Source organism: Bos indicus x Bos taurus, chromosome 28 (assembly GCF_003369695.1).
Source record: "Bos indicus x Bos taurus breed Angus x Brahman F1 hybrid chromosome 28, Bos_hybrid_MaternalHap_v2.0, whole genome shotgun sequence".
NCBI classification, from domain to species: domain Eukaryota; kingdom Metazoa; phylum Chordata; class Mammalia; order Artiodactyla; family Bovidae; genus Bos; species Bos indicus x Bos taurus.
Genome location: NC_040103.1, coordinates 12,037,821 through 13,191,253, shown reverse-complemented (window position 1 = coordinate 13,191,253; position 1,153,433 = coordinate 12,037,821). Strand labels below are relative to the sequence as shown.

At 39.5% G+C, this 1,153,433-nt stretch overlaps 8 protein-coding genes, 1 long non-coding RNA gene, 1 other non-coding gene and 2 pseudogenes across 29 annotated transcripts; 5 read left to right on the top strand and 7 right to left on the bottom strand.

Moving 5' to 3' along the window:
• Positions 1 to 15,004: 15,004 nt before the first annotated feature.
• On the bottom strand, positions 15,005 to 40,813 carry ZNF248 (zinc finger protein 248). Of its 3 annotated transcripts, none has more exons than XM_027530856.1 (6): positions 40,135 to 40,813; positions 38,388 to 38,533; positions 38,257 to 38,298; positions 25,075 to 25,201; positions 24,700 to 24,795; positions 15,005 to 19,418 (listed from the first exon to the last, which is right to left on the bottom strand). In XM_027530856.1, the coding sequence occupies exons 3-6, from the start codon at positions 38,269 to 38,271 to the stop codon at positions 17,920 to 17,922; spliced, it is 1,737 nt and encodes a 578-aa protein (XP_027386657.1). In that variant the 5' UTR covers positions 38,272 to 38,298; positions 38,388 to 38,533; positions 40,135 to 40,813; the 3' UTR covers positions 15,005 to 17,919. The 3 variants fall into 3 exon arrangements, with proteins under 3 accessions (XP_027386657.1, XP_027386656.1, XP_027386655.1); XM_027530855.1 differs by lacking the exon at positions 40,135 to 40,813 and adding an exon at positions 39,290 to 39,771; XM_027530854.1 differs by lacking the exons at positions 38,257 to 38,298; positions 40,135 to 40,813 and adding an exon at positions 39,290 to 39,771.
• A 32,501-nt stretch (positions 40,814 to 73,314) lies between these two features.
• Positions 73,315 to 95,438, top strand: LOC113885484 (zinc finger protein 33B-like). The gene is made up of 5 exons (XM_027530867.1): positions 73,315 to 73,543; positions 76,121 to 76,179; positions 84,164 to 84,290; positions 84,550 to 84,645; positions 94,366 to 95,438. Exons 1-5 carry the CDS (start codon positions 73,450 to 73,452, stop codon positions 94,464 to 94,466), a joined length of 477 nt encoding a protein of 158 aa, XP_027386668.1. The 5' UTR covers positions 73,315 to 73,449; the 3' UTR covers positions 94,467 to 95,438.
• LOC113885218 lies at positions 94,657 to 96,415 on the top strand (annotated as a pseudogene).
• Positions 96,416 to 100,171: 3,756 nt separating this feature from the next.
• LOC113885217 lies at positions 100,172 to 104,327 on the bottom strand (annotated as a pseudogene).
• Positions 104,328 to 118,425: 14,098 nt separating this feature from the next.
• Positions 118,426 to 146,201, bottom strand: LOC113885481 (zinc finger protein 25-like). Of its 4 annotated transcripts, XM_027530857.1 has the most exons (7): positions 145,542 to 146,035; positions 144,866 to 145,061; positions 143,815 to 143,927; positions 124,476 to 124,602; positions 124,088 to 124,183; positions 122,295 to 122,358; positions 118,426 to 121,797 (listed from the first exon to the last, which is right to left on the bottom strand). In XM_027530857.1, exons 3-7 carry the CDS (start codon positions 143,827 to 143,829, stop codon positions 120,744 to 120,746), a joined length of 1,356 nt encoding a protein of 451 aa, XP_027386658.1. In that variant the 5' UTR covers positions 143,830 to 143,927; positions 144,866 to 145,061; positions 145,542 to 146,035; the 3' UTR covers positions 118,426 to 120,743. The 4 variants fall into 4 exon arrangements, with proteins under 4 accessions (XP_027386658.1, XP_027386660.1, XP_027386659.1 ...); XM_027530859.1 differs by lacking the exons at positions 144,866 to 145,061; positions 145,542 to 146,035 and adding an exon at positions 146,050 to 146,201; XM_027530858.1 differs by lacking the exon at positions 144,866 to 145,061.
• Positions 146,202 to 164,099: 17,898 nt separating this feature from the next.
• On the top strand, positions 164,100 to 177,620 carry LOC113885482 (ral guanine nucleotide dissociation stimulator-like). Of its 5 annotated transcripts, none has more exons than XM_027530864.1 (9): positions 164,100 to 164,323; positions 164,462 to 164,560; positions 172,744 to 172,864; positions 173,118 to 173,322; positions 173,734 to 173,844; positions 174,476 to 174,669; positions 175,292 to 175,351; positions 176,277 to 176,470; positions 176,741 to 177,620. In XM_027530864.1, the coding sequence occupies exons 3-9, from the start codon at positions 172,839 to 172,841 to the stop codon at positions 176,935 to 176,937; spliced, it is 987 nt and encodes a 328-aa protein (XP_027386665.1). In that variant the 5' UTR covers positions 164,100 to 164,323; positions 164,462 to 164,560; positions 172,744 to 172,838; the 3' UTR covers positions 176,938 to 177,620. The 5 variants fall into 5 exon arrangements, with proteins under 5 accessions (XP_027386665.1, XP_027386666.1, XP_027386667.1 ...); XM_027530865.1 differs by having other exon boundaries at positions 173,041 to 173,322; XM_027530866.1 differs by having other exon boundaries at positions 172,744 to 173,322.
• A 23,112-nt stretch (positions 177,621 to 200,732) lies between these two features.
• On the top strand, positions 200,733 to 215,363 carry LOC113885216 (the record flags this gene model as incomplete). The annotated part of the gene is given in 5 exon segments (XM_027530344.1): positions 200,733 to 200,844; positions 204,714 to 205,078; positions 212,478 to 212,637; positions 213,125 to 213,186; positions 215,265 to 215,363. Coding segments are annotated over 5 exon segments (798 nt in total), but the record flags the coding sequence as incomplete, so codon positions are not given.
• A 5,339-nt stretch (positions 215,364 to 220,702) lies between these two features.
• On the top strand, positions 220,703 to 226,339 carry LOC113885487. Its single transcript, XR_003509226.1, has 3 exons — positions 220,703 to 223,534; positions 224,135 to 224,215; positions 226,034 to 226,339. It is a non-coding gene; the product is annotated as an uncharacterized LOC113885487 (long non-coding RNA).
• A 56,114-nt stretch (positions 226,340 to 282,453) lies between these two features.
• Positions 282,454 to 317,780, bottom strand: LOC113885486 (zinc finger protein 37A-like). The gene is given in 7 exon segments (XM_027530869.1): positions 282,454 to 283,585; positions 283,588 to 284,877; positions 287,798 to 287,818; positions 290,078 to 290,152; positions 290,636 to 290,762; positions 316,128 to 316,186; positions 317,532 to 317,780. Coding segments are annotated over 7 exon segments (1,641 nt in total). The 5' UTR covers positions 317,575 to 317,780; the 3' UTR covers positions 282,454 to 283,559.
• A 771-nt stretch (positions 317,781 to 318,551) lies between these two features.
• On the bottom strand, positions 318,552 to 375,776 carry ZNF33B (zinc finger protein 33B). Of its 8 annotated transcripts, XM_027530848.1 has the most exons (7): positions 375,591 to 375,769; positions 374,386 to 374,522; positions 359,148 to 359,292; positions 358,393 to 358,488; positions 338,468 to 338,572; positions 330,133 to 330,264; positions 326,514 to 326,751 (listed from the first exon to the last, which is right to left on the bottom strand). In XM_027530848.1, the coding sequence occupies exons 2-6, from the start codon at positions 374,398 to 374,400 to the stop codon at positions 330,161 to 330,163; spliced, it is 465 nt and encodes a 154-aa protein (XP_027386649.1). In that variant the 5' UTR covers positions 374,401 to 374,522; positions 375,591 to 375,769; the 3' UTR covers positions 326,514 to 326,751; positions 330,133 to 330,160. The 8 variants fall into 8 exon arrangements, with proteins under 8 accessions (XP_027386650.1, XP_027386654.1, XP_027386653.1 ...); XM_027530849.1 differs by lacking the exons at positions 326,514 to 326,751; positions 330,133 to 330,264 and adding an exon at positions 318,552 to 318,641 and having other exon boundaries at positions 375,591 to 375,768; XM_027530852.1 differs by lacking the exons at positions 326,514 to 326,751; positions 330,133 to 330,264 and adding an exon at positions 320,360 to 320,379 and having other exon boundaries at positions 375,591 to 375,767.
• A 66,085-nt stretch (positions 375,777 to 441,861) lies between these two features.
• On the bottom strand, positions 441,862 to 1,008,320 carry CHRM3 (cholinergic receptor muscarinic 3). 4 transcript variants are annotated; one of them, XM_027530596.1, is made up of 5 exons: positions 1,007,586 to 1,008,320; positions 846,218 to 846,326; positions 748,259 to 748,364; positions 704,388 to 704,490; positions 441,862 to 445,897 (listed from the first exon to the last, which is right to left on the bottom strand). In XM_027530596.1, the coding sequence occupies exons 4-5, from the start codon at positions 704,483 to 704,485 to the stop codon at positions 444,106 to 444,108; spliced, it is 1,890 nt and encodes a 629-aa protein (XP_027386397.1). In that variant the 5' UTR covers positions 704,486 to 704,490; positions 748,259 to 748,364; positions 846,218 to 846,326; positions 1,007,586 to 1,008,320; the 3' UTR covers positions 441,862 to 444,105. The 4 variants fall into 4 exon arrangements, with proteins under 4 accessions (XP_027386397.1, XP_027386399.1, XP_027386398.1 ...); XM_027530598.1 differs by having other exon boundaries at positions 748,259 to 748,321; XM_027530597.1 differs by lacking the exon at positions 1,007,586 to 1,008,320 and adding an exon at positions 1,006,524 to 1,006,815.
• On the bottom strand, positions 901,679 to 901,749 carry TRNAR-ACG. The gene has a single exon. It is a non-coding gene; the product is annotated as a tRNA-Arg (tRNA).
• Positions 1,008,321 to 1,153,433: the final 145,113 nt, after the last annotated feature.

The window sequence follows — 1,153,433 nt, the reverse complement described above, 5'->3', positions numbered from 1 at the left end:
GATCTCCTTTAGGATGGACTGGTTGGATCTCCTTGCAGTCCAAGGGACTCTCAAGAGTCTTCTCCAACACCACAGTTCAAAAGCATCAATTCTTTGGCACTCAGCTTTCTTCACAGTCCAACTCTCCCATCCATACATGACCACTGGAAAAACCATAGCCTTGACTAGACGGACCTTTGTTGGCAAAGTAATATCTCTGCTTTTCAATATGCTATCTAGGTTTGTCATAACTTTCCTTCCAAGGGGTAAGTGTCTTTTAATTTCATGGCTGCAGTCACCATCTGCTGTGATTTTGGGGCCCAAAAAAGTAAAGTCAGTCACTGTTTCCACTGTTTCCCCATCTATTTGCCATGAGGTGATGGGACCAGATGCCATGATCTTAGTTTTCTGAATGTTGAGCTTTAAGCCAACTTTTTCACTCTCCTCTTTCACTTTCATCAAGAGGCTTTTTAGTTCCTCTTCACTTTCTGCCATAAGGGTGGTGTCATCAGCATATCTGAGGTGATTGATATTTCTCCTGGCAATCTTGATTCCAGCTTGTGCTTCTTCCAGCCCAGTGTTTCTCATGATGTACTCTGCATAGAAGTTAAATAAGCAGGGTGACAATATACACCCTTGACTACTCCTTTTCCTGTTTGGAACCAGTCTGTTGTTCCATGTCCAATTCTAACTGTTGCTTCCTGATCCGCATACAGATTTCTCAAGAGGCAGATCAGGTGGTCTGGTATTCCCATCTCTTTCAGAATTTTCCACAGTTTGTTGTGATCCACACAGTCAAAGGCTTTGGCATAGTCAATAAAGCAGAAATAGATGTTTTTCTGGAACTCTCTTGCTTTTCCCATGATCCAGTGGATGTTTGCAATTTGATCTCTGGTTCCTCTGCCTTTTCTAAAACCAGCTTGAACATCAGGAAGTTCACGGTTCACATATTGCTGAAGCCTGGCTTGGAGAATTTTGAGCATGACTTTACTAGCATGTGAGATGAGTGCAAGTGTGTGGTAGTTTGAGCATTCTTTGGTATTGCCTTTCTTTGGGATCGGAATGAAAACTGACCTTTTCCAGTCCTGTGGCCACTGCTGAGTTTTCCAAATTTGCTGGCATATTGAGTGCAGCACTTTCACAGCATCATCTTTCAGGATTTGGAATAGCTCAACTGGAATTCCATCACCTCCACTAGCTTTGTTTGTAGTGATGCTTTCTAAGGCCCACTTGACTTCACATTCCAGGATGTCTGGCTCTAGGTGAGTGATCACACCATCGTGATTATCTGGGTCGTGAAGATCTTTTTTGTACAGTTCTTCTGTGTATTCTTGCCGCCTCTTCTTGATATCTTCTGCTTCTGTTAGGTCCATACCATTTCTGTCCTGTAAATCATAGTTGGCTGATGGTGTTATGCAAGTTTTCTATGTCCTTGATGATTTTTCTGTCTGCTGTTTCTACTATTGATTAATTGGCGTTACCCAATTGTTCCCTCCCCATATGCACACTATCATTAACAATAGTAGTCTCTACCTTAGGTTGGGAAATAGCATCGCTGCAAGAGGGGCTGGAGCAGGAGCCTGATGTAGGCTGGGAGGTACCCTGAGATGGTCATGGCATGCCTGCCAGAGTCCCAGGCAGTTTTCAACCTACTGCCTCTGTGCTGTGACCAGGAGTAAAGCAAAACTGTGCACATACTCCTCAAACTAAGAAGGAGCTAAGAAGCTCCTAACAAGCTAAGAAGGCTCATATTTTCTGGTATCAGACCCCCATAGCTGAGGTGCCTAATGTGTAGTTCAAACCTCTCACTCCTCAGGGATGTAGCTCCTCCTCTGTGTCTACCACTAGGGGTGTGGGTCCCAACCAGGTCACTCCTCTCTTCCTGCCAGACCCTGTAAGGAGCTTTCTTTACAGCCTTGGTTGTAGAAGAGCTGTTTTGCTAGTCTCCAAGTCAATTTGAGGGAAAGTCGTTCTATATGTTGTTGTAGTTTTGACGTGTTTGTGAAGGAAGGTGGGCTTGGCATCCTCCTATTTGCCATCTTTATCTTGCTCATGTTCTCTGTTTCTTCATGAGTCAATCTTCGTAGATATTATTTCTTCATGAGTCAATCTTTGTAGGTTTTGTGTTTCTAGGAATCTGTTTCATCTATGTTATGCAATTTGTTGGAATAAATTACTCAGTACTTTAATTCTTTTTATTTCAGTAGGATGAGCAGCTATGTCCCCACTTTCATTTCTGATTTTAGTAATTTGAGCCTTCCCTCTTTTTTTTTTTAAATCAAGCTAAAGTTTTGTCAAGTTCATTCATCTTTTCAAAATCAATTCTTCAGTTTGCTGATTTTTTTTTTTGTTGCTTTTCTATTCTCTATTTTCTTCTACTCTGTTATTATTTCCTTCTTTCTGTTATGTTTGAATTTAGCTAGTTCTTCTTTTCCTAGTTCCTAGTTTGGTTGTTTTGAGCTCCGTTTTATTTTTAAATGTAACTACTGATAGGTATTGCTTTCATGGAATCCATAAGTTTTGATATATTGTTTTTGCTTTCATTTGTCTCTAAGTATTTTACAATTTCCCTTGTAATTTCTTCTTTGACCCTTTGGTTTTTTAAGTGTGTCTTGTAATTTCCACAAACCTGTGTATTTTCTAGCTTTTCTTCTATTTATGATTTCTAACTTCATCCTGTTGTTGTCAGAGAAGATACTTCTTATGACACCTATCTTTTAAAATCTATTGAGAGTTAACTTGTGGACTAACATAGCCTATTCTGGAGAATGTTCCATGTGCACTTGAGAAGAATGTGTATTCTCCTATTGTTTGGTAGTTTTCTGTATGCATTTGTTATATCTAGTTGATTTACTGTGTTTTTTTAATCCTTTATTTCTCTATCTCGGTCCTCTATCCCCTATTGAGAATAGAGTATTAAAGTCTCCAAGAAGTATTGCAGAACTATATATTTCTCTTCTTTTCTGTTCATTTTTGCCTCATCTATTTTGATGGTCTGTATTAGGTGCATAAATGATTATTTTTGAAACTTTTATTGGGTGGAACCTTTTATTGGGTTGGATTCTTGAGTTTGGAAGATCCCCTGGAGAAGGGAATGGCTACCCACTCCAGTATTCTGGCCTGGAGAATTTCATGGACAGAGGAGCCTGGTGGGCCACAAGTTCATGTGGTCGCAGAGTCAAACATGACTGAGCAACTAACACTTTCACATCACTATACTTCTTTACAAAGTTTATTTTTAATTGAAGCATAAGTGCTTTACAATATTGCCTTGGTTTCTGCTAACATCAACATGAATTATCCATAGGATACATATGTCCCCTCCCTCTTGAACCTCTCTCCCACCTCCCACCTCATTCCACCCCTCTAAGTTGTTACAGAGCCTGGGTTTGAGTTTCTTGAGACATACAGCAAATTCCCATTGGCTATCTATTTTGCATATGGTAGTGTATATGTATCCATGTTACTCTCTCCATTCACCCCATCCTCTCATCCTTTCCCCACCCCCATGTCCATAAGTCTGTTCTCTATGTGTCTCCACTGCTGCCTTGCAAATAGGTTCATCTATACCATTTTTCTAGATTCCATATATATGTGTTAATATATGATATTTATTTTTCTCTTTCTGACTTACTTCACTCTGTATAATAGGCTCTAGGTTCATCTACCTCATTAGAACTGACTCAAATGCGTTCCTTTTTATGGCTGAGTAATATTCCATTTTATATATGTACCACAGCTTCTTTATCCATTCATCCACTGATAGACATCTAGATTGCTTCCATATCCTAGCTTTTGTAAATAGTGCTGCAATGAACACTGGGGTACATCTGTATTTTTCAATTTTTATTAACAAAATATAATGCTTTATCTCTTAAAATTTTAAAGCCTTAAAAAAAAACTGATAGTATAGAGACCTCTGCTGTCTCTTGGCTATTATTTGTACATAATATCTTTTTCAATCCTTCCACTTTTAATCCATTTTTGTCTTCAGATGAAAAGTGAATATGTTGTAGGACAGCATACCATTGGCTCATTATAAAAAATCCTTCTGCCAATCTTTGTCTTTTGACTTGAGAGTTTTATCCATTTACATTTAATCACTTATAAGAAAGGATTTATTTCTGTCATTTTGCTATTTATTCTCTATATGCCTAATAACTTTTTCCCCTTATTTTCTACATCAATGTCTTCCATTTAGTCTTTTTGTAGTGAAGTGTTCAGTTCAGTTCAGTCACTCAGTCATGTCCAACTCTTTGTGACCTCATGGACTGCAGCACACCAGTCCTCCTTGTTCATCACCATCTCCCAGAGCTTACTCAAACTCATGCCCATCGAGTTGGTGATGCCATCCAACCATCTCATCCTCTGTCGTCCCCTTCTCCTCCTGCCTTCAATGTTTCCCAGCATCAGGGTCTTTTCTAATGAGTCAGTTCTTTGCATCAGGTGGCCAAAGTATTTGGTGTTTTTAATTCTCTCCTCATTTCCTTTTGTGTATTTTATATAGCTACTTTTATTTGCATTTATTATAGGGATTACATTTAACACTTTACAGTTAATAACATTTAATTTCAATTTATACCTGCTTAACTTTAATAAGATATGAAAAATCTGTTTCTTTACAGCTCTATCCCAACCCCTTTCAGTTACTGATGTCATAAAATTACATCTTTGTGCATTATGTATCCCAAAACATACACTAATAATTTTCAATGCATCTATATATTAACATAGAAAAAAATGGAGTTACAAAAAAATTATAGTAACACTAGTTTTTATAATTATTTATGTATTTAACTTTACCATAGATATTTATTTAACAGTTTTGAGTTTCTGTCTAGTGTCTTTTCATTTCTATCTTAAGGACTCCTTTAAACATTTTATTAAGGATGGATCTAGTGGTAACAAACTTCCTCAGCCTTTGTTTATCTTCCGATGTCTTAGCTTCTCATTTTTGAAGGACAGTTTTGTAAGATATAGGATTCTTGACTTGACAGATTGTTGTGTTTTTGTTTTTCCTTTAGAGCTTTGAATATACCACCCACTGCCTTTTGGCATCTAAGGTTTCTGGTGAAAAATCTAATGATAATCTTCTTGGTGATTCCTCATATGCGATAAGTTGGTTCTCTTGCTGCTTTCAAGGTTCTCTTTTTGTGACTGGCTTTGGACAGCCTTTCTGTGAAAAGTTTCTGAGGTCAATATTGGAGACGCATTTTGAGCTCAGGTAGACACTTATTTGTCTTTTCCTTGCTTCTTTCTAGTAAACTACATGTTCCATGATTTAGCCTACATCTCTCATGATGCCTTCAGTCTCCTTGGAGAGAGCATAGGACCTCTTGATTCTATGATCTGCCTTTTCCCCTTTGCAGAAATCTCTGAGCCATGCTCCAGATGTAGGAGTGGAGACAGTGACATTCTTCTGTGACACCCATATTTTAGGATAATGCTGTGTGGACATAGTAGCCTCTGATCTTCTCATTTTCCCTTTTGGCTTGGAACCTCTACCCAACATAGTCAAATTGGGGGTGACTGGGGCCTCAGTATTCTCAGTGTGCTGGGGAATAGAAGCTCTTGGCTTTTCTTCAGCTGCACTTGTCTACAACGCAGGCTGTAAAAGAGGCTGCAGGAGAAATGTAAGAAATGACTGGAAGCCTGCCTTTCCCAGGCAGAGGCCATAGCATGTGACTAGAGCTAGGGAGGCAGGGGTGGGGGTAGTTGAGGTTCAAATACCACAAACTCCTGCTGTTCTTAATGACCATGAGTAGATTTTCTTGAATGTTTCCTCTTTGCCATATGCCTTTAGGACAATTTCCAGAGACTTTGCTTTAAAAAAAAACTTTCATTACACATAATGTGAAGCATCTGCTTGCTTCACATGGGAGTGGGTCTGTGGAGTCAAAAGTAACTGTTTTTACATTTGCTGCCATTCTGGGAGTAATAAGTAACCATTTTTATGTTTGTTGTCCCTGTTAGAAAATAAGCTCTATAAGAAGACAGAGATTTTCCCCAGTTTTATTGAAATATAATTGACATATAATATTGTGTAAGATTAAAGTGTAAAATGTGATGATTTGATACACTTGTAGATGGCAAAATGGTTACCACCATAAGGTTAGTTAATTACTATTTTGTTGTTATGGTGAGAACAATGAAGCTGTGCTCTCATACCAACTTTCAATTATATAATACAATAGTATTGACTATACAGTCTCCAAGCTCTTCCTTAGATCCACGAATTTATTCATCTAATGAATGAGTTTGTACCCTTTGCCCCACATCTTCTCATTTCCCCCACCTTTCAGCCCGTTGGCATTCTACACTGTTTTTACGAGTTTTTAGATTCCACACATAGATGAGAACATACGGTGTTTGTCCTTCACTGTCTGACTTATTCCACTTAACCTAATGCCCTCAAGGTCTATCAGTGTTATCTCATATGGCAGGATTTTCTCCTTTTTTGATGGCTGGATAATCCTTCATTGTATATATGTAAAATATGTATATATTATTTCTATTTTTTCCCTTTGTCAGTGGACACCTAGGTTGTTTTTATATTTTGGCTATTGTGAATAATGCTGCAATGAACATGGGTGCAGGGATCTCTTTGAGACTGTGATTTCATTTCTTCTGGATATACACTGAGTGGGATTCCTGGATCATATGGTAGTGCTGTTTTTAACATTTTGAGGAATCTCTGTACTGTTTTCCTTGGTAGCCTTACCAATTTATATTCCTACCAGCAGTGCACCAGAGTACTCTTTTCCTCACCAGCACTTGTTAACTGTCTTTTGGAACCCATACCCCTTGCAGTGAAAGCATGGATTCTTAACCACTGGACTACCAGGGAGGGCCCTGAACTGTCTTTTTGATAAGAGTTATTAGTGTGAGGTGATATGCCATGGTCACTTTGACTTAATTTCCCCTGATGATTAGCGATGTTGTTTCAACATCAATTATGTCTTTTTTGAAGGTATGTCTATTCAGTTCCTCTGCCCATTTTAAAACAGAATTATTTCAGGTTTTTTTTTTTTTTGCCATTGTGTTGTGTGAATTCCTAATATATTTTGGATATTAACCCCTTACCACTTTTATTATTTGCAAATATTTTCCCCCACTACATAGTTTGGTTCTTTTGTTGTGCAGCTTTTTAGCTTGATGCAGTCCTACTTGTGATTTTTGCCTTTGTTGCTGGTGATTCAGGTGTCATCCAAAAAATAATTGCCAATGTCAAGGAGCTCTTTATGCATTCACCTGGGAGTTTCATCATTTCAGATCTTATGTTTAAGACTTTAATCCATTTTAATTTTTGTGAGTGATGTAACATAGAGGTCTAGTTTCATTCTTTTGCATGTAAACAGTCCAATTTCATTCTTTTGCATAAAGTATACTTTGATTCCCTTTTCTTGAGTGAATCTACTATAGGTTTTTGTTTTCTGGTTACCATGAGGCTTATTTGAAACATTTTACTGACAAAACAGTTTAAGCTCAAAACAGTTTCCATCATGTACAAAATCTGTGCTTTTTTAAATCCCATTTTATGCTGTTGATTTACATATTTTTGTATTGTATGTCCATTTACTATTACGGCTATAGTTATTTTAATGCTTTTGTCCTTTAAGGTTTATACTGATACTAGAATTAAATGGTTAACACACCACATATTACAGTATTAAGAGTATTCCAAATCTGACTTAGAATACCTATATTTACCAGTCTGTTGTATATTTTCATGTTATTAATTAGCATCTTTTTGTTTCTACTTGAGTAACTCCTTCCAGCATTTCTCATAAGCCCTGATCTGTGAGTGAGTGATAGTCACTTAGTCGTGTCCAACTCTTTGTGACCCCATGGACTAGAGCCTGCCTGGCTCCTCTGTCCATGGAATTCTTGAGGCAAGAATATTGGAGTGGGTTGCCATTTCCTTCTCCAGGGGATTTTCCCGACCCAGGGATCAAACCCTGGTCTCCTGCATTGCAGGCAGATTCCTTACCATCTGAGTCACCAGGGAAGCCTACTATTAAAGAGACTTTTCTAAGTATAAAGACAGGGCAACTCAAAAAGTATCAGCAGATATATACTTGACTTTATCTTATAATCTATAGACAATATATTAGAATATGTAATGAATCCATACACCTTTTCCAAAGGAATACCCAAGACAGAAGTAGCAATAAAGTTATGTGACAATCATCAATCAGATGAAATAATTTAGACAAAGGCCAATCTAGTGGTGATGAATTCCTTCAGCTTTTGTTTGGGAAAGGGGACGACTTTTCTGGGTAAAGTATTCTTGATTAACAGTTCTTTTCTTTCAGCACTTCAAACGTAACCTGGCCTGCAAGATTTGTGTTGAAAGATCCACTGATAGCTTCATGAGGGTTTCCTTGTATGAGAGAAATTTTTTTTCTCTTGCTGCTTTTTATCTGTCTTTGATTTCAGATAGTTTTATTAAAATGTGTCTTGGAAAAGATTATTTTGGATTGAAATGATTGGGTGATTTATTGGTTTCATGTACCTGGCTGTCCAAATCTCTCTCTTGGTTTGGGAAGTTTCCAGCCATTATTTCTTTAAATAAATTTTCTGTCTTTCTCACTCTTATCCTGGGTCTACATGATACATATATTGCTTCACTTAATGGTGTCACATTAGTCCCATAGTCTTTCTTCACTTCTTTTTTCTCCTCCTGTCTGGATAAATTACAAGTGATCTTTTTGTGGGGTTCACTCATTCTTTCTTCTTTAAGGTATAGTCTGCTGGTGAAGTTATTCTTCATTGTGTTGTTCAGCTAAAATCTTGTTGTTTTTTTGTTTTTAATGCTTTCTCCTTATTAAACTTATTTTGTTTTTGTGTTTTCCTGATTTCATGAAATTCTTAATCTGTGTTCTCTTGTAGCTCTCTGAGCATATTTAGAACAAGCATTTTGAATTACCAAGCAATTCATGAATCTCTATTTCTTTGTGGTCAGTTAAGGGAAAGGCTCCCCAATCCAGTATTTTGGCCTGGAGAATTCCATGGACTATACAGTCCATGGGATTGCAAAGAGTCAGACACGACTGAGTGACTTCCACTTTCACCGTAAGTTTACTGTTTCTTTGCTATTGTTGTATTTCCCTAATTTTTCATAATCCCTGTATTCTTGCATAGGTGTTCATACAGGGGTTGGTTGCAGACACACAGCGGTGAGGACCAACGCCAGCAAAAAGGGCCTGCACCAGCTGTGGGCTCACTGGCTGCTGTGGGGGCCCTGGCTGTTGGTGTGTACCCCTATGAACTGATTGCCTTGCACTCCTATGGCTATAAGGTATAGCCACAGGCACACAGCAGTAGATGTTAGTGACATAGTTCAGGCCAGAGGAATGCAGTGCAAAGCTGGCAGTGTGTTCAGTTCAGTTCAGTTCAGTCGCTCAGTCGTGTCCGACTCTTTCCGACCCCATGAATCGCAGCACGCCAGGCCTCCCTCTCCATCACCAACTCCCGGAGTTCACTCAGACTCACGTTCGAGCCGGTGATGCCATCCAGCCATCTCATCCTCTGTCATTCCCTTCTCCTCCTGCCCTCAATCCCTCCCAGCATCAGGGTCTTTTCTGCCAGTGAATCGAGAGATACAGTCCAGTGACTTGAGATATGGCTGAATCCAGGCCCACAAGCATTTATGGGGAACTTGGCTGACAGCATGCACTTCCATGGCCACAGGATAGCACAACAGGTGTGAACATGGCAAAAGAAATTGGTGACAAGAGTCAGGCTGGCAAGGACTTCCATGGCAGTTCAGTAGTTAAGACTTTGCCTTCCAGTGAAGGGAGTGTGGGTTTGATCCCTAGTTGGTGAACTAAGATCCCAGTGCTTTGTGGCTAAAAAACCAAAACATATAAAACAGAAACAATACTGTAACACATTCAATAAAGACCGGGGGGAAAAAAAAAAAAGAGGCTGGCACTATGCAAAAGCACAGCTAAAGGAGCTAACCTCAAGGGTGCCTATGGTGGTAGAGGTTAGTGTGGGGTCTAGGCTGGTGTCTTACACTCTCCCAGCTGCAGAGGTCTTGACTATGTGCTCTTGTGGATCCCAGGCTCTGGAGGAGGGGGTGGAGCTGAAGGGAGTAAAGAAGGACTCAGGCAGCTGGTGTCGGTAAATGCAAATATCTGTTGGGCAAAAACTGGTGAAATCTGAAGGGACTGTGTGGCTGTGCTGGCTGTTGGTTTCTTCAGTGGGAAAGCTGCTGGGATCCTCTGCAGAACAGGTGACTCAGAACCGTGGTTATTCCACTGTGTGACTGATACTGGTGGCCCCTGCTCTTCTTCCTTGTTCCTAGCTACCTCTGTTCACCTCAGCTGTGCCAGTTTCTGGGTGGAGTGAAACCTAAGTGAGTCCTTTGTGTGATGCCCTGAAAGGCTGGGGAGGCTGGCTGCTTGCCTGCTCCTCCTTTTCCAAGAAAACTTTCTAGCAGGGTTGTCCCGTCTGGCACCGAGCCTTGCTGGCGAGGGTGAGTGTGATGATGCAGGCAAAATGAAGTGGTACTTCCTTTTCTTTTTGAGTTCTTCTCAGGTTTCTTGTTTTGCTCTGTATTCCAGGCTTAATTGGACTCCTGAGATCTCCCAGAGCTGTTTTTGTTCCTGGGTAATTATTTTTTGATCTTTGTTGGGGGATGCTGGGGTCTCCTACTTCACTATCTTGGTGACGTAAGTCTCCAAAGACTTTTTTGTTTGATTTTCAAGTAACTCTTAATCAACTGTAAAATTGTCTGACTCCTATTAATTGAATGAATAAATTTAAAATTTACTTATTTAAGTCCTATAACTCTATAAAGTAGGCACCGCTGTCATTCACATTTTAGAGAGGGATAAACTTAGGTTTTCAGTGGCTCGATGCAGAATGCCTATGTAGAATCACAGATGTATTATTAAGCAGTAGAATCTGGACATGTATGCAGACCTAACTCCAAAGTCCATGCTTCTGAACAGTGTGCTTTACTACACACCACTAACACCCCATAGCCTTAGCTTTTATCAGAGAGCCTTTAACAACTCTCCTCAATAACAGGGCATGAGGTCATGCCCTGGCATGTACAGCTCTAGAAAGATCTTCTGGAATTAAGATGTATACATTTTACTGCACACATCTGGCTGCTGACATAAGGAGCTTTCCTCAAGGAAAGTAACAAATGCAACCACAGCCCATCCCCTGCTTAATTCCAGTCTGCATCCTCTCTCTCTGCATTGTTCCCATTACACTGAAACACAGACCCTGGAGCATAGCCTGTCTTCAGAGGCCTTTATCTGAAGGTAAGTCCAGGGCAAGCACAAAAATATTATGGGCATAAATTAAAATGTAAATGGACCCAACTGAGAAGCATCTGGAGAAATTTTGGAATCTATCCACTGTAAAATAATCTTCTTTTCTGACTGTCAAACTCCACAGAACCCCAAAGTGCACAAACTTCCTTTCCAGCTCTCTGCCCCAACTAGGTCTCTGAAGGTGAGACGCTGGAGCCTTAGGAAGCTGGAGGCAGTGAACTGCACACGTGCAGAGCAGAGGGCTGCACCTTGCCTTCCCAGTGTCAGAGGCCCAGTTTGTCACTTTTCTGGATTCAGTGGACATTAGCCTCTATGGTCCCTCCTTCAGTGCTTCCTAAATAAATAACCTCTTCTCTCTGGAGATACTCCTCTTTTATAATCCCAAGAAGATGATTCAGAAATGGGCTATAATCACACCTTGACTCTATACTAACATAAAACTACCACAGATGTATGTCACCAATATATCCACTTCATTTATGAATACAGGTACAACATTTAAATAAAGCTGAAAACAGAGGCCAACAATTAAAAAGTGTCATATCCATGGTAATCAGGGATTCTCCTGGGTTGCAAATTATGTTAAATGGGAAAAATTACACAATTATGAAACAAAAATGAAAACATACAAAAAAACAAATATTACCCAAAAGAAACCCCCTTCTCTCAAAGTTAACTTTAAGTACCAGCTCTTTTTTTTTAAACAAATGCTTTGTGACTATCTTTTCATTGAGCATACAGTGAAAATCTTTATTGGTATATAAATTTTAATAATATAAATTGTCCCTCTTATGTCCACAATAATACAGTCAAGAGGTTTACAAGTTCAAAGAAAAATATGTAGACATAAATAACAAATATGCAGAATCTATATGAAGGAAATGAACTTTATTAAACAACAGTTTAAAAGATTTGAGTAATTAGAGGTACAAATCACTTTTCTGAATAAAAAATGAAGCATATTATGGCACAACATTCCCAACAAAATCTCAAGTTATTTATTTCTTTTGGTTTCATTGTTAGAACAAATGTAAATTTTATGTGTAATATTGGGAAGAGCCAAACATTTTGTGAAAATGGAGACTAATACTTATCTGAAAATGTATCTTTAACGACTATAATAATCTAAATATTTTAGCTTTGAGTGGGGAAATATACATGTTAAGTCCTAAGATTGTGATAAGAATTTAGTCTATGATAGTGTTTCAAAGAAGTGGAGAGAAATGGGCCTATTCAATAAGTGGTGTTGGGATGGCAGAGTAAGATAGTGTGAAAATAACAGGGATTCAACAGGATAAGCCTTCCCCAAAAAACACAGATAAAGGGGTAGGTTCAGGACAACCTATCAATTGGAAGCTGCAGTCTCCAATTGGAAGCAATAACAGGGGTAGTGGCTGAAGACATATAGTCTACTCATGAGTTGAACCCTCCCAGAGTCTATGGCTCTGCCAAATATACCTTCCCTGCCAAGTATAGACTGGATATGAAGTGATGGGTCGTATCAGGCAAGAGGAGGTCAAGTTCAAGATAGAAAATGGGCCCAATGCCAAAACAAAACAGGTTATACATATATATGCATCACACACACACACACACACAGCTTCCTCCAGATATTCAAATGGCTCCGTCCCTCCATGCTGGCCTCCCCATTGAGGTCTTTCCCTTTCCACACTACATAAAATCACTCTTTCTGACAACTTTTCCCATTGTATGTCTATAAGTGGGAAAATTTTATACTGATCATGTTCTCCCATGGAGATGTATTTTCTTTATATGGCTGCTGACAGCAAGAAGGACACAAGCTATCTGGTCATGATGACTTTTTGATAAATTCTAGAATGGGTTCTCATTGGCTTATTTTTAACAAAGGATTATTCCTGGATGAATACAGACATGGGGCCAGAAGAGATGGTATCATCTGAGGTAAATTCCAACTCCATGTACACAAAAATAGGTTATATTACTAGAAGAATGTATAAGAGTTGCAGTAGCCACTACATAATCTTTTTAAGTACGTAATCTCAAATTCCTTCCTGTCGTCTGAGGAACTAAGTCTCCCCTTTCCCAGCCTGCCTCTCCTTTCACACTCAGGATTGTCTTCCAGACAATGAGAAACTGGTGTCTACTCTTAGACACACACTGTTTAAGAGCAGGTTCCCCTCAGATACTTGGGGAGGTGGAGAAGTGAGGCTTAATATTTTTCATGCCACCCTGAACATGTTTGGAGTCTAGAGTATGGGATGGTTGATCCTTTCTGGGTTCATATTCCTCATCCACAAAATAGGGGAGGTTGCTGCTAAGTTGCTAAGTCGCTAAGTCACTTCAGTCGTGTCCGACTCTCTGTGACCCCATAGACAGCAGCCCACCAGGCTTCCCCGTCCCTGGGATTCTCCAGGCAAGAACACCGGAGTGGGTTGCCATTTCCTTCTCCAATGCATGAAAGTGAAAAGTGAAAGTGAAGTCACTCAGTAGTGTCCGACTCTGTGCGACCCCATGGACTGCCGCCTACCAGGCTCCTCCATCCATGGGATTTTCCAGGCAAGAGTACTGGAGTGGGGTGCTGTTATCTCTATGTAAAAGAGGTGATCGTATCCTGAACTTACTTCCAATAACACACAGGCCAAACGTTCTCAGTTGTCTAACCCCTCAAAAGAGGCTCAAGTCCTTAGAGAATAAAGAGGGTTTTCAGAATTCCTTGAAGCCCCTAGTGATGACAAGCTCTGCTCTTGTCACTCTTTAATTTATTTCTTAAAATGGAAGAACTTGGTGAAGTATGGCAGCGCTGATCTGTGCCCAGGGGGTAGTGGAATTTCCTAAGCTTTCCTAGGACTATGCTGATTATGCCAGGGCCCATACTGTGCGAAGAGGGCATACATACTCTTTGGAGTATAACAGAAGAGTGTTCTTCAATCTCTACATGCAATAGTTGCTGCTGCTAAGTCACTTTGGTCGTGTCCGACTCTCTGTGACCCCAGAGACGGCAGCCCACCAGGCTCCACCATCCCTGGGATTCTCCAGGCAAGAACACTGGAGTGGGTTGCCATTTCCTTCTCCAATGCATGCAAGTGAAAAGTGAAAGTGAAGTCGCTCAGTCGAGCCCGACTCTTAGCGACCCCATGGACTGCAGCCTACCCGGCTCCTCCATCCATGGGATTTTCCAGGCAAGAGTACTGGAGTGGGGTGCCATTGCCTTCTCCACACGCAATAGTTACCACCCTTAAAATAACAATTGGCTTTTAGATCAGCATGTATCCTGGGCCTTTTGCCATGTAATTTAACACATGTATGGGTGCCCCTAGTGGCTCAGATAGTAAAGAATCTGCCTGCAATGCAGGAGACTCGGGTTCAATCTCTGGGTTGGGAAGATTCCCTGGAGAAGGGAGTGGCTACCCATGTTAGTATTCTTGCCTGGAGAATTCCACGGACAGAGGAGCCTGGTGGGGTACAGTCCATGGGGTCACAAAGAGTCAGACACACTGAGCAACTAACACTTTCACTTTCTTAACCTTATATATCTACCTATAGAGAATTTATAACATACCAGAGTCTTATTTTATGGGCATTTGAATTTTACCAACCAGAAATACTGTCAAAATATTATATTTGAATTAAAAATCCCATAAAATGTACTTATTATAATATGTGAGTTAACATCTACTATTATGCTACCTAGAGAGGTACCCAGTTACCCCAGTGGTCATATCAAGCCAACAAGAAAAAGAACGAATTAATCAAACAGTGCAGAGAGGACTTGCTATTTATTTGGAAGAACACAGAGCTGCTAACCTCACACCACATATGACAAGAAATATCATGTGGGGTTATATGAATAATCAAGTTAACATGTCTGCTTCACATATATCAAACGAGAGACATACCTGCCACAGTGCTCAGTTCCAAAAGGAATTTACTTATGACAGCATAAAAGCACAATGAAGCAGAAATACTTAACTTTCAACTAGAAGAATAATTTTATTTCTAATACTGAGCCATTATATAGGAGTTTACAGGAATAAAAAACACTGTGCTGCTTATTCTCCAGTAGCTCCACCCAGACCTTCCCCTCTACGTTCTCTGTGCCCACGTGGGCTCACTTGCAGACGGCATCTGATTGGGTTCCAGAAATGTGGTCCATAATTTTGGAGATGACAATATCTCCCATGAGATGGCCCCTCCTCCACAAGAGCAGCGGCTCTTATTGGGCTCTGGTGAACACCTGCTTCCATCCTTTGCCCTTATGGACTTAGAAGGGTAATGGCCTCCTGGGGACACTAATCTCTAGGTGCTTCAATATCCCTTGTTTCTGGCAAACCACTGTAGTAAGTCTGCCATGAAAGTCTTCTTAGTTGGATCAGAATTGTTTTTCACTAGAACCATGGCTGATACAAACAGCCCTCCCTACATTAATCTGTCAAAGAAAATAATTCATCTCTAAAACTAGAACAGTAACACCAGAACATTAAATAGAACATTAACACTTCTATTAGAAAAGAATTCATTTGAATCAGGTGAATGCCTTCAGTGCTAAATAACAGACATCTCCAAGAATAAACAAGAAGCCTCTTTTGTCCTAGTATTTGAATTAAATACTGAGCAGAGAGCAGGTCCAGAAAGAGTTGTGCAGTTCAGTGACAGTACCTCTGAGTCAGGTTTTTCCCATCTTGTGTACTGTTCTCTTCAGGCTATTGCCCTACCAGGCCACAACTATAATCTAGGATAACATACAGCCATGAAAAAGTTCAGCAGATGAGAGACAATCTGTTCTCATGTCATGACAATATTTTATCACTGAGTTCTTTCCCCGAAGCACTGAGAATATTTTCCAAGTATCTCATTATTCACCTGTCCATCCCAACAAAATCATTAGAACAGAATATTCATGATTAACTTAGACTAATATGGATTTACCCCTAAATCATCTGGGGAAAGGATGGACAAAAAGACAAAACATGGCCCAACAAGGAGGAAGCAGGGAATGGCTATTTGGGGGGCAGTGTTTCTTGGAACTGCTTATCAGTGTTTTCCAAAGAAGCAAAGAAAACGGTAGGACAAAGGAGAGAGAGATAGTATATTACATTCTATTAAATTAGATACAAATACATAGTTCCTGAGTTACATACAACTTGGGTTACACACATCATGCCCAAATAGATACAGCAATAAAGCACCAAGAGTAGAACAGAAGCATTTCATTATACAACGCTACTTTTATTTGCCGAATACCGTGAGCGTTACTGTTCATAACTGATGTTAACCTTTGCAAAATTTATGTAATTATCATTATTATTAACAGCATTCACATTATTGACTGACCCAAGGCAGCCGAGTAACTTCAGGAAAATATTGTTTGGCCTTTTTATCGAAGTGGAAGCTCAGTAATAATGGCCATACTCATTCACATATGCCAGCAAAATTAGAAGAAAGGTAAGCAACAGGTAGTAAAACAGCATATACTGGCCACATTACAGAGAGTCTCGGGTAGTAGTGAAAATAAGATTGATGCATAGGTAGTTAAAAACCTCCCCACAAACATATTTTGGCTTCTTTTTTGAAGAGGCCATTCAGCAGTAATGGACAGAGCCATTTATCTATGGAAATGGGAGAAGGGGTATGTGGCTAGTATTTTAAATTTGCCAAATGTATTTGCATATATACACAGTGATGTGCCACTGTAAATACTGCCACTAATGCCACACTACCAACACAATGGCACTGAACGTAGGGCTGGTCACAGATGTATAGTACTACATCATTATATAATATTCATCATGCTGATTTAACAATACAGATAACCTAGAGAACAAAGATAATAGCAAAACACTGTGAAATAATTAGGAAATGATGAGTGTTGAGTATGTATTACCTTTGTTTTTTGAATATTTAACTGTAAATTAATACTTTAAAATAATGACTGTGTTTAACAACTGGCTCATAAACTTCCTGAAAATTTATCAGCAGTGCTTGCAAGTCAGTATAAACTTACTGTAGCACATCACTGTGTATTGGTAAGTGTATATAAATACATTTACATATACAAATATACATAATTATTACAACCTAAAAAGACATTGATGGTATCTAGTGTGGGAAATGTTAATATAGACTCTAACAGTTAATTAAGAGTTTAGATTTTCTCTTCATAAGCATGTTAGGCTCTAATATACCAATCAAGAATACCTCAAATTTCTATGATATTAGCATACCCACAGAAGGCCTGCAAACATCAAGGACTCTTCACATAAATGTTTAATGCTGTTGTCATTTAACGTCTTTAAACTTCAGATTCCACTGTGAATATGACTGCAAATGAGTATCACCTATTATATTAACAACAATAAAATTTTTGTATCACATCCAGAATACGGCACTACACAACATAAATTCTAGACAAAGGTGTTTTTTTTTTCCACCATATTATGTAACTGAATTTCCCTTCAATATAAATTTTCTGATGAAAAGTTTTACTTTTTTTGGAAAGCTTTTACATATTCAAAACATGAATAAGGTTTTATTCTAGTACTAATTATCTGAATTACAACAAAATCTCACTCTCTAAAGGAATTTGTGATATTCTTTGGGTTTCATTCATCTCATTTTAAAAACCTGTATAACATATTTGAAAGCGTGGATGAAGGCTTCTTAATGTTCAGGATGCTGCAAGAGCTTTCACCCTTGTGTGAATTCTCTGATGTTTAGTGAGTACTGACCTCTGACTAAAGGTTTTCCCACATCCATTACACTCATAGGGTTTCTCCCCTGTGTGAGTCCTCTGATGTTTAGTGAGAGCTGATTTCTCACAGAAGGTTTTCCCACACTCATTACATTTGTAGGGTTTCTCTCCTGTGTGAGTTCTTTGATGTACAATGAGGTTTGATTTCACACAGAAGGATTTACCACATTCATTACATATAAAGGGTTTCTCTCCTGTGTGTGTTCTCTGATGTACAGTTAGGGCTGACCTGTGGCAGAATGATTTTCCACATGCATTACATTCATAGGGTTTCTCCCCTGTGTGTGTTCTCTGATGTTCGGTGAGGTTTGACTTCACACAGAATGTTTTCCCACACTGCTTACATTCATAGGGTTTTTCTCCTGTATGTGTTCGCTGATGGTTGGTAAGATGTGGTTTCTGACAAAAGGATTTCCCACATTCAGTACATTCATAGGGTTTCTCTCCTGTGTGTGTTCTCTGATGCTGAGTGAGGTTTGACTTCTCCCAGAATGTTTTCCCACATTCACCACACACAAAGGTTTTTTCTCCTGAGTGAGCTCTTCGAAGTTGGGTGAGATGTGACTTCTTGTTGAAAGTATTTCCATTTTCATTGTGCTCATAAGGTTTTCCCCCCATGTGTACTATCTGATGTTTAAAGAGAGCTGACTTTTCCCATGTTTTGTGACTGACTTTATATTCATGGGGAATCTTTCCTGTGTAAGTTCCCTGATGGATAACAAAAGTTGAATTGCCGCAGAAAATTTGCCCATATTCATTATATTCATAAGGACTGTCCCCCATAAGAGCTCTCTGATGTCCGAATCTTAAATCCATATAGAAGGACTTACCACAAATGCTGCATTCACATGGCTCCATTTCAAAAAGAGTTCTCTGAGATAAACTGAGCTTCAAACTTTGGATGAAGTTTCTTCCACATTCATTATATTTACAGTGTGTCTCTCCTATCTGAACTTTCTTATTTGTGAAAAAGGCTGCCTCTCCATGGTTGCCTCTTCCATTTTCATTATACTCAAAAGGCTGGTCAAAAATGGACTGAGTGAGATCCTGTCCATGATTGAGGACATTCTTTTTTTGATTATATTTATAAGATTTCCCTCCAAGAGGAGCTTTGTCATGCCCAATATCAAGGAGCAATTTCTCATATACATTAAACTCATCAGGTTTCTTTCCAGAATAGTTCTTTCTGTTAATAATTAAGCCTGAAATATTTTTCAAACTCACTTCACATGAGTCACATATTTTATATAGAAAATTGCTTGAAGGAATGGAGTCTGTACCTAGATTTAAAGTTTTCCTTACTCTGTCACCACTATCTGTACTTAATGTTTTGTTGCTGGTGAAAGCAAGTTGCCAAAAATGTTCATCTTGATTTTCCTGGGTGCTGTCTATTAGGTCATCAACTTTCCAGTCTTCTAGAAATGAGAAAAATAACCACATCTTATGAATCCTAGTACATTTCTAATTGAATTCGACTTTTACACAAATGCCCTATTACACAGTCAGTTCTTTTGCTTTAGGCTCAGTTTTCTGGTGTGAACTAAAATCCAGCATACATTTTCTTTACTCTTCTGGTTTGAGTGGAAAATAAAAACATGCTTCAGTAAAAATAGGGGAAGGAAACTGGCAGTAACATTTAATACTTTATTAATACACACTTTAAAACTAGACAGAAAAAGGTGAAATATATTCAAAACACAGGGAACCAGAGAGTGGCTGATTCAGAAATCAGGAAACTCAAGAGAATGGAGTGAGCCCAACAGAGACATTGAACACTGAATATCATTACACTGAAGATTAGTAGACAAGGGCTTTCAGAAAATGAACTATGTTTTGTGGAAACAAAACAGTCGAGTCCTAACCCCCTCAGACACTGATTACCTGGTGTGATTCCTACTAGAGTACTCACTTCTACTCTACACATCAACACCAGACTAAAGTTCTGAAAACACCAACTGCCTCAGGTTCAGAAGAATAGTCTGAGAGTTCAGGATTCCTTTAATTCACATGGAATAATTATAATAAGACATGGTAAGCAAGGGATGGAGATTTTGTAAGAGTTATTCATTTAGGGAACAGGAAACTCCAAGAACTGGATGAGTTTAACAAGAGAGGTTTTTTGTTTTGTTTTGTTCATTTGTTTCTCAAGAAAAATAGACTGTTTAAGAAACATATTAGAGGATGAACTCAGTTTGACAGAGGTAGATCATGCTTTCTTGTCCTTACCTTCCCACAGCTTGATTACTGTGGTAGGAGCCTCACTAATGTGCATGTTACTATTCTTTTTTCCCATTTGATATATGAACATCAAAACAAATTTCTGAAGGTACCTACTTCCTCATGCTCTAAAGGACAATGCTTTAATCCAGACTCTAACTCTCTATCAAGCTGTGATTCGCAACAACACAAATGCCCAACAGGAAATACAAAACAGATGATGGACAGACCATCTCTGCAAAAGGACCAGGCTCATTCTGTGGACTCACAGCTGTTAATGAAGTTGTCCCAACCATCAAGGCATACGTTTCTTTATTTCAATCTGCTGCCTTACTTTCCCCCAAAACAATTTTGTTCCTGAACCAATACTGATCTTTAAGTCTGCTTTCATATCTAAGTTTATAATTTACATCAAGGTTTTCTGCTTTCATATCTAGACTATCTGTGGCTTTTGCTTACAGATGAGACCTATAACGATCATATTTTTCTGTTAATATATGGTTCTGAGGCCTTCAACAAACTTTATTGTAAAAATTCTTGGCTATTCTTTACTGTCACTACTCAATGAAACTGGCTTCCCAGGTGGCTCAGATGGTAAAGAATCTGCCTGAAAAGGAGGAGACCCAGGTTCGACTGTTTGAGTCAGGAAGATCCCCTGGAGAAGGGAATGGCTACCCACTCCAGTATTCTTGCCTGGAGAATTCCATGGACAGAGGCCTGGTGGGCTACAGTCCATGGGGTCACAAAGAGTTGGACATGACTGAGTGACTAACTAGGTGAAACAATATTAATATATGTTAAAAAAAAAATCTAAAACAGTCCTGAGTCCATGGCTCCAAAGACTAACTGATAATAGTTACTACCTTGACAAACACAAATTAAAACAAAAACTGAATTCATATTATGAGTTCAAGTCATAATTCTGTAAGTCCATTAAAAAATATGTGCAGTTCTAGCTGGATATTTAACAAATTGTTCATTCTCAAAAACACACCTTTTATGTAATTAGTTACACTCCAGCCTTGGCTCTTCTTGGGACCTGAACATCCTCCAGGAAATGCTACTTTAATTTAAAACAACAAACCACAAAACTAATAATAAAATAACAAAGCCAACAAACTCTACAACATCCCTATCATTTTCAGTCTCCACCTGCTGCCTTTAGAAGTTACTACCTGTTTAATTCACTGTAAGATGAAACAAGTCCATTGCTCAACGATACACCCTGTGTCATGATCACAGTCTAGGCAGGTGTTAGCAAAATTCTATTTTCTCTGACTTCACTGAGGAGACAGGACATTTATGATTCTTAAAAACTGATGTGCGTATGAATTATTTTCAACCTGTACTTCAGGATAAAATAAGAGAATGTGCATTTAGTAAAAATACTATAGAATGCTTTCTGAATGGATGAAAAAGAGTGATCTCTTCTAAACTTGGTTCAACAAAGTAATTATTAAAATATCAGAATCAGGAAAAGTATGAAAAGAAAGTATGGATACTTCTAGTTCTGGCCTCAACTATGTACTTTATACCATATATGGTGTGTATGTATATATATGTATGTGTGTGTGTATATCGAGATATATATGTACACATATATATGTAATATATGTACATATATATCTATATATACTGAAAGTGAAAGTCGCTCAGTTGTGTCCGACTGTTTGTGACCCCATGGGCGATACAGTCCATGGAATTCTCCAGGCCAGAATACTGGAGTGGGTAGCTGTTCCCTTCTCCAAGGGATCTTCCCAACCCAGGGATCGAACCCAGGTCTCCCACACTGCAGGCAGATAGATTCTTTACTAGCTGAGCCATGAGGGAAGCCCAAGAATCCTGGAGTAATATATATATGAAACTTATTCCATCTCAGATTCAAATAATTATCTCAAGCTTCTCTTTGGGAAAACAACATCTCAGCAATGATAGAAACCCTAAGCAACAATCATATCATCAGGTATGAGTTTTGGGGCTACAGATGCTAGTGGATTAGGGTTATAAAATACAGACTATTTAAGTTACAGCAAAAAATTGATCACTAACTTAAAGTAAGTGAAATAATAATAACGCTTTACCCTCTGAGCCACTAGGGAAGCCCAAAATAATAACAACAAGCCATTATTATAGACCATGCAATGTTTAAACACTTTGCATGCCCAATTTTAATTAAGTTACTTAAAAGGCAAAATAAACCAAAGTGAAAATTATAGAAAAATGAGAAAATATTTAAAAGTGAAATTTAAGACATAAGATAGCATGAAGTTTAAAATGAACTCTGAAGAGCAGTAAAAAAGATACAGATATGTAAAACAGCGCTAGACTGTGACAGTCACTGAAAGGAGATTTTGATTTCATTTATTAATAAGGATCAACTTTGTTAGGCTAGTGAAAGATAAATTGGATGCTTTAGGCAGGAAAAAACAACAACTAGGAAGATCAAGTCAGGTATCAGTGACAAGTGAGAAAATGAATAGATGAATATGAAGAAGATGGAAAAGAAAATAACATTAGGAATTTGAAAAAACTAGTAACAGGGGATAACAGGTTTAGGACACTGAACCCATGGTTGCCATTTAAGGTAGTAATGGATGGCTGAATGTTCCTTATTTGACCCCTGGGAAACCAGGCTCTCTAATTTTCAAGTGACTCAGACTGTTCCCCTCAATCTCCTCTAATGACAAGATTTAGTGGATTCACACACCTTGTAAAAGCAGTACTGCACCACAACTACCTCTCTCATTTACAAACAACCACTCTCTAGAAAAGGGGTCAGCAAACTCTTGACTGTAAGGTTGTGGGCCTAGAACTAAGGATGTTTTTAAAGGGAAATATAAGAGTGAGGAGGAAGAGAAAGAAGAGAAAGATGTAAGAGGAGGAAGAGCAGCAGCAGCAATTGAGACCATGTGTGGCCCACAAAGCCTAAAATATTTACTGCATGGTCTTTTACAAAGAAGTTCTATGTATGTCTCTCCCAGAGTCTAGCAGTTATCCCAAGCTTCTTGTGACCAACTGTACTAACTCTCCTCTAATCGCTCCTCCAAATTTTTTCTCTCAGTAAATAGTACTCTAAGTTATCAGGTACTGGAAACAAATCACTGAATTCATGCTCAACTCCTCCTCCTTTCACACTCTATATCCAACCCAGTAACAAATCCTCTTGGCCTCATGTTCAAGATATATGTACAAATCCACCATTTTTCAGCATTTCCAACATAGCCTGAGCAGCTAGCTTCTCTCCTCTGGGTATACAATAGTATCCTAACTGGTATTCTTTCCTTGCTTGTGCCTCAGCACCATCCACCCATCACATGGTCACAACAGAGAAGTCAGAGGGAGTCTTTTAAACTGTAAATCCAATCTGCTAGCTTAATTTGATTTATATATACTGAAAAAAGCCTGAGGATTTCCCACATCACTCAAAATAAAATTAATATATCTGCCACAGTCCATGCTACTTATGACATCATCTCCTACCAATCTCCCCCATGCCCACTCACCTCCAGCTACCATGACATCGTTATACTTCCTTAGATACTCTAACGGCACACTAGTCTGACAAGTTTAACACCAGCACCTGATGTTCCCTCTGCCGGGAGTATTCAGAATCCACAGAGCTCACACTTTAATTTATTAGAGACTAATATCTATTGTGTACCTCATAAAATATATTTTCTCTTGAAGTGAAGTCAAAGTCGCTCAGTCGCGTCCAACTCTTTGCAACCCCATGGACTATACAGTGCATGGGATTCTCCAGGCTAGAATACTGGCATGGGTAGCTGTTCCCTTCTGCAGGGGATCATCCCAACCCAGGGATTGAACTCAGGTCTCCTGCTTTGTAGGCGGATTCTTTACTAGCTGAGCCACGAGGGAAGCCCATTTTCTCTTGAATTCTGTATATTTGATTACAAATAGGATGTTATCATTCTCTAACCCCCTTTTCACTGCTTCAGTTCTTCACAGTACTTACCACCACCCAACACCATGTGTGTGTGTATACATGCACATACATCTTCATACACACACACGAATGCTTTTTGTCTCTCACTGTATTACACACTCTGATAATAGGGACATTCTTTTAATTATGTATAAACATAATTGGGTCATACTGAATGCTCACCATATATTTGTTAAATGAATATATTAAAGTATTACATGAATCATACCATCTAACAAAAGATGTCCAAAGACAATAGATGGAAGGTGGACAGTTTTAAAATAATCAAGAAAAATTATCTCAGATGGAGCCAAATGAGTTTGGATTATGACTATAGGTAGATGACTCTAAAATGTCAAAGAAGAAAGGGAAAGATTTATGAGTGAAAGTGACATACAGAAGAATGTGATTAAGGTAACATAAGTATGTGGGCCAACTGTCAATCACTTTCAAAGGTCAGGGGTTGGAATCATATACCAATGGCCTAAGACCTCATTTCCTCTGGCTTCCATCTGCCTGTGAACTCACTAACTCACCTGAGTGCCACTGTTTTGGGAATCTTTCCTCTAGTATCCAAGGTTCTTCTCCTTGCTCGATCTTGAAGATCACTTCTGGCTTAGTAATGCAATTCCCTGTAAAGAGAGTAACACAGGACTATGGCTGAACAGTCTGGCTTCAAGAACTCTAAAAAAATGATGGGGAAGAAAGGTACAGCTTTGGGAACTATCTAAAAGAGGTGCCTAAATAAACCAATTCCCAAGGAGGTAAGACTACAGCATACTTTATAGTGGGCAAAAGGGACCAGTCATTTAGGGCCTTGAATCTCCATCAGAAAATTTCACAGGGAGTTTTTACATTTCATCAGCTAAGAAATGCATGCTACTGGTAATCATGTGGAAAAGAATTCTTACCTACGGAGACAAGGTGGCTATAATTTTCAAGGATCACGTCTCTGTATAATATCTTCTGAGCAGGATCCAGCAGGTACCACTCTTCCTGGGTGAAGTCCACACATACATCTTTGAATGACACTTGCTCCTGTAACAGTACATTCCTTTTCTATAAGAAATTGTCAGAGCTATACGAGTGGAAAATATTTAAAAGAATGACTTTGCCAACAAAGGTCCGTCTAGTCAAAGCTATGGTTTTTCTAGTAGTCAGGTATTGATGAGAGAGTTGGACTATAAAGAAAGCTGAGTGCTGAAGAATTGATGCTTTTGAATTGTGGTGTTGGAGAAGACTCTTGAGTCCCTTGGACCGCAAGGAGATAAAATCAGATAAAGTCTGAAAGGAAATTAATCCTGAATACTCATTGCAAGGATTGATGCTGAGGTTGAAGCTCCAATAAGTTGGCCACCAGATGTGAAGTACTGATGTTAAAAAAGACCCTGATGCTGGGAAAGACTGAACGTGGGAAGAGAAGGGGATGACAGAGGATGAGATGGTTGGATGGCATCATGGATGCAATGGATATAAGTCTGAGCAAGGCCCGGAAGTTGGAGATGGACAGGGAAGCCTGGCATGCTGCAGTCCGTAGGGTCACAGAGTCGGACATGACTGAGCAACTGAACTGAACTGAATCTCTTTAGTTTACTAAAAATTTAGGACTGCTTTCTTTAATGCTGGGCTTCCCTGGTGGCTCAGCTGGTAAAGAAACTGTCTGAAATGTGGGAGACCTGGGTTCGATCCCTGGGTTGGGAAGATCCCCTGGAAAAGGGAACGGCTATCAACTCCAACATTCTGGCCTGGAGAATTCCATGGACTGTATAGTCCATAGGCTTGCAAAGAGTCGGACACGACTGAGCAACTTTTGCTTTTTTTTAATGCTATACTATGTAGGATAAAAGTAGTATCTTGTATAAATTGAGTTTCCATGAGAGGGTGGAATGGTCCTAGTTGCTACAAATATTATTCTTAATGAGAAGACATACACATTAACATGTATTAAACTGGAAACTGTAGGAGCTAGCACTATACAAAACGTAGAATGGGATGACCAAGAAAAAGTTATTTCATATTATCTTTTGTATTATAAAGTTAACTTTTACTAAGGAAGTAAAAATTTCAGTTGTTAAAATGAAAAGAAGGATTAAAACTAATATGTTATGGGCCCTAACCAAGCTCACTCATGTCTGATTAAAGTGACCAGTTCTGTATTCCACCTGCCCAGCAGAGAAAAGGATGAATCCTCTCTACTTCAGATAATTTTTGGAGCCTCTCCTAATATCTGTGTTGTTAGAGATAATGCTCACCATCCAACAGAAAATGTCATGTTATACGAAGAGACAAGGCCAAAGGAAAAGGACAATGATAGAATAACCACAATGTTTGTTTGAGGAGGCCTTACAAAAAGCTGAGAAAAGAATAGAAGCAAAAGGCAAAGGAAAAAAGGAGAGATGTACCCACTGAATGCAGAGTTCCAAAGAAAAGCAAGGAGAGATAAGAAAGCCTCCCTAAGTGAAAAATGCAAAGAAATAAGAGGAAAACAACAGAATGGGAAAGACTAGAGATCTCTTCAAAAAAACTAAGAGAAACCAAGGGAACATTTCATGCAAAGATGGGCACAATAAAGGACAGAAATGGTATGGATCTAACAGAAACAGAAGATATGAAGAAGAGGTGGCAACAATATACAGAAGAACTATACAAAAATATCTAAATGACCCAGATAACCACAGTGGTGTGAGCACTCACCGAGAGCCAGTCAAGTGAGCCTTAGGAAGCATCACTATGAACAAAGCTAGTGGAGGTGATGGAATTCCAGCTGAGCTATTTCAAATCCTGAAAGATGATGCTGTGAAAGTGCTGCACTCAATATGCCAGCAAATTTGGAAAACTCAGCAGTGGCCACAGGACTGGAAAAGGTCAGTTTTCATTCCAATCCCAAAGAAAGGCAATGCCAAAGAATGCTCAAACTACCGCACAACTGCACTCATCTCACATGCTAGTAAAGTAATGCTACAAATTCTCCAAGCAAGGCTTCAACAGTACGTGAACCATGAACTTCCAGAATTAAAGCTGGTTTTAGAAAAGGCAGAGGAACCAGAGATCAAATTGCCAACATCTGTTGGATCATAGAAAAATCAAAGGAATTCCAGAAAAACATCTACTTCTGCTTCACTACACTAAAGCCTTTGACTGTGTGGATCACAATAAACTGTGAAAAATTCTGAAAGAGATGGGAATACCAGACCACCTTATCTACCTCCTGAGAAACCTGTATGCAGGTCGATAAGCAACAATTAGAACTGGACATGGAATGGACTGGTTCAAAACTGGGAAAGGAGTATGTCAAGGCTGTATATTGTCACCCTGCTTATTTAATTTATATGCAAAATACGTCATGAGAAATGCCGGGCTGGATGAAGCACAAGCTGGAATCAAGATTGCCAGGAGAAATATCAATAACCTCAGATATGCAGATGACACCACCCTTATGGCAGAAAACAAACAGGAACTAAAGAGCCTCTTGATGAAAGTGAAAGACGAGCGTGAAAAAGCTGGATTAAAACTCAACATTCAAAAAACGAAGATCATGGCATTTGGTCCCATCACTTTATGACAAATAGATGGGGAAACAATGGAAACAGTGACAGTCTTTATTTTCTTGAGCTTCAACATCACTGAAGATGGTGACTGCAGCCATGAAATTAAAAGATGCTTGCTCCTTGGAAGAAAAGCTATGACAAACCTAAACAGCATATTAAAAAGCAGACATATTACTTAGCCTACAAAAGGTCTGTATAGTTAAAGCTATGGTTTTTTCCAGTAGTCCTGTATGGATGTGAGGGTTGGACCATGAAGAAGGATAAGTATTGAAAAACTGATGCTTTCAAATTATGGTTTTGGAGAAGACTCTTTAGAGTCCCTTGGACTGCAAGGAGATCAAACCAGTCAATCCTAAAGGAAATCAACCCTGAATATTCACTGGAAAGATGCTGAAGCTGAAACTGCAATACTTTGGCCATCTGATGCAAAGAGATGACTCATTAGAAAAGACCCTAATGCTGGGAAACACTGAAGGCAGGAGGAGAAGGGGACAACAGATGAGATGGTTAGATGGCATCACAGACTCAGGACATGAGTTTGAGCAAGCTCCTGAAGATGGTGAAGGACAAGGAAGCCTGGCATGCTGCAGTCCATGGGGTCACAAAGAGTCAGACATGACTGAATGAATAACAACATAGAGACTCAGATATTATAACACAAAAGAACTTCAGAATGAATTATAATTAATATAAAAGAGGAAAATATGAACAAAATAAATGAAAGGATGGGAGAAGTCAACAGATACATGGTATGTCTGTTGTAGATAAAGAATTAATAGAGCAGGCCTGAGACTGCTATCTTCTGAAAGATCTGCTACAAGGGTGTCTTGTGGCTGGTATCTGGGAATTTGGAGTTCATGATGGTTCTTACCAGTCCTTGGTAAGAATGGTTCACTGAGCCTGAACTGTTTGTGTGAACTATATGGTTTTTTCTGCTCATGTACATTCCTTCTGGAGTCTGAGACTTTGTTATATGTTAAGCAAACAGTACCTACGTGACTAGCCCCTAATAAACATTTTGAACGCTGAGTGTCTAATGAGATTCCCTGGCAGACATTTCACATTTGTCATCACATCTCATTGCTGTAGGACTTAAGCCTGTCCTGGGAAAAGTCTTAGGAGCTTATGCCTGGGGTCCTCTACTTGGGACTAAACCCCAAGTATCTTTTCCCTTTGCTGACTGTGCTTTGTATCCTTTCACTTTAATAAGTCACAGCCCTAAGTACAACTACATGCTGAGTCGTCCCAGAAAATCACTGCACCTAGTGATAGTCTTGGGGACCTCTGATAAATGTGTATACAAACATGTACATGTACATACATACATGCATAAAATGGGCATTCCAAAGTTGAAAATTATAGTATCTGAAATTAAGAACTCATTAGATGGCTTTGTATGTATCCAACAAAAGTATCAAAATACATACAGCAAAAAGTGACAGAACTGAAAGGAGAAACAGACAAATCTATAGCCACAGCTGGAGACTTCAATACCCCTCCAATTGTCCTGAGAAATAAAGCAGGCAGAAAAGCAGTAAGTATATAGATGACCTGAACAGTACTGTCAATCAACATGATCTGAAACTTCTAGAATATTCCATCCAAAAAAATAAGCCACACATTCTACATTCTATTCTACCTCTTATGGAACATTCACCTAGATAGGTTATAGTCTAGGCCACAAAACACACCATAACAAATTTAAAACAATAGCTATCATAAAAAATATATTATCAGACTACAATGGAATTAAAGAGAAATCAATAAGCAAAAGATAGCTGAAAAATCCCTCAAATACTTGAAAATTAAATAGCATATAGGTCAAAAAAGAAGTCTCAAAGAAAATTTTAAACTACTTTAAATGAAATGGAATAAAAATGAAAATACGATATATCAAAATTTGTGGGATGCAGTGAAAGCAGTACCAGAGGGAAATTTATAGCATCAAATGCATATATTAGAAAAGATTTTAAATCAATAATCTAACCTTCTATCTTAGTAAACTAAAGGGAAAAAAAGGCAAACTGAGCCCAAAGCAAGCAAAATAAAGGAATTTTTATTAAAATAAATCAGTTAAATTGAAAATGTGGAAAAAAATAGAAAAGTCAATGAAACTGAAAGTTGCTTCTTTGAAAAGATCAATAAAAATTTTAAAAGCCTCCAATCTAACCAAGTAAAAAAGAAGCAAACTGTGAATCTCTGAAATGAAAGACAGATTTACACTACTAATCCTAATGACATTAAAAAATAATGAGAATACTACAAACAATTCTGCCCCTGAAAAATTGGTAACATAGATGAAATTAAAAGACACAGCTATGAAATTCACACAAAGGAGATAGAGATAACGTGAAAAGATTCATTTCTGCTAAAAAAATTAAATCAATAATTAAAATACTTCCAAAAGAGAAAGCACCAACCCAGACAGTGTCACTAGTGAATTCTAATAAACATTTAAGGAAAAACTAATACAATTCTCCATAATCTCCTCCAGGAAATAACACTTCCAAACTCATTATATGAGGCCAAGTGAAAGTGAAAGTGAAGTCGCTCAGTCGTGTCTGACTCTTTTCCACCCCATGGACAGTAGCCTGCACCAGGCTCCTCCATCCATAGGATTTTCTAGGGAAGAGTACTGGAGTGGGTTGCCATTTCCTGAGGCCAACATTACCCTAATACCAAACTAGATAAGGATATTATGAGAAAAATAAAGATCAGATTATCTTTCAATAACAGAGATGCGAAAATCCTCAAACATGGGTAAATCAAATCTGACAATGTATAAAAAGAAATATAAACACAGCCAAGTGGAATTTATTGCAGGTATGAAAGGGTCCCTGGTGGCTCAGACGGTAAAGCGTCTGTCTATGATGCGGGAGACCCGGGTTCGATCCCTGGGTTGGGAAGATCCCTTGGAGAAGGAAATGGCAATCCATTCCAGTACTATTGCCTGGAAAATCCCATGGACAAAGGAGCCTGGTAGGCTACAGTCCATGGGGTCACAAAGAGTCGGACACGACTGAGCGACTTCACAACGACCATGACGACAATGAAAGGCTGGGTCAACATTAAAAAAAAACACAAAACAAGAACATGATCCAACGTATCAGGAAGTCAAAGAAGCAAAATGACACAATAATAGCAACTAATGAAGAAAAAACAGTCATTTATCATAATGAAAAAAAAAAAACAACCTCTCAACCTCTCAGTAAACTAGGAATAGAGGGGAACTTTCCCAACTTGATGAAGAAGAGAACATCATACTGAAAGGTTGTTGCTGAACCACGAAAGACACTGGGATTCTTGGCCTCCAGAGAAGAATTCAATCCGGGGCCAGAGATGAGGCTTGATCGCTCAGAGCTTTTGTGTAATAATGTTTTATTAAAGTATAAAACGGATAGAGAAAGCTTTTGACATAGACATCAGAAGGGGGCAGAAAGATACCCACCTGTTAGTCTTTAGCTGGATGTTATATAGTTACTAGCAGTCTGTTAATGAAAGAAAGCAATGTCTCAAAACTCAGAGAATGGCACCAGGCCCCTCACCCACAGGATGCATTCTGAGGTAATCTTGGCACCAGGGGGGTCATCCAGGGCCATAAAATGATTGACTTGAATCTCCTATAAAGGCAGATCACCATACAAAAAGTTTCATTTACATGACTTAGGAGAACAATGTATGAGGATAACGTAGTGGTTTGCCAAGTCAGTTCTAAGCCTTTAGGTGGAATCGACTTGAAGACAAGAGTCTGGGGTAAATGTATAGTACATTAACATAGCTTAACACAAACATTTCCATAAGAAAAATGTATTTGTTAGCTCAAAATTTGAGAAAAGTTAAGTTCAGGTGGAACCAGGTGTCATTATGGCAACACAGTATTTTAAGAGAAATCTCTTTTTAAATTTGTGTAGAGAAGGGGAACTCCAGTACTCTTGCCTGGAAAATCCCATGGACGGTGGAGCCTGGTGGGCTGCAGTCCATGGGGTCGCTGGGAGTCGGACATGACTGAGCGACTTCCCTTTCACTTTTCACTTTCATGCATTGGAGAAGGAAATGGCAACCCACTCCAGTGTTCTTGCCTGGAGAATCCCAGGAATGGGGAAGCCTGGTGGGCTTCTGTCTATGGGGTCGCACATAGTCGGACATGACTGAAGCGACTTAGCAGCAGCAGCAGCAGAGAAGGGGAAAAAATATATCACTAGTTTGTTTCCTCCTGCTGCTTAAGAAAGAAATTAAAAAAAAAAAAAAAAAAAGTCTGATACTTGCAGGCTATTTCCTCCATTTGGAGACCCCTGGCCTTCCTGCCTGTTACCCCCTCAATACTTACTGTTAGGACTTGACACTTTTCCCTGAAATGCAGGAAAAGAGCAAGGATGCTCTGTTTCAAGACTATTATTCAAGTCCTAGCTAGTACAGAAAGACCTAAGACAAAACAAACAGAAAAACCTGAAATAAAAGGTAGATGATTAGGAAGAAAAAATAAAACTGTCTTTATCTGAAGTCAACATGATTGTCTATGCAGAAAATCCCAAAGACTCTGAAAAAAGGAAAAGAATAAAAATCCTGGAAGTAATAAGCAAATATAGCAACATCATAGGATACAAGGTCAATATAAAAAAGCCAACTATTTTCCCATATCAGAATAAACTACTGGAATTTCATATTTTGAATGAAAAAAAACCATTTACAACACCACCACCACCAAAAAAAGGACTCAAATATAAAACTAATACATTACAAGGATATACAGAAAAACAAAAACTGATGGAAGAAATCAAAGATCTAAATAAAGGGAAAGACAGTCCATATTCATCACTCAAGACAATTCAGTATTGTTAAGATGTCAGTTCCTTCCAATATAATCTACAAATTCAATGCAATTCAAATTAAAATCCCAGCTATTTTGGAGACGCTGACAAACGATTCTAAAGTTTATATAGAAAGGTAAAGCAACAGAATAGCCAATGCAATATGGAAGGAAAAAGAGGATTTACACATTACCTGATTTCAAGACTTATACAAAGCTACCAAATAACATGTACAAATAACCAGATGTTCAAGCTGGATTTAGAAAGGCCAGAGGAAACAGAGATCAAATTGCCAACATCTGTTGGATCATCAAAAAAGCAAGAGAATTACAGAAAAACATCTACTTCTGCTTTATTGACTATGCTAAAGCCTTTGACTGTGTAGATCACAACAAACTGTGGAAAATTCTTAAAGAGATGGGAATACCAGACCATCTCACAACCTCCTGAGAAACCAGTATATAGGTTAGGAAGCAACAGTTAGAATGGACATGGAACAACAGACTGGTTCAAAATTGGGAAAGGAGTATGTCAAGGCTGTATATTGTCACCCTGCTTATTTAACTTACATGCAAAGTACATCACGCAAAATGCTGGGCTGGATGAAACACAAGCTGAAATCAAGATTACTGGGAGAAATATCAATAACCCAGATATGCAGATGACACTACCCTTATGGCAGAAAGCAAAGAAAAATTAAGCCTCTTGATGAAATTGAAAGAGGAGAATGAAAAAGCTGGCTTAAAACTCAACACTCAAAAAATGAAGATCATGGCGTCTGGTCCCATCAGTTTATGGCAAATAGATGGAGAAACAATGGGAACAGTGACAGACTTTATTTTCTTGGGCTCCAAAATCACTGTGGGTGGTGACCACAGCCATGAAATTAAAAGACGCTTGCTCCTTGGAAGAAAAGCGATGACAAACCTAGACAGTATATTAAAAAAGAGACATTATTTAGCCTACAAAGGTCCATATAGTCGAAGCTATGGTTTTTCCAGTAGCCATGTACAGATATGAAAGTTTGACAATAAAAAAGGCTGAGCTCTGAAGAATTGATGCCTTCAAACTGTGGTGCTGGAGAAGACTCTTGAGAGTCCCCTGGACTGTAAGGAGATCAAACCAGTCAATCCTAAAGGAAATCAACCCTGAATATTCATTGGAAGGATTGATGCTAAAGCTGAAGCTCCAATACTTTTGCCACCTGATGCTAAGAACCGACTCATTGGAAAAGATGTTGATGCTGGGAAAGATTGAAGGCAGGAGGAGAAGGGGACCACAGAGGATGAGATGGTTGGATGGCATCACAGACTCAATGGACATGAGTTTGAGCAAGCTCTGGGAGATGGTGCTGCAGCCCATGGGGTCGCAAAGAGTTGAGCACTTTGAGTGACCAAACAACAACAACTAATATCCAAGACAGGGCGTTATTGGTGAAAGAAGCCCATAGCTTAATGGAACAGAATAGAGTGTCCAGGTACAGATCCACTGAAATATAGTCACCTGATGAAATAAAAAAAGGTATAGATGATGCATAATACTATGTAAGTTTTAGGTGTACAACGCAGTGATTCACAAGTTGTAAAGACTATATTCCACTTATAATGGTTATATAATTTTGACAATAGTCCTGTGTTATACAGTATATCTTTATAGCTTATTTATTTTATACATAGAGGTTTGTACCTTTTAACCCCCTACTACCATGCTCCTCCCCACTTCCCTCTCTCCACTGATAACCACTAGCTTGTTCTCTGTATCTGTGAGTCTGTTTCTTTGTTGTCATATTCATCAGTTTGTTTTAGTGAACTGATTTTCAACAAAGCCCTAAAGGCATTTAAATTGAGAAAAGACAGTCTTTTGACAAATGCTTCAACAACTCTACATCTATGCAAAAAAAATGAACCTAGACACAGACCTTACACTTTATACAAATGTTAACAAAAATGAATCACAGACCTAGATATAAAATGCAAAACTATTAAATTTCTAGAACACAGAAGATAGGAGATCTATGTGATCTTGGGTTTCATGAAAAGTTTTTGAATACAACAGAAAAATCACATTCCATTTTTTAAAAAAATACATGGATTGGCTTTCATTAAAAATATTTTAACCTGCAAAAGTCATTTCTAAGAAAATGAAAGGACAAGCCACAGAGTGGGAGAAAATATTTGCAACATATATATCTAATAAAGAAGTTGCATTTAAAATATACAAAAGAATTAGTAAGAAAATAAATTGCCTAATTAAAAAATGGATAAAAAATGTGAACAGGTCAAGTAAAGACATACAGACAGTTCATAAATTTATGAACAAATGCTCAATGTCATTTGTCATTGTTGTTGTTCAGTCACTAAGTTGTGTCTAACTCTTTGTGACCCCACAGACGGTAGCCCATCAGCCTCCTTTGTGCATGGGATTTCCCAGGCAAGAATAGTACAGTGGATTGCCATTTCCTTCTCCAGGGGATATTTCTTACCCAAGGATCAAACCCACATCTGCTGCACTGGCAGGCGGATTCTTTATCACTGAGTCACCAGGGAAGCCCATTATGTGTATTAAGGAAATGTAAATTAAAACAAAAGTGAGATGCCATAACACATTTATTAGAACCATTAAATCTAAAACAATGACAATGTCAATTTCAGGTCCAGATGCAGAACAAGAGGAATTCTCATTCATAATTAGAAATATAAAATGATACAGCACTTTTGTAAAATAATTGGGCAGTTTCAACTTTGTACAAAGCTGAAGTCTTAACATATGATCAAGTATTTTTAATTTCACACTCTAGCTATTTAAAAAACATGTATCTAGGTAAAAACCTACATATGTTTCTAGCAGCTTAATTCATAATGACCAAAAACTGGAAGGAACCAAGAGTCCATAGGTTAGTAACTTTGAAATAACTTATATATGTATGCTGGAATTGAACAATTAAGTAAAGAAATGATGATGGTGGTGGCCAAAATGCTGGAATGGGAGTTATAGACAAGCAAGGGGATAAGGTCAGAATGTTTCAGGTGATAATGATTACAGCAGGAGACATTAGTGTGAACTAATACTTAGCTTAATATAAATACAGATGGTTACATGCTGAAATATTATTCATAGATATGTGTTAGTATACATAAATATTTTCTTGTTCAGTCAGCTGACAGGATCTATAAGGAATTACAAACCAATAGCATACTCAGCCCTCCAGTCTTGGTTTCTAACACTAAACTCCAATAAAAGGAAGCAGAGCTCTTCAGGGGAAAATGGCTTATTCTAGGGCAGGAAATATGAGCCTGGACTATCTTCTAGCATCAGAAAGTATAGAAGAAGTACTCAAACAGAAACACAACAATGGGGTTCGTTGAAAGTGGTTTATTTAATAACCAAGGTGGGACAAACGATTTGAGCAACAAAGTGAACAAGGTAGTACTTGGACTATAATAAGTAAAAAGTAACTAGCCATGAGCTCATATTGATATTAAACACTGACTGAGTTAATAAATATTAAAATCTCCTGTGCAGAATGCCTAATTTATGTGGATACGCCACTGAGAAGGAGGGGTGGTATAACCCCCCACTTCCTTCCAAACAGTATATTACGAAAACAGAGGGAAAAACGGGTAACTTTACAGTGGAGAAAGTTAATACTGCACAGCTTCAGGCTGGTGATCAACAGTGGTACATCATTTTTTGAAAAGTGAAAAGTCATTTGAGAGAATTTACCCCTGATAAGACATGACCAAATGACATTTTACCTCTCTGGTCTTTCTCCAAGAAAACAATTACCCCAATATAATCAATCATAGGAAAAACAGTAGACAATTCCCATGTGAAGGACATTCTACAAAACACCTGATTTATACTCCTCAAAACTGACAAGGTCATCAAAAACAAGGAAAATCTGAGGAATTGTCACAGCCAAGGGGAGCCTAAGGAAACATGATGACTAAGTGAAATGTGGTATCCTGAAGCAGAACACCTGCATGGGGAGGGGAGGGAGACCAGGAACAATTATCAAAAGACAAATGATATACAAGAAAATAATATTCTGTAACTTATATGAAAGATAAGCATTAGTATCACTAACATGCAAAGAGCTAACCAGACATTGAAAAAAAGAAAAAAAAGCCAGAAACCTAAGAGCAAAATGGGTAAAAGACATGAACAGATCACAGAAACATAAAAACAAGACATCTTTTAGATATGTGAAAAAAATCTTCAATCTCACTGAGCATTAGGATAAGTACAGATGTAAACTACATAAAATACTAATTTTTACCTATCAGATGTCAAAATCCAAAAGTGAACCACATTATTTCTACGGGAGAAGCTGTGGAGAAAAAGCACTCTCATGCAATGCCAATGTAAGTACAAAGTATCTATAATCCCACCAAACAGATCAAGTTTATCAATTGTAGTCAACCCTTTGGGAATTTATATATTCCCAAATATCACTTCTGGAAATTTACCTGACAGAATAAATCTCATTTCTGGGGATGTATATGATAGAATAAACCTAATGTACAAAGTTATTCATCAAAACAGAGTTTATAGTAGCAAAAGGTTGGAAATAGTTAATTACTAGTTTAATAAACTATGGAACATTCAGAATTGAATTTCCATGTGATTATAACAAAGAAAGAAGTAATCCACGTTCTGTTACAGACAGATTCCCTGGGACAAGCTGAAAAAAGAAGTGAAAAAAGCAACCAAAAAAAGAAAGAATGGGAAACAGTGTTTAGACTCACTACTTGGTGTGGTTCTCTGAGCAGCAGAATCAGCTCCATCTGATTAGAAATGCACCTTCCAAGGCCCAACCCAGATCTACTGAATCAAAATCTGCATTTTTAAGACATTGCCAGGTATGTACAGGTGCACCTAAACTTAAAAAGCCCTAATATAATAGATTCCCATTTAAATAAAAGAGGGCTCATACTTTCTTTCAACTGAATAAAGAAACACTGGAAGGACAAACAAGAAACCAGAAAGAATGTATACCTATAGCTGAGTGACTGTACACTGCAGTTTATCTGGGACTGTCCCAATATATGCCAGTTGTTCCAGCATAATCGTTAATAAAACCTCTCTCACTCTCAGTGAAAGAGACACGGTTTAGATGAGAAACAAATGTCACCCTACGTGGAGGAAGCCTAAGGTACAGAGAGGAAGGGATGTGAATTTTTACTTTCTCTGTATCACTTACATTTTTTTAAAAACCATGTTAATATACTAACAATTTTAAAGTATTTTAATTTTTAAAGACAAAAGTTGTCAGGAAAAATAGGTATCTGAGAAGAGCAGTTGTCTAAGAACAGAGAAACAATGGATAAGCAATAAACCCAGGGATAAGCAATGTTGGGGCAAAAGGCAAAGACAACTTCACGCTGGAAGAAGTTAGGAAAGGGAGAACTAGGAGCGTAGCGTCAAAGACAACAGCAGAGCAGACTTTCAAAACAGACTATGCATAATAGTATCAAATGCTGCAAAAGGGTCCACTAAGACTAAGACAAAGACAAAAACTGGATTTGACTACAATTTGGTGGCTTTTTCCAGAAATGATTCAGGTGGAGAGGTATTAAAGGAGCAAGACTGCATGTATTAGGTTGAAATTTAAGTGGAAATGCAGAAACAAAAGCCAGGACTATCTGCTACTGAAGCCAGAAACACAAATGAGCTGACCCCTTTAAAAACTTTAGAAAACTCATTTTAGATAAAGTGGGAATAAAAAAAAACTCACCTGGGATTTGTTCATTTTTCACTCTTAGTGGAGGAGGGAGAGCTGAGGGAGAAAGAAGGAAGTAAGAACTTGGCTTGTCCTGTAGTTTCTGGATTCACCAGCCTACACAGCTCCACACACAAGACACTTACCTGCTCACGTGTGGCTCCCATTTATGTTGACCTTAGACCTGATACTTTTCACCGAGTGAATGTAAACTTTTGCTTCTTACTGATTTATTACCGGGTTTCCCTGGTGGCTCAGTCCATAAAGAATGCTGGAGACCTGGGTTCGATCCCTAGGTTGGGAAGATTTATTACCAATTTAGGTTTTGTAACACAGAAAAATTAAAAACATGAGAGGATTTTTAACACAGAACAGTAAAGTAAAGGATACACTAGGGATTTGTCATAACTGAGGTTCTAGGGGGTAAAAACACCTTCTCACTGCTGTTTAGTCACTAATCCTATCTGACTCTCATCTGCTGACACCATTAATCCTATGAGATCAGATAATCAAAGAAACCTCTGAAAAAAGGGATGGGAGTGTTTAAGGCAAGATTTATTTTTTTAAAAAGTCTGTTCTAAGCTGCTTACAATTTTCAAAAGGATCTTTTAATAAAAAACTAACTCTGACCTAACAAAATGACAAAATGGGCTGTGGCCCAAGAATCTGCAGACCTGACTTTCAACTGTGATTCTGTCACTAACAAACTGCATGATCTGAGCCAGTCATCTTCTCGGGCTCATTTCTTTTTGCATCTTTCAATAAGAAACTGATAACCCAAAAAGGACCTGTCTGCACTACCATCCTGGGAGCAGGAACCTCAGCATTTCTCTAGAAGCCATCAATAATGGAACACTGCTCGAGGGCAGCTAACCTCAGGAAAAAGTGAATGGAGAGTTAGGAGAGGAAGAGGTGTTAGGCTCGGATAATGACAGAATTTTAACTATGGCTGGTGAGCCTTTCAACCCGAACTATGGCTTCACAAATTTCTAAAGAGGTGACATTTCCTGTGTAGCCTGTGTGCCCACCCCGCTCATCTCCAGCTCACCTCTCTTCTTAAATTTGTCCCAGACCTTCCACCATCACACAGCCTTCGATGGCTTCAGGACACCGTGTCATGATTATATACAACAAATAACAAATGAAGATATAACAAATAATAACTTAGGATCCGAGTAATGTTAACAGAGCCAGGAAAAGGCTTTGGTGGCTAGGTGGTCCAGCCCCTTCCAATCCATTTCACAAACGACTTAACGGAGGGGTCCAAGCTCCAGCCGCCTATACAGAACAAATACAACAGCAGCTGACAAAACGTGGGCGCTCAAAACAACCCAAAGAGGCAAGCACTATAGAGGTCTGCATTTTACAGATAAGAAAACCAAGTCTCTAGGCGGCAATTTGGTCCGGGAAATTCATTTATTTCTGGGCCCTGCAGGAGACAATGGTCTCCTACAGCCTCCCGGCTCCCCGTAAGCCTGGCGCAGGAGAGACGTATACGTCACTACGTTAAGTGCGCACAAACATGTCACACAGGCGCAATCGCTCTTCCCCTACCTCCTATCCGCCCCCGCCCCCCACCCCGTGGGCCCAGCTCACACTTCACGCACGCGCACTCCCCACCCGCGGCCACAGGACAGCGCCGCCCGCTCCGCTGAGGGGCGGAACACCTGCAGACCGAGTGAGCCTGAGAGGCCGCGTTCCCACACGGGACTCTGGCCCCTTAAGTCGGAAGCGTCCCCGCCTGCCGTCCCTTCAGTTCTGCAGACGCTGCAGACTCCCGGGGTCGCGCAGTGTTCGCGGGGCTCCAACCCACCACCCGGCACCGCTGCCTCGGCCGGCTCTCCCAGCCGCGCGGAGCCCGCTCGGCCCTCGCCCCCACCCTCCGGGGCTCACCCGCAGCTCCCTCGCCCGTGGACCTGGAGGATAGGGATTGTTTCCCACGAGGGGCTGGAGGCCGCGGAAGGACGAGCCAGCAGCAGAAGGCGGGGATGCACATGCGCAGAGGGAGGGAGCGGCGCGGTGCGGCGCGGTGCGGTAGCAGAGAGCTGGAACTTAGCTCCTGGTAGTTTGCTTTGGAAAAGTGGCTCTACCTTTAGAAGCATGCCTCGCTCCTAAATTGTAAAAGTAAGCTAATAGTAGTACAGTACCTAACGGTTTTTATGAAGATTCAGGATGTTTGTCTTGTACAAGCACTTAGGATGAGTTCCGGCACATAAATTGTTCAGTATGTTTCTTAAGATTATCTTTCCAAATATACACCATGCCCACTCTAGAAATCAGCTGGAGAGTTTCTGCCTTATTGACTGAACTGAGAGATTACTATCTGTTATACTCACTCCTGCTACCTGAACCCTGGATTCTGTCCGTGTCCCATAGAGATATGTCAAAGCAGTGTGCATTTTTGACTAGACGCATCAAGTGGCACATGAATTTTATTTATGAAAGTGAACAGATGTTATTTTAGTTTTGATAAACTTATCTTCTAGCAGTTTAGACAGCAAATTTATGTAAAGTAAAATTATATCTGTGAGCAGCAGAGTTGTTCTCTGGAATGAGGAAAAAAGCGACCTAGCAGTTCAGTATTAATAAAAGTTGTTCATATATGCAAAACTGTTCATACATTAAACTTAAGGAAGAAAGCACTTTCTCATCTCTCCAAACCAACTATGTTTTCCCTGGAACCAAATATATATTCTTTTATGTGGGCATTCTCATGACATTTTTAACACAGTATAATCATATGACCTGTTAGTTTATGATGAACTTTTCATAAAAGAATATGTAGTTAACTCTTTCTGGTCAACGTCATTTAAATTTTTTTAATAACTTTAAGTTGCTCAGATTGGTCCCATGTACTCTTCACCCAGTTTCCCTTAATTGTTAACATTTTGCAAAACCGTGTACATTTAGCAAAACTAAGAAAGTGATATGGGTACAATTCTAATGAAACTACAGAGTTTATTCGTTTTTTCATTAATGCCCTTTTTTACTGATCTAGGATTCAATCCAGGCTACCACAGTATGTTTAGTCATCACATGTTTGGTCTCATCCAATCTATAATAATTTCTTGGTCTTTGTCTTTTATTACCTTCAGATGTTTGAAGACTAGTGGTCACATATTTTGAAGAGTGTCACTGAATTTAAGTTTGTCTGATATTTTCTCCTGATTGGACTAAGGTTTTAAATTTTTAGAAATATCTCAGAGAGGATGTGTCCTTCCTATATATGAGGGGACACATGATTATCAACATAACTTATATTAGCCTTGGTTACTTCGTTAAGGTCGTGTCTGACAAGTTTCTCCATTATCTTTAGGATTTTTCCCTTTCCAATCTATACTTAGAAGTGCAGTGTATACACTGGTTACAAAGTCTAGTGCACTCAGCGGGGGCAGAAATAAGCTGCATCTCAAATTTAGGGTGATATTTTTAAACTGCCACATTTAGTAGTAAATTTGGGTTGAGAAACTCTGAGGTTACGCAGATATACTCTTCCTGCTTAGACTTTTGGCCACTAATTTTACCTTTCATTGGTGGATCTTGCACGCAACACTTATTACTGTGGTATTCCAATTTAATATTTCACCTTTTTCTTCTTTATTAATTGGAAATCTTCTATAAGAGAAGATTTTCATTCCCCAAATGTATTTATAACATCATTTATTTATATCAGTATGGATATTTGTTTTATTCCCAACTGTCGGGGGAGTGTGTAATTTCCTCGGTTCTGTCTCAATGCAAAGATCTGAAATGGCAGATCAGTGTTACAGCTTTGTTACAGCCCAGTTTTATTTGGCGAGCAAAGGATGGTACATCCTGGAGATGTGAAGACACGCTGACCCAAAAAGGACAGAGGTTCAATGTTGGCTCCTCTTTTTATAAAAACGTTTTGTCTCCTTCCGCTGAGCCTGTCCTGTGTAAATGGGGCTAGCCAGGAGGTCTGTTTGTTTCACCTGTGGTACTCACTCTGGTCCTCAGATTTTCTTTTGTTCCATTTTCACGAGCTTTTTCCTTTGTCTTTTAGCCACTGCCATTTTGGACTCTTTTTTCCTATTCTAACTACCTAACATTCCCCCCTCAAGAGATGGGAGGCCCAATTCTTTGGGAATAGGGGTGTCGAGATCTCTCTGGCTACTTCCTGCTGAGCTGGGATGACGAGGGGCATTGGGCCTCCCTCTCTTGCTAGTCTCAAGCGTCAGAGTCCTTATAGCAGTGTTCATCTAAGGGTGAATGATATTTTCTGTGGTTGGGTGTAGTTTTCTATATCCTTGTTGAAGTGGCATTGCATGTTGTAGCTTGTTGACCTGAGCAGACAAAATGGGTTAGACAATTGCTAATATATGGAGCAGTCATAAGCAGCATTAATATGGTGATAACATGGGTTAGTAGATGCATTAGCCAACTCCAAATTCCCCTTCGCCAGAAGAAGGATCCCCCAAAGAGAGATTATAGCCACCTTGAGGACTCTCCAGCTCGTTCTTTGACATCCCATAGGATCTTAATTTTTTTTTGAGGACTGTGAGACTTTCTTTAACTTTTCTGGAGGTATTTACCCAGCAACAACACGTCTCATTCAAGACGCCTCAAGTCCCTCCTTGTTCAGGGATCAGGAAATCTATCTTCTATCTGTTTTGGAGTACAACCACTGTCAAGCTGTGTTGGCTCTTTAGAGCTATCCTGAGAAACCTTATTCCTGGAAACTTAAATTGAGAATGTTCATTAGAATGACACTCTTTGTAGTCCTGGATAGATATCTGGAAGAAACACAAGCTAGAATCAAGATTGCCAGGAGAAATATCAATAACCTCAGATATGCAGATGACACCACCCTTATGGCACAAAGTGAAGAGGAACTCAAAAGCCTCTTGATGAAAGTGAAAGTGGAGAGTGAAAAAGTTGGCTTAAAGCTCAACATTCAGAAAACGAAGATCATGGCATCCGGTCCCACCACTTCATGGGAAATAGATGGGGAAACAGTGGAAACAGTGTCAGACTTTATTTTTCTGGGCTCCAAAATCACTACAGATGGTGACTGCAGCCATGAAATTAAAAGACGCTTACTCCTTGGAAGGAAAGTTATGACAAACCTAGATAGCATATTCAAAAGCAGAGACGTTACTTTGCCAACAAAGTTTCGTCTAGTCAAGGCTATGGTTTTTCCTGTGGTCATGTATGGATGTGAGAGTTGGACTGTGAAGAAGGCCAAGCGCCGAAGAATTGGAGCGCCGAAGAATTGATGCTTTTGAACTGTGGTGTTGGAGAAGACTCTTGAGAGTCCCTTGGACTGCAAGGAGATCCAACCAGTCCATTCTGAAGGAAATCAGCCCTGGGCTTTCTTTGGAAGGAATGATGCTAAAGCTGCAACTCCAGTACTTTGGCCACCTCATGCGAAGAGTTGACTCATTGGAAAAGACTCTGATGCTGGGAGGGATTGGGGGCAGGAGGAGGAGGGGACGACAGAGGATGAGATGGCTGCATGGCATCACTGACTCGATGGACGTGAGTCTGAGTGAACACCGGGAGTTGGTGATGGACAGGGAGGCCTGGGGTGCTGCGATTCATGGGGTCGCAAAGAGTTGGACACGACTGATCTGATCTGATGTGATCTGATAGATATCTGAGATTTCCCAGGGCTCACAGGTGTACTGAGTGCCCTCTTATATTTTCTTCCATGGCTTTACTCTTGAGTAGTGAATCCAAGAGTTGTGCCCTGGAACCTTGTCTGCTGTGGGGGTAGAAAGTATAACAGGGTAGGGGCCCTTCCGTGTAGGCTGGAGTTGAGCCTTTGGGGATCCATCTTTCCAGACTTTAATTAGGACTTGAGTCCCTGGAGCATATAGTGGTGGCTCTTTAGAATCTTTTGGGTCCTGGTTGACACCCCACAAGGGTATTTCTTGTTGGAATTGCCCAGTGGCCATGGTGTAAGACCAGAGGGCTTGAGCCTCTGGATCTAGGAAGAGGTCATTGATATAAACAAAATGTCTCCCATATAGCATCTCATAAGGGCTAAGACCAACCTATTCCTTAGGGGCAATATGAGTGTGGAGGAGAGCTATGGGTAAAGGCTTCTTCCATTCAAGGGAAGTCTCCTGTGTTATCTTTGTTATTGGTGATTTTAAGAATTGGTTGGCTCTTTCTACTTTGCCTGAAGACTGAGGCCTCCAGGCACAATGGAGGCAATAAGTAATGCCCAATGCTTTAGAGACTCCTTGGGTGACCTTAGAAGTAAATGATGTCCCATTGTCCCTTTGTAATGACCTGGGCAGACCAAATCTTGGAATGATTTCATCTAGCAGTTTTTTTTTTTTTTTATACTACCTCCTCAGCCTTCTCAGTCCAGGTGGAAAAATCTTCAGTCCACCCTGTGAATGCGTCTATCATGACTAGTAGGTATTTATACTCTTGAGAAACTGGCATCTGTGTGAAGTCCATCTGCCAGTCCTCTCCTGGGTATGTCCCACGCTGTTGGACAGCCTGGGTCAACTGGAGTCTTCTAGCTCCTTGGAGTTGTTATTGGCAAGTGGAACAATTGGAAACCACTTGACTTATAGTCATTTTGGAGGCCTGTTCCTCTGAAGGACCTTTCTAGTAATCTTTGGAGGGCCTTCTCCCCTAAATGAGTGGTGGCATGTAAGGAGTTAACCAACTTCCAGTGGAAGTTCCCAGGCAGAAAAGAGTCAAGGAGTCCCTCCTTTTGGAACCACCCCATATCGTCTTCTTGAAAGTCCTCACTCTTAGCTTTAAGAGTCTCACTTTCAATATATGAAGGAGTTCCTGGCAAATTAGTCTGCGGAACTAAGGTGGCAACCCCTATTAGGTCATGGTTCTGTAATGCTGCTCTCTTAGCTGCCTGATTGGCTGCTTGGTCCCTTGTGCCACTTCCGTGCTCCCTTTTTGGTGTCCTCTGCAATGGGAGACTGAAATCTCAGCGGGCAGATGGACTGCCTCCAAGAGCCTAAGGATTTGATCACCATACTTGATTTGGAACCCTGGGGTGGTCAAGTAGCCTCTTTCTTTCCAAATAGCGGCATGTGCAGGTAGCACCAGAAAGGCATACTTGGAGTCAGTGTAAATGGCTACTCTTTCTTTTTCCCAGCTCTAAAGCTTGAATCAGGGCTATGAGCTCAGCCAATTGGGCTGAAGTACCGGTGGCAAAGGTTTAGCCTCTATGATCTCAAAATCGGAGACTACTGCATATCTGGCTCTTCTTTTTCCATCCAAGACAAAGGTGCTTCCATCAGTGTGCCAGATTTGCTCAGAATTGGTCAGAAAATCTTCTGACAATCTCTCTTGGGGTTTTGAACAATGGTCCAAAGTTTCTAGGCAAGAGTGAAGGGAGAGAGCCCTTGGGGGTAGACAGGAGGATAGCTGGGTTAAGAACCTCACAAGGGGATATAGTGAGGCCCGGATTTTCCATCAGCACTACTTGATATCTGTGGATCCTTTGATCAGACACCTATAAATGGCTTCTCCCATTCAGGAGTTGTTTCATTTGGTAGTTGGTAAAAATAGTTTGCCCCCAAGAGAAAGTTTTAAAGCATCTTCTATCAGGACTGCAATAGCTGCAAGATTTCGAAAGCAGAGAAAGATCTCTTCCCAATAAAGGAGTAGGACACTCAGGGACCACCAGAAACTGGTGGGAAAATATTTGTCCATCCAAGCAACAAAGAAGTGCTTGGGTGAATCTTTTTGTAATTGTTTTTCCTGTAGCACCCACAATGGTACGGGTTTGGGAGGAGAAGGCTCCAGAATAGGAGGTCAGGACAGAGTAGGTAGCCCTTGTGTCAACCAAGAAATTCTCAGACCTACCTGGCACATCTTGCTGCACTCTTGGCTCCAGCCCCATGATGGTTATCTGTGACAGGTGGGCTGGCTGGAGTGAGCCACTTCAGTCCTGTCAACCATCGTGAGGGAAAGCTCGGTGCTTAACCTTGAGGCTCTTAGGTCCCAAGGACAGTGTACTGTCCAGTGTCCCAATTGATGGCATTTGTAGCAAGCCATTTTAGGAGACTTGCCACGGTTTGGACACTCTTTGGCCCAAAGTCCCGCCTGTATACAGATTAGGCATTTACCTCATGCCTTGTCCTTTGAGTACTCGGAGTTTGCCATAGGGCTTCCCTGGATGGCGGCCAGCATCTGGGCATGCCTTGTCTCTTTGCTTTTCTCCCTTTCCTGGGCCTTGGCCTCCCTCTCCTGTTCTGTTATAAAAGGTATTTATGGCTGTCTGGACCATCTCATCTAAAGAGGCAGCAAGGTCCTGCTTCTCTAGCCGTTGTAATTTTATCCTGATGTCTGATGCACTTTGGGAAAGGAATCTGTCCTTTAAAATCACCTGTCCCTCGTAAGAGTCTTTAAGTCCAGATTGGTAAACTTTTGGAGGGCCTCTGTTAGACTTTCCAGAAAGGCGATGATGTTCTTGTTAGACTCCTGAGTTATTGCTGAGACCGGGCACATTCCCACAACTAATAGGCTTCCTTCTATTTCCATGGGTGGACTTCCTTAGGGGTGAGTTTTTCTGAAGTTTATCCTACCTAGTACTGTTGCAACCTGAGAGCTGGGCATCCCTGGGTCGGGTGCAGATCCCCAGGCAGATTGAGGCATAACACCCTCCTGGAGATCAAAGCCCTGGGCAGGTTGAGGCAAGTCAGCCTCCTGAGAATTGGGTCCCTGGGCAGGTGGAGGCATGTCGACTTCCTGGGACCCTTGGACTGGCAGATTCCTGAGTAGGTTGAGGTGTGACAACCTCCCGAGGACCTGGTTCCTAGGCAGGTCGACCTCCTGGGACCCCTGGACTGGCGGATCCCTGAGCAGGTTGAGGTGTGACAACCTCCCAGGGACCAGATCCCTAGGCATGTCAAGGCAGGTTAAGCTCCTGGGACCCCAGGCTGGTGGATCTCCGAGCAGGCTGAGGCACGACAACCTCCCAGGGACCAGATCCCTAGGCAGGTCGAGGCAGGTCGACCTCCTGGGATCCCAGGCTGGAGTTGGGCATCCCCAAGTCTCCAGCATGACTAGTGCTGGGTAGGATTAAGGGGTTGTAATCTTAACTCATTGCCAGTTTCTTCACCACGGATGGGAATAGGTACCATGATGTAAAGCAATCCAAGCCTGTGGCCTGAGACTGAACCTGGCAAAATAGCCATAAGCCTTATCCTCTTATTGCTCTGAGATAGTATAATTTCCTCCTCTAGTCCTCAATAAGAGCAGTTTAGGATGTTTCCAATGGTAAACATTTCATTGTAATAGGCCCACTTTAGGTAATAACAGAAGTAATGACAAATGAGTGGGTTATCTGGTCCTGTTAGGGGCATTAAGAATATTTTAATAATAAACTTGGTGGAGCATTGTTGCCTACATGGGTGCAGAGTCCTGGTTGTAGGAGTTAGTAAGTGGCTTAAGGACAAATTGATAATAGGCAACAGACCAGATGTTCCCTAAAAGTGGAGTGGAGATTTGATCTGAGGGTATGTTTGTAACTTTAGGAGAAGGGTGGTAAGGGTTTGGGCCCAAACAGCCTGAAGGGCTAACTCCCAAGGTAATAAACATTGTCCCTGGAAGCCCAGTTGCCCTTGAAGGGATGCCACCCACAGATGGACTTCTGGCAGGTATTGTGTGCCTCACCCACCCTAGCAGGTCCACTGAGAGGGGCTGTTGTCACACATGTAGGAAACGTGGAAGATGAAGGCCTGAATCTCTAGAGGGGTATACAGTATTTCCCTCCCAAGGGCCAGCTGTCTTCTGGTGGTCCTGCCAGAAGATTATAGACGCAATATTGTGGGCCCAGATGGGCCTCATGAAAAGAGCCTGAAACAGGACTGAAGGGGGCAGGGCGCAACTTTTGAAAGAATAACATAGCCCAAGGGCATAGCATAAAATGATTAAAATAAAATGGGTCCAAGATAGCAGACAAGTCAAATTTAACTAAACCTTGATCCTCAATCTGCAAGCTAAATAACATACCCAGAGGCAACAGAACAGTTCCAAGGCCCTATCAAAAGACCAAGGACTGGGTGGTTCCCCAATTGTTGGAATGATCCTCCCACTCATTAGCATATGAAATCACCCAGCTCTCAAAAACTAAGCACACATTTCATGGCTGCCACACTCACCCTCTGTAATGGCACACACTCTGTGGACTGTGCTTCTCTCTGAATCCAAACAAATCTACCTCTTACCTATTGCTGTGTCTCTCACTGAATTCTTTTTGCAATGAGACATCAAGAACCTGAGCTTCATTAGGTCCTGAAACGAGGCACCATGGGCTTTCGCTTAGCTCAAGTCCTGGTAGAAGCCAACTGAGTGACTGAGCATAGCACATAGTACCTGCCGCGTGGGTTTGAGTCCCAGTCTTAGGTAAACAGTTTCAAACACAACTTTCAGAAATGGAAAGATGATGACCTGCTCTATACTTTGTAAACAGTGGCATAGATGGAGAGAGGAACTGAAGGATGGGAGGAAAAAGCAGTGGGAAAAACGTGCCGAGGAACCCCTTTCAAAACTTGCTGGAAAATCTGCTATATACCTGACCTGTGCACACTATTTTCATTGGCTTGATCACTGGCACAAAGGAGGTTAGGGACAGAAGAACCCTCACCCGCCTGGGCAACAGCTCCTAGGGTGCAGCAGACAGCAGAGCCTTTGGGACACACTGGGGAGTAGCCCCTGCCAGAGTCCCTCAATTGCACCCACTGCTGCTCGTCTGTTTGCAGGGAATTTGAGGAAACAAGAAATGAGAGATTGGAAAGGAATTAAGATTTTGTTAGCCATATGTCCTTCCAGACATGGGGGTGAGAACCTCCTACCTTAACCGGAGGTCTTCTGGAATCTGAGACTGAGCCACGTGAGCTTTCTGCTGTTTGTTCTTGTCCCAGTTGCCAGCATCCTAGGCTTCTCATCACTTCCACTGCACTGGGCTTCCTTTGCATTCAGCTTCCACCATGTGAGATTTCACCAAGTTGGGCTTCTGCTGTGCTTGGTCTCTGCCTCGATGGGGCTGAGCTGGGGTTGTTTCAGCCAGGTTAAATCTGAGACATGTCGGATTTAAGGTACCAGATATGTTGGGGGGAGTGTGTCATTTCCTTGGTTCTGTCTCGCCACAGCAAAGATTGAAATGGCAGACCTGTGTTACAGCTCGGTTACAGGTCAGTTTTATCTGGCAAGCAAAAGATAGTACATCCGCGAGGCGTGAGGGTGGGCTTACCCAAAAAGGAGAGAGGCTCAATCCTGGCTCCTCTTTTTATGTTTTGTCTCCTCCCCCTGAGCCTGCCCTATGTAAACTGGGCTAGCCAGGAGGGCTGTTTGTTTCACCTGAGGTTCTCACTCCATCTGCAGATTTTCTTTTGTTCCATCTTCATGGGCTTTTTCCTTTCTTTGTCTTTTAGCCACCACCATTTTGGACTCCTTTTTCCTAATCTAACTGCCTAACACAACCATGGTTATTCAACCCGTTACTGAATCACAAGTCTCTGCTTGACACACAGTGAGGCCCATCAATACTAAAACAGAGTTTAGAACAGAGAAAGGCTTAATTCAGATTCATACAAGGAGATGGGTGACTGATGCCCTCAGAATCCCAAAGTTACTGAAAGCTTTTGGCAAGCCCCTTTAAAAGCAAAAGGTGAGGGATGGGTGTGGTTGTTGCAAATTTCTTGCTGTAGGATCTTCTTGAGGTCAGGTCATGGCAGATGTTCCTGTAAATCTCTACCAAACGAATGTTATTCTCTGTCCTGAAAGAAAGGGTAAAATCCCAAGGCATAGCTTTCAGCCTCCAAGGTCCCAGTCCTGGCTAACAGGAGGCAGATCTCATTTGGTATTTCCTTCAGGCCAGGTTCCCACACCCTACCCAGTTGTCATCCCTGAGGGAGTGAGGCACCCAGCCCAACTGGCCCTCAATCTATTCAGGGTGCCTAAATGGGAAAATCATGTCTCAGAGACTGTGACCAAAACAGACGGCCACTGCTATTAGGTCTCAGAGACAGGGATCGGGGAGAGGTTCACTGCTACCTCAATACCTGGGCCAATACCTAGTGGAGGGCCTTAGCAAGGGCTCTGGGGCCCTACAGAACATAGTCCCCACTCTGTTCCCTGGGCCTTCCAGCCCAAGGCTGGATGAGCCGGAGGGCCTCAAGGAGAATACCTGAATCTGACTCTTAGCTCACTCACCACCCGGTGACCACCACACCACTGAGCCTTGGCTGAATCACTTCCCTAACAGTCCCTTATTAACAGTTACTTGTAGGCAGGGCCCATTGTGGCACTGAACAATAGCTGAGCAGGACAACTAACGGTCACTTACTGACGGTTGGTTGTGGGAAGGGCCCCCTGAAGCATCGAACAATGGCTGAGCAAGATCTATTGCCTGGTATCAGAGTGCAGAGTAATGAGGCACAGCAATGGCTGCCTACTAAGGGCTGTGCTCACCCTGCTCTGGTACACCCTCTGATCTGTTTTCTTTCTGTAATTTTACCCTTTTCAGAATGTCACATGGAATTATGTGTATTTCCTGGGTTTGGCTTAGCAAAATTCATGTAAGATTCATTTATGTTGTTGCTCCCCACTTTTTTAGGTCAGTTCCTTTTCTCCCACTCTTTTCACTTCATTCAGTACTACTATATTATTATGTTGTTCAAAGTGTTCTATCTTTGGGCATCAAGAGCTATCATAGGTTAGCTTTTGAATCATCTTAAAGAGTCGGACACGACTGAACGACTGAACTGAACTGAACATATTCTTATCATTTAAAAAAAATAATATTTTTTTTTTTCCCTTCGGCTGCACTGCATGGCATATGGGATCTTAATTCCTGACCAGGGATCAAACCCATGCCCCATATATTGGAAGTGCAGAGTCTTAAGCACTGGATCACCAGGGAAGTGCCAAAAATAGCAGTTTTATTGAGATACAATTCATGTAACATACAACTCATTCATTTAAAGTGCACAATTGTACAATTCAGTCATTTTCAGTGTATTCACAGATAAGAGTGATCATCACCACAGTCAATTACAGAACACTTTCATCAACTCAAAACAAATGCCATATGCTTTAGCAGTCATCCCCGGTGCCTTCATCCCCCAATCCCATGCAACTACTAATCTATTGTTTCCATATAAATGAAATCAAACAATATATGGTCTCTTGTGACTGATTTCCTTCCCATTAGCATAATGTTTTTCAAAATTCATCCATGTTTTAGCATGTATTAATACTTCATCCTTTTTTATGACTGAATAATATTCTGTTATGTGGAATATTTTTGTTTTATACCACATTTTCTTTATCCCGTCATCAGGTGATGGACGTTTGGGTTGTTTCCATCTGTTAGCTATTGTGAATAACATTGCTATAAATATTCATGTATAAGATTTGTTTGAACATGTTTTTGTTATTCTTGGGTATTTACCTAGGAATTGCTGATTCTCATGGTAATTCTATGGTTAATATTTTGAGGAACTGCCACTTTTTTTTCACAGTGACTTCACCATTTTTCATCCTCACCTGAAGTGTATGATGGTTCCTATTTTTCCATATCCTTACATACACGTTAAAAAAATTTTATTTTGGCTGTGCCACATGGCTTGCATTCCCAAGTAATTTTGCAAGGATGCTAAACATTTAAGTCCTGACTAGGAGAGCAATGGTCTAAAAGATAATACCTCAGAGGAAATGGTTAAGAACCTGAGGTTTTTATGGGGAATGTTACCTTGGGCAGATGGCGCCAGGCAGTCAACAAGGCCCAGATCCTCCCCAGGGCCAGGCTCTGAGGGGCACCTTCTGAGGTCCTTACTGGGCACACACTTCCTGACTGGTGCTCAATGTCTCTGCTTTAAACCAATTATCCATTCCTCCTCTCATATGTGATGGCAGATGTGCCATCATTTAATATGGCATCCTTATTAATAAGGCATCATTAATATGGCAATATCTCAATGGCCATAATTTAAATATGCCATTGAGATCTGAAGATTACCAGTCTGTGTTGAGTACCTTCTGCCATATAAAGGTGCAGATTGTCAAACTGGAAATGGTCCAGAAAGCCATACATGTGAAATGGACTCATGTGGCTGGAGTTGGTTGTTTCAGGAACCAGAAGAAAATGTCAGCAGTGGTAAGGTGCCAGATAGTCCCCAGAAGAGGTCAAATACTGAAGCTGGCACCTGCCAGGAGTGGGCAGGGAGGCCATGCTCCATGTAATGTGGGCTCACCAGCGAGAGACAAATGCAGGTCCAGGGCTGCTGCTCCTTAAAAGAACTCTAGCCTCACAGACACCCTTAACCCCACCCAGCCTGCCCAGCCTGTTTCCAAGGTTGCCTGCACTGCCTTCCTGCACACATGCTCACAGGCACGTGTGTGTCCACAGGCCCTGAAATGGCTGGTTCAAGCCTGGCTTTGACAGGAGTCACAGGTGTGGCATGCAGCAATAACTTCTGCATCAGAAACAGTCTTTTCCCTTTATGCTCAGTCTGTGGAGGTGGACATGTTGCCACGTTCAGAAAGGCGATGAATCCAGGCAACATTTGTTGCAACCTGGATGCTGGGAGCTGATTCCAGTTGGTCTTAGAGAGGTTATGGTAGAAAGTGAAGAAGAACTAAAGAGCCTCTTGATGAAAGTGAAAGAGGAGAGTGAAAAAATTGGCTTAAAGCTCAACATTCAGAAAACTAAAATCATGGCATCTGGTTCCATCACTTCATGGGAAATAGATGGGGAAACAGTGGAAACAGTGGCTGACTTTATTTTTGGGGGCTCCAAAATCACTGCAGATGGTGATTGCAGCCATGAAATTAAAAGACACTCCTTGGAAGGAAAGTTATGACCAACCTAGACAGCATATTAAAAAGCAGAGACATTACTTTGCCAACAAAGGTCCATCTAGTCAAGGCTATGGTTTTTCCAGTGGTCATGTATGGATGTGAGAGTTGGACTGTGAAGAAAGCTGAGTGCTGAAGAATTGATGCTTTTGAACTGTGGTGTTGGAGAAGGCTCTTGAGAGTCCCTTGGACTGCAAGGAGATCCAACCAGTCCATCCTAAAGGAGACCAGTCCTGAGTGTTCATTGGAAGGACTGATGTTGAAGCTGAAACTGCAATACTTTGGCCACCTGATGCGAAGAGCTGACTCATTTGAAAAGACCCTGATGCTAGGAAAGATTGAGGGCAGGAGGACAAGGGGACAACTTGAATGAGAGGGTTGGACGGCATCACCGGCTTGATGGGCATGGGTTTGGGTGGACTCTGGGAGTTAGTGATGGACAGGGAGGCCTGGCATGCTGCAGTTCATGGGGTCACAAAGAGTTGGACATGACTGAGCGACTGAACTGAACTGAACTGAGAGCTCTTTGTGGGCATCTACATGAGTGAAACAGTTTCATCATCACCTGCAATTTGTTTCCAGTTTCCCAATTTCCTGCCCCAAAGAGAGTTTCTTTACTGGGTTTAAAAAAAAAAAAAGAAGGAAAGAAAAGTCTTCATTCTGCCCACAGTAGGAGCAACCCTAAGCCCTTTCAGTCTGTATAGTTGGTCAAGCTGGTTCTGAGACTATTAGTGGACAATATTGAGTTTCAATTTAGTTGGAGCATTAGTAAACCAGGACCTAGCAGTCAGAGAATCATCTGTGAAATGAAAGCCCCAAAGACCTGGTGACTTTGAGCTTTTTTGAGGCAGCACAGAGGGAGATAAAATTTCCTCCACAGAGATAGCTGCAATTAAAGCTGAGATGCTACTGCATTTTCCAGTGTACATATCCATTTCACAAGTGAAGGTTTATTTGGTCCTTTCCTACCTTATCCATCATGGATTCAAGGTTACTCACCCTCAAAATGGACATAAGAGACTCACAAGGTCTTTAATTGGACAACAGCTCAGTAACAAGGTATTGTAATAGCTGTAGTAGCCATGCCAAAACCCAAAGTCCAAACCCATAAGAAATACCAGTCCCTTTATCAAAGGTTCCAATAGGCAAAAGGCATCAGTGTCAGAACCTTGTACTATCTCCAATTTCAAAAGAATTGAATAAGGTGAGAGGAACTTGTGTTAAATCATGACCTGATCACTGGTGGCTAATGACAAGAAAGTCAGGCCCAACATTCTTCTCTACCTGCAGCTCTTCAGCCATGGGGTGAATATCCTGTCAAACTTATGAGACAGGGAATTAGAGCTTATAATGTTCTACAGTAATTCTAATGCAAAAACAACAGTAAAAGTGTACATCAAGGGACTTCCAGGGTCCAGTGGTTAAGATTCCAGGCTTCCAACACAGGGGGCATGAGTTAGATCCCTGCTCGAGCATTCCATGTGCCACATGGATGTGGCCCAAAAATTTAAAGAGGAAATAAATTAAAAAACGTCTTGTTTTAATATATTGTACATCAAATCTGTCCAAAGGGCCCCACCCACAAAGTCACGTTTACATTTTTTTCTTTTCCACTGCATTGTTTCTTTGAACTGGCTCAATTGGACACATGTGGACAGTTGTTTGTTTTTCTCCTACAGGAACACAGGAGCTTAACATCTGCTTGTTGCAGGCGTTAACAGCTTCCAGATCTTGCTACCTCTCGGTTGGGGGTTTGAAGGAGAGGATTGAAGGGTGGAGAGTATTGGATGCTAGGTTAAGGAGATGGCTGACACATTTGAGATTTAATTTTTCTCTTTGGTACATATCCCCAGTCTTATCTCCTCCTGTGTGCTTTCCGGCGTCTGGGGAGCACTGGGCTCAGAAGCTTTTTATTTACGCTCCCTTACATGAAGCGATGGCTCTGCCCTATAGTCCATGGCACCTTCTGCATCCCTGTCCAGAGCCTTTTCCCCCAGGGGACCAGTTAGGGCGGGGACTAGGCTGCCTGTATCCCATACAGCTCTAAAATTTTAAGACTCTTTCTTCCCTGAGGCCCCCCAGCATATTCAGATTGATCTATTAGAGTCTTTGATCTCCTTAAGGATAGGAAGAACCTATCCCTCATTTGAAGCAGCTGAAGTTAGGGTAGATGGCGGATGAGGAATCAGTGAGACATATAGAAAATACTAATATCTCCACACAAGAGAGACACATTTACTTTCAGGTTTGAGCAGCTGCTTGTGGCTCACTCCACCCAAAGCCCTATAGTAGCAGCTCTGGAGACTCCTGAACTCTTCTTCCATGTCCCACACGAGTTTGGTTTTTGTTGTTAATCGCTCAGTTGTGTCTGACTCTTTAAGACCCCATGGACTGTAGCCTGCCAGTCTCCTCTGTCCATGAAATTCTCCAGGCAAGAAAACCCAAGGAAGTGGGTTGCCATTTCCTTCACCAGGGGATCTTCCTGACACAGGGATCAAATGCCAGTCTCCTGCATTGCAGGCAGATTCTTTACCATCTGAGCCACCAAGATTTCTTGTCCCATATGAAGTAAAGAACAAATAACAAAATTGTAATTCAAGATGCTTGTTTCAGTCAGCAACCACCTTTCCTATTTAGTGCCTAACAAGTTCTGCCTTTCCATTTGTTTATACTTTTGGTTTTCTTTCATAAGTTGCTAGCTTTACATTTACACCTGAATTTAATTTTCTATGGAGTAATTGTAAATGGTGTTGTGTTTTTCAGTTCATTTCCCATATGCTCCTAGTTAGTATATGAAAATGTGATAGGTTTTGCACCCTATGATCCTTTTTGTTCTTGCTTATTAATTCTCAAAGATTTCTATAGATCCTTGGGATTTTCTATGTAGACTATATACAATATACAATGTCATTTGCAAACAGGGATAATTTTATTTCTTTTTCCTCCCAAACTGTATGCCTTTTTATAGCTTGTGCATCTATATGTATGCTTTATTGTACCATCTAGTACTTCCAGTATTATGCTGAATGAATAAGCATGGTGAATGATGATGTTCCTGACTTTAGGAGGAAAACATTCAGTCCCTCAACACTAACTGTGATGTTAAATGTAGGATGTTTTGTAGATAATCAAGATGAAGTTCCCCTCTACTCCTAGTTTCCTGAGAGTTTTTATTTTTATATCACGAGTAAATGTTGGATTTGATTAGATGCTTTTTCTGAGTCAGATATGATCATATGACTTTTCTTCTTTAGCCTGTTGATATGGTGAATGTCACTGATTGATTTTTTTATCTGAACCAGCCTTCCAAACCTAGAATAAACTCCACTTGATTATGGTGTATAATTCTTTTTATACATCATTGGATTCAGTTTGATAGTATTTTGCTGAGGATTTTTGCATCTAAGTTCATGTGAAATACTTGTCTATAGTTTTAGTTTTGTACTGTCTTGATTTGATATTGATATCAGAATAATACAGATGTCATAAAATGAGGTGAGAAGTATTCTGTTTCTGAACAAGATTGTATATAATTGAAATGAATTCTTCTTTAAAATTTTCATAGAATTCTTCAGTGGGCCTGGCATCCTCTTTTTTAAGGGGATTTTTAAAAGTACAAATTCAGGTCCGCCATGTTAGATTCACTCCGCAGGGGATAGCAGGAGAGCTGGCAGTGTAAGGTTCTTGCATTGGCCTTCGGCAGGCGCCCCCTGGGGGCGGAAAGCTGCCCCACAACATGGGGAAAAAAAAAAATAAATAAAAGTACAAATTCAATTTTAAAAAATGGCTATAGGACTCTTCAGATGTCTATTTCATCTTGGTCGAATTTTGTAAGTTTGTTGTTTTTGAGAAATTGATCTATTTTTTCTAAGTTTTTGAATTTATGCTTATAAAGTTGTTCACAGTATTCTCTTATTATCATTTTAGTGAGTAAATGAGCTATAGTGAAAGTCCCTGTTTCTTTACTCACATTGATGTTTTATGTCTATTTTTATCTTTGTCAGTCTTGCTGGAGGTTTACCCGTTCTATTGATTTTTCTGAGGCACCAACTTTTTCTTTCATTGATATTCTCTGTTGCTTTCCAGTTTTCAATTTCATTGATTTCTGCTCTATCTTCAGTATTTCCTTTGTCTACTTACTGTGGGTATATTTTGTTCTTCTTTTTCTTAAGTTTCTTGGAGTAGAAACTAACATAATTGATTTGAGATCTTGCCTTGTTCCTGAAATAAGCATTTGGTGCTATAAACTTCTCACACCACTGCTTTAACTGTCTCAAATATTTTGATAGGCTGTATTTTCATTTTCATTCAGTTCTGTATATTTTTAAATTTTCCTTTGAGACTACCTCTTTTATCAACTGTTATTTAGATATATTGTTAAAATTTTCAAGTGTTCAGAGATTTTCCTGTTGTCTTTCTGTTATTGATTTCAAGTTTTATTACATTGTGATCAGAGAGAATACTCTGTATAATTTCAGTAATTTTAAATTTTATGAACTTATTTTATGACTCAGTATGGTTTCTCATAGTGAATGTTTCTTTGGTACTTGAAAAATATATATATTCTGTTGATTTTGAGTAGAGTGTTTTATATATGTCACTTAGGTCCTGTTAGTTGACTGTGTTGTTCTTCTGTATTGTTACTGATTTACTGTTTAGTAGTTCTAAGAGTGGGGTGTTGAAGTCTTGAACTATTAATATAATTGTGGATTCATCTGTTTCTCCTTTCATCTCTATTATTTAAGGAGAATATCAATTCAAATGACAGTAAATTTCCAAGTGTCTTTTTTCTCTGTCTGCTTTCAAGGTTTTTTCTTTGTCTATAGATTTTTATTTTAAGTTTAATTATGATGTAACTTGGTATGGATTTCTTCAGGCTTATTTGAGATTTGCCCAGTTTATTTATGATTATGGCTTAATTCCCCCCCCCCCCCCCCCCAATTTATGAAAGCTTCAGCCATTATTTCTTTAAGTACTTTTTCAGTTCCTCTCTCGCTCCTCTTCTTCAGGAATGTTAGCTCTTTTATTGTTATCTCAGAGATCCTGAGACTCTGTTCATTTTTTTAATGTCAACTGAATAAACTCTATTGATCTCAGATTCACTGATTCTGTCCTTTTAATTTCCACTTTACTATTGATCCCACACAGCTATTTACAAAATTTAGTTATTGAATTTTTTCAGTTCTCTAATTTCCATATTCTTCTCTCTCTCTCTCCCTTTCTCTGTCTTTCTCCCTGTTCCTCCCTCTCTCCCTCTCTTAACTTTTATCTCTTTGCTGAGATTTTTCTATTTTTTTCATTGGGTTTCAGGCATATTTGTAATTTTGATGATTGATAGCTGCTTTAAAATCCCAATCAGACCATTCCAGTATTTAATTCCTCTCAATGTTGGTGTCTGTCTTTTTTTCATTCAAGTTGTTATTGTCCTAGGTATTGGTATGATGAGAGATTTGCAATTGTAGCCTGGACACTTGAGATATTATATTTCAGGACAATTGGACCTATTTCATTTTCTTTTTAAATAGGCAGTCCCATTGTTTAGCTGCAACATGAAAACCTGGTTGGAAGTGTATGTTTTGCTTCTCGCTGGGCTTTGCTGATACTACCCTGGAAAAAGTGGAGTTCTGACTCACTTTGCCTTGTTGTAGATGGGTGGGATACATTGTCAGTCCCTGCCTCAGTCTCATTGACATCTTCCTTGAGAGAAAGGGCCCTGACTCACACCATCTCATTGTCTCCAGTTGTGCATGTAAGCTCAGTTCCCTGCTGGGCCTCGCTGATACCAGGAAAACAAGGTAGCTCAGTACCTGCCTTCCACCCATAGTTCTTTTTTGATGCTGAGTTGTGGAGGCTCAGCTTCTCCTGGGCCACCTGACACTAAAGAAATGGGAAGTGGAGTGTCAACTAGCTCTCCCTTGAATCACTTGCTCTGCCTCATTGTTGCCAGTGGGGGTAGAAACTTAGCTGCTCACTGGGCTCCCCTGACATGAGGTGGTTGGAGGCACCAAATTACAGACCAGCCCTCCCTTATATTGCCTTATTTAATCTCATTGCTGCCAGATCACTAAATATGTTCAGCTACCCACTGGGCCTCACTGATACTAAAGATGGAAAGAAAGTGGAGTGCTGAGTTGTATTACCTTGCTCAGTCGGATCAGTGAGGCTTAGATCAGCACAGGAATCAGGGAGGCTAGGGATCAGAGAGGCTTAGGTCACCACAGGACTCCTCTGTCATTGCCTTTGCAGAGGAATCCAAATACCATTTGCTTCCACTAGGTGAGAGATGAAAAATCAGCTCCTGGCTCAGTCCCATTGACACTTCTGTGGTAGCTTAATCAGAGAACCTTCTGCTTCTTATTGAGTAGAGATGGAAATTCACATCCCTGCTTGTGTTGCATGACCCAGCAGGGGAAACTGAAACACTGCCTACTTTCACTAGGAAGGAATGGTGGATGAGTAGGGGAATCAGAGCACCATCATCTGCTACCACACAGCACAAAGTGGGTGAGTGGGTTCTGTTAGGCAACTCTTTTCTTGGCCCTTTGGCTAGAGGGAAAAAGCTTGGCTTTTGTTTTATTTTCAGGCTTCTGCAGTACTCTGTCTGAGATGTATAAGAGGGAACAAGAAAACCAGTGGAAATCATCACCACTGCTCTAGTGGTACTATATGCCTTGGTAGTCCCACAGACAGTTTGCCTTCTTTCCACCTTTCAGAGACTTTCTATGGTTTCTTGGTGTATTATGTTCAGGATATTTTCATTGTAAGAGAGAATAATTGTAAAAAATGGGACGACTCCACCTTGGCCAGAAACAGAAGTCTGTTTGAATTTTATCAGTGTCAGACATAACAGCAGCAATGAATAAGAGCTCCTTTTAGGGCTGTCATGGAAATTGTCTGGCTCTCACACTGTGATTTTTGCTGAGAAATCTCACACTGTGATTTTGCTGACAGACCTAAGTTTGTGATTTCCTCTTTGTAAATTCCCAAAGGCACTCAGAAGAATTTCTTCCACACCACAATCCTTATATTCATCATTACTGCTACAATAGTCAAGTTCTGTAGCCTCTTGGGCCAGCAAGACACACGTTTCAGTTAGTGCTTCATACATGGTAGATTCATTAATTGTGATGTTTCTACATGTCATGGATTACATTGGCAAGGAGAGCAGCACTGCACTCAAATCAAAAGGCAGAGCCAAACCAATCCTAAAATTCCATTTTGTGTGAGTGTCTCCTGAGATCACTCCTGGTATCAGTTCTGTATTGATCAGAGCCAACATAGTACTTAGTAACTTGAACTGGGAAATTTTAATATAAGGAATTATTAAAGCAGATTGTAGTATTGAAGGATTAACTTCAATTAGTAAGGATTAACTCTCATTAGTAAGAAACAATGAGAACTTTCACATTCTTGGTTGAACTACAATTTTTATTAAAAACATGTAAAACCACTCCCACTTGTGAGTTAGTATATCTATGTTATTACTTTTATATGCCAACTACTGTTTCATGTTATGCATCAGTACAGTTTATTTTTAAGTTGCTCTCAACTGTTATTATGAACCAATTTGCAAAATATACAAGATGGCTAATTGTATGTGATAGCAACTCTGTAAGTTAAACCACTTGTATTCCTGGAATGAATTCCACTTAGTCATGGTGTATAGTCTTTTTTGTTTAATATGGTGTTGGATTTATTCCATAGTTGCTAGTATTTTGTTGAGGATTTTTATTTCCATAGAGATAAGGAATTTTCATCTGTATTTTTTCTTTTTTGATGTTTTTGTATCAAGGATAATGCTAGTATCATAGCATGAGTTAAGAAGTCACCTCTCCTCTGCTATTTTATGGGAGAGTTTGGGAAATTCTTTAAATATTTGATTTTGTTGTTGTTCAGTTGCTAGGTCATGTCTGACTCTTTGTGACCCTGTGGACAGCCGCACAACCAGGCTTCCTTATCCTTCACTATCTCCTGGAGTTTGCTTAAATGAATGTCCATTGGGTTGGTGATGCTATCTAATTATCTCATTCTCTGCTGCCCCCCTTTCCTTTTCCTTCAATCTTTCCCAGCATCATGGTCGAGTCAGATTTTGCATCAGGTGACCAAAGTATTGGAGCTTCAGCTTCAGCATGAATCCTTCCAATGAATATTCATGATTTATTTCTTTTTGGAGTGACTTGTTTTGATTTCCTTTAAGTCTCTTCTTCTCCACCACAATTCCAAAGCATCAATTCTTGGGTGCTCAGCCTTATTTATGGACCAGCTCTCACATCCGTAATGACTACTGGAAAAACCATAGCTCTGACTATGGCAAAGTGATGTCTGCTTTTAATACACTATCTGGTTTTGTCAGAACTCTCCTTCCAAGGAGCAAGCATCTTTTAATTTCATGGCTGCAGTCACCATCCACAATGATTTTGGAGCCCCAAAAGAAAAATTTTCCCCTTCTATTTGCCATGAAGTGATGGGACCCGATACCATGATCTCAGTTTTTGAATGCCGAGTTTTAAGCTAACTTTTTCAGCCTCCTATTTTACCTTCATTAAGAGGTTCGTTAGTTCCTCTTCTCTACCATTAGAATGATATCATCTACGTATCTGAAATTGTTGATATTTCTCCTGGCAGTCTTGATTCCAGCTTGTAACTCATTCAGTCCAACATTTCATACGATGTACTCTGCATATAAGTTAAATAAACAGGGTGACAATATACAGCCTTGTCGTACTGAGAGAGTCATTTCCTAGGCAGGTTAATAGGAAATCTAGGGGTCCCCAAGGAGAGAGGGGTCTGGAATTCTCAAGGAGGAAGAAAGGACAAACTTTTCACAGTCTTTGTAGACCAGGACCTGGGGACTGGAGTCGATGAAAATGAGAGGGTAACAGGCAGGAAGGCCAGGGGTCTCCAAATGGAGGAAATAGCCTACAAGTGTCAGACATTTTTATCTCTCTTAAGCGGCAGGAGGAAACAAACAAGCAATATTTTTTCCTTCTCTATACAAATTTAAAGGGAGGTTTCTCTTAAAATACTGTGTTGCCATAATGACACCTGGTTTGGCTTGAAGTTAGCCATTCTTGAGCCTAGAGATAACCAATGCCTTTTTCTTATGGAAATGTTGTCTTAAGCTATGCTAATGTACTATGCCTTTACCCCAAACTCTGTCTCCAAGTCGATTCCGCCTCTTGGCCCAGAACCTACTTGACAAACCAGTTTGTTATACTCAGATATTGTTCCCCTAATCTATGTAAATGAAACTATTTGTATGGTGGTCTGCCCTTCTTCAAGATTCAAGTTAATCATTTTATGGCCCAGGATAAGCCATTTGGTGCCAAGATTATCCCAAAATGCATCTTATGGGTGAGGGGCCTGGTGCCATTCTGAATTGTAAGACATTCCTTTCTTTCATTAACAGACTGCTAGTGACTATATAACATCCAGCTGAAGACTAGCAGTGGGGTACTCTTTCTGCCCCCTTCTGATGCCTATGTCAGAAGCTTTCTCTATCTCCTTTATACTTAAGTTAAACTTTATTACACAAAAGCTCTGAAGCGATCAAGCCTCATCTCTGGCCCCGGATTGAATTCTTCTCCTCCGGGGGCCAAGAATCCCGGTGTATTTGCGTGATTCAACAACAACCTTTCATCTTGGGGGCTCATCTGGGATCCTTCAGGACAAGGTAAGGATGCTTGGAGCTTTAGTTCTTTGTTCTCTTAGCGAACACGTTTTTTGCCGTGCTTTACTAATGGCACGTTAGTAAATGTGTGAATGAAGGCATGCCCTGCGTGAAGCAAGTAAGGGGCCCTGCTCTGCGGTTCCACGGTGATCTCATACGGCTTATGGCAGAAACCTGTCGGGGCGTTATACCGACCTGCCAATGCCAAGAGGCACCCAATGTCTCCTTGGGGAACCGACCAGAAATGGGCAAAGCGTGTGGACCGAACTCTCCTTTCTTGGTCAAACTTTTCGGTCTCTTTGACCATTTCATAACTCCTTGGGAATTAGAAGTACTAACCTAATCTATCGGATGATAGACTTTCAAGGGACTTGTGATCTATACTGTTACTGTGTACTGTGGCTTAGGTCCCAAACTTGGATTGGTAGTCAAGAAAGTGTCTAGCTTCGCTAGGAATCGAAAGTTCGGAAGCTAGATGGAGCTCTAGCTCCCAGAACATCTCTGAGGTTAAAGGTTACTCAGATTGGGACTGCAATGGGTTTTTTCCTTTGGTAATGCCGGCTCTTAGTGGATCAGAGGAGGCTGTTATACTGGTGTGGTGATGCTTGGAAAGAACATCTCAGTTTTATGTTCGCGTCGGTCTTATTGTGGTCAGGAAATACTCAGGGCCGTGCACAGGCACTCAGGTAACGAATGTTTCCCCCGGTAGTCTTAGCTTGGGAGGCATTCCGGAAGGTTACTCTGATTCACCCCGGGTGACATCAGAGGCAAGCAAGGTTAAGGGTGAAGAGCTGGACGTCAAGTAGGGATGCTATCAAGTCTACCCCTGGTACATCCCCACCCCATCTCGGTGGTAGAACCGGGAGGGACGAGTACGGCGCCTGCGTCGGTAAGGGACAGACTAAGTCCGACCAGGAAGGAAAAGCTTTTGGTGTAACGTCTGTCTACACCCCCATCTAGAGCAGGGAGGGACGCCTCCGGTAGAAAAAATGGCGCTGGTCGCTTTTTTTCTCTCTTACAGATGGGAGCTAACAATTCCAGCCTCACTCCTTTGAACTGTATCCTGAAAAACTGGGATAGATTTGATCCCCAGGGCTTAAAGAAGACACACCTGGTCTTCCTATGTGATACTGCATGGCCACGGTATCCACTGGAGGACGGCGAACGGTGGCCAGTTGGAGGGTCTCTTAAGTATAATACTGTTCTGCAATTAGACCGGTTCTGTAAGGAACAAGGGAAATGGGTAGAAGTAGCATATGTGTTGCCCTTTTTCTCTCTGCGAAATATGCCAGACTTATGTCCTAAGGGTATAGATTTGGGCGTGAAATCTTCAGCTCCCTCCTGTCCTCTTACTTTGCCCCCATACCAGGGACTCCAAACTGGGATTCAAACTGCCCACATGGAGGTCCAAAGAACTCCTGTCTCAGTACGACCTCAGACTACTCTGGTTTCAGTAGAAACTCAGACCATCGAAGTAAGAGATGAGATGGAGGACAGGAGACAAAGAGAAGAGGAGAAACAGGTTTCTCCAACCTATCCCTGGGATCATATGCGCAGAGCAGCCAGAGAGACTGAGGAACAGCCACACAAGCTGTTGCCTCTTTATGAAACACCCACCGGGAGAAATAATCAGTCTGTGAGAGTTAATAAGCCTTTTTCTTATCAAAAAATACAAAGAATCAAGGAGGATCTGGGAGACTATTTAGAGGACCCAGAAAAATATATTAGAGCTTTTAAAGGTGTTACTTTGCTTTATGACCTCACTTGGAAGGATGTGATGTATATCTTGGGACAAACGCTGACTCCTGAGTCAAAGACTCGAGTTTTGGGAAAAGCGGTTGCTTATGGAGACGAGTGGCTTGGTAATGAATCAGTAGGGAAGAGGGAGAACGAGATAGCGGCCCTCCCCACTGGAAATCAGGCGGTCCCAACTATAGAACCAGACTGGGACTACAACACAGCTAAAGGAAGATGGGATCAGAGTCATTTTGTTAGATGTATTCTTGAGGGACTTAGGCAGGCGCGTTCTAAGCCTTTAAACTATGGCAAATTGGCAGATATAGAACAGGAGAAAGAAGCTCCTGGTAAATTCCTAGATAGACTGAGAGAAGGCCTTCGCAGATTCACTGAGATTGATCCCAGAAGTGAAGAGGGAAAAGTGATCTTTTTAAAGGATAGATTTCTCACTCAGTCGGCTCCAGATATCCGCCGTAAGCTATTAAAACAGGCCTATGGACCAAATCAGTCTTTAGATACTCTGTTACAACTGGCTCGGACAGTCTATTATGGTAGGGAATATGAGAAAAAGAAAAAAAGACAAAGAAAAAGGCGGAAGCCTTCGCCATGGCTATGAAGAACGTTCTTAAACAGCCTGAGAAAAATGCCCACAGGGGCCCAGGTGAAAAGGGATGGGCTTGCTACTACTGTGGAAAGGAGGGGCACCTCAAGCGGGATTGCCCTCAGGCATCTAAGCCGCCCCCGGCTCCATGTCCGGTCTGCAAAGGACCACACTGGAAGAGAGACTGCCCCCAGAGGCGTAGGTCTCCTGGGTCGGACTCTCAAGACAATCAGGACTGAAGGTGCCCGGGGGTCCCCACACAAGCTCCCGTCCTAATTACACCTGATGAACCTCGGGTATTAATAGTTGTGGGGGGCCAATCCGTCGATTTCCTTTTAGATACTGGGGCAACTTATTCTGTGCTTACTGAAGCCCCGGCCCACTTTCTTCCTGATCCGCTTCCGTAATGGGACTGTCTGGACGAGCCAAAAGGTATTATTTCAGTTATTCTTTATCTTGCAACTGGGATTCTGTGCTGTTTTCACACGAGTTTCTGATTGTGCCAGAATCTCCTTCACCTCTTTTGGGAAGGGATATGCTGAGCAAGGTCCATGCCTCTGTTTTCATGAATATGGAGCCCTCCCTTTCTCTCCCTTTAGTTGAACAAAATGTAAATCCTAGAGTATGGGCTGATGGAAAATCTGTGGGTTGAGCACAAAATGCTATTCCTGTAGTTGTTAAGCTCAAAGACCCACACGTATTTCCACATAAGAAGCAGTATCCACTGAAACCTGAAGTTAAAGAAGGGTTAAAACCCATCATCGAAAATTTAAAGGAGCAGGGACTATTAATTCCCTGTAACAGTCCTTGCAACACTCCTATTTTGGGTATAAAGAAATCAAATGGTAAATGGAGACTAGTTCAAGGTTTACGAATAATAAATGAGGCTGTAGTTCCTTTACACCCCGTGGTGCCTAATCCTTATACTCTATTGTCTGAAATTCCTGAACGGGCCAAATATTTCTCAGTAATTGATTTAAAGGATGCCTTCTATTCAGTGCCTTTGGCGGAAGAAAGTCAATTCCTATTTGCCTTTGAAGACCCTACGCAGCCAGCTTCTCAGTTAACCTGGACAGTTTTGCCCCAGGGATTTCGTGACAGTCCTCACATATTCGGACAAAGTTTGTCACGGGATCTACAAAACTTTAATAGCTCTGAAGCAGTGGTGTTACAATATGTAGATGATATTTTGCTCTGTGCTGAGACAGAGGAAGCTTGTTCGCGAGCCTCAGATTTCTTAAACTTTCTGGCAGACTGTGGTTACAAGGCATCAAGAGAAAAGGCTCAGCTTTGTCAACAATCAGTTAGATATCTGGGCCTAATCATATCAGAAGGGACTAGGGCCATAGGCCCTGAGAGAATTAAACCTATACTAAATCACCCCCCTACCTATGACTTTAAGACAATTGAGAAGATTTTTGGGAATCACAGGTTACTGTCGCATTTGGATTCCAGGTTATGGGGAACTTGCCTGGCCTTTATATAAACATAGCTGAAACTCAGCAGGCCCAAACCAACAAACTGGTTTGGTCTCCAGAAACTCAAAAGGCTTTTAAGGTTCTTCAGATTGCTCTCCTGCAAGCTCCAGCTCTGAGCTTGCCCACAGGGTCAGAATTTTATTTGTTTGTCACTGAAAGAAAAGGTGTGGCATTGGGAGTTTTGACACAACCCTGAAGGCCTCACCAGCAACCTATTGCTTATCTAAGCAGAGAATTAGATGTAGTTTCACGTGGGTGGCCCCACTGCCTAAGAGTAATTGGGGCAGCGGCTTTATTAGCACCTGAAGCTTTAAAAATAATTAATGGACGAAACCTTACTGTACTGACTTCTCATGATGTGAGTGGAATCTTAAATTCTAAGGTTAATATTTGGATGACAGACAGTAGGCTTCTTAAGTATCAGTCGTTGTTAGAAGGACCAGTAACTAAGCTTAAAGTTTGTGGAAATTTAAATCCTGCCACTTTCCTTCCTGAGAAGAAAAATGAAACACCTGATCACGATTGTTCTCAATTCCTAACTTTGAACTATGCAGCTCGGAAGGATCTAAAGGATACCCCATTAGACAATCCTGACATGGAAATATTTACAGATGGCAGTTCTTTTGTTCAGGATGGAAAGCGTAAAGCAGGTTACGCCGTGGTGACTGCTGAACAGGTTTTGGAAGCAAAATCTCTCCCCCAGGGAACCAGTGCTCAGTTAGCGGAGCTTGTGGCCCTGACCCGAGCTCTAGAGTTAAGCAGAGGGCAGCGGGTAAATATCTACACAGATTCTAAGTATGCTTATTTGACTTTACATGCTCATGCTGCAATATGGAAAGAGAGACACTTTAAAACAGCAACAGGAGAACCTATTAAGCATTTCAGAGAGATCGAGAGACTTTTAACTGCTATATATTGTCCTAAAGAAGTAGCTGTTATGCACTGCAAAGGGCACAGCAGGGATGGGAGTAAAATAGCCCAAGGTAATCATCTGGCTGACTGTCAAGCCAGAAAAGCGGCACTTTACGAAACCCCTTCACTACAGACGCCTTTGATCTGGACAGGTCCTGTGGAACAGGAAAGACCACAATATACTGAGGAAGAATTAGAAAGATATGAGAAACGAGGAGCAAAGATTACTGATAAAGGACGGTTACAGTCTGAGGATGGACAATTAATAATTCCTGAAAATGCTCAATGGAAAATTCTTAAGGGTTTACATCAGAGTTTTCATTTGGGTGCCGAGAGTACTCACCAAATGGTTTCTCGTTTGTTTGAAGGTAAAAGGGTAATGAAAACTTTAAAGAATATTATCAAAAGGTGTGAGATTTGTAAAAAAAAAAAATAACCCAAAGACTGAAAAGCTAGCAAAATCTGGATTACAACGAAGTGGGAAGTATCCTGGAGAGGATTGGGAAATTGATTTTACTCATATGCCAAAAGCTAATGGATATTCTTGCTTAAAAGTTTGGGTAGATACCTTTACTGGATGGATTGAGGCTTTTCCCTGTCGTAGTGAACAGGCTAAGGAGGTTATAAAGATTTTAATTCATGAAATTATCCCCAGGTTTGGGCTGCCACGGAGCCTTCAGAGTGACAATGGCTCCGTCTTTAAAGCTGCTGTAACTCAGGGGGTATCTAAAGCTCTAGGAATAGAATATCACTTACACTGTTCCTGGAGACCCCAATCCTCCGGAAAAGTTGAAAAAGCTAATGACATTATCAAAAGGCATCTGCGCAAATTAACTCAAGAGACGCAGGACAAATGGATTAAAGTCTTACCCATAGCTTTAATGAGGGCTCGAACTACCCCCAAAAAAGAGGGACTGTCCCCCTTTGAATGTATTTATGGAAGGCCTTTCTTACGCACAGACATTGTTATAGACCCTGAAGCCTTGGAATTAACTAATTATGTAACTCAGCTCTCAGCTTTTCAACAGGCATTAACAGAACTCTGGGAGATGACTCCTGACCCAGCCTCCGAGACAAGCAAGCCTCTATTTGAGCCAGGAACCGAGGTCCTCATAAAAACATTGGGATCTGGGGGCCCATCCCTCGAGCCTCTCTGGGAAGGTCCTTACCAGGTTATTCTTTCCTCTCCCACAGCTGTCAAAGTACCAGGAATTGATTCGTGGGTACATCATACTCGAGTTAAGAGGTGGCACCCTGACCAAAATTAAGTGACTTCATTTTATGTCTTTACTTTCTATGCTCTGACTTTGTACCTTTTTGATGGGCCTGATAACCTATGTGAGCTTACTTCTGCTGACTCCAAATATCCTGAGTCTGCCGTTGGATCCTCAAGACAATGTCTTCCTGTCCTGGGCTCACTCTTACGCTGCATTCCACAATCGGTCTAACTGCTGGGTCTGCGGAGCGCTCCCCTCTTCGTCAGTGAAAGGCTTCCCGTGGTGGACATCCCCACTTCAAGGAAAAGACTTTCTCCAAGTCTGTGAATACCTTCGACAACAATCACATGCGATGCCTCTTCTTCATCTGATGACATCTACCAACCCTAAAATGGACTGGTGCAACACTTTGTACTCTAACTATGGACATAATGTGACTTTTAATTTTGATTATACATTGTCTCGGTTCAATGACTATTTTGCTACATATAAGGTAAATAGGTCTAGATCTAACGGTTTTTTACCTGACGTTTATCAAATATGGGATGAGGTTACATGGCTAACTCCTGAAAAAGGACGTTTAATATCTACTGCCTCTATATGCTGGGAACAAACAGAGCCGTCCCCAAAAGTTAGCCAACAACTTAATTACAATGATTGGAAACAAGTGGGATATTTGTCTCAGGAAACATGCAATGTAATCATTTCCGTGTTTTCCAATCCCAGTTCAGGTTCTCCCTTTGTCTGGCCAGGCACGAATTGGGACTGGATATCTCAGTCGTGCTGGCTTGCTCCAAACAGGACTTATTGGATATGTGGCTCTTACCTATGGGCATGGCTCCCCCCTGGTTGGATAGGGAGATGCACCCTGGGTCTAGCCTTTACTCATGGCTTTATATTTTCAGAGCTTCCAGAAAAGCCTGCTAATTTACCCCACCTTAGAACTCGGTGGGCAAGGTCTGTATTTCATTGGTATGATTATTTGGCTGCAGCGTTTGTTCCCTCTTTGGGAACTACAGATGTTATGTTATGAGTGGATGCTTTAACTAATTTTACTCAACAGGCATTACAAGATTCTCAAAAGGCTATTTCAGCTCTTAATGCTGAACAAGCACAAATTAGAAAGGTGGTTTTACAAAACAGATTGGCTCTAGATATTCTGACAGCTGCACAAGGAGGAACTTGTGCCATTATTCTTACCCAATGCTGTACATACATACCTGATATGAGCACGAATGTTACTCATTTTACTAACCACACGACCAAGATGATTGGGGCCATGGATACTCCTGAAGCCTCAATTGCTTCACTTTGGGAAACGTTAACTAGTTCCCCATGGTGGACAACTATCTTAATTACAGTCATTCTGGTTGTTTTGTTCTTGCTGTTTGCTCCCTGCATCTGTAATTGTACAACTGGATTTGTTTCTAGCCGCATGAAAGCTTTTAAGTTACAAATGGTTGCTCAAACTCCTGCTACTGCTGTAGCTTCCTCCAGCTACTATTTGGGGCCCCTGGATCAGATATTCTCAATATGAGGATTAGGAGAATATGTTGCCTCACCAATTTAGGGACAACGCCCCTTGTCAGCTCGGAAGTAGTTATGGAAGTAGTTATGGAATGAGAACGACACCCCTTTTCCCTAGACAACATAATTCTCCTAAAAGAAAAGGGGGGAATGAGAGAGTCATTTCCTAGGCAGGTTGATAGGAAATCTAGGGGTCCCCAAGGAGAGAGGGGTCTGGAATTCTCAAGGAGGAAGAAAGGACAAACTTCACAGTCTGTAGACCAGGACCTGGAGACTGGAGTTGATGAAAATGAGAGGGTAACAGGCAGGAAGGCCAGGGGTCTCCAAATGGAGGAAATAGCCTACAAGTGTCAGACATTTTTATCTCTCTTAAGCGGCAGGAGGAAACAAACAAGCAATATTTTTTCCTTCTCTATACAAATTTAAAGGGAGGTTTCTCTTAAAATACTGTGTTGCCATAATGACACCTGGTTTGGCCTGAAGTTAGCTATTCTTGAGCCTAGAGATAACCAATGCCTTTTTCTTATGGAAATGTTTGTCTTAAGCTATGCTAATGTACTATGCCTTTACCCCAAACTCTGTCTCCAAGTCGATTCCGCCTCTTGGCCCAGAACCTACTTGACAAACCAGTATGTTATACTCAGATATTGTTCCCCTAATCTATGTAAATGAAACTATTTGTATGGTGGTCTGCCCTTCTTCAAGATTCAAGTTAATCATTTTATGGCCCAGGATAAGCCATTTGGTGCCAAGATTATCCCAAAATGCATCTTATGGGTGAGGGGCCTGGTGCCATTCTGAATTGTAAGACATTCCTTTCTTTCATTAACAGACTGCTAGTGACTATATAACATCCAGCTGAAGACTAGCAGTGGGGTACTCTTTCTGCCCCCTTCTGATGCCTATGTCAGAAGCTTTCTCTATCTCCTTTATACTTTAATAAAACTTTATTACACAAAAGCTCTGAGCGATCAAGCCTCATCTCTGGCCCCGGATTGAATTCTCCTCCGGGGGCCAAGAATCCCGGTGTATTCGCGTGATTCAACAACAACCTTTCAGTACTCCTTTGCCAATTTTGAACTAGTTAGCTGTTACATGTAAGGTTCTAATTGTTGATTCTTGACCCACATACAGGTTTCTCAGGAGACAGGTAAGGTGGTCTGGTATTCCCATCTCTTTAAGAATTTTCCAGTTTGCTGTGAGCCACACATTCAAAGACTTTCTCATAGTCAATGAAGCAGAAGTAGATGTTTTTCTGTAATTCCCTTGCTTTTTCTATGATCCAGTGAATGTGAGCAATTTGATTTCTGGTTCCTCTGCCTTCTCTAAACCTAGCTGGTACATCTGAAAGTTCTCCGTATATGTACTGCTGTAGCCTAGCTTGAAGGATTTTGAGCATTACATTAGTAGCATGTGAATGAGTGCAATTGTATGGTAATTTGAACATCCTTTGGCATTGCCTTTCTTTGGAATTGGAATGAAAACTGATCTTTTCCAGTCCTGTAGCTACTGCTGAGTTTTCCAAATTTGCTGGCATATTGAGTGCAACACTTTTAACAGCATCGTTCTTTAGAATTTGAAATAGCTCAGCTGGAATTTCATCACCGCCACTATCTTTGTTCCTAGTAATGCTTCCTAAGGCCCACTTTACTTCACACTCCAGGATGTCTGGCTGTAGGTGAGAGACCACACCATCGTTATCCAGGTCATTAATATCTTTTTTGTATGTTCTTCTGTGTATTTTTGCCACCTCTTTTTAATCTCTTCTGCCTCTGTTAGGTCAGAATTGCCTCTGTTAGGCTGGAGTTAATATTGTCTTAGAATTACCACTGGTGGGTTTGTCTTTAAATTACATGAGAAACAAAAGAGTTACTAACAAAAACCCCAACAATACTGGTTTTTATGTTTACCTATGTAATCTTCACTGGTATTCTTTATATGTTATTATGTCTTTAAGTTATTGTCCTGTTGTTGAGTAGCCTTCCTTCTCAGGCTAACAGACTCAGTTAAGAATTTCTTGTATGGTAGGTGTGCTGCTGCTGCTAAGTCGCTTCAGTCGTGTCCGACTCTGTGCGACCCCAGAGATGGCAGCCCACCAGGCTCCACCGTCCCTGGGATTCTCCAGGCAAGAACACTGGAGTGGGTTGCCATTTCCTTCTCCAATGCATGAAAGTGAGAAGTGAAAGTGAAGTCGCTCAGTCGTGTCCGACTCTTAGCGACCCCATGGACTGCAGCCTACCAGGCTCCTCCGTCCATGGGATTTTCCAGGCAAGAGTACTGGAGTGGGGTGCCATTGCCTTCTCCAATGGTAGGTGTAGCTTGAGTCAAACTTTAATCAGGCTTATCTCACCCTCATAAGCCCCTGAACCTTGGCTTTCTCCTAATCTGACCAAACACAGATATACCGAATATCCCTCTGTCCCTTAAGGGCTCATTCTAAAAAGGGCTAATCAGAGTCAGACAAATTTCCTGCCAGACTACCCCATCGTGCTGTTTGTTCACCTCCTCCACTCACTTGCCCAATTAGTTCCTGTTGTTCCTGTTAATCCTTATTCCTTCCTAGGAAAGAAGATCCTTTTTCTATTTAATTTTGAGATGCTTTCTGATATTTAAATCAGGGCATTATTTCTACTGCAATAGTCTTAAAAATGTTTCTCTTTACCTGAAGCCTGGATTTATTTTTACTTGATAGCTGAAGTGTCAACTTATGTTTGTCACTGCTGAAAGAAAGGCTTTTATTTATTGCTTACTTTTAAACAGTACCATCTTATTGATAGTATTTCCTAGTATTTAATTCATTTATTTCTTGGGATTTAAAGTAACTTTCCTATTTTTATTCATAATTGACATTGATTTGCAACTTTGCTTCTTTGGGCAACTGCTGTTTTAAAAGGCACATTGGCTGTGAGACTTTTTCTGAGGTACTAAAAAAACCCTCAGGGCTGCATATGGCAGAAGTGATAACCCTAGCCCACAAACTCTGAATTCCTAAAGAAGGTGTCGGATTTCTAAAATTCTCTCAAGGTCCTCCAGGAGCCGGCTTCTGGGAGATAGAGTCTGGAAGTTCGAGCGCTCGCCGCGCGTGGTTATGGGTGGGACTTGCTCGCCTGCAGCTCCTTCTGCGCATGTGCAATACCCTTTGAGCTCTACCTCTAAAAAGTCTCAGGGGCTATTGTGGCAGACGGTTCTGAAGAGTCTGGGTCTGCGCCCCCGGCTTTGAGCAGGTGCGGCCCGAGTGGGAGTGGCAGATGAAGCAGAATGGTTGGGCGACAGCTAAGGGGTACCCTACGCAGCTCCAGCGAGCCGGCGTGGGGCAGGGACCCTCGGCGTCAGAACCTGAGAAGGCGGACAGGTAGGCGCTGCCTAGGCGGAGTCTCCGTCAGGGGAAGTAGCCAGCGTCGGGCGAGGGGACACGGGACCTCGGTGAGGCTGCGGTTCCGCATGTGTCCGGCCTTTCCACGAGGTGGACAGCGTAGACGCGAGCCGCGAGCCCGGCAAGTGCATAGGCGTGATGTGATGGGCGAGCCCTGCCTGAAAGAGGGGGCGGGTTTGAGGGACGCTTCGGTTCAGGGCAGAACTTGGTACACAGGAATTATCCGGCAGTTACCTCGTGACACTTCATTTCCTCATGTGTAAAACTCAAGGAATTAATAACATGTGCCTCGTGGGGTTGTTCAGAAGATTGAATAATGTAACATAGTGCCTGCCAGTAAATATTAGCTGCTGATGTTCATAGAAATAATCATTCTTCTCACTCATTAGTTTGTGGCTCACACCTTCTCATGTAGGATAGTGTAACTCTCCGCTTTGTGACAAATTAGGACATTGAGACTGAAAGGACAGTTATATATTAAAAGTCATGAAACTATCTGGTAACTAGAAGACAAACATTTTCTCCAAATGTATGATCTTCTGCCTTTACTGTCTTGATTATGAAAGCCAGCTTTGCATCATCCGCAGCACTTAGCAGAAATAATTTGACGTGTTAAGACATAATTTGAACGTTTGAATATTTCCATGTAGCACCTCTGTATCTGAGATTTCTGAATGCTTTTGGAGTCCTTGGAACGGGCAGCATAATTGTTTCTGAGTTCTGTTAACAGTCTAGCTTTCTCTGTGTTCTGAGCAGCACGCGTTTGAGTTTATTCAAGGTCTTACGTGATATTCTGTGGAATAAAGTGTACAAAGAGTTGAACTGAAGGTTCCAGTTAAATGAATTTGTCCCTTAGACGCATTTCTCATATATTTTGGAATAAAGTGCCTCTTGTGAAGTAAGAAGGAGAAGCCTCTAGGAACAGAATACGACGTGGGAGAGAACTGCTCCACCATTTGAATGAGTTTCTTAGCAGAGCAGGTCCCAGGTTTGAAGCGCCTGTTCAACATGAATGAAATTTGGATGATGTTGCCACATTCAGAAGCCATCATAGGCTGCCTAGTGGAACAAAGTCCGGACTTTGTTTTAGAAGAGAGGGGAACTGGGCTGAGAGGAATGAGGGAGGGTTAGGCTACTCAGGAAGCTTAACTTCATTGGAAAGGTTTTGAGGAAAAGGTATGGGGAAAGGAGCTTTAAGCTAGATTGGAATAAATTCTGTTTTACCAATCCTGGTTTAACCCCACTTTCTATTTTTCACTCACTGGTCCCAGATTTTGAGCTCTTATCATAGTGAATCTGACATCTAAAAATATTCTGATGATTTTCTTACGCATATCAGTATAAGAAGAGTTTTCTATTTGTCTTGTTAAAAAGTTGGGAAAAATTGGCTCTGAGGGTGCAAGTGAATTTCCCTGGTTTTGTGTTAGTGGCAGAGCCGAGAAGATATGTTGAGTCTCCTGATACCCAGGCCAGTGGCTGCTGCATCATCACTGGTAAAACGTTTATTAAAAGGCAACTCTTTGAGGATCTATACATTTTAAACTTTTATCCATTTTTAATGGTTTTTTTAATTAGTTGATTTTTTAATTGGAATATCATTGACTTACAGTGCTTCAGGGGTACAGCAAAGTGATTCAGTTACATATGTATTTACACACACACACACACACACACACGTATGGATGCATCCTTAATAAGTCATTTCAGTCATGTCCAACTCTTTGTGATCCTATGGACAGTAGCCTGCCAGGCTCCTTTGTCCATGGGATTCTCCAGGCAGGAATACTGGAGTGGGTTGTTGTGCCCTCCTCCAGGGGAACCTTCTCAACCCAGAACCCATGTCTCTTATGTCTCCTGAATTAACAGGTGGGTTCTTTACCACTAGTGCTACCTGTGAAGTGTATGTATGTGTGTATATATATATATATATGTGTGTGTGTGTGTGTGTGTGTGTGTGTGTACATACTTTTTCAGATTCTTTTCCCTTATAGTTTATTATAAGATATTGAATCTTATAATATATATATATATAGTTTCTTGTGCTATACAGTAAGTCCTTGTTATTTATCTATACATATATTGGAAAAACACTTAAAAAGTAATGTTACCTTAAAGTGCCTCCTTCCCTTTTTTCACAGCTTTGGGTGAATTCTCTGTTTCAAGTAGTAAATAAGAAAATAACCATGGATGTTACAATATTTGCTGTATAACTTAATGAAGGCTTAGTGTTCCTTCACTTAGAATATTGTAATTTAACCAATTTCCTTATAATTTCTTAATTTCTTTCAAATAAAGAGCTACATATGTTGTTTTTAAAAAGTAGAAACTAATTTCATTCAGCCAGTGAAAAATTTTCGCACCCAATATCTGCATGACCATAGACATGTGGATACTTTTTCCTTATGTCCCTTCTTGCCCCTTCTCCAGAATGAGAAGGATATTCCTTCACAGAGAAGCATTTAACCAGGTGATGTTTGTAGCTATTTAAATATGCAAATCCAAGAGTTGCAGGCAATCTGTACCCCTAATGATTTTATTCCTCTTTTTCTATTCCAGCTATACCTTCAGAGATTTCAGCATTTTTCCAAGACCAGCAAAATATGAAGAAATTCTGTGTGAGTTGTTGTAAGTCTTTCTACAGTTTGTTTTACAATGTATTTTATGAGGTTAATGAGTCCTAGATTTGACACAGAACAGTAGAAATATATCAAATGAACCTGAGGGAAACAGTCTAGCATAATTGTTCTCAAACTTTAATGTGCATTAAAATCACCTGGAAAGTTTGTAAAACCCAGAATGAGGCCTGAGATTGCAGGTGATGGTGATATTAACCTTTCCAGGCCAGTAGCATTGGAATAGTAAGTCACTAGAGCAGAGTTGGCAAGGAGACACACACACACACACTCTCTCTCTCTCTGGCTCTCTCTCTGTCTCTAAGAGGTTATGCGGTTATCAGAGTGAGCTGCAAATATTTCTGACTGTTCTGGTAGTTATGACCAAAAATAAGACTCTTACATGGCTTTCATTGATCATGTGAATAAAGCTGCCTGATTCCTTTTGGAACCTAAAGACTTTCTGGCATTGAAACCTCAAAACAAAACAAAACAAAACCTTTTGTTTCTTTTCATGTAAATGATGAACATCCTTCTAGTGGCAACCATGAAATAAATGCCTGAAATCATTCTTCAATGGATGCCAATAATGGTCCCAAGTAAAACTCAGTTAATGAGGTTTCTCAGGAGACCATATTACTGATGCTTGTGTAGACAGCTTTCTGTTGTCTACAGGATTTTTTCCCCCCACTCCTGGATAAAACTATGGTTAGAACATCTACAGAATAAGTTGACTGCATGTCCTTATAATAAACTTATAAAATTCTCTACCTTGCTTGATATGTAGTGTTCAGTTAATAGAAGAAATTTCTGCACATAATCAAATTTCAGTCTCCTTCATGCAGAATTCTTCCTCCTCATTTGCTAGAATTTGTTCAGTATAAGTCACCAATAATATATATTATTTAAACACATGTAAACAATTAGCCATTTTAACTTTAGTTTTTCTTGGCTGTGCTGTGTACACAGCGTGCAGGATCTTAGTTCCCTAACCAGGAATCAAACCCGTTCCCCTCTGCAGTGGAAGAAGAGTCCTAACCACGAGACCTCTAAGTCCCCTACTTAGCCATTTTAAAGTGTAAGTTCAGTGGCATTTAATACATTCACAGTGTTATGCAAGCATCATCACTGTCTAGTTCGAGAACATTTCCATCATCCCTGAATAAAACCTAATACCCTTAAAGTCATTCTCTATTCCCCTTTTTACCCCAGTCACTGGCAACCACTAATTTATGCTCTGATTTTAAAGACTTGCCTCTTCTAGCTATTTTATATAAATGTAACTATACAATTTGTGTTTTTTGTGTCTTCCTCTTAATATAATGTTTTCAAGCTTAATCTGTATTGTTGTATGTATCAGACTTTATTCCTTCCCCCCAGCTTTGTTAAGGTATAATTGACAAAATTGTAAGATATTTCAGTTGTATATCATGACAGTTTGATGTGAAAGGATTCCTCCCATCTAGTAAACACATCTGCCACCTCACATATTTATCTTTTTTTGTGTATGAGATATTTAAGTTCTCTCTTAGCAAATTTCTAACACTTAGCAAACATTGTTTTATAGTACAGTGTTATCGACATAGTCACCATGTTATACATTAGATTCTCAGACCTTTTTCATTTTATAGCTAATAGTATCCTTTTACCAAGATTTCATTTCTTTTCGTGACTCAATAATATTCCACTGTATTGATGTACCTCATTTTGTTTATACAGTTATCAATTAATAGACACCTTACAGCTATTGTGAATAGTGCTGCTGTCAATATTTTATACATTTTTGTTCGAAAACCTGTTTACTGCCTGTACCACTGCATCTTTTCCTGTCTTGAATATTCTCATTAAAGTAATGGTTCTTTTTTTTTTTTAAAGAAAGAAAACCTGTTTTTAACTGTGGTATTGGCTTAGTAGTGCAAGTGCTGGGTCCTGTGTTAATTATTTTTAACTACATGAGCAACCACTAAACTTTTTCACAACGGCTGCACAATTTTACATTTTTACTAACAATATATGAGATTTCCTGTTTTTCCTCATCCTCAACAGCACTTGTTGTCTACATTTTTTTTATTATAGCCTTCCTAGTGTATGTGAAGTCATATCTTACTTTTCCCTAATAACCAATGATCACCTTTTTATGTGCTTGTTGGGTAGTTCTATATCTACTTTGTGGACGTGTCTGTTCATGTCTTTTGTCCATCTTTAAATTGGGTTGTTTAATATCAAAGCATTTTGAGTTCTAGGCTTTCATCAGATATGATTTTAAAGTATTTTTTCCCATTCTTTGACTTGTTTTTCCATTCTCTTGATTGTATATACTTTGAATCAAAAAAGGTTTTAATTTTTATGAGTTTAGTTTATATATTTATCTTTTATCGTATGTGCTGTTGATGTCATATCTAAGAACTTGTTGCCAAATTAGGATCATGAAGATTTACTATGTTTTCTTCTAAAAGTGTTACAGTTTTAGCTCATATTTTTAGGTCTTTGATCTATTTTGAGTTAAGTTTGCATATATAACAGGAAGGGATCCAATCTTGTTTATTTGTATGTGGATATCCCATTGTCCCCACACCATTTATTGAAGATACTGTTTTTCCCCCTATTGAATGGCCTTGGTACTCTTGTTGAGAATTAGTTGACCAGAGATGTATAGGTTTGTGCTAAATCGCTTCAGTCATATCTGACTCTTTGCAACCCTATGGACTGTAGTCCATCAGGCTCTTCTCTCCATGAGATTCTCCAGGCAAGAATACTGATGTGAGCTACCATGCCATCCTCCAAGGGAATCTTTCCAACCCAGGGATTGAACCACATCTCTTATGTCTTCTGCATTGGCAGGTGAGTTCGTTACCACTAGCGTTGCCTGGTTAGTATAGGTTTATTTCCAGACTTTCAGTTTCGTTCACTGGATTTATATGTGTTTCATTATGCCAGTTCTGTACTGTTTAGATTCTCTAGCTTTGTGGCAAGTTTTGAAGTTAAGATGTGTTAGTCTTGTGATTTGTTTCTCTTTGTCAAGGTTGTTTTGGTTATTTGAGGTTTCTTGCATTTCCATGATCTTCAAATTTAAAGATCATGTCCATTTCTGCAAAAAAATGTCCAGTGGATTTTTCATCAAATATGTGAAACTATGGGGAGTATTCTGATCTTGACTATATTAAGTATTTTATCCCATGAACAAGGAATGTCCTTCCACTTATTTAGGTCTTTAATTTCTTTCAACAAAGTTTTGTAATTTTCAGTGAATATAAGTCTTGTACCTCATTGATTAACTCTGTTCTGAAGTATTTTATTCTTTTGGATGCTATCATAAGTAGAGCTGTTTTCTTAATTTACTTTTGGATTGTTCATTGTCAGTGTGTAGTAAAACAACAGAGTTTTTTTTGTGTTAATCTTGTGTTCTACAATTTTATTGAATTTATTAGCTCTAATAGTTTTTAGATGGATTCTTTGGGATTTTCTGTGTATAGGATTATGTTCTACAGATAGAGGTAGTTTTACTTAACTCTTTCTAATTTGGATGCCTTTATTTCTTTTTATTACCTGATTTTCTCTAGCTGGAACTTCTTTTACAGTGTTGAATAGAAGTGTCCAAAGTGAATATTCTCGTCTTGTTCCTCACTTAAGTGGGAAAGCTTTCAGTCTTTTACCCTTGAATATTTTTAGCTGTGAGTTTTTCATGCATGCCTTTATATCATGTTGAGAAGTTCACTTCTGTTCCTAGTTTATTGAGTGATTTTATCCTGAAAAGGTTTTTATTGTAGTCAAATGCTTTTTCTGCTTCATTTGAGCAATTTGTGGGGATTTTTATCATTATTTAGTATATTAAATTGATTTTCTCATGTTGCATTCCTGGTATAAATTCTACTTCATCGTGATTCATGATTGATTGATTGCTGCACCAGATGGCTTGTGGAATCCTGGTTCCCCTATCAGGGGTCGAATCTGTGCCTCCTGCAGTGAAAGTACAGAGTCCTAACTACTGGACTGCCAGCAAATTCCCCGTGACCCTTTTAATATGTTGTTTGGGCTCAATCTTACAGTATTTTGTTGAGTATATTACATTTATATTCATAAGGCATATTGACCTGTAATTTCATTTCATTGTGATTCCTTTATTTGGCTTAAATATTAGGGTAATTAACACTGGCCTCATTGAATTAAGAATTACAGTTTATCCTTGAACTACATAGGTTTAAACTGCATAGGTCCACTCATGTAGATTTTTTTAAGTGCTAAATATTACAGTACTGCACAATCCACAGTTGGTTGAGTCTACAGATGCAGAAACAGATAAGGAGGGCCAACTCTAACTGCACTGAGGTCATTACCCCTAACCCCTGTTTTTTTCAGGGGTCGACTATTTCTTCCATTTATTTTTGGAAGAGCTATTCTTCTTTAAATGTTTGCTAAAATTCACCAGTGAAGTCATCTGGTTCTGGACTTTCCTTTGTTGAGAGATTTTTGATTACTGATTTGATCTCTTTGCTTGCTATTTACTTTTGTATTTCTTCCTGAGTCAATTGGTTATTTCTGTGTTTCTAGGAATTTATTCATTTAAGTTTCTAATTTTTTGACATATAATTGTTTGTAGTATTGTCTTTTTATTTTTATTTTCTTTTTATTTCTGTTAGGTCAGTAAAAGTATTTTCATTTCTGATTTTAATATTTTGAGTCTTTTCTCTTTTTTCTTTGTCAGTCTGGCTCAAAGTTTGTTAATATTGTTGATTTATTTTCAGAGAAGCAACTTTTGGCTTTGTTCATTCTATTTTTATACTCCACTTATTTATCTCTCTAATTTTTATTGTCTTTCTTCTTGCCAGAGATAAGAATATATAATCCTTACTATATCACAGTATCACCAGGATAGAGACAAATGGGGAGAACACTGTCTGATTACAGAAGCAGAGATTGGAGTATTGCACCTTCAATCTAAAGATTGTCACATATTGCTGGCTACCATCAGAAGTGAAGGGGAGGCAAAGATAATATCTGTCTAGAGTCACAGAGGCACTTTTTAAAAATTCTAATATTTATTTAATATTGGTCCAAGTTGATTAATACTGTATTTATTAAAGTCATATAATGTCTTATTATGAGACCATACCACATTTTAGTTTTCCATTTCTTTACTGAAAGACACTTGTCATTTCCATTTTTTCATTGTCATGTATAATACAGGCATACCTTGTTTTATTGTGCTTTGCTTTATTGCACTTAACAGATACTGCATTATTATTATTTTTTAATAAATTGAAGGTTTATGTTAACCCTGCATTGAGTCTTTGGCACATTGTTCCAAAAGCATACGTGCTTCATATCAATGTGTCATATTTTGGTAATTTTCACAATATTTCAACTTTTTCATTATTATTATATTTGTCATGGTGATCTGTGATCAGTGATCTTTGATGTTACTATTGTAATTGTTTTGGACCCCCACAAACCACATTCATGTAAGATTAACTTACATATTGTATGTGTTCTGGCTGTTCTACCAACCAGCTGTTTCCAAGTTTATTTACCTTTCCTCAGGCCTCCACATTCCCTGAGACAAAAAAGTATTGGCATTAGACCAGTTAATAACTCTACAATGGCCTCTCAGTGTCAAAGTGAAAGTAAGAGTCATACATCTCTCACTTTAAATCAAAAGCTGGAAATGATTAAATTTAGTGAGGAAAGCATTTTGAAAGCCTAGACAGACCAAAAACTAGGCCTCTTGCCCCAAACTGTTAATTAAGTTGTGAATGCAAAAGAAAAGTACTTAAAGGAAATTAAAAGTGCTACTCCAGTAAACACACACATGATAAGAAAGTAAAACAGCCTTTTTATGATATGAAAGTTTTAGTGGTTTGGATAGAAAATGAAACAAGCCACAACATTCCCTTAAATGAAAACCTAATCCAGAGGAAGACCCTAATTCTCTTTTCTTCAATTCCATGAAGGCTGAAAGAGGTGAGGAAAGCATCAGAAGAAATGTTTGAAGTTAGCAGAGACTGGTTCATGAGGTTTAAGGAAAGAAGCTGTCTCCATACCATCAAAGTGCAAGGTGAAGCAGCAGGTGCTGTTGTAGAAACTGCAGTAAGTTATCCAGGAGATCTAGCTAAGGTAATTAGTGAAGGTGGGTATACTGAATAGATTTTCAGTGTAGACAAAACATCCTATAGCCAGAAAAAGACAGAACTTCCCTGGTGGTCCAGTGGCTAAGACTCCATGTTCCCAGTGCAGGGGGCCCAGGTTTGATCCCTGGTCAGGGAACTAGATTCTCCATGCTGCAACTAAGAGTTCATATGTTGCAACTAAAGTACTTACATAATGCAACTAAAAGATCCCACGTGCCACAGTGAAGATTCCATGTGCTGCACCTAAGATCCAGCACATCAAAATAAATAAATCTTTTTTTTTAATCATTAAAATGTCAATTTTTAAAAAAATTTGAAGATGCCATCCAGGTCTTTCATAGCTAGAGAGAAGTCAATGCCTGGCTTCAAAGGACAGGCTGACTCTCTTGTTAGGGGCTATTGCAACTGTTGACTTTAAGTTGAAGCCAGTGCTCATTTGGCATATGAAAAGTCCTAGGTCCCTTAAGAATCTTCTCTGCTTTTGCTCTGTAAATGGAAGAACAGAGCCTGGATGACCTCACATTGGTTTACAACATGGTTTGGTAAATATTTTAAGCCCACTATTGAGACTTACTGCTCAGAAAAAAAAATTCCTTTCAAAATATTACTGTTTGTTGACAGTGCACCTAGTCATCCAAGAGCTCTGATTGAGATGTACAATGAGATTAATGTTGTTTTCAACGCCTACTAATACAACATCTGCAGCCCACAGATCTAGGAGTGGTTTTGCTGTTCACATCTTATTATTTAAGAAATACATTTTGTAAGGTTTTAGCTGCCATAGATAATGATTCTTCTGATGGATCTGGTAAAGTAAGTTAAAAACCTTCTGGAAATGATTCACCATTCTGGAAACCATTAGGAATGTTTCTGATTCATAGGAAGAGGTTTATGTATCGACATTAACAGTCATTTGGAAGGATTTCAGCCCTCATGGATGACTTTGAGGAATTGAAGACTTCAGTGGAGGAAGTAATTGCAGATATGGTAGAAATAGCAAGAGAACTAGAATCGGAAGTGGAGCATGAGGATGTTACTGAATTACTCCAATCTCTTGGTACAACTTTACTGATGAGGAGTTGCTTCTTATAAATGAGCAAAGAAAGTGGTTTCTTGAGATGGAATCTACTCTTGATGAAAACTGTGAAACAGTCTGTTCAGTTATGGGAAGTAAATACTCAGGTGCCTACCTACATTTTTTTCTAAATCATAAATTTGTAAATAAATTTCCCAGATGCAAGAGTAACCAGATATTTTGGACACCCCTATTCTACAGGTGTTAGGTCCAAAATTATTCAATAACTCATTCCTTGAATACCTCTATAGCTTTTAATCTTATCATAGTCCTGAATGGCACTCTCTTATGTGCTAATTGTTATTCTTTTAACTATATATTTTAGATGTATACTTGGTTATGCTGTGGCCCTATGTTCATGAGTATCACTCTAATATTTTTTTAACCTCCTCAGTGAAACCTACCCTAATAGCAGGAATAGATCTTTTGTCCCCTTTGCAATCTCTATCAACTTTGCCATCTTCTCACTATAATAACCTCTTATTGTAGTTATATGCATGTATGTTTGTTTTCAGATTATATGCACCTTGATAAAAATAACATTGCTTTGTCTTCAGATTCCCTCAAAGTAGGAGAGTTCTTTATGGCTTGCAGGCACCAATAACTTATAACAATAGTAGGGAATATCTATTATGATTTCTCCCTCTCCAACCAAGTAGAATGCAAAAGTAGACATCACACACATTTTTATTAATTCAGAATAGTGAACAGTATAACCACTTCATGCATATTTTCCATGTCTCCCAGTTATGATTACTTGAATTTGAACACAAATGTGCTATTTCAGGGATCCTTATCATTTGAGGATGTAACTGTGGGCTCCACTCAGGAGGAATGGCAGAAGCTGGACCCTGCTCAGAGGACCCTGTACAGGGATGTGATGCTGGAGAACTATAGTCACCTCATCTCAGTGGGTAGGGATTGTTTTCCATGTAGATTCCTAGTTGCACATCCTTGCTTGGTTGCTAAATCCTGTGGAAGCTTTTTTGGGTTTGATCATATTTAGGCTTCAGATTTAGGGTGAGTAGAAGGATTGTTGAAACACTGTAAAGAATGTTTTTCTTTTTCTAGTAAAAGTTTGAAATGGGTGTCTGAAGCTTCATTTTCTGTTTTCTTCAGAAGCCCCAAAGCCTGTGAGTCTAGCCCAATTCCCATGTCATTTCCTGTTCACAGGGTATTGCATCCCTAAACCAGAACTGATCTTCAAGTTGGAACAAGGAGAGCATCCATGGGTATTAGAGGCAGAGTCTCCAAGCCAGAGCTACCCAGGTGAGTTAAGGTGTGTTAAATAGGACACCTGGTGACAGGTATGAATTCTTTTTATTCTTAATTTTTGCTCATATGTTCATTTTTTCATTCAACAAATATTGAGTACCCACGAGCATCACTCAGGTTTTAGGTGTTGGAAATACATCAGTGAACTAAATTTTGTCCCTGACCTCATGGAGCTTACATTCTGATAGGGAGAGAAGGACAATCAACAAACAATAACACATGTATATATATAAAATATGCCAGTAAATACCAAGGAAATCGAGAAGGGTAAGAATGATGGAGTGTTATACTTTAGAAAGGATATCAAGAAGGGCTTTCTGATGATATCAACTTGAATAAAATGAGAATGAGACTCGTGGAGAGTCTTGATGGCAAAGGTAACATCAAATGTCAGTCTACTAAGGCAATGATGTATTTGATGTGTTTGAGGACACATAAATATCACTCTGGATTGGGGGAAATGAATGAGCAATGAATAGTAAGAGTTGGCATTGTAAAGGCACTGGGAGCTCAAATTATGTAGGGCCATTTGGGCCATGATAAGGACTTTGATTTTATTCTGAGATGAGAAGCCATTGGCATAATTTAACCCAGTAAGCAACATACATTGATATGTCTTTTAAATTGATCTCTCTAACTGCTGAGTGAAGAAAATATTGGGGGAAGAGGGCTGAAAGCAAGAACATCAATCAGAATAGTATTTCTGTCTGTGTGAATGTGACGGTAGCTTATCCTTGGTTGAAAGTGGTGAGGAAGAATAAAAGTGATTGGCTTATGGATGTATGTTGAAGGTGGGAACCTATAAGATTTGCTGTTGAATTGGACAAGGAATATGAAAAAAAGACAAGAATCAAGAAAGACTCCAAGGATTTCATCCAGAAAAACTGGATCAATGAGCACCAATTGCCAAGATTGGGAAAAAATGGGGAGAAACAGTTTGGGAGGACTTAATAGGACTTTAATGGCAATGGCAAGCCACTCCAGTACTCTTGCCTAGAAAATCCCATGGATGGAGGAGCCTGGTAGGCTGCAGTCCATGGGGTCGGTACAAGTCGGACGCGACTGAGTGACTTCACTTTCACTTTTCACTTTTACACAATGGAGAAGGCAATGGCAACCCACTCCAGTGTTCTTGCCTGGAGAATCCCAGGGACGGCAGAGCCTGGTGGGCTGCCGTCTATGGGGTTGCACAGAGTCAGACACGACTGAAGCGACTTAGCAGTAGCAATAGGAGTTTAAATTGCACACATTGAGTTTCAGGTGACTATAAAATATCCAGGTTTACTTGTGAATCAGCATTTGGGTATATAAGCAGAAGTAGATTAGGGAAGAATCCAGGTGGTAGATATTTATTTGAAAAGTGTCAGCTATCACAGTATTTAAAGCTTCAAAATGTAGTATTTAAAGCTAAGGGATTAGATAACATCTCTCCTTAGGAGGAGGAATGCACATATTTGAAAGGTCTGAAGGCTTATACCCTGGGACACTACCTTTCAGAAGACATGAGAATGAGATGACTCAGAAGAAAAAAGAGAAGAAGCATTTGCAGATTGGGTGGAGAATGTGGTGTCCTATAGCTAAGTGAAGATGGTATTTAAAGGACAGAATGAACTTCTTTGAAGAAGGATGTGTGAAGTCAGCATTTTCTCCATCCTTGCCTTAGGTCATCCAGAATCATTAATATAAATGAGCAATACAAATTCAGTTTATGACACTAGAGAATATCTAAAATCGCAAATCAGCACAAGTATAAAAGTGTTAAAATCACTGAAAAACTCAAGTAGGAGTAGGCAGGTGGATGGAAAAAAGCATTTCTCTTCGTAAGAGAAGTTGGCAAAGTACTTTTCGGGGACAAAGTCAAGTAAATACTCTTGAGGTGTGAAACCTAACCTTTAGATTAACCACAATGTTGCCCCCAGGGAGGTAGAACTTCTTTGGATACAGTTTGGTTCTGTAAAGCAGACTCACTCGGGCTAAGTGTGGAAACAGATACTTAAACCGTATTTTTAAGTAGCAGTCTTATTTCTCTGACAATGTAAGAAAAGAGACTTTCTGTCTGTGGGGGGAAAAAAAGACCCTCTCAGACACCTAAACGTGGGTTAATAAACTTACATGCTGTCTTAGTGGGTAATCCTAGAACACTGAATTTAAAGCAAAAACTTACTTGATAGTAATTAGCTAGGATGTACAGTCAGTTCAGTCACTCAGTCGTGTCCAACTCTTCGTGACTCCATGGACTGCTGCACGCCAGGCTTCCCTGTCCATCACCAATTCCTGGAGCTTAATCAAACTCATGTACAGATCACCTTAAAAAATGAGCAAATGAGGAGTAAGGCTGGTGAAGAGGAATGGTAGGTGCAAAGGGGCCATTACCTAGTTAGCTATGGCTCTATGATAAGCACCTCTGGTTTCACAGTCAGCAAGACTTCATAGTCTTCATGTGAACCACTGTGTCCTCAAACAGTCTGCCAGAGAGGTGGAAGGGAAGTTTCTGTCTTCTTGTTCCTCTCTCTCATTAGATAAGACTGGTCTGTAGAGTGTTTAACTCCCTCTCACTTATGGATTATATCAAACAGCCTCTCTAGGTAACTGCTGGGGAAGCCAGAGTCTTCCTGGCTCCAGTTCAGCTCCTTAGGCAATGTAGTCTCTGTGAAGTCAGCACAACTTTTGGTGTTCCTCAGTTGGTAGCTGCAGTGGTGCCAACCCTGACTCCATGATTACCAACAGAGCAAGCCACTTGCTACTCTCTTGAGAAAGGAATGCAGATCTGAGTTGATCTATATACCAAGTCTGGTATGTGTGTAAAGCACTTGTTCATAAGGAATTATCCTGTTGGCCTAAGACATGGCTCTATTCCTTCTCCCAAGTAAACCTCATTTAGTTGGCTGTTTCTTAAAAAGCTCATGTTCTTTGAAGCTGAATAATCAAAAAGGAACCAGCACAAGTTCATTCAAGACAATTACAAGAAAAAAGGGGTGGAAAAGGTAACAAAAGGAGTAGATTAGATAAAGTTGTCTTATGATCACAGGGAGAAGGCAGTGGCATCTCACTCCAGTACTCTTGCCTGGAAAATCCCATGGATGGAGGAGCCTGGTAGGCTACAGTCCATGGGGTCTCAAAGAGTTGGACATGACTGAGTGACTTCACTTTCACTTTTCACTTCATGCATTGGAGAAGGAAATGGCAACCCACTCCAGTATTCTTGCCTGGAGAATCCCAGGGACAGAGAAGCCTGGTGGGTTGCTGTCTGTGGGGTCTCACAGAGTCGGACATGACTGAAGCAACTTAGCAGCAGCAGAAGCATGATCATAGTAGTTATAAAGTACATAAGAAATGTTATAAAATATTGAATCATGAATTTTAAATAGGATAATGCATCAATTACTATTGTGATAGAAGAATTCAAGAAATCTGCTGCTGCTGCTAAGTTGCTTCAGTCATGTCCAACTCTGTGTGACCCCATAGACGGCAGCCCACCAGGCTCCCCTGTTCCTGGGATTCTCCAGGCAAGAACACTGGAGTGGGTTGCCATTTCCTTCTCCAATGCATGAAAGTGAAAAGTGAAAGTGAAGTCACTCAGTTGTGTCTGACTCTTTGTGACCCCATGGACTGGAGCCTACCAGGCTCCTCTGTCCATGGGATTTTCCAGGCAAGAGTACTGGAGTGGGGTGCCATTGCCTTCTCTGAAGAAATATGCTAGTAAGGTAGAAAACAATTATGGGACGTCAAATTCAGAAAACAGTTGAAACAAAATCAGTGAAGTAAACAAATTAGAGTAATCTTAAGGAAGAATAGATACTGCTAAAATTATATACAGAAAGATGAGAAAAATAAGCAAGAAGAAACTGACATAAAATTTGAAGTAAATAACAGAATAAAAGAGATTCAATATGCATTCCATAAAAGCAATTTCTTCTCCAAAATAGAAAATCTTAATAACAGCCAGAGGGAAAGTCACATTGCCTCCTAAGGAATGAGACACTGCTCAGTTGAGTTCAGTTCAGTTGCTCAGCTGTGTCCGACTCTTTGCGACCCCATGAATTGCAGCACACCAGGCCTCTCTGTCCATCACCAACTCCCGGCATTCACCCAAACTCACGTCCATCGAGTTGGTGATGCCATCCAGCCATCTCATCCTCTGTTGTCCCCTTCTCCTGCCCCCAATCCCTCCCAACATCAGAGTCTTTTCCAATGAATCAGCTCTTCGCATGAGATGGCCAAAGTACTGGAGTTTCAGCTTTAGCATCATTCCTTCCAAAGAACACCCAGGACGGATCTCCTTTAGAATGGACTGGTTGGATCTCCTTGCAGCCCAAGGGACTCTCAAAAGTTTTCTTCAACACCACAGTTCAAAAGCATCAATTCTTCGGCGCTCAGCTTTCTTCACAGTCCAACTCTCACATCCGTACATGACTACTGGAAAAACCTTAGCCTTGACTAGACGGACCTTTGTTGGCAAAGTAATGTCTCTGCTTTTTAATATGTTGTCTAGGTTGGTCATAACTTTCCTTCCAAGGAGTAAGTGTCTTTTAATTTCATGGCTGCAATCACCATCTGCAGTGATTTTGGAGCCCCCAAAAATAAAGTCAGCCACTGTTTCCCCATCTATTTGCCATGAAGTGATGGGACCGGATGCCATGGTCTTAGTTTTCTGAATGTTGAGCTTTAAGCCAACTTATTCACTCTCCTCTTTCACTTTCAAGAGGATTTTTAGTTCCTCTTCACTTTCTGCCATAAGGGTGGTGTGAGAAACTGCTAGAGACATCTAAATTGAAGCAAAAAAAAACAAAGTCAATCTAGAATAATGAACTCAGCAAACTATTTTTTAAACGATGAGATTTGTCGAAGAGAAATAAAGCCAGATACTAGTTAAAGGCGATATAGGTTTTATTCATTAGCTATTGCAGTAGGGGGATAAAGTTTTTTTTTCTAAAACTGAGTTCAACTCTAAATACAGCAAAGACAGCTGAGGATTTGTAGCCAACAGAGTGAAGGGGTAAGTGAATAGAAAATTACTAAGAGTTAACATCAAGAGTAAGGAGATTCTTGCTAAACTGACCTTACAGAATTCTTGCTAAATTCAGGCCAAGGGTTTATATATCAAGGTTGAAACATGAGGAACTTTGGGCGAGGAAATACCAAGGGTGAGGAGATTCTCCCTAGACTGACAAGGATTCTTGCTAAAACTGCTCAGGAGAAACAGACACGAAAGGCAAGGTTGAGACCTAGTCAAGAATAGGTCTCAGAGGAGCTTAACTAAAATTTAGTCAAGGAGAGAATCTTTGTCAGGATATATCGTTAAATTTGGATTGGTTCTGAAATAAATTATAGAAGCAATACCTTTTAGTGTATAATTTTGTTAGTATAATTCTAACAGAGATACTACAGGAAGAGAAAAAAAAAATGAAACCTAAAGAATACTTGAGAGGAGTGGTAAGCAACAAGAAATTAGTAAACTTATAGGTAAGTCTAAATAATATATGGGTAAAAATAATTATGATACCTAATTTGTACGGCTAAAAAAGACTATGATATACTAAAAGACAGTTTCATAATTGAATTGGGAGTTGATCAAATTGCATTTGATTCTTCTGTTAGAAAAAGAGTTTCAGATTATAGAATCACTTTAGATTTTAAGTTAAATATTAATGACAAAATTTAAGGGACAGCCACCTAAAGTGGAGAAACAGGTGTGTATAACTTTCAAAGTTGTATAGAGGAGAAAATGGAAAAGATAACAAAAAACCAAATCAGTCTAAAACAAAGGAAGAAAGGTAGAGTAGAAGTAGTGATAAAGCTGACAGATATAAAGCAGAAAGTAAAATGTAGGAGACAATGTGATATAATAATGACCATAATTGTGTAAGGACTAAATTTACCAATCAGAAGTAAAATTGTCACATTGGATCTTCAAAAATAAAATTAATCTCTAAGACATCAGATTTTAGTGACTTGATATTTGTCTTTAGCATCTTTTGCTTTTGCAGTATTCAATGTTTTACCTGTCTGCAGAGTATCTCTTATAGGATACTCCAGTTCGTCCAGTATAGCAAGAACTACTATTGAAATCATCATTCACAAAGCACAATCTTCCATACTTATTTTCATTCATTAGATTCTATGAACCTTCTACTCTTAAAACTGATATACCATCATTTTATTTTTCTCTCATCCTTTCTTACAGATACTATTGTTATACTTTTGTAAAAGCGTTAAAAATATTTTTATTTTCTCATTTTCCACTGAGACCACCCAAAACACTAACCATATTCTTTTAGTTTGTTCTAATTTCCAAATGAAATTATATTCTCCCCAAACTATTTAGTTTATCATGTTATTAACTTGAGTTACTTTTTCCCCAAAATGTAATATATGACATCTAAGTTTTTCTTTTTTAATCATGCTTAAAATACTGCTATATCTCATCTCTGTGGAACAAAACTGGGGCTGCTAAACTCCCATTTAATCCTTCATGAATATGATCCATATATATGCTTTCCTTTCCTACAGCTATGTCTTGGATTCTGTATACTTAATGATTCTCATGAATTAGTATGTGAAAGTACATGGAGCAGAGCCTGGGTTGTGGTGATAGTTTGTTAATTTTCCTGTTATTGTTATTATTAACATTTTTTAGCTTTTGTTTTTACTCTCCTTTTTAGATTGTTTTTTTATTTTGTTTGCCCAGCTTTTTGAAATGTTTCTTGCTTGTTTTGATTTGCCTTACCAGCTATAGATTCTGATTCTTGGTAGTGTATGGATATTGAATGAGGCTATTTTCTTATCTATGTTATACTTTCTCCAAAGAGAGCCTATCTTATTTTGTTATATAACTTATAATGGATATTGGATCATTTCTTAATTGTAACTCTTGATGAATGAGAGGCCCTTTATATTGATTCATTCAGACAACACTGAAAGAAAATAACTTTTCAATTCAGATATTGAGTTATAAACCTCTAGATTCCTGTTCAGAAATTAAAGGTTTGAACAAAACTTGAGATTTGTGTTTTTGAAACCACACGACTTGTTAAGAACCACTAATTCCAGTACTCAAAGGAAATCTGAGGTAAATACTTGTAAGATCATAGGTTTCAGTTAGAAAAAGGAGGAGAAAAAAAAGACAGCTGAATATTTTAAATTTTAGCAGTTAATAGAGGGTGTTTATGCTACAAAGGGTTAGGGTGACTGTGTGGATCACAATAAACTGTGGAAAATTCTGAAAGAGATGGGAATACCAGACCACCTGATCTGCCTCTTGAGAAATCTGTATGCAGGTCAGGAAGCAACAGTTAGAACTGGACATGGAACAACAGACTGGTTCCAAATAGGAAAAGGAGTACGTCAAGGCTATATATTGTCACCCTGTTTATTTAACTTATATGCAGAGTACATCGTGAGAAACGCTGGACTGGAAGAAACACAAGCTGGAATCAAGATTGCCGGGAGAAATATCAATAACCTCAGATATGCAGATGACACCACCCTTATGGCAGAAAGTGAAGAGGCACTCAAAAGCCTCTTGATGAAAGTGAAAAAACTGGAGAGTGAAAAAGTTGGCTTAAAGCTCAACATTCAGAAAATTAAGATCATGGCATGTGGTCCCATCACTTCATGGGAAATAGATGGGGAAACAGTGGAAACAGTGGCTGACTTTATTTTTCTGGGCTCCAAAATCACTGCAGATGGTGACTGCAGCCATGAAATTAAAAGACGCTTACTCCTTGGAAGGAAAGTTATGACCAACCTAGATAGCATATTCAAAAGCAGAGACGTTACTTTGCCAACAAAGGTCCGTCTAGTCAAGGCTATGGTTTTTCCTGTGGTCATGTATGGATGTGAGAGTTGGACTGTGAAGAAGGCTGAGTGCCGAAGAATTGATGCTTTTGAACTGTGATGTTGGAGAAGACTCTTGAGAGTCCCTTGGACTGCAAGGAGATCCAACCAGTCCATTCTGAAGGAGATCAGCCCTGGGATTTCTTTGGAAGGAATGATGCTAAAGCTGAAACTCCAGTACTTTGGCCACCTCATGTGAAGAGTTGACTCAATGGAAAAGAGTCTGATGCTGGGAGGGATTGGGGGCAAGAGGAGGAGGGGACGACAGAGGATGAGATGGCTGGATGGCATCACTGACTCGATGGACGTGAGTCTGAGTGAACTCCGGGAGTTGGTGATGGACAGGGAGGCCTGGCGTGCTGTGATTCATGGGGTCGCAAAGAGTCGTACACGACTGAGCGACTGATTTGATCTGATCTGATGCTACAAAGGAGTATTATTCAGTGTTGTGACAGAATTAGATGTACAGAATGTAATTGTTTTTAAATTTCAATATAAATATAACTTGGAATTGTAGAGATGTTGTAAAGATTTATTTGGAAACAGATATGACACAGTGTAATTTCCCTGATGTTTAATGTTTAGGTTCTGAGCAAAGCCAAAATGGAAATGTAAGCCTGTTTACTGAAAGTCTTGGTTGAACTTGATCAATTTCTGGCAATCTAATAGTCTGTCATTTTGAGAAAGAATACATTTATTATAGCTTTGTGGTGTGATAGTATAGATACCCAATATGAATATAGTTGGTAAAAAGTATTTTTTCCCCTAGAATTGTATCTATAGTCTAATTTGTCTAATGTTGCTTGGAAGCAAAGGGATCTGGGCAGGTTTTTGAGTAAGGTCATCATTGTTATATTGTATATACTGAATAGGAAGATAATAAGGTGAAGTCTAGCTGAGAATTCTTAGGGTAAATAAATATAAGTATCAGTAATTATTTTAGGTTAGGTCCTCCATGGTTTTAAATATAAATAAAACACAGAAACGTAGAGATCTGTTTAGAAGTTAAAAAAATGTATTAATGTATTAAACTCATCACAGCAAATTTAAGATGAGGAAAAGTTAGCATTTGTTAGTAGGGTAAGATAACTTTTGCAGAAACTTAGAGAATAATATGAATATACCAAAACTGAAAACAAATAGATCTGGCCCTCTTTCAATCTTTCTTGTCTCTTTGATTTTACATTCCTGGTAGACATTTGTAGACTTTGTAAGTCACATGAGTAGAGGGAGAATAAGAAAGTAGGCTGCTACAGGTCTTCTTAAGCAGGAACAAATTGGTGCTTTTCTATAAATTTAATTTTATATAAATTTAATCAGTATAATAAATTAATATATAAAACATTAAAATAATTTTAAAAAGAGAATTCAATTAGAAACACTGGAAACATGTAAAGCATAGAGATTTATCTATAGTATATTAAGTATAAGAAAATTAGATAACGTCTAATTTGTTTCCTTCAAAAGATCAAATCAATCCTCTGATATCTCTCCAGGGTACTCTTATATACTAATCTTCATTTCCTTTCTGGTTTTCTGCATTTCTCAGACCTGGCTCAGTCTTTTTCCCCCAAAATATGTCTTCCTTTATTCACTGTGCTTTTATTTATTTTTAACCCCTATAGTAAGTCTTGAAGTATTTACCTATGTAAACATTGTCAAATGTAGATGTCTTTATTCTGAGTTTTTATTCCCCATTTCCACTGTGTCAAGTTTTGTTTCTTTCTTCTAAGCTGAAACAATGGGGCACACAGACATCTTGGATTACTCTTATTTAAAGAAACTGAGTCAATCATATAAAAGGGTATTTGTATATAAGGGTAAGTTTATCATAATTATAATAAAATTAATAATGTACAGTTTTTTGCTTATTTCTAGCAGTCTGCAGGATTGTTAATCGGCTGGAACAGATTCAGGAAATGCACGACAGAGATTTCTGGCAAGCTCCATTTATCAACGACAAAACACTGACTATATAGAAAGGTAATGTATTAGGGAAAATGTTTAATTTCAGCACATACCCAGTTCCTTTCATAAAAATACCCTGTAAATGTGACACAAGTGGGATGAGTTTGAAATATATTTCAGAATTAATTATTGAGAAAAACTATTTAAGAAAGAAGTTTGGTGATCTCAGTGCATATGAAAAATTATTCCTTCATGTTAACCATGAAAAGCTCATGTAAGAGAGAAACCTTATGAATTAATTCAGAATAGAAAGTATGTCAGTCAAAATGAAGACTTCTTTCCATATGAGAAAATTAAACATGTAGAGCAGTCTTTTGAATATAAAGAATGTGGTGAAGATTTCTGTGAGAAGACAGTTTCATCACATATAAACAAGCTCACAAAATACAAGGTCCTTGTGAACATAATGAATGTGACAAAACATTCTGTAATTATTCAGTTCTCATGGTCCATAAGATAAGAGAAAGTCTTTATGAGTTTAGTGAATATGGTAAAACCTTTGAAAAGGTACCTCTCTTGAGACATTTGAAGCTGAAAGATTATGAACATAATGACAGTAGATAATTTCAGCAGATCAAACTTTCTTGATACAGAAAGAACATTTGAATGTAATAACCTGGGGGAACCTTTCTGGAAGTCAGTTCTTAATGTAACTCAGAAAACGTGCATAGGAGACAAGGTCTATGAATGTAATGAATGTGAAAAAGCATTCTGTGAAAAGTCAAAACTCACCAAACAGCAGAGAGTACATACAGGAGAGAAACATTATGAATGTAATGAATGTGGGAAATGCTTCTCTAGGAAATTCCTTCTCACTTTACATCAGCGAATCCACACTGGAGAGAACCCTATGAATGTAATGTATGTTGAAAATCCTTCTATAGGAATTCATACCTCATAATTCATCAGAGAATTCACACAGGAGAGAAACCTTATGAATGTAAAGAATGTGGAAAAAGCTTCTACCATAAGTCATATCTCACAATACACCAGAGAATTCACACAGGGGAGAAACCTATGAATGTAGTCAATGTGGGAAAACCTTCATAAGCAACTCAGTTTTCACAATACATCAGAAAACACACACAGGTGAGAAATTCTGTAAGTGTAATCAGTGTGGGAAATTCTTCAGGAATTCATACCTTACAATACATCAGAGAACTCACACAGGTGAGAAACCATATGAATGTAAGGTATGTGGGAAAACCTTTTGTCATAAGTCATATGTCACCAAACACCATAAAACTCACATAGGGGGGAAACCCTATTAATGTAATGAGTGTGGGAAAACCTTCAGTCGCAATTCAGGCCTAAAAGTACACCAGAGAACACACACAAAGGAGAAACCCTATGAATGTAATGAATGTGGGAAATCATTCTCTGAGAAATCAGTCCTCACGGTACATCAGAGAATACATACTGGGGAGAAACCTTACAAGTGTAATGAATGTGGAAAAACCTTTTACAATAAGTCGGATCTCACTAAACACCAGAGAACTCACACAGGTGAGAAACCCTATGAATGTAAGGAATGTAGGAAATTCTTCTCTAGAAATTTATATCTTACAGTTCACCAGAGAACTCACACAGGGGAGAAACCCTATGTGTGTAAAAAATTTGGGAAAACCTTTTACTATAAGTCTGACTATACGGTACATAAGAGAACACACAGAGGGGAGAAGTTGTATTACTGTGATCAGTGTGGGAAAACCTTCATTTGCAATTCTGTCCTCAGATCACATCAGAGAACTCACACAGGGGAGAAGCCCTATGAATGTAACGATTGTGGGAAATCTTTCTCTGAAAAATCAGTCCTTATTGTACATCAGAGGATACACACAGGGGAAAAACCTTATAAGGGTAATGAATGTGGGAAGCCCTTCTATCGTAAGTCAGATCTCACTAAACATCAGAGAACACACACGGGAAAAACCCTATGAGTGTAGTCATTGTCGGAAAACCTTCAGTTGCAACTCAGGTCTCAAAGTACATCAGAGAAGGCACATAAGGGAGAAAGCCTATGAATGTATTGAATTTGGGAAAACCTCTAAGAAATCAGTTCTCCCGATACATTCAAAATTACATACATGGGGAAAATCTATTAAATATATTAATAGCAATGGGAGAAATCTTAGTACCTAGCTATTCATACCTTGAAGTACTGTGGAAAATTCATACAGGACATGGCCCTTATTAATGTAAAGTGGTAAATTTTTTACTCTTAAATCATATTCTAAAACAAATGAAAGAGTTACCATGGGAGAAATTACTATGAATGTGATGAATATTGTTAATAAGACAACTTAAAATGAATACATGTGGAAGAAACCCTACTAATATATGTAGGGAGTGTGTGGAAATATAAATTAAGGCTTATTAAATAACTTAAGTAGGAGATAATCTTATGAATCAAACAGATGTGAGAAAATTTTCTTCCAGAAGTTGGCCACTACTAATAGATATACCACACCTGGGGGAAGCTGTCAACATCTTATATGTTTTTTGAGACCTTCATACACAAGTTGTAGTTATTGCATGTCAGGCAAATAATAGGGATGATATCAATAACCCAGCCTATGTTAAAAAATGCCATTTTATTGAACAAGAAAATTGATACTAAGTTGAAATCTTAAAGATTTTTTGAATGTGACGGTTTTAACAGAATTCAGATTTTATTATAGCTGAAGTTTGTTTTGAAGGAAGTCTATCAACTTAGGAAATATGGACAGAAATTTTCCTTATTCTAAATGTTATGTTTTGTAGTAATTTCAAATTTTTTCATAGAAATAAAACTGAAAATAGATATTTACAAAAATATTAACTGTGGAATGTGAAGCTTTTTTAAAAGCACACATTGAATAATCTTCTAAGTCTCTGATTTTACTTTTGGAGAAACACATGTTGCTCATGGTCCTCCCCATCATGAGTTATTACATGTGTTTGATGAATCTGAACCCCAACTGTGTAATTACTCATGCAAATACAGTTCCTGCATGTCTGTGTTTTCCTATCTGCGGTTCTGTGGTTGGTTGAATCCACAGATGCAGAACCTGAGGGTAGGGAGGGCCTACTGTGAAAGACTTGAGCATCAGCTGATTTTGTTATTCAAAGAGATATCCTGGAACCAATCCCCAGCAGATGCTAAGGGGTGACTGTACTGCCTAATGGTTTGGTTCAGCCCCAGGCCTACCTCTGGGGCATCTCAAAATGGACTAGATCCACATCAGAACAATTGCCAGGATCAGCAAGAGGTAGCTTTGGGACTGGTTCTGCTTCCTCTTACTATGTTCAGTAACCAGAAACATTGAGTGTGAATGAGCTGGTGTACTGGCTAGAATACTCTAGTATATATGACTTCAGTGCCCCCATCCAGATTCACAGGAAGCTTTTCATAGTCCATTCTACAACCTGTAACCATTTACATCTTCCACAGATTCTAAATTTGGTTAATATCGATCCCACACATGTCATACTTCTACAATAATGCATATATATCATTGCATGTATATATGTGTAATAACATTGTTTTACAAGTAATATCAGTGAGAATGTTTTATACAACTTGCTTTTGTCTTCAAATGTGTTGTTTTGGTATTTATACATGTGGGTATATTTGCTTTAGTGGATTCATTTAAATAAAAGAACCCAAACTAAAAAGTGGCAAATGATTTGAACTGATGCTTCACAAAATAAGATACGCAGTGGCCAATAAATAAGTTAAAAATGCCTAACATCATTATTAATCAGGGATATTCAAATGAAAACCACAATTAAATAAAATAGCTATTGCTAAGTCGCTTCAGTCTTGTCTGACTCTGTGCGACCCCAGAGATGGCAGCCCACCAGGCTCCCCCGTCCCTGGGATTCTCCAGGCAAGAACACTGGAGTGGGCTGCCATTTCCTTCTCCAATGCATGAAAGTGAAAAGTCAAAGTGAAGTCGCTCAGTCATGTCCGACTCTTAGCAATCCCATGGACTGCAGCCTAACAGGCTCCTCCGTCCATGGGATTTTCCAAGCAAGAGTACTGGAGTGGGGTGCCATTGCCTTCTCCAAAATAGCTATTAGAATAGCTATATAAAAAAGTGACAATATGAAGCATTGACAAAACTGTGGAACAACTGCAACTCCTGCACACTGATCACCGAAATGTAAAATGGAACAACCATGTCAGAAAAGCTTGACACTACATATAATAAATGTAACAACCCAGAAATCTTGCTCTTCAATATTTAACCAATCAATATAAAAACAGATGTCTACACAAAAATGCACATTAAGTTCATTACAGCTATATTCTTAATCAAAAACTAGAAACAATAGATGAATAAATAAATAAATTGTAATATATGCATACAATAGAATACCACTCAGCAATAAAAATGAAGGTGTTCACTGCTCCTTTCACACTGGGTGACTGCATTTCCATAGTATGGTTAGAGGCCACAAGCCAGAACATGGAAAACCAGTAAACTTTTGAGAATGGGGGAAAATGACAATCTAGCATAAGTTAACAGTTTCCTAAATATAAATCATATACTTGACACATATTTTAAAAAGTTCTTCTGTCATTGTTAATGACATAAAACTTCTCTTGTTTGAAGGCAAGACCACCACATTTTGTTTGTGTAGGGAGGGTGAGTAGAGGAATGTTCTTAAAATTGGTATCAGTTCAGTTCAGTTACTCAGTCGTGTCCAACTATTTGTGACCCCCATGGACTGTAGCATGCCAGGCTTCTGTGTCCATCACCAACTGCCGGAGCTTGCTCAAACTCATGTCCATCAAGTCAGTGATGCCATCCAACCATCTCATCTTCTGTCATCCCCTCTCCTTCTGCCTTCAGTCTTTCTCAGCATCACAGTCTCTTCTGATAAAATTGGTATAATTATTCTTAAAAAATAGAAGTACTTCTTTGATGAAGCCTCAATACCCATTCAGTTCACTGTAATAATCTGTAAGCAGAACAGCAGTACAGTGCTAGGCGTTGATTCCAGTAATGTCAGGTACCACATCCTTTTCTCACAGTCCTCTGAATGATTTTGAAGAAAATATTCTAAAGGAGGACAAGTAAAAGCAAAGAAAAACAAAGGAGGATTTGAAGATCCCTGTTTAAGATTTATTTTTTAAAAGTGCCTAATATTTTGAATTACAAAAGCTGTCATCCTGTGGGCCTGCTGGACACTAGACTGTGTTTTCTACTCCTTTAATGATAAAGATCACCTCACAAAAAGAGAACTTCTGCTTACTGGCTGGAAAAAGGTCCCTTTTCTTGATTTTCAAGTGCAATCTGTTGTCCAGTTCCTCTAGATAAGTCTTTCTGTATTTTAAACAGATACCATTTCCATTTTGTAATTACATCTAGGTTAAAATTTATTGTCTTATACTGCATCTTGAAGTAGAGTCATTAGTGTTTGGAGTTCTCATTTTAAGCCCTCAGTGCTGGCACATTCAGTGCATCCACCACCAGCAATGGATTTGGGGCCAAGAAAACCTACATCCTGGTACAGAGGAACTCGGGAAAAATGGGCATTCTCCAAGAGTGGTAGTCCATCTCTGTGCATGGATGGGTGTGTGCTGCCTTTTGTAAGATTTTGGAGGGAGTTTAGGGAATATGTTGAGAAGTGCTTTGTCATCAAGAAACAGGTGACCCAGCAGTGGAATGCAGGTCTACTTCTTGTGTCGGTGGTGATGGCAGATGCCTTCTTGTGCCATGTGGAGAAGGTATTTGAGGAGGAGGTGGTGTAAAGGGGAAAGGGCACTTTGGGACAAAGACATTACTATGGTCACTTTTTTCCCCAAAGTGGGAGGTTGGAGGTATAGTGGTGAGTTTAAGAAAACATCAGATGTCCTCATGGGTTCTCATGGAGGTAACAAGGGAGAGCTTTCAGGAGGGCCTGAAATAGAGGTCTGGTCTGATACTGAATATTGTGGTGAATAAGCTTTTGGCGTGGGTTACCCCGGAGGAATTGCTGGGTGGCTGTCCAAATGCTTAGACATCATCTTTGATGGTGAAGATTCTGTTGGAGCAGATTCTTGTCATCTTAGCGGAGGAACAGGAGGGTAGGGACCGGCACTTCATCAGTGCTCTTGGTTAAACTTATAGATGATACTGAAGCAGATCTTGAATGAAAGGGCTTGAATGGTCAGAGTCAGGTATGCTGCAAACATCTGTGGTACTGGAAGCAGCAGAAGCAGGAGGTGCTAATGGTGTTCTTGGAGAATTTGGTGCAGATGCTATATTTTCTGTTTCAATTTCAGGGGTTTTACTTTAACTGTTTTTCCTTGGCTCTTGCTGCGGAGGTGTGGGATGTCTCATAGTACCTGGTCTTGGGTTTAATGGACAAATACTGGGAGATTTTAGTGAATGGCTATATTCTTTTGGAAATCTTGGGAGAGGCTTAGGGTTTCATGGTTATGTTTCTAGGTATTTGTTGAAAAATAGTCTTTAAATTCTTTTTCCATGCTGTTTCCCATTGGATTGAAGTTTTCAAAGAACTTTTTGATACCTGATTTTAGTCGTAAACAGTAACACTGATTTTGGTATTTCTGGATTTCACCTGCAATGTTCTTCCCTTTACTAAAGTTTATAAGCTCTTTTCCATGCCTTTTTAGGACCTCAGGACTGCCTTCTGTTTTCAAGATATTAGTTAGATAAATTCCAAAGAAAGGCTCATATGGTGGATTAATAGACCTGAGTTTTGCCAAATATTTCTCTTTTTTTCCCCTCAAATATTTCTTACAGTGATCTTCACGTAGTTCATGAGCTGTTTCTGAAATTTTCCTTCGGCAGCTTTGTATTTGCTCAAACATGTGGTCTAGTCTGTAAACAGGTAATTTAATAGCACAGCCAACCTCAAGGACACCACTGACGTTGTTCAGCTCTTGAAAGACTTGCAGAATCTCAATTATTCAGCTCACCACAGCTACTTTTTCTTCTAAGTTTTCAGTCTCTACATTTCTCAAACCACAGGGTGAAATTCGTGGTATGCTGGATCATTTTCAGAAGGGTAGGAGAATTAATCTCTTTGTTTTCTTTTGCCCACATACTGTCAACTAATTCTGATGACCGTACAGCTCGATATAAATCTGATTCAAATAGAGTGAGCTGTCGAGCAATTCCTGTTGGTTTAAGGAGAGCAGGTCAAAAGTCTCTATGTGGTCAAAATTCTCTCTTTCCACCAGGTCTGCTTATATGCCATTCATCCGTGGGAGGTGAACTCTGAAATGTAATATTATGACCTGGTCCATTGTCTCTTGCAATTCAGTTCTTTTCCTTTTGATTATTTTAGTGATGGATTCAACCCATTTTTTCATTGTTTTACCTCTTACTGTTCCAAGAAATTTCTCCATTAGCTGCAAACGATCTGAATCTCTTTCAAAATCATAGTGGTGCACTACTCAGTGCCAACATACATTTAATGCTTACACCTGCACAGGCTGTATATATATTTTTCTAAACCCTTTTGAGTTCTGCACTCAAGGGCTAACCTTCTCTAAAGCTATGCAATCAGGTTCTGTTGGCTCAGACTCTGGAATTTCAAACCTTTCTATTAAAAGACTCAGTAGTTCTTAAGATTTACAAAAGGATCTATATGTTGTAAGAAATGCCTGAACAAAATTGGGATCCATGTATATATGGTATGTGAGCCTCTCTGTAAGTTTAATAACAATTCCTGCTTTGATGACTGGAATTCCAGCTTTGGGCTACACGTTTTCTTCAAATATGATATTTTCTTCAGAGTCAGGCTCTACAAATCTATAAACATCAGCACTAGGGAGTCTCATCTGCTGCTTTTCATCCTAAAGTATTGTCACATCAACCATCCTTTCCAATGTTCTCTGATATGATAAAGATATCAATGCTGCCATCCAACTGTTTTTCTCTTCATCTGACTTGGCAGAAAACATAACACTATTTACGTCTTTTAAATTATTTCAGAAGTATGCTTGTACTCACTAGTGTCATCTTTGTCATTAATCTGTACCTTTCTCATAAAAAACTTTTCTTTAAGGTGATATTCTGCATTGCTAGCACCAGGAAGTTTTAGCTACCCATGATTTGATTTACAGCAAATCATTGAGCCATCAAAGAGAAATATGTTTCTTTAATGTTTCTCCTACATGTATAAGAGTTCTTTCCATTGCAAATTCATTGCAGCACTGTCCAGTGTCTTTTCCTCCCAACCATCAATATTCTTCTGAATCTCGTTCATTTTCTTGATTGCTAGTTGTTTCCCCTTCATTTGGTGACTATAAATCCAACATGCAGATTCACCCAGTCTACATTTTGCAAGGCTTTTAGAACATATTTTGTTCCTATACCACTATGAACATTAAGCAAAGCTGTTATTTCTTGTTTCAAACATTCCTTGTCTTGTTCTTTACTCTTCTTACTGCTTCAGAAGTTTGAAGTAATGTAGACAGTGGTAAATGGGCTAGAAGTAGCCTGGGTAAAACATATTGAACAGCTTCTTTGAAACCTTTGCCTATTGACTGAGAAGACTGAGGGCAAGAAGAAGATGGTTGGATGGCATCACTGACTCAATGGACATGAATTTGAGCAAACTCAAGGAGATGGTGAAGGACAGGGAAGTCTGGCGTGCTGCAGTCCATGAGGTTACAAAGAGTTGGACATGACTTAGCGACTGAAAAACAACAGGAGTGCCACTCCAGGCTTTGATAACTGACTAAGGAATGGTCATGAAAACCAGGTAATAGAATATCTCGAGCGTATGATTCAAATGGATCAAATGCCAGTTCCTCTGCTGCCTGCAAAGCAGCTTCCTACTAATGGATGGTGACTGCCTTCATCTGTCATTTCTACAGTATCTTCTATATGGCCCAGTAACTTTCCACAAGGTTCATGTATATCCACTATATGACCAAATGTATTTTCTACATCATTAGCTGAAAAACAGTTTTGTATTAATGACAAAGCACTCTCTAAAATCGTTTATAATTTAACTTCCCTTATGTATGTCAAATTTCTGCCATAAATGCTTTTACAAAATCATAATAACATTGCTCTCCTGAGGTGGAAGGCTCTTTCATCAGTTAAAGATAATATATCTTCTACATCTTGATGAACCATATCCATCAATACTTTATCAACATATATTGCCACTTTAATATCTTGTTTTGTAATTTCATAATGCTGTATATTTTGCACCAACTTTTAAAGTGTCTGCAGAAATGAATTCTAACACTACTACTAGATTATAAAACCTGGTGGTCAGTTTTATAATCTAGGACCTCCTTTAACAAAAGATGAATTTTTTTCTACGGGGAGAGAGAAAAAAATTTCTTTGGTTCCTCTTTTCAGTAGCCGACTGGGCATCAACTATTGCCCATGTATCAACTGGATGAGGGAAACTTTTTTGAACATGTTCCTCTACATCTGAAGAACTTAGGGGCTGAGCTTGACATTGCATATTTAATTGCTAAGTTAATTCTTCAGCATACTGAAGAGCATCATCACTAGACTCAACAGTAGGATGAACTTGCCCCTGAACATTTTTTCAATGCAGACACCAGCAGCCCCAATTGGGGCGTGTTCTTTTCAGCTAAACACTCAGAGCAGCTGCTGCGCCTGCATGCCCCCGCCTCTGGGCAGGGAGAGGGCCAGCGGTGGCCAGGCTGGGGGAGTCACCAGAGGGTGAGCTCCTAGCGCAGAACTGGGCCGCAGTCTCAGCGGATGGCCCGGACTCTGCACGGGGCCGAGCTGCTGGGCTAGCCCTGGAGATGAGGCTGGGGGTGAGGCTGGCGCCTGGCCACCCATCCCACAGGCACCGGCTGAGGAGAGAGAACGCAGCCGGTAGGCGGCGGTGGTGGCATCATCGGGCGACGCCACCCAAGGACCAGGCCTCTCACGCATCCCCGGCCCTCCGTCGCCTCCCCAGGTTGCTTTCCACCGCGGTTGCTGGACTCTGGGCTGGTCTGCCCCGGTTGCAGAGCCGGTGGCTGTGGGAGGGGTGCGGAGGGACACTCCGGCCGGGCCCATTTTATTTAAAATTGTTTTCTGTTGCCATATACTCCACAGCTATTTCCCATTAAATTCTGAAAGAGATGGGAATACCAGACCCCCTGACCTGCCTCTTGAGGAACCTGTATGCAGGTCAGGAAGCAATAGTTAGAACTGGACATGGAACAACAGACTGGTTTCAAATAGGAAAAGGAGTACGACAAAGCTGTATATTGTCACCCTTCTTATTTAACTTCTATGCAGAGTACATCATGAGAAACGCTGGACTGGAAGAAACACAAGCTGGAATCAAGATTGCCGGGAGAAATATCAATAACCTCAGATATGCTGAAGACACCACCCTTATGGCAGAAAGTGAAAAGGAACTAAAAAGCCTCTTGATGTAGGTGAAAGAGGAGAGTGAAAAAGTTGGCTTAAAGCTCAACATTCAGAAAACGAAGATCATGGCATCCAGTCCCATCACTTCATGGCAAATAGATGGGGAAACAGTGTCAGACTTTATTTTTTGGTGCTTCAAAATAACTGCAGATGGTGATTGCAGCCATGAAATTAAAAGATGCCTACTCCTTGGAAGGAAAGTTATCACCAACCTAGATAGCATATTCAAAAGCAGAGACATTACTTTGCCAACAAAGGTCTGTCTAGTCAAGGCCATGGTTTTTCCAGCGGCCATGTATGGATGTGAGAGTTGGACTGTGAAGAAAGCTGAGCGCCGAAGAATAGATGCTTTTGAACTGTGGTGTTGGAGAAGACTCTTGAGAGTCCCTTGGACTGCAAGGAGATCCAACCAGTCCATTCTAAAGGAGATCACTCCTGGGTGCTCTTTGGAAGGAATGATGCTAAAGCTGAAACTCCAATACTTTGGCTACCTCATGCGAAGAGTTGACCCATTGGAAAAGACTCTGATGCTGGGAGGGATTGGGGGCAGGAGGAGAAGGGGATGACAGGATGAGATGGCTGGATGGCATCACCAACTCGTTGGACGTGAGTTTGAGTGAACTCCGGGAGTTGGTGATGGACAGGGAGGCCTGGGGTGCTGCAATTCATGGGGTCCCAAAGAGTCGGACGTGACTGAGCGACTGAACTGAACTGAACTGAATAATTAATGATGTTGAGCATCTTCTCATATGTCTTTGGCCATCTGTATGTCTTCTTTGGAGAAATGTCTCTTTGGATTTTCTGCCCATTTTTCAGTTGGGTTTGTTTTTGTTGTTGGTGTTGTTAAGTTGTATGAGCTGTTTGTATTAATATATTTTAGAAATTAAGCCCTTGTTGGTCACATCATTTACAAATATTTTTCCCCCCATTCTTTAGGTTGTCTTTTCACTTTGCTCATGGTTTCTTTTCCTGTTAAATTTGAATATTTTTAAAATTCCACTTTATCTATTGACTGTTTATGTATATCTCAGTTCGGTTCAGTCACTCAGTCATGTCTGACTCTTTGTGACCCCATGAACCGCAGCATGCCAGGCCTCCTTGTCCATCACCAACTCCTGGAGTCCACCCAAACCCATGTCCATTGAGTCAGTGATGCCATTCAACCATCTTATCCTCTGAAGTCCCCTTCTCCTCCTGCCCTCAATCTTTCCTAGTATCAGTGTCTTTTCAAATGAGTCAGCTCTTCACATGAGGTGGCCAAAATATTGGAGTTTCAGCTTCAACATCAGTCCTTCCAATGAACACCCAGGACTGATCTCCTTTAGAATGGACTGGTGTGATCTCCTTGCAGTCCAAGGGACTCTCAAGAGTCTTCTCCAACACCACAGTTCAAAAGCATCAATTCTTCGGCGCTCAGCCTTATTTATGGTCCAGCTCTCACATCCATACATGACTATTGGAAAAACCATAGCTTAGAGTATACAGACCTTTGTCAGCAAAGTGATGTGTCTGCTTTTTAATATTCTGTCTAGGTCGGTCATAACTTTCCTTCCAAGGAGTAAGCGTCTTTTAATTTCATGGCTGCAATCTCCATCTGCAGTGATTTTTGAGCCCAGAAAAATAAAGTCAGCCACTGTTTCCACTGTTTCCCCATCTATTTACCATGAAGGGATGGGACTGTATGCCATGATCTTCATTTTCTGAATGTTGAGCTTTAAGCCAACTTTTTCATTCTCCTCTTTCACTTTCATCAAGAGGCTCTTTAGTTCTTCTTCACTTTCTGCCATAAGGGTGGTGTCATCTGCATATCTGAGTTTATTGATTTCTCCCAGCAATCTTGATTCCAGCTTGTGCTTCCTCCAGCCCAGTGTTTCTCATGATGTACTCTGCATATAATTTAAATAAGCAGGGTGACAATATATAGCCTTCATGTACTCCTTTTCCTATTTGGAACCAGTCTGTTGTTCCACGTATCTCTTTTGCATTATGTATATAGTAATTTCTCTATCAGTTACAATATACATCAACTTTTCACCATCTATTTAGAGTTAATAATGTACCATTTCTCATAAAATATAGAAACTTTGCAAATATAAAAGTCCATTTCCAGCTACCTGGCACTGTCCGTTTTGTTATTGTTGTCATACCTACATTATAAGCTTAAAATGAGAGGTGAGTTTCTTTTAGTCTGGTTGTTATAGACTGAATGTTTGTCCCCAATCCCAAATTCATTTGTTGAAACCCTACCCCAAGTGTGATGGTGTTAGCAAGTAGGACCTTTGGGAATTAATCAGCATTAGATGAGTTCATGAGGATGGAGCCTCCTATTGTACCTTCTAGGTACAATGGGATTAGTACCTTTTAAGAGTCACCAGAGAGCTTGTTCTCTTTTCTCTGGTCTCTGCTACATGAGGATATAATGACCAGTGTGTAGTTTCTATCTCAGAAGCAGGCTGTCTTCAGAACTCTACTATGCTGGCACCCTAATCTCAACCATCCAGTCTCTGGAGCTGTGAGAAGTAAGTTTCTGCTGTTTATAAGCTACCCAGGATATGATACAACTCACTACATTATTCCTAGTATATGATACCCCATATATGGTACATTTCTCATGTTCACAACTGGAGAAGGAAATGGCAACCCACTCCAGTATTCTTGCCTAGAGAATCCTGTGGACAGAAGAGCCTGGTGGGCTGCTGTCCATAGTGTCGCACAGAGTTGGACATGACTGAAGCGACTTAGCATGCATGCATGCATTGGAGAAGGAGATGACAACCCACTCCAGTGGTCGTGCCTGGAGAATTCCAAGGGCAGAGGAGCTTGGTGGGCTGCCGTCTATGGGGTCGCACAGAGTCGGACATGACTGAAGTGACTTAGCATGCATGCATGCATACGTTGGAGAAGGAAATGACAACCCACTCCAGTGGTCGTGCCTGGAGAATTCCAAGGGCAGAGGAGCTTGGTGGGCTGCCATCTATGGGGTCGCACAGAATTGGACATGAGTGAAGTGACTTAGCAGCAGCTGCATGTTCACAACAAGAAAAAAAAAAACAAACTGAACAAGCATTGAAAAATGAACAATTTTTTTTTAGGTTAGTCAGAATATTGAAGCCACAGGACAGAAGCCCAGGAGGAGAAGCCCACATCTGGAGCCACTACTTTACAGCAGCATTCCTGTAAGTAATGAATTGTAGGCTAAATTGAGAGTTAAAAATTCCGAGGGGAGGCAGTCTTTGATCAGTTTGTCCTCCAAGAACATGACCAAATTCTCACTGTGAAAATCATGGAAAAATCCCTTTGTGCTTCTGGCAGGGAGAAGGGAAAAGTAACCATTTAAAATATGCCTTTAATTAGGGCAAACCATTTTCTCCTTAACAAGGCCTGACCTCAAGATAAAATGTTAAACCAGAGCCTAACCTGAGAGAAGAGACTCATCCCAGACTCCTCTAAACTTACCATCTCACCTAAGTGTGGCAGGGGAGAACCAAATTGAGCAACTCTTATTAAGGTGACATCATAGGCACACGTGCTCACTAAAAGACTGAGACCTAATCATAGAACTATAAACACTTCCTTCCTCTAATACCTTATCACCGTATCAATTAACTTCCTATAGAATACCAAGAAACTGAAAGAACTAAAAGCTAAAAGAAGCTAAAATACCAACAGCTGAAAGAACTGCAAGCCTAAGATCTTATTTAAGAAGGAGTCTCTAAGGAAACATAAGGACAACAGAAGAGAGAGACAAAAAGACACTAGAGGGAATTTTAGCCTCTGATGCACAGCTATAACAAACAGTAAACAGAGTCTACCTCGTAGCCACATAAAATCAAACCTCACATTAAAAGTGTATTATATCAATTCCTTTAATTGAATACATAATTTCTTGCTTTTGAGCAAAAAATTACAAAGCATGCTAAAAGGAAAGAAAAAAGGTTCAAAAGGCAAAGCATGTTTCAGAACCTGGTTCAGATATGGAAAAGATTTTGGACAGAAATTTAAAATAATTATGATTAATATATTAAGAGCTCTGCTGGAAAATGTGGACAGCATGTAATAACAGAAGGTTAATGTAAGCAAAGGAATGGAAACGATAATAAAGAATAAAAGGGAAATGCTAGAAATCAAAATCAAGCAGGAAGAATGAAGCAGTATGCTGAGCATAACAGGGAAAGAATCTGTGATCTCAGTGAGGTCAATAGAAACTTGCCACACTAAAAATTAGAAAAAGGATAATAAAAAGAATAAAGGAACACAATTTTGAAGAACTGTGGAACACTTACAAAAATTAACACATTTTAATGGGAATATCAGGAGAAGAATGAGAGAAAGGAGCAAAAGAAATATAAAACCACAGATCCAGGAAGCTCAGGGAACACCAAGCAGGATAAATATGGGGGGAAAATCTACACATAGGTATCTCATATTCAAACTACAGAAAAATAAAAGGTAAAGAAGAAATAAGCTAGAGAAAAATATAGCTATAGAGGAGTAGGGATAAAAATTACATTGTTCTTCTCTTCAAAAACTATGCATGTGAGAGTGGAGCAAAATATTTAAAGATTTAAATATTTAAAAATCTAGATTTCTATATCCAGTGAAACTGTCCTTCAAAAGTAAATAAGAAATAAAAACTTTCTCAAGTAAACAAAATTGAAGGCATTTTTCACCAGTAAACCTTGTAAAACATGTTATTAGGATTCTTTAGAGAGAAGGAAAATGGTATTAGAAAGCTCTACCTGTGCTGTGTAAGGAATGGAATATATGAACAGGAATTATTAAAGGCCAAATATTGTCTTCCATGTTTCTTATTAATTAATCTAACAAATAAAAATTTGTTCAACTTAATACTAGTACCAGTAGTCTCAGTAATTATAGATTTGTGTAAATGAAGTGAATGGCTACAATATTATAAAGGGTTGGAGAGAAGAATTGGGAATACTCTGTTATACGGTACCTGCACCACCTGTGAAGTGATACAGTGTTGTCTGAAAGTGGACTTGAATTAGTTGTACATGTATATTTCAAATTCCAGGGCAACGAGTATAAAAATTTTCAAGAAGTATCTCAAGAGATAGAGAACACAAGTCACAGAGTGGGAGAACATATTTGCAAAAGGCATATCTGATAAAGGACTGTTATCCAAAATATACAAATAACTCTTAAAACTCAAGAATAAGAAATCAAGAAACCCTATTTAAAAATTGGCCAAAGACCTGTATAGATACCTCACTAAAGGAGACATAAAGATGGCAGATAGCCATATGAAAAGACCCTCAACAAATGTATCATAAGGGAATTGTAAATTCAAACTATTCTCAAACTACACTGGACATATATTAGAATGGCCATAATTCAAAACATTGACAACAAACTCTGGCAAGGATGTCAAGCAACAAGAACTCTTCTTCATTACTGAAAGCTTTAGCTTATCTTGGGATCCCGGATGAGCCCCCAAGATGGAAGCTTTATGCTCAGCCCCCATGATGATAGCTTACACCTTGTCTTAGGATCCCGAGTGAGCCTCCAAGATGATAGATAAAAACTTAGTGTTCTACCACATTCGTTGCCTCTGAAGGAGAAGATTTAACTCTGGGACCAAAGACAGTCTCACTCACTCAGAGCTTTGTGTATTATAAATTTAGTTAAAGTGATACTGGCAGAAAAAAGCTTCTTACATAGACATCAGACGGGGGTAGAAAGATGATCTGCCTTGCTAGTTTTAAGCAGGAAATTATATACTTTTCTGCCAGCTGCTGAGAATAGAAAAAAATATCTCAAGGCTGTGAAAATTTTGCCCAGACCATTTCCCATAACATACATCCTGGGATGACATCAGCACAAGACTAGCCAGAAAGAAGGGTTAACCCAGAGCTCAAGGCTGTGGACCCAGACCTCCCATAACACACATTCTGAGCTCAAAAAACGTATGTCCTTGAACAAGACTTACTGCTGCCTACAAGGCCTATGTGTCTAAGGCAAAAGAATGTGAGTAAGAAAGATGTTCAGATCAGATCAGATCAGTTGCTCAGTCGTGTCCGACTCTTTGTGACCCCATGAATCACAGCATGCCAGGCCTCCCTGTCCATCACCAACTCCTGGAGTTCACTGAAACTCACGTCCATTGAGTTAGTGATGCCATCCAGCCATCTCATCCTCTGTTGTCCCCTCCTCCTCTTGCCCCCAATCCCTCCCAGCATCAGAGTCTTTTCCAATGAGTCAACTCTTTGCATGAGGTGGCCAAAGTACTGGAGTTTCAGCTTTAGTATCATTCCTTCCAAAGAAATCCCAGGGCTGATCTCCTTCAGAGTGGACTGGTTGGATCTCCTAGCAGTCCAAGGGACTCTCAGGAGTCTTCTCCAACACCACAGTTCAAAAGCATCAATTCTTTGGCACTCAGCCTTCTTCACAGTCCAAATCTCACATCCATACATGACCACAGGAAAAACCTAGCCTTGACTAGACGAACCTTTGTTGGCAAAGTAATGTCTCTGCTTTTGAATATGCTATCTAGGTTGGTCATAACCTTCCTTCCAAGGAGTAAGCGTCTTTTAATGTCATGGCTGCAATCACCATCTGCAGTGATTTTGGAGCCCAGAAAAATAAAGTCTGACACTGTTTCCACTATTTCCCCATCTATTTGCCATGAAGTGATGGGACCACATGCCATGATCTTCATTTTCTGAATGTTGAGCTTTAAGCCAACTTTTTCACTCTCCACTTTCACTTTCATCAAGAGGCTTTTGAGTTCCTCTTCACTTTCTGCCATAAGGGTGGTGTCATCTGCATATCTGAGATTATTGATATTTCTCCCGGCAATCTTGATTCCAGCTTGTGTTTCTTCCAGTCCAGTGTTTCTCACGATGTACTCTGCATATAAGTTAAATAAACAGGGTGACAATATACAGCCTTGATGTACTCCTTTTCTTATTTGGAACCAGTCTGTTGTTCCATGTCCAGTTCTAACTGTTGCTTCCTGACCTGCCTACAGATTTCTCAAGAGGCAGATCAGGTGGTCTGGTATTCCCATCTCTTTCAGAATTTTCCACAGTTTATTGTGATCCACACAGTCAAAGGCTTTGGCATAGTCAATAAAGCAGAAATAGATGTTTTTCTGGAGCTCTCTTGCTTTTTCCATGATCCAGCGGATGTTGGCAATTTGATCTCTGGTTCCTCTGCCTTTTCTAAAATCAGCTTGAACATCAGGAAGTTCACGGTTCACATATTGCTGAAGCCTGGCTTGGAGAATTTTGAGCATTACTTTACTAGCGTGTGAGATGAGTGCAATTGTGCGGTAGTTTGAGCACTCTTTGGCATTGCCTTTCTTTGGGATTGGAATGAAAACTGACCTTTTTCAGTCCTGCAGCCACTGCTGAGTTTTCCAAATTTGCTGGCATATTGAGTGCAGCACTTTCACAGCATCATCTTTCAGGATTTGGAATAGCTCAACTGGAATTCACCTCCTCCAAAAAGGGGCCTTAGGCTTGGATACCTTATAAGGTGCCTAAGTTAACCCTATCCTTACTAGTGGGAATCCAACGTGGTACAACTTTGGAAGATACTTTGGTAGTTTATTACAAATCCAAATATACTTCTTTTACTATATAATCCAGCCATTGTGATCCTTAGTATTTCCCCAGTGGTGCTGAAAAACATATGCTTACTCAAAAACTAGCACACAGATGTTTATAATAGCTTTATTCATAATTTCCAAAACTTGGAAGCAACCAAAATGTCCTTCAACAAGAAAAACTGAATATCCAAACTCTAGTATATCCAGACAATGGATTTCGTTCACTGCTTAAAAAGGGGGGTGGGTGGGGGGAGGGTGCCAAGTCATAAAAAGACATGGAGGGACCCTAAATGCATACTACTAAGTGAAAGAACCCAATAGACTAAATATTGTGTGATTCCAACAATATAAAATTATGGAAAATGCAAAACTGTGGAAACCATAGAAGAATGAGTGGTTGACACAGATTGAAGCAGAGGGCTGAATATGTGGAGTACAGAGGATGTTTAGGGAAGTTAAACTATTCTATATAATGTAATGTCGGATACATTTAATTATACATTTGTCAAAACCTACAGAAGGTACAACACCAGTAGTGAACCCTAATATAAACTGGACTTTGGTTAATAATAATATCTGTATGAACTGTAACAATTACACCACTCTGTGCAGATGGAAGCTGGGAATGTTCATGGTGAGGGAGGCAGTATATACATAGAGGCAGGTCATATATTGGAAATCTTCATATTCACTTGTGCTGTTTACCTAAATGTGCTCTTAAAAAGTCTATAAATTATAAAAAAGTTATGAAATCAATAAAAATTTAAGTGTAACTGATATGCAAAGAGAGGAGAGAAAATGGAATAATATAAAATACTCAAAACCAGAGAAAGCATAAAAGAGTGGAAGACAAGAGAAAGAATAGGGTAAAACATGGAAAACAGTTAAAAATGTGGTGACTATTACTTCAACTATATCAACAATAAATTTAAATGTGGGTGACCTAAATACACCAATTAAAAAGGACTATCAGAGTGGATAATGAAAGCAAGACCCAACTAAATGTTTTCTACAGAAAGCCCACTTTTAAGCAGTGGAGAAAGATATACCATGCTAATACTAATCATAAGAAAGCTAAAGTAGCTATATTATTTGTTGTAGATGTCAACACCCCTCTATTAGTAGTTAATAGTTCCAATAGTCAGAAAATCTGTAAGGCTATAGTTAATATAACTATCTAATTGACATTTATAGAATACTTCATCTAACAGCAGCAGAATACACATTCTTCTCAAGCTTGTATAGATCATACTCTGGGCCATTAATTTGTACCTTAACAAATTTAAAGGAATAGATATCAAAGTATGCTTTCAGAACATGGAATAAAACTAGATATCAATAACACAAAGATAGCTATAAAATTCTAAAATAGTTTGTGATTAAATAACACACTTCTGAGTAATACATGGATTAAATCTCATAAGAAATTTTAAAATATTTTTAACAATGAAAATATGACCTATCAAAATTTATAGGATAAACCCAGTACAATGTCATGCTTTTTGCTTTAAACAGTTATTTGTATCTTCAAGAAATTAAGAGAAAAACTGTTCTTTAATATTTACCCAATTATTTACATTTCTGGTGCTCTTCATTTGTTTTAAAAAAAATATGAGTGTTTTCTTCTGGTATAATTTTCTTTTATCTGTAAGAACATCATTTAGCATTTCTTAAACTTTAAGCCTGGTATATAGGAGTTCTCTTTGTTTTCCATTATCTGAAAATGTCTGCTTTTAGCTTTCATTGTTTAAGGATACTTCTGCTGGATTGACTTTTTTTTTTTTTTTTCCTTAAAAGATGTTGCTTCCCTGTTTTCTGCCTGTGGTTTCTGGTGAGAGTTCTTTGGTTATTCAGATTATTGCTCCCTTGAGTGTAATATATCTTGGATATTTTAAATATTTTCTTTTTATTCATGTTTTTGGAAGTTTGACTTTCAAATATCTAGACTTTTCTTCATATTTATCCCATATTGAATTAAATATTATCTTTGTACATTTCTCTATTTCTAAATTCAAATTTTGCACATTAGACTTTTGGATGTCATACAGGTCTAGTATTCTATTTATTTTTTTCAGTGCTTTTTCCTACCTGTTCTTTGAATACTTCATTTTCTTTTTTTTTTTCCTCTCCAAAATCACTGATGCTTTGCTTTTCCATTTTGTTCCTGCTATTAAATCCATCCAATGAATTTTTTATTTCTGATTTTGTGTTTTTCAGTTCTAAAATTTCCAATTTGTACTTTTTCATCATTTCTATTTATATGCTAGAATTTCTTGTTTTTTTCACTCATCATGAGTATATTGTCCTTTATGTCATTGAATTAGTTATAATGTACACTTTAAAGTTCTTATCAGACAGTTCCAACACTGAGTAATATTGATACTGGCCTATGTTGGTCATCTTTTTCCTTCAGAATGAGTTACATTTTTTTGGTTCTTCATATGTTGAGTAATTTTATAATGTATCCTGAACATTTAAAATGTTATTTGTGGAGACTAGATTCTGTTAAATTCCTCTGGATGACTTTGTTTTAGTAGGCAATTTAACTTGGTTAGACTCAAACTGAAAACTTGTCTCAGTTGCAGATCAGTCAGTTTAGTTCAGTCACTCAGTCACGTCTGACTCTTTGCAAGCCCATGGACTGCAGCACACCAGGCTTCCCTGTCCATCACCAACTCCTGGAGCCTACTCAAACTTATGTCCATCACGTGGGCTATGCCATCCAACAATGTCATCCTCTGTCGCCCCCTTCTCCTCTTACCTTCAATCTTTCCCAGCATCAGGGTCTTTTCCAATGAGTCAGTTCTTCACATCAGGTGGCCAAAGTATTGGAGTTTCAGCTTCAGCTGCAGTCCTTCCAATGAATATTCAGGACTGATTTTTTTTTAGGATTAACTGGCTGAATCTTCTTGCAGTTTAAGGGACTCTCAAGAGTTTTCTCCAACACCACAATTCAAAAGCATCAATTCTTCAGTGCTCAGCTTTCTGTATAGTCCAACTTTCACATCCATACATGACTACTGGAAAACCCACAGCTCTGACTAGATGGACCTTTGTTGGCAAAGTAATGTCTCTGCTTTTGAATATGCTATCTAGGTTGGTCATATCTTTTCTTCCAAGGAGCAAGTGTCTTTTAATTTCATGGCTGTAGTCACCACCTGCAGTGATTTTGGAGCCCCCCCAAAATAAATTCTGTCACTGTTTCCATTGTTTCCCCATCTATTTGCCATGAAGTGATGGGATTTGATGCCATGATCTTAGTTTTCTGAATGTTGATTTTTAAGCCAACTTAAATCAGACACATCAATTTGTGTGTAATAATCAACATCAATTTTATTTCTTAGTATTCTTAGCATTCATTCTCTAGCAAGTGAATTTTTAGTCTGTAAGATGTGTACAGTTTAAGTTGTTTTATTATTTGTCCCTAAGTCAGACATAAATAATGGATCACATGTTTTGGTAATGTTCAGTCATGGTTTTATTCTTGTAGCATTTATTTGTGATTAAGAATGTAAATACAGAAAATGGTCCTTTTCAGTGTGATTTTAAGGCTTACATTGGTTGGTGTCTCTTTTCACATATTTAATCTATTCATTATATAAGCACAAATGTTTCTGGTGACCACTTTTGGAAATGCAGTTTTCACCCATTGGGCATATGACTGTGTATATGTTATTAGATATTCGATAATCTCAATTTGGAATCTGTGAGGAGAAAATTCAATCCAAGTTTTAGATCATTCGATAACAATTTCATGAGAATTTATAGGGATTTTAAGATATAATCACATTGTCTTTATCATCATAAACAGCTGTAGAACTTTAGTCTGAGAAATATTAAGCTTTTTCAAAGCATAGTGTATTAATCATATTTTTAAATTTTATGTATCTTATGATGTTTTGACATCTTACACAGCTTGCTGACCAGGGAGAGACTTTGTCTCCTAGGGCTAGCCATTTCTTAGAGATAGCAAAGGGATAGAGCCAGGCCTGGAGCATAGCTTTCCTATACAAAATAACCAGTCTCTCACACCAACCCAGTATTTTCTCTATCCTAAATTATCATGAGACCATGTACTAGTCAACTACACACAACTTTATAGCCCATGGCTATAATACTCTATGAAGGAGTGTCCAACAACATCTGAACTTTACAGATAAGGCAAGATCTTATCACCTGTTGAATTTCTCGAGTAGAGTCTTTATTGTAAAAAAAAAAAAAAGTATGGATAATTCCTCCCTTCCATTGGGGTTTATTCTTTGCTATGTGAGTTTCAAGGTCTGGATATAGTTGGGATGACACCATGCAGTATGAAATAGTCTAATTTAGCCAAGATTGCTTCTCTTCCATGGAAATAGGGTGGTGTTTGGGAGGTAAGTCTTTTTTAGAAACTAGACTAAATAACTGTCATAGTATTAATGGTGGTAAACTTCTAAGGGATAATTATACTGCATAACTATTACTGTGAAAGGAGAGTCTAACCAACATTTGAAACCAAAAGCTTGACTTACTGCTTTTCTGTTTCAGCCATCTATTACTGTGTAACAAAAACACCTAAAACTTAAAAGGCTTAAAATAACAACTTTTTATTTCTCTATAGGTAAAAGTGGATGATTTTTCTTCTCTACTAGTTATTATCTGTAGCCTCTCATTCAGCTAGCATTTAGCCAGTGATGGGGCTAGGCTGGAAGGTCTGAAAAACTTCACTTGTATGTCCAGCACTGTGGGGTTTCATCCCCAATAGCTTGAGTTTCTTCACAAATTGGTGATCTCAGACTAGGTGTACTTTTTCCATGTTATTAGCTTTGAGAAGTAAAGTGGAAGCTGCCGCACTTCCTAAAGGGGAGGCCTGACACTTCTCTAATATGCAGATAAGCCAAAACAAGTCACAAGACCAATCCAGATTCAAGAAGATGGGGAAATGAATCTCTTATGGATAGAATAGCATGAGGGAAGGAATTGATACTGTCCATCTTTGACCATCAGACTAACCAAAAGAGGCCTGTATTTGTAAATCAGTCAGAGAAAGAAATGATACAAGGTTTGGGGAAATGGGGGATTCAGGGATTTGTAGACTTTCCAAAGCAGGAGTGTTGAGGGACTGACTGGCTCTTTCAAAAAGTATAGTAGTCACTGGAGTAGGCCATAGCTGACTTTCTGAATTTCCAGAGTGTGTCAGAGTGAAAGCTGTTGCTTGGCTTTCAGAAATGAGTTGTCACAACTAGCTGATTTTCATAAGCTTGTGCACTAGTGAGAAAATTCTCCGGTTAATTGCTATTAGTGTCTGATCGCTTGTCTCTGATCTATCAATTTTGGTGGTTACTAGTTCATGTCTTGGGGCTTATGGCCAACAAACAGTGTCTCAGGTTTTCTTCAACTTGGGGACTAGCAACATTTTACTCTTACTAGAGTATTAGTTTTAAAAGTATTTTTATTAGTACAGGCTTTATTCTGAAAGCAGATTTGCTTCAGTTATTAGACTGTCCCCAGAAAGTACTAATTTTGATTTAATTTTTGATTGAGGGGCCCAAGGAAGTTATACAATGTATTTGTTTTCACACTGAAATAAAGAACACTAGAGATAGTTTCTTCTTAAACATGTATCAAAATGGTATGCTCATGTAAGAGCTGAATGAAATACTGGTAACAGTAGTTTACCATGGAGTATTCAGAAGTTATATAAGTACAAAGTATACATAAGATGTAAGCAATCACTAAATATACTAGGTGTTCATTAATATTAAGCATCAGATGAATCAAAATGGAAGCTTAACATCATAAAAGTCCTTTTTATTAGGAAGGGGAAATAAGATGGCAGGATTTAGATTGGAGCAGCATTTGACAATTCTATGAAGTATGGGCAATAAAGTAATTTTACTAGTAATATAGCTGGTGGAGTTGGGTATTCTTTTTGTTGTTGTTCGGTTGCACTAGTTAAGTATGACATAAAGATGTATTTTATTTATGTGATAGAAAATTAAAAAATGATACAGGGAAAACTGGCCATGGACATAGAAGAAAATATAGGAATACTGTGAGTAGGGATCAATTAATTTAGACAATGTTTATTTCATAATTTACTGCTACATTCCATCAGGGTATTTGTTTTGATGCTATGACAGTCCGGCAGCTAAAACATATCTTTGAAAAAAAACTCTAATGCTTATAGTCTTGTAACATATATATTTAATGCACATAACAAAGATATTGCAAAAAACCTCCACCTACCCACAAACTGATATATGCATAATTTCTGAAACACATACCATATATAAAAATATACCTCTATGTTGGCTGTGATGTTTTCAGCTCTAAGAAAACTTGAGTTTGTAAGATACCAGAAAGTAACTATCTTAGGCCCTGTGGGGCATATGGTCTTCTTTAGCCTACTCAGCTTTGCTACTGTAATGTGAAGGCAGCCACAGGCAAAACAAACATTTTTTATTAGTTCTAACAAAAGTTGAATTTACAGACACATAAGTTTGAATATCATAGTTTTCACATCACAAAATAATCTTTTTCAACCATTCATAAAGGTAAAACATTGCAGGCAGTGGGCCAGATCTGAATCATTTGCAGAAAAATGTACAACCAAATCAAAGCAAGGCACTGCAGCAGTAAAGTGAGGGGCTAATGCTGGTAGCCAACCTTTTATTTTGCAGAATAATTCAAGAAATACAAATTATTATGATAGTATCTAACATATAGCTCTTCCTTTGTCTCAGACACTACTCTAAGTGCTTTAAAAATATTAACTCATTTACAACTCAAAGCAATCCTATTATCACTTTTTTATGAAAAAGGAAACTGAGGCACAGAGAGGTTAGGTGTGTGCCTCATACTAGAAACAGCCTGGGCAGTAGGAGTCAAAAGTCCATACTCTTAACCTCTATGTCATGTTGCTTCTAGTAGAAAGAAAAAGGTAGTGAAGAACATTTAGGACTCTCATACAAAATATAAATTCAGACAGCTCTGTAACTTGCTAAAACAACACTAACAGATATTTATTCACATAGTATTATTTTTTATTGTGTAGGGATTTTCAGCTATTTTTAAAAATGAACTTATTGTTTTTGTTTAGTTGCTAAGTCATATCAAACTCTTTTGTGAACCCATTGACCAGAGCCCTCCAGGCCCCTCTGTCCATGACATTTCCCAGGCGAGAATACAGGAATGAGTGGGTTGCCATCCCAACCCAGAGACCGAACCCGTATCTCCAGCATTAGCAAGAAGATTCTTTACACTGAGCCACCAGGGAAGCCTTTTTCCTATAAATGTATCCCTAGTGTAAAATTTGGCCAACCATAAGAGAGTTGCAAATTTTACAGAAACATTTTTATATTCTTTCTGAAGGGTTAGTTCAGTAAAATCCATATCCATTCAGAAAGAGGGGGGAAAAGACACATTATAATTTTAAAAGAATACTACACTTAAATATACATTCTGTTAACAACAGGAGTCTCTGCTGAGACTAAATGAGAGATATCTTCATACACATAAAAGTTACTGAAATAAACAAGGCTACATATTTCACTATGTACAGTTATGGATGGGTTCACGTGCACATCAAACATCCACAATCTGTGTTCTGTAGCACACTGACATTCACACGTAAGTCCTACATACTAAAGGACTTTTCACATGTGTTAATGATACCACATTTTTCAATTTATTTGTGCTTTTTACAAAACTTCATATACCTGACATTTGCAGGTTTCTTTAAAACAACGTTGTAATCAGATTTCTGCAACATGACTCCTAGTGTAAGTAGTTCCCTTGTACATATTCTCTTAGAATTTTTGTGTAAAAGGTTTCACATATTTAAAATATTTTTTAAAAAGTTTCTATACTTTATATCACTGATCTGACATTCACTGAAACATCACTTCTTGATAAAGCCTTCCATGTATGTTTTAATCTTTGTGATTATCTCCTTTTAGGATGTGCTAATGAGTCCAACTGGTATAAAAAGATTTCTGAATGCTCAGGATACTGATAGAAATTCCTCACTTATGATGGCTACCCTGACGGAAATTTCCTGATATTCATTTTTCTTACAGGATTTCTCCTGTATGGTTTAAATGTCATACAATAAAGTATGACTTCTGAAAGAGAGGTTTCCTTCATGTTTTACCATTTGTAGTGTTTCTACCATGTATGCTGTCTGAAATTTAGTACAAGTCTGACATATGGTAAAAATTTCTCCCTAACAGATTTATAGAATTTCTCCCCATGATGAAAGAATTGGCTGCAACTTTCCCATATTGATGATATTTCATAAGGTTTTTGTCTTGTGTGAGTTATCTGATTATTCTGAAGGACAAATTCAGACAGAAGAATTCTCCAATTGATATTGTTTATAAGCTTTTCCCTTCTGTGTGTGTCTTCTGATGTGCAGTGAGTTTTGATTTTTGAAAAAATGTTTCCTTACACTCCTTACATTCATAGGGTTTCTCTCCTGTGTGTTTTCTCTGATGTATGACAAAATGTGACTTCTGAGAGAAAGATTTTCCACATTCCTTGCATTCATAGGGTTTCTCTCCTGTGTGAGTCCTTTGATGTAATCTGAGGACTGAATTCACAGAGAAAGATTTACCACATTCATTACATTCATAGGGCTTCTCCCCTGTGTGTTTTCTCTGATGTTTAGTGAGGTCTGATTTATAGTAAAAGGTTTTCCCACATTTATTACATTCAAAGGGTTTCTCCCCTGTATGAGTTCGCTGATGTACTGTTAAGGCTGACTTCTGGTAAAAGCATTTACCACATTCCTTACATTCATAGGGTTTCTCTCCTGTGTGAGTTCGCTGATGAGTTTTGAGGTGTGAATTTCTAGAAAAGAATTTCCCACATTCCTTACATTTATAGGGTTTCTCCCCTGTATGTGTTCTCTGATGTACTGTGAGGTGTGATTTCTGGGAAAAGGACTTCCTACATTCCTTACATTCATATGGTTTCTCCCCTGTGTGTGTTTTCTGATGTACCATGAGGTATGCCTTAACATAGAAGAACTTCCCACATTCAGTACATTCAAAGGGTTTTTCTCCTGTGTGTGTTTTCTGATGTTCCATGAGGTGTGGCTTCTGGTAGAAGGATTTCTCACACTGATTACATTCGTAGGGTTTCTCTCCTGCATGAGTTCTCAAATGTCTACTGAGAGATGACAGATGGTAGAAAGTTTTCTTACATTCTTTACATTCATAGGTCTTCTCTCTGGTAGGAGTTTTTGGTTGTCTTGTGAGGTCTCCATTCTGAGAAACAGATTTCTCACATTCACCGGGTTTGTCCTTTGAATGAGTATGCTCATGTATTATGAGGATAGACTTCTGGTAGAAGGCCTTTCCACATTCATTACATTTATAGGTTTTTTCATTGGTATGAGTTTTCTGATGTTTCTTGAGTTCTCCATTCCTAGAGAGAAATTTCCAAATTCGTTAATGTATAAGACTTTGGGGTGAGGGGGTGGGGGTTGGGTCTGCTATGTATATTTTCCAAGTAACTCTGAGAACCGATTTCTAGAGGTTTTTCCAATATTCATTAGATTCATAGGGTTTCTTCACTGCGAATATTCTATGTTGACATATACTGTGGTTTAACATTTGGTAGAAGGTATGTCACTTACATTATATTCTCCAGGTTTCTCAACTGCCTGAACTTGACTTTGTATAGTAAAGCCTCTATTATTATGTAAATAAGAATCAAAAGACTGTTTCAGAGTTTTAATCTCCTGATCTTGAATTATAAAAGGTCTCTATTATGAAAGAGGGCTTTCCCATTTGGATTATGTTCTTTGGAATTTGCTTCAGTTTTCTCAATTATCGTTAACTAGTGCTGTTCCAAGTCCAGTACCCCTATTAAGACCCTTTCTTAAAAAGCTTCTAATCTCAAAATTGAATTCTTGAACTTGCCTTGAATTTTCAGCTTGGCTTTCTGGGCATCTTGCTCCTTGGTCATGAGTATTGCATAGGTCTTCTACAAAGGAATCCAAAATTTAATACTTTATACATCTTAACACATTATTATGCTCATAGGGTGGATTCTTAGGTTTCAGGCTGTTATTCTCAAATGAAGGAGTTCTTAAGTGCAAACTTCCTCTATCTCAGTGGCTTAGAAAAAACATATAAATAACACTAAAACCTGCTACAGAGAAGAGAGAGAGATCTAGTTATAAATTCAGGTAACTTTGACACTACAAATATGACCTTAAAACCTTGGAGGAGAAAGTATAGACAAAAAAAAAAAAAAAAAACCCACCAAAAAACACAAAGAATAGGGAGCAGAAAACAAAAGGTATTCAAAGTGCTGCTGAACAAGAATGTGAGACTCACAGAGCATGATGTGAGCCCATTAAGGAGAATGAATAGTAAGTAGGGTGATAAGGAAAATTAGTAGACAACTGTATTCACTGGAAATATCAAAGGAAAGATTATATTCGATGAAGGAGCTAAGTATAGGTCTTTACCCTCTCAAACCTAGTTTATAGTGTTAGGATTTCTAGTAATTAGACTATAAACTTCCACTTTATTCCTCTTTGCCCATACCCAACAATCTAGATGTCAACACTAAAGTGACCTTCTCAGAATATCCATTTCCTCATGTTTAGAGGAAAATTCTTTTTCTAGTTGGCTGGTTCAGAAGACCCAGAAACACATACATCCAAAAGGTTTTTAAAAAAAGATTAAAAAAAAAGCAGAGTACAAGCCATCCCACAGAATGAATTCTCAGTTGTAGCACCAGAGATTTTCAGTATCACCACATACTGCATCTGTGACTCAACACTAGTCTTATTCTGCTTTTATATCTTAACTCCCACATCTCTGCTTCAATTTTCTACATGATCTTTAAAGGGTAATTATTCAACGTCATTCTAGAATCTTGACAGACATTCATGTTTATTCATTTTTAAATGCTTGAAAAAAAGTGAGCTTATGAGTAGAGATTTTGGGTTAGAATTTCATGGCACTTGTAAGGAAAACACAAAGTTATTTGATAGGGATGTGTGCAAGGTTAACTTGGGATACTCATGAAATAAGACCTTAAGTATAAAAAGCACTTGAGAGCAGATAAAATGAAGATTAGCACATGTTTTGGGGCCACAAGGAAAAATAAGATGCAGCAGGCAATAAAGGGCCAGACTAGTTCTTGACAGAAAATTAGGTGTATTTTGTATCAGCTCTGAAATAATATAGCTAATGAAAGGCATAATGATTTATAATCCAATTTCAGAGATTAAAGAGAGAATAGTAAATTAAAATGGGTGCTGAAAATCTAAGGCATTTTATTGTTAATGAAAGGAGGAAAAATGGCACTTGAAAATTTTATAAGATAGATTTTATAAACACTTTAAGATTATAGCTGCATACTTTAATGCCAAGGAGTAACTGGAAATTCTAGCAAAAAGACAAAATGAGAGTTTAAGTGAAAAAGAAATAAATCTACTTTAAAAATGTCAAGTAAAAGAGGGAATGTTTTTTTAAACAAAAAATCAACCATCTCCATCTGCCCCACACAAAAGAGGGAATTTAGATGAGGAGGCAAAAACTGGAGGTGTGATTTATTTTGCTTACATATGCAGATCAAGTATCCTCAATCATTTCCAAAAGTTTAAGGACATTTAAAAAAGAGATTCTTGAAAAAAAATTTCAAAAAATCAAAGGCACCAATTCCAACCCCCTTATACAAGTTATAATTTCTAACTTACCAGGGTTGTTCTGACGTGGAAATTGTACTTCTAATATCCATGGTTCTTTTCCTTGCTTCAACTTGAAGATTGCATTTGGCCTATTTGCACAATAGCCTATTAATAGAAAAGATAAAATAACACAAATTACTTGGAATACAGAAACTCTGAAGGATAAGGAAGTGTAGGTTAGGATCAGAACAATGAAGGTCTCACATAGATTTGGCAAATTTATTCTATTAGGGGAGTGCATGGGGACACAAATATTTTTCTGGTACCCAAAATGGATTCATCAACTTTGACCCTGAAAACAATGCTAATATTCAACCCTACAGGGGATTTACAAATTTCAGTAAGTGAGAAAGGAAATGCAAACTACTGGAGTTACAGATGCAGAAGATTTCCTCACCCACTGAGATGAGGTGACTGTAGTTCTCCTGCATCACTTCTCTATACAGGGTCCTCTGAGCAGTGTCCAGCAATTTCCATTCCTCCCGGGTGAATTCCACAGTAACATCCTTAAATGTTACTGGTCCCTGAAACAACATATTTCAATTCAAACGGAAGTGATCAAAATAGAGTACCATTAAAAAGACACGTAAACTAGCTGTTAATGTGTTAACTACAGGATTTACTCTGGAGAGTTAAAATATACTGCTACCTGTACCCTGTTTTACACATATATAAAATGTTTGTTCAGTATATATTTACTAAGATATCACTCCATGCCTAGAACTCTGCTAGAGATACAAAGATGAATTGAAAGCAACTATTCTTGTCATCAAGGAGCTTACATTCCAACAGAGAGGCAAAGATTAAATTCATAAATGCAATATGCATAGCAGGTGCATTGACAGAAATATGTACAAGATAAAAGGTGGTAAAAAAAGAATGACCAAGATGGTGGAGAAGGAAGACTCTGAGCTTACCTCCTTCCACAGGCACACTGAAATTACAACGATTTACAGAGCAACTATCTTTGAAAATCATCTGAAGAGTAGCAAAAAAGATTCCCTACAACTAAATATATAAGGAAGGAACTACAATGACCTATATAGGAGGGTGGAGACACCCCTCTAGTAGTCAAGACCCACATCCCTGAGTAGGTGACCCACAAATGGGAGGCTAGTCAAAACTGTAGAAGTTCTCCCCAAGGAGTCAGAGGTCCAAGCCCCACATTGCGCTCCCCTGCTGAGGGGTCCTGCACCATGAAGACAAACCCCCCAGAACACCTGGCTTTGTAGGCCAGTAAAACTTGAGAGCCAGAGGGCTATAGAAAACAGACACTCCACTCTAAAGGACACATGCAAAATCTCACACGGTCCAAATCATAGTGCAGAGGCAGTAATCTGAAGTGAGGCTGGCTCAGACCCATTTACAGATCTTGGAGAGCCTCTTGGAGAGTCAGGAGGCAACTGGAACTTCTCTTGAAGACACAGACACTGGTAGCAGCCACTTTGGAAGCTTGTTCTGCCATAAGGACATTGGTTCTAATAAGCACCATTTTGGAATCCTCCCTCTAGCCTATTAGTGCTAGAGGCTTACTGGCCGACCAGTGAGCCGTCACCAATCCCAGTACACTTCAGGCTATTCTGCCAGCTGCATTGGGTCCCAGTCCAGGAACCCCATAGGACATGCAGCCAGCCAGGCAGGGACCCAGCTTCTTGCAACAGTGGGCCAGTAGCCACTGCATGAGGCAGGATCTGGCTTCCAACAGGGCTGAGGGTCAACCCTGGCTGTTAGTTTGCCCACAACAGTCAAGCCCACAATAAGGAAGGATTCATGTAGCCCATACATAAGGAGCCCTTAGAGCTCATAGCTCTGATGATGAGAAGCATATATTGCTGGGTTTCTCAGAATATCTCCACATAAGATTACTTCTCTAAGATTGGGAAATGTAACCAATTTACCAAATGCATAGATATAAAAACAGAGGATTAAGCAAAATGAGACAGAGAAACATGTTCCACACAAAAGAACAAGACAAAACCTCAGAAAAAGGATTAAATGAAGTTGAGAAAGCATTCTACCCAATAACAATATCTTTTATGAATACCTTTAACAAGTTACTAGTAAATCAAATTGAGCAAAATAAAAAAATTAGATTATAATTTACACTGTGATTTTGTGTGATTTATCCCAGGAATGCAAGAATGGCTCAACATACTAAAGTCAATAAATTTCATTAACAGAGCAAATGGGGGAAAAGTAGAAGATCATTTCAGATGATGCAAAAAAGTGTTTGACAAAATTCAACACTTTCATGATAAAAACATTTAGTAGACTAGAAATAGAAGGAAACTACCTCAAAATGATATTTTTAATCCACCTCTATCCCAGCTAACTTTATACTCAGTAGTGAAAGACAAAACTACATATAGAATATCCCTAAGAATCCACAAAAATAGAGCTAATAAACAAAGTCAGCACATTTCAGAATTATAAGATCAACACACAAACATCAGTTGTGTTTCTATTTACCAGTAATGAAAATCCAAAAGAGAAATTAAGACAATTCCATTTAATGTAGCATCAAAAAGAATAAAATACCTAGGGATAAATCTACTCAAGGAGTATATAAGACTCACACACTGAAAACTGCAAAACATCGCTGGAAGTATTAAAGAAGACCTAAATAAAAGAAATGATGGTATGTGTTTATAGACTGTAAGACTTAATATAGCTCAGGTGACAGTACTACTCAAACGAATTTATAGAATCAATGAAATCGCTATTAAAATCTCAATGACTCCTTCACAGAAATAGAAAAGCCAATCCTCAAATTTATACGGAATTGCAAGGAGTCTCTAACAGTGAAACAAAATTGGGAAAGAAACAATCAAAGGACTCCCACTTACTTAAAATCTTACTGTTAAAAGATGACACACAAAAAGAAAACTACAGGCCAATATCACTGATGAACATAGATGCAAAAATCCTTAACAAAATTCTAGCAAACAGAATCCAACAACACATTAAAAAGATCATACATCATGACCAAGTGGGCTTTATCCAGGGATGCAAGGATTCTTCAATATCCGCAAATCAATCAATGTAATACACCACATTAACAAATTGAAAAATAAAAGCCATATGATTATCTCAATAGATGCAGAGAAAGTCTTTGACAAAATTCAACATCCATTTATGATAAAACCCTCCAGAAAGCAGGAACAGAAGGAACATACCTCAACATATTAAAAGCTATATGACAAACCCACAGCAAACATTATCCTCAATGCTGAAAAACTGAAAGCATTTCGACCCTAAAGTCAGGAACAAGACAAGGGTGCCCACTCTCACCACTACTATTCAACATAGTCTTGGAAGTTTTGGTCACAGCAATCAGAGCAGAAAAAGAAATAAAAGGAATCCAAATTGGAAAAGAAGAAATAAAACTCTCACTGTTTGCAGATGACATGATCCTCTACATGGAAAACCCTAAAGACTCCACCATAAAATTACTAGAGCTAATCAATGAATATAGTAAAGTTGCAGGATATAAAATCAACACAGAGAAATCCCTTGCATTCCTATACACTAATAAGGAGAAAATAGAAAGAGAAATTAAGGAAACTATTCCATTCACCATTGCAACGAAAAGAATAAAATACTTAGGAATATATCTACCGAAAGAAACAAAAGACCTATATATAGAAAACTATAAAACACTGGTGAAAGAAATCAAAGAGGACACTAATAGTTGGAGAAATATACCGTGTTCGGAAGAATCAATATAGTGAAAATGAGTATACTACCCAAAGCAATCTATAGATTCAATGCAATCCCTATCAAGCTACCAATGGTATTTTTCACAGACCTAGAATAAATAATTTCACAATTTGTATGGAAATACAAAAAACCTTGAATAGCCAAAGCAATCTTGAGAAAGAAGAATGGAACTGGAGGAAATCAACCCGCCTGACTTCAGGCTCTACTACAAAGCCACAGTCATCAAGACAGTATGGTACTGGCACAAAGACAGACATATAGATCAACGGAACAAAATAGAAAGCCCAGAGGTAAATCCATGCACCTATGGACACCTTATCTTTGACAAAGGAGGCAAGAATATACAACGGAGAAAAGACAATCTCTTTAACAAGTGGTGCTGGGAAATCTGGTCAACCACTTGTAAAAGAATGAAACTAGAACACTTTCTAACACCATACACAAAAATAAACTCAAAATGGATTAAAGATCTAAACGTAAGACCAGAAACTATAAAACTCCTAGAGGAGAACATAGGCAAAACACACTCTGACATACATCACAGCAGGATCCTCTATGACCCACCTCCCAGAATATTGCAAATAAAAGCAAAAATAAACAAATGGGACCTAATTAAAATTAAAAGCTTCTGCACAACAAAGGAAACTATAAGCAAGGTGAAAAGACAGCCTTCAGAATGGGAGAGAATAATAGCAAATCAAACAACTGACGAATGACTAATCTCAAAAATATACAAGCAACTCCTGCAGCTCAATTCCAGAAAAATAAACGACCCAATCAAAAAATGGGCCAAAGAACTAAACAGACATTTCTCCAAAGAAGACATACAGATGGCTAACAAACACATGAAAAGATGCTCAACATCAGTCATTATCAGAGAAATGCAAATCAAAACCACAATGAGGTACCATTTCATGCCAGTCAGAATGGCTGCGATCCAAAAGTCTACAAGCAATAAATGCTGGAGAGGGTGTGGAGAAAAGGGAACCCTCTTACACTGTTGGTGGGAATGCAAACTAGTACAGCCACTATGGAGAACAGTGTGGAGATTCCTTAAAAAACTGGAAATAGAACTGCCTTATGACCCAGCAATCCCACTGCTGGGCATACACACCGAGGAAACCAGAATTGAAAGAGACATGCGTACCCCAGTGTTCATCGCAGCGCTGTTTATAATAGCCAGGACATGGAAGCAACCTAGATGTCCATCAGCAGACGAATGGGTAAGAAAGCTGTGGTACATATACACCATAGAGTATTGCTGCTGCTGCTAAGTCGCTTCAGTCATGTCTGACTCTTTGCAACCCCGTAGACGGCAGCCCACCAGGCTCCCCCGCCCCTGGGATTCTCCAGGGAAGAACACTGGAGTCGGTTGCCATTTCCTTCTCCAGTGCATGAAAAGTGAAAAGTTAAAGTGAAATCGCTCAGTCATGTCTGACTCTTCATGACCCCATGGACTGCAGCCTACCAGGCTCCTCCATCCATGGGATTTTCCAGGCAAGAGTACTGGAGTGGGGTGCCATTGCCTTCTCCATATACACAATAAAGTATTACTCAGCCATTAAAAAGAATACATTTGTATTAGTTCTAATGAGGTGGATGCAACTGGAGCCAATTATACAGAGTGAAGTAAGCCAGAAAGAAAAACACCAATACAGTATACTAACGCATATATGTGGAATTTAGAAAGATGGTAACGTTAACCCTGTAAGCGAGACACCAAAAAAGACACAGATGTATAGAACTGTCTTTTGGACTCTGTGGGAGAGGGCAAGGGTAGGATGATTTGGGAGAATGGCATTGAAACATGTATATTATCATATATGAAATGAATCGCCAATCCGGGTTCGATGCATGATACAGGATGCTCAGGGCTGGTGCACTGGATGACCCAGAGGGATACTATGGGGAGGGAGATGGGAGAGGGGTTCAGGATGGGGAATGCATGTTCACCCGTGGCGGATTCATGTCAATGTATGGCAAAACCAATACAATATTGTAAAGTAATTAGCCTGAAATTAAAATAAATAAATTTATACTAAAAAAATTAAAAAAAAAACTTACTGTTATAGCTTCAGTATCAAAACAGTGTGACTGGCATAAAGACAGACATATTGTCCAATAGATAGAAACGAGAGTCTGAAAATAAAACCATACATCTATGGCCACCTCATTTTCAACAAGGAAGACAAGACCATTCAATAGAGAAAGAATAATTTCTTCAACAAATGACACTGGCAACTAGATGACCACATGCATAAGAAGAAAACTTGACCTCTACTTCACTGCATATAAAGAAATTGATACAACATAGATCACTGACCTAAATATTAAGAGCTAAAAATATAAAACTTAGAAGAAAACATAGGAATAAATTTCCTTATCTTGAATTTGACAACAGATTCAAGATATGACACCAAAAAGTACAAGCATTAAAAGAAAAATAAACTGATCTTACCAACTTTAAAACTTTTATAGGGACTTCCTTGGTGATCTAGTGTTAAGACTCTGTAGTTCCAATAGAAGGGGCATGGGTTTGATCCCTGGTTTAGGAACTAAGATCCCATATGCCACACAGTGTGGCAACCAAGAAAATATAATAAATAAATTAAAATTTGCATGCATCATAGAATAGTACCAAAACAGGAAAAAATATAACTCACAGAATAGAATATTTGCAAATCATATATCTGATTAAGGTATATTATCCAGAATATATAAAATATACTTAAAAATTCAATAACAAAAAAGGTAACCCTGACAAAAAATGAGCAAAGAAATTTAGCAGACATTTCTTTAAGTTATACAAATGAGCACATGAAAAGATGCTCAACATCATTATTAGTCTTCAGGGAAAAGCCAAATCAAAACCACGATATCACTTCCCATTCCTTATTATGGGTGTTTTAAAAAAAAAACAAAATAACAAGTAATGGGGAGGATGTGGAGAAATTGTAATCCTTATACATTGCTTGTGGGAATATAAAATGGTACAGCTGCTATGGAAAAGTTCATCAATAACTTGAAAAGTTAAATATACAATTACCATTCGGTTCAGTTCAGTCACTCAGTCGTGTCCGACTCTTTGCGACCCCATGAATTGCAGCACACCAGGCTTCCCTGTCCATCACCAACTCCTGAAGTTCACTCAAACTCATGTCCATCGAGTTGGTAATGCCATCCAGACATCTCATCCTCTGTCGTCCCCTTCTCCTGCCCCCAATCCCTCCCAGCATCAGAGTCTTTTCCAATGAGTCAACTCTTCGTATGAGGTGGACAAAGTATTGGAGTTTCAGCCTTAGCATCAGTCCTTCCAAAGAACACCTAGGACTGATCTCCTTTAGGATGGACTAGTTGGATCTCCTTGCAGTCCAAGGGATTCTCAAGAGTCTTCTCCAATACCACAGTTCAAAAGCATCAATTCTTCGGCACTCAGCTTTCTTCACAGGTCAACTCTCACATCCATACATGACTGCTGGAAAAATCATAGCCTTGACTAGGCGGACCTTTGTTGGCAAAGTAATGTCTCTGCTTGTTAATATGCTATATAGGTTGGTCATAACTTTCCTTCCAAAGAGTAAGCATCTTTTAATTTCATGGCTGCAGTCACCATCTGCAGTGATTTTGGAGCCCCCCAAAAATAAAGTCAGCCACTGTTTCCCCATCTATTTGCCATGAAGTGATGGGACCAGATGCCATGATCTTCGTTTTCTGAATGTTGAGCTTTAAGCCAACTTTTTCACTCTCCTCTTTCACTTTCATCAAGAGGCTCTTTAGTTCTTCTTCACTTTCTGCCATAAGAGTGGTGTCATCTGCATATCTGAGGTTATTATTATTTTTTCCAGCAATCTTGATTCCAGCTTGTACTTCTTCCAGCCCAGCGTTTCTCATGATGTACTCTGCATATAAGTTAACTAAGTAGGGTGATAATATACAGCCTTGACATGCTCCTTTTCCTGTTTGGAACCAGTCTGTTGTTCCATGCCCAGTTCTAACTGTTGCTTCCTGACCTGCATACAGGTTTCTCAAGAGGCAGGTCAGGTGGTCTGGTATTCCCATCTCTTTCACAATTTTCCACAGTCTACTGTGATCCACACAGTCAAAGGCTACAACCCATCAATTCCACTTCTAGATACATACCCAACAGATTTGAAAACAAATACTCATACACAAAAGCTATAGTGGCACTATTCACAAAGCCAAAAAGTGAAAGCCACCTGAATCTCAATCAATGGATGAACTGATAAACAATTGTGGTATAAACATACAATGGAATATTATTTTTCATAAAAATGAAGTATTGATACAAGGTACAGGGTGAATGAATTTGGAAAACATGCTAAATGAAAGAAGCCAAACAGAAAAGGCACATATTATATGATTCCACTTATATGAAATATTCAGAATGGGTAAATGCACAGAGACAAGGGCTAGGAGAGGGAATAGTTTAACAACGGTTTAATGGGAATGGGGTTTTCTTTTGGGATGGTGAAAATGTTTTGGAACTATATGTTGTAGTGGTCCCACAACATTGTGGATATACTAAATTGTATCCAATTGTATACTTGAAAATGGTCAATATTATGTGAATTTCACTTCAATTAAAACCAATAACACCTTCTAACAAATCTTAAGGCCCAAATGGTGTCAAAAGTGAATTCCACCAAGCATTGATGGCAAAACAATACCAATTATATGTAATCTTCCCTAGTGGCTCAGACAATAAAGCGTCTGCCTGCAATGTGGGAGACCTGGGTTCAATCCCTGGGTCAGGAAGATCCTCTGGAGAAGGAAATGGCAACCCACTCCAGTATTCTTGCCTGGAAAATCCCATGGACAGAGGAGCCTGGTAGGCTACAGTCCATGGAGTTGCAAAGAATCAGACATGACTGACTTCTCTCTTTTGTCTCTACCATAAAACAAAGAGGAGAGAACTGTTCTCGATTCATTTTATGAAGCTCATATTACCCTGATACCTAAACCTAACAGAAACATTACCATAAAAGAAAATTACAGTGGAGGTTGGCACCTGTTTGTACCAGATTAAGAGTGCTGGTTGTTAAATTTTTAGCAATTGATTAAAATTATTTTGTAGCTTGAAATTAGCCACAGCAGGGGTATTTATACCACAAAAGTTGGTAAAGAATACAAAACCAGGTTTCTCTCTCAGTACCTAAAACTCTGATCGTTAAAACACTTACCAGCATATTGACTACCAACCAGTATCTCTCATGATTATGATACAAAAATCTTCAACAAAATATCAGCAAATCCACTACCTGATTTCAGACTTATCACAAAGCTGTATTAATTGTGTTATTAGCAAAAGGATAAACACTCAGGATCAGTGGAACAAAAATAGTGTATCCAGTAATAGAACCACACATATAATTTTGATAAAGGTTCAAAAGAAATTCAGTGGATAAACAGTCATTTCAAAAAACAGTGCTGGAACAATGGACACTTAATCAAACTCCAGACTTTCACCAGTCTTTTCTTTAACGTCCCTTTTTTCATCCCATGATCTAATTCAGAATACTATATTGCATTTAGTTGTCATATCTCTTACGGTTTGTGACAGTCTTTCCTGTGTTTTATGACCTTGACAACTTTGAGAAATACTAGACAGATACTTTTTAGAATACCTTTTAATTTGCATTTTGTCTAGTGTTTTTCCGTTCGATTAGACTGAGATTCTCTGGGAGAATAACCCAGAGCCCTTCTTATCACAGTATATCAGGGGGTACATCATATCACAGGTGACGTTAACCTGGATCACTTTGTAAGGTAGTGGTTGCCAGTTTTCTCCACTGTAAAGTAACTGTATCTCCTTTTCATACTGTATTCTTTGAAAGCAATCACTAAGTCTAGCCCCTATTCAAGAAAGGAGGGAATAGGCCCCATCTCCAAGAGGGGGTAGAATCTAGATATATTATTTGGAATTCTTCAGAGGGCTCTCTTCTTCCCATTTATTTATTCAATCATTTACTTATATCACTGTGGTCTCAAATATTTATTACTTAGGGTTAGAATCCAATACCATGTTATTTATTTTGTTGCTCAAATTGTTCCAGCTCTGTCATAAGTCCAGTGGCCACAGGACTGGAAAAGGTCAGTTTTGATTCCAGTCCCAAAGAAAGGCAATGCCAAAGAATGCTCAAACTACTGCACAATTGTACTCATCTTACACACTAGTAAAGTAATGCTCAAACTTCTCCAAGCCAGGCTTCAGCAATATATGAACCATGAACTTCCAGATGTTCAAGCTGGTTTTAGAAACGGCAGAGGAACCAGAGATCAAGTTGCCAACATCCGCTGGATCATGGAAAAAGCAAGAGAGTTCCAGAAAAACATATATTTCTTCTTTATTGACTATGCCAAAGCCTTTGACTGTGTGGATCACAATAAACTGTGGAAAACTGTGAAAGAGATGGGAATACCAGACCACCTGACCTGCCTCTTGAGAAACCTGTATGCAGGTCAGGAAGCAACAGTTAGAACTGGGCATGGAACAACAGACTGGTTCCAAACAGGAAAAGGAGCATGTCAAGGCTGTATATTATCACCCTACTTAGTTAACTTATATGCAGAGTACATCATGAGAAACGCTGGGCTGGAAGAAGTACAAGCTGGAATCAAGATTGCTGGAAAAAATAATAATAACCTCAGATATGCAGATGACACCACTCTTATGGCAGAAAGTGAAGAAGAACTAAAGAGCCTCTTGATGAAAGTGAAAGAGGAGAGTGAAAAAGTTGGCTTAAAGCTCAACATTCAGAAAACGAAGATCATGGCATCTGGTCCCATCACTTCATGGCAAATAGATGGGGAAACAGTAGCTGACTTTTATTTTTGGGGGCTCCAAAATCACTGCAGATGGTGACTGCAGCCATGAAATTAAAAGACACTCCTTGGAAGGAAAGTTATGACCAACCTATATAGCATATTAAAAAGCAGAGACATTACTTTGTTAACAGAGGTCCGTCTAGTCAAGGCTATGGTTTTTCCAGTGGTTATGTATGGATGTGAAAGTTGGACTAAAAAGAATGCTGAGTGCTGAAGAACTGATGGTTTTGAACTGTGGTGTTGGAGAAGACTCTTGAGAATCCCTTGGACTGCAAGGAGATCCAACCAGTCCATCCTAAAGGAGATCTGTCCTGAGTGTTCTTTGGAAAGACTGATGCTAAAGCTGAAACTCCAATACTTTGGACACCTGATGCAAAGAGCTGACTTGTTTGAAAAGACCCTGATGCTGGGAAAGATTGAGAGCAGGAGGAGAAACAGACGACAGAGGATGAGATGGTTGGATGGCATCACTCACTCGATGGACATGAGTTTAGGTAAACTCTGGTAGTTGGTGGTGGACAGGGAGTCCTGGCGTGCTGCGGTTCATGGGGTTGCAAAGAGCTGGACACTACTGAGCGACTGAACTGGACTTGCCATGAGAAGCTCTTTGGGGTTGGTGCCTATGTCCATTTGATATGTCCCCATCACTGTGCTTTTGAGAAGTCCTTAATTTCTAATACTACAAAATGCTCTGGGCTTATTTTATGTTAGCCTTGCCTTTGCCCTAGAATCAATCATTTTCTCTGTGGAATTCTGGTTCCTTTTATTGTAGAATGATACTTAGAAACCAAGACCTGTGTGCAAGGTTTGCTCATGGCTACTGAGATGTCACTGCTTACAGGCCCTCTCAGCAGACAGTAAGTACATGTATGTTTGCATATTAACTCATGTACAAGCACATCTTTAACTTTTTATGTATCATATACATGCTAAGTTAATATGTGTTAAGATAACATATATCATTTGCTTTTCAATAAGTGGCAATGAAAAAAATGGGGATCCATACACAAAATGAACCCTAGTCAGTAACTTATTCTTCATACAAAAATCAAGTATAGATCTAAATATAAAATGTTAAACTACAAAATTATTTTAGAAGAAAAGTCTTTGTGACTTTAAAGACTTTTTAGACATGATACCAAAAGAAATTAAAAAGAAAAATATGGAGTTCATCACATTTTCGTGAAATACAGTGTTAGGTGAATAAAAGATTAGCCACAAATAGTGAGGAAAATATTTGAAAATCACAAATCTAACAAAGTATTGTTCTTGTATACAGAATACATAAAGAATTTTGAACATTCATTAAGAAAACAGCCCAATTTAAAAATGAACAGAAGATTTGAAGAGACACTTAACAATAGAAGATATATGGATAACACAAGCACATCAAAAGATTTTCAGTATCATTAGTCATTAGAAGAATGCATATTGAAACCACAATGGGATAGCAAAGCACACCTATCTAAATAACTTTAGGAAAAAAGCAAACTGAAATACCAAGTGCTGACAAGAATGGGAAATAAGTGGAACTCTGATACATTGCAGTAAGAGCACAAGCTATTCAAGAAAACAATTTGGCAGTTTCTTATAAAATTAATTATAACAATACCATATGACCAAGTAAGCACATGCTGAAGTATTTACCCAAAGAGAAATTAAAATCTGGGTACACACAAACATCTGAATGCAAATGTTTATAACAGCTCTTTTCATAATTGCCCCCCAAAACCAAAACAACCTATATATTTGTCAACTGGTATATGGGGTACACACATACAACTGAATTCTTATTGTTTAGTCAATAAGTCATGTCCAACTCTTTTGCAGCCCTATGGTCTGTAGTCCACCAGGCTTCTCCATCTGTGGGATTTCCCAGGCAAGAATACTGGAGTGGGCTGCCATATCCTCTTCCAGGGCATCTTTCTGACCAGGGATCAAACTCGTGTCTCCTGCATTGGCAGGCAGATTCTTTAAAACTGCTGAGCCACCAGGGAATTACCATATGATCCAGCAATCCCATTTCTAGTTATGTATACAAAAGAATTCAAAGCAGGGTCACAAACAGATATTTGTACATCAATGTTCATAATAAAAGCATTATTCACAATAGCTACAAAGTACAAGTAACCAAGGTGTCCACCAACAAGTGTAAACAAAATTATGTATATTACATAAGCAAAATGTAATATGTATCAAACAATGGAATATTATTTGGCCCTAAAAGGAAGGGAATCCTGTGACATGCTACAACATGGATGAGCCTTAAACACACTGTTCTGAGTCAAATAAGCCAGGACAAATACTATAGGATTCTACTTATATGAGGCACCTAGAGTAGTCAAATTCATACAGACAGAAAGTAGAATGGTGTTTCCCGAAGTATGGGGGGAATGGTGACAGTGACAGTTGCTCAACAATGCGAATATACTTAATGCCACAAATCTATACATTTAAAATTTGTTATGATGGTAAATTTTGTTGTGTGTGTGTTACTACAATTATAAATAAATCAACTACACTTCAATTTTAAAAAAGAAAAAGCAAAAAGCAACCCACCACAAACACAATAAAAACAGCTATATGAAAGTATCAAATATTAACTTAAGCACTAGAATTTGAAGGGTAAAGATCCAAGGGCTCCCTTGGTGGCTCAATGGTAAAGAATCCATCTGCCAATGCAGGAGACATGGGTTTGATCCCTGATCCGGGAATATCCCACATGCCTCAGAGCAACTAAGCTCGCATGCCACAACTATTTAGCCTGTGCTCTAGAGCTTGGGAACCAAAACTACTGAATCCCCACATGCCCTAGAGCCCATGCTCTGCAGCAAGAGAAACCCACACACTGCAACTAGAGAGTAGCCCCCATTTGCTGCAACTAGAGAAAGTCTGCACAGTAATGAAGGCCTAACACAGCCAAAAATAAATATTTTTTAAGAGATCCAAGAAAAAAGTGAAATTAATTGAGATAAGTCCTACCCCTGCTTAGAATTTTCAGGGCATTTTCAAATGTCATAGCCAGGATAAAAATGTAAAGCAAAAGCACCTCAGGGCTAGCATCTCTAAAATAAGGATAAAGAAACAATTCCTGATAGAATGTAGAGGAGCAAAAGAGAAACTGATCTTACCTTAACAATGAGAACAAGCCCCTAACCTACAAAACTATTTTCTAAAGTCAGAGATCTGAGAATCTAAAGGTAAACAAAGGAAAAAATTCAGAAGAGACAAATATTTCAAAAGCAAACAGAAAACCACAATTTATTTCATTCTCCAGGGCAAGCAGGTAAGAGAGGAAACTGTTCAACTTTTAATAAACATTTAATGTTTGCTTATGATCTTGTGTGATGTATCAGAATCCCTAAGAATTCTGGTCACAAAGCAAGCCAACACCAACTTGCCTGCTGACACTACCTGGTAACTGAATGGGGATTTCATATTCAAGAGGTCCCCAAACAGAAGCTTTGTATCTGTGGAACTTTTTTACTTCCTATCAAATGTCACAAAGTAATAAGTTCATTTTAAGCTGGGGAAGCAGTTTCTGGAACCAAAGGAAAGCATAATTTATATGGATGCTCTGAAATACAAATACTATCTCCCCCCATCTGTCAGTTTAGTCGCTCAGTCGTGTCCGACTTCTTGTGACCCCATGGACTGCAGCACGCCAGGCTTCCCTGTCCATCACCAACTCCCGGAGCTTGCTCAAACTTATGTCCATTGAGTTGGTGATACCATCCAAGCATCTCATCCTCTTTCACTCCCTCTCCTCCTGCCTTTCATCTTTCCTAGCATCAGGGTCTTTTCCAATGAGTCAGCTTTTTGCTTCAGATGGTCAAAGTATTAGAGTTTCAGCTTCAGCATCAGTCCTTCCAATGAATATTCAGAACTGATTTCCTTTAGGATTAACTGGTTTGATCTCCTTGCAGTCCAAGGGACCCTCAAGAGTCTTCTCCAACACCACAGTTCAAAAGCATCAATTCTTCGGCAGTTCAAAAGCATGAATTCTAAGGCGCTCAGCTTCCTTTATGGTCCAACTCTGACATCCATACATGACTATTGGAAAAACCATAGCTTTGACTAGACGGACTTTTGTTGGCAAAGTAATGTCTCTGCTTTTTAATATGCTGCCTAGGTTGGTCATAGTTTTTCTTTCAAGGAGCGTCTTAATTTCATGGCTGAAGTCACCATCTGCTGTGATTTTGGGGCCCAAAAAAGTAAAGTCAGTCACTGTTTCCACTGTTTCCCCATCTATTTGCCATGAAGTAATGGGACCGGATGCTATGATCTTAGTTTTTTGAATGTTGAGTTTCAAGCCAGATTTTTCACTCTCCTCTTTCTCTTTCATCAAGAGACTTAGTTCCTCTTCACTTTCTGCCATAAGGGTGGTGTCATCTGCATATCTGAGGTTATTGATATTTCTCCCAGCAATCTTGATTCCAGCTTGTGCTTCATCCAGCCCAGCATTTTGCATGACATACTCTGCATATAAGTTAAATAAGCAGGGTGACAATACACAGGGGACGACAGAGGATGATATGGCTGGATGGCATCACTGACTCAATGGACATGAGTTTGAGTAAACTCCAGGAGTTGGTGATGGACAGGGAGGCCTGGCATGCTGCAGTCCATGGGGTTACAAAGAGTCAGACACGAATGAGTGACTGAACTGAACCAAACTGAATACACAGCCTTGACGTACTCCTTTCCTAATTTTGAACCCATCCATTGTTCCACTTCCAGTTCTAACTGTTGCTTCTTGACCTGCATACAGATTTCTCAGGAGGCAGGTAAGATGGTCTGGTATTTCCATCTCTTTAAGAATATTCCAGTTTGTTGTGATCCACACAGTCAAAGGCTTTGGTGTAGTCAATAAAGCAGAAGTAGATGTTTTTTTCTCTAAGTACATGGCAATGACCCTGCAAAGGTTGGGAGCAGGGCACTGGGGCAGAATGAGATGTCTCAGGTGCTAAAAGCTCTACAGGGCAGGAACTCCTCAGTCACCTGAAAGAAAAGCTGAATGCTAGGCTATAAAGCACATCAATGGAGCTTTGGTGGTGTTCACCACCCAAGCCCTGCTGAAGGGAAGCCTTGATACTGCCCTCAAATCATCTGATGTTGGTGAAGAACTGTGTCTAATTTAAAGCCCAGGGCCAGCTCAACTACATATGTGACTTAGCAAGCAGAGGAAGGGATGTGCCTTTTTATGGAGGTATTATTTACTTCAATCTCTACTGTACTTTTACACATAATGTCTAGCATAAAATAAAGAAATAGGAGACATGCAAAGAAGTAGAACATTTTGATTCATACTGAACAAGGGAGTCTATTGAAACAGACCTACAGATTAACCTGGATTTGCGATTAGCAGATAAGGACTTTAAAGTAATTACAATAAAACTAAATAAATAAAATTAAATGACCTAGTGAAAAAAATAGAAAATACAAGTGAAATAATGGGGAATCTTAGCAGATAAAGAAAAACAAAGAGAAAAAAAACAGGAATTTTTAGAACTGAATAATACAATATCAGATGTGGATTTTACAGGCTTATGAATGAAGAACACTGACAGAACAAAAGAAGGAAGCCATAAACTTGAAAAAAGTCAGCTGAATAGAAACAGCCAACCCAAGGGACCCCACACACAAAACAAACCTCAACTAGATAGATCATCTGAACATTTGGGACAGTATGTACATAGTTCAATATTTGTGTAACTGGAATTTTAGAAAGAAAAAGAGGATGAGGCAAAGAAAATATCTGAAGAGTGAGTTCTGAGAATTAAAAAAAAATGATAAAAAAGCAACAACCCATAAATCGTTGTCATTCTTCAAAAGAGATACAGAACAAATCATGCCTATGTACATTATGGTCTAACTATTGAAAACTAAAGATAGAATGAAAATCTGAAGCACAGAGGAGAAAACACATTATATTCAGGTGGATAACAGTAAGATGAAGACAAGTTTCTCATCAGAAACAACAGAAGCCAAAAGACAAAGACATCCTAAAAATGCAGAAACAGAAAACTCTCAACACAGTTCTATACCTAGCAAAATATCATTCAAAAACCACAGTGAAATAAAGACATTTTCATAAAGACTAGCTAAGTAGATTTGTCACCATCAGTGCAGAATACATGAAATAATAAAATAAGTTGCTTAGACTGAAGGGAAAATATATCAAGAGAGAACCCTAGACCCATAGGAAGGAATAATGAGCTCCCAAAGCAGATACATATATAAACAGTAAGAGTTATTTACACATGTGCACACATGTTTCTTTAGAATATTAATATTGTTTAAAGCAAAATAACAAGTATTGGGGGTTAAAAAATATAAAAGTGAGATATAAGGACCATAAGGTTTGAGGGTATAAAGAGAATTATACTGATAAAAGTTCATTACACTGTTCATGAGTATAGTATTTGAAGACACCATTATTTTAATGGTGCATGTTGTAATCTCCAGACTAAGGAGTAAACAAAATAACACATAAAGCTTCAAAGTCAATAAAGAAAATACAATGTAATACTCAAAATACTCAAATACTCAATCCAAAGGAAGTACAATAAATCTCAGTAGGATAAAAAGAAATATACATAAAACATACTAGAATAAAAGTTATCTTAAAAAGCAGCTAGCCCCAGACAAATTTATTTCAAAGTTAACAGGTGAATTTTCAATAGTACTAGTAGTAGAAGACAGTGAATGCTTTTCAATGTTTTAAAAGGTAAAAACTGTCAATCAAGATTTCCACACACAATGAAAAAGCTCTTTGTAGATATTTCATATAGAGAAAACTGAGAATTTCTACCAGCAGACCCTCACTAAAACAACAGGCAAGCAGAATAAAAACAATAACTAAAAATGCTATTTTCAAACAGATAAAAGCTGATGCCAGTAGAACTTGAGAGATGCAAGAAATAATTAAAAGAAAGATCTAATTTGGCCAAAATCCCTTAAAAATCAAACTATCTGCATAAATTAAACTTTTCCAAGAGTTTGTAGTGATGACTGCACTTAAAATTATTTCAGAAAACAAAAAGGTTACTAATTATTTCTGTTGTCCCAAACTGACCATTCAGCAGTAAGTTACAGAGACTAAGGTAAGAAAAACGTCATGTGCCACCCCTGAATTAATACTATAAGGAAAATTTTTAAATGTGTTCAATACTGACCAAAGCAGAACTGTAGAATAGGTTAAAAATTTCCCTCTTTCTAGAGTCTCTATTTTTCCCACATTCAAGCCAAAAGGCTATGATTTCTAGTCAATAAAAGAAAATTTCCACACTGAAAATGTATGGCATGGTGGTAATAACACTTCCCAAGTTGGCTGAGAGGATTATGTAAGACAAACTACATCAAGCACTCACCAAACGGCCAGGAATTTCATTAATTGCTAAGTATGCTGTTTTGTTTTTAAAAATTAAGTTCAAAAAGCAAAGAAATGGTTACCACAGAATTCAGAATTTTCTCTGGTTAATGGTAGGATGAGATTTAAGGAAGGGTACACAGGGTAATTTTCATTGCTTAAGTCAGACAGGACATAGAGTGGTATTACTTAATTAGTATTCCCTAAATTATACTTATATGTTATGTGTATTACTTTGACTGCATAAAGTATGATTTTTAAAATAATTTAATGAATAAAAAATTAATTTCTATAGCCAGTAAAATCCTACATATTCTACTCCCTCTACCTCTTAGACCTTAAGTTTTACTGCTGTCTCCCAAGTTCACCTCTCTCTCAATACTGTTTTTGGAACATGCCTCAGGGTGCCTGCATCTGCTTTTCCATCTATGAAGAATGCTTTTCCTCCAGATTTCTACCTGGATATCTCACTTAATTCAAGATATTCCTCAAATATTACTTTTTAGAGTGGCATTCCTTAATCAACTTATTCCTTCTTCCTCACTTTTAACATGCTGTTCTCTTACATTGCTTGAGTTTACCTTTGAGCACATACATCAGAAATATTGCTCAAATATTGACACACTTTATTAACATTAAAAATCACATTCATTAATACTCTTATCAATCTCATCAGAAAAATCTTTAAATATTAGCATTTGTTAACTTTGCAAGTTTTCCAACATTCTGATTTTCACTTGAAAGCACTTTTAATGTTAGCAACAAACACAAACAGGTATTTCCCATCAATTGACAGGCTCACTTCACTCATTTTTGAGAAAATGTATGAATACCACGTGAATACCATAGTTTGTCTGTCAGTTGCTCTTTCACATAAAAATGAGATTTCATGAAAAAAAGTGGCTAGGTAAGCTCACAAATCAATCACTTTAAGTGCTTTTCCTCAAGACAACCAACCATCATATACCAGTATGCAGCAAATTTATGAACTTTCCATTTCATCCCACTGGGTAAGAAAAAGATGTGTACTCAAAGGTCAAGATTTAATAAAATTAATAACTTTTACTGTTTCATCAAAGACATCCTTAAGTAAAGGTGGCAATTTTTTTTAACTATGCAACGTATTGTGGAGGAATATAGTCATTGGTGTCATCATCCTGATTTATGCCAGGTAGGCAGCTGTGCTTTTACACTATCAGTGCTAATTTCATCAGTGTAAAAGGCAATTTGTATCCTGGTATTATGTTTTGACAGAGAAGGCAATGGCACCCACTCCAGTGTTTCTGCCTGCAGAATCCCAGGGATGGCAGAGCCTGGTGGGCTGCCATCTATGGGGCCGCACAGAGTCGGACACAACTGAAGCGACTTAGCAGCAGCAGCATTATGTTCTGAGGGGCTTCCCTCGTGGCTCAGATTGTAAAGAATCTGCCTGCAGTGTGGGAGATCTGGGTTCGATCCCTGGGTTGGAGAAAACCCTGGAGAAGGATATGGCAAATTGCCCCACTATTCTTGCCTGGAAAATTCCATGGACAGAGGAGTATGGCGGGCTACAGACCATGGGGTCACAGAGAGTCAGGGATGACAGAGCACACACATTATGTTTTGACCTCACAGACTCACGGAAGGGTCTTGGGGTTCCCAGAACACACCTTGTAACTTGTTGTATTCAAACAATATCTTCCCCAAAGGTGATTTTTAATGATTTCCACATTTCTAATTTAATATATGGTCTCTCTTTCATAAAACTCACTGAAAACTTACAGAGTGAAATAAAGAAAGAGGTAAATAAATGACTTACCCTGTACTTGTTCATTTTCTGCTGCTATTGGAAAGTATAGAAACTATGAAGTCAGGAGAGGAAAAGTTGAAAGACAGAAGTCCTAAGAGACCTTATCTTGAAGTCAGGATCACCTGTGAGAAATTTACATACAACATTTTAGTAAAAGATAAACCTCTGGGAAAACGTCCCTTTGAGCCACACGAAGGAATAGGAAGGACCATGATAAAGGAGTACCCACCTGTCCATTGGTGACTCATATAATCTTGATGAATCTGAACATTTTTGAATCTAAACATGCTTTCCTATTGGCTGTTTCAAAAATTATGTGTCCATTACTAAATAATACAAACAACTGAAAACTTGTATGTCCAATAATAGCAGATTAGTTAATCAAGGTATATAATATATATCCAAAGTATGGAACCCTATACCGGCATTACAAATAATGTTTGTAAAGAGAAATATCTATTAATATGGAAAATCTTTAAGTTACATAACAATTTTGCCTATCAATATTATAAACCCCACAAGGTTAGAAAGTCTTCAAAGCTCTCAAAAATAGGATTTTTCTTCTTCCTAAATTTCATTTTCTCCAAAATCACTTTTTCAAAAATTTTGTTTTGACTGTAAATGGTGTAGTGACAGGGAGGCTCCAGCTCTGCTAAGCTCTATTAACAAACCTAGTGACAGTCTTAGTTCTATGCTTTTATCTTTAACATGAGAAGGAATTAGGTAATTTTAAACAATCATGTACTATTCTAATTCTGTAAATCTTCAATTCAACACCACAGATACAATAGAACCAGGGCATGCACTGTCCCCTCCAACCTTGGACTGGGGCCTAGAGCAAACAAAGTGCAGATAGGCCTTAATGAATTCTGACACAGCCATCTAATCTGTTCACAGTGACACAAATTTAACTTCTAAAATAACAATTCGGCACCATAATCCCCAAACAGGCACTTCATGTAGCGAGCAAAAGTTAACTAGATGCCATAATGTGAGGTCCTTCCCATATGCAGAGGACACCACTTCCAGCCGCCCTGGTACTTACAAAACGTCTACTTACTAAATCTAGATGCACCATCCAATCAGAGGCATGATATCACCTTCATAATATGGAGCATGGATGAAACCGCAGTTTTCATCTTTTTAAAAAGTCTGTCCCATTTCCGACCTGGCTTGGATACGATTCTTAGCTTCTCCAGTAAAACTTAAAATTCAGGGTTTCAACTATGGTTTAAATTTCCATGTTTAACAGTCATCTGAGAATACACAGGTCAGAGAATGCAGAAGGGCCTTAACCTTTTACACAGGGGTTCTAAGGAAAATAGAATACTGTAAGGTAAGATTCCTGGAGAAGGAAATGGCAACCCACTCCAGCATCCTTGTCTGGAAAATCTCATGGACAATGGAGCCTGGTGGGCTGCAGTCCATGGGGTCGCAAAGAGTCGGCCACTACTGAGCGACTAACACTAAGGTAAGACTAGATCCATGACACGCTGGTGGTGCTCAGGGACAATCACTGTATTAAATAAAACTTCAGGGTGGGAAACAGCATGAATACAGAGTAAAACAAATCAGAATTTAAATCCCACCTGCTAATGATGGCTAAACCAGTTTCTCTCTCTGAACCTTTAGTATCTGTATTTATTAAATGGAGGTGGTTAATACCGATTCGAAGGATGGTTATTATTAAATGAGCCAATAATGAAAAGAACAGCATAATGAGAAAAGCAGCTCACCTTTATTGAAGCCTTATCATACTTCATATACACTTCCCTATTTAATACAAGAAACGACCCTAAAGGCTATTGTACTCTTACAGATGAGTATCAGAGTCCTACCCGGATTAACTTGCCCATTTACCGGCGGGCTCTGGAGTTGAGCCCAGATCCCTCTGGTTTCACAGCGCCACGTCTCCAGCAGCCAGCGCCGCCCACGCGCCGGCGCGGACGTGACGGGCTTGGGATACACGTCACAATCGGCCGTTCTCTCGCGCGCCCCAGGCCTCCTCCAGCCACCCCTTTCCCGCAGGTCGAGAAACGCGGCTCCTGGGGAGGAACGGGGCTGCAGACAACCGTCCCTCCGCCAGGCCCCTTGCCTGGCCTCCTCCCCAGGCCTCCTCTAAGGGCAGTCCGGCGCGTAGAGGGGGGCGGCCGTCGGCTGCCAGATTTCCCGACTTGGCACAGCCGCGGAAACCTGGCTTCCCCCCAACCCGGCCTAGCGCCCGTAGTGAGGCCTCCGACACACCTGCAGGGGCTCGGCCTTCGCTCCTGGCCCGCGCAGGTTCCAGGCCCGCCCTCTGCGGCGCCTAGCGGACCTGGAGGCTCCTGAGTCCTCTCCCCCCGGGGGCGTGAGGTGGACAATGGCGACCACTGAAAGGAGGTGGAATTGCTCATGCGCGGAAGGCTTCTGCGCCCCACTCGGGAATTGCGCTTCCACTTTGGGTGACGTCACGAGGATCGGCTTCTTCCCGCGATCTGAGCTGGTCCTTTCTTTACTCTCAGTGGAGACGGGTTAGAGCTGGCCATCCTCAGTGTATGGTTTGAAAACAGGAAACTACCGTGAGGTAGTGCGATGAATAGCCATAGTAATACTTAAAGATAGTACTCGAAGCTAGGGGGATGAACAATGCGTAGTAAATGGTGTCAAGTTTTCTCACTTTTATCTTTCATCCTAAATTCACATGGTAATTGGGGTGGCCATCTCTATCAGTAAATTGCTTTTATCCAGATGAAAAGTAAAGCTTCTTGTTTGTTTATGACAAATAGTTACAACTTGTAAACGAAGAGCCTGGGAGTTTACCACAGGCAGGAGGAGATGGGGTGCTATCTTCCTAGATGTTTGTTTACATTTCAAAGACTTGCCTCCAAGGCCTTTAAAGGTATTCCTGGGTGGTAAAACTAACAAGAGGTTTATTTACTTTTAAAAAAGATTTGCATGCATCTCAAAGGGACAGAAAAAGGATTTCAATTACAAGTTTTAACAAAGAAATGCTCTAAGAAAAGAGGGGAGGAAAATCTTCCCCATTTTTGAACCAGGGAAAATTCAAGTTTTTAATATTTGGATTTACTCTAACAGGAAACTCTGTAAAACTTAATTTGAGTCAAATGACAATTTTTTTTTTCTGAGAGTTTGGTTTTGTTTTCCTTGACAAGTAATTTTAAACTTCATCAGGAAATGCATAATCTCAAAAGAATAGGTACGAAATTTTATTGGAAATGCATACTATTGTAAACATAATTTAAAATTTGGTGCTGGCTTCAAAGGAGAATAGAAACAGAGCCAAATACATAAGAACTGAATATGTGTTAAAATTGTTATTTAAAACTGGAAATAGTTTGGAATATTCAGGTAATGATTTGGGAAAAGAAGGTTAATAATGGTACATGAATTCAGCATGTAAAGTTAAAAAGCAAACCATCAATTACTTAGAATATAAATAAAAAGTTTTAAAGGACATAATTTGATATAGCATGAAACAAAAGCAAAAACAACAAAGATATAACAAAGCGAAATCACAGACTGAGAAAATACATTGAATGATTATGAGACAGATTTAACACTCGTGCATAAACTACTCACAAATTAATTGAAAGATGAACATCCAATATACAATAAAAATAGAAAAAGAATATCCTGTTGCAGATTTTCATACAATCTACAATGCAGTGGACTGCCAGACGCTTCAGTATTCTATTTACTATTGCAAAAGAAAATATTTGGACAGTTAAATTATGACAGGCCGTTTACTTTAAGATGCATTACAAATCTAATTTCAAAGCTATTAAAATGTGACAAAAAGCATGTATTAGAAACACTGAAATGTAGTCATAAGAAAGTACAATTAGTTACTATGTATATGAAAACTTTGTAGCATCACCAGACATCAAGGAAATCTTAAAATGAACATGAAACACTTTTGTCTACAGGTTTCAAGTTTCATTCCTTTTAGAAATTACTGCATTAAGTAAAAACCCACATAGAAATTTCCCGAATTTTATTTTCTTCATACCACTTACCCCAGTGATTTCTCTTTGACAGGTCCCAGGAAATGATGGTAGAGTAAATTTGTAGAATGATGCTATTTATGTGGCCATTTTATGGTCAGGAATTTTTGGTGTCTGTTCAGAGCATTTGAGTTTCTCTGCATTTCTCCAGTATCTAGATCTTCTTAAACTATGTTTTGTGCCTACTCAGTGAATTTGGCCCAAGTTTACTGAAAACCCAGCTTCATATTTTAGAAGTCAGTAAATTTCAAGATAAGTGGCAGTTTGGGGTCATTGGTGAAGACTTTAGATAAAGTGAACTTTTGCTTTGGGCTCAGGTCTGAAACTACTCTTTTGAAACAAGGAGGAGGACCACCTAGGAGACATCATCCTGATCCGACACTTTTCACTGAACTATATGAAAGTGTGCATGGTATAATTGTAGTAACAGATGAATTAACAAGAAAGAAAAAAGGTGAAGATAACCATATAAACACCAGGAATTCAAACAAAATATTATCAACACCTGAAGTCCCTCCTAAGGGACCATTCTCTGTTACTACTCCTGTCCTCAAAAGTAGCCCCATCCTGACTTCTTTCTTTGTCATAAAAACCTACATAGTTCCCTTGGAACTACAGTTTTTATAGTTTTTATCCAGATAATATGCACAGAAGTGGAACTGCTGGATCATATTTCGTTGCTCAGTTGCAATAGTGGGATGCCATGTGACTCCATGGACCCCAGTGCACCAGGCTTCCCTGTTCTTCACTATCTCCTGGAGTTTGCTTACACTCGTGTCCATTGAGTGAATGATGCCATCCTATCATCTCATCCTCTGTTGCCCCCTTCTCCTTTAGCCTTCAGTCTCCAAGCATCAGGGTCTTTTCCAGTGAGTCAGCTCTTTGCATCAGGTGGCTAAAGTATTGGAGCTTCAGCTTCAACATCCATCCTTCCAATGAATATTCAGGACTGATTTCCTTTAGGATTGACTGGTTTGATCTCTTTGCAATCCAAGAGACTCTTAAGAGTCTTCTCCATCACCACAATTTGAAAGCCTCAATTCTTTGCACTCAGCCTTCTTTATGGTCCAGCTCTCACATCTGTACATGACTACTGGAACCATAGCTTTGAATATATGGACCTTTGTTGGCAAAGTGATGGCTCTGTTTTTTAATATGCTGTCTAAGTATGTGATAGCTTTTCTTCTAAGGAACAAGCATCTTTTAACTTCATGGCTGTAGTCACTGTCTGGAGCCCAAGAAAATAAAATCTGCCACTGTTTGCACTTTTCCCCCACCTATTTGCCATGAATTGATGGGACTAGATGTCATGATCGTTGTTTTTGAATGTTGAGTTTTAAGCCAGTTTTTTCACTCTCCTCTTTCATCTTCATCAAGAGGCTCTTTAGTTCCTCTTCACTTTCTGCCACTAGAGTGCTATTATCTGCATATTTGAGGTTGTTGATATACAACCTTATATCAACAATATGAGGCAATCTTGATTCCAACTTGTGATTCATCCAGCCTGGCATTTCATAATATATACTTGCATAGAAGTTAAATAAGCAAGGTGACACTATACAGCCTTGAGGTACTCCTTTCCCAATCTGGAACCAGTCACTTGTTCCGTGTCTGGTTCTAACTGTTGCTTCTTGACCCGCATACAGGTTTCTCAGGGGGCAGGTAAGTGGTCTGGTATTCCCATCTCTTTAAGAATTTTCTGCAGTTTTTTGGGATCCACACAGTCAGAGGTTTTAGCATACTTATTGAAGCAAATCCTCTTGCTTTCTCAAGGATCCAATGAATGTTGGCAATTTGATCTCTGGTTCCTCTGCCTTTTCTAAACCCAATTTGTACATCTGGAAGCTCTCAGTTCATGTACTTCTGAAGTCTAGCTTGAGGGATTTTGAGCATAACCTTGCTAGCGTGTGAAATGAGCACAATTGTAGGGTAGTATGAGCAACATTCTTTGGCATTGCCTTTCTTTGGAATTGGAATGAAACTGAACTTTTTCAGTCCTGTGGCCACAGCTGAGTTTTCCTAACTTGTTGACATATTAAGTCATCTTTTAGGATTTTAAATAACTCAGCTAGAATTCCATCACTTCCACTAGCTTTGTTCATAGTAAGGCTTCCTAAGGTCCACTTGACTTCACACTCTAGGATGTCTGACACTGAGTGTGTGACCACACGGTCATGGTTATCCGGGTCATCAAGACCTTTCTTGTATAGTTCTGTTTATTCTTACTACCTCTTCTTAATATTTTCTGCTTCTATTAGGTCTTTACTGTCTCTGTCCTTTATTGTGCTCATCCTTGCATGAAATGTTCCCTTGATATCTCCAGTTTTCTTTTTTTTTAATTATTTTAATTTGAGGCTGATTACAGTTTTGTAGTGTTTTTTGCCATACATTGACATGAATCAGCCATGGGTGTACATTTGTTCCTCATCCTGAACCCCCTCCCACCTCCCTCCCCATCCCATCCATCACAGTTATCCCAGGGCACCAGCCCTGATCTCCAGTTTTCTTGAAGAGATCTCTAGCCTTTTCCATTCTATTGTTTTCCTCTACTCCTTTACATTGTTCATTTAAAAAAGGGCTTCTTGTCTCTCCTTGCTATTCTCTCAAATTCAGTTGAGTATATCTTTCCCTTTCTCCCTTGCCTTTCACTTCTCTTCTTTCCTCAGCTATTTGTAAGGCCTCCTCAGGTGAGCATTTTGCCTTCTTGCATTTCTTTTTCTTTCTGATGATTTTGGTCACTGCATCCTGTACAATGTTATGACCCTCCACTCAGATCTTTAGGCATTCTGTTTATCAGGGACTTAGTTGACAAGGCAGTAATTACATGGGCATATAAAGCACAACATGACTGTATCTTAATGGATTGTTTTCCTTTAACAGTTAATGTTACACTCAAGGCATAAAGCAAATATATATTGCTTTGAAGTGAGCATGCTTGCTGAATGTCACCCTTTCTCTGATGATACTCTGAAAGACACAGCAAGAGAAACAGAAGTAAATTAAGTCGTTATAATTCTGTAGAGGATTGTATGATAATTTTGAAAAATGCTATTATACTATTGTAAAGGTTCGTCTAGTCAAGGCTATGGTTTTTCCTGTGGTCGTGTATGGATGTGAGAGTTGGACTGTGAAGAAGGCTGAGCACCGGAGAATTGATGCTTTTGAACTGTGGTGTTGGAGAAGACTCTTGAGAGTCCCTTGGACTGCAAGGAGATTCAACCAGTCCATTCTGAAAGAGATCAGCCCTGGGATTTCTTTGGAAGGAATGATGCTAAAGCTGAAAGTCCAGTACTTTGGTCACCTGATGCAAAGAGTTGACTCATTGGAAAAGACTCTGATGCTGGGAGGGATTGAGGGCAGGAGGAGAAGGGGACGACAGAGGATGAGATGGCTGGATGGCATCACTGACTCGATGGACGTGAGTCTGAGTGAACTCTGGGAGTTGGTGATGGACAGGGAGGCCTGGCGTGCTGCGATTCATAGGGTCGCAAAGAGTTGGACACTACTGAGCGACTGATCTGATCTGAGTTTGAAGAAATTTAGTGTGAATATTGGCTTTCCAGATTTCTCATGCTTAGATGAAATTCAGCAAATGGTGTTCTAATCTTAATAAGTGCCTTGTACAAGAAATGTTATATTGTATTACCTGTTATAAAACAAGCCTCTTGTAGGAAAATCAAAAGTTGTATGGTCATACCTCAAAAAGCTAGTAAATAGTTATTTTTCTCAACAAAGATCTTTATCTGAAGTCAAAACACAGAAAAATTATTGAAGTCTTGGTTCTTCAAGAATAGTACTTAAGTAGAACCACCTAGACCATGGAGGCCTTCAATCAGTAGGGCCTAATTCTGTCCTTGAGCCCATGTATCAAGCACTGATAGTTGATAGTACTTTGTCTATCAACTGGGATAAAGTTGGGATAAAATTAACTTAGTTTAAATTAAAATGTTAAGACTATATTTCATGTGTGAGGGGGAGGCATCTAACAATTTTAGGATGCTTCTCTGTAGGACCTTTGATAGAGAAGGGAGGTAGTGGGTAGCTCGAGCCATGTTCAATTTGCCTTTATGTCTTCTTTCTGGTTAACAAGATGTTTATCTTCCTCTTGAGTCAGTCAGTTCATTTGCTCAGTTATGTCTGACTTTTTGCAACCCCATAGACCCCATGGACTGCAGCACGCCAGGCCTCCCTGTCCATCACCAACTCCTGGAACTTGTTCAGACTCATGTTCATTGAGCTGGTGATGCCATCCAACATCTCATCCTCTGTCATCCCCTTCTCCTCCTGTCTTTCCCAGCATCAGGGTCTTTCCCAATGAGTCAGTTCTGCTAATTAGGTGCCACAGTATTGGAGCTTCAGATTCAGCATCAGTCGTTCCAATGAGTATTCAGGACTGATTTCCTTTAGGATGGACTGGTTTGATCTCCTTGCTGTCCAAGGGACTCTCAAGAGTCTTTTCCAACAGCACAGTTCAGAAACATCAGTTCTTCAGTGCTCAACTTTCTTTATGATCTAGCTCTTACATCCATACATGACTAGTGAAAAGTCCTCTTAGTGAGCAGTTAAGAAACCCTAGAAAGGGAGTTCTAGTTCTGAATAGTTCACCCTGGATTCATATTCAACACCAACCATCCCCCTGGGTTTGAACATTGCAGCAGGTGGATTTTGAAGCTCTTCACCTTAAGAAAAACCATGCCTTGGCTAGTAGAAACCAGAGAGACAGAGAAATAACATTTGGAGGCTTAATACAAATTGTTGAGTGAACACTAATGCAAAATCAGACCTAATAATTCTACCTGTAGAATTTGACTACTTAACATATATACATTATCTCCAAACATTATATTTTTTTATTCAAAAGGCTGGAGGCCTAATTTTTAACTGCTTTATTGAGGCATAATTCATGGCTGTGCAATTCACCAATTTTTATTGTAAACAGCAGTAGCTTTCAGGATATTCAGAGTTTTAGAACCATCATCATAATCCATTTTAGAGCCTTGTCATCATCCACAAAACACACCTTTTACTCCTAGCAGTCAATTCCCACTACCGTCCAACCTCTCCTAATCGTGGACACAATGAATCTACTTTCTGTCACTTGTAGGTTTGCCTGTTCCACAGTGGAGAACTTGTCTACTCCATAAATGGAATTATACAATATGTGGTGTTCTTGAATGACTTCTCTCACTTACCATAAGTTTGTGAACCCTAACAGTGACTCTTACAGAATTTGGTTTCTTGTAACTGTAAGACAGTGAAGGTGGCAAGTGTGAAGGTTGACTGCTTTTGCCCACGATGCCCTAGATCCCAGCAGCGGTTCCTGCCATTCCTCAGAAGACCACCAGAGGGTGGTGTGTAGCTGCTTCTGACAAGCACACTCCCATTCGAAAGTGGTCCTTTCCGAGTTCAGTCAGTTCAGTCACACAGTCATGTCTGACTCTTTGCGACTTGGTGGACTGCAACACGCCAGGCCTCCCTGTCCATCACCAACTCCGGAGCCTTCTCAAACTCATGTCCATAGAGTGGGTGATACCATGCAACCATCTCATTCTCTGTCGTCCCCTCCTCCTCCTGCCTTCAATCTTTCCCAGCATCAGGGTCTTTTCCAATGAGTCAGTTCTTCGCATCAGGTGGCCAAAGTATTGGAGCTTCAGCTTAACATCAGTCCTTCCAATGAATATTCAGGATTGATTTTCTTTTGGATGGACTGGTTGGATCTCCTTGCAGTCCATGGGACGCTCAAGAGTCTTCTCCAACACTACAGTTCAAAAGCATCAATTCTTCGGCGCTCAGCTTTCTCTATAGTCCAAGTCTCACATCCATACATGACTACTGGAGAAACCATAGCTCTGACTAGACGGACCTCTGTCAGCAAAGTAATGTCTCTACTTTTTAATACGCTGTCTAGGTTGGTCATAACTTTCCTCCCAAGGAGCAAGCGTCTTTTAATTTCACGGCTGCAGTCACAATCTGCAGTGATTTTGGAGTCCAGGAAAATAAAGTCTGTCGCTGTTTCCATTGTTTCCTCATCTATTTGCCATGAAGTGATGGGACCAGATGCCATGATCTTAGCTTTTTGAATGTCGAGTTTTAAGCCAGCTTTTTTACTCTTTCACTTTCATCAACAGGCTCTTCAGTTCCTCTTCACTTTCTGCCATAAGGGTGGTGTCATCTGCATATCTGACATTTGACATTTCTCCTGTCAGTCTTGATTCCAGGTGAAAGCCTTTCCAAGTTAGCCTTCATCAAAACAGTTTTTATGAACTTAGGGTATTTCTTTAAGGTATTTTTGTTTGATTTTGTCTTCAATCTTGTTTGGAAGCTAATTAAAATCGCATCTAGTGATAAGTTGAACAACTGACTGAAAGTTGTTTCTTGTGATATATACAAGCATTTAATTTTATGTGTTCACCCCTTTTCTCTGCCCACCTTTGTCCCTTCCTCTCTATGTCTATACACAGCTATTTATAGGTATATCATATTTCACAATCTATATAGTTTATTAGGTATATTTTTCTATCACATTGACCTTTTTGTGATTTGGATCTTTGGGTGTGACAAGGATCTGTGTCCTTGAAAATTATGTTTCTAATTGTGGAAGAAAGGAGAAAAGATGTCACAGAGAAGTTAAGTAGAAATGTCAAAGTTTGCAGTTTGATTGGATGTATCTGTAGACAACTACCAGAATATTTTAGCATACATGTAGTATCTAGCTCTTCCCACTGAGAAGACCTAGAAAACAATGATCAAACCAGAAGTAAGGATTCCCACCATCCTAATGTTCTATATTTAATATTTAATGCCATTTTCCAATATACAAATCAAAGCTTATTGAGGAAATGACTATTCTAGTCCTGAGCAGGAGATTCACAAGAGTAACTTGAAGCATCTTGCCAAACCAGATAACAGGAAGCATTCAGAGTACAAGGGTCACATCAAAAGTACTTGAACAGATTTCAGGTGGTGAAAGATGGGGCAATTTCAGTTCAGTTGAGTTCAGTCACTCAGTCGTGTCCAACTCTTGGTGACCCCATGAAATGCAGCACACCAGGCCTCCCTGTCCATCACCAACTCCTGGAGTTCACACAAACTCATGTCCATTGAGTCGGTGATGCCATCTAAGCATCTCATCCTCTGTCGTCCCCTTCTCCTCCTCCTGCCTTTGATCTTTCTCAGCATCAGGGTCTTTTCAAATGAGTCAGCTCTTTGTATCAGGTGGCCAAAATATTGGAGTTTCAGCTTCAACATCAGTCCTTCCAATGAACACCCAGGACTGATCTCCTTTAGGATGGACTGGTTGGATCTCCTCTAAGTCCAAGGGACTCTCAAGAGTCTTCTCCAACACCAGAGTTCAAAAGCATCAATTCTTCTGGGCTGAGCTTTCTTTAGAGTCCAACTCTCACATCCATACCTGACTACTGGAAAAACCATAGCTTTGACTAGACAGACCTTTTTAAATATGCTATCTAGGTTGGTCATAACATTCTTTTCAAGGAGTAAGCGTCTTTTAATTTCATGGCTGCAGTCACCATCTGCAGTGATTTTGGAGCCCAGAAAAATAAAGTCAGCCATTGTTTCCACTGTTTCCCCATCTATTTGCCATGAAGTGATGGGACCAGATGCCATGGTCATAGTTTTCTGAATGGTCAGCTGTAAGCCAACTTTTTCACTCTCCTCTTTCACTTTCATCAAGAGGCTCTTGAGTTCTTCTTCACTTTCTGCCATAAGGGTGGTGTCATCTGCATATCTGAGGTTATTGATATTTCTCCCAGCAATCTTGATTCTAGCTTGTGCTTCATCCAGCTCAGCGTTTGTCATGTTGTACTCTGCCTATGAGTTAAAGAAGCAGGGTGACATATACAGCTTTCACGTACTCCTTTTCCTATTTGGAACCAGTCTGTTGTTCTATGTCCAGTTCTAACTGTTGCTTCCTGACCTGCATACAGGTTTCTCAAGAGGCAGATCAGGGGGTCTGGTATTCCCATGTCTTGAAGAATTTTCCACAGTTTCTTGTGATCCACACAAAGACTTTGGCATGGTCAATAAAGGAGAAGTAGATGTTTTTTTCTGGAACTCTCTTGCTTTTTCCATGATCCAATGGATCCAATGTGATCTGATTCCTCTGGCTTTTCTAAATCCAGCTTGAACATCTAGAAGCTCATGGTTCACGTACTGTTGAAGCCTGGCTTGGAAATTTGAAGTATTACTTGGCTAGTGTGTGAGATGAGTGCACTTTTGCGGTAGTTTTAGCATTCTTTGGCATTGCCTTTCTTTGTGATTGGAATGAAAACTGACCTTTCCAGTCCTGTGGCCACTGCTGAGTTTTCCAAATTTGCTAGCATATTGAGTGCAGCACTTTCATAGCATCATGCTTTAGGATTTGAAATAGCTCCCCTGGAATTCCATCACTTCCGCTAGCTTTGTTCATAGTGATGTTTCCTAAGGCCCACATGACTTTGCATCCCAAGATGTCTGGCTCTAGGTGAGTGATCCCACTATCTGCCATTAGAGCAGTGTTATCTGCATAAATGAATTTGTTGATCTTTCTCCAGGCAATCTTGATTCCAGCTTGTGCTTCATCCCACCCAGCATCTCGCATGATGTACTGTGGCTAGAAGTTAAATAAGCAGAGTGACAATACAAGCCTTGATGTTCTCCTTTCCCAGTTTTCATGCAGTTTGTTGTTCCACGTTCAGTTGTGTTGCTTCTTGACCTGTATACAGTTTTCTCATGAGGCAGGTAATGTTTTCTGCTATTCCCATCTCTTTAAGAATTTTCCACAGTTTGTTGTGATCCACCAGGCTTTCCTGGTGGCTCAGCTGGTAAAGAATCTGCCTGCAATGTGGGAGACATGGGTTTGATCACTGGTTTGGGAAGATCTCCCAGAGAAGGGTAAGGCTATCCACTCCAGTGTTCTGGCCTGGAGAATGCATGGACTGTATAGTTCATGGGCTCGCAAAGACTTGGAAACAACTGAGAGAATTTGACTGACAGAGTCAAAGGCTTTATTTTGTGTAGTCATTGAAGCAGAAGTAGATGTTTCTCTGGAATTACCTGCTTTTCTATGATCCAACGGATGTTGGCAATTTGATCTCTTGTTCCTCTGCCTTTGAAATCCATGTTGTTCATCTGGAATTTCTTGGTTCATTTAATGTTGACCTAGCTGGAAGAATTTTGAGCATTAACTTGCTAGCCTGTGAAATGAGCACAGTTAAGCGGTAGTTTGAAGATTCTTTTGCATTGCCTTTTGTGGGATTGGAATGAAACCTAAACTTTTCCAGCCCTGTGGCTACTGCTGAGTTTTCCAAATTTGCTGGCATATTGAGTGCAGCACTTTAACAACATCATGTTAAATACCTCAGTGGAGGGATCTATCCCCTTCACAAGCTTTATTTGTAGTAATGCTTCCTAAGACCCACTTGACTTCATCCTCAAGGATGTCTGGCTCTAGGTGAGTGACCATCCCACCATAGTTTTCCATGTCATTAATGCCTTTTTTTGGGTACAATTCTTCTCTGTATTCTTGTCTGTTCTTAATACCTTCTCCTTCTGTTAGGTCCACAGCGTATCTGTCCTTAATTGCGCCCACCTTGGCATGAAATGTTCCCTTAGTATCTCTAGTTACCTTGAACAGATCTCAGGTCTTTCCCTTCTATTGCTTTCCTCTGTTTCTTTGCATTTTTCCGTTAAGGTTTCGTATCTCTCTTTGCTATTTTTTGGAACTCTGATTTAACATAGGTATATCTTTCCTCTTCTCATTTGTGTTTTGTTTCTCTTCATTTCTGAGGTATTTGTAAGGCCTTTTCAGACAAATCAGAACTTACACCCATTTCTCAAAGGGATTACTTTTGTGTGCTTCTTTGCTTTTAAATTGTGTGTGTTTCTTATATATTTTGGATATGAACCCTTATTAGACATGAGAATTGGCAGTATCTTCTCCATTTCCTACTTCACTTTTCATTTTATTGATGGTTCCCCATGCAGACGCCTTTGAGTTTGATGTAGTCTCACATGTCCACTTTTCCTTTCACTACTTTTGCTTTTGGAATTACATCCAAACTTCATTGCCAAGACTGATATACAGGAACATGGCATCACTTTTTTCTAGGTGTTTTATGGTTTCAGTTCTTCGATTCAAGGTTTTAATCCATTGGCAATTAGAAAACCTTAGATCCTGGAGATCTCTTACCAGCCCTCCCTATTTGGGGGGCAGTGTGCCTCTGGCCTCTAGAGAGTGAGCACAGACACACACATGCACACACACAAATACACACAAGCACAGTGAATATGAAAAGGACTATGGGGTGGGAACAAAAGAGGGACAGATTTGAGGAGGGTAATAAGAAGAGTATACAGGGGCTGGAGACACTGCCTGCCTGAGACACGGACTCCCACATTTCTAGGCCTTGTCTCACCAATGTCGGAGGACATCCCTGGAAGTCCATGCAGGCATCATCCCCGGTGTGCAGGTGAGGACACAGACAGGCTTTGAGAGACACAAGGACTCATCCAGGATGGAGAACAGGTAGGAATCGGGAGGTGAGCCTGGACCCAGGTCTGTCTCCTCAGAGCTGCACACAGACCCTGCCCGGGAGCTGTGTGGAGGGCTGTGTGGAGCAACTGTGTGAGCCCGGGCTGCGGGGATGAGGGATGAGCGATCAGTACCCCGAGGGCTGTGTGCACAGGTGTCAACTGTCAGTTCAAGGAAGGGGCCCCCAGGACGTGAAGTCACTTCCTTGACAGCAGATCCTAACAGGATTGGGAACCTTGTAACCAGGCACCCACCTCCTAGCAACAGCGCCATGGCCAGTTGGGGTCACTCGGCTGGAGAGACTTCATCCAGAAGGATGTTCTCCAGCTGTGTCTCAACTGACCAGGGCTTCTGCTTGAGGAAACCCTGGAGGGAGAGGTTTTTCAGATGTTTCAGGCGGTTCAGCGCTCAACCCGGATGCCTCTGGTCCTTCTAGGAGGTCACCTAAGGTAACCGCAGGCAACCTAGAGCTGGCCACACCAGGCCTGGCCGCCACTGGGAGCCCTCCCTGGGCAGCACCAGCTGCCCTCATCTCCATGTGGGGGGAAGTGGAACTTGAGGTGAGGTTCTCCCTCTGGGCAGGAACAGGTTGGTGGTTCCGTGGTGACCTGGTGGTCCTGTCACGGTCACACCTGAGGACAGGCTGGCAGTGGGGAAACAGGATCCCTGAAGTGCTCTTCTCTGTGCCAGTGTGGATCCAAGGCCCTCAAGTGGTCGGGTGTCTGCATCCTCGGTGGAGGTCTGTGGGGAGATGGTGGGCGTGTGTCTGGAGGGATGTCTGGGGGTCCGAGAAGCACCACAGACAGCTGGCCGGTGCCCTGAGACTTTCTGCCTGGCTGCCGGGCACTTGTTCACAGGGCTCCTCACCAGACTGCACACAGGAGCAGATCCATGGAGCACCCTGCTCCATCTCCCTGCATGAGGGGCTGGAGCCCCACACCAGCAACAGAGCCCAGGGCGGGCACAGGGTGAGTGCCAGCCAGGAGGCGATCCTACACCCAGGAAGTTCCGGGTCCCAGAGCCACCCTGGCCCTCCCCTGGGTCCCTCCTAGAGTCCTGCTCCCAAAGGATCCTGGGACTGTCAGCTCTGCAAGGCACCCTTGTGGCCCAGGGCCTACTTGTCCAGATGCAAAATCTCTGTTCACCTCCATGTGGGAATCTCAGAAAGAGGTTGTGATAGGATTTCACTTCTTGTTCCCCAAGGAGCCTTTCTGCATTTTTCTACAGTTAATCCTGTATTAACTCCATCCCAGGTATCCATGTGGGCCTGAGAATCCTAATGCTTCTCACCCCTGGTTCAGCCCCTCTCACCCCAGTTCTCATCCCCAGAATGGGATGTTGTGGTCACCACCACAGGGATGATGCATACAAAGTGCCCCGAGATGCCTACACATAACCATGGCCCAGCGCCAGTTCACTCGTGATGCCAGGACGATTATTCTGCGGAGGGCACTGCTGCCCCTCCTCCTGACATGAGTCCTGGAGGCTTGGGGACTCGGTTTGAGCTCCAGAACGTGCCTTCCTGGAATCTTTGGTGCCGCATCTGACTCGTGTCTCTGCTGTGTTCCACCCCAGGGGGAAAGTGTCCACAGGGAACAGGAATGAGACCGGCAGGTTGTGGAGTGTCCGGAGACGCAGACTGGAGACGTTGGTGGACAACCTGGTGCCTGCATTCCTGGGTGGTGACCCTGCCTACCTCCCCACATTCCTGGGCACCTACAGGGCTTTTGGCACCCCCCAGCAGGTGCTGGACCTTCTCTTCACGAGGTGAGCACTTCCCCTCCCCCACTGGGTACTCGGGGAGACCTGGCCACCTTCCAGCTGTGAGTCGTAGGAATGTCTCTCCACCTCTGTGAGCCCCAGTTGGCCCCCCCCTGCACTTGAGGGGAAAGGGAGAAGCAGCTCCCTGGGGGGTCTAAGTGGGTGCATCCTGGAAAGTGCTTCAGTTGTAGATCCAGAGAAAGTGCAAGAAACAGCTTTCTTCCTCCTTCAGAGCCTGAATCACCTGGAAATCCTGTGCAAGCGCTCTTTCTACAGTTCAGTCCCCAGGCTTAAGCCAACCTGGGCCAGGGCACTGCCTGGGCTCTGGAGCCTCTTGGTGCTTTGCAATCAGCTGTGGCTCCGGTGTTATCCAGCTGTGGTTCTAGAGACCCCAGCAGACCTACCTTGTGTAGCAGCTGTGGCGCTGGAGCCAGTTCCTCCATTAACATCCCTGGAGCCGGTCTCAGATCATCAGTGAGCCTTGGTATCACCGAATCGATGGGCATGAGTTTGAGTCAACTCCAGGAGTTGATGATGGACAGGAAGGCCTGCCGTGCTGCAATTCATGGGGTCGAAAAGAGTCGGACACGACTGAGCGACTGAACTGAACTGACTGAACTGAACCAGTGATGCCATCCAGCCATCTCATCCTGTGTCGTCCCCTTCTCCTCCTGCCCCCAATCCCTCCCAGCATCAGAGTCTTTGACCCATGTGAATGAGCCACCTCTTTGCATGAAGTGGCCAAAGTACTGGAGTTTCAGCTTTAGCATCATTCCTTCCAATGACCACCCAGGACTGATCTCCTTTAGAATGGACTGGTTGGATCTCCTTGCAGTCCAAGGGACTCTCAAGAGTCTTCTCCAACACCACAGTTCAAAAGAATCAATTCTTCAGCGCTCAGCTTTCTTCACAGTCCAACTCTTACATCCATACATGGCTACTGGAAAGACCATAGCCTTGACTAGATGGACCTTTGTGGGCAAAGTAATGTCTCTGCTTTTTAATATGCTATCTAGGTTGGTCATAACTTTCCTTCCAAGGAGTAAGAATCTTTTAATTTCATGGCTGCAATCACCATCTGCAGTGATTTTGGAGCCAAAAATAAATAAATAAATAAGAAAGAAAGAAAGAAAGTCTGACACTGTTTACCCATCTATTTCCCATGAAGTGATGGGACCGGATGCCATGATCTTCGTTTTCTGAATGTTGAGCTTTAAGCCAACTTTTTCACTCTCCACTTTCACTTTCATCAAGAGGCTTTTTAGTTCCTCTTCACTTTCTGCCATGAGGGTGGTGTCATCTCCATATCTGAGATTATTGATATTTCTCCCGGCAATCTTGATTCCAGCTTGTGCTTCTTCCAGCACGATGTTTCTCATGATGTACTCTGCATATAAGTTAAATAAGCAGGGTGACAATATACAGCCTTGACGTACTCCTTTTCCTATTTGGAACCAGTCTGTTGTTCCATGTGCAGTTCTAACTGTTGCTTCCTGACCTGCATATAGATTTCTCAAGAGGCAGGTCAGGTGGTCTGGTATTCCCATCTCTTTCAGAATTTTCCACAGTTTATTGTGATCCACACAGTCAAAGGCTTTGGCATAGTCAATAAAGCAGAAATAGATGTTTTTCTGGAGCTCTCTTGCTTTTTCCATGATCCAGCGGATGTTGGCAATTTGATCTCTGGTTCCTCTGCCTTTTCTAAAACCAGCTTGAACATCAGGAATTTCACGGTTCACATATTGCTGAAGCCTGGCTTGGAGAATTTTGAGCATTACTTTACTTGTGTGTGAGATGAGTGCAAGTGTGTGGTAGTTTGAGAATTCTTTGGCATTGCCTTTCTTTGGGATTGGAATAAAAACTGACCTTTTCCAGTCCTGTGGCCACTGCTGAGTTTTCCAAATTTGCTGGCATATTGAGTGCAGCATTTTCACAGCATCATCTTTCAGAATTTGAAATAGCTCAACTGGAATTCCATCACCTCCACTAGCTTTGTTCATAGAGATGCTTTCTAAGGCCCACTTGACTTCACATTCCAGGATATCTGGCTCTAGGTCAGTGATCACACCATCATGATTATCTGGGTCATGAAGATCTTTTTTGTACAGTTCTTCTGTGTATTCTTGCCACCTCTTCTTAATATCTTCTGCTTCTGTTAGGTCCATACCATTTCTGTCCTTTATCGAGCCCATCTTTGCATGAAATGTTCCCTTGGTATCTCTAATTTTCTTGAAGAGATCTCTAGTCTTTCCCATTCTGTTGTTTTTCTCTATTTCTTTGCATTGACCGCTGAGGAAGGCTTTCTTATCTCTCCTTGCTATTCTTTGGAACTCTGCATTCAGATGCTTATGTCTTTCCTCTTCTCCTTTGCTTTTCACTTCTCTTCTTTTCAACGCTATTTGTAAGGCCTCCCCAGACAGCCGTTTTGCTTTTTTGCATTTCTTTTCCATGGGGATCGTCTTGATTCCTGTCTCCTGTACAATGTCATGAACCTCAGTCCATAGTTCATCAGGCACTCTATCAGATCTAGTCCCTTAAATCTATTTCTCACTTCCACTGTATAATCATAAGGGATTTGATTTAGGTCATACCTGAATGGTCTATTGGTTTTCCCTACTTTCTTCCATATAAGTCTGAATTTAGCAATAAGGAGTTCATAATCTGAGCCACAGTCAGCTCCCAGTCTTGTTTTTGCTGAGTGTATAGAGCTTCTCCATCTTTGGCTGCAAAGAGTATAATCAATCTGATTTTGGTGTTGACCATCTGGTGATGTCCATGTGTAGAGTCTTCTCTTGTGTTGTTGGAAGAGGATTTTTTCTATGACCACTGCATTCTCTTGGCAGAACTCTATTACATGAGGCCAGGGGCGGCAGCCAGGAGGAGCTACCCCATGTCCAAGGTCAGGGGCGGTGGCCGCAGGGAGCAACCCCATGTTCAAGGAGCGGTGGCTGCACGGGCACAGGAGGGCCGAGAGGAGCTATTCCATGTTCAAGGTCAGGAGTGGCGGCAGTGAAGAGGTACCCCTCATCCAAGGTAAGGAGCAGTGGCTGCGCTTTGCTGGAGCAGCTGTGAAGAGATACCCCACGTCCAAGGTAAGAGAAACTCAAGTAAGATGGTAGGTGTTGCAAGAGGGCATCAGAGGGCAGACACACTGAAACCATAATCACAGAAAACTGGTCAATCTAATCACTAGGACCACAGCCTTGTCTAACTCAATGAAACTAAGCCACGCCCTGTGGGGCCACCCAAGACGGGTGGGTCATTGTGGAGAGGCCTGACAGAATGTGGTCCATTGGAGAAGGGAATGGAAAATTACTTCAGTATTCTTGCCTTAGAACCCCATGAACAGTATGAAAAGGCAAAATGATAGGATGCTGAAAGAGGACTCCCCAGGTCGGTAGGTGCCCAATATGCTACTGGAGATCAGTGGAGAAATAACTCCAGAAAGAATGAAGGGATGGAGCCAAAGCAAAAACAATACCTACTTGTGGATGTGACTGGTGATAGAAGCAAGGTCCGATGCTGTAAAGAGCAATATTGCATAGGAACCTGGAATGTTAGGTCCATAAATCAAGGCAAATTGGAAGTGGTCAAACAAGAGATGGAAAGAGTGAACAACATTCTAGGAATCAGAGAACTCAAATGGACTGGAATGGGTGAATTTAACTCAGATGACCATTATATCTACTACTGCGGGCAGGAATCCCTCAGAAGAAATGGAGTAGCCATCATGGTCAACAAGAGTCCCAAATGCAGTACTTGGCTGCAATCTCAAACATGACAGAATGATCTCTGTTCGTTTCCAAGGCAAACCATTCAATATCACAGTAATCCAAGTCTATGCCCCAACCAGTAACGCTGAAAAAGCTGAAGTTGAATGGTTCTATGAAGACCTACAAGACCTTTTAGAACTGACACCCCAAAAACATGTACTTTTCATTAGAGGGGACTGGAATGCAAAAGTAGGAAGCCAAGAAACACCTGGAGTAACAGGCAAATTTGGCCTTGGAATACGAAATGAAGCAGGGCAAAGGCTAAAAGAGTTTTGCCAAGAGAACGCACTGTTCATAGTATACATTTAGTGTTTCCATTTCCACTTCTTCATCTGTGTTGCAGTGTGCTCTCTGCCACACATTCCCCCCTCCTGGTCCCTCACTCTGGGGAAGAAGCCTCTGAGGAGGCCCTTGTGGCCCGCCCCTGAATGAAGCAGCTCGTGTCCTAGGTGAGTCCACAGCCTCAAACCCCTGGGAGAGACTGGCAGAGGCCTCTGGTGGAGTCATGGTCTGTCCTGCTCCAAAGACAGTGTGAGGTCCAGTCTGTGGTCATCACCTTGCTTCTTTTTCATTTGTTGCCTCCCCAGATCTGCTCCTCTTTGACCCCATGCCCTACTGTCACTTCTTCTGATGTTAGTGTGAGTGTCGTGTATATTTGTGTGGACACCCGCAGACATCTAATCCAGGTAAGTGGAGATGTTCTGAGGTTCTTGGCTCTCTAATTCCCAAAGCCAAGCCTGTGTGTGTGGTGCAGCCCTAGCCTAGGATGGCCTGAGACTCTGCCCCTGCCCTGGGCCCTGGATTTTCCCACTCCTATCAGGGCCTCAATTTTCCAAAAGGACAGTGACCAATTAAGCAAGGAGCTTTCAAAGGCTGCACACAGTCTGCCCAGGCTTCCACATCTCTGGGTGGTTTGCAACTGGGTGACATGAGCAACCCCAGGCCTCCCTCATAGTTGGAAGGCACCCCCAATGGCTCTGTGGGCCTCTCTTTGCTGAGATGAGGAAGAGAATTCACACTCACTTAACTTCATGCCCTGAAGGATAAGGAACATTTCTCCCCAAAACGGCTGAGGCACTGTGAGTGATACAAGATGACTTGGACATGGACCACGTGCTAGAATGTGATCTGCAGACTAGATGGGCCGTCTTTACCTGTGCTACCTACCGGAGGAGATCTCTCTGAAATGGGGATTGTCACTTTAAAGTTCACACTGTGTTTTAATGCAGAAGTAATATTTTCCTGATAGTAGATATTGGAGTTTAGAGCACAACTGAAATAATAATGTTTGGGTCATGCAGACAGTCCCGTTATGGAAGCAGATTGGGGAGAGAGTGGGTCAGGACTTCAGTAAATACAAAGTAAGTTGCCCTGTGGTCTAAGAGGAAATCGACTGATTGGCCCCCGCAGTTGTCATGCCCCAGGGTTCCTCAGGTGGAATTACCACAGGAGCTTGTGTGGGGAGCCCCAGGCACCTTCAGTCCTGATTGCCATGAGAGTCCGATCCCTGGGGCCTAGGCCTCAGAGAGCAGCATTCTCCAGTGTGGACGTCTGCAGACTGGGCATGGAGACAGTGGCGGCTTAGATGCCTGAGAGCAACTCTCGCAGGTGTCCCCGCTTTCTTCAGTAACAGCAAGGCTGTTCCTTTCCGCCTGGGTCCCTGTGGGCACTTTTCTCTGGCTGTTTCAGAGTGGATCTGAGAGCTCTTGCTGGGACTTCAGTCTTCCCTGCTCTTTTTCTGCCTCTTCTCCTCTTCCTCCCTGCCATGATAAAGTGTCTGAGCCAGTTGCAATAGGTTATCTAAGATGATTTGGTCCATACGCCTCTTTGAGTAGCTTACTGTGGATATCTGGATCCGACTGAGTGAGAAATCTCTCTTTTGAGATCATTCCTCCCTCTGCACTTTCGGAATCAATCTCAGGGAATCTGTGAAAGGCTTCTGTAGTCCATCTAGGGATTTACCTGGAGCTTCCCTCTCTCCCTGTTCTATGTTTGCCAACTTGGCATCGTTTAATGTCTTAGTGCCCACTCACTTGAGTCCTAACGAAGTGACTCTGATCCCATCTTCCTTTAGCCATGTTCGAATCCCAGTGTGATTCTGTGCTGGAGCCAGCTGGCAAAGTCGATCAGGTCCCGAGAACGTGCACGGCGGGGCTAAGAAAGAAACTAAAGCAAGAGACTACAAAGATGGGGTCGAGAGGTTCAGACACGTCACCACGAAGGGACGCAGTCTGACACCAACTTTATTCAACATCTCATATTTATACAGAAAAGTGTGAGAGAGACAAAACAGTTGACATTTTTTCTTGGTTAGCCTATACATCTTACAAACAGTCACAAGAAATCTTGAGAGCATGGGAATGGCTCCCTGTTATTATTTCTTACACCAGATAACATTTCTCTGTGCGTGAGAAGTTTGCACAGAACTCCAGGTGCCTGCAGTAAATAAGCGCCTAATCTCTGGGGTGGCGGGACAGAGAGCTATGTTTGCAAGCAAACCCTCAAGGACTGAGGCAGCTCCCAGAGCTGTGTCCTTCGGACAAAGGACCCCGTTCTCACGGGCAGCTCCCCGCAATTCTGTTGTGGGGGCAGTCTGATTCCTAGTAGGGAAGGTGGCTATCTCGCCCTCTTCCTCTTCTGCCAATTCCTTACCAAGCCATTCATCCCCATAGGCAATCCCTCCCCGGGGTCCCCCTGCTGGGTGACGGGCTGCCGCCTGCCTAGATAGAGGAACTCAGCCATGCCCACCTCATAGGTTACTTATAAATCTCAAAATATCCATGCTGAGGAAAAGCATCCAGATACAGAACAATGTCATTTCTGAAGAAAGCAGATTAGTGGTTGCCCGGGGATGGGTGGGAGGCGTGGGTGACCAGGAGCATGAAGCAAACGTGGGGAGCAGTCTCTATGTCTTAATCTTAATTCCACTGATGCTTTTCTGGATATATACATGTGTGAGACCTTACTGAATTGCACATTTTAGACGTGGGTTTTTTTTTTTTTTAAACCTCATCTGTACATCCATGAAGCTGTGATTAAAGCACACAGAGTGAAGGATATGAAGCACAGATTTCCCTAGTCGGTGCTGACAGTTGAAGCCCCTGGTGCCACGGAAAGTCCACACCCCTGTCCCCCACGCAGGGTGTCCGTGATGCACCAGGGCAGTTGTGCTTCCTGCAAGGGTGCCAGGAATTCTCAGGCTCTGGAAATGGGAAACCCTCATATCAAATAGGTGATAGCTGAGAAGGAGCCTTCCCTCCTCTTGACCAAACCATCATCAGGTGAAGTCTTTGATTTTCAAGTGTTTCATATAAGTCCATGATGAGTAACTACCATAGAACATAGGTTTGTCACCAGTCTACCTGTAAAGGAGTCTTCTCAGCCCCCAGCATCTTAGATCATTGGATTCCTTGGGAGAAACCTTACCTCCATCTTGGGTAAATGGGTAACATGTGTAAATGGTTTTCCATGGGATTCACGTTACTGCAATTATGCAATCAAGGCCCGAGCTCTTAGTTAAAAAGGTGACTTTCATACCACGTAAGGCATGCTACCATTGAAAAACCTTTGTGTAATAGCAACGGTTGAAAGTCATTTAAAACGCTCTTTGTCTTCGGTTTCGGTAAGGTCGGGGGTGTGTTTTGAGATTTACTGAGCATGGCAGTTCTTCCGATGTGAGTTTTTTTTAACACTCTCTGTCTGTTTTTTCTATTTTATTTTAAAAGGTTTTCATATTCTTTGTATGTGGTTGCTTTTAATTCCTTGTCTTATAGAGTAGAAAACACATACTTTTAAAAATTAAAAGTGCATTAATTTTTTAAAACACCATCATTATAGAGAAGGGGGACAAAAAGAAGCAAATGTAGACAAATATGGGAAATCTATTGAAAATGTGTTCATTTCCCCAGTTCCCCTATCTATCCATCACTTACTATCACTTCATTTTTGCTGTGCTTTTTTTTTTTCTTCACTTATGGCAGCTGTGCTTTTTTTTTCCTTTAGTAAAACTTAAACGTTTTCCCTTACATTTCAAAATTGAAATTACACACCACACTTACTGTACCTGAGAATTGAAGACAAAATTTTAAACAGTGGAAGTGGAGGAGGGATTTAATATGGAAATATTAAACATTAATCAATCGGAATAGAAACAGTATGTTTGATGGAGTCAAGTAAATTTTGGTTTTGGAACATGGAAGTGTAGTCTTTCTATCTGGAAATTAGATGGACTCTTTCAAGCCAATTAAAATGAGCCTATTATGAATAAGATAAATGGTTTCCCAAAAAGGATTATAGAAAAGAGAATGAAAAATTTCATCCCTATATGCTTAACATGTTAGACTATGTGCGTAAATTTCTGGAAAGCAAACATCATCAAAATTCAATCAAGAAAGATTATATATGTATGTTCTGTACACCCATATTTCCATTCATCTACTGCTAGACACATAGATTGTTTTTACGCCTTGGCTATTGAAAGTAATGCTGCAATGAATAATCAGATGTGCATGTTTTTTCATATTGGTTTATTTGTTTTCTTTGAACATAAATATTCAGTAGTGGAACTGCTGAATAACACAGTAGTTTTATTTTTAGTGTTTTGAGGAAACTCTATACTGCCTTCCAAATCGGCTACACCAATGTTCGTTCCAACCAGTTTATGAAGGTTCCCTGTACTCTACATCCTGGCCAAGATTTCATAACTGTGTTCTTTCTGATGATAGCCATTCTGTATCTCATTGTGGTTTTTATTTTCACGTGTGTGATGATTAACGACGTTGAACACCTCTTCAAATGCCTGTTGAACATCTACGTGTCGTCTTTGGGGAGATGTCTTGTTGTTCATTCGCTCAGTAGTGTTTGACCCTTTATGACCCCATGGACTGCAGGATCCCAGGCTTCCTTGTCCTCCACTATCTGCCAGAGTTTGCTGAAACCACTGTCCAATGAGTCGAGGATGCCATCCAACCACCTCATCCTCTGTCACTCCTCTTCTCCTGCCCTCAATATTTCCCAATCAGGGTCTTTTCCAGTGAGTTGTTACTGGCATCAGGCCGCCAAAGTATTGGAGCTTCTGGTTCAGCATCGGTCCATCCAATGAATATTCAGGGTCGATTTCCTTTAGGATTGACTGGTTTGATCTCCTTGCAGCACAATGCACTCGCAATAGTCTTCGCCAAGACCACAGTTCAAAAAGCAACAGTTCTTTGGTGCTCAACCTTCTTTATGGTCCATCTCTCACATCCAGACAGATCTACTGGTGACACCATAGCTTTGACTACGTAGACCTTTGTCAGCAAAGTGATGTACATGCTTTTTAAGACGCTGTGTAGGTTTGTCATAGTTTTTCTTCCAAGGAGCAAGTGTCTTTTAATTTCACGGCTGCAGTCACCATCCACAGTGATTTTGGAGCCCAATAAAATAAAGTCGGTCACTGTTTCCATTCTTTCCTCATCTATTTGACTTGAAGTGATGAACTGGATGCCATGAACTTAGTGTTTTCAATGTTGAGTTTTAAGCCAGCTTTTTCACTCCCCTCTTTCAGCTTCATCAAGAGGCTCTTTAGTTACTCTTCTCTTCCCGCCATTGAGTTCAGTTCAGTCGCTTAGTCGTGCCCAGCTCCTTGCGACCCCATGGACTGCACCATGCCAGGCCTCCCTCTCCATCACCAACTCCCAGAGTTTGCTCAAACTTGTGTCCATCGAGACGGTGATGCCATCCACCCATCTCATCCTCTGTCATCCGATTCTCCACCCGCCTTCAATCTTTCCCAGCATCAGGATCTTTTCCAATGAGTCAGTTCTTTGCATCAGGTGGCCAAAGTATTGGCATTTCAGCTTCAACACGAGTGCCTCCAGTGAATATTCAGACTGATTTCCTTTAGGTGTGATCTCCTTGCAGTCCAAGGGACTCTCAAGCGTCTTCTCTAACACCGCAGTTCAAAAGCATCAATTCTTCGGTGCTCACCTTTCTTTCTAGTCCAACTGTCTCATCCATACATGACTACTGGAGAAACCATAGCTTTGAGTGGATGGATGTTTGTTGGCAAAGTAATGTCTTGCTTTCTAATGTGCTGTATAGGTTAGTTATAGCTTTTCTTCCAAGGAGCAAGCGCCTTTCAATTTCATGGCTGCAGTCACCACCTGCAGGCATTTTGGAGCCCAGAAAGATAAAGTCTGTCACTCTCCCACTGTTTCCCCATCTATTTGCTATGAAATGATGGGACCGGATGCCATAATGTAACTTTTTTGAGTGTTGAGCTTTATGCCAACTTTTTCACTCTCCTCTTTCACTTTCATCGAGAGGCTCTTTAGTTCCCTTCGCTTTTGGCCATAAGAATGGTGTCATCTGCGTATCTGAGGTGATTGATATTTCGCCCTCCCACAAACTGGACATTCTTGAGTCCTAGTCCAGCTTGTGCTTCTTCCAGCCCAGCGTTTCTCATGATGTCCTCTGCATATAAGTTAAAGAAGCAGGGTGACAATATACAGCCTTGACATACTCCTTTCCCGATTTGGAATCAGTCTGTTGGTCCATGTCCAGTTCTAACTGTTGCTACTCAACCTGCATACAGATTTCTCAGGAGGCAGGTCAGGTGGGCTGGTATCCCCATCTCTTGAAGAATTTTCCACAGTTTCTTGTGATCCACACAGTCAAAGGCTTTGGCATAGTCAATAACGCAGAAGTAGATGTTTCTCTGGAACCCTCTTGCTTTTTCCATGATCCAACGGATGTTGGCAATCTGATCTTTGATGCCTCTGGGTTTTCTAACTCCAGCTTGAATATCTGGAAGCTCACAGTTCATGTACTGTGAAGCCTAGCGTGGAGAATATGGAGCATTACTTTGCTACTGTGTGAGATGAGTGCAATTGTGAAGTCGTTTTAGCATTCTTTGGTATTGCCTTTCTTTGGGACCAGAATCAAAACTGACCTTTTCCAGTCCTGTGGCCACTGCTGAGTTTTCCAAACTTGCTGGCATATTTAGTGCAGCACGTTCACAGCCTCGCCTTTTAGGATTTGAGATAGTTTCCCTGGAGTTCCATCACCTCCACGAGCTTTGTTCATAGTCATGTTTCCTAAGGCCCACTTGACTTTGCATCCCAAGATGTCTGGCTCTAGTTGAGTGATCACACCATCTTCTCTAGGTGAGTGATCATACAATGTGCAAACGGCGGTGTTATCTGCATATCTGTGGTTACTGATACTTCTCCAGGCAATCTTGACTCCAGCTTGTGCTTCATCCAGCCCAGCATTTCGCATGATGTACTGTGGCTAGAAGTTAAATAAGCAGGGTGACAATATACAGCTTTGATGTTCTCCTTTCCCAATTTTGACCCAGTTTGTTGTTCCATGCCTGGTTCTAACTGTTGCTTCTTGACCTGTGTACAGTTTTTGCAGGAGGCAGGAAAGGTTTTCTTCTACTCCCATCTCTTGAAGAATTTTCAACTGTTTGTTATGATGCACAGAGTCAAGGCTTTATTCTATGTAGTCAATGAAGCAGAAGTAGATGTGTCTCTGGAATTACCTGCTTTTCTATGATCCAGTGGCTGTTGGCAATTTGATTTCTTGTTCCTCTGCCTTTTTGAAATCCAGCTTGTTCATCTGGAATTTCTTGGTTCATTTAGTGTTGACCTAGCTTGAAGACTTTTGAGCATTAACTTGCTAGTCTGTGAAATGAGCACAGTTATGCGGAAGGTTGAAGATTCTTTTGCAGGTCTGGATTGAAAACTGAACTTTTGCAGCCCTGTGGCTACTGCTGAGTTTTCCAAATTTGCTGGCATATTGAGTGCAGCACTTTCACAGCATCATCTTAAATAACTCAGTGGAAGGAACTATCCCCTCCACAAGCTTTATTTGTAGTAATGCTTCCTAAGACCCACTTGACTTCATCCTCAAGGATGTCTGGCTCTAGGTGAGTGACCATCCCATCATAGTTGTCCATGTCATTAATGCCTTTTTTTGTATAATTCTACTGTGTATTTTTGCCTCTTCCTAATATTTTCTGCTTCTGAGGTCCATACCATATCCATCCCTTATTGTGCCTATTTTTCCACCAAAGTTCCCTTAGTGTCTCTAATTATCTGGAAAGGATCTCAGGTCTTTCCCATTCTATTGCTTTCCTCTATTTCTTTGTATTTTTCCCTTAGGGTTTCTTATCTCTCTTTGCTATGTTTTGGAACTCTGATTTAACATGGGTATATCTTTCCTTTTCTCATTTGTGTTTTGTTTCTCTTCATTTCTGAGGTATTTGTAAGACCTTCTCAGATAAATCAGAACTTACACCCATTTCTCAATGGCGTTACTTTTGTGTGCTTCTTTGCTTTAGAATTGTGTGTGTTTCTTACATATTTTGGATAAGAACCCTTATTAGACATGAGAATTGCCAATAGGTTCTCCATTTCATCCTTCACTTATCATTTTATTGATGGTTCCCCATGCCGAGGCTTTTGAGTTTGATGTAGTTTCACTTGTTCTGTTTTCCTTTCACTTCTTTTGCTTTTGGAATTACATCCAAACTTAATTGCCAAGACTGATGTACAGGAACATAGTTTCAGTTTATTTCTAGGAGCTTAATGGTTTCGGTTCTTTTATTCAGGTTTTAATCCATTAGAAATTAGAAAGCCTTAGATCGTAAGAATCTCTTACCATCCCTCCCTATTTAGGGGCAGTGTTCCTCTGGCCTCTAGAGAGTGAGCACAGGTACAAACACGCACACACACACACACACACACACACACCTGAGCAGAGTGAATATGAAAAGGACCGTAGGGTGGGAACAAAAGAGGGACAGATATGAGGAAGGTAATGAGAAGAATATACAGGGGCTGGAGGCACTGCCTGCCTGAGACAGGACTCCCACGTTTTCCAGGTCTTGTCCCACCGATATCTGAGCACATCCCTGAAGTCCATGCGGGCATCATCCCCAGTGTGCAGGTGGGGACCCGGGCAGGCTTTGAGAGACACATGGATTCATCCAGGATGGAGAACAGGTAGGAAATGGGGGGTGAGACTGGACCCAGGTCTGTCTCCTCAGAGCTGCACACAGACCCTACCCAGGAGCTGTGTGGAGGGCTGTGTGGAGTAACTGTGTGAGACCCGGGGCTGTGGGGATGAGGGATGAGTGGTCAGTATCCCGAGGGCTGTGTGCAGAGGTGTCAACTGTCAGTTCAAGGAAGGCGCCCCTGGAGGAGAAGTCACTTCCTTGACGGCAGACCCTGACAGAACTCGGAACCCTGTAACCAGGCACCCACCTCCTAGCAACAGCGCCACAGCCAGCTGGGCTCACTCGGCTGCAGAGACTTCATCCAGAAGGATGTTCTCCAGCTGTGTCTCGACTGACCAGGGCTTCTGCTTGAGGAAACCCTGGAGGGAGAGGTTTTTCAGATGTTTCAGGCGGTTCAGTGCTCAACTCGGATGCCTCTGGTCCTTTACCAGGAGGTCACCTAAGGTAACCCAGGCAACCTAGGGCTGGCCACACCAGGCCTGGCCGCCACTGGGAGCCCTCCCTGGGCAGCGCCAGCTGCCCTCATCTCCATGTGGGGGGAAGTGGAACTTGAGGGGAGGTTCTCCCTCTGGGCAGGAACAGGTTGGTGGTTCCGTGGTGACCTGGTGGTCCTGTCACGGTCACACCTGAGGACAGGCTGGCAGTGGGGAAACAGGATCCCTGAGGTGCTCTTCTCTGTGCCAGTGTGGATCCAAGGCCCACAGGCAGTCAGGTGTCTACATCCTCGGTGGAAGTCGGTTGGGAGAGTGGTGGGCATGTGTCTGGAGGGGAGATGTCTAGGGGTCTGAGAAGTACCACAGACAGCTGGCCGGTACCCTGAGACTTTCTGCCTGGCTGCTGGGCACTTGTTCACAGGACTCCTCACCAGACTGCAGACAGGAGCTGGTCCACGGAGCACCCTGCTCCATCTCCCTGCGTGAGGGACCGGAGCCCCACACCAGCAATAGAGCCCAGGGCAGGCACAGGGTGAGTACCAGCTGGGAGGCGATCTTACAACCAGGAAGTTCCGGGTCCCAGAGCCACCCTGGCCCTGCCCTGAGTCCCTCCTAGAGTCCTGCTCCAAAAGGAACCTGGGACTGTCATCTCTGCGAGGCGCCCTCTCGGGCCAGGACCTACTTGTCCAGATGCAAAATCACTGGTCACCTCCATGTGGAAATCTTAGAAAGAGATTGTGATAGGATTTCACTTCATGTTCCCCAAGGAGCCTCATTGCATGTTTCTACGGTGTATCCTGTATTAACTCCATCCCAGGTATCCATGTGGGCCTGAGAATCCTAATATTTCTCACCCCAGGTTCCGCCCCTCTCACCCCAGTTCTCATCCCCAGAATGGGATGTTGTGTCACCACCACAGGGATGATGCAGTTAACACACGGGGAGCTGTCCAATACAAACTGCCCCGAGACGCTAACACACGTAACCATAGCCCAGCACCAGTTCACTTGTGATGCCAGGACATTTATTCTGTGGAGGGCACTCCTACCCTCCTCCTGTCATGGGTCCTGAAGGCTTGGGGACTCAGTCTGAGCTCCAGAACGTGCCTTCCTGGAGTCTTTGGTGCCGCCTCTGACTCGTGTCTCTGCTGTGTTCCACCCCAGGGGGAAAGTGTGTCCACAGGGGACAGGAATGAGACCTACAGTGTGTGGAGTGTCCGGAGACGCAGACTGGAGATGTTGGTGGACAACCTGGTGCCTGCCTTCCTGGGCGGTGACCCCGCCTACCTCCCCACATTCCTGGGCACCTACAGGGCTTTTGGCACCACCCAGCAGGTGCTGGACCTTCTCTTCATGAGGTGAGCAGTACCCCTCCCCTACTGGGTACTCGGGGAGACCTGGCCACCTTCCAGCTGTGAGTCATGGGAACATCTCTCTACCTCTGTGAGCCCCAGTTGGCTCCCCTCTTCACTTGAGGGGAAAGGAAGGAGCAGCCCCCTGGGGGGACTAAGTGGGTGCATCCTGGAAAGTGCTTTCTGGGAACTTGGACCCCTGGAATGGCTGTGGTTGTGCTGAGACGTCACATTCCTCCTCCCCTCGAGGAAGCCTCTGTCTCCGTTGTCTCTTTGCCTTTGACTTGGGCCCAAAGCATTTTCCCAATTGCAAGGTGAGGTGTAAGTGGTGCCCTGTCCTGGGTGAGTGAGAACAAGGGTCCCTGGGAGTGATCCATGGTGCCCCAGGCACTCGGATGGGGCTGGTTGGGCTCATTTGTTCTTGAAATATAGAGGAAGGCGCACGAGGTGCAGGCACTTTTCTAGGAAGAAGCATGACGTAATGCATCGAGCAGACAGTAGTCCTGCCCCCCAGGGCTTCAGTTCTCCGGGGTGGGGGTTGTGGGCGGGAGGGAACCCTGTCACACTAGCCATCACATCCAGGCGTGTCTGCAGTACTGTCCATGTGACGCCTCCTGGCCTCCTGTAGGTACGGATGCATCCTCCCTTACTGCGATGAGGATGGTGGACCCCTGCACCAGCTGAAAATGTGAGTGGATTGTGACTCAAGAGGGAGCGACTCCCTATCCCAGAGAACTGCCTGGAGTAATGGGGTTGCTGTTTGGGCAGGGCTGGCAGAATCCTGGATCCCACATAGCTGGGGGCCAAGGTCTGGGGAGCTTGTCCTGGAAGAGAGGAAAGGAGGCCAAGAGAGCTGTGGAGGGGTGTGGGGTGCTGTGAGGAGCATCTGGGAGGTCAGAGGTCAGAGTCCGCCCATGCCAGTGCACACCCGTACCCTGTCCATCCCAGTCCTGCCTCTACCCCTGATCCTGGGACCCAGAACATAAAGTGTAGAGATCACCCAGCTCACTGTCTGGTGGAACCTCGGCAGCAGTGATCAGCTGGTGCTCAGTGGACCCAGTGACACTCAGGGGACAGCTGAGGCCTTCCTGAGGAATAATGAGTGTCAGTGGCGGGAGGAGACGCTGGTGCGTCCCTAGCAGATGAGGCAGCCTGTTGATGTAGGAGGTAAATGTGCGGTGTTAGGAGGCCCGCAGGAAGCCTGAGCAGATGACAGAGTCTGTGTGTGCCCTCCTTAGACAGATACTCCTGGGACCCCCGACATGTTCCAGAGATGCAGTGACCAGAGTAGACACCCTGCCTGCCCTCGCAGTGGTGACACCAGGGGGAGGGGCAGAGAGAGGGAGCTGTGTCAGGCAGACCTCAGGAAGCGGACAGATGGTCACACCATGGATCAAGGGCTGTCACTTGAGCAGGCTCCTTGGCAGCCCCTGCCCTGTATCCAGGCCTCCTCTGCCTGGTCTGCCAGGTGAGATGGACCGTGGAGGAGAACTGACCTCTGGATGGGCAGGGGCAGAAGGCACAGAGGCCCAGGTCCCTGCAGGGTGGCCCTGGAACGCAGTGTGGCGGGAAGGCCAGGTCTCTGACTCTGCTGCCCACGTGACTCCCCCCAGGGCCATGGCCTCCATCCTGGGCACCTGGCTGCACCTTTACCCTGAGGATTTCCAGCAGGCCCCAGAATTTCCCTGCCTGAAGATGCTCCTCGCTTACGTAGAGCTCAACATGCCTGACTCAGACCTGGAGCAGCAAGCCCGCTATCTCCTGGCGCAGCTGGAGACCCTGGAGCCCACTGAGGCTGAGGGGCATGGTGAGGAGGATTCGGGGTGGGTGAGGAGGATGGAGACGAATAAGGAAGGGAGGGGGCTGAACCACACAGAGCAGAGCCTCCTGAGGCTGGAACTAGGCCAGGAGCATTGAGGAGGCTCAGATTATTATTCCCCTGGACTGCAGCCTGGGAGGACTTCCTGGGGGTAGGTGGCATCTTGGATTGAGATTTCAGGGCTAAGTAGCGAGTATGTTCCTGTTTTTGGGATCCATGGACAAGCAGTCTTACTGACAGTGTTTTCTCTTCTGGGAGATCCAGCATCCGCTGGAGAAGAAGCTCTGGAAACATCACCAGATCTCACGCCAACAGCACCCCTAATGCCTGCCACAGCTCCACAGTCAGAGCAAGCTCAAAGCCCAGCTCCTATTCAAGTTCAAGGTCTGCATCAAGTAAACATGCCAGCTCCAAACCCAGAGCCACAGCATGCTCATGCCCTGGCTCTCACTTAAGCTGAGAGGCGAGGAAAAGTACCTCCAGGCTCCAGTTGTAGATCCAGAGAACATGCAAGAAAGAGCTCTCTTTTCCCTTCAGAGCCTGAATCACCTGGAAAATCCTGTGCCAGCACTGCTTCCACAGTCTCAGTCCCCAGGCTTAAGCCAACCTTTGCCAGGGCACTGTCTGGGCTCTGGAGCCTCTTGGTGCTTTGCAATCAGCTGTGGCTCCGGTGTTATCCAGCTGTGGTTCTAGAGACCCCAGCAGACCCAGCATGTGTAGCAGCTCAGGCGCTAGAGCCAGTTCCTCCCCTAACGTCCCTGGAGCCAGTCTCAGATCGTCAGCGAGCCTTGCCTTGCCCGGCAGATGGTGTGCTGCCCCCGTTCCAGCACCAGGCCTGGAGCCTGTCTCTCCACCTTAATTCCCTCTCTTAATATGTGTTTTGTTTTTTTTTAATTACATGTACAAACATTTTTTCTATGAGATAAAGTAAACTTAGATAGAAATGGAATTCTATGACTTTTTCAATTGTACGTGTGAGCGGCATGGAGAACATTCACTATGTTACATGACCCTGTCGATTGTCTGTTGCAGACCATCTGCATCCTATTTGACACCAACTCTTATTTTGGGCTCCAAAATCATTGCAGATGGTGATTGCAGCCATGAAATAAAAAGAAGCTTACTCCTTGGAAGGAAAGTTATGACCAACCTAGATAGCATATTACAAAGCAGAGATATTACTTTGCCAAAAAATGTCCATCTAGTCAAGACCTATGGTTTTTCCAGTGGTCATGTATGGATGTGAGAGTTGGACTGTGAAGAAGGCTGAGTGCCACAGAATTGATGCTTTTGAACTGTGGTGTTGGAGAAGACTCTTGCGAATCCCTTGGACTGCAAGAAGATCCAACCAGTCCATCCAGAAGAGACCAGTCCTGGGTGTTCATTGGAAGGACTTATGCTGAGGCTGAAGCTCCAATACTTTGGCCACCTCATGCGAAGAGTTGACTCATTGGAAAAGACCCTGATGCTGGGAGGGATTGGGGGCAGGAGTAGAAGGGGATGACAGAGGATGAAATGGCTGGGTGGCATCACCAACTCGATGCACATGAATTAGTATGAACTCCGGAGTTGGTGATGGACAGGGAGGCCTGGCGTGCTGCGATTCATGGGGTCGGAAAGAGTCGGACAGGACTGAGCGACTGAACTGAACTGAGTCCTGCAGTCTGGAAAGGCACTGCATTCAACTCTCCCTCATCTCTTGATGGACATTAGGACTCTTTTCACTTTTGGGCTCTTGTGTATAGTGCTGCTCTGAACACTTGTCTACAGGCTTGTGACTTTCTGGGTTTACTTCTTTCGTTGTTGATGTAGGAGTGGAATGTGGGCGGTGACTGAATTCTCTGTAGTTACCTTTGTGAGGACCTGTGGCGGAAGTGTACCTTTAGTGTTTCCATTTCCACTTCTTCATCTGTCTTGCAGTGTGCTCTCTGCCACACATTCCCCCCTCCTGGTCCCTCACTCTGGGGAAGAAGCCTCTGAGGAGGCCCTTGTGGCCCGCCCCTGAATGAAGCAGCTCGTGTCCTAGGTGAGTCCACAGCCTCAAACCCCTGGGAGAGACTGGCAGAGGCCTCCGGCAGAGTCATGGTCTGTCCTGCTCCAAAGACAGTGTGAGGTCCAGTCTGTGGTCATCACCTTGCTTCTTTTTCATTTGTTGCCACCCCAGATCCGCTCCTCTTTGACCCCATGCCCTACTGTCACTTCTTCTGATGTTAGTGTGAGTGTCGTGTATATATATGTGGACACCCGCAGACATCTAATCCAGGCAAGTGGAGATGTTCTGGGGTTCTTGGCTCTCTAATTCCCAAAGCCAAGCCTGTGTGTGTGGTGCAGCCCTAGCCTAGGATGGCCTGAGACTCTGCCCCTGCCCTGGGCCCTGAATTTTCCCACTCCTATCAGGGCCTCAATTTTCCAAATGGACAGTGACCAATTAAGCAAGGAGCTTTCAAAGGCTGCACACAGTCTGCCCAGCCTTCCACATCTCTGGGTGGTTTACGACTGGGTGACATGAGCAACCCCAGGCCTCCGTCATAGTTGGAAGGCACCCCCCAATGGTTCTGTGGGCCTCTCTTTGCTGCAGTGAGGGAGAGGGTACGCTCACTTAACTTCATGCCCTGAAGGATAAAGAACATTTCCCCAAAAATGGCTGAGGCACTGTGAGTGATACAAGATGACTTGGTATGTCCAGCAACCCCACTGCTGGGCATACACACTGAGGAAACCAGAAGGGAAAGAGACACGTGTACCCCAATGTTCATCGCAGCACTGTTTATAATAGCCAAGACATGGAAGCAACCTAGATGTCCATCAGCAGATGAATGGATAAGAAAGCTGTGGTACATATACACAATGGAGTATTACTCAGCCATTAAAAAGAATACATTTGAATCAGTTCTAATGAGGTGGATGAAACTGGAGCCTATTATACAGAGTGAAGTAAGCCAGAAGGAAAAACATAAATACAGTATACTAACGCATATATATGGAATTTAGAAAGATGGTAACAATAACCCGGTGTACAAGACAGCAAAAAAGACACTGATGTATAGAACAGTCTTATGGACTCTGTGGGAGAGGGAGAGGGTGGGAAGATTTGGGAGAATGGCAATGAAACATGTAAAATATCATGTAGGAAACGAGTTGCCAGTCCAGGTTCGATGCATGATGCTGGATGCTTGGGGCTGGTGCACTGGGACGGCCCAGAGGGATGGTATGGGGAGGGAGGAGGGAGGAGGGTTCGGGATGGGGAACACATGTATACCTGTGGAGGATTCATTTTGATATTTGGCAAAACTAATACAATTATGTAAAGTTTAAAAATAAAATAAAATTAGAGAAAAAAAAATAAAAAATAAAAAAATAAATAAAAGCTTACAAAAGGAAAAAAAAAAAAAAAGATGACTTGGTATGGACCACGTGCTAGAATGTGATCTGCAGACTAGACGGCAATCTTTACCCGTGCTACCTACGGGAGGAGATCTCTCTGAAACGGAGATTGTCACTTTAAAGTTCACACTGTATTTTAATGCAGAAGTAACATTTTCCTTGATAGTAGATATTGGAGTTTGGAGCACAACTAAAATAATAATGTTTGGGTCATGCAGACAGTCCCGTTACGGAAGCAGATCGGGGAGAGAGTGGGCCAGGGCTTCAGGAAATACAAATTAAGTTGTCCTGTGGTCTAAGAGGAAATCGACTGATTGGCCCCCACAGTTGTCATGCCCCAGGGTTCCTCAGGTGGAATTACCACAGGAGCTTGTGTGGGGAGCCCCAGGCACCTTCAGTCCTGATTCCCTTGAGAGTCCGATCCCTGGGGCCTAGGCCTCAGAGAGCAGCGTTCTCCAGTGTGGACGTCTGCAGACTGGGCATGGAGACAGTGGCGGCTTAGATGCCTGAGAGCAACTCTCGCAGGTGTCCCCGCTTTCTTCAGTAACAGCAAGGCTGTTCCTTTCTGCCTGGGTCCCTGTGGGCATTTTTCTCTGGCTGTTTCAGAGTGGATCTGAGAGCTCCTGCTGGGACTTCAGTCTTCCCTGGTCTTTTTCTGCCTCTTCTCATCTTCCTCCCTGCCATGATAAAGTGTCTGAACCAGTCACAACAGGTTATCTAAGATGATTTGGTCCATACGCCTCTTTGAGTAGCTTACTGTGGATATCTGGATCCGACTGAGTGAGAAATCTCTCTTTTGAGATCATTCCTCCCTCTGCACTTTTGGGATCAATCTCAGGGAATCTGTGAAAGGCTTCTGTAGTCCATCTAGGGATTTACTTGGAGCTTCCCTCTCTCCCTATTCTATGTTTGCCAACTTGGCATCATTTAATGTCTTAGTGCCCACTCACTTGAGTCCTGACAAAGTGACTCTGATCCCATCTTCCTTTAGCCATGTTCGAATCCCAGTGTGATTCTGTTGTGGGGGCAGTCTGATTCCTAGTAGGGAAGGTGGCTATCTCGCCCTCTTCCTCTTCTTCTGATTCCTTACCAAGCCATTCATCCCCATAGGCAATCCCTCCCCGGAGTCCCCCTGCTGGGTGATGGGCTACCACCTGCCTAGTTGGAGGAACTCAGCCATGCCCACCTCATAGATTACTTATAAATCTCAAAACATCCATGCTGAGGAAAAGCATCCAGATACAGAACAATGTCATTTCTGAAGAAAGCAGATTAGTGGTTGCCCGGGGATGGGTGGGAGGCGTGGGTGACCAGGAGCATGAAGCAAACGTGGGGAGCAGTCTCTATGTCTTAATCTTAATTCCACTGATGCTTTTCTGGATACATACATGTGTGAGACCTTACTGAATTGCACATTTTAGACGTGGGTTTTTTTTTTTTTTTTAAACCTCATCTGTACATCCATGAAGTTGTTTTTAAAGCAGCACAGAATGAAGGATATGAAGCACAGATTTCCCTAGTCGGTGCTGACAGTTGAAGCCCCTGGTGCCATGAAAAGTCCACACCCCTGTCCCCCATGCTGAATGTCCGTGATGCACCAGGGCAGTTGTGCTTCCTGCAAGGGTGCCAGGAATTCTCATGCTCTGGAAGTCGGAAACCATGGTACTAAATGTGTGATAGCTGAGAAGACGCCTTCCCTCCTTTTGACCAAACCATCATCAGGCGAAGTCTTTGATTTTCTTGTGTTTCATACAAGTACATGATGGGTAAGTACCATATAACATGGGTTTGTCACGTGTCTCTCCCTGAAGGAGCTTTCTCAGCCCCCAGCACCTCAGTTCATTGCATAATTCAAGAAAGCTTACCTCCATCTTGGGTAAGATTGGATGGGTATGGTGGCTCCTCTATGGGATTCACGTTACTGCAATTATGCAATCAAGGCTCAAGCTCCTTGTTAAAAAGGTGGCTTTCATACCACATAAGGCATGCTACCATTGAAAAACCTTTCTATAATAGTAACAGTTGATAGTCATTTAAAATGCTCTTTGTCTTAGGTTTCGCTAAGGTCAGGGGTGTGTTTTGAGATTTACTGAGCATGGCAGTTCCTCCGATGTGAGTTTTTGTAACACACTCATCTGATTTTCCATTTTATTTTAAAAGGTTTTGATCTTCTTTGTATGTGGTTGCTTTAAACTCCTTGTTTTATAGAGTGGAAAACACATGCTTCTATCCATCAATTACTATCACTTCATTTCTGTTGTTTTTTTTTTTCTTCATTTATGGCAGGTGTGCTTTTTTTCTTTCGTAAAACTTGAACGTTTTTCCTTAAATTTCAAAAATGAAATTACACACCACATTTATTGTACCTGAGAATTGAAGACAAAATTTTAAACAATGGAAATGAAGGAGGGATTTAATATGGAAATTCTAAACATTAATCAAACAATCGGAATAGAAACAGTATGTTTGATAGAGTCAAGTAAATTTTGGTTTTGAAACATGAAAGTGTAATCTTTCTATCTGTATATCAGATGGACTCTTTCAAGCCACCGGCCTAGATGGAGGAACTCAGCAGAGCTCCCTTCATAGGTTACTTATGAAGCTCAAAACATTCATGCTGAGGAAAAGCAGCCAGATACAGAACTATGTCATTTCTAAAGAAAGCAAATTAGTGGTTGCCTGGGGATGGTTGGGAAGCGCGGGTGACCAGGGGCATGAAGCCAGCTTGGGGAGCAGTCTGTATGTCTTTATCTTAATTCGGCTAATGCTTTTCTGGGCACATACATGTGTCAAAACTTACTGAACTGCACACTTTAGACATGTGGGTTTTATTTTATTTTTTTAAACCTCATCTGTACATCCATGAAGCTGCGATTAAAGCACACAGAGTGAAGGATATGAAGCACAGATTTCCCAGCCGGTGCTGACAGTTGAAGCCCCTGGTGCCACGGAAAGTCCACACCCCTGTCCCCCACGCAGGGTGTCCGTGATGCACCAGGGCAGTTGTGCTTCCTGCAAGGGCGCCAGGAATTCTCAGGCTCTGGATATGGGAAACCCTCATATCAAATAGGTGATAGCTGAGAAGGAGCCTTCCCTCCTCTTGACCAAACCATCATCAGGTGAAGTCTTTGATTTTCAAGTGCTTCATACAGGTCCATTGTGGGTAAGTACTATATAACATGGGTTTGTTGCAAGTCTCTCTGTGAAGGGCCTTCTCAGCCCCAGCATCTTAGATCATTGGATTAATTGGGATAAAGCTAAGGGGATGGGTAAGATGGCTCCTCCATACAATCCATGTTCCTGCAATTATCCAGTCAAGGCCCTAGCAATATAGGTGAAAGAAAAAAAAAAAAAGAAAGAAAGAAAAGAGCTGTGCTTAACACTTCCACTTAAAGGGAGTTGCTGGTTTCTATTGGGAAAGGGGAGCGTTTCATACGTGGTAAGGCAAGTGACCATTTATAAACTATTCCATAATATCAGTGGTTGAAAGGATGGGGAGCACATGTATACCTGTGATGGATTCATTTTGATATTTGGCAAAGCTAATACAATTATGTAAAGTTTAAAAATAAAATAAAATAAAATAAAACAAAAAACAAAAATAAAAATGTGACTGAGATAAAAAAAAAAAAAAAGAAAGTCATTCAAAATGCTCTTTGTCTTCTGACAGGGTAAGGTCAGGGGTGTGTTTTGAGATTTACTGATTTATATATTTGTAAGTTCCTCAGATTTCAACTTTTGTAACACTTTGTCTGTTTTTCTATTTTATTTAGAAAAAAACTTTTATATTCTTTGTATGTTGTTCCTTTTAACTCCTTGTCTCACACATTTAAAAAGACAAAATTCTATCCATCATTTACTATCACCTCATTTTTGGTGTTTTTTTTTTTTTTCTTTAGTAAAAACATGATCTTTTCCCCTTACATTTCAAAATTTTAATTATGAACCGCATTTTGTACCCGGGATTTGAAGACAAAATTTTAAACAATGGAGATGGAGGAGGGATTTAACAAGGAAATACTAAATATTTATGAAACAATCTGAGTACGAACACTATGTTTGATGGAATCAAGTAAATTTTGGTTTTGGAACATGAAATTGTAGTCTTTCTATCTGGAAATTAGATGGTCACTTTCAGGCCAATAAAAATGATTTTATTATGAATATGACCAATACAGTACAGAAAAAAATTATAAAAAAGAATGAAACATTTCATACTTATATGCTTAAAAGCCTCTTGATGAAAGTGAAAGAGGAGAGTGAAAAAGTTGGCTTAAAACTCAACATTCAGAAAACAAAGATCATGGCATCTGGTCCCATCACTTCATGGAAAATAGATGGGGAAACAGTGGAAACAGGGTCAGACTTTTATTTTTTTTTGGCTCCAAAATCACTGCAGATGGTGACTGCAGCCATGAAATTAAGACACTTACTCCTTGGAAGGAAACTTATGACCAACCTAGATAGCATATTGAAAAGCAGAGATATTACTTTGCCCACAAAGGTTCATCTAGTCAAGGCTATGGTTTTTCCAGTGCTCATATATGGATGCAAGAGTTGGACTGTGAAGAAACCTGAGTGCTGAAGAATGATGCTTTGGAACTGTGGTGTTGGAGAAGACTATTGAGAGTCCCTTGGACTGTAAGGAGATCCAACCAGTCCATTCTAAAGGATATCAGTCCTGGATGTTCATTGGAAGGAATGATGCTAAAGCTGAAACTCCAGTACTTTGGCCACCTCATGCGAAGAGTTGACTCATTGGAAAAGACTCTGATGCTGGGAGGGATTGGGGGCAGGAGGAGAAGGGGACGACAGAGGATGGGATGGCTGGATGGCATCACCGAGTCGATGGACATGAGTTTGTATGAACTACCAGGAGTTGGTGATGGACAGGGAGGCCTGGCATGCTGCAGTTCATGGGGTTGCAAAGAGTTGGACACGACTGAGTGACTGAACTGACTGAACTGACTGACTGACCCTGAAGTAGAAGTCCTGAGTCATATGGTAGTTCTATTTTTACTGTTTTGAGGAAACTCTATGTTTTCAGTGTTGAATGTACCAATTTTCGTTTCCACCACAGGTGGACAAACCCTTTTCTCCACATTCTCACCAAATTTGTTATTTCTTTACTTAAGTCATTGTAACAGGTGTGAGGTGATATCCCATGTGATTTTTATTTGTATTTCCCTGATGTTTAGTGATGTTGAGCATCTTTTCTTGGGTCTTTTTACCATCTTTATGTGTTCTTTGTGAAAATGTCTGTTCAGATCTTCTACCTATTTTAAAATCAGATTGTTTGGAGTTTTTTGTTTGTTTTTGCATTATATGAGTTCTTTATATATTTTGGATTTTAATCTCTCATCATATATAGGATTTGCAAATATTTTCTCCCTCTGAGCAGGTTGTCTTCATTTTGTTGATGGTTTCCTTTGCTGTGCAAAATCTTTTTAGTTGATGTATTCCCCTCTTGTTTTTACTTCCCTTCGCCTTTGAAGTCAGTTCCAAAAAACCATCACCAAGACTGGTTTCTAAGAGCTTATTGCCTATATACAAATTATTTTTTTCTTCTAGTTTTATGGTTTCAGGTCTTACATTCAAATCTTTAAAGTGTTTTGAGTTCATTTTTTTAAGAGAGTAAGGAACTTATTTGACTGTCTTCAAGTTATACTTATGATTACCCTAAGATTTTTGAAATGGAGTCATTAATTATGGACCTCTCAGGGAATTTATTTTTCCCCTTAGGAATGTATTAGTTTATATCTCTGGGTCCATAAAAAGAAGAGATTGTCTTTTGTGGTCCTTTAAAAAATCAGTCTCATTACTAAACCAGTAAGCCATAATATCATCGAGGGCAAGGTTACACTCTGTAAGATGAGAACAACATCATATATATATAGAATCAGATCAAGCTGGAATAATTTCTCAGCTTTGTTGCTTATTAGCTGTGCAACCTTGGGCAAGTAACCACCTCTCTGAGGGTCAGTAGGTTACATGTTTCACAACAGTTCCTAGTGTCATGAACCATATGTCTCAGTTTTAGGTAGTGCTCAGGGTAGTTCTCTCTTGAGTCATAAACTGAGCGTTTTCTTTGACTTCTACTTGAATTCGTCTTGTTTGGCGAAGTTCACGCCTACCACCATAGACTATGGCACTGTTTAACACACACTTTAGGATTGTTAACTGCTCAAATCCACAGCGCGGCATGCATCTCTAATTTTCCGGCACTGGGGTGAAAATGCAGATTCTGATGGGGCAGCTTTGGAGTTGGGACCAGGCTCTGCACTGCAAAGCATTTCCCAGGTGATGTCTGAGCCAGATTGCTAGTACTCCACCACCACCTCCGCTGGTACTACAGATACTTGGGTCTTGGCGCATTTGCAGTGACATGGGGCAGTCCTGTGCATTGTAGGAGATCCAGCAGCATCCCTGGTAGTTTCCTCTGGATGCCACTGACTCCCAGCCTGCAGCTAGGTCACCTGAAATGCCTCCAGACATTGGCAGATAGCCTAAATCGGTGGGTGGAGAACCACGCCCTTTAGGATGCCATGCCAGTGGTGCACCTCGGGGCAAGCCGGTAGGGATCCTGGAGGTTGGTGCAGATTGGGAAACAGGCTGGACTGCGCGCGCAGCGCCCGGGGTCGCAGAGGCTGGACGGAAACTTTCGGCTCCTCTCGGAGCATCGCGCCCTCACGCACCTCCCCTCCACGTGCACTGCGTCCCCACGCACACTGCGTCCCCACACGTGGCGCAGCCGCCGGAAGTGAGTTCTTGTAGGCCAGTCGATGATGCAGCTCCCAGCTCCTTCTAGTCAGCCTGATGTGGCTCCAGTTTCCCCGTCGTCGCTCGCCGGGAGGTCCCGCACACCTCCCGGCCTTAACTGTGCCTCACACTCCTCAACAGCCTTTGACGGGTGAGGCCGCAAGCTACCCATCCAGGAGGAGGCCGTCCGTGTCAAAGAGCAGGTGGGGGACGGGCCAGGGCTCAGGCACCGCCATTGTGCTGCCTTCCAATCCTGGTGGGGTCAGGGGCATGAGTTTATTTCTGTAAGATTGAATTTGCAGGTGGTGTAAGATTGTGGTCCTCATTGCTTCTTTTGCGTGTTGCTCCTGCTGCTGCTAAGTCACTTGAGTCGTGTCGAACTCTGTGCGACCCCATAGACAGCCTCCTACCAGGCTCCTCTGTCCCTGGGATTCTCCAGGCAAGAATACTGGAGTGTGTTGCCATTTCCTTCTCCAGTGCATGAAAGTGAAAAGTGAAAGTGAAGTCACTCAGTTCTGTCCGACTCTTAGCGACCTCATGGACTGCAGCCCACCAGGCTCCTCCGTCCATGGGATTTTCCAGGCAAGAGTACTGGAGTGGGGTGCCATTGCCTTGCTTCCTAGTTTTCCAAACTCCAGCTATTGAACATACTGTCCTTTCCCCATTGTATATTCTTGGCTGGTTTGTCATAAATTAATTGACCATACACGTACTGATGTTTCTGGGCTTTCTGTCCTGTGGTTTTTTTTTTTTTTTTTTTTTTTTTAATGAGAGTATTATGCTGTTTTGGTTACTCTAGGTTGGTAATATAGTTTGAAGTTATAGAATAGGAGAAAATATTTGCGAACCATGTGACTGACAAGAGGTTAATATCCAAAATATGAAAACAGTTCATACAACTTAATTTGGAAAAAGCAAAAAACCAAATGGAAAAATGTAAAGAAGTCCTAAATAGACATTTTTTCAAAGTAGAAATCCAGATGTCCAACAGGCACATGGAAAGATGCTCTACATGGCTAATTATTAATTGCAAATCAACACCACTATGAAATATCAACTCACAGTGGTCAGAGTGTGTCATCATCAAAAAGTCTATGAATGATAAATGCCAGATAGGATGTGGAGAAAAATGAACCCTCCTACTCTGTTGGTTGGAATGTAAATTGGTGAATCCATTATGGAAAATCATGTGGAGGTTCTTTGAAAAATTAGAGTTACTTTATGACCCAGCAATCCCTCTGCAGGGTATTTATCTGGAAAAAAAAAATGAAATCTCTAATTTGAAAAGATGAATGCACTCCAGAGTTCATTGCAGCACACTTTACAATAGCCAAGACATTAAACAACCCAAGTGCCCATAAACAGATGACTGGCTTAAGATATGAGATATGTGTCTATACACACACACACATAAACAGGTATGTATATATAAAATATATGTATATAAATAATGGAATATTATTCAGCCATTAACAAGATTCAGATATTGTCATTTGCCTCAACATGTGTGGACCTAGCGAATATTATTGGAGAATGCAATGGCACCCCACTCCAGTACTCTTGCCTGGAAAATCCCATGGACGGAGGAGCCTGGTAGGCTGCAGTCCATGGGGTCGCTAAGAATCGGACACAACTGAGCGACTTCCCTTTCACTTTTCACTTTCATGCATTGGAGAAGGAAATGGCAGCCCACTCCAGTGTTTTTGCCTGGAGAATCCCAGGGACGGGGGAACCTGGTGGGCTGCCATCTATGGGGTCGCACAGAGTTGGACACGACTGAAGCGACTTAGCAGCAGCAGCAGAGAATATTATACTTTTTGAAGTAAGTCAGAGAGTGACAAATACTATTCGATATTTGATATCACTTTTATGTGGAATCCAAAAATAATATAAATTTATTGTTCACAGACATAGAAAACATATGCTTACTGAAGGGAAGATGGAAAGAGGATTGAATTGGGAGTTTGGAATTAACATACAAACTACTATACATAAACAAATAAGCAACAAGGATTTCTTAAATAATTCCACAGAGGGCCATCAGCCAGTTCTGGGTTTTCAATTGTTCTGAAACAGCAAGTAAAAACTTGGTTAGATTTAAACTGGTTTTGTCTCTTTAGATTTTTGATCAAATTGAAACAGTACCAGCTTAAACTGATTTTGTCTCCTTTAATAGATTGTTGATTATTCAAACCTTGCTGTCAGTTTGTAGAAACAACACTGTGCATGTGTAAAATGGGAATCCCATATCTCTAGTGTTACCCTAGAGCCAGGAACTCAAGGAATAGAAGTGTGGCCACCTGAGCTCCTTGAAGTGTGAAGCCCTTCAAAAGGAAAATCTGGCTTCCAGCAGCATGAGTAGCTTATATGGACTGATTTAAACTAGCCAAAGGATTTCCAACTTTGAAATTCCCCTAACCCTTTACCTTTTGCCCTGACGTGGTATTGGGGAGACAAATTTGACAGCCTTGCCAGTTAACCTTGCTGTAAAGCTCTCTTTTTTCTCAAAAGCCAGTGCCATAGTGTTGGCTTCTATGTATGTCTAGTAGGGAGCCCTTGCTAGATAACAATTTGGGGAACACAAAGTTTTGTAGGTCTTGTGACCACTTGCTTGAGTCACTGCAGTTCCTGGCAGAGTGTGCACGCACTCTTGGCACTGCCCTGAGTGGCCACCTAAACCACGTTCGTCTACAGTGTCAGCGTGGGGTTCTTGCTTCCCAGCGTGCCTCTTCAGGTCCTGAGGGCTGCTTTCACTTTTTAGAAAGGACACGGCTTCTGGACCAGAGGCCTTTGGAGTGAGTGATGTGGTTAGAATGCTTCTGTGCCTAGATTGTCTAGTAACCTCGCCAGGACTGTGGGTTAGAGTCTTCCGCGGGGGAGATTTTTGTCAGGTTATAGTTCTGAGACTAGGGTTAGAGTCTCACTCTATGGAGACAAGATGAAAGGTTACAACCAGTGAGGTTCTCAAAAGATTGGGTTAGACTCCTGAACCCTGGGTTGAAGTCCTATTGTTTTGGATTTCTTTGTCCGTGTTTTTTCTATGTGACTGTTTTGTTAAAATTGGCTCATAGGAGTTGGTTCTTAGGTGACTGTCAAAATTCTATTGAACCTGATATTAATGAAAAAGTTCTCTGCCTCAGGAGATCACGTTACTCCCTGACTAGGAACATTACTTAAAGGAAGTGTCAGAGTTTTTCACCTGTGCCAAGTATAATTTCCTGGAAGTATTGATACAGGTGTACATTCTTCATGGAATCGTCCCTGGTTATCTTGTTGGGGTGAGAGGTAACTCCTGAGCAAGTAACTCCTAAGTAAAAGGGTTAATGAATATTCTAGGTTTAAAACCCAAGAGCTCAGAATGGTCTATGGATTGCAAATCTCTGGAAAATATCTAGAGATATTTTCTCTAGGAGAAATGAAGGAGTGTGAAGCTGGAAAATTGCACATTGCAGAGAAGCCTATGAAGCCCAGGCTCTGTGTCACTCACCACCCCGAAAAACATACTGGGTACAGAGGGTGGTGGAAGAAGTGAAAGGAGAAGTGAAGGAGTGTAAAGCAGGAAAAGTCTGTACCCCAGAAGAACATACCTGGTGCCTGGATTAAAGGAATTTTATACATTTTGGTTTTTCCTCACTAAGAATTTTAACCTTCTTTTGTATGAATCCAACTTGCAGGAAGTTAGCATTAAAATGCTTTTAAGTGTGTGTGTGTGTGTGTATGTGTGTGTAACATAAATTTTCCAGGAGGAAAAAAAAATGATGACCTTAAAGGCCATGGGCCATATGGAAGCCTCATGAATAGTTCTACGTGGAAGTGGCCCAGACATCTAGATCATAGCATATCTGGTATATGATCTCTGCTGGGGAGGTAAAACTTTTTGGTCATCTACCAGAAAGATTATACTGTACATGCTCAGAAAGAAAGTGAGGGCTTCAGTATTTCACCTTGTATACTCTTGAATTCCTCCTCAGATTCAGCTCAGATGTGTCTAAGAGAGCCTTCTCACTTGGATTTCTTCAAGGTGATACAGTCACCACTTCCATCACCCTCCTCACCCAGTATGTTTTTCAGGGTGATGAGGGACACAGAGCCTGGGCTTCATAGGTTTCTCTGTAATAGGCAAACTTGCCTTCATCATGTGGGGTGGGGGAAATTAATAGGAACCTCTGAGAAAATTTGTTACAGCCTTGGAACTGTTTGGACAAATTCCTTGGTAACTAGGTAGCGTGTGTGACTTTCAGGGTACAGTGCTCGACAATCATCTCTAATAGAAAGCTTCTCAATGTTCCCTAAGTAAACGTTCACATCCGAACTGTTCATCGTTGAAACTGTCCATCTTCTGAAGTGGCTTCTCCAGGGAATTCTTACAGCTAGGTTGCATAAAGTTGCTGTACATTTGCTTGCTCTTTTCCAGAAATCAAAGTAGGAGACAGAATTGGTTTCCTAAATCCTAAGGCTCTTGCTGTCTCATGCCTCTTGAGGTTGTTTGAGTTCCATATACTTTTTTTTTTTTTTTTTTTGAGGGGGTGTGGCAGGATGTTTTCTAGAGTTTTGCAATCCATAGACTGTTCTCAGCTCTTGAGTTTTAAACCTGGGATCCTAATTAAGCTTTAGACTTAGAAGTTACTTGCTTGTATGTTTTCTCCCCCCATTTCTCTCCCCATCTTTCTCCCCATTCTCAGAGAAGCCAGCTAACCCCTCAGAACCAGCAATAAGGTCAAGAATAGTTGAGGGGGGCAAGCTTCTAGTGTGTCCTGGTGCTTTCTATAAAGCAGTGTGTTCTGAACCACCGATTGGCAAACCATGGTGCTTTTTTTCTTGTTTCATGAGCTCAAGGATTTTCCAGGTGCAGCCAACATTGCTGCATCACATAGCCCTTAAGTTTCTGGTAAGACTGCTAGTTGACTTTGGGCCCAAACCATGAAGGCTTGAAAGAGGTGGCTGGCCTTTGCTAAAGGCACTTGTTCTAGGCTCATCCATGTTCTTATTGGCTGAGAAATAAATTGTTGAGAGAACAACTATGGAGGAGGTCTGGACAGCCAACTGCAGAGCACTGATTTCACCAAGGCCTTGTTTTTCCTAAGAGGAGGGACTCCTAGATGGCAGACTCTTAGCTGTCCTCCCATCAGCTCTGCCTTGCACTGTGGTTATCAACTTTCCTCAGTAAAGAGTAGTTAGGTACAAGGTATGGGCTCACAACGTTTGATCTTGACTTGACTTCTCTAGTTATTTTGTACACTGTTCAGCAGCGACAAGGAGAGACAATCAGATAAAACCTGTCTTACCTGAGTCAGAGTCTAATGCTCTCCCGTATATTTGGCTCCTCCTCTGGTGTTGGCTCAGATGGTAAAGCATCTGCCTACAATGCAGGAGACCCGGGTTTGATCCCTGGTTCAGGAAGATTCCCTGGAGAAGGAAATGGAAACCCACTCCAGTATTCTTGTTTTGGGGTTCTTTAATGGACTGGAACCTGGTGGTCTGGAGTTGATGATAAGAAAGGGCAAGAGAGAGCTGGAGGGAGGGAGAGAGAGAGAGAGGAAGAAAGAAAGACACGGAAACCCAAGCTCTGATGGAGCAAAGGTATTTTATTAGCAGAAATGCAGGCTTATATATCTTTAGTAAGATGATTACTCAGTTATTACACAGGATGAAATTTTATCAATAGTCACAATATGGATAGTCAAATACATACAAGGTCGCTGACACTGAAAAGAGTCACTGAAGGGAGTTACTGAAAGGAATCCAAGCAGATACTGTTTCTCATGATCTCAGTCCTGAGAGCTGCGTGCAGCACTATTCATTCCCGGAATAAGAATTGATAAGGAAGAGAATTTATGAGAAACAGCACGTAGGAATCCTCCTGTTAAACATTCCCTGACACTCTTGCCTGGAAAATCCCATGTACGGAGGAGCATGGTGGGCTACAGTCCATGGGGTTGCAAAGAGTTGGACATGACTGAGTGACTTCACTTTACTTTACTTTACTCTGGTGTCTCCTGCAGTTCCCTCACTGTTTGAAGGGGGAATCTCTGCCAACCTTGTGGAGACTTCCTCCAACAATGCTTCTAGAGCCATGGGTCTAACCTTAGCCCCTTCCCTACCATGTAGTCAAAAGGGATTGGTCTCTTCTCCATGTACCTACCAGGTTACTCAGTTCAGCCCGGGGGTTCTCTGCTTTAGTCGGGGCAATATCCTCTGAGACAGGTTCCTGCAGGTCTGAATGGCCAAGTTCAACGAGGGGATTTATATGTGTGAACTCCCCATTTTCTATCCCTGATGTATATAACTGGGAAAAAATTTAAGGTACAGCTTTTTGTATGTGTCTGAATGTCCTATTCTCTTGCTGGGGCAGGATCTACTAACAAAATTAAATGAATTTTACTAGAAAAAGTAGATATTAAAATTTCCCAGATCATGCCTATTCCCTCCAGGTTGCACTATTACAGTTGGTAGGTCAGCCTCAACAAAAGTCCCTGAAGAAATTCTGTAAAAGTTAAGAGAGAATATTTGTACTGAAGAAGGCCAGGAAGAACCAAGACAGCTGATCTGATAGTAAAACTCCGTTCATGTGTCAAGCCTCCCAGTTTAGAGGAACTAAATGCTTCTTTACAAAGAGGAATGTTAAGAAAGGTATAAAGCCACTGATAACCACTTTTCTCAAATTCCAACTAGTCAGACGTTGCCAGTTCCCATATAACACTCCAGTCTTGGTGGTACAAATACTGGAGGCCAGAGATTATTGTTCTGTACGGAATTTGAGAGCCAGTGACCAAATTGTAGTACAACCAGTGATGTGTACTTACACTCTGCTTACAACTTTATCTAGAAACTTTTGCTAGTTTACAGTTCTGGGCTTAAGATGTTTTTTGCTACATATTCCTAGGTTCCGAGTCCCAGGAATTGTTTGCCTTTGAATGGGCTTACCCAGGTACCAGTATAAAAATAGGAATATTATTGGATGGTACTTCCACAAGAATTTAAGAATGTCCCCACTGTCTTTGGGGAATCCTTAGCCAAGGACTTAATGAATTTCCAATTAAGTGAGAAAGTCTTACTATGATATACTAATTGCTCATAAAACTACAAAAGTAAAAAATACACTCCTCTCTTTAAGCTTTCTGGCAGACCAGGGATATAAAATCTCCAGGGAAAAAGTAAATTTCTCAATTAATTGTAAAGTATCTAGGGCTTGAGTTAGCAAAAGGACAAAGAAGCATATTGCTGGATTGAAGGGAGTTATTAGTTTGGGTTACGTACCCATCACCAGAAGGCAACTGAGAGGACTGTAAGGCATGACTGGGTTTCGTCTTATTTTGCTTCCTAACTTTAGACTCATGGCCAGACATCTATGTGAGGCTCCTAAAGGAGATGACATAGACCCATTAAGCTAGGCTGCAGCTTGCCATTAGGTATTTCATTGAAGAAGTCTATTCTTGTAGATTTGACTGAGTTGATCAACCTTTAGGATATCCAGATATGGACATGTTTATGGATGGGTGCAGTTTCATGGATCACAGACTTTAAAAGGCTGGATATGCAAGAGCAACTCATCAGCAAGTCCTGGAAGCAGAAGTTCAAGATACTGAATATAGTTTCCTGTGCTATACAGTAAATTGTGTTGTTTATCTAAATATTTTATGTGTAATAGTGTGTGTCTTTGATCCCATACTCCTAATTTCCCCCTTCCTCCCTGCCTCCCCCATTTCTCTTTTTAACCATATGTTTTCTATGTCTGCAAGTCTGTTTCTGTTTTGTAACTAAGTTAGGCTTCCCTGGTAACTCAGCTGGTGAAGAATCCGCCCGCAATGCAGGAGACCTGGGTTTGATTCCTGGGTCTGGAAGATGTGCTGTAGAAAGGATAGCCTACCCATTCCAGTATTCTTGGGCTTTCCTGGTGGCTCAGCTGGTAAAGAATCTTCCTGCAATGTGGGAGACCTGGGTTCAATCCCTGGGTTTGGAAGATCCCCTAGAGAAGGGAATGGCTACCCACTCCAGCATTCTGGCCTGGAAAATTCCATGGATGTATAGTCTATGTATAGTCAGATGTATAGTCTGACACAAAGAGTCAGACATGACTGAACTGCTTTCACCTCACTTTCATTTGTAATCTTTTTTAGATTCCAAATATAAGTGGTAAGTCCTGGTCTTGCTGTGTGACTTACTTCACTTAATATGATAATCGCTGGCTGCCTCCACGTTGGTGCAGATGGCAATATTTCATTCTTTTTACAGCTGAGTAGTGTTCCATTGTAGGGTTTCCCTGGTGGCTCTGTGGTAAAGAATGCACCTGCCAGTGCAGAAGGTGTGGGTTTGATCCCTAGAGAAGGAAATGGCAACCTGCTTCAGTATTCTTGCCTGAGAAATCCCATGGACAGGGGAGCCTGCCAGACTACAGAGCATGGGATCGCAAAAGAATTGGGCATGACTTAGTGACTAAATAACAATCCCATCTTTAGTCATCTGTTGATGATGGACATTTAGGTTGCGTCCATGTCTTTGTTGTTGTGAATACAGCTTCTGTGGACATTAGGGTGCATGTATCTTTTCAAGTTAAGAGTTTTCATCTTTTCCAGATATATTCCCAGTAGTGGGATTGCTGGATCATATGGTAACTAACTCTAGCTTTTTAAAGAATATCCAGACTCTTCTCTGTAGTGGCTACCCCAATTTACATTTTTATCAGCAGTATAGAAGACTTCCATTTTCTCCATACTCTATCTAGCAATTATTATTTGTAGACTTTTTGATGAGGGCCATTCTGACCAGTGTGAGGTGATACTTCATAGTACTGGTTGTTCAGTTGCTAAGTCATGTCCGACTCTTTGTGACCCCATGGGTGGTAGCACACCAGGCTCCTCTGTCCTCCACTATCTCTTGGAGTTTGCTCACATTCATGTTCATTGAGTCAGTGATACTATCTAACCATCTCGTCCTCTTCCACCCCCGTCTTTTGCCTTCAGTCTTCCCAGCATCAGGGTCTTTTTCAGTGAGTCAGCTCTTTGAATCAGGTGGTGAAGTTTTGGAGCTTCAGCAACACTCCTTCCAATGAACTTTCAGGGTTGATTTCCTTTAGGATTGACTGGTTTGATGGTCATGCAGTTCAGGGGGCTGTCAAGAGTCTTCTTGAGCACCACAATTCAAAAGCGACAGTTCTTTGGCACTCAGCTCTCATATCCGTACGTGACTACTGGAAAAGCTGTAGCTTTGTCTATACAGATCTTTGTTGGCAAAGTGATGTCTCTGCTTTTTAATATGCTGTCTATGTTTGTCATGGCTTTCTTTCCAGGGAGCAAGCGTTTTTTAAATTTCATGACTGCAGTCACCATCTGCAGTGATTTTGCAGCCCAAGAAAATAAAATCTGTCATTGCTTCCACTTTTCCCCTTCTATTTGACATAAAGTGTTGGGACTGGATGCCATGATCTTTGCTTTTTGAATTTGAGTTTCAAGCCAGCTTTTTCACTCCTCTGTCCCCCTTATTAAGAGGATCTTTAGTTCTTCACTTTCTGCCCTTATAGTGGTATCATCTGCGTATCTGAAATTGTTGATATTTCTCCTGGCAATCTTGATTCCAGCTTGTGATTCGTCCAGCCTGTTATTTCCTATTATGTACTCTGCATATAACTTTAATAAGCAGCATAACAATGCAGCCTTGTAGTACTCCTTTCCCAGTTTGGAACCAGTTAGTTGTTCCCCATCTGGTTCTAACTGTTACTTCTTGACCCTCATATACATCTCTTAGGAGACAGGTAAAGTGGTCTGGTACCCCAATTCTTTTAAGAATTTTCCACAGTTTGTTGTGACCCATGCACTCAAAGGCTTTTGAGTAGTCCATGGAGCAGAAGTAGGTGTTTTTCTGAACTACCTTGCTTTCTCCATGGTCTAGTGAATGTTAGCAGTTTAATCCCTGGTTCCTCTTCCTTTTCAAAACCCAGCTTGTACATCTGGAAGTTCTTGGCTCACATACTGCTGAAGCCTGGTTTGAAGGATTTTGAGCATAGCCTTATTAGCATGTGAAATGAGCACAGTTGTATGGTAGCTTGAGCATTCTTTGGCATTGCCCTTCTTTGGGATTGGAATGAAAACTGACCTTTTCAAGTTCTGTATCCACTGTTGAGTTTTCCAAATTTCCTGGCATAGTGAGTGTAGCGCTTTAACAGCATCATCTTTTAGGATTTTAAACAGCTCAACTGGAATTCTGTCACCTCCTCCTTTGTCCATAGTAATGCCTCCTAAGGCCCACTTTACTTCATACTTCAGGATGTCCAGTTCCAAGTGAGTGATCTCATTATTGTGGTTATTTGGGTCATTAAGACCTTTTTTGTTAGTTCTTCTGTGTATTCTTGCCACTTCTTAATCTTTTACGCTTCTGTGAAGTCTCCTGTTTTCCTCTATTTCTTTGCATTGTTCACTTAAGAAGGCTTTCTTATCTCTTCTTGCTGTTCTCTGAGACTCTGATTCAGTTGGGTGTATCTTCCCCTTTCTCTCTTGTCTTTCACCTCTCTTCTTTCAGCTATTTGTAAAGCCTCCTCAGACAAGCACTTTGCCTTCTTGCATTTCTTTTTCTTTGGGATGATTTTGGTCACTGCCTCCTGTACAGTGTTATGAACCTCCATCCGTAGTTCTTTAGGCATCCCGTCTATGAGATCTAATCCCTTGAATCTATTCATCATTTCTACTGTATAATCATAAATTTTATTTAGGTCATACCTGAATGGGCTACTGGTTTTCCCTACTTTCTTCAATTTAAGTCTGAATTTTGCAAGAAGGAGTTCATGATCTGGCCATAGTCAGCTCCAGGTCTTTTTTTTTTTTTTTTTTTGCTAACTGCATAAGGCTTCTCTATCTTTTGGTGCAAAGAACATAATTAATCTGATTTCAGTATTGACCATCTGGTAATATCCGTGTGTAGAGTTGTCTCTTGGGTTGTTGGGGACAGATGTTTGCTATGGCCAGTGTGTTCTCTTGACTAAACTCTGTTAGCTTTTGCACTGTTTCATTTTGTACTCCAGGGCCAAACTTGTCCTGTTATTCCAGGTATCTCTTGAATTCCTACTTTTGCATTCCAGTCCCCTATGATGAAAGGACATCTTTTTTGGTGTAACACCTAGGTGTTACAGGTCTTCATAGAACCAATCAACTTCAACTTCTTTGGCGTTAGTGTTTGGGGCATAGACTTAGATTACTGTGATGTTGAGTGGTTTCCCTTGGAAATGAACCATGATCATTCTGTTGTTTTGAGATATTCATAGTGGTATTGACTTGTATTTCTTTAAAAATTAGCCCTGTGGAGCATCTTTTCATGTTTCTGTTGGCCATTGGATGTCTTCTTTGGAGAAATGTCTATTTAGGTCTTCCTGTTTTTTGATTGGGTTGTTTGTTTTTTGATTATTGAACTGTATGAGCTTTCTGTATTATGGAAATTAATCCCTTATTGGTCACATAATTTAAAAATATTTTCTCCCATTCTGTAGATTCTTTGGTTTATGGTTTCCTTTGTTGTGCGAAAACTTTAAAGTGTGATTAGGTTCCATTTGTTTATTTTTATTTCCATTTCTCTGGGAAATGGATCCAAAAAATGTTGCTGTTACTTATGTCAGAGTGTTCTCCCTGTGTTCCTCAGGAGTTTTAAGTATCGGTCTTAAATTTAGGTCTTTAACCCATTTTGGCTGAGAGTTTTAGAAGATGGCAGAGTAGAAGGATGTGTGCTCATCCTCTCCTGTGAGAACTCCAAAATTACTACTCGCTGCTGAACAACCATCAATAGGAGGATGTTGGATCCCACAAAAATAGGTACCCCATGTCCACGGGCAAAAGAGAAGCCACAGCAAGATGGTAGGAGGGGCAAAATCACATTTAGAATCAAACCCCATACCCACCAGAGACGCTCAGAGGGCTCAAACTAAACCTTGTGCACACCAGGAGACCCCACAGAGACTGAGCCAGATCTGCCTTTGAGTGTTTGAGTGTCTCCTGTGGAGGTGCGGGTCAGCAGTGGCCTGCCGCAGGGGCAGGGTTCTGGGTGCAGCAGACCTGGGTATAGCATAAGCCCTCTTGGAGGAGGTCACCATTAACCCCACCATAGAGCCGTCAGAGATGCCACAGGAGATGACAAAAGTGAACATCAACATTTTAGGAGTCAGCGAACTAAAATGGACTAGAATGGGCGAATTTAACTCAGATGATCATTGTATCTACTACTGTGGGCAAGAATCCCATAGAAGAAATGGAGTGGCCATCATAGTCAACAAGAGAGTCTGAAATGCAGTACTTGGGTGCAATTTCAAAAATGACAAAATTATCTCTGTTCATTTCCAAGGCAAACCATTCTGTATCACAGTAATCCAAGTCTATGCCCCAACCAGTAATGCCGAAGAAGCTGAAGTTGAACAGTTCTATGAAGACCTACAAGACCTTCTAGAAATAACACCAAAAAAAAGATATCCTTTTCATTATAGGGGACTGGAATGCTAAAATAGGAAGTCAAGAGATACCTGGAGTAACAGCCACGTTTGGCCTTGGAGTACAAAACGAAGCAGGGCAGAGACTAACAAAGTTTTGCCAAGAAAATGCACTGATCATCGAAAACATTCTCTTCCAACAACACATGACTCTACACATGGACATCATCAAATGGTCAATACCGAAATCAGATTGAATATATTCTTTGCAGCCGAAGATGGAGAAGCTCTATACAGTCCCCCAAAACAAGACCAGGAACTTCCTGTGGCTCATATCAGGAACTCCTTATTGCAAAATTCAGACTAAAATTGAAGAAAATAGGGAAAACTACTAGACCATTCAGGTATGACCTAAATCATACCTGTGGAAGTGACAGTGGAAGTGACTGTGTACCCATCTTTTCCTGTGAGAATTCCAAAATCACTACTGGGTTATACAGTGGAAGTGACAAATAAATTCAAAGGATTAGATCTGATAGACTGAGTGCCTGAAAACTATGGACAGAGGTCATGACATTGTACAAGAGGCAGTGATCAAGACTATCCCTGAGAAAAAGAAATGCAGAAAGGCAAAATGGTTGTCTGAGGAGGCCTTACAAATAGCTGATAAAAGAAGAGAGGCTAAAGGCTAAGGAGAAAAGAAAAGGTATATCCATTTGAATGCAGAGTTCCAAGAATAGCAAGGAGAGATAAGAAAACCTTCCTCGGTGATCAATGCAAAAAAACAAAAAAACAACAAAAAAAAGGAAAATAATAGAAGGGGAAAGACTAGAGATCTCTTCAAGAAAAATAGAGATACCAAGGGAATATTTCATGCAAAGATGGGCACAATGAAGGACAGAAATGGTATGGACCTAACAGAAGCAGACAATATGAAGGAGAAGTGGCAAGAATACACAGAAGAACTATACAAAAAAGATCTTCATGACCACAATGGTGTGATCACTCACCTAGAGCCAGACATCCTGGAATGCCAAGTCAAGTGGGCCTTAGGAAGCATCACTATGAACAAAGCTAGTGGAAAAGATGGAATACCAGTTGAGCTATTTAAATCCTGAAAGATGATGCTGTGAAAGTGCTGCACTCAATATATCAGCAAATTTGGAAAACTCAGCAGTGGCCTGTGACTGGAAAAGGTCAGTTTTCATTCCAATCCCAAAGAAAGGCAATGCCAAAGAATGTTCAGACTACTGCACAGTTGCACTCATCTCACATGCTAGCATATATAATCCAAATTCTGCACATGAGGCTTCAACTATATGAAGGCTTCAACATTCAAGGCTTCAAAGTACGTGAACCATGAACTTCCAGATGTTCAAGATGGATTTAGAAAAGGCAGGCAGAGGAACCAGAGATCGAATTGCCAACATCCATTGGATCACTGAAAAAGCAAGAGAGTACCAGAAAAACATCTACTTCTACTTTATTGACTAATCAAAGCCGTTGACTGTGTGGATCACAACAAACTGTGGAAAATTCTTCAAAAGATGGGAATACCAGACCACCTTCCCTGCCTCCTGAGAAATCTGAATGCAGGTCAAGAAGTGACAGTTAGAATTGGACATGGAATAACAGACTGGTTCCAAATCGGGAAAGGAGTATGTCACGTACTGTATATTGTCACCCTGCTTATTTAACTTATATGCAGAGTAAATCATGTGAAGTGCCAGGCTGGATGAAGCCCAAGGTGGAATCAAGATTTCTGGGAGAAGTACCAATATCCTCAGATATGCAGATGACACCACCCTTATGGCAGAAAGTGAAGAGTGCAGCACTTTCACAGCATCATCTTTCAGGATTTGGAATAGCTCAACTGGAATTCCATCACCTCCACTAGCTTTGTTCCTAGTAATTCTTTCTAATGCCCACCTGACTTCACATTCCAGGATGTCTGGCTCTAGGTCAGTGATCACACCATCGTGATTATCTGGGTCGTGAAGATTTTTTTTGTACAGTTCTGTGTATTCTTGCCATCTCTTCTTAATATCTTCTGCTTCTGTTAGGTCCATACCATTTCTGTCCTTTATCGAGCCCATATTTGCATGAAATGTTCCTTTAGTATCTCTGATTTTCTTGAAGAGATCTCTAGTCTTTCCCATTCTGTTGTTTTCCTCTATTTCTTTGCATTGATCGCTGAAGAAGACTTTCTTATCTCTTCTTACTATTCTTTGGAACTCTGCATTCAGATGTGGCAAGTAGATGGGAAAACAATGGAAACAATGACACACTTTATTTTTGGGGGCTCCAAAATCACTGCAGATGGTAACTATAGCGAAGAAATTAAAGACGCTTACTCCTTGGAAGAAAAGCTATGACCAACCTAGACAGCATATTAAAAAGCAGAGACATTACTTTGCCAATAAAGGTCCATTTAGTCAAAGCGATTGTTTTTCAGTAGTCATGTATGCATGTGAGAGTTGGACCTTTAAGAAAGCTGAGCGCTAGAGAATTTGTGATTTTGAACTGTGGTGTTGGAGAAGACTCTTGAGAGTCCCTTGGACTGCAAGGAGATCCCAGTCCATCCTAAAGTAGATTGATAATCAACCATACTGTTTTGATTATTGTAGCTTTGTAGTATAAATCTAGGCAGTGTAATTCCTCCAGCTCTGATCTTTTTTCTCAAGATTATTTTATCTATTATGATCTTGTTAACAATTGAATTTTTTTTTCTAGTCCATTGAAAAACGCACTTGGTATTTTGATAAGGATTGCATTGAATCTGTAGATTGCCTTGGGTAGCATGATCATTTTAACAGTATTGATTCTTCCATTCCAAGAACAGAGTATATCTTTTTGTTGTGTCATACTCAGTTACTTGCATCAGCATCTTTAAGAGTTCCTAGAGTTCGTCTTTTGCCTCCTTAGGTAGGTTTATTGCTAGGTTTATCATTCTTTTTGATATGATGGTAAATAGGATTGTTTCTTTAAATTTTTTTGTGATATTTCATTGCTAGTGTATAGAAATGAAACCGATTTCTGTGTTTTAACACATTATTGACGAGGGGATTTTTGCAGAAACTAATACCTGTGACTGGCAATTTGTTATGTAAGTGAATACTTAAATGTCTCTGAATAACGTTAGGGTTACCAAAGACATTTTAATACATCTCTGGGCTTCCCTGGTGGCTCAGATGGTCAAGAATCTGCCCTCAATGCAGTGCAGGAGACCCAGGTTCGATCCCTGGGTTGGGAAGATGTCCTGGAGAAGGGAATGGGCAACCCAATCCATTATTCTTGTCTGGAGAATTCCATGGATAGAGGAGCCTGGCAGGCTATAGTCCATGGGGTCACAAAGAGTCTGACACAACTGAGCAGTTAACGTACACAATGGTCAATAAGGTGTTAATTTTGTACCCTGCAGCTTTACTGACTTCATTGAGCTCTAGTAGTTTATTGGTGGTGTTTTAGGATTTTCTATGTATAGTGTCATGTTGTCTGCAGATGGTGACAAATTTACTTTTTCCTTTTCAATTTGAAATATTTTTATTTCTGTTTCTTCTGATTGCTGTGGCTAGGACTTCCAAAAATGTGTTGAATAAATGTGGCAAGACTGGACATCTTTGTCATTTTCCTGATCTCAGAATGCTTTCAGTTTTTCACTTTTGAGTATCATGTTAACTGTGGGCTCTCACGTTATGTGTTATACTGAGGTATGTTCCCTCTGTGTTTACTCTCTGGAGAATTTTTATCATCAATAGGTGTTGGATTTTGTAAAAAAAAAAAAAAAAAAGTCTGCATCTAATGAAATGATTATATGGTTTTTATCCTTTAATTTGCTAACATGGTATTTCACATTGATTGATTGGAGGATATTGGAAAATTCTTGCATTCCCTGAGTTAAATCCCATTTGACCATGGTGTATGATCCTTTTCATGTATTATTTGGCTCAGTTTACTAGTATCTTGTTGAGGGTTTTTGTATCTATGTGCATCAGTGATACTGGCCTGTAATTTTCTTTTTTGTGGCATCTTTGGTTTTGCTATCAGTGGTGGTGGCTTCCTAGAATGAGTTAAGAAGTGTTTCCTCTGCTATCATTTGGAATAGTTTCTTCTCTAAGTGGTTTGTAGAATTCACCTGTGTAGTCCTCTGGTTCTGGACTTCTTGTTTGTTGAGAGTTTTAAAATTACTGATTCAATTTCAGTACTGGTAACTGGTTTGCCTGTATTTTCTATTTATTCCTGATTCTGTCTTGGGAGAGTATATCTTTCTAAGAATTTGTTCATTTCTTCTAGGTTGTCCATTTTATTGGGTATAGTTGGTTATAGTAGTCTCTTATAAGCCTTTGTATTTCTGTGGTATAACTTTTTCATTTCTCATTTTATTGATTTGGGCCCTCTCCCTTTTTTCTTGATGAGTTTGGCTAAAGGTTATCAATTTTGTTCATCTTTTCAAAGAACCAGCTTTTAGTTTCAGTCATTTTTTATATTGTTTTAGTTTCTATTTCATATATTTCTGCTCTGATTTTTAAAAATGTTATTGCATTTAGAAATATATTCATGTGTACATTCCCTTTATATTTTGAAGATAAATGTTACCACTAGGCTATATTTTATTATTTTGGATTATACATTCATTCATTTAATCAAAACTATTTGGGTACATTATATACATTAGGTACAGCAGTGAGTGCTGGTGAAATAGGAATGAGTGCATATTGGTGTTGATTCAAAAAGAAAAGGTATAGTTCCAAATTGATATAGTGATTTAATGATAAGCTATACATGGGAACTATGGAAATAGGTATCCAGGTATGCATATTTTAAACTGAGACATTATTCTTAGGTTGAAATCTTTGAATGAATGAGTTTTTTAAAGTAATGTTTACTGGTGTATACGTGCTTTAAAAGGTTGTGTTATTGATAGTTTCTACTGTACAGCGAAGTGAATCAATTGTATGTATACATGTATCTCCTCTTTTTGTATTTGCTTCCCTTTTAGGTCACCACATTCCGCTCAGATCTTTGATTTCTTTCCTTCTGTTAACTTTGCGTTTTATTTCTTCTTTCTCTGGTTCCCTCAGATGTAATGTTAACAGTACTTGAGATTTTTCTTGTTTCCTGAGGTGACCTTGTATCACTCAAAACTTCTCTTAACACTACTTTTGCTGTATCCCATAGGTTTTGGTTCATTATTTTTTTTTCTTCATTTGTCTCTAGATATTTTATATCCACTTTAATTTATTCATTGATAGTTTAGTAGCATATTTTTAGCCTTCATATGTTTGTTTTTTAAAATTTTTTCTCATGTGGTTGATATTTAGTCTCATAGCATTGTGGTCAGAGAAGATGCTTGATATGATTTAAATTTTTTAAAATTTACTGAGGCTTGTTTTGTGGCTTAGTAGGTGATCTGTCCTAGAGATTGTTCCCTGTGCACTAGAAAAGAATGTGGTTTTCTGCTTTTGAATAGAATGCACGCTCTGTCTCTATATATGTGTTTGTGTGTGTGTGTATAAAATCAGTAAGTCCATTTGGTTTAATGTGTTATTTAAGGCCTATGTTTCCTTATTAATTTTCTGTTGGGATATGTCCACTGACATAAATGGGGTGTTAAAGACCTATCTACTGTTACTGTGTTACTGTCAATTTCTTCTTTTATGTCTGTTAATATTTGCCTTATATATTGAGGTGCTGCCATGTTGGGTGCATTTTCATTCTTGATGAAAGTGAAAGAGGAGAAAGAAAAAGTTGGCTTAAAGCTCAACATTCAGAAAACTAAGATCATGGCATCCAGTCCCATCACTTCATGGCAAATAGATGGGGAAACAGTGCAAACCATAGCTGACTTTATTTTTGGGGGCTCCAAAATCACTGCAGATGATGATTGCAGCCATGAAATGAAAAGACACTTACTCCTTAGAAGGAAAGTTATGACCAACCTAGACAGCATATTAAAAAGCAGAGACATTACTTTGCCAACAAAGTTCCATCTATACAAAGCTATGGTTTTTCCAGTAGTCATGTATGGATGTGAGAGTTGGACTATAAAGAAAGCTGAGTGCTGAAGAATTGATGCTTTTGTACTGTGGTGTTGGAGAAGCCTCTTGAGAGTCCCTTGGATTGCAAGGAGATCCAACCAGTCCATCCTAAAGGAGATCAGTCCTGGGTGTTCATTGGAAGGACCAATGTTGAAACTAAAACTCCAGTACTTGGGCCACCTCATGCGAAGAGCTGACTCATTTGATAAGACCCTGATGCTGGGAAAGATTGAGAGCAGGAGGAGACGGGGACAACAGAGGATGAGATGGTTGGATGACATCACCGACTCACTGGAGATGAGTTTGAGTAAACTCCAGGTGATGGACAGGGACGCCTGGTGTGCTGCAGTCCATGGGGTTGCAAAGAGTTGGACACAACTGAGTGATTGAACTGAACTGATATTGGGTACATCTATTCACAGCTGTTATATCTTGTTGGACTGATCCCTTCATCATTATGTAGTGTCTTTGTCTCTTGTAACAGTCTTAAGTCTGTTTTGCTTGAACCAAATACTGCTGTCTGGCTTACTTGCGACTTCTGTTGCATGGAATACCTTTTTCCATCCCCTCACTTTCATTTAGTATGTGTCTCTAGATCTGAAGTGAGTGTTTTGTAGGTAGCATATTTATGGGTCTTGTTTTTGTATCCATTCAGCCACTCTATTTTTTGGTTGGAGCATTTTGTCTATTTGCATTTATTTAATTACCAATATGTATGTATATATTGCCATTTTGTTAATTGTTTTGGATTTGTTTTTATAGGTATTTTTCCCTTTTGTTCTCTTCTTGTGATTTGAGACTCTCTTTAATCTTGTGGTCAGATTCAGTTTTCTTTCCTGTTTATATATATATATATTATAGATTTTTGGTTTGTGGTTACCATGATGTGTTTGTTCAGCAGTCTGTGTGTTCTTTTTAAATTCTGATTTCTTAATTGCAAATGCATTAAAAAAACCCTGCATTTGTACTCTTCTACACATGATTATTATGTTTTAATATCATATTTTACATTAATTGTTTTATGTACCCCTTGGAGGGATTGGGGGCAGGAGGAGAAGGGGACGAGAGAGGATGAGATGGCTGGATGGCATCACTGACTTGATGGGCGTGAGTCTGAGTGAACTCCTGGAGTTGGTGATGGACAGGGAGGCCTGGCGTGCTGCGATTCATGGGGTCGCAAAGAGTCGGACATGACTGAGTGACTGAACTGATCTGAAAACTGCCTATTGTGGATACAGATGATTATATTACTTCTGTCATTTAACTTCCCTGTTAGCTTTGTATGTGGTTGATTCCATACCATTACTGTATGTTTCCCTTTACCAGTGAGCTTTTTCATTTCATAATTTTTCTTATTTCTAGATATGGTCTTTTTTTGTCTAAAGAATTTCCTTTGATATTTGTTGTAAAGCTGGTTTGGTGGTGCTGAATTCTTTTAGCTTTTGCTTATCTGTAAAGCTTTTGATTTCTCCACCAAAACTGAATGAGAACCTTGCTGAGTGGTCTTGGTTATAGGATTTTTCACTTTCCTCACTTTAAAAATATCATGCTATTCCTTCAGTTTCTACTGAAAGATCAGCTGATAGACTTTTGAGAGTTCTCTTGTATGTTATTTGTTACTTTCCCTTGGTGCTTTTATTTATTTATTTATTTATTTCTGCATCAGTAGATGGTGCTATTTTATTTTATTTTTTTTAAATTTTATTTTATTTTTAAACTTTACAATATTGTATTAGTTTTGCCAAATATCGAAATGAATCCACCACAGGTATACCCTTGGTGCTTTTAATATTCTCTTTTTGTTTTTAATTTTCATCATTTTTGATTATGGTGTGTTTTGGTGTGTTCTCTGGATTTACCCTTTCAAGGACTCTGTGCTTCCTGGACTTGGGTGACTGTTCCTTTCCCAGATTAGGGAAATTTTCAGCTATTATCACTTCAAATTTTTTTTAGGCCCCTTCTCACTCTCTTTTCTCCTTCTGGGACCCCTGTGTTGCAAATAATAGAGTACTTGATGTTGTTCCAGAGGTCTCTTAAACTGACCTCATTTCTTTTCCTTTTTTCTGTTAGCTGGCCATGTATTCCACTACTCTGTCTTCCAGATCACTAATCTATTCTTGTGTATCATTTAGTCTGCTATTTATTCCTTTTGGTATATTTATCATTTCACTTATTATTGTTTGATAAGTTTTCATTTTTATATTTTCTAACTCTTTTAAAAGTTAATTTTATTTACTTATTGGCTGTGCCGGGTCTTTGTTGTGGTGCACAGGCTCTTCTCTGCTCTGCACAGGCTTTCTCCAGTTGCAGTGAGTGGGGGCCACTCTCTAGTTTGGTGTGCAGGCTTCTCATTGCAGTGGCTTCTCTCTCGTTGTGGAGCATGGGCTCGAGGGCACGCAGGCTTCAGTAGTTGGTGGTTCACAGGCTCTATAGCATGGGCTCAGTAGTTTTGGCAAGCTTAGTTGCCCTGTGGCCTGTGGGATCTTAATTCACAGACCAAAGATTAAACCCATGTCTGCTGCATTAGCTTGTGGATTCTTAACCACAGGACCACTAGGGAAGTCCCTGTATCTTCTATCTCTTTATTAAAAAACCACCACAATGTTATAAAGTAATTAGTCTCCAATTAAAATAAATAAAAAAACACACCAAACTTCTTGCTCTGTGTATCCATTCACCCCCTGAGTTCTTTGGTTATTTGTGTGATCATTCCTGTGAACTCTTTCTCAGATAGATTGCCTGTCTCCACCTCATTTAGTTGTTCTGGGATTTTGTCTTGTTCCTTCATCTGAAACATTCCTCTGCCACTTCATTTTGTCTAAGTTATTGTTTTTATGTTTATGATAGGTTGGTTATATTTCTCAGCTTTGGAGAAGTGGCCTTATGTAGATGTCCTACACATCCTAGAAGTGCACTCCCCTCTTGTGACCCAAACTGTATGGTTTAGGGGTTCCCCCTAAGAGAGCTGTGTGGGTCCTTCTGTTGTGGCAGGCTCCGTGGGTGGCCCAGCAGGCTTGGTTGTCCTCCAGTGTGGTTGGTGCAAGATGCAGCCTTGTGTGGATGCTGCTGACTGCTGTTTAGTGGGGCCTGGTATAAGGCAACTGGCTGCAGAACTCTAGGCGGTCCTGAAGCTAGTGCTGGCTCAATGATGGGCAAAGTCAGGGTCCCAAAGACTCTGGGGCCATTGCCCACCTACTGGCAGGTGGAGCCGAATTCTGGGATTAGTGTCAGACTGTTGGCTGGAAGAGCTGCTTCCTAAAGTTGTGCTGCAGGGTTCAGGGATCCCAGAGCTTGTTTCAGATCATTGGCTTTGAGGAAGGGGCAGTTTCTGACACAGTTGGGTATGGGATCCAGGGTGTACCGAAGGCTGTACTGGCCTGCTAGTGGGCATAGCCAGGGTCCAGCTGGTCCCAGGGTAGGATCTAGCTTGCTGTTTGCAGGCTTAGTCTGTAGGCTGTGGGATCATAGTTTTCTGCTTCTGGTGTTTGCCCTCTGGTGGGTCAGGCTGGTCTAGAGGCTTGTGTAAGCTTCCTAGTAGGAAGGGCCAGTGCTTGCCCACTGAGGGGTAGAGCTGGGTCTTGGCCCTCTGGTGGGCAGGGCCATGTCTAGGGGCATGTCTAGAGGTGTCTGTGGGCTCAGGAAAACTTTAAGTGGCCTATCTGCTGGTGGGTGGGATTGGTCCCCTCTCAGTTATTTGGCCTGAGGCATCCCAACACTGGTACCTACAGGCTGTTGGGTGTGACTCACTCTTAGCATTAACAAGCCAAGATGGCAGCCACCAGCATCAGTGTTCATGTGTTTGAATATTTCCCAATATGTGTGCCACCAGTGTGTATGTCCCTAGGGTGAGCTGCAGCCACCCCCTGCTCCTCCTGGAGACTCTCCAAGACCAGGGGGTAGGTCTGGCTCATGCTCCTATCAAATTACACTTTTACCCTTAGTCCTAGTGTGCGTGGGAGTTTATATGTGCCCTTTAATAAGAGTGATGTCTCTGTTTCCCCTAATCCTGTGGGGCTCCTGCAATTGAGCCCTGCTGGCCTTCAAAGCCAGATGGTCTTGGGGGTCTTCCAAGTCCTGGACCCCTTGGCTGGGCAGCCTGACATGGGGCTCAGAACTCTCGCTCCTGTGGAAGAGCCTCTGTAATACAACTACTCTCCAGTTTGTGGTTCACCCGCCCAGCGAGTATTGGAGTTGATTGTATCATGAGTTCTCTCTTCCTCGCTTTGGTTCATTCTTTATGTTTTTAGTTGTAGAAGATCTGTTCTGATAGGTTCCAGTCTTTTTCATCACTGGTTGTTCTGTAGATGTGATTTTTGGTATGCTTGTGAGAAGAGGTGAGCTCAGGATCTTTCTACTCTGCCATATGGGTACTCTCTGGTGGGCTCAGCTGCTCAGTCATGTCCAACTCTTTACAACCCCCAAAACTGTAGCCCACCAGGTTCCTCTGTCCATGGGATTTTCCTGGCAAGAGTATTGGAGTGGGTTGCCAGTTCCTCCTTCAGGGGATCTTCCCAACCCAGGGATTGAACCCATGTCTCCTGCATTAGCAGGCAGATTCTTTACCACTGTGCCATCTGGGAAGTTCTCTCTCAGGCACATATATGTAAATGAGTGTAATATCATCTTTTTGTATTGATCTTTTTATCATTGTGTAGGGTCCTTTTTTTCTGTATAGCCTTTGTTTTAAAGTCTTTTTTGTCTGATATGAATATTTCTGCTCCTGCTTTCTTATTGTTTCCATTTGCATGAGATGTCTTTTTCCATCCCCTCACTTTCAATCTGTGCATGTCTTTTGCCCTGACGTGGGTCTCTTGTAGTCAGTATATTCTAGGTTTTTGTTTAATTATCCAGTCTGCCTTTCTGTGTCTTCTGATGGGAACATTTAGTCTGTTAGCATTTAAAGTAACTGTTGATCTGTTTTTATTGCCATGTTAGACCTCATTTTCCAGTTGATTCTGTATTTTTTCTTTTTCCTTTTATGGTTTGATGATTTTCTTTATTATGCCTGAGTTCATATCTTACTGGTTTTGGTAAGTCTGTTGTATGTCTTTGAAATGTGGTTACCTTGGTTTTCAAGTATGTTATCCCATGACTATATTTATTTGCTATAGATGAACAGTCATGTACACTCAAACACATTCTAAAAGATCTCCATTTTTCTTACTTTTCTCTCCCCATTTTGATTCTGATGTCCTATTTTATATCTTACTGTATATCCTTTTTTCTGTTTATTATAGTTATAATTGATTTCACAGAATTTTTTGATTTTTTAAAATTTATGAACTGGGTTATGTAAGTACTCGAGTTCTTTTATATATTTGCCTTTCCTATTGTGATTTTCCCCTTTCTTATACATTCTTGCTTTTCTACTTAGAAAAGACCTTTTAATTTCCTTATAAGATAGGTTTATTATTGCTGTATTTTTTTAGTTTTTTCTTGTCTGAGAAATTCTTTCTCTCGTATTCTAAATGATCTTGCTGGGTAGAGGATCCTAGGTTGCAGGTTTTTCCCTTTCAGGACTGTGAAAATATCTTGCCATTCCCTTCTGGCCTGCAAAGTTTTCTGTAGAGAAATTAGCTGATAGCCTTATAGGGCCTCCCTGTAATTGCCTTTCTTTCCCTCTTTCTGCCTTTAGAATCCTCTTTTAACTTCGGCCATTTTAAGTGATGTGTCTTGGTGTGTGTCTATTTGGGACCCTCTTTGCTTCCCGTACCTGGATATCTGTTTCCTTCTTTAGCTTTGGGAGGTTTCAGCCATAATTTCTTCAAATACATTTTTATCCCCATTTTCTTCTTCTTCTTCTGGAATTCCTGTTATGTGTAGGTTAGATGCTTTATATTACCCTGTAGATCTCATGTGTTGCTTCCATTTTTTTTTTCTCTCTTTTCCGACTGTTCTGGTTGAGTGACTTCTGTCACTCTGTCTTTTAAATCACTTATTCTTCTGCAGTTTTTAGTTTGCTATTTATTGCCGTAGGCTGGGTTTTTATCTTGGCAGTTAAGTTGTCTGATTTTGATTGATTCTTCTTTATGGTTTCTAGTTCCTTGTTACAGTGATCTGCACTTCTGTCAGTCATCATTCTTAGTTACTTTAGCACTAAAAAATACTTAATTTTGGCTGTACTGGGTCTTCATTGCTGTGTGCAGGTTTTCTCTAGTTGGGGCAGGTAGGGACTACTCTTCAGTTGGGATGTGTGGTTTTCTTACTGTGATGGTTCATTTGTTGCGGAGCGTGGGCTCTAGGGCATGAGTGTTTCAGTAGTCGCAGCATGCAGGCTTTAGAGTACAGGCTCAGAAGTTGTGGAACATGGGCTTAGCTGCCCCTTGGCATGTGAAGTCTTCCAGGAGCAGGGATTGAACTTGTGTTCCTTGCACTGGCAGGTAGATTCTTCATCACTGCATGTATGTTCAGTCGTTTACATCGTGTCTGACTCTTTGTAACCCTATGAACTGTAGCCAACCAGGCTGCTCTGTCCATGGGTTTCTTCAGGTAAGAATACTGAAGTGGGTTACCATGCCTTCCTCCAGGGGATCTTCCAACCCTGGGATCTAACCCATATCTCCTGCATCTCTTGCGTTGCGAGTGGACTCTATATTCACTGAGCCATACTGGACAACCAGAAAAGTCCTCCTTTTGCATTTTTATTACCTCACCGCTTTTTTGGACTTTGGGTCTGGTAGACCGGCAAGATCTATTTAATTGTTCTTTCAGGGGATTTCTCTTATTCTTTTTTTTTTTCTTTTGTGGCACTGCATGTCTTGTGGGATCTTAGTTCTCTGACCAGAGATTGAACCCAGGCCCCAGCAGTGAAAGTTCCAAGTCCTAACCACTGGACCACTGGGAAATTCCCTCTCTTGTTCTTTTAAATGGGAGTAGTTTCTGTACTTTTAAACTTTACTTACATTTCTTTGGCTCTGTGAATTTAGGAGAAATAGTTATCTACTGTGGTTTTGAAAAGCTGTTTATATGTTGGAGTGTCTCTGTGTAGGCTGTGTTGAGTCCCGTATTTTTGGTGTTCGAGGTGTATTTGGTATGGATACCTGCCACATCTTTTCCCAGGGTGTGCTGGCAGTTGTCCCCTTGACTGAGGGAGTATGTTTGGTGTCTTGGTGACCAGAGCCTGCACTGGATGTGGGCTTAGGCCCCCCTTTGGCTCTGTGGTTGTCACAGTCCTGGTGGGGCAGGGTCTGCTCCCCTTTCGTTGGCTTAGAGACTCCCAGTTTGATTCCAAACTGCAATGTGAAGTAGGTGGGGCTGGAATCCTCCCTCTAGGCGAGGAGTTCCTCCCTAGGAACGTGAAACGTGCGATTCTGTGACACTACCCATAACCAGAGTACACACCCACAGAATCACACTTGTCTCTGCTGTGGGAGCACTGATAATTGGCTCATGCACCAGCTCCTCCTGATTTCAGCATGTGCATGTTTTCAAAGCCCAAGCTAAAGTCTGCCAAGGTTATGAGCTCTCAGAGCTCACTGAAGCTGTCCCCCGTTTTGGGAGCACCAACAGGCTGCTCAGATGTCAGTGTGTGCATGCTCTTAAGATCTGGCACGGCCAGAGCTGTGAGCATGACAGTGAGTCTTCTATGATTGACCTGTGACCCACCCTTCACATTGACATTGGGGCTTCTGTGGTGGACCAGGGCTCCATCGCATGTGCACTCCAGTTGCAGCTTAGTCCACACTCCAGGCCCTCTGAACTGTCTCTGCACAGCCAAACCAAGTTCTCTCCTGTTGTCTGTGCACTGAAGCCTGTTTCATCACCAAGCTGCTTTGCACCAGTAGGTCTGCCTCTTGGGCTGGTAAGTACAGCAGGGTGGCAGCCGTTAGTGCTGGCACCTCTCTATCCTGCTTGGCAGCAAACCAGCCCATGCACACTCCTCTCTGGCCGATTCCAGGCCCCTGCAGCTCCATCCCAGCTACCAGAGGAGGCTCCCAGGGTGAACCTTTCCTCTTTCACGGCTCTTTCCCAGTGTGTAGGTTCTGTTTTGATTCCCTTGTTGTTGTTGTTGTTGTTTTTTTCCTTTAGTCGTATCTGGTCATGTGGGGCTCTTTCTTGCAGCTTTGGTTGTTCGAGATCTTCTTCCAGCTTTCAGTTGGTATTCTGTGAGAATTGTTGTAGATGTAAGTTTTTCCCCACTCTGCTCAGCTTGCAGGATCTTAGTTCCGCACCCTCTGTGGTGGAAGCACAGAGTCTTAACCGCTGGATCACGAGGGAAGTCCCTGTAAAGGTATTTTTGATGTATTGTGGGGTGAGGTAAGCGCCACATCCTTCTACTCTACCATCTTGGTTTCCTAAAACTCCTTCTTTAAAGCTGATGCCATAGTGTTGAACTCTATGCTCACAGGGCAGTGAGTGAGTGTTTTGTTCAGTTGTGAATCACTACAGTTAACCTTTGCAAATACGTTGACAAGGATTAAGTGACAATCAGTTACTTTTGTGCTCAGGACAGGAGTGACTCAAGTCCTGGCAATGACTGTGCATCCCTTGGGACAACACGGCCAGAGTTATCTGTATGTCTATAGGCCTGTTGCACTGGATGATCAGAAAGGAAAATTTATGAGACAGTGAAGTATGAGGCTGATTGTACCAGGGATTTGTTCCTTTATTGCTTTTCTTCAGGAGACTACCTGCCCTGAGCAGTCTCTGGTCAGATACAAAAGGAGTAATTAAAGAAAGGGAGCTAGCATTTGACCTCAGTGCCTGAGACATTACCACAGGTCCACAGAAACTGCTTGCCTTCTCTGTCGAAGGGTTTTCTAGATTTATCAAAATTTCCACACAAAAATTCAGAAATGGCTAAAAAACATACTACAGTTCAGTGTCTGGTAATGGGGAAGCAAGCCTCTCATATAGGAAATGGGAGCCTATCAAGATGGGAATCAGGTACATAATAATCTCCTGACCTAGAAGTGACTGTAGCATGTATCCACTAAAAGGCAACTGTAAATGAGTATTTGGAGAAGGCAATGGCACCCCACTCCAGGACTCTTGCTTGTGAAATCCCATGGACGGAGGAGCCTGGTAGGCTACAGTCCATGGGGTCTCGAAGAGTAGGACATGACTGAGCGACTTCACTTTCACTTTTCACTTTCATGCATTGGAGAAGGAAATGGCATCCCCCTCCAGTATGCTTGCCTGGAGAATCCCAGGGGCAGGAGCCTGGTGGGCCGCCGCCTATGGGGTTGCACAGAATCGGACATGACTGACGTGACTTAGCAGCAGCAGCAGCAGCAAGTATTTCCCAGGCAGCATAGGATTTTAATTACTGTTATCTGAGTTTAGTGAATTTTTTACAGGGGCACTTGCCAATGCATTGTGTGTTATAAAACAGTATTGCTTCTGAGGACATAGGAGAGACTGAGAAACATTCCTCAGGCATTGACCACAGGAAAGATGAGGCAAAAAGAGCAAAAGAGAACAAATGAAAGAAAGAGGAGAGACAGAGACAGACAGATAATGAGAGGTAGAAAAACAAAGACAGACAAAAACTGGTAGAATGAGACAATTAGAGACAAAAGCCAAATAGAGAAAGTGGCAAAATTGATGGGAAGAAGATAGAGAGAGGGTGTGGCCACAAGCTCACTCTGACTTTCAGAAAGCAACCATTTCTCCTAAGTGATGGGTATTTGTGTACCATCAAGACGGCTAAAGGAGAAGTGATTATTTTCTTTGATTGCAGATTATGTATTTTCTGAAATTCTGTACTGTTACTAATAGATAAAAGCATTATTATTCTTTACATACATACACTACTATCTTTGAATCAGATATTTCCATTGGGGATAGATGGGCCATTTTGGGTTTTCACTAGTGTGTTCCCTTGTTTGACCAATTGTGCATCATTGCAAAAGATCTTTGAAAATATATTTCTAAGCATTGATGGGTTCCCTGTTTGTGCTTAGGATTTGTTTCAAAATCAGTAAAGAAGAAATCTTAAGGCAGAGCCCGTTGGTGTCCATGAAAACCCCAATAAGAGAAGGGCAATTGCATCATCATCAAAAGCCTCAGATTTGGAATCAAAGAAAGTACCCAGCATTTCCAAATGCATTGCCTCAGAGGATCTCCTGGAGATAGAATCACCTCTGAATATGAATGATAAATGTGTGGCAAAGAATGCTTAGGAGAGAAACCAATGATAATCTAATTCTTGCCCTGTTAGAGCTCCCGATAACCCTCCTGACAACCCTCCTGGTTGTAGGGTGCAATGATGCATGGCCAGAAAGTTTTTGACTCTTGTCCCGAAGCTGCCAAGAAGTCAGAATTCCTCTCCTCCACCACCTTGGCAGTTTTATCCTAGGGCTCCTGAGCTAGGGTTGTTGAGTGGGTACTTTTGAGCACTCAGTGGGGAGAAGGGTGGTGAGGAAAAAATACTTACGTATGTATATACATATATGTGTATAAGATAAATTATATAAATGATACTATGTATTATATGTAAATAATGCTGTACTACATGTAAATATACTATATACTTTATATAATACATACTGTATATAAATGTAATATATACTGTATGTAAATGATACTATATTTCATGCATCCTACGCACTGTATGTGCACTTGGCCTAAATTTCTTCTCTTTTTTAATTTATTTTCCTTCAGAATGCTTCCCAAAGGGACCAGGAGAAAGGGGACATTCATCTTTCTATCTCAAACAAGTATCCCTGTGCAAGTTTTCAAGAAGAACCAGTTTCCTGGCATTGCAACTAGGGAAGAATTGGCTTGTCAAACAGGAATTTCAGATTCTCAAGTCTAGGTAAGTTCTCAATGGGAGCAACATGATTTGTCCCATGTGAGGGGTTATTAAACTCTGGGGTAATACTGGATACATGTAGGCTTTAGGGGGGTTATCCTGCTGATTGAAGGCAAAGCTGTGGGTTTTAGAGTCCTGGCATTGCAAGTGAGAGTCCTTCCAAGGTAAGAATTCCCAAATCATATTGGCAGCAGTGCATACCATGTGCAGAATGGCAGGACAAAAGCGGGAGGAGGAGGCGTTGCTCTCTGTAGTCAATACCTTAAATGCTGTTGAAGCTCAACAGTGCTGTTACATTGCCTGAGAAGCATCTTGGTTATCACAGTGGGAGCACTGAACTGTGTGTGGCAGCATGTTGTCTGCATTGTGTTTGGGGTTTTCAAGGTCATTGAACTCGTGCAGAGCCTGCCCTCTTAAAGGGATTTGTTGTTCAGTTGCTCAGTGTGCAACTCTTTGCAACCCGACAGCAGCACTCCAGGCTTCCCTGTCCTTCACCACCTCCTGCTGCTTGCTCAAACTCATGTCCATTGAGTCGGTGATGTCATCCAACCATCTCATCCTCTGTCGTTCCTTCTTTTTGTTTTAAATTAATTAATTAATTTTAATTGGAGGCTAATTACTTTACAATATTGTAGTGGTTTTTGCCGTACATTGACATGAATCAGCCATGGGTGTACATGTGTTCCCCATCCTGAACCCCACCTCCCATCTCCCTCCCCATCCCATCCCTCAGGGTCATCTCAGTGCACCAGCCCTGAGCACCCTGTCCCATGCATCAAACCTGGACTGGCAATCTGTTTCACATATGATAATATACATGTTTCAGTGCTATTCTCTCAAATCATCCCACCCTTGCCTTCTCCCACAGAGTCCAAAAGACTGTTCTATACATCTGTGTCTCTTGCTGTCTCGCATATAGGGTCATCATTACCATCTTTCTACATTCCATATATATGCATTAGTATACTGTATTGATGTTTTTCTTTCTGACTTCACTCTGTATAATAGGCTCCAGTTTCATCTACCTCATTAGAACTGATTCAAATGCATTCTTTTTAATGGCTGAGTAATATTCCATTGTGTATGTGTACCACAGCTTTCTTATCCATTCGTCTGCCGATGGACATCTAGGTTGCTTCCATATCCTGGCTATTGTAAACAGTGCTGCGATGAACATTGGGGTACATGTCTCTTTCAGTTCTGGTTTCCTTGGTGTGTATGCCCAGCAGTGGGATTGCTGGGTCATATGACAGTTCTATTTCCAGTTTTTTAAGGACTCTCCACACTGTTCTCCATAGTGGCTATACTAGTTTGCATTCCCACCAACAGTGTAAGAGGGTTCCCTTTTCTCCACACCCTCTTCAGCATTTATTGTTTGTAGACTTTTTGATAGCAGCCATTCTAACTGACGTGAGATGGTACCTCATTGTGGTTTTGATTTGCATTTCTCTGATAATGAGTGATACTGAGCATCTTTTCATGTGTTTGTTAGCCATCTGTGTGTCTTCTTTGGAGAAATACAAAGAAGAAATAACTGTTTAGTTCTTTGGCCAGTTTTTTGATTGGGTCGTTTATTTTTCTGGAATTGAGCTGCATGAGCTGTATATTTTTGAGATTAATTTTTTATATTTTTTGAGATTTTTGAGATTAATTCTTTGTCAGTTGCTTTGTTTCCTGTTATTTTATCCCATTCTGAAGGCTGTCTTTTCACCTTTACTTATAGTTTCCTTCTTTGTGAAAAAGCTTTTAATTAAGTCCCATTTGTTTATTTTTGCTTTTATTTCCATTACTCTGGGAGGTGGGTCATAGAGGATCCTGCTGTGATCTGCCCCTTCTCCTGCCATCAGTCTTTCCCAGGATCAGGGTCTTTTCTACTGAGTCGGCTCTTTGCATCAGATGGCAAAAGTATTGGAGCTTCAGCTTCAGTCCTTCCAATGAATATTCAGGACTGATTTCCTTTAGGATTGACTGGTTTGATCTAGTTGTGTTCTAAGGGCCTCTCAAGAGTCTTCTCCAACAGCACAGTTCAAAGGCATCAGTTTTTCAGGGCTCAGTCTTCTTTTTAAGGGGGATCACTACAAATTATTGACTTATTTTTGTTTCCTTTGACAATGGTTGTGACACTTCAGTATTCATCTAGTAGTGACTACCTTACTGAACTCACTCTTAAATTTTAATAATTTTTCTTTGGGATTTCAATACCATACACAATAACAAATTTTATCTTCTGTTTTGCCTTTTTTTTTTTTTTTTTGCTTAACATGTTAGCTAGAATTTCCAGAGATGCTGAGTAATGATGGTGATTCTGGGAATTAAGGCAAGTTTCTGGCTTCAGTGCAAAGATCTCTAATGTTTCAGAGTTATGTGCAATGCTCATTAGTAGGATGACCTACTAATTTAATATTTAATATTTCTAAATTAAATTTCTCACTTTTCAAAATGTACAAGATGTTTTTAGAGATGCTTTAGATAGCCTACTTCTCTTTTAGAAAACTTTAAATATGTATGAGTAATCTTTCATTTTTCAACAAATTCTCCAAGTATACAGAGGACTAGCCATGCCTGCAGGATCAGTTACAAGTCAAGGAAGAAATCTGGCCTTATTTAATGAACAGTCTTCTTTTTGGTCCAACTATTATATCCATACATGACTATTGGAAAAACCATAGCTTTGACTAAATGGACCATTGTAGGTAATGTCTGCTTTTTAATATGCTGTATAGGTTTGTTTTAGGTTTTCTTTCAAGGAGCAAGTATTTTTTAATTTCATGGCTGCAGTCACCATCTGCAGTGATTTTGGAGCCCACAAAAATAAAGTCTGTCACTGTTTCCATTTTCCCCCATCTATTTGCCATGAAGTGATGGGACCAGATACCATGATCTTAGTTTTGTCAGTGTTGAGTTTTAAGCCAGCTTTTTCACTCTCTGTTTTCACTTTCACTAAGAGCCTCTTTAGTTCCTCTTTGCTTTCTGCCATAAGGGTAGTATCATCTGCATATCTGAGGTTATTGATATTTCTCCCAGAAATCTTAATTCCAGCTTATGCTTCATCCCACCTGACATTTCTCATGATGTACTCTTCATAGCAGTTAAATAAGCAGGGTGACAGTATGTAACCTTGACGTACTCCTTTCGCAATTTGGAACCAGTCCGTTGTTCCATGTCCGGTTCTAACTGTTGCTTCTTGACCTGCATACCTGTTTCCCAGGAGGTAAGTAGGGTGGTCCAGTATCCCATCTATTTTAGAATTTTCCAGTTTGCTGTGATCCACACAGTCAAAGGTTTTAGCGTAATCAGTGAAGCAGAAGCAGATGTTTATCTGGAATTCTCTTGCTTTTTTCTGTGATCAAATTGTTGGCAATTTGATCTCTGGTTCCTTTGCCTTTTCTATACCCAGCTTGAACATCTGAATGTTCACAGTTCACTTACTGTTGAAGCCTGGCTTGGAGAATTTTGAGCATTACTTTACTAGCATGTGAGATGAGTGCAATTGTGTGGTAGTTTGAGCATTCTTTGGCATTGCCTCTCTTTGGGACTGGAATGAAAACTGACCTTTTCCAGTCCTGTGGCCACTGCTGAGTTTTCCAAATTTGCTGGCATATTGAGTGCAGCATTTTCACAGCATCATCTTTTAGGATTTGAAATAGCTCAACTGGAATTCTATCACTTCCACTAGCTTTGTTCATAGTGATGCTTCCTAAGGCTTACTTGACCTCACATTCCAGGATGTCTGGCTCTAAATGAACGATCACACCATCATGGTTATCTAGGTCATGAAGATCTCTTTTATATAGTTCTTCTTAAAGGGATACCTTAATGATTTGGTGTCTTCCCTATTATCCTCAGTTGGAAGGAGGGACTGTTGCCCCTAGATGAGAACTGTTGTACTCTGTACATTATTGACATAGTGTTTTTGAGAATCAGGAGTCAAGAAGCAGGTCCATGGGCATATGGAGACAGTCTCTGAAAGACTCACATTTGAATCAGGACCTGTATCTGTGCTTCAAGTGGCTTACATCTGTTCACCATGGGTCGGGAGGAACCTCAACCTAATTAGCAGAGCCTCTTTATTGATTTAGTCTAGAAAGTTGGGGGCTGAATCTAGACCCAGGTGATTTTCATCTGGACTCGATACCTGCTGGGTCCTGGACCTCTGTCCATAAGAGATGGGCTGGTGAACATACTCAGTGGACATGGGGACTGGATCCATGTATTTTAACTTATGCCAAACCAGGAAAGGCATTGGATCAAAGAAAGGTGATTTTTCATTTGGACCCTAGGCACTGACAAACGCAGGAATGTTTGGAGCAATGCTGAGGCCCTCGAGCCTAGTGTGTAAGAAAGTGAAGGTGAATCTCTGGCTATTCCCTAGAGGACTCCTAAGGGGGCTGATCTGAAGGCATCCATTTTCAGAAGAGAGGGCAGTACAGGTGCTGGGCAGTGTGTGAAGGGCCTGACATTCTGGCCAGTCAGTGGGGGATCTGCTGGAAGCCAAGTGTCTGGTGTTGACCTGATGTGCCCGTCATTTCCAAGGACTAGTTTGCAGATCTAGATCAAATTCCCCTGATTAGGCCTAACCAAAAATGCCCTCTACCTGACAGACTGGGTCAAATTGATTTGGAATATGTTACTTCTGATGTGCATACCTCCCTTCTTCCCTAGATGTGGTTTTGGAACCGAAGAGCTTGGCACCTGGAGCAGAGCAGAGGTGGGCCTGTGAAGGTCCTGGCACGTGCATATGTGCTCAGCTGTGTCCAGCTCTTTGTGACCCCATTGACTACAGCCCGCCAAGCTCCTCAGTCCATGGAATTTTTCAGGCAGGAATACTGGAGTGGGTTGCCATTTCCTGCTCCAGGGGATCTCTTCATTCCAGTGATCAAACTCAAGTCTCCTGTGTCTCCTGCATGGGCAGGTGGATTCTTTACCACTGAGCCACCTGAGAAGCCCAAAGTTCTTGGCAGAAGGCCCCAATGCCAGGCTAGATCTGACTGTTCTTGGAAACAAAAGCCCACAGTAGCTCTCATCAATTGCCTCCTGCCAATTTGCTTTAGAGCATCCAATCTTTTGCCACAGCAGCTCCTTTTTTATTCCCCATGTTGTTCCTTGTGTGCCCTCTGCGGGCTGGTCATTGAGGTCCATGGTGGTGCAGCCTACCCAAGCTGTGCAAGGAAGAGAAAACTCTAAACCTCTTGGAACAGTTCCAAGTCACTCCTCAGCAGGACCAAATCTGGGAGTGGGTCTCCACCTACTCACACAGCTCTCTGGCCTCCATCCCAAGGAACATACCAGGAGAGCAACTTGCAGACTGGCTTGAAAGCACTCCCCCTCCAAGACTCTCCTCAGCCTGACCTTGATAGTCCTTAGCCACACTTGTAGGATTTGGCTTGGCCGTGCTTATCCCAAGCCACGGAACAGGGGACCCAAGTTGTAATCTGCAGATGGGAGTCTCGGGAAAGAAAGATTCTGCAGCCTGCACGCGCTGAGCCACATGTCCGGCAGTAGCAGGCACTCTCAAGTGAAAAGGACGTCCCCTTTGCTGGACCAACACCAGCACTCAGCACTTGGAAGCTTATCAAGCCTTTTAGATGAACTCTTGTCAGCCAAAGACATTTAAGAAAAGGTACAACCCTTCCTGAATGTGGATGCATGGGAACAGAAGCCACCAGAAACTCCAGAAGCAGCCTTCAGCAAAGAAAAATTTCAGGCTCTTATTGACATGCTGCCAAGCTGACCAAGGTCTCAGACTTAGGAGGAAGAAAGAAACTTTCTCCTGACCCTCTTTCAGACCTTCTTTCTTGGGATACAGGGCCATCGTGATAGAAAAAAAGGAATAAGCAACACTTAGTGTTTGGGAAACACATGTAGGCAAGAAGACCCATCCTTGACTTGAAAGCCTGAAAGGCTTGTTTCCCCTTTGTCCTGTTGCCTCCTTGAGTGTTTCCCAGCTCCACCTGGATTCTGAGGAAGCTTGGACACCAGGAGAGGCAGCCTTCCTGAAGTGTTAGTGAAATCTCACATTGTAATGACAAATGTGGCCCAGCTCTTCTGTCTGCACCATCCCTGAACTGGAACCATAACAAGAAGATGAGATATAAGAAGGAGTTGTTCACATGTGTTACTTTTCTGGCAAGATTGGAAGGCACATCTGAAATGTGCTTGGTGTATAGAAGAGGAGGGAATGTGATGTGACTTGAACACTCAGGTCTAGGAACGTGAGCTCTTTTCATGGTGGTGAATGTCAGATCTGGCAACTGGAAGCAACTTAAGCCTCTAACTAGTAATGAGTGCTTCAGAGCTTCAGTCCTTAATACACTGGAGACTTCGCATATTATTTTCCCCTGGAGCATTTTCAATATAAAAAAAAATGGCAGGAGAAGGTACAATAACATCTCCAACCCATTACTCTGGAAAGGCTGGGAACCTCACTTTCCTTTGCTTTAGCATGTTTGAATGTATGGGCCTGCATACGTACCTGGAATTTTTCGTTATGGATTTAAAAAAAAAGTCTGTATTCTGACTCTTTGTGGTCTTCCTTCAACAGACCCTGCTCCCTTCCTTTGAAAAGGATACATAGGATTTTCAAGTTGTATGTGACATTCCATTGATTCCACAAGTGTATCTTTGAATTCACTGTGACGTCTTTGTTGTGTTTTGGTTCATTCATACTGCTCTGTCCCATCTTTCCAGTTCTCCTTATTGGTAATTACGTATACATCTACCTCTATTTTCATTTGACAGGAAGACTGTTAGGTGGCTACACATGGTGAGACTGTTAGGTGCCTCTGGAAAAGGGTCTGAGTGTGGTAGCCTCATGACAAATGGGGCTTGAGATTTGGAATGGGACTCCTTGTGGAAAGGATTGTGTATTTCAATATAGTGGGAGGAAGACTACATCAAGGGTGGCGAGAAACACTCAGATCCTGTGTTGGCAGGACTTCTGCAGGCTGTAGATAGAGCAAAGGGCTATTGTTTAACCCCTTTTGGGTCCAGTGACACCCACATAGTCATCTGATGGCCTGTGCAGAAGTAAATCTGCATGCTCTTGGGATACCCTGGATGCTGTGCACATCAAAGCCTCTGCTCTGGGACTTCGCTGGTGGTCCAGTGGTTGGGACTGCATGCTTCCACTGCAGGGAGCCTGGATTTGATCCCTGGTTGGGGAACTAAGATCCCATGAGCTGCATGGTGAAGCCAAAATATAAAAGCCTCTGCTCTGACAAGCAGCCTACCACTTGAGTTGTCCAGTTGGGAGGTGGTGGAGGTCTGGCAGTCAGTGCTTTGGCAAGAGAAACCATCTAATCAGAAGTTTCAGGAAAGTTTATCAACAAAAACGTCCACCTTCTTGAGACAAGACTGTCCTGATCCACAAGATGGTCTCATCACTTCCCAATCTCTGGCACCTGAGGACGAAGGACTAGAATCTGGATGTCTTCAAGACATTCTCCTGAGACTTGAAGACAGCTTCTGGTCCTGTTGGCAGCAATCCACAGGTACCACCTGATAACCATCTTTAGAGTGGGCAGAAAATCAAACACACACAAAAAGGAAAGCAGCCAGAATGACCATTTGGCCTCTGGAGCCATGATTAAGACATAGATCCTGGACCAGCTTGGGGGTTTTATGCCTTCACAAATGCTATAGTTGAGGCCCTCCTTCTGCAAAGGAAGTTATTGTGCTCATGCCTGAAGCTTTCTACTCAAGTAACTCCTTGTGCTGTAAGTAAATAAGTCCTAGATGCATTTGAGGGTGGAGAGCAACCTACTGTTTGGGAAGAGTCATGTGCTTCCACAAAACATATGTTTAGTTAAAATAATGGTGTTTTGCCAATGGTGTTTTTGTTGGGCATTCTGCCAGATGTACAGCAAAACAAGCACACTCACATCAGCATTATTTTAACTAATTAACTTTAATTAAGAGCCGGTGCAATTATTTGCATTCCAAATTCTAAATAGTCTTAATTTTCTTCATCTTAGTCCATATTTTTGAGTTTCATAAACCTGAGTGGCAAAAGAATATACTAAAGTTGGTAATATGTATGTGTTTTAATTTTTGAATCGCCAGGAGTTCAAACTGAATTGAAATGTTGGCATGGTAGTATTTTTCATCCAAATCATTCCTTTCAAACACAGCTGTGTCATCGGTCATCTGAGTTGCTGCATCCCCCTTTTCTTTTTAAACACACAATTTAAGAAATATTAGTTGTCACTTCAGGTCGTATTTTGTTTTCATGTTGGTATAACGAGATCTGTCTTGGATGCTGTGGGGCTATCATGGTACTTCCCACCTTATTTAAATTGTCTTTTTCTTCTCACAAGTTGTTGAGTCACACCCTTCTTTTCTGCACTTGTGGTTTTCTGATACTCCCAGACCAGAGAAGGAATAACCAGCTACAGATGGTGAGTTTCTCTTTCCTTCAACTATTAAACAGTTATATCTTATTCCCCTTTAGGGGGATATTGTCAGAGAACATTGTTTTATAGATTATGTTGTATTTGTATGGGATGGGCTATTCTTAGCCACACATTCAGTGCTGTGTTGGGCATGTGTTGCTGGAATTCATGGAGAAAATATGACCCAGGTCGACCTGGGAGATGAACCTAGGTAATTGAATCACCTCACCCATCCCCCCAGCCTTGTGCTTGAAATGTGCATTCTGCTTGATTTCCCCAAGAGTTAAGCTTAACAAGGACACACTTTTGAGACAGCAAGGTGTTGTTGGCGCCTGTGGACAGGATAGCTGACTGAACTGTTAAGGCTTCTATTTAATGTTCTTAAAGATTCTGGCATAAAGTAAATTCCTTTGCTTGTTAAACATCTACCTACCTATCTAGTGTGGTTTTCCCCTTTCTTCAGTCTCTGTGGCATGTGAGTAACGGGGTGGGTTTCACTTTACACGCAGGAAGCTCCTGAGTAGTTGAGATCCAAGAGCATGATTGGGTAGACCCTGGCCTTATCATTCACCCATAGTATTCAAAGTATCATGATCGCACCCTCAAATGAAACGATTTAGAAATGGAACGCAGTGGGTCTCTGAAGATGCCAAGGGAAATGTGTAGCGTACACAGGGAAGTTAGGCTGTTCGTTTTGGAAAGAGCATACCTGAACCTAATCCCGAGGAACCCAGAGTCACAGATTGCAACTGGAAGCAAACTGTTTAAGTATGTGAAAATTAGAGAGTCCTGAAACAAAATTTAGGTGAAAGGATGATAGCAGCTTCAGAAGTATCTGATACTTCTGGTACTTAAGGCCGCTGAACTTGTTTTTCATTTAATTAACACTTGCCTCACGGGATTCCTTCAAGGTCATAAATTTTGGATGAGGGTTTATGGTAGGAAGCGGTTGAAATAGATAGGAGTGGAACATCTTGTGCTTCCAGAAACTGAACAATTGGCCAGCAGTTTCTGTGTGATCCAGGTAGTTCCCCCAACATGGATTCATCAGCTCATCAAGCGATAAGTTTGCATCAGCGTCTGGGCTTTGTTGTTGGATCATCTAAATGACTTGATGCAAAGTATAAGTGACCACTAAGATTGCAGTGACAGGCTTTATCGGGCTGTGTTTCTGCAATAAATTGGGTAAAAAGATTGAGAGTGGCTTGGGCATTTTCTTGAGACAGAAAATGAAGTTGTTAGCCCTGTTGCCCATCAAATGCTTCTCTATCAAAAGTCTTAATTAAAGTTGGCACTGTAAATGTACAGAATGGCACATACATTTTCAAATATCTTTAATTTAGTTGATAAAAATATATGTTTTCCAGGAGACCAAGTTTGGAATTTTGAATTGGTTTGGTTCTTTTTTGTTGTTTTTATTGTTTTGTTTTCAGTTTTAAGTGGTTAATTTCTGTTGAGTTGATGGAAATAATTAAGAAACAATTCTCAGTAAGAATAGAAGAGAGTTTATTTTTGCCAAACTTAAAACTAGACCCCAGAAGACACAAGTTCCAGATTCACTTGAATTGTCTTCCCCTGGATTACAAAATGGAGGAGGCTTATCAAGGCAAAATCTGCAGCGTTGTACTTAGTTCCATGAGTTATTTCTAAAGAGTTACCATTGGAGCTGGCAAGAAATAAGGGTGGTATAAGTATTGTATTGTAAGTAAGTATTGGTTGAGGTCTGAAACCCTTCCTACTCACAGAGGGAGACCTTGAGACTGTAAGTTTGCAGCTGGCAGCTGCTAGCAGTCCTCTTCTTCTTCTTCTTCTTCTTTTTTGAAGGGCTAGTTTGTGTCCTGGAGTTTGATACAGTTCAGGAAATTCAGGATCTCAGTGATACAGGAACATGTGTGGAACCACAACCATCATGGCTATCTGGCTCCAGTTGGAATGCCTGAAACACAGATCTATACTTTTTCATAACAAAGAACAAACATCAGATATGATGGAGTATGTCACTTCAAAGTTTGAAATGAGAAAGATTAGCATGTACTCAGCTAGCAGCATGACCTCGCTATCTTCAAAGGGAAACTCATCCTCCAAGGAGTACCAGCCTGGGAATCATCAGAAGGGGGACGTTTGTCCTTATCTTGAAAGTAGGTATTGAAAACAATCTAATAAAGGGAGTCTGTGTCTTTTTAATAGTTCAAGCAGATGTGCAATGTACATATGACAGGCCATAAGAGAAGTTTTTCTGATTAGCACAAGTATAAGGACTTTGCCATGAGTCAGTTGGAGAAGGAAATAGCAGCTCACTCCAGTGTTCTTGCCTGGAGAATCCTGTGGACAGAGGAGCCTGGTGGTCTACAGTCCATGGGGTCTGCAGAGAATCAGACATGACTGAGCAACTAACATGTATCAGTATGTGAAAAATTCTTCCATCAGTTTAGTGATAACCTGTTTTTCTATGGCTTTGCATTTCATTTGCATATAATTCTGTGGATTGTTTCTTAACAGTTCGTAGATCCCAACAGTGTTGACTCTCATTTTTTCTGATAGGCATATGTCAAGCTCCCAGTGTCCCATTCAGTTAAAAATGGAATGTAATCTCTGGACTTAGAAGTTTCCCACTTGACATAAAGACAGCAGCTAGGCTGGCACCATTGTTTGTGTCTATATGGAATCTCCTGCCCCCCCAAGACTTTTTCCCTTTTCTGTTCAGCAGGCTGACTCCCAGGAGGACTGTGAAGAAGGAGGCTTGTGTGGAAGCCATATCAAAAGTACACTCTGTAAGCAGTGCTTCAAAAGAACCCCTACCCTGGTAAAACTACCAGAGAGCAACTGGCCTGAGAACTTGGCATTCTAGAAAACAGAATTCAGGTAAACTTGAATGTTTTTATTCATTCTCTGTCCACATCCAGAAGCAGTCTGGGCTAAGAAATCTGGAGTCAGTCTTTTAGGTCTGGAAATTTGCTTATAAGTGTTAGCCTTATGGTGTCATGCAATGTGAAGAATTAAGTAAAGACAGCCAACACGTGAAAGTGACATACTAGGAAAAGGGTCTGAGATGAGAGTTTTCTATTGGTTGAACGCCCAATATGCAGTCTGCTACAGGGACTTCAGTTTTGAGGGCACGCTAGAGAGAGGTGCTTCTCTTCAGCTGCTTGAGACAACAGTGACTCCAGTCTTGGCAACGGTTGTTCATCCCTTGGGAAAACATGGCCAGAGTGAGCTGAGTGGCTCTAGGCCCATTCCAGAGGATGGTGAGAAAGAAAAGTCCATGAAACAAGGAAACACGAGGCTTGGTTGTGCCATGGAGTTTGGTCCTCTATTGCTTGCCTTCAGAGAACTGCCTGTGCTGAAGACTTCCTCTCTGGTCAGGTAGGAAAGGAGTAATTAAAAGAGCGTTTGAGCACAAGGCCTGGGATGTTACAGCATATCAGTAAAGATTGACTGTCTTCCCCCAGAAGTTTTTTCTTGGTTTATCAAATTATGCACACACAACATTCAGAAGTGACTGGAAAAATGGACACATGTTGTTCTTTGGTCTTCAGTAGTGAGGAAGCAAGGATACTGTTTCACTATTGAAGTCAGTGGCACACGTTTCAAAGATGGGGATTGGGTACATCAGAGTGTCCTGACCTGGAAGGGACGGTGGCCTGTATCCACTAAGATGTAACTAACTGTAGATGAATATTTCCCAGGCAGCATGAGGTTTTAATTATTGTTATCTGGGTTTAGTGAATTTTTGACAGGGGCATTTGCCCCAATGTCTTGTGTGTTATGAAACAGTACTGCCTGAGGTAACTGAAGAGAGACAGAGAAACATTATTCAGGCATAAGTGGGGCAAAAAACCAAAACAGAACAAGTAAGAATAAGAGGAGAGAGAAATGGAGACTGAAGCTGAAAGAGAGGAAAACAGACAGAGACAGGTAGAAAGAGGGAGTAGAGATGGAGACAAAAAGTCTGATACAGCAACTGGCTAGTTTGATGGTAAGAGAAATCGAGAGAGAGAGGGTTTGCTAGTGAACTCATTCTGACTGTGGGAAAGCACATATTGTCTCCACCGTCACAGGTCTCGACCTTGGATACCAAGAGAAAGACTAAAGAAAAAATTACTATTTTCATTGATGCAGATTGTGTATTTTCTGAAATTCTGTTCTCTTATTCTAAGGTGAAAGTATTCTTTGGATAGTTATATAAAGTATATATTACTAATATCCATGGATATAATACAGATCTCAGACCTTTGAATCATTACTATTTCCGTTGGGGGCAGATGGGCCATACTGGGTTTTCACTAGTTTCCTGGCTTGTTTGTTCTGTTGTAAATCACTGCAGTAGATCTTGGAAATAGGTAAACTTGATAAGCTGTAGCTTAAATGAGAGCTAGATCATGACCGTTCTCTAGTTTTAGCTAAGGAACTGGCAGTGTTGCATGTTCTGGCTCTTGAACCTGAGTGGGAGCTGTGGCTTGAACTTGCTCTGGTGCTATAGTGGGCAGTAGAGACTCTAGATCTCGAGATGTTTTCAGAGCTTGTTCTTGAGTTGGTGCTGTAGCTCCACGAAGAGAAAATATCATCAATAGGACTGCTTTTCCACGTGTCTCAGGAAACTTCTCACTGTCAATAATTGAAGTTTCAGTCCAAGATGCCATCTATCACCAGGGCAGTCCTCCCAGACTACAGTCCAGGGGAAGAGTGATCTGAGCCTCCTCATTGCTCCTGGCCCAGTTCCAGCCTTGGGAGGCTCTTATCTGTGTGGCCCAGTCCCTTTCTCTCCCCATTTGCCCCCATCACCCACCCTGAGTCCTCCTCACTATCCCCCTCTGCCTCAGTGGGCTCCAGGTGCTCAGGTTGTGCCCAGAGAAGGCAGGCTTGGTGTGCCAGGTCTGAGTCAGGTATGCTGAGTTCTATGTAAGCCAGTAGCATCTTCAGGGGGGGAAATTATGGGGCTGGTGGAAGTCCTCAGGGTAAAGGTGCCCAGGATGGAAAGATGAACCTGGAGGTTGTTATGCAGGCAGCAGAGTCAGAGGCCAGGCATTTCCTTCCACACTGCTCTCCCAGGACAGCGCTGTCTAGTGTGACTGTCTGAATTCAAACTAAAATGGAAGCCCTGGAGGGCAGGACTGCTGTCTGCCTGATACATTAAATGTTGGGTGTTCCTAGAAAAGCACCTGCCTCTAGTGAGCCTTCTATATTTGAAGAGTGAGACCAACCAGCCCCATCATATGCGTCTGAGTGGCCTGTGGTCCCACTGCTCACCTCCAGTGGTCCTTGCTCTTATTCACCCAGGACACAGAACCCTTACTGGAATCACAAATCACCTTTTAAAATGGGAAAACAGCTCAGCCCAAATCCACAAGGACAGTGGCAAATGAGGTAGATATTTCCTCAAGGGGAATAAATAAATGATCAATTAGCACAACCGCAGACCTTTCCATGGGGCCAGGTCCCTAGAAAGCACTTTCCATGAAGGACCCACTTGGTCTCCACAATCACCCCATGGGGTTGGTCCTCCCTTTACCCTAGGGTGTAGAGGATCAAACAGGCTCAGAGAGGTGAAGTGACATTCCAAAACCTCTCAGCTAGGAGGTGGCTGAGTCCCCAGTGTCCCATGGCGGGCACAGTGCTCACCTTGTAAAGAGAAGGTCCAGCACCTGCTGGAGGCTGGCAAAAGCCCTGTAGATGCCCAGGAATGTGGGGAGATACGAGGGGTCCCTGCCCAGGAAGGCAGGCACCAGGTTCCCCATCAGCGTCTCCATCCTGCCTCCCTGGATACTCCATAGCATGCAGGTCTCATTCCTGTCCTCTGTGGACACATATTCACAGCAGAGACATCTGGAATGGCCTACTCTACAATATTTAAAAGAAGCTTAATTCAGGCCTGCTTCTGGGAACCACTCTGATCCATAGCATGGTAACTGGCAAGACCTTATCCGAAATTAGTCTCTTGAAATATTACAGCAGCACTCCTTTGTAAGGTATAATTCATTTTTTCTTTTTGGTTTTTCCTTTTGATTGTGGTCTCTAGGATTAATGTAGCTTCCAAATAATTTGCAGTGCCTGTGGATACTTGCTGGGTTATGCTAGAGGCAAAAGCAGGCCCATCATCTCTTGGAAGGGTATTGTTGTTGTTCAGTCACTAAGTCATGTCCGACTCTTTGTGACCCCATGGACTACAGCATGCTAGGCTTCCCTGTCCTTCGGTGTCTTCCAGGGTTTGCTCTAACTCTGGTCCATTGAGTCAGTGATGCTGTCTAACCATCTCATCCTCTGCCACCTTCTCCTCAGGGTCTTTTCCAATGAGTCTGCTCTTCACATTAGGTGGCCCAAGTATTGGAGCTTCAGCTTCAGCATCAGTCCTACCAGTGAATATTCAGGACTGATCTCCTTTAGGATGGACTGCTTTGATCTCCTTGCAGTCCAAGGGACTCTCAAGAGTCTTCTCCAGCACCACAGTTCAAAAGCATCAATTTTTCGGCACTCAACCTTCTTTATGGTTCAACTCTCACCATCTGTACTTGATTTCTGGAAAAACCATAGCTTTGACCTGGAAAAACCTATATAGACCTTTGTCTGCAAAGTAATGTCTCTGCTTTTTTAATATGCTATCTAAGTTTGTCATAGCTTTCCTTCCAGGGAGCAAGTGTCTTTTAATTTCATGGCTGCAGTCACACAATGATTTTGGAACCCAAGAAAACAAAATCTGTCACTGTTTCCACTTTTATCCCTTCTTCTTGCCACAAAGTGATGGGCTGGATACCATGATCTTTTTTGAACATTGAGTTTTAAGCCAGCTTTTTCACTTTCCTCTTTCACCCTCATCACGAGACTGTTAATTACTCTTCACTTTCTGCCATTAGAGTGGTATCATCTGCATATCTGAAGTTGTTTATATTTCAGGGTGTTAAGCAGCCCAAATCTGGGCATAATTTTCTTTTTTTTTTTTTAAGATCCTCCTCCTTCAAGCTGTTTTATTGAGATGTAATTGAGATATAACACTGTGTAAACTTAAGGTTTACAAAGTCTTAATTTGATACATTTATATATGGCAAAATGATTACAATTACCTCCTTAGCTAATAACTCCATCTTGTCACATCAGTCAGTTCAATTCAGTTGCTCAGGCGTGTCCTACTCTTTGTGACCCCATGGTCTGCAGCACAGCAGGCTTCCCTGTCCATCAACAACTCCCGGAGCTTGCTCAAACTCATGTCCATCGAGTCAATGATGCCATCCAACCATCTCATCCTCTGTCATCCCCTTCTCCTCCTGCCTTCAATCTTTCCCAACATCAGGGTCTTTTCCAAGGAGTCAGTTCTTCGAATCAGGTGGCCAAAGTACTGGAGTTTCAGCTTCAGCATGCTGCTGCTGCTGCTGCTGCTAAGTCGCTTCAGTTGTGTCCGACTCTGTGCGACCCCATAGATGGCAACCCACCAGGCTCCCCCGTCCCTGGGATTCTCCAGGCAAGAACACTGGGGTGGGTTGCCATTTCCTTCTCCAATGGGGGTAATTTTCTTAAGGAGGGCTTTAATTTTATCTGAGCTGCCTGGTATTTTTGAGACATTGACCTGCAGGAGAAGTGACCCTCTTGTGGCTTGAGAACTGCTTTTCCTTTGCTGCCTTTCTTTGCAGCTTGGTCAGTTGACTAGCCTTTTTATTACGAGTTTTGCCCTTTTGGTGACCTGGGCAGTGCATTATGGCCAATCATGAGGGCTTATGGACTGCTTGTAATAGTGACAGGATTTAAGAAGCAGGCTTTATGTCTTTACTGTTTCAAGTGAGGAGCCCCCTCTTTCCAGGTTGCCCCGTGGGCATGCTCTTCCGAGAATATATAGCAAGTGTCTTTGTGTCTGTTTACTCACTTCCCTTCCGTGAGTGGTAAGGCTCTTTTGGAGCAATGGTTTCTGCCTCCTGGTCTGAGCTCCCTGGGGATAGGGCTTTTGCTTCAACAGTCTTTTTAAGGGTTACCAGCATACCCATCACATTGCCTACCTTGGTCCGTGGTGCTGCTTCCATTGGTGAACAGTTCCATACCTGGCTCAGCTGAAGGTTGGTAACTTCAGTCAGTCTGCTGGAGTATACTAGCTTGATGACATGTAGGCAGTCATGCTCTTGGGATTGTGCAGCATTAATCTGGAGTAGTGTGACTGGATTTAGGGCTGAAGTGACCTAAGGTTTCACATTGGAATTGTCTAAGGGAGTGGCTTAGTATTGAGTTGGCCAAAAAGTTCTTAAGTTTTTTAAGTAAAAAGACCAAGAACTTTATTGAACAATGTATTTACTGTTTTGTTCCAATACCTATTGTCTTTTTTCAGGCAAATTTATAATTTCATCTTCCCAAAACTTTTATCTTTTTGAACAAATAACTGTTTTAAGGTGCCTTTTACAGTCTTCCAGGGAATTGAAATTTTTTCCATTAAGAGAATTTTGGAAAGACTAAAATAAATGGACATCTGAAGGTCCAGTGTCTGGTGAATACAGCAGATGAGTCAGAACTTCCTAGCTAAGCTGTGACAGTTTTTCCTGGTCATCAAAGAAACATGTGGTCTTGCGTCACCCTGGTGGAAGATTATGCCTTTCCTGTTGTTGAATTCCAGATGCTTTTCATTGAGTGCTGCCTTAGTTGATCTTATTGGAAAAGTACTTCCTGGAATTAATCATTTGGTTTTCTGAAGGAACTCGTAATAGAGGACTCCCTGCCAGTCCCACCATATACACAGCATCACTTTCTTTGGTGTGGTTGGTGGTGGTTCATTTTGCTTGCCTTAGCAACTCTTCCATTCCACATTATTTTGCCATATTCCCTTTTTATTGCCAATCACAATTTGTTTTTAAAATGTTTTCATTATGTTTTAGTAGAGAATCACATGCAGAAATACAGTAATTAAGATTTTTTTTTGCTTATGTTGAACCCAAACATCAAAGCAATTAAGGTGGTACAAATAATTTTTTGTGCTTGATTTGGAAATTTTGAGTATTTTGGCTAATTCATGTTTGGTGTAATGTTGGTTGTTCTCAGTTCATGTCCCGATTTGATTGCTGTCAACCTCAGCTGGTCTACCTGACCGTGGAGCATCATCCAGTGAGAAACTTTGCAGATCACTTTGGACACATTCAGTCAGTCACAGCACCTTTTCCATACACCACACACATCTTTTTTTTGCTTTTCAGTTGAGTTTTTACCTTTCTTGAAATAATAAAACATAATATGATAGAAATGCTTTTTTCTTCCATTTTCAATATTAAAATGGATACACAAAAATTCACCAAATTTAGCAAGTTTTTTTTTTTTTAATGCAGCTGTCACAATACAGTCTAACAAAATTGTTTTAAGTGAAGTTGAAGATAACTCAGTGCTACTATATCCATTTTGTGGAAAAGACCAATGAACCTTTTGGCCAACCCAGTACTTTCCCATTCTCCCAGAAGCCAGCCAGTAGTCCCCTTTTTGTTCCAATAAAGAAAGGACATGCTGAGAGACATACATAGTGGGAGTTGCCCCAGGGTAAACTACTCAGCTTCTTGAAGTGTGTCACAGATAGCTGGTTCAGCTCAAAGGCAGAGGGGCTATCTTTTAACAGTCTGTTCTAGTTGTTTTGAGGAATAGGCAATGGATGGAGGGATATTCCCCATAGTTTGTATTAATACCCCAAGACATGCCTTGTCTCTCCTGGACATACAATTTGAAAGGTTCCTTTAAGTCTGATAATTCCAAAGCTGGGGCTGAGACTGACTTTGTTTTTGTTGTTTCAAAGGCTGTTTGAAACTTACTTTAATCCAAGTAAGGGGCTCAGGATCATGTCCCTTTAAAGATTAATAGAGGGGCTTTCTTTGAGCCCCTATTTCTGGATCCGATCCATAGCCAGCAGAACCCTGCCATTCCCAGAAAGCCCCTCAGATGTCTGCCAGTCTTGGGTGTTCCCAACCCTGGAGTTACCTGTTTTCTCTCAGGCAGAAGATGCTGCTGTCCTTGGGAAACAGCAAAGCCTAGATGCATGGCTTGTTGATTCAATATTTGGGTCTTCTGGGGACACCTTATGTCCACTCTTGGCCAAATAGTTGAGGTTTCTGATGATATCAGTATTTTGCAGACACTTAACCACGTGTAGGGCTTGCTATGAGTAAATTGTCCACATTTTGGAATAAGAGTCCTTATCTAGTATTAAGTTTCTAAAGTACCTAGCCAACATTTCCCTCAAAGAAGGTGGGGGAATTTTTTCAGTTGGGGGATAATTAAAATTATTTAATTGCTTTACAGTGCTATACAACAAGGTGAATTAGCTGTATGTATACATAAACCCCTTCCCTCCCCTACCATCCCACCCATCTAGGTTACCACAGAACACTGAGTTGAGATTCCTAAACTATACAGCGGGTTCCCACTAGCTGTCTATTTTGTACATGAAAATGCACATATGTCAGTCCCAGTCTCCCACTTCATCCCCACCACCATTTCTACACATTCATTCTCTACATCTGCGTCTCTGTTCCTGCCCTGCAACTAGGTTCATCTATACAATTTAGATCTAGACTCCACATATATGTGTTAATATGTGATGTTTGTTTTTCTCTTTCTTACTTCACTCTGTATGACAGACTCTAGGTTCATCCACATTCTCTATAAAGGACCCAGTTTTCTTCCTTTTTGTGAGTAATATTCCATTGTATATGTACACCACATCTTTATCCATTCATCTGTTGATAGACATCTAGGTGTTTCCATGTCTTGGCTATGTAGATAGTGCTGCAGTGAACACTGGGGTACGTGTGTCTTTTTGAATTATGGTTTTCTCAGGGTATATGCCCGGTGGTGGGATTGCTGGGTCGTACGGTAGTTCTCTTTTTAGTTTAAGGAATCTCCATGCTGTTCTCCATAGTGGCTGTATCAGTTTACACTCACACTAATGGTGCAAGAGGTTCCCTGGTCTCCACACCCTGTCTAGCATTTGTAGATTTTTTTTGACGGAGGCTGTTTTGACGGGTGTGAATTGATACCTCCTTGTAGTTTCGATCAGCATTTCTCTAATAGTGAAAGGTGAGCATCTTTTCATGTATCTCTTGGCACCTTTATATCTTCTTTGCAGAGATGTCCATTTAGGTTTTCCACTGATATTTTGATTGGATTATTATTATTATTTTTTTCATACTGAGCTCCATGAGATGTTTGTATATTAATCACTTGTAAGCCGCTTTGTTTGCAGATATTTCCTCCCATTAGGAGAGCTGCCTTTTTGTCCCATTTATGGTTTCCTTTGCTGTGCAAAAACTTCTAAGTTTAAATAGATCCATTTGTTTATGTTTTTATTTTCATTAGTCTAGGAGGTGAGTTAAAAAATCTTGGTCTGGTTTAGTTAAAAAATATTCTTCCCATGTTTTCCTATAAATGTTTTATAGTGTCTAGTCTTACATTTAGGTCTTTAATCCATTTTGAGTTTATTTTTTTGTATGGAATTAGGGAGTGTCTGAATTCATTCTTTTACATGTATCTCTCCAATTTTCCCAGCACCACTTATTCAAGAGACTGTCTTTTCTTGCCTCCTTTGTGATAGATTCAGTTCAGTTCAGTCCTCAGTCATGTCTGACTCTTGGCAACCCCATGGACTGCAGCACGCCAGGCCTTCCTGTTCATCACCAACTCCCGGAATTTACTCAAACTCATGTCCATTGAATCAGTGATGCCATCCAACCATCTCACCCTCTTTTGTCCCCTTTTCCTTCTGCCTTCAATCTTTCCCAGCATCAGGGTCTTTTCAGATGAGTCAGTTCTTCACATCAGGTGGCCAAAGTATTGAAGTTTTAGCTTCAACATCAGTCCTTCCAATGAATATTCAGGATTGATTTCCTTTAGGATGGATTGGTTTGATTTCCTTGCAGTCCAGGGGACTCCCAAGAGTCCTCCCCAACACCACAGTTCAAAAGCATCAACTCTTCAGCGTTGAGCCTTCCTTATAGTCCAACTCTTATATACATACATGACTACTGGAAAAGTAGTCTTGTAGACTTCAAATAGCCAAAGCTATCTTGAGTCTTCACTAGATGGACCTTTGTTGGCAAAGTAATGTCTTTGCTTTTTAATATGCTAAGTTGGTCATAAATTTTCTTCCAAGGAGTGAGCATCTTTTAATTTCATGGCTGCAGTCACCACCTGCAGTGATTTTGGAGCCCCCCAGAATAAAGTCTGTCACTGTTTCCCCATCTGTTTTCCATGAAGTGATGGGACCAGATGCCATGATCTTAGTTTTCTGCATGTTGAGTTTTAAGCCAACTTTTTCACTCTCTTTCACTTTCATCAAGAGGCTCTTCAGTTCTTCTTCGCTTTGTGCCATAAGGGTGGTATCATCTGCATATCTGAGGTGATTGATATTTCTCCTGGCAATCTTGATTCCAGCTTGTGCTTCTTCCAGCCCAGTGTTTCTCATGATGTACTCTGCATAGAAGTTAAATAAGCAGAGTGACAGTGTACAGCCTTGACAAACTCCTTTCCCTATTTGGAACCGGTCTGTTGTTCCATGTCCAGTTCTAACTGTTGCTTTCTGACCTGCATACAGATTTCTCAAGAGGCAGGTCAGGTGGTCTGGTATTCCCATCTCTTTCAGAATTTTCCATAGTTTGTTGTGATCCACATAGTCAAAGGCTTTGGTATAGTCAATAAAGCAGAAATAGATGTTTTTCTGGAATTCTCTTACTTTTTTGATAATCCAACGGATGTTGGCAATTTGATCTCTGATTCCTCTGCCTTTTCTAAAATCAGCTTGAACATCTGAAAGTTCACAGTTCACGTATTGTTGAAGCCTGGCTTGGAGAATTTTGAGCATTACTTTACTAGCGTGTGAGATGAGTGCAATTGTGTGGTAGTTGGAGCATTGTGTGGTTTTATCTCTGGGTTTTCTGTCCTGTTCCTTTGATCTGTATTTCTGTCTTTTTTTTTTTGCCAGCTCCATACTTTTCTTAATCCTGTTGTTTTGTAGTACAGTCTGAAGTTGTCTGATTCCTCCAGCTCCATTTTTCTTTCTCAAGATAGCCTTGGCTATTTGAGGTCTTTTGTGTTTCCTCCCATACAGATGTTAAAGAGCTTCCATACAAAGGGTAAAGGGTGGCGCTAGTGGTGAAGAACCCACCTGCCCACGCAGGAAACTTAAGAGTTGTGGGTTTGAACCCTCGGTCGGGAAGATACCCTAGAGGAGGGCATGGCAACCCACTCCAGTATTCTTGCTTGGAAAATTCCATGAACAGAGGAGCCTGTCGGGCTACAGTCCATAGGGTCACAAAGAGTTGAACACAACTTAAGCAGCTTAGCACTCATGCACAGATGGTAAAATTTTGGGGTCTAATTCTGTGATAAATGCCATTGGTAATTTGAAAGGGATTGCACTGAATCTGTAGGGTGCTTGGTGTGGTATAGTCATTTTCACAATATTGATTCTTCCAATCCAGGAGCATGATATTTGTGTCATCTTTGATTTCTTTCATCAGTGTCTTATAATTTTCTGAGTACTGTTCTTTAACCTCCTTAGGTAGGTTTATTTCTAGGTATTTTATTCTTCCTGTTGTGATGGTAAATGGAATTGTTTCCTTAATTTCACTTCTGATTTTTCATTGTTAGTGTGTGGGAATGCAAGATCTTCTGTGCATTAATTTTCAAAAAATTTTATATATTTTCCCTTTCTTCTTTCCCTCTCCTTAGTCAGTTTTTTAATTTGTTTGTCTGTATCAGATCTTAGTTGTGTCATGTGGGATCTTTCTTTGCAGTGCACAGACTCTCCAGTTGTGGCACTCAGGCTTAGTTGCTCCATAGTATGTGGGATCTTAGTTCCCCAACCAGGGATTAAACCCATGTCCCCTGCATTGCAAGGCAGATTCTTAACCACTGGACCACCGGGGAAGGCCCCTATGCATTAATTTTATATCCTGCAACTTTAACAGATTCATTGATTAGCTCTAGTTTTTTGGAGACATGTTTAGGATTTTCTATGTGTAGTATCATGTCATCTGCAAACAGTGACAGTTTTACTTCTTTGCCAATATGGATTCCTTTTATTTCTTTTTTCTCTCTGATTACTATGACTAAGACTTCAAAAACTATGTTGAATAATAGCAGGAGTGGACATCCTTGTCTTGTTCCTGATCTTAGAGAAAATGCTTCCAGGTTTTCACTGTTGACAATGAGGTTTGCTTTGGGTTTCTTGTATATGGCCTGTTTTATATTGAAGTAGGTTCCCTCTATGCCCATTTTCTGGAGACTTCTTATCATAAATGGGTGTTGAAATTTGTCAAAGCCTTTTTTTTTCATCTGTTGAGATGATCATATGATTTTTATTCTTTACTTTGTTAGTATGGTGTATCACATTGATTGATTGGTATATTGAAGAATCCTTGCATCCTTGGGATTAATCCCATTTGCTCACGGTGTGTGATCCTTTTAATGTGTTGTTGGATTCTGATTACTAGTATTTGTTCAAGATTTTTACATCAGTATTCATCAGTAATATTGGTCTGTAATTTTGTTTTTTGTGTGATGTCTTCGTTTTTGGTATCAGGGTGATGGTGGCCTTGTAAAAGGAGTTTGAGATTGTTCCTTCCTCCACAATATTTTGGAAGACTTTGTGAAGGATAGATGTTAGCTCTCCTCTAAGTGTCTGATAGAAATCGCCTGTAAAGCCATCTAGTGACTTTGATTTATTGGAAGTTTTAAAATTGCAGTTTAACTTCCATTACTGTGTTCAGTCTGTTTGTATTTTCTATTTCTTCCTGGGAGCAGAATTTGCGTATTCTCACAATTAGGGCACCTAAGGAGATGGGATCAAGACCATCCCCATGGAAAAGAAATGCAAAAAAGCAAAATGGCTGTCTGGGGAGGCCTTACGTAGCTGTGAAAAGAAGAGAAGCGAAAAGCAAAGGAGAAAAGGAAAGATATAAGCATGTGAATGCAGAGTTCCAAAGAATAGCAAAAAGAGATAAGAAAGCCTTCCTCAGCAATCAGTGCAAAGAAATAGAGGAAAACAACAGAATGGGGGAGACTAGAGATCTCTTCAGGAAAATTAGAGATACCAAGGGGACATTTCATGAAAGATGGTCTCGATAAAGGACAGAAATGGTATAGACCTAACAGAAACAGAAGATATTAAGAAGAGGTGGCAAGAATACACAGAAGAACTGTAGAAAAAAGATCTTCACGACCCAGATAATCACAATGGTGTGATCACTAACCTAGAGCCAGACATCCTGGAATGTGAAGTCAAGTGGGCCTTAGAAAGCATCAGTACGAACAAAGCTAGTGGAGGTGATGGCATTCCATTTGAGCTATTTCAAATCCTGAAAGATGATGCTGTGAAAATGCTGCACTCAATATGCCAGCAAATTTGGAAAACTCAGCAGTTTGCCACAGGACTGGAAAAGGTCGGTTTTCATTCTGATCCCAAAGAAAGGCAATGCCAAAGAATGCTCAAACTACCGCACGATTGCACTCATCTCACATGCTAGTAAAGTAATGCTCAAAATTCTCCAAGCCAGGCTTCAACAATACGTGAACTGTGAGCTTCCAGATGTTCAAGCTGGTTTTAGAAAAGGCAGAGGAACCAGAGATCAAATTGCTAACATCCGCTGGATCATGGAAAAAGCAAGAGAGCTCGAGAAAAACATCTATTTCTGCTTTATTGACTATGCCAAAGCCTTTGACTGTGTGGATCACAATAAACTGTGGAAAATTCTGAAAGAGATGGGAATACCAGACCACCTGACCTGCCACTTGAGAAATCCGTATGTGGGTCAGTAAGCAACAGTTAGAACTGGACATGGAACAAAAGACTGGTTCCAAATAGGAAAAGGAGTACGTCAAGGCTGTATATCGTCACCCTGCTTATTTAACTTATATGAAGAGTACATAATGAGAAACTCTGGACTGGAAGAAACACAAGCTGGAATCAAGATTGCTGGGAGAAATATCAATAACCTCAGATATGCAGATGACACCACCCTTATGGCAGAAAGTGAAGAGGAACTAAAAAGCCTCTTGATGAAAGTGAAAGAGGAGAGTGAAAAAGTTGGCTTAAAGCTCAACATTCAGAAAACGAAGATCATGGCATCTGGTCCCATCACTTCATGGGAAATAGATGGGGAAACAGTGGAAACAGTGTCAGACTTTATTTTTTTGGGCTCCAGAATCACTGCAGATGGTGACTGCAGCCATGAAATTAAAAGACGCTTACTCCTTAGAAGGAAAGTTATGACCAACCTAGATAGCATATTCAAAAGCAGAGACATTACTTTGCCAACAAAGGTTCATCTAGTCAAGGCTATGGTTTTTCCTGTGGTCATGTATGGATGTGAGAGTTGGACTGTGAAGAAGGCTGAGCGCCAAAGAATTGATGCTTTTGAACTGTGGTGTTGGAGAAGACTCTTGAGAGTCCCTTGGACTGCAAGGAGATCCAAGCAGTCCATTCTGAAGGAGATCAGCCCTGGGATTTCTTTGGAAGGAATGATGCTAAAGCTGAAACTCCAGTACTTCGGCCACCTCATGCGAAGAGTTGACTCATTGGAAAAGACTCTGATGCTGGGAGGGATTGGGGGCAGGAGGAGAAGGGGACGACAGAGGATGAGATGGCTGGATGGCATCACTGACTCGATGGACGTGAGTCTGAGTGAACTCCAGGAGTTGGTGATGGGCAGGGAGGCCTGGCGTGCTGCGATTCATGGGGTTGCAAAGAGTCAGACATGACTGAGTGACTGAACTGAACTGAACTGAAGGAGATGGGGTGTGGTGGGGGAGGCCTCAGACACCTAAGGGGACAGGTGGAGTCCCAGCGTGACCTGGTAGGATGTGAGAAGGAAGAATGGAAGTGGGGAAAGTGGAGGAAGGACTGGACTGGTGCCCCTGAGTGGGGGCTGGGGGAGGGGAGAGGATCGGTGGCGCCTACTCATAAGGCTTGGAGGGGCATATTCAAAAGGAGCAGATCATTGCAGATGAGGAGGGACCTTCGAGGGATCAGAGGATAAGGTGATCAGTATTTCCACCAACTGCTTGGGGCCTGGTGAGCCTGTTGAGGATCCTGGGTCTGAGTGGTTCCCCACTAAGGCCTCGTCTGGCCATGTGGATCCTGTGCCATCCTCCAGGGCCTATTCTAAGCCTCGCCTCTGCCAAAACCTCCTCTGGCCATGCTGGTCCATGTGGGCTGAGTGCTGCTCCCTCCAAGGCCTCCCCCAGCTGTGCGGGCCCTAGCTGGCCTGCATGGGCATGTGTGATCTGAACCAACTCCAGGAACAGATGCTGGTACAGAGGTGGGGCTGACACAGCAGATTCAGAGACCTACCTGGAGGTTTTGGAAGCCTACTGGGGAGGTGAGGGTAGGCTGTAGCTCACCTCTGGGGCAAGGACACTGTTAGAGGAGGTACCAGGGAATTTAAAAATTTTTATTATTTATTTAGTTTGCTGTTGTGGTTTTGTTGTTTCATTTTTACTTATGTATTTTATTTAGTTTTGGCTGCATGCAGGCTTTTTCTAGTTGCAAGTAGGGGCTACTTTGTTGTGGTGCTCAGGCTTCTCATTATGGTAGCTCAGCAGTTGGGGCTCGTGGGTGCTAGAGTGCTCTGCAGCATGTGGAATCTTCCCAGACCAAGGATTGGACCCGTGTCCACCACATAGCAGGCAGATTCCCAACCACTGGACCACCAGGAAAGTCCTGTTGTTTCATTTTTATGGTTATTTTTTTTCTAATATATTAGTTTTAAAGTTTTTATTTAATTTTTTATTCTTTGTTATTCTGCTCTTTTCTGTTTTTTATTGTTGTTAGCGTCTTGTAAGGTCATGGTTCTCAGGCCAGGAGTTGGGCCTGAGCTTCTATGGTCGGAGTGCCTAGTCCAAGGTAGGGGAGTTCTTAAATCCTGGAGTCAGGACTATCCAACTATACTGTTGGGCCACCTGTTTTTCTGGGTCCTGCCATTCAGAAGCAAATAGATGTAGTGATTTTCCTGCAATAAGAATGCAGAGGGGAAAAAAAACAAACATCCTTCAAGTTCAAAATTGAGAACTAGCTGTATTCTTCCAGAATAGTTGTGAGCAGAATGTGTGGATTAGGTACCACAGGGACAAATCTTGGACTGTTTCATTCATAGCCCTTAAGCTGTAGAAAAATTGATGAGTTTGGCTTTTTGACTTGAAGAATAGGGTTGTTATATGGGGACCTGCAAAGTTTAATTGATCCTTTTTCCAAAAACTTAAAAAAATGTCTGAATTCTCTTTTGGGCCTCTTGCCTCAGAGGATATTGTTTTAGATTCTGTGTCCCAGGGGCCCTTTCTAATGGGAGTTGTGTTGGTCATGCATTTTTGGCCTTCCCTGGGGTGCCATCAGCCCACACTTCCAGCGTTACGTTTTCGTAGACTTTGTGGGGAATGAGCCCTGTCTTGTTGGGGTGTCCATGAGTTTGTATGCTTAAAGTGTGCTCTGATGGGACCCTGACATCAGGCTGTTCTGGTGAAAAAGTTACTTAAGCATTTAATTTACAATGGAGAGAGTGGTCTAAAAGAAAGATCGACCATGCTGGCATAAATAAGATACTGTGTTTCAGGGTGAGATCCCCTAATTGGCATTCTAGATGTTGTAAGAAAGAACAGTTTTGTACTTCTCCAGAAACTCCTGTGACCAGAATGGATTCAGATGTTTTCTGTGCTGCCTTGGTGTTTACCAGAGAGTATGCTTCACTCATTTATCAGGAAATCAATTTATCCCCTACTGTCAAAGTTACTTGGGGCTCCTGTTGGGAAATTGGAATTGGATGCCTCAAGTCCAGGGGAGCCCTGAGCCTCCTTATTCATCATCAGAGTATTACTGTCTTTCTGTTACGTAGAGAGGAAACACCATCCTCATGTAATAACATATGAGAGGCTCCTGTCTTTTGTTTTCCTCATTTTTGGCCCGGGGTGGTCTTTTTTCCAATCCCATTCCTGCATGCAGTAAGCACCTTGCTCCCTCCCCAGCAGTGGCTTTCCTTTCTTCAGGTTACTTACTTTCTGGTAATCCAGCGCTGCTGCCAGAGAAGTGGCCTTCCATTTTGCTTCATCTTCCTTCTGTCACTGTTCCCGGTTTTTGAACATTTTAAAAGCAACATCTACCAATTGAGAAAAAGTTGTTCCAAACGCACCATCTATTTTTTGTAATTTTCTTCTTATATCTGGGATACTTTGCCTAGTAAAGGTCATGTTTCCTATTCTTATATTTTGGGGGACCTTGGGGTCTGCATCAGTGTAGCACCTGCAAGCTTGATACATTCTTTATAGAATCCCTCATGGATCCTCATTGGGTTTTTTTGTGTATCTCCTGAATTTTGTTTAATCTCTTTCCGTATCCCTTGCATTGCAGGGCAGGTTCTTAACTGGATACCCAGGAGTCCCTACCATCTCTTTCTTAGTCATAGGCCCACAGCTATATTTTGCCCATTTAAGATATACCCCAAAGGGCTTTCCATAGGGCAGATGGAGTATTTCCTTTATTTACAAGTTCAAGAGAAACCAAAAACAAAAGGCACAAATTCCAATGCCAGAAGAACAGAAAAATTCCATCATGAATTAACTTGTTCACAAATCAAGTAGATTTCTATAGTCCTCCCCCTACAGGGTACCCCAATCAAATGCAAGGCAAATTGGGTTTTCCCTTACAGGAAAAGCCTCAATTGAGTGTGTGTGGGGGTGGGGGAGGGACATGTTCCCAGTTGTATACACTGGAGTGATTTACCTTACTGTATGGAGCTTGTCACCTCCCAAATTTGATTCCTTGTTCTATCTGTCAAGCACTGAAGTAGCTGGTGCCACTTCAGGGAATTTTCAAGGGAAGATCCTCAGCGTAAGTGATCCTGGCAGCCGCTAGCTAGGATCTTACCCCAAAACCCCAGCCGAGGCCACTGGACCACAAGCGACATGGCTACGGGCTGTCTCACCAAAATTTATCACAAGTCCAAGCTTGTCCTGCTTGCGGCATGACAGGCCAGCAAATTGGGGGACAAGTTGTTGGGGCAAGGAATAACGACTTTATTCAGAAAGCCAGGAGACTGAGAAGATGGCAGACTAGTGTCTCAAAGAACCATATTCCCCTAGTCAGAATTCAGACTTCTTTTATACCAGGAAGGGGAGAGGGAAGGTGGTGGGTGTTTGGTTGTGCTCACTTCTTGGTGCAGAAATCCTTTTTTTTTTTTCAGCTGTCTGTATAGGTCAAGTCATGGTCAGGTCCAAGTGTTCTGTCAACCTTCAACAAAACAAATATTCTCTGTCTACAGCTTGTTTATCTAAAAGTATAGTATTCTTAAAGGTAACAGTCAGAGAAGGGGTTCAAAGAGAGCATCCCACTGATGTTAAACCAGGCTTATGTGGTGCCTGCTGGGCGGCTGGTGTGGGGCTGGGCCAGAGGTCGCTTCTGCCCTCATTGGTTCTCCAGGTAGCACACAGACAGCCACTACTGGCCACAGGTGCCACTGTGCTAGAGCTTTCATGAACCATGGTGGCTGCCTCAGGGTTGTAATAGAGGTGGTCATGGCCTGGGCAAGGCTTGTGCAGTTGGATGCAGGGAGTCCACAATGGGAGTGCTACCAGGAGTGAGGGGAGGCCGGAAAATGTGGCTGTTTGCCCTCCCAAGCTCAGGGAGGAGAGGAAATGGCCCTGGAGGTGATAATGCTGTTGCTTGCATGTCTGGCCTGCTGGCTCCTATCAAGCCCTCCTCGATGCAGGGCTACATGTGCCTGGAGAGGTGGGCTGGCTGGGGCTGCCCCTCTATCATCTAGGATTTGACCCCCTGAGATGGCCCCCTCCACCCCAGTGCAGGGGCGATTTGGCACTGAGGCCTGGGACTCAAGATACTGGCCTCTGCCCGCCCACAACCAGGCATCTGCTATTGGGCAGTGTGAACCTTACAGCCTGGTTGCTGTCCAGACCCCTGCAGTTCTCTTGCAGGATGTAACAGGTAGAGTGGATGTACAGCTGTTAATGTGAGACCTTTAGCATGAGATCCTTAGTGTAGTGGTTAGAGGTCCTGCTCCACCAACAGGCAGCCCTGCAGTGGTCCTTTGTGGAAGAGAGTGTGGTGAGAGACAGATCACAGCCTTCTCCTTGGGACCCTCTGGCCAGTGGGTAAGCTGGGGGGCTTGGGGACAGGCTGAAAGCTGTCTTTCAAGGCTCAAGAGCCCTCACCACAGCCATCCACTGGCCGGGCCCAGGCCTTGAAGCAGCAGTGCACTTGTCCCCTATCCTACTTCTATGACCTAATGGTGACAGTAGTCTCCATGGAGTGTACGGACACTGTCTTCAGGTAACATCTTCAACAAGCTTCAGTTTCTCTGTTTACGTTTCAAAATTTGGTATAGCTTAGATCATTTGTCTATCCCTGGGAGGTGGCCAGAGGTCAAGGTTGCAAGGACACTGTACATCATTACTTCAGGTCCACCTCTGTGGTTGGGGTTATTCTCAAAGAGCAAGTGTTGTAAGCTGGGAATTAACCTGATTGGTGTTTGTTACAACATGAGTCCCTGTTGATCCCATACAAGTGATTCTGTCCATTTTAAATGAAAAGCCAAAGGGCAGGCTGGGTCCTGGGTGCTTGGCTCCCTTAGTGATGACAGCTGGGTAGGATCTGGGGACCTGGCCCTGAGGGTGCTGCCAGCTGAGATCTGCCTCTTCAGCCAGGCCCGGGCACTGGCAAGAAGACCCATTCTGGGTGCTGGATGAATGCTCTAGAACTGGGTTAAGCGGCCCATGCAGGGATCCCCTCCTTTTAGCCAGGGCCTGAACCTTGGAGATGGAAGTTGAGCCTTGGGACTCAGCCCTTTCTTGACAGGACAGAGAATAACACTTGTTTGGTGGAGGTTTATAGGAACATCATGACTTGACCATGACCTGATCTCAAGAACAAAGGGTCTGACACCAAGAAGTTTGCGATAACTGTTGAGTGGTGTTTTTTTTTTTTTTTTCCCCTTAGTTCTTGTCTTGTCACAGCAAAGAATTGAAATGACAGACCAGGACAGCACAAGCAGGCAGGATTTACTGAGCAAGCAGTAAGCAGCATACTCTTGAGACATGAGAGTGGACCAACCCCTACAGGAGTGCTCCTGCCTGGGTTTAGGTTTCCTTTTTTATATTCTTTGTTCCCTTCCCTGGGTGGTCCCTGGGACCTTATTGGTTGTGCCCTATGCAAACGAAGCATGACCCCAAGACTAATCAGGAAGGGAAGTGGGTCAGGCACATTTTCTTGCCAGAAGTCTTCAGTCAGGTCCACGGTTCTCTTTTGTATTTTTCCCCCTTTTTTGCCCTCTGCATGTGTGATATCCTAGCCATCACTTCCTCTGACTGCCATTTTGGACCCCTTTTTTCCTACACCGGGGCTTCCCTGGTGGCTCAGTGGTAAAGAATCTACCTGCCAATGCAAGAGATGTGGGTTGATCTCTGGGTTGGGAAGATCCCTTGGAGAAGAAAATGGCAACCCACTCCAGTATTGTTTTCTGGAGAATCCCTTGGACAGAGGAGCCTGGTGGGCTACAATCCCGGGGGTCGCTAAAGAGTTGGACACGACCTAGTAACTAAACAGCTTCCTATTCTTAACTGCCTAACATTACTGAGTAAATGGGAGGCCTGATTTTTGGGCCACTGAAGTCTCTCTGCTTCCTGCTGAGATGTTGTGGCAAGAGGTGTTGGGCCTCCCCCTCTGGCTATTCTTAGACCTTGGAGTCCTTGTGACCATGTCAGTCTAGGGGTGAGCAGTAGATTCAATTAGCGGTCATCCATTGTTCTGTGTATTCCCTCTGCAACATGATGGCGTTCTGTAAGTTGATGACCTGGGCAGAAATAAAACAGGTTAAACAATTCATAATGCATGGAGCAATCATGAGCAGAATTAGTAGGGTGACTGGTTCAGCTCAGTGTACTCATCCAGGAGTCCCCTGGTCCCACACCTGGGGGTTAATCGTCTTTCCAAGGTCCCTGATTCCTTCCTGTTGAAGGGACCATGAAGGGCTCCTCAGCAGTAATTAGGAGTTGTGGGACCCTGGGAACTGAAAAGCTCCGTTTCATAAAGGGTGATTTCCAGTTTGGAAAATACATCTCTTCCCAATAGAGGAGTAGGGCACTCAGGGACCACCAGGAATTGGTGAGAAAATACTGTCCATCCCAGCAACAGAGAAGTGCCTGTATGAATCTTTTATTAACTGTTTTTTCCTGTGGCACCCCAAATGGTACAGGTTTGTGGGGAAAGGCTCCAGAATAGGAGGTCAAGGCAGAGTAGGCAGCCTTCATGTCAATCAGAAAATTCTTAGACCTACCTGCCATATCCAGTTGCACGCTTGGCTCCAACCCTGTGATGATTATCTGTGACAAGGAGGCTGGCTGGAGTGGACTGCTTCAGTCCTGTTGGACCATCATAGAGGAGGGCTTGGCACTTGACCCCAGGCTCTCTGGTCCTGAGAGCTGGGTGTCACCTAATGTCTCAATTGATGGCATTTAGGAGAGGCCGTTTTAGGAGGTCTATCACGATTTGGGCATTCCTTAGCCCAGTGCTCTCACTATTTACAGATTAGTCACCTGCCTTGTGCCTGGTCCTTGGGGGTTGTCTTTGGGTGCCCCTGGAAGGTGACCAGAATCTGGGGATGCTTTGTTTTCTTCCATTTCTCCCTTTCCTGGGCCTTGGCCTTCCTTTCCTGCTCTGAGTTATAAAACGGATTAGTCTTTTATAGGCCACAGGGTCCTGTTGATGCAGTGTCTTTATTCTTATATCTGATGCACACTGGGGTAGGGATTTGTCCTTTAATCACCTGTCCGTAATAAGAGTCTAGGTCCAGATTGCTAAACTTTTGAAGAGTCTCTTTTATCCTTTCCAAAAAGGCTATGGGCAAAACTAATACAATTATGTAAAGTTTAAAAATAAAATAAAATTAGGAAAAAAAAAAAAGAAATACACAAAAACTAAAGTTATAATAGTGTGCTAATTTTAAGATATCAAAATATTACCATTAATATATAAAATTACACTACTTATTGAAAACTATTACAGAATACCTTAATAAATTAATTTAGAAGATAAACATTCAAAAAAAAAAAAAAAAACAAAAAGGCTATGGGGTTTTTGTTGAACTCCTGAGTTACTACTGAGACTTGGGCATAGCAGGTTATTTTCCGTTGGGCTGCTTTCAGTCCTGCCTTTACACAAATGAGTAACTTATGTCTTTCCTAGATGTGATCATGATCGTTGTAATTCCAGTTGGGATCTGAGGAGGGGACTTCAGTTTCCCCCACAGGACACTTACTGGTTGACATATGAAGCCTGGTAGCATATTTTTGGGTTTCCTTTAAAACCCTAGTGTACTTGATAAATGAATTAATGGTATGAATAAAGCAGAGTGTGCATGCTCATTGTTTCTTTGTGACCCTATGGAATATAGTCTGCCAGACTCCTCTGTCTGGGATTTTCCAGACAAGAATACTGGAGTGGGTTACCATTCCATTTTCCAGGGGATCTTCTTGACCCAGGGACTGAACCTGCATCTCCTGCACTGGCAGGCATATTCTTTACAACTGAGCCACTACTATACTTGGGGTCAGATAAAGTCTGATTAACTACTAACATGATGTCTTTCCACATCAAGTCAAAGACCAAAGTAATGTATTGAAACATATCTATATATTTGCCTGGGTCGTCTGTGTAGCTTCCTACATCTTGTCTGATTTGTCTTAGCTCTAAGAGGGAGAAAGTGAAAGTCACTTACTCATGTCTGACTCTGCAACTCCATGGACTCCCAGGCCAGAATATAGGTAGCCTTTCCATTCTCCAGGGGATCTCCCAACCCAGGGATCGAACACAGGTCCCCCACATTGCAGGCAGATTCATCACCAGCTGAGCCACAAGAGAAGCCCAAGAAGACTGGAGTGGGTAGCATATCTCTTCTCCAGTAGATCTTCCTGACCCAGGAATCAAACCAGGGTCTTCTGCATTGCAGGCAGATTCTTTACCACCTGAGCTCATCACAAGCTGGCAGAGTAGAAAGACATGCACTCATCTTCTCTGAGAACTCCAAAATTACTACTCACTGCTGAACAACCATTGACAGGAAAATGTTGGATCCCACCAAAAAAACACCCCATGTCCAAGGGCAAAGGAGAAGTCCCAGCAAGATGGTAGGAGGGGTGAAATCATGTTTAGAATCAAACCCCATACGCTCCAGAGATACTCAGAGGGCTCAAACAAAACCTTGTGTGCATCAGGAGACTGCACAGAGACTGAGCCAGACATGCCTTTGAGTGTCTCCTGTGTAGGTATGAGTCATCAGTGGCCTGCTGCAGGAGCAGAGGCACTGGGTGCAGCAGACCTGGGTATGGCATAAGCCGTCTTGGAGGAGGTCACCATTAGCCCCACCATAGAGCCACCAGAACTTACACAGGACTGGAGAAACAGACTCTTGGAGGGCACAAACAAAACCTTGTGCACACCAGGACCCATGAGAAAGGAGCAGTGACCCCACAAGTGACTGACCCAGACTTGCCTGTGAGTGTCCAGGAGTCTCTGGCGGAGGCATGGGCTGCTGCACGATCGGGGGCACTTAGTGCAACAGTGCGTGCACAGGACCTTTTGAAGGAAGTCGCCATTATCTTCATTATCTCCACCATAGTTTGGTCTCAGGTCAAACAACAAGGAGGGAATGTAGCCCCACCCATCAACAGAAAATTGGATTAAAGATTTACTGAGCATGGCTTATCATGGTCACAGGACCCAGTTTCCCCCACAGTTAGTCTCTCCCATCAAGAAACTTCCATAAATCTCTTATCCTTATCCTTCAAAGGGCAGACAGAATGAAAAGCACAATCACAGAAAACTAATCAAACTGATCACATGGACCACAGCCTGGTATAACTCAATGAAACTGAGCCATGCCATGTAGGGCCACCCAAGATGGATGGGTGTTGGTGGAGAGTTCGGACAAATCATGGTCCACTGGAGAAGAGAATGGCAACTTACTTCAGTATTCTCACTTTGAGAACCCCATGAACAGCATGAAAAGGCAAAAAGATAGGACACTGAAAGATGAACTCCTTATATATGCTACTGGAGAAGAGTGGAGAAATAACTCCAGAAAAAATGAAGAGAAAGAGTCAAAGCCAAAACAACACCCAGCTGTGGATATGACTAGTGGTGGAAATAAAGTCTGATGTTGTATAGAGCAATATTGCATAGGAACCTGGAATATTAGGTCCATTAATCAAGGTAAATTGGAAGTGGTCAAACAGGAGATGGCAAGAGTAAACATCAACATTTTAGGAATCAGTGAACTAAAATGCACTGGAATGGGAGAATTTGATTCAGATGACCATTATATCTACCACTGTGGGCAAGAATCCCTTAGAAGAAATGGAGTAGCCATCATAGTCAACAAAGGAGTCCAAAATGCAGTACTTGGGTGCAATCTCAAAAAACGACAAAATTATCTCTGTTCATTTCCAAGGCAAACCATTCAGTATCACAGTAATCCAAATTTATGCCCCAACCAGTAATGCTGAAGAAGCTGAAGTTAAATGGTTCTATGAAGACCTACAAGATCTTCTAGAAATAACACCCACAAAAGATGTCCTTTTCACTATAGGGGACTGGAATGCAAAAGTAGGAAGTAAAGAGATACCTGGAGTAACAGGCAAATTTGGCCTTGCAGTACAGAATGAAGCAAGGCAAAGGCTAATAGAGTTCTGCCAAGAGAATGCACTGGTCATAGCAAACACCCACTTCCAACAACACAAGAGAAGACTCTATACATAGACATCACCAGATGGTTGACACGGAAATCAGATTGATTATATTCTTAGCAGCCAAAGATGGAGAAGCTATATACAGTCATCAAAAACAAGACTGGGAGCTGATGGGCTCATATCTTGAACTCCTCATTGCCAAATTCAGACTTAAATTGAACAAATTAGGGAAAAACACTAGACCATTGAGGTATGACCTAAATCAAACCCCTTATGATAATACAGTGGAAATGACAAATAGATTCAAAGGATTAGATCTGATAGATTGCCTGAAGAACTATGGATGGAGGTTCGTGACATTTTACAGGAGGTGGTGATCAAGACCATCCTCAAGAAAAAGAAATGCAAAGGGCAAAATGGTTGTCTGAAGAGGCCTTCCAAACAGCTATGAAAAGACGAGAAGCAAAAGGAAAAGGAGAGAAGGAAAGATATACCGACTTGAATGCAGAGTTCCAAAGAATAGCAAGGAGAGAGAAGAATGGCTTCCTCAGTGATCAGTGCAAAGAAACAGAGGAAAACAATAAAATGGGGAAGACTAGAGAGCTCTTAAGAAAATTAGAGATACCAAGGAAACATTTCATGTGAAGATGGGCACAATAAAGGACAGAAATGGTATGGATCTAACAAAAGCAGAAGATACTAAGAACAGGTGGCAGGAATACACAGAAGAACTATACAAAAAAGATCTTCATGACCCAGATAACCACAGTGGTGTGATCACTCACGTAGGGCCAGAAATCCTGGAATCTGAAGTCAAGTGGGCCTTAGGAAGCATCACTACGAACAAAGCTAGTGGAGGTGATGGAATTCCAGTTGAGCTATTTCAAATCCTGAAAGATGATGCTGTTAAAGGGCTGCATTCAATATGCCAGCAAATCTGGAAAACTCAGCAGTGGCCACAGGACTGGAAAAGGTCAGTTTTCATTCCAGTCCCAAAGAAAGGCAATGCCAAAGAATGTTCAAACTACCACACAATTGCAGTCATCTCACATACTAGCAAAGAAATGCTCAAAATTCTCCAAGCCAGGCTTCAACAGTGCACGAACCATGAATTTCCAGATATTCAAACTGGATTTAGAAAAGGCAGAGGAACCAGAGGTCAAATTGCCAACATCTGTTGGATCATTGAAAAAACAGGAGAGTTCCCAGAAAAACATCAACTTCTGCTTTATTGACTATGTCAAAGCCTTTGACTGTGTGGATCACAACAAACTGTGGAAAATTCTTAAAGAGATGGAAATACCAGACCACCTGGCCTGCCTCCCGAGAAATCTGTATACAGGTCAAGAAGCGACAGTTAGAACAGGACATTGGAAAACAGACTGATTTCAAATCGGGAAAGGAATGCATCAAAACTGTATATTGTCACCGTGCTTTTTTAACTTCTGTGCAGAGTACATCATGTGAAATGCCAGGCTGGTTGAAGCACAAGCTGGAGTCAAGATGGCCAGGAGAAATATCAATAACCTCAGATACGCAGATGACATCACTCTTATGGCAGAAAGTGAAGAATTAAAGAGCCTCCTGGTGAAAGTGGAGAGTGAAAAAGTTAAAACTCAACATTCAGAAAACTAAGATCATGGCATCTGGTCCCATCACTTCATGGCAAATAGATGGGGAAAGAATGGAAACAGTGAGAGACTATTTTGGGGGGCTCCAAAATCACTGCAGATGGTGACTGCAGACATGAAATTAAAAGACGCTTACTTCTTGGAAGAACAGCCACGAGCAACCTAGACAGCATATTAAAAAGCAGACACATTGCTTTGCCAACAAAGGTCTGTCTAGTCAAAGCTATGGTTTTTCCATATATGGTCATGTATGGATGTGAGAGTAAAGAAAGCTGAGCACCAAAGAATTGATGTTTTTGAGCTGTGGTGTTGAGGAACACTCCTGAGAGTCCTTTGGACTGCAAGGAGATCCAACCAGTCGATCCTAAAGGAAATCAGTCCTGAATATTCATTGGAAGGACTGATGTTGAAGCTGAAACTCCAGTACTTTGGCCACCTGATTGGAAGAACTGCCTCATTTGAAAAGACCCTGATGCTGGGCAAGATTGAAGGCAGGAGGAGAAGGGGACGACAGAGGATGAGATGGTTGGATGGCATCACTGACTTGATGGGCATGAGTTTGAGCAAGCTCTGGGAATTAGTGATAGAGAAGCCTGGCATGCTGCAGTTCATGGGGTTGCAAAGAGTCGGTCATGACTGAACAACTAAATGAACTAAGAGGGAGAAGGGCTTACGGACCCAGTTCAGTTCAGTCGCTCAGTCGTGTCTGACTCTGCAACTCCATGAATTGCAGCACTCCAGGCCTCCCTGTCCATCACCAACTCCCGGAGTTCGCTCAAACTCATGTCCATCAAGTTGGTGATGCCATCCAGCCATCTCAACCTCTGTCGCCCCCTTCTCTTCCTTCCCCCAATCCCTCCCAGCATCAGAGTCTTTGCCAATGAGTCTACTCTTTGCATGAGGTGGCCAAAGGATTGGAGTTGGAGCTTTAGCATCATTCCTTCCAAAGAACACCCAGGACTGATCTCCTCTAGAATGGACTGGTTGGATCTGCTTGCAGTCCAAGGGACTCTCAAGAGTCTTCTCCAGCACCACAGTTCAAAAGCATCAATTCTTTGGCGCTCAGCTTTCTTCACAGTCCAACTCTCACATCCATGCATGACCACTGGAAAAACCATAGCCTTGACTAGACGGACCTTTGTTGGCAAAGTAATGTCTCTGCTTTTGAATATGCTGTCTAGGTTGGTCATAACTTTCCTTCTAAGGAGTAAGCTTCTTTTAATTTCATGGCTGCAGTCACCATCTGCAGTGATTCTGGAGCCCAAAAAAATAAAGTCTGACACTGTTTCCACTGTTTCCCCATCTATTTCCCATGAAGTGATGGGACCAGATGCCATGATCTTCATTTTCTGAATGTTGAGCTTTAAGCCAACTTTTTCACTCTCCTCTTTCACTTTCATCAAGAGGCTTTTTAGTTCCTCTTCACTTTCTGCCATAAGGGTGGTGTCATCTGCATATCTGAGGTTATTGCTATTTCTCCCGGCAATCTTGATTCCAGCTTGTGCTTCTTCCAGTCCAGCGTTTCTCATGATGTACTCTGCATATAAGTTAAATAAGCAGGGTGACGATATACAGCCTTGACGTACTCCTTTTCCTATGTGGAACCAGTCTGTTGTTCCATGTCCAGTTCTAACTGTTGCTTCCTGACCTGCATATAGGTTTCTCAAGAGGCAGGTCAGGTGGTCTGGTATTCCCATCTCTTTCAGAATTTTCCACAGTTTATTGTGGTCCACACAGTCAAAGCCTTTGGCATAGTCAATAAAGCACAAATAGATGTTTTTCTGGGAACTCTCTTGCTTTTTCCATGATCCAGCGGATGTTGGCAGTTTGATCTCTGGTTCCTCTGCTTTTCTGAAACCAGCTTGAACATCTGGAAGCTCACGGTTCATGTATTGCTGAAGCCTGGCTTGGAGAATTTTGAGCATTACTTTACTAGCATGTGAGATGAGTGCAACTGTGCAGTAGTTTGAGCATTCTTTGACATTGCCTCTCTTTGGGATTGGAACGAAAACTGACCTTTTCCAGTCCTGTGGCCACTGCTGAGTTTTCCAAATTTGCTGGCATATTGAGTGCAGCATTTTCACAGCATCATCTTCCAGGATTTGAAACAGCTCAACTGGAATTCCATCACCTCCACTAGCCTTGTTCGTAGTGATGCTTCCTAAGGCCCACTTGACTTCACCTTCCAGGAAGTCTGGCTCTAGGGGAGTGATCCAGGTCAGTCCAAATTCCCCTCAAGTTTCAACCAAGGGACATATCTGAGCTAACTTTTGTGGAGGAGGTGCGCTAGGTTATGGGGGTAATTTTGGATAAAACGGGGAAGGATGCTAAGGAGCTTGGGAGCTGTGGGAGGTGAGCCTTCATGGCAGACTCCTTTTTCTTGGATGTGTTGTCCCCCAAACCATTTGCCTAATAGGGTACCATTTAAGGCATACATCAGTCCTATACTCAAGGCAAGGTTCGTTCATGTCTGTTAGTTGGAAGAAATTTGGACATGTGGATCCTTGCCCATTTTCCTTGTCTTTTACAGGATAAATCAAGCTTCAGGATGGTATTGTAATTTAGTCTCTCATTCTCAAGCCAGTGTTTCCTATTCTGTAAAGGATACTGTAGCTCTGCAGTATTACAAAAGAATCTTTAAGTGTCTTTGTCTCAGAGTGTAAGGGTCTAACAGATCTGTTATCAAGGACGCATCTTAAGGGCATCTGTCAAGGAATTGGTTGTTTTCCATCTGTAAAGCTGGCCATTAAAAAAAAAAAAGTTAATAGGCCTCTTTATCTCAGGGGTGGACCCCACAGTGTCTTTCCTGATATTTATTAAGATAGGATCAGAGACTCCTGCGTTGTGCGTCAGTTCCTGGGAGGCCAGTGGCCATATTGAGGCCAGAGTGCCCTCCAGTCCTGGGCGTCCTCTAACATCGGCTCCATCCTTCCCCAGACCCCTTCCCAGTCACTCCAGCAGGGCCTTTGCCTTGACCCCCCGACTTCATGTTGACTGACAACCAACAGCCAGTGAAGGTTTACAGGCTTAATGAGAACCAGCAGTGGAACAGGGGTAGTGGGCATGTCATGTCATCCCACTATGCTGAGTGGCTGAAGGGCATGCCCCTGCTAGTTAGGGCCTGACAAAACATGGTCCACTGGAGAAGGGAATGCAGACCACTTCAGTATTCTTGCCTTGAGAATCCCATGAACAGTATGGAAAGGTGAAAAGATGTGACACTGAATGATGAACCCCCCAGGTCTGTAGGTGTCCAATATGCTACTAGGAAAGTGGAGAAATAGCTGCAGAAAGAATGAAGAGCATAAGCCAAAGTAGAAACGATGCCCCCCTATGGGTTGTTTCTGGTGGTGAAAGTGAAGTCTAATGCTGTAAAGAACAATATTGCATAGGAACCTGGGATGTTAGGTCCATGAATCAAGTTAAATTGGATGTGGTCAAACAGGAGATGGCAAGAGTGAACATCAGCATTGTAGGAATCAGTGAACTAAAATAGACAAATATGGGTGAATTTAATTCAAATGACCGTTAAATCTACCACTGTGGGCAAGAATCCCTTAGAAGGAATGGAGTAGCTCTCATAGTCAACACAAGAGTCCGAAATAAATTACATGGGTGCAATCTTGAAAGTGACAGAATGATCTTAGTTCATTTCCAAGGCAAAACATTCAACATCACAGTAATCCAAATCTATGCCTTAATGACTAATGCTAAAGAAGATGAACTTGAACAACTTTATGAAGACCTACAAGACCTCCTAGAACTAACACCAAAAAAAGATGTCATTTTCATCATAGGGGACTGGAATGCAAAAGTAGGAATTCAAAAGATACCTGTGGTAACAGTCAAATTTGGCCTTGGAGTACAAAATGAAGCTGGGCAAAGACTGACAGAGTTTTGCCAAGAGATTGCCCTGGTCAGGGAAAACACTCTTCTTCCAACAACAAGAGACGACTCTACACATGGACATCACCAGATGGTCAGTACCGAAATCAGATTCTTTGCAGCCGAAGATGGAGAACCTCTATACAGTCAGCAAAACGAAAACCTGGAGCTGACTGTGGATCTGATCATCAGCTGCTTATTGCATAATTAAGGCCCAAATTAAAGAAAGTAGGGAAAACCACTAGACCTTTCAGGTATGACTTAAGTCAAATCCCTTATGATTATACAATGGAGCCGATGAATAGATTCAAGGGACTGGATCTGGTAGACAGAGTGCCTGAAGAACTGAATGGAGGTTCATAACATTATACAGGATGTGGTGACCAAAACAATCCCCAAGAAAAATGTAAGAAGGCAAAGTGGTTGTCTGAAGAGGTCTTAGAAATATCTGAGAAAAGAAGAGAAGTGGAAAGCAAAAGAGAAAGGGAAAGATACACCCAACTGAATGCTGAGTTCCAGAGAATAACAGTGACAGATAAGAAAGCCTGTTTAAGTGAACAATGCAAAGAAATAGAGGAAAGCAACAGAATGGGAAAGTCTAGAGATCTCTTCAAGAAGATTAGAGATACAGGGGAACATTTCATGCAAAGACAAGCACAATAAAGGACAGAAACGGCAAGGACCTAACAGAAGAGGTGACAAGAATACAGAGAACTGAACATAAAAGCCCTTAATGAGGCGGATAACCTTGATGGTGTGGTCACTCACCTAGAGCCAGGCATCCTGAACTGCGAAGTCAAGTGAGCCTTAGGAAGCATCAGTGGAGCAAAGCTAGTGGAGGTGATGGAATTCCAGCTGAGCTATTTGAAATCTTAAGAGATGATGCTGTTAAAGTGCTTCATTCAATATTTTAACAAATCTGGAAAACTCAGCAGTGGCCACAGGACTGGAAAAGGTCAGTTTTCTTTCCCATCCCAAAGAAAGGCAGGAATGTTCATATTACCATACAGTTGCACTCATTTCACATGCTAGGAAGATTATGCTCAAAGTCCTTCAAGCTAGGTTTCAGCAGTACGTGAACTAAGAACTTTCACATCTACAAGTGGGATTTAGAAAAGGCAGAGGAACCAGAGATCAAATTGCCAACATTTGCCGGATCAAAGAAAACGCAAGAGAATTACAGAAAAAGTCTACTGCTTCACTGACTATGTTGAAGCCTTTGACTGTGTAGGTCACAACAAACTGTGGAATATTATTAAAGAGATGGGAAATCCAGGCCACATTATCTGCCTCCTGAGAAACCTGTATGCAGGACAAGAAACAACAGTTAGAACTGGACATGGAACAATGGACTGGGTCAAACTGGGAAAGGAGTGTGTCAAGGCTGTATATTGTCACCCTGCTTATTTAACTTATATGCAGAGTACATCATATGAAATGCTGAGCTGGAGGACTCACAAGTGGAATCAAGATTGCTGGGAGAAATATCAACAACCTCAGATATGCAGGTGATACCACTTTAATGGCAGGAAGCAAAAAACTAAGCCTCTTGGTGAAGGTGCAAGAGAATGAAAAAGGTGGCTTAAAACTCAACATTCAAAAAAGATCATGGCATCTGGTCCCATCTTTCCTGGTAAATAGATGGGGAAACAGTGGAAACTGTCAGTTGTTATTTCTTGGACTCCAAAATCAATGCAGAAAATGACTGCAGCCATCAAATTAAAAGACACTTGCTCCTTGGACAGAAAGCTATGACAAACCTAGACAGTGATTTAAAAAGCAGAGACATCACTTTGCTGACCAAAGTCCATATGGTCAAAGCTGTGAGTTTTCCAGTAGTCATGTATGGATGTGAGAGTTGAACCAAAAAGAAGGTTCAGCAACAAAGAATTGATGTTTTCAAACTGTGATGCTGCAGAAGACTCTTGAGAGTCCCTTGGACAGCAGGGAAGATCCAACCAGTCAATCCCAAAGGAAATCAATCCTGAATATTTATTGGATGGACTGGTGCTAAAGCTCCAATGTTTTGGCCACCTGATACGAGGAGCTGACCCATTGGAAAAGACCCTGATGCTGGGAAAGATTTGAGTGCAAGGGGAGAAGGGAGCAACAAAGGATGAGATGGTTGCATGGCATCACTGAGTCAATGGACATGAGTCTGGGCAAACTCTGGGAGTGAAGGCCAGGGAAGCCTGGAGTGCTGCAGTTCATGAGGTCGCAAAGAGTCTGACAGAACTTAGAGACTGAACATCAGAGACCTTGAATGGGTCTCTTGGAATAAGGACTGGCAAGTAGGCAGCTGGTATCCCAGATCAGATTCACATGACTGTGAGAGGGCCCCAGAGCCTCTCCAGTCAGCTGTGTCAGAGTCTAGATGTCCCTAGGTCTCCTGATGGCTCTGTGCTGTGCCTCATGGGAAGGGATCTGAGGTCTGCTGCCTTAATAAGTGTTGCATCCTGAGAGCTAGGCATACTCAGGTCAAGATGCAGATCCCAAGGCAGGCTGTGATGCTCCTTGGGATCCCCTTTACAGAGTTGGGTGTCCCCAGGGACTCTAGCATGGAGGAAGGGAGGATGTCCGGTAAGCCTGAGCAGAGACAGAGGCCAGATTCATTGTCATTTTGTCCACCCTGGTTTGGGAATAGCATGACGTAGAGACATCCAAGCCTGTGCCCTGAGACTGGGAGGCTGGCTAAATAACCATAAGTCTAATTCTTGCATTGCCCTGAGGGAATGTGAGTTGTTGGTTTCCTCTCTCAATCCCCCACAGTCACAGGGTATTCCCAGTGGTGAACGTTTTTCTATTATGGACCCATTCTAGGTAATAACAGAAGTAATGGTAAAGGAGAGAGAATTGTCTGACCCTGTGTTCAGTTCAGTTCAGTCACTCAGTTGTGTCCGCCTCTTTGTGACCCCATGGACTGTAGCACGCCAGGCTTCCCTGTTTATCACCAACTTCTGGAGTTTACTCAAACTCAGGTCCATTGAGTCGGGAATGCCAACCAACCATCTCATCCTCTGTCATCCCCTTCTCCTGCCTTCAATCTTTCCCAGCATCAGGGTCTTTTCAAATGACCTTCACATCAGGTGGGCCAAAGTATTGGAGTTTCAGCTTCAGCATCAGTCCTTCAAATGAATATTGGACAGGACTCACAGAAGGGGCATATCCTCAGAAATAGGAAGCTGACCCTCCAACCACTTTGGAGAGAGTGGCATAGATAGAAGGGAACAGGAGGATGGGAGGAGAAAGCAGTATGAAAGACGTGGTAAGGAGTCTGCCTCATAGTCCTACAGGGAAGGCAGTGGCCAAGAGGAAATGGGCTCAGTGTTTTGCTTGAACAAGTATGTGCCTGAGTTTCACAGAAGTTGTCTTGCTTGAGGAGAACTGTAATAATTGTCAGGTCTATTCTGTGACCTCCTTATCCTGCCATGCGAGTCTTCAAGCAACAGGTGCCCTAAAGGCTTCTGTGTGCCTCCCCATGCCCGCAGTTTTAACTGGCCTGTTCCACAGCACAAGGGAGGTAGAGGAAAGAGAAGCTGTCACCTGCCTGGGAAGCAGCAGCTGGGGCACAGTGGGCAGTGAAGCCTGTGGAGCAAGCCAGGGGGTAACCCTGGCCAGAGCTCCTCAACTGCTTCCACAGCCACTCACCTGTTCACAGAAGGTTCAAGGAGACAAGAAATGAGAAATTGTAGAGGAGGCTCTAGAGGGAGTCAAGGTCCTTCCAACCATAGGGGGCGAGGACACTTAACTGAAGGAGGTCTTGGATCCAAGTCACAGCAGCAAAATGTTTGGTTGGGTTTTTTTCCTTGGTTTTTGTCTTGTCGCAGCAAAGAATTGAAATGGATAGCTCAAACAGGCAAGATTTATTGAGCAAGCAGTAAGCAGTACATTCTTAAGATATGAGAGCAACCAACCCCCACAGGAGTGTCCTGCCCCATTTCTCTTTTTATATCCTTTGTTCCCTGCCCTGGGTGGTCCCTGTGGCCTGATTGGTTGTGCCCTGTGCAAATGAGGTATGAGCCCAAGACCAATCAGGGAAGATGTACTGGGTGAGTTTTCCTGCCAGAAATCTCCAGTTAGGCTCCTGGTTCTCCTTTTTCCCAAGGTTTTTTCCCTTTGTTCTCCCTCCAATGTGTGATCTCCTAGCTGCCCTTTTTCTGACTGCCATTTTGGACCCCTTTCTTCCTACTCTTAACTGCCTAACATAACCATGCCCCTGCCCCTGTAAAAGGGTTTTGTTGAATGCTTTGAGAACGTTTAGGGTTTTTAAGACATGAGTTACCTGTCTCCTTGCATGGACCTGACCTTTCTCTGCTCCAGACTCCAGCGTTTTGGTTTGTTTGGCTTCACTGTGCATTGGGCACACAGACTTAGATTTGGTTACATGGTGACTGTGCTGGTGAAGGGGATGAGTGTGCAGATAGGCACTCAGTCCTGCAAACTGCAACCCCAGGAGAGTGAGACCATGGGGTTCATGGTGGTGCTGACCATTGGTGAAGCAAGTGGGCTAATGGCTGTGTGCTAATAGCCCCAAGCTCACCCCTCTCCCACCATAGCCTTCCTGCCCCTGTTACAATCCTTCTTCTCTCATGAAGAAGATGGGGTGTGGGCTGCCCAGAGATGACTCCCAGAAGTGGCTGGTCCTGAATTTGTCTGCTCTAGAACTCCTGGTAAATTACCAAAGTTGCTGGGTTTGGGAATTGAACCAACCTTTATAGCATCTGAAAAGGCTTTAACTCAGAGGTTTCCTGAAGCAAGAACCCTGGTAAATCAGGACACAGCAGGAAAGCATTTTTCTATGTGAAATGTTTCCAGCCAAGTGAGCTGACTGTGGGGCTGTCACTGATGTCTTGAGTGCCTGGTTACCAGGGTTCTGAGTTCTGTTGAACTGTATTGTCAAGGAAGTGACTTCAGTTCCTAGGGGCCCCTTACTCGAATCCCTTCCTCAGACACCTCTGCACACAGCCCTCTGGGCTGCTGACTGTTCACTTCTTCTCAATGCAGCCCCATGTCTCACACAGTTACACCACACAGCCCTTTTCACAGCTCCAAGGAAAGGTCTGTGTGCAGTTCTGAGGAGGGAGACCTGGGTACAGACTCAGCTCCCCATTCTTACCTGTTCTACATACTGGATAAGTCCTTGTGTTTCTCAGGACCTTTCTGTTTCCCCACTTGCACACTGGAGGCTGCTGTGGCATATACTTCTAGGGAGGTCCTCAGGCTTAGGTGGAATAACATCTGTAAAACAACAAAGTCCCCATTGATCTCCTACAATGTGTAAGGCAGTAGTTTATTTTATTTATTTTATTTTTATTTTTTAAAAATTCATTTATTTTAATTGTAGGCTACAGTATTGTAGTTGTTTTGCCATACATTGACATGAATCAGCCATGGGTGTACATGTGTTCCCCATGCTGAACCCCACTTCCACCTCCCTCCCCATCCCATCCCTCTGGGTCATCCCAGTGCACCAGCCCCAAGCATCCTGTACCATGCATCGAAACTGGACTGGCAACCTGTTTCACCTATGACAATATATATGTTTCAGTGCTATTCTCTCAAATCATCCCACCCTCGTCTTCTCCCACAGAGTCTAAAAGTCTGTTCTATACATCTGTGTCTCTTTTGCTGTCTTACATATTGGGTTATCATTACCATCTTTCTAAATTCCATATACATGCATTAGTATACTGTATTGGTGTTTTTCTTCCTGGCTTACTTCACTCTCTATAATAGGCTCCAGTTTCATCTACCTCATTAGAACTGATTCAAATGTATTCCTTTTAATGCCTGCATAATATTCCATTGTGTATATGTACCACAGCTTTCTTATCCATTCGTCTGCTGTTGGACATCTAGGTTGCTTCCATGTCCTAGCTATTATAAACAGTGCTGCGATGAACATTGGGGTACATGCGTTTCTTTCGATTCTGGTTTCCTCTGTGTGTATGCCCAGCAGTGGGATTGCTGGGTTGTATGGCAGTTCTATTTCCAGTTTTTTTTAAGGAAATCTCCACACTGTTCTCCATAGTGGCTGTATGAGTTTGCATTCCCACCAACAGTGTAAGAGGGTTCCCTTTTCTCTGCACCCTCTCCAGCATTTATTGTTTGTAGACTTTTGGATAGCAGCCATTCTGACCTGCATGAAATGGTACCTCTCTGTGTTTTGATTTGCATTTCTGTGATAATTAGTGATGTTGAGCATCTATCTTTTTATGTGTTTGTTAGCCATCCATATGTCTTCTTTGGAGAAGTGTCTGTTTAGTTCTTTGGCCCATTTTTTAATTGGGTCTTTTATTTTTCTGGAATTGAGCTGTAGGAGTTGCTTGTATATATTTGAGATTAAGTCTTTGTCAGTTGCTTCATTTGCTATTATTTTCTCCCATTCTGAAGGCTGTCTATTCACCTTGCTTATAGTTTCCTTCGTTGTGCAAAAAGCTTTTAAGTTCAATTAGGTTCCATTTGTTTATTTTTGCTTTTATTTCCATTACTCTGGGAGGTGGGCCAAAGAGGATCCTGCTGTGATTTGCCCCTTCTTCTCCTGCCATCAGTCTTTCCCAGGATCAGGGTTTGTGATTTATGTCGGAGAGTGTTTTGCCTATGTTTTCCTCTAGGAGTTTTATAGTTTCTGGTCTTATGTTTAGATCTTTAATCCATTTTGAGTTTATTTTTGTGTATGGTGTTAGAAAGCGTTCTAGTTTCATTGTTTTACAAGTGGTTGACCAGTTTTCCTAGCACCATTTGTTAAATAGATTGTCTTTTCTCCATTGTGTATTCTTGCCTCCTTTGTCAAAATAAGGTGTCCACAAGTGTGTGGATTTATCTCTGGGCTTTCTAATTTGTTCCATTGATCTATATTTCTGTCTTTGTGCCAGTACCATACTCTCTTGATGACTGTAGCTTTGTAGTATAGCCTGAAGTCCGGCAGGTTGATTCCTCCAGTTCCATTCTTCTTTCTCAAGGTTGCTTTGGCTATTCTAGATTTTTTGTATTTCCATACAAATTGTGAAGTTATTTGTTCTAGTTCTGTGAAAAATACCCTTGGTAGCTTGATAGGGATTGCACTGAATCTATAGATTGCTTTGGGTAGTATACTCATTTTCACTATATTGATTCTTCCAGTCCATGACCATGGTATATTTCTCCATCTATTTGTGTCCTTTTTGATTTCTTTCACGTGTTTTATAGTTTTCTATATATAGGTCTTTTGTTTCTTTAGGTAATATATTCCTAAGTATTTTATTCTTTTTGTTGCAGTGGTGAATGGAATTGTTTCCTTGATTTCTCTTTCAGTTTTCTATTTCTTTCCTGGTTCTCACTGTTAGTGTATAGGAATGCAAGGGATTTCTGTGTGTTAATTTTATATCATGCAACTTTACTGTATTCATTAATCTAGTAATTTTCTGGTGGAGTCTTTAGGGTTTTCTATGTAGAGGATCATGTCATCTGCAAACAGAGTTTTATTTCTTCTTTTCCAGTCTGGATTCCTTTTATTTCTTTTTCTGCTCTGATTGCTGTGGCAAAAACTTCCAAAACTATGTTGAATAGTAGTGGTAAGAGTGGGCATCCTTGTCTTCTTCCATACTTTAGGGGAAATGCTTTCAATTTTTCACCATTGAGGATAATGTTTGCTGTGGGTTTGTCATATATAGCTTTTATTATGTTGAAGTATGTTCCTTCTATTCCTGCTTTCTGGAGGGTTTTTATCATAAATGGATGTTGAATTTTGTCAAAGGCTTTCTCTGCATCTATTGAGATAATCATATGGTTTTTATCTTTCAATTTGTTAATGTGGTGTATCATACTGATTGCTTTGCAGATATTGAAGAATTCTTGCATCCCTGGGATAAAGCCCATTTGGTCATGATGTATGATCTTTTTAATATGTTGTTGGATTCTGTTTGCTAGAATTTTGTTAAGAATTTTTGCATCTATGTTCATCAGTGATATTGGCCTGTAGTTTTCTTTTTTTGTGGCATCTTTGTCTAGTTTTGGTATTAGGGTGATGGTGGCCTCATAGAATGAGTTTGGAAGTTTACCTTCCTCTGCAATTTTCTGGAAGAGTTTGAGTAGGATAGGTGTTAGCTCTTCCCTAAATTTTTGGTGGAATTTCGTTGTGAAGCTGTCTGGTCCTGGGTTTTTGTTTGCTGGAAGATTTCTGATTATAGTTTCAATTTCTGTGGTTGTGTTAAGATTTTTTATTTCTTCCTGGTTCAGTTTTAGAAAGTTGTACTTTTCTAAGAATTTATCCATTTCTTCCAAGTTGTTTGGTTTGGTGGGCATTTATCATGTTCCTTTACCTGCTGGATATTTCTCTGCCTTTTCACCTTGTTTAGATTGCTGTGTTTGGGGTGGCCTTTCTGTATTTTGGCAGTTTGTGGTTCCTCTTTATTGTGGAGGTTCCTCTCTGTGGGTGGGGTTGGACGGGTGGTTTGTCAAGGTTTCCTGGTTAGGGAAGCTTGTGTCGGTGTCCAGTAGTGAGTTTTGAGATGTCACTGGGTTTGGTGTGACTGTGGGCAGCCTATATATTGAAGCTCAGGGCTATGTTCCTGCATTTCTGGAGAATTAGTGTGGTATGTCTTGCTCTGGAACTAACACCCAAGAGCCAATAGAATTGGCCTCATAGAATGAGTTTGAAAGTTTACCTTCCTCTGCAATTTTCTGGAAGAGTTTGAGTAGGATAGGTATTAGCCCTTCTGTAAATTTTTGGTAGAATTCAGCTGTGAAGCCATCTGGTCCTGGGCTTTTGTTTGTTGGAAGATTTCTGATTATGGTTTAGATTTCTGTGCTGAATGTGTCTGTTAAGATTTTCTATTTCTCCTGGATCAGTTTTGGAAAGTTACACATTTACAAGAATTTGTCCATTTCTTCCAAGTTGTCCATTTCATTGGCATATAGTTGCTGATAGTAGTTTTATGATCTTTTATATTTCTGTTGTCTGTTGTGATTTCTCCATTTTCATTTCTAATTTTGTTGATTCTTCTCGCTTTGTGTCTTGATGAGTCTGGCTAATGGTTTGTCTATTTTGTTTATCCTCCCAAAGAACCAGCTTTTAGCTTTGTTTATTTTTGTTATGGTCTCTTTTGTTTCTTTTGTATTTATTTCTGCCCTAATTTTTGTGATTTCTTTCCTTCTACTAACCATGGGGTTCTTCATTTCTTCCTTTTATAATTGCTTTAGGTGTAGAGTTAGGTTATTTATTTGATTTCTTTCCTGTTTCTTGAGGTAGGCTTGTATTGCTATGAATCTTCGCCTTAGCACTGCTTTTACTGAATCCCATAGTTTTGGGTTGTTGTGTTTTTAGTTTCATTTGTTTCTATGCATATTTTGATTTCATTTTTTATTTCTTCTGTGATTTGTTGGTTATTCAGAAGTGTTTTGTTTAGCCTCTATATGTTTGTATTCTTCATAGTTTTTTTTTTTCCCCTGTAGTTGACATCTAATCTTACCTCACTGTGATCAAAAAAGATGCTTGTTCAGTTCAGTTCAGTCACTCAGTCATGTCCGACTCTTTGTGACCCCAAGAACTGCAGCATCCCAGGCCTCCCTGTCCAACACCAACTCCTGGAGCCCACCCAAACTCATGTCCATTGAGTGAGTGATGCTATCCAACCATCTCATCCTCTGTCGTCCCCTTCTTCTCTTGCCCTCAATCTTTCCCAGCATCAGGGTCTTTTCAAATGAGTCAGCTCTACCCATCAGGTGGCCAAAGTATTGGAGTTCCAGCTTCAACATCATTCTTTCCAATGAACACCCAGGACTGATCTTCTTTAGGATGGACTGGTTGGATCTTGCAGTCCAAGGGACTCTCAAGAGTCTTCTCCAACACCACAGTTCAAAAGCATCAATTCTTCGGTGCTCAGCTTTCTTTATAGTGCAACTCTCACATTCATACATGACCACTGGAAAAACAATAGCCTTGACTAGATGGACCTTTCTCAGCAAAGTAATGTCTCTTCTTTTTAATATGCTGTCTAGGTTGGTCATATCCTTCCTTCCAAGGAGTAAGCATCTTTTAATTTCATGGCTGCAATCACCATCTACATTGATTTTGGAGCCCCCCAAAATAAAGTCAGCCAGTATTTCCACTGTTTCGCCATCTATTTGCCATGAAGTGATGGGACCAGATGCCATGATGTTAGTTTTCTGAATGTTGAGCTTTAAGCCAACTTTTTCACTCTCCTCTTTCACTTTCATCAAGAGGCTGTTCACTATCTGCCATAAGGTGGTGTCATCTGCATATCTGAGATTATTGATATTTCTCCTGGCAATCTTGATTCCAGCTTGAGCTTCCTCCAGCCCAGCATTTCTCATATTGTAGTCTACATAGAAGTTAAATAAGCACAGTGACAGTATAAAGCCTTGATGTACTCCTTTCCCTATTTGGAACCAATCTATTGTTCCATGTCTGGTTCTAACTGTTACTTCCTGACCTGCATACAAATTTCTCAAGAGACAGGTCAGGTGGTCTGGTATTCCCATCTCTTTCAGAATTTTCCACAGTTTATTGTGATCCACACAGTCAAAGGCTTGGCATAGTCAATAAAGCAGAAATAAATGTTTTTCTGGAACTGTCTTGCTTTTTCAATGATCCAGCAGATGCTGGCAATTTGATCTCTGCTTCCCCTGCCTTTTCTAAAATCAGCTTGAATATCTGGAAGTTCATGGTTCATGTATTGCTGAAGCCTGGCTTGGAGAATTTTGAGCATTACTTTACTAGCATATGAGATGAGTGCAATTGTGCGGTAGTTTGAGCATTCTTTGGCATTGCCTTTCTTTGGGATCAGAATGAAAACTGACCTTTTCCAGTCCTGTGGCCACTGCTGAGTTTTTCAAATTTGCTGGCATATTGAGTGTGGCACTTTCACAGCATCATCTTTCGGGATTTGAAATAGCTCAACTGGAATTCCATCACCTCCACTAGCTTTGTTCGTAGTGATGCTTTCTAAGGCCCACTTGACTTCACATTCCAGGATGTCTGGCTGTAGGTGAGTGACCACAACATTGTGATTAACTGGGTCGTGTAGATCTTTTTTGTACAGTTCTTCTGTGTATTCTTGCCATGTCTTCTTAATATCTTCTTCTGTCAGGTCTGTACCATTTCTGTCATTTAATGAGCACATCTGTGCTTGAAATGTTCCCTTGGTATCTCTAATTTTCTTGAAGAGATCTCTAGTCTTTCCCATTCTATTGTTTTCCTCTATTTCTTTGCACTTATTGCTGAGAAAGGCTTTCTTATCTCTCCTTGCTATTCCTTGGAACTCTGCATTCAAATGTGTATATCTTTCCTTTTCTCCTTTGCTTTTCACTTTTCTTCCATTCACAGCTGTTGGTAAGGCCTCCTCAGACAGTCATTTTGCTTTTTTGCATTTCTTTTTCCTGGGGATTGTCTTGATCCCTGTCTCCTGTACAAAGTTGTGAACCTCCATCCATAGTTCATCAGGCACTCTATCAGATCTAGTGTCTTAAATCTATTTCTCACTTCTACTGTATAATCATTAGGGATTTGATTTAGGTCATAACTGAATGGTCTAGTGGTTTCCCCCACTTTCTTCAATTTAAGTCTGAATTTGGCAATAAGTTCATGATCTGGGCCACACTCAGGTCCTGGTCTTGTTTTTGCTAACTGTATAGAGCTTCTCCATCTTTGGCTGCAAAGAAAATAATCAGTCTGATTTTGGTGTTGGCCATCTGGTGATGTCCATGTGTAAAGTCTTCTTTTGTGTTGTTGGAAGAGGGTGTTTGCTATGACCAGTGCGTTCTCTTGGCAAAACTCTATTAGCCTTTGCCCTGCTTCATTCTGTACTCCAAGGCCAAATCTGCCTCTTACTCCAGGTGTTTCCTGACTTCTCTCCTTTGCATTCCAGTCCCTTATAATGAAAAGGATATCTTCTTTGGGGTTAGTTCTAAAAGGTCTTGTAGGTCTTCATAGAACCATTCAACTTCAGCTTCTTCAGTGTTACTTGTCGGGGCTTAGACTTGTTTACCATGATATTGAATGGTTTGCCTTGGAAACGAACAGAGCTTATTCTGTAATTTTTGAGATTCCATCCAAGTACTGCATTTCGGACTCTTTTGTTGACTATGATGGCTACTCCATTTCTTCTAAGGGATTCCTGCCCACAGTAGTAGATAAAATGGTCATCTGAGTTAAATTCACCCATTCCAGTCCATTTTAGTACGCTGATTCCTAGAATATCGACGTTCACTCTTGCCACTTCCTGTCTGACCACTTCCAATTTGTCTTGATTCATGGGCCTAACATTCCAGGTTCCTATGCAGTATTGCTCTTTACAGCATTGGACCTTGCTTCTATCACCAGTCACACCCACATCCAGGTGTTGTTTTTGCTTTGGCACCATCCCTTCATTCTTTCTTAAGTTATTTCTCCACTGATCTCCAGTATCATATTGGGTACCTATCGACCTGGGGAATTCATCTTTCAGTGTCCTATCTTTTTGCCTTTTCATACTGTTCATGGGGTTCTCAATGCAAGAATACTGAAGTGGTTTACCATTCCCTTCTCCAGTGGTTCACATCCTGTCAGACCTCTCCACTATGACCCATCCATCTTGGGAGGCTCCACATGGCATGGCCTAGTTTCATTGAGTTAGACAAGGCTGTGGTCCGTGTGATCAGATTGGCCAGTTTTCTGTGATTGTGCTTTCAGTCTGTCTTCCCTCTGAGGCCTTCTCTCAGCGCCTACCATCTTACTTGGGTTTCTTTTACCTTGCACGTGGGGTATGTCTTCATGGCTGCTCCAGCAAAGCGAAGCCACTGCTCCTGACCTTGGACGTGGGGTATGTCCTCACAGTGCGGCTCCTTACCTTGGATGTGGGGTTATCTACTCTTTGCTCCTTGCCGCTCCTGTGCCGTGCAGCTGCCGCTCACAGCTCCTGCACCAAAGATACTTGAGATGATTTCAATTTTTTTGAATTTACCAAGGTTAGATTTATGGCCCAGGATGTGATCTGTCCTGGAGAAGGTTCCATGTGCACTTGAGAAAAAGGTGAAATGCATTATTTTAGGGTGAAATGTCCTATAGTTATCAATTAGGTCTAACTGGTCCATTGTATCATTTAAGCATGTGTTTCCTTGCTAATTTTCTGTATAGTTGATCTATCCATAGGTGTGAGTGAGGTGTTAAAGTCTCCCACTCTTACTGTGTTACTGTTAATTTCCCCTTTCATATTTGTTAGCATTTGCCTTACATATTGGAGAAGGCAATGGCAACCCACTCCAGTACTCTTACCTGGAAAATCCCACGGACAGAGGAGCCTGGTAGGCTGCAGTCCATGGGGTCACTAAGAGTCAAACACAACTGAGCGACTTCACTTTCACTTTTCACTTTCATGCATTGGAGAAGGAAATGGCAACCCACTCCAGTGTTCTTGCCTGGAGAATCCCAGGGACAGGGGAGCCTGGTGGGCTGCCATCTGTGGGGTCGCACAGAGCTGGACACAACTGAAGCGACTTAGCAGCAGCAGCAGCCTTACATATAGTGGTGCTCCTATGTTGGGTGCATATATATTTATAATTGTTATATCTTCTTCTTGGACTGATCCTTTGATCATTATGTAGTGTCCTTCTCTGTCTCTTTTCATGACCTTTATTTCAAAGTCTATTTTATCTGATATGAGTATTGCTACTTCTGCTTTCTTTTGGTCTCCATTTGCATGAAATACCTTTTTCCAGCCCTTCAGTTTCAGTCTGTATGTGTCCCTAGGTTTGAAGTGGGTCTCTTGTAGACAGCATATATAGGGGTCTTGATTTTGTATCCATTCAGCCAGTCTTTGTCTTTTGATTGGGGCATTCAACCCATTTACATTTAAGGTAATTATTAAAAAGTATGATCCTGTTGCCATTTACTTTGTTGTTTTGGGTTCAGGTTTATAAACCTTTTCTGTGTTTCCTGTCTACAGAAGATCCTTTAGCATTTGTTGGAGAGCTAGTTTGGCGGCACTGAATTCTCTCAGCTTCTGCTTGTCTCTAAAGCTTTTGATTTCTCCTTCATATTTGAATGAGATCTTTGCTGGGTACAGTAATCTGGGTTGTAGGTTTTTCTCTTTCATCACTTTAAGTATGTCCTGCCATTCCTTTCTGGCTTGAAGAGTTTTTATTGAAAGATCAGCTGTTATCCTTATGGGGATCCCCTTGTGGATTAATTGTTGTTTTTCCCTTGCTGCTTTTAATATTTGTTCTTTGTGTTTGATCTTTGTTAATTTGATTAATATGTGACTTGGGGTGTTTTGCCTTGGGTTTATCCTGTTTGGGACTCTCTGGGTTTCTTGGACCTGGGTGGCTATTTCCTTCCCCATTTTAAGGAAGTTTTCAACTATTATCTCCTCAAGTATTTTCTCATGGCCTTTCTTTTTGCCTTCTTCTTCTTCTGGGACTCCTATGATTCGAATATTGGGGCATTTGACATTATCCCAGAGGTCTCTGAGGTTGTCCTCATTTCTTTTCTTTTTTCCTCTCTGCTTCATTTATTTCCACCATTCTATCTTCCACCTCACTTATCCTATCTTCTGCCTCAGTTATTCTACTATTGGTTCTGAAAGGTTGTTCCTGAATGAAAAGACACCGGGATTCTTGGCCTCCAGAGAAGAATTCAATCTGGGGCCAGAGACGAGGCTTGATCGCTCAGAGCTTTTGTGTAATAAAGTTTTATTAAAGTATAAAGGAGATTGAGAAAGCTTCTGACATAGGCATCAGAAGGGGGCAGAAAGAATACCCCCTCCCCCCCTCGCTAGTCTTCAGCTGGGTGTTATATAGTCACTAGCAGTCTGTTAATGAAAGAAAGGAATGTCTTAAAACTCAGAATGGCACCAGGCCCCTCACCCATAAGATGCATTTTGGGATAATCTTGGCACCAGATGATTCATCCTAGGCCATAAAATGATTAACTTGAATCTTGTAGAAGGGCAGATTACCATACAAATAGTTTCGTTTACATAGATTAGGGGAACAATATCTGAGTATAACATACTGGTTTGTCAAGTAGGTTCTGAGCCATTAGGTGGAACCAACTTGAAGACAGAGTCTGGGGTAAATGCATAGTACATTAACATAGCTTAAGACAAACATTTCCATAAGGAAAATGCATTGGTTAACTCCAGGTTTGAGAATAGTTAACTTCAAGTGAAACCAGGTGTCATTATGGCAACACAGTATTTTAATAGAAACCTTTTAAATTTGTATAGAGAAGAAAAAAATATCGCTAGTTTGTTTCCTCCTGCTGCTTAAGAGAGAGAAAAATGTCTGACACTTGCAGGCTGTTTCCTCCCTGTGGAGACCCCTGGCCTTCCTGCCTGTTACCCTCTCAGTTCCCTCCAGAGTGCTTTTGATCTCAGCTATTGCATTATTCATTATTGATTGATTTTTAAAAAAAATTTTTCTAGCTCCTTGTTTAACTTTTCTTGCATCTTCTCAATCCTTGTCTCCAGACTATTTATCTGTAACTCCATTTTGTTTTCAAAATTTTGGATCATTTTTTCTATCATTATTCTGAATCCTTTTTCAGTTAGACTCCCTATTTCCTCCTCTTTTGTTTGGCTTAGTGGGCTTTTATCATGTTCCTTTACCTGCTGAATATTTCTCTGCCTTTTCATCTTGTTTAGGTTGCTTTGTTTGGTGTGGCCTTTCTGTATGCTGAAGTTTGTGGCTCCTCTTTATTGTGGATGTTCCTCCCTGTAGGTGGGGTTGGATGAGTGGCTTGTCAAGGTTCCTGGTTAGGGAAGCTTGCGTCGGTGTTCTGGTGGGTGGAGCTGGATCTCTTCTCTCTGGAGTGCAATGAAGTGTCCAGTAGTGAGTTTTGAGGTGTCTGTGGGTTTGGTGTGACTTTTGGCCGCCTGTATTTTTGTGCTCAGGTTTATGTTCCTGCTTTGTTGGAGAAGTAGCTTGGTGTGTCTTGCTCTGAAACTTGTTGGCTCTTGGGTGGAGTTTGGTTTCAGTGTAGGTATGGAGGCTTTTGGATGAACTTTTGTCAATTAATGGTCCCTGGAGTCAGGAGATTTCTGGTGATCTCAAGTTTTGGATTTAGTCCTGGCTTTCCATCTTATACTTGTAGTAGCCTCAAGACTTCTCCATCCATACAGCACTGATGAAAAAACACCTAGGTTAATGGTGAAAAGATTCTCCACAGTGAGGGACACCCAGAAAGGTTCACAGAGTTACATGAAGAAGAAAGAGGGAAGAAGGAGGTAGAGGTGACTAAGAGGAGAAGAGGGGGAATCAAAAAGGGAGAGAGCAGTCTAGCCGGTAATCAATTCCCTATTTGCTCTCCACAGTCTGGAACACTCAGAGAGGTTCATGGAGTTCCATAGAGAAGAGAAGAGGGAGGAAGAGTATAGAGGTGACCAGGAGGAGAGGAGGGGGAGTCAAAAGGAGAGAGACCAGTCTATCCTGTGATCAGTTCCCTAAGTTTTCTCCACAGCCCGGGACATCCAAAGAAATTCACAGAGTTAAGTAGAGAAGAGAAGGGGTAGGGAGTAGATAGAGGTGACCTGGGGGAGAGAAAGGAGAGGAATCACACTCCTAAGTAAAAATGGGTACTGAAGATTGGATTTTTAAAGGTACAATTTTGATAACAATTACTAAAAAGCCAATATTAAAAATCTAGGGTAGAGGTTAGACTCTCAAAAATACAATATTAAAAAAAAATTGCAAAAGTTATATAAAAAATGATATTTGCTTTAAAAATAGGGTCTTTTTTTTCAAGGTTAATAGTAGATTTTAAAAATGAAAATTAAAGGATTATTAAAGAACTTAAAAAATTTAAAAAGAAATTTAAAAATGATAATAGTAAAATATATCTAGGAATTCCTCTGGAGCTGTTGAGGGAAGTGGGTGGTCAGTTCAGTTTCAGATAGTTCCTTGTTCCACCTTATACTTCTTCTCAAAGTCTACAGGTCCCTTCCAACGTAGCCAGTGTTAACTACAGGGTTTTACTGTGTTGCACCTGTCACTTCCAGAGCCATTCCCTCTTCTTGGTTTATTTTGGCTACCTCTCTTTGCAAGTCTCTTCCTTATCTAACTTCTGCCCTGACACAAGGGGGCAAAGGTGGTCATTTATTTAGGCTCACTTGTTCAAATGTGCTACAGGGAGGGAGGAACACTGCAAACAAATACCATTTGCATGTGTGGGGAGTGCTCGCAGTGTCTGGGTCACACTGTGTTTGCCCCCACTCACGGCGTGTGTGTTTTCCTGGTCTACGCTGCTTAGGCTCCAGGTTGCTCTGCCGGGGAACTTTCTGGGGTGGGCCCTGGGTTGCATGCACTTCCCAGATCTACACAGCTCAGGCTCAGGTTCTCAGGTACTCCACAAAGGCACAGACTCAGTTGTGCCTGCATTTTGTGCCCTTCCCAGGTCCAAGCAGCTCAGGCGACCAGGTGTTTGGCGAGCACACACTCCTCTGGTGCCATGCGTCTTATCACCTCCCCGGTCCCAGCCGCTTGGTTTTCTGGGTGTGCAGCTACATCTCAGGTGTGCCATGTGTCTCTTCTGGGAAGCTGATCTCTGGCTGCGACCCTCCTGATGTGTGTTAGCTGTCTAGGATCCCAGGAAGACTTGGTTAGCAACTGAGAACCTCCTCGCAGTTTGGTAGAGGTTGCCCCTTTCTTTCCTTCCAGCTCTGGCTGGCACCCACCTGCCTCTGTGCCTCCAGTGGGGGATGGGCCGGTCCGCAGTGGGCTAGCTCTCCTCTGGTATTCGCTTAGTCCTTTGTTCTGTGTGCCGCCTGGCAGTGCCTTAGGTTAGAGCTTTTTGTGGGAAAGTACTCTTTTTCTCTCTTTCCTTCCTTTTTTTTTTTTTTTTTCCCTCTGTCTATCTCACAGTTTGGGTTGCTATCTCAGGTTAGCTCCATCAGATTGCCCTCAGGGCATTCAGGCCCGATCCTTACCCTAAGCAGTGCGGCCCGCACCTCCCTGTTCAGTCCCCGCTTGCTGGTGGAGGACACGAGTGTCTGGGCTACTTCTCCTCTGGGAGTTGTAGTTAGACCTGTAATCTGTGGGGTTTATTTTTTCTCCCGGTTATGTTACTCTCTGAGATTCCAAAACTCCCCACAGACCCGCCAGTAAGAGGGTCTCCTGGTGTTTGGAAACTTCTAAGACTCCCTCCTTGGGATGGGTCACCGTCCCTACCTCTTTTGTCTCTCTTTTTACCTTTTATATTTTGTCCTACCTCCTTTCAAAGACAATTGAAGACCCAGCTGCCTTTCTGGATGCCTGGTGTCCTCTGCCAGCCTTCAGAAGTTGTTTTGTGGTATTTGCTCAGCATTCAAATCATCTTTCGATGAATTTGTTGGGGAGAAAGTGGTCTCCCCATCCTATTCCTCCACCATCTTAGGACTGCACCCCTGTCTCTGCTTTTCAACACACTGTCTAGGTTTGTTATAGCTTTCCTGCCAAGAAGCTTTCTGATTCCTTGCCTGCAGTCACCATGTAAGGTTTACCTTGCAGTCTAAGTCCTATAGCTTTATTTTGCTACTTCAGCTATTGCCTTTGGTCATGGCATCTGCACGTACATTTTAGATTCAGACTTGTTAATTTCCAACAACAAACCTGCTGTGGATTGGTGATTAGTTTTGTACTACATTAGCCATTCAGTTTAGGGAGAAGACAGTTTTCAAATCAATGCTAAGTAAATGTTTTATTTTTGCTGTTTTGGATTTGTTTTTGCAGGTGTCTTTCTCCCCCTTCTTCTTTTATTTCTTGTGATTTGATGACTAACTTTAGTGTTGTGCTTAGATTCCTTTTTTAAAGTATCTGTTGTAGATTTTTGGTTTGCAGTTATAATGAGGTTTTGATATACCAGACTGTCTATAAACAGGATTGTTTTAAGTTGCTCATCTTGTAATTTCAGATTCACTTCCAATATCTTGCATTTGTGCTCTGGTCTTTTCACAGTTATACGTTTTCATGTCATATTTGTGTGCAAATAAATGATTTCCTACCTTTAGTGTGTTTCCCTTTACTGGTGAGCTTTTCCATTCATAATTTTCTTATTTCTAGTTGTGGCGTTTCTTTCTTCCCCACCTGGAGAAGTTCCTTTAGTATTTGCTGCAAAGCTGGTCTGGTGGTACTGAATTATCTTTTATATTATTGGTCATAGATTGTTCCCTTTCATAACTTTAAATACATTGTGTTACTCCCTTCTAGCTTGCACAGTTTTTGCTGAGAAATCAGCTCATGACTTTATGGGAGTTGCCCTGTATGTTCCTTGTTGCTTTTAATATTTTTTATCTTTAATTTTTGTCAGTTCGATTACTGTGTGTCTTGGCATATTTCTCCTTGGGTTCATCCTGCCTGAGACTGCCTGCTTCCTGGACTTGGGTGACTGTTTTTTTTCCCCCATGCTAAGGAAGTTTCCAGTAGTTACTTCTTCAAGTATTTCCTCAGATCCTTTCTCTTTCTCTGGACCCCTACAATGTGAACGTTTGTGCATTTAATGTCCCAGAGATCTCTAAGGCTGTTCTCATTCCTTTTAATTCCTTTGTCTTTATTCTATTCCATGGCAGTGATTTCTAGTGTTCTCTTTTCCAGGCCACTGATCTGTTCTGTTTTTCTATTGATTATTTCTAGTGTATTTTTCATTTCAGTTTTTCTATTGTTCATCTTTTTTCTTTAGTTCTTCTACATCTTTGATAAACATTTCTTGTATCTGCTGTATCTGTGCCCCCATTATTTTTCTGAGATCTTGGATCATCTTTACTATTGTTACTCTGAATTTTTTTCAGGTAGGTTGTCTATCTCCACTTCACTTAGTTGATTTTCTGAAGCTTTATCTTGTTCCTTCATCTGGGACATATTCCTCTGCTGTCAGATTTTCTGACACTGTCATTTCCATTCCACAGGCTGCAGGATTGTAGTTTTTCTGGCTTCTGCTGTGTGCTCCCTGATGGATGAGGCCAAGAGACTTATGTAGGCTCTCTGGGGGGGGGGGGGGGGGGGCGGGCGGCGGTGGGGGGGGAGTTATTGGTAACTGCCTACTGATGGATGGAGCTAGGTCTTGTCCCTCTGGTGGAAAGGGCAGTGTCAGGGGATGTTTATTGGATAGCTCTTTATTCAGGAAGGCTTTGAGCAGCCTGTCTGGTGATAGGAGGGGCTGTGTTCCCACCTTGTTGGTAGTTTCGCCTAAGAGATCCTAGCACTGGAACCTGCCGGTTGTTGTCTTGGTGAAAAATGGAAACCTCCAGTGGCACCAGTGGGTATTCACCAGAACTGCTACTACCAGTGTCCTTGTCCCTGCAACGAGCCACAGCCATCCCCTGCCTCAGCAGGAGACCCTCCAATACTAATGGTTAAGTCTAGCGCAGTCTCTTATGAGGTCACTGCATTTCCCCTGAGTCCTGCTGTGTATAAAGACCCTATGTGTGCCCTCTAGGAGTGCAGTTTGTTCCCCCAGTACTGTGTAATTTCTGTGATCAAATCCTGCTAGCTGTCAAAACCAGATTCTCTGGAGACTATTCCTCCCAATGCCAGAAACCCAGGCTGGGGAGCCAGGTGTGGGGCTCAGAAGTTCTACTCCTGTGGTATGTTTTCTAGTTTGTGGGTCACCCACCTGGCATGTATGGGATTTGATTTTATCATGATTGCACCCTTCCTACCATTGTGTTGTGGATTTGGATGTAGGGTATCTTTTTTGTTTGGTTCCAGTGTTTTTTTTGTCAGTGGTTTTTTAGCAGTTAGTTTTGATGTTGATGTTTCTGTAAGAAGGGGTGAGTTCATGTCATTCTGCTCCTCCATATTTAACCTTTCATTTTGTCTTTAAATGTCTCAATTTTGTGATACACTGTTAAATTATTATTTCTGGAACTGTTGTAGGGCTGCTGTATGTCTAGTGACTTGAAAATAATTATTTCCTTTATTTTTCTTTACCCACTTTTGTCAGGCAGAATAAATCTGGTCTGTGTCACCCTATCCAGGAAGGATACATTTCTCCTGATATTACTTATATTTTCTATTTGTTATTTATACATAAAAATGATTTTTAAATCATTTGCTAATTCACTTCTAATACTTTTCCCATAGACATTGTTAATGTATACAATGGTATCACCTGCAAATAATTCCAGTTTTTGATGCTTTATTTTTATTTGGCCTTAATGACCTAGCTAAAGCATTCAGTCCAGTGTTAAATAGAAGTGGTGGTAACAAGCATTCATATCTATTAATATAAGGAAGAAACATTCCAGTATCTATCTGTTTAGTATGATGTCTGTTGTAAGTTAGCTTTTTGTTTTTAGTTAAGTCTCCTGTTTCTATTTTGAAATCATGAATGTGTGTAAAGTCTTATCATATTTTTCTGTATCTGAGACACTACTATGGCTTCACTTCTTTTTCTGTAATGTGGTAGGCTCTATGTCAGTTAACTTAAAACTTTCAAACATTTGCTTGAGAATTTCAAACTTAAAAAAAGTCACAAGCATAGTACAAAAAACTCACAATTCCCAACTCTGAATTGCATTTCCTCCACCTACCCCTTACACTTGCTTGAACTCTATCTCTATACACAAATTACTTTTTCCTTTCTAACGCATTTGAAAATAAGCTGCACATGAAACTTCATTTTGCCTATACACCTGAGTGTGTATGTTCCCCAAACAAAACACTTACCTACAGACCCAAGTGTGAAAATAAACACTGTTGCCTATCTAGTCTACACTCTTAATTTTTAAATTTTTCCAACTATTCTGTTTTTACCTTACGAAAATTGAAGTATATTTGCTTTACAATGTTGTGTTATTTCCTGATGTACAACGTATATACCCTTGCTCTTGGACCTCCCATTCCCCCATCCTGGTCATCACAGAGCAGTGAGCTGAGCTCCCTGTGCTACACTGTGCAGGTCTCACTAGCTACGTATTTTTATACATAAGTGTGTTTATGTCAGACCTAATTTCCCAATTCATCCCACTGTCCAATTACCTGCCTGTGTCCATACATCCATTCTCCATGTCTATGTCTTTATTTTTGCCCTAGAACTAGGTTCATCTGTACAATTTTTCTGGATTCCACGTACATACGTTAATATGCGACATTAGTTTTTTCTGACTTAACATCACTATGTATGACAGACTGTCGACTCCCACATCTCTCCAGATGACTCAATTCTGTTTCTTTTTATGGCTGAGTAATATTCCATTGTACCACCTATTCTTTCATCTGTCGATGGACACTTAGGTTATTGCTGTGTTCTGAGTATTGTACATAGTACTGCAGTGAACACTGTGTCTTTCTGAATTATGGTTTTCTAAGGGTCTATGCCCTGTTGTGGGATTGCTGGGTCAAATGGTAGTTCTACTTTTACTTTTTTAAAGAACCTCCATACTGTTCTCCATAGTGGCTGTATCAGTTTACAGTCCTGCCAAAACTGCAAGAGGGTTCTGTTTTCTCCACACTTATTTGTAGACTTTATGATAATGGTCTGACCCATATGAGGTGATACGTCACTGCAGTTTTGATTTCTCTTTCTCTAATAATTAGTGATGTTGAGCATCTTTTCATGTGCCTCTTGGCCATCTGTATGTCTTCTTTGGCACGTGTGTGTGTGCTCGGTCATCTCCAACTCTTTGCGACCACATGGATTACAGCCCACAGGTTTCTCTATCCATGGGATTTTCCAGGCAAGCATACGGAAGCAGGTTGCCATTTTTTCCTCCAGGGGAATCTTCACAACCCAGGGATTGAACCTGTATCTCTTTGCATTGGCGGGCAGATTCCTTACCATTGCACCACTTTTGGGGAAGCCCATGTCTTCTTTGGAGAAAAGTCTATTTAGGTCCTCTGCCCATGTTTTGATTAGGTTGTTTGTTTTATACTGAGCTGCATGAGCTGTTCATAAAGTTTGGAGATGAATCCTTTGTCAGTTCCTTCATTTGCAAATATTTTCTCCCATTCTGAGGGTTATCTTTTCTTGTTTATAATTTCCATAAAATTCAATTTGGTCACACTTGTTTTTTTTTTACTTTCTAATGAAAGTAGGAGGTTGGTAAAAAAAAAAAATCTTGATGTGGTTTATGTCAGAAACTATTGTACCTATGTTTTCCTCTTAAGAGTTTTATAACACCTAAACTTACATTTAGGCCTTTAATCCATTTCTAGTTTACTTTTGTGTATGGTGTTAGGGAGTTCATTCTTTTACATGTATCTGTCTAGTTTAAAAAAATAAATAAATAAACCACTTATTTAAGAGATTGTCTTTTCTCCATTGAATGTTCCTACCTCCTCTGTCCTAAATTCAGTGACCACAAGTGCACAGGTTTATCTCTGGGCTTTCAATCCTGTTTCATTTATATTTGTTCTATGATGCCATTATGGTCTTGATTGCTGTTGCTTTGTAGTATAGTCTGAAGTCAGAGAGCCTCATTTCTCCAGCTCCATTTTTCTTAAGGTTGCTTTGGCTATTTGAGGTATTTTGTGTTTCCATACAAATTTTAAAATTTGTTGTTCTAGTTCTGTGAAAACTTCAAGTGGTAATTTGATAGGCATTGTGTTGAATCTTTAGATTGCTTTGGGTAATATAGTCATTTTGATAATACTGATTCTTCCAATCCAAGAATATGGTATAATCTCTCCATCTATTTGTGTCATCTTTGATTTCTTTCATCAGTTTTTTAAATGGTTTTCTGAGTCTAGGTCTTTTGCTTCCTTGAGTGAGTGAAGTCGCTCACTCATGTCTGACTCTTTGTGACCCCATGGACTGTCCATGGACAGGCTCCTCAGTCCATGGAATTTTCCAGGCAAAGAGTACTGGAGTGGGTTGCCATTTACTTCTCCAGGGGATCTTCCTGACCCAGGGATTGAACCTGGGTCATCCGCATTGTAGGCAGACACTTTACCATCTGAGCCACTGGGGAAGCCCTTTCCTTCCTTACAGAGCTGTATTCCTACATATTTTATTCTTTTCTGGGGATGATAAATTGTATTATTTCCATAATTTTTCTTTCTGATCTTTCATTCTTATTGTATAGGAGAGCAGATTTCTTTGCATTAATTTTGTACCCTGCAACTTTACCAAACTCATTGATTAGCTCTGGTAATTTTCTGGTAGCATGTTGAAGATTTTCTACATATAGTATGTCATCTGGAAAAAGTGACAGTTTTACTTTTTTTCCAATTTGGATTCCATTTCTTTCTTTATTTGATTGCCTTGGCTAGGATGTCTAAAACCATGTTGAATAAGAGTGGTGAGAGTAGATATCCTTACATCCTTATTGTGTACTTCCTTGTCTTCTTTCTGATATTAGAGGAAATATTTTCAGTATCTCACCATCGAGAATCATGTTTGTTCTAGGTTGGTTGTGTTTATGGCCTTTACTATGCTGAGGTAGTTTCCCTTTTTGCCCACTTTCTGGCGAGCTTTTTTTTTTTTTAAATCATAAATGCTGTTGAATTTTGTTAAAAGCTTTTACTTCATCTATTTAATTTTTAAATACAGTGTAGCACATTGATTTGTGTGTTTTGTGACGAGTTCTTGCAATCCTGAGATAAATCCCACTTGATCATGGTGTGTGATCCTTTGAATGTGTTGTTGGATTCTGTTTGCCATTATTTTGCTGAATAATTTTTTATCTGTGTTAATCAGTGATATTTTTATATCTGTTCATCAGTGTCATTGATGTCATTTTCTTTTTTGTGTGTGTGTGTGTTTTTTTTTTTTGCCTGATTTTGGTATCAGAGTGATGTCAGCCTTGTAGAATGAATTTGGTAATGTGCCTCCCTCTGCAATTTTCAGAAAGACTTTGTGAATAAGTATTAACTCTTCTCTAAATGTTTGCTAGAATTTGCCTGTGAAACCATCTTTTCCTGGACTTTTGTGTGTTGGAAGACTTTTAAACTATACTTTCAATTTCATTACTTGTGATTGGTCTGTTTCCCAATCTGGGAAAATCCTAACCTGGTTCAGTCATAAAAGGTTATACCTTTCCAAGAATTTGTCCATTTCTTCCAGATTGTTGATTTTATTGGCATATAGTTGCTTGTAATAGTCTCTTATGATCCTTTGCATTTTTGCAGTGTCAGTAGTAATTAATCCTTTTTCATTTCTGATTTTCTTGATTTGAATCCTCCCCTTCCTTTTTTTTTTCCCCCTAGATCAGTATGGCTAAAGGTTTATCAGTTTTGTCTTCTCAAAGAATCAACTTTTATTGTTCTTTGCTATTGTTTTCTTCATTTCTATTTCATTTCTGCTATGAACTTTCTTTCCTTCTACTGACTTTGGGTTTTGCTCTTCTCTAGTTGCTCTAGGTGTGAAGTTAGATTGAGATTTTTGTTTCTTGACATGAGATGGAATTATTATAAACTTCTTAGAACTTTTTTTGCTCCATCACTTAGGTTTTGTATCATCGAGTTTTTATTGTAATTTGTGTATTTTTTATTTCCTCTTTGATTTCTTTGGTAATCTCTTGGTTATTTAGCAATGCAGTGTTCAGCCTCCATGTTTGTATTTTTTTAGTTTTCCTATAACTTGATTTCTAATCCCATAGCGTTGTGGTCAGAAAAATTGCTTGATAAAATTTCAATTTTCTTAAATTTTCTGGGGCTTGATTTGGGACAGAAGATGTGATTTTATTCTGGAGAATGTTTCATGTGCACTTGAGAAGAAAGTGTACTCTGCCACTTTCAAGTGGTGTATTGTGTAATATAAATTAAATCTATCTGGTCTGTTGTGTCAGTTAAAACTGTATTATTTTGTCTGGATGATCTGTCCATTGGTGTAAGTGGGGTGTTAAAGTCTCCCACTACTGTGTTACTGCCAATTTCCCCTTTTATGGCTGTTAGCATTTACTTTATGTATTGAGATGCTCCTAATTGTTGTATCTTTCTTGGATTGCTCCCTTGATCACTGTGTAATGTATTTACTTATAACATTCTTTAAAGTCTGTTCCATCTGATATGAGTATTGCTATGCCTGCTTTCTTTTTGATTCAGGTTTAAATGGAATATCTTTTTAAATCCTCTGACTTTCAATCTGTATGTGTCCCTAGGTCTACAGAGGGTCTCTTGTAGATGGCATATATACAGGTCTATATTTGCATCCATTCTGCCAGTTTGTATACCTGATTAGTATTTTGTGGGGAAATACTTAGAGATTATGCCAGTATTCTGTCCTTCATTAAGCTTCTACATACAAAGTAGTAGACTATGTATGTTCAGGCCCTCTCAGCTGACAGATCCATAAAACACACACACACACACACACACACACACACACACACACACACACAAAACCACTAATATAACTATTTCTGTGTATTTAAAATATGAGTTACAGTCCAGTGCAACCCTCCAAGACGTTTTCTAGCTTGTTTCCATTTTAACAGATACCTTTTCCAACAGTGAGGAATTTGACTTTAAACATCTTCCACACATTTACTTATCTGCCCAATGTTACCAACACATCAGCCATGCTGTCTTTTTCACCTGCACTCAGAACTCTTGATACACGTGGACAGAACACCTTTCTTATCCCCGATGGCAGACTTGTGGGGAGGCCTGTAGGAGGGCCAGCAGACATTTGAATTCCTTACAACCACTGATTCCAGTTCACATCTAATACCTTAAATTGGAAGGAACAGCACACTGAGCATTGGCCATACTGTATAAATGCTCTGTCTAAATGCAGGCATTCTCCACATTTCACTGATTGATTAGACTAGGTTTAACCTAGAGCTTCTTTCCATTTAAAACAGAAGTATTTTTCTGGTAATTACTGTCTGATGTCCACTGAGATGCTACTTCAGACGTTTCACACAACTGCAATAAAAGTATCACCTCAAAGTAAATGCTTTCCTATAATTTCCTATAGTTTGTGCATTTTCTCTGGCCTGTGGATGAAGTCTTTTCTACAAATACTGATAGAGGGTTTACCTTGATTTCTCTGATATTTAGTGACGTGTAGTTTGGGGCAGAAGGTTCCCTGTATTCATTCACCAATAGGTCTTCTCTATTCTGAGCTTAATTCCAGTAGAAGATTTTTCTATGTCCTGAATATCTTCATATTATTTGCTCCCTTCTCTAAGTTATTTATTTGCTCCCCTCTGTAAGTTAGCTGCTGTATTTTAAGAACTGACTTTAGACCAAAGGTGTTCTCAAAATCCTAACAGATTTTTCTCCCCACTTGTTCTTTGTTCTATAAACTGTTAACTTCACCCAGAGTGATTTCCCTCATTATACCTATAGGGTTTCTTCTCACATGTGTTCTCTGATGTACAGTAAGTTTTGACTTCACATAGAATGATTTTCTGCAAACATTACATTCATAGGGTTTCTCCCCTGTGTGTGTTCTGTGATGTGCAATGAGTTTTGACTTTTCACAGAATGATTTTCCACATTCATTACATTCATAGGGTTTCTGTCTTACATGAGTTCTCTGATAAACAATTAGAGCTGACTGCTGACGGAAATTTTTTCCACATTCAGTGTATTCATAGGGCTTCTCACCTGTATGAGTTCTCAAATGTTTAGTGAGAGTTGACTTCTCAGAGAAAGATTTCCCACATTCACTACATTCGTAAGGTTTTTCTTCTGTGTGAGTTCTTTGATGTTTAATTAGGTCGGATTTTCTTAGGAAGGCCTTCTCACATTCATAACATTCATAGGGCTTCTCCCCTGTGTGTGTCTTCTGATGTACAGTAAGGACTGACTTAAATGAGAAGGCCTTCTGACATTCATGACATTCATATGGTTTCTCCCCTGTGTGTGTTCTATGGTGTTGGGTGAGGGTTGACTTTTCACTGAAGGATTTTCCACATTCTTGACATTCATAAGGTTTCTCCCCTGTATGAATTCTCTGATGTTTAATGAGATCTGAATTCTTGTAGAAACTTTTCCCACATTCATGACATTCATAGGATTTCTCCCCTGTGTGGGTTCTCTGATGTTTTGTGTGGGCTGATTTCTGCTTGAATGTTTTTCCACATTCATAGGGTTTTTCTCCTGTGTGTATGCTCTGTTGTGCACCAAAGACTATGGTTCCACATTCATTATATTTAATTATATTGTCAATTGAGTAGGTCGTCTGAATTGGAGTCAGGTCTGCCTTTTGGCTCGAAGGGTCAACACTATGTTCAAAGAGAATGGAGTCCTCAAAGAAATTTTCTCCACATTCATTAAATTCATAGTGATTCTCTTTTGGATGTGTTCTTTGAGCAATGAGAGGTGAAATATCACAGGTTTTTCTGTATTCGGTGTATTCACAGGTGTTTTGTCCTGTGTAAGGTTTCTTAAGTTTAACAAAGAGTGAATTCACATGGAAAGCTTTCCTACATTCATTGTATTCAAAAGGTTGCTCCAAAATTTGAATTTTTTGATGCTGAACAGAGTCTTCATTAAGACAGAGGCCATTCTCATTTTTATTATATTCATAAGACTTCTCTCCATAATGAATTCTTTCATGCTTGTCATCATGGGACCATTTTCTACCTTTGTTAAAGTCAAACTTCTTTCTGCTGTTGTTAATTAATTCTGAAATAGAGGGACAAGAAAGATTAGTTCACAAGGATATTTAGAGGAAACAGTATTAGGTTTGGGGTAGTTGGTCATTTTAGGTCCTAATCTCTTCATGCCTAGAGTATGACAACAGTGTATACATCCAATTTCATCTCTTTTTCAATTCTACCCAGGAGCAACAAGTCCATATTCTAAAAGCACTGATTCATAAAGGAACAGTACTAAAACCCATGCAATTCTGTTTCTAGCTCTGATTCATGATGAATAAAAATATGCGACAAAAGAGCACGGCAGTGAACCACTCTTGCCGCAGGATCAGACTCACAGCTCTATTCTAGTCAGTGTGTGTGTGCTCATGTGCACGCTCAGTCGTGAAAAACTTTTTGCAACCCCATGGACTGTAGCCCACCAGGCTCCTCTGTCCATGGCATTTTCTGCAAGAATACTGGAGCAGGTTGCCATTTCCTCCACTGGGGGATTGTTATGTTCTCTTTATTATAATACATCAGAGTTACTCATCAGGAGACCTCTCCTGACCATCAAACCCTGTTTCAATCCCTTCTGGCTTTTCCCCCAAATAAATCTCAATCCTGCTTTCACATACATGTTTCAACATCTCTGTATACCATGAAAATGATAAAATTCTAAACCTGGTCCTAAAATTTCATTATCTTTAACCTTACGATTTTTTTGGTTATGTGTACCTGTGTTTACTCCTCTGCTATCTATAATCCTATATGAGTGAGTGATAGTTACTCAGTCATGCCTGACTTTTTGCAACCCCCTGGACTGTAGCCTGCCAGGCTCCTCTGTCCATGGAATTCTCCTGGCAAGGTTACTGGAATGGGTTGCCATTTTCTTCTCCAATAATTCTCTATATTCTTGAGTTTAATGTCCTAAGTGAAAACTCATTTATAATTTTACTTTATTGTAATACAGCTGATTTACAGTGCTGTGTTAGTTTCTGGTATACAGGAAAGTGACTCAGTTATACATATTCTTTTTCATATTCATTTCCATTGTAGTTTATTACAGCATACTGAATATAGGACCTTGTTATTTATTCTACATATAACAGTTTCTATATGCTAAGTCAAAACTTCCAATGCATCCCTTCCCTATCCCTCTAGCCTTTGGCAGTCACAAGTATGTTCTCTGCGTCTGTTTCATAGATAAGCTTGTTGGTGTTGTATTTTAGATTCTGAACAAAAGTGGTATCATATGGTGTTTGTCTTCCTGACTTACTTAATATGATAATATCTGCTGCTGCTAAGTCGCTTCAGTTGTGTCCGACTCTGCGACCCCATAGACGGCGGCCCACCAGGCTCCCCTGTCCCTGGGATTCTCCAGGCAAGAACACTGGAGTGGGTTGCCATTTCCTTCTCCAATGCGTGAAAGTGAAAAGTGAAAGTGAAGTCGCTCAGTCGTGTCTGACTCTTAGCGACCCCATGGACTGCAGCCTACCAGGGTCCTCCATCCATGGGATTTTCCAGGCAAGAGTACTGGAGTGGGGTGCCATGATAATATCTAGGTCCATCCATATTCCTAAAAGTGGTTATTTCCCTTCTTTTTTATGGCTGAGTAATCTTTGGCCACCTCATGTGAGGAGTTGACTCATTGGAAACGACTCTGATGCTGGGAGGGATTGGGGGCAGGAGGAAAAAGGGACGACAGAGGAGATGGCTGGATGGCACCACTGACTCGATGGATGTGAGTTTGAGTGAACTCCGGGAGTTGGTGATGGACAGGGAGGCCTGGCGTGCTGTGATTCATGGGGTCCCAAAGAGTCGGACACAACTGAGCAACTGAACTGAACTGAATATTTCATTGTATATATGTATCACATCTTTATCCATTTCTCTGTTGATGGACATTCAGGTTGGAAGACTATTTATAATAGTCTTGACTATTATAAATATTGCTGCAGTGAACACTGGGGTACCTGTTTCTTTTTGAATTACAGTTTTCTCTGAATACATGCTCAGGAGTGGGATTGCTGGATCATAGGGTAGTTTTATTTTTTAAGGAACGTCCATACTGTTCCCCATAGGGGCTGTATCAATGTATAGTTGCACCAGCAGTGTAGGAGGGTTCCCTTTTCTCCACACCCTCTCCAGCATTTATTGTTTGTAGACTTTTTGATGGTAGCCATTCTGTGGTGTGAGGTAACACCTCATTGTAGTTTTGATTTGTATTTCCCTAATAATGAGCAATGTTGAGCATCTTTTCATGTGCCTATTGGCCATCTGGATATATTCTTAGGAGAGAGATCTATTTAGCTCTTCAGCCAATTTTTGGTGAGTTGTGTGAGATGTTTGTATACTTCGGAAAATAATTTTTGTTGGTTCTGAAGGGTTTAAGTATCATTGAGACAGTTTTTTAGCCATCATTTTACAAACATTGAATGAATATACATTTCTCCAGGTAAGCCCAGCTGTTTAACCCCATAAATTGCTTTTTCATCTACTGTCATCCACTCCTCACTGTTCCCCTAGTTCTGTCTTCTCTGTGTGTTCCAGCCCACCCACCTTTAGATGTATAGGTGTATGGGACTGTCTGGTGTCCTGTTGTGTTGGGCAGAGGAATTTGGTGGTTTACAGATTTTACTGCTTGTAGATTGAAGGCAAATAACAAAACAAATATCTCAACTATAACCATAGTGACATCACTCAAAAGGGTAATTTTTAAAAACAGCTTGTGTTGTTTTGTGGATACTGCATCAGACTATATGGTATAAATTAGTTTGTCCTAAACCCTAGAGAAAGTCATCTTAATCAGGGAAAGAAGTTTTTGTGGGTGAAAATTTAGTGTTCATGCCTAGAATCTTATACTACCGGAGACAGAACAAGTTCCCGTGATGGATAATTTTTGCCTTTGGGGGCATTAAAAGGCTTAGGTTGTCAGGGAAGGTAGTATACAAAGGAGACCACATGACCAAGGTGGTCTTCAGATGGAGCTACTTTGGGAGATGCCTTTTGGAAAAGTAATAGAGTTTTCTAATGAGTTCCCATTGAAATCTGTTGCCTGACCCATTAGAAGCTGATAATGGGTCTCTAGCCTAATGCACCTACTTTTGGGTGGATCACTTGGAATCTACCAGACAACCTGTAAAAAAAAAAAAAACAAGCATAATCTGGGATTATGTTTGTGTGTGTGAAAATCTGGCATTAATTTGTCCTTTAAGTGTGAGCCCTCTGATAACAGGGATAGTTATCAGAATGTTCAAATATTTGTGCAAGCCCCTGATACTGAAAGAAACCTCAGACATGCAGTCTGTAAGCAGTTTTCCTATAGTGTGGTTACTCCATTAGAAAGAGGTGTGAAATTTGTTCTTGAATTTAGCTGAAGAGATTCATGACCCTGCCTCAGCCTAGAAGGCATTTAAACCAGCTTCATTTGGCCAGAATTGTATGTATAGCAAAATGTGGCACTGACTTCATTGCAGTTCAAGGCACAATGTGGGCAAAATACTAATGTATCCTGCTTCACCTGGGTACAGCTAGGCCAGGTAAAACCTTCATTTTAAAGGCTAAAACAAAATGAGAAATGGCTCATTATATAGAAAAATTGGCCTGAAGTCACCTATGGAGAAGTAAAATGAGTGGCACTGTGGGATTCCACAAAATATAATTTTACTTTGCTGCAGTTAGAACTTTGTGAGCGAATATTAACAAAATTTGGAACCTAAATTTTGGAGAGTAATTTATTACATATGGATAGAATGCTAGAGAGATTTCCATTTCAGTGGGGGTGCTTAAACCTGGGACCCTGATGCAATCTTTGGTATAAGGCTGGAGACAAAGTGTTCTTTTTTTTCTTCTTTTTCCCTGAAGAAATTTGTCTACCAAAAAGTTAAGAGAAAGATCTCCAAATCTTCTCTCTCGTCTCTCAGGAGAGGGAGCGCTACCTGTCCCTTCTACAGAACATTGCTCAGATTCATTGTTAGTGTTCTTCACCTGCAATACCAACTTTAGTAGGACTCCTGGCTTTTCTCTCATTGCACCAAGAGAGCAGGTACATCAGACCACATAGTAGTTCATATTAAGAAAATATAATTCATCATTATTCTGTTCCAGAAACTGTATGTACTGTATTTATGATATTGACAAAAATAAATATCTACAATTTAACACTCTGAAAATCTCCACAACTTCAGACCCAAATGGCTTCAGTGGTGAAATTTTCCAAACACCAAAGAATTTATTGTAAAAATCATCAAGAAACAATGTTCTCTTGACTCATCTTATGAAAATAAGTGTATATGCAAAACAGGAAACAAACTTACAGTTGCTTAAGGGGAGACTGAAGGGTGGAGGGACAAATTAGGGGTTTGGTTTAAGAGATACAAACTGTTATGTATAAAACAGATAAGCAACAAGGATATACTGTATAGCACAGAGAATTATATGCATTGTCTTGTAATAACTTATAATGGAGTATAATTTGCAAAAATATTGAATTACTATGTTGTTCACCTGAAACTAATACTGTAAATCAACTAGTTAAAAAGTGTAGTACTATTTTTCAAATACTGAAAAATTCAAAATAAATCTTTTAAAACAAGTATGTTTCAAATATGTACCCCAACTATGTTTCAGTAACAGAATGGAGGGACAAGTTCTGGGATAGTCACAATGGAACACTGCAAAGCAATAAATTACTGATACACGGCATGAATGACACACACAGTGCTGATCCAAAGAAGGCAGACACATTATATAATATATACATAGTGCACGTAGATTTACATATAGTACATACTGTATGACTACAATTATCTGAAGTTAAAAACAGGCAAACTTGATCTATGCTAATAGAAGGGGGAGCAATGTTACTGGGAGGACAACACCAGGGGGCCTTCTGGGGTGATTAAAAAATTGTTCCATATGTTCATCATGATTGACATATGGGTGTCTCTGTATAGACTATTTTATTTACTTGAATGCTTAAACATTTGCATTTAACTCAATATATAATTTATACCTTAAAAGATACCACCATTTTGACACTGGGAAGATATGCATGATTCAATGACACTGAATACTTGAGCCATGTTAATGTGCATTCCAAAGGTCCAAAGCCACAAAAACATGATTCCTGAAGACCCTTTCAACGGTCTTAATCTCTGAACTAACCCTTTGTGATCTTATTTTCTCCTAAACAGCACGGGGCTTATACTCCCACTGACTCTCCCATGTGGGACACTGACTTGAGCACTCTTCCTCCAATATCCATGGCTCCTCTCCTTGCTCCAATTTGAGGATCACTTCTGGCTTAGGGATACAGTACCCTGTTAATGAGGATTATATGACTTGAAATAAATTGGACAGAGCCTTTGAAGGAACATGACAGTGTACTTCAAAGAATATACAATTAAAGAAGGCTCATTTAATCCTATTATGGGGCAGAGGTGGCTCCCCTGGTGGCTCAGAAAGTAAAGAATCAACCTGCAATGTGGGAGATCCGGGTTTGATTCCTGGGTTGGGATGATCCCCTGGAGAAGGGAATGGCAACCCATTCCAGTGTTCTTACCTGGAGAATTCCATGGACAGAGCCTGGGGGACTATTGTCCATGGGGTCACAAAGAGTTGGATATGACTTGGCGTGAGTAGAGGACAACACATTCTTTCTGGTACTCAAAAGGGATAAACTGACCTTGGTCTCTAAATCCCAAACCTAAGTATTATTTTAGTCTACAAAAATCCCACAAGTTTCTATAAGTAAGAAAGGATATGTACACTGGGAGTCTACGTGGGAAATAAGTGCTACCCACCCACTGAGATGAGGTGGCTGTAGTTCTCTAGCATCACATCCCTATACAGCATCCTCTGAGCTGGATCCAGGTGTTGCCACTCCTCCTGAGTGAAACCCACAGTCACATCCCTGAATGACAGTAATCCCTAGAAAACCACACTTTGGCTCAATCTCCAGGGGTGAGAATCAGGTGATTGATGTGGGGGAAGAAAAAGAATTTAAAGACTAATTCTTACCATTTTCCTGTAAAAATGTTAACAAAGGATCTTTACTTTGTAGCTTACACTTTGGAGTTAAAATGTGTATAGTATTACACTTTGTGATTAAACAAAAGAAACCACAGTAGAGATACCGTTGGCAAATTGGTTTATTACTTAATGGAAAAATATCCTCATGCCTTTATATGACTGAAATTGTCCTAGTTTTTGAGAATTCCAAGTTGAATAATTTAGTCTTCCTGGTCTAAACTTATAAGGAAACATATCAAGACATACCTACCATATAACTTAAAGGATTCATATCACAAATACATGCAATGCCGACAGAGATCATAAAGAGATGCTATGCAAGTCCATGTGAGAGTGTCAGCACCCTGGATTTCAATAAGCAGATAACACTTTCAGTGCTTATATAGAAATAGCAGTTTCTTTGCAAATATATGGCAAAACTGCTGGAAAAGAAAATGTGTAGCAAGCCAATGGACTGCACAGCAGGACAGAAGAGCAAGTCTGAAGCTGTGATGAGATGAAGGCTGTAGAAGCAGGGGGAGAGGGTTTGGGGGAAGGAAACCAGGGACTATATTTGGCTTAAATTCTGTTGGTGATCTCCAGATATTTCATCACTCAACCTAATCCATAAAATTCTTGAGCAACCGCTAGTTTTATTTCTCTATAAATTAAATATTATCAATTCACATATAAGAACTCAATTCTGTTCTTACTTTTCAGATAAAAATCTAAACAAACAAGCTAGTACTTTCTTCCTGTGTCCTAAAGAATAGACAGTATGTGACATACACACAGTTATCTTGCACACTCCCTTGGGGCACAGCCTCCCTCTCTCCCCTACCTCTACTCACCCCAGGTCATTGCTGTGAATAGCAGGAAGCCAATGGTGAAATGGAATACACAATTCAGTACCACTTAAACTAACTGTTGCTGAGGAAGCAGTGATCCTAAAGTAGGGTGGAGACTGCACTGGAGGCACTGTTGGAGCTGGATCGCCTATAGTAAGGAGGCAGCAGCAGCAGAGAGGCTAAACAGACAGCTTGGTGAACAGAGGGAGAGAGGAAGAGTTACTCTCCGAGGGTCGGCATGATCTATGTTAGAGGTTCTGGAAGCCTCTTGTCAAGTCTGGGGAAACAAAAGGAAGAGCAGGGTAGACATACAGTGAAATGAAACAGACATAGAGTACACCAAATAAACACAACAAAAAAGTGGAATATCAACTGGAAGTTTGGATAGATGGTTCTGGAAAAGATGAGAGAGCTCTAGTATTAAAAAAAACTTGGGTGAAAATGGCAACTCCATGTCACTGGGGTCACCAGAGTGAATCAGATGGTCACAGAGGAGATAAGGAAAGAAAGAAATGCCAGCACAGAATATGAAGGAATGCCAATATTTGAGTGGCTGATAGAAAAAAGAAAAATAGGCTAGAAAAAAGAAAAATAGGCTATGAAAGCCAAGAAGAAATTTTTTGAAATGTAAGAAAAGAACCAAATTACAGGAGAATAATAGGAAATAATAAGTAACAATTTCACAAGTAGCACAGTTTCACAAATAACTGACACTTCCAATTAAAGATGGCAGACTTAAAACACATCTACTTCTGAAGCCGCTGATGCCTCCAGCAATATAAGTGGAAGAAACAATAAAAATAAATGTGCAAATAACAGAATGTACTGGAAGATAATTTTATTCAACTTCTAGATTATATGAGCAGATAGTATTAGACAGAAACTACAAGCATGGTACCTGTAATTTATATAAGCACAGATGTGTAAGCTTCCAACCACAGCCAGTGACCACCAAGCTCTAAGCCCTCCAACCAGGGCTAAGGGTCAGCATAGGTGGTAAGACGAATGGCAAAATAACTGACAGTTGACTGCTAGGGCATTTTAGTGTCCCCCTTACTCTGTGGAGATCCAGCAGTTAGTGAAGACCAAAGTTGAAGAGCAGCCATTCTATGAAGTTGGACACTTAAAGCTCTCTCTATATAGTTGGCCCTCCATATGTACAGGGTCCACATCCACAGATTAAACCAACTATGAACTGAAATATTTGGGGGAAAAAAACTAGAAAGTTCCAAAAGGCAAAACTGAATTTGTCACATACCAGCAACTATTTACAACTACATACTATTTAAATAGTATTTACATCATATTTGGTATTATAAGTAATCTAGAGACAATTTAAAGTATATGAGAGGATCTATCACAAAGGAGGCAAGAATATATAATGGGGGAATGACAGCTTCAACAAATCGTGCTGGGAAAACTGGACTACATGCGCACACCATAAAAAGTAAAACTCAAAATGGATTAAAGACTTAAATGTAAGGCCTGAAACCATAAAACTTCTAGAAAACACAGGCAGGGAACTTCCTTGGTAGTCCTGTGGTTAGGACTCTGTGCTTCCATGGCAGGGGGCCTGGGTTCAAACCCTGGTCAGGGAACTAAGATTCCACAAGCCATGTCCAAAAAGAAAAAGCTAATAACCCCTGACCCCCTAAGACCTATGGGCACTACCTTCTCTTTAACATTAGTCTTAGTACCATCGCCAGGCTGACCATCGGCAACAAGAAGAACCAAGAGATACGGGGCATCAAATGTTGACTGTCACTGGAGAAGCCCAGTTGTCTATGAAGCCTCTATTGCAAGATGGTGTCTCCTCTTTTCTTTGAACAGGGAAAGTAAGCAGGAAGCCCAATTTTGGAGAGCTCAGCTATTTTTATTCTTGGTTTTCTGTTGCCTTCCTTCTACAAGTATATTAGAGAGCCATTGGAGACAGAAAACTATGAGGTGTTGCTTTTTATAAATGACTATGAAAGCTTTTATCGCTGCTATACCCTTAAGAGCCTAAGCTCTATGCTTTTTGAAATTTTAGGGAGAATGAGCCTATAATTTCAAGATACCTTAAATAGCAAAATTTGAACCACGTCTTCCAAGTGTCATTCTTCATAAATCTATTTAGAATCAAGCTTAAAAATGACCACCAGCAAATCATTTTCGTAGCCTACATGGCAACTGAATATTCTTCTGTTTAATTTTTCAGCACTGCTTTGTTATAAGACATAGGTTGCAAAATATAATAAGCTATTTGTATTGTAAGCTGAAAAGAATGAGAATCATAGAGTAGATCTGCAGCAATCTCTTCTGAGGATGGCAAGAAAAATAGACATTTCAACTGTGCCTTTAGATTCGCAGTCAGGTTGATGGAAACAAATAGCCCCAGGTCATTCACCTTAAAACCTAAATAAAGAAACAGTCGGCCAACTAGAGGTGTAGAATTGGTATAGACTTTAAAGGCTCAAGAGACAGTTTTCTATGACAGTTAACCTGGGGTATCCTCTAATGCACATTAATGAAGTCTCCTTTATGTACAGTTGGGAAGGTCCCCTGGAGGAAGAAATGGCAACCCACTCCAGTATTTTTGCCTAGAGAATCCCATGGACAGAGGAGCCCGGCGGGCTACAGTCCATGGGGTCACAAAAAGTCGGACACAACTGAGCGACTAATACTTTAGCAATGTTTTGGACATTCTACTTAAATAAGGGAAACAAAAACAAAAACTACCAGGTAGGGACTAGATGAGACTAAAAAGCATTTGTACATTGAAGAAAACTATCAACAAAATGAAAAGGCGGCCTAGTGAATGGGAAAAGACATCTGTAAATAAATATACAATAAGGGGTTAATATCCAGTGTATATAAAGAACTCATACAGCTTGACATAAAAAAAAAAAAAAAAAAAACAGTTAAAAATGGGCAGGGACTTGAACAGACATTTTTCTAAAGAAAACATACAGATGGCCAGTAGAAAAATAGAACAGTTTCTGGCTACCAAGTGGCAGCGGTTGGGGAGGGAGGAATTAGATGAAGGTAGATAAAATGTAAAAACTTTCAGTTATAAATAAGTACTATGGATTAAGTACAGCTGATAAAGATAATTTACACTGCTACACATTATTAAATGAAAGTTGAGAGCAGACAATCCTGAGTTCTCATCAAAAGGAAAAACATTTTTTTCCTGTTCCTTTAGTGTTGTGTCCATGAGACAATGGATATTCACTCAGCTCACTGTGGTAATCATTTCATGATGTAAGTCAAATCATTATATTGTACACCTTAAACGTAGGTGCTATATGTCAATCACATCTCAGTAAAAGTGGGAAAAATTTAAAAGTACATGGCATGATGTGAGTAGGTTATATGCAAATATTACACTATTTTATGTATGGAACTTGTGCATCTGCAGATTTTGATATCTTTGGGAGGTATCTGGAACCAACCCCCAGCAGATACCAAGGGATGAGCATATATGGACAATATGGATAATTCTGCCCAAAGTTAACTAAGAAATAAAACTCTTCAAACTTCAGTCCCCCATAATGTTGTGGTTCAGTTGCTAAGTCATGTCTGACTCTTTCTGACCCTGTGGACTGCAGCATGCCAGGCTCCCCTGTCCTACACTATCTCCTGGAGTTTGCTCAAATTCATGTCCATTGAGTCGGTGATGCCATTCAACCATATCACCCTGTGCTCCCACCCCCACCTTGCCTTCAATCTTTCCCAGCATCAGGGTCTTTTTTCAGTGAGTCGGGGGTTTGCATCAGGTGGCCAAAGTATTGGAGCTTCAGCAACAGTCCTTCCAGTTAATATTCAGAGTTGATTTCCTTTAGGATTGACTGGTTTGATCTCCTTGCAGTCCAAGGGACTCTCAAGAGTCTCCAGCACCACAATTCGAAAGCATCAGTTCTTCATCCCTCACCCTTCTTTATGGCCCACATCTCACATCCATATATGACCACTGGAAAAACCATAGCTTTGACTGTATGGATTTTTGTCAGCAAAGTGATATCTCTGCTTTTTAATATGCTGTCTAGGTTTGTCATAGCTTTCCTTCCAAGAAGTACACAGTTTTTTAATTTTGTGGTTATAGTCACTGTCCATAGTGATTTTGAGTGAACTCCGGGAGACAGTGATGGACAGGGAGGCCTGGCGTGCTGCGATTCATGGGGTCGCAAAGAGTCAGACACGACTGAGCGACTGAACTGAACTGAACTGATAGTGATTTTGGAGCCCAAGAAAATAAAATCTGTTACTGCTTCCACCTTTTCCTCTTCTATTTGCCATGAGGTGATGGGACTGGATGCCATGATCTTAATTTTTTGAATGGTGAGTTTCAAGCCAGCTTTTTAACTCTCCTTTACCACCCTTACTGAGAGGCTCCTGAGTTCCTCTTCACTCTCTGTCATTAGAGTGGTAACATGGATGTACCTAGAGAGTACCAAGTGAAACAAGTGAGAGAAGAACATGGATGTACCAAGTGGGTGCCAAGTGAAATAAACAATACAGAGAAAGACAAATAATGTATGATTTCACTTATATCTGGAATCCAAACAAATATATGAACAGATATAACCAGACAGAAACAGAGTCATTAAAAAGAACAAACCAACAGACCTTGGTGCTCTGATTCCAAGACACATCACCCTCCATTTCAGAAACTGAAGGGGGACCTCCTGCTTGCCTGCCTGGCCTGAAGGAAAGTCCTCTGTGTCTATCCCTAGCCATTACCTACAGAACCTTGTGGTAAGAAACATCCACATCTACATCCTTAACTATCCATTTACTTTGCCATAGTTACCGAAGCTAATCAAACTAGATCTTCATAGAGAAATATGAAAAGAAAATGATGACATCAAGCAAGTAGGGAGAACCAAAGCATTAAAAGTAAGCCATCAGAATGAATAGAATGATTGAAGAGTAAGGGAGGGGGGAAGTACAAAAATAAGGGTAAGTAGTGAAATATTCTCAGAGAAGGCAATGGCACCCCACTCCAGTACTCTTGCCTGGAAAATCCCATGGGCAGAGGAGCCTGGTAGGCTGCAGTCCATGGGGTTGCGAAGAGTCGGACACGACTGAGTGACTTCACTTTCACTTTTCACTTTCATGCATTGGAGAAGGAAATTGCAACCCACTCCAGTGTTCTTGCCTGGAGAATCCCAGGGACGGGGGAGCCTGGTGGGCTGCCGTCTATGGGGTTGCACAGAGTCGGACACGACTGAAGCGACTTAGCAGCAGCAGCAGCAGTGAAATATTCTAAACAAAATCCTCAAAGAGGGACTTCTTTGGTGATCCAGGGGTTAGGACTCAGTGCTTTCACTGCTGTGGCTGAGTTCAATCCCTGGTTAGGGAACTACTATCCCACAAGCTGTGTGGCATGGCCAAAAAAAGGATATGCAAAGATATTCAAAAGAATATTGCTTCGACATAAAGTGAGAACAGCTGTCTATAAGAATCCATCAGAGAGAAAAAAGAGTACTTGGAAATGTTCATATTTGCTTAAATTGTGGAAACATAAGATAAATGCTCTCAAAAGGTTACTAGAAAACGAACTTGACAAAGAATACAAAATTGTCTCTCAAAATAAAAATCAGAAAATAATGAGTTTATAAAATGTGAATGAATTCAGAGATAAATACCACTCTAAAAGAAATCCTAGGACAGACCACATAGGATAAAGGAAAGAAGAAAAGAAATAACAGCACATATGCCCAAAGAGATAGATGAATCTTCAGATTTAAAAGACACACTGAATACAAAGGATGGTTTCTGGAAAAAAATAAAAATGTGTATGTAGCTCCACCTGATGAAATTTCTGAAATACAAGTAAAAATCCTTAAACATCTATGAAAGTAAACAAGTAATGACTGACTGCAAAGAAATGAGAATCAAACTGATACCTGATTCATCCTCAGCAGAAATCAGTAACAGAGGAAAGGAAGAGAGAGAGATGCTTACAATTTTCTGAAGACAGTAACTTTTTTTTTCCTGCCAAGAATTATATAGCCAGCCAAAAAGCCATTTATACAACAAAGAAAAACAAGTATATGATAAAATTAAAAACCATACATCCCTGAGCCTGTTTTATAGAATTATTCCAGAGTATACACTATCGAAACAGCAGAATCCAAGAAAGAGAAACATGACACGAGGTAAGTGAGAATGTAAGAGATCAGCATTAAATAGTTTCCAGTAAAGCCAGAGAAGACAGTTATCGGGGTTATAAATGGAAGGGAAGTGGTTCTGTTTACTGAACAGGTGGCATAAGACTGTCAACATCTTGAGAAGTACATGTACCCAAAGCATCCCTCCATAATGACCATGGACAGTGCTGCAGGCTGAGGACTCAGACTGAGCTGCCCTGAAACAAGAGAAGTGGCATTGTTCCACCAATGAACAAAGAATTTACATAAAGAAGTGCTGAAATAGGCAACCTAAAACGAGATGATAAAACCTGCAATAAAAGACAAAACAAGTTCACTGTCATTTATTGCAGTGGGCTCAAACCCAGGTAAAAAGTCTCAACCATTTTCAGTGTTCCATTGAATAAATCACTCCATCTACCTTCCACATATAACCCTTTGTTGACTATCATTCATCGCCTCTAAAATGATATAAAAAGAGCACTGGAATTATATGACCTAATAAAAGGATGGTACCTTCAGGGCCTCACACATGGTCATTCTTCAATTACAGCTCTTCTACAGGTCAAGAGCTACTGTTCTCACAAATTACTTTTGATATTGCAACAACAAAATAACCTGAATACTTCAAGCAAGTCTAACTTATTAGCATTCCATTTTTTAAGAATAGAAAAAGTATTAATATTCAACATATAAATAAACCATTAAAATGATTTCTATAAAACATGAGATGAGATGGGGGAGAGAGTAAAACCTGCTGGAAAAATCACATCTTGTTCATAGTTTTGAAATATATACAAATATCAAATTATGTTATATGTCTGAAATTAACATAATATTGCAAATCAAAAAGAATTCAGTCCAGGCAGAAAACCAGTAGGCATTGTTCAAAAACATTTTAAGACCAAAGAAAAACCCATAGCTACCTGGGCAAAAGATTACTTACAGACATACAATAGGTTACCTAAAGCCTGGGGAAAAATGTTGGGGATAGAGTTTTTTTTTGGGGGGATATTAACCAAAAATACTTGTGTACACTAGGGAATTTAGAAAGTCATACACATACCCAGGATAGGTTGCATTCCTAAGAAAGACCTCAGAAGACCTAAGCTTGTATGCTGTAGTTGATCTCTACATGCAGTGCAAGCAGGATACTGTCGAGAGCCACGTTAGGCATTACTGACAAAATGGAGGCATGGCCCCAACTCCCTCTCTTTGTCCCGCAGGCACGGACTCGGGATGAAGGAGTTAGGCCTTGTGATTCTGACTTGTTTTTTCCTCTCCTCGGCTGAGTTGACTGAAAAGAATATTAAGGTGCTTATCATTCTTGAGAGGAGCATGAGAAGGCACAAAGCCTTCTGCAGCTGTGCTCAGAGAATAATTCATAAAGTTAATCATTGACATTTGTTCAAGGACTTTTACAAAAGAGTGTTCCAGGATGAATACATAGGCCGCAGCTTGAAGCCATGGGAGGGATTGCTATCTGAAGCCTATTTGTGAGGAAAGTGTTTATGGCAAAGGAGTTTGCTGAATTTAGGGCTTAGGAATAATTAAAATAGTTAGAAGCTAAAGATTTAAGGAATGTTGTAATGTTAGCATATTCTACTATAGTGTATAGAGATTAGGAACTTTAGAGATATTAATAGCTAGAAGCCCTTTTTAAGAAATAGTGAGCTTAAGATACTAGGGGCAAACAGGACTTAGAAAGATAAGAAATATGCTGAGGTTTGTATGCAGCCCAGACTTAAGCATGAGTTACAATGTAATCACAAGTTAAAGTAAACACTATTCTGAGAGAACCACTGGAGCAGAAACTCTGTTTGAAGGGCAATAATGATTTATGGAGACAATAAATCTGGGTGAAGGCAAATTGAAAATGTCAAACTCTGACCTAATGCTTTTGTTAAAGTATAAAAAGAATCTTAAGCTTGAAATAAAGTTATGCAGTCCAAGAAAAATGAGAGGCTGCATCATGACTCGCCGACACCACCCATCTCTTCAGGTTGATTCCCTGGCTGCTGGAGCTGGACTCTGACAGGATACGAAGGCTAGGGCAACTGAACATGGGCGTGCTAAGTCCTAAAGAATAACTCTAGATCTGTGTCAATTTGCAAAGACTGGGAAAGGTGGTTGCTTGGGAGGTTTTGGTTGTTTTATTTTTCTTCCCAGCTTTCAAGGAACAGTCTGTCAAAACACTAACTGAACACAAGCTAAAAGAACAGAAAATTCAGTGACCACAGACGATAAAGAGACACGTGTACCCCAATGTTCATCGCAGCACTGTTTATAATAGCCAGGACATGGAAGCAACCTAGATGTCCATCAGCAGATGAATGGCTAAGAAAGCTGTGGTACATATACACAATGGAGTATTACTCAGCCATTAAAAAGAATACATTTGAATCAGTTCTAATGAGGTGGATGAAACTGGAGCCTATTATACAGAGTGAAGTAAGCCAGAAAGAAAAACACCAATACAGTATACTAACGCATATATATGGAATTTAGAAAGATGGTAACAATAACCCTGTATACGAGACAGCAAAAGAGACACTGATGTACAGAACAGTCTTTTGGACTCTATGGGAGAGGGAGAGGGTGGGATGACTTGGGAGAATGGCATTGAAACATGTATAATATCATATATGAAACGAGTTGCCAGCCCAGGTTCAATGCACAATACTGGATGCTTGGGGCTGGTGCACTGGGATGACCCAGAGGGATGGTATGGGGAGGGAGGAGGGAGGAGGGAGGAGGGTTCAGGATGGGGAATACATGTATACCTGTGGTGGATTCATTTTGATATATGGCAAAACCAATACAATATTGTAAAGTTAAAAAATAAAATAAAACATAAAAAAAAGAAATACCTTGCAAAAACAAAAGCAGATTGAAATTCATATGGGTAACTATAGCCTTCAACAATCAAAAACAGAAAAATCTGGAAAAGAGCAAGAAAGTAATTTCTAAAATTACAATGTTACTTTTCAACAACAACAAAATCACAAAGCATACAAAGAAACAAAAAAGTATGGCCCAATCAAAGGAAAAATGTAAACTGACAGAAAGGTTCTTGAGGAAGACCAGACACTGAAGTTCCTAAACAAAGACTTTACTCAAAAAGCTAAAACAGAAATAGGAGTCAAGATGGTGGAGCAGGACATGGAGTTCATTTCTCCCTACAAATATATCAGGAATACATCTACAAGTGGGACAATTCTCCCAGAACACCTGCTGAACAGTAACAGGGATCCTCAGACACCTGTAAGGGCAAGATTAATCCTCAGGTAACCAGGTAGGACCAAAGAAAGAAAATGAAAAGTGGCAATGGATGGGACCTATGCCCCTAAGCAGGAGAGGAGGTTCCCACACCCAAGGAAGCTCCCTCACTGGGGGTAGGGGGATCAGTTGGAATAAAAAGGGGGGCTTCAGGGGTTTGGAGGAGAGTGTAGCACCTTTCTGTGGCAGGCAGGACAGAGTGAGATCTATACAGGTGGTCTGTGCCACAGCTTTGCATGCTCCAGGCGGAGACATGTGTCTGCCAGTGTGATGGGGGCTGGATGCTGAACAGGGTGTTTGGAGAGCAGACCCAGAAAGAGGACTGGTATTGCCTGTGAGGAGGCTGCCTGAGAATGGGCATGAGGAGCACCTTAACTGGGAATGCTCACGGAAGAAGCCTGGGCTGCCACAGAACTGAAGCAGAATTGTTCAGTGACACACAGAGAGAGGAGTCACCACTGTAGCCTCTGTCCCCACATGCTGGTTGCTTGCACTATGGGCACTAGGGGGGCACCTGCTGGAGTGGGCTGGTGTGGCCCTGGTTGCCACCTCTGGCCCCTCCCACTTGGTGGGCAAGTGTGCCACAGTTAGTCATTGCCTCTGCCCGCTCCTGCCTGGGAGGGCCCACGCACCCTTGATCCCTTCCCACCTGCGAGGGCTTCATGTGCTCTGGGATAACCCTGGGAGGAGACGCCGATAGGTAGTGCACATGAAGACGGAAGATAAAACCACAACTGAACCCCAGGGGCTGTGCAGCTAAGGAAGAAGATCTGAAATCTCTCCTCCAGGCTGGCTGCATGAACAAACGATTTACTCCCCCGAACCAACTTTGTAGACATGGCACCTACATAACATCTAAACATATACAACAGCTCTCGCAAATGAGATGGGTCTAGCTATAGCAGCTGGGGGCTCTGGGGGCTCTAACATGTGGGGGATGGGCCGGGCTGAGCTGTCCCCATAACACAGTGGGTCCAGATGCATGATTACTGCAATCCTGGGACCTGACCTCAGTGAATCCAGGCTGGTGACCTGATGAAAACAATTGGCCTGAGAGAAGCCAGAGCCAACTGCTAGAACACCTACAGTTAAGGTCAGGCTGTGAGCAGTGCCAGAAACAGTATAATCTGTGAGTATGGACAGTGGGTGACATAACCGAGCGTGCTTGCAGATGAATAGCTCCACAACAGGAATATTCAGTGGCTTCTCCCCCAGTGGGAGTGCTCCAGTACCACCGCAGATCAGAAACACAGCTGAAAAACAGATGTACTCCAACAGCTAGGGAGGGCAGTGACACCACAGAGCAAAGGAGAGGCTCCGCTCAATATCCAGGTAAGGCTGTGGTCACCACAACATCACTCACAGCTCTTAAGGTGATAAGCATAAGCTGAAGAGCAAGGTGGCACACATTCAAACTAAAAACAGCCCTTGGACCAAAAAATGTTAAAACCCACACAGGCTACACAGAGACATTCCCACGTTAAAAACAGCCCTCCAAGACAGTATGAGGGTTTGATATTGGGAGGAAGATCTCCAGAGCATGTAGCCTTGAATCCCAGTGGGGCTTCAACTGGTCATGCAGGAGCTCCACAGGGCTGGGGGAAACATAGACTACATGCTTGGAAGGTGCACTTAAGGTCTTGTGCAGTGTGACCCAGCTCAAAGCAGTACTTCCAAAGGAACCTGGGCTAGACCTACCTAGTGGTCTTGGAGGGTCTCCTGGGAAGGTGGGGATTGGCTGTAGCTCACCATGGGGGAAAGAATACTAGTAGTGAAGGCCCCAGGGAACTGTGGTGTGAATACTCATCTAGGTCCCCATTCTGGCACCAAGATCTGATCCTACCCAACAACCTGAAGGCTCCAGTGCTGTAAAGTCTCAGGCTAAACATTCAAAAGCAGAGACGTTACTTTGTCAACAAAGGTCCGTCTAGTCAAGGCTATGGTTTTTCCTGTGGTCATGTATGGATGTGAGAGTTGGACTGTGAAGAAGGCTGAGCACCGAAGAATTGATGCTTTTGAACTGTGGTGTTGGAGAAGACTCTTGAGAGTCCCTTGGGCTGCAAGGAGATCCAACCAGTCCATTCTGAAGGAGATCAGCCCTGGGATTTCTTTGGAGGGAATGATGCTGAAGCTGAAACTCCAGTGCTTTGGCCACCTCATGCAAAGAGCTGACTCATTGGAAGACTCTGATGCTTGGAGGGATTGGGGGCAAGAGGAGAAGGGGACGACAGAGGATGAGATGGCTGGATGGCATCACTGACTCGATGGACATGACTTTGAGTGAACTCCGGGAGTTGGTGATGGACAAGGAGGCCTGGCGTGCTGCGATTCATGGGGTTGCAAAGGGTCGGACACGACTGAGTGACTGAACTAAACTGAAACAAACCAACAAGACAGGAGCAGGGCCCCACCCACCAGCATACAGACTGCCTAAAGTCATACTGTGCTCACAGCCACCTCACAAGCAAACTCTTTGATACAGCTTTGTGTACTAGAGGAACTACACCCAGCTCCATCCCACAGAGAGCACTCACCAGTCTCTCTGACAAGGAAGCCTGCACAAGTCCCTAGACCAACCTCACCCACCAGGGGCCAGACATGAGAAGGAAGAGGAACAATAATCCTAAAACCTGAGGAAAGGAGACCACAAACATATAAATTTAGAGAAAATGAGATGACAGAGAAACATGCTGCAGAAGAAAGAACAACCTAACGACCTACAAGAAAAACTAAATGGAGAAAGGCAATCTACCTGAAAAATAATTGACAGTAATTATAGTAAAGATGATCCAAAATCTCAGAAAAAAAAAATGGAGGCACAGACCAAGAGGATACAAGACATGTTTAACAAAGAGCTAGAAGATTTAAAGAACAGAGATGAATAACATAATAATACTGCAATGAAAAATTTACTGGAAAGAATAAATAGGATAACTGAGGTAGAAGAATGAATAAATGATCTGGAAGACAGTGGTAGAAATACTTCCACAGAACAGGATAAAGAAAAAGGAATGAAGAGAAATAAGGACAGTCTCAGAGACCTCTGGGACAACATTAAAAGCAACAATTGAATCGATTATAGCTGAAAACTTCCCCTATCATGGAAAAGGAAACATTCACCCAACTGGAGGAAGCCGAGTCCCATATAGGATAAACAAAAGGAGGAACACATGTTAACAAAATGTTGAGACACATGTTAATCAAGCTAACGAAAATTAAATACAAAGAAAAAAACCATAAAAGCAAAAAGGGAAAAGCAACAAATAATATACAAAGGACTCCACACAAGGTTATCAACTGATTTTTCAGCAGAAACTCTACAGGCCAGAAGGGAGTGACACGAAATATTTAAAAGAAAGAAAGATAAAAGTCTATAGCCAAGAATACTCTACTCAACAAGGCTCTCTCATTCAGATTTGACAGAGAAATCAAAAGCTTTACAGACGAACAAAAGCTCAGAGAATTCAGCACCAGCAAACCAGCTTTAAAACAAATGCTAAAGGAACTTCTCTAAGAGTAGAATAAAGAGGTCACAACTAGAAACAAGAAAATCATAAGTGGGAAAGCTTACCAGTAAAGGCAAACACACAGTAAAAGTAGGAAATCATCCACACAAATATGATATCAAAGCTAGCAACTGTTAGATGAGGAGAGTACTAATGCAGGAAATGAGGACTGCAAACTGAAAGACCAGCAACTTAAAACAATCTTATATAGACCACTATATTGAAACCACATTAAAACACACAAACACACGGGAACTACAAACCGAGAAACAACAGATGCACACACAAAAAGAAAAAGGAACCCTAACACAACACAAAAGATAGTTATCAAACCACAAGAGAACAAAGAGAAAGGAAAGAAAAAGACCTACAAAAACAAATCCAAAAATATTCAGAAAATGGCAACAGGCACATACATATCAACAAATACCTTAAATTTCAATGGATTACATGCCCAAACCAAGATACAGATTTGCTTAATGGATACGAAACTAAGACCCATATACATGCTGTCTACAAGAGACCCACTTCAGATCTAGGGACACATACAGACTGAAAGATGCTGGATGGAAAAAGATGTTCCAGCAAATGGAAATAAAAGGAAAGCCAGTGTAGCAATACTCCTATCAGACAAAATTAGACTATGAAACAAAGACTGTTACCGAGAGAGAAGGAAAGACACTACATAACGACCAAGGGATCAACCCAAGAAGAAGCTAAAACAATTGTAAGTATATATGCACCCAACAAAGAAGCGCCTCAATATTTAAGGCAAAATCTATCAACCATAAAAGGAGACATTGACAGAAACACAATAATTGTGGGGGACTTCAGTATCCCATTTTCATCAATGAACATATCATCCAGAGAGAAAATCAATACAGAACCACAAGTCTTAAATGAAATATTAGACCAGACAGACTTGATATTTGTAGGACATTCCATCCAAAAGCAGAAGAATCTACTTTCTTCTCAAGTGAACACAGAACATTCTTCAAGATAAATCACATCTTGGGCCACTCATCTTGGGTTGCAAAGAGTTGGACACGACTGATCAACTGAACTGAACTGGGCCACTAATCAAGCCTTATTAAATTCAGGAAAATTGAAATCAGATCAAACATCTTTTTGACCACAACGCTATAAGATTAGAAATCAATTACAGGAAATATATATATATATATAAAATACAAACACATGGTGGCTAAACAATGTTACTAAATCAATGGATCATTGAAGAAATCAAAGAGGAATTCAAAGAATACCTAGAGACAAATGACAATGAAAATATGACAATCCATAACCTATGGGGTGGAACAAAAGCAATTCTAAGAGTAAAGTTTACAGCAATACAATCTTACTTCAGGAAGCAAACAAACAAAACTCAAACATCCTAACTTTATACCTAAAGCAACTAGGGAAAGTAGAAAAAACACAACATTAGTAGAAGGAATGAAATCATCAAGATCAGAGCAGAAATAAATGAAATAGAAGTGGAGAAAACAGAAAGGAACCACATGTTCCACGTTTGTTCAGTGGATTAGAGGACATGGAAAACTGTAAAGATGAAGAAAAGAAGGTTTTCTATGTCCTACTGGTCATACTTAGAAGACATTTCCATACTATAACCATTGTTTTGTGTATGCATCTTATTCCTTAACACTATTGCTGTTGTTCAGTTGCTCAGTCATGTCCGACTCTTTTGATCCCATGGACTACAGCACGCCAGGCTTCCCTGTCCTTCACTATCTCCTGAAGTTTGCTCAAACTGATGGCCATTGACTCAATGATGCCATCCAACCATCTCATCCTCTACTGCCCCTTCTCCTCGTGCCCTCAATCTTTCCCAGCATCAGAGTTAATACTCTATATGAAGAGTTTCTTGAGAGTGAAAAACCTGGCTCGAAACTCAACATTCAAAAAGCTAAGATCATGGTATCAGGTCCCATCATTTCATGGCAAATAGAAGGGGAAAAAGTGGAAGCAATGACAGATTTATTTTCTTGGGCTCCAAAATCACTGGGGAGTGTGACTATAGCCCTTACATTAAAAGACACATACACCTTGGAAGGAAAGCTATGAGAAACCTAGAGAGCATATTAAAAAGCAGAGACATCACTTTGCTGACAAAGGTCCATAAATCAAAGCTATGGTTTTTTTCAGTAGTCATCTATGGATGTGAGAATTGGATCATAAAGAAGGCTGACCGCCAAAGAATTGACGCTTTCGAACTATGGTGCTAGAGAAGACTCCTGAGAGTCCCATGTACAGCAAGGAGATCAAGCCAGTCAATCCTAAAGGAAATCAACCCTGAATATTTATTGGAAGGACTGATGCTGAAGCTCCAATACTTTGGCCACCTGATGCGAAGGCTGACTCACTGGCAAAGACCCTCATGCTGGGAAAGATTGAAGGCAAAAGGAGAAGAGGGTGACAGAGGATGAGATAGTTGGATAGCATCACTGACTCAATGGACATGCATTTGAGCAAACTCTGGGAAACAGTGTAGGACAGAGGAACCCGGCATGCTGCAGTCCATGGGTCACACAGAGCTGGACACGACTTAGCCACTGAACAACTGTGTGTGTGTGTATGGTTGACAGTAAGTACTTTTTGGGAAATATCTAGTCATTCTAGACGTTCTGAAGTGCCTGATATACGTTAAAAGTAGAGGTAGTAAAGGGGCATTTTGTAAATACATTTTTGTTAAAATTTGTATGAATATTGTTAATTTCAGAGGGGCTGGCCAAACTACCTCTCTGAACAGTACGCACTGTGTTTGTGCACTGAGGGGAAGGAGATGGAAGTGAAAAGAGCTCTGTGCCAGTGTGTTTATACTGAGGCAAGATTAACCATTGTCTTTGTGCGTTGTTTTTCACTTTTACTGTGTATTTAGTGCATGTAATGGACAAACAAGTCCTAATTTACATGTAGTCTTTCCAGATGTTATAGAGGTTGCCAGTGTATGACAAAACTAGAATTAGTAAATAATACATTTTGTGTTAAAATTTCTAGGAAAGACTGTCTTCTGAAAATTTGAGCATTATAGCCCTTTGGGTTGGTGGAGGTGGAAGAGAAGGGAAGGGTATTGGTCTTAGGCTACAGTGTTCTCATATGTTGAAGACACTTTCAGATTATAACTGTTAACATATATGCTGTTTATTCAAGACTGGACTATATATAGTGGACAAATTAAGTCTTTGTTTGAAATAACTAGCGCATTTAGAGGTGCCCAATGTATTTTAAATGTAGAGGGAGTAAGATAATCACTTTGTAAATATCTTTTTGGTTAAATTCATAGAATTAGGTCTTTGGGGATGTTAAACGTTAAACCACCTCTGTGAGCAGTATACTATTGTCTGTACTTATTCAGTGGCTCAGAGGAAGTGGGAGGGAAAGAATTAGAAAAGGTAACATGCTAGTGTGTTCATACCTGGACATTTTCAGACAGAACCATTTTTGTGTTCATGTATATTTTATTTTGTTGTGTATATAGTCTATATAGTGGACAAATGAGTCCTAAGTTTGCAACATCTAGTCTCTAGATGTTACAGACATCGCCACTGTATGAAACTAATAAAATTAGCACATTTTGTACACTATCTATTGAAATTTATAGGAAGGTTGTCTTCTGTAAATGATGTTTGGATATGAATTTGTTCAACTACCTCTAAACATTACATGTGCCTATTATTTGCCCACTGGATTGGTGGTGGAGAGAAGGAAGTGAGGGAAAGAATAGGTTAGGTCAAAACAGTCATATTTAGAAGATACTTCAGGTTAGGGCTTCCCTGGTGGCTCAGATGGTAAAGCGTCTGCCTTCAATGCAGGAGACCCGGGTTCGGTCCCTGGTTCGGGAAGATCCTCTGGCGAAGGAAATGACAGCCCACTCCAGTACTCTTGCCTGGAAAATCCCATGGACAGAGGAACCTGGTGGGCTACAGTCCATGGGGTTGCAAAGAGCTGGACACGACTGAGTGACTTCACTTCACTTCAGGTTATAACCATTGCTACATGTGTGCTATTTTAATTAACTGTTCTGTGTACATAGTGGATAAGTAAATTCTCATATAAAATATCTAGTCTTTCTAGATATTTAGAAGTGCTTGATGTATTTAAAAGGAGAAGTAGTAAAATAATACTTCTTGTAAATACAGTTTAAAAGCGGATGGGAAGGCCTGCCCTGGTGGTCCAGTAGTGAAGAATCTGCTAAAAGCGGGGGAAATGGGTTCAATCCCTGGTGCAGAAGATCCCGCACGCCACAGAACTAAGCCCATGTGCCACAACCACTGAGCCTGAACTCCAGAGCTTGTGCTCTGCAACAAGAGAAGCCACTGCAACGAGAACCCCGAGCACTGCAACAAAGACCAGCCCCGCTCACCACAAGTAGAGAAAGTCCATGCACAGCAACGGAGACCCAGCACAGCCAAAAAATAAATTAATTAAAAAAAAACACACACACTGATGGGAAATATTGTCTTTAGAAATGGAATTGTTAAACCTCCTCCCTGAACAGTATACTCTGTGCTTTTTCATTGGATTGACGGAGGTGAGAGGGAAGACTGCAAAAGACGTTTTGCTAGTATGTACTAGAACATTTCAACTTGTCCATTGCTCTATATGTTACATATACTTCACTGCATATATTATGTATATACTGGACAAATGGGTCCCAATTTTATAATATCTAATTTCTAGATATTAAAGAGATTGCCAGTGTATGATAAAAATTGAGTTAGTAAATTAATACATTTTGTACCCTTTGTGTTAAAATTCACTGAAAGGTCATATTCTGAAAAGGACCTTTGGAAGTGAAATTGTAAATCACGTTTAAGTGACAAAAGACATTAATCTACAACAAAGGAGCAAGACTAATCAATGGAGAAAAAAATCTCTTCAATAAATAGTACTGGGAAAACTGGACAGCTACATGTACAACACTTAGAACATTCTTTAATCTGTACATAAAAATAAACTCAAAATGGATTTTAAAGACCTAAATGTAAGACCAGATGGATACTATAAAACTCTCAGAGGAAAACATAGGAAGAACAGTCTCTCACATAAATTGCAACAATATCTTTTTTAATCATCCTCCTAACATAATGGAAATAAAAACAAAAATGCACAAATGTGACCTAATTAAACTTAAAAGTTTCTGCATAGCAAAGGAAACCATCAGCAAAATGAAGAAAAAAAAAAAGAATGGAAGAAAGTATTCGAAAATGATGCAACTGACATGGGATTAATATTCAAAATATACAAACAGCTCCTGCAGCTCTATGTATAGAAACAAACAAACAAAAAATGTCGATACACAGCCCAGCTTGGTGGGCTGCCTTCTATAGGGTCGCACAGAGTCGGATACAACTGAAACGACTTAGCAGCAGCAGTCAAAGGCTTTGGCATAGTCAATAAAGCAGAAGTAGATGTTTTTCTGGAACTCTCTTGCTTTTTCAACGATCTAGTGGATGTTAGCAATGTGATCTCTATCTCCTCTGCCTTTTCTAAATTCAGCTTGAACATCTGGAGGTTCACGTACTGTTGAAGCCTGGCTTAGAGAACTTGGAGCATTACTTTGCTAGCGTGTGAGATGAGTGCAATTGTGCAGTAGTTTGAGCATTTCTTTGGCACTGCCTTACTTTGGGATTGGAATGAAAACTGACCTTTTCCAGTCCCATCACTTCATGGCAAATAGATGGAAAAACAATGAGAGATTTTATTTTTTTGAGCTCCAAAATCAATGCAGATGGTGACTGCAGCCATGAGATCAAGATGCTTGCTCCTTGGGAGAAAAGCTATGACCAACCTATATAGCATATTAAAAGCAGAGATACTGTTAACAAAGATCCGTCTAGTCAAAGCTATGGTTTTTCATGTAGTCATGTATGGATGTGAGTTGGGACTATAAAGAAAGCTGAGAGCCAAAGAATTGATGTTTTTGAATTGTGGTGTTGGAAAACACTCTTTAGAGTCCCTTGAACTGAAAGGAGATCCAAACAGTCCATCCTAAGAAAAATCAGTCCTGAATATTCATTGGAAGGACTGATGCTGAAGCAGAAGCTCCAATACTTTGGTCACCAGATGTGAAGAACTGACTCATTGGAGAAAACCCTGATGCTGGGAAAGATTAAAGGCAGGAGGAGAAGGGGATGACAGAGGGTGAGATGGTTGGATGGCATCACCGACTCAATGGACATAAGTTTGAGCAAGCTCCAGGAGTTGGTGATTGACAGGGAAGCCTGGTGCGCTGCAGTCGATGGGGTCATAAAGAATTGGACACGACTGAGTGACTGAATTGAACTATTATCGGAGCCTTCACCAAGTCATGATCTTTTTGCAGTTGTAACATCAGAGGTCACTGATCACAGATCACCTTAACAAATATAGTATTCAGTTCAGTTCAGTTGCTCAGTTGTGTCTGACTCTTTGCGACCCCATGAACCAGAGCATGCCAGGCTTCCCTGTCCATCACCAACTCCCGGAGTCCACCCAAACCCGTGTCCATCGAGTCAGTGATGCCATCCAAACATCTCATCTACTGTTGTCCCCTTCTCCTCCTGCCCTCAGTCTTTCCCAGCATCAGGTCTATTCAAATGAGTCAGCTCTTCACATCAGGTGGCCAAAGTATTGGAGTTGCAGCTTCAACATCAGTCCTACCAATGAATACCCAGGACTGATCTCCTTTAGGATGGACTGGTTGGATCTCCTTGCAGTCCAAGGGACTCTCAAGAGTCTTCTCCAACACCACAGTTCAAAAGCATCATTCTTCAGTGCTCAGCTTTCTTTATATTTCAACTCTCACATCCATACATGACCACTGGAAAAACTATAGCCTTGACTAGACAGACCTCTGTGGACAAAGTAATGTCTCTGTTTTTTAATATGCTGTCTAGGTTGGTCATAACTTTCCTTCCAAGGAGTAAGCGTCTTTTAGTTTCATGGCTACAGTCACCACCTGCAGTGATTTTGGAGCCCAGGAAAAAAAAGTCAGCCACTGTTTCCACTGTTTTTCCATCTATTTCCCATGAAGTGATGGGACCGGATGCCATGATCTTCGTTTTCTGAATGTTGAGTTTTAAGCCAACTTTTTCACTCTCCTCTTTCACTTTCATCAAGAGGCTTTTTAGTTCCTCTTCACTTTCTGCCATAAGGTGTCATCTGCATATTTGAGGTTATTGATATTTCTCCCAGCAATCTTGATTCCAGCTTGTGCTTCATCCAGCCCAGCATTTCTCATGATGTAATCTGCATATAAGTTAAATAAGCAGGGTGACAATATACAGCCTTGACGTACTCCTTTTCCTATTTGGAACCAGTCTGTTGTTCCATGTCCAGTTCTGACTGTTGCTTCCTAACCTGCTACAGGTTTCTCAGGAGGCAGGTCAGGTGGTCTGGTATTCCCATCTCTTTCAGAATTTTCCACAGTTTATTGTGATCCACACAGTCAAAGGCTTTGGCATAGTCAATAAAGCAGAAATAGATGTTTGTCTTGAACTCTCTTGCGTTTTCAGTGATCCAGCGGATGTTGGCAATTTGATCTCTGGTTCCCCTGCCTTTTCTAAAACCAGCTTGAACATCTGGAAGTTCATGGTTCACGTACTGCTGCAGCCTGGCTTGGAGAATTTTGAGCATTACTTTACTAGCGTGTGAGATGAGTGCAATTGTGTGGTAGTTTGAGCATTTTTTGGCGTTGCCTTTGGGATTGGAATGAAAACTGACCTTTCCCAGTCCTGTGGCCACTGCTGAGTTTTCCAAATTTGCTGGCATATTGAGTGCAGCACTTGCACAGCATCATCTTCCAGGATTTGAAACAGCTCAACTGGAATTCCATCACCTCCACTAGCTTTGTTCGTAGTGATGCTTCCTAAGGCCCGCTTGACTTCACATTCCAGGATGTCTGGCTCTAGGTGAGTGATCACACCGTCGTGATTATCTGGGTCAGGAAGATCTTTTTTCTACAGTTCTTCTGTGTATTCTTGCCACCTCTTCTTAATATCTTCTGCTCCTGTTAGGTCCCTACCATTTCTGTCCTTTATTGAGCCCATCTGTGCTTGAAATGTTCCCTTGGTATCTCTGATTTTCTTGAAGAGATCTCTAGTTTTTCCCTTTCTATTGTTTTCTCTATTTCTTTGCATTGATCACTGAGGAAGGCTTTCTTATCTCTCCTTGCTATTCTTTGGAACTCCCCATTCAAATGGGTATCTCTCCTTTTCTCCTTTGCTTTTCGCTTCCCTTCTTTTCACGGCTATTTGTAAGACCTCCTCAGACAGCCATTTTACTATTGGGTTAACCAAGAAGTTCATTTGGGTTTTTCCATAAGAGGTAATGGAAAAACCTGAATGAACTTTTTGGCAAACCCAATAATAATGAAAAAGTTTGAAATGTTGAATGTTATTAAGAAGTAAGCAAATGGTCTTGCAAAAATATCACAACAGAATTTCTTAATGCAGAATTGCCACAAAACTTCAGTTTAGTTTTAAAAAATCTGCAAAGCACAGTAAGATATACCTATATGTACCTTATTTTCAAAGAACTGTGTTTTGATCTGTTTTGGGGCTGTTTGAGGAGAATGCCTACAACTCAATAACAACAACAAAACTTTTAAATAGACAATGGACTTGAACAGACATTTCTCCAACAAATATATACAATTAGCTAACTAGCTTATGAAAATATGCTCAAAATCACTAATCATTAGGGAAATGCTAATCAAAACCACTATCAAATATTACCTACACCTATTATGAGAGCTGCTATTTAAAAAACCTGAAAACAATAAGTGCTGGTGGGAATATAAAAGGGTGAAGCTGCTGTGAGGAACAGTATGGTGTTCTTCAAAAAAAAACAACTGAATTACCATATGACCCAGCAATACCACTTCTTGGTGTTTATTGAAAAGAACTGAAAGCAGAATCTCAAGACATGTTTGTACATCCATGTTCATAAAAGCATTATGCACAGCAGCCAAAAGGCAGAAGCAAATGTCCATCAACAGATGAATGAATAAACAAAAATGTGATATATATACACACACATACAACATGGATGAACCCTGAGAATTATGCTAATTAAAAGAAGCCAGTCACAAAAAGACAAGTCCTTTATGCTTTCACTTCCATGAAGTATGAAAGAGTAGTCAAACTCATAGAAACATAAAGTAGAATGGAGGCTTTCACTGGTCAGGGAGCAGAGAGGAATGGGGAGTTTTTGTTTAATGGGTGCAGTGTTTCCGTTTTATAAGATGAAAATATTTTGGAGGTTGATTGTAGCATAACGTGAATAAACTTAACACTACTGAACTATACACTTAAGAACATTAAGATGGCAAAACAAAACAAAAACAAGGATGCCTGCTTTGGCCACTTATATTCAACTCTGCACTAGAAATTCTAGCCAGAGCAATTAGGCAAAAAATAGATAAATAAAAGGTATTCAAACTGGATGGAAGAATGAAACTATCTCTATGTGCAGATGATATGACTGCATATATAGACAATTCTAAAGAATCTACAAAGCAACTATTAGAACTTGTGAACAAATTCAGCAAAACAGGGTATAAGCTCAACATTCAAAAAATCAGTTGTATTTCTACGTACCATCAATAAGCAATCAAAAAGGGAACTAAGAAAAGACTTCCATTTACAATATCGTCTAAAAGACCACTTAATAGTAAATTTAAGCAAACATGTAAGATCTGTACTCTGAACACTACAAAATAGAAAATCTAACTTATTGGAAAAACATCTCACGTTCATAGATACTCATGACTTAATATTCTTAAAGTGGCAATATTTTCCAAAGCGGTCTATAGATTCAATGCAATCCTTACCAAAATCGCAACAGCCTTTTTGTGTGGAAATAGACAAGCTAACATAAAATTCATATGGACTTGGCAAGGGACTTGCCTTGCTGTGCAACACAGTTTGCCAGTTTCAAAATAAGTTAAACACAGAATTATCACATGATCCATCAATTTCACTCCTAGGAAAGAACTGAAAATAGGTCTTCAAACAAAAACTTGTACATGAATGCTCACAGCACTGTTCTCAATAACCAAACATGGAGTCACCCCCAAATGCCCATGAAATGATAGATAAACAAAAGGTAGTATAGACGATGGAATATTTATTTGGTCACAGAAGTGAAGAAGTAATGATACAAATTACAACATGGAAGGGTCCTGAAAACACACTAAGTGAAAGGCTACATGATTCCACTTATATGAGCTGTCCAGAATAGGCAAACCCATAAGAAGAAAATAGATTAACAGTAGCTAGGGGCTGGGGGGAGTGGGGAGTAGCTGTTTATTAAGTGATGGTACTGCTTATTAGGATTCGCTGGTAGCTCAGTGGTAAAGAATCCATCTGCCAATGAAGGAGACTCAGGTTCGATCTCTGGGTTGGGAAGATCCCCTGGAGTAGGAAATAGCAACCACTCCAGTATTCTTGCCTGGAAAATCCCACAGACAGAGGAGCCTGGTGGGCTGCAGTACATGGGGTTGCAAAGAGTCAGACAGGCCTTAGAGACTAAACAACAGTATGGGGTCTCCTTTTGGTATGACAAAAATATTCTTAAAGTATTTTTAAGAATGGTTGCACATCATCATTAATATACACAATGTCACTAAATTCTGCATTTTAAAACGGTTGAAATGTGAATTTTATGCTATGTGTATTTTACCAAAATTAAAAAAGAAGAATCCCTTGCCAGACTCTACAAAGATTTAGACTTTGCCAAGCCCTCAGGATTGTCACAAAGCCTGCCTCCTCCTACTAAATAACCTAGGTCACCTGGTCTATGCAGATTGTCTCTTCTCTGAAAAACCATGAGTCCTAATGCTGGCTCTAATTCACTTGAATTATTTATCACGTATTTTCTTTTGACATCACTTAACTTTTCCTGTGGAATAGACAAGAATCATTCCCTTTATTCCAACCACTTCTTTATGCAACTGCAAGACTGTCACAAGAAGGTTCACAACATCACATAATGAAGTCTATCAAAAAAATTTTTTTAATGGCTCAGTTTCACAGCTCAATAATATCATAGGATCTGCATTTACCCACATGGCATCTCTTTCCTACTACTGATCTGCTCTTCTAAATCAGAGGTCAGCAAACATTTTCAGTAAATGTTCATAGTAGGTATTTCAGGTCTGTGAGCTGTCTGTCACAATCACTAAACTCTGCCCTTGTAATCTGAAGGCAGTCACAGCCATAAATGAGCATAGCTGTGTCTCAGTAAAAGTTTTACAGACACTGAGATTTGAATTTCACACAATTTTCACATCACAGACTATTACTCTTGATTTGTTTCTCAATCATCTAAAAATTCTTAGTGTGTGGGCAATAAAAAACCAGGCAGCAAGCCTCATTTGGCCCATGGGCTGTAATTTGCTGACTTGTGCTCTATATTTTCCCTGATGTAAACATTTATTTCTACTATTTCAAATGAATGTATAGACATGGTATAAACTTCAAATAATCAAAACTGTGCATAAATTAAACAACTCACCTGCAATGTGATCATTTTCTGTTGCTTCTGGAGAAATGTAGAGAGCTGAGAGAGTACACCTGAGAGAGAAGGAAGGTCATCAGTGATATCACCTGCCTAAAAAGCTCCACCCCAGTAGCTGGCATAACATCTTAGAATGGGAGATGCCTTGAGAAGGGGCAGAAACGGTAACAGTAAGGGAGGGAGCCCTCCATGTCCATGCATGACTCTGGTATGATTATGTAATACTTAGACAAGCTAGTTTTCAAATGTAAAAGCATTGGTTTTCTACTCATTTGTTAACAGTGTATGCTCTAACATACAGAAAATGTGAACAACACATTAAACTAATTAAGCCAATTAGGAAAAGCCAAGATTAGAACATTAAAACTGATGCTGAGCAAAAATATTCAGCACAAAATTTATAATGTTCATTACAAACCAGAAAAACCTCAACAGTGTTCTGAAAAAAAAAAGGATGGGGTATTTTTGGAAGGGGAAAAAAGTTTACTCTTAATTTGGTTTTGGGTCTCAACAGTATTTTTTAATTAAAAACAATAAACTGGTTTTGATTTCTGTGTTGTTAAGGCAGAAAAGACTTCCCTGGACCATCAAGAGACTCCATGGCTGTCCTTGATTCTACCATAACAAAATGTAGGATTGTAAACTAACCACTTTTTTACCCACTTCCTGCCCACCCCACCCCAACTCCATGCTTTAAGTAACACATACATAGACCTGTCTTAAGTCCAAGTCGTAACGACCTGTCTTGCAGCACCATCTCTGATTCTGCAAGCTCAGGACAGGGGACATCAGGTATTCTCTAGCTGTGCTGAGTGCAGGAGCAGCTCAGAATACAAGTGGAGTAAAGAGTGAAGGGTGCAAGAAGGTAAACTCCCTCCCCTGTGGCTGATCAGCTCTTCCTTCCACAGGATGCCTTCACAACCTCCCAGGAAGGAGTACCTTCTGTTCCTTTTGTCCAGAAAGTTGGCCCAAGGTTTCCACCGTCACTACCACCTGGTCCAGCAGGAGGACCAAAGTCTGCTCCTCTGAGGTCCCAAGCGCACTGACTGTCCTGCCAGAGACTCCTGCTCCCGGAATCATCCTTTCTACTCCACAAAAAGCTATTCTGTTGCAACAAAGATGGACCTAAAAGGGTCAGAATATTTGTCCCAGATTAAAGCTCCTGGAATTTAAGCGGGACATCCTGTAAAAGCCAACTAGGGCTACTGAGGGCACAGGCAAAGCTGACCACAGGCGGTTACGCGAGGCCCTGAGTGTTGGGGGCGGGGGTGGGGAGGGAATCAAGTTTCTTCGCAGAGAAGAAAAGTGCACATCTACTGGGAGCCCGAAAGCCAGTTTCTGCGCCGTCTTCCAAGGTCTCAGACCACCCCGCACCTTGGAAATGAGAAAAACAAGCTGCACCTGGTAACAAGCGCTGGGACGTGCTGGTCCTCACCAGGAGCATAAAAACGGAGTCAGAGCCACACCGAGTCTGGAGACAAAGCCGTTTCCTCCTTCACCCGCCCTCCGGTCGCCTGTCTCAACTCTGCGGGGCTCCACCGAACCGTCCTGGTCCTCAGCAGTCGGGTCCACAAGCCTGAAGCTCCGGAATCTTCTCCTCGCGAGACTGCAGCTGCAGACCCGAACCTGCAGGCTAGCAGGGAGAGGAGGGGGAGGAGGGAGCGCACATGCGCAGAAGGCCATAGCGACCGCCGCGTCCAGTCCCAGAAAAGGCACAGTACATTTCTTGAAAGCCTGTTATTGTTCAGTCGGTAAGTCATGTCTGACACTTTGCGACTCCATGAACTGCAGCACGCCAGGCTTCCCTGTGCTTCACTATCTCCCTATAGTTTGCTCAAATGCATGTCCCGTTGAATCGGTGATACTATCTAACCATCTTATCCTCTTCCGCCACCTTCTCCGTTTTGCCTTCAATCTTTCCTAGCACCAGGGTCTTTGCCAATGAGCAGGCTCTTCCAATCAGGTGGCCAAAGTATTGAAGCTTCAGCAACAGTCTTGCCAATGAATATTCAGGTTGATTTCCTTTAGGATTGACTGGTTTGATGTCCTTGCAGTCCAAAGGAATCTCAGGAGTCTTTTCCAGCACCACAATTCGAAAGCATCAATGCTTCCGAGTTTAGCCTTCTTTATGGTCCAGCTCTCACATCTGTACATGACTACTGGAAAAACCAGTTTTTGACCGTATCGACCTTTGTTGGTAAAGTGTTGTCTCTGCTTTTTAATAAGCTGTCTAGGTTTGTCATAGCTTTCCTTCCAAGGGACATGTGTCTTTTAACTGCAGTCACTGTCCCCAGGGGTTTTGGAGCCCAAGAAAAAAGAAAATAAAATTCTCGTTCTATTTACTATGAAGTGATGGGATTGGATGCCACGATCTTTGTTTTTTGAATATTGATCTTCAAACCAGTTTTGTCACTTTCCTCTTTCACCCTCATCAAAAGGCTCTGTAGTTCCTCTTCACTTTCTGCATATCTGAGGTTGTTGATATTTCTCCCATCTCAATTAGGATAGGGTCTGCGATAGAAACAAACTTATGGTTACTCAAGAGGAAGGGGGGGAAGGGATAAATTAGGAATTTTGGATTACTATATATAAAGTAAATAAACTGCATATAAAATTGGTAAACAGTGACCTACTGTATAGCACAGGGAACTATAGTATCTTGTAATAACCTAAAATGGAAAAAATCAGAAAAAGTATATATATTGGTGACCTTAGTCACTCAGTCATGTCCAACTCTTTGCAACCCTATGGACTGCAGGCCGCCAGGCTCCCCTGTGCATGGGGATTCTCCAGGCAAGAATACTGGAGTGGGTTGCTATGCCCTCCTCCAGGGGATCTTCCCAACCTAGGGATCAAACCCAGGTCTCCCACATTGCAGTCAAATTTATTACCGACTGAGCCACCAGGGTAGCCCATGTATATATATACATACATATGTAACTGGATCAATTTGCTATACATTTGAAAGTAACACTGTAAATCAACTATACTTCAGTTGAAAAAAAAAAAAAGGCTCTGCAATTTTGTACATTGGGTAGAATTGCCAGATTTAGCAAATAAAGTACAAGTCATGAGACACTCTTTTATTCGTTGCTCATCTGAAATAAATTTTAAGTATCTAAATTATGTATCTCTCATCAATTAAATTTCTATGATAATATTGGCTCTCCTTAACAGTTCCTTGTTTTGAAGAATTGAGTTACATTATTTATTCCAGAGACTGTCCATTTACATGGTTCTATTTTCATTATATGTTACTTATTTCGTAGTTGTATCTCACTTATTTTGGACATTCATTAATGAGAAAACACATTTAGCTTTATGAATGGATATAATGGCATAAAGTTAACAACTCTGGGAACTGCTCTTCAAATTTGATTAGTTAAACACATAAGACCATCATTCATGGCACAACTTGCCTTTTCCACTCTTCAGGATCATATTGGATCTCTTTGATTAATAATTTTTTAATATGTCCACTAACAAAAAAACTTTTTGCCAGTTTTTTCTGTTCCCTTTTAACACTATAAATGATACTTTCACTTGTCCTTAAGCTAGACAAGCAGTTAGTACCATCCATGTAAAAAAATCAAATTAAGAGATGAAACTCATTTCTAAATACAGTCATAGCAAGCACACTAATGATTATCCACATAATCATTTTATAATCATTATTGAAAGAGGAGAAATTGTTCTCTCAATTTCCATAATTGTTACAGATACTGAAAACTACGAACAAGAAATAAGCAAATTAGCTTCATTTAATGGAATATTTTAAAGGTTAAATAAGAATTTGGGGCCTTTTCTGGAGGATTAAATATTTCAGTGCTTTAAATATTAACTGAGAACTCTTCCAGCTGTATTTGTTAAAGAGTGTCAATGAGTTTCTGAATGCAAGAGAAATGAAGAATACTGACTGCCAACAAAAATCACAGAAGTCCTTTAATAACTCAATTCAAATGTTAATAATATAAATGCTGAAGTAAGAGAACAACTTCTTGTCAATTACTTCAACATCAATATAAAAAGTATCTCTATCTGAATAGCAAGTACTATGAAGAATGTGGCCGGACAATCAACACCTTCCACATAATCTTTCATGCTTTGTTTATCCTTGGAATAAACATGTCTTCACCTTTATGTAAACATCCACCAAAATTTGTATTTGTATTACCTCCATCAAAAGCAGTGTAGAAGCAAGGGGAAATATGTATTTTCCACATTGTAATTGCTTGTACCCATGGCTATGCTGAAAAAAACAATAATGAGGCTATTAAAACACTGATAATCTCTGTAATCGTAAGTGAAGCTATTTTTGTTGTTGCAGTGGACTTTATCTTGGCACTTGAAATTGTGATTGCAACTTTGGAATCAGAAAATACTCTGCCAGTACTACGTTAGGTCATTTGAGCTGAAAGAATGATGATGGTGTAGAGGGTATTTACAGCTTCTGCTTCAATTACTATATCTCAATCTGAATTCCTGTTAAACAAAGACATTATTTTATCTCTTTCGATGGACAGGGAGGCCTGGAGTGCTGCAATTCATGGGGTCGAAAAGAGCCGGACACGACTGAGCGACTGATCTGATCTGATCTGATAATACTAGTTCCCCTGGAGAAGGAAATGGCAACCCATTCCAGTATTCTTGACTGGGAAATCCCATGGACAGAGGAGCCTGCTGGGCTACAGTCCGTGGGGTCGCAAAGAGTCAGACATGACTTATTGACTAAGCAACAACAATATCCTATTTGAGGATTGAAGATTGAATGTTTTCCTCCTAATTATAGGAACAAGACAAAGATGTCCACTATTGGGGAGATATAAATAAAAATAAAATCTTCCAATTCAGAAAACCTCTCCGTATTGCATAGAAGGAAAATAAAACATCATTTCCTAGACCCAGCATGATGCATTGATGTGCTTGCCCTGCATGGTGTGAAAATGCCCCTCTCTGCCATACCTCTTTTTCTTTCAAAGGGCACAGTGTGATCAAATCAGATGTCTTTTCCTCAATAAGCTCCATGGATATTCCATCCAGAGTAGAGAATATGGTAGCCTTTTAGTTGCACAACAGGTCTCTCCTCAACAGGTTTATAGAAGGATTGGGAGAAACCAAGAACACAAGTTCCTTAGTTAGAGGACCTAACTGCATGTGAATTGTACAGGAAAAGGAATAAGTAGACTGATGCAAAATACTAAAACAAGAAATTCTTGAGGAAACTGAAGGATAAGCAGAACTTTATCAGAACAGGCAAAGAGATTAGGCTGAGGAAAAGTTACTGACACATATGGTTCACCATTTCCCACCTCAGTCTCTCTCAATCTATCCATTTTCAGCTGTTAGCCAAGATTTCCTAGCTGGAGATTTTGTTCTTCTCCATCCTGATTCTCTTGTCCCTGTAGTCAGTCCCTGCCTCCTCCAGACCCTGCCTCCTCTGATCCCTTCATGGGTTGACCAGAGTAGGGATTTCTCCCTTTAGTAAAGAGTTCTGATCAGCCAATGCAGAAGTCTTCAATTTCTTTTCTTGGATGTCTTTCTCTAGATTACCCCTACATTGAGTACCTGCTGCTCAGATTTGACTGTCTATTCTTGTCATCCTACCACTTTCCCTTAATTTGGATTTGGATAGTTGACAAGAGAGTCAAAACGAAGGTTGCTAAAACTAGAGCATATTTTGATCTGACCCCAGGTTCCAACCAGGGAGTTCTGAGAAAGCATCAGCAAACCACTGATGGAAATCGATGGGGGACCCCCATGTCTTCTAGGTGCATTGCTGCAACATCACCCAGCTCAACATTTGTGGAAAGGCTTCAAGTATAGCTTTCAGCAACCCTTCTCTGAGTTTGAAACTGCCTTGGTTACTCCATAGTTATGAGGGGTGGGGTGCCAGATAGCCTCCCCTGATGTAGTGATCTTCCAGACCCCAATGTGATTGCTCTACCAAAGGAGCAAAATCTGCTAATTTCAGAATTCCACACAGTTGCTGGTTGCTCAATTTCATCTAATAATCAGTATATATTCCTATGTGTGGGCTGTAAACTGAATACACCCTGAGGTGTACTTTTGCAAATTTCTGGGGCATAGAGGAAAGAAGCCTTTAAATAAGAAACATCAGCTGATAAGAAAGGCATTTGAATTACATGGGCATCCTGAGTAGCTTCTCAATGGCATTGGTGCTGCTGGTGACCCAAATAGACTAGCTGGCTTCCTTCGCATTGAGACCAAAAAAAAAAAAAAAAACACACACAAAAAATTGTAACCAGGGCACTTTAGTTTCCCTTCCTGTGTTTACATTATTTCAATACCTTGTTTCTTTGCTTTTTTCCAAGTGACTAGTATAGCTACTCTCCCTGTTGCCTTCCATGCAGATCTCTTAATCTTCCCATGATGCTCTATCATTTCTGGCTTTCTATTAATAGCTGTGCAGTGTGTGGAGCATAAGGGACTCCTGAAGGAGTCACCTCGTCTAAGACATGAAGTGGACTCAGTCTAGGCCATAAAGTACATTAACTGTGTTCTCAAATTGAGCAGGTAATTTATTACCAGTTAAAGAAGCTGTTGGAGAAGGCAATGGCACCCCACTCCAGTACTCTTGCCTGGAAAATCCCATGGACGGAGGAGCCTGGTAGGCTGCAGTCCATGGGATCGCTGAGTCGGACACGACTGAGTGACTTCACTTTCACTTTCATGCATTGGAGAAGGAAATGGCAACCCACTCCAGTGTTCTTGCCTGGAGAATCCCAGGGACGGGGGAGCCTGGTGGGCTGTCATCTCTGGGGCCGCACAGAGTCGGACATGACTGAAGCGACTTAGCAGCAAAGAAGCTGTGCCTAGATGGGAACCACCCATCTGAAAGATTATCACCTCCCTTTCCCCCGAGTCAGTCTGAGGCATGGAGGGGCAAAGACATCCAGGAAAAGCAGGAGGAGCAGGGACAAACAGAGTGAGGAGAAGCAGGGTTCTATGAGAGAGAAAATGTATTTGTCTTGCATTTTCTCTTTATTCAACAGTTTCTTCTAGTTATCCAAATAATTTTTAAATTTCCTCTTGGAATGGTTAGAATTATATTCATCCCATAAATATCAGCAATTCATTTACTGGGATAGACTCCCTTCTAAGAACCTCTGCAAAACAAAAGAATTGTCCTCTGGCTACTGCAGGACTGGAATCTCATATGTGTGCCAATTCCAAATGCGACAGACACATATTAACTGTTTTTAAAAGAGACCAGCAGGCAACATTACTGGCTTCCCATATTTTCCAATTATCCAGTGATCATGATGAGATCTGGGTAATAATTATTACCCATAATTATTCAAAAGTAAAATCTTGAATTTGGGTGGTTTGTTTAGATAGTATTCCAAAAGAACAGAGGGCTAGGAAGAAGAGTATTTATAATTTAGGGACTTCTACCTGATTGTTGTGTGGCCAAGACTTTCAGCTGATCTGCTCAAATCAGGAACTACCAGACTCATCCCATTATCAAAATTGCTGAAGAAATATAATTAAAAGTTTCTCCCAACACGAAAGTCTATTCACAAAGGTAGAAGACAAAAGAATTTTATTACTGAATAGTTATAAAAGAAGAATGTGATGTGCACTATAGGAAGTCTGCTAAGAGATTACAAAGCCAGAAAGAAACTGCACCCTTTTATAAAGCTGATTGGATACAACTCATTACATACATGTTCTCAAGATAAACAATAACTAAACCTTAAGTAAGAGGACTTGACAGTATCATTTATCATGCTGCTGCTGCTGCTGTCGCTTCAGTCGTGTCCAACTCTGTGCGACCCCATAGACAGCAGCCCACCAGGCTCCCTCGTCCCTGGGATTCTCCAGGCAAGAACACTGGAGTGGGTTGCCATTTCCTTCTCCAATGCATGAAAGTGAAAAGTTAAAGTGAAATCGCTCAGTTGTGTCAGACTCTTAGTGACCCCATGGACTGCAGCCTACCAGGGTCCTCCATCAATGGGATTTTCCAGGCAAGAGTACTGGAGTGGGGTGCCATTGCCTTCTCCATCATTTATCATAGTTTACCTTAAATTCATCCGGTAATTGGGATGAGCATCTGTGTTAACTGAAGCTTCTCATATCTATTTGAAAGGAGGTAGTTTTGCAACTTGGAGCAAGGCACCCATAGAAGAAGTTAGGCTCCTACCCTCCTACAGAAACTGAGAAATTGGGAGTGCAAACACCCTGGAAGGGTACACTTCAAAGAGATAACTCCAAGGCTCCTTGAGAAAGATATTGTAAGGGTGTAAAACTGCCAAAAGGCTTTTAAAAAGGTTCATATTCATCCCAAAGGGATGGATAAAGCATTTACAGTTACAAGTTTACAAAAGAAAATGTTCTAAGAAAAAGAAGTGGGGATATCTTTTTTTTTTAACTGTACGAATCCTCTTTTCATTTCTATTTGCTCTTACTCTCACCACTTCTGGGTAATATTGTACTGCAGGTCTCAGGGCAACTAAGAAAGAAAATGGAGTAAGTGGCATAAAATGGGAAATAAAGAGCTACTGCTACGGCTATATGCAGATGGCTTGACCTTGTATGTAGAAAATGCTCAGGGACTCACTGAAAAATATCAGAACCAATAAATAAGCTCAGTAAAGTTAAGGATACAGGATCAATAATATAAATACCAATGGAACTTGTATACATTAGCAATGAGCAACCCAAAGTTAAGACAACAGACTCATTTGCAATAGCTTCAAAAGAAAAAATTCTTAAGAGTGAATTTAACAAAAGTGTAATACTTCTCCAACGAAAAGATTTGTACAAGACTTGCCCAATTAAAATGTCATTATATTTGGCAAAACTAATACAATATTGTAAAGTTTAAAAATAAAATAAAAAAAAATAATAAAATGTCATTGAAAGATTTTCCAAGATCTAGATAAATGGAAAGTCAGCAAGATAGCAAAAATAAAATTCCAGCCCCCTCTCCCTACAGAAACACCAATTTTAACAACAATCCATGGATGAAAAACCAATATATGCTTTGCATTATGGAAGTCACTGGAAGAGAGAAAGAGAAAAGGGCAGAAATATATTTGCATGTCAAATGGTGGAAAATAAATCTGAAAAAATTCATTACCTTAGTGAAATTTCTAGGCATTCAGTGGTGTGCAGCATGTCAAGATATCCCTTCTATATGCTTGAAGTCACAGTGACGGATATGGATGTTGTCGCAAAGAGTCGGACACAACAGAGTGACTAACACTTTCACTTTTCACTTGGAGCCTTTGTCAGTCTTACTTGTGAGCCAATTTCTTTAAAAATCAATCAGTTAATCTCTGGAGTTAATGCACATTTTAAATGGGATGGGGTAACAATTTTCTACATTTACAGGCAGTTATACCTCTATCATTTATTAACGTCCAAACTTTTAGTGACTTAACACCCCACTTATCACTGAACAATATTCCATTGTATAGATCTGCCACATTTTGCTTATCCATTTACCTACTGATAGATAGTTAATTCTAATTTTGGAAATAATAAACCTGCTATATTTTTATGCAGGCTTTTGTGTTAATGTAAGCTTTTAAATAAGTTGAGTAATCACCTAGGAAAGCAATGGCTAGATTGTATAAGACTACGTTTCTTTGTAAGACATTGCCAAAGCTTGCAAGGATCTTCAACTTTAATTTACTTAACAAATACATTAAACTCATGATCCAATACAAACATTCATTCAACACTCATTGAGTTGAAAAACAACATGCCAGTTTTAGGCACTGGATTCATAGTAGTGTGTGAAGTAGATAAAACTCCAAGCTCTGAATGTAGTTTATATTCTATTGAGGAATACAAAATAATGAGACCACATTAAAATATTTTGTATGCTAAATGATACCTTGACAAAAAAGTTGAAACATTAAAGTGGGATAAAGTTAACACAAAAGGAAAAACTATGGAGACAATAAAAAGATCAGGGGTTGGGGTGGAGATGGAAGGATGAAGAGACAGCACAGAGGGCTTTTACAGCAGTGAAAACACTATGGTACCATAATGATGGATAAATGTCATCAGTACATGTCTAAACCCATATGATACACAATATCAAGAGTGACATGTAATGTAATTGATAGACGTTTATGATGTGTCAGTGTAGGTTCGTCAATTTAACATATATGCCACTGCTGGGGGATGCTGATAACGGGAGGGTGTACGTGTGTGAGGGGGAGGAAATGGGAAATCCCTGCATTTTCCCCTCAATTTTGCTATGAATCTAAAACTGCTCTAAAAATATTATCTTCTTTTTTAAAAGCTGCCAGAAGACAAATTCAATCTTTAGTACGCATATGTACTAGTCTGCCAAGGCTGCTGCCTTAGTCCATTGGGGCTGCTATAACAAACTACTAACAGACTGGATAGCTTATAAACAATGGAACTTTATTTTGCACAGTTCTGGAGATCGGGAAGTCCAAGACCAATGCAGGAGCATGGCTGCATTCTGGTGAGAGCAGTCTTCCTGGTTAACAGATGGCACCTTCTCATTGTGTTCTCATGTGCTGGAAAGGCTGGGGAGCTCTGTGGGGTCCCATTCATGAGCATTCCACTCTCCAGACATAATCACCTCTCAATGACTCCACCTTCTAACACCATCACACTGGAGATGACGTCAACATATGAATTTAGGGGTGAGAGGAGGGGACACAAACATTCAGCTGCCAAAATAAAGTACCATCACAGATGAGGTGACTTAATGCAACTTTGACTCATTTTTGGAAACTGGAAGTCCAAGGTCAAGGTGTTGGTAGGTTTGTTTTCCCAAGGCCTCTCTCCTTGGCTTGCAGATGGCTGCCTTCTGTGTTCTTGCATGCCCTTTTCTTTTTGCATACTTGTCTTTGGTGTCTCTTTCTCTTCTTATAAGGATACCAGTCATGTTGGATTAGAGCCCATCCTTATGACCTCATTTCACTTTTCCACTTTAAAGGCCCTATCTCCAAAACAGTCACATTGGGATAGATTTGGGGGAAAAACAATTCAGTCCATGATAATATACAACTGATTATAAATATTTTTCACAAAATACTATTTGTCAGTATCTCTAATGAATTCTGACATTATGTTTTATTTCTTTAAAAATATTAGCTCTGATTCACTGAACTGATTTCACAGTTCCTTTATAGGCCAATGTGGTTGCTTAGTAATGTGTTACCTAGACTAGGCTCAACTACATTTCCGAGTTCCCTTTTCTGTATGTTTCCCATTGGGGTGGGCCATAAAAGATATTCCTGTGCAAGACTTGGAGTGTGTAATGATGTAATAGCCATTTTGTATCTTTGTAACATGCTGCTGCTGATCTACTGACCACCTCACTGGCATGAGACACCACTAGAACTATGACCATTCCACATAGGTCCTTTGGCATCTCTGATGCTTGCACCAGATATGTGTGATCCCCTCACTGACTGAGGGACCCAGCTTCTGAAGGACACCACACCAAGGCCAGAGGCAATAAGAACTGTCTCCAGGTTTAGCCCCTCCTTGTCGGCACTACTCATTGTTGTGAGTTCTCATATTTTTGCTCTCTTTCACGTCACATCCATCTCCTTTCCCTTATTGTCTGCCCTGAGCATTTTAGTCAAATGTCTTCATCAGGCATGGAGACAACCTCATAGACACCACTTAACCAGTTCCCACAGTTGTAGAAAGCCAAAGCCCTGTAATAAATCCCTTTAGACATACACATTCATCTTATGATTCTATGTCTCTAATTAAATCCTCCTGAATCACAAATGTGTACCAAATTGGGTGTTGCTTCACCAGGGTTAGATTCCTGGGTGGGAAGATCCCCTGGAAAAGGAAATGGCAACCCACTCTGGTATTCTTACCTGGACAATCTCATGGACAGAGGAGCCTGGTAGGCTACAGTCCATGGGGTTGCAAGAGCCAGACATGACTTAGCGACTAAACCACCACCGATCTGATTAGAGTCAGATTTAAAACCATTAAAGATCCTGTTTCAGGTGTAAAGAGGTACCAATAGTCCACGATTTGCAGTGGCAATACAGTTACTCAAATGATTACCCCTAGGTACTTATTATCATGTGCCTACAAAAAGCAAGTTATTGGGGATGAAAGATGTTCTCTCCTAGGTATTTTAATGAACAAAAGGAGTATGAAACTGGTTGTTTATTCTAAACGTGTTGGACAATGTTCGGAAACAACATGAGACGCTCAGGAATTTAAGTTCCCAGCTCAAGATCCACAAAGACCCTAAAGCGTCAATGATAATTCTGAAAGCACCTCATCCCTTAAAGCTGCAGGGCTGAGATTTAGGAAAAGAAATCCAATGACAAATCTGTTGGGTGGCTTAATTACTATGTACATTGAATTTCCAACCTTACATGGTCTCATTAAAATTAAAATTAGGGCACTGACTAGTAAAGAATCCCTGGGATGGGGAAATAACAGATTTCAGTGGAGCTGAATCTTCAATGCCTATAAATACTTGGACTATATCTATCAGGCAACCCCTCACCCCCCTCAATCCACTGCTATGGCTTCATGAGGAATTCCCTATGACGAGCTGACCAGTGAAAGAAAAAAACCTCAGGCTTGGGTCAGATCATTCTGCATGGTACACAGCACCACAGCCCCACTCTAAGTTGGTTTTGAAAGTTGGTAGTGAAATCACCTGATTTATTTTGCCTGGAAGGAGAAACGGCAAAAGTTATGAGTTAACACTTATCTATGCACAGTGCCTAAAGTCAAAGTGAAGTCGTTCAGTCATGTCCGACTCTTTGCGACTCCATGGAATGTAGCCCACTGGGCTCCTCCATCCATGGGATTCTGCAGGCAAGAATACTGGAGTGGGTTGCCATTTCCTTCTCCAGGGGATCTTCCCGACCCAGGGATCGAACCCAGGTCTCCCCATTGCAGGCAGACCCTTTAACCTCTGAGCCACCAAGGAAGCCCTATGGTTTGGCTAAATGATCAAGGACTAAGGAGGGGTACCTTGGAAAACCTGTGAAAGGGAGTTCAGGGGGAGAGGTGCACATCTAGACCTTTCCAGATGAGGAGAGTGAAGGTCTTTGTGTACCATGTGAATGCTCACCAAAGGGTGACCTCATCAGAGGACACATTCTGCGATTCCAGTCTCTTATCAGTCAGCTCCATTACCCAGCCACTTGTCATTGCCAAATGGGCTCATGAACACAGTGGCTGCAGCAGCAGTGAAGAAAATTATGCATGGGCTCAGCAAAGTGGACTTTCACTCAACAAGACTGATCTGGCTAAATTCACTGTTAAGAGATTAATCTCCCAACAGCAGAGACCAACAATTAACTTGGCACCATTCCCTGGATGGATCAGTTTAGCCATGTTACAGGTTGACTGCATTAGACCATTCTCATCACAAAATGGGACTGTATCTTGTACCTTCCGTCAAAGATATTTACCCTGTACAAGCATTTGCTTTCCCTGCCTGCATCTGTCAAAACCAACATCAACAGATTTACAGAATCTGTAAATACCATGTAAATACCATGCTGTAAATCCAGCATGGTATTCCTTGTACTCTTGGACTCCAGGAGGGACAAGAGGCTGCTAAAGCCTCCACAGTGAGAGTGTCTTTGAGAGCACTAATGGGAGTGCCTACTGATTTCGATTCAGATCAATTCTTAAGGCTGTTTGTGAAGGAAGCCCTATATACGTTGGGCATTTGAAAGTAACACCATCAGTGAAATTAAAAATTTTAAGTGGGGGATATGTTGCCTGCAGAGCCCAAAAAGGACTCTTATGTATTTATATTAACATTGTGTGTATTAAGAACAGAAAACAAAAAGCAGTCTGTAGCTGCTTCTTGACAGCACCAGAGATGAAACAGCCCTTGTTTTACAAGTGATTTTCAGGAACTCAACTGATGAGGCAGATCTCTGTGTGGTGAAATAACTTATGCTTTTTTTGGGAGTATTTATAAGCCCTCAATGAATCTGTGAAATGAATTTCCTCAGAGGAGGATGTCATCAATGTCATGTCATACCTGTACTCCTGGAGGAAACTGGATGCAGTTAAGACATTGCCTGCAAAGACTGTGCAATGGCAGAGTTGTTCAGGTCCCATGGGTAGCCTGGTAAAGGCACCTTGCGTCCCTTGAGGTGAAGGTAAACTGTGGCTGAAAGGGTGTTAAAAAGAGCACTGAACAGAACATTAGCCAAACTGGAATAACAAAATATTTACTACTTGCTATTTGAAACAGTAATTTCAGTAACACTGGGTACTAGGTTCTTAGCAGATAGGCCATAGCATTAAGGTTTTAATAATCCACTGTGAAGCACCATCATTTCCAGGCTAAGAACAAGCTATACTGGATCATTAAACAGAGAAGTAGTGGCGATGATCACTTGTTCTCGGCAGGTATTTACAATGGTTTCAATTGAGGTATATGGTACACTACGGTCTCCTTTTGTCAATCCAATTTGTAAGTGCCCAAAATTTAATTTTATTATTCTTTGGATCAGAGCATCCATGCTTTCTATGGGATTATGCTAAAATTAAGTCAGTGGGTGTTATGACCATGCGAAACTTAAGTCAATAGTTCTGTTGGTTAAGATGAAACATACTATTTGTTCCTAAATGACTCAGACTCTCGGGGTTGCTATAATAAAATACAATGGACCAGGTGGCTTATAAACAACAAAAGTTTATTTCTCACAGTTCAAGAGGCTGGGAAGTCCAAGATCATAGCACCAAAAGATTCCTTTTTTGGTGAGAACTGCTTCCTGTTCACAGAAGGCTGTCTTTTCCTAAGTCCCCACATGGCAGAAGAAGTAAGGGAATTTTCTGGAGTCTCTATTTTAAGAGCACTAACCCCATTCATGAGGACTCTGTTCTCCTAACTGAATCACTCCTAATCGACCCGCCACGAAATACCATCATACTGGCAGTTAGATTTCAACATGAATTTTGGAGGGAATTTCAGTATAACACTGTGTTTTATATTCAATAACACCTCTAAGATTTTAGGGGGTAACATAATTAAATTTAGGGGGGTTCCCAGGTATAACTATAACTTGAGCCCTGTATTAAGGCTATGAAAATTTACCAATGGTACACTTCAGCATTAACGTTAATATTCAAGTTAATTTGGAAGATACAAAAGCCAATCAGCACCCTTTTATCTTTTGTTGTACAAATAATTTTAGTATATTCTGGATTTCTAATTGAGTCAAATTGTGGATATAATTTATATAATATTGTACAGAAACCACATCTCAATTTCAAAAACAAACTATGGACCTATATTTCAGTTATTTTGTTATTTACTCTCCTCATATCTAAGTCTCTGCCTCCCTCCCTCCCTTCATTCTTTCCATTTCTTTTCTTTCTGTGGTTACTTGCTACACTTCAGGAGGGTTCTCTTTACTCTGATCAAATTTATAAATTTCTTTCTTCAGGAAAGGGTTAGGGGCCTGCTCCATGGCAATGGCTGCTTCACATGGTGCAAGGATCCCAGGCTTAAGCTGCATTTGAATTAACCTCTTTGCTGCACCACAGGATAGGAGTTTTGTCCTCTAACCATGAGTGCAGAACCTTTTTTCTTTAAAAAAAAAAAAAAAAAAGACACAACAGGTGGTGAAGCAAAAGCATGCTGGGCCCATAACCCAGAGAGGCTGGCTGACTTAACATCCTCTGTCTGCTATGGCTGTCTTTTTCTGCCATGCAGGTTTCTTTCTCTCTTATTTCTCTCATACAAATTTCCTCAGTTATTCTGGACTTCTAGCCATGTACATCACCCCTGATGTGGACATTCTGGGTAGTTACAAGGGCAAGTACCATGGTCCAGAAGCCGGCCTCACAGGTAGCTCAGATACCACCTGCCAAACACACTGAACCCCATGGCAAGTCATGCAGGGGGCACAGCCAATGAACCATTCTCTTAGGGACAAGAGCCTCTTAGAGTGGGAAGAGATAGCAACATCCAAAAAAGAACATAGAGCAGAGCAGGCCGAAGTGCAAGCCTGCCAGCAGTTGGTGGTTCCATCCCAAGCAGCCTCTGCCACATCACGGAACCTGTTAGACAAGAGCAATTAGCTAAGTGACCAGGTGACCTGTCTTAGATGGGACAATCTTGTTCATGCCCAGCTGTATTAACTGCCTCCTAGTCACTCTCTTGGTGGCAGGATTTATGCCCTGGGGTAATGGAATAGCTGAACATGTGACACTTTACACTGGACAGATGAGATCTACATAAGCTTACTAGTTATGTCTATTCACAGGCCAGGCGAGAGGACATGACACCACCATCCAAGGGTCACACAGGTTATCATGCTTGGGAACAAAGGAAAAACCAGGGGTTGTGGGAAATGGCTCTGTAGTATGCAGAGGGTGCAGCAAAGTTTCTGTGAGAAGATGGGAATGGTTTTTCAGAATGATTTTGTGGGCTGGTAGGAAAGTGAAACTTGCCACTGAGGGGAAACCAAGAACTGGTCCCCCAGATAAACAAGGAGGACTGTCTGACTACAATGACCTGGGGGAGAAGAATAGGGAGGGAAACCTGCAGTTAGGCTATCAAAGGTCTTCTTAGTTTCAGATGTGAAGAGACTCTATTACACTGGGCCTTAATTTCAAGCCACAGTTGCTATAATTTAAAGTATTCTGAAGACTATAAAAACAACCCAAATGTTCATTAGTGATTATTATAGCTGCAGGGCAGAAACATATGTTCAGTGCAGAAACAAGATGTTGTAATGAGAGGTAAGTAATTTAAGGTAATTTCAAAAGAAGATAATAAGACTTAGAAAAGCAGAAAGCTATAATTGAAAATATGCCTTAGTGGTTGACAATATATGATTTCTAAGAATGCATTCCCTACCCTACTCCACCCCCACCATGGAAAAACTGGTACTGAATCATATGAGTTTCAAATTCTGTAAATATATAAGAAAGTAATATGTGGCAGGGTTGTTTATTTAATACACTCCATTTTTTCGAGCAGTTTTAGGGCTACAGAAAAAATGAGCAGAAAGCACAGAGTTCCTATATACCCCTTTACCTCTACCTCCCTCCACACTTTTCCCTTATTAATACCGAGCGTTAGTGTGGTGCATTTGTTATAACTGATGAACCAATATGATACATTTTTACAACTAAAGTCCATGGTTTACATTAGGGTTGACCCGTTGTGTTTTACACTTTGTAGATGTGTTTTATACTCTTTTGGTGTGTTTTACACTTTGTATGTTTTGACAAATGAATGACATGTATCCTATAGGATGGTTTCACTATCCTAAAAATTGTCTGTAATCCACCTATTCATCCCTCTGTCCTTCACCCTGAACACCTGGAAACCACTTATTTTTTTAGTGTCTCCACAGTTTTGCCTTTATTAGAATCCATTATGGTTGGAATTATACAGTATAAAACCTTTTCCGATTGACTTGTCTCATTTAGCCATATGCATCTAAGGTTCTTCTGTACCTCTGTTACTTGATAGCTCCTTTCTTTGTATGACCTGCCTGAGCATCATATTCGGTAACCTTTCTGTGACTGTTTTCTAGTGTCAGGAGAATTTTTTGTTGCTGATTCTCTGGAATTTTCTACATAGACAATCATGTTATCTGTGAACATCAATAGTTTTATCTCTTCCTTCCAAATCTGTGTACCTTTTATTTCCCTTATCTTGCTGCATTAGCTAGGACTTCCTGAAGGCTGCTAAAAAGGTATGGTTACAGGGACCTCCTTGCCTTGCTCTTTATCTTACTGGAAAAGCATCTAGTTTCTCATCATTAAGTATGATGTTAGCTATAGGATTTTTATAGATTTTTTTTTTTTTTTACCAAGTTGAGGAAACTTGGTAAAAAGTTCCTGTATTCCTCACTTACTGGGTTTTTTTAATTACCATGAACGGATGTTAAGAGTTTTCGAAATTTTTTCTGCATCTACTGATATGATCATATATTTCTTCTTTAGCCTGTTGATATGATGGGCTACATTAATTATTAAATATTGGACTAGCCTTGCATACCTGGATAAATCCCACTTGATCATGTCATGTAATTCTTTTTATACACTGTTGGATTCAATTTGCAAGCATGTTGTTGAGGATTTCTATATCTGTTAATGAGATCCTGGTCTGTACCTTGGCTTTCTTGTAATGTCTTTCAGTGGCTTTACAATTAGGGTAATGCTGGCCTCAAAGAATAAGTAAAAGCTCTGCTTTTACATTCTGTAAGGTACTGTAGAGAACTGATACTATTTCTTCCTTAATTTGGTAGAATTCATCAGTAAAAACATCTGGGCTTAATACTTTCTGCTTTGGAAGATTAAAAATTGATTCAATTTCTTAAGACATATGCCTATTTAGATTTGTCCTTCTTTGAGTTTTGGCAGATTGTTTCTTCCAAGGAATTGGCCCATTTCATTTAGGTTATCAAATCCATGGGTACAGAGTTGTCCATAACATTCCTTTATAACCCTTTTGATGTGAAGGGGATCACAGTTATGGCCCCCTCTCATTCCTGATGTTAGCAATTTGTATCTTCTCTTTTTTTAGCTAACCTGACTAGACATTTATCAATTTTATTGTCCTGCTCTAAGAACCAGCTTTTGGTTTTATTTTCTCCATTGGTTTCCTGTTTTCAATTACTCTGATATCTGCCTAAGTTCTCATTATTTTTTTTTTTTTTTAATAATTTGAACTTAATTTGCTCTTCTTTTCCTGGTTTCCTACAATGGAAGCTTAGACTCTGTATATAATCTAAGATCACTAGATCGTATAATCTTACGTTATTAGCTTAATGTAATTGTTTACATAATCTGATCGTATAATTTAGTATATCACCTCTACCCTATCAATAAAAGCACTGCTCTAGTTCCATTCTGGCCATGCTCCAGCCTCAGTCTTCCTCCTCAGAGAGTCAACAGTCATTAAGGGCCCAGATCTCAGGGTACATCAGACCCTTGAATTTACAGTCTAATTTATAGCTCTGAGTATTGTCTAATCTGAAACTTCCTTCCTGGACCCTGTCTTGGAAAGCAGTTGCTTACTCAGGGTCTGGATAAATTCAGGCTAAAGGATAGAGTATTTACATATGTATACTCAAGGCACATCATGGTCTTCAGTAAGCTATGGGTGAAAGAGAAGGGGCAATGGGACTAGGGCCTAGATATCCCCATGCAGAGAATACATTTTATTGGATGTTTAGTTATTTTGATTTATAAGTTTTAAAAGGTTAGACATGAGCTTTGTGGGCTTCCTTTTAAACTGTTGCTCCAGGCCTTATACCCAAGGGAGATGTGCCTAATGTTGTAACAACAGGTAAACTAGGAGTATCTATTTTTTATTCACAATTATGTTAAGTTCCATTCTGTGTAAGAAACATACAGTTTATGTAATGTACGTACCTAAGTCCTGTGAACTTAACGGATACTTCACTGGTGTTTAATGCTTCTGCCCTAATTATTCAGTTTATCTCTGCTTTTAAAAAGATTCATATTTAAATGGTTGCCAGGATTAGGGTAGCACAAAGGCTATGATTATTATTAATAATTAATAATATTTATTAACTTCCTGTGGTGAAATCCTGATTCCTTTGTAATCTTCATGTAATACAAACTCCAGATTCCTTTTTGATTTTATAACATGTGTTGAAGGTTACTCAAATATATAAACCACAAAATTTCATAGAAATGCACAGACAAACATAAAGATTACATGTAAACACTAGTGAAATCTGAATAAAGTCTGTATCTGACTTAGTAGTAGGGTACCATCAATTTCCTGTTAGGGCTATTAATATGGTTATGTAACACTGTTATTAGAGTATGTTATAGTTATGTAACTATTATTAGAAAAAGCTTTGTAAAGGGCACATCAGAATTCTATGCACTACTACTACTGCAACTTCTTTTGAGCCTATTTTACTATTCTTTTTAGTCCTTAAAGCTTTACATTGCACAATATGCATCTATAAATTACAACCTGCTGTTTCCTAAAAATAACCATAGCATCAAAACCAAAACACAAATTCTAGCTTTTGAAGTTAAATTACCTCTAAAGAAAATTGTCAATTCATAAGTCTCAAATGGACAGATTTCTCCCCTATATAAATTCTGACATAACCTAGTATTTTTGTTAGAACTTCACAAAATCAAAATCTGTTAGGTTTATGCCAGTACATGACATTCAGTGGAATATTATCTCTTAACAAGACTGCCCTATACTTGTTTCAGTGTAGAAATTGGTCCTATATCATTACTTTGGAGTAAAATAAGGCCAGTTATGTGGATGAAAGTTATTAAACATTCAGGATATCAACAGAGCTTTCTCCATAGTGTGAATTCTCTGAAATGGAGTAGGTGCTGAATTGTGGCTCAACATTTCTAATATTCACTTCAATTATAAGGTTTTTCTCCTATGTGCGTTCGCTGATGTACAATAAGGTTTGACTTCTGAGAAAAGGTTTTCTGACATGTGTTACATTCATAGGGCTTCTCCCCTGTGTGTGATCTCTGATGTTTAGCGAGGTCTGATTTACGGTAAAAAATTTTCCCACATTCATTACATTGACAAGACTTCTCTCCTGTGTGAGCCCTGTGATGTACTGTGAGTGATGATTTGTGACTGAAGGATTTCCCACATTCATTACATTCATAGGGCTTTTCTCCTGTGTGCTTCCTCTGATGCAGAGTAAGTCCTGACTTCACACAAAAAGATTTTCCACATTCGTTACATTTATAGGGCTTTTCTTCTATATGTGTTCTCTGATGTACAATCAGAGCTGACTTATGGCAGAAAGCCTTTCCACACTCACTGCATTCATAGGGTTTCTCCCCTATGTGAATTCTCTGGTGCTGAGTGAGCTGTGACTTCTGGCAGAAGGTTTTCCCACATTCGTTGCACTCATAGGGCTTCTCCCCTGTATGTGTTCTATTATGTTTTGTTAGGTAAGATTTATTATAGAAGATTTTTCCACATTCGTGACATTCATAGGGTTTCTCCCCTGTATGGATTCTATAGTGTTGAGATAGGGTTGACTTATGGCTGAAAAATTTCCCACACTCAGGGCACGCAAAGGGTTTCTCTCCTGTGTGAGTTCTCTGATGTACTGTGAGGTCAGACTTCAAGCAAAAGGTTTTCCCACATTCGTAACATTCATAAGGTTTCAAACCTGTATGTATTATCTGATGCCTGGTGAGTACTGACTTGTGGTAGAAAGTTTTCCCACATGCATTACATTCATAGGGTTTATCTCCTATGTGAGTTCTCTGATGTTGTGTAAGATGTGACTTCTGACAGAAAGACTTCCCACACTCAGGACATTCAAAGGGTTTCTCCCCTGTATGAGTTCTCTGATGTACTGTAAGGTGTGAATTCATACAGAAAGATTTCCCACATTCATAACATTCATAGGGTTTTAGTCCTGTGTGTGTTCTCTGATGTTTAGTGAGGTCTGACTTCTGATAAAAAGTTTTCCCACATGCATTACACTGATAGGGTTTCTCCCCCGTATGTGTTCTCTGGTGTAACGTGAGGGCTGACTTGTGGCTGAACGCTTTCCCACATTCACTGCATTCATACGGTTTCTCCCCTGTGTGTGACCTCTGATGTTTAGTGAGGTTTGATTTCTCCCAGAAAGTTTTTCCACACTCATTACATTGAAAGTTTTTCTCTCCTGTGTGAATCCTCTGATGTCGAGTGAGGTGTGACTTCTCCCAAAAAGCTTTCCCACATTCATTACATTCAAAGTGCTTCTCTCCTTTTTGAGTTTTCTGAAGCTGTGAGAGGTAGAACTTCCTCCTGAAATTATTCCCACTTTCACCATATTCACAGTGTTTCAAATGTGCCCCATCATGTTTTAAAAGGGAGGACTTCAGACATAAGGATTTCCCACAATCACCAAATTCATAGTGATTTTCCTTTGAGGGAGCTGTCTGATGGAACAAGAAGGATGAGCTATCACAGAATCTTCTCCCATATTCATCATAGGCACAGTCATTCTCTTCAGTGATCTCTGTCTTGTATGTATTGAGTACTACCTTTTCATTGAAGGATTCTTGATGTATGTTATATTCGAAATTTTGCTCTAAAGTTTGAATCTTCTCAAGCTGAACAGAATCCTCTTTATGACTGACAATTTTTCCACTTTTAAAATATTCGTTTTTTTCTCTAGTATGAGTTTTCTCATGTTTAATACTGAGTAGCAGTTTTCCACAGGCATTAAATTCATCAGTCTTTTTCCCTAAAGAGTTTTTCTTATCGATAACCAATTCTGAAATATAGTTGAAGCTCATTCCACATGAGACACACTGACAGAGTATTTTTCTGTAAGGAAAAGAATCTGTGTCCAACTCAAGTGACTTCCCTAGTACATTACCTTGTTCTTTAGTCAGCCTTTTGTTATTGATCAATACAACTTCCCATACATGTTTAGGCTGGTTTTCATGGCTCCTTTCTTTCATGTGATCAGTTTTCCAGACTTCTAGAAACAAGAAAAATTTATCTCACCATATGAAAATCAACACATTTCTTATGGAATGAGACCTACTTACAAATGCCCTACATTGCTGGTAGCTGATTTTGATTTGTTGTTTAGTCTCCAGGGATGAAGGTAAATGTAAGTATGTTGTTTTTTCTATTTCTAGAGTTTCAGGTGAAAAAACAAAAACAAGAAAAAAACAGCCCAGAATAGTGGAAAAGGAAGAGTAAACTGTTCTTAGAAAACATACATTTGGTTTTCAGACATTCCTCAGTATGTCTGAGGAGTAAGAGCAACTCTTTAAATCCGAACGTCTCCATGAATTCTCCAAAACACTTACGGATAAATATAATGAGAGAAAATAAAATTACCAACAACACATTACTTGGGCACAACTACAGAATACTACTAACTTCAAATCACCATTAAGTAAGTAAATGAGTATTCAAATACAAAAGAATCTGAGATTAGAGTTTCAATTTTCATAGGTATGCAGAAAGTCAGTTGAAGACTGACTCTCTGCATATCACATATTACCTTGTGTTATAAATACATGTAAAAGATGAGACAGAGAACTTAGAGATGAATAAACACATATATCACAGTAATCCAAGTCTATGCCCCAATCAGTAATGCTGAAGAAGCTGAAGTTGAACAGTTCTATGAAGACCTACATGACATTCTAGAACTAACAACCAAAAAGAGATGTCCTGTTCATTATAGGGGACTGGAATGCAAAAGTAGGAAGTCAAGACATTCCTGGAGTAACAGGCAAATTTGGCCTTGGAGTACAAAATGAAGCAGGGCAAAGGCTAACAGAATTTTACCAAGGGAATGCACTGGTCACAGCAAACACCCTCTTCCAACAACACAAGAGAGGACTACACATGGACATCACCAGATGGTCAATACCAAATCAGACTGATTATATTCTTGGCAGCCAAATATGGAGAAGCTCTATACAGTCAGCAAAAGCAAGACTGGAAGGTGCCTGTGGATCAGATCATGAATGCCTTATTGCCAAATTTAGACTTAAATTGAAGAAAGTAGGGAAAACCACTAGACCATTCAGTTCAGTCACTCAGTCGTGTCTGACTCTTTGCGACTCCATGAATTGCAGCACGCCAGGCCTCCCTGTCCATCACCAACTCCCGGAGTTCACTCAAAGTCATGTCCATTGAGTCAGAGATGCCATCCAGCCATCTCATCCTCTGTCGTCCCCTTCTCCTCCTGCCCCCAATCTCTCCCAGCGTCAGAGTCTTTTCCAATGAGTCAACTCTTCGCATGAGGCAGCCAAAGTACTAGAGTTTCAGCTTTAGCATCATTCCTTCCAATGAACACCCAGGACTGATCTCCTTTAGAATGGACTGGTAGGATCTCCTTATAGTCCAAGGGAGTCTTCTCCAACACCACAGTTCAAAAGCATCAATTCTTTGGCACTCAGCTTTCTTCACAGTCCAACTCTCACATCCATACATGACCACAGTAAAAACCATAGCCTTGACTAGATGGACCTTTGTTGGCAAAGTAATGTCTCTGCTTTTCAATATGCTGTCTAGGTTGGTCATAACTTTACTTCCAAGGAGTAAGTGTCTTTTAATTTCATGGCTGCAATCACCATCTGCAGTGATTTTGGAGTCCCCAAATTAAAGTCTGACACTGTTTCCACTGTTTCCTCATCTATTTCCCATAAAGTGATGGGACCGGATGCCATGATCTTTGTTTTCTGAATGTTGAGCTTTAAGCCAACTTTTTCACTCTTCTTTCACTTTCATCAAGAGGCTTTTTAGTTCCTCTTCACTTTCTGTCATAAGGGTGGTGTCATCTGTATATCTGAGGTAATTGATATTTCTCCCAGCAATCCTGATTCCAGCTTGTGCTTCTTCCAGCCCAGCATTTCTCATGATGTACTCTGCATATAAGGTAAATAAGCAGGGTGACAATATACAGCCTTGACGTACTCCTTTTCCTATTAGGAACCAGTCTGTTGTTCCATGTCCAGTTCTAACTGTTGCTTCCTAACCTGCATATAGGTTTCTCAAGAGGCAGGTCAGGTGGTCTGGTATTCCCATCTCTTTCAGAAATTTCCACAGTTTATTGTGACCATTCAGGTATGACCTAAATCAAATCCCATATGATTATACAGTGGAAGTGACAAATAGATTCAACGGATTAGATCTGATAGAGTGCCTGAAGAACTATGGACGGAGGTTAATGACATTGTACAGGAGGCAGGGATTAAGACCATCCCCAAGAAAAAGAAATGCAAAAAACAAAATGGCTGTCTGAGGAGACCTTACAAATAGCTGATAAGAGAAGTGAAAGGCAAAGGAGAAAAAGAAAGGTATACACATTTGAATGTAGAATTCCAAAGAACAGCACAGAGAGACAAGAAAGCCTTCCTCAGTGATCAATGCAAAGAAACAGGGGAAAACAATAGAAAGCGAAAGACTAGAGATCTCTTCAAGAAAATCAGAGATACCAAGGGAACATTTCATGCAAAGATGAGCACAATAAAGGACAGAAATGGTATGGGCCTAATAGAAGCAGAATATATTAAGAAGAGGTGGCAAGGATACAAAGAAGAACTATATACAAAAAAAAGATAACGATGGTGTGATCACTCACTGAGGGCCTGATATCCTGGAGTGGAAAGTCAAGTGGGCCTTAGGAAGCATCATTATGAGCAAAGATAGTGCAGGTGATGGAATTCCAGATGAGCTATTGCAAATCCTAAAACATGATGCTGTGAAAGTGCTGCACTCAACATGCCAGCAAATTTGGAAAACTCAGGAATGGCCACAGGACTGGAAGAGATCAGTTTTCATTCCAAACCCAAAGAAAGGCAGTGCCAAAGAATTTTCAAACTGCTGCACAATTGCACTTATGTCACACACTAGCAAAATAATGCTCAAAATTCTCCAAGTCAGGCTTCAACAGTATGTGAACTGTGAACTTACAGATGTTGAAGCTGGATTTAGAAAAGGCAGAGGAGCCAGAGATTAAATTGCCAACATCTGTTGGATCATCGAAAAAGCAAGAGAGTTCCAGAAAAACATCTACTTCTACTTTACTGACTATGCCAAAGCATTTGACTGTGTGGATCACAACAAACTGTTGAAAATTCTTAAAAGAGATGGGAATACCAGACCACCTTACCTGCCTCCCGAGAAATGTGTATGCAGGTCAAGACGCAACAGTTAGAACTGGACATGGAAAAAAAGACTCATTCCAAGTTAGGAAAGGAATACATCAAGGCTGTATATTGTCACCCACCCTGCTTATTTAACTTATATGCAGAATACATCATGAGAAATGCTGGACTGGAAGAAGCACAAGCTGGAATCAAGACTGCCGGGAGAAATATCAATAATCTCAGATATGCAAATGTTACCACACTTATGGCAGAAAGCAAAGAAGAACTAAAGAGCCTCTTGATGGAAGTGAAAGAGAAGAGTGAAAATGTTAGCTTAAAACTCAACATTCAGAAAACTAAGATCATGGCATCCAGTCCCATCACTTCATGGCAAATACATGGGGAAACAATGGAAACAGTGACAGCCTTTCTTTTCTTGGGCTCCAAAATCACTGCAGATGGTGAATGCAGCCATGAAATCAAAAGACGCTCACTTTTTGGAAGAAAAGCTATGACAAACCTAGACAGCATATTAAAAAACAGAGATATTACTCTGCCAACAAAAGTCCGTCTAGTCAAAAGTTATGGTTTTTCCAGCAGTCATGTATGGATGTGAGAGTTGGATCATAAAGAAACCTGAGCGTCAAAGATTTGATGATTTTGAACTGTGGTGTTGGAGAAGACTCCTGAGAATCCCTTGGACTGCAAGGAGATCAAACCAATTAGTTCTAACGGAAATCAGTACTGAATATTCACTAGAAGGACTGATGTTGAAGCTGAAACTCCAATGCTTTGGCCACCTGATGCGAAGCACTGACTCATTGGAAAAGACTCTGATGCTGGGAAAGATTGAAGGCTGGATGAGAGGGGACAAGAGAGGATGAGATGGTTGGATGGCATCACTGATTCAATCACATGAGTTTGAGCAAGCAAGCTTGGTGATGGACAGGGAAGCCTGGCGTTTTGCAGTCTATGGGGTTGCAAAGAGTCAGATGTGACTGAGTGACTGAACTGAACCACAAATAAAATTACTCCTAGAAAGAAAAAGTTCCATTGTCAGTGGGAAAATATTGAATGATATCTCAGTTCTGATAAAGGTCAGACTGCTAGGAAAGCCAAATGAACGGACCTGGAGTAATGAGCAACTAAGGAGGCAAGAACTGGTAAAAATGGTAAAAAAGACCAAATCACTTCAGGAGTTAAATTGCAAAGAATCTGATAAAGACTGAATTACTTCCCCCCTTCCAAATTCATATGTTGAAGTCTTAATCCCCAACGTGGCTGTACTTGGAGATAGAACTTTTTAGGAAGTAGTTAAGGTTAAATGACTTCATAAGGGTAGAGCACAAATCCAATGGAAATGTTATCCTTATTAGAAGAGGCAAGGACACCAGAGTTCACTTGCTCTTCATGGGTTGCAGAGAAAAGGCCATGTGAGGACAGTGAAAAGGTGCTGTCTGCAAGCTGAGGAAAGAGACCTCACCAGAAACGAATGCTGCTGGCACCTTTATCTTGAACAACTAGCCTCCAGTACTGTGAGAAAATGCATTTCTGCTCTATAAGCCGCCCAGTATATGGTGTTTTGTTAGAACAGCCCAAGCATACTAATAGACCAAAGAGAAAACAGACTTGAGTGAAAATTTCATAAATGGCAACAAAAAAGGCATTAAAGCAGCAAGAGCAATAACCAAAGACTAAAAAAAAAAAAAAAAAAAAAAAGAAGGAAAACGGAATGAGTAAACTCTGGATTTAAAAAGACAGTCTGCCTGCTGGTGGGAATATAAGTTGGTGCAGACATTACAGAAAACAGTTAAGAAGGTTTCTCAAAAAGCTAAAAATAGAGCTGCCATATAAATCAGCAATCCCACTGCTGGGCATATATCCAGACAAAACTGTAATTCAAAAAGATACATGCACTGCTGTGCTCACAGCAGTGCTAAGACATGGAAACAACCTAATGTTCATCAACTGATGAATGGATAGAGAAGATGTGGTACATATATATGATGGGATACTACTCAAGCATAAAAAAGAATGAAATCGTGCAATTTGAAGCAACATGGATGGACCTAGAGATTATCACACTAAGTGAAGTAAGTCAGACACAGAAAGACAAATAGCACACAATATCACCTATATGTGGAATCTAATATATAATGCAAATGAACTTAATTACAAAAGAGACTCACAGACGTAGAGAACAGACTTCTGGTTGCCAAGGGTGAGGGAGAGTGGGCAGGGATGAAGTGGGAGTTTGTGGTTAGCAGGTGCAAACTATTATATATAGAATGGGTAACAACAAGGTCCTACTATACAGCAGCTGCTGCTGCTGCTAAGTCGCTTCAGTCATGTCCGACTCTATGCGACCCCATAGACAGCAGCCCACCAGGCTCCCCCGTCCCTGGGATTCTCCAGGCAAGAACACTGGAGTGGGTTGCCATTTCCTTCTCCAATGCATGCAAGTGAAAAGTGACAGTGAAGTCGCTCAGTCATGTCCGACTTTTCGCGACCCCATGGACTGCAGCCTACCAGGCTCCTCCGCCCATGGGATTTTCCAGGCAAGAGTACTGGAGTGGGGAGCCATCGCCTTCTCCGACTACAGCAGAGGGAACTATATTCAATATTCTGTGATAAACCATAATGGAAAAGAGTATTAAAAAATGTTTATACACATAACTGAATCACTTTGCTGTACAGTAACAATTAATATAACACTGTAAATTAACTATACTTTAATGTAAAAATAAATTTAAAAATACAGAAAAGCAAATGGAAAAAAATAAACTTGTAATTTCACCACCCAGAAAAGTAGTAGGAGCAAAAATATAATAAATAAAATTAAAACAAAATTGTATGTATGATTATAGTCTTTAAAGAGAAAGAATAGAAAATAATGGGATAAATCTAAAATTGAAAACTATAATCTAAGAAAAGGTTTCCCTAGTGGCTCAGTCGGTAAAGAATCTGTCTGCAATGTGGGAGGACCTGGGTTCGATCCCTCAGTTGGGAAGATAACTTAGCGGAGGGCATGGCAGCCCACTCCAGTATTCTTGCCTGGAGAATCCCCATGGACAGAGGAACCTGGCAAGCTGCAGTCCATGGGGTCGCAAAGAGTCGGACACAACTGAGTGACTAAGCATACACACAGCACAATCTAAGAAAACCATCCAAAGATAAAAGACCTAATCCACATATTCAAAAGGACCACGATGAACTTGGAACGACTGAACTGGAAAAGTCCTCTCTAAGACATACGTTAATAAAACTACTAAAAGGAAGTTAGTAGTAGTTAGACAAAAAGACTTATGTCTCAACAAAAACTAACATGGAGGTTTGGCCATAGACTTTGTCACCAGTAAACAAAGCAAAGCTCATTGGAGCGTCATATTTTAGAAAAGAAAGTGGGTTTTATCATTTATTTATATTCCTTTAAGTAGCAAGGCTATGTAAAAAGGTTTAGATAGTCACAAAGTTAGCTAACAGTGTAATCACGAAACCTTCTAGAAGCGCAGAAACTTAGAGCAACCAAGATCTTTAAGGAAACACTGGGAGAAAAATAGAACAGTGAATACATTTAACTGTAGATCTAAGACCAAAATAAAGATGAAAACAAGAACAGAAGAATAATATATAAATGTTATATATTCTAATGAAGCAGAAATAATGTAGTAACTGCAGGAAACAGGAGAGAAAAAAGCAGGAAATAAGAATAAACTCACAAACAGCCATGTAAATAATGAAGACTTCCAGATGTTGGAGCTGGATTTAGAAGAGGCAGAGGAACCAGAGATCAAATTGCCAACATTTGCTGGATGATAGAAAAAGCAAGAGAATTCCAGAAAAATATCTACTTCTGCTTCATTGACTATGCTAAAGCCTTTGACTGTGTGGATCACAACCAACTGTGGAAAATTCTTAGGGAATACCAGACCATCTCACCTGCTTCCTGAGAAATCTGTATGCAGGTCAAGAAGCAACAGTTAGAACCAGACATGGAACAACGGACCGGTTCCAAATTGGGAAAGGAGTACATCAAGACTGTATGTTGTCACCCTGCTTATTTAACTTATATGCAGAGTACATCATGCAAAACGCCAGGCTGGATGAAGCACAAGCTGGAAACAAGACTGCTGGGAGAAGTATCAATAAGCTCAGATATGCTCAGACATACCACCTTAATGGCAGAAAGTGAAGAAAAACTAAAGAGCTTCTTGATGAAGGTAAAAGAGAGTGAAAAAGCTGGCTTAAACCTCAACATTCATGAAACTAAGATCATGGCATCTAGTCCAATTACTTCATGGCAAATAGATGGGGAAACAATGGAAACAGTGACAGACTTTTTTTTCTTGGGATCCAAAAATCACTGCAGATTGTGGCTGCAGCCATGAAATTAAAAGATGTTTCATCCTTAGAAGAAAAGCTGTGACAAACCTAGAGTGTATTAAAAAGCAGAGACGTTACTTTGCCAACAAAGGTCTGTATAGTCAAAGCTATGGTTTTTCCAGTCGTCATGTATGGATGTGACAGTGGGACCATAAAGAAGGCTGAGCACCAAAGAATTGATGCTTCTGAACTATGGTTTTGGAGAAGACTTTTGAGAGTCCCTTGGACTGCAAGGAGATCAAACCTGTCAATTCTAAAGTAAATCAACTCTGAATATTCATTGGAGTGACTGATGCTAAAGCTGAAGCTCTGATACTTTGGCCACCTGATGTGAAGAGCTGACTCATAAGAAAAGACCTTAATGCTAGGAAAGATGGAAGACAGCAGGAGAAGGGGACAACAAAGGGATGAGATGGTTAGACAGCATCACTGTCTCAATGGACATGAGCTTGACCAAGTTCCAGGAGATGGTGAAGGACAGGGAAGCCTGACATGCTGCAGTCCATGGGGTTGCAAATTGTGGAACACGACTGAGCGACTGAACAACAAAATTTCATTAAGGTATGTCTTAAGACCATTCTAGGTATGTTTTCCCAGGTTTCTAGTGGTCTCTTTGAATATGTGAAATAGGTCTTCTTTTATTTTTGCAGTTTTCTTAGCTCAGAAGTTAAAGACAAAAACTGAACAAATTAAGTCAAAAGGCTGTTTCTTTGAAAAAATTCACAAAAAAGGCAAATCACTGACTAATCTAATCAACAAGTGGGAGAAATAGCAACTACACAAAATAAGAAATGATACGGGAGAAGCAATCATTGAAACAAGGTGTATTATCTTAAAAGGCTATTTTTGCACAACTTGCTACAAATACATTTGGAAGAGAATAAACAATTTCTTGGGAAAATACAACTTATCAAAATATACCCTGGTAGAGACAGAAAATATAAACGGAAAAATTTCCACATAAGCTACAGAAAATAGCAAGTTTGTCTAAGCAGTAGAATGAGCACCTCTAAAATTTTGATCTAGATTCACGAATTGTTGAAGTTTTGCAGCCATGCTTTATCTTTCTCTATATAAAGACTTCTTAACCATTAACTATTTTAAATTCAAATATCATGACCCATTACTCCAAATAACGTCAGCATTCTGTCTTCTAAGAATAAAATATGGTCACACTCAAGGAAATTATACCCTGATAATATATGTTATACAGGCCATTCAAGAAGAGCAGCATCTCTGAAAATATTACGTGCTTTTCACCTATATAAATCCCTTCCTTTCACCTATATAAATCCCTGTAAAATTCTCCAAAGGCAGAGTGTTTAATGAAAGAGGTTTAATCAAAAATTTTTCTTTAAAAAATCTCTGTACATTCTGAAATTTACCAATATGTTTCTTTGACTTGTTTTTTCACTGTTTCCTAAATTCATCCACACTGTTGTACATAGATATATGTCAAAAAGACCACTGTGAAAATACACTGTAATTTACATACTGGTTCCCCTATCTTATGGATAGTCTGGTTGACTATCTAGTTTTTCTAATATTATGAACAATATAGACATTCCTCTATACATCTGGTGACTACTTGCAAGTGTCTCTAAAGCAGTGCTACTCAAAAGTTGAGAGTTTCATATCAATGCCAGTCAATATGATGTATGTAACAAGTAGGTGATAAGATAAATACACAGAAGGCAACCATTTAGAAACTTTCACATCAATCTCAAAGAATTTTAGTGAGATAGACATGAAGAGTCAACTGAATACACTCAAACTATATAGTTTGATACATTCTGACACAATAATAGATACTAATAGATTTATTTCTGGGTTCTGTATTTTGGTCAACGTCTCTATGTGTCCTTGAGGCTAACACCACACTGTCTTGTTTACCATAACTTTATAGGAACTCTTGAAATCAGGCAGTTGTTACCCTACAAGTTAGCTTTTATTTTTCAAAGCTGTTATTCTAGCTCCTCTGAACTTGTATATGAAGTTAGCAATCAGCTAGTCAATTACTCTAAGAAAGCCTGTTGGGACTTGGATTGGAGTTGTTCTGAATCTACACATCTTTTTAATGAGAAAAATCTTAATGATATTGAGCACTTGGATAATGACCATGTATAAAAGTATATATATCAAGACATGAAGCTATCTCTCTCCACTTATTTAGGTATTAAACTGCCCTCTGCAATGGTCTATAATGTTCAGTGAGCTCTTTCACATCTTTGCTAGATAGGTCAGCAAAAAAATATTGTTTATGCTATTGCAAATAAAACTTGATTTTTGTACGCTGACTTTTATCTTGCAACCTACATGCACTTAAAAGTTCTAGCCATTTTTTTTTAATGATTCTACATAATTATCTTTTTGTGAATAGACAGTTCTACTTCTTTTTCCACTACTACCTTCTTTTCTTTTTCTTCCCTGATTATACTGGCCAGATTACATTATGTTACTGAGTATGAGTGGACTACCTGTCTTGTTCCTGATATTGTTTAGGAAGTTATTCAGTTTTAAAATATTAAGCACAACATTAGCTGATTTTCAATAACAGGCCTTTTGTCTTATTTTCACTTGAGAGTCTTAATCTGGAATGAAAGCTGAATTTTGTCAAATGTTTTTCCTGTATCTACTGAAATCATCATACAAGCTTTTAATTTTTTTTAATGTAAATTTCCACGTTACTCTTCCCATACATCTCACCCACTCCTCCCCTCTCCCCATGTCCATAAATCTATTCTCTATGTCTGTTTCTCCACTGTTGCCCTGTAAATAAATTCTTCAGTACCATTTTTCTAGATTCCATATATATGTGTTAGAATACAGTATTTATGTTTCTCTTTCTGACTCACTTCACTCTGTATAATAGGTTCTAGGTTCATCCATCTCATTGGAACTGACTCAAATATGTTCCTTTTTATGGCTGAATAACATTCCATTGTGTATATATACCACTACTTCTTTCTTCTTTATCCATTCATCTGTCAGTGGACATCTAGGCTGCTTCCATGTTCTAGCTATTGTAAATAATGCTGCAGTGAACAATGGGATACACGTGTCTCTTTCAATTTTGCTTTCCTCAGGGTATATGCCTAGGATTGGGATTGTGGGTCATATGGTGGTTTTATTCCTAGTTTTTTGAGCAATCTCCATAATGTCTTCCACAGTGGCTGTATCAATTTACATTCCCACCAACAGTGCAAGAGGGTTCCCTTTTCTTCACACCCTCTCCAACATTTATTCTTTGTAGACTTTTTGATGAGGGCCATTCTGAACGGTGTGAAGTGACTGTAGTTTTGATGTGCATTTCTCTAATAATGCTATATACAGGTCAGGAAGCAACAGTTAGAAATGGACATGGAACAACAGACTGGTTCCAAATAGGAAAAGGAGTACATGAAAGCTGCATATTGTCACCCTGCTTCTTTAACTTATATGGAGAGTACGTCATGAGAAACACTGTGCTGGAAGAAGCACAAGCTAGAACCAAGATTGCCAGGAGAAATATCAATAACCTCAGATATGCAGATGACACTACCCTTATGGCAGAAAGTGAAGAGGAACTAAAAAGCGTCTTGATGAAAGTGAAAGAGGAGAGTGAAAAAGTTGGCTTAAAGCTCAACATTCAGAAAACGAAGATCATGGCATCTGGTCCCATTACTTCATGGGAAATAGATGGGGAAACAGTGGAAACAGTGTCAGACTATTTTGGGGGGCATCAAAATCACTGCAGATGGTAATTGCCGCCATGAAATTAAAAGACGCTTACTTCTTAGAAGGAAAGTTATGACCAACCTAGACAGCATATTCAAAAGCAGAGACATTGCTTTGCCAAAAAGGTCTGTCTAGTCAAGGCTATGGTTTTTCCAGTGGTTATTTATGGATGTGAGAGTTGGACTGTGAAGAAAGCTGAGTGCTGAAGAATTGATGCTTTTGAACTGTGGTGTTGGAGAAGACTCTTGAGAGTCCCTTGGACTGCAAAGAGATCCAACAAGTCCATTATAAAGGAGATCAGTCCTGGATGTTCTTTGGAAGGAATGATGCTAAAGCTGAAACTCCAGTACTTTGGCCACCTCATGCGAAGAGTTGACTCATTGGAAAAGCCTCTGATGTTGGGAGGGATTGGGGGCAGGAGGAGAAGGGAACGAAAGAGGATGAGATGGCTGGATGGCATCACTGACTCGATGGACGTGAGTTTGAGTGAACTCTGGGAGTTGGTGATGAACAGGGAGGCCTGGTGTGCTGCAATTCATGGGGTCGCAAAAAGTTGGACAGGACTGAGTGACTGAACTGAACTGAATAATGCGTGATGTTGAGCATTTTTTCATGTGTTTGTTAGCCATCTATATCTCTTCTTTGGAGAAATGTCTGTTTAGCTCTTTTCCCCACTTTTTTTTATTGGGTTATTTGTTTTTCTGGTACTGAGTTAGTTGTATGAGCTGCTGGTATATTTTGGAAATTAATTCTTTGTCAGTTGTTTCATTTGCTATTATTTTCTCCCATTCTTGAGGGCTGTCTTCTCAACTTGCTTATAGTTTCCTTTGTTGTGCAAAAGTTTTTAAGTTTAATCAGGTCCCACTTATCTATTTTTGTTTTTATTTCCATTACTCTAGGAGGTAGGTCATAAAGGATCTTGTTTTGATTTATGTCATCAAGTGGTCTGCCTATGATTTCCTCTAAGAGTTTTATAGTTTCTGGTCTTATATTTAGGTCTTTAATCCATTTTATCTTTGAGTATGGTGTTAGGAAGTGTTCTAATTTCATTCTTTTAGATGTAGCTGTCCAGTATTCCCAGCACCATTTATTGAAGAGGCAGTCTTTGCGCCAATGTATATTCTTGCCTCCTTTGTCAAAAATAAGGTACCCATAGGTGCATGGGTTTATTTCTGGGCTTTCTATCTTGTTCTATTGGTTCATATTTCTCTTTTTGTACCAGTACCATACTGTCTTGATGACTTCTTCCAGCTCCATCCTTCTTTCTCAAGACTGCTTTGCTATTCGAGGTCTTTTGTGTTTCCATATGAATTGTGAATTTTTTTGTTCTAGTTCTGTGAAATATGCCATTGGTAATTTGATAGGGATTGCATTAAATCTATAGATTGCATTTGGTAGTATAGTCATTTTCACAATATTGATTCTTCCTACCCAGGAACATGGAATATCACTCCATCTGTTTATGTCATCTTTGATTTCTTTCATTAGTGTCTTATAATTTTCTGTGTACAGTTCTTTCATCTCCTTAGGTAAGTTTATTCCTAGATATTTAATTCTTTTTGATGCAATGGTGAATGGGATTGATCCCTTAATTGCTCTTTCTGATTTTTCACTGTTAGTATATAGAAATGCAAGTGATTTCTGTGTATTGATTTTGTATCCTGCAACTTTGTTAAATTCACTGATTAGCTCTAGTAATTTTCTGATACTATGTTTAGGGTTTTCTATGTACAGTATAATGCCATCTGCAAAGAGTGAGAGCTTTACTTCTTTTCTGATCTGGATTCCTTTTATTTCTTTTTCTTCTCTGATTGCTTTAGCTAGGAGTTCCAGAACTATGTTGAATGATAGTGGTGAAAGTGGACACCCTTGTCTTGTTTCTGATCTTAAGGGGAATATTTTCAGTTTTTCACCATTGAGAATAATGTTTGCTGTAGGCTTATTATATATATATATATATATATATATATATATATATATATGGCTTCCCTGGTGGCTCATTTTCACCATTGAGAATAATGTTTGCTGTAGGCTTATATATGGCTTCCCTGGTGGCTCATTTTCACCATTGAGAATAATGTTAGCTGTAGGCTTATATATGGCTTCCCTGGTGGCTCATTTTCACCACTGAGAATAATGTTTGCTGTAGGCTTATATATGGCTTCCCTGGTGGCTCAGAGGTTAAAGCCTCTGCCTGGAATGTGGGAGACCTGGATTCAATCCCTGGGTCAGGGAGATCCCCTGGAGAAGGAAATGGCAACCCACTCCAGTACTCTTGCCTGGAGAATCCCATGGAGAGAGGAGCCTGGTAGGCTACAGTCCATGGGGTCGCAAAGAGTTGGACACGACTGAGCGACTTCACTTTCACTTTATTATATATATGGGCTTCACCTGTGGCTCAGCTGGTAAAGAATCCACCTGCAATGAGGGAGACCTGGGTTCGATCCCTGGGTTGGGATCTAGAGCCCCTGGAGAAGGGAAAGGCTACCCACTCCAGTATTCTGGCCTGGAGAATTCCATGGACTGTATAGTCCATGGAGTCGCAGAGTCAGACACAACTGAGCGACTTTCAGTTTCACTTTCACTATCACATATATGGCCTTTACTATGTTGAGGTAGGTTCCTTCAATGCCCATTTTTTGAAGAGTTTTAATCATAAATAGGTGCTGAATTTTGTCAAAGGTTTTTTGTGCATCTATTGAGATGATCATATGGATTTTATCTTTCAATTTGTTCATATGATATATCACACTGATTGATTTTTGTACACTGAAGAATCCTTGCATCCCTGGAATAAAGTCAACTTGATCATGGAATATGAGCTTTTTGATGTGTTGCTGAATTTTGTTTGCTAAAATTTTGTTGAGGATTTTTACATCTATGTTCATCAGTGATATTGGCCTGTAGTTTTCTTTTTTGTGTTGTGTTTGTCTGGTTTTGGAATCAGGGTGATGGTGGCCTTGTAGAATGAGTTTGGAGGTGTTCCTCTGCAACTGTTTGAGAGTTTTAGAAGGACAGGCATTAGCTCTTCTCTAAATGTTTTATAGAATTCTCCTGTGAAACCATCTGCTCCTGGGCTTTTGTTTTTTGGGAGATGTTCGATGACAGCTTCAATTTCAGTGCTTGTAATTGGGTTGTTCATAATTTCTATTTCTTCCTGGTTCAGTCTTGGAAGACTGAACTTTCTTAAGAATCTGTCCATTTCTTCCAGGCTATCCATTTTATTTGCCATATAATTGTTCATAATAATCTTTTATAATCCTTTGTATTTCTGCATTGTCTGTTGTAACCTTTCCTTTTTCATTTCTAATTTTGTTGATTTGATTCTTCTCTTTTTTCTTAATGAGCCTGGCTAAGGGTTTGTCAATTTTGTTTATCTTATCAAAGAACCAGCTTTTAGTTTTATTCATCATTACTGCTGCTTTTTTCATTTATTTCTGCTTGAATCTTTATGATTTCATCCCTTCTACTAATTTTGGGGTTTTCTTCTTCTTCTTTTTCCAGTTGCTTTAGGTGTAATGTTAGGTTGTCTATTTGACGTTTTTCTTGTTTCTTGAGGTAGGATTGTATTGCTATAAACTTCCCTCTTGGAACTGCTTTTGCTGCATCCCGTAGGTTTTGAGTTGTTGTGTTTTCATCGTCATTTGTTTCTAGAAATCTTTTGATTTCCCTTTTGATTTGTTCAGTAAACTTGTTTTAGAAACATGTTGTTTAATCTCCACGTGTTTGTGTTTCTTACAGTTTTTTCTTGCAATTGATATCTAGTCTCATAGTGTTGTGTTCAAAGAAGACTCTTGATATAATTTCAATTTTCTTAAATTTACTGAGGTTTGATTCATGACCCAAGATGTGGTCTATCCTGGAGAATGTTCCATGTGCACTTGAGAAGGTATATTCTTCTGCATTTGGATGGAATGTCCTGAAGAGATCAATGAGGTCCATCTCATCTAATGTATCATTTAAGACTTGTGTTTATTAATATTGTTTTGGTTTGAGTGGGGTGTTAAAGTCTCCTACTATTATTTTGTTACTGTCAGTTTCTCCTTTTATGTCTGTTAGTGTTTTTCTTACGTATTGAGGTGTTCCTATGTTGGGTGTATAGATATTTACAATTGTTATGTCTTCTTCTTGGACTGATCCCTTGATCATTATGTAGTGTTCTTATCTCTTGTAAACTTCTTTAAGGTCTATTTTGTCTGGAGAACTGCTACTCCACCTTTCTTTTGCCTCCCATTTGCATGGAATATATTTTTCCAGCCTCTCACCTTCAGTGTATATGTGTCTTGAGGTCCGAAGTGGGTTTCCTCTAGACAGCATACATATGGGTCTTCTTTTTGTATACATTCAGCCAGTCTACGTCTTTTGGTGGGAGCATTTAATCCATTTACATTTAAAGTAATTATTGATATATATGTTCCTATTGCCACTTTCTATTGTTTGGGGTTGATTTTGTAGATCTTTTTTCTCCTGTTGTATTTCTTGACTATATAAGTCTGTTTAACATTTGCTGTAAAGCTGGTTTGGTGGTACTGAATTCTCTTTTGCTTTTCTGAAAAGCTTTTTATTTCTGCATCAATTGTGAATGAAGCCTTTGCTGGGTATAGTAATCTTGGTTGTAGATTTTTCCCTTTCAGTACTTTAAATATATCCTGCCATTCCCTTCTGGCCTGAAGAGTTTCTGCTGAAAGATCAGCTGTTAAGTGTATGGGGTTGCCCTTTTATGTTACTTGTTGCTTCTCCCTTGCTGCTTTTAATATTCTTCATGTTTAGTCTTTGTTAGTTTGATTAGTATATGTCTTGGCGTGTTTCTCCCTGCGTTTATCCTGTATGGGACTCTTTGTGCCTCTTGGAGTTGACTATTTCCTTTTCCATGTTGGGGAAATTTTCAACTATAATCTTCAAAAATTTTCTCATACCCTTGACCCCTATAATTCAAATATTGGTGCATTTGATAGGTCCCAGCAATGGCACCCCACTCCAATACTCTTGCCGGGAAAATCCCATGGACAGAGGAGCCTGGTAGGCTGCAGTCCATGGGGTCGCTAAGGGTCGGACATGACTGAGCAACTTCACTTTCACTATCCTGCATTGGAGAAGGAAATGGCAACCCACTCCAGTGTTCTTGCCTGGAGAATCCCAGGGACGGGGGAGCCTGGTGGGCTGCCGTCTATGGGGTTGGTTGCACAGAGTTGGACACGACTGAAGCAACTTAGCAGCAGCAGCAGAGGTCTCTGAGACTGTCCTCAGCTCTTTTCATTCTTTTTTACTTTATTCTGCTCTTCATAAGTTATTTCTACCATTTTATCTTCCAGCTCACTGATTCATTCTTCTGCTTCAGGTATTCTGCTATTGATTCCTTCTAGGATACTTTTAATTTCAGTAATTGTGTTGTTTGTCTCTGCATGTTTATTCTTTAATTCTTCTAGGTCTTTGTTAATTGATTCTTTTAATTTCTCCATTTTGTTTTCAAGGTTTTCTATCATTTTTACTATCATTATTCTGAATTCTTTTTCAGGTAGTTTGCCTGTTTTATCTTCCTTTATTTGGACTTCATTTGTGTAGTATTTCTCTGCCTTTTCATTATTTTTTTTTTAACTTATTGTGTTTGAGGTCTTCTTTTCCCAGGCTTCAAGGTTGAATTCTTTCTTCCTTTTGGTTTCTGCCCTCCTAAGGTTGGTCCAGTGGTTTGTGTAAGCTAGGGTAAGATTTGTGCTGAGTTTTTGTTTGTTTTTCCTCTGATGGGCAAGGCTGAGTGAGGTGGTAATCCTGTCTGCTGATGACTGGGTTTGTATTTTTGTTTTGTTTGTTGTTTACATGAGGTGTCTTGCACAGGGTGCTACTGGTGGTTGGGTGATGCTGGGTCTGATATTAAAGTGGTTTCCTTCCTGTGAGTTCTTACTATTTGATACTCTCTAGGGTTAGTTCCCTGGTAATCTAGGGTCTTGGGAGTCAGCTCCCACTCCATAGGCTCAGGGCTTGATCTTTATTGATCCACAAATAATGGAAACTTGAAAATGTATGCTCCCATTTTGTTATGGCTCCCAGATGATGTCAGGCTCTGTACAACAGAATTCTCCAAGTAAAAGTCTTGCTTGGCCAATAGGAAGTAAACAATCAAAAAATAGAGATCAGCTGAGTTCTGCCTCACCTGAGCTTCAGGATAAACAGCAAATACAGTACAATAGTCCTATGGTCTCTTTGATAAGCTTTCCTATCTTCAACAAGTATCTGGAAATTTTAGGATACAGTGAAGGCAGTGCTCAGATGAATATTTACAGCTATAAACACCTGTGGCGCAGGAGGGCTCCCCAGCTCCTACTCCCTCAATCCTCTCCTCCTCCTCCCCTCCTCTTTATCTCTCCCTCCGTCTCTGCCGGGCACACATGGTGCCAGTTGGGCCTGACCCGACCAGAAAGAGAACAGGGTGGGAGGTGGTGGTGGCAGCAGTGACCGGTGACCAAAATCGAGATCGCTTCCATAATTTCTCTTTTTGATAGCCTGTTGTTAGTGTATAGACATGCAACAGATTTCTATATGTTAATTTTGTATCCTACAATTTTACCAAATTCATTGACGAGCTCTAATAGCTTTTTGGCAGCACCTTTAGAAGTTTCTATGTATAGTATTATGTCATCTGCAAACAATGATAGTTTTTGCTTCTTCCTTTGCAGTTTATATTCTTTGTATTTCTTTTTCTTTTGTGTGTGTGTGTGTGTGTTTATATTTCTTTTTCTTTTGTCTGACTGCTATGACTAGCACTTCTAATACTATGTTGAATAAAAGTGGTGAGAGAGTGAGCATTCCTGTCCTGTTCCTAACCTTAGAGGAAATGCTTTTAGTTTCTTACCACTGAATAATGATGTTAGCTGTTGCTTTATCATATATGACCCTCTATACACACTCTGCTAAGAGTTTTATTGTAAATGGATGTAGAATTTTGTCAAAAGCATTCTGCACCAAATGAAATAAACATATCTCTATAATGTTTTGCAACAGTTTGAGAAGGGTAAGTGTTAACTCTTCTCTAAACATTTTGTAGTATTCACCTGTGAAGTCATCTGGTCCTGGACTTTTGCTTTTTATGATTTAAAAAAAAATACTGATTCAATTTCATTACGGTAGGTACAAAATATTATCTGAAGTATTTGTTTTGAAATTATAAGACATACAAAGAAACAGGAAAATTCCACCTATACTGGGCGAACAGCCAACAATAGAAACTGTTTGTGAGAGGATCCAGATATGGGACTTAGCAGACCTTACAGCAGCTATTATAAATACATTCAAAAACTACCAAGCTTAAGGAAATAAATATTAGTATGAAGGCAGATCATCACATAGAGAGTAAGAATAAAGAGACAAATCAAAATTCTAGATTTGAAAATTATAATAACTGCAATAGAAATTCACTGGAAGGATTCAATAGTAGATTGATGCTTACAGGAAGAAGAATTAGTGAAAGTGAAGATAGCTCAACCAACAAAAGGCAATCTAAGGAACAGAGAGAGAAAAAATAAAGAATAAAGCCTCAAATAAATGAAGGATACCACTAAGTGCATTAACATTCATAATGGAAGTACCAGAAGGAAAGAAAAAAGACCAGGGAGCAAAAAAAGTATTCAGTGAAATGATGGCAAACATTTGGCAAATGTAAAGAAAAACATTAATCTGTAAATTCAACAAGATGAACTCCAAGTGGGATAAACACAGAGATGCATCATAGCAAAACTATTTAAGAAACAAAGAAAAAACTTTAAAAGCAACAAGAGAAACACAATTATTAACATACAAGGAACTCCAATAAGATTAACACTTGACTTCTCATCTGAAACAACAGAGTCCAGGAGATGGGGTGACATATTCAATGTGCTGGGGGATAATGTGTTCTAGTTCTAACTTTTTAGCGGAACCTCCATACTGTTTTCCATAGTGGTTGAACCAATTTACATCTTAACCAATGGTGTACAAGGGTTCCCTTTTCTCCCCATCCTCGCCAACACATTATTATCTCTTATCTTCTTGATGCCAGCCATTCCAACTGGTGTGACATGATATCTCACTGTGCTTTTGATTTGCATTTCCCTGATGATTAGTAATGTTATCTTTTCAGGTACCTGTGAGCATTAAAAATACTATTTCTATAACTCATTAATATGCATTATTTTTCCATTACTATACTCTCAGCTCTTAAGAGTACAGCAGGTACTCAAAAATTATTTGAGTCAAAAAAATGAGTGTATGAAAGAATAGCTAATAACAGCATGAATACAGAGCAATGGAGGTTGTAAGATGAGCAACTGAAACTGCTTTGAGAATCATAGAGTAACCAAGGAAAACAACAATAAAATGGGGTGGGCAAAAACTGGATTACTGGCAAATATAAGAATGATAAATATTCAAAAAGTGAATCAAAAGGAGAACATTTTTACTAAGAGTGGTATCTGGAGACTTCTAAGTTACTTCTAAGTATTAGGACCTCTAAAGTGATATTCTTTAAAAAAAAAATTGAAAGTTGTCAACCTCTGGACTAATCAAAGGAAGATAATAAATTCCCTGGTGTTCACCTGTTCAATACACATTAACTCACCTGAGAAGCTTTGGCTTAGGAATTCTTCCTCCAATATCCATGGCTCTTCTCCTTGCTCCAGCCTGAAGATCACCTCTGGTTTGGTAATACAAAACCCTGTTAAAGTGAAATAATTTATGACGTGGGCCAGGTGGCCTAGATTTCAGGGCCTCTGAAAGAGGAGGAAGCTTCTAGAGCTGCTCAATGAAGGTGCCATTGAACATTTCACTGGAGAAGCAAACACAAATATCTTCCTGGTGCCCCAAAGTGACCTATAAACATTGAGTCTTTAATTCCAATCTTAAATATCATTAAACTTCACATGATGTCCATAAGCTTCTTAATTAAAAGAATTTTTTTGTTACAACTTTGTGGCCAAGGAAAGCCCTACAAAGAGGATCTGATTTAATACTCATATGTATGTATTATTACTTTATGCTTTAGTCTGTTTGGGCTGTTGTAACAGAATATCATAGACCAGGTGGCTTTAAAAACAGAAATTTACTTCTCACAGTCTGGAGGCTGGGAACTCAGAGATCAAGGTGCCAGCATGGTCAGAATCTGGTGCGGCCTCTCTTCCTGGTTTGCAGATCGCTACCATTTTGCTGTGTCCTCACAAGGTGGAGAACACCAAAAGATCCCTTTTCTTCTCCTATTTTTGTAAATGCATTAATCCCACCATGAGGATCTAATAATTCAATCTAAACATCCTTGAGGATTGGGGTTTAAAAGAATTTTTAAATGCCATTTAGAATTGCATAATAAACCAACCTTACCCACTGAGACAAGGTTCCTGTAGTTCTCCAGCATCACATCTCTATACAAGGACCTTTGAGTTGAGTCCAGGTGCTGCCACTCCTCCTGGGTGAAGCCCACAGTCACATCCTTAAAGGATACTAATCCCTGGAATTTCTGTTCAATCTGAAATATTCAGAATTAAGATGACATGGAAAAGATGTATGGAAGCAAATCCCTACCATGATTATTGTTTACAGATTACTAAACTGGTTTGCAGAATGTTCCTTTTGCTTTATACTCTGGGAGAACAAGAGAAAGCATAAAAGAAATATTCTGTAAACCAATTTGCATTAATTATTAATTCTCAAGTTTCCACAATGGATCTGGAACTATTCTAGTTCTTGTAAATATTAAGATTAGCAAATACCATCCTGTAGTCAAGAAGCATATAATCTGGTAAGAAAACATGCAGTTCAGTTCAGATAAGTCGCTCAGTTGTGTCCGACTCTTTGCGACCCATGAACCACAGCATGCCAGGCCTCCCTGTCCATCACCAACTGCCGGAATCTACCCAAATCCATGTCCATCGAGTCGGTGATGCCATCCAACCATCTCATCCTCTGTCATCCCCTTCTCCTACTCCCCTCAATCTTTCCCAGCATCAGGGTCTTTTCAAATGAGTCAGCTCTTCACATCAGATGGCCAAAGTATTGGAGTTTCATCTCCAACATCAGTCCTACCAATGAACATCCAGGACTGATCTCCTTTAGGATGGACTGGTTGGATCTCCTTGCAGTCCAAAGGACTCTCAAGAGTCTTCTCCAACCCAACAATTCAAAAGCATCAATTCTTCAGTGCTCAGCTTTTTTTATAGTACAACTTTCACATCCATAAATGACCACTGGAAAAACCGTAGCCTTGACTAGATGGGCCTTTGTTGGCAAAGTAATGTCTCTGCTTTTCAATATGCTATCTAGGTTGGTCATAACTTTCCTTCCAAGGAGTGTCTTTTAATTTCATGGCTGCAATCACCATCTGTAGTGATTTTGAAGCCCAGAAAAATAAAGTCACCCACTGTTTCCACTGTTTTTCCATCTAGTTGCCATGAACTGATGGGACCAGATGCCATGATCTTAGTTTTCTGAATGTTGAGCTTTAAGCCAACTTTTTCACTCTCCTCTTTCATCAAGTGGCTCTTTAGTTCTTCTTCACTTTCTGCCATAAGAATGGTGTCATCTGCATATCTGAGGTTCTTGATATTTCTCCCAGCAATCTTGATTCCAGCTTGTGCTTCTTCCAGCCCAGCATTTCTCATGATGTACTCTGCATATAAGTTAAATAAGCAGGGTGATAATATACAGCCTTTACCTATTTGGAACCAGTCTGTTGTTCCATGTCTGGTTCTAACTATTGCTTCCTGACCTGCATACAGGTTTCTCAAGAGGCAGATCAGGTGGTCTGGTATTCCCATCTCTTTCAGAATTTTCCACAGTTTATTGTGATCCACACGGTCAAAGGCTTTGGCATAGTCAATAAAGCAGAAATAGATGTTTTACTGGAACTCTCTTGCTTTCTCGATGATCCAGCGGATGTTGGCAATTTGATCTCTGGTTCCTCTGCCTTTTCTAAAACCAGCTTGAACATCTGGAAGTTCATGGTTCACGTATTGCTGAAGCCTGGCTTGGAGAATTTTGAGCATTACTTTGCTAGAGCGTGAGATGAGTGCAATTGTGTGGCAGTTTGAGCATTTCTTGGCATTGCCTTTCTTTAGGTTTGGAATGAAAACTGACCTTTTTCAGTCCTGAGGCTATTGCTGAATTTTCCAAATTTGCTGACATATTGAGTGCAGCACTTTCACAGCATCATCTTTCAGGATCTGAAACAGCTCAACTGGAATTCCATCACCTTCACTAGCTTTGTTCATAGTGATGCTTCCTAAGGCCCACTTGACTTCACATTCCAGGATGTATGGCTCTAGGTGAATGTGAGTGATCACACCATTGTGATTATCTGGGTCATGAAGATCTTTTTTGTACAGTTATTCTGTGTATTCTTGCCACCTCTTCTTAATATCTTCTGCTTCTGTGAGGTCCATACCATTTTTTTCCTTTACTACCTGGCATGCTGCAATTCACAGGGTTGCAAAGAGTCGGACACAACTGAGCGACTGAACTGAACTGAAGCCCATCTTTGCATGAAATGTTCCCTTGGTATCTCTAATTTTCTTGAAGAGATCTCTAGTCTTTCCCATTCTATTGTTTGCCTCTATTTCTTTGGATTGATCGCTGAGGAAGGCTTTCTTATCTCTCCTTGCTGTTCTTTGGAACTCTGCATTCAAATGGGTATATCTTTCCTTTTCTGCTTTGCTTTTCACTTCTCTTCTTTTCACAGCCATTTCCAAGGCCTCCTCAGACAGCCATTTTGCTTTTTTGCATTTCTTTTTCTTGGGGATGGTCTTGATTTCTGTTTCCTGTACAATGTCACGAACCTCCGTCCATAGTTCATCAGGCACTCTATCAGATCTAGTCTCTTCAGTCTATTTCTCACTTCTACTGTATAGTCATAAGGGATTTGATTTAGGTCATACCTCAATGGTCTAGTGGTTTTCTCCACTTTCTTCAATTTCAGTCTGAATATGGCAATAAGGGGTTCATGATCCGAGCCACAGTCAGCTCCCAGTCTTTTTTTTTTTTTGCTAACTGTATAGAGCTTCTCCATCTTTGGCTGCAAAGAATATAACCAATCTGATTTTGGTGTTGACCATCTGGTGATGTCCATGGGTAGAGTCTTCTCTTGTGTTGTTGGAAGAGGGTGTTTGCTACGACCAGTGCGTTCTCTTGGCAGAACTCTATCAGCCTTTGCCCTGCTTCATTCTGTACTCCAAAGCCAAAAACATGGAGTAATATGTTACAAGTACTGTGGTTAAAGTACACACTCAATAGATTAATATAAATAAGAAGCAAAACTACTTCTGTTTTGAGCTTCACTGAGGAAGAACAGCTACTGAATAAAGAGTGACACTGTGTTCTTCATGAATATAAGGTCACTGCACAAGCAAAGGCTAGGGCCCTCTAACACTCTCAGGAAATGAGTAACAAGGCAAACAGGAGTTGAGATAAGAAAAAGGGCCACAGAAGTACTCAAGGAAAGCACTATAGAATAACTTTAGACCAGTGGACTCCAAAGTATGTGATCACTTTCCATCTTAAAGAATACTTTTGAACACTACAGAAGTTTGTCTATAAACCACAGAAATAAACTAACAAGAAGTTTGTTACAAACTTTATTCTTATTTAGACTTAAGAATGTAGGTAAAAATCTAGTATGCTATTACACTACAATACATATCTTAGATCCTAATTCTTCAATTCAGAGACAATAATTAGGATGTGCAGCAGATGATACAGGAGAAGATATTCAACTAAACTGTTTTCAACGTCATCCAGAGTGGGGATAAAAAAGAAGGGCATGTTAACCTACTCCAGCATTCTTGCCTGGAGAATCCTGTTGTCAGAGAAGCCTGGAAGGCTACAGTTCATGGGATCACAAAGAGTTAGACACGACTGAGCAACTAACACAACACCAGAGTGCATGCCTCTACTTTAGGCATCATTGTTGCAGACAGAGCTGCCAAAGGACAGATTCAACAATATACTGAAAATACATGACTAAGTTTTTATTTCAGACCAATTCTGTTTTTAAAAAGGGAATGGAAAGCAAAAGGACAAAAGAACCCACTTATATAAACTTGAAACTTGGATGCAAATAGTGAAGTGCAAGCCTCTCAGTTGTGTCCAACTCTTTGCAACCCCATGGACTGTACAGTCCATGGAATTCTCCATGCCAGAATACTGGAGTGGGTAGCTTTTCCCTTCTTCAGGGGATCTTCCCAACCCAGGGACTGAATGCAGGTCTCCTGTGTCTCTCAATTGCAGGCAGATTATTTACCATCTGAGCCACCAGGGAAGCTCAAAAGGTTTAGAAATTAGATACAAGTTCAATATAACAAATATCAGAATATTAAAATTTTTAAAGGTATAACAAACAGCAGGTGTGAAAAATATAAAAGTCTTTACAAAAAATATAATGAAGGAAAATAAGAAGACCCAAATAAGTAGAAGGATGTAAGAAATTCCTAGATAGGCTCAGTATTGTAAAAATATCAATTCTCTCCATGCTGATATAAAAATTCATACCAATTGCAAAAAAAATTCCAGACAAGCTAATTCTAAAATATGTGAAAATGCAAAGGGTAAAAATCCACAAATCATCTTAAAGAAAAATTAAGCCATAAGAAGTACCATATATCAAGTATAATATATTATCAATGTATCATAATTAAAATATTGTGACTCAGGCACAAGAATTTTCAAATGCATCAATAGAGTAGAAGAGTCCAAAATGTATGTATGTCACTTGATTTTTGACAAGGATAACAGAAGGACAACCATTTCAATACACAGTGTTTAATTATAGGCAGCATTTACTGCTATTTTAACTATAAACAGAAATCCATTTTAGACAGTATACAGATCTAAATTTGAAAAGTAAAACAGTAAAAATTTTAGCAAATACAGTAAGAAATACCTTCATGACACTAAGAATAAGCAAAGACTTCTTAACTAGGATGCAAATTACATTAATAATTTTACAATATTAAGATCTTACCCTTACCAAACGACAGAAAGAAAATAAAAGTACAACACAAAGTGGAAAGAGACATTTGGAACACATATATCTGACAAAGAAGTCCTATCTCTAATATAGAAAGACTTTTTTTTAATTAATGAGGACAAAAATGCAGGCCATCTTGGTAACAAACCTGACAGCAAATCTCTCAACAGCAACTATGAAAGTGAGAAGACACTGGGCAAAAATTTGAATGGGCAACTTGCAAATGAGAAAATGAAAATGGAATGTCATTTTAAAAGAGCTAGGAAAAATGTCACCAGAAAATTCTAAATCCAGAAAGAATATTCTTCTAAAATGAATGTATTTTCCACATAAAGTTTGAAAAAATTATCAATAATACACACAAGTCAAGAAATACTACAGTTAAGGAAAATGATATAAAGAAAACTGAAAATGGAATTTAAAGCAACAAATATAATGTCTTTTGGAATCCATGAAAAACACTGAAAGTAAAATACATCAAAATACTAGTAATAGGATAATTAAGGTTAAACTGATTAAAGATTCTAGTACTATCTGTGAAAAGGTAAAGCACTAACTTAAGGTAAACGAAAGTAAGAATTCTGTAAAGGAAAAGTTCAACTCCTCTGTTTTACTCAGGTCACCAAATTAGTGGGAACTTTTCCCATCCCAAGCAATTAACTAAATTCTAACATTACAGCATCAGGTTCCAGGCTCAGTTCCATGTGACACCATTCCTACTTCAGACACCAAGTGTAAGCCCAGTGTATCTAACCACTGGGTAAAAACCAAGGCTCCCACACCCTCTTTGTTCAGTTTAATAACCTGACAGAGTGGCTCACAAAACACAGAAAAATAATTTACTTATGAGATTAATGGGTTAATATAAAAGGATACAACTCAGAAACATCCAGATGCAAGAGATACCCAAAGCAAGGATGGGTAAAAGGTTACAAAACTTCCATGCTCTCTCAGAGCTCACTACCTTCCCAATAATACCTCCATGTTCAACAACCTGGAAGCTCTCTGAATCCCGTAAGTAACCTGGAAGCTCTCTGAATCCCATAAATTCACGGACTTTCATGGAGATTACATTATATATGCAAGACTGATCAAATCACTGGTCAATGGTGGCTAATTCAGCCTCCAGCCACTCACTCCTCCTCAGAGGTTGGGAGGTGGGGCTGAGAATTCCAACCCTCTAATCATACGGTTGGTTCTCCTGGTACTCAGTACCTCATTCTTATGAGACATTTCAAAAGTCACTTCATTAACATAAACTCAGGTATGGTTGAAACAAAAAACACCATCTTAATTGTTGTGGAGCTATTTCAGGAACTAGGAAAAAATACTCAATATTGTAACAACAGATTTCCCTATAGCTTTTATCACTTAAGATATTATTAGTTTTAGGGAGGTAAGTTAAGAAACCCTGCAGGAAAATCAACATACATATTTATTATAATAACAATATCACAAATGCAAATTGTAGTATCTAGAGTAAAAACTAAAAATATATGAAACTATATAAATTAAAAGCTACTAGATACAAAAAGAAAATGCCTATCAAAAGGAGAATGGGGAAGATGGCAAAGGAGTAAGATGGGGACATCACCAGCCTCCCCACAAATACATCAAAAACTCATCAAGATATGGAACAACTCCTACAAAGCATTCTCTAGGCAGCAGCAGAAGACCCCAGCCTCCAGGCGGACAGGCTAAGCTCCCTGCAATGAGGTAGGAGAGAGGATGGAGACATAAAAAGGGAAAAGACGGGGACCCCCCTGGTGGCCCAGTGACTAAGATGCTGTGCTCCCAATGTAGGGGGCCTGGGTTCAATCCCTGGTCCAAGAACTAGATCCCACATGCTGCAATTAAAATATCCCTTGAGCAGCCAAATAAATAATAATAATAAAAAAATTTTTTAAAGGGAAAAGATGGAGAACTTCTGGGCAGGAGCTTATGCCCCAAGGGAAGGAGGGAGCCCTGAAACAGCAGGGGTCCCCAATGCACAGGGAAACTTCCTTCATAGGCAGGCCCAAGGCGGAGCTTCGAAGTCTTGGAAAACTAGACAAAGCAGGGACTTAAAAGGCAGTAAACAGAGAAAACTGCTCTTCTCAGTCTGTTAACAGACGGCAAGCTTGGGGAACCGAGGGTGGTGCGGCATACAAGCCCAGCCAGCGCACAGCCCTTGCAGCACAGAGGGCTGGCCCAGGTAGCTGAGTATGATGCCGCAGACACACCCAGCCAGTGCACACAACCCTTGAAGTACAGAGGGTGGGCCCAGGTGGCCTAGTGTGACACAGCAGACAAATGGGACCAGGGCACCGATAGACAGGAGGAATATAAACGGGCAGTGCACACAACCCTCCTGGCACAGCTGAAAGAACACGACACTCGTGACAAAGAGGGCAAGGGGGTGAGATGAAACAAGTGCACATAAACCCCGCAACACAGAGTGCGTGCGTGGGAGCTAAGATAAGTGCACACAAGGAAGCAAAGGGCAGGCCTGGGGAGCCAAAACAAGTGCACACAAGCCCCGTGACACAGAGGGTAAGCTCAGGGGCCAGAGGGAAGCCCACACAAGTCACCGTGATGTAGAAGGCACAAGAAAACATCCACACAAGCACCTACCTAACAAGCTTCAACCAGCACCACAGGGCAGGACAGGGGAACAGAAGCACCATTTCATGATCCCAGGGACAAGTAGGGGGCTGGTGACACTGCATATATGCTGAGGTCACTTTAAAGCATCTGCAGAAATACATGTACCTAACACCATGAAAGCTAGAACGACTGCCCAAAGGCATACTGAATGCACAGACACTCCAAAACCTACTACTGGACACTGCACTGCACTTCAGAGAGGCGAGATCCAGCTCCATCAACTGTAACAATAGCACAAGCTCCCCCAACCAGGAAAACATCACAGGACACTAACCGAACCCCATCCACAAGGGCAGACTCCACAACCAAGAACTACGACCTTGAGAACCTTTTTCAGATTTTTTCTTTTTTTCCTCTTATAAATCACACTGTTTATTCTCCCAACATATCTCCACCATCACATTAGCCTTTAGCAGTGCTGTGGAGTTTTCCTTTCTTTTTCTTGTTATAAAAATAAAAAAATTCATTTTAAGATTCTTTCTTTTTATAAATCACAGTGTTTATTCTCCATCATATTTCCACCTTCACATTAGCCTTTTGCGGTGCTGTGGAGTTTTTCTCTTTGTTTTCCTTGTTAAAGAAAAAATTTCATTTAAAGATTTTTTCTTATAAATCACACTGTTTATTCCCTCTACATATTTCTACCTCCAAAAGATAAATGTTGGTTGTGTGGTTTGGAGTTTTCCTCTTTGTGTTTGTAAAAAAAAGGAAAAGAAAGAAAAACATTCATTTTAAGATTTTTTTTTTCCATTTTCTCCTCTTTCACTTTTTTTTCTTTTTTCTTGATGAATTTAATTTTATTTTTTATATATTCCACTGCTTTTCCTATAGTTCTTTACCAGCTGTAACTATTCCTGAATATATATAAATCTTTTCCACATATGTCTATTCATCTTTCTTTTCTTTTTCAATTGTCTCCAGCCCTTTCTTTTCTCTTTCCCCTCCCTTCTCTTTTTTTTTCTATTTTTCTTATTCTCCCCCTTTATTCCTTCACTCTCTCTTCTTTCACCAAGTTACATTGTTGAGCTCTCTATGCTATATTGCCCAGGGAGCCCTCTGCTCATGCTCAGACTTACAGATTGAGCATTAGCTAATTCTGCTTTCAATTGCTTGATATCACCTCTGGGTTCTCTTGCTCACCAAGTCAATCTCCTGTACTCTTCTTTAGAATACTTTGGTTATAACTGTATGTGTGTATGTATATGTCCCAGTATTTCTGTAATTACCTGCTTGATTTCCTCCTACTAGAACACAAGCACAAGTCATCCCTAACAAGAAATCAACACAAACCACCCAACATTTCCCTCTGAGGGTAAAAATCAAAAGAAAGAAGTAATACAATCCTAAAGCCTGGGAAAAGGAGACCTCAAGTGGAGCAAGTTAGAAGGAAAAAAAAAGATGAAAAGATAGAGAAATACAGCACAAATGAAGGAGCAAGGTAGAAAGTCACAAGACCAAATAAACAAAGAGTAAATAAGTAATCTCCCTGAAAGAGAATTCAGAATAATGATAGTAAAGATGCTCCAAGGACTTGAAAACACAAACTCATGTTTGTTGATGTATGACAGAAAACCACAAAATTCTGTAAAGCAATTATCCTTTAATTAAAAAAGAAAAAAAAAGACACAAAAAAATGAAAGCAGATACATTAGTTTGCTGACAAAGGTCTGTCTACTCAAAGCTATGGTTTTTCCAGTAGTCATGTATGGATGTGACAGGTGGACCATAAAGAAGGCTGAGCACCAAAGAATTGATGCTTTTGAACTGAGGTATTGGAGAAGACTCTTGAGAGTCCCTTGGACTGCAAGGAGATCCAACCAGTCCATCCTAAAGTCCTGACTAATTCATTGGAAGGACTGATGCTGAAGCTGAAGCTCCAATACTTTGGCCACCTGATGCAAAGAACTGACTCACTGGAAAAGACCCTGATGCTGGGAAAGACTGAAGGTAGGAGGAGAAAGGGATGACAGATGATGCTGTGACTAAGACTTCCAATAATATGTTGAATAAAAGTGGCAAGAAGAGGAAAAAAAAAAGAGAAAGAATGGATAAGTAAATTGTATTCTTTTCATGTATGCAGCAATACAAGAAATAAACTACTGGTACATGCAGCAACATGAATGAATCAAACATATAATGAAAAAAGCCTCATGTAAAAATGTACACACAAATCCTATACATCTAAGTTTCAATAACAGGCAAAATTAATAAATAATGATAGACAAGCACCACAAAGGGGAAGGAAAGTTGTTCTTAAAGACTGGAAAAGTCATGAAGGAACCTTAAGGGGTGGCGGAAATATTAAATATGTTGACTTAGTTGGTAATTACTAGGATTTATGTATGTGTCTTAAAAAAAGGCTGTATACACTTATATTGAATGCATCTTACACACTTTATTGTATCATGATCTAGCACAAAACAAAATTAAAAAATCAGAATTCGAAAAAGGGGAAAGTGGAATATATGAAATAGTAAATGAATTTATAAAATCAGCAATAAATATCTGCCAGTAAGTTGACAGCCAGTAGCTACAGGGGTTTGCAACAAGATAATTTATACCTTCTGAAAGGAAAGGTTTGAACATGTGATATTTTCTTAAGTTGCTAATAGAGAATATGTTGATAAAAATCTTTGTATCTGTTGATGTAGCTACCTATCATGAGTATCAAGGCTGAGACTGCTTAAATATCTGAAGAGGGAGAGTACACTGATTGAGAAGTAAAGTAAGTTGGTAAGGTGGAGAAGTAAGGTAAGGTGGAGAAACACAGTATCACTTAGGGATCCTATGTTAAAATAGCATATTGCATTGTAAGCTGACTCAGTGTCAGAAAAACAAAGCAAAATAAAATAAATCAATAAAATATGTGTGAACAACCAACAAGAAAGCACAGCAAGTAAATACATTGTGGGACAGAGGGCCTAAAACCAAACAACAATAAATGAAAATAGATTAAATCACCCAACATAAAAACAGGAATCTTAAACTTAAAAGGTCTACTTCTTAATTTTTGACTAGAAAAAACAATCCTAAGGAAAACAAAACAGGATTTTGTTTATATCTCTATCATAGTGAAAGTGTTAATCACTCAGTTGTGCCTGACTCTTTGTGACTTCATGGACTATAGCTCGCCAGGTCCCTATGTCTATAGGATTCTCCAGGCAAGAATACTGGGGTTGGTTGCCATGCCCTTCTCCAGGAGGTCTTCCCAACTCAGGGATCGAACCCAGGTCTCCTGCATTGCAGGCAGATTTATTACCATTTGAGCTACTGGGAAGCCCCCCTTGATAGGGATACAAGTGTCTATCATAAGACTTGTAGTAATATAAAAACTAAACGTCCTACATAATTCTAAGAATTTCTATTTATAAAAACTATATATATCTCTTTCTAGGACACATAATAAATATTCATAAATGGTTGCTGAATGGATGAATTAAGAACCAATTCAGTTACATTAAGTGAATACTAATTACAGTGAAAGGGAGACTCACGTGTGATAAAAAACAGTTGCAGAAAAGTGGAAGAGAGCCTAAACATAAACTCATACCACACTTAACACAGTTAATTGAAGGCAATGGCACCCCACTCTAGTACTCTTGCTTGGAAAATCCCATGGACAGAGGAGCCTCGTAGGCTGCAGTCCATGGGGTCGCTGGGAGTCGGACATGATGGAGCAACTTCACTTTCACCTTTCACTTTCATGCATTGGAGAAGGAAATGGCAACCCACTCCGGTGTTCTTGCCTGGAGAATCCCAGGGATGGTGGAGCCTGGCGGGCTGCCATCTATGGGGTCGCACAGAGTCGGACACGACTGAAGCGACTTAGCAGCTTAGCAGCAGCAATAACACACAATGTGAAAAGGATAATCTCTTTAGTAACTGGTGTTGAGGAAACTGGGTATCTACCTGCAAAAGAATAAAACTGGACCCTGATCTTACATCACTCAGAACAATTAACTTGAAATAGATCAAAGACTTAAACATAAGACCCTAGAAGAAAACACAGGGAAGGAGCTCCTTGACATTATTCCTGGCAATCATTCTTGGATAAGATACCAAAAGCACAGGCAAAAAAAGCTAAAATAAACAAACAGGGCTACATCAAATGTAAGAGCTTCTGGGGACTTCCCTGGTGTTCCAGTGGTTAAGACTCTAAGCTACCACTGTAGGAGACGCAGGTTCAGTCCCCTGGTCTGGGAACTAGGATCCCACAACGCCACACAGTGTGGCCAAAACAAACAAAAGCATTAGAGCTTCTGCACAGCCAAGGAAACAATCAAAAAATTTGAAAAGGCAACCTATAGGAAAATATTCCCGACATGTTTCTGATAATATACAAAATACATAAAGAACTCATATAACTCAAAAGCAAGAAAGCAAATAATCCAATTTAAAAATGGTCAAAGGATGTCAATAAACATTTTTCCAAAGACAAACAAATGGCCGAAGGTGCTCAAAATCACTAATCAAATGTAAACAAAATCACAGTGAGATATTATCTCACACCTGTTAAAAGGGCTATTATTAAAAAGACAGGAGATAACAAATGTTGTAAAGGATTCAGAGAAAAGGGAAGTCTTGTGCACTGTTGGTGGGAATGTAAACTGGTGTAGCAATTATGGAAACACTATGGAGGCTCCTGAAAAAATTTTAAATAGAACTATTTTATGATCCAGCAATTCCACTCTTGGGTATAAACCCCAAAGAAACAAAACCACTATCCTAAAGAGATATCTGTACCCTCATGTTCATTGTAGCATTACTTGCAATAGCCAAAGGATGGAAACATTCAAGGATGAATGAATGTTCAAGAAAAATGAATAACGAAAAATGTAATGGTATATACAATGGAATACTATTTGGCTATAAAAAGAAGGAAATCCTGACATTGGGAAAAATGTTAATGGACCTTGACAGCATTATGCTAAGTGAAATAAGTCAGACAACGAAAGGTATACTACTGGTATCACTTACATGTGGAATCTAAAACCACCACCACCACCTCCAATAAAAGCCAAATTCACAGAAAGAGAATGAAATGGGGGTTGCCAAGGGCTAAGAAAAAGGGGAAACAGAATGATATAAATCAAAAGGTATAAATGTTCAGTCATTATAAGAATAATTTTGCTCAGCCATAAAAAGGAATGAAATTGGATCATTTGTAGAAATGTGGACGGACCTAGAGTCTATCATACAGAGTGAAGTAAGTCAGAGAGAGAAAAATAAACATCACATATTAACACATATGTATGGAATCTAGAAAAATGGTACAGATGAACCTATTTCCAGTGCAAAAATAGAGAAGCAGATGTAGGAAACGGACACATGGACATGGGAGGAAGGGGACGGTGGGATGAACTGGGAGATTAGGATTGACATATACATACACTACCATGTGTATAACAGATAGCTAGTGGGAATATCTGCTATAAAGCACAGGAAGCTCAGCTCAGTGCTCTTGATGATCTAGATGGGTGGGATGGGGGTGGGCTGGGAAGGAGGTTTAAGAAGGAGGGGATATATGTATATATAAAACTGGTTCACTTCATGGTAAATGAACTGTAATGCAATTATACTCCAATAAAAAAGATAAAAAAAGAATAATTTAGGAGGATCTAATGTACAGTATGTTGACTATTAACTGTATAGTATTATATAGCTGAAACTTGCTGAGAGTAGACCTTAAGCATTCTCCAATATCAAAAAAACAAACCCAATCAAAAAATGGGCAGAAGATCTAAACAGACATTTCTCTAAAGAAGACAGATGGCCAAGAGGCACATGAAAAGATGCTCAACATCACTAATTAATAGAGAAATGCAAATCAAAACTACAATTAAGTATCATCTCACACCGGTCGGTCAGAATGGCCATCATCAAAAAACCTACAAAAAATAAATGCTGGGAAAGGGGTGGAGAAAAGGGAACCCTCTTGCATTGTTGGTGGGAATGTAAATAAAACCCAAATGCCTCTCAATGGATACTTTGTGAACATGACAAAATCTACCCAGTCTACGCCAGCAGCTTTCATAATGAAGACATGTGGCAGGTATTCCCACTCAGATCTGTTTTGCTAGTGCTTGGTCAGGAAATATTATCCTTTTATTGTTCTCTTTATTTTTTACAGATGGATAACATAAAATTAGGTCCTTTAATCACATTTTATATATATATATATATATATATATATTTTTTTTTTTTTTTAATTCAAGATGGCTTAAGGTACTATTTTAAAAAAAAAAAACATGCTTGGCATTTTTAGACAAAACAAAAAATTTCATTAGGCCCCTGGGGTAAGGAAAACAAGAATAAAAAACAGAAAGCACAAAAAGATTGTATCACAATATAAAAGTTTCAGAAAATACACTATTAAATGAAAAGACAAAAAGCATACTGAGAAAAGATAATTAGTAACAGTTATAACAAAAGATTACCATTTAAAATACACAGGGAATGCATACAAAACACTGCAAAACCTGAAAAGCCATACACTTATGAAAGCTGCACAACCACAATCAGTCAGAAAATCAAAGTTAAGTTTTTCATCTATTATGGAGGAAGTAATTTTTATATCTGGAAAGATGGAAAGGAAAATAGTCTTGATTTTCATATCCTATAACTCAAACCTATTAATCACAGAACTCTAGAGCAGTGATTCTTAAACTTAGAAAGTATCTGCATCACATGAATACCCTGTTAAAACAGACTGCTGAGCCTACCCCTCCATTTCTCTGCCAGCAGGTTTGAGATAGGGCATGAGCACCTGCAATTTCACACAAGTTTCCGGGTGATGCTGCTGCTTCCAGCCAAAGAACCTCACTTTGAGAAGCACTGCTCTAGAGTCTGAGACACACCTGAAATTTGTGCAGAGTGACAAGAATATTCACAGTAGCACTGTTTATAGTACTAAAAAATAGAAATTATCTAAATGTCTACCAATAGAATACTGAGAATGGAAAAATATGGCATTAAAAGGAATAAAACTACATATCAATAGATTTTAAATTACTAGTGAACCAGGAGAAAACTGTATCACAGATACATTAAAATAGTTTATGTATTTTTAAAAAGCACCCCAAACAATATATAGTATTGTTCAACCATCTACATATTTTTCCAATGTGGGGGTAAAATGAGAAGTCTAGTAGAAGCTGGAACTAAACTCAGAACTAAACTCTGGGGCACAATGAGGAGTACCCCAAGAAAAAGCCATCAGAAGAGTGGTTTCAGAAGTGAAAAAAGGAGACCTTCCAGGAGAGAGCAGTCAGTAATGCAGCAGTTGTTCAAGGAAGACAACTACAATTAAGTCACTGGTGACTTTTACCTGAATAGATTCTCAAGTGGAAAAGAACAAAGACAGAATGCTATGGGATGAAATCTGACCGAAGAACTCAGAAACATTTACCAGAGAATTTAACTTTGAACCACATGCTTCAGGACTTCTACACACAGCTTGGCGAAGATAAAACAGCTTTGTAACAAGCATGCATGCCATTTATTCCTCTAAACATACTCTAAAAATAAGTAAGACTATCATAAAATTCATTATTTGAACCATGTCTTCAACCTTTTTACCCTCAGTAAGGAATGGTTTGAGGCACTCACTTCAGAGCTGTCCCTGGAAATTACTTACCATGTGTCCCGAGCAAAAAGGGTATCTTCCATAAGACTTTGTTGCGTCTTGAAAGGAATCTTTTTGTATCCAAAATACAGTGTATCCCTTTCTGCCATGGTTATCAGAAACATCATAAACCTATCTGCAGGTTAACTTAGAAAGTCTGTTATAAATGATCAGTATATATAAGCCAACTTGGTTCTGTTCTTGATTTGCTATCTTTATATTTTCTATGAAGTTCAATTTTTATCTATTACTGATTTCCTATCTTAATGTATGGACTCTTACAAATCTCACAAAGTCCACTGTTAAACAAAGGAATGAATGAACAAACTCACCTGCGATTTATTCATTTTTGGCTGTTCCTGGAAAAACGTAGACAACTCTGAAGATACACTGGGTTAGAAGAAGAGGACTGGAGTCATGAAAGATCTGGCCTGTGTGGCAGTTCCTGAATTCTCCTTTCCTATTAAAGCTAAACACACCACTAGATAAGGAAAAAAATGTCAATGTCCCTTTGACCTTCAAAGACATGGATATATATATATATTGTTGATGACCACCTACCTAATACAACTCTAATATTACCATGTAGCTCTTGGGTATACATTTTTTCAGAGTTAAGTATTTAGCGCCTAGGGATATCTTATAACAGTTTAAGTCTCCCTTGGTGTTCATGAATTTTTTTTTAATTATAAAATTGATTAAAACAAAAATACACACAATGAATATTAATTACACCAAAACTGTTGTTAAAAAAATACTTAGGAATAAAGAAAGAAAAAGAAGAAACTCAGGACTAGGCTGTTTAACTTCCCTACTAACGTTACTAAACCTTTGCTTAGTGACTCCACAGAAAGCTATAAAAAGCAGTGCTTTAAGCAAAGACCCATGTTTTACCATTGTTGCCATTTCACAGAAGACTCTTCTATAAAACACTTGCTTTTAGTTGTATGGAAAAGTATAAACAATACTGCCTTATGAGTCAGATCTTTTAGTCTTCGCCACTAACTGATCTGAACAAGGCACTAATCTTCAGAAACAAAGAGAAAGAAATTCTATCCAAAGAGACAAAAAAACAGATAACTCTTGAATATCCTTCCTGAATGCTAAGGCAAGCAGAAGAGAAACAACATGAAGTAATGGACATGACCGGAGGGCAGTTTAGAATCCAAAAAGGATAAATGGAGAACCAAAGGAACGGAGTCTGTGTACAAAGCTAAGCTAACTGATCAGCCCCGACTGGTGGCTCTTCTCCCAAGACCCCACGCCCTGCAACACTCGCCCCTCCACAGCAAGCATTCTCTCAGCAGCCCCGCCCCCGCCCCGTGCCACCAGATCGCTGCCTGCATCTTGCTTGTATATTAAGTCCCTCCTCCTGAGCCCTTAGAAACAGGGCGTCTCGCATTCGCACGGGCGGGGGGGGGGCTCCAGCTCAGGGCTGGGGCTAGTCTGTCAGGGACTTCGGCCCACTCTTCCCAATGGAGACGCCCCCTTCTCGCCCCAGGGGTCTACAGAGCTCCTCCCCACCATGGGTACCGACCTTTTCCCTCCTACTCCCTAAACTGCACGGAACCCCTACGGTCCTCAACCAGCCATCCTGAGCTCACTCGCCTCTCCGTCTCCAAGGGGCACTGAGCCCAGAAGAGTGCACAGACTCATCAGCCCCGTAACCGCTTCCCACGCACGGCTGGAGAAAAACAGAAGCAAAGGCGGAAATGCATAGAGGGAAAAGGTGGAACTAGGCATGCGCAGATGGTCCGCACGCAGGGCCAGACAGTCCACGCTGACCACTAGAACTTTGTTTCCCTTTATTCTCCCCGACCAGCGGGTTGGGATTGGCTGAGAGTCCAGCCCACCTGGCAGCGGAAGATTTGGACCTGAGGTAATTTAAGCAGCTAGAGCCGGTCAGGGACTTTCTCCAAAGTTACGGATTACAGCCGAGTTCTCTGTGCAGTCAGAATGCAGATTTACATACAGACAAGTAAAGGAAAACTGTTCGTCAATTTCACTTTTTTTTTTTAATACTGGGAAATGGGGACTTAGTTGGTGGTGCAGTGGTTAAGATTACACACTTCCAGCAGGGAGCCTGGTTCAATCCCTGGTCAGGGAGCTGAATCCCACATGCCACTACTGAGTTCACATGCCACAACTAAAGATCCAGCTGCCCAAAGGAAGATAGAAGATCCGGCAACCCAGCACAGTCAAATGAAATAAATAAACAAATACTAGGAAATATATCCCATTAATACAATAAAAGAGTTATATCATCGGGTGGGGCGGGGGGGGGGGTGTGGCAGACAAGAAAGCAAGTTCATTAAAATCATGAAAGCAATAAATGAAAATAGTAGATAAATTAAGTAGATACAATCCAAAAGAAAATAGTCTTCCTCTATATATAAACATCTTGGAGAAGGGCCTGGCAACCCACTCCAGTATTCTCGCCTGGAGAATCCCATGGACAGAAGAACCTGGCAGGCTACAATCCACAAGGTCACAAAGAGACAGAGGCGACTGAAGAGACATAGCATGCATATATAAATATATTCTTTCATTTGTGACATTAAAATTACTTCATAAAAAGGGAGATAAATCCTTCCATAGATTCAATATTTTTGACAAAATTCCAATAAGAATCTCAACTAATTTTGGCATGTACTCCTTTTCTCTTTGATTTTTAAAGTAGTGTGTACATTACAAAAGCATTCTCAACTTCATCTGGAATAAAATTAAATCTAAACAGCCAGATGTTCTTAAAGTGCTGCATTCAATATGTCAGCAAATTTGGAAAACTCAGCAGTGACCGCTGGACTGAAAAAGGTCAGTTTTCATTCCAATTCCAAAGAAGGGCATTTCCAAAGAATGTTGAAATTACTGTATAACTGTGTTCATTTCACATGCTAGTAAGGTTATGCTCAAAATCCTTCAAGCTAGACTTTGGCAGTATGTGAACCGAGAACTTCCAGATGTATAAGTTGGGTTTAGAAAAGGCAGGAGAACCAGAGATCAAATTGCCAACATTTATTGAATCAATGAGAAAGCAAGGGAATTCCAGAAAAACATCTACTTCTGTTTCACTGACTATGCTAAAGTCTTTGACTATGTGGATCACAACAATCTGTGGAAAATTCTTCAAGTGATGGGAATACCAGACCACCTTACCTGTCTCCTGAGAAACCTGTATGCCAGTCAAGAAGCAACAGTTAGAACTTGACATGGAACAACAGACTGGTTCAAAATTGGGAAAGGAGTACATCAAGGCTATATATTGTCACCCTGCTTATTTAACTTCTCTGCAGAGTATATCATGTGAAATGCCAAGCAGGATGAATCACAAGCTGGAATCAAGATTGCCAGAAGAAATATCAACAACCTCAGATATGCAGATGATACCACTCTAATGCCAGAAAGTGAAGAGGAACTAAAGAGCCTCATGATGAAGGTGAAAGAGGAGAGTGAAAAATCTGGCTTAAAACTCAATATTAAAAAAAAAAACAAACTAAGATTATGGTGGTTGGTCCCAACACTTCATGGCAAATAGGAGGGGAAAAAGTGAAAGCAGTGCCAGATTTTATTTTCTTGGGCTCCAAAATCACTGCAGATAGTGACTGTAGCCATGAAATTAAAAGACATTTGCTCCTTGGAAGGAGAGCGATGACAAACCTAGACACCATATTAAAAAGCAAAGACATCACTTTGCTGACCATGGTCCATATAGTCAAAGCTATGGTTTTTCCAGTAATCATACACAGATGTGAGAGGTGGACCATAAAGAAGACTGAGCACCAAAGAGTTGATGCTTTTGAACTCTGGTGCAGAGAAGATTCTTGAGTCTCTTGGACAGCAAGGAGATCAAACCAGTTAATCCTAAAGGAGATCAACCCTAAATATTCATTGGAAGGATTGATGCTGAAGCTCTAATACATTGGCCACATGATGCAAAGAGCCGACTCACTGGAAAAAACCCCGATACTGGGAAGACTGAAGCAAAAGGAGAAGGGAGTGGCAGAGGATGAAGTGGTTACACAGCATCACCAACTCAATGGACATGAATCTGAGCAAATTCTGGAATACGGTGAAGAACAGAGGAATCTGTCATGCTCTAGTCCATGGGTCACAAAGAGTTGGACATGACCTAGCAACTGAACAAACAGCCAGAAAGCATTTCAAAAAGGAGAAAGTTGTCTAAGAGAAATCTCAATGTGTATAATATTGCTCAGTTTCAACGCCATCCCTATCAAGCTACCAACAGTATTCTTCACAGAGCTAGAACAAATAATTTCACAATTTGTATGGAAATACAAAAAACCTCGAATAGCCAAAGCGATCTTGAGAAAGAAGAATGGAACTGGAGGAATCAACTTACCTGACTTCAGGCTCTACTACAAAGCCACAGTTATCAAGACAGTATGGTACTGGCACAAAGACAGAAATATTGATCAATGGAATAAAATAGAAAGCCCAGAGATAAATCCACGCACATATGGACACCTTATCTTTGACAAAGGAGGCAAGAATATACAATGGATTAAAGACAATCTCTTTAACAAGTGGTGCTGGGAAAACTGGTCAACCACTTGTAAAAGAATGAAACTAGACCACTTTCTAACACCATACACAAAAATAAACTCAAAATGGATTAAAGATCTAAATGTAAGACCAGAAACTATAAAACTCCTAGAGGAGAACATAGGCAAAACACTCTCCGACATACATCACAGCAGGATCCTCTATGACCCACCTCCCAGAATATTGGAAATAAAAGCAAGAATAAACAAATGGGACCTAATTAACCTTAAAAGCTTCTGCACATCAAAGGAAACTATTAGCAAGGTGAAAAGGCAGCCTTCAGAATGGGAGAAAATAATAGCAAATGAAGCAACCAACAAACAACTAATCTCAAAAATATACAAGCAACTCCTACAGCTCAACTCCAGAAAAATAAACGACCCAATCAAAAAATGGGCCAAAGAACTAAATAGACATTTCTCCAAAGAAGACATACAGATGGCTAACAAACACATGAAAAGATGCTCAACATCACTCATTATCAGAGAAATGCAAATCAAAACCACTATGAGATACCATTTCACACCAGTCAGAATGGCTGCGATCCAAAAGTCTACAAATAATAAATGCTGGAGAGGGTGTGGAGAAAAGGGAACCCTCTTACACTGTTGGTGGGAATGCAAACTAGTACAGCCACTATGGAGAACAGTGTGGAGATTCCTTAAAAAACTGGAAATAGAACTGCCTTATGATCCAGCAATCCCACTGCTGGGCATACACACTGAGGAAACCAGAAGGGAAAGAGACACGTGTACCCCAATTTTCATCGCACCACTGTTTATAATAGCCAGGACATGGAAGCAACCTAGATGTCCATCAGCAGATGAATGGATAAGAAAGCTGTGGTACATATACACAATGGAGTATTACTCAGCCATTAAAAAGAATACATTTGAATCAGTTCTAATGAGGTGGATGAAACTGGAGCCTATTATACAGAGTGAAGTAAGCCAGAAGGAAAAACATAAATACAGTATACTAACGCATATATATGGAATTTAGAAAGATGGTAACAATAACCCGGTGTACGAGACAGCAAAAGAGACACTGATGTATAGAACAGTCTTATGGACTCTGTGGGAGAGGGAGAGGGTGGGAAGATTTGGGAGAATGGCATTGAAACCTGTAAAATACCATGTAAGAAACGAGTTGCCAGTCCACGTTCGATGCACGATACTGGATGCTTGGGGCTAGTGCACTGGGACGACCCAGAGCGATGGTATGGGGAGGGAGGAGGGAGGAGGGTTCAGGATGGGGAACACATGTATACCTGTGGCGGATTCATTTCGGTATTTGGCAAAACTAATACAATTATGTAAAGTTTTAAAAATAAAATAAAATTAGAAAAAAAAAATAGTTTGGCATCTGCTTCATGGTAATACAATAACCATGTTTAAGAGTATTTTTTAAATGTAGTATAATAAATGTAGCATTCCAAAACAATGAGGGAAGGAAAGGAATATTCTAAACAGCAAGTCATTCCCAACAAAGATCACATGTGATACAGGTTCATATGGATTCAAGGTCTGAAATGCTTATAAAGTAAACCACTAAGTTAGTAAAGGAAATAAATAGAGATGAGAAGTTGTGACATCAAGAAATCCACACATTTAATATGAAACATTTTATAATAAAAAAATAGCAAACAACTCAGCTCTAGTTTTTAAAATACATTAACCAAATAACCAGGAAATTATATTTTTACTATTTGAAAGAAAAGAAGAATTAATAAGATCTTTAAAGCAATAAAAAGAAAAAACTTAAAATGGGCTATAGAACTGAGCAGTAGTGTAATAAAAAGAAAAAATTCGAATAAACACGTTTGAAAAAGTTGATTAGGAGAATGGAAAGAAATGCAAATGTTTAAGTAAAAACATGCAAGGTATCATTTACTGAGATTTAAATTTTTACTCAATATATAGATATATATATATATACACACACACAAAAGTTCACTTCATTTTGTCCACTTTTATAAGTTTTAACAAGTGCATAGATTTGTGTAACCATCACTGCACTCAAAATACAGAACTGCTGCCCATCAAATTACTTCATACTACCCTTCTGAAATAAAAACCTCTCACCACTTTAAACTTCTGGCTGCTGCTGCTGCTAAGTTGCTTCAGTCCTGTCCGACCCTGTGCGACCCCATAGATGGCAGCCCACCAGGCTCCCCCGTCCCTGGAATTCTCCAGGCAAGAACACTGGAGTGGGTTGCCATTTCCTTCTCCAATGCGTGAAACCAAAAAGTGAAAGGGAAGTCTCTCAGTCGTGTCCGACTCTTCGCGACCCCATGGACTGCAGCCTACCAGGCTCTTCCATCCATGGGATTTTCCAGGCAAGAGTACTGGAGTGGGGTGCCATCGCCTTCTCTGAAACTTCTGGCAGCCACTACGTATTCTTCATGCTTATATGTTCGTTTTTTCCAAAAAGTATTTTTACAAACACATATAACAAATATTATACTTAATGGCGAAATATGGAAAGTGTTCAACTGAAAAGTCAGACAAAGATAAGGATGCATACTATCTGCAACTTTATTTGGCATTTTTTCCGAAGTTCTTAGAGTAAAATAGCAAAATAATCATGTACACAGAATATTCAAATGAAAGTATCCAAAATAAAAGTTTTAAAAATTTGATACAAGTTCAATATAACAAATTTCAGAAAATTAAATTATTTTAAAGGTACTGATAGGGATAGGGACAGAATAAAGAAACAAAGTAGGTGATTAAATAGTTAACACCAATAGGGGATTGTAAGTAGAAAAAAAAATACGGTAGACCTCTGTAAGTTAATGATCACTTAGAAAGCAGCTTTGCTTAACCACAAAACCAAGCAGGCTTGTGGGCCTGCTAATAAACATGCAGCACAGCGTGAGACATGCCCCCAAACAATAAAACAACGGTGGTGTGAGACCCACATCCTGCCCAGTGCGCTAAGTTAATGACCCCCAGGACATTCTTTATGCACACACAAAACAATAATTTATGGCAAGGTGACATTTCAAAGTAAAGATCCTTATTGTACTGAGACCTGAAATAATTTTTCCATAGTGCCATGACCTGAAGAACTATGGGCAGAAATTCATAACACTGTACAGGAGGTGGTGATCAAAACCATCCCCAAAAGAAGAAATGCAAAAAGGCAAAATGGTAGTCAGAGGAGGCCTTACAAATAGCTAGGAAAAAAGAGAAGCAGTTCATGACTTTGTACAAGAGACAGGGATCAAGACCATCCCCATGGAAAAGAAATGCAAAAAAGCAAAATGGCTGTCTGGGGAGACCTGACAAATAGCTGTGAAACGAAGAGAAGCAAAAAGCAAAGGAGAAAAGGAAAGATATAAGCATCTGAATGCAGAGTTCCAAAGAATAGCAAGAAGAGATAATAAAGCCTTCCTCAGCAATCAATGCAAATAAACAGAGGAAAACAACAGAATGGGAAAGACTAGAGAGCTCTTCAAGAAAATTAGAGATACCAAGGGAACATTTCATGCAAAGATGGGCTCGATAAAGGACAGAAATGGTATGGACCTAAGAGAAGCGGAAGATATTAAGAAGAGGTGGCAAGAATTCACGGAAGAACTGTACAAAAAAGATCTTCACGACCCGGATAATCACAATGGTGTGATCACTCACCTAGAGCCAGACATCCTGGAATGTGAAGTCAAATGGGACTTAGAAAGCATCACTACGAACAAAGCTGGTGGAGGTGATGGAATTCCAGTTGAGCTATTTCAAATCCTGAAAGATGATGCTGTGAAAGTGCCACACTCAATATGCCAGCAGATTTGGAAAACTCAGCAGTGGCCACAGGACTGGAAAAGGTCAGTTTTCATTCCAATCCCAAAGAAAGGCAATGCCAAAGAATGCTCAAACTACCGCACAATTGCACTCATCTCACATGCTAGTAAAGTAATGCTCAAAATTCTCTAAGCCAGGCTTCAGCAATACATGAACCGTGAACTTCCAGTTGTTCAAGCTGGTTTTTTTTAGAAAAGGCAGAGGAACCAGAGACCAAATTGCCAACATCCACTGGATCATGGAAAAAGCAAGAGAGTTCCAGAAAAACATCTATTTCTGCTTTATTGACTATGCCAAAGCCTTTGACTGTGTGGATCACAATAAACTGTGGAAAATTCTGAAAGAGGTGGGAATACCAGACCACCTGACCTGACTCTTGAGAAATATGTATGCAGGTCAGGAAGCAACAGTTGAAACTGGACATGGAACAACAGACTGGTTCCAAATAGGAAAAGGAGTACGTCAAGGCTGTATATTGTCACCCTGATTCTTTAACTTATATGCAGAGTACATCATGAGAAATGCTGGGCTGGAAGAAGCACAAGCTGGAATCAAGATTGCTGGGAGAAATATCAATAACCTCAGATATGCAGATGACACCACCCTTATGGCAGAAAGTGAAGAGGAACTAAAAAGCCTCTTGATGAAGGTGAAAGAGGAGAGTGAAAAAGTTGGCTTAAAACTCAACATTCAGAAAACGAAGATCATGGCATCTGGTCCCATCACTTCATGGCAAATAGATGGGGAAACAGTGTCAGACTTTATTCTGGGGGGCTCCAAAATCACTGCAGATGGTGACTGCAGCCATGAAATTAAAAGATGCTTACTCCTTGGAAGAAAAGTTATGATCAACTTGGATAGCATACTGAAAAGCAGAGCATTACTTTGTCCACAGAGGTCCGTCTAGTCAAGGCTATGGTTTTTCCAGTGGTCATGTATGGATGTGAGAGTTGGACTGTGAAGAAAGCTGAGCACCGAAGAATTGACGCTTTTGAACTGTGGTGTTGGAGAAGACTCTTGAGAGTCCCTTGGACTGCAAGGAGATCCAACCAGTCCATTCTGAAGGAGATCAGCCCTTGGATTTCTTTGGAAGGAATGATGCTAAAGCTGAAACTCCAGTACTTTGGCCACCTCATGTGAAGTGTTGACTCACTGGAAAAGACTCTGATGCTGGGAGGGGTTGGGGGCAGGAGGAGAAGGGGATGACAGAGGATGAGATGGCTGGATGGCATCACTGACTCGATGGACGTGAGTTTGAGTGAACTCCGGGAGCTGGTGATGGACAGGGAGGCCTGGCGTGCTGCAATTCATGGGGTCGCAAAGAGTCGGACACAACTAAGCGACTGAACTGAAATGAACTGAAAGGCAAAGGAGAAAAGGAAATACATACCCATCTGAATGCAGAGTTCCAAAGAGTAGCAAAGAAATATAAGAAAGCCTTCCTAAGTGAACAATGCAAAGAAATAGAGGAAATCAATAGAATGCGAAAGACTAGAGATCTCATCAAGATAATTAGAGATACAAAGGTATCTCTAATTTGCATGTGTTCATCATGCAAAGATGGGCACAATGAAGGACAGAAATGGTATGAACCTAATAAAAGCAGAAGATATTAAAAAGAAGTGGCAAGAATACACAGAACTGTACAAAAAGATCTTAGTGACCCAGATAACCACCATGGTGTGGTCACTCACCTACAGCCAGATATCCTGGAATGTGAAATCAAGTGGGCCTTAAGAAGCATCACTACGAACAATGCTAGTGGAGGTAATGCAATCCCAGTTGAGCTATTTCAAATTCTACAAGATGATGCTGTTAAAGTCCTACACTCAATATGCCAGCAAATTTGGAAAACTCAGCAACGGTCACAGGACTGGAAAAGGTCAGTTTTCATTCCAATCCCAAAGAAAGCAATGCCAAAGAATGTTTACACTACTGCTCAATTGCACTCATCTCACATGCTAGCAAAGTAATGCTCAAAATTCTCCAACTCAGGCTTCAAAAGTACATGAACTGAGAACTTCCAGATGTTCAAGCTGGGTTTAGAAAAGGCAGAGGAACCAGAGATCAAATTGCCAATGTCCACTGGATCATAGAAAAAGCAAGAGAATTCCAGAAAAAAACATCTACTTATGTTTCATTGACTATGCTAAAGCCTTTAATTGTGTGACAACAAACTGGAAAATTCTTAAAGAGATGGGAATACCAGACCAGACCACCTTACTGGCCTCCTGAGAAATCTGTATGCAGGTCAAGAAGCAACAGTTAGAATCGGACATGGAACAGTGTACTGGTTCCAAACTGGTCAAGGTTGTCTATTCTCACCTTACTTATTGAACTTATATGCAGAGTACATCATGCGAAGTGCCAGACTGGATAATGCACAAGCTGGAATCAAGATTGCCCGGAGAAATATCAATAACCTCAGATATGCAGATGACACCACCCTTATGGCAGAAAGTGAAGAGGAACTGAAGAACCTCTTGATGAAGGTGAGAGAGGAGACTGTAAAAGCTGGCTTAAAATTCAACATTCAAAACCTAAGATCATGGTATCCAGTCCCATCACTGCATGGCAAATAAGTGGGAAAACAATGGAAACAGTGACAGACTTTATTTTCTTGGGCTCCAAAATTACTGTGCACAGTGACTGCAGCCATGAAATTAAAAGATGCTTGCTCTTTGGAAGAAAAGCTATGACAAACCTAGACAGCATATTAAAAAGCAGAGACATTACTTTGCCAACAAATATCTGTCTAGTCAAAGCTATGGTTTTTCCAGCAGTCATGTATGGATATGACAGTTGGAGCATAAAGAAAGCTGAGCACCAAAAAATTGATGCTTTTGAACTGTGGTGTTGGAGAAGACACTTGAGAGTCCCTTGGACTGCAAGAAGAGCAAACTAGTCCATCCTAAAGGAAATCAGTTCTGAATATTCATTGGAAAGACTGATGCTGAAGTTGAATCTCCAATACTTTGGCCATCTGATGTGAAGAACTGACTCATTGCAAAAATACCCTAATGCTGGGAAAGACTGAAGGCAGGAGGAAGAGAAGGGGATGACAGAGGATGAGATGGTTGGATGGCATCACCAACTCAATGTACATGAGTTTGAGCAAGCTCTGGGTGTTGGTGATGGACAGGGAAGCCTCACGTGCTGCAGTCCATTGGGTCACAAAGAGTTGGACATGACTGAGTGACTGAACTGAACTGATGACAATCCTGGCTTGACAATATAAGGACAAAATACTGCCCTGCTTAATCTGGAGGAAGAGCTGATGATGGAAATATGACATCTAATCAAGAATGAGGAAGAAAGTCGTCATTTCCCCATCTCCACTTTGATTATAAAACTGTATCTTACTAAGTTCTTAGGGTGCAACACCCCCTCACCCACCTGCTTCTAAGCCTCACAAGTGACTTATTCTAATAAATCACTTATCTCTCACTTTTCCTCTTGCTGAATTCTTTTCTGTGCTGAATCATAAAGGACCAGGCTCTTTAGAGCTCTCTGAAACACCACCTAACAGTTTCAGTACAACAAATTATAGCATGAAAATATGAAAATCTTTACAGAAACTACAAAATATAATGAGGGAAAATTTTTTGTTTGTCTGGGAGATCGTGAAGGACAGGGAAGCCTGGCGTGCTGTGGCCCATGGGGTCGCAAAGAGTTGGACATGACTGAGCAACTGAACAACAACAAAATTTCTGAGTGGAAACTCTATAGACCAGGAGAGAATGAAATGTCATATTCCAAAGACTGAAAGAAAAAAATATGCCTGTGAACTTATCATTCACATATGAAGGAAAAATACTTTCCCAGACAAACAAAAGCTGAGGGGGTTCATTACCATTCAACACACCTTGAAGAAATGCTGAAAGAAGTTCTTCAAGCTGAAATGAAAAGACACTAATGAGAAACATGAAAACATAAAGTATACAACACATTGGTGAAAATAAATATACAATCAGACTTCAAAAACTCTAATTCTATAATAAAATGGTATGTTAAACCACTTACCTAAAGTATAATGGCTAAAGGAAAAGAGTATTAAAATAATTATAGTTATTATGCACTAGTGAATATATAATATACAGAAGTAAAAAGTGATATCAAAAATATAAAAGAGGGAGTAAAAGTATGAAGCTTTTGTAGGCTATCAAAGTTAAGTTGCTACCAGCTTTAAGTGGACTTTATTAGTTATGAGATGTCTCATGTAAACCTCACATTAACCACAAGGTAAAAAACCATAATAAATTCACAAAAGAAAGAAGAAATGAGACACAGGATACCACCACAAAAATCACAAATTTACAAAGGAAGGCAAGAAAAGAGGGGAAAAGAATATGTGGAGATACAAAATAAGCAGAAAGCAATTAAGATGACTAGTACATGAATTGATTTCACCAATCAAAAGGTTGAGTGGCCAGACTGATAAGAAAAACAAGGCTCAAGTTATATGCAGTCTACAAAAGACTCATATCAGCTTTAAGGACCTACAGTCTCTAAGTGAAGGAATGGAAAGGCAAATCATATGCAGGCTGACATCAGAGGAAAGCAGGGATAGCTATACTGTATCAAAGACAATAGACTGTATGCCAAAAATGGTAACAAGACAAACAATGTCACTATATAATGATAAAGGGGTCAATTCATGATGAAGATACAATTGTAAATATATATTCACCCAATATCAGAACACCTAAACATATTAAGCAAATACTAATAGATCTAAGAAAGCTGAGTGCCAAAGAATTGATGCTTTTGAACTGTGGTGTTGGAGAAGATTCTTGAGAGTCCCTTGGACTGCAAGAGATCCAACCAGTCCATCCTAAAGGAGATCGGTCCTGGGTGTTCATTGGAAGGACTGATGCTGAGGCTGAAATTCCAATACTTTGGCCACCTCATGCGAAGAGTTGACTCATTGGAAAAGACCCTGATGCTGGGAGGGATTGGAGTCAGGAGGAGAAGGGGATGACAGAGGATGAGATGGCTGGATGGCATCACCAACTCGATGCACATGAGTTTGGGTGAACTCCAGGAGTTGGTGATGGACAGGGAGGCCTGGCATGCTGCGATTCATGGGGTCACAAAGAGTCGGACACGACTGAGCGACTGAACTGAACAGAACTGAATAGATCTAAAGGGAAAAATATATAACAATGCAATAATAGTAGGGGACTTCTAATATAGTCTATTGCTGAAAATAGCCTATTTTCAACAAGGGTAGATCATCTAGACAGAAAATAAAAGTTGGACTTGAACCATACATTAGGCCAAATGGACTTAACATATTTATAGAACATTCCATTCAACAGGAAGGAAATTAAAAAATATACTGAAACAAATGAAATGGAAACACAACAAACAAAACCTCTGAGATACCGTAACACTAGTTTTGAGAGGGAATTTTACAGCCATAAATGCATATATTAAGAATTTAAAAAGCACTCAAGCAAACCACCTAACTTTACATATTGAAGAACTAAAAGGAAGAGGAAGAAACTAAGCCCAAAGTTAGCAGAAGAAAGGAAATAACAAAAATTAGAGCTGACAGAAATGAGACCACAAAAAACAATAGTAAAAATCAACAAATCTTAGATTTCAAAAATCTAGGTTTTTACAAAAAGAAAAACCAGAAAATTGACTAATCTTTAGTTAGACTCACTAAGGAAAAGAGAGAGGACTCATATAAATGAAGTAAAAAATGAAATAATTGACACTACAGGAATACATAGAATCATAAAGAGACTACTATGAACAATTATATGTGAATTTATCGGAAAACCTAGAAGAAATGGATAAAGTCCTAGACACTTAAAACCTACCGACTGAATCATGAAGAAATAGAAAATCTGAAAAGATCAATAACAAATAAAGTGAATCAGAATCAAAACCCTCTCAACACAGATAACCCCAGGACCAAATGGCTTCATAGATGAATTCTACCAAACATTTAAAGAAGAGTTAAAGCCAATTCTTCTCAAACTCTTTCCCAAAATTGAAGGGGGCAGAACACTTCCAAACTCATCCTATGAGGCTAGTGTTATTGAATACCATGATACCCTGATACCAAAGCTAGATATGGACACCACAAAAAAGAAAAGGATAGAATAAAATCCTTGATGAATATAGATGCAAAAACTCCCAACAGAACATTAACAAACCAAATCACAACACAAAAATATTATACACCATGACGAAATGGTACTCACCCCTGAGATGCAAGAATGGTTCAACAAACATAAATCAATCAAAGTGAGATACCATATTAATAGAATGAAAGATAAATATCACAAGATCATCTCAATAGATGCAGAAAAAAACATTTCATAAAATATAATATCTTTTCATGATTAAAAAAAAATCTGAATAAGATATCAGGAACTACCATAATCCTGAAGGTTTATGTGGTTTTGGAGAAGAGAAACAGAGGGTGTGAAAAGATCAGAAATGTCAACTCTGTGCTTTGGAAATTTTATCAGAGGATATACCACCACAACTAGCCAAGAAGGGTGTGTTGAACTATCAGATTTGACTAAAACCTGGAGAAATACATCCCTGAGGCCCATTCTAACCCACAAACTCTGCAATGTCAAGGGGTCTACCCAGGGCTGCCTAGAACTTCCCTTCCAGAGAGCAGTGTTTTTTAGAAGTGAAGGGATAAAGAATATATCACTGTGAAAAGTTTTTGTTTTTATTTTTTTCTAAGATCCCCTTATCTGCCTAAATTCATCCATCATAAATGCTTCCTTCTGGGAGAAATTACCAGGGAAGATTGGCTCCTCTGACAGAAGACAAGACGTTGGCACACTGGACTTCCCCGGTGGTCCAGTGGTTAAGAATCCACCTGCCAATGCAGGGGAAATGGGTTCAATCCCTAGTCTGGGAAGATTCCACACATCTCAGAGCAACTAAGCCGGTGTGCCACAACTAGTAAAGCCTGTGTGCAAAGATCCAGCACAGCCAAAAAAAAAAAAAGTTGGCACCAGCATAAGAAACTGTCTAAACAGACATCAGAAAACTATCATATCTCACATCTAATCTTCTAAAGGCCCATGTTTCTCTTTCCTAAATTCATTTTTTTCTCATAAATGGTCTTTTCTTCTTTCCCCCTATTAATATGGTATATATGCCCCAAATTCTGCTTCTTTGAATCACATTTTTCTGTGAACACTCCTGTATGTACATGAATAAAAATCTTGTCTTTTATCTAAAAACAGCAACAAAACCTAAACAAATTGGATACTGAAGGAATGTGCCTCACAATATAGGGGACAAATACAACAAGCCCATGTGCTATGCTTAGCCACTCAGTTGTGTCCGACTCTGCGACCCTATGGACTGTAGCCCACCAGGCTCCTCTGTCCATGGGGATTCTTCAGGCAAGAATACTGGAGTGGGTTTCCATGCCTTCCTCCAGGGGATCTTCCCAACCCACAGATCAAACCCAGGTCTCCCATACTGCAGATGGATTTTTAAACCATCTGAGCCACCAGGGAAGCCGTCATCGTACTCATTGGTGAAAAGCTGAAAGTTTTTCCTCTGTGATCAGAACAGGCCAAGGGTGCCTGCTCAGCACTCTTATTCAACATGGTAATGGAAATCCTAGCTAGAGCAATTGGGCAAGACCAAAAGATTGCAATAAATAAAAGGCATCCAAAATGGAAGCAAAGAAACTGTCATTATGTGTAGATAATATGATCTTATATGTAAGAAATTCCAAAGAATCAACCAAACAACAGTGAGACTGAAACAAATTCAGCAAAGATGCAAGACATAAAAATCAATATACAGAAATCAGCTGTATTTCTATATACTATTAATGAAACATCTGAGAAAAATAAAGAAAACTACCCCATTTATAATATCATCAATACAACAGTAAACATAAGAATTAAGCAAGGAAGTGAAAGACCTGTATAATGGAAAAAAGAAGATGTTAAAAGAAATGGGAGAAAACACAGATCAGAAAAACTAATATTGTTAAAATGTCCATACTAAGTTCCATTCAAGATGGCAATGTAGGAGGCTCCTGAATTCTCCTCCTCCCATGGACACACTGAACTCAGTCACTTCCTCCTCCCTGAAGACTGCCACAGCTCCTCTTCCTCTCAATATTATGGCAGTTCCAGCCCAGGAACAAAATTCCAGAGACCAGGATCATCAGCTCACAAGTAAACATGGGCACCATTTATGGTTGCCAATCCCAGCTTCCTTTACTGTTTCAATGAATGTGACTCAGAGACCCATGTGCGGGGAAGAAACGAGAGGCCTGAGTACATACCAGTAGTCCTCTGAGCTCTGAATACATGGGCTTTCTCTGGTAAGGTTCTCAGAACCAGTTTAATTTTCAACTAAGTCTGTGTTTTAATTTATAGCTTAACATTATTAGCTAAATTAAAGCAGTAAAACTGTATGATTTATTTATTAAATACAAAATGTTTTATTCTTTGAAAATAAGTCTAAACTTAGAAAATTTGCAAGAATAGTACAAATAAACATTTTTTTCCTCTGAACCATTGAAAGTAGGTTGCCAACATGATGCTCTATCATTCCCTAATACTTTAGTAACAAGAATACTCTACACAGTTATATTTTAACCATCAAAACCAGGAAACTAGCACTGTTACTTACCACCTTTTGACCCCAATTGAGTTTCACCTATTTTATAAATAATTTTCTGTAGAGCAAAATGATTCAATCCAGGATCACACACTGTGATTTCATATCTCTTTAGTCTCTTTGAAAGCGGAACACTTTCTCAGTTTCTTTTAACTTGCAACATCTGAAGGACTTCCCTGGTGGCTCAGTGGTAAAGAATCCGCTTGCCAATGCAGAAGTGGGTTTAATCTCTGCTCCGAGAGGATACTACATGCTGTGGAGCAACTAAGCTGGTGCACCACAACCACTGAGCCTGTGCTCTAGGGCCCAGGCGCCACAACTGTTGAGGCCATGTGCCGTAACTACTGAAGCCTGCACACCATAGAGCCTGTGCTCTGCAATACGAGAGGCAATCACAACAGGAAGCTCGCACACTGTAACTAGAGAGTAACCCCTGCTCTCTGAAACTAGAGAAAAGCCTGCACAGCAGTGAAGATGCTGCACAGCCAAGAAATAAAGAAAAATTTTAAAAATTAGAAGATTATAAGCCAGTATAATCTTTGAACAATATTCCTCAGTTTGGGTTTGTCTGATGTTTCTCCTGCTTAGACTTAGTTATGCATTTTGGCCATGTTCTTCTGATGATGGCATCCTATCAGATATGTATGCTCAGTCACTCAGTCAGGTCTGACTCTTTGTGGCCCCAAGGACTGTAGCCTGCCAGGCTCTTCTGTCCATGGAACACTTTCCAGGCAAGAATACTGGAGTGGGCTGCCTTTTCCTGCCTCAGGGGATCTTCCTGATCCAGGGATTGAACCTGTGTCCCTTGTGTCTGCTGCACTGGCAGGTAGATTCTCTACCACTGCATCACCTGGGACTCAATTTGTTTCAATATTACTTATGTTAACTTTAATCACATGACCACGTTGAGTTATTCCACTTTTTCCATTGTAGAGTTACTTTTTCCCATCGTAACCACATTTGAGTCGGTCACAACTGAGCGACTGAACTGAACTGAACCACATTTCTGTCCATCCTCCCTGCTTTGTCAACAGTATATGCTTAAGGAAGACTACAAGGATGGAGGGAAAAGGGACATGCTCCTTCCTGTTTATTTCCTGGGGTCTTCCCGTTTGCTTCACATGCTGTGTCACTGCAGCAATACTACTTCACCTAGGCAGGCACAGTGCCTCCTCCGAGCAGCAGCTAAAACCAGCTGAATTTTTCTAACGCTTGCAAACCAGCATCATCATACCTCATGAAAGACACCAGTGTCAGTCAGCCAGTACTTGCTCAGTGGCCAATACAGATCCCAGTCTCATGAGCCCCCCTCTTCTGGGACCAGAGATACCTACATCAGCAATCTTTTCAGAGGTCTGCACTTCAACTTGGAGGGATGTCTATTCAGTTACCTTCATTTTGTCAGCCAAGGGTTGATGGCTGCTGTCTGCTGTTGCTATCTCAGTGATAATTTGTCTTCTCTGTTTTACTCTTTTGGATACTTGATACCTTTGTACTATCTCACTCTAGCTGGAAAATAACTAGAACTGGCTCTGCCGTGGTCTCTAGAACTGAAAGAAGATAATACTCCGGCGACAGCTGGTGACAAAGCACAATGGAACAGCACCCTGGCTGAGGCTGGCTTAGCTCTGGAACTGACGGTATTGAGGATACTGGCTGAAGTTGTAGAGGAAGTACTAGGACAGATTTCTGTGATGATTCTGGCTCTGCAGATGGAGGGAGAGGTGCTAAAGAACCTTCTCTGGATCCAGAATTGAAAACTGTGCAGACGCTTTTTCTCCATTATGAGTTTAATGAGAGCTAAGGCATGAGTATGCTCTGGCTCTGGAGCTGTGGCAGGAGAGGTATAGTTGGTTCCAAGTCTGGAGATGTTTCCAGAGCTTGTTCTGGAGCTGGTACTGTAGCCACAAGAAGAGAAAATATCATCAATAAGACTGCTTTTCCATGTGTCTCCCAAAGACAGGAAATGTCTCACTGCCAATAACTGAAGTCTCAGTCCACAACGCCATTCCGCCATGAGCAGGTCCTCCCCGGCTGCAGTCCAGGGGAATAGTGATGCCTCCTCAGTGATCCTGGCCTAGTTGCAGCCTCAGGAGGCTCTCTCTGTGTTGCCCAGGCCAGGCTCCTCCCTTCATTTTCGCCCCCATCCTCCTCACCCACCCCGAGTCCTCCTCACCATGCCCCTCTGCCTCAGTGGGCTCCAAGGTCACCAGCTGCTCCAGGAGATGGCGGGCTCGCTGCTCCAGGTCCGAGTCGGGCATGTTGAGCTCTACATAAGCGAGGAGCATCTTCAGGCAGGGAAATTCTGGGGCCTGCTGGAAATCCTCAGGGTAAAGGTACAGCCAGGTGCCCAGGATGCAGGCCATGGCCCTGGGGGGCATCACATGGGCAGCAGAGTCAGAGACCTGGCCTTCCTGCCACACTGCACTCCAGGGCTGCCCCGAGGGGACCTGGGCCTTTGCGCCTTCTGCCGTGCCCATCCAGAGGTCAGTTCTCCTCCACGGTCCATCTCACCTGGCAGACCAGGCAGAGGAGGCCTGGACACAGGAGAGGGGCCGCCAACGAGCCTGCTCAAATGACAGCCCTTGATCCATGGTGTGACCATCTGTCCACTTCCTGAGGGCAGCCTGAGAGCACAATGTCCCTCCCCCTGGTGTCACCTCTGTGAAGGTAGGCAGGGTGTCTACTCTGGTCACTGTACTGTAAGGGAACATGTAGGGGCTCCATGAATATCTGACCCTGGAGGGAACACACAGGCTTTGTCTCTGGCCCAGTCTTCCTGTGGGCCTCCTAACTCCTCAGATTTACCTCCTGCACCTACAGGCTGCCTTGTCCTCTAGGGACCTGCCTGGTTCTCCTTCCGCCACGGACACTCATCCTTTACCAGCGAGGGCTCAGCTGTCCCTGAGTGTCACTGGATCCCCTGAGCACCAGCTGAGCATCCCCGCTGAGGTTCCACCAGACAGTGAGCACACCACACCATGTGTTCTGGGTCTCAGGATGGGGGGTGGAGGCAGGGCTATGATGGAGAGGGGATGGGTGTGGACTCTCATGGGGTCTGACTCTGAGCTTTGGCCTCCCAGATGCTTCTCAAAGCACCCCAGCCTCATCCACAGCTCTCTTGGACTCCTTTCCTTTTGTCCAGGAGAAGCTGCCAGATCTCTGCCTTCAGTAGGAATCAGAAGCTATGTGGGATCCAGGATTCTGCCAGCCCTGCCCATCCACCAACTCCACTTCTTCAGGCAGTCCTTCAGAAAACAGAGTCCCTCCCTCTTGAATCAAAACACCTCAGGAAGTGCCAGCCTGTCCTCAGGTGTGACCGTGACAGGACTACCAGGTCACCATGTGCCCACCAACCTGTTCCTGCCCAGAGGGAGAACCTCCTCTCAAGTCCCACGTCCCCCCACATGGAGACAAGGGCAGCTGGTGCTGCCCAGGGAGGGCTCCCAGTGGCGGCCAGGCCTGGTGTGGCCAGCTCTAGGTTGCCTGGGGTTACCTTAGGTGACCTCCTGGTAAAGGACCAGAGGCATCCAGGCTGAGCGCTGAACCACCTGAAACATCTGAAAAACCTCTCCCTCCAGGTTTCCTCAAGCAGAAGCCCTGGCCAGTCGAGACACAGCAGGAAAACATCTTTCTCTACCAAGTGTCTTCAGCCAAGTGAGCCCCAAAGGCTGTGGAGCTGTTGCTAGAATGTGGGTGCCTGGTTACAGGGTTCCAAGTTCTGTTGGGGTCTGTTGTCAAGGAAGGGACTTCACTTCCTGGGGTCCCCTTCCTTACTTGAATTGACAGTTGACATCTCTGCACACAGCCCTCTGGACTGTTGATCCCTCATCCTTCATCCATGTAGCCACAGGTCTCACAAGTTACACCACACAGCCCTCCCCACAGCTCCCGGGCAGGGTCTATGTGCAGCTCTGAGGAGACAGACCTGGGTCCAGACTCACCTCCTGATTCCTACGTGTTCTCCATCCTGGATGAGTCCTTGTGTCTCTCAAGGCTTGTCCGTGTCCCCACCTGCACACTGGGGATAATGCCCGCATGGACTTCTAGGGATGTTCTCAGACATCACTGGGACAAGACCTGGAATATGCAGAGTTGTGTCCCATGCAGGCTGTGCCTCCAGTCTCTTTTCTTGTCCTCTAATTACCTCCCATGTCTGTTCCTCTTCTGATCTCATCCCACAGTCCTTATTAAACCTCAGTGTGAGTGTGCGCGCGTGTGTGTATCCCAGTGCTCACTCTAGTAGGCTAGAAGAAAACTGCCCCTGTAAGGAGAGATAGGCAACAGCTTCCTAAGATCTGAGAGTTTCCAATTTCCAAAGCAAACCTGATGAGAGGGGTTTAAGCTTTGGCCAAGGAGGTCAAGGCGCTGTGACACAAGGCCTTAAAGGTGGCAGGGGCTGGAGCTGGGATGACAGACTCACACAGTCTGGCCCCACTGTCCACACCCATAACCACAGCGCAGGCTGTGATGACACAGCTGCCTTCAGTGGCTGTGCCTTCAGGGGCTCACAGCCCAGCAGGCTCAGCATCTCAGGCTGGACACACAGAGGCCCAGGGACAAACTGGTGCTTGCAGCCTGTCATCTGCCACACAGACTTGACCATCTCATCTGCTGTGGCCTTTATGTTCCTGTCCTTAAGTCACTCTGTCATTTTTGAGATTGCACCCAAGTACAGCATTTCAGACTCTTTTGTTGACTATGAGGGCTACTCCATTTCTTCTAAGGGATTCCTGCCCACAGTAGTAGATATAATGGTCACCTGAATTAAATTCACCCATTCCAGTCCATTTAGTTCACTGATTCCTAAGATGTCGATGGCCACTCTTGTCATCTCGTTTGACCACTTCCAATTTACCTTGATTCATGGACCTAACATTCCAGGTGCCTATGCAATATTGTTCTTTATAACATCAGACTTTACTCCCATCACCAGTCACATCCACAACCGGGCGTTGTTTTCGCTTTGGCTCCATCTCTTCATTCTTTCTGGAGTTATTTCTCCACTCTTCTCCAGGAGCATATTGAGCACCTACTGACCTTGGGAGTTTATCTTTCAGTATCATATCTTTTTGCCTTTCATATTGTTCATGGGATTCTCAAGGCAAGAATACTGAAATCGTTTGCCATTCCCTTCTCCACCAACAAACAAGCCCAAAATATAAAAGGTAGGTAAGGACAGTCTCTGCAATAAATGATGTTGGGAAAACTGGACACTCACACACAAAACAATCAAACTGGACCACTATCTTATCTTACAACTGAACTCAAAATGCATTAAGCCTTGAGTAGAAGACCTGAAACCACAGAACTAGAAAAAAAAAAAAAAAACAGGTAGAAAGCTCTTCACCAGCCCTCAGAAATGATTTTTGGATCTGATTCTAAAAACAAAAGAAAGGAAAGCAAAAAGTAACAGGTGGAATTATAGCAGAGGTCAACAAAATAAAACAGAGAAATGAAATGGGAGAAAATATTTGCAATTCATATATTTTGTAAGGGGTTAATACCTAAAATATATAAAAATTCATACAACTGAATAGCAAACAAAAAACCAACTTCATTTAAAAAAGAGCCAAAGGTCTCAACAGATATTTCTTTCAAAGACATACAGATGGCAAACAGGCACAGGAAAAGATGCTCTACATTTGTAATCATCAGTGAAATGCAAATCCACACCAACAGAAGTTACCCCCTCACATCTACCAAAACAGCCATCATCAAGAAGAACACAAATAAATGTTGGCGAGGATGTGGAGAAAAAGAAACACTTGGACACTGTTGGTGGGAATGTAAATTGGTGTAGCCGGTATGGAAAACAGTATGAAGGCTCTTCAAAAAATAAGACTACCTCACGATCCAGCAAGCCCACTCCTGGACATATATTGGGAGAAAACTGTAAATTGAAAAGATAATGCACTACTAGTTATAATGCCTAAGATGTGGAAGCAACCTAAATGTCCACTGCCAAATGGATAAAGATGATGTGGTACATATACACAATGGAATACTCTTAGCCATAAAAAGAATGAAATAATGCCATTTGCAGCAGCTTGGATGGACCTGGAGATGATCATAGAAGTGAAGTCAGTCGATAGAGAAAAACAAATATCATATGATATTGCTAATATGTAGAATCTAAAAATGTGATATAGATGAACTAATTTACAAAATAGAAACTGACTCACAAATTTTAAAAACAAACTTATGATTACCAAATGTGACAGGTGGAGGGAGGGATAAATTAGGAGGTTGAGATTAATACACAGATGCTACTATATACAAAATAATCAACAAGAACCTACTGTATAGCACAGGGAACTCTCCACAATATTTTTTAACAACCTATAAGGGAAAATAATTTGAAAAAGAATGGATATATGTATATATGTAATTCAATCACTTTCTTGTACGCCTGAAACTAATACAATATTATAAATCAACTATTCTCCAGTATAAAATAAAAATTAAATTAAAAAAGAACTCATACAACTCAATAGCAAACAAAATAAATCTCATTTTTAAAAGGGCAGAAGATCTAAATAGACGTTTTTCCAAAGAAGATATACAAATGGTCGACAGGCACAGGAAAAGACGTTCAACATTCTAAATCACTAGAAAAACACAAATCCAAACTGCAATGCAGTATCACTGACCACATGCTATCATCAGAAAGGTCAGAAATAACACACTGGGGAGGATGTGGAGAAAAAGGAACCTTTAGGCTCTGTTGGTGGGAATGTAAAATGGTACAGCCAGTATGCAAAACAGTATGGAGATTCTTCAAAAAACAACAACTAAAATTACCTCATGATCCAGCAATTTCACTTCTAAGTATGCATATCTGAAGAAAATAAAAACACTAATTCAAAAATATACATGGACTCTAATATTTGTACCACATTATTTACAATAGCCAAGATACAGAAGCAATCTAAATGCCCAGCAGCATATGAGTTGATTAAAATAAATTACACACACAATGGACTACTACTCAGCTATAGAAAAGAGTGAAAATTTGCCATTTGTAAAACATGGATACATCTGGAGAATATTATGCTTAGTGAAATAAATCAGAAAAATACAAATACTGTATGTTATCATTTATATCTGGATTCTAGAAACTAAAACAGTAAATTCTCTGGTGATCTAGTGGTTAGGACTCCACACACCCACTGCAGGGGGCCTGGGTTTGATCCCTGCTTGGGGAACTAGAATCCTGCAAGCTACGTGGCAGGGCCTAAATAAATAAATAAATAAAAAGAAAAACTGAAACACTAAGTAATAAAACAGAAACGTACTTACAGATATAAGGAACAAACAAGTAGTTGCTAGTGGTGAGAAGGAAGTAGAGGGACAAGATGGGTTCAAGGATTAAGAGACACAAACTTCTATGTATAAAATAAATAAGCTCTGTGTTGTCAGGAGTTTTCACATGTACGTTTTAAACTTAAACAAGGCACAGTTCTAAAAATGGGTATTTATTATTGATGCTAAGGCAAGGATAAAAGTACCTTTATAAAATAAATTGCAAAGTTTTCCAGCAGTTCAAAGGAGTCAGTTTCTCAGGCCATCCCTAAATGAATGTGTGACCAACTGTTAAAATAATTTACGAAAGTGGTCTGTTTGAAGTTTCTGTCTACTCTAGATTGAAATTTGCTAATTTTTGTTGTTCAGAAAATTATTCATGTAGCCTAACATGTCAAATATATAGGTATGAAATTGTTCTGTATGTTTACATAATTTTGTTTTATACAGTTTTTCTATTCATAATACACTAGTTTTTTTTATTGGCTTCATAGGGTTTATTTATTTCCATATAGAAAAATAACACTTTCCTTTTCCAAAATCCAGCATTTAGTTGTATCAATGAAGCACAATATGTAATTTCCAATTGGTTATTTTAGGTTTTCCACGTTTAATTCATCCTTCATTTCCAAAGTGTAAAATTTTTGCTTCTATTCCTAGGTTGAATGACTGCTCTGTGTAATTTCAATCTTGCTAAATAAATTTTAAAAATCAAGTTTTTATTGGAAAAACAAAGAGAAGCACAGCTGCCATAAAGAAAAAAAGACACCAGTGAGGTTATAGTAAGTGACAGATGTGAAAATATATTTTCAACATAGATAAGACATATAAAAATCAGTGACATAAAAAAATACCTCAGATAGCAGTGGGTCCTCATTTAGCCCCTACACTGTGCATGCGTGGAGCCCTCCTGGGAAATGGGCAGGTGTCGGCTCCTCTGTTCCTGTACTGAACATGTGCAGGGCCCTCAGGAGTCATTCATATGCTGAAATCTTAACCTCTAAGGTGATGGTATTAGGAGGTGGGGCCTGTGGATGTGATTTAAGTCAGAAGGCAGAGCCCTCATGATGAACAGCGCTCTTGAAAACAGGCCTGGGAGAGCCCCTCACCCTTTCTGAGAGGTGAGAGTGCGCTGAAAGCAATCCTCCTATGAACCAGAAAGTGGTTCCTCACTAGTCATGGAATCTGTATTCACCTTGATCCTGGACTTCTCAGCACCTATAACTGGTTAAGAAGTAAATTTCTGCTGTTCATATGCTACTCGGTCTATGGTATTCGTTACAGCAGCCAAGATGGAATAAAACAGCCTCTGATTCAGGCAGCCAGTGTCTGATTATAACTGCTATGGATATGACTAAGCAAAGGAAGAGGGTGAAGGCAGGGAGAAGGGGGTGTTTTATTTTTTTATTTATTAAAAATTTTTTTTAATTTTATTTTTAAACTTTACATAATTGTATTAGTTTTGCCAAATATCAAAATGAATCCATCACAGGTATACATGTGCTCCCCATCCCGAACCCTCCTCCCTCCTCCCTCCCCATACCATCCCTCTGGGTCGTCCCAGTGCACTAGGCCCAAGCATCCAGTATCGTGCATTGAACCTGGACTGGCATCTCGTTTCATACGTGATATTTTACATGTTTCAATGCCATTCTCCCAAATCTTCCCACCCTCTCCCTCTCCCACAGAGTCCATAAGACTGTTCCATACATCAGTGTCTCTTTTGCTGTCTCGTACACAGGGTTATTGTTATCATCTTTCTAAATTCCATATATATGCGTTAGTATACTGTATTGGTGTTTTTCCTTCTGGCTTACTTCACTCTGTATAATAGGCTCCAGTTTCACCCACCTCATTAGAACTGATTCAAATGTATTCTTTTTAATGGCTGAGTAATACTCCATTGTGTATATGTACCACTGCTTTCTTATCCATTCGTCTGCTGATGGACATCTAGGTTGCTTCCATGTCCTGGCTATTATAAACAGTGCTGCGATGAACATTGGGGTACACGTGTCTCTTTCCCTTCTGGTTTCCTCAGTGTGTATGCCCAGCAGTGGGATTGCTGGATCATAACTGGAGTGACATCTTTGTGTTGGGAGGAACATGAAGGAAATGATACTTAAGAATAATTCTAAACGTTCATCTTCATAGGCCCTGGAATGCATTTGAGAAAATTAAAAATCCTTTCCTGATTAAAAGCCAATACAACACTTAACAAAAATGGCAACAGGTAGAAATTTTTAGGTCCATTACATGAGCAAAAACAACAACAAAAAACACATTTATATACATATCGAACCCTACAAACCAGTAAGGATCCACTATCAGCAAAACACGTCCTGACGCTACCATGAACGAGGGTCAGCAGGGACTACAATGGGAGGATTAGACCTCAAGTGCTTCATGAAATAGAATAATTTGACTATCTTATAAAAGAAATTCCTGTAAATCTGTTAAAGTCCTAAAAGACACTATTGGAACCATCAATGAATAAGACACTGTGAAACACACCCATAATAGAGAACAGTGTGGAGGTTCCTCAAACCTCACCCTACAATAATGGACTGTGGAATATTAAAGACAATTGGAGACTTCATCACAGAGCAGGGAAGGCAGACCAAGTGAGACCCAGCAGTAGACCAGTCACCAGTCACAATTTAGGGGGGAACACAAGGGGAAAACAGCTTCAGATACCAATGGAAACATCACAGAAATGGTCTGTAGATTTTTTATTCTGAACTGTCACTCAAGAATAAAAGCAAAATAGGAACATTTTCAGAGGAAAACATTTTAGACTACGAGTGTTTGCCTCTCTCTCAGGCTCTCTCACTGAGAGTGAGGAAGGATGTAGTTTGAGCGAGACCAAGAAGGAAGGAGTGCAGTGTGAGACACGGAGGCAGGAGATGGGTCTAAGGAGATGGGCAGGAGATTCAGGTCTAAGTCAGACAGTTACTGACTGTGTGAAACAACACCCATGGATCAGTAGTAATAATAATCATGAGTCATTAGAAGCAAAAACTTCTGTGGTCCAGTGCTGCATCCTGGCCACCTGCCACCCTACCAGGGTTTAGGAAGCTGGAGCTGAAATTGTGAGCATATATATATATACATATATAATCATTTATATCTATTCATATAATAAGAATTATACACCATGCACAAGTGGGATTTTTCCTGGAATGCAAGAATGCTTCATCTAGTAAAATGCATTGGTGTAATACACCACATTGGAGAAGGAAATGGCAACCCACTCCAGTGTTCTTGCCTAGAGAATCCCGTGGACAGAGGAGCCTGGTGGGCTGTTGTCCATGGGGTCGCAAAGAGTCGGACACGACTGAAGCGCCTTAGCAAGCAAGCAATGCACCACATTCACATAACGCAGGGAAAAATCATGATCATCTTAATTAATGCAGAAAAAGCAATTTAAAAACTTCAACACCTTTTCATGATTTAAAAAAAAAAATAACTGGACAAATAACATTTTAAGGAAACTACCACCATAAAGTCCCCAGTGGCTCAGCAGTAAAGAATCTGCCTGCAAAGCAGAAGATGCAAGAGACACAGGTCTGATCCCTGGATCAGGAAGATCTCCTAGAGGACAAAACAGCAACCTACTCCAGTATTCTTGCCTACAGAGTCCCAGGGACAGAGGCGCCTGGTGGGCTACAGTGCAAAAGGTCGTGAAGAGTTGGACACAACTGACTACACGCACACAAGTAAAACTCACAGCCAACATCACAGTCAGTGATGAAGACTGAAAATTTTTCCTTTGAGATCAGGAAACACATAAGAATGCTAGGTTTTGCCACTTCTATGCAACACAGCACTGAGTCTTAGCCATAGCAGTCAGGAAAGACAGACATACAGACAGATAGATGAATCAGTGACATTTAAATCTGAAAAGAGGTAGAATTATCTCTGTCCACCCATGACATGATCTCATATGCAGAAATCCTAAGTATGCCACAGAAAATAATGTTATAAATAATAAATTAATTCAGCAAAGTAACAAGGCACAAAGTCAATGCTTAAATTCAGTGGCATTTCTGTATACTAATGATCAAAGAAAAAAAGAAAGTAAAACAGTTTTGTTTACAATTGTTTGAGAAAGAATAAACCACTTAGTGATTAACTTAACAAAAAAAGTGAAGACTTGCACAGTGAAATGTCAAACTATGTGAAGACATTAAATGACACAAACCCTGTTTTCATGGATTGGAAGACTTATTGCTAAGATCTCAATACTAACCATTGCAATTTACAATTCCAATGCAATCTTGATCAAAACTCCACCCTAAACCAAAATGCCTATCCTAAAATACTTTACAACTAATATACCCCAAAATAACCAAACAATTAAGAGAAGAAAAAGTAATATGGGAGAACACTGTTACTGATTTCAAAACTTACTTCAAAGCTATAGTAATCAAAACAGTTTGGTACTGGCATGGATCACAGCCTTGTAGTGATGAAGGGGGTTTTCATAACTCAGTGAAGCCATCAGCCATGGTATGTAGCGTCACTCAAGATGGATGGGTCATGATGAAGAGTGCTGACAAAACATGGTCCACTAGGGGATGAAATGGCAACCAATTTCAGTATTCTTCTCTGGAGAACATAAACAGTAAGAAAAGGCAAAAAGATATGACACTGCAAGATGAGCCCCCCAGGTCAGAAGGCATTCAGTATGCTAAACTGGGGAAGAGTGGAGGGCAATTACTAATAGCTCCAGAGAGAAAGAAGTGGCTGGGCCAAAACAGAAATGATGCTCAGTTGTGAATGTGTCTGGTGGTGAAAGTAAAGTCCCATGTAGTAAAGAACAGTATTGCCATCAGTTCAGTTCAGTTCAGTCACTCAGTCATGTCCGACTCTTTGCGACCCCATGAATTGCAGCACGCCAGGCCTCCCTGTCCATCACCAACTCCCAGAGTTCACTCAGACTCATGTCCATTGAGTCAGTGATGCCATCCAGCCATCTCATCCTCTGTCATTCCCTCTTCCTCCTGCCCCCAATCCCTCCCAGCATCAGAGTCTTTTCCAATGAGTCAACTCCTCATATCAGGTGGCCAAAGCCTTGGAGTTTCAGCTGCAGCATCAGTCCTTCCAAAGAATATTCAGGACTGATTGCCTTTAGGATGGACTGGTTGGATCTGCTTGCAGTCCAAGGGACTCTCAAGAATCTTCTCCAACACCACAGTTCAAAAGCATCAATTCCCCAGTGCTCAGCTTTCTTTACAGTCCAGCTCTCACATCCATACATGACTACTGGAAAAACCATAGCCTTGACTAGATGGACCTTTGTCAGCAAAGTAATGTCTCTGCTTCTTAATATGCTATCTAGGTTGGATATAACTTTTCTTCCAAGGAGCAAGCGTCTTTTAATTTCATGGCTGCAGTCACCATCTGCAGTGATTTTGGAGCCCCCAAAATAAAGTATGTCACTGTTTCCCCATCTATTTGCCATGAAGTGATGTGAAAGTGCTGCACTCAATATGCCAGCAGATTTGGAAAACTCAGCAGTGGCCACAGGACTGGAAAAGGTCAGTTTTCATTCCAATCCCAAAGAAAGGCAATGCCAAAGAATGCTCAAACTACTGCACAATTGCACTCATCTCACATGCTAGTAAAGTAATGCTCAAAATTCTCCAAGCCAGGCTTCAGCAATACGTGAACCATGAACTTCCTGATGTTCAAGCTGGTTTTAGAAAAGGCAGAGGAACCAGAGATCAAATTGCCAACATCCGCTGAATCATGGAAAAAGCAAGAGAGTTCCAGAAAAACATCTATTTCTGCTTTATTGACTATGCCAAAGCCTTTGACTGTGTGGATCACAATAAACTGTGGAAAATTCTGAAACAGATGGGAATACCAGACCACCTGACCTGCCTCTTGAGAAACCTGTATGCAGGTCAGGAAGCAACAGTTAGAACCAGACATGGAAAACAGACTGGTTCCAAATAGGAAAAGGAGTACGTCAAGGCTGTATATTGTTATCCTGCTTATTATATGCAGAGTACATCATGAGAAATGCTGGGCTGGAAGAAGCACAAGCTGGAATCAAGACTGCCAGGAGAAATATCAGTAACCTCAGTTATGCAGATGACACCACCCTTATGGCAGAAAGTGAAGAGGAACTCAAAAGCCTCTTGATGAAAGTGAAAGAGAGTGAAAAAGTTGGCTTAAAGCTAAACATTCAGAAAACGAAGATCATGGCATCTGGTCCCATCACTTCATGGCAAATAGATGGCGAAACAGTGGAAACAGTGTCAGACTTTACTTTTTTGGGTTCTAAAATCACTGCGGATGGTGACTGCAGCCATGAAATTAAAAGACGCTTACTCCTTGGAAGAAAAGTTATGACCAACCTAGATAGCATATTCAAAAGCAGAGACTTTACTTTGCCAACAAAGGTGCGTCTAGTCAAGGCTATGGTTTTTCCAGTGGTCATGTATGGATGTGAGAGTTGGACTGTGAAGAAAGCTGAGTGCTGAAGAATTGATGCTTTTGAACTGTGGTGTTGGAGAAGACTCTTGAGAGTCCCTTGGACTGCAAGGAGATCCAACCAGTCCATTCTAAAGGAGATCAGCCCTGGGATTTCTTTAGAAGGACTGATGCTAAAGCTGAAACTCCAGTACTTTGGCCACCTCATGCAAAGAGTTGACTCATTGGAAAAGACTCTAATGCTGGGAGGGATTGGGGGCAGGAGGAGAAGGGGATGACAGAGGATGAGATGGCTGGATGACATCACCGACTCGATGGACATGAGTTTGAGTGAACTCCAGGAGTTGGTGATGGACAGGGAGGCCTGGCATGCTGCGATTCATGGGGTGGCAAAGGGTCAGACACGACTGAGCGACTGAATTCAACTGAACGGATGGGACCAGATGCCATGATCTTAGTTTCCTGAATGTTGAGTTTTAAGCCAACTTTTTCACTCTCCTCTTACTTTCATCAAGAGGCTCTTTAGTTCTTCACTTTCTGCTGTAAGTATGGCGTCATCTGCATATGTGAGGTTATTGATATTTCTCCCAGAAATCTTGATTCCAGCTTGTGCTTCATCCAGCCCAGCATTTCTCATGATGTGGCTGGAGCCATGTAAACAAGATTTATAAAAGTTAACTGGAAAATGAATCAAGAGACATATCCATAGATAAACCTACATACCTATTTTCACCTTGTCTATGACAAAAGAGGCAAGAATATACAATGGAGAAAAGATAGTCTTTTCAATAAGTGGTGCTGGGAAAACTGGACAGTTCCATGTAAAAGAATAAAATCAGAACATTCTCTAACACCACACATAAAAATAAACTCAAAATGGATTAAAGACCTAAATTTAAGACTGGGCACTATAAGAATGTTAGAGAAAAACAGGCAGAACACTCTGACATAAATCGCCGAAAGATCTTTTATGAGCCACTTCCTAGAAGGATGAAAATAAAAACCAAAATAAACAAGGCAGCCTAATTAAACTTAAAAACCATTGCACAACAAAGGAAATCATCAACAAAATGAAAAGAGCCCACAGAAAGGAAGACAATATCTGCAAATGAAGTGACCAACAGGGGATTAATCTTCAAAATAAGCAATGGCTCATGCAGCTCAGTATTAAAAAAAACAAACAAACTAATATCTGCAATCAAAAAATAGGTGGAAGATCTAAATACACATTTCTCCAAAGAAGACATACAGATGGCCAAGAGGAACATGAAAAGATGCTGAACATTACTAATAATTGGAGAAATGCAAACCACACCTGAAACTAACACAAAATTGTCAATCAATTATACTTAAATATAAAATAGAAATCTTTAAAAACTACAATGAGGTATCAGCTCATACCAGTCAGAATGGCCATCATCAAAAAAAAATCTACAAACAATAAATGCTGGAGAGGGTATGGAGAAAAGGGAAGCCTCCTACATTGTTGGTGAGAATGTAAATTGGTACAGCCACTATGGAAAACAGTATGGAGGTCCTTAAAAGACTAAAAGTAGAGTTACCATATGATATGATAATCTTACTCTTGGGCATATATCCAGAAAAAATCATAATTTGAAAAGATACATGTTCCCCAATGTTCATTTCAGCACTATTTACAACAGCCAGAACATGGAAGCAAGTAAATGTTCCTCAATGGAGGAATAGATAAAGAAGATGTGGCTCATATTTACAATGGAATATTACCCACTCCTAAAAAGAACAAAATGATGCCATGTGTGCAACATGGATGAACCTAGAGATTGTCATACTGAGTGAAGTCAGATATAGAAAGACAAATATCATATGATGTCACTTATATATAGAATCTAAAAGAATGGTACATATAAACCTATTTACAGAAATAGAGTCACAGATGTAGAGAACAAACTTATGGTTACCAAAGAGGGGTGAAGGATAAATTAGGATTGACAAATACACTCTACTATATATAAAATAAGTAAAGATCTACTGTAGAGCACAGGAAACTCTATTCAATTCTTTGTAATAACCTACATGGGAATATAATCTAAAAAAGAGTGGAGATATATATATATATACATACACACACACACGTATAAAATTGATTCACTTTGCTGCACAGCAGAAACAGCACTGTAAATCAATGATATTCCAATTAAAATTAATTTAAAATAATAATAAAAACAATGAATCAAGAGACATAAAGATAAGAACTGAAAACACAGAACCTCATTTCTCTCACACAATTATTATAACCACTGTTCATTGTTCTGACCCTTACGCTTCCTCAGGATATACAGGATTTTAGCCAAGTTCCCTGGGGTAGGGCAGATGGGTGGGTTGGGGGGAAGCAGACTCAGTGCTTTGGGGACAGAAGACAATGTGGGCTGGCCTTGGCTGTGCTGACCAGACCTCCCCCTCGACTGACTCCCCCTGAGACCTACTGCCCACCTGAACACTGTCTCTCAGGGGTCAGGGACATACTCAGTGTCATATGAGCAGTGACTTGCTACATAAACATTGACATCACAAGGAAGGATCAACATGATTGAAAAATATCTCTGATATGTTACATAGACTGTCCAAAGGAGTTCCAGAGAGATAGTTATTTATCTACAGATGGATGAGGGGAGAGAAGAAGCAACAAAGGTGGACAGAGATAAGGGGCTGGCACAGAGTTCTACCTATCGATATCCAGATGGTGGAGTGGTAAAGAACCCACCTGCCAATGCAGGAGACACATGAGATACGGGTTCCATCCCTGGGTCAGGAAGATTCCTCTGGAGTAGGAAATGGCAACCCACTCCAGTATTCTTGCCAGGAAAATCCCATGGACAGAGGAGCCTGGTCCATAGTCATGGGATCACAAAGAGCTGGACTTGACTGAGCATACATACATGTCACACGGGACAACTTTCAAACAGTGGCTCACCTTACGTGTGCTACTTGTAATGGGTTTTCACTAGTTTCCAAATGAAATTGGAGATGAAAAGCATGTAAATATATTTTAAAGAAATTCTCTAAGTTTATAAAACATGTTCTGATGAAGTTTAACTTGAAAAGGACTCTTTTGAACGGGGCAGTCAGTCAGTTCAGTGGCTCAGTCATGTCTGACTCTTTGCAACCCCAGGGACAGCAGCACACCAGGGTTCCAATTCCCAAAGCCTACGCAAACTCATGTCCATTGAGTCGATGCCATCCAGCCATCTCATCCTCTGTCGTCCCCTTCTCCTCCCGCCTTCAATCTTCCTTAGTATCAGGGTCTTTTCCAGTGAGCTGGTTCTTCGCATCAGGAGCTTCAGCTTCAGCGTCAGTCCTTCCAATGAATATTCAGGATTGATTTCCTTTACTCTTGCCTGGAAAATCCCATGGATGGAGGAGACTGGTGGGCTGCAGTCCATGGGGTAGCTAAGAGTCGGACACGACTGAACGACTTCATTTTCACTTTTCACTTTCACGCATTGGAGAAGGAAATGGCAACCTACTCCAGTGTTCTTGCCTGGAGAATCCCAGGGACGGGGGAGCCTGGTGGGCTGCTGTCTTTGGGGTCGCATAGAGTCGGACACGACTGAAACGACTTAGCAGCAGCAGCAGCAGCAGCAGCAGGATTAACTAGTTGGATCTCCTTGCCGTGTGTTTGCCATAAGCAACTACACACTGCCCTCTGGTGGCCCTGTGAGAAATAGCAGGAGCACTGCAGGGCTCTATGGTTCTGTCCGCCAAAGAGGCCAACAACCAGTTGCCACCTTCACAGTATTGCTGTAAGAGTAAACCAAATTCTGCAAGTCTCAGTGTTTGGGGGGAGCCTTCTAGTGGAAATCATTGTCTTGACTATGACACAATATGTCACTTTCCAAGTGCAGAATTTCAGAGAGTGATGATTGAGCCCCTGAGTCAGGCCCTGGGACCACAACAGAGAACAGAGAGGAGGTGGCTACCTTGGGATCTGCAGGGAGAGGGTGGGAACCTGCTGGGTGGGATCACTTGCCTATACCCCAACTCTGTGTGTCTAGTGTAGAGATTAGTTTATCTAACCAAAGAATTTTCATAGCTTTCTTCTGATTATGTTATTAACAAAATGTTTTAGAAATTTGGGAAACTATCATTTGAAATAATCTGCATAATTTCACCTACAATTATATAGCATTTAAAAAATGGGATTACCTGATATTACCGGTGACCTTTTCACTTAATATGAGTAATTATTCTATCCATTTATAAATTTAAAAGATGTGAATTTAATAGCTGTAAATGTTCCTTATGATACCTTGCATCACAGGACCTGTTTCTACAATTCCTGATGCCAGCTTCCTCTAAACATATCTTGTTGATCTCTGAAAGTGGGGTCCAGAACCTATCAGCTCCAGGCAACTTCCAAATCTAGTATCATTCCCTGAATTTTCAAAGCAGGTTCTCTTTATCTTTTCTGCTAGGACAGCAGACCCTTCATACCATGTCTCCTCTCCTTTAAGAGCTCCTCCCAGACCAAGACACTGCTCAATCGATTCTCAGTCTGCTCTATGCACAGTGCACACTGTATGGTAAATATTCAATAGATATTTGAAACACAATAGGTCTAAATGAATTACTTGTTATTGCTGATGTCATCCTAAAATTATAAATAAATTCCAGGAAACAATCAGTGTTACCTGAAGCAAAAGGACAGGGTACTGTCTGCAAGGTTTGCAAACTGGGGACACATGATTCTTGCCTGTAACTGAAAGCACATTCCTGGGGCTGAAGGGAGGGAAGAACTTTTAAAAAGCAAGAACCCCAGAATGCTCAGCTGGGAGACTTGTAAGGGGGTTAAATGGCCCTGTGCAGCCTGAGCACAAATTCTTGGAGCTGGACCGCAGTCTGCCATGACTGGCTGTCAATGGAACTTCTCCTTCAGAGTGTTCATAGGTAGGACCCTTAGCAGAATCAGGACTTTTTAGAGCTTTTGTTTGTGGTTTTCTAAGAACACAGAGAACATTACTTAATCTCAGGTCTATTATGATTGCATGACTCTGTTTTATTTTGGGTCTCTGTTAGCTAGAATGGGTCCATTTTCTATGTTCTCTTAAGGAATTTCTCTCATTTTTACTTTTCTTTAGGGGTTACTGTTTTATTTTTACGTGGACAAAGTTGATTTTCCATGAAAATTCACTCCTCTTCCTGGGGCACACCACTGGAAGACTTCCCAGCCTCTTCTGTGGCCACAGGACCACATCATGGCCAATGAAGTAGGAGAAAAATTGATGTTGCATCCTGGCCTGTTACAACCTCCCACAGGCATTTTTCCAAGTTGCTGCCCCTTCTGCTGATGGATGCAGATGGGGGTGAGGTCGTTGGGATGGAGGAGGCCAAGGATAGAAGTCCGGGTTCCTGAATGACCACATGAGGGAGTACAGTCTCCCCAGGATGAACACCCACGCAGCACTATCATGTGGGGAAGAGTGCTGTGCTTCTGAAATTTTGAGTTATTTGATAATTCAGCATAAACTATTATACCCACAAAAATGTTAACCATACTGCTGCTGCTGCTAAGTCACTTCAGTCGTGTCCGACTCTGTGCAACCCCAGAGACGGCAGCCCACCAGGCTCCCCTGTCCCTGGGATTCTGCAGGCAAGAACACTGGAGTGGGTTGCCACATAGGATGAACTTAAGTAGCCATCAATCTAGTACATTTAAATAACAAAAGTAAATTTTGTACTATTAATAGTTTTAACATCCAGTTTAACCCTGTTAATTCTGACTCAAGTAATTTAAATTCAGAGAACTTCAATTCCCCAACATTTTAAATTCTGAACTTAATAAAACCTGCAATAAGAATTATAATATTTGAAACAGTGTTGAGAAAGTATTTTCAAGAAAAAACTTCAATAGGAGATTTTAATTTCTTGATCTTGCTTTGAAAACATAGCACAGCAAACTATTTGTGGTTTATCCATATTTATTTCTAATTGAAAATATTTTAGTTGGGATTCATTTTTTAAAAAAAAATAAATGACAGGTTTCTTAACCACATCACAGCTGAATGACTATAAATTCCCTTTTTGGGAGATTCTTTAGTGATCTGTACTTGTACGTGGCTGACTGACTTGGGTCAAACATCAGATATCTGAAATTTTCAAAATGTTCTTTTCCTGTCATCAATTTTCAGTCAATAATACATTTGATCTCATGGAGTTTTATATGGTGTGGAATACCTCTACTGCTAATGATTTCCCTGATGTTGCAAGAGGCCTTAAGATAAAAATTCTGGCATCCAGTCTATTTGTTTGAAGACAGTGATTAAGTTTTGGTCCAGCTTTTGGAACATCTGCCCCCAAGGCTGCACCACCCTCCCTTTCTGCCTAACTCAATAAGGAAGAGGATGTTCTCAGAGCTACTTACAAGGTTCAGGGAAATGAAAGCTACACAATGGATCTCATCACCTGCCTAGGAATTGAAAGGATCTTTCCCATTCAAATATCCTGGTAAGGAACCACACTTCTAATTTCTTTGGGAGTCAAGAAACACCAAGGAAAGAAAGTCTGTGGTTGGTAAATGAACAAACGGCCAATCCATCTGAGAATCACACCACCTCTTCCCCTTCCTTTGGGTGTTTGGTGTAGGGAAAGAGCTGTGGTCATCACCAGGTGCTTTTCGTTCTTTTTCCCTTAGAAAAGAAACTCAGTTTTATTGAGGACACCAATGCACCAAACTCAGTACTCAAATTTCTCTTGTGTGCCTGTTGCCCATCTTTGAAATGTCTGTCGAATTTCTCTTATGTACCTGGTGCCCATCTTTGAAATGTCTGCCATTATCTTCAACAGTGAAACAACATACTTACTCATTACCAGAGTCGGAACTGCAGGGTTTTAAAGAGTCATTCCTGACTGTTTCAAGTGAAAAAATTGCTAACTCAAGAAACAATTTCGATAGAGAAAGCCAACCTACCTCTGTTACAAAGCATTGTACCTTGTACCAATCACTAGTTTCAATTAGATTGTTTTGAAGCCTCCTAAGTAGGTTCCAACAAACAGCATAGAAAACCACAGAACAAAACCCAAACTATTCTCAAACAAAATACGCATCTTCTGGAAACAATCTGAGAATTAATCTGGATTAGATATTCAAAATTGCAAAATTTTGAAATGTCATGAAATGAACATTTCTTTGGATTCCAAAGTTTTTCCTTCAAGCAAAATTTACCAAACAAACAAACAACCGAGCTCTTGTTAGCTGCTAGAATTTGCAAATACTTGAGCATCTATGATTACTGTGCAGAAATAAAACTTTAAATGCTCATTTAACTTAGAGTAATGCCGCTTCTCAAACACGAACAGAAACAAAAACATAAAATGTTCAAAAAGCCCTCCATACGCAAAAACATAAAAAGACAGGGACTACTTTACTTCAAACTTTGCTTAGGTGTTAGTATGTCACAAATTGCCCTCCAGGAAGCGCTGTGAGTTAGTCACAGTCAGTCAATTAAGCCTGAAAACGCTGAAAGTGAACTTTAACCTTTTATTTTATTTTTTAACTTTACAATATTGTATTGGTTTTGCCATATATCAACATGAATCAATCTTTTGTAGCCGACCCTCCAGAAGGCTTTAGAAAAGAGCACGGAGTCCCATCTGAACACCCGCTGCCGGCGGCCAGCGAACAGGATCCCCGAGCTGTGCTCCCCCGTCACCCGCGCGCATCCCAGGAGCAGAGATCCCTTCACACCTGCGGACCCACCGCTCCCGACAGGCGCGCCCAGCGGCCCCAACTTCGGGCTCCTCGGCGGCACCTCCCCCTCCCGGATCCGGTCGTGGGGCAGCCCCGCGGTGAGGAGACTCGAGGGGCGCCGAGCAGGGAGGGCTGCGAGCGCAGGGGGCGCCCCCCGCTCCACGGCCGCCTTGGGGCCCCGGGCCGGCGTCCTCACCCTGCGGCTGGTGGCGGTGACCCGGGAGCCGAGGACCGAGGGAGGCTCACGCTCCTCTGGGTGGGGGAGTCGGGGCCGCTGGCCGTTAGGCAGGCGGGGGCGCGCGGTGAGGGGCTCCGGTAGAGCTGCACTTACGCGTGTCTGCGCCGCTCCCTGGTCTGGGCGTCCTGCCATGGGGACCGACTCAGTCTCCAACTTCCCTTCGCTCAGAACTGGTCCTCGGGCGCTCAGGCGTCCCTGCGCCTTTGCCTGCCCTCGCACCTGCCTCGCTCATGCCTGCGCAGTCGCTGGGGATGGGGCGGGACCTCGCGGCCACCTTCCACCCTCAACACCCCTGACCTGGATATTCCTGTTTATTTTTAATTTACTGTGTTTTACTTGGGATCAAAACTTTTAAAATAAATAGCAAGGTTTCTTATCTAACTCATAATTTATGATTTATAGATGTGCCTTTTCTAAGAGTTTCGTCTTTTTGTAAGATTTCTTTATGATCATTATTTGTACCTGGTCAACTGACCATCGATTTTCAGTTAGTAACACATTTATTTCGTGTGGAGTTTTCACTGGTGTTGATTATTTTCCCTAAAAATCACCATGATGGCCCATGTGCCCCTAGTTCAAACTGTGGGTGTCCAAATAGGCCTACTTCTTTGATGACAGATATTCTTTTTTTGACAGATACTCAGTTTTGACCCACCTTTTTGAACTGTTTTCCCAAAGTGTCCACCCTCTGGTCTCTCCACTTCATTAGAAAATAGAAAAGGACTTTCTCTCATCTGCTTCCAAGGTCCAGGCAGATGAAAGCAATCAAATGGTTCCCAGTCACCTCCTGAGGAACTGAATCTTTCCCTCAAATATCCTAGTTAGAAACCACATCTCTCCTTTCTCTGGGAACAAAGAAACATCAATAAAAGAGAGTTCGTGGTGGGGAGATGAACAACTCATCTGAAAATGATTCTGTCTTGAACTCTTCCTCCTGGTATTTAGTGTAGGAAAAGAGCACTGAATTTCATCTAAGCATGAGAAATTTGACAGGTCAATATTCATATCCATTAAACAATTACTCTAGCACAAGTGGATAACAGTAGTTTTTAGAGTTATACTACTCTATAACACATTATAACATGACACAATTTACTTATGTTTCTCTTGGTGTGTATCAGGTCTTTTAGAGCATCATCAGAGACAGGTTGACATTCAGCAACCATGCTGACTTCAGAGAAAAAAACATTTCTTTTTATGCCATCAAGTTTAAAATTAATTGTTCAAGGAAAGCAACACCATTAAGATGGGCTTCCCTGGTGGCTCAGTGGTTAAAAATCTCCCTGCCACTGCAGGAGACACAGGTTCAATCTCTAGTGTGGGAAGATCCCATATCCCTTGAAGTAACTAAGCCCACGCACCACAACTATTGAGCCTGTACTCTAGAGCCTAGGAACAGCAACTACTGAGCCCATATGCGGCAACTACTGAAGCTGGAACAAACGCTCTGGACCTCAAGCTCCACAACAAGAGAAGCCACCGCAATGAGAAGCCCACGCACCGCAACCACAGAGTAGCCGCTGTTTACCACAACTAGAGAAAAGCCCGTGCAACGGAGACACAGTACAACTATAAATGAATAAGTAAAATTATTTCTACAACAGGTAGTCATGTCGAACTTATCCTTGTTCGTATAATTATTGCCTTGTCAATTAAAGCCCATCATTAAGCTTTAGCTCCATAGAATATTCTGACATTAGATCCTGAAGGGAATCAGAGGTGATCTCTGAGCCCTAGAGTGGAGAGTCACACAGCAGGACAATTAAGGAGGCCAAAGCGCACAAGAGGAGTCAGAGCAGACGGTGAGATCTGATCTGAGAAATACCCAGGACCAAGTGCATCCTGTCTGAGAGGTACTGTGGGAAGGCCAGCGGGTATACAAGGCCTGGCAGGTGAGGAGGCAGCTGATTTATGATGACCTCCTATCGGGTCTGGGAGAATCCCAGTTTCAAATACATTCTCAAATCTTTCAGCTCCTGATCCCAAATGTATTTATTCAGCAGTACTGGCACATTGCCCAGTACTGGGCTGGGGGGCTGTAATACTCAAAATCAAGGTGCAGTCTCTGCTCCCAGATGGCTGAGCAATGGTTATAATAGAATGAAGGTTGTTGGAGGCAGAGTACCAGGTCATTAACATCATAACCTTCTCTCTCTCCCACAATTATTACAACCATCACTCATTATCTTAACCCTGATGCTCCTTAAAATAATCAAAATTTTATTAAAGTTCCCCCAGGAAGGTAGACTCAGTGCTTTGGAGATAGGAGACATTGTGGCCCTGACCCTGGCTGTGCTGAGCAGATCTCCCAGTTTGGACGACTCCCACTGAGACCTACTGCTCACCTTCACACTGCCTCCCACTGTCTTAATAAGCAGCCCACTTACTACTGAAACATTCACATAACAAAGAAGTAGGGACATGATTGAAAAATATCTGATATGTTACACGGATTATCAAAAGATAGGTTACACAGATGTTTACAGATGGATACAGAGAGGAAGGGACAGAGGTGGACAAAGAAGCGGATTGGACACATAATTTTACATGTCTACATGTCACAAGGTAAAACTTAGTCAGTGGTTCACTTTATGTTTGTTATTTTTAGTGAATTTACATTAACTTCCAAATAAGATTAAAGAAGAAAAGCAATTCAATGTACCTTAAAGGGGTCCTATAAGTTTATAAAACATGTTCTGATGGAAGCTGACTTGGATCAGTTTTGAATGGGACAGTGTTTGTCAGAAGCACCCACACCGCCCTCTGGTGGCTTTTTGAGAAATGGCAGGAGTGCTGCATGGCTCCATGATTTTTGTCAGCTAAAGAAGCCAACATTTACACTTGCCACATTCACAATCTTACTGTCAGAGCAAACCAAACTCTGTAAGGCTCAGTGTTTTGAGGATGTCTGTCTTTACACTGTCTTGAGGCCTTGAGCCAGGCCCTGGGTCCACAGCGGAGAGGAGAGAGGAGGTTGCTGCCACCTCATGGGACCAGCAGAGAGATGGTGGGAACCTGCTAGGATCACCTGTCTATACCCAGTTCTGTATGTGGTGGGGAGAAATTAGTCTATCAAATCAAAGCAATTTATGAAACTTTTGTTTATATTAATAAAACATTTTAGAAAATCACAAAACTGTCATACAACATATCTGTATGATTTCATCTAAATTTACACAGAATTCTAAAAAATGGGATTACCTTACCTTACTGTCTCTTTTTCACTTAATATGAGTAGTTATTTCGTCCATTTGTAATTTTAGGAAATGTGAATTTAATGGCTGCATAATATTTAAGAAAATTGGAGATTTAAGTGAACATTTCATGCAAAAATGGACATAATAAAACACCATAAAAGACAGAAATGTAAAGACCTAATAGCAACAGAAGAGATTAAGAAGAGGTGGCAAGAAGAACTATAGAAAAAAGTCTTAATGACCGGGGTAATACTGGTGTAGGCGCTCACTTAGAGCCAGACATCCTGGAGTGTGAAGTCAAGTGGGCCTGAGGAAAGCTTACTACAAACAAAGCTAGTGGAGGTGACGAAATTTCAGTTGAGCTATTCAAAATCCTAAAAGACAATGCTGTTAAAGTGCTGCATTCAATATATCAGCAAATTTGGAAAACTCAGCTGTGGCCACAGGACTGGAAAAGGTCAGTGTTCATTTCAATTCAAAAGAAGGGCAATGCCAAAGAATGTCCAAACTACTTGTAAAATTGTACTCGCTCCTCATGTTATCAAGATTATGTTCAAAATCCTTAAAGTCAGGCTTCAACAGTATGTGAACTGGGAACTTCCAGATGTACAAGCTGGGTATTGAACAGGCAGAAGAACCAGAGATCAAATTGCCAACATCACTGAATCATAGAAAAAGCAAGGGAGTTTCAGAAAAACAACTACTTCTGCTTCATTGACTATGCTAAAGCCTTTGACTGTGTGGATCACAACAAACTGTGGAAAATTCTTAAAGAGATGAGAATATCAGACCACCTTACCTGACTCCTGAGAAATCTGTATGTGAGTCAAAAAACAACAGCTAGAACCAGACATGGAACAAGGGACTGGTTCCAAATTGGGAAAGGAGTATGACAACGTTATATATTGTCACCCTGCTTATTTAACTTCTATGCAGAGTACATGATGTGAAATGCCAGGCTGGATGAATCACAAGCTGGAATCAAGATTGCTGGGAAAATATCAACAACCTCAGAAATGCAGGTGATATCACTCTAATGGCGGAAAGTGAAGAGGAACTAACTAAAGAGCCTCTTGATATGGGGTGAAAAAGGAGAATGAAAAAGCTGGCTTGAAACTCAGCATTCAAAAAACTAAGATCATGGCATCTGGTCTCATTGCTATGCTATGCTAAGTCACTTCAGTCGTGTCTGACTCTGTGCGACCCCAGAGATGGCAGCCCACCAGGCTCCCCCATCCCTGGGATTCTCCAGGCAAGAACACTGGAGTGGGTTGCCATTTCCTTCTCCAATGCATGCAAGTGAAAAGTGAAAGTGAAGTCGCTCAGTCGTGTCCGACTCTCAGCGACCCCATGGACTGCAGCCTACCAGGCTCCTCCGTCCATGGTATTTTCCAGGCAAGAGTACTGGAGTGGGTTGCCATTGGTCTCATTACTTCATGGCAAATAGAAGGGGAAAAAGTGGAAGCAGTGACAGATTTTCTTTTCTTGAGCTCCAAAATCACTGCAGATGATGACAGCAGTCAGGAAATTAAAAGACACTTACTCCTTGGAAGGAAAGCTCTGACAAACCCAGACAGCCTATTAAAAAGCAGAGACATCAATTTGCCAACAAAGGTCCATATAGTCAAAACTATGGTTTTCCACTAGTCATATATGGATGTGAGAGTTGCACTGTAAAGAAGGCTGAGGGCTGAAGAACTGATGCTTTTGAACTGTGGTGCTGGAGAAGACTCTTGAGAGTCCCTTGGACTTCAAGGAGATCCAACCATTCAAACCTAAAGGAAAGTAACCCTGAATATTCATTGGAAAGACTGATGCTGATGCTCCAATATTTTACCCATCTGATGCAAAGAGCCATTGGAAAAGACTGTGATCCTGGGAAGGACTGGAATCAAAAGGAGAAGGGGGCAGCAGAGGATGAGATGGTTAGATACCATCACCAACTCAACAGACATATATTTGAGTAAACTCCAGGAGGTAGTGGAATACCAAGGAACCTGGCGTGTTGCAGTCCATGGAGTCACAGAGAGTCCGACACAACTTAGCAACTGCACGATGACGACATAATATTCTTTATGGTCCCTTGTATCACAGGACCTGTTTCTATAGCTCCTGATGCCAGCTTCTTTCATAATCATATCTTGTTCATCTCTGAAAGTGGAGTCCAAATCCTATCATTTCCAGGCAGTTTTCAAATCTAGAATCATTCTCTGAACTTTCAAAGCGGGTTCTCTAAATTCCTTTCTCCTAGGATGGCAGGCACTTCATACTCTGTCTTCTCTCCTGGGGATTCAGAACTCCTCCAAGACTGAGATGCTGCTCAATGAATTCTCAGGTCACTCTTAGCACAGTGCTTGGTGTATGGCAAACAGCCAATAAAGATTTGAAAGCTAATTAAATCGAAATGAATTACTCACTGTTGCTGACAACTTTGTTTTCCCTTCCTGGGGAGAACAGCTGGAAGACTTTCCAGTTTCTTTTGTGGCCACAGAAACTGATTGTGGCCAAAGCAGCAGCAGAGAAACTGTATCCTTCCAGAGCTGGCTCATTATAAGCTTCCATATGCATTTCTACATATTCTTACCCCCTTCTGCTGATGGATGTAGATGGGGATGAGGTCTTAGGGAATGGAGACGGTATAGGATCGGAGGAGTCTGGGTTCCTGAATGACCATCTGAAGGAGTCTCCCCAAAGTGAATACCCACCCAGCGTTGTGATGTGGGAATTACAGTGTTGTCCTGCTGAAATCTGGGGAGTTGTGTGGTAATTCAGCATAAACCATTATACACACAAGAATGCTAAGTATATGATCAAATTAAATTGCCCTTAATCTAGTACTTTTAAAATGACATACATCAGTTTTGTATTATTGATAGTTTTACCCTCCAATTTAACCCTGCTTTTCTGAATCAGTCATTTGACCTCAGAGAATATCAATTCCTCAACATTTTTTACTCTTAGCTTCATACACACTGCAATCAGAATTACAATATTTGAAAAATAATGTTGAGAAAGTACTTTCCAGAGAAAACTTCAGTAACTTTTAATTCCTTGATTCTGTTTTGAAAACATAGCATAGTAAACTACTTGTAGTTTATCCATATTTATTTCTAATTAACAAAGTATTTTAGTTGGGATTAATTTTTAACAAATAAATAGCAGGTTTCTTGTCCACATCACAGCTGAATGACTAAATTCTCTCAGGAGGATTTCTTTACTGACCATAGTTTGTACTCAGTCAACTGACCTGGATCAAATACCAGGTATTAAAAATCTTCAGAATGTTCTTTTTCTTTCATTACTTTTCAGCCAATAAGCATTTGACCACGTGGATTTTTCTATGGCCTGGATTATTTTTACTAACAACAAGCTACATGTTGTTGCAAAAGACCTTAAGGTCCAAATGTTGGTATCTAATGAGTCTGTTCCTTTGAAGACAGTGATTCACTTTTGCTCCAACTTTTGGAAAACTTGCCCCCAAAAGCTCCACCACCCTCCCATTCTGCCCACTTCACCCATTACAGAAGACTGTTTTCTCAGTGTTACTTCCAAGGTACAGGCAGATGAATGTTTATACAATGGATTCAGGTACCTGCCTGGGAACTGAAAGGATCTTTTCCGTTCAAATATCCTGGTTAGGAACCATGTTTCTAATTTCTCTGGGAATTAAGAAACAGCAAGGAAAGAGGGTACATGGTTGATAAATGAACGTCAATTCATCTGAAAATCACTCCATCTCCTCCCCTTCCTCTTGGTGTTCAGTGTAGGGAAAGAGCCCTGGTCATTGCCATGTGGCTATTACTCTTTTTCTCTTCAAAGAGACAAGCCATTTCATTGAGGACACTATTCCACCAAAATGGAATTCCTTTTATGTACCAGATGCCTATCTTTATAATATATGCCATTATCTTCAACAGTGAAATGATATGCTTTATTCCTCATTACAGAGATCAAACTGCTATAGCAAAAGTCACTCCTGAGAGTTTTATGTGGAAATTTGCTAACTCCAGAAAAAATTTCTGTAGAAAAAGACAACCCATATCTGTGTTACAACGCATTGTTCCTTGCACCAATCACTAGTTTTAACTACAATCTATTATGATTTGAAGCATGCTAAATAAGCAGATTGTAGCATATTCAAAAGCAGAGACATTACCTTGCCAACAAAGGTTCGTCTAGTCAAGGCTATGGTTTTTCCTGTGGTCATGTATGGATGTGAGAGTTGGACTGTGAAGAAGGCTGAGCACCGAAGAATTGATGCTTTTGAACTGTGGTGTTGGAGAAAAAGACTCTTGAGAGTCCCTTGGACTGCAAGGAGATCCAACCAGTCCATTCTGAAGGAGATCAGCCCTGGGATTTCTTTGGAAGGAATGATGCTAAAGCTGAAACTCCAGTACTTTGGCCACCTCATGCAAAGAGTTGACTCATTGGAAAAGACTCTGATGCTGGGAGGGATTGGGGGCAGGAGGAGAAGGGGATGACAGAGGATGAGATGGCTGGATGGCATCACTGACTCGATGGACGTGAGTCTGGGTGAACTCCGGGAGCTGGTGATGGACAGGGAGGCCTGGCGTGCTGCGATTCATGGGGTCGCAAAGAGTTGGACACGACTGAGCGACTGAACTGAACTGAACTAAAAAAATAACACATAAAAAACCACAGAACAAAACCCAAACTATTCTCAATAAAAATATCCATTTGCTGCAGCCAATCTGAGATTTAACCAGGATTAGGAACTAAAAAGCCTCTTGATGAAAGTGAAAGAGGAGAGTGAAAAAGTTGGCTTACAGCCCAACGTTCAGAAAACGAAGATGATGGCATCTGGTCCCATCACTTCATGGGAAACAGATGGGGAAACAGTGGAAACAGTGTCAGACTTTATTTTCTTGGGCTCCAAAACCACTGCAGATGGTGATTGCAGCCATGAAATTAAAAGATGCCTACTCCTTGGAAGAAAAATTATGACCAACCTAGATAGCATATTCAAAAGCAGAGACATTACTTTGCCAACAAAGGTCTGTCTAGTCAAGGCTATGGTTTTTCCAGTGGTCATGTATGGATGCAAGAGTTGGACTGTGAAGAAAACTGAGCGCCGAAGAATTGATGCTTTTGAACTGTGGTGTTGGAGAAGACTCTTGAGAGTCCCTTGGACTGCAAGGAGATCCAACCAGTCCATTCTAAAGGAAATCCGTCCTGGGTGTTCTTTGGAAGGACTGATGCTAAAGCTGAAACACCAATACTTTGGCCACCTCATGTGAAGAGTTGACTCACTGGAAAAGACTGATGCTGGGAGGGATTGGGAGCAGGAGGAGAAGGGGACGACAGAGGATGAGATGGCTGGATGACATCACCAACTCAATGGACATGAGTTTGAGTAAATTCCGGGAGTTGGTGATGGACAGGGAGGCCTGGCGTGCTGCGATTCATGGGGTCAGACAAGACTGAGAGACTGAACTGAACTGAACTTTGATACTTTAAACTGCAACACTGCATACCAGAATGCCATGAAATAAACATTTCTCCTGATTTGTATATCATCTCCTCCTAATGCAAAATTTAACCCACTCCCCATCCCCCCCCCCCCAAAAAATTCAAAAATCTCAAATACAGCCAACCAACAACAAAAAACCAAAGAAATGCCCCAAAACCAAAGAAACCACGCCCATTACTATAACTAGAGTTCTCAAATATTTTAGCGTCTATGGTAACTGCTCAAAGAAGTATTTTTTAAATGCTCATTTAACTTAGAAGTTTCCCTAGTAGGTGAAGAATCTGCCTGCAATGCCGGAGACTCGGGTTTGATTCCTGGGTCGGGAAGATCTGGAGAAGCAAATGGCAACCCACTCGAGTATTCTTGCTTGGAGAATTCCACAGACAGGGGAGCCTGAATGGCTACAGTCCATGGGGTCGCAAGAGATGGGACACGACTTACCGACTAAACCGTCACCATTTAACTTAAGAGCAGTGCAGCTTCGCCAAAAGTCGCCCTGTTGCTTGAAAAGCCTAATGCAATCGAGAAAAACTGTTCACTATACCCCAAAACATAAAAAGGCGGAAATAGCTTTATTTCAAACTTTTCTTAGATGTTAGTATGTCACAAATTGCCCTCCAGGAAGCGCTCTGTTAGTTAGTCACAGTCAGTCAATAAAGCCTGAAAACGCTGAAAGTGAACTTTAACCTTTTGTAGCCGACCCTCCAGAAGGCTTTAGGAAAGAGCACCGAGTCCCATCTGAACACCCGCTGCCGGGGGCCAGCGAACAGGATCCCCGAGCTGTGCGCCCCCATCACCCACGCGCATCCCAGGAGCAGAGATCCCTTCACACCTGCGGACCCACCGCGCCCGACACGCACGCCCGGCGGCCCCAACTTCGGGCTCCTCGGCGGTACCTCCCACTCCCGGATCCGGGAGCCCGCGGCGACTACAGGGCCCAGGCGGCGTCCGCAGACCCAGAGGCCACCCCCCGCCGCGGTCGTGGGGCAGCCCCGCCGCAAGGAGACTCGAGGGGCGCCAAGCAGGGAGGGCTGCGAGCGCGCGGGGCACCCCCCGCTCCACGGCCGCCTTGGGGCCCGGGCCCGGAGTCCTCACACTGTGGCCGGTGGCGGCGACCCGGGAGCCGAGGACCGAGGGAGGCTCGCGCTCCTCGGGGCTGGAGGAGTCGGGCGCCGTTGGCCGTTGGGCAGGCGGGGGCGCGCGGTGAGGGGCTGCGGTAGAGCTGCACTTACTCGTGTCTGCGCCGCTCCCTGGTCCGGGCGTCCCGCCGTGGGGACCGACTCAGTCTCCCAACTTCCCTTCCCTCAGGACGGGTCCTCGCGAGCTCAGACGTCTCTGCGCCTCCACCCTCGCACCTGCCGCCGCTCACGCCTGCGCACTCGCTCCTGGGCCGGTGGGGGCGCGGAGGGGCGTCTGTCAGCCTCAGGACTCCTGGCTAGAATATCCTTATTTTACATTTCCTTAGTGTTTGACTTGATATCATTTAAAAAAAAAAAAAATTAATGTCAAGTTTTCTTATCCTAATCATAATTTCATGACTACAGATTCTGTCTTTGTAAGATTTCTTTGATAATAGGTACCAAAATTATATATTTGTTCTATAAATTTTCAGTCAATAATACGTTTTACCCTGTGGGGTTTTATTTAGTGTTTTTTTTTTTTTTCCCAGCCTTGGCAGGGGCAGAGTCTTGAGATGAAGGGAGAGTTAGGATCCCCCAGGCTAGGGCTGCCTCCCTGCCACATGGTTTGCCGTGGGAATTAGAGGTCCTAAGACCCCAGGATATTCTGGCAATGTGGAGTAGATTCTCTGGGTGTGTGCACAAGTATACACTGACAGACATCAGAGGAAGGGATCATAGGGAGTGGGGTCAGGGGAGGGGTGGACCTTGGGGTAGCGACAATGACGGAAACATGCATCATTTTTCCCTGGACTAAGGCAAAGACCATCTTGTTGGATCTCATATGGAATCAAGGTCAGAACATCTGCACTGGCTATGGTGAGGAGTCCTCACAAGGGAACTAGACACTCCACAGCTGAAGTGGACAAGAGGAGGTTGAGGGTCCTTTTCAAGGTCCTTCTCAAAGCCCCTGGTTCCTATGAATCCTGTCACATTCCCTCCTGGGGCCCAAGGAATGTTGATGTCCTGAAGTCTCTCAGAGGTATGGTTTGTGCTGTGGTTTCCCTGCTTGGTGTGTAGTGTGAGTGGTTCCCATCAAAGGGTTGATGTGTCTACTGGGGCGAGGAGAGTATCCCTTGCACTCCTACACATTCCCCTGCCCCTGACCTGGCCTATACCTCCTCCTATTAGCATCTGAGCTTCTCAGTGGAGGAATGGAGCCTCTAATCTATTCATTTACCAGCTGTGCCCTGAGCACTCAGTGAGGGCTGTGATGAAAAGAACAACCAGGGTCACAGTCTGAGGGGGAAATGGAGAAACACAGAAAGAAAAGACAGAAAGGAGCAAGTTCTGTGTTGAAAAACAGTAGGTGTGACAATGGGGTCATGGAAAGGCTGCACTGAGGGGACATGTTTGTCCCCAGCAGGGTAATGAGAAGGTGCCCGCTATTCACACATCTGGGGATAATTATCCTAGAAGAAGGCACAAGTGTGTGGACACACAGAATGTGTTTGTCCAGAGATGAAACCAGAGGGAGCTAGTGTGGCTGGTGGGAGCTTGGGAGGAGAGTAGGGGGACAATGGGGAGTGAGGGGCCAGGGCCTGATGCTTGATGGCGGTGTGAGTGGTCCATTCTGTGTGACAACATTAGCCAATCTTGAGTGACTTAAGCAACAAAAATTTATTATCTCACACTATCCATGGACCAGGAATTGACCATGATTCACCTGGAGGCCTCTTCCAGTGTCTCCCGGGCGTCTGGGACTGTGGGCTCATTGAATCAGGACCCAAGAGCTCCTCTGTCTGATGGTCTCAATGCTAAGCCACAGATGCCTCTTCATATAGCAACTTGTAATATACAGGCTTGTACCCTAGAGTGAGGGACCAGGAAGACAGAAAGACAGAGAGAGGGGAAACTGCAATACAAATGAAGAAGTGGAAATTGTACACCTAAACTCTGGGGGATTGTCAAATGGTCCAACCACTGTATATAACACTTCAGCAGTTTCTCAAAAGGACAAGCCTACAAGTTTTCAGTCAATCCCAAAATTCCCCTCCTACATCAATACCCAAAAGCATGTGAACACAGATATTCACATGCCTGTACACAAGTATTCAGAGCACCACTGTTCAGAAGAGCCCAAAGGTGAAAACCCTAAAGTCCATCAACAGATGAAAGTCAAATGTGCTGTTTCCCAAATGGAATATTATTTAGCAATGAAGAGTGCAAATGTTCTCAAATAGACATTTAATAGGGTTATGTAACATTATGAATGAACTTACTGCAATTTACATGTACAGTCTAAGATAATCAAACTATTAAATTCTAAGTGAACTTTATATCACAGAATAAACGATTTAGTATGCATTAAAAAAAATACCAAAAATGGACTTGCTCTAACTCTGGAGCTCTGGTGGGCAGTAGAGGTGCAGTTGGCTCCAGGTCTGGAGATGTTTCCAGAGCTTGTTCTGGAGCTGGTGCTGTAGTTCCAAGAAGAGAAAACATCAGTAGGACTGCTTTTCCAAGTGTCTCCCAAAAACAGAAAAGAAAGCTTCTCACTGCCACTCAATGATCTCTCAAAGATGCCAGCCCCAGAAAGTCTTCCCAGACTGCAGTCCAGGGCAATAGTGATCTGAGCTTCCTCATTGCTCCTGGCCCAGTTCCAGCCTCAGAAGGCTCTGCTCTGTGTGGTCCAGGTCCCTCCCATCCTCATTCACCCCCATCACCCACCTCGAGTCCTCCTCACATCCCCCTCTGCCTCAGTGGGCTCCAGGGTCTCCAGCTGTGCCAGGAGATTGAGCGTTTGGTGCTCCAGGTCTGCATCAGGCATGCTGAGCTCTATTTAAGCCAGTAGCATCCATAGGCAGGGAAATTCTGGGGGCTTGTGGATATCCTCAGGGTAATGGTACAGCCAGGTGCCCAGGATGGTGGACATAGCCCTGGGGGGAGTCACGTGGGCAGCAGAGTCAGAGATCTGGCCTTCCTTCCACACTGAGCTCCAGGGCAGCTCTATGGGGTCTGGGTCTTTTTGCCTTTGCTCCTGCGCATCCAGAGGCCAGTTCTCCTCCATGTCACATCTCACTTGGTGGTTCTTTGGAAAACTGAGTCCCTCCCTCTCGAATCAAAGTCCCACTCACATTTTTCAGCTGGTGCAGGGGTCCACCGTCCTCATCAGAGTAAGGGAGGATGCATCTGTGCCTAGAGAAGGCCACAAAGGCATCACATGGACAGGACTGAAGACATGCCGGATATGATGGCTAGTGTGACAGTGTGACCCCCCGGGAGAACTGAAGCCCTGGGGGGCAGGACTGCTGTCTGCTCGATGCATTACACGATGGTTGTTCCTAGAAAAGTGCCTGCACCTTGTGGGCCTTCCTCTATATTTCAAGAATGAATGAGCCCAACCAGCCCCATCTGAGTGCCTGGGGCACTACTGATCTCTCCCAGGGATCCCTGTTCTCACTAACCCAGGACAGGGTACCTCTCACAACTTACTTTGCAAATGGAAAACAGTTCGGCCCAAGGTCAAAGGTCAGAGACAACTGAGACAGAAGCTTCCTTGAGGGGAGTAGGAACATGATGACTAAGTACAACCACAGGCCCTCCAGCAGACCTTTCCATGGGGCCAGGTCCCCAGAAAGCACTTTCCAACTTTCCAGGAAGGACCCACTTAGTCCCCACATTCACCCTGAGGGCTGGTTCTCCCTTTACCCTCATGTGCGGAGGTGGGCTGCCGTCTATGGGGTCACACAGAGTTGGACACGAGTGAAGTAACTTAGCAGCAGCAGCAGCAAAGGGGCCAACTGGGGCTCAGAGAGGTGGAGAGATATTCCTGTCACTGACAGCTGGAACGGGGCCAACTCCCCAGTGTGTCATAGGCGGGGGGAAGTGCTCACCTTGTGAAGAGAAGGTCCAGCACCTGTTTTGTTGTTGTTGTTCAGTCACTTAGTCTGACTTTTTGCAACCCTGTGGATGGCGGCACACTGGCTTTCCTGTGCTTCACTATCTCCTGGAGTTTGCTCAGATTCATGTCCATTGAGTCAGTGAAGCCATCCAACCATCTTGTGCTCTGCTGTCCCCTTCTCCTCTTGTCTTCAATCTTTGCAGTATCAGAGTCTTTCCCAATGAGTTGGCTCTTTGCTTCCATCAGAGTATTTTCCAATGAGTCAGCTCTTCCCACCAGGGGGCCAAAGTATTGGAGATTCAGCTTCAGCATCAGTCCTTCCAATGAATATTCAAGATTGATTTCTTTTAGGATTGACTGGTTTGATCTCCTTGCAGTCCAAGCGACTCTAAAGAGTCTTCTCCAACAACACAGTTCAAAAGTATCTATTCTTCAGCACTCAGCCTTCTTTATGGTCCAGCTCTCACACCCATACATGACTATCGGAAAAACCATAGCTTTGATTATATGGATCTTTGTTGGGAAAGTAATGTCTCTGCTTTTTATATGCTGTATAGGTTTGTCATAGCTTTTTTCCCAAGGAGCAAGTGTCTTAATTTCATGGCTGCAGTCACCATCTGCAGTGATTTTGGAGCCCAAGAAAAAGTCTGTCACTGTTTCCATTGTTTCTTCATTTATTTGCCATGAAGTGATGGGACTGGATCACTTTTTGAATGTTGAGTTTTTCAATGTTGAGTTTTAAGGCGGCTTTTTCACTCTCCTCTTTCCCCTTCATCAAGAGGCTCTTTAGTTCCTCTTTGCTTTCTGCCATGAGGGTGGTGTCATCTGCATATCTAAGGTTATTGATATTTCTCCCAGCAACCTTGATTCCAGCTTGTGCTTCATCCAGCCCCGCATTTTGCATCATGTACTTTGCATATAAGTTAAATAAGCAGGGTGACAATATACAGTCTTGATGTACTTCTTTCCCAATTTGGAACCAGTCCATTGGTCCATGTCTGGTTCTAACTGTTGCTTCCTGACCTGCATACAGGGATCTCAGGGGGCAGGTAAGGTGGTCTGGTATTTCTATCTCTTTAAGAATTTTCCATAGTTTGTTATGATCCACATGGTCAAAGGCTTTAGCATACTCAATGAAGTAGATGTTTTTCTGGAATTCTCTTGCTTTTTCTATGATCTCCAGTGAATGTTGGCAATTTGATCTCCGATTCCTCTGCCTTTTCTAAATCCAGCTTGAACATCTGGAGGTTCTCAGTTCATGAACTGTTGAAGCCTAGCTTAGTGAATTAATGCTTTTGAGCATTACTTTGCTAACATGTGAAATGAGTGCAATTGTGTAGTAGTTTGAACATTCCTTGGCATTGTTGTTCTTTGGGATTGGAATGAAAAAAGACCTTTTCCAGTCCTATGAACACTGCTGAGTTTCCCTAACTTGCCGGTGTATTGAGTGCAACACTTTAACAGCATTTATCTTTTAGGATATGACATTGCTTAGCTGGAATTCCATTACATCCACTAGCTTTGTTCATAGTGATGCTTCCTAAGGCCCACTTGACTTTGCACTCTAAGATGTCTGGCTCTAGGTGAGTGATCATACCATGGTGGTTATCTGGGTCACTAAGATCTTTTTTGTATATTTCTTCTGTGTATTCTTGCCACTTCTTAATATCTTCTGCTTCTGTTAGATCCACACCATTTCTGTCATTTATTGTGCCCATCTTTGCATGAAATGTTCCCTTGGTATCTCTAATTTTCTTGAAGAGATCTCTAGTCTTTCCCATTGTGTTGTTTTCCTCTATTTCTTGCATTGTTCACTTAGGAAGGCTTTCTTATCTCTCCTTGCTATTCTTTGAAACTCTGCATTCAGATGGCTATATCTTTCCTTTTCTCTTTTGCCTTTAGCTTCTCTTCATTTCTCAGCTATTTTGTAAGGCTTCCTCAGACAACATTTTGCCTTTTTGCATTTCTTTTTCTTGGGGATGGTTTGATAACTGCCTCCTGTACAATGTTATGAATCTCTGTCCATAGTTCTTCAGGCACTCTATCAGATCCAATCTCTTGAATCTATTTGTCACTTGCACTGTATAATCGTAAGGGATTTGATTAGATTTTACCTGTGTTGCATAGTAGTTTTACCTACTTTCTTCAATTTAAGTCTGAATTTTGCAATAGTTTATGATCTGAGCCACAGTCAGCTCCCAGTCTTGTTTTTGCTTACAGTACAGAGCTTCTCCATCTCTGGCTGCAAAGAATACAATCAATCTGATTTTGGTATTGACCATCTGGTGATGTCCATGTGTAGAGTCATCTCTTGTGTTGTTGGAAGAGGGTGTTTGCTATGACCAGTGTGTTCTCTTGACAAAACTGTTTGCCTTTGCCCAGCTTCATTTTGTATTCCAAGGCCAAACTTGCCTGTTACTCCAGGTATCTCCTGGCTTCTTACTTTTGCATTCCAGTCCCCTATGATAAAAAGGATATTTTTTTTCTTGGTGTTACCTCTAGAAAGTCTTGTAGCTCTTCATAGAACCATTCAACTTCAGCTTCTTTGGCATTAGTGGCGGGGCATACACTTGGATTACTGTGATAGGAATGGTTTACCTTGGAAAGGAACAGAGATCATTCTATCATTTTTGAGACTGCATCCAAGTACTGCATTTCGGACTCTTCTATTGACTATGAGAGATACTCTATTTCTTCTAAGGGATCCTTGCTCACAGTATGTGGCAAAAGCCCTGTAGGTGCCCAGGAATGTGGGGATGTAGGAGGGGGTTGCTGCCGAGGAAACAGGTACCAGGTTCCCCACCAGCATCTCTAGCCTATGTCTTTGGACACTTCACATCATGTAGGTCTCACTCCTGTCCCCTGTGGACACATTCTCCCCCTGGGGTGGAACATAGCAGAGACACAAGTCAGAGGCAGCACCATGGACACCAGGAAGGCAGGGGCTGGAGCTCAGACTGAGTCCCCGAGCCTCCAGGACTCAAGGCAGGAGGAGGGGCAGGAGTGCCCTCCACAGAATAAACATCCTGGTATCACGAGTGAACTGGCACTGGGCCATGGTTATGTGTGTTAGTGTCTTAGAGCAGTTTGTATTTGATAGCTCTCCATGTATTAACTGCATCATCCCTGTTGGTTATGAAACCATCCCATTCTGGGGATGAGAAGACAGAGGCTGATCCTGGGGTGAGAGGGGCTGAACCTGGGGTGAGAGGCATCAGGATTCTCAGGCCCACATGGATACCTGGGATGGAGTTAATACAGGATGAACTGTAGAAAAATGCAGAAAGGCTCCTTTCACTTTCATGAAGTGAAATTCTATCACAACCTCTTTCTGAGATTCCCACGTGGAGGTGAACAGTGATTTTTGCATCTGGACAAGTAGGGCGTGGGCTTCGAGGGGGCTTTGCAGAGCTGACAGTCCCAGGTTCCTTTGGGAGAAAGACTCTAGGAGGGACCCAGGGGAGGGCCAGGGTGGCTCTGGGACCTGGAACTTCCTGGGTGTAGGATCGCCTCCTGGCTAGCACTCACCCTGTGCCCGCCCTGGGCTCTGTTGCTCGTGTGGGGCTCCAGCCCCTCGTGCAGGGAGATGGAGCAGGGTGCTCTGTGGACTGGCTCCTGTCTGCAGTCCCATGAGGAGCCCTGTGAACAAGTGCCTGTCAGCCAGGCAGAAAGTCTCAGGGCCCCGGCCAGCTGTCTGTGGTGCTTCTCAGACCCCCAGACATCTCCCCTCCAGACACACGCCCACCACTCTCCCCACTGACCTCCACCGAGGATGCAGACACCCGACCACTTGAGGGCCTTGGATTCACACTGGCACAGAGAAGAGCACCTCAGGGATCCTGTTTCCCCACTGCCAGCCTGTCCTCAGGTGTGACCGTGACAGGACCACCAGGTCACCACGGAACCACCAACCTGTTCCTGCCCAGAGGGAGAACCTCCCCTCAGGTCCCACTTCCCCCCACATGGAGATGAGGGCAGCTGGTGCTGCCCAGGGAAGGCTCCCAGTGGCAGCCAGGCCTGGTGTGGCCAGCTCTAGGTTGCCTGGGGTTACCTTAGGTGACCTCCTGGTAAAGGACCAGAGGCATCCGGGTTGAGCGCTGAACCGCCTGAAACATCTGAAAAACCTCTCCCTCCAGGGTTTCCTCAAGCAGAAGCCCTGGTCAGTCGAGACACAGCTGGAGAACATCCTTCTGGATGAAGTCTCTCCAGCCGAGTGAGCCCAAGTGGCCGTGGCGCTGTTGCTAGGAGGTGGGTGCCTGGTTACAGGGTTCTGAGTTCTGTTAGGGTCTGCCGTCAAGGAAGTGACTTCACCTCCCGGGCGCCCCTTCCTTGGATTGACAGTTGATAACTCTGCACACAGCCCTTGGGATACTGACCTCTCATCCCTCATCCCCGCAGCCCCGGATCTCACACAGTTGCTCCACACAGCCCTCCACACAGCTCCCGGGAAGGGTCTGTGTGCAGCTCTGAGGAGACAGATCTGGGCCCAAACTCACCTCCCGATTCCTACCTGTTCTCCATCCTGGATGAGTCCTTGTGTCTCTCAAGGCCTGTCCGTGTCCCCACCTGCACACCAGGGATGATGCCCGCATGGACTTCTACATCCCTAGAAGTAGGACAAGACCTGGAAAATGTGGGAGTCTGTGTCTCAGGCAGGCAGTGCCTCCAGCCCCTGTGTATTCTTCTTATTACCCTCCTCATATCTGTCCCTCTTCTGATCCCACCTCATAGTCTTTATTATATACACTGTGCACCTGTGTATGTGTGTGTGGAGTGCTCACTCCAAAAGGTGAAAAGAAAACTACCCCCACATGGGGAGGGATAGGCATGAGCTTCCTAAGATCTTCCCTGGTGGCTCAGATGCTAAAGCATCTGCCTTCAGTGCAGGAGACCCAGGTTCAATCCCTGGGTTGGGAAGATTCCCTGGAGAAGGGAATGGCAACCCACTCTAGTATTCCTGCCTGTAAAATTCTATGTTCAGATGAGCCAGGTGGTCTACAGGCCATGGGGTCACAAACAGTCGGACACAACTGAAGAACTAATACTTTGTTTTTTTCAGTTTCCTAAGATCTTAGGGTTCCTAATTTTCAAAACAATCCCTTCATGGGACTCACAGCCTGGTAGGCTTGGCTTCTCTGGCTGGACTCACAGTGGGCCAGGGACAGATTGGGAGATGACAGGCTGCCAGCATCAGACAGACTTGACCATCTGATTTGCTGCTGCCTTTATGTCCCTGTCCTTTAACGGTCCTCCTCAAGACTGAGGCTGGCTGTCTCATTTTATCCAGGCCCAACTCCAGCATAAACAGAGACCACTTCACCAGGATGAAGAGGATTTTTAGTTAGCTGGAGGAAAAAGCTCCTCAGCCTCACCCAAAAATCCCGATAAGTAGTTGCTCCCAGTGACTTCATTAGGAAAGGGGGCTTCAGTTCAGTTCAGTTCAGTAGCTCAGTCATGTCTGACTCTTTGCGACCCCATGAATTGCAGCATGCCAGGCCTCCCTGTCCATCACCAACTCCCAGAGTTCCTGCTCTTATCTAACTTTATAAGTGTTTAACAGCAAGTTTTAATTGGCCCCAAATTGCCCTCCAGACATCCCTCCCCCGGCCCCCATATCCATGCAGCAGCAGCTCCATCTCACCACGTGCTCAATCCAGGACCCCAGGGCTCCATCTGCTCCCTCTTTCCTCCTCACCCCCACATGCAATCACCCCATCCATCCCCTGGCCTTGGAGCCCAAGTCTAGAATGCATTCCTCACCTCTCTGCCCTTCCCTCCCCTCTCCTAGTCCAGGCCACTGCAAACACTGTCCCTGATTCACTTTCTTCTGTTTCTCACGCTCTCTGATCCAGGAGAGATCAGAGATTTGAACAGATAGATCTGATCCTGTCACTCTGCTGACAAACAGGAAACCTATCAGCAGCACTCTGGGAAAAAGCTCCAGTCCTCAGCCAGACCTCAAGCCCCTCCTCCTGCCAGCAGACCCCTAGCCTGCTCCCCTCAGTCCAGCCGCACTGGTCTCTGGCTGTTCTTCAAGGATGCCCCCTCCCCAGCCTTCAAAAGCCCCAGACTGGGACCCCATTGAACTCTTTACCTGGATGGACTCCTCCTTCAGGTCTTGCTGGAGGTTGCTTCCAGTGCTCTCTGTTCCTCCCCCACGGCCATTTCCATAGTTCTGGGAGTTGTCCTTCTGGCCTGCTGGGCCCCAGTACTTGCCAGAGGATATGGCAGGAAGCTGGGACCCGAGGCGACCTCAGGTGCTCAGACCTGGTAATGCTTCAGCCACTGGTGGGCAGGTGAGAGCAGAGGGCTCTGTCGATGCCTGGTGACCAGGGACAAGAAGCCTCACAGTGCTTTCTGAGCCTTGCCACCTGACTGGTTTTCCAGTCATAATTTAGAGACCAAGAAAGCAAGCCAGAGCCGGGGTGTGCCTCCAGAGCCCACGCTCCTGCCCAGGCCTCGCCCCCTTCAGTCTCCTCGGTTGGTCTCTTAAGGATCAGTGCAAGGTGCAAATCCTGACTTCTGCTGTTCCACCATGTGGTTGGTATGGCTGTTGCATCATTTTTATTCTTTTATTAAATGTGCCCGGGACTATTCCAGAATCCAGGAGTGCCTGCCAACTTGGAGTTTACAACCTAGTGTGGGGAGACTGATTTATCGATACATTTACCTGGATCTAGACTCTCCCATCTGTCTCCAACTACTACCCCATTGCTCCTTGTCCTTAATGCAAACACTGTCAGATGCATGTCTAGACTCCCCTTCCACTGCTCTGATGAAAAGACCTATCTGGGAGAAGAACATTCTGGGTGTAACAAATAGCCAGTGCACAGGCATGTTCAAGGGATTCCAATAGGCCAGCATGCTGGGGTGCGTGGGAGGGTAGAGTGGGATGAGTCCTTGGAGGAAAGTGTAGTGGGAGGTGTGCTTTTCCTCCCAGGGAGGCGAGGGCAAGAGGGCTCCTGGCCCAGGAGTGGCAGGATGGACACCTAGTAACTGAATTTCTTTGGCTGGTGAAGCTGAGAAAAGACTGCAGAGAACAAGAGATGAGTCTTGGGACCATTAGGGGCTATTGCAATGGGCTGAGAAGAGGCTGGATTCTGGTTCTAAGTGGAAGACAGAACAGACAGGATTTACTGTTTTAGGGGATGTAGGGTTCGAGGGGATCTCAGAAGTTTCTGACCATCAGAAAGGCTGGAATTATCCGAGTGTCAAAGACAGTTGGAGAAGCATGTTTGGGGAGGGGGAGATGAGGAGCTCACCTTTGAACATGACCACCTTTGAAGTGAGTAGATGGCCTCTAGCAGTGATGCTGGTTACATGCTGAGGATACAAGAGCCAGGAATTCACAGGAGATCTAGTCTGGAAATCAAGGTTTGGGAGACTCGGGCAGATGGCATTTAAAGCCCTGGAACTAGCTGAGACCATCCAGAGAGTGAAGGTGAAAACAAAAGAGTAAAACATGTGGCTGTTGTGGGTGGGGTGGAGAGTAGAGTAGACTGAACTGGAGAAGCCGAGAGGTAAGAGAAAACCAGGCATGAAGCTGGAGGTGGGTAAGGCCCTGTGAAGGGAGTGTTTTCTGGAGAAGCGGATGGCCATCTGGATCAAATGCTGGCGGGACAAGATGAAAACTGAGGTGGGAATCCCAGGTTTCAGCAACATGGAGGCCACGAATAACCCCGACAGGACAGCTGGGTAAATGGTGGGGGTGAAGTCTGAGTGGAGTGGATTCTAGAGAGAACCAGAGGAGCAGGTGAAGGGGAGTCTAGACAAGTCTCTTGACAGTGTTTGTTTTAAAGGGGAAGAGAGTGGGGTAGCAGCTAGAGGGAGGTGAATATACTGATGCAGGACAGAGGAGAGGGGCTGGAGCCATGTCCTAGAGTGGAGCGCTCAACTTCACAGGAGCTAGAGCCCCTCACACACAGAAACAAGAGAGCGAACAGCCTGGTGCACAGATGCAGCTGGTGCTGGTGGTGGGCGCTTGTCCCCATCCCCTCTCTCTTTTTATTATTTTCTAACTTGTGAAATATATTTACAGAAAGGTACACAAAACACATATATACCACTTTCCTAATGATGTAGGTACCTGTGTAACCATCACCTGGGGTTAAAAAAAATAGTAACACCTCAAAAAAATCTTCCCAGTGCTTCTCTCCAGTTAGAATCTTTCCTTTCTGCCCTAGATGTATCACCAATCTGCCTTCACTGATGTTATTTTAAAAATAATTTTGCCATCTAAATGTACTCTGGAACCATCTGGGCTGTTATTTAACTTTGTTTTTTAAAATTTTAGTTAATTTTTCCAGCTTTATCAATGTATAATTGATGAATAAAATGTAAGCTATTTAAAATGTATAGTGTGATATTTGATATGAGTATACATAGTGAAATAATTCTCATTTTAATTAATACATCTGTTACCACACATATTTACTTTCCTTTAGATAAGAATATGTAAGTTCTACTTTCTTAGCAAATTTTAACTATATAATGTAGTGTTATCAACTATATATAGTCACCATGTTATACATTAGATCCTGAGACCTTATTCATCTTATAACTGAAGGCTTATATCCTTTTAGCAACCTCTCCCTATTTCTTCTACCCAAGCCCTGGGAACGACTGTTCAAATTTTTCACTCATTTTTAAAAATTGGGTGGGTTGCTATTTTAATTCTTTATTGTTGCATAAAAAACACCCCAAAACTTAGTGGCTTATCACCAACAATAATGTACCTTGTTCACAAATCTTCAATATGAGCAGGGCTTGGCCTCAGCTGGGATGATTCAAGGCTGGGATCTGAATTAGCTAGACAAGGGCTTTCTCACAGCACAGGGGTCCAGATACTGTCAGATTTCTTATAGAGCAGCCTGTTCCCCCCAAACAAGCACTGTAAGACATCCGGCTTGGAGCTGCAAGGCTTCTTCTGATCTAGTCTTGCAAGCCCTGTGCGTGCTAAGTTGCTTCAGTTCTGTCGATACTCTGTGACTCCTCTGTCCATGGCATTCTCCAGGCAAGAATGCTAGAGTGGGTTGCCATGCCCCACTCCAGGGGATCTTCCCAACCCAGGGATCGAGCCTGAGTCTCTTACATCTCTTCCACTGGCAGGCAGGTTCTTTACCACTAGTGCCACCTGGGAAGCCCTTGCAGGTCCCAGGTGTGTTCTATTCATCAGGCAAGTCACTAAGGCCAGCTAGATTCAAGGGAAGGGAAATTAGATGTCACCTTTCACTGTGAGGAATAGCGAGGAATGTTTATTTCCTGCAGTTGCAGTTTCTTTTTTCTTATTGATTTATAGAAGTTCTTCATATATTCTGTATTTGCCTAAAGTCATTATATGTTTTGGAATGCTCTCTTCCATTAGCTGTCTTTTCAGTCTCTTTATATCTTTCCCCACTTTGTGGCTAATGCTTTTTGAATCTTAAGAACTTTTTCTCTCCCTCAGGGTCATGAAAAAACTCTCTTAAAAAAAGCGTTCCAACTTCTATCTCTAAAGGCTTTCTATGCCTTTTTAATTTAGGCCTTGAATCCACCTTTATTTTAGTGTGTGGTGAAGTAGAAGTCTTTTTCCCACATACATGTTTAAGTGCCACTGATTCAGAAGAATATAATTTTCTCACTGTCCTAGTGTGCCGCTTTTGGCAGATATCGACCATTTGTGTGTGTAAATGTCTTTTTTATTAGTCTGAATGTTTCCTTGGTATCTGTCTTGGCAAGAAGTTTCAAGCTCATCTTGTACATTGCCTGCCTAAGACTAGAATCAGCTATTTCTTCAAGATGACTTGGTTTCCTTTATTAAGAAAGGAATCCTCCTTGCTGCTGGCTTGATCACTGTTTTTAGTTCTTTCCCATGGGAAGAATTAGAAATTACATGTATGGTAAAATACTCTGAGTGTATATTGATACATCCAATTCAAATAGAAACTGTATAGCTTGACACCAGAAATAATTAAATTTGAATATCTAATTAGTCACTTGTTTTATCTCAACTTATGCACACACAGGTTCAGAATAATAATATCCCTAATACTACACAAGACATAGGATATACAAATAAGTGGAATGATATTCCATCCTCGTGGATTGGAAGAATTAATATTGTTAAAATGTCCATACTATTTAAAGAAATCTATATGAGTCAATACAATTCCTATCAAAATTCCAATGCATTTTTTCACAGAAAAAGGGACAATAATCCTCAAATTTGTATGGAAACACAGAAGACCCTGAACAGCCTAAGCAATCCTGAGAAAGGAAAACAAAGCTGTCAGCATCACATCCCTACTTTCAGAATCTATCACAAAGCTGTAGTAATCAAAGCAGTATGGCATTGTCATAAAACCAGATGCACAGATCAATGCAATGGAACAGAGAGCCCAGAAATAAACCCACATGTATATGGTCAAGTAATTTACAACAAATATGGCAAGAATATACAATGGGGGAAAGGACAGTCTCTGCAATCAATGCTGCTGGGAAAACTGGACAGCTACACATAACACAATCAAACTGGACTTACATCATACACAAAAATAGATTCAAAATTGTTTAAAGTCTTGACTAAAAGACCTGAAATTAGAAACCAGCTGGTAAAGGACCAGCTCCTTAACATAAGTCTTGGCAATGAATTTTTGGATCTGACTCCAAAAGCAAAACACACTAAAGCAAACATTGACAAGTTGGGATTTCATCAAACTAAAAAGTTTCTGCACAGCAAAGGGAAAAAAAGGAAACAGCCATAGGGGAGGGGGGCAAGATAAACATTTCTTTGAAAAAGAGAAAAATAAAATCTCCTTCAAAGTATTATAAAACATTAATAAACAGAAACATCAAAGGGAGTTGGGAGACCAGAAGCAGGTGCTCTCAAGCTCTGTGAAGACAGCAGAGTACAGCAGGAAGAACTCCTCTCCTGGCAAGGACTTGGCCTCTGAGAAGCCATGGACTCTGTGTACCGGAGCCCTCCCAACTTTCTTTGCCCCTCAGGAAAAGTTTTCCCCTTCCCTTGTGTCGGAGGGCTTTCATGAAGCTTGCCAAGGTTGCAGATCCCAAATAAATCCATCTTTGCTGTAGAAATAACTGGTAGTCTATTTGTGTTAGATCCACAGCATATATCTAGAAACATTTTTCTTCATATGCATATGAAAATTAGGATTGTGTGTGCATAGATAGTTAATATATGCTTAATTCATAGTCCTAAATACAGGGTATTGCTTTGAGTTACAACAGCAGCAATGTTCATGATGAAAGTTCTAGTGCATGTAAAAGAGAGAAGTCAATGCAAATAACGGTCTGTTTCAGAATTTTCCCTTCAGGGTAAATACTCCACCCTTTTATACAATAAAAAGCTGTTGCTGTATTATCGACCTTGGATTAAAAAGAAAACCAACCACATTCTTTGTTTATTTATAGTTTTATTTCCTTATTTCACTATTAAACTTAGGGGATAATATCACCATAAAGTTGCAGGCATCATTTTATAGTACAGACAATTGACTTGTTTTTAGGAGAAGGAATAAAAATGGCATATGACATATCTAAAAAGACTATTGAGGAAGTGCTGGACACTAGGAAATAAAAACAGGTAAAATTCAGTGCCTTTGAAAGATGGGGACACTAGTTATAGATGCAACTATGATACATGCCTTTTGCTTACAAAGCAAATATATTGCCATCTCTTTGGACAGTGGTTTCTACATCCTCATGAATTAGAAGGATGTGAGCATCACTGAACACTTCATAGACATTTCCCAGAAAGCTTTCTGCCAAAAAATATCAATGTGCTAATTCACTGCCTTGGAAGCCTATTTTAATTAAATTTTCTTCAAACCTGCACCAAACTTAGACAGTTCCCATGTGTTTGAAAAGAGGAGGGGAGTATTCCTTGAAAATGTCACCTTCCCATAGCCCTAACCACAGGCCCCAAAGAAGTTTCTCTGGAGTGTTGTATGTAGGAGGCTGAAAATACCCATGTGTTATATAAGGAATGAATAGTGGATATGAAGAGAGGGCTTTTGTTCAATGCTTGCAGAACAGAATAGATTCTGTCCTAACTTTCATGCCAAGCAAAACTACATGCAAGGATGTTTTAAGCCAAACTACAGAACTTCACCTGTACAAACAGAAGACCTATTTATAGACTCTCCAGGCTCTCCCAATATTTCACTTACTAGGACTAAGTAGAGTTGAGTAATCTGGTAAAAAGTTTCTGAATACTAGAGATCAAGAGTGGATTTTCCTTCTTCCCTGTCCTCTTAATTATATTTATTTCTTCAAATCTATTAAAATGTTTCTCCTTGTTGCTTAGTAATATTTTATTAGAAAATCATCATCTGAATGAACCATTTTTCATTTAATTCACTTTCCCAGCCCAATGACCTCTGGCTGCAGTTGAAATGTGGGGCATGATGTGCATGTAATTCTGATAACTATTTGCTGTATTAATCATAAAGAGTTTATTAAACATTCAACAACATTTATTGAATGTCTACTGTCTGACAGATACTGTGCTAGCCACAGGATGAATAAGACCCGCTTTCTATCATCAAGGAAATCACAGAATCTAGGATAAAAATAGTTTGGGATTTGGAATGTAAATTACAGAATTAATAAGTATTTTGGATTTCAAGAAAGAACAAAAATAAACCTTTATTATCTGGGGATAATATTTTAGGATAAGGTTATTTGGGTAAGCGAAGTGTTATTAATACTTCTCTGCAACTGAGGGTATGGCCTGCTTTTCCCTTTACTTTTCATGCAGAATTTCTCATGCAACTCAGATGAGAGCCACTTTGGATTTGGGTGAATATTTGGGGGGTATGCCAAGCCAGGATAAGAGTGGTAGACTCTATTGAGTCTTCCTGATTCTATCAGGGCAACTACAGTCATCAAATTATACAACTGTTTGGGGGTCCACTTCCATATGTTCAAGTGCACTGTCCATCTCTGTGTGATGCAGTACATGTAATGTGTGTCCAATTAACCATAAGACTAACACTTGCCTACTTTGAAATGCAGTGGCGAAATATTATGCATTTACAAACTTACGTTGAATATAGTTATTTTATGAACTTGTTTTTCTTTATCTATTTTTATAATCTCAACATGAGCCTCGTTTCTCAGATAGAAAAAGGAAATGTAATTCCCGGTTCTAAAGAGCTCTCAGCTACTATGCTGAAACCAGTCTCTTGGGTCTGGAATACAAGGCATGAATCCTGGTAGAGACTGAGTTCCTACAATATAGAGTCATAAAAACACAAGGAAAGTCAGCCTAACCTAGGACTGTAAAGGGAAACAGAAAATACTCTTTTAGAGGAGGTGGTATTAATACAAGTAGAGATGTCAGATTGAAGAAACGATCACTATTTTGGGTATTTTGTTCTACAGTTTCAGTCCATTTTGAGAAATGCCACCAACAAAACAAAACAAACACCAGCTACCCAGCAACTCTGCTTTTAAGGTTGTCAGGCCTTAGGTGAGCATCCTGGACTGAGGTATTTGCAACAAAATTCTAGGTTTATCCACAAATTGGAGAGTTCCTTAGAGTTTGCTGTATTGAAATATAAGGAAATAACTCTAATGGATATATAAAATCAGAATGCTTCAAGTGTTCATCAGACAAATAATTTACATTCATCATGGTAGTTATTTACCTAATGCCCTGCCTCAATTTAACATGTGTGATACAAGAAGGCAAATTAAGATGCTTTTATGTTGCTAATGAGTAGGAGCAGATGGAGATGACCCAGTGAGTTTAAGGGTAAGTGACAAGCATGGCAGAGGACACGTAATTACTTGTTGACAGAACTGGGCTAAGAGTTCAGGGTTCCTCATGCTAAGTTCAGAGCTTCTTTGAGGACCTTCACTTGTCCTCTGAAGCTGCTGTGATGAACTGTCCAGTTTATTAACTATATGTCCCCGTCTGGGAATCTTCTCTACTCGGATAAGTCTTGGGGCACCCAGAATGATCCCCAGGTTCTGCCTCTGCTCACATCGTCTCCAGCAGGCTTCTCCACTGTGCCTGAGCCTTGGTGTCCTTTCCCTTCCTAAGATAGATCCGAGGCAGCTAACTCTGCACCAGAGCTGTGCACCCCCTTCTCACAAGTGATGCACAAAGGGCTCTCACCCCATCCCAGAGCAAGGAACTTGCCTATCTGTACACAGAGGGGGTTGACAAAGAAAGCTGCCATGCCTTCTAGATCTTTAGCTCCTGCAACTTCTAAAGCTTATGCTTTCTTATCTTTTTTTTTTTCTACCAGAATCTAGAACTATTATATGTGAAAAAGTGAATAGAAATGGAACTTATTTGGAGATTCAAGGCTAGATTTGAAGTCAAAGATGATTCAGGATAATACAGAGCACTAGAGAAAGGCCACAGGTAGGTGATGGATAAAAGACAGCAGTGAAAGTGAAAAGTGAAAGTGTTAGTCACTCATTTGTATCTGACTCTTTGCGACCCCATAAACTGTAGCCTACTAGACTCCCCTGTCCATGGAATTTTCCAGACAAGAATACTGGAGTGGGTTGCTATTCCCTTCTCCAGGGGATCTGCCTGACCCAGGGATTGAACACAGTTCTCCTGCATTGTAGGCAGATTCTTTACCATCTGAGCCACCAGGGAAAAGGGCAGAATCAGGGGGAATACAGGATCATAGAGCTCACTTCTCTTATCTAACTGGTAGACCCTGGAGAATAGAGAATGGAAGAACATGTGTGCGTATGTTGGGGGTGGGGGTAGATTCCTCACATGTAGTTTATTTAGGATTTATTCTTTTACTCTCTCAGTTTTACATAATCATGAAAACTCTGCAAACCTCATTCTTATGGAATGAAGCAATTTGATTCCCATTTTGGGAATGATCATATGTAAATGTTGAATACCTTTGCTAGTGACAGTCCTTTGAGAAATGCATGGTCCAGTTCTAAACATTTCACTACATCTTTGATTATACTTCTAAATTCTTTGTGTTCAAAATAATTTTTCTTATTTTCCTTTTCTGATAATGATCTAAGAGTTGGACATACATTTCCATAAACAGAGTCAGTGGGACATACATTTCTAAAAACAGAGTCAGTCAGTATGTAAAAGCAGTTTTCACCCACAGGAGATTTAAAAATAATTCTATAATTAAACCAGTAACACAAAAAAGAGAGCTGATGTCTTAGATGTCTTTCATTTCTTCCATTATCAGCATCATAAAGGGACAAGATTCAGGAGATAATCATGTTTGAGTAGACCTGTTATTAAACTTCACAGTTCCAGTAAAGCTTAGGGATTCTCCGTGTGTTAATTTTAATTATATCTTTTAAAAATACAGGTATTGGCCTTTCAAGAGGGAGGCAAGATAGGAGTTTCAAAGAGAATGGGAATTACTGATGTACAGGGAGACTTGAATCAGCATTCACAAATTTATTAGTGCCAGGCCAACGTGAGTAATAAAATATAGATGCACTTGTTCACTAGACATTTCACAGGTTGATAACATAACATTCTGTAGTCTGCTACACACGTTAGAAAATAGTCTCTGTTTTTTCTTACTCTTTGGTCAAACGTGGGCCAAAAAACCCCACTCTTTCAATTACGCAGATTTGCTTTTTTCCCCTTGTCATGTGATTTCAAACACACTGGTGGAGGGTTGCTTTGATCAGTTCCCATCAGGTTTAACTAGAACAGTATTAGACCGTTACAATAAAGTTTCGGTTGACTTTTTACTATCTAGACAGAGTTAGGTACCTCCTGACACCAACAGGATGACTTTTTCCTCTTCTTAGCAACAAGAAAGCACAATATACCCTACTCATTGCTCAAATGGACCTTAACAATCACTTTCAAGGGACACACCATTACTGAAGACTGAAGAGTAATATTTATCAACATTAAATAGACACTTGGTGAAATATGCATAAATATGTCTTCTTATAAACATAACACGAAATTAAATAGTTCAGGAACACAGACACCATTGAGTACAGTCCCACTGTTGTCACAATCTGCTGTAAACACCAGCTCACACTGAAAACAGAAGCAGCTTCTAACCTGGCTCCGGGTTCACGACACAGAGACCCTGTACAGACAGAAGATTTCTCCTCAGCCCCCCGCCTCCCACCCCTCCCACTCCCCACGCAGCCCCCACAAAAGGAGAAAAGGAACCTCAACAACTATAGCAGCAACACAGATGACAGCCACAGCAGCGCCCCTCCCCCCCAAAAAAGAACAGTTAGCATTTGGGTCAATTCAGAAGAGAACACAAAAATCACTTTTTAGAAATGTACTAAAGAAATCAATTTGCAGCAATACTTTTCAGAGTGTAATACTTTCTTCAGAGGATTTGGGACTTGCCAACCCCCACCTATTCTGGGTGAAGGTCACACAATGAACACCAGAAAGCATTGGTCACAGCAAAGTGACAAGAGGTTTAAGCCCTTTCGCATTTAAAGATGCTGAGTAGCAAAAAATCAAATCCTGTGTTCCTCTCTGGCCCTCACGAGGTCTCTTCTGCTTTGCCCCAGATAATGTTGTGCATGAAATTCAAATGTGGCACTATTATTAAATTTCAAGCAGGTAAGATAGCAAAGGCTTTGGTTGGAAACATTCAGATTTGGACCATTAAATTCAAAGCCACGGATGTGACTCATTGTTTGGGCACAGAGGGGGCCCCCATTTGATTTAGCTTTGTTGAGGGTGTCAACAAAGGTGAAAACTTACTCAGAATCTGGTCAGACCATGGTGCTCATCTGACTCGCTAGGCTGACTGTCCTACACAGATCAGCCCAGAGAGCCTGGCTGCTGTCTGCTGCCTGTTCTCCAGGAAAACAGCCCTGATTTCCAAAACACTACTGGGTTTATTTCACTTTGACATTGTGTTAGGATCCTAGAGAAACTTTAGTCACCAAAGTACTGAAAGCATCTATTGCCGGAGTAATTTGCCAGTTCATTAATTCCCATTATATTATATACACTACGTGTGTGTGCGTGGAATTCACACACATACACACACACACACACACATATATATATATACACATATATACTTATATATCTTTTATTTGTACGAAACTTGAACTGCACAAAACAGTACTTTGCAAGAATCAAGTCCACAAAGAGAGCTTAATGACACACCGATGAGAAGACAGGGAGCTCTACTGGGACGAGGAGGTGCTGTTTTGCAACGTATGAAAGATTTTCAGAACCATGGCTTCACTAGCCTGACATGTTCCATGTGGGATCCGATGGACACTTTGGGGATCCTTGGAGAACATGTGACAACTGGGCCAGTTAGTTATGCTCACCGGGATTCCAGAGCTAACGGGAATTAAAAGACCCAGGCAGACCAATCTGGGTGTGTAATTGCTATGAAAAAATTATTTCCTTCTCTTTAAGAAAAAAACAAAGTCTATTTCAGAATAAATTCCTTCATATTCAGTAATAAGCTTACTTATTTTTGGCTGAACAGGTATTTGACTTTTGATATTAAAATGGGTTTATTTAATGGACCGGGAAACAGGCAGCTTCTTTCACGTCTGGGTGATAAAAACATGTTTATCAGTGCCAGAGACGACCCCCACCCTCGCCTTACTCCCTCCTAAGGTTTGTGGGTTGATGTGTGCGTATGGTGACGGCTATTGAACGCACCCCATTCTATAAGGCCTGCTCAGGCACCCGCTTGTGGAAAATGACCGACTGTCTCTGCTGGTACTGCTGCTTGCGTCTCTTCCTCTTGTCACACTGACACAACAGCAGCATCTTGAAAGTGTTTCTGAATGTTTTGTTGCACAGGGCATAGCACACGGGGTTCACGGTGCTGTTGATGTAGCACAGCCAGTAGCCCAGATTCCAATAGGTTTTGGGGATGCAGCTGTCACAAAAGGTGTTCACTAGAACCATGATATTGTAGGGGGTCCAGGTGATGATGAAGGCAAGCAGGATGGCGCTGAGGGTCTGGGCCGCTTTCTTTTCCTTGATGAGGGACATCCGTTTCCGCTTAGTGATCTGGCTTCTGGTCTTCAGAGCAAACCTCTTGGCCAGTGTAGCTTCCTTAAAGGATAGAGGTAGAGTGGCCGTGGTCTTCCCCACCGAGGAGTTGACATCAGAGGCCTTGGCTGTGTCCACGGCAGACTCTAACTGGATGGGAAGCTTGGAGAAGCTTTTCTGAAAGCTGCCTCCATCGTCCATGCTCTGCTGGGTCTGAAGTTTGCTGGGTTTCCTCTCCAAGCCCACTGAACCCAGCTCCTCCTCCGGCACCTGCAGGTTGTCTGATGAAGGTAGTTTGGTGGAGTTGAGGATGGTGCTGTGACCTGGGAGCTTGAGCACGATGGAGTAGATGGCTCTGGTCTCTGAGCCAATGTCCTCCTCGTCGGAGGAGGCGGAGTTCTCCAGGGAGGCAGCGGCATCATTGTTATTCCAGCTGTCACTGCTGCTGTGGTCTTGGTCCATCTGCTCAGCGCTTGGCTTCCAACTCTTGGTCGTGAACCAGAAATGGCAGCGTCCGTACTTCCTCCTGGCTGAGCGTTTCATGCTCTGCTGCTGGAGCTCATAGCTGCTGCAGCTTCGAGAACTGCCCGTGGGGTGGACAAAGTTCTCCGCTTCGGCCTCTGTTCCAGAGGCTTGCAGCCCAGCAAGTTCTTTGGTACGTTTTTCAGTTTCCTTATAGATCCTCCAGTATAAAATAGTCATGATGGTGACAGGCATATAAAAGGCAGCAATGGCCGTTCCGAAGGTTATGGTGGGCTCGCTGAGGAACTGGATGAAGCACTCCCCTGGAGGCACAGTTCTCTTCCCAACAAAGTACTGCCAGAACAAGATGGCAGGAGCCCAAAGGATGAAGGAGATGACCCAAGCCAAACCTATCATCACACCAGCTCGCTTTGTTGTTCGTTTGGCTCTGTACGTGAGCGGCCTCGTGATGGAAAAGTATCTGTCGAAGCTGATGACCAGAAGGTTCATGACGGAGGCATTGCTAGCCACGTAGTCAATGGATAGCCAGAGGTCACAGGCCAGGTTCCCCAACGCCCATCGGTTCATGATGATGTAGGTAGTAAACAGATTCATCGAAATGACCCCAATAATCAGGTCAGCACAGGCCAGACTTAAGAGGAAGTAGTTGTTGACTGTCTTCAGCTGCTTGTTGACCTTGAATGCCACTATCACCAGGATGTTGCCAATGATGGTCACCAAGGCCAGGACGCCTGTTAAGAATGCAATGAAGACCACCTGCCAGATGGTATGACCTCCTAGAGGGTCACTGGTGGTGCCATTTGGAGAGGAGAGATTCCCAGCTGCCCGAGAAATGTTGTAGCTGCCAAAATGAGTAACTGTTCCTGGGGGCAGCCCTGTATCCGAAGGGCCGTGAATCCAGGAAGAGCTGATGTTCGGAAACAAGGGTGAGGTTGTATTGTTATTGTGCAAGGTCATGGTGACTCTCTGACATAGTCTGGGGAGAAAAGAGAAAAGATGGAGTCAGGACCGTTACTGCCCTCACTGGATTTGCTTTCTGCATTGCACCCTCTAAAAGACACGGAAGACCTATCACTGGATGATATGCGTGCCCCCAAGGACTGTAGCCCGCCAGGCTCCTCTGTCCATGAGATTCTCCAGGCAAGAATACTGGAGTGGGTTGCCATTTCCTTCTCTAGGGGATCTTCTCGACCCAGGGATGAAACCTGGGTCTCCTACACTGCAGGCGGAGTCTATATTCTGAGCCACCAAGGGAGCCCTATTAATATGAACCTGAGACGGACCTGCACATCAGGTTCATTCTCTCATTTTAAAGATCATGAGTTGTCAACTTTATTTCGATAAAAGTAAACAAATTAAATCAAGGTGAGGAGCACAGGGCAGGCACAGATCGATTTGTTCGAGGTAGCACAATTAGCTGGTGGCATGCACTGAGCTTTGTGTTTTTTTTCTCCACATTTTCCACATTTCTACAGACCACAAATACTTCCACACAATGGCGCTATCAAAAAACTCTTCCTTCCTTCTCATATTTTGAAAAGTAGGGGAAATATTATAGATGCAATTATGATATTCAGCACTGCTTTATTCTCATGCTACATGAGAAGTTGATCTTACTCATTTGCATTTTATCCACCTGGGCATTTACCTATCCCAGGCTTTAGACACTGCACCTCTAAGGGAATTCCAGCCATGTAAGCCTCAGTGGAATAAGCAACAACCAGCAAGGGGGGAAGTAAGCATATAATCACATCACTTTATAGTTTCTCTTTGACACACAGTAAGAAAAAGGAATGTACTGGTTCTTTGTAACAGTTGGGAACAGTATACAAGGCAGCTATCTTTTGCTTGATAATATGCAGAACCCTGACGAGACTGTTCTGAACTGAACAGTCTGAACCGAACCAGTTCTGAATATTTCTAGTAGTTAGATACGTTATCTCTAGTTATGAAAAAGCATTTAGTACCATATGCAATAAATAGTTGCAAAACTAAAATTAGTTCTTTGAAAAACAATTTTTTTTTAAAATTTGGCAGCACTGGGTCTTAGTTTCAGCAAATGTGATCTTTTTCAGCTGTGGCATGCAGAATCTTTTTTAAAGTTGTGACTTGTGGGATCTAGTTCCCTGATCAGGGATCCAACCTGGAGCCCTGGCATTGCAAGCAGAGTCTTAACCACTGGACCACACAGGAAGTCCCAGTTCTTTTTTATTTTTTAATTTTATATTATAGTTGATTTACAATGTTGTGTTACTTTCTGGTGTATAGCAAAGTGATTCAGTTATGCATACACATATATTCATTCTTTTTCAGATTCTTTTCACATAGAGATTATTATAGAATATGACTAGAGTTCCTTGTTTAATATACAATAGGTCCTTGTTGATTGTTCATTTTATATATAGTAGTACATATATTGGAGAAGGTGATGGCAACCCACTCCAATACTCTTGCCTGGAAAATCCCATGGATGGAGGAGCCTGTGGGCTGCAGTCCATGGGATCGTGAAGAGTCGGAAATGACTGAGCAGCTTCACTTTCACTTTTCACTTTCATGCATTGGAGAAGGAAATGGCAACCCACTCCAGTGTTCTTGCCTGGAGAATCCCAAGGACGGGGGAACCTGGTGGGCTGCCGTCTATGGGGTCGCACAGAGTCGGACACGACTGAAGCGACTTAGCAGCAGCAGCAGCAGTACATATATGTTAATCTCAAACTCCTAATTTATCCCTCCCCCACCCACATTTCCACTTTGGAAACCATAAATTTGTTTTCAAAATCTGTAAGTCTGTTTCTGTTTTGTAAATACATTTATTTGTATCACTTTTTTTTTTTTTTGCAATTGGTTCTGTCAATCAGTTGTTACCAAAATAAATAAATGACCAAGAATGGTTATAACGAATACATCTCTAGTAAGACCCTCTGTACTGTTAGGGAGAGCCTTAGGTTGAGACCTGCTTCAACCTCTTAGAACCCCCAGGCTTGTACTTTCACATCACAGCTGACTCTGGGATTCTCATACCACCAATCTTTGTGGACTTTATTCAGTGAATCATTCCTCAGTGAGTGTCATACCACAGATACAACATATGAGAATCACAACAAGAATCTATTGAGACCGTGGTCTACCATGTTGCGGCTCTTGGTTAAAAGTGTTCACTGTAAATGTTTACAGTACAAATATGTTGACACGTGCACATGGTAAGAGTCCAAATTAAGCCTTTAGATACTGCAGGTAGGGGCAGCTCTCAAAGGAGTGCAGTGAGGTTCATAGCATGCCTTATGGAAACAGCTTAAGGAGTAGCAGGAAGATTCTGGAGTCCCAAAGGCATAGATTCAAAGCTTAGTTCAAAAACTTCCTGAGGGTGAAATCTTGGGTATTATTTAACCTCTTTGAGTCCCAGTTTCCTCACTGAGAAATAAGAATGAAACATTTTGTATAATGGAATAAATTCAACCTAGAATCCAATGGTAACTGGTCAGGAAAGTTTCTCTCTCATCAAAGTTCACTTAAAAGTCTACATTCAGAAAACTAAGATCATGGCATCCAGTCCCATCACTTCATGGCAAATAGATGGGGAAACAGTGGAAACAGTGATAGACTTTATTTTTCTGGGCTCCAAAATCACTGCAGATGGTGACTGCAGCCATGAAATTAAAAGATGCTTGCTCTGTTATGACCAACCTAGACAGCTTATTAAAAAGCAGAGACATTACTTTGGCAATAAAGGTCTGTCTAGTCAAAGCTATGGTTTTTCCAGTAGTGATTGTATGGATGTGAGAGTTGGACTATAAAGAAAGCTGAACGCCAAAGAATTGATGCTTTTGAACTATGGTGTTGGAGAAGACTCTTGAGAGTCCCTTGGACTGGAAGGAGATCAAACCAGTCCATCCTAAAGGAAATCAGTCTTGAATATTCATCGGAAGGACTGATGCTAAAGCTGAAACTCCAATACTTTGGCCACCTAATGCGAAGAACTGACTCATTGGAAAAGACACTGATGCTGGGAAAGGTTAAAGGCAAGAGGAGAAGGGGACAACAGAGGATGAGATGGTTGGATGGTATCACTGACTCAATGGACATGAGTTTGAGTGAACTCTGAGAGTTGGTGATGGGCAGGGAGGCCTGGTGTGCTGCAGTCCATGGGGTCACAAAGAGTTGAACACAACTGAGCGACTGAACTGAACTGAACTGAAAGTACTTAGACCAGAGCTTGCTTATAATACATGCTGCATTAGTGCAGTATCTGCCATTTTATTTTCATTTTATTCTTTACTGAACAGTGAATTTACTTTGCTTTGGTGGTCAAAGAGCTCAACTTGATGCAATAATAAATGATAGAAGGAAATACTTATTACATAATACTTCCTACATGGTACACATTTTGCAAATTGTCATAAGCACTATCTTATTTAATTTTTAAAATAATATCATTTTTAACAGGAATTTGAGACCCAGATGGTTAAGTAATTTGTCTAAGAATCAAGCTAACGAGTAAAGGTAAAGGGACAGAGATTCATCCCCAGGTAATCCAAGCCTATTGCCTCTTTGTTTAACTGTGGTATTCCTCTGCCTCACCATCAGGTCATCCACACAACTGTGCTGGGCTTAGGTACTCAGTCGTGTCTGACTCTTTGTGACCCCATGGGCTGTAGCCCCCCAGGCTCCTAACTTGTCCCTCCTAACTGGGTACAATTCATTATATACCTCTTTAAAGTCTAATTGAAGAATATTTAAAGTGACTACATGTGGTATATATGTATCGTGTATACGCATATGTGATTGGACATATGTAAGCACACACACCTTTGCATTCATAAATACATTTAGATACATTCACTTCAGCACCATTTGCAATAGTAGAATATTGTAACTAGTCTAAATATAATGTATTATTATATTACAGAGAAAGTGAAAGTGAAGTTGCTCAGTCATGTCCGACTCTTTGCTACCCCATGAACTGTAGTCTACCAGGGCATTCTATCCTTGGGATTTTCCAGGCAAGAATACTGGAGTGGGTTGCCTAGTTTAAAAACTGTATAATCCATCACTATTTCCCCATAGATGAAATCTACATTGCACTAATTTCCAATGACAGGTAATTGCTGCGTTTTTTTTTCTTTATTTCCTTTTACTTTTCTGGGTTTTATTAGGTGCTGTCAGCTCATCTATATCTCCCAGCTCCCTCTCAAAGGGATGTCCGTATTTAGGAAGGGCTACATGTTGTTTGGGGTACTCAACAGCATTTACGATTTCTTCCAAGGTACATAGGGATTCCCTGGTAGCTCAGCTGGTAAAGAATCTGCCTGCAATGCGGGAGACCTGGGTTCGATCCCTGGGTTGGGAAGATCCCCTGGAGAAGGGAACAGCTACCCACTCCAGTATTCTGGCCTGGAGAATTCCATGGACTGTATAGTCCATGGGGTCACAAAGAGTCAGACACGACTGAGCGACTTCTGCTTTCACTTTCCAAGGTACATATACGGAAAGTCAATATGCTCTCCCTTCTCCATGCAGATCCCAGTTTGGCATAGTTCTAAAGGTGTTTGCCTTGGTACCTCCTCCACCGCACCTACAGCTACATATATGAGATCAGCCTTGTCTTTAGTGAGACACCTTTGCTCAATGACCTGCCTCGGAAATTAATGACCACTCTTCTATTAGGGGGCTGAGGATGCCTCTCCAAAGTGCTCCACTACGTTTGTTCAGATAAGGATTATTTTCATTCTATCACTCTTACACATTTCTCTTTTTCAGACACCATACCTTGCTCATTTTTTATATACAGACAACCCCCAGATATTTGACTTTATAATGGTATAAAAGTGATATGCATTCCAGCAGAAATCATACTTTGAATTTTGATGTCTCCTCCAGGTAAGTGATATGAGTTATGGGATTTTCTCATGATGCTAGGCAGTGGTGGAGAGCCACAGGTCTGTCAGCCGCATGATCAAGAGGGTAAACAACGGACACACTAACAACCATTCTATACCCAGGCAACCATTCTGGTTTTCACTTTCAGTACAGTATTCAGCAAGTAATATGAACCATTCAACTTCATTATAAAATAAACTTTGCATGAGATGCTTTTGTCCAACTATAGGCTCATGTGAGTGAGTGTCCTAAGTAGGTTAGGCTGCTGCTGCTGCTGCTAAGTCGCTTCAGTCGTGTCTGACTCTGTGCGACCCAATGGATGGCAGCCCACCAGGCTCCCTCATCCCTGGGATTCTCCAGGCAAGAACACTGGAGTGGGTTGCCATTTCCTTCTCCAATGCATGAAAGTGAAAAGTGAAAGTGAAGTCGCTCAGTTGTGTCCGACTCTTAGTGACCCCATGGACTGCAGCCTACCAGGCTCCTCTGTCCATGGGATTCTCCAGGCAAGAGTACTGGAGTGGGGTGCCATTGCCTTCTCTGAGGTTAGGCTAAGGTATATGTTAGGTAGGTTATGTGTATTACATGCATTTTCAACTTAACAACATTTTCAACTTACAATGGGTTCATCAGGAGTATCCCTATCATAAGTTGACGAAGATCTGTGCTCTCTGAACAGCTTTTATATTCCCACCACCTTTCACTCCACAGCTTCCTGGACACAGCAGCTAAGCCCCCTTGTCAGGGCTTCCCTGGTGGCTCAGTGGTTAAGAATCCGCCTGCCAATGCAGGAGATACGGCTTCGATCCCTGGTCTGGGAAGATCCCACATGCACAGAGCAACTAAGCCTGGGCACCACAATTACTGAGCCTGTTCTCTAGAGCCCGGGAGCTGCGACTACTGAGGCCACATGCTACAGCTACTGAAGCCCTCACTCCACAGCGAGAAACCGCTGCAATGAGAAGCCTGTGTGCCACAATGAAGAGTTTCAGCCCCTGCTAGCCACAACTAGAGAAAAGCCAGTGCAGCAACAGAGACCCCACTCAGCCAAAAATACGTGAGTAAATAAATAAATCAGTTGTGTTCAGCTGATTTTACATTCCTTGCTTCATCTTACTCCCACCTCACTCCAGTCACTGATGTGCTCTGAATCTCATGTAACTTTCTTCAGCACCTTTTAAAGTGCCTTAAATACTAAGTTTCCACTCCCATGTCATATGGAATTGATCACATCCTGCAGAACTATTTTCATCACTTATGCCATGCTGATATTATTATAAATAAATACCGTGGCTAATAATCCCAGTGCTTTATATAAAAAGATAATATATCAGTCTTCTTTCTTTTTCTTTTTTTGCTTTTTATCAAGACCATGCAATGGATGTCTATTATTTGTCTTTCCTTCAGTCCTTCTTTAGGAAGTGGCCTGTCATCTACAGAACATATTTCTGGATGGGCATCAATCACATGGTTCTGATTCCATAACCTTAGTTATGGGCCTGAAGAACATGCAAACAGGAGCAGTAAGAATAAATTTGGGGAGTTGATAGGGATGCTGGCAAGAAAGAGGGTAATTCTCTGTTCCTTGGGATTCCTGGGTGCTGCTGACTATTTATACCCACATGGAAAATTGGTGAAGCACCTAAGCACAGAGGAAAGATATGTGGGAAGGAGAGAGACGGGAAGGAACGTGAGGGAGCAGAGATGGTCTGATCATGATGACCTTCCAAACCTGGAGCAAGCCATTCCTGAAGTCAACCCCACCACTTTGAATTTGGCAGTGATATAAGCTAACCACTTCCTTTGCTGTCTGGTCTGCCTGAGAAAGGCTATTGTTAGCTGCCCCTGAAAGGGTCCTTATTAACATAACAGCCATGTGCAGCATCGACACTTTTCACTGGACCACCACTAGCTTTAGGTCATTAAGATCAGCGCTACTGAATTCAATAAGTCAAGACTCTGCCTTCCATGGACTCACACCTGAGATGAGAACCAGGACATGGATAAAATCATTTTCAAAAGCTCATAATTTTTAGGCAATGTCAAATTGCTCCCTGGAAGTAACACATTATGTTTACATTCAATATCAACTCATTTTACTCATCTGATATAATGGTAAAGAATATAAGTAGGAATTTTGGAAATCAGCCAGAGACCAATTCTCTCTTTCATTTCATTTCTGTGAATTGTCAGGAGCACCACAAGCTATATACTATTCCAGTCCAATTATGCTTTGTTGGAATACGGAATAAAAAAGAAACAAGAATTGAGGAAAGACACCTACAGTTTGGACCAGCTATCTATAATGTGTTCGTTAAATACCTGCCTTCGTGCCTACATTAGGGGCTTTTTGACTCATCATTAGAAAGCCTGTGAATCATGAACTGTTAAGTGATCTTTGATCTGAATTCTTTGGCATACTTACCAGTGGTAATTGTTCTTTTTATAATTCAACATTAATTCAATATCTAATATCACTTAAAATTTCAGATACCTCGTGTACTAGAACTATGCCTGAAAAAACAACGTGCATACCTTAATTGAAAAATAATGCTATTGGAAAAATGACTCAGATAGACTTACTGATGCATGGTTGCTACAAACTTTCAATTTATAAAAAAATTAAATATCTATGAAGAGGAGTAAAGCTAAGTGCAATAAAACAAGATACACACCTCTTCCGGCCTAAATGGAGACTAATGTAGCCAGAAAAGCTCAGAAAGCTCAGAAATAAATCCATGTATATATGGTCATTTGATCTTTAAATACTCTTAGTAAAGACAGAGCTTTAGAGATAAGGTCTACTGAGCTGCAGACACATCGATCTTTGAGCATTAAGGGACGGTATAGTGGCCTAAACATTAGGCAAATGAGAAAGATCTTCTCCCAACCTTCACTCAGGTCCCTGTACCTGAGACATTTTCCATGATCTCTCTGGATTCCGTGTCACCGTTCCAGATTCATCTACTAAAAGGGATCCTTCTGCTCTGGGAGGATGTCTTACTGGTGTACGGTTTGACATCAGAAAAACCTGATCAAAAGTTCATAAGGAGTATAATAAAAATATTAATAAAAGTCCTTATTTGATATGACAGTCACTTCCCTTTCTTCCTGTATAGCTATCATTTTATAAGTAACATGTGACTTTCTAAGAATCAGGGTTCTAGGTGAGACTCAAATGAAACAATGATAAACCTGGACTTAACGTCTTCGGTTTAAGGTGCTTTTTCTGAAAAGAGATGATCACTTCTATGCTCCACACTCTCTTCCTCATCCTGACTCAACAGCTTATATGCTGTATAGGTAGTAAATTTTGAGTCAAGAGAGTTCAGAGCTGACTCTCACTGAAGTGACTTATGTCAGAGAGGAGGCGAGCTAAGGGAACTTTGCTTTTGAATGCTCAAGAATAAACAGATGTTGGGACCAGAGATGCCTGTAAGCCTGCTGCTTTAATACTTTATAAGTGGTCCCAGGCAGGAATTCTAGGAGCGCAGCCTGCATAAGGGCAAAGAGGTTCATCCAGTAGGAGCGGAAGTGGGCAGGGGGCAGGCTCTAGGTCCCCTCTGGGATCTATAGCAGGTTCCTGCCCTGTTCAGGTGGGAGCTGGTAACTGGGGTCCTGGGACATTTAGAGCTTTGCTATTGAAGTGGTCCAGGGCCCAGACCCCAGGCAAAGGAGTGCAAAACAACATAATCTGCCCGTGGGTGAGATCAGCACCATCGAGAGCCCTCCTGGATTCTGGGTGGAGGACAGTTGTTTCATATGGGTTAGTTACAACTGTCCATACAGGATGGTTCTTGATTTCATCTCTCAGTGTATATTTTCCTAGATCGTTTTCACTACATTCTATCTAGGAGCACAAGCAGAATGGATTCACTTAGTTTTTTTAAAAGTCAGGAGTTATTAAGTGGGCCAGCATGAGAATAAACAAGAAAATAAATAGAATTGAATAGGATATACCAGAGCATGAACCACATAATGACCTAAGTATTGTTTCACAGAAGTTCTGTTTAGCATGTGCCCACACACACACACACACAAACATGTATTCAATACACAGTCATGATGTGAAATGTGTTATATTTGAAAACCACTGCAGTGGATAATTTGACATCTTTTATTTAAATTTAAAATAAGACTGAAAGAGAAAACATCAAAGAACAATTTGAGAGTACTAAGTTTAGGGGAAAGTGAAGAACAATTGTAAGAAATTTCCTCCCTTCCCCCTAGTTGTGGAATAAAAAATATTCGGGGTTAAACATCTGTAAAATATACAGATGACTTTTAAAAATTAAAACAAAAACACATGTTTAAATATCTGATATGAAAACACATGTGAAAGTTCTTAGAGAATCCTAAAAGGCCAATATAAATCTGAAGACTTTTTAAATAATGGATTCCAAGGAGACGAACTTTATTTTCTCCAACCATTCTGGCAGCTCATTCTGAAAAAAAGACTGAGGCTTCTCAATTTTTAAACCTCCTGAACTCAGAAAAAAATGTGTAACTTAATTTTTAATATAAGTCTGAATGAGTTCGACTATTATTATTGTTTTAATCATGAACGGAGGAAACCAAAAATATCTTTGCAATTCACAAACATGCTTTTCTTTAAGACCAAATATTTAGTGCTTCTTCCATATTTGGAATCCAGTACACATCATGTTGCAGGGATTGTTTTGAGTGTCTCTTGGACTGCTTTCTTTGCTAAGAGTGTGTCTCTGTTTTCTGTCACAATTACCACAGTATTCAACAACTGAAATGACTTTCCCAAAGCGAACTTGGTCGCACACAGGAAATGCCATCGCTGACCACTAGGTGGCAGAGCTGACTCGGAGAACAACCACTCCTGCAGGCGCCAAAGCGCCGCCTGTTTCCCCAGGCTGGTGACAGGGAAACTTCAGCTTAGTTCAGTCACGCAGTCCGTGGAGGATATCAAACAGGATCAACACACGCTCGGCAATCAAACATGTCTTTAAAGGGCATCCAACCTTTTCAGACGCGCACAGTCAGAATCAAACTCTGTGAACTTAGCTCGTGTGATTCATTTCAAGCCGCAGGGAGGACAGATGAGCCCTAATATGGTGCAGTCGCTCCTGGTGCAAACAGAACATCTCAGAAGCCAAAACTGGAACAGAATTTCATTTTAAAAGGACAAAGCTTGTTTTCAAAAAGTGGATGCATCGTGCTGCTTCCCTTGGTTGCCGCCTTTCATAGGTTTTATTCAATTCGACAACAAAAATGAAGGATGCTTGGAAAAGTTCTTGCATCAGCACTGCCTAGGCATAGCAATTGCTACTAAAATAACATGATTTTACCTCAAAAACAAAAGCTTAAGCAGGACTAGTGGTCGTCTGCCTCAGTACGCCCAAGCCTAAAATCTCTGTTGTTAGAACTTCTAGAGATATGACAAAAAATGAGAAAACATAGGTGAAGACGTTCTTCCTAAATATCTGTAAGCCCACTTTGCCCACTGGAGTCCACACACTCCTCATGTGGTCCTTTTCTGAGGGAAAAACAGGGACAATGTACAGCTGCTGGATTTGTTTCCACTGCAAACATTTATGACTGCAGATACGTTCAGTAGGGTTTCAACATTCTGCAAATTCATTGCTACTTATTTCAAAGACTGTGCTTCTATAATGCTATTAGAGCTAATATAATTGTAGAAATAATTCTGATTGGAAATCTTTTAGTGAAAACAGTCATTGGGGCTAAATATTTCTGACATTTTGGTTTACATTTGGAAAGGACACTTGGGAAGAAAGTGCTTTGGGCTTGATTTTGATGTCTAATGATTACTTTTTGGGCTTCTCTGGTGGTTCAGTTGGTAGAGAATCCACCTGCAATGTGGGAGACCTGGGTTCAGTCCCTGGGTTGGGAAGATCTCCTGGAGAAGGGAATGGCAACCCACTCCAGTATTCTTGCCTGGAGAATTCCATGGACAGAGGAACCTGGCGGGCTACAGTCCATAGGGTTGCAGAGAGTTGGACACGACTGGACAGCTAAGCACACAGTCCATGATTAAACTGGAGGAGTTATGACTTTTTTTCAAGGTCCACATTTATCAGAGTTATTTACTTTTTCATCTGAACACAGACTATACATCTGATTTCCTTTTAAACGGAAGCCTGTATGCACCACCACCCCCTCATTCATCCATGTACAGAAGACTGTTTGCAAAAACGCAGAAGTAGAGGACACGGAGAAAACAGTGTAATGAGTCCTGCAACAGAGCCTTAGGGCCAGAAACAGACTGATTCTGCCACGCAGGCAAGCTGCCTGAGCACTCTGATCCTGCTTTCTCATCTATAAAATGGGGATTATCATTCTTGAGGATTGGATAGGATAGTAGAAAGCACTCAGAATAGGCAGATGGGTCCATGAAAGTTTCTCAAAAAATGGTTAAGATGAATAATTTTCTATGACTGTTTGATTTTATAGATTGGCTTTTTTCAAGGCTCACAAGAGCTGGCATTTGTTGAGCATAAAACATTTGTTGGTTGATTTCTCAAACCAGGGTGACTCTGCCCTATTTGGCAACATCTGGGGGCATTTTTTATCACAGTTTGGGGAGAACATGTTACCAGCACAAGGTGCGTAGAGGCCAGGAGATGCTGATAAACATCCTACGATGCACTGGACAAGTCCCTACAATACAGAATCATCCAGCCCAAGAGGTCAGTAGTGCAGAAGTTGAGAAACTCTAGCATAAAGAGACAACAGAGATGTAGAAAATGTTGCAACATTCCCTTTGCCAGGAAAATCTGTAAAACGTCCTGGCACTCACACACCTGGCAAACTCTAAGTCTCTTCCGGAATCAGCTCACATTTACTTTCTCTGGAAATCACACTCTCCACCTCTCCCCACCAGGATGAATCTCATATTCATTTATGCAGCTTTTCCACTCTTATTTCAGATAGTCAGTGTGTCCGAGGGCTTACTGCAGGCCTCGCATTGGGGACAGAGTTCTTGTTGTCCAGGAACCACTAGGAGACACCATCAACTAAACAAAATCACTGCCACGCAGAGAGAAAGGCGAGGCTACTTTGTGAGTGTGAGGAATATGAACTCCAGGCTGCCACGCACTAAAAACAGAACACAGCCTTCTGAAGACATGGCACAGCCTATGCCAAGTCCACCACTCAGTGGTCCTGCATGCCCTGCACATCCTGCCATCCCAGCACACAGCGATTCGACTTGTCTCCCTCGCTACACTGGAGGTTCCATCTTCTGCTACTTGACTTTTTACTCGGACATGCAGCATAATTTCTTTCCCAGAGTAGACCGAGAACTACTGCCTCCACCCAGCGTCATCACTGAGGTTGACAACATCATTGGACAGGCGAACTAAGAACAAGAACAGAAGGGCTCAGGGGATGCGCTTGGAGAATGTGAAGGTGGTTGGAAGGAAGAGATAGACATTGTATTTGCAACAGGCTCAGGGCTCCAGATGTAGAGAGTGCTGAGAAACTACTCTGGGATTCTCAAAGTGACCTTAGATATGGAGGCATCTGGCTGGGACTGACCCCAGAAAAGAGGATTTGGTGGAATCCATCTTTGTGAACTGGGAGAAGGTGAGGCTGGGAGAGAGGACCCTCCCCTGGACCACCAGGCTACTGTCCAGAGCCATGTCAGCCTCTTCTACCTCAGAGAAAGAGAGACGGGTTCCCAAGTAACCACACCCTCTCTTTCAAGGTTCATCTGGCAGTCAGCACAGTACAAACGCAGAGTTCTCTGGAAAAACAGCATCACATAATACACAATTATTGTAATCCCTCTTTGCTGCTCCAGCATGTACTCTGGACCTCACACCCTTCACACCTGTCACATACCCTGACGGCATTAGGACTCCTGCAAGGTGATAGCCTGGGTTTGAGTCCTTGCTCACTCTTTATCAGTTGTTGTGCCTCTGGTGAGTGATAAAAGCTCTGAGATCCTCAGTCTCCACATAAGAACATTAAGAATAACAATAATAGTAAATTGCAACCCACTTTAGTATTCTTGCCTGAGAAATCCCATGGACAGAGGAGCCTGGTGGGCATTAGTCCATGGGGTCGCAAAGAATTGGGCATGGCTGAGCAGTGACTTTCAGGTAATAATAGTAACTCTGCATGGCTGTGGAGCAGATTAAGTGAGAGAACAGGTGAAGCATCTGATACAACTGCCATCACTCAACAGATATTTTGTAAGTGGGAGACCCTGCCTCTCCCACCTCATCCTCACACTCAGAACTGGGGTCCCTGGAATGTGCCAGCAAGGTGGCCTCGATGAGGTGACCACTTGGACTGGCAACCACATGTGCCATTCCTTGTTTTTAAATATTTGAAATATTACTCTGTGTATATATGTATTTTCATTTGACTATTAGGTTATAAATCTTCAGGGACAGTACCAAAGGTTTATTTTGCTTTCCTCTTTTCTTTCTTCCTTTCTTTTTTTCAAGTTTCCAAGTCTTTCTTAGAACTTCTAGTTGTGATTAAAGTAAAATGGTTTCTCAATAGATAATATGTTTAGTGGGTGGATATTTGATATGCATGGCTTTATTAATAAAATTTAATATAAAACAAATCTTATTAATATAAATATTTATATTTATTTATAAATGCTAACTTTTTCTTATAAAAGCAAATCAGGCAAGAAAAAGACATAGTGATCATGATTTCTCTCAACAACTTGAAAGCAAAAAGCCCTGAAGATCACAACAAATTCTACTGAAGAAGATGCATTGGAGGATGGGGACAAGGAGACAGAATACAAAGTGGATAAACTCTACCACTCATCAGAGTAAAAACCTAGCAAGATGGCTTTAGATACTCAGCGAAGAATGTTATGCATGGTTAAGAGATTTAAAAGCATTGTGGGAAACTAAGATAGCATTTTAGATCAACAATACTTCCCTTGTAGCTTAGTTGGTAAAGAACCTGCCTGCAATGCAGGAGACCCAGATTTGATTTCTGGGTTGGGAAGATTCCCTGGAGTAGGAAATGGCAACCCACTCCAGTACCCTTGCCTGGAGAATCCCATGAACAGAGGAGCCTGGCAGGCTACAGTCCATGGGGTCGCAAGAGTCAGACATGACTTAGCAACTAAACCACCACCCTACTTCAATTTTAAAAAAGCATTGGGGGAAGGATAGGAAACTAGGGAAATGAAAGCAAGACATCACAATTTTAATTTCTTTTGTCCTTCCAGGGATGTGCTTTCTAAGTTCTTTTTTATGACTTTGAGGAGAAGCATCATGATGACCTCAGGATGCTGCAGGTTTTGCTCTTGCTGTTTGCTTTTTGCTATTGTGATAATATCTGTCCTTCAGGGAGCCAGGTGCTTTTCTAAGTGATGTGCATGTGCTAACTCATTGAATCCTTGGCATAATCACGTGAAAATGAAAGTGTTAGTCATCAATCATGTCCGACGCTTTGCAACCCCATAGACTTTAGCCTGCCAGCTCCTCTGTCCATGGAATTCTCCAGGCAAGAATACTGGAGTCAGTAGCCATTCCCTTCTCCAGGGGATCTTCCTGACCCAGGGATCGAACTGAGTCTCCTGCACTGTGGGGAAATTCTTTACCATCTGAGCCACCAGGGAAGCCCCATAATCATGTGAGGTGGAGACTACTGGGCTTTCCACTTGAAGCTGAAGAAACTGATACAACAAGTGGTTGAAAAACCTGCCCCGGGTTCACACAGCTACTATGATGCAGGTGTGCTGGCTTCTGCCCCTAACCTCTACTCTAGTGGTGGACTCGTCATGAACAAGCAGTATTTCCACATAATACCTAAGTGTATAAAGCAGAAATTCAGTCCTCTTGCCCTTGCCTCTTTCATTCTCATGCCCTTGAGGTAACCAGCGGTAACAGTTTACTTAGTAAGTAAATATTTGTTAGATAAATGGATATGTCCTTCCCAAATGTGCTCTTTTACAAAATTACACATGTGTATTTTTAAGCACTCACTATGCACCAGGCACTGATCTCTCTGTTTACACACATTAAAACTTCATCTGCACAACAAGCCTGTGAGTTAAGTGTCTTTTACTTAATGTCCCGATGAGACAACGGAGGCACAGAACGGTTAAGCGACTGAATCAGGTCACACAGCTCCTCAGCAGCAGAGTTAAAGATGTGAAGCAAGGCAATCTGACCCCAAATTTTACTCCCAAACAATGTATATTATGTTCCCTAGCTTGCAACAAACTGAAAAACCTAATGAGGGACTGTTGCAGATTCATCTATTGGCACATCACGCTTTTTGGCTCAAATAGAATTTTCAGGGCAGGAAAGTGCATGAGATGCTGTGTCTGCTGAAGATTCTTTTAAGTGAAATAGTGTAGAGTCTTAGTGAAGCCAATACAAATCCCTAAGATACTCTAAAAAATAAAATAGTAAGTATCTGACTCATTTCCCCCTGACAAGCTCTACTGTAATTTTATAAGGCCTTAAAAGGGCAAGCCTCAGTTTACCAGTGTTTAAAAGACCTATCCATTGACTATGTAGCCCCCATCACAAAATTGTGTATAAAATCAAACAAATGAATAAATATGAAAGTACTCTGATAAAGTACATGATGGATTCAGAGCTTAAAACATTCTTAAAACACTAAACTCCGAGGGCATGTTCAGTTTCTGATTAAAATATAAAATGGAAATGAAATTATTGAAATATGATATATAAATATGAAAAAGAGACTATTTTGTTGAAAGTACTAGCTATTTCTTAAAATAAAACAATAAGAACAGAAACTGTGAGAATTGAAATAAAATAATAATAAAATGTATACTTTGGCACAGCCTGTATAATTAAATATTGGAAAACAATGATCTCTTGTTTTGAATTTCCTGAACCCAAATAGAAACTAAAGCTCACATCACTATTAATTCTGGCTCCACGGGATGAAAAACAAAGAGGCCAAGGAAGAAAGTTGAGCTAGTCCAGCAAAATGGTGTGAATCTGCAAATCCTTACTCTAAAATGCAAGAGGAACATGAATTAAAAATTAAACCCTAAAGTGTGAAATCAGTAAAATGAAAAGATTTATTCAAGCAGAAAAGAAGAAATTATACTGGAGATTATGAATAAAAACAAACAAAAAATAACTTCAGGTTGAATATTGTGGTTTTGTCCCTGGAATTTCTTTCAGAAGGAATTTGCTCTTCCTCTGAGTGATACACTGGCTGCCCGGGTCTGGTCTGAGGATCTTGACATGAGAATACCTTGCCCTGATGAGTCCAAAAGTATCATGTCTCACCACCTGCCTCTAAGCTCCCAGAGGTTAAGAAATGGGGCTCATATGCATACACAATCCAGCCAATGGATTATTTGGAGCCAGATACACCTGAAGGCAAGCTGTCCATGCACACCTAAGTTACCTGGGCAAGTGACTTCACCCTTTGAGGTGAGGCTTGTGTTTCTCTTTCCTGGGATAATATAAGAAAAGTCTTGGCTTCCCAGGTGGCACTGATGGTAGAGAACCCGCCTGCCAATGCAGGAGTCTTAAGAGATGTGGGTTTGATCCTTGGGTTGGGAAGATCCCTTAAGAAGGAAATGGCAACCTGCTTTAGTACTCTTGCCTGGAAAATTCCATAGACAGAGGAACCTGGTGGGCTACAGTCCATGGGGTTGCAAAGAGTCAGGCATGACTGAGCTCTCTCTCTCTCTCTCTCTCTCTCTCTCACACACACACACACACACACACACATATAATTCAGTAGTTCAGATATGAAGTGTCCAACTGTAGTAAATATTATTATAAGCTCTATCTTACTGTTGATAACATGTATCAAACGGCTCATAGAATTAATATGTAACAATTGGGTGACCATAATTCACCAAAGGAATTCTTTTAGCAATTGCTAACCCCAGATTCAAATGATTTTAAGGTCTTCAAGATCTAAGTGACCTAGCATGGAGTACCACATTCATATTGGGGATTGCACTGCATATTGCAAAGAGCTACGCATACTGCTGAACTGATATATTTCAGGGTCTACAACATGGCCAGTGATGAAACCAATTCTATAATAACCAATGATACCTATCATCCATTGAGTGATTACTATGTGCCATTCCACATTTGGCATATATGTCTCCATAAATACCATATATAATGTGTCACTCCGTATATATATAATGTTGGCTGTCCACTTGTTGTTAAAGAAGGTTGCCTATGGCCTGAAATATACATGACAACCTATTCTCAAGGCTTTGATCTTTAAAGGTTTAACATTTTTACACTCATATAGAGATAAAAAGTTGCAGAACAGAAGATAATAATTGTCTTGTTGGAGGTTTATAGGAACACTGTTGCTGGACCTATAAGGACAGCTGCAGGAACCACATCTCATCCCCTTCTAGTATAAAAGAAGCCTGAGTTTTAACTTGGGGAAGATGGTTCTTTGGGACACTAGTCTACCATCTTCTCAGCCTGCTGGCTTTCCAAATAAAGTTGCGGTTCCTTGCCCCAACGACTCATCTCTCAGTTTACTGCCCTGCATGCAGGGTCCAGTATAGGCCTGGACTCAGTAACAATGCTAAGATGACCTGAGACCTCTGGGTCAGTGTCACATGCCAGGGGAAGCAACACTGAGATCATTGCATTCTTCCCCTGATTCTGGCACATTGGGAAACCTGGCTGTAGGAAGTTATTGATGAAAATTAATTGGGGAAGCTGATTAATATACTGGTTGGCTTCTTTGTGAGGGCATTGACATGTCTCAGCTTTATCCAGTTCATTTTTCATTGCCATTCTTAATGATATACAAGTGTTGGTATCACAATGCAGCTGCCTCCAGAGAAATACATCACAATGACCATCAATACAACAACAGCCACAACAAGAAACCCTTCAACTCTATGTGTTGGTCACTCAGTTGTGTCTGACTCTTCGTGATCCCACACCAGTCTCCTCTGCCCATGGGATTTCCCAGGCAACAATACTGGAATGGATTGCCATTCCTTTCTTCAGGGATATTCCTGACCCAGGGATCAAACCCAGGTCTCCTGCATTGCAGGAGGATTCTTTACTGTCTGAGCCACCATGGGAGTCTTTTCATCTCTAAAAGCAGATTATATAAGAACACGCTTTTTATAAAACTCATATTTCAATATATCCCAACTAGAATGCAGACTTTGTAGAGACTGGAGCTTCTCTAAATGTATTATTCTCCTTTAATAAAAAGAACACAAAATGACGAATATAAAATGCCCTCACTTCCACTCCTTTCTCCCGCAGGGGTCCTGTGCAAGTGAAAGAACTTAAAAGTTTTTGCCTTATTAGACTCACAGTAAATTTTCTCCTGATTCCAATAAAAATTGAGATGATCTAGTTATGATTATGATATTGAGTGTTTACAAATCTCTGCACATAACTAAGTACTCAATATATGTATTCTCATATTTAGAGGTAATGAAAGTCTCTCCAAAAACATCTCAACAAACACATGCAAGTAGAGTGGCTAGAAATCCTGATGTTGTGAGGAAGGGAAATTCAGCTTGCCCAGGTATAATGTATTTCAAGGAATTCGACGTCTGATGGTGTAATCAGTTTTTTAGATTGTTTGAGAACCCATGAGTTCCCACTGTATACCATCAAATGATCCCATCAGAAAAGAGGAGAATAAGGAAAAAAGGAAGAGTGAATTCCCTCTGATGGTAAGCTGGTATCAATGCACAGCCAGAAGAGGACCCATCCCACAACACTGTGAGGCACATAAGCAAGTCCTTTAAGGAGGAAAAAGCGACAAATCAAGACATGCAAACATCACATTTGGGGGATTTAGTATCTCTGAGAATAATAAAGAATAACAAGTAGGAGGTCATTTTGATACGACAATATGCCAAAGCAACATTTATGGGACAGTTTTCTCCCTGTATTTGGTACAACATCATGCACAGATGCCCAGTAAGGCTTATTGGAGCCCAGCTGGACTACAACAGCATACCTGTGACAAATGAATGGTGCTATCTCCAGCTGCAGGCAGGTGTCTACTGTATTTCCTGAAGGAATGTGAGGTTCAGCAAACTTAAAATTCTTAATTACAGATCTGGAAGTGAATGCTAATGTGGTTTTCACATGATACGAGATCTGCAACTATTGTAAGCAGACCTATGGAAATTGAAGGAACTGCCCACAATTTTGCAATTTATTTAAAGAACACCGCTGACCAGATGTTAGGCTATCCATGGCCACTGAAGAAGACATACAGAAGGATTAAGTGAAAACTGATTCCAGGAAATATTTAAATAAGATATGATAATAAGATAGACGAGCTGGTCCTGAGAAAATGTTTCCATGGGAACGTCTATTTTCTCCTCCCTGTGATATTTTAAATTAGAATACATATCCATCAGGGTTGGAAACTCTCAGTGCACATACCCGAAAGTAGTATCATTGGTCTTTAGCACATCTCCCCACTCTGCTGGCCATCCATGGCTCAAAATCAGTTTTGGGCTGCCTTCAATCTCAGTCCAAGACTTTCTTCTCTCACCAAAGTTTGGATATGAGAGAAGATTCAATTCAAGGCTTAGACTTTGTTTTAGCAAGCATCAGGAACCATTCTTACCTTCCTTGCTGACTTAAAAATATCACCATCCCATGACTTACTCTGGCTTGACATAACAAAGCGTACTTAAGGAGAAATTATGGGAGCAGACTGTATGGTACCAAATTTCTTAACAGAACTCTGTGGATCACTTAGAAATGGTTACAAGATCATATAGAAACAGTTTCAGGAGCTTTTAAATTAGTCTTCCCCTCAATAATATAGTGGGGAACCAGAGAGAGGTTAGTTTCTATTTGACATGAACGGAGAAGGAGCAAGATGTAGGACCGACTTCAACCTAGTGAACTTGTATCAGTTATTTAGCTTAGTCACCTTCCACTCTATCAGAAGGGCCTGCTAGGGAGCTAAAGGTTCCCTATGGGACCTTTAGGACTTCCCTGGTGGCTCAGAGGGTAAAGCGTCTGCCTGCAATGTGGGAAACCCAGGTTCAATCCCTGGGTTGGGAAGATCCCCTGGAGAAGGAAATGGCAACCCACTCCAGTAGTCTTGCTTGGAAAATCCCATGGATGGAGGAGCCTGGTAGGCTACAGTCCAAGGGGTCGCAAAGAGTCAGACACGACTGAGCGACTTCACTTTCACTTTGATGGGACCTTTAAGGGAAAAACCACAGCGGTGTCACATTTACAGAGGATTAATGGCTTAGTCACCATATGGATGAAGGAGGCACCGAGCAGGTGTGCCGTCGGCTGGATTAAAGTACAATCAAGTACCCATTTTAGGAACTCATTGTTTAGTACCAACTTTGTCTCCAAATAAACTCAGCTGCCGCTAAAAATATACTGAGGGCTTTAGTACAAAAGCCACGTAGTAATATTTCTCTCAGGGTACAAAAAGTGATTGCCAGTAACTGTCAACAAGACAATTGGTTTACTTAGATGAGTATGGACTTCACTCACATGAGTTCCCCAACCATTGGTTCTCAAGAACAGCAACTGAGTTTATTTAGTGACAAAGTTGGAACTAAACAGTGACTTCCTATATCAGAGATATCAATTATTTTTCATTTCTTCTAAGGCATCTGCTGCCTGTTACACTTTTTCCAATGATCTCTATAAAAATTCTCTTCAGGCATTCCTTCTGGTCATTTCCCAAGCTACAAGTCTTATCATCAGATTCTAAATAGGCAGTCAGACTACAAGCACTTTGACAGGAAGAAGGAATCAAGACCAGTAGCCAGACCTTGTCTTCTAGCTGTAATACATCTGAGGTGGGAGCTAAGCATGCTTTACTTGTTTTCTACCAGCCACTGAACAAGAATTCACGTGGCACCTTTCCTAGAGATTCAGCCTGCTATGGCTTTGAACGATATTTAACAAACTTCAAGACATGTGTTTTTAACTCAGGGGTTTATAGTCCAGTTGAAAAGAATGAAACCATCAGAACCATTAAAGTCATAAGACAGGTTTCTGTTTTTCTTTCCCTCCACAACATCCAGTAAAGTGATGGGCAGAGCTTCAACAAAGACATGCTGAATGACTACCTAGGAAGAGCAATATTTAAAACTTACTACTATGCACTGTAGGATTGATAGCTTTAATGTGCATGCACAGGCATGTACATAAAACCAGAGTTACTAAAAGAAAGAAGATATTTCAAGATGCCTGTGGTAAGCTATTTCTCTTATGCCTTATCATCCATTTACACAAAAGAGATGAACCAAATCAGCCTCAAAAAGCTTCATTAATGAAACCAAGAAGCATTTAATATAACCATCATGTATCAGTGTATTAAGTTTCCTTTGGCTGCCATAACAAATTACTCCAATTTAGATGGCTTAAAACAACAGAAATTTATTCTTTCGCAGTTTTAGTAGTTAGAAGTTCAACAAGGTGTCGTAGGGCTACAGGCTTCTTTCAGTTTATAGTAGCTCAGGCATCCCTTGGGTTCTCTGCCTCCATGGTCACTTTGCTACCTCCTTTTTGTCTTCCCCTCTGGATATCTTTTATAAGGACACTCGTCATTAGGTTTGGGACCCTCATAGATAATCCAGGATGATCGTCCCATCCCAAGATCTAAATTTCATCTCTAAAGACCCTTTTCCCAAATAAGGTAAAATTTCCAAATAAGGTAACATTCTTAAGTTCTCAGAGGTTAGGATGTGAACATACTCTTTTGGGGGCTAAAGTGAGCATAGCATAAAGCAGGCAAATTTAGCTCTCCTGACAACAGAACTTCCATCAAACAGGTTGATGTTTGTGTTTGTTTATGGGGTTCTCTTTTCATATGATGAATATGTTTCCTATGGAACACTGGCTTCATTAGGGTGTTTTTTATTTGCATTAGAAAAATTTTAAGAGAAGCACTTTCAATAATACTTCAAAAGAAAAAAAAGGGACCCAAAGATTAGAGGTGTGGATAAAGGTATACACAGATGTAGGAAGTAAAGTGGCGGGAAAGCAGGCATAGGTAAGCAGATATTTCATCCTCTGCTGCTTTTCTTACATTTCATTTATTCATATGTTTGTAATAGGGAAGAACACATCTGACTCCATATTAGTTCTGTTCCTTTTACTTTAACCTTTGTGCTCTGTTGCCTGCTTAGTCATGCTGGCTCTGCACCTTTCATAAAAGAATGCTGCCCAAAGCCTGAAATATACAGGAGAACCCATTCTCAGGGCTTTGACCTTGAAGAATCCATCCACATAGAGATAAAAAATTACAGAACCGAGAATAACATTTGTCTTGTTGCAGGTATAAAGGAACATTGTGACCTGACCTACGGGGACAGCTGCAACAACAAAGGCTTTCAACACCAAGAAGTTTGCAACAACTAACCACACTCCTCCCTTGCTGGCCTTTAACAAGCCTGCTGAAATTCTTTGAGGGCTTGGGGTTTGGGGGGCACAAGCCACCCTCTCCTTGCATGGCCCTGTAATAAACCTTTCTCTGCTCCAAACTCTGATATTTTGGTTTGTTTGTCTTCACCATGGATTGGACACTTGAACTTGCATTTGGTAACATGTTCATACGTTCAACAAGAATTCAGTGTGTATATACTGGCTACAAAGAATGGCTGAACACAAACCTAGAGTTAGTGTGAGTTCAAATTCTTATACATGTTTTGTCTGGAGTTCTGTAATAACCTAGAAGGGTAGGAAAGGGTGGGAGGTGGGAGGGAAAGCACATATGTATATTTATGGTTAATTCATGTTGATGTATGACAGAAACCAAACCAATATTGTAGATAAAAAATCCTGTGATAAACCATAATGGGAAAATATGGAAAAGAATATACATATATATTTATAAAATATGTATATAAATGTGTGTGTATATATATATATATATAGATATATATATAGATATATAAAATTGAACCATTTAGCTGTATAGCAGAAATTAACGCTGTAAATCAACTATACTCCAATAAAAATTTTTAAAAAAGAAAAAAAAAATCCTTATACCAGCTTTGTGCCTTTGGGTAAGTTACTTAATCTCTTCTCCATGCCTCAGTTTCCTTATCTGTAAAACATGGAATGAGTGCCTGAGTATGGGGTTAAATAAATTCATTAAGCACTTCAAATGCAGAACACATATGGAATAGTTCATGTTTGGTAAAGACAGAAAAGTGCCAGATTCTGTGCTAGTTTTTTGGGATGAATAAGACAAGTGAAAGGTTACATTCTAATAGTAAGGAGAATCCTTCAAAAAAAATGAATGGACATAATTGTGTTGCAGAAAAGAAATAAAGCTCTGAGCTGCAGTTAAAGGGCATGTGTAAACTGGAAACCCAATTTTAGAAAATAAGGGCAGGGGTCAGGTCTCTAAGGAGGTGTCATTTAACCTGAGAACTAAAGCATAAAATAGTGGAGCCATGCAAAAAAGTTGGTGGAGTAGCATTGTGGGCTGAGAGATGTGGCTTCCTGATAAGACAAAATTTTTTACATTAATATTTTATAATGACGAGTCAAAGGGGGACACACTTATTCTATTGAGTAACTGGTTAAATGTTGTCATTTGACGTTTCAGCAAAACCTATAGAGGGAATTTTCCTGGTGGCTCACACGATAAAGAAACTGTCTGCAATGCAGGAGACCGAAACCTGGGTTCGAGCCCTGGGTCAGGAAGATCCCCTGGAGTAGGAAATGGCAACCCACTCCAGTATTCTTTCCTGAAGAATTCCATGGACAGAGGAACCTGGCAGGCTACAGTCCATAGGGTCGCAAAGAGTCGGACATGACTGAGCGTAGCACAGCAGTCTATAGTGAGTGGAGACAGGCGGGAAATTCTCCAGAGCCATAAAGAAAACATCCCATGCAGAGGGGATACATGAGTATGTATTTTCTAAGCTATTACAGCAAAGTGTTAGTCGCTCAGTCATGTCCGACTCTTTGTGACCCCACGGACAGTAGCCCAGAAGGCTCCTCTGTCCATGAGATTCTCCAGGCAAGAATACTGGAGTGGGTAGCCACTCCATTCTCCAGGGCATCTTCCCAACCCAGGGATTGAACCCGGGTCACCTGAGGTGCCGGCGTATCGTTTACTCTGAGTCACCAAGGAAACCCTCAGCAAGATGATCCTCAACGATCTTGGAGAGAATCCTTCCCATTGCAAAAAGTAGCCTCAAAATTGTGGAGTACCCTAGAATGGAAATCCCACCCTTTGGTAAATTTCAATTTACTGTAGGTTTATTGGACAGTGCTCGTGGGTGCAGCCAATCTGCCTTACGTAAGGGGCTATTTTCGAGAAGTTCATAGGCTGTGACAAAAGACTCAGCCACAATGGCCTTGTTGTATAAAGATATGTACCTATCAGGTGGAAATTTAGCATAGATTAGATTTTCCTTAAAATTTACATTCTTATTGCTCCCATATAAATTAACCATTGAACGACTCTCAGTGTTTCCTAAATATGCACTAATATGAATTATTGCTGTACCTCGGTTTCCTAAACAGTCAAGCAGAGAAGAGAAGAGCAACCCCTGTCCTAGGACTGTGCTGGAATTAAATGAATTAATTTGTCATTGGAACAGTGTCTGCACATGGTAAGGACCCAGAAAGTGTTGACTGATTATAGCTATCCTTTACTAGTGTCACCAGGAGACTTCTTAATTCAAAACCCCTTAATTAGTAATAACAAGCCAAATGAACAGTTAAAATCACCAGCATTTGGAGCCGGTTTGCACTAATTAGCAGACGATTTGGGGCAAGTAATCATTCCCTGCAGGTTTCGTTTTCTCCAAGGTAAAATGAGGACAGTGAAAGGAATAGTCGTTCTCTAGCTGTAACTTTGTGTTTCTAAATCCCTCAGTGCTTTCTTGCTGTAGGACTTCACTAGCAGTCCATCTAGAGAGGGACCTTCTGCCTTGTAGGGAAAAGAACCATAAAAAGGTTTTCTTCTGCTGGTGAAACTGGCACACAAACAACTTCCTTTAAATAGTTATTCAAAGGGCACAGGAAGCAGATGGTTGAGGGTGAGTTCCAACTCAGTGGCTTAGGGAAGAACCCTGGGAAAATTAAGGTAAAATCTGAAGATGTGGATTTTTCTGTTTGATTTAGGCTATAGGAAGCTTTTGGGGAAATGTGATGGAGGGCAGCATGAGGCAGCTGACGATCTGAATAAGAACCCAAGTATATTTGTGGATGGAACCCTGATCGTTTTGCACTCTCTTTAATTCTTTCTCATTGCTTTCACTTTTTTCCCTTTCATTTTTACTCCTCCCACTTTCCTGTTAGGCGAGTTGGCGGCAGCTTCAGCAACCCGCACAAACTTCTGGTTGAGAGTTCTTTTATTGGGCACTTGCTTGCCACCTTCGTTTCTAAGTATCTTACCCATTGCTTCCTCAGCTGAGAACTAGGATTGCTGCTGTTTCCTCTTCTGAACTCAGAGGAATATCAGACAGGTTAACAGCAACAAGAGATGTTTGAAACTCTCCATTGCATCTTCATGGCCATCAGAAACAGATACAATCGAAGTGCGTCCAATGCTGTTGTCATGACTGGGAAGCAGAGATTTTAACTGCAGCAGAGGGACCAGACACGAAGCTGTCTGTGAGTCTGGAGGGATGGTGGTTGACTGGCTCTGCTTTGGACCAGAGAGTACTTCTCTAAGGGCATTGGAGGATGAGAAGAAAGGGAGCAGTTCTCTCTCTCCTCTCTGGATTTCCTCACTCTGGCTTTCTGCTCACCAGGCACTGCCAGCCTGTAGCCTGGTGCTTGGACCAACCAGTCCATGGGGTGCCCGATTTTCAATTTGATGATTCATAGCTTTCTGCTGGGGGAGTTTTCAATTGAAAGCAGAAAACTTGGCAAATTTGTAGACGCTTTAGTAAACGTTTAGTGACACAAAATTGGTTTCTGAGGTAACATGGCTGTAAACACCAAATTGATAAAACCTGGAAAGCAAAGCTCAATTTGAATGGCCTACAAAGGACTGGGATGTTTAAAGCAGTGCGTCTCAAGTCAGGGTAGGGGGAGGGGTCCAGTAGCTGCAGTCACTGAGGGGCTTGCTGAAAGTGCATGGTTCTTGGTCTCCATGCTAGACCTGCTGAAACAGAAGCTCTGGGGGTGACATCCAGCAATGAGGGTTGTTTTCATTATTTCTCTAGGGGATTCTGATGCTCATTCACGTTGGAGGACTGCCTGTTTTCTTCCTGCTAGTATCTCTGCACTTGCCACTCTCTGGGTCTGGAAAGTCTTGCTTTACCCTCGAGGGTCACCTGGTCAAGCCCAGAAGATGCTGATGGAAAATCCCAGCCCACCCCTTCCAACCCAGCCTGGCTGAGTTGGGTGCCTCTGTTGGGCAGTCACAGAGCACACAGCACATGTTCTCACATGGCAGTGATGAAATCAACTGCACTTCCGCTGCCCATCTGACCACCCGCTTCCCTTAACACCTGTGGTCACCTGAGGGCAGATTTTTTTTTATTAACAACTAAAAATCCTGAGAAGATAGTCATCACATAAAATTTTCCATGAAAAGAATCTGGATTTTCTTCTCACAAGAAGAAGCATATCAACTGACCCCTGGGTTTGAATTCCTTTACAAAACTGAGTTTCAGTGTCTTCTGTAAAATGGATCAATTACCTTTCTGCAGCAGTGTTGAAAATTTATTTGATTCTTAAAATTAAAAAAAAAAAAAGGACTATGGTTTTCCTAAAATTCCAAACTTCCTATAGCGTTTTAGTGAGAAATGCCTTTATGTTTCAAGATACAAATCTTTGGATTAAGTTCTGAAGGAATGAGTATGATAGAATCTGTAAGTAGAAACTAAATTACCTGTGAATGCCTTTTACATATTAAAATTACATGCAAGCACAAAGACTCTTTGTAGGCCTGTGTGTATGAGAGAGAGAGGGAGAAGTCCTAACGTAAATTTGCTTCATTTTCTGTAAGCCCCTTCTGACAGAGCAATTTCCTGGACATTTTGTATTTGCTCTCTCTGTTGATGATATTGATGATGACTTGTGGAACGTGAAAACAAAGTGATGTTTGTCTTTTCCTGAGAGCTGTTCAATAAGCAAATGACTTTCTGCAAATTGGCCTGGTTTGAACCACTTGAGTGACCCCCAAAGTGAAGCCAAAAAAGGGTCATGAGCATAGAGAAGAGACTTAGGGTTGTCAAAGGGGAGTGAGGTGGGAAGGAGATGGATTGGGGGTTTGGTATTAGCAGATGCAAGCTATTATATATAGGATGGATAAACTACAAGGTCCTACTGTGTAGCACAGGGAACTTTAATCAATATCCTATAATGAACCATAATGGAAAATAATACCAAAAAGAATATATGCATATAACTGAATCACTTTGTGCCAGAAGCTAACAAAACATTGTAAATCAACTATATTTCAATAAAATAAATTTTAGAAAAGCCCATATATATATATGGGCTTCCTTGGTGGCTCAGATGGTAAAGAATCTGCCTGCAATGTGGGAGATTTGGGTTCGATCCCTGGGTCAAGAAGATGCCCCGGAGAAGGGAGAGGCAGTCTGCTCCAGTATTCTTTTCTGGAGAATCCCAAGGACAGAGGAGCCTGGTGGGCTACAGTCCACGGGGTTGCAAAGAGTTGGACACGACTGAGTGACTAACACTTTCTTTCACCTTTATATATATTTATATATATGATACCAAAAGTAGAGTAACTTCAATAGGAATCCCTCTGGTGTCCTAGTTTCTGCTATTTATGTGCTGGCACAGATGATTGGCCAGGGTGAGCTGACCAGAGCAGGTTGATCACATTCTCTCTCCCAAGAATGTGTATTTGGGACTGAATGGCAGGCAGTGGGTCAGGGAAGATGTACCTTCAGGCTATGGATGTTGTCTTTAGCTCACCATTTACATATGTGTAGAAAAGCTTGGAGAGAGTTGGTCTGCCTGAAAAACTGGGGCACAGCTGAAGACACAGTCCTTCTTGGGGTCCTAATGGCTTTCCAGGTCCTAGTTAGGGCCCCACATAAGTCTGGCCCTTTCCCGGCCCTCAGGTTTCCTGTGATACTCGCTATCATTTCACAACTTCTTTGTTTTGCTTACACTACCTCCAGCCACTTTTAAGCTGATAAACCACAGGAGCTGTGTCAGTCATAATGCATACCGATATCTTAACATTTAGAGATCAGATCAATTTTAAGGATGTGGGGCCTCTTTATCTCTGCATATCACTATTTTAAGTTATGCAAGAAGACCCCTTACATTGAAGCTGGTTATTTAAATAATTCCTATTTGTTAGACTGATACTACTAACAGCCAAAGGAGAGCTGGAACCAGGAACAAGCGCTGGATTGCCATTCTTTGATTGTGAATAATAAATAAAAGTGGAGTCATTCAGCATGTTACCAGTGGAAAAGGTATGGAAACCAGGTTTTTGATGCCTTTCATCTCCACAATTTAAGGATTAACATGCAGTCAAGTATTGGGAATGCTATTTACTTCTATAACAATGTATAAACTACCTTCAAGGGGGAGAATTTGGGAAGGAGGTTGGGGTGGCAATAAGTGTTCTGATTTGGGGATGGAGGGAGCAACTCAATATAAATTAATTATAATTTATAATTATATAATTCATTTAATTCATTTGAAATTGTCTTGGAAGAAACAACAGGAGAGATTATAAGAAGCATTACATAGAACAATTCTAACTTCCAGTTAATTTTGACCAATTGCTACTCATTTCCCCCAACATGCTAAATCAAAGGCCAAGATGAGATTAACAATCTGAGGCTGAATGAACATAAAAAAACACAATGGCTACACAATGCTGTCTGAAGATTCAGCTCCTAACATAATTACTGTCAATAAAAAATACAATTCAGCTAAGCTAGGTCTTAATTGTCACACTGTTCCACAGATCAGGGGCTGACTGTAGACTAGATCTGGCAATCCCCCCTTATTTTGTAAGGTCTGTTAAGAATGGTTTTTACTCTTTTAAGTGGTTCAACATAAAATCAAAAGAATAACATGTTGCAATGCATATAAAGTATATGCAATTCCATCTTCAGTCTCTAAAATAAAGGCTACTGGAACAATCAGCCCTGTTTGTTTACACTTTCATGCTACGACAGAGTTGAATAGTTGCACCCAAGAGAACAGGACAGGGAAACCTACAGTATTTGCTTTCTGGCCCTTCACAGAAAGAGTCTGTGGCCCCCTGCCATGGAAACCTGTCTATCCTTCTTTGTAACACGCATCTGCTCTCAAGTCTTACTGTCCTGAAAGGCAGGAATCGTGTCTTATTACTACTATTTATCCAGCATGTGGCACAGGCTTCTCACATAGTTTGCATTCAGATATATATGGCACATGATTGAAGAGTGAACTACTACTTTTTAAGGGCATTCTGCTAGAGAGACAGATACAAAGACAGAATATACGGACCCTGTCCTTTGTTGTTGTTTAGTCGCTAAGTTGTGTCTGACTCTCTTATGACCCCATGGACTGTAGCCCACCACGGGAAAGGCTCCTTTGTCCATGGAATTTTCCAGACAAGAATACTGGAGTGGGTTGCCATTTCTTTCTGCAGACCCTGTCCTTAGGTTTGAATGTAACCAGGGACACTGAACATATACGTCTGTGCATGTTCTAAATGAATGACATACAATGTATATGCACACATATATCAATTTATATTTGTTTAAAATATATACATATCCTAAAACTAAAGTTACACAGAGGCTATGTGAAGGAATCTATACACAGGGAAGTTCAAACTGAGTTCACGCTGAAGTCAAAACCCGTTCCGAAGACAAATGCTGGCGCCTTTGGCAAGTCACTTGTACTCCTGAGCCTCGGTTTCCTCATCTATAAAATGGGGATAGGGCCTACCTCTCCGGGTTCCTGTGAGGCCAAAATAAGATGATGTCTGTAGAATTCCTAGTCAAGAGGTGGGCATGAGATAAATGACAGTCCTTGTTTATTAAGAATTGAGTGGACACTGTGGAGACAGAGCCTGAGCCTTATGGACTGAACTGGGAGAAGAGGGGGGCCTTTAGCTGGCCTGCAAAGAACCAGATTCTGGATCTAAGAGGGCAGGTCGGCATCGGGAAGTATGTGGTGCACGCAGAGGAAAATGAGGATGGCAGTACCAGAGGGTTCATGTACTGGGAAATAGGAGGAAGTCCAGAGGGAGAGAAATAGAAAATTATACGAAACCCCTGCTTCTGAGCTTTTGACTCTTGTGTGAAAATAACAGAGGTCAGCTACAGGAAGTGATAGCTGCAAGGTAGTTTTCAGAAAGTTTCCCTCCACATTATCACATTACCAATGTAGGCTTTTGGTTTCTTCGAAGTTCTAGCCTTGAAGACCCTGCAGACATTTGAAGGTACACATCCCAATGTCCCTGCTGGGCCCTGCTATGATTTTAAAACCATCTGAGGACCCCATGAAGAGTCATGCTTCCCTAACAATTCCTGTAGTGGGGCCACTTCAAAAGTACTTTCTGGAGATGACAACCTTCTGGCCCTAGATTCCGCATGCAGTTCCAGAAGGAAAAATAAGAACCAAAGGGTTGTTCTTCAAATCTTTCAAGCTGAACAAGAGACATGTTGACTGAAGCACTGTTTTGGGCAGGTGGCTTATACTCTGAGGGACTCAGAGCCTGCTGATTCCTGAGGTCTGTTCATGACATCAATCACAGCATGTATATGACTAGAAAAAACAGACCCATGATGCCAAAAATACTCCACAGTCTAGCCTGACTGCAGGCTGTCAGAATGTTACATTCTGATTTTTATACTTCCTGCTGATATTTGGACATTTTCACAAGCACAATGTTTACCTTTTTTGTTGTTGTCTTTTCTTTATAAAAGTTGACTGTGTAGACTCAGGCTTAAAGAGGGCTGCCTAAGGAAAGGATGCTTGTCGAAGCCCGACGTTCCTCAGTTGTTCAGGGTAAATCGTTTAGCCCCTGTTGCTTGTCTGTGGAGCTGATTTTGAGACTGGGCCCCTCTCACACATAGGCAGTGAGCTAGTTCTTTGTGGGAGGACCCCCACCATAGCTACTCTTCTTCCTGGCCTACCCATCCCTGAAGGTTTGTTGGGTATATATAACTAGAGCTTTGATCTGTCACAGAGTATCTGAGTTGGAAGATATATCAGCTCGCCAACCTCAACAGACATGCTGGTTTCTCACCCATTTTTCACCTGTGGAAACTGAGGCCTTTAGGGTTTCAGTCTAAAACTGAGAAATGGCAACATGACAAAGGCTCAGGTCTGACTCACAGGAAATTGTATTTCGACCACACCATGCAGCTGCCTTTCTAAATACTCAAGGCTCCCCATGACCTGGTGTTTAATGAGCAGCTCCAGGTCAGAGTGGACTGGGAACCCAGGCCTCATCGATTTAATCAACAGCAGCAGTTTCCAAAGTGGCCAGAGTGGGTGGGGTGTATTGGCCACCTTGCCAAGTTTATCAGAATAACCAGAGACTGGTTGTGTGTGTGTGTTTTCCTATTTTAGAATTCAATCTCTGCAACTGTCTAAATTAATTAACAAGACGTAGAAAGGCTACATATAAATATTGTGGCCCAACCTCTTTCTTCACTCTGGACTCCAGTTAAAATTTTTAGTGCACCCTTCATATTTGGCCAGTCTTTGGGAATGCTGCCTTTTACTGATGAGAAAAGGAGGAACTATTCTAGTTTAATGTCCTTATATAAGTCTAAGACAGTAAGCATTAGAGCTCCAGAACCCCTTTTAGAGTGGAAGCCCATGGAACTACAGGGATCTACTCAAAATATGACAGCAGAGACATATTACAAACAAACAGACCAAAATGAAGTAAAGAGAAGAAACAAACCACTACTCATATATTCTGATTCAGGTTTACTTCAGCACTTATTTCCATCCATACAGTACATAAAACATAGGAAGCATAGCCCCATAGGCTACTCTATAGGGCATTCCAGACAGCCTCTATATAAGTAATATGTGTTTACATAAATGCCATTATAATCCCAACTTTCCACTTTTCTTGATAATCTTCTCTCATTAGCAATCTTGGGAGTGATTCCAGAATCCTAGCTTTGCAGAACCCTGTAGGACCATCTCTCTGCAGGGGTAGGTCAGAGATGGTACCTTAGATCAGAAGGGCGGCACATTCACGATGAGAAATACGAGAAGGAAAGCAGAGTATCACCTCTGTAATTGTTATTATTTCTGTCCCTGCTCCCTTGAAGTGAAGCTAGCTTTCAGGAATGCTGCAGGCGAAAATGAATGAATGAATGTCTCTTTAGTCTAAAGAGGATAAACACGCCCAGCACCTGTGATCACTCATCTGTTTAATGCACTGGTGAAAATGGATGGACAGCAGGATCTTCTTGGAGCAGTTTGGCTTTAGACAGATTTTAATATTAAGGAAAGTGGCTAACAAAGTGGACAGCTATCCTGGAAGCATAACTGCAGAGTAACTGCCCAACACAGTACACACAGGAGGGGTTTCACTCTTCTCCAGAACACCAGGTGAAAATTTGGGGAAAAATATCTCAAGAACAAACAGCAAAAACCAGCCCTCAAAACCCTGAAACAGCTCACCTCTGAGAAGGAGCCATTTCATCAGCTGATCCATCTTGCGTTTGAATTGTTCGTCTGTCTAGCGCTTGCAGGAAGGGATGGTGTCAGATGTCTGGCACATTGCTGACACTCAACAAACAATATTAATCCTTATCATATGACATAATTGAAGGCCTGCACAGGAAACTAACAGACAAAGTTTCATCTGTCCTCCTTGCCCGGAAGGGGTAATTCCACTTATTTGGACAACTGTAAGGTGCCTGGGAAATGGACATGTTCAGCTCTTTGCTCCTCACTTCTCCTCAAGTCCCTAGGTCTAAACACGTGACTGTTCAGAGTATGTGACTTCTAGGTCCACTTCCTTCAGTCAGCCTTGCATACAAATGTCTATTCTTTCCTTCTTTAGATAATAAACTCCTTGTGTGCAAAGACTGTGTGATTTATACACTGCGAATCTTCCCAGCAGCACCTCATAGAATGTTTCCTAATCCTATTCAGCTTTGGGAACCAAGGAATAACTGGCCCACAAGAACACCAGAATGGCCCACAGCATGCCCATTTTGAGTAGAAGACAACGTACCTGGAACCAAGAAACAATGAGTTGAATGTGACTGTAAGTGCTACTTCCCTTCTTTTCCCTTCTTTCCAGATGCCTGCAACCAACTGCACTCTCATAATCAAGGCTGATGGGCTTCATGTCCCATCAATGAATATTTTCCAAACACCCAGGTAAAACAAGGCATATACAAAATTTAGACCCAGCTCTTCCCTACAGGTATTCAAAATTTAGGCAAATGAAGAGATATGCACAGAAAGAGAGAACACCTACTAAGACCTGATAAATACTGTAGTAAGTTCAAATTCAGAGCTCTGGGGGTGAAAGGAAGGAAGCAACCTTGGGTATGGATGCAGGTCTGAGTTGTGCATGCTCTGGGGAGTGCAGTCTGTTACTTCCGGATGAGCCAGGACTGGGGACTTGACTGTGGTTGATTGTGCGATCCAGGGAGAGGATCGCCTCCCATAAGGAAGCTGCAAACCTTCAGTCAAGTAAATTCACTGTTTCTCCTAATTGCCTAATTGTCATGTTTTAGGCTACCAGACTGTTCCAGACTGCATATTCTTCTCCAAAGGAGAGGTTAGAGATGGAAGTGGGGAGGAACTGTTGGCTTGTTCCCAGAGATGGAATAAGCCTTCCTCTGACTTGCCTTCCATCATTGTTTCAGGACCAATTCTCAACTCCTCCATCTACCTCTGTATCCAGCTTTCAGTCTGTATCACACTCCCTTGCACGTGGCTGACAATCTGTAGTGTCACATCCTATGGCTCCTTTCTGTGCACTCTGCTGGGGCCCCACACATCCCCCTCTTGCACACACCCCTTCATATACCAGGGTTGCACAGGTCCACTCTCACCCCTACTCTAGGTGATGCATCCTTCTAGCTACTTGGACCAGACCAGCCACTCATCTCTAAATTCCTGCTGGGCTCCTCTGCCTTCCCCTTTCTTTTTAAATTAACAGTTTATTCATTTGCTTTTGAGAAGGTAATAAATTCACGTGGTTCACAATTTAAGAACTCTAAATGGAAGTGTTTCCCTGACATCCTTATCTCGCAGACACCCAGGGTTCTACCCCACAGGCAACCAACGTTTTCAGTGTCTCGTGATTTCTTTTAGGGATATTTTATGCATGTGTAAGTTTATAGATTCTGCTTCCTTCTCTTCATACAAATGGGAGCATGCTGTAAACACATGGGAGTTTATACTATAGATATAGTTCTCCATCTTGCTTTTTCTCATGTAAAATACCAAGGAGGAGAATAATTCCATGCCTTTCACAGCGAGATTCCTCATTCTCTTCTATTGTATGGATGGATCATAACTTACTCAACTGGGACCATTTAGAATTTTTCCTGTATTTTTACTATTACACAAAATGCTGCAATGTACATTCTTCATTCTGTATTTATTTAACACGTGTCAGTATTCCTAGAAGTGGACTTGTAATTGTGATAGATGTTGTCACATTCTCCATCTTAGAAGATGCGTCAATTTATATCTCCATCAGCAACACTCAGAGGTGCCAGATTCTTATCACTCTTGACAATATAATGTGTCTCCATGCTTGTTAGTTTCTTTCAACCTGATAGATAAAAATGAGATCTTGGATAGTTTAATTTGGATATAATTCTATACTTAGAGAATTCAAGAGAATCCACTAAAAATCTTTCAGATTTCTGGTTTCTTTTTGGACTACAGTAACTTCAGAACTATTTCAGTATTAATGGGGATAGTGACTCCATGTTTTCCATGTTCCCATCTTTAGGAACCAGCCAATAGTTGTTCTATTTGCTACCCTGGTTGTTACTGATTAGACAAGAATACCTCTTGTGATGTTGAGGGGCTGGGCTAAGGCCTTTCAGGGCAAGGTTCTGGCCAATGAGATCAATCACACTGCAAAATGACACAGGACCTGATGTTTTTTGCTCTTGGGGAGTCTCAGTCTGAGCTGCACACCCAGAAGGAACAAAGTGGCCCTGGCTTCTGAGGGTCTCCTAAGATGATGGTTGGGTCACTGCAGGTGCTGCTATCATAACCAGATTAAAGACCAGCCACTATCCCCCTTCTCCCAGATGACAGCTGAGCATGTCATTCTGCTTTCAGGGCAAGAAGGTCCAAGCTTATATGCAAAGTGTCTCTTCCCTGCAACTTGCCAACCTACATAATATGAGATGCTGTGGTTTAGCCATTAGGAATATGGGGTTTGGAGTTCAACAGCCCACGTTTGAGTTCTGGTTCCATCCTCTTGTAGCCTCCCACCACCTACTCCAAGCCTCATCAACTGACTGCAAGTTCCCTCCAGGCAAAAATACCTCCTGACGTCCTGAGACTCAAACAATTTATACAAACATTGATTCTAAACATTGAACCTAGAACTCATCTTAACGATCAAGCCTAGGGAAATTTTTCTGTGAATTTTTTTTTCACAAGTACTTTATTTAGAATTATAAGGCTGAAAATAAATCAGAAAACTGTTGCGATTATTTTCCTAAAATTGTCCCTTAGTTTCAGGGGATTATCTGCTTTGACCTATATAGCCTAATGGAAAGAAGGTTCTGTGAATGTGGGCTGTACTTAGGTGATTCAGAGCCTATGAGCTCCTGGTTTTGCTTTCTGCTTTATGAACCAGTGTGTGCCTTAGTTATATTTATTCTCACAACATGTTACTAACTAATAGGACACTTATAGAAATCAAATGCTACTGCTGCTGCTAAGTCGCTTCAGTCGTGCCTGACTCTGTGCGACCCCATAGATGGCATCCCACCAGGCTTCTCCATCCCTGGGATTCTCCAGGCAAGAACACTGGAGTGGGTTGCCATTTCCTTCTCCGATGCATGAAAGTGAAAAGTGAAAGTGAAGTTGCTCAGTCGTGTCTGACTCTAGCGACCCCATGGACTGCAGCCTACCAGGCTCCTCCATCCCTGGGATTCTCCAGGCAAGAATACTGGAGTGGGTTGCCATTTCCTTCTCCAATGCATGCATGCATGCTAAGTCGCTTCAGTCGTGTCCGACTCTATGTGACCCCATGGACAGCAGACCACCAGGCTCCTCCGTCCACAGGATTGTCTAGGCAAGAACACTGGAGTGGGTTGCCATTTCCTTCTCCAAGAAATCAAATGAACAACTGTAAAAACATTAAATTTAATTATTTGCCTACATGTTCAAACACACTCTACCTGGAAATCTCTATGTCCAAGAGCTATATTTAAATTTCAATTCTGTGTGTGTGTGTGCATATGTTCTACCACTCTCTTGGGACTTAGCAAAGAAAAAAAGGAAAATAACCATGTTGATGGAATTGTCACTTAATGATTTCCAAAGCCATCACTGCACTGATTTTGACAAACCTGTAATTATGACTGTTTTCTTTGATTTATTCTGCAAATAAGTCAAAGTGATGATGATTATCCAAGAAGTTATGCTGCAAAGATGTTTCAGTTTTCTCATACAGCTTCCTTTTTAATATCCTAGATTTCTCAGATAAGAGGAAAATAAACTTGCATAAAAGTTGTTTTTTCTAAAAGTCTGAATAATAATTGAGAAATTTAGCAAACTTCCTCTTGTGTTTACATGGTAGAAAACATTCACAAAATCATGAGAGAACTCCAAGGACTTCAGAAGGCAGTCTCTTCCTTAATTTTGCAGCCTTCATTGAAACAAGCAATCCTGTCTAAACCTGGAGGCTGAGGGTCTGGATTCTGTCATGCCATTCCCCTACTGCAAACCAGAAAACTGGAGAGCATGGCTGATTTACTGTAAGCTGTTCTATTGGATTTTCCTGATGGCTCTGTCTGGGCTCCACACAGAGTCTCAAAAGAGAGGCCTATTTCAAAGAATTCAATGTCCCATCTACAGAATTGTTCATCTCTCCCCAAACCATTTTTTTTCCTACTAAAACATTTATTCACTTAAAAAAAAAATGACTTGATCAGTTTAACCCCTTATTATAATTACCTGAAGAAGTTCCAAAAGAAGAAAACAAAACGAAACACTGGATTGGAAGATTTAATTTCTCAGGGATATATTCCAAGGGTTCTAGAGATGTGCTTCCAGTTCTTAAGAGCTCAGCTAGGTCTCTATGGGAAGGGGACAAAGAAGTCCATGTGATCTTGAACACAGAACACACACTGTCTTAGCCCTGCCGTGCTCCACTTGGTCACACGGATAATTACAAAGTCTTTGTGACCCTAGGCTACGTCTCCAGCCTCACTTTGGACCTTTCTCTGTACCATCCTTGCACTCCAGTGCCTTGGTCCTCTTTCAGTCTCTAACACTGGCCTTGTTTCTTTTCAAAACAGGCTTTTCATACTGTTTTCCTCTGTCTGAAATGAGCTTTCTCTGTTTGGTCTTGCTGAGTCAACAAAAATTATCCTTTAGATATCAACTCATTATCACTTCCTTGGGAAATCTCTCCAGGTTCCCCATCTACATCAATCTCCCACTGCAGGCTCCCCAAATACCAAAATAATTTTTTTTCAAAGACATTTCTGCAATTGTGATTTTTATGGGATTTTTTTGGGGGGGATTTTATGTTTAATTGTGTAGTTATTAGATTTAACAGTTCCTTCTCTTTCATAAGCTCCACAGCTTCTTTTTCTGTACATTGAATCCCTAGGGTCTAGCTGAGGGCCTGACTCATAAAATATATTCAACAGGACATAAACTGAATGTTATTAATAAAGATAATAATTATAGAAAGAAAACAACCTTCTAAATTTTAGTCATAATTACTCTACCAAGTGACTTATGAAATATTGGAGACTACATTTATTTGGCCTTTAATTTTCTTACCTTCTGAATATGAATAATAATAGTGTTCAAAGAACTATAAGAACAAAATAACATATGTGACTATAACTTCTAGGGATTAATTAAAATGATATTTGAAATGTTTCAAATATCTTAGATAAACTCTATCTCCTCCACACTATTTATAATAGCCAAGACATGGAAACAGCCTAAGTGTCCACTGACGGATGGATGACGTAGATGTGGTTTATATATACAATGGAATACTAGCCGGTCATAGGAAAGAATAAAATTATGCTATTTGTATCAACATGGATGGGAAAGACAAATATTATGTGATATCATTTATATGTGGAATCTGAAATCTGACACAAGTAAACTTATTTACAAAACAGAAACAGACTCACAGTCACAGAGGACAGACTTGTGGTTGTCAAGGGGGTGAGGGGCGAGGGAGGGTTGGATTGGGAGTCTAGGATTAGCAGGTGCAAACTATTATATATAGGGATATATATAGTAGTTTTAACAACATTCATATTTAATATACTACTACTACTAAGTCGCCCCGGTCGTGTCTGACTCTTTGTGACCTCATAGACGGCAGCCCACCAGGCTCCGCCATCCCTGGGATATGGTAATTATATTTATCATGTTGTACATTACATGGCTTCCCTAGTGGCTCAGATGGTAAAGAGTCTGCCTGCAATGCGGGAGACCTGGGTTCACTCCCTTGGTTGGGACGATCCCTTGGAGAAGGAAATGGCAACCTACTCCAGTATTCTTGTCTGGAGAATCCCATGGATGGAGGAGCTTGGCAGTCTATAGTCCATGGGTCGCAAAGAGTCAGACATGACTGAGTGACTAAGATTGTACATCATATAGTACTTACAGCTTTTATAATGGAAAATTTCTCTGCTTTGACCATCTTCCCCTGATTTCCCCTCTCTACTCCCTCCCACCTCTGGTAACCACAAATCTGATCTCATTTTCTATGAGTTTGTTTCTGAGGCATAATTGAACTACAACTCGATGTTAGTTTCTGTTATGCAACACAATGGTTTGACATTTCTGTACATTTCAAAACAATTACCAAGGTAAGTTAGTTACAATGTCACCATACAAAGATATTATATAATTACTGACTGCATTCCTCACACTGTATATTTCATATCATGACGCATTTATTTTGCATCTGAAAGTTTATACCTTTTAATCTCCTTCACTTATTTCTTTCCTCCTCCCACCTTCTTCCCCTCTGGCAACCACCTGTTTGTTCTCTGAATCTATAATTCCATTTCTGTTTTGTTATGCTTGTTCATTTGTTTTGTTTTTTAGATTCCACATATAACTGAAATCATACACTATTCATGTTTCTCTGTCTGACTTATTTCACTTAAGATAATACTCTCTAGGTCCACCCATATTGTTGCAAGTGTCAAGATTTCATTCTTACTTAAAAGTGAGTAATATCCCATTATATGTATATCTTCTTTATCCATTCATCTAAGTAGATGAATCTACTGATGCCTATCTGATAGGCACTTTGGTTGCTTCCATATCTTGGTTACTGTAAACAATGCTATTATGAATACAGGGGTGCATGCATATTTTTAAATTAGTGTTTTTATTTTCTTTGGACATACACCCAGAAGTGGATTGCTGGTTGTATGGTAGTTCTATTTTTAATTTTTAAAGGGATCACCATATACTTTTGATATCGTGCTTATTGTTAAAGGCAGAAATGTAGGTATTCATATATTTAATAACAATAGTTTTTGTACAATACATTGTAGCTTACAATGAACTTTCACAGGCATTATTATGGTCCCATTTTATAAATGAGATAACAGGCTTTTATGTTAAGTGACTAAGTGTGTTGCCCAAGGTCACAGACCTAGTGAATGAAGAGCTGATACCTGAACAGAGAGAACTGAAAAGTTCAGTTCAGTACAATCGCTCAGTCGTGTCCAACTCTTTGCAACCCCATGAATTGCAGCATGCCAGGCCTCCTTGTCCATCACCAACTCCCGGAGTCCACCCAAACCCATGTCCATTGAGTTGGTGATGACATCCAACCATCTCATCCTCTGTCGTCCCTTTCTCTTCCTGACCTCAATCTTTCCCAGCATCAGGGTGTTTTCCAATGAGTCAGCTCTTCCCATCAGGTGGCCAAAGTACTGGAGTTTCAGCTTCAACATCAGTCCTTCCAATGAACACCCAGGACTGATTTCCTTTAGGATGGACTGGTTGGATCTCCTTGCAGTCCAAGGGACTCTCAAGAGCCTTCTCCAACACCACAGTTCAAAAGCATCAATTCTTTGGCGCTCAGCTTTCTTTATAGTCCAACTCTCACATCCATACATGACCACTGGAAAAACCACAGCCTTGACTAGATGGACCTTTGTTGACAAAGTAATGTCTCTGCTTTTTAATATGCTGTCTAGGTTGGTCATAACTTTCCTTCCAAGGAGTAAGCGTCTTTTAATTTCATGGCTGCAATCACCATCTACAGTGATTTTGGAGCCCAGAAAAATAAAGTCAGCCACTGTTTCCACTGTTTCCCCATCTATTTGCCATGAAGTGATGGGACCAGATGTCATGATCTTTGTTTTCTGAATGTTGAGCTTTAAGCCAACTTTTTCACTCTCCTCTTTCACTTTCACTGGATCCTTTTAATCTACATCATTTTTTACAAGGATCTTGCAAAATATTATATACATTTTACAGTAAACAAATAGCCTTGCCCAAGGCCAGACTGCTTGATGCCAGAAGGATGAATCAAAACAAAGTCTGCCTGGGTTGAATTCTTCCTAACATACTCCTGCCTCTCTAATTCACAGAACAGGATCTAAGTATGGAAGAGAGTGATTTTAGATAAGCATGCATCTGGCTGGCTTACACTGTCATGGTCACACAGCTGTTCAAGGACAGAATCTTTTCGGATTGGTTAGTAATAACCAAGCCATGTCTGTTGCTAAATACTTTTAGACTGACCTTTGATGTTAGGTACATACTTGGCACCTGTTTGCTCAGAGTTGAATCAGACACTTCTAAAACATCAGGTTGTGCTGGTTGGTTGAAATGTCTCTGCTAATGGCAAAGCTTATATTTCTCACTACCATCAATGGGCTGTAGTAGATGGAGCCACCAAATCTTTGAGTCATATACAGACGCTAAAGAAAAAATATAATAGTCACATTTTTACTCTTTCTCAAAATTACAATTGGGTATGAGAAATAAAGTTGCAAATTTTCCCCATAACAGTTTAAGGGAGTGAGTGAATTTAAAATGAGTGAAGTTCATCTCTGGATCCTGACTGGCTAAAAATATCAATGCCACTAGAATATGAAACCTTAAAAGCATTCTGACCCACCAGAAGAACAAAATCCTCACTGCTGATGGACCAAAAGCAATCAAGTAATTATCCTACTTCTGGTGTCTTCCTGTATGACACAGAGAATAGGAGAAATAATTTTGATATCTTTGGGTAGTAAATCTTAAGTGTTAATCAGTGGTGTAGTAAGAAAAGGAAGATATGGTATTCTTCCCTATGCTTGTTCTGTCTTTCCCTTCTAACTCATATTTATTGTCTGCAAAGTACTGTTCTAGATACTTTACATATAATAATACTATACCTATTTTGAGATTCAGAGATTATATATATATATATATATGTCTGTGTATATGTGTATGTTTTAATATATATAAACAACACACAAAACTTAGTACAACGTGGTATGTACAAGTTATTGTTCAGTCGCTAAGTCATGTTTCACTCTTTGTGAACCCAGGGACTGCAGTCTACCAGGCTTCTCTGTCCCTTACTAACTCCCAGAGTTTGTTCAAATTCATGTCCACTGAGTCAGTGATGCTATCTAACCATTTCATCCTCTGCTTCCCTCTTTTCCTTTTGCCTTCACTCTTTCCCAGCATCAGGGTCTTTTCCAATGAGTCAGCTCTTCACATCAGATGGTCAAAGTATGCTCCAATACTTCAGCAGCATCAGTTCTTCTAATGAATATTCAGGGTTGATTTCCTTTAGGATTGACTGGTTTGATCTCCTTGCAGTCCAAGGGACTCTCAAGAGTTTTCTCTAGGACCACAATTCGAAAGCATCAATTCTTCTGTGCCCAGCCTTCTTTATGGTCCAACTCTCACATCCATACATAACTACTGGCAAAACCACAGCTTTGCCTCTATGGACTTTTGTCAGTAGAGTGATGCCTTTGCTTTTTAATATGCTATTTATATAAGTATTATCTATTATTTACTCATTCAATTCCTACTTTAAAATAGTACAAGATCAACAAGCATATGAAAAGCAGCCTCAACCTCATTCGTTATTAGAGAAAAACAAATCAAAATCACAATAAGGTACTACTTCCTGGCCATTAGGAAAGCCATAGTTAAAAAAAATTCAAAATAAAATGGAAAACAACAAGTGTTGGCAAGGACACAAGAAATTGGAATCTTTATACATTGCTGGTGGGATGTAAAATAGTATAACCACTCTGGAAAACAGTCCTGGGGTTTTTCAAATGGTTAAACATAGGGTTGCAATATGATTCAACAATTCAGAGAAATGAAAACACATGTCCACACAAAAACTTGCACACAAATGTTCTTAGAAGCATTATTTATAATAGTCAAAGGGCAAAAACAACCCAGATGTCTAGCAACTGTTGACTGGATAAACAAATGTGGTATTTCCATAAAATGGATTATTATTCAGCCATAAAAAGTAATATAGCACTGATACATGGTACCATGTGGACAAACGTCAAAAATATTATGCTAAGTGAAGAAAGGAAGACACAAAAGGTCACTCATTGTATAATTTCATTCATATGAAATATCCAGAATAAATAAATCCATAGTGACAGAAAGAAGATTGGTGGTTGCCAGGGGCTGGGGGTAGGGGTAGGGGGAGTAACTACGTAAGTCATACAAGGTTTCCTTTTGAAATTAGATAGAGGTCATCATTACTAATATTGTGCATATATGAAATGTCACTGAATTGTATACTTTAAAATGGTTAGTGATTAATTTTATGTTATATAAATTCTACCTTGATTAAAAAATCCTACAGACTGTATGAAGCAAATACAACACAATACAAGCAAATACAATCTCCTTTCTTTTTTCCAAATGAAAAGACTCATGCAGGTTAAGTAACGTTGCAATTTTCAAAAGTAGTTAATGCAAGAGCAAAAACAGAAGTCTAGGCAGTCTAATTCTAGAACACACACTCAAACAAACAACTCCTTACTAATGTTCTTCTTACTATTCCTTTTGAATGTTCTTTGACTTGATTCAATGAGAATAAAAAGAGTTGATGACCTAGAGGGATGGAATGGGGGTAGGTCCGACTGAGGTTCTGGAGGGAGGGGATATATATATACACATATGGCTGATTCACATTGTTGTACAGCAGAAAGTAAAGCAACATTGTAAAGCAATCATACTCCAATTAAAAACAAATTTTAAAAAAAGGTAAGAGCACTCTAAAGAGGGATATGTGGAGAAGGAAAGGGATGATCTAACGCATACTTACAGTGAATGTATTCATGTGTATGATTAAAGAACAGCACCATTTGGCTGTGCAATATTGTGATATCAAAACAAGGATGCCAGTTTATGAGAGCTCTTGAAAACCAATCAATGAATTTAACGTTGGTGCTTTCTTGCTGTCTAATAAAATGACTAGGGCATCACTGAGTGAATTAATTTGAAGTCTTCTTGCTCGTAGGCAACCAATAAGAGTTATGATGTACACAGTGTGAACTACATAACCTCTACCTTGCACACATATTTATAGCCATATTTCTATGACATATAAATTGTTTAAACATAAACATTTTAACATCTAGATCACTTAACTGACTAGGGACCACACTAATTAATGTCCAAAGCAAGTTCAGATCATGTTACAGATTCTAAGATTTCAGACAGATAGCAATGGGGTAAAATATGATGAAAGACTTATGGATAATTAAGTTCTTTGTCAGCTGATAAATTATTTTAATCTTTGTGTCCAATTGAACTGGAAAATCTGACTGTGCTGCCATTCCTTATGCTTGTCTAGCTACCCTCCAGGTCTCTTCATGACCTAGACAAAGTTAAAAAACAAAAGGCACCTCAAGTAATAGCAGAAATTACAAATTACTCAAAGAAAGCCTCTGGCACCACTAAGTAATAAGAGTAATTTTAAAATAGTAATAAATAAATAAGAACAAATGGCACATATTAGTTCAGTTTCCTTAGATCTAGTTTGTAACTTCAAAATCTTTTGGAATTATAAATTTAAGAAGGATGTTTTACTTATGTTTTAATTTTTATCTTTTGTTCATCATGGATGTTTTTGCATTAGTTTTTTAAAATTTATTTTTCGGCCACTCCCTGTGTAGCATGTGGGATCTTGGTCCCCAACCAGGAATTGAACCCATGCCCCCTGCAATGGAAGCTCAGAGTCTTCACTGGATAGCCAGGGAAGTCCTGGATGTTGTATTTTGAACTTGATTTTATTATATACATACAATTTAAAAATCCAATTTTTTTGATTACTTTAAAATTTTTCATCTCGAAAGCAATAAATCTCATCTCATCTTTAGGAAACAGACTAGTGTTTTGCCTGTTTGTCAGAGCATCATTATAAATCAATGTTGGAAAGGCACCTTAGTTTTCATATCCTAGATTTAAGGAGATTTTTGTTCCAAATAAAAATGGTTTTTACCCTTTGGGAGGAGTGTTAAAATACTATGTTTTTTAAGAAAATATTGGGATCAGTAACTGAAAGTTCTCTGTTTTGCTTTAGCAATTGTCTGTATGTCTTAAATTCACCACACATTCATTTCTACCCTGTGGCTTCTGATTTTCAAAAGTTTTAAACAGTCTTCTACAAAATCATCTAAGTTTTAAAGACAGCCCTGGATGCTAGTTGTCTTCAGGAAGCTTTTTCCAACCAAGTTGCTGCCACAAAGAAAGCATTGGCCAGCTCTACTTTTAATTTAGCAAGTGATTCATTACTTTTAATGTGCTATAGAGATTATGTTCAGCTGAAGGTTTGCTTAAAATTTTGTACTGAGATGGGCCTTGCCTACTCTCTTTATGAAATGTCATTCAAACAAATGTCAGCTCTTCCAAGGAATCTTCACTTACTATCTAAGCTCGTGGTTTCCCTTCCCCTCTCTCTCCTTCCAACCTTCCACCCATAAATGTTGATTAACCACCATTCATGTGTCACATACACTGTGCCAACTATCCCTGTCTTTCATGGATATTTCATGCAATATTATATGGCTGCCAACTGTCTTGCCAGTAATGATCTCATATAACCTACGTGGCTATGAGCATCTTGGTTCAAGAACTGTGATTCATGGTTGCTAAAGAAATCAGCATGGTGAAGGGGAAGGAATACAGATGGGAACACAGAGTTAGGACAATTAACATCAGATTCAAGGGAGTAGCGGATGAAGCCAAAAAGAGAACAGAGAATATTGGATCTCTGCTGAAGCTAGAAAAACTAGACTAAAATTTTCAGTAGTTTATAATACTTAAGATCACCTGAAATGATTCCCTTTTGGAAAATGTTAAAGAAAAACACCCACAACAACATAAAAATGAGTTACAATGATATGCTTCCTGAAATATTTAGGAGAACATGTATGGATGTCTGCAACTAACTTCAAAATCCACCAAGAAAACATGACAAATTGTTGGATGGATGTAAGAGCAGATATGTGCTATATCAAATATAGCACAAAACTAACTGTTGATTCTAGGAGGTGGGTTTAGGGATGTTGTTGTTGTTTAGTGGCTAAGTCATGTCCGACTCTTTGGGACTCCATCGACTGCATGAACCCATGTCTCCTACACTGGCAGGCAGATTCTTCACTGCTGAGTCACCAGGGAAGATATTTACTGTAAAATTCTTTCAACTTTTCGGTATGTTTGAAAACTTTTATAATCAATGTTGGGAGAGAAAGATAGTTATAATGTAAAAAGGCAATATAAAGAGATGTTCTCTTATTTTACCCATTGATCAATCTATAAGCAAGCAAGTTTATCTGTGAATAAAGTCCATTTATATGAGTGCGCGCGTGCGCGCGTGTGTGTGTGTGTGTGTGTGTGTGTGTTGTGAATCTGAAAAAAAGATTCATTTGCTAATAAAAACCCACTAATGTTGACTAAGTTTCCTAGGACACAGTGAAATATTCAGTTCAGTTCAGTTGCTCAGTCATGTCTGACTCTTTGTGACCCCATGGACTGCAGCACACCAGGCTTCCCTGTCCTTCACCAACTCCTGGAGCTTGCTCAAACTCATGTCCATCGAGTTGGTGATGCCATCCAACCATCTCATCCTCTGTCATCCCTTTCTCCTCCTGCCTTCAATCTTTCCCAGCCTCAGGGTCTTTTCTTGTGAGTCAGTTCTTTGCATCAGGTGGCCAAAGTATTGGAGCTTCAGCTTCAGCATCAGTCCTTACAATGAATATTCAGTACTGATTTCCTTTAGGGTTGAGTGATTTGATCTCCTTGCTGTTCAAGGGACTCTTAAGAGTCTTCTCCAAAACCTGAGTTCAAAGGCATCAATTCTTTGGTGCTCAGCTTTATGGTCCAACTCTCACATCCATACATGACTACTTGAAAAACCATAGCTTTTACTAGATGGACCTTTGTCAGCAAAGTAATGTCTCTGCTTTCTAATATGCTGTCTAGGTTTGTCATAGCTTTTCTTTCAAGGAGCAAGCATCTTTTAATTTCATGGCTGCATCTACCATCTACTAAGAAAATAAACTGTAACTGTTTCCATTGTTTCCCCATCTATTTGCCATGAAGTGATAGGACTGAATGCCATGGTGTTAGTTTTTTGAATGGTGAGTTTTAAGCCAGCTTTTCCACTCTCCTCTTTCACTTTCATCAAGAGGCTTTTTAGTTCCTCTTCCTTTTCTGCCATAAGGGTGGTGTCATCTGCATATCTGAGGTTATTGATATTTCTCCCTGTAATCTTGATTCCAGCTTGTGCCTCATCCTGTCCAGCTTTCGCATGATGTACTCTGCACATAAGTTAAATAATCAGGGTGACAATTTACAGCCTTGGCATACTCCTTTCCCAATCTGCCTGAAGAACTATGAATGGAGGTTTGGAAGTGAAATATTAATGTGAGTTTATCTTGCTTATAGCCTGCTTTGTCTACATGCAGTGAAGGAAATTCTTGTCTAATGTGGGGAGGGAGGGGGTAGTGTTTTTCACAATAGTAATTCATCTGAAGATTAAATAAAAATATTTGATGTAAAACTGAGTTATGTAATTTTTCAATGGATTTCACAATGAAGCTGCTAATCAAAAAGGTCCATCTCAAACCTAAAAATCCTTCTGTACTTGTTTTTTTTACTCAAGTACTAAAGAATGTTTGGGAATGTATGATGACTCATAATCATTTTGACCATTTCAAAGCCATAATAATGGGAATTATTCCTTCTAATAGGAAGGCAAGGGTTTATTCAAGGGACACTCATCACTTATGTTCTAGTAGGCATTCCCAAGACAATGGCGAGCAAGGTGGAACATGCTGAAGCGTGTCCGAAACACTTAAGGCATCTGGATGAATAAAACATATTTCGATTTGCAAAGTCAAGAGTGAAGGGCATTGCCAGAAACAACTGTATAATAAGTCTGTTCAATCTTTGCAGATTTTATGAATGAAGTGACATCTGATACACAGTGAAAGAAGTACCTGACAAAAACTAGGAAATGGCTTTTATTCTTGAATCTGAGCAATGCAATTTGTAAAATGGAGCAATTAACTTTAAAATTCCTTCCACTTATCTGGATTCTTTTGACACATTCAGTATTAAGCCTTAAAAGAGTGACGAGAAAATGCTAGAGCTTACATTTTTCATGTTTTCCAAACAGGAAAATATTTTTGAAATCTCTAATGGCCAAAGTGATTTAGAATGAACAGATTGGTAAAAACTTTGGATTTATAATTCTTCCCTGTAAACAATAATGGCCCGTGTTTCATAGTGGATATGACTCCTTAGGCACAAATGCAAGGCAACAGGCAGTTTGGAAGGGATTTCATGTTTTTACTTATGAACCCAGGTGGCATATGAGTCATATCTTCTGCAAATCACCTACAGGCTAAATAGAGCCCATACAAGTTGAGTATTTAGGCATCTGCCTGTTTTTAAAACATGCTTTTTTTTTTTTTTGGTGCATAGGACAAAGAATGAATGCAAGCTTAAATGCCTATGGGCTCAATATATCTTGCTAAGTTCCCTCATCATAGGGACACGGGCACCATAATAGATGGTGTTGTTTAATGCTCTCAAACCATAGAGATGTAAGTGACTGTTTAATAAGAGACCAGATGATTTTAACAGTCTTCAAATGAAATTACTAGGTTTTTAGCTTCTTTATATTTTGTCCTATAGGTTATGACTAAGAATTTTCCAGGTGTTGTCAACAAAGAGACTTATACATAAAATAAAATGTGCTCTCAAGAATAACCAGGAAACAATCCACTTAAGCCTTCACAAATCACTGACTGCTCAGTCCTCACACTGCATGCATTTCATAAGATCAATAATCAAGTGGGCATTAGGGTCAACTCTGTGCTCTACGGTGAAATGTAAGAGAAGTAGAAAGCACACAGCCTCCACATGGCTTTTCAAGAGCTTGCAGTGTGGTTGCAAATAATTCGCAAATGACAAAAGATTCAGTACAAAGCAGTGTTAAGGACAGTAGCATAGGTTATATACTTGGATTACTGTGATGTTGAATGGTTTGTATTGGAAACAAATCGAGATCATTCTGTCATTTTTGAGATTGCATCCAAGTACTACATTTCGGACTCTTTTGCTCACTATGAGGGCTACTCCATTTCTTCTAAGGGATTCTTGCCTACAGCAGTAGATAATTATCATCTAAATTAAATTCTCCGATTCCTGCCCATTTTAGTTCACTGATTCCTAAAATGTTGATGTTCACTCTTGCCACCTCCTGTTTGACCACATCCGATTTACCTTGATTCATAGAACTAACATTCCAGGTTCCTATGCAGTATTGCTCTTTACAGCACTGGACTTTTACCACCAGACATGTCCACAGCTGGGCATCATTTCTGCTTTGGCTCAACTTCTTCATTCTTTCTGGAACTATTTCTCCACTCTTCCCCAGTAGCATATTGGATACCTACCAACCTGGGGGGCTCATATTCCAGTTTCATATCTCTTTGCCTTTTCATACTGTTTATGAAATTAGAAGATGCTTGCTCCTTGGAAGAAAAGATATGACAAATCTAGACAGCATATTAAAAAGCAGAGATATCACTTTGCTGACAAAGGTCCATGTAGTAAAAGCTATGGTTTCTCTAGTAGTCATGTATGGATGTGACAGTTGGACCATAAAGAAGGCTGAGTGCCAAAGGATTGATGCTTTCGAACTGTGGTGCTGGAGAAGAAGGGACTCTTGAGAGTCTTGAGAGTCCCTTGTACTGCAGGGAGATCAAACCAGTCAATCCTAAAGTAAATGAGTCTTGAATATTCATTGGAAGGACTGATGCTTCAGTTGAAGCCCCAATACTTTGGCCATCTGATGTGAAGAGCCAACTCACTGGAAAAGACCTTAATGCTGAGAAAGATTAAAGGCAGGAGGAGAAGGGAACAACAGAGGACGAGATGGCTGGATGGCATCACAGACTCAATGGACATGAATTTTAGCAAACTTCAGGAGATAGTGAAGGACAGGGAAACCTGTTGTGCTATAGTCTGTGGGGTTGCAGAGAGTTGGGCATGATTAAGCAACTGAACAAGGACAACATAGGCTATAGAAGTTTATTGTTAATGAAACACAGAAAGTATGTAGAATTGATAAAACTGTATTAAATTCTCCTAACAGTTATCAGGACATTGTTGGCCTTTTTAAGTTAGATCTTTATAATATGGGAAGAGTGTGAAAGTTCATGAAAGAAAGAGATTCAACTGGGCCAATTAAATTCAACATACTTATTAAAAATCCTACACAGGAATTTCATTGACATGTGCCCCTTTTGAGAAATATCTCTAGTCTTTATGGATGGCCAACAGGTACATGACTAGTGATGCTCAACATCACTTATCATCAGGAAAATGCAAACCAAAACTACAATGAGATATCATCTCACACATGTGAGAATGGTTAGTATATAAAAGACAAGAAATAACAAGTGTTTGTGAGGATGTGAAGAAAGGGGAATGGTTGCATACTATTGCTGGGAATGTAAATTGGTGCAGCCAAAATGGAAAATGGTATGAAGGTTCTTCAAATAATTAAAAATATAGCCACCATAAAATCCAGCAATTCCACTTTTGGGTATTAATCCAAAGGAAACAAAACCAGTAACTGGACAAGATTTATGCACCCATATGTTCACTGTACCATTATTTACAATAGTCAAGACATGGAAACAATCTAAGTGTCCATCAATGGACGAATATATAAAGAATACACACACACAATAGAATATGTTAAAAAATGGGACATTATTCAGCCACAAAATAGAAGGAAATCTTGTTATTTGTGGCAACTTGGATGAACCTTGGACCTGGAGGGCATTATGTTAAGTGATATATAAGTCAGACAGAGAAAGACAAAATTTTAGTTTTATGTGGAATTTTTTAAAAGCAGCAAAAAAATGAGCTTATAGAGTCAGAGAACAGATTGGTGGTTATCAGAGGTAGGGAGTGAGGGATGGGTGAAATAGGTGAAGATGGTCAAAAGGTATAAACTCCCAGTTATAAAATAAATAAGTCCTGGGGATATTATGTACAGTACAGTGGCCATGGTTAATAATACTGTACGAATGTTTGAAAGTTGCCAGGAGTGCAGATCTTAAAAATTCTCATCACAAGAAAAGAAAGTGTAAGTATGTGTGGTAATGAATGTTAACCAGATTTGTTGTGATGATCATTTTTCAAAATATACAAATACTAAATCATCATGTTGTATACCTGAAACTAATATAATGTTAAGTCAATTATGTCTCAAAAACTATCAAAAACCTCAATGAAAAAAAAATAATTCAACTCCCTTCTCACACTTTCTCCTTATTCATTCTATGTGTATATTGATTTATATATGAATTTACCATCCTAAGAACACAAAGTTATATATTCACTATATTTATTTATGTCTTGACCTAATGTTTATTAAAGATTCATATTGAAAGCATTCTATTTTATCTAGAAACAATGTACTTGTGTCTCAAATATTTTAAACTGACTTTTATCATAGGTTGCATTGATATTTTAAATAATTTTTCTCTCCAGATGTGTATCTCTATATACATATATGCATATCTTTATCTCTATATTGGTAATTTTATTTTCAATCTTTCTCCTGAAATACCTTTCTCTTAAAAAGCATATGAATAGCATCTTTAGTTTGTCTACTATACCATATTTTAATATTAATAGCTCACATCTTATTCCCCAGGATTCAGTTAAATACCTTCCACTTTATCCATTTTAGGATTTAGGGAACAACAATAATTTAGGTTGATATTAAGAACACCCCAAACCAACACTCTGAATGAAAGCATGTGAACCGAAGAAAGAATTCATTTCCATTTTCTTACATCCCCAGTTGTTTCCTAATTTGCTGTACTCTGACCCTACTGATCATTTCTTCTCAGAACTCTGTTGTCTGGGGAACTTCTACTACTAGTTTATCATACTATTGTTAGTGATTAGCACTCCTTCTTCCTCTTAAATTGTTTTTTCTCACTTGTACTTTCATGGGTAAAACGTGATGCTGGGCTTTCACGCTCCTTGTCATTCCTTTCTGCTTATGTTACCACCTATAAGCCCCAAGAGGGAAGGGATTTTGTTGCAATTATTTAGTGCTCCATCCCTTGTGTTGAGAAGCCTGCCTGACACACAGAAGGGGCTTAGCAAGTATTTAATGAATGAAGGTCTAAATGAAGAAATGCCTATTTTTATGTCTTTATGTAAATTTCTTAATTCTAAAGAGAAGAATGAATTTACCTTAATTGGATATTTTTAGATTTCACCTGACTCATATCTTAAATAAAATATATATCCCCCTCCCCTGAGAAGCTACATGTACAAAAATCTTTAAAATTCTAGAAAACAGAGAGTAATGTATTTCTTACTTTCTCTACCAATGAGAGCCTTTATCAGAACTTTGAGAAAATCAGGTAGGATCCTTTCTTTGTATTTTTTTAAACTCTTCTTTTCAATTTAGTTCTAGTCCTTTATGAAATATGGAAAGGATGGAAACAAAGATCAGGAAGATTACTTTTACACTTAAGTGTTTTATGGGTTTTGAGGCAACATAATTCCACCCATTATCCCTTCTCCTTTCAACTTAATCTAATTTCATAAATACCAATTTTCTATTGAGCTTAGCATAAAGGAGATGAAAAAGAATATACTGGTGAACCAGACATGTTCTCTGAAGATAAAGAATCTGCTTTCTAACAGACACACACATTGATTAAGTTTTTATACAAACAAACAGTCGAGGTACAAAGAGTATTCTCTTCAAACTAAAAAAGCATTTACATTCTACAGAAAAGGCAATTCTTTATAATGTTGGAACTTAGAAATATATATTTTTTTCCAAGTTACTTACACCTTTTTGGCACTGAAATTTAAAAAATGCTTCAAAATGTTGGATTTACTTTTAATTTCTAAAATTTAGAAGGGTGTCAAACTACATGTCACAAAAGAATCTGCCTTTAAATTTAGTCTAATAAAAGTAGAACATCACAATAAAAAGAACTTCACATTTTTAACTCTATAAACATTTAAAACTACTTCCCCAAATATTGATTTGGTTGTGAGGGAGATACTGAGATATAAAAATATAAATAAAAACTCAGAGGATGAGACCAAACCTTTGTAGTAAATTACTTTTTAGTCATAAAATATTTCATTATATTCAGGGAAGCCCCATATTAATAGAAGCAAAGAAATAAACATCTTAGTATTTCATTTAAGAAGTTGTAAGGAAAAAAAAGATGAAAACCTCAAGGAGTAAAAAGGAAAAAAAATATGAAAATAAATTGATAAATTAATCTGAATACACAAAAAACAAGTATAATAATGGCCTAAAATAATCAACAACAGAACATATTCATTTTTTATGAGAGATCAGGAGAAAACAAAATAAAAATTACCATGTAATTCTTGTCAATACATAAACCAGAATGTGTACAACTTCACATGCATTGTTTTTAGTAATACTACCAAGTATAAACTTTTTTTATTTTCATCTAATTTCTTGAAAATGTTTTTAAGCATGTTAAATTTCTTTTATTTATTTATTATTTGTCCATCTCTGTTCATTTTTTTCTAGTTTTACTGAGATGTAATCATTATATAGCACTGTATAAGTTTAAGATGTCTGGCCTAATAACTTGACTTACATACATTGTGAAATGATTACTACAATAAGTTTAGTTAACATCCATCATCTTGTAAAGATTAAAAAATTTTTTTTTCCTTGTGATGAGAACTCTTTGGATTTGCTTTCTTATGAACTTTAAAATACACTGTATAAGGCAGTGAAAGTAATTTCTTGAAAATACTTTACATCATCAATTCAAAGTACTGAATATTTGCTGAATAATTCAGAGTATATGAAAAATTGATAAAACATGGGCAATTGAAACAATTTAGATTGGCTGCTCATAATCCCAAATTATGGACACTGTTTTCATTTGCATATAATTTCCTAAAGAATTTATTGGTAAGAATAAATTTATTGGAATTTATTGATCTGAATGATAAATCAAGAGACCTGGATTCTAGTCTTGGCCAGTATCCATGACTACACGGTCTTTGTTAAAAAATGAAAAATTCTCTCTAGAAGGACATGGTAGTGCTTGTATCTGAAATCCTGTACAAAGAATATAATTGAAGATTTAAAAAAGATGCCTGTTATACTTGCACAAGGGCATAACATTGTATTGAAAGGGATTTGAGAAATTTTCAGAGGCAGAAACAGGCTCAGAGTTATAATGACTAGACCAAGCTCACATTCCAGTTAATGTACAATTAGGTAGTGTCTAATTCATTGCTTTCTCAGTTTTATCAGACTTCTCCATTTGTTGCCACATTTCTTTTATGAAACAAACCTAGCTTTTAATAACAAGCCATTTTCAAAGTGTGATTCCTTGACTTAGTGAGGGAAGAACTTTCTTTACAACTCTTCAACAAATTCAGTGTAAGTAAGATCCGAGCAAGTTAACTGAAGTTGAATTAGAGTTTTTGTCATATGTTCCAGCTGTTAAGTGAACCAAATCATCTAAATCAGTACTTTTTAAAACTTCAGTGTGTCTACAGGGATTTTGTAGACAGTTCAGTTCAGTTCCCAAGTTCAGTTCCGTGGGGAACTGAACTTATTCCTCAGTTCTAGCAAGTTCCCAGGTGGTACTGATAGTGTTGGTCACTTTGAGAAGTGAATGTCTACTATAAAAAAGGAAAGTCATCTGGGGAAAAGGTTTTCATTCTGCAACTAATTATATAAAGACTCATCCACAAGCTGGAATCAAGATTGCCAGGAGAAACATCAACAATCTCAGATATGCAGATGACACAACCCTTACAGCAGAAAAGGAAGAGGAACTAAAGAGCCTCTTGATGAAGATGAAAGAGCAGAGTGAAAAAGCTGGCTTAAAACTCAACATTCAAAAAACTAAGACCATGGCAACCGGTCCCATCACTTCATGGCAAATAGATGGGGAACCAATGAAAACAGTGACAGACTTTATTTTCTTGGTTCTAAAATCACTGCAGATGGTGACTGCAGCCATGAAATTAAAAGACACTTGCTTCTTGGAAGAAAAACTATGACAAACCTAGACAGAATATTAAAAAGCAGAGACATTATTTGCCAACAAAGGTCTGTATAGTCAAAGCTATATAGAAAACTACTGTTTTTTTTCAGTAGTCATGTATGGGTGTGACAGTTGGACCGTAAAGAAGGCTGAGCACTGAAGAATTGATGCTTGTGAAGTGCAGTGTTGGAGAAAACTCTTGAGAGTCCCTCAGACTGCATGGAGATCAAACCAGTCAATCCTAAAGGAAATTGATCCTGAATATCCACTGAAAGGACTGATGCTAAAGCTCAAGTTCCAATACTTTGGCCACCTGATGCAAAGAGCCGACTCACAAGAAAAGACCCTGATGCTGGGAAAGATTGAAGGGGAGAGGAGGAAGGGATGACAGGATGAGATGGTTGGATGGCATCACCAACTCGATGGACATGAGTTTGAGCAAGCTCCGGGAGATGGTGAAGGGCAGGGAAGCCTGGCATGCTGCAGTCCATGGGTTCACAAAGAGTTGGACATGATTGAGCAAATGAACAATATCACTACACCTATTATTAATATTAACAAGAATAGCTAACATTTATTGATCACTTACAAATAATTTTACCCACGTTAACTGTCTTACTTCTTAGAAAACCCCCATGAGCAAGTATCTTATCATCTCATTTTATATATGAAGAAACTGAGGAAACAAGAAGTCAATCAACAAAGTTCACACAGTGAGTGAAAGAAAGAGCTTCTTTGAACAAATCAAGATGAATTTACATCAAAAGTTTGTGCTTCTATTTATAATAGCCAGGACATGGAAGCAACCTAAATGTCCACTGATGAGAAAAGAATAAAGAAGATATAGTACATATTACAGAATGGACTATTTACTCAGATATAAAAGAGGATGAAATAATGTCATTTGCAGGGAAATGGATGGACCTAGAGATTGTCACAATGAGTGAAGTCAGACAGAGAAAGATAAATATCATATGATATTGCTTATATGTGGAATCTAAAATAACGGTACAAATGAACCTATTTACAGAAGAGAAACAGAATCACATATGTAGAGAACAAATTTATGGTTACCAAGAAGGAAAGTGGGGGACGAATGAACTGGGAGATTGGGATTGACTTATACCAATTCAGTGGACGTGAATTTGAGCAAACTCTGGGAGACAGTGAAGGGACAGGGGAGCCAGCACGCTGCAGTTCATGGGGTTGCAAAGAGCTGGACATGGCTTACTGCCTGAACAACAACAACTACACCCTACTATATATAAAGTAGATAACTAATAGGACTACTGTATAGCACAGAGAACTCTATTACAGAGAACACTCTGTAATAACTTACATGGGAACAGAATCTACAAGAGTGGAGATATTCACTCTGCCATAGAGTAGAAATTAATTCAACATTGTAAATCAACTATATGCTGATAAAAATTAATAGAAAATTGTGTCTTTTACTACCTTAGAATATGGGAAGAATGTAAAAGTATTTTATTATGTCTCTTTATATTTTGCTGCACAACAAATATCTGTGTTTTGCTTCTTATAAGTTAATATCATCTCATATGACAATTTTTCTAGTATTTAAAGAGATGAAGTCAACAACACCTATACACAGGCAGGATTTTAGGTCTGTCTTACACTCAACCCCCAGTTGTGCACTGCACTTATAATAGGAAGTATCCGTAGATGGAAAAATGTAGCCGTTGGTCTTATCTTTGTTCTGCAATGATACTTGAATCATCACCAGTAATAAAGACTCCTGGGACAGGGAAGTAAATATGCAAAATCAGAATGGTATTCAGCGTCTTCCTCCATTCATGTGTTAGCTTTGCTAAAAACAGCCCAGATTTTGCTTGAATTGTAAACTAAGCAAATATGACTAGAGGATACATAGGGAACAGATGTTGATTTTTAAAAGACTACTTATCCATCATCACTTTTTTATATAATCAGCTGAAACTAGCATTCAATCCCTTTTCTTAAAATGGTTTAAAGTTTACCCATAGTGATCAAGTCTCAAAGACTCCATGGTGAAAATGGAACCATTTATTTTGAAAACTCTATACTGTAATGATGGTCTGGTGAAATTTATTTTTTTATGATCAAATTATTTTCAATTTTATAGGATCAAGAATATTTAGAATAGTATTCCTGTACGTGTTGTGTAAATACCATGGTACATTTATACCATAGCTTAATGAGTCAGTTTATTATTCTTGATGATAAATAATAGATACGTGTAGTTCTACTACACCTAAACATGGTATATTGAGATGCCCTTGAAGAAACAAATTCAAATAGATATAATAAGTATTTCTGAAAGGATGAATAATTTCTTTCTAAGTTGGAAAAATACAGCACAGAATTTAAAAACTAAGACCAAAAACTTGCACCTACTGGTTACTTGATGCAGACATTGGTCAGGTTGTTCAACCTCCCTGTACCTCAGTTTCCCTTTGAAAAATGGAGATAAACTGCTATGAGGGTAAAGGGGCATAATATATATAGACCACTTAATGATATCTAGCAGTCAGTAAATTGCAACAGTTTTTTCTAATTTTTTGAATCATTAAAATCATATAAAACTAACTGTAACACCAGGATATTTGGAAACTATTGAAAAGTACTGCATATTTTATGTGGGTTTGAACTTAGCAGAACAGACAACTGAGCCAACTAGGATGATTTTGAGAATAACTTTGAATGATGGAAACATTAACCATAACTCCTCCTCCTCCCTTTCAAAGCATGTGTGATTCCTTAGCTGAGTCAGAGCTAATTTTATTATTGGACAGTATGAAAAATTTCTGAATTTAGACAATGCCTCCCTTGCCATGGATGGATATATCGATTACAATTAGGCACATTTATGCATAAAAGTCTTGACAAAAGGATATTTTAATATGAGGGTGAAGCGAGGGTGAATATGAGCAGTTATCTCATATATTTACAATAGTGAGATCTGCTTCTCAATACCATGAATCCATGTGGTTATTTTTCATTTACTTATTTTTCGCATGTAGTTCAACCTTACATCTACTTTTAATCTTTCTTTTTGATTATAGGCTCACAAAATTCATACTAGTAAAAACATTAAAGTCATTGCAAATAATCCTTAAATATATCTAAATCAAATATATTTGTTATATATTATTTTATATATTTTAGTGATTTTTGAGGCATGACATAGATTCTAACAGCCTACAAAATACTCATTCTCCTTATGTCTCTGAATTTCTATTTTTACTCATGTATATAACTCCTTGGCTAAAAGACTACATTTCTAATATCTCTGGCAGTCAGGACTAAATCTTTGCCATTGAGAAATAAAAGTAAATGTTGGCTGCACTTTCAGAAAGTCTCCTTAAATGACAGGTGGTGTATCATCCCCATTTTCACCTTATTTTTGAAATACAGATGTAATGGGTGGAGTTGCAGCAGAAATCCTTGATAATAATAAAGAAGACAGAACAGAACACTGGAGGGAGTTGTTGTTCAGTTGCTAAATCGTGTCCAACTCTTTGCAACCTTGTGGACTGCATCATGCCAGGCCTCCCTGTCCTTCCCTATCTCCTGGAGTTTGCTCACACTCATGTCCACTGAGTCAGTGATGGCATCCAGCCATCTCATCATCTGTCACTCATGCTGGAGAAGACTTGAGGGTCCTTTGGACAGCAAGGAGATCAAATTAGCCAGTCCTAAAGGAAATAAACCCTGAATATTCATTGGAAGGGCTGATGCTGATGCTGAATCTCTAATACTTTGGCCATCTAATGCGCAGAGCCAACTCATTGAAAAAAGACCCTGATACTGGGAAAGACTGAGGACAGGAGGGAGTTTGAGGACTCTATAAGACATGGAGCCTTGTCAATTCTGGCCTGGCTCCTAAACTTCTTTTACATGTAAGAGAAACAAGTCACTGTTACTGAAGCTTGGTATCCTGTCTCCTGCAGCTAGACATATTCCTAGTCAATATGAGACAGGTCTGGGACCTGAGACCCTTTGCTGCAGTGCTGAATGCTTGCACCTGGACATACCTCTTCTTGAGTAACAAAATACAAAGAAATTGTATGGGACTAAAAATAACTGCTTGCATGCACAGTTAGAGAAAATTCTGAACAAAAGATACACAGAGACCCCAAATCCCCACTGCCACTTTTGAAGAACAGGGAGCAAAAGCAGGGTATTGTACATGTCCTCTGCATACAATACTACATAAAGGGTAGGCAAACCATTTAAGCCACCCCTTTGGTTCGACCCCTGGACACACCCCTACCCTCACCCCATACAAGGAGGAAGCTTGACCCCCTCTGAGAATGAACACGCAAGGGAACCTGTTGTTTGTTCTCGCTCCTCCTTGCTACAGCAGGGGCCCCAGTTAAACCTTGCCTGAATTTCTTGTCTGGCCTCTAGTCAATTTCTATTGATTGAGGAGGCCAAGACCCCTGGTCAGTTAGAAATAGACAAGGTATAGTTTATGGAGTACTTATGCAAAGAGATGTTCTATCCAAACTGGATACTGTATGCCACATATCTTTCCTTAGAATTCACCATTCATAGTAACACAATAACTATAAGAACTCAGAGAATCCTGTAATAAAAGAAAATGCTTGACTTCATTAACTCATTGTTTCCCATACATATATGATCATAGCTTTTTAAATTGTTGCAATAACACCTTTCAATACCCTGGCTTAAAAAATACCCCTTTCATACAATGCACCTTGGAAAGGCTGTTCAGTGGGGCTGTTCCTCTGGATTTGTATTTGTCATAAATTGTCCCTATCGCTCAGCCTTTTGCCAACCTGCTGCTTGGGGAGACCTGTCTCTTTTTTCCCTTAGACCTTGGCCAAACTAGCATGTCTGGAGTATATTTCATTGTGTTGTCCACTGGTGCATTAGACTGAGAATCCTTTCCTTATGTGAAATGGATGCAATTAGTTTGACTGAGTTTAGATAAAGTCTGTTAGATTTTTCTTGGGTTTATAACAAAAAAAAAATCACTAGATATCTACTAGGAGTAATAATTTTTCCTTTACGTCTAGATAAATGTTCAAGTCTCAAATAGACAATAACTATAGTGGTCCCAAGAGTATACTTTTTCTTATAGGCCTTTCAAGAGAAAGCATTTTCTGAAATTTACTTTAAAAATGACATTGACACTGCCATCTATGTCAGAAAGAAAATTTACAAGGAAACAAAGCAGAGATTTATTACATCAGCAGGGAGCCCTATCCCAGAAAATGTCTATTAAATCATAGCTTTTTAAAAAAGTTAGAAGGTTAACTTTAAAATCCCTGAACCTGAGATAAGTGTGTTAAGATACATTTTCTTTTTTAGCAGTTAAAATTTTATTAGTGTGCATTTAAAAATTGTTCTCACCTAGTCCTCTGTTGATAAACTACGTTCTACCAAACTTGTATTCTGCAAAATCAACACAAATTTAAAATTCATTTTCATAAAGGCAATGCTTAAGGGTGTCCCTTCTTTGTAAAAGCAAACATAAAGGAATATTAACCATGGTAAGCAGGGGTCCATGTGACAGTACATGGTTTACAGTGGTATATGTGTCCACTCTTTTTTTAAACTTTTATTTTTATTTACTGTATTTAGTTGCAGCATGTGGGATCTAGTTCCCTGACCAGGGATCAAACCTGGGCCCCTGCATTGGGAAAATACAGCCTTAGTCACTGCACCAACAGGGAAATCCCTGTGTCCACTCTTGACATGTGTTTAGCAGACATCTGTAATTCAAGCTATAATTTGATCACAAGCTATAATTTGATATGGAAGGCCTAAGCTTTGAACTGTTTTGTTGTTGCTGTTCTTCAGATTTACTTAAAGTTTTTTTCTTTAATGCTTCTTTGTGCAAAACGGTTTCAGAAACAAAATGATGCTTTATTCACATAGTGAACTCCAACAACTTAAAAAGTACTCTTAAAGTTAGAGTAAAGTGTGGGTCCATGCTCAAATGACTACATGAGCTGGACAATATACTGAGTGAAACAGACAAGGTATAAGACCTGAATGTATGGTAGGAACCTTCTGGAAACAAGGATTCAGGTCTGGCTGTGCCTTTGACTTTTCAAGCAAAGCATGTAGGTAAACATTCTGGTTTTAAAATGTGTGTGCTGTGCTCAGTTGCTCAGTCATGTTGGACTCTGTGATCCCGTGGACTATAGCCTGCCAGGCTTCTCTATCCACGGGATTTCCCAGGCAAGAATACATGGCAACTGATGATTTGAAAAGCAAAAACAGACACAAAACACAACCCAAATTAGCAGAGTAAAAGTCAACTAAAAGCTAAAAAACAAACTGGGTCTAATTCCTGATTTGGCCCAGTGGCTGCCAGCTCGCTACTTCTTGTTATGCCATCTCTTTTCCTCACTTATCATCTCAGTGAGGAAGCATTTCCTACAGTTCTCTAGTATCTCTTTGTTCACTAGCTCTTTTGTAGGTATTATGTAGCTTCTTAACACTGGGACTAAGTAGAACTTAAGGGAAACTCACTGACTACAAGCTCTTTTCTGCTGTAGCATGCCACTCACTCATCCTTGACCTTTACCTTTAAAAGAGTACATCTTTTGGAGGAGGCAGATTAAATCTCCCCTGAGTCTGGAGGTTGGAAACAATTTCTAAGACATCTTCTATAAGCCCCTTCTCTTTGTTTGCACTGCATTCCATCTACAACTTTCTCAGGCCATCATCTCCCCATCCTTCCCCCTTCTCTACCTTTAATTACCAAAATGGGTATCAGTATCTTGGTTGAGAACCTGGGCTTTGGTTTCCCTGGCTGTCTAGTGGTTAAGACTTTGCCTTCCAATGCAGGGGGTATGGGTTCTATTCCTGGTTGGGGAGATAAGATCCATCATGCCTTGCAGCCCCAAACCCAAAACATAAAAGAGAGGCAATATGGTTATAAATTCAATAAATATTTTAAAATGTTCTACATTAAAAAAAAAAAAAAACTTAAAAAATAAAAAGAACCTGGGCTTTAAAGTCAAATGCATTGCGGTAACTACCTGCTCTGCCACTCACTCATCAAATAATTACTTAGTCTCTTTGTATCTAAATATTCTTATTGGTAAAATGGGTTTGATAGGTGGGAAAGCTGAATGGAATAAGGAATCAGAGTCTGCTCTATCCTTAACAGCAAATATTAGCAAGAGGTACTCATTTTATCATTATATGGTTCTAATTTCCAGGGAATTCTCCCTGAATTTGAGTTAAAATGTCATCCGCTGGCCCCAGTATTACTTCTTAGGATTGAAGCAATCATGTTTCATCTTAACTGTAATCTCAGAGTGAATAGTGTGGCTGGATCCATGTGGAAGGGGATTTACTATCGCCTCTTTTGTTCTGGATACTGACTGCATTTCTTTTCCCATTGTCTGGGATCATATATGCTATAGAAAATAGTAGTGACTCATGCTCAGTTCAGTTCAGTCGCTCAGTCGTGTCCGACTCTTTGCAACCCCATGAATTACAGCACACCAGACCTCCCTGTCCATCATCAACTCCCGGAGTTTACTCAAACTCATGTCCATCGAGTCGGTGATGCCATCCAGCCATCTCACCCTCTGTCATCCCCTTCTCCTCCGGCCCCCAATCCCTCCCAGCATCAGGGTCTTTTCCAATGAGTCAACTCTTCGCATGAGGTAGCCAAAGTATTGGAGTTTCAGCTTTAGCACCAGTCCTTCCAATGAACACCCAGGACTGATCTCCTTTGGAATGGACTGGTTGGATCTCCTTGCAGTCCAAGGGACTCTCAAGAGTCTTCTCCAACACCACAGTTCAAAAGCATCAATTCTTTGGCGATCAGCTTTCTTCACAGTCCAACTCTCACATCCACACATGACCACTGGAAAAACCATAGTCTTGACTAGGCGGACCTTTGTTGGCAAAGTAATATCTCTGCTTTTTAATATGCCGTCTAGGTTGGTCATAACTTTCTTTCCAAGGAGTAAATGTCTTTTAATTTCATGGCTGCAGTCACCATCTGCAGTGATTTTGGAGCCCCCCAAAATAAAGTCTGACATTGTTTCCACTGTTTCCCCATCTATTTGTCATGAAGTGATAGGACCAGATACCATGATCTTAGGCTCAAACAGTAAAGCATCTGCCCGCAATGCGGGAGACCCAGGTTCGATCCCCGGGTAGGGAAGTTCCCCTGGAGAAGGAAATGGCAACCCACTCCAGTATTCTTGCCTAGAAAATCCCATGGATGGAGGAGCCTGGTGGGCTACAGTCCATGGGGTCACAAAGAGTCAGATACGACTGAGTGATATTAATGACTCATATTGAGCTCATTGATACATCAGATCTCCTAAACTTTGATTTTTGAACCCAAGTGTAGAACCTTACATTTTTTCCTCCCTAAGTCTTAGTGAAAAAATTTAATTTCATATAAAAGTCAGCAAATAATCTCTAGATATAAATGACCTGTCCATGATGTTGAAAGGTAAACTAAAAGTAACATCTTTATGTTCTTGTTTAAACATTTTATCCATTTCTTTCCATTTGTTTTGGAGGAGGGAGAGGGTCCTGATACTTTTATATGGACAACTAAAGTTTTTTCAGCTTGGTAACATGTGGACAGGCTAAGGGTACTGGATTAATTGAAATTTTAGTATGGGAAACTCTTGTTCTTTTATTTATAACTAAAATTTCTGCTGGATTTCTTCCTCTCTCCATGTACAATTGCTGAATCATTCATGCTTCCAGCTAACCTCTATAGAGGCAAATGATAAGGTCTCAAAGGAATGCCAAGAAAAATGAGAATCCAACAGAATTTCTAATAGAATCGGTAAGAAATACCCATCAATAGGCTATGGTTTTTCCAGTGGTCATGTATGGATGTGAGAGTTCGACTGTGAAGAAAGCTGAGTGCCGAAGAATTGATGCTTTTGAACTGTGGTGTTGGAGAAGACTGTTGAGAGTCCCTTGGACTGCAAGGAGATCCAACCAGTCCATCCTAAAAGAGATCAGTCCTGGGTGTTTATTGGAAGAACTGGTGCTGAAGCTGAAACTCCAATACTTTGGCCACCTCATGTGAAGAGTTGACTCACTGGAAAAGACCTGATGCTAGGAGGGATTGGGGGCCGGAGGAGAAGGGGATGACAGAGGATGAGATGGCTGGATGGCATCACTGACTCAATGGACTTGAGTCTCAGTGAACTCCGGGAGTTGGTGTTGGACAGGGAGGCCTGGCGTGCTGTGATTCATGGGGTCGCAAAGATTCGGACACGACTGAGCAACTGAACTGAACTGACCTGAACTATAACTTAAGTCAGCATGGATCCTTGGGTGTTATAAAGGTACTGTAACGGAATGATTATGGAGGTAAATACCATAGTCTACATTTGTGCCAAGTTTTTAAGGATGGGCAAAAGTTCGGTAAATGGAGGTAAAGAGTACAATGATGATGAGCTAGTGGGCAGAAGGATTAATACTAGTAAAGCCACCATGTCACCAAAGCATGGTCCTTGTTTGGGGGCCCAAATTTATATTACCTGAAAAGTAAGAAGTAAAAAGGCTGAAAAGCAACAGAAGTAGCTTGGGCCAAGAAAGCCACATCGGAAGTTTTGTCCTTAATTTAGTAAGTGGTGGGATCATATCTACTGAAATTTATCATGTATACTGAAGAGAGGAATTGTCAGTGAGTTATGTCTACTGAAGAGAGGAATGAGATGATCACCACAAAACTTTAGGCTCTGATTTAAAGGATGGTCAAACAACAGAGTTTCCAGAGGCAAGAAGACCATCTAGGAGTCTGATGAGATAGTCTGAGTGAGAGAGGATGAAGATCTGAATCCCTCATAGTAGCCACGAGAATGGAAACCCATGAATTCTGAGATATGGTGATAATATTCCAACATTTTTCTAATCTGCTGCTATACTTTATGTTTAAAAGCTGTGTGTGTGTGTGTGTGTGTGTGTGTGTGTGTTAGAGTGGCTTGGATGATCCATCTAATTTTGGGACTTTATGAAGACACTTGGATTCCTGATATTTCAAAGTGATCAAAAATGTGAGACAAAAAATATGCCTATATAGTTCTGTAGTCTTGTCATGTATTTATCATTCTTCATCTCCCCTTCTCTTCTTCTCTCATTCTAGCTTTCCCCACCCATCATCAATACAGAAGAAGGAGAAAATGAGATTTTATAATTTGATGATATGCAATAACCATAAGGCATGCAGATGGGTGGCATGGATTAAAATTTTAACTTTGTTAGAAGCTGGGTAGCCTTAAATAAATCTTTCAGTATCCTTGAACCTCATTAGTAAAATGAGTGGCAACCCATTTCTGGGGCTTTTGAGGCTATCCTTTGGGGCCATCTTCCCACTGGAGACAAAATAAGAAGCTTGTTATGCCAATGCCTTGAGGGCGTTATGCAAGAATCATATACTACTCTTGACTCCAAACAGCAAGTGAGGTAAGTCTAGTCAGCTCCTGGGGCCTTGGCCATCTGACTCCTAGGATTCATTTTCTACCTTAACTGCCAATGGATTCAGGATACCAAATCCCAAAGACTTTCACGTTTCTAATGATGTGAAAAATCTCATGGTGGAAAAGTCTGGGGACCTGTAAGGCTAATGAAACATAGCAATTCAACAAAGAATAGAGCTTTATTTCCCTACCCCCGCCCCTTTGGAGACAGCTGGAAGTTTGTGAATCTGCACACAATAAAATACTACAGTGAATCCCAACAGATCATCAGAAATGAATATGTTTTAGCAAATGCAACATCAGGTTTAGACATGCCTCACCAAATTCCACATTTCTTCTAAATTCATCTCCAGAGCATGCTAGCTCGAGGCTCATATTGAAAGTTTTCGCAAACTGGCCCCTCAAAGGCCAATATCTAACACATACTACACTGGTATCATTCAACAAGAGGCTGATTCCACAAAAAAATTCAGAGTTAAGTGTCCTGAACTTTATCATATTTGAAGTCACTGCTCAAGCTTCAAGGATCAGTGAAAGGCAACACTACACATTCTCACTTAACCTGTGCTCATTACTGAAGAAGACACCTCAGGTCAGTTTCACAGCAGACAGAGAGGCAGGGTGTCTTGAAGTACAATGTAGGTGGATGACCTCGGAGCAGTCTGTTCTGGTAGCTGGGCCTTTGTCAATGGCCTAAAATTATGATGCTTTCTCTGTGTCTGCTGCTGCCCACACGTGCACCGTGAATCAAGACACAATCAGTTCATATGCCAGAATGACAGCCATGAATGTTAATCGCAAAGAAAGGGAACAGTGACTGTGCTGAATTGCTGGAGAGCATACTACAAATGGAAGTAATCTGAAAGTTCTGAAGAAGAAACGCCATGGGAACTCTATTATTCTAACTGATGTTACTTGAATTATGGGAGGAACACACAAGTACAAAACTGAGATTTCCATTGTCCAGATAGATTTTGTTTGGTGTGACTTTTTTTTGTTGTTTGTCTTGTTATTGTTGTTTTGGCAGCACCACACAACACATGGGATCTTAGTTCCCTAACCAGGCCCTGCAATGAAAGCATGGAGCTCTAACCACTGGATAGCCAGGGAATTCCTTGTTAGGTGTGACTTTTATTTATTTTTTTAAAAATTAAATGTATTTATTTTAATGAGAGGCTAATTACTTTACAATATTGTATTGTGAAAATCACATCTTTAAAAATATTTTCTTTTTATCCCAGGATAACAGTCCATACTTGGCCAGTAAAAATTAGAAATTTAGCATCCTGCCACAGATGAATGGTATTTGCTTCTGCTGCCTGTGTCTTTTTCCTCAGGCCAGAAGACCACATTTTTTGTGGTCTTTGCACAAAGTGCAAAAAAGCAAAAAGTGATATTTGCTTCTTTACAGAATTTTCTTTTGTATATTATCTGTCACTTTCCTCCAAATATCAGTTTGTCAGGAGTTCAACTGGAAATGCAGACCCGACTGCTTCTTTGGGCATGATTAAGAATAGGAAATCAATGCCCTGTCAAGTGGCCAAGGGCTGTCATCTAGTGACAAGTTCTTGAATAAATTATGGGGCATAGAGAACAGGTTAATGGGGTGAATTCTTTAATTTACACATGTCCTAAGATAATTGACTTCTTAATATCTTTAATGGGCTACAAAAAAGAAAAAAAGAAATAAAAAACCACAACCGAAAGAAACCCATGTATTTCTGAATACACACATAAAAGTAAATTTATAGACAACTGGATGGATACACCCAAAATTGAAGAGTGTGGTTACATCCAGGGAGGAGTGTGATACTAGAGTGCTAGTCAAGGGAGAGGTTCATTCCCTCTGCACTGTTTGAGGTTTTTGGAGTAAGAATGTATTTCTGCAGTACTGTCAACATTAAAAATAAATAAAAGGTGTAACAATTTCAGTAATGACTTTAAAACTCTGAGGCTGAGGTTGGACTGTGCTCTGCACCAGAACATGATATTCTTCCTCGAAGGCTGGAAGGAGAGCCCATGTCTACCTCCTTTCATCTCTTTTTCCCTCTCCTCCTCCAGCTCTGGTGCACTGTGCCAAAGGATTGCTCACATCCCCCACTGAATTTAGTATCAAACCTCTCAAAGCATTTATGGATTAGCTGGCCCCTTTGTAAGTCACTTTAGCCGTGCCTCTCTGTTTAAAGGATAGATATGAATGACTGGACCCTCAGGAGGTTCTCATCACTGACCCTGAAAGTTTCAAAGCATTTAAACAGTTAGGAATACAAATGGTAATGTTGCTCCCAAGCATTCTATTCTGACTGAGATGCTGCTGCTGCTGCTGCTGCTAAGTCGCTTCAGTCGTGTCTGACTCTGTGCGACCCCATAAATGGCCTCCTACCAGACTCCTCTGTCTCTGGGATTCTCCAGGCAAGAACACTGGAGTGGGTTGCCATTTCCTTCTCCAATGCATGAAAGTGAAAAGTGAAAGTGAAGTCGCTCAGTCATGTCTGACTCTTAGCGACCTCATGGACTGCAGCCTACCAGGCTCCTCCAACCATGGTATTTTCCAGGCAAGAGTACTGAAGTGGGGTGCCATTGCCTTCTCTGATTCTGACTGAGATAGCACTTCCCAAAGGCCAAACAAAGAACTGTCCCTGTAAAACCTAAAAGATGTTGTTGATGACCATACAGGACCACTGGAATAAATATTTCCCAAACTGAATGTATAGTCTATAACACTTTATTATTTAATCATCTCAAATCATCCTTAATTATGAGTCAGATCTAAGGACAGTGAAAGTGGCTTTGAATTAAGAGCCACCCAAACTACCAGCACAATTATTTTTTTTTCAGTTTTTATTTTATATAGCAATATAGTTGATTTACAATGCTGTATTAGGGAAGAGAAACTCAAAAGCCTCTTGATGAAAGTGAAAGTGGAGAGTGAAAAAGTTGGCTTAAAGCTCAACATTCAGAAAATGAAGATCATGGCATCCGGTCCCACCACTTCATGGGAAATAGATGGGGAAACAGTGGAAACAGTGTCAGACTTTATTTTTCTGGGCTCCAGAATCACTACAGATGGTGACTGCAGCCATGAAATTAAAAGACGCTTACTCCTTGGAAGGAAAGTTATGACCAACCTAGATAGCATATTCAAAAGCAGAGACATTACTTTGCCAACAAAGGTTCGTCTAGTCAAAGCTAAGGTTTTTCCTGTGGTCATGTATGGATGTGAGAGTTGGACTGTGAAGAAGGCTGAGCACTGGAGAATTGATGCTTTTGAACTGTGGTGTTGGAGAAGACTCTTGAGAGTCCCTTGGACTGCAAGGAGATCCAACCAGTCCATTCTGAAGGAGATCAGCCCTGGGATTTCTTTGGAAGGAAGGATGCTAAAGCTGAAACTCCAGTACTTTGGCCACCTCATGCGAAGAGTTGATTCATTGGAAAAGACCCTGATGCTGGGAAGGATTGGGGGCAGGAGGAGAAGGGAATGACAGAGGATGAGATGGCTGGATGGCATCACTGACTCGATGGACGTGAGTCTCAGTGAACTGCTTCGATTCATGGGGTCACAAAGAGTCGGACACGACTGAGCTACTGATCTGATCTGATCTGATTAGTTTTAGGTATACAGCAAAGTGAATCAGTTATACACATATCTGTTCTTTTTCAGATTCTTTCCCCAAATAGGTTATTACAGAGTCTTGAATAGAGTTCCCTGTACCAGCACAATTATTTACTAGCATGGTCTGGGGCAAGTTAATTAGCCTTGATATTCTTATTTACCAAAGGAGGCATAATAATACCTACCATGCCTTTCCTGTGTGGTTATTTGGAGGGTCAAGTGTTTTGAAAATACCCTGAGGGGTGATCAGAGGGAAGGGGTATTTACTTTGCATTCTATATTTTTAAGGATGAATATAACACTCCCTTAATTTTGCTCCTCCTCTTAGAAAATAGCTTTAATTTTCTAGATGACATGACATATTCCTTACTCTAAATTGATTTTTCTTAATTCTTCTCTGAATATACAAAAAAATCCAGCTGTATTTTTTGAAATGTCAGTTTCCCAGAAAATCCTTTCCTATTTCTGCAACAAGAGCTCTCTCCTTTACTTATTACAGTGTTTTACACATAAAAGGACCCATAGTATTTTACAGGGTTACGGTTAATGGTACAATAAGAACTGTGTGTGTATGCCGGGTGTGGGGGGTGGGTTGTCATACAATGGGAAATTTCCTGGTTCTGGAGGGAGGAGATTCCATTGTTCATGTAGTTACTAACTGTCTATGTGACCATAAGACAAATCACCCAACCTCCTTGAGAGCGCTTCCCTTCATCTGTACGTTGGGATAAAGTTTTATTGGCTCCTGTGTGGTAAGGAACAAATGAGATCAGTTTCATACAAAATGGGTGTGGCAATTTTAGAGTTTACAAATGTTCAGGGGAACAGTAAAAAAAAAAAAGAGAGCGTGTCTACCATGTGTTCTGTTCCAATTACAGCCAACATGATCTCTACATATTGCCATGTTATCCAAAACTGCAAGAAAACAGATGGTATTTGTGTAGCTTGGCATCTTTAACCACAAACATCTGTTTCTGATCAAATCTTTCTTCTGCCCAAACACCTTCCCTGGTCCCCACAATCTAGAATCAAGTTGAAGCTCTGTTTCCTATGATTGTCAGACTCTAAGCTACCCTTCTAACTTTATGCCCCATGCTTGCATTAGTTACGCCCCATTCTTTAGTCAAAGCAAACTGTTTCTTGTGCACTTAATACTTTCTGAAATTTCCTACATCACTGTTTATCCATCACTTAGCACACTGTCTTCCATTTTTAAATGCCCTGGTTTTTAGGACAAAATTCAAATATCACTCTTTCATGATTTTTGAGTCCTACATTCTGAAGTACTCTCCCTGTTCTTCAAAACTCCACAGAATGTTGCCATTTTACTGTTTATACCTTCCAACATTATTATATATGCACACAGTGTATCTTCCCAATGACACTTAATTTCAGGGTATAACCCAGTCTGTTCCAGTCTCATGGTAACTATATGATGTAGGCCACTGTCGCTTAACAGAGACTTAGCAAATGGAGAATATTCATTCTCTGAGAGAGTCAGACAGACAGACAGGGACGGCATTCAGTGGATACAGATAAGAGATTATCAAAAGGAGACCTCCAACTCTAACCCTCTTTAGGAGATTGGGAACTTGAGACAAGCAAGTGAAATCAGCAATCAATGAAATTCTAAAGGAGAATTGTCTAGTAATGGTTAAGCAATTGTGTAGTTAAGTGCTTAAGTGTACAAATATTTTGCAGGAACTCAAATTCACTATAATCATACAGGTTTTACCGCTGTGCTTCACAGCAGTGTTCTGAGGAATCTAACCTAAAACTTATGTAACATCATGGAGCCATTAAGTCTCTGGAATTAACTGGTTGCAAATGTCTGTCAGGGTTTGCCACTTTCTAAGGAGCAAGGTAGGGCTAAGAGAGGGAAACAGTGAGGACTTGTACCTGATCCCCTCTCTGGGGTCCCTCCTAGTTCAAAACTAATTGGCAATGTCAGGTAGAGGACAATTTGGAGAGAAGAGTCTGGGCTATGAACCTATACAGCTTCATCCTAATTTTGCAGCTCTAGAGCCCTGGGGATTTTTCTTTCTTGGGCTATCATTAAGGGATATGTCAAAGGTATCATTTTATTGGTTCTAAACAGACTCTTCAAATGGTAAGCATGGAAATGAACGAAAAGCAAGATGTGTTCCCAGGGCTTCATACACCCTGAGGCACGACAGACCCTCAATTCCTGAGCTAGCTGACATTTCAGTGGGAGATACATGAAGCTCTGGGCAAAAGTGTTCCATTTCTTCTCCCACAACCCTCCCACGATGCATCTCTGACAGCAGGAAATGACGTTGACTATGTGTTCAAAAAGATTCCCCACCCCTCTATCCATCTTACATTTTAAGAAACTTTCCTTTTGTTACTGATCTCCATACACATCCACGGTGTTCCTTCCAGGAATCCTGGGAGATTCTGCTCTCAGGTGAAAAGGAGCTCTGAAGTTTATGTCTGGGGATGGTGGGAGTGAATTTGGACCCCATACTTGTCGCAGAGGAGGGTGTTAAGGACAGACTGGCTCCTATCTCAGCTCCGAGGCAAGAAAAATACTGGAATAGGAATCACATAATCACAGGGTTTCTTATATTTTTATCAATTGGAATATATTTATATTCTGAGTGTTTTAAAAAAAAAAAGAGAGAGAAAAAAAAAAACTGATTTTATATGGCTTCATTCAGCAAACACTGTGCCAGGCTCAGATGCTTGGCCAGGCAACAGAATGGAGAAAAGCATACTTCCTCTAGAGCTGCACCCTTTCTTGGTCTGAGGATCAGATTTTGGTTTTGAAATAGCTGAGAGAAACAGGACTAAAATAACTTGCATTTCCTGATGCTTTATTAAGTCTTCTAATTCTCACTTGTGGATTTGCTGGTTGGGGAACTGGTCACCTGCGCTTTATCATGATGAAGCTGGGGACTTCCCTGGTGGTCCAGTGGATAAGACTCCATGCTCCCAATGCAGGGGGCCCAGGTTCATTCCCTGGTCAGGGACCTAGATCCCACGTGACGCAGTTACAATTCCTGCATGCCGCAATGGAGACTGAAGATCCTGTGTGCTGCAACTAAGACCTGGCATGCCAAATAAAATAAATATTAAAAAAGATGAAGCTGATATTCCCCTTGGTTAAAACAAGAGGTAATGCTAGGTGACTGGCTGGAATCTGTGGCCAGTTCTATCCACAAAATGCCATCCGTGCCTGTGCACACATGGCAGGAATTCCTCCTTCTCTACTAATGTACCTCCATCAACTCAAAAGAAGCTGACCTCTAAGTAACCCTGCCTGAGTACATTCTTTCTGCACTGAATATATTATTGTGTATGCATGCATGTGTCCTTTTGCACTGACTTTATGGGCTATACATGGTATTATTTCCCAGATATTTTGCTACAATTTTCACAGAGAAAACAGGAAAACAAATGGGTTTCTGGGGACATTCCCAGGGCTCCATGAATCCAAATACAAGATAAAGGAGACTGATTTATTCCTCATACTAGTTGGCTCTTCTTACATAGTTTCAAACTTTGTCCCTAGAATTGGAAATGATTCTCGCACTGGCTTTTTATAAGGTAGGTTCCCTGCCTGGCTGTCAGCACCACTCTTTCTACCTAGGTTATGTCCTCTGGAAACTTCCCTGTGACGCGCCTCAGAAAACCTGCTTCATTTTTTCCTATGCATGTGATACTTAATTTTTAAAATGAGACTTACTGCATTGTTCTGCTTTGTTTTCCAGTGATTTAACTTTTTCTTATCCCTTACTAGATTACAAACCCTTTAAGGGCAAGGAACATGTTTACATACCTGTGTTCTCAGTGACTGGCACATAGGCGGTTGATTCATATTTGGTACATTCAATTTGAAGATAAAACTCTAAAGATAATTTTAAAAGTCTTTAAGGTTTTCTTTCAGTTGATGAAAAAGATGTGTCAGGGATATGGTTGGTTATTTCTCTAAGAAGACTGAATACATGAGGTTTCCTCGGAAACATTTAGACATCCAAGACAGTGATCTGTGTATAAGTATATGGTATATGATATGTATAGAAAATGACTTCAAGGAAAATCCTAAAAGTGATTATCTCTGAGATGAGGTTATAGGTCATTTTTCTAAATCAGATCAGATCAGTCGCTCAGTCGTGTTCGACTCTTTGCGACCCCATGAATCGCAGCACGCCAGGCCTCCCTGTCCATCACCAACCTCCGGAGTTCACTCAGACTCATGTCCATCCAGTCATCCAGCCATCCCATCCTCTGTCGTCCCCTTCTCCTCTTGCCCCCAAGCCCTCCCAGCATCAGGGTCTTTTCCAGTGAGTCAACTCTTCACATAAGGTGGACAAAGTACTGGAGTTTCAGCTTTAGCACCATTCCTTCCAAAGAAATCCCAGGGCTGATCTTCTTCAGAATGGACTGGTTGGATCTCCTTGCAGTCCAAGGGACTCTCAAGAGTCTTCTCCAACACCACAGTTCAAAAGCATCAATTCTTCGGCGCTCAGCCTTCTTCACAGTCCAACTCTCACATCCATACATGACCACAGGAAAAACCTTAGCTTTGACTAGACGAACCTTTGTTGGCAAAGTAATGTCTCTCCTTTTGAATATGCTATCTAGGTTGGTCATAACTTTCCTTCCAAGGAGTAAGCGTCTTTTAATTTCATGGCTGCATACTGTGGTGTAATATGATGAATATGTATCTTTGATATAATAAATTATGATAAATTTAAGTCAGAAGACAGATACAAGTTCTTCCCATCAGTCTCCTTCTGCTTGTTATAATACTAATGGCTGAAAGAGGACATTCAAAGAGCTAGTTCATCTAATTCCAATACTTCATGATGGAATTCTTAGAGGTAACAATTGAATGCAGAATTTACTGGTCCTAGAAAAGAAGTTATAAAGTGGTACAAACGTGATGTAGTTTTGGCAGTTGGAATCCTTGAAGCTTACAGATTTGACATTGAGTCCTCTTACTCCCATTTCTCTTCTTCAACTTCTTAAAAACTGAATTGCAGTGATTTATACACATGTGCACTGATTCTGTATCAGTGGGCTTTTAACTTTTCAGACTATGTTTCACAGAAAAAAAATTCTACTTTGTGATTCAGTGCACACACATACCAATTATATCCTCACTTTGTGGGAGGTGTTCTAATGTTTTCTATTCTATACTATCTAAATAAATAAAAATGCTCCTCCAAATCTACTAAGTTGATTTCATGACTTGAATTGTGAAAACCACTGTTTGCATGTGGACATGGAGAGGGAAGAGGAGGATGGGATGAATTAGGAGATTAGGACTGACATATATACACTGCCATGTGTAAAATAGACAGCTAGTGGCAAGCTGCAATATAGCACAAGAAGCTCAGCTCAGTGCTCTGAGATGACATAGGGGGATGGGATGGAGGTGTGTATACACACACACACACACACACACACAGCTGATTCACTCTGTTGTACAACAGAAACTATCACAACACTGTAAAGCAATTATACTCCAATTAAAAAAAAAGAAAACCACTGTTTGAAACTCTAAGGACTTTGAGGTCAAGAACCAGTCTTTATTCATCTCTATCTTGTAAGGCACCTTCATACATAGAAGAGAGTCAAGAAATATTGTTATATAAATATTTTTTTCTGAGTAAAAGGAATAATCTCTTGGACAGCACTGCCCAAACCATCTTCTGATTTCTCCTTCTGTGTTTTATGTGCTGCAGAGAAAATAGTGGGAACTGGACAGTTGCTTGCTGTCCACAGTTTCCAGACCACAGAAACTAGAAAAGATTCATACTTCATTGTCTTCATTGAAGGAAGGAAGAAGAAAAGATTTTTTTAAAGAAAGAAAGGCAGCCAGCTCTGTTCATTCTCAAACAAAAGGCATAGGACTGAGCTGGCAAGGAGAAGCCAGAAAGACTGAAGATCTGCCGAGTTTCATGTTGACCCTTGAGAGCTTCATGTGATTTATATTTCATCATTGCTAGACAAAACACTGCTAGCAGGGAAACATGTTAAACCAAAATGGCAATTTAAGGTAAAAGGGTACTTCTTCTTTGATCCCTAGCCCCACCACCTGAATCTTCACAAGAGATGGGCTCAAACATCTCCAAGTGTGCGTGCTCAGTCACTTTAGTCGTGTCTGATTCTTTGCGACCCTATGCCCACCAGGCTCCTCTGTCCATGGGATTCTCCAGGCAAGAATACTGGAGTGGGTTGCCGTGCCCTCCTCCAGGGGATCCTCCTGACCCAGGGATCAAACCTGCATCTCTGGCTTTGCAGGAGGATTCTGAGAGGGTAACAGGCAGGAAGGCCAGGGGTCTCCAAACGGAGGAAATAGCCTGCAAGTGTCAGACATTTTTATCTCTCTTAAGCGGCAGGAGGAAACAAACTAGCGACATTTTTTCCTTCTCTATACGAATTTAAAAGGAGGTTTCTCTTAAAATACTGTGTTGCCATAATGACACCTGGTTTAACCTGAAGTTAACTATTCTCAAACCTAGAGATAACCAAGGCCTTTTTCTTACGGAAATGTTTGTCTTAAGCTATGCTAACGTACTATGCATTTACCCCAGACTCTGTCTACAAGTTGGTTCCGCCTCTTGGCTCAGAACCTACTTGACAAACCAGTATGTTATACTCAGATATTGTTCCTCTAATCTATGTAAACGAAACTATTTGTATGGTGATCTGCCCTTCTTCAAGATTCAAGTTAATCATTTTATGGCCCAGGATGAACCATTTGGTGCCAAGATTATCCCAACATGCATCTTATGGGTGAGGGGCCTGGTGCCATTCTGAGTTTTAAGAGATTCCTTTCTTTCATTAAGACTGCTAGTGACTACATAACATCCAGCTGAAGACTAGCAGGGGGGCACTCTTTCTGCCCCCTTCTGATGCCTATGTCAGAAGCTTTCTCTATCTCCTTTATACTTTAATAAAACTTTATTACACAAAAGCTCTAAGCGATCAAGGCGCGTCTCTGGCCCCGGATTGAATTCTTCTCCTTTGGGGGCCAAGAGTCCCGGCGTCTTAGCGTGATTCAACCACAACCTTTCAATTCTTTATTGCTGAGCCACCAGGGAAACACATTTCCAAATAATGAAAGCCAACTCATTTGCTAGGAACCAAAGCATGCCCATATCTTCATTTGCCTTTCCTAAATCTTTGACTTTAACTACACAACCGTGTGTACGTGTTAAACTTTAGTCCAAACAGATTATTTTAAGAACCTTTCATATTCAAGCTATATTCAGTGAGTGTCACTGAGAACTTGCTCCATATCAGGCACAGTGCTAAATACCATGAAAGATAAGTGAAACCTTAGCAGCTCTCAGACTGTTTGGTGCAGGCGGCCAGCTACACAGTAAGCTTTGCTATCGTGTTTCAAATGTAGGGCCACACATCTGAGCAAAGGGCCATGCATACACAGACATCCAGTTGAGAAGAAACTCGAGGATTATGGTAGGGAGTCGGGTATTTACGGGGCATTTAACCATGTACCACTGCGTTTATTCTCTAATTGTTGAGTGTATGTAAAGCTTGTCTTCCTCAGTGCTTGTGATGTGGAATTAAATAGCTGGAAGGAAACTCAGGTTATTTACCCCCAAGCCACTAATTTTATACATGAAGAAACAGAAGTATAAGTCATTTGGTTAAAAGGGTCTTTTCCCCAAGATTGGAGAGAATTCAGCCCATTTGCATATAGATAGAAAGCAATCTTCCTGCTGCTGTTGTATAGACTGGCACTTAGTCAAAAAGAAAAACAGCTCACTGTTTATTTAAATTGAGCAGGAAGGAAGTGCAGGAGCAGGTGGGTGGACCCGATAATCTCACTATTCAGGACACAGAGGAGTTTAGTGTAAAGGTAGCTTTGATTTGGACCCCTTCCAAGGGAACTGAGCTACAGGAGTACCAAGAGGACTTGGTAATAAGGCAGTTTTATGCCAAAAGTCATCGCAAACCAGGGCCTCTGGACCCCACCAGGGTGCTTTAATTCAGTCACGAACAGCACATAGAGAAGGTCTTCTTCCCCTTCTCTATGTTTAAAAGAAAATTCTCCTTAGTTGGTGAACTAAGGAATTCCTCTGTTGGTAACAATAAATATGGGGGTAGATGCCACCCCATGAATAACACCCTGAGTCTAAAGGTATCAGGGGCTTCCCATGTGGTGCTAGTGGTAGAGAATCTGCCTGGCAATGCAGGAGACAGAAGAGATGTGGGTTCGATTCCTGGGTTGGGAAGATCACCTTGGGGAGGGCACGGCAACCCACTCCAGTATTGTTGCCTGGAGAATCCCCATGAAACAGAGGAGCCTGGTGGGCTATAGTCCAGAGGGTCACACAGAGTTGGACACAACTGAAGCAACTTAGCACACAAGGGTATCAGCCTCCTTCAAGGAGTCTTGTTTCGACCTCCTCTGGGATAAAGATCATAGTATAATGTAAGAGTGAAAGAGAGTCTGAGAAGTCACTGCCTGGAAAAATTTGAGAAGCCTTTCCTCTCAGGAGCTAGTTCCCAATTTCCTTGGACATCAAACTCTGGGTTGTAGGGCCCCACTGAGTGTAGGGCATATTCATCCTAGTAATAGAACAGGCCTGAGTGTCTTTGCATGAACAGTCAAGAAACTCACTGAGAAAGAACTCATCCCGAAGGAGGACAGAGTCAAGGTAATAAGCTCAATTCAAGGAAAAAGCTTCACTTCCAAGGGGAGGGAGCAAGTCATCTAACTATGGCTCAACCCCACTCAGCCACACGAGGAACGTGGACCCAAATCACGTCAATACAAAAGCTGAGTTGCATTAACTTTCTGGGAGAGGTTTTGTAGCTTTTGCAATTGTATCCTGCACAACGGACCTAGTGGCAATGTTCCTGTTGCTCAGGAAGGTCAGGGTACCTTTCTTAACATGCTCTTAATAAGGAATGGATCCAGTGGAGGGTTTTGTCTAAGAATGAAGACAAATGCTAGCGGTTTTGCAAAGGAAAGAAAATAAGTCAAAGTTGAATGAGTAGCCATGGAAATCCAGATGTCCTCACAGGCAGCATGGACACTAATAATCATTTGCTTTTCACACGATGTGGCAGCTTTTGTCTCCATTTGACAAAATTATAATTGGAGAACAAGAACAGAACAAAAGGTAATTGGCTGGAAGCTAACCCGTGGAGAGCCATTGCTTCCTCCAGAAATCAGGAGGTCGGCGTTACAAGGGAAGGACTGCATGGATTCACATGCAGCAGGTTTAAGTGATTTTACCATAAAACATGAAGTGACACATTCTGTCCAAGACCACAAGCAGGTAGAGTTAATTTTTTCCCTCATTTCCATAAAGATCATGAACAAAAAAATGGGCATAACAGCTGAAGCAAAAACGTAACGGCCTTGTCGTAAATACATTGAGAAAGTGCATCACATAAAGGATGCTGATGTCCATTTGCTTTTGAGGAAGGATGCTTCTAAGAGGAAAAAAGAAGTCTAGCTACTTATTTCTTTAAAAGTTTTACTGCTTATTTCTGATAAAATATACAAATATCACCTTCAAATAGTTCTGATCATCACAGGACACTTAGTAAATTATGTCCCTAGAGTGCTGTGAGCATCCCACAGGTGGGCTTTTGCTCCGGGTCAGGGCACCTCCAGACCTCACCTTTGGTTCAAACTTCTGACTTAATTTTCAGAGAATGGATATTTGCCAAGGTAACTTTGGAATGATAAATTATCCCCTTCCTTGGGACTTGCAACAGTATGGATTCCGTAATCTCTTTGATATGCCTTCTGCATTGGAGATAAAATTGTGGTGCATGCATTCACACTTTTCTGCTCACATGTGTTAAAATTGCAAGAACATCTACCATCATAATTGGGAATAGCAATATATTTAAAAAATTCTTATACAAAGAAAAACTGTTCCTTCAGGTATTCTGCTGGTGTACCTAGTTCCCTCAGGGCATCAAGAGAATATTTATAAAACACTTGATGCCAAAAGGCTTTCTTGAAGGCATGGACCTCAGAGACCAACAGCCTCCCACTCTGCCTTCCTGGCCCATCCAGGCCCTGCAGTGTAACCATGTCTGAATTTCACCTCCTGAACAAACTACTCATGGAATCAAAGGATTACAGATGGAGAGAAGATCTTAGAAAGCATTTGATTCAATATCTTCCATTGAGAGTTGAGAAAATGCAGAGATGAACTGATTCCTCCAAGAGTTTCCTGGCTCCTGTATCGTGTTGTGGGAGCAAGCCCCTTCTTATGATTCTTGGCCCAGACTCTATCCTTGGAGCTAAGCTGCTTTTACCTACCTCTCGGGCTGACACGTGATGGGAAAGTAAATAATGCAATACTGTATAGCTCTGATGTTTCTTAAATGCGCTTTTAGAATACAGAGCCCACGTCAAAAAAGAAAAACAAACAAACCAACAAACAAAACTGATCAAACACAAAGAAAGACAATTTAGAAAAATTCCTCATGAAATGAACAGGGGAATTTTCTGCCTCCTCAGTCTACCAGTACTAAATGTTCTGAAATTGGGACAGAAGCAACACAAAATAAAACCAACAGTACTTTCAGGGCAGTGAGAGGCTATAGAATGGTCCTGCAGAGATCACACGTTGGTAGTGCTCACAGGTGTCTCATCTGCCTCCCATCACCCACACGAGTCACCATATATATGGCCTCGCTTTCTTGTAAGCAATTCTCATTTCATTGTGTTCCATGGAAACGTTTCATTTCTGAATCTTGGGGATGTAACATTAAATTTTACATACGCTGTTTAACGGAAGCAGGTTTTGACTGAGGGTGAAGGATAAAATAATACAATCTATTTTCCAACACTTTACATACATTATCTCCTTTAATCTTTACAACAACCTCAAGAAGTACATATTTTAATATTTATGTGACAGATGTAGAAATAGAATCTCAGAAAGAATCTCCCCAAAATACATGGAGCCAATAAATAAGCAGGATGGGAGTAACTGAGTTCTTTCTGATTTGAAAATTTATGGTGTTATAAAAGGCACATTTCACAGTCTGTCTTAAATCACAGTTTCAGGGCATGGGCATCATTTTACCATTAAAAAGAATTCTTGGAAAGAGACACAGATATTTTAAATATTAAACCTTTTTCAAATTCTTTAAAAGGAGAGGTACAGTATTTGAGCAGGGAGAAGGAATGATAATTATAAGAAAGTCCTATTCAGCTTTCCACATGTCAGGCAATGCCCTAAGTGCCTTTCAGACATGAATTCATATGCTCTTCATAGCAATCCTGCGAGGGACATACTGTTGTCTTCTCCTTTTCAGAGATGAAAAAAGTGAACCCAGTGAGGTTGAACCATTTGTTCCAGATCATACAGTTAGTAAGAGGTGGACTTGGGTTTGAAATCCAGGTGGTCAGAGACCTTGCTGTAACCACTCTGTTGGCTGCCTTTCCCAGCCTTCCCCAACCTGCACGCCAGACAAGGCAGGTTGGAGGGTTTTTAAGGAAAGCGGGTACAAAAAGAAACACCAAAGACTGATAGACTGGAATTGATCTGAAAATAAATGCTTTTTAAATATGGAAAGTAAAACACTGTATTAGATAACAGGTGTTTTCAAACCCCAGGGTTGCTGGATTAACTCTTAACCGCAACGGAAACTAAGCTAATCAAGTTTGAAAGTTGTAAAGTTCTTTGGTGACAAGAAAAAGGAAGAAAGAGGAGTTGGGGGAATGGAGGGAGGGGGAGATGGAGAGAGGAAAAAGAGAGGAAAGACAGAATGGAAGAGAGGAAAGACAGAATGGAAGGAAGGAAGGAAGAAAATAAACCAGCCCTTCGAACAAGCTGTTTCCATAGCTTCTGGCAGGAGAATCATATAGATTCTCAGAGGCAGCAATTTTTCTTACCTTATAATTAAAGTGAGACTCAGAGAAGCTAAGATTCCCACTGTTGGAATTAGAACTGCTAGTTCCATGCATAGCTACAGTTAAACACTCCAATTCACCACATAGGTTCATTTCTTTCACAAAAGGATGGAAATAAGTTCACACCAAACCAAACCAGGCAACAACAAAACAAAAGCAAACTGGCATAAAACACATTTCAAGAAAGTAATTCCGCATGCCTACTGTGGCAAATCACACTTTGCTTGTCCACAGAATCTCTACCATCATCTACTGCCCTGAGTATCTCCAGCCCATTGGCAGGTGCCCATGGCTCGAGTTCAGATATACCCAGAGTCAAAGCTGTGATCCTGTCCCACAACAGTTTCCTGTGCTGCCTACTTCTTTCCCCTTAGGCCTCATACCACGCTTTATGCTGACGGCAGCCAGAGGGGGGCCCTTGTAAAACATGAATCATCTCTTTCTGCAGCATAAAATCCCTCCAATCTCTTCTTAGTCCATACAGCAAAATCCAAATCCCTGTTACATCTCCTAGTTACCTTCCTGAATATCCTTCACACCGTTCTTCCCCTTACCCACGGCCATATAGCCTGTGTATACTGCTCCGTGATCCCTCCAAACATGTTCCCACCACAGGGCCTTCGCATCACCTGTTGTCTGTTTCCTGAACTAATCACTTCCTATACAGCAGCATCACATCATTCAGTTCTTTACTTAAATGTCATTGCATCAGGGTCCACTCCTAATTACACTAGATAAGTCATCTTCTTCATGCTATGCCCTCTTGAACCATTTTCCTTCACAGATGTTGCCCATAACATTATGTGTGTGTACATGTGTGTATATGCATGCATGTATATTTACGTATGTGTGTTTGTGTACATGTGTGTGTGTATATATATGTATGTTATGTTTGATTTTACTAACAGAAACACAAGCTCCATGAGAGTAGGGTCTTTGTTTAACTCATCATTGCATCCTTTGTATCTAGAACAACGCCTTAAACATAATAAGTGCTTAATAAAAATGTGTTTGATGAGGAATGAATAATTTATGACTGTAACAGTGAATTTGAAATGCAAAGAGAAAATTAAATTACCTCCCACATATTATAACAAAAAACTTAAAGAATTATATGGTGCACTTTATAATGTTTTCTTATTTAAAACACATTAAAATTATCCTAGCATTTAATACTTAGGTACCATTAAAATCTTTTGCAGTTCAATGTGATATACTGCCAAAAATTTATGGAAAATTGAGGTTTCATTGTTAGGTAAAAATTATGTTGAATATTTTTTTAGTGGGTTAAGTTTGTACTGAAATTTTTTTCTTATTCTGTATTCATAGTGAAATTTATGATGGCTTCTAGGTTTATTCAGGCTTCCTTGGTGGCTCAGCTGGTAAAAAATCTGTTTGCAATGCAGGAGACCTGGGTTTGATCCCAGTGTTGGGAAGATCCCCTGGAGAAGGGAAAGGCTACCTACTCCTGTATTCTGACCTGGAGAATTCCATGGATTATCCACGGGGTCACAAAGAGTCGGACACGATTGGGTGACTTTCACTTCACTTCACTAGGTTTATTCAATCACTTAGCAGAAATAATATGAGAAATAGCTAATATTTACTGAAGCCCTGGTCTAAACCTGTCACCTTTTCTAATTCGTTCTGACGTAGGAACTATTATGACTTCCAGTTTACCAATGAGGACACTGAAATACAGAGAGTTAAAATATCCTAGGGACTTCCCTGGTGGAATGGTGGCTAAGACTCCACGTTCCCAATGCAGAGGGCCTGGGTTCGATTCCTGATCAGAGAACTAGATCCCAAATGCTGCAAAGACGATCAAAGATCCTGCATGCGGTAACCAAGACCTGGCACAGCCAAGTAAATAAATAAAGAAATATTTAAAAGAACAAAATATCCCAATGGAGGCCACAAAGCTCATTAGCAGTGGAGCCAGGGTCACAACAATGTCTTCACACTTCTACATGTTTAGTCATCCATTTTTTAAAGGTTTTTAAAATAACATTTCTTAAAAGTTAATGTGCACATAATAGGAAATCAAAAAACATAATTTGTAGATATATCCTTTTATTAGAATTCATATGAAATACTCTGAGAAATGGAATGATACAAATAATCGAACCACCTCTCTGAGCAGTACATATTCTTTTATTTGTGCTGGTTTAGGGAGAAAGTGCAAGGGGTTTATACCAGTATGTTTATAGTTAGGCAAGGTTAAGCATTGTCCCATAGGTGTCTCTGCATAGTGTTTTACTTAGCTGTGTATATAGTGTACATAAATGTAAATCTGTACAAATGTCTACATTTATAACACCTAGTCTTCCTAGATGTTAAAGAGGTTGCCAGTGTATTACAAAAATAACCAATAAATACATTGTGTATGCTTGATGCTAAAATTCATAGGAAAGACTTCTGAAAACAACTGGCGGAAGTGAAATTGCTAAAATCCACTCTAAGCATTACAGATGATTATTAGACTTGTCCACTGGGTTGATGGAGATGAGAAAGGGAAGGGTTCTTGGCTAGAGTGTTCCTGTTTGGAAGACACTTGGAGACTGTAGCCTTTGTGTGCAGTGTATTCAGTGCTTCTACGTGTATGTATAGCGGACAAACTTAAATCCTTATTTGAAACATCTAACCTTTCTAGCGGAGAAGGCAATGGCACCCCACTCCAGTACTCTCGCCTGGAAAATCCCATGGACGGAGGAGCCTGGAAGGCTGCAGTCCATGGGGTTGCACAGAGTCAGACACGACTGAGCGACTTCACTTTCACTTTTCACTTTCATGCATTGGAGGAGGAAATGGCAACCCACTCCAGAGTTCTTGCCTGAAGAATCCCAGGGACAGGGAGCCTGGTGGGCTGCCAGCTATGGGGTCGCACAGAGTTGGACATGATTGAAGTGACTTAGCAGCAGCAACCTTTTTAGATGTGTAAAAGTACACAACCTATTTTGAAAGCAGAACGCTAAACACCTTTTAAGTATTTTTTTTTTCTGTTAATTCATAGGAATGGTTGTATTTGAGGAGTGGAATAGTCATCCATTTTTAATTTAAAAACATCTATAACGAAGTTACCTGGAGTAGGAAATGGCAACCCACTTCAGTATTCTTGCCTGGAAGGTCCCATGGACAGAGGAACCTGGTGGGCTGGGACCTACACAGTCTTGGACAGTCCACAAGACTACCCAGTCCACAAGGTCACAAAGGTTGGCCATGACTGAGCAACTAAGCACTTTACATAGCTACAATGCGTCAGGCACTGAGTAACAAAATGCAGCACAGTGATGTAGCTCCTACCCTCACACGAAACAGAGAGGTGGGCAAGACGCCAGGCTGCTCGAGAGGTCAGCTCTACGTGGGGTGATGCTTCACTGGACAAGGACTTAGTCCCTTTTCACTTTTAATTCCCATTTAGTGCTGGGCTCATTAAGTATCGTGGAGTGATCCAGGTTCTCCCTCTTCATTCCCTAGAGTCTTCTTCTGAGCACAGAGAAGAAAAGGGCTATTTCAGTAATAAGCTGCCTAAATCTCTCGGTTTGGTTCTGTGGGTGGCCTCGAATCTGTAACTTCGCAGTGTGCCACTTTTGCTGCACTTCAGCCAGGTTTTTCTTGACATCTGAAGAGGCAGTGTCTCTAGGGAGTATATTTTTGTATTTCTCCATATGCTGCTTTTTGTCTCCTCACATATATTGCCAATAAAACTGTGAGTTCCACCACAGGCCAGCTCTGCAAGTTGTGTTTAGTGTTGGCCCGGAAAGACATATATTATTATTATTTCCATTGGTTCATGTCTTTCCCTGTATTGCGGAAATGCTACTTTCTTTCATTTCCCCTCCAAGTATTGGTGCACTTTCTCTTTATTTTATTTCACTCATATATCTTATATGTCTCACGGGTTTCTTTTATTCATGACTGTGCCTGATCCTACCCTGTTTCAAAAATCTATTTAATAAAGTGTCCTGATTCTATATTTATCTCAAAGCTTTTCTATTGATTTCTTTCCCTGATTCTTTTCATTTTTCCAGTCCTGTGGATTAAGGCAATTTTATTGTTGTTGTTTGGTTCTTTGCCATGGTCCTCTCCTTAAAATATCTGCTACATTGACCTTGGTTTAATCAGACTATGACTCCTGCATGACGCTGAAAACAGAGGAAGGACAGAGATGCTTTGATATTGAAAAAATTTCTGTCTCTCAGGTAATGTCATTTTGCAACCCTATTTAAATAAATCTATTGAGTATATTTGTTTGAAAGTGTCTAGAGAACACAACAAATGTCATTAACATTATAAGACAGCAAGAGAGTCTGATTCACAACTGATTAAGTATGAGTAATTGTGTAAAATAAAAGTTTAAATTGTGATAAAAATACACATGCTGCTGCTGCTGCTGCTAAGTCGCGTCAGTCGTGTCCGACCCTGTGTGACCCCATAGACGGCAGCCCACCAGGCTCCCCCATCCCTGGGATTCTCCAGACAAAAACACTGGAGTGGGTTGCATTTCCTGCTCCAATGCATGAAAGTGAAAAGTGAAAGTGAAGTTGCTCAGTTGTGTCCGACCCTGTGCGACCCCATAGATGGCAGCCCACTGGGCTCTTCTGTCCCTGGGATTCTCCAGGCAAGAACACTGGAGTGGGTTGCCATTTCCTTCTCCAGTGCATGAAAGTGGAAAGTGAAAGTGAAGCCGCTCAGTTACGTCCGACTCTTAGCGACTCCATGGACTGCAGCCTACCAGGCTCCTCCATCCATGGAATTTTCCAGGCAAGAGTACTAGAGTGGGGTGCCATTGCCTTCTCCAAAATACACATAAAAGTTACCATCTCAACAATTTTTAACTATATATTCAGGTAAGTGGTATTAAGTACCTTCACACTGTTGGGAACCATCATCCATCTCAAGAACTCTTTTCATCTTGCAAAACTAAATCTGTACCCACTCAATGATAACTTCTATTCCCACTCCCCTCCCTCATACCTGACAATCAACCACCATTTTACTTCTTCTCTCAAGAATCTGACTTCTCTAGGTCCCCCCCTATTAGGGGAATCAGACAGTATTTGCCCTTTGGTGACTGACTTTGGTGACAACCTAATATTCTCAGGGTTCATCCACATTGCAACATGTATCAAAATTCTATTCCTTTTTAAGGCTGAATCATATTCACTGTATGAATACACCACATTTTGTTTCACATTCATCTGTCCATGGACAATGCAACTCAGGCTGCTCCTTCCCTTTGACTACTGTGACCAAAGCTGCTATGAACATGGGTGTGCAAATACCTCTTCAGAGTGTGCAGAGTCTTAAAAGGCTTAAAGTCACAGAACAACACCAATATGGGATGAGAACTGTGCATAAGTGCTAAGCTTACTGAAACCACTGAAGTCAGGCGGGAGCTCTGTAGAAGAGGGAATTGATAGGTGCTTTCCAGGTGGTAAGAGATGAGTTTTGAAAGCAGCAGATATGGAGAGCTCTTGGTCTATTAGTGTTTTTCACAGAATAATCATACAAGTTGAGAAATGAGTGATGTGGGGGACGGAGTGGGAGATGGGCCATCCTCTAGGCTAGAAGGCATAGTACTGGTCAGAACAAATGAAGAGAATGCTGTGCGACCCCACAGACGGCAGCCCACCAGGCTCCCCCGTCCCTGGGATTCTCCAGGCAAGAACACTGGAGTGGGTTGCCATTTCCTTCTCCAATGCATGAAAGTGAAAAGTGAAAGAGAAGTCGCTCAGTCGTGTCCGACTCTTCACGACCCCATGGACTGCAGGCCACCAGGCTCCTCCATCCATGGGATTTTCCAGGCAAGAGTGCTGGAGTAGGGTGCCATTGCCTTCTCCTATACAATGGATATAAAACATTAAACACCATGATTGTAATGCTTCTGCAAAGAATGATGACAATGAAGAAACTATGAGTTTCTCAGAACTAAAGAGCCATCCATTGGACTGTACACCTCTTGACGGCAGGTCTAGCCTATCACTGTGCCCCAGTGCCCAGAGAACAGTACTTGCACTTGTACCCAGGGGCACTCAGTGAACAGCTGTCAACTGAACACTTTGGCCACCTGATGTGAAGAGCTGACATATTGGAAAAGACCCTGATGCTGGGAGAGACTGAGGGCAGGAGGAGAAGGGGGTGACAGAGGATGAGATGGTTGGATGGCATCACCAACTCAACAGACATGAGCTTGAGAAAACTCTGGGAGGCAGTGGAGGACAGGGAAGCTGGGTGTGCTGCAGTTCATGGCGCTGCAAAGGGTCAGACACAGCTTAGTGACTGAACAACAAAAGGCACTTCATGTTCATACAACTGAAAAAGATGCTTGTCACTGATGAAGATAGGCTAAAAGAGAAAGCTTGTGCTGCTGGTTTCAGTTGAAGGAATTAGGGATGACTGGCACAGCTGCAAGAAACACCAAATGTACCAAAAGTATCAGATCTGAAAAATTAAGAAGGAAGAATCTGTGAGACAAAAATGGTAGAACTCCTTGGCGAGGATTTTGTTTACATCTATTGTCAATACTCAAACATGTTAGCTTTTCTAAGTTACTTTAACTTTCTATAACCAATGGATATTTTAATAAGGTATTAATTTCTTTCCCTCTGCCCTGAATGTGTTCTCAATCACTATCTTTCTGTTGCAAGGCTCACCCTGTAGTCAATATTTTCGTATTAAGATACTGGCAATTCTAAAGGAAATAGAGACAGACTCACAGACAAAGAAAACAAATTTATGGTTATTAAAAGGGAAAGGGATGGACGAGGGATAAATTAGGATTTGGAATTAGCACATACAGAATAGAAAAGATAAACAATGAGGTACCACTGTATAGCACATGGAGCTACATTCACTATCCTGTAATAAACCATAATAGAAAAGGATATGAAGAAAGTATATATATGTATTCTGAATCACTTTTCTGTACACCAGAAACTAACACAACATTGTAATTTAACTATTTTAATAATAAGAAAGAAACACAAACATTATCCTAATTAAGGACATGCTAGTTTTGTTTTCTTAGATTATCCTATCTTTTTCTTCTGGGGGGATAAAGAAACAATGCATTCATTAATTATCTTCTGTTTATCCACAACACTAGAGGTTTTATTTATTTATTTATTTTCATGTAATTGTGGTTACGTGCCAGCAATAAACGGAGAAGGCAATGGCAACCCACTCCAGTACTCTTGCCTGGAAAATCCCATGGATGAAGGAGCCTGGTAGGCTGCAGTCCATGGGGTCGCTAAGAGTCAGACATGACTGAGTGACTTCACTTTCACTTTCCACTTTCATGCATCGGAGAAGGAAAGTGTTCTTGCCTGGAGAATCCCATGGACGGAGAAGCCTGGTAGGCTGCAGTCCATGGGGTCGCACAGAGTCGGACACGACTGAAGTGACTTGGCGGTGGCGGCGGCCAGCAATAAATGGATGTCACTGCACTAAACTGAATACTAAGATTTGATGATTTTGCACATTAAGTAAGCCAAGGAAGAAAGTTTATGTTTCCACATTGGAAATGCCCTAGCTAAAGACGCTGAGTCCACCTTGTGTATTCTTGTGGCCTAAATGGAAGATGATAAATGTGTGCTGCCTATTTCTAGCACATCTTATCCTCAGCATGGTGATGAAATTATAAGGATATTCAATCTTAGTCTCAGGAGATAAAACAAATGTTTACAGACTTGTGGTTGCCAAGGGGGACCACAATGGGGGAGGGATGGATTAGCAGATGCAAACTGTTATATATAAAATGGATAAAAAATAAGGTCCTACTGTATAGCACAGGGAACTATATTCGATATGTAGGGATAAACCATAATGGAAAGAAATATAAAAAAAGAATGTATGTGTGTGTATATATAACTGAATCACTTTGCTGTATAGAAGAAATTAATACAACATTGGAAATTTACTACTATACTTCAACAAAATGCACTAAAAATGTTTTAAAGGCCAAAGATATTTAATAAACATGGCATGAGAAACTGGAGTGAAACGAGGCATTGCCATGGTGGGCTGGGGCACCACCCCCTGCCTGGCCTTCTGTGTCTGGGAAGCAGAAGGCCATGCGCGTGCCTCCAGGCACCGGCCCAGGCACATGGCAGCCTCCAGCTACTCTCGGCATTTATTATTTGGGAGTTGTTTGCTTTAGATGTTTGTGAAAGGTCAGCGTCTGATCTGGTTCCACCTACAGTCACACAGTTATAGTTTCCCTCACTGCATTTGCACTCTTTTAGTATCATTTGACATTCTCTTTGCTTGCCAGTTTTCAATTCCTTTTGGAAAACTATTTTTTCCCAAGTTTGTCATTTTACTTAAAAAATGTGTTCGGGAGCTGTCTACTTTTTCTGTCTTTCCTATTTGAAACACCTTCCGTAAGCCACTTACTTATGAGAAAAATAATTCATTTTATCAGCATTGTAAAGTTATAACTGTTTTTTGAGCTGTTTCTTAAAGATGATCTCAACTCTAAGTAAGCTATTTCACAAGGAATCTTTTGAGTGATCAATTAGAATATATTCTCTTGATGATACTGACTTGAGGCTGAGAGGGAAGGGAGTTGGAACAGAGGCATAATAGTCCACTTGCTGGATATATAGAACTCACAGGAAGTAAGCAAAAGCCAGGCTCTGCCTTGAGCATCATATAAGTGGCCTTCCTGGAGCAAGGCTAGGGGAATTTGTCATCATCTGCTTGTCAACTTTCTTGGGAACATTAGCTACCATCCTTCTTAAAGGCACTGGGCATGACCACATTGTGCCTGGAGGCCTTTTCTGGTTCTGTTATTCTATAAGGCTGTTGGTTTTTATATTCTCAGCTGAATATCATTATGTTACTGATTCCAAGTCTCAGTTTCTGGAGGGCTGATCACCTTATCTGCTTCCTTCATCAAGGCTTCTGAAAAATTAGATAACATGATACAGGACACAGGACCTTGAAATTTATAAACTGCTGAATAAAACTTTGAGTCTATTAGGTTATATATAATGGCAATGATCTGACTTTGACATATATCTGTGATAAACCTTCCACCATTGGTTTGTAATATTTCATTCCCAAACTTCTGAGTACCTGGCCAAACAATTCTTTCAGATATTAACCTCTCTTCCTCCTCATTATTATTTTAAATTATTATTTTTTGACATCAGAGTTCTAGTCTATTTCTTTGCCATTTTATAACTGTGGGGAAATGACAAGCTTGGGTTTATTTCTTCATGCATGTCCTTTTTATCTTTTTATTATTATTATTTATTTTTTTCTGTTTGCTTGCTACTCTGGGTACCTATGTTAGGTAATGATGCAAACAATGCAAATTTCCAAGGCTCCTCAAAGGCACAACTTAATGAAAAACATTTCTACATCTCATTTATTAGTAAAGGTATTAGCATTCATAATACAAGTTTCACTCCTATTGATATTTATACATGTTGTTTTTGTCTTGCATGTTATGGTACATCTGGGGATAGATAATAGGAATTGCTGCTTACCTAGGTTATATAATAATTTACTTAAATATAACTATAAAATTACTTTCCTAGATTGATATTGAAAAGCAGGATCTGGGTCGCAGTCTGAACTTTTTCTTCTGTGTTGGTAATTTTTCTAGTTGCAAAAATTATTTGGAGAACTACTTATGGAGCTTCTGGAGAATAACAATTCTTCAATATGCTCACGTGTCATGTTGGGGAAGTCATGATCACTGTACACCCACCTTTACATGTGTCGAAACAGATCCTGGTTAAACAAATGCACAGTCCCTGGAAGGTAGCAAAAAGTTTCTCTCCTGTGACTCCTGGTACTCATCTTAGCTACCTCTGTGTCAATTTTCTATCTTGATTTTAGAAACTCAAATACAAGTTATATGACACTGTTTAGGAATCCCACAATCAGAATTAAGTTTTATGTATTGTTTTTTGGTTATAAAAGGGCAATTATTATTTGTGTTGGTGGTTGTCAAAATTTTTGAATGACATTATAATTTAGCAGATTAGATTTCCATCCAGAAATACTTACGTTAATATTTATCTTCTATTACTTTCCTAATGTTCAAAGTGCAGTTTTAGAAACCTGTATTCTAATTTTTGGATGTAAAGATTCTGTTCTTAGCCTTTAATAGAGTAGTTTCAAATGTTCCCCTTTTGGGATTTCCCTGGTGATTCAGTGTAAGACTCCATGATTCCAATGCAGGGGAGGTGGGTTTGATTCCTGGTCAGGGAACTAAGATCCCATATGCTGTGTTGTGTGGCCAAAAAAAACAAAAAAATATTGTCATTTTTCTATTCCACAGTGAAGTGAGCCCTGGTGTGCATGTCAAAGAGTAATGTCTGGGAGATGGCACAGATAAGGTCTGTGTTCCACCCCCACCCCTCTGCCCTTCACCACTGACACCTCCTTGGTATCCAGCACCTGGTTTTTTATTTCCCACCCAGCACCAGGCAGTGCAGAGTGGGAAGTGGCTATAATCAAAATGTGTGCCAGAGGATTTCTGGGAATATCTTAATAAGTGAAGTGAGTGGGGAGTCACTTCAAGATTCAAAGTAAAGGAAACAGAAGGGCCCCACTGCCTTGTTTTCTCGGAGACAACTCAGATCTGATCCATGAACTAAAGTAGATTAACTGGGGCAGAGGATGGGAAAACAACTGTCTTTAAATCAAACAGAGATTAGTGTTTATGGGACACTATGATTATAGACTTTAACCACACTATCACTGAGAGAGCTGGCTGACATTATCCTGAATGATGGAAATACTGTAAAGTAAATAAAGCTGCTTGAATTTTAAGAACATATAGATCCTTTCTACTAGAAACTATAGATCCTTTACTATAGATCCTTTCTGCTAGATTTAGGATGACCATCTAACCTAGTAAGTCAGAACAGGTAGCTCTTCCTGCTGTTTGCCTCCTTTCATGGTCTGGAGGGACATCATAAGACAATAATAAGCCCACTTAAATCACCATGGGTTATGCCTTTTCTAGTATGGCTTCAGTTTGATGACATAAGAGAATGAAAAGAAAGAAAAGAAGAAACCTCAGTGAATGCCCCTGTTGTGTGAATCCCAAGTGAACAACATATACATCCAGCTGGCTATAGCGTCAATGAAATTGTTCAAAGAAATACGTAACTGCTTCTGAAATACAAAGCAGAGAAAGCAGACGTTTGGCCACTTGTTCTGCTGTCTGTCTTGAAGATCAATGAGGTATCTTCCTATTTACTGTGCTGTAAAACTGCTGGTTCTTCTGGGGTTGGGAATTTGAAAATGGATTATCTGAACACCCTGGAGGTCTTGCCCACCTGATAAATACAGGGTGTGGTCTTGTCCATATCCTGGCTGCCCGATGAGCTCAGAGGCAGGGAGATATCTTGGGGGAGGCCCCTGATGCTGTCCCTAGGAAGTGAGGTCTGTGAATGAGCCGTGAGCAGGGTGGGGACCAGGGTGGGAGGGGAGTAGGCCCCAGACCAGTCACAGAGCTCTTCATTTATGAGAAGCAGAAGATGACTGGTAGGGCAAAACACCTCTAGCTTTCTCTGTACTTCAGGCTTCATTGTGAACAACACATTCACAGGATGATGGCATTCTGATTTAGCAGGTCAATATATGTCTGAGCTCATGGTAATAGGACTTCAGTGAGATTTTTTCCATACATGGTTCTTCAATGAAAGTGAAAGTATTAGTCAGTCAGTTGTGTCAGACTCTTTGTGACCCCATGGACTGTAGCTCACCAGGCTACTCTGTCCATGGAATTCTCCAGGCAAGACTACTGGAGTGGGTTGCCATTGCCTTCTCGAGGGGATCTTCCCAATCCAGGGATCAAACTTGGTCTCTAGCATTGCAGGCAGATTATTTACCGTCTGAGCCACCAGAGAAGCCCCAGTGAAGCAAATACTTATTACAGCCATATTATGTCATTATATAATCTCTACACTACAGACTTTTGTTACATGCATTTAACTTTCCAATCAACTCTCCTCAATCCTTTTAATGTGTATGTTTACATCTCAATGCCTTCAACTATCTTTCTCATCATGGCCAGGAAATAGTAGAAAATTGAGGTCAAATGCAGGCTGAGCTAGGAAAGGACTGTAGACTCATCTGTTTGCTATTCTCCCTCTGATGGAACAATAGGTCCCAGGAGAATACCTGATCTCTGGAAATATAAGACAAGTCAGCTGTAGAAAGTGTTGACTGCACCCTTTTCCATGAATGTGATGAAGGACCTGACCACTTGCCTCCCAGGGGGGACCTAAGATACACTCCTGCAACTGTGGGATCCTGCCTAGCAGCCTCCTTTATTCAAGGTGACACTGGTTGGAGGGCAGATCTCCCACAGGGGTGTTGCTACTCAGCTTGGCCCCGAGCTGTGGTTGGGCAGGTGTGCTAAGTGGCAGGGGGGCAAGGAGATAACTGATACAGGGGAGCAGGCATCCCTAGGAAATGAGATGCTCTCAGGGACACAGATGGCCCTGGCCACTGGGAGCCTGGCTACACCTATGATACAGGACTGTGACTCTCAGGCAATGGGTTACATTTGAGTCAGGACAAGAGGGACACACACATTTGATTTAATAATTGGAGATCAAGGTGCTGCCAGGGGGTGGGAGGAGCACAGGAAAGGCAAGAGTATTATTATTATTTTTTGGCCATGTCGCATGGCATGTGGGATCTTAGTTTCCTGATCAGGAATGGAAACTTCACCCCCTGCCTTGAAAGCACAGTCTTAACCACTGGACCACTAGGGAAGCCCCATGAATATCATTTACTGTGACGTGTGCTATAGACTGAAATGTTCCCCACCTCCCTCCCAGTTCTTACATTGAAGCCCTAACCTCTAAGGTGACCATATTTGGAGATAGTACAGTAAGAGAGGTAATTAAGGTTAGATGAGGTCATAAGGTGGGACCCCTAATCTGATCAGATTGGCGTCCTTATGGGAAGAGGAGGAGACAGCAGAGATCTTCTTCTAGGCATGCACAGAGAAAAGGGCATGTGAGGACATGGTGAGCAGGTAGCCATCTGTGAACCAGAAGGAGATCTCACCTGAGACCAGCTCTGCTGGCATCCGGATCTTGAACCTGTCCTCCTGAGACATGTGAGAGAACAGACGTCTACTGCCTAAACCACCCAGTCAGTGGTGTTTGTCGTGGCCACCAGAGCTGACACAGACCATGTGGCAGACACGAGAGGTACTATTAGTTCAATAAACTTTCAAAACCTCTGTGTGAGGCAGGCCTTATTATCACCATTTCAGGCATGCAGAAACAGGCTCTGAAAAAGAAAGCCATGTCTGTTAACGCCCCAAGTGTCTGTTGACACTGAACAGGGAAGGGGCACAGTAACAGAGGAGCTCATTTTTTGACTGAATCATAGTTCCCTGAGTCTGGAGGGGGAGGGTCTAGTTATGATTTAAAGATCTGAGCTGAGAGATCCGTATGAGCTTGTGGGGGCCGGTAGGTGGAGTAGTGGGCTTGGGCTGAGGGTGGAGATTGTGCATGTGAGTGCTTGTGTGTTCAGGAGAGGCATCAACTGAGAAGAGGTGGGGAAAAGTTAAGGCAGAGGGAGCCAAATTCAGTGCCGTGAACAGACCACTGGAGGCTTCTACCTGCCTTTGAAAGATTCTGGGTGGTTCCAGGGACCCAGAGGCAGCTCTGGCCCATGATGATTCCAGTGGGGCTGTGTTCTATCGTGAAGATCTGGGCAGTTCTGGGGCTTCCCAAGTGGTGCTAGTGGTAAAAAAAATCTGCCTGCCAGTGTAGGAGACATGAGATACTCGGGTTCAATCCCTGGGTTTGGGAAGATCCTCTTGAGGAGGGCATGGCAACCCAATCTAGTATTCTTGCCTGGAGAATCCCATGGACAGAGAAGCCTGGTGGGCTACGATCCATGGGGCTGCAAAGAGTTGGACATGCCTGAAGTGACTTAACATGCAAAGCACAGGGAAATTAGAAAATATGACTTACATCAAACTGACTGAGAAACCCCTGTTAGGAAGGGAAAAGTAAGGAGAAAAATGTAGTTCAGCGAAGTCTCAGGGAAGGAGACCTTGAAGGAAAAGCTAACCTGGATTAAAGTAGGTCTTCAGGATCTAACAGGGAGTTTTAGTGACAGGCATTCCTGGCTCCCCAGGGGGTCACGAGTGCAGCAAACTCTTAGATGGTACTTTCTGTGTCCAAGTATTGTGCAAAGCTTTCGGCCTTCCTCATCTCAACTATCCTCACACGTGCTTTGTGAAACCAGTGCTCATATCCTTAGTTTATAGATAAAGAAAGTGAGGCACAGAGAGGAGGGATGTAGTTTCTCAGGTCATACAGCCAGTCAAGAGGCAAGGTTTGAACCCAGGCAAATTCACTCCCTTTTTCTTGACCACTAAATTCCACCACCTGGTGAATTCCTGAAGAAATGCATCTCTCTGTGTACTTCCTGGATCAGGAGAAGGACAGGCAGGCATGGCCAACAAAGTTTTAAGCTTGGTATTAGAAAGGCTGAGATTGACGCTTTTCTTCCCCTCCCTGTATCTCAGTTTTCCTTCCTTTAAACAATGCCATTCAGTATAGATCTTACTTATAGACTCTCTGTGGGGTTACTAAGGGAATTCTTAGAAGTTATTAATAATTCTACTCAGGAAAACAGGATTATATGGATTAAAAAAAAAAAAAGAGCAGCTCTGCTGGAGTAGTAAAGCAAGACTGTATTAGGAAAGACCATCTCTTTGAAGCAAGACAAACACATTCCCTTAGCCTGAATCAGCCTCCTGGGAATGGGCAGCAGCAAATATCACTCATACTGAGGTGTAGCCTTTCTGCCTTCTAGAAGCTTCTCTGCAGCCTGGCAGCTCTGCCAGCTACAAGAGCATCCAGACAGCACCAATCAGTGAGTCCTCTGGATATGTAACACTGGGAGGAGAGTCTGAAAGAAGAAAGCTGACTACAAGTCTGGGTTATTTTATTTATTTATTTATTTTTGGCTTCCTGAATGACAAAGTCTTAGCCAAAATGAAAGAGAAAATAAATGCATGCCAGAATGAAATGTATTGATGTCTGATGAACTGTAATGACCTACTGTCCAATTTGTCATTGAGATAAAAGTGCCACATTGATTTTGCTGAAGTGCTGTCACTACACATCATTCATCTGGAGAAGAGTCAATTAAGAGTGCAATTCAGAAATACATAAACCCTGGAAGGAAGGTGTAGTGAGAGAGAGACCCAGGCGGCATGTTCCTCAAGATCAAATATAGGTCCCAAGATGAAAACACCTTCCTCCTCCTCCCAAAGTCAATTTATCTCTATTCAATATTCAAAAAACACTTTGTTTCACATTTGATTTAATTGCCTGTAGGCTGAGCTAGACCTACCTGCTGGAAAATATTCTGCAATTTTCTTTATACTTGGGTCTATGAGCTAACATCCTCCTACTTTTAAAATTAGTTTCTTTTCTTTTTTTTTTTTTTTTGCAAAATTTAAGCTTTCAGAAAGACTGTACTATATTATTGGATTTAATTACTGTAAGTTCTGAAATGAATACTGTTTCAATGAAGATACAGACTTATGCATAGTTTATGGAATCAGATAAAAAGACAGAAGGGTTCTGACAATGTTTTAGACAAATCTCTTCATTTTACAAATAAAGAAATTTGGTTAAAAATGGAAGAAAAAATTTCCACATAACAAAGTAAATAGAGTTTAAGTGTCCAGTTTAAAATCACATATTCCCTTGACCAGGTAAGTCATGAAAATGGGTATGCGTTGACTTGCTATGATGGTACAGAGAAGAGTACACAGAAATCAACACAGCTACTTTCCGTTTATTCATGAGTCCTTTTCTGTGACCTTTGACTGGCAAAATTGACTTTATCTCTGCCTTCTTAGAACATGATAAGGTGCTAAAGTATATAAAAGGGATCGACAGATGGTTTGCCAGAGGAAAGAGAAAAAAAAGTGAGTATATAGTAAGTTGAAGGATCAGGAGGTTCAAAAACTAAAAATACAGTTGTCATATGATCCAGCAATCCCACTCTGGGGCACAAATCCAGACAAAATTATAATTGACTAAGTAGCATTATTTACAATAGTCAGGACATGGAAACAACCTAAATGTCCATCAACAGACGAATGGATAAAGAATATATGGTACATATATACAATGGAATACCATTCAGCCATAAAAAGAATGAAGTAATGCCATTTGTAGCAATGTGGAGGGACCTAGAGATGATCCTACTAAATGAAGCAAGTCAGAAAGCGAAAGACAAACACCATATCATATCACTTGTATGTGGAGCTAAAATTTGGCACAAATGCACTTATTGATAAAACAGAAACAGACTCATAGACATAGAGAACAGATTTGTGGTTGCCAAGGAGGATGGGGTGGCAGAGGGAGGGACTAGGAGTTTGGGATTAGGAGATCTAAACTATTATGTATAGGATGGATAAACAACAAGGTTCTACTGTATAGCACAAGGAACTATAATACCCTGTGATAAACCATAATGAAAAGAATATGAATGATATATGTATATATATGAATCATTTTGCCATATACCAGAAACTAGCATAACATTCTAAATCAGCTGTATGTCAATAAAATAAGTTAATAATAAACAGAAAAGAATCAAGAGGAGCCAAAATCCTTTTCGTATCTCTGAGGTCAACTGAGTCACTCTCAGAAACCTCTTGCTGGGCTGAAACACAAAGCCTCATTTACAGCACTTCTGTGTGCTGCCTTCCATCAACTATCTTTTTTCCAAGCTCAGTCACTCATCAGTGTGGGACGACAGAATCAGCATTACAGGCAATTTTACTGACATCCGTAATGCTGAAGGTGCCAGTGGGTACACGTGGCAGTTACCACAGGCAAAAGGAAAACAGGTGCATTCTCTCCCGGGTAGGGCTGTGGGAGGGAAAGGAAGCTTTGGGTGCCTCTGAAATGCACAGTATATTTGTCTCCAGGCCCAGGCAGATTTGATGTGACTCAGGACTATTTCTTTCATGAGTGACTAAGAGGACAAGCAGGCAACAATGCAAAGCAGAGATGGCTGGATCTGCTGAGAAATACATCAGATAAACTCTATACTGCCTTTCTTAAATCCCATGAGCAAGACTTAGATAATCCATATGCATTTTGTGATACTGAGAAAAAGAGAGAGAATGAAAGAGTATGAAGAAAGAGAATCAGAAAGAGAGAATGAAAGAAAGAGATTTAGAAAGAGAGAGCAGTGAGTGAGAGAGAAACCACATATTGAACTTCATTCTCACTTTGATATTTACCCTTAGATCCCTAGACCATGAGTACCGAAAATGATTATAATTTTTCATTTAAATACGACAAAAAAAAATCTCAAATTGGCCTTTTGAGATTGTTTCATCAGTTTTTTCCTAAGGCAAGTTAATATCTTTCACAGGATTGTTATGAAGTTGAGTGTGAATAAAAGGAAAGGATTTGTCATTGGGAAGGCCATCTGCAACTCGATGTGTGACAGCTACCTTTACTTCATAGTGGAAAGAGGGCACATTATAGAATGCGTTAGAAGAAAAGACATTGGTCCATGACTGCACCACTTCCTAAAGAGTTCTGCAGAAAGCTAGTTCCATGCAATTTTCTTTAGAAAATGGATTTCACTTTCTCAGCACCACTTATTGAAGAGAATGTCGTTTCTCCATTGTATATTCTTGTCTCCTTTGTCATAGATTAATTGGCCATGGGTGTGTGAGTTTATTTCTAGTTTTTTGATCCTGTTCCACTGATCTGTATATCTATTTTTGTGCCAGTACCATACTGTTTTGACTACTATAGCTTTGTAGTATAGTTTGAAGCCAGGGAGCCTGAATCTCTGGCTCAGTTTTTCTTTCTCAAGATTTCCTTGGCTATTAAGCATCTTTTGTGTTTCCATACAAATTGCAAAATTACTACTCTGCCATAAAAATGTATGATATAATGCCATTTGCAGCTCCATGGATGGGCCTAGAGATTATCATACTAAGTGAGGTAAATCAGAGAAAGACAAATATCATAAGACAGAGATAATGAATTTCATAAGACAGATAGACATGGAATCTAAAAAGTGATACAAATGAAATTACTGACAAAACAGAAATAGACCCACAGACATAGAAAACAAACTTTTGTTTGTCAAAGGAAATAGAGAGGGAGGCATTAATTAGAAGTTTGGGATTAACAGATATATGAAAAGTGAAAAGTCAAAGTCAGTCACAGAGTCATATCTGACTTTGTGATCCCATTGACTGTAGCCTGCCAGGCTCCTCTGTCCATGGAATTCCCCAGGCAAGAGGACTGGAGTAGGTTGCCATTTCCTTCTCCAGAATATCTTCCTGATCCATTGATCAAACTCAGGTCTCCTGCATTGCAGGCAGATTCTTTACCAACTGAGCCACTGCTATATATAAAACAGATAACCAACATGGACCTACTATAACATGGAGAATTATACTCAATACTTTGTAATAAGTTAAGCTACAAGGGAAAAGATACTGGCAAAGTGTATGTATGTATATATAACTGAACCACTGTGCTGTATACCTGAAACTAACATGATATTGTAAATCAAGTATACTTCAATTAAAAATGAGTTTTAGCAAAGGATGCCTATTATATTCTCTTCTTCAGAGAGTCACAATACATATCAGTATATTAATTGTCCTGAGAAGTAAAACCTACATTTAAAAAGCAATGGGGGGGGGGTGGTAGGAAGAAAAAATTCTAAGTTCAACTAACCAGCATTTCAAACACTTATTTGACCAAAAGAACTTCTCCATGAACTAAATTTGGCAAATATTCATCTTTCTCAACTGCTTCAGCAAACAGTTTATCTCCTACTTCCCGGCTTTATAGCACATGGGGGAGAAGGCACTGAGAAATCCCAAACAAATGAAGTAACAGCAGCACAGGTATTAAGTCCCCAAGGTCACTAGCAAAGGACTTGCTGCATATGAAACGTTTAACAATAGACTCTATAGTTTCTAGGAAGCCATATCACATGCATGTTACAAGCAACCATGTACATGTTTGTGGGAATATTCCCCATTTGGTAGGGGAAATTCAAACAAATGATTAAGGGAATTGCCCCAAGTTTCATCATCAGTTCTGGGAATACCTCAGTGAGACCCAGGCTGTATTCATCAGCAATCACCAACACCACTGGATACAATCTCCCATCCTACTGCTGGCGAGTCATCATAATAGCAGGACCAGATCATCTTTCTTCTACAAGAAGTGATGGTTTCTATTAGATACTAGATTATAGCAAAAGATTCCAGGGGACAGAAATCCTACCCCAGGATGGTGGCAATCAGCCAGTTCATGCATGGCTGAAATGAAATCAAGCTTTACTTCTGGTGTTGATTTCAGGATCCATGGTGCTGGGTTGGTAGCCATGGTTTCAGACTCATACACAAATCCTAGGTGTACTCTATACACAATTGATATTCAAAGGTCTAAGAAATGGACTGAAAGATAGTAATAGATACAACTGCAAAGAGATTAGTATTATCAAAACTTGTTCATAAAACTTCCTAATACAAACATGAAACTTAAAATAACGTTTAAAATAAGTATACTTCAAAGGTTTACATGGGGAACCCACCATAGCTTCTGTCCCCACTGTATTTCATATGTCCCTCTTTCCTATAATGGCAACTTGCATCATGAGTTTTGTAAGGCAGAGACCATATTATTTTTTGGATTCCACCTGAAACATATCAGGCTCTTGATATATTTTGTCAAACAGATGAATGAATGAATTTATAAATGGATGTGGATTAAAAAGTGATCTGTATCTTATACTTTGTTCCATGCTGATCACTTGCAAAATTTATTCATTGGTCACTGAATTGCTTTATCTTCTATTCCTTTTGGTTGTCTCCTCATTTGTGACACTTTCTGCTGCTATAAGTTCTGTTTCTTTTATCATGTCTTTAGTTGGCTTTGCTATGCTAAGTCACTTCAGTCGTGTCCGACTCTGTGTGACCCCGTAGACGGCAGCCCACCAGGCTCCCCCGTCCCTGAGATTCTCCAGGCAAGAACGCTGGAGTGGGTTGCCATTTCCTTCTCCAATGCATGAAAATGAAAAGTGAAAGTGAAGTTGCTCAGTCGTGTCCGACTCTTAGCGACCCCATGGGCTGCAGCCTACCAGGCTCCTCCGTCCATGGGATTTAATTGGCTTTAAAACATCCTTAAACTGTGATTACAATAATACAGAAGGGTTCCTTCTTCCTCCTGAAATTTCTCCTAGAGTGACTCTGACATTGCATGCCTGATAACCATGTAAAATATCCAAAGCATGAATCAACATGCAGGTCTCACTCCCATGTATCCTTCCCTAACTTCTAAAGGTTAGGAAGCCAGTGGAACTAACACATGCCTTGTAGACTTTGGTTTATGTATCCTTGTTCTATTTTGGTAAGCTGTGCTGGTGAAAACAAGGTATCAGAAATGTCAGATTGTGTCAAAAGAATCTGAGAATAGCTTTGTTTGGCTGCAGCAAAGGAGGTGACAGGAGATCGGGGGAAAATCTGTGGTTCAGGGAGGGCCAAGCTGCAGCAGCCAGAGCGAGGAGGCTGAGGCTAATGTGAAGGGCTTCAGGAAACAGTGAGAAGCTTTCAGTGCCAGAGTGACAAGATCAAAGTGGCTGGCAAAGAAGATAATTTTCACAGCGGTCTTGGATGGCCTGAATGGGAGACAATAGGTCCTGTGGTCAGCATGCTATCCAGTGCCAATCGAGCTGCCACATCATAAGTGCTAAAATAAATCTAATCACAGACTACCTGGGAAACACAAAAGGCAGAGCCTCATTGTAGCCACAGTCTGCTCACAGTTCACAGGCAGAGCATTCTCAGTGATATCCTGAAATGCTACCCAGACTGTGAATCAGGATGGCTTTTACCAACAAAGTCCAATCACAAACAAGTGCAAATCCATAAAGTGTGTCTTGCTTCAAAAAGAGAGGAAACTTTCTGAAAAATCACACATACATATTGAGTATGCTTATGCCCTGAATATGCAAGATATCAAGGTTGCTGTATGCTCTTAGAAGCAAAAGTTGGAGTGATTCTAAGAGTATCCTTGGAAACCATGGCTCAAGTTGGAACCACACACAGGTACACACACTGAACTTGACGGTCACAGATGGCCATTTTTAGAAATGCTACCAGGGCCATATTACAAGGTGTGAAAGGTTACACGAGGACACTGTGTGCCTTAGCCTTAAAGGGTTGATAAGCAAGTGGAAGTGTTTAATCACAACTCTGGTCCAGCTCCCTTTGTCAGCTCTTTCTAGCAAGTGATCAAGGTGTCTCTGAATTTGGCCAAGGACACACTAAAGATAACTGCAAGTGCTCTGAAATTTAACATGCTATGCTACTGAGAAACAAAACGTCCAATCAATTTCAAGAAAATGACATTTGAAGTAAGTGACATGGGCTTAAATTCTGAGATCCTAAGCACATGATTTGGAAATCCTCCCCCTTCCTAGTCCTCCAGGCATGTCCCCCTTGAAGCTCCTGGGATGTGTTTCCCTGACAGAGCCTTTCCTTTGATCTCACAGGAGGAAGTCAATGTTTCCCTGGGCCAGCCTTGCTTTCCTCTGGAAGATCAGCAGAACAGTCACCAGGGCCACGGTGAAGCTACAGGCTGTGACTTGGCCTCCAAGGGTCTGTAGGCTTTTCATCAGAGCTTCAGCAGCAAAGCACAGCATCCCTTTCATAGCTTGGGAATCCAAAGCAGCCCAGATCCCTTTTTGGTGAGGATTACCTCACAGCTGGCATTTCAACCCAGCCCCAGGGACTGCAGAAGATATTTGGAAGAACAGACAGTACATTCTGGCAGCCGCAGCACACAGATCAGCTTGAGTCCCCTCAGCCTGGGGCGTGGCCCAGCCTGATAAGCACAAACAGTGCGGCCACATAAGAACTAACAGGGGCCACATTCCACGTGTGGGCCTCCTGAGAGCCCACTACACCTCAGGCAGAGGAGGAGCCTTCCCGAGTCCCAAGATCGAATGGCTGCAAACACCTGCTCCTCCTTAAGGCGACTTTGGCCTTTCTTGAGACTGTCTACCACCTAGGTGGAGAAATGAGTGGCTTCTTTATGTTCTCATGTGGTAAATCAGCTTTGCTGAAGCAAAAAGGAAAAAGAACAAGTGGGCAGATGATGTACTCCGGGTAAGGGCCACCATAGGGATGGTGGGCAAGACAAAGCAGGGTGGGAGACACACTGGTTTCAGAGCTGAAATCTTAGATCTTTCTAACACATTTGGAGAAAAGAAACAGACTTTAGAGTCACAGACCCCTAGTACAGACTGCCTTGTCTCCTCCTTTTGTAAAGACTAACATGCAATGCTTAACTGGGAGCTTGTCAAGATACTGCTGCTGCTGCTGCTAAGTCGCTTCAGTCGTGTCCTACTCTGTGCAGCCCCATAGACGGCAGCCTACCAGGCTCCCCCGTCCCTGGGATTCTCCAGGCAAGAATACTGGAGTGGGTTGCCATTTCCTTCTCCAATGCATGAAAGCGAAAAGTGAACGTGAAGTGGCTCAGTCGTGTCCGACTCCTAGCGACCCCATGGACTGCAGCCTACCAGGCTCCTCCATCCATGGGATTTTCCAGGCAAGAGTACTAGAGTGGGGTCAAGATACTACTGATGGGAAAAGACAGTATTATAAATAAGCCTTTTCAATAACTGCCTGTCCACTGCATCAACATGGGCAGTCATCTGTGCTGGGTTTTATAGAAGACCTGGTTAATTCTTTTTGGAATCAATTTCTAGGAAATGCAAATACTTTAGACAATCGTCTAAAAGGCTTACAGAGAGTCTATGGGAAGTTAAAGGTTATGAAGAAAATCAGTGGTTTGCCCTGAATCTTTCATCCTGATCCATTTTGAGTTTTAGGAAACAGAAGGGATGATAGTCTTATCACACTTGATTAATCAGCCCTATAGACACAGCAAGGATTATCACTAGGTACTTTTCAGGTGACAAATAAGAGACTTCTTTATTCCTCTAGATTTGATATATCATTAGACCTTGAAAAGATCACCTGTATAAAGAGTGAAAATAGTTCACACAACATGTAATTAAGGCAACAAGAGGTTGTCTCCTTATCCTTTGCATGATTCTAGGGCAAATTCTTATTTGTCTCCTTCATTTGAATGGCCAAGAAGAATTCCCATCTTCTCTGATGCAGATTAATCCTGTCCATAAAACAGCTTAGCATTTTATTGGGTGATGAGGGCTGTACTGATTTACCTTGCTGAAGGTTGCACAAGGGGAGAGACACAAAATAGACTTGCAATTCCTTTCTGCTTATCTGATTTTCAGCTATGACTTGTCACGGATGTATGCATGAATGAGAGCTTTCTGGAAGGCTGTCTTTATCGAACTCCCATGGAGTGAATACTTCAGAAGAGCCTGGTTGCAACTGGACATTGGGACTATTGAGAAATGCATTAAAAGAAACCAATGTCTTGAGACAGATGAATATCATACAGTATCACTTATACCTGGAATATAAAAAAGGGTACAAATGAACTTATCTACAGAAACAGAAACAGAGTTAAAGATGTAGGAAACAAACTTATGGTTGCAGGGGGTAATGACGGGAGGGAGGGATAAATTGGGAGATTGAGATTGACATATACATATTACTATATAGCTTCCCCAGTGGCTCTGCTGGTGAAGAATCCACCTGCAAATTCAGGAAACCTAGATTTGATCCCTTGGTTGGGAAGGTCCCCTGGAGAAGTAAATGGCTACCTACTCTAGTATTTTAGCCTGGAGAATTCCATGGACTATATAGTCCATGGGGTTGCAAAGAGTCAGACATGACTGAGTGACTTTCACTTTCACATTACTATATATAAAACAGGTAACTAATCAGGACCGCCTATATAGCACAGGGGACTCTACTCAGTATTCTGTAATGGCCTATATCGAAAAAGAATCTTAGAGAAGAGCATACATATATATATATGCATATGTATAACTGATTCACTTTGCTGTACACATCCCGATCCAGGGATCGAACCCGGGTCTCCTGCCTAGTTGGCAGATTCTCTACCATTGAAGCCACCAGAGAAGCCCAATGAAACTAACACAACATTGTAAATCAACTACACTCCAATAAAAACTTAAAAATAAGACAAAACCAAACAAAGCCCCTAATCCCCTAAATAACCATTGTCTCACAGTGGCAAAACATGGAAGTCTACTGACAAAGAATTCAAATAAATTTTGGAATAATTCTCTTTAAAAGTCTTCACTTTTAAATAGTCATTTATAGTCATATGCACAGTAATGCACAGCCATTGTAGAACAGCTTGAAACTAGAGGAAAGAAAAGAATAAATGAGATCATCATAAGCTCTCATGATGCAGCCACTAAGCATCAACTACTTTATCATTCCAGTGTATTTCAACATTGAGGAACATGTATGTATAAAGTAAAAAACCTCAATTATGTGTATTTCCAATCCCTTACAGCAAATCTGCCTCTGTGATATGCACTAAAAGAAATAAATTAGGTTTTTTATTTGGTGAAGCTGATGAGTTAAAATACAACAGGGCACGTAAAGATCAAAGACGAAGTGAGGAAAGCCAGAAAATGTTTCACTTAAATATTTGAATGCAATGCATGATTACTAAGCCAAAGAAAAACTATTTATCTGGCCTGAAGAATGTTATTTAAATCCTAGGCTCATTCATGCTAAACAGAGGCAACATTTTCCATTCACGTCTCCAAGGCTTCTCTTCTCCTGGAAGTAACTCCCTTTTCTCCCCCTCTAGCATTCCTATTTATGGGCTTAATGCCCACAATTGAGAATGATAAGTTTAGAAGGTGTTCATTGCCAAAATGATGATATTTAAATGGTAGGACAATTTTAAACAAGGTGATTTTTTTTAAGGTTGTGCCAACCTATAAATGTTACTCTTGCCATAAAACTATAAACTAAAACCCACTAATAAAAAGGCCAGAAGAATAATTATTTACAATGATGTATTAGAGAGTTTGAGCTACTTTTCTTTTCTGAACAAGTAAAAAGGAACTGATTTTTAAAGACTAAAAATGCCACATGATCTTCCACCCAACTATTACTTTTGCTTCTTTTCTTGTATTTTCATTGTGTTAACAACTCAAACCTGCAGAAGGATGTATTGGTCAAATTCTGGTACTTTGCTCGATGCAATCATCTAATACCTCAAAGAAAGTGCATGAACTCGAATTTTCATTATCATCACCTTCAAAAGGCAAGTGCAGTCACAGCCATTTGACATGTTCACTGATCAGGGAGCAGCCTACAGAGGATGACAGAATACATGTTTCTCTTTGGTTCTTCTGTGAACTATTACCTTCACAATTTGAAAGAAAATGGATATTAATACATCTAATATTTCTAGAGTCCTTATACTTCTAGCTTTTCTTTCAGCGTTTAAGTGTCTGAGCCCAAACTGCCTATATTACTATACAAAACAGATATAGATGTACAGATACAGAGAAAAAATTAGTGGTTATCAGTGGGGAGAAGGGATGGGGAAGGACAAGATAGGGGTTGGAGATTAATAGGTACAAAGTACTGTGTATGAAACACATAAACTACAAGGACATATTGTACGGCACAGGGAATCTAGCCAATATTTTAAAGTAATTTCAAATGGGGTATAAGCTAAAAAATATTGAATCACTATGCTGTACACCTGAAACTAACAGAAAATCGCAAATCAACTATACTTCACGTTAAAACAGACAAACCAACCAAAAATCCTCTACCTATTCTGAACAATGAGAAGAAAGTTACAATTTGTCTAATTTTTAGAAGGAGAAATAGCGTGCAGGTATGTATTTGTTTTCTATGACATATAGGAACATAGTAATGGCCCATTTCTCAGAGGGAGGCTGGCCCGATGGCCTGTGAGCACACGCGAGGTTATGTGACCTGCAATGCTGTACGTCCTTACTCTGTAGGCCTACTGCATCTGGCCCACTCATGCACTTACTGCTCTCAGCTTAATTCCTGCAGTCAATCCTATTTTCTTGCTAAGCATGCCCATCTGTTCCTGATGAACTCAGCAATTACAATCTCTGGAGGCCCACAGATGTGCACATGGTGTATAACTCCATTTCAAATTGCAGGGCTCTGCTCAACACCTGGCACGAGTGTTTTTTTTTTTTTTTTAAGTGAATGAGGCCAAGACAATGGTAAGCAAACAGGCAGGACACTGGGAGAGCAGGAGTTCTGAGATTTTCTTTCAGGTTTCTTCATGAGATGGCAGCTCAAAGCTGGGCAAAAGCTGCCACTGAATTGGAGGCTGGCAGTTGAGGGCTCATTCCATCTCAGGACCTCTATCTGGAACCTGCAGGCAGCAGTGGGTAAGGGCTTTATGTGGAGCCAAAGGTGTCCAGGGCAGGCTGGGTTCCTTGACATCTTGGGCCAGGAAATTAAAAGCTTTCAAAACAAGTTCAGGAGAGATTCTGTTTTTTAAAAAATGTAATACTGAAGTACCCATTGTTAAGATGCTGGAAAGAAACAGTGGAAGGAAAGTTATGTAGAATTACTCAGCAAGGGAAATCAGATACTTTGAAGTTAGTGTGTGCGATGTGTATGTGTGCGTGTGTGTGTGTGTGCATGCACTCTCAGTGGTGTCTGACTCTTTGTGACCTCATGGACTGTAGTCTACCAGGCTCCCCTGTCCATGGGATTTTCTAGGCAAGAATACTGGAATGGGGGGCCATTTCCTACTCCAGGGGATCTTCCCGACTCAGGGATCGAATCCGTGTCTCCAGCATTGCAGGTGGATTCTCTACCACCAGCGTCACCTGGGAATGCTAATTACTTCCTTCCTTGCAGAGTGTTTTTCATTTCACAAAGCATTTTGAAGTACCCCAGTTCATTTAGCTCTTACAATCATATGACAGGCTACACGGCACTAATGTTTCCATTATTCAAAACATGTGACTAAGATCTAAATATATGCATAAAGAGATAGGACCAAGGGGGTAGAAGCAAACCCAGGAGTTTTTTCCATTAATGCTTATCCTGCTCCGAATCCCCTTCCTCTCTTTCTTTTACCTATTTCACGATTTTATGATGGATTTGGTGTTTTGCTGGGTGATATTATAGCTGAGGGGAGGAGAGCCCAGAAAGGTACCCTTTCCACACTGGTTAGGTCAGTTAAATATGATTTTGAATCACATGTGCATGCTGTACATTTGGACTGAAAACTAAGAGTGTGAATTTTTATACTTAGGTAAACCAACTTTTGGCTCAGACGGTAAAGGGCCTTGCTTACAATGCGGGAGACCTGGGTTCGATCCCTGGGTCAGGAAGATCCTCTGGAGAAGGAAATGGCAACCCACTCCAGTACTCTTGCCTGTAAAACCCCATGAGAGGAGCATGGTGGGCTACAGTCCACTGGGTCGCAAAGAGTCGGACACAGCTGAGTGACTTCACTTAAACCAACTTTACAGTTGCAAAATATATTTGTAGTTTTCTCCTAGGCAGGAAGAAATGCCTTCAATTTTATGGGAAGGGGGTGAGTGAGACTAAGATGAACTCATTCATTCCTTGTCCACCCAATTTAAGGCTCTGATTCCTCATTTCACCTTCCAACATGCTCTGGATTCCTGGAGAGCTTAGCTGGAGCAGAAGTTTTAAAAGCATAGACAAAGCCAGCTCTTATCTTTTTCTCTTCCAGCTGCTTCTGTTGTCCCTTCCTCTCCTCTTACTCCTCCTGATCCTCTAATGTGTCTACCTATAATACCCGAATTTATGATTTCTTAAATACTCAATATATAATTATTGATAGGTTTGCAGTAAAAGGAATTTATCAGCATCACTGGATACAGGTCAGTGAATACCCTGACAGAAATGGCATAAATATTTATTCCAATTCACCAGAAGCCTATGAGTTACAGCTCATAAACAAGCCATGGCTTTTTTGTGTGTGACTCAGATAAATGGCACTGGACTAACAACTCTGTCAGCTAATCATTGTATGAACCTCATTGATTTTCATCAGTTAAAAGAGCATGATACCACCCTCTCATTTGCAGGGATTAACTGAGATGCCAACCTTGAAGTATGTAGCCCAGTGTATCCTGAAATATAGCAGCTTCTACACGCTATACTTATTTCTCTCATCATTATGACTTCCTTTAAGTCTGTGTGTGTATGCTCACTCGACTCCACGAACTGTAGCCCTCCAGGCAACTCTGTCCATGGGATTTCTGAGGCAAGAACACTGGTGAAGTTTGCTATTTCCTACTCCAGGGGATCTTCCCGACACAGGGATAAAACCCATGTGTCTTGAGCATCTCCTGCACTGGCAGGTGGGTTTTTTTTTTTTTTTTACCATTGTGCCACCTGGGAAGCCCCTACTTTAGGTCTAGAAGGGACATAATATAAAAGGGAAGGAAATGAGCAAAGGATGACTTTAGGATAATGGAAGAATAGGAGATGGAAATGAGTTAATAATCTCTGGGAAGAATGAGAAGAAATGAATAGCAGGTATATTAATACAAGGAAATGATAAAGAAGAAAATTTTTAGAGGGAAGAAAAGAGTTTGCACAAATCACAGCCAGAGAGAAATCAAGAGGAAAAAATATGGGAGTAAACGGACACAGAAAGGAGAAGGATCAAGGTGAGAAGCAAGGGAAGATTTTGAAGAATGATACAGCTCCATCTTCTGCTGCCTCGTCAGCCCCAGTTAGGAGGAAGGGACTGTATTTCACTCACGCTGAGTCACAGGATTTGAGGATGAACTTGGACATGCCCTGTGGACCACATGATGTATGAGAAAGAAGCTGTGGTGGTCAGGATCGCCATCAGCTTGTTTCCCTTAGAAACCTGACTGCAAAGTAATCTCCCTTCAAAACAAAAGGCAGTTCTGATGGAAATGAGGATAAGACTTCCAGCAGTGAGAAGAGGTGGAGTGGCTCTCCACCTATGCCAAGCAGGAAGAATGCAGCTCAAAGCCTCGGAACTTTGAGACTTTCCCAGACAGTGTCAAACAGCAAATGCACAAGTCTTTGCCACAGGAAGAATGGTTCCCACAGTGTGGTCCATTCTGAATAAAGAAATGCAATGGATGATATGTGAGGATGCAATGGGAAGAATCAAGTGAAAAAAAGTCAATTTCCCTTCATGGTAACGACATCTCATTTTTCACTCCCAAGTTTTCTTCAGCTTCTGCTTTAAAATATGGTTTCCCTTTCCTGTGCCATTGCCCTTGGAAATATCTCAAAAAGACAGTTGATTTTGTAAAAGCACCTTCCATGGATTTTCGCAGTAAAATCATAAAGCTGTCATCACCCAGGAGAGATAAATGTTCCCTGAGAAGGGGGAGGTTGCCTTTCTCCCATTAGCATAATGCCTACTGTTCTTGGAGACTATAAATCCTCTAATCATCATAGTTTAAAAAATAAATTGATTTGGTTGGCAAATTTGGCAAGTCTTAGAATGGCAGGATACCAGTCTGTCTGGTGCTGTACCCTGGTCTACCACAGCAGATTTAAATTCAGACAAATGCCACTTTGATGGCATTTGAAGGTAGTGACTGAGAGCTCCAATAGACAGTTCTGAAAGGGAGAGATGGTGCCTTGCTTCTCTGCATCACCCAGTGAGAGGTCCACTCTGCTTGGAATGTGGTCTATACCCTTAGGCTGCCTTGCATCATTTAACTTGTTAACCATGTACGGTGCTTAGTTGTTCAGCCATGTCCAGCTCTTTGAGACCCCATGGACTGTTGTCTTCCAGCCTCCTCCGTCCATGCAATTTTCTAAGCAAGAATACTGCAGTGGGTTGCTGTTTCCTTCTCCAGGAGATCTTCTTGATCCAGGGATCAAACTCATGTCTCTTGAGTCTCCTGCATGGGTTCTTTACCACGTTCAGATTTTATCTTAGTGGCTAAGACTAGAAAATTCATACTAAGAAAAAAAGTTGATCTTTAAGAATTTTGTCTATACTTAAATTTGACAGTGAAATGATCACAGTGAGGATGAGTAGAGAATTTGGTCACCTCTTGAAATTCAAAACTCTTCGTATCATCTCCAGCTGATAAAAAAGGAAAATGTTTCCCAGGACTCTTACCTAATGTGGTGATACAACATGCTCTCTGGTAAATGTAATGTGTCTTTTAAAAAGGATCTGGGAAACTGACTCATGTTTTTGAAAAGAGTGTGATGATGAAGATGGTTACCCTGTATTCTTTAAGTACTTTATTCTATTTCCCCCACTATATCCAAGTTAATAAGCGATAAAGCAAATATGTACCTAAGTTCACCAGCAGGATGTGCTTTAAAAAAAGTGTTTTCTGAATTTGCTGCCATGTGTTAGGCTTTGTGTTTCAATAACATGCATATGTGTGTGCTCAGCTGTGTCTGTGGAATGTAGCCACCAAACTCCTCTGTCCATGGGATTTTCCAGGCAAGAATATTGGAGTACGTCCTTTCCTCCTCCAGGTGATCTTCCTGACCCAGGGATCAAATCTTGTCTCCTACGACTCCTGCATTTGCAGGTGGATTCTTTACGACTAAGCCACCTGGGAAGCCCACTGTAATAAGAGATTACATCAAAATGGCTCAAGTAGAAAGGATACTTCACTGACCCCATCCTGTAAAGAAGGTAATAAGACCTTATGTCCCCGTGCATTAGGAAAATACAGCTTTCTACCCTGTTATACTATGAAGGAAGAGTCTGAAAATGCCTTCACGGTGTGATCTGAGGAACTTAATGTATTATTTTTTCTCAGGGATATTTGCATTATGAAGACAATGGGAAGAGCAGGGTCTGATTTAGCAGGAATCACAGTTTACATAGGGTGGATGTTAAGCTTTATTAAAGGACATACTTTCCTATGGGGCAGCTTCCCTGTGCCTCTCAATTAAACCTCAAATTAAAAGTTAGAGCTAATTACTTTACAATATTGTATTGGTTTTGCCATACATCAACATGAATTAGAGTAGACATTTGCAAGCATTACTCAAATGATAATTTATAAAACCAAATTTGCCTGTTCATGTAATAAAATTTTTCACATTTTCACCACAACTTCAAATTAATATGGCCAACAAATTAAAAAAAAAAAATGTTAGAGCTGGCTACCCATGCCGCTCACACGTAGAGTGAGTCCTAGGACCCTCAGCTTTGTACTCTCAGAAAGTCTATACACTATTTATGGCTGCTAATAAACAGATGACACCACTAAGTTGGATAGGGTGGTTAGCATGTAATTCACAGGCATGGAAGTGTTTTGGTTTTTTAAAATCTGTTTTTTTTAAAAAATCTTATATAGAGCTTATTTATTTGCCATACTATGTGGCATGTAGGCTCTTAATTCCCCAACCAGGGATTGAACCCAAGCCCCCTGAAGTGGAAGCGTGGAGTTTTAACCAGAAGTCCCTGTGGAAGTGTTCCAAACTGCTTTGCAGTGTGGTGTTTCAGTTCCTGTTGTATTTCTCGCTCAATGAACTGTGTTACATTTTTACATATTCTCAGCCATCAGTATGAAATGTTTCAAAATGATGATATCATGTGGTTCAGATTCATATTTTTCTTTTAACATATACTTAATAGTTATTAGTTTAATGAGAGAGAAACAAAACTTCATGGTTTCCACTTACCCTGGGAGCTACAGATGATCTCAGTAATGTCAGATTGTCTAATTTCAAGGTGGCTTGCCTTCATCCAAACCCAGACCTCTACAAAAATCTCACTTCACAGAAATGACCTGGGGTTTATCACTTTTGGAAATATCAAGGATTAGAAGGAAGAGGAAGAAAATCTGGTCTATTTTTACAGGATGAGAGAACCATAACACACAAGAAAATCAGACTGGGGCTGAAGTTTCCACTGCACCCGCCCCTGGTCATCAGGTAGATCAGGGGGCAGCAGGTGCACCTGTCCTCATCCCAGGATGTTGCTATTATTCAGTCGTTTAGTCGTGTCTGACTCTTTGTGACCCATGGACTGCAGCATGCCAGGCTTCCCTGTTCTTCACCATTTCCTAGAGCTTGCTCAAACTCGTGTTCATTGAGTCGGTGATGCCATCCAACCATCTCATCCTCTGTCGTTCCCTTCTCCTCCTGCCTTTAATCTTTCCCAGCATCAGGGTCTTTTCTAATGAGTCAGCTCTTCACATCAGGTGGCCAGAGTACTGGAGTTTCAGCTTCAGCATCAATCCTTCTAATGAATATTCAGGATTGATTTCCTCTAGGACTGACTGGTTTGATCTCCTTGGAGTCCAAGGGACTCTCAAGAGTCTTTTCCAACACCACAGCTCAAAAGCCATCAATTCTTCTGCATTCAGCCTTCTTTATGGTCCAACTCTCACATTCATACATGATTACTGGAAAAGCCAGGATGAGCTCAGTGCATATTTGTAATCCCAGGACGAGTTCAGAGCATATTTGTTACCACAGACATGGAAGGTGCAGTATGCCAAGCATGGAAAAATCTAGATGATGTATCTGGATAGCTTCCAGATGCTGAGTTGAAATGCACAGAAGTAGAGCAGTCACTCTTTATAGCAGTCTGGGCACTACTCTTTTTAATCCCATTTGTGTAAGGAATGAAACCAATTAACTGTCACCTAGTAATGCAATTTATAAAAGCTCATTATAGACACTCTTTTCCTTTAACACTGAAGGCTGCTTGGCAGGAAAAGTACACATTAGTGAGAAAGTACTGATTTCTCTGAGCCTAGAACCAGGGCTCAGTTACTGAACAGAAAACCTAGTTAATCTGCTTACTCTTATCATGAAAGAAACAGGAAGGAATAAGTATCCTGATTCTTACTAGACACCATTCCATAACTGTCAAAGGCACTCTTTAGAAAAACTAAGCAATGCCAAGTGCATCTGTCTGCTTTATCCCAGCCTCTCTGTGGCATCTTGGACAGAAGTGAAACAATCCGGTTCTAGCCCCAGCTCAACACACTTCAGGAGGCTCTGAAACACCATTCTTGGCAGCACGAACTTTGAGATAAGTTCTGGGGCAAACTATCCAGCTTTTTGAAGCCTCAGTTTCCCCAGATACAAATAGGAACAACAGTGATTGGAGAAATCTAGCCTGATATTAAATGTGATACGATATGTTTTCTACACAATGCATGGCTCATACGTAGTGAGAGTCCAATAAAAGTTAGTTATTATTATATTATGTAGGATGGACAAACAAGGTGTTACTGTATAGCCCAGGGAACTATGTTAAATATCCTGTGATAAATCATAATTGAAAAGAATATAAACCATATATACATACACACACATATATTTACATATGTATAACTGAATTACTTTGCGATACAGTAAGAATTAACACAACAGTGTAAATCAACTATATTTCAGTTAAAAAGCCACTTCCCTGGTGGCTTAGTTGGTAAAGAATCCGCCTGCAGTACAGGAGACTGGTGTTTGATCCCTGGGTTGGGAAGATCCCTTGGAGAAGGAAATGGCAACTCACTCCAGTATTCTTGCCTGGAGAATCCCATGGACAGAGCAAGCTGGCAGGCTACTGTCCATGGGTTGCAACAGTCAGACATGACTTAGCCACTTAACCACCACCACCAAGTATGTATAACTGAATGACTTTGCTGTACAATGAGAATTAACACAACATTGTAAGTCAGCTATACTTCAGTTAAAAATAAATAAAATTTATTATTATAAACAAACTAGCTATTTGAACCTCCTTGGGGGCCTATTTCCAATTGGTATTATATTAGTGTTTCTCAAACTTTCCCACTAAAGTGCCCCTAAGAGCATCTGGTCAGAATGCATCCCCTGGAGGCTGGCTGGCAGTGTAAACTGAAGAGAGAATTCTCAAGTGAAAAAAAGTCCCTTCCACTTGTCTTACATTTTTGTAACAGCTTACACTTTTTTTTTTCTTACAAATTTTCTTAATCGCATTTTGCATTCTGCTTCATATTAAATCTTTATCTAATTTTTTTTTTTAATGTCATAGTTCAAATTCTCTTCAACCACCTTTAACATTTCAGGAAGAAGAACTTGGATCGTCTTGTGGCTCTGGGTCCCCTCAGCCCAGCCACAGGAGCGGGTGGGCCCCGTGGGAAAGGCACTCCACAGATCCCTGCTATGCAAAGTGCGGTAGAAGCATCCCTAGAAGCTGCTGGGAAGTGAAGAATCAGGCCTCACCGCAGACCCACAGGAGCTGAGCTGCACGTTAGAAAGATCCTTGGGTGATTAGTATGCATGCTAAAGCTGAGAAGCATTGAACTTGATCATCTCCAAGGAATTGCAGGCTCTAACATACTGTGATTAAGTAAGATGGAGAAATCAGCAGTCATTGAAGATCTAATGGGAGCCTGACATTGTGCTAAATGGTGTGAGGAACGCAGAGATGACAGGGATATGTCCTCCCTCTCCTGAGGGTTTGCTCACTGGAAACCAGGGAGGAGTGAGCAGTGAGCTGGTCCTACAGGAACCTGCCAGCTGCTCCATTAGAAATTTACTTAGCTCTTCTTTAGAGATCATCCACTAGAAAGAGAAGTGAAAAATATAGGAGACGGGTGCTCTTTACCTGGAAATCTTGAAAAAATGACCTTAATTGTCTTTCTATCTATTCCACTCTCTTCTCTACCTATCTCCAGCCCAGTTAAAAATTTCTCAGTGTTCTAATATATTACGTTTACATTCCTACACATACCACTAGTGTTGAAAATAAAAATAAAAGACCTGGGGTGAACAAGAAATAAAAATCCATTTTCAGAAGACCAGCAATAAGCAATTTTCTTGTGGCAGCTCTTAGTGTGCGTAACGAGTTGTGTGTGCTCTGCAGACACCTGTATGCGATGTCATCTTCGACATGTGCTCATTTGACTCTGTCGCTAATAATTCATGGGTTTGTTGGAAGCTGCCAGGCAATGAATGCTATTCTGTACTTTACAGAGCTCTTATTTTCTCTCTAGGACAGTGTCATGCTGAGCAGTATTTTCACCTGAATACAATAGGATATGCATTGTTAGGAAAGATGGTCAAGCGGAAAAGGCAAAAAGTCAATGTAAGTCCAATCGGACTGTTTCTCCAGATATCTACAAGGGGGCCTGTGTCACTATAAGGGACAAAGGTGGTGGGGCATCTTCTATAGTATGGCCAGATAACAATAGAACTGCTGGGTTATCTAAGATGATGGACTAAGATATTCTTTTTCTTTTGGGGGGCCATGCGGCATGTGGGATCTTAGTTCCCTGATCAGGGATTGAAGCTGGGTCCCCTGCATTGGGAGTACAGTGTCTTAACCACTGGACCACCAGGGAAGTCCCAAGGGCTGAGGGATTCTGTGAGGAGGTTCCTCTGACCTGGGAACAGGCAAAGAAAGGTGGGTTTCTCTCCTGCACCTCCTAAGAATAGTTCCCTCACTTCCTGATCATGTTTACATCTCGGTCCTTTTCCTGCCTAAATTCCTGAGCCTGTTATCAGTACCAGCCACCCAGCTGTCCCGTATGCTCACTCTGAAGCCCATCCCATCTAGCCTGCATCCCTTCCCATCACTTAAATGGCACACAGAGTCTACCCATGACCTTTTAATCTTTAAGTCCAATGGCCTTCCAAGAGTTCTGCTTCTACTAGACTTTTCTTCAATATTTGAAATGGTTTTGTCTTTTAATGTCTTTTCTTCCTTTGGCACCTCATTATTTGGCTTCTTTTCAACATATCTGGCCTTCTCTTTTGTTTTGCCTTTCATGATTTAACCCCTCACCCTGTCTGTTAAACACAGCCACTTTCTGAGGTCCAGTTTCTGCCTTCGTTAGCTACACTCTCATTTTTATATACTCATCTACTCCCATAGCTTCAAATGAGGCTCCACTGAAAATACCTCCAGGATATAGACATAAGCATCTGTGGTTTCTATTCCTCAGAATCTAGTAACGAATCTCCTGCTGTCTCCCTGGCATTTGCAGATATTCGACAATGTCTCCACTGACTTGCATCTAACTCTTGCATCTACCCTATTACCCTAGCCTGAGCCCTGGTCTTATCTGGGCCGAGAAGCCTTCAGCGACTTCTAAGCCTGTAACAATCCCCCTCTTCCTACTGATATTTGCCAGTTAGGATTTGCAAAGTAGTCTTTGCTCTTTGGTAGTTTTTTATTTTTATTAAAATTTTTTAATGTATTTATTTATTTTTGGCCATGCTGCATGGCATGTGGGATCTTAGTGCCCCAATCAGGGATTGAACTCATGTCCCCTATGGTGGAAGTGTGAATTTCTATCCACTGGACCTCCAAGGAGGTTCCTGTTCTTTGGTATTTTACAGAGCTACTCTTCTCCCCAAGGAGGTACAGCATTGAGAAACATTTGACATTGTACAGAGTAAGATTTCTGCCTTGCATTATTCATTCATTTAACAATTATTTATGGAGTGTCTGCTGTGTGCCAGGCACTGTTCTATGTTCTAGGAACAGGAGTTGACAAACAGGGTTTGCCATCAAGAAGCTTCTATTCTGCAACAGGAGGGGGACCTGGCCAATAAAATATATATTTATTTTATATGTCTATTTGTGGTATTAATAAGCACCATGAAGGAAAATAAATAAAAGTCATGAGGAAGGAAATGACCTGTTTGTAGAGAAGAGCTACTTATTTAGGGGTTGCCCAAGGGAGCCTCTCCGAGAGCCTGATAGTGGACAGAGGTCCAAGGGAAGAGACGGCAAGGCATGACAGCAACTGTAGGAACAGTATATTAGGCGACCGCCCAGAGAGCCTGTGTACCTTGTAGGAAAACAGAGATGAAGCCATTGTGGGCCAGGCAGGGAGGGGAGAGGATACTTGTGAGAGGTGGCATTGGAGAAGCATCAGGGGGCACATCACCTGGTGCTCAGGGGCCAGCAAAGATTTTAGATTTTACTCTGGATGAGAGAAGAGGCTGATGGAGAGTTTTGATTAAGAGTGTTGAGAATGTAATGGATGTAAGTGTAAGAATTGTGTTGGCTGCCACATTGAGAATATGGAAAAACCTGTGTATTCAAAGATGGAAGCAGAGAGTACAGGGAGAAGATGATTAAAATGATTCAAATGAGAGCTGAGGGTGAACTGGACTGGGAAATATGTGTGGGGCTGGTAGAATTGGTTGGATTTTTTTAAAAAGAAAGAACCAACAAGAATAGGAGAAAAAAGAGAAAGTAGGATAACCCCCAAGTTTTAGACCTGAGCAAATGGGAAAAAAAGAGGTGTCAAAAGACAGAAGGAGCAGGTTTCGGGCTATGGGAATATGGAATTTGGGTCTGGACCTTTTAATTTTGAAGTGAGTGCATCAGGCAAGGAGTCAAGGCAGCAATTTGTTATATGCGCTCTAGTTGCCCCTCTCTTAGTCGACTAGAGCACTGAACACAGAACTTTTAAAAGGCTGTGTAGCAAAAGGAAATAGATCCCACAGGGGAAGAAGTGAGGCATATCGTACAAGCTGCTACTGTTGTTCTGCACACTAGACACTGCAAACAGCCATCTACTATATAAAGGGGTTCCTATCACGTAATTGAGGTATTCCTTCCAACAGGCCTAACCATTTTCATATTTTTAAACCAAATTATTTAGGAAAAATTCAGGCCTCTTTGTCTTACTTTTATTGCAATAACTATTAGTGTAATGCGAGAGGAAATACTTACGTAGTTGATGGATTCATTTACTTGGTTTACAAACAACAGTGAGTGAAAGAGACCACAGTATGAAGTGATGGATGCTGAGAAAGCAAAATGGGAGCACGCCTTTCATCAACGCAGCAATGGAGAGAAAGCCTCAGAAGTGGGTCAGCTAAGTAATCTGACCACGGACCCCTGCCAGTAGACAAAAGAGCCTAAAGCAAATAGCTAAGTGCACCAAAATGTACACGGAGTCCACACAACTGATTTCCAGTCTCTGTTCATTATTTATGGAATAACTGGAAAGTTACACTGAAAGCACTTCTTGTGATGTTTGTTTATTGTGAGACCCCTATCTCTGAAAAATGTGTCCTGACTTTCTTTCCCCTGTGACATACAGGTAAAATCACTGTTTTCTACTCCCTCACACTTTTTTCCCCTTGTGATCGCTTTCCTCTACTTCATCTTATTCTAGTTTATTTCTTCAATTCTAATAGAAAAAATAGAGTACAGAGGAAAGAGGAAAAACATCAAAACTTATATATATGTAACTTCAGATGTTCTTCTAGAAAGATGAAGTTCCATCTGGGTACATATTTAATACATATTTGTTCAAAGCAATGGTAGTATTAACAAATGTCCTAAAACAAACTACAATAGCATTAGGATTTTCAGCATTTGCATTTCTTTGATGAACTTAAAAAATATGCATAACTAGAAAACTCTATTTTAAAAAAAGTCTCTTTTCTGCTCTTCATGCCAGAATGCAAATGTCACCAAACACAGTCAACATAAAAATATCAGCATAAACTCCCCTTACACCTTATCATGTGGAAATAATAGTTTATTTATACTCAGCTCAGACTAAGACAAATTGGTCAGATCTAATGTGCTGCCAGATAAATAAACAAACTTCTCAGTTCTTTCAAAATGCAATTCTTCTAAATCTGAAAAAACAAAAACAAAACCTGCTGCTCTTGAAAACACAAGAAAGATCAACTTTTGGTAAAAACTGGGACTCTTTTCAATGTTTTCCCCATTTCTAGGTTACAGTAAACCCACTCAAAGAGTCCATTATTATCATACATTAATAAAGCACTTTACAGAGGGTGGAAATAAACAAAGAAATTAAGAGAAAGGCCTTCGTCTTTTTCTCCTGCCTGCTTCCAATAAGCATGTACTTGGACAATTAACCAGGGCTGGATGAGAGCCAACTCAGACAGCAGGCATGAGATCAGCCTCAGAAAGGATTAATCAGAACATACCCTCTAAGAACCTATGTGCGAACTCACAACACAAGGGGCTAAAACCTCCAGTGCTTATTCCAATCACTCTTGATGCAATTAAACTCCACTGGTGAAAAAAATTAAAGTCACCTAGTCAACAGCATATATTCTCTTGGAGGATCTCAGGAAAAATGACTTTTAAGATTCTGCAATAAAAGTATTCATTAAACCCATTTACTTGAGTAAAATTATTCTTAAAGACAATAAAAATATTCCTTATTTTCTACCTTTTTATGCGAGTTCATTTTCAAAATGCTGTCCATCAAATCAAAGAACTGTGGATAAGTTAACATCAGAAAAGCTAATATGTACTTAATTTGGGGTTTTCAAAAAAACATGGTTGTGCAGCAAGATATTAATTGTTTTTTCCATATAAAAAGTATACAATAATTATTAAAGATGATTGTACACTCTTATGAATAACCAGTATAATACTGTAAAGGTTTGGAACATCAACAGTTAGTTTGCAAATGTGAGTTAATGAACAGATGAATAATCTGTTCTCAGATAGTGATAATATAAGCAACACTGGAAATTATCCAATATTAGTTATTTACTGAGATGTGATAACAAATTAAGTACTGTTATCTAGTCAACACAGTGGCCATTCTGCTGTTTAATTTCACTGATATGAACAGAAACATCTTAAAAATATAGAATGGAAGAGAAAAATGAAATGGAGACACAGCAATGTATTATTATCAATTACTGATTCATCTTAGAAATGGCTTCATATCTTATAAAAGTGTGCAAATTAATAAACAGAAACACTACTGCCTGTTCAAAGGGTGGTAATTATAACCACCAAGCTAGAGCTGAAAGAAACCTTCAGATTTGTAGAGTCCAGCTCCCACATTTTACTAGTAGGAGAATAAAACAGAGAGATTAGGGATCAAGTGCCCAATAAGCAGTAATGAAGACAAAACACCGATTGTATACAACATATTCTTGGTTACAACTCCTACCTTGCATGTTATTGATACATCTGTTTGAGTTATGTGACGGTCACATAATCAATCTAATACAAATGACAGGTCAGCCCACGGGGAAATGACAAAAAAGGAAGAAGCTATTAAGTAGATGAGACAAAATTCAAGTTCATGCTAAAGTGTTTGCTACATTTGTAAGGTTTTCCCTCAACCATGCACATACCATCATTACAGCAAATATTTAGCCTACCATTTATTTTCCTGTGCATTCTGTATTGTCTCTTGTCAGAAATGTTAGAGCTAATAGCTGGAGTATCATTTATTTTACCATAATCTCTATATTTTCCATGTAGAAATACTGGCTGCACAGAAGAGAAAAATGTTCTGACCTAAACAACTGACAGCAGGTAATTGGAGGAGAAATTACATTTCATTTCTTGCAAGTTATACATTTGCTCACTCCTAACCTGGAAGGTGGTAATAAAGTAAGAACTCCTTAAACTCCTCAAAAAGCTAAGGGGATATTCCCGTTCCACCATTCAGGTTTCTTTGCTTAATCCTAATAGAGGAAATTTTTTATGCTTAAAAGCTCAAAAGATAAGAGTGTTTACAGGAGTTTTCACTCCATGATTCCCAATCTGATATGTTTAACTTTTCTGCCCAGGGCACAACACTCAAGTTTTAGACTTGACCCTGTGGCCCACGATGTGAATGTCCTTTTCTGTTAGGTAAAATTTTGGATGTCTCTTGGAATCATTTTGCTTCAGATTTTGGATCTGATTGCTTACCACCAGTTTTGAAAAAGTCCCTTATATGGGTAAGTTCCCTTTTACTCTTTTCTGGAATTGTGATAACCTGGTGGAAAATCTGAGAGGTGATTCTCATCAAAAGGAAGCCCACTGGTCTCACTAGAACCCTCCCCATGGCTCCATCCTTGTAAAAGATGGTGAGATCATCATGATTTTATTAACCCCTCTTCCACAGGCAGACAAAATCTTAATCTCTTGAAACAGAAGATAAAAACCACAGTGAAACAAACAATCCCGATGTAATCCCTAGTGAATTAAGAAACCAGTGTTATACAATATCTCTAAGAATGGAGATTGATTTTAACACAAAATTTAAAAAAATTTCCAAGGCAAAAAAAAATTTTTTTAAAGCACTGTTTTATGGAAGCTCAATAATTCATATTCTAAAATTTCTAAAAATTCTAAAACACAGCCAAGCATGGGACACAGGATGAGAAATGACCAAAGCATACGTGTAGTGTGTCCTGAAAAATAATTGTGAGCAAGTCAACTCTGTCTAGCTGAGAAGAACAGCCAGCAAGTTCAGGATTTGGCTTCCGATTAATACTTGTATCATGAAAGATAGTCATTTTCTGTTTAATGACATCTGTAACGTGGCTATTCACAAACACAGGCTGAGTCTAGCTATAGAATGCCAATCATAGCTGTGTCATTCAAGCATGTCATGATTTACTGAAGACTGCAGTAACACTACAGTTTAATGAACAAGCCTCAAGCCCAGGGCACAACACTCAGGTTTTAGACTTCACCCTGTGGCCCACAATGTGAGTATCCTTGGAAAGAACTAAATATTCTCTGTGAGCCATGAATTCCACCATCTCTAAAATTCATTCAAGTCCTAACATCCTGTAGCTTCATACAAACACATTTTGGTTTTAACAAATTGCTATAAACAAGGGGAGAACAATGCATTTGGAAGTCATCTAATTTATAGATTTGAATAAGAGTAGAAAATAAAAAATGATCTCATTCACTTGTGAACATTAAAAGACACGTTGCTAGTGAAAGTTTCTCAAGGTTTGTTTTGACTAGGATCTACACGAGAGCAGGAAAGTGACTTTTATTTCTATCTTTTCGAAGGTTTTTACCAGGAGAAGGTGGGAGGAAAAGGGGACGCCAGAGGATGAGATGGCTGGATGGCATCACTGACTCAATGGACATGAGTTTGAGTAAACCCCAGGAGTTGGTGATGGACAAGGAGGCCTGGCATGCTGCAGTCCATGGGGTCACAAAGAGTCGCACACGACTGAACAACTGAACTGAACTGAAAGCAGCAGGGCTTTCTTTGGCTGATGTCTGAATATTAATTCTGCATCTCAGAAGCTTTTTGCTGAACAAAATGAAAGCTCTCAGTGGGCAGAGACTTCTGTTCATCATTATTTCTCTTGTGTCTGGTACAATGCCTAGTTTATAGCAGGTACTCAGTAATACATAAACACATATATAAAAAGCAGGTTTTTTTTTTTTTTTTTCTTCCATGATATTGTTAGGGAAAATCAGGGAGAAAAAAGAGCACAGGAAAAAAATAGGATTTTTTTTTCTACTAGCCTGATGACCCAGCGGCCAAAGAGCTCAGACAGAGAGAGGTGGGAAGGTAGCCAGAGTTCTGGACAGCGGTGACAGTGAGATGCAAGGAAGGGGAAGTGAGAAAACCTCTTCTGTGTCTTGACCACCCAAGAGCTTTTTCTTTACACTGGACCCTTCCTCTTCCTCTTCTTTAGACCAGTATGTGCAGTAGGGTTTAGAAGACTAAATACATTGACATATACACTACTACATGAAAAATAGATAACTACAATAATAAGAATCTACTCTATAGCACAGGCTTCCCAGGTGGCGCTAGTGGTAAATAACCCACCTGCCAGTGCAAGAGATGTAAGAGATGTGAGTTGGATCCCTGGTTTGGGAAGATCTCCCAGAGGAAGAAATGGTAACTTACTCCAGTATTCTCTCCGAGAAAATTCCATGGACAGAGGAGACCGGAGGGTTACAGCCAACGGAGTCGCAAAGACTTGGACTCGTCTGAGTGTCTGAGCATGCACTCATGCATACAGCACAGGGAACTCTACTAAATACCCTGCAATGACTGCGTGGGAAAAGACGCTAAGAAGAGTGGATACATGTGTATGTATAACTGAGTCACTTTGCTGTATGCCTGAAACTAACACAACATGGTAAATCAACTATACTTCAATAATTTTTTTTTAAAGACTAAACACATAAACACACACATATTATTAAAGGTCTTCCTGTATCTGCCCACACACCCAATGTGGTTCTGGCATTCATATCTGAATCCATAGACTTTTAATCCTGTCTCCTCACCCAACTTCACAAAGACCCATTCCCTCTTTTCCATACCATCTTAGTGTCTGTATTCTAATGAATTCTAATGGAATATATATTTTTTTTCTCCTCAAGTTCTCAGAACTAACAGAGATTACATTCAAGTTTCTATTTGGTTCAAGATTTCCAAGAGCAAAGCAAGCTTCAGGATGGCCAGCAAAATGTATCATTACCTTGAACCTCAAAAAACATAATTGATGAGAAAAACTGAAATACCACCAATCACATTTCTACAGCTGCTAGAGATGCAAAGATTCTCAGATGTTTTCACTCAACACAATGCTCCTTGTCAGAAGATCTTTAATGATATTATTAAAATTGCTAAATGTGCCCTTTCTAAAGAAATCCTATTGATCTTGACAAGCTGTAGGACATGCTAGCTTTTCTTCAGGAGAGACTCCTGCACATATTTGTCTATTTTGTGTGTATGTGTGCATATGGAATTTTGCTCATAAAAACTATACAAAGCAGTTTGTGAATAATTTCACTGTATGTTGTGTTTAGAACAGTCTTTTGGACTCTGTGGGAGAGGGAGAGGGTGGGATGATTTGGGAGAATGGCATTGAAACATGTATAATATCATATAAGAAATGAATCGCCAGTCCAGGTTTGATGCAGGATATAGGATGCTTGGGGCTGGTGCACTGGGACGACCCAGAGGGATGGTATGGGGAGGGATGTGGGAGGGGGGTTCAGGATGGGGAACACGTGTATACCCGTGGCGGATTCATGTTGATGTATGGCAAAACCAATACAATATTGTAAAGTAATTAGCCTTTAATTAAAATAAATATATTTAAGTTAAAAAAAAATAATTCCACTGTATGTTTTCTTTTAAACTGTTCTTTTCAGAAAGTTACTCATTCTGTATATCTGCTGAATAGATGACTCTCTACCCTCCAACTGACTCTGATGTCAATAAAGTTGTATTTGGAGGTCCAAGCCAGGTCTTGGCTCTGTCATGTTTATGCTCTAGGAGGTTAATGCAATTTAGGAACTAATATTCTGTGCAAGAGGTCAGAGAACTGGTCTTCCCACTTTTAGTTCTGCTGCTAACAATTTTGTGTTTGCTTCTGTTGAAGTTGCACAATCTCCAGGCTAGAGAAAAGATATTTATCTTAAGTAATCCTCAGAAGACTAATGAGGCATTATCTCAGGTAATCCTCAAAAGACTAAAATGGAACTTACTGCATATTTATTCAATGTGGCTGGGAAAGTGGTATTCTGGTTAATAACAGTAAAAAATTTATGCCTTATTTCTTATTGCTTACATACTAGGCATACACTGGCTGCTGCTGCTGCTGCCAAGTCGCTTCAGTTGTGTCTGACTCTGTGCGACCCCATAGACGGCAGCCCACCAGGCTCCCCCGTCCCTGGGATTCTCCCGGCAAGAACACTGGAGTGGGTTGCCATTTCCTTCTCCAATGCATGGAAGTGAAAAGTGAAAGTGAAGTCGCTCAGTCGTGCCCGACTCTTAGCGACCCCATGGACTGCAGCCTACCAGGCTCCCCCATCCACGGGATTTTCCAGGCAGGAGTACTGGAGTGGGTTGCCATTGCCTTCTCCAGTACACTGGCTAATTATTACCAAATTCATTTTCTTTCCTCCTGAGCATACAGCTAGATGACTTCCTCCAGTCTCTTTTGTAATAGGTAGGTCTGAGTGCTATCAGTGGGACCTGGACAGAAGTAATATGCATCACTACAAGCCCAGCCCATAGCACTCCCTCCTATGCCCAGTCTTATATGTTCTTTTCCTTCTCCCAGTGGTTGTGATGGAGACATCCTTAAAGTGGTTGTGAAACCACAGCAGACATGATAAACCCAGAAGATGCAATGATCCTCAAAGCACTGCTTAGGGAAGATACTGCTAACCATAAAAATCCAAAGTGGATTCTTGCATAAATGTAATATAAGTTAACACTGTTGTAATTCACTGAGTTTTTGGAGTTTATCAGTTACATCACCTAGAATAGTCATAAATAATACATATTTAATATCTCTTCAAATAATTAAAATAGCATGTGAATGAAGTTTCATCCTTATTTGGTGATTTAACACAGATTTTCATTTGGGGTCATTCAAATAAAACATTTAAAAAATGTCTAGCTGCTGGAGCTCAGTGGTTGTCTGATTTTCTAATATTAAAATATTTTTCCCAACATGAGATTCAAAGGAAGAAAAACACTTAACTATTTAATGTAAGAATTACAGTTAAAAGTAATAACTATTCACATTAACAAATTACTTTAAATACATCTATGTAAATATAATATAGATTTTATATGTTATACATTTGTTATAAATATCATAAAACAAAGAAAATGTTATAAAAATATGTTACATATAGATATATGACATATATCACATACAACATCTTTTATATGTAAAAGCCTTTTACTAACATTGGCACATTTAATCCCCCAAGTATTCCCTGAGATGCATAGTATTAACTTCACATGTCAGAAAACTGCTGGAAAGGTGTGTTCTCACCTAAGACAGGACAACTTGTAAATGATGGGGCTACAGTGTGAACTCAGTTGTGCTGGTTATCATGTTCCTTCTCCTTAGAAGGAGGTGCTGTCCCCACCTCTGAGCACATCCTCTGAGCATGGGCCTGCCAGCCCACACTGCAGTCTAGGACTCTTTGACTCTTACTGACCTGTCTTCACGCCACAAAGACCTCTGAACTGCTGAATCTACTGACCTTTTTCCTATTCTTATTTGACTTATCTCTTAGGAATCCAGGTTATTGAACATTCCTGCCACTGGAAACTCCTGTTCTAGCTTCTAAGATATAATTCTCTCCTGGTTTTCTTTCCTCCTGGCAGGCTTCTTTCAAGCTACTATACAGCTTCTGCTATATCCTCTGCCCTGTGGACTTCTCTCTCTGTATGGGGATGGCTTTACTTAACTGCCTGAGCTCCCTGTCTTTACCAGCTACCTCAAGGGGAGCTCTGTTTCTTCAAATCAAACGTCCTCCGACTTTCAGACAGGGTTCTTCAGCTGCCTGGTGGATACCATGATTTGATGACTCTGGCACTTCAGATTCTAGAGATCCAAAATTGAGCTTGCCATCTCTCCTTTCCTGCCTGGTCTTCCCACATTTTCTATATGAATTAGCACCGTTCTTCTATTGACAAAAGCCAATACCCTCGGTTTGAACCTTTTCACTTTTCCTCTGGTTTATTGCAACTGCCCACTAATTAGTCATCCTGCCTTCTGTCTGGCCCCTCTGCATTTAAATGCAACCATCTCTGCATTTAAGCCAGAACGGTCTTTCTGAAAAATAAATCTGAATCATTGAATTTGCTTGCATAATGTCCTTTAACAGCACCTCCCACCCCAGGCCCCGCTGTAACTTCAAATTGGTTTAGCTAAGAGATATTCCACAGCCTGGCTTACTGCTCTCCAAACTCCTGTCCTGCACTCTGTTTACCCAGTTCCTACCTTGACTTCCACTGTGAAAATCATGCCCTCAGTTGTTTGATGCTATACTTCTCTCTCTCTTGCCTAATAACAGTTTCTGTCCCAGAGGAATGTTGTGAGGATTAAATGAGGCAATACCTATAATGCACTTAAAATGACACTCAGCACATGGTATTTTATAAGCATTGGTAATAATTACAATTTGCTTTTGCCACAGCACAGCTTAGCAGAGTGGGCAGAAAATGTTAATATAATGAGCTATACCTAAATGAAGGCGAGATGGCTCTTAGGATGTGTTTTAAAAATAAATCGAAATCAGACTTCATCTTGATGATAGCAATGCACAGTCCTCCTAAAATTAAGTGGACATCAGGAGTAGTACAGGTTAATGCTATCATAGAGGAAACAGAAGATGGATTAAAGGTGCAGCTGATGATTCCTTTAATGTATCTCAGTAACCCGAGATAATGTTTAAAATATTATTAATAGATCAGTTGATATCATGCAAGCCCATGGACCTACTATGTAAGATCACTTACCCATATGTACATACATACACAAACACACACACAATTTTTTAAATGTATTTTTACTCCCCCAAAATATTTGCACTCCCTTGCATAGGAAAGGCTCCTAAGGGCCAAAGTAGGAAGGCTCTACAAACTAAACTCTTCCATGAAGATTAAAATAAATATTATAGGCTCTTAGTGACAGTTGTTGCCATAATCAGTTTAGTCCCCATTTCTTCCTGAAGGAACTAACCCTTGTCAATCCCGGATAATACCTGTGGGATCAGGAGAAATCATCATCCAAGGCAAACATGAGATGAAAAATCCACCAAGTATCACAGAGATAATAAGAAATTACACACACAAGAGAGAGAAAGAAACCTCATGCTGAAAGAAGACAGAGGAGTACGGCAAACATCTCAAGGAACGCAGAGACAGGGTGAGACTGCAACAAAGCAAACAAGCTACGTGGCCTCCATGCAGGCGGACAGAAAGCCAGGGGCTTAAGTGATTTATTTTTCTATTTTTACATCCTCAAATGCTCATCTCAACTAAATTCCAAAATCCATTTAAAATCATGCAGGCTTTATAACTCAAAATTTAACTTGAAGAAGTCACATAACTAGATTTTATTTTTCCCAACTCATTAGGTTCTAAATGAGGCCACAGGGGGTTCATCTATAATCATGGGCCAAGAGGATGCTGGATGCGTCCTACGTGGCTTACAGGGGAACAATCACACCGGCCGGGGCTGGACGACTTCCCTCTGCCTCCCTGGTTCTATTTATACTGAGACCCTCATATCATGCATAAGGAGCTGTGCAAGCTTTGCTGCGAGGTTGCAAAGCTGGCACGAGGGTGGTAGAGATATTGCCAAGTCAGCAAACGGACAGATGGCAAATTGGAAAGAGAGTAAGGGAACTGGGGAGACAATGGAAACACTAGACAACTATGGGGTGCAATGCTGATCAGTTTTAATTAACAATTTGGTATGCAAATCTAGTAAGCAATAAAAGAAAAAGAGACAACGAAAATCACTGAAAAATAGAGCTGGAAGAGGTATTAGAGATAACTTAGCCCCTCTTTCCCCTAGCCCCCAATCCAAATATTTATACGGCATGGCTCAAATAATTTATATAAGGCATTGTTAATAAGTTAATTCTGTCCCTAAAAATGTAAAAAAAAAATAAAAACAAACTCACAAATATTAATAAGTGATCACTATAAATAGAAAGAAAGGAAAAACCGTCCACTTCTCCTGACAGGTGACAAGAAGTTATTGTTCATCTACACTTTTTGAAGGAAGAAGGGTGGAAACGGAGCTGTACTCGGAGACATCACCTTTCTGAAACTATAAGTGAGTATCCTTTAAGGATAGGACTTTATATGGTCATGGCAAGTGTTTATAATCAGAGAAGAAAAAGTTGGACAAAAAAGGCCAAAATGAATAGGACCTGGCATCCCTTATAATTGTGGCTCTAAGGAGAGGAATTACAGGATTGCGTGTGGGTAACGTCCAAGTCATTTCTGAACCCAATCCAAATCCCCTCACTGCTATCAGGAAAACACTGTATGCAAACCAACAATTCACAACCATCCACCTCACCACAAGGACTTACTGGGAGGATCCTATAAGGTTACTGGAGTGGGGCCAGAGCAAAGGAGTAGGAATGATCACAGTTGGGAGAGGGTTGTTAAACCTGTATAAATTCTCATCTGCCAAGATGAGAATGTGGAAGAGGGAGCTGATGGAAGTCCACAGAATCAAAAAGGAATGGGGAGGGTAAATATGGAACTTTTATAGCCAGATGCTATTAAAACCTGGAGATGGAGAGAGGGTGGTGAGGTGATGGTTTGGAGATTTCAGAAGTTAATTTAGCTCAGGATAAATAAAAGTACTGCCTAATCAGTGTATAGTAAACTTTTGTCACTTATTACTTCAGGAATAGGTAAAGGTTGCAAATACATAGAACTCTAAAAGACTTGCATAATGTCGGGTCTGATTGTGCACTTTTATGTTTTGAGGCTATTCCAATAATGTTTAAGGATACAGTCTTTGCTTGCTGCACTGCTCTTTGGCAGAATACCGAGGCGGACAATCAAAAGCAGACTCAGGTCTGTGTTTCTTATATTCCCCTGAAGAAAAGAAACTGGCCAAGGGTATATTATATAGGTATCTAGAAACACACCCTCCAACCATTTGAGGGATTTAAGTTTGTTGCGAATGTCTTACATAAAAATCTAAAATACAGCTGGCTCTCTACAAGCTTTCTTTCTTTCTTTCTTTTTTTTTTGCACTTCATTTGCATCTAAATAGCATAAATCATTAGTCAGCCTTATAACCTAGCTGCGCAAAGAACAGGAGACAGTTGTGTTTTTTTCACCTTTATGTAGCTCTATCCCCCAATGTCCTTAACAAAAACTTTGTACCTCACCCAAATTTGGGGCTTAAAGTTTACCGACTTAAACCTGAGACAGTAAAGGTCCATCTACTTGAAGTTTTTGTTGCAGTTGATTATAATTATCTCACCCCATGAAACATAATTTCCAGAAAAAAGTTTTATGAAATAATGTTAGTTTTCTTTTTTATAATTATTAGTCTAATTAATCATCCATCTCTGTGTATTATTAAGCAATCTGTACTCTTTTCAAGCACTGAACCCAGAGAAACTGTATCAAATATCTTTCAGTAGTCAAGATATCCTCATCTGAAGTCAGGATGCACGCTGTTTAATTCTATTAATCTCTTCTACTAAAAAAAAATGATGATGTTGGTTTGGCATGACTTTGTCTAGGGGAATTCTTATTTATTCCTAGGGATGTCTTCTATTTTCCCACTGTTTACAATCATCTGTTTAACAAACCTTTCTAGAATGCAAATAGTACAGTGCATTACATAGACAGTCAAAAAACTTTGGTTGAGAGAATTATTGTTCCAGCTCTGAGATGAAGGAGGTACTGCTTTATACTTAGGTCTACAGTCAGTTCCCTGGCATGATCTTCACTTAGTATATCCTTTCCCAAGGGCAGAGTGTTGCTTTCTTCTCCTCCTCCTTTCCTTTCATAAAGTTTTGTCAAATTTTATCTATCTGACAGGGGGTGAGAGAGATATGGAGTTTGGCATCTAGTTTTGAGTAGCAACATTGAGAGAAACTAGAATGCGTTGAACAATCCTTTATATTAATATCTTATTTAAAAGCAGGTACTATGTTTTTTCCTTCTCTCTTTTTTTTAAATTTTTAAATTTTTTTTTAATTTTTAAACTTTACATAATTGTATTAGTTTTGCCAAATATCAAAATGAATCCTGAACATTGGTGGTACTATGTTTTAAAAATTAATTTAGGACATACTTATATAGGTGTTTAATATGTTTCAGACATGTTTTAGGGACTTTACAATCATTAATTCATATAATCTTTATAACAACTTTGTAAGATAGGACTTAATATTATTCCTATTTTACAGATGACAAAATTGAGGCACAATGCTGCTAACAATTAGAGCCCGGATTCAAACCCAAGGAGTCTGGCTCCACGGTCTGTGATTTTAGCCCCTGTACTCTGCTGCTATGGAAGTAACAGGAGAAACATCTCCAGACATCAGAGAAGACAGTGCAAAGAAAACAAATGGAGAAACAATAAACAACAAGCACAAAAGAAAGGAGGGATGCAAAAAACTTATCAGACTTCTCTTATTAAGACGTGCGTAAAACACGCTATGACCTCAGGTGCTCCCCTAAGCATACCAGGTAAAAGTCTCTTAAGGTTGAGATGTTTCACCAGGGCACGATAGCCAAACTAATCTTTCCTAGAAATCTCTCTTCTTATAAACTCACCTGTACTGAACTAAAACCCTTTTTGTTTTCACTAGCAGTATCCCTAAACCTCAGGCTGCTTCTCCTCAAATTCTGCCCTAGGATAGTCAGTCTTTCCACTGGTTATATAATGAGAAAATGCAATACCCCAGACGTTTGTTTCTCCCACCACATGAAGATATTCTACAATTCATGTTGTACGACGCCTTGTGCTTTCTTTCACCAAGCAGCCTACAATGGAATCTTGATCAAACATACTACAGGAATTGTTGTATGTATACAGCCAGCCAAAGGAAACAGCAGCTGCTACTTTGAGAGATTTTGGAAGTTCTCAAAGTACAAGTTAAAGCTGAACTGAATTTGCTATTGATGCTTCAGGAGACTAAGGACACTTCTTTGTTCATATTACAAAAGATAATATATGTTTTTAAACCTTATTCACAGCAGGATTCTTTTAGGTAAGGTTTTGAAGACAGAAAATCTCTCCCATCTGGGTAGAAATTTAACATTTGTCTAAGACAGTCCTGCACTTTAAAAAAAGATGACTATATTAAATAAAAAGAGTACCTGGAGTTTCCCAAATAAGTACTTTTCAGAGAGCAATACTTAATTGTGCAGGGCTGCAGTTCAAATATTCCTGAAGAAGTAAGTAGGAAAATTTTCAAGCTTCAAACTATTTCTTTAATAATAAATAGAAGAGTGTGACTGGATTATTAATGTGGGTGTCAAAGATAAAGTTATTGTTTGATATTTTAGTAATTCTCAAAACTATTCTGAATTCTTTTTTTTTAAACCTACCTAAAGAAATAAACTTTTTCTAGAGCCATGACCCCAAATTAGAACAGATATGGAAGGCTGTCAGATGAGGAAGGGATATAAGACAGCACTTATTGCAAAGTTCAGTTCAGTAGAGCTCCAAAAAGACAGAATCCATATAATGAATACATGGGAGATTTTCTGCTTTTTAAACTGGAAGATAATTGCTTTACAATGTTATGCTAGTTTCTTCTCTACAACAGAGTGTATCATCTACAAGTGATGCTTCCCTCTCAGGCCTCCCCCACCCCGCCCCCCCCATCTCACCCCTCTAGGTCATCACGGATCTGAACTGGCTTCTCGTGCTAAACAGCAGCTTCCCACTAGCTGTATTTTATACACGGTGCTGTATATATGTCAGTGCTACTCTCTCAATTTGTTCGACCCTCTCTTTCCCACCCTGTGTACACAGTCTCTTCTCTACATGGGAGGCTTTCTGATTTTTAAATTTTTTCCAAAATCCTTTTCCTCCATGGAGTTGTCTCCCTCTTTTTTTTGGCAGGAAGCATTCCAGAACTATTGCACACTAAGCTTTAAGGAAGCTATTTCCCTTTCCCCAAATCCTTCTCTCTCAGCACCCTGCACCACGGCAGCTGTTGGGAAATGTCTGGGTGGTACATGGTGTATTTTTCCTCTGTGAAGGGAAAAACCTTCCTGGTTCTTTTTATTAGTTAGGGTTTCTGACAAGGGCAGCGTGGGGCGGGTGGGCGGAAATCAGATAATTCTTGTTTCTAAATTGAGGGACTTTAGCCACATCCTTCTACAATGCAATGGATCCCCAGTGTTTGGAGAAGTTGCCAGAAGGAAAGGATGGGTGAAGAGTCCTGGATGGTCAAGACTATCTATTCTGAAGTGCAAAGCAATCCCGAGACTCATTATTTTATTTAATGGAACATCTGTCATTGTTGAATAAAACATTTTATTTAATCAAAGCTATGTCTTCTAAGGACTTCAGATTCAAAGATACTTCATTTTGTGTTGGTTCCTAAATTTTCTTCTTTTACATCCTGATTGTACAAATTTTTCTTCTCCCCATGTTGAAAGAGTATTTAACTTTCACCATTAAGTAACACAGGAACTGCTCTGTGTTGTGAGCACCTCATCACTCTCCTTAAATAAACAGATTGCCAAGGTATTCCTACTTTGACTATTTAAATACATACTTGGTGCTTTAAAAGCACCTAATTTATATCTAGCTTGACACAGTCATGACTATACAAAGAACAGTTACACCAGTGGACTCAGATGGAGACTGAAACTCAAGGATAAAGAAGAATCTACCAAGTTCAATCCCTGTGCCAAGACTAATAAAGAGATCTGGCACTGCTGGCATGACAGCCATGTGGTACACTGCATCAGGCTTTGAGGTAAGCCACCTTGATAGAACCTTCACAATAATGCCATGAGACATATAGCATTCTCTCCTATTTTATATATAGAGCAAAACGTCCAGAGAAGTTAAGTAATTATTTCAGGTTCCCATAGCTGCTAAAGGTAGAACTAGAATCCTACTATATAACTGTAAATCCCATGACATTTTTTTCTAGTACTTTTTTTTGAGTTCTGTCATTTAGCATTCTGACAATGGCTGAGCAACACTGATGTAGTTCTTTATTTAGTAAGGACTCATCCTCCTTTTGTCTTCCATTCTAACAAAATGCTTACATGTTGAAGCCAAGACACAGAAGCATTCTAAATGTCCACCGACAAGATAAATGGATAAAGATGTGGTACATATACACAATGGAATACTATGCTGCCACGAAGAAGAATGAAATGATGCCATTTGCAGCAGCATAGATGGAGTTCGTGAGTGTCATACCGAGTGAAGTAAGTCAGACAGAGAAGGAGAAATATCATATGATGGCCCTTATATGTGGCATCTAAAATAATGATACAACTGAACTTATTTGCAAAACAGAAAAAGACTCACAGACTTAGAGAATGAACTTATGGTTCCCTTGGGGGAAAGAAAGGGAGAAAGGATAATTTTGGAAGTTTGGGATTGACATGTACACACTGTATATTTAAAACGGATAACCAAGAAGGATCTACTGTGTTACACAGGGAACTCTGCGCAATGTCATGTGGCAGCCTGGATGGGAGGCGAGTTTGAGGGAGAATGGGTACATGTATATGTATGGCTGGGTTGCTTTGCTGTGCAGCTGAAACTACTACAATATTGCTAATTGGCTAATACTCCATGTTAATCAGCTAAACATGCTAACTGGCTACACTCCAATATTGTCACCCTGCTTACTTCTCTTATATAGAGTACATCATGCAAAATGCTGGGCTGGATGAAGCACAAGCTGGAATCAAGATTTCAGGGAGAAATATCAATAATCTCAGATAAGCAGATGACACTACCCTTAAGGGAGAAAGTGAAGAGGAACTAAAGAGCCTCTTGATGAAAGTGAAAAAGGAGAGTGAAAAAGCTGGCTTAAAACTCAACATTCAAAAATTGAAGATCATGACATCTGGTCCCATCACTTTATGGCAAATAGATGGGGAAACAATGGAAACAGTGACAGAACTTTTTTTTCTTGAGCTCCAGAATCATTGCAGATGGTAGATGTAGCCATGAAATTTAAAGACGCTTGCTCCTTGGAAGAAAAGCTATGACAACCTAGACAGTATTTTAAAAAGCAGAGACATTACTTTGCCAACAAAGGTCCATCTAGTCAAAGCTATGGCTTTTCCAGTAATCATGTATGGATGTGAGAATTTAACCATAAAGAAAGCTGAGTGCTGAAGAATTGATGCTTTTGAACTGTGGTGTTGGAGAAGACTCTTAAGAGTCCCTTGGACTACAAGGAGATCAAACCAGTCCATCCTAAAGGAAATCAACCCTGAATATTCACTGGAAGGACTGATGTCGAAGCTGAAGCTCCAATACTTTGGCTACCTGATGTGAAGAACTGACTCCTTGGAAAAGACCCTGATGCTGGGAAAGATTGAAGGCAGGAGGGGATGGGAACAACAGTGGATGAGATAGTTGGATGGCATCACCAACTCGATGGACATGAGTTTGAGCAAGCTCCGGGAGTTGGTGATGGACAGGGAATCTTGGCATGCTGCAGTCCATGGGGTCTCAAAGAGTTGGACATGGATGAGTGACAGAACTGAACTGATACAGCAATATAAAATAAAAAGTTTAAATTAAAAAAAAAAATCCTTACATATTGAGATAGTAGGTGGAAAGGGTCTAAGGGTTAAATTATGACTGATTCAAACTAATCATCTTCATCTCACATCCCTTGACTAGATTGGTATGCTGCTGCTGCTGCTAAGTTGCTTCAGTCGTGTCCGACTCTGTGCGACCCCATAGATGGCAGCCCACCAGACTACCCCGTCCCTGGGATTCTCCAGGCAAGAACACTGGAGTGGGTTGCCATTTCCTTCTCCAATGCAGGAAAGTGAAAAGTGAAAGTGAAGTCGCTCAGTCGTGTCTGACTCTTAGCGACTCCATGGACTGCAGCCCACCAGGCTCCTCCATGCATGGGATTTTCCAGGCAAGAGTACTGGAGTGGGGTGCCATTGCCTTCTCCAAGATTGATATGAATGGCCCTCAATAAGGGCCCAAATGAAATGAAAGGCAACCACTGTTAGTAAAGACTTCTCTTGCAGAATTAAAAGACAAAGAAGTGAAGGTCTTTTCTCTTATAGTTTAATTTCTTCTTGAATATGGATGCGATTCTTGGTGGTGGAGTAGCCATTCTGCAACCATGTATTAATAAGAATGGGGAACAAAGCCCGTGTGGTAAGAAATAGCAGAAGATGGAAAGGGTATCTAGCATTGAGCAATTAATTCAAGATCAACACACCTGCCTTCCTCTAGACTATTTCATATTTGAGACTAGAAAGTTCTTAATATTCTGTCATTTGCTACTGAATATGTTCACTACAAATATAGCCATAAAATTAACATTTTAGAATAAAGTGTGCCACTTGACTTATACTGCAAAAAGCTTCTGTTTATTTTGGTTGCTTAGATGATGCTGAAAACACCTAAGTACGTTAAGCCCTAAAGCACACTCGAATGTGTACTTCTCTGTTACAGATCATTAACAAAGAACCCTTTTCTAGGTGGGGATATTTAAAAATTTTTGCCATATGAGTCTATGTTGTAGGCTTTTGGAAATATTTTAAATTTCATTGACAAATCTCCATATTATATCACTAAGATCCTCAAAACATTTCCTTAACTTGAAGTCTTCATCAGCATAGGTAATGAGAAAATACTGGGTGCTGAGCTCTGTGCTGAGTGTGGGGATTCAGAAATGATAATACACTAATAACAGATATGGGAAATGGAACCAAGTGTCCATTAACATAAATGGTCGGGAGCAACTTCTGCCTGAAAAGACAGGAAAGCTGGGAAAGCAGGGGACATCTAGCTGTAAAATATGAGTTTGTCTGGAGGAGAAGCAAGACAGAAGTCATTTAGACAAAGGGAAGTGGTCTTTGTAAAGAGAGGGAGTCGTGGAGAGGCCTGGCAGTCTTGGGAGTAGGAAGATTTTGCACAGGAGGCAGGAGGACGGGAGATGAGACCAGAGCAGACAGCTGGGCACATCACGAACTGCCTTTGATGCTCTGATGAACTGCTTGGAGTTTATACTACAGATGATGCAGAATAATAGGTCTTTGAACACTGGAAGTATAGAATCAGATTTGGGAATAGAATTCCTTATTTCAATGTTTTTCTATAACAAGAATATAATACACAAATCATGTAAAAGTTTAAATAATACAGAATATATTAAAATGTAAAATATATAAAAATGGAAAGTTTCCTTGCCTTCACATATATTCTATCTCAGGAGAATTTTTTAGTAATATCTGGCATGTATTTTCTGGATTTCTCTTTTTCACACATACTGTGTTATCTAGTTTATCTATTTATTTCTCTGTTGTATGTATCTTCTTCTGTCTGATATGTATCTATCTTTTTAACAAAAACAGAACCACAAACAATGATAGGATAACAAAGAGAATGTATCTGTAGTGTGCTGAATTATGGGCTTCCCTGGTGGATCAGATGGTAAAGAATCTGCCTGCAATGCAGGAGACCCAGGTTCGATCCCTGTGTCCAGATGGTCCTCTGAAGAATGGAGTGGCAACCCATTCCAGTATTCTTGCCTGGAAAATTCCATGGACAGAGGAGCCTGGCAGGCTACAGTCCATGGGTTGCAAAGAGTCAGACACAATTGAGCAATTAACACCACTACACCACACATACTGTGGATATCCTGTTACCACTTGCAAATTAATCTCACTGTCCTTAACATCTGCATGGTAATCTACAACAGGCTTGGCAGCCCATAGGTTAATGGGCCAAATTAACACAGCTCTCTGTTTTCATAAATAAAGTTTTATTGGAACACAGTCAGACTCATTTGTTCACATGTTGTCTATAGCTGTTTTCTTGATATAAAAGCAAAGCTTGGCCTGAAAAGCCCACAATATTACTATTGGCCCTTTATAAAAAAAAAAGCTTGCTGCCTGCTAGTCTACAATGTATATGCACTAGAACAAATTTCACCATTTCCACATTGACAATGAGGTCACCTAACTGTTCTGTTGCAAATAAAACTGAAATTAACATTTTGATACATATATGTTTATCTGTTTAAGTGAGTGTTTCTGTAGAAGTTCTCTAGAAGTAGATTTGCTATATTTTCTTCTTTTTTCTTTTTTGGAGAGAATCCTGGTGGCAGTGTGAAGAGTCTGGAGTAAGTAGTTCTTACAGCAAATGGATCAACTAGAAAGCGGTTCATATAATCTAGGCTAGAGACTAGGCAAGTCCAAAGGTAGGAATGGGCAGAGAAGTTAGAATTGAAGAGATTCAGGAGGGAATGCTGAGAATGCCACATTGGATACAGTCAAGGTGAACAGGTGGTGTTAAATGCTTCTGAGGTTAAAATACTTCTGAAATCAAGAGGTTAGGTAACTCATCCATTGAAAAGAAGCACCATTAGAAATGTGAATGTAAGGAAATATATTTTACTTGAATATCACTGTTAGGACAAATTGATATAAAACTCACACAATTACTTTCATTTGGGGACAAGTGTGACTCTGAACAAAGGTTTGGATTCTTTTTATTACTCATTTTGACAAAATTCAGTTTGTCTGTATTGAAGTCTAGTGGATTCACAATATTTAGTTAATTTCAGGTCTACAACGAACACTGCTGCTGCTGCTGCTAAGTCGCTTCAGTCGTGTCCAACTCTGTGCGACCCCACAGACGGCAGCCCACCAGGCTCCCCCGTCCCTGGGATTCTCCAGGCAAGAACACTGGAGTGGGTTGCCATTTCCTTCTCCAATGCATGAAAGTGAAAAGTGAAAGTGAAGTGGCTCATTCGTGTCCGACTCTTCGCGACCCCATGGACTGCAGCCTTCCAGGCTCCTCCATCCATGGGATTTTCCAGGCAAGGGTACTGGAGTGAGGTGCCATCGCCTTCACTAACCAACACTAGTTATTTTAAATCCAACAGTTTCTGGTGTGGTCATCACCCTGCTGTCCTTCCAATGTCCTTCACTAGCCTTTCCTTGCTCACTTAGGCAGCCACCTCCCCTGCAGTCCTGTCCTGTGTCCACCCAAACAGTGAAGAAAACTTTCAAGGCAAACATCTGTGAATCCTTAAATTTGAGACCACTGAAATGTTTATCCTGCCATCCGGTTCCATCACTTCATGGCAAATAGATGGGGAAACAGTGGAAACAGTGGCTGACTTTATTTTGGGGGGCTCCAAAATCATTGCAGATGGTGATTGCAGCCATGAAATTAAAAGACGCTTACTCCTTAGAAGCAAAGTTATGACCAACCTAGACAGCATGTTAAAAAGCAGAGACATTACTTTGCCAACAAAGGTCCATCTAGTCAAGGCTATGGTTTTTCCAGTAGTCATGTACGGATGTGAGAGTTGGACCATAAAGAAAGCTGAGTGCAGAAGAATTGATGCTTTTGAACTATGGTGTTGGAGAAGACTCTTGAGAGTCCCTTGGACTGCAAGGAGATCCAATCAGTCCATCCTAAAGGAGACCAGTCCTGGGTGTTCATTGGAAGGACTAATGCTAAAGCTGAAACTCCAATACTTTGGCCACCTCATGCGAAGAGCTGACTCATTTGAAAAGACCCTGACGCTGGGAAAGATTGAGGGCAGGAGGGGCAGGGGACGACAGAGGATGAGATGGTTGGATGGCATCCCTGACTCAATGGACATGGATTTGCGTAGACTCTGGGAGTTGGTGATTGACAGGGAGGCCTGGCGTGATGCGGTTCATGGGGTTGCAAAGAGTCAGATACGACTGAGCGACTGAACTGAACTGAAATGTTTATCCAGGTGCCTAACTTACTTCTGAATTGCATTTTCATAGGAAGTCACATATTTCCTGCTAATATCTTCACATTCCAAGTTAAAGATGTTTTTACGTTTCACTGAGATTATGTCTTTCACTTGACTGATTAAGCTAAGATTGCCAGAAGGTCACAAAGTCACATGAACATATAACATGGATGCTGCTTGGGACCCCTCCCTAGTCCCACAGCCCATTCAGATCTAGATGTGCAAAATCATGCAGGACATATTCTGCAGAAAAATAAAATCACTGATATTCTAGCCTGGCCCCATGGAAAAGTAAAGCAAAGCAGAAACTTAGGATTCAGGAAAAGGCTAAACCTGAAAAAAATAGTAAGCCTTCTATATCTCTCTGTAAGCAACCCCTACCATGTCTAGGATTTCAATAAAGGAGGCATTAGATAAAGAAAAAAAGTGGAATTCCAAAGTACTAACGAAAGCTTAAAATTAACAATTCCTCCTATTATTTCTTACAGCATATTTTTTTTTCACCCTGCACTTAGAATTCATTTAATCCTGCCCTGCAGTTAATTTTTTACACATTTATTTTCACCATGTTGATCTCTCCTTGAAGGCACAAGTTGTGCTTTATTCATCTTTGTATTCCCTATTCACCCCATCCCTTCCCAACTCTGCTAACTACCTGGCTTATATTAGGCATAATAATGGTTATATAATTTTACCCTCTCCTGACTACTGTTTTAATTCAATTTTTTCAGGGAAAAAAAAAAAAGTTACCTTTAGGCAGTCAGCCTGATGGAATGCAATGCTTCAGAAGTGAACACTAATCCTGTGGTATGCTTTACAAGAAAAAATTCCTACTGCCAAAAATATCTGAAAAATGGGGTATAGACCATTCACCTCTGGAAGTCACATGCACATTCAGTTCAGTTCAGTTCAGTTCAGTTGCTCAGTCATGGCCGACTCTTTGAGACCCCATGAATTGCAGCACGCCAGGCCTCCCTGTCCATCACCAACTCCCGGAGTTCATGGAGACTCACGTCCATCGAGTCAGTGATGCCATCCAGCCATCTCATCCTCTGTCGTCCCCTTCTCCTCCTGCCCCCAATCCCTCCCAGCATCAGAGTCTTTTCCAATGAGTCAACTCTTGACATCAGGCGGCCCAAAGTATTGGAGTTTCAGCTTTAGCATCAGTCCTTCCAAAGAACACCCAGGGCTGATCTCCTTTAGAATGGACTGATTGGATCTCCTTGTAGTCCAAGGGACTCTCAACAGTCTTCTCCAACACCACAGTTCAAAAGCATCAATTCTTCAGCACTCAGCTTTCTTCACAGTCCAAATTTCACATCCATACATGACCACAGGAAAAACCATAGCCTTGACTAGATGGACCTTTGTTGGCAAAGTAATGTCTCTGCTTTTGAATGTGCTATCTAGGTTGGTCATAACTTTTCTTCCAAGGAGTAAGCGTCTTTTAATTTCATGGCTGCAATCACCATCTGCAGTGATTTTGGAGCCCCCAAAAATAAAGTCTGACACTGTTTCCACTGTTTCCTCATCTATTTCCCATGAAGTGAGTAGTATTGAAATCTAAGGGCTCTGAAAAACCCTGTATTGAAGTGATTGGTTCAGTCCTAGTAGCTCCATCTCTCCTGTTACGCTGAAAAGGAGTACTTTTTGATTTAGTCATTTATATTAACATACTCTGGGCTCATCCCATTTAGAACCTTGCTACTTGAGGTGTGGCCCATGGACCAGCAGCACTGACATGGCCTGGGAGCTTGTCGGAAATGCAGAATCTCAGGTCTTTCACCCAAACCCCAGTGAACCTGAACCAACATTTTAACAAGATACCCAGAGTGACTCACCTATACATGGATATTTGTAGGACACACTTAAGGAAATTCTGGTATAACTAATAAAGGCTTTAGCTTTGGAACCCGATGAATCTGATTACCATGCTATCTCCTTAAAGACAGTATGTATCTTGCGCAGTCATTGTGAAGATATGGTAAATAAATCACCTGGCACATATATGTACTGAATTACAGTTATTAATACTATTATGATTATTATTCATACTCTATATATACTCCACTCACTATATAATGTATAATTATTCATTTCAAATGGCCACCAGAAGTGACCTGTTGATAGCTTTGATTCTATAAGGATAGCATAATGAATGTTTATTGCAATGAAACAGGAATTTCATAACCTCAAAAGTTCTCTTTTACTTCTCCAAAGGAGTTGTTTTTATTACAGGGATCTACATGTTCAGAGAAACAGGAAGTTGTTTTACATAAGTCTGAGATGATTCTCCTTAGGTTGCTTTCCTTTTCCGGCAGGAGAAATGGAGGATACAGAATTGGAATTTAAGTCTCAGGTCTGAAATGCATAGATTCCTGAGAACACGTTTTATGCCATTAGTTTTTAAAAACTTTTTACTTTATATTGGAGTATAATTGGTTAACAATGTTGCCATAGTTTCAGGCCCACAGCAGAGCAACTAAGCCATACATGTACATGTGCTCTTTCTCCCCCAAACTCACCTCCCATCCGGGCTGCCATGCCACTGGTTTAATACCCTAATATTCAATCAGCAATTTGACTTCAATTTATCTTAGGCATGCACAAAAAATACTCGTTTTTAAAATAATCACATTAGTTTGCTTTCCATGTTGCATGTAGTAGACTTTTATTGAGATTTTGTCAGAAAGAAAAGTATACAAAAATCAGTTGGGAAAGAGGTGAAACTTAACAACAGAAATCTGATCAGCAAGCTTAAATCCTTTCTGCCAACATTTTCTAGTTTTGATACATTATTTAATATATATCCTACGAACTCTATTTGTATTTTGTACCCACATGAACTTTAAATGGCCAAAACTTCACAGTTTTTCTCAGAATTAGAAAGTCCTAGGAATTATGTGTTTTGATTTCTCCATAATCTTCTCTCTCTCTCTCTCCATACACACACACACACACACATATGTATGTATGTATCATATAACACACACACACACATAATATCTCCTTTCAAATGTTCAGAAGGTCCTTTCCCATTATCCCTCTTTACATCTCACAGTATTTTCCTAGAAGAGACAAAGTATTTTTTTCTTTTAATAGGATGCTTCAGGCCCCTGAAGGATTTAAGAAACTTAAAAAAAAAATCAATTTGTATTGGAGTATAGTTGCCTTACAGCATTGTGCTTGTTTCTACTGTACAGCAAAGTGAATCCACTATATGTATACATATATCCCCCTTTTTCTGAATTTCCTTCCCATTTAGGTCGCCACAGAGCATTGAGTAGAGTTCCCTGTGCTATACAGTAGATTCTCACTATCTGTCTTATACATATATATTATATATATAATATACATATATATATATTTGCAGTATATGTAGTTTAATCCCAATCTCCCAATTCATCCCACCCTCAATTCCTTCCCCTTTGGTGTCCATATGTTTGATGTCTACACTGTGTCTCTATTTCTGCTTTGCAAATAAGATAATTTATACCATTTTTCTCAATTCCACATTTATGCACTATTATACAATATTTGTTTTTCTCTTTCTAACTTACTTCATTCTGTATGACAGTCTCTAGGTCCATCCACATGTCTACAAATGGCCCATTTTTTTCTTTTCAATGACTGAGTAATAATCCATTGTATATACATGTAACATACTTCTTTATCCATTCCTTTGTTGATGGATATGTAGGTTGTTTCCACGTCTTGGCTGTTGAAAGCAGTGCTGCAATGGAATTGGGGTGACTGTGTCTTTTTGAATTATATTTTTCTCTGGGTATATATGGGCTTCCCACATGGTGCTAATGGTAAAGAATCTGTCTGCCAATACAGGAGATATAAGAGATGCAGTTTCGATCCTTGGGTTGGGAAGATCTCCTGGAGGAGGGCATGGAAACCCACTCCAGTATTCTTGCTTGGAGAATCCCATGGACAGAGGGAGCCTGGAGGGCTCCAGATCATGGGGTCACCGAGAGTTGGACAGTACTGAGTGACTTAGCATGCACACATGCACTGGGTATGTATAATTTTCTACATACAAGTCTTTTAAGGAACTTTTAAAGGACTTTTAAGGGATACAGTGTTTTATAGGCAGAACTAGAATAAGACACCAGGGTTTTTGTGAATTTGTTATTTTTGTTGGTTTGTATTCCATCTCTTTGGTAAATCTACTACTGAATCAATATTAAGCCTTCTAGAAGTTTTTGTTCTAAAGTGTAAGAGTCTATATGTTCTTAAAGTAGTTTAGCTGGTTGAAAGCTTGACTATTTTGCTCATGTAAACACCACTTCCCCGTCTACCTGGCCAGAAGGGTGAGTGAGATTCATGATCTGAGGTGCATGAATGTCCTTCCTTCTGGATTCTCCATATCTGATATCACATGGAGAACACTTTGTAAGAGGACAGGTCAGATATTTCATGAACTCTCTATAACTCCCTGTGCATGCTTACTAAAATCAAGAAAAAAAGAAGTGACATTAAGGCTTCACTACATTCTAAAGGGGAAGATTTTTAAACTTCTTTATCTATAGTATTGGTAAATAAATCTTTATTTATAATATTATGCTGAAAGGACCCTTATCATTCATCCTGTATTTCAACAAGCCTTGGCAGGACAATGCCCTGTGACAGTGGTGCTGTTTCTCCTCTTGCTGTCCCTTCATTTTATTATTTCTTCTATATGACAGCATATCCATTTATGATAATTTGACGATAAGCTCTCAGAATTTCAGTTATTTATATATACCACTTCTTACTTATCTCTCCCACTTCTAGCATATATTTTTATTAAGAAAATGTTCATTCATTTTATTACATTTATTTTCTTTCCAGTTTAATTCTTTTCCTCAGTTTGATTATGTACACGCATCCCGAATGTACTGACCTCTCGAGGGCCTTTCTAATCTATTTTATACATTCATACATCAAATAAAATACATAAAATCAGAAGTTGGGCTTTTACCCAACAAAGCCACTTTTTGAGTAAGGAAAGAAGTAGACTTCTGCTTTTATGCCCAACCTGACACCAGCAACATCAAGAGGATAAACTACTGATCTTTTGTCGTAAAAATGTTGTTTTCAGCTTATTTCTGTCAAACGTCACAGACTGCCAAAATAAAGTCTGCATAAGTTCCTATTTTCTGTTGCTATAAGCAATTAGCATTACAAACCTCATAACTAGAAAATAATAGAGCATTAACCGGATTTGACCCTGAACAGGACTTATTGCCATAGTGATGAGAACTTAACAGTCAGCAGGGCCCAGGCGCCGATGGCAAAGGGATCTCCCTGCTTCCTAGGAGACCATGAAGAGTAACAGGGGGACAGAGACAGATCCAAAGGCTCTCCGAATGGAGAGAAAGCAGTAGAGAGGTCTGCTGGCTCCCACTGTGAAAGATCAGCATTTTCCTGGAGAAGCCTAGGCAGTGGAATGGCAGCATCACTAGTATCAATACCTCCTGGACCACTGAATAAGGCACCCTATGACTGGTAGAGTCGCCTCATCTCTAAAATGAGGGAATAAAATGATGAGGTAGGTCCCTTTCCTTTCTAGCCTGTTTCAAGTCTATGATTCCAGAAGCACCTTGAAAAATTTTTTTCCTAGAATATTCTGAGTTGGAGACTATGAACAGCAGCAGAGGAGACTTTCTAGAGTCACATAACGTTACCTTAGTGGTAGCCAGTCGACTGCATGACTAAGTTCCTTCATACGATCACACCTGTTATTCAATCAAAGGCAATTTCAGGCTCATCTGGATAAGCCTCTCTTCAACAGTAACTATGTGGATATGTCTTTACCTGTTCAAAATTTGTCAACTTTAGAGATAAATCTTGATGAGAAGTGTCTAGAGAGTCATCTCTTCTTACCAAAATTATTCTGTTGAGTTAATGTCACCTAATTTATTAACCCATTATGCTAGGTTTGGACATTCAGAAGGTACCAAAATTGCTTTCTCTTATGAGAAACTTCATGCACATAGAAGGGATATGAAGATATTTTTAGAAATGGGGTTTTCCAGGCAGCTATTTAAAGCTCCTTCAAAGTCAGAAAGGAAAACAATTATCATGTTTTAATGCATATATGTGGAATCTAGAAAAATAGTATAGATGAACTTATTTGCAAAGAAGAAATAAAGACACAGATGTAGAGAACAAACATGGGTACCAAGGGGGACAGGGAAAGTGGGATGAGTTGAGAGACTGGGATTAACATACATAAATTACTTTGTACAAAACAGATACCAATGAGAGACTCTATAGCACAGGGAACTCAAGGAAGGGGGGATATATGTAGACATATAGCTGATTCACTTTTTGTACAGCAGAAACACAACATTATAAAGCAAATATATTCCAGTTTAAAAAAATAAAAAGGGTAAGCACATGAAGCTTGTCTGGAAGGCAGCTATGCTTACCACTATACCGCTAACACTACCCGAAGCTGGTCTGAAACTTTGGGTCAACCTCAGCCGGGATAGGCAGGAGACTTTGGTTCAATTCCTGGGTTGAGAAGATCTCCTGGAGAAAGGAATGGCAATCCACTCCAGTATTCTTGCCTGGAGAATTCCATGGACAGAGGAGCCATGGGGTTGCAAAATGTCAGACTGATTAACACGTCCACGGAGGAAACAGAGTTTTAGTAAAGCCCCAATGAGATAATGGCCAAATTCTGTCTTTATCCACCCCTGGTGCTTGTGTACACATCTGGATAAATCACACTCGACCTCTCCTCACACCCAGCTCTTCTCTAGTGTTCACATGTGGAGAGAGCACCTTGTTCCCATCAGATGAATTGGTAAAGATGGCAACTTGAGTACCTATTTCAACTTCGATCTGAAAAGTAAAATAAATTGTGGGACATTATACTAACAAATGGGCTTCCCTGGTGGCTCAGAGGTTAAAGTGTCTGCCTCCAATGTGGGAGACCCTGGTTTGATCCCTGGGTTGGGAAGATCCCTTGGAGAAGGAAATGGTAACCCACTCCAGTATTCTTGCCTGGAGAATCCCATGGACGGAGAAGCCTGGTAGGCTACAGTCCACGGGGTCGCAAAGAGTCGGACATGACTGAGTGACTTCGCCTTCACCTTCATACTGACAAAAAAAAAAAAAAACTCCAATTCAAACTCCTATTCCACTTCCTCATCTCTCTCATACCCAAGTCTTAGGCCCAACATACACATCTGGGCATCTGATCTGCTCCAAAGAATTCACTGAGGAAGACCTGCCACACAGCCTCTGTGCCAATTCATCACTCTTTTCTTTTTGTTCCAATGGAAGAGGAGTCTTCTCAAAGTAAAGGATAATTCTTTGGACTCAGCATCAATTTTATCCTTTTACATCCAAATTTTTGACATTCAGTTCAAGAGGCATTGTTATGAACTTAACATTTTTAAAGAGGAATACAGAACAACAATAACAATAAAACAAATGAACAGAGGTGGTACAGTAACATAAACGACTATTTTTACACAGTGGGAAAGAAGTTGGCAACATCATCAGCTTGTGCTATTAATGGCCACCACACCCCCAAGGGGTCAATGAAATCAAGCCTCTCTGAGGACACAGGTCTTAGGTTTTTTGTCCCTTCCATTTCTAGTGCTAGATATGGGAAATAATAAGATTTTTTTTTTTTTCTTTTGGAATGTTGAAGGGATTCCCTGAAATTCACAGGAGTACTTTTTCAGGAGGGCATGATCTCTAGACCACAGACAATATTAATAATATTTACCAGTTGAAAAAAATGCATATTAGTTGCAGCAAGTTGCAGCAAAATACATATTAGTGCAGCATTTTTTTTTTTTTTTTAGTTCCAGCATGCAAACTCCTAGTTACATCATGTGGGATCTAGCTCCTTGACCAGGTATTGAACCCAGGCCCCCTACATTGGGAGAGCAGGGTATTAATCACCAGGGACACTCCCATTTTATAGCACTTTGATGTGTTCAGAGTACTTCCACATATATTCAACCATTTGTTTGATACAGTACTGTAGAGACCTCTATATTTGTCTAGACTAGACCGATAGCTACCTGACTTGAAATACAATTCATTTCTCTGAAACTACTCAATTTTACTTTCTGTAAAATGGAAATAATATTTCACAGAATAGCTGTGGGGCTGAAATGGGATTATACATTCATGACATGCTGAAAACACATCAAAAGAGCTATTGGATTGCTAGGTGATGCTTCGTAATGCTTCAAAAGCAGTTAGTACAACAACCGAAAACCTAGAGAATGTTAATGACAGGTTGTCATGTTTTCTTTACTGACTAACTAAGGCCATTGCTTTTGTTTCAGTTAAAGGCAGCGGTTGTTCTCTTTTGTTTGTGTGTTTTCTTTGTTCTGCTGCTGCTGCTAAGTCGCTTCAGTCGTGTCCGACTCTGTGCGACCCCATAGACGGCAGCCCACCAGGCTCCATGCTAATTTTCTTTACACACACCTTGGTATTGCAGAAAAACGTAAAAGCAAAAGGGGAAAAGGTAGGTATTTTTTCTTCTTGGCATCTGTTAGCAGCATTTTAACAGCCCTCTTCTTAAAACCCTATATTTGTTAATGCTCTCAAGATAAAAATAGACCTCAAAAATGCCACCAAATTTTATAAGGGTTTCATAATTATGACTATAAAAGGATCTTTGCCACTCTTACCTAGCATCTTAAAACAATAGGAAATTTCTTTTTTGATGCATTTTCAACTTGTGGTTCACTATGGTTCTTATGATCTCACTTGGTTCCAATCATTTCTATCATATCATGCAGCTTAGTTTCTTTCTAAAATTTAATACCTGGTAGTTTCATTTAATTTTACTTATTTATTTGTGATCATTCATCCTACTTGCCAAGGATATAGTTAGCTCTAATCTTATATCTAGAAATTTAATGAACATGCTTATTATTCTCTCATTCCTATCACTGGTAAAACTGTGCAGAAAGACAAATGGGGAAGCAGAGCGAATGCAAATATAGGCAAATGGATTTCATTCATCTGCTATGTTAAACACAGGCCCAAATTCTCATATTTTAATTAATGTAAACATATTACCAAGGGGGTGGGAGAAGGAGAAAGGCTGGATTGAGGGTTGGGGATTAACAGATGCAAAATACTATATATGGAATGGATAAACCACAAGGTCCTACTGTATAGCACAGAGAACTATATCCAGTATTCTGTGAAAAACCATAATGGAAAAGAATCTGAAAAAGAATATGTGTGTGTATATATATATATATACACACACACACATATATATATATAATTGGATATATATATATAGAATACACATATATATAACAATCACTTTGCTATATAATAGAAATATATCATAAATGAACTGTACTTAAATAAAATAAATATAAAAACATATTACACATATATTTGAGACAATTTATTAATCATTCGATTGACTTTTATTAAGCACTCTGTGTACAACACATTTTGCTATGTGCAATGAGAAATTTAAAAAAAGAACGTGTCATGGATTCTGCTTTCAAGAAGCCTATAATTTACTGAAAGGTAATTTGTGAACCTTGAGGAATAATGTAAAGTAGAACAGAGATGTGCAGTAATGCTGGAAGAAGTAAAAAACTGGAAACCTGTAGGTGAAGTCACAATTCTTTCTCTTAGGGATAAAAGGGATTCATAAACTTTCATCAGGGAGATAATAGAAAACTAGATAAAATATATGACATGATGGTGACATCGGACAATAGCGAGCAAAGGCAGGGATTCCCAGGAGAAGAGAAGTTCTATTACAGTCCCTGTTTATGGTCTGGAGAACACTTTCCAGGTTGCAGTGCAGGAAAGAGAAACTCAAACAGAGGCAGGGTTCTCTCTGAGTTGGAGAAATCAAGTTGAGAATTCCTGAAGAGAAAAGTGAAAAGAGTCAGCAGTACAGTGAAGAAACAGCTGCAAAAAAAGAGAGCTCCAGAAGTCTGACAGGCATGACTGATGGCTGCAGGAATATGAACAAACTACCTGTGGCCCGAGAAAGGCCTACCTGAAAGGAGCATCAAGATCTACCTCCAGAGCACAATAGGCCAGGAAGAGTCCATATTTCCTCCAGCCAGAGTGCAAAGGCCCCCTGACCCTCTGGACACCTGCAGAATACTTGGAATGGCACTGACTTGGCAGCCTTAGACTAAAGGAATTTTTGGTCCTTCTTAACAAATCTTAAAAACAAGCCTCATAAAGATGGAAATGTCTCCAATTTAAATGCATCCCAGGACAATGATAAAACATTTACAGGAATACAAAAATAACAGTACCAATGGTATACAATTCACAATATCTGCCATCAGATTTTTAAAAAAATCCTCAGACATGCAAACAAGTAGGATCATACAATCTATAAATCAGAGAGAATCAACAGAAATAAACTTAGCTATGACAAAGATATTAAAAGAGCATAGATACGCATGCATACACAAATGTATTCTCTCTCTCTCTCTGTTTCAAGAAGTTAAAGTATGAACATGATAAGAGAATCATACAAGATATGAAAAGAATCAAATCAAATATACAGTGTCTGGGACAAAAACAAAGAATGGAATATATTGAGCAGTGGGATGTCATCAGATAACCATATAAATGGGTAACTGGAATGTCATGAACGGGGAGAAAAGAGGAAATGGATAAACAGTCTGAAAAAATACTGACTGAAACACGTCCCAATCTGTGAAAACTACACCCATCAAAAATGCCAAGCAAAAGAACTATGGAGAAAAACCACACTCAGGAACATTAAAAATCAAATTGCTTAAAACTAGTGATAAAAGAGAAAATCTTAGAAGCACTCAGAGAAAAAAGCTGAAATTATATAGAGGAGTAAACGTAAGAACAACAGCTGACTTCTGGTTGGAGACAATGCAAACATAAGTAAGCAAAGGAGCCCCTTGAACTCAAAGAACATTACCTGCCAACCTAGAGCTCAGAGTCAGAGAAACTATCTCACAAACACAAAGGTGGGATAAAGAGAAGAGAGAATGCACAGAGGGAAAAGGAGTTAGTGTAAGAGAAGGTGTGTGGGTAGGAAGCAGTAGTGTGAATTCAGGAAACAGACAGGAAAGGGGTTGCACCAGGGTTGTAAACAGAGGCACAGGTGTGGACACGAAGAGGAAAAGACAGGCCATCAACAGAGCTAAGAGATCTGTGACTCTCAAGCTACACTAAAAATACTGTTTTTTTCAAGTAAAGTGGGGACTTCAGTGAAAATTTTTAAATGGGATAATACTAAAATGTGTCTTTTCATGTCTATTTATTTTTCATAGTCATATTTAAAATAATCCTGTGTATCTTCTGTAATATGTAACACAGTTTTATAATATGTAACTTTATATATTTACATCAGTCATCATCAATAACCCATATTGTTCAGTTTCGGAGCCTAAGAACAACACGACATTGTTCAGTATGTTAGAGACCTTGTTCTGAATAAAGACTGCAGAACCAACTGGTGAGGTGAAATTTTTAGAAATTACATATATATGTGTGTACTCTCCTGGAGGCTCAGATGGTAAAGAATCTGCCTGCAATGCACAAGACCCCTGTTCGATACCTAGGTCGGGAAGATCCGCTGGAGAAGGGAATAGCAATCCACTGCAGTATTCTTGCCAGGAGAATTCCATGGACAGAGAGCCTGATGGGCAACAGTCCATGGGGTCGCAAAGAGTCGGACACAATAGAGTGAACACTTTCACTTTCATTAGATGAAAATAAATAAAGTTACATATTATATAACAGTGTTACATATTACAGAAGATACACAGGATTATTTTAAATATGGCTATGAAAAATAGACATAAAGAGACATATTTTAGAAACCGGTTAAAAATTATTCACCTACACTTTTCTAGGTATTTAGAGAACGATGTCATATTTACTACTTATGTACTATTTACTATTACTGCGGGCTTCGCTGGTGACTCAGATGGTTAAGAGTCTGCCTGCAGTGAAACAGACCCATTTTCGATCCTTTGGTTGGGAAGATGATCCCCTGAAGAAGAAAATGGCAACCCACTCTAGTATTCTTACCTAGAAGAGTTCCGTGAACAGAGGAGCCTTTCAGGCTATAGTCCGTGGGGTAGCAAAGAGTCAGACATAACTGAGTGACTAACACACACACAGAGATTAAAATTACACTGTAATCAACTAAGTACTCAAAATTTTCTTAAACAAGGAATAGCAGGGGCCTGCACTCATTTATCCTGTCCCTTCCTGGTTGCGTAAAAATGGGCGAAACATGGCACAGCCACACCTATTTTTGAGTTTCAGAATCTCTTAATTTTACAGTTTACTTCAAAACAAATTTAGAGGGACAATATGATTATTTTTTGCTATTTTATACACAGACTGAAAAAACAAATTTAGATATCAAAGAACAAATAAAAAGCCACAGTCAATTTTATTTCATTTTGGATGCTACAAAGGCTAGAAAATGCTGTAGATTAAATCCCCTAGTCCCTTTTGTTTTGTGGTGACAAGGCCAAGATTTATGCAGAATACCAAAAAGCCTGTTATTTCTTTTGCTTGCAGCTCCTTTTTAAAAGTATGAATGGTATCCCTATTCATCCTCACTTCCTCTTTGATAAATTAATATGAAACGAAATCCCAGGTAAAATTAAACAGATATCAAAGAGCTTGCTGCAAAATAACATATTTTTTATTGAGTTAAAATTCAGCTAAATTGTGTATGCATATATTTTGAAATATGAGTTTCCTCTCTGTTAAAGCCCACAGACATTCTGGATAAGCCTCTTAAACTAAACATCGAGTTAGGAGGAAAATGTCCAAGTTCTGATTGGTCTTCCACTCCTGCTCTGATGATTTAGGTATGGAGCCATTTAATAAATCTGATTGCTCGACCACAAACACTGGAAAAACCTACAAATTTAAGCATCAAGTACCTGACTGTGAGACAATCTGTACTGCTGATTCCCTGACTTCTCAGAAAAGATGCCTGAGGCTTAGAGTTTCCTGGCAGAGCTTAAATAGATGCATGAGAATGAGGAATCCTATTCATCAAGCCCAAACTCTATTACATGAATATTTACAAAACAAAGTTGTCCACTTCTGAGCTCAATCAATAACCACAATAATTCACCACAAGAAACACAATGTCAGAGTTTTCCTAAGGAAAATGAAATCATAGAAGTGGGAAAAAATAGCCTTTCCTTTGAGCCAGTTATGTTCAGAAATGCTATTAATAGACAAGGCAATTTTTTTTAAAAAGTTCAGGCATTTAACAATTTTTGTTACCTCAAAATGAGGAAGCACAGAGACAACTCCTAAAAAGTTGGGTAAATCTGGAATCACCTATATAAATGTTTTTAGATACTCATATCCCAATAAGCAATTGTCAGCCATTTTCATGTAAACTTGCTGATTCTCCTATAGGGTCATTGTAATCATTACACACCACCTTGTATGCTGGGGTGGTGGGGAAGACATCATGTAGTGTACCATTCAGTGATTCATTTAGCATTTACTTACCAAGAATGACTATGTGCAGGAACAGAGCCAGAGACCTGGGATAGCACTCAGAGGAACAAAAAAATATCTTTTCTCCTGTCTAGGACATAGTTATTAAGATATAGGCTATAAAAGCCTCTTTCCTAAGGATGATTTTGAGACACTACAGTTTCAAGAGCTACAATTCTTCAATTCAGTTCAGTTGCTCAGTTGTGTCCGACTCTTTGCGACCCCATGGACTGCAACACAACAGGCTTCCCTGTCCATCACCAACTCCCGGAGTTTACTCAAACGCACGTCCATCAAGTCGGGAATGCTATCCAACCATCTTATCTTCTGTCATCCCCTTCTCCTCCTGCCTTCAATCTTTCCCAGTATCAGGGTCTTTTCCAATGAGTCAGTTCTTCACATCAGGTGGCCAAAGTACTGGGGTTTCAGCTTCAGCATCAATCCTTCCAATGAATATTCAGGACTGGTTTCCTTTAGGATGGACTGGTTGGATCTCCTTGCAGTCCAAGGGACTCTCAAGAGTCTTCTCCAACACCACGGTTCAAAAGCATCAATTCTTCAGTGTTCAGCTTTCTTTATGGTCCAACTCTCACATCCATACATGACTACTGGAAAAACCATATCTTTTTCATACAATCCTTGGAAACATTATATTAGGTCATTGCAAGTTGTTTCTTACCCCTTGTTTTCAACTGTGGTCTTAAATCTGATGTTTAACTCACTGTATAAAAAAATATGCTAAACTTTTATATTAATTTTAAAATATTTTGGGGAACACAGCCAGAGTCTAACCTTATACTAGTGACAAGTGAAAGAAAAGGATTCCTCTGAAATAAATGATTCGATTATGTCCAGGGAGCCTGGGCAGTGTCAGGCATCCCTGTTAAGGCCAGGCAAGTTGTATAAGGTACTCAGTGATATAAACCAATATCAGTAATTGTTATCTATGCAACGAACAGTTACGATCTAGAACTACTTTGTGGGGCAGTGCTTGGAATTATTGAATTCTACAAATTAACTTAGATTTCTTAACCACACATAAGATGTTTGCAGTTGAACTGACTGCTTCTGACTTAGAGTCACTCAGGAAGAGTGAGTTGCATTTAAACATCTTCCTATCAACAGGATTATGTGCATCAGTCACTGCTGCTTTTATTAAGGTACCTGCTTCCTTTTGTCTATTTCATGAGATGGGAAAACAGAATGCATTAACATTCGATGTTCATTTACCAAATGTTTATTGAGCTTTAAAGTCAGAGCAGTAAAGGATTAAAATGGATTGCTTATATTGAACTTCTACTTCATAAAGCTGCTGGGCAAGTATACAAAAAGTACTTCCATATCTACCACTCAGACATTCTTAATAAAGAAGTCTTCCCTACAGTTATTTTAAAAGAGGCTATATATAATGAAAGCTATGTTTTTTTCAGATGTCATGTACGGATGTGGGACCTGGATCATAAAGAAGGCTGAGAGCCTAAGAATTGGTGCTTTTGAATTGTGGTGCTGGAGAAGACTCCTGAAAGTCCCTTGGACAGCAAGGAAATCAAACCAATCAATCCTAAAGGAAATCAACCCTGAGTATTCATTGGAAAGACTGATACTGAAACTGGAAAGAGGGCAACAGAAGATGAGATAGTTGGATGGCATCACTGATTCAACGGACATGAGTTTGAGCAAACTCTGGGAGATAGTAAAGGACAGGGAAGCCTGGCGTGCTGCAGTCCATGGGGTTACAAAGGGTTGGACACAATTTAGCAACAGAACAATAATATATACTGAATGGAGATATAACATGCATTTATTAACTAGACAGGAAAAGATAAAGACATATGAAGTTGATCTTTCAGTATCGCACTACTTGAATTAACAACTAGATGAAGATTGGGATAAATAGGAATTTAAACTACTTCATGAATGAGGAAGATAAATTAAGAACTGCAACAATATTCATTTCTGTACCGAAAAACCTTTTAGCATCTTTGTCTTGAAATTCTCAAAGTCCTTTTTAAACAATAGTCACAATATGATCATGTGAGGAAAAGAAATGGTTATTTTATTCTTAAATTAGAAATATGAGGCTAAAGCATTGTATATGTTCTATTTTACATTCCATTAACTAGATTATATATAATTATACAGCTTTTCAATGATTATAAGTCAGTTGCCTAATGCTTAAAAATGCATGTGATAACCTACATCTCAGGATTTCCTCATAAACAGTCCAAAAACTTACCTCTCTGTAGTAAGAGGTCAGAAGTATTATGTCAAAAACTCAGGAAAGAATAAGACAAGTGTGGCAACATTTGATAAGAACAACCATTTACCTATGCTGCCTACTTTGGACATCAAAAGCTAACTGTAACTGGATGGTTTGATAATGAAAAACTTAATATGGAAAACAGGTCAGCCTTCCTCCCACCATTCCCCGCCCCCTTGAGCATTCTGTTCATTGTCTGAAAGCACTCCCACTGTTTATCATCATTTCAGTAACTATGACATGTGCTCATGCTCAGTCACTAAGTCGTGTCAGACTCTTGCAGCCCCATGGACTGGAGTCCACCAGGCTCCTCTGCCTATAAAATTTTCCAGACAAGAATAGTGGAGTCGGGTGACATTTCCTCCTTCAGGGGATCTTCCCAACTCAGGGACTGAACTTCCATCTCTTGTGACTCCTGCTTTGGCAAGCAGATTCTTTAACACTAGTGCCATCTGGGAAGCCCAACTATGACATTATCTTCCTTATTATACATTGGGTAATAGAACAACAGTGATCCAGTATATACAAACATTTTATATCTATGCATTTTACTCTATCAACAATGATTAGTCTTTCTCAGAATTAAACTGATTTCACAGAAATCATACTCCACAAATGCAAATGCAATTATATTAGTCTAAGGGTTATAAACAAAAATATAAAAGTAATGTAACATGCAAGCTTTAGTTATTATGTAACAGCTATCTTCTACTTTGGTAGCATCTAATTTCAGTCCAGTTCCTCAATCCTTTTTAACTATACTAGTGCAAACCCAATAGGAGAAGCACTCTCCCTCCACTTTAATAAATGTCAGGAAATGACCATCTCATGCATGAACCAGCCTGACCATACCCATTCACATGAGCATGAGCTGTGACATACCCAAGTGTGCATATCAAGTGAACTACACACAGTAGTAGGAAGTCTGTAGGTCAGAAACACATCTGTTCTTTGAGGGACATAAGAAAATACAGAATTGGCTGTGTTTGGCTTTGAATCCTTTCAACTTCCAATGGTGGGTTTCTCAACTGAATTTCACTTGTAACTGCTCCCTCCATCCAATTTTATTAAGAAATAAGACATTCTAAATACGAATTTTTCCTCCAGATCACTAGGAAGGTGTACCAGTGTTAGTTGCTCAGTTGTGTTCGACTCTCTGCAGCCCCATGGACTGTAGCCTGACAGGCTCCTCTATCCATGGGCTTCTCCAGGCAAGAATACTGGACTGGATGGCATTCCCTTCTCCAGGGGATTTCCCCAGCCCACGGATTGAAGCCAGGTCTCCTGCATTGCAGGCAGATTCTTTACCATCTGAGCTACCAGGGAAGACTCTAGACCACTATAGCTTAGTCTTATAATTAACACAATTCAAAAAATTACAAATTTGAGGGGAACTTTTTAAAAATATGCCACAAACTTCTCTCATTTCTTACAACATGGCTACTATGATCATCAATGACTCTCCCTAGCTAGACACTAGCCACACTTTAGGAACCACCTGGATGGGATGGTTCCTCTGAACATAACAGCATGGTCCAGACGCATGCGGTTTTGAATGTCTTTTATTGTTTCCAAATGTTTGAAACCATTTTTTTCCCTATCTTTCCCTTCCTGGGCTATAGGCAGTCTCTGGCTCCAGTCCCCAACTTGAACTAAAAACTACTCTAGCTGTTCATTTTCTAATCTGTTGTAAGATAGAGAACCAAGTAACTAAGTTTATCGGAACTACATGTAGACTGAAAATGAATTGACTCCCAGGAGAGGCCAAAAGTTTTCCATTTGGGGCATAAAAATCAAGAACTTTGTTCCCTGAGTTTACCATGTCCTAGATATGTGAGGCTCACAGATAAGGCACTTCCTGATAAGTGAGGGTTTTATTGTGTTACTGAAATAAAACACAATGGCTTGCAAAATTAAGCCTGGGGGCTGCCTGACATACTTAAGGTAAATGAAACCTTTTAGAATGTTGATCACAACATCCCCAGTGATTCTGAATAGATTTCCTTTAAAAAAAAAAAATAGGAGGATAGAGTCCTCTGGAATATTTAACTTGGGTAGTAGAAGCACTGATCGAAGAAGGCAATGGCACCCCACTCCAGTACTCTTGCCTGGAAAATCCCATAGATGGAGGAGCCTGGTGGGCTGCAGTCCATGGGGTCGCTAAGAGTCGGACACGACTGAGCAACTTCACTTTCACTTTTCACTTGCATGCATTGGAGAAGGAAATGGCAAACCACTCCAGTGTTCTTGCCTGGAGAATCCCAGGGACCGGGGAGCCTGGTGGGCTGCCGTCTATGGGGTCACACAGAGTCGGACACGACTGAAGCGACTTAGCAGCAGCAGCAGCAGCAGAAGCACTGATAAGGACATGTTTTGGATTTAGTTTTAAGAGAACAAAGAAAGGATAAATCTCATTAAGATTAAAAGAATTCTACCTCAATAAAGTAGGAAAGTTCTTATAAGCTTTGATGGAACAGAAAAGTCCCTTAATCTGATCCATAATCCTTTTAAGACAGGGTAGGATAGCCTTGAGTCTGCACATTTAAAATTCATTAATGATCTTAACCTGAGAATTAGATTGGACATTTTTTTCTACAATCAGGAAAATTATTAAAGAAAATCTTCCTTTTTCCTTCTGCCTCTTTAAGCCTCTGGAGGACTAGCCCATAACTCATTGCTTTGATGGGCTTTGATGCTTTTTCTCCCTCACAGTCCTTTGGTTAGGGTTAACCCCAGAACCATAGCTCCCCTTATAAATAAAGCATTAGTCATCACAGATTCTGGTATGATTCTTTTGTCCTGTGCCTAGTGTGGGAATAGATTGCCTTTTTATATGCTTAGCCTAGGGCAGATATCTAGAGCAGGATCTTCAGACCACAGAAAGGGAGAAAGAATGACTTGATCTCTCCCAGTGCTTCTCAGTGGGGAACCAGTGACATTTCAGGTCCAACAATCCTCTGTGTTAATGAGTCATAGGGAGTCTAGGCATCCTGGCCTCTGCCCAGTCTCTCCTTTCATTGTGAGAAATGGAAATGCCCCAGCATATTTCCAAAGGGTTTCTGGAGAGGTCATACTGGCCTCAACATTAGTCTTGGTGCTGTGCTGAAATGTATGTAGAAACTACCACCACCACCACCATCTCAACAAGCAGATAAAAATTAGGCCAGCACTGATATTCCCATTAAACAGTTGCTAAATCCATATGCAGAAGATGTTTAGGTTCTAAATTATTTGTTCACATGGAACACAAATATTTATACCTTGTAATTGTGGTTATCAGACATATTTCCTCCGTACAAACAACTGCAAATGAAAGACGTTTGCTTGGACCACCCCAACCTCACCAACCTTACCTGGAACACATAGTCAGCATATACCTAATAGCCTGGTGACTTGGCTACATTTGCCTCTGAAACCCATTTAGAATAGGTTGTCACATCCCTCCTCTTTTGTAGCTGTAATCACAGTGCTAATAAACGCAAGGTCTGGCATAAATACTAAAATAAATAAATACATAAAATAAACAAATACTAAAAACCAATAGTAAATTAGTAAATGAATGAACACAGCAAGGTCTCCTCCAACCACTTCACACCTACAATCAAGCAGGAATGAGCTTAGTAACACATGATTTATGATGTTCAAAACGTCAACAGAGGAAACTGCCTACTTCCATTGAGTTAACTTTTTTTTTACTCTGTCAAAAAACATCTTTAAAATAATCTCTGGGGAAATATCCACTGTTGTGTTTGTAACAAGTGCAGTTGCTTGGTAAACGACATCTTCCCAATCTGCAGGTTGCTTATACAAGCCCGGAGTCAGCTGGGGTCTCCTTGAAGCTCAGACTTCCACAATCATCCATTCATTCAAAAAAATATGAAGACTTGCTGTCTCTATCATCTGTATATGCACCTACATCTGTATCCATATCTATATCTACCATCATCTATGTGATAGATATAGATATAGGCACCCTCCCAGATCCTTATTTGTCCCCCTGGCAAATAAGACAGATATAACTCTCACCTTCAAGACACTATCAAGAGGGACCTCCAGTGGCTAAGACTCCACTCTGCAAACACAGGGGACCCAGGTTTGATCCCTGGTCAGAGAACTAGATCCCACAAGCCACAACCAAAGGATTCCATATGTTGCAATGAACACTGAAGATCTTGAGTGCCCCGACTAAGGCCTGGCGTAGCCAAACAAATAAATGTTGTTGTTTAGTCATGCAGTTGTGTCTGACTCTATTAGAAAAATACATAGTTCATCAAGCTTAGTTTAGAAAAAAGAAACTATAAAAAATTTCTATGTTTTTGATCTAAAGTCATTCCAAGTGCTAATATCTCTGGGAGAAGTTCATATGCTCTCTCTAGATTTCAGAAAGAATAAAAATGATTCTGATCCTACACACAGTAGTTTATGTCTTTGCAGTCTTGCCTTCTAGCTTAAGCAGCTTATCAAAGTATTTTTTCCAAACAAATACTCTGCTGCTTAAAAGAAGAATGAATTTAAAAAACATTACCTATTAATATTGCACATAAATATCAATAAAAATGATGCATATTGTAAACTTCACATTCTCTTTACCAAAATACGAGTCTAACCTTAAACCTGAGCCTAATCCTTTTCTCCTCCTCTAATTTCGGATGTGAGTCCCACAATAGGTGAAAGTGTATTTTAACATATAATTATCACATCAAATAGATAATCATAGGATTTTCCAGTTCATAAAAGCAACTTAGAAAAACCAGCATGATTATACTATCCTATTTGTTTTTAAAATGTTTGAATGGCTAAGTTGGCAGTTGTTTGTCATAACTTCATACTTAACATTATTCACATGTGAGAATGGAAAAATAAATCCACATAGTACTTATCGTATATTTTTGGTGGTAATTTTTCAATTAGGAAAAATATTTAACCAAGGTGATATTTTGCTAAAAGTCAGTATTCTCTAAATCTGTAATACCAAGAACTGGAAACGATCCTGTAAACAAATTTATTTGCACTCCCTCATTTAATAAAAGGGAAACCACAAAACTATAAACAGTAGACAGGCTGGCTTATAAACTCTAAAGGTAGGCAATTTCCTTAAGACTGGTGTGTGCCCTGCCAATCTTCCAAAAACTTCAATCTCCCACAGAAAACTAGGAGCTCAAGAAAACTTCCTCCTCTTCTTCTTCCACAGAAGCACATGGCTGCCCAGCTACATGTTTTTCCCATCCTCCTTTACAGTTGTGAATAACTCTGTGAATATTTATTCCCCCAGTGCAATCTGAGTGGACCTGAGAGCTGAATTTCCATGTCTGGTCCCAAATCTTCCACACTTGCTTTTCCCACATTCTTGTGTCCTTTCCATGTGCTTTTGAAATGAGGCTAACCACAGAGACCTTGAAAACGATCATATAAAATAGCACCCACTGACTTTGAATACTTGTTAAGAAGGATTAAGTGAACAATACATAAATTGCATTCCTTGAGCTCCTGGACTAAAAGGGATCCTGTGTTAGGACAGTGTAGCATTCTCTAATACATAGTCCTGATGGACTCTTTTTTTGGAAAATTTTTTTATTGGAATATAATTACTTTACAGTGTTATGTTAATTTCTGTTGTACAACGTCATGGATCAGTCATATGCATAAATATATCTCTTCCCTCTTGAGCCTTCCCCACCATTCCACCTGTCTAGTCATCACACAGCGCTGAGCTGAGCTCTCTGGGCTATACAGCATCTTCCCACTATCTGTTTTACACGTGATAGTGTATATACGCCAATGCTACTCTCTAATTTGTCCCCTCTTCTCCTCCCCAACCCCAGTGTCCACAAGCCCATTCTCTACGTCTGCATCTCTATTCTTGCCATGCAAATAGGTTCATCAGCACCATTTTTCTAGATTCCATGCACATGCTGGGCATATACCCTGAGAAAACCATAACCCAAAAGACTCATGTACCTGAATGTTCACTGCAGCACTATTTACAATAGCCAGAGCATGGAAGCAACCTAGATGTCCACTGACAGATGAATGAATAAAGAAGATGTGGTACATACATATAATAGAATATTACTCAACCATAAAAAGGAATGAAATTCAGTCAGTTGAAGTGAGGTGGATGAACCTAGAGCCTGTCATACAGAGTGAAATAAGTCAGAAAGAGACAAACACATCATGTATTAATGCATATATATGGAATCTGATGGGCTCTTTCGCAAATTATCTTTTGTGTCTTCTTGCATCCTTTAAAACAATGCATTAATATTATTATAGCACCTCTTTTTATAATGCTTAGTTTGTGGTTCACCCAGTGTTAAACACATTACATGGATATTATTTATTTATTACAAATTCTCAGGTAGATTCTATTTTCTCCATTCTGTAGTTGAGAATACTGAGGTTCCTTGAATAACTTGGTGGATCTGAGATTACAGTCCCAATGCATCTGACTGTCTGTGCTCTTTCTTCTAACTTGACAATTCTTTGCTTCTCTGGAATTACACTAGCTAGTTATGTAGAATGAAGAAGAAGGCATTGGCAACCCACTCCAGTACTCTCGCCTAGAAAATCCCATGGATGAAAGATGGGGTCACTAAGAATCAGACATGACTGAGTGACTTCACTTTCACTTTTCACTTTCATGCATTGGAGAAGGAAATGGCAACCCACTCCAGTGTTCTTGCCTGGAGAATCCCAGGGACGGGGGAGCCTGGTGGGCTGCCGTCTATGGGGTCACAGAGTCGGACACGACTGAAGCGACTTAGCAGCAGCAGTTATGTACATGAACTGTGACCCATAGTCCATTTCCAAAAGAAATGTTGTTATGAGTAAAAGCAGTTTAATAAGAAAGCTTATAAGAATCCCAACAATATGAATTTTATTTAGATGTCCAATGTCTACTTGTTCTTATCTTAACAGCACAAGTTAGTTTAAGATGACCGATGCAAATTGCAGATTTCCACTGCAGAAATTGACTGGGAGGTTAGCACTTTTAGCATAGACACACTACCTTTGTTTTCCCTTAGAGCAACACAAAAGATGCAAACAGGAGGTGGCAATAATTATTCATTGAATATCCCTTCAATGGATAATTATTTTACACAATTATTTTTGATGCAAGCAAGAAATCCCAAAGGGTTCCTTTATCCTTTGTTAAGGATAAGATGTAACACTGGGAGATACTTGGCAAGAAGAACATTTTTGGGTGATGGCAATACAAAATATTTTAATGAGAAGTCTTCACATAGAAAATGGAATCTGAAGTTAACTGAATGATGGCAGTAACACAAGTTATCCAAGAAAGAAATTTCTGTATAAACTGGAAAAGTGCATTTGACTACAATAAATACATATCATTGGAGACTTCCTAGAAAATTCATTTGCCATAGGTATGATTTTTACAAATTCACTATTATAGTCTTTCATGTACTTTCTTTCAAACTTATATCTAAAAATCTATCATTTTCCATTTATATCCTGCACATACTTACTAAATCCTGGGCCAGCCAACTAACCAAGTAAGCTGCAGATTCTAATGCTGAGTGGCAGGTAAAAGATGGAGATAAGTACAAGTCAGGACAGTTAGGGAAAGGAAAGCTCCACAAGAGAGTAGTAAGAGAAGGTATTGCAGGATGGGTGATATTTAAGATAAAACCTGAGGTAATAGGGTAGTTATTATCTGGATTGAAAAGAATTCAATCTATGAATAACTATTTCTTCAACAGCAGTCATGGAGTATTCTAACCCTTAACAGAGACTCTATGTGACATGTTTTGTACCATTCATGCAGATCCTTATAACTCAAAGTATCCACTTACCATTTGGGTAAGCAAGTTCTTCCTAAATGGACTATTTTGTAATCTGAGGTTCAGTTCAGTTCAGTCGCTCAGTCGTGTCTGACTCTTTGTGACCCCATGAATCGCAGCACGTCAGGCCTCCCTGTCTATCACCAACTCCCGGAGTTCACTGAGACTCATGTCCATCAAGTCAGTGATGCCATCCAGCCGTCTCATCCTCTGTCATCCCCTTCTCCTCTTGCCCCCAATCCCTCCCAGCATCAGTCTTTTCCAATGAGTCAAATCAAAGAGTTTCAGCTTTAGCATCATTCCTTCCAAAGAAATCCTAGGGCTGATCTCCTTCAAGAAATCCTAGGGCTGATCTCCTTCAAAATGGACTGGTTGGATCTCCTTGCAGTCCAAGGGACTCTCAAGAGTCTTCTCCAACACCGCAGTTCAAAAGCATCAATTCTTCAGCACTCAGCCTTCTTCACAGTCCAAATTTCACATCCATACATGACCACAGGAAAAACTATAGTGTTGACTAGACGGACCTTTGTTGGCAAAGTAATGTCTCTGCTTTTGAATATGCTATGTAGGTTGGTCATAACTTTCCTTCCAAGGAGTAAGCATCTTTTAATTTCATGGCTGCAGTCACCATCTGCAGTGATTTTGGAGCCCCCTAAAATAAAGTCTGACACTGTTTCCACTGTTTCCCCATCTATTTCCCATGAAGTGATGGGACCGGATGCCATGATCTTCGTTTTTTGAATGTTGAGCTTTCAGGATGTCCTAAATTTGAATTTGCTTACAAAAGAAATTCTTATTTAACCAAATGCAACCATTCTGGTTGGGCTTCCCAGGTGGTGCAGTGGGAAGGAACCTGGCTGCCAATGCAGGAGATGTGAGTTTGATCCCTGGGTCATTCCCCTGGAGGAGGAAGTGGCACCCCAATCCAGTATTCCTACCTGGAGAATCCCATGGACAGAGGAGCCTGGAGGGCTACAGTCCATGGGGTTGCAAAGAGTTGGACACGACTTTGTGACTGAGCACAGCAGTACAACCATTCTGGTTAGAGATTAAGTTGCTCTTGTTAAAATGGGTTTCCAGCACCCTGAAACTCAGCTCACACAATACGCAAAGCCATCCTTGCAACTTCATATCCACCTCTCAGAGTGTGGAGGGATACTGAGAACACATCTGCTTTCCCACTTCAGGGTTTATCTGTCCCATGAAGCCACATGCAGTGGTCTGATCAAAACCAGTCCCCCAAAATGAAAAAAAAAAAAATCCCATTTCACTACTGCAAAGTTGTAAAAGGTCAAAAGGTAAAGTTTCACCACTGTTAATGATTCTTTTCTCTAGCACATAGTGTCTAATCCAAATTTTACTGACAGAGAAAGCAAACATCAGGGGTGAAACATAAATGTGCCCATGGCCTTCTGAACTAGTGATAAGCACAGTCCGTGGCCTTGGTAACAACCTGCTCATGGCCCAGGTACTCCTTCCCTACACCTTAATGAGGAGCCATCATTACTGTGCATTTCAGTACTGATGCTCATTTCAGCACCTGTTTTAAACTTCCTTCACAGAGCCACCAGTGTAGCCTTGGTGTTCCACACACACAATGTTCCCTCAAGAAAGCCATCCCCTAAACAGGAAGGTCAAGTCATCTCAATGCTGCATACTTCTGGAGAAGGGCTCACATAAAAGACAAGGCACCCTGAAATTTGCATGCACCTTTGTTTTCTGCGAATTGTTCCTTGTTTAATGAAGTTGGTGATTTACAGCTAATTATATTTATCAAATGAATTCAATTCATCCATTTTGAACTAATCACATATTCCCTGGCTGTTCTTTCTTTCCTTCCTGACACTGAGCTAACAATGAAGTGAGATATATGCAAATTGATTTTAGTTAATACTTCATCGCTGAAATTTTTCTGACCTCAAAATCAACTTCTGCACAGAATTTACTACTTAGCTGTCCAGACATTCTATTATTAACGGAAAAACATGTATTTTTAAATTTTGTGGAATTAAAAAGTGTCAAGGACTGGTGGGTATTACGATTTATCCTTTAAGAGAATTATGGCTGAGCAAAAGCACCCTATAGGATGGGAAACTGATCAGGCTGAAAATTAGAAAGAAATGCCAATAAAACTCAGTTCTCATAACAAGAGAGCATTGATATTTGGAAAACCAAAATAAGACAGAAATGAGGAACGTGACTTTCAAAATGAGTATTAACAATAAAAAGTAGTCAATAGTCAATACAAATATTTTAGATTAGTGCAGATAATAGGTGAGTGTATGTACACTTTCTCCTGGATTATAGTCTTTTAAAATAACCCAAGAGCTGATAATCCAGAACAATTTTATGAAACAGTGAGATCTATAGGTGTCTGTTCAAATTAAAATAAGATAATCACCTCATTCTTATTTTGATAATGTTCCTTTACACGTCAATATTCCTCACGGATTAAAAACATTATCCTACTTGTAAAACAGATTTATAACATTTAATCGATGCATTTACAACCTTGAGCAAATCGTACTTTCTCAAAACAAGAACTCTGTGCCTTGTATTTTCTTATATTCTCTCCATGTTTGACCAAAGGGTGGAGATTTGATAAGAAAAGAGGAGCAAACGGTTTCAATGGAGGAAAAATGTGAGCATTGCCACTTCTGTCTACAAAAGTCTCCTAGTCTGAGGGACCTAATCAGAATCCTTGGATTCTGATGGTAGGTACTCTGTGCCTGTAAACTGCTCTGTGGGTCATTCTGATGTACATCTTTCATTGAAAATAACACAAACTTAAACTGGATGCCTGCTCCCAAAAGGCACAGATGGTTGCTTACTCTGTTTACTGTTCTACATTATTCAGTTTCCAGAACAATGCCTCGTAGGGAGTAGGTGCTCAAAAATACTCATACTATGGATGATATTTATAGAGTTCCTTTGATGAGAAAATGATAGTAGAAATTGGTTTGTTTGAATGCAGGAAAATTCAAATAATTTATCTTTTTTTTACATGACAGAAGAATACATTTTGATTTTTCTTTTAATTTCATCAATTATTCACCCAAATTAGCCAAACATTTTGTTAATGGATTGACATATTTAGAGCAATAAAGGCTAATCTTTTAGTAAGACTTTTAAGTCCTGGCAACCTACTCCAGTATTCTTGCCTAGAAAATCCCATGGATGGAGGAACCTGGTAGGCTACAGTCCATGGGGTTGCAAAGAGTCGGGTGAGTGACTTTATTTTCACTTTAAGTCCTGAAGGGCAAACAGACAACAACAACAACAACAAAAAACCCTCTTGATTGAAGTTTTTTCAACGCTTCATACCTATACCTGCATAATGACCAGGGACAGGAAGAAACACTTAGAAAGAAAGACAACTGAAATTTATTAATGAGATGGATGGATCTTTAAAACAGCACTCAAACCCTTCTCTAAGGAAAATATTCATGAGACCCTTCTATCTCTCTGGATATTTTGCTTTAGACATCAAGTATGTTTTCTCAACAAGGTATGCAGAGGTGAAATGGAAGAGTTGCAGCCCTTTTAGTCAAGTTATTTAAATCTCTGAGCCTCAATTTTGTCACTTGTAAAATTATACGTAGTCACACTGTTATAAAACTTAAATGAAAATTCATGTGAAAGTTGCCAGGCACAGAATAGACATGCAAGAAATGTGACTTTGCTCTCAATCTCCATTAAGAGGGAGAATAGGCTCCTGTCTGATAATGAGGAATCCCCTTAAGCAAGCTTTATAAGATACGTATTTCTGGCTCCTACAACTTTTATTTGGGCTAAATGCTCCATTGTTTTTCCAGAATGAAGTACTGCAATTTGACCAGCATTACATGGCTAATGGTATCCTGGAATAGAAAAAACAAAGGCATTTCTCAGTTGCCATCTTTCTTTTTTTCACATATCTAATTGAAATGGGATTTAATCACAAGTCAGTTGGATAGCTTTCTTTAGGAACCAAGTGAAAATAATGAGCTAATTGTGACACCCGAGAGTCAAACCCTGTGGACAGAGATGTGAATACTTACAATGTACTCAATATAGATTATAAGTTTAGAAGGACAGTTGTCAAGATAAGAAAAGCCTTTAGGAAAAAGAAGTCAGTCACAGCATATTATCCTCTAACAAAAATTATAGTAAAGTGTAACATCATTTTGCTGTATACCTGAAACTAACACAATATTGTAAATCAACTATATTCCAATATAAAATTAAAATTAAATTAAAAACTATAAAGTACCCAGGTTGATATTTTCCTGATGGGTGTGAAATAAACTGTGAAATAAATATATTTACATATTTTAATTGGAAGGCAAAACAAATTAAAATGAAATGAAAAAGCATGATGCTATAATTGTTATAGACAGAGGCCCCTTTAACTTGTGCTTGGAACCTACTTCCTAAAGTTCATTTTAAATTAGACTGTAAGGTGAAAAATATAAACTGAACTGATATAGAAAAAAAAGTAGCACCAAACACATTGTTTGTCCTTTCAGAAATATTTTTCAGCATGAAAGAGGTACATACAATCTTTCCATAGCACTTAAACTATACATCGTGTGACCAGCACTTTCAACATTGTTGACAGCTTTTATGTACATGAATTAAAGTTTTCTCATTTCCAATTTAACCTTCACCAGTCTGACAGTTATTTTCCTAAACAATGCATCTGATCATGTCACATTCCTTTTGAAAGCCTTCAATAGCTCCCATCTTGTTGCAGAACAAATACTAAATTTCTTAGCAGGCCCTATAAAGATGTTAGCGATTTAGCTCCCCAGTCTGTTTCTCTAACCTCTAACCAGCTCCTCTCTCACATCCTTTCTTCCCTCTAGGTGTTGTGTCCTGCACGCAGCCACATCTGACGTTGCTCCCCACACTCCAAACCTCCCCTTGTCCAACGTCCTTGTACAAAGCTGATCCTTTCCCCTGCCGGTCCTCTTCCTCAATTTCTGCTCCTTGATCTCATGTGACTACTTCAGGATCCTGCCCAGAGAGCATCTCTTCATGGACAACTTACCACAAGTTTGCCATTCTTTTCCCTCTCTGAGTTGCCACAGATTCAAACGCTCTATCAATCCTTGATTTCCACAGGTTGGTCCCAGCCCTACTGTCCACCTGGCACTCTGGATTCTTTATCTATATATCTCTTCAACATCTCGCCATGGATGTTTAATAAGCATCCATGAAAATTAAAATACCTAAAAGAAACCCTCCCCTCCCAACATGCTCTTCTTCCCAATCTCAGTTAATCTCCCTTTACTGGCTGCCTTCCAGCTATGCTGGCCTCCTGGTTCTTTCCTCAATAAGCCATTCATACGCCTGCTACAGGACATTTGCAGTTTTCTTTGCCTCTGCCAAGAACATCCTTCTCCCTAGCCACTGGGCCCCTCCCTCAAGTCCTCCAGGCTTTGACTCATCTACTCAGTAAGGCTTTCCTTGACCTCTGTTTAAAATGGATTCAATGAATGAATCCATTCAATGAATGAATTTAAAATGAATTAATCATCACCCATGCTCCACACACCTTTCCCTTTCCTATCTTCCCTATAGTTTTTTATCACTTACTTATAGGCTGTATATTTTATTACAGGCATGATAGATGAGCTCTGCACCAAAGTTCAATTCAGTGATGCTGACTGAGGAAGCTTGTTAGAAGGTGTAATGCCTGTCCTTATTTATAGAAGTGAGTAGGAGTCAGGAATCCCAGTTTCCAAGCTCCTTTCTGTGTAACTCTGAGCACATTTCATAGATTTTCAAGATCCATCTTCTATAAATTAGCATTAAAGAGGATAACTGATTAAAAGTTCAATAGACATTCAAGGAACCTTAGTGCAATGGCTGCTGTTGTTACTATTTTCATCATTAGCTTATTTAATTTTTATTTTTTTAAAATTATCTTTTAAATTTATTTAGCTGTGCTGGGTCTTAGTTGTGGCATAAGGGATCTTAAGTCTTTGCTGTGGCATAAAGGATCTTTAGTTGCAGCATACAGGATCTACTTTTCTGACCAGGGATCAAACCTGGGCCCCCTGCATTGGGAGCTCAGAGTCTTAGCCATGGACTAAGGAAGTTCCTCTTTAGCTAATTTTATAGCAGCATGTGATTTAGGGGCTGCTGCTGCTGTTGCTGCTAAGTCGCTTCAGTCGTGTCCGACTCTGTGTGACCCCATAGACGGCAGCCCACCAGGCTCCACTGTCCCTGGGATTCTCCAGGCAAGAACACTGGAGTGGGTTGCCATTTCCTTCTCCAATGCATGAAAGTGAAAAGTGAAAGTGAAGTCGCTCAGTCGTGTCCAACTCTTAGCGACCCCATGGACTGCAGCCTACCAGGCTCCTCATCCATGGGATTTTCCAGGCAAGAGTATTGGAGTGGGGTGCCATTGCCTTCTCCAGTGATTTAGGGGGTTACTCCCTAAATACTTCAAGGCTAGAAAGAAACTTGTTGCTAAATGTAAATATATATGTGTGTATGTGTGTGTGTGTGTATCTTTTCTTTGAGAACTAATTTCAGTGTATAAAATTATAAATAATTTTATTCAAATTATAATTTTATTCAAATTATAAATAAAATTATAAATAATTTAAATTATATTCAAATTATAAATAAAACAAGTAGTAAAATGAAGGCATCCTCATTATCTAAACAATTGATTGTTTCTGTTTAAATAGAAGTCATTTCTTTTTCTGACTGGTCTTACTTTTAGGCTCCAAGGCATGGCTTCATTAAATATGACTAGATGTTCAACATATCCCCAAACTGCTGCTTCTTTCAATAGATTATAAAAATTTATAGCTTTTTAAAACTTCTATATTCATTTGAGGTTTAGGTAGAGCTAGATGGTGGTAAGTATCAGTAAAATGGAAAGCAGCAATAAAGTTTTTTAGTTTTCTTTCAACTATCACAGGGCCATAGCTTGTGAATGAACCTTATTAGAGATTTAAAAATGACACCAGATGCTTGTTTCATTGATATTCAGTCTTGCAGCACAAAAATCTTATTTCTCTTATTAGCATATTTACTACTAATTAAATGAAAGGATAAAAATTAAGATGATGCTAGATTAAACATGGTCACACATTATTTCCTGCTCTTCCCCTCATGGGAGTATACTTCCTTTCCTTTCTTTAATCCAGGCTGGCCTGTGGTTTGCCTAATATTCAATCTTGGAACATGACAATCTTATTTGCATATCTACTGCTAATTAAATGAATTGGATAAAAATTAAGAAGATGCTAGATTAAACACGGTCACAAATTACTTCCTGCTCTATATTGTGGAAGTATATATCCTCTCTTTCTTTGAATCTAGACTGGCCCTGTGACTTGCCTTGACCAAGAGGATATGAAGGTCTTGACAAGTGTAACTTCCAAGTCTGTTGCTTCTGCTCTCCCCTCCTGGACTGGCTAGAATGCCACAAGGAAACAGGATATCCTGCCACATCAGCCAAGTGAAGGAGGGCTGAATCACCTGCAGGCAGCCCTGCCAGCTGTCCAGCCAGGTTAGTGAGACAGTCTGGGACCATGTGATCCTGGCAGAGACTCCAGGTTCATGAGTGACCCTTGGGGGGAACCAATCCAAAGTACAGAAATGTCATCAATAGGGACTTCCCTGGTGGTCCAGTGGTTAAGACTTTGCCTTGCAGTGCAGGGGGTATGGGTTCATTCCCTGGTTGGGGAGGTAAGAGCGCATAAGCCTTGCAGCCAAAACACCGAAACATAAACACAGAAACAATTATGCAACAAATTCAATAAAGACATTAAAAATGGTCCATATAAAATATCTTAAAAAAAAAATGTCATCAATAGATGTTTATTGCTTTAGGTCACTAAAATTTGGGGTGGTTGTATAGCAACTGATAACTGAGGCAGCAGTTCTTAAAATAACTTAAATCACAAACATATTTTCTTAAATATGTCACTTTAATGTAAAATTTCTCTTGTATCAAGTTTAGCCAAGGCCATATAAACAGAAAAGGACCAAAATATGTGTACATGCTGAAGCAATAAGACACAAATTGTAACATTCTGTTCAGGCAAACACACATGGCAATTGTTTTCATGTATCTTTTTCTTTTTTTTTTCCCCTGAAAAAAACTGGATTCATCATATCATGGAAGAAATTTAAAAGTTGAAAGACATTACTCCAGAACAGAAGTGTATTATAAAACCAACTTTTATGTGAGTTTTCGACTAACTGAAGCTATGAAGTGCCTTTTGGGTGCCTCACATTGTACCTCAATCTGTGACTCATGAGACAGAACTCATATATCCTTATACACATGACATAATTAGCAGAAATATCAAATTACTTAAGGGATAAATAATTCTATCCTCTACTACCTACAGGTCAAAATTGAAATGTAATAGATCTGCAGAAGAACAAGAGAGGCCTGGGGTTTGCAGGAGAGTGAGAAGGTCTGGGACAGGGCAAAGGTGGCTGGAGAAGACGGTGATAGGGTGAAGAGCTCAAGAGATGAGCACAAGTTACAACTGTCACAGAGGCTGGGCTGGCTCTGCCTCATGCAGACACTATTTGAGGGGCAAGCAGAGAGGAGGCTGATAGGCAAAATGAAATTAGATTTAATTTTTAGAAAAGAAGTCTTACTTTTTTCTCTTAATCTGCCACGACTCTATCTTGTGGAGCTAAATATATCTTTGACTATGTGGACATGCAAATACGAGATTGTGTGTGTGTGTGAGTGTGTGTGAGTACAAATACGTGAGTGTGTGTGAATACAAGTGTATGTGAGAGGGTGTGGGGGCTTATTTAATTGCAAACCACCATCACCACCTCCAAGAAGACTCTAACTGATTGACTTCAGCCAATATTCCATTGGCTTCAGTGATGGAATTCTTTCATTTGTTCGAACTCAGATGTCTTACTAAAAGTATATGAGATGGCTTACAGAACACACACAAAGAACTGAGAAGAAAATATATGAATGCATCAAGAAAGAATAAAAACAGGGAGTGGTAATAAGGTTAAGCTGGGGAAGTCGTTTTTAAAAACAACAACGATTTATTTAACTAAATTTAACCTTCACCGGCACTTCAGTTCATGTTGTCAAAACATCCTCAATGTCAACTTCCTTGAAAGCCAGCGGCACCTCAGAGCAAGCAACACTCAGGTTTCCTGCCTGAGCGGCTCTGATGGAGCCTAGGACATCTTGTCAAAATTCCAAACTTCCAGCTTTGAAAATCAGTAAACAATTATAAGGAAAAAAAGAAATATTATTTTTCCCCTTAAATCCTAGGCAAAACACTTCGTGGTATTATTTTCAAGAGATTTCCAGTTGTTGTTTTAAAAGACAATAGTTCTCTTAACTTGAGTTTTAACCTCTAAAATTCCTGGCCTAGAGAGCATCCTATTTCCTGCCTGGAAGAAGAAGGTTGTAGGATGCAAGGTGACCTTTGCAAGAGGCACCCATATGTCTCCCAGAAGGATGATTTTGCCACTATTACCAATCATTAAAATGCTTGCTCCTTGGAAGAAAAGCTATGACAAACATAGACAGCATTTTAAAAAGCAGAGACATTACTTTTCTAACAAAGGTCCATCTAGTCAAAGCTATGGTTTTCCAATAGTCATGTATGGATGTGAGAGATAGACCATAAAGAAAACTGAGTGCCAAGAACTGATGCTTCTGAACTGTGGTATTAGAGAAAACCCTCGAGAGTCCCTTGGACTGCAAGGAGATCAAATCAGTTAATCCTGAAGGAAATCAGTCCTGAATATTCACTGGAAGGGCTGATGCTGAAGCTGAGGCTCCAATAGTCTGGCCACCTGATGTGAAGAATTGACTCATTAGAAAAGGCTCTGGTGCTGGGAAAGATTGAAGGCAAGAGGAGAAGGGGGCCACAGAGGATGAGATGGTTGGATGGCATCACTGACTTGGTGGACATGAGTTTGAGCAAGGCCCAGGAGTTGGTGATGGACAGGGAAGCCTGGTGTGCTACAGTCCATGGGGTCACAAAGAGTTGAACAACAGTGATTGACTGACCCAACAACAATGAATCATTGTTGTAACCATCATGTAGAATATTTCTATCATCCCAGAAAGTTCCCTTTTGCTAATTTGTAGTTAATTCCTTTCTTTTACCTTAACCTTTGGTGATCACTGACCTTTTGTTCATTATTTCAATTTTGCCTTTTCTAGAATTTCATACAAATGGAATTATTTACTCTGTACTCCTTGGTGTCTGACATCTTTCATTCAGTGTCGTGCTTTTGGGATTTATCCACATCGTTGCAAGAATTGATGGTTTGTTCCTTTTCCTGGCTGAGTAATATTCCTTTTTGGGATATGGTACAATTTGTTTATCTATTCACCAGTTGACAGACACTCCTTCCTTTAACCCAAGTTTTGGATATAACAAATAAAAATAGTATGGAAAGTCAGGTAAAAAATAAAAATATTAGATTACTAAAAAAAAAAAAAATCAGACATTAAGTTTGTTGACATCACTTTCAGTATTTTTCCCCGAGATAACTGGAACACACTCCCTTTTTTCCTGTTATAGTATTTAAAATAAGCCAAAAAAGTATATATATCTACACTGATACCTATATCTCCTCCAGCACATGACTGTGGCTATCTGGGTATGTAATATGCTATTGAGCTCTTCAGTAGAATCACCCAACACCATGGCATTATCCCTGAACTGGCTATGAACCTGGCTGGGTGGGGAAGTCTGGCATTCATTCAGTGTGAATCCTGTAATATCTTCTGCACAGAGAAATATATTGCCTAATGGGAATGTGATTCAGCTCACCTGACTTCAGTCTTAAGAGTTATGTGATGCTATGTGGAAAGATGGCCGCTGTTGGCTTGATCGGTACTCTTTTGGAAAAGAAAAGCTCTTGGAATTTTTTTTCTAAGACAAAAAGGGCAATACAAGCACAAGTCTTGAACTCCTATTAATAGTCCCTGCAAGCACAGCAGCAAAGCCAGTGCATGCCTGTTTCCAAGTGCTTCTGAAATGACAGGGTGCTTTCAAACAGCACTGGGCAGTGCATTTTTCCAATGCCAATGCATGCTGGTGCTGCTGTGCCCTGTCAAATACATAATATTGAAAAGCCCAACTGGACACCTATTTGCTACAATGTTCTTGGCTGTTCTCTACCCATCATGTCCCGATACAGAATCTGCTTAGAGTAGCAAGTCTATTCTTAGGTGCTTCTTGCAGTGAACATTAAATGATTGGAATCTAAGCAAACAGGTAGGGATGGTGAGAGGATAATGGGGTGGAGGGCTGTGTAAAATCCCCCAGGAACAACCTCTGACAAGACAGGATGCCTTCCCTTGCTTCAGCAGTGACCATGATGAGGATTTCTACCTGAAAAACAAGGCTTAAATGAAACCTACCCTTTCTGGAGCCCTTCATCGGTGGTCACTTTCAACCCTTTATGAATAATATCTATTTTGTACACAATGCTTTTCAAAGCACACTGCAAGCCTTCTGAGAACAGAAAGAGTGCCCAAGTGGTTAATTTTCTTTCTCTGTTCCCAGCGCACAAGAACTAGAAAAAGAAAGTATAGGTTAGGCTTTTGCTTTCTCTTTCTCATTTTATTCCTCATGTCCAAACATCTGTTTACCAGGTTTCTAATAACAAACTGACCACATACCCCATTCCAAGACACTTTGACTTTTCTGGGGAAGAAACACTTTTTTTTCCCTCCCTAGTATTAGTGTATCCCCAATCTCCCATTTATACACAATCACTGGCTCCCCAAACCTTCCTGAGCCTGACCCTGGATGATAATCCCCATCATTAAGCCAGCTGGGATCACCCTCTTTCCCAACTGTCAAGCCTCAGTGCTGACTACAAGCCAGGGCTCTCCATATGGGGTGTGGATGCATACAAAACTGAGGAATTCAGCTTTTTTTCTAATTCTGTACAAAGAGAAGTAGATCCTACAATCACAGATAGCATCAGAGTGAGAAACGAAGAGCACAAGGTTCTCAGGGATGAGGATGGGACCAAAAGCTGATTTCCAAAATGCAGGCACAGAGTATGATTAAAGAGGATGTCCAGTCACATGGATGCTTTCCTGCAAAATTGTCATGAAACAAAACTTGTAACCCTCATCACTATTCATTATTGAAAGCAGCTCTCTTAATTCCTGCTAGCAATTAAAGAAACGGGCAAACTAAAGAAGCTAAGTCACTTCAGTTGTGTCTGACTCTTTGCGACCCCATGGACTGTAGCCCACCAGGCTCCTCTGTCCATGGAATTCTCTAGGCAAGAATACTGGAGGGGCTCCCAAGCTCTTCTCCATAGGCTCTTCCTGACCCAGGAATCAAACCGGTGTCTCTTATGTCTCCTGAATTGGTAGGTGGGTTCTTTACCACTAGCGCCGCCTGGGAAGGCCAAGGAAGCTACACCCATGAGTAATTACTATCATTTATAATTAACCATGAGAAACAAATACAGTTTTCACATGTGTTCTGATAGATCAGTTTACTTCATTTGTGGATTCTCAAAGATGCGATCTCAAAGGTACCTGGACAGGCATTTTTGTAATCCAACATGATTCTCTTCTAGTCAGGGTATCTTAGGAAGAATTTCTAAGTTTTCTGTTACTTCAAACAAATCCAAACAGCAGAGACAGAAGTCTCCTGTGATGAACAAAGCCAGCTCAACTCTGGAAAACACTTCTCTGCCCCAGGTCAACCAACAGTGCAGGTCTAAGCTGCAAAGAATAATGATGCAAATATGAGAGAAGAAAGTGGTTATACCTTCAGGGTGAGGAGCAGAGGACGTACGAAAAGAGCAAGCGAGGTCAAAGCTATTTGGCAGAGCTCTAGCTTTGAACTATGTGCTTGGGACTTTGCTAAATGGTATTTGAATGTTTAAATATCTGTACCTATGGTTAGTTGTGTTTTGCTTTTTCCTTAGATAATCTGTAGCAATTGCCCCAAAAGTAACATTATCAGTTTCCTTGAGGAATCTTAGATCTAGAGATGAGATTTAAATTCGGTTATTTACTCAGATTTTCTGTGGAAAATCTTTTTTCCAAAGAGATCATTACAAAGTGGCTATACCCCTTACATATGGTGACAGAGGAGAATAAAAATGAACAAAAGGGAAAAAAAAGTCAACAAAAGTTATTTTGTCATTTTATTAAAATGTGGCTAAAAATACTGGTAAACAACATACTAAACCAAATACTCCCTGGATGACCGATGATTGTAAATAGACTCAGGTATATTATTCTCAACATTCAGAGTGCTATACTACAGAGTGAATTGATATGTGGAAAATGCAGATATCAAGTCAAATATACATTTAATTTCCCAAACGTTAGTGCTATAGGGGAAAAAAAAATCCCTGAAATAAACTCCAAACAATAAACTATTTAAAACACTTCAGCAGCAGTAATTCCATACAGATATAAATGTGTTATATAAGTGTATTCACACACTTTTCAGCAAGACTGAACTTTCATGCAAAATTATGTTAAAAGCATAAAATCGATTTGTGTGATTACTCAATGGAATATTTTAAGTGGATTCCAAGTTGCAGCCATTTTAAAAGGCAACATCTTTACAAGTTACTTTATTACACTTTATTATGGTTAAAGAAAAGAAACATTAAGGACTCAATGCTGCCAGTTCAATGCTGGAGATGTGAATTTTGCTGGCATCGTCTGTTACGGAAGTAACATCAGCAAGATCAGCAATTAATCTCAGAAAAATTCCCTAAACAAAAAACTGACATGGAGTTTCAAATCTATGATAGAAAGCAATATCTGTAGCATTCTGTATTAACCTGACAGTCCTTAGTTTCAACATCTGATAAGATACCCTGAAATAAATCCGTTATTCCCACAGCATTAACTGTGGCACACCCATGTCCCTATGTATAATGCAATTGAAGCTGATGTCATTGGTGTTTAGGACAGTATTAAAGTGAAGATAGAGCTAAATAATGATATGTCAAATTTTACATTTTTCTTCCTCTCCTTCCCCTTGTCCCTTTCCTTTTTCTCCTCCTCCTTCTTGTTATATTACTTGGTGATTGGTTATGTCTTTAACTATACGTTATTTTTTGTTGTTGCTGTCATTTATTCGCTAAGACATGTCCAACTCTTGCAACCCCATGGACTGTGGCCTGCCAGGCTCCTCTGTCCATGGGATTCTCCAGGCAAGAATACTGGAATGGGTTGCCATTTCCTTCTCCAGGGGATCTTCCTGACCCAGGAATTGAATCCAGGTCTCCTGCATTGCAGGAGCTGAGCTGGCTGAGCTACAAGGGAAGCCCGTATATTATTTTTTAGTAGATATTTTGGTTAAAATATAAGATAGTCATTCTCAAAGTAGATGTATTAATTAGATATTAAAAGTGCAGGGTTCAGAGCAAAATGCACAGCTCAAATCCTTGTTTTCTAACCTGTTGGCTTCAGGGCAGTTTGTTTCCTGGACCTCAAGTTCCTCATAAGACATATATAATATATATTTACAGTAATAAAGAATAACCTCCCTATGGGACTTCTGTGCCATACCAGCTTCCCTAGTAGCTCAGCTGGTAAAGAACTCGCCTGCAGTGCAGGAGACCGCGGTTTGACCCCTGGGTTGGGAAGATCCCCTGGAGAAGGGAACAGCTACCCACTCCAGTATTCTTGCCTGGAGAATTCCATGCACAGAGGAGCCTGGTGGGATACAGTACATGGGCTTGCAAAGAGTCTGATATGACTGAGTGACTAACCATAGCATAGGGAGTTCTGTGAAGATTAAAGGTCTTGATATACAAAAAGTACTAGAGCTACATATGACGCATGGAAAGAGAGCAGTTTCTAATAGCTGCTCTCATTTAGTGGAGAACATCACAACATTATATTGTATTTAGTTCTTGTCCTCTCTCTCGAGAGGAAGTAGTAGAAATGGGGATCAAGAGGTCATTAATTTGTCCACAGTGCTTACAGAAGGTCTTCTTGATGCTGAAAGTGTGACCAGCAAACCATCTGGCACATCCATGCATCTCCAAGGAAATCCTCCTGCATAGTCTCAGCAACTAAATTATTTCCGCATAACTGCTTTTCTGATGTATTTTGCTTGTGTGAATTATGCAATAATGTTAATTTGTCAGCATTCATTTTAGGGGAGGCAGTTTTCTCTTGTGGCACATTTCAGGGACAAAAGAAAAACTAATTGAATGAAACAGTCTTCCAGAGGTAATGATCAATCAAATGATGTACTATATATGGTCAGGAAAAAGAAATGTGACAGCAACTTATGCCTTAAGCCAAAATACGGTTTCATTAATTATTTATTATTTGTATTCACTGCTTTTATTTTATTCAAAAGTAATAAACCCATGTCTGGGGAAAAATTTGACAGTGACTTGTTTTGATAAAAAGCATTCAATACTACTCCATGATTTTTAAATTGGCTTATCATTTTTTGAAAATAATAAAAGCAGGGAAAATTTGTCTCTCATTTAAAACTTGTCAGCTACAGGAAACATGTTGTTGAAGCAGATAGACAGTGCTGAGCAGGATTATTTGGCAGTACAGGAAACAGACACATGCCATGTGCTCTGAATATCCAATTTACGAATCGACCGAATCAACAACATCTATAACATGATGGCAGAAACTATTTGACTTTTGCTTTGACAGAAGACCCATGTGGGGGCCTCTGGAGATTGAGATCAGTCACAGCGATCTCAGCCAGGGTGACGTCAGAGATGATAAACTCATGTTACACTGATTTTATAGTAAAGATTTATGTTTCTGTATCAAAGGTCTTATATTCAGTCTGCTTTCTCTCCTTAAAAAAATAGGTAAATTAAAAGTATGAAAATTCTTTTCCTATTCTAACATAACGACCATTTTGAAGAAAATGCAAATGTCGTGTATTTCAAATGAGTATACTCTTTAGAATAAGAAATGTTTGTTTTTATGTTAAATAATGGAAAATTTCCAATATACATAAAAGTAGAGATAATGAACTCCATTACATAGCTTCAACAACTGCCAACGTAAGGCAATCTTATTTCATCTAAATCTCCATCTACTCCTCTCTATTTTGGGTTGTTTTGGAGCAAATCCCAGTTTTGCTTAAATAACCACTTATATATAACCACTATATCAATATCACATCTAAACAGTTAACAAAGATTCCTAATGTTTGTTTATGACATTTTTCTGATTATATCATAGCTGTTATTTTATGGTTGGTTTGTTCAAGTCAAACATACATTTGTTTGACCTTTAAAAATGGGTTCTCCCTTTTCCCTGTTTTTTTTTTTTTTTTGATCTTAATTTATTTATCACATGTAAATTTCTCATGAGCTTTTCTAGTAATGGTTTTTGACAGTGATTGATGATCCCTGCTAAAGTTCATTATTTCATTTACAGGTTAAAAAAGGAGTGATTCCAAATTTACCATTTTTTCTAAGTTAGCTGGATTTCTTCTAAAAAGAACATTTCTCTTATCAATTATGTGGTACAACCCAAGGTATAATTTGCAAAGGAAAGGCAGAAAAAAATTCTTTCCTTTATTTACCAGTTTTCATAATATTGAGTACCTAGTATTCTTTGAAAAGTACTACTTTTTTAGTATTATGACAAACCCACAGAACTGTAACACATTTAATGTATTTCAATTATATGTGAATATACTTTTTGAATTTCAGGTTGTTCTATCTCTAACTAGTGGAAGTCCATTCAAGTTGAATCCAAATCATTTTGACATGACTGTCTCTGGATTCCTCCGCACAAGATACTCAAGGCTCATTCTGAACATTTCCGGTCCCATATCTGAAGCCAGCCATTTCTACAGGAGTGATTCTGTTCCTTAAATGGCAGATGATTTTTGGAGATCAGAACCTGAATGCCTGAGATGCTCGTTGCTATTAGGTTAATTGTCTTTCATGAATAAGTTCTGCTTTGCAGAGTCAGAGGTAATAGTAATGTCACCAATAAAAGTAACATTTGACTAGCACCTTCTATGCTGTGTAAGTGTGTGAAAAGTCTACAGAGTACAATAGTTTCTGTTATTTGAAAAAACTGCCTATATAAAAATAATATTTGAATTCACATCTCGAGTTAAGTTCAGGGTAATTTAATAACCTATGAAGAAGTATAAGGAAATGCTTTATATTAAATTTAATTAAATATGAAATAAGGTTTGCAAAGGAAAGGACCTAGCAATGTCTGAAAGATGACAGATGTTTAATAATGTTGATTGTTTATCTCCTTTCACCTTTCCCTACATTTGGAAAATGTACTGGAGCCATAGTTAGAGTAATGTTTAAGTTTAATTCTTGATTTACCCCAATTTCCTATTTAATACTCATCTTCAACTTCAGTTTTTATAATCTGTAAAAATACTGAATCACTATGCTGTACACCTAAAAGTAATACTGTAAATCAACTATGCTGAAAAAAATTAAAAGTTAAATAAATGTGCTTTGTGATAATACTAAAGTACATTTACGAGCACCTACAGAGAGAGTGGTAGCAAAACAGGAATTTATTGCTAATCTATAATGTAAGGTTATCTATCTTGAAAATGACTAAATGATAATACAAATGAGGAAATATTTCTTGGATGCTAACTATATGTTGGGCACATATTGGTTGGCCAAAATTTCATTCTGTTTTTCCATAATATCTTATGGAAAAACTCAAACAAACTTTTCTGCCAACCAAACATATCTACAAATAGCAACTTGCCTACTGTTCATAGAACCTTTTGCCTCAATTCTCTCCAATTGTTCCTAAGTCTTTGAGGCACCTGGAGAAACCTTTGGAGTCCCCATTATAGTTCTCCTCCGCATCCACCTTGCCCTTGGAGCCTCACCCGAGCATGCACAGCTGGGGGAGCTGTCCAGATGCTGGAGCTGTCTCCACTTCGCCTCATGGCTGATTGAGGCAGTTGGTTTATGGTTTGAGATCAGAGACCACAGTAAGGTAACTTAAACACCTGAAGAATTTGGGGAATAGAAGAATTTGGTCAACAGGATTAAATGATCAGGAAAACAGGATGAAAGGATACGGATGCCGTGAAATCTTAACTGAATAAAATAGCCTATAAACAATGGAGACACGGGGGGAGGGGACTATCACTTCTAAGAATGGAAGTAGTGTTAAAAAGACATTTGTTCCTTTTTTTGAATAAAGCTTACCCAATCAAGCAAGTAAAATGAGACATTGTGATTATTTAAATGTTATATGGTTTATTTAAATAACTTCATCTGAATCACTGAATTTCACCAATTATAAATTTCACCAAGTATAAATTTTTGGAAGAAAGGCCTCTGCTCAAGCAAGCTGTGTTCCATAGTTGAGCATTTTCTAGACTCAGAGATGCTTCTGGGTTAGAACTGAAATTTACAGGTTCCTAAACAATTGTGCTTGAGCCTAATTGTTTATATTTGCTCTTTATAAGAAATACAATCTTTATAAACCAATCTAATAGACATTTAAAAATGCAAAACACAAACACAAATGACTAATTATTGGTTAATTTTTTTTTTTTTTTTCAATTCTGGACCATCATTTCTGCCAAATCACTGAGGCCAGCAGTAAAGACTTTTGAATGTTTTTTTTTTTGAGAGAAAAATCTTCAGCTATTTGTTATGGATCACAAATGATTGGCAAAAGATGTATTTGAATCTAGACCAAAACTGAAACATTTTCTATTATCTAAATGCTGCCAAATATTTAAATAGGGAAAATTTGTACTAGAGTGTATTATAGTTTTCATACACATTCGCTACACTCTAAGCACCTCCTCCCTTCTCTCTACTCTCTTATTCTTGCTCACACAAGAATGTATACAAATAGCAAAATATTAATGGCAGACACAAACTAACTGTGACAGAGAATCAATGGCTGAATTCCTCAATTACGAATACATGACTAACTGAGATCTTCCTTAAACTTAACCTTAGGTTAACTCCAGTTGAAAACAAAACTATTAATATAGCCAATGAGGCTAAATGAACTATTGACAATAGCAATATCACTGGCAGCATTAATTCCTTCTGCCTTGTTCATCTTTTCCATGTTGATATCCCTCAGATTTCCTATGTTCTCATCCTATACCTACTGTCTGAGTGATCTCAGTCAGACTCATGATTTTGGCTATATACTTCCCTTGTGGCTCAGCTGGTAAAGAATCTGCCTGCATGTGGGAGACCTGGGTTCGATCCTAGGGTTGGGAAGATCCCTTGGAGAAGGGAAAGGCTACCCACTCCAGCATTCTGGCCTGGAGAATTCCATGAACTCTATAGTCCATGGGGTTGCAAAGAGTTGGACACGACTGAGTGACTTATATATATATATATATACTGATGGCTCCCACATCTTATGTTCAGTCTCTCTGTTTCTCTTAACAGATGTGCACACTCAGCTGCTCATTGGCTCTTTCTGATTGATGATCCATAATCATATATAGCTCAAAGTATTAAATTATATTTACCAACAGCATCCTTCCCCAACATTTTCCCTCCTTTGTTCTCTCCCTCAAAGAATGACATTATTGTTGTCCAACCACCTAAGCCCCAAACTTAGCTATCGTTTTCACCTTCTTCATTCTCTTTGGTATTCAGCTGGATCCCAAGTCCATCAATTCAACCTCATTAGCATTGCTCAAATCCACTCCTTCATTTTCTCCACCCCTGCCACGCTACTGCCTTAGTACAGGCTTTTATCAATCCTTCTTCAGACTGTTGTAACAGAGTCCTAAATTACTTCTCCCTCTCCCAGTGTTTCCTGAAACCCGCATGAGCATCCATACTACTGTGAAGGTTTATCTTTCTACCAGGGGACTCTTTCAATTGCTTCCCACACAGTCAGAACCACAGGCAAGTTCTGTAGCTCACGCTTTAGTACCTGTGGCTCACTCATGAAACATAAATGTGCAGTTTCCAGAAAACTCTGCTATCTGGAGTTCCTCTGAACAGACTGTTTTTTCTACAAGAATGCCCTCTCTCCTTACTGGCCTAATGTGTACTTGAACTTCAAGACTTAGATGAACTTTTAAACTCAGATACAGTGATATTTCTTTCAAGAAGCCTTTCCTGTCTCACCTGTGAGTTATAATCCTGCCTCTCTCTCCTCATTGTATTTTTACAAATTTCTATTTCAATATCACATGAAATGTAATAGCTGCATTCCTTGTTCTGCTTCTCTATTAAACCACGAAGATGGTTACTTTGTGTCTTTGATTCTGCATTCCCATGTCTAAAAAACTCAAAATTTCTGGTCTCAATTCCTCTTTCTACTATTAAAATCACTGAGTACACAAAAGATTATTTGTTTATGGGACTATATATTAACAATATTTACCATACTTAAAGTTAAAACTGATAATTTAAAAATAATAAGCCAATCATATGCTAACATAGATAACATTTTTTTTTTTTTGCTGAAGAGTGGTTGTATTTTCTAAACAAAATCTTATTGATAATAGTAGCATTGTTTTACATTTTTACATATTGCATTAATGTCTGACAAGAAGACAGCTAGATACTTATCTCTGTTTCTGAATTCAATACATTAATGAGATATGTAGTTTTGCTTCATATATATGTAGAAAATATACCTCCATAAAGATATAATTAGGAGAGTACTATTTTAATACTTTTTTCCAGATAATTGTAGCTATTTTACTTTGAAAATATATCTAAACTCAACAGTAGTTCCTTAAATATGAGATGCAATGTAAAATCTAACCTATAGTTTTTATATAATGTGATATTAAAACCCACGGTATTTTGAATGGTTCTTTTAACCAATGCATAAGTCTGTACTATCTTGCATTAAAAAAAAACAACAACACACATTGGTTCATTACCTTATGTAGACCTTCCAGATTTCAACATTTTTTAAAATTTTTTAAAAAATTTTATTTTATTTTTAAACTTTACAATATTGTATTGGTTTTGCCAAATATCAAAATGTGCCAGTCCAGGTTCAATGAACATTTTTTTTTTCAATACAAAAGAGTTACATTAATACCACCACCAATCTCATTATATCTGTCTTAGACCTTTAAAATATTACTAAGTTGTCAAACTCATGTGATGGATATAATTCTTTGAAAATTTTAATTGAAAGCTTAAAATTACCACTGGCAACAGGTACTGTCAACTATTTTCCTTTGAATGAGATGACAGCTCATCTCATTCATTTTAAAGAAAATATCCACAAAATATTCAAGTCTGAATAACCAAAGTTTGTCTGTTAGTCATTCTTTCAAGTACAAATGGTGTTCCAAGAAAAAAGTAGTTTGTTCAGCTTGCATCTGAAACAAGCACCTGTTTTTTTTAAAGCCAAACATCATGCTTCAGTATGAGACAATTTTATGCACATTTCACACTGTGTACACAGAATATTAAACTGATGTGTCCTCAAGGATGGAGATTTAACAAAATTATTTGGCTCTAGTTTTTTAACTGCTTCATTGCACTCAAGTGAAATCTGTGTGGGCAAGAGGTACTGAAGTCTACAATGACCAGTACAGCTTTGTGTCCCTGCCTTAATTCCTGCTAAGGAACCAGTAGTTTTACTTACCATTGCTTTTATACCATCAAGGGCTACCAGGTGGCACTAGTGGTAAAGAATCCACCTGCCCATGCAGGAGACTCGGGTTCTATCCCTAGGTGGGGAAGATGATCTGGAAGAGGAAATGGCACCCCACTCCAGTATTCTTGCCTTGAGAATCGCATGGACAGAGGAGCCTGGCGGGCTATAGTCCGTGGGATTGCAAAGAGTCAGATATGACTGAGCGTCTGAGCAGCAGCAGCTTACACCATCAACGTAAATGTCAACATAGTATAATTATAACCTTAGCATCTTAAAAGAGTTCTGACCTGGTGTACTCTGTTCTGGGTGGGTCTTGAGGAAAAAAAATACATCTCAACAGACCATACTTGGAGAACTGATCTAGACAACACCTTAAACATGATGAATACACAAAACATTTCAAATGAAGTGAATGAATGAACTTGTGTTGGCTTTATCTGTAACAGTGATAGTCTTTTTGGTGGCTCAAAGAATATAAATAAATATGTATGCGTGTGTGTGTGTGTACAATGAAGACCTGTCTGCTTGATGAAAAGTAGAGCCTCAGTCAAAATTAGAATGAAAAACAGAGACTGGGCCAAAATTTCCATTGTGATTTGGGGATATCCTAAAGCAAAATGTTTAAGTGATTCCATTAATTGCACTACCATCAGCTACAAGGGAATATAATATTTCTTCATTTCCTATAAAGACTTGTCAACTTATACCATTTAAACTATTTTGAAAAAAATTATCTATGTAATACATAACTGAACTACTATTGCAAACTTATAAAACAGAGGACAAAGATGGAAAGATTTCAGACTTAAAACTGAGTCAGAAATATTGACAAATGGACACATTGCTTTCTAGATGTAGTTTTCTATATTACATCCTTAACCAGAGAGTTGGTCACAAAATAGGTATATCTTAATGTTACATAAATCAGAAACTCAGGATTACTGGCAGAATCCCTAAAGTCTCACTGTCTTCAATCCTAATCTCATTCAAATGGCCTGTTATCCTGACCACCAGTGTTAAATTTCTGTCAGTAGGGGGGTTGTGACATGAGTGTGTGTATATTCAGAGAGCGGCAAACTATTGGTTTCACTTAAATGGGAAACCCTTATCAACAACAGGCAGAGAGGTGGTTAACTGTAATTTTGCTGATATTGTGTGAAAAGGAAGTAGGTTATGTAAATGGATTTGGTTGGGGTATCTAACACCTTTTTAAGAAAGATATTTCTTTTCTTGTACTCTTCCAGAGTGACAAGTGTAATCCTGGAAAATTTTAATGAGGAAACGTCAAAGGCAGAAAGCATTCCTGACAAGACAGTGAGTAAGTATATTAGGTGTAGCATATATGAGGTGTCCTTGTCCCAGGATTTTCAAATTGTGCAGACAGAAACTAAACAGATGTGGGGTGGTTAGCTGTCCACTCTAGGAGCACAAATGTGGAGAGCTTGTCTGTCAGTGGAGCAGGTTTGCAAATACATAACATGGGAGACTTACCAATGGCCTTAATGAAGCATAAGCAATTCAGTGCTGAAAGCAAGTAGGAAGACTATTTTTTTTCCTTTTTTCCCCCTTATGTAATACTTCTCTCATGTACTCTTAAAAAGTCATTTGACCCTTGCTGATCTGTGGAGGCACAGTGCCCAATTAAATTACTTCCATTATAAAAGCACATACAGCCAAATACTTTTTATAGCACACGATTCCAAACCTATAATAAGGATCAAGGAAAAGTAGCACAAAAGCTTTTTAAAATTTAATAGAGACTTTTAAACAATTGGTAATACCAAAAAAGGTCAGAGAAAGTGCCTCCCTGTCAAGGGCTCAATTGGCAAAGAAATTATGAAACTGACATTTTGAAATGAGAGAATATTTTAATATTCATTCTACTGGGGTCAGGGCCAGGCTGCTTAGAATAACAATTATATCCAAACAGAAGATGAAGACCTTCCAGGAAGAATTACCTTCAAGACAGGCTATATACCTCTTCCCTTGAGATTCACACTAATACATGATAATAACATATATACAGACAGTTGTCCATGTACCAAGTACGTTGTTAGCACTATATTTGGATTTTACCATTTGATCTTCACAATAATTCTATGAAATAGGTACTGTTATTATCCATATCATGCTGCTAAGCTGCTACTGCTGCTAAGTCGCTTTAGTCGTGTCTGACTCTGTGCGACCCCATAGACAGCAGCCCACCAGGCTCCCCTGTCCCTGGGATTCTCCAGGCAAGAACACTGGAGTGGGTTGCCATTTCCTTCTCCAATGCATGAAAGTGAAAAGTGAAAGGGAAGTGGCTCAGTCATGTCTGACTCTTCGCAACCCCATGGACTGCAGCCTACCAGGCTCCTCCGCCCATGGGATTTTCCAGGCAAGAGTACTGGAGTGGGTTGTGGCTTACAGTTTAACTAATGTATGTAAAGTGATTGAGTGGTGTAACCAATATCCAAATGCAGGGTTGCTAACTCTAGATGCTACACTCTTAACTTTTGTTCTGGTAGCCTTCTAGAACATCTGCAACTCCCTATATCATCGTTAATTTAGATAATAAATAACTAATAAGCACTGTTATCAGGCACTGTGAGATGCTGACATCATAATAGTAAATAAGTCATTCTTATTTATTCAGAAAAGCATAGTTTCATCAGCAGATCATCTCTTGGAACTGGTTCCATAAGACACTTATTGTCATGTCTGGTTTTCTAGAATGAAAACTAAAATAGAGATTGCCCAGGATTTTATACTCAGTGGAAAGCAGAAGTACTGCCCATTGATTTCAGACAAGTGTTTTGTCCACTAAATATTACCATATGTCTTTTAGATAATCAGAAAAGTAATTGTTGAGACCATAAAGATGAATCCTATTCCCCCAAACTTGATAAACCGCTTGATAAATCTCTAGATATAATAGGAGCTACATTAATATTTTTTACTTTGAAGTCTATGGTAGTCATAATTTTAAAAAGATAAACTGAAATCAGTGAAAACATAATAGAAAAGACTAAATGTCTAACAAATGGGGTCTAGTTTAGTAACATAGGGCACATGAACTCCATGGGTATTGGGAAATTACCATTTATTTATTTTGGCCATGTCTTGCAGCCTGTGGGATCCTAGTCAGCCCCCCACCACCCCCCAGGGATTGAACCCAGACCCTTGGCAGTGAAAGCAATGAATCATAACCACTAGACCACCAGGGAACTAGTTAACATTATTTTTTATTCAAAAGTTCAGTGCCAAGATGAACATTATCATAATTCATAGATAAAACATAATCACTCACAAGGTATAAAAAATTACATATTAATATAATTAAATCTAAACAAAAAATTGAAGAACTAGTACGCTAGATCGAGTTAGCAAGCTTTTCATTAAAGGATCTGAGAGTTTCTATTCTATCTGTGCAAATGGGTGAGCATGGCTGTGTTCCAATAAAAATTTTACTTAAAAAACAGCCAGTGGGGCACATTTTACTTGAGGGCTATGGTTTGCTGACTCCGGTTCCAGACTATGGAAGAATGAAAGAGTTTAAAGACATTTACAGTAGTGTTTTTAGTCATATTTTATAATACTGCTTAATAAATTTTAAAAAGGGGAATTGTATACTGTTCCTCATTTGAATTCTAACTAGTAACCATTTATTATTTTAACCCAATTAACCTTTACTCCCTTGAAATAGTTTGCAAATCCAAGCTAGATTTTAGGGCAAGCGATCTTTATATTTATCAGACAGCAAAACTCTCCTAATTGTTGGGTAAAGTAATTCAAAATTCATGATCTGACCCTCAAGCTGGTCAACAATCATTTACAGACTAGTTACAAAGTGTTTTGTCTTTTCTAAGCATAGTGGGAAGCACCTTTTAAGAGTTTCCCTACTGTCAAGAAGCTTAAAACCTAATAGATGAGGCAACTACATCACCTTAATTTATGCAGTGGGACATTTGGCATAAAAAGTATGAATATCCATAGAAACAACTGTCATATCTAGTAACAAGAAACAAAAAGCACATCAGTTTGCAGAGGGTGGAATTACTGTAGTATATAAAAACATAGGCACTCTTGTAGATTTAAAAATTTACTCTAGTATATAATCTAGGTGGTTCAGTGGTAAAGAATCCACCTAGCAATGCAGAAAACGCAGGACACACAGGTTCAGTTCCTGGGTTGGGAAGATCCCTTGGAGTAGGAAGTGGAAATCCAGTCCAGTATGCTTGCCTGGAAAATCCAATGGACAGAGGAGTCTGGTGGGCCACAGTCTATGGGGTCGCAAAGAGTCAGACACGATGGAGTGACTGAGCACCCGCATGCATGCACACACGCATATAATCTAGTATGTTGGTGTCCATCTTAAGTAGACATATATTCAATTTTAGTTTACATTTGCATATTTCTTGGGGAAGCAAATGGAAACCCACTCCAGTACTCTTGCTTGGAGAATTCCACGGACCAAGGAGTCTGGCGGGTCATGGAGTCACAAAGAGTTGAACATGACTGAGGACTAAGCTACACATACATGTATATTTCTATCTTAATATGCTATGCATTTAATTTACAATATCTTAGAAACAAATGATCAATACTTTAGGCTCTTACTTAATATTCATTTTCCAAGCTTCAATTTAATGGTTACAATGGCAGAAAAATGGCCCCATTACTTGGTAAAGTATACTAGCATTATACACAAAAGCAAAGAAAATATAGGGCCATTATTCTCCAGAAAATGTTAACGCTGGACTTTTTCTAATAGCTAAATTATTTAAAAAAAAATCATTTTGTAGGTAACTTCCAAAGTGCAAAGTATGTTGAGGAAGGAACTTATGTTAGAGAGGGAGGTAGGAGCCAGATCAAAAAAGATGCTGTCCTAAAACGCTCAGTTTATAGTTACAAGCGATGGGAAGGGTGCCAGAGTGAGCATGTGCTGTAGAAGAACAGTGCAGGGGAGGGTGCGATGGGGACATCTTAGGCAAAACTGAACGTGAGAATATGTGATTGCTGCTTTAGTCATCAGGTCCAGAGAAGACAAGGGCCTGAAACAAGGAACTGGTATAAGAAAGCAGAAACTTTAGAAATATTTACATGACAAAAGAATCAGGCCTTGGTAACTGATCACATGTGGGAGACAGAGGAAAAAAATAGTAAGCAACTAGAATTTCTAGCTTACATGATTAGGTGAAAAGTTGAAATATGGCACACTGAAAGAAGATTAAGGTGTTCTGCTTGAGATAAGTTGAAAACATCCATGTGGAAAAAATGCCAGATTAGTGAATAATTATTAGATGCTATTCTAACATTAGCATTTAATATATGTGTTCTTTGTACCAGGAACTGTGCTAAGCACTTGAATGCACAAGTTCATTGAATTCTCATGATAGCCCCACTGGAATACACATTCTACAAGCAAGGGACCTAAAGTCTAGTGAGGTTAATAACCTCCCAAAACACACACAATTACATAAATGGTAAAACCTGGTTTTTAACCCATTAAATCATACTTTTCACATTGACTCTTAGCCATTATCATATCTTGTACTAATAAAACATCTCAATTTGAAGAACACTCCAAAAAATGATCCCTTTTAGCCAATGCTAGCCCCATAAGTGTCCATTCAACAAATGACTTGGTAAAGAGAGTCACACTTTACTACACTTCATTAGGAGTCCGAGGATGATTTCCCAGGTGTCTCAGCAGTAAAGAATCCACTTGCCAATGCAAGCAGATACAGGAGATGAGGGTTTGATCCTTAAGTCAGAAAGATTCCCTGGAGGAAGAAATGGCAACCCAACTGAGCATTTTTGCCTGGGAAATGCCATGGACAGAGGAGCCTGGCAAGTTATAGTCCATGGGGTTGCAAAAGAATTGGACACAACTTAGCGACTAAACAAGAGCTTAAGATATTCTTCTGTTAACCGGGGAAGTTTATAAGAACTAGAATGTATCCATGCCCTCCTAAGACAACATTTTAGCCAGAGTGACCACGGTTCCAGCATCTAACCATATGGCCAGCAGAGGCATGGCTTCTGGCTTCAGTCAACACTGATCTGGATAGAGACATGGGCAGATTTGTGAGTTTTCAACCATGTTTGAAAATAACAGAGATTGTACTGCTTGCCTTTAATGACTATCATCTCAAAGTATACTTATTCATAAAATGAAGCTTGTTTCCTGACTTTTTGTGGTGAAAGTCCCTGAATTTTTGGCAAGCTCTGCAGAAGATATTAAGAAGAGGTGGCGAGAATACACAGAAGAACTGTACAATGATGTGATCACTCACCTAGAACCAGACATTCTGGAGTGTGAAGTCAAGTGGACTTAGGAAGCATTACTATGAACAAAGCTAGTGTAGGTGATGGAATTCCAGCTGAGCTATTTCAAATCCTAAAAGATGATGCTGTGAAAGTGCTGTACTCAAGATGCCAGCAAATTTGGAAGACTCAGAGGTGGCCACAGGGCTGGATAAAGTCAGTTTTTATTCCAACCCCAAAGAAGAGCAATGCCAAAGAATGCTCAAACAACTGCACAATTGCCCTCATTTCACATGCTAGCAAGGTAATGCTCAAAATCCTTCAAGCTAGGCTTCAACAGTTCATGAACTGAGAACTTTCAGATGTACAAGCTGGATTTAGAAAAGGCAGAGAAACCAGAGATCAAATTGCCAACATCCACTGCATCATAGAAATAACAAAGGAATTCCAAAAATATATCTACTTCTGCTTCATTGACTATCCTAAAGCCTTTGACTGTGTGGATCACAACAAACTGTGGGAAATTCTTCAAGAGATGGGAATACCAGACCACCTTACCTGTCTCCTGCAAAACCTATATGCAAGTCAAGAAGCAGACATAGAACAATGAACTGATTCAAAATTGGGAAAGGCGTATATGAAGGCTGTATATTGTCAATCTGCTTATATGCAGAGGACATCATGTGAAATGCCAAGCTGGATGAATCCCAAGCTGGAGTCAAGATTTCTGGGAGAAATATTATCAATAACCCCATATATGCAGACGACACCACCCTAACAGTAGAAAGTGAAGAGGAGCCAAAGAGGTGAGTGAAGTGAAGCTAAAGAAGCTAAAGAGGAGCTTCTTGATGAAGGTGAAAGAGGAGACTGAAAAGGCTGACTTAAAACTCAATATTCAATAAACAAAGATTATGTCATCTGGTCCCTTCACCTCATGGCAAATAGATGGGGAAAAAATGGACACAGTAACAGACTTTCTTTTCTTGGGCTCCAAAATTACTGTGGATGTTTACTGCAGTCATGAAGTTAAAAGATGCTTGGTCCTTGGAAGAAAAGCTATGACAAACCTAGACAGAATATTACAAAGCAGAGATACCACTTTGCCAACAAAGGTCTGTATAGTCAAAGCCATGATTTTTCCAGTAGTCATGTACAGATGTGAGATTTGGACCATAAAGAACGGTGAGCACCAAAGAATTGATGCTTTTGAATTGCGATGCTGGAGAAAACTTTCAAGGGTTCCTTGGATAGCAAGGAGATTAAACCAGTCAATCCTAAAGGAAATCAACTCTGAATATTCATTAGAAGGACTGATACTGAAGCAGATACTCCAGTTTTTGGCCACCTGATGTGATGAGCTGACTCACTGGAAAAGACCCTGATTCTGGGAAAGATTGAGGGCAGGAGGAGAAGGGGATAGCAGAAATGAGATGGGTGGTGGCATCATTGACTCAATGGACATGAGTTTAAACAAGCTCTGGGAGATAGTGAAGGACAAGGAAGCCTAGTGTGTTGCAGTTCATGGGGTTGCCAAGAGTTGCACACAACTGAGCAGTCAACAACAATTTGGCACTCAGTGGAACTGGGGCTGTAAAGATGAAAAATGCTACTGGTCTACATACTGTGGCCTCATATTTAAGTTGCAGAATAGCAGAGGCTCAGTGATAAGACCCGGAGAAGGCAATGGCACCCCACTCCAGTACTCTTGCCTGGAAAATCACATGGACGGAGGAGCCTGGTAAGCTGCAGTCCATGGGGTCGCTAAGAGTTGGACACGGCTGAGCGACTTCATTTTCACTTTTCACTTTCATGCATTGGAGAAGGAAATGGCAACCCACTCCAGTGTTCTTGCCTGGGGAATCCCAGGGACGAGGGAGCCTGGTGGGCTGCCGTTTATAGGGTCGCACAGAGTCGGAAACGACTGAAGCAACTTAGCAGCAGCAGCAGCAGAGGTAAGACCAGCTCCCGAAAAGAGCTGCAGTAGCCTTGGTTCAGTCACACTGACCACAATAATTTCCAATCTAGTTCTAGAATCATCTTATACAATTTTTCCCAAAGGAAAAAGATCATATGTATTCACTTGACATCCTACACATAATTAGTGCAGTGAGATACAGCATATAAAGTACCAAACACTGGGTATGGTGCATACAAATTGTTCAATATATGTTAGCTATTATTGTAAGTCATAGGAGTATACTCTAGTAATAACAATATGGAAGCTTAATAAACATTTGTGCAGTTGTTGAACTTTCTAGTCCTTATGATCCATAATGCATTTTAAAGATAAAGTTGAAAATATCAAGTACAAAAAGTAAAAAATGTAATTCTGTTTATGTCATTGCTATCAAAGGTAATAGAAACTATTTATCTTTCAAAGAAAGATTAACATTGAAGATATTAACATGTAAAAAGGTGAAAACTGTAACACTTTAGAAAACCATTTTATCCTTATAATAAAGTATCTAGAATCTATTTAGACCCTGTTTTATGCTTACTGAAGGGGACTGTTTCATGTGTTTGGTATTTCTGGTAAATAACTGAGGGATGTTGCTTTGTATGTGGCTACAAAAATTGAAGTAATGGCTCCTTTCTCATGAAAGCAGATTTAGATACCACTGACATTGCAACTCAGCAATATTTTTCACATTACACAGAGGAAAAAGAGAAAGCAAAGGTATTGAGTAAATTCATACATTTCCATTGACTCCAAGTGCTCATCTAGGTTCTCTCTCACTGTCTTTCTCTCTCTCTCTCTATATATATATCAATAAGGAATTGTTAAGCCTTAATCAGAATAAATTAATATAGTGATGATCAACCAAACCTAATCTGATTTTTATTCCTTTTAACTTTTTATAACCTCTTAAGTGATATCTGCTCTATATCTACCCTAGAACATACTTAAGAAACACACATAAAAGAAATATAGGATTTAATAAAACTCAATGGTGTTTATAAATGTTCTTAAATAAATGCATAGTTTTTCTAGACTTAGAAATAAGTCATTTGAACGGTCATCATAAATGCAACTCTTGCATATGTTGGTTTAGCTCTAAATGAAATATATTACTTATACATTAGTTATCTTAAATATTGAATGTTCTTAACTCCAATATACTTGCATTGCAGACAAGGCATTTGTGCTGCTCAGTGTGATTAATGAATAGTAATTTCACAAGGAACTTCCCCTGGGGTCCAATGGTTAAGAATCTGCCTAGCAATGCAGGAGAAGCAGGCTTGGTCCCTGGCAGGAGAACTAAGATACTACATGCCTCAGGCAACTAAGCCCGCAAGCTGCGACTACGGAGTCTGTATGCCTTCTCAAGAGAGAAGTCCACAGGCCTCAACAAAAAGTCCCACATGACACATCAAAGATCCTGCTTGCTGCAACTAAGACAAAATACAGCCAAATGAATAAATAAATACTGAACCGAAAAATAGTAACTCAATGAAAGAAAACTAAGATGAAAATAAGGTAATTGATTTTACCAAAGTCACAACTAAGAATAACTATAAGATAAGAATATATATCTTCAGATTTTGTGTCCTTTTAACTATTAAACTGTGAGAGAAAAGATTTTGTAAGTTGGTAAACATAATACTTAAATGAGGAGGGGCAGATAGCAATAATATCTGTTCATGCAACTAACTGGGTACCTGTGAGTGGTTAGGCCCATATGGCCAATGGGTGCTAAGAAACATACAGGGGGTTTTCTTGGTCTTCTCAGCTATCAAGTCAACTTGACTGAAACAAAGGCACATTTCACAGGCATGAAAGACAACTGATTTTGGTCAACCTTTTTAGCATTTTCCAGGTAACTACGTCTTCATAAATTGCCAGCAAAATCAAGTGGTTAAACTGCCTCACAGACTTTGGCTAGAACATTAGAGAAATTGAATGATATATGCAGGAGAAGATCAAGTAAGTTGCACTGTCTCTAAATGCTTGTATCTTGAACCAAAAGCTGAATGTGAAGTAAGGAAATAATTATTTTTCATTTTCTTCTAGAATTTCATGGTTTGGAATACCCTTCCCTAACTTTTGTTGAGAGTACAAGTTTTACTCATTTTCAAAGTCCTGGAAATTTCCCACATCAACTCCTTTGTCTTTCCTCACCTTCTGCAACATTTACTTTTTCATGCTACATTTTTATATTTTTTGGTCTTGTTTGTATTTTTCTCCAGTTGGTTTATAGGTGCATATAATACAAATGAGTGCAAACAATCTCCTACCAGATTATATAACACTGCTTTTGTATTCTGCATACTGTACAAAGAGAATATTATGTACAGATTACCCCATGATAAATTATCTGTATAGGAACCATTTCACTGAAATGTTCTTTAATTTGAACTGGAATATGTAAAGACTTTTTTTTCACTCTTTGTAATCTGTTACGAAGGTACTTTTTCTGTCCTTCATTAAAATATAATCTCCCATTTTGACTTACTCTTCGTTTGAAACTTTGTACTACCTGTTAATGAAATGCATTTATGTTGTTCATGGATGACACATTATTGTGTTTCAGAAGCCCTGAAAATGGGACTTCCCTGGCGGTCCAGTGGTTAAGACTAGGTGCTCCCAATACAGGGGGCACAGGTTTGATCTCTGGTACTGGAACTCTGTACCAGACATCTCTGTACAGGAATCTCTGGTAAGATCCCACATGCTGTGTGGTGTGGCCTCAAAACAAATCAAAAAAACCCCGGCGCTTCTCTTGTGGCTCAGTGGTAAAGAATCCACATGTCAATGCAAGAGATATGGGTTCAATTCTTGACCTGGGGGATGACATGGCATGGAGCAACTAAGCCTATGCCTCACAACTATTGAGCCTGTGCTCTAGAGCCCAGGAGTGGCAACTACTGAAGCCCACACACCCTAGAACCTGTGCTCCGCAGGAAGAAAAGCCACTACAATAAGAAGCCTGCAATCGCAACTAGAGAGCAGCCCCCATTCGCTGCAACTAGAAAAAAGCCCTTGCGGCAATGAAGGTCCAGCAGAGTCAAAAAATAAAAATGCAAATAACAAAAGAGAAGCCCTGAGGAAATTAGTGATTACTCAATAAACTGCCAACCGGAAGGTTCAACGCTAGGCCTATCATTTAAATGTGTTTCTTCCCACTTGATCCTGAAAACTCCGGGATCATGATCTAAGGAGAGAGATAAGAGCTGGGGGAAAGGTGGTCCGTTGTCAGGTGAGCTGGAGAAGAACACTCCTTTCTTACCTACCACTAACCTCATCTTTTGTATTCTGCATTCTCTTTGAAGAGAATTTCACTCACTGAATTAGACAGGGACTCTTTCACAACGTCTGTTCTAAGAACTGAAACACACTGGGTTTTCTGAGAAATAGACATCCTTACACAGCACAGAGTTTGGGCTTTTGTCATATTCCCACTTCTTCAAAAGAGTGCTCCTTTAATTGGACCGTGTGTGCATGCCTGCTCAGTTGCTTCTGTCGTGTCCGACTCTGTGACCCTATGGATTGTAGCCTGCCAGGCTTCAGAGGCCAGGTTCCTCTGTCCATCACCTGAATACAATTATGATTATTTAAAATGTCACAATACATAATCCCATATTATAATAATTGATGGAAACCTTTCCTTAAATAAATATATATTCTTCTCAAATCTACTTCAGTTGGATGTAAATAAAACAAAAATAAAATTAAAAAATGCATACTGCCTCTCAACAAAATCACTCCGTCACACATATTTCAAGAAGGAAATTTAATTCACAAAGAAAAAAAGTGCGTTCAAATAAACCTAAGGGGAAAGTGTCTTTATTTTCATTATATACAAGGAGATGGCCACTTTGATGTAAGGATCAAATATAATATTCATGATTTCCAACATGAATTTCATAAGACTTTGTTTTCTCTTTAAATCATGCCTATTCTTGAACTTTATAGTAAAAGCTGTAGAGAATCACATAAGAGAAAGATATAAAAAAGAAAAAAATACCCTCAAATTTCCATATCTCTACAGACAAAACCCTTGAAGACCTGGGAGTAAGCATCTGAAAATATCAGGTGCATTTAAAACGTCACACTCTTTGTTTACTTGGCAACTCTTACAACATGGAAAGGTCCCAATTTTTGCCCTGAGAAAATGGGAGTCAAATAGCATTAGAGAAGTAATGCTTCATTTTAATAATCCAAGCCTAATTTGTAATATAACATTCAATTCTATTAAAAATCTTTTGATTGGGTATTCCTCTGTCTCTGAATAAAGGACAAGATTGTTAATTGCCAATGGCTCTATGAAACACAATACAAAGAAGATAAGCAAAGAAAACAGACAAAGCAAAGTTTCCAGCTTTAGCAAAATAGATGCTTGTATTCTGTATATTCTGGATCACCTTCACCGAAACAACAAGCAGTAACTCACTTCGCTACTACAACATGGCTCATTAGTCTGCAGGCTGGATACACAGCCTGTCAAATCCCTTCCCCTGAACCATAATAATGAGAGTAACGACACACCTATAACACAGTTTGCAAGTCTTCATTCTGCTTCCAAAACTTAATGCTATCATAGGTCTCCTGTGTATGTATTTTTAGTGCCCAGTTCCTAGTTCAGTGTTTAAAAATCTTGCTGATCCTGGAGTTGGAACAAAGCTTTCGGAAGCAATCAACTGCTCTTGCCATCACAGGTGCCAAACACACACACAATGTCCTTTTATTTATGGAAATACACACAGATCTATTCTGCATGTGCTCAGAGCCTGACCAAACACCACCTCTTTCCCACAGGCAGCAGGAAGGATGTGGTTTGAAGGACACGGTTGCTTCATCCAAGTGTTCAGTTTTTCAAAGAACTCTTGTTTTACACAGAATTGCTGAATGACTATCTAAATTTAAGAAGATACAACTGGGCCATGCCTGAAGTCCCACTTTTATTTAACTAAAATTGGCATTAAGGCAGATCATGAAATAGTTTTCCCCTTACCTTGAATGGACACATGCTCAAAGTGCGTTCATAATCAAAAGACATTTCTGTGAGCTGGTGACCCAGTAATTCCTCATGTCTAAAGGTCTGCTGCAACAATACAAGACTAGAATCGCCAGATGAAATGGTCAGAATTACCCAGTGGCTCAATAAAATCAGCTTACTTTGAGTCTAATCCAAGGATAAATATATAGAAATCTCCAAGCAGTGGAAATTGTAAACATTGTACATCTGCCCCCAAAACAGTAACACAGGAAGGTCTGTCATCGCCAGGGAAACAAACATTTGCTAAATTCTAGGGCATTATCTTGATTCTACCTGAATGCAAACAAGGACTAAATAATCACAAGCTACTGTCGAATGGAAATATGGTTTAGTGGAAAAATGTAACATGTAGTACAAGGGAATAATTTCATCCCTCCAAACAGCAATAAACTCAGAACAAGCAATCCATCAAACCTGATTATCCAGCATTCCTGGAGCTCACTGACTTCATCATTTCACTTCCGAAACTCTCGAACTCTATGAACCTTTAATTTACAGCCCCTCACTCATTATTTCCTCCATTTTCTGAAGTCAGCCCTCTTTTCCAGTGTATTAATTTACAGATGATCTCTCTTTTGAAGTTTAGCACCTTGCATTTCCCTGGAGCCTTCTTTGGAGCCTTAATTCACCTGGTATTTCTAAGCTCCTAAAAGAGATGCAGGTTTTTCTATTCTGCAGATTAAGTCTTCTCATGACTTAAACTTACCTTTCAATAAAAGATGCTTCTTCAGCTTTGCATACAAAGTCTGGTCTGCTTTACAATTCCCCTGCAGAGTTCTGAGCTCAGGAGAATCTATAATTTGAGAAAACAGCTTTGGCAACAAAACAGGTAAATTGCTGCTAGTGGTTTCTCCTGAATTACTGGAAGTTAATTCTTTTTTTTTTTTTTCCTCCAGCCACTTCTCCTTTTTTCTAACTAGTTTTTAATATATGTGATAGATAAAGTTACTTAGAACTACTGAAGTAGACATCAAATGATAGAAAAATGAAAACCGGATGAAAATATTTTATTGGTAACACAAAGCTAAAAACAGCACCTTCTGAGAAAGCATACACAATTCCATCCACCAGGTGGAATATTACTCCCACCCCAAGGTATTAGATAAGCTTCCATGTTTCTTCCCCAAGTAGAAACAAATAGTTCTGGACCAACTGTCTGTGCCCCAGTCCTGCAGAAATCCATATCTGGCTCTTCTAAGATGCCAGGAAAATTTCACCTTGTGTCATGTTTCATGCTGAGAAGTTTGTGTAGCTCTTGTATAAACCTTGGTCTCTAAGACACATTCCAAGCTGAATTTATTTCAAATTCCAAACCAAGTTTATTCCATTCCACTCACTTAAAATTCCAATTGTGATTAGAACATATACACTTCATTTACTTTCTGTGCAGTGTTCAATGAACCACTTGCCATGATTCAACTTTGTAAGCTGCATTTCAATCTTGAGTGTGTCTGATTATCAGTTAATTAAAGCTTTGCCATTATTTGAAAAGAACATTATAACATGCAGTTATCTTTCTCAGCATTTTTTGCTACCCTAACACAAGAATTCTGGCAAAATAATATGGTGATTGCTATTCTTTCCCCTACACCTATGCCATTTACTTGTCAGTACACAAAATCATGCTTCTGATGAAGCAGAAATAAATGTAGAAAAATCAACTTCCCTGTCCTAGTGTGGCTGTGTCACTCAAGACACTGACATGGCATAACATGAGCTTGTTTGATAAACTGCTGGAGTCAAGAACAAATTACTACCATTTAGCCAGAGCAGGACAAGTCGTTTCAGGACATTGCCTCGGGGGATGTCAATTTTAGAAGAGGAAGGATAAAACTCAAGTTAGGGAGCTGGTTCTTTGTTCAGTGTTGGTGAATTTCCTGGACAATGTTTAAGCCAGAAGTGACAGGTAGCATAGAAGAGTAAACCACACTTTGAGAAAGCAGACGGTGTATAAGCATCCCCAATTTCATATTTCTGCCACAAAGGACATTACCACACAGGTCACTGCTCACATCTGAAGAGATGTCACTTCAAGCCCTAACCAACGGATAATCGTCAACAACCACTCTTAGTAACATAACTATGAAACTGATAAATATGTGAATCTGTTCCTTCTTAAATTCTGTATTAGGGTTTTCCAGTGGTGATGAATCTCTTCATGGACCACAGCCTTGTCATGAAGAAGGCGCTTATGTAACTCAATGAAGCCATGAGCCATGCAGTGCTCAGCTACCCAAGACGGATAGGTCACAGTGAAGAGTGCTCACAAAATGTGGTCCACTGGAGGGGGAAATGACAACCCATTCCAGTATTCTTGCCATGAGAACCCCATGAACAGTATGAAAAGGCAAAAAGGTATCTGACACCAGAAGATGAGCCCTCCAAGCCAGCAGGTGCCCAATATGCTACTGGAAAGAGCAGAGGGCAATTACTAATAGCACTAGAAAGAATGAAGCAGCTGGACCAAATTAGAAATGACGCTCAGTTTTGGATGTGTCTGGTGGTGAAAGTAAACTGTGATGCTGAAAAGAACAATACCGCATAGGAATCTGGAATGTTAGGTCCACGAATCAAGGTAAATTGGGTGTAGTCAAGCAGGAAATGGCAAGACTGAATACTGACATCTTAGGAGTCAGCGAACTAAAATAAATGGAAATGGGCAAATTTAATTCAGATGACCATTATATCTATTACTATGGGCAAGAATCCCTTAGAATAAATGGAGTAATCTTCACAGTCATCAGGAGACTCTGAAATTCAGTACTTGGGTGTAACCTCAAAAACAAGAGAATAATCTTGATTCCTTTCCAAGGCAAACCATTCGATATTACAGTAATCCAAGTCTAGGCTGTATATTGTCCCATTTTTTTTTTTAATTTACATGCAGAGTACATCGTGCAAAATGCCAGGCTACATGAATCACAAACAGGAAACAAGAAAAATATCAACAACCTCAGATATGCAGATGAAACCACTCTACAGGCAGAAATTGAAGAGGAACTAAAGAGTGTCTTGATGAGGGTAAAGAGGAAGGTGAATAAGCTTGCTTGAAACTCAACATTAACAAAACTAAAATCATGGCATTCAGTCCCATCGCTTCATGGCAAACATATGGGGAAAAAGTGGAACTGGTGAGAGACTTTATTTTCTTGGGCTCCAAAATCACTGCAGATGTGACGGCAGCCATGAAATTAAAAGACGTTTGCTCCTTGGAAGAAAAGCTATGACAAACCTAGACAGCATTTTACAAAGCAGAGACATCACTTTGCTGGCAAAGGTCCGTATAGTCAAAGCTATGGTTTTTCCAGTAGTCATGTACAGATGTGAGAGTTGGACCATAAAGAAGGTTGAGCCACCAAAGAATTGATGCTTTCGAATTGTGGTGCTGGAGAAGAATCTTGAGAGTCCCTTAAACAACAAGGAGATCAAACTAGTTAATCCTAAAGGAAATCAACATTGAACATTCATTGGAAGCACTGATGCTGAAGCTCCAACACTTTGGCCACCTGATGAGAAGAGCTGACCCATTGGAAAACACCCTGATGCTGGGAAAGACTGAAGGAAAAGAGGAGGGGTGGCAGAGGATGAAATGGTTAGATAGCATCACTGACCAACTCAATGGACATGAATTTGAGCAAACTGCCTGAGATGGAGGAGGACAGGTGAGCCTAGTCTTCTGCAGTCCATGAGTTTGCAGAGTTGGACACGACTTAGCAACTGAACAATAACAACAACAACGGTAATGAAATTATCTGGTAAGAAAAACACTTCTATTTCTGCCAAAGAAATGGCCCCAACTCCCTTCCGTGATACTGAAATGTCCAGCAAGGCTTCTATCATTCAAAAGAGTTTGTTCTGTGTTTTCCTGGTACCAGCATAACAAAATCAACACAACTGGTTGCTTTTAAGGTGAGTAACTACCTCCTCAGTGAGCATATAGGTCCAGAACAGGCATAAGACTTCCTGAGAGCCTCAATTCATCTCTGTTCTTACCCTTGAACTTTTTCTTTTTTGGAAGATGCAGTCATGACAAATTTATTCATGCAAAAAACAGTGAAGGTGATTAAGAATACCTATGTCTTTCTGGAACTGAAGACATTTCAATTACTATCCTGACAAGATCATCCTGTAACTATCTTCAGAAACATATTTTTCAAACATATGTGTGTGAAAAGTGAAAACCAAAGTAAAGTAACAAACCTAGATCAGGTCAAACAATCTAAACCCTCTTGGGCATTCTCATCTTAGAAGAGAGCTGCTTTTCCCTGATGGAGAAGGCAATGGCACCCCACTCCAGTACTGTTGCCTGGAAAATCCCATGGATGGAAGAGCCTGGTGGGCTACAGTCCATGGGGTCACTAAGAGTCGGACACGACTGAGCGACTTCACTTTCACTCTTCGCTTTCATGCATTGGAGAAGGAAATGGCAACCCACTCCAGTGTTCTTGCCTTGAGAATCCCAGGGACAGGGAAGCCTGGTTGGGCTGCTGTCTATGGGGTCGCACAGAGTCGGACACGACTGAAGCGACTTAGCAGCAGCAGCAGCAGCTTTTCCTTGATAACCACCTTGGCTGCACCTGGGCTTTTTGCTGTGCCTACTAATGTTTACTGAAGTGCAGGATCTTTTTTTTTTTTTTTTCCTGAATGGGCTCTTTTTTTTTTTTATTTTATTTTTTTTAAATTTTATTTTATTTTTAAACTTTACAATATTGTATTAGTTTTGCCAAATATCAAAATGAATCTGCCACAGGTATACCTGTGTTCCCCATCCTGAACCCTCCTCCCTCCTCCCTCCCCATACCGTCCCTCTGGGTCGTCCCAGTGCACCAGCCCCAAGCATCCAGCATCGTGCATCGAACCTGGACTGGCGACTCATTTCATACATGATATTATACATGTTTCATTGCCATTCTCCCAAATCTCCCCACCCTCTCCCTCTCCCACAGAGTCCATAAGACTGATCTATACATCAGTGTCTCTTTTGCTGTCTCGTACACAGGGTTATTGTTACTATCTTTCTAAATTCCATATATATGCATTAGTATGGTGTTTTTCTTTCTGGCTTACTTCATTCTGTATAATAGGTTCCAGTTTCATCCACCTCATTAGGCTTACTTCACTCTGTATAATAGCTTCCAGTTTCATCCACCTCATTAGAACTGATTCAAATGTATTCTTTATAATGGCTGAGTAATACTCCATTGTGTATATGTACCACAGCTTTCTTATCCATTCATCTGCTGATGGACATCTAGGTTGCTTCCATGTCCTGGCTATTATAAACAGTGCTGCGATGAACATTGGGGTACATGTGTCTCTTTCCCTTCTGGTTTCCTCAGTGTGTATGCCCAGCAGTGGGATTGCTGGATCATAAGGCACACAGAGCTAGAACAAATAATTTCACAATTTGTATGGAAATACAAAAAACCTCAAATAGCCAAAGCTATCTTGAGAAAGAAGAATGGAACTGGAGGAATCAACCTACCTGACTTCAGGCTCTACTACAAAGCCACAGTTATCAAGACAGTATGGTACTGGCACAAAGACAGAAATATTGATCAATGGAATAAAATAGAAAGCCCAGAGATAAATCCACGCACATATGGACACCTTATCTTTGACAAAGGAGGCAAGAATATACAATGGATTAAAGACAATCTCTTTAACAAGTGGTGCTAGGAAAACTGGTCAACCACTTGTAAAAGAATGAAACTAGAACACTTTCTAACACCATACACAAAAATAAACTCAAAATGGATTAAAGATCTCAACGTAAGACCAGAAACTATAAAACTCCTAGAGGAGAACATAGGCAAAACACTCTCCGACATACATCACAGAGGATCCTCTATGACCCACCTCCCAGAATATTGGAAATAAAAGCAAAAATAAACAAATGGGACCTAATTAAACTTAAAAGCTTCTGCACAACAAAGGAAACTATAAGCAAGGTGAAAAGACAGCCTTCAGAATGGGAGAAAATAATAGCAAATGAAGCAACTGACAAACAACTAATCTCAAAAATATACAAGCAAAAAAAAAAATATATATATATATATACAAGCAACTCCTACAGCTCAACTCCAGAAAAATAAATGACCCAATCAAAAAATGGGCCAAAGAACTAAATAGACATTTCTCCAAAGAAGACATACAGATGGCTAACAAACACATGAAAAGATGCTCAACATCACTCATTATCAGAGAAATGCAAATCAAAACCACTATGAGGTACCATTTCACGCCAGTCAGAATGGCTGCAATCCAAAAGTCTAAAAAGATCTTAATTTTAAAAAAATCTTACCGTCTCAAGACCCAATGGCTAGCTTTCTTCATTGTCCAATGAAGCATGTTCTCTTTTGAGGCCTAAACTCTTTAACTATTCCCCATTTTTTCTTGCAACTGGCTGCAATCCCAGGGAGCTCCTTATATTCATCAGAGACTTTGGCACATGGTTTAAGGTCTTAATATTCAATCCAAGATCTTCAGTGACTATAATGTCCTTTGAAATGAACATCCAATGTTCTCCCTTACTCAGTGTAATGATCTTCACTTCCACTCGGCTTCAGTCACATGCATCTTCACCAAAACTCTGTTCCCTCTTTACTTGTTCACTTATTCCCTCACCAGCATCCCCCCCCTCCATCTTTTCTGCTCTCTCCATTTCATAGTTTCTCTACACCTGTCCAACAACCTCATTAAGACTTTGACTCTCTGAAAAGTACCATTTTCTTTGGGTTGAACAAATCCTTTCAGCTTTACTCTTTTCTCTCTTCATCCTAGACATCATAGCATATCTCTTTAAACATGCTGTTGTTAATACCCACCGCTCCCCCAAATCTTTGCTCACCCTCCACATTCTCCTGCAAAATTTCAACCCAAGAACAATGCAGTGGTTTTCATTTCTATGCTACTATATACCTGTGGTAAATTCTGGGAAAATCCATGCGACTGCAGAATGGTGCTGATACGAAGTTCTGGGATCAATATCATTGGCACCTCAACACTGTCCAACTCTCCTACCACATCCACTTTTCCTTCAAATATTACCTATTCTTTCCAATCCAATATTATATACCAACCACCATTGGATTGGAAAGAATAGGTAATATTTGACTCATTGCCTCATTTACATTGGCTAATGCTGAGCCTGTGGAGAAGGCAATGGCAACCCATGCCAGTACTCTTGCCTGGAAAATCCAATGGGTGGAGGAGCCTGGTAGGCTGCAGTCCATGGGGTCGTGAAGAGTTGGACACAACTGAACGACTTCACTTTCACTTTTCATTTTCATGCTTTGGAGAAGGAAATGGTAACCCACTCCAGTATTCTTACCTGGAGAATCCCAGGGATGGGGGGGCCTGGTGGGCTGCCATCTATGCGGTCACACAGAGTTGGACATGAGTGAAGCGACTTAGCAGCAGCAGCAGCAGCAGCATGCTTAGCCCATGAAGTGAGAACGCATTCAACATCATCTCCTCCAGTATTAACTTATTCCAACCCAAACCTCTGCCTCCCAAATTATTACAAGTGATGTATTTTCTCTGTATTCTGAGTTTCCCCTGTATTCTTGATTCTACTCTCACCCTCCTTATATATTTTATTAGATATTTCATTTCACACACAAACCTTTAGGCTTCCCCATTCCATTGGCTTCTACGCAGTGGTACACTGGAGTTGGTGCCTGATTCTAGGCATCTATATCTTTTATCTGCATTTAGTACTATTATACTTACAGCTTGACTTCAGTCATGGTGGGATTATGGTAACCAAGACAATGGCAAAAGGTACCAATCAGGGCTTCTGTTTCCCTTCCCTTCCCAGTGGTGCTGGTATGTCAGGGCACCATTGCACACAAGCCTGCTCAAAACAAACCAAACCGAAGTGCTGACAAAAAATCCTTGCATTTAGCGTATCTCCTCTTCTAGTTATACTGCCCTCTCTCTCCTTTTATGTTCTGGCTACTTAAAAATGTGCAGTATGCTCAATCATTCACTCCTAAATATGTCTTCAATTCGTATCAGTTCTTCACTGAAGTTGATATTTTCAAGGCAATCAATAACCTCCTAGTTGATAAATCTAGTGGATATTTTTCAGAGTTTACTAACTTAATCTGTGGTATTTGACATTACTGGTCATTCCCTCCTTATAATTCTCTCTTGCCTTAGCTTCTAGAATATCACCATTTCCTAAATTGCCCCTTACCTCTCTGGCCAAATTTTTCTTAGGTTTTATTTTCAGGGACCATTCATTTGCCCACTTTTAACAAGTTCTTCTCCAGTGTTCTTTCCTCAACCCTTCTTCTCCTTCATTTATTTAATACCTTACTCATTTGAGTCTTACTCAATAGTCCGTGGCTGCTACTGCTGACAAAATTCTGATCACTCACAAAGTCATTTCTCTCCCATATCTACTTCATTTGTTGCATTTACAAGTGTACAATTGTCCATCTAGATGGTCCAATACACCAAGTACCTCTAACCCCAAACCCACCAAATTGAGCCCTTCAAATTCCTAGCTTAACCTGACACTTAAGTCTGTGACAGGTAAAAAAATGCTCTGGAAAATGATCCCATTTGATCCTTACAACTATCTAGTAAAGTAGGTATCATCCTTTTCACTTTATAGATGAGGTGATTGGTATTTGAGATATTAAGCAATTTTCTCAGGTCACATTTTTAATATATAGTAAACCAAGTCTGGAAACTAGATTTGGTGTCTGTAAAGCCTTGACTCTTAACTACTATGATGCATTGCCTTAATCATTAAGCCTTAATGTTTTTAGGCTCAATGATTGTTTTTCCTTGTCTCTTCATCACCACTGTCACTACCTTGGTTCAAATTCTCTTCTCATGTTGGCTTTGCTACAGAAGTCTCTTTCTTACTTTCACACACCTAGTCTTGACTCTCTCTAGTCTGTCTTCCACATTGCAGCCAAAGAAAGCTTATGAGATCTGCTCATAACACACACCACTCAAAAGTTTAACTATAGGGGGTAATTTAAATCTGAATATCCCAGAATGTCCTGATTTTGTGTTCTCATCTCATCGTCCTATTGAGATCATAAGCTAACAAGACACCCCTTTGCTGGGAGGTTGTTTGTTTTCCTGATAGAAGGGTCATCTGCATAGTCAATTATGGGGAGAAGATCATCTCAGAAAAGGAAATGAGGGCCAATAACTTTATAACTGGGGGAAGAAAGACATGATCTTACTTCAGAATTTTGGACCTTAATTTCAAAAAGCATCTAAATGGGTAAAATCACTCCTGTTGGTGAATATAAGCCAACCCTTGAAACCTGGTGGTATTTTCTAGGTAAGTAGTGATACACCTTGTTATAGATTCTGTGAGGATGAGTGTGGGTTTGGGGGCTCCAAAAGTAATTACTTTGGGGTAGTTTCAAGTTCAGTTCAGTTCAGTCATTCAGTCGTGTCCAACTCTTTGCAGCCTCATGGAATGCAGCACTCCAGTCTCCCCTGTCCATCACCAACTCTCAGAGCTTGCTCAAACTCATGAGTTTTAAGTTAATCTCTGTTATAATTCTCTTTTCTTTCCCCTAAACTTCAGTATAGTCTTCTAAAAGAGAAAAAAATGTCTCAGTTATCCTCCTGGGGAATTCAGATTAAGGTCTCTGCCCACTCTTGAGGATAGCATCCCAGTCCTGGCAGTAGAATGAACACAAGATTGGTCAAATGGACAGTTAAGGTGGAAGATGAAAGGCAGTCAAGATGCATTTGTGAACCATGAAGTTGCCCAAGCTAGAACTGGAAGAGTTTTTTTTTTTTTTTTTCAATTTCTATTGGGGTATGATTGAGTTACAATGTTGTGTTAACTTCTGCTGTACAGCAAAGCGAATCAGCTTAACATATTCATATATCCCATTTTCTCTGGATTTCCTTTCCATGTTACCACATGGAGTTCCCTGTGCTATTCAGTAGGTTCTCATAGTTATCTATTTTATACATAGTATCAATACTGTATATATATCAATCCCAATCTCCCAATTCTACCCACCATCTATTCCTGCCCTTGGCATCTACACATTTGTTCTCTACATCTGTGTCCTATTTCTGCTTTCAAATAGGTTCATCTATATCATTTTTCTAGATTCCACATATATGTGTTAATATATGACATTTGTTTTTCTCCTTCTGAGAAAGAGAAAAGTCATTCTTGGTATGTGATCAGATTTGTGCTTGGAATATATCAGCTCAGCTAAGTTGTGTAAGATAGACTGAGAGGCAAGGGAACCAAAGTAGGCAAGATTACAAGGTAGGAGGCTTTGATAGTGGTCCTGGCTGGAGATGAATTTTGGACAGATTACTAAAGGAGAGACATATGCTGGTTTGATACTCAGGAGGTAAAATCTGTAGGTCAAGGAGATGGGTAAGATATGGGAGTGTGACGATTAGGGTGGGACCAAGAATGACTTTCATATGGAATATCAAACCAGCATATTTTTATCCTTTTGTAATCTGTCTCTCTTCATCTCCAGCCAGGACTGCTATAAAAGCCTCTACCTTGGAATCTTGCCAGGACTGCTATGAAAGTCTTGACTTTTGTTCACTTGCCCCTCAATCTATATTATATAACTTAACGGAGTTGATATATTCCAAGCACAAATCTGATCACATACCCTTGGTTTAAAACATTCCAGTTTTTTCCTACCTCTTGTGATACTGCTGCAGCTTCATTCCCCATGAGGCTTTACCTGACTTCTATACTGTATTTGTGCAAATTCTGGCCTTTTTTTCCCTCCCCAGTCTTGTGCCCATAGTCCCCTCCCACCCCAGGACCTTGGCACAAGCTTTCTTCCACATCTGCTTTTCTTTCTTCACCAAGGTAATGATGACTTAATCATTCTGATCCCAAATCAAATGAAGCTTCCACAAAGAAATATTCCCTGAATATTCCTGATCACTCAAGTCCCCCTACTGTCAGCTTTCAGAGCACCCTACTCCTCCACCTCTCTTTTGAACATTATCAAATATGCAGCTTTATGTTTGGGTGATTAGTAACATTTGTTTCTCTCTTTAGAAGGTGACCTCCACGAAGGATGGTCACCTTCTTGCTCATAATTACACTCCCGAGTTGCATATGTCATGCTAGCTGTGCTGGTCCCATAAATATTTACTGAATGAATGAATGCAGACCTTGGCAACTTCCAGTTTTTCAGGTAGGGAAACTAGTAGACTAGGTTCTCTTCAGCAAGCAGAGGACACTTCTAAACCAGGAAATTAAGGCCTTGACAGAGCTACAGTTTGATTTAATAAACATTGCTGGTTAGATACAGCAGATGAGTTACTCAAGTGATATAAAAGAAATCTGTTGTTTTAACGGTATGTATAGTCTCGAGATCAAGATTTAACATCATAAAGAGCTGTATATATTTCTCCAGTTTTTTGCTTAGTCCATGTTCTATGTAGACTATATCAGAACATCATCATTTATGCTTAAATAGAGTGACCATATAGTTTATCATCCAAACTGGGGCATTTGTTGGTGAAAAGGGTAATATTAATAATTATATCAGGATAACACAGGTGGATTGTGGAGGTCCTTGGCAAACTAGGACTCATGGTCATCCAAGTTTTAGCTGACAAAGAATAAAATAGGTAAATATTAAATTCTCTGAGTGTGTGGAACTGTGTTTGGAGTCACAGAATGGACAAATCCATTACACAAGAAGGCTTCTTACAATATGGTGTTGGCAGCCATAGAAAGCAAACTCATGGTTACCAAGGTGGGAGTAAGGAGGAATAAATTGGGAATTTGGAATTAACAGATACACACTACCCTACATAAAATAAACAACAAGGACCTACTGTAAGAGAACTACATTTAATATCTTGTAATAAACTATAATGTAAAAGAATTTGAAAAAGATATCTATATATATATATGTATATAACTGAATCTCTGCTGTACATGTGAAACACTTAAATCAACTGTAGTTAAAAACAAAACAAAACAAAATAAACAGCAAAAATCATGTAGTGTGGGTGTTTATGCAAGCTACTGAATAAGTAATGTATTTCCAATAATGCATTGCTGATAACATAATTGCATTAATCATTCTATATTTTATCTGGATCTTATTTTTTTATTTGAACACCATGACAAACCAGTTCCTCAAAAGGCACTTAACTGAGCACTGGACCAGGCACAACTGCAGATGTGAAGGAAGCACAAGATACTGGTCACTCTGTAGAGTGGACAGTTTAACGATAAGGCAAGTGGCACTGCCCGCATTTACAGATGGAGAAACTAGCACCCAGGACTCAGAAATGACTTTGGTAGAGTTATGCAGACAGTAAATCACAGAGCTGGAATTGTAATTCAATCTCTGACTTCCAGTTCAGAGTTCAGTTTATTCTGCTAAACTACCGAAATGGAGACAGCACCCTTAACTGTGTTTTATGCTTTTGTCCACTACCACACAGAAATGCCCATGAAGAATGTTTACACAATCTCTGCAGAAGCAGTCTGTGCCCAGGCTCGGCAGGCAGAGTTTGTATTGCCTGTGTGGACTTCCTTTCTAGGCACCGGGAACTGGCCCTGTGACAAGGATTTAATGGGGCTTTAGAATGCCAAACACATTTCTGATTGGCTCGTCATGTATCATAATCATGTTTAAATCCTGGGTAAATTAAAAGGCCAAAAATATGCCCTTTTATTTTATGGTCAAATTCCACTTCAGGGGAGTAATGAAATAGTCCAGATTTAGCTACACTCGGGGATCAAACTATGTCTACCACACAAAACAAGGTTATCTGTCCATGATGGAACATTTTACTTTATCATTAACAGATGAATTCTAATTTACTGGTGCTTTGCGGGTATCCTCAGTCTTTGCAAAATAGATTTATCACTGTTGTCAGGTTCTTAAAGGAAACTGCTTTTGAGATTGTGATTGTGGTGAGAGAGGCAATATGCCATCATGCTTGTATTCTATATGTTGGCAAGAGGAGCTCATTAAAATGCTAAGTATTTTTTAATAATCACACATATCCTCCCACTTACAAAGACCTTTAAGTTTTTATTCATTCTAACCATAGAGTGCTATTAGTATATGATCCTACTGATCAACTCAGGTGAATTTTGATATTTTTAGTTTTTTAAAATCATGTATTTCACTTATTTTACACAAGTATTTCCAAGGAAGAGATGACTTTCAGACAACCTAGTTTTCTTATCTGAGGAGAATTTTGTAAAGGGCAAAGGGAAAATTAAAATAGCTCACAAATCAATTAAGTCATTCAAATCACAACCAAGGATGCCCAAAATAGACTTCTAAAGTTGCCTGAAATTGATCAGGGACCAAGTTAACTGAGACAACAGAGACGATTAAAGTATTTTCTGTTTAGCATCTACAAAAATTTTGGTCTTGTGCTTGTGACAAAGATGAATAAGACTTGAGATAAAGGCAATTGCTCCCTTTCTGGATAGTCTGAGAGTTTCTCTTAAAGGGAGACCTTTGTTGGGAATATTTCTGAATAAGCTTGCTAGGGATAAAAACTGAGATCCTGAGGAGCCCAAGTCTATCAGGAGCTGCCCTGAGTAAGCTTTGGGGAAGGATCCGGCTGTAGCTTTTAAGGGGGATAGGGAGAAACAGGGACAGTGGCAGGGCACTGAGGATTTGTTGTGTTTTGTGACCCTTTCCTCATAATGCCTCAAATCTTTGATGAGTCATTAACTAAGCTCATCAAATTCTGAAGAAAGTCAATTTTTTTTTTTTTTGGTCTGGAAAATTGAGAAGGGGCTGAGTGGTGAGTCTGGTAGGGAATTACTGAGACACACTGAACTTGGAATGAAGACTTTGGTGACTGAACAGAAATTAACTCGAATAATTCTCAGGACTTGTGGGGAGAACTCTGGACTCTAGCACAATGCAAAGCTAGATCTGAGTGAATCAAGTTTACCAAATCTCAGAGCAGCAGAAAAATTTCAACTTGTTACAGACAGAATCTATGCATGGCCCCAAAGCCTCATGGAGTGGAGGGAAAGACAGACAGATGGGCAAGCAATGAACTAAACTGAAATAATCTCACCTGTGCTAAAGTGATCACATTTACACAATGCAATGGGGGTCCCCAACAGGCAGGCACTTATCTCACCTGAGGACTCAGATGGCATTTTTGTAGCATGAGTGGTTAAATAATTGTGAAAACTGAGACCAGTATTACTTCCATCCCCTAAAATAAAGCCAAATAAAACCAGAAAAGAAAAGGATGGGCTTTCCCAGCAGAGGATAGAGCATGAATGAGGATGAACAGGAAGACAAATAGGTTGTCTGGGGAATAGTGAAAAATGCTGCTTATATGAATGAGAAGTGCTCAGAGACAGGCTGTATTTTTTGTCTTTATGCATAGAAAGGAGTGATTTCTCAAGAATGAGACACAAGTACATTTTATTAAATTACTTTATCTAAGTGTGATTTTCAGTTATAGTTATCAAACTCACTGTACTATACCTGGCTAAATAATTAAATAATATGCAGTAAATTATTTGAATTCACATGCTTAATAGAGGCCTATTTTGGAAGTGAACCTCAGGACACCCTCTTCCCATCTCCTTTCCCATATGTCATGTAAGACCCACAACACATCTATCTCTGCAGTGTTAACAATCTCAGTCATTCACAATGTTATGTTATTTCTTAGTTGCAGATGTATTTTCTTTCATTATCTGCCTAGGACATGGACATGAAATTGCTAAGACTTTATAAAATCTCTGTCCAACTTAGATCATGGAATTTTGCAATGATTGATCTTGAGTGATTTGAATACAGTTATACATGACTCAAACACCCTCTTCCAACAACACAAGAGAAGACTCTATACATGGACATCACCAGATGGTCAACACTGAAATCAGATTGATTATATTCTTTGCAGCCAAAGATAGAGAAGCTCTACACAGTCAGCAAAAACAAGACCAGGAGCTGACTGTGGTTCAGACCATGAACTCCTTATTACCAAATTCAGACTTAAATTGAAGAAAGTAGGGAAAACCACTAGACCATTCAGGTATGACCTAAATCAAATCCCTTATGATTATACAGTGGAAGTGAGAAATAGATTTAAGGGCCTAGATCTAATAGATAGAGTGCCTGATGAACTATGGAATGAGGTTCGTGACACTGTACAGGAGACAGGGATCAAGACCATCCTCATGGAAAAGAAATGCAAAAAAGCAAAATGGTTGTCTGGGGTGGCCTTACAAATGGCTGTGAAAAGAAGAGAAGCGAAAAGCAAAGGAGAAAAGGAAAGATACAAGCATCTGAATGCAGAGTTCCAAAGAATAGCAAGAAGAGATAAGAAAGCCTTCTTCAGCAATCAATGCAAAGAAATAGAGGAAAACAAGGGATCTCTTCAAGAAAATCAGAGATACCAAAGGAATATTTCATGCAAAGATGGGCTCGATAAAGGACCCATGGTATGGACCTAACAGAAGCAGAAATGGTATGGACCTAACAGAAGCAGAAGATATTAAGAAGAGGTGGCAAGAATACACAGAAGAACTGTACAAAAAAGATCTTCACGACCCAGATAATCATGATGGTATGATCACTGACCTAGAGCCAGACATCCTGGAATGTGAAGTGGGCCTTGGAAAGCATCACTACGAACAAAGCTAGTGGAGGTGATGGAATTCCAGTTGAGCTATTCCAAATCCTGAAAGATGATGCTCTGAAAGTGCTACACTCAATATGCCAGCAAATTTGGAAAACTCAGCAGTGGCCACAGGACTGGAAAAGGTCAGTTTTCATTTTAATCCCAAAGAAAGGCAATGCCAAAGAATGCTCAAACTACCGCACAATTACACTCATCTCACACTCTAGTAAAGTACTGCTCAAAATTCTCCAAGCCAGGCTTCAGCAATATGTGAACCGTGAACTTCCAGATGTTCACGCTGGTTTTAGAAAAGGCAGAGGAACCAGAGATCAAATTGCCAACATCTGCTGGATTATCAAAAAAGCAAGAGAGTTCCAGAAAAACATCTATTTCTGCTTTATTGACTATGCCAAAGCCTTTGACTGTGTGGATCACGATAAACTGTGGAAAATTCTTCAAGAGATGTGGAAAATTCTCAAGAGACCACCTGATCTGCCTCTTGAGAAATCTGTATGCAGGTCAGGAAGCAACAGTTAGAACTGGACATGGAACAACAGACTGGTTCCAAATAGGAAAAGGAGTTCGTCAAGGCTGTATACTGTCACCCTGCTTATTTAACTTATATGCAGAGTACATCATGAGAAACGCTGGACTGGAAGAAACACAAGCTGGAATCAAGATTGCCGGGAGAAATATCAATCACCTCAGATATGCAGATGACACCACCCTTATGGCAGAAAGTGAAGAGCAACTCAAAAGCCTCTTGATGAAAGTGCGAGTGGAATATGAAAACTTGGCTTAAAGCCCAACATTCAGAAAACGAAGATCATGGCATCCGGTCCCATCACTTCATGGGAAATAGATGGGGAAACAGTGGTTGACTTTATTTTTCTGGGCTCCAAAATCACTGCAGATGGTGACTGCAGCCATGAAATTAAAAGACGCTTACTCCTTGGAAGGAAAGTTATGACCAACCTAGATAGCATATTCAAAAGCAGAGACATTACTTTGCCAACAAAGGTCCATCTAGTCAAGGCTATGGTTTTTCCTGTGGTCATGTATGGATGTGAGAGTTGGACTGTGAAGAAGGCTGAGCACCGAAGAATTGATGCTTTTGAACTGTGGTGTTGGAGAAGACACTTGAGAGTCCCTTGGACTGCAAGGAGATCCAACCAGTCCATTCTGAAGATCTGCCCTGGGATTTCTCTGGAAGGAATGATGCTAAAGCTGAAACTCCAGTACTTTGGCCACCCCATGCGAAGAGTTTACTCATTGGAAAAGACTCTGATGCTGGGAGGGATTGGGGGCAAGAGGAGAAGGGGACGACAGAGGACGAGATGGTTGGATGGCATCACTGACTCGATGGACGTGCGTCTGAGTGAACTCCGGGAGTTGGTGATGGACAGGGAGGCCTGGCATGCTGCGATTCATGGGGTCACAAAGAGTTGGACATGACTGAGCAACTGATCCGATCTGATCTGATTTGATACATGATATATAGATATATAGAGAAAGAGTGTTTACCTTTTAGCATTTAATTTGGCTTTTAAATTGTTTCATTCACAAACTTGTCCTGAGTTCCCATGACAAGTTCAACAAGATAAACCAGACTTCGTGGTCAGTGATGATGAAAAGTAATTGCCATTATAAGAAACATCATCAGCTTCTTTTCTATCTGGCCATGGTATAGAAGGGCTGCATAGTTTGTTTTATTTGCACTTCATGATACAATGGCATTTCATGCCAAATGCCAATTAACATCATTTTAAACTTGATATGAATGTTGTTTTGACTTATGGTATTGACTTTTTAAAAACAATTATGTTTTCTAACTTCTCTTTTTGAAATTTTATTTATTTTTAATTGGGGGATTATTGCTTTACAATGTTGCATTGGTTTCTGCCATATATCAACATTAATCAGTCATAGGTATACTTTTGAACTTCCCACCCACCTCTCATCCCATCCCACCCCTCTAGGTTGGCCCAGAGCAATGGGTTGAGCTCCCTGCATCACACAGCAAATTCCCTCTGGCTATCTCTTTTATGGGCTTCTATTTTACATATAGTAATAAACACTTAGGCATTAAAGATAAAATTAAACAAGTAGCTTTGCTACCAGGCAATCATTTGTCAATAATAAGGAATTTAGATGCACCACTGGTTACCTCTTTAAACTTATTTGAAATATAGTTACTTAACTAGAACTTCACAGCAAATTTTTTAAAAATGCCAGAAATTGCCTCTTAAGTTAGAGAATTCTTAAAAGCTTGTCCTTGTCAACAATTATTCCCAATAGCAGCCAATACAGTTTAAAGGGTTCCTTAAATGGAGGAGCCTGGTGGGCTGCAGTCCATGGAGTCGCTACGAGTTGGACACGACTAAGTGACTTCACTTTCATGCATTGGAGGAGGAAATGGCAACCCACTCCAGTGTTCTTGCCTGGAGAATCCCAGGGACGGCGGAGCCTGGTGCGCTGCCGTCTATGGGGTCGCACAGAGTCGGACACAACTGAAGTGACTTAGCAGCAGCAGCAGCAAACGCCTCTTAGCAGCTCCAGGTCTATAAGATGGATTTCATTCATTCATTTATTCACTTATTCACTCATTCATCATCATTTCAACAAATATGGAGTCCCAATCACACAACAAGGATTGTTCTAGCTTGGACTATAGGGATAAAATAATTGATTAAAAGGAATTGTATTCTAGAGGGCAACACAAAATTGCAGCAAAATTAATACAATAACATTAGCTGCTTTACTGAAAAAATAAAGCAGGGAATGTGTGTAAAAGGAGCAATTGTCTGGAGTATGACTATTTTAGACCTAGTCACCAGTGAAAGCTGCCTGAGGGTGCAGATATTTGAGCAGACCCTTGTTCACCAGGGGGCAGTCTGTAAAAGCATTCCAGACAGTGGGACCTGAGAGAGCAAAGTCCTGGGGTGAGAATCAGCTTCACAGATTCAAGAAGCTGCAAGGTCAGTGTGACTGTACTAGGTGTGAGTGTTAAAACTTTTGATGAATATTGGATTTAGTTGCAGAAAAACAGAATGTAAGAAGAAGCATTATATTCTTAAAAATATAAAAATAACTAGGCAGGACTAGATAGAAAGGAGTTTTGGAAACTTTACTTTTTTTTAAGTTGGAAATTTCTTTCTGGCAACATGGACCTTGAAGGCTGGTTGATGTTACTGAACTTGTCATGGGATCACAGGAATGAACTATTATGAATGGAACAATTTAACAGCCCAACAAAGGATAAAGATAAATAAGCTCAAGTCTATCTTTAGCCTTCAGGCTCAGAAACCACTTCTATACCCAAGGTGGAAGACAAACTCAGAGACTCTAAAAGTTATTTAATTAACTATTCTAGCCCTTTTGCCTCTGAGGAGTAGCTACCTACTTAAGTTACCTTGCATATTTCATAAAAGGAACTCAAATATGTATCTTACAAGTTCATAAACACCACTTCCAAGAAGCAGGAAAAACTTTTTTGTCTATTTTTTGCTTAAATCCTCAAAGTAATATTCATTTGGATATCCTAATCTCTCAGAAAATTAATTTTATCCTTTCTTTATATTTAAGCTAATATTGTAGGTTTATTTTCTTAAGAAATCCAGACACAGTCCTATTAACTCTGTTAAAATGTCTTTCTAATTTGAAATATATTTTCTTTCTTGGTTCCAGGAAGTGGAAACCTGAACAATCAAACCTCAGGAATTATATTCTCAGGCAAGACACAGAACATGAAATCTTAGTGAAGATAAGAAAGAACTTGCTGCATGGTTATTTATAATTTTGAAAATACAGAAACATTGAGATTACTATAAATGCCTAAAAATAGAGAAAATTTAATAAGATGAAAGACTATTTTCTGAAATATAACTAATAAATGAATTATAAATTTAATTAAGCAATGTAAAAGTCCATACCATAATGGGAAATTTAAGGTTTCCGAATACAATGTCTATAAACGTTTATACATACTCTGATTATAAATAGGAAAAAGGATAAAAATGTCAACAGCTGAGGGAAATCATGATTTCTTTCCTATTTTCTAAAAAAAATTATGTAGTGTTCTATTGCTAGGATTGTTTTTTTGCTTTGTCTCCTGGTCCATAAAGAAAGGAATTATTACGTAGACTCACACATCCTGCAGGCCACATTCTTTCCCACATTCCAGAATTACTACATTCAGATGCTGCTATGGTATATAGTCTTCAAGATGAGTATTTCATTTAACAAAATATTCCAGAGCATTTATTTACCAAGTTAGACACAGATCGAAAGAAAAAACTAAAGTTGTACATATAAAAGCACTTACTGTCTATAATTGTATAAAAGATTATTGCAAGGGCACGGTTACCCAATACTTTCTACATTAAGTGATCCCAGGGTATGTTTATCTATCTATGATTAAGTTTAGCTTCAGAATCAGGGATAAAGTGGGATAAGTGAAGGTATTTAATTACTGTTTTGTTTTCTACACTCTCAACAGAATAATTGCTGACAAACTCTGTTGCCCAGAAAATGTCTATTGGAACTTTGGCGTACAAAAAAATTCAAAAGCAATGAAAAAAGGAGGATGTTTTGTTTACGTCTTATTTCAAAACCAGTGCTTCCTTATGAGTCTGTCTTTGCAGGCCCAATATTATACGTCTGCATTAAAAGTTTAGGATCATTGCTTAAGTTCTTCAAACAAACAGTACTGGTATATGCATTTGAAAATGTCGACTTTATTTACAACTAAAACAAGTATTAAGATCTCATTAATCAGAACTTCTGGGTTTGCAAAGCTAAACAGAACTGAAGGAAACTTTACACAAGCAATAGTTACCATTTCTGCTAAGAATCATCACAGTGCCACAAAAGCTGTGGGTTTTTCTATCCACAGATTCAGATGAAATCTTTTATTATCTAGTTAAATTTTTTCAGCTTAAGATAGCAAGTCAGTCTAGGCACACGTTTAAATCTATGGGGAATAACATCTAGAATCCTTCTGCTTATGAAAATTAGAATTCATAATAATGAAAGAGTTATGTAACACTGTGCTCTTTATATAGCTTATTCCACCTAATCCTCCAAATAACTAGTTGACATATTTATCCCCACCTTACATAGCACATTAACCCAAGCATGTAGGATTAGTTCATTTGTCCAAAGTCACCCAGAAAATCGCTTGTGCAGCTCTATGTAAGGCTGCCTGCCAGACTCCAAACTCTTCCCTTCTTCCACTTCTTTATGCTGCCTTCACTTTCCTCACGTATGTTGAAAACTATCATTTGGTTTCTATACATTTTTACAAAATACTTATGATAATAAATTTAGTTTCTGTGTGTATCCCCTTAAGTGAAAGTTGCTCAGACATGTCCAACTCTTTGTGACCCCAAGGAATAGTCCATGGAATTCTCCAGGCCAGAATACTGGAGTGGGTAGCTGTTTCTTTTTCCAGAGGATCTTCCCAACCCAGGGATGGAACCCAGGGCTCACGCATTGCGGGCAGATTCTTTACCTGCTGAGCCACAGGAGAAGTCCAAGAATACTAGAGTGGGCAGCCTATACCTTCTCCAGGGGATCTTCCTGACCCAGGAATCGAACCAGGGTCTCCTGCATTGCAGGTGGATTCTTTTATCAGCTGAGCTACCAGAGAAGCCCCCTTAGCATTTTTCTATATCTGGCATATAAGTGCTAGCGTGCCTGTTGGTGCCTATGTGTGTGTGTATGTATGGGGCAGAGAAGTAATTACTTTTTTCCTAGATGCTAAGTTTCAAGGAGTTAGTGTAAATCCCACCCAATCTGCTTCATGGCTAGGAAATCCTACTCTTTGTAGCCTTTCAAGAAGACAGCCCATCTAACCCAGGAGATGGTATCTGACATCAGGTTTTCAGATATTAGCCTAGTGTTCAGTGGGGAAATAGTCTGCACACTGGGTCATGGATGGCCTTTCTGTGTTCAATGTCTTTTCCATCTCTTGGAAGTTGAAAGAAGGCATTATTTTCCTCAATGAAATTCCATCCATCTTATGATAAACTGACCATTCTCCCTATCCAAATTCCTCATCTCAAGAGTTAAGTTTTGAAAAATCTTTATTTATTGTTGCCTTCAAAATCATTTACATCTATTCTTTCTTTTACAATTTTGCATCCCAATTACATATATTAGCTTATTAGCTATTCTATCCCAAGGTAATTAAACATATTCACTCTGACCATATTGGTCACAGAGCTTCCCTCTGCGAATAATGTCTATGAATATCAAGGCCTCTTAATACATAAAGAGAATCTCTTTTCAGCCCAAACCGTCATTTTTATCTTCTTTACATACTGTCATGGTTTATAAAGGACAAGGATTTACATCCATTCCAAAAGATATGGTAAAGTCCTAGCAGGTCATAATCTGACTTTATTTGGAGACAGAGACTCACAGAGGTAATCAAGTGAACAGTGGGGTCATCTGGGTGGGCCTACGTCCAGTGACTAAGGGCCTCATAAAAAGTGAAAATCTAGACATAGCTAGACACACAGACATGGGAGAATGCCATCCTAAAGATGAAGGCAGAGACTGAAGAGATGCACCTACAAGCCCAAGAACATCAAAGATTGTTCGCAGACTTAAGAAGCTAAGAGCAGGCATGAAACAGACGATCCCTTCCAGCACTCAGAAGCAATCAACCCTGCTGACCCTCTGATGTTGGACTTCTGGCCGCTAGTATTCTGACACCATCAATCTCTGTAGTTTAAGTCCTTCAGTCTGTGGTTAGTTTTTACAGCAGTCCTTGGAAACTAAGACAAATATTGTTTGTTACTTAAGTTGCTAAGTTGTGTCTGACTCTTTGCAACCCCATGGATTGTTGGCCTCCAGGCTCCTCTGTCCATGGGGTTTCCCAGACAAGAATACTGGCATGGGTTGAAATTTCCTTCTCCATGTAATTTTCCCAATGCAGGGATCAAACCCAAGTACCATCACTGCAGGCGAATTCTTTACCACTGAGCTGCCTCGGAAGCACTACCTTGAACTATATTCATAGATGGTCATTTGCTTTTCCTCATACATGTTCCATCCTTTTCTCTCTTCCATATTTATTTGGAGAGCCTTTTCTTTTCATATATGTGTAAAGAATTTCTCATTAATGTTTATAATTAGCACGAAGATGATCTCCACATAAATTCTGTAAAACTCTAGCTGGAGTAAATTTATTTCCTCTATGTTCTCTCTAGCACTTTATTTGTATTTCATAATAAATATTACTAAATTCTCTCTTGCATTGTGGCTACTTGTATACATATCTCATCTCCCTCTAATAAATAAACCATGTCCTTTGAGACAAGGGCTACCTCTTCCTCCTTCTGGTATTGCTCATGATGTTGATTAAAGTGCTCTGTAGAGAGATGATGCTTCATATTTATTTTGCTACTTCAGTTGCACAAGAGAGATTTGGCTACTTGGGAAAAGGTTGCAAAGAACCATTTTCCTGCTTCTGTGATAAGAAATTAAAATATAATTTTGATTATTTATTATCTTTTCAACATTCTTTCAAATTATGTCTTCTTCTTGGATCTGGTTTACTGAAACTTCCCTTTCTGTAATCCATACAATTCAAATCACCATTCTGCAAAAAGGTCTTCTCTGACTGATTCATCAGTTAAATGGAACCATTTACATATAACCATTTACGTATACCATTTATGTATAACTTCCATGGCCAGCTCTTCATTGCTTGTTTTACCCACACTTCCCCACTGTAACAAGATGCAGAACCACTCTGAAGTTTGTACATACTTCTGAAGTATATGTGCAGCTCTTTCTGCTTTTTTTGTTATCTTCAAACTACTTGTACAGAAATCACAGCTGATAGAGATTATTTCCAAAAAAGCTGTGAAATGGTGTTTCAAAAACTTTATCTACAATCCTTCTTTAGGATGAACAAAGCTAAAGCCTCTGAGACCTTCATAAAATGTCTAAAGGACAAATGTTTATTACCATTCTGAAGAACTATTTCCCCAAAGTTCTTCCACTTCTTTCTAGCTGAAATGTCAAATTTTACATAAGAGTTGCTCCTGCATTAATTAATAACTAAGTTCTGAATAGAGTTGAATCTAACACATTTCAAGTGGATTCATCAATTAATTCTTACAAGATGACATTGTTACTTATTAAAGTGATATATACATATACACATACATATCAATTTATGTTACAATTTGATTAAACTATTTTCAGCCTAAATATTTGAACACAGGACCAATCCCAAAGAAAGGCAATGCCAAAGAATGCTCAAACTACTGCACAATTGCACTCATCTCACACGCTAGTAAAGTAATGCTCAAAATTCTCCAAGCCAGGCTTCAGGAATATGTGAACTGTGAACTTCCTGATGTTCAAGCTGGTTTTAGAAAAGGCAGAGGAACCAGAGATCAAATTGCCAACATCTGCTAGATCATGGAAAAAGCAAGAGAGTTCCAGAAAAACATCTATTTCTGCTTTATTGACTATGCCAAAGCCTTGGACTGTGTGGATCACAATCAACTGTGGAAAATTCTGAAAGAGATGGGAATACTAGACCACCTGATCTGCTTCTTGATAAATTTGTATGCAGGTCAGGAAGCAACAGTTAGAAGTGGACATGGAATAACAGACTGGTTCCAAATAGGAAAAGGAGTACGTCAAGGCTGTATATTGTCACCCTGCTTATTTAACTTATATGCAGAGTACATCATGAGAAATGCTGACTGGAAGAAACACAAGCTGGAATCAAGATTGCCGGGAGAAATATCAATCACCTCAGATATGCAGATGACACCACCCTTATGGCAGAAAGTGAAGAGCAACTCAAAAGCCTCTTGATGAAAGTGAAAGAGGAGAGTGAAAAACCTGTCTTAAAACTCAACATTGAGAAAACGAAGATCATGGCATCTGGTCCCATCACTCCATGTGAAATAGATGGGGAAACAGTGGAAGCAGTGTCAGACTTTATTTTTCTGGGCTCCAAAATCACTGCAGATGGTGACTGCAGCCATGAAATTAAAAGACGCTTACTCCTTGGAAGGAAAGTTATGGCCAACCTAGATAGCATATTCAAAAGCAGAGACATTACTTTGCCAACAAAGGTTCGTCTAGTCAAGGCTATGGTTTTTTCTGTGGTCATGTATGGATGTGAGAGTTGGACTGTGAAGAAGGCTGAGTGCCAAAGAATTGATGCTTTTGAACTGTGGTGTTGGAGAAGACTCTTGAGAGTCCCTTGGACTGCAAGGAGATCCAACCAGTCCATTCTAAAGGAGATTAGCCCTGGGATTTCTTTGGAAGGAATGATGCTAAAGCTGAAACTCCAATACTTTGTCCACCTCATGTGAAGAGTTGACTCATTGGAAAAGACTCTGATGCTGAGAGGGATTGGGGGCAAGAGGAGAAGGGGACGACAGAGGATGAGATGGCTGGACGGCATCACTGACTTGATGGACGTGAGTCTGAGTGAACTCCGGGAGTTGGTGATGGACAGGGAGGCCTGGCGTGCTGTGATTCATAGGGTCGCGAAGAGTCGGACACCACTGAGCGACTGATCTGATCTAATACTAAATTTAAATTTAATGATTATTATGTTTTCTTCTCAAAAAAGTAAGAAGACTTTGCTTTCTTTACCTGAAATAAGAGTACATATAATTAGGAAAAAAAAGAGAAAACAAAAGATTGATAGGTAATAGCCATCACCTGGCAGCCCTGAAGAATTTCTTGATTTGTACTGTAGTAATTTCTCACATCTCTACCAAAAACAATCAAATCAAATCATAATAGTAAATATTACTGTTTTTATGTTTTCCTTAACCTGATACCTCCTGAGTGTAACTGGGTCTGGAATTTCCTCACACTTTGCTTTTTTGCCCACAGGCACAGTAGCAGAGAAAGCTAAATCATCCAGTTAAGAGGATTTCAGTGTGTGGGAATATGTAATCTCCAGACAATTTAGATAGTTCCTCTGTCATCCTAGGAACCAGAAACTGATATAAATTTGCAAGAGAATCAAGCAACAATGAGTTTCCCAGGAGAATAAAAAAATATGGCTTATCTATATTGCTCTTTTTATGTAAGATGGAACCTGATGCTGTGGCTAATTAGGGGCCTAATCAATATATCAATATTTTGGGGATGGTGATACAACTTTGAATTATTTATAACAACATAAAACAGAAGTAAGTGGTGTAAGAGTCTGGAATTTTGAAAGCACTTTAAGATTTTATCAATTCAACAACAACATGATAACTATTCAAGAGTGTAAATGTTGTTGAAATAAAAATATTGTAAATCAGGACAAACAAAATAAGTTACACACTGCATGCTAGTTTTTTGAATGGAGACTCAAGTCTCCATAGCAATATATAACTCAAGTGTTGTTGCTGTTCAGTTGCTAAGCTGTGTCTGACTCTTTGTGACCCCATGGACTGCAGCAAGCCAGGTATCCCTGTCCTTCACCATCTCCCAGAGTTTGCTCAAACTCACGTCCATTGAGTTGGTGATGCCATCCAACTATCTCATCCTCTTTCGCCCCCTTCTCCTCCTGGTCTCAATCTTTCCCAGCACCAAATTCTTTTCCAGTGAGTTGGCTCTTCACATCAGGAGGCCAAAGTATTGGGGTTTCAGCATGAGTCCTTCCAATGAATATTCAGGGCTGATTTCCTTTAGGATTGACTGGTATGCTCTACCTGCAGTCCAAGGGACTCTCAAGAATCTTCTCCAATGGATTGAAATAAAATCTTAAAAATGTTACTGTGCAGCAAATGAGGAGAATTTTGTTTTTGTAAATGTTAGATATTGATTTAGTATGTGATAGGCGAAGGCAGTGGCACCCGACTCCAGTACTCTTGCCTGGAAAATCCCATGGACAGAGGAGCCTGATAGGCTGCAGTCCATGGGGTCATTAAGAGTCGGACACGACTGAGCGTCTTCCCTTTCACTTTTCATTTTCACGCATTGGAGGAGGAAATGGCACCCCACTCCAGTATTCTTGCCTGGAGAATCCCAGGGATGGGGGAGCCTGGTGGGCTACCGTCTATGGGGTCGCACAGAGTGGTACACAACTGAAGTGACTTAGCAGCAGCAGCAAAAGTAAAAACAAACAAACAAACAAACAAACAAAAACTGAGAAAAAGGCACTGTTTACTTTTCTAGACTTAAACTGAACACACACACACAATGTGTTGTGAGTGAACACTTGTGAAAGCTCAGAGAAGTGACTGTTATTCAGCAAAGGGAAGAATTTACATGCAGTTTTTAAAAGAAGAACTATACACAGTGTGGGTTTCAGTAGTACAGAATCTGAACCCAGGTGGTTCAGTAGTAAAGAATCTGCCTGCTATGCAGGAGATGTAGGAGATGCAGGTTTGATCCCTGGGTGGGAAGATACCCTGGAAAAGGAAATGGCAACCCACTCCAGTATTCTTGCCTAGGAAATCCCATGGACAGAGGAGCTTGGCAGGAAACAGTCGATGGGATTGCAAACAGTCAGACACAATATAGTGACTAAACAACAACAACAACTCCCTGTGTCCTCCTTTGACAGGAATGCCAGAATTGAATCAAGATAGCCATGTTTGTGGGACAAGTAGACAGCTCTTCAGAAATATTGTTAGAAGAGTGGCAAATAAATCGATGACTCCCAAATATTGTCCTCAGCTTCAAATTTCACAGTCAATACATTAATCAAATTAATTTCACATTTAATCAGTGATTCATTTAAGAACTGCATTCCCTTGCAAGATAATTGTATCAACCCAAGAGCAACATTTACCAAGCATCAACTAGAGGTTTAATGTTATTTCAGGAAAAGTAGTTTAAACCCAAAGTATTAACTGACATGGCCCCTTCATGTCATGGCTGAAGCCCCTTGCTTCAGCCCAGAAGCAGGGAATATAACACATGTAGAACTATTAAGAAAGAGATAACAGAATAATCATGACCTAGACATCAGGAGTTGACTTAACGTTGGCCAGTGCAGACCAGGGTAAATAAATAATAGAGGAAAAGGGATTAAATCTGTCCTTTAAAGAATAGATAAGAACTGGCTGGTCAATAAGGAGAATAAAGAATATGCTATGCAAAAGAAAGAGCATGAACAAGAAAGGAGTCAGAATGAGCAAACATATTTAAGGATACAGAAGTCTAGGCTGCTTAGGACAATGGGTGAGTTTGAAAGAAAGGGGATCATGGAGGCCATGAACCCCAGACAGAAGAGTCTGCACTGCTAACTAGAGCCCATTAAAACATCAGAAGGTTTCCCTGGTAGTCCAGTGGTTAAGAATCCTCCTTGTAATGCAGGGGATGCGGGGTTCAATCTCTGGTGTGGGCACTAAGATCCCACATGCCTTGGAGCAACTAAGCACAGACACCATAAGTGGGGAGTCTAGGCACTGAAACTAAAAATCCCACATGACTCAATGAAAATCCCATCTGCTGCAACTAAGACCCAGTGGAGACCAAAATAAATGAATAAATAAATAAATAAATAAATTTTAAAAAGATCAGGAGTAGAGCAGACATGATGAGAGTGGTATTTTAGGAACATGGTTGGGTAATGATATGAAAAAATGGATTAAAAGAGAAAGAGCCAGCTAGCCAAACCAGTTGATTACTCACAAGATATAGGCTTAATTGGATGAGGGACAATTCCTTCCCAACCATGAGAATGAGTAGAAGAACCAGATAGCCATTTGAAAGGCAGACCTCCCACACCTCAGTGTCAAGTTTTGGTGAAGGAGGAAAGACTCAAAGATGAGAAGGGAGAGCTGGATTTGGGGGGGAAAAGAATATTTGCAGATCCCTGTTTCTAGGTACCTGCCGCAGTTTGGTCCTGTTCACCAGCTTATCAGCACATGACAGAGACAGAGCTTTCTTGCAGATAAAACAACCCTATATAATAGGACTGACAGATCCAGGACCAAAACATTCTCCAATTCTGCCCTGGTGGAATGAACTGAGGAAGAGATGAGCAGTTGTAATAAATGCACAGTCTTCAGCTTAGGTTCAGAAACCTAACTGCACAAGCAAAAGACAGCAGAGACCAGAAGAATAACATATTAATGCATATATATGGAATCTAGAAAAATGGTACTGATGAACCTATTTGCAGGGCAGGAATAGAGAGTCAGACATAGAAAATGGACCTGTGGACACACTGGTGAAGGGAAGGGTGGGATGAATTGAGAGAGTAGAATTGACATATTTTACACTACAATGTGTAAAACAGACAGCTAGTGGGAAGCTGCTGCATAGCACAGGGAGCTCAGCTTGGTGCTCTGTGATGACCCACAGAAGTGGGATGGGGTGGTGGGAGGGAGGCTCAGAAGGGAGGAGCTATAAGTATAATTATAGTTGATTCAAGATGTTTTCCGGCAGAAACAAACACAACATTGGAAAGCAATTACCCTTAAATTCAAAGGCTTCCCTGGTGGCTCAGTGGTAAAGAATATGCCTGCCAATGCAGGAGACATGAGTTCGATTCCTGGTCTGGGAAGATCCCGCATGCTGTGGAGCAACTAAGTCCATGGACTGAGAAGAGCAACTACTGAGCCCTCACCTTGCAACCACTGAAGACTGTGTGCTCTAGAGCCCATGCTCCACAACGAGAAGCCACCGCAGTAAGAAGCTCACACACCACAATGAAATGAGAGAAAAGCTCATGCAGGAACCAAGACCCAGCACAGCTACTAAATAAATAAATAAAATAAAAAAAAGACAGCAGATAACTTACTCAAGAGGAATGTAAAGAGTGGGAAAAGGTCTTAGGAATTTAAGCTATTATTAATAAGACAAATGAAGAGTAAACAAAAGCTGAGAGGATAAATGGTTGATAAAAGTTCTACATTGATTTTAACCCACTAGTGACATGTAATGAATGCAGGAGGTGACAGCTCTCTTTTCCTCCAAACTGTTCAGATCACCTACAATACTGACATGAGTTGAGGAATCTACCCTTGAAGACAGAGGCCACAGAAATGCTTCCAAAAGTTGGCAGGTAACTTAGATGACTCATGACTTCTAGGCATAAGGAAAAAGGGGAGAACGCGCCAAATTAATGAAATAATGCCATTTGTGTCTTTTCTCTTTTCCTTTCAAATGCTCAAGGATCAAAGACTAGGCTGCAGGCTGTGGGTTTATGACATCTACTTTCATATGAACAGGCCCACAGTTGAGAGCTGAGGTGACAGGATTGCTAATGGGACTCAAAGTCATATCCCACAGGGAGAGGGGATGGACTGATAACATTTATCCATGAGAAGGTGGATTCTATAGCTGTTTTCAAATTTCTGAAGGTCTTTAAGTCAAAGTGGAATTAGATTTGCTCTTCATGATTCCTTCAGAAGGTAATACCAGTATTAATAGGAAAGGTGTCAGGGTTTGGGGCTTGCTATTTGCGGCAATTTTCCAACAGTCAGAGATGAATATCAATAAATGAGACTGGCTTGTGAGATAGTGAACTTCCTAACACTGAAGGTTATTTAAGATTAAATGAACACTTTCTAAAGATGTTACAGAAGGAACAACATATATTAGATGGGATATTAGGTTAATAGCCTCGGAAATCCTCTGCACATCTAAGATTCCAGCATTATATAACATCAATTCTCAGGTTGGAAAGAATGGAAAAGAACATTGGTACCCTGACAGAAAGGTACAGAATAAATTTAAAAAACTGAAGGCGTATGGATCCAAGCTTCTTTTTCCTTCTAGAGTGAAGCAAAATACAAGCCTGCTGAATGGGAAGAAAATTAAGAGAAGGGAAAGGAAAGATAAAATAAATTAAATGTCTTCCCTATTTTCCTAAGGCTGATTTCAAATTTAGCTGTGATATTCTAACTAACATTAAAGAGTTGTGATCATGTTTTTCTGTGCAGTGCTATAGGTTGAAGACTTTTTCACATTCTGTTTGGCTATATCAGTCAGTTCAGTCACTCAGTCATGTCCAACTCCATGGACTGCAGCACGCCAGGCTTCCCTGTCCATCACTAACTCCCGGAGTTTACTCAAACTCATGTCCATTGAGTCAGGGATGCCAGCCAACCATCTTATCCTCTGTCATCCCCTTCTCCTCCTGCCTTCAATCCTTCCCACCATCAGGGTCTTTTCAAATGAGTCAGTTCTTCACATCAGGTGGCCAAAGTATTGGGTTTCAGCCTCAGCATCAGTCCTTCTAGTGAATATTAAGGACTGATTTCCTTTAGGATGGACCGGTTGGATCTCCTTGCAGTCCAAGGGACTCTCAAGAGTCTTCTCTAACACCATAGTTCAAATGCATCAGTTCTTTGGCACTCAGCTTTCTTTATAGTCCAACTCTCACATCCATACATGACTATTGGAAAAACCATAGCCTTGACTAGACGGGCCTTTGTTGGAAAAGTAATGTCTCTGCTTTTTAATATGTTGTCTAGGTTGGTCATAGCTTTCCTTCCAAGGAGTAAGCATCTTTTAATTTCATGGCTGCAGTCACCATCTGCAGTGATTTTGGAGCCCCAAAAGATAAAGTCTGTCACTGTTTCTATTGTTTCCCCATCTGTTTGCCATGAAGTGATGGGATCATATGTCATGATCTTCGTTTTCTGAATGTTGAGTTTTAAGCCAAGTTTTTCACTCTTCTCTGTCACTTTCATCAAGAGGCTCTTTAGTTCCTCTTCACTTTCTGCCATAATGGTGTTGTCATCTGCATATCTGAGGTTATTGATATTTCTCCTGGCAATCTTGATTCCAGCTTCTGCTTCATCCAGCCCAGAGTTTCTCATGATGTACTCTGCAAATAAGTTAAGTAAACAGGGTGACAATATGCAGCCTTGACATAGCCTTTTCCCAGTTTGGAACCAGTCCATTGCTCCGTGTCCAGTTTTAACTTTTGCTTTGTGACCTGCATCCATATTTCTCAGGAGGCAGGTAAGGTGGTCTGGTGTTCCCATCTCTTTAAGAATTTTCCACAGTTTGTTGTGATCCACACAGTCAAAGGCTTTGGCATAGTCAATAAAGCAGAAATAGATGTTTTTCTGGAACTCTCTTGCTTTTTCAATGATACAGTAGATGTTGGCAACTTGAGCTCTGGTTCCGCTACCTTTCCTAAATCCAGGTTTAACATCTGATCATTCATACAGCTCTAGTGGCTGTGAAGTCCAAGATCAAGGTATGAGCCAATTTAGGCTAATGAACGATCTCTCATCTTGGCTTGTAGATGGGCACCTTCTCATTAAGTCTTCCCAAGACCTCTTCGTGTTTGTATGAAGAGAGAATGAGCTCTCTGTTGTCTTTCCCTATAAGGGCACTACTAATGTTATAAAGGCAATGCCAAAGAATGCTCAAACTACTGCACAATTGCACTCATCTCACACGCTAGTAAAGTAATGCTCAAAATTCTCCAAGCCAGGCTTCAGCAATATGTGAACTGTGAACTTCTGGATATACAAGCTGGTTTTAGAAAAGGCAGAGGAACCAGAGATCAAATTGCCAACATCCACTGGATGTTGGAAAAAGCAAGAGAGTTCCAGAAAAACATCTATTTCTGCTTTATTGACTATGCCAAAGCCTCGGACTGTGTGGATCACAATCAACTGTGGAAAATTCTGAAAGAGATGGGAATACCAGACCACCTGACCTGCCTCTTGAGAAACCTATATGCAGGTCAGGAAGCAACAGTTAGAAGTGGACATGGAACAACAGACTGGTTCCAAATAGGAAAAGGAGTACGTCAAGGCTGTATATTGTCACCCTGCTTATTTAACTTATATGCAGAGTACATCATGAGAAACACTGGGCTGGAGGAAGCAGAAGCTGGAATCAATATTGCTAGGAGAAATATCAATATCCTCAGATATGCAGATGACACCACCCTTATGGCAGAAAGTAAAGAACTAAAAAGCCTCTTAATGAAAGTGAAAGAGGAGAGTGAAAAAGTTGGCTTAAAGCTTAACATTCAGAAAACTAAGATCATGGCATCCAGTCCCGCCACTTCATGGGAAATAGATGGGGAAACAGTGGAAACGGTGTCAGACTTTATTTTTTGGGGCTCCAAAATCACTGCAGATGGTGATTGCAGCCATGAAATTAAAAGACGCTTACTCCTTGGAAGGAAAGTTATGACCAACCTAGATAGCCAGAGACATTACTTTGCCAACAAAGGTCCGTCTAGTCAAGGCTATGGTTTTTCCAGTGGTCACGTACGGAGGTGAGAGTTGGACTGTGAAGAAAGCTGAGTACCGAAGAATTGATGCTTTTGAACTGTGGTGTTGGAGAAGACTCTTGAGAGTCCCTTGGACTGCAAGGAGATCCAACCAGTCCATTCTAAGGGAGATCAGTCCTGGGTGTTCATTGGAAGGTTCACTGACACTAAAGTTCATTACTAAAGCTGAAACTCCAATACTTTGTCCATCTCATGCACAGAGTTGACTCATTGGAAAAGATCCTGATGCTGGGAGGGATTAGGAGCAGGAGAAGAAGGGGACGACAGAGGATAAGATGGCTGGATGGCATCACCAACTCGATGGACATGAGTTTGAGTAAAGTCCGGGAGTTGGTTTTGGACAGGGAAGCCTGGTATGCTGCGACTCATGGGGTCGCAAAGGGTCGGACATAACTGAACTACTGAATTGAACTGAACTGAATATTATGAGACCAGAGCCCCACTCTCAGGATTTCATCTAACCCTAATACTTCCCCGGAGACCTTATCTCAAAATACCACTAGGGTATGGAATTCGCTATAGGAATTTTTTGGGGAAATATTCAGCCCATAACACTATTCAACTATGTGTTTTATAAAACTATATAATGAACATACTCTTGATATATTAAGTCAAAAGGAGGATGGATCTAGAGATTGTCATAGAGTGAAGTCAGAAAGAGATAAACAAATATTTCATATTAACACATATGAGGAATCTAGAAAAATGGTATAGATGATTATTTGCAAAACAGAAATAGACACAGACATAGAGAACAAATGGAAAGACACCAAGGGGGGACAGAAGGGGTGGGATGAATTGGGAGATTGGGATTGACATATATACACTAGTGATAGTATGTATAAAATAGACAAATAGGAACCTGCTGTATCGCACAAAGAACTCTATTCAGTGCTCTGTGGTGACCCAAATGGGAAGGAAATCCAAAAAAGAGGGGATAAACCTATGCATAAGGCTGATTCACTTTGTTTTACAGTAGAAACTAAAACAAAATTGTAACTATACTTTAATAAAAATTAATTTTTAAAAGGTCACAGAAATTATACATGTAACATCATTAAAGTCATGGGGGAAAAAAGTTAGAAAAAAAACTCTTTAAGGAAAAATACCAATATGCTAGTTGTGATTGTGGTGTGTGATAGGACTGAGTTGAAAAAAAATTTTATTTCCCAGGCTTTAATAAATAAGTATGTACAGCTTTAAAATTATGCTAGAAGAATTAAGTTTGTGAGAATACATCTGCTAATTAACTCTGAAGAATTAAGTCTCTACAACCTGTGTAACACAGAGACTCCCAGGAGCAAGAGAGACACGAACAAGCAAGATCCTGGCCATGTGGAAGTGGCACCCATACACTGCAGTCACAGCCCAGAAAACATATGGTCTACCCTCAGTAACTGGTTATTTAACTTACTGTTTCTGCAATAAGGCAGTCTGAATACAATAGGGGCAATGGGAGACTCACTGTAGTTCTTCCCCAAGCAAGTGTGTGTATTCTAGTTAACTAACCTTTTTATTTGGAAGAATTAACTTTTGCCAAATGCATATATACTTGGCTGGAAATATGTTATATTTATGTTTTAATATATGGGCTTCCCTGATGGCTCAGCTGGTAAAGAATCAGCCTGCAATGTGGGAGACCTGGGCTCAATCTCTGGGTTGGGAAGCTCTCTTGGAGAACATAACAGCTACCCACTCCAGTATTCTGGTCTGGATATTTCCAGGGACTGTAGAGTCGATGGGGTCGCAAAGAGTCGCACATGACTAACTTTCACTTTCACTTTTTACAATCTTATGTACTGCTGAACAACTGAATGGCCTCATAGAAATGTGTAATTTATCCGCACCCCTCCCCCTCCCCACAAAATGCAACCAATTCACTTCACTCTTTGTCAGTGAAGTACGGAATAGAATTCCAGAATTTCAGGCACATCAGGTAGGCATGATTCTCTTTTCAGGGGTTAACAGCTGTAAACTAAATTACTGCCCCATGTAAAGAATAAATCTGCTTTAAACTTTTAAGTTGTCTTTCATACATGCTACTAAAGCACTGTAATATTTCAGATTAATGGTTTAGGACTAACGACCTTTAAGGAGGAAACAGGAGTGATTTCTCAGGACTTGAAATGATCTATTCTTAATTGTGTAGTAATGTCAAGTACTGACACTGTAGTGTTCATACATAGCTGTCACTGTGCATAGTTTTACAAAATAATAATTACCGCTTAATGCCTGTTTTTAGAAAACGAATTTGACAAACTTGGTTTGTCATTTCTTTCTTCGAATCTTTTTAAAAAGTTGTTCCTGTATATGAATAATTCGCTAATCCATCTGCATAAATCCAGGAATGTCAAATTTCCTTCTCTTCCTCATTTGTTCTTCTGCCAGTTCTCACTCACCATCCATCCACCAGGACAATGGCTTTGGACACCATAAGGATTTAGTGATCTTTCCTCTTCCTATTTCATTTTCCTTGGGAAAGGTCTAGAAGGTGGTTTCTTTTTTTTTTCTTTTTTTTTTTAATTAGTATACATGTGTTCCCCATCCTGAACCCTCCTCCCTCCTCCCTCCCCATACCATCCCTCTGGGTCGTCCCAGTGCACCAGCCCCAAGCATCCAGCATCGTGCATTGAACCTGGACTGGCATCTCGTTTCATACATGACATTTCACATGTTTCAATGCCATTCTCCCAAATCTTCCCACCCTCTCCCTCTCCCACAGAGTCCATAAGACTGTTCTATACATCAGTGTCTCTTTTGCTGTCTCGTATACAGGGTTATCGTTACCATCTTTCTAAATTCCATATATATGCGTTAGTATAATGTATTGGTGTTTTTCCTTCTGGCTTACTTCACTCTGTATAATAGGCTCCAGTTTCATCCACCTCATTAGAACTGATTCAAATGTATTCTTTTTAATGAGTAATACTCCATTGTGTATATGTACCACAGCTTTCTTATCCATTCATCTGCTGGTGGACATCTAGGTTGCTTCCATGTCCTGGCTATTATAAACAGTGCTGCGATGAACATTGGGGTACACGTGTCTCTTTCCCTTCTGGTTTCCTCAGTGTGTATGCCCAGCAGTGGGATTGCTGGATCATAAGACAGTTCTATTTCCAGTTTTTTAAGGAATCTCCACACTGTTCTCCATAGTGGCTGTACTAGTTTGCATTCCCACCAACAGTGTAAGAGGGTTCCCTTTTCTCCACACCCTCTCCAGCATTTATTATTTGTAGACTTTTGGATCGCAGCCATTCTGTAGAAGGTGGTTTCTATTCCTGACCCCTCTCCCTCTGTCTATGTGGATAACTCTATAAACCAGCTCTGGAGACATCACTGATCGTAGGGCTGTCAAATACTATACAACTGTGAGAGTGGTACTTGCTCAGTTGTATCTGACTCTGCGACCCCTTGTACTGCCACCCGCCAGGCCCCTCTGTGCACAGAATTCTCCAGGCAGGAGTACTGGAGTGGACTGCCATTCTCTTCTTCAGGGGATCTTCCTGACCCAGGGACTGAATCAGAATTTCTTGTATCTCTTGCACTGCAGGCAGAGTCTTTACTATCTGAGCCACGAGGGAAGCTCAAAATATTACGGAGGCAAGAGTGAAATCAGTGAAGTCAAAGCAAGGGCAAGCACTTTGCTTATTTAGTCTTTGGCATATTGGAGTGATTAACAGTCCTTGTAAAAACTACTATGGTTTTAAAAGTCTTTCTTTTTTCAGAATATTATAATAAACAAATTCTTATTGGAATATAGTTGCTTAACAATACTGTGTTAGTTTCTCCTGTACAGCAAAGTGGATCAGCTATATGTATACATACATACTCTTTTTTTGGATTTCTTTCCAATCTAGGTGACCGCAGAGCACTGAGTAGAGTTCTCTGTGCTATACAGTAGGTTCTCATTAGTTATTTGTTTTATGCATAGTATCCATAGTGTATATATGTCAATCCTGATCATTGCCGACGAAGATCTATATAGTCAAAGCTACGGTTTTTCCAGTAATCATGCACGTATGTGAGAGTTGCACCATAAAGAAGGCTGAGCACCGAAAAATTGATGGTTTTGAATTATGGTGCTGGGGAAGACTCTTGAGAGTCCCTTGGACTGCAAGCAGATCAAACCAGTCAATCCTAAAGGAAATTAACCCAGAATATTCATTGGAAGAACTGATGCTGAAAACTGAAGCTCCAATACTTTGGCCATCCAATACTGATGTCAAGAACCAACCCATTGGAAAAGACCCTGATGCTCAGAAAGATTGACGGCAAAAGGAGAAGGGGGCTGCAGAGGATGAGATGTTAGACAGTTATCACCAACTCAATGGACATGAATTTGAACAAACTCTGGGTGATTTCTGAAGGACAGGGAAACCTGGTGTGCTGCAGTCCACGGGGTGGCAAAGAGTCCAATGTGACTTAGCAACTGGACAACAACAACGTCAGTACAAATCTTCCAGTGCATCACCCCCCTCACCCCTCCCCAGCAAAGTCTTTTGCTTCTTTTTGTCTTATACTTCCTGAATATCTGCCTCCCACTCTGTCCTCACGCCACTGGTTTCCATTCTAGGGACTGGTTTCTTTGCAACCCAAATTCATCCCCTTGCTATTGCTGTCACCTATTTACCTTGGTTTTCCCTGAAATCACATTTGCTCAAGTATTTTTCCTTCTGAAACATGCTAAACAGTGATTATATTTTGATGGCTGCATTGCTAGTGGCTTTTATTTGCCCTTGATGCTTTTCTGTATATTCTGAGCTTTTACTGTACATATGTATTATCTACTGCAGAAAAAGAAATAGTACAAAAAATCATTTTTTCTTCTAAACATAGACTACACTGAGCATGTACTACAAATGCAAAGTACAAAAATGTGTCATTATGCTGTCAAATATGTGCATTTTAAAAGAAGATAATAATGATTATGATTTATTTTATACTCAGAAACTGCTAGGCTCCTCTACAAGTGCTTTACATATATTTGCTTGTTTTAAACTTCACTTTGACCAGGGAGGGGAATGTTTTCATAATTGCTGTTTGGAAGATGAAGAAACTGAAACTCAGGAAAGTGAAGGATCTTATCCTAAGTCAGTAGGCTGGTAAGAGTGAAAGGAATGAGGTGAACTGTACAAGGAGTTCATGAGTATTTATGTTTCCGCCAAGACACCTACTCTGTTTCCCCAATGAGAGCTTACATTTTTAAAAAATTTAATAATACATTTTATTTAACCCTATATGAAGTTGAAAGTTGTTAAGAGAATACATCTGAAATTTTATCACCACGAAAAGAAATGTAATTAAACATGAGGACGGAGGTGCTAGCTAACTTTATTGTGTTAATTGTTTTGCAATATATACATGAATCAAATCATCACATTGTACACCTGAAGCTTATGTAGTTACATGTCCATGTCTCAATAAATCTGGGATTTTTTTTTAAGTGAAAAGGAACAAATAGCAAAAAAGACATTACAGTAAATAATATAAAATTATGAATAGAAAATTATCATCTGTGGCTAGAATATTCACTAAGGGAGCCATTTGCCACATGTGGCCATTCAGCACTTAAAATATGCTGTAAGTGGGAAGTCAATCATGTTATGAAAACTTACTGTGGAGAAAAAAATGTATAAAATCATATTAGCAATTTTATTTGACTACATGTTGAAATTAGAATTTCAAAAAATTGAAAATTAAATTTACAAAATTTATGTAGAAATAAATTCACAAAAATTATAATTTCAAAATGTAACCAATATTACTAATATGATTTTATACATTTTTTTCCACAGTAAGCCCTCATAACATGATTGACTTCACACTTAGAGCTCATTTTAAGTGCTGAATGGCCACAGTGGCAAGTGGCTCCCTTAGTGAATATTCAAGCCACAGATGATAATTTTATATTCATAATTTTTTGTTATTTATTGTAATGTCTTTTTTGCTATTTGTTCCTTTTCATTAAAAAATAATCCCAGATTTATTGAGACAAGGACATGTAACTACATAAGCTTCAGGTGTACAATGCGATGATTTGATTCATGTATATATTGCAAAATGATTACCACAATAAGGTTAGCTAGCACCTCTGTCCTCATACATAATTACATTTCTTTTTGTGGTGATAAAATTTCAGATCTACTCTCTTAACAACTATCAACTTCTACAAAGTGAAAGCATACAGGAGCTTGCCTTTCCATTGTATGTTACAGTTTACAAAAGATAGGCTTATATTTTTGACCTGAGATGTTCATGCAAGCACAGAGCAGGTACTATTATTTCTATCTTAATGATGTAGGGAGCTTAGGGAGGTTAAGTGGCTTACCCACAGCCAGAATTTTTGCAAGTAACAAAGATACTTGGCATCTGGTCCCATCACTTCATGGGAAATAGATGGGGCAACAGTGGAAACAGTGTCAGACTTTATTTTTTGGGGCTCCAAAATCACTGCAGATGGTGACTGCAGCCATGAAATTAAAAGATGCTTACTCCTTGGAAGGAAAGTTATGACCAACCTAGATAACATATTCAAAAGCAGAGACATTACTTTGCCAACAAAGGTCTGTCTAGTTAAGGCTATGGTTTTTCCAGTGGTCATGTATGGATGTGAGAGTTGGACTGTGAAGAAAGCTGAGCATCAAAGAATTGATGCTTTTGAACTGTGGTGTTGGAGAAGACTCTTGAGAGTCCCTTGAACTGCAAGGAGATCCAACCAGTCCATTCTGAAGGAGATCAGTCCTGGGTGTTCTTTGGAAGGACTGATGCTAAAGCTGAAACTCCAGTACTTTGGCCACCTCATGCAAAGAGTTGACTCATTGGAAAAGACTCTGATGCTGGGAGGGATTGAGGGCAGGGGGAGAAGGGGACGACAGAGGATGAGATGGCTGGATGGCATCACCGACTCAATGGACATGAGTTTGGGTGAACTCTGGGAGTTGGTGATGGACAGGGAGGCCTGGCGTGCTGCAATTCATGGGGTCACAAAGAGTCAGACACGACTGAGCGACTGAACTGAACAAAGATAGGGCCAGAAAGCATGCTTTCTGGTTTCTAATCCGAAGTGTGCTTTCCATTATTTACTTGATAAAGATGGTTTACACACTTTCTGTGTTGTAAATAATATTCTTAAGAGATAATCTGTTAGTGCAAAGATGGAAAGTTTGAAAAGGATGTTGAAGTTAGAGGTAACACTTCCTATATATTTTTATGCTTCTAGATGTAATACATGCATTAACATGAAAAAAGATAAATGATTTTGAGTTAATTAGGTCACTTGAATTGTAGATATCTTCTAGTGTATTTTCCAAGTAAGTGAAATTAAATAACTGTGTAAGTCTAGTTCAAAATCCAGTTAAAGAACAGTGAATCTGAAATATTTCAAAGAAAATGAAAATTCTTTCCCTGGTTCTCAAAAATAAAAATGAGTTTCCTTTCCTTTTCATTTTATCTAAATATGCCTACCCTGAGGCATCTGAGGGAAAAATTTCCTTCTTCCTAACTACAAAAATAGTTTAAAAATTTTATAGCATACATTGAATTTTCATCACTTGAGCTTACAGCAGGAAGTTCAACCTTTATCATGTTATATGTAATAACTGTAGTTGACTACAGAGTTTAGGTAATGATTTTAGGCACTGGTTTTTCAAGATCTCCCACATTTCTTGTTAAAGTAAGAAAAAAAGTAAATTTATGAATAATATAAAAGTACCAACATGTCAAAGCAGTAAACTAAATTTCCCTAAATAAAAATAATCTACAAAATACTATTTTGTTAGTGCTGTGTATAGTAACATACTTTGAAAATGTATCAGAAAAATTCCAAAAATAAAGTATTCTTTAATAATCAACTCCAATTTTATCTGTGTCATCATTTCTATGGTTCCTTTTGCTTATTTGTTTTTGCTTGCAGCATAGAGGTCAATGAAAAATACACATATACCTCTAAAAGGTAAATAAAAGTTAGTAAAAATGAAAGCAGTTTGTATTAAAATTACCTGTTCATTATTAATAAAATTGAGGACTTTTTTTTTTTTTGCATTGATGATGCAGATCAAGATTAGTTTGATAATTTTAGGTTGTTAAGTTTATGTTAAAAGACAAATGATGACTCAATTTTTTCTTCAGTTAGTTCCATTTTTATATGTTCATTAATGTTTAAGAGAATGGAACATTTTAATACCTTTGATTTTTAAGCCCAGTTTCAAAGTAAAAATGAAATAAAATAATTTTAAAACAGAGGGAGGGAAATCTCTAATGTTCTAACACCAGTCAGAAAAAAATTAATTTATCATTATGCAAGAGCAAATTTACATTATATAAAGCACTTTAGTCAATTGTGCCAGAGACCTTTTCTTATTTCTTGGAACATCTAATCTCATTTCAAAGATTCAGAACTTAGATGGGTCATTTACACAAGGCCACCTATGTGGGAGCACAGAGATAATCATATGCCTAGTTTGGCTGAGGTCCCTATAACCTGTGACAGATGATTTATGCCTTGTTCTTTTTGACTCAGGGAAGCTCTCATGTGCCCTAGTGGTAAATGAGGCAAAAGACCTTGCCTGTATTATGTGACTTCGTATCTTGAGATCATCTAAAGTTATCTTGGGACTTCCCTGGTGGTCCAGTGGTTAACAATCTGCCTGCCAATGCAGGGGACATGGGTTCAATCCCTGGTCCGAGGGGATTCCCCCTGCCGTGCAGCAATAATGCCAGCGTGCCAGAACTACTGAAGTCCATGCTTCAGTAGTCCTTCATGCGTCCTAGAGCCCATGCTCCGCAACCAGAGGAGCCACTGCCATTGGAAGCTGTACAGAAGCGTCCACTTGCTGGAACTAGAAAAAGTCCAAGTGCAGCAATGAAGACCCAGAATAGCCAAACACAACTTAAAAAAAAAAAAAAAAACCTTTAAAAAAGATGCCTTCGTTACCATAAGTTTTGGTTACATATTGATCTAAATTTTTAAGAATAAAACAAGTTTGAGGGGCAGAGAAGCTCAAGGTGAGGCAGCATGGACTCTACAGAGAACAGAACTGATGAGCAGTACATAGACCGGTGGAAGTATGGACACAGACTGCCTAGTTCAGCTGCCATTCCTGAGACCTGCACAAACAACATCCTTTAGCCTTAATTTTCCTCAACTGAGAAGTGGGCACAATATTCACAGAGCCTACCTTAAAGAACGGCTGCTATGAGGAAGAGAGAAATTAGTAAGTGCAGAATTCTTAGAAATTTCTGTGGCTCAAGATCTTCTAGGTCTGAGGATTGTATAAATTTTCCAGGTCATACTGAATCCAAACAGTATCATGAGAGGTTTCTACACTCAATTATAAGCTTCTGCAGGGCATCACCTATCTTTGAGACAGTTCTTAGATTAATATATATTACTGGTTTCAGTCTTTCATTCTGGATGTTCATTCTTTCAAGAGCAATTCTTATCACTTATATGAATACATGAATATAAGAACGAAACAGTTTTTGTTCAGTGACGTTTTAAAGAGTAATTATCTAAGAGAAAACGTGACTAAGTTCAAGCCTTCCTAAGCTGAATTCCTAATTGTACTGGGTATAGGTATCAGATCACTTGGTCTTCAATTGGCAACCATAAGTCTTCAACTGTTTTTCATATAGGACTCTCCTCTATATTTTACATTTTTGAATGTTGCCTTCTGTCCTTAAAGGTCTTAAACTTCACAGATGCCTAAAGATCTGAAACCTGCATGCCACACATAACATAAAGCTCGTGGCATCTCAATACACAGTATATAATATATATATGAAAAAAAACCCACCACTATGTGCTAAGGAACTAAATATCTTTCTGAAATACAGCTTTCTGTCATTCATATATTTGTCATAGGCCAAGCCATCTTGTAACGATCCTGTAATCCAAGCCTCTGTTTTCACCTTAATAAAAATTGGTTGAAGATACACCTGCCTCAAACTTTTCTCACCATCCTCATTTTACCCCTGATACCTTGAGTTTCCCTACCTCTCACCTCTCATCATTTGAAACAAATGAAATGATGACAGTCAAGGAGCAAACATTCTTCTGTATATCAGTGTGCTCAGGCTGGCATAACCAAATGCTATACAGTAGGAGGCTAGATAATATAAACATTTATTTCTAACGGCTCTGGACATCAAAGATGAGGGTTCCAGTGGATTTGGTTTCCGGTGTGGGGATAGAGGCCACCAATCCTATGCTTTTAGGACCTGTATTTGTGAGATCACTTAACCGTAATTGCCTCTTGAAAGTCCTGTCTCCAAATAAAATTGCCTTTGGGGTTAGGGTTTCAACATAGGAATTTGGGTATAGACAATTCAACCCAAAGCACCCTGAAAAGTCAAAGAACTATTGTAGCTTTGTGAACAAAAAGGAGGTCAAAGTGTGTTAGTTGCTCAGTCATGTCTGACTCTGCAACCCCACGGACTGTAGCCCGCCAGGTTTCTTTGTCCATGGGATTTTCCAGGCAAGAATACTGGAGTGGGTTGTCATTCCCTCCTCCAGGGGATGTTCTGGACCCAGGGATTTAACCCAGGTCTCCCGCATTGCAGGTGGATTCTTTACCAGCTGAGCTGCTAGGGAAGCCCCAAAAGGAGATGGTGTGAGTTTATTTTGAACTATGTGGCCATGATTTTGTTGAGTGCTGAGGGCAGCAATCATACTTTTCTTACAAAGCTATGTGAGGAAATACAGAGGAGGAACAGGTGTGTATGAATGCAGAGCAAGAATATAGATACTAGGCATGATTTGATGATCTGATTTCCTACTCCTAAATTTTCCACTTCAGATGTATTTCTCTGAAGTACATGAATAATCTCATGGAAACAGAAAAGACAAAAGAATCAATCTGGGTCAGAATTTACTGAAGTCAAAAAATAGATGAAAATGTATCCTCTCCTCACCCTAATCCTTCCAACGACTCAAATTTATGATCTCTTTTGGTTCCCACTCCTGCTAGCTCCCAAGTTTTACCATCAGGGAAGTATTTTCTTCCTGCAGTGGAAAGCCCTCCAGCCAGGAAGAGAGCAAACATGACCACCGTCTTCCCTCAAGGAACTGCTCATGAGTTTCAGGATTGTTGATGTTCTTGAGGACTTCTTCAGTTTTCCTAACTTATCCTACCTTCTCTTCTGTTGCTCATCTTTGCAATTATCCTTCAAACCCTCTTCAGATTCACCTCACTTCTCTTGAGTTATGGAATCAATATACTCATTTGGGTCTCATCAGTAATGAGCATAACAGCAGGATAACCTTACTATTTTTGAAAATAGCTGGCAAAATTTCAAAACAGAGAGGCACGACACTTCCTCACATCATCTCAGATGCTATTTCTTATTCCAGGAGAGTCTGTCTCTCAAAACTGCAACTAACCACAAGCCTTCAATTATTTTTGACATACAAATCATCTTGAACTAGAGTTTAAATCCCAGAGTGTTGCTTCTTGAAACCTTAATTCTCTTAAACACCACAGATTTACTGCACCCCCTCCCAATTGCTTGGCCCATGCATATGCAAAATTCTCTGCAGGATGAATGGCACCATCATCACAGAGCCAATTTCTTCAAAAGAAAGATGCATCATTTTTTTCCCCTGCTCGACAAATTCCAGTCTCTAAATATTCATCTAAGAGATATTAAATGTTTTGCTCAAGATGCCTAAAAGTTTGGTCATCTTTCAGATTCAAGAGAAAGAACCTGGAACAGCTTCCAGGGAACTAGCCTAGAGGAAACTGACATAAGATACTGGTGACATTTGAAACTCCTAATACATTTTGAGATAGTTGCATCCCCTGGGGTCTCTTGCCTCAGGATCCTTGTCAAAACACTGGAATAAGTACTCTTTGATTTCATTACTTCACAATTGATCTTTCCAGACACTTGGTCTTGAGGGAAAATCTTCAAATGGTGTGCCTGAGCGGGCTGTAAGCCCTGAGTCTAAAAGGGGACCTTTCATTTCTCATCAAAATATGGAGAGAGCCAATTCTTCCACTGCTTATATGCACCTCCAAATTAGGAGACATCATCATGACTGAATATAAAACATTTAGAGTTCATTTAAAATTATGACTATTTTCTTCATAGAAGCAATATATAAAACGTAAAATGTATAAATTACTATATGATGAGATCCCCAGGTAGACAGAAGGAACGTGGCTTAATGTCACTCTAATCTATCTTCAGATAATTGCTTAGTAGTTACATCCTCAAGCTGACATTTTATTTAAATTAAACTGAATACATGGACCATATTATCTATGTCTCTTGGCTAAATGATGAAAAGCTTGTAGCCTCTGACCTTTAAAATATTTTCTTTTTTGGTGGGGTAAGACTCAGGAAATGTTCAAACAATTGTTGAATAACAAAAAAATTCTCTGAGCAAACACAAATCATATTCATAATATTTTTAAAAATTACTCTTATAATTAAAACCTTTCAACGTCCTTAATCGCACTTACCAATGCCTTTCTTTACTAGGATATGGGCTCCTACAAGGACTTCCTGGGTGGCTTAGTGGTAAAGAATCTGCATGTGATGCAGGAGATGCTGGTTCAATCCCTGGGGTCTGAAAGATCCCCTGGGGAGGGCATGGCAACCCCTCCAGTATTCTTGCCTGGAGAATCCCATGGACAGAGGAGACTGGGAGGCTACAGTACATAGGGTCACAAAGAGTAAGACATGACTGAAGCGACTTAGCATGCATGCATGCGTACATGGGCTCCTACACATTTACAATGAAATCCAACTGCTTCCTGGAGATCTTGAAGTAGCCCTTCAAGCCCCTCTGCCCAGGGCCATGACCTTGGATGATTCCTCACCTGAATGGGATTACTTCCTGGCTTTTCCTACCCTAGAGTGGCTTCCTGTAGCCCTTGACAACTCCCAACTGAGTCTGATATATTTTCCTGAGTGATGCTGGTTCCTTAATTCTTTAAGTCCCCTGGAGGAGGAAATGGCAATCCACTCCAGTATACTTGCCTGGAAAATTCTGTGGACAGAGAACCCTGGCAGGCTACAGTCCACGGGCTTGCAAAGAGCTGGACACGACTGAGCACAGCACAGGGACCAAGAAATCACTTGCTAACGGAGGGTGTCTGCTTTTATGGCTGTTCTCAGCTGAGATCTGAGCATCTTAATGACTTCAACCTCAGATCCTCTGCAGTTTTCCATCAACTCTCTGGATTCCTTTCACTTGTATTTATATATATTTCAGTATTTTGTTATGAACAGATAAATTAGTAATAAATGCACATTAAAAAGTTTCAGCCACTCACTATGTGTCACACAAATGTTTTGAATTTTTAGGAATGCTAGTAAAAACAATAATATGCAACTCTTTTCAATGATGGTACTTTTCCAAAGCAGGAAAAAATTATTTCCTGTGAATTTCCATATAAGGGGTAATTTTTGAGAAACACAGTCCTATTTTAAGCACTTTTTTTTAAGATGAGAAAGTAATTTTGCATGAAATCTGCTCAATTTATGTTGAAGTAGACCCCCCTCTTTTTTGGGTAATCATTTTGCCAAGCTGGGATCAATTTAGGAATTTCGACTATTATATCTCCTAAAACTAGCTTTCATGTTAAGTTGGAGAAACAAACTGGAATGTGAATCCATGGGATGCTGGGTGTTATGGTAAAAGGTAATGTACAGACTTTGAAAAAAAAGAGTTCACCCAGCAACCCCTCTTCTCCCTCTGAGGGGTTGCTGAGTGAACTTCTCTTTTCCTTCAAAGTCACATGACCCTCTGAGCATATTTTAGAACCAAATGAGCTTAGAAGCACCAGCAGAGTTCTTGTCTCTTCTCCCTTTACATGCTCTCATTTCCAGAACTTGAATTGCTTTAAAATAATACGAAATGCCACCAAATCTCCAATCAGACAACTCCTGAAATCCAGATTGCTGGACCTTCTGGAGACCCCTCCCAATCATTTCCCTTGGAGACCATCTAAGAACCTCAGATTCTTCATGTTCAAATCCTACTCATGACTTCCCCTCCACTACAAAGTGGAGGTAGGGGAGGTAACCCCACTACCCCAAGTCCTACTTCCAGGAGCAATACCAAAACTGCTCTTTACATATGTAGATCCATTCTCCCTTTTCCTGGAATAATAAATCCCTCAGATATCTAGCTGGTTGCATGGTTACCTTCCCTTTAGTGAGGTGTGATTATGCAAGAAAGAGAAATGTTCCCTTCTATGCTCATTGTTTCCCACTCTGTTGACAAAATGTAATCCTTTCCCCATCTATTCCTTTTCACAGAAAAGCCAAATTCATCCTTCTAAAAAAATCCTCAGATTAGGTCACTCTGTTGCTCTGATAGGGTTCAGGGCAGGCTGCCCCAGAATGTGCCACTTTGGCACATAGATTATGTTCATTTGAAGACAGTTAAGGCTTAACAGTCTCACGAAGAGTTTTCTACCTCCCACTTAATCACCTAAAAGAATTCAGATGGACGACTCGGTCCAGGAAATGAACCATCCAGGGATAATGATAAGAGTGTGTGCTGGTATAAGAAGCTAGGGGGAGTCTGGGAGGGCTTATTTGTTCAAAATCATTGCCTCCACCTGGCATGGCAAACATTTGTTTACCAAACATTTGCTCTTTCCACCCTCCTGTGAATAATCTTCCTTCCCTTTGAAGCCCCAGACCGCTCCTCTCTTCTACTGAGCTCAGGGTGGCAACACAAGCATCAGCTGCCTGTCTGAGAGCTTCTCACATCTACATGAGATTTCTATACATATAAAGTTAAATTTGTTTTTCTCCAGTTAACCCATGTTATGTCAATTTAATTACTAAACTAATCAAAAGAATCTAGAAAGGTAGAAGAAAAATCTTCCTCCCTTCCAGTTCAAAGTCTTAACAATGGCTTCCTAGGTCAATTAGTAAAATATCCAAGGTTCTTACCATGGTCTACTTGGCCTCACTAAGTAGCACTAGGGCCTTTTTGATGCTGGTTCTCCTGGCTGGGCTTCTGATTTCTCTTCCAATAGGATCTTAACAGACCTTACTAAAAAGGACTTTCTTGAACACTCTCTATAGAAGAATACTGCCCTTTGCCATGATTCTGTTTCCTTAATATATTTAATAAGACTGATTTCTCTTGACATTGTATATTTACATATGTTCCTTCTGTCTGCCTCTTAACTAGGATATAACCTTTATGAAGGCACAGACTTTTCTATATGCTGTCATAACCTCAGCACCTAAAAGAATGTCTGGCACAGAGAATGTAGTCAATAAATATTCCAGATTTAGGATACCTCAGAAAGAGGAAGCATATTCTTTTTGAAGACATAGTACATGTTTGGTAAAGTGTGAAAGTGAAAGTCACTCAGTCATGTTCGATTCTTTGCAACCCCATGGACTATACAATCCATGGAATTCTCCAGGCCAGAAAACTGGAGTGGGTAGCCTTTCCCTTCTCCAGGGGGATCTTCCCAACCCAGGGATCGAACCCAGGTCTCCAGCATTGCAGGCGGATTCTTTACCAGCTGAGCCACAAGGAAAGTCCAAGAATACTGGAGTAGGTAATCTATCCCTTTACCAGTGGATCTTCCTGACCCAGGAATTGAACCGGGTGTCCTGCATTGCAGGTAGGTTCTTTACTGACTGAGCTATCAGGTAAGCCCTTGGTGAAGTGCAAGAAATTCCAAATACAAAATAATTTCTCTATATTTGTGGAGTGAGTTGAGGTTTTTGGTTTGACTTTTATATCCTTTTTATTGTCTTTCAAATTTTTTTTTCCTCTTTTTGGCAGCACGATCTTCATTCTCTGACCAGGGATCAAACCCAAACCCGTTGCACTGGAAGGGCAGAATCTTAACCACTGGACTGCAAGGGAAGACCCAAGTTTCTGTTTTTTTAATGTAGCATTTTCAAAAGTCTAATTCATGGGTGCTGCTATTTCATAATTTTTTTTCCCCACTAACTAAAACCACTCTAACCAGAGATATTTACATTTTTATTCATGTTCTTATCACTGTTTTATACAAATGTTTACTTAACCTAAACTTGAATGCAAATCTCTCTGTGTACAACAGAAGTGGTCAAAGTCAAGGTAACAATTGGCTCTATAAATATTTTATTACTCATCATTCCTCTTGCAACTAAAATTTATGATACTTCAATACAGAATCCTCCCTGGGTAAGGGGGGATACTGAGAAAATCTCATTTTTTATTTTTCAACAAGGCAAATTAGTGACATTCAAACAAATCACATTTTTATTCTAATTGTTATTAAAAACTCCCATGGAGAGAACTGGTGAAGTCTACATTATTTTGAAACAAATAGAAAAGTATCATCTAAGTATATCTTCAGCCTTTATTCTTTGAGCTAAATTTTTAATTATGACTTAATCAATGGTGAATTTAACATAATAGTGGGACCAGAGTCATAGGGTCTTTAATTAACTGTCAAAAACATGAGAGTAAATAAGATTTCAGGGCAAGATTAACTGTCCTAAGAACACACAATGACTTAAACAACTTTAGAGGTGTCTGTGTTATTGCAACTTATTATGCTCAGTGAGTATCATTCCTTTTTCACCTTGTAACACAAATCCCTCAGAATACCATCAATACTTTGCTACCTGAATTTTAGTTATATACTATGTATAAATCAAAACCAATAAATATCTACAAGTCATGACTTTCTATTAATTTAGTACACATGAGTAGTTTTATATTATTTTAGTGAAAGAATCTTATGAAAAGGAATTAATACTTTTTAAATATTGAGAAAACAAAGATCGCTTGTTGATAAAAAAAAAAAAAAACTAAGAGAAGACTTAAAGTAACTGCAGAATTTTAAACCAAATGTAGAAAAGACTACAGTAAGGCAGACCTCTAAGACAAAACACACTGGAAGACATACCTTCTTTCCAAATTGTAGTGGCAAAATAAGAAAAATAACAGCTTTTTAAAATTAAAAACATATAAATTAAAAATTAATTCTCAGCTTTTTGAGTTCATCTATTTACTTATTCAGTAATTAAACAAAGGTGTATTAAGTGTCTACTCGAGGCCCCCTCTTAAGTATTGGCAGCATAAAAACAAATATTATAAGATTCTTGCCCATGGGGTGTGTAAACAACACAGGCTCAGCAAAAAGACTATCATGTGCTGCACTAGTGTGGCTCACTCTTCACGCACTCATCTATGACTTTAGTTCTCCACAGGAATTCTTAAAACTCACTTACTCATTGTTTCTGGAATGCTTACTATGTGTCAGAATGTGGAGTATGTAAAGATGAGTCAGGGCTCCTGTTGGCCTGTAGGTGGGGAGCCCTCACTCTGGCATATCAAAGCTGTGTGACCTGGAGTTAGACATTTCACAGTCTCTGGGGACATCGCTTTTTTCATTTTTCCATTTTATGTCCCTTTCTTTGACGTAAATTTGAACCTCACCACTAACCTTGGTGAGGTCTGAATTAAAATCACCATTCTCCAAACTCTTACCATACCCAGGCATTCCTCTTATATCTCATTGAATCCTTTCAACAGAGTCTGTTCATAAAGTGGGCCTGATGACCCTTATTGGGAGAATGAATGGAAAAGCAGAGGCTAAAATAATTCAAGAGACAGGGAAACACAATTTATAGGTTTTAATCCAGGTCTTGAATCCAGAGCTGCTGAGTGCAAAACTGATGCTTACATCAACTATACTACTTACTATGTGGAAGTACTGCTAAACCATAGATACACCAACACAGAACACTATAGTCTTAAAGGATAATCTTCTAATTCAAAGAGACAGCAAATAAAACATTTAATATTGTCCTGAGAATGGAGTTTCAATAAAATTGAAAAAAAGGTCTTTGGATCTTTGTATGGTAAAATATTTGAGGGAAAAACCCAAGACAATGTGTTTGAGTTAACGGGATATATACATATATACACACTGAGTTATACACTAATTATATAATAATTACTTACCAGTTATACTAGTTCCTTCTGCAAATAGCTCCTTGAAAAAGCATTGCAATATATATATATTTTTAAAAGTAAAAGAAGGCATAAAAACATTTTATTTTTTTTCAGACTGACAACCACTTTAGAAGCAGAGAATTTACGGATTACTGTAAAGCACTAAGTATGGCCTGATGCACTAACAGTAGTATGTAATGGTGGTAAGAATATAAGGTGGCACTAGTAGTAAAGAACCCGTCTGCCAACGCAGGAGACATGAAGAGACACACGTCTGATCCCAGGGTCGAAAAGACCCGCTGGAGGAGGGCATGGCAACCCACTCCAGTATTCTTCCCTGGAGAATCCCATGGACAGAGGAGCCTGGCGTGCTACGGTCCACAGAGTCACAAAGAGTCAAACACGACTGAAGTGATTTAGCATGCATGTATTTATAATTCTTGAGTGCAACTGATTAAAAGAGGCCACATTTACATTACTAAAGACAGGTTTTTATAACTTTGTGATATGAAGACCACAGATTTGTTTCCTGTTTCGTACTAAACAGTTTGAAACTTAGAATGGATTTAACTACGTAGTGAAATGCTTTTTTAAAGTATATCTATTATAAGTATCAATATGCTCTAATTTACTTATAAAGATGATGTTCTGATATTACCACATGATGTTATTGTTCTGGAATATTCCCTCTAATAAACAATACTGATGAATAACCTCTGAACCCAGCATCAGGGGTACAGAGGTAACATTAGCTTCCATTAAAACATTATTAACAAATAAAGCCAGAGATCAAATATAAAACATGTAGATACTTTCTTAGTAAAAGCAAACCAATTATTTATTCTAGGGCATTAGAAAACACATCTCACAACTCATTAATTTTCCTCTAAATTACTATAATTATTAAAATGCAGTATTAGTAAAAAAAAAAAAAATCCAAAATAATGTTCTAGGTAACCCAGCACATATTAGGCAATCAATATAAATTTATTTAATGAATGGACAATATTTGACCTTAAGTGATAGCTTTTTTTCTTAACACTTTAAAATTTTCCAAGTTCCTATATTAATAAGTAAAGTGGAATGTGAATGAGACTACATCTTTTAAAAGTACTAAAGTTTTTGGAGTCACGTTCTGAAACACTACATTTTCCTCTATTTGGACTTTTTCCCAACTAAAAAAGGGTGAGAGTGTGAAAGCTTAAGTTAATGAAACTCATCCCTAATCTTTTTGGATGCTCCAGAATACTGGGCAAATTAATTTATTGCATCATTTCCCTAGCTGCTAGGGAATGATAAATCAGGAGGGATTCATGGATCACTTAGTATTTATTCAATATACAATAAAGCATTTGTTTAGTGACTCTTTGTACTGCCACTAGGAAATACTATGATGAATATGATGTTGGTGCCAGTACTCAAAGAATTCAGTCTTAGGGGAAAACAATCAAGAAAATCAATAAGTTGCAATACAGAGCTATAAGTGCTGGGCAACCATGAAGCTAGCAGGGGTTGGGGGAAGACCATGGTGAACTTTGCCTGGGGAGAAGATGAGCAGAGCACGGGGAAAGCATCAATGAACCATGGAGATTTCATTCGGATCTTGAAAATGAATACACATTTGGCAGGAAAGGGGGTTCAGTGTACTCCAGGCAGAATGATGAGTAGATGCAAGCAATTTCCTCTATAATTTTCAGGAAACAATCAGTGGAGTGCGGAGTATATACAGGAGTCATGGAAGAGAGTAGTCTATATGACCTTTCATAGAAACTCAGCTGTGAAACCAGTTGAGTTCCCTCCTCTGTTATGAACACCAAACACAGTCTCAGACATTGCCCAATATCCTCCTAGGGAACAAAATCATTCTGATTGAGAAGCACTGGTTAGGAGGAAAAGGATTATGCTTTAAGAAAGAAAAAGTTCTGGTATCACAGTTTACCCTTCTTATTAGTAAGCAGATAGGAATGATTCATGACATTATTTTTCTCTAACACATTTTTCTTTGTTATATGTAAAAAAAGGCTATTACTTATCTCACAGGGCAACTTTGAAGATTAAATAAGATATTCTGAAGAGATGATATGTGTTAGGGGACTCAAAGAGGGACTGGCCCATGACAGTGCCTTGTAAAATGTGAGATGGGTCAGCAGATTAAAGGGGAGACTCAACTGTGTCAATTGCTTTGCAGTGTACAGATAATCAGATTAGTTTGAAACAGTTTTTGTTAGTTGAAAAATGTCCCAGAAAGATAGCTTTCAGCACCAACAGGATCGTGTTTTGTTCACAACTCTGAGACAGGCTCTCAAACTTTTTTAAATCTTTTTTTTTTTTTTTTTCTAAATAGGAACTAAATGTATTACAACCAGAAGTTAATTCAGAATACCCTCAAAGTCATAAGTAACTCATGGAAGTATAACATAAGTTGAGATTTTGGCCACTCATTACTTGGTTCTATTTGCCATCATTTTTTTTTTTTTTACTGCTGTGTGTAGTTTATAATGCAGTATTTGGAAATAGGCTATATGTTAATATAATTATATAAGTCATTTACCAGGAAGATAGAGCTTTATTTTTTAAATGACATTTTAAAATACATCTATATCTGCTGGTTTTTCAAACTGAAAATGTCTTCAATCTTTTAAGGTCAGAATTCATGGTACTAGGCATTCTTAACTCCCTTTATACTATAGAATGTTGCTTGCAAAATATGACTCCTTTTTCTTTTTATTTTTTTAAATTCAAATTTATTTATTTTTATTAGAGGCTAATTACTTTACAATATTGTATTGGTTTTGCCATACATCAACATGAATCTGCCACGGCTGTACACGTGTTCCCCATCCTGAACTCCCCCTCCCACCTCCCTCCCCATACCATCCCTCTGGGTCATCCCAGTGCACCAGCCCCAAGCTTCCTGTATCCTGCATCGAACCTGGACTGGCGATTCATTTCTTATATGGTATTATACATGTTTCAACGCCATTCTCCCAAATCATGCCCCCCACCCCCACCCCACCACAGAGTCCAAAAGGCTGTTCTATACATCTGTGTCTCTTTTGCTGTCTCGCATACAGGGTTATCATTACCATCTTTCTAAATTCCATATATATGTGTTAGTATACTGTATTGGTGTTTTTCTTTCTGGCTTACTTCACACTGTATAATAGGCTCCAGTTTCATCCACCTCATTAGAACTGATTCAAATTGTGTGCCATGCTTTTAGAAGATTAATCACAACAATTTTTATATTGCAAAGGATTTGATAGAAGATTTAAAATGGGATAGATTTCAAGAATAGGATAACGATATAAAGCTTGTGTCATGAATCCACAAAGTTGCTATCTCAGAAAATAAGCAGCACTTAAATGGCAACCCACTCCAGTATTCTTGCCTGAAGTACGCCATGGACAGAGAAGCCTAGTGGGCTACAGTCCATGGGGTCACAAGAGAGTCAGACACGACTGAGTGACTAACACACTTATCCTCTTAGTTCAATGGTCTCAAAGAAAATATAGACTTATTTTTCCCCCAAAGCTCAAAGAGTAAGAAATTAAAGATACACCTATAAAGTAGTAGCTAATATCATAAATAAAAACAGTGTAGGCAAACACATAATTTTATGCCAAAGGAAAAAACTACCAAAATTTAAATCAATAAAATCTTCTCAACTTTTATGAGACCCTAGTCAACAATTTTGCAACTATAGCTTCTACTTGATTTCATAAAACAGCATTTAAAATTTAGTGTTGATAGTGGTAAAGAACAAAAACCAAAATCAAGATCTCTGAGCACGCTGAGGTTCAAAGGCCAATGGAATTCACTATATAAATTCAGACGTCAATGGTTTTGTTTCAATCGTCCGTGAAGCACAACCATAAATATAAATAAAAAGAGGCTGCTGATAAATACACATAGTTCAGGACAGCTGTATCTCATTCCTGCATCCATGATCCTCAAATATGAGTCCAATGGTCCCATAGTATGATAAGTACTCTTTTCCCTTCCATTCCTGTCAGGTATGTAATTTCTCTTTTTACAGAATGAGTATTTTAATGTTAGGCAAATATATCTTTTTTCAGATAATTGTTCAACAAAATTTGGCTTAAGCCCCTAGTAAACCTAGAGTCAAGTCTGATGATCATCACAGCAACTGTTGGTCTGCCTAATTGTGATTGATATTTTTTTCTCTTGATTCTGTGGTTTTATTTCCATTTGTTGTTTCTTAATTTTCTGTTTCATTGATAATTATTCTGCCTTAATTTTCTATTTCATTCATCTTTTTATAATCTATCTAAAGTATTTTAATGTATAAAAAAGCAGAGTACAGATACATTAATCAGATTAATCACAAACAAGTGAATAGTGGAGAATGAAAATGTTTAAAGGAAAACAACTAATAATATAAAGAAAGACATGTTTGAACATTAAAGTGGCTAACTTAAATATGGGGATGTTTCCAATTTCAGAATACTTATAATCAAAGTTATCATTGATCATATTATTAATATTCAGATAAAGTAAAATAATGTAATATCTCTCCAATATGGGAATATAATTGAAGGATCCTAAATGTATGAAATTACTTATCCTTGAGGCACAGTATGTTGTGATATTAAGAAAACAACTTAATTTCAAAGTGAAATTTCATATCCTTCTGAGATAAATAATTTTATGTATGAAGAGCTTATATTACTGTTGGCTAATATGATCATCACATCCATTTGCACTATCTAATCATTTTCTAAAATGCAAAAGTGAAGCAATGTAAAGCATATGGACTTTAACTGGGTTTGAGCTTTGCCAAGAAAAGTCAAAGATTGAATAGATAAGTAGATGGAGGCATAGGAATGATTCAAGCACTTCCTAAAGAGTTTGCTTGGGCAGCATATTGCATGATCAGACAACATTAGACTCTGTTCAGTTATAAGTGCAGCTGTTTCTGTACTAGATTAGTATTTATTGAGATACTGTAGTATTTTACTCTTAATGTCCCACATGCCCCTAGCAAAGTTTTTAAAGATAAGGTACGTGAACCAGGAGTCTTTAGACTAGAACATCCTCTTAACATGGCAGTTAAAAAAGATTTTAAAGATGAAAACTTCAGTGAAGGAGAAAGGGAAGTGAACAGCCATGCCTTAATGAAATCAGGATGAGCTGCTCACCAAAATATTAGATTTGCTGGCCCTTTGACTTTGTCCAAATCCTTTAAAAATGATGGCCATCTCTCTCTGCTTCCACAGAGCATACCAGATATAACATCAGCTCTGGTTAATTACCATTTTTATTTGTCATTATTTTATATATCTAGTTAACTGGCTAAGTTAGTTCCTAGCTTCAGTACAATTTCATCTGCTTGTATCTAAAATTAAAACACATTTGCATTATTCATCGTTCATTTCACAAACATTTACTAAAGTCTAATATGGTTCAAGCATGCAGGATCCTGGAAGAATATATCTTTTGTTCCAAAATGTTCATTCTCAAAAGTCAACACAAAGTGCTAGAGGAATGATAGGAATAAGAAAAAGTCTGATATAATAGTAAATATCTGTGACAAACATGCATATTTTTGAAGCCATTTGATGTATACATATAACATAATAAATGTCTTCACAATCAATTCAGCATCCATATTGTTCCTAACTTAAAATAAATAGAGGATACATTTACCTGTTACTTTAGATTTTTAAAAATGAATCCTAATTAGTTTAGGGAACTTCTCTGATTAAAGTGAATTAATGGCAAGTGAAAAATAATGGTAGAAATACAACGTGAGCTATGCTTAACCCAGGGTTCATTTCAGACACTATTAATTTCCTTCTCATTAGCTGTTTCATGTGGTGACAATACGATAGATTTTAATCTTCCTCTGTCCATATCCCAGGCACTCAGTGATACAAAGAATTTAGAAAAATGGATTTATCTTATTGGAAAAGCTTTGCATGTCCTAATGTCTAGTCAAGGCTATGGTTTTTCCAGTAGTCATGTATGGATGTGAGAGTTGGGCTGTGAAGAAAGCTGAGCACCGAAGAATTGATGCTTTTGAACTGTGGTGTTGGAGAAGACACTTGAGAGTCCCTTGGACTGCAAGGAGATCCAACCAGTCCATTCTAAAGGAGATCAGTCCTGGGTGTTCTTTGGAAAGAATGATGCTAAAGCTGAAACTCCAGTACTTTGGCCACCTCATGCGAAGAGTTGACTCATTGGAAAAGACTCTGATGCTGGGAGGGATTGGGGGCAGGAGGAGAACGGGACGACAGAGGATGGGATGGCTGGATGGCATCACTGACTTGATGGACGTGAGTTTGAGTGAACTCCAGGAGTTGGTGATGGACAGGGAGGCCTACAGTGCTGCAATTCATGGGGTCGCAAAGAGTTGGACACGACTGAGCGACTGAACTGAACTGAACTGAATGTAAAATCTTAAAACATAATGGTCATCACTGCCTGAATCCTTTCAAATGATTTCTAAAATGGCATGAAAAGAATCTATGGCCTTATTATAAACCTACTCACCACAAAGAAAAATTATACACATGGCCAGTTCATCTTGATCTCCAAAGGAAAAACAAAGGCATCTCATTAACAGACACTACCCTGTATTTGGGGCTTCCCTGATGGCTCAGACAGTAAAGAACCTCCCTGCGATGCAGGAGGCCTAGGTTCAGTCCCTGGGTCAGGAAGATCCCCTGGAGAAGGGGATGGTTGCCCACTCCAATTCTGTGGACAGAGGAATTTAACTCTAGGGATGCTCAGTGAGTATGTGCTTGTGCCTCTCTCTGTATTTTGTTTTCCACTTGTCCTCCAAAATAAACATTTAGGAAAGAAGTAAAAATGTCAATTGTTTCTTTAGATGTAAGACAGCTCTGCCCAGGCATATTATCTGGGTAAGCTAGGACCCTAAGGTAAAGTGGATAACTGTGTCTCAGGCATTAATTCAACACCTCAGGCTATAACATCTTTATTGGTCTCCATTACCTGAATGTCATAGGCACATTTTTGTCTTAACACAACTCCTTGAACTTTTTATAATGTCAGTAGTGAAGCAGTGATGGTTTTATACTGAAGAAAATAATTGTCACCTGTATGAAATAAAACTTGATTACAGTGAGCACAAGGGGTGCTGACATGGACACATGTTCCACTCAGCTTCAAAGCTGCTGCTGCTGCTGCTAAGCCACTTCAGTCGTGTCCGACTCTGTGTGACCCCATAGACGTCAGCCCACCAGGCTCTCATGCCCCTGGGATTCTCCAGGCAAGAACACTTTGCACTTATTGATTTATTTTTGAACTCTGAGTAAAATAACATCACTATATGTCAGAAGATGTCTTTTATGAAAAGTTTCTGATGCCACCTTATCTTCTTCCCTTGCAATGGGAAGCATGTCATCTCAGTTATGGGGTGGGTGGAGGCTAAAGCAAAGACTCCAGTAACTACCTCTATGGCCCACACCACCACTACACAGTCATTTTGAAAAAGAAAAGTCTCCACTGCAGCTCAAATAAATAACTGGATTTATGTTATTTGTTGGTGACAACGAGGAACTGTGTGTCAGAGCGGCAAGAGAGACGATTCCATGTATAACTTCTAACCCTGACAAATGCACACCCCTAGTTCAGTTAGTCCGCCTAAAAATTTACCAGCATCAACTTACTTTGCTGGGTGGATCATGCAACTAGGAAGAAGTGACATTTAATAAACACTGGTGGCTGTGTGCTAACATTAATCTTATAATAATGTCACTGCCAGGTTATAACCCCCCTTTGCTCCTGACAGCAGTGTGACATCAGGACACTGATTGGGTGGCAATTTGTAGAAGTCAGGGATGCTTTTGGCCCATGGGTCACTGTCTGTAGGAGTAGGCAGGCAGAAGATACTGTCAGATTAGGCAATAGGCCTCATGTAGGCCTCCCCCATTTGCTTCTGATATTTAATGCTCCAGTGACTTCAACAAAGCCTCAACTCAGATTCTTCATTCAACCAAGGTATCAATGATCGTCATCAGCTGTTATCATTATTGTTATTATTATTGAAGAGGTTCAAGCATGCATTAACTAGGTATGTTCAATTCTGAAACAGTGACTCTGGCTGTTGGGTGGGGATGGAACTGAACAAAGACGAGAACAGAAATGAGAAGGGGATTTAGCGATGATGGTACAAAACTGTTAAGACCAGAAAGTGGTGAGTATGACCTGGACTCAGGGTATGGCCCTTGCCATATAGGGACAGAGGAAGATGTTAGGGCAGCGGTTCTAAACCTTGGTTGCATATAAGAATCATCTGAAGAACTTTCTACAGTTTTGAAGCCCAGCTCTACACTCAGAACTACTGGCTTAATTTTCTGAGTACAGCCTGAGTACCCAGGAAATTGTCTTTTCACAGTGAGGCTGAGAACCACTGGGTGGTCACAGCAAGGCTTTGGAGGACTTGATGAGTTAGATGTGGAAGGGTTAAGATGAGGGAGGTAATTTGTATGACAGCTAGAATTGGGGCACAAGCAACTAATTTAATTCATTTCCAGAGATGGGAAGCCCAGATTTTTATGTGAACTCTTCTGATTTTTTGATTTGACATTTTTTTAAACACATGTATTGATATATTAATTTTGTGTTAAGCAAAAAAAAAAAAAAACAAACAAACAAACAAAAAACCCCATACAATAAACAACCTAAGAAAGCTGGAACATGCAGGTGACTAGTTGCAACTTCTGCCTTAAATCAAGAAGGTTAAACTCTAATTATAGATTTAAGACTTTCAGAGAATGTAGAAGATAAATTCTCTGGAGACTCAGGGAAACACATTGATTAATTACTTGATACCTTATTAAGAATAAAGGTGACCTAGAGTATTTGGTACATGGCAACTGTGAATTTATTTTCTCCCTCCTTACCTTTCTTCCTCCCTCCTTCTCTCTCTCTCCCTCCCTCTTTCTAAGGAAGCAAAACATTTTTTTTCAAGGTCATGGGTTAGGGAGTACAGCATAACATTTTTTCCCCCAAGGTCATAGATTATATCTAATTAAGTCTCAAGGCTATGCTACTTCCCAAATGTGGTTTTCAGCAGACATTTTGGGAAGGAGGATTGAGCAGGGCAGCTTTACTTTTTTGAAAATACAATTTATATAGGCTGGACTCTTTTCTAAATACAAACCAAAATTTCAAAAAGTCTACAATAGTCCCCAAAATATTTTGAAAATTGAATACAACAAAGCAATGAATCTTATAATCAAGTATCTCTTAGAGCTAACATACCACTCCCCGCCCCACCGCCCCCCTCAAACACACACACAGAGCACTCATCAAAGTAGTCTGAACTGAATTAAATCAGGAGCTACACAGCTTATATCTCATGAGAATCTAATTTCAGAATATCCCCTTCAAGATAACTCATAAAACAATAATACCTTCAAATACTGTATTTTTTTGCCTTTATGTCATATTTATGTCATTTTACACTACGGGAATACTTGTCTCAAAAACGAAGAGGATCAAATAATCATTAATTAATTCCCATGTGCAGTCATTTAGTTTAAAATTTGGTACTTAGGTTTGCCTAAGACTGGACTATTTTGGAAAAAAAAGTTACATCTTTCTGTTAGATGTTAGACTTTTGTATACTATATTTATAAACATACCAGGGGATCTGTCATATTTTGTATACTTGAGTTCCAAAGATTTATATATTAAATTCCATTATTTTCAGAGCCATATGAGCATGGAATTTCCATTCTCTACTGGCATGAATGTATTCTTAATTTGTATTAATCACACAACAAAGGAAATGAAGGGTGTTGAGGAGTCTTGTATGTCATATTATAAACACATGCTCTAAGCAGAAAAGACAAAGATCATCTCTAACACATGAAGTTTATTCTTCAGAACAAATTCCACTCTTAATCAACAACAAGAAAAGCAGAAATGGATATAACATCCATGGCTATTCAAAGGATGAGAAAGCAAACACTGAAAGTCTTACATACCTATTCCAGGTAGGATCCTCAAACCAGTCCAATGTATCAAAGACTGTGCTGTGTGCTGAACCTTCCTTGTAGAAAGAAACCAGATGCCATGTCACCATGAAAGCTGAAAACCAGAGAAAGGAGGAGTAATCAGATCTAAAACAAGATAAAAGCAGCAGGAAACTTGGGATCACTGAATTGTGAGATGGCATTTTAACAAAATCACAGGTTTCATAAATGGAGATTTATTCCAGTGTTTCCCCAAATGAATTTCAGCAAGAAACCTTTTCATCCCACAATACCTGTTAGCATCCTGCCACAGGAGGGATCCACAGCAGTTACTGGGGAAACGACTTGTGCAACGTACTTCTCTGCAAGTGACACATCTCGTATACTGTCATGTGGTCACATGTTCTCAGTGTGAAACTTTCAATAATTAGGAGTACTTTATAAGCTTCCCCATTAAAATATGCACATCAGGTGCCTATATTTATATCACATACAGAAAGCTTGAATGTTGTTTCTTTCACAAGTTTCATAGCAAATTAGTGAAGAATCATGAACCTGACTAGTACAATTTCTTTCATGGCGGTGAGTATCTGACATTCACTCATCATTCTGATCAAAATTTACCAAGTAAATAACAAGAACCAGATACTGGGTTGAGAAAATGAATAAGATTTGGTCCTGCCCTCAAAAACCCAAGTCCACTCATGTAGGAAAGGCCACACTTGGACCCACAGCAACCCTGAGGATGAAGTCATCGTGTTCACGGTGCAGACAGGACCCACGGGTGTCACACAAAGCAGAGGGTCCGTAAGCTAAGCCTCGAATGGTGAGTAGGAGGGGAACAGACAGACAAAGGGAGATGGAGGTGAGGTGGAGGAAGAAGGGGGGTGAGGAGGGTGTGATTCAGGCAGCATGTTCAAACACAGGAAGCTGTGAGGGAGAATGGCATGTTCTGAAAGCTGCCTTATATCGGGTCTACAATAATGTGAGGGAACAGAACGTGCACAAAGGAAGTGGCAGAACACCCTTTTACAGATTTAAATAACCATAAATCAGCCCAACAGTACAAACACAAGCACCCACCCAAATAACTGCATACAATTAGAAACTATCCCCTAACTCCTATACACATGTCATCTCATCCTGGACTCACAGGGTTGAGGGGCCCACCCAAGACCAGAAAGTGATTTGTATAAATAAGTTCACTTTTTTAGATTCTGAATGTAAGTGATATCATATGATATTTGTCTTTCTCAGTCTGACTTACTTTACTTAATATGACAATTTCTGGGTCCACCCATTGCTGCAAATGGCACTATTTCATTATTTTTAATGACTGAGTAATACTGTTGGTGTTTAGATGCTAAGTCGTTTCTGACTCTTTTGCGACCCCATGGACGGTAGCCTACCAGGCTCCTCTGTCCATGAGATTTCCAGGCAAGAATATCTGGGTTGTCATTTCCTTCTCCAGGGGATCTTCCCAACCCAGGGGTCAAACTTGCCTCTCCTGCACTGGCAGGCAGGTTCTTCATCACTGAGCCATCAGGAAAGCCCATGACTGATATACTTTTTACAAAACAGAAATAAGACTCATAGACATAGGCAACAAACTTATGGCTACCAAAAAGGAATAAGGGGGAGGGATAAATTGGGAATTTGCAATTAACAGATATGAACTACTATATAAATTAGATAAACAAGGACCTACTGTGTAGCACAGGGAACTTTACTCAATACTTTGTAATAACGTATAATGGAAAAGAATCTGAAAAATTTCATATATATATATGTTATATATATATAATGTGTGTATACACATATATATGTAAATAAAACATAATCACTGCTATACACTGAATCATTGCAAATCAACTATATTCAACACAAAATAATAATAAAAGAAACTAAAAGAAAACTTCATATAATTGGGGAAAAATTGATTCACATAGACAAGTCTAGTCCCCACTCTGTGCAGGGAGAGGGGTGTGTAGCATGTGGTATGACACCTTATTTCATGACATATGTTTCCTGATTGCACTGCAGTTCAGACTCCAGGCACAACCAAAGCGCTGCCGCCATCACCTTTTCTGTTTCAAGTTTTAGGAAAGCAAGCATGGGGTAGAGAGATTATGATTAGTTCATGTGTTTTCACCCCCTGGGTTTTGATATGTTTAAAGAAGACTTCTTGGTGCAGCCATATTGAAGGCAGGACTGGTGACTGGGTACTGGTGACTGTGTACCGTCCAGTAACCATGGAGAATCTGGTGGTTGTCTACATTCGGCTCTGATCCTCAGATGCCCTCTGTGTAACTGTTACATATGAGCCTTGCTCAGGCCTCCTGGTTTTTGCTTCTGACTTCATCAGCACTTTAATAACTTTGCTGATGTAGTGTGTGGATAAAAGGGCTTTGCACTATGGTCAGAGGTTGAATTAGTGTATCTATTCAGAGAGGAAGAGAGGCCAGCACTCATTTGTAACATGTGAAAATGGGGAGAGCCAGCACGGAGATTGGGAAAATGCAGGTTTATTAATATAAAAATGGAGAAACCTTGTCTATGACACATAGCTTATGTAAGAAAAAAAATCTAAAGAGGGCCTGTGATGTTCTCCAAGGGACAAGAAATATAGTTGCTGAGGTTGGAGAGACTGGAGAGGAATTTTTTCCTTCTTCTTCTTCCTCCTCCTCCCACTTTTCCTCTTCTAAACTCCTAAAGTGAAACTGCTTAGAATACATCTTATTCAGTTCAATTTCTCATCATGAGAGTGAGACTGGAAAATCTTGTGGTAGCCCCCAAATCTCCTTGCCCTCATGAAATAGGATATAAGCTTTTATTTTCAATGCTTTTCAATGCTTTTAGTTTCAATGCTTCCAATTGAGACGCTGTATGCCTGTTATAGGCTCCCTGAGACCTTATAACATATTAGGAATTATTTTAGCTTTAAAGAAGCGTGGTTGCTTAAAAAGGCAGATTCTGCTACAGAGGCTTTCAAGATAGAAACCAATTCCAGGCAACAGATGAGCAATAATGCCTAGAAAATGGACAAACATTAGATGTAAGACAGACAAAATCCAAGTGACAGTACCATCCAGATATGCAACTTGCAGCAATGCTCTTGTGTTGCAGTTGCTTGACAAACCACACTTGTTATCACAGAAGTAAGCTTGTTCTTGGGTACTGGCAGCAGAGAGCAGATGAAGCAGAAACACTACCCGAAACCAAAACAAAGAAGCAAATAAACAAATCAAAATATCTCTGAGCAACCTAAAGGAAGAAAACCTGGACAAGTCATATAAAGAGAAACTGAACTATACACAAACTTCTTAAATGAGCAATTTATGGAACAATTTTATTCTGAGTGTATTTCTGACTTGTTTGTATGGACACTTAAGAAATTCAAGGGGTCTGATAGATTTGACCTCCATGATTTGTGGTATAATTCAGCACTTGCTGGCATAGTAGAGACTGGTTCTCTGCAGAAACCTGACAATTAGCTCCTGTGAACTCTGGAATGAGAAATCAGGTTCTATGAAAATTTGTACAAAAAGAACTTGAATGTATAACCCATTGAAGAAGGAGTCAGGAGCAGGAGGGTTGATGGACAAAATGAGGGAGCCACAGACAGAGGGAAGGAGGATTAATAATTTCCTTTGTGGCATGAACACACGAGGCATTGATGAATTCATCTAATCATTTCAATAGCTTTGTAAAGAAAATATCACTGTCAGTAGTTTACAAATAGAGAAATTATAATTTTTTGATAGGCTAACTCACTTAATACACAATAAGAAGTGGCCTTCTATTGCATTAACTAGATTGCATTAACTACAATTATAAATAATACAATGCAGCTGAGATTATTGGGGAAACAATTGATAGACTCACATATTTCAGTTGTATTATACGTATGTAGAGCCACTGAATCACTGCCTCACCTATACCTGTATTTAGAGTCCTTAAATATATTCATATCTTTGGACCTAGTAATCCACTCACAAATTATCCCAAGCAAACAGTTCAAAATCAGGAAAATGTCACTGCAGCATTATTCATAATAGTGAGTAATAGAAACTATTTGTGTATCCCACAGCAGGGCATCTAAGAAAATATGGGCATATTAACTCCATAGTATATTAAGTTGCCATTAAAGTAACAATTAAATCACAATACAGAGAAAGTGGTATATCAAATTGTATGTTCTGATCATAAATAGGTACAAAATATACATGTGAATAAATATTAGCCACAGGACCAGAATAAAGAAAATTGTGGTACTAGGGTAGAGTAGTTATGAATGCATTAAAAAATCTTAACACCATTCTCATAATATATTTTAAAGCTTTACTCATTTGAAATACCCACTCAATAGAAATACAGACTCACAAACACGATATATTTAGAACACGCATTTACAAGGTTAAGTGGTTTCCAGCACACACAATATTATTTTGTTACATTGTTAACTATTTGATAGTGGAGAAAAGAGTTTGGAGATCAAGATATACTTAGGATGACGCTGAGATAAAATACATATATATTTTAACAGAAGGTAGAATTCAGTTTCTTATAATGATGGTCCATGGAGAAACTAGGTAAGATTACAAAAACAAGAAGACTTGTTAACATGATCACTAATGTACATGATTTTAAACAGATCTATGATCAACAGTCTTTTCCCATTGTACCATAGCTTTCATCTTCTTACATTCCCTCTGTCCCATTTCCTAATATATATAAAAAAAGAAAAAGCTAAGGAAAATTGGCCAGCTGCAGAAATCTCCCATTTCTTCATTTTCTTCATTAAGACATCACCCATCTCCCCAACAGGATCTCCTCCACCCCTGGGAAGCCATTTAGCCTTACCAGGGCAGGGAAGTGCTTTTGAAGAAGCAACAGCTAATTTTTGCTTGCTGACCTCTATCTAAGAATAAGGGTGAGCCAGCAAGTGTTCATCATTTGTCTCACATGGTATCATATTCATCTCTCTCTAGTCTTGGTCTCACTCCTGGCTTTAGGCAGTACATTTCTAGCATTTGCTGCTCCAAAACATCTCCTACCCTCTAGAAGTAAGATTAAGGGGTAAAAGCTACAGTGCCTATCTCCTGGCTCCTTAACTCTTAGAAAGCAAAAGAACTTCCTACCTTCCTGTATCTGTAAATCTCACAAATCATTAGAAATTCACAAACCACATTCCCTGCCCCTCCCCTGGCAGTTGTTTATACATTTGTATATAAAGAGAAATGCAAAATTCAATGTAATTCCAGTACCGTTCAATCTCTTTTGGATAAGCCAGCCTATTAGCTTTTCTCTCCCACTCTCTTTTAACATGCACGCGCGTACACACACACACACACACACACACACACAGAAGTGTGGCTTTAATAAATGGAGAAGAGAAGAACACAGTTTGCATTTCCGAACGTGACTTTGTCTATTTCCTTTGACATGTGGGGTAGATCTCCTTATTTATCTGGGTGCTCCTAACCCTGTTGACATAGTAAAGTTTACCACTGGCATGCATGTCATCTGTTATTTCTTGACCAATTCAAGTTGGGAAGACATTTATGTTTAACTTGACCTCATCTTACCTCCTGCTGACAGTGTACTCGTCTCAGAGGTCTGACCATGATGCACCTTCAGCCTTGGGGTGTTGCAGCCCTTAGATCAGAATCATCTTCTCCTATGGGATGACACCCCAGCCCCAGTGACACATTCTCCAGCTGTTTCAGGGTCCTATCCATGCCACACTAGAACTTTAGTCCAAGGCGTTCCTCCGATTGACCTTGTTACACTGCGAAGTTCACTATGATGCTGGCAAAGGGCTGCGTATGAATTAGCTGCCTGTCTTAGACACACCTCCTTCTCACGAATACAAACCTCATTCTCTGGACTGAAACTCCAAGAGAGAAAGTTGGGAGGCACCTATTAGATTGCGTTACTTTCCTTTCGCAGTCATTCTTATTTTGCAGAATTCCTCGGACTCAGCAAGGGGGCATGTCTTCCTTTTCTTTCTTGGTATCATAATCTCAATATCAGAGAGTGAACCTACATGTAATAAGTTGAAGAGTTTCCCCCTATACAATAGGACTTCAGTTTTTGAGGCTGACCCTTGATAATCTAATCTTTATCAATCTACCCTTGATAAATCTAGAGGATGCTTTCTCAAAAAGTAATTGGGATTTCCTCTCATAACCATGAAGATGGAGTATAACTTACAGCCTAGCACTCTCCTATTTCCCCCCAAACCCTAGAAAACTATAAAAAATAAATGAAGTAACTATTTTGAGGAACTGGAATAGGTAGTACAGGGCTGTGATGACAGAGAAAGGAAACCAATAAGAGAAAAAAACCCTAATCTGGATTCTTTGTTTGGGAGAGGTTTCTGGAAAGTGGGCACACGAAAGGGAAAGTCAAACACATCTTGATTGCCTCACTGAACTGAGGAAGTGGTGATCAATGAGGATTCCAGGAATACGATGCAGAAGATGCTCAACAACATTAGTTACTAGGAAAATATAAATTAAAACCACAATAAGAGGCCACAATACCCCTAAAACAACTGATTACAGAATGTTGGCAAGGATGTGTGGCAACTATAGTGCTCTTACACTGCTGGTGGGGATATAAATGATACAACCACTTTTGAAGACAGTTTCACAGTTATTATGTAGGTAAACATATGTTTAATATGCAGGTGAGCAATTTTACTCCTATTTACCCAAGAGAGATAAACATATATGTCTACACAGAAACTTACACATCAATGTTCATAGCAACTTCATTCATAATTGCCTCAAACTGGAAAAAATGTCCATCAGATGGACTGGAGAAAGCAAAACCTTGATACTGTCAAACAACAGAATTAAAAAATCCAAGAGAAAGGGAAGAATCACTGAAACCATTACAACACCACGTAAAAATATTATGCAGAGCAAAAGGAGCCAGACACAAAAGTGAATATTGAGGAATTTCTTTATTAAAACTCTAGGGAAAAAAAAAAATCTAAGGGTCAGAAAGCAGAACAGTATTTGACTGGGTTTGGGGGTAGGGCAAGGGGGTGTCAGCCGACTAGGAAGGGCAATAGGCGAACTTTGTGTGGTGAGGGAAATGTACCAGGACTTGGTTTAGTGGTAATAACATGGCGGATAAATTTGTTTAACCTCATCCAAACATGTAGTTAAAGTGAGTGCTTGTTATTGTATATACATTATATCTCAATATAATATTGAGATTAAAATGAAATTTTAATTGGTGGCTTATTCTTTTATTAATATCAGGACTGATCTCTTAAAGTATTTTGTCATTAAAAATTTTTTTTAAATAGGACATTAGGCACATTAGGGAATGTGAAGATCTTGCATTTGTTTTAAAATAATCCAGTATTGGGACTTCCCCAGTGGTCCAGTGGCTAAGACACTCCCAATGCAGGCAGGGGGCACAGGTTTGATCCCTGGTCAGGGAACAAAGATCCCACATGCAACAAGTGAGAGTTTGCATGTTGCAACTAAGACCTGGCTCAGCCAAATAAATTAATTTAAAAACAAATCCAGTGTCTTTGGGGAAAAGGTATCCTAGAAAGTAATGCGCTGCCCATGTGCTGCTAATTCCTGAAGGCAGGTGGTGAGCACAGGGGGTTGCTTATGCTTTTCTACTTTTGAATATGTCTGTAATTCTTTAATTTAAAATGTTTTCAACATCTAGTGGATTGCATTTCTTTAAGACATTATTAACATATTAGTTAGCATTAGATGTCTACTTTACTTACTTTCCACACCCTTATCCCCTGATTATGTGTAAAGTCTTTCTGTGTCTTTGTTACGCTTTTCATGTTGTCCTTTACTTTTCTCCCTTCATCTCTTAACCAACAACAACTTACACAGAATCAGCCTGCATGGCACATTTAAGCCAAGACCTGAGTAATCTGAGAGAAAATTAGTTAAACTTCTGAGTCTGGTTCTTCACATTCAACAATCACGAATTTCAATAAGCCTGGCCTGCAGAAGAGAGGCCCCTTCAGGAACAAATGAAACAGCCAGGTATGGAGAAATGCCATTTTGTTAAGAAGTCTGCTTAACAGGATGATTGAAACAAACGGAACAAAGAAACCAATTCAACACAGTGAACACAAAGAGACAGTTCGAAACATTTAAAAGGGAAAGGAAACTGGACTTAATTATTTTCATCCTACCTTTTTTCCCTTTTAAGACATTCAGCTTCTTGCTAACTTCAGGGAAAGTTGGCTCCAGGCTCCTAGTCACAGGAGTGGGATTCCGCTCCACAGGTGCTGAGCCTGGTTCTGGCTAACACAGAGTGTGCACAGGCTCCATGCTGACATGATTTTTATGGATTTTATGGATCATTTTATAGATTTTCCAGTGAGAATGAAGCCCAAGATGAAGTCAGTCAAAGTGGAAATTGATTAAGGATGTAGACGGCAGTGTTCAACTATGTAGGCAAGAATGCCCTTTAGAGAAATTAATGTCCCCTTCAGTTTCTTAGTGATGCATTAAACGGAATATAGCGCTTTCCCCCTGTTCCTATTATGTCTAGAACTACCCATTCTTTCTATGAATAAGACCCCAAACTGATTTTCTAATGAGCAAGAGTGGACCAAAAACATGTATTAATTACCAACAAAGAACATAAGCTCTGCAATCACCCTCTGATGGGATAAATTAGAACTTTGTTCTCCAGAACCCAGCCTATTATGGACAAACTGAGAATTGTTCTTAATGTTAAATTGGAACAATAAGGCATCAGGATAAGAGTACATGCTGTACAGGGTCGATACACAATCCTATTATTATAGAACTCTTATTTTCCTTTAGACACATTCCTTTTTCAAATATATCTTCTTGGGGACTTTTCTGATGGTCCAGTGTTCAGGACCCTGTGCTTTCAATGCAAAGGCACAGGTTCAATCCCAGGTTGGGGAACTAAGACCCCACATGCTGTGTGACTTGATCAAAAAGTAAATATTAAAAAAATAAATAAAGTACATCCTCTTATAAAACGTTTTACCTTAGGAATTAAAGAATAAAAATTTTAAGGAGTCTGACTACAGATAAAGGGACAGAAAAATTCCTAGGATAGAAACACATTACACTCGTTTCTTTACCAAGATGCTTTATATTTAATTATTCCAAAGGAAATGACAGGTAAAGAGCACAATACACAGTATACTAATGCATATATATGGAATTTAGAAAGATGGTAACGATAATCCTGTATGCGAGACAGAAGAAGAGACACAGATGTATAGAACAGTCTTTTGGACTCTGTGGGAGAGGGAGAGGGTGGGATGGTTTGGGAGAATGGCATTGAACCATGTATAATATCATATATGAAACGAATCGCCAGTCCAGGTTTGATGCATGATATAGGATGCTTGGGGCTGGTCCACTCGGATGACCCAGAGGGATGGTATGGGGAGGGAGGTGGGGGGGGGTTCAGGATGGGGAACATGTGTACACCCGTGGCGGACTCATGTTGATGTATGGCAAAACCAATATAATATTGTAAAGTAATTAGCCTCCAATTAAAATAAATTTATATTAAAAAATAAATAAAAAAGAAAAAAGAGCACAATACATACACTAGTGTGTTTCTGGGATGTGGAGAAATGTAATTATATTCTTTGCTTTTGGGAAGTTTATGATATCATTTATGCAAAAAGATAATCATGTCATAAATAAAATGATATAAAGTTTTTATGTATGTATGTATATTATATACATAGTGTGAGTCTATCTATCCATCCATCCATCCATCCATTTATCTAATGTGGTGCTCAAGTTCTTGGCAGTGAGGACCACAGTGCTGTGGGAAATGCATAAGTTTATAAAGGATAAATTGAGAAAGAAGGAAATGCTTTGTGAGAGCTAAGCAGATCTCAAAATATGAATACAATTCATAACGTAACAGGAGGTAAATGCTTCTGGGATGGGGGACAATAAAAACAAAGGTTAAAAGTCGAGATGATCTACTGTGGGACCAAGGGAGAAAAACACTGGGCTAAGTCAGGGGAAATTAGGTTGGAGCCCGATTTGGGAAAGCCTTGAATGCTGGTCCTCAGGAACTTACACTTTATCCTGAAAGCAAGACAGGCTAAAAAATGTTCTGAATAGAATGTGGACACGATGGAGATGGTTTTTATGTAAAGGAGATATAGAAGTGATGCTGACTAGACAGAGGCCAAGAGACTAAAGAAACAGAGGCTAAATCAAATTTTAAAAGTGTATTGAACTCAGAACTTCCCTGGTGGTCCAGCAGTTAGGACTCTGTGCTCCCAGGGCAGGGGGCACTGGTTCCATCCCTGATTGGGGAACTAAGATCCTTCACGCCATGTGGTGTGGTCAAAAGCAAATAAATAAAATAAGCCGATGTTTAAAAAACCAAAACAAAACAAAAAACAGTATACTGACCTTAAGTGATGAATAAAGAACACGTCTAAGTAGTAGGAAACTCTTAATAAGATTAAATGCTTAGAGTCTATATACATTGGTAAATTTGGAAGTAATTCAACATGAAACATTGACTGCATATGGCTTTAAGTTGTCTGAGAAAGACAGCATGTTGTATCACAGAACCCTGCTATAAGCATCAGAGCAGGATGAGTTTGGTGTCCACCAGGCCCTGAAAGAAGACACAGAAGAAGTTCATTCATGCTAGATCCTGTGGAGTGGGGTCGGGTTTTGACAGGAAGACACTGAAGACAAGTGGATTCAAGTGAAGAGAAATACAGGAAAACGTTAGAAGCGGCCAGCAGCGGAGAACACATCAGGGGACTCTGCATGTGCCTGTCCCTGCGTTTATAGAAGGTGGCACATGCAGAAGGAGAGAATGACGGAATGTTTCCTTGAGAAAATTACTTTTACCCTTTTGGCTTCAGTTTCTTCATGGGACTGTTGGGGAGCTGCTGACAGAAAATGCCCGCCCTAACCAGGAATGACAATAACCACTTGCCTGAGTTGCCTCACAACAGGAGGTCTAGACAAAAAACTACAGTGCTGCCAATGAAAAATAAGTGGGAGAATGTGAGACTGGCTGAGAGGAGGGAGGACATGCCGGCCCATAATATGTCTGCTAGTCTCCCAGAAGCCTTCACACTGGAATCCATCTTGGCTGAGAGATGTCTGCACCACCAGGAGGGACTCCAGTCAGACTAAATATGAGACAAGCAAGATGATTGGCTAGAGACAACCCGGAAACTCACCCCATTACCGTAAAACCTGAGACTGTGAGCAGAGCAGTTCTCCTGAATCCCCTTATCCTTCTGCTCTCCACCCAGGCATCCCTTCCCAATAAAGTCTCTTGCTTTGTCAGCAAGTGTGTCTCCTTGGACAGTTTATTTCTGAGTGATAGACAGGAGCTTGCTTTTGTGCTGTGGAAGAAGTCCCCCTTCCTACAATAGAACTTTATACTTTTATAGTTAAAATTCACACTGAAGACCTGTCCCAAAGTTGAATGATAAATCACTCTGTAACTGAGAACACTGAAATAGAGAAATTGTGGGGAGCAGTTACTGTGGGAACCATGAGAAAAGGTCTTGACAGCACTTTAGAGATGACTGCAAAGTACCCAGCACAGAACGACAGACAGGATGCTCAGGTGAGGGTGGAATGTAAGGGACACATGCTGAAGAAAATGTGTCACCAGACTTCTGACTGTAAGTGCGTGACTTTGAGCTTTTTGATTGTAGTATAAGTGCCTGGAATCAAGGTTTTGATTGCCAAGGCATCCATTTCAAAGACATCCATCTCAGTAACCATTGCCAGGAGACTTCCCTGGTGGTCCAGTGGCTGAGACTCCATGCTCCCAACTCAGGGGGCCTGGGTTTGATCCCCTGTCAGGAAACTAGATCACATATGCTGCAACTAAGACTCAGCAGAGTCAAATAAATATGTAATATTTAAATATATATATATATATACATTGCCAGCTGTGTGCTTGCTAAGTCACTTCAGCCGTGTTCGAGTCTTTGCGACCTATGGATTCTAGCCCTCCAGGCTCCTCTATCCACAGGACTCTCCAGGTAAGAATACTGGAGTGGGTTGTCATGTTCTTCCCCTCCCTCCAGGGGATCTTCCCGACTCAGGGATTAAACCCGAGTCTCTTACGTCTCCTGCGTTGGTGGGTGGGTTCTTTACTATTAGTATCACCTGGGGGGCCTGTAGCTGTGTGAATAGCTCCTGAAAAAGCAACTAGATAAGAAACTACACTGTCCCACTCATGAAGGATCCCTTCTAGAAAGCACTAGGTGGCATATATAACTACAAGCTTGAGTGATCCTGCTTTTCCTTTCCCCATGCTGCATCCTAATTCTGGCTTTTATGCTTTAAATTTGCTAATAAAGAATAAACCTGTGAAACCCTAATCACCCCGCCCCCCTTGAACCCCATAAGTATGGAGTCTCAAGTCCGTACTTTTTCTCCCTCTATCTACCCTTGACCTCAGTGTCTGGTTCTCAGGAGTGCCATGTGCCTGCCAGGACCCGTGAGTAATAAATCTATTCTTCAAAGTTTCCTGATGGTTTTTACTAAGATGTATCTTGTGATCATAACAGGAACCACATGGGCTGGTCAAGCAACAACTCTGGGTCCAGTTGGAGTAATGTCTGTGGGGGATCAATATAAGTCCAGACATTCTTAGCCTATCAATTCACTATCAATCACTATAAGTCAGCTGAGACCAAACAAGACAAATCCCCAGAAGACTGGATGGAAAAGTAAAAGGTGATTATTCTCATATTTTTATATGGTCAAGGAATCAGGAGAATAGTATTTCCTTTGAGATAAAAAGGGAAAGGTGTATGTATATTTCAGAAAATACTGTAAATAGATCTGTGTTTCAGAGATGCTGAATTTTGTGTGAGTGGGACTCATTCAGCAATAGAAACAGTAAGTTACATAGAAATTAAGGTTTGGAGAGAATTTAAAGATTAACATATAAAGATGACCTATCTGTGTAACTGCTGGGAGAGGGACTTGAGAAGAAAGATGTAGAAAAGGAAGCTAAGACAGTATAAGAGAGGAGTTGAAGACTCAATTTTAGGGAATAACTATTTCAGGAGGCAGGAGGTAGAAAAAAAGAATCCAGCCAAAACCTAGGAACCAGCAAGAGAGAGCAGAAGAACTCAAGGATGCTGAGATATTGGCAGCAAAAATAAATTTATATTAAAAAAAAATAAATTGCCTCAAATTATAAGATGCTTTCAGGTAGAAAAACTAGGGGAAAAAAAAGCTCAGATTAGGAAAAAGAAGGGTTCATTGATAACCTTTAAGACCAATGTTTCAGGATAATGAAAGAGAAGGAGATGCTAATGATAGTGAATCAAGGATGAGAGGAGATGACAGGTAAGGGCTGAGATGCTGATGAATCTGACAAAGAAGAGGAAGCAGGAAAACACATGGGAGCTGGAGGAGACAGTGCCAGGCATGCAGCACACAGATGGCACTGGAACCTTTCTGAATGAGTAAAAGGAGACAGGCAGGTGAGCTCAAGAAAATATTTTATTCTTCTTAAGAAAACAAATTTAATTAAAAATTTTTATTGAGGTACAATTAACATATAACATTATATGAGTTTCAAGTGCACAACATACTGATGCAATATATGTAAATACTGCAAAATGACCACACAATACATCCAGTTAACATCTGTCACTATATTTTGTTTTTGGCTGCACCATGAGGCTCCTGGGATCTTAGTTCCTTGACCTGGTTGGACTCAGGCCCTCAGCAGTGAAAACACAAAACCCTAACCGCTGGAATGCCAGGGAAGTACTCCCCCCACCTAATTTTTGTTTCCTGTGGTAAGAAAAAATTAAGTTTTAATGCTTAAAATACTAGAAGTCAGGAAATAGACTGAAAGGGCAGATGTCAAAGATCAGAAATAGGATGGGAGTCCAGATGGAAATGTGAATGTCTTAGCTGAAGGGGCATTTCTTCTCCAGAGACAGAGAGAGGGATGAGAAAAGGGGCAGAATAAGGATAGATGTGTTGGGCTCTAGGTTTCTCAAAGAAGCAGGTGATGGGATATTCACTTTTAATCAGAAAGACCATGTACAGGATTAGGGGTGGAAAGTGAAGCGGATCTTCTGGGAAAGCTTTGGTGAAGAGTGGACTAAGCCATGATGAAAGACAGACAGGAAGCAGGCTGAGGAGCCGGGAAGAGCCACAGTTACAATGAGTCTTGTCTACAAGCCTCGTGGGTTTGTCCAGTGATGTCTCATGACACTGAAACATGAAAAGAGGAGGGCTTCAAGGAGGGTGAGAGGGCATATCCACATGAAGGGGCAAGAGTGGCTGGGGCATCAGAGAGGGTAGGTGGCAGAGAGGGGTCTGGACAAAATGCCTGGTGTGGCCAGAAGGGAACCCACAGCAAGGACTCCATGGGAGACAGAGAAGAAAAAGAGTTCAGAATTCACGAGGAGCGATTTTGAAGACAAGGGGTGTGGGAGAACAAAACCTCTCTGCCCAGTACAGAGAGGTTCCCTCTGCCAAAGGAACAGGATAGTTTTGCTCCCTGTGTTGCAGAATAAAAAATGAAAATGTTTGGAAAATATTTTGGATATATATAGAAGGCCCCATTTAGTTCTAAGACGCAAGACCAGTGTGCTTGTAACTTTCATTGTAGACCACAAAGAACAGGGCCACACAAGCAGGAATTTTAAAAATGCTTTTGATACTGTTGAATCAGTGATAAATCAAACATGGAATAAAAGCTACTTTCCTTTCCAGGCTGTGTACATGAACTAATAGAGCGGATTGAACAGAATGATTTAAGTGAAGATACTGCTTTATGCTCGGAAAGAAAGGGCTCTGTAAATATTTATAGGCAAAGAGCATTCTCAGATCAGTGAATACTTATCTATTGCTTCCTGATATCATAAAATTTTTTTTTCAAATGGAGACAACATTAGGATTTTGGTAGCTTTCAATCCTTCATGGGACTCACAAGCAAGACGCAGAGGATAAATTTGAGCATCACATTTGTGAAACTTGGTTTCATGACTAAGAAGAAAATGTTATCTTTATAAAAGTTTGATGTATATACTGGAGAAGGCAATGGCAAGCCACTCCAGTACTCTTGCCTGGAAAATCCCATGGACGAGGAGCCTGGTAGGCTGCAGTCTGTGGGGTCGCTACTAGTCAGACACGACTGAGCGACTTTACTTTCAATTTTCACTTTCACGCATTGGAGAAGGAAATGGCAACCCACTCCAGTGTTCTTGCCTGGAGAAACCCAGGGACAGGGGAGCCTGGTGGGCTGCTGTCTATGGGGTCGCACAGAGTCGGACACAACTAAAGCGACTTAGCAGCAGCAGCAGCAGCATGTATACACACACACACACATTAGAAAATTGTTCTGATATGTAAATGACTTCAACATATCACCAAAGATTCTACTAAGGTTTTATCTCACTGGTTCTCTAAGCTGATGAACTTTCTGATATTCTCCAGAAACTTCTTCAAAGGGAAAGAAAGATATCTGGCATATCTCCAAAGATTCTAATTCTAGAGGCCTAAGACTGGGCACAAGAATCTGTATATTTACAAAAAATCTCTAAAGAAATACTGAAAGAGTCATCTGCTGGTAAGGACTCACTATAATTAACAAACTGCAGAATAAATATATTTTGATTGACATTGTACAAAGTTTAAGAGTAAACTGGCCTTGCTCAACTCCAGTCCCAGATATAAAACTAGCTTATTTCATTTGGAAACCTAACATACATGGCTTTGGTTCTATTTATTCCTCTTTAAGAATATAAATAGGACTAAAGATAATTAGACCATAAACTAGAAATTAATTTACTACTTTATAGTCTTCCTTTCTCATATGATTCCATTCCATTGACCACAATAGCATTGATATGTGCTGAGATCACCTTCAGTATATTTGTCACAGGAAAGAATTCACATTTCCCTCTCTTGGAATGGGCAGCAAGGGAAACCAATGTGAAAAAAGAAGTGTGAATTAAATGGGACCTGGGAGTTTAGCAGACTGTGGACAAAATTCATTGTGTTAGTTCTTTTGATACTCTTGTAAGTTTGCTGAGATAAAAGTCAAAGCTCTCAGGGTGACCTGTATTTTAAAAAGGGGCAAGAAAAAGGAAGAATAAAAGAGGAGAGGTTGAAAAGCTTGAGGAGGCAGAGCAGACAGGAGAGCGGCCCCTTTCGGCTCAGTTCAGAGTTGCCTCAGCACCAGCTCCATGCTGGCTCCCAAACTACAACCTTCTGCTTCTCAGACATGGGAATCCATGTGAGATACAAAAAAATTAAAAAGAAAGAACACCATAAAAATCCAGAAAGAAAGACAAACTGTAATGAAAAAATCCAGCCAACCTATAACAAAAAACAAAATCATGAAATAAACACTCCAATGGCACCCCACTCCAATACTCTTGCCTGGAAAATCCCACGGATGGAGGAGCCTGGTAGGCTGCAGTCCATGGGGTTGCTAAGAGTCGAACACGACTGAGTGACTTCACTTTCACTTTTTATGCATTGGAGAAGGAAATGGCAACCCACTCCAATGTTCTTGCCTGGAGAATCCCAGGGACAGGGGAGCCTGGTAGGCTGCTGTCTATGGGGTCGCACAGAGTCGGACACGACTGAAGCGACTTAGCAGCAGCAGCATTTTTTAGTGTCAATTGACAAAAACTGCTAACTTGAATCAATCTACTTGTATTTATTGGGCACCTATCCTGCATAGCACTTCCCAGGTGGCTTAGTGGTAAAGAATCTGCCTGCCAATGCAGGAGACGCCAGTTTGATCCCTGGATTGGGAAGATTCCCTGGAGAAGGAAATGGCAGCCCACTCCAGTATTCCTGCCTGAAAAATTCCATGGACAGAGGAACCTGGTGGGCTACATTTCATGGGTTTGCAAAGAGTTGGACACAACTGAGCACACACACACATGCAGCATTCTGAGCAATGTTAGGGGACAACAGGGGGAACCGAATAAATACAGTCTCTATGCTCATAGCTTACTTCAGATATTTTGTAAAAAAGTACACCTGACATTGTTTTGAGGTCATAATTCAGTTCTGGTATATTAAAAAGAAAAACCAAGAAAAGACAATCTACATACTGGGAGAAAATATTTGCAAATGATGCAAACATCAAGGGCTTAATCTTCAAACTATACAAATAGCTCATACAGCTCAATAACAAACAACAACAACAATAGCAAAAATCAAAGAATAGGCAGGAGATCTGAACAGACATTTCTCCAAACAAGACATATAGGTGTAATATCATATATGAAACGAGTCACCAGTCCAGGTTCGATGCATGATACTGGATGCTTGGGGCTGGTGCACTGGGACGACTCAGAGGGATGGTACGGGGAGGGAGGAGGGAGGGTTCAGGATGGGGAACACGTGTATATCTGTGGTGGATTCATGTTGATATATGGCAAAACCAATACAATATTGTAAAGATAAAAAATAAAATAAAAAAAGATAAAGTAAAAAAAAGACATATAGGTGGCTAGTAGGCCATGAAAAGATGCTCAACATTGCTAATTATTAGAGAAATGTAAATCAAAACTACAGTGAGGGTACAACTTCACACCAGTCAGAATGGCCATCATCAAAAGTCTGTAAATAATAAATGTTAGACAGGGTGTGGAGAAAAAGGAACCTTCCTACACTGTTGGTGGGAATGTAAACTGGTACAGCCACTATGGCAAACAGTATGGAAGTTCCTTAAAAAACTAAAACTAGAGTTACCATATGATCCTACAATCCTACTCATCGGTATATATCTACACAAAAATCTCAATAAAAAAGATGCCTGCAACCCTATGTTCACGGTAGCAGTATTTACATTAACCAAGGCATGGAAGCAACCCAAATGTCTACCAACAGATGAATGGATAAAGAAGATACGGTACATATACACAATGGAATATTAGCCATAAAAAGGAATGAAATAATGCCATTTCAGAAACATGGATGGACCTGGAGATTATCATACTAAGTGAAGTATGTCAGACACAGAAAGACAAACATATGATATCACTTATGCGTGAAATCTAAAACATGATACAGGCGAATTCACTGGTGGTCCAGTGGTCACAATTCAGTTCTTTCACTATGATTGGCCTGGGTTCAATCCCTGGTCAGGGAACTAAAATTCTGCAAATTGTATGGGGTGGCCAAAAAAAAAAATATACAGATGAACTTATTTATGAAAGAGAAACAGACTCACAGACATAGAAAACAAATGTATGGTTATCAAGGAGAAGGAAAGGAGACGGGTTAATTAGGAGGCTGAGATTTACAGAAGCAAATTACTACATATGAAACAGATAAACTACAATGTCCTACTATATAGTACAAGGGACTATATTCAATACCCTGTAATGACCTATAATGGGGAAGAATCTGAAAAAGAGCACACACACACACACACACACATGTATAACTGATTCACTCTGCTGTACACCTAAACTAACACAACACAGTAAATCAACTATACTTCACTGAAAAAAATCAAGATACTCCCAATATTTTACTAAAACCTGAATAAGTAGCTATCATACCCAACTGGAAAGGCTGAAAAGTGTCCTGACAAGAACCAATACCTTTTGGGTTAATTCTGTTATATTGTCATGGTTAAAGGCTTCCATATAGCATCCTATAACCATCATGTACAACCATTCTAGAAAACAGACACATTACCAGTGACATTTCATACCTACTAAAGTCTGCGGATAAAAGACTGTCCCTGCTTAAGTGAAGCAAGCTTACAATCATTACCAGAATTCTAAGATGGCTTTCAATTAGCTGGAAAATAGGTGCTTTGTATTTACAATAATCTCTGCAACAGTAGCATTCAAACTTTTTTTGACTTCTTATCCAGAATCAGATATGTATTTCTTACATTGCAAACCAGTGTACCCATATACCTGTGTACACAAATGCATATCTAAAACTGCAACAGATGTTTCCTGTAACAATATTTATTCTCAGAATGCAGTGTTCTTAGACATTTTGTTCCATTTATCTTCACTGATAAACTTTGTTCTTTGGGGTTGTTTAGGCCTGCAGAAAACTGAAGAGAAACTACAGAGAATTCGCATGCATCCCTCTCATCACCACCCCCATCCTCCATTTCCCTTATGAGTAACATCTTGCCTGAGTGTGGTATATTTGTTAAAATTAATAAACACATATTTGTACATCTTTATTAACTAAAATCCATAGTGTCCATTAGGGTTCACTCTTTGTATTGTACATTTAATGGATTTTGACATTGTATAAAGCATATAATGGAGGTGGAAATGGCAAACCACTCCAGTATTCTTGTCTGAAAAATTTCATGGACAGAGGAGCCTGGAGGGCCACAGTCCATGGAGTCGCAGTCAGACACGACTGAGCACATGTATTCACCATGACGTTATCCAACAGAATAGTTTCACTGCCCTAACTCTCCCCACCACCCAAACCTGAGCTCTATTAATTCATCACTCACTCCTTTGTCTCCCTGAAGGCTTGGCAACCACTAATATTTTTACTGTCTCCTTTATTTTACTGTTTCCAGAAAGTTGTGTATTTGGAATCTCACAGCATGTAGCTTTTTACACTAGCTTATTCCACATAGCACTATGCATCTGAGATTGCTCCATGACTTTGAAAGCTCTTTTTCTCTCTTGCTGAATAATATTCCATTGTATGGCGATGTACCACAGTTTGATATTATTCACTGAACTCCTCCATTAAAGTATTTCGGCTGTGAATTACGTAGATAATAGACTGATTTTAGAGGCTATGAATGAGCCATATCTGTAGTCTGGGGACTACTTGCCTACAATATGACATTAAGTTCTTGCAGGACACAAACGGACAAACAGCTTGGTCCCTATCTTAGGAGCTTAGAAAGTTACTGGGAAGGAAAGGCACGAATCTATGAGATGTTGCTGCTGTGGTTCAGTTTCTAAGTTGCATCCAACTCTTACTGACTGTGGACTGCAGTGTGCCAGGCTCCTCTATCCCTCACTATCTCCCAGAGTTTGCTCAAATTCACGTCCAGCATGTCAGTGATGCTATCATCTATGAGATGCTTACTGACAGAAAGGTAAGAAAGAATAGAACAGAACTATAAATCTATTAGTACTCTTGAGGAATATGAAGAACTGTCAAGTGTCCTGTGAGAGCAGGACCTTATTGTCATTTACTGATTAGCAGATGGGGGATGGTTCTTTTAGACACCTCAAGTTTCCTCATCTGTAATGATGCTAAAGCTGAACCTGCAGTACTTTGGCCACCTCATGCGAAGAGTTGACTCATTGGAAAAGGCTCTGATGCTGGGAGGGATTGGGGGCAGGAGGAGAAGGGGATGACAGAGGGTGAGATGGCTGGATGGCAACACTGACTTGATGGACGTGAGTTTGAGTGAACTCCGGGAGTTGGTGATGGACAGGGAGGCCTGGCATGCTGCGATTCATGGGGTCGCAGAGAGTCAGACACGACTGAGCAACTGAACTGAACTGAACTGAAAATTTATATATTAGTAACATCTATTATATTAGTAATATATTAATTATATAAATATTAAAATATATATTAGTAATATATATTATTAGTAAATAGTAATAACAACATATTAGTAATATATATTTATATAAAATATTACTAATGTATATATTTATATATAAATATTAGTTATGTATATAATTCATAATATTATATCAGTAATATCAGAGAAGTAATATCTTCTCCGATGGCTTAGTTGGTAAAGAACCTGCCTGCAGATACAGGAGACACAAGAGACACGAGTTTGATCCCTGGGTCAGGAAGATCCTCTGGAGAAGGAAATGGCAACTCACTCCACTATACTTGCCTGGAGAATTCCACGGACAGAGGAGCCTGCCAGGCTACAGTCCATGAGGCCGCAGAGAGTCACACATGACTGAGTGTGTGTGCGTGCACACACACACAAAATCTATTGCACTGAGTGCTTATGAGAAGTAAATGAATCCTGCACACACAGAGTTAAGAAGAGGATCTGGCACATAAGACTTCAGCAAATATTAATCTATTATTATTATTAGTCACTGTATCTTTGCTGGAATACAGGAAAACCTCAGTTCTTGACATACATTTTTTGTAAAAGCTGGAGGATTCCACTTTTCATAGGCTTAATTTGGTTTGTGGAAGCTTCTGAGAAAATCCAAGATGTGAGCCTTGAAGAACATACATAGTTTGGAAAATGGAGAGAGGGATAAAGATATAAAAGACTGAGGATATAGCACAATACTGGGCTGAGAAGTAGAAAAGTAAAAGGAACATTTGGAGGACAGTAATAAATTTGATTCAAGTAGAGAGTTAGGAGGCAGGAATGAGAAATGGAAGCTGACTGCCTTTTAGAGATGCTGGTGACCTTTGCAAATGACAGATATTTCAACTTCGTCTTCCAATGGGCAGGAAAGGAAGACTTCTGTTACCTAAGCAGAGAGAATAAAGTTCTAATGCCCTCAAGCATCTACTGTATGTAATGACGTAACTTCTCTTCCACATATTTTGGAACAGTACCAGTTACACTTGGAGAACTGAGACGATAGATTCAAATAAAATTCTGTGTTCTGTGGGTAAGAAAGTTAACCCATTGTCTAATAGTATAGCCATCTTCCACATAGGAATGGTTTAATTTTAAATGTAAAGAATTAAAAAATAATTTTTCTAGCATATTAGTTAAATTTCAAGTGTTTAATTACCACAAGAGCTTAATGGCTACTGCACTGACGTAGAACATTTCCATCATCATATAAAGTCTCTTGAGGGACTTCCCTGGTTGTCCAGTGGTTAAATCATTGCAGGAAGTGTAGCTTACAGCCCTGGTTGGGGAACTAAGATTCCACATGTCCCATGGCTGGAAAAAAAACAAATAAAGGTTCTTGGGAGAAAGAAGGTTTAGAGGCTAGTGAAGCACCTATAAGAGGGGAAAAATAGGATGAAAGGTGGAGGTCAGACACAGAGCCAGTAAGATGACGTGCAGTTTATACTGAAATAGGAGAGACTGGTAGATGTATATGGTCAGTGGAAGGCTCCAGACAAGAGGACGAGAAAGGCTCCAGAGGATGAGAAAGGGTCCAGACAAGAGGAAGAGAAATAGGGCAGTTATGAGAAATCTTGGGAACAACTGAGCTACAAGAGCCCAGGAGGGACACAGGATAGTGGCAGAACAAAGGCTTGCCTGGATACATAAGCAGCAGAGGACAAGTACAAAACTAAGAATTTGAAACAGAGATGAAGACACACCTGTGAAGTGACGATAAGCTTGAGCAGAATCAAAAAACAACCATGGAGAAAAAAGAAGTTAGAATGGACTAGTGTTTTCACACAGTGGATTGCGAATAAATGTACTTAACTGAAAACCAAAGTCAGTAAAATTATTTTGAGGAAGCCAACTTGACCATTTCTAGGTGCCAAAACATTTGATAACTTTCACATCCATTAATCAAACAGCTATTATTTATTGGATACTAATACACCAGGCTTTCTGAGCAAACATAATGAAATTAAAAGTCTCAATTTGTAGAAAGAACTTAGAGAACAACACAAATAAATGCTCAGTTATGGAGTGTAGCTTAAACATGTTATCTCAAATTAGGAGTGGCAACCCTCTGGCACTCAGGCTGGTACCTACAAGTTCCAGTAGATACCATGAATCAATCTTGACATTCTTTCTGGTTGAGCCCAAAGAAGCCTCAGGATGCCTTTCAACACAAGACCCATTATTCAATCTACTAGTTAGTATGAAAAACAAAAACTATTTATAAATCTAGCACAGACGGTATTAGAATTGTATAGTGAAATAAGAAGCCCGTGGTAAGGCTGCAGATTTATTTTACTATAATATATTCATCTCACTGTTTGAAAACCAGAGTTAATCACTCATCAGAAAAAAAGAGTAGACTGCAATAGGTGGTCTCAGCACTTTTAAATATTTAACTCCTAATCCAGGAACTTTTCCTTATTTGAGCAACCCATAAACAAAGCATATTAAGAATTGCAAATTAAGATTAACTAAGAAGCACATACTAGACCCCTTAAAATAACCCCAATAAAGTATATTCCATTGTTCTCAGCTTTTCAGTAAGTATGCAATAACAAAGCTGTCAGAGTAAGAAGATAAATCTTCCAATTTCTTTCCAAGGAATGTAGGAGGAAGAAAATAGATATATTAGTTATTTAAAGGACACATTAAGCCCACAAAGCAACCAAGAGTAGTGGAGACAGATGATATTTTTTATGTAATTTTGCTTTATTTTAATAAAAGGCAACCTACCACTGCGAACATTTTCTGAGGTCCAGTGTCCATACTTTAAATCACAGAACCAAATGGGAGTTAAAATGGTTTTATCATGAAATTTAGTACCTAATACATATTTCTGACTGAGAAAAAAATATTAGAGTATAAAAGGCAATTAAAGAAGAAAAGGGATTCTCAAATGCCTATTCTGATAGCAATCTTGATGAACAGCTCATATAAGCTGCTGACCTCTCTATGTTGAATCATCAGGGCCCATAACTGCTAAGCCCACCTTGTTAGTTAGTCATCTCAGTTCTTAATTCAAGGCTCTGCAGTGGAAAAATTTTGGCAGGGTGATTGGTACACCTTGGTTTCTCTCAATCTACTGGAAACATTCCAAACTGAGTGCAATAGTATAAAAGCCTACTGTTTCCATTTTCTCAACATCCTGTATAAATTCAGATGATTTTATAATGTCAATAAAATTATAGAGAGACCATCATAGAAAGAGACTTTTAGGTATTCCAGCTCTTCTTCATGTTCCACTGTAAAATGGTTGGTTCCAAAATAATTTATCTGGTATAATGTCATTAAAAAGAAGTTTAATGGATTTGAAATAGTATTTTGTTGTTGTTCAATTGCCCAGTTGTGTTTGACTTGTTGTGACCCCAATGAACTGCAGCACACCAGGCCTCCCTATTCCTCACTATCTCCCGAAATTTGCCCAAGTTCATGTCCATTGCATTGGTGGTGCCATTCAGCCGTCTCATATTCTAATGCCCTCTTCTCCTTCTGCCCTCAATCTTTCCCAGCATCAAGGACTTTTTCAATGAATTGGCTGTTTGCATCAGATGACCAAAATACTGGCGCTTCAGTTTCAGCATCAGTCCTTCCAATGAGTGTTCAGGATTGATTTCCCTTAAGACTGATTTGATCTCCTTGCTGTCCAGGGGGCTTTCAGAAGTCTTCTGTAGCACCACGGTTCAAAGGCATCAATTCTTTAGCACTTAACCTTCTTTATGGTACAACAATTATGTGTGATATGTTTATACATGTATATACTTGAAGTTGATATACTTGAAATAGTATATACATATATAAATACACCATGCATAAATGTTGGTTCAAATATACCTATGGTGTTTCTTGTGAAAGGGCCCATTTTATTCTTAAATCCTTTAAAATATAAAAAGTATAGTATTATAATAGCCTTTCCTTGCAAATGTTGTCAGCAAAGGTTAGCAGCTTTAAGGGATTGCCATTTTCAAAACTGCAAATTCATAATTCTCTCTCAGCTTCCTAAGTTATTTTGAAATCCTAAAATTTGAGAACCATCACTATAGAAGAAAATAACTCTGATGTAGGCAATCATCAAAAAACATTTCAAGGATATGTCTTTTAGAAATAAAGCAAAGAAGTTATAAAAATGAAGTACAATGACTACAATTAGAAAAAGCATTTTAGTAATTTTTTTTTAAAATTCATTTTGATATTTGGCAAAACTAATACAATTATGTAAAGTTTAAAAATAAAATAAAATAAAAAAAAATAAAATTCAGGTAAGTAGAAATTGTTCATTATAAATTCTAAAATTAAAAAAAATCACTTATAATCCCAACATCAATATTTTTATGTATCTTTTTCTTTACCATTTTTACTATTTATTTTTCCCCCAAAGGGGTGGCATTAAATCAATTGTTTCATTTCATATTACTCGGGAAGCCTTTAGAAAGACTGTCTATACAGAGAAGATATTTCAAGATGACACTGATATCATGCCTGATTGTGCAAATTAATGAATTGACTTTAGAGATGAGAAGGCAGCCAGGTGCAAAATTCTGAGAGTAAAGTGAGATGAAGGCAGATATCCTCACTCTAAAGCATTACACCAAGGCTGAAACTGGCCCATGGCCATGTGTATGAGTACATCCGAAGTATATTTAATCTTTGACTCTACAAAAACATCTTGAAACCAAGGAGCTCAAAAAGCCTTTCTTAGAAAGGCAGGAAGAGATGAAAGTATGATTATCCCTCATTCAACAGATGGGAAATAACCAGGCTCAGCCAACAGTCCAGGAGGTTAAAGGGATCAGAGTTTCTGAAGCTGACTTGAACTCTATTGTTAGATCCTGCAAATTTTCAAGAGAAACAAGAAACAGTTTGACTTGACTTTGCTTGGCCTTTTGGCCTGCAGAAATACTGAGGCAGCCTGACATTTCGGCTACAAATTTTGCAGCTGGGTAATAAGTGGGGTCTGGGAGACCTTACTATACTTGGTTCAGCTCCTGAGTGCCTTTTGAGATCAAGACAATAGAACTTATAATTAGCAAACCACCATAAGTCTCAAGAGTATGACACATGAATAGAATTCTTCCTTTTTCTCTTTCCCTACATAGGAACATAAAAATAGAACAAGTAACTAGTATATTTGCACATCTACTCACACTAACTTAAAAAAAAATACACCGAGAGATGGAACTTGGCAAGAACAACGCCTACTATGAGATGAATCATTTTTGTTTTTCTCCTAATATTGAAGTTTCTTGCTGATATGAAAGAGTCAACCTAAACCTGTTAGAAAGGCATCTGTTCCAAACTGTTCTTTCCTTTTTATTCTCAGTGTAACAAATCCAGCTCAGGGTCTTATCACTTCTCCTGGGCCACAAGATATCTGCTCTGAGTTACTCTCCCTACTGATTCCTGATTTAAATCAACTCACCCTTGGATTCCAGGTAAACATTCTGAGACACCTCCCTGGTCATGTTAATTTCCCCCTCCAAAATAATATACGACTTACCATGAAAAGAGAAATTGGGAACTGAGCAATCAAGGTCCTTCAAAATCTGACCCACATCTACCTTCACCATTCATTTTTCTTTTCCAATCCTTTGTAATCTGGACTTCCCAAAGTAGATTTTTTTACCCTTCCTTTATGTGCTTTAGGCTTTTCTGGTTCTGTTTGTTCTCATGCTACTCCCTCCAAGAAAACTGCACTGCAACTGCCTTTCAAGATTCTATCTCCACCAAGGCCAGCCATAAAAATCTGTCTCAGAAGCCCTACTGGCATCCAACCAGATGCAACAGTCCCCTTCTCTGATCCTCCTTCAAAACTTTCCTTGACACTTGGTTGTTAAAGTTTGCCTTACTCTTTAAGTAAATGTGTCTCATTTTCTGTTGCTATGAAGGTAAAGCACAAAATGCTTAAGTGTATCTGTTATAAATCTAGATCATTTTTTGGCAATAGATTTTCTGGGATCTATATACAGAGGCCTCTGTCTCTAATGAGGGAATCAACCTCATCTCCTCCTCATCTGCAACCAGAGTCCACCTCTTTCCCTACAAAGAGGGAATGGCCTCTGTCAGTCACTGATACCAAGCATTATTATAAATGATCTAATTCAGCATCATATGCTACTTAGCCTCTCATCTTCAGATGAATCTGTGAAGTGTATTATGATAATTTCTACAGTGAACAAAATGCTGTCTTATGAATCACTTCATTTCATTTTCACAAGTCTGATATAGGATGACGTGGCTGTCCCATACTACTGAGGAGAAAAACGAGGCTCAATGAAGGTAAGTGCCTTGTCTGTAGTAATGCAAGTAGAAAAAACTTTTAGTGGTGGAAGGGAAAGCAGAAAGATGATCTCATATATCTGCAAGTTTATGCTGAGGATAAGACTGAGAAAGCAGAAGGAAATAAAGAAAAATATCTAAAATGTATTGAAAGCTTACTAAAGGGCTGGCACTACATAAAGACTTTGTATGTAACAATCTAATTAACTGTACATAATAGTATTTATGGGGTGCTTCTAACTACAGAGTACAGATGATAAAACAAGATCAGAAAATTAGCTTGCCCATGGTAGAACGGGGATTTGAATTCAGATCATATAGCATTAAATCACATTTCAAATGTCTATACGGAGAAGGCAATGGCAACCCACTCCAGTACTCTTGCCTGGAAAATCCCATGGATGGAGGAGCCTGGTAGGCTGCAATCCATGGGGTTGTGAAAAGTAGGACATGACTCAGTGACTTCACTTTCACTTTTCACTTTCATGCATTGGAGAAGGAAATGGCAACCCACTAGAGTGTTCTTGCCTGGAGAATCCCAGGGACAGCAGAGCCTGATGGGCTACCATATATGGGGTCGCACAGAGTCGGACACGACTGAAGTGACTTAGCAGCAGCAAATGTCTATGCCAGTACTTTCTGAAATCTAATTAGTGATTTAATGTGAATTACTTGCAGAATTTGTTATCTACCAATTCTGATTCAGTGGGGATGATAGACAGGGGATCTGAGATGCTGCATATACAAGTTCCCAGGTGATGCTGATGAACAATGGATCACAGTTTGAGTACTAGTATCTCTATTCCTCTCAGAAAGTACTAGAGTTAGCAACTCGAGTCTCTGATGTTCCATTTCTGGGGACCAGCTGAGGGACAGAGAAAGAAGGATGGATAGAGCCTCTTGCCTCTGTCTTAGCCAAACCTACTGCTGAAGCTTCTCTGAATGTCCCTCCCTGTATCTTGTGCTATGCTCCTTGGCTTCCAGCTGAAACTCTTCCCTTCTTTGGTTTCTCATAAGAGTATTCTCATCTTGAAGCACATTAAACATGGCTTCAGATGATACTTAATGATATTCAGTACCATAATATTTTCTTGTCTGGAACACAATTCTATCTACTTACCTTACATGCATTTTATAATGCCCTGCCTTTATTCTTTGATTAGATATACCAACTCATATGAAAGTCCCTATCTGTATTTCCATCATGAAGCACTATTTTGTATTACATTTGTTTGTAAGAAAATAAATAGAATGTGTTAGCTACTTTTTTTTCAGAGGAGGAAGATCTCCAACATAAGTCACACAAGTTGTAAATATGGTATTTATTCATTCATTTGTTCACCCATCATTTCCAGCAGCTATAGTGTACCAGCATTATGCTAGGTTTGCCCTCATGATTCTTGTGTTTCATTTGGAAATCAAAACCTAATGGATATATATTTTAATATATTATTTTTAAATTGCATGCATGATGCTACAAAACACAGTAATTTAATTAAATTTAGCTTACTTATTTTTAACTGTTTTAGTGTACTTGTTCAGATACTCTGATATAATGTGGTAATTAATGTCACTTCCCAATATAAAAACTCATTACAGTAACTGAGCCTCTGCAGATATTTGTTTTATAATGTGCCCATGCACACACACAATCTCCCCTCAACTTTAGTGAAGTGAAAATGAATCACTTTTTATTAAACTTATCAGCCTCAATGGAAAGGCTGGCCCTGGCCAGTAATCAGCCTTTAATTGGGTTCCATTCTGTTACAAAGTGAGTCCTAAAAACTGCCTTCAAATCACGAGTCTATTTCTCTCTCCCAATCTTCATTTGAAAATTCCCTGTCTCTGAAAATTTTCAGTTGTGGATGTGTCTGGTGGTGGAAGTAAAGTCCAATGCTATAAAGGACAATAGTGCATAGGAACCTGGAACATTAGGTCCATGAATCAAGGTAAATTGGAAGTGGTCAAACAGGAGAAGGCAAGAGGGAACATCAACATTTTAGGAATCAGTGAACTAAAAGGGACTGGAATGGGTGAATTTAATTCACATGACCACTACATGATCTACTACTGTGGGCAAGAAAGATCCCTTAGAAGAAAAGGAGTGGCCCTCATAATCAACAAGAATCAGAAATGCTGTAAAAGTGAAAGCTAGTCACACAGTCGTGTCTGACTCTTTGTGATACTTTGGACTGTAGCTTGCCCGGCTCCTCTGTCCATGGAATTCTCTAGGCAAGAGTACTGGAGTGTGTTGCATTTCCCAGTCCTTGGGTGAAATCTCAAAAACAACATAATGACCTCCGTTCCTTTCCAAGGCAAATCGTTCAATATCAGTAATCCAAGTCTATGCTGCAACTAGTAATGCTGAAGAACCTGAAGCTGAATGGATCCATGAAGACCTATAAGACCTTTTAGAAATAACATCAAAAAATTATGTCCTTTTCATCACAGGGGACTAGAATGCAAAAGTAGGACATCAAGAGATACATGGAATAACAGGAAAATTTGGCCTTGGAGTACAAATGAGGCAGGGCAAAGAATAACAAAGTTTTGCCAAGAGAACCTACTGGTCATAGCAAACACCCTCTTCCAACAACACAAAAGAAAACTCTACACATGGACATAACCAAATGATCAATACTGAAACCAGACTGATCATATTCTTTGCAGGTGAAGATACAGAAGTTCTATGCAGTCAGCAAAAACGAGACCAGCGGCTGACTGTGGCTCAGATGGTGAACTCCTTATTGCAAAATCCTGACTTAAATTGAAGAAAGTACAGAAAAACACAAGGCCATTAAGGTGTGACCTAAATCAAATCCCTTATGATTATACAGTGGAAGTGACAAATAGATTCAAGGGATTAGATCTGATAGACAGAGTGCCTGAAGAACTATGGACGGAGGTTCATAACATTGTACATGAGGTAGTGATCAAAACCTTCCCCAAGAAAAAGAACTGCAAAAAGGTAAAATGGTTGTTCAAGGAGGCCTTACAAATAGCTGAGAAAAGAAGAGAAGCAAAAGGCAAATGAGAAGAAGAAAGATATACCCATCTGAATGTAGAGTTCCAAAGAATAGCAAGGAGATATGAGAAAACGTTTCTAAGGGAATAATGAAAAGAAATAGAGGAAAACAACAGAATGGGAAAGACTGGACATCTCTTCAAGAAAATTAGAGATACCAAGGGAACATTTCATGCAAAGATGGGCTCAATAAAGGACAGAAGTGGTATGGACCTAAAAGAAGCATAAGATAATAAGAAGAGGTGGCAATAATACACAGAACTATACAAAAAAAGATCTTCATGACCCAGATTACCCACAATGGTATGATCACTCACTTAGAGCCAGAAATCCTACAGTGCGAAGTCAAGTGGGCCTTAGGAAGCATCACTATGAACAAAACTAATGGAGGTGATGGAATTCCATTTGAATTATTTCAAATCCTAAAAGAAGATGCTGTGAAAGTTCTGCACTCAATATGCCAGCAAATTTGGAAAACTCAGCAGTGGGCACAGGACTGGACAAGGTCAGTTTTCATTCCAATCCCAAAGAAAAGCAATGCCAAAGAATGTTTAAACTACTGCACAATTGCACTCATATCACATGCTAGCAAAGTAATGCTCAAAATTCTCCAAGTCAGGCTTCAACAGTACATGAGCCGAGAACTTCCAGATGTACAACCTGGATTTAGAGAAAGGAGAGGAACCAGAGATCAAATTGCCAACATCCACAAGATCATAGAAAAAGCAAGAGAATTCCAGGAAAACATCTACTTTTTTTTCATTGACTACACTAAAGCCTTTGGTTGTGTGGATCACAACAAACTGTGGAAAATTCTTAAAGACATGAGAGTACCAGGGGTACTCTCTGGTACTCACTCCTGGGGTCCAGCCAGGGTACTCACTCCTGGGGTCCAGCCCTGGTTGGATCCAAGGATATCCTCAGGAGGATGGCTTTGGTGATTGAAAGGATAGATAAAAGGAGAAAGAGACAGAGGCTTGACCTGACTGGTTTACGTGGGAAACTAATAAAGTTCGTGACACCGAACTTGCTCTGACCACAGAGGCCGCAGGCGCCCTCTCGAATCACTGAAGATGCCCCACCTTAGGCACCTTCTCGAGTGGGTCTTAGAAGCCCAGGCAAGTAAGTGGTCTCAGAGAGCCCCCACGCTCCAAATCAGTCATCCTGAAGGAAGAACAGAGAAGAAAAGGAGAGAAAAGGAAGCAAGAACGACACGGGGAGACCAAGCCTGATGAGCAAGGCCCGTAGCTTTATTTTCAAAGGGAGCTTATATACCTTAAGCTGTGCATAGACGATAATAGGGGGGTGTAAAATCATGCAAAGTCAGCAGTCTTTGATCCTTATCGAGACCAGGCTTTCTTTTCTGCAAACTTATCGTATACAAATAAATGCTTTACGTGATTTACATCATCTTCTGGCCAGAAGGCCTATTAACATTTTATGATTCTTTGTTCTGATAAAGGTTAGTTAACCAGAAAACTTGTTTTTTCTAAGAGTAATTATTTTAAAGTTTGGCGCCATCCTTTGAAAGTGTTAAAGTTGCATTCCTATAGGGCAAAGGTGCAGTGGGCTTACAACAAGGGAAGAATTTATTACCTTAAGGGTCTAAAGTTGTTAGCACCAAGGCCACTACTTATTTTTTCTATATACCAACTATATTAATTAATATACTCCCAAGGACACAATACAGGGGATGTGGAAACTTGGGAGCAAGCATTGGCTCAACAATGAAATCTACTAGTTCTATTCTAACAATTTCTAACTCCCCATACTATTTGAATATCTTAAGCTTCCCGTACCTCTCGCGGTTGGGAGGCTGTAAACAATCGTATGCATAGCTGTAGGAGTCCGGGTAAACCTGTCAGGCAAGTCAGAGACCCATCTGAGGGGTCTGGATTGAAACATTCCTATTATGCCCAGGAGGCTAATTAACTAGAGCTCTAAGTTGATTTCCTTCAGAGAAAGGTGATTGGGGATAGCCCCGCGTTAATGTCAGAGGAGTTGGTGAAAGTCGTAAAATAGTAAAACAGACAGATTCTGGTTTTGGAGTAGATGCTCAAGCAGTTCCAGGGGGTCCCTTGAGTCCTGACTTGCCTTTGCATGTCAGGCCTCTCCACATGACCTTTGTCATGGGTGGGAACTCCCATGCTGGCTCCCGGCAGATCACCTTACCTGCCTCCTGGAAAACCTGTATGCAGGTCAAGATGCAACTGAACTGGACATGGAACAATGGACTGGTTCCAAATTGGGAAAGAAATCTGTCAAGGCTGTATATTGTCACCTGGTTTACTTAACTGATATTCAGAATACATCATGTGAAATGCCAGACTGGATGAAGCACAAGCTAGAATCAAGATTGCCAGGAGAAATATCAATAACCTCAGATATGCAGTGGAGAAGGCAATGGCACCCCACTCCAGTACTCTTGCTTGGAAAATCCCATGGACAGAGGAGCCTAGTAGGCTGCAGTCGGTGGGGTCACGAAGAGTCTGACACAATTGAGCGATTTCACTTTCACTTTTCACCTTCATGCACTGGAGAAGGAAACGGCAACCCACTCCAGTGTTCTTGCCTGGAGAATACCAGGGATGGGGGAGCCTGGTGGGCTGCTGTCTATGGGGTCACACAGAGTCAGACACGACTGAAGTGACTTAGCAGCAGCAGCAGTAGATATGCGGATGACACCAATCTTATGGTAGAAAGTGAAGTGGAACTAAGGAGCCTCTTGATGAAGGTGAAAGAGGAGAGTGAAAAAGCTGGTTTAAAAGTCAGCATTCAAAAAATGAAGACCATGGCATCCAGTCCCATCACTTCAGGGCAAATAAATGGGGAAATAATGGAAACAGTGACAGACTTTATCATTTTGGGCTCCAAAATCACTGCAGATAGTGACTGAAGCCATGAAATTAAAAGATGTTTGTTCCTTGGAAGAAAAGCTATGACAAACCTAGAAAGTAGATTAGAAAGCAGAGACATTACTTTGCCGACAAAGATCTGTCTAGTCAAAGCTATGGTTTTTCCAGTGGACATGTATGGATGTAAGACTTGGACTATAAAGAAAGCTGAGCACTAAAGAATTGATGCTTTTGAAGTGGAGTGTTGGAGAAGACTCTTGAGAGTCCCTTGGACTGCAAGGAGATCAAATCAGTCAATCCTAATGCAAATCAACCCTGATTACTTATTGGAAGGACTGATGCTGAAGCTCCAATACTTTGGCCACCTGATGCAAAGAGCTGATTCCCAAGAAAAGGCCCTGATGCTGGGAAAGACTGAAGATAGGAGGAGAAGGGGACAACAGAGGGCTAAATGGTTGGATGGCATTACTGACTTGATCGACATGAGTTTTAGCAAGCTCTGGGAGGTGGTGAAGGATAGGGAAGCCTGGCGTGATGCAGTCTACGGGGTTGCAAGGAATCAGATGGACTGAGTGAACAACACATCTCTGGTATCTTGATCTTCACACACATTTCTTTTTTCTCTTATACTCGCTTGCTGTAACGCTGAGACCTTGTATGGCACATCTTTTCTATTCTCACAACAATCCCATATTACAGATGGAAAGGAAAGTGTAGAGAGTGAAACAATAACCAACATTGTGTAGGCAAAAATATATATATTCTACACAATTTACAGTGTCTCAATTGTTCCTTATCCTGCCTATGAGTAGGGTCATCTTTAATCACCATGTTGCACAAGAACCACTTGGGTAGAAAGGGCAAGTTTCTGATCCAAGTTGACGTAGCCAATTGGTGATGGAGCCTGGGTCCCAGCATCGGAGTCCAGTCTGGAGCCTGTGCTCTTACCCATCATCAGCTAACCCTATGGGGGTCCCAGAGCTGATAGAAAGTTTCAGATCCAGAACACAAAAATCTGTCTGAAAATAAAGCCCCTAAAGTTGGTCACTGCGCACATGGCTTACTTTCTTCAGAGCCATCCTTCTCAACCTAAAGGACAGGCTTAAATCTGGAATTTATCTGAACTCAAGGGCACACAGAAAAGTAATAATGATTTGAGGATTGCTTCCTTTTCTGACCATCATCATCTGTATACTCACTGGCATCTGTGCTCATGCATCTACCCAGGGCCAGCCCAGTTCACTGTTCTCATTCACACAAGGTCTTTACTCCTGGAGTGTCCCCACCTTTCCCATCCACTGTCAGTTTATCCTTCCTTCCTTCCTCAATTATTTGCATCATTTTATAAGTGGGCTATAAAATCTCTCATATTTAGAAAGTCCTCATTTGGTTTCAGGTCCTGCCCTCCTCTTTCTGGATGACAATCACTACCACACAATGCTTCCTCTTACAGCCAAGCTTGCCTACAAAGTCTGCTATACTATCTACCTCCACTTCCTCACCTCCAACTCTGTTTTTAACCCCATTTCATATCAGACTTATGTTTCTCTGACTCCTAATATTTATATACTAAACATTGTGCTACTCTTATTATCAAAGTACATTAAAATGCATATACAGCATGCTTTCACATAGGGCACCACACACACACACACACACACACACACACACACACACACACACACACACACCTTAAACCAAAAGATACTATGACTCATTAAGGCTGTGTATATTGATACTATGTATAAAATAGAAAACTAAGGAAAGCCTACCCTGTAACACAGAACTCTACTCAATGCTCTGTGGTGACTTAATCAAAAAGAGGAGATGTATGTATGCATATGGTTGATTCACTTTGCTGTACAGCAGAAACACAATATTGTAAAGGAAACTATTCCAATAAAAAGAAAACTGTGTATATACGCCAATTCTATAGCTCAATATTCTATATATCACAAATTTATGTATCAGTATTATCCTTTCCTCATGCTTGACACTGAAATTTTGCCCCGGAAGATTTTATACAAACTTATCATCAGGTTAGTATGAACTCTCCTCTTTTGCCAGCCACCCCCGTGTTGGCCCCTCCACCATGGCTCACGAAAGGTCTCATCTATTGTGAAGAGTCTACTAACTGGCTTCCATGTTCCTCCTCACACCTTGGTTTTTGCTCTACCTTGATAGCACGAGGTTGCCTTTTGCTTTCTCCTCTTCATATTTGCCCCTTTTCTGCTATCTCAGGCTTAAATGTTAGAGGGGAGAGGGCTGGCTCTATTCAGGGCCAATTCTAGGTGTACAATTGATGCATCCTACTGTTTATTCTTTTGTGGTCCACACCCTAGGGTTAGAGGGTCTCTCAAAACCACTTCCACATAAATGGCGCATCCTCTACCACAAAGAAGCTGGTAGTTTAAAGATGCACACATAACGGCCACACAGAATGAACAACCTCTAAGATCCTGGCTCTCTAGGAGAAGAGTGTTTTTCCTCTCATGGAGGAAAAACTAATTTAGACTTGGGGAGAAGAGGCCAAGAAGAGGTCTTCCCCACACACTCTGAAGGTCAGTGGAAATTATCATGTATAAGTCATGATCCAGTAAAGGGAGGAGACACAAGTGAGCTCAGAAGAGGGGAGGAATTGATAAGAAATAAAGCTTAAAAATTAAGCAACAAAACACATCACATGCTAAGAAATCTAGGGGTTTTCTCCCTTTAAGTCAGTGAGGAGTCTGCTCACATCAAACAATCAAATAGTTATTATTTACTGAGAACTTACAATGTGCCATTTATTATTTTCACAACACTCCTGTGAGGCAGATGCTATTATTTTTTCCATTATACAAATAAGAAAACTGAGAGACACAGAAGTTAAGTAATGCTGAAGGTCAGACAGCTAGGAAGTGGCTCAATTTGAATTATAATGAGATTTTCATTTCAGAAAGGGAGAGGGATGCATTTAGTGTCTGGGTAGATCCTGCATAATGCACAGAAGGCTTGGACAGAGGCGCGGAGAAGTGGAATGGGGCAAGACAAGCAGAGGAGTTAGGTTCCGCCATCCTGACTGGGGTCGAGGGTGAAAGCCCACAGAGTGGTCCAGTTGGATGCACAGATGCGGACTAGGGAAAAGATGTGTAGGCTCGAGGCAGAAGAGATCTGAGTCACTGGGCTGAAGACCATATCTTAATCATGGAAATTAAGTGAATTAGAAAGAAAAGAACTCCGAATAGAATTTTGGTGGAGGCAGGGAAGGGGGTTTGTACTTAAACAACAGACAGAAGGAAAAACAAAAAAAGAAAGAAAGAAAGGAAGGAAGGAAAGGAGGGAGGGAGAAAGAGAGAAGACAAGGAGGGGAAAGGGGTACCAGGAGATTTAATCAGACTGAAATTCCTTGGAAAGCAAGGAAAGAGAGAATTTCAAAAAGGTCAGTGGGGAATAAAATTGGCAGAGAAGTCAAGAGAGTTAAGGCTCAAAAGTTCTTGGGGTTTATCAGCCAGAGGATCTCTGCTCATTTTGGCAACTGCAGTGCCAGTGAAGTGGTGGAATCAGAGGCCAAACTGCAGCTCTTTGAGGAGTGCTAGACACAAGGAAATTGAAAGATAGAACATGGTTAAAGAAGGTGAGAGACAGAGAAGGAGGAAGCCATAAAAATCAAAGGAAAACTTAGGCAGGGGTGCTGTTTCTTTTCCCTTTGCAACTTGAACCCATTTTCCATTTACATATGAAAGACAAATCTTCCAAAGAATTTCAAATCTTCATGAAAAAGTATGAAGACCCAAGAGACAGTCAACATAAAACTGATATAGGGAAGGAGGAAGGTCCAGACTTCATGCTGTCTTTTTAAATTTTTTTGATGTGGACCATTTTTAAAGTCTTTATTGAATTTGTTACAATACTGCTTCTATTTTATGTTTTGTTTTTTTGCCCATGAAGCATGTGGGATCTGAGTTCCCTGAAGAGGAACTGAGCCCACACCCCTTGCATTTGAAGGTGAAGTCTTAACCACTGGACTGCCAGGAAAGTCCTCCTGCTGTTTTTTGAATCTATTCTTTCCTCTTGCTGACAGTTTCCTTTTTTGTCTCATATCACCCTCTTCTTGTAGAAGGGTCTCTATGCCCTTGAAGCCATATAAAAATGGTACATTTTCTTCCACCTTGGAATGTCATCATTCCACATCATAAACGTTGTATCACTGTAAAAAAGTGATACACGGTAAAAAAGAATCAAGAATGTCAACAAGCTAAAGATATAGCCCATGCCAACTATGGAGTCATAATCTGGTGTTTAAACTACTTGGTCTCATTACTTAAATCTGGCCTTACATGTTCAGTTCAGTTCAATTCAGTCGCTCAGTCGTGTCTGACTCTTTGTGACCCCATGAATCACAGAACACCAGGCCTCCCTGTCCATCACCATAACACACACTAAAAAAATGCATGTAGCTTGTCATCAAAACTGCACTGCAAACTCTTCATGAGAGAAGCTGTGTATTAAAGTATTAGTACAGATGATCTAAAATTTCATCTCAGGAACATGCAGCAGGAATTGAATAAGTATTCTGCTGAAAGGAAAACTGGACAGAGTTTGCAATCTTAGAATAATAAGAAACTGAGTAAATTGAATTTTCTTTTTTCTCCCCTAGGATATGCTGGAATGTAAATATAGCATGTCCACAGCTTTTGCCTTTGATCACATTACGAGATCTGTTTTTCTTTCCCCAAAGCATTCTTATATGTGCTTTGAATTGATCTCTTCTTATACTTGCATGCATGCTGCATGTTGTTTGATGTGAAGATTGAGCCTCTCATTTTCACATTACTTTCTACAATTTTCACTGTAAGCCTATGAGTTTCCTCATTTCTCTCCAAATGTAATTTAAACTATCCATGTTATGGAATGGTGTCTAAAACACTCTTTCTTTAAAAAGTATAAACTACTAACTTCAAATTTGGATTTTTACAAATCATCTCTATAACTTTACCTGGTCACTCCTAGTTTTCTATAACTACTTTTTGTTACATTTTTTATAATTATCCCATAAGATTCATTTTTTAAAAATAAATCTAAAAATATTTAAGATATTTTTAGGTCCATATTCTGATACTCTTTCTGTTTATGTTCTGTGTCTTAAATACTACTTTGTGATATATTTTTGATCATCTGATCAATTTACTTTGATTTTTTTTGCATTTTATTTCTTTTGCATATAGCATAACACACAAATGCTCTTTTTATTTAAAAATATTATCTGTAATTTTCTGCTTTATTTTGCTCTTGATTTGGATTTTCTATTTCTTTTAGTTCAAATGTTCCACTGAGAATTTAAGTATTTTTGTTTGTTTGTTTTAAGAAAAGGGGATTGTTTTCTTTTTGGGTCATTTCTGAAAATGAAATTGCTTTTTCATCGATTTCCATGTAATATATTAAAATCTTGCTAGAGAACTATTAGATTTTCTACCTTCACTTAAAGTGCCGTTTTAAACCTAACTGGAACATTCCATGTGTTGGGCAGTAGTACCCTGGTGTATAAGATCCACACTGGAGCCCTGAGACCCCTGTGTGGCTAGCAGGGCCTGAGTAGGGGGCCCCAGTCCTCAAGAGTCTGATAATGAGCCTCAAGTCTCAAGGCTGCAAGGATAATGGGGACTCCCAGTACCTGCTGCTCCTCTGAGATGCCCTAAGCACAGTTAGGGTAGCTTCTGCCACCCAAACATCAAACTGAGTGTCTAGCCAAAGAGTGAGCTGTTGGCTTGCAGGGACCAGGGGCTGTGAATGGAGGGACAGGTTGCCAAGGGACCTGGTACAGAATAGGGAGGTGTACCAGGAGTGGATCCAGGCTGGGGGTCTCCGATGAGGACAACTCTCCACAGCAGGCCCACATCTTTGTCTTCACCTAAAGCTGGTACTTGTGTTCAGTACCCACCCTGAGATCCAAGCAGGGACCCCTGGGCTTGTGCATTACAGTCTTGCTTCTCAGAGTGCAGTCAGTAACAGCAGCAGCTGGGTATGTGGCCGAAATGCAGAAGGGTAAGTTCACCTTAGCCCTTATGAACCAAAATCTGTATTTGAACAGGAGACTGCACACACATTTGTGCTTGAGAAGCACTGAGTCAGAGGAGCCATTCTGGCTTTTCTCTCGACATCACCCTTTGTAAGGGACATGGCCAAGGCGAACTGGCTTCCTTTCTGAACAGGCTTCATATACTCAGGTCCCCAGAATCCTTTGTCCAAAGGCCCAAGTCTACTCACTTCTAGGGTACACAGTGGGTCTTCACCAGATACATCCTCCCCTGCATCCAGGACCGAGCAGGTGGTCAAGGAACCACTGTGACACAGTGGGAGCAGGTGGGTAGGGCTTCCAGGCTGAATGTTCATGTAAGGCACTGTAGGAGCAGAAAAGAGTCAGGGGTTGTGTGTGTGTGGAGGGGGAGGGGGGGTGGATCCAGGGCCTCCAATTATACTTTAGCTCCTGGTCCCTTAGACAGGGTTGAGGCTACTTCTGTTCATTTATACCTGATATACCCTTCTAGTGGGGTCCTAAGCAATGGGCAGGGTGAGGCTATAAAAGAATATTTGATTTGTATAAAAATTTAAAATATTTGATATGAAATGTTAGGTTGGATTCCAGAATCATTTGCCTTGTCCTAAGAAATTTCAACATTACAGTTTTCAGTGAAAGAATGTAATAGCTGTCATATTCTTTAGGTGTAATTTCAATCCAAGGAACCTTCTGAATGGCTATGAAAATCAGTTTTAGACTTTTTATCATCTCATTTTTCTTACAAAGCACCCCACAGATAGCAACTATGGAGACTTTGGAGAGACAACTGATTTAAAATTATAAATACAAGTCATCATGTCTAACATAGTATCTTATAATGAAAAGTTACTTGTGAATTTATGGTTTTCATTAAAATGTTTGACAATATTCCATTTGGAAATTCAATACTTATTCTTATTTCCAAACTTTGTATTTTTTATTCTTCTCTTTAAAATTTATTTTTTCGAAATATAGTTGATTTATAAGATGTTAATTTCTGCTGTACAGCAAAGTGATTCAGTTATACATATATATACATTCTTTTTCATATTCTTTTCTACTATGGTTTATCACAGGATTTTGAATATAGTTCCCTGTGGTATACAGTAAGACCTTATTGTTTATCTATTCTTTATATAATAGTTTGCATCCGTTAACCCCAAATTCCCATTCTATCCCTCCCCCATTGACCTTGGCACCCATAAGTATGTTCTCTATGTCCTTGAGTCTGTTTCTGTTTCATTAATTTCTCTTCACTTAATACCAAGTATATGTATTGAATTTTTTTCAAAAAAGTCCATACGGATGTCCTCAAATCCTAACTAATTTACCCATGTACCTATCATACAAATATCACATCAGCATAATTAAGTGAAAAAAGGTGAGAAGCATGTATACTCAGCTAGACAAAAGCAAAGGGACCCAAAACAGGCAGAGTGGAGAAGGATACTCCTTTCCATCACATACAGTGTCTCTGGGTCCCAAATGTCTATCATTTCTGACTTTTATTAAAAGTTTATCATTTTATAAAGTGGATTTCCTTCCTTTGTAAAATTTTTCAAAGATTTTCCCCCCTCAACAGATCAGCTTCAAACTTTTTAAAACACTTTCCTAACATACAATTATCATCTTCCAAAGATCCAAAAGTACTGTCAATGTGACTGAAATCAGAATGTAAATATTTTATAAACAGCTGTCAAATCTCAATCAGCAGAAAACAAAAAGCCCCCAAATTGCTGTAATCTAACCACAAGGCTACATCATTTAATTGACAGATAAGACATTTTTCGAGCTTCGGTTTTCCCATCAGCATTTTAACACATTTGCATAGTGCGCCATCCTGGATTGTCCCTGTGACAACTGACTGGAAGATGGGATAACTGAAGCTCTCTAAGGGAGAAGCTTAGCACAGTAACTGAATTCAGTTTCGTGGAACATTTTTCTTTTTTTTTTTTTCAGGTGTACAACATGATTCAGTTATTTACATTTTACATATATATATTAGACTATTTTCCTTTATAAGTTATTACAAAAAATTATTTTATTTCTTTTTAAAATTTAAATTTATTTATTTTAATTAGAGGCTAATTACTTTACAATACTGTATTGGTTTTGCCATATATCAACATGAATCCGCCACGGGTGTACACGTGTTCCCAATCCTGAACCCCCCTCCCACCTCCCTCCCCATACCATCCCTCTGGGTCATCCCATGGAACATTTTTCATACTCACTGTATTTGGAATTTCAGTCACTAACAGGGACTAAATCTTGGCATCAAAGGAATATTATCATGGCCATAAAAAAAAAGGCAAACTTTCAGCAGTTTGATAATTTATTATTTCATTCTGTTGGGTCTTCATTCAACAAAGATTTCTAATCATCCATGTGCCAGGCTTAACTAATAAATCTATGCAAGACCCAAAGCACTGGGCTCTTTCACCCATTACAACTGATAAGAAATGCCACCAGTGGGCTTCCCTGGGGGCTCAGTGGTAAAGAATCCACCTGTCAATGCAGGAAATACAGGTTTGATCCCTGATCTGGGAAGATCCCACATGCCATGGAGCAACTAAGCCCATGTGCCACAATTACTGAGCCTGTGCTCAGCATGGGGGCCACAACTAGGAAGCCCAAGGGCTGCAACTCCCTAAAGCCTGTGTTCCAAGAGAAGCCACCGCAACGAGAAGCCCATGCACCGCAACTAGAGAGGAGTCCCTACTCACCCAAACTAGAGAAAAGCCCACACAGCAGTGAAGACCCAGCATGGCCAAAGTAAATAAATAAATAAAATTATTTTTTAAAAAGGCAATGTCACTAGTGAAAATACCACAAACGGTCCCTCCAAATGATTTACTGCTATTTTCTGTGTTCATTGCTATCTGTCCCCTTTCCCAGAATTTGTTTTTTCATGTTTTCCTCTACTTTCCTCTCCCCATCCCACCCACCATCTACAGCAATAAGCCTTTCGGGGACATCTATAAGCACTGCTTATTTTTTTGTTTGTTTTGAGATATTTTACCTAAGGCATTTTCTGACTTTATATTAATTCATTCAATAAATATTTACTAAGTTTCTTGCATGAAACAGGCATCTTTAGAGATACTGTAGTTCACACAGTGAGGAAGAGACTAGGGAATCCCTGCCCTCAAGGAGCTTAGACCATAAAATAAACCATAAACACATGTGAGATTTCTTCATGACTTTCCTAAATCCCTCAAGCTACACAAATAAGTATTTTTCCCATATGGGGATATTTTAATGTGCCTTAAAAATAAAACTTCTAGTTTTTAAAAGGAATTAAATTTGGGTAGCTGGAACAGTGCTCATTTACAGAGACTAGGTAGTTGGATTCTTATGGTGGCTCGGCGGTAAAGAATCCGCCTGCAATTCAGGAGACGAGGTAGCAGCCTAGGGTTGAATCCCTGGGTCAAGAAGATCTCATGGAGAAGGAAATAGCAACCCACTTCAGTATTCTTGTGTGGGAAATCCCATGGGCAGAGGAGCCTGGTGGACCTCAGTCCTTATAGTTGCAAAGAGTCCCACATGACTGAGCATGCACAAGCACGAGAACACAGAATAACAAGCCCTAATCCGGGTTCCCCTGGACACTAGTCTTGCACAGTAAACGGATTTTGTGTGGGAAGAATAGAAGCCAGGAGACCATCAGGAAGCTTACACAGTTGTCCCAGCAAGACTGAATGATAATCAGGGTGGTAACAGAATAAAAAGAAATTAAGAGTTTCAGGATGCATTTAAAATAAAGACAGGAACAGGAAAATAGCTGATAACTCTTTAGTTCCATGGCCATAAAGGAAAAAGCTGACTTTAGTAGACATTGCACTTCCCTGCATTAGCAATGGACAGCCAAAAGGCAAGTTATTATTTTATATTAAGAGAGTACCAGTACACTCTCCACTTACAAATAAAGAACAAAGGTCCAGAGAGGTGAAATAGCTGTTTTAAGCCTTCAAGAGCTGCTGTCACCTGCATTTCCCATTTCCTATTTTCCAGCCCAGGGACTTTTCCATTAACCAGCACCTCCTTCCTCCGACTCAGCTCAGTACCTTATTCAATATCTTGCATGACTTTCTTTGGAAAGGAATTTTATTATATAATTTATCTTTAATCCGTATTTTTTTCTGAGCCTAATGAATGTAAAGTATATAATATCAGGATTATAGTTTAAAAGCTTAGTTTTGGTAGCCATACTTGCACCATTACTCCTAAACCTTTATTTTAAAAGAACAAAAAGCCAAAGAAGAAACTTGGAATTAGTATTTCCTTTATCTGCTTTCACAAGCAATTTCAATTCATCCTGAGTCCCCCAAACCAGATTTTTCCCTTTTCTATATATGGAATAGCCTTGGTTCACTTTGTTTTATAAATGGAATAATTTAGTGGAATGTCTGTGTTACTGAAGAACATTCAAAGGATTAGTGTATTAACAATCCCACAGCAATAGTATAGGCTCCTGGCATCATAATGTGAGGACCAGCATTAAGGTAGCAGAGTACAGGGAAGGGCATCTGACATGTCCAAGATCAAACCTTGCCTTTGACACTAAAGTTCTTAACATCTCAAAGCATCAGTTTCCTCATTGTAAAATGGGGATCATAATACTTAACCCTGATGGCACTATTTGTGAAGACTAAATAAGGTATAGAAATACGCCCAGCATCTTGACCAGATATGAATGCTAGAACCAGCTAATTCTCCATTTAGATTTGAGTATCACAAGACCTAACAACCTTGTTGAAGTTCAATATTTGTCTCATGCAATAAGAAATCTAATGGCATTTTTAAAACCCTTATGTTACTACAGTTAAGACACAAACAAGCTTTTGAAATAAAATCAACTTATCTCATATTTCAACAAATGCCTTCATTGTAATTTTGAATCTGATGAGCAAATAAGTAAAAAAAAAAAAAAAGCATCTTTATTAAGATACATAGAACTGAGCATGCATGTATATTTACATTAAGATGTACACTGTAATGATTATAAATTGTATTAAAAAGCATCAAACAGAATTCCTATTCCTCCTTAATCTCTTCTCATAAATCAAGCCCATAAGCCCCCCTTTTAAAGCAAAGATTTCAACTCATGAAAGGATCTTACCTTATAGTACCTTAGTGGAAGTTCTCAATGTCATTTATTCCGCCTCTAATTAGCACACAGGTGCTAGAAGAGAATAAGAAAATGGAGCTCACACAAAGCCAGGATCCTGGAGAAGGGAAAGTCAACTATTACACACAATGATTTGAAGAAATATAAGAAAACTACAACATTTCGTAGAAAGTGATTTCATATATCATGACACAGGTGGTCAGAGAGTTAAGGAACCTGTTATTGACAAAGGAAACCTACATATTGAACTTTGGATGAAAGGCTTTCTACAGTTTCACCTCTCATACCTGCCAAAGCTCCAGACACAAAGAAAGGCATCAAGTAAGAAGGAAACAAAAGAAGTTGCTTATCCCTTATTCTATGTGTTAGCGATGGTATCTTACTTTTCAGTAAATCAGTCACACTGTCTACTTAGAAGTTCTAGTCCACTATCTTCTTCCAGACACTATTGGGAGTATATACATACTATTATCTTATGACTAGCTAAATTCTAACACAGAGATAGAACCAAATCTTTATAAACTGAACTATAATTGACATACAATATCCCATTAGTTTCAGGTGTACAACAGTGATTCGCTATTTGTACACATTATGAAATGATCACTGCCATTAAACCTAGATACCATCTGTCATGGTATCTAGAATTGGTACCATGGTATCTAGAATCTATGCTTTTGAACTGTGGTTTTGGACTCTTGAGAGTCCCTTGTACTGCAAGGAGATCCAACCAGTTCATCCTAAAGGAAATCAGTCCTGAATATTCATTGGGAGGACTGATGCTGAAGCTGAAACTCCAATACTTTGGCTACGTGATGCAAAGAACTAACTCATTGGAAAAGAGTTAGTTTTTCCCGTGATGCTGGGAAAGATTGAAGGTGGGAGGAGAAGGGGACAGAGGATGAGATTGTTGGATGGCATCACCGACTCAATGGACATGAGTTTGATAAACTCCGGGAGTTGGTGATGGACAGGGAGGCCTGGCATGCTGCCGTTCATGGGGTCGCAAAAAGTCTGACAGGACTGAGCGACTGAAGTGAACTGAAATGAACCAGCTGTCAGGGTACAAAGTTGTTACAATATTATTGGTTGTATTCCCTATGCTGTGCATTGTATCAATGTGACTTATTATTTTACAATTGGAATTTTTAAACTCTTAATCTCCTTCACTTATTTCATCTGTTTTCCCATCTCTCTCCCCTCTTGTAGCCATCAATTTGTCTTCTGTATCTATGAGTCTATTTTATTTTGTCCATTTACTTGATTTTTATACTCCACATATAAGTGAAATCATACGGTATTTATTTTATTCCCTCTGGCTTATTTCCCTTAGCATAATACCCTCTGCTGCTGCTGCTAAGTCGCTTCAGTCGTGTCCGACTCTGTGTGATCCCAGAGATGACAGCCCACCAGGCTCCCCCGTCCCTGGGATTCTCCAGGCAAGAACACTGGAGTGGGTTCCCATTTCCTTCTCCATAATACCCTCTAGGTCTACACAAGTTGTTACAAATGACAAGATTTCATTCCTTTTTATGGTTAACATTCCAGAATATTGCATCTTCTTTATCCACTCTTTTATCAAGACACAGTTCAATTGCATCTATATCTTGGAGACTGCAAATAATAGGGGAACATATATCTTTTAAAATTAGTGTTTTTGTTTTCTCTGGCTAAATATCCAGAAGTGCAATTGCTGGATCATACGGTAGTTCTATTTTTAATTTTTTGAGGAACCTCCATACTGTTTTCCATAGTGGTTGCAATTTATATTCCAAGCAACAGGGTACTAGGGTTCCTTTTTCTACTCATTCTTGCCAACACTTGTTATTTCCTGTCTTTTTGATAACAGTTATTCTGACAGGCATTAGGTCGTATTATAGGTGTTTTTTTTTTTTTTTAATGTGGACTATTTACTTACTTTTGACTGCACTGGGTCTTTGATGCTGTGTGTGGGCTCTCTCTAGCTGTGGTGAGTGGGGGCTACTCTCTAGTACAGTACACACACAGACTTCTCATTGCAGTGGCTTCTCTTGCTGTGGAACACAGGCTCTAGAGTGCATAGGCTTCAATAGTTGTGGCGCATGGACTTGGTAGATGCAGCTTGCAGGCTCCAGAGCATGGGCTCAGTATTTGTGACACACAGACTTTGTTGCCCCACGGCATGGGGGATCTTCTCAGATCAGGGATTGAACTGATGGCCTCTGCATTGCAAGGTAGATTCTTAACCACTGGACCAACAGGGAAGTGCCTCACTGTAGTTTTGATTTGCATATTTACCTGATAACTAGTCATGCTGAGCATCTTTAGGTGGCTACCTGTATATTTGTAAAATATACATTTGTAAAAATGTCTCATCAGGTCTTCTGTCCATTTCCTAATCAGATTACTTTTTTTTTTTTGACATTTAGTGGTATGAGTTTTTAAAACATATTTTGGATTTCAGTCCCTTATCAGATATACTGTTTGCAAATATCTTGGGATATAATCAAATCTGAAAGAAAATCTCATAACCCCATTTTGGACACTGATATTTATAATTTTAAAGAGCACAGAGCCTAAGAATTGGGCCCTGAATCTTAGAAAAGCATCTCTCTTAGAAAGTTGGCCGAGAGAAAGAAAAAGGCACCAAGTTTCATGAGAGGAGAAGGAGGGAAATCTGTTCTTGTGAGGGATGTCCTTGAGGGTAGAGCATCCATCCGGAAGGAACAGTAAGCACCAGAGGAGAATTTGAGGATGAAACCTGACAAGATATTATTGGATTTTTAAAAGGAGGACCTTGCAGTTTCCTGAGAGGTGAAGGTTAAGTCAGATGACCAGAGGATGAGAAGAGGCTGCAAGGTGAGAAGTAGAGGGATTCTAGGGGCATGTGTGGAGGGATTTCCTCAGCAAGGATGAGATAAGCTCTTCTGAGACTGTGCAACAGGATAATCCGAGAGATGGAGGAAAGCTTGATTAATAATTTAGAGATAGGTTTGTATCTTACATGTCTTTTAAAAAAAGTATCAATTTGCAAAGGACTGGGGAAAAAGAAAAGAAAAAAAGCCATTGGTCCTTCATAGTTTGAGAAGCACTATTTTAAAGAACATCAGCCACTTTGCCAGCTCAGCATCCCTCCCCTTTTAGGGCATCTCCCTCTGCTATGGCTCCCAGTGCTGAAACTATCCATCAAAGGACCCTCTCCTACTTCGGCAAAAGGAGGGCACCTGACCCAAGGGAGGCCTCTTAGATTGCTCTTCTTTTGGGAGCCCCAGTCAGAGAAATGTGTCCTAAGGAAAGCAATGGTAGAAGCTAATCTTTAATGAGACCCATTCACTTTATGCATGGGGAGACTGAGACTAGTGAGTCAGTGAGCAGAGGTCACTTGAGTCCAGGCTATCTTTCCCACTAACGGCTCTGCTATTTAGATTCTGGCATCTCTTTAGGAAACAGTATCTCTACAATGGGAACTTCATGAGAAAATTCAGTAGTATAGTAACACACTCATTCCTACTAGAGGAAGTGATGGGTAAGTCTTCAAACAAGGAAAACCAATCTTGCTGCCAAAAATGCAATCCATAAGAGTCTAAAATAAAGAAAGTATAATCAAGGAATATGGAGGCCTCTTTAATACTGCTTTCTGTTTTTCCTCTGAAAACAGACATTTTTCTGCTGTACGGGACATACCAGTGAGCCTGGAATTCATATTTCACCATAGATTCTTCTTTGAATCTAATGGGCCAAAAGGCAAGTACTCTTTGAGTTCCACTGAGGCATGGGCCAGTCTTATAGTAACTTACTAAGTGTCTTGCACACAGTAGTTTCTCAGTAAGTCTTTGTTACATGGGTTTTATCATTAAAACTAATAAATATCCAGAACACACTTGCCTAATTTACAATTAGGGGTCCCAACATGCCTACATATTGAGATTCACATCATTTAAAGTACGTAAATACATATCTCTCAATAATAAAAATTAAGTTGCATGATTAATAACCAAAAGAAACAAACATCATTCAATCACTAAGGTATCTACTAATAAAAAGACCTTCTGTGCTAAATGAACCAGAGAACAATAAATAAGATTGAACACCCTGAGGTTTATCTAAGTTTCTCTAGTATTAGATTGAGCAAGTATTCATTTTGAAAACCAGCAAGGGAACTGGCTTTCACCCTGGCTTCACATTCACTCTATTGCAATTTAATTGTATATGACATTCATGAAGGAATAAGCTTCAAATCTCTTAGTATAAATGACAGGCTCTTTTGAATGCTAGCAAACATGGCTTAAAAGGTTTCATAATCAAAATATGATTGGTGATTCCAGAGACTGTCGTCGTAATTATGCAGTGAGCTAAATAATTTGGAAAACAAAGAAAGAGACAGAATAATAATTATGGAAGACCAGGTGTCAGGCTCTTTTAATAGGTCAACAAAACATGACCTTGATTTAGGATGTATATAGAGAATGGTAGGCTATTTTGATAGTATCTTTAAAGTATCAGTTTCTTTCTATCAGCTTATCAGGTGTTTCTTGAACACAGACTCTGAGAAGACCGCTCAACGAGGTAGTAGTTTTGGAGGCTTAATATGATAATTTGAGCTGTTCCATTTCCTTAAAATTTTTTCAAAAATCAGATTTCCCTATTTTCTAATTATTTTGAATGTGTATATTCTCTTATGCCTAGGAAGATGCAAAGCATCTTAATGGATATTTTGCAATCTAAGTGGATGATAAATGAATCTGTAGCCCTCTAATTTGGACAGCATTATACCTGCTCACAGTTTTGAAACAAATAAGCTTAACTAATTAACTTCTAGAATTTGGATGAAATTAGAGCCGAAACTCTCAGAGAAGACCTAGAATATTTCCCCACTTAATTTCACAATATCTTTATTTGAAGACCAAATAACAAGGGCTTTGACAAAATTGAGCCTAACAATTTGTTTCACGGGAATAGGATAAATATAGTTTCAAAATGTAGATATTATGCTAGGTCTGGTTTGCATTCAGTATTCATGAAAAAACAGCATTCACTAAATATCGCTGTTCATTCAGATTTATATTCTGATTTGTTTCCTTCAGAGCTCTTCTCACTTTAGCCAGTCCATCACATCCAGAGAGAGAGAGAGAGAGGACTAATGAAAAGATGCAACAGTTCTTATGAGTAAAATTATTCATTCCTTTGTAACTGAAGGAAAACAAAAATAACAGCAGATGAAACAGGTTAAGAGAACAAGTTGTTTCTAGTGCACCAGACTTGTTATGTTTCCCATTTGCAGAGGAGCTTCAGGGATCAAATAACTGTCTCTAAGTTGACCAATAAGAAACAGGTAAAATTGATATACAAAAGCTTGGATCTTTTCCATTTTATATTCCACTTAACAATAGAATCAATATTAACAACAACAGCAACAACAAATATTTACTGAATGATTGCCATATTCCAGGTGCTATTCCAAGGCCTTGACATACATCCAATCATTTCATCTTCACAGCCCTATTGTTACTTGCATTTTATAGATAAAGAAACAGATATCTGCTCGCTTGCTCTGTGTAGAACCACAGCTCTACAGAGATTATTGAGACAAAAACTTGGTGCTGAGTCATCTTTTGCCATCTACATTCCTTCGCCTTTGTCCATCCTTATTTTAGTCATCCAAGTAAATTAATGTTTACTTATTAACACAACTCCTGGTTTGAATGCTAGAGGTTCCTTTGGCTTATTATTTTCTACAAGGATTGTGAAAAGAGGTTTAGCTGTTTTGATTAATGGGCATTACAGCAGCACAAGAGTTTTTGGTGGATATCAAGTGCTCTAAAATAGGCTCTACCTGGGTATTCCAGGCAGCACAACACTGTGGAAGGGGCGAAGGCAAATGAGAATGGCATTGCAGAGAAAGAAAAGCACTCACTTTGGCAGTTTTTTTTTTTTTTTTAATCAATGAGTGCTGTGTCACCCTTGACTGAAGCTTGTGAGTGAAGACTGTTCCTGCCACATTAGAAAACAAAGGATGTTGTGGCCATCAGGCCATCGGCCACTTCAGCTGCCCCTTAACAGTGTAACCTGAGGGGATTCAGGAAGAAGAAAAGCAGAACACTAGTGTGAAATAGTTATGGTTCATATCAAAGGAATTATTTTAATAAGCTCAGACTCTTGCAACTTCCTATACATAGAAGAGTGCTAAATTCATTACCTAGAGATGTGTATTTCTCTTTAATTAACTATAATCATTTGATGTTCTGAGTATCGAGTTACTTTCAAAAAATGCCTTTGTATCCTGACTCCTCCGTTACCTCTTCAGAGCAGTCCAACAATGGCTGTCTCCTGGGCGGAAGTCCTCCGTATGTCTGCCCACCAAAACAGAATTCTCAGCTTTTAGACAGTGCATTGTTTTCAGCTGACAAATGTCTGAGGAGACACTACAAACCCAGAAGAATGGCCACTGAGCTAGGCTGGGCTGATGGACAGCACAGTATCAGAAGTCTTCTGGGTAGGTTCCATATTTGTTATCAAGATGGTAGCCAACTTGTTGGCTCATATAAGCTGATAAGCCCTCAGCCAGTGATTGGAAGCATGGGCAAAGTTCAGTATTCTGGGGTAAGTGGACTGGTTAATAGTGTAGCAGGTCAGATTATTAAATCTCTTACCTTCGGAGGAGGTGTGCTGGGGTGGGGGGTAGGTGGCATCTACATTTAAGAATGAGGAGAGCAAAACAGGATCTGAAGAAGTTAAACTAAAGACTGTCTCTTGCCAAGACCTACTCCAGATCTCTTGAGTGTTCTCCCAGAAGCCACTAACAGAGGAATGAGTCCCATTTAATGCACAGAGACTGGGTAGGCCTGAGACTTGCAAGATGATAGCTTTAAATTCTTACAAGTCCCTGAGCCTGAGGCCTACAGGAGTGGATACTGAGACTCTTATAAAGTCTCATTACACCAAGAGTTCAAGAAATTCAAGGCAGTATCAAATGACAATTAAGTGGAAAGTATTGTTTTCCGTTTCAGTTTTGGCAGAGAGTCTTAATGGGAGAAGAAAATGTTACCCTCATTTGTAGAAAAGGACCACTTGTCAATCCAATTTCAGCAAACCTAATCTCATACTGCTGAGATAAAAGTTGGAGGCTGAATTCAACTTGATACACAAAACAGGGTGAAGAGTATTACTCAAACTTTGTAATTTCACTTTTTGTCCTATGGACATAGAAAAGTGACTAAAAGGAATTTCACCAATAATATTAATGTTTGTTTGTTGGTTCTTTCTGTAATTAGATGTAATTTCTGTGTTCTTCTATATTTTGATTTTTTTATAAATCAGAAAAAAGTATTAGCAACCAACTAATACTTCTATCAGATCAGATCAGATCATACTTCTATAGTGGCAGTTAAATAATAGAAACTGATGACTTCTAACATCTGAGATTTAAACAGTTCTTTCTGCACTAAAGCTGTTTTAAAAGGAAAAGTTTTTAAAAGACATATTTTTAAACATAACTCTTTAGAAAGATATATGCATATATTCTGCATAAAATGTTAAAGACATTTTAACAATTTAACAAAATAATGCATGCCTTCATAAAATTAGACTTTAAAGATTATGACTGCTGGCTGGAAAAGGCAGTTAAATGTCACTTAAATTTACTGCTTTTACTAAAAGATGGAGCGAAAACTTAGAAAGCAGAAACTTAGCATAAAATGAAACATATACAACTTTAGTATCCTATAGTATCCCAGGCCTACTTTTCTCCCTGTTATGGACTGAATTGTGTCTTCCTCAAAGTAATAGGTTAAAGCTGTAAGTCCCAATGTGATTTAAACAGGATCTTAAGGTTGCGGCTGTAATTCAACAAGAATGATGTCCTTGTAAGAAGAAGTACCTGAGTGCACTTGAGAACATGTGCTCTCCCTTCCCCTCCCACCCCAAACCCCATCCATACAAAAAAGGCCACAGGACACACTGACAAGGCACTGTCTGCAAGCCAAGGACAGAGGCCTCCCAGAAACTGACTCTGATGGCACGTTGATCTTGACCCATCAGGCTCCAGAACTAGGAAAGAAGAAATGTGTGTAGTTAAGCTACCTAGTCTGGCATTTTGTTATACCAACCCTAGACTAGTACATTCCCAATGTTATATTCAATTCTACAGTGAACAAAAGCCTACAGATTATGTTGAGCTTTATCTGTAGTTTTGGCTTCTACCTTTCCTTAAAACTCATAAATTTATAGAATGTTTAAGCTGAAAAAAAAAGAATCACTTAGCCCAGGTCCTACCATTTCTGAATTTTGTCCTTGGTTTCCAAGTGGTGAATTTAAAATGAAATATGACCTTTGAGTAAAACATGTATGATGCCAAAAGAGAAATATCCCTCTTTGCTAACTAACACCTTTCAGTATAAGGATAAAAATCAAATGAGGACATTCCAAAACCATAGCTCCTTTCATAATACAATTAATTTGAAGGCAATTCATATCACTGGATATTGTGTAGGAACTATTATATCTTTAATTCAAAGAATGAAGGTTATTTATTACATATGATTCACCACAATATTAAATTGGTAAGATAGGGTGATCAAAAAGTAGTTAATCTGTATAACTGGTAGAAACGAGGTAGGAAGAAAAGCCATAGGTTACAAACTTACACTTTTTCTTTTATCCAGAGAAATTATTAATTTTTACCTTTTTATTCATAGTGGAGACAGAGTTATGTATGAGTTGATATATGCATTTGTGGATAAGCTTAGAGATCAACTTATTTCTAATGCTAAAGTACCTATGTTAACAGAGTGGGAAGAATACTAAGGAGAAGGAAGCTGTTTTGCTCACCCTGGTTCTGTCATTAATTTTTTTGTTCTTACAGCTCAATCTCTGTCAGCCTGAATTCTAGGCTGCCTAGCAACTTAGAAGCAGAATTAAATGACTATCCTTGTATAATAATACATAATAAAATAGTTTCTTTCTAAGTAATAAAGCTCATTTAATAAATGAAACAATACTCAAGTTACATAAAAGAAAAAAATGATTTTATTTCCTCTCATTCTCACTCCCAAATTCGGTCCCTTGAATGTTAAATTTGATGTTTATCATCCCATGTATTTTCTCTTTTCATTCAAAATTACCATTTCCTTTACTGTTCTTCTGTCACTATATTATAATGCATATTCTTTTCTCAGTAAACAATGCAGCACAACTTCCTCATCCATCCCAGTGGATCTAACACATGCTTTTTAAAAAAATTTATTTATTTATTTTAATTGGAGGCTAATTACTTTACAATATTGTAGTGGTTTTTGCCATACATTGACATGAATCAGCCATGGGTGTACATGTATCCCCCATCCTGAACCCCCCTTCCACCTCCCTCCCCATCCCACCCCTCAGGGTCATCCCAGTGCACCAGCCCTGAGCACCCTGCCTCATGCATCAAACCTGGACTGGTGATCTATTTCACATATGGTAATATACATGTTTCAATGCTATTATCTCAAATCATCCCACCTTCGCCTTCTCCCACAGAGTCCAAAAGTCTGTTCTTTACATCTGTATCTCTTTTGCTGTCTCGCATATAGGGCCAGCATTACCCTCTTTCTAAATTCCATATATATGCATTAATATACTATATTGGTGTTTTTCTTTCTGACTTACTTCACTCTGTATAATAGGCTCAAGTTTCATCAACCTCATTAGGGCTGATTCAAATGCATTCTCTTTAATGGCTGAGTAATACTCCATTGTGTATAGTACCACAGCTTTCTTATCTATTCGTCTGCCAATGGACATCTAGATTGCTTCCATGTCCTAGCTATTGTAAACAGTTCTGTGATGAACATTGCGGTACATGTGTCTCTTTCATTTAGGGTTTCCTTGGTGTGTATGACCAGTAGTGGGATTGTTGGGTCATATGGGAGGTCTATTTCCAGTTTTTTAAGGAATCTCCACACTGTACTCCATATGTTGTTTGCATTCTCACCAACAGTGTAAGAGGGTTCCTTTTTCTCCACACCCTCTCCAGCATTTATTATTTGGAGACTTTTTGATAGCAGCCCTTCTGACTGGTGTGAAATGATACCTCATTGTGATTTTAACTTGCATATATCTGATAATGAGTGATGTTGAGCATCTTTTCGTATGTTTTTTAGCCATCTGTATGGTGTCTTTGGAGAAATGACTGTTTAGTTCTTTGGCCCATTTTTTTTTGATTACGTCATTTATTTTTCTGGAATTGAGCAGTAGGAGCTGCTTGTATATTTTTGAGATTAATTCTTTGTCAGTTATTTTGTTTGCTATTATTTTCTCCCATTCTGAAGGCTGTCTTTTCACCTTGTTTATAGTTTCCTTTGTTGTGCAAAAGCCATTAAGTTTAATTAGGTCCCATTTGTTTATTTTTGCTTTTATTTCCATTACTCTGGGAAGTGGGTCGCAGAGGATCCTGCTATAATTTATGTCAGAGAATGTTTTGCCTACATTTTCCTATAGGAGTTTTATAGTTTCTGGTCTTACATTTAGATCTTTAATCCATTTGAGTTTATTTTTGTGTATGGTGTTAGAAAGTGTTCTAGTTTCATTCTTTTACATGTGGTTGACCAGTTTTCCCAGCACCACTTGTTAGAGAGATTGTCTTTTCTCCATTGTATATTTTTGCCTTTTTTGTCAAAGATAAGATGTCCACAGGTGCGTGGATTTATCTCTGGGCTTTCTGTTTTGTTTCATTGATCTATATTTCTGTCTTTGTGCCAGTACCATACTGTCTTGATGACTGTAGCTTTGTAGTAGAGTCTGAAGTCAGATAGGTTGATTCCTCCATTTCCATTCTTCTTTCTCAAGATTGCTTTGGCTATTCGAGGTTTTTTGTATTTCCATAGAAATTGTGAAATTATTTGTTCTAGTTCTCTGAAAAATACCGTTGGCAGCTTGATAGGGATTGCATTGAATCTATAGATTGCTTTGGGTAGTATACTCATTTTCACTATATTGATTCTTCCGATTCATGAACATGGTATATTTCTCCATCTATTTGTGTCATCTTTGATTTCTTTCATCAGTGTTTTATAGTTTTCTATATATAGGTCTTTTGTTTCTTTAGGTAGATTTATTCCTAAGTATTGTATTATTTTCATCACAATGGTGAATGGAATTGTTTCCTTAATTTCTCTGTTTTCTCATTGTTAGTGTATAGGAATACAAGGGATTTCTGTGAGTTAATTTTATATCCTGCAACTTTACTATATTCATTAATTAGCTCTAGTAATTTTCTGGTGGTGTCTTTAAGGTTTTCTATGTAGAGGATCATGTCATCTGCAAACAGTGAGAGTTTTACTTCTTCTTTCCCAATCTGGATTTCTTTTATTTCTTTTTCTTTTCTGATTGCTGTGACTGAAACTTCCAAAACTATGTTGAATAGTAGTGGTGAGAGTGGGCACCCTTGTCTTGTTCCTGACTTTAGGGGAAATGCTTTCAATTTTTCACCATTGAGGATAATGTTTGCTGTGGGTTTATCATATATATCATATATGGCTTTTATTATGTTGAGGTATGTTCTTTCTATTGCTGCTTTCCGGAGGGTTTTTATCATAAATGGATGTGGAATTTTTTCAAAGGCTTTCTCTGCATCTATTGAGATAATCATATGATTTTTAGCTTTCAATTCTAAAACATGCATTGTAAGAACTGATGAATCCATTTCAACATGGATATGCCACAATTTATTTAATCCATTTATGTTTATGGGATTAGAATCACTTCTTTTTTAAATTATAAACAATTTAGCAATTATAATCCTCTTGTCTCTGTACATTTATGTTAATTTTTATAGTTATACAGTTAAAACTAGAATTTATAGGTCCTAGGGTCATCACATTTATTTTAGTAGATAATGTTAGTGACTTATCAAAAAGATATAACAGTTCTGTTTCCCACTTTCCTCATCATAATTGGACATTATCTCTATTGATCAATCAATAAGTCTATCTGATTTTTGGAAAGAAAAACAGTATTCTCAGCAAAATCTCTTTATTATCTGTAGGTTCTCAGGGGCAGTCTTGTACCAAGGGCAGAGTGGAAACAATCCTTGGCCAATATTCCAGAGCTGAGTCATAAAATGGAAATATGTGCTGAGGCACTTCAGTTGTGTCCGACTCTTTGTGACCCCATGGAGTGTAGCCCGCCAGGCCTCTCTGTCCAGGGGATTCTCCAGGCAAGAATACTGGAGTGGGTTGCCATTTCCTTTTCCAGGGGATCTTCCCCACTCAGGGATCAAACGCGTGTCTCTTATGGCTCCTGCATTGGCAGTTGAATTCTTTACCACTAGCGCTACCTGGGGAAATGGAAATAATCCTTGGAAAAATATATTTCAGGAAAACAATAATAACTACTATTTGGAGAAAGGATTTTTAAAGGTGGTGTTGTAAGAAGTGAAAATGATAAACGCTCCTTTCAGTAAGATGCTCTACAGTAAAAAAAAAAAAAAAAAAAAAAAAAATCTGATTTAAAAGTCACTGCTATTATTTTCCCCACAAAATCATAAGTTTTAAAAATGTTTAACCCAACAAAGGGTTTCCTGTATTCTTGAAAGGTTCAAACAATCCACAACAAAGGAAAAGGTCCAGTCTTGAGTTCCTTAATTACATAAACAATACAGTATCTGTAAAATACTATTCTTTAGCCAGACATGATTGGGTTTAGCTGCTTGGAAATGTTAACCACATTTTTTTTTTTTTTTTTTTTGAAGCTAACATTTCAGCAGACCCAATATAGGGGACTGCATTGTATCTCTCTCTCTTTCTGAAGTTAAACATAATATGAATAAGAAAACCAGGAAGGAGTATTTTGTATTTTTGATCAAAACAATGTTATAGAGAATGGTCAAATTATAGTGTTTCTAGTATTTTAAGGATCCAATTTTACTTATTTTTTTGAATACTATTATTGTTATCTTTATTTTAGTTTTTAAAAATTAATGTTTATTGGAGTATAGTTGCTTAAAATGTGTGTGTTTTTGCTGTACACACACACACACACATACTCTTTTTTAGACTTCCTTCCCATTTAGGTCATCACAGAATATTGAGTAGATTTTCCTGTGCTATACAATATGTTCTCACTAGTTATCTATTTTATACATAGTAGTGTGTATATGGGAGAAGGCAATGGCACCCCACTCCAGTACTCCTGCCTGGAAAATCCCATGGATGGAGGAGCTTGGTAGGCTGCAGTCCATGGGGTCGCTAAGAGTCAGACATGACTGAGCGACTTCACTTTCACTTTTCACTTTCATGCATTGGAGAAGGAAATGGCAACCCACTCCAGTGTTCTTGCCTGGAGAATCCCAGGGATGGGGGAGCCTGGTGGGCTGCTGTCTATGGGGTCAAACAGAGTCGGACACGACTGAAGCAACTTAGCAGCAGCAGCAGCAGTGTGTATATGTCAGTTCCAATCTCCCAATTCATCCCACCTTCCCCTGACCCCCTTGGTATCAAGGATCCAATTTTAAAAGGAAAAATATACCTGGAGTTTAGATTTATAAATTGATATTCTTTGGAGACCCTGCTTCGATTCCTGGGTCAGGAAGCTCCCCTGGAGAAGGAATAGGCTACCCACTCCAGTATTCTTGGGCTTCTCCAGTGGCTCTGATGGTTAAGAAACCGTTTGCAATGTAGGAGACCTGGGTTCGGTCCCTAGGTTGGGAAGATCCCCTGGAGGAGGACATGGAAACCCACTCCAGTATTCTTGCTTGGAGAACCCCCAGGGGCAGATGAGCCTGGTGGGTTACAACCCATGGGGTTGGAAAGAGTTGGAGATGGCTGAGTGACTAAGTACAGCACAACACATTCTTTGGAGTGTTTCCATCAGGAATCAGAGAAACACCTTAAAGGATCACTAGCAAATTTGCAATCCAACATCTCTTCCTGGTAATGACACAGCCAAACTCATCAATTAAACTTTGGGATTGATTAGATGATGAATAAATTAGTAATTATATTAGCTTAGTTTAAAGCATCTATGGTGGATATGTTTTTAAAAATTAAAATAAATAATAATAAAGGCATATCTTTCTTTATGTCTAGAACTTGCTTGTTTAGAGAATAATGTTTTTTCCTTTTTTCCCAGTTTTCACTTTTCATTTCAGGACTCAGGAAGTTTCCATTTCGGGTCTTCAGCAAAAGTTAACCTGGACTCTGGGCAGTTGCTTCATTCAGTGCCTTGGTCTTCTCATTCAGAGCCTAAAGTTAAAGCCATCAACTTATCGCAAAGGAATGATAAAGATAACTGCACCTTATAAAAAGAGAAAGGAAATACTACAGCTAAGTGATAACATGGCTATATTTATTTTTTTAAATGGAAAAATAACTTGAAAACAAAACCCCTATTCTATTTAAGTCTGAGTTCTTGTCCAAGTCAGACAGGATGCTCCACACCTGATGCCCTGCTGGTGTCTCTCGGCTTCTTTCTTCTCCATATTCCCTCTTTGGGATGTTAGGTACTTCGGAGACTCCCAAACTCCCTGTAGTTAAAAGTTATCCCTATTCATTTATTCATTGGTCTGTCTCTTCCACAAGATTGTAGGTAAGGATTCTGTGCCCCAAATATGCCTGGAAGTCCACACTGCTGCCAAAATAGACACACAGCCAAGACCAGAGCAAATAATGAGGCCCTGCCTGGTCAACTCTTAACTGCAGGCACTTCTCAAAGAGAACTTCAGCTAAGTCAGACGCCTTGGGAATACCGGTGATTAAAACAAGCAAGCAAGTAACAAACTTAACAACTGCAGGTAGAAACTGAGAAGATTTATAAATGTTTCTACAAGATACAAGAAAGCAGGGCATTCAGGGATACTGTCATGAAACAGTAAGAGTATGGGGACATAAAGGGGACTGTCACAAGTCATTCAATCCAGATATAAAAGGAACCTCAGTGGATCATTAACACAGTCATTTTATCTATAATTGGTATGTGTGTGTGCATCTGGAATACAATGGAAATTAACGTTAGAACTCTATATCATTTGCAGTGATGTATGCGTGCATGTGAGCTAAGTCGTTTTAGTCGTGTCTGACTCTTTGTGACCCCATGGATTGTAGCTGACCAGGCTCCTCTGTCCATGGGATTATCCAGGCAGGAAGAAGCGGATTGCTATGCCCTCCTCCAGGGCAGTGTTGTATATTATGCTTATTAAAAATATTGATATTTAAATACATTATAGAGACAAATTTTGACACAACACTTTACCATTTTTATAAAAAGTGACCCTTGCTGGCATTACAGTAGAGAGCCATCTTAACTATCTGGATTTTAATAAGTGACCAAGATGACACTGTTTCAAGAAGGCAAAATCAAGCAATCGAAGGACTCCCTATAGGTGTTTATGACATTTTTTAGACTTCACCTGATCCCAGGAGCTCCACAAGATTCCAGGAAGATATCTGATACTCAGATAAATCTGGGGAATATTGGCTTAAATACTATGTTATCATTATTTTTACAACAGGATTAGTTAGAAATGTTAAAACTGAGCCTTGCATTTGAATCTCCTCAAGGTAGATACATCCTGACTCTAGTTTTTCCCCATCTTGTTTGGCCAAGTGAGGTTTTCTGAGGGGAACCAGAGTAAATGCTGTATAGCACAAACAGCTCAGGATCCTTTTCTACTTCAGAACAGGAAAAAAAAAAAAAAAAAAAAAAGGATCTATTCTTCAGTGTCTAGCCTAGCTTGAAAATGAATTTACTCAAAAAAAAAAAAAAAAAAGAAAGAAAGAAAATGAATTTGCTCGAGTCTAGGTAAGTATTTCTCTCAAAACTCATAGACTCCAAAACATCATGAAAAATAAATTTATCTTTCTGAAAAGGGAATAGTGCATGCTACATTGCAAAACAAGGATGAATAGATCTAGGGTAGAAAAAAATTCAATAATAATATTTAGAAATATATATTTTCAAATACTACAATTTGAAATGAAGCCATGACATTCTTAGATATACTCTTGAAAATCAAATGAGCTCCTGAAACTGTATTTAACTAAAATTCCAATCTCTTAAATATTTGGAAAGGTCAATTTTGATATGATGAATTACAATTTTGGCAATTCCTATAGTACAGCTGTTCTAAGGAAATATAATACTGTTGGTGGTGTAAAGAACATATTTAACTGGTTTCCCTGGAGTTTTTCTTGTTAAATACCTTTTAGAAAATGCTCAAATGTCCCAAGTTAATAGCTTTTCTTTCCTACTAGCTTAAGCAATGCTTTTGGTTGGTAAATGCTTACCACATACTGCAGATAACAGTCCTCCTGGAGCCTAGGACCCCCAATCTACGAAGCAAATACACTGATAAAGGAGCTCCTTAAAGGAAAATCTCATTTAAAAATTATATTTTTAAAAAGCAGTTGAATGGCAAAAAGTACTCTATATTTGCTGTTGTTCAGTTGCTCAGTCATGTCTGACTCTCTGCGACCCCATGGACTGCAGCATGCCAGGCTTCCCTGCCCTTCACTATCACCTGGAGTTTGCTCAAACTCATGTCCATTGAGTTGATGATGCCATCCAACCATCTCATCTTGTCACACCCTTCTCCTCCTGCCCTCAATCTAAAAAAAAAAAAAAAAACACAAAAAACCTAGATATAATGTGGTCTGGACAATGGGTCCACAACCTTATAAGCACAAACGCAGAGTAATCTTTAAGAAAACAAAGAAAATTTAGGTTTAACCAAATGAATTTGCTGATTAAGCAGGTCCAAAACAGTCACTTTTCAGTAATTTCATACATTCCAACTTGCAGATCAAAATGTTCACAGTGGTTGTAACTTGGGAACTAAATAATGGTGTATTTTTATACTTTTGTGTGTGGGTGTATGTATGTGTATACCTTCTCTTATTTTCAAAATTTCACAGTGAGCATTCGTTTTAAACAACATACTTTTAAACTTCTACAAGAAGACACACAGAAGCACAAACATGTAAATGAAGGGATTAAATTGTTTCCTGGAGGGGAATACAAAGGAAATGAAGGAAGAGTCTGGACTGTGATTTAGCTATCATTTTCAAGAGTTGTATGTGGATTCCAACATCTCATTATAAACTGACATGTAAGAAGGATCCTGGTTTCCCAGAGTTTAGGGAAAGAAATGTTTTCTGCATACACTGTTAAAGGATTACCCTCAGTTTGGGCCCAAAGTAGGAACACAAGGATGCCATCCATTATATGAGGGAATAGGCAATATGGTAAGGAAGCTATCTGTATTATTCATGTAGTATCATTCTTTTTTTCCACTTAAGACATTTGACTCTCCTTAGTTCATTTGTGAGTACCCAGATTAAAATCCTGAATATATCCATTGAAGTTACATTTTCTCCTGGGCTGTGTTTGTAGTTGAACAACCAATGCCTTCTAATAAGCAAGGATTTACCCTGGTCTTCATGAAACAGAAGTAGTCCAAAGGCTGCCTACAGTCCTAAGGCTAGAGAAGCAAAGAGTTCTTATTTATTTTAATTGAAGTATAGTTGATTTAAAATATTGTGTTAGTTTCAGTTGTACAGCATAGTGATCCTTTCTCTTTTTTTTTCAGATTAGAGTCCATTAGAAGGAAATGTCACTTCTTCCATCTGGAGGGCACCCCAGGTCTGGGCCAGGGGAGGAGCTTATTTCTGGCTGATGGCTGACAGCATGGAGGGGTCCCTGTCTTCCCTTAGAAAGGTCCATCTGGATTTCACAGAAATGGTCTCATGCTAGTGACAGCCATTTTTCTGGAATCACTCTTGCCAAAGCCATGGGCAAGATAAGAAAAAAATATAAGACTCTAACAAAACTGTACTTGCTACTCATAAGTTTGTTTTCTGTCCATCAGTTGTTTCTACTTTGAGAATAAGTTCATTTGTCTCATAGTTTAGATTTTACACATAAGCAATATTGTATGATATCTTTCTCTGTCTGATGTCATTTAATATAATAAGCTCTAGGTCCATCCATGTTGCTGCAGATGGCATTATTTCATTGTTTTTTATGGCTGAGTATTACTCCATTATATATAGCTCATCTTTATCCATTCAAATATATGTGTAAATGAACCTCTTTGCTGTACACCTGAAACTAACACAGCACTGTAAGCCAATTACATTACAATTAAAAAACAAACAAACGAAACCTCTATTTGTTGTTAAAAACCAGCAGTAATAACTTATTTATAGTCAACCAAATAATTAATAACACTTAAAAATAAATATTGACTTTTCCCATCTTGAGATTAGAAAGAAGTGAATACTTTTCAAACTAATGGTAGAACATTTTTACTTGAATATAAAACCTTGTATTCCATCTTGCTTTTTACAATACATTAATTCTACTGTGTTTGAAACATTCATTGCTTTGAAAAAGATTACCTAAATTTCTTTTCTGGCAATCAGGCACTCATTTAGGGATTCAAAAATACTCTAAATGTAAATATTGCTATACCCTATGAAATATTTCACCTTTGTATGTATTAAAGCACACTGTTGGGACTTCTGTGGTGGTCCAGTGGCTAAAATGTCATGCTTCCAATGCAGGAGGCCTGGGTTCAATCCCTGGTCAGGGAACTAGAACCCATATGCCACAACTAAGTGTTCTCACACTGCAACGAAGATCGAAGATTCCAGTGCAACAACTAAGAAATGATGCAGCCAAATAAACTTTTTTTTTTTTTTTAAAAGCACACTGTTTTCCTTTAAACACAGAGGTATACCCGAGAGGATACAAATTTTGTTGGATGAGGTAACAGGTTGGCATTGTGATAACCTACAGGGGTGGTAAGAATTACGGGAAATCTGAGGTACAGGTTAAAAAGGATGTGGAACTTAATTAAAGATTTATATTTCCTGGGCCTAGTATAAGCCTGTTCTGTGAATAAGCATTAAAATTATAGCAATTCTTTCCATATCTTCCTAGCATGACTATCACTATCCCATATACATAACATGATGAATCTTTAAACACAGATTTTTATTGTGTCAAAAATGTCATACATAACATTGTTCTTTTGCATCTTTTGCTTGTTTATTCAAAAAATATTATCTAATTGATGTTTTGATTTCATCCTTTACAACTAAACAGTTGCAAGGGATCTATATGATTGCAAAACTGTTTTCAGATAAGTGGCCACTTCCCCAGCTTGTGCATTGCTTTGTAAGTCAGACTCATGAGAGATTAGTTTTTGACGTGTAACTAGTCAGTTTGAGATACAAAACTTGATCTTGAAAAAAGCACCAGCCAGATAAAGGGATACTTCACTTCCCTATTCTTACCCATTTCACTTACATAGAATGCTGCATCTTTCTTTAATTATTGGCCACCCCCTGAGGCATATGGACTTCCGTGGGTGGCTCAGACAGTAAGGGTTCTGCCTGCAATGCAGGAGACCAGGGTTTGATCCCGGGTCAGGAAGATCCCCTGGGGAAGAAAATGGCTACCCACTCCAGTATTCTTGCCTAGAGAATCCCCATGGGCAGAAGAGCCTGGTCAGCTACGGTCCATGAGGTTGCAAAGAGTCAGACACGACTGAGTGACTAAATTTTTTGAGGCATATGAGATCTTAGTTCCCTGACCAGGGATCAAACCTACATGCTCTGAATTGGAAGGTGGAGTCTTAACCACTGGACCACCAGGGAAGTCCCAATCTTTCTTGATTATTGCTGTCATGATACCACATTTCTGAATAATCAGAGTCATTAATATGTGTATCTGTACACATGTGTAGGACAGAAAGAGACAGAATGAGAGAGATAGCATGAGACAGAAGGAGACAGACAGTAAGAAACACACAGAGAAAGACTGACAGAGGGAGGGAGACAAAGACAGATACATATATAGACCCACACATGCACAGTGACAGACATTGGCTCTTCCTCCCTTTATGGTCTGTCTGTTTTCATTTCTCTTGTACTTACAGACCTTTTAGCAGCTGACATTACTCATTTTGAGCCCTGCAACTACTTAGGCTTCGCCTTTGTGTGCGTGTATGAGACTGACAGCGATTGAAATAGGTTATATTATGTCATTCTGAGGCTGGGAGATTTTAAAAATATATTATCTGTGTGATCCTCATTTTTCTGTAACTACAAATCCTATATTTAAATCTGCATAAGGTTGCACATTGTCTTAATTCTATTTTTAAAAAAATCACAGCAGTGCAAATTGCTTGTTCTTCTCCAAGTCATAAGTTACTACTCAGAGATAATTTGTAACAGGCAGAAAAGATTGTAAGAGGAGTGAAACTTTAGCCTTTGCTTGTGATGTCAGTGCAGTTTGAACTTGGCTTAGCAAAATCATAGGCTATGTGAATGTCACATCACTGCTTCACTTCCTGCTTAAGTCACCCTAGAAGTGTTGGAAGGGTTGTACTAAGATGACGAGTTCAGTTCAGTTCAGTTGCTCAGTCGTGTCCGACTCTTTGCGACCCCATGAATCGCAGCACGCCAGGCCTCCCTGTCCATCACCAATTCCTGGAGTTCACTCAGACTCACGTCCATCGAGTCAGTGATGTCATCCAGCCATCTCATCCTCTATTGTCCCCTTCTCCTCCTTTCCCCAATCCCTCCCAGCATCAGAGTCTTTTCCAGTGAGTCAACTCTTCACATGAGGTGGCCAAAGTACTGGAGTTTCAGCTTTAGCATCATTCCTTCCAAAAAAATCCCAGGGCTGATCTCCTTCAGAATGGACTGGTTCTATCTCCTTGCAGTCCAAGGGACTCTCAAGAGTCTTCTCCAACACCACAGTTCAAAAGCATCAATTCTTCAGTGCTCAGCTTTCTTCACAGTCCAACTCTCACATCCATACATGACCACTGGAAAAACCATAGCCTTGACTAGACGGACCTTTGTTGGCAAAGTAATGTCTCTGCTTTTGAATATGCTATCTAGGTTGGTCATAACTTTCCTTCCAAGGAGTAAGTGTCTTTTAATTTCATGGCTACAGTCACCATCTGCAGTGATTTTGGAGCCCAAGAAAATAAAGTCTGACACTGTTTCCACTATTTCCCCATCTATTTGCCATGAAGTGATGGGACCGGATGCCATAATCTTAGTTTTCTGAATGTTGAGCTTTAAGCCAACTTTTGCACTCTCCACTTTCACTTTCATCAAGAGGCTTTTTAGTTCCTCTTCACTTTCTGCCATAAGGGTGGTGTCATCTGCATATCTGAGGTTATTGATATTTCTCCCAGCAATCTTGATTCCAGAGCAAACCCCAAATCACATTTGCCTATTTTGCAATATAGTTTTAAGTTGTTGTTTTGTCATTAAGTCATGTCCAGCTCTTTGTGACCCCATGGACTGTAGCCCACCAGGCTCCTCTGTCCATGGGATTTCCTAGGCAAGAATAGTAGAGTGGGTTGCCATTTCCTTCTCCAAGGAATCTTCCCAATCTAGCGGTTGAACCCACGTCTCCTGCATTGGCAGGCAGATTATTTACCACTGAACCACCAGGGAAGCCAATGGTTTTAGATAGCAATAATTTAATCTTGAGTTTATATCCAAAAACAAAAAAGAGTATATATCTAGAACTTAACATATTCCAGATATTTTTGATAAATTACCTCCCCTATTTCTCATGATAATTTGATGTCATGGATACTGTTATTATCATTCCTGTAAGTGAGAAGAGAAAGCCAAGGTCTGGAAGAGTTAGGGAGCTTCCTAAAGATGACACAGATGATGTGGGAAGGGTTTGAACCTGGACCATAAGACTCCAGACCTGGGACTTTCCCCCACAGTGCAATTGCACATTGCTATTTGGTGAATCCATATCACCCAAAAGGAAACACAGTAGGGAGTAAATTTCATATTGGGTCCAGAAAAAAAAAGTATGAGACAACAGCGTTCCTTTAGGTGTATCCTGCAGGGAACGGGAAAGGAAATGATGGAGAAGAAAAAAAGAAAAGAAAAGAAAAGTAATTTCTTTTGGCATGGTGAACAGGACCCTCTCTGGGTTTATATTTCTCAGTACATAATGAAGAGTGAGTTTGACAGGCAATGAGGAATAGGCTAGGTTTTCTGTTTATCTGTGGGTTTGATTGCTTTTTTCTTATCTGAGAAAGATAGCACAAGTTTTACACAACAAGAAACAAAATATTTTCTGATTTAAGGAAAAGTTTTAAATCATAAAGAGGTCTTTGCAAAACTCAACAAGTACTGAATTTTTGATTTATGGAAGTGGCAATACAATACACAAAAACTCACAGTTATCTATAAATTAACAAAATTACCTAACAAAAATTAAGCAACAGCTGCCAACTGGTTTGTGGATTATATCTGTGACATATCAATGAATATAAAATTGGAAATCTGACATATGTTTCCTAAGAGTCTCCCTTCTAAGAAAGTTAGGGCAGCAGAAATTGTGACTGTCCCTTTGACAAGATAAAATACTGAGATTTATGATCAAAAAGACATGGCATTTCCCTTTCTAAATATCTTTAAGCAGAGAAAGACATTTACTGCTAGGTTCACGAGGAGATGATAAAAACAGAGATCCAGACTAGAAAAGCCATAAGAGCCATCCTAGCTCTATGACCCAGTGGTTAAGTCATTTTATGAATGAGCCTATTCAATGTACATAAATTTGAATTTTATAAATTGTACCTAGAATTCTTTATCCTCGATAGTATTAAAATTTTCTCCATTTTCATCAACATCAATACCATAAACTTGTTAATTATAACCTATTGACAATGAGTTTTAGGTGTGTGTGTGTGTGTGTGTGTGTGTGTGTTAGTTGCTCAGTTGTGTCTGACTCTCTGTGACCCCATGGACTGTAGCCCATCAGGTTCCTCGGTCCATGGGATTCTCCAGGCAAGAATACTGGAGGGAACAGCCATTTCCTTCGCCAGGGGATCTTCCCCACCCAGGTACTGAACTTTGGTCTCCTGTACTGCAGTCAGATTCTTTACCACCTGAGCCACCAGAGAAGCTCACCAGGTAAGTTTCAGGTACATCTTTCCAAATTTGCCATGCTAGAGAATTTTGTCTACAACCCACCTTGAAATTTGTCTGATGCAAAAAATTTCACTTATAAACTTTAGATTTAGCCAAGGCTTATTGGAGTATCTGGTCATGAGATATTATATTCTTGGAAGTTATGCTGTAAAAAATAGTATAAGAGTGTATAATGGATAACAATTAAGGTTAGAATTTATAGATTTTTTCTCAATAAGCAAACTTTGTTTTCTTTCCTTCCATTATATACATTTTGGCAAAGTCATTGCTTAAAAAGGCAAATAAGATAAAACTGAAATTTATTTTATTGTACAAAGGTTAACAGGAGGGGGTAAATTAAGGCATGATTTATATTCTGCTGATAAAAAAAATATTGTCCAGAGCATGTTTTTAAAAGTGAAGTTTCAAGTTTTTAACAGAAGCACAGAGTTTGCATACAGGAACTGGACAGACGGATGTAAATACTAGTCCTGCCACTTACCCGTGGCCTTAGGCAAGTATTTTTCCTTTCGGAGACTAGTTTCTCATTTCTAAATGGGATCATAATAGTATACCCAGGCTGTTGTGAGGACTGATTTGTTTAATGTAGGTAAAGGGCTTAGTGCCTGACAAGTGTTAGCTATTATTATATCTCTATAAAGCTATTAATATAAGGTTTTGTAAATATACTACATATATGGAACAACATTAAAAGAACTTGGTAAATGTGGCATGAGAAATAGGACAGCAATAAAGCATTTAAGAAGAAATTATATATACAATGGTGGTGGTTTATTCGCTAATTCGTGTCCAAACTTGGGATCCCATGGACAATAGCCTGCCAGGTTCCTCTATCCATGGGATTTTCCAGGCAAGAATACTAGAGGGGGTTGCCATGTCCTTCTCCAGGGGATCTTCCCAAACCAGGGATCAAACCCACGTCTACTGCATTGCAGGCAGATTCTTTACCACAGAGCCACCAGGGAAGCCCTAGAAAATATGAATAAAATATTTCAAAATGTACTAGTTCAGTTCAGTTCAGAGGCTCAGTCGTGTCCAACTCTTTGCGACCCCATGAATTGCAGCACGCCAAGCCTCCCTGTCCATCATCAACTCCCGGAGGTCACTCAAACTCATGTCCATTGAGTCGCTGATGCCATCTAGCCATCTCATCCTCTGTTGTCCCCTTCTCCTCCTGCCCCCAATCCCTCCCAGCATCAGGGTCTTTTCCAATGAGTCCACTCTTCGCATGAGGTGGCCAAAGTACTGGAGTTACAGCTTTAGCATCAGTCCTTCCAATGAACACCCAGGACTGATTTCCTTTAGGATGGACTGGTTGGATCTCCTTGTAGTCCAAGGGTCTCTCAAGAGTCTTCTCCAACATCACAGTTCAAAAGCATCAATTCTTCGGTGCTCAGCTTTCTTCACAGTCCAACTCTCACATCCATACATGACCACTGGAAAAACCATAGCCTTGATTAGATGGACCTTTGTTGGCAAAGTAATGTCTCTGCTTTTGAATATGCTATCTAGGTTGGTCATAACTTTTCTTCCAAGGAGTAAGCGTCTTTTAATTTCATGGCTGCAATCACCATTTGCAGTGATTCTGGAGCCCAAAAAAGTAAAGTCTGACACTGTTTCCACTGTTTCCCCATCTATTTTCCATGAAGTGATGGGATCAGATGCCATGATCCGAGTTTTCTGAATGTTGAGCTTAAAGTCAACTTTTTCATTCTCCTCTTTCACTTTCATTAAGAGGCTCTTTAGTTCCTCTTCACTTTCTGCCATAAGGGTGGTGTCATCTGCATATCTGAGGTTATTGATATTTCTCCCGCCAATCTTGATTCCAGCTTGTGCTTCTTCTAGCCCACTGTTTCTCATGATGTACTCTGCATATAAGTTAAATAAGCAGGGTGACAATATACAGCCTTGATGCACTCCTTTGCCTATTTGGAACGTCTGTTGTTCCATGTCCAGTTCTAACTGTTGCTTCCTGACCTGAATACAAATTTCTCAAGAGGCAGATCAGGTGGTCTGGTATTCCCATCTCTTTCAGAATTTTCCACAGTTTATTGTGACCCACGCAGTCAAAGGCTTTGGCATAGTCAATAAAGCAGAAATAGATGATTTTCTGGAACTCTCTTCCTTTTTCCATGATCCAGCAGATGTTGGAAATTTGATCTCTGGTTCCTTTGCCTTTTCTAAAACCATCTTGAATATCTAGAGTTCACATATTGCTGAAGCCTGGCTTGGGGAATTTGAGGATTACTTCACTAGCGTGTGAGATGAGTGCAATTGTGTGGTAGTTTGAGCATTCTTTGGCATTGCCTTTCTTTGGGATTGGAATGAAAACTGACCTTTTCCAGTCCTGTGGCTGCTGCTGAGTTTTCCAAATTTGCTGGCATATTAAGTGCAGCACTTTCACAGCATCATCTTTCAGGATTTGAAATAGCTCAACTGGAATTCCATCACCTCCACTAGCTTTGTTCGTAGTGATGCTTTCTAAGACCCACTTGAGTTCACATTCTAGGATGTTTGGCTCTAGATGAGTGATCACACTATTGTGATTATCTGGGTCATGAAGATCTTTTGTGCACAGTTCTTCCATGTATTCTTGCCACCTCTTTTTAATATCTTCTGCTTCTGTTAGGTCCATACCATTTCTGTCCTTTATCGAGCCCATCTTTGCATGAAATGTTCCCTTGGTATCTCTAATTTTCTTTCTTTTTAAAAAAATTTTTTTTTAATTTTTATTTTTGGTATCTCTAATTTTCTTGAAGAGATCTCTAGTCTTTCCCATTCTCTTGTTTTCCTCTATTTCTTTGCATTGATCGCCGAGAAAGGCTTTCTTATCTCTTCTTGCCATTCTTTGGAACTATGCATTCAGATGCTTATATCTTTCTTTTTCTCCTTTGCTTTTCACTTCTCTTCTTTTCACAGCTATTTGTAAGGCATACCTAGACAGTCATTTTGCTTTTCTGCATTTCTATTCTATGGGGATGGTCTTGATCCCTCTCTCCTGTACAATGTCATGAACTTCCGTCCACAGTTCATCAGGCACTTTGTCTATCAGATCTAGTCCTTTAAATCTATTTCTCACTTCCAGTGTATAATCATAAGGGATTTGATTTAGGTTATACCTGAATGATCTAGTGGTTTTCCCCACTTTCTTCAATTTAAGTCTGAATTTGGCAATAAGGAGTTTGTGATCTGAGCCACAGTCAGCTCCCAGTCTTGTTTTTGCTGACTGTATAGAGCTTCTCCATCTTTGGCTGCAAAGAATATAATCAGTCTGATTTCGCTGTTGACCATCTGGTGATGTCCATGTATAGAGTCTTCTTTTGTGTTGTTGGAAGAGGGTGTTTGCTATGACCAGTGCGTTCTCTTGGCAAAACTATTAGCCTTTGCCCTACTTCATTCTGTATTCCAAGGCCAAATTTGCCTGTTATCCCAGGTGTTTTTTGACTTCCTACTTTTCCATTCCAGTCCCCTATAATGAAAAGGACATCTTTTTTTGGGTGTTAAGTCTAAAAGGTCTTATAGGTCTTCATAGAACTGTTCAACTTCAGCTTCTTCATACTTCTTGGGGCATAGGCTTGGATTACTGTGATATTGAATGGTTTGCCTTGGAAACAAACATAGATCATTCTGTCGTTTTTGATATTGCATCCAAGTATTGCATTTTGGGCTCTTGTTGACCATGATGGCTACTCCATTTCTTCTAAGGGATTCCTGCCCACAGTAGTAGATATAATGGTCATCTGAGTTAAATTCACCCATTCCAGTCCACTTCACTAAACAATACACACAGATGTTAAATAAGCAACAGGAAAAGATGCTCAAGATCATTGGCCATTAGGGAAATGCAAATAAAAATCAGCAGCATGAAACATCTGCTGGAAAAAGTAAAATTAAAAACACCGATCATCGTAAGCTTTAGCAAGGATATAGAGCAACTGGAACTGTTATCTGCTGCTATGTAAAATCTATAACCACTTTGAAAAACAGTTTGGGAATTTCCTAAAAAGTTAAACGTACACCTACCATGTGACTCAGACATCCTAATCCTGGATATTTACCTAAGAGCAACGAAAGCACTTTCATACAAGGACGTGGACACAAATATTTAGAGCAGATTTCTTTTAACAACTCAGTGCTGGAAACAAGCCAAGTGTCTATCAGAGGTAGATATCTATCTAGAGGATAGATAGTAGTGTATCAGCATACTGGGTTAATAAGCAAAAAAAAGAAACTATTGATATGCACAAATATGAATGAATATAAAAATAATTATGCTTAGTGAAAGAAGCTAGATCAGAAAAAGAGTATCCATTGTAGGATTCCATTTATATCACTCCCAAAAACGCAAACTAATCTATACTGACAGAAAGCACATCAGTGGTTTCCTGGTGATTGGGAGTGAAACGTGGGAGGTAAAGGGAGGGATTACAAAGAATTAAAGCAAAGATTTCCACTTTATAATACATTAAAAAGTAATGAGTATACTATTATCTGGCTTTTGCTGACAGTTTCATATATGTATACATTATAACTTAGAAAGGTACACTCTAAGTATATACAATTTATAGATAAAATCATGCTTTAATAAAGCTGTAAAATAATCAACTGCACATTTCACTTTACAGTATGTTTCAATGTCTTGCAATTTATGAAAGCAGAAAATAAGGAAAAAATGAGGCTTTGCAAGAAAAATAATTTTGAATTAAATTGTTATATACAGCATGTCAAATCTGTAAAGTTAAGAATCTTTGTAGAAACATTCGATCTAATAATTTCCCATTTTAAACCTTTGTTCTGCTGAAAATGGACACATTTTCCTTAGAACTGAGTCACAGAGATGATAAACTCTGCCTTTTATTCATGTTTCTGCATTCGTGGCACTGGCTAGTGGCGTCATTATCCCTCTCTGCATTTGTGAGACAGTACTCAAAAGGACTAAATGAGTTTGTCCATGTTCTAAACCACAGAACTATCAAGGTTTATTGCTTCATAGTTTGGCAAGAGAACTGTGGTTTTTCTTTGGATGTAAATGTATCCATGAGCTTATTTTAGGGCATACAGAACAATTAAAACAGACGGCAGTATCTAGCAGGAAATATCCTTGCCAACAAGAATTTTGTCAAAGCAACTCTTTTCAGAAATTCTAATTTATTAAAACCTACAAAAGTTCATTTCGAGTAACTACATGGAGAATATTTTTGAGAGCAACCTATGAGCAAAGGAGTTATATGTGATAAGCACTTAAAGATTCAGATGGCAGAATAATTGAGTTAAATCTTGTGTCTACTATGATGTTTATCAAGAAATCTCAGTCAATGACAAGTAAGTTTGATTCATTTATAACTAAATGATTTCAAAATGAAATTATACATAAACTTTAAACTTCTTCTACAAATAATAATACGCATAACCTAGGGTATGTTTGAAATTTATTGTATTTATTATGATACAGGATTGGCCCCATAAAATATAGGAGCTTAGAACCTCAGAGAGATGAAAACTACTGTGCTTATTAATAAGCACAGTTATTAATAAGCACAGCTTATTAATAAGCTTATTTGTGAAATTCTTCCAATGAAAATGCATCCTCCTCTAAAATTACATAAACTCCTGGAAGGCAATGGGCAATTGCCTGCGTGTGTACTAAGTCACTACAGTTGTGTTCAACTCTTTGAGACACTATGGACTGCAGCCCACCGGGCTCCTCTGTCCATGGGATTCTCCAGGTTGGAATACTGGAGTGGGTTGCCATGCCCTCCTCCAAGGGATCTTCCTGATCCAGGGATCAAACCCACGTCTCTTATGTCTCCTGCACTGGTAGGCGGGTTCTTTACCACTAGTGCAACCTGGAGATTTTGCAAACAAAATAATGCACATGTATGTCCCAACCTTAGAACACAGGGTATAATTTATTTTCTCTTGCCTATTTGCCCTGGCTAGGACTTCTAGTACTACACTGAATAAAAGTGTAAGAGTTGGCATTCTTTTTTCATTCCTGATCTTGGAGAAAGCTTTCAGCTTTTTAGTGTTGAGTACGATGTTAGCTATGGGTTTGTTATATATGGCCTTTATAATGTTGAAGTACATATTCTTAGCATTATTATGAAAATAGGTTTTTTTTTTTTTTGAAAATAGTTTTGACCACATGAAACCCCTTAGATCACCTCTGGGACCCCATAAGGTATCAAGGCACACTTTGGAAACTGATCTCAGGATGACCTTGAATGATGCTTGTTAGCAACTAATATGTCTAGTCTGTTTTAAATGTTATAAATGCTTAAATAAAGAGCCTTCCTAAGTATTAAGTAGTTCTCATAACCTAACCTTACAAATGCCAGAAACTTTATCCTAAATATTCTAATGGAAAATATAAATTTAATGAGGTTTATGGTCAAAATCCCAGCTGTAAGTGATTATACATTTTAAAGTAGAATTATTGAACTGTAACTCTACTAAGCAATCTTAAAGTTACATGTCTGAAAATTACCAAATATGCATGAATTATCCTTAAAACACAAATATTAATATTCTGGTCTTGATTTTTTTGAACACCTATATTCTAATTCCATATCTTCTTAGAGTTGAAAGATGTTTGCTTTCTCAGCCTGATTGTGATTCCTTTTGACCTGCTCCTTTGATCAGGGCTTTCATGGGATTTTGTTGGTCTATCTTATAAGAGGCACGGAACTCCACATGGTCACTATATCAACAGCTTCATCAATGACCACTGAGTGGGAAAAAACACATTGCCCCATAAGAGTAAATTCAGCTATGGCATGACCTTCTACTAAAAAAGTTTGAAACACTCACACAGAGAGTGATGATGGCTGATGGCCTGATCAGATTTTGAATGCATCTGGGTCTTGAGATATATAAATGTCTTCTTGCCTAAGGACTTCTGAATGTGGCAATAATTCTTCAGTCATTTATATTATTATCTGGACCACACAGCCATACAGATATTTTCAATGTTACCTGATTAAATTCTGGATAGCTCATGTGGTTCTTCCTGGCATAAAAATCAGTGTAACTGAACCAATAAATGAAATACACATTTCATCCTAACTTTTAGAAATACATATTATCAATTCCAATTTTTCTATTAAAATTTTTAATCATTAAACAGGGCATTTTGACTGAAAATAAAGAGACTTTAATGAAATGAACTCATACAATCATAAATTAAGAAAGCAACACAGAACAAACTTACTCTGTAATTAATCATCCAAGAAATAGTCTAACAATCTTTAAAAGGTACAGAAATTTAAAAATATCAGTTGGCATTCTGCTTTCCCCAATAGCACCTCTTCATAGGAAAGATAACTACAAATGCCTAGATGAAAGGAGCAATGCAAGTATCTAAAAATTCTCAGATTGAAATATTTCAGATGACATGGATGCTGGGACCTATTTCTCTTGGATTATTTGTAAGCCACAGAAAATGACCCCAGTCTCTGGAGATCCATAGTCTGCCAACTTCATTAGAGGTCAAGGACCACTTGACATGTTGGATGTACAAGGCAAAGACAGCCAGCCAAGATTCACTTGGCTCTAGACATCAATCTCAGAGAAGTAGGAATATTGCTAGACATATTGTCAGAGACTGTAGAGAAACTTCCAATTTCTTAATAATTTCAATCCTATCCAAAAATAGGTGAAAATATATTCAAGAATTTATCTAGCTCAAGTAATACAAGCATTGGGTAGATGAAATAATTGGAATAAAAGAATATCATGAAAATATACCAAAGCTGTATTTAGAAAACTGATTTTTTTTTCAGATTGCTTTTGTCATTAAAAAAAAAAAAAAAAAAATCCAGCCTCAGTTTTCCCAGATAGGTGACCTTTCTAATCAATTTAAAATTTGATTAAATTTCCAACCTAAGAAATGATACTTCTTAAAGTATAAATAAGCACAATCTTTCACTTACAGAGCACAGAGCACAAAGACAGTCAAGAAACATTTAATCCATCATCTTAAATCTCAAACTCAACAACAAAGAAGATGCCTGCATCAAAGAAAACTGGATTACCTCAGGAGAGAAATTTTTAAAGCTATATTTGAATTTTAAAGGTATAGTTTATAAGTCCTCTTCATTTTTATTAACATATAACTAGGTATCTTGTTTCTTTTCAAATTTCATCTTTTACTGTATGGTTGAAAATTCACAATACCATCTAAGAAAATCAAATAGAATTTGAGCCATAAAACCACTCTCTCCAGTGGCAAATGACTAAGCTACAGAAAATGTTTATAATTATAATCTTCACTCCAAACAGAACTTCATGTAAAGCTATTCATTTTTATGTGAAATTTAACATATCTATGAACTATCCAAAATGAGTCTATGTCTACATGTGTGTATAAGATTGTTATATATATATATATATACACACACACATATATATACACACTATGTAACTGCTTCATAATATATAACTTTATATATATATATATAACTTTAACTATATATATATATATATATATATATATATATACACAAACGTATGTAAAGTTTAAAGAAACAACTACATTAAGGTTAAAAGAAATATCCATACACCCACAACTCAGCTTGCCTCTGAGGTTCCCTGTGAGTTCTTGCGCATTAATCATATAAGGCTCTTTTTCATGGGCTTTTAATACATTTTCTCTGGTAAAACAGAGGGTCAGTTTCAACACCCATATTGAAAAAACCCTGACTATCAGTTCAGTTCAGTTCAGTTGCTCAGTTGTGTCCAACTTTTCGCGACCCCATGGACTGCAGCACGCCAGGCTTCCCTGTCCATCACCAACTCCCAGAGCTGGCTCAAACTCATGTCCATCGAGTTGGTGATGCCATCCAACCATCTCATCCTCTGTTTTCCCCTTATCCCCCTGCCTTCAATCTTTCCCAGCATCAGGATCTTTTCCAATGAGTCAGTTCTTCACATCAGGTGGCCTAAGTATTGTTTGAAAAACACTTGGCTAGAACAAAGGCCAAACTCAGAACTCATTGGCTTTTACTATGCATGCATATTTTACAGACAACTTCCTTCCAAAGGCTAAGAAAGACTGAATAACCAACCCCAGGTGAGAACCTGGTGATGAGTAGTCCATAAAGAGCCTGGACCTGTTTTGTCTAAGACAACCGAATGCCCACCAGGACACAGGATACGTGGCCTAGCCCGTCACTGAATAGTAGTAGTGGTTTAGGTAGTAATATCTGTTTAGAGTAACTCAGATATTCTTGAAATATTGCTTTATTATTTTTTTTCTTATCTATATTTTCCAGAAAGTTAACCTTGTCTAAATTCTTGCTCTTAATTGAAGGGATTCCTTATACAAATTTTGAGATGAAAATAAGTACTATACTTTTTAAAAATGCTATCCTGTTGTGATAAGGAGCTATTAAATATTTCCATGTTACTTCTTTACCATAATAAACTACAATGAACTACAAGTATTATAATACAACTCTATAGTCATTCACTCTGTATGAAGATTTATTAAAAAACAAACATTAAAAAATAATTCTAAAAATTAAAGAAACTGAACTATATCAAAAGTTAACACTTCTGTGCAAAAAGCATAATCAACAGAGTGAAGTGGCAACCCACAGAATGGAAGAAAATATCTGTAAATCATATATTTGATAAGGGATTATATACAGGATAAAGAACTACTGAAACACAACAACAAAAACAAACAACTTGATTGAAAAATGGGGAAAGACTTGAATACACATTTTGTCAAAGAGGATATATAAATGGCCAATAAGCATATGAAAAGATGCCAATGTCACCAATCATTAAGGAAGTGCAAACCAAAACCACAATACAATACTACTCACAACCCATCAGGATGGTCACTATCAAAAACTAGAAAATAACAAGTGACGTTGAGAAGTGGGGAAATAAAAGTACACTGTTGGTGGAAATATAAAATGGTGCAACCACCATATAAAATAATATAAAGACTCCTCAAAATAATCAAAAATAGAATTACCACATGATGCAGCAATTCCACTCCTGGGTGTGTCTGCATGTGTGTGTGTGTGTATGAATTGAAAGCAGAATCTCAAAGAGGTATTTACACACCCAAGTTCACAGCAGCACTATGAACAACAGCCATGAAGCAACTGGAAACAACTGGACACTGGAAGCAACTCAGTGTCTATCAACAGATGACTGGATAAGCAAATATGGTACATACAAACAATGGATTATTTATTCAGCCTTCAGATTTAGGCTACAACATGGATGAACCTTGAAGACATTACACACACCAAATAAACCAGTCACAAAAAACCGACTACTATATGATTCCACTTATAAGAGATATCTAAATGGTAATGTATACAAACAAAGAATGGTTTGCCAAAGACTGGGGGAATTGGTGAGCTGCTGTGTAATAGGGATAAGGTCTCAGTTTTGCAAGATGAAAAATTCTGGAGACTGACTGGCCAACAATGTGTATACACTTAATGAAACTGAATAGTACATGTAAAAATGGTGAAAGTTCCTTATACTATCATTGCAAATAGTTCAAAGAAGTTTCCTACACAGTTTTAGAAAAGTGCTTTCAGTCCTATATGGACATACTTCCAACAGGTTACATAAATAATTATTTGCACACTGAGCATTAATTTTAAAAGTATGTATTAAGCACCTACTGTTTACCTGTTGTTTATTTTTAATAATTATGTTTATTTTACTTTTTTATGAAGGTTTTTCCAAAAATTTTTTCAGTGGACCATTTATAAAGTCTTTATTGAATCCGTTACCATACTGTTTCTGTTTTATGTTTTGGTTGGTTTTTGGCCATGAGGCATGTGGGATCTTAACTCCTGAAAAGGGATTGAACCCACACCCCCTGCACTGCAAGGTGAAGTCCTAACCACAGGACCACCAGGGAAATCCCTGTTTACATGTTATTTAAAATGCTACCTCTTACTGTGTAAAGATCTTTCAATGAACACTTTTACTTATTTATTTTTTTGAGTTCATGATGGGCTTTTCAGGACAGATAATCTGTTTTCTCCTATCTAAATATATCACTAATGAAAACCCCTCGTTAGGTAAGTATTTCAGACTCCCAGTTATTCAGTTTCTTTTCATATCAAAATTCATGATTTTATATGGAGACTTCATCTCTAAGAATACTGAAATGGTCCAGGATTGTTACTAGGCTTAATTTTTTATTACAAAATCATAATCTTAAAAGCAGGCATGATCCTTCTTTCTCAAAACACAATTTTTTTTTAAAAGGACCAAACTATTGGCATTTGGAGCATTTATATATTAAAGGTTTTATAAGAAGAAAAGAGGCCACTATAAACGCTTTAAACTGAAGGCTAACATGGTGGGAAAGTTAATGCACTATTAGGCATAAAAGGATTGAGACCAAATTGACATAAAAAGCATAGGTACAGACAAAATTGAAAAGCCCCAAAATGTCCAAGTGAAAATGATGAAAACAGCCATCAGAACAGAGCAAGAGCCATCATTTATCCATTTAGTGAGCATTCAGGCTTTGTACTCTATTAGACATTTTTCTAGGTTCTCTCTTTTATTGACTCACCACAATAAGTACATGCGGTAGACTATTTCCCCTTGTTTCAGAAATAAGACTGAGGTTCAGTGAATTTAAATCATTAGTCCAATGTCACACAGTCTTGGTTTCATGAGCCTAGTGTTCCGCCCCTCCCCCCGCCCCCCCCCCCCCCCGCCCCTGCACCTCAACTGGTCGAGGGACTACAAAGCTTTAACCAACCCAGAGCTTTCTCTAAACACATGCCCTTTTCCTGGCTTTAAATCTTCCCATTTATTTCCACTTTATTATTCAATACTCTCTGACAGAGTTTTATGCATACTGACATTTCCTTTAAGAAAATACACTTTAAAAATCACTTCTATCCCAGAGGATCAATCAGGTCACAGAAATTATTTGCTTGTTTTATGGATCAGGAAACAACCCAACATTGTCATTACTTGTATCGCCACCACTCAGAGTCCCTGCTTCTCTAAAATCTCCAATCAATCAACCAACAGCCAGACCTCAGCAAATTAACTGGGGAAAACACAAGATTTAAGAGTGGAGGATAGTGGTGGGGGAAGGCAGGCGGGAGTTGCTGAAAGGAATGATCCAGCATGAGATTCACTCCCTTAGGAAAATTAATACCTTTCCTGAAATATGAAGATCCACTTAAGATATTACATAATCCTCTCCATTGGATTCTCAAAGGAATATTTCAAATGAGAACAATGACTCCAGCCTCCCATCAATGGACTTTAAAATTACTCTTCTCCCTCTTTCCCATCCCACATAAATTAAATCAATGAGTTTAAAAATCTAAATATACTTCATATAATGTAGGAAAACATGTCATGTCCACATACTGATGCTAAATGAAACATGAAGAATAGAAAGAGAGAAAAATGGAATGAGTGAAAACAAAAGCAGAAAGAAGAGAGGAACAGAGGTAGAGGAAAATGTTTCTTTGATCTATTCAGAGGTTACTGCATAGAGGACAAAATATCTCTCTCTCGAGCTTCCATGAGTAACCCTCATTTCATCCTTCTTGTTTTTGTGAAAAATAAAATATGCCTTATTTCCAATTTAACATCTTCCAAGGCAGGGGGGGGGGGAAGTCATCCACTTTGGGGGGGGGGAGGTGGAAAAGCAATCTTTCTCATTTTCATTCCTTTTCTTGGATACTAACCTAGGTGGCAAAATCTGAAAAAAAAGAAAAAAAAAAAAAAAACCTGTTGGTTAACCTGGTGGGAGCACTGGAAGAGGACCAGCAGGTCACAAAGAGCATGGCCAGAGTCAGTCTCTCCAAAGCTCAGGGCTTTCCTTACTCACTTGGGTCATTAACACTTAGCCTTCACTAGTTCCACCCTGAGAAGGGATAGCTGGTGTGGGAGAAGACTGGAGAAGCTGCAGATCATAGAGGATACTGTTTGCCATAGACAGCTTCATTCTCATTCTTGGAGCAGAGGAAATCCTTGTGGGGTTTTAAGCAGGTAGGTGATTTCAGTTTTATATTTAAAAAGTTCGTTCTGCAATAAGAGGGTGGAGAAGGGAATGAAGGTATGTAGAGCTAAAGACAGAGACTAGTTAAAAGCTGTATCCATCTGAGTCCTGGCAGGAAACAGACTGGTACACTTGAAGGGTTTAACGGAAGACACTTTACTGAAGGGGCTATTTACAGAGGTGTGTGAGTAGATATAGATAACCACAAAAAAGGGGGAAGCATCAGAGACCAGCAACAATGAAAATCTGTTACCAGGACAAAGTAGAAAGGGGCAGAAGGGAACCATGTCAGAGCCTGGAGAAAACGGGATAGGAGGAGGGCCCCTGGAAGATGTCGTGTCCCTAGAAAGAGGCAAACAAATCGGAACCCAGGGACCCAACGTCTCTTCTCACTCCCATCATCCTCCAGTGCCTCCCATGGATGCAGCTCAAGAGAAAGAGCCCAGGGACTTCCCTGGTGGTCCAGTGGCTAAGACTCTGAGCTTCCAATGCAGGTGGCTGGGATTTGATCCCTGGTCAGGGAACTAGATCCCACATGCTTCAGCCAAGACCTGATGCAGTCAAACAGATAGATAAGTATTAAATAGAAGAAGAGCCCACATAGAAGTCAGCCTCCCAGGGCTCAATCCTTCAATTTAGGAGGACGGGCAGAGACTGTATTGGCATGGGGGAGTGGCCAAGGGAGATGAGCCATCAAAATGGTTACTGAGATGATCACTGTGGCAGTGAGGATGGAGAGAAAGAAGAAGAGGAAGATACCAGAGATAATTTGAGAGTTAAACTAAATATGAGTTAGCTTTGAATCTGGTGTGAAGTGGGGGAAAAGAGGAGCATTCACAGATGGCTTTGAAACATTACTGGTTTTGGTGGTGAGTGGCATGGCTTATAACCAGAAGGTTAAATAGACATGAACATACAGGTTTAAGGGAAAATTAGCCCTTATATGTGCATGCTGTCTGAGAAGCGCCAAAATGATCACACACTGTATGTTACTGGGTGTGGCTCTTGCACTACCTCAGTAGGAGGTATGGAAATCAACTTTGGGCATAGTCAGCAAATGAGTAGAAGTTAAAGCCATGGGAAAGGACCAAAAGCCCTTGGGTATGATGTCAGGAAAGAAAAATGGAGGGTCAGCGAGTAACCCTGTAGAATATTATATAACGTTTAAGGATCCAAGAGAGGAAGAAAAGTCACCCAGAGCCTACAAAGGAGACTGACAAAGGATGAGAAGTAGGAGAAATCCCGGGAGGAGAGAGTTGTACAGAGAGTCACCGAAACTGACAGCTGAAATGGGAGAAGACTGGAGAAATGGAGTGTCCAGTGGGTCTGGTGATGAGATGGTCTTTGTTCATTTAAGAAAGAGCAGCTTTATTGGGTGAGGAAGGGAGAATCTTCATGAACATTAGAGGAGCTGAAAATGGGAGATAAAGCCCAGTGCCTCTCAACTGTGAAGAAGTGTGCAGGTGATGGGAAGGTGTAGAGTAATGACTATGTGGAAGGCAGAATGAAAGGAAGGATATCATCTCCAAAGAAAAGAAAGTTGAGTCCAGGCTATGGAAAGGAGCTAAAAGAGAGAGAAGGGTTAAAAACACAGAGGAGACAAAAGATCCCCCAAAGATATGTCACAACAGGAAGGAGCAGCTGAGACCAGATGAAGCAAGAGCCACAACATGAGTGAGGGGTGCCTAGAAATGAAGCTGGTGGCGTGGGGATTCTTGGTTGTGTTTGGGGGCCTCTCTGCAGACGTTGGTGGCAGCATGCATTTGGGTTGGGGAGTGGGGAGAACATGATCAGTCCACAAGCTCATCTATTCTGACTTCACGGCCCATTTTCTCAAATTTGGAAAAAGCACTCTGAATTTTGGGGAAGGGAAGAAAAAAACGAGAAAAGACATGGGGATAGACTAGGAGCACCTTGACGTATAAAGGAGAAAAATTAGTTCCGAGCAGTTGGCATCCACTCAAAACCTGAGAGCCAGTTAAATTGTAAAAGTGGAAACCTTTGGCACTGCTTCCCCAAACAAGTCAGGGGGCACCAACCCTGCTCTGAGTCATCTGTGACTCCGTCCTTGAACCATATTCATGTCTTATCCTTAAACAGGAACCTTTAATCAAGTGACCCTACCTTTAAATTTGGGGGCACAGATACAGAAAACTCCACTTAACATCACTTCAGTCTAAATATAGTTACAAAGGCGTTGATGGCCCAGGTTCTACAAAGATGAGGTTGCAATCCCAGGCTTAGATTCAGAGTTTCCTGAGCCCTCGTCCAGTGTCCTTTTCGTTACACGAATTTCATGAGAATATAAAAGTAATGGATCCGGATGTGTCTCAGGGCACATTCAAGATGCAAGGGAGCCAAGAAATAACACACTTCTTATTTTCTCTGAATCAACAAGGATCCAACTTGAAGACTCTGCTCTGCTCGGCTGGGCAAGGAAATCTAAACAATAACACCATAACAATAGCAATCTCAATAATGACTGAGGCCTTTCCCGGGTCCCGGTGCAAGGGAGCCCCTCGCCTACCCTAGCCATCACTTCTCTGCTATCCACTTCGGGTTTTACCTTCAAATCTCTGGTTCTGTGCAATGGTGATACACAGGAATTAACTATGCAATTATGAACTAGGTGTCTAAGCCCAGATTCTTGCTAGAATGTCCTCTGAAGAATTGCCATGTTCCCCACTGAATTAGACAAGGCGCCCCTATTCTCAGAGACCTCAATTGTCAGAGTTGTATTTTTAGGGGAAAGGAAAGCTCTAGCAAATCATTTTTTTCTCTCTCTTCTTATTGCACTCACAAAATACACCATGGCAAACAACTCTGTCAGTAAGTTTAGGCTTTTAACAGAAAATGAGAAATGCTCCTGACAGAAAAATGACAAAAAACTAAGCAGAGGTAAGAAAATACTAAAGTATAACTATATGCCTGAAGTGGAGTCAAGGACAGTTGGGAGAATAAACACAAGTTAATATTCTAATCATTTGGCCTAATTTTAATATGAGGTTAAAAAAATCAAAAGGTATCATTAGAAACAATTTATGATAAACTAACTTGCAGTCATTTCATTAAAAACAACAACAAAAGCCCACTAGACCAGAAAATTCTAACCCTACCATTTTTACTGTGGTTTCACTTCACATTTTGGAAAAGATTTCTCCATATACGGTAGAGGTTGCTGCTAAGTCGCTTCAGTCGTGTCCGACTCTGTGTGACCCTATAGACAGCAGCCCACCAAGCTCCCCCATCCCTGGGATTCTCCAGGCAAGAACACTGGAGTGGGTTGCCATTTCCTTCTCCCAATGCATGAAAGTGAAAAGGGAAAGTGAAGTCGCTCAGTCGTATCTGGCTCCTAGAAACCCCATGGACTGCAGCCCACCAGGCTATGGGATTTTACAGGCAAGGATACTGGAGTGGGGTGCCATTGCCTTCTCCAATATGCTACAGGTTAGCTACTGGTAATTGTACTATTATACAACATTTTAGCTTTCAGAAATAAATTTCCCTCTTGATAAACCCATTGAAAGAAAAATAAAGGTGAAATTATTTTTCTCTACCACAAAAAGTGAAAACAGATTGAAATCACTAAAGGACAGAGAACATACCATACACCTTCTTGTATCCCTAGGGCCCTGCTCCTAAGAAATGTCAAAAAATGCATTGCAATGATGATAATTAATGGTAGGATGATGCAAAAAGTAGAATATTACCCAATTATAAGCTGAAGTTGAATTATAATTGAATTCTCACCCATAGATCTTTTGGCTTAATTTAATTTTACTTAGATGTTTTTATTTTACTTTTTATTTTGATTCTTCAGTTTAAACTCAGCTATTTGGAAAAAATTTTTAAAAAACAGCTATTTTCTTTGTGAAAATGTTTTGATTCTCAGATTCTCCTTCCTTCCCTCCCACAGAAACACACAGAAAAATGAGGCTTCTTTTACTTTGTGTTCCCTGAATCTTGCTAAAAATATTGTGGTCACTTGTGTGACATTAACAAATATATAAAATATCTGTATTTATAGGCAGATACTCAAAGAAAAAAATCAGTGCATTCCTGTCCATTAAATAACAACCTATTTTAAAATCCTCAACAGAGAGTACATCTGCCTCCTCGGAAAATGTTGCGTACTCTGCAACACCGTGACACAGATGCATTGGTGTAGGAAAGCCTTCTCCTCAAAAAGTGTGATGACTAGAGCTGGAGTCCATCCTCTGACTTAAAATTAATCAATTCCTTTATAAATTAAAATTTAGTGTTATGAGGTAGTACACTTATTGCTGATAAAAATTTGTTATCCATCAAAAAGAAACTGCACAGTTATGCAGCTCTTTCTTTTTTTAAAGTTGTCATACTCTCCAAGGAGTAAAACAATGGCTTGTTATTTTGCTAAGAATTGTTAAACACTGGAGGCTCTACTTTGTTCTCTTATCAGGACTTTCCTTATGAACGAGTTGCTTGTTGACTCTCCATTTGTACTTGCAGCAGTCTTTCATTAAAATAAAATAAAATAAAACTTTCAGGGACATATGGCTTTTCTTCCACCTCCATGTTTCAAATTTACTTCAAAACACCTACACAGAGTTGGAGGTTCCTAAAGTGTCAACAGCTGAAATGTCCCAGGAGCTGCAAATGCTTTTCTTGTCAAGAGTCAGAGATGGAAAATTACTAGATTTAAAGAAGGCATTCTTAGAGGGGTTATCTCAGCATTGCTTTATTTCTAGAGACCTCAAATGGTCTAGTGAAAGTTGGGAGAGGAAATAAATGCTGCACATCAAATTTTTAAGATTTTGCATTTTATCCATCCATCCAGGTGAAATGTACTTAAACTTTTTTCTCTAATTAAAACTAAGAAGCAGGAACAAACACCAACTCCTAGTATAAAGAGACTAGGCAAGGTTCTGTCTCTTAACGATAACACATATAACAACATGCAGTAAGGAAGACTGGTGTATGAGGGTTCAAAACTATGGGGTTCTCTGCAGAAAGCTGCAGTATTCTAAAAATCAACTCTAAAATTAAGGAAGTAAAGTAGAAAAACAGGAGTGAATATTGACAATGATGTTTATATCAAACAGATTTCCCTTGGTAGACAATTCAATTTTCAACAAGCAATGGAGCTCGTTTTACCATTTTATAGCAAAAGAGTTAAATTAAGTTTGGATTTGTTTGTCTAAGGAAAATTCTAATCTCTTCCACCCAAATGAATAAATATGAAACACAGTTTCAGTGATTACTTAAAAATGTTCAAAATCTTGAAGAGCTGGGTAACTGAAAGAAAAGTTTAGAAAAATGCTTTAATATACGAAATGTCTTGGAAATACATGAGTTTCAAATACTTAAATTCAATGATTTTGTACTTCATAAAAATAAAATATAGATAAATGATTACAGTAGAGGTCAACTTGCACATGTCAATACCTTAATTTATGAAAAATACTTCTGAAGACATAAGACTTTCTTCAGTTAAACAAATAATAGTACTTCCTTTCTTTAAAATACTTTAATCATGCATTCTGGCAGTTTTCTGTAGTCTATTGGAATTCTACCCATCCAAAATGATAGAGTGAGACTTTGATCAAACTGAGAAATGCCACAAATGTATCTGAAATTATACTTTCTCAAAATACTATCAAAGCCTGAAACACTGAAGAAAGTCTTAAACAGACTTTGAACTTGTCTGAGCCTTTCCATCAATGTCAAGTGGATTCCAGAACACTAAATTCACAGCTTTTAGACAGTAATCTATAGGTACAGCAGTATGACTGCTTTATTCACAATAAAGATATTCCTGTACAGATACAAACAGTGTTTGTTATAAACACAAACATCTTGCAGAATATATTCTCTGCAGAGCATCTCACAATCCCATACCCACATATAGAAAGTGAACCATTTGGGGAAGAGTTTTGTTACTGCCACTTTTAGTCTCCTAACACAAAAGTCAACAAACTCACTGTAGTACAACTGTGCTTATCAAATTTGTCTCATTTCAGAAATGCAGTTTTAGTCCTTTGCCTGTAAATCAGATGAGTCATTTGAAGAGTACTTTACTTAATTCTGATTTCCAAATGTTAAACTAATAACATTAAGTGGTGTCAGAACACCAAAGCCTGAAAGTGAAAGTTGCTCAGTCGTGTCTGACTCAAAGACTCAGACACTCTGCGTGTCCGACTCATGGACTGTATAGTCCATGGAATTCTCCAGGCCAGCATACTGGAGTGGGTAGCCGTTCCCTTCTCCAGGGAATCTTCCCAACTCAGGGGTTGAACCCAGGTCTCCCACATTGCAGGCGGATTCTTTACCAGCTGAGCCACCAGCGAAGCCCATTTTGTACCTAGCAAAATGATTTAGACATCAAAAGGGAGAAAAACGTTAATCTACTTACATGTTTTATAATACCTCCTGATATATTCCAAGCCCAACGGTAATCATTAATACAGTTTCAAAGGGGAAAAAAGATGCCCATGATATGGAAAAATACCTAACACCACAGTTAAAGTGGTTATATAAAGCAGGGAATGACAAACTTGCTTATCAGAGGATTTGAACATCAGGGCTTAATTACAATCCTGAAGAGATTTATTTACAATTTACTAGCAATTGCTTTTGAGTAAGGATTATAGGTGCTGGGGATTGCTTTTGAATAAGCTGGTTGCTTTTATAACCAACTGATCAACTGTGGTAATATGTCAGTTAATATTAATGACTTCTGTTTTTCTTAGGCCCGAACGAAGGTCTTTTTCAGTGGATGTTTTCTGCACCTGTGGCTCACCGAGGGTGTGACTCTACCCTCCCGTTGAGAAAGTAGTAACTTCCCTACTGGACTTGTCATAGTCCAGAACTACTCAGGGTATTATTCATCTTTTAAATCGAATTACTTCAATTTGTGCTTCTAGAGAAATTCTGAGCCTGATAAAGAAAAGTCTGTATTTTCTAAGCCGAGGTTACAAATAGGCAAACAATTTGAAATTGCTCTTCTGTTTATGAGCTGGCTCATAAATACATACTTTTAGGGAAATCAGTAAAAATAACAGGAAAAAGAAAAAACCAAAAAACCCTAGCCATTTGTTCTTGGAAATGGAGAAGGGAAAAGTCTGGGGGCAGCTGCTGAAGTTAATGTAGTTATTATAATTTTAAATATAAGTTAATATAGTTTTTCTAGATGGCATGAACTCAATATTGAAATATAAAAGCCTAGTAAACAGATCACAGAATTGATCTCAGCCAAATGAAATAGTTGAGCTTTTTTTTTTTTTTAAAAGGAAAATTCTAAAGTAAGAAATAAATCAAATGAATCTAATTGTTACTTTGGTTTGACACCCAAGCAAATTTTGGAAACTAAAGGAGAAATCAGGTCCTTCAGGTGCTAGAATGAAGATTAAAAAATAAACAAACACACAAAAAGCAAGAACAAAATACCTGACAATTTCTGTAGAGGAAAAAATGTGGTATGACTACTATGGATGCAGAATAACATGTTAGTTTTAAGGTCAATCATGGCAGATCAATTCATGCTCAAATAATTATAAGGACATAAGTTTCTAGATTAGCTGTATATCAAGGGGGAAAAGGCAAAACCTCTTTACTACAATGAAGCTTTCTAAGACTCAAATTCATTTTTCAATACAGCTCTGTCATTATAACAATCTAGGCTACAAAGGAATGCATTGGTGTCATATATCAGGGATTTCATCTATTTTTAATGAAAACATGGTGAGAAGTCCTAATTCAAGTGAATAAGCTCCACTAACAGAAAGCCAGCTTCTTTGCAGGAGAGAAAATAAAAGACTGGCACTCTGCAATTTTGGGACCATTTGTTCTGCCAGCTGAGAATTCTGGAGCAGGGATCTGGGGCTTGCCAACTAAGACCTTTGAACTCTGACTTCCCAGGTCCAAGCTGTCTCCCATTTCACTCACTGCTTTTTTCCACCCTAGGAGAACAGGGGGTGGAAATGGCACCCATCCTCCTTACAAAAATAGACAGGACATATTTTTATGTTTTATTTTATATCTTATTTTTTAGGACATAAAATGTATTAGCAGTTCTACTTAGATATGCTTCAAACCATGTTACTTTGCTACATTCTCAGACACATGACTCTAATAACATCTTTGGCAGGGAGTCAAATTATTCTCAACTTCCAGTTGATGTTCAATACACTTACTTAAGTGGTAACAGAATTCTAGTTCAGAATATTAATTCAGAGCCATCTTCTTGCTTCTTGTAATTTTTTAAAAATAAAGGCCACGCGTAGGGTGAATTTGGCCATCACCTTTATTTTAAAACGAAACAAAAAAAAATCCTTTTTCAGTAGTGAGCTTAAGAACTTGTTTTAGCAATTTTAAGACAGTATGACCATATTCTTTCACCTTAGCTGTGAACTGAATAGAACAGGAGGATTAAAGCTAAAGGACGGACAATGAAGTTCATTAGCCAGGTCTCTGGTACCAGACAAAGCCAGAGAAGCAGAGGGAAAGAAATGGGAGAAGTTAAAGAAACCCAGGGACTTCCCTGGTGGTCCAGTGGCTAAGACTCCGTGCTGTCAATGCGGGGAACCCAGACTCAACCCCTGGTCAGGGAACTAGATCCCACGTGGGGCAACTAAGAGTCCGTATGCCACAACTTAAAAAAGAAAGAAACCCAAAGTTTTCCATGTAGGTGGGTGTAGAGAAGGGATGCTGGGAAGGGAAGCATGCGTTGCAGAGAGAAGGCTTGTGGAAGGGAAGAAGAGCAAGTCAGTGTTAGAGAACTGATTGTGGGGCATTTGCACTGAGGAACTGATCTATTATAACAACTCAGAATTGTTACTAACTAGGTGAAATAGCCACTCAGCAGGTGGTTGGAGCTCAAGACCAGGATTGAGGCCAGGGCTCCTCTAGAGATGCATATGTGGATGGTCCTCAGAAGCACCTTTCACATTTTCCATAGTTATCAATGTGACACACAAAACCAAACCGATTATTTTTCAGACGTTCTGCCCAGTACCCAGCATGGTGAGCATAATTCTGACCAAAGACAGTTTCCATGAATATCAACTGTGAGCAAGAAGGTGAGTTAGATTTTAGCAGCTACATCCTGAAATGGACTTATATTTAAATTTGTAGCCAACTAAAATACTAGACTTTTTTTCCCATGTAAAACTGTGCTTCTCTTATCTTTTATATGTATGATAACATTTTAAAATTAAATATAGGATTTTATGTTTATTTCAGTTATATTTAATCATTTTGGTTTTGATCCAGCAATTCAGACTGCCAAAAATTCAGACTGCTAAAAAAAGGGATATCAATCCGTTATTTTCTATCCTCCCTGGAGAAACTAAGGAACTTCACTTCAAAATTGCATAATGAAGAATTTGGGTAATCCATAAAGAATTTCCTTATGGGAAGAACAGAGAAGCTAGAATAGATACAGGGAAATATTCTGGTTTGTACCTTTATTTAAAAAGGGTTAAAACATAGTCCTTTAAGTAAACTATTATCCCAGTCTCAAGAGAAACTGGCCAGCTTTTCTTTGTGTAACACATACATCTTCTTTTATATGTAGATCATAATACTAGCAAGATGTATTGCCTTTCTTCTCTTATTCATGCTCTTTTTCAGGCTAGACTGTAACATCTCTGAAGATAAGAAACATATCAGTCTTTAAATCCCAAGATATATGATGGGCATTTAACAGATTTTTAATAGTTAATAACTCACTGAATGAACTGAAGGTAAAAGTACGAGGAAAAAGGATTCAGTCATCTCATCAACATCTTCAGCATCTATTGTATTCCAGGTAGGGACAGAAATACACAGGGGCAAGGCCATCATATCTTGGCCTCCTCCAGGACAGTAAGAGAATCAGACAGACCCGCTGAACTGTGAAAATGACCATGGGTGTTGTGGATCCATCACATCCGTAATTTTAGTTCAAGATCATTTACAGACAAACATTACAATATGTCTCAGAGAGAAATCTAAAATGAGAGTTTTTTTAAGTAGTGACATTTAAAATGTGGGTTTCCGTATAAAAACAAAAGGTCCCACTACTTTATCAGTAAGGCATTTTATGGCATTTGTAAGTAAATTGTCTTGTATCTAAAGTCATACATTTAATGGAGACTTATATAGTACAATACTTTAGATGCAAAGTTGGAAATATATAGTTTTAGGCAATTTTCATGTACTGATACATGATTTTTTTTCACGAACGGTGCTTACATTCGTACCTTGAATTATCTTTGGCAGGGGGATGCGTACACATGTAGGAGCCATTTTCACTCAGCTGAGTGACTTAGTAGATTTTAAATTTGGTTTCTCATTATAATCAGTACATTGACTATTCATAAGTTAATCCATTTTTCAGTTCTCATTTATAATGATGTTTCAGTAACTCACTAAAGATAACACTTTTGCTTTCTTGTAGCACCTGGAGGCCTAAGCTGGATTTATAAAACCAAATTCCTTCTTCACAAAGTGCTCTGGGCATTTTTGAAGCATCATATGCAAGTGCACATACTCCTTCCACTGCTCTGCAAATCTAACGACTGTGCAAGTTACTGTAAAATGATATTATGAGCAGGATTTTTTCAAGCTTGTTCATCCAGACCTGCTGGCAGTCATGAGTTCCTCTGTCATAGAGCAGGACATTGGCGCACATGACAGTTAAAAAAAATTATATATATACACACACACACATATATATATATATATATATATATTTTTAAGTCTCTCAATGCTCTGTTTTTTAATTTTGCTTTAGATTTTCAAACTAGTCTTTCATTCATAGGATAATTATGCACTCAATCACTGCAACATTATTACATTTAAAAATGTAAAATGTAAGAACAACTGAACATTTCTTGTGGGGGCTTGATTGTGGCCACACACTGAATAAAGGAGCATTTATTCAGGCAACAACTTTTTGTTGAATTTCTCCCAGATGCTATGCAATGTGCTACCTAATGGAGGTCCATAAATTTTAGAGAATAACAGTGCCTCCATATGGTAGACAGGCACTTGCAGATGCATCACTTCATCTCAACTGGACAGTAGAAAGGTTGATCAATATTCTAAACTATGGTTTCACAAATACTGTTCCCAGGCTCATCTAGTCCCTGCAAGCGGCAGGGGTGGTATTCTAAGTAGCAAATGAACCAATCTGCATACATGCTTAAATCAAGTTTGTTTAAAAATAGAAATGGCATAATGTATTCAAAAGTTTTTATGCAGGATTCACATAGAATTAAAAATATGCTACATGATTTGAATTGAGACAGCAAAGATGTGAAGCTCATCTATGGGTCTAATAGGATATTCAAAATCCAAATTTCAGAAACCTTTGCACTTAAAAAAGAAAATCGGAATGCATTAGCCTGTTTATTGGTCTAATAAAAATAAAATTAGCATGAGTGAGAACACTATATTGGTTATATCAGATCTATAGAATTAAAGAAATTTTGGAGCTTCTTTTGTTGCTTGGCACAGGAGAAAATTTCTTTTTTTAATTTTTTTTTAAATTTTATTTTATTTTTAAACTTCACAATATTGTATTGGTTCTGCCATATATCTAAAATTTCTTTATATATGAATCTGAGATGTTTCTCTTTGCCAAAACATGTTTTTGTAACCTTGACTATAATTGCTGAATTAAGCCCCAGAAAAATTATTTTGTTGCTGTTTAGTGGTAGGGGAAATGGAGAAAAGAGAAAGAGCAGGGCAGAGAGACAGACATATAAACAGAAAAATAAAACAGAGACTAGTAAGTGTCTGTAGGTAATTTAAACAATTTTGCCAATCTCACTATCTTTAACTGCACAGCTGGCTTAAAATTCCCCTGCATCCTGCATGGGTGACCCTCTGGCCCTCCAGATCCCTACTCTGCCTATAAATGCAGGAATCTCTTGATAAGAAGCCAAGTCTTTTCCAGTGTGTGTGTTTGGGGGTGGGAATGGGATTGGGAGGAGGAGACCCTCTTTCAACTTTATATTCCTCCTTCCATAATATTTTTCATCAAAAGGAAAGGGCTGCAGTAAACTGATTGGTAAGAGACTGGCCTCTATGGGAGTTTTCACTTACATGATGGATAGCTGAGCTCACTTCCCAGGTGAGGAAGGGCTGCCAGTCACTGTCCCTGTGGGACCATCACCGATCTACAGGAAAAGGCACCAGGATCCAACTGGGTGCTCTCTTCAAAACCAGCGGTAAGGTCTGGGGCCCACTTTCCTGAGGGTGGCCAGGAGAGTCACCCTGCTGACTCTGGTCTGAATGTGTGCAGTAGACAGACCTGAGGTTGACCCTCTGCTGGATCAGGTATGGGAGGTACCCCAGTATTCTCAACAAGCCTGGAAAGGGACAGCCCTGAGCGCTTAGGAGAAGCCCAGATTTCACCACCAGCTGTGCTTTTCAATCCAGCTCTACTCAAAACACCTGCCTATCAAGAGATGTCAATACTCATTCTAAATAAAGCTGAACCTTCAACCTTCTTATTCATCTCTGCCAGACAGAATCTAAAAAGAAGAGGAGGCAATAAACAGGAACCCCAAACTTCCGGTACCAACTCTGGAACTGGCTGTTCATGCAGGGTGTATCATATAAAGTGCAAGAAAATAATTTTAGCTTACTCAAAAAATTTAAGGAGTTTCATAGCACATTTTCCCCCTGAATGTCAAACTTGTAATTTTCACACAGAAATAAATGGAAGTGTATGACATATCTGCTTTATAACATCTGAATATATATAATGAAAAGAACTGAAATGTTTCTCAAAGAACACCTGAATACTTTACAAATAAATTAATGGTGAATTTAAGAAGAATCTCTTTCAGACATTGAAGAATGAGAAGGGGATTACATTCTGGCCTTTAGTTTTGGTTCTAAGAAGGACCATAAACTTTATTTCTGTCTGTGTTTTGATTCATGAGTATCCAAAACCCTGACATTTGCTTTGAGAAATTTCCATGCTGCAAAAAAATAGGCCACAGTCCAAGCTCACCTCTGCAGTTGTCACATAAAGACCCTTATGGCTGCGTGGACCACAGTAATATATTAGGTTTTGGTGCAAGTCCAGAGCTAAAATCCACTAAGAGACAGTAATAAAAAACACCTATATAACTTTATGTCAGGTCTGACTTGGCTTGGCCTCGGACACTATCTCATGAAGAATCTAAACATCTTTAACACATTAATTTACAGACTTTGGAGGTGCTAGGGATGTCTGCTTCCTAAGGAAGAACAGGGTAGATAGAAATATTCTTCAGAAAGACAGTATGAGGGGTAGACAGCACATGGACTGCTAAGCTATCGGATCAGACTTTGCATCATGATTGATTAGTCGAGCTCTAACAGGGTTGCTCGACTATACAGAGTATTCTCATCTCTAAAGTGGGAAAAATAAATAAAACTGACATTACAGAATAAATGCCGTTTTTTTTGTTCTTGTTTTTGCAAAAATGGGAACAAACTGCCTAGTAAATAGCAAGCGTCCATTAATATCTAATTCTTTTTCTTCTTGCACACTACCCAAAATTCAATTCAGGATGGTTATCATAGTTTACAAACCAAGTTAATCCTGAATTGGCCATTTAGAGTTCATATTTTCTCTCTTATTTTGAAGTACAAGGACTTATTGAAATACAAGGCCTCATTGGCTTTTGCAAGATTCAGCCTGAAAAAGATGGTAGTGATATGCCTGCCAAGCATTTCTAGCACCTTCAACTGTGATCATTAGACACAGGCTGTCCCAGATCCAAGCAGCTCTGTGTTTATTCCTGAATACTATTTAGGGCAAGGCTGAGGTATGATTTTTATGGCAAAATGAACAGAAGTGAGGTTTCCCCTAAACTTCTCTGAACTATTACAGGTTAGGGGTTCTGTTTCATGAATGCATCACATGATTACTTCCTTTACTAATCTGAGTCACTTCCCTTGATTATGTTAGACAAAACTGGTCAAAATCTTTCCCTATTGACTTCAGCTTCAAATCTCTCTCCACCCTCACCAAACTGATACACCCTTTCCCCCTGAGTAGCTAGTTGACTCTCATAAAGGTTTTGAGCACCAAATTTTTTTCTCCCAGATAATTCATCTGTATAATCTCAAGAGAGGAAGGGCAACAACCCTCTATTCAAATGAAATTTCCATTTTATCATCTATTTGGCATCTAAGACTTTAGACTTTGACTCTATTTTATATATGTGAACATGGGTCCTAAGCTATGAATAGATTTATATGTATTAATTCTATCTCCAAATGATCAGTAACATAGTTTTTCAAATTTTTTTTTTTTGGTGTTGTTGCTGTTGCTTTTGTGAAGAACTACTACCTCTAGTAGAAGTATCCCATGGGCATATTTGAATACCTCAAACTAGTACCTAGTGCAAAAGTTCATAAAATTAATTTGACTTTATAATATGGATACCTCAGTCAATATGGATTTGAGGTCTTAATGAGCTTCAAAAGTATGAGAGACTACAACTGACATACTGCTGGTCAACACGATGACCACATAACCAACAGATGCATATCAAACATCTTGGCTTCCAGAGTGAGATCATGAGAAAAACATCCCAAAAGAGGAGAGAAGACATTACTATCCTTGGCTTTGTGGAAGGCTACATCTGGACATTCATGTGAATTAATCCCAACCCTCCTGGACTCTATTCTCATCAGAAGATTTTAGCTACTCTCATCAGCTCCCAAAGAATCATCATTTCCATCATCACGGCATTTTTTAGTCTGTATTATGTTTATTCTTACCCCATCTCTCTTTTCTTACTTGTGTTCTTCAATATACCACTAAAATATTTGAATTCAGCTTAACAAAACTATAAAGGAAAACAAAAGAGAAAAAAAAAGAAAAAGTAAGAGCCCAAGAGTTTGAAATAGACACAAATCATCTGTATCTTTGTTTTCTATCTCAGTCACTCGAAAGGGTTATTCCAATTAAACTTGAGGATTATACAGCCTTGCTCTGACATTCTGATGCTGAGGATATAAAGGGACCCTGGGGCCAGGAAGCTCCAGTTGACAAGGAGAGAAACAGATCTTATCAATACTCAGGCTTAATCTAATGAAGTCATGAGGTTTGAGTCTGGTATGTTCACTGGTTAACAAGCTAGGAGAGAACCCATCATTTAAAGTGTTTTTTCTAAATAGTAACAAGATTTTTTGCAAAACTTCCCCAGCTAGAGTAAATAAAAATGAATGATTAGTAACCATTCTGACAACAAAAATGTGCTGGGTGATAAAAAATAAAACAAAGTCCTCTTATGGTGATTACACTGATGACTTTATGTTGTCATGATACCAAATGAAGGGAATTAAATAAATCATGCACTTCTGCTTGGAAAAGTGGGTGTGGGGGGAGGAGTAAATGGAGAGGAAAAACAAGTAAAAATTACTTTCGAAGTAATTCCTAGCTGAGTAATTCATCAGTAAGAATAGATTCTGAGACCTAGTACCCCTACACTAAATTGGCCTAAATTACCACAGTTCTTTGTGTCTGAGTCCTAGTTAGTTCAAGTAGACTAAAACATGGAAGACACAGCCTGTGCCTTATATCTCTTATATTTAGCACACTTTCAAGGCAAAGAAAAGGTGTTCACTAAGTATTTATCGAACTAATGCATTCTTTCTTCTACCATTTAGTAATAAACATAATAATAATAAACATAAATATTTTGAGACTGATACATCTTTATCCATGTTTTATATCCTCAGTGCATTATTTATAATTAAGCTATAGACATATGCATACTTAACACAAAATACACACACAGTTATTAACATACTGACTTCCCATATGGTTCATTTATATGTGGCCTGCCTTCACAGTATTTCACCCTCTCAAGGAAAAGATACATTACACTATCACTAGTGTGGTACAGTGAGTGGTGGTGTGGGAAATTCATCTGGTCCACAGTGAGCAGAGCGTTAGTGAATGGTTGTCAGGGAAGACGTAAGTCAGAGCAATGAGCCAGCTCATGAGAACACACGGGTGTGAGTTTAACTCTCATCCAGAAAAGCCGAGAGACTTGCCAACTGGCTGGAGGGCAGCAGGGAAAAAGGAGAATAACTCAGACAGACTGCAGCGAGTTCACGCAGGATTATATCTTCCAAGGCAAGAGGAGAAGAAGATGGTTGGATGGCATCACCAACTCGATGGACATGAGTTTGAGCAAGCTCTGGGAGTTGGTGATGGACAGGGAAGCCTGGCATGCCGCAGTACATGGGGTCTCAAAGAGTCCAAAACATGACTGAACAAATGAACTGACTGAAGTTAGTTAACTTCTAAATGAAACAACAGTTAGAACTGGACATGGAACAACAGACTGGTTCCAAATAGGAAAAGGAGTACATCAAGGCTGTACATTGTTACCTTGCTTATTTAACTTATATGCAGAGTACATTGTGAGAAATGCTGGGCTGGAAGAAGCACAAGCTGGAATCAAGATTTCTGGGACAAATATCAATAACCTCAGATATGCAGATGACACCACCCTTATGGCAGAAAGTGAAGAAGAACTAAAGAGCCTCTTAATGAAAGGGAAAGAGGAGAGTGAAAAAGTTGGCTTAAAGCTCAACATTCAAAAAAATAAGATCATGGCATCCGGTCCCATCACTTCATGGCAAATAGATGGGGAAACAGTGGAAACAGTGGCTGACTTTATTTTGGGGGACTCCAAAATCACTGCAGATGGTGATTGCAGCCATGAAATGAAAAGACACTTACACCTTGGAAGGAAAGTTATGAGCAACCTAGAGAGAATATTAAGAAGGACAGACATTACTTTGTCTACAAAGGTCCGTCTAGTTAAGGCTATGGTTTTTCCAGTAGTCATGTATGGATGTGAGAGTTGGACTATAAAGAAAGCTAAGCACCAAAGAATTGATGCTTTTGAACTGTGGTGTTGAAGAAGACTCTTGAAAGTCCCTTGGACTGCAAAGAGATCCAACCAGTCCATCCTAAAAGAGATCAGTCCTGGGTGTTCATTGGAAGGACAGATGTTGAAGCTGAAACTCCAACTTTGGCCACCTGATGCAAAGAGCTTATTCATTTGAAAAGACCCTGATGCTGGGAAAGATTGAGGGCAGGAGGAGAAGGGGATGATAGAGGATGAGATGGTTAGATGGCATCACCGACTCAATGGACATGGGTTTGGGTGAATTCTGGCAGTTGAAGATGGACAGGCAGGCTTGGCGTGCTGCGGTTCATGGGGTCGCAAAGAGTTGAACATGACTGAGCGACTGAATTGAACTGAAGTTAAAGCCAGTGGACCTGATCGCCATGGAAGACCGAATACTTTTTCATGAATGCACAGCTTGATCCCACCAGGAAGATCCCATGTGATTTTGGGAAGTTCACATTAGTTGTTGTGTAAAAATGGATTCCAGAGGGGAGAGAACAGATAAGGGACAGGCTGTGATGTTGTTTCAATAACTCAGCTGACAGAATATAGCACCATGGATGAGAAATGGCTTTGGGGGAATTGGAGAAAACAATGTGTTCAGTTTGAGATGCCTGAAGCACACAAGAAGCATATGCAATAAAATGTAGGATGTAACATTCTGGACCTGAGGGAACCCCTGCCAACCAGGGAAACTGTTTGAGAGCCACAAATACCTGCCTAGTAACTGAAACCAGGCTGTCCATGGGTCTCAGGGAGAAAATGTCTTGGGAGAATTTATCACTTGAGTGAACAATTTTTCTACAGGTAACAAACTGCATTACTGATAAAACAACACTCAAAAGATGGGTAACCCAGGCATACATATTTTATACAATAGTTCATTTTTTCCCAGTGAGATGATAATATAGATTAGAAATAAGCATTTGTAGCAAAGTCAGCCTGCAAACTCCCTGATTCTACAGTGCAGTCTGAGTCCTCTCTGGTTTGATATTGTCAAGTTAACAGAGCACAGGAAAACTTATAGTTAGCAGGTTGGCATAATTTGTCTTACCCAGCAGCCTCCTAAGTTCCTAGTACATAAATTATGGTTTTACTTAGCACACAATTTAGTGTCACTGCCATCTTACCAGAAATTCGAAGTTTTAGTTATTTAAATGACATGTATTGACAAAGTGGGTATGTTAAAAACATTTTACAAATATTGGATATTTATATGTATTCTTTGATTTTTGTCACAACATTATAGAAGGGATGATGAAAGGATAAAAAGAAAGACATCTCAAATGATGTAGAACTTATTTTTCTCTGCTCTGTTGGGTTCAGTTCAGTCGTTCAGTCGTGTCCAACTCTTTGCAACCCCATGGACTGCAGCACGCCAGGCCTCCCTGTCCATCAACAACTTCCGGAGTTTACTCAAACTCATGTCCTTTGAGTTGATGATGCCATCTAACCATCTATTCCTCTCTCGTCTGCTTCTCCTCCTGCCTTCAGTCTCACAGCATCAGGATCTTTTCAAATAAGTTAGTTCTTCACATCAGGTAACCAAAGTATTGGAGTTTCAGCTTCAGCATCAGTCCTTCCAATGAGTAATCAGGACTGATTTCCTTTAGGATGGACTGGTGGATTTCCTTGAAGTCCAAGGAACTCTCAAGAGTCTTCTCCAACATCACAGTTCAAAAGCACCAATTCTTCGGCACTCAGCTTTCTTTATAGTCCAACTCTCATATCCATACATGACTACTGGAAAAACCATAGCCTTGACTAGACGGACATTTGGAGACAAAGTAATGTCTCTCTTTTTAATATGCTGTCTAGGTTGCTCATGACTTTTCTTCCAAGGACTAAGTGTCTTTTTATTTCATGGCTGCAATCACCATCTGCAGTGATTTTGGAGCCCTGAAAAATAAAGTCTGCATGGTTTTCACTGTTTCTCCATCTATTTGCCATGAAGTGATGGGACCAGATGCGATAACCTTTGTTTTCTGAATGTTGAACTTTAAATCAACTTTTTCACTCTGTTCTTTCACTTTCATCAAGAGGCTCTTTAGTTCTTCACTTTCTGCCATAAGGGTGGTGTCATCTACATATTTGAGGTTATTGATATTTCTCCCAGCAATCTTGATTCCAGCTTGTGCTTCATCCAGCCCAGTGTTTCTCAAGATGTAATCTGCATATAAGTTAAATAAGCAGGGTGACTAAATATAGCCTTGACGTACTCCTTTTCCTATTTGGAACCAGTCTGTCGCTCCATGTCCAGTTCTAACTGTTATTTCTTGACCTGCATACAGATTTCTCAAGAGGCAGGTCAGGTGGTCTGGTATTCCCATCTCTTTCCGAATTTTCTAGAGTTTGTTGTGGTCCACACAGTCAAAGGCTTTGACATAGTCAATAAAGCAGAAGTAGATAATTTTATGGAACTCTCTTGCTTTTTTGATGACACAACGGATGTTAACAATTTGATCTCTGGTTCCTCTGCCTTTTCTAAATCCAGTTTGAACATCTGGAAGTTCTCGGTTCACATACTGTTGAAGCCTGGCTTTGAGAATTTTTAGCATTACTTTGCTATCATGTGAGATGGGTGCAATCTTGTAGTAGTTTCAGCATTCTTTGGCATTGCCTTTCTTAGGGATTGGAATGAAAACTGACCTTTTCCAGTCCTGTGGCCACTGCTGAGTTTTCCACATTTGCTGGCATATTGAGTGCAGCACTTTCACAGCATTACCTTTTAGGATTTGAAATCACTCGGCTGAAATTCCATCACTTCCACTAGCTTTGTTCATAGTGATGCTTCCTACAGCCCACTTGACTTCACATTCCAGGATCCCTGGCTCTTAAGTTGCTGATCATACCATCGTGATCACATCACATCACATCGTGATCACACAATGTCTGTTCTGTACACATTTGAAAGTATGAAAAGTTTTCTCCTAATTTTTCCTCAGAATGATGTGGTGAGACACATAGGCTTGGAATCAGACAACCTAGGTTCAAGTCCTGGCTTTTCTGTTTACTAGCTAAGTGTCATTTGAACTGTCTAAGCCTCAGTTTCATAATCTATCAAGTGGGGACATTACCAACCTTTTAGGATTATGATTAAACATTAAATGAGACAATGCAGCCGAAGCATGTGCACAGTGCTGGTCACCCTGCCAACCTTTCTGCACGAGCCAACCACAGTAAACTATCACTTTGGGCCTTAATCATCTCAAGACCTAGAGGTGACCAGCACAGGGAGTTCAGTGTTGCAGGTCCTCAAGAAATATTTGCCAAGTGGACACTTTGTAAGCATTTACACATAGGTGTGTACACACAGACAAAGACAAGTCTCAGCAGCAACCTCCCTAAGAAGAGAGAGCAATGGCATTAGACTGGCCTAGATTTGAATTTTAGCTTTGCCACTTAGCAGCTGTGTCACCTTAAAGAATTTCTTACCCTCTAAGTTTTTATTTTTTGTACCCAAAAGAGAACAGTAACAATAACTAGTTCAAAGGATGCTTTAAAATTTAAAAGATAACTTTTTTATTGTACCATATTCCTTCTCCTCCTTCATATTATTAATATTCCCATTCGAGAAACAAAAGCGTACATACAAGAGTACACGTTATGCAGTGCTACTATATGACTCATATACTAACCTCCTGCCAAGAAACCCTAAATTAAAATGAACATCAATGCTATCTTGAAAAGATTCAAAAAAGGGGGACAAAATGCAACTTTGGAGTGTCTTGAGGTCTGTGTAAAGGGCTTTGTCCCTGGATCACTGTCAAACGCTCAGAGTAAGATCCAGTCAACATACTTTTGGGTAGACAAATACCCTAGACATAAGGAATCATCTGCTTCCAAAGTGGAGAGATGTACTCTCCAGAAAGTCCATCAGAAGAAGCATTTTTACTGCAAACATCTGTATGATAAAAATCACATTTCTAAATGATTCATGTATATAACATGAGTATAACAACAATACATACAACTAATATGTGCACATAGTATACAACTATTCTGATACTAGGTCTGGGGGTCAGAGCAGAAACGTTCAGTTGTTATCATTTTTATTAAATTCTTGAGGACCACAATTAAATCACTTAACATTTTTTTCCTCTGTTGAGGGAGAATAACAGTGACTTTTCAACAAAGCATAAACAGCTGCTAAACTATTTGCCAAAATAGAATATTATATAAATAGTTGAAAAGTGTGAACAGCATGGAGAGATTTTAGTTTTTATTCCTTGTTAGATAATAGTATTCTAATTAGGCTAAAAGAAAATATGGAAACTGATCATACTACTCAGTCAAATATGTTAATCAGTCTCTTTTCAACTTATGTGTGTGTGCTCACGTATCTGTGTGTGCACATGTGTGAGTGCATGTGTCTTTTACATAGTCTAGTTCCAAGAGGCTTGGGAAAACATAGGGAAAAAACTAATGTCATTGGTATATTCATAAATTTTTAGTGATAGAAGGGGTAGGTAATTAAGAGAACCAATATGGATATGAATTAATACAGTATTAAGTTAGGGATGAAGTATACGGACCAAATGGTACATAACAGAAGAGAGCTAAGTAAAGACACAGACTGCCACAGTGGTTAATGTTTGGGGCCAGGCTGCTTAAACTCACATTTCAATTCAGGTATCTTTGAGTTGTAGGACCCTGGGCAGATTATTTAATTTCTCTGTGCTCTGGCTTCCTTCTCTGTAAAGTGAGTATAAAATTAGTGCCTCCCTCACATAGTTTTAGTGAAGACTTGGAAAGAATGATGCTAAAGCTGAAACTCCAGTACTTTGGCCACCTCATGCAGAGTTGACTCATTGGAAAAGACTCTGATGCTGGGAGGCATTGGGGGCAGGAGGAGAAGGGGACGACAGAGGATGAGATGGCTGGATGGCATCACTGACTCGATGGACGTGAGTCTGAGTAAACTCTGGGAGTTGGTGATGGACAGGGAGGCCTGGTGTGCTGTGATTCATGGGGTCGCAAAGAGCTGGACACGACTGAGTGACTGAACTGACTGACTGACTGAATCAGTAAGTTAACATAGGTGTATAAAATGCTTATTACAGAAATGCCTGACATGCAGTGAGTACTAAGTATTAACTATTATTAAGGACAAATAACACCACTTAACACCTGTAGCAGTGGCCACGGGATGGGAAAAGGTCAGTTTTCATTCCAATCCCTAAGAAAGGCAATGCAAAGGAATGTTCAAACTACCGCACAATTACACTCATCTCACACGCTACCAAAGTAATGCTCAAAATTCTCCAAGCCAGGCTTCAACAGTCCATGAACTGTGAACTTCCAGATGTTCAAGTTGGATTTAGGAAGGCTGAGGAACAAGAGATCATATTGCCAACATTGGTTGAATCATCAAAAAAAGCAAAAGAGTTCCAGAAAAACATCTATTTCTGCTTTATTGACTATGCCAAAACTTTGACTGTGTGGATCACAACAAACTGTGGAAAACTCTCAAAGAGATGGGAATACCAGAGCACCTCACCTGCCTCCTGAGAAATCTGTAGCAGGTCAAGAAGTAACAGTTACAATTGGACATGGAACAACAGACTGGTTCCAAATAGGAAAAGGAGTGCATCAACGCTGTATATTGTCACCCTGCTTATTTAACTTCTATGCAGAGTACATCATGAGAAACGCTGGGCTGGATGAAGCACAAGCTGGAATCAAGATTTCTGGGAGAAATATCAATAACCTCTGATATGCAGATGACACCACCCTTATGGCAGAAAATGAAGAAGAACTAAAGAGCCTCTTGATGAAAGGGAAAGAGGAGATTGAAAAAGTTGGCTTAAAACTCAACATTCAGAAAACTAACATAATTGTATCCAGTCCCATCACTTCATGACAAATAGATGGGGAAACAATGGAAACAATGAGAGACTTTATTTTCCTGGGCTCCAAAATCACTGTAGATGGTGACTGCAGCCATGAAATTAAAAGACTCTTGCTCCTTGGAAGAAAATTTATGAGCAACCTAGACAGTATATTAAAAATAGACATTACTTTGCCAACTAAGGTCTGTCTAGTCAAGGCTATGGTTTTTCCAGTAGTCACATATGGATGTGAGACTTGGTCTATAAAGAAAGCTGAGTGCTGAAGAATTGATGCTTTTGAACTGTGGTGTTGAAGAAGACTCTTGAGAGTCCTTTGGACTGCAAGGAGATCCGACCAGTCCATCCTAGGAGATCAGTCCTGGGTGTTTATTGGAAGGACTGATACTGAAGCTGAAACTCCAACACTTTGACCACCTGATGTGAAGAACCGACTCATTTGAAAAGACCCTGATGCTGGGAAAGATTGAAGGCAAGAGGAAAAGGGGACAACTGAGGAAGAGGTGATTGGATGGCATCATCAACTCAATGGATATGAGTTTGAGTAAGCTCTGGGAGTTGGTGATGGACAGGGAAGCCTGGTGTGCTGCAGTCCATGGGGTCACAAAGAGTCAGACATGAATGAGCGACTGAACTGGACTAAACAGTATTTAAAAAATCTAAAATTCACATTAAGTGTACAACAATTATTACAGGCAAGAGAGTTTATTTTAGGATTACATAAGCTCACGTTTACTACTTTTGTGCAATGGTGTTGTTATTGGATGAAAAAGTGAAAGAGAAATAAAAAACCCTTCAACTCTTCATACATTTTTTGTCTTCTCTGTCAAGGAAGAAGAGCATCTAAGTGAAAGTGAAAACTGCTAAGGTAAAATCTATACACCATTACATGAATGTGGGAGTTATACAGGGCTGCTCAAAGTGAATTCTAGTATATTGGCCTCATGGAAAATATGTTTATATGTACTGAAAGAATCCATGAGTAAGAAAACTTCTCTATGGCCTGAGGTCTTTAAAACAATATACAAAAGAAGAGTTCCTACAATTCTGGAAAATGACCTATGCTATTCTAAATTCTAAAAGCAATGCCATTTCCAAATACTTGAATTAATATGCTTAATACTCCAGAAATTACTCTCTAATAGATCAGCATGGCAATGGACATCATGAACAGACACTTGGGAATCCCTAAGAACCAATATGGATTTCTCTGGTAGCTCAGATAGTAAAGAATCTGCCTGCAGTGCGGAGTCTTGGGTTCGATACCTGGGTTGGGAAGATCCCCTGGAGAAGGGAATGGCAACCCATTCCAGTTTTCTTGCTTGAAGAATTCCATTGGCAGAGGAGCCTGGCGAGCTACAGTCTATAGTCATGTGAAGAGTTGGACACAACTGATTGACTAATACACAATAGATCAGTATGGTAATGAATGTCATGAAGAGACACCTGGGAATCACTAAGAACCAGTATGGATTTGCAACCCACTCCAGTACTCTTGCCTGGAAAATCCCGTGGACAGAGGAGCCTGGTAGGCTACAGTCCATGGGGTCACTAAGAGTTGGACACGACTGAGTGACTTCACTTTCACTTTTCACTTTCATGCATTGGAGAAGGAAATGGCAACCCACTCCAGTGTCCTTGCTTGGAGAATCCCAGGGACGGGGGAGCCTGGTGGGTGCCGCCTATGGGGTCACACAGAGTTGGACATGACTGAAGCGACTTAGCAGCAGTAGCAGCAGCAGTAGCAGCAGCAGTATGGATTTAATAAAACCAGTATATGTCACACTAACTTCATTGTTTTCTTTGGTAGGGTTGGTAGATTAGTAACCCAGGGAAATATGGACTATAATAAAACTGATATCCAAAAGTCATGTGACAAGGTCTGTCATAATTTCTTTCATTCATTCTCTTCATTGTTAATTTAATAAACATTTAATAAATGCTAAAATTAAGCTAGAATGGAACATAATTCCTTTATTTGAGAGAAATGATAATACATTTATGTTAATAAATGTAAGAGCTGGACAGTGATATATTTAAAATATAAAGTCAGTAGGATCTTTTTACTTAATAGAGGGAGGGTGAGAAACTCTGAGGTTGTCCCAAGTTTTATGAACTAGAGCCACTGAAATCAATGATTCCCAGTGGTCCATCAAAAGGTGACTTGGTTACAGAGGAATCACTTTGGGGAGCCAATTACAGTTATGCATTCTGAGCTAGAGACCTGGAGATGCTGGGTTGGGGAACTGAGCAGAGTCCAGGTATAAAATGCTTTCCAGTGGTTTTGGTATTCATCTAGGCTTGGGAACCACTGAAAAAGTAATATTTAGTAAAGAGCTCAACCTGAGATAATCATATTCATTTTATAAAATCTAACACACTCCAATCTATACATTCTAGTCTGTCAGATTATCTTCAAAATAGTCACATAAGATATCATATGCTAATGACAAAGAAAATATCATTGAATACAGCATGATAGAGTGCCTTTTTTGGAATGTCTTTCGGATTCTGCAGTGTGATATTTTGAATGCTGACTGTGGTAGTAAATTTTGACCTTTATTGATGGATTTGAGTTTTGGAAAATGTCCAGTTTTTCAAAGCTAAATGATATCAATAAAGTACATAATCAATTTGTTGATAATTATCATGAAAAAACTGCTATCACTGAGATATATGTAATGTATCATTGTAAAATGTAGCAATTGGTAAATATAAAATATGATATGTAATATACAAAATATTAAAATAAATACAAACTTCTCTTGTACAAGAAGCTGTAAAGACACATATTCATGAATATATTTACTACAACTGCACACATAAATGGGCTTTAAATGAATAGAATGTGCCCAAAGACTTAGCTGGCCTTCTACAATGACAATCATGTGTGTGATATGTGTTTAGGGGTACTCAAGAGACTACCTCTAACAAAACAAACCTCATTTTTTGGCCACTGTAGGCATTTAAGACCTAACCATTAGTATTCTGCTCCTCAGGCTTATAGCATAGATTGTTACAAAAATGCACATACCCTTGGGAAGAATGACATAATAAGCCCTCTCAGATATTAATATCTTCACACTAATAAGTCTGTCATTTCCTTTAGGAACAGAGTTCTGTGAGAAGACAAATGATTCTCATGAGGGATCAGAATGCCTGTGACTGTCACTTTAAGAGAATGTAAACAAGAGAGTAAATGTGAATGCTGCAAATAGGACTTTTCTCCTTCAAGATAACGTATGGCTTGGGCGTATTTGAAACAACAATCAACACATAAATCTGACAGAGTAAGATTAGGAAAAAATTTAGAATGTTATGTTCAAAACTGACCAATTTCATCCAGAATTTTACAATGGAGTAGGTACCAATGTATATTTAGGAGGCAGTTCATACTCAGACGCAATCATTATTCCAAAACTCAAGCGTATGTTTTTAACAGTTGTAAGGATTTATATAACCAATCATCCTGTGACACCAGCCAAGGCGGGCGTTGGGGGGAATGATGCATGGTGTGATGAGAACTCATGCTGTTGGCCCTCTTGCAGGAGAAGATCACTTGTCAATCTGAACCATGCCAGCCGTCATCATCTCAGGGGAAGAACTTTATTCATTGTGAATTTTCTCTGACCAGTTTGTTCTCTATTATGTTTTTCAAAATGTATTTGAAGAAATATAAAAGAATTTGTCATTTTAAAATTACAAGGCCTAAGGTTATAGCATACATTTATCAGTGAATAAACATCAAAAGAAAAAGAGAAGGAATGAAGGGAGGTGGGGAGAAGGGTAGGGAGAGAGGGAGGGAGGAAGGGAGAAGAGGCAAGACCAGAATAATGCCTAGTCCTTTACATATTTTAAAGGAGTAATCACAAACAGATTAAGTTTCTAATATTTTACTTTCAATTTAAGGACCTCAAATGGTCTTGAAAATTCTAAACTGTTTCTGAATATTTGTTCTACTTTTTTGGTAATATTTGTGTATGGAGAAGTAAGTAACCAAGCTTTAAAGCTAAAATTTCTATGTGTGTAATCTTTACCAAGAAGGACTGGGCATGTTCATGTTTGTGTGTACAATGGATGTTTTCCCAAGTGACACAGAGAGGAGTTGTGGGGTAACTGCAGAAATGGTGAACTTTCATATTTCGTCATCATGAGCCAAATTGCTCATATGTTACTACTTCTCTCTTCCTTGCTTAAAAATAGGAGTCATTCTAGACAGTCAGTGGGAATTTGCTGTATGATGCAGGGAGCTGAAACCTGGTGCTATATGACAACCTAGAGCGGTGGAAAAGGGTGGAAGGTGGGAGGAGGTTCAAGAGGGAGGGGACATATGTATACCTGTGGCTGATTGATGTTGATATATGGCAGAAACCAACACAAAATCATAAAGCACTTATCCTCCAATTAAAAATAAATAAAAATTTAAAATGGGATCCTTTCTAATACTCTCTGAGGCCAGTTTCTGAACAATCTCATGTACATTCTATAAGTACTATAATTTCATTTACAAATGCTATTAACTATGAACCTTACAGGAGGTACTTGGTGGAGCCAGAGGTCTAGCCTCACAGGATGAATATAAACAAAAAGTGATATATGCACATAAAGGGATACTCAGTTCAGTTCAGTTGCTCAGTCATGTATGACCCTTTGAGACCCCATGGACTGCACTGCATCAGGCCTCCCTGTCCAGCACCAACTCCCAGAGTTTACTCAAACTCATGTCCATTGAGTCAGTGATGACATCCAACCATCCCTTCATCTGTAGTCCCATTTTCCTCTCATCTTCAATTTACCCAGCATCACGGTCTTTTCAAATGAGTCAGCTCTTTGCATCAGGTGGCCAAAGTATTGGAGTTTCAGCTTCAACATCAGTCTTTCCAATGAACATTCAGGACAGATTTCCTTTAGGATGGAATGGTTGGATCTGTTTGCAGTCCAAGGATCTCTCAAGAGTCTTCGCCAAGACCGTAGTTCAAAAGCATCAATTTTTTGATGCTCAGCTTTCTTTATAGTCCAACTCTCACATCCATACAAGACTACTGGAAAAACCATAGCAAGGTAATATCTCTGCTTTTTAATATGCTGTCTAGGTTGGTCATAACTTTTCTTCCAAGCAGTAAGTGTCTTTTTATTTCCTGGCTGCAGTCACCATGTGCAGCGATTTTGGAGTTCCCCCCAAAATAAAGTCTATACTGTTTTGACTATTTCTCCATCTATTTGCCATGAAGTGATGGGACCGGATGCCATGATCATTGTTTTCTGAATGTTGAGCTTTAAGCCAACTTCTTCACTCTCTTCTTTCCCTTTCATCAAGAGGCTCTTTAGTTTTTCTTCACTTTCTGCCATAAGGGTGGTGTCATTTGCATATCTGAGGTTATTGATATTTCTCCCAGAAATCTTGATTCCAGCTGGTACTTCTTCCAGCCCAGTGTTTCTCATGATGTACTCTGCATATAAGTTAAATAATCAGGGTGACTATATACAGCTTTGACGTGGTCCTTTTCTTATTTGGAACCAGTCTGTTGTTCCATGACCAGTTCTAACTGTTGCTTCATGACCTGAATACAGGTTTCTCAAGAAGCAGGTCAGGTGGTCTGGTATTCCCATCTCTTTCAGAATTTTCCACAGTTTATTGTGATCTGCACAGTCAAAGTCTTTGGCATAGTCAATAAAGCAAAATAGTCAAATAGATATTTTTCTGGAACTCTCTAGCTTTTCCTATGGTCCAGCAGATGTTGGCAATGTGATCTTTTGTTCCTCTGCCTTTTCTAAAACCAGCTTGAACATCTGGAAGCTCACGGTTCACGTATTGCTGAAGCCTGGCTTGGAGCCTGGCTTGGAGAATTTTGGACATTACTTTACTAGCGTGTGAGATGAGTGCAATTGTGCGCTAGTTTGAGCATCCTTTGGCACTGCCTTTCTTAGAGTTTGGAATGAAAACTGACCTTTTCGAGTCCTGTGGCCACTGCTGCATTTTCCAAATTTGCTGGCATGTTGTGTGCAGCACTTTCACAGCATCATCTTTTAGAATTTGAAATAGCTCAACTGGAATTCCATCACCTACACTAGCTTTGTTCATAGTGATGCTTCCTATGGCCTATTTGACTTCACATTCCAGGATGTCTGGCTCTACATGAGTGATCACACCATTGTGATTATCTGGGTTATGAAGATCTTTTTTGTATCGTTCTTCTGTGTATTCTTGCCACCTCTTCTTAATATCTTCTGCTTCTTTAGGTCCATACCATTTCTGTCCTTTATCGAGCCCATCTTTGCATGAAATGTTCCCTTGGTATCTCTCATTTTCTTGTAGAGATCTCTAGTCCTTCCCATTCTATTGTTTTCCTCTATTTCTTTGCACTGATCACTGAGGAAGGCTTTCTTATCTCTCCTTGCTATTGTTTGGAACTCTGCATTCAAATGGGTATATCTTTCTTTTTCTCCTTTGCTTTTTGCTTCTCTTCTTTTCACAGCTATTTGTAAGGCCTCCTCAGACAGCCATTTTGCTTTTTTGCATTTCTTTTTCTTGGGGATGGTCTTGCTCCCTGTCTCCTGTACAATGTCCTGAACCTCCATCCATAATTCATCAGGCACTCTGTCTATCAGATCTAGACCCTTAAATCTATTTCTCACTTCCACTGTATAATCATAAGGGATTTTATTTAGGTCATAACTGATGGTCTAGTGGTTTTCCCTACTTTCTTCAATTTAATTCTGTATTTGGGAATAAGGAGTTCATGATCTCAGCCACAGTCAGCTCCCAGTCTTGTTTTTGTTGACTGTATAGAGCTTCTCCATCTTTGGCTGCAAAGAATACAATCAATCTGATTTTGGGGTTGGCCATCTGGTGATGTCCATGTGTAGAGTCTTCTCTTGTGTTGTTGGAAGAGGGTGTTTGCCATGACCAGTGCATTTTCTTGGCAAAACTCTATTAGTCTTTGCCCTGCTTCATTCTGTATTCCAAGGCCAAATTTGCCTGTTACTCCAGGTGTTTCTTGATTTCCTATTTTTGCATTCCAATTCCCTATAATGAAAAGGACATCTTTTTTGGGTGTTAGTTCTAGATCTTGTAGGTCTTCATAGAACATCTCAACTTCAGCTTCTTCAGTGTTACTGGTTGGGGCATAGACTTAGAGTACTGTGATATTGAATGGTTTACCTCGGAAACGAACAGAGACCATTATGTTGTTTTTGAAACTGCGTCCAAGTACTGCATTTTGGACTCTTTTGTTGACCATGATGGCTACTCCATTTCTTCTAAGGGATTCTGCCCACAGTAGTAGATACAATGGTCATCTGAGTTAAATTCACCCATTCCTGTCCATTTTAGTTCGCTGATTCCTAGAATGTCAACATTCACTCTTGCCATCTCCCGTTTGACCACTTCCAATTTGCCTGGATTCATGGACATAACATTCCAGGTTCCTATGCAATATTGCTCTTTATAGCATCGGACCTTGCTTCCATTAAGGTCCGGAATTGGAGCAGCGAGCAACCAAGAGGATATACCCCACGTCCAAGGTCAGGAGCGGTGCCTGCACTTCGCTGGAGCAGCCATGAATAGATACCCTACGTCCAAGGTCAGAGAAACCCCAGTAAGATGGTAGGCACTGGAGTGGCTGTGAGGAGATACCTCACGTCCAAGGGCAAAGGAGAAGCCCCAGCAAGACGGTAGGAGGGGCAAATTCATGTTTAGAATCAAACCCCACTCCCACCAGAGACACTCAGAGGGCTCAAACAAACCTTGTGCACACCAGGACCCAAGGGTCCCACAGAGACTGAGACAGAACTGTGTTTGAGCATCTCCTTTGGAGGCACGGGTCAGCAGTGGACTGCTGCAGGGGCAGGGGTTCTGGGTGTGCGTATGGCATACGTCCTCTTGGAGGAGGTCTCCATTAATCCCACCAGAGAGCTGTCAGAACTTACAGAGGACTGGGAAATAGACTCTTTGAGGGCACAACAGAACTTTGTGTACCAGGACCCAGGAGAAAGGAACAGTGACCCCACAGGAGACTGTCCCGTACTTGCCTGTGGGCGTCTGTGAGTCTCTGGCAAAGGTGTGGGTCGGCGGTGGCCTGCTGCAGGCTTGGGGGCACAGACTGTAGCAGTACATGTATGGGATCTTTTGAGGGAGGTCACCATTATCTTCCCTGGTGGCTCAGATGGTAAAGCATCTGCCTACAATGTCTGAGACCCAGGTTTGATCCCTGGGTCAGGAAGATCCTCTGGAGAAGGAAATGGCAACCTACTCCAGTACTCTTGCATGGAAAATCACATGGATGGAGCAGCATTGTAGGCTACAGTCCATGGGGTCACACAGAGTCGGACACGACTGAACGACTTCACTTTCACCATTATCTTCTTTACCTCTGCTGCTGCGCCTGTTGCTAAGTCGCTTCAGTCATGTCCAACTCTGTGCGACCCCATAGATGGCAGCCCACTAGGCTCCCCCGTCCCTGGGATTCTCCAGGCAAGAACACTGGAGTGGGTTGCCATTTCCTTCTCCAATGCATGAAAATGAAAAGTGAAAGTGAAGTCACTCAGTCATGTCCGACTCTTTGTGACCCCGTGGACTGCAGCCTACCAGGCTCCTCTGTCCATGGGATTTTCCAGGCAAGAGTACTGGAGTGGGTTGCCATTTCCTTCCCCAGGGGATCTTTCTGAACCAGGGATCGAACCCGGGTCTCCCACATTGCAGGCAGATACTTTACCCTCTAAGCCACCAGGGAGAGAGGGAACACAGCTTCCCTGTTAACAGAAAATTGGATTAAAGATTTATTGAGGCTGGAAGAAACACAAGTTGGAATCAAGACTGGAGAAATATCAATAACCTCAGATATGCAGATGACACCACCCTTATGGCAGAAAGTGAAGAACTAAAAAGCCTCTTGATGAAAGTGAAAGAGGAGAGTGAAAAAGTTGGCTTAAAGCTCAACATTCAGAAAAAGAAGATCATGGCATCTGGTCCCATCACTTCATGGGAAATAGATGGGGAAACAGTGGAAACAGTGCCAGACTTTATTTTTTGGTGCTCCAAAATCACTGCAGATGGTGACTGCAGCCATGAAATTGAAAGATGCTTACTCCTTGGAAGGAAAGTTATGACCAATCTAGATAGCATATTGAAAAGCAGAGACATTACTTTGCCAACAAAGGTCCATCTAGTCAAGGCTATGGTTTTTCCAGTGGTCATGTATGGATATGAGAGTTGGACTGTGAAGAAAGCTGAGCGCCGAGGAATTGATGCTTTTGAACTGTGGTGTTGGAGAAGACTCTTGAGAGTCCCTTGGACTGCAAGGAGATCCAACCAGTCCATTCTAAAGGAGATCAGTCCTGGGTGTTCATTGGAAGGACTGATGCTGAAGCTGAAACTCCAGTACTTTGATCACCTCATGTGAAGAGTTGACTCACTGGAAAAGACCCTGATGCTGGGAGGGATTGGGAGCAGGAGGAGAAGGGGACAACAGAGGATGAGATGGCTGGATTGCATCACTGACTCGATGGACATAAGTTTGGGTAGACTCTGGGAGTTGATGATGGATAGGGAGGCTTGGTGTGCTGCGATTCATGGGGTCATAAAGAGTCAGACAAGACTGTGACTGAACTGAACTGAACTGAGTATGGCCCGCCCATCAGAACAAGACCCAGTGCCCTCAGTCAGTCTTTCCCATCAGGAAGCTTTTATAACCCTCTTATCCTTCTCCATCAGAGGGCAGACTGAAAACCATAATCACAGAAAACTAAACACTCTAATCACATGGACCACAGCCTTGTCTAAGTCAATGTAACTATGAGCCACGCCATGTAGGGCCATCCAAGACAGATGGGTCATGGTGGAGGGTTCTGGCAAAATGTGGTTCGCTGGAGAAGGGAATGGCAAACCACTTCAGTATTCTTGCTTGAGAATCCCATGAACAGTATGAAAATGGGATATTATTTGGCTTTAAAAAGGATATTCCTGACACAGAATGGATAATCCTAAGGACATTAAGCTAAGTAAAATAAGAATGTCACCAAGAATACAGAGTAAGACATAAAGGACAAAGAAGTTGGATTCCACTCATATGAGGCACCTAGAGTAGTCAAATTCACAGAGACAGGAAGTCGAGTGGTGGTTGTCAGGGCCTGGAAGGAGGCATGGACAGGGAGTTAGTGTTTAATGAGGAGAGTTTTGCAAGATGAAAAAGGTCTAGAGATTCACTACACAGCAATATGAATATACTAAAGCCAACTGAACTGTACACTTTGAAGTGGTTAAGATGGTAAATTTAATGGCATGTGTTTTTTTTGCCACAATTAAAAAATTAAATATATATATATATATGTATGTGTGTTCAAAATATTAAAAATGTACATAGCTCATGGAAGGGCATGTACACATGTGTTCAGACCCAGCTTGCCATCACACAGCTTTCCTGTTCAAGTTCTGATGAATGGCTGCATGTGGCCATCACTGACCAGAGACTGAGGTCAGGCTAGACACCTTCCTGGCTCTTAGCATTCGATAGGTTTCTCAACTTCCAGGAAAGAATCATTTCAGCATAGAATCCAAATAACTGGCTCAGGCTAGGGAAAACATGAATCCCTTTACTGATATCACGGAATATCCAGGGCTTTCATCCCACACCTAACTCTAGTGATAGAGTCCTAGATCAGGAGTCCGAACTGACTCTGTGTCCTAGGCATGAATGATGTTAAGCCGATGGTCTCTCTCAAAGCTATTCTATGCCTTTCTCTAGAAAGTGAGATGTGGTGAGATGCAACTAATTCAAAACCCAGTTAGGTCAATATATACTCTGGTTCCTTCTTGGAGATTCTTGTAAGATATTAGCAATAAAAATAATAGGAGCTATGCTTTTGTTCTTGGTTTTCCTAAAACTTGCAATTTCTCTCTCTGAATTCATGATAGACTGATGATTTTGGTAAACCAGAAGTGCAAAATATACTCCCCCACCTCCCCGCACCCCCCCCCCCCCGCCAAAAAAACTCTTAAGGCTACTCAGCAAAAAGGGGAACTCAAAGAATTTTAAGGGATGAGTGTCAATAAATATGAAGAATCTTTCTTTAAAATCTATTGTCATAAAGGAGAAATTTCACAACAAAGTAAAAGCCAGTTGAAAAACAAAAGACTCCTTAATTTAAATCCTTCCATTCTCATTTTAGGGTGTACAAAGTTTAAAGAGCTTCATTAAATTGATAAATTTATTTTTCATCAGAATCAAGGCCTGGTTTCTGCCACTATAAAATCAGCTTTAGTAAATTCTGGGATGGAGTCTATCTATGGGTAATATTAGGGCCAAATCATCAGTTGGATAAGTTAATACTTCCATCTAGTAAATATTTTTTGAATACCAAATATAGGTATTGTTCACCTAGGGGATGATGATGATGGTAATAATAATACAGATGAAAATCATCACTCTTATTGACTATAAATTATGGCAGACAGAACAATAAATCCAATAGAAAAGTAAATTCTATACAACACTGGAAAGTGATAAGAACATGACAAACAAAGAAGAGAGTATGGCACGAGTGACAGGAAATAGCTAGGGTTTAGTGGGGAGGAGGACAGGCAGCCGGCTCTGTAGTAGAGGGCAGTCTCTGGAGCCCTGGTAAAGGAAGCGAAATTTAATCCAAGATTTGAAGGAACTGAAGGGCTTGTTTGAGCGCATCTGGGAGCCAAGTGCTCCAGGCCACAGTGGAATCATGTGAAGCAGGTATGAGGACCAGGAAGGACGATGGCTGGAGAGGAAGAAAGAGTAGATGTAGGAGAGGAGGCTACAGAACATGGACACTCAAACCAAACTGACCATCAGGGCTCTGAGGGATGTGTGGAGCCCTGGTAGTGTGTTGCAGAAAAGTGGTGTTCTTTGGTGTATATTTTATAAGGATCACTTTGGCTGCCCTGCTGAGAGTAAACTAAAATGGGGCAAGGAGCAGGCAGATTAAATATCTCTTTCCCAGAACAAAAGGTATGCAGCTGTGGTACAAATAAATGAATGACTCTCAGTGGATTGTCAAGGGAAGTCAGTGCGTATTGCTATTAGATGTGATGGTATCAGGGCTGTCTTTGCACAGTGCAAAGAGCACTAGATCAGGAGACAAGAGATCAGACCCACATCAGCAACTGCATAACTAACTAGGAGCCTTTCGAGGGCACGATGGTGACCTCGTGTGGAAGACAAGGTTCCGAATGATAAAGCTATGGGGACATAATTATATGCAAATTGTGAGTAAGAAATGAAATATCTAAAACAAATACAAGATTAACAGGGCTATAAATGGGGATTTCAGCTCAGATAAATGCCCTGAACAAAACTCGGAAGAGAACAGGACAATTGTGATGGGATTTGACCAGGAAACCTGAGGGCCACCTAAAAGAGATCTTGGCCAAAATACCTACTACCAGCAGGAGGGCTGAAGGGAATGAAAAGCATATTGTACCAGGACCTATACTACACTGTTATACAATATTATGTATATTCCATATAAGTTCTTCAATACGGAACAGTTAGTATAGAATAAAATTAATATAGAACACAATCAATATAGAAAAATTAATGTAGAACAAAATTAATATAAGAACAAAACAATATAGGTTATGTGCATTTAATTTTGTTCTTATCCTATGTACTAAAATTACTAAAGAACTTTAATGATCACCTTGGGAAGAATGTGGCTTGGAAAGGAGAATTTTCTGGGATATGCCAGGGAACCAGGGCCAAGTTAAATGAATCAAAGAACTTTCTACAGAGAATATTTTCTTGAGTATCAAGATAATACTGCTCACAATCCTCATCTCTTTGATCTTCTTCATCTAGAGGGCACTCAATCAAATTGTCTGGTTAGCTAATCAGCATAGCACTGGAAAGGTGGAGCTAGAGATTAGAGATGAAAAGGGAAAGTGATGGCTAAGCATGGGGGAAATCTGGCACTAAATACAAGTAAGAGAAAGGATGCTGGAAAAGAAAATGAGCCTTGTAATACAAAGAGCAGAAAATGGAAAAAAAAGATATGAGGGTTTTGTGAGTTACACATATGAACTATATACCAGTGGTCCCCAATCTTTCTGGCATTAGGGACCATTTTTCTGGAACATAATTTTTCCATGGACTGGGGGTGGGAGGAAAGATTTAAGCATACTACATTTATTCTGCACTTCATTTCTATTATTATTACATAAGGAGTATGCAACCTATATCCCTCACATGCACAGACCATGGTAGGGTTTGCGCTCTTATGGGAATCTAATGTCACTGCTGATCTGACAGGAGTTGGAGCTCAGGCATAATGCAAGTGATGGGGAGTGGTTATAAATACACATGAAGCTTGTCTGGCTTGCTTGCTACTCACCTGCTGTGTGGCCTAGTTCCCAACAGGCCACAGAGCTGTAACCAATTCATGGTGCAGGGGTTGGGGACCCCTGCTCTGTATGGTAGATCTACAGTCAGGTATGTTAAAGCACCCCTCGAAGCTTGGGAGAAATGGGAAAGTATAGAATATCCATTCAGTGAAGCAGAAGGTAAGAATGTTTATGAAGAAAGATACTCAATGTGAAAGCCAAACTCAAAAGAGGGTTATAAATAATCATAGGCAAGAGAGGGCTACATATAAAGCATACAGGCTCATTTTATCTCTCTTTACTTTGAAATGTATTGTGGAGTCCTTAATAACATGATTATTTTTTTGTTCTCTGAAATAATCACTGTGAAAGAAATCTGAAACAATGCTACATATATATAATACATACCAGATCACATTCATTAAGAACAGGCATCCATTGTCACTTAACATTGTCACTTAACTATTTTACCAGAGTAATGTCATGGCACCAAAATGATGTACAAAATCCAGTAATTCTTGAGAACAAAGATTTGATATATTAAGTATGGAAATAGAAGTCATCATTTAATGAAATGGTTTAAAAGAACAGTGGAGACAAATACAAATTTATGTTTGTTCATTGCTGATGATTGCTCATTATGAAGAATACTTGCTGGAAAATGTGCATTATCCTGATGCCAGTTTATACTGAATTAGGAAATCTCATTCAACATGATCCTCATCATTATCAGAGGTCTAGCTGATCTGTTAGACATCTAATATTTAGTGACATACAGTCAAAAAATAATCAAAGTTTCTCATTTTCAGAAAGGAAAATTAGCAGTAATTGCTAGCCACTTAAGTGCCTAAAAAAGAGGATTGAACTTGTGAAAAAGTTATCCACTGAAGTCTCTTCTCTATCTTACCAAAGTGACCCAGGGATTCTTTACAGTCATGGAAAACTCATGAGGCTCAAAATCTTTCTGGGTGAGGAATACTTCCCCCAGCTCCTGCACCTGTAATCCTGTGCACACGTGTAAATCCTAGTTGGCAAATCATGGGAGCTTTGGGTGGAAAAATGACTAATAACACAACTTTAGGTCAAATCCAAGTTAAAGTAGGAAGTACTGCAACTTGCCCACAGGATGCTTCTAAAGCTAATTGAGATATGTACATTACATGGCTTCTGACCCAAAGTGATTTTAATAATTAAAAGGTAGTTGACAGGATATACTGGCTGAGCTTTTATCCTTGGAGAAAAAAGTCAAAGAAGTCAGCTCTGCTCCAAGGCACTGATCAGCATCAAGATGTTGAATCTGAGTGGAAAGTAAGAAGCACATGTCCAATGCCCACATATCTATTTGCTGCTGCTGCTAAGTCACTTCAGTAGTGTCCGACTCTGTGAGACCCCATAGATGGCAGCCCACCAGGCTCCCCCGTCCCTGGGATTCTCCAGGCAAGAACACTGGAGTGGGTTCTCCACTCCAATGCATGAAAGTGAAAAGTGAAAGTGAAGTTGTTCAGTCGTGTCTGATTCTCAGGGACCCCATGGACTGCAGCCTACCAGGCTCCTCCATCCATGGGATTTTCCAGGCAAGAGTACTGGAGTGGGGTGCCATTGCCTTCTCCAACAGAGAAGCCTGGTGTGCTGCAATTCACAGGGTTGTAAAGAGTTGGACATGACTTAGCAACTGAACAACAATTAACTCTTAAATGTTTCTTTGATAGGATATTACAACTATGTTTACTGTTGAGAAAGGCCAATTATAAAATTTTAGCAATAAGTGTCAGAGATAATTATGAAATAAATGACTACTCCATTCAATCATTCTAGCACAATGATGCTTTTCTTAGAATAACATCTTCTAGTCATTCTGGAACAAAGATCTTGAGCTAGTTAATTTAACTGTATACAAATATGATACATCTCTGCCAGGAATTTTTAATCTATCATTAAGAATACGCTTGCACCCAGACACATTGTATGTATTTGTGATTAATGAAAGTGTTAAGTCACTCAGTCGTGTCGAACTCTGAGACCCCATGGGCCGTGCCGTGCCAGGCTCCTTTGTCCATGGAATTTCCCAGGCAAGAATACAAGAGTGGGTCACCATTTTCTTCTCCAGGGGTTCTTTCCGACCCAGGGATGCAACCCGGGACTCCCATGCTGCAGGCAGATTCTTTACTGTCTAAACCACCAGGAATCATATTGATTTACCTGGAGAAAGCTGTACTTTGTTGATAACCCTTCATCTTGGAGTTGCTGCTCTGTCACTGCAACTACTGTTTCACAAGCTAGGAGCCTGGCAGTGCTGATGAGCTTAAAATTCAATACTGGACTGCAAACATTTGCCCGAAAGGAGAGCAAGGAAACTTCCTCCAAGTTCTCTTTCAATCTATATTCCTAGGAAAAATGTTCATGCTCCAAAGGGAATTTATGTCCCATCCTACTTGACAGTGGGTCTTCCCAGATGGCTTAGTGGGTAAAGAACCTGCCTGCAATGCAGGAGATGCAAGTTCAATCCCTGGGTTGGGAAGATCCCCTGAAGGACGTCATGGCAACCCACTCCAGTATTCTTGCCTGGAGAATCCCATGCACAGAGGAGCCAGGAGGGCTACAATCCATGGGGTGGCAAAGAGTTGGACACAACTGAAGTGACTGAGCATGCACGAATGCCTATATGACAGCAATTTAGGGTGAAAAGTAAATAATTAGCCTGGATCCAAAGAATTCCTCAAAGGTAGTAAACATAAACAGAAGAACATGAATCAAAGGGAACTGAAATGAGGCATCTAAGTAAAGATGAACAACTCTGATACAAAAGATATAATGTGTTCTAACAACTACAGCCTCCCTTTCCATTAGCAAGTACAATTGCTGCCACTTACGGAACTAATGTCTTCCCTACCTCTTATTACTATGACAAATTGCTAGTGGAATGCCTTGCAAAGTGAGTAATGTCTTGCTGGACATCTGTAATTCACTTAAACTGATTAACATAATAACAGACACGATGACATAATCTCCGGATTCACACTAATAACTATAGCTTGGCATGCTCTTGAGGATGTGCAGCTGAATCAAAATTAAAGATGCTTGAAATGAAAATAGTGTTTTGTCCATGTGGTGCTTTAACATACATCATTTTCTTATTTGGACATGCTATAAAACAAAGCCAAATCAGAGCCTGCTATCTTCTTAATTTCTTTAATCAGAATAACAAATTGCCTGAATGTGAGGAAAGTTATCGCCAGAGAACAAGAGTGTTATTTACACAGTTGTGGAAATTTTTGTTGTTGTGTGTGTACACTCAGTCATGTCTGACCCTTTGCAACACCATCGACTGTAGCCGGCCAGGCTCCACTGACCATGAGATTTCCCAGGCAAGAATACTGGAGTGGGTTGCCATTTCCTTCTCTAGGGGATCTTCCCAACCCAGGGATCAAACTCACATCTCGTGCATCTCCTGCATTGCAGACAGATTGTTTACTGCTGAGCCACCAGGTAAACCCATGGAAATGAAAGAATGCCTAATAGGAAGTATTCCAATCTACTTTCAGTAAACATCATGATGGATATTTAAGCAAGAAATTCTTTTTAGGAATTTAGACATTTAAGCAAACCATTAGGCAATGTTTCCTTACGAGAAACGTTGTAAAAAAATTTTTATAGTAAATTAAATCACTTTTTACTGAACATTTAAAATTTCATTTCTACAGCATTTAGTTGGCACAGAACAACAGACAGCTTTGTATTATGCTCTAAGTAATTGAGAACACAGTAAAAATTTGAGGTAAAAAGTAATTTGGGTAAAAAGATATTTTATTCTCACCCAAACACTTTCCATTTTACACTATTACAGTTATGTAGCTTTGACTAGCTTTAGTTAACTAAAAACTCTGGTTAACACCTATATTCCAATATATTCCTAAACTGAATCAGATGTTAAACTACTAGAGAAAAGAAATCTACACACTGCAGCATTCAGTAGGATGAATTATGCCCCCCAGAGATATCTTAATCCCTGGATGAGGATGAAATCCCTAATCTCTGGAATCGGTAAATGTTACCTTAACTGGAATAAAGGGTCTTTCCCAGTGTGATTATGTTAAGGATCTTGAGATGGGGAGATTGGATTGTCTAGGTGGACCCTAAATGTATTACTTGTCTAGAAGACAAAGAGAGATTTGACTCTCAGAGGAGGAGGTGATGTGAAGATGGAGACACAGACAGTAGTGCTGTGGCCACAAAGCAAGGAAGAAAGGCAGCTACCAGAAGCTGACAAAGCTGGGAACAGATTCTCTCTTCTAATTTTCAGGGGAGTAAGACCCTGTTAGCACCCTGATTTTGGACTTCTGTCCTCCACAGCTGTGAAAGAATACATTTCTATTGTGTAAGCCACAAAGACATTTGGTTTTGTTGTTTTAATAGTGGTAAGAGAAAATGAAAACACATTTGATTTTTGTTCCTCTTGACTCCAATAAAGTTTATCAAGGAGACTCTTATACCAAGAGACTTATATCATTTTAAAAGTCTCTCTCTCTCTCTCTCTCTCTCTCTCTATATATATATATATGTAATATATTGTCTGTGTGTGCATCTTCTTAATGATCCTGGAACAAGAAAAAGGCAAAAAATCCCAATGAAAATATATTTCTGCTAAAAATATAGTTACTTTCATTGGTTAACAACTGCAATAGATATTTTAGGAAATATGATTCTGTGAACTATGAGAATAGAAAATGGTTTTAAGTATTTAGATACTATTTTTAATGGAATAAAAAATTAAATTTTCTGTTTCAGTATGGAATATGGAAAGAAAAGAAAATGTTTTTTGCTTGTGTGTGTGTGTGATGAAAACACTTAAGATCTACTCTCTCAGCATATTTTAAGTATGGAATACAATATTATCTAATGCTGTATATTAGACCCTCAAAACATATTCAGTCTTATAACTGAATATTTGTACCCTTTTACAAACATCTCTGCATTTTCTCTATCTTCTAGCCTCTGGAAGGGAAGTCTCCTTCTTTACAGGGACTTTATAAAGAGACATTTAAATCTCTTGGGATGATTTTTAAAAGCATAAAACCTAGTTACAGGTAATTAGTTCCATTAAAATATTTCCCCAGGTTTCCTCTAGATATGTTTTTATATCATGTGATCTACAATGTTTCCTTTGTCTGTTCTTACTCTTGAATCTTTTGGGATTTTAACTAATTTTACACCAGTCCTTGTATCTCCTTATTTACAGCAATTAAGCATAGTTTTTTAAAATGTTATACATATTTTACTTTATACTAGGTCACTGGATTACTTTTTCAAGGTTTAGTTACAATCTCCATTATTCTATAAAACTAATTCTAAGTGTTGAGTTCAACATAGTGTACTTTTTACAAATGACATAAGCAGAAATTTGCTTGCTCTTCATTCCACTTGAAGTTCTTCATTCTAGAGTCATTTCTAAGTAACCAAAGCTAGAAATAGAGGCATTATCTCATTAAAGAGTCCCTGACATGGCTAAGCATTGAGTTTCTAAAAATCGTTTTCTGTTATTAAATGTTTACAAAATCTGTGACAGGAATGTCAGCATGCTTTTTGAACCATTTCCTGCCCTTGTTCCAGTGCTTATGAAAAAGAGGAATGCTTTAGATAAACCAGCTGCTGGATTTCCTAGAACAGTAAATTACTCTAACACTCCTATTTGATGTGATCCTGCCACATTTTTTTTTCCAGCAGGATTTCCTCATGTTTCACAACTATTTGTTTCCACTTTAAATTAGCTCCCTACAAGCAGTCTCTTGTCAAATGCATGCCTAGCTATCCACACAGAGTAACCATGAATAAAGAGACCTTTCAATTCACTACAACCATCTCCCTTTAATTAAAAAATCACAAAACACAACTTTTTCACTGACATTTTGACTCCCTGCCTTAAAACAAGTCATTGCTATAGTCAATATAAAACTTCTATGAACTCATTTGGAATTCTTCATGATTATTGAGGTACTACATGGTTAATTGTTTTGGATTAAATAATGGCAACAATGAAAAGTCATTCAAATATCTGAGGAACTAGCATAAAAGACATTCAAATTTATTTCTAATTTCTTAGCTCTTCTACTTTACTTATTTTCTCCAATATTGGTTATTTTATTATTTTTTTACTGGAAAAATATATGTTGTTTTATTTTTCAGGTACCTATCTCCTACTTTTTATTGGAGTATAATTACTTTACAATGTTGTGTCTAGAATCTCCCTCTCATTCCACGCTCCATCCCTCCCACTGAGATCATCACACAACACCAAGCTAAGTTCCCTGTGCTACAGTTATTTTAATGACATCCTGATGATTCTTTGTTAAGTCAGCTATCTGAGACTCTAACAATTTGATGCATGCTCATCTTCCTTAGCTAAGCCATGTTTGTGATGATCAACTTATTTTTAGAAACAAATAAATATTCATAATTTTGATTATATAAACTGAGAGAAATAATGTGCATCTGGATAGATCTTTTCAGGGTCTCTTGTCTTACTGCTCCACATCCAACTTGGAATAAAACAAACAAACAAATGGAAAAAAAAAAACAAAACACCCTTCTTGAGAAGACAGGTAAGTCTCTGAGGTTGTAAGAATTTTTAGAAAATAATATAAATTCAACCAGTGCAAATTACAATGGTGTGATTATGTTAATGCCACAAATAAAAGGTCCATTGAGCAGTTTATTGTTTCTTTGTCTATATAAATAATGAGTTCCAGTCTCTTCCATTTCACTACCTGTTAAAATTCCCTTTACCTAATTATTTATTTGTCTGTGGAAATCTTCTAAAGGAATGATTCTTGTTCCTTTTTAAAATGCTCTGAACAGAACACTAATATCCAGCATCTACACTAAATTTAATCATTAAGTCTCAGGAAGTTTGAATGACAGACACAAACCTTTTCTTTTGATGATGCTGTACTAACAGTTTTTGGGTTTGGGCATCAGCCAGTCTTGGGTATAGACATCAGTTCTATAACTTACCAACTTCACACACTATAAACTCAGAGGCTGTCTCTTCATCTGACAGAAGGGAATAATATCTATTCTATAGAGCTGTTATGAAGATCAAATGACTAAAATGTAAATATATAAATGAAAAACTCCTGGGCACATATCCTGAAATGATGAAAACTACAATTCAAAAAAATACATGGACCTCAACGTTCATAGCAGCACTCTTCACAATAGCCAAGACTTGGAAACAACCTAAATGTATATAAACAAATGAATATGTAAAGATGTGGTACATATATAGCATGCAATACTACTCAGCCCAAAAGAAGAATGGAGTAATGTAATTCGTAGCAACATGATGGACCGAGAGATTATCCTACTAAGTGAAGTAGGTCAGAAAGAGAAAGATAAACACCATATGCTATAAATTCTATGTGGAATCTAAAAATTGACACAAATGAACTTATTTATGAAATAGAAACAGACAGACAAAATAAATTTATGGATACCAAAAGATACATACAGGGGGAGGATAAATCGAGAGTTTGGGATTAGCAGATAAAAACTACTATATGTAAAATAGATAAACAAATTTCCACTGTATAACATAGGGAACTATATTCAACATCCTGTAATTAGCTATAATGGAAAAGAATCTGAAGAGGAATATATATATGAATCACTTAAATATTTTGCTCTATACCAGAAAATAACACAAAACTGTTAATCAAGTATACTTCAAATTTTTTGACTGAGAAATTCTATTTACACAATTTGTAGTAGTAGTTAAGTCTTCATCAATTGTTTCATTCATTTAGTATTTAGTGTCTACCACACAGTAAGTTCTGTTCTTGGTTCCAGGGCTAGAGTTGTGTGTGACCAATACCAGGTTTTTTCTCTGCTTACATGGAGCTTACATTCTGATGAATAGATGGATAACAAGAAAAGCCATGAGTGTTTAAGAAATGATACACATATGACAGAAACACAACGTAGAGGTGTGTTTTAGAGTAGCTGGAGTGCTCCTTTTGCACTCTGATAGGCAGGAAGCCACTAGGAGAGGTGACATTTGCAGTGAAACCTAAACAAAAGGGAAGAGGCGTCTGGAGTGTGAGGGGAGAGAGTTTCAACCCACAGCAGCAGAATAGATGCAAGCTTAGCAGATAAGGCAGCATATCCTCCTCTTGGCAGAGAAGGATAGTGGGATGAGGTGAAAAACAGGGGTAGGTCATGGTCATAGGGAACCCTGAGAGCCATAACAATATTTAGATTTTATTCAGGTATTCTGGAAAGCCCCTGCAGGATTGTGAGCAAGTGACTGACAAGACTGACACAAGAGTGGTCAGGGAAAAGCAGGAGAGAAGGGGCCACTTAGAGCACCCTGCGTAAGACTGCTGACTAGATCGGTACTGGAAAAGTTGGAAGAAAGAGGACAGAATTACAATGTGTTTTGAAGACTGAGTCAATAAAACTTATAGATGAACTGAATGTGGGAATTGAGAAAAGAAAAAATAAATAACACCTAGCCTTTGGTTTGGATCTCCTGGAAACAGTCTGGAAAACAGAGATGAGACAGATGAGGGAGAAGAAAGTTTGTGGTGGGACACAAAAAATCTCCAGTTTTATTTTGGACAAGGTTTTTTTTTTTTTTTTTTTTTTTTTTAGCAAAGGTGCTTTATTAGCAGAAATGCAGGCTTATATATCTTTAATCTTTTTTCTTTTTCTTTTTTTTATTTTTTACAGGTTTTTATTTATTTTTTAATTTAATTTAACTTAATTTTTTTTAAATTTTATTTTATTTTTAAACTTTACTTAATTGTATTAGTTTTGCCAAATATCAAAATGAATCTGCCACAGGCATACATGTGTTCCCCATCCTGAACCCTCCTCCCTCCTCCCTCCCCACACCATCCCTCTGGGTCGTCCCAGTGCACCAGCCCCAAGCATCCAGTATCGTGCATCGAAGCTGGACTGGCAACTCGTTTCATACATGATATTATACATGTTTCAATGCCACTCTCCCAAATCTTCCCACCCTCTCCCTCTCCCACAGAGTCCATAAGACTGTTCTATACATCAGTGTCTCTTTACCTAAAGACCTATATATAGAAAACTATAAAACACTGGTGAAAGAAATCAAAGAAGACACTTATAATTTTTAATTTTATATTGGAGTATAATTGATTACCAGGCTTCTCTGGTGGCTTAGTGGTAAGGAATTGACCTACCAATGCAGGAGACATGGGTTCCATCCCTGGATTGGGAAGGTCCCCTGGAGAAGAAAATGGCAACCCACTCAGTACTCTTGCCTGGGAAATCCCATGGACACAAGAGCCTGGTGGGCTACAGTCCATGGAGTCACAAAAGAGCTGGACATGACTTAGCAACTAAACAATAATTGACTAACAATGTTGTGCTATTTTCAGGTGTACAGCATGGATGGAAGAGCTGGACTATAAGGAAAGCTGAGTGCTGAAGAATTGATGCTTTTGAACTGTGGTGTTGGAGAAGACTCTTGAGAGTCCCTTGGACTGCAAGGAGATCCAATCAGTCCATCCTAAAGGAAATAAGTCCTGAATATTCATTGGAAGGACTGATCTTAAAGCTGAAACTCCAATACTTTGGCCACCTGATATGAAGAACTGACTCACTGGAAAAGACCCTGATGCTGGGAAAGATTGAGGGCAGAAGGAGAAGGGGACAACAGAGGATGAAATGGTTGGATGGCATCACTGATGTGATGGATGTGAGTTTGAGTAGGCTCTGGGAGTTGGTGATGGACAGGGAAGCCTGGAGTGCTGCAGTCCATGGAGTTGCAAAGAGTCAGACATGATTGAGCAACTGAACTGAACTGATAGATAGATATATGCACATACATACACATATGTGGGCTTCCCTAGTGACTCACTGGTAAAAAATCTGCTTGCAATGCAGGAGACACAGGAAACCTGGGTTTGATCACTGAGTCAGGAAGATCCCCTGGAGGAGGGCAAGGCAACCCACTTCAGTATTCTTGCCTGGAGAATTCTATGGATAGAGGAGCCTGGCGGGCTACAGTCCATAAGGTCGCAAAATGTCAGATATGATTGAGGCAACTGAGCATGTATGCACGCATAGGTAGACGTATAAGGAAAGGAAAGGAAAGTCACTCAGTCTTGCCTGACTCTTTGTGACCCCATGGACTGTAGCCTGCCAGGCTCCTCTATCCATGGAATTCTCCAGGCAAGAATACTGGAGTGGGTAGCTATTCCCTTTTCCAGGGGATCTTCCCAACCGAGGTATCAAACCAGGGTCTTCCACACTGCAGGCAGATACTTTATTGTCTGAGCCAACAGGGAAGCCCCGGGTATATGTATATATACACCGTTGTTCAGATTCTTTTCCCATATAGGTGATTATAAAGTATTGAGCAAACTTCCCTGTGCTACACAGTAGGTCCTTGTCGATTATCTATTATGTGTCTAGTAGCATGTATCATGGAAAAAGCAAGAGAGTTCCAGAAAAACATCTATTTCTGCTTTGTTGACTATGCCAAAGCCTTTGACTGTGTGGATCACAATAAACTGTGGAAAATTCTGAAAGAGATGGGAATACCAGACCACCTCACCTGCCTCTTGAGAAACCTGTATGCAGGTCAGGAAGCAATAGTTAGAATTGGACATGGAACAACAGACTGGTTGCAAATAGGAAAAGGAGTACGTCAAGGCTGTACATTGTCACCCTGCTTATTTAACTTCTATGCAGAGTACATCATGAGAAATGCTGGGCTGGAAGAAGCACAAGCTGGAATCAAGACTGCCGGGAGAAATATCAATGACCTCAGATATGCAGAAGACACTATCCTTATGGCAGAAAGTGAAGAGGAACTAAAAAGCCTCTTAATGAAAGTGAAAGAGGAGAGTGAAAAAGTTGGCTTAAAGCTCAACATTCAGAAAATTAAGATCATGGCATCTGGTCCCATCACTTCATGGGAAATAGATGGGGAAACAGTGAAAAACAGTGTCAGACTTTATTTTTGGGGGCTCCAAAATCACTGCAGATAATGACTGCAGCAACGATATTAAAAGACGCTTACTCCTTGGAAGGAAAGTTATGACCATCCTAGAGAGCATATTCAAAAGCAGAGACATTACTTTGCCAACAAAGGTCCATCTAGTCAAGGCTATGGTTTTTCCTGTGGTCATGTATGGATGTGAGAGTTGGACTGTGAAGAAAGTTGAGCACTGAAGAATTGATGCTTTTGAACTGTGGGGTTGGAGAAGACTCTTGAGAGTCTCTTGGAATGCAAGGAGATCCAACCAGTCCATTCTAAAGGAGATCGGTCCTGGGTGTTCTTTAGAAGGAATGATGCTAAAGCTGAAACTCCAATACTTTGGCCACCTGATATGAAGAGTTGACTCATTGGAAAAGACTCTGATGCTGGGAGGGATTGAGGGCAGGAGGAGAAGGGGACGACAGAGGATGAAATGGCTAGATGGCATCACTGACTCAATGGACATGAGTTTGGGTGAACTCCGGGAGTTGGTGATGGACAGGGAGGCCTGGCATGCTGTGATTCATGGGGTTACAAAGAGTCAGACACGACTGAGAGACTGAACTGAACTGAACTGAGCATGTATATGTTAATCCCAGCCTCCTAATGTATCCCTCCCTTCACATTTTTCCTTTAGTAAAAGGGAATGTTTTTTCCAAGCTTGTTTTGGACAAGTTAATTTAGATCTACTATTAGGCTTTCAAGTAAAGCATACCATCTTAGTTGCATGTAGTCTGATTGTCAAAGAAGGGATCAGAGCTGGAATTGTTACGTGAACTGTTGAGTCCTGCCCCAAGGCCACAGGTGCAAGGCCTTGTACCAAGGCCATACATGAGGAGCCCAGAACCAAGGTCACCTCCTAAGCTGACTAAGCCCTTTCATAACTATTGCCAAAAGCCCCCTTGACCATCACCAGCAGGCTTCCTGATCCCAAATCAGGCAAAAATGTGCATCCTGGTAGTCACTCTATAGCGTCCTATTGCTATTGCTATTGCTAAGTCACTTCAGTTGTGTCCAACTCTGTGCGACCCCATAGACGGCAGCCCACCAGGCTTCCCTGTCCCTGGGATTCTCTAGGCAAGAACACTGGAATGGGTTGCCATTTCCTTTTCCAATGCATGAAAGTGAAAAGTGAAAGTGAAGTCGCTCAGTCGTGTCCGACCCTCAGCGACCCCATGGACTGCAGCCTTCCAGGCTCCTCTGTCCATGGGATTTTCCAGGCAAGAGGACTGGAGTAGGGTGCCATTGCCTTACCAACCACCTAATGTCAACCTTCCAGCAGGAATTTTCTTTGTCTTGAGGCCATAAAAATTGGCTCTTAACCCATGAATATTGTCAACTTTACCTGGCCTGTCAGGAGCTCAGCCCACTGTGCTCACAGCACTGTCATTACTTCTGCTCTTTGTTCTTAAAAAGCTCACTTCCTTCCAAAATGCTATGTCTGGAAATTCTTTTCCAGTCCACACTCAGACTGCCTCAGCATGAACATATAGTCAAAGATTTGTTTGGAAGGATGTTAAAGAAAGTTATAATACAGAATGATCACCATAATATCCCATAAATTACAATAAAATGTTATGTTTCCTGTAAGTTTCTTTTAGAGAAATACTTTAAGACATGGAAAATGGGAATGCATTACTATACTTTGAGAGGAAAAAGGTATGAATAAGATGATTCTATATTTGTATAAATATATATAAATTTTAGAAGACAAGAATATAAAACTATTTGAAGAGTTACTTTGAAGTTTTACAGTGTTAAGATTAGAAGTGTTTATATTACTTTCTGTATCTTTGGTTTTGTATTTTCAAGTTTATAAAAAATGGAAAATTAATGGTAATAAACACAAATTACTTAAAAATATCAGTCAGTTCAGTCACTCAGTCATGTCCGACTCTTTGTGACCCCTTGGACTGCAACACATTAACTTCCCTGACCATCACCAAATCCCAGAGTTTACTGAAACTCATGCGCATCACGTCGGTGATGCCATCCAACCATTTCATCCTCTGTCGTCCCCTTCTCCTCCTGCCTTCAGTCTTTCCCAGCATCAGGGTCTTTTCCAATGAGTTAGTTCTTTGCATCTGGTGGACAAAGTATTGGAGTTTCAGCTTCATCATCAGTCCTTCCAATGAGGAATCAGGACTGATCTCCTTTAGGATGGACTGGTTGGATCTCCTTGCAGTCCAAGGGACTCTCAAGAGTCTTCTCCAACAGCACAGTTCAAAAGCATCAATTCTTCGGCACTCAGCTTTCTTTATAGCACAACTCTAACATCCATACATGACTACTGGAAAAACCATAACTCTGACTGGATGGAACTTTGTTGGCAAAGTAATGTCTCTGCTTTTTAATATGCTGTCTAGGTTGGTCACAGCTTTTCTTCCAAGGAGTGAGTATCTTTTAATTTCATTGCTGCTGCAGTCACCATCTGCAGTGATTTGGAGCCCAAGAAAATAAAAGTCTCTCACTGTTTCCATTGTTTCCCCATTTATTTGCTTTGAAGTAGATGGGACAGGATGCCACGGTCTTAGTTTTCTGAATGTTGAGCTTTAAGCCAACTTTTCACTCTCCTCTTTCATGTTCATCAAGAGACTCTTTAGTTCTTCTTTACTTTCTGCCATAACGGCAGTGTAATCTGCATATCTGAGGTTATTGATATTTCTCCCGGCAATCTGGATTCTAGCTTGTGCTTCATCCAGCCCAGCATTTCACATGACGTACTCTGCATATAAGTTAAATAAACAGGGTGATAATATACAGCCTTGATGTACTCCTTTCCTGCTTTGGAACCAGTCTGTTGTTCCATGTCCAGTTCTAACTGTTGCTTCTTGACCTGCATACAGATTTCTCAGGAGGCATGAGAGGTGGTCTGGTATTCCCAACTCTTAAAGAACTTTCCACAGTTTATTGTGATCCACACAGTCAAAGGCTTTGGCATAGTCAATAAAGGAAAAGTAGAAGTCTTTCTGGAACTCTCTTGCTTTTTCAATGATCCAGTGGATGTTGGCAATTTGATCATGGTTCCTCTGCCTTTTCTAAGTCCAGCTTGAACATCTGGAAGTTCTTGGTTCATGTACTATTGAAGCCTGGCTTGGAGAATTTCGAGCATTACTTTGCTAGTGTGTGAGATGAGTTCAAGTGTGAGGTAGTTTGAACATTCTTTGGCATTCCCTTTCCTTGGGATTGGAATGAAAACTGACCTTTTCCAGTCCTGTTGGCCACTGCTGAGTTTTCCAGATTTGCTGGCATAGTGAGTGCAGAACTTTCACAGTATCATCTTTTAGGATTTGAAATAGCTCAACTGGAATTCCATCACCTCCACTAGCTTTGTTCACAGTGATGCTTCCTAAGGCCCACTTGACTTCTCATTCCAGGATGTCTGGCTCTGGGTGAGTGATCACACCATCTTGATTATCTGGGTCATGAAGATCTTTTTTGTACAGTTCTTCTGTGTATTCTTGCCACCTCTTCATAATATCTTCTGCTTCTGTTAGGTCCATACCATTTCTGTCCTTTATTGAGCTCATCATCTTTGCATGAAATGTTCCCTTGCTATCTCTAATTTTCTTAAAGAAATCTCTAATCTTTCCTATTCTATTGTTTTCCTCTATTTCTTTGCACTGATCAGTTATAACAAAACCATTAAATGCACTAAGAAAGATTTAGCAAAAACAGTTTTAGCAACAGTTCATTCTGTAACATTACAGTAAATTCATTAGCTAAGAAATATTGATATATTCTATTTGCTTATAAAAATATTACTTCATAATTTTTACAGAGCAAAAATCGTCTCAGTATTTCTTCTTGTTCTTTGCATAGATACATTTTTGGTTCCAGAGAACTTTGCATACCATGTGTCATACTTAACCATTTTTAACTTCTACTGTGAATAAGTGGCACGTGGTTAGTCCATCCATCACTCTTAAATTTATTTAGAAAAATGCAATGAGATAACCACTCCTACTAATTCCAAAACAGATAGACTAGGTCCAAGAAATGCTTTGTTTTCCCTTAATGGTTGATGTGGATGCCACCCTGGGAATGATCAATTGTGTGTGAACTGGGTTGCACAAGGACAAAAGGGGGAAAGGATGGATAGGGTATACCATAGACGTTGGGTATTATTATATAGATCTGCAATTGAGGGTTTAATGCAACATCTTCCTTTATCAAATATACATCCCCATGATCGTCTACTGAGATGCAACAATGTAATTAACTCAGGTATAATAAATATTATCTTTCTGTACTAAACAGTAACATCTTATTTATCAAATAATCAATCACTGTGCTGTGCCTTGAAATTCTCCTTAATTTTCCCTGAAACCTTATGAAGGAAATCTAATATGTGTAAAAGTCAACCCCTCAGAATTTGGTGTTAAAATTTGATGCAATAGCTAATATGTCAGCGACTTGCATTTAATTAAAAATGTTTGCCTGCAACAAAGAAATTAGGGAAATATATTATATAATGGTATTCAAGGTCAAGATTAAGGCCAAAGCTAAGCTAAAACCCAAGATTTTATTTTAAATATGTGTTTAAATAAGTATTCAAGTTCATAATAGAACATTCCTTTAGGAGATATACTGCAAGGATACTCTTTTCAGCCCAATGAACTGGTGAATCCATGTAAAAAGACTGTAATCCAAGTTCAGAGCAATAACTGGTTATCAATGACTTTCTACAGACAATAATGAAGACAAATTGCTACATTTACAAATTAATAAGCAGAAGCATCATTAAATTCCACTAACATTTATTTACTTCTATGTGCCCTGCTTTGTGCTAATTTTGTAGGAAGAACTGTAACAAAACTGAAATAAGCAAACAACCTACTACTCTTTATATAGAATGGTTTTTCTTTGCCTTAAACTTACCACCTCTACCTTGCAATTTATGTCCCTCTTCCTTGAGGAAGGTGTAGATATATCCAGCTTAGTAAGGAAGCCTAAAACATTACCATAATCTGTTTAATGTATTTTTAATGGGTTTAATATTCAGGGCATTTCAGTTGATTTATTTTTCTGCATTATTTGGTATGATTATACAGTTTTGACATTTTAATTACTGTATTATTCAAATGTTACATTTTTCAGGTAGTTAGTACCTAGGGCTGGGACCCAATGATAATTACTTTGTCAACAATTTTTACTTTAGCAGATTTATTTTTGCTCCCAACAGTGAGCAATGGAAAAAGGCAAAATTAGCACTGAGGCATTACCAGTTTTGCTCCACCTCAACACTCAACTCACTGTCAAAAATTATTAGAGGGACTTCTCTGGTGGTCCAGAAGCTAAGACTCCATGCTCTCAATGCAGGAGGCCAGGGTTTGATCCCTGATCAGGAAACCAGATGTCACATGTCAGAATTAAGAGTTCACATCCCACACACTGCAGCTAAAAGATCCCGCATGCTGCAACAAAGATTAAAGATACCTCGTGCTGCAACTAAGACCCCATACAGCCAAATAAATTAAAAAAAAACAAAAACAAAAAAAAGGTGTTAGATATTATCATTTGACTATATTATTTTTAACTATATTTTTTCATAAAAGCTAAATTCAAAAATGAATTAAGAACAATTGCAAAATCTCCTGTGGCATATTTGTGTGTCAAGTACTGATTTTTACATCATTTGGGAAAAAATCATGAAAACCATGTATTCAGAGTTAAACAGTAGGTAAGTTTTCAAACATGAACCTGTGCTTCATGGGAAGAAAGAAGTATTTTTTAAATGATTGCTTTGTTATAATGTTTTTATCTTATCCCAGAAGAATAGCCTACTTTATCTATCATGGCAGTCAAAGTAAACAGAGTTTAACATCCACTTACTCACTGAGCTTAATAAAGAAGTCATTATATTATATCCAAAAATCACTAAAAACGATTGGCTCACTGTCGAGTTGGAAAACCGGCTTATCACAGTGCATGCAAGACTGACACTTTGTTTTTCCAGGTTTTGAACTGTTCCTTTTGTCACAAGCTCTAAGTACACATCTGATATTAAATTATACTTCTTATTAAGTAAAGCATTTGAATCAATAACTGGTTCCATAACCAATTTTCACGTGATTAGGTAACATGCCCATGCTATTTCACAGTTCAACACAGAGAGAACTTTAACTTGGATTTTAGAAATTGCTCCTATTCCTTCAATTTAATCTTCTCCCCCCATCCCCGCCCCACGTTAGGTCTCACAGGGTTCAAGTTTTCTGTCCCTCATCAGCCGATTGCAGTCTCAGTGCAATCTGATGGTGTACAAAATACTCTAGGGAGGTTCTCCTTCAGATTCTGACACATCTACAAATATTCTTAATGAATAAAGAAAATAAGATAGCAAACACATAAACCATTTTAAAACAATGACTAATATAGTTTATAAAAATTTCCCATTCCGGAAAAGATTAAAATACAAACTTTTGGTGAGTAAGAATTTCAAACTCTAATCTAAAACTATGCTTTAGAAAAACTTTAAAGCAAGAATTCTTTTTGCTATAAAAAGGTCATTCATTTAAAATCAAATTTATTACTATTTGTGTATATATATATGTATTTAATGATACATATCACCATACATTTATATGTACACACACACACACATATGCATAAATACACACATATTCTACTTCCTTTCTTTCCACAACTCCTGCCCCTCACTCCCCAATTGCAACCTAGAAATATAAACTCCACGAATACAGGAACTTGTTTACTGTACATAACTCAGGGCCTACTGTACTGAAAGAGGCCCATTAATATTTATAGCATGAGTACATGAGACACCTGAGTTCTTCAATTTCAAGTATTGAACTAACATAATTTAAAACATGATTTTCTTTCCAGGTAATTTAATCCCCTTAAATTTCAAATGACTTCAAAATATTGTAATTATCTTCTTTATTAAACAACAGGTATAAAAAACACGGCTTCTTCAAAACTATCTCTGCTTCCTAGGCTTATTTGTTTTCAGACTTTTTTTTCCTTCAGATCAGTTGAGTGGCACATATAAGAGACAGTAAAACACTGGTGATCTCTGTCCACCATATGCTATGCTATATGCTAAGTCACTTCAGTCGTGTCCGACTCTGTGCGACCCCATAGACGGTAGCCCACCAGGCTCCGCCGTCCCTGGGATTCTCCAGGCAAGAACACTGGAGTGGGTTGCCATTTCCTTCTCCAATGCATGGAAGTGAAAAGTGAAAGTGAAGTCGCTCAGTCGTGTCTGACCCTCAGCAACTCCATGGACTGCAGCCTTCCAGGCTCTACTGCCCATGGGACTTTCCAGGCAAGAGTACTAGAGTGGGGTGCCATTGCCTTCTCCAGTCCACCATATAGATAAGCCAAATGTAAGACAAATCAGAACAATTCTTTGCAGATAAGTGAGCTAAAAAGAGAGTGTTCATGTGAAAGAATTTGATGGGATGCCTGGTGGACATACGGCTTCCCTGATGGCTCAGTGGTAAAGAATCCACCTGTAATACAGGAGACACAAGATACATGGGTTCAATCCCTGGGTCAGGAAGATCCCCTGGAGAAGGAAATGGCAACCCACTTCAGTATTCTTGCCTGAAAAATCCTGTGGACAGAGGGGCCTGGTTGGCTACAGTCCAAAGGTTTGCAGAGTCGGACATGATTGAGCACACACGCCAGTGGATATAATATACTTACTAAGGCCAAGAATGTTAGTTTTTACCTTGTGGAATCAATTAATTATGCTACCACACACACTCACATTAATGTGAAAAAAATAAGATGTAATAAAACATGTTAAAGATATCTGACTTTAATGGTAAACCATTCAATCTTAAAAATGGTTAATGCATTCTCCTGAAAGACACCTTCCTGTATGTGCTTGAGGTCATGTCTCTATTAGATCCAGATTCTCATTTTTATCCATATCAATTGCTGGAGAAGGATAGAAGGGGAAATCTTTAATTATGTTATAATTACTTTTCAGGATATTAAAAAAGGCATGGTTTAAAATCTGAAGCATATTTTGAATATATAATTAATATATAATTTACTTTTGAAAGCAAAATTAGTTTTCTAACTCCACATACAAAATATCATGTGCCTCCATATTTACATGCCATTCTACAGTGGTGAGGCTGTCACAAATTTAGGTTACATAAATACGCATATAAATTGGTAGTGTACCCTGCTCCTTATGCATTTCCTCCTTTGTAAAAAGAAGACAGAGCCATGCTTGCAGAGATATTGTGAATATTAAAGGATGTTGTACAGTGAAACCCCACTGCACAGTTACTACTTTAGTAGATGGGAGCCATTATCAGCATTATCATTAAATTTCAACATGCAACTCTAAGTCCTTCAGCTAAAAAGAATGTCAGAAAATGGTCACCAAGTTGCTACAGTTTGAAGACACTAACAAAGCTATCAGGAAACAACCTGGAATTCACTCAAGTGTTACCTTTGGACGTTAAAAAACAACAAAACCTGAGCCTTTCAAATATATTGTTCTTGCTGCATTACTCTACTTGCTTGAGTGTATCCAAGCTTTAGTTCAGGGATAATGCCTACATGACTCCATTATATTTCTGCTGACACAACTGGATGAATATTCTTAATATAGGATTCATTCAAACATTATCCCTTTTTGCTTAAAGCATGTCAATCTAAAATAGCTCACACATTGAGACCTGGAGTACCCTGTCAACCCATTTTCCTCTCCTAAAGATGTCTTTATTAGCCTAATGCTTCCCACTTATCTCTCTATAGCCATCTGTGAAAGCTGAACAGCTTGAGATACCCTGTGCTACTTATAAGTCGTAGCCTGTACCAACTCCTGTGTGTATGACTGAAGTACAGTAAGTAACAAAGATGAAAGTCGAGTGTTTCCATAAGGATTTAGTGGACTTAACAGTCTTTCCTGTTAAAACAGTACTATCTGGGTGATATACAGTTACTGAAATAAATTTCAGATAAAATTTCAGTTAGCCATGTTACAAAGGCTTTTGCTCATTGACATCGAGGGCTTTTGGGGATTTGATTATTTTTCCCTCTATTTTTTTAAAAACAGTTTGAACCTATAGGGACCTTTCATTACACTTAATAGATACATTCCTCCCTTCTCAAATGAAATTAATGGTAGATACTTTTCATGAATATATGAAACATGTACACACAAATGTGATATGCATTATAAATATAATTAATATAATAAAATCTTCGAGAGTTGGTGCTGGACAGGGAGGCCTGGTGTGCTACAGTCCATGGGATCACAAAGAGTCAGACACGACTGAGCGACTGAACTGAACTGAATAAAGCCTTGAGAACTACTTTATTTTTTCTTACTAATTTACATGGAGGAAATCATGCTAGCCTCAGTCAAGATGAGATTAAGTAATTTTTATCAGTTTTGAAATGTTGATCTAAAAATAATATGCTTAATGATAAACTACTAAGGATGTTACTAGAGTCAGTTATGTAACTTATACAAACGATAGAACCATCATGGTACATTGCAAGTAGCCACTTTTCATTTTTCTGGTTATTTTTAACCATGTAAATTAATAATAATCTTACTGAGGAAGATAAGGACTACCCTCAATAAGGCAAGAATGCAATAGGAAAGATGGATGCTTCTGTGGATTGAATGCTCGTTTGTCCCCCAAATTCATATGTTAAATCCTAATGCACAGTGTGAGAGTATTTGGAGGTTGGGCCTCTGGGAGGTGGTTATTAGGTTATGAGTGTGGAGCTCTCATTAATGGGATTAATACACTTAGGATACAAAAAAGAAGCTAAAGAAATTGGTTTGACACTTCCACCACATGAGGACACAGCAAAAAGATGGCTTTTTCTAGGAAACAAGCGTGTACCATACATGAAATCTGCCAGTGCAGATATTGGATTCTAGACTCCAGAACTGTGAGGAATAAACTTCCATTGTTTATATGAGCTACTGAGTCAATGGTGTTGTTTTAGCAGCTTGCATGGACTGAGAGAAATGTCAACCAATAATAGGAAAAAAAGTGAGTGTAGTCTACCAAACAGGCGTGTACATAATACACGGGTGAAAGAAAAGAGAGTAGTCAATTTTAAAAGGAGGATTAAGGAAGTTTTCATAGAAGGGAGAGCATGTCAAATGAGTTTGGAAGGACAACTTGGAGTTTGATGGGCAGTATCCACAAACAGGAGGAGGCTTGTGGTGTCACACTGGTAAGGCTGGGTGCTTCTAGGTTGGGCTTGGCCAGCAAAAAGGTGGAGGAGATCACAGTAGACCAATGAAAGGGGGCCAGGTAAAGCTCCTTGAGGCATTCACAACTCATCTTATTCCACTTCTGGTTACTCTGCAGTAGTTATTCAACTTTAATCAACTCTTCTGCTTGTCCCTGAATACCTTCTGCTCATTCACAACTGTGAATCAGAGGTTTACACTATTCCCCTTATCACAATGATGTTATGCTTACGATTATGACCTGACTGAGTAGACCTATTCTTAAAGTTCCATTGATAAACACTTCAATCTCCTGTCTCCAGTTTAGAGGAGACTTCAGTTCTGAATGGACTTCCCTGGTGGCTCAGATGGTAAAGCGACTGCCTAAAGTGTGGGAGACCTGGGTTTGATCCCTCGGTCAGGAAGATCCTCTAGAGAGGGAAATGGCAACCCACTCCAGTACTCCTGCCTTCTGAATACCCCATGTCTCCTCCAAATTCTGGCACTTCTCTCTAGTTTTTAGATACCTTTTATCAAGTACCAGACTGACATCTAAGTCAGACTCCTTTAGAAGGAGACTTCTAAATTCATGAAAATGTTTAATATAAACATCACAAATCTATAAAGATTATGAAAATAAGCAAGGACATATGAGCATCTGTCTGTCCAGTACGGCTGATATTCCAACACCACGATGCTGCTTTTTCATTTTGTTACATGTGAAATCCTAATATGCGAGTTCAAAATATGAATGGTGGCCACGCTGAAGGACTGAAAGCATGGGATAAGGCAGAGCCCAGGAGAAGCAGGACAGAAAAGCACCAGATTCGTCAGTGCATCTGGCCACCTAGGGTCCCATGCAGGGACAGCAAAGCAGCAGCCAAGCCTCACCCTACATCCATGGTTTGTGGGCTCCGACCTAGGAATTTACCTCCAAAACCTTTACCCTCAAAAGCTTTCTCCACAAACATGATTTTCCTCGTCAGGTGCAAACTTGATAAAAGCTAAAGTTATTGAAAAAATAAACAAGAATAAAGGAGAGTGTGTGCAGAAGCATTCAATAATGTTATAATCCAAGTTATGGACAAGTCGGGTTCCATTTACATGTGAAATACTCTCTGGAGGCTGATGTGGATGGATACAGAGATGGACTGAGCGAACATCGCCATTGTTTCAGATGGTTTATAACTAAAACGTGAGGGAAAGAGACTCGGCTTTCTGTTCCGAGTGATACACAGCAGCCAGCCACAATCCACTCCTGGATTACGGCCCCAATTTATCAGTACTTCCCACCTTGGAAACAACTCATGACTCATTTGAAAATTGCCACCTATTCCAACCACTGAATTTTGTCCAACACAAGTCTAAAAGAAAATATTTTAAATTTCTTCATAATAAGAACAAGTATGCAGTCTGTTTTAGAGCATAGGATTATGAAAACGAAAGTTTAAACTCTCCTTCTCTACCACTTTGTGACACATATTCTATTTTTCCATCTCCTTTCTTTCTTCCCTTTCTGTCCGGAAAGTCATTTTAAATGCAGTAACAGCCCAATCTGCCTAACAAATAAGGAGCTGATATTCCCTGTTAGGCCTAAAAAACAGTCAATGGATTTCTGTTACTTTAATTTTTTTTAAATTATGAAAGTATGATAATACATTTATAGAAGACTTGGAAAATACAGAACAAAGCTACGTATAGTCCCACTCTATATTACAATTATTTTTAATTAGAAAAATTAAGATTTTTAGTTGGAATTTCAATATCAAGCTCTCAAAAATTAATAGAATGAATGGACAGAAAAGTAGAAGGATATAGTAGACCTGAAAAGCACTATGAACCACTTCAACATAATTAAGATTTATACAATTTTCATACAACAGCAGGATATAAATTCTATTTAGGTTCCCAGAGTCTATAAACCAGGAGACAAGGAACCTATCCAGGGATATAAAACAAAGGGCAAAAATTTCATGGTCTAAGGATATTGAAATAATACAAAGCCTGCTCTCTCATCACTGTGGAAGTTATGGTAGAAATCAATATCAAAAGATATTTGAAAATAACCCACATATTTTCAAATGCAGTGGGTAATTTTCATTTTTTAAATCAGGATGTCATATTTGTTGCTTATACTTGTAATTTGATTTAAATTATCTGTTTGTCTTATTTGAAATTCTGGATTGGACAGAACAAATCCTGTAATTGGACACATTTCTTAAAGTCCCCTAAATATAACATATGGCAAGACACTTTCAGAAACAGAGAATCTCTGATGTACATTATTTTACAATTGCATTAGATAGTACTCTGTGAATATACCTTCAAAATTCCCAACAAAGGTGCCAGATATTGTGTTAAACCATCTTAACAAAAGCATTATGGAGTATATTTTAATTATTTTCATTTTATTTCTCAGAAACTAAGAATTCAAATAGTTCAGTTACTACTCTAGATTTCACCATTAATTCATAAATGGTTTTGAACCTAGGGCTTTCTGATTCCAAAACCTATAGTTAGCACCATAATTCCATGCTTATCCAGTGAATAATAATCACTAATGCTGACTGATTACCTAACAAGTGTCACACAGTGCTGCTGCTAAGTGCTCAACCAAATTAACTCATGTAATTCACACAACAATCCTATGAAATAAATACTCATTATTAGACCCATTTTACGATGAGGAAACTAAGGCAAAGAGCAATTAAATGACCTGTCCGACACTGCAGAGCTGGAAAACGACGAAACTGGGTTGCAACCCCAGGCAATCTGACTCTAGCCCTGCCTCACCCCACCATACTTAAGCACCATGCTACAATATAAGCAAGTGACTGTATGTTATCTGTTAATTAAGATTTTTGTTTCACTTATATGTAAAAATTTTATCTGCATAATAAAAGGCAATGGCACCCCACTCCAGTACTCTTGCCTGGAAAATCCCATGGACGGAGGAGCCTGGTGGGCTGCAGTCCATGGGGTTGCTAAAAGTCGGACATGACTGAACGACTTCACTTTGACTTTTCACTTTCATGCACTGGAGAAGGAAATGGCAACCCACTCCAGTGTTCTTGCCTGGAGAATCCCAGGGACGGGGGAGCCTGGTGGGCTGCCGTCTATGGGGTCGCACAGAGTCAGACACGACTGAAGCGACTTAGCAGCAGCAATAAACCATTGCCTCTTCAATGGTAATCATATCCAATTTCTGGAAAAGAACTTGCAAACCACTTTTATTGTACTGGCCTGATTATATAATAATTCATTCAATTTTACTGGAAAAGTCTTTCTCTATATTACTAAATACATTTGTCAAAATTTTCATTTTCCGTTTTTTATTTTAAACAGACTAGTGCTGCATTCTGTTGGCTAAAGGGGATGATCAGATGAGGTGTTATAGATATTTCAAGAAACAAAAATTTTAATATATTAAAACTGAATGAGTAATATCTGACTGCATTTCTACATTGTCCTCTTGGTATCCTGAAATGAAATTACACATAAAAAGTGAAACGAGTTGCCAGTCCAGGTTTGATGCACGATACTGGATGCTTGGGGCTGTTGCACTGGGATGACCCAGAGGGATGGTATGGGGAGGGAGGAGGGAGGAGGATTCAGGATGGGGAACACATGTATACCTGTGACGGATTCATTTTGATATTTGGCAAAACTAATACAATTTGTAAAGTTTAAAAAAAAAAAGTATCTTGTATCTTGTCTCCTCTAAGTATAAAACACCTAAAAATAAACTTTAATGGAGTAAATATTCTGGAGGTCAGAACTAGAAGCCTAATTATATGGTTGATGGGGATTTGTGTATGCAAGTATATGTGAGGAACATGTGCTCCTCATTTAATCATACCTTTCTCAAATACAAAAAAAAATAATTGGGGTCATTCATTTAAGTATAATCTTATCATTTATCTCTTAGGTGAATAACGTATAAAATATTTGACACTATTAACCAATTTTAAAAGAAAATTGTGATTTTTTCCCCCACCTTCCTACTTGTGGTATTAGTGAGCCACAGATATCATCTATTTTTTATGGGGTTTTACTGTTAATAATTTCACATCAGGATCTCATTTATCCTTTAAAGCAATCTTATGAGTTAGGCAAAGCAGAATGTCTGCCTCTCATTTCGTAGATGAAGAAACTGGGTCCTAAAGATTTAAGGGACTAGTTAGATGATAAATATTGGGGCTGGAACTAAAATTAAGGGAATTGAGTAGAATTTCCTTTCAATGACACCATAGATATCCCATGTCAATTACCATATGACACCTGTGTAAGTGGAAGTATATCAGATACCCTGTTAGGAAAAACTGCAATAAAATTGACCTGTTTCAAAATATTAAGCTAAATAAGATTTTTCTGTCTTACACTGCCAGATTTATATCAGATGACAGAACCAAAAGTCACTGAAATTCCAGTGACTACTTTCATTCAGTTAAAAAGGAGGTAAAATTCTATACTTCTGAATTCTGCCTATTTAGATATACCATATATATCAAAAAGTAAAAATACATGATAGATGGATCTAAATGCACTTTTTCATTTTGCAATTGGTTGGTACATAGACTGTCTAGCCACGTTTCATAAGAGTAACACCAATGCACGTGTCTTACATGTTTTTTGCAAGATAAATGCATACTGTGTTGACCATCTCAATATATAACCACACAAGTGATACTGAATAGAGAATGACTTACTAGTGAGGAGCCTTGGTGGTATACATCATGATGGGAATGGGTATGGTTCAGTCAATCCACAGTCCACTGAGAAACTTGTAACAGAAATAAGTGCCATCACTGTTCAGACCTAAGCAGACACATACAGAAAAGACAGTTGGTCAGTAGATACCATTTTGTGCCATTTGTACAAGAGCATCTTTACAACCTGCAGCATTAAAACACAAAAAGACAACTGACAAGCAATCCAATGAAAGGGCTTTAATTTATACAACTCTGCTAATGAGTAGTATAGCAGTGGAACCACACTACGTAAATCAGTAAGGAAGTAAAAAGTTTAGTGATTAGACATTATATAGTGATTAAGAAGTAACAAAGTTAGTAGTAAACTGTATCACATTACTGGAAGGTTATAAATTTATCAATAAAAACCTAACCCAAAACATTTAACATTCTGTTGTAAATTTGGGGGGGGATGTTATATGCTAAGCACTTACAACATGTCTGTGTATAAAATTTCATTCAGTCTTGACAACAGCATTGCAGTGCAGGTAATCCCTTCATTTAACAATATTTAAGGCTGCAAGCAGGGCCCTATTCTATAATCTATGCTTCTTTTTCATATCACGTGGAGTATGCCAAGCACACACTTCTTCCTATGCTGACTTGTGCTCCCTATGACTTATGGTATAAATAACAGATATCAAGAGGATTATAAAAACACGTATCTCTGTTTCACATTTAGTATCCTAGAAAACAAATACGGTATTCTACTCATCTTTGTCAAAATGTAAGATCTTTTGGGTACACACAGATATTTGTTGATTAAGTAAATGAATAACAGCAACAACAAAAGTAGAAACTGAAAAAGAGAAAGTCTCAAGTCACACTTTTGCTTTGTCAATTCTTTCCTTTACTTACCAGAAGTATCTTCCTGTTTGCAACACAATCTCAAGAGGAAAGAGTAAGAAGAATCATCTAAAAATCATGTGAATGAAGTTCAAATATATATCATTAAAAGAAATACAAACTATTTGGCAGTTTAATTTAGTTCAGTTGGAGAGGTTTCTGAAGAACAAAAAAGGTAAAATAACAAAAATTTTCCAGAGAGAGAGAGAAAAAAACACAACCCATCTTTCACTTCTAGATCAGATACTAACTGCTAACACAGTCTAAGCACCTTGCCTGTGACGAGATCTCAAGAGGGGAGGACACAAAGATAGAGGAGAAAACTAAAATAGCTAAAGACTCCAGGTAGAAACTGCACATCACAAGAAACTACAAAGTGCTGCTCTGCATTGGAGATGCTGTAGAGAAAGCAGTCAAACTGGAGACCATGATGGTCAGATTCCAATTTACCCTGCAGAAGAAGCAAGCATCCTGCCTGTGTAGAGCAAGGGCTGGCAAACTGCAGACTGCTGCCGGTGAGCTAAAAATGGTTTTCACATTTTTAAATCGTTGGAGGAAATCAAAGGAATCATTTAAGTGTAAATTATTTGAAATTCAAATTTCAGAGTCTATAAATAAAGTTTTATTGGAATACAGCCACAACATCTCACGTATATATTGTCTCTGGTTACGTTTATGCTATAACAGTAATGTTGAGAGGTTGTGAAAGAACAGTATTACTTGAAAGGCTAAAATATATTTACTATTTGACCCTTTACAGATATCATAGGCTGATTTCTGGTCTAGAGAATTATTAGTTCTCAATTTGGAAGGGATGATATTAAAGAAAGGGGGTGCTTCAGAGCAGATTGGAAGCAGATTGGAAGCTGGGAATCCATTTCCCTATATAGATCCAGTGCAGTGCAGTATTATGAGTATAGCAGGGCTTTTTCTCGGGGCACGGGGGTTCTTCCCGGGGGAAGTACCAGAAAAGAGAGTAGATTCAGCCATACTCAGTCTGGCATACAGGCTACAGGCTGGACCAATGAGGATGGATGGAGAAATCCAGCCACCAGAATAAATGTTATTTTTCAGTATGACAGAATGAATTTCTCATGAAGAAAATCAAATCTCCAGGCTCTGATTCTCTCCCTGTATGTGCCAGCCTCTAGAAAGGCAGATAATCAGGTTTTTTTTCTTTTTTTTTTGGTTTGTTTTTTGTTGTTTTCTTTGCTGAAGATCTTAGAAAGATTAAAAGAGAAAACAGAGGCATCCTAAAGCAGGTGAAAGACACTCCATCAATCCCATAGAAAAGCAAATAGTGGGTCATATCTAATAACAGATAAACAGGGGATGAAGCAAAACAAAACAAAGCATAAGAACTGTATTAAAAAGAATCTGCTACATAATACATGAAAATATACGGAGAGGAAGCATTTTCATTTGAAGAATATCAAAGAAAAGTTAAATACGTTGTCTAGAACAACCACTCCATGCTTTTGATGAAGTTTGAGACAATACAGAATAAAATCCCAAAGATTTATCTTCAGAGAAGTTAATTAAACTGAAACAAATGAAAAGACACTTAAGTGGTTTCCTATTTAAATATTCATTGCATCTTGATGACAAGAAAAGGGGTTTTGATCTCAAAGACTTGGGTCTGAACATCAATTCCACTATTTTTTTTGCTGTATGACCTTGGACAACTGACTTTCTATTCAAAGTCTTATTTCCATCACTTCTTAAATAGGGTTATTCTGAGAACTGTAGGACCAAATATGCATAAAATGTCCAGCATACTGCCTGTCACATAGGAGGCACAGGATATGTACCAGCTTCCTATGTACTTTCTGATCCTGCTTACTTTCTCACCCTCTTACCCTAACACTAATCGTCTACCACAGTCATTACAGCTGTAGGAAAATGGTAGGTCTCTTTCATGTTGTCATATTTGACTTTGCATCTTGTTTTTGCTGGGTGGACTATACCTTTTAAACTTTGGACTCCTCTCTATTTAACGGGTAAATTGGTATTTACTTAAAAATTTAATTCAGAAATGAATCCTGCAACCTCCTTAATCCCTTAGACAAAAAATATAAAGTCACAACATTTTGTGTATAAACCTATTTTTATGATTAATATTGTATTCTTTTTTATTTACATGTGTCTTTCCCAGGAGGCTATATCTTGGCCAAGTGCATTGATATGATACATTAAGATGACCAACTACGGCCTCCTGTAGAAGACAGACATGTGAACAAATATATCTGCCTACATTTCTGCCTATTCACTGGCCTTACAGCAGAGATTGTGCCCTGATGCTTGTTGAACAGACAGCATCTCCTTCATGCCAGATGCAACCTGGAGTCAAGCAGTGACTTCATAAATTCTTGGTTATAATAGGCTCTATTATTTTTTTAAAGAATAAATAAAGAATGAAAAAAAGAAGAATGATGGAAAGATAGTGAGGATTTGATTAAAAAAAAAAAAAGGACACTTAGCATATAGTTGCTGATCCTGACTACTTAATTATCCTGGAAATCCATATAGAAATATGCACAAAATCATATAAACATCTTCATTTTATACAGGTTAAATAATTTTTAGAAGTAGTTCCCAAGAACAATCTTCTCCCATATCTTGAACATTTACCATGTGTCACACTCTGGTAGATAACAACCTATAAGTCAGTTATTATTATTCTTATTTTTTTCAGAGGAGAAAACTGAAAGTGAGGAATCAAAATAGAATTTTTTCCTTGATTAATCATCACACAGGAAGTTGAGACCGAAGTCTACCAAATTCTAAAGTCAAGGTGTTCCACATAACAAACTAGGCATGGTCTCTACTTTGTAAAAAGACGTGCTTAACAGAACACTCATTGTGTAAACAGTTGGTAAGTGGTAGGTGTTATAACTGCTATTATTAATACCATAACCTAACAAAAGGGAACTGTTTTAACACTATGGAATGCTGTATTATTAAATATATTATGCTCTATTGCTATAATAAGTATGAAAGTTACATTAATATAAGGAAATGTGTACATGAATGCAGAATACAAAATGTTATATATAGGCTTATTAAAATTATAGGCAATTTCATGTAGGGTAGATTAACAAAAATTATGACAGTGTGATAAATATAATAAAATTGTGCAACTATAGGTAACTTATTTGAACTTCATCAATTTATTTGAGAAGATGCGAATCTGCTTGAGTTCAAGCTTATGTTTTAAAAAGCAAATAATGTATATACATTTCTAAAAGTGGTGGTAACATCCTAGACCTTCTGCACATCTGAAATCTCACTTTTTTCTTTAAGTAAAATAATATATTACTGCTGTTGCAGTAAGACCTGTTTGTTAGTCCATTTATTTATTTTGCTATTGGGAATGGAAGTATTTAGAGGCAGATTTAAAAATTAGAATGACTGAAGTGAAGTTGTCTTTGAAATGGAGTCATTTAAACCACCTACTCCAGTTAAAGGGCTTCCCTTGCGGCTCAGCTGGTAGAGAATCCCCCTGCAATGAGGGAGACCTGGGTTCTATCTATGGGTTGGGAAGATCCCCTGGAGAAGGGAAAGGCCACCAACTCCAGTATTCTGGCCTGGAGCATTCCATGGACTGTATGGTCCATGGGATTGCAAAGAGTCGGACATGACTGAGCGACTTTCACTTTCACTTTAGTTAAAATACACATCGTTTACCTTAATATTTCCCAATTAGCATAAGCAATTAGCACATAATGATGCTAACTTTTATACACAAAAGTTTTATACACACACACATATGAGAGAAAGAACGAGCTATTTCAGCAGAACCTCAAGAAGAATAACGTGAAAATTATCCAAAAACGAGTAAGAATATTTGACAAGAGCAACAGTTGAGACACAGAAACGTGTTGAATTATGCTCAGCTGTCTGCATGCTAAGCCTGCCATAGGCCATTTAGGCACTGCTCATCTGAGTTTCAGACTTTCCTCTGAAGGCAGTTCTAACCAGTGTCACCCACTCACGAAGCAACTAACGTTCCTTTATTCTTGTTGCATTATAACAGAACAAAGTACAAAAGATTGAAAGAATTCTGTTTGATCAAAAGAATTGTCTATCAAAGAAAGTGCAGGAAAGTGACCCTGATTGCATAGCTATGAAACCTACTCAACAAGGAATGAGAAACATCTCCTCCTGTGCATGTGGGTGGCTCTTCTTCCCTACAACAGATATGCCCAGAGATTCCTGCCTGATTCATCCGTGGTTTGAACAAACTCATGGTTAGGTCTGAGGCAAAAAATTGGTATTCTGGATGAAAATACATTTTAACTAGGTTTCCATAATTTGAAAGTTATGTGAAAAGTATTTTTTCTTTCTTCATTGACTCTAGAATTATTTTGCACCAGGCTTAATTCTTTCAGTAACTATATATTTGATAGCCACAGTGCTAAGGTAGGAAATAATAAACCAAAAAGAAAGACAGCCGTTGTGAAAAAGGCTCAGGCATAAGCAAACGAGGAGGTTTTATCTCTTGGTTTGTTTTAAACTGCTGCTGGGTAAGTTTCTTCGTGTGTTTACATTTGTAATGAAGAAACTGTCACTTCATGTTTACGTTTACTGGCTATTAGAGTTTAAAGAATAGTTGTGCTGAGAATTAACTTCTATGTTTATTCTACATTTGCTCTCTCAGTGTTCCAGTTACTCTTTTCTCTTAATTTTAACTTAGGACAGTTAAATTTACTAGACAAAAATCAGTGGGAATTTTTTTCCTTAACATGCAGTTTACAAAACAGAGACAGCAGCCTCTAACTCTATTTAAATTTCAAATCTAACTCCAACGTTATCTAACTGGACTGAGACAACCATTAGACAGGCTGTGGATAAAGGGTTCTCATGAATCAGGAAATCCTGATGCTAGTAGAGAAGCTCTCAAGCTATAGGATGGAGTGGTGCTGGGGAGGTGAACTAATGCAGAAAGGAGGTCAAAAGGTGGGGCAAAGCCAGCACAGAAAAAGTGAGAAGCAGCTTCTATGGGCTTCTCCTGGGGGAGGTGGGGGAAGAGGAAACAAACTCTCTCAGAGTCTCATTATGCTTTGCAATTACACCAAAGATGAGAACTGGTAGATGAAGGAAAGAGATACTTGGAAAGCCCTCGCAAAATGGTACAATCTCATTATTTCTCCCATTACATGCTCCAGCTCTTCCCTTTTTTTCCCTCTTATTTCTGCTTCTCCCCCTCCTCTCACTGCTCTTCCTTTTTCCTTTTCTTTCCACCTGTCCTTTTTCAGCAGGAACATTATCATAATCAGTGTTACTCATGTGCCTACCTGTGTGTATACACTTTGGTGGATGCTTTATACACATATCTGTTTTCTTTTCAGTCTTCTGAAAGTTCTATTATTATCTATCTTTTAAAAACCTGGAGTTTTCATCAAGTGAATTTCACAGTCAAATAGCCAGGGAGTGAACAAATGTAGGAATCAAATCTAATTCTATGTAATTCTTTTATTAATAAAGGAAAGTTCTGCTCACAGGGAACTCTCTCTTCTAAAAAGAAAGTTCTATTCCTGGGACTAGAACTCAGTGTAAGTACAGAATTTAGCATAACATCACAGACTCTGAGCACCTAAGGATGTGAGTTGCGGTGGTAGAATCTGAGAGCTGAATTAAGTTATCCTTCAAAACACAATTCCACATCAGAGAGCTATCACTTTACTGTTGTTATTTTGCTAAGCTGTGTCTGACTCTTTTGACCCCATGAACTGCAGCACGTCAGGCTTCTCTGTCTTCACTATCTCCCAAAGTTTGCTCAAATTCAAGTTCATTGAGTCAGTGATGCCATCCAGCCATCTTATCCTCTGTCATCCACTTTTCCTCTTGCCCTCAATCTTTCCCAGCATCAGGGTCTTTTCCAATGAGTCAGCTCTTTGCATCAGGTGGCCAAAATATTGGAGTTGCAGCTTCAACATCAGTCCTTCCAATGAACATTCAGGACTGATCTCCTTTAGGATGGACTGGTTGGATCTCCTTGCAGTCCAAGGGACTCTCAAGAGTCTTCTCCAATACCACAGTTCAAAGGCATCAATTCTTCGGCACTCAGCTTTCTATATAGTCCAACTCTCACATGCATACATCACTACTGGAAAAACTACAGCCTTGACTAGATGGACCTTTGTTGGCAAAGTAATGTCTCTGCTTTTGAATATGCTGTTTAGGTTAGTCATATATTTCCTTCCAAGGAGTAAGCATCTTTTAATTTCATGGCTGCAATCACCATCTGCAGTGATTTTGGAGCCCCCAAAAATAAAGTCAGCCACTGTTTCCCCATCTATTTGTTATGAAGTAATGAGACCAGATGCCATGATCTTAGTTTTATGAATGTTGAGTTTTAAGCCAACTTTTTCACTCTCCTCTTTCACTTTCATCAAGAGGCTCTTTAGTTCTTCACTTTCTGCTATAAGGGTGGTGTCATCTGCATATCTGAGGTTATTGATATTTCTCCCAGCAATCTTGATTCCAGCTTGGGCTTCCTACAGCCCAGAGTTTCTCATGATGTACTCTGTGTATAAGTTAAATAAGCAGGGTGAGAATATGCAGCAACATATTCCTTTTCCTACTTCCTGATCTGCATAGAGATTTCTCAAGAGGCAAGTTAGATGGTCTGGTATTCCCATCTCTTTCAGAATTTTCCACAGTTTATTGTGAGCCACACACTCAAAGGCTTTGGCATAGTCAATAAAGCAGAATACATCTTTTTCTGAAACTCTCTTGCTTTTTCCAACATCCAGTGGATGTTGGCAATTTCATCTCTGGTTCCTCTGCCTTTTCTAAAACCAGCTTGAACATATAGTAGTTCACGGTTCACATATTGCTGAAGCCTGGCTTGGACAATTTTGAGCATTACTTTACTAGCGTGTAAAATGAGTGCAATTGTGCAGTAGTTCAAGCATTCTTTGGCATTGCCTTTCTTTGGGATTGGAATGAAAACTGACCTTTTCCAGTCCTGTGGTCACTGCTGAGTTTTCCAGATTTGCTGGCATATTGAGTGCAGCACTTTCACAGCATCATCTTTCAGGATTTGAAATAGCTCAACTGGTATTCTATCACTTCCACTAGCTTTGTGTGTAGTGATGCTTCCTAAGGCCCACTTGACGTCACATTCCAGGATGTCTGGCTCTAGGTGAGAGATCACACCATCTTGATTATCTGGGTCATGAAGATCTTTTTTGTACAGTTCTTCTGTGTATTCTTGCCACCTCTTCTTGATATCTTCTGCTTCTGTTAGGTCCATACCATTTCTGTCCTTTATCGAGCCCATCTTTGCATGAAATGTTCCCTTGGTATCTCTAATATTCTTGAAGAGATCTCTAGTCTTTCCCATTCTGTTGTTTTCCTCTATTTCTTTGCATTGATCACTGAGGAAGGCTTTCTTATCTCTCCTTGCTATTCTTTGGAACTCTGCATTTAAATGAATATATCTTTCCTTTTCTCCTTTGCTTTTTACTTCTCTTCTTTTCACAGCTATTTGTAAGGCTTCCTCAGACAGCCATTTAACTTTTTTGTATTTCTTTTCCATGGGGATCATCTTGACCCCTGTCTCCTGTATAATGTCAGGAAACTCTGTCCATAGTTTATCAGGCACTTTGTCTATCAGATCTAGTCTCTTAAATCTATTTCTCATTTCCACTGTGTAATCGTAGGGGATTTAGTTAGGAGGTCTAGTTAATGTTAGTTAGGAGGGACCATTTTTAGAATCAATGTACCAGTTAACTTATGGATGATAAAAACACAGACAGACAATTGTTACTAGGTCAACAGGTATCTAACCTGGAACGGTAGTTAAAGAGGTATTTCTTTACCAAGTGAAACAAAATTAGCAGTCTATTCTCTGGTGCCTCAGATGGTAAAGGATCCTCCTGCAATGCAGGAGAACTGGGTTCAATCCCTGGGTCGAGAAGAACTTCTGGAGAAGGGAATGGCTACCCATTCTATATTTTTGCCTGGAGAATTTCATGAACAGAGCAGCCTGGAGGGCTACAGTCCATTGGGGTTACAAAGAGTTGGACACGACTAAGTGACTTAACACTTTCACTTCACTTCATGACTACCTCATCCATCTGAAATATTCTAGGGATATTAGAGATGGAACCCAAGGAAAGCAAACTTAGAAGTCATCTTTGAAATGTAAAAAATGAAAGAAAAATACAAAAACCAGAAAAGCAAGCTTAATTATTGCTTTAAGACCTAATAGGGCATGCTATTGGAATGAGGACGCTTTCTGCCAGAATACATCTACAGAGGCGAAATACGCATTTACATTGAGATGGAAATGGTTCCCTTACAACTTCCCCTAAGCTGTCTGGTAGAATGCATAATTACTTTCAAGTATTTAAGAAGCCAGTGCTCTCTTCATTCTGAAACCTGAAAAGGCCTTGGTTTCCTGGAAGCACAATATGAAGGAAGACAGCCAAAACAGCATCGAAAATACTTTTTTCACATTATAAGCCTGGACATTTAGATGGTTATCTTTGTGACTGTCTCTGGATATTTTCCTAGAACTGTCTTGAAAGGAAGCGATTTACGACTCAGAAATCACAGTTACCTCAAGTGGATGTGAGAGAATTTTCAAAAAGTTGAGAGCTTCCTAGTATTTTGGGTATAGAGATGCCTCAGGTATGTCTGGAGTGAAAATATTTACAGATTTCAGAAATTCTGTTTAGTCTCTTGAAGTATCAGTACTTCCTTTAATGAATGTCAGAGTGGAGTTAAAGTCAAAAGCAGTAAGGATTCCTTAGTACTGATATTCTGGATCTCTGACTAAGTAAGAAAGACTACAAGTAAACAGGGCAATAGGATACTGTGCTTTTAGGGTAGAAAGAGGACAACCTTATTGCTTAAGATGGTAGCAAGTGTTGCTTATGCATTCAGTACTCCAATGCATCATTTCAGGCAGCTGTCTCTTAGCCCAAGTTCCCTCTAAACTCCACAGTTAAGCAAGGGAAGTGTCATTTGAAACGAAGATAAAATGAGGGCTTTTCCACTTACATATTAGAGAAACTACATTTTTAGGTTACTTACAAATAAAGAATATTATTAAGAAGCAAAGAACAACCAATAATCCTAAAGTAGAGGGCAAAATTAAGGCTTTGTACAAGAACTGTTCTGGGGCTTCCCAGGTGGCTCAATAGTAAAGAAACTGCCACCAGCCAATGCAGGATATATAGGAGACGCAAGTTTTATCCCTGGATCGGGAAGATCCCCTCAAAGAGGCAATAACAACCCATTTCAGTATTCTTGCCTGGAAAATCCCATGGACAGGGTAGTCTGGTGGGTTACAGTCCATAGGGTTGCAAAGAGTTGGACAAGACTGAATGACTGAGCATACATACATATGTTTAGGAACTCTTCTACAATACGTGAATATGTATAGATTCTTTTTAAGCTATGCATTTATACAGTGAGGTTTACAATTAAGATTATCGACCTTTCTGACAGTTATCTGCTGAATTACATAAGCTTATAACTTCTTGATGGACGTGGTGTTGACTTTAAAAAAAAAAATGCACAAGGTGAGAGTTGTGAGTTAAATTATATTTGGGGGAAAATGAGGACAATAGCCAGGAAGATAGCATTTCAGATAGCTCTGAGAAACTGCTCCAAAGATGTGGTGGGGAAAGGACAGTAAATATGTGATTTTGGTGAAGGGGCCGTACATGCAACCAAGTAAATATCTTTTGCAGAAGGCTTCTGCTAGTCACAAGAAACAGTCACCACCATGAAGAATTTAAGAGCTTTTCTAGATATGAGGAGATAGAAGAATTGGACTCATAAAATATACTCCTGAAAATATCTAAGTACCTGAGGACCTGTTCCACCAGTTCTTTCCAGAGCACAGAGTGCTTCATTTCTGCACTCCACCCTGAACTCCTTTCAGGGGGTGTTAAAACCCAGCAGCTGCAGCAGTACCTGATTTAATCCTTTTAGAGATGCATGGCAAGTGCCCATGGCAAGCACCAGTTTGTAGCTGACATGAGAACACTCTGGTTGGCAGGCCCATTATTTACTGCCGAGACCAGTTAGTAGGATGCTCTCTTCACAAAGTTGCTTTTCTCCCTCAGCCGCAGCTCATGATTATTATTAATCTTGGAGAATCCATCTCAACAGAGATTGTTTGCTATAGGAAGAGAATGGCTTTAGCCAAGATTATGCCAATAACTCTGTCCTCCAGCTATAGCTATAAATAAAGTATTGAGCCAGAAATAAGTTATTGATATACAATGTGTGTGTGTGTGGTGGGGGGGAGCTACTTAAACCATATTCTCCTCTGGACATTCTTGGAATTGGAAAACTATGTTTTCCATATTAGTTAGAATTTAGGTAATTTATCCAATGAAAGCTAACTTGATACCAAGAGGATTAGTCATGTAACTCTGAACCCAATGTTATTCCTGACTTCTGGACTCCAAATGCAAAATGAAATTGGGAGCAATAGTCTCAAGATGTTTAGTAGGCTTAGAACTAGCAATGCACTGATGGATCCTGAAGTATGCTTTTCCACACATTCAGCAAGTTTGCAGCTTGGTAACAGTGCATGAGGAGCCTGGTAGGCTGCAGTTCATGGGGTCGCTAGAGTCAGACACGACTGAGTGACTTCCCTTTCACTTTTCACTTTCTTGCATTGGAGAAGGAAATGGCAATCCACTCCAGTGTTCTTGCCTGGAGAATCCCAGGGGTGGGGGAGCCTGGTGGGCTTCCGTATATGGGGTCGCACAGAGTCAGACATGACTGAAGCAACTTAGCAGCAGCAGCAGCAACAGTGCATGATGTTCAAGATACCTAATCTGCCTCAGCCTCATCCTCAATCTGCCTCAGCCCTCAGCAAGAGGGCTGCTTCCCTCTGGCTCAAGGTCAAACTGCAAACAGCCTGCACCCCAAGGCCTGGTTCACAGTCTCTTTCACAGCCCTTGCCTTTACTCAGGCCTAAGCAAAACCCTGCCCCCTAAAGCCATTGACCTCCATGAAGCTGACTTCATGATCCTAGGGAACAAGCTTCAGAGGTACCAATGGGAGGTCCAGATTAGGAAACTGCTAAGATTCCCAAACATAAAAACAAATGTAGGGATGATGAGAAAAAAACCTTTGCAGCAGGATAGGATTCTTATGTCTAAACAAAACCCAAAGGCAACATGTGGAACCTAAACAATTTGCTGAAATGAGTGTGAAAGTGTTTTAACGAGGTAGAGCCCCCACTCGATATGGGTTTGGTGTTCTAGAAACACAGAGCCCAGAGTGGGGAAAAAAGAAATGGGAAGCTCTGAAAACATACTAGCTAGGAAAGGTTTTTTAAGTAAGACCTGGTGACTGGGGCTCCACTGAATGTTCTTAACTTGGTAATATGGCAGCAATATGACGAACTTCATTCACTCTTAGGGATGAGGAGACAGATTTTACCCCAGAGGTGTTGAGTGCATATTGCCAATATTAACTACCAGAAGATTTCTCCCAGTGTTTAATTTGTCTGTCTTCCTCCTCTCCATAAAGATTTGGTGCTGAATTAATTCTACTACTGAAGTTCGGCTAAAAGTATAATCATTTGGTGGAAGAAAGTTGTAAAAGCAGCCCAGGCTGTGAACGCTAAAGACCCATCTAAGATGTCAGCTGCACGAGAGCAGAAACTCACTGCTGCCTCTACAGCACGCAGCACAGGGCTGGCAGGTAGTGGCATATTTTTAAATGGATGAGCATTCTTAGAGGAGAACAGTATCTTCAAAGTAAGTCTTCACTCAAGTTTAGCAGCTCCTAGCAACGGTATGACACCTCTCAATTAATGACAGCCTTATTACAATCACAGATTATTATTTTAATTATTCTCTATCATTTAGTGAGGTTCTCCCATGAGTTAGGTAAAGTGCTGGTTGTTCCAAATATGTACTGTATCATATAATCCTTATCACAACCTTGAAAATGTATATTAGCCTCATTTTCCAGATTAGGAAACTGATGATTCAAACTTAGGTTGAAGGGTCTTTTCCAATGAGTCAATTCTTTGTATCAGGTGGAAAAAGTATTGGAGTTTCAGCTTCAGCATCAGTACTTCCAATGAATATTCAGGAATGATTTCCTTCAGGATTGACTAGCTGGATCTCTGTGCAGTACAAGGGACTCTCAAGAGTCTTTGCCAACACCACAGTTCAAAAGCATCAATTCTGCAGTGCTCAGCTTTCTTTATATGTCCAACTCTCACATCCATACATGACTACTGAAAAACCATAGCTTTGACTAGATGGATCTTTGTTGGTAAAGCAATGTCTCTGCTTTTTAATATGCTGTCAAGGTTGGTCATAGCTTTTCTTTCAAGGAGCAAGTGGCTTTTAATTTCATGGCTACAGTCAACATTGCAATGATTTTGGAGCCCCAAAAATAAAGTCTCTCATTGTTTCCATTATATCCCTATTTGCCATGAAGTCATGGGACCAGCTGCCATGATCTTAGTTTTCTGAATGTTGAGTTTTAAGCCAACTTTTTCACTCTCCTCTTTCACTTTCATCAAGAGGCTCTTTAGTTCTTCTTTGCTGTCTGCTATAAGGGTGGTATCATCTGTGTATTTGAGGTATTGCTATTTCTCCTGACAATATTGATTCCAGCTTGTGCTTCATTTAGCCTGACATTTTACATGATGTATTCTGCATATAAGTTAAATAAGCAGGGTGACAAATAAGCAGCCTTGACATACTCCTTTCCAGATTTGGAACGAGTCTGTTGTTCCATGTCTAGTTCTAACTGTTGCTTTTTGACTTGCATATAGATTTCTTGGGAGTCAGGTCAGGTGGTCTGGTATTCCCATGTCTTGAAGAATTTTCCACAGTGTGTTGTGATCCACTCAGTAAAAGGCTTTGGCATAGTCAATAAAGCAGAAGTAGATGTTTTTCTGGAACTCATTGCTTTTTCGATGATCCAGTGGATGTTGGCAATTTCATCTCTGGTTCCTCTGCCTTTTCTAAAACCAGCTTGAACATCTGGAAGTTCACGGTTCACGTATTGCTGAAGCCTGGCTTGGAGAATTTTGAGCATTACTTTCCTAGCGTGTGAGATGAGTGCAATTGTGTGGTAGTTTGAACATTCTTTGGCATTGCCTTTCTTTGGGATTAGAATGAAAACTGATCTTTTCCAGTCTTGTGGCCACTGCTGAGTTTTCCAGATTTGCTGGCATATTGAGTGCAGCACTTTCACAGCATCATCTTTTAGGATTTGAAATAGCTCAACTGGAATTCCATCACCTCCACTAGCTTTGTTTGTAGTGATGCTTCCTAAAGCCCACTTGACGTCGCATTCCAGGATGTCTGGCTCTAGGTGAGTCATCACACCATCATGATTATCTGGGTCATGAAGATCTTTTTTGTGTAGTTTTTTTGTGTATCCTTTTGTGCAAGAATACACAAAATATCTTCTGCTTCTGTTAGGTCCATTGGATTTCTGTCCTTTATTGTGCCCATCTTTGCATGAAATGTTCCCTTGGTATCTCTAATATTCTTGAAGAGATCTCTAGTCTTTCCCATTCTATTGTTTTCCTCTATTTCTTTGCATTGATCACTGAGGAAGACTTTCTCATCTCTCCTTGCTATTCTTTGGAACTCTGCATTCAAATAGATATATCTTTCCTTTTCTCCTTTGCCTTTAGCTTCTCCTCTTTTCTCAGCTATTTGTAAGACCTCGAGTCACAGAAACATTTTGCCTTTTTGCATTTCTTTTTCTTGGGGATGGTCTTTTTTTTTTTTTTTTTTTAACAAATTCAATAAAGTCTTTTTATTTTTTTGTTTTGTTTTGTTTTTTTCTTTAATAGAAAATTATTTAATTAGTATACATGTGTTCCCCATCCTGAACCCTCCTCCCTCCTCCCTCCCCACACCATCCCTCTGGGTCGTCCCAGTGCAGCAGCCCCAAGCATCCAGCATCCTGCATTGAACCTGGACTGGCATCTCGTTTCATACATGACGTTTCACATGTTTCAATGCCATTCTCCCAAATCTTCCCACCCTCTCCCTCTCCCACAGAGTCCATAAGACTGTTCTATATATTGGGGATGGTCTTGATCTGTGCGTCCTATACAATGTCATGATCCTCCATCCATAGTTTTTCGAACTCTATCAGATCTAATACCTTGAATCTATTTGTCACTTCCACTGTATAATCATAAGGGATTTGATTTAGGTTTAAAGATAATGTCCACACAAAAGAATTCACCCTTTTTAGTATATGGCTTATTGAGTTTCATAAATGTTCACTGTAGTATATCCATGTCCACAATCAAGATATAAATTTCCATCACCCTAGGAAGTTACCCATGTCCCTTTGGGTCAGCACCCTTCTACTTCCCCATCCCTGGCAACAACTGCTCTGATTTCTATTCTTGAACTTTTTCCAGAATGCCTTACGAATTAAAGCCTTTTGGGTCTCCCTTGTGGCTCAGACATTAAAGCGTCTGTCTACAATGCAGGAGACCTGGGTTTGAGCCCTAGGTTGGGAAGATCCCCTGGAGAAGGAAATGGCAATCCACTCCAGTACTATTGCCTAGAGAATCCCATGGACAGAGGAGCCTGGTAGGCCACAGTCTATGGGGTCGCAAAGCGTCGGACACGACTGAGTGACTTCACTTTCACTTTCTTTTATTGAGCATATCTGATATGTGGGAGACTCATAATTGTATGAGTTTACCTCTAGATTCTGAATTATGTTCCATGGATCTATAATCCATCTTCATGCTACTATCACCGTTTTGATTACTATAGCTTCATATTATGTTCTAAATCAGGAAGTGTGAAGTCCTCCTCTGTTCTTTTTTTAAAAAACTTTTGATTATTTTGGGTCCTGTGAATTTCCACATAAATTTTTGGATTAGTTTATCAATGTCTATAAAAATCTGAATGAGATACCAATAGAGTTTAACTGAATCTACTGATAAAGTTGGAAAGAACTGTCATCTTGACAATATTAAGCCTTTTAATCAATGATCAGGAGATGAGTTTCCATTTATTAAAATTTATTCATTAACTTTTCTTAGCTAACATGTTCCTTCTCTCAGAAAGTTATCTTCCCTTAGCAGTGTTTTGTAATTTCTGATGCATAAGTATTTTACTTATTTTGCTAAATTTATTTATACATATTAATTTTTGTTAATAAAATAATTTTAATTGCAAAAGTTCATTGGTAGTATATAGATATGCACACATGCATGCATACTAAGTCACTTCAGTCACTTTAGTGTCTGACTCTTTGTGACCCCATGGACTGTAGCCTGCCTGGCTCCTCTGGGATTCTCCAGGCAAGAATACTGGAGTGGGTTGCCATGCCCTCTTCCAGGGGATCTTCCTGACCCAGGGATCAAACCCATGTCTCTTACATCTCTTGCATTGGCAGGCAGGTTCTTTACCACTAGCATCACTGGGAAGCCCAAGATATGCATATTGATCCTATATTCTCTGGTTTTGCTGAACAGTTCACTAGTTCTAAAACTACTTCTGTGGATTGTTTAAGATTTTCTACCTACAGGATCACATCAACTGCCAACAAACATAATTTACTTCCCTTTTAATCTGGATGTCTTTAGCTTAGTTATCTCTATATTTTTTATAACACCGAGTATTAAAATTGAGCATCTTGTTTGTTATTTTTTCTATCACAGGGAAAAAAAGATTGTCTCTAATTCTTTAGCATAATGCTAGCTGAAGGGTCCTCTGTAGACATCCCTTAACAGATTAAGATGTTAAGGTAACTATGCAAACAATGCAAAAGGTAACTACCTTTTGTTTCTAGCTTGTTAAAAGTTTAGTTTTTATTTTTAAAGCAGGAATGGATATTATTTTATTTTATTTTATTTTTTTGCATCTACTAAGAAGATCATGTGGTTTTTCCCCTTTCTTCTCTTATTTTGGCTTATCACACTAACTGATTATTTGCTATTAAGCCAATTTTGCAAATAACTACTCACAGAATCTATACATATTGACCAATTTACATAGCGATTTGGTTTGCTATTTTTAACAGAAGAAAAGGGTTGAGATTAGCCTCTGAAGTGAATACTGAACCTGCATCAAGTAACTTCTAAAGACAGGTGACTATAATGTTGATGTAAGGATGAATGATACATGGACTGAGGTGGAAATACATAATCCATGAAAGTAACAGAAAATTAACAGACATCTCTTAATTATCAGTCAGCTAAGCTTCAAAATGGAAGAATTTTAAATTAGGACTTTTTATATTCACTCCTCAGACTACCACATCAAAGCAGCTGGTACTCACTAAACTGAAGATATACTATATTCCGTGATGTATCAATCCCTGCCAACAGAGCAAGATCTGCAAGTATTCCTTCAGTAGCAATTTTTAAAGTCTTGTTTTCTGTCCTTATAGGGAACCCTTGCTGAAATACTTCAAGTACTAGAAAAAGATATCAGTGGGTTGAAAAGTGAATGGAAGATGAGGAAGAGGATCTAGCAAGTATCAACTACTCTTTTAAGCCTGAACAGGAAGGAAGATATCTGTAATGGTTTCTTGAGTTATTCCAGAATACAATATGTTGTTATGGCTGTCTCCATCCCAAATAAATCAATGTACTTTTATTTCCATCTCTAAACTCTGTTGTTATATGATCTATGGATTTTATTGTCAAGTACACTCTTCGAGTCATGTCTTGGCATTTACTGTAGCTGGATTACTAAAATTTAGAGGAGGGCACCTTGCTCACTCTGTCATTCTGATGTAATGCACCTTCAAACTTATGGTCAGCCAAAAGCCCAGTGCAGAGAAGAAAGGATCTACAGAAAGTGTTTATCCTATTGTCACAAGAGACTTTCAACAAGACATGCCAGGTCTCTCACTGATCAATACATCACACACTCCCTGCACGATGGCAGGAATCAGTCCTGCTGAGTATTAATAAGACAGAAGTCTCAAGACTTGTCATATCCCATCACACAATGAGGTCTAGCTAAGTGATGGCTGACACAGACAGCTGTGATTTGCCATCATCTCAGTATAAGAAAAAGTAGCAACATGAAAGGGTTTTACTCCCTCTTGAATTCATCCATCCATTTACTCATTTATTAAATAATGACAGCTAATGACATGTATTAAAGGCTTTCTATGCTAACCAGTTTTACATTTTCTCTTAATCCTCACAGCAACCCCATGAGGGTTTTCATTTTGGAGATAGAGGAGTTTAGGAACTTAAAGAGCTCACAAGTTTCCATTCTGTGCTGAGCATTTTGCAAAATACAAAAATATATGTCAACATGCTCATCACTGTAGACATTAACAGTACAGAAAGAGAAAACAGATTTTTAAGAAAATGTATTATAATGAGATGATAATAAAAATAGTCAATTTTAAAATGCTTTATGAATACCAGGCAGTTGTGTGTATCTTACATTCATTACCTTTTAATATTCATAAGCCTCTGAGATAGGCTGTCTTTGACTCAAAAATCTTGAATTTTATAGATGAGGAAACTGAGGCTTACAGAGGTTAATTAAATCATCAGAAGTTATTAGCTAGTAAGTGATGAATGCTGTGATTGAGATATTTTTCCATAGGCTGTAAGAACACAGAGAAAAGAGCTATTAACCAAATTGGATGCTCAGTTAAAGCTTCAAAGAGAACTGTTTGACACTGGAACTGCAGCTTGAAATTTGTGAGAGGGAGTTCACGTGGAAGGAGAGAGGAAAAACTTCAGACTTAAGGAACAGCACAGGGAAAGACATGCAGTTGCCACAGATTCAGGGAACAACCAGTAGGCCGGTAGTGCTGGAGAAAAGGGTAAGTGAAAGTGTGGGAGTAAATGCACAGAAGGATATAAATGGAGTTTGGGAATAAGTTGTTTAAGGGCCTTGCATAATTTTTAAGAAGTCCAGTTTAAACAACACAATGGTTAACAAATCAGGTTCTCGGAATTCAACAATTCTAGGTAAGAATCCACTTAGCACTATCATTTATTAAACACATTAGCTTGACTAAGAAACCTTATCTAATCCACTGTTTCTTCATCTGTAAAATGGGAATAAGTATAGTAACAATTTTGTAGGTTGTTAAAGCAGTAAATGAGATACAGCACTTCTACAAGATGTTGTATACAGATGTAAAAAGACTCCAGTGAAAGTTATTCTCATCATTATTAACAAGTTTATTATCATTATGGTTGAGACAGACTTAGATGGCGGCCGGTGGAAAATAAAAGTAACAAAGGAAAAATCTAATAAATCAAAACAGGTCCTTTTACCTGTTCCCTGCTATTTGATAGGAGTTGTTCCTATCAAATACAGAATCAATATTTCACTTTCACTTAACTGCATCAAAGGAATCAGAGCATGAATATACTTGCTGAAGCCAGAAAATGTCTTGATCATTAATGCTATGGGAGAACAACCCAGCCAGGGGCTGCTAGCAAGTACTGATACACAGGCCAGCCTCCATATTTAGCACCGAGGTCAAATCCAGGGGTCAGGGTGTGCCTTGGCAGCTGGTAAAAACACTGGAATGAAGTCAAGTTGTTCTGACTATAATGCAAAAAATACCAATTATCCACACTGCAAATACAACTTTAATGATAATTTGGAGGTTCAGGAAGCAATACCCAGCTCTGCAAAGAAAAGGATAAAAAAAAAAAAAAAAAGCACACAAGCAAAGGATAAGACATATATCATACTGACCATAGAGGAAGAGGGACTACAGAGTAAGGGGCCCTGTCTTTGGGTTATTCCAATACAGAGACTAAATAGGTGAGGATTCAGACACTAGGAGGAGAGTGTGTGTCAAGGCGAGTTTGCTTCAGCATAAGAGAAAAATGGATAACATAACTTAATTTTGATTGCCCCATATGATGGAGCTAAGATTACTTCTCTCCTTCCTATCCTTCATTTAAACAAGCTGAAACTCCTGATTAATGCTTCCTAAACCTGGCTGCCCAGTGAAATCATTTGAGAAGATTCAAAACATATTGATACCTGAGTACCACTTCTAGGTATCCAGGGACTCTCACTTCAGTGGAATTGGGGTGTCTTAAACATCAGGTTTCTAATAGGTCCCTGGCTTGACTATAACATGCAGCCAAGGCACAGAACCACTAGGGTGGGCAACACGTTACAGACAGTATTTCATCTCCTGCCTACTTACCATTATTCCAAATAATGACAAAACAATAAGCTGTCCTTTGGAAGAATGCATCACCCTGAGAGTGATTAAACAGCTACAAGCTTAATCTATTTTCAGACATTAAAATAAAAAAATACACACAGTCTTGAGATAGTGGGTTGGAGGAAGGTAAGGTGGAATATATGTATATTGCCAGTTCATCATTTTCTCTAAAGAACAGTCTGGGAATATGTTATGATTTGCATTACTCAACTTGAGCTTTTGAATTAAAATTTAAATAGCTGGATCTGTCTGTGCTCAGTCACTAAGTCGTGTCTGACTCCTCGTGATCCCATGGACTTGCCAGGCTCTGTCCATGGGATTTCCCAGGCAAGAATCCTGGAGTGGGTAGCCATTTCCTTCTCCAGGAGATTTTCCCCACCCAGGGATCTAACCCGTCTCTCTGGCATTGGCCGGCAGATTCTTCACCATTGAGCCACCAAGGAAGCTCTGCTGGGTCTGTATATAAGTGTTAATACTATACATGATTAAAAGTTTTTAAAAAGAGAGAAAAAGAAAACCTAAATGCTTAACAATATCATAACTGGCAATCAACCTTGGATACAGCAATACATCATGTGGCTAGGAAAGTAAAACTTAGGGTTGACTATCTCACTGCTTGAAAATATATATAAGAAAAATGAAGAAAAATGTATAATAACATGTTTTGAAATGATTAAACTTGCTCTAATTTTCACTTTACAAAATTTAGTATTAAAATGTTCTTAATTTATCCAAGTACTAAAATAAGGGATAATTAGATTAAAAAAATGACAGTTTTGAGAAAAATCAAAGAATAGTGACTGGAAGTAACCTTTCTTGATCAGGCCTCTGAACTAAGCCAACCTACTAGGAAGAATGCTAAAGAAGCTGCAACTGAAAGAATCCATTTAGATTTTATCATTTTCTTTTTTCAAATTTTTACATTCATTTAATCATTTAATTGTATTTACTTTTACTGTTGAGGCAAGACATGGTTTACTCTGATTAACAGACTATATCAACTGATGACTGAATAAAATAAGATGTGGTACACATATGCAATGGAATACTATTCAGCCGTTAAAAATGAAACAATGCCATTTGGAGCAACATGGATAAACCTAGAGATTATGTACTAAGTGAGGTAAATCAGACTGAGAAAGCCAAATATCATATGATATCACTTTTATGTGGAATAAAAAAAATGACAGAAATGAACTTGTTTATACACAAAACAGATGCATAGGCATAGAAAGCAAACTAATGGTTACCAAAGAGAAAGTGTACAGAGGGAGAAATAAGGAGCTTGGGATTAACAGAAACATGCTACTATGCATAAAATAGATCAACAAGCTTTTACTGTATAGCACATGAAACTGTATTCAATACCTTGTATTAAACTAATGGAAAAAATCATGTGTGTGTGCTAAGTCGCCTTAGTTGTGTCCAGCTCTTTGTGACCCTATGGACTGTAGCCCACCAGGCTACATATATATGAATCACTTTGTTATACACCTGAAACAAACATTGTAAATCAACTGTTACTTCCATTTTTAAAAATATATTTAAAAAAATAAAATTTAAAAATAGAAAGGAAACTTGATTTTCATGCTCAGGTTATAAATTCAGTCTGTGTAATTCACTGATTATATTTAACAGAAAAAGCCCTATGGTAACAATTTTCTTAGTTATATTTATCAAATTTTATCTAGATAATAGCCAACCCTAAAGGATGGATTTGGTAACAAATAAGTTTTTGTCCATGTTTTCAAAAAAACCACAACTCTACAGAGACAGACAGCAATGTTGCTGGGATGATGGTTTATGTATAACAAACTGGAGAGGAAGTGACTGAAAGCAAATGCCATATTGCTAGAAAGAACAATGACAAGGAGCTGTCTCCTTGAGAAGATAAAAATACATGCTGTCAGTAAAATCTGCACTTAGTTTGAAAGTCACAGAAGGCCTGCTTTTGAAAAAAATAGCAAATAATAATATGCAAAAGTGTTATATATATATATATTCTTTAAATCAGTAGGAATCTAGAATTATAACAGGTGGGGTTATTAGATTTTTAAAATTGATGATGAGTGGGTGCAGGCGTAATGATTTGGGTGGTTTTAACACTTAAAAGTTGAGAAATGTGGCTTAAAATTATACAGGAGTTCCAGAACTCAGACAGACCCTCCTGTTATCAGTTCTACCCTACAGATCCTACTTTCTAACAGACTTAATAGATTTAATATGCTTATCATGAATATCTCATTTATTAATTTATTATTTTATTTATTCAATTTCTGGATCTGACCACTCCTTTTCTGATTGTAACTTCTGTCCTAAATCACAAAAATGAACAAAAAGGTTTTATGTGACACCATCATCACACTGTTTCTTCCCATTAATTTCGCTTCCGAAATGCTGTTCTACCAAACACACAATAGACTCTTGCTAATTGTTACTGGGTACATTTATGGTACCTTTTATGTTTTGGTTCTATTTTGATAAGAAAATAGACTGAAATCAGAATTTCAGAATTATAACATTAAAAACAGAGACACAAAGAATATAAAAAAAATAAACCTTTTCACATATGAGGGAAAATGGATTCAGATTTTATTTTTATCTTAAACCACATCTGTCACTCTGATTCTTTGCTTTCATCAGCTTACTTGTAACTTTGAGATGATATTTTTATTTGCAAAACATCACTACTGAGAAAATCAATTTCCTATGGCACTGTTAGCATCTAGACCAGTGTGTTTAAGTCAGACTTCTTGTTTGGACACATGTTACTAAGGCTGTGTAATCCTGGGCATTATCTTTACCTCTAATCAACTATTAAATGACAGAGCAGGACTAAAGAGATCATAAGATTACCTCAAACTTCAAGCATATCCTGAGTGAGAAGGAACGGACCAATACAAAGAAGTGACTTGTTTAGGATATTCTAAGTAACTAGTTGATGATACACTAGGACAAAATAAAAGCCAAAAATTCAATAATTCACCAAATATTTAATGGCCACCTGGCTACCTACCATGTGCCACGCCCTCTGCTAGGACCTAGGAGTATATGAATAAAATGCACGTCTTCCTGCTTTTGTGAAGCTGATGTGCCAGTGGGGAAGACAGACAATACCCAAGAAAACAAATACATCAAGTAATTACAAGTGACAAATGCTAGGAAAAAACTAAACCAGACTATGCAATGAACCAATGGGGGATGGGATGACTTCTCTCCTAAAGGGCTGACTTCTGGGCAGGATCCTAAAGGATGACGATGAGCTACAAATGAGCTGGTCATGGGCAAAAGGGGAGGAAAAACTTCCCAGGAAATGGAAATTTGGACAAGTACACACATGTATGTGTCTGTTCCTATGGTCTGACATTCACGCACTGTCATTTAACTGCCAGATCTCATGAAAGGCTCCCAAGTGAAAGGCTTAGAAATGTAGGCAATAAAGAAAATTAACTACATCAGAAGAACTGTATTTAATTTCTTACAATTAACTTGATCTCATTTTAAAATGCTGAATTTATTTCGACATTCCAAATTTAAGTGTAGTGAGACATTCCAAATAAAAGTGTAACAAACTCTTCAACTTTTCTAAAAGGTATCTTCTAACATGTTTGTGGAAGGCAAAAAATGAGAACTCCTAGAGCAGACTGAACTTGCTGGATGGCAGCAATGATGATTTGCAAATGAAAAGAGCAGTCTTTTCATTCAATAATATCCCATGGAATGCATGGGAGATTGCTGTGGCAAATTCTGGGGCAGTTTTGAATTGCACTGTGTAGACACTATTCATATTTCTGATAAACACTGTTGACAACACTTACTTCTATTTGAAATCACCAGAGAAATGTTTTCAATCAAATAATTCATTAATAGCAAGTGAAATATAGATCAGTTCAGTTCAGTTCAGTCACTCAGTCATGTCTAACTCTTTGTGACCCCATGAACCGCAGCACGCCAGGCCTCCCTGTCCATCACCAACTCCCAGAGTCCACCCAAACCCGTGTCCATGGAGTTGGTGATGCCATCCAGCCATCTCAGGCTCTGTTGTCCTCTTCTCCTCCTGCCCTTGATCTTTCCCAGCATCAGGGTCTTTTCCAATGAGTCAGCTCTTTGCATCAGGTGGCCAAAGTATTGGGAGTTGCAGCTTCAACATCAGTCCTTTCAATGAATACCCAGGACTGATCTCCTTTAGGATGGACTGGTTGGGCCTTCTTGCAGTCCAAGGGACTCTCAAGAGTCTTCTCCAACACCACAGTTCAAAAGCACCAATTCTTCTAGATATTCTGTTTTCCAGTAATGTATAAAACCTGACCACAGGAAACAATACAACTAAGTGGCGTAAATCCTTTGATGCTTTTGAAAGAACCCCTGAAAAAGCATTAAGAATGTCATTATCAATGTTCATTCAATTAACAGGTATGACTGTGGGATAAGATGCTGTCTGTGATTTAGTCTCTAAGTCTTAAGCCTAGGTTTTGGGATGATTTTGCTGTGCAACTTTCCACCATATGTGTTTTTAAATGAAGTCAACCCCTCCACAGATGTTCTGTGGATGCCTGCTGTGTGCTTGGCACAATACTGAGTTCCTTAACTGATTGACTGATTGATTGACTGCCTTTGCTCAGTCGTGTCTGACTCTTTGCGACCCCATGGACTGTAGCCTACCAGGCTCCTGTGTCCATGGGATTTTCCAGGCAATAGTACTGGAGTGGATTGCCATTTCCTTCTCCTTAACTGATTAGAGGAGACTAATACAATTATTTCTTGATGCTGTGTGATACATATTTCTGAGACATAGTGGGAAGATTTTAAAATCAGAGTTGTTTCAAATTTTCATTCTGAAGTTAGTTCTGGTATGAGCCTAGAGTAGACAACTTCTTTAGCTGCAGTTTCTTTATCTAGAAAATATGTGAATAATCATAATGAAGATTTTTGAGAAAATTCAATGAGGTAACACCTCTGACTTGACACATTACAAATGGCTATTTGTTGTGGACTGTAAGTGGTCAACAACTGGTTAGAACATATGTATATACATGTGCATATATACATATATAGTCATATATATGTTTCTACATGCCTGTACATAAAACACATATATTACCAACTGTGATAAAGAATTTTGGGTCAACCTGACAGTCACAAAATGCCCGATTCTTGGCTAAACATTATTTTGGGTGTGTCTCTGGAAGATGCTTCAAGATAGGATTAACATCTGAATTGGCAAATGCAGAAAGGAAACTGCCCTCCCTAGGGCTTCCCAGGTGGTGTTAGTGCTAAAGAACCCAGCTGCCAACGCAGGAGACAGAAGAGACACAGGTTAGATCCCTGGGTGGGGGAGATCATCTGAAGGAGGGCATGACAACCCACTCCAGTATTCTTGCCTGGAGAATCCCATGGACAGAGGAGCCTGGTTGGCAGCAGTCCATAGGGTTGCAAAGAGTTGGACACAGCCAAAGCAACTTAATGTGCATGAGTGCAGGGTAGGAAGGCCTCATCCCATCCGAGAGACCTGACAAGAGCAAAGCAAAGAGTGAGAATTTACTCTCTGCGTGACGGTATTGAACTGGGGCAACTGTCTTCTCCTGCCTTTGGATCCAGGCTGGAACTCGCAACATAAGCTCCCTTGGTTTTCAGGCCTGCACTCAGACGGAACACACCATGGGCTCTCCTGGGACATAAGCTTGCCAGCGGCAGCTCTTGGGGTTTCTCGGCCTCTGTAATGGGTAAGCCAATTTCTTATAATAAATGACACAGTTGACCCTTGAACAGCACAGCCTCAAACTTCTTAGGTCCACTTACACGTGGAATTTTTCCCAATAAATATGAACTACAGTACTACAGCTTGCATCTGTAGATGTGGAGCCCCAAGCACAAATGGGGAGGTGAGGACTGGTTCCCCTAAACCCAGCAATATTACTTTTTAATATTTATTTATTTGGGTGTGAGAGGACTTAGTTGCTTCACTGGAAATCTTTGTTATAACATGCAAGATCTTTAGTTGTGGCATGTGGGATCTAGTCCCCAGACCAGGGATCTAATCCAGGCCTCTTGCATTGGGAGTGCAGAGTCTTAGCCACTGGAACACCAGGGAAGTCCTCATCTAATATTATTCAAAGCTTCTGTTTCTCTGGAGAATCCTGACTAGTTCATCTATGTATGCAATCAACTTGACTTTTGTCGTTTTCTGATTTTTTCTCTGCTGCTTTTTACATGGGTTAGATAGGTGGAAAGAGTTCACACAATACTACCCACTGAGGGCTACATTGATTCTCTGCTCCCCTTAATTACTATGTCTGATCTTATGAGGCAAGGCTGAAGCTAACTCAGCCTTCTACAGCAGAGCCTTTCTGAGTCCTGGAGACCATATGGACACCCACAGATGTAGTAACAGGGAATACTCAGGAAAGGATGTTACCAGTTTTGAAAGGTTCACCTTTATGCTAGAAAGTCACCTTTTCTTCCCTGAGCTTATATAACCTTTAAAGATACACTTAAACTAACAATGTATCAACTATTGTAGGGAAACCTTTAGAAACACTGAGAATGCCTTGTTCTTAAATCAAGTTTAGCATTTGCAAGGGCACCTAACCCTTGAAAGGAAAAAGTGAATTTAAATGCCTTTGTCTGAATAATGTCTCTACCTCCTGATTTTCAGCAGTCAGAAAACTGATTTTTCTACACACACACACACAAAGAACATATAATAAACACACATGACCAACCAAAATCAGTGTCTGCTATCAACTGCTACAGAAAGCAATAAAAACTAAAGTGGCTCAAAACAATAATAATGGTTTATTATTCTTGAGAGTATCTGTTGAACATGAACTGGAGAAGTATGTGACTGGGTAGTAGGTCTACTTAGGGTCTCTCATGCAGTGTAGTCATGTATTGGTTGAGACTGGAAGACCCACTAAGGATTTGAACTGGGGCATCGGCATCCCAGAAGGCTCATTCACATGGCTGGCAAGTTGGTGCTGGCTGGTGGCCTGTGGCATCAGACCCTCTACATGGTCCTCTTGCTCCAAGGATGCTTCAAGGGTTTCATTATGGCACCTGGCCCCATAATTACAACAACCCAGGAGACCAAGGATGAAGCCTATGAAGTCTTTGATGACATGGCCTAGAAGTCAAAACCTCTTACTCTAAGAATTGAGGCAGTAACAACAGTCTATCTGTGTTCAAGAAAAGAGAACGTATTCCCATCTTTTAACAGAGGGTTTTCAGCACCACACTGTAACAACAGTACTATGTCCAAAACACTATACAACCTTCCCACATACAAAACAGAGAGTAGGCATGTATGTCCAGCTGTACAAAGAAAGTTCACTATCTTTTCATAAAATCAATGCACTGAAAAAATCCTTTGACACTGTATCAGAATTCACATGGTATATGATTTCAATATTAGAAACTACTTTAAACATTTAGTGACTAGCCAAAAAATGCATAGTAGATATTCAATTCTATTTACAGGAACCATTATATCAACACTGGAGCATTTTTGAAATTTATGTGAAGCACAGATTTTCAGTGAGTTATCCTAGAAGGAAGCTGTCTTCCATGAGGATGAAGAAGATTCACTGTCTACCTGTATCACTCAAGAGGGCCACTGTCTTCACAAAGCAACCTGGAGCCCTCTGGCTTTACTGGAGCCATAACTCAAAGGCGTATCATCCAGGAGAATAGTTTGCATGTCCTAAGACAGGTGGTCACAGGCAATATCAGATTTAGCAATGATTATTATCAACCACAGGAAAGCTTCAAACTGGTCTTATGTATCAACTATTACAAAAGACCTTTGGTTGTCAGCTGATGGATGAAGTCTAGGTTATAGGTGTGCTTAGAAGTAAAGCTAATTGATTTTTGGATATTGCTACAATGTGAGAAGACCATCTAATCCAATTATTTTAATAGAAATCAGAATAATCAAATACATTCTAAAGGATTTCCTGCAGAGGTCTGTTTTTGCACTCCCACTGACAATCTGATTTCTTTAAGTGCATATTGGGTCAGATGTCTTTTTCTGCGCTTTATAATTATGTAACTCAAAAAAGACAGTATTTTTACCAGGATACACTTGAAACTCTTCACAAGTCTGTACTAACAGTATGTCATGTGTGTACAAAATGCTTTGCATTGAAGTTGCCTTTGAAAGTCAACAAATGCCTCAGCAAATACATGAAAGCTTCCCTAAAACAGGGTCAATATTAGATCTGCTCAAGAGAGCTTACTGCTGCAAGGCCTAGAAGAACCTGGAAAGGTTGCTATTTTAGTTATTGATTTGACTTAAATTGCAACAGATCTGCTGTACTGTTGAACACTAGAGTACTTGAAGACCATAAAACACTTCTATCCCCAAATTGTCCTGATTTCAGCTTCAATTTCTGTGTACATTTCTTAGATGCAAGAATACTAATATACTATGAGAATTAAAATAGTTTTTCTCGGCAATAATTGAGCACATTTATAATTAAACATTTGGGATTTGGCATGCGAGACAATATACTTTGAACCTAAGGAGATAAAGAAAGTTAAAGAATAAGAACCAAGGAACTGGTTTTAATCATGAGAAAATGACAAAATTCAAATGGCAAGGAAACTGGGAGGACAGCTCTCTTGCAAAGAAATATTTGAGATGTTGAAATAAATTTGATGAATGTTTGAATACTGTCTGTTAAAAATCTCTCTGCTAGTAACTGTTTAGAGTTATTTCAAAATAGGTCTTGCTTTGATGATAAAAAGAATACTTATGTCTACCTTCACCCAATTAATGAACTCTTTAACGTAGGAATCCCTAACATTTCAAGTTTAAAATGCAGAAAATCAAGATTTCTAATCAGTGAAAAAACTACACAGAAACCTTTGCAAGTTCATTCTGGTAGGTCTTAAAACATACAGAAGATGCCACATTTGTTAATTGCCTCATAACAGATACATTTTTAAACCACACTACGTAATCATGGAGTTTGAACTTAAATTATGACATAGAAAAACCTGTACAATTTTTTATTTATCTAGATAAGTGTGTACCACATACTAAATTTTTATATTATTTACATTGAAGAAATTACATTTCAGTTATCACTAAATTACAGTCAAACAAAAATACAGGTTAATGACTTTTGAGAGGCATATCACTCTAATGCAAATACCACTAGTCTACTGTTCCTTGGTCACAGAACCCTCCGTATCAAATGCGGACTGGGTTAGACTCAGAAGGAGAAGCAATGAGAAAACAGTCTTCTGTCTTCCTGCCTTCAGCAGCCCAACCACTGTCCCTCTGCCTTTTAGGGGAGGGGATTCATCTGGAACAATTGAACTTAAACTTCCTCCCCATAAGTAACTGTGTACACAGTTTCTTATTAGGACCCTAAATCATGCTATTGTCTTCACTGCATTTAAACGTTAATTTCTAACACCCAGCTAACTTTATGGAACTAGCCTCTGCTTATTTTCATCCAAACTTCTGATTTTTAAAAATCTCAGTCCTGCAGAAAATTGAAAGAGTCTTCACCCAGACTGACAACTCTCTACATCTACATTCTCTTGGCCACATCTGCGTTCTCCATCTTCCACCAAGACCACCACATGGGATATGTCCTTTGTGAACCTCAGTTTGGGAGACTGAATAGCATAAAGTCACTGAAACCAATCAACTATTCTTGTGCTTATTTTATGTATCCACAGTCTAGCTGTAAAGTGGAGAATGATTTGGATTGACAGAGGGGGGCAGTGGGGTTAAACGATTGGACTTAAGTTCCACTCCACATTTATTTGATTCTCTTTTATAAATGTGTGAAATGCTTCATCTGCATTTACTATTCCACTGCATATATTTAATGAGTTTATTACTTTTGCTTATTACAGATAGCCTGGAAAATTTGACTATTTATCTTCCCTTATGCTCTTTAAAAAGTGATTAAATTAAAACACACATGGAAATTGTTGTTATGTCATCAGATACACTGATTATTCATCCCCAGTTTGCTTTAGTTAAACGCTGCAAGGAGATCCAACCAGTCCATCCTAAAGGAAATCAGTCCTGAATATTCATGGGAAGGATTGATGTTGAAGCTGAAACTCCAATACTTTAGCCACCTGATGCAAAGAACTGATTCATTAGAAAAGACCCTGATGCTGGGAAAGACTGAAGGCAGGAGGAGAAGGGGATGACAGAGGATGAGATGGTTGGAGAGCATCACTGACTCAATGAACTTGAGTTTGAGCAAGCCCTGGGAGTTGGTGATGGACAGGGAAGCCTGGCGTGCTGCAGTCCATGGGGCTGCAAAGAACTGGACACAACTGAGTGACTAAACTGAACTGTAAAGTAGAATATATGACAATCAAAATAGTGCTTTCTGAAATGTGTCCTTCAAAAATGCTTATTCCTAAAGACAATAGTATTCCCTGGAGAAAAATAAAAAATAATTCAGAAGATAAAATTTTATTAACTCCATTTTTTCCCTAGAAGATCTGAAGGACATTCTTTGTCTGGTTTCATTCATATCAGCTGATAATTGAACACCCCATGTATCACATTTTATAAATTCTGGAACAACTTTACAAGATATAGAGTTTATGATAAACACAAGTTGATAATTTGTTTACGGTTTAAATGAGAAAAAAAAAGCAATGGAAACATGTAACACAGAAGGGAAAGTGAAGATTTTGAAACTATGGAAACTAACAGCTGACTTAGTTGCTTATTAACTGAGTGAACTTAGGCAAATTACTTAGCCTCGTTTTACTTCAGCTCTTAAATCCATGAATTGAGAGAAATGATCTTAATCTAAGTATCAAGGTTTTATTGCGATACAGTAGTTACCCCACTCCAGTACTCTTGCCTGGAAAATCCCATGGACGGAGGAGCTTGGTGGGTTGCAGTCCATGGGGTCGCTAAGAGTCGGACACGACTGAGCGACTTCACTTCACTTTTCACTTTCATGCATTGGAGAAGGAAATGGCAACCCGCTCCAGTGTTCTTGCCTGGAGAATCCCAGGGGCAGGGGAGCCTGGTGGGCTGCCGTCTATGGGGTCGCACAGAGTCGGATACGACTGAAGCGACTTAGCAGCAGCAGCAGTTAGTGATAACAACAGCTAGCATTTCTCAAGCACTTATAATGTGCCAAGGTTTATATACATTTTCTCCTCTAATTCTCTCAGATGTTCTAGGAGGTCACTGTACTTGCTTCCCCTAATTCAGAGGAACAGAACTGAAGCTTTTAAGAGTTTATAGAATTTCTATTATTTCACACACTAGTAGAAAACAATCTGGGTTTAGCCATAAGATTACCAAAGTCTTTGATATGAGAATAAGAGCTCAAAAAATACTAAAAGGCTTAATATTTATAAGGCCATTTTATTTGCAAAACACGTTTACAGGCCATATCTGACCTAATTCTCATAGTAGCCTTGCAAGATAAGTTTGATGCCCATTTTACAGAAAAGGGAGTTGAAGGACAGAGTTTGTGTTATTTTCAAGGTTGTTGAGAAACTACTTGCAAATAAATATATTAGCATATTTCTCTTAGCTATTTCCCTTTACATAAATATATTTACATAATTGCTTAAATTCTTCCTGCTAGGAATGTCCTTTTACACATGGTGAATATCTGCTAAAATAAAGAAGGAAATAGTATCCTAGAAGGAATCCCTACAAATGGCTGTTGCAAATAAACACAAAATTAGAAAAAGCATAAGCAAAATAAGGTCTGCTGCTGCTGCTGCTGCTAGGTTGCTTCTGTCATTTCCGACTCTGTGTGACCCCATAGATGGCAGCCCACCAGGCTCCTCTGTCCCTGGGATTCTCCAGGTAAGAATACTGGAGTGGGTTGCCATTTCCTTCTCCAATGCATGAAAGTGAAAAGTGAAAGTGAAGTCGCTCAGTCCTGCCTGACTCTTAGCGACCCCACAGACTGCTGCCTATCAGGCTCCTCTGTCCATGGGATTTTCCAGGCAAGAGTACTGGAGTGGGTTGCCATTGCCTTCTCCAAAATTAGGTCTGAGCTTTCTGCAAACTTAGACCAAAAAATGGGAGGTGAGGGAAGCAATGAGTTATCCAACTCTTAAAAACTATTTTAAGAAGGTTATCAGGACTAAGGTGTCCTGTGGTCCTATTCAACAACCAAGCCAATGAGTAGCAGTTTTAATTTTCTAGTTCATGTTCCTAAAATGTTCAAAGGCTTTTTTAAAGTTACTTTTATTTTGGGTTTTTGTTTTTTTTTTTTTGCCCAGCCGAGCTCTTCATAGAATCTTCGTTCCCTGACCAGGGATCAAATCCATGCCCACAGCAATGGCAGCATGCAGTCCTATCCCTAGACTGCCAGGGAATGTCCTCCCAAAGGCTTCTAATGAGCTTCTATTTTAATAAATATAAAATGTCATAAAAAATTCAAATATGCATGTTTTAGATATCTAACTGGTTATTAATGGTATTGTACTTTAAATCATTGTGTGAATAAGTCACAATCATTTTGTACCATCTTGGCAAACTGATGACAGAGTTCAGTGTATTCTATTATATTTTATTCACTTGAGATACAGACTCTGGCCTGCCGAAAAATATGGTGCAAGGCATTAAACAGGTTGTCACTTTCCATTTCTCATAATAATTGTTTGTCTGCAATAATTTTGAAGCCATGCAGCACATTTTAGAAAAATAAATAAATTAAAGCCAGAGAAATAACTTTCCCTTTGTTTATGGCAGAAAACTGGGTTTGCAAGAGACACTGCTCTTCATGTAGTATAAATATTGTGAAATTCTTTAAGCTAAGCAAAAGTATTGCCCCTACCCATCCTTATCCAAGAATTTTTTTTTAAAGTACACAAGTTTTTCTAGATGTTCCATTAAGAGTTACAGTGATATGACATTTTCTGCCTTTTGATTTATATGTATTTTTAACTTACTGTTTATTTGTAAAGTCAATATATGAGTTAGAAGCCACTGAGACTCTTTCCCAAGTTTTAGACAAAATTTTATTTTTTAATAAGTATTTTAAAGAACTTTCAATTTGAATATTTAGCGTATTTTCAGGAAAATACATATAATTATCAAACATTGGCAACATTTTAAGCATTAAAATATGGCCAATGAATATACATATTGATAGAGAAAACCACCTGTACTTTCATGAGCATTTTATTTACTCACATTTCTTTTATATATTCAAAAATAGATGATGTTGATAAAGGGAAGTATTTGTAAGTTCTCAAAAAGTCAATGAAGTAATTTTATCTTCATTTTGAGGTGATATTGGGTATAGAGAAGATTTTGTGATAAATTGAGTCTTGCAAATTTCACATTTATAATTCTACAGTGGATCAACATGAAATAATGGAATACCTCCCTCTGAAAATTTTATTCTTGATCAAGTTTAATAGACAGTAGTCGGGTTTGAGAACTGAAATTAGTGATGCATGTAAAACACTTGGGTTCTGCACACGCCTGCTGCTGCCAAGTCGCTCAGTCGTGTCCGACTCTGTGCAACCCCATGGACTGCAGCCTACCAGGCTTCTCCGTCCATGGGATTCTCCAGGCAAGAACACTGGAGTGGGTTGACATTTCCTTCTCCAATGCATGAAAGTGGAAAGTGAAAGTGAAGTCACTCAGTTGTGTCTGACTCTTAGTGACCCCATGGACTGCAGCCCACCAGGCTCCTCCATCCATGGGGTTTTCTGGGCAACAGTACTGCAGTGGGGTGCCATTGCCTTCTCCCGGGTTCTGCACATAGAATATGCTTAAAATCTAGTTAGCTGTGAAAAGGGATCTCATGAGGAACTAGCAGCTTTCCCAATAAGACCAAGAACAATCCAAGGACACATCCTCCGACCACACATTTTTAATGTTCCATGGGAAGTTCTAGCTACTGCAATTTAAAAGAAAAGGAAATAAAAGGTATACAGATGGAGAAGGAAGAAATAAACTTGCTTTACATATGCCATGTAGGAAAGTGAAGTTGCTCAGTTGTGTCTGACTCTTTGTGACCCCATGGACTGTAGCCTACTGGGTTCCTCCATCCAAGGGATTTTCCAGGCAAGAATACTGGAGTGGGTGGCCATTTCCTTCTGTCTCCAGGAGACTTTCCTGACTCAGGGATGGAACCTGTGTCTCCCACTTTGTAGGCAGACACTTTACCATCTGAGCCATCAGGGAAGCCCATCTATGTAGTCTGTCCAACAGAATAATTTGATTTCTGAATAACAAGTGACTCTAGCAAGGTTGCAGAATTCAGGGTTAATACACAAGTCAATCATTTCCCTATACACCAGCAATGAACAAGTAGAATTTGAAGTACAAACAAAATTTACATTAACATCCAGAAATGAAAAGTTTTGGTATAAATTTATGTAAATCTGGTTCTACCTGAGAAAACCACAAAACTGGGTGAATGAAATAAGTAGAACAAATAGATATTTTATGTCATGGATTGGAAGAACCCATGTTTGTCATGATGTTAGCTCTTCCCAACTTGATCTATAGACTCAACACAATCCCAATCAAAATCCCAGCAAGTTATCTTATAGATACCATCAAACAGATTCTAAAGTTTACACAGTGAAAGGCTAAAGACACAGAATAGATAGCTAAATATTGAACAAAGTTGGAGAACTGACAACTACCTAACTTCAAGACTTAGTATAAAGCCAAAGTAATCAAGACAGTGTGGTATCTGAGAAAGAAAGAACAAATAGATCAATGGAACAGAATGCAGAGCCAAGCATTAGACTCACATATAGTCAACTGACCTTTCACAGAGGAGCAAAAGCAATACAATGCAGCAGAGACTGTCTTTTCAACAAATAGTGCTAGAACAACTAGGCATCCACATACAAAAAAAAAAAAGAAAGAAAAAATCTAGACAGATTTTACACTCTTCACAAACACAAAATGGGTCACAGACCTAAATTTAATACACAATACTGTAAAATCCTAGAAGATAACATAGGAGAAAATCTAGATGATTTCAGGTATGGAAGTGACTTACTTTTTAGATAGGACGCCAATGGTATGATCCATGAAGAAATAATTGATAAGCACAACTTCATTAAAATTAAAGACTTTTGGTTTGTGAAAGGCCGCCAAGAGTATGAGAAGATAAATGACAGACTGGGAGAAGATGTTTGCAAAAGACACATCTGATAAAGCATTGTTTATCCAGAAAATACAAAACAAAAACAAAATAAAAAACCTCTTAAAATGCCAAATAAATGAAAATGAACAATGCAATTAAAAAAAATATATAGGCAAAAGACGGGAACAAACTCCTCACCAAAGAAGATACACAGATGGAAAATTAGCATATGGAAAGATGCTCAACATTCCACAAGATCGGGGAATTGCAAATTAAAACAAGATACACACCAATTAAAATAGCCAGAATCCACAAACACTGACAACACTAAATGCTGACAAGGATGTGCAGCAACAGAAAGTCTCATTCACTGCTGGCCGAGAATGCAAAACGGTACAACTGCTATTGGAAGGAGGCTTAGCAGTTTCTTACAAAACTAAACATACCCTTACAATGTGATCCACCACTAACTCTCCTTGGTATTAATCCACATCAGTTGAAAACTTACAACCATGAAAAAAATCTGTCCAAGAATGTTTACAGCAGCTTTATTCATAATTGTCATAACTTGGAAGCAACCAAAATGCTTTCAATAGATGAAATGTATCAATAAATTATGGTCTATCAGACAATGGAATATAATCCACTGCTTAAAAGAAATGAGCCATCAAACCAGGAAATGACTTGGAAGAATCTAAAATGTGTGTTATTAATTGAAGGAAACAAGTGAAAAGGCTACATACTGTATGACTTCAACTATATTGCATTTTTGAAAGAGTAAAACTATAGACACCAAAATTATTTGTGCTTATTGGGGTTAGATGGGAGTGAAAGATGAATAGGCCAAGCACAGAGGATTTTTAGGGCAGTGGAATTGCTCTCTAGGATATTTAACGGTGAATAAATTACACACTTGTCAAAACCCACAGAACATATAATTTCAACAGTAAACTCTAATGTAAACCAAGGACTTTGTGTGATAATGAATAAGTGTCCATGTAGGTTCATTAACTGCAATCAATATACTGCTCTCATGGGGAATGTTGATAATGTTAGAGAAGGGTGAGGGGTATGGGAGACCCTCTGTATTGTCCCTTCAATTTTGCTGTGAACCTAAAACTTCTTTAAAAAATAAAATCGAATTAAAAAAAACCCAGCGCCTCGAAGTAAGCTGTACTTTACTTTAAGATACAATTTCCAAAGGTATCTTTATTATCATTCACAAAAGAAATTCCAACTGAAATAAGTAAATAATGTGTCTGCTCCAGAAGAATATAAATGCTGTGATAGCGGGAAGTTTATTAACAACTAAATAAACCAAAATATTGTGCCCAGAACAGTACCTGCCCACTGCCATGAATATTTGTGAAACAGTTAATTGACCAGATTAATTAATATCTTACAAACGGGGTAAATGACTTATAAAAAGATAACTTAAAAATTTAGAATTTTGAATATCTACCTCATAGAAAATGTTCTATTTCCAATTGTTAGAAAGTTTGTAGAAAATAGGGAGGAAAGAAAAAAACCCAGCATCAATTTAAATAATGATAGACATTTAAATAAATGTTATTTAGAAAAACAAAGACAAAATTAAGAGAGATAGATTTAAGCTAATTTAATCAATACAAAACAAAACATGCATCAAGTTAAGATGGCAAAAGTCTAACTGTATGCTCTTTTTGTTATCTTCTATAGTATTTTTACAATACCTATAGAAAGTCTAAAACATATCATTGGAAAATCAGCTTGTATTGGATTAACTTCCCCAATATAGATTTCTGATTTCAGAAGTATGACCTAAAATGGAAGATCCCTTTTGATATAAAATACCTATCAATGCTGGAAAGGGCACGAGAATGTGCATCACTCAACTGCATGGCTCCCCTTACAACAACATGAGAGAGTCACCAGAGCCAAGGGTGGAATGGGACTCTGACAGCCAATTTCTGGGATGCTGCAGAACCATAGAAACTCAGAGATAGAGACCTGCCTCACTGTTCAACCAAGAGTTTTGATTCTAATAGTTTCTTCTTGGGGAAAGAGGTTAAGCCTTGGAGTCAAATAAAATGCAGAACTGACACATTCACATTTAGCTAGGTCCTTTAGAGGACTGAAAACACCTTTAAGAAAACAGGGCACCAGAAAAAAAAAAAAAAAGTCTATTAGCAGAGGAATGTGGAAGAGGAAGAGGTGGGAAGGGGAAGGAAGGGAGGGAGGGAAGAAGGCAAGAGAGGGAGGGAAGGTTGGAGGAAGGGAGGAAGGGAAAAAAAGAAAGCAACTATAAGTTTCTAAGGAGAATAAACACCCTGAAATTATTACCAAACAGTAGTGGAGTCAATAAGAGACTGAGGAGGGGTTGGAGGGGGGTGATCAAGGAAACAGTTCTGAGGCTCAAGCCTCTGCTACTTCCTGCACCTGGACTTTTAGTCACTTTCCCATATATCTCTGAAATAGATTAGGCATTCAGGCAAAGTTTGTTGAGTTGAATTGAAATCCTTTAGCTATCAGCAGAGCTCAGACAGCCCCCACAACTGCACGCACCTTACTAGAGCTCTGAATCCTACCTGCAGCTTGAAAGCCTGGACTTGGCCATCCCAGTTTTTACATCACGACTGTTTTGAGAATAAACTAGGGTTTCCGCCAAAACAAGGCCCCCTTCCAGATTGGACTGTCTTTTGTTTGGATTCCTGTTTCTCACTTAACTCATCCTCCTTCCCTTCTGCTCACTTGTGAAGTCAATCTTTCACCTCTCAGGTTGGTTCCTCCCATCCAGTTACCTTGCCAAATCCTAGTCCAAATCCTCATCTCAAACAAGTTCCTTATTTCCTCTTTCTTCTCTCAGTCTTAACCCTGCAATCTACATACATATATCATAACCAATTAGTATTCCTATAATCTTTGCCTCTTTAAATGAATGAATTAAAATGTACTTGCAATAAAAATCTAGAGGTGTAATTTATTACAGTTTTGATTACAAAAAGTTTATTTTGCTTCCTTGAGCTATGGATGTGACAATGGCAGGATTTTAACTTTTATGTTCTCTCCCTCTTAACTTCTCATGAAACTTGTTTCATTCCAATAAAGAAATAAATGTGAACATATCAGTCTGTGCTCCATGAAATCAAATTTAATAATAATATTTAATTTGTTGTCTGCCAAGCAAAAATTCTCCAAACTCTTCTCTCAGTATAATTCGGTCCAACTCCTAAGTAATTGAGTCTGACTTATTTTTTAAGTCTCCCGTGGTTGAAATCATTTAACAAAGTAAAGATAAAAATGGAATAGACATAGTTAATCTTTTTGGAAATTTATTTTTAAGGAGAAAAATAACTATAGAAATCAGACTTGACACTTTCATTTTTGAATCTTTTAAAATGCTTAATCTCACCAGAAGAAAATGAATTTATTCTCAGTTGCAGAGTCACCAAATTACAAAACAAATGATTAATCTCACCCTTATAACAATCTGATCTTAAATACATCTGTAATATAACCACTACGAGAAAAATGGGAACAGGAACCAACAACCTCACAGCTGTAGATGATTTATTTAATCTATATGCAATTAATTTTTCAAACATATTATCCATAGTATTAGAAGTATCATCCATAGTTTTAACCTATCCTCATAGTTGTTAATAAAATAAAACTGCATGGAATTAATTTGATTAATACCTCTCTCCAACATCTCACATCAGAGTGGAAAAGCTATAAAGACCAACCATATGATGCTCAACACTGAACACTTCAGTTAACTGTATATGGCACTTTCTTGGATTAAGCCTTTGGACATTTCACTCTACTCGCATACAGCTGTTTCTCTCTCTCTAACATTCTATCTTTGCTCTAGCTTCATTTTGTTATTTTGGACTATTCTATCTCACCCCTAAGGTTTCATTATCCTTCATTTGCTAGGCAGTTTTCAACTACAGGCAGGAAAAAGCTGACTCAGATTAGCTGAAATTTACTATCTCACATTATAAGAAGTTGAGGGTGTTAGCCTGGGATGCAGGCACCATCCAATCCAATGATGCCACTAAAGATGCAGGTTCTCTTCATCTCTCAGCTGTGCCACTAGCTTCTCAGTGATGGTCACAGGTCAGCTGCAGCATTTTCATGCCTCAACACTCAGAGAAAGAAGAGGCAATGATTTCTTCCTATGTCTCCTTCTAATAAACAAGAAAACTTGGCAGACATACCCAGCTGCCCCTTCTTATGTCTCATAGGCTTGGATTACTGTATTTCCTCTATACCAGTAATATTCTAAAAAATATTTTGTAGGAGAAATAACTGCCCTGCTTGGGTTTAAACTAATAATCTGGGAATCGGATATATTTTCACAAGTCAATCTCAATGAAAACTATCGCTTTTTCTATCATACCTCAGAATTCTTACACAGGATAAATAGCTTTTACTTCTTAAAACTTTTAAACTGTTGACTAAGCAAATAAAACCAGTTCATTCTGAAGGAGATCATTCCTGGGTATTCATTGGAAGGATTGATGCTAAAGCTGAAACTCCAGTACTTAGGCCACCTCATATGAAGAGTTGACTCACTGGAAAAGACCCTGATGCTGGGGGGGATTGGGGGCAGGAGGAGAAGGGGACGACAGAGGATGAGATGGTTGGATGGCATCACCGACTCAATGGACATGGGTTTGGGTGGACTCTGGGAGGGCTGGCATACTGCGATTTATGGGGTCACAAAGAGTCAGACACGACTGAGTGACTGAACTGAAGCAAATAAAACTCATGAATATATACAATTTCAAAGGAAAACGCATGTTCAGAAAGACACATTTTTATGTACTGAATTTATTCTAAAACATAAAGAAATACTTACTGCTATTCTTATTGACAGTACCATGAATAAAGTTCAGAACAATATATCATCCAAGAACAAGCCTGCTTCTGCTACCTACAGTATAAACATTTCCCCATTAACAGCAATGGTTTCACACGATCTCAGAATTTTGTGAATTTCTGGCTGGAGTGGTTATGTGGAAACTAACTCCAGTTGCACCTTGAGGGAAATCTTTGCAAGTATTTTTCATACAGATTTTCCCAGACTCAAAAGCATGGATACTGGAAGAAAATTTCAGGTTAATTTCTTCTTTGGATAAATGAAAATATCCTATAAATGGGTATTCCCATTAGTGGAATTTATTAAACTGATTTCAAGATCATAATAGGATATGTAATTACTCAAGATAGGAATAAAACTACCATATGATCCAGCAATCCCATCACTGGGCACATACCCTGAGAAAATCATAATTTAAAAAGCCATGTGTACCCCAGTGTTCACTGCAGCATTATTTACAATAGCCAGGACATGAAAGCAACATAGATGTCCATTGACAGGTGAATGGATAAAGTAGTTGTGGTATATATATACAATGGAATATTACTCGGCCATAAAATGGAGCAAATTTGAGTGAGCTGAACTAGTAGATGAACCTAGAGCTTGTTATATAGAGTGAAGTTGGAAAGATAAAACCAAGTATTAAATCTTAACACATATGTTTGTAATCTAGAAAAATGGTACAGATGAAGCTATTTGCAAGGCAGGAATCGAGATGCAGACATAGAGAACAGACTTGTAGACACAGCATGGGAAGCAGAAGGTAGGACAAAGTGAGAGAGCAGCATTGAAACATATACATTACCATGTGTAAAACAGATAACTAGTGGGAAGTTTCTGTATAACACAGGGAGCTCAGCCTGGTGCTCTGTGAAACAGAGGGGCAGGAGGGAGGTTCAAAAGGGAGGGCATCAGTATATATACATATAGGCTTTCCTGGTGGCTCAGATAGTAAAGAATCTGACTGTAATGCAGGAGACCTGGGTTTGATCCCTGGGTCAGAAAGATACCCTGGAGAAGGAAATGGTAACCTATGCTAGTATTCTTGTCTGGAGAATTCCATGGACAGAGGAGCCTGGCGAGCTACAGTCCATGGGGTCACAAAGAGTCGGACATGAATAAATGACTAAAACACACACACACATACATATTATATAATATATATACACACACACATGCATACTTATGGCTGATTCACATTATTATACAGCAGAAACCAATACAACTTTGTAAAGCAATTACCCCTCAATTAAAAACAAATCTTTTTTTAAAAGTTTAAAAATTTTGCTGAAACATATCTAAGAAGAGAGGGTGATAAGAAAGAATATCTTTCAAGAAATAATATTCATCAAATATATTTATTCTTCTCCTGAATATTTTTACTGGGTGGTTTAGTTAAATCAAGAAAGTTAACTAGTAGCTCAATTTGAAAAACTTGTGTTGAAACTAAAGTGACAAATTCCTTATCACTAATATACTTGGTTCAGAGAGAGTGATTTAAGTGTTTATTGCACCAGAGCAATTTTACACAGTGTGAGGTGAAGGCCCAGTTTAACTGTTCATCCAGCGTATTTATTTGGGATTGTTTCCTTTGAAATAAAATACCGCTTCTTCTAGTTTTCTCCACTGCTGACAATTCAGGAAAAGCTGATTTTTTTTTCCCACATTTTTCAAACCATCAATCTCACAGCATAGAGCTGCAAGGGCCCTCAGGTGTACACTGTTCGACAGATGAAAAAGCCAAAGTTGAAGGAGATTGAGTGACTTGTCCTTTATCACAATACAAGTCACAGCTAGCACCGGGTTTATAACAGAGCTTATGTGATATTTGCTTCATAGTTCAGCTCATCAGTAATTATATGCTGAAGACACACTATGTTAGAAACACTTGGCTAGGCTGTAGGACTGGTTATGGGTGCATCATACACATGCCTGTGCATTATGGACTTTACATGCAGATACAGTACTCTTGCCTGGAAAATCCCACGGACGGAGGAGCCTGGGAGGCTGCAGTCCATGGGGTCGCACAGAGTCGGACACGACTGAAGAGACTTAGCAGCAGCAGCAGCAGCAACAGAGAGAATACAAAACGAAGAAGAAATATTTTAAGATAAATAAAAGAGCCTGCTCAGGTTCATACAGGATTAATTTGCAGATCGGTTGGGAAGTCCTTAGGTACTAATAATTTAGAGGAAGAAAGAGTCAGCTATGGAGCAGATAATTAAGTTTATAGGAAGAAGAACTTCGAAGAGGCATATTATGAAGAGCAATATACATATAGGTTAAGAGGGAGGGCTGAGCTCCTTATACTAAGAAAGAGGAAGAACACATTCAAAGGCTTCATACGGCACTAAGATTCTGGAGTCCCAGTGTTAGAACTGCGTGTTCTGCTGACTGACCTCAGCACAGGTTATGATGCAGGAGATCTGGATGGAGGCTTAGTAATCTGAATTTTAAACAAGCAGCCCAGGTGTCTTTAATAAACATCACATTTTTAGAGTACCCAAATATTAATTCCAAGACAATAAGGACCTCATCTACTTTGTCAAGGATTATACATATCCCATTGTATAAAAACTGTGCTAGCATCTAATAAATGTTTTTGGAATGACAGTGTGCACAGGAGACATGATTTAGAACATGATTAACATAATTCTTGTTGCTTTTGCTCGTAAGAGGACCTATAACACTTTGAACTTTCATGCTCTAAAAATAGTTACAAACACAAGAAACATTCTGGACCTCTTTGTAAGCTTCTATTCTTTTCCATAAGAATGTGCCAACTGAAATTGTAAATAGGAGGTTATTAGTGATTATACTTGAAGTGAAATCATAAGGCCAGATCATAAGTTAATCATAAGTAAAGTCGGGAGTCAGACTTTGGTGGGTTAAGAAAGAGACTAGGGACCATTTTTACCCTAAACCTCGTAGGATTAAAGAATACTGCAAGTATTAAATTGAGAACAACAAAAGCAAAAATAATAAAAACATGGCCAAAACAGAGGTGGTGTTAAAGTTAAAAAGATAAACAATAATAACAAAAACAACACAAGGGATTCATTCATGTCCATATTTGGTGCTTAGACATTTATATTTTAATGAGAACTTCTAACATTCATGATAATTCACTCAAATTCCAGAAAATATTGAGGTTCACAGTCTGAGATCCCATTTCATTGTACAGAATTACCCAACTTCATACAGCTCTTCCTTATTCCACTACCAACTACTCTGAAACTGAAAATGTGTAGCTTCACTTCCAATGTATCTCTGAATACTAACCTGGGGAGATCTGATCTAATTCTTTTCTTTGGAAAGTAAATTTGAATAAAACAGATAGTCACTTCCAACGAGTCTCCAAGATTTACAAGAGAGGCTTGTCTAGTATCACTGTTTCTGGGCAGTCTTCTTCTGTCTTCTCAGTCAGAATTAATATTCTCAGCCTCAGGCTCTGTAACTTATACTTGAAATAATTACGGCATTCTGCCTTGTATTCTTATCAGTCATATACCACAGAGATTTTCTCAACAGTGTCTATGATTTATCACTTAAATCTCTGCTTTTTTTTCATAGGCACAAAGCTCCTACTTCCAGGGACTTTTACATAAGTCATAGGGATATTCCCCTCACATCCTAAACCCCAGAAGTCCAAAACAGAGTTTATCTTTTTCACTCTACTGCCTGTTCTTCCACAGTCCAACGAGCACAATCGTGCTTGACATACAAAAATAAATGGGACAAATTCCCCAAATGTCTGCGTTTTAGTCTATTCACATACTGGCCCATAAAAATAATATTGAAAATATAATACAGCAAACAAGTAGACCAGGTAAAAGTGCTTTGCTTTCATCTTCCTCATAGCATCATTACTATCATTGTCATTATCATCACAACAGCTACTGATTTCTTACTACATCTCACGCACTTTGCCATATATTAATTCCAGTTATTACCAGAGCATTGAGAGGAAAATACTAGTATGATTCCCAATTTCAAAGCTGAAGAAACCAAGGCTAAGAATTTTCAAAAGGTCAGTAACTTTTCCCAAATAGAGACTTGGTAAACAGTGAAATCTTCAGTTATTATTGAACAATGATCTATTAATATTATCAATTATAACATCATATGGTATAGTATTTACTATACTCTAAGTATTAACTATGTGTTAATAATTAATATTATATAATACATGATAAATATTAAATTATATATAAATATAAAATGTAGATGAGTTTAATATAGATTGATAATGATTAATTAATAAAGCTTAAAACTATTTAATTATCATTAAACACCATTATAACACAGTTATTGAACAATAACAATCCATTCTCTTAGTTTGGGCAGGGCTCACTGGGGATGGCTCATCTCCACTGGAGCATCTCCATGGAGGACTGGAGGAGCCACATTTACGGTGTCTCACTCACAGGGCCAGCATATTGGTTGCCAACTGTGAACTTAGTGGAGGTTGAAGGCAAGGGGTCTTGCTTCCTCTCCACGTGGGTTTCATCTTAGGCTGCCTTGGGGCTCCTTCACAGCCCAATAGGCAGATTCCTAGTATGAGCATTTCAAGAGACCAAGATGGCAGCGCGTGTCATTTTTATGCTGGGTCTCTGAAGTTATCTCCACTCTATCCACTGGCCAAAGCAGTGACAAAGATCTCCTCAGGTGCAAGGGAAGAGACACAAACTCTGCCCTGAGATGGTGCTGGCAGTGGTGGAGTTCAAGAAGAGCACAGGGGATGGAGACAGCTTTCCTTCTCTCATTTAAAAACACAATCTTTCACCCTATCTTGCACATTAAAGTCCCAATTTACCTTTCCTCCCACCCTCCATGTCACTGAAAGCTCCGTGTTACAGCCTTACATATCTCAACAGTGTTTCCTTTGCCTAACACATAACAAGTATTCTATATGTGCTTACTGAATGAGGTCATGAGTAACTAACTCATCCCTCTTCCTTAAACATCTATCACATGTATCTCTTAAACGTGCTTTTGAATAATAACTCCTCTGAAGGGCTGATCTTTATCTTCCTGCTAGAAACAATCTCCCAGCCTGAACTATATAAGTTCTTTATTTATACCTAAATGGCAATCCACTCCAGTGTTCTTGCCTGGAGAATCCCAGGGACGGGGGAGCCTGGTGGGCTGCCGTCTATGGGGTCGCACAGAGTCAGACACGACTGAAGCGACTTAGCAGCAGCAAACACACGTGATGGGAATACCGGACCACCTGACCTGCCTCTTGAGAAATCTATATGCAAGTAGGAAGCAACAGTTAGAACTGGACATGGAACAACAGACTGGTTCCAAATAGGAAAAGGAGTACATCAAGGCTGTATATTGTCACCCTACTTATTTAACTTATACACAGAGTACATCATGAGAAACACTGGGCTGAAAGAAGCACAAGCTGGAATCAAGATTGCTGGGAGAAATATCAATAACCTCAGATATGCAGATGATACCACCCTTATGGCAGTAAGTGAAGAGGAACTCAAAAGCCTCTTGATGAAAGTGAAAGACGAGAGTGAAAAAGTTGGCTTAAAGCTCAACATTCAGAAAAGGAAGATCATGGCATCCGGTCCCATCACTTCATGGGAAATAGATGGGGAAACAGTGGAAACAGTGTCAGACTTTATTTTTTTGGGCTCCAAAATCACTGCAGATGGTGACTGCAGCCATGAAATTAAAAGACACTTACTCCTTGGAAGAAAAGTTATGACCAACCTAGATAGCATATTGAAAACCGGAGACATTACTTTGCTGACAAAGGTCCATCTAATCAAGTCTATGGTTTTTCCAGTGGTCATGTATGGATGCACGAGTTGGACTGTGAAGAAAGCTATGTGCCGAAGAATTGATGCTTTTGAACTGTGGTGTTGGAGAAGACTCTTGAGAGTCCCTTGGACTGCAAGGAGATCCAACCAGTCCATTCTGAAGGAGATCAGCCCTGGGTGTTCTTTGGAAGGAATGATGCTAAAGCTGAAACTCCAGTACTTTGGCCACCTCATGCAAAGAGTTGACTCATTGGAAAAAATTCTGATGCTGGGAGGGATTGGGGGCAGGAGGAGAAGGGGACAACAGAGGATGAGATGGCTGGGTGGCATCACCGACTCAATGGATGTGAGTTTGAGTGAACTCCGGGCATTGGTGATGGACAGGGAGGCCTGGCGTGCTGTGATTCATGGGGTCGCAAAGAGTCGGACACGACTGAGTGACTGAATTGAACTAAACTGAAGCACACGTGATACTAGTGTGTAGTCTCCTAAATTCAGTAGTCAAATCATCGGACTATCCCAGTTAACAGACCAAGTTGAAGAGGATCCCACTTTGTTTCTAGTCATTCCTCAAAGTGATCTTCCCTATTACAGAGCTAGAAGATTCTAGCCATGAATGAAATTCAGTTTAAACAGTTCTTCAGTGCCTTTTGCATTGCTTGGTACTGAAGAGGTTACAAAGATAAAACTTTTTGAATGTATCTTTACATTTACTAGGGAAGGTGGATCTCCATACAAGTTCAGTTCAGTTGCTCAGTCTTGTCTGACTCTTTGCGACCCCATGGACTGCAGTACGCCAGGCCTCACTGTCCATCACCAACTCCCGGAGTTTACTCAAACATATGTTCAACTGAGTCAGTGATGCCATCCAACCATCTCATCCTCTATCGTCCCCTTCTCCTGTCTTCAATCTTTCCCAGCATCAGGGTCTTTTCAAATGGGGCTCTTCCCATCAGGTGGCCAACGTATTGGAGTTTCAGCTGCAGCATCAGTCCTTCCAGTGAATATTCAGGACTGATTTCCTTTAGGATGGACTGGTTGGGTCTCCTTGCAGTCCAAGGGACCCTGAAGAGTCTTCTCCAACACCAAAGTTCAAAAGTATCAGTTCTTTGGTGCTCAGATTTCTTTATAGTCCAACTCTCACATCCATACGTGGCTACTGGAAAAACCATGGCTTTGACTAGATGGACCTTTGTTGACAAAGTAATGTCTGCTTTTTAATACGCTGTCTAGTTTGGTAATAGCTTTTCTTCCAAGGAGCAAGCGTCTTTTAATTTCATGGCTGCAGTCACCATCTGCAGTGATTTTGGAGCCCAAAATAATAAAGTCTGCCACTGTTTCCACATACAAGAGATCTCCATACAAGAGACTGTGCTAAAGAAACAGACACAGCATATGGAGAAAGTAGGGATCAAACTATGTCTGAGGTGTAATTGCATAGTACGTTGTAAGTGTCTAGAAGCTGAAGCTTATTTATTGAAGTTTTATTAGCTATCTGCTCTCCAGCAAGACAAGAGGAAAAAGATACATTTTACATGCAGCTCTTAGAAATTAGTTTATACACAAAATACATAAATTTTTGCTAAACACCTACATTTCAGCTCATGATACTAAGGTGTTGTCTATTATAGCATGGATGAACAATTTATTAGTCACTCAGAGAAAGACAGTTTTCTTAAAAATTTTCTCAAAATCTACACTTACAATTTATATTTCCTTATTCTGCTTATTAATAAAGCAACCTTTGGTCTTTTTTGGGTCCACCTGCTCTTTAGAAAACTTACGATTACACACACACAAAAAGAGATGTAAGGATTCAACTGGGTGAAATTTAATTTTATTTAAATATATTTATCAAGGAATAAATTATTTCTTGCAATCTATTTTTGCACTTATTAGGTTATCTTGAATAATAAATACAATAAGTACAAAAGTCAAGAATATGTAAGACTAATAATTAAAACTTAATATTCTAGGTATTTCAAAATCTCTAAATCTTTGACATCTTCTAAGTTTAATTCTTATTGTATATAGTACAACTTCACACTCACAGGATTTTTAGTTCCACCAGGCAAATGTCTTGATATGGGCATATATGTGATTAATTAAAGGTTGAATAAGGCATTGTATAATCCAACAATGCTCAATGCCTATATCTGACTAGCAGTTTTCATTACTGACCTCAATCTTTTTTCCATTTGCAGCCTATGAAGACATTCATAGCAGTAAATTACTAAGACATGTTTATATCAGTTCGTGTAATAAATAGCTCTACCTTAGTTGTTCCCATGCTGCTCAGACAGGCCTGATTCATAACCTAAGAAACTCAAGCACTTTTCCACGGGAGATCTAGTGAGTGGCATGGTGAGTTTCCTGGTCTAGCACCATGGCCACATCCCTCTAACTGGTTGCCGTCTCTGTTATTCCAGTTGTTTTCAATGATTTACATATCACTCAAAGCTCGTTTCTCAATTTGGTTCATCTCAAAGCATTGGTGATGGGCCTCATTCCTTGCTAGGTGCTTCATCATTTCTCTGGGCTGGCCTCACGTGTGTGTGCTCAGTTGTTCAGTCATGTCCAGCTCTTTGCGACCCCATGGACTGTAGCCTGCCAGGCTCTTCTGTCCATGGGATTTCCCAGGCAAGAATACCAGAATGGGTTGCCATTTCCTCCTCCAGGGGATCTTCCCAACCCAGGGATTGAACCTGCACTTCCTGCATTGGCAGGGAGATTCTTTACCACCGAGCCAGCTGGAAAGCCTGTTGTGACCTCAAACTGCCATTTTATTACACCTCTCTCTTATCAGTTCGGACAGAGGAGCCTGGCAGGCTACAGTCCATGTGGTCACAGAGTCAAACATGATTGAGTGACTAACAACAACCTATCACTTGAAGCAAAAGAAAGCACAGACAAAAGTAAGTTTTATACATAAAGTATTATAGATTTGTAATCTCTCTCCACTTTTCATTATTCTTTAAAGACAGAAACTTCCAGACAAGGAAAGGAAGACCTCACAAGAACATTGTGCTCTACTGCTTCCTCATCCAAGTAACATAGTGGGGAAAAGCTCATGAACAAGCAAAGGACTAAGAAGCACAGGCAGACATTCAATCGACATCCTCAGTGTGTTAATGATGCCTCACCTCTGGTGCTGCCCTCCCCACTCTCTACCCATTATTACCATCCTATGGAAATTCGCTTAATAATGCATTTATTGATATATTTTTTTCCAAATTCTGTTAAGCTAGGATGTATATTAATATTCCTACAATCCCTGGAAAACACGGGATAAAAGGAAAAGTAATTGCAAAAGCCAGGCCTTGAGCCCTTATCCCAAAGCAACCAGACTGATTCAGATATCATCACCAACGATCTTCCACAAAATTATCATCACTTCACATTCCTTGGAATAATATTTCTCTGTTAGTTTACTCTCCAAAAACAAGATCCTGGTGACCATTTTCAATACACCATTTTTTGGAACTTCAATGTGACTGTGTTTTCTGGGTCTGCCTAGTTATTTTAGCATACACGCAAACCAGAATATTCCTCACAAAAAGTATAAAGGGTCAAGTCTAGCAAATGTATACACACATGCAGATAAGAGGACTAGCCAGGAAAAGTGGAATTTTCTAAAGCAATGCTGAGGCAGAGAGAATGGATTCAGTAGCAGCTTCTCCACAGAGAACATGAGGGGTTCATCAGAACAAGACCCTGAATGAAGAAGGTTAAAGAAAAAATAAAATGTAAACAAAACTTCAGAGTATATACTTTTGGCTGACATATAAAAATTGTGTGATATTATATTAAAATGCATTATCTGTGTTGGGTAATTGTAAATATCAGTTCAAGGAGTTTCCCAGAATTAATTTATGGTATAATCTGGAGGAAAAAAGAGACAAGAGTTGTCACTGCAGGAAAGTCATTATATGCATATTTGCTTTATACACATATATGTATATATCATCTGTTATGCAGATAATAATATCTTCTTCAATCTCTAAAATAATCTTCATGGTAAATATTATACATATTTTACAAGTAAAGAAAAAGGCTTAGTAAGATAAACTCATACAACTAGCAAGTGTAGGGCTGTAATTTGAATGTAGACAATCAGTTCTGTCCCTCTAAGCCTTGTAATTTCAACACATGGAATGGAAACAATATTTCCACTCTAGCCTACCCTCAGATGACACCATGATGCTGTTTTCATCTGACTTGTGCCTTCAGTGATATCTGCATCTATGCTATGCTATGCTATGCTATGCTAAGTCACTTCAGTCGTGTCTGACTCTGTGTGACCCCATAGACGGCAGCCACCAGGCTCCCCCGTCCCTGGGATTTTCCAGGCAAGAACACTGGAGTGGGTTGCCATTTCCTTCTCCAATGCATGAAAGTGAAAAGTGAAAGCAAAGTCGCTCAGTCTGTCCGACTCTTAGCGACCCCATGGACTGCAGCCTACCAGGCTCTTCCATCCATGGGATTTTCCAGGCAAGAGTACTGGAGTGGGGTACCATTGCCTTCTCCGATCTGCATCTATAAACCCAAGAAAAAGTGACATATAGAATGACATCAGAAAATTATGCACAGTGGAGGCATTATTTCAGTGAATGCATAAAAGATGATGAACATTCTTAGATTCCAACACAGCACAGATCTAGGCACTGGTAGTTAACAGGAAACATTGCTACAGAATGCTTGGTCCCTCTGACATCCCCAAAATAGTAGATATATTCTCCACCCCTCTGGCCTCATAATCCTAGTTACTTTATAGGTTGACAAAAGTAAGGAGAGGTGGGTTAAGAGCTAGAAGTATGCATACCTTCAGGTAAAAGAAGGAAATCCAAGACAGGGTGTGCAGGAATGAACAAAAACAACAGCAGCAGCACAATGATCATTAATAACAATAACTAATACATATTGAATGCTTAGTATGTGTTGGAAACTTTACATGTACTTGTTGATTGATTGCTCAGTATTCTGTAACAGCAAATATTACTACCATGTCCATTTTATACATGAGGGATCTGAAGCTGAGTGTGACTGGTCTGAGGGCTCACAGCTGGTGATGAGCAAAATCAGGTTCAAAGGGAGGTAGATTATCTCCCAAGTGGGATCTACATTCTCCAGTGACCACAGAGAGCCTAAGTCCCACCACAGAACAGGTCAGGAGAGGTGAACAGAAGTATTTCAGAGGTGAGAATAAGAGAATGGTTCAATGAAAAGATCAAATTTGCACAACGGGGGAAGTGGTAAGGAGGGTTGTAGCTAAAAAGAAGATAAATTAAAAGGAAGAGAGCCAGGGTTCAAGTCCACTGCCTATTTCTTGAGCTGCTTTCTTCATCTTAGCTTTTGCCTAAGAGTTGATGGTTTAATGCACAGAAAACCCAGATATCTACATGAATTCCAATGAGTTTAATTCTAAGAACAATGACATAACCTTCCTTTTTGTGAGTATCACAGCTGGTAGACAAACTCAGTAACAATACATGAAGCAATATAAATACTGAGACCTGAACCGACTATCTGTATTTTGCAAAACAGCAAGCAGAGCCACTAAGAATTTTGTCTCATTAGAATAAAAGCTGTGATATGAGACACTGACTGCTTCAGTCTAGATAGACATGGAAGATGAAACAGTGAAATATGTCAAAGAATGCTTTAATACAAGATGATTTTACAAAAAAAAAGGCCCAGGGAGGAACCGAGACAAAGAAATTGTTTGTATCTATTGATATTTTGAAAAAAGTATGTTTTCTAAGGAGGAGATGAAGCAAAAATGTAAACTATGCAAAATATCTTTAGTAACTTATTTTAGTAATATCTAGTAACTTATAACATATATCCAAGCCTATGCCCCAACGAGTAACACTAAAGAAGCTGAAGTTGAACAGTTGTATGAAGACCTACAAGACCTCTCAGAACTAACACCCCAAAAAGATGTCCTTTTCATTATACGGGACTGGAATGCAAAAGTAGGAAGTCAAGAAACACCTGGAGTAACAGGCAAATTTGGCCTAGGAGTACAGAATGAAGCAGGGCAAAGATTAATAGACCTTTGCTAAGAGAACACACTGGTCATAGCAAACACCCTCTTCCAACAACACAAGAGAAGACTCTACACATGGACATCACCAGATGGTCAAAACCAAAATCAGACTGATTATATTCTTTGCAGCCAAAGATAGAGAAGCTCTATGCAGTCAGCAAAGACAAGACTGGGAGCTGACTGTGGCTCAGATCATGAACTCCTTATTGCCAAACTCAGACTGAAATTGAAGAAAGTAGGGAAAGCCACTAGACCATTCAGGTATGACCTAAATCAAATCCCTTATGATTATACAGTGGAAGTGAGAAATAGATTTAAGGGACTAGATCTGATAGACAGAGTGCCTGAAGAACTATGGATGGAGGTTCATGACACTGTACAGGAGACAGGGATCAAGACCATCAAAGAAATGCAAAAAAGCAAAATGGCTGTCTGGGGAGGCCTTACAAATAGCTGTGAAAAGAAGAGAAGTGAAAAGCAAAGGAGAAAAGGAAAGATAGAAGCATCTGAATGCAGAGTTCCAAAGAATAGCAAGGAGAGATAAGAAAGCCTTCCTCATCAATCAATGCAAAGAAACAGAGGAAAACAACAGAATGGGAAAGACAAGAGATCTCTTCAAGAATATTAGAGATACCAAGGGAACATTTCATGCAAAGATGAGCTCGATAAAGGACAGAAATGGTATGGACCTAACAGAAGCAGTAGATATTAAGAAGAGGTGGCAAGAATACATAGAAGAACCATACAAAAAAGATCTTCATGACCCAGATAATCACGATGGTGTGATCACTGACCTAGAGCCAGACATCCTGGAATGTGAAGTTAAATGAGCTTAGAAAGCAATCCCACTGCTGGGCATACACACTGAGGAAACCAGAAGGGAAAGAGACACGTGTACCCCAATGTTCATCGCAGCACTGTTTATAATAGCCAGGACATGGAAGCAACCTAGATGCCCATCACAGATGAATGGATAAGAAAGCTGTGGTACATATATACAATGGAGTATTACTCAGCCATTAAAAAGAATTCATTTGAATCAGTTCTAATGAGGTGGATGAAACTGGAGCCTATTATACAGAGTGAAGTAAGCCAGAAGGAAAAACACCAATACAGTATACTAACACATATATATGGAATTTAGAAAGATGATAACAATAACCCTGTGTACAAGACAGCAAAAGAGACACTGATGTATGGAACAGTCTTATGGACTCTGTGGGAGAGGGAGAGGGTGGGAAGATTTGGGAGAATGGCATTGAAACATGTAAAATATCATGTATGAAACGAGATGCCAGTCCAGGTTCAATGCACGATACTGGATGCTTGGGGCTAGTGCACTGGGATGACCCAGAGGGATGGTATGGGGAGGGAGGAGGGAGGAGGATTCAGGATGGGGAGCACATGTATACCTGTGATGGATTCATTTTGATATTTGGCAAAACTAATACAATTATGTAAAGTTTAAAAATAAAATAAAATTAAAAAAATAAAGAAAAAATAAAATCAATCCAAAGAGAAAAAAAAAAAAAAAAGAAAGCATCACTACGAACAAAGCTAGTGGGGGTGATGGAATTCCAGTTGAGCTATTCCAAATCCTGAAAGATGATGCTGTGAAAGTGCTGCACTCAATATGCCAGCAAATTTGGAAACTCAGCAGTGGCCACAGGACTGGAAAAGGTCAGTTTTCATTCTAATCTAAAAGAAAGGCAATGCCAAAGATTGGTCAAACTACCACACAATTGCACTCATCTCACACGCCAGCAAAGTAATGCTCAAAATTCTCCAAGCCAGGCTTCAGTAATACGTGAACCGCGAACTTCCTGATGTTCAAGCTGGTTTTAGAAAAGGCAGAGGAACCAGAGATCAAATTGGCAACACCCACTGGATCATTGAAAAAACAAGAGAGTTCCAGAAAAAATCTATTTCTGCTTTACTGACTATGCCAAAGCCTTTGACTGTGTGGATCACAATAAACTGTGGAAAATTCTAAAAGAGATGGGAATACCAGAGCATCTGACCTGCCTCTTGAGAAACCTATATGCAGGTCAGGAAGCAACAGTTAGAACTGGACACGGGAACAACAGACTGGTTCCAAATAGGAAAAGCAGTACATCAAGGCTGTATATTGTCACCCTGCTTATTTAACTTCTATGCAGAGTACACCATGAGAAATGCTGGACTGGAAGAAGCACAAGCTGGAATCAAGATTGCTGGGAGAAATATCAATAACGTCAGATATGCAGATGACACCACCCTTATGGCCGAAAGTGAAAAGGAACTAAAAAGCCTCTTGACGAAAGTGAAAGAGGAGAGTGAAAAAGTTGGCGTAAAGCTCAAAATACAGAAAACGAAGATCATGGCATCTGGTATTATCACTTCGTGGGAAATAGATGGGGAAACAATGGAAACAGTGTCAGACTTTATTTTTTTGGGCTCCAAAATCACTGCAGATGGTGACTGCAGCCATGAAATTAAAAGATGCTTACTCCTTGGAAGGAAAGTTATGACCAACCTAGACAGCATATTAAAAAGCAGATTCAGGATGGGGAGCACATGTATACCTGTGATGGATTCATTTTGATATTTGGCAAAACTAATACAATTATGTAAAGTTTAAAAAAAAAAAAAAAAAGCAGAGACATTACTTTGCCAACAAAGGTCTGTCTAGTCAAGGCAGAGACATTACTTTGCCAACAAAGGTCTGTCTAGTCAAGGCTATGGTTTTTCCAGTGGTCATGTATGGATGTGAGAGTTGGAGTGTGAAGAAGGCTGAGCACCAAATAATTGATGCTTTTGAACTGTGGTGTTGGAGAAGACTCTTGAGAGTCCCTTGGACTGCAAGGAGATCCAACCAGTCCATATTAAGGGAGATCAGTCCTGGGTGTTCATTGAAGGACTGATGCTAAAGCTGAAACTCCAATACTTTGGCCACCTCATGCGAAGAGTTGATTCATTGGAAAAGACCCTGATCCTGGAAGAGATTGGGGGCATGAGGAGAAGGGGATGACAGGATGAGATGGCTGGATGGCATCAATGACTCGATGGACGTGAGTCTCAGTGAACTCCAGGAGCTGGTGATGGACAGGGAGGCCTGGCATGCTGCGATTCATGGGGTCGCAAAGAGTTGGACACAACTGAGTGATTGAACTGAACTGAACATATATGTAGTAAATATCTACTATACGTTTGACATCAGGTTAACGGTCTACTGAAGTGAATGTAGCCTGAATTCAGCAAGGAGGAACTTATGTTTTTATCCTTAGTACACAGTCTGTATTTAAGAACCCTATTGGATACTATGAAACATCAGTAACCTGGATGAGTTGATTTAGACCATAAATAATACTAGGTTCAAATTCCCATTCCTCCTTAAACATAGTTACAATGTAAATCATATTCCAAGTTGGGGATTTTAATTTTCTGCTCAGTAAGAACCTATTAAGTAAATGTAAAGCTCTTACTTTTCTTAGTCTTAGTGCTTTTGAAATCCCTACTGTGTATTTGGAAGGAAGGAAGGGGAAGTCGCTCAGTCGCGTCCAATTCTTTGCGACCCCATGGACTGTAGCCCACCAGGCTCCTCCATCCATGGGTTTTCCAGGCAACAGTACTGGAGTGGGTTACCATTTCCTTCTCCAGGGGATCTTCCCCACCCAGGTTCGAACCGGGGTCTCCTGCATCGTAGGCAGACGCTTTACCAACTGAGCCACCAGGGAAGTCATGTGTTTGGAAGTCTATTCAAATAATTTTTAGTTATTTTTTTTAAACAAAGTTTTCAAGAAACTTCAATTGTAAGTAAATTTCCAGCTTATAAATATGTGGTAAGAGCAGCTCCCACAGAGATTAATTAAGCTGACATTTTTTCAGTACAGGATGGATAGGATATTTTTCTAAGATTCATCTAATAATTGGGTTTTAATTCAATGTGACAACCTGGCAAGTAAAGCCTGACCTACTGTATCTAGTTTAGCAACAAAAACTCATAGTAACTGGGGATCTTCTCCACATAGTAACTGGGGATCTTCCAGGTGGATCCAGAGGTCTTACTGAGAAACTGTATGGGTCATCTTGCATGAATCTCCATAAAAACAACACTCCATCAGCAATGCATAGCCCCATCAGATGTAGATTTCTAATATTTGATTACATGAAGCAATTCCTAAGAGTCTTTTGTTTTAAATATTAGTGGTTCCCTGCAAAATCTTTTAATTACTAGACAAGGACCAAATCTGTGTTCCAGTTTTCAGTTTAGCTACTATCTCAACTGGAACTAGTTTTCTCAATTTTTGGAACCTCAGTTTCTTCACCTACACCCTGGGAGGCTTGCAATGATGAGTTTTGGGGACTATTACATTTCCTGAATAGTGTAATACTGGCGTTTTGAGGCAACTCGATAAATACTATCTGTCTTTTCAGATGAGTTTTGGACAAATGAACAGTAAGATCAGAGTCAGAATGTGGATGCTTTCATCCCCCTGAATGATAAAATTTGACCTGGAGAAGGGGCTAATTGAGGTTGACTTCACACACCTTGTTGCTGGCAGCCCTGGACCAGGCAGACTCCCTCTGCAAGGCAGGGGCTTTATCTCCCAGTTCACAGCTTGGCCCAGAGCAGCAACCACCCAGAAGGTTATTCTGCCCACATTTCTGCTAACTCACTTTCCCATGGATGGGTAGAGGAAAGTGTGAGAGACTATACTGAGGCCAAGTGTGTTTGGGCAAAAATGCCTTCCAAGGAATCAGGAGGAGAGAAGAAACAAATGTTAACACATCCAACTATGATTTTCCTATATCCAGCTATGAGACAGGAAGTCCTGAAAATACATTGAGGTTTAGATTACATTTATCACAGTGATGTAAGTGATACCCAGTATGAGAAGCTGGGATATTACTAACCTAAGGCATTTTTTCATACTCAAAAATTGTATCCTGCCTTTCTCTAGTACAAAGTATCTAGGCAAAGCTTGATGATCTTTATTTGCAACAAGATTATTGTTACAAAAATAGAATAGGACTAAAGTGAAAATAAACACATCAATTTTAATATATCTCATACCAATTCTCATACCATCTCCTAACCTGCTATAGACTCTATGCTATAGACACTAATTTCTTACCAAATCTGAATTTTTTATGTCAAATGCAAAACAACTTATAAAGAAGAAATTGTAACATGTATAGAATAATCTACATCTTGCTTTCTTCCCTCTATAATTTGAAGACTGTCCTATATCAACATCTACAAAACTATTTAATTCTTAAGAACTACTTAGTCCAAAATATTGATTTACCATAATTCAATGTCTCTCCCATTAATGAACATCTAGGTGTAACGACTTTAATTTCAATACTACCTTTCAAAACTACACAAGTAGGAAATCTTCCTAAGGAATTTGACTGGAAAAGAGTTGAAGGAGATGTGCATTTCACATTTTGACAGTTAGCCAAGTTGCCTATCAATAGATCTATTAACAATTAACACTCTCAATCAAGAGGCCATGAAGAGTGACCACTTATCAATTCCCTTATTATATTGAGACTTAACAAATATTTCAATCTTTGTCAATCTGGTTGTTTTAAAAGTACCTTATTTTAATGTGCATTTCTTAGTAATGAGGCTGAGCTTTCTTTCCCATATGGTTACTATCTACTTATTCATGTTTTTTTAATTGTGAGTTACTGTGAGCTGCCCTATACTTAATTTTCTATTGCAAGGTTTGTATTTCTTTGTATTTCAAGGATATTTCTCTTTTGTCTACTTGTTATTTTTTTTTTTTTTTGCAACTATTACATGGACATGTTTGTAATTTGACTTTGGATATATAGTAGTAAAGATTTTATTGAAAAGAATAATATTTCTCTTTTCTAGATTAAGAGCTAGAAATTTGATGTGGCTGATAAATTTGATGTTATCTTAGGTTCATTTTTCTAGTGTCTTTGTAAGCTTTCCTAAAATATTAATAGTAATTTGTTTTTTTGATTGGGGATTCAACGTAGTTATAGATAATTAATGAAGACTCGGTATTTTCACAATACCAAATCTTCCCATCTAAAAGCATGTTACACGTTTCCACGCATTCAGTCATTGCTTTATGCCAATAGTAGAGGTTTAAAGTTTTTCATGTTGTTCTTATACACTTAGACTGAATTTCTCCCCAGATGTTATCCTTTTTATTGACATTATACACAAGGGCTCTTCTTTCAAAATCAAAGTATTTATGTGTTGTGTGTATGAAAAAAATGTATTCTCTACAATGATTTTTAAAATCAGACCCTTTACTAAGTTGTCTTTTTTAAGAAATTTATTTTCACTGAGTTTTTCAGACTTATCATAGATATATTATCCGAAACTACTGATGATATTATAGACTATTTGAAAGGCTAATGAGATTTTTTTAAGTTTATATTCATTTGTTTATGGCTGTGCTGGGCCTTCCTTGCTTTTTCTAGCTGTGATGTGTGGGGGCTACCTCTGTTGCACTGTGCAGGCTTCTCACTGTGGTGGTTTCTCTTGTGGAGTACAAGCTCTAGAGTGCGCATGCTGAGTAAGTTGCAGCATAGAGCTTAGCTGCCCGGTGGCATGTGGAATCCTCCTGGACCAAGGACTGAACCCATGTTCCCTCCATTGGCAGGTGGATGTTTAACCACTGGAGCAGCAGGGAAGTCCGTGAGATTTTAACTGGGACTGGATGTTCATCTTAACTATCATGCAGAAAAATCATAGAAAATAGCTTTGTCTTTCTATCATACTTTACTGTTTTAAATTATGGCCTTTTTCTTACACTTAATTGGAATTTATTGATGCTACAAAATTAAAAATATGCATGGTTTCAATTTTTCTTATTGGCTTTCAAATTTGAAAGGACGAAAGAGTAGTGTATCAATAACAAGAATTTGGTCTTCCTTGCCTTGGTTCATACTGTTTTATCCAGTAAGTTTTGTCTAGACATCTGGAATTATGATACATGTCAAAATCCACAAATTTCAGTGAAAAAGAGCAAATGCTTCTTATTTAAAAAATTTTAGACCTATTTTTTGAGGTAATGCTTATCTATTTTATAATTTTCATGTCTTCATATTTTCATTCACTAAACATTGAATACTGCTGCTGCTAAGTCACTTCAGTCGTGTCCGACTCTGTGTGACCCCATAGACATCAGCTCACCAGGCTCTCCCGCCCCTGGGATTCTCCAGGCAAGAACACTGGAGTGGGTTGCCGTTTCCTTCTCCAATGTATGAAAGTGAAAAAGTGAAAGTGAAGTCGCTCAGTCGAGTCCGACTCTTAGCGACTCCATGGACTGCAGCCTACCAGGCTCCTCCATCCATGGGATTTTCTAGGCAAGAGTACTAGAGTGGGGTGCCATTGCCTTCTCCGAATATTGAATACAGGAGATGCAAAGAATGACATTTGAGCCCATTACCCAGGAATTTGCATCTTTCTAAGAAGGTAACCTCTTTGCTACAGTAGATATGGTAGAGGTGAGTGCTAAATCAAACCAAGAATCTTTTCTGGTGGTGATGATGACAAAGAATCAGAGAACAGAAAATTTGGGAACATAGAGGTACAGGGGGACATTCTAAGTCAGGAGTCAGTAAACTACATACAGCCTGCCAGCCATCTGTTTTATAAATAAAGTTTTACTGGAATACTATTTTCCTTTTACATATTATACAACTGGTTCTAGGCTACAACTGCAGAGGTAAGTGGTTTCAATAGAAACCATGTGGCCTGTAAAGCCCTAAATATTTACTCACTGTTCCTTTACAGAAAAAGTTTGCCAACTCTTGTTTTAAAACATGTCATGAACAAGTTCCCATAGATAGAAAAAAAACTAGGTATTTTCCACTGTTTGTGGGGGACAGTTGGAGGGTAAGAGGGATGGAGAGCAGATGGGGTTTGTGGAGAAGCAAGTCAGGAGCTAAGTTACAAGAGTGTCATGGCCCCAGAAAGCACTGTGATAAATGAAGCCTGTAGTGCTGGGCAGATCACAGCAAGATGGAGAAAAGCCTTGAATCCTAGGCAATTCAGAACCCATTTGCTAGCAGAAGGGATTTACAGACATTCAGCTTTGTGTCTCAAGCACATCACACAACGTCCAACACCCACAGACTCAACTGAATTTCTCTCCTTGAATGAGGAAAAATAGCGAAGTTATTTCATTAGTTCAGGAGTAAGTTAATGACAATAACCCTAGTACCTGCTTAATGGAAGTGAAAGGGAAAGATAATTTTGAGAGGATTATGAAGAAAAAAATATAGACTTTATCTAACAGTATTGAGGAACTTGAAAATAACATTATAAGGAGTATTGGGGTAGGGATGGTCATTAACCAAAATAAAATATTAGGTGGAGGAGAAAAGTTTCTAGTTTATAGGAAATCATCAACTTCGTGTTAGTGAAATCAACCTCGAGGTGAGCAGAGAGTGCTCAGTGAAAATGTCCATTACATAGCGGCAAATGCAAGGCTAGAGTTTGTGGTCAAGGATCTAAATAAACTATATAAGGAAGACACATGTTTTTGGGAGCAATCTTTTATAATCAGGAGTTTTTTAAATGAAAATCTAATATCTGCTTTCCCTTGATATAATTGGGAAATTGGTTTACACTATGCCCTGTTCAGGGCTTCCCTGGTGGCTCAGTGGTAAAGAAACTGACTGCAGTGCAGGAGAGGAGATGCAGGTTCGATCCCTGGGTTGGAAAGATCCCCTAGGGAAGGAAATGGCAATCCAATTCAGTATTCTTGACTGGAAAATCCCATGGACATAGGAGCCCGGTAGGCTACAGTCCATGGGTCGCAAAAGAGTTGGACAGGACTCAGTGACTTCACTTTCACTTTTCACTTTCATGCATTGGAGAAGGAAATGGCACCCCACTCCAGTGTTCTTGCCTGGAGAATCCCAGGGACAGGGGAGCCTGGTGATTGCTGTCTATGGGGTCACACAGAGTCAGACACGACTGAAGTGACTTAGCAGCAGCAGCAGTGACTAAACAACAAATGCCCTGCTCAAGCATGGCAGTGACAAGTACTGGTTAAAGGGTGGTGGGGGCCTTGATCAGAATGGGATGGGTCCCCAGGGGGTCAGAGCTCCATAATCTCCAATGCTTCCCAACACTGAAGCCAAGTTTCATTTGGAATTTATCATTAAGCTGGGATTTAATTCTTTCCCTAGTGGAGGTGTATTTTTCTGTTCCCATGTCTCTTATCAAAGGAGAGAAGGAAAAGGCAGACCAAGATGGGTGCATGTTTCAGAAAAGAAACGGGAGGCAACATTTTGTCTGAGAATGAAAAGACTAGTCTTGCCTATTTAATAGCAAACTCTTGGCCCACTTTGTGACTCCTGTGGACAGGTAAGCTCTGTACCCTGTGCTACGCTGTGCATGCATGCTCAGTCTTGTCCAACGCTTTGTGATCCCCCGTCCTGCCAGGCTCCTCCATCCATGGAATTTCCCAGGCAAGAATACTGGAGTGGGTTGCCATTTCCTACTCCAGGGGATCTTCCTGACCCAGGGATAGAACCCATGTCTCTTTCGTCTCCTGCATTGACAGGCAGATTCTTTACTCACTGGGCCACCAGGGAAGCCTAAGCTTTGCATTCTAATCCTATAAATTTGAAACACAGCAAAGAAACAGGTGACACTGGGTTCCCAGGCATCCTAAGATAATGAAATCTGTCCTTTATGGATGTTTTCATAGCCAGATAAAGTGGATAAATGCAATAGGTTAAAAATGAATAATGCTGTATTTTAGAATATTAAGAAAATACAAAGGGTCTGCTGATGAGCCTTAATTGAACAGGGAAATGTTTATCAAAAATCAACTTTATTTCAAGATGGCCATGATGGCGGCATGCATCCTAGCACATTTGGATAGGTGAACATAAAGGTCTATGAAAATTCACACGCTGGAGTTATTATTTTCTTTTATATGTGATTCTATTTTACAGAAGTTTTTGTCATAAGATTTCTTTTAGCTCTTTGCTTTCTCAGAACATAGCAAACTGAGGATTTAAGCTTCTCACTGAGAGTTTCAGACCATGTCACTCCCTTGGTCAAGGCAGGATATCCACTCCCTATACCACATCCACTCCTGTCCTCTATCCCCATATTTCACTTTCTTCCATTCTTATAACTGTGTTGTACATGCTGCAATCAGATCCTAGAAACATTTTAAACAATAAAATCTTTTGGAGCTCTCGAAAGGAATTTTTAAAGCCAAAGAGACTACACATTTTGTTAAAAACATGTGATTCAACATCTAACACAACAGAATTATTGCTTTCCTTCCTGTATAAAATAAGCATCCAAGAGGAAGGTCACTAAATTAATAGCTGTGTTAGAAGTAGACAATATCCTAGTCTTATAAAATCCATGTATGCTGTGATACCAAATTATCTTTTTTGCCAGTGTGAGGGTAGACACAAAGTAAGGGCAGTTGTTGACCCACAACTTAGGTAAAAGAGCCTAGTTAAAGAGCCAAGCAAGGGCCACGATGGGCCTTCAAACCACCTTCAGTTTATGTCGATTCTGTCTCTGAGGTGCTCAAATAATTTTTCAGACAGTATCCAATTAATCTCTAGCTACATAGGTGTCAGCATTTCAGATTAAATTATCTTCCATTCACCCCTTCATAAAAAAAAAAAAAAAAAAAAAAATGTCCAGCATGTGACAAAGCATCTTGTCAAAAACGATTTCTTAGTTAAAGAAGCTTTGCAAAACGAGAGCAAACCACTCCCATTTACTCCTGCAAATCCAAGTTCGTGCCTCTCCTGACCACCTTTGTAGAGTGACCCTGTTCAACTAGTTGGGCTCAATCCTACTGGGGAGACCAACAGTGAGTGGTTTCTTTTACGGTGGTGTGCAGGAAATGGAGAACCACAATTGGGAACCCAAGCAGGGTATGATTAGTTAATTTCACAGTTGTACAGAAGAGCACATTAGAATTAAAATGAAAGCTTATGACAATGAGAGTTTCTTAATAGCTTCTAGAAGGGAGCATTTTTCTACTGGGGCAATATTCTTAAGTCTCATCTTAGTCAGTAAATTCTTAATACCTTCCTGTATAATAAAGGTTAGAATAATTAGAGTGTAAAAAGTGTAGAACAGACATGTAATAGCTGGAAGACCTGTAATACTGACTTACTGTGAGGTAGTCTTTTCAAACACTTTAACAAGTCTGTTAACTGTTTTTATGTTCACATGAGTATCCTTAAAATATTCTCCTTACCCCTCTCAAATTCTAAAGAGAGTTTAGAATTTGAAGAGTTCTAAAGAGTTCATTTGACTCAAATAATGCCTTTTACAACCATGATTATGAAATCACAACACATATATAACATAATGTCTTCTGAGGGGGAAGAAAGGCAATGCTTTGTAATCACAAAAAAATGCTTGACAAGAAAAAATTGTGAGAAATTGAGTTTCATGAAAACCATAAGGAAATACCTGTTTATATTTTTATATCATGTTATTCATTCTTTCCTGTAACATTTGCTGAGAATCTACTAAATTTCAACAACTAGGCTAAGATCTGGTCATAAAAGATGAATATGACAGATTTGTTACAAAAAGATGAATATTACAGATTTGTTAAAAAACTGAATGAAATTTACAGCTCAGCAGAGAATATAGAAAAATGAACAACTGCACCTCAGTGTAATAACAGAAGTGTACAGTTCATGGTTATATAGATGTAACCTGGGTGTGAGATGTCAGGGAAGCCTCCCTGGAAGAAGTGAATCCAATGTGAGAGGTGAAGGATGAGTAGAGATTAGCCAGGTGAAATGAGGGTAGGGAGAAAAGTGGGGATGAGAAAGGTATTCTAGGCAAAAAGTTTATCTTGAGCCTTCCCTGGTGGTCCAGTGGCTAAGACTCCATGCTCCCAGTGCCGGAGACTTGGGTTCAATCCCTGGTCAGGGCACTAGATCCTGCATGCCACAATGAAAATCAAAGATCCCAAGTGCCACAACTAAGACCTGGCACAACAAATAAAGAAATAAAAGTAAATTAAAAAAAAAAGTTGTCTTATTCTTGCAGGTAAAAGAAACTGTAGTCCTGTAGGGTATGTGCTACTTCAAGCTTCAACGTGTTACTTTGTGGAGCAGAAATATGAAAAATTGCTTTTTTGGCTTTAAGTCTTGTGGGAGTACTTAACCCTGAAAGATTCACAGTGTTTCCCATCACAGTTGCATGTCCATGTGGACAGAGGTTAAAAAACAAGACATGCAGGGACTTTCCTGCTGATACAATGGATTACTTGCCAGTGCAGGGGACATGGATTCAATCTCTGGTCTGGGAAGATTCCACATGCCTTGAAGCAACTAAGCCCACGCATCACAACTACTGAGCCAGTGCTCTAGAGCCTGGGAGCCGCAACTGCTGAAGCCTACATGCTCTAGGGCCCACAAGTCACAACTATTGAAGCCAGTGTCCCTGGGAGCCAGCAAGCTGCTACGACTGCGCCTGCAAGCTGCCAACTACTGAATCTCACACACCTAGAGCCTGCGCTCTGCAACAAGAGAAGCCACCACAGTGAGAACTCCGTGCACTGCAACAAGAGAGCAGCCCTCACTCTCTGGAACTAGAGGAAGTCTTTGTGCAGCAACAAAAACCCAGCACAACCCAAAATAAATAAATAAATAATTTTTTAAAAAGACATGCAGAAAAGAGAACTGATGTATTCAACAGAGGTGTGAAAGAATACTTATTCTATGAGTAAGAAGAGCAGCTCAGAAAAACAGGAGGGTGTCTGTGGGCTGTTACTGTCATGCCCAAGTAGGGACAAAAGTGTTAGAACAAGAGAACAGAGGAAAGGGAAGTAGAGCCAAAACATGGGAGGGCTGGCTGGAAAAGTAAGAAAGGAGAAAATTAACAGAGTCCCTGTAAAGGCTAAGAGGACTGACTTTTGCTTCAAAGAAAGAACTCCTTGGCAATTAATCTTCCTAAAACACTCAAATCTGATGTATATCCTGTTCAAAACCCATTGATGGAACCCCCTTCACTCTTTAACTGGGCACCAACCTACCTTCCTCAGCTCATCACTTTTCAAAAAAAACAAAAAAAAAACAACTCGATTTCAGCAACACATATCTACACCTTTCTTCTTCCCCTCTTTTTGTGTATCATTCTTGCCCAAAGTGATATGTTTCATAGATCAGCCAAAAAAAACATTCAGTATCTGTTCAAATGTTACCTCTTGTATCATGTATTATTCTAAGCAGTCCTATTCATTTCTGTGTTCCTCCCTTATACCAGTATTTAAATGAAATTTTACCCTTTACCATTACCAACATCCTTCTAATTGAAAAGTCAGTGAATATTAATGCCTATATGCCAGTGCATTAAGCTGAGTAAAAAGCAAAGAAAGAATTAATGGCCTTTACCCCTAATAAACTTATGTGTGAGTCCTCCATTAAATCAGTGTAGTGAAATGAGCAAAACATTTATTTAAAAACTAGGCTTTTAAAAATTGAGGGAATAATCTTAGTATGCAGTAAAATTTTATAAACATCAAAAGTTACTGCTGTTAAAAAAAAAGCTCTCTCTTTCAATCCTGACCCTCAAGTTCTAAAGGACTTTTTTTTAAGATTCAAAATCCCTTAGCAATTTTTATATATTATTAAGAGCTAGTACAGGGATCAAGATCATCTCCATGGAAAAAAAATGCAAAAAAGCAAAATGGCTGTCTGGGAGGCCTAACAAATAGCTGGGAAAAGAAGAGAAGTGAAAAGCAAAGGAAAGATATAAGCATCTGAATGCAGAGTTCCAAAGAATAGCAAGGAGAGATAAGAAAGCCTTCCTGAGTGATCAAAGCAAAGAAATAGATGAAAACAACAGAATGGGAAAGACTAGAGATCTCTTCAAGAATATTAGAGATACCAAGGGAACACTTCATGCAAAGAGAGGCTCGATAAAGGACAGAAATGGTATGGACCCTACAGAAGCAGAAGATGTTAAGAAGAGGTGGCAAGAATACACAGGAGAAATGTACAAAAAAGATCTTCACGACCAAGATAATCATGATGGTGTCATCACTCAACTAGAGCCAGACATCCTGGAATGTGAAGTCAAGTGGGCCTTAGGAAGCATCATTACAAACAAAGCTAGTGGAGGTGACGGAATTCCAGTTGAGCTATTTCAAATCCTGAAAGATGATGCTATGAAAGTGCTGCACTCAATATGCCAGCAAATTTGGAAAACTCAGCAGTGGCCACAGGACTGGAAAAGGTCAGTTTTCATTCCAATCCCAAAGAAAGGCAATGCCAAAGAATGCTCAAACTACCACACAATTGCACTCATCTCACACGCTAGTAAAGTAATGCTCAAAAATTCTTCAAGCCAGGCTTCAGCAATACATGAACCATGAACTTCCAGATGTTCAAGCTGGTTTTAGAAAAGTCAGAGGAACCAGAGATCAAATTGCCAACATCTGCTGGATCATCAAAAAAACAAAGGAGTTCCAAAAAAACATCTATTTCTGCTTTATTGACTATGCCAAAGCCTTTGACTGTGGGCATCACAATAAACTGTGGAAAATTCTGAAAGAGATGAGAATACCAGACCACCTGACCTGCCTCTTGAGAAACCTATATGCAGGTCAGGAAGCAACAGTTAGAACTGGACATGGAACAACAGACTGGTTCCAAATAGGAGAAGGAGTATGTCAAGGCTGTACATTGTCACCCTGCTTATTTAACTTATATGCAGAGTACATCATGAGAAACACTGGGCTGGAAGAAGCACAAGCTGGAATCAAGATTTCCGGAAGAAGTATCAATAACCTCAGATATGCCGATGACACCACCCTAATGGCAGAAAGTGAAGAAGAACTACAGTCTCTTGATGAAAGTGAAAGAGGAGAGTCAAAATGTTGGCTTAAAGCTTAACATTCAGAAAACGAAGATCATGGCATCTGGTCCCATCACTTCATGGCTAATAGATGGAGAAACAGTGGAAACAGTGGCTGATTTTATTTTTTGGGGCTCCGAGATCACTGCGGATGGTGATTGCAGCCATGAAATTAAAAGACACTCCTTAAAAGGAACGTTATGACCAACCTAGAGAGCATATTAAAAAGCAGAGACATACTTTGTCAACAAAGGTCTATCTAGTCAAGGCTATGGTTTTTCCAGTAGTGATGTATGGATGTGAGAGTTGGACCATAAAGAAAGTTGAGTGCCAAAGAATTGGTGTTGGAGAAGACTCTTGAGAGTCCCTTGGACTGCAAGGAGATCCAACCAGTCCATCCTAAAGGAGATCAGTCCTGGGTCTTCATTGGAAGGACTGATGTTGAAGCTGAAACTCCAATACTTTGGCCACCTGATGCAAAGAGCTGACTCATTGGAAAAGACCCTGATGCTGGGAAAGATTGAGAGCAGGAGAAGAAGGGGATAACAGAGGATGAGATGGTTGGATGGCATCACCAACTCAATGGACGTGAGTTTGGGTAAACTCCAGGAGTTGGTGATGGAGAGGGAGGCCTGGCATGCTGCCATTCATTGGGTTGCAAAGAGTCAGACACAACTGAGCAACTGAACTGAAGTGAAGGAGAGACAGACAGACATACACCAAAACCAGCCTTTTGTTCTTTGTTGTGTTCTACAGATCTAAGTTTTCATCTGGTATTAATACCTTTCAGCCTAAATACTTTTTCAGTACTTCCTTTAGTGCAAGTCAACAAAATGTCTCAGCTTTTGTCGGCCTGCAGTGTTTTACTGAGTCCTCATGTTTGAACAATACTGTTTTCCAGATGTGGAATTCTAAATTTACAGATTCCATCATCTGTTTGGTTTCCACTGTGTCTGACAAGAAGTTAGCTGTTCTTATCTTTGTTCTCTTTTAAGCCATATGTCTTCTATACTGGCTGATTTTAAGATTTCTCTCCTATCTTTGGTTCCAGCAGTGACATTATATTGCACATCAGTAATGGTTTTCTTTGTATTCAACGTTTGCCTATGATTACTGAACTTACTGGGTTTGTAGATTGCTCTTTGTTCAATTTTGCATAAAAAGATATTATTTATTCAAATATTGGGTCTCCCTGGTGGCTCAGATGATAAAGCATCTGTGTGCAATGCGGAAGACCCAGGTTTGATCCCTGGGTTGAGAAGATCCTCTAGAGAAGGAAATGGCACCCCACTCTAGTACTCTAGCCTGAAAAATCCCATATATGGAGGAGCCTGGTAGGCTACAGTCCATGGGGTCGCAAAGAGTCAGACATAACTGAGCGACTTCACTTTCTTTTCACTTTCATTCAAATATTTCTTCAGCCTCACTGTGTTCCCCTCTCCTAAAGGGACAGCAATTATATTAATAGGTTGTTTGATATTGTCTCACAGTTCTCAGGTAATCTTATTTTTTTCACTCTTTATCTCCTCTTTATATTTTGGTTTAGATAATCTCTATCTTAAAATGGACTGATTTCATCTTATGCTGTATCCATTCTGCTATTACATCCATGGAATGCATTCTTTATATCTTATAGTTTTCAAGTTGAGCATTTTCACTGTTTTTAAATAGTCTTTTTTTTATAGTCTGAATTTTCATGTGTTGATTCACACTGTCTACCTTTTCTACTAGATGTTTGGGGTTATTTATAACAGGTAATTTTAAAATAATACTAACATCTGTACCATTTCTAGGTTAATGTCTATTGACTGTTTTTCTTTTGACTGTCAGCCACCTCTTCATGCTTCTTCAACATTTTATTATTTTATGCTAAATATGTGCAAAGAACAATCAAGACTGAAGGGAACAACATATTCTTTCAGAAAAGGCTCAGTCCTTCTTCTGTCATGCTGCCAGTGTGGGAATGGTAGTCTCTGAATTTGAGCTTGGTTTGGGCTTTTGACATCTTTGACTCAGTTAACCACTGAGTAAAGAATCTGGACTTCTCTCTCAGCGGGTCTTGAGAACACCAGCAAGACTCAGGATATTTAATTTTGCTTGTAGATAAGACACCTGGTTTCCATACTGTGGATGATCTTTCTCTGCCTCATTAACCTTCCTGTCAGCAATTCTTCCCGCTGGGAACTCACTTTCTTTCCTGGTCCTTGTTCACTGCTCTCTTTCTGTCCTTCCTTAGCTTCACGCAGCATATGCAGAGCTTGCAATAAAGGCTGCAGAGTCTCAAGGGAAAGGCTCTCAGCATTCCTGCTCCTTTCAAAGTGTTAAGAGGTCACTACTTACACTTTGTAAAGACCAGAGTGCTTCCAAGAGGATTCTCTCAGATTTCCGGCTCCTCCAACTGCTTTGAACTCAGTGAAAATCTCAGACTTTTCATAAGCTTTCCATACATGCCCTCAGCTTTATGCTTACAAGGACACTACAAAATCAGTGAGGGCACATAGGAAAGAGCTGACGCATAGATACAGACCCATCCTGTAGTCACTGTTCCACAGAATTCTAAACCATCATGAGATCACTCATGTGCTTATTAAAAGTTTATTAAAATTTAACTGGTTGCTTCTTACTCACTCAATGGCAGATTCCTCTTTCTCTTAGTACTTCTGTTAGAGCAGCTGGGGTGGTGTCTCTTTTCAGCATTCTGGATTTTCAGTTTGTTTAAGTTTCTTTGCTTTCTTAGGTCTTGAGTAGGTTTAAAAACCATTATTTTGTAAGAAATCTACATTGTTCTCATTGTTAGGGTGGTAACAACAGTTTCTTATGACTTTCTCAATCTTAATCTTAAGTGGCAACTTCCCCAGCACTTATCTAAGTGCTCTCTGTGTATGAACTGTTCTACTTCTAATGACTTTAGGGGATCACTGCTAGCATTGCCTCAGTGTCAGAGTTGGAAACTGAGTCACAGAGAGATGAAATAACTTGCTCAATTGACATAGGCAGTAGGTGGCTGAGGCAGGGTTTTGAGCTAAGGAGCAGTTAGGTTAAATTACTGACCTTGCTTTAGTCAGAGCTTAGTCACACAGAATCATGGAGTCAGGCTCCCATGAGTTTGCCGTGGTAATTTCGTTACCCCACACTTTTGCTCATCCTGTTTCCAAAGTTCAGATTGTCGTCCCCTGCAAGGTCTATGGGTCCATTCTTCTTCCAGTACTTAAGTAATTGATCCTGTCCTATGAGCAGTCTTCTATACCCTCCACACCCTTGAAAATTACCCTATTTTTGTTGTGTTTCCAGACTTTGTTTTTGCTTGATAGTGTATTTACTATATTTTTCAGCTTAACAGTGGGAACCTTCAATTTAGAGGTGTGCTTAGTCACCCAGTCATGTCCAACTCTTTGCAACACCATGGACTGTAGCTCACCAGACTCCTCTGTCCTTGAGATTCTTCAGGCAAGAATACTGGAGTGGGTTGCCATGCCCTCCTCCAGGGGATCTTCCCAACCCAGGGATTGAACCCAGGTCTCTCACACTGAAGATGGATTCTTTACCTTCTGAACCAACAGGGAAGCCCAAGAATATTGGAGTGGGTAGCCTATCCCTTCTCCAGGGGAATTTTCCAACCTAGGAATCAAACTGGGGTCTCCTGCATTGTAGGCAGATTCTTTGCCAGCTGAGCTATCAGGGAAGCCAATTTAGAGGTACTTCTCCTGAAAAGAAGCAAAACCTATTGAGCAGAGTAAATATCTGAAGGTGTAACCAACATTTATTTTTTAAAGTAAGTTTATCCTACATGAAGTTAAGTATCTTTTGACTAACAGCTCCCACTTCTCCCTCCCTTTCCCTCAGCCCCTGATGACTACCACTTTCTGCTTCTTCCATGAGTTTGATTATTTACATTCCACATATAAACCTGAAATCTACTAAGACAGTTAAGCACTCTCACCACAAAGGAAGGAAGGAAAGGGCAAGGTGGGAGGGAGGAAAATAAATATGAAGTGATGGATGTGTTTATTAGCTAGACTGTGGTAATCATTTCATAATGCATACATAGTTTATCACTTGATATTTTAAAATATTATTTATTGATTTAGGTTGAAAGGCATGTGAGATCTTAGTTCCCTGACCAGGGACTGAACCCACAACCCCTGCCTTGGAAGCGTGGAATCCTAGCATCTGGACCGCCAGGGAGGTCTATCACTGTTGATAGAACATAACAATGTGTACATTTCTTCTCTTAGAGTGTAGTTTTTATTTTCTTCATGTCACAGTCTCACTAGTATATATTGGTACAGATACAACATGGATGGTCTGCTCTAACTCTTTAACCAGATGACACACAATTCTGTCAACTTAATTTTACTTAGCAAGTAAATCATCCCATGTTCCTTTCTGTCTACAGTTCTTCACAGAACTTCCTCTTAATTGTATGTATCTGTCTGGTTTTGGTTTCCCAAAACATATACAAAAGTAAAAATATAGTTTAACTTTACTCTAGTAAGTAGGCAATATCACTGGCTCTGCTGATAGCCCAAAACAGCACAGTGTAGGTATTACCAACTCATTATTTTTGTTATTTAACTTTAATTTTTTAATGCAAATATGGTCTAAAGTTGTAAAATTTTATCAGTTCACAAGAAAGGAGTTGCAGTCAACACTTACCCCAGTTCAGTTCAGTTCAGTCATTCAATCGTGTCTGACCCTTTGCGACCCCATGGACTGCAGCATGCCGGTCTTCCCTTTCCATCACCAACTCCTGGAGCCTACTCAAACTTACGTCCATTGAGATGGTGATGCCATCCAACCATCTCATCCTCTGTCTCCTCCTACCTTCAATCTTCCCCAGCATCAGGGTCTTTTCCAATGAGTCAGTTCTTCACATCAGGTGGCCAAAGTATTAGAGTTTCTGCTTCAGCATCAATCCTTCCAATGAATATTTGGGACTGATTTCCTTAGGATGGACTGGCTGGATCTCCTTGCAGTCTGAGGGACTCTCAAGAGTCTTCTCCAACATCACGGTTCAAAAGCATCAATTCTTTGGTGCTCAGCTTTCTTGATAGCCCAACTCTCACATCCATACATCACTACTGGAAAAACTATAGCTTTGACTAGAAGGACCTTTGTCAGCAAAGTAATGTCTCTGCTTTTTAATATGCTGTCTAGGTTGGTCATAGCTTTCCTTCCAGTGAGCGTCTTTTAATTTCATGGCTGCAGTCACCATCTGCAGTGATTTCGAAGCCCAAGAAAATAAAGTCTGACACTGTTTCTATTGCTTCCCCATCTATTAGCCATGAAGTGATGGGACCGGATGCCATAATCTTAGTTTTCTGAATGTTGAGTTTTAAGCCAACTTTTTCACTCTCCTCTTTCACTTTCATCAAGAGACTCTTTAGTTCTTCTTCACTACCTTTCTGCCATAAGGGTGGTGTCATCTGCGTATTTGAGGTTATTGATATTTCTCCCGGCAATCTTGATTCCAGCTTGTGCTTCATCCAGCCCTGCATTTCACATGATGTACTCTGCATATAAGTTAATATAAGCAGGGTGACAATATACAGCCTTGACATACTCCTTTCCTGATTTGGAACCAGTCTGTTGTTCCATGTCCAGTTCTAACTGTTGCTCCTTGACCTGCATACAGATTTCTCAGGAGGCAGGTCAGGTAGTCTGATATTCCCATCTCTTGAATACACAAGAATCACAAGGTGGCAAGAATACACAGAAGAACTGTACAAAAGAGATCTTTATGACCCAGATAACCATGATGGTATGATCACTCACTTAGAGCCTGACATCCTGGAATGTGAAGTCAAGTGGGCCTTAGGAAGCATCACTATGAACAAAGCTAGTGGAGGTGATGGAATTCCAGTTGAGCTATTTCAAATACTAAAAGATGATGCTATGAAAGTGCTGCACTCAATATGTCAGCAAATTTGGAAAACTCAGCAGCAGTCACAGGACTGGAAAAGGTCAGTTTTCATTCCAATCCCAAGAAAGGCAATGCCAAAGAATGCTCAAACTACTGCACACTTGCACTCATCTCACATGCTAGCAAAGTAATGCTCAAATTCTCCAAGCCAGGTTTCAACAGGATGAGAACCGTGAATTTCCTGATGTTCAAGCTGGATTTAGAAAAGGCAGAGGAACCAGAGATCAAATTTCCAACATCCGTTGGATCATGGAAAAAGCAAGAGAGTTCCAGAAAAACATCTACTTCTGCTTTATTGACTACGCCAATGCCTCTGGCTGTGTGGATCACAACAAACGGTGGAAAATTCTTCAAGAGACTCACCCCAGACTATGGCTTGCTCTACTCTTACATAGTTTTGCAGAGCTAGCCCTGAGTGCCTTCATCCCTAGGTTTGTTTAATGGAGGATCTGGGCAGCTGTTTTCTTCAAGGGTCTTTGCCATAACCTCATGTGGAGGAGGAGGGGAAAACCTTGAGGACACCTCTTTCAACTCTATCTCAGTAATCAGTACTCTTCCTCCCTTTTACCTGTTTTGCTCCCCCTCCCCCACTCCACGATCCACAAATCTGCCCAAGGCTTTAGGTCAGGCTGCACAGTGAATCATCTGAGGTAACCCAGCTAACCCCCACAAGTTCACCATTCCATGAGAGAAGCAGCACTCTATCCTATTTCACTCCATTGCTTGCATCATCTCACTAAGTGATTAAAGGTTTATTTAACTCCTTCATTTGGGGCTTGGTGCTTTAATCGAGTATTCCGGCAACTGTGACACTTGGCGGCTCAGCTTTCTCCCAGTTCAAACTCACTTCTCTCCCAGTTCGGCTCAGCTCCTGGCACCACTCTTTAATTTAAAAAAATAAAGAGAGTCCAAAAATGATAAAATATCAACGAATCAACTAAAACTTAGTCTCATAAATGCAGAAGTTATTTTAAAATTCTTCAAATTATAATTAATGAGTCACTGAGTTATATAATCCAAGTAATGAATGTATGCCCATTTCTTAGGACTATTTACAAGCTTAGAAAAATTTATAAACTTTATGTCTAACTGTGAAAACATGAGACAACACCACATGGTGTTATTACAGTGCTGGCCTCCACAATGAACCGGGAAGAAACAAAGCACTGAGCTTTGCATGTGTGATGGGTGGTCACTGAGAAGTCCCTGGAAAGAGTGCAAGAAGGCACCACACCGTGGCACAGTCTAAGGAAGGAAGAATAGGGACATCTGGTTGGCTGCTTCAGTTTTCAGTTGGTCAAAACTCGGTAACCAAGGTGCTGACAAGATCTGTTCCCTGGGCAGGCTCTGAGGGCAAATGTGTCCATATCCTCTCCCAGCTTTTGGGGGCTGCTGGCAACTCTTGCCATGTCTCTCCATCCTCTGCCTCCATTTCCCATCACTTCCTCCTCCATGTTTCTTATCTGTGTCTGTGTATCCCAAAACTCCCTCTTCTTTCCTTTATAAGGAGACCAGTTATTGGATTTAGATAGATGATTTTGCCTCAAGACCCATAACTACATCTGAAAAACCCTATTTCCAAATAAGATCACCTTCAGAGACATCAGGGGTGAAGACTAGGCCACACCTTTTTGGGGCCCCCTATTCAATCCACTGCAGGGAGAATGGCACAGAAAGGGTGCAGTGAAATAGGGTGCAAGAGCCACAGAGCCCAGTGGTGTCACTGCAGACTCCAGCCTGTTCAACAAACTTGGCAAAGGCAGGGGAGGACACAGTCCCAGAAAAAAAAGGTGCTTTAAGGAAAGAAGGCCACGGCAGGAACCTGAGAAAGTATTCAAGGTCTGCATCCAGAACAAAATTTATTTATTTATTTAAATTAAGTCTGGGGACTTTGGTCCAGTGGCTAAGACTCGAAATTCCTAATGCAGGGGGTCCAGGTTCCATCCACGGTTAAGGAACTAGATTCCACATGCCCCAATTAAAAAGAAAGACTCTTTTTTTTTTTTTTTTTCTAATTTTATTTTATTTTTAAACTTTACATAATTGTATTAGTTTTGCCAAATATCAAAATGAATCCGCCACAGGTATACGTGTTCCCCATCCCGAACCCTCCTCCCTCCTCCCTCCCCATACCATCCCTCTGGGCCGTCCCAGTGCACCAGCCCCCCCCAAAAAAAAGAAAGACTCTGAATGCACCAACTAAAAGATCCCACATGCTGCAACAAAGATCGAAGATCCAGCATGCTGCATATAAGACCTGGGGCAGCCAAGTAAATAAATGAAACAAAATAAAATAAAATAAAATAAAATAAATAAATATTTAAAAAATAAATATAAAGTTAGCTTGAAGATTTTCACATGACAGTAATGATTATGAAAATAAAGTTTATCATACATATATTAAGAACTTTCAATGTACTAGAGGCTGGAGATACCAAGATGATTCAGAAGCAACCCTAAATGAGCTGACAGTCTAAGAGGTAGAGCTGCTGCTGCTAAGTCGCTTCAGTCGTGTCTGACTCTGTGCGTCCCCATAGATGGCAGCCCATCAGGCTCCCCCATCCCTGGGATTCTCCAGGCAAGAACACTGGAGCAGGTTGCCATTTCCTTCTCCAATGCATGAAATTGAAAAGTGAAAGTGAAGTCGCTTAGTCGTGTCCGACCCTCAGCGACCCCATGGACTGCAGCCTACCAGGCTCCTCCGTCCATGGGATTTTCCAGGCAAGAGTACTGGAGTGGGGTGCCATTGCCTTCTCCAAAGAGGCAGAGAGAGACATACAAAATGAATGGGTAGAATAAACTGCATGGACAAGGTATGGGAGGAAGGGGACAGAGACACCAGTATGATCTATTCTAGATGCAAATAGTCAGGAAAGCACAAAACACTTCAATATACACTGTATCATTTGATTCTCCACAACAATTCTGTGATAAATGCAAGTTTAATGGGAGGAGATCCTGACAGGCTGGATACATTACCCAGATTTCCCTCTGGGATAGATGTCAATTACAGCCTAGATCTAGGGCATCTAACTCCTAGTCAAATTCACATTTCTCTTTATGCTTGCCTTCCATAGGAATTAACCACCTCTGTTCTTCCCATATTAATTCTGGATTTTATTGTTGTTTTTGTTCAGTCACCCAATTGTGTCTGATTCTTGCAACCCATGGACTGCTGCACACCAGGCCTCCCTGTCCCACACCATCTCCCAAAGTTTGCCCAAGTTCACATCCACTGCATTGGTGATGCCATCTAGTCATGTCATCCTCTGATGCCCTCTTCTCCTTCTGCCCTCAATCTTTCCCAGCATCAGGCACTTTTCCAATGAGTCAGCCATTCACATCAGCTGACCAAAATACTGGAGCTTTAGCTTCAGCATCAGTTCTTCCAATGAGTATTAAGGGTTGATTTCCTTTAAAATTGACTGGTTTGATTGTCTTGATATCCACGAGACTCTCAGGAGTCTTCTCCAGCACCACAGTTGAAAGGCATCAATTCTTTGGTGCTCTGCCTTCTTTATGGTCCAGCTTCCACAACTGTACATGACCACTGGGAAGACCATAGCCTTGACTATACAGACTTTTGTCCTCAGAGTAATGTCTTTGCTTTTCAACACAACATCTAGGTTTGTCATACCTTTCCTGCCAAGAAGCAATCATCTGATTTCATGGCTTCAGTCACCATTCACAGTGATTTTAGAGCCTAAGAAGAGGAAATCTGTCACTACTTCCACCTTTTCCCCTTCTATTTGCCATGAAGTAATTGGGCCAGATGCTATGATCTTAGTTTTTTTAATGTTTAGTTTGAAGCTGGTTGTTTCACTTTCCTCCTTCATCCTCATCAAGAGGGTCTTTAGTTCCTCTTTGCTTTCGCCATCAGAGTGGTGTCATTCGCATATCTGAAGTGGTTGATGTTTTTCCTGCCTGTCTTGATTCCAGCTTATAACTCATCCAGCCTGGCATTTCTCATGATGTGCTCAGCGTACAGGTTAAATAAACAGGGTAACAACAGACAGCCTGTTGTATCCTTTCTCAACCCTGAACCAATCAGTTGTTTCATACAGGGTTCTAACTGTTGCTTCTTGACTCACATACAGGTTTCTCAGGAGACAGGTAAGATGGTCTGGTATTCCCATCCCTTTAAGATCTTTCCACAGTTTGTTATGATCCACACAAAGGCTTTAGTGTAGTCAATGAAACAGAGGTAGATGTTTTTCTGGAATTCCCTTGCTTTCTCTATGATCCAGCGAATGTCTGCAATTTGATCTCTGGTTCCTCTGCCTTTTCTAAACCCAGCTTGGACATCTGGAAGTTCCTGGTTCATCTGGAAGTTGAACCAAGTTCATCTGGAAGCTGGACATCTGGAAGTTCTGGAGCCTAGCATGCAAGATCTTAAGCATGACCTTACTAGCATGGGAGATGAGTGCAATTGTCCACTCATTAGTACTATTCTTCTTGGGAACTGAGATAAGGATTGACCTTTTCTAGTCCTGGGGCCACTGCTGGGTCTTCCAGATTTGCTGACACATTGAGTGCAACACTTTGATAACATCATCTTTAAGGGTTTTTGGATAGCTCTACTAGACTCCCATCACATCCACTAGGCAGTCTGCTTCCTAAAGCCCACTTGACTTCACACTCCAGAATGTCTGACTCTGGGTGACTGATTACACCATTGTAGTTATCTGGTTCATTAAGATCTTTTTTGTATAGTCCTTCTGTGTATTCTTTCCATCTCTTGATCTCTTCTGTGTTTACTAAGTCTCTACCATTCCCATCCTTTATTGTGCCCATCTTTGGGAGACATATTCCCTTGATATTTCCAATTTTCCTGATGAGATTTCTAGCCTTTCCCCTTCTGCTGTTTTCCTCTATGTTTATACATTGTTCATTAAAGAAAGCCTTCTTTTCTTTCCTTGCTATTCTTTGGAACTTGGTGCTTTTATAACCCCACTATAATTTTTCCTTTTGTAGGAACATACTAATAAGTTGATATTACTTACTAATAATGGTCTCCTAATGAATGTATTGAACTTGTGACATCTGTTTTCTGCTGTACTTGGGTTTCCTGTCATATCTTTCCTAATTCAGCTAAGACACTGGACCTAAGGATTCACACCGTAGATATCTGAATTTCACAGTTTTCAGTGTGTGCTTGAATTTCCCAGAAATAGAGTTCTCAAAGTAACATGGTCATACTAAATCTTTCCAATGAATTTTTTTACATGAGACTATATAGCTATTAATCTATAAAGAAAGAATATTTTAAAACTAAATCTGAAGATAAAGTAAAAGGAATGATGTTCAATTTCTACTGTCTTTATTTTCAGTATGTCAAAAGCTAAATAGCAAAATGGCATTGTTCCAAATAACTGAGTGTACCATCTAAAGCACAGAGTTTAAAGATTTTACTGCTGCTTCTAGGAGCTAACAAAAATTCCTCCTAAAACAGCAATTTTCATTCACACAGGATTGGCGACTATCACCCTCATTTTGCTAGAAATACAATGCTAGATATTAACTTCAAAAAATTTAAGTTTTATTGAAAAACTATACTTTAACACTACTGAGTCATTATTTGTAGAAAAGTATATTTACCATTTATATAATGGTAGAAATAAACTGAAATGGCAAAGGCAGCTAAGGCATCTGTTTATTTTTCATCAAACAACAGAAGCTTCAGAAAAAACTTAGTAAATACTACTCTCATAACCTGGTATACTTTATATCCCTTCTCAATAAAATTAGGAATCATGGTCTCTTCATAAGCAGTAATGAGAGTCTATTAAATCATCATTTCTTAATGACTGATTGAAAATGGACATGTGCTCTGGGAAAACAGCAGTGAGTCAGAATAGGGAGAAACAGATTTCTTATTGCCTTACACAAGAATAGAAAAGTCTACTCCATTACTAAGCCTAAGTTCTGGAGCTTTTTAAAGAAGAAAATTATAAGGGGCCATGTGCTTTTAGTATAATTCCATCTGTTTTACCACTCAGCGCTCTTTTAACACCCTCAGAGTCTTAGGAGACAAATGATCACATTTTGTCATATTTTCTTCTTGAAATGAAGCTGGGAGGGGGTAGGGAAAATTGATAGAGAAAATGAAGAGTTCTATTTCAAGGATGACACTCAGGGAAATAAAGAAATCAAAAGTGATGCAACCCCTTAAGCAAAAGAAGAGCATGGTATTCATCATAATTCTCTTCAACTCAAGATTCAAACACTCAGCAAAAGTGTTATCTTTTTGAATTTCCCTGGTGGTGCAGTGGATAAGAATCCTCCTGCCAATGCAGGAGACAGGGGTTTGATCCCTGGTCTGGGAAGATCTCACATGCCTCGAAGCAACTAAGCCTGTGCACCACAACTAGAGCCCATGTTCCACAACAAGAGAGGCCATCAAAAGAGAACCGATGCATCGCAACGAAGAGTGGGCCCTGCTCACCGCAATTAGAACGCCTGTGCACAGTAACCAAAACCCCGTGCAACCAAAAATTAAAAAACACATTATTAAAAAAGTGTTATCTTCTAAAATAAAGTCAGTAAGCGAAGTTTATAGAATACATCCAATGTCCCAGCAATGCTGCTGCTGCTGCTGCTAAGGCACTTCAGTCGTGTCCGACTCTGTGCGACCCCATAGATGGCAGCCCACCAGGCTCCCCCATCCCTGGGATTCTCCAGGCAAGAACACTGGAGTGGGTTGCCATTTCCTTCTCCAATGCATGAAAGTGAAAAGTGAAAGTGAAGTCACTCAGTCGTGTCTGACTCTTAGCAACCCCATGGACTGCAGCCTACCAGGCTCCTCCGTCTGAGATTTTCCAGGCAAGAGTACTGGAGTAGGGTGCCATTGCCTTCTCCGGTCACAGGAATAATTTACCCTGAAATGTAATTTTTTCTTTATGTTTTTCTTACTCAAAATCTAAAGGCATTTCACTCAACAGCCCGTACTCATTCACCTATCATTCAAAAAATGAAGATCATGGCATCTGGTCCCATCACTTCTTGGCAAATAGATGGGGAAAAAATGGGAACAGTGACAGACTTTATTTTCTTGTGCTCCAAAATCACTGTGGAAGGTGACTGCAGCCATGAAATTAAAAGACACTTGCTCCTTGGAAGAAAAGGTATGACAAACCTGGACAGCATATTAAAAGGCAGAGACATTACTTTGCCTGTGAAGGTCCGTATAGGCAAAGCTATGGTTTTTCCAGTAGTCATGTATGGATGTGAGAGCTGGACCATAGAGAAGGCTGAGCACCAAAGAACTGATGTTTTCAAACTGTGGTATTGGAGAAGACTCTTGAGAGTCCCTTGGACTGCAAGGAGATCAAACCAGTCAACCTTAAAGGGAAGTGAATGTGAAGTCGCTCAGTTGTGTTGGACTCTTTGCAACCCCATGGACTGTAGCCTACCAGGCTTCTCCATCCATGGGATTCTCCAGGCAAGAGTACTGGAGTGGGTTGCCATTTTCTTCTCCAAGGGATCTTCCCGACCCAGGGATGGGACCCGGGTCTCCCGCATTCCAGGCAGACACTTTAACCTCTGAGTCACCAGGGAAGCTCCTTGAAATAGAACTCTTTCCCTTAAAGGAAAGCAATCCTCAATATTCATTGGTATGACTGACTCTGAAGCTGAAGCTGCAATATTTTGGCCACTTGATGTGAAGAATCTCATTGGAAAAGATCCTGATGCTGGGAAAGACAAAAGGCTGGAGGAGAAGGGATGACAGAGGACGAGATGGTTGGATGGCATCACCAACTCATTAGACATGAGTTTGAGCAAGCTCTGGCAGATAGTGAAGGACAGGGAAGCTTGGAGTGCTGCAGTCCATGGGGTTATAAAGAGTCAGACATGACTGAGTGACTGAACAACTGAACAAGAACACTTAGAGAAGTGTTCTTGAGTAGCTGACTGAGACCTTTGGGATTCAGTTTCTTCATTTGTTACTTACAGATAATATCATTGTCCGGTCCATATTATGGGGTTTTTGTGAACTCTCAAAACTGGAATAGAATTGGAATTTAAAATTTAAAAATGTTACATACTAATGAACTGAAAGTTAAGAATCTTCTCAGAAATACTTTTCACTACTCAAATCTGGAGGTTTGGAATCCTGCAGTCCAACTAAGCATGACCTGTATCTAAGTTACTTGATCCTCAATGTGGCCATGACAATTTGGAAGAGTAAAAACTGACCCTTAACTTTGCATATCTCCTAGATAAGCTGTGGAAGAGAAGCCATGATTGGCAAACAAAGTTTCCATCACCACAGAGGGAAACTGATAAGCAAAGTTTCTTCAATAGCCCATCTGGATCCTGCTCAACCATCTGCCAGGCTATATCTAGAATCTTTGGAGGGGAAGTCAAACTCCTCATTCTGTCAGTCAACACCCTCTTCTCCCATCTCATCCTTTCAGCTTTAGAGTTTTACTGGACACAGATCCTATGCTGTGAATGGGCAAGTCATTGGCCTCTAAATGTCATGGGTCATTTCCAGATATTTCCTTTCCTTATGCCTCCCCCATAAACTTGGAAAGTTCTCTGTTACTTCACTTCTGTCCAGATAGCCCAGAGCATAGATTTTACTAACAGACTGTGAGCTGAGAAATGGGACCACAGCTTCCGCGTCGGCCCAGTTCTACATAGTCATCAATGGTCAATACTGATTTGTGCACCATACAAGAACAGAAAAATTTAAAAACATCAAATTCCCATTTGCCATTTTGATACTATTATGAAACATGTTAGGAAAATTATGTAGGCATCTAAATAAACTGAATTGATCTAGGGAGAACAAATCAAATTAGAGACATAGATCTGGAATTGTAACAGGAGAGGTTTGGGCTTGTTTCTCTTTTATTTTCACAGCTCCACATTGCAGGGACTTGTAACACTGCATCAGAAGTAAATTATTGCTATTTTTTTTTAAGAAAGCACAGGTAGGCACATACACACAGATGTCCAGGATTACTTTTAATAATAATATTGAAAAAATGTCAAATAATTTGTGGTCATCTTTAATCCATCACAATCAGAACAAACACAAAATTTCAAATATACTTCTATTATGACAGTCAAGTGTTACATTGGCTTTGGCACACTCCAGACAAAGGAAGAGATGCCCCCATGGTAGCGGAGGCTAGAAGAAGTTGGCAAGAATGGGGGGTGAAGTCCAACATGCAAGAAGGTAAGTTAAGCAAATACAGAGGACGCACGCTGATGAAAGGTGGAAAGATAAGATACCTTGGCTTTCAGATTCTAATTGTAAGGGCAGATGGGAGATAACTGAACATTTATTTCCTAAGAAGATGCCTGATGAAAGTACTATTTGAGAAACATGAATATGGCAGTGATATATCAGAACTGGAGGGAGTTTCTCAGTGGTCCAGTGGTTAAGATTCTGCCTTCCAAAGCAGGGGACACAGGTTCAGTCAAGGCACATGCCATGGAACTTGGATCCCACATGCCATGGAATGTGAAACAACAAATAGCACTAGAACACTAGAATACCTCTATGCAAAAACAAAACAGCAACAACTGATCATACTCTGCACCAAATATAAGGATTAACTCAAAAAATGAATTGCAGACCTAAATGTAAAACCTCAAAAAAAGAACTGAGAGGGCTTGGATTCCAAACAGTCAACTAGTGTGCTAACATTGAAAACGATAGCAGAGAAGTACAGCTCTTCTGGGAAAAGAGCAAAGGAACGGGCAAAGGAATGAGCAAAGGAAGAATAACAAGAGGCAGAATGTAATACTGTCACGAAAGCCCTGGAAAGCTTTCAGATTTCACCAAGAAAATTGACTAAAATTAGCTTATATATGGAAAAGATATTCTCTTCTTGGTTTGAAAATGATGTCTCATATCATTGCAACACTGATATAGTCAAATGTTATTTATTTACTTATTCACTTCATTTATTTGTTTACTAGTTACTATCATTATCTATTACATACAAGACTCTCTGCCAGGAGCTTAGTATTATTTCATGCCATCATCACAAACACTCCATGAAGGTGTTAATATTCTCTCCTTGTTTTTCAATTAATGAAGCAATTATGCATAGCTTGGAATAATATCAAAATGTAGTCATGTATATTAGATACAAAAAATAAACTGCTTTTCCTAGGAATCATGGCAACTCACTCCAGTATTCTTAACTGGGAAATCCCATGGACAGAGGAGACTGGAGGGCTACAGTTCATAGAGTCACAAAGTTGGATACAACTGAAGCGACTCAGCATACAGTAATCATGACTCATAAATTTTCTCTATTTCTCTCATCATATATTTGCTGAACTGTGATCAAAAAATTAATTTTGTCAGAGTAAAGCAGAGAAATTAACACAAAATGTTCAAAATGGATTCCATAAAATATACAGATTAAATTTAGTTCACACTATGGAATTTTAAAATTTTAGGCTAATATAAGTTATTAAGAAAATAGCTGCAGAAATAGTTGTCAACTAAACTTGAGATGGAAGTTCAAAACTTCATAAAATTATTTTTAGCTGCAAACACGCTATGTACATAAAATTAAGCGATGATTTTATCTCACATATTTTAAAGTTATTTCTACTAGAGCATTTCTGAGTAATTTAGTATCCATCATCTATGTTACTATCCTAATGTGCCAGAAAAATGAACTTGGAGTCAAGTTATTTTTACACTACTGTGCAAGCAGCTGTAAAAGTGTAAATGTACAAAATAAAATGCTGACATTTTTTTATATCCCTGGGATGCATTACAGTATAAAAACAAAACAAAAGTATTTATGACCTGGAACAAGAACACAAATACAAAATAGGCTTTTCTTTTGATGACTATGGTCTTTCAGAGTCACAACTTTTGAAACAAACTTTGGGTAACAAAAATTGGTTCTTGTTAACAGGACTAACCTTGCATAACCCAAAATACATTATTTATTTACCCAGTGAAAAACAAAATAACAAATAGCAATACCAGTAAACAGTTCTGCTCAGAGAAAACTGCTTTTCAAAAAAGGAAAGCCTCCTGAATTCTCAAATTTAGTGTATGCCCCTAAATCTCATTTTCCACTTTAAGTTTGGCACAAAGCATTTTGTGTTTCAGAGTGAAAGACAATTTTTTCCCACAATTATTTATTAGCTGAATGGATGTAAGAAACAGAAACTCAACTCATGGCTAAATCAAATATAATTTTTAAAATTAATATTTCTACTTACCAGTGAAAAGTAGTAGTATTATTAGGGGGTAGAGGGGCCAAAGGATGATTTGACAAGGGTTTCTTTTTTTTTCTTTTTATCAATTTACTTATTTATTTTTGAAGAGGAGGAGGAATTGAGAATGCGAAGTAGAAAGAACTGATAGGAAGGGACACATTGAAGAAAAGAAGGCAGCCTGTATGTAACCAGAAAAGACATCCCCAGAGGGGCTGGGATACACTGAGGTCAGGCCATGGTGGGAGCAGGGGGAGAATTAGGGCAGGAAATGTTATCAGTGACCTTCTAAGGGAAAGGTCACTTCCATGTGCTGGATGAAACCACATTGTAAATCAACCTGAAACACTACCTGTAGAGTCCATCCCGTCAAGGGACTTTTATATACGTATTTACATATGTGTATAGGTATACACATACTTTAATATACATATTGTATATATGGAGACAAGCACATTCTCTAAAGTTTGCTTGTGTAGAATATGCATTAAACATACACAGAAGAAAAATAGATATAAAGGAATCATGATGGTGTAAAGGAATCCAATCCTCCCATAATGCAATTTGGTTTAAAAAATCAAATAAATAATACAAACTTTTGCAAATTCTATTACCTTTAACTGATTTCTTTTTTTTTTAATTTAATTTTATTTTTAAACTTTACATAATTGTATTAGTTTTGCCAAATATCAAAATGAATCCATCACAGGTATACATGTGCTCCCCATCCTGAACCCTCCTCCCTCCTCCCTCCCCATACCATCCCTCTGGGTCGTCCCAGTGCACTAGCCCCAAGCATCCAGTATCGTGCATTGAACCTGGACTGGCATTCTAAGATGGTTTGAGATTCAGATGTCGTATTATTTACATATAATAAACAGAACGTGCATCAGTTTACATGTCTTCTCAGAGGAAGTCATATACAACTTATAAATATTAATTCTTTCATTACACAATAAAGAAAAACATGTAATTTTTAAAATAAATAATCAGGATCTATAATTTATATAAGTGTATCCTTCTTTATTGGCACACCATATCTAGATTTAAACATTTGTCAGAGAATATAACCTTGAACTTTCTTCTGTAAATACTCTAAATTTTATCCTTGAATCATGTTAAAGTAGCCAGGAGCTGCCCCTGGGAACCATATCCTGATGGACCCCAGCAGAACTATTTTGGCTGGACTTTTCTAGGATGTTATGTTATAGTCCTCAATAAAAGTCATTTTAAGAAACAGCCTGATGTATCTTTTGCTCATCAGAGGGCAGACACACTGAAACCATAATCACAGAAAACTAGTCAATCTAATCACACTAGGACCACAGCCTTGTCTAACTCAATGAAACTAAGCCATGCCCATGGGGCAACCCAAGATGGGTGGGTCATGGTGGAGAGGTCTGACAGAATGTGGTCCACTGGAGAAGGGAATGGCAAACCACTTCAGTATTCTTGCCTTGAGAACCCCATGAACAGTATGAAAGGGCAAAATGATAGGATACTGAAAGAGGAACTCCCCAGGTAGGTAGGTGCCCAATATGCTACTGGATATCAGTGGAGAAATAACTCCAGAAAGAATGAAGGGATGGAGCCAAAGCAAAAACAATGCCCAGCTGTGGATGTGACTGGTGATAGAAGCAAGGTCCGATGCTGTAAAGAGCAATATTGCATAGGAACCTGGAATGTTAGGTCCATGAATCAAGGCAAATTGGAAGTGGTCAAACAGGAGATGGCAAGAGTGAACGTTGACATTCTATGAATCAGCAAACTAAAATGGACTGGAATGGGTGAATTTAACTCAGATGACCATTATATCTACTACTGTGGGCAGGAATCCCTTAGAAGAAATGGAGTAGCCATCATGGTCAACAAGAGTCCCATATGTAGTACTTGGATGCAGTCTCAAAAATGACAGAAAGATCTCTGTTCATTTCCAAGGCAAACCATTCAGTACCATGGTAATCCAAGTCTATGCCCCAACCAGTAACGCTGAAGAAGGTATGAAGACCTTTTAGAACTAACACCCAAAAAAGATGTCCTTTTCATTATAGGGGACTGGAATGCAAAAGTAGGAAGAAACACCTGGAGTAACAGGCATATTTGGCCTTGGAATACGGAATGAAGCAGGGCAAAGGCTAATAGAGTTTTGCCAAGAGAACGCATATACTGTTTAATATACTATAAATATCACAGATGATACTCATTACTTCACAATGACATCTCTGTGTAAGAACTATGGAACTTTCTCTCTGTGGCACAGAGATAACTACACTTCTATTAATCATTTCAAAACCAAAGAGCACTGCATTTTACTTTATAGTATCTTTTTTTGTGTTGATTGTTGGGAGACTATAAACCTATTTGTTTCTCATCACTTTTAAGTACATATGAATTGATGTCAACTTACTGCTACTTTTTTTTTCTGTCATTATTTTCCTTATCACACTCATTTCATTTTATTGCATTATATTTGAAACATTCTTGAAAACTGCCTTAAATCATTTTGGGGGAAAAATATGTGTAGAATTTTTCTTTGATGTAAAGGAATTTCAGTTAAATAAAGGTGCTTTTCTTAGATACAAGGATCAATAATATATAGAGGATAACCTCCCAAAGTAGCCATGAGGAAGTATAAAGACAATACAATATGCAACCTTGGATTGAAATTAACCACTAGTTTCCCTGGTTATAAATTATTCTTGAATGGTCTTGAGAAGAGCCCTTCTCTTTTTCCAGGCACATTATTATCTAACCATGTCATGTCTCAATTTCTCCATCTATATAATGGAGATAACAGTACCTTCCTCATAGGGCTATTCAGAGACTTAATCTAAATGAATTAATATGTGTAAAATCCCCAAGTAGTGGGACACAGTTAGTGTTCTATTAGTAAGAACTGACCAACACCACCCAGACCATGCATCTAAGCTCTGCTTCCCAACCACATGCTACCTCCCTAAACTTGGCCAGTATCTTAAAATATGGGCCTTCAGAAAAGCAGTCACAGTTTATGATAACCTCTGTCACTTAAAACCAAAGCCTTCACCTCAGTTTTATTTTTCTCCATAGATTTATCACCACCCAACATACTATATATTTTGCCCTTTCTTTATATAATTTCTTAGATGATAAATTCTATTCTTTCTTATCCCAAATGTAATGCAAGCTACTATTCATCTATCCCTGTGGTATGTAATTTCCTGGACAAAACACAGGGGCAGTAGAACGGAAACTTAACTGACACTCACAAATTTATACTTTCACACAAGGAGCAATTTCTATCACTGGCAGAGGCAAGTGATAAAATAGTTTCACAAATCACTTGGTTTGGAGCCACATGATAAACTATTGAATGTCACTCTTTATAATTCTCAAAATACGTATTTTGTAAAGTATCCATCAAGTGCATTCTAGAGAAGTTCATCATTTTATGGTAAGCATTTTTCACAAAACAACAAAATGTGTATCATTTTGTGATTAGTAAACCAAGCATCTCTGAACTGTAGGTGTCCTGGCCTCCATCCAGACAGGTAACATCTTTGCTTTCATCCACAAGCTTCATGGTCCTTGGCATTTATTTTTGTTCCTCAGAAATATGAGGAACTTGCATTTTGCTTGCAAATAGGCAGAATGTCACATTTAAAATCTGTAGCACTAGACACAGGCCTAATTTGGTACTTTACAGACCTCTGACATCACTTATTCTCTACTAAATATGAAGTTAAAAGACTGAATTGTAGCTTTCAAAGCAAAGCTCCTCAGCTCAAATGAAAGCAACGTAACATATATAGTAATCCAGACATTTCTGGATAAGAGTATAAAATGTATAACTATTTTTGAATGTATAATTCAAAAATTAGAGTCACAATAAAAACTGCTAAACATTTTAAGGTGCTTAACACATGCCAAACATCATATTCAGTGGTTTGTGTGTGTTCTCTCATTAAATCCTCATTTTGGGGACTTCCCTGGTGGTCTGGTGGCTAAGACTCCACATTTCCAATGCAGGGGACCTTGGTTCGATCTCTGGTCAGGGAACTAGATCCCACATGCTGCAACTAAGATCCGGCAAGGCCAAATAAATAAATATTTAAGTCCTCACTTTCCATCCTTTAGGATATTTTTACCAGTTCACAAGTCAAGAAAAATCAAGGCTTAAAAAGTTAAATAAGCCTCCTAAGATCATACAAAGACAGCCAGGAGGAGAGCTGAATATGAACTCCCACTGACTGCCCTGATTAGAACCAGGAAAGGATGAGGCAAACATCAAAGATGCAACAAGCTGGGGATTCCTGTGAAGGAACAGTAGCAAGCTGCTTAGTCCACTGCCAGCCCTCAGAAATAGGAGTGCTGACACTTAGAAACCAAACCACGAAGTCACAGTGCACATCCATAAACAGACATAAAACCGGTTAGAGGTAGATAAACTTTCAAATGCTGCTCACTGGCAAAAGATGGATTTTTAGTTTTTACAAATTGGCCATCAAGATGGTCATAATTCTGTCTGCTTGGGCTTCCCTGGTGGTTCAGATGGTAAGGAAGGTCTGCTGGAGTAGGAAATGGCAACCCACTCCAGTATTCTTGCCTGGAGAATCCCATGGACAGAGGTGCCTGGTGGGCTACAGCCCATGGGATCGCAGAGTCAGACGTGACTGAGTGACTAACATACACACACACATCTGTCTGCTCAGAGCTCCCTTTGACAGATCCTGTTTTCGGAAGGGTTGTTGCCTGACAGCCCCTAGTGGTTGTATTTTCTGATCCACTGTGGTGTTTACAGCAGGTCACATGCCCTCCACCCAGCGTAGCCCCTGCTCACTCCCAGCCACTCCTAGCCAGTGGTCAAGCAAGGGCATGTCCAAGAATCGGGCTACTCCTGCTCAGCTGTGTGCCTTGGAGACTTCTTATCAACCTAGCCAAGACTTTCTCCAAACTGCAATGCACTGAGACCCTCCCATTCTATTCTTCCTTACCCTCCCCACTTCAGAGATGCCTGCCCTGTGCTTAGAAGGTCCTCCTGCCTGCCAAGCACCTGCCCTTCTTTTTTAGCCCTCACAGGCATCTCCCCCCAAAAATCCCTGGTACATCCATTTTGGCTCCTGTTTCTGAATTGATACAGTCAGATTTGCTCATGAATATAGGAACATTTTAACTGTTTCAGAATTTCTGCAGTACCTAAGATTGTCTGATAAGATGTATAATTAATGACTTATCTAGCAAAAGGCATAATTTATATCTATGCTGCTACTAAGTTACATCAGTCATGTCTGACTCTGTGTGACCCCATAGACGGTACCCAACAGGCTCCTCTGTCCCTGGGATTCTCCAGGCAAGAATACTACAGTGGGTTGACATTTCCTTCTCCAGTGCATGAAAGTGAAAAATGAAAGTGAAGTCGCTCAGTCATGCCCGACTCTTAGCGACCCCATGGACTGCAGCCTACCATGCTCCTCCATCCATGGGATTCTCAAGGTAAGAGTACTGGAGTGGGTTGCCATTGCCTTCTCCATTATATCTATGAGTATCGTTTAATAGCTAATGTTGTTTATTCATTTTGGAATGAACCTGTATCTACTGTGTGGAAATATAAGTGGGCAACATCTTGTCTATAACATGATATAAAATGTGGTTACACAACAATTTGCAAAACCATATGACAATGTAGCTTTGCCATTTAAAATGAGAATGTGGACATTACTGTAGACACTGGTATATATTTAGATGAAACCACATTAAAAAACTAAATCTGTTTCTAAAAGTAGGCATTTTAGCTTAGTTTTTGCTACAAGACACGGGAAAGCAATGAATTCATTTTCATTTATTATTCTAAATTAGCTATGTTTTCATACTGATAAACATTATGAACAGTAATGAAAGATTAATAGCCAAAAGGTTTCTTTTTTCTTATTTCTTAGGAGTAGGGCTGAAATAAAATGGAGAGTTTAGATTATGTTCACGACAGTGTACTGAGGCTGAATTTAGGAGTTTTTGACCAGGTTCCCTATTCTCCTTATCTCTCTTATCATCCCCCTTCCCTTGTTTAATTAGAAGCAAGGCTAAACAAAGGGTCTGTTTCATCATTTCAACTTTCACTGCTTTCTGGAATAGGAATGACCTTCCTTTAAAATATAACTGTCAGATATTAATCTAGAGTTTTCATACAATCTATACTCCCTTTGGGTAATGTATTTACTGATATCAGGCAACAGGCTCTGACTGATCCAACATTATTACAGAGAACTTCCATCTTGGGGAAATATCTTGGCTACAGTGAAAATTGATATTAGAAATACTGGAACATATTCTGGAGCTCAGTGTTTCTTTGGGCAGAGACTTTTAAAACAGGAAACTGTTTTTAATATCTGGGCTTAATGAACCATCTCATTTCTAGAATTTCTGAAGTATTTTTCTCACTACAGTTGCAACCCCCTGGAACTGTCATCAGTCACTTATCACCACAGCTATTCATAACTAGCTAATGAGAGTATTATTAACTGCTCAATAATAAAGTATATAAACTTAAAAAAAAACTATATAAACTTTTTAAAGAAACATATTCCAATTAGCTTAAATAAATGGCCAATGATTTTTGTTAAATTTATGAATCCAAACTCAGGTTAAAAATAATTTATATATATGTATTCATAACTATTTTAACTTGTGAATTTTTTGTTTTATGTGTCCAAATTTGGGTAGAATGGGACTCTGAATTATAACATGTGGACATCAGTTTGTATTACACAGTTATAGGTAATGGATAAAAACCATCTTTTATAGGTGGGCATATTTTATGGAAAGAATATTTATACAAGAACATTGCATAATGTAAGAACCATATAAGTTAGACTGCTTAAATTTCATACTTGCATTTTTAAGCATATTGCATTCAATCAATTAGTTTTATTTCTAAAATCTAATAAAATAGGTATATTAAAATATAATATTCAATTTATAAAGGCAACAGAATTTGGAAACCAGTATCAAATATGTATTTTATTTTTTGAACTACTTTATTCATATATTTTGCATTCAGTAATGCTGCATTGTAAAATTTATTTTTTTCCCATTTTTGCCTTGACTTTTTTATTGGCTACTGTAAAGTTATTAAAAAGATCTTAATGTAAGTTTGCAATTCTAACTCATTAGAAAATCTGATTCGAAAAATATATTCTAGGCACTATTTAACGTGCTCCACATGTGTTGAATTCATTTAATCGGCATGACATCTGCGAAGTGAGTCTGTACCATTCTCATCCTTGGTACACCAGAGAGGAAAGTAAGTCTCAAGAGCTGGGATAAGCTGCCCATGGCCACATCTAAGCCAGCATCTAAATCCCTATTCTGTGCTCTCAATACCATGAAAGGCCAGATCTCCTTGTCTGTAACAGTCTCTTCTTAACTCAATATGCATTCTTGGCAGTAGTCTTTGTATTGTCTGGTATAACTTACAAATTTAATTCTGTGGGGTTATAAAAGATAGGATGTTGTATTTTACTTCAAATTCAGACTGCTATGGTGTGCTTCCTCCAAATGAGCACCTACTGAGCAGATAATAGACAAAGCCACTGAGCACTGACACTGCTACTTGAACCCTGATCGCATCTATTACCCATTCACCACATCCCGTTCACCACTATGATGTGATTTTTAGGATCAGAGCCAGCAATGTTCTATTTTATGAGTAATGCCTCAATACTGGCTTGAGAAGAATGATTAGAGGATTTAAGGACAGACACCTAACCAAAGATAAATTATCAACCTTTTACAATTCCACATGATACAGAATGAATATAAGCACTGTGGGCATCTACAAACCTGAGTAACCAGCAGCATGGAACTCCCATACATTGTAAAGAAAACATCTATCTTTTTTTATAAGACTTTTTCCATACAGATTCACAATGTTTTCTAAATACTCATCATCAAAAGTGGGATAGATACAAACTCACTTTTCATGACCATACTTATTCTTGACACACTTAACACTGTGTTTGGTTTTTGTTTGTTTTTTGGGCTGCACGACGTGGCATGCAGGATCTCATTCCCCAACCAGGGATCAAACCCATGTTCCCTGCAGTGGAAGCCAGGTCCTAACCAACTGGAAGACCAGGGAAGTCCCTAACACCATGTGAGAGAGGAAATTTGTCACAGGTTAGAACAAAGTCAGTCCTAAAATTAGCACACTGAAATCTCAGGGTTTTTCAGTAAAGTGGCAGAAATGGCAGAATTTCATATTCTCTTAATATCTTTAACAATTAAGAATTAACTTAGGGCTTCTCTGGCAGCTCAGTGGTAAAGAATCCACCTGCCAATGCCGGAGACACTGGTTTAATCCCCCACATGCCTCTGAGCAACTTTTGAGCCTATGCTCTAGAGCCTGGGAGCTGCAACTATTGAGCCCACGAGCCCTAGAGCCCATGCTCTGCAACAAGAGAGGCCACCGCAATGAGAAGCTTGCACACCACAACTAGAGAAAAGCCCACACAGCAACGAAGACCCAGGATAGCCAAAAATAAATAAATAAATCAGCTCAGAGGAACACATGACAAATAGTTTAGAAGCAAAAACTGGTAAAGCAGAATTCATTCTGTAGATTTTAACTTGGCATTTCTCTTCCAGAGCAGGCTGTGTGCTAGACCCTAGGATTCAAAGTAAGAAACATAGAGCTCTTGCCACGTGGAAGCAAATAGTCTAGGGAGCAAGAGAGACAAGTAATAAATCATGACAGTGCAGTGTGATGAGTGCTGCTCTCACAGGAAGAGCTCGGTGAAAAGAAGCACTGTGCTCAGGGCTGGCAGAAGTGCAAAATGATGCAATCTCACTAGGGGCCCATTTGGCAAGATATTTCCGAAGTATTAGAAATGTACATGCCCAGGAATTCTTTCTCTAGGAATATGTCCTACAGAAATAGTATTAGATGTGCACAAGAATGCTTTGTTTATAAAAGGAAAATACTTTAAATACTTTGATGGCCAACAAGAGAGGAACTCTTACATTAATTACACTCTAACTATGTGATGGGCTATTAAGAAAACATTAAAATTGTTTTAATTTAAGCTTTCTAAGAATACCGAAAGGTATCTTTTAAATGCACATGATCTAATATTAAATGGAAGAGAGAATATCAAAGTATGTAAGTTCCCAAGTTGGTTTTGTTGTTGCTGTTGTATCTGCTTGCTTTTCGGAGGGGGAGAATAGGTTAGGACAAAGTCAAATTGGAAGAAGGTCTTCTCTGAGTAAAGATTTTGCTTGCAATGCAGAAGATCTGGGTTTGATCTCTGGGTTGGGCACATCCCCTGAAGAAGTGAATGGCTAATAATTTGTACCAATGATTCATATTATGGAGTTACGGTTGTTATTTATTTTACTTTTTCATTTCTATATTTTTATACAATGTTTTTATATTAATTTTAGGATCAGTATATATATATTAATTGAAGTATGACTTATAATATTGTGTTAGTTTCAGGTGTACAAGAGTGATTCAGCTTTTTTCAGACTACATTACGTTATAGGTTATTACAAGATACTGAATATAATTTCGTGTTCTATACAATAAATCCTTGTTGCTTATCTATTTTATGTATAGTAGTTTGTATCTGTTAATCCCATACTCCTAATTTGCCCCTCCTCTCCTCCTTTTCCCTTTTGGTAATTTGTTCTATATGTCTATAAATCTGTTAGAAGCAGTATATATATTTAAAACAAAAGAAGAGATCATTTAAAGTATCTTAGAGAAAAGCTTTAGAATAGAAGGGGAATTTAAGATGGGCACAGAGATAAAGCTCTCAACTGGGTGAGGAGGAGGGGAAAAAGCATTCTAGACAAAGGGATCAGCACGTACAAATGCAGAACCATGAGATGCTTAAGGCACGTGGGATCTATTTGACTGGAGGAAAATGTAAAGAAGACTGGCTTGAAAAGGCACAAAATGTGTAACTTGCAAAAGTCTCTATATGATTAACATGACCAGAGCACTCATATTTCTCATTTAATTTTGAGTTTGCAGAATTTGAGAGCCTTAACTAAGCCTCTGATAATTTACTTAGCATAAGTGGTCACCTACCTGACACATGGCTGAGCAGGGAACTGAATTTACATCTTCTAACCCAAACCCCAACTCCTTCCACTTCATATTGCTGTCCTGCCTCTTTATGCTACAATTATACATACACACACACACACACACACACATACCAGAAAGTAATAATTCATCCTAAATACCAGAAAACTGAGGAAATTAAGTCTGGTGGAATAAACACGGCAATGAACTAAATTTCTTGTCCTGGTATCTATTCTACTTCACACAGAATAGAATTCAGAACTATCTGCATTTCCACACCTCCCTTCAACTCCTCCATTTTTACCCTGGGATAAACCAAAGTTGAAACTTCAATCAACTCCTGGGGAGGAGTATGAAAAAGTATTTTTATATGTTTACACACATTTCTGTTTTTCAAGTCTCCTTCAACCTCATATAGTGACCTCTATATTCACTTCCTTTGCAATCTGGTGTCTGTTGACTTGTACTGTTCAGTATTTGGTCCAGCAATTTTCTTTTGTCCTTTTTTCTGAATGATCAGCTAAAACATTCTTTCCTTAAAAAACAAAAAAACACAACTTTGTTTGGTGTTGCATTACTAAATAACTAAATAGAATTAAATATGCTAAAATTATACTAATAATGTCTTGGAGGGTTGACCAGATAAAGTAAATTGAGCTGTCATAAGCTCTCTTAATTTACTTGCCCAGCAGAATTGTAAATGCAGCAGAAAACAGCTTACTGTAATGTAAACAGAGCTTTCCCTGCACTGCGCGTGGGACAAGTTTATTTAATGTAATATATTACACTCAGCCATCATTGCTACCTTTCAGTTTATACTTTTATGGTAACAAACGGTTATAATAAACAGAGCCGTTGTGTTAAAAATCAAATGGAAGGTTCAGTGTTCATCCTCTAGTTGAAAAGAATCTGATTTTCTTCAGCTTTATACTTTGTGATACTGAAGACTCACGGAACAGATTATTTTAAAAGTAGAAAGGCTCTCAATTCCTAATATTGACCCATGGAGAATTTTGGTCTAAATCTTGTCACATGTAGTCCACCTTCTAGTATTCCTTTTCATGGTTTAGCTGATTTATAATCAGATTGAAAAAAATTAACTATTTGCCTGAAATAAAATTACTTTGTGTTTTATAGTAATGGTTATTACCAATACTTCTATGTTCTTTTAGCATTATCTTGTAACAACAGCAGTATTTTAGTCATGATAAATTAAGTCTGTTGATATATCATTTTGAACGTTTATGAAGGAACATTTATTTCGATTGTTAGGCGATTTAGCAATCTGATATGAGGTAACACTAGGCTAAATATTTGCTACAAATGTGATAAAGTGTTCATGTTCTAAAAAAAAAATCAATTATTTCTACCTAAAGTTCAGAATATTACATATCATTTCTTGGCAAAATAATTCGCTAAATTTGACATACCTTTTAATGAAATATATGGTAGGCTCTAACCTAATATATTAATAAATTGCCAAGTATGTTATTTTATGTGTAAGTATTTTAAAAACAAAGTTAACAATTTGGCTAAAACTCTTAAGACTCTGACAGAAAGTGAGTTATACAGTATGACTCTGTATCTACAGTGTAACACTGTATCTACCTCTCAGAATCAACAGCAGAGGGAGCAACACCTGACAACAGCTCATTCAGGAGGGACAGATTTCTTGAGCATTTATTATGTGCTGGACATTTTACTAAATCTTTTCCTGTGTTGTTTCATTTAATTCCCCTCAATCACTTTATAAAAAACCTTTAGTATAAAAACAAGGACACTGAGGCTTAGAGAGGTGGAATCATTCACCCAAGACCTTGTAATGGTGACGTGGCAGAATCCAGACTGGAATCCAGGTCTGTCTGACCTGAAGTGTGTGTTTTCTCAAGGACAAGGTACGGGGTGGGGTTTACACACACCAGTGTAGCTTGCATGAGTCCAGCACTTAATGATGACACACCAAATCCAGCCAAATACCAAGAAGATACTAAAAAGAGTGTCCTGCTGCTGCTGCTGCTGCGTCGCTTCAGTCGTGTCCGACTCTGTGCGACCCCATAGACGGCAGCCCACCAGGCTCCCCTGTCCCTGGGATTCTCCAGGCAAGAACACTGGAGTGGGCTGCCCTTTCCTTCTCCAATGCATAAAAGTGAAAAGTGAAAGTAAAGTCACTCAGTCGTGTCCGACTCTTAGTGACCCCCTGGACTGCAGAGGCCAAGAAAAACACTCTAATTCATGTCAAATTCGAAGATGACTTCTTGACAAGTTGATTCCAAATTTAAGTCTCTCCTTTCCTGTTTGAACCAAAAGCTCCTACTATATAAGGTTAAAAATTTGCAAATGCTTTGTTTTCCTGGGACCCAGTTGCTCCCGAAGGAAAAACTTGCATGCATTTTTATCTCTAGAACTTTCCCTTCTGCTCCACCCCCTTTCTCTCCAAAGTCTTGGAAATTTTAAAGAAAATATGTATAGAAACTTTGAAAAACTACTTTTACTTACTAATCCTTTTTTACACCTTTTTTTTTTGTATAAAATTTTTAAGAGTTGTTCTAAAACAATATTTTTAATGTTGGGCAGTCATGAATCCCTCTTTTTTTAATCTCAAGTTATTCTGAAACATCATAGTGAATTTCGTTAATGAGTATTTTTAAATGGTAATCAATTTTAAGTTGCTGATGAAATTGATTACATATACACATACTGATGAATAGATTCTAATTAAATAAATTTTGTAAAATGTGGAAAAACCACATTTTACAAAATTCACTTAACTGAACATTAACAGTCATTGAAAATGTCTTAAAAATTTGTGTCTAATCTACAAAGGAGAGCTAGCTCATATTTAAGTTGTGGTATCTGTGTTCTTGTTTAGACATGCTGAATACTCTTCAGCAAATGGTTAAGTCATATGCTTGATCACTTATCTATGAGATGATTACTAATTTCTCAACAATTTAATTGATACCATTATATACTATAACAGTAGTTTCTCTTTTTTTAATTTGCTACAACTTATATTCACAGTTTAATCAGCTCCTAATTTGATTTTTTATTTGGTATAAAAGTTATAAATACAAAGGCATTCAATTGTTTGTCTTTATTATTTCTGTTGTCTTCAAGGCTTAGAAGAAAAGCACATGCCACTTAAGATGCTCGATAATTAACTCAATTTTTAAAAACTTTTTAATGGATCAGTACACTTTGTAGTTGGCTGCTTTGGTTTTCCTCCCCTTTGAACTGCTCCCTAATGGCAGGCTCTGTCTTTCATCTGCGTTCCCCAGTGCTTAGTAAATAGCGCTCCATATTTACTCGCACTACAGATGGATGAAAAGACGAATGATAATGCTAATAACAACAGTTAATGTTATTGACTTTTTATTAAGCACTGTTCTAATCACTTCTATAAATATTAATTTGATGCACTAAACTTTTTATTCTTAATCACACTTACATACTAATAACAATCTTGGAAAGAGTCAGAAATCTACCTTAAATAGTCTGCTTTTCTAATGAAGGGGTACTAGAGAACCATCACCAAACTTATACCTCCACCCTACGTCTTAGAGGATGGCCACCCTGTCCACTAGCAATTATAAAATAAAGGTGTATGTAAAATGGTATGAAATATTAATGACATTTCAGCTCCTGCTGTGAATCCATCTCCTCACTCCTAAATTCAGATGCCTTAACCTTGAAACATGACTGTTATAAGGGTGTCATTTTCATTATGTTCTATGTGTCTTTTTTCCTTCATTGCATAGAAAGAAACTAGTAACACCATCTCTTTCATGAGAGTACAATGAGGAGGAAAAGGAGAAACACTTAGGGCAATGCCTGGTCCCTAGAAGAGCTCAGAAACTCTTAGCTGTGATCGCTAGCATTGCTGGTATTAGACAAGCTAACATCACCTGTGTCTTCATTCTTTCTCCTTTGCCAAGCTAGACACATTTCTGAAAAATCATGATTTCACGTCTCTACGGTTCAGCTTCTCCAACTTGCACATATTCTTCCACATTACAATTGGATATCTCTCATGAAGACACCACCTCCAGTGTCAATCACCGTCTCAGTGCTAAATTGGCTGGCTGGCTGGCTGCGCAAAATGAAATCATCCTCCATGCCATAAACCTTCAAAACTTCCCATCCTCCCTGTTAGTAACACCAGAGACCTCAGTATCATCCTTTCTCTTTCCATGTGCCCCTACAAGTAAGTCATCATCAAACAAATAATCATTCAATCCAATCCTTCTACCTTAAACAGGCTCTCCACCCTTTCTACTCCCACTCTCTTACTTCAGGTACTTCGTCTATGCCACTGGGAAATATGCAATATTCTCTATTCTCTCTGAATTATCTTTTTCTTCATCTAAAATACATTACATTCTTTCATTCGAGTTATCATACTATCATTCAGCTGATCCTCTCCTGCCCTAGATTCTCTGACAGCAACTGAATTGAACACAGACTTTTCAGCATGGCATTCCAGGCATTCCCTGATCTAGTTCCAATCCACCCTTCCAGTCTTCCATCTTCCTCTTTATTTATTCCTCACGCTTGACCTCTCTCCCTGACAAAGGTCTACCCACCTTTCAGATCTCAGCTCACCCATCAGGGCCTCTAATGAAGTCTTTCTTATTTGTTCCAGTACAAATTAATTGCTTCCTCTTTTATGAATCCCCAGTATTTTATATGTTCCTCCATTTATTCAAAACATTCTTTTCATTACAGTTGTGTATGAAATGTCTGTCTCTCCTATTATACTGTAAAATGTCTTATTTATCTTTGTAGGACTGGTTGTTCCCAGTAGAATCTGTGTGTGTTTTATTTAAATCTTTTCATCTTATTTTTTCTTTTTTAAAATTAAAAATACATAGAAGCCAGATTGAGTTAAAATATAATGGGTTTTCATATTTTCTCTGGTACATATGAATTGTGCAACTCTTGCAGGAAGACCCATAATCTGTCTAAGGCCTTTTTTTAACTCATCAGTGAAGCAAGAATATTAATAACTAAGTTGAAGTATTCTCGTAAGAACCGAAGACGACATACACATGATGTTCCTGATATCAAAGGTCATGACTGCAAGTATGAACACATTACTTACTGGGGGGCGGGAGGGGTTGCACAAACAGCCTATGTGTGGAACATCTCTGACAATGTGTTAAAAGTGAACGTTTCATAAGCTTTTTTTTGGTAGGCATTACATAACAGTAAATGTAGAATGATTTTCTTAACTATAAAATGTGAAACATACATTTTACATGAAAGAGCTCAAGTGATAGGATTAAAAAGAAAAGGAAGACCTCCACAAATGTTTAATTGATTCTTCTCTTACTCTAAAATTCTCTGTGATGACTGAAGTTTCTACTGGACCAATCTGGGGCATACCCGCCTCTAACGAGTCAAAATATTATATGACTAACACTCAAACAAAGAAAAATGGTTTTCTTGACATTTTCACCCCCAAAGCCTTTCTTCAGAGTCTTCATTAAAGTAAATACTTGGCAATGAAGTACTCTGTGTTTACTACATACAGCTTTTGATGTCACAGTCAACTTAAAAAGCCCCCAGATCTTAACCTGGCAGCTGTTCTTCCTCACACTTTGATGTGATCTTTGCAATTCCAACTTCATTGGTGCTTACATAACTGTAGTTTACTGCAATTTTTTCAGACTTGATGTTCTCATAATTATTTATTTAGAAAACCTGGTATCAATTTTATATCTGTATTCTACAAAAAGAAGCTCTCCTTAATCAGCTGCCGAAGGCTTCAGTGAGAAATATTCACTTCAGTACCATATTAGGAGACTATATGACTCATGACAAATTATGCAATCATCAGATTATTCCTCAAATACATGACTCTTCCATAAATGACTTTCATCTCCCTACAAACACCAAAAGCTGCAAGTCACATATGGGAGGAGAAAAATATTGTAAATTCACTTCAAACAAACATTTTTATAAGTGAGAACAATTACCTCAGACTTTTGAAATTCACTATTAAATAGAATAAAGTAAGCTTTGTTATCTCACAATAAATTAAACACATAAAACCATCAAGCAATAGTACTTAGCACAATCATATGAAAATGTTAAGGATGGGTGCATCTATTAAACTGACATTTTATCCTTATTTGTAAATACATTTAAAAAAAATCTCAGCCTTGATTAAAATGTAGCCAAAGGACTTGTATAGCCCACTGTTGGGTAGAGAGAGGCAGCTGGCACAGAGAACACCAGAAAAGAAACTACACAAATTCTAAGTAGGGAATGAGTATTTTGATTTTTCTCTCCCAAGCCAGTTCTTGCTGCAGACATATTTGTTTTCAGAAACAGTCTGTACCTCTCAACCTGGAAAATTCATTAACCTCAAGAATACAGAAAGAAAGAACAAAGTCATGTCTATCCACACCTGCATTAAGAACTAACACGCATTTAATGCCTTCAGTGCTAAATGACATACAATCTGAGACAACCCTGTTATGTGAAAGGAAGCATTTGAGAAAATACACAAACATACATATACACTTTGACAATTAGTATATGGGGTACCTCTTTTCTGGGTATACAATGAAATTCAAATAGCACCATATGCTAATAACATAAATTATATATTTGGAGTTTTACCTTAATTTTCTTAAGTGTTTGTTCTCGAGGATTTGAAAGTTCTTCATCTGAGCACAGTAACTTGAGTTCAGCTAATGAGAAATGTATGGATTCTTTCACACACAAACAGTTTTATAAATAAACTGGTCAGGGCAAGAATTAAAGAGGGGTTTTGTCTTATTTAAAATTATTAATTACGACTATGAAAAATAAGGAAGAACTTCAACAACCTGGCAAAGCCTTTCCTAGTCTCCCTCACGGACTTACTTGAAAGCATCTTCATTGCTTTATTTCATCACAGGTCACACACAACTTAACATTTCCACTGTCTATGAATCTTTTTAAAATGTTCTGGCAACCGGTTTGGTCCATTTAGTATCCATGCCTCTCTGCTACATGTGAAAGCCAGTCTGGTTTGCAGACAAACGTGCCCACTCATAAATCTACTAATTCTTCTATCCTCCATTTGTAGATTCCATTCTGCTCAAATGTAGAGAAACACTGGAAGTTCTGAATGAAAAATGAAGCAAAAGAAATGTCAACTCACTACTCTGACTTTTTATAGGGATAAGAGATTTTAAAATATCTTAGAGATACTGACAAAACATACGAGTATCCAAGGCCTTACTTAGAACGACACAGAAAAGCATGAGAACTAGCTCCGATTTAGGTAATGGTTGTGGTTTTGCTTCCTTTTTCGTTTTGTCTTACTTCTGCTTAACTTGGCTAAGAACCAACAGCTCTAATAATTTTTCCAATTATAAATGTTCTTTCACATTTTGTTTCCATTTCAGATCTATTCATCAGCAAATGATGATGCGTGCTTAAAATAATAACCAATAATTTGGGGAAACTTTATAAACCTTTCCACTAGTTAATGATCACTATCAAGAGAATTTATTTTTGCTTATTTTTCCATTTCTGTCCTCAATCTGCTGGTTTATAAATTTAGCTGTCAATACCCTGCGTGCTCAGCCATGGAATGACTGTCAAAGAGAATCATCACCCAGAGTAACGTCTGCCTTACAAAGAGTAAATGCAAATTCAGTCACCCAGGGGAGACTGAGCTCTTGATGGAGTTTAACCATAAAGATGTCTGAGCTAATATTACAAGTTTCCAGGCAAGGATTAAGAAATGATTTAATTAGATACTCTTTAGGGGTTGTGCTGTTTTAGCATTATTCTAAGGGATACATTTATTAACGGGCTAAAGGACCTATTCTCTGACAACCTATTCTCTGACAAAAAATTATACATTCAAATAAGTATTAATATGACTATGAGATACTCTGACACCTCAAACATCACTTTAATGATAAAAATGCCTTATGTTCTTCAAACCTCCACACTGGAATAATTTAACACACACATATAGTGTTTGTCCAGTCCTCAAGGCCAGTATTTCTCCTTAACAGGATACACACATTGTCCGAGTCCAGCAACCAGGATTTTCTGGTCTCCTCCTTTTCTCTTTTCTTTCCCTTGTCACTCATTTTTAAGAGCTTGCTTCTTCACTTTTCACTCATGTCCAAACCTACCAAGCTCTTGGCTTTACAGTGACGTTTCTCTTTTAAACGTCCTCACACCATCTTCTTGCACATTATTAAAATCTAACAGGCTGATACCTTGCCCCAGTTGATGACACAATGACTGCCTTTTGCTCCCTAGGGAACTTTTTCTGTACTGAAAGCCCCAGTGTCATAGACATTCCCAGTATGCACCATTTAGGTGTGAAGACCTAGGCATAATATCGAAATGACTATAGTAGATTATAATACAATAATGAGATCTGTTTAAAGGTACTTCAATAACTTGGATATCTTTAAGATCAACTCTGAATAGTATGTTAGTTGATTGCCTTTTCCATTATTCTAAGAAAAATAAATAATTAGAATTTGTGCAACAAGTCCTCTCTTATCTTTCTGTGTGCCCAATGTTAATTATTCACTTTCCTGTCCTTCCTATCCGGGTGTCCAGTGTTCTGGTGCTGGTCACTAGCAACCAAAGCTCTGGTCCCAATCACCTAGCAGTTACTAGAAGAAAAACCACAAATGCTTATAACACTTCTCCTTCCTCAATACATTTACATTTTTAGGCAAGTGACTAAATATAAAAAGCTACAAAGTGCTAGTGTTGCTATTAATATCTGCAAAGCCATTTGGATTTAGGTTTCAGAAGACAGCCATCAATCTTGACCTGACTACCTACAACATCTCAGGAGTTCAACTCCAACGCAGACCCAAGGAATATGTTTCAAAACTGTATTGTCATGAACCATTATCTAATAGCCTATGGAATTGCTGGGATATCTAGAGCCATGTGCCTTTTCAATGAAAGTGTTAGTCACTCAGTCATGTCCAACTCTTTGTGACCCCATGGAGTATAGCCCACCCGGATCCTCTGTCCATGGAATTTTCCAGGCAAGAACACTAGAGTGGGTTGCCATTCCCTTCTCCAAGGGAATGTACTGACCCAGGGATCTTCCTGACCCAGGGATTGAACCCAGGTCTCCTGCACTGTGGGCAGATTCTTCGCTGTCTGAGCCACCAGGGAAGTCCACTTTAACTGTCACTAATTTGTCTGAATCTAAATTTTAACACTAAGTATGCCAAGAGGCTTAGCATTATGCTAACTATTTAAGTGAACAACTATTTAAGAAATTAGATAAGAAGCTAGGCTTGAATTACAAAACTCTTTAGAAGGAGGGTCAATATTGTTCATTATAGTCAGGGCTGTACTTCAATTCATATGAGACATTCTTTGTTTCCAGACACCCTAAGTTCTGTTGGTTTGGATTTTTTATTCTTTGATGAATGGTGCACATTTGGGCAACCTTTTGCTTAGGTTCTATCAGAATTCTGGAATAGGTTTCAGAAGCCCATCACTACTGAAAAATAGTATATTGTGAAATAACTATGTGTTAGATTGCACACAATTAGAAAGTCTCAATATTCTTTACAAGAGGTTCTTACCTTCACAAAAATATCCATTATCTCTTTTAACATGTAGCTCTTTTAAACCTTTTGTAGCTCAGAAAAGCTTTCGGTATCTCAAATATTGAGTCACTGTTGTGATTGACAGAACAGCTCTATCAAATTCATAGTAACTACAGGTTCACTATGACTCCATACCATATAGATAATCTACAAGAAGGAGCATATATGACAAACTTTGGTGTATTACAGTAAAATACAAATAATCAGACTCCACCAGAGTCAGCATGCCATAATAAACAGCATAATGCCCTGTTCAGCTTGAGCAAATCAAAGCAAAATTTTAGGGGTTTTTTTATTAGTTATTTTATAAAGGGCAGCTCCATTTTCAACTGTATATAAATTTGAAAGCACAGAATTGGCTTTACTTGAATATGTCTGTGTGTGTTTATGCATGTGTCAAAAATCCGCACTATTTGTAACTTTTATAAGTTTTATATCTCAAGACTTCTGCTATAATTTGAGAGAGTACATCTTTCTTAACCATTAAGAAACATCCTGGGGTGGAAATAAATGTAAATATACTTAAAATGTAACATCATGCAAGATGGTTTAGGGGAGAACTTTAATATGTTTTGGTATATTTTAAAGTGCAACATGCTTATGGCTGAAGAAGTACAGTGAATAAGTCATTAATCGGCTTTAAGATCTATGGTTATATCTGCTGTTACTGTTCCTTGTGACCTACTCGATGTTGATTCCTCCATTCTCTATTTTGATGTCCCCAGTGAGAGCACAGGTATTCAGGAAGCAAAGCATTGGGAACATAAGGCCTCAGAAATTTACAAGAATCATTCAAAAATGCTTCCAATTTTCATCTTAAACAGATAAAATACTTTGTACTTTTAGTACCAGAGAAAAAATGTGATCTGTGCTCTCTAGTTTCAGATTCTGGGCTCAGACTTCCTGAGCTGTTTCACTGACCTTTTTGGACTCTCATTTCTCTTTTGTCAATTTTTATCTTCTACCACTTCAGTGGTCCAACCAGAAAGGCTCATCATAATACCACAATCCCAGAGATTCCCAAGATCACCGGGGGCAGGGAGAAGCAGTGTCCCAGAGCAGAGATGATGGTATTATCTCAAAGATATGAATGAGGCATCACGAATTTAACTGAGACAGAAATTAAAATGTGCATTACTCGTGGATTATAGACTATGTGAGCCCACTTATTAAAAAAACAACTGAGTTCCTAAGTAAGCTATGTTGTGCCTGATGAGTCATTCTCATTCATGGTCTAGAACTGGAAATCCCATGAGAGGTCATTTCCTGGGGTCTTCCTGGATGATAAGATCAAATCAAAAATAGGTGAAAGAATAACTCCCAATAAAGACAGAAAAAAAGCAACACTCAAGTCTGGGTTTTATCTGAGAGGGTGCCGGGGGTGGGGGCTGGTGGGGAGGAAGGCATAAAGGTGAAACCCTGCCTTGCTACTAAAATTAATATGTTTGCCCTAGAAAAAGTAACCATTTCTTGGAGGTTTTCACTTGCAAAACCTTTGAAAAAGAAAGTGGCAAGAAGCACCACATAGAAAAAGTATTTGAACACAATGAATGAAGTGAGAGAGGAATTCATAAAGCTCTTTTGCTTTCCGTCAGAACAACAGCAAGGGACTATCTCCTGGCTGGTTTGGACAGGTGGGTAAGATAGAGGAAAGAGAACAGCAGTAGATACAAAGGAACAAATAAAACTGTGTCATCTCCACACAGACCTAGAGAACAGACTTAAGGACACGGCTGGGGTGGGGGGAGGAAGGAGAGGGTGGGATGTATGGAGAAAGTATCACGGAAGCATACATAACCATATGTAAAATAGATAACCAATGGGAATTTGCTGTATGACTCGGGGAACTCAAACCAGGGCTTGGTAACAATCTAGAGAGGTGGGATAGGGAGGAAGGTGGGAGGGAAATTAAAAAAGGAGGGGACATGGATAAACCTATGGCTGATTCATATTGATGTCTGGTACAATACTGTAAATCAATTATTCTTCAATTAAAGATAAATAATAAAAAAAGAAAACTGTCACCTCCAGACTGAACACACCACTGGACTGCCCACAGTAAAACGCCAGGGGACAGGGACCACCTGCCCACTCAGTTCGTGATGGTCTAGTGAGAGCCTCTCAGGACCCACAGCTCTGTTTACTGTGTGGAAGCACGTGTTCCTGTCGGTGCCTCTACCGCAGCACTCAAGACCAACTGTCCCTCTGGAACCTCCAAATTCTAAGCGGCTGGAGTCCCTCAGAATTGCCAGTTCACAGATGCCTTGACTAGTTGAAAATGGTTATCTTTTAAATTAATATGTTTACAATCTGCTAGAAAACTTCAAGAAAATTCTTCCAAATCAACTTACTGCCTTTTATTTATGTATTTATTTCTAAATTAATTGTATCATAGTACAGTTGCTTTACAATGTTTTGTTAGTTTCTACTGTACAGAAAAATGAATCAGCCAAATGTAAACATATATCTTCTCCTTGGATTTCCTTCCCAATCAGGTCACCACAGTGCATTAAGTAGAGTTTCCTGTGCTGTATATAGTAGGTTCTCATTAGTTATCTGTTTTATATATAGTATCTATAGTGTGTAGGTGTCAACTCCAATTTCCCAATTCCTCTCACCACCCCCTTTAATCCCTGTGGCATCCATATATTTGTTCTCTACCTCTGTGTCTCTATTTCTGTTTCATAAATAAGATCATCTATACCATTTTTCTAAATTCCACATATATGCATTAAAACACGACATTTGTTTTTCTCTGACTTCCTTCACTCTGTATGACAGTCTCTAGATCCATCCATGTCTCTACAAATGACCCAATTTTGTTCCTTTTTATGGCTGAGAAATACCCCATTGTATATGTACCACATCTTATTTATCCTTTCTTACTGCCTTTTAAAATTCTAAGCTAAATAGCCAAGATTTTCCTCCCTCTCCCTTTTATGTGCCCATGAGCATACATACAGATTCATTTTTAAAAATCTGTCTCATAATAATATAACTACAGTATCTTTCAAAATTATTTTTAAAAATGCCACATATCTTTAATTCTCAAAAGAGATATGATATTCCTTACAATGTCTTCTGTAAAGCTCTGGCAGTACAAAGTGTCACCCTATGGAAATATTGGGGAAAAAAGGCTATAAAATGATTTCCAGGAAAATCAAATGTATATTTGAATTCAACACTAAATCTAGGCACTGAAGAAACATGCTGGAATTCACTACCTCTAGACATTATCTGTAAAGCATGAAAAATAGCTAAGCATATTTTTAAATGTATGGACATTTACCAAAATAAATTTGAAACTTCCAAATGCCTACCTCAGATACTGATTTACAGGATGGCTACAAGTACAAACATTCATTCACTCAGGATTTCCTTGGGATAATATCAAGTGGCAATCCCATCAGCACTGAGTATTACTAACTAGATTTTTTTTTTAATTTCTAAAAAATATATAACTGTTCATATAACTTTCTTTAAGTTTTATAAAACATTTACCAATAGGAAAGAATGGGAACAATACTGCCCTCCATAGGCAGTAAAGTCCTATAAAAAAGTCATAAAGTAGCAGCCAGAATGAGAAGAAAAAAAACACAAGATCTCAAGAGGTCTACTTCCTTTTCTACAGACTGACCTTTGGATATCTCAAATTCTCAACCAAAAATGTCAATTATTGTTTCCTTTCAAAGTAATTACAATCACATTTCATCTCAAAGCCTGCTTCCTTCCTTCTTTCTCTGTTCTCTCTCTCTCTCCTTTTTCTCTTGATACCAAGCAAATGTTACATGCTAAAACACAAACTCATGTATATGGGATTTTTTGTTTGTTTTTTTCACTGATGTATTACAAGCACTTAGTGTGAAGCAAACAGTAGGCACTCAATAAATATTTGTTGACTTACACTGAATATGCCCATTCCTAGGAAGACAGTGGTAAATAAGGCACAGTTCCTGCTCTCAAAACAGTTACTATGTATTTGAGGAAACAGACAAGATTATCATATAAACACATGGGATATGTGGTACATAATAAGAGGCGGAAACAAGATGTTCCTAGAATAGAGAAGGGCAGCACAGTAACTATACTCTTATGTAGATGGAGGGTCTTGGGAAATAACCAAGAAAAGATGGTGTTTCTCTGAAGGAAAGAGGAATAGGAATTAGCTAAGCAAACACAGCGAGACATGGCCCTCCAGGAAGAAGAAATAGGACATGTAAAGACACAGAGTCGGAGATGACAACATATTGCCCGCCCAGCTACTAAGAGACTTGTTTGGAGATGAGGGTGCAAAAGTTACCTGGCATTATTAAGGCTCAAGTATAACTGATGGGAACCCAATGAAAAAGTTTAAACAAAGAAATGATTTGATCAGATTGTGATCTTTAAAAACAAGTTTTCTATAACAAGCTAGAAGGGTGGGGAGGGGTGGGAGGGAGGTTCAAGAGGGAGGGGCAGATGTATACCTAGGACTGATTTATGTTGATATACGGCAGAAACCAACATAATATTGCAAAGCAATTATCCTTCAATGAAAAAGAGTTTACAAAAAAAAAAAAATAAGTTTTACAGTCAGGGGAGGAAGAGAGGTAGAAAAGGTTGGAAAACTGAAGCCTATCTAAGGATTCAGTGCATCTGTTTAGGCAAAAAGTAAGAAGAGCCTGAATTAAGGCCATAGGGGTGCTTTTAGAATAAACAGAATGGATAGGAGAGAGATTTAGGAAATGGGATTTGTGTGTGTGCATGTGTGTGTGTGTGTTTAGTTGCTCAGTTGTGTCTGACTCTTTGTGACCCCATGGATTGTAGACTGACAAGCTCTTCTGTCCAGGGAATTCTCCAGGCAAGAATATTGGATTGAATAGCCGTTCCCTTTTCCAGGGGATTTTCCCGACCCAGGTATTGAACCTGGATTATCTGCATTGCAGGCAGATTGTTTACCATCTGAGCCACTAGGGAAGCTCAGGAAATGGGACAGGCATAACTAAACGACTCAGGGAGGTAGTGAGAGCAGGGGAATTTAGGGTGGTCTGAGTTTTCTGAATTGAACAGCTAGAGTCTCTGAGTTCATTCCCTGGGACCATGGACAGAGGTGACCATGGAGAATCTGATATCTGGGGAGGGATAAGTCTGGGTCCTGGGTTTGAGGTGAGGTTTGGAGCATCTGATTGAGCCATGAATTGGACAGTTGAGAACACTGATCAAGATGAAGACAGAACACTAGGCTGGCTGAAACGCCTTAACTGATAAAGTCAAGTTTGGGACTAAGGTATCCCAGAGTGTGGTGGAAGAAGATAAAGATGACAGAATTCAGTAAATAACTTGAATTCATAAAAGGACCCAGAATAATACCCTGGGAAGCCCCAGTATTCAAAAATAAAAAGCAGATGAGAGAGTGATATTTGTGTATTATTTAACAGATTATCTTTGGATAGAAAATGCGTCTGACTGGATTTGAGTTTCTCTTTCACTTCTGTGGTATCAAAGAAAACACATCTTCTTTCTAAATTGGAATATTAAATTATACCATAATTGATTTTCATGCCTTCCATTTTCATACATATCCTGCTGTTTATCTCATCACATCTTCATACAGTGAACATCAAAACCAACTTTTCCAAGTAAACAAAGTGGACATCCTAGCACAGCACTTATACATGACCTATGGTAGGGTCAGAGGAAGCCAAAATTTGTTCACTTTCACAAAAGCAACTCTGCTCACAATTTACATACAGAGCATTTCCCCCATTCACTCTTCTGGTAGCAAACAGCAGCAGCAGCATCATGGCAGCTAATTAGGTAAGATTAAATGCAAATAAAACCCAGATGACTAAAGAGGAGGATTAATATATTTCAACATAAATATAGAAGGTGAATTCATTTTCAAATCTATCATGTCAAATCACCGAAGCACAGACCTGCTGATTTAATGCCCCTGAGAAGTTATCAACCAATAACACAATGTTCCCAGGATTTTCCCAGGAGATAACAAACTGCTTCTGGAATGACTGAGTTGATAATCACCAAAAAGACTACTTCCAGATAGGTTCTGAATTTGAACTTCTCACTTACCTTTTTCCCCTTCCCCCTCTAAACCCCCTGACAATCATCATCCATAAAGGATCTTTGGAGTGTTAGTTACTCAGTCATGTCCAACTCTTTGCAACCCCTTAGATTGTAGCCTGCCAGGTTCCTCTGTCCATGGAATTCTCCAGGCAAGAATACTGGAATGGATAGCCATTCCCTTCTCCAGGGGATCTTCCCAACCCAGGGATTGAACCTGGGTCTTCAACATTAAAGCATCTTGTTTGCTGTTTAGTCGCTAAATAGTGTCTGACTGTGACCCCATGGACTGTTACTCGCCAGGCTCCTCTGTCCACGGGATTCTCTGGGCAAGAATACTGGAGTGAGCTGTCATTTCCTCCTCCAGGGGATCTTCTCGACCCAGGGACTGAATTTACATCTCTTGCATCTCCTACATTGGCAGGTGGGTTCTTTACCACTGGGCCACCTGGGAAGCTCAGAGTACTTAACAAGCACTAAATGAAGGAAATGAATCATATGCACTCAAGTGGTAACTGATGTTATCCTGACTTTAAACTACAGCATATTTTGAGAAAGGCAGGAAATCTCAGGGAACTTACACTGAGAGTAAGTTTTTCTCCTTGAAAAGCAGGGCCTGACCTTGAATTGTGAGTTTATTTTTGCTCCAACCTAAGTCCACACACAGTACCTTTTAGGGATAATATTTATTTCCTTGTTATTAAAGAGGCCATTGTGTCTTGTAGATCCACTGAACCTTGTTAATTTTATTATTTGGCATGCCTAGTTTTATCCCCAGGCATTTTAATTACTATTTTATAGACTTTAAAAATCCTTTTCCTGAGAATGAAAATCAATGAAGCAGACTGGATAATCTGAGAAGGATTGATTGAACAAAAACCTGTTATGTGATCCTTATAAACCTCATAAATTTATTTTAGAGGATAAATAAACTAGGTTGCATAGATTTATTATGTAAATTAAGTTTATACCCCAGAGCATTTTATAAGCATAGTAGGTGCCTATAAATATTTTGTGGACAAGACAATAAATGAGTTAATTTCACTAGCCTTTCCAATATGCAAGGATTGTGAAACTCATATTCTATCATTCACAGCTAAAACTTTGGCTCAAGACTGTAATGTATGGATCAGAGGCCGAGACTGGTTTAAAAGAAACTCCAAAATCAACCAAAAGGAACACATGTTAATGATGTACGGTATGTTGAAAATGCTTTTCTATTATTTACTGAATATTCAAAGTAACTAAGATATCTTTAGTAGCTACTCTTCTCTCATGCTCTGAAAACTCCTATCTTACAATGAATTTACCTATTACAGAAAAATCAATGGACCAGGCTACACTTCAGTTTGAAAAACAAAATACTAACAAGAAAACATCAAGGAGCTAAATTCCTATAAGCCATTTGATATGTGTGTGTGTGTGTGTGTGTATTTGAAGAAATATACAGACACATATTTGTCCATTTGTATCTGGAGGGTAGAAAGCTTTGTCATTTTAGGCATGGAAAGTGTTTTATAAAATTGAGTCTACCCTGTCATCGTAAATTATCAACGAAATGCAAATTAAAAGAACAGCAATATACCACCATATCCATTCAGTTCAGTTGCTCAATCATGTCCAACTCTTTGTGACCCCATGGACTGCAGCATACCAGGCCTCCCTGTCCATTACCAACTCCCGGAGCTTACTCAAACTCACGTCCATTGAGTTGGTGACGCCATCCAACCATCTCATCCTCTGTCATCCCCTTCTCCCGCTGCCTTCAATCTTTTCCCCAGCATCAGAATCTTTTCCAATGAGTCAGTTCTTCGCAGCAGGTGGCCAAAGTATTAGAGTTTCAGCTTCAACATCAGTCCTTCCAATGAATATTCAGGCCTGATTTCCTTTAGGATTGATTGGTTTGATCTCCTTGCAGTCCAAGGCACTCTCAAGAGTCTTCTCCAACACCACAGTTCAAAAGCATCAGTTCTTTGGTGCTCAGCTTTCTTTATAGTCCAGCTCTCAAACGGCCACAATCTAGAACACTAACACCAAATACTGGAGAAGATGTGGGGCAATAGGAACTCTACTCATTGCTGGTGGGAATACAAAATTGTACAGCCATGTTGGAAGACAGTTTGGCAATTTCTCACAAAACTAATCATGTTCTTACCCTGTAATCTGGCAATCATGCTTTTTGGTATTTATCTAAAGGAGCTGAAAACCTACATCCTTAGAAAACCTGCCCATGGAGGTTTGCTGTTATTGTTTAGTCACTAAGTGTTGTCCAGCTCTTTGTGACCCCATAGATTGCAGCACACCAGGCTTCCCTGTCCTTCACTATCTCCCAGAGTTTGCTCAAGTTCATGTCCATTGAGGCAGTGATGCTATCCAACCATCTCATCCTCTGCCTCCCCCATCTCTTTCTGCCTTCAATCTTTCCTAGTATGAGGGTCTTTTCCAATGAATCATCTGTTTGCATCAGGTAACCAAAATATTGGAGCTTCAGCTTCTGTCCTTCCATTGAATATTCAGGGTTGATTTCCTTTAGGATTAACTGGTTTGACCTCCCTGTAGTCCAGGGAAATCTCAAGAGTCTTCTCCAGCACCACAATTTGAAAGCATCAATTTTTCAGCACTCAGCCTGCTTTATGGTCCAACTTTCACATACATGACTACTGGAAAAACCATAGCTTTGACTATACAGACCTTGGAGGTTTATATCAGTTTTATTCACAATTATCAAAACTTGAAGGCAATCAAGATATTCTTCAGGTGGTGAATGTATCAATAAACTTGCGTACATCTAGACAGTGGAATATTATTCAGTATTAAAGAGAAATTAGCTGTCAAGTCATAAAAATACATAGAAGAGACTTAAATGTACATTAATAAAAGAAAGAAGCCAAGCTGAAGAGGCTACATACTGTATAATTCCACCCATATGATATTCTGGAAAAGGCAAAACTATAGAGAGTTCAAAGATCAGTGGTTACCAGGAGTTAAAGGGATGGAAAGAGACGAAATAGGCAGAGCCCATGGGATTTTTAGGGTAGTGAAAATATTCTGTGTGATACTATATGGATGGACAAATGTCATTATGTCCAAATCCATAGAATGTACAATAAATAACAACAGTGAACTATAATGTGGACTACAGACTTTGAGTAATTGTGATGTGTCAATATAAGTTCATTAATTGTAAAATGTGTGCTGCTCTGGTGGAGGATGTTGATAACTGGTGAAGGCTATGTGTGTCAGGGCCAGCGGGTATATGCGAAATGTCTGCATCTTCTCTGCAACTTTTCTGTTAACCTACAACTACTCTAAAAATCAGATCAGATCAGTTGCTCAGTCGTGTCTGACTCTTTGCGACCCCATGAATCGCAGCATGCCAGGCCTCCCCATCCATCACCAACTCCTGGAGTTCACTCAGACTCATGTCCATCGAGTCAGTGATGCCATCCAGCCATCTCATCCTCTGTCATCCCCTTCTCCTCCTGCCCCCAATCCCTCCCAGTATCAGAGTCTTTTCCAATGAGTCAACTCTTCGCATGAGGTGGCCAAAGTACTGGAGTTTCAGCTTTAGCATCATTCCTTCCAAAGAAATCCCAGGGCTGATCTCCTTCAGAATGGACTGGTTGGATCTCCTTGCAGTCCAAGGGACTCTCAAGAGTCTTCTCCAGCACCACAGTTCAAAAGCATCAATTCTTCGGCGCTCAGCCTTCTAAAAACAGTCTCAATAAAAATAATGAGTCTACCGAGTTTACACGTGTCAATATTTTCCCAAAAGCTGGTTGAACATGGTTTTCTTCTGATCACTTTGATCAATGAATCAAACAGTATCCAGTGGTCACTATACCTGAAAGTGAAGGTGTTAGTTGCTCAGTCATGTCTGAGCCCGCCAGACTCCTCTGTCCATGGGATTATCCAGGCAAGAATACTGGAATGGGTAGCCATTCGTGTTGCCAAGGGATCTTCCCAACTTAGGGATCGAATCCAGGTCTCCGGAATTACAGGCAAATTCTTAACCATCTGAGCCACCAGAGAAGCCTACCTATTATGTTGTAAATGTTGAAACTATCTTAGACTGATGCATGGTGGTATTTCTTGAGAGTTTATGAAAGTCTATGTATTTGAGAAAGTGACTGACTTAACCTGGAATCAAAAGTGAAAAATTTTTTTAATGTGTAAAATTACAGATTTTATCTATTTTTATACAGTGCAAAAATATTTAAAGGAGTGTCTGGGCATTTATTTACTTAATAAAATGATTTATATAATTTGAACTTGTATTATATTTAATTGCACTCACAAGTTTAATAAGCTTAACAAGTAGAAAGATGGCAGAACACACATGCAAGTAGTTTTGGACAATTCAAAGGAACTGTCATAATATGGTAAGAAAAACTCATGATAATTAAGATGGGCAGAAAATACTGACAGAAATGGGGGAGAAAATCATATCCAAAAAGAAGAAAAATGCAATCAGACTAGCCAAATAAAAACACCAGATAGGAAAAATCAGCACATTCTCAGAAATGTAAAAGAGAAAACCACAAAAAATATGTGCCATATGCATGAGCTCTGCAGTGTTTACTGGGGTGAGAGTGAAACCCATTAAATGGTACTGAATAATAGCAATTACATCCTGGTTTTAGAGCATATGTTACACTGGGTACCATTACAAGATCACAGCTAGCCTTTTTAATCTAGTTTGAAGTGTTACAGCAAATCATAATTAGAAGGAAATAAATCACAGATAATGATTTAAGAACCATGCATTCAAACCTTATTCAATCTTTAATTTTGTACACAGGGATGATGAGTTTTTAAGTCAGTTTGTTAATTTCCCTCTTACCCAGAGGCACTACCATTTGAATTCTACAGGTCCAAAGGTAAAAACCACTATGTTTACTTAGTTGCAGGAATTGCTAGAGAAGCAAAGGGCTGAAGAAATTAAAACTGTATTTATTCAAAGGTGAGCTTAAGAAACAGTAATATCAACCAGCTGCAAATTGCATCAAGATTCCTCCCAATGTTTCTGCTCCTAGTAATCTGATTTCAGGAATTCCAAAAGATTTCCTAGGTAAACAACCCAATACTTGGGGAAAAATCCTGGGTACCAAGACCTCATCTTAAGCATACTGGTAAAAGTGAAAACATGGAAAAACACAAACTCCCAGAAACACAGAGAAAACTAAGACCATTCTGGACAGACTGTTATTCAGCCACTAAAAATGATGCTACAAAGTAATAGAGAGAATGGCCATCATATAGAGCTAATAAGGAAAACTATATATAAAATTGTATACATAATATATAGAGAAGAGCGGCACAGAGAACGACAGTCTTAAAAGGAATTTATCAAAGTGATGGCTAAGATGGTATATTAACGTTTTTGGTGTAGTTGTTTTGTTAATGAAGTTATACTTTGTAATTTAAAAAATAAACCAGAAACATATAGGGCTGCTGCTGCTGCTAAGTCACTTCACTCTGTGACCCCACAGCATATAGGGCAAATGTTACTCATTCTTTGGTGAGATATCACCAAAGGTTAAGAGGAAAACAATTCTCACCTGAAGTATTCTCATGACTAAATGTTTCTGCATCTAAGCATTATTTTGCTTCATTTAAATTTTCAGGGGATGTTTTCTATGTACAGTCCCCTTCCCTATACGCATTTCACTTACACTTCAAAATGCTAGTTTCCTGACATTGCCTACTCAATACAAAGACCTCTATCTTTTTCCTTTAAAGTATCCCATGCAATGATTCCCAACTCTTGTCAATTCACAACCAGGTCATATTTTGCACTCTGAAATATTTACTCAAACTACGCCAGACCAGGTGTAGTACTACTCATCATTTATGTCAAATAATCCACCACCAGTTTTGAAATGGAAAATGCTGAACTCTTGCTTGTGCAGCTGCTACTGTCAGACTCCAAGAGGCTTCTGAAAGGAGAAAGCTACTCCATTCTTGTTGCTAGAAGTTACCACCGCCTTCTTTTCCCAGACAATGTCATGGTGGACTCAAGGTGATGATTACTCGCCTGCCCTTATGTACCTTTCAGACTGTGTGTGTGCAGAGTCGGGGGCACGCATGGAAGAGCAGATACTGGAGGGGGAGAGGTCCACCGTTTAGGATGGCAACCTTTCTATCCCTCTCTCCATGTCTGACTCAAGAACAAGACATGGGGTTTTATAAATATGTTCCTGTGGCTACCACCAATTTTCTAACCGTGTTTGTGCAAACCACCATGTGAAGTAAAAACAGTCATCAAGGACCTTAAGTGGCTAATATTCTGGAAATTTTCTGGAGTTTTGTTATTAGATTGTTCCCTTGTATGTAACAACTGTTTCCTCTTTCTTAGGTCATTCTCCTTCCTTTCATCCAAATGACCCACTCCTGGTTAGCATCTTGTCTTTCTGGATGCTGTTTCTCAGGCTTCTCCTTCTACCAGCTCTTCAGTGTTGGTGCCTCTACAAGTTCTGTCCTGGATCAGTCTCTTTAGATTATCTTATTGGTTGTTTTCCATTTGAAATTCTAGGTCCACTCTACCCGCCTCCCCCCACCCCGCCGCCTCTTTCTCTGCCCTGTACTGTGCCCAAGGCTCCTCTATGGAGCCTCAAGGTATTTGCCTGCCCTTGGGCTTCATTATGGATTTGGCTAATGGGAGGCCAAAGGGCAGAGGGTAGGGAGAGAGAGAGGTCATCAGGTGTATCCAGGCTCTTTTCCTGCTGGGCCGAAGCCTGGCAGTGGCTGTGTTCCTCTACAGAACACTACGGGTCCTACTGGGCAACTCTCCCCTAACGTTACATCTACAGATTCAGCTTCCGCTTGTCCGTGTTCTTCCCTTGGGTCCTCCAGGCATAAGAGTGGTAAAGACTCTCTGCTATTCCTAACTAATCCCAGTGTGGTTCACTAACTCAGTTGGTTTCCTTAATCCTTCCCATAACCTTTATGAATAGTCTTCTCATCAAATTCTCCTTAATTACCCATTTGAGTATGACATCTGTTTCCTGCTGGGATCCTGACTAATACCCCATCATATTCTCACTCATCTTTAATTACCACTACATGGTAATTACTTTAATTCACTAGGACCCAATCTCTTTCCAATCTCCAAATACATACATATTTCAAGCCACCATCTAAATATTCTGAAATAACTTCAAATTACCGTGCCCCCAATTAAACCATCTCCTTCACCCACCTCTGCTTGCCCTTCAAACCTTCCTTTAACCCATACCCCTACCTGTATTCTCATTTTAGAAAGAGACAATCATCTACCCACCTGCACAATCTAGAAAATTGGCAATTATCCTCCATTCCTTACTACCTCACGGGTTACCAAGCACTCTTGGTTAAATCTCCTACATCATTCTTAAATCTATTTCCTCTTCTTAATCTGCATGGTCTCTCCTTTCATTTCAAATCCATCTTCATTCTATTGAATAGGAATCTCTGCTATCTCTCACCAAATAGGTTGTAATCAGCTTGACCAGTAGCGCCCTGGTTGAATGATCAACTGAGTAAATGAAATACAAGAGGAAGATTAGAATAACTTCTAATCTTTACTTTTTTCCATATATCTTAAAAACAGCTTCAAATCAATCTGCATGTGCATCCATAGACATACATGGTACACACATGTATGTTTGAGGACTAATTTAATCCACTAATCTTGTTTTGTATTTTGAATTCACAGCAGTGGTGTGCCAGAAAATAATTACTAAACAGCTTCCTGGGCCGGGGGGTGGGGGGGCGGGTAGGGAGACAAATCTCTGATTCATAGCATCAATATCCATGGTGCCAATTTCCATGGTGAAAACAATGTCAGCATTGCCAATTTCAAGCTACTGAAGCAACATCACTGAAAAAGGAGCTAGAAAAAGATGGGCACAGCTGGCTCTCTTGAACTGGAATGAGGTGGCTCCAGCATGCCACTGAAAGACACATCTGTCATAAGACAGGTTAGATTACCTAAACCATCAGATTTCTGAAATAACACAATTACAATGAATGGCATATTTTAGATTCTACATGAAAAAAAAATAACAAAAATAGCACATAAAACTAGAGGCATCATAGAAATCCAATCATCATTTGGAGGAAATTTAAGTTTGTCTCATGAAAAATTCCCCACTTTTGTTTTCTTTCATTTATTTTAACTCAACTGAAAAATCATTTACCATGTACGTATATTCTGTGGAACTCTGTTCCAATGGAAGAAACCAAAGGTGAAAAAGAAGCTCTCTGACCAAGGATGACTGGTAAAGTGGAATAACTTAATGCTTGAGAGCTGGGCAGTTCCAAGGTGGGGGAAGATAAGTGACGTCTGTTATTTCTAACTGGGAAGATCCACAAAGTGCTCTTGGAAGAAGAGGCTTTGAGTTGCACTTTGGTAAGAAATACTATGATAGATTGAAAGACAGAGGGAAGGGAAATTAAGGTCAGCGAGGGAATCTGGCATTGTGTTTGACACACAGTAGGCACTCAATAATTTCTGAGTGAATGAAAAAATAAGTAAATGACTGAATGAATGAATTAAGAGGGACGGATGGGTAAAGTAAAGACAGAGAGGCGGAAAAAAAAAAAAAAAAAAAGACAGAGAGGCGAAATAACATCTGTATTGGGTTTGACCTATTAGGCCTAAGGCTGTGTCATTTGGTACCTGGTCCCAATACTACCTATTCAACCTTGATTCTTAGTGGTCCTAAATCACTTGTAATGAGTTATTAGTTCTTCTTTGTCCCAGAATCCATCTACTCTGTCTCCATCACTAGCACTGGGGTCTACCATTCCAAAGATCTCACCAGCTCCTCAGAAACCTCAATCAGAATACACCCTGGCCCTGCTCCATTGCATCACCCCTCATGCAGACAGATTATGCTTTTCAAAATGCCAACGTGAAACTCTGATATTTCCTTCAGTCCTTCACTGCTCATTTAAGATTTAGTGTCTGATGTGCATACTGTTATATTTATGGTGGATAACCAACAAGGACCTACTGTACAGCACAGGGAACTCTGCTCAATGTTATATGGCAGCCTGAATGGGAGGGGAGTTTAGGGGAAAATGGATACATGTGTATGTGTGGCTAAGGAGCTTTTCTGTCCACCTGAAACTATCACAACACTGTTAATCAGCTGTACTCCAGTATAAAATAAAAAGTTTTAAAAGAAAGATTTAGGGTCTTCCCATAGAGGACAGACTTGTGGTTGCCAAGGGAGAAGAATGATTGGGAATTTGGGATTAGCAGAGGCAAACTATTATAAGTAGAATGGATAAACAAGGTCCTACTGTATAGCACAGGGAACTATATTCAATATCCTGTGATAAACCAAAATGGAAAAGAATATGACAAAAATTATATGTGTGTATAACTGAATCACTTTGCTATACAGCAGAAATTAGCACAACCTTGTGAATCAGCCACACCTGAATAAAATAAATTTAAAAAGAGAGATTCGGGGTCTTTCTATGGTTAGACTCATAAGGAAGTCTATACTCCTCCAAGTGACCTACAAGGCCCTACTTGATCTGGTCTCAGTGCCTTCTTCAGGCTGACAACCCATGACATTCTCCAAAGATACTTTTGTGCCAGTTCCACAACCTTCTTTTAGACCATCAAGTAGTGTCTGCAATGTGGCTCCTTCTGATAGGAATCATCCCCCTTCTCTCATCACCCAATTGCACATACATTCTGTCCTCTCTTGACCAGGTCAAACACTGCCTTAGAGCTCCATGTATCTCTCTTTAGGGGAATTTATCACAGTCATAAATGTGTACTTACGACTGTTTGATTAATGTTGATCTCTCCCACTAGTCCATAAAGTTCCAGAGGGAGAGACTATATCTGTTTTTACTCAAGTGTTTGGCACCAAATATCTGCTTAATAGGGGTTTGTTGAATGAAGAACAAAATGACATGTTCATTTCAACCTCCACATCTCTATCTAAAGATTGTAAACACTCCTGGGTGACCTCCTCACCTTGCACCCTCATGTCCTGCTATGAATGCAAATGTAATGTGTCTTTTCATGTCCAACTTAAAACCCATTATTTAATACAAAGAATATCCATTATTAAAGTCTTATGTTCTGTGTTAGGGGCAGAGACTATATGGCTGCACAAGATCTTACCAGCTCACATGAGGATGTCTGGTGTACTCAGGAGAAGATACCACTAACTGCATGTAACACATACCGATCACTAATACTGCTATGACTAGAACCTATGGAAGCACAGATGTATGTGTGTTAAGTCTCCTTCAGCTGTGTCCGACTCTTTGTGACCCTATGGACTGTAGACCACCAGGCTCCTCTGTTTATGGGTCTCCAGGCAAGAATACTGGAGTGGGTTGACCATTTCCTCCTCCAGGGGATCTTCCCAATCCAGGGATCAAACACGCATCTCTTAGGTCTCCTGCACTGGGCAGGTGGGTTCTTTACCACTAGCACCACCTGGGAAGTCCATGGAAGCACAGATTAATAGAGAAACAGATTAACAAAGTCTCTGAATATTCAATACAGTGTCACAAAGGAAGAGGCATTTGGCCTGTAGTTTTACAGCTTTCTTCTTGAACACTTTTCTATTTCTTAGGAAAAAATATAATAATGACAATAAATACATTTTAAGCCTACTACTTATGGGGCTTCTATTTTGTACCAGTCACTCTTGTAGTTGGCCTTTACAAATTTACTAATTTTAATCCTACCTCATAGTAGAGTCTAAATTTTAGTAATGAGGTTTTATAATAAAAATCCCACCCAAATATATATTGCATGATTATTATTTGCATGGTTTCAACTACGTGGCTTGGCTTCCCCAAATACTACTCAAAAAATGTAATCTGATACGGTATCCTTCATCCCCACTCCCTACCGTCTTCCACAGTGCTGTCCTAGACACAAACTAAGTGGTTAATGGATACCTTTGAATAAGTGGAATCCAGGTGGCCTTTCAGTATGTGCAGTAGACAGTTTCTATTCCAGTCAAAGTTTTCCATAAACGAGTTATCATCATCACAAGAATTTTAACTTCATAATTGCATATGATTTTCTTTAAAAATACAAAAATACAAGTATCAACACTGCACACCTGCTGTATGTATTTTTTACTGCATGTCCTAAAAAGACCAAGAAAAAATGAGCAAGAAGTTTCTCCGGAATTTCAATTAATTCCCCCCAAATTCAAAGTGTCACCATGCAGGTGACACTAATATACATTACTTCATTTTGTCACAGCTACAGTCTTTTTAGATTGATATTACTATCTCCAGTTTACAGATAAGAAAACCAAGGATCAAACAAAAGTTACAAAAATTGGCCAGGATCAAATAGAATTGGAATATCTCAACTTCAGGCCCATCCTCTCCAATCACACATTTTTCTCAACTGTAAAATGAACTCTCCAATGATTTGTTCTAAAGGATCACAGCTTTCACAGGTTAAATGGATTTCCTTCCTATCAACTGTTCCATAAACAAGTTATCATTACAAAAACTTTATTTTCTCAATTGCATTAGACTGTCTTGTGGAGCTCAACACAGTACAACCACAATTCGTATTTTTCTAATGCTTATTCTTAATGAAAAAAGCAAAATAGAAAAATAAATAAAACAAAAGACTATTTACTGACTTCCCAGAAAAATCTCTAAATATATGCACTGCTTAAGTCACTTCCTCAGGATTTACAAGGTCTAAAGCATGAAGTTGCTGCAGAAAAGAAAATCTTCAACCCTCAGCTGCAGTTTGCAACAGAAAAGAATGCAGTCTATGTCCAAACACTGTAATCCCAACGCTTCCTTATGGTAGTATTATTGAGACAATTCCTTATTTTTGCATTAAAACATTTTATAAAATATGAAAGGAAGATAAACTCTCCCTTTTTGGCCATAATAGGTAAGCCGTTTCTTGCCTCATTTATTATCTCTTGGCTAAGATTTCACATGGCCTTCACTTTTCTTTAATATTCTGTGTGTTATAATTTAACAACAGTAACATGTCATCTACAGAGCATAATTACACATACACATCTTAAAACTATGTTTTGCTCATTCCACAGTGTAATATACTCGCTGAATTCTTCACATGTTAAAAGAATTAAGCATATTCATTAGCCCAATTATAAAAAGTCTGGCATCAGTATGGTGTGATTTGGCATTGAAAACTAGAGACTGTAAAACTAGCCTAATATAGAGAAATTGGTGGATGAAAAATATATTAGAGGTGAAGCATTCCACAGGGTAAGTATCACATTGATGGTTGGAATTTCTCAGTAAAGGTTAAGAACACTTAATATTTCCTAAACTATGTTCCAGAGGTCAAATCAAGAATGATAGTTCAATTAATATCTTTGGAGAGCAAAGAAACTTTTATAAAGAGCAAGTTACATTTAAATATATAAAAGTGATGCATCAATGCAATTTTAAAAGTTAACCTTATTTACAGGGTATCTTAAAAGACAGTCTAATATTTAAATGTAACTGAACGATAAGTATTAATTAGCAAAAAAGATAGTTAAGCTTACAAAACTTAATGCAAATTTATCCCCCACCCAAGTCATTTTACTCTAATGAAAAGGTCAATGACCCCAAATAAATAACTTAAAATGTTGTGGCATTTCATACAAGGAGTCAGAAAAGAATATAAACAGCTCCTGCTGCTGCTGCTGCTGCTAAGTCGCTTCAGTCGTGTCCGACTCTGTGCGACCCCAGAGACGGCAGCCCAACAGGCTCCCCCGTCCCTGGGATTCTCCAGGCAAGAACACTGGAGTGTTTTCCTTCTCCACTGCATGAAAGTGGAAAGTGAAAGTGAAGTCGCTGTCAGGTCTGACTCTTAGCGACCCCATGGACTGCAGCCTACCAGGCTCCTCTGTCCATGAGATTTTCCAGGCAAGAGTATTGGAGTGGGTGCCATTGCCTTCTCCAAAACAGCTCCTACTTATCACTAATAACACTGTATTTCCAAGCAAACTGTTTAATAAACCTGAAAATGAGAAAGTAGTAACATCAGAAGAATTTGCTTTAACAAGCATCCTACATACAGCATAATCTCGTTCCTCTCATTTCTTGACAACCAAATGTGCAATATGTCTTATAGATTCACAATATTGTTGAATTATTAAAAGATATTTGGTGTAATCTCAAAAAAAGTCAGTAAATTAGAATGCTGAAGTAACCATTTCCTTAAAAATAATAAAACTCTACTTACACACCATCTATCTTAAAGGTTTTATGCATTTTCTATAGACATTTTTGCCCCTTTTCACCATTAAAAATATAAATACTCTTTTTCAAAAAAGGAGAATAACTTGTAAGAGATTAAAGTTATCAAATAGCCACTGGACCTACATGTCAAAATGAGAAGAGGAGACAATTTGCATCACAATGCCCTGATGTTTCAATGTTTTAATATTATGTTTATACAAGTGTCATTTTCTTTTTTAAAAAATATATGTCGCGGGAGTGTGTAATTTCCTCAGTTCTGTCTCACCACAGCAAAGACTTGAAGCAACGGATGGGCCAGGATTACTGCTCCATGTTACAGCTCAGTTTTATTCGGCAACCAAAGGAAAACACATCCTCCAGATGTGAGGGCAGCCGACCCAAAAGACTCAAAGAGAAGAGAAGACCCCACCCCCCGCTCACTTTTGGCTCCTCTTTTTATATGTTTTTTTCTCCTCCCCCTGGGGCTGCCCTATGTAAATTGGGCTAGCAAGGAGGGCTGTTCATTTCACCTGAGGTCCTCACTCGGATTCGTGGACTTTCTCTTGTTCTATTTTCACAGGCTTTTCCCTTCTTTGTCTTTTAGCCACAGCCATTTGGGACTCCTTTTTCCTACTCTAACCACCTAAAATTCCCCCCTTAAGAGATGGGAGGCCCAATTCTTTGTGAATAGGGGTGTCAAGGTCTCTCTGGCTACACCCCACTGAGCTGGGATGATGAGGGGCATTGGGCCTCCCCCTCTTGCTAGTCTCAAGCCTCAGAGTCCTTATAGCAGTGTCCATCTAAGACTGAGTGGTATTTTCTGTGGTCAGCTGTAGTTTTATATATCCTTGTTAAACTGGCACTGCGTATTGTAGCCTGTTGACCTGGGCAGAGACAAAATGAGTTGGACAATTGATGATACATGGAGGAATGATAAGCAGCATAAATATGGTGATAATAAGGATTAGTAGGGGCATTAGCCAACTCCAAATTCCCCATTGCCAGAAGGATCCCTCAAAGAGAGATTGTAGCCACCCCAAGAACTCTCCAGCTCATTCTTTGAGGTCCTGTAGCATCTAGAATGTTTTTCTTGAGGACTGTGAGGCTTTCTTTAACTTGGCTGGAGGTATTTACCCAGAAACAACACATCTCATTCAAGATGGCACAAGTTGCTCTTTATTCAGGGATCAGGAGATCTATTGTCTATTTTGGAGTACAACCCCTGCCAAGCTGTGTTGTCTCTTTAGAGCTGTCCTGAGAAATCTTATCCCCAGAAACTTAGCTTTGGGGCTGTTCATTAGAATGGCACTCATTTGTAGTTGTGAATAGGTATCTGAGATCTCCCAGGGGCTCATAGGTGGATTGAGTGTCCTGTTATGTTTTCTCCCATGACTTGACTCATTAGTAGTGAATCCAGGAGTCATGTCCTGGGAACCTTGACTGCTGTGGGGGTAGAAAGTATTACAGGGTAGGGGCCCTCCCATGTGGGCTGGAATTGAGCCTTTGGGGACCCAACTTTCCATACTTTAATTAGGACTTGAGTCCCTGGAGCATATCGTGGTGGCTCTTTAGAATCTTTGGGGTCCTTGTTGACACCCCACAAGCATATATCTTGTTGAAATTGTTCAATGACCATGGTATAAGACTGGAGGGTCTAAGCCTCTGGATCTAGGAAGAGGTCACTGATATAAACAAAAGGTCTCCCATATAGCATCTCATAAGGACTAAGACCAACTTGTTCCTTAGGGGCAACACAAGTGTGGAGGAGAACTATTGGTAAAGCCTCCTTCCATCCAAGGGAGGTCTCCTGGGTTACCTTTTTTATCACTGACTTTAAGAATTGGTTGGCTCTTTATACTTTTCCTAAAGACTGAGGCCTCCAGGCACAATGGAGATGATAAGAAATGCCCAATGCTTTAGAGGCCCCTTGGGTGACCTTAGAAGTAAATTATGTCCCATTGGCACTTTATAATGACCTGGGCAGACTGAATCTTGTAAAGATGTCATGGAGCAGTATTTTTACCACCTCCTCAGCCTTCTCAGTCCAGGTGGGAAAGCCTTCAATCCATCCTGTGAATGTGTCTATCATGACTAGCAGGCATTTTTACCCTTGAGAAACTGGCATCTGGGTGAAATCCATCTGCCAGTCCTCTCCTGGGTAGGTCCCATGACTTTGGATGGACTGGGTCAGCTGGAGTCTTCGAGTTCCTTGGGGGTTGTTTAATTGGCAAGTGGGACAAGAAGAGACCACTTGCTTTACAGTTGTTTGGAGGCCTGTTCCTCTGAAGGACCTTTCTAGTAATCTTTAGAGGGCCTTTCCCCCTAAATGAGTGGTGGCATGTAAGGAGTTAACCAACTTCCATTGGAGGTTCCCAGGCAGAAAAAGGAGTCCCTCCTTTTGGAACCACCCCATATGATCTTCTTGAAAGCCCTCGCTCTTAGCTTTAGGAGTCTCACCTTCAGTATATGAAGGAGTTTCTGGCAAATTAATCTGTGGAACTAAGGTTGCAACCCCTATTAGGTCATTGTTCTGTAATGCTGCTCTCTTAGGTGGCTTATTGGCTGCTTGGTTTCCTCATGCCACTTCCATGCTCCCTTTTTGGTGTCCTTTACAGTGGGAGACTAAAACCTCAGTGGGCAGATGGACTGCCTCCAAGAGTCTAAAAATTTGATCACCATATTTGATTGGGGACTCTCGGGAGGTCAAGTGGCTTCTTTCTTTCCAAATAACAGCATGTGCATGTAGCACCAGAAAGGTATACTTGGAGTCAGTGTAAATGGCTACTCTTTTTCCTTTTCCCTGACAGCTCAAGTCAGGACTATGAGCTCAGCTAATTGGGCTGGAGTACTGGTAGCAGAAGTTTAGCCTCTATGGTCTCAAAAGTGGAGACTACTGTATATCCAGCCTTTTTCCATCCATGACAAAGTTGCTTCCATCAGTGTACCAGACTTCCTCAAAATTGGTCAGAGGATCTTCTGAGAATCCCTCTTGGGGTTTTGTCCAGTGGTCCAAAGTTTCTAGGCAAGAGTGAAAGGGGAGAGAGCCCTTGGGGGTAGGCAGGAGGGCAGCTGAGGAATCCATTTCCTCGGCCACTTCAGTCCATTGAACCATTGTGAGGGAAGGTTTGGTACTTGACCTTGAGGCTCTTGGGTCCCCAGGGCAGACTGCTGCCCAGTGTCCCAATTGATGGCATTTGTAGCTAGTCGTTTTAGGAGACTTGTCACGGTTTGGACACTCTTTGGCCCAATATCCTGCCTGTCTACAGATTAGGCATTTGCCTCATGCCTTGTCCTTCAAAGACTTGGTGTTTGCCATATGGCTTCCCTGGAGGGCGGCCAGCATCTGGGCATGTCTTGTCTCTTTTCTTTTCTCCATTTCCTGGACCTTGGCCTCCCTCTCCTGTTCTTTGTTATAAAAGGTATTGGTGGCTGTCTGGACCATCTCATCTAAAGAGACAGCAGGGTCTTGCTGCTGTAGCTGTTGTAACTTTATCCTGATGTCTGATGCACATTGGGATAGGAATTTGTCCTTTAAAATCACCTGTCCCTCGTAAGAGTCTAAGTCCAGATTGGTGAACTTTTGGAGGGCCTCTTTTAGTCTTTCCAGAAGGGCAATGGGGTTCCCATTGGACTGCTGAGTTATTGCTGAGACCAGGCACAGTCCCACAACTAATAAGCTTCCTTCTATTTCCATGGGTGGACTTCCTTAGGGGTGAGTCTTTCTGAATCTTATCCTACCCAGTACTGTTGCAACCTGAAAGCTAGCCATCCCCAGGACAGGGGGCAGATCCCCAGGCAGGCAGAGACGTGACAGCCTCCTGGAGATCAAAACCACGGGCAGGTTGAAGCACAGTGGCCTCTGGAAAATTGAGTCCCTGGGCAGGTTGAGGCATGTCAACCTCCTGGGACCCTCGGACTGGAGTTGGGAGTCCCCAAAGTCTCCAGCGTGATCAGTGCTGGGTAGGATTAAGGGGCTGTGACTCATTGCTGGTTTGTCTACCATGGATGGGAATAGATACCTTTTTAAAAAATTTTTAAATATAAATTTATTTATTTTAATTGGAAGCTAATTACTTTACAGTATTGTATTGGTTTTGCCATACATCGACATGAATCCGCCACGGGTGTACACGTGTTCCCCATCCTGAACCCCCCTCTCACCTCCCTCCCCATACCATCCCTCTGGGTCATCCCAGTGCACCAGCCCTGAGCATCCTGTATCATGCATCAAACCTGGACTGGCGATTTGTTTCACATATGATAATATACATGTTTCAGTGCCATTCTCCCATCACGATGTAAAGCAATCCAAGTCTGTGCCCTGAGACTGGGAGCCTGGTGAAACAGCCATAAGCCTTATCCTCTTATTGCTCTGAGGGAATGTAAGTGACTGATTTCCTCCCCTAGTCTTTCATAAGAGAAGCTTAGGGTGTCTCCAATGGTAAACATTTCATTGTCATAGAATCAGTTTAAGTAATAACAAAAGTAATGACAAAGGAGTGGGTTATCTGGTCCTGTTAGGGGTATTAAGAGTATTTTAATAATAAGCTGGGTGGAGCAATGTTGCCTACAAAGAGGCAGGGTTCCAGTTGTAGGAGTTAGTAAATGGCTTAAGAACAAACTGATAAGAGGCAATTGACCAGATGTTCCATAAAAGTGGAGTGGAGATTTGATCTAGGGGCATGTTTGTAATTTTACGAGAAGGCTGGCAATGGTTTGGGCCCAGATGGCCTGCAGGGCTAACCCCCAAAGTGGCTAACAGTATCCTTGGAAGCCCAGCTGCTCTTGAAGGGATGCTACCAACAGACAGACTTCTAGCAGGCATTCTGTGCCTGTCACCTGCCCTAGAGTGTTCACTGAGAGATGCTGTTGTTGCACACATTGTAGGAAACATGGAAGATGAAGGCCTGAATATGTAGAGGGATTGGATACTATACAGTATTTTCCTCCCAAGGTCCAGCTATTTTCTGGTTGTCCCTTGAGAAGATTGTAAAGGCAACATTGTGGGCCGGGATGGGGCTCAGGAGAAGAGCATGAAACTGGAGGGAAGGGGGCAGGGCACGACTTTTGAAAGAATGACATAGCCCAAGGGCATAGCATAAACCAATTAAAATTAAATGGGTCCAAGATGACAAGTCAAATATCAACTAAACCTTGATCCTCAACCTGCAAGCTAAGTGACACACCCTGAGGCACCTGGACAGTTCCAAGGCACTGTCAAAAGACTGAGGAGTGGGTGGTTCTCTGGAATGATCCTCCCACTCATCAGCATATGAAATCACCCACCCATAAAAAACTAACCACACCACATTTCATGTCTGCTGCACTCACTCACGCTCTGCAATGGCCCAAACCCTGTGGAGTGTGCTTCTCTCTGAATCTGAACAAATCCACCTCTTACCTATCACTGTGTCTCTCACTGAATTTTTTTTTCAATGAGACGTCCTGAGCCTGAGGGTCATTAGTTCCTGAAGCCAGGCACCGTGGGTTTTCATCCGGTTCAAGTCCCGGGAGAGAGGAGCTGAAGGATGGGAGGAAAAAGCAGTGGGAAAAACGTGCCGAGGAATCCCTTTCACAACCTGCCGGAAAATCTGCCAAATACCTGACCTGTGCTCACAGTTTTCATTGGCTTGATCCTTGGTACAAAGAAGATTAAGGACAGAAGAACCCCCACCCACTTGGGCAACAGCTACGAAGTAGCCCCTGCCAGAGTCCCTCAGTTGCACCCACTGCCACTCACCTGTTCATGGGGGGTTCAAGGAAACAAGAATCAAGAGATTGCAAAGGAATTAAGATTTTGTTATCCATATGTCCTTCCAGGTAGAGCAGTGAGGACCTCCTACCTCAACCAGAGGTCTTCTGGAATCTGAGACTGAGCCACGTGAGCTTTCTGCTGCGATGTTTTTGCTGTCCTGGTTTCTAACATGCTGGGCTTTTTGTCACTTCCCCGTGCTCGGTTTTCTGTGTTCATCTTCCACCACAGGAACTTTCGCCAAGTTGGGCTTCTGCTGTGCTTGGCCTCCGCCTCCTAGGGTCCAAGCCGAGGTTGTTTCATCCAGGTTAAATCTGAGTCATGGCACCATATATGTCCGGGGAGTATGTAATTTCCTTGGCTCTGTCTTGCCACAGCAAAGATTTGAAGCAACGGACGGACCAGCATTACAGCTCCGTGTTACAGCTCAGTTTTATTTGGCAAGCAAAGGAAAATACATCTTCGAGGCATGAGGGTGGGCTGACCCAAAAGACTCTAAGAGAAGAGAAGCACCCCTGCCCTCTGCTCAATTTTGGCTTCTCTTTTTATATGTTTTCTTTTCTCCTCCCCCCAGGCCTGCCCTATGTAAATCGGGCTAGCAAGGATGGCTGTTTGTTTTACCTGAGGTCTTCACACCTTCCTTTTTCCCTTCTTTGTATTTTGAAAGTGAAAGTGAAGTCGCTCAGTCGTGCCCCATGGATAGTAGCCTGCACCAAGCTCCTCTGTCCATGGGATTTTCAAAGCATAGTACTAGAGTGGATTGCCATTTCCTTCTCCAGGGAATCTTCCCAACCCAGGTCTCTCACATTGTAGACAGACGCTTTACCGTCTGGGCCACCAGGGAAGTCCTTTCCCCTATTCTAACTATTCTAACTATGTAACATAAAGATATATTGAGGTCTACGTTTAAACTTAGACCATCTGCATAAAACTTACTAAAACAGAATAACTGGAAAAGTTGGCATAGCTGTTTCAGTACTGATACTGAAATCAATACCTACTTATTAGTCCTAAAATACAGAGGGTATATTAAATAATCTTATTCAGAATGAGGAAAAACTGGAAAAACCTCATAAGATTTCTTATTCTAAAACTCATTTAGATTAAAAGTGTAAACTTCTCTTAATTAAAGTGTCGAAGCTATTAATACCAAAACTTTTACATCTAGCTCAGTGGATTTCAACTCTGTTGTAAATTAAGATACCCTGTGAAACTTTAACAAATCTATTGAATCAAATCTCCCAGGTAGAATCAACACATTTGAATTTCTTAAAAGCCACACAAGAGCTTTGAGAATTCCAGTTATGAATGTATTCATCCAGCATATGTGCCTACTATGTAAAGCATTAGGAAAGCATGGATGCAGAAAACATTAAGAGGAAGCAGTTGTTTCCAATGAAGTGTGATAACTGTGATAAGCTTACCTTAGACAGAGATAAGCAAACAGAGTAATTTGAGGTAATGAAGAGGAGGACTAAACCAGATGTGGATTTATGAGAGGGCTCAAGTCTCAAAACAGAGCAGCCTTCTCACTCATTTCTTCTGACTAAAGGTCCTGCTCCTTAGGGAGCTTGGGAATGAAGGGAAGACCTGTTAGACCCTTGACCATTAGATGGAGTATATCTAATGGAGTATTACTAAATTCAGTCCCTGTGTCTGATAGAAGATATCAGGAAGTCACTGGACTATTGGATTTTCCAATGTACATGCGTGTTCAGTCACTTAGTTGTGTTCAGTTCTTTGCAACTCCCTGGACTGTAATCCATCAGGCTCCTCTGTCCATGAGATTTTCCAGGCAACAATACTGGAGTAGGTTGCCATTTCCTGTTCCAGAGGCTTTTCCCAACCCTGGGTTCAATCCCTGGATTGGGAAAATCCCCTGGAGAAGGGAAAGGCTACCCACTCCAGTATTCTGGCCTGGACTCTACAGTCCATGGGGTCAGAGTCAGACACAACTGAGTGACTTTCACTCAATTAGCATTTTCTGACCCAGGGATTGAACCTGTGTCTCTGGTGTCTCCTGCACTGGCAGGTGGAATCTTTACCACTGAGCCACCTGGGAAGCCTGTATGAATTTTCATATAGGAGCAGGGAAATAATCAGTCTCACTGAGACAACATGAAGAGGCAATGAGAGAAAGATAAATACAATTGCTTTACACTGGCATCATATTAGTTGTGCCTGTTCAGGGTAATGGTTCCCCAGGTAAAGAGATATAAAATAAGATCAGGAAAAATTATGCAAAACAGGGTGAGAAAGATGAAGTTATTTAAATTTTGATCTTTGTAGTACAAAGAGTTGTTTTCCACTTTCATCCAGATGATTACATGTAGATTTTGTTAACATTTAATGTACTGAATTTGTTGAATGCTGAAATATATGAACAATATTGACTACAAACTCAAGTCTGAAAACTTTAATCATATACTATCTGCTCCTTCTTTAAACTACCATCCTTTAAAATAAAAGTTGATGGACTAAACACCCTTATATATTCTTCTCTTGTGATTTCTTGACATTAAATCTTAAATCCAACTCATATAAACTCATAGAAGAATCCAAATGTCAAGACAAATTATATCTCCACATGGATAAAACAATGAAAAGCATAACATTTCGATCCATACTCTTCCAAAACAAATAATTCATATGAAAAGGTTGGGTGGGAGCTCCCAATAGTGAAATTTGTTTGACTTTAATAAGTAGACTATACTTATAAGAATTCTCTTGAGAGTTGAACATATAGAATCAGACTAAGACAAATTAATTGAAGGAATACTATGGATTACAGAAAGAATGAATAGGTGTCTCTGCCTTCAAAAACAGGATGAGTCAGATAGACATCTAAATACAGAGGTAAATAATCCAAGGACCCTTAGACTAGAATATGCAGATATCAAGAGTGACTGAACCAGTGTCCCATGAAACAGCATTGAGGAAACCCACCATCCAAATGACTCACTGTCATGGGAGATGTTTTCCTTTTCAACTTAATTGTCTTATAAGCATTTATAATTTGATATCCATTTACTGGGGAAATTTTCGGTTTTTTAAAGTTATTTTTGTTTCTTGAAAATCTTGAAAGGTTTAAAATTATTTCAGTTTTGAAAGTATTTTTATTTATTCTAACCATGTACAGAAGGACCATCCTTTCTTTACAAAGAAGAATTAAAGTATGAGAACTTTGTAGTATTTTGTTAAGTTCATACATAATGTGTATTTTTGCTGTTTTTCTAAAAAATTGAATGTATGTTACTCCAGAGTGGATGTGGTCATTATTCATCTATTATATCTAATATTAATGTACATCAAAAAGTGAATAAATGCATGAAAGAGTGCCTAGATTTCTTTTTAATGTAGGAATAAAAGCCGCAAGAAAGCCAAACAAAATTAACAATTATTTTACAAGCCACTATTGATAAAATAATGAGCAAGAAAATCTCATTAGAGTATGCATCTCATGCATAAAGGAAAATATGTCAATGTTAAATGACAGTTATCCAATGTACAGCATTCAGTTCAGTTCAGCGCTCAGTCATGTCCAACTCTTTGCGACCCCATGAACTGCAGCACGCCAGGACTTCCCGTCCATCACCAACTCCCGGAGTCTACCCAAACCCATGTCCAACGAGTCGGTGATGCCATCCAGCCATCTCATCCTCTGTCGTCCCCTTCTCCTCTTGCCCCCAGTACTGCCCAGCATTAGGGTATTTTCCAATGAGTCAACTCTTCGCATGAGGTGGCCAAAGTATTAGAGTTTCAGCTTCAACACAGTCCTTCCAATGAACACCCAGGACTGATCTCCTTTAGGATGGACTGGTTGGATCTTCTAGCAGTCCAAGGGACTCTCAAGAGTCTTCTCCAACACCACAGTTCAAAAGCACCAATTCTTTGGTGCTCAGCTTTCTTCACCGTCCAACTCTCACATCCATACAGGACTACTGGAAACACCATAGCCTTGACTAGATGGACCTTTGTTGCAAAGTAAGGTCTCTGCTTTTATATATGCTATCTAGGTTCCTCATAACTTTCCTTCCAAGAAGTAAGCACCTTTTAATTTCATGGCTGCAATCACCATCTGCAGTGATTTTGGAGCCTAAAAAATTAAAGTCTGCCACTGTTTCCACTGTTTCCCCATCTATTTCCCATGAAGTGATGGGACCAGATGCCATGATCTTAGTTTTCTGAATGTTGACCTTTAAGCCAACTTTTTCACTCTCTTCTTTCACTTTCATCAAGAGGTTTCTTAGTTCCTCTTCACTTTCTGCCATAAGGGTGGTGTCATCTGCATATCTGAGGTTATTGAGATTTCTCCTGGCAATCATGATTCCAGCTTGTGCTTCTTCCAGTCCAGCATTTCTCATGATGTGCTCTGCATAGAAGTTAAATAAGCAGGGTGACAACATAACAGCCTTGACGTACTCCTTTTCCTATTTGGAACCAGTCTGTTGTTCCATGTCCAGTTTTAACTGTCACTTCCTGACCTGCATATAGGTTTTTCAAGAGGCAGATCAGGTGGTCTGGTATTCCCATCTCTTTCAGAATTTTCCACAGTTTATTGTGATCCACACAGTCAAGGTTTTGGCATAGTCAATAAAGCAGAAATAGATGTTTTTCTGGAACTCTCTTGCTTTTTCCAACATCCAGTGGATGTTGGCAATTTGATCTCTGGTTCCTCTGCCTTTCCTAGAACCAGCTTGAACATCTGGAAGTTCACAGTTCACGTATTGCTGATGCGTGGCTTGGAGAATTTTGAGCATTACTTTACTAGCGTGTGAGATGAGTGTAATTGTGCGGTAGTTTGAACATTTTTTTTGCATTGCCACCTTTCCTTCAGAATTGGAATGAAAATTGACCTTTTCCAGTCCTGTGGCCACTGCTGAGTTTTCCAAATTTGCTGGCATGTTGAGTGCAGCACTTTGACAGCATCATATTTTAGGATTCGAAAGAGCTCAACGGTAATTCTATCACTTCCACTAGCTTTGTTTGTAGTGATGCTTCCTAAGGTCCACTTGACCTTGCATTCCAGAATGTCTGGCTCTAGGTCAGTGATCACACCATCTTGGTTATCTGGGTCATGAAGATCTTTTTTGTATAGTTCTTCTGTGTGTTCTTGCCACCTCTTCTTAGTATCTGCTGCTTCTGTTAGGTCCATACCATTTCTGTCCTTTATCGAGCCCATCTGTGCATGAAATTTTCCCTTGGTATCTCAAATTTTCTTGAAGAGATTTCTAGTCTTTCCCATTCTGTTGTTTCCCTTTATTTCTTTGCACTGATCACTGAGGAAGGCTTTCTTATCATTCCTTGCTATTCTTTGGAACACTGCATTCACATGCTTATATCTTTAATTTTGTCCTTTACTTTTTGCTTCTCTTCTTTTCACAGTTATTTGTAAGGCCTCCTCAGACAGCCATTTTGCTTCTTTGCATTTCTTTTCCATGGTGATGGTCTTAATCCCTGTCTCCTGTACAATGTCAAGAACCTCTGGCGATAGTTCATCAGGCACTCTGTCTATCAGATCTAGTCCCTTAAATCTATTTCTCACTTCCACTGTATTATCAAAAGGGATTTGATTTAGGTCATACCTGAATGGTCTAGTGGTTTTCAGCACAATGTACAGCATGCCAAGTACATAAAATCTGTTGGCTTTAAAAAAACAAATTTCTCTCCAATATATCAGATGGATTAAAAAAAAAATCACAAATGTTTCTAAGATAATTTATAGAACACTTTGTGCACACACAAATATGAATTCCTTCATGAAGAGATTGCAAAATGCCTGCTGCCCAGATAGAGCCAATCCAAGTAAATTTTTTGTTTGCTCACACAACATTTTCAAAATAAATAAATAAATGCAAATACCTAAAGGGGGCTCCCCAACCTCTGGAATCTAATACCTGATGATCTTAGGTGGAATTGGTGTAATAGAAATAAAGTGCACAATAAATGTAATCCACTTGTTTGAATCATCCTGAAAGCAAACACTCCCCCAGTCCATGGAAAAATTGTCTTCTATGGAATCAAAAAGGTGGGGACTCCTGATGCCAAAAAGGTTGGGCACTCCTGACCAAAGCATATAAATATATACATATAAAGCAACATTTAAACATTAGTAAGAGTTATGTTAAAAACTTGGTTTTAAGCCTTTGTTAACACATAAAACATCTAGCAACAGAGGGTCAGTATCACCATATTATAAAGGCAGACTCAGGTAAGCAGTGGGTCACCTTCAGAATGGTGTGCACAATCTACTTGGCCTGAATTCCTACGCTCTCCCAGGGGCTACACTTTCTATTTACTTGGTCCACTGCCTCCCTGCTACAGGCATCTGAAATTTAGCACCCTTGCTTCAACACCGTAATGTATACATGTTGCAGCAATCATTTATGAAACTTTTAATAGAGTAATCTAGGAAATCTGATATTTTGTTTGCTTTATTTCTTATTAACATGTACTGGCCTCCTAACATGTAGATTTAGCTCAGAAGCAAATAAGGTAAATTAAAGGAAGGTAAATAAAAAATCTGTTGAAAAAGAAAAATCTGTTATAATTGGTTGCTGCTGCTGCTAAGTCGCTTCAGTCATGTCGGACTCTGTGCGACCCCATAGACGGCAGCCCACCAGGCTCCCCTGTCCCTGGGATTCTCCAGGCAAGAGTACTGGAGTGGGGTGCCATCGCCTTCTCCATATAATTGGTTATCTGCTATTAAATATTTACAACAAAAATCATGACCCGGATTATTTTTTACTCATTGTATCCATGTATCTGGAATTAAAGATCTGTGCTGTTTTTCAATCTGTACCTGAAGGAAACCTATGGAACATCAAAATTAGTAAATCCTGCTGCTGCTGCTGCTAATTCGCTCCAGTCGTGTCCGACTCTGTGCGACCCCATGGACGACAGCCCATGAGGCTCCCCCATCCCTGGGATTCTCCAGGCAAGAACACTGGAGTGGGTTGCCATTTCCTTCTCCAATGCAGGAAAGTGAAAAGTGAAAGTGAAGTCGCTCAGTCGTATCAGACTCTTCGTGACCCCATGGACTGCAGCCTACCAGGCTCCTCTGTCCATGGGATTTTCCAGGCAAGAGTGGGGTGCCATTGCCTTCTCCATAGTAAATCCTAGTCAATTTATAAAATTTAAAATGAGAAATATCTGAAAGAGATGTCTTTGGACAGTTAAAATCATTTCTGATATCAAATTATATTCTAGGGGATATACATTCTATGTGTAAAATTATGAAAAAAGCAAAAATTAAAACATTAATTTTACTTTATTTTTCAATTTCTCATGCTGGCTTAAAACATAATTTACAACGAGTATGTAGGGTAATAAACATACCATCAGAAATGTTGTCAGCTCTCTGGCAGTCTCCTAAAACAAAAGATGTTATGCCTGGCCAGTAGGATGTGGTGATTCAGAAGGGCATCAAGGAATAACTATTTATTTTCTTTAAAGACCCAAATGGAACATACACAGAATTTACCCAGCAGCAGAGACCACTTGTTCTAAAATATACTAGAGTATATTTTTCGTTCTATCATTAAGTCTATAAATTTTATAAAAAATTTTTTCTAGCCAAACACTTTTATCTTTTGAAAACAGCATGTGTGAGCAACACATATTCACAGCTGAAATTGTTTTATTTACATCTTTGGAGGACGAGGTAACATTAACATGCATCTTTCCCTGAACTCAGAAACAGATGTTATGGGTGATTGCAAAATCACCGAGTCAATCTGTTAGCAGGTAGCCTCTAATACCATAGGTTTTTATCCTTTTCAAGCCTTTTAAAATCATACAAATGAAATCCAAACTCTCAAAAAGTTATAATTTATCTCCTTGTTCAGTACCCTGTATCCATGAATTCGAGAAGCAATTCTGGCAACCACTTTCCTTCCTTTGCTTCTTACTTCATCCTCATCAATAATGGCATGACTCAGTTCCTCATCTTCCCTAACTATCCATCCTCTTCTCTAAAGGGAGAGTTGAGACAGCTAACTGGTCTGGGCTGCTAAACCATATCCATTGATGACAAGGGTTAAAGATATACCCTTCTGGAAGTCTCATAACCTACCAACTATAAAATGAGGCTGAGATATCAGAGTATAATCTTTGTTAAATCTTTTACTTTTTAACTTAAACGTTTCCCCCTTCCCTCGACTTACAAGTCAACACTCCATAAAATCATTTTCTGAAAAGAAGAAAACTATTAATTGGCAGCAAAGAGAGAACACAGTCACACTACTACTGATAACTCACAGTCTTTAGTGTAGGCAGATATGCTTTCATTGGAATATTTCATTCTAGTTCCCATTGTTGAATAGTCATCCTTTAAAACAATGAGATTCATTAGGAAGTGAATGCGATGCCTGTCAGAGGTTGTACTCCTCATTCTAGACAGTATTGTTCTATAGAGAAAATCTTCTCTACTTGACCACACATGTCAATGTTTAGTTTCTCTATTGATAACGTGCTGCCATTTGAGTTTAAACTTCAGAGGAAAATCAGTGATGGAATCAGATAAATGATTCTACATAACTAAACTAACAATTAAAAAAAATAACCTAGGATCACTGAAGACCCACGACCATATGAAGTATGGTCTCTATGATTTTAGTTCTTTAAAATGGTTTCTGAGGGGCTTCCCTGGTAGTCTGGGGGGCAGGGTGAGGTGGGGGGTAGTTCTCTAATCAGAGAACTAAGGTCCTACATGCCATGGGGCCAAAAATAAACATACACACCAGATTTTGAAATTCAGATCAAATATGGTTTCCCCACAGTAGTTAATTCTGTTCCTGAAGAGTCTTTCTCTCAACAGCTTGATCATCAAGGAAGCTCGGCACAATGGCAATATCCTATTAGCACATGTTCATATTTGAACAGTCTGCTCTTCTTCCCTTAATTTTCATCTACTTGGAAAATCTATACCAAATATAGAGATTTACTATTTCTACTTGTCATCTTTTATATCGATTATGCATAATTTATGTAAGATCACTGAATCAGTTTCCAAGTTGCATAGACAACATTATACTCAGAGCCCTGGATGATCCTACTTAGATGAAAAAAATGACATGTTATTGGAATCTAGTTATAGCTCTAGCTAATTTTTTTCCCCTCTCTATCTGCTGTGATTACTAGTCTTTCTTGTTCTAGCTTCATTCTTCATTGGTAATGAAAATTTATTATCACAGGTATGTCACAGCAATGCAGCTAAAGAATCATACTTTTAGATATACTAAATTTTTCCTTATCCAAACTTGGGTCCATTATCTATTTACAACTTTATTTTTTCCTCCAGTTACTTTAATTTTCCTACTTTTCATATTTTTATTCTTTCCTTAATTTTTTTTAATTTAACAAGCTGTTACTATGACAGAGAAAGGGATATAAAAAGTATTTTCTATAAAAAGATAATTTTTCTCTGATCAGACTATAAAATCCATTTTTTTTTTTTTTTAGTCCAGAGATTGCAAACATCTTTAACCAGAACCAGAGTCAAACACTCGTTTGTCTGAAACCTGATTTGGACAAGTCATTTAACCTATTTGTGGCTTATACCCATCTAATAAACAGAGATGGTATCTACCTTGTATATTATTTTCAAGAATTAAGTGGTGCATTACCAATGAAGTATTTAGTGCTGTTCCAACACTGAGTAAGCACACAATATTTTGTAAATATTAATATTTATACGGTCAGTGAATCATTCTCCAGAAAGGCTCAAACTGTAGGTTTCCTACAATCTACCTCTATTTACACTAAGAGCCATTGTTCATCAAGGGCAGGAGCTCCAAAGAAATTGATCATATTAATGAAATAAAACACACTTTCAACTTCTACTGTATACATTCAATTAATCCAATTAATCATCTTTAATCTCAGCTGGACAGAATTTAAAGAAATAGATGAAATTAGGCACACCGTCTGTGCTAGTCCATCCTCTCAAAAAGCCTGTTATGTGATCTCAACTATTTTGTTCTGTTCCAGATTTTTCACTACGCGCTGTGGAGCAAACATAGAGGTTGGTGTTTGTGTAATGTCACACAGCACAGGCCAGTGGAACAGGATGGAGGACGGTTTGTTCCAAGTAACACCAAAGGGCTGTAAATACCTGCCTTAGGTAGATGACACCTAAATGAATATTCAGATTGCTTAGGTTTATGGAAATCCAAGTGAGGGAGGGATTAATCTCTTTTAAACAAGGTAGGCCACTTGTGTGATTCACCGCAGAGGTATTCTTCTCATTATGTCAAGGACAGGTATTTAACTGTCATCAAACACGTGGTTCAATACAAAATCAACTGTGAATAGAAAGCCAGCGAAGGAGTAGTTGAAACAGCACAGCAGTGATGAGTTGTGCCTATGCCCCGGGATTCGGACACATTTAGGTGTTGAGTGACAGACACCAGCTCTTCCAGTGGCAACATGGGAACTGCTCATTAAATTACTGTGGAATCTCTGCTAGTGACAAGCGCTTGAAGTGAAGTGAAGTTGCTCAGTCATGTCCGACTCTTTGCGACCCCATGGATTGTAGCCTACCAGGCTTCTCCATCCATGGGATTTTCCAGGCAAGAATACTGGAGTGGGTTGCTATTTCCTTCTCCAGGGGATCTTCCTGACCCAGGAATCAAACCCGGGTTTCCTGCATTGCAGGCAGACGCTTTACCCTCTGAGCCACCAGGGAAGCCAAGTCTAAAATTCAAATTCTTTTTGTCAAAAACCCCGTCTTTTTCAACAAACACCTACCCCTTGAGTTTATATCATTCTGGTATCATCAGTAGGATTTAAAATCACCCGAGCAAACATTGGTAATGGAGATAACAACAATGGAAAACAAATTGGCATTTGGTTCTTTATTTTTAAAAATATTTTTATTATGTGTGTATGTGTACCCTCAACATCCCAAAGCCATACTAATGGCAAAGTAACATCTAAATATATTAATACTTGATTTTGAGCCTTTCCATTTTATTAATTAGCTATATATCCTGGACAAGAGAGTTCTCTATTCCAACATAGACATTCACTCTTTTATGCTTCACAGTTTTATTCAAATAATATTGTAGCCGATTGAAGTTCATAAAATGTAAAACATTCCTAAAGGACTTCAGTACACATCTTAAATTCAGATTAGAGTTCAGTCCCCACATTCACAGAAAATGGGCTTGTCTTGTCAGGTCAGAGTGCAGGGCAGTGAGGGCATTAGTGGGTAACCAACAAGCCTCAGTCACACTAAAAAGAACTATCCTTCTCTCCTTCAGGTGGTATCTGCTCTAACTGACCCTTGAAAGAAGTCCAGAGTATGTTGGACCATTAACAGTAATTACTTATTACATTACATACTTATTACATTATCAGTAATAAGGATGATGGCATCATGGGCATCCCACGTGGCTCAGTTGTAAAGAATCCACCTGCCAATGCAGGAGACGCAAGAGATGTGGGTTTGACCCCTGGATTGGGAAGATCTCCTGGAGGAGGAAATGGCACCCCACTCCATTATTCTTGCCTGAAAAATCCCACAAACAGAGGTGCCTGGCAAGCTACAGTCTAATAGGTTGCAAAGAGCTGGACGTGAACGAGCAACTGAGCACGTGTTTGTTGTGGTTCAGTCATGTCCAACTTTGCAACACAATGGAGTGCAACACAGCAGGCTTCCCTGACTTTCGCTGTCTCCAGGAGTTTGCTCAAATTCATGTCCAATGAGTCGGTGATGCTGTCCAACCGTCTCATCCTCTGTCGACTCAGAATGCCTGCCTGATGACATTACCAGTCTGCAGGGCTCTTACTTATTCCACAGTGAGCTCCTGTTCTACTCATAATGTCCCACAGAAATATTCCATTGAGACAGGTAAGATAACAATGAAAAAATAACCATAAAACCAGTATACACAGTAGCAATAAGTTGTTATTTAAGATTTTGGGGATGGGTACTGTGTGCCAGTACTACTACTGTTTACATATATGCTCATTTAATGTTCCTGAGAACTAGCAAGAGCCAGGATAGTCATTATTGCTCTCACTCTGCAGAAAGTAAAACTGAAGATCTCTGAAGAAAAGAGAGAATCTGGGGATGGGTATACTGAGGGGAAAATGCTAGAGGAAAGCTATCTGGAAGGTCCAGAGAGCATCCAGTCCTGACTGGAGCAAAAGGCCCGAAGACTCCGAAGAGACGAAAGACAGGAAGGGAAGGAGGGAGATGCAGGGAAGAAAGGGAGACTATGAGACAGTATTAATTCCAACAAAGTCAAAAAATAATGTAAAAAGAAATCATAGTTCTGTAAATGATTCTATAGTGAGTAAAACATACAGTCAAAACATGCTTATAGGGACCTCCCTGGTGGTCTGGTGGTTAAGACTTCACCTCCCAATGCCGGAGGCGCAGGTTCAACCCCTGGTTGGGGAACTAAGATCCCACATGCTTTGTGGCCAAAAAATCAAAACATAAAACAGAAGCAATATTGTAACATATATAATAAACACTTTTAAAATGGTCCACATCCAAAAAAAATGTTTAAAATAACTTGCTTACAATGAATATTGATTTGACAAAAATTTTAATGGTTCTCTTGGGAGTAAAAGAAAAGAGGTTTACAACAGGGCTACAACTTCATTTTCTGTAGTAAGAAGTAAATCCTTAAAGCAAGTTGAAAAGCAAGACATAGCTGTCAGAGACTGTTATTTAGAAATATATAGAGTAAGTAACAGAAATTAAAAAAGAGCCTAAAGAGATAAAAATGGTTGCCTCTCATAAGTGGGGATCTGGGAGTGGTGGGCACCTGAGGATGCTATCATTTTATCATAGCCTTGGGAACTATGATTTTCTAAATGCCGGGGATATTGTTGTTACTGTTCAGTTGCTCAGTTGTGTCTGGAATCTTTGCGACCCCACAGACTGTAGTCCGCCAGGCTCCTCTGTCCCTGGGATTTCCCTGGCTAGAATACTGGAGTGGGTTGCTATTTCCTACTCCTGGGGATCTTCCTGACCCAGGGATCAAACCCACATCTCCTGTGTTGGCAGGCAGGTTCTTTACCACTAGGGCCCCACCTGGGAAGCCCCCAAGTACTGTGTAAATCATATTAAAAACACAACAGAATGGACGTATCTGGGCAGGCCTTTATCTCAACTGCCCTTGGATGCTGAGAACGCGCAGATTTGCCAGGCAGAACACAGCCAGTTTAGGACTCCCTGAGCCAAAGGAGCTGAAAAAAAGCAGGAAGATCAAGGGAATCATTCTTAGAGTTTCTCATTTTGCTTAAGAAAAAAAGTATATTGATCTTTTCTACAGCTCAGAAACCAAGTATTAAGGGACAACCCTGCAGACATTTCCACGGAAATCCTTCTTGAGGGACTGAAGGTGAGCCCACTCAGGTACCAGTCCTAAAGGACCAGAGGATTCAAGAAAGAGGTGGCGATGGAGGAAGTGGGTGATGAGGGATGTTGCAGGCTTCATGAGCGAATTGTGTCAACACTGCAGAACTTCTAGGGAGAGAGCCCAGCAAGGGGACTGGGGAGCTGTGAGTGTGAGGTGGGTGGTCACTCCTGCCTCTGTATCACCCTGACATAAACGATTCAAGTACGCATTCCATGGCAGTGACATTGCCCCAAATGGGGTGAAAATGAGTTCTGAGAGGGCAGAAAGTCTTAGGGATTGCAATGGTTTCTGACTCTTTAAATGGTCATATTTTATAAACAAATATGCTATAAATATATAGTATTAAAATTTCACGTGGTTGGACTTCCCTGAAGGTCCAGTGGTTAAGACTCCATGTTTCCCATGTAAGGGGCATGGGTTCCATCCCTGGTCGGGGAACTAGGATCCCATATGCCTCTCAGCATGTTCAAACAATTTTTTAAAACATTAATTAACCGAAAAAAGGAGTCCAAAAAAATTGTCCTTTCCCCATTTTAAAAATATTCATGGGGTAGAGCGATTATTAGGGAGAAAAAAAATGTCTAAAAGGCTCCTAAGGGTGGCATTAATGAGGAAAATCCAGTTGAGAAACACTGGATTAAAATAAAAGGTAAAATAATAAATAATGGTTGGAAAATTTTAGAATGTAAATTGGTAAAAACTGAGAAGGACCTTAGGAACTCTGGGAGCTTGAGAGCATTTTTTGATGGAAAACCGTTTTTTTTTTTAAATTTTATTTTATTTTTAAATTTTACATTATTGTATTGGTTTTGCCAAATATTGAAATGAATCCACCACAGGTATACATGTGTTCCCCATCCTGAACCCTCCTCCCTCCCCATACCATCTCTCTGGGTTGTCCCAGTGCACCAGCCCCAAGCATCCAGTATCGTGCATCGAACCTGGACTGGAGACTTGTTTCATATATGATATTATACGTGAAAACCATTTTAAGGATACATCTAATACCATATACCAGAAGGTTCTTTAAAAGTTAGAAAAGAACAAGTAGACACCCTCAAATCAAATCTGCCCTATTATCTAAATCACTGATTGTAAACAAAAGACATTATCTTTTCAGTGAACTCCCTGATATCAACTCCAAGGACATCATTATCTTTTTAGAGGTCAATGAGTCAAGCTCATGATTATCCCAAATTACACTAGACCACTAACTTCCCTGTGATCTTGGTAAGATATCTTCTGAACTTTTCAAATATCTGTTTTGAAGTCACACTGGCACAAATATTGTTTTCTGATTTGATTCAGAGCCCAGACTGCCAAAGGTTTTCACATACACATATGATCTCAAGATCTGAGATGGGAAAAACTCAGGCCCAATTGAAGTCAAGATAGTTTCTAAACTTAGGTGTCTGTGTGTGATTTGGTGATGCCCAAAGAGTCAAACATGACTGAGTGACTAACACTTACCCTTTTTTCAGGTTTCAGAGAAATCATGTCTCCAGGAAGTGTCTTCTACCCAACCACTATCAGAACACAAATTACAGCACTAGGGATGTTGATCTTTTCAATATTATGTCCACATCAGCATTTTTCAAACCAGATAGTCTGTTACACTATATTAATATATTAAGCAATGTTACTATATTACTTTTTAAAGCTACTTCTCAACAGAAACAAAAATTAGTTGATCCACTCAAATCTCAAACTCCATGAGGACAAGACACTGTCTTCTTTCTGCATCACTCTGTCTCCAGCATGGAACAGCATCTTGGCATTAGCAGCGCTCAATAAATGTGTGACAGATGGAAAGACAGAAAACATTACCTTCAAGTGTGTTTAGCAATATTTCAAGCCTAGAATTTCTTGTGAAAAAATCTAACAGAATAGGTTGTGTGCATGCTAAGTCATTTCAGGCATGTCCAACTCTTTGCCACCCTAAGGGCTGCAGCCTGCCAGGCTCCTCTGTCCATGGAATCCTCCATGCAAGAATGCTGGGGTGGGTTGCCATGCCCTCCTCCAGGGGATCTTCCCAACCCAAAGATGGAACCCTCATTTCCTGTGGCTCCTGCATTGCTGGCAGATTCTTTACCACTGAGCCACTGGGGAAGCCCCTAAGAGTACACTATTTAAACAGACTCAGTATAACTGCACCACTCTAAACCGTATTAGCAAAGTAACAGAAAACTAACTATATTATGACACACCAAGAGCATCCTGGGCCAACATATCTTTGGCTATGTGTCATATTTTGCATAGTGGCACACAGCAGGCACTCAACTGTTGATTTCCCAAAGTATGATATAGAATCCCAAATTCAGATAATCCCTCCTCTATCTTTTTCTTCCATTTTATAACCATAAGAATTTCTTTACTCCCTTCTTAAAAGCATATGTTCATAATTAAGTAAGTGGGCATTTACAAAAATAAGATTGAAAAGAATGAGAAGGTAACAAGTTGCTTCCCTCTCATCTAATTGTAATAGAAAAACAGGGTAAAACATCATTATTGAAAAGAAAGCTAGGCCTATTCAATTTGAATGTGCTAGTTTATTTCATTGTTCTTCATGTCTACAGTCATTAATCTGTCACCTGTAATTCACTATAAATGATGCTATCAGTAATTATTTCAACATGATTGTTCAAAAGAAAAGGCCCTGGTTCAAAGGACAATATGGGTTAGGTCTGTCAGTTTTCCTTTCCGCAATAATAAAAAGTGGCATTGCATTTTCATTTACTCAATTCGTGTTTGATAGAAGCCTACTGTGGGTCAGGCCGTGTTCTAGGAACTAGACGTTTAACTATTAAAAGGTTAATTCCTCTGTCTCAGAGAGCTCATGCTGTAGCAAATATAAACAGACAATAAATGAAAAACAAAATGTGCACTTTATTAGTGGTAATAAACTTCCAGGAGAAGGACAACAGATTAGGGAGATGATGATTGACAGAAGGGGTGCATGCTGTTTCATGGGACGTGATCACAAAATGCTGACCTGATAAGGTGACATATGGGGAGAGATCTTAAGTGCAGAAGCAAGCTGTATAGATTTCTGGATAAAGAATGTTCCAAATAGAACAGTAAGTGAAAAGACTCTGAGACGGAGTGCATGGTATAGACCAGAAAACAGTAGGGGGTTTTCACATGTAAGTTTTGCCTAAATAGCTTACCTTACATCTCTATCTATTTAAACCTTACTGGTCCTTTAAAGTGAGATCTCTCAAGCAAAATCCTTTAAACCAAGTTCCTGGTATCCCTCCAAAAAGATCTGGCTTCTCCACCCTTTGAATCCCAAGAACAACTTGGCTCAGAAAATTCTGTTTTATAAGTGAATATCTTTGTAGACTATAAACACATATCTAAGGTTGAAGACTTGGCTGCAAATTTGTATAACCCCTTCTGAACCTAGCTTCCTCAAAACAATGCTGTCTTTGAAAGTCAAAGACAGTATCTTCAGTTGGTATCACTGACTCAGTGGATATGAACTGTGTCCTGAGGAAACTCCAGGAAATGGTGGAGGACAGAGAAGCCTGGCATGCTACAGTCCATGAGGTTGCCAAATGTCGGACATGACTTAGTCAGACATGAACACAGTTGGTATGGGTTTTTCAGAAATTTAAAGAGTCAGCAGGCACTACTTTTTATAGCTTAGTCTGGTTTGGACTTCAAAAACACATTATATGGCACCTTCAGTCTTCCAAGACATGCTTTGATTCATGCTTTGGTTAGTGATCTCCTTGATAAAAGGGGGATACAGGCAGGCTGTTCATCAGCAGGATTTGGGCCAGCTTTCAGTTCTGTAACAGTAGTGCTAGTCTTAGTTTATACATGTGATTTGCCAGATATAATCTCTGTTCCCATTGCATTTTTGGACTCTTGTAACCAATGGGTAGATCAAATGAAGTAGTCAGGCAGAGTATCTAGTATCTTTGTTTCTTCTCTCACAAGAAAACGAAACACTGGTTTCTCATGTGACATCTGTAAAAGTAACATACTCCCTAGACCCACCGACTGTGTTCATCTATGCCTCAGTTTCAAAGACTATTTTAACCTTTTTGTACAAAAAGAACACTGGTAAAAGTATATTAAAGAGTCTGTTATATCATAACTTCAGTAACAAATGTCACTTTCAAAAAGAGTTTAAAAAATGGGTTGTCCTGCATTTGAAAACATACAGAGTGGGTAGCCACACTGAAAAATAGATGCTAGGGAGTTTAAAAATGGTCATAATGTATTGTATCCATGGAGCATAACAGTCACCACTACGTCTCATTCATGTGAGATTAATATTATTTTTCGTATCAAATGAATCATTTTGAACCTCATTTTAATTTTTCAAAACTTGACTTACTCATTGGACACACAAGTGCAGATGTCTGCCATCTAGTGGCAAAATTTAGTATTGGCACTCTACTTTTTCTAGGAAAGTGTCAACATTTTGCTGAGAAAAATGTAATCTAAGTCCCATGTTTCCCCATGAGGAGAAAGCCAAGTCTAGGAAGATAACACATCTAACTGGTTATACTATCCTCATACTCCCATCTCTTCTCTTCTTGACACTAAGTAGGAAACAGGCTTGGTTAGAAATCCCTAGGAACACTACTTTAGGTTTTATGGATGCTGAATTCACAAAGATATAAGTTCCATGAAAGCAGAATGACTATTCATCTAATTATCTCTAGCATCTACATCAGTAACCAAAACAATTCAGCAACTTAGCAAATTTTTTATAATATAGTCACATTTATTTAAGAATGTATTCCATATCAAATGGCAAAGTTCAACAATACAAAACCAGAATTATTTTTGTACCAACCTAATACTTTTACCAGAGAAGGCAATGGCACCCAACTCCAGTACTCTTGCCTGGAAAGTCCCACGGATGGAGGAGCCTAGAGGGCTGCAGTCCATGGGATCGCTGAGGGTCGGACACGACTGAACGACTTCACTTTCACTTTTCACTTTCATGCATTGGAGAAGGAAATGGCAACCCACTCCAGTGTTCTTGCCTGGAGAATCCAAGGGACGGGGGAGCCTGGTGGGCTGCCGTCTATGGGGTTGCACAGAGTCGGACACGATTGAAGCGACTTAGCAGCAGCAGAATACTTTTACACAAATTGAATGTGAACTATTATTTTCAAAGCTGAAAATAGACCAGACTGTGGATCACCTGCCAGAGGAATTTCTAAAGTCTAAGGAATAGGGAGATTGATAATTTTGTTTAACTCTCTAAAATATAATTTACATTAAATTTATGTAAAAGTATTAAGTGTTATTTTATATGCTTTTTAAAATGTACCCATGTTTGGAGTTCTATTGTAAAATTCCCTTTAATTGATGAACAAAACTAATCTATGTCCATTTCTAAGAACACTCATAGTAATTAAACGACTATGCACATACGCAGCAGTTATAGACTATTTTGTCCTTCCTTTCTTGACATCTTACTGTTTGTATCAATGATATATGTGATGTACTTGCTCAGAAAGTTAATTCCTAAATATAGCATTATACACAGGAAAAAATGGGGTCAGCTTCTGATATAGTTTCATGATATAACACTAAAAACAAAGAAAAACTGTTGAGGACTAGATGTATTTGAGATAATTTCTGTTTTTACACCACCCTGTAAACACTGTTATCCATTAAAAAAAAAAAAAAAAAAGCTATAAATTTAGCTACAGAGGAGCACATTTGATGGAAATGTGCACTCAGCTGCATCTGACTCTGGGACCCCATGGACTATAGTCTGCCAGCCTCCTCTGTCCATAGAATATACTCCAGGCAAGAATACCAGAGTGTGTTGCCATTTCCCCTCAATGGGATCTTCCTGACCCAGGGATCAAACCAGGGTCTCCTGTGTCTCCTGCATTGGCAGGCAGATTCTCCACCACCACTGAGCCATCTGGGAAGCCCTTAGTTTCACCTTAATTCTATACCTGAGATCTTAGTCCTTCCTCAATTGTATTTAAATTCCAATGGAAAAGAGCACTCCACCCTTCCTCAAAGTCTGAGAAACACCCTAAATTGAATGACTCATCTTAACAGAGAACAGCCTAAGACAATGGACCCCTTGCCAATCCAGGTTATTAATCTACTTTTTAAAAAAATACAAAGTGTTTCTCTATCTCATTCAATCTTTCAATCAAAATATTCTGTCACTCTATCTCTCCAATTAGATTTTAATATTTAGCAGACAGAAGTATCATTCAAGGTTATTTATTTAAAATGCAGATGGACAGACCCTGCCTCCATAATGATTCAGCTGATCTGGTTTCAATCCCCAAGACTACAGTTTAACAACTAAATCAGGTATTTTGGTCAAATGATCCTGGACCACAATGGTAGAAATATCACCTTAAGTCCCTGTGATGGAAATCTTTCCAGTGATTACAAAAAGCCCTCAGGAGACCTGGCTACCTACAGCAGCCAGTGATCAACAAAAATGACTCCTTCGAAAGTCCTGGCCACTAGAACTAGACAGTGAGAGGAGCCCTAATTTGTTAGATGTTACCTGAAAGGACCATGCCTCTCAAAATGTTAGGATCACCAGTGTAACCATTATATCCTTGCAGACAGCCCTTCAAGCAAGTGAAACTCTGAGTCCGACTTGGGATAATTTTATTACATTCTGCATCATATTCAACAAGACCGTCTTAGTGTTTATTAACATGTAAACTAATTTGTCATTATCAAAATACACTGAAATCTCAGATTTCTCTCCTACCCCACAACCCAAAGGAAGGAACTCACAACACATACAAGAACAGTACTGCCAAGCACTGTTTTAGGCCTTTGGAATATATCATGAATAAAACATAACATAAACATCTCTGCCCTGACAGAGATGTAAACCATCACTCAATTTGGTAAGCTGCTCATCCCCATTTTACAATGTGTAAGTCCTGGGGGACAGAGAAATAAATAATGGGTGACTCCTGATGTGAAGCTCAAAATCTAAAGGAAAATTCTGATATTTGCATAATTTATTCTAGTATAAACAAGTATGGCAAATGTTACAATATACAGGAAAATACTACACTCAAGGTGCAGAGGGAATGAAAAGATGAACTGTCTTGGAGGAGGCGGGCAGGCCTCCTCATATCTGCAGGACCACTACAGCCAAACCTAGACTAGCGCATTTTAAGAAGTATGGAAGGTCTCCATGGAAACCTAGAGGCAGGAAAACAGGCATATTCCAGGATCCTCAAGCAGGCTGGTGTGGCTACAGAGTCACAGCAGAGGGCGGAAGGAAGACAGGATAGAAAGTTACGGAGAGTCAAACTATAAATGACTTTGATCTCCCTGTAGAATAGATAAAAGCAAACAAAGTAGAAAGACAAGTCAGAGGCCACTGGGGCTGTGCAAGGGGGTGGTGGGAGAGAGCCGTATCAGAGAAGTGCAAGTGGTGCAGGAAGGAAGGACCTGATGAGACAGTTCAGGGAAATCCATTAAGATTTAGGGAGTGTATATAGGAAATAAAGAATCAAAATGGTTCAAGTTTGAGCTCCTAGGATGCGTGCATGCTCAGTTGCATCCAACTCTTTGGGATTCCATGGACTGTAGCCTAGCAGGTTCCTCTGTCTGTGGGATTTTCCCAGGCAAGAATACTGGAGTGGGTTGATATTTCCTCTTCCAGGGAAACTTTCCAACCCAGGGACCGAACGCACATCTCCTGCATTGGCAGGCAGATTTTTTTTTTTTTTTTTTAACCACTGAGCCACTAGGAAGTCCACTCTAGGATGACTGTGATGGAATTTATTAAGTTAGGAAAAACAGGAGGAATGGTGTATTTTGGAGAAAAATGATGGATTCCAAAGTCCAAATGGAACATTACAGGTACCTGATTGATACTCTTTATGGAAATGTCCAGCAGGATGCCAGCATGGAAATCTAGTGCCCAAGGGAAGAGTTTTGTTCTTCAGAATTCATCTACTGATACTGGAAGCTCTAAGTGCAGTTGAAATCACAGAGAGGGCTGTCAAGTGAGAAGAGGTGAGTTGATTCCTGGGAAGTGACTTAACATGAAAGGATAGAGAAAACCAGACACAGAGTCAAAAGATCCAAGCATATTAATTTTGTGGCCTTGGGTAAATCACTTGATAAGATGTAGAAATCTTCTTTATATAATTTCATTGATTCAGACTGCAGAAATCTCACATAGGTTCAGAGTTTTCTCCCCTTACTGTCTGGCACTCGACTTTTAAGTATGTCTTCATAAAACACAACCAGCTCTGCTGACAACTCTATAGATTCCCTGAACATACACCTGCTTTCCCACTATCCAGGGAAATTATCTTCCAGAATTCTACCACAAACTGACTTTTTTAAGTGACAAATAGGGTAGCAATAACATTCATCATTATTAAGATTTCTCTCTTCAAAATTCTTAGGGGACTATTGATGAAAACTTCTAAAGAAATTTCTTTTTCAACAGATGTGTTACACTGTGTCTTATTGGCATTCTAAGACATAGATCATACACTTTATTTTTTCTCCATAATTCTCCCTGTTGGTGTTCAGTCTAATTCTCCCTGCTGCTGCTGCTGCTAAGTCACTTCAGTCGTGTCCAACTCTGTGTGACCCCATAGACGGCAGCCCACCAGGCTCCCCCGTCCCTGTTATTCTCCAGGCAAGAACACTGGAGTGGGTTGCCATTTCTTTCTCCAATGCATGAAACTGAAAAGTGAAAGTGAAGTCGTCCAGTCGAATCCAACTCTTAGCGACCCCATGGACTACAGCCTACCAGGCTCCTCTGTCCATGGGATTTTCCAGGCAAGAGTATTGGAGGGGGGTACCATTGCCTTCTCCAATTCTCCCTAGATTGTGGTTTTATTAAATATACAAGATTTTGTTAAGTCTTTAATGGTTTTCTGTTTTTCATTCCAAACTTAAATTCACTCATGAAATAAAAACAAACATACATACACACATGTGCGTTAGACCAATAAAAATATCTTCAGAATTAAAAATTAGACACCTATTCTTTATGGATCTAAATAATACAGAATCTTAAATTTCAATATAAAAGGTTAAAATTCAATATAAAATCTGAGACTGCATGTCTTCTTTAATCTAGCAACAAAATGAGTGAACACTATATGTCCACTGTGCTTTCCTGGTGGCTCAGCAATAAAAATCCCGCCTACCAATACAAGAGATGGGGGTTTGATCCCTAGATCAGGAAGATCCCCTGGAGAAAGAAATGGCAACCCACTCTAGTACTCTTGCCTTGGAAATCCCATTGGCAGAGGAGCCTGGTGGGTTACAGTCCATGGGGTTGCAAGAGTCGGACACAACTTAGCGACTAAACCACCACCACCATGCCTCCATTAGTCCATTATTTGACATTAGCCTGAAGGCAGGGGCATAACTTGTGTCTTTTGGGGTAGTATTTCTGTGTTACTCTTACAAATCCAAAGTGTCTACTATAATTCTAGGGGCAGAGAAAGTGCTGAATACAGACATGCTTAACTAATCAGAAATTCAAAGCAAACATTTTTCTACATTGCTGGGCCACTTTAAGTGGATGGATTTTTATGCAATGAAATCAATCAATCATTTAGAACACATTGCAGATTAAAAATTAAGAAGGTAGATTTATATTGAAAGTCAGCTCACAAAAGTGTATTATTATTCCAGTTTTGTATAAAGTAAGTGTTAGGATGTGTACAGAAAAATATAAGAGGATTATGCTGAGAGTCCCTTGGACAGCAAGAAGATCAAATCAGTCAATCCTAAAGGAAATCAGTTCCAAATATTCATTGGAAGGACTGATGCTGAAGCTGAAGCTCTAATACTTTGGCCACCTGATGCGAAGAGCTGACTCACTGGAAAAGACCCTGATACTGGGAAAGATTGAAGGCAGGAGGAGAAGGAGCTGACAGAGGATGAGATGATTGGATGGCATCACCGAATCGATGGACATGAGTTTGAGTAAGCTCTGGGAGTTGGTGATGGACAGGGAAGCCAGGCGTGCTGCAGTCCATGGGGTCGCAAAGAATAGGACATGACTGAGCAACTGAACTGACTGAACTGAATGCATCAAATGTTGCTTTGGGGGCACTGGATCATGATGAACTTTTAGTTTTCACATAATATGTTTCTTTCATGTTTGAATTTGGTGTAACCCATGTTACTTCTATAATAAGAAAAACAGAAAAATGATATTTTGCATATTCATACATACATTGAGCATTTATGAGTGTGACTCTGTAATAAGTACTTCATTTTAGACAAATGAAACATGGCATCATTCAAGCACTTCACACTCTAGTCTTTGAAACAACTTATACACACACATGAGAGTCAATTTCTAGGCAGGTTGATAAGAAGTCCGGGGTCCCCAAGGAGGGGAGAAGGGTCTGGGGTTCTTGAGGAGGAGATAGGGGTCTGAAATTCTCAAGAAGGAGGAAAGGACAAATGTCCTTTTTTCCTCTCTCTCCACATTCCTTAGTCTTAGTCACATAAAACATTTTTTTTTTCTTTAAGCCCTGAACTGATGATTACACAACAAACAACTCAGTTCTAACTCTGTACTAACGATTATATAACAACAATGTATCCTGCTTGAGGACAGTTTTTCCTTCTTGAAAACTTTCCAACTAATCCTGTTATTTTAGAATGTATATTATGGGAGTGGGTCTAGTAAGATCTTTACAACCTTGAGACATTCTTTTGATTTATTGTAATAACCAATTTAAAAAGTATATAATTCCCTTGCTAAGACTAGTAATCAGGGCACTCTCCATCCCCCTTCTGATGTCTATGTCAGGAGCTTTCTCTGTCCCTTTTTCACTTTAATAAAACTCTGCTACACAAAAGCTCTTGAGTGATCAACTCTGATCCCTGGTCCCAAAACTAAGTCTTCCTGGGAGATCAGGAATCCGACACACTGTAAGCTATCACACACAAATAAGTGAATATGATCAGTGGTAAAACCAAGAATCTGATAAAGTTACTAAAAGATCAATTCATAGTGAAAAGTGTCACTTCGAGCACTTTGTCCTTGACAAACTGCTAAAATTTGGACCCATGAGGATGTGGAAGAAAGTGATTCCAAGTAGCATGAGAACATAAGAAAGTCATGAAAATGGCAGAGGGTATTCACAACAGCAAGTAGGGTGGGTAAAGTCAATGTAACCTTGAGACTTGAGACTGAATTTAATGTAAATCCAAACCGTGGACCATATGGAATGCTAGCTGGAAGCTGATTTCATTGCTATTCAATAGATAGCATAAAGGATATCAGTGAAGTTTTTCTCATATCAGGATAGGAGAAAAAAATGATCAGATTTGGTCTTCAATAAAAGTAATCTCTAAAGTGTATTTGAAGACAATATAGTCAATAAAATCACCTGGAAAACCCAGAGACTCTAACAGAAAGGTATAAAGGTCTGATTGCACCTGATTACCTGGAGTTGTTGGGAAAGGGGACTCTCAGGCCCTCACTCCAGACCTCCTGAATCAGAATCTGCCTTTTCACAAGATTCCCACGTGATCTGACTGCACATAAAAGTTGGAAAAGCCATGAATTAAGTAGGTAGGTAGTGGGAAAGAAAAGAAGCCAAGAGGCTGAGCTATTATTTGGCTGAATTATTACAATTTGGTATCTAAGTGAAGGAAGAGAGTAAATCAAGATTACTCAGAAAATTTGGAGCCATAGGATGCTGACGCTATGCACAGGAACAGGAAACCTCAAAGGAGTGTGGTGAAGAGGGAAGAAATGAAGGCTACTGTCCATCAGGCTCATGGAAATGCCCCCTCCAGGAGCCACACTGGGCTTGGAGATGATATGGATGATCCACATTGAAAAGTACTGGAAACCTTGACAATAAATGGAGTCACAAAAGGAAAGGGGAGCAGGAAAAGCAGGCCAGTCAACCGAGGAGAAAGTCTTTGAGAACCTCATGCTGCTCAGGAGTCAACGCAGGGAGGCTTGGAGGATAAAGAGGAACCAGAGGGGAAGAGAATCAGCAAAGTACAATGCTTTGAAAATTAAGGGAGGTTGAAGGTGTTGCTAAGAGATTAAAGGGGAAGCCCAGAAAAGGGCCTCTTGTTTTGTGACTAACAGGGGACAGGTCATTTTTGGCTAAGTCATTTCTGTGAATCTGGTGAAGATGGAAGTCACAGAACAAACAGAGTCAGAAATTGGTAAAAATTAAAGACATGTGGATGCTACTCATCGAGTATAAATGAAAAGGTTAGGGATGAACATGAAAATTTAGAAGGGGTGCAAAGGACTAGGTTGACTTAACTTTAAGCCGTTGAACTTTAAAGATTTTCTTATGGAAGAAAGATCAGAGGTATTCTCATCATAACTCTCAGAATGATTAGGAAGGCCAACAAGCACAGTGAGGAGGAATTGGATTTCTGGCTCAGTTAAAAGGAGGTTCTGCCTCTCCCTGCTCTCCGAAAATGGAATGAAGTGCATTACGAGTGTTAATTTCTCAAATTGTACAAACTACACAGTTGGATGATCACCAATGGGGAGTCATAAAGTAGAATGCTCTTCACTGATGACTTCTGTTGTGAGCCAAATGACAGTCTCCCAAAAGATATGTCTGCCCACATCCTAATCCCCCAAATCTGTGAATATGGCCTAATATGGTAAAGGTGTGGTAAAGCTAAGGCTCTTGAAAGGAGGAGCTGGTCTTGGATTTTCTGAGTGAGCCCTGAATGCAATCACACGTATCTTTATAAGATGGATGCACAGGGGAGGAGACACATAGACTGAAAGAGAGGAGACAATCTGACTCCAGGGCAGAGACTAGAGGCAGTCACAAGTCAGGGAATGCAGACAGATGCCTGAAGCTGCAGAAAGCAAGTACAGGTTCTCCCCTGGGGACTTTAGAGGGAGTGTGTTTGCCAAAACCTTAATTTCAGACTCCTGGTCTCTAGAATTATGAGACAGTGCATTTGTGTTGTTTAAAGCCCTAGGGAATGAATACAATGTCGAACATTACCTTCCTGCTCTGAGATTTCTTGAGCTGCTGTCACCTCATAGTGATCACCTGCTCCCGGAAGGTGGAGTCCCTGACTCACCCTCCTGAGCTTCCAGAAAAACAATGTCCACCATACCCAGTATGTTAGAGAACACTGACAGGGAACTTACCACAGGAATATGCACCCCTGTGTGTAAATGAAAAGAAGAGATGGTAGCTAGGTAGGTAGACAGATGCCTGATAGAGACAGACACAGAGACACACTCATTCTATTCAAGCAAGTAACTATTGAAATGTACTTGTTAAACACTCTCATGAACTTAACTTTCTCAGAGAGAATCATAAATACTTGGGTTACCCTTGACTGTCAACTTTAATATTAAAAATACTGAGAAAACCAGAATTCAGAGCAAAGATACATGACCTCCAGTTGCTCAGATAAGTCTTTAGTTTCTTATTATCAAATGAACTGAGGGATTGAAAATAATTTATCCCAGGGAAAGCAGAATAATAGCCACATCCAAGGAAAGCTGAAAAAGGGTGGTTGCTTCCTGTATGACGAGGAGGGTTTGGGGGTTAAAAGGGAAGATGGGAGGACCCCAGGTAAAGGAACCTTGTGGCAATGCCAGTTTCCCTTCAGGGCTCCCTTCCCACCAGGTAAGACATGTGGCAGGTATTATCATGTATGTGAGAAATCACAGGCAAGGAACACATAAGACTCTTTGCTTCCATATTATGTATAAGAGGGACTTCCCCAGTGGCTTCAGAGGTAAAAAGTCTGCCTGCCAGTGAAGGAGACACAGGAGACACGGGTTCAATCCCTGGATCGGGAAGATTCCCTAGAGGAGGAAATGGCAACCTACTCCAGTGTTCTTGCCTGGAGAATTCCATGGACAGAGAAGCCTGGTGGGCTACAGTGGATAGGGTGGCAAAGAGTAGGACATGACTGAGTGACTAAGCATGCAGCATGTATGAGAATTTCTTTCTGACATGACTGAGTGACTAAGCATGCAGCATGTATGAGAATTTCTTTCTGGTGCAATTGATTTGAGGGATCTCTGCATGACAGTTGTGCTTTTGCACATGACAGCTGAACTCAAAAAAAGATGAAAATCACCAAAAACTACTGGGCTCAATAATCCTCTAAAATGATTGTACATAGATACAAAGATGTAGAAATAGAGATATTTAGAAATATAGAGATAAAAATAGATATGTAGATACACAGAACGTAGTGACACTTGAAATTTATATGGATTCTTGGAGTCTACACAATACCACTAGACTGGGATACATTGAAGGTGAGAGGTTGCTGGATGAAACTTCAAACAGCAGTGGGCAAAACATGGTACGTATATAAGCAGGAACTAGGTTTCTCTTCAGACTGGGTCCCAGAGCCAGTTCTAATGAGGTAATCTGCTCTGGAGTAATACATACAAAAATACTGACAAAGGTTGTCAGCAGATCCCTTTTCCCAGAGCTTACTGACAGGATATTTTTGAGTGAATCTAATGATCATGGCCATAGTTACCTATGATCGATGAGAAGGCTTCCTTAGGAGACCATCAAAGCACCACATAATCATAAATGCACAGTCTTCACAAGAGACATCTGGCAGCCCCTTCCTCTCTGAAACCGGCTGGTGATATTTTACTCTGGTTTAACCTCACCTGAATTTGACCTGAACAGTAGTTACTGGAGGATATCCTGCTCAACCCAGGATGTCTAGACAAACTCCACTTCCTGCAATAGAGGTGACTGAAGGTAGGATATGTCATGGCTCAGCTGGTGTGCGGATTTCAAGGGAACACTGGGGACAGGAAGTAAGCACGGGCTAGGCTAGAACAAATGACCTAATGAAGGATTAATTCTGCAGTGAGAGTCAACAACTCAAATTACAGTGGCCAGGAGGAGTATGGAGAACAGAGATTTGATCCTGCCAACAATGACACACAAGGAGATCTGTCAAGTAGAACTTGGCAGCACAAGTCTCCAGGCAGAAATGATACAGAGTCACAAGGTGGGCTGTGCCTCAGGCCCAGGGGTCTGTCCACTTTAGGGGTGCGGCAGGGACTGGCAAGAGAAGGACTGGACTGCTGCTTCTGGGCAGAAGGTCTTGGAAAGAGGGAGATTAATTGTCAAGGTCATGCTAATCTTTCCAAAATGTCTTCAGTCCTACAAAGGCAAACTGAATACAGGGGAGAAGTTCAGTCCTGCGAAATGGCAAATACAATAAGAGATGCACAAACTGAAGCTAGCTAGGCATGGGAATCAGTAGAGTTCACTAGGGTCACGGCAGGTAAACCCATCTCAGACTTCCCTCTTCTGTGGGTTGCACTGGTTGATGAATCCGGAAGGCCAGACCCCAGAGCAGGGGTGGGGAAGACAAGAGCTCAAAGCCCATAGTGTGTCTGCCAGCTACCATGGAAATGGGTTTCTTCCACCATTGTTTCTCCTCAAAATGTTCATTCTGGCTGGCTTCAGGATGAGCTGGCACAACTGGTAAGAAGATGGCAGTGGCTCAAATACCCCTCCTGCCTGCTTGCTGTCATTGCCAGTAGGTCCTGGGTCCTGTGTCCATGTGGCAAGCCGCAGAGGAAGTCTGAGAAGGTGCACGCCAGCCAGAGAACTTGGCCTTCAGGAGCCTGTGAGCAGGAAGTTCCAACAGGTGGGAGAATAAAAACAGCCAGCCTGAAGGGGAGAGCCTGCCAGAGGCAGGGGAGTCTGCAAGCCGCCCAAACTTCTGGACAAAAAGGAACACACAGCAGCCAACTACGGAGCCAGGGGGACACCTACAAACTGGCTCTCTGGGCTCCAGGCGAAGGAATATTAAAGAAGGTATGCATCCAAAACATGCACTGCGTTTCATAGTGCTTTAGAGACCGATCAGAAAGCACGTGCACAGGCATCGTGCCTTCCAACCACAAAGCCACTCCACAACCACTACCTGACCATCTCCACCTGTGCACTGGGAAAGACATGCTCTGGAGAAGGAACATGCTTTTCCTTCTGTGGCCCACTGTGATTCAACATTTGCAATAGCTTCACCACAACAAAACTCTCTTTCTTTCTTTCTTTGAGGACAGTGCAAATGCAGATCTGTACTGCCCAGGATACGTAACTTTCAGGGTCCTCCAGATGCTGAGTTGACCATGGAAAAGGGTCCCTTTTGCACCTGTACAACCTTTCTGTGAAGGGCCCATGGAAGAAGAAGTGATGACTGATTTAGGATTCAAAGAGACTACTTGGATTTTGACATTAAGGAACACTTCCTTAATGGAGAAGATACAGACAGTCCGATTCAAGAAACAAATTAATTTCTAATTTGACTAGCTTTGCCTCCTGTAAAATTCCTTCAATGATCTCTTCACATTTTCCCTCTAAAGTTAAAGCTTTCCATTCAGGGTGAAATTGTAACCCAAAGTGCTGTTAAGACTAATAACCAGGATAGGGATTCCACTGGACTAAATGGGACTGACAGATGAAAAATCTTTTGGAACATTTCACAGCCATCACACCTAAAAAGCACTGCATTTGAGGACTAAGCAGGAGACACGTTTGATTATCCTGATTAATTTTTTAAAGCTGTGGAGGGATTTGATTTTTTTTAAATTGAAGCCACATTTGCCTTTTTGATATTCTTTGATAAGACAGATGTGTTTTAAATTCACCAACTTATTGTGTAAAATATTTCCAGTCACTCACTGATACTTCAGAACCACAATGGGAGGATAATGCTGTTAGTCACAATACATTATGATATCAAATGAGGTCTCATAAGTGAAGGACAGGCACATCACTCTGCATCCTGATCAGAGGTGTATGCTTTGTGAGAGTCACAGTTCATTCATCTCCTATCTGAAGTGCCACCACAGCACAGCTGTTCTCTACATAAACTTCCCTGCACTGCAAACAAGACCCAGTTTCTTAATAGTTACACTGACAACATCCAGGCCATTTAGGGGTAAGCAACTAATTTTGCCAATGTTAACAACTTTATTAGGCAAGAACGCCATGTTGGCTTGGGGAATAATAGAGGAAATATTAGGTAAAAACTTGAACAAAACTATTACTTTCTTAAGTTCAAATACATAAGGCAACTTGGCTTTTAATCAGATAGTTTAATTTTCTGTTTAATCAGTTTTCTGGTATGGATTCAAGAAGTTCTAGTTCTGTGATTTTTTTTTTTGGGGGGGGAGGGGGCTCATGTTCAACAGGTTGTCTGTAATTGAAAGCTAAAATATCATGCAAAGAAGTTCATGTTTTCACACAGTGTAGCCTAAAATAATGAACAAAATTTCTTTTTTAAGGAAATAAATCATTTGTCTTTATAAGGAAGATAAATGAAAGAGTACACCCTAAAGAACTTTACAGTGTGCCTAAATACTCTTCAGAAATAAAATTTTTGAAGTTATACATTTACCTTTTGTCCCAGGAAGAAAAATAATGTATATGCACTCATTTGCCTAAACTTAAAAAAAGTTTCCTAAGTAAGTTTAAATGTAGGTTTAATGCAGAACTACTCATTATTGTAACACTCTCAATCATTCTTTAAATCTTAACCAATTCCATAAACATACTTTCCTTTTTCCCAAGTTATACTTTTCTCATAATTTTCCATGTGAAAGTACACATTATCAAAAATCCTTTTCAAAATCTACTTTTTCTCCAATATTCTTTTTAAAATGTCAAGTATCCTGAAATAAATATTGGTTTCTATTTAAAAATAAGTACTTCAATACTACTATTTTCAGATTAAATTCAATCTTATAGCACCCTCCCAAGCCTACAGAAACAGTCTAAATCAGACCTGAATTAATTAATTTTAAATTAGTAATTTAAACTCAAGTTATATTTCCATATGGAAACACATTTCAGAATTATTGTGCTTTCTAGCTCAACAACAGCTAATTACATATTAAGCTAATTGCGACAAACCATTGCAAACAAAATCAAAAGATAGGCTATCCAGTGCTAGGAACATATGATAAAGACCATACCGCTGTGGCATGTTGAATGCAGGCTGGAGAGGCAGGCATGTTCTATGTATACTCCGCAATACCAGCTCCCATAACCAGAGGGTGCACCCAACGCCATGTCTATCCCACCACATTTGGAACAAAAAGACCTCAGGGTTTTCTTTTGTTTTAATTAATAAGCTGCTACCACAAACCTGTCTATATTTATGGATTTGTTCCAGGGTCAGCTCTCCTCATTCTGAGTGTATGTTTTCATGTATGGCCTCATAAGTAAATACAGAGGCATTGTTTTAAATACAAAAAATAGTGATGGATGCTTCATGCAATATACTGAGCTCACCACATAAGATCATCTGGGACTACATAACCCACAGACATACTTTTCACACAGATTATTTTTCAAATCGTGACCCCGAAAGACCTCACATGGAGGATTGCTGGCTTGCTGGCATTCTGAGGCCGAGAGAGAAAAGAAAGGTCTGTGCAAAGCATACAGTGAAATAATCGGTGTCCTTAACATAAACGATTAGATAAATACATTTACCTCCTAAGGACAGCCGTCGTTTTACACTGCAAACACGGACACCGGGAAGAAAGCATATCCTCACAGCCATCGGACAGGTTCAAATAGCACTTACAGACAAACGAATGTTTGCGTTTTGAAATCTGTCCATATGGATGCAATTCCCAAACCTCTGCTTCATCTACCACTTCGAATCCGCGTGCCAGGAGAGTCGCACACACGCCGAATAGGATCACAATTCCAACATGCACAAGCGCGAAGTAGACAAGTGAATTCTGCTGCTCGAAATCAACCCTCCTCCAGCCCCCACAGCTTAAAAATCACACAGAAATTAACCCAGCTGTAAGGAGGCTGCCCTGGGGGAGGGTTCCAGAGAGGAGATCCGGTGCAATTCAGCGGCCCGCGCTCCGCGAGCGCAGGCTCTCCCTGGATCTGTAAAGACTCGCACCCGGGCTCTGCACCTTCGCCCAGGTGTTAAACTAAGTGCCACATCTGCCTCTTCGCTCTCAGCGAAATGCAATCTCAACTAGCGGCCCCACTGCGAGGGTGGCAGGTGTCTGCTTTAGCCTTCTTAAAAGCGTTAGGAAATCAAATAGAGGGACCGACACACACAACAAACGCGCGAGCGCGCGCACACACACACACACACACATACCGAAGCCAAGAAGCTCCTCTTGTCCGGACACACCTTGCCTCGGATTCCGCATTCGGGGGACAGAGAATCCAAGCGAAGGAGAGCCGGGGTGGGGGCGGACATCCCAGGTTCTTCCCCGGCCACCACTCCTATTATTCCAGTCGCTCTCCCCGCACATGGTGTCACCCCGGCGTTCCCCACCTCCGGTCCTAGAACTCCAACTCCGCACCAGATTCCGCGCTCCCCAGGTTCAAGCTCTCCCCCCGAAATCGACAGACCAACTGTCTCCTCCCTCCCCAGTACCCTCTTTAAACTCCCCAAAGAAAGGACATTTCCTACCCGCGCAGAAAACTTTTTCCTCGTTTTGCAACGCGATAAGGCATGAAACCCAGTCAGCCGCCACCGCCACCCGCTTTGCCCAGCGCCGCGCTGGCGGAGGTCGTCCTTACCTGGCCGCTGCGCTCCAGGTGGCCGTCCCGCGCCGGTCGTCCGCGATCCCCCGAAGCGCGGGAGGCGCCCGGTCCACTGTGCGCTGGTCGCCTCCCGCTCAGCGTTCTGGAAGAGAGTGTCCTAGGACTGAGCGCCCAAGCCCGGGGCCACCCTTCGGTTCATCACTCGTCTTTCCAGAAGAGCCCTCGCCGCCCAGGCGAACTGACGAGGAGCGTGGGGATTCGGGATGGCACCGACTTGCCCCGCGATGTGCGCTCCCGGGTCCGAGAGCGCTCTGCCCGCGGGCAGCTGCGGCCGCGCGTCACATGCCGCCTCCGGGCAGCGGCCGCGGCACCTGCCCAAGCGGCAGCGCTCCCGGCTCCGCACTGCCGCCCCCGCGCCTGGGGCTCCCTGCGCGCTCTAGCCCTTTCAGTTCACGTCCTTTCTCCCTCTATCTCCCCCTTCACTTCTTTCCCTGCCGCCTTCTTCTTCCCGTCCCCTCCTTTATCGTAGTCTCTTTCTCCACAAGCAGACGCCAGGCGCTTCAAGTGGGAGGTCTTCCCTCCTCACTAACTCTTCCTCTGCCTGGTGGTGGCGGTCGTGGCTACTGCTGGCCGCTCCTCCTTCCCTTCCTCCCCCACGCCGGTCCTCCTCCTCCTCCCCGGGCTGCGAGCTGGTGTAATGCACAAGCCGCCTGGGTGAGACCCAAACCTGCCAGCCTTCTGAGCATGCCCAATTGCCCCGCTGGCGTGGCGCTCGACTCCCGCGTGCTCGCTCCGCTCCGCCGGCTGCGCCTGGCGTGGGGCGGAGAGGGGGGTGGGGTTGGTGGCGAGAGCGCCCAGCTGTGGAGGAGCCCAGCGTTCTCCCCAGGTGGGCTCCCAGGAGATGGGAGACTCACCCACCCAGCGCGGCCACACACTGTCTCCTAATTGTGCCCCCCTCCGGTGCTTCAGGAACAGATTTTAGTCGGTCAGTTGGTTTCGTCGTGTTCTCTTCTAAATTGGTTTGCTTGAACTGCTTGGAAGGATTGGAAGGAAGTAGATTTCTTGGGGACAACTTATTGATGAAAGAACATCAGCTCCAGTACAATATACGACTCGGTTGAAAACCTTCCTCTAGAGAGCAGCCTGATGCATTTATTTTTTCACATGTGATGAGCGTTTGTTCATCCAGAGGAATGTACTAATACAGGACTTCCTGGCTTTTCCCTTCTCTCGAAGTTTACGCCTTGGGAGTAAATGAGACAAACGTGTGTGAAAAGGACACAGGTGCGCGCGCACACAGACACCGCTTTTTTAACGTAAGAAAAACACTAGGATCTTGCTAAACAGGCTTTTAAATTTCATAACAAGAGGAATGAGAAGCTAAGAAGAAAGAAGGGGAGTGAAGTACAGAAAGGGGGGAAATGAAAGGAGGAAGAGAGGGAAAAATGAGTTTCTTACTCTACTACTTTCAGCTACTAAATATGAACAAGTGGAGAGATCTCAAAGTGGCAAAGATGTCAGTGAGGCTGCACCACAAAGACGAAGGGTGTTTTAGAGTAGGTAAGGAAAAATTATGGGAGAATCCCGCGAGAAAGGGCAAAGACCATCAGTAGCGGTAACTGGAAAGAAATAAGAAAAAAAGAGCACAGCATGAAATTAAAGTTTTATTAACAATGTTAAAAGGGGCAAAATGATTTTGTTAATTCTGTCTGGAGCAAGACAATAAACAGGAAAAGGTAAGTCTCTTGAAAATAAGTAATAATAAGAAAAGAGAGAAATATACACATACCTTTCTGAGGCTATGTACTCCCTTCTAGGCAGAGCTGTCTTTAGGAGAGGAAGGACTAAACATTGATGGAGACAATTAGGATAGTGAGAAAATACGAGGCTATTTAAACTAGTTCAAGTATCCAAACTCAGATGAATTATATGCAGAATACTACAGCGGCAATGGTATTAATATAGATGCAATTTTGTTTGGATAACTCAGATGGATATATAATAGTTGCCTTCATATATTTCCCTAATCTTCAAAGCAAATTTTCAAACATTTTATCTCCATGTAATAAAGGACAGAAGTTTAAAGGTTAAAGTAAATTGCCCATTACATAGTTAGTAAGAGGATTATGAATTAAAATTTACTGTATCTTTCCTGTCACATAAAATTGTTATTTGCCTGTAGGAACAGGAATTATTTGATAATATTTGGTAAATCCATAAATGACAGATAAAGGGCCAGAAAAATGGGCATATAGAAATGTTCTATTTTTGTAAAGTAGATTCTGTTACCTATACAATGATAAAGTTAGAGATGGATTCCTGGCAATATTCCAGAGAAGATCCTAAAATGAATTTTTTGGCAGTAGTCAGAAAAGAATAGGAAAACAATTACCATGTAGTAAAACTATCTTACCAGGTTAACTTTGTTTCACTTTGTAAATAGCCCTTATACTCATACATAGGGCGTTTTCTAATTTCAGCCAACCTTCCCATTATCTTTATGAACAAGGTAAACTTACATGAATGTAAGTTACATTAATGTAAACTTACATTAATATTGAACAAACTAAAAACTAACAGTTGGGACAGAATTGGCACAAATATCTTAGTAAGTAGATTCTCGCTAGATCAGAGTAAGATGTTTGATTCTGAGCTTACTGCCCTACTGTTCAGCAGATTTATCAAGTTATATTTAAGAGAAAAATATAAAAGGGATACTTGTTAGATTTAAGAATAGTACAATTATGAGGGGCAGTGCTAACTTGTAGGATGCCAAAATCAGAACCCAAAGAGTACTTTACTTTGGATGTTGATCTAATACAAAGGAGATAAACTAAAACATATTTTGAAATCCTGCATTTTATGTTTGTTTTTAAAAAGAACAGGGTGAGCATAAGATTTATTCATTCATGCAATTATTAGACAGGACTTTGGATATGGACAAGATAGATAGCCAATAGCACACTTAAACACTTCTATCATGAAATAACTACAAAACCTGGACAAAATATATAACACTACATTTTCAGTTATTAACAGCAGCCAAAGTCGGGGTGGCTACAATGTTTGAGTCAGAGAAGGCAAGGGAGGAGCCCATGCACACAGATATTTCCCTTGGGGCCATTTTTTTTCCAATAGAAGTAAGTACTGGGTGGCTGAGACAAAGCAGGGAGTTTCACCAGGCAGCGGACATGCAGCTCAAAAGCTTGGAGCTGCAAAGGTAACTTAAGGGCACCAGAGAAATCATCTGGCAGAGAGAGGGCCACGGAGAGAAAACCCCACAAGTCTCTGTGGAAATTCCCGAGAGTTCCTTAGCTGAATGCCCATGCTGCATAGTCCCAGGGGCAAGATTCTGGAGCCCTGATACAGTATAGTGGCTGAGAAGTGGAAATTTGAGATCATGTAAATCACAATTCTGGAGAGAGATTTAAGTTGGGACTCAGCCAGAATGGACTTTGGTAAACAAATTAGACATTTGATTGAGACCCTCCTGAAGGTTACTAAGTGTGCAAATAATGCCATGTGGTGTGTGTGTGTGTGTGTGTGTGTGTGTGTGTGTGTGTGTGTGTGTGTGTGTGTTAGTCACCCAGTCATCTCTGACTCTTTGCGATCCCATGAACTGTAGCCCACCAGGCTCCTCTGTTCGTGGGATTCTCCAGGCAAGAATACTGGAGTGGGTTGCCATTTCCTTCTCCAGGGGATCTTCCCATCCCAGGGATCGAACCTGGGTCTCCCGGATTGCCCGCAGATTCTTTACTGTCTGAACCACCAGGGGAGCCATACAAATAATGCCCTAGGAAAATGAATAAAACCAAAATAAATTCGCCCTAATAAAATTAAAACTAGGCACTTGCAGGATTAAGATGATCCACAAACAAGTTATCTGCTAGAGCAAAGCTCAGAATTCATTTGAGGAAGAACACCAAAGCTAGAACTCTTACAAAAAGGTGGTATGCAATAAAAATTTACCAGACATGCAAAGAAGAAAAGACTATTTGATGACAATTAACAATAATACGTTTAATATAGACAGAGACCAAGAAATGTTCTGGAATTAATAGTCAAGGACTTTTAAATAACCATAAATAACATATTAAATATACTACCCTGGAAATGCAGTAAATTAGTTCAGAGAATTTCAGTACATTATTGCATTCTGTGAAAAAGAATTCAATTAAGAATTAAATGAACTCTTTGGACTGCTAAATCAGGAAGTAACTAGGCACTTGGACACAAAAGAAGATAGGGCTGATGATGTCAAACATAAGTCCACAGAGACGAGCAGGAAAGAGGAAGGAGGGCCAGAAGCAATATTCAAAGAAATGATGCATGAGAACTTTCCATATTTGATGAAAGATGTCAACCCAGAAATTCAAGAAGTTCAGTGAACCCAAAGCAAAGAAAACCTCAACTAGGTCAGTAAGATTCAAGTTGCTGAAAACCAAAGATAAAAAGAAAATATTTATACCAGCCAGAAGAAAAAAAAATGTCACCTTTGGAGGAACAATATGAATGAACACTGACTTCAGCAGAAAATCATGGAAGCCAAAAGATAATAGAAAGACACTTTAAGGTACTGAAAGGAACAAAAAAATCCATCAAGCTAGAATTCTAGATCCACTGGAAAAAAAGTTAAAATTGAAGGTAGGAAATGATACACTCAGACGAAAGCTAAGAGAATTCACTGCAAGCTGGCCATAAACTACAAGGATATTCTTCAAGGTAAAGGAAAGTGATTCTGGAATAAATCACAGCAGTATAAGCAAAAATAAACAGCTCCAGACAAGGTAAATGTATGACAAGATCGAAAGACTGTTTAAAGTATAAATAATAAGACTATCTGTGGGGTTTAAAATGTATATTGAAGTCAAACATATAATAGCAATAACCATTATGTGGAAAGATTAAAATACTGTTTTTGCATTTGGTAGTGATTTAAGATATAGAGTATTAAGGGTGATTCTCTTTTAGTGTAACCAGTGGAAGAATGATACTATAGGTATACAAAAGAAGGTAATAGAGAAGATAAAATTGAATTGTCAACAACAGTTGATTGATGTGAGAAAGGCAGGAAAGGAAGAATGAATGAACAAAGAACAGATGAGGTAAATAGAAAACAAGAGCAAGATAGAAAACTCAAATGTATTATTAGTTATATCAAATATAAATGGCCTTTAAAAAGACAAATAATTTCAGAATGGATAAAAAAACCATTTGTTGTTTACAAGAAACATACTTTAAACATAAGAATATAGAAAGGTCAAAAATAAAAGATGGAAAATTTCTACCATGGAAATACTAAACACTAAGATGTTGAATCTGTTCGAACAGGTCTATAGTTCCAGTGTGATCCTAGTCAAAATCCTTACATTGTCTATAAATTAACAAGGTTGATTTTAAAATTTTTAGGTAAATGCATAGGAACTAGAGTAGCTAAAACAGTGTTGAGGAATTTTAAAAAGGAACTTTCAGGTTTACTACCGGATTTCAAAGCTACAGTAATCAGGAAACTGTGGAATTGTCAGAAGGAAAAGCAAACGACTGAAACAGATTTTAAAGTTCATAGGAAGAAACTGTGGACCCAGAATAGCCAATGCAGTATTGAAGGAAAAGAGCAAAGTTGAGGGCTGACATTGCCCAAGTTCAAGACTTATTATAAAGCTGTGTAATCAAGACAGTATGGTAACTGTGAAAATATAGAAAAATAGATCAGTGGCACAGAATACAAAGCCCAGTGATAGGCCCTGAAAAATACAGCTAATTAATTTTTGATAAAGAACAAAGGCAGTACAATGGAAAGGAGATAGTGTTCCCAATAAATGGTTCTGGAACACCTGTACTTCCATCATGCAAAAACTTGAATCTAGACAAAAACCTTACATTCTTCACAATAATTAACTCAAAATGGGTCACAGATCTAAATGTAAAATGCGAAACTGTAAAGCTCCAAGAAGATAACATAGGAGAAAACTTCAATGCCCTTGAATATGGCAATGAGTTTTAGGTATAACATCAAAGGCATGATTTGTGACAGAAATCACTGAAAATTATATTAAAATTAAAATTTTCTACTCTGTGAAAAGCAATGTCAAAAGAATGAGAACAGACTAGGAGAAAATATTTTCAAAAGACACATCGATAAAAAGGACCATTAATGAAAAATATACAGTTCAGTTCAGTCGTTCATTCCTGTCCAACTCTTTGCGACCCCATGAATTGCAGCACTCCAGGCCTCCCTGTCCATCACCAACTCCCGGAGTTCACTCAGACTCACGTCCATCGAGTTGGTGATGCCATCCAGCCATCTCATCCTCTGTTATCTCCTTCTCCTCCTGCCCCCAATCCCTCCCAGCATCAGAGTCTTTTCCAATGAGTCAACTCTTCACATGAGGTGGCCAAAGTACTGGAGTTTCAGCTTTAGCATCATTCCTTCCAAAGAAATCCCAGGGCTGATCTTCAGAATGGACAGGTAGTCCAAGGGACTCTCAAGAGTCTTCTCCAACACCACAGTTCAAAAGCATCAATTCATCGGCACTCAGCTTTCTTCACAGTCCATCACATTCATACATGACCACAGGAAAAACCATAGCCTTGACTAGACGGACCTTTGTTGGCTAAGTAATGTCTCTGCTTTTGAATATGCTATCTAGGTTGGTCATAACTTTCCTTCCAAGGAGTAAGCGTCTTTTAATTTCATGGCTGCAATCACCATCTGCAGTGATTTTGGAGCCCCCAAAAATAAAGTCTGACACTGTTTTCACTGTTTCCCCATCTATTTCCCATGAAGTGATGGGACCAGATGCCATGATCTTCCTTTTCTGAATGTTGAGCTTTAAGCCAACTTTTTCACTCTCCTCTTTCACTTTCATCAAGAGGCTTTTTAGTTCCTCTTCACTTTCTGCCATAAGGGTGGTGTCATCTGCATGTCTGAGGTTATTGATATTTCTCCCAGCAATCTTGATTCCAGCTTGTGCTTCTTCCAGCCCAGCGTTTCTCATGATGTACTCTGCATAGAAGTTAAATAAGCAGGGTGACAATATACAGCCTTGACGTACTCCTTTTCCTATTTGGAACCAGTCTGTTGTTCCATGTCCAGTTCTAACTGTTGCTTCCTGACCTGCATATAGGTTTCTCAAGAGGCAAGTCAGGTGGTCTGGTATTCCCATCTCTTTCAGAATTTTCCACAGTTTATTGTGATCCACCCAGTCAAAGGCTTTGGCATAGTCAATAAAGCAGAAATAGATGTTTTTCTGGAACTCTCTTGCTTCCAGCGGATGTTGGCAATTTGATTTCTGGTTCCTCTGCCTTTTCTAAAACTAGCTTGAACATCTGGAAGTTTACGGTTCACGTACTGCTGAAGCCTGGCTTGGAGAATTTTGAGCATTACTTTACTAGCGTGTGAGATGAGTGCAATTGTGTGGTAGTTTGAGCATTCTTTGGCATTGCCTTTCTTTGGGTTGGAATGAAAACTCTCCTTTTCCAGTCCTGTGGCCACTGCTGAGCAAAATATACAAAGAACTCTTAAAACTTAATAAGGAAACAAACAATCCTATTTAAAAATGGGCCCAAAACCTTAACAGACACCTGCTGCTGCTGCTGCTAAGTCACTTCAGTCGTGTCCAACTCTATGCAACCCCATAGATGGCAGCCCACCAGGCTCCTCCGCCCCTGGGATTCTCCAGGCAAGAACACTGGAGTGGGTTGCCATTTCCTTTTCCAATGCATGAAAGTGAAAAGTGAAAGTGAAGTCACTCAGTCGTGTCCTACTCTTAGCGACCCCATGGACTGCAGCCTACCAGGCTCCTCCATCCATGGGATTTTCCAGGCAAGAGTAATGGAGTGGGTTGCCATTGCCTTCTCTCACATGAAAATGAAAATTAAAACAACTGTGAGATACCACTATATGCCTATTAGAATGGCACAAATCTGGAACACCAAATGCTGACAAGGATGTGGAGCAAAAGAACTCTCATTCATTACTGGAAATAATGCAAATGATAAGCCACTTTGGAAGATATTTTGGCAGTTTCTTACAAAACAAAATATACTCTCACTAAATGATCCAACAAGTGCACTCGTTAGTATTTACCCAAATTTTGTAAAAACTTGTACAACTTTCTTTGAGTCAAGAGAATAAAAATAGTAATTTGATTATCTGAGACAATAATTCCTTTGCATTCTGTTTTGTACAGAACAGATTATTGCCCCCTAAATTAAAAAAAAAAAAAAATATATATATATATATAACCGTGTTAGGTCTTAGTTGGAGCACATGTACTCTAGTTGCGGCTCACGGGCTTGGTTTCCCCGCAGCATGTGGGAACTTAGTTGTCCAAACAGGGATTGAAGCCATGTTGCCTGCATTGCAAGACGGACTCATAACCACTGGACCAGCAGGGAAGTCCTTACAGAATAGTTTTGATTCTTCAGAATTAGTCCATCAGATTTTAAGAAGTGAAAACCAGGATAGAATGATAGAGATTTGTTTTCTTTTTTTATGCTTTCCCTTACTCATTCACTTGGTCTTTCCTGGTGACTCAGGTAGTAAAGAATCTGCCTGCAATACTGGAGACCTGGGTTTGATCCCTGGGTCAGGAAGATCTCCTGGAGAAGGGCATGGCAACCCACTCCAGTATTCTTGCTTGGAGAATTTCATGGACAGAGGAGTCTGGCAGGCTACAGTCCATGGGGTCGCAAAGAGTCAGACACAACTAACACTTTCATTGTTTTTTCCCACTTACTCATTCACTTACTTTAAAGGGCTCATTTAATTTTGCTAAATGCTAAACACTAGGCTATGCTTTATATATTTTAAGACATGTCAATTAATAAAGAACATCGCTCTTCTTAGAAGGCTTAGAGTACATGAATGGTTCTTTTAAACTTTTGAAGAAAAAGTAAACAGATTGTGTGGTTCTAAAGGAAGTTATGGGGATATGGGCTCCAGCCCATGATACGGAAGACCTAGGTTAACCTCGATAAATTGTTCATCTGTCCTAAAGAAGTGGTGAGATTTTAATCTCTGGAAATATTCCGCTACAGAGCAATAATAGTAATAATCACTCCTGAACCTCACCTTTGTGCTAGGTAAGTTGCTATGAACGTCTAATTTATTTTGACAACTTCCTTTTTCAGGAAATTCATATTATTGCCCTTTTAGAGATGGGGAAACTGGACAAGTGACAGAGCCAGATCCAAACACAGTTAGCAGTTCACCTCCTTTAGATGACGATTTCTAAGTACTGTTGGCAGTGAGATTTCTGTAAGTTTAGAGGACACATATGACCTTCAAAGTTCCTTCCAAATGAAAGATGTGTGAATTTATCCTGTGTGCAGGGATGGACCCTGGTTTGGGGCTGTATTTTCTTTGGGAGAAAATAATGCACATTTATGAATACTAAAATAGCCTCAAGGCCTTAGAAAAGTGCTCATAGAAGGAGAGACTTAAGTTGAAGCTTATTTGCTTCCAAGTTAGTCACCCTCTACCTATTTGTCATAAATGTCTTTGGTAAGGAGCCACTAATGACAGGTTTCTCCAGCAGAATTTGGAAAAATGGAGATGACCTCTGCTCTAGGACACCTTGACAACTAAAAGGAGGTGACCCAAGAACTGTGGGAGAAAAGGGGTCTGTGACTAGCTGGTGAGAAATATGCTGGTAATCATATATCCTTTTCTCTTTGCTTTTATCTTGGTTTTGCTTTTGCCTCTGTTTCTTCTGACAGTACTGTTTGTTGGAATGTGGTTCAACTGGAGCTCTGGTTTATTTCTCTCCCTGAGTCTCTGTGCTCCCTTAGTTCCTCCGAGTCCTTGGCCCTCTTCCTGTTGCTCTGCGTTCTATACTGAGCCATCCCATCCACAGCCAAGATTGCCACTACCTCAGATTTAATGATGACAAATTAAACATTGCCCTGTGGAACTCATCTTCCCTCCTCTCCTCCAGTTCCAGACCTTTTTCCTTCTGAATGTTTCATGTCACCTAGTAACAGATGTCTCGAGCCTATTACATAACAGTCCTATATTCCTTTGACTCATCACTTTACACCTGAAATAAACCACTGATTGTCATCAAATTCATTCTCTAAACATGTTGTAAACTTAGATCTATTGAGGTTCAAAACCCAGAATGTTCATAAGAAATATCAAGATTGAGAACAATTGCAAAACAAGAAAATGACCCTTAGCTTGGGACTTGAGGCAATGTCATAGCTAGGAACAATATGGTAATATTTGTATAACATTTCTATGTAATGTTTTAATACATTGAATACTTTTATTTCTGTTCTTTTTATCTCTTGATGAAACTCATCTTGTAGAGGTGAAAACAGACTAGAATAGGCATGAATGTCTCGTTCAATGTGACAGAAATTAATAGATGATAGAAATTGGATGCATATTTAGTTTTCCATCACCTCCGAATTCACACAGTGATGATTTCTACCTACAAATAAAATTATTCTGGTGATGGAGACAGTTGTTCTTAAGTAAAACAAAATGAAATAAAACTTTCAGCTCTTTATTATAAATCAAATGAATCCTCTCATAATTTTTTACAATATATAAATTTAACTTTTTATCATGTGTCTCATTTACTGTGGATTATGTATGGTAGGTTTTAACATAAATTTCTTTCTCATCATCTTACAAACTTTAGAGTTTGTGTTGCATACTCTCCAAAGTGTGTATCCAGGAACAAAATAATTACAACAGCCTCCTAAATAAGAATTGCATAGTTTAGAAATGGAATGTCCTTGTAAAAATATCACAAAACCAATTTAAAATATATCTATATATTATTTTTAATTATCTGTTGAATTGTTAATGCATATCATTAAGACTTAAATACTTATCATTAAATTTACCGATGCTTCCAGAGATATTAACCACGTAGATTGTGCTAAAATGACCCGTAACCTTGTCTAAACAGTATGAAGATTGTATTTTGACTTGTAACAAAATTTTATATTACTGTTTCAATCTCTGTCTATAAACCTTTCATTTGGCTTGGTGTTTTGGAATTTTCATTCCTCCTCCTCCTTTTTGCTGGCATACCTCAAAGATATTCTGGATTCTGAATTCCCTTTTCTCCCTCACTTCTTTCCTCCTACCTTCCTTTCTCCCTTCTTTCTTTCCTAATATTCCAAAGCCCATAAATCAATACTTCTCTCTCCCAACATTTAACAATGATGTATTGGAGTTTATTAGTACCATATACATGTGTCTTAGTCTTGATTCCATTTACTCTTCACTACCACTATTCATGCTGTGTGCTAAGTCATTTCAGAAGTGTCTGACTCCTTGTGACCCTATGGACTGTAGCCCGTCAGACTCCTCTGTCCATGGGATTCTCCAGGCAAGAATACTAGAGTGGGTTACCATGCCCTTCTCCAGGGAATCTTTCCAACCCAAGGATTGAACTTGCATCTCTTACATCTTGTGTGTTGGCAAGCAGGCTCTTTACTACTAGCGCCACCATGATAAACAGCTGCATTTCTCTCCTGAACTTTTCTAGGAAAACACTGCTAGTTTCTCTCCCAACTTTTCTATTTGAGCTTCCCCTCTGCAGATAGAATTACAGTTTGAAGTCTTTCAATAATGCAAATTCTATATCTGTATTTCTTGGCTGAGGAGAATCCCTTAAAATATTGACTTTTAGCACAAATTATTTCCCACACCCTGTAAGGCCGACTGAGTTTTAGTGTCTGCTTGCATACCTATTGTCATCCTTTTCCAACCTTCATGCTAGCCCCCATAACCCCCAACCTCTCCTCCTACATTTTGTAAGCCATCTCTCTTTTTCAGGGAACTATCACCATTGTCTCCCTCTCTTACAATGTTCTTACCTTTCCTATTCTCCTAGATAACTACTCTTCACCCTCAAGCATTCACATTAAAGACCCTTTTCCAGGTAGGCTCCCTAAACTAGGTTGGATTTCTCCTATATCCTATGCTTTTCTTTTGGGGGAAAAAAAAGAAAAAGGAATGCTTATATTCTAATGTTCCCGTAGGACTGTGGACCCTGTAGTGTCAGGGACCTCATTGCTTTTCTCATCACTCTATCTCTAGTAGCTCAATTTTGTTCTTTGTTGAAACAATCTTGGCTATTCTTAATTTTTCACATTTCCGTAAAACTTTTACAAGCAGTGGTTGCTTCCCACTAAAAGCCTGCTGGATTGTTGACTGGGATCACACTCAATCTACAGATCAATTTGGGACAGAACTGACAGCCTTGTAACACTGAGTCTCACAATCTATGAATATGATATGTCTCATCATTAATTTAGATAGTCTTTAATTTATCAAAATGCAAGATTTAGATGACCTTAATTGAATCTAGCATGAATTGGTTTGAAACTCAGTTTTAATCCTGGAGAGAGTTGCACAATTTTCAGTCTGCTCTTACATCTAGGCTTTCATCCTATAAGGGACTCCAACAGAATGCCTGAAATGGTCACCAGAACCCTTATATTTGGACAGCTCTGAACTTCAATTTTGGTTTTCCCATCAAACAGAGGTTGCTGAAAGTTTGCTCTGATGCCTAACCTTTTAGTCCTTTCTTCCTGCTTGGCCATTCAGTCATTGGAGGTCAACAAGAGGACTTGACCACCGGTTGACCTGTGAGCTGGATCTGGCCATCAGAGTCTCCTTACCTTCTCCCCTGTCCTTGGAAAGCACCTTCCATCCACTATTCCCATAGCCAAAGCTGTTTCAAGGATGCAATGTTCAGAGAGTACGGTGTTGCTGAGACCATCTGGACTGATATGTAACCAGCTCAATAAAGCCTCTGTAAACTTTTCAGATTCTGGCAGAGATCTCATTTTGTAGCTGCCCAAGACAAGCCTTGTATGTAAGTTCCCTTGTTTATTAAATCTGCTACCTGCCAATCTGGAGTGGTTTGCCTCCTTCTTCAGTCTCTGCTTACCCTCTGTGTAAGGGGGCCAGCTTCAATTTCACCTCAGGAACCCGGAAGTTGCAAACAAAAATCAGCCACTTGGCTCATAGACACAAATGTCTCTAAGGGAAAAGTAGTGAATCACCAGGCTCACCCAAATGTGCTTTCTGCTTCTTTGAGATGTTCGTCCTTGAATCCAGGTTGCACTGACAGCAGTTTTATACCTTTGATTAAGAAAAATATATCTGCAATTTTTAGTTGTTCTCCTTGGAAAAGTTGGCTTGATAGTTATAGATGTCAATAACAGATAGCTACATTTGAAAGGTGATGTATTCAACAAGTCCTAAGCTATCCTTAGTGAAGAGTTATGGTTCTGTAGGGGAGGCTGAAAAGTATAATTACATAGGGGAGAAGTGGTGTTAATACTTTCTAGTGATAGTAGTGATGTCTTAGGCTCTCCTGTGTTCAGATCAATTTCTTGACTCTTATCTGAACTTACTAGCTGAGTATTTTTAATCCTATTTCTTTATAGGTGCTTTTTGAATTAAATTTGATCCATATAAAAATAAAACTTCAAATTAACCTCACCATTAGAAAGAATTGAGACTTACTTATCTTACTCTTCAAAAGACAAATACTAGAAGTATGACAGCATCACAATCTTCGGGAAGGCATATTCTCTCTAGCTTTCTGCTTCATCAGAAATCTGGAGCTTTCATCAAGATCTTTTCATGGTCTACACAGTGGTTGCTGGAGTTCCCGTAATGATGTCTGTGCTGAAAGCAAGAAAAAAGAGGAAATGAAGAGGAGGGAAGATAAAAGGATCATCTCTAGCCTGGGATAGTCCACTTTAAGGTCAAGAAAACCCATCCAGTATCTGCCCCTTTATTTATCATTAGCAATTCCATTTGCAAAGGAGGTTATGAACCATGAACCTTTGCTTAGAATGTAATTGTAATTTTTTAAACAAGAAAGGGAAAATGAATATCAGGTAAAAACACTAACAATCTCTGCTACATGTGTCCTTTTCTCTTAGGATTCATATATACCATATTTAGAAGTATTATCTATTTCTAGCCTCCCTGGTGACTCAGATGGTAAAGAATCTGCCTGCAATGCAGGAAAGCTGGGTTCGATCCCTGGGTTGGGAAGATTCCCTGGAGAAGGGAATGGCTACCCACTCCAGTATTCTTGCCTGGAGAATTCCATGGACACAGGAGCCTGGTGGGCTATAGTCCATGGGATCACAAAAAGTTGGACATACCCAAGTGACTTTTGCTTTCACCTACTTCTAGCCATAAGGCAGTCTCTGACACAGAACACTGTACTCATCCTTTTATAATTCTGCTGCAGTCTACATCATTGCCCATATCACCCTATTTATAAAATGAATTAACCTGTATAACTGATTGTATTGCTATATATACATCTCTATACCATCCTAAACAAGCCTTATCTAACACATGGGTGAAGAACATGGCAATATCAGGTAGTAAAGGCTGTTTTCATCTTCTTAACTATAGGGCACTTGTAGGTAGAAAATAAATTTTATTCATTTACATACCCCTGAACTTAGTCAAAACCTTTTAAAAATTAGTCAAAATGAATAAATGAGAATGCAAATTAACTGAGAGAAAGCAAAAAATCTTTGAGGACTCTCAGAAGTTGTGGCACTTGAACTGATACTGGGAACCTGACTTAAAAAGAAATAAAAGAAAAAAACTTCTATTAGCTGACTATTTTTTAGCTCTGTATTTGTGCCTTCTACAAAGGACTGATTATGCTTTGTACAAATGTATCTATTATATTTCCTATGGCTACATGTAATTTGTCTGCTTTCAGACAAATGTTAAAATTAAACTTCCTTCAAACGGAAGATAATACAAAGTACACAAACCCACGGAATCAATGCCTTATCTCTGAACTCTCTGAGCTCATTAAGGCATACCACTTCAGGATTCACAAGTACTCTTGGCATGAGAACTCACCCTACATCATTCCTTCATATTGACTCAAGATTTTTCTTAACTTCCTTTAGTTTGGTACATCATTATTTCTAAGGACATTTAGATATTAAGCCTTTACCAAAATTTCAACAAATTTTTCATTTCTCAAGTTTTTTTTTTTTTTTTTTCTGTATGCATTCAAAATTCTATAACCAGCTCAGTCTTCTAATATATGTAAAATGAGTTTTACCACAGACATTATATTATTGGGCTCTTGCCAGTTACTGAATGTATTTTATTTGGGATTTTAAAAAATAATATCATGATATTCAGATCCATATTTGTTCCACTTTTAAGACTGAGGAATGAATAGGGTCATTGGAGAATAAAATTTACCAGACATTTATTTTCTTGGCATAAAAACTTGCACAAATTGGAGCAGATGAATTTTCAGAATTGTTCTTACAAAAAGTTATTATTTTTCCAGTTTTACTTTGATGCAGTAGAAATAAAATTATTTAAATGTCAAAATTCTTTTATTCAATGGATAAATATTTGTTGGATGTCAACTGTGCCAGGTCCTATTCTTAGGGATTCTGAAGTGAACACAATTTCTGCTGAAAGAGAGTGAGGGAAAGAGAAGAACAAAATTGGTCATAGTGGTGATTAAGAGCTGATACTCCTATAGTTACAGAGATGAGTTCAAATCCCATACCTTCCCATTAATAATTGGTTAAGTTACTTAATCTCTTTACATCTCAATTTCTTAAATTATACCTTAAAATGGAGATATTTGATTTAAAGGAATGTTGAGAGGAATAATTATTTGTAAAGTTACTATTGTATTACCTGAGACATATTGTATATTTGGAACAGAATGACATTAAATATTTCTGGTAATTAGTGGAGTGATTGAGATCAAACCATGGTATTTAGAGAGAATTGAAAAAGGCTCTGGAGGCAGCAGGAGTAAGTGTGGTGTGACTGAGTCGATGAGTGATAAAGCAAGGCTTCCTAAGGTAGTTAAAGCTGCTTCTAAATCTGAACAGACAAGCACAAGTTATCCAGAAAAAAAAGAATGAGAAAGAGAATTTCAGGCAGGAAGGGCAGTGGGAATCGTGACATGTTAGCAATATGTAGCAGTGTGTGTGGAGATCTTAAAGTTGTTTGGTATTGTCAGAGCAGACTGTTTGTGGCAGAGGGTAAATGCAGATGTTTGCTAACAAGACAGATAAGGCCAGACTTTTGAAGATTTTTGTATCTTGGTTACTCCTATAAGGTGTTTGCATTTCATCTTGTGGTTAACAAAGCATCACAACTGAAGAGTGAAATGGCAGTCAACATATGAAGAAATAATGAACCGGTGATTTAAGAGGATAATGCAAGGGTGATTGCTTGGTGATAGGTGAGCTATATTTAAAATCCAGGCAGTGAGTTTTGGAGGATGACTTTAGTTAAGGGTGTTGATGGTGAGACTTCCCTGGTGGTTCAATGGCTAAGACCCCATGCTCCCAATGCGTGGGGCCTGGGTTTGACCCCTGGCCAAGAAACTAGATCCCACATGCAGCAACCAGGAGTTCACATGCCACAACTAAAAGACATCCTGCATGCTGCAACCAAGACCCAACACAGCCAAATAAATAGTTTTTTTTAAGAGTGCTGATGGTGATTTCAGTGTCTCATTCGTTGTGTTCACTATTCTATGGGAAATAAAAGTGGAGATGTCCATCAAGCATTTGGAAATAATACACTGAAGATCACTGTGGGTCTCATGCTAGCTCAATGTAGGTGGCCTGCATCTATGAGACAGGAAAATATTCAGGAATAATATTTAGATTGAGATGAGATGTCAGTGAAATCCTGGGACACAACCACAGTTTAGAAGTTAGGAGGGAAAAAGGAATACATACAAAGGAAAGAGAACTCTCAGAAATGTATGAGGACCACTAGAAAACATCAGTCACAGAAGCCAATGGAGTAAAGAAATCTAAGAAGTGGGACTTACCACGATTATCAAATGCACTAGAAAGCTCAGATAAAATAGAGAGCAACTCAAATACCAGTGAAGATATTGGTGAAGTTGTTTCTCTAAAGTGAGAGGAACAGAAACCAAATTTTAATAGGTTAAGAAGTAAATAGGAAAGCAAGTGTATGAAAATGTTAATAGCTTTATTGAGGTATAACTGACTTACAATAAAATGTACATATTAAAGTGCAAAACTGGATAAGTTTTGATGCGTGTGTATATATATAATATTATAGTGAGATAGATATTATATATATATATAATATATATAATGTGATAATAGGATATATGTAATGAGCTATAGGATATATATATATATATATATATATATATATATATATCCTGGTTCCTGGCATAGACTCCAAAACACTTGCAACTTCCTAAGTGATAAAAGCACTGGGAGCATCTTTCATTCTAAAATTCGTTTTTTGACCATGTTTCCTGACAGTGCACTCTTAAATCCTTGGAGCGTCCTGGGTGATAGGAGTATCTTTTGTTCCAATGAGGCAGCTCTCAGTAGGCTTCTGGATAGGGGTTGGTTGCCAGAAAGACCCCGACTGTGGTTAGAAGTTTGGAACTTTAGTAGGCTTCCCTCCCATTCTCCAGAGACAGGAGAGGGGCTAAAAGGGGACTTATAAGCAATCATGCTTACATGATAATATCTCCATAAAAATCCGAATATTATAGGTTTGGAGAGCTTCTGGATTGGTGAACACCTAGAGTGCTGGGAAAGTGGCACCCAGAGTGGGAACGGAAGGTCTATACCCTTTCCCACATCCCTTGCCCCATGCATCTCTTTATATGGCTGTTATCTTTTATCTTACATCTTTATTATATTCTTTACAATAAACCAATAAATGTAACTCGGTGTTTCCCTTAGCTATCTAAGCAAATTATTGAACCAAAAGAAGGATCACCTCTACTTTTAGCCCATTGATCAGAAGCACATGTGACAGCCTGGGACTTGTGATTAGCATCTGAAGTAGGAGCAGTCATGTTCGACTAAGTCCTTAACCCATGGGCATGTGTGCTCAGTAGCTTCAGTTGTGTCTGACTCTTTGCTGCCCCATAGACTGTAGCCCACCAGGCTTCTCTGTCCATGGAATTCTTCAGGCAAAAATACTGGAGTGGGTTGCCATGCCCTCCTCCAGGGGAATCTTCCCGACCCAGGAATCGAACCCTCATCTCGTACATTTCTTGCATTGGCAAGCAGGTTCTTTACCACTAGCGCCACCTGGAAAACCCCTTAACCTGTGGAATCTGATGTTATCTGCAAGTGGGTAATGTCAGGACTGCACTGAAATGTGGTACACTCAGCTAGTGCTGCAGAACTGCTCAACATGTGGAAAAGTCACTTATCTGGTGTCAAGAGTGTTGTGACTGTGATTGTATTGTAAGAGTAAAGGGAGAACACAGGAATGTTAATATGCATACAGGGAACATCATAACCCCAATTTAATGAATACACATAGTCCCTCAAAAGTTTTCCCCTTTGTGACTTGTCACTCCCACCTCTCCTTATCATCCCCCAGGCAACTACTAATTTGCTTTTTGTCACTATAGACTAGTTTTTATTTTCTAAAACTTTATATGAATGAGCTAATGCATACTTTCTTTTTGGATTGGCTTCTTTCATTCAGCATATTCTCTTGGGATTTGTTCATATTGTAATTATTATTAGTGGTTAATTAATTTTTTTAGTGCTGAGTATCACAGTTGGTTTATCCACTCACCTGTTAGTGAACATTGGGTTTAGACTATTACACATAAAGATTCTATGAGCATTTCTATACAAATCTTCTCTGGATGTATACTTTCATTTCTCTGAGGTTAATACCAAGGTGTTGAATGGCTTCATCATAACAAAGTTTATGTTAATTTTTTAAAGAAACTACCAAACTGTACCATTTTATGTTGCTACCAGCAATGTATGAGAGTTCCAGTCCCTCCATATTCTCACCAACACTTGATATGATCCATTGTTTTACTTTTAGCCAAAAAGCTATATAGTGATATTTTATGGTGGTTTTAATTTGTGTTTCCCTAATGACTATTGAATGGAGAAGGCAATGGCACCCCACTCCAGTACTCTTGCCTGGAAAATCCCATGGACAGAGGAGCCTGGTAGGCTGCAGTCCCTGGGGTCGTGAAGAGTCGGATAGGACTGAGCGACTTCACTTTCACTTTTCACTTTCATGCATTGGAGAAGGAAATGGCAACCCACTCCAGTGTTCTTGCCTGGAGAATCCCAGGGATGGGGGAGCCTGGTGGGCTGCCGTCCACTGGGTCGCACAGAGTCGGACACGACTGAAGTGACTTAGCAGCAGCAGCAATGACTATTGAAAGGGAAAGATTGAAGACAGGAGGAGAAGAGGATGACAGAGGATGAGATGGTGGGATGGCATCACCAACTCAATGGACATGAGTTTGAGGTGAAATTTGGGGTTATTTTATGACATCTTGCTCTTTGAATAATTCTGTTAGTATTTACTCGGGGAATTCAACACATAGACTTTTATTACTCTTCAGTGCATTCGATGTAAAAGTTGTGTTTCTTTTGGACATAAAGCTCTTCTAAAAGTGACTTTCAGCCAAGATTTACACACATAAACAATTTGTAATAGGTGGGGACAAATATGGCAAGATATTATGCATAATGACTAAGTAGAACTCATGAGTTAGGGGGCAAATGATTTTTTGTAGAGTAGAGAATTTTTTGTAGAGGAGAGGATTTAAATAGAGAGTGTAAGGAGAGAGACAAGGAAGAGAGATCTTTGAAACGTCATTGAGGGAATTGAAAGAAGAAGCAAAAAATAAATAAATAAATAATTTTTTACAGGTTGGCCTGAGGTCTCAGCTAACTCTAAAAAATTTTTAAATTTATTTCTTAATTGAATGATAATTGCTCTACAGAATTTTGTTGGTTTCTGAGTTTATGGTTAAGCTGTTATTTGTAGCAAACCTCAGCTTGTAGAAGCTAAATAAGATTATTGTAATGAATCTACTGAGTCTGGATGGTGGAAGTGTTAGAATACAAGGGAATCAGGGTGGCAGGGAAGTTGGGGATATGAGATGTCTCAGAAATAGGCTGGATAAAAGAGGAAGAAAGTTCAAGAAGAAAAGTGAGAGTCTTGGAAGGATGCATATTCTATTGATATCTGAGTGGGTAAATCTTCTAAACGTTATCTTTCAAATTGGCTTTGTCAAGAAGTTACCTAGTAAAGTGGATCTTTCTTTTACCTTTATTACCATTATTACCAATTACTGGTTTACTAATATTGGCAAATTACCAGTTATTGAACAAGCACTACATGGCACAAATACATATTATGTTGGGGGTACAGAAATGACCGATGTTGAGTCTGGCACTGATAATGTTCTTTCTTAGCCCTTGCACTTCATTTCACAAGCTGTTACATTGTCTCTATCATATCTTCAAAAGAGCCTTGCTATATCGATACCCCATAATCCTGTAACTGTTAACATTTCGTAGAATGCTTTTGAACACTATTCCCCTTGGACCTACTACTGCTTACTGTTTGCTTCTTTCATAGGATTATTTATCCACTTTATATTTCATTCACTTCAGTAAAACAAGATACCTCTTTAGACAAGAAAAGATGTAAATATACCAATTTATCTGGTGCCGTTTGGATTGCTTACTGTTTGAAATTCTGTCACGTATTTCCTTATCACTTTTAAAGAAGTTAAGCTTCTGGTTCTTTCTCTGTATTTACAGTTATCTTTCATTTTTAATAGTTCACTTACTTTTCCTAATATTATTACAGCCTTAGGATATGAAAGTATGTGTAATTGCTCCATTAACCCACATATTTTGTGCTTGCAAGAAATGAGGCTTCTAGCCAGATATCTTTACCACTCTAGTCATTTATTAATGGGCCAATAAAACATACCCTAAAGTGTCTTCATCTAATAGAAATCACAGAAGACATTTATATAGAGGTTTCCATTCTGTGACATCCAAAGCACTTGGCAGATTTTTGCCATCAAACTTACTGGATTTATGTATAGCAGAGTAATAATTGATTAGGCAAGGAAATGTAGTGATCTCATTAATACAAAATACAAAGAGAGTGGCTACAGGAGTCAGAGGAAGAATATTTCTGCCTTTTTCTAATGTAACAAAACAATGGTATCTACCATACAGGAGATTATGGGGTTGAGAAAATATACAAAAAAGTGCTCTGAGGTGGGCAGTGATGGGTTCGTAAAGTGAAAGGAAGGACAGGAAAGAACAAGGATGAGTTCATGAGATTAAAAAATTAGAATACAGGGAGAAAATGAATGTTTCTGTTGAACATGGTGCACTCACTTTGAACCTGCCCTAGATATTGTGGCAGGTCGGTTGCCAGCAGCAAGAAGTAATTTCTGGACATGTTCAGCTGGTGCAACCATCATGCTAAACCCATACATTCTGAAGCATAAAGACACTAAAACCATAATATCCCCTTCTAGTTTGACTTGGTAGACAATTAATTTTGATCTTTATGTTTCTCTTGCAAGGATAATGGAGCTGACATTTGAAATTCATATTTAGACATGATGTAGGATTTCAGATGTGCCAAAAATGCTTCATAATGAATTCAGCTTGAATATATGATACAGGAACAGTTTAGAGGTGTCATGAGATGAAAGAGATATATTTCTATTTCATCCTCATAAATCATGTAAGAGTAAAGCATAAAATCCAAATTATTCTTCCTTAAACATTCTGATGGGGTAATTAGTAAATAACTTCATACATTATATTGAAATTAATTTAAGTTGAGATTTACTACTAAACAGAAGGAAAATTCAATTCATATGAATTGTTAAGGTGAAGGAGAAGGCTTTGGAGAATTATCATGCATATTGCTAGAAACTTTGAGCTTCATGGTCGTCCCTGAAACTTCTTGGTCATCCCAAGATGTAACTCCATTCTGCTCTATTTGAGGCAGAATTTGGTTAATATGTTAGAGCTTTACTACTTTAAGAGACCAGGTTATCAAAGTACTCTTATAAGACTCTGGCAGCCAGTTCGGAGTTATCAAATTGTTGGTAAATCTAATTAGTTCTTTTTGAAATTTAAAGAATGAGAAAATGGGAAAATGAACCATTTTATTACAGCGAAGCAGCATTGGTGACTCCATGTAATGGCCTCTAATAAAGCTTGTTTAATCACCTGCTGTGAACAGGAATTTCCTTTAAGCATTTCTAGACTCAGAACAAAGAGACTATTTTACTTTCTCCTTGTAATACCTTCTGGCAGAGCCAGTCTTCAAGGTAGTTGAATTGGCAACCAGTTACATAGGATGATTTGCAAAGTGCAGTAAAGCCTTTCCTGCCTCCAGGCTCCACCTACCACTGGGTATCCACCTCCCTTCTGTCTAGAAACTTCGCCTTTAGAGTCAAGATTGAGTGCCAACATAAAGCCAGGTGACATGCATGGAGAGAGTTGCTTACATTCATGTGTATTACCTAAGAGGGTTGATTAAGAAAGAGAAAGAACCTGGGGTTAGCATGGGATTTGTGGGTTTGTCTTCCTTGATGAATTTCCTGTTTACATAGTTTATTTTGTTATATTCTGTAGAAGCAGATTATTTACATAAATTAAATATTATGCATATTTAAGACCATGGGCAATTGAAATATGAGGAACTATCCAAGCAAGGGAAGACTGGGGTTGGAGGCTGGTGAGAAGTTGCTCCAGGCATTGTGATGGCAGGCCACAGTTGCACGTGAGCCTCCAAACCATGACCAACTGACCACCTGGCAACATGTTCAATTGACAGCTTTGTCTAAAGCAGGCCTATAATTTCATGGAATCATAATACTAGTGCCTTGGATAACCTTCTACATCACCTTCATTTTAATAAACCAGGAAATTGAAGTTTTAGAGGGATAAAGATGATTTTTATACCCATTGGCTAAATCTAAATCTTGGAATAAATTATGGGTTTTCTGGTTCTTACATCAGTGTTCTTCCTTTATGTATCACTGATGAATCTTTCTTCTAAATATATCAATGTAATCAATGCCAACAAGTTGAAAAAAAGTCCATAATTTTAAACTATTCTTCAGTCCTAGATAAAAAGAGAAAGGCTGAAAGTGAAAGTGAAGTCGTTCAGTTGTGTCCGACTCTTTGCGACCCCATGGACTGTAGCCTACCAGGCTCCTCTGTCCTTGGGATTTTCCAGGCAATAGTACTGGAGTGGATTGCCATTTCCTTCTCTGCTTGAAAATTATGCAGAGTTAATAGAAATAGGTAAATAGTAGAGACGCATAATTTGTTAAGTATATGTTTTATTTTGATTTCCCCAAAGGCCCAACTTGAGAAAAGAAAATGGGTATAGGTAAATTATCCCAGAGGAAATTTCAAACAGAATTAAAAGTGTACAAAAAAAGAAAGAAGGAAAAAGAGTCAATTCTATGTTTTCACGATTGGTTGCCACTGTGACCAAGTGAGTTTCAGTCCCTGGAGGAGAGCATGGCTACCCACTGCAGTTTTCTTGCCTGGAGAATCCTATGGACAGAGGAGCCGGGTGGGGTAAAATCCTTGGTGTTACAAAGAGTTGGACACAACTGAAGTGACATAGCACATAGTGAGGAACTGTGTAGAACCTGCCTTAGCACCACAGCCACAGAAGACAGGAAAGCTGGAGCATTTATCAAGACTCCTGTCTCTGGCTTGTGGAAGACTCCTCCCAGGAGATGAATCCTCCTACTTTTGTAGGTTGAGCCAGTTTGTAGCTAAATGGCCTCCTGTGGATTAGAAAACCTTGGAACCACAAAGCAGAGGGGGCACTCAAGATGTTGCCCATTGGACTTTCGTTGTGGTCCAGTGTTAAGAATCTGCCTGCTGATGTAGGGGACATGGGTTCAATCCCAGGTCCTGGAGGATTACACATACCATGGGGCAATTAGACCCAAGCACCACAACTACCAAGCCTGCACTCTAGAGTCCGAAGTGCCACATCAAGAAAAGCGACTACAGTGAGAAGCCTGCACACCACAACTGGAGAGTAGCCTCTGCTTGCCACAACTAGAAAAAGCCTGTGTGCAGCAGCAAAGACCCAGAGCAGCCAAAAATAAATAAAATTTAAAAAGCAGATATTGGCCATTGGCAGCATGCTGGGAACTGTCCACCGCCAGTGAGTGGAAATCAGCTGGACTCAGGGAAGTTTGCATGATGCATTACAACCATTGACAATAGCCTAATTCTTGACCATAAAAAAAAAATCAAAAGACTATTTTATGAATTTTTTTATCAAGTAATAATTCTTATGAAATTGGAATTGAATCTTTTCTAGGGCTCTCTTGAAGAAGATTTGTGGGTTCCTTGTAAACTAGACCATTAAGCATATATTTTATTCACTGAGGAGACATGAAACTCTAGGAAGAAGATGGAAGTGATATCAATAAAAATAATGCTTCCTTGAATTTATGGAAGCTTTTTACTTTTCTCAAAATCCTTTCTCATACATTATCTCTTTTTTCTTCCAGAATATCTCATTATTCTCTGAATATGTTGTCTCCTTTTCCCTTCCATTCGCTTGTGATTTATAATCCCCTCTTTAAACGCCTCTTAAAAAGGTGGGCAAATATTTCAAGATATAGGTGAAATATTAGTTCCTTTATGAAGTTCCTTCTGTTTCACTAGAAAAGCTGAATTAGTTGCCTTCCATTCTGTTTCTGAAGGATTTCTTTTTTCCTTTTTTTCTCCCCAGAAAACAATAAACCTATTGTGATGAGAATTTGAACAGGATGCTATCCTTTCCATACTATGTTTTGATTAATATTTAGAATAAAAGATAATACTCAGCATAGATATGGGAGTACAGAAACTGTAAATATTGCTATTAATTTAGAGTTTCTAAAAGGCAATATGTTCAAGAATCTTGATTGTTAAAAATAACTCCATTGTCATAATCATCTGTAAACATATGTAATCATACGTAAACAGACAGCAATGTTAGCAGCTCAGCAGTGTTGGGCCTCTGCAAGGAAGTAGAAACATTAATTTCTCATTAAATTAGAAGACATCTATAATTCTGAATTACAATATATGAAGATGAAAAGAAAAACTAGGAATTAAATTATTTAACAAAGTAGAGAAAGGTCAAATACATGTATCTACAAAGTGGGTTACCAATGAGAAGGAGGTGGATTTTGTTCTTTAGAATACTGGAAAGATTTATAAGCAAAGGTGCCTTGACTATAGAAAGGAATATATATGTGGATGGGATGGAAGCCTGGGGTGGCCTGGAAGTTTACAGAAGAAGCAGTTAGATTTCCAGCTCCACCTCAGCCTCCTGTTGTCAGATAGCTATAGCTTCCAGGCTTTGTGGGGACTGGGAACTGCTCTCTAGAGAAAACTGGACTATCTCCATTCAGACCACCTCTGAATCAAGTGCTCACTAGTTACACGGTGCTTAGTGGCTTCCATATAGGACAGTGCAGCTTCTCATGTCTTAACCCTAATTGCTTCTCCTGCCTCAATCTGCATATCTTTCACCATACTCCAGTCTAATTGACCTTCCTTCTATTCCTCAAATATGCCAGGTTTATTCCCATCTTAAGTCTTCCGTGTTGCCAGATCTGTCTGGGTATTAAGTCACCAGAACTCTCCGAGTGAGCTCCTTCTTAACATTCAGATATTAGCTCAAAAGTACCTTCTGGGGAATGTCTTCCCTTCCCATCCAATCTAAAGCTGCAGTTCCTCTCTATGTCTTCTTAGTCACATTAATCAGGTTTCTCTTTTTTCACAGAACTTATGTGTTTCATTGTTAACTGCTCTCCTTCACTACTTCTGCTTTCTTGACTATTTGGGATTTATGTATCTTGTTCACAGATGTATCCATAGGCCTTCCAGCATCTCTTGGAACATTTACAGAAAGGATGGATGAATATATAAATGAATTAATGAAGGGATCATCATTAAAATGTTAATAGTAGTAAGATAAACAAAGGAAATTATTCCATTGAGTTTATTAAATTTGCTATAGCAAACACGTATTACTTTTGGAATGAAAAAATACAACAGAAAGCTTTAAACTAATAAACTGATTAAATAGTAAACCACTGACTGCTGGACTATGTGGACAAACAGTGGTATTAAAGAGTATCACCTTGCTGACGAAGGGAATATAATTTCCTCTAAATAAGAGATATATTAATAGTTATCTTTCAATATAAAATCAACAAATTTTCTAAAACTTGATCTTGAGTTGACCAAGAGTATGATATATCTTAGAGGTTGTAATGAATGTATAATGCTCATTATTTGATTTTATACTTCTTGATATTTGGCACAAGGCCAAATTATAGCATTCATATAATACCTTGGATACAAAATCTCTCTAGAGGTTGTGGTAGAAAATAATTAAGGGATACAAGAAGCCCCTTGCTTGAACAATAACTCCTAAGCTGAGCATGGTGTTTACTCCAGGCAAATCATTCTTATTCCCTAACATCAATCTCAGGAAGTTGTTTAAAGCATAGATGTCTGGTACCCTGGAAACCTGCATTCCAAAAAATTCATTCCAAGAGATTCTACTGCCCTTAATTGTGGAACACTGCCTCAAATCAAGGATCCATTTCCTTTTATGATGCAAGTTCTCCTAAACAGAATAACACTGAACTCCAGTGAGCTGTTATTAACTATTTTAGAGGGTGAGTTTTTTTTCAGATACCTTTTAGTTGGCAGCTTGATGGAAGCAGAGTTTAAAGGGAAAAAGGTAAAGATTTTTATAGAAGCTAAGGGCTGTTTAGAGAGAGTGTCTGTTATAACAATTCTCTGAGCAGCCAGAGATCAGATAGCATAAGAAGACCTGGCATGACCAGTCTAGGAAAGTATGGAAAGGCATCGAAGGAAAGCAGTGCCCATCACAGTTTTTCCAAGATGCACAGTCACACTGGGAAAAGAAAAGCCTCTACACAAATAATTCACATATCAAATATAAAGAAGAATGAAGAAAAATATTAGTGCTTTGGAAAATAGACTTACAAGTAGCATAATCCTATACCCTGTTAGAGGTTTATTTCAGAGATTTACATAAGTGAAGTGTGGAATGGTAAGTTTTTTGGCATAAAACTCTAGCATCACTCTGCCAGCAGTGATGAGAAATGATGCCTGAATCAGAGCTCTTAAGGACTCTGAATCACCTGGCTAATAGCCTAAAGTAGAATCAAGAAACTGTTCCATCTCTTCTTCCCCTTAAGCTTTAGGTTTAGTGAACCAGTTTACACCAACTGCTGATGAATCATCTTTCTAAATGACCCTGCTAAATCATACGTAGTTAATTATAAAGATTTTAGTGCTATGTTTTGTGTGTGGGTTGCAGATTACCATTGCCTGACCACATCCTCAGTAAAACTTTAAACTGTCATCAGACCACAAATAAAAGAGTGAATCCTTCATCCCCATAGCTGCAGAGGAAACAAGAAGTGAGAAAATTTTTTGGCAGGATAAAACCACTCTACCCCTTAGTCTCTCAAGAGTACGCAGTCTCTCTCACTGTACACAGCTAAGACCTACTACCTCAGGGTCTCTCTTGTACTGTTATTTTAATTATCTACATCTTTGTGGATGAGCGTGTCCATGGAAAGAAAGCAAGCATCTTGTTTAAAAAGTAAGTCTGACAACAGGAAATGAGAATGACGTAGAAGGAAATAGGGGTTTGTGTGGACAGATAACATGAAGGACACATTTTTCTTATCTCTTACAACTTCATTGGCCAATACAGTTGACCAAGGTAACTATCAGCATTCATCTCAAAATATAACTTTTTCCATATCATAAGGACTAAAAGCTATTAGAGTGTGACAAGTTTAATATTGCATATTCAAAACATCTGATTAACTTGAAAAGTTTCTGTGCTTTGTGACCCCAAGGACTGTGGCCTGCCAGGCTCCTTTGCCCATGGAATTCTCCAGGCAAGAAGACTGGAGTGGGTTGCCACCCTCTTCTCTAGGGGATCTTCCTGACCCAGAGATTAAACCCATGTCTCCGGCATTGCAGGCAGATTCTTTACTGTCTAAGCCACCAGGGAAGCCAACACTAAAAAGAAGTGAGCTATCAAGTCATGGAAAGATAGGGAGGAACCTTAAGAAGATATTTCTAAGCGAAAGAAGCTAAGCTAAAGAGGTTATATATTGTATAATTCCAACCATATAAAATTTTGGAAAAATTTTGGAAGTTAACCTAAAGAGGATACATATTGCATGCTGCTGCTGCTAAGTTGCTTCAGTCATGTCCGACTCTGTGCAACCCCAGAGACGGCAGCCCACGAGGCCCTCCCCGTCCCTGGGATTCTCCAGGCAAGAACACTGGAGTGGGTTGCCATTTCCTTCTCCAACGCATGAAAGTGAAAAGTGAAAGTGAAGTCGCTCAGTCGTGTCCAACTCTTCGTGACCCCATGGACTGCAGCCTACCAGGCTCCTCCGTCCATGGGATTTTCCAGGCAAGAGTACTGGAGTGGGGTGCCATCGCCTTCTCCAACATATTGCATAATTCCAACTGTATAAAATTTTGGAAAAACTATGAAAACAACAAAAAAGATCTGTGGTTGCCATGGGCTATTGGTGAACAGAGATGAATAGGTGCAGCACAGAGGATTTTCAGGGCAGTTAAAATACTCAGTACAGTATTATAATGCTGGATACATGTCATTATGTATTTTTCCAAATCCATAGAATGAACTGCATCAAGAATGAACTGTAATGTAAGCTATGGACTTTGGGTGATTATAGTGTGTTAATGTAGGCTCAACAATTGTTACAAATGTACCACTCTGGAGGAGAAAGTCAAAAATTGAGGAGCTGTGTGTATGTGAGACAGGGTGATAATGGGGAATCTCTGAACCTTCCAGTCAATTTTGCTCTGAACCTCAACCTGCTCTAAAAAAATCAAGTCTTTTTCTTTTTTTTAAGAATACTGGCACATAGGAAGTGCTCAATAAATAATTAATGAATGAGGTTAAATAAATAAAAGTTGCTGAACTTGCCTTTTTGAGCCTCCTGTTTTCTCATCTTCAGCAGACATCAAAGTGTTTATGATCTTCTAGAAGCCTATGGGGCGGAGAAGGCGATGGCACCCCACTCCAGTACTCTTGCCTGGAAAATCCCATGGGCGGAGGAGCCTGGTAGGCTGCAGTCCATGGGGTCGCTAAGAGTCGGACACGACTGAGCGACTTGACTTCACTTTTCACTTTCATGCATTGGAGAAGGAAATGGCGATCCACTCCAGTGTTCTTGCCTGGAGAATCCCAGGGACGGGGGAGCCTGGTGGGCTGCCGTCTACGGGGTCGCACAGAGTCAGACACGACTGAAGTGACTTAGCTGCAGCAGAAGCCTATGGGGACCCAAGGTAATGCTTGATTATCCACTCATAATGGAGTCATACATCTTTCACACCAACTGAAAGGTTGGTGTGAAAAAAAAAAAAGCATTAAAATGGCATTAAAAAATAGTCTTAATTTTTAAAATGCTGTCCATAAAGTTTACTATTTACCCACAAACCAAGAAATCACATGAAATATATCATTTGTAATGATTTCATGTTACACTTTATCAATTAATGAGGGAAACACCTTTTTTATGCCATTTCCTGTTCAAGAAACTTTTTTGTTTAGCACATATTAAAAAACATTCTTTTTATTGCTGTAAAATCTAAGTATTTTTCCCTCTTAGCTATATTGTAAGTGTACATGTAAAGTTTTAATAGCAAGCACAAACCTTTCCTAATTTTGGGAAGTAAATGCATGAACTTACAGGTTAATCAAGACCACTTGCATTTCTATGTGAAAAGAAGCAAACTAAAATGCATTAAAATTCTAATTTTATTTGTCAGAGAACAGAATATAAACAGTAGAGCTTTTCTTCTACAGGAATATAATTTCTGAAGTCGCTCCAAATTAATTTTATCCTATTTTTGTTATTTATATGTTTTATAAAAAATAACTCATATCAATCGTAGAAAGATTAAAAAAAGTGGAGAACAGAAAAATGCCTCTAAATCATCAATTCTAATTGGCTATATAGTACTCCACTGTTGGATAAAGCACTTATATAGTTCAATCCTTGAGGGTTGTATATTTCTTCCCTAGCTGTTATTTTTTTTTTTTTTTGCATTTTTTTTCTAATTTTATTTTATTTTTGAACTTTACATAATTGTATTAGTTTTGCCAAATATCAAAATGAATCCGCCACAGGTATACATGTGTTCCCCATCCTGAACCCTCCTCCCTCCTCCCTCCCCATACCATCCCTCTGGGTCGTCCCAGTGCACTAGCCCCAAGCATCCAGTATCGTGCATCGAACCTGGACTGGCAACTCGTTTCTTACATGATATTTTACATGTTTCAATGCCATTCTCCCAAATCTTCCCACCCTCTCCCTCTCCCACAGAGTCCATAAGACTGTTCTATACATCAGTGTCTCTTTTCCTGTCTCGTACACCGGGTTATTGTTACCATCTTTCTAAATTCCATATATATGCGTTAGTATACTGTATTTATGTTTTTCCTTCTGGCTTACTTCACTCTGTATAATAGGCTCCAGTTTCATCCACCTCATTAGAACTGATTCAAATGTATTCTTTTTAATGGCTGAGTAATACTCCATTGTGTATATGTACCACAGCTTTCTTATCCATTCATCTGCTGATGGACATCTAGCTTGCTTCCATGTCCTGGCTATTATAAACAGTGCTGCGATGAATATTGGGGTACACGTGTCTCTTTCCCTTCTGGTTTCCTCAGTGTGTATGCCCAGCAGTGGGATTGCTGGGTCATATGGCAGCTCTATTTCTAGTTTTTTAAGGAATCTCCACACTGTTCTCCATAGTGGCTGTACTAGTTTGCATTCCCACCAACAGTGTAAGAGGGTTCCCTTTTCTCCACACCCTCTCCAGCATTTATTATTTGTAGACTTTTGGATCGCAGCCATTCTGACTGGTGTGAAATGGTACCTCATAGTGGTTTTGATTTGCATTTCTCTGATAATGAGTGATGTTGAGCATCTTTTCATGTGTTTGTTAGCCATCTGTATGTCTTCTTTGGAGAAATGTCTGTTTAGTTCTTTGGCCCATTTTTTGATTGGGTCATTTATTTTTCTGGAATTGAGCTGCAGGAGTTGCTTGTATATTTTTGAGATTAGTTGTTTGTCGGTTGCTTCATTTGCTATTATTTTCTCCCATTCTGAAGGCTGTCTTTTCACCTTGCTAATAGTTTCCTTTGATGTGCAGAAGCTTTTAAGGTTAATTAGGTCCCATTTGTTTATTTTTGCTTTTATTTCCAATATTCTGGGAGGTGGGTCATAGAGGATCCTGCTGTGATGTATGTCGGAGAGTGTTTTGCCTATGTTCTCCTCTAGGAGTTTTATAGTTTCTGGTCTTACATTTAGATCTTTAATCCATTTTGAGTTTATTTTTGTGTATGGTGTTAGAAAGTGTTCTAGTTTCATTCTTTTACAAGTGGTTGACCAGATTTCCCAGCACCACTTGTTAAAGAGATTGTCTTTAATCCATTGTATATTCTTGCCTCCTTTGTCAAAGATAAGGTGTCCATATGTGCGTGGATTTATCCCTGGGCTTTCTATTTTATTCCATTGATCAATATTTCTGTCTTTGTGCCAGTACCATACTGTCTTGATAACTGTGGCTTTGTAGTAGAGCCTGAAGAAGCAAAGGGAGAAAAATCAAATCAACAAAATTAGAAACGAAAATGGAGAGATCACAACAGACAACACAGAAATACAAAGGATCATAAGAGACTATTATCAACAATTATATGCCAATAAAATGGACAACGTGGAAGAAATGGACAAATTCTTAGAAAAGTACAACTTTCCAAAACTGGACCAGGAAGAAATAGAAAATCTTAACAGACCCATCACAAGCACGGAAATTGAAACTGTAATCAAAAATCTTCCAGCAAAAAAAAGCCCCGGTCCAGATGGCTTCACAGCTGAATTCTACCAAAAATTTAGAGAAGAGCTAACACCTATCCTGCTCAAACTCTTCCAGAAAATTGCAGAGAAAGGGAAACTTCCAAACTCATTCTGTGAGGCCACCATCACCCTAATACCAAAACCTGACAAAGATCCCACAAAAAAAGAAAACTACAGGCCAATATCACTGATGAACATAGATGCAAAAATCCTTAACAAAATTCTAGCAATCAGAATCCAACAACACATTAAAAAGATCATACACCATGATCAATGGGCTTTATCCCAGGGATGCAAGGATTCTTCAATATCCGCAAATCAATCAATGTAATACAACACATTAACAAATTGAAAAATAAAAACCATATGATTATCTCAATAGATGCAGAGAAAGCCTTTGACAAAATTCAACATCCATTTATGATAAAAACTCTCCAGAAAGCAGGAATAGAAGGAACATACCTCAACATAATAAAAGCTATATATGACAAACCCACAGCAAACATTTATCCTCAATGGTGAAAAATTGAAAGCATTTCCTCTAAAGTCAGGAACAAGACAAGGGTGCCCACTTTCACCATTACTATTCAACATAGTTTTGGAAGTTTTGGCCACAGCAGTCAGAGCAGAAAAAGAAATAAAAGGAATCCAAATTGGAAAAGAAGAAGTAAAACTCTCACTATTTGCAGATGACATGATCCTCTACATAGAAAACCCTAAAGACTCCACCAGAAAATTATTAGAAATAATCAATGACTATAGTAAAGTTGCAGGATATAAAATCAACACACAGAAATCCCTTGCATTCCTATACACTAATAATGAGAAAACAGAAAGAGAAATTAAGGAAACAATTCCATTCACCATTGCAATGGAAAGAATAAAATACTTAGGAATATATCTACCTAAAGAAACTAAAGACCTATATATAGAAAACTATAAAACACTGGTGAAAGAAATCAAAGAGGACACTAATAGATGGAGAAATATACCATGTTCATGGATTGGAAGAATCAATATAGTGAAAATGAGTATACTACACAAAGCAATTTATAGATTCAACGCAATCCCTATCAAGCTACCAACAGTATTCTTCACAGAGCTAGAACAAATAATTTCAGAATTTGTATGGAAATACAAAAAACCTCAAATAGCCAAAGCGATCTTGAGAAAGAAGAATGGAACTGGAGGAATCAACCTACCTGACTTCAGGCTCTACTAGCTGTTATTTTTAATGAAGAATGTTATAATAAACATTTTTGTTGAAGTATTGCTTGATCCTTGTCTGAATGGTATAGAAAGTTTCTACCCTTGTCTAGTTCTATTGGCAAAGGTTATGAATGATACTTCCTACTTGGTATCACATTTCTCAATGGACTAGTCAATAAATACACATATAACAATATTTATATTAATCTGTAATTATTTAATTGCTAGAAAAAGTAAACTTTATTCATATACTTAATATTTGTATTTCTTAGCTGTTCATTTACGTGTTCATGCCTTAGCCTATTTTTAAAATACTGATGATAAATTTCTTGAGCTTTGAGTGCACTGAGATAATTATACTCATTAATGGTATGGTTGGTGCATCATCATCATTGGTCTCTGCAAAGTGTGATTCTGTTTCGTTCCTTTGTTTTGGTTTTATGTTTATTTATATATTCCATTCCCTTTGTTTTATTTCCCATCTCCTCCCACAAGGACATCCATTCTAAAGCACTTAATATACTATTTTTTGTTTGTATGTGTTTCTGAATGTTGTCCTTTTGAGCACTTGTAAAGATAGTTTCCATAAATTTTATATGATTCACATTTCATTCTGTTTTAAAATTTGCTAATTCAGTACCATGTTTGTTTGTTTGTTTGCTTTAAATAGAAGAGTCCATGTTGGTGGGTATATACCTAGTTGATTACTTTTGATTTCTGCAAGGTACTCTGTGCTGTTCATTAATCACAGTTTATGAGTCCAGTCTCCCCAGAATGGGCACCCAGAGTGTCTCTAATGTCCTAGCAGGGGGAAAAAAATGCTTTTTCTTTCAATCTCTGTTAAATTTTACTTAGGAATGTAAGTGTTATGTTATTGGATAGGCATATACATTTTTTACTGGGCATTGTTACACGTGTTTGCAAATATTTCCCCTATTCTGTGATTGATTGATTGCTGATTTGGTTGATTGACTATGTAGATGAATCTACCAATTTATTCATAACTCTTTCTGGCCTTGATAGTACTGTTAGAGGGCCATCCCAATCCACCAGACAGAGACCATTTTTCTGTGAGATTTATTTTATAACATTCATAACTGTAATAAATCTGGAATTCGTTTTGCTAAAAGAGGTAGGCTGCTGCTGCTGCTAAGTCGCTTCAGTCGTGTCCGACTCTGTGCGACCCCATAGACGGCAGCCCGCCAGGCTCCCCCGTCCCTGGGATTCTCCAGGCAAGAACACTGGAGTGGGTTGCCATTTCCTTCTCTAATGCATGAAAGTGAAAAGTGAAAGTGAAGTCGCTCAGTTGTGTCCGACTCTTAACGACCCCATGGACTGCAGCCCACCAAGCTCCTCCGCCCATGGGATTTTCCAGGCAAGAGTACTGGAGTGGGTTGCCATTGCCTTCTCTGAAAAAGAGGTATGCTGCTGCTGCTGCTGCTGCTAAGTCGTTTCAGTCGTGTCCGACTCTGTGTGACCCCATAGATGGCAGCCCACCAGGTTCCACCATCCCTGGGATTCTCCAGGCAAGAACACTGGAGTGGGTTGCCATTTCCTTCTCCAATGCATGAAAGTGAAAAGTGAAAGTCAAGTCGCTCAGTCGTGTCCGACTCTTTGCGACCCCATGGACTGCAGCCCACCAGGCTCCTCTGTCCATGGGATTTTCCAGGCAAGAGTACTGGAGTGGGGTGCCATTGCCTTCTCTGGAAAAACAGGTATAGACTTCACTTAATCCTTTTCAAATGTATAACCAATATATCAACTAAATTCATTGAGTAGATATTTCTTTCCACACAGTCTTGAAATGATAAACTTATTTAGTTGTATTTGATCTGACTTTGGACTTGCTCTTCACTTTAATTGATCATTTTATCCTCATGAATAACCAATACTTTTCAATAAATATAGAATTATAGTATAGTTTTTTTCCAACTGGTTGATCAGGATAACTTTTTCTTTAGTATTTTTAAGTTTAGAAATAATTGCTTCTTCTTTTAAATAAAGCTAAAATGTATATAGGAAAATGTTAATGCTCATAATTTCCTACTTTCCAGAAGTTACCAGTTGACATTTTTCCTGTCTCATATAATATATCTAATTTTTTCAAAAGTAGAATTCTAATACACGTCTTATTCTACAACTTTTTCTTCACTGTAAAACATATCATGGACATGTTTTAAGCACAAAAAGACTTTTTATCAGTTATGGTTAGCTAGGTTATGCTTTAGTAATAGGTAGTAAATCATTCCCAAATTTCAGTATTTTCAGAACAAAATAAGCAAATGGTTTATTTTTTCTTCAGTTACCTATTTATTGAAATTGCTTGAGTCTCTTCTCTAAGTTATTGTTAGTCTCCTGGAGCAAATTAAATCTGTTCTGAAGGGTAAGAAAACACAAATTGTGCATAGGCTTCAGCCCAACATAGAAGGTCTGATTTAATTGGTTAAACCAACACATATGGCCATGTCTAACTTCAAAAAGATAAGGAAGTGCAAAGTATATTCCATGCCCAGAAGGTGGACAAATGACATAGTTTTGGGTCCTTCTAAGAAGTACTATTGGAGAAGGCAATGGCACCCACTCCAGTACTCTTGCCTGGAAAATCCCATGGATGGAGGAACCTGGTGGGCTGCAGTCCATGGGGTTGCTAAGAGTCGGACGTGACTGAGTGACTTCACTTTCACTTTTCACTTTCATGCATTGGAGAAGGAAATGGCAACCCACTCCAGTGTTCTTTCGTGGAGAATCCCAGGGACATCGGGGCCTGGTGGGCTGCCGTCTGTGGGGTCACACAGAGTCGGAAACGTCTGAAGTGACTTAGCAGCAGCAGCAGCAGCAAGAAGTACCATAAAACATAGTTTAATCCATGTACAAATATAGCATCATGTTTTCAAACACCCTTTAATGATAAGCATTCAGAATGTTTATTTTTCCTTTGACATACAATACTGTGAGAAATGTAATTTACTTTATGTATCTTTGTACAGAATATATCTGTGGATTAATTTTTTATGTATCCAATATAATTTTTTAAGTTAGATATATTTGATCAAATAATTTTTGCTGAATTACTTCCCAGAGAGGTTAAGGCAGTTCACTACTCAATATCAGTATGTGAGCATGCTCATTTCCTTACATCCATTTCAGCATTAGATATTATCAATATTTTGATATTCGTTTTTGTTTTTTCTTTAATTATCAAAATTTAAAACTAGTAAGGATGAGGATCCATTTACAGGCTTATTAAACATTTATATTTCCTATTATGTGATTTGCCTAATCTTTCAGTTCAGTTCAGTTTAATCGCTCAGTCATGCTCGACTCTTTTTGACCCCATGGACTGCAGCTCGCCAGCCCTCCCTGTCCATCACCAACTCCTGGAGTTTACTCAAACTCATGTCCATTGGGTGGGTGATGCCATCCAACCATCTCATCCTCTGTCGTCCCCTTTCCTCCCGCCTTCAATCTTTCCCAGCATCAGGGTCTTTTCCAATGAGTCAGTTCTTCACATCAGGTGGCCAAAGTGTTGTAGTTTCAGCTTTAGCATCAGTCCTTCCAATGAATATTCAGGACTGATTTCCTTTAGGATGGATCTCCTTGCAGTCCAAGGGACTCTCAAGAGTCTTCTCCAACACCACAGTTCAAAAGCATCAATTCTTTGGCACTCAGTTTTCTTTATCCACATCCATATACAACTACTGGAAAAACCATAACTTTGACTAGACCGACCTTTGTCAGCAAAGTAATGTCTCTGCTTTTTAATAAACTGTCTAGGTTGGTCATAACTTTTCTTCCAAGGAGCAACCATCTTTTAAATTCATGGCTACAGTCACAATCTGCAGTGATTTTGGAGCCCCCCCAAAATAAAGTCTGTCACTTTATTTTATAAAGTTCTGAGAATATCTTTAGCCTAATTTAAAATTACAATTAAAACCAAAATTTGTATTGAAGCCAGTAATCTAGGTACCTAAATATACAGTAGAGCTATCAAAACATTTGCTAATTAAGTCTCGAGATATACCCTGAATTTGGCATTGATTTACATCTCCATTGACACCACTTTTGTCTACATCACACATCCCTGCCAATCTCTCAACCTGATTTCCCTGCTCCCAGTTTTTCACACCATAAATTCAATTTTCTCACAGGAGTAAAGATTAAGATAAACAAATGACGTGAAAACCACTGCCTTGCCTAAAATATTTAAATAGTTCCCCAAGTCACTTGAGTAAAATCCAAACATTTTAACCATGTCCTACATGGTAACTGCATGTATGGTCTAACCTCTGCCTCCACATAGTTGCCTTCATATACTTGAGTCATTATTTTTCTAACTCACTCTAATTCTTTGATTTCTTAAAATAATAGCAAAGAAAATAAAGTTTCATTGCCTCAGAGACTTTTCACATGCTATTCCAACTGAACATTCTTCTCTCCATTTCTCAGCTGATTGGCTCATATTATGCTTCTGTTCCCAGATAAATTGTCACTGCTTCTGCGATGCCTTCTCAGATAGAGAAGAACAAACTTGGCTCCATTTTGGATCAATTCTTTCATGTTTAAGCCTTGTGCTCTGTTGCCTGTACTTAGTCATGTTGCCTCAGCACCTCTCTAAAATGTTACCTATAGCCTGAAATATATAGGACAGTCCATTCTCGAGGCTCTGACCTTTAAAGGTATAACACTTTTCTATTCATTCTGGAGGCTCTGACCTTTAAAGATATAACACTTTTCTATTCATATAGAGATAAAAAGTTGCAGAAAAAACATCTTGTCTTGTTGGAGGTTTATAGGAACACCGTGACCAGACTTACAAGAACATCTGCAAGAAGAAAGGACTCAGGCATCAAAAATTTGCAACAGCCAGCCACAGCTCCTCCCCTTTTAGTATAAAAGAAATCTGAATTCTAACTTGGGTAACATGGTTCTTCGGGATAATAGTCTGTTACCCTTGCGGTCTGTGGCTTTCTAAATGAAATCACTATTAATTGCACCAATGATTTGCCTCAATTTATTGACCTGCCATGTGGCCAGTAGTATAAGCTTGGTTTCAGTAAAAGTCCTGTGTTTTCTTCTGTAATTTTCATGTCAGGTATTTTTGATTATCTCACAATTCTTATTGAGACTGCAATCATTTGTTTACTTGTTGATTTACTCTCTTTAGAGTAAAAAGAGTTTATTCCACTAATACCTAGGTTTTGTGATGGCAAATGACTCCCTTATTCACAAATGCATTTCCAGAGTCGTTATCAGCATTTGACACCAAGTAAATTCTCAATAAATAAATGCTGAATAAGTGAATCAGTGCTTGAGAAGAAACTTTTATAAATATTATGGATATTAGGAATACCAGTTATCTAGATGTTTATCATTTGTTGCACTTTTCTCCTTCCTCCAATAAGTTAATTTAATTTTGCTAATCCAAATACTTTAATTTTATTTTGTCAAATTTGTGAATTTTCTTATGTTTACCCATTCTGATTTTAAAATATTCTCCTATACTAGATCTTTAATCTACCAGGAATTAATGTCTTATGTGAGGCAGAGTTTTGTTCTTTTTTTAATTAATGAGCAATTTCACTTATGCAACCTGTTAAGTTGTTCATCATTACTGTACTCATTGGACTATTACTATATTATTACTATACTCAGAGGACTATTTTGGACTAGATTACAGACTAGATATAAAACAACACAGAGACACATCCCAATGAAGAGAAATTTATATAGCATTATATAAAATTGCATTTATTGAAACTGAAGGCTATATTAACTAAAACTAATGATTATTATTTCTTCAATTATATTTAAAATATTGGATTATATAGTATGTGTGTGTATATATACACATACACATGCACACACACACACACAGATGTTCCTCAACTCACAATAAGGTTTATGTCCCAATAAACCCATCATAACTTGAAAATATTGTAAGTCAAATATGTACCTAATACACCTAACCTAAGAACATCATAGTTTAGCCTACCCTACCGTAAACCTGTTCAGAACAGTTACATTAGCCTATAGTTGCACAAAATCATCTAACACAAAGCCTATTTTATAATAATGTGTTCACTGTCTCATAATTTATTGAGTACTGTACTGGAAGTGAAAAATAGAATGGTTGCTTGGGAACAGAATGATTGTAAATATATTGGTTGCTTCTCCTCTTGAGTATCTCACTACATATCACTTGCCAGGGAAAAGATCAAAATTCAAAGTAAGGTTCTCTACTGAAAGCCATTTCCTTTGTACCATCATAAAGTTAAAAAATAGTAATTTTAACCACAGTAAGTTGGAGACTGTCTATACATGTTTTAAATTTTCTTCTTTTTTCAGATTAATTTTTTATTTTGTCATGTCTCCTTAAACTTTCAGAATATTCTGTTTTTATGTTTTTAATTTTGTAAACCTTTTAAACATTTGAAATATACATTCTTTAAGGCCTTTTTAATATTGGTCTATTTTGTCCAATTTTTAGGCCCTAATTCACCTTCTGGTTGATCTCATGTATTCTCCTTCATGAGAGAGTTTCTGCCAAGATTTGCAATTGTTAACTGCAGTTTTAACCTCTGTAGGAGCTGTTTTCCTGGGAATTATGGTGAATCCTAGGTTGTGGATGCCTAGGACAAAATCTTATTAGCCTCTGCAATACCCCTGTGGGTGTCTGTATAGGATTAGACTTAAAAAAAAATTCTAAATAATTTTAGACTAGGGAAAAGTTGTGAAAATAATGTAAAATGTTTCTGTGTACCTCTTAATATAGCTTCCCTTAATGTAAAGTCTTAATGACTATAATAAAGTTAATAAAATGAATACATTAAGCATTGTATGGTATAGTTTGTACCCAGATTTCACCTGTTTTTCCACTGATGGCTTTTGTTGTTCTAGGATCCTACACACAATTCCACCCAATATTTAATTGTTAGAGTTCCTTACTTCCCTCCAGTCTGTGACAGTTCCTCAGTCTTCCTTATCTTTTATGTCCCTGACAGTTTTGAAAAGCACAGATCAATTATTTTGCAGAATGTCTTCCCATCCAGGTTTGTCTGGTATTTGCTAATGATTAAATTGAGGTTATATATTTTTGACAAGGACATCACAGAAGTGATGCTATTCTATTGTAGGTGCTACATAGAGGAGTTATATGATGTCAATAAAACTTATTACTGCTGATGTTAAACTTGATATAGTGGTTAAAATGGTGTCTGGTTAAAGTGTGTTTGCTAGTCAAATTTATTTAATGCTACTCTAGTTTCTTATCTATTCACAGATACATTTGTACATTGTATTTTTAAGTACATAGGAAATACTTGTGGGAGAAACTATTGACTATGTAAATGTTTCCTCTTAAACTTTCCCCCACTAATTTTAATATTCATCTGTAGATCTTGCCTGCATAAATTAGTGTGGTGGTCTAATGATTTGTTTAAAAAGTGTTTTTCCTTTCATATTTAATATTTGTAATTTTTATATGAGGAAGACTTAACCTTTCTTCCTCATTTATTCCCTGTATCATTTATTTATGTCACTATAGATTCATAGATATTTACTTATTTTTTCTGGAGATCATATTATTTTTTATTTCATAACTCAATTAGTTCCATCTTTGGCCATTGGAGCTATTTCAGGTTAGATTCTGTGCCTTTTCAGTTCAGTTCAGTCGCTCAGTCGTGTCCGATTCTTTGCGACCCCATGAATCGCAGCACACCAGGCCTCCCTGTCCATCACCAACTCCCGGAGTTCACCCAGACTCACATCCATCGAGTCAATGACATTCCAGGTTCCTGTGCAATATTGCTCTTTATAGCATCGGACCTTGCTTCTATCACCAGTCACATCCACAGTTGGGTATTCTTTTTGCTTTGGCTCCATCCCATCATTCTTTTTGGAGTTATTTCTCCACTGATCTCCAGGAGCATATTGGACACCTACTGACCTGGGGAGTTCCTCTTTCAGTATCCTATCATTTTGCCTTTTCATACTGTTCATGGGGTTCTCAAGGCAAGAATACTGAAATGGTTTGCCATTCCCTGTGCCTTTTACATATACTTTAATCTGTTTTTTTTTAAACTCCTTTTTTTAAAAAACAACAAGCTTTCTGGAACCACAGATAGGCCAGATACTTTCTGTGTCTCAATTTTAGAATCAGTGATTTCTCCAAGCATCCTGGGTTGCTTGTATAGAATGTTATTTAGAAGTCAGTATCTGGGCTCTATGTGTGCTACTTGCTATTGGAGTATCACTGTTTGTAGGCGTTTTCAGTGGAAATAGTGTATGTATACTAACCCATACACTCACACACACACACAGACACGCATGCAAATCTGCGGATATATATATATATATATATATATATATATATATTTATGTAATATACATATATATCATATAAATATTTGCTTAAAGTTTACAATTCAAAGTTTAGAGACAAATCAGATAGTTCTAAATTTCTCTAAAGGGCAATTAGTCCAAGTTCATGTAACATTTCCCCAAATTTATTTTTTTAATTGAGAAAATCTCTTAATTAGACTTGAACCAATTTAACCAATTTGTTAAAACAGATAAAAAATTCAAAAATTCATTTCTCTTCTCTACTCTTGAATTGTATTTTCCTATCACAAAGACAATGGAGCAGCTAACTGATTTGGGGAATTTATGCTTGATTAGCTTCTCAGGTTGGGGACTGTTGAAACCCTGCCAAATTATCAAGCCCTTAAATGACAGAAGTTTTAAACCTATGCTGACAGTAAAGACCCACTGTGATTTCAGACCCTTTTTAATGGCAGTCTGCCATGAAAGAATTTCATATGTGTCTTTGGTCAGACATTTTGAAAATCCTGCACATAAATACTTAAAAGAGATTAATGTTCAGTGAATTAAGTGAATATTTTTTTGCCTGAAGATCCATATATAAAAAGAAGAAATGAAAGGTAAACTTTTATTCTCACAGGTTTACAAAAAACATTTATGCTCTTTTGTATTATTATTTAGCAAACCTCTTCTCAATGTAATTGCATATTGATTTATTTAGTGTGTCTCATGAAAATGTTATTCTTCTATCTAACATTGAAAACACATGTAGCTCTCCAGCACTACATCTTCCATGCCAATATACTTCTGCTGCTGCTAAGTCGCTTCAGTCGTGTCAGACTCTGTGTGACCCCATAGACGGCAGCCCGCCAGGCTCCACCAACCCTGGGATTCTCCAGGCAAGAATACCGGAGTGGGTGCCATTTCCTTCTCCAATGCATGAAAGTGAAGAATGAAAATGAAGTCGCTCAGTCGTGTTCAACTCTTCACGACCCCATGGACTGACCAGGCTCCTTCGTCCATGGGATTTTCCAGGCAAGAGTACTGGAGTGGGGTGCCATTGCTTTCTCAGATGCCAATACATTAGGACTCTGAAATTTTTCATTTTATCGTCTTTGGTGCTTTTCCTTATCTGGTTCCCTACTCCTTTAGTGACCTTTCCCTTCACTGCCCAGGTGACCTATTATCTTTCAGTCACATTCCCATAACTCTGCAGATCATTATTTAGTCTCCATGCTCTGATATCGCTTTATAGCTTTTTGTTGCTGTTCGGTTGCTAAGTCATGTCCGACCCCATGTCTTTGTGACCCCATGGACTGCAGCACGCCAAGCTTCCCTTTATAGGTACCTCATTGTAATACTTATAATGTTCATAATTCTATTTCTCCACAATGTACTGAAGTTTGAGTTCCCTGAAAGCAGAGACTTCCTGTTAATCATGTTTGTATTTTGAATGCCAAGCCACGTGCCACTCATTGTAAGCAAAGCCTGAGTTCTTATGTGGCTGAATTGAAGGGAGGTCATAGACAGAGGTGCCTGAACACTTAATGGTTGGTTTTTTTACTCTGTCCTTAATGATGAATCAAGGTTGGGACATTTGACTCAAATCCCTTATCTTCCTACCTCTACCCTTTTTTCCAGAAGTTCCGAAACTCTAGTTCCTAGGGATGGAATTCTTACACCACATTAAAATGCTGATAGCATGGACCATTCAGATTCTTCCCTCCATTTAAACTTAGTGGTGGCTCTGTAAGAAATACTGTGCTTCTGTGTGAAAGCTAGTTAGAGACTAACTCTGTCTTCTCTTTCCCTTTTACATGAATAGTGGCTAAGGGTGGCATGGGACATCTGTCTCTCTCCATTCTACCTTCTTCTTTAAATGGCAACAGGAGAAAAGAAGTGAAAGACTAAAAGCCAATGTCATTTCAAAACAATATCTATCTGCATTATCTATATTGGTTTAGTATTATCCAAGACTATAAACTGAGATCTTGCAAACCTAGGTATAGAAAGGGGTAAAGCAGATGCCGCCAAGTGAAGTCATCAGGACCTGAACGTATACAGGGAAGAATAGAATAGAAGTTTAGTTACATGTAGAAGACACTCTAACTTTCAGTTCATATTTCTCAAAGCTTTGCTTTACCACCACTTTCGTTACAATTATTCAAGGTGTTTTAAAAATCTAGAGCCTTTGGGAAGGAGGGTGAAGGAGTAGAGACTCATTTAAAAAAAATAGTCATGCTTTTATCACCATCCATTATTATTATGCTTACAGAAGTCTGAAAAATACTGCTGTCTAATCTCACACTTTGTATTTTTTTAATATGCAAAGGGAAATTCTCAGATTGCCTTAAGTGTTTGTGAGAAAATGCTTTCTCTTCCCTAGGTGGGGTGGGGTTTTATAGCTCTAACTCATTACTTCCTGATTTTTTATTTTTATGGGCATTTTCCATGTCTGCAAAAGTAAACTAGGTCTTACTTATGCTTTTCCAGTTTGGGAAACAAACAACAGAGGTGGTAGAGAGATTTCCTGAATTAATAGTGAAAAGGTGACTTTCTTACTCGCTGGCAAAACCAATACAATATTGTAAAGTAATTAGCCTCCAATTAAAATAAATAAATTTAAATTAAAAATAAATAAATAAAATGATTTCCAAGTAACAAAAAAAATAAGTAAGTATATTATTTCTACTGGTTTTTACAAAATCTTTTGGCTAGGAGTAAGATTTTTTATTTTTCCTTAAAGCTATTCATATCTTCAACTTCAAGGGAAATGTGGGAAATAGTTTGTGTAAATACTGTGTTAGGAGAGTGATCAGCCAACACCCTTTTTTTAACACTGTAATCATCAAAAGACAAGAACTAGATTTTATTTGTTTTCTACCTGCCTGCTGCCCAGTAATTGCTATGTAGTTTACTAGCAATAGTGTCAGGTGTATTTGATGAGATAAATAAATGTGATACTGGAAACTCTAGCCATTTATTCATACTGTGGCACTTGACTTCCTAGACTCTTCAATGACAATTCCATAAATACAACATACATGCCTTTATTTATTGTTGAGACAAAGAAACTTTTGTTTAAGTTCCCAAGGATTAAATTCCAGAATTATGGAAAATGTTTGCTCTCTTTCCTCTCAATCAGGAAGACAGTAAATCGAAAATCATTTGCGGAACCTGCTCGCATTGCTCTTGATAATCCAGTTATGGCAGGTGGCAAATCAGGCAAGTTTCCCAGAGTTTCTGAGAGCTCCACAGCTACAAAGAAATATAAAGCAAGGGAGATTTCCAAGGAAGTTTATTTGAGTGCCAGTTATAATGCTGTGCAAATAAACATCTTTCTACATTATTACCATGTTTAATCATTAACACGTAAGTATAAACTTTGCAGTTAATTACACCTCAGTTCAGAGCTTCAGAAGACCAGTGTTGGCCTTCTTTTATTTTTATCTTTGCTAAGGAGTGCAAAGGAGTGTCTTTGTCTTGCAAAAACTTTTGAACTTTCCTCTCTACTTACTCTCTTGGTGTGGGATGGGGGAAAAACTGCTGAAATCACTTCCTCCTAAAATAAACAAGCCAAAAAAAAAAAAAAGCTGACCAATTTTCCTTACTGTTGGTGCCTCTTCTGGCTTTTCCTCTTTGCTTTGCCAATAAATTTCATAAAAAGGAAAGCATGTTGTCCTTCAAATCTCTCTCCTTGATTTTTCTTTTTTGTACAGAGTGAGTTGTTACGTTTTGTATTTCCTCTGTGTTCATTTTTTAAATTATTTATTTATTTATGGCTGTGCTGGGTGTTCGTTGCTGCACTCAGGCTTTCTCTAGTTGTACTGCACAGGCTTTAAAGTGACAGGTTCAGTAGTTGCTGCATGCAAGCTCTGGAACGCTGGCACATGGGGACTTAATTGCTTGTAGCATGTGGGATCTTCGTCAGTCAGGGATCGAATCCCTGTCCTGTGCATTTGTAGGCAAATTTTTAACCACTGGAACACCAGGGAAAATCAGTGTCAATTTGCGCCACTCTTACTCCTAAAACTTGTGTCTAAGTATCAAATCCAATGACACGCCTTTTCAGCCTTCATCTTTTTTTAATCACTTCTTTCAGCCTGTGACAAGATGGGCCATGTATCTGGTGTTGATTGTTACAGCTGCTGCTGCTGCTAAATCACTTCAGTCGTGTCCGACTCTGTGCGATCCCACAGATGGCAACCCACTATAGGCTTCCCCGTCCCTGGGATTCTCCAGGCAAGAACACTGGAGTGGGTTGCCATTTCCTTCTCCAATGCATGAAAGTGAAAAGTGAAAGTGAAGTCACTCAGTCGTGTCCGACTCTAGTGACCTCATGGACTGCAGCCCACCAGGCTCCTCTGTCCATGGAATCCTCCAGGCAAAAGTACTGGAGTGGGGTGCCATTGCCTTCTCTGGATTGTTACAGCAGTTGCACTCAATGACTCATGACTCCCTCCACTCTCAGGCTTCTGTGATTGTTTTCTTACATTCCCTCAGTGCTTGGTCAAGGGAACCATCAGATACTTGAAAAGGATTTGTTGCAGGGAGATAACTCTCCACTGCTGCTTTCTTAATGTTAAAAACCAAAACACAACAAATCAAATACCCCAGGCTAGCCTCCTGGAGGCTGAGAGAGCACAGAAACAGGGACCGGGTTTTCTTTGCTGTCCTGTCTGAGGACCACATACTCGAATGATCAGTAGCATCCTTCCCAACTGAGCACAGCCCAAGTGCCAATCCATAGAGTCGTGAACAAACACGTGGCTGTTACTCTAAGCAATTAAGTTTGGGAGCAATTTGTTTATCAGACTAGATAGCACCATTCTTTTGGAAACACCATTTCCTTAGCTTAATTTCGTGTTATTTCATGCTCCTGGTTCTTTCTTTTACTCTTTCGGTGATCTCTCTCCCTCTCCTTTTTATTCTTTGTTCTTCAAATGTATTAAGAAATAGGAAGTATTAACTCAGATGGTAAAGAATCTGCCTGCAATGTAGGAGACTCGGGTTGGATCCCTAATTCGGTAAGATCCCCTAGAGCAGAAAATGGCAACCCACTCCCGGATTCTTGCCTGGAAAATCCCATAGACATCTGGGCTATCCCATAGCCTGGCAGGCTACAGTTCATGTGGTCACAAGAAGTCAGACAGGACTAAGCAAGTAACACTTTCACACTTCAACTTTAGTGAGGCTAGGTCACAAAACAGAAGTAAAAAGACCTTCAGTATCCAGACCATCAGTATCTCTCTTCCAGATCATCTCTGTGGAAAAGTGCAAATGACCAATGGCTTTTAGGTAGTGAGAAAACCACTCTTCTTTGAGTCCAGAGCTTGTAATCAGAATGGCAGTTGTCAGTATCTGCATTCTGCTTATGAACATTAGATTCTCCTAACAGTCCTTTGGGAAAAAATCACAAAGTTTTCAATGTGTCATCTGTGTGAATTATTGACACTCAATACTGTATCAAGAAAAGGTGAATCATTTGGTTTTTAATTTCCCATATCTATTTTGCATCATTTGTTGCTATTAAGGAGGCAAATATGTCTATATATGTGTGCATAATTCAGAGTTATTTATATAGCCACGGTGAGTCACTATATAGCACATTTAATTACTTATGCAATCTTCTTTATGGTTATTTATGTACCATAGTAAAAGTCAGGGCTTTGTATATTAAAAAAATGGTATAGTGTGGGGGACATATACTTGACTGACAGGATATTTAATTAAACCTGAAGAATATTTCATTCCAGGGGAAGTGATGTGTCACATATTTTACTTCAGTAAAATCAGATAACAAAGATAAATAATATTCTCACAAGTGGACTTGCCTATATATTTGTTCAGAGATGCAGTGAAACTATACTCCTTTGTAAGCACTGGGTCTTCCTTTTGGTTATTATGGTTAGCATTTCTTCCTGATATTATTTTATGCTCAGTTTAAGATATGGAAAGATGACTTTTTGGTTAGTTCACATGAAAATACTTCATGATCTTATAAACATACTAAATGCATCCTGGTATGCCCAGATTTGAGTATTTCCTTAGTTTATTAAGTATGGACAAATTGCTTTTTCCCCCCAAAAGCAAAACAATATTTATTAAATTATAGAATAAGGACATTTTTACATTAATAAAAACTGCTACTCATTTAACTTTTCTCTGATATATGTCTGCCTATAGGATAACAGAAGATGTTTGAGCTGGTACTGCATAAGGAATAGCAAATCAAATAATTTTTAAAAAATATCATTCATCGAATGGGAAGTTTATTTAATTTCCAGTGAATTATTGTGACAAATTTGGGAAAAGGTATTTAGAGAAGTTTACTTGTATGTCCTGAGTTTTTAATGCCTTGAGCATGAAGTCACTCAGAGAGAACTAGATTGATGGTATTTATCATAAGCTAAAAGTAATACAAATGCTTTTTACATGAAATATAGTTTATTTTGCTCAGAGTTGCATGAATGAGACTATGTTGGTTTCTGAGGTCTTGGGACTTGACTTCTTGAGTGTTTTTGTTTCTTTTTTTCTCTAACTAAAGCAAGCTTAAAAAAATTACGTAGTAGAGATCTCAAGGCTTGCATTGGTCACATAGCAAAGTCTTTTTTTGTCGTCCCTGTCTACTGCTGAGCACGTGACTTTCATTTTCATTGAATTTCTTACCTGCTAAGGCTGCTTTTCTTCTTCATTGTAGGACTGGTCGGAATAATTTAATTTCTCCAGAATCATTTTGTGCAGCTATTTTTATTTTGTCAACTTGTTTCTTTGTCTAATTTCAATAGAAACAGTTGGCAATGATACTAGAAATGAAGCTTACATTGACTAATTGTATACTTCTCCCTGCCCGTTTAGATTTGAAATCTAAAGGCCAAGAATAAGAATTAAGAAAGACATGAAAACTTCAGTAGAATTTTAACTTGAGACACAGAATTAGTGATGATCAATGTAAATTCCTGATGTTTAATTTGAGGTGAAACCTAAATTAAAAGGATTACATTAAATGTTCTGTTAAACATGCAGATTTGAATTAGTTTGGATTGTATTCCTTTTCATCTTTATAAAGGAACAATTCTATTGATTATACCAGAAAGCACACAGAAACAAACCCCCAATAATTAGGTGCTTATGAAAATTCTTACAACCATACATCTTGATATTATTTCAAAATTAATTTTCTGATTGTGAAGTATTTTTAAAGAGAAGTAAAAATGTATTTCAGCAGTCATAATGTGACAAAATACCCCTGCTCACTTCTTTTCCCTCAAGAATAAATAAAAATCAAGACTCATTTAATTTCTTAATGTTTACTTCATTTTTAGAAGCTTGATTCAGGGTTATCTTGCTGTGAAGGTGCAAAGTAGTCAGGCTTTGAATAACAATATTATTGTTATTTGAATTGTTATTTGAATAACAATACCTATTGAAACCTAAGTAGTGGGTGCTCTAGCATTTGAGCACGGGTGCCTGGGTTTACATCCTGACTTTCCCCTGTGGTTGTGAGTTGTGAGTTGTGTAGTTGTAGTCTGGTGAGTTACATATCCCCTTAGTCTCTTGACTATTAAGTGAGCTCTGAGTACCAAATCTTAATGACTATGGTATATAGACCAATGCCCATAATGTGATATGTACTATATAACTCATATATTGCTATTATTTCTATTTGTTGTCTATTAATTTTTTAAAAAATATTTATTTATTTGGCTGAGTCATGTCTTAGTTGGGCTTCTCTCAGCCCAGGTGGGCTTCTCTCTAGTTGCAGAGTGTGAGTTCCCCAGTGGCATGTGGGATCTTAGTTCCTCGACCAGGGATTGAACCCACATCCCCTGCATTGGAAGGCGGTTTCTTAACCACGGGACCATCAGGGAAGTCCGTGTCTAACAATTTAAGATGAACTTTTGTAAATGTTAATAGTAAATTTGAAACAACAGTTTATCAACAACTTTGGGTTAATATTCTTGTTTCTTGAGAAAGGAACACAGAAGTGACAGACTGAAGCGGTGGTATGAACTGTGTCGGTCTCCTCTGCATCAAAAAGATCTAAAATACAGTCACATCTCTATTAAATTGAAAAACTGTATTTCCTGTGTGATCACATAAAGGCTTTAGTCACAATTACACAAAGTACAGAAGAGAAGCCACACCTCTAGATAAAACATACGTTAAAGAAATGTGCTGCTTGTTCTTTTCTTGTCATTTTGGATGAGAGAGAAGTGTAGTTTCTATTATATATTATACTTTGCTCTGTAACAAGTTTCAGCAGATAAAGCAATGAAAGAAGGAAAGCTTTAGATGAATTTCAGGGAAAGGAGACTTCTCTTTTAATTCAATTCTCATATGATTAAAAAACTCTCATATAATTAAAAAATTATATATATATTATATATATAATAACTCATATTATAAAAGTGTGTAAGAGAAAAAAAAGATCAGGTCAGAGTTCTTACTGAAATCCATATTCAAACCACCAAGAGTTATGTAAAAATTAATTACCATTTACATTATTTTTGATATTTTTCTTAGTACCTGCACATATATATATTTGGTCTAGCATATGAGATGAATCCTGTAAGTCTGGCTAGCTGTCAAATAATCAGATTATTGTCAATAGTGATAACCATAGGAACATGACAGTCTTCATACTGAGGATGGCCTGACCTATTCTGTTAAGAAAGGACCTTTGAATTGATAATCTAGCAATGGAAATAGATTTGAGTCTGCGTTAATGTGTTCTGTTGCCCAATATTCTTTTAGACTGATGGTAAAAGTGTCAGTTTCTCTGTTTGCTCTGAGAGATCATGGCTGCAAGGTGCAGTCACAAGTGCTCTATTGACCCAACATTTACTGATTGTGTGAACCCCCAATTTATTCAATGTTAGCAAATGAATGAATACTCAAAACTCAGTCATTAAAAAGATAACACTCTTAGTCTTACTCAATTGCATTTTTTCTACTTTAATTGTTATCTTTGCTAATTTTTTATTACTATAAAACTAAAATTATTTTTTCTTTTTATCAGCTACTTTCCTTATTAATTTTCCTTAAAAATATCTTGACTCAAGCTCAAAGTACACTGACATCTCTCCTGGAGACAATTTTAGAAACAGCTGCAGTTTTATTATAAGAGAAAATTATCCCTAAGTCCTCAAGATATAAGTTTTGTCCTCAGAAGGCAAACTTCATGGAATTGTGATTTTTTTTTCAGTTTTATTTCAGCTTATAGTTGAGTTTTAATTAGCTACAGAAATGGGTTTACACTTTGAGAAGAAGACCTTGACTCTTCTAATTATTTGCAAACTGTTTTACTAAGACTGAATTTCAGTGCTTTCGTGAATAATTCATGTGCTTTTATTCTATGCTGTCAATCATATCATGTCTTTTTATTGAAACAGTATTCACTACTGATAGAAGATAGAAGCAGATTGGCCTAGAAAATACACCGACTCTACAAAAAGAAAAATGCTTATCCTGAAATGAGTGCAATTGTGAATGTTCATTTGTCTCAATTGCATATGAAGTTTCAGTTCAGTTCAGTTCAGTTCAGTCGCTCAGTCGTGACCAACTCTTTGTGACCCCATGAATTGCAGCATGCCAGGCCTCCCTGTCCATCACCAACTCCTGGAGTTCACTCAAACTCACGTCCATCGAGTCAGTGATGCCATCCAGCCATCTCATCCTCTGTCGTCCCCTTTTCCTCCTGCCCCCAATCCCTCCCAGCATCAGTCTTTTCCATGAGTCAACTATTCGTATGAGGTGGCCAAAGTACTAGAGTTTCAGCTCTAGTGTCATTCCTTCCAAAGAACATCCAGGGCTGATCTCCTTTAGAATGGACTGGCTGGATCTCCTTGCAGTCCAAGGGACTCTCAAGAGTCTTCTCCAACACCACAGTTTAAAAGCATCAATTCTTTGGCGCTCAGCCTTCTTCACAGTCCAACTCTCACATCCATACATGACCACTGGAAAAACCATAGCCTTGACTAGATGACCTTTGTTGCCAAAGTAATGTCTCTGCTTTTGAATATACTATCTAGGTTGGTCATAACTTTCCTTCCAAGGAGTAAGCGTCTTTTAATTTCATGGCTGCAGTCACCATCTGCAGTGATTTTGGAGCCCCCCAAAATAAAGTCTGACACTGTTTCCACTGTTTCCCCATCTATTTCCTATGAAGTGATGGGACCACATGCCATGATCTTCGTTTTCTGAATGTTGAGCTTTAAGCCAACTTTTCACTCTCCTCTTTCACTTTCATCAAGAGGCATTTTAGTTCCTCTTCACTTTCTGCCATATGGGTGGTGTCATCTGTGTATCTGAGGTTAGTGATATTTCTCCCAGCAATGTTGATTCCAGCTTGTGTTTCGTCCAGTCCAGCGTTTCTCATGATGTAGTCTGAATATAAGTTAAATAAGCAGGGTGACAGTAACAGCCTTGACATACTCCTTTTCCTATTTGGAGCCAGTCTGTTGTTCCCTGTCCAGTTCTAACTGTTGCTTCCTGACCTGCATATAGGTTTCTCAAGAGGCAGGTCAGGTGGTCTGGTATTCCCATCTCTTTCAGAATTTTCCACAGTTTATTGTGATCCACACAGTCAAAGGCTTTGGCATAGTCAATAAAACAGAAATACATGTTGTTCTGGAACTCTCTTGCTTTTTTGATGATCCAGCGGATGTTGGCAACTTGATCTCTTGTTCCTCTGCCTTTTCTAAAACCAGCTTGAACATCTGGAAGTTCACGGTTCACATATTGCTGAAGCCTGGCTTGGAGAATTTTGAGCGTTACTTTACTAGCGTGTGAGGTGAGTGCAATTGTGCTATGAAGTTTAGCATGTTCTATATATTACCTTTCTCATTTTCTAATTATTTTGCTCATCAAAAGGGAAAATAATTTTATTACTCTTAAACACTCAATATTTGAAATCTCCTGATACTTGTTTCATTGTTCTACAGTTATTAAGTTATAATGAATTCTTGCATGGGAGGTATGTACCATTTATTCAAGAAATGTTTACTAAATACTCTCTAAGCAAACATCACTGACATGCACATCAAGAAGAAATCTTAAATCCTTAGAGATCTTTAGTCAAAAATCCTTCATTGTTTAGGTGAATATTCTCAAGGTCAGTGGGGTGAAGTGCATTTTTTAGAGCTATAAAGTAGCTCTCTAGTTTGACACACAAGAGCATGACAATAAATGCAAGGAAAGTGTTAGGGTTAGCCTTTGACACAGCAAGGGGAATAGCAAGGAAAGATAAGACAGCCTTCCTCAGTGATCAGTGCAAAAAATAGAGGAAAACAACAGAATGGGAAAGACTAAAGATCTCTTCAAGAAAATTAGAGATATGAAGGGAACATTTCAGGCAAAGATGGGCTCAATAAAGGACAGAAATGGTATGGACCTAACAGAAGCAGAAGATAAGAAGAGGTGGCAAGAATACACAGAAGAACTGTACAGAAAAGATCTTCACGACCCAGATAATCATGATGGTGTGATCACTCACCTAGAGCCAGACATCCTGGAATGTGCAGTCAAGTGGGCCTTAGGAAGCATCACTACGAACAAAGCTAGTGGAGGTTATGCAATCCAGTTGAGTTATTTCAAATCCTAAAAGGTGATGCTGTGAAAGTGCTGCACTCGATATGTCAGCAAATTTGGAAAACTCAGCAGTGGCCACAGAACTGGAAAAGGTCAGTTTTCATTCCAATCCCAAAGAAAGGCAATGCCAAAGAATGCTCAAACTACTGGACAATTGCATTAATCTCACATGATAGCAAGTTAATGCTCAAAATTCTCCAAGCCAGGCTTCAGCAATATGTGAACTGTGAACTTCTAGATGTTCAGGCTGGTTTTAGAAAAGGCAGAGAAGCCAGAGATCAAGTTGCCAACATACTCTGGATCATCTAAAAAGCAATAGAATTCCAGCAAAATATCTATTTCTGCTTTATTGACTATGCCAAAGCCTTTGACTGTGTGAATCACAATAAACTGTGGAAAATTCTTCAAGAAATGGGAATACCAGACCACCTGACCTGCCTTTTGAGAAATCTTTATTCAGGTCAGGAGGCAACAGTTAGAACTGGGCATAGAACAACAGACTGTTTCCTAATAAGAAAAGGAGTATGTCAAGGGTGTATATTGTTACCCTGCTTATTTATCTTATATGCAGAGTACATCGTGAGAAACGCTGGGCTGGAAGAAGCACAAGCTGGAATCAAGATTGCCGGGAGAAATATCAATAACCTCAGATATGCAGATGATACCACCCTTACGGCAGAAAGTGAAGAAGAACTAAAGAGCCTCTTGTTGAAGGTGGAGAGTGAAAAAGTTGGCTTAAAACTCAGCATTCAGAAAACAAAGGTCATGGCATCTGGTCCCATTACTTCATGGCAAATAGATGGAGAAATTGTGGAATCAGTGGAAGACTTTATTTTTTGGGGCTCTAAAATCGCTGCAGATGGTGACAGCAGCCATGAAATAAAAAATGGTTACTCCTTGGAAGAAAAGTTATGACCAACCTAGATAGTATATTAAAAAGCAGAGATATTACTTTGCCAACAAAGGTCTGTCTAGCCAATGCTATGGTTTTTCCAGTGGTCATGTATGGATGTGAGTGTTGGACTATAAAGAAAGCTTAGTGCCATAGAATTGATGCTTTTGAACTGTGGTATTGGAGAAGACTCTTGAGAGTCCCTTGGACAGCAAGCAGATCCAACCAGTCCATCCTAACAGAGATCAGTCCTGAATGTTCGTTGGAAGGACTGATGTTGAAGCTGAAACTCCAATACTTTGGCCACCTGATGTGAAGAACTGACTCATTTGAAAAGACCTTGATGCTGGGAAAGACTGAAGGCAGGAGGAGAAGGGGATGACAGAGGATGAGATGGTTGGATGGCATCACCGACTCAATGAACATGAGTTTGTGTAAACTCTGGGTGTTGGTGATGGACAGGGAGGCCTGGTGTGCTGCAGTCTACGGGGTTGCAAAGAGCCAAACACGACTGAGTGACTGACTGAACTAACTGAACTTGACACATTTTTCTGTCTTTTGCTTTTGTTTATTCAACCACACAGACCTACAAATCAATTACTTCCTGATGTTCTGCTCCAGTTAGCCCGTCCTTTATTACCATCTATCATATCCATGTGATAACTTGAATTTGGTCTGTTTTACTGGTTACTATTACAACTTTTTGCTTATTTTGATTACCTACACTAAATTCCCAGTTGTGTGCTATGTACCCTATGGAGCTTAATGGGGGTGGAGGGAGGAGCTTCACATTTTTGCTCAAGTTTGACCTGTATCTGTTTCCTACCTATTTGTAAGGGCTCAGTTCATGCTTAGGTAAGCTACATATCTCTCTCACTCTTATAATATCTGATGGCCTTTACTGTGAATATGTCTCATGCACTAAAAAGCAGGACTGTATCCAAAATACATTTGGCTCAATCTATAGAAACATAACCACACTACTTTGGTAAAGTACAATAGCCATTTTGAGCTTGTTTCTTCATCTGGATTATTCGAATAAAAAGGCTTATTTTAAAAGGTAAATGGTAGGCTTGAACAATATAACATTTTAAAACCATTTGAGACTACCTACATAGTAGGCAGAATGAAAGTCTATGCTATCATTTGAATTATTACAGTCTTCTATCATTAATTTTATCTTTCTTTATATGACTGCATTATCTCCAAACCTGATCCTAAAATTCTTATATATATATGTTTCTGTATTTTTGCTATTTAAAGTTGGGGGATTGGATATAAAGGACTTTCAATTAATATTTGAAATGAGAATAAAACACTAAATTTCTAATTTTGATATTTCAATTTAAATTTTTCACTTTAACTATCACTTACATCATGAACTGCTTTAACTGAAGCATAATTTGATTTCCCAGCTAAGAAACTAATTTTATGAATATATTTATTCAGGAAAATTTTAATTACATCATTTTTATTTTCATATGATTACAGTGACAGAGAATTCTTAGAGCCATAATGACTGCATTTTAGCTGCAGTTCCGACATCAAATAGAGTCTTGGCAACAATGTCTGTGGCTTCGGATAACATTATATTAGCCTCTTGCCAACCCTGTAAGATGTACGTAGGCACTGTTGTGCCTCCTACCCCCTCAAAAGAGGATGTGAGAATAATTAATACTATGCAGTAGTGTATTCATCTTGAATGCCAAGAGGTCTGAGCCAATATCAAAAGTACGTGAGTTTCAGGCTGTTGCCTGCCAGGAATGTGCATCACATAATCTATTTCTAAACTGCAGAGTAGAATTGAGTAGGTGTTTGTTTTTTTAAACTTCTCAGTTTAGGAATTGATCAATATCAGGACCTAAACTATTGTGTCTTAAATGTAGACTTCAGAATAAAAGTTAGTTCCCAGTCCAGTTTTTTCTTTTTTTCATGTCCATATCTCCACATTTTTGCATGAATTCTTTAGGTGAGACTTACACATTCTTTTTCAACTTGAGTGCTGAAAGTACTAAAGTTTATAAAATACTGGAGAAATTATTCAAAACTGTTTTACTTGCTGCTTTTGTTATTCAGAAGTGAAGACAATCCATTTGACTAGATGCTTATCTCATGTCTTCAATTCTAAACAAATTATATTTCAAGTATTTGACAAAAATAATTAGCTAGAGTGTGACACATTACTAAATAAAAACAACTTGTCATCTCTATATCTTGCAAACCAATTAATCTGTTTTAAAAAATAGTATCATGTTTTATGATGTAAAAAGCAATAATATTTTTAACTTTGAAAATATATGCAAAAAGGGATAAATGTAAGATCTCCTAGAGACTTCCCTAGTGATCCAATGGCTAAGACTCTGCACTCCCAATGCTGGGAGCCCAGGTTTAATCCCTGGTCAGGGAACCAGATTCAACATGCCACAACTAAGACCCAGAGAAGCCAAATAAATATATATTCAAAAGAAAATGTAAGATTTCCTTCTCTCTTTCCTTCCTTCAATTCTTATAATAACCTGAAATATAGGTATTAAATCATTTCAATGACAATAATATTAAATTTCAGAAAGGTGGAGTGATAAGCTCAGGGTCTCAGAGCATATTACTGACAAAGTTGATATTTCAATTTTATCTTGTGATAATAGATTGAATTCCTATACTGCCTCATAATTAATGAGTCTTGAAACTTCTTTGCCATTCTCTTGCTATTTACTCATACATCTTTTTTTTAAAATTATGTTAATCTGTTTTTAAAGTCATAATATGCTCCACAAATATGAGATGCGATCAAATGTGCTTACTTCTCCTATTCTGTACTACATGTGTGATGTAAGCCTGGGAGGTCAAGGCATTTTCTACTTCTCTGTATATCTGCAAAGGAGGGTTAATAACTTCAACACATTTTAATCATCTGTTGAGAAAAAACACAGAACTTGGCACGCTGATAATTGTAACTGTATCATAAACTATTCTGCAATATGTACCTTTTGACTACAAACAAGTTAGTAAACTCTCATAAGGGCTTTTACTCATAATGGAGTGCTGAGTTCAAATCCCAACTGCATTTGGAAGTCAGCTTCTCATCTTTAAGGTTTGTTATCTCCTTTTACAAGTTTTTTTTTAATGTTTATTTTTCCCCACAGTATAGGTCACATTATAACTTATGATTTATTTTCTCAGACTGTAGAATTCTTGAAGTCAAGATCCAGTCTAGCTCATTTTCACCACCAATAGCACTTAATGTAATACGGGTACAGAGTAGGTATTCAATAGATAGTTATTGAACTAAGTAAACACACTTTTATATTATAACGTGTCTCTCAGGAAAGTAAATTCTAAGATCATTGATCTGATAGTCACGCAAGCTCCATTTGCTCAAAAAGCATCCCATTATTATCTGACCTGTACTCTGTAATTTAAAATGATGATGTGATTGTTTCAAGAAAGTGAACGGACAAGGCTGGGCAACACTTCCCATCTCCCAGGTGTTGTGTGCTTTTTTGTGATAACCTCTGTCTCATTGTTTGTCCCATGGTCTGTATGTCCTAAACAACACTATACTCTTTGAGTTTTCTTATTTATTGATGCCTTGTTCTTAATACTGGTTAAATAAAAAAAAATCTCTATTTTTATTGTTGCAGTTAGTTTTTTTTTCAAAACCAAATATATCCTTGAGACATATATCTGGAATGTAAACAAAAGGACCCTAATATAAAAATAATCTGTTCTACATTTAAATCAAGTTCAATATGAATAAGAAAGGAACATGGAGAGAAGTTAAAAAAAGAATTCCTCAACAACACCGAAAACTTCTTCAGCTCTATATTTACATGTGTGCTTATATGCATGTAGGCATACACACACACATTTTTAATCACACGATTATTATTAATTCCAAATATTTTAACTCCAATCTTATCAAGTGATTTTTTTTCTAAATCAAAGTTTATCATAAGAATTCTTAAGGAAGTGATTTTTATTATTCCACTTACGTATTCACCATATAGAACAGGTGGTCAAGGGAAAATGGATAAATTTACCTATTTTGTGTAACAAGACTAAAGCACCACTAAATTGTTGAGTAAATCATAGGCTGACAAAGATTTGATTTGTGAAATCTTGAAAATGTTGAATAACCTTACAATATTGGGGAGCTTCCTGCTACAAACTGTATTGTGCCACTGGGTTTAAGCTTGGTCTCTGAGAGCAAAGGAATTTCAAATACCTCCCATAGATTCATAGAGCTTGTAACAATGACTAATCAGTGAGTATTTTCTGAGACTGCTTATGTTTTTTTAAAACTATCCTCAATAACATTCTTTAATTTTTTAATTTAATCTTTTGGCTGTGCTGCACCAGGCACATGGGATCTTATTTCCCTGACCAGGAATCAAATCTGTACCCCCTATACTGGAAGCACAGAGTTTTAACCACTGGACTGCCAGGGAAGTCCCAATAACAAGCTTTAGATAAGGCTGATTTAGAGTTAAGTCTTGGCTTTCAACTTCATCATTATGTAAATTTAAGTTGATGACTGACTCCCTCATTGCTTTCAACCATAAATTTTGAATAATAGTAACAGTTCACTACTTTGCCAACAAAGGTCCATCTAGTAAAAGCTATGGTTTTTCCAGTAATCATGTGTGGATGTGAGCGTTGGACTATAAAGAAAGCTGAGCACCAAAGAATTGATGTTTTTGAACTGTGGTGTTGGAGAAGATTCTTGAGAGTCCTTTGGACTACAAGGAGATCCAACCAGTCCATCCTAAAGAAGATCAATCCTGAATATTCATTGGAAAGACTGATGTTAAAGCTGAAACTCCAATATTTTGGCCACCTGATGCAAAGAACTGACTCATTGGAAAAGACCCTGATACTGGGAAAGATTGAAGGTGGGAGAAGAGGACGACAGAGGATGAGATGGTTGGATGGTATCACTGACTCAATGGACATAAGTTTGAGTAAACTCCAGGGGTTGGTCATGGACAGGGAGGCCTGGCGTGCTGCAGTCCATGGGGTCCCAAAGTGTCAGACATGACTGAACAACTGAAATGAACTGAACAATTCACTTTGTTTTTGAAAGGGTTGCTGCTAATGTATATGATTCATTCAACAAGTGACCTACAAATGATAGAAACAGAAGGCCTGAAATTTCTCCCAGGGCACCTTTAGAAAACTGGATCATGTTCAGTCACCTACCATGCAAGATATGGGTGGCATCACTGACTCAATGGACCTGAGTTTGAGCAAGCTCCTGGGAGATAGTGAAGGACAGGGAAGCCTGGTGTGCTGCAGTTCATGGGGTCATAAAGAGTTGAACATGACTGAGTGACTGAACAATAACAAGATATTATATAGATGAATTCTAATGTGCAAATTCTAAGCTGTTAACCATAACAGTTATCTGTGATATGCTGATAATTACTTGAACAGGATTTCAAAAAGAGTGAAAGGATCCTTCTGAGATATTTGAGAAGACTTCATGGAAGAAGGGTTTTGAAAATAAACATTATTTAGAAGTCTGGAAAAAAGAGGAGAAAAATTCAGCAAGAGAACTACATAAACAAAGTTACAAACAAAAGGGACAAACATGAGATTTTCCCCCCAAGCATTTAGAGAATTGGCTTTAGAAGTGCAGAGAAACACAGGAGATAGCAGAAAATATTTTGACAGATATGCTAGGGTCATATTACAAAGGGTATTGAATGTGGAAAAAAAAACACAGGAGTTAATTTTAACATCTCAAACAAAATGAATAAAATTTTTAGATGAGTGAAATATCATGATAAATAAAAATTATATTAATGAAAATTAGAAAGAGGAGACTATAGTCATCTCTTTGAGACCCCATGGACTATAGCCCATCAGGCTCTTCTGTCTGTTGAATTCTTCAGGCAGAAATACTAGAGTGGGTTGCCATCCCCTTCTCCAGGTTATCTTTCCAACCCAGTGTTCGCACCTGGGTTTCCTGCATTGCAGGCAGATCCTATACCATTTGAGCCACTGGAGGCTCAATACAGCCATGGAGGGGACTCAGGAATAGAAGAAGTAATGATGCAGCTGACTGGAGGGAGAAAAGGAAGAGGGACAGGAAGTGCTTGATTTTATTCATATTTATTTGAAAAAGCAGCAGAACTTATAAGTGAAAACAGCCAGTAGGAAGGAGAAGAGATGCAGGTTTCAGTGGCATCTTAATGTTTTAGAATTAACAGTTATCTTACAGATAACTAATCATCATTGGCAAATGAAAAACTGAGAGCCAGAGAAGTTGAGAAATTCGTTTGTGAATTGAATTTGCAGATCTGTTCCAGTCTTGATCTAGTATCATTTCCATCATAATGACATCTTCAGATCAGATCAGTCGCTCAGTCATGTCCGACTCTTTACGACCCCATGAATTGCAGCACGCCAGGCCTCCCTGTCCATCACCAACTCCTGGAGTTCACTGAGAGTCACGTCCATCGAGTCAGTGATGCCATCCAGCCATCTCATCCTCTGTCGTCCCCTTCTCCTCCTGCCCCCAATCCCTCCCAGCATCAGAGTCTTTTCCAATGACATCTTAGCAGTGAGAATGAATGGAGTCCCCAGAGAAGACTTAGATTGTCTAGAGAAGAACTCAGGAAGCTTAAATATGTGGAATGCAAGTGCAGAGAAAGAGAAAAGAGGGATATCAGTCAGTAAGGAAAATCACAGGAGTGGGTCAGAGATAGAAGGGAAATCATTACATCCTAGTTCATCTGAATTGAGGGAGAAAAATATAAGATGGTGTTCTGTTGATTCAGTATTTAAAGAGAAGGATGGCAAATAGAAGCTATTCTATTTGGCAATAGGAAAATTGGCAGACACCTGAGTAAATGAGATTATAAGTGAAGCAGGGAGAAATAAATTAGAGAGGAATTTTCAAGAGGCTTGGAAAAAGGATAGCAGAATGACACTGGTTTATTTATTTCATAATAAAGGAAGTATAGACAAATTTGAAGACAGAGACAAAGGATCTACATTAGTGAGACAGTTCACATTAGCCAGTTGTGGATAGCTATGGGAATAGATGTATTCGAGGATGAGAATAAAGAACTTTAAAACACAATAGGTTAGCTTTAGCCATAAAAAGGGGTTATTTTTTTCAAGATTAAAAGGAGAGATAAAAGCATATATAAGTTACAGAAACACAAATGTTAAACTAGAAATAAAGATAAAAGTGAACACATACCAAATTTATATCTTTATTGATTGGTCTGTTTGGAGTAAAAGTCAAACTCACTTACACATAAATAATAAGACCATGAGGGATGAATGAATTATTTCAGAAAGAGTGGAATTTCTGCAGAAGTTGGCATATGAGGAGAATTAAGGAGATTAATAAGGATATTATATTAGAAATGTTTTAGGGTATGAACGACAAAATAGCTAGCAGTGGCTTAAGACATTTAAATATCTCCCATTACAAGAAGTGTAGACGTAGGTATTTTCAAAATTGTCTCAGCAACTCAGTAATATCAAAGAATATTGGGTCAGCTTCTCTAGATTTCTCTTGGCTTTTTGGCTATGGTCAAATGATCACATCTTCATATGACAACAAGTAGGGTGAAAGGAAGAGATAGTGAAAATAGAAAATCTCCTCATGCTTCCCTGCTGGCTCAGTTGGTAAAGAATCTGCCTGCAGTGCTGGAGACCCAGGTTCAATCCCTGGGTTGGGAAGATCCCCTGGAGACGGGAATGGCAACCCACTCCAAAATTCTTGAATGGAGAATTCCATGGACAGAGGAGCCTGGCGGGCCACAGTCCATGGGTTGCAAAGAGTTGGACACGACAGAGTGACTAACACACACATCTGTAGATTTCTCTTGGCTTTTCAACTATGGTCCAATGATCATATCTTCATATAACAACAAGTAAGGTGAAAGGAAGAGACAGTGAAAATAGAAAATCTCCTCATACATTTTTCTCTTTTAATATGAAACAAAATTATGTGAAGCTGATTTTATTTACATCTTGTGAAAGAATCCAGGTGAAAAGAACGAGTGAACAAAGTCTGATCTCTCTTACTTCCTTAAGTGGTCTATATTATATATGATGATTGCAGTTATTTTTTAGTGACTGTACTGCTTTTAATTACAAAAACCTATTGATAATGTCTGAAGCACGGTACAAATAACCTTGCTTGATCAGGGTTGCCTCATCACTACTTTGAGTATTATTTAGTGTCAAATACCAAGAATGAACACCATAATATCATGCCAAAAAGTATTTTATTTAAAAAGACTTTGCATCTTTTCAAACTGTAGGACTGTAGTATTCCATCCACTAATACACACTAAGTCACTTCAATTATGTCCGATTCTTTGAGACCCTATGGACTGTAGCTCTCCAGGATCCTGTGTCCGTCGAATTCTTCAGGCAAAAATACTGGAGTGGGTTGCCATGCCCTTCTCCAGGGAATCTTCCACCCTGAGGGATCAAACTCACTAATCTAATGACCAAATACAAATTTTCACCTGTGACCTGTATTATGCCAAATGTTATAGCATGAATTGTTAAAAAAAAAAAAAAAACACAACACATATGGGAAGGAGTAAAAAGTTCATAGTGCCAGTCTAATTTTGGATGGAGAAAGGATCATAGGTGTCTTCTTTCATATTGAGTAAGGTGTATGAATAGCTAACTGATAAAAAGTACAGTATTTTCATATGCTAATTCACAAAACCAGTCATAGAAACTTTAAGAAGATTGAAATTATACCAAGCATTTTTCTGGTCCCAATGGTATGAAACTAGAATCAATTACAAGAAGAAAACTGAAAAGCTCATAAATATGTGGAAATTAAGCAACATGCTACTGAAAAAAATGGGCCAAAGAATAAATAAATAAAAGTATATTGAGACAAATGAAATCAGAAGTACTACATATCAATACTTATAGGATGCAGCAGAAAATAGTCCTAAGAGGTAAGTTCATAACAGTAAATTTCTACATTAAGAAAACAACTGTGGCGGATTCATTTTGATATTTGGCAAAACCAATACAATATTGTAAAGTTTAAAAAAAAAAAGAAAGAAAGAAAACAAAAGAGCTCAAATAAACTACCTAACTTTATAACTCAAGAAACTAGAAAAAGAACAAATGAAACTCCAAATTAATAAAAGGAAGGAAGAAAATATCGAAGATTAGAGCAGAAATAAATTGGACAAGAGGCAAAAAAGACAATAGAAAGGACGCATTAAACTAAGAGCTTGGTTTTTGAAAAGATAAACATTACAACTGATATCACAGAGATACAAAGGATCTTAAGAGACCGTCACGAACAATTATTGGTCAACAAACTGGGCCATCTGGAAGACATGAGTGAATTTCTAGAAACATATAATCTACCAAGACTGAGTCATGAAGAAACAGAAAATATGTATAGACCATTTATTAGTAAGGAGTTTGAATAAGTGATCAAAAACCCCTGAACAGCAAAAAAAGCCCCACACCAGATTACTTCACTAGTGGAGTCTACAAACAATTAAAGGAGAATCAACACCATCCCTAAAATTCTTCTAAAAATATAAAATAGTAGGGAACATGTCAAAATTCATTTTAGAAGGCCAGCATTACCATGATATCAAAGACAGCCAAAGATTCTATTTGAAAATAAAATTACAGGCAAATATCCCTTTTGAACATGGATGCAAAAATCATCATTAACATATTAACAAAATGACTTCAACAATACATTAAAAGGATCATATACCATGATAATAGGGGAATTTATTCTACAGGTGCAAGGATGGTTTGACATTCACAAGTCAATTAATATAATAAACCGCATTAACAAAATAAATGATAAAAAAAATCATATGATCACCTCAATAGATGCAAAAAACAATTTGACAAAGTTCAATATCATTTAATGAAAAAAACTCTCAACAAAATGAGAATAGAGGGAATAAAAGTTCAATAGAATAAAGGCCATTTAGGACAAGCCTGCAACTAACTTCATATTGAATGGTGAGAAACTGAAAGCTTTTCCTCTAAGATGAGGAACAAGAGGATGCTCATTCTCACCACTTTTATTCAAGATAGTTCTGGAAGTCACAGCCAGAGGAATTAGGCAAGAAAAAAAGCCATCTAAATCAAAAACAAAGATGCAAAACTGTTTCTATTTGCAGATGACATGATATTATGTACACTAAACACTGAAGAGTACAAAAAAAAAAAAAAAAGAAAACACCCTGTTAGAACTATTAAATTCAAAAAAATAGAAATCATTCCAAGCATTTTTTCTGACCACAATGCAGTAAGATTAGATCTCAATTACAGGAGAAAAACTATTAAAAATTCCAACATATGGAGGCTGAACAACATGCTGCTGAATAACCAACAAATCACAGAAGAAATCAAAAAAGAAATCAAAATTTGCATAGAAACGAATGAAAATGAAAACACAACAACCCAAAACCTGTGGGACACAGTAAAAGCAGTCCTAAGGGGAAAGTTCATAGCAATACAGGCACACCTCAAGAAACAAGAAAAAAGTCAAATAAATAACCTAACTCTACACCTAAAGCAACTAGAAAAGGAAGAAATGAAGAACCCCAGGGTTAGTAGAAGGAAAGAAATCTTAAAAATTAGAGCAAAAATAAATGCAAAAGAAACAAAAGAGACCATAGCAAAAATCAACAAAGCCAAAAGCTGGTTCTTTGAAAGGATAAATAAAATTGACAAACCATTAGCCAGACTCATCAAGAAACAAAGGGAGAAAAATCAAATCAACAAAATTAGAAACGAAAATGGAGAGATCACAACAGACAACACAGAAATACAAAGGATCATAAGAGACTACTATCAACAATTATATGCCAATAAAATGGACAACGTGGAAGAAATGGACAAATTCTTAGAAAAGTACAACTTTCTCAAACTGGACCAGGAAGAAATAGAAAATCTTAACAGACCCATCACAAGCACGGAAATTGAAACTGTAATCAAAAATCTTCCAGCAAACAAAAGCCCAGGTCCAGATGGCTTCACAGCTGAATTCTACCAAAAATTTAGAGAAGAGCTAACACCTATCCTGCTCAAACTCTTCCAGAAAATTGCAGAGGAAGGTAAACTTCCAAACTCATTCTATGAGGCCACCATCACCCTAATACCAAAACCTGACAAAGATCCCACAAAAAAAGAAAACTACAGGCCAATATCACTGATGAACATAGATGCAAAAATCCTTAACAAAATTCTAGCAATCAGAATCCAACAACACATTAAAAAGATCATACACCATGATCAAGTGGGCTTTATCCCAGGGATGCAAGGATTCTTCAATATCCGCAAATCAATCAATGTAATACACCACATTAACAAATTGAAAAATAAAAACCATATGATTATCTCAATAGATGCAGAGAAAGCCTTTGACAAAATTCAACATCCATTTATGATAAAAAACTCTCCAGAAAGCAGGAATAGAAGGAACATACCTCAACATAATAAAAGCTATATATGACAAACCCACAGCAAACATTATCCTCAATGGTGAAAAATTGAAAGCATTTCCTCTAAAGTCAGGAACAAGACAAGGGTGCCCACTTTCACCATTACTATTCAACATAGTTTTGGAAGTTTTGGCCACAGCAATCAGAGCAGAAAAAGAAATAAAAGGAATCCAAATTGGAAAAGAAGAAGTAAAACTCTATTTGCAGATGACATGATCCTCTACATAGAAAACCCTAAAGATTCCACCAGAAAATTACTAGAAATAATCAATGACTATAGTAAAGTTGCAGGATATAAAATCAACACACAGAAATCCCTTGCATTCCTATACACTAATAATGAGAAAACAGAAAGAGAAATTAAGGAAACAATTCCATTCACCATTGCAACAGAAAGAATAAAATACTTAGGAATATATCTACCTAAAGAAACTAAAGACCTATATATAGAAAACTATAAAACACTGGTGAAAGAAATCAAAGAGGACACTAATAGATGGAGAAATATACCATGTTCATGGATTGGAAGAATCAATATAGTGAAAATGAGTATACTACCCAAAGCAATTTATAGATTCAACGCAATCCCTATCAAGCTACCAACAGTATTCTTCACAGAGCTAGAACAAATAATTTCACAATTTGTATGGAAATACAAAAAACCTCGAATAGCCAAAGCGATCTTGAGAAAGAAGAATGGAACTGGAGGAATCAACCTATCTGACTTCAGGCTCTACTACAAAGCCACAGTTATCAAGACAGTATGGTACTGGCACAAAGACAGAAATATTGATCAATGGAATAAAATAGAAAGCCCAGAGATAAATCCACGCACATATGGACACCTTATCTTTGACAAAGGAGGCAAGAATATACAATGGATTAAAGACAATCTCTTTAACACGTGGTGCTGGGAAATCTGGTCAACCACTTGTAAAAGAATGAAACCAGACCACTTTCTAACACCATACACAAAAATAAACTCAAAATGGATTAAAGATCTAAACGTAAGACCAGAAACTATAAAACTCCTAGAGGAGAACATAGGCAAAACACTCTCCGACATACATCACAGCAGGATCCTCTATGACCCACCTCCCAGAATATTGGAAATAAAAGCAAAAATAAACAAATGGGACCTAATTAACCTTAAAAGCTTCTGTACATCAAAGGAAACTATTAGCAAGGTGAAAAGACAGCCTTCAGAATGGGAGAAAATAATAGCAAATGAAGCAACTGACAAACAACTAATCTCAAAAATATACAAGCAACTCCTACAGCTCAAATCCAGAAAAATAAACGACCCAATCAAAAAATGGGCCAAAGATCTAAATAGACATTTCTCCAAAGAAGACATACAGATGGCTAACAAACACATGAAACGATGCTCAACATCACTCATTATCAGAGAAATGCAAATCAAAACCACTATGAAGTACCATTTCACACCAGTCAGAATGGCTGCGATCCAAAAGTCTACAAATAATAAATGCTGGAGAGGGTGTGGAGAAAAGGGAACCCTCTTACACTGTTGGTGGGAATGCAAACTAGTACAGCCACTATGGAGAACAGTGTGGAGATTCCTTAAAAAACTGGAACTAGAACTGCCTTATGATCCAGCAATGCCACTGCTGGGCATACACACTGAGGAAACCAGAAGGGAAAGAGACACGTGTACCCCAATGTTCATCGCAGCACTGTTTATAATAGCCAGGACATGGAAGCAAGCTAGATGTCCATCAGCAGATGAATGGATAAGAAAGCTGTGGTACATATACACAATGGAGTATTACTCAGCCATTAAAAAGAATACATTTGAATCAGTTCTAATGAGGTGGATGAAACTGGAGCCTATTATACAGAGTGAAGTAAGCCAGAAGGAAAAACATAAATACAGTATACTAACGCATATATATGGAATTTAGAAAGATGGTAACAATAACCCGGTGTACGAGACAGCAAAAGAGACACTGGTGTATGGAACAGTCTTACGGACTCTGTGGGAGAGGGAGAGGGTGGGAAGATTTGGGAGAATGGCATTGAAACATGTAAAATATCATGTAAGAAACGAGTTGCCAGTCCAGGTTCAATGCACGATACTGGATGCTTGGGGCTAGTGCACTGGGACGACCCAGAGGGATGGTATGGGGAGGGAGGAGGGAGGAGGGTTCAGGATGGGGAACACATGTATACCTGTGGCAGATTCATTTTGATATTTGGCAAAACTAATACAATTATGTAAAGTTTAAAAATAAAATAAAATTAGAAAAAAAAATAAACAGAAAAAAAAAGAGAACTATTAAACAAATTCAGTAAAGTTTCTGGATAAAAAAAATCACTATACAAAAAATAGTTATGTTTCTATACACTAATAGCAAGCTATCATAAAGAGAATATTCTTTAAATCCCATTTACAACCATATCAAAAAGAATAAAATACCAAGGAACAAATTTAAACAAGAGTGAAAGACATGTACACTGAAAACTATAAAATAGTAATGAAAGGTACTGAAGAAGATACAAATAAGTGAAGAGATATTCCATGCTCATGGATTGGAAGAATGTAGTATCGTTAAAATGGTCATGCTACTCAAAGCAACCTAAAGATATTATGCAATCCTTCTCAAAATTATAATGGCTTGTTGTACAAAATACAACAAAAATTCATAAAATTGTATGGAACCACAAAAACTCTTGAACATCCAAAACAATCCTGACAAAAAATAAACCTTAAGACATAACACTTTTTGATTTCAAGCTATGTTACAAAACTCTAGGAATCAAAATAGTATGATACTGGCATAAAAAAAACACAGGCATAGATGATGGAACAAAATGAAGATCCCGTAGATAAATTCATGCTTATATAGTCAACCAATATTCGACAAAGAATCCAAGAACTCTCAACTGAGAAAAGATAGTCTTCAATTAATGTTGAATGGAAAACTGGACAACCACATGCAAAAGAATGAAACTGGACTCTGATTTTATAGCATACAAAAAGTCAACTCAAAATGGATTAAAGATTTAAATATACCTGAAATGATAAACCTCATAGAAGAAAGTAGGGGGTAACCTTCTCAGCATTCATCTTGACAATAATCTTTTATATTTGATACTAAAACCAAAGACACAAAAGCAAAAATAAACAAGTGATAATATATCATACTAAAAATCTTCTGCATAGCAAAGGAAACCACCAACAAAATGAAAAGGCAGCCTACTGAATGGGAGAAATATTTGTAAATTGCATGTCTTATAAAGGCTTAAAATCTAAATGTATAAAAATTCATTCAACTCAGTAGCACATAAAACAAACCATATGATTAAAACATAGGCAGAGGAACTAAAAGACATTCATCCAACGAAGATATCCAAATTGTCAGCAGGTACATGAAAAGACACTCAACATCACTAAGCCTCAGAAATGAAAATCAAAACCGCAATGAGATATCACCTCACATCTATAAGAATGGCAATTATCAAAAAGACAAGAGATAACAAATGCTAGTGAGGATGTGGAGAAAAGGGAACCTTTGTACATTGTTGATGGGAATGTAAATTGGTGAGTCCACTATGGAAAACAGCATGGACTTACCTCAAAAAATTAAAAATGAATTACCATAGGATCCAGCAAATCCACAAAGATACAAAACCACTAATTCTGTACACTCTCACTTACTGCAGCATGATTTACAATAAAGAAGACATGGAAAACTTAATCCATTAACTGATGAATGAATAAAGAAGATGTAGTGTATATGTGTATATACATATATACATAGTCAGTGATAAACAAGTGCTGTATTGTGCAACACAATGGATAGACTTTGAGGTGATTATGCTAAGTGAAGTAACCAGACAGAGTAAGACAAATAATGTATCGCCTCACATATATGTGAAATTAAAAAACAAAACAAAACATAGAAACAGAACAGATTGAGTTGCCAGATGCAGGAGGTGAGAATGAGGGTAAGAGAATTGGGTAAAGGTGGTCAAAAGATACAACTTTCTGGTTATAAGATAAATAAGCCCTGGGATTTATAGCATGGTTATTATAATTCACAAGACTGTATTGTATATTTGAAATTTGCTAAGTTTATCTTTAAAATGCTCATCACCAGAAAAAATGCAACTTATTTGAGGTGAAAAATGTTAATAACTTACTGTGGTAATCATTTCACAATATATGCATATATCAAATCAGTGGGTTGTGCATCTAAAACTAATACGAAGGTGTATGTCTATTATATCTCAATAAAACTGGGAATAAAAAGGAAATTCCAGGAAACAGTATCCTGTATCTGTTAGTATGTAGCTTAGTAAACTTGAGCCTGTTGTTTAGTCTCTCAAAAAAAAAAAAAATAAAATAAAACATTTAAATATACCATTCAAATAATAGTATGGCACACACCCCAAACCAGGCAACCTTCCCTTAATTTTAAAAGTGAGAAAACATTTTGTGATTGGAGTTCTTTCTATCTGTAGAATGATAATCACAGGAAAACTTTAAAGAGTAGGCATGTTGCATTGATTTAAAAGTGTCTTGAAAGATACATAATCTTTTTTAAAAAAAATTGGTACTATTTAGATCCTCTAATAGGAAAAGAAGTTTCCAGGTATCATTTAACATGAGATTGGTGAATTTTGTCAAAAATTATAAAATCACAAATGAACCTAAACATACCGCATTAATTTATTTGAATACCTGAACAAACAGCTTTGATCAGATCTTTTCTGAGTTTTTTTACATTTCTTTTAAATGACATATGGCAAGATTCAGCACGTTATCATACCACCACAATCCATGTGAAAGATCGAGTAGTATTAACTTTGTACAAAGATAAGTAATTAGATAATTATTTATCTAATTATGCAGATTGTTTATGCAGATTCTGTCACAGAAGGGAAGCAATACTGTACAATGAACAATGTATATACTAATATATGTTGAATAGGGGCCTCTGGGTTAATATGGATCTGGATTCCTGAAAGAGCTCTACCTCTGTGTAAACTTCCATCAGTGATTAGACTCTCTGACTTTTAGTTTCTTTATGTATAATATATTGACGTGAGAGTTGGACCATAAAGAAGTCTGAGCACCAAAGAATTGATGCTTTCAAACTGTGGTGCTGGAGAAGAATCTTGAGAGTCCCTTGGGCAGCAAGATCCAACCAGTGAATCCTAAAGGAAATAAATCCTAAATATTCATTGGAAGGACTGATGCTGAAGCTGAAACTCCAATACTTTGGCCATCTGATGCGAAGAGTCAACTCATTGGGAAAGACCTTGATGCTGGGAAAGATTGAGGGCCAGAGGAGAAGCGGCTGACAGAGGATGAGATGGTTGGATGGCATCACTGACTTAATGGACATGACTTTGAGCAGACTCTGGGAAGTAGTGAAAGACAGGGAAGCCTGGCATGCTGCACTCCAAGGGGTTACAAAGGTAGGACATGACTAAGCTACAGAAAAACAACAACATGTGTAATATGGGAATAATCACATTAAGTGAGACGGTACATACTTTTCATGGGGCTGGCCATGTTCTAAGTAATCAGTAATTGTGAACTACGAATGATATAGCTTTTACACATACTAAAGGTCTTTTTGTATTTTTTTTTTAATATTTACTCAAAAGAGTTGGAAATAGCTTCCATAAGAGTCCATATTTCTCTTATATGGAAAATTAATGTAAGATGTCAGTAATAAAAGAAACAACATAAAAATTCCCCTGTGTCATGTAACTATAGGGTATTTCTGGAAGAAAGCTGACCTACCTAATCAGCTATTACAAAACAGTTGACCTGTTAAGGCAGGGCCAGATAGGAGCTTGATTCAATACTCCCTACTTTACTGCAAAATCAAATCTGATATGTCCTCAGTTCATGTTTTTTATTTTTTTCATAGTTTTCCAGGGCCCCTTTTTGTTCAATCCCCATTGCCCATGGAGGGGAGTAGGTGGGAATGTTCTGATTTCTACCACCATAGATTGGTTTTGCTTGTTCTGAGCTTTATATAAGTATATGTTTCATGCCCTTTAATGTTTGATTGGGTTCTTTCACTCAGCATACTAATTTTGAATTTCATCCCTGTTACTGTGTTTATTAGATTAAAACAAACAAACAAGCTACTTTTACTGTACATAAAAGTTTTAAGGATAGTTCAAAGAATTTCTGTAAAACCATTCACCCAAATTGCCAATTGTCAGTGTTTTACCACATTTGTTTTCTCTTTCTGAGCCACTTGAGTTGAGCTGCAGAAGTTATGCCTCTTTACCCCTAAATATTTCCATTATATTGCCTGAAGATATCAGAACATCAGTGCACTTAGCAAAGTCAGAAAATCCACATGAAGATAATACTAACATCTAATCTAGACACCTTATTGAAATTCTATCATATTTGCCAACATTTTCCTTTATAGGGAAAACATGATTTTTGGTTCAAGATCCAATCTAGGATCATGTATTGTGTTTACTTTTCAGGTCTCTTTGGGATTATTTAGTTAGGAACAGTTTCTTGGTCTGAATTTGTCTTTCATAGTCTTGATATTTTTGAAGAGCATTTTGTCCTTGAATTTGGGTTGTCTGATATTTCCTCATTATTAAATTCAGGCTATGCTTTATTTGGCAGAAATGTCATGGGGATGATGCTGTATCCTCAGTACCTCCTATCAAGAGGCTCATGATGTCATTTTGCTCCATTAGTTGTGACACTTACATCAGATACCTGGCTAAGTTGGGGTCTGTCCGTTTTTTCTTCTACAAAAGTATTAGCTTTCACTTTGTTATTAAGAAATATTTTGAAGAGGGTTAATTTACTTCATTAAAATAAAAATGCTGAGTCATCTTTCCTTCTACGGCTACACCACAGTTTGTTAATTTATGTGCCTTGTTAATGGGAATGAAGTTTCCAGGTTTGTGCTACTATGAATAAAACTGCTATGAACATTCTACAGCAGCTGTTTTTGTAGACCTGCATTTCTGTTCCTGTTGTGTAGATGCTAGGAGTGAAATTGCAGGGGTATCCAGTAGAGATAAGGGTAATTAAAAAACAAAACAAAAGAAAAACACAAAAAAACAGAAAGCTTTCCAAGATGGTAAAATTGTTCCCACTGTTCCAAATCTTGCCAATATTTGGCATAGACTTCTTTTTACAATTTGAGCCATTTGAGTGGGAGGCAAATGGCATCTCATTTTGATTTTTATTTTGATTTCCCTGATGACTAATACTGGACATAATTTAATGTGCTTATTGGCCACGCATATATCTTCTTTTGTGAAGTATCTTTTGAAAGTATATTTTGCCCACTTAATATAGTGAGTGAAAGTCGCTCAGTCATGTCTGACTCTTTGTGACCCCATCGACTATACCGTCCACAGAATTCTCCAAGCCAGAATACTGGAGTGGGTAGCTTTTCCCTTCTTCAAGGGATATTTCCAACCCAGGGATAGAACCCACGTCTCCCACATTGCAGGCAGAGCAAACTCTTTATCAGCTGAGCCACAAGGGAAGCCCCACTTAATATAGGGCTTTATTTATTTATTATTGTTTTGTAGTAAATTTCTTTGCATATTCTAGATATGCTTCTTTCTTTTATTATTCTTTTTTTATGGATTATTTATTTATTCTGGACACCTGTCCTTTGCTATATGTATTGATGGCAAAGATTTTCTTCCAGCTTTGTGCTTGCCATTTCATTTCTTAAAATGGTATCTTTATATTTGTAAAAGTCCTGATTTTAATGAAACCCAATTTTCGTTAAAAATTATGGCTAATAGTTTATTCATACTAAGAATTTCTTTCCAAAACTCAAATTTGCGAAGATGTTTTTCAATGTCTTCTAAAGCTTTGTAGCTTTGGCATTAGCTTATCTCCTACCACAACTGCCATAAAATATGCTGCGCTCACACCAGACTGCCAATGGTCTTTAGGTGGCTTAGGTGTTTAATTCATTTGTTAGATTGGCACATGCTGCAACTTCCATTGTCTTGTAAACTCTTACTCATCTTTAAATCTGCTCTCTGTTCATGTTATTTTAACTTTCTTAAGATAGATTTACCTCTCTTTCTCTCCTTAGAACTTTGTAGGTCCATACGACCCTTATCAGATTGATATAAATAGTTGTGTCTTTGCCACTAGACAAGAAGGCTACTCACTGGTTAGCCTGCTTGTTACATTTACTAAATGGTTAGTTACATTTTAGATTTAAGTAGTTTATATATACCACATGCGGAGAAGGCAATGGCACCCCACTCCAGTACTCTCGCCTGGAAAATCCCATGGACGGAGGAGCCTGGTAGGCTGCAGTCCATGGGGTGGCAAAGAGTTGGACACAACTGAGCGACTTTACTTTCACTTTTCACTTTCACACACCGGAGAAGGCAATGGAAACCCACTCCAGTGTTTTTGCCTGGAGAATCCCAGGGACGGAGGAGCCTGGTGGGCTGCCGTCTATGGGGTCACACAGAGTCGGACACGACTGAAGTGACTTAGCAGCAGCAGCAGCAGCAGCATATACCACATGACAATCTTTGATGTGGCATTTCATTAATAATAATGAATTATTGTCTTAATGCAGTTAGTATATTGGTAAAATAATTATCAAAAACTCTGAGGAGCCTCTACCAAGTTTGAATTGTTGTGGTAGGAACTGATGACACAAAAATGATGAAAAAGGACAAACTAAAACATACTGCTATATTTTTATGGCATTTACAATTTAATGGGTGATTTGGCAGGTAATTACAAGATAAAGTATTTATTATCTTAAGAGAGATATGGAGGAGGCAATTCTGAGGGTCCATAGAGAATATATCTAGAACAAGCTCAGGGAAGATGTGTTGGAGAGAACCGTGTACATAGAGCCAGGAGTGTAACTTAGGGCTTGTAACTTAGACTTAGTAAAGTCTAACCTAGATAGCATATTGAAAAGCAGAGACATTACTTTGCCAACAAAGATCCATTTAGTCAAGGCTATGGTTTTTCCAATGGTCATGTATGGATGTGAGAGTTGGACTGTGAAGAAAGCTGAGCGCCAAATAATTGATGCTTTTGAACTGTGGTGTTGGAGAAGGCTCTTGAGAGTCCCTTGGACTGCAAGGAGATCCAACCAGTCCATTCTAAAGGAGATCAGTCCTGTGTGTTCTTTGGAAGGAATGATGTTAAAGCTGAAATTCCAGTACTTTGGCCACCTCATGCAAAGAGTTGACTCATTGGAAAAGACTCTGATGCTGGGAGGGATTGGGGGCAGGAGGAGAAGGGAGCGACAGAGGATGAGATGGCTGGATGGCATCACCGACTCGATGGACATGAGTTTGAGTGAACTCCGGGAGTTGGTGATGGACAGGGAGGCCTGGCATGCTGCGATTCATGGGGTCACAGAGAGTCAGACACGACTGAGTGACTGAACTGAACTGAACTGAACAGGTTATCAATTTTTCAGAGTTCTCTGAAAAACCTGTTGGAGAAGACTCTTGAGAGTCCCTTGGGCTGCAAGGAGATCAAACCAGCCCATGCTAAAGGAAATCGGTCCTGAATATTTATTGGAAAGACTGGTGCTGAAGCTGAAACTCCAATACTTTGGGCACCTGATGCGAAGAACTGACTCATTGGAAAAGACCCTGATGCTGGGAAAGATTTCTAGAGTGCTTATGTTGGTTCTAGGGACTAGCTCCTGAGAACTCGTAAGAGAACCTTCTCCATGTCTCTATTATGATAATCAACATAATATATTTTAATTGTCTGCTGAGTCCCATTAAATTGTATATGCTTTAAAACATAAGCTGTGTATTGTTTTATCATTTATTACTTTTGTTGTTGTTTTTAAGAAATAAGTATTCTCTCTGTTCCATCTGGTGACCAAACTAAAAATGCATGGATTCCTGGAGGTTGTACATAGTTAAGAATAAAAGAGACTGGATTTCAAAAGGCCAAATGTAAGGAACACGCCACATGAGGTGTCACTGATGTTGAAAGCCTGTGATTCAAACCAAGTGGATGAGGCAAAATTGGTTCTTTTTATTTGATTACAGCAAGAAGTAAAAAGGCAACTGAGCTAGGGAAAAAGAGAGAATCAGTAGAAAGAAAGAGATGGAAGTTGAAGAATGGAATTTTCTTGGTCCTGGTGTGTGGGGGGTGTATATCCGCAAAGTCTTCCCTTAACATGGGGGCCTCTAAGGACATAGCTGGACACTAAGGAGGCTATTCTGGTGTAAGGAAATGAAGTTTGGTGATGTTGGCTTGGCAGTGAAAACTGCCTACAGAAAAATGTAGCAATTTGGGAGTGTGGATAGTGCAGAATTTGGGGAGAGATGTAACATGGTGAAAGAGAGCAAAAACTATCCCCAGTTTCCGTGAGAAATGAGTTTGTCTGGAGAAGATTCATAGATTTCCAATAGGCCTAAGTTAGTCTGTGAAAGAATCTGGAAGGGTGAGTCATTTCTCTGCCACCAAATGGGGTTACTCCCATTAGAGACAGCCTAGAACGCCATCTGGAAATTTTTTTTCAACTGGAAAATTTCTTTAAAATTGGAGTATAATTGCTTTATAATGTTGTGTTAGTTTCTGCTGTACAGCTAAGTAAATCAGTCACCCATATTTATATTCTCTCCTCCTTGGATTTCCTTCCCATTTAGGTCACCATAGAACACTCAGTAGAGTTTCCTGTGCTATACAGTTCATTTTTATTAGTTATCTATTTTATACATAGTACTGTATATATGCCAATCCCAATCTCCCAACCCATCCTACAAACAATAAATGCTGGAGAGGGTATGGAGAAAAGGAAACCCTCTTTTGAGTGTGGGTTGCAGTGGTGAGAACACCAGATCCTAGCCACCAGACCAGTAGTCAGTGACAAAGGCTCTGGCCTTTGACTTTGCAGAAAATAGTTTCCACAAAGACAGAAAGTAGTGAAACAAGTAAAGTGTCTACTAAGAGGAAAAATGTATAGTACATGTGGATATGTACACATCGATGGGAATGAAACTGGTAGAGTCACTATGGAGAACAGTGTGGGGCTTTCTTAAAAAACTAAAAATAGAAATACCATATGACCCAGCAATCCCACTCCTGGGCATATATCCAGAGAAAATGATAATTCAAAAAGATACATGCACCCCAATGTTCATTGCAGCACTATTTACAATAACCAGGACATGCCTGTGTGCTCAGTAGCTAAGCAGTACCTGACTCTTTGTGGCCCAATGGATTGTAACCTGCTAAGCTCCTCTGTCCATGGGATTTCCCAGACAAGAATACTGAAGTGGCTAACCAGTACAGGAACACAACCTAAATGCCCATCAACAGAAGAATGGATAAAGAAGATTTGGTACATACATACAAACAAATATTACTCAGCCATTAAAATGAATGAAATGTGACATTTGCAGAGATGTGGATGGACCTAGAGACTGTCTTAGAGATTGAAGTAAGTCAAAAAGAGAAAAGCAAATATTTTATATTAATGCGTATGTGTGAATCTATGTAAATGGCACAGATGAACTTAATTCCATCTGGATTTTGAGGGAGGCAGTCATCCTTCCCTGAACTGGGGTTCAGCTGGGGATCTGCAGACGGAGAAGGCTTCAGATGCTGAGATCAGTTTTGGATGCTGTCCAGGCTGAAAGCTAGCTGGGATACCGCTCATCCTGAGGCAGGAGGCAGATGGGCACCCCAGGGTAAAGCAATTGAAGATTCATTCCCTATTGACCAAATCTCTAAGACAAGAATAGTAGGACGATTAAGGGAGAAGGCTGGGCCCTGCCCAGATCACATATCTTTCACTCCTGATATCAGGAGACCTCCTTGACCACATGTGCATAGAAAAGCTCCTTGTAGACCAATGAGGTGAGCAATGTCAAGGGCAAGGAATGTCCTACCTAGATGCCTTTTTGGTAAAATCCATCTTGGATAAGAGATGCATGCACATACATGGGAGGATCCGGAGATATACTAAACGTGGACTGTGAACCAGCAAACTCAAAATGATTGGCCAAAGGAAACCCAGAAGAAATAACCCATAAAAGTAATTCGAACTGCCGTGAGGGTGCGACTCAGTGACTCTCTTTCCCTGAATCTGCCCATATGCCTATCCACACATACTGTACTTTTTTCCTCTTAATAAGTTATTTACTTGATCCACTACTTTGTCTTTGTGGAAATTCTTTTCTACAAAGCCAAACACCAGAGTCTTTGTCACTGATGACTGGTTTAGTGGCTAGGATCTGGTACTTTCACTGCCGCCACCCAGCCTCAATCTCTGGTTGGGAATCCAAGCTCTGCTCCAAGCAGGTGCAGACTGAAGCCACCTGAGATCAACCCCAGATACTGACTAAAGTTCAATAGCTAGCTGCTGCTGCTAAGTCACTTCAGTCACGTCTGACTCTGTGCGATCCCATAGACGGCAGCCCACCAGGCTCCTCTGTCCCTGGGATTCTCCAGGCAAGAACACTGGAGTGGGTTGCCATTTCTTTCTCCAGTGCATGAAAGTGAAAAGTGAAAGTGAAGTTGCTCAGTCGTGTCTGACTCTTCATGACCCCAAGGACTGCAGCCTACCAGGCTCCTCCATCCATGGGATTTTCCAGGCAAGAGTGCTGGGGTGGGGTGCCATTGCCTTCTCTGTCAACAGCAAGAGCAGAAGACAAAAGAACTTCACAGACTGGAGATGCAATGCCACTCCTTGAGGGAGGATAGTTATCTAAGACAATTTCCCCTCTTCTACCTGCAGCTGTGGTGGAAAGGGGCACACAGACCTATAAAAAGAGAAGTGAGAAGCAGGGGTGAAGACCTTAAGACAGGGGGAAGTAAGGCGTTGAAGATAGTGATAGAAATAATAATGCTTGAATTTGACTGAATATTTACCCAAACAAAGCATAAATTTAAAAGAGAAAAGAATAACTGGAAATGTCATGATTTTGTTAACCTTTGGCCACTGAGAAAGAACGGGGTCTTGAGAAAGGAAACCCAGTTCATATCAAAACAAAGATAGTTTTTTTTTTTTTTTTAATCATCCTGCAAACATTTGGTTTTGCTGTCCAATTTTTACCTGTGAACAATTGCAGTGAAGGAGTATTTTGATATTTAGGGCACTTTCCCATGGAATAAAAATGCTTTCACTCTGGGGGTTTGCAACATAAGTGGTGCTCAACTAATATTATATTCATACTTTATTACATTATTTTAACATGACAGTAACTGAAATGGGTAAGGATAGAATTAGTATTTCTCAGTCTGAAGAAACAGCCTCAGAAAAGTTGTAACTTCAGATATACAGGCCAGTGATCAATCTGCTGCCCCAAACTGCCTAGTCAGGATCAGTGACAGTTACTCCTGGATTGAGAATTCTCAAGGCTTGGTACAGAGACAGAATCAATTGCATCAGAATCAATTGGAATATTTGTTAAAAATGTATATTTGTTGGGGGTGGGAGGGAGGTTGAAGAGGGAAGGGGTATAAATATATATATGTGTATATATATATATATATATATATATATACTTATAGCTGATTCACATTGTTATACAGAAGAAAGTATCACATTGTAAAGCAATTATGCTTCAATTAAAAACAATTTTTTTAAAATGTAGATTTTTGCTCTCAGATCTGATCTACTGCATCAAAATACACATGAGTTAATGACATCTTAATCAGGTTACCCAGATTATTTACTGCTCTCCCAAATGTGAAAATGACCATAGACCAACAGCATTGCTTCTTTTACTGAGATATCATTTTGAAATGGCCTTGGGGTTTAGTTTTGAATAGGGCTGAAAAGGTACCAAATTCTGTTTTTGAACTTTGTAACTGAAGGCAAAAGAGAAGGGGACAGCAGACAATGAGATGGTTAGATAGCATCACAGACTCAACAGACATGAATAATTTGAGCAAACTCTGGGAGACAGTGAAGGACAGGGAGCCTGGCATGCTACTGTCCGTCTGTGGGGTAACAGAGTCAGACAGGGCTCAGTGACTGAACAACAACAGCAATTAAGGATGCATTTAGAAATCCTTTCCTCTTACCTCAAAAGAAAAGCATATTAAAAAAAAATCATAGATCTCCACTGTGAGAGGTTGTGTTTAAATTATTCATATTCTAAACTGCTATAGCTGACAACTTTGATCCCTGCAGACAGAAGTCATTGTAAAGCAGAATGTGCAAATGACTTTTCCTCTTACTAGTGAGATAACTAGCTTTCTTCTTTGTTATTCTTAGCTTCCTTTCCTATTTAGCTTCAGACCTTGAAGCCATCATCTGGCAAGAAATTTTACTGTACTGTCTTCATTTACTGCTTCTAGGAACCCTTGCAGTTTATTCAGGTATATGAGTGCATGGCTGACACAAGCCCTATTTTGTTTCTGGTTTTGTGCATGTCTTTCGTTTGAAAATGAAAACTATAAGCATCTTAAGAAACTAAAAGAACGGGGAGGATTATGATATATGAGCCCATGTGTATTTATTAAAAAGCACACAAGGATGTCCCAGACCTGTGCAGCTGCAGGCTATGCAGCTGGGCTTTTAGAATGAACTGGAACTAGGCTCTGGATGCTCTGAGAAACTGACTTTCTCAGGCTCTTCATTTATTTTTGCTTTTTGGAGGTGCATTGTCTCTACCTTTTTTTCTCTTTGGACATTAATTTCACTCTATTTTATAGACTTTATCTCTTTGAAAAGCTTGTGAATTTCCTCTGCTACATATTCTATAAAAATGCAGAGGCATTCTGAATCCAAATTCCCAGAGAGAGATTCTGATCAGCCCAGTTTGAGTCAGAAGAATATCTCTATCTACTCAGCGATGGCCATGGGGTAGGAACCTATTGCCAGCAAGGTACCAGGTACTCATCCCCATGAAGTCCGACAGGCTGCTGAGAAATGGGATCATTCTGGGCTGTCAGATCCAAAGCAGTTTGGTTGTCTCTTTGCTTGTTTGGCTTTAGTTAAATTATTCTGAAATGTGCATTAACTGAGGCCAATGTGAGTCAGGGCCTGACACCCTCCTCAGGTGTTGGGGAAGAGATGTTCCTTTACACTAGTGTCTGGCATGGGAAGATATGGGCATGCACGTACCAGCAGCTATGCTGGGACGACAATGTGCTTGAGAATAAAACTGACACATAGACAAGAACGAAGCTGAAAAATCAGACCAGGGCCTGATAATACTTGCTTTGTTCCTAAATTTTCAGTTATGTGATCTGATATACTTTTCTCTAAGTTAATTTGGACTGGGTTTTTTCTCACCTAGCACGGCTTCTTTACGATTTTAAAATTCAACATCTTATGTTTAAAATTCAACCATTCTGCCATTGGTTTAACCCTATTCTGAATTAAGTTTACTTTGCTTTCCTTCTACACTTTGTTCCTTCTTCCCAGAGAAAGAAAGTATATGACAATGTTCTCCTTTAATGATAACAATTATAGCAACAGTAATACATTATTACACATCATTATTTTTACATTTTGATTTATCCTATTCTCAGCATTAGATTTTTCTTTAACAATGATATTTATTTAGTTATTATTATTTTTTAAAATTTAAATCTCATTATCTACTGAATAACAAACTGCCACTTTTGTTTGACAATTGAGTCTTGGTTCATCTTTGAACCTTCTATTATTACAGTTTTTTTCTATGGTTTCAGCAAAGTAGGTAGCTTCCTAGTGAGTAACTGCATCCTGGATTTTCTTCACTTTGGTCACATTCATTGTTTTAGATTCCCAAACTTCAATCTCATATGTGGAATTCCTAAACATCCTCTCCCTCAAATATCATCTCCTCTGGAAGTGTTCTTCAGATTCCTTATTTAGAAGTTGTATTTCCTACATGCACCCTGATGTTCACAGCAGTACTATAGCATATAGATATGGAAGCAACCTAAGGGTCCATCAACAGATGAATGGATAAAGAAGTGTTGTACACATAATGGAACATTACTCAGCCATAAACAAGAATAAAATAATGTCATTTACAGCAACACAGATGGATGTAGAGACTATCTAAGTGAAGTAAATCAAAGATAAATATTAATGATATCACTTATATCTCTTATATGTGGATATAAGTGGATATTAATGACATCATTTATATGAGGAATCTGAAATAATACACACAAGTTTATTTGCAAAACGGAAACCAACTCACAGATATAGAAAACAAATCTACGGTTAGCAAAGGGAAAAGGGGGGGGTGATATATTAAGAGTATGGGATTAACAGATACATACTACTATATATAAAACAGATAAGTAACAAGGTCTTAATGTATAGCACAAGGAGATATATTTAATATCTTGCAATGATCTATAATGGAAAACAATCTGAAAAAAAATACATGCATATATGATTGAATCACTTTGCTGTACACCTGAAACTAATACAGTGTTGTAAATCAACTAAACTACAATAAAAAACAGAAGTTATCTTTCCTCTTCTGTGCTCAGATTGTATATTATTTTGGGGTTTGGAAGCAAAGAGTTTATATCTAAAATTTATATTTCCATACATTGTTACATTGTTAGTAGTTGATATGTTCATTGAAATTTGGGATATGTTATGTCCTTTGTATGACTTCCTAGGTGACTCAGTGGTAAAGAATCTGCCTGCCAAGCAGGAGACATGAGTTTGACCCCTTGGTCAGAAAGATCTACTGGAGAAGGAGCTGGCAACCCACTCCAGGGTCTTGCTTGGGAAATTCCATTGACAGAGGAGTCGGAGGGCTAGTGCATGGGGTCACAAAGAACTGGACGTGACTTAGCGACTAAACCACCACCACCTTGTCTTTTGCGTAGCTCAGTGCACTAAGTCAGTGCTTTGCACAGAATAGATACTAAGTAAATGTTTAAAGATGGACAACAAAGGAAAAGATTACACATAAAACACAAAAAATGTACCATCCATGGGAGTTCTAAGATATAAAATTCAGCTTTAAGTTTACTTTTGTCAGACTATTTCATAATATTTTTCAATGAAAAACTTAAGAAAAGGTAATTTTCATATAGTTGCAGAAATTCAGTAGGTAATCAATGCATGTTGAGAATCATTTTATATGATAGTCTGTAGCCCTGGGGACACCCTATCAAGTAGAAAACTGCTGTGTTGAGTAGTCCATAAGTATGTATACCAGCTGTATTTCAAAGTTAAGTAGTCTGTTTTATAAAAGGAATTATTCAAATATGTGGAAAAGCTTTTCTTTGTAGAAATCAGTAACTAAAAAAAGACTATCCTCAAAAACATCCTTTTTGCTTCTCTAGGGGAAACAAAAAGATAACTTAAAATAAATAAAATGTCATCCAACTTCCCATCTAACATACATAGCAGTTAAAAGAAAAAAAAAAACAAAAATGAAGAGTAAACATGTATCTAACCAGAGCCAAATTGAACCAAATGCAAAGAGGAAGGCCTTCTAATAAGAATGTTTATTAGAATGGTCTCCTAATAAAAATGTTAACAAGCCATTTGGTATATCAAAAATTCTAGGGGCCAACAAAGCGCCAACTGCAGAGTATGACTACAGAAGAAATGAGAGGAAATGTAGAAAGACATATGTATGTGCATGCTCACACATACACACACAGATTTTTAAAGAGAGCCACTAAAAACTGCCAATTTGTTGGCATCTAATTGAGTTCAATTGCTCTCGTGATATTGGTAACTTAACCACCAAGTACCTCCTTTAGACCATTTGACTTCTTTCCTGGGATCAGTCATCCTGAAGGTTTTCCACTCCTTGAACAGAAAGGAGGAAAATGATCAAGGCAGACATCTGAGCAAACACATGCTGTTTATATACAGCGTGTGTTTTCTAGATCCTGTACCTGATTTGGTATATCAATTATTTGTACCCTTCTGCCTCCTCTTACGCAAACTCAAAGCTGTGCCATGCCTTGCTGATTTACTCTGATAAGCTCTCAATGCCTGCCTCTAAGAGCAGCTTGCATGCCCTTGAGTAATTCACTCACAGATTATCCATATCTGACCTGGAGTGCATTAACTGAGAATAGTAAATTACAAAAGTGAGTCTTCAAATATGAATATGTGTTCTAAAATAAAATTAACTAACATTAGTAATTTAGACCAATCAATTAAAGAGGAAGAAGCAGGTCTACATTATATGGAGTAATTTGGCATAGTTCCATGTATTCTATAATTTATTAGTATACCTAAATATTGTCAGAAATGATTCTTCCCAATCAAAACAGAAACTCAAGTAATTCCAAACCACTCTCTTAACCACATTTTCGGATTTTCTTTCATAGAATCATTCTTTCACAAAAGCAGACCTGTTGCCAACAGGGAGATTCACTTGATACATGAAAAGTAAGAGAAAAGATTGTGGCAACATTATAAATAATAGTTACCACCACTGATAATACACAAAGTGTATTATTGATTTAATGATAATAATGAGACCACCTAATGCAAAGAGCCAACTCACTGGAAAAGACCCTGATGCCAGGAAAGATTGAAAGCAGGAGGAAAACAGGGTGACAGAGGATGAGATGGTTGGATGGCATCATTGACTCAATGGACATGAGTTTGAATAAACTCCAGGAGATAGTGAAGGACAGGGAAGCCTGGCATGTTGCAGTCCATAGGGTCACAAAGAGTTGGATTCGACTGAGCGACTGAACAACAACAACAAAAATGAGTTGAAATTTTTTTTTTAATTGAAGAATAATTGCTTTACAGAATTTTGTTGTTTTCTGTCAAACCTCAACGTGAATCAGCCATAGGTGTACATATATCCCCTTCCTTTTGAACTTCCCTCCCATCTGCCTCCCCAGCCCACCCCTTTAGGTAAATACAGAGCCACTGTTTGAGTTTCTTAGCTATATAGCAAATTCCCATTGGCTATCTATTTTACATATGGTAATGTAAGTTTCCAGGTTACTCTTTCCATACATCTCACCCTTTCCTCCCATCTTCCCAGGTCCGCAAGTCTATTCTCTTTGTCTGTTTCTCCATTGTGGCCCTGTAAGTAAATTCTTCAGTACTATTTTTCTAGATTCTGTATATATGCATTAGAATACTATATCTTACACTTTCTGACTTACTTCACTCTGTATAATAGTTTCTAGGTTCATACACTTCATAAATTAATTAATTAGAACTGACTCAAATGTGTTCCTTTTTATGGCTGAGTAATATTCTGTTGTGTATACGTACCACAACTTCATTATCCTTTCATCTGTTGATGGACATCTAGGTTGCTTTCATGTTCTGGCTATTGTAAATAATACTGCAATGAACAATGGGATACATGTGTCTTTTTCAATTTTGGCTTCCTTAGGCTATATGCCTAGGAGTGGGATTGCTGGGTACTATGGTGGTTTTATTCCTAGTTTTTTAGGGACTCTTCATACCATCTTCTATAGTGGCTGTATCAATTTACATTCCCACCAACAGTGCAAGAGTGTTTCCTTTTCTCCACACCCTTTCCAGCATTTATTGTTTGTAGACTTTTTGATGATGGCCATTCTGACTGGTGTGAGGTGATATCTCATTGTGGTTTTGATTTGCATTTTGCTGATAATGAGTGATGTTAAGCATCTTTTCATGTGTTTGTTAGCCATCTGTATGTCTTCTTTGGAGAAATGTCTGTTTAGGTATTTTTCCCACTTTTTGATTGAATTGTTTGTTTTTCTGGTACTGAGTTGTATGAGCTGTTTATATATTTTGGAAATTAATTCTTTGTCAGTTTTTTTCCTTTGCTATTATTTTTTCCCATTCTGAGGGTTGTCTTTTCACCTTGCCTATAATTTCCTTTGCTGTGTAAAAATTTTTAAGTTTAATCAGGTCCCACTTGTTTACTTTTGTTTTTATTTCTGTTACTCTAGGAGGTGGAACATAGAGGATCTTGCTTTGATTTATATCATCGAGTGTTCTGCCTATGTTTTCCTCTAAGAGTTTTATAGCTTCTGGTCTTCCATTTAGGTCTTTAATCCGTCTTGAGTTTATCTTTGTGTATGATGTTAGGAAGTGTTCTAATTTCATTCATTTACATGTAGCTGTCCAGTTTTCCCAGCACCATTTATTGAAGAAGCTGTCTTTGTCCCATTGTATATTCTTGCCTCCTTTGTCAAAAATAAGGTACCCATAGGTACATGGGTTTATTTCTGGGCTTTCTATCTTGTTCCATTGGTCTATGTTTCTGTTTTTTGTGCCAGTACCATACTGTCTTGATGACTGTAGCTTTGTAGTATAATCTGAAATCAGGAAGGTTGATTCTTCCAACTCCATTCTTCTTTCTGAAGATTGCCTTGGCTGTTAGGGGTCTTTTATGTCTCCATATGAATTGTGAATTTTTTGTTCTAGTTCTGTGAAAAATGTCATTGGTAATTTGATAGGGATCACATTTAATCTTAGATTGCATTTGGTAGTATAGTAATTTTCACAATATTGATTCTTCCCACCCAGGAAGAAATCTAGGTAGGAAGAACATGGAATATCTCTGCATCTGTTTATGTTGTCTTTGATTTCTTTCATTAGTGTCTTATAATTTTCTGTGTAGAGTTCTTTTGTCTCCTTAGGTAAGTTTATTCCTAGATATTTTATCCTTTTTGTTGCAATGGTGGATGGGATTGATTACTTAATTTCTTTTTCTGATTTATCATTGTTAGTATACAGAAATGCAAATGATTTCTGTGTATTGATTTTGTATCCTGCAACCTTGCTATATTCACTGATTAGCTCTAGTAATTTTCTGATACTTTCTATAGGGCTTTCTATGAAGAGTATCATGTCATCTGCAAACAGTGAGAACTTTACTTCTTTTTTTCTGATATGGATTCCTTTTATGTCTTTCTTCTCTGATTGCTGTAGCTCGGACTTACAGAACTATGTTGAATAATAGTGGGGAAAGTGGGCATTCCTTGTCTTGTTCCTGATCTTAGGGGGAATGCTTTTAGTTTTTCACCATTGAGAATAATGTTTGCTCTAGGCCTATCATATATGGGCTTTACCATGTTGAGATAGGTTCTATCTATGCCCATTTTTTGAAGAGTTTTGTCATAAATGGGTGTTGACTTTTGTCAAAGGCTTTTTCTGCATCTATTGAGATGATCATATGGCTATTACCTTTCAGTTTGTTAACATGGTGTATCACATTGATTGTTTTCCATATATTGAAGAATCCTTTTATCCCTGGAATAAACCCAACTTGATCATGGTGTATGAGCTTTTTGACGTGTTGCTGAATTCTGTTTGCTAAAATTTTGTTGAGGATTTTTGCATCTATGTTCATCAGTGATATTGGCCTGTAGTTTTCTTTTTTTGTGTTGTCTTTGGTTTTGTTATCAGGGTGATGGTGGCCTCATAGAATGAGTTTGGAAATGTTCCTTCCTCTGCAATTTTTTGAAAGAGTTTTAGAAGGATAGGCATTAGCTCTTCTCTAAATGTTTGATAGAATTCTCCCATGAAGCCTTTTGGTCCTGGACTTTTGTTTTTTGGGAGATTTTTTTTTTTATCACAGCTTCAATTTAAGTAATTGTAATCAAGTTGTTCATAACTTTTATTTCTTCCTGGTTCAGTCTTGGAAGATTGAACTTTTCTAAGAATCTGTCCATTTCTTCCAGGATATCCACTTTATTGCCATATAGTTATTCATAATAGTCTCTTGTAATCCTTTGAATTTCTACATTGTCTGTTGTAACCTGTCCTTTTTCATTTCTAATTTTGTTGATTTGATTCTTCTCTCTTTTTCTTGATGAGTCTGGCCAAAGTTTTGTCAATTTTGTTTATCTCCTCAAAGAATCAGCTTTTAGTTTTATTAATCTTTACTATTGTTTCTTTAATTGCTTTTTCATTTATTTCTGCTCAGATATTTATGATTTCTTTCCTTCTACTAATTCTGGGGGTTTTGTTCTTCTTTTTCCAGTTGTTTTAGGTGTAAAGTTAGGTTGCCTATTCGATGTTTTTCTTTTTTCTTGAGGTAAGATTGTATTTTTGTAAACTTCCCTCTTAGAACTGCTTTTGTGCATCCCATAAGTGTTGAGTTGTCATGTTTTCATTGTCATTTGTTTCTAGAATTTTTTTTTATTTCCCTTTTGATTTCTTCAGTAATCAGTTTGTTATTTAGAAACGTATTGTTTAATCTCCAAGTGTTTGTGTTTCTTACAGTTTTTTTCTTGTAATTGATATCTAGTCTCATAGCATTGTGATTGAAGAAGATGCTTGATACTATTTCAACTTTCTTAAATTTACTGAGGTTTGATTCCTGACCCAGGATGTGGTCTATACTGGAGAATGTTCCATGTGCACTTGTGAAGAAGCTGTATTCTTCTGCATTTGGATGGAATGTCCTGAAGATATCAATGAGATCCATCTCATCTAATGTATCATTTAAGACTTGTGTTTCCTTATTAATTTCCTGTTTTGATGATCTGTCCATTGGTATGAGTTAGGTGTTAAAGTGTCCTACTATTACTGTGTTACTGTCAGTTTCTCCTTTATGTCTGTTAGTGTTTCTCTTATGTATTGAGGTGCTCCTATGTTGGGTGCATAGATATTTACAACTGTTTTGTCTCTCTCTTGGATTGATCCCTTGATTATTATGTAGCGTCCTTCCTTATCTCTTGTAATTCTTCTTTATTTTAAGGTCTATTTTTTCTGATATGAGTATTGCTACTCCAGCTTCCTTTTGCTTCCCATTTGCAGGGAATATGTTTTTCCATCCTTTTACTTTCAGTCTATATGTGTGTTTAGGTCTGAAGTGGGTTTCTTCCAGACAGCATATATATGGGTCTTGTTTTGTATCCATTCAGCCAGTCTGTGTCTTTTGGTTGGAGCATTTAATCCATTTACATTTAAAATAATTATTGCTATATATGTTCCTATTGTCACTTTCTTAATTGTTTTGGGTTGATTTTGTAGATCTTTTTCTTTCTCTTGTATTTCTTCACTATATAAGTCCCTTTAACATTTATTGTAAAGCTGAATTGGTGGTACTGAATTCTCCTAACTTTTGCTTGTCTGAAAAGCTTTTTATTTCTCCATCAATTTTGAATGAGATCCTTGAAAGGTACAGTAATCTTGGTTGTAGATTTTTCCCTTTCAGTACTTTAAATATATCCTGCCATTCCCTTTTGGTCTGCAGAGTTTCTGCTTAAAAGATCAGCTGTTAAACATATTGGGTTTCCCTTGTATGTTACTTACTGCTTTTCCCTTGCTGGTTTTAATATTCTTGATTTGTGCTTAGTCTTTGTTAATTTGATTAGTATGTGTCTTGGCATGTTTCTCCTTGGGTTTATCCTGTATGGGACTCCTTGGGCCTCTTGGACTTGATTGACTATTTCCTTTTCCATGTTCGGGAAATTTTCAACTATAATCTCTTCAAAAATTTTCTCATACCCTTTCTTTTTCTCTTTTTCTTCTGGGATCCCTATAATTCGAATGTTGGTGTGTTTGATATTGTCCCAGAGGTCTCTGAGACTGTCCTCAGTTCTTTTCATTCTTTTTACTTTATTCTCTTCTTCAGAAGTTATTTCCATCATTTTATCTTCCGGCTCACTGATTCATTCTTCTGCTATTGATTCTTTCCAGAGTATTTTTAATTTAGGTAATTGTGTTGATTGTCTCTGTATTCTTATTCTTTAATTCTTCTAGGTCTTTGTTAATTGCTTCTTGAATTTTCTCCATTTTGTTTTCAAGGTTTTTGATCATCTTTACTATCACTATTCTGAATTCTTTTTCAGGTAGTTTGCCTATTTCCTCTTCATTTATTGGACTTCTGCGTTTCTAATTTGTCCCTTCACAGCTGAGTGAGGTGGTAATCCCATCTGCTGATGATCGGGTTTGTATTTTTGTTATGTTTGTTCTTTAGATGAGGTGTCCCACACAGGGTGCTACTGGTGGTTGGGTGATTCCAGGTCTTGTATTCAAGTGGTTTCCTTAGTGAGAGTTCTCACTATTTGATACTCCCTGGTCATAGCAAACACCCTCTTCCAACAACACAAGAGAAGACTTTATATATGGACATCACCAGATGGTCAACACCAAAATCAGATTGATTATATTCTTTGCAGCCAAAGATGGAGAAGCTCTATACAGTCAGCAAAAACAAGACCCGGAGCTGACTGTGGCTCAGATCATGAACTCCTTATTGCCAAATTGAGACTTAAATTGAATAAAGTAGGGAAAACCTCTAGACCATTCAGGTATGACCTAAATCTAATCCCTTATGATTATACAGTGGAAGTGAGAAATAGATTTAAGGGACTAGATCTGATAGAGTGCCTGATGAACTATGGAATGAGGTCCGTGACATTGTACAGGAGACAGATATCAAGATCATCCCCATGGAAAAGAAATGCAAAAAAGCAAAATGGCTGTCTGAGGAGGCCTTACAAATAGCTGTGAAAAGAAGAGAAGTGAAAGGCAAAGGAGAAAAGGAAAGATATAAGCATCTGAATGCAGAGTTCTAAAGCATAGCAAGAAGAGATAAGAAAGCCTTCCTCAGGGATCAATGCAAAGAAATAGAGGGAAACAACAGAATGGGAAAGACTAGAGATCTCTTCAAGAAAATTAGAGATACCAAGGGAATATTTCATGCACAGATGGGCTAGATAAAGGACAGAAATGGTATGGACTTAAGAGAAGCAGAAGAGATTAAGAAGAAGTGGCAAGAATACACAGAAGAACTGTACAAAAAAGATCTTCACGACCCAGATAATCACGATGGTGTGATCACTCATCTAGAGCCAGACATCCTGGAAGGTGAAGTCAAGTGGGCCTTAGGAAGCATCACTATGAACAAAGCTAGTGGAGGTGATGGAATTCCAGTTAAGCTATTTCAAATCCTGGCAGATGATGCTGTGAAAGTGCTGCACTCAATATGCCAGCAAATTTGGAAAACTCAGCAGTGGCCACAGGACTGGAAAAGGTCAGTTTTCATTCCAATCCCAAAGAAAGGCAATGCCAAAGAATGCTCAAACTACCACACAGTTGCACTCATCTCACACGCTAGTAAAGTAATGCTCAAAATTCTCCAAGCCAGGCTTTAGCAATATGTGAACTGTGCACTTCCAGATGTTCAAGCTGGTTTTAGAAAAGGCAGAGGAACCAGAGATCAAATTGCCAACATCTGCTGGATCATGGAAAAAGCAAGAGAGTTCCAGAAAAACATCTATTTCTGCTTTATTGACTATGCCAAAGCCTTTGACTGTATGGATCACAATAAACTGTGGAAAATTCTGAAAGAGATGGGAATACCAAACCACCTGATCTGCCTCTTGAGAAATTTGTATGCAGGTCAGGAAGCAACAGTTAGAACTGGACATGGAACAACAGACTAGTTCCAAATAGGAAAAGGAGTATGTCAAGGCTGTATATTGTCACCCTGTTTATTTAACTTATATGCAGAGTACATAATGAGAAATGCTGGACTGGAAGAAACACAAGCTGGAATAACCTTGTGTACGAGACAGCAAAAGATACATTGATGTATAGAACAATCTTATGGACTCTGTGGGAGAGGGAGAGGGTGGGAAGATTTGGGAGAATGGCATTGAAACATGTAAAATGTCATGTATGAAACGAGATGCCAGTCCAGGTTTGATGCACGATACTGGATGCTTGGGGCTAGTGCACTGGGACGACCCAGAGGGATGGTATGGGGAGGGGGGAGGGAGGAGGGAGGAGGGTTCAGGATGGGGAACACATGTATACCTGTGGTGGATTCATTTTGATATTTGGCAAAACTAATACAATTATGTAAAGTTTAAAAATAAAATAAAATAAAAAAAAAGATGGCTGGGAGAAATATCAATAACCTCAGATATGCAGATGACACCACCCTTATGGCAGAAAGTGAAGAGGAACTAAAAAACCTCTTGATGAAAGTGAAAGTGGAGAGTGAAAAGTTGGCTTAAAGCCCAACATTCAGAAAACGATGATCATGGCATCTGGTTCTATCACTTCATGGGAAATAGATGGGGAAACAGTGGAAACAGTGTCAGACTTTATTTTTTTGGGCTCCAAAGTCACTGCAGATGGTAATTGCAGCCATGAAATTAAAAGACACTTACTCCTTGGAAGGAAAGTTATGACCAACCTAGACAGCATATTCAAAAGCAGAGACATTACTCTGCCAACAAAGGTCCGTCTAGTCAAGGCTGTGGTTTTTCCGTTGGTCATGTATGGATGTGAGCGTTGGACTGTGAAGAAGGCTGAGCGCTGAAAAATTGATGCTTTTGAACTGTGGTGTTAGAGAAGACTCTTGAGAGTCCCGTGGACTGCAAGGAGATCCAACCAGTCCATTCTGAAGGAGATCAGCCTTGGGATTTCTTTGGAAGGAATGATGCTAAAGCTGAAACTCCAGTACTTTGGCCACCTCATGTGAAGAGTTGACTCATTGGAGAAGACTCTGATGCTAGGAGGGATTGGGGGCAGGAGGAGAAGGGGACAACAGAGGATGAGATGGTTGGGTGTCATCACTAACTCGATGGATGTGAGTCTGGGTGAACTCCGGGAGATGGTGATGGACAGGGAGACCTGGCGTGCTGCACTTCATGGGGTCTCAAAGAGTCAGACACGACTGAGCGACTGAACTGAACTGAACTGAGGGTTAGTTCTCTGGTAGTCTAGGGTCTTGGAGTCAGTGCTCGCACTCCATAATCTCTGGACTTGATCTTGAGTTTTGTGTGGTTCTGTATATTCTTTCCACTGGTCAGGTACATCTGTCCACTGTCAGCTGGTGTTCTGCATGCACTTCTGTGTCTGAAACTGTATTCCTGATGTATCCGTGGAGAGAGATGTATTCTATGTCCACCTACTCCATTGCCATCTTGTTCTGTGTTTTTTCCTTTGTGCTTTCTAGTTTTACTGGCGCATAAGGTGGCCGGGCCCAGAGGCCTTTGAGCTGGTACTTCAGACCCGAGTCTACTGCAAAATGGCTGCTGACAGCTCAGCTGGCCGTCCATGTGCCATGAGTTGGAATTTTTAGTAGAAGGGGAATTTTTATGTTTACACCAACATACTAATAGTATAGAAAACACAGTTATTTGACATTATTTAATAGCATCTGGACAATATCTGAATACTAGTTCCCTTTATATCGCTATCTTGTTTTGATTTCTTTTTTATTTTAATATAAAAGGTACAGATTTGAGAATGGAAAGTAAAGTAGCCTATGGTGAAAGACAATGATACTATATCATTTGCTCTGTGGTGCAAGCAAAAGTATGATATAATATATGTGAAAGCATATTACCTCTCACATTGTAGGTATATAATAAAAGTTTGTTGAATAAATATGATGAGTCAATAAATCTTAAGCTATTGTTTGGTTATAACTTTCACAACACAAATGTTTGACAGCTCATAAGACAGCCTTTCAGCAGAAATTATTTTATTGGCAGTTGGATTTAAAGCAATAGAGATATAGAGTAATTATTTCATGATTTCCCTTAGTCCTGGAAATGGAGTTTGTTGATTTAGCATGGCACAGATTATTTATATGTAAAAGGTCACCTCTTTCCCCCCCTTAGCTAGCATTAGAAAGAGTTTAATTGAGAAACTCACATTTTAAGCCTATAAAAATGATAACAATGAAGAGTATTTCTTTGTGCTTTTAACTTCTTCTTTGTAATTTTAGAGAGATGGGAATACCATACCATCTGACCTGTCTCCTGCTAATCCTGTATGCAGGTTAGAAGCCTGCATGGAACAACTAATTGGTTCAAGATGGAGAAAGGAGTACAAAAGTGTGGTCTGCTGTCATGCTGTTTGTTTAATCAATATGCTGAGCATATCATGAGAAATGCCAGGCTGGGTGAGATACAAACTGGAATCAAGATAGGTGGGAGAAACATCAACAACCTCAGATATGTGGATGATACCACTCTAATGGCAGAAAGCAAAGAGGAACTAAAGAGCCTCTTGATGAGAGTGAAGGAGGAGAGTGAAAGAGCTGGCTTAAACTAAACATTAAGAAACTAAGATCATGGCATCTGGCCCCATTACTGCCTGGCAAGTAGAAGAGAAAGGGGTGGAAGTAGTGGGACATTTCCTCTTCTTGGGCTCCAAAATCACTGCAGATGGTGACTGCAGCCATGAAACTGGAAGACAATTGCTTCTTGGCAGGAAAGTGATGACAAACCTAAACAGTGTGTTGAAAAGCAGACATTACTCTGCCAACAAAGGTCCATATAGTCAAGGCTATGATCTTCCCAGTGATCACATATGATTGTGAGAGCTGGACCGTAAAGAAGGCAGAATGCCAGAGAATTGATACCTTTGAACTGTGGTGCTGAAGAAGACTCCTGAAAGTCCCTTGGCCAGCAGGGAGATTAAACCAGTCAATCTTAAGAGAGATCAACCTTGCATATTCTCTGGAAGGACTTAAGCTGAAGCTGAAGCTCCATTATTTTGATCATCTGATATGAACAGATGACTTATTGGAAAACTCCCTGATGCTGGGAAAGATTGAGCTCAGAAGGAGAAGAGGGTGTCAGAAGATGAGATGGATGGGGTATCACCGATGCAATGAACATGAACCTGGGCAAATTCTGGGAGATTGTGAGGGACAGGGAGGCCTGGTCTGCTGCAGTCCATGAGGTCACAAAGAGCTGGACATGACTGGGCAACTAAAAAACAACATCTGAAATCGTCTCATGTATAAGGCACTCGAATGATACTATGTTGGACTTAAAGTTCCTAAAAATTTAAAAATTCTTCTTTTTAATCAACAGATAAACCTGTTATATTGTAACTGTCTGGGCATTTGGAAGGCTGTTTTATTCCCCAAGCATCTCCCATTTATGAGAATTTGTCACATTGGGCTTTGTCATGCCACACCTCCAATCACCTTACTCATCAAGTGGCCTTGTAGGGAGGCAGGTCTGCCTACTCTGGCAGCCCCTGGTGCCCCACATCCCTAGTATTCCCTAATATAAGACTTCTTGGGGTTTTTTTGTTGACTGTTTCACCCCCTATTGATAAATCTGGCCTTAGCTATCAATCTATGTCATTTCTCCACTGAGGTTCTTTACATCATAGCCAGATCTTGTTGACAAGGTAGAGTAAAGCAAGCATGCAATTATCTGGGTAATTTAAGCCACCACCATGCTTTGTCTCTATTATCTGGACAATTCACTAGAGAGGAAATCAATAGTGAAGAGATTATTAACTTGCGATTATTCGGGCAATTTAAGTCAAAGTAATGTTTTCGCTTGAATTATCCAGATATGCTTCAAATCTTTATTTTGCTTTGCTAATTGAAAGCTAACCTTGATTTTTAAAAAATGGCTTAAGACAGCAAGTAGCCTGAGAGATCCCAGTTCAAACCTTCATCCTTGGAACTTTTCTCGGCAGTTGATTTCATTATATTTTTATAATGTGAATAAAACATCTAACTTCAGGGACTTCCCTGGGGTCCAGTGGTTAAGAATCCACCTTGCAATGCAGGGAATGAAGATGTAATTCCTAGTTGGGGAAGTAAGATCCCACTTGCCATAGAGCAACTAAGCCCATGCCCTCTGTAGCCTGTATGCCCCAACTATCGAGCCTGTGTACTCAACTAGATTGTCAGTGCATCGCAATGAAAGATCCCACATGATGCAAGGAAGATTTGTGTGCTACAAAGAAGATCTTGTGTGCTGCAACTAAGATCTGATACAGTCAAAAAACAAGCAAGCAATTGCAAAAACAAAACCAAAAAAATCTAACTTCACACACAAGGACCAGGTAAGTTAAGTGCTAGGTAAAGTGTCTATGTGACTATGGAGAAAGATGAAGCCATATGGTCTTCACAGACCATCATCAGAACACTGCCACTTCCCTTGTTCAATAATAATGGTCCAAAGGAAACTGTGCCAACTAATACAGAACCACACAAAGGCATTGTTCCTGCCCTATACATCGATGGGAATTAACATATGTGTATTTATGTCATACACACATTTACATATGTGTATGCTCATATAGCCAATGACAAAAACCTAGATATAGGGCAGTTCAAGCACTCCAACTGGCTCCCTCGTGGCCCCTTGTAACCAATTCCCCACCAGAAGTAACACCTACACTGCTTGTTTTTGACTTCATATATATGGTCTTATACATTACATATTCTTTTGTGTCTGGGTTTTTTCCCAGTCAATATTTATCTGTGAGATTCATCCATGGGTGCATATCTTTCTCATTGCTGTGTACTATTTTTTGTATGAATGTGTCACAATTTACTTATTCATCCTGTTGTAGATGAATGTGTGTGTTATTTCCTGTTTGGAGTTCTTAAGAATAATCCGGTGTAAGTGTTCTTAAATAAGCAAATAAACAAAAAACTATTGCCACTCACCTGTAATTGCCCCTGATTGAGAGCAACAGAATATTATGTATGATATTGTATCTTCTGCAGTCTTTAGTCTGTAATTATGCAGATTATGTCATAGTTTTCTTGGGTTCAGAGAAAAGTGATACCTAAAGAAAGATACCCTGATACCTAAAGAAAGAAAGAGGGGATTCATTTATTTTCAAGATACTCACAGGCTAGGAGCTGAATTGTGAAGATGTCCTCTTCTGTCTCCCTCTTAGGACTCCCCTGGAGCTCACGCAGGAAACCTCAGCATCTCTCAACACATTTGCTCATTATTATGCTCTTTTACCTGCAAAAGACCTAGAAGCACTGCTTCTGCACTCCGCCTCTTAATATTGTGCAGCTCAGCTAATTATTTCAATCTGACAGCTTCCTATTTCTAAACTCTCAAGATATGAATATTATTGACTCTGCTCATTTTTTTCAAGCTGTGTGGTGTGTGTAGGATGAACACGAACCTGTTGACCACAGCAAGCCCATAAGCGGGGCAGGCCCTTAGGTTCACATGGAACAGAACCTTGATCTAAATATCTATCTGCACTAGTGTGGACACTGGCTTCTCTTAGAAGTGTTACGCTTGGGGCAGGTAATAAGTCACTTCGATAAAGTGAGAAGCCCTCCTGAGAAGCTAAAAGTATGCCTTAAGAGTATTGTTGAAAAGTTGTACAATTCAGCCTTTTTATTCTTCAAGTGATGATCACATATAAAAATCAAAAATATCAAACAAAGATTACCTTGAATAAAAAATAAGGAGTTCTAGGGACTAATACATGTTATATGCAGACATGTATGGAGTGTTCATTTTATTCCAGGCACTAGTATTTGGAACTCAGAAGTAAGACAGATGACATGTCTCATGTACTTAATTTATAGTGGAGGAGACAAGATATATGAAAATACACAATGTCTACATAGGGTGAAGTCTGTAGTGATGAAGGGACAGAGAATGCTTACAGGTAATATTTAGGTGAGATGTTAGAGATTTTTATGAAGGAGTGATATTTGAGCAGAGATTGGAAAGAAGCATGTGAAAGATGTGCCAGTTAGGAGTGTTTGCAAAAATTCCCGCATCAGGCATTTCTTTTGTTTTATTCACTAGTTTGTGGTATTTTTTAGATTCCACATGTAAGTGATATAATGCAGTATTTGCCTTTCTCTGTCTGATGTCATTTCACTTAGCATAGTACTCTCCAAGTACATCCATATTGTTGCTAATGGCAAAATTTGGTTGCCAGTACAGACAGAAGCAGAGAGGGAAGATATAGGGGTATAGGACTAAAAGGTACTAACTATTAGTTATAAAATAAGCTGCATGGATATATTGTACAACATGGGAAATACAGCGAACATTTTATAACTATGAATGGGGTATGGGCTTTAAAATTTTGAATCACTATATTGTATACTTGTAGCTTATAAAATATTGTATAACAAATACACTTCAACAAAAAAGAAACAAAAATAACTGCCACTAATTAGATTAAAGACTGTCATAGGTCAAAGGAGAAAATATGGATGCCATCTAAGAGTCTGTTGCAATTTGTGGGTTTGACTAGCACTGAAGTATATGAATGGTGAGAAATGGTGAATTCACATTTGTATGATATAGTTTGATCTAAAAGCTGATAGAATTTGCAGATGTTTTGGATTTGAGGTGTGAGTGAAACAAAGGAGTTAAAAATGATGCAAGCATGTTAGCTTAAATGAAGGTATGCTATTGGCTGACATGGAGAAGACCCAGGGAGCCAAGGTCTGGGGTGCAGAGAATGAAGAGTTCACTTCCAGACAAGTTAATTTTGAGGCTTATATTAGTCATGCAAGCTTGGGTGCTAAATAACTAGATGTCTAATTCTGGAGTTGAAGGGAGAGATTAGACTGGAGAATAGATGAAAATATATCTTTAAAGTGAAGCCAAGATGACTTCATTAGACAGCTGTGCTGAACAGAACTGTCTCTTCCTTAAATCCTGGATTGTCTCACCTCTTTTTTTCTTCTATCTATAAACATTAGTTCTCAACTTCATCATCATCACAAACAAATACCCCCCATTATGATAGTTAAGGCAGAAGCCTGGCCGAGAGGAGCTACCCCACGCTCCATGTCAGGGGCAGTGGCTGAGATAATCACAATGGCGTGATCACTCACCAATAGCAAGACATCCTGGAGTGTGAAGTCAAGTGGGCCGTAGAAAGCATCACTACAAACAAAGCTAGTGGAGGTGATGGAATTCCAGTTGAGCTATTCCAAATCCTGAAAGATGATGCTGTGAAAGTGCTGCACTCACTATGCCAGCAAATTTGGAAAACTCAGCAGTGGCCACAGGATTGGAAAAGGTCAGTTTTCATTCCAATCCCAAAGAAAGGCAATGCCAAAGAATGCTCAAACTACCACACAATTGCACTCATCTCACACACTAGTAAAGTAATGCTCAAAATTCTCCAAGCCAGGCTTCAGCAATATGTGAACCGTGAACTTCCAGATGTCCAAGCTGGTTTTAGAAAAGGCAGAGGAACCAGAGATCAAATTGCCAACATCCGCTGTAACATGGAAAAGCAAGAGAGTTCCAGAAAAACATCTATTTCTGCTTTATTGATTATGCCAAAGCCTTTGACTGTGTGGATCACAATAAACTGTGGAAAATTCTGAAAGAGATGGGAATACCAGACCACCTGACCTGCCTCTTGAGAAACCTATATGCAGGTCAGGAAGCAACAGTTATAACTGGACAGGGAACAGCAGACTGGTTCCAAATAGGAAAAGGAGTACATCAAGGCTATATATTGCCACCCTGCTTATTTATCTTATATGCAGAGTACATCATGAGAAACGCTGGGCTGGAAGAAACACAAGCTGGAATCAAGATTGCTGGGAGAAATCTCAATAACCTCAGATATGCAGATGACACTACCCTTAGAGCAGAAAGTGAAGAGGAACTAAAAAGCCTCTTGATGAAAGTGAAGGAGGAGAGTGAAAAACCTGTCTTAAAACTCAACGTTCAGAAAACGAAGATCATGGCATCCGGTCCCATCACTTCATGGGAAATAGATGGGGAAACAGTGGAAACAGTGTCAGACTTCATTTTTTTAGGCTCCAAAATCACTGCAGATGGTGATTGCAGCCATGAAATTAAAAGATCCTTACTCCTTGGAAGAAAAGTTATGACCAACCTAGATAGCATATTGAAAAGCAGAGACATTACTTTGCCAAGAAAGGTCCATCTAGTCAAGGCTATGGTTTTTCCTGTGGTCATGTATGGATGTGAGAGTTGGACTGTGAAGAAGGCTGAGTGCCAAAGAATTGATGCTTTTGAACTGTGGTGTTGGAGAAGACTTGAGAGTCCCTTGGACTGCAAGGAGATCCAACCAGTCCATCCTAAAGGAGATCAGTCCTGGGTGTTCATTGGAAGGACTGATGCTAAAGCTGAAACTCCAATACTTTGGCCACCTCATGTGCAGAATTGACTCATCGGAAAAGACTCTGATGCTGGGAGGGCTTGGGGGCAGGAGGAGAAGGGGACGACAGAGGATGAGATGGGTGGATGGCATCACCGACTCGATGGATGTGAGTTTGAGTGAACTCTGGGAGTTGGTGATGGACAGGGATACCTGGCGTGCTGCAATTCATGGGGTCACAAAGAGTCAGACACAACTGAGCGACTGAACTGAACTGATGATACTTAAACTATTGTAATTAAATTCTGATTCCTTGATTACATTATAATAATAGTTCCCTGCTCATAACTACTCCTATTATTTTTCATTTCACCAAGGCTATTTTTCTTTTCTTAAAAAAATTTTACTCATTTATTCATTTTTTAAAAATTTGGCATGATCTTAGCTGTGGTACACAGGTTCTTCAATCTTTGTTTTGGCATAACCTTTAAAAAATTATCTTAATTCTCACTTTTTTTTTTTAATTCTCACTTTCTACATTAATTTCATGAGGGTCTTGTTGCTGTTTAGTCACAAAGTCATTTCTGACTCTTGCAACCCCATAGACTACAGCGTGCCAGGCTTCCCTGTCCTTTACTACCTCCCGGAGTTTGCTCAAGTTCATGTCCATTAAGTTGGTAATGCAATCTAAACATCTCTCCTTTTCCCTTCAGTCTTTCCCAGCATGAGGCTCTTTCCCATCCTTTATTCTGTACCCACATTCCATTGTGATCCATTTGTACCATATTGATTTTATATTTAATTCAAGAAATGTTTTTGGAGGATTATTGTGTGCTGAGTTGTGAACTTAGCTTTAGAAATGTCCTGATTCTTTTTTATATCCCCTATTTTATGTTTGGAGCATAGTCTTATGAATACTATTGCTAACACTAGTAATAATCATCATCATCATCCTTAATATATATCTAGGGCTGTACTCTTTACAAAGAACATTCATATACATTGTCTCAATAAAGCCTGTCAATAAGATTATGAGGGAGATATTATTATCTCCATTTTATTGATATTTGTGCTGAATATATATTATGGCACCTGCTCTAGTAAATAAGGAAGATACAGAGAAGGGTAGAAAAATGACACCTTGTTTCATTGGCTTATAACGTGAAATAATATTTACATTTAATTAGATAGAAAATGAGAACAGATCAAAGGTGCAGTTGTTAAGCAATTAGAGGTGCAGTGACCTCTTTTATAGGTGCAAACACTGTGAACCATGAGGACAAGAAACTAGATTTTCAGCAGCTCCAAAAATTAGTCATTTTAAGAGTGTGTTAAAAAAGTTGTCAGTCATTTTTTTTTGTTGTTTTTAGTGTAAAAATGAATCTGAATTGCTGCCAGAAGTTGTATTATATCATTTTGAATTATTCTAGGCCAACAAACATAAGGTCCTTTACATTAGGGTATAAACATTCCTCCTATATTATTAGATAACTTGAGTTGTTGAGGAGTCAACAGGAATAAAAATAACTATTTTTTTTTCTGTATTCAACACTCTCAAATGAAACAGCAAAAGGCCACAGAAAGCTACCAACCACAGGAATTTTCTTTTTCTTTCTCTTCTTATCATTATCATGAGAAATATCACTGTGTGGTTGCTTCCAACCAGTGTTTGGTCTACTCTGTCCACTCAAAACATTCCTTCTCATTATGAAAAATTATGTGAAGGAAGGAGTCCAGTGGATTCCTTCATCTTCTGTATTAAGAAATTATTTTTAACGTATTTTAATGACTTGTGACCAGAAGTTGCTGCTTTTGTTTAGGGCAAGTTTCCTTAGGTGTATATATTTTCTTTCTTGACTTCAACTAGCAATCAGGAAACAAGCTGTGTGACTTTAAATAAGTTACCTAATTCCTCAGTCCTTAATTGTCCTGGCTCTGTAGTGAGGAAGTTGAATGAAATGATCCCTATTCTTACTTCTAATTTAACAATTTTATGAGTCTGTGGCATGCACAATAAACTCAATATAATACTTTGCTTGTCCTAGAACTTGTGGCCTTTTTTTTTCAAGGTTCTTGTTCTTGTCTGGTTTTTATGTCAGCAATCTCATGTAGTCTTAAGGATTTAACTACCACATGAATATTTATTTCTTCCTTACCCCCAGACATGGATCTACAGCCTAGAATTCCCCAACTGTATTTGTGGGGCACTAGGGCTTCCCAGGTGGCGATAGTTGTAAAGAATCCCACCTGCCAATGCAGGAGACTTAAGAGATGCAGGTGCGATCCTCGGGTTGGGAACATCCCCTGGAAGTGGGCATGGTACCTTACTCCAGTATTCTTGCCTGGACAATCCTATGGACAGAGGTGCCTGGCAGGCTAGAGTCTATGGGATCACAGAGTCAGACACGATTGAAGCGACTGAGCACACACGCAGGCAGAGTTCCTTCAGTCAGTAATAGCAATTCAACAGAAAAATAGTTTCATTGGAAATAATGTTTAGGATTCTGCTTACTCAATCCCCTACTTGGAGGTAAACAGACAACGCAAAGCATATTAAGTGCTTTGAAAAATCTTGTACAGAAAGCTGCTGAAGTCAATGTTTTAAGACTGTGTAGGATACCAGCAGATGTCTTTATTTACCTATCTTCTCTTGAACCCTGTAAATTCTCAGTCAGCACAGAATGTGAAGTTCCTGGTGCTTGGTTAAGTCATCTGAGGTGAGGGCCCTTGCATATTTGTTCATGTGAGTCACTGGAAGTCTAAATTCTCACACTTTAATTTCTAAAACTGCAAATAATATTTTCACTTATAGTCTCTGCAGTGAAAAATCATTACCATAGTTTAAAATATCTAATTGTTCAAGGCAGACCAATAAAAAAAGAAAGGAAAAAGAAAAGGAAACATCGGGTTAGGCAAATTTATTTGTTCATTGAATACATGCTGCAATATTTATGTTTTTTCCTTTTTACTTCAGTGATAGTGAGAACAGATGCTTAGATGGTTTGAAATGCTTACTTAATACTTACTGCGGAATTCAAGACACAACTGATTTGAGGGATATAAAATCTTTCAAAAACCAAATATTTCAGATGTGATATGCAATTTAAAAGACGGTGTGCCTGAAATCATTTTACAATGACTTATTTTAATTCCTATAAGGAAGTTGGATGGTATTATTTTATGAAATCCAAGCATGCAAAATAAACTTCCCTATGACTGATCCCATCAGATAATAATAAACTTTTTAATAAATATTAGCATAAATTGGTGAACACTGTTGTTTTTGTATACAAGTATATATTAGGTCTCTTTTAGAACTTATCCTAAGCCTAGAGCTATATAAACTTTGCTGCTCACCTGTGAACTGTGTTATTAAACAAGGTCATTCTTATCAGAAGTCACAACTGCAGCTTACCTTGGTTAATTGTTAATAGCCCAGACTTGCTGCTTTTGGTCAATAAGTTATCAGGTCAGTGCTGTGTGGGACAGTTATTCAAAGTGAAACTAATTCCTCACTATCTTTATGTAAGCATTAAACAAAAATCTTTTATAGGAAAAAATCCAATGTGTAACTCTAAGTGTCGAGAGAATACCTTATGCCTTATGCAAATGATACTAGTGGTCTTCAAACATTATTTACAGTAGAAACTCTCCATTAAATTCTATGGCTAAAATTTTAGTTTTAATTCTATGATATTATTTTAAAGAGGAGAATTTGTTCTTCCATTACAGTTTCGTTGCTTATTTAATTTTTCCAAACAGTGAGTTTTCTAGAGGGAGAAAGATTTAGAAAAGCAAGTGTAAGATGTCTATACTGTTTAATAAGCAAAGTGAAACATTTAAATAAGTTGAGCACTGCCAGTCTTAACAAATCCCAAAACAAGTTTACCATTAAAAGTCAATTTGGCCAAAGGTAAAAATTAAAAGCAAAAGGGAAAGAAATCAAATATATTGAAACTGTGAGGTAAAAATTCAGTGACAATTTTGTATTATAGTTTCTTTTCCCCTTCCCAAATATATACCAAAAGAATGAATCTTATTTAGGAAATACGCTAGGTTCTTATACATTTTAAAGTGCTCAAAGGAATATGTTTTTTTTTTTTTCCTGTTATAAAATCATGATTAAACAAAGGTAGAATTTTCCATACAATTTTCATTAAATGGCCAGATGTTTCTTTGGAGGTTAGAAAACAAACCTCAGTAAAGAGAGAATACAAATATTTCAACAAATAATGAGAGGTTTCGGGCATTTCTTATTCGTTCTCCTTAAATTCTCAGTGTATTTTTTCACAGTCATAACCCAGGACTAAGTGCCCATCTCATTATGCTCTATTCTCAAAGTAAAGGTGACCTTTCCTGCTCAGAAAGTATCTTGGTCTCAGTCAACTAGAGATGGTGAGAGTGGGGTGCCCAGGGAAGTCTGTCTTGGTGTCAAGGTAAAGGAGACCTTTTCTGCTAGAGTATAAATTATGTACATTTCATCAGTTTAAGAAAGGTCTCTGACATTTAGCTAATAAACCCAGAAATACAGGGGTAACATTGCTCAGGCTGGAAGACAGTTGGATCTCTCAATTAAACTAAGCAAAACATTCAAGAAAATGGAGGATTAGACACCTCAAGATGGATATTCGAGTCAATTCTCTTTATTTTACAGTTGAAAAATCTAGGGCCCTGAAAGTTTGTATGACGTAGTGAAGATCTCACAGCACATTAAAGTGTCAGCTAGGCTTTTAATCACATTCAAATCCAAGTACACTCCCTCATATGTTTCTTCTTTTGAGATATTCAATCAATAAGTGATTAGTGAATTTTACCAGGGAACAGAACACTGAACACTGACTAAGGAAATATACCTAAGAAATTAAAACCAATATAAGTATTTTTCAAAAGTTCAACAAGAAATAATAACTATGCCACAAAAAGTCAAGGAAAATTGAGGGCTTATCCTAACAGTGTTAACATTATCAGAAGTTTATCTATGTAATTCATAGCTAATTGACACAAATAATAAGAGTACAGACAAATGAAGGAAATGATAAATTGTCATGGAAATTATTTACATTTCTTCTGTACTTGCTTTTTTGTGGGTAATTTGTGAATAAGAATTTCTTAGAATCTATATATAAACTGAGTCAGAAAAGAGCAGTAGGAATCATTACAAACTTTAACTCCACTTTGGCTTGGATCCCATAACTCTAATAATTTTATACAGATCCCTATTGGTATTTAGGAGATGCTGTAATACAGCATTCTGAAAATTACCTTTTATTCACTGTAGTTAGGCATAGGGCTAGACAGATGGTTATTCATGTTAATGTTACTGGCATTGGTCTATGAAGAATAAATATAAGATAGGTCCACAAACTATTACTAGGACCACCATCTGGAAGACATCTTTAAGTTTTATGGGAGAATCTCTTGCAGTTACCTTCACTTGGCTTGAGAGAATAGGAAGGGCTCTTCATTCTTTCCTCTCCCATTTGGAGGGTAAAACTTTGTGCCTTGTCTGAGAAGATCTGAGAAGTTCTCCTTTTCAATGTCTCAAACTTTTAAAAAATTTCTGCATTGGGATGAGTCACATTTAACCTGATTCATTCTTTCACCTTGAAGTAAGCTTTTTATGTATCAAATCCCAATGTGAAGAGATCTCTTATTTGAGTACTTAACACTTCTTCAGACTTAGTTGGGGAATCATTAAGAATTCTTGAATATCAGGAGAGGTTTCATTTAGCATCCTACCACATAGTCTGTTGATATTAATCCTACTAAGAGTGGTGGCTCTATAATTTCTAGAAAAGAAAGTCTTAATAGTTACAATCTAGTTTAAACTGAGAAATGCTTGGGACTTGGGTTGACGTTACTTGCAATCCTTAGCACTCTGGTCTATTCATTTATTTGGGAGGCTGATGGTAGTGGAGGTTATGATAGAGATCAAACAAAGAGTTAAAACATTCTTTCATTTTCCTTAAGTTCTTGCTCTTTATATCCCCTTCCTTAACCTAAGCCACACCTCAGTTGCTGGTATTATAGTTGGCATCTATGATAAAATGAATGTCTCTGGAATGACCACAAACCTGCTGGTTCTTGCTTGCTGAGATCAGCTCTACTTTGGGACAGACACTAAGGTATGGTTGTGCTGGCACTGCCAAGGTCAAATAAGCTGCCAAACCCCAGTTTGTGGGCAGGGCTCTGTTCAGTATGTGGGAACTTGTGTGTGTGTGTGTGTGTGTGGTGGGGGTGCGGGACTTTTGTATTTACAAGCAAAATTTAAGGGCCCATGTGAGGTATAATGAAGAACAGGTTTAGAGTTAGAATAATGGGTAGAGAAGAGCTACTTATTTTTGTTTATTGTCCAATCAATGCATGAAGATTTTCTGCAGTGTTCAGGCACTATCATCTCCTGTTTAGACCTAGTAAGTACCTTTTCATGGACTTTTACATAATGTACACTTCTTGGCTAATTTAATGTCTACCACAATATAAGGCAGAAACACTGTTATACAGATATTCCTACCTTTTCAGTTTCCTGATATCCTTTATTTAATGTTGATTACATTGATACTCATGATGTCATAACCTCCACTGAACCATCCACAAATACTGCATTCTAATGACTATCAAAGTTTGTTACTATGGTTTATGAAATATGACTTCAGATCAAATAAGTAAGATGCAAATCTTAGAATAGTCAGAATAATGTGAATATTCATGCCATTCATAGATGTGTGCATGCTCAGTTTCTTCAATCATGTCTGACTCTTTGTGACCCCATGGACTGTACCCCACCAAGCTCCTCTGTCCATGGGATTTTCCAGGCAAGAATACTGGAGTGCATTGCCATGCTCTCCTTCAGAGCATCTTTCTGACCCAGGGATTAAACCTGTGTCTCCTGCTTCTCCTGCATTGCAGGCAGATTCTTTACTCACTGAGCCTTTGAAAGCCCACCATTCATAGGTATTACCACTCTAAGATCTGGCTAGGCAGGGTCCTTATTTTCTTCTTGGGAATGCCTTCCTGAAAATATCTTAAGACTCCTTTACTGTGAGGGCCTGCAGTGTCATCAGGGAAGGTGCCTAAGGGTTGGCTGATAAGCGCCTTTTCATTAGTGAATATCACACAACTGTTACCTGGAAAAAGTCTCATTTAGAGCTCAAATCACCTACTTTCACTCTGATAAAAATGACTGTTAGCAATCTCTTCCTGTTTTTGCTTAGATGAAATCAGATTAAATCTCAACTCTCTTTGTGCTGTGTGAAGCCCTCTCCATGTCAGACCCTGGATGGAACGGATGTTCAGGATTTACCTTCCCTTCACCTGGGGGTATCTAGACTAGGCTGGAGGACTTTACATTTCTCTAAACCTCAGAGGCCCTTGCTCTATTTGCTCTAGTCTCCTACATATAAATGATCCAAACTTTGGTCTTAATCTTTTTCTTATAAGGGGTCTCTAAAGAGAACTGGCTATGATTCTAAATGTCTAGTCCCAGTCAGCTGTCTGAGTTCTCTCAAGTTTTTCAGTGAGTTGGGCAGGGGAGAAACTTTCAGATGAAAAAATAACCTTGCATGACTATCTGAAGCTCTGGCCTCCAATGTTCATGAAGTCTCCCTTATGGGAATGGAAAAGACTGAGTCTGAGGAATTTCTACAGCCTGGACTAGAGACAAACCTATGCTTTCTGCCCCATCTGTTCTTCCCTGGCCCTCACCGCAGTTCCCACTTGGTGCTCCATGGAAATGTCTGTGATTTATCATGTCAAGCAAGAAGAGGTACTATCAGACCCAATAGGAGAATAAACAGAAGCAACTCTAAAGAATCAATGCAAAATAGGAAAGAAGGATTTCAAAAGCAATTGAGCTGAAAAGAGATTGAGCCCCAAAGTGGTGATCCTAAAAGGAACATCCTAAAAGAGGTTTTCCAACTGGGAGTAATAGACTCTTTGCATGTGTATGTGCTAAGTCACTTCAGTTGTGTCCGACTCTTCGCAACCCTATGGACTGTAACCTGCCAGGCTCCTCTGTCCATGAGATTTCCCAGGCAAGAATACTGCAGAGCGTTGCCATACCCTTCTCCAGGGGATCTTCCCGACTCAGGGATAGAACCCACATCTCTTATGTCTCCTGCATTGGCAGGCGGGTTCTTTACCACTAGTGCCACCTGGGAAGCCCCAATAGAGTCTTTATTGTCCCCCAAAACCACCCCAAAACTATACGCCTCAGAAGAAAAGTACCAATGGTGTCTTTGGCATTGGTCCAAGCCAATAGCCAGTGTCCTGATCAGAAAAGCTAAAAAGATGAAACATTAAGATGGATAATCTTGATCACCTTCTTAGATCTGGGAGCATGCTTCTAAGCTACAAATGCTTTCCCTCACCAGGGACAGGTAGAACAATTCAAGAGCCTTAATTCCCGGGCTACAGTGAAAATATGTGACCTATTCTTTGTTCTATCTTTTCTCAAGACAAAGTTACTTTTCTTGCTATACGTCAAAATAAAGTTACTTTTACTGTTCTATCTTTTCTCAAGATAAAGTTACTTTTCTTGCTATATGTCAAAGGGGAAGCAGTCACAGATCCCTATGTTTTTCTTCCATAAGGACTCTGAGCCTGCTTCTGTTGTTGGGAAAACAAAATGTGAAAATAAATCATGGAGGCTTTTTGGAACAGATTAGTTTATAGGAAAAAAAATTAGGGCATCTGAAATAGCAAAATAAAACTGTGACTCATAAACCAGAACTCTGATTAACAGTGTATTATGTAATTTATTATCAGGACTTGGCAAAAAGCAAGAGTACATTATATGAAACAACATTTATGGGAATAATATGATCATCTCATCCCTTTTTCTTAAAATCTACACCACTAAACTAGTTTTTCAGACAAAATTTATTTTTTGACTGAAAACTGTTCTTTGGCACAAAAAATGATAAATTAAGATATTGCCAAGGTGTTTAGTCTATGGGGTCGCAAAGAGTTGGACACGACTGAACGACTTCACTTTCACTTTTACTTTGAATTTTCTATGATATATTCAAGTGATGTAAATATTTCCCCAATTCTCTGAATATTTCATAGTACTAATTTGATTGAAAAAGGTACTTTCAGATATCTATTGAAAGTGATAAGGGAAATTAGAGCTCTCTACATTTCTATGAAATAAAAAATTAAACTAGTTGCTCAGGTATTTGGGTTTTGGCATTACATTGTGATATACAAAGTTTTGTTGCTTGAAGCAAAATAACTATACAAGAGAAGCATGTTTTTATGTATATTCAGGTTTGCTTTTCCTGAAACCATTTATATAAGGAAAAATGCAACTCCACAATGATTTAAGTAAACTATTTTAAATGCAAAGTTCATGGCTTTCAAGTTTAAATACAGAGATAGGTTAACTTGGTGAGTATGTCCCTCCTTAGAAATTTATTACAGATTTTTGGAAGCAAATGTACTTCTTTACAGCACTCTCCCTTTCAGACAGTTTATTGTAGAGCCCAGTTTTCCAAACCAATAACAGTATCTTTCTGCTTCAAGAACCACAAGCACGTTGCCCTGTGTTGATGGGCAGTTGTATGTTTTTTTGAACACCACCTATTGAACACCTCATATGGGCACTGTGGATGGCATGATGTAATCTTGCCCATATGAAACTTAGGATTTTGGTCAGAAAATACATCTTGACATAAATATTCACAATGAAAGTAATGACCCATGAGAGACTAAGAAGAGTATTTAAAATGAACGTCTACAGAATTACAAAGCACTGAATTGAAGCATTTTGTGTAAACTTCTTTCTTGATAAAAAGCATAAAACATTTTAGCCAGAGAGCACAGAATGGACAAAAGGGTCAAAGGAATGCATAAACTGTGTTTAGGAAATGGCCAGTAATTCATTTTGTCTGAAGCATGGAAGACAATAGAGACCATGTGGTGTCAGGAGTTTGCACATGATGGAGAAAAAATCAGAGTCTAAGCGGTTGATGAGAGAACCAGGAAGACACAACTGCTGGCAGCTGGGAGTGTGGAACCAGACAGTAAAGGAATGACAAGGCTGGCCCTGTAGATTCTGAAGTCTGAGCTAACAGGAGGGCATGACTTCAGAGAGCTAGAAATCAAGAAAACAATGGTGGTGGAAAGAACTCAGGACACTGCTGCTCAGGGTTTGTAAGGAGGAACAAGAATGATTGGCAAGACAGAAAAGCAGGTTATTGACCCCTGGTGAGGACATGTCAAGAAAAGGATAATCAAGGGGCAAATGATACAAAAGACTAATGAAGATGTAGACCAGAAAGGCCATGAGATTTGGAGATTAAGAAGCTACTGATGCTAACTTGCAGTCCATGGGGTCCCAAAGAGTCAGACATGAATGAGTGATCAACGCACACACTGAGTGGTGGCTCAGATGGTAAAGAATCTGCCAGCAATTCAGGAGACTGGGGCTCAGTCCCTGGGTTGGGAAGATGCCCTAGAGGAGGGGATGGTTACTCACTCCAGTATTCTTGCCTGGAGAATTCCATGGATAGAGGAGCCTGGCAGGCTAGGGTCCATAGGGTCGCAAAGAGTCAGGACATGACTGAAGCAACTTAGCATGTACATAAGGTATTTTTTAAGAAGTGCATAATTTGCCACCGTAGGATAATTTACCAGTGTATAACCTGGTCACTGTGAAGAATCCTCTTCTTCATGTCTGGAATTAACTACCCCCCCAAAATCTGCACAACCAAAGGCAATATATTAACAGTGACTATAAACTTAAACTCTTCAGATTTTGTAAGGAAGTCAAGTTTTAAATTACTGGGATAAACCATTTCATTATGTGGAAAGACACATTCCACAAAGATACATGTTCAATCAACTTCTTAAAACAATTGAACCTTTAAGCTTTTTCTAAATTTTGTTATAAAAATGCAATATGTGTCTAGAAAACAAATACACTGTACTCTAGATAAAATAAAAACCTAAGCAAGGATGAAGCCCAAAGATTTAAATATGAGGAAAGTTGAGTAGCTTTTTCTTTTTTTTTCAAAATCAGAAACCTAATGCAAACAAAGGTGCACATTCTCAGAAACATGTTATCTTAGATGGGCATTCTTTAAAAGCCACTGTACAAACTGAAAGCATCTAGCTCTTCTACTCATGTTGGTTCTTTGTTCTTTACTGTAAATACACCAATTGTTCATCTGTTTAACTAAGATCTGCCTGGCTAAAAGCACATTAAAGGTACTTGCCGCTATTGATTTTGTTATGAGCTATAGATTTGTACACAATTAAGAGGCTGCTTCAGAGAAGGCAATGGAACCCCACTCCAGTCCTCTTGCCTGGAAAATCCCATGGATGGAGGAGCCTGGAAAGCTGCAGTTCATGGGGTCGCTGAGGGTCGGACACGACTGAGCGACTTCACTTTCACTTTTCACTTTCATGCATTGGAGAAGGAAATGGCAACCCACTCCAGTGTTCTTGCCTGGAGAATCCCAGGGACGGGGGAGCCTAGTGGGCTGCCATGTATGGGGTTGCACAGAGTCAGACACGACTAAAGTGACTTAGCAGCAGCAGCAAGAGGCTCCTTAGACTTATATAAGAATATATGTAATGCTATCTTTTTTTCCATAAGTGGTGGTTTTTCAAGATGAATTTTTGTAAAATGAGGCATATCCTTGTAAGATTTATGACTTTCCAAGGAAGAGGTATACCTCCCTAAACAGCCATGGAATTTGGTAAAGAAACTGCATAATTAAAGTGACACTTTTCTGATCTTGGTGTTGAAATATTTCTAAAGAAACTTTATAGGAATTTATTGGGATAGGTCTTTTCAGCCCTATAACAGAAATAAAGATGTCCAATTTGAAGAATAGATTATTTTTAAAATCTAAAATAATTGTTATATCTTATACTTTTGAATGCTACAAATGTGTTTATATAAAATATTATTAGGTTTAATGGCCAGAAGACAATTAAATGATCTTTTACTATCTACTTAAAAATCTCTCCAGGTTTAGACTATAATTTCTATGTGGTAAATAAAGATTCTTCATATTTTCTCTGTGTACATACACAAGTTTTCTTACATGAAGAGAACATGAAGGTAAAGGAAATGATAAGTGATAAGAAAAGGCTTAGGGAAGGAGAATTAGTTTAAAAGTTAATGTTTCCAGTCATAATCATACAATCATACTACTCAAGAACCAAAAACTGAGTACCCTATAATATTTAACATTTTCTATTTAGAAACTGGTGGCATTTATCCATTGTTTAAAATCCCTGAGGTGGGTTCCATTAAATCTGTTATTTAGCAACTATATACATTTAGTAAATATCTTATTATCCAGGATCTAAGTAAATGTATTCCAATTCAATGAAAATCACAATTCATTAGTAACAAATATTAATAGCAAAATGATATCCTTTACAAATTATTTATTTTTAATTGAAGGATAATTGCTTTAAATATTGCATTGGCTTCTGCCATACATCAACATGAATCAGCCACAGGTACACATATGTCCCCTCCCTCATGAACCTCCTTCCCACATCCCACCATTTGCCACCTCTCTTGGTGGTTACAGAGCCCCAGTTTGAGTTCCCTGAGTCATACAGCAAATTCCCACTGGTTATCTATTTTATATGTGGTAGTGTATATGTTTCCATGCCGCTCTATCCATTCGTCCCACCCCTTTCTTCCATCCCCTTCCAGTGTCCATAAGTCTGTTTTCTATGTTTGTGTATCCATGTAAAATGCTGTCTATTTTCTATTTGATTAAAGCAAAACTGAAAATCAATATTGTTTGCTTGAGGGATTTATATGTTTTCTATGTATCTCTTTACTTGTTTCCAATTTAATCATTCTCAATGCTGTTACAGTATCATAGTTGTCATCTAAGGAAGGAATTCAGTATTTGGCTTTAGGGGTTTTGGAATTGAGAAGATTTTGTTCACATGTGAACTCTACTAGGTGATCTTGGCCATGTTGCTTCCTTTTCTGAGTCTTTCCTCTTCTATAAGACAGGCATAATTATACTGAATTCGGAGTTCAGAGGTAACAAAGAGATCACCTGGTCCAATAGCTTGACACTATTTTTGTAACTTGAAATTGATCAGTATACTTGCAGTCTCCCATCTTTTGATGTAAGACCAAGCCTTTTGCTTGACTAGGTGCCCGTGATGGATATCACTTAGCTTTTCTCATGTAATTTATATTCACAATGCATCATCTAAAGTTTCAATTTTTTATTTTTATTATCAAGTGGTAGCTTATAAATGCAAAGCAAATTAAGGACTGGCCAACATTTTTACATTTTTTACCCATATTTTACAGCTATTTGTCTCACACCTACTTTCACAGATGTTTTGGGAGGCAGAGGAGAGCTTTATAAGTTTCTAAGCTATTTGATTACTTTTCTTTATACACCTATGTTTTATTTGGTTTTCTGATGTCTAATTAAAATGCACAAAGAATCCAACAAATGAAAGTTATAAAAAACTTAGATCAGAAGGATTATAAAGTTATAAAAAACTTAGATCAGAAGGATTCCTGCATCAGGTGAATAGATCCATATTAATATTTTTACAAGGAAAATGGGGAATTCCAGGTAATTCAAGAGTCAATCAACAGCAAATAAGTTAAAATGCTTTGACAGTATTAGTGAACTAAGCTATCATCAAACACATTTATCAAAGCAAAGTCATAGTCTCACACTTTACACAATCTAGAAAATGAAGCTGGCCTGACTCTTGCATGTTTACAAACATGGAATTTTCCATTCTAAATTTTCTTTGGCAGACATTTTGTACTCAGTGTTCAGGGTGGGAACAGTTATCAGCCCCTTTCTGCTCTTCTGAGGAGAGTCAGTGGAAGCTGTGGTGACTCTCCTTCTGTGACCATTTATTCTGTGTTGAATTGATTATAGAGTTTGAGGGTGCTTGGTGGGAAGGTAGGAATTAGAAAATGATGCTGGGATATTTCTCTGAGAGTCATGAGGGCCACATAAAGAATTTGTACCATGATGACTGGGGCTTCCCAGATGGTGATAGTGGTAAAGAACCCGCCTGCCAATGCAGAAGACTAAGAGACAGACGTGGATTCAATCCCTGGATCCAGAAGAACTCCTGGGGGAGGGCAAGGAAACCCACTGCAGTATTGTTGTCTGGAGAATTCCATGGACAGAGTAGCCTGGCAGGCTCTGGTCCATAGGATTGCAAAGAGTCGGACACAACTGAAGCGACTTAGCTCACATGCACCATGATGATTGCCATATTCTATCACCTATGTATGTATGTATGTGTCATTTATCTATCTACCCATCTATACCACCCACCATCTGTCTATCCATCCACTCATCAGGTATTGACCATTTCTCTCTCTCTCATTGATGCATCTATTCAGCGTAATAGTAGATAGCATTGACATTTGAGTTTCATAGATTTTATATAAGCACTTTGTTTTTACAAACTGCACTTCTCTTCAATAATATAGTTGTTCATTTTGTCCTTAAATTTTACATTCAAGTGATATCTATTCAAGTACTAGGTTTCTGGTGGTTTTAAGTTGTAACATTTTTAAATTTAAATTTAAACTGTTATTTAATTCTGCTATATTTAATAGCTCAAATGTCATACATTTCACTATTGTAGAGTTATCCATTTAAATTAATGTACTCAGTGTACAATTTATTAACCATTAAATTTAAAGTTCTAAACAACATCCAGTACAAACTCAGATTTTATTTGGTCTTATTTCTGACTTCTAATGGCTATGATAGTGGTTTAGTCATTAAGTCATCTTTGACTCTTGTGACCCCATGGACTATGGCCCACCAGGCTCCTCTGTCTATGGGGTTTTCCAGGCAAGAATACTGGAGTGGCTTGTTATTGCCTTCTCCAGGGGATCTTCCAGACCCAGGGATCGAAACCAGGTCTCCTGCATTGGAGGCAGATTTCTTACCATCTGAGCCACCAGGAAAGCCCCTTCTAATGGCTATAGTGCTGATGATTTTGCTCCTTATAAGTTTATCCATAAAACAAGGATTTAAATATGGACAAAGTCTAATATTTTCATTCTATTATAGAAAAACTTATGCTTTTCTGCTCAAATACAGTGGACACTTGTCAGCATTACAAAAATTAAATAGAGCAGACTATTCTTACTGTAGTATCTAGGATTGTGTTCAGCTACATGTAATAGAAAACCAAACGAAACATCATGTGCACACAAGAAGGATTTGGTTTGTGTGTTTGTTCCACACATCGAGCAGTTCAGAGACAGGCTGCCCAGGACTGGAATGGTAGCCTGAAGACTTTATGTGGGATTCAGCCTTTCATTCAGTCATCCTTCACATATTATACTTGGCACCTCTGGCTTGCCTCCAGGCTTGTATTGAGTTTCAAGCCAGAAGAAGGAAAAAAAAAAAAAAAGGCAATGGGCACATGTCAGTTAAATCTTCCCCCTTTAACAGAAACTTCCTCAAAGCCCCACTCACTGATATGTGTGTTATTAGCCTATGTTCAGATAGTTCTAATCACAAAGGATCTATTAGTTGTAAATTTTTATCTGAGTATGTTGTAATCCTGAACAGTTAGGAACCTTTCAGATCAGAGGAAAGGGAGAATGAATAGTGCATAGATTGACATCAGTGTTTTACATAATCCACTGAGCCCGAGACACTTCCTCATCATAGAGTCCTCCAAACAACTGCGTTGTTCTGTTTATTTCCTTGCTGCCTCTGTCCGTGCTGAAGATGGAAAATGAGGAAGGGTTAGCAAAGAAGTGCCGCAGTCTCAAAGATGTTCTTCTAAAGTTTAGAATGAAGTCTTGGAAACCCCAAGTTCTGTGCATTTGAGAAGGAATAGTTTGCTAAGTGATAGAAAATATGTTATACTTTAACACAAGCTGTGACACCGAGGAGTGAAGCTGGGAACAAGGACAGATGCTGGATAGATAGATGCTCCCAGAGGGACTAAAGAGAGACTATTTGCAGTTTGGTAATAGTACCATCAAATATTGAGAAGATAGCAAATTCTTGTTCATAAATTTTTTAATTAAAATATCCCATTTAAAAAATACTATTGAAATATAGTTGATTTGTAATGCTGTGTTAATTTCTGCTATACAGCAAAGTGACTCAGCTATACATATATTCTTTTTCAAATTCTTTTCCATTATGGTGTATCAAATCATATTGATTATAGTTCCCTATGCTACACAGTAGAGCCTTGTTGTTTATCCATGCTATATATAAAAACTTGCATCTGCTAAGTCCAAACTCCCAATTCTTCCTTCTCCCACCCTCTGTCCTTGTATTTCTTATAATAAAATAGTGTTGCTGATATTTTCCATGTGACTATTACAGGGAGCCTGTGAAGAAGGAACACTGATCTTCGAACCAAATGATACTCAAATCCTGACTTGTCTCCCCCAGACTAGGTGACTCATTACACCATTATTTAGCCCCTTTGACCCTTAGTTTTCTTACTTGCATAACATATAAGATTATAACAAGGAATAAATGAGATTGTATAGATAAAAGATTTAGCATAGTATCTGCCACATATTAATTTCTTGATGAATAATAGCTATAGCTTGTATTTTTTTATTGTTGAGATTTTTGTTTCAACTATCAGTGGTAATCAATAAAAACCTAACTGTACTTCAAAGTTAAGACTGCTCTATCAGGTGAAGAGCTATTTATTAAAATGTTCAGTTTTTAGTGCTCTGTTCTTTTGAGCTTTGCTGGCTGGGTGAATATTGTTTCTTTAGATTACAGTGTAATCTACACTTTCAATGTATGCATTTAAAATGTTGTAAAACTTATATGTGGCCAAGTATGTAATTTTGAATACCATGCTGCTGCTGCTAAGTCGCTTCAGTCATGTCCGACTCTGTGCGACCCCATAGATGGCAGCCCACCAGGCTCCCCCGTCCCTGGGATTCTCCAGGCAAGAACACTGGAGTGGGCTGCCATTTCCTTCTCCAATGCATGAAAGTAAAAAGTGAAAGTGAAGTCGCTCAGTCGTGTCCAACTCTTTGCGACCCCATGGACTGCAGCCTACCAGGCTCCTCCATCCATGGGATTTTCCAGGCAAGAGTACTGGAGTGGGTTGCTATTGCCTTCTCTGTTTGAATACCATAATCAGTGGTTAATATTAAAAAGTCATATGTGTAAGCAATAAGAAATAAATTCCATGTAATATGGTATAGTCTGGAAATATCTGTGATATGCTTTTTTTCACGAGAAGAGATGCATCATGTAATATTGTATTATATTTTAATAGTATAATTTGAAATGACTAATTTCCTATTTACAGATGTATTCTAATTTTCATGTCTATCAGTAGTGTAGATACTAAAGTGTATAATTTAAAAGTATTATATTTTTTGTCAATATAAATGAAACCAATTGAAAGTCTTGATATAATTGTTCCAGTTTTGAAAAGGGACAATTAAAACTTAACTGGAAAAAATTGTACCTCTGCCTTAATTTTTGCTATGATGCTGTGGATATCATTCTAAAACAGCTTTCTATGACTTTGAAAACTTCATTGCAGCTTGAAGCTCAACAACATACACCATGTTTGTAACTAAACTTTTCATATGTGCCTTAGGTAAAATTCAATTTTGTTTCTTCATTTTCCTATTTCTAATCACATCTACAAGGACAGCAAAGACTAGTTCTATGGATATAATAACACAAATTCAATTATCTTCTAAAACTAGGTCCCTCTCTTTGTAAATTGGGTTAGTTATAGCCTTATTCTTTGTGAGAGGAAATAAAATTGTTTATAAGGAAAAGGGTTTTTTTTTTTTTTTAGTTTTTCAAAGGTTTTATCTGAGTATTATGTTTTGATGAAATTGTGGAGAGAAGTTATATATATTTTGAAGAGTTTCTTTCATTAATCTGTACAACTTAAAATATATATTTTCACTTTCACTGGCACAGAACAATAGTCTTGTTCAAATGTTTCATTCCTTTGGTATGTCTGCTGCCTCACTGCAGTTACCTGAAATTTCCTGAAGTTCTGAGAATGTCTAGGTTAGCCAGTGCCATGCTTTCTCATGTTCCTGCTTTGCCTTGGGCCTGTTTCTTCTTTTTAACCAAAACTTGCATATCTCACATTGTAATATGACAGGCACTGTGTTATTCTTACCCACACTAGACAGTTTATTAGAGTCCTAATAATGTATCTTAGTGAAAATTTATGCGAGATCCTTTTGAAACAGTGTTATCGTCTAATGTTTTATAAACTAGCTTCTGCCAAAAGATGTTATATAGGCCTTATTTTTTTTTTTAATTAAACATTTTAGAAATGGTTCCTTGCAGTTAATTTTCTTTAGTTAATTACTACTCAATCTTATCTGACTAGAGAAAACATTCTTTTATAGCATTTCTACTGATATCTGTGAATATTTGATTATATCTACATATATTTTCTTTGCAATACCAATTAGGGAAATGGGTTGGCTTAACCCAATAGTGTAACTTGGAGTGGCACCATTCTGACCAATAAAGTAGATGAATAGATCTTTGAGAATGACAATGGAAGAATCCCAGGAACTGCCATATTTGAAAGGCAAACAAAAAGAGGAGACAAGGAAGACAAGTGAGAAGGAGCCGCTTGAAAATCAAGAGAGGATGGTGTCACGTCAATTAAAGGAAGAGAGAGGAGTTTAAAGTGATAAAAACTGCATCGACCAAATCGGTTCTCATGGAAATAAGGGGCATAAACCAGATTATAACTAAGAAAGAGAAGATAAAATAGGGGTGCTACTATAAGTATTAATCTTACATGAAGTTCATGTATGAAAGATAAGTGAGAAAGAGAAGAAACACAGAAAGGTAAATATTTTGTTTAAAGATGAAAAGACTTGAATTATTTGCAAATGATGAGACCAACTAGGCTTAATTTTCAAAAATATACAGATGACTCCTACAACTCAACAACAAAAAAAACTCAAACAATTCCAATGAAAAATGGGCAGAAGCTCCAAACAGACATTTTTCCAAAAGAAGACACACAGATGGCCAACAGCCACACAAAAAGACGCTCAACATCACTAATTATTACATAAATGCAAAGCAAAACTACAATGAGGTACCACCTAACACTAGTCAGAATGGCCATCATTGAAGTCTACAGATAACAAGTGCTGGAGATGGGTGCATAGAAAAGGGAACCCTCCAACGCCATTGGTGGGCATGTAAACTGGTGCAACCACTATGACAAAGGTAATAGTACAGAAGGTTCTCAAAAAACTAAAAGAGAATTGTCATATGGTCCAGCAATCCCACTCCTGGGCTTCAGTTCAGTTCAGTTCAGTTCAGTTGCTCAGTCGTGTCCAACTCTTTGCAACCCCAAGAATTGCAGCACACCAGGCCTCCCTGTCCATCACCAATGCCCGGAGTTCACTCAAACTCATGTCCATTGAGCCAGTAATGCCATCCACCCATCTCATCCTCTGTCGTCCCCTTCTCCTCCTGCCCCCAATCCCTCCCAGCATCAGAGTCTTTTCCAATGAGTCAACTCTTCGCATGAGGTGGCCAAAGTATTGGAGTTTCAGCTTTAGCATCAGTCCTTTCAAAGAACACCCAGGACTGATCTCCTTTAGCATGGACTGGTTGGATCTCTTTGCAATCCAAGGGATTCTCAAGAGTCTTCTCCAACACCACAGTTCAAAAGCATCAGTTCTTCGGCACTCAGTTTTATTCACAGCCCAACTCTCACATCCATACATGACCACTGGAAAAACCATAGCCTTCACTAGACAGACCTTTGTTGACAAAGTAATGTCTCTGCTTTTTAATATGCTATCTAGGTTGGTCATAACTTTCCTTCCAAGGAGTAAGCGTCTTTTAACTTCATGGCTGCCATCACCATCTGCAGTGATTTTATATGCAGAAGTCTAATTCAAAAAGATGCATGCTCCCCTATGTTTGTAGCAGCACTGTTCACAATAGCAAAGACGTGGAAACAACCTGAATGTCCATCAACTGGTGAATGGATAAAGAATATGTGTTACATATACATGATGGAATACTACTTAGCCATAAAAAGAATGAAATGATGCCATTTACAGCAACGTGGATGGACCTAAAATTTATTATTCTAAGTGAAGTCAGAGAAAGAAAAATATCATATGACATCACTTACATGTGAAATCTAAAATATGACATAAACGAACTTATCTTGAAACAGACTCACAGATATAGAGAACAGACTTGTAGTTGCCAAGTGGGAAGGAAAGGGGCATGGCATAGAGTGAAAATTTGGCATTGGCAGATGGAAACTCTTATATGTAGAATGGATATACAACAAGGTCCCACTGTATAGCACAGAAAACTATATTCAATATCCTGTGATAAACCACAATGGAAAAGAATAGGAAAAACAACATGAATATATATGTATATGTATATATATATATACATATATATGTATTCAATACATATGTATATATGTATTGAATTACTTTGATGTACAGCAGAAATACATTCTACACTGACAGTTCAGTTCAGCTCAGTTCAGTCACTCAGTTGTGTCCAACTCTTTACGACCCCATGTACTGCAGCACGCCAGGCCTCCCTGTCCATCACCAACTCCCAGAGTCCACCCAAACCCATGTCCATTGAGTCGGTGATGCCATCTAACCATCTCATCCTCTGTTGTCCCCTTCTCCTCCTGCCCTCAATCTTTCCCAGCATCAGGGTCTTTTCAAATGGGTCAGCTCTTCACATCAGGTGGCCAAAGTATTGGAGTTTCAGCTTTAGCATCAGTCCTTCCAATGAACACCCAGGACTGATTTCCTTTAGGATGGACTGATGGATCTCCTTGCATTCCAAGGGACTCTCAAGAGTCTTCTCTAACACCACAGTTCAAAACACTGACAGTAGTTGAACAAAATAATTTCTTAAAAAAAGATGAAAATACCTGACTTTTCTTAAGAGAAGGGGAAGAAAAAAGTAGAGAATCTAAGGAAGAGAGCTAGGTTTAGGGTGCAGCAGTTTGAAGTGAGTGGGATCCAGAGCCCAGGGGAAGGGAGTAGCTTCCAGGAGGAGTGAAGCCACTTTCTCTAAGGTTGCAGAAACATAACGTGCTGTGTGTAGGGAATAGGTAACCAAAGAAATTCACATATAGTGGATTCGATTCTCTTTGTGAAACAGGAGAGAAAGAAATGTGAACCAGGAGTGTCATTCTTCTAGGCCAGAAGACCTAATAACACAGATTAAAATTAAATATGACCATTAAGGAAATATGACATATTGGGCTTCCCTAGTAGCTTAGATGGTAAAGCACCTGCCTGCAATGGAGAAGACCCGGGTTTGGTCCCTGGGTTGGGAAGATGCCCTGGAGAAGGAAATGGCAACCCACTCTGGGATCCTTGCCTGGAAAATTCCATGGACAGAGGAGCCTGGCAGGCTACAGTCCATGGGATTGCAAAGAGTTGGATAGAACTGAGTGACTAACACAGAACATTAAGGAAGGTGGCTTAAGGCTGACCAGTGGCATGCAAACACTATGTACTATTCAGATAAATGTAGCTTCAGGTAAGCATTCCCTTTCATCTCATCTCCTGACCGACTACCTTATTAGAATGTCAAATACTTAAGATGGTATTTAGGGCTTCCCTGGTGGCTCAGTGGTAAAGAATCCACCTGCCATTGCAGGGGACACAGGTTTGATCCCTGGGTTTAGAAGATCCCCTGAAGGAGGAAATGGCAACCCACTCCAGTGTTAGAATCCCACACACAGAGGAGCTTGGCGGGCTATAGCCCTTGGGGTCACAAAAGAGTTGGACATGACTTAGTGACTAAACAACTCCAAGATGATATTTAAGATTAAAAAGCTAGAGGAAAAAGAAAGCTACAGAAACCAAATACTATCTCTCATTGTTTTAAAATGTACCAGGATTTGTTTTAAACCTATATGGTAAGTCAAATAGAATTAGAACTAACTGTCATGAAGGAAGAAATTTTTATGCTCACAGATCCCTAGAAATAGGACACATGACCCATCATGCACGGCCCCATGTGGGAGCACTATGGTCAGTCAGGGGGCAGAAGGAGTAAGAGGAAAATATGGGCAAGAGCCCTTACTGTGGTTTCCGTGGGGAGATTGGGTGAGGCAGGAGGGTAACCAGGCTTAAGGTTGGCTAGTTTGAATAGTTTAAGGGGCTCTGGAGTACATGCACTGGCCATGGTCCTTAGGGCAGGTGGATAACAGTAAAAGTATGAGACTCAGATGAAGGCTGTGACTGAACTCTGTGGTCTTTGGGTTGGCTGGTTTGCATACAAGAGTCATTTTCACAGAGGAGTTGTCCACCATCTCTAAGAATTGGCTAGCCCTGTTAGGGGCAGTTTCTTACCAGTCAGTGAGGCCCCAGATGCCAGGGTGTCAAGAATATACAACATAAGGGACTTGCCTGGTGATCCAGTGGCTAAGACTCCATGCTCCCAATGCAAGGGGCCCGGGTTCCATTCCTGGTCAGGAACCAGACCCCACGTGCAACAACTAGAGTTCCTGAATGTTGAAATGAAGATCGAAGATCCTATAGGTTGTGACGAAGACCAAGCACAGCCAAATAAGTAAAAAAATAAATATTTTAAAATAGAATATGCAACATAAAACATTTACAATTAATATGCATGTCAGGGCTATCATTTGCAATTGAGAAAGAAAGTTGGTGGTCTAGTGAATATTGCCTTTGTCTATGCTTTACTATCTCCAGCCAAGAAGGAGGCAGAAAGGTCCAACTTGATTGATGACCTGTGAATCAGTGTCCAGCAGCAAAGCAGAAATGATGCTGACTCCTTCAAAATAAAATAATTTACTGCATGACATCGGTAATGCAGGTGAAGAGTGGCTGCCAAGACGAAGAGAAACAGGAAATCAGCCTATACCGTAGCTGTCCAGGAAGTCACTATTAGCCCAGGACAGGGAAACAAGAAGCAGAGTTCACAGAGCTCAGAAGCCGAGAGGCTGATGGCAGTCATGACATAAAGGCCGGTCCTGTGCACTGTGAGCTGAAGCTGCTGAAAAGATGCCAGGAGACTGAGGGAGAGTGATACCCAATTCAAGGGCTTCTCCTTCTTTTCAGCCTCACTTCCCATGGACTCATAGTACTCAAGCCAGAGGACAAGGGAGCTTGGAAAATAGTTTCCTGAGATGCAGAGCAGGCAGGAGATTGTCAGGAAATGATTTGAGAGCAAACAGGGCATATCCTGCAGTTCAGAGATGCAGGGTTTAGAATGACTAGAAAGACGGGAAGTCATATGGGTGTTTGTGCCAGGTGCTCATTTCTGAGGCAGTTACATCGAGGTCATCTGGCTGCTCTCCTCAAATCCATTAAGAAAAAAGGGAGCCAGAAGAAAAATATAGGCAGAGTTCCATGCCCTGCAGAATCCTCTAATTCTTGACTCTTCCAAGCCACAGAGACAATACCTAGGGACTGTTAGGAGGCAGAATTCCTCAGCATGATGTCTAAGGTGGATCCCCCTCCTCGATTTCAACAGCAGGATCCTCTCTGCAGCCTGGTTATTTTGACAGTACAGACTGTCTTCATCTTCCCCTTATTAAGAACTCAGCCTCTTTTAAGCTTTCTTTGGCCCACTAAACCATGTTTAAAGTAGACATTTTAGGCTGCATTGCTTGAGAGTAACTTTAGGCATGGGTGGGAGTAAAGGGTGGTTTACATACTCCTCTCTGGCTTTCAGTTCAGTTCAGTTCAGTCGCTCAATCGTGTCCGACTCTTTGCAACCCCATGAATTGCAGCACGCCAGGCCTCCCTGTCTATCACCAACTCCCGGAGTTCACCCAAACTCGTCCATCGAGTCTGTAGTGCCATCTACCCATCTCATCCTCTGTCATCCCCTTCTCCTCCTGCCCCCAAACCCTCTCAGCATCAGAGTCTTTTCCAAGGAGTTAACTCTTCGCATGAGGTGGCCAAAGTATTGGAGTTTCAGCTTTAGCATCAGTCCTTCCAAAGAACACCCAGGACTGATCTCCCTTAGAAAGGACTGGTTGGATCTCTTTGCAGTTCAAGGGACTTTCAAGAGTCTTCTCCAACACCACAGTTCAAAAGCATCAATTCTTCGGTGCTCAGCTTTCTTCACAGTCCAACTTCCACATACATACATGACCACAGGAAAAACAATAGCCTTGACTAGACAGACCTTTGTTGGCAAAGTAATGTCTCTGCTTTTCAATATGCTATCTAAGTTGGCCATAATTTCCTTCCAAGGAGTAAGCGTCTTTTAATTTAGATGAGCATAAATTGTCTCCCAATTCCTGTGTTAACAGAAAACACAGTTTTCTTTTGATTATTTTCTAACTAGCTTAGTTTTGTCTCAGACTCCAGGCTCCAGGAAGAAAGAAGCAGAATGCTGTCTTTTTTTTTAAATTTTATTTTATTTTTAAACTTTACATAATTGTATTAGTTTTGCCAAATATCAAAATGAATCCGCCACAGGTATACATGTGCTCCCCATCCTGAACCTTCCTCCCTCCTCCCTCCCCATACCATCCCTCTGGGTCGTCCCAGTGCACTAGCCCCAAGCATCCAGTATCGTGCATCGAACTTACTGGAAGTTCAAAAGCAACCTCTGGTTCAAGGACCTCATGCCTATTTTAATAGCAGTGTGCTATGAATCTATGGATGTGTGAGTTGGACCATGAAGAAGGCTAAGTGCTGAAGAATTGATGCTTTTGAGTTGTGGTACTGGAGAAGACTCTAGAGAGTCCTTTGGACTGCAAGGAGATCAAACCAGTCAAGCCTAAAGAAAATCAACCTGGAATATTCATTGGAAGGACTGATGCTGAGGCTCCAATACTTTGGCTACCTGATGCCAAGAGCCTACTCATTGGAAAAGACCCTATGTTGGGAAATATGGAAAGCAAATAGAGAAGTGAGCAGCAGAGAATGAAATGGTTAGATAGTATTACTGACTCAATGGATATAAATTTGAGCAAACTCCAGGAGATAGTGGAGGACAGAGGAGCTTAGTGTGCTGAAGTCCATGGGGTCACAAAGAGTTGCACATGACTTAGTGACTGAACAACAACAGCAACATGAACCTGAATACTGTAACCCTGGTTTTAAGTCTGATAATTCTGCTGGATCCTTAGCTCCTTGAAGGCATAGGCTCTGCTCAGTAAGTGATTCTTCATTGATAAGGAATTTTCATAAGCGCTTAGCCAGTCTTCCCAATATGAAAGAAAGTGGGGAACAGCTAACTACAGAAATTACAATGTCCACCTAGTTACAGAAAAAGCATACCTCTCAAAATGTAGTGACAATTGTGCTGATAGTATGAGTGTCTTTATCAACCACCATGAAAAGACACAGATGACTTCCTCTTCAGTTTTATTAGAACCCTGATAAACTGACTGATGTGAAGTGAGGAAAAATACTGGGAAATGTTCCTGATATAACTTGGAGAAAGTGGGATTGATTATACATATAAAACATATGTATAGAGACAACAGTTAAATCTCCACTAACATCTAAACTATTTTTCACGTTTATTCCCTGAGAACCAAAGTACAGTCTCTTCTAAAAGGAACTGACATTTTCCTTTTGATTTATTTAGCAGTTTTAAAGCTAAATGTCTTTACAGCATGGTAGGGTAGGTCAAACAGCAAAATAAGATTGGAACAAATGTCAGGATAGCCGACACAAGGCAACTGAGTAGGTGGGTCATCGTTATTTATAAACATAAAGAAAGTAGGTGACAGGGAACTTAAAAAACGAAAAGAAAAATTCAGTGCTTGTGCTAAAATAAAGAATAGTATAAGCTGCCCAAAATGATTCTCCTTTTCCCACATCAGCTGTGAAGACCAGAAAAGGGAATAATATTGTTATTACTTTTATCTTTCTCCATTCATCTTCACCCTTTTTTTCATTTTAATTTTGTCCTATTTGCCCAAGCTCTCCTTTAAATTTCAATAAATATTTAATATTTATTGAATGGGAAATATTAGTTCATTCACTCCCTCATTCACGTTTCATACTTTCACAATTTCTATGAATGCTTTTAGAAGGACTGCTATGTATCAGACAGTGTTCTAAGTGTTTGGAAAATGATGTGAGAAAAGCAGAATCCTTGCCCTCTGAGATTTATGTTCTAATGAGGGAAGAGACAATAAGTTAACTAAATCACTAAAGTATATAATATACTATACCATGGTACATTTTATGAAAAGAAACAAAGCAGGAAGTTGGTCAGAAATTTTTCATTTTTCTAGAGAGGATCAAGGAAAGCCTCCCTAGAAAGATAACATTTGAGTCAAAACCTGGGAGAAGCAGGAGAATGAGCCATGTGGACATTTGGAATGGGCGTGTTCTAGGTTAGAGGAACAGCAAGTAAAGAACATTTTGCTTTGGATGTTTGAACAATAGTAAAGAAGCCAGAGTGGATCAGAATGAGCAGGGAAAGGAGGAGTAGATATAATGGGCCAAAGGTGAGGTGATAAATCATGAAAGATCCCTGTAGGTCATTGTGATAAGTTTGTCTTTTACTCTAAGTGGGATGTGAAGCCTTGGGTAGGTTTGGGCAACACAATTTTTTTAGCTGCTGTATTGAAGATAGGCTGAAGAGAGTGAGGCTATCAATTACAAGACAATTTGGAAGCTGTGTCAATAATCCAGGTAGAGGATGATGGTGGTTTAGGTCAGGGTGCTAGCAGTGAAGGAGGTAGGAAGTGTGTGGTTTTTAAATATATATATTATATATACATATATATTTAATATATATTAAATGTATATATTTAATATATGTTAAATGTGTATATTTAATATAAATATATATATAATATGATTTCAGTATTAATAAAATACTGAAAAGTGATGTGAGAGGATTTATTAATAGATCATCTATTTTATAGGAGACAAATGAGCCTAGTCAGAAGTGAGTCCAGGGGTTTTACCCTGAGCAACAGAAGGGATGCAACTGTCCTTACCAAAATGTGAAAGCCCATATTAGGAGATTTGGGAGCAAGACTTAGGGCTCAATTTAGGACAAGTTAGGACTTGGATAGCTATGAGATGTGGAAATGTCAAATAGGCAGATAGATGTAAGAGGATGGGGTTCATGGAGAGGTCTGTGCTAGAAATATTAATTTGAGGTTTGTCAGCTCTGAGATGGTTTTTAAAGCCACAGAAATGGATGAGATAGAAAAAAAAAAACAAGAACTGAAGTAGATGGAACATAAATGCTCAGATGGCTGGCTCTGGGGACAGGGCTGCCACATCCAGTGGCACAAGCAGCTCTACATGACCCCCTGGGGGATCATTCACCTTAGCCAGAAAGAGACAGAGAAGCAGGGGCCAGCACAGGCCTAGGAATGCTAAGGGAGGGTGGTGACCTGGCTGTCACACGAAGGAAGGGATTCAAGGAATAAGGAGAGTCAACTGTGTCAAATGCAGCTACGTCTTCTAATAAGGTGAGGACTGAGAAGTCCCTGATGACTTTTTCATATGAAAGAAACAGGACATGGTCAAACCCTGGGAGTAATTCATAGTCTAGCAGACTCTGACAGGCAAAGTTTTATAACACTGCTATAGGCCAAGTGCCAGGGAAATACAGGGCGGGGTGGGGTGGGGGGGGCGCGGGTAGATGGCAATTCTAACCAAGTGTGATCAGAAATAGTGCAGGGAAAATGTGATATAACTATGTAAGCCCTGATATGAAAAACTGTTAAGAGCTAAGGCAAATATTTGAAAATATTATGCAGTAAGTGACCAAGAATAAATTATTTCTCTCCAACGGAGACTTAATCTAGTGAAACTTAATCTGGAAGATGTTTCTTTTCTCTAATAGTTAGGGCTGACCATACAATACCTCCCACCCCTATTAGTATCCCTGAAGACAGTACAGATAAACTGAGACAAACACCACCTGGGAAGCAACTGACACAGGCATATGGCAGAAGAAGCATTATATAGACTTAGTTATATAGTTAAGTTTATATAGACTCAGCATTATATAGACTTGTTATATAGTTGCAGTAACAACTAGAGTCAGGGAGATTTGAAACAATGTAAATGCAGTTGATGAAAGATGAGTTTTAGGATCTGGATTTTGAGCAGACACAGATATAAAGTTCAGTGAAATTAGTTTAGCAGCCCAAGCACTAAAACTAGTTCATTCTGTTCGTCGTTTATAAGGGAGAAGAAAAATGTTTAGGACATTATGAATGGGAAATTAACAGGATCTATGGGCAAAAAAAGACATTTTGCTTAACTACACCTAGATAAACCATTCGTCAGTGAAGTGGTTTTAGAAATTCCTTTTGCTTTTGTCTTTTTTTTTTTTAATTTTTTATAACTTTAAAAATCATGTGTTCCCCATCCTGAACCCTCCTCCCTCCTCCCTCTCCACACCATCCCTCTGGGTCGTCCCAGTGCACCAGCCCCAAGCATCCAGCATCGTGCATTGAACCTGGATTGGCATCTCGTTTCATACATGACGTTTCACATGTTTCAATGCCATTCTCCCAAATCTTCCCACCCTCTCCCTCTCCCACAGAGTCCATAAGACTGTTCTATACATCATTGTCTCTTTTGCTTCCTATATGAACCTCTGTGTGCTAGTTATAATCCGTTGTGTAGACGAATGGCAGGGTGATGAGAATAAGAAAGATCTCTGAATTTGGACTACTGAGGTTCTTTTGGGAAAGCAAAAGTGAAATGGTAGTCATGGACTTCAGCCTGCCAGGCTCCTCTGTTCATGGAATTCTCCAGACAAAAACACTGGAGTGGGTTGCCATTTCCTTCTCCAGAGGATCTCTTTGATCCACGGACTGAACCTGGGGTCTCCTGCATTGCAGATAGATTCTTTACCATCTGAGCCACCTGGGAAGCCTTAATTTAATTACTAAGTTTATTTTTATAATGCATATAATAAAACTGTGTCACTGCAGTGACACATTCCTGCGGTGTCTCATTCCTGCATTGAGAAAATGCATTCATAGTGTCCATAGTATAATAATAACTCAATAAACTTTAGCTACTATTATTAGTATATTCAGTAAATTCTTAAGTAAACTACTATAATCATTCATTCCTAGTGTTAAATTAATCATTCTCAACCAATATCTTTCTTGCCTTTATTAATTCCAGAGTAAAGAATCATTGACACTTGGTTATTGATTTGATTGATTTCTACTGGTTATTGACATTAAGATTTTTCACTCACTATATGTCAACTGAATAACACATAAGCAACAAATAGTGTTGTCTTATTTTTGTTGTTTTGGTTGTATTTCAAAGTCAAGGGCTTTTGAATTGTACCTTGAAGGAAAATTAGGTATTCTCTAGCTAACGAATAAAGTCGGCTCTAGGAAGAAGGTCTGGATATTGAGCCATAGTGGTATGAGATTGTTCTTAGGGCATAGAAGATAGTGAAACCATGTGACTGAAGGATAGGATGCATGCAGATGGAAAGTAGGAATTAAGGCTATGCATGTAAGAGAGTGTCTTCTGTAATATGCTGAAGAACATGGATATTGAAATTTTAAAAAATTGACAGATTTATTGGAGGTATAATTAATATATGATAAACTATTATATCAATATATATTTAGAGTGTACAGTTTGATACATTTTGACATGGGTAGACATTGATGAGACAGACAAAGCAATAAAGATAATGAACATATCAATCATCTAAAAATTTCCTCATGCCCCTTTTACAGTTTTTCATTCATGCAATGTCCATGTCCCCTTCCAGGAAACTACTGATTTATTTCTGTCACTAGAGATTTACATGTAAGCTTTAGAATGTTTTATAAGTAGGATCATAAAATTGAACTTTCCTTGATGTGTCTTCTTTCACTAAACATAAATAGGTGGGAATTCATCTGTATTTTGAAATAGATCCATAGTTCATTCTTTTTATTGATGAGTAGTATTTTATTGTAAGCATATATCACAATTTGTTTATTGATCCAACTATGGATGGATATATGGGTTAACTCCAGTTTTGAGCTATTGCAAAGCTGTTAGGAACAGTCATGTAGAAATATATTGTTATATGCTTTCATTTCTCTTGGGAAAATACTTAGGAGAAGGATGGCTGGGTCACATGATTTATTTATTCAGTGTTAGAAATCTGTCAACTTATGGCTCAAAGTGATTGTACCATTTTAGATTCCCATCAGCAGTTCCAGTTGCTCTGCATCCTTGTCAACACTTGGGTTGTTTGTTCATTTATTTGAGCCATTCACATATGAGTTGAGTGTTATCTCCTCATGGTTTTAATTTGTATTTCCCTAATGACTAATGCTATTAAACAGCTTATCGTGTGTTTATTGCCCTCTATATATCTACTCTAATAAAATATTTGTTCAAATCCATATTTCTATTTCTCACTTCCTGTCCTTTGTGCTTTTTAGGTCATACAGTTTACTTCTGACAAGTGTTACAAACACCACAGTATATTATTATTTTTGCCTTAAACAATCAGTTACCATTTAAAATGATTTAATGCATGAGAAAAACATCTTTTCTATTTACTTATTCATTTATCATTTTCTGTGCTCTCCATTTCTTGTGGTATATTCAAATTTTCATCTTCTGTCATTTTCCTGTCTATTGGACTTTCTTCAGAATATGTTACGATGTAGGTCTGCTGATGATTAATTCTTTCAGCTTTTCTTAGTCTAGAAAAGTATTTTGCCTTTGTTTTTGAATTTTAATTTTTGTTGAATTTTTTTTCTTTCAGTGGTTTTAAGACTTTGCTTTACTGTCTTCTGGTTTACTTTGTTTCCAATAAGAAATCTACTGTTATCCGTAACATTGTTTCATTGTATGTAGTTCAAACTTTGTCTCTGACTGATTTAAAAATTTTATCTTAATCACTTCTTTAAAGTAGTTTTTTTTAAAGTGGCTATGGTTTCCTTCATTTTGAGGGGTGAAGGGGACGTTAAGGAGATAAGTTCTTAATGGTAATCATAATCTTGAACTTCTCACGATGAGTTACAGGCTTGAAGAAGTACTTTTTCTGTCCTCTCCCATCTTCTATCAAACATCATCAAGAATCAGCCATGCTGCTGCTGCTAAGTCGCTTCAGTCATGTCCGACTCTGTGCGACCCCATAGACGGCGGCCCACCAGGCTCCCCCATCCCTGGGATTCTCCAGGCAAGAACACTGGAGTGGGTTGCCATTTCCTTCTCCAATGCATGAAAGGGAAAAGTGAAAGTGAAGTCGCTCAGTTGTGTCCGACTCTTAGCGACCCCATGGTCTACAGCCTACCAGGCTCCTCTGTCCATGGGATTTTCCAGGAAAGAGTACTGGAGTGGGGTGCCATTGCCTTCTCCAAGAATCAGCCATAGGTACACCCATTTCCCCTCCCTCCTGAATATTCCTCCCATCTCCCTCCCCATCCCACCCTTCTAGATTGTTACAGAGCCCCTGTTTGAGTTCCCTGAGACATACAGCAAATTCCCATTGGCTATCTATTTTACATATGGTATTGTAAGTTTCCATATTACTCTTTCCATACATCTCACTGTCTCTTTCCTCCCCTCCCTCCCCCTGTATCCATAAGTCTGTTCTCTATGTCTGTTTCTCCATTGCTGCCCTGAAAATAAATTCATCTGTACCATCTTTCTAGATTCCATATATAGGTGTTAGAGTGCAATATTTATATTTCTCTTTCTGACTTACTTCAGTCTGTATGATAGGTGCTAGGTTCATCCACCTCATCAGAACTGACTCAAATGTGTTCCTTTTTATGGCTGAGCAATATTCCATTATGTATATGTACCACAACTTCTTTATCCATTCATCTGTTGATGGACATCTAGGTTGCTTCTATGTTCCAGCTATTGTAAATAGTGCCACAGTGAATATTGGGGTACATGCATTTTTTCAACTTTGGTTTCCTCAGGATACATGCCTAGGAGTGGGATTGCTGGGTCATATGGTGGTGTTATTCCTAGTTTTTTTTTTTTTTTTTAAGGAATCTCCATACCATGATCCATAGTTGCTGTATCAATTAACATTCCCATCAGCAATGCAAGAGGGTTCCCTTTTCTCCACACCCTCTCCAACATTTATTGTTTGTAGACTTTTTGATAATGGCTATTCTGACTGGTGTGAGGTGGTATCTCATTGTAGTTTTGATTTGCATTTCTCTAATAATGAGTAATGTCGAGCACCTTTGCATGTGTTTGTTAGCCATCTGTATGTCCTCTTTGGAGAGATGTCTGTTTAGGTCTTTTTTCCCCACTTTTTGTTGGGATTGTTTGTTTTTCTGGTGTTGAGTTGTATGAGCTGCTTATATATTTTGGAAATTAATTCTTTGTCAGTTCTTTCCTTTGCTATTAGTTTCTCCCATTCTGAGGGTTGTCTTTTCACCTTGCTTGTAGTTTCCTTTGCTGTGTAAAAATTTTTAAGTTTAATTAGGCCCCACTTGTTTATTTTTGTTTTTATTTCCATTACTTTAGGAGGTGGGTCATAGAGGATCTTGTTTTGATTTAGGTCACTGAGTGTTCTACCTATATTTTCCTCTATGAATTTTATAGTCTCTGATCTTACATTTAGGTCTTTAATCCATTTTGAGTTTATAATTGTACATGGTGTTAGGAAGTGTTCTAATTTCTTTCTTTTACATGTAGCAGTCTAGTTTTCCCAGCACCACTTATTGAAAAGGCAATCTTTTCCCCATTATATATTCTTGTCTCCTTTGTTAAAAATAAGGTACCCATAGGTGCATGGGTTTATCTCTGGGCTCTCTACCTTGTTCCATTGGTCTATATTTCTATTTTTGTGCCAATACTGTATTGTCTTCATGTTTGTAGCTTTTTTGTGTATTCTGAAGTCAGGAACGTTGATTCCTCCAGATCCATTCTTCTTAAGACTGCTTTGGCAATTTGGAGTCTTTTGTTTTTCTATATGAATTGTGAATTTTTTTGTTCTAGTTCTGTGAAAAATGCCATTGGTAACTTGATAGGGATTGCATTGAATCTGTAGATTGAATTTGGTAGTATAGTCATTTTCATGATATTGATTCTTCCTACCCAGGAACATGGAATATCTCTCCATCTGTTTATGTCATCTTTGATTTCTTTCATCAGTGTCTTATAATTTTTCATATACAGTCCTTTTGTCTCCTTAAGTAGGCTTTTTCCTAGATATTTAATTCTTTTTGTTGCAATGGTGCATGGGATTGATTCCTTAATTTCTCTTTCTGAGTTTTTATTGTTAGTGTATAGGAATGCAAGTGGTTTCTGTGTGTTGACTTTGTATTCTGTGACTTTACTAAATGCAGTGATTAGCTCTAGTAATTTTCTGATAGTTTCTTTTGGGTTTCCTATGTATAGTATCATGTCATCTTCAAGGTGAGAGTTTTGCTTCTTCTTTTCTGATTTGGATTCCTTTTATTTCTTTTTCCTTCTCTAATTGCCATAGCTAGGACTGCCTAAACTATGTTGAATCATAGTGGTGAGAGTGGTTTCCCATACACTAGGGACTGTAATGAAATATATAATTAGACTACTAATGAACTTACAATTATTAAAGTTTATAATTATTTTTAAGTTTTGTGTTTTAGAATGTTAACATCTTCGGTAGTATTTTGGACAATGATCAATAAAAAGGAGGAATTACATGTATGTAAGAGGAACTAGAAAAAGGAGATTCACTTAGAGAGGAGAAAATAGCATCATGTCACCAAAGCCATAAAAGGTAAGACATTCAAGGGAGCTATAAGAAGCAGAAGGAACCTAAAGAAAATAATACAATTGGCAAGCGATTCTTGTTAATCTTGCAGAGAGAAGTTTTAATAACATGATGGCATTCTAGCCACCTTATAGAAGCTAGAAGGATGCATAGGAAACTGAGGAAATGAAGACAAGAGAAAATTTTAGAGAAATTTGGCTGTAAGCAGAGAGGAAGTTTAGACTCCAAGAGGTAAGGTGGTGATTTGGTTAAAGTGAAAGTGAAGTCACTCAGTTGTGTCCAACTCTTTGTGACCCCATGGACTGTAGCCTACCAGGCTCCTCTGTCCATGGGATTTTCCAGGCAATAGTACTGGAGTGAACTGCTGTTTCCTTCTCCAGGGGATCTTCCCAATTCAGGGATCGAACCCGGGTCATCTGCATTGTAGACAGATGCTACCAGGGAAGTCCTGGTAGCATCTGGTTAAATTTGGTTAAGGACAAGATAAAAATAAGAAAATGAGATGTTAGAAAGGGATGAAAGGAAAGGAAATCTTTTGTGTCAACAAAGACAATTGAAGTTGGACAAGTTGTGAATTTAAAAGAGGAAAAAGAAGCAGAGGAAGAAAATAAACTTTTATAGGTCTTGTATGTGCTTCCCTCGTGGCTCAGTGGTAAAGAATCTGCTTGCCAATGAAGGAGATGTGAGTTTGATCCCTAGGCTAGGAAGATCCCCTGGGAAAGGAAATGGCAACCCACTCCAGTATTCAAGCCTGGGAAATCCCATGAACAGCAGAGCCTGGAGGGCTACAGTCCATGGGGTTGCGAAAGAGTTGGTCACGACTTAGCAACTAAACGACATGTGTACATTACTGGTTGCTTAACACATAATTTATAATGTTTATCATCATCATTCAACAAGGTAGCACTTACTATCTACTTTAGAAGAGAGAAACAAAAGGCACTCAGAAAATTGTAATAACCATTGTCCCATGGTTATTAAGTAACAGAAGTGGGATTCATATTCAGGTATATCTAAATCACATACATCTAATACTCTTTACTCCAGCAAGTCAAGGGGACCAAAGCATTGAACTTGAAAATGGGGTCCTTTTCTTGATCTTTCACAGAAAAACAGAAAGTAAATATAAGTGAATGAAGAGATCTTTATGACTGGATGCCGAGGGAAATCAAAAAAGGTTCATATCCGATGGTCCTATTTTATGTGCAGATGAATGTCAATGGAGGTGTATACCTGGGGACTCGGAGCTAATGATAAAGATTTAGATTTGTCTTTTCAGGAAATAGAAGAGATAACTGCAAATAAATAAAAGAATTATGTTTGTTCAATTTTTAAATATATTTAGGAGAACATCTTTGGAGTTTCATTTATATTTCTATTATTAGAAAATAAAGCATATGAAGTTCTTAGTAAGAAATTAACACTTCTGACTATAACTGTAAAAATAGATATAAACTATAATTTATGTATAATATTTTGCTTCACACTTCATTTTTGGTATAAACTATTTTAAATTATAAGAACTATTCTGAAAAATGTTTAATTTACTGTACTTTTAAAGTTACAAATCTTCTGGAAAAACAACAAATACACATCAATTGGGGTTAGATATACAAATCTTTTTCATTAATTTCAGTAACTGCTTTTCTCAAAATTTTATTTTGAATTATAATAAATAAATTATAGTGTTTTTGCCTGGAGAATCACAGGGAATGGGGAGCCTGGTGGGCAGCCGTCTATGGAGTCACACAGGGTCGGACACAACTGAAGTGACTTAGCAGTGCAATAAAATGAACTTTTTTTGGAGTATATTGAAATGAAGACAATTGACTTAAAAAGTAGATGTGATATTTTCCCCTTTATTCATGAGACCAGTGATCATTATAAAGGGGATCATTTTCATAAATGTTTTAAATACACATATTAAGTAAATTGAGAGAATTAATTCTATAATTGGGAAAAATAAATTTATTCATAAAGTAGCACTAAGATGGTAGAAAAACATGTGGATTATTTTACTGTGTGTTAAAAACTAAATAATAAGCAAATAAAGTATTGAAACATTTACTAAATGATAGAATGAAAAAAAACAGTAGCTAAAACTGTTAGGTACTTTCTAAGCACTCCAGATATAATCCATGAAGTGGGTACTGCCATCATCATTGTTTTGTAGATGAGGAAAGTGAGGCATATGGTAGCTAAACAACTTGGACAAGTTGTCACAGCTAATATATAATGAGGCTGGGATTCAAACCATAAGCATCAAGCATGAAAGCATGAATGCATTCTTATAGAATATTTTTTAAAGGAAAGTGTCAAATAATTAAACATAAAGTTGAAACATACAGCAACAACCTGTGAATACAGGATACATGTTATTATTCTCAGATTATATAACCTCCTATCAGAAATAACTTAAGAATTCTAGTTTCAAGTTCAATGTTTGTTCTCTTTTGTTTGAATGTTGACCATGGACTGCTCAGCAATCATTTATTTGGCCAACAAATATTTATCTTGAATTGATTATGTTCCAGATATTCTCCTAGGAACAGGGGATACAATTGAAGGAAGACTACCTTTTATTAGGGACAGACAACACATAGATACATAACTAAGTATAAATTTGTTGTTATTTAGTTGCTAAGTCGAATTCAACTCTTATGAACCCATGGACTGTAGCCTGGCAGGCTCCTCTGTCCCTGGGATTTTCCAGGCAAGAATACTGGACTGGGTTGCCATTTCCTTCTCCAGGGGATCTTCCTGACCTAGGGATTGAACCCATATCTCCTGTATTGTAGGCAGATTCTCTGCCACTGAGTCATTAAGGAAGCCCAAATATAAACTAGATAACCAAAAAAATATGACGGTAGTAGTTTGGGGAAGAAAAAATAAAACAAAGAAATACAGAGTTACGGGAGTGAATTTTGACTGTATGGGCAAAACAGGCTTCTTTTGAGGATGTGATGTTTGCTCTGAGAGATGAACGACAAGGAGAAGACACAGAAGGACAGAGCAGTCCAGGCAGAAGAACACAAATGGCAAGATTCTGAGTCAGAGGTGAGCTAAGACTGGTAAGAAGCAGAAAGCAAGCCAGTGTTTCTTGAACTAGGAGAGAAGGGGGAACATGGATAGAGATGAGGAAGCATAATTCATGTGTCAGATTGTCCATTGTCTAGAGCAGCAGTCCCTAACCTTTTTGGCACCAGGGATCAGTTTTATGGAAGATAATTTTTCCATGGGCTGGGGTGAGGGAATGGTTTCAGGTTTGCCTGCTGCTCACCTCCTGCTGTGTGACCCAGTTCCTAACAGACTACAGATTGATACCAATCCATGAACCAAAGGTTGGGGACCCCTAGTCTAGATGCCATGGGAATAAGTTCAGAGTTTGGTTGTTTTTTGTCATCTTAGTGGAAACATCTGGGAAATTTACCATTTAGTGTGTAGTTATAAGTCACCATTTGCATGGGTATATGCTAAGATATTCGTGAAGTCAACGTTAACTATATTCTTCAAGGCTACATTCTTTATAGACTTTTTTCTTGTATAAATATTTAGGAAACTCCAAAGCAATTCACAAATCATTATCAGTGTACAGAACAGGAGAAAGCAAAATGAACCTTAGTGGGATCTCTTAGCCCTAGAGAAATTCAAGCAGAGAATATAGAAGGAAAGCAATGCACAGTAATATGAATGTGCATATTTCTGGAAGGATAGTAGGATTTTAGGCTTTAGTGTACTATGAGGATGTAGATTCATAGAATCATAAAGTAACAGCTGCAGCGGAGCTCAATGATCATCTCATTTCATAAATGAAGAAATTGGAGTCCAGCCAAAGTGTTCACTTGCCCAGGGTCATAAAACTCATTAAGCAGAGCCAGAATGAAATTATTCCTGTAAGTAAGATGCCGAAGAAGGGAAATGGAAAAATCTCTCCTTTATATTCATTAACTTTGCCAAAGCATTTCATTCTGTACTGTAGTAATTCATTGAGGCTGAAGCCAATATTTTGTGCCACTTGATGATCACCCCATCTACAATGCGTTCCCTGTCCCTCCTCATGTACTATGGAGCCCGGCCTTCTCTAAACCATCTTTTACTCTTGGCTTAGTGTACCACCACCATGCAGTACAACCTGAAATACTATGCCTTAGAAGCATCACATATTTCTCACTTTGGTGTGGGAATTCTCTGCGGCCTCCACATGGGTGTCTGCAAGGATCCACTCACCATTCTGAGGTAAAATAAACCAGGAAGTATGGCAAACCTTTGGCCATTGAGGAGGGGGAGGTCAGTGGATAAGTATGCCCTGAATCAATGACTAAGATGACTGATTCTAAGGACTACTTTACGTAGCTCCTAAGAAAGTCCCCAGTGGAATCAGTTCCCCATTGTCCAGAGCAGTAACCATTTAGCCTTGAATTGGCAATCTTTCCTGGTTTCATGTTTCCTTGTCCTCTACTTTTGTCCCTTATAATTACTTCCCCAAATAAGGTGTCAGAGTATGCTCCCTTGTCTCAGGCTTGGGAAAACTGATGCTGAGATAGTATCCATTTGTTAACATGCCAGCTTACATTATATATTTGGGCTTCCATGGTGGCTTAGACAGTAAAGAATCTGTCTGCAATGTGGGAAACCTGGGTTCGATCCCTGGATCAGGAAGATCCCCTGGAGAAGGGAATGGCAACCCACTCCAGTACTCTTGCTGGAGAATTCCATGGACAGAGGAGCCTGATGGGATATAGTCTATGGGGGTCACAGAAAGTTGGACATGAATGAGTGACTAAACTTCACACTTTAAATCATTTTTGGAGAAAGACCACACATCATTTGTTATCAGTTGGAGAAAGAATTAAATGGCAAAGTGAATAGTATAGGGAAAAAATGCTATAGGAAATCATGGAGGGAAGCAATAAGACCTTACAGTGATTACCACAGAAGAATGTATACATTCACAAACTTTAGTAACTACAAGGGAAAAAATGCTACAGGAAATCATGGAGGGAAGCAATAAGACCTTACAGTGATTGGCAGAGAAGACTTTATACATTCACAAACGTTAGTAACTACTCAAAATGCGTTTTGGTAAAAAGAGAAGAAACAATAAGGATCAAAGATGCAAAAGATAGAATTCCTACCTGAGATGGTTGGTTGTTCAGTGACTCAGTTGTGTCTGATTCTTTGTGACCCCATGGACTGCAGCATGCCAGTCTTCCCTGTCCTTCAACATCTCCTGGAGTGCACTCAAACTCATGTCCATATGAAGAGAAAAAGCCCCCGTGGTAAACCTCTTCTGTAATTAAGGCATCTCCATCAGAAGGGAAGAGGAGAACTTACCATGTCAGAAATGGACTGCCCCAAAGATAAGAAAAGATGACAAAACGTGACTTATCTTGGCTTCATGTCAACAAATCATGCCTCAGGATATAGAAAGAACTTGTGTGTGGGACCAACTCAAGCCACCTAAGGGATCATAACAAATATATCATTTCCTCTCTTGATGATTTCTAGTGTTGTGCATGAAGATATGTTACAATCAGTCTGTGTTTTCTTTTGTGTTTAACAGATCATCTAGCCAAATTTATTGTGATGTATTTTTGAACAAAGATTTGAGCTATGTAATAGTATTCTTAAGTAAATGTATAGTAAGTTTGAATAGATGAATCTTACAAATGTTATTTATTGATGCAATTCTTTCTAAAAGAGTATCAAAATTGTTTCATTTGTCAGTCAATATTCTAACACTGGATATCAAAGATGAGTATAACATCTCTGCTGTCAAACTGATTATAGTCCAATGTAGCACATAGATAAAAATTATATTTCTGTAATAATTTTAATGAGGAAATGGGAGCACAAACAAAGAGCACTTAATACACTGAGACTCAGAACAATCTCCTACTCTGTTCCTGGATGAGTTCAGTATTCAATAAGAATGTAGAAATCTCACTGGAGGGAAAATGAGGGTGGTGGCACTCCTAGCGGTAGGAGGGAACAAAGAGCAAAGGGGTTGATAATGTTTGAAAGTAACTATAATCAGACTAGTATTATTTGACTGCAAACTTTGAAGAAAGAAGAGGTGAGAGGTGAGATTGGAGAGCCAGTAGCAAACAGATGAAAGGGACTGAGAATGGAAAAGAAATTGGGAGCGAGAGAGATCATACTCTGAATATATAAAAAAAATTCTTCATTGCAAACACAAAGCTAAATACTTCATTGTATAGGAAACGGAGAGCTATTGACAAATTTTGAAAAAGAGTGGATATGATCAGTTGGTGTTTCAAAAACCTTGCTCTTATGACTGCATGAGATGAATTTGAGGAGGTAAGAGTTTTTATCTTAGGAAGAATAGGTTCTGTATTTTTGTAAAGGTGAAGGCAAAGGTTGAAGGCTGAATGGGAGATGAGAATTGGAATAAGGAATTTGAGTTACAGAGGTGAGGATAAAGATTTTATGGTAGTTAGATGAAAACTCAGGTATGAGATAGGATTAACATTTTAGGCTAACATTATTATTTACAAAATTATGTTTAATTTATAAAACAATGCAATGCTTTTCAGTGTCAATGAAATATGTTGCCTGCCACATCAGTAAACAAAAGGTGTTACAGCCATCTAAGTATCATATTACAGCTGCCCACAGTGAGCCCTGAGGGAACTCAGGATGGAAACAGGATGCCCACAGTCTAGCACCCCAAATGAGGGATCCTCTCACCATGAGGATTCTCAGGGTGAGAAAGTGCAGGATACTGGCCCCAGATAGCTGAGGTGCAAACAAAGGAATGATTTCAGTGAGCCTAGATGCTTGCATTTTCCCAAACAGAAAAGTGCTAAATTCATTAACTTGAGATGTCTGGTTTTCTTTAATTAACAATAATCTTCTCAAGTTCCAACTACCTTGTCTTTGTTGCAAAGCCTCCTATGTAGCTTCTTTTCTCTCTTACCTCTTCAGAGCAGTTAGATAACTGAGATGCTGTGTCCTGGGCTTAAGTCCTCAGTTTTGTCCACTGATTAAAACATAATTCTCAACTTTTAGGCTGTCTAACCTTTTTTTTAGTTGACAATTGAATAGGTGATCAATGGAGAAAAGAAAAAAATTGACATATAAACCCTGCAAACACAAATTCTTTAAGAACACGAATATATTTCAATCTAACCTTCTATCTAAGCCTATTTATTTCAAATAAATGTAACCATAATTTCCTAATGTTTTTGGACTCTGTGTTTAAGCACCTTAACCATATTACAACACAGTATTTTTTTTAGAATAGTAATAACGAATCTATAACCAATTGACTTACAAAACATCTCAGTTACTTTGGAGATACAAGCATGAAGCTTTTTTTATTTTTGTTTCAATCACTGCTTTCAAATCTACTGTGTCAAGTCTCCCTTTCTGGCTTGTGTCCTAAGCACCTGGTAGAGAGAACTAATTCTGTAACACTTCCGTCACTTTTTCATCACTGAAATTAGTTCACTTGTTACAATTTCATATCTAATTCAAAGGCATTCTCTTCCTTTTGTGTTCAGTTCAGTCACTCAGTTGTGTCCGACTCTTTGCTACCCACGGACTTCAGCATACTAGGCTTCCCTGTCCATCACCAACTCCCGAGGTTACTCAAACTCATGTCCATCGAATCAGTGATGCTGTCTAACCATCTCATCCACTCTTGTCCCCTTCTCCTCCTGCCTTCAATCTTCCCCTGCATCAGGGTCTTTTCCCTTTGTGAGGGTCAGCTGTATATTGGAATGGAGGGGCTTATCAAATCCTCCCCTTTCTCAGGCTATAGTCCTTCCAGTCTTGGAAGTCAGGGAAGAGGGTTTTGAAGGTCAAATGTCTCTAGAGAATGAGTGAGGTCAAGTCCTCTGCTTCTTGGTTGCCTTTGGTCTTTCAGTGTTTACATGGACGCACCCTGATTAGCAAGTCCCAAAGTGGCAACTCTAGTGTTAGAGCTGGTTCTGACTCTGTGATTCCACTTATTCCATCTTCATCTTCTGAAATTTATTACTGGTTGGATCTCCATGTCAACTGGATAGCACTCTTTTTAGATTAGGAGAAAAATCTGTATGTCTTTCATATATAGAAGCTTGACTACATATGTCTTTCAACTCAAGAAAAATTAAAAAGCAGAACCATAAAATAAATGTTTCCAAATATAGGCTGTTGACTATGTGGAATCCAGTTTATCTCAAACTGACCTCTCCAGCTATATCAGCTTCACAATTTTTGACTAGAATAAACAATAACACATCTTAGGGCAAATTGGATTCTCAAATTTGCATATGTGCATGGAAAATTTCTTGATATCAAAGTTTGTCTTGAATGAGGCACATGTGGAAGAAAATGATGATGTACTTGTCCTAATATTCTAGGGTCAAGACACTTGAACAACTAACAGTAAACAAAGCTACACTAACACTAAGGGTAATTCCATTCATAGGCAGAGGATTAATCTGAGGAAGGATGGAGCAGAGGTTTATCTGCCCATCCTGAGATCTTGGGCTGTGGAACACAAAGAAGAGATAATCAAGTCTCATGGTGTCCTTCAATAATTTCTGGAGGGAAAGTTAATGATAGTAACTATCTTTGATTGAATACCTACCATGTATCAGGCCATTTATGTACATAATCATTAAATGATTCTGCAAGATAAATATCATTTGCATTTCACTGATGCAGCTCAGAGTTAAACAAGTTGTCCATGACTACAATGCTAATAGAGGCTTTTAATTTTCCATCTCAGGGAGTTTTTGATCTGGGGAAGAAAAACCCTACTTGTACTACTGTTTTGTCTTAAGTTTTTGCTTTCCCATTACCTGCATTTTAAGAAGTGATAATAAATCTATATATACAGAAATGAATGTTCACTCAAAATATTTTGTTTCAGTATGTGTAATGTTTAGGGCAAACACATTTGCTTTTCTGTCAAAGAGAATAATTGAAGGTTCAAGTGTCTGTAGTAGAAAGAAGTCCAGTGGGTGGCTGTCAAGGAAAATTGGCCAGACTGCCTTTTCATTGAAGGAGAGGTGGTGGTAAGGCTCATGAAGAGATGAAAGTACTGGGAGAAACAAAGAACTCCATCTTCCATGGCCAGGATCAAAGGCGATGCAGACATTGAGGGACAAGGCAGAGAGAGTCAGTGTAAAGAAATCCACCCAAGCCCAGTACACACAAGTATTCATACACAGAAGTATTCACAAACACCATTTCACAGATGAGAACAGATGAAAAGATAGAACTATGAAGGGAAATTCTTTTCCAAACTGTACACACTGAATTGACATAATTCTAAGCTCACCTACTTGCTTTTTCACAAGGTAGGCAATGCTTTTCTTTACTCAGATCCCCTTCTGTTTGGCTTAAGTATTCAAATAGCAAAACTGACATTTCAAAAAACATAAACTATTAACAAATTAGTACTAACTCCCCTAGGGACAGTAGAGAAGGTATTGTTTTGTTGAGAGAATTGCCTGAATGTTTTGAAATAAAAAAACAAAGACTTGGAGTATATTTGAAAATGGAACATGCTAAAATGAATGAGTTATTTTACTGAAAGTATTGGAAACATTTCATGTGAAAGTAAGCAATTCAATTGAGAACATTTTTGTTGCTGATGACAATTTTTTATTCCAATATGAACTCATTAGTTGTCTACCTAAAATTATCACCTATGATCTACATGCTTGCAACTGTGAAGGTATGTGCCAACAAACAAACTCCTAAGAGTACGAATCAAGAGACTATTCAGAAAATGAGGTAAATCTCTAAATATAGGCTCATATATAAAACCACCTTTCTACAGCAATGTCAGACTTTCAGAACATAGTTGATTCATAATCAAGGAGAACAATCCAAAGAGCCTATTTGGTTTTGAGGATTTGTGCCACTTCAAACCAAATTCACTACTGATATTGAAAGTACTGATTATTTTGTTCATAATTTTGATTACTGTGTTTGACAGTTATAGTTTGAAGGTTGTATCAGTCAGAGTTCTACCAGAAAAACAGAAATACACACAGATACATGGACTTCTCTGGTAGCTCAGCTGGTAAAGAATCCAGCTGCAATGCAGGAGACCCTTGTTTGACAGTCATAGTTTGAAGGTTGTATCAGTCAGAGTTCTACCAGAAAAACAGAAATACATACAGATACATGGACTTCTCTGGTAGCTCAGCTGGTAAAGAATCCAGCTGCAATGCAGGAGACCCTTGTTTGATTCCTGGGTTGGAAAAGATCCCCGGGAGGAGGGATAGGCTACCTACTCCAGTATTCTTGGGCTTCCCTGGGGCCTCAGCTGGTAAAGAATCCACCAGCAATGTGGGAGACCTGGGTTTGGTCCCTGGGTTGGGAAGATCCCCTGGAGAAGGGAACAGCAACCAAATTTAGCATTCTGGCCTGGAGAATTCCATGGACTGTATAGTCCATGGGGTCGCAAAGAGTCAGACATGACTGAGTAGCTTTGGCTTTCACATAGACACAGATTTTTTTTCCAAGGAATTGGCTTACGTGATTGTGGAATCTGGCTGGGCAAGCCTGATGTCCATAGGCCGGAAAATAGGCTGGAAATATATAAGCAGGTCAAAGACTGCAGCTGAGAAGCAAAATTGCTTCTTTCTAGTGGTGGGCTGCCATCTCGGGGGTCGCCCAGAGTCAGACACGACTGAAGTGACTTAGCAGCAGCAGCAGCAGCAGAAAACTTCAGTCACACTCTAAAGGTCATTCAAATGACTGGTTGAGGCTCACCCAGATTATTGCAGATAATCTCCTTGACTTCAAGTCTACTGATTGTAGGTGTCAAGCATGCCTACAAAATACCTCCACAGCAACATCTAGATTAGTGTTTGAATTGCTGAGTACTACAATATAGCCAAATTGAAGTGTGACATATCGCCATGGTTGATTCATGTATACATTTAGAGCATAATTTCAAATTTCCAAAAGAATAGAATATTGAAGTTGAACAAAGACAAATTCAAAGGTATTTAATACAATATACCTTTTAAAATCTGTGAAAAATCAACAGATAAAGAAGAAGGAAAATAAAATATAGTTTGAAATGCATTTTTTCCTACTCTACTTTTATTTTAAAACTTTGGTGTTCCCTGAGTTCATATACTTGAGTTAACATGTTCCTCAATTCAAAGTACATTAGTTTGTACAAGATATTGGCTTGCCATTTTATTTTTTCCTTGCTTATTTTCTTTTTGCACTGATAACATTTCCAACCCTCCCTCCCAAAAGACTTACTTGTCTATAGTATATATTGTATATTACATGTACACTTTGGGATATAGTCCTCTAATATGTAGTCTATTTACTAGACTTTTACATACTGTCTTTTACCCAAAGAGCTCCATCTGGTTTATGGATTTTTATTTCTGCAAGTCAGGAGCTAATGTGAGGAACTATTTGTGATTCCTCTTTCAAAACACAATGGAAGGACATTTAACATTTAAACAAATTTATTTTTGCAATCCTTAGATAAAACCTAAAAGAAACCAAGGAGAGACTCAACTATGACTTACTATAGTTTAAAGTGACTTCTGAAATTTATTCATTTAAAGTGTGTTAAAATGAATTATAGTTCAAAGAACATCTTTTATATAGGACAACTCACAGAGAGAATGTAAATGAATTCTATAGCTAACTTCAATAATGACTAGTCTAAGAATTTACTCAACATTCAGAAAACGAAGATCATGGCATCTGGTCCCATCACTTCATGGGAAATAGATGGGGAAACAGTGAAAACAGTGTCAGACTTTATTTTTTTGGGCTCCAAAATCACTGCAGATGGTGATTGCAGCCATGAAATTAAAAGACGCTTACTCCTTGGAAAGAAATAAATGACCAACCTAGATAGCATATTAAAAAGCAGAGACATTACTTTGTCAACAAAGGTCTGTCTAGTGAAGGCTATGGTTTTTCCAGTGGTGATGTATGGATGTGAGAGTTGGACTGTGAAGAAAACTGAGCGCCGAAGAATTGATGCTTTTGAACTGTGGTGTTGGAGAAGACTCTTGAGAGTCCCTTGGACTGTAAGGAGCTCCAACCAGTCCATCTTAAAGGAAATTAACACTGAACATTCATTCATCGGAAGGACTGATGCTGAAACCAATATTTTTGCCACCTGGTGTGAAGAACCGACTCATTGAAAAAGACCCTGATACTGGGAAAGATTGAAAGTAGGAGGATAATGGGACAACAGAGTATGAGAAAGTTGGATGGCATCACTGACCCAATGGACATGAGTTGGAGCAGGCTCCAGAAGATAGTGAAGGACGGGGAAGCCTGGTGTGCTGCAGGCCATGGGGTCACAAAGAGTAGGACATGACTGAGTGACTGAATAACAACAGTATTTATCTCCCTAGGTTTATACACTTTAAGAAGATATTTTTATAACTAAAAAGGATGACTCTAGGGTGAAAATGAATGCCTCTTGGGCAGAAAATTCCAATTTCTACTGACCATAAGTCTTTTTTGAATGTTCAGGGTAAGCTTACCAGGGATGCAGCACTGGAATCGATTGCCCAGAGCCACGATGCTCTACATGGCTTGAGATTGGACAACAAGACTAGAATGTCAGTATCTAATTTTTATGCTCAATATCCTTCAGTATTGTATGCTTCAAATTGACCTATGGTCTTTCTGAGAATGAAAGACCTCTCTCACTCATGTCTGTTTAAAATCCAACAATTAGGAACTTAAGGGATTTAAGAAAGGGAACTTGGTGCCACCTGACACTCAAGCATGTTTGATGAACAAAATATGGTCAGGACTATGAATGTGCTATTTGACACCTCTTATGCACTGTTTATACACTTATGCAGGACTTCCCTCGTGGCTCAGACTGTAAAGTGTCTCAATGCGGGAGACTTGGGTTCGATCCCTGGGTCGGGAAGATCCTCTGGAGAAGGAAATGGCAACCCACTCCAGTACTCTTGCCTGGAAAATTCCAAGGACAGAGGAGCCTTGTAGGCTACAGTCCATGGGGTTGCAAAGAGTTGGACACGACTGAGCAACTTCACTCACTCACATGCACTGCTTTAGGTTATTGGCTTACCTGTCTCTGGGGCACTTTATTCTTTGCTCAGTTCAAGCTGCTGCTGAGGAGACCTACTTCCCATGTACACCTGGCCAGTTCCATCATCTGACCTGTCAAATGCAAACTGGAACTCCCTGTGGGCAAACACTGCCCAATGGAAGATGGTGGAAGCAGACAGACAAAGT

Excerpts from the sequence above, each read along its gene's own strand:
- ZNF248 (XM_027530854.1), bottom strand. The coding sequence starts at position 38,408 with ATGGGAGCCACACGTGAGCAG. Across the intron at positions 25,202-38,387 it reads TGGGAGCCACACGTGAGCAG|GAGCAAGTGTCATTCAAAGA; the intron begins GTAAGTGTCTTG and ends GTACTGTTACAG. Across the intron at positions 19,419-24,699 it reads CCCAAAACAGTGGCACTCAG|AAGACTGGAAAGTTGATGAC; the intron begins GTGAGTTAGTGA and ends TCTCATTTCTAG.
- LOC113885484 (XM_027530867.1), top strand. The coding sequence starts at position 73,450 with ATGGTTGGGCGACAGCTAAGGGGTACCCTACGCAGCTCCAGCGAGCCG. Across the intron at positions 73,544-76,120 it reads GAACCTGAGAAGGCGGACAG|CTATACCTTCAGAGATTTCA; the intron begins GTAGGCGCTGCC and ends TTTCTATTCCAG. Across the intron at positions 84,291-84,549 it reads TAGTCACCTCATCTCAGTGG|GGTATTGCATCCCTAAACCA; the intron begins GTAGGGATTGTT and ends TCCTGTTCACAG.
- LOC113885481 (XM_027530859.1), bottom strand. Across the intron at positions 124,184-124,475 it reads CAGTCACCTCATCTCAGTGG|GCTATTGTGCAAATAGGCCA; the intron begins GTGAGGAAATCT and ends TTCTATTAATAG. Across the intron at positions 122,359-124,087 it reads TCCACGTCAGAACAACCCTG|AAGACCTATGCAATACTCAT; the intron begins GTAAGTTAGAAA and ends ATTCCTTTGTAG.
- LOC113885482 (XM_027530862.1), top strand. The coding sequence starts at position 172,668 with ATGAGGAAGGTAATGAGAAGAATATACAGGGGCTGGAGGCACTGCCTG. Across the intron at positions 173,323-173,733 it reads TTACCAGGAGGTCACCTAAG|GACTCCTCACCAGACTGCAG; the intron begins GTAACCCAGGCA and ends ACTTGTTCACAG. Across the intron at positions 174,670-175,291 it reads CTGGACCTTCTCTTCATGAG|GTACGGATGCATCCTCCCTT; the intron begins GTGAGCAGTACC and ends GGCCTCCTGTAG.
- ZNF33B (XM_027530845.1), bottom strand. Across the intron at positions 358,489-359,147 it reads CAGGAACCTTGTCTCAGTGG|GGTTTTGTATTACCAAACCA; the intron begins GTAAGGTTGGTT and ends TCACTTTAACAG. Across the intron at positions 338,573-358,392 it reads CCTAAGCCAAAGCTTCTCAG|AAGTCTGGAAAACTGATCAC; the intron begins GTGAGTTAATGT and ends TCTTGTTTCTAG.
- CHRM3 (XM_027530596.1), bottom strand. The coding sequence starts at position 704,485 with ATGGTGACATGGCATCTGGTTTCTTTCTACAAGGAAGGTTCAGCACAC. Across the intron at positions 445,898-704,387 it reads GAGGATCCTACCTGGAATAG|ACTATGTCAGAGAGTCACCA; the intron begins GTATGTAAGACT and ends TTTTCTCCCCAG.